Raw genomic sequence first — 1,150,524 nt, forward strand, 5'->3', positions numbered from 1 at the left:
AAATGTGCCTCCCGGAACTGGGAAGGAAACAGAGACTCTTTCCCCATTCTCCATACTGCAAGGGGGAAGTAGGGTGTGATTATTATTTTCAAACCATTAAAAGCAATAAGTCTCTTGTAATATGGAATGAATGTGTCAAAGATTCTGAACTAAAATAATGAGGGAGCTGGTGTAATGGTAAAGCTGGTTCAAAGAGCATTTTGAAGAACAAGGCTTATATGGTCTACCAGAATAAATTTGATGAGTTAGACACAAAGCTAGAATACCCTACAGTCAGAAAATAACCTCTAGGATTATCTTTCTCACCTAAGAGAAATCTTCATGTTACATGTAACTTTTTTGGATCTAATCCCTTAATGAAAGTGAAAGTGTTAGTCACTCAGTCATGTCCAACTCTTCGAGACCCCCATGGACTGCAGCCTGCCAGGCTCCTCTGTCCATGGAATTCTCTAGGCAAGAATATTGGAGTGAGTAACCATGCCCTTCTCCAGGGGATCTTCCCAACCCAGGGATCAAACCCTCATTTCCCAATTTGCAGGCAGATTCTTTACCATTTGAGCTACCAAGGAAGCCCCAAGAATACTGGAGCTGTGTTCAGTTTTTAGTGATCCTATGGACTTCAGCCCACCGGGCTCCTCTGTCTTTCACTATCTCTTGGAGTCTGCTCAGATTCATGTACATTGAATAAGTGATGCTATTTAACCATCTCATCTTCTCCACCCCTTCTCCTTTTGCCTTATGTTTTTCCCAGCATCAGGGTCTTTTCCAATGAGTCAGCTCTTTGCATCAGATGTCCAAAGTATTGGAGCTTTAGCATCAGTCCTTCCAATGAACATTCAGGGTTAATTTCCTTTAGGATTGGCTGGCTTGATCTCCTTGCTGTCCAAGGGACTTTCAAGAGTCTTCTCCAGCACTGTAACTTGAAAGCATCAATTCTTCAGTGATCAGCCTTCTTTATGGTCCACCTCTCACATCTGTGCATGACTGCTGGAAAAACCATAGCTTTGACTAGACAGACCTTTGTCAGCAAAGTGGTATCTCTGCTGTCTAGGTTTGTCATAGCTTTTTTCCAAGGAGCAAGTGTCTTTTAGTTTCATGGCTGCAGTCACCGTGCACAGTGATTTTGGAGCCCAAGAAAAGAAAATCTGTCACTGCTTCTGCTTTTTCCCCTTCTATTTGCCATGAAGTGATGAGACTGGATGCCAAGATCTTAGTTTTTTGAATGTTGAATTTCAAGCCAGCTTTTTCTCTGTCCTCTTTCACCCTCATCAAGAGACTCTTTAGTTCCTCTTCACTTTCTGCCATTAGAGTGGTACCATCTGCACATCTGACATTGTCTATTTCTCCCAGCAATCTTGATTCCAGCTTAGGATTCATCAGCCTGGCATGTTGCATAATGTACTCTGCATATAAGTTAAATAAGCAAGGTGACAATATACAGCCTTGTCGTACTCTTTTCCTAATTTTGAACCAGTCAGTTGCTCCATGCCTGGTTCTAACTGATGCTTCTTGACCTGCATACCAGTTTCCCAAGATACAGGTAAAATGATCTGGTTCTCCCATCTTTTTAAGAATTTTCCATAGTTTGTGTGACCACACAGTCAAAGGCCTTAGTGTAGTTGGTAAAGCAGAAGTAGATGTTTTTCTGAAATTCCCTTGCTTTCTCTATGATCCAACAAATGTTGGCAATTTGATCTCTGGTTCTTCTGCCTTTTCTAAACCCAGATTGTACATCTGGAAGTTCTCAGTTCATATGCTGCTGAAGACTAGCTTGGAGGATTTTGAATGTAATCTGCTTTGTTGTTCAGTTGCTAAGTCATGTCTCCTCTTTTGCAACCCCAAGAAATGTAGCCTGCCAGGCTCCTCTGTCCATGGGATTTCCCAGGCAAGAATAGTGGAGTGAGTTGCTATTTCTTTCTTCAGAGGATCTTCCTGACCATGGGATCAAACCCACATCTCTTGCATTGGCAGGCAGATTCATCACCACGGGGCTACCAGAGAAGCCCTCCTTGAGCATATAGTATTGAGCATATAGCAAATACGAAGGCCAGAGAATTAACTTCTCTCTGGTAATTTCATTAAGAAATCTCCTTAAGGGTGGGCTATTCAAAAGGCTTAATTATTTGACCTTCTGTTTTGACACTAGAAACTAGGCCCAAGAAATCTCACCAGATTTCATATGCCATGTCAATCAATACCGGTGAATTCTTCTCTCTTCTAGATTCTCCAGATTTTATTAAGGTCACTGGCAGGGCAGAAAGTGCCCTTCCACCCCTCCTATGAGTCTGGGACCCTATAAGTCACAAATAACGTCTTGGGACAGGTGTCCCGAGAGGGTATTGGAAACATGGGCACTGCATGTTAAGTGTATCTTTACATTTATTTATTATTTATTTTTGGCTGCAGAGTCTTCATTACTTTGTGAGGGCTTCCTGTAGTTGCAGCTAGTAGTAGCTACTCTTTGTTGCAATGTCTGGGCTTCTCAATGGAGTGGCTTCTCTTGTTGTGGAGCACAGGCTCTAGGCATGTTGGCTCTGGAGTTGCAGCATGTAGTCTCAGTATTTGTGGTGCTTGGGCTGAGTTGTTCCATGGCATGGGGAATCTTTCCTAACCAGGGATCGAACCCATGTCCCATGCATTGGCAGGTGGATACCCATCCACTGGGCTATCAGGGAAGTCCAAGTGTACCTTTTTAAATGTGAGCTCATCACGCTTGTTTAAATGAAATCAATTTTCAATGTGGAACTCCAAATATGACCTTGGTTGCAAAGCTGATTTGTCAAAGTATATCTTGGTAATAAATAAATACATAAATAAGCATAAAAAAAGGATTTCCCTGGTAGCTCAGCTGGTAAAGAACTTGCCTGCAAATGCAGGAAACACAAGAGTCAAGGGCTTTATTCCTGGGTCAGGAAGATCCTTGGAAGAAGAAATGGCAACCCACTCTAGTATTCTTGCCTGGAGAATTCCATGGACAGAAGAGCCTGGTAGACTATAGTCCATGGGGTGGCAAAAAGTTAGACACAACTGAGCGACTAACACACACACATATCTTGTTTTAAAAAAAGGGGGACTAAATTCTCACTGAGCATATGCAAATGATATTGTTGTGCAAAATGAGGGAACTCAATATTAGTTTTTGAGTTCTGAGGTATCAGAATCAGATACCATTAAAAATGTCATATTTCAGTTTGCCAAAGCCTAGTCTACCAAATTAGAAATAGATTAAAAGGAAAGAAAAAATATTTTCTCATATACCTATCAAAAACAGAACACTAGAAAATGATAACAATATTACAAAGTAAATAAGTATAATTATATTTCTCTCATCAGTTGACTCAGTCCTGTGTAACTAAGGTTATTTCACTGGATCTCGATTCAGCAACGGCTTTCCTGAAGTTGTCTGCTTCTGAACAAAAAGAATTCTCGACATTCTGACCAGCCCCCTAATACAGCCTGGCAGTTGTCTAAATAATGGCACGTTTGCATTGTGGAGCTTGTACCCATGAGTCTAGCTCTTGAAACATAAGTAGTTGTTGGAAACATGGTACAGTCCTTTCCTCAAGATTCTGAGTCTCTTCTTCTTTGTTGAAGATATGGGTTCTAGCCTGTGGCCCTTCAGGAAAAATATCAGAGGAAAGTGGAAGCCACCTATAGACCAGACAATATGTCTGTGGTCTCACCTAATATGAAAATAGAGGAGGATTAAATTCTTTGTCAGAATAAATGTATAACTTTTTCCCAAGAAGTCAGTCAATGTTTCCTCTTTAGCAAATCATGTTATAGACAGTGAGACCACTGGAAAATCTCTAGCACCTGCCAATTCTCTCTGTAAAGTATACATTTTCTGGAACATTATTATTAATAACATTTTACCAATACATAAAAAACTATTCTTTGGTTTGACAGATCAGTTTTCATCATTCAGCTCTTAGAACTTTGCTGAATAATTTAAGAAATATGTGAAAAAAAAACCTAATTATTTGAAGCATCCCTATTCTTATAAGACTAAAAAATAAATCTTTTTGAGTTTCCAGGAGAACTTTGGTACATCATGACTATTTTTAGATGTAAAAGAAATGCTATTTTTTTATATTAATAAGTTATAGTTAGATTTGGGGATGGCAAAATCAAGAATCATTAGAGGAAATGTGGGTGCCTGATCAAGAGAGAAATAATAGCTTGGCTACTCGTTAATCAGAGTGGCAATATAATGTTTTAAATAAATAGAAAGGAGGATGACACAGATTCATGGAACATGACTGCCTTGCGAATCAAGGGTATAACAAAATTAGCACAAAGTGCAGAAAATTATTCTGATGAGAACTGGAATCCTTACTATCCAGACAATAATAGAATATAAAGAATAAGGTTTTACTCCCCCTTTAAGGGGGCTTCCCTGATAGCTCAGTTGGTAAAGAATCTGCCTGCAAGGCAGGAGACCCTGGTTCGATTCCTGGGTTGGGAAGATCCATTGGAAAAGGGATAGGCTACCTACTCCAGTATTCTTCGGCTTCCCCTGTGGCTCAGAGGGTAAAGAATCTGACTGCAGTGAGGTAGACCTGGGTTTGATCCCTGGGTTGGGAAGATCTCCTGGAAAAGGGAAAGGCTACCCACTCCAGTATTCTGGCCTGGAGAATTCCACGGACTGTATAGTCCATGGGGTCACAAAGAGTCTTTCACTTACTCCCTCACTCCCCCTTTAAGAGCAGATTAAAAGTTCTGAGGTTAGATTATACTTTTAGCAGTTTACAGCTGTATGTTAATACCAGATTTGATAGTAAGAATTCTCTAGTTCCTCCCACCCCATTTATTAAACTTGTGAATAAGCCCATCAACACTGAACACAGTTTCCCAAAATTTTAGCACTCTTCTTTCATTCTTGCAGAATCATTATTTGCAGGTACTATAAGCCAAGGTAAATAAGATTTCATTTCAGCAAACTGTCTACAACTTCCAGTATCCAAGTTTTGGCTTTCATTATTCTTTTCCATATTCAAAAATAGCCAGATATTACTGTTGTTATTGTTCAGTCACTAAGTTGTGTCCAACTCTTTGCGACCCCATGTACTGCAGCACACCTGGCTGCCTTGTCCCTCATCATCTCCCAGAATTCACCCAAGTTCATGTCCATTGAATCAGTGATGCTATCCAAACTTTTCATCCTCTGCTGCCCTCTACTCCTTTTTCCTTCAATCCTTCCCAGCATCAGAGTCTTTTCCAGTGAGTCAGCTACTCACATCAGGTGGCCAAATTACTAGAGCTTCAGCTTCAGCATCAGTCCTTCCAATGATTATTCAGGGTTAATTTCCCTTAGGAGGTTTGATCTCCTTGTAGTCCAAGTGACTCTCAAGAGTCTTCTCCAGCACCACAATTTGAAAGCATCAATTCTTTGGTGCTTGGCCTTCTTTATGGTCCAACTGTAACTTCAATTTCTGCTTTATTGACAATGCCTAAGCCTTTGATTGTGTGGATCACAATAAACTGTGGAAAATTCTGAAAGAGATGGGAATACTAGACCACCTGACCTGCCTCTCGAGAAACCTATATGCAGGTCAGGAAGAAACAGTTAGAACTGGACATGGAACAACAGATTGGTTCCAAATAGGAAAAGGAGTACATCAAAGCTGTATATTGTCACTCTGCTTATTTAACTTATATGCAGAGTATATCATGAGAAATGCTGGGCTGGAAGAAGCACAAGCTGGAATCAAGATTGCCAGGAGACATATCAATAACCTCAGATAAGCAGATGACACCACCTTATGGCAGAAAGTGAAGAAGGACTAAAGAGCCCCTTGATGAAAGTGAAAGAAGAGAGTAAAAAAGTTGGCTTAAAGCTCAACATACAGAAAACTAAGATCATGGCATCTGGTCCCATCACTTCATGGGAAATAAATGAGGAAACAGTGGAAACAGTGGCTGACTTTATTTTTGGGGAGTCCAAAATCAGTGCAGATGGTGATTGCAGCCATGAAATTAAAAGACAGTTACTCCTTGGAAGGCAAGTTATGACCAACCTAGATAGCATATTCAAAAGCAGAGACATTACTTTGCCAACAAAGGTCTGTCTAGTCAATGCTATGGTTTTTCCTGTGGTCATGTATGGATGTGAGAGCTGGACTGTGAAGAAAGCTGAGTACCGAAGAATTGATGCTTTTGAACTGTGGTGTTGGAGAAGACTCTTGAGAGTTCCTTGGACTGCAAGGAGACCCAACCGGTCCATTTTAAAGGAGATCAATCCTGGGTGTTCATTGGAAGGACTGATGCTAAAGCTGAAACTCCAATACTTTGGCCACCTGATGCAAAGAGCTACCTCATTTGAAAAGACCCTGATGCTGGGAGGGATTGGGGGCAGGAGGAGAAGGGGATGACAGAGGATGAGATGGTTGGATGGCATCATCAACTCGATGGGCATGGGTTTGGGTGGACTCCGGGAGTTGGTGATGGAGAGGGAGGCCTGGTGTGCTGCAATTCATGGGGTCGCAAAGAGTTGGACACGACTGAGCAACTGAGATGAACTGAACTGAACTGAACTGTAACATCAATACATGACTACTGGAAAGACCATAGCTTTGACTATACAGACGTTTGTTGCCAGTGATGTCTCTGCTTTTTAATACACTGTCTAGGTTTGTCAAAGCCTTCCTTCCAAGAAGCAAGTGTCTTTTAATTTCATGGCTGCAGTCATCATCCACAGTGATTTTGGAGCCCAAGATGAGAAAATCTGTCACTGGTACCATTTTTTTCCCTCTGTTCACCATGAAGTGATGGGACCAGATGCCATGATCTTAGCCAGAACTGTACTCTAGTGAAGTGAAGTCGCTCAGTTGTGTCCGACTCTTTGCAACCCCATGGACTGTAGCCTACCAAGCTCCTCTGTCCATGGTATTTTCCAGGCAATAGTACTGGAGTGGATTGCCATTTCCTTCTCCAGGGGATCTTCCTGACCCAGGGATCGAACCCGGGTCTCCCACGTTGTAGACAGACGCTTTACCATCTGAGCCACCAGGGAAGTTGTACTCTAGATAAAATCTAACCTTTTTTTTTTTTTTGGCCCACTTGAGAGACATATCACCTTATCTTGCAAGGAGTTGAATTTTCTTGTCATTATTCCTACTGTAGTTTTAACCATTCATATTGATTAAAACTTTTAACTAAAGAAACCAAATTCTATTTTTCAAGAGAGAACTGCGAGGTAGGTAGATAGTTAGCTGAGAATCGCCTATCATATACAAGGACTTAAGAGACCAAAACCTCACAGAACAGACATTGTGACCCCCAGCAGCTACCCACATGCCTTTTATACCCTCTCCAAGTGTCAGAAAGGAGCACACACATTAATATGACCCCAAAATATAGCCACTCTATGACATGAAAGGGATTGAGGGCAGGAGGAGAAGGGGACAACAGAGGATGAGATGGCTGGATGGCATCACCGACTCAATGCATGTGAGTTTGAGTGAACTCCGGGAGTTGGTAATGGACAAGGAGGCCTGGCATGCTGCGATTCATGGGGTCACAGAGTTGGACACGACTGAGCGACTGAACTGAACTGATGACATGAAAATAAGAAGCAAAAGTACATATATTTATATAATAAGACTATACTCTGTAACCAAGTTTTCTGTATTCTCTTTTACTTAGAAATTATCCAAGTATCTAAAAATTATTTACTAATTAACTCAATTTAATACTAGCCTATGATTTTAAAGTTAACAAAGAGTGTTGGGAATTATGTTCAAACTGACACACTAAAATTATAATTGCTGTTGATACAAAAGGTTTGTCAGAATTATAATTCAAGTTAGTTGTAGTTTTTACATTTCACAATCCTAAACATTATGTAGGAGAAAATTTAGTTTTTCTGATCAGTAAATTAGTCTTAAAAGTTTAGGAAGTTCAGATTAGCTAGTCTCTTCATGAAAAACATGCCAAAACCTTACTTTTTAAAAAATCTTGCATTATTCCTCATACTGATAAAACCAGAGAAAACAAAGTTAACTGTTGTTAAGCAAAAAACTTTTAAATCGATCTCATTTGATCAGGATTCACCTTGATTATTTGATTTTTAATTTTTATTTCATAGTGGAGTATAGTTGATTAACAATGTTGTATTAGCCAAGGGTGGAGATGCCCCAGCTGCTGGTGAAAATGCATGAACAGGTCCCACCAACTGTACATTTTGAAAAATAAAAATAAATAAATAAAAGCAATGTTGTGTTAGTTTCAGGTATACAGCAAAGTGATTCAGTTATACAGTTATGTGTATCTATTCTTTTCCAATTATTTTCCCATTTAGGTTATTACAGAATATTGAGCAGAGTTCCCTGTGCTGTACAGGTGTTGTTTGCTATCTATTTTAAGTATAGTAGTGTGTACCTTTTAATTCCAAATTCCCAGTTTATCTTTCCCCCCTGCATAGACATGTTTCCCCTTTGTTAAGTTTGTTTTTTGGTCAGTAAGTCTGTTTCTGTTTTGTAAATAGCTCATTTGTATAATTTTTTAAAGATTCTTCATATAAACAATATCATATGATATTTGTCTTTGTGTGACTTACTTCACTTAGTATGATATGTTTATTTCATGTCCATCCACATTGCTGAAAATGGCACTATTTCATTCTTTTTAATGGCTAATAATATTTCATTGTGAATATGTGTGTGTGTGTATATGTGTGTGTGTGTGTGTGTGTGTATAAACACATCTTTATCCATTCATCTGGTCTTGGACACTTTGTTGCTTCCATGTCTTGACTATTGTAAGCAGCACTTCAGTGAACGTTGGGGTGCATGTATTCTTTTGAATCATGATTTCCTCTGGATATATGGCCAGAAATAGAATTGCTGTGTCATATGGTAGCTCCATTTTTAGTTTTTGAAAGAACTTCCATACTGTTCTCCATAGTGGCTGTATCAATTTACATTCCCATCAATAGTGTAAGAGGGTTCTTTTTTCTCCACGTTCTCCCCCGTCTTTATTTTTTGTAGGCTTTTTGAAGATGGCTACTCTGACTGCTGTGAAGTAATATCTCATTGTAGTTTTGATTTGCATTTCTCTAATAATTAGCAACCGAGGCCAGGGGTGGCACCCGAGAGGAGCCACCCCGCGTCTGAGGCCACAGGCGGCACCGAGGCCAGGGGTGGTGGCCGGAAGGAACAACCCCATGCCCAAGGAGTGGTGGCTGCCCGGGTGCAGGAGGGCCTAGAGAAGCCATCCCATGTTGAAGGTCAGGAAGGGTGGCGGGAGGACATACCCCTCATCCAAGGTAAGGAGCAGCAGCTGTGCTTTGCTGGAGCAGCTGTGAAGAGATACCCCACACCCAAGGTAAGAGAAACCCAAGTAAGATGGTAGGTGTTGCAAGAGATCATCAGAGGGCAGACACACTGAAACCATACTCACAGAAAACTAGTCAATCTAATCACACTAGGACCACAGACTTGTCTAACTCAATGAAACCAAGCCATGTCCATGGGGCAACCCAAGATTGGTGGGTCATGATGGAGAGGTCTGACAGAATGTGGTCCACTGGAGAAGGGAATGGTAAACCACTTCAGTATTCTTGCCTTGAGAACCCCATGAACAGTATGAAAAGGCAAAATGATAGGATACTGAAAGAGGAACTCCCCAGGTCAGTAGGTGCCCAATATGCTAATGGAGGTCAGTGGAGAAATAACTCCAGAAAGAATGAAGGGATAGAGCCAAAGCAAAAACAATACCTGGCTGTGGATGTGACTGGTAATAGAAGCAAGGTCCAATGCTGTAAAGAGCAATATTGCATAGGAACCTGAAATGTCAGGTCCATGAATTAAGGCAAATTGGAAGTGGTCAAACATGAGATGGCAAGAGTGAACGTTGACATTTTAGGAATCAGCGAATTAAAATGGACTGAAATGGGTGAATTTAACTCAGATGACCATTATTATATCTACGACTGTGGGCAGGAATCCCTTAGAAGAAATGGAGTAGCCATTATGGTCAACAGAAGAGTCCGAAATGCAGTACTTGGATGCAATCTCAAAAATGACAGAATGATCTCTGTTCATTTCCAAGGCAAACCTTTCAATATCACAGTAATCCAAGTCTATGCCCCAACTAGTAACGCTGAAGAAGCTGAAGTTGAACGGTTTTATGAAGACCTACAAGACCTTTTAGAACCAACACCCAATAAAGGATGTCCTTTTCATTATATGGGACTGGAATGCAAAAGTAGGAAGTCAAGAAACACCTGGAGTAACAGGCAAATTTGGCCTTGAAATACGGAATGAAGCAGGGCAAAGACTAATAGAGTTTTGCCAAGATAATGCACTGGTCATAGCAAACACCATCTTCCAACAACACAAGAGAAGACTTTACACATGGACATCACCAGATAGTCACCAAAAACAGGTTGATTATATTCTTTGCAGCCAAAGATGGAGAAGCTCTATACAGTCAACAAAAACAAGACCAGGAGCTGACTGTGGCTCAGACAATGAACTCCTTATTACAAAATTCAGACTTAAATTGAAGAAAGTAGGGAAAACCGCTAGACCATTCAGGTATGACCTAAATCAAATCCCTTATGATTACACAGTGGAAGTGAGAAATAGATTTAAGGGCCTAGATCTGATAGATAGAGTGTCTGATGAACTATGGAATGAGGTTCGTGCCATTGTACAGGAGACAGGGATCAAGACCATCCCCCTGGAAAAGAAATGCAAAAAAGCAATATGGCTGTCTGGGGAGGCCTTACAAATAGCTGTGAAAAGAAGAGAAGCGAAAAGCAAATGAGAAAAGGAAAGATATAAGCATCTGAATGCAGAGTTCCAAAGAATAGCAAGAAGAGATAAGAAAGCCTTCTTCAGTGATCAATGCAAAGAAATAGAGGAAAAGGACAGATTGGGAAAGACTAGAGATCTCTTCAAGAAAATTAGAGATACCAAGGGAACATTTCATGCAAAGATGGGTTCGATAAAGGACAGAAATGGTATGGACCTAACAGAAGCAGAAGATATTAAGAAAAGATGGCAAGAATACACAGAAAAACTGTACAAAAAGGATCTTCACGACCCGGATAATCACGATGGTGTGATCACTGATCTAGAGCCAAACATCTTGGAATGTGAAGTCAAGTGGGCCTTAGAAAGCATCACTATGAACAAAGCTAGTGGAGGTGATGAAATTCCAGTAGAGCTATTTCAAATCCTGAAAGATGATGCTGTGAAAGTGCTGCACTCAATATGCCAGCAAATTTGGAAAACTCAGCAATGGCCACGGAACTGGAAAAGGTCAGTTTTCATTCAAATCCCAAAGAAAGGCCATGCCAAAGAATGCTCAAACTACTGCACAATTGCACTCATGTCACATGCTAGTAGAGTAATGCTCAAAATTCTCCAAGCCAGGCTTCAGCAATACGTGAACTTCCAGATGTGCAAGCTGGTTTTCGAAAAGGCAGAGGAACCAGAGATCAAATTGCCAACATCCGCTGGATCATGGAAAAAGCAAGAGAGTTCCAGAAAAACATCTATTTCTGCTTTATTGATTATGCCAAAGCCTTTGGCTGTGTGGATCACAAGAAACTGTATATTGTCACCCTGCTTATTTAACTTATATGCAGAGTACATCATGAGAAACGCTGAACTGGAAGAAACACAAACTGGAATCAAGATTGCTGGGAGAAATATCAATCACCTCAGATATGCAGATGACACCACCCTTATGGCAGAAAGTGAAGAGGAACTAAAAAGCCTCTTGATGAAAGTGAAAGAGGAGAGTGAAAAAGCTGGCTTAAAGCTCAACATTCAGAAAACTAAGATCATGGCATCTGGTCCCATCACTTCATGGGAAATAGATGGAGAAACATTGGAAACCGTGTCAGACTTTATTTTTGGGGGGCTCCAAAATCAGTGCAGATGGTGATTGCAGCCATGAAATTAAAAGACGCTTACTTCTTGGAAGAAAAGTTATGACCAACCTAGATAGTATATTCAAAAGCAGAGACATTACGTTGCCAACAAAGGTCCGTCTAGTCAAGGCTATGGTTTTTCCAGTAGTCATGTATGGATGTGAGAGTCGGATTGTGAAGAAGACTGAGCACCAAAGAATTGATGCTTTTGAACTGTGGTGTTGGAGAAGACTCTTGAGGGTCCCTTGGACTGCAACAAGATCCAACCAGTTCATTCTGAAGGAGATCAACCCTGGGATTTCTTTGGAAGGAATAATGCTAAAGCTGAAACTCCAGTACTTTGGCCACCTCACGTGAAGAGTTGACTCATTGGAAAAGACTCTGATGCTGGGAGAGATTGGGGGCAGGAGGAGAAGGGGACGACCGAGGATGAGATGGCTGGATGGCATCACTGACTCGATGGACATGAGTCTGAGTTAACTCCGGGAGATGGTCATAGACAGGGAGGCCTGGCGTGCTGTGATTAATGGGGTCGCAGAGTCAGACACGACTGAGTGACTGAACTAACTAATCTTTTATGATCCTTTATATTTCTGTGGTGTCTGTTGTAACTTCTCCTTTTTCATTTCTAAGTTTACTGATTTGAGCACTCACTTTTTTTTTCTGATGAATGTGGGTAAAGGTTTATTAATTTTATTTATCTTTTCAAAGAACCAGCTTTTAGTTTCATTGATCTTTTCTATTGTTTTTAAATCTCTATTTCATTTATTTCTTTTCTAATCTTTACAACCGCTTTCCTTCTACTAGCTTTGGGTTTTGTTTGTTCTTCTTTCTCTAATTTCTTTAGGTATATGGTTAGGTTGCTTATTTCAGATTTTTCTCATTTTTTGAGGTAAGATTGTATTGCAATAAAATTTCCTCTTAGAACTGCTTTTGCTGCATCCCATAGGCATTGGATCATCATGCTTCTATTTTCATTTTTCAGGTATTTTTTATTTCCTTTTTGATTCCTTAAGTAATCCATTGATTATTTCATAGCATATTGTTTAGCTTTGTGTTTTTCATAGTGCTTTTCATATAGTTGGTTTCTATTCTCATAATGTTGTGGCTGGAAAAGATGTTTGATATGGTTTCAATTTTTTTTAATTTACTGAAGCTCTCTTCATGGCCCAGCTTTACAATAAATTCTGGAGACTGATTTTATTGTGATTACATCTCTCCTACGGTCTCACTGTGGCTTCTTTGTCTTTGGATATAGGATATGATTTTTTGGTAGGTTTCCAATATTTATCTATATATTAGAAATAGGTTATATTTTAGAAATATGGTTATTCAGCAGTTAGTTGTGATTTTGATGTCTTTGTAAGAAGAGGCTTGGTCGCATCCTTCTACTCTGCCATCTTCAGATTTTTTATTCTTTATAAAAATGCTTTTTCTGTCACAAAAATGACAGAATAATCTCTGTTCATTTCCGAGGCAAACCATTCAATATCACAGTAATCCAAGTGTTATGCCCCGACCAGTAAAGCTGAAGAAGCTGGAGCTGAACAGTTCTATGAAGACCTACAAGACTTTCTAGAACTAACACCCCAAAAGATGTCCTTTTCATTACAAGGGACTGGAATGCAAGAATAGGAAGTCAAGAAATACCTGGAGTAACAGGCAAATTTGGCCTTGAAGTACAAAATGAAGCCAGGCAAAGGCTAATAGAGCTTTGCCAAGAGAACGCACTGGTCATAGCAAACACCCTCTTCTAACAACACAAGATAAGACTCTACAGATGGACATCACCAGATGGTCAATACTGAAATCAGATGACTATATTCTTTGCAGCCAAAGATGGAGAAGCTCTATACAGTCAGCAAAAACAAGACCAGGAGCTAACTGTGGCTCAGATCATGAACTCCTTATTGGCAAATTCAGACTTAAATTGAAGAAAGTAGGGAAAACCACTAGGCCATTCAGGTACGACCTAAATCAAATCCCTTACAATTACGCAGTGGAAGTGACAAATAGATTTAAGAGATTAGATCTGATAGAGAGAGTACCTGATGAACTATGGATGGACATTCATGACATTGTACAGGAGGCAGGGATCAAGACCATCCCCAAGAAAAAGAAATACAAAAAAATCAAAATGGCTGTTTGAGGAGGCCTTACAAATAGCTGAGAAAAGAAGAGAAGCTAAAGGCAAAGGAGAAAAGGAAAGATATACCCATTTGAATGCAGAGTTCCTAAGACTATCAAGGAGAGATAAGAAAGCCTTCTTCAGTTTTCAGTGCAAAGAAATAGAGGAAAACAACAGAATGGGAAAGACTAGAAATCTCTTCAAGAAAATTAGAGATATTAAAGGAACATTTTATGCAAATATGGGCTGAATAAAGGACAGAAATGGTATGGACCTAGCAGAAGCAGAAGATATTAAGAGGTGGCAAGAATACACAAAAGAACTATACAAAAAGGATCTTCACAACCCAGATAATTACGATGGTATGATCACTCACCTAGGTCTGTGAAGTCAAGTGGGCCTTAGGAAGCATCCCTATGAACAAAGCTAGTGAAGGTGATGGAATCCCAGTTGAGCTATTTCAAATCATAAAAGATGATGCTGCAAAAGTGCTGCACTCAATATGCCAGCAAATTTGGAAAACTCAGCAGTGGCCACAGGACTGGGGTCAGTTTTCATTCCAATCCCAAAGAAAGGCAATACCAAAGAATACTCAAACTACTGCACAATTGCATTCATCTCACACACTAGTAAAGTAATGCTCAAAATTCTCCAAGCGAGGCTTCAGCAATAATGTGAACTGTGAACTTCCAGATGTTCAAGCTGATTTTAGAAAAGGCAGAGGGACCAGAGTCAAATTGCCAACATCCGCTGGATTACCAAAAAAGCAAGAGAGTTCCAGAAAAACAACTATTTCTGCTTTACTGACTATGCCAAGGCCTTTGACTGTGTGGACCACCACAAACTATGGAAAATTCTGAAAGAGATGGGAATACCAGACCACCTGACCTGCCTCTTGAGAAATCTGTATGCAGGTCAGGAAGCAACAGTTAGAATTGGATATGAACAACAGACTGCTTTCAAATAGGGAAAGGAGTATGTCAAGGCTGTTTATCGTCATCCTACTTATTTAACTTATATACAGAGTACATCATGTGAAATGCTGGGCTGGATGAAACACAAGCTGAAATCAAGATTGCTGGGAGAAATATCACTAACCGCAGATATGCAGATGACACCACCCTTATGACAGAAAGGAAGGAATAGCTAAAGAGCTTCTTGATGAAAGTGAAAGAGGAGAATGAAAAAGTTGGCTTCAAACTCAACATTCAGAAAACTAAGATCATGACATCCGGTCCCATCACTTCATGGCAAATAGATGGGGAAACAATGGAAACAGTGACAGACTATTTTAGGGGGCTGCAAAATCACTGCAGGTGGTGACTGCAGCCATGAATTTAAAAGATGCTTGCTCCTTGGAAGAAAAGTTATGACCAACCTAGACAGCATATTAAAAAGCAGGTATGTTACTTTGCTGACAAGGGTTCATCTAGTCAATGCTATAGTTTTTCCAGTAGTCATGTATGGATGTGAGAATTGCACTATAGAGAAAGTTGAGCACTGAAGAATTGATGCTTTTGAACTGTGGTGTTGGAGAAGACTCTTGAGATCCAACCAGTATATTCTAAAGGAAATCAATCCTGAATATTCATTGGAGGGGGCTGATGCTGAAGCTGAAACTCCAATACTTTGGCCACCTGATGAAAGAACTGACTCATTGGAAAAGACCCTGATGCTGGAAAAAATTGAAGGTGGGAGGAGGAGATGACAGAGGATGAGATGGTTAGAGGGCATCACAGACTCAATGGACATGAGTTTGAGTAAACTCCAGGAGTTGGTGATGGACAAGGAGGCCTGGTATGCCACAGTCCATGGGGTAGCAAAGAGTTAGACACGTGAGCAACTGAACTGAACTGAATAATGCCTTTTAGCTAGTATTTTCTATAAGAAAGGATTTTTGTAAGCCAACTCATTTAAAATACTAAAGGTTCAGATTTTTTTGTGTGTGTGGGAACTCTGGCAATATTATTTATATAAGTGTTTAAAGTTTCTGTGATCCAAGTAATTCATTGAATTAAACTAGACATTGTATTCTAATTAATGCCCTTTGGGAGAAGGAGAATGTTTCACTCAAAATAAAGAAGTAAAGGCTTTGCTTAATTTCAGACACACAAACCTACAGTGAATATGCAGCTTCAGTTCTACAAACTCAGTCACAGATCAAGAAAACACATAGAAATACCGAAATTCATTGGTCCAGACCTCAGAGGGCTATTCCCGGAAGCACATTTCTCTTTTTTTTAAAGTTGTTTTTAATTCATAATTAGCCAAACAGTCAAACAGAAAAGACTACAAAGCTGCATTGTCTTTTTCTCACTCAACAGAGAATAGATCCCATCATCCCAGTAGCAAGGATCAGACCATAAAACAGCAGTCCCAGTCACTGGAGTCACCAGTGTTGAATATGAATGGGTGATGCACAAATCAGAATGAGGACTAAAGCTGGTCAAAGACCAGAAATAAAAACACAGTGAGGTTAAAGAGAGAGAGAGTGTGTCAGGGAAGATGACATTTTATTATGCTTTGGGATCCATCCCAGTAGCCAAAATAGCATGCAAGGCTGAACACCCAATGAGGTGGACTTGCTATACCACAGTTAAATTGCCCAGGTGGCAATTTCACTGAAGTCTCCCAAACTGACGATTATAATTTTTACAAATTTCAAAAAGTTAAAAACATGTAACTATAGAAGGAACATGTGTCAAAGATTTACTGTCTCATCAGCAAGAGAAGCAGTAAGATAGTAAAGCTAGTTAAAGTTGCATTTTGAGGAACAGAAGTTACATAATTTACCCCCAAAACATTCTTAAATAATGGTGGTTCTTACCATGTGGTAAGCTGGAAAGTGATTCCTCAGAGATGTAAACGCTCTAATCCCCTGAATCTGTGAATATGTTACCTTAATGGCAAAAAGGATTTTGAAGTTGCTATTTAGGTTAAGAATCTTGAGATGAGGAGATCATCCTCTATTATCTGAATGGGTTCAGTTTAATCATATGAGTCTTTAAAAGTGGAAGAGGAAAACAGAAGGGTGGGTCAAGATGATGCTATGTGAGATGGACCTGCTGCCAGTGGCTTTGAAGGTGGAGGAAGGGGGCCATGAGCCAAAAAATCATGGCAGCCTCTACACATGGGGCATGGCCCTCAACTTCCAGCTGGCAATAACACAGGGACCTCTGTCCTACACCTGAGAGGGACTGAGTTCTTCCAACAACTGCAATGAGCAGGAAAAGAGTTCTCCTCCAGAGCCTCCAGGAAGGAACACAGTCTGCCCACCACTTGATTTAGTCATGCAAGACCTGTGCTGAACTCCTGACCTCCAAATGTGTAAAATAATGTTTGTGTTGTCTTAAGCCACTAAATCTGTAATAATTTGCTATGGCAACAGTATAAAACTAACACAGTAAGAGAGAGATAAAATTTGTTAATATCCTATAGGCCAATGAAACGATAACCTTTGAGGTTGTCTTTCTACCAGATAGATCCCTATATAGCACATTTAACTTTGTAAGAGTCTGAATTCATAACCATAAATACCAGTAAATAGCCAGGTCAGACATAGGTACATTGCTCTAGATAATTAAATAATCTTTGAGTAAATATGTTAAACAATACCCCAATCAACATTTAAAGAAACTGCTGCTGATCTTTTTGCTATATTTCCAAGTTTAATTAATTTTTCCTTAATGGGTAAGACAGGAAATATAATTTCATTTTGCCGACAATAAGTTCCTTGAGGGCATCACCTTATTTATATCAATTAATGTTGTCTTATCTCCATACTTGACACATAGCAGCTACAAGATAAATGCTTATTGAATGGATTTAAAAAAAAAAACAAAACCCTGTAACCTCATCTCTAAATATTTCATCCTATGAAATCTATGATTCAGCCACACAGAATTCCTTCATTTATTTAATATAAACAAGGCATGTTCTGTCTCAACTTGAGACTTGCATTTGCTTTTCCTTCTGTCTGGAACCCGCATCCCCATTCAGCTTGGCTACTGAGGAATCATACATTAGGTCTCAAACACAACCTCCTCTCAGAAGTAGTATCTACCCACCTAGTCTTCTCTGCTCTTATAGCTTCTGAGTTTAATGCCATAGAACTTAATATATTATATTCACCTTATGCTGGAAATTGTGATAATTTAAGCATCAACTTTAGAGTCAGACTAACTAGTCAGCTGGGTCTCCAGCTAACTAGCTCTGTTATTTTAGGTAAGTTAACTGATCTTTTTGTGATTCAGTGTTCTCATCTTTAAAATGGGGATAATAATAATATATCCACTACATACAGCTATGGTAAGAATGAAAAGTTTAGGGTTTAGGAAAGAGGTTGGCATATGGCTATCACATGGGAAGCTATTATTGTTTCGTAGGTTCCTTGAAATCAGAACCACCGTCCTGTTCACCACTGTCCTCAGTTTCTGTTGCAGAATGCTTGACATTGAGGAAGTGCTCAGTATCCTTTGTTGACTTGAGTAGAACTGTGACCCACTGAGAACCATCCCTTTTTTTCAGAGCAAAGCTGGAGATAAAAGAACAATGTCTTGGTAGTGAGATAAGCTATCCAGAGAGACTTAACACTAAAGCCAAGAGAGACCTTCTCTCTGAAATGTCTGAAAGTGAAGTACTGGCCCTGGTGCGCTCTGAAGGAGGCTATTGACTTGAGCCCTCTGAGACAGAGGCCTCATTATATCACAGGCACAGTTAGCCTGGTCCCAAAAGGATCATGGGATCTGAGTAATGGCAGACCCTTCCATTCCGCCCCCCCCCCCCCCCACCGCCCACCGCACACACACACATATTTGATCTTATGGTATGATCATTTTCTCCATCCCATCCTCTCTCTTCCTGGATAAGGAAATTCTTCAGCAGCCTCAAGAATTTTTCCGCTGAGCTCAGGAATCAGCCTTTGAGTTTCCTAACAAGGTGAGTCTCCAAGCTTTTGCTCTGGTCCAGGGTATCCCTTGGAGGAATATAAAAGATCATGCTCTGGCTGAGAGAATGTGATACCCCTCTTTTCTTTGTTTGTTATTGGTGTTGCTAGCTGAGCCATCACACTCTCTTTGATGTACAAACTGAGAACTGTCCTCCTTTAGCCCTTCTTCCCAGTGGGATCTAGAAGCACCAGCCCAGCCAGGAACAGCACAGAGCCTCCCATGCAGTCTACAGCCTGCAATGACTTAATCAAACTCACACTCCTGCAGGCATTGGTGTTCAGCCCCCACGGAGTGAAAAGAGAACATAAATTATGGGAAAGGCACAGTCGCTTTGCAGAAATTACCACGAGCCAGCATGGAATTTGTACATGGACAGAAACTATGAAATTTAGTATGAATTTTTAAAGGCTTGGTCTTATTACACGCTGAAATGGCTATGTGGGCTGCATCTAAATGAGCTATGAAGGCTTACCGATGATTGCCTTCATCTGCCTTGTTTCCATCTGTTATTGAATAAGGTTTTATAATCATTACCTTTGCAATTCTCATTTTAATGCTTTTATTTCCCCTAACACTAAGGAGCTTGAAAACACTACACAAATATAAGCATTATAACAATGATATAAAACTAAATGTCATCTTCCTGAATAATAATAATTACTTTGCATTTGAGAAAAGTGAGTCAGAAGAAGGCTACACAAAATTTGAAAGGTGATATCACATGGTAACTGCAGACATCAGACTCCTGGGTTCCAGATTTCTAGAAACATTACCCCATCTAATTATAATTCTACTAGTGGGGTGCTATTATTCTACCATTTGCAGTGAAGGAAGCAGTCTCTTGAATGAGATGAGGCTGGATTCAGAGAGTAGATATTTAATGAAAAGACATAGTTAGAATTTTGCTTACTTGGGTGACTGAGAAAATTTAAACAGTAAATAAAGGCATTCAGAAAGCTTAGCAGTATCGGCAAGGGGAATTCCAAATGCCATGCCCAGGATGACTTTCTTCCTTTCATCTCTGCAATAATGGTTTGTTGACATTTGAAGGTTTATCTTCCCAGAAGGCAGCTTGCCTGGACCCGTGGCACTGCCAGAACTCATAAGACCACACCGAAAAGACACAAAGAAGTTCCCCCTTTGGCTCTAAGCACCTCCTGGTTTGAGTAAATGTTAGCGTTTCAGCAACACTAGACTACAATTTCAGAGACTAGCTTGGCATCACCCCATTAAAAATACCATCTTGGGTCCATCTTAGGAGAGAATGGGGAATAGAGTTTTTTCAAACCTAATCCCCTTCTAGCACTTCCATCCTCTGCAGCTCTCTCAGAGATGTGGTTTGAAGGGGAGAATGTGATGCTGGAAAAGGGTCAAGGCCATCCCTTGGTCAGCCAGGAGAAGAATTTGGTTTTCCAGAAGGCTCCTCTCCTAAGCTCTAACCTGTAGCTGCACACTGTCCCCTCTTTGCCTCTTGGAGGCACGGCCCTGTCTGCTCCTCCTTTGTCACCTTTGCTCCCTCCCTCCCAACCTTCCCCACTTGGCACTAGTGGTAAAGAGTCCACCTGCCGGTGCAGGAGATGCAGGCTTTGTCTCTGGACGGGGAAGATCCCCTGGAGGAAGGCATGGCTACCCACTCCAGTGTTCTTGCCTGGAGAATCGCATGGACGGAGGAACCTGGAAGGCTACCATCCACGGGGTCGCAAGGGAATTGGACGTGACTGAGCATGCACACACTGACTGTCTAGGCAGGATCTCTCACCTCACCTCTCCTCCCAACCTTCACTCCTGGAAAACACCCACCCCAGCTTCTGTCTCCAGAGACTCTTGGAGCAGCTTCCTGGTGTTTGAGTTACTTTTCCCCCAGCTAGTATTGGTTAATGTGTTCTACCTCCCAGGTGATATATTCCTGTTTTAACAAGGGCTCCTTGAGACAGCTGAGACATGTTTTATTTATTTTTTTTAATTATTTGCCTTTTAAAACTAAGCACATGTCTTACTTTGATTAATAGTGAACTTATGTAAAAGAAGAAAATCATTGCAGTTTCATACATTAGTTTTCCCCTCTGTAAATCAAGTAATTACAGTTCTAACCCAATTTCTTTTGAATAAGTCATTTTCCAATTTTTATTCTTTGATGTGATTGATTCTTCTCTGTGTATTCCTCAAAAAGTCTCAATCTAACCAAAACACTTCCCGAAGGACTCCAAATGCAGTCATCTGATATATACTTTTCTTAATATTTAGCTTTGTCACATTTTCTTGTCATTTATCACTAGTCTCATTTATTTTTAATAATTATAAAATTGCTACTAATGAATTTTAATTTTTTAAAATTATGTAATTGCTACTGTTTGATTCTTTAATTTTTTATTCATTTTTATTGAGGTACAATTAACATACCACATTAGTTTCCATTGTACAGCATTCAATACTTGTATATGTTGTGAAATGATCACCATAGTATAGCTAACATCCATCACCATATATACAGACTTTTTTCTTGTGACGGGAACTTTAAGATTTATTCTCCTAGCAACTTTCAAATAGTATTATAATAGTATTACTATAGTATTACTAACTGAACTTGCCATGACATACCTTACATCCCGATGACTTGTTTACTTTATAACTGTATGTCTGTCCTTCACCCATTTGAGCTGCCTCCAGCCCCCACCTCTGACAGCCTCCAGTCTGTTATCTATATCTATGAAGGTTTTTTTTTTTCTTTTTTAAATTTTTAGGTTCTGCGTATAAGTGAGATATTACAGTATTGTCTTTTTCTCTGACATTTCACTTGGCATAATGCCTTTAAGGTCCATTCTTGTTGTCACAAATGGCAAAATTTCGTTGTTATAATGGCTAAGTAATTTTCCATTGAATGTAAATACAGTCCACCCTCTGTTTCTGCAGGCTTTTCATCTTTGGATTGAGTAAAACACGGATTGACAATATTTGGGGAAAAATTCCAGAGAGTTCCTAACAGCAAAGCTCGAGTTTTCTGCATGCTGGTAAATATTTACATAGCATTTACATTGTGCTATGTATTATAAATAATCTAGAGTTTATTTAAAGTATAAGGAAGATGTGCATAGGTTATATGCAAATACTATTCCATTTATGTGAGGAACTTGAACATCTAAGGATTTTGGTATTGGGCAGGTAGTCCTGGAAACAATCCCTCGTGGATACTGAGAGCTGACTGTTCAGCATTTTCTTTATCCATTCTCCTCTCCACAGACACTTAGGCTGTTTCCTTATCTTGGCTATTGTAGGTAATGCTTCAGTGAACATGGGTGTGCATGCATCTTTTTGAATTAGTGTTTTCATTTTCATCAATAAGTACCAAGAAGTGGAATTACTGGATCACATGGTAGTTCTATTTTTAAATTTTTTGAGGAATCTCTATATTGTTTTTCATAATGGTTGCACTAATTTACATGCCTCCCAGCAGAGCACAAGTGTTCTTTTTACTCCACATCTTCATGTTGCCTTTTGATTACAGCCATCCTTACAGATGTGAGGATGTGAAGTGATATCTCACTGTCAATTAGATATGCATTTTCCTAATCATTAACAATATTGAGCATCTTTTCCTGTTGGCCATCTGTGTCTTCTTTGGAAAAAAGTCTATTCACTTCCTCTGCTCATTTCATAATTGGATTCTTTTTTTTTTTTTTTTGATGCTCAGTTGTATGAGTTCCTTATATAGTTTTGATACTAATGTATTATTGGTGGGAGACATATTATGGCTGTGGGCATTCATTTCTGCAAAAATTTGCAAGGCAATAGTGTGTTAACACCATCAAATATATGATCTGCAAATATATTTTCACATTTGGTGGGCTGTCTTATCATTTTATGGATGGTTTCCTTTTCTTACAGAAGCTTTCTAGTTTGATGTAGTCTCACTGGCTATTTTTGCTTTTGTTGCCTTTGCTTTTGCTGTCCAATTTAAAAAAAATCATCACCAAACCCAATGTCAAGGAATTTACTGACTGTATTTTCTTCTAAGAATTTTATGGTTTCAGATTTTTCATTCAACTTTTTTGTTCATTTTGAGTTAATTTTGTATGTGGTATAATATGGTGGTCCAATATCGTTCTTCTGCATGTGACTGTTCAGTTTTCCCAAAACCATTTCTTGAAGAAACTGTCCTTTTCCAATTGTATTTTCTGGGCTCCTTCACTGTCAATTAATTGACCAGATGTGCATAGGTTTATTTCTAGACTGTCTATTTGGTTTGATAGTATTTTTATTACTACAGATTTGTAATACAGCTTTAAATCAGGGAGCGTGATACTTCAATTTTGTTCTTTTTTCTCAAGATTGCTTTGGCTATTGGAGTCTTTTGTGGTTCCATGGAAAATTTAGAATAACTGTTTCTAGTTCTGTGAAAAAATATCATTGGTATTTTAATACAGATTGCATGGAATATGAAGGTCACTTTAAGTAGTATGGACATTTTAACAAAATCAATACTTCCAATCCATGAGCACAGAATATCTTTACCTTTATTTGTGTCTTCTTAAATTATTCCATCATTGTCTTATAATTTTCAGTGTAAAGGTCTTTCACCTCCTCTATTAAATTTATTCCTAGGTATTTTTTTTGATGCAGTCATAAATGGGATTGTTTTCTTATTTTTTTCTTTCTGATAGTTTGTTATTCAGTTCAGTTCAGTTCAGTTGCTCTGTTGTGTCTGATACTTTGTGACCCCATGGACTGCAGCACACCAGGCTTCCCTGTCCATCACCAACTCCGGGGCTTACTCAGACTCATGTCTATCAAGTCAGTGATGCCATCCAACCACCTCATATTCTGTTGTCTCCTTCTCCTCCCACCTTCAATTTTTCCCAGGTTCAGGGTCTTTTCTAAGGAGTCAGTTCTTTGCATGAGGTGGCCAAAGAATTGGAGTTTCAGCTTCAGCATCAGTCCTTCTAGTGAATATTCAGGACTGATTTCCTTTAAGATTGACTGGTTTATATCTTTGCAGTTCAAGGAACTCTCAAGAGTCTCCTCCAACACCATAGTTCAAAAGCATCAATTCTTTCCAGTCAGCTTTCTGTATAGTCCAGCCTTCACATCTGATATCAAAGGTCCATCTAGTCAAAGCTATGGTTTTTCCAGTAGTTATGTATGGATGTGAAAGTTGGCCTATAAAGAAAGTTGAGCTCCAGAGAATTGATGCTTTTGAACTGTGGTGTGAAGACTCTTGAGAGTCCTTGAATTGCAAGGAGATCCTATCAGTAATTTCTAAAGGAAATCAGTCCTGAATATTTACTAGAAGGACTGATGCTGAAGCTGAAACTCCAGTACTTTGGCCACCTGATGTGAAGAACTGACTCATTTGAAAAGAACCTGATGCTGGGAAAAATTGAAGGCAGGAGGAGAAGGGGTCAAGAGAGGATGAGATGGTGGGATGGCATCACTGACTCAATGGACATGAGTTTGAGCAAGCTCTAGGGGTTGGTAATGGAGACAGGGAGGCCTGGCATGCTGCAGTCCATGGGACAGCAAAGAGTTGGACACAATTGAGCAACAGAACTGAACTGAACTGGAAAAACCATAGCTTTCACTAGATGAACCTTTGTTGGCAAAGTAATGTCTCTGCTTTTGAATATGCTATCTAGGTTGGCCATAACTTTTCTTCCTAGGAGCAAGTGTATTTTAATTTCATGGCTGCAGTCATCATCTGCAGTGATTTTGGAGCCCAACAAAATAAAGTCTGTCACTGTTTCCACTCATTATGCATCTATTTTTCATGAAGTGATGGAACCAGATGCCATGATCTTAGTTTTCTGAATGTTGAGTTTTAAGCCAGCTTTTTCACTCTCCTCTTTCACTTTCATCAAGAGGCTCTTTAGTTCTTCACTTTCTGCCATGAGGGTGGTGTCATCTGCATATCTGAGGTTAGTGATATTTCTCCCGGCAATCTTGATTCCAGCTTGTGCTTCATCCAGCCCAGTGTTTCTCATGGTGTACTCTGCATATAAGTTAAATAAGCAGGGTGACAATATATAGCCTTGACATACTCCTTTCCTGATTTGAAACCAGTCCATTGTTCCATGTCCAGTTGCTTTCTGACCTGCATACAGATTTCTCAAGAGGCAGGTCAGGTGGTCTGGTGTTCCCGTCTCTTTAAGAATTTTCCACAGTTGGTTGTGATCCACACAGTCAAAGGCTTTGGCGTAGTCAATAAAGCAGCAGTGGATGTTTTTCTGGAACTCTCTTGCTTTTTCGATGATCCAATGGATGTTGGCAATTTGATCTCTGGTTCCTCTGCCTTTCCTGAATCCAGCTTGAATATCTGGAAGTTCACAGTTCACATACTATTGAAGCCTGGCTTGGAGAATTTTGAGCATTACTTTGCTAGCATGTGAGATGAGTGCAATTGTGAGGTAGTTTGAACATTCTTTGGCATTGCCTTTCTTTGGGACTGGAATGAAAACTGACCTTTTCCAGTCCTGTGGCCACTGCTGAGTTTTCCAAATTTGCTGGCATATTGAGTGTATCATCTTTGAGGATTTGAAATAGCTCAACTGGAATTCCATCACTTCCATTAGTTTTGTTCATGTGATGCTTTCTTAAGCCCACTTGACTTTGCATTCCAGGATGTCTGGCTCTAGGTGAGTGATCACACCGTTTTGGTTATCTGGGTCATGAAGATCCTTTTTGAACAGTTCTCCTGTGTATTGTTGCCACTTCTTCTTAATATCTTCTGCTTCTGTTAGATCCATACCATTTCTGTCCTTTATTGTGCCCATCTCTGCATGACATGTTTCCTTGGTATCTCTAATTTTCTTGAAGAAATCTCTAGCTTTTCCCATTCTATGGTTTTCCTCTATTTCTTTGCACTGATCACTGAGGAAGGCTTTCTTATCTCTCCTTGCTAGTCTTTGGAACTCTGCATTCAAATGGGTATATCTTTCCTTTATCTCCTTTGCCTTTAACTTCTCTTCTTTTCTCAGCTATTTGTAAGGCCTCCTCAGACAACCATTTTGCCTTTTTCTTGAGGATGGTCTTGATCACTGCCTCTTGTACAATGTCACGAACCTCTGCCCATAGTTCTTCAGGCACTCTATCAGATCTAATCCCTTGAATCTATTTGTCACTTCCACTGTATAATCATAAGGGATTTGATTTAGGTCATAGCCGAATGACCTGGTTGTTTTCCCTACTTTCTTCAATATAAGTCTAAATTTTGCCATGAGGAGTTCATGATCTGAGCCACAGTCAGCTCCCGGTCTTGTTTTTGCTGACTCTATAGAGCTTCTGCATCTTTGGCTGCAAAGAATATAATCAGTCTGATTTTCATATTGACCATCTGGCTATGTCCATGTGTAGAATCTTTTCTTGTGTTGTTGAAAGAAGATGTTTTCTATGACCAGTGCATTCTCTTGGTGCAACTCTGTTAGCCTTTGCCCTGCTTCATTTTGTACAAATTTGCCTGTTACTCCTGACTTCCTTCAAGGTATCTCTTCAAGGTATTTCTTGACTTCCTACTTTTGCATTCCAGTCCCCTATAATGAAAAGGACATCTTTTTGGGTATTAGTTCTAGAAGGTCTTGTAGGTCTTCATAGAACTGTTCAACTTCAGCTTCTCCAGTATTACGTATCAGGGCATAGACTTGGATTACTGTGATATTGAATGGTTTGCCTTGGAAATGAACAAAGACCATTCTGTCATTTTTGAGATTGCATCCAAGTACTACATTTTGGACCCTTTTGTTGACTATGATGGCTACTCCATTTCTTCTAAGGGATTCTTGCCCACTGTAGTAGATATAATGGTCATCTGAATTAAATTCACCCATTCCAGACCATTTTAGTTCACTGATTCCTAAAATGTTGCTCCTGTTAGACCATTTCTTGTTAGAAATTTCTTGCCATCTCCTGTTAGACCATTTCTAATTCACCTTGATTCATGGACCTAACATTCCAGATTCCTGTGCAATATTGCTCTTTATGGCATTGGACTTTACTTCCACCACCGGTCATATCCACACATAACAGATTTCTGTATATTGATTTTATATCCTGAAAACTTACTGAATTCATTTACTAGTTCTAAGTTTTTTTGGTAGACTCTCTTCTATTTATAATATCATGTTATCTGAAATAGTGACAGTTTTACTTCTTATTTTCCATTGTGGATACCTTTCTTTCTTGTCTAATTTCTTTGGGTAAGACTTCCAGTCCTATGTGGAATAAACATGGTGAGAGTGGACATCTTTTTCTTGCTCCTGATTTTGAAAACAAGCTTTCAGCTTTTCACCAATGAGTGTTAGCTGTGGTCTTGTTCTCTATGGCCTTTATTATGTTGAGGTGCATTCCCTCTATACCCACTTTATTGAGCGTTTTTATCATAAATGGACGTTCACTTTTGTCAGATGCTTTTTATGCATCTGTTGAAATGATCATGTGATTTTTGTCCTTCATTTTATTAATATGTTGTATCACATGAATTGTTTTGTGGATGTTGAATGTTTACATCCCTGGAATAAATCCCATTTGATCATGATGTCTGATTCTGTCAGTATATTATTGAATTTGGTTTGTTAATACTTTGTTGAGAAATTTTGCAACTATCTCCATCAGGGATACTGGGCTATAATTTTTCTTTCTTGTGGTATCATGTTCTGGCTTTGCTATCAGTAATGCTGACCTCATAGACTGAGTTTGGAAGTGTTTCTTTCTCATCTCATTTTTAGAAGACCTTGCGAAGCATTGGTATTGATTCTTTTTTGAATATTTGGTAGAATTCACCAGTGAAATTATCTGGTCCTAGACATTTGTTTATTAGGAGGTTTTTGATTACTGATTAACTCTCTCTACTGGTAATTAGGCTGTTTAGATTTTCTACTTCTTTGTAATTCAGTCTTAGAAGATTGTATATTTCTAGGCCTATGTCTGTTTCTTTTAGGTTGTACATTGAGATGATATTTCAGTCTAAAAGTGTCATGGAAACCAGAGGGAAGATTGCCTGGGGATTCTTAAACACTAGCTTCAAATAGGCAAAACAACAACATTCTCTGGCATTATTAGTTTTTTTTTGAAGTATAGTTTATTTACAGTGTTGTGTTAATTACTGCTGTACAGTAAAGTGATAAAGTTATACATATATATACAATCATTTTCATGTTCTTTTCCATTATGTTTTACCAGAGGATATTGAATATAGTTCCCACACTATACAGTAGGACCCTATTGTTTACCCATTTTCTCTATACAAGTTTGCATCTGCTAATCCCAAACTTCCAATCCATCCGTCTGCCACCCCTCCCCCCGGCAACCTCCATTCTATCCTCTATGTCCCTGACTCTGTTTCTGTTTCAGAGATCAGTTCATTTGTTCTCTGGCATTTGTTAACTGTGATGGCTCCCCCCCTTACCCCAGTACCCGACTGGCTCCTCTGAATGGGGCCAGGAGGAGGCAACAGGTCTCAAATGTCCGTGTCTATCAAAACCTGGTTTACTAGCAATGCCTGCTTCTCCCCAGGCATGTGGGAGAGGTTCCCAGGGGCCTCTTAGAAGCTCCAAGTCTCCCAGCTTGTTATCCCAGGTGATGACTGGCAGGTATAGCCAAAGTGCATCCATTCCACACATGAGTCTTGACTGCAGAGGAAGGGGCATGATTAAGAATGTTTATAACTCAGGGAAATGAAGACAAAAAGTCAAACTATGAAGCATGAACTCTCAGGACTTTTATGACACAAAGCAGCAGAAAATGAAGACTTGAAAACACAGTGGCTGTTTATGATGAAAACAATCTGGGAACTTGATGAACAATGAAAAATCTCATGATCAAGTGAGTGTTGTTCTTCAGAGTAGTCTCTTGGCAGACTTGATACTTATTCTAAAAATGCTTCTTTGCTCAAAATGTTTGGCCAACTCCAGTTTCAAAATTACTCTCTAGCTTGTGACACATTCTTTTGATATCTCAAAAAGATGCCAAGTCTCTGTCTTTTGAAGATAAATTGAAATTTTATAAAACAGATGAAGGTCATTAAGAGTCTCATATGTTGGGTAAGTTGAATTATACCATCTCACCATTTCCCCTGATCCTCTGCAAAGTAATTGTGAGGTGACGAAGGTGAATTTCAGTTCTGTCCAACTCTTTGTGACCCACATGGACTGTAGCCCACCAGGCTCCTCTGTCCGTGGAATATTCTAGGTAAGAATACTAGAGCGGGTTGTTATAACCTTCTCCAGCAGATCTTCCTGACCCAGGGATCAAACCCGGGTCTCCCACATTTCTGGCAGATTCTTTACTGTCTGAGTCACCAGGGAAGTCCAAATTTCTTATACAGTTTGTCAAATGACCCTAAGAACTATCTTAAAAGAAGAATAGAAGAATTACTGAAAGGTCTTCTTGGAGCAACCAAAGCATCTTTGGAATAAATGTACAGCCTTTCAGAGTAGTTATGTATACATGGGTAATATTACTAGGGTACATAGGTCTGGGGAAGATTCCTTTAAAAATATACTGTGCTTCTATTAGAGCCACAGTCAAATCTAGACACAATCAGAAACACGTAATATTTTGCCATATTTCCACTTCTGAAAACCTGAATAAGGAAAACAAACTCCTTTAGCTTCTAGAAGCTTCCAGGCTACCCTCCTCTCTTTACCCCGTGCCATATACCAAGGAGACAGCAAGAGACTGAGAGTGAGCGTGAGATCACATCAGCACACAAAACGCAGTGAGTGGTGCCTGCAGCATGCGCCACTTTCCTTTTCCTCCACGTGAAACTGCTTCTTCCCCTGACAATTCACTGTAGAAAGGCTGAGAAGTGTGTCTCTTGTCTCCAAGCTCTTGAGCCCAGACATGCAAATTCTAGCAGTATTCATTTAAACCACAGGTCATTAAAAACACAAAATATAACTTGTATAACACAGACACACACACACACACACACACAGGGAATTGTATTCACTACCTTGTAATAGCCTATAATGGAGAAGAATCTGAAAAAAAGAGACTTGTTTTCTTTGCCTCTAAGTTCAACTCAGCCCAACACTGACACGGGAGGTACTCATCAAATGGTTGTCAGATTCATGGGGAGAATGAATAAAAATCTACACACAAAGTTTATAAAATAGATACTGAATACTTTTTATGTGCCAGGCATTTTGTTAGTGCAAAGAATTCAACAGTCACCAGACAGTCAGGGTTCCTGCCTTTGAGGAGCTTCCAGTTGGGTTTATAAGTTTATGAGCCTTAGCCTCATTCCTTGCCCCTGCCTGGGGAAACCCACCCGAGTCTCTTTCTTGGTGTTTGGGACCTGCAGCCAGCCTTGCACTGTAGAGAGGACACAGCAGGGTCTGGGCCATATTCTCAGCCTTCCCTGGAAAGAGGACTGTGGGAATGTGGGGGTGGGGGGCAGTGGTGGGAGAGAAGCATATGTTTCTGTCTTTTGCTTCAGGATCCAATGGCTCCTACTGCCTGTGACAGATGCTGCAGGGCTGCACTGCAGTTACTCACTCTTCCGGGTGCTTCCTTGGTCTTGATCCAGTGCAGCAGATGCCACACCTTCCAGAACCTTCCACCCTTCCTCACTGAGTGCACATCACACGGCATCATGTAAGGCAGACCCCAGCATGCTCGCCCTTTGTTCCCTCCCCTTGGCGAAGGGAAGTGATAACTGCCTGCTTTTGAGCACATGGTGTGTCTCAAACAGTTACTTCTTTTCTAAACTCTCAACTCACCTGTGAGATAAACATCACAGATAAAGGAACGGAAGCACTCAGAAGTTGCACATACTTGCTCAGGAACACATAGGATTTGAACTCAGGTCTTGCTAGATCTATGTGCCTATCTTCCCTGGTGGCTCAGATGATAAAAGTGTCTGCCTACAATGCAGGAGACCGGGGTTCAATCCCTGGGTCGGGAAGATCACTGGAGAAGGAAATGGCAACCCTCTCCAGTAGTCTTGCCTGGAAAATCCCATGGACAGAGGAGCCTGGTGGGCTACAGTCCATGGGGTTGCAAAGAGTCAGACACGACTGAGCGACTTCACTTCACTTGCTAGATCCGTAGTAGGTTCTTATCCCACTACATCAGATGTTATAGAACAAAATGAAGGGCTCCAGTTGGAAATACTTGGGAGCATTTGCTGAAATGAACAAACATAGGTTCTTTGCAGTTCTGAAGCCTGTGGTGTTGCTCTATGGAATTGCAGTCTTTCCTCTTACAACCTAAAGAAAAAATTAGTATCTGCCCATAGAAGAGAATGTTCAGGAAGGAGCCCAGGAGGGTTTACCAGGGTACTATTAAATCTCCAGTGAGCTATGGCAAATGCTTCACTCATGAACAGCTTTATAATCTAGCTAGGGGCTGCATGCTGTCTGCCAGGCAGATGGGATTCCAGAGATCCGGGTAAATTGGGACTTATTCCCAGAGGACATCATAAGCAGACTGTTGGGGTGCTGTTGAGACCCCACTGTGTGATGGCAAGTTTCCATAATGGCAGCTAATATATGGGGGCGTCAGCTCTGTGCCGCCTGTGGGCTGGGCTAAGTTCTCAGCTACGAAACCAGCCGTGCCCAGGGGTTGATGGAGTGGCGGTCAAGTGAGTAAAGGCTGTGCAGTGTGAGAAGTGCTAAAGCAGGGCTAACTCCTTTTGGCACCTCTGTCCGGTGTAAATAACAGCTCCTCACTGCCCTCCGGAGTTCACGGCTACTGTGACCCACGTGAGACAAGGGCACGGATAGCTGATGGCACATGGTGTTCTTCCACTCACTGAGCACCTGTGGGCCGGTGGAGACAAGGCAAGTTAGACACAGCCCTTGATCGATTGCAAGTTGCCTGTCTTTTCATCATCATTCCACACATTTTACGAAAGAGGGAAAATGCTTCCAGAAGGTTTGTTAATTTGCCTGGGGTCATGGAGCTGGCATGTGACAGGTGAGGGGTTGGAACACTGGACTATTTGACTACAAAGCCTAGATCTATCTTTCTATGACACAAAAGACACAGGAGGATTCTGAAATGGGCCCTCTAAGTGAATTTTGCATTACCTACCTCCATCTGTAAGCATTCTCAGGAGTTTGAAGAGAGGCACTAACAGAAGGCCAGAGGCTTGTTCATGAGCCCAGTCAAATCTGAGTTAGCTTAGAGGCCTGGAGAGAGCCAAGCTGTTGCAGAAACCCTTCCTGGGAGCCAGTTTATATCACAGGGGTGGGGTTGGTGGTGGGATGGGACCACAGAACTCACCCAAGCAGCCCACCATAGTTAGATGCCCGCTGTGGAAGGTATCTCATAGATGCGTGGTCCCATCCCTTCAGGGAAGGACTTGCCATCCAGCTGGCGGAACACAGATAGCCAGCAGGTGCCCTGTGCTGTCAGCCTCTGGGGCAGGGGGCTGTTCACACCCGGGCCATACCCTTCAAGGCAGCCCGTCTTGAGTGGTAGCAGGCCAGGCTATTTCTGCCCAGCATGGAATGAGCCATCCTGGTTCCTAGGCTCTACACCCAGCTGGCCAAAGCTTTGTGGGGCCTCCATCATAATGCAACTTCTCCCTGAGCCCAAGGCTGCTTCCTCCCTCTGCTCTCATGGGTCCATCCCTCACGAGTACCTTGTACGCCACCGTCTGTCTGAGCATCTGCTCAGGGAGGCCCCAGGCTGCATCCGCACTGAAGTCTTTAGGGTTCTGCCTGTGTGAGGGGCGAGTGGGAGACAGTGACGCAGGGACGAACACAGTCTTTGCCTGTAAGATGCTCACCCATCAGGCACAAGGGGAGTATGTGTAGCTCAGCTCAAACCCCATCTGCCGGTGAGATCAGAGCAGAGTCTTCCTGCCTCTGCCTAAGAAGCAGCTCAGCAAGGCCATCCTCAGCACCCAGTCAGCATAGGGCTGGGACCACACAAGGCGTCCTCTGGCCCCAGATACCAGCTTCTTCCTGGCTGGCCCACCTTCTCACAGCCTTCGCTTCACATCCACTGATGGCGGTCTGAGCCAGCATCTTCTCTGGACTAATCTGCCAGCTCTGCCTCTAGCCCCTGCTTCTGGCCATTGTCCAGTGGCTTCTCACTGCTCTTATTTATTTGGCTGTCCTGAGTCTTAGTTGTGGCATGTGGGATCTTTAGCTGCAGTGCGTGAAGTCTTCTCACAGCATTTGGGATCTGGTTCCCTGACCAGGGATTTAGTCTAGGCCCCCTGCACTGGGAGTGTAGAGTCTCAGCCGGGGACCACCAGGGGAGTCCTGGCTTCTTACTGCTTTTAGAATAAGATGTATGCCACTTAGGTGGTCTGTGATAGTCTCTGTGGTTGGGCCCTGCCGCTGTTTCTGGCCTCAACTAATATAGTTTTGAGGGTCAGCCACATGCCAAGCACGGTGCTAGACGCCGAGGATACAGCAGCGAATGGAGCGAAGTTCCATCACTGTGGGGAGAGAGAGGCAACAGCCAAGCAGACCGCGGGTGCGTCGGGCAGTGCCGAGTGTCGTGGAAGATGGAAAGTGTCTAGGGTGAACGAGGGTGGCAGCAGCCTGGGGGAGGAGGCAGAGGGTTCATAAGGTACTGACGTTTTAGTGGATTTGTAATAGATTTCTCAGATGGCTCAGCAGTAAAGAAGCTCCCTGCCAAGGCAGGAGATGCGGGTTCAATCCCTGGGTTAGGACGATCCTCTGGAGGAGGAAATGGCAACCAGCTGCAGTAATCTTGCCTGGAAAATCCAACGGACAGAGGAGCCTGGTGGACTACAGTCCACAGGGTCACAGAGAGACAGACATGACTGAGCCACCCCCCACTCCCAGTACACAAAAGGTTTTAAGAGAGGGAGCCATATGGATATCCAGTGTGTGCAGGGGGTGGGGGGGGGTGTGGTGTGGGGGATGGAGTGGTGAGGCGGGGTGTGTGCCAGCAGAGGAAGGAGCAGGTGCAAAGGCCCTGAGGTGGGCGCCTGCTCGATGTATCTCAGGGAAGCAAGGTTGCTGCTGCAGTGGAGCGAGGAGGCATGGTGGCAGGAGTTCAGGAACATGCAGGGTCTCATGAGTCACCACAAGAGCTTTAAATTAGACTCTGAATGATGTGGGAGCTTTGAGAGGGTTTGAGGGGAGCAGTCCCTTATCTGACTTACACTTCAAAAAGGGGTCTCTGGCTGCTGGAGGGTGGGGAGGGGGAGGGGGAGGCCACATAGACATGCTCTAGGTCGAGGTGAGCAGGAGTAGGAGACGGGCAGGGCCTAAACACACAGTGGAGTTGACGGCACTTGGCAGTAGCTGGCTGTCGGGTGTGCGAGAAAGTCAAGGAAAGCTTGGGACTCGTACAGTGGAAGGATAGCTCTTCTTTTTAATGAGATGGGGAAGACAACGGGAGAGGCAGGTTTTGTATGGAAATCAGGAGTTCCTCTCCGGCATGACAAACTCAGCATTTCATCGCTTACCACTCCCCATGAATTCACTGCACTCTCACACTGGCTAGCTGTCAGTTTCTAGAAAATCAAGCTTGTTTTACCCAAGGCCTTTGCACTTGCCACTTCCTTGTCCAGCTGCTCCCTGACTCTGTGCGGTCTGTGGGGAGCAGCTGTCTGCTAAAAAGGGCTCTGACCTTTAGGCGCCTTCTTTCAGATCTCGACACGGCTGTCATTTCTTGCCTATGTGTTGAAAGTAGCTTCCATCCCCGCCCAATCACATAAGTGGTTTTTTTGAGGGGCAGGGTGGGGAGAAAAGAGTTTCTCTCTGTGTATAACTTTTCTGTTCCTTTATCTGCTGGTCTGTTCATTCCAGGAGGGTCGGAACCATATCTCTCTTGCTCCCTAGCCCTTATCTCAGTGCCTGGCCTCGTGGTTGCTCAATAAATGTGTGTTAAATCAATTGAACAGAGAACAGGAAACACCACCCTGTCTTCCAGGGGCTCACAGCCCAAGAGAGGAGGAGATATCACTGAATATTAGTCCCAGGTAAGAGAGAATCAGTGCCGATGAGGCTAAAGAACAGGAGTGGCAAAGGAGCAGATACGGGGTCTGGCTGGAGTTCCTGGGCAAGGCTGCCTTGAGAAGAGAGCTGGAGCAGGTGGAGAGCTGGGAGGTGCAGGCAGGAAGGGTGGTGTGGATGTTCAGACCCAGGGCAGGTGGGCCAGGCCCAGGGGGAGGGAGGCAGCGGCCGACAGGGTAGGCCAGCAGGCCTTTTCTCCTCTGCAGCCAGCAGGGAGGATGAGCAGTGCTCTGCAAGGGCCAAAGCAGGGAGCACCAAGAACAGATCACCATCACTTGCCACAGAGCTACTCCGAAAGTTCCTTCTCCGGGTGGCAGAGGGACATGCAGGGACCATACATCAGAATTAATTGCAGCTGTCATGCAATCGGTAGTTCCCCAGGACGCCCTGGTAGACACCAGGGGAAAGAAACCCCACTGAATTCAGCCATCAGTTGCCTGCCTGTTGTGTATTCTAGCCCTATGCATGCCTGCTGGAACCCTGCAACTGCAATCAGACTCTGTTGACACATCCTGTCCTCATAAACCCTTGCCTTAACACAGTTGGAGAATAGCCCTGCTGCCAAGGTCGAGGCCTCAAGGAATCAGAGGAGCTAAAAAACACTGAAACACTCTGTGCTTTAATCCCCACCCACTCCTGAGGCCTTCCTGTCCCCTCCTCTCCAGTCCCCAGCCCAGAAGGGAGGCTGTGGGTTGGCTGGGGGGAGCAGCTTTCCCACATCACCAGCAGAGGGAGGCCGGTTGTGTCGGCTCAGAGCAGAGAGCAGGGCCAGTGATGGGACAGGACCGCTGTGCAGTGGACACCAGCAGGGACAGAGCCACGCTGGCAGGTTTCCTGGCAACTGTTGGTGCTGGCTGTGATCAGCAGCAGCGTTCAGAACTAAGCTTGGCTGAGCCCATGGATTCCTCTATTCTGGGGCATTTTTCTTGGCTTCCTGGGGCCTTGGTGGCGTTTCTCCTCCCCATGACTGTCTGGGGTCTGTGCCAGGGTTAAGCTGTCTTCCCTGAAGGACAGGCCCCCACTGCATCAACACTGTCTGGTACAAAGGGAACATGTCAAATGGAAGGAAAAATGCCCCCCTACCATATTTTTGGACATCCCAGTGACCGCCTCAGGCACTTCCAGGGTTATAGGGGGCATGCCTACAAGTGTGAGAAAATTGGAAGGACCCGGCTCTGGGTCATTTCCTTCCCTGGGTTTTTAGCCCTCTGAATGTCACTGGAAAGCTTCTCCCTGGGTCAGCCTGCTGACCGTGCTGGGAGGGAAACCTGAATACTCGTCCAGAGGCCGCAGCACGATCGTCACAGTCTTGTCCTCCACTGCCCCCCTGTGTCCACCTAGGGTCACTGCACCCTGACTGCAGCGCCTTCCGGTAACTCCCTTAAACGTTAGACACTGCCTTCCTGTATGCCTAACCCTTTCCCTAGTGCCACAAGAGAGGCAGTGCTTGCTCTGAAAAGAATAAAATCTCCCCAGGAGGTGAAGGTATACCCACAAAGGGACACTGAAGCCAAATAAGGCAGCATACCCTCAGAAAAGTGTGAAAGGGTTATTTATAGTGAGAGGTACACATTTAGTCTCTGTCCTGTTCCTGGCTCTGAGCTCCTAAAATCCTTGGAATTTCTTAACTGATGAGAGTGGTAACCTTTTGTTAGGTGGATGAGGTTGGGGATGGTTTCCTGAGAACCGATCAGATCCAAGGTTTGAAACTTTTCAGTCTCCTTCCCCCTCCCCGCTCTTCATACCTCTGACTTCCAGGATGAGACGAGGGGCTGGGGGTTGAATTAATCACCAATGGTCAGTGATTTAATCAATCATGGCTAAGTAGTGAAACCTCCTTCCAGGCTGGGGAACATGTGGGGCTTCAGGGAGAGAGGTGCCTCAGAGAGGGCATAGAAGCTCCTCACCCTTGCCCCATACATTCCTCTCCGCATGGCTTCCACGTGGCTATTCCTGAGTGTGTCTTTTTATTAACATAATAAACTGCAGATCTAATAAGTGAAATGTTTCTATGAATTCTATGAACTGCTCTAGCAAATTATTTGAACCCAAGAAGGGGGTCCCTGGGACTTCCCATCTATAGCCTGTCAGTCAGAAGCACAGGTTAAAACATGGGCTCGTGACTGACATCTGAATTTGGAGGGGCAGCAGTCCTATAGGACTGAGCCCTTAATATATGTGATTTGATGCTCTCCATGGACAGTGTCAGAGTTGAGTTGAATTGTGGGACATCCGGTTGGTAGAGGAAAACACTCCTGTCCCCCAACACACATGTTAGAATTGGGTTCCTGAACCCTTTTAGCTGGAACTGGGAGTGGGATTTGTTAGATCATCCTCAGCTCACAGAAACATGTTTTGAGAAGAAAGGATGAGACAAGGGGGAATGAGAAGCCTTTGGTTCCTGGCCACATGGTCGCCTGTGGCATGAACAGCAGCCGTGCTGCAGTCAGTTACGGAAGGGAAAAGTTCCCAATGGAATTCAGAGGTGGATTCAGATCCTGGGGCATGGAATCACTGAATGTATAGGGAAATGCAAAATGATAAGCATGCTAAAGATATAGCCATTTGATTATTATTATTATATAGCTAAAATGAAAGAAGAAGAAAGTGTTGGGTTGGGTCTTGATGGAAAACCAAGCTGAGTCTTGGCCACTAGCTTCTATGCTGCCTAAAGTGAAATGAAGTCGCTCAGTCGTGTCCGACTCTTTGCGACCCCATGCACTGTAGCCCACCAGGCTCCTCTGTCCATGGGATTTCCCAGGCAAGAATACTATAGTGGGTTGCCATTTCCTTCTCCAAGGGATCTTCCCAACCGAGGGATCGAATCCAGGTCTCCTGCATTACAGGCAGATGCTTTACTACCTGAGCCACCAGGGAAGCCCTGTGGTGCCTAGACAGGAAAAAAATTATGCAGGGGCAGCACAAGGTACCTCCAAGGCCTCTGGCTTCCAAGAAAGTAGTCAGTGTAGGGGAGGGCAAAACCAAGGAACTCCTGAAACCAAGGAATGTACTGTGAAGGAACAGTCTCATTTTGTGGATCTATAGCATCTTATTCGCGAGGAACCTTTGCTGAAATAGATTGTGACGGTAGCTGATTTAGGAGCCTTATCTTTGGTTTTGAGTGTTGCAGAGTGAAAGAGCATGTTTGGATTGATATAGAACCCATACACAACAATGATACAGAACTCACTATACAACAATCGCAGGTATCTGTACAGGAGCTGGACTCACAGGAGGCTGCTCCCAAATGGAACTCTGGAAGGTCCATATACCCCGAGAAGGAAGGCTACCCGTGTGCCCCAATGAATGCAAGTGGAAACCCCAGAAGAAGCAGCTGATAAGCTTTGTGCACAAGCCATGTGGGACTGGCCTCAGGATGACTAGGATATTCACCTGCTGACTATGCCTCTTACCCAGGTCATCGTAGGTGTAGTGGTTAAGGGGGCCCCTTTCACATGGGCACTCCCTATAACTGTATTGTTGCAAAACCAAAAGATAGGTTGGAGAGTTTTGTCTGACACTGGAGAGATGAACAGAGACCTGGCTGAGTCTTCCAGTACAGGGAACATTTTGAAGGCTAGAGGAAAGGAATCTTTCCCCTTCTGATTTCAGGAATCTCGAAAGAGAACCAAGGTGAAACTAGCAGCTGTGCAGGGCGCTGGGTAAACTCAACAGGCTTAAGAGTAATAAGCATAAAGAGAGCCCCTCAGGGGTCCAGCCTGGCCCACCCCTGGTTTAGGAGGAGCAGAGGTGTTCACACGCAAGAAGGCCTGACGTGCCTGATCCGTGCGAGGAGTCTCATCAGCGGCTGGTCTAGCCTAGCCCACAGTGGCCTCGTGTGGGAGGCGTGGAAATTGCCCCACTCACAGATGGGCAAACCGAGGCTCAGAGAAGCCAAGTAGAAGGTCACACAGCTGGACTTCAGGCCCCTCTGAGATTCCACAGCTGCCTGCTCTTTGATAACAACCACAACTAACACAGCGTGTGAGTTCACAGTCTGCACAGTGCTCTCATGTATTTGATTTCATTTAATCCTCATGTCTTGGATTACTGTGATATTGAATGGTTTGCCTTGGAGACGAACAGAGATCCTTCTGTCGTTTTTGAGATTGCATCCAAGGACTGCATTTCAGACTCTTTTTTTTTTTTCTATTAGTATTTGTTTATGTTTTTTTCTTTATGAGTATTAACATTTTATTTTATTTATTTTTTTTTTAAATTTTAAAATCTTTAATTCTTACATGCATTCCCAAACATGAACCCCCCTCCCACATCCCTCCCCATAACATCTTTCTGGGTCATCCCCATGCACCAGCCCCAAGCATGCTGCATCCTGCGTCAGACATAGACTGGCGATTCAATTCACATGATAGTATACATGTTAGAATGGCATTCTCCCAAATCATCCCACCCTCTCCCTCTCCCTCTGAGTCCAAAAGTCCGTTATACACATCTGTGTCTCTTTCCCTGTCTTGCATACAGGGTCGTCATTGCCATCTTCCTAAATTCCATATATATGTGTTAGTATACTGTATTGGTCTTTTGTTGACCATGATGGCTACTCCATTTCTTCTGAGGGATTCCTGCCCGCAGTAGTAGATATAATGCTCATCTGAGTTAAATTCACCCATTCCAGTCCATTTTAGTTTGCTGATTCCTAGAATGTCGATGTTCACCCTTGCCATCTCTTGTCTGACCACTTCCAATTTGCCTTGATTCATGGACCTGACATTCCAGGTTCCTATGCAATATTGCTCTTTACAGCATCGGGTCTTGCTTCTATCCACAGTCACATCCACAAGTGGGTATTGTTTTTGCTTTGGCTCCATCCGTTCATTCTTTCTGTAGTTATTTCTCCTCTGATCTCCAGTAGCATACTGGGCACCTAATGACCTGGGGAGTTCCTCTTTTGGTATCCTATCATATTGCCTTTTCATAGTGTTCATGGGGTTCTCAAGGCAAGAATACTGAAGTGGCTTGCCATTCCCTTCTCCAGTGGACCACGTTCTGTCAGACCTCTCCACCATGACCCACCTGTCTTGGGTTGCCCCATAGGCATGGCTTGGTTTCATTGAGTTAGACAAGGCTGTGGTCCTAGTGTGATTAGATTGACTAGTTTTCTGTGAGTATGGTTTCAGTGTGTCTGCCTCCTGATGCCCTCTTGCAACACCTACCATCTTACTTGGGTTTCTCCTACCTTGGACGTGGTATCTCTTCCCAGCTGCACCAGCAAAGCACAGCCGCTGCTCCTTACCTTGGAGGAGAGGTATCTCCTTACCGTCACCTTTCCTGACCTTCAACATGGGATGCTCCTCTAGGCCCTCCTGTGCCTGCACAGCCACCGCTCCTCGGGTTGCTCCTATCCAAGTCTATGCCCCAACCAGTAATGCTGAAGAAACTGAAGTTGAACGGTTTTATGAAGACCTACAAGACCTTTTAGAACTAACACTCAAAACAGATGTCCTTTTCATTATAGGGGACTGGAATGCAAAAGTAGGAAGTCAAGAAACACCTGGAGTAACAGGCAAATTTGGCCTTGGAATGAGGAATGAAGCAGGGCAAAGACTAATAGAGTTTTGCCAAGAAAATGCACTGGTCATAGCAAACACCCTCTTCCAACAACACAAGAGAAGACTCTACACATGGACATCACCAGATGGTCAACACTGAAATCAGACTGATTATATTCTATGCAGCCAAAGATGGAGAAGCTCTATACAGTCAACAAAAACAAGACCAGGAGCTGACTGTGGCTCAGATCATGAACTCCTGATTACCAAATTCAGACTTAAATTGAAGAAAGTAGGGAAAACCGCTAGACCATTCAGGTATGACCTAAATCAAATCGTTATGATTATACAGCGGAAGTGAGAAATAGATTTAAGGGCCTAGATCTGATAGATAGAGTGCCTGATGAACTATGAACAGAGATTCGTGACATTGTGCAGGAGACAGGGATCAAGACCATCCCCATGGAAAAGAAATGCAAAAAAGCAAAATGGCTGTCTGGGGAGGCCTTACAAATAGCTGTGAAGAGAAGAGAGGTGAAAAGCAAGGGAGAAAAGGAAAGATATAGGCATCTAAATGCAGAGTTCCAAAGAATAGCAAGAAGAGATAAGAAAGGCTTCTTCAGTGATCATTGCAAAGAAATAGAGGAAAATAACAGATTGGGAAAGACTAGAGATCTCTTCAAGAAAATTAGAGATACCAAGGGAACATTTCATGCAAAGATGGGCTCGATAAAGGACAGAAATGGTATGGACCTAACAGAAGCAGAAGATATTAAGAAGAGGTGGCAAGAATACACAGAAGAACAGTACAAAAAAGATCTTCACAACCCAGATAGTCATGATGATGTGATCACTAATCTAGAACCAGACATCTTGGAATGTGAAGTCAAGTGGGCCTTAGAAAGCATCACTACGAACAAAGCTAGTGGAGGTGATGAATTCCAATTGAGCTGTTTCAAATCCTGAAAGATGATGCTGTGAAAGTGCTGCACTCAATATGCCAGCAAATATGGAAAACTCAGCAGTGGCCACAGGACTGGAAAAGGTCAGTTTTCATTCCAATTCCAAAGAAAGGCAATGCCAAAGAATGCTCAAACTACCGCACAATTGTACTCATCTCACATGCTAGTAAAGCAATGCTCAAAATTCACCAAGCCAGGCTTCAGCAATACGTGAACCGTGAACTCCCTGACGTTCAGGCTGGTTTTCGAAAAGGCAGAGGAACCAGAGATCAAATTGCCAACATCTGCTGGATCATGGAAAAAGCAAGAGAGTTCCAGAAAAACATCCATTTCTGCTTTATTGATTATGCCAAAGCCTTTGACTGTGTGGATCACAAGAAACTGTGGAAAATTCTGAAAGAGATGGGAATACCAGACCACCTGACTTGCCTCTTGAGAAATCTGTATGCAGGTCAGGAAGCAACAGTTAGAACTGGACATGGGACAACAGACTGGTTTCAAATAGGAAAAGGAGTACGTCAAGGCTATATATTGTCACCCTGCTTATTTAACTGATATGCAGAGTACATCATGAGAAACGCTGGACTGGAAGAAACACAAGCTGGAATCAAGATTGCCGGGAGAAACGTCAATAACCTCAGATATGCATATGACACCACCCTTATGGCAGAAAGTGAAGAGGAGCTAAAAAGCCTCTTGATGAAAGTGAAAGATGAGAGCGAAAAAGTTGGCCTAAAGCTCAACATTCAGAAAATGAAGATCATGGCATCCGGTCCCATCACTCCATGGGAAATAGATGGGGAAACAGTGGAAACGGTGTCAGGCTTTATTTTTGGAGGCTACAGAATCATTGCAGATGGTGACTGCAGCCATGAAATTAAAAGATGCTTACTCCTTGGAAGAAAAGTTATGACCAACCTAGATAGTATATTCAAGAGCAGAGACATTACTTTGCCGACTAAGGTCTGTCTAGTCAAGGCTATGGTTTTTCCTGTGGTCATGTATGGATGTGAGAGCTGGACTGTGAAGAAGGCTGAGCACCAAAGAATTGATGCGTTTGAACTGTGGTGTTGGAGAAGACTCTTGAGAGTCCCTTGGACTGCAAGGAGATCCAATCAGTCCATTCTGAAGGAGATCAGCCCTGGGATTTCTTTGGAAGGAATGATGCTAAAGCTGAAACTCCAGTACTTTGGCCACCTCATGAGAAGAGTTGACTCATTGGAAAAGACTCTGATGCTGGGAGGGATTGGGGGCAGGAGGAGAAGGGGACGACCGAGGATGAGATGGCTGGATGGTATCACGGACTCGATGGATGTGAGTCTGAGTGAACTCCGGGAGATGGTAATGAACAGGGATGCCTGGCGTGCTGCGATTCATGGGGTCGCAAAGAGCCGGACACGACTGAGCGACTGAACTGGACTGAATCCTCATGTCAACCTCATGAAGCTGGAGGTGTGGTTTCCATTTTAGAGGAAAGAAAATAAAATCCAAAGAAATAACATATTCATCACTCATTGTGTAATGGGTGGCTGAACTGTGATGTAAATTTAAGCAGAGGTGTATCTGGTAACCCAGACCCTTCTATGACACCACAAAGTTCTGCTATGTGTCGTTCTTGCCATTAAAGTCTGGGGGCTGAGAGTTTTCCTGGAAAAGCAAAAGCTGGGGTTCACCTAAGCCTTCCCCCATCACTAAACATCTGCCCTGTCACAGGCAATTAAGAGGACACACCCTCCAAGGAGGTCAGGGGCCACATACAGTCTGCATCCCCATCAGCAGGTCTGACTGATACCATTGCCGGTTTCGTTCCTGCTCCCCTGAGCATCTCCAGGTCCTGTGATGGGGCACAGTTAGGAACAAAGTTCTGTGATCACTGTGGGGACCCGCAGTATGTCCTGTTGAACATCACCCCCTTTTCCCCTGCGATTTCTCCCCGGAGCTGAACATTTGTGCGCATTCTCCCCATTCACAGGGCTTGCATGTGGGGAGGAAGGTACTGACAGCAGCAGGTGAGACGCGTGCAGAGGTGAGCTGGCAGCGACCTCCACTCCCTGAGTGTGCTCCCAGGGTGACCGAGCGACAGGGCAAGGCAAAGCCCGTGTTTAAGCAGCTCAGGGTCAAAACAAGGGCTGTTACTTCCAGGGATTCTACATGCTAAGTACTGGTGATGCTCCACTCCATGTAAACATCTTCTCAACCCAGTGAGGGCAGAATTGCCCTCTTCCTGTATAAGCCCATTCCTGTATTACAGATGAGAAAAGGGAGGCTCAGTCAGCTCAAGGCTTCATAAACAGGTTAATTTGATTCTTTCCTCTCTGTTCAAAATCACTTTGCTATAGTACCCAAGGGCTTCCCAGGTGGAGCTAGTGGTAAAAGAACCTGCCTGTCAGTGCATGAGACATAAGAGATGCAGTTCTGATCCCTGGGTTGAGAAGAATCCCTGGAGGAGGGCATGGCAACCCACTCCAGTATTCTTCCCTGGAGAATCCCACAGACAGAAGAGCCTGGTGGGCTACAGTCCATAGGGTCACAGAGAGTCGGGCCTGACTGAAGCAACTTGGCAGGCACACACGCACGCATGCACAGTGCTCAAAACAGTGGCTCTCAAAATCACCCAGAAGGCCCTCTCCATAGAATTTCTTGTTTAATAGGCCTGGGATGAGCTGGAGAGTTTGCGTTTTTAATGAGTTCCCTGTTGACCCGGGAAGTTTAAGAAGCACTGCTCTAGAGGCTGAATGGCTAATGAAGACTCTGCTCAAAACCGACCCAAGTGCATGGGAAAGGAGAGTTGTTTCTTACAATATGTATCATCTGGTGATGCCAGAGGGCTCCTTGAACTGTAGCAGAGGCTGACATTGGACCTGACTCTCACCCTTGAGGCAGCTTTCGTGGAGCAGGCAGGGAGGTGGGCTCTGCACTGTCGAGTCCTAAAGGGGAACCCCTGTGGGCTAACCCATCAGGCATGGTGGGCTTCAGGGCCTCTGTCTGGCCAGTAAGGGCTGAACAGTGGGAGACCCCACCATCTATGAGCGTGACCAGGGAGAGCCAAACTATACTCATTTTGTTCAAACCATAGAAGTCTGAGTCCCTGGGAATTTGGTTTCAGAATCCAGAATCTGAAAATCTAGGGTCACAACTCAGATACTCATATTTCCAAAACATCACAGAATCCAGAAGCAAGCATACTTGCTCTGCCCGCATCTCTGAGAGCATGCAACCTCCTCCCCACCCCTGCTCCACACACAGCCTGCCGGGAGACAACGACAGCTGGCAGGAGGAAGAAGAGGGAGGAGGAAGAGGCAGCTGGGTTGGGAGAGGTGTTGAACATGGGAGCTCGGAAGACTTCACCCCTTTTTATCTTAGGCCCTGTCTGCTGAGGTCTGGCCAAGGTCAAGTGGCAGGTACAGCAAGAGATTTAAATTCTCAGTTAAAAAAAACAGTAACCCTCCTTTCCTGCGTGACTGTGCTCTGCTTCAGGTCGGGCTGACGCTATGCTCTTCAGGTGGACAGACAGTCCAAGTGCAGATCTGCTGCACAGGCAAGGAGCCATCCAGCTAGCAGACATGTTTCTCATGACATCACCCTTTGGCTCTCCCTTAATGGACCCATGCACAACCAAGGAAGCCAGTAGTTTGTATGGACTCTGCCTAAAAGCCTGTGTTGGAAATTCATTGCTCTGCAGCAGCTATATGGTATTCTTCTCAGATGCCTGGTATCGCAGGTCAGCACAGGGATGGGGGATATCAGTGAGGCACATATCCAACAGGAAGTTCAAAACAGTTTTCCAAAACGGTCTTAGTATGTCAGTTGTGACCTTACAGGGAGCCAGTCATTGTAGCTTGGGAAGGAGAAGTCACAGTTCTGTTTGTTTTGTGCCGGTTTGAGATTCGTGAAATTTCAAAATCAAGGTAATTACAAAGCAAAACAAACTAACAAAAAATGAAAAGCAAAATGAAAGAAGAAAACCACCAGCTTCCCAGAACACATGCAGCATGTGATTGCCCAGATGAAGGGAAACACTTGTGAATGAGGATGAAGATACAGTTTTCTATCTTGGAAAAACACAAGAAGGGTCAGGCCCTATGAGAAGAGATGTCACCACCCACACCGAGTTTTCCCTTTCCAGGGGCCCAGGGGGAAAGGGCTGGAGTCTAGATTTCTTAGGTTAACAAGAGATTGTGAAGGAGCAAAAGATACGACTGCCCTGATCGGCCTCTGAGATTAACATAATAGTTTTCAACCTTAACTGAATATCAGAATTATCTGAGAAGCATTTAAAAATCTTAATGTCAGGGCACACCCCAGACCAATTAAGTTAATGTTAAGAACCTCCAAACAAAGGCTTAAAAAAACCCGGAGTGATTCCATGGGCTGCCAAGGCTGACAGTCCCTGACCTTGAATGCTCTTGTTGACTTGAATGTCCTAGGTTATTGGCAGATCTTGATAATCTGCTTAATAGTTGTCATCCTTCCCTGGTTGCTCAGTCAATAAAGAATCTACCTGCAATGCAGGAGACCACTTGCAATGAAGGAGGCCTGGATTTGATCCCTGGGTCAGGAAGATCCCCTGGAAGAGGAACTGGCAGCCCACTCCAGTATTCTTGCTTAGGAAATCCCATGGACAGAGGAGCCTGGGGCCTACAGCCCATGGGGTTGCAAAGAGTCAGACACCACTTAGCAACTAAACCACTAAACCCTTCTCATTTTCTGTCTTTGATACTCTATATCCTTATTTACTTGCAGTGATTTTAAAATAAGCATGAACTGGAGGCAAGTAATTAACTTATACTTAAAAAAAAAAAAAAGAACAAATAAAATTGTGAAAGTATTTCCCAGGCCTCCCACATCCTAACTTAAGTCATAAATGCATTTGCAAAATAAAACTTTAGTCCTGAAAAACCCAGCAAGCCAAATGTTTCTTCTCCTATTCTTCCATTTTCAATCAGTTTCTTGATCTTATCTCTAGCCTTAAAAAAAAAAAAAAAGAAGAAGAAAAACCTTTTTAAAACAGCTGCCATCTCTTAAAAATTTTTTTTGGTACATGTGATAATGTGGTAATTCTGAATTTTTTTTTTTAATTACACCAGACAGGTCTTAGATAATTTTCCCCACTTCATCACCATTCTCTTGTTCTATTTTTTTTAAGTTTTTAAAGAAGTGCCTCTTCCAATCAAAGGAGGGCCATTTATTTCAAGATCTATAAATAGCTGTGAGTCTTTAAGATTCCTCTAGCACACTGTATTCCTCTGCTGTCTGCAGTGTTCATTTTCTTCCAAGTTTTTTATACCTCCACAGCCTGAAAAATATTTTCCTGTGGGCAAAGTTATGACAAATATACGAAAACAAATGCAACCATGTCATGTGCCCAGAGGGTACTTAATAATTAATGCTTGGAAGAATAGCAAGGTGTCTCTCTAGTCCAGGTATGGATTTCAGTACTAGGAACTGCCTCACATTCCTTGGTAAATATATAGGTCACAATTCTGGAGAAATACCTGGAAAAACTGTGCTATTAGACACTTTTCCAGCAGCTACTATGATAAACCAATAGACAGACTGACTATCCAATCTCTGCTTTATGTCTGCTCTGAATTTCTAATGAATCTTGGGGAGAACCTGCTTGGATTCAGAACCAAAGGAAAAGAGCTGAGATTACTTGGTGACGTAGGGACTTTGTTTATTGCCACTTGAGATAATTATTTAAAAATGTTTTATCTCAGTGCATGCATCTTATGTCTACATTCATGGTTTTGTCTTTACTGTCTTTCAACAAAGTCTTTTATCAGAAATTTTTACACAAAAATCATATTTTAGACATTATGTGCTTTTAGACTTTAAATAGCAATTTCTAAAATTATAGCTTTGAATTATTTATTGCTGGCCAATAAAAATATAATTTATTATGTATCTGATATATCTTGCAACTTTTCTAACTCTTCCTATTATTTTAATTTCCTGTAGTAGTTATTTTTACGCATTCAAGACATTCTTAGAAGTTCAATGGCTGTATAAAAGAGTATGCTCTTTTTAAAGTTTAATTTGTATATACAACAGTAATATTTGGGGTCAATTACCTCCGACTCGATGGATTTAAGTTTGAGTGAACTCCAGGAGTTAGTAATAGACAGGGAGGCCTGGCGTGCTGCGATTCATGGGGTCGCAAAGAGTCAGACACGACTGAGTGACTGAACTGAACTGAACTGAACCTAATCTTTAGGAGCAGCTAATGAATGAGCAAAATGTTTTGTTTCAGGATTTAAACTGTGTGTCTAAAAGAAAATAAACTTGCAGGAATCACACTCAAATCTTTAGCTAACCTAGCTTGTCTCTCTTCCCAACACCATGGTTTGATGGTCCATGGAAAAGGCCCTAGATTTTGGAAAGTCTTGTGTTTCAGTGTCTTCTCTGCTTTTTCCAAAGGTGTATTACTTTTTCAAAGAGGAGTGAGAGTGCATTGTTTGGAAATTTAATTCTCGTTTTGGATAACAAGGTGAGGTTGGTTATGTATCTGACTGTATTCATTGTTGACCTGCCCCATGATGAGCATTCTTAAGGACATTAATTAGTTTGGAGAGAACACAGATAAGAACAGATGCAAGATTCATCAGCCGCCTCTCAGCCAGACGGTCCCGATATGCTGCTCTGTCACAAACCCTGTGTTTCCATACCAGAATTCCTTAATGGCATTTCTCCTCGAGTTTTCTGAGTTCCCAGTTCTGAGGAAAATGGATCAAGAAGTCAGGACAAAGGGAAATAAGTATTATAAATCTCCTTTGAGAGCTAAAGCTTAACAAGTGATAGAGACTTGGCTGGTTGGAAGGAATCCACTGACACTGAGTTAGAAGCTAGAGTAGGAGGAGTTGGCACAGGGAGTTAAAAGTTGAGAATGTTTCTGGGAACCTGGTCATTGACAGTCTGCTCTTTCCCCTTGTAGCTCTTGCCATGCTTATAAGTGGGTGACCCTGCACTTGTCTGCTACTAGTGGTGAGTCATTTTTGCAAATAAAATAAATATTAATCAACTTACAGTATGCTTTCTACAAATCCTATGAGTGATGTTCCAAGAAGTAATAAGTTTTGCAAACAAATGAAGTCCTTAAATTGGCAGTTTTGACATGTGATTCTGTGTTGTGTCATTAATCTTGTTGGGAGATCTGAATGCTACACTATTGGAATACTATCTTACAATGTTTGCTGGTGTTTATATGGAATGTGAATATTGTTAGAAGCCACAGTTCTTCAGAATGACTTTAAATTATTCTTATAAATCAAACTTTCAGATTACCATAATAATGATTAAGGAGTATAAAGAGGATTAGAAGTATTATATTTTAAGGAAAACATAATGCAGGAGACCTGGGTTCGATCCCTGGGTTGGGAAGATCCCCTAGAGAAGGAAAAGGCTACCCACTCCAGTATTCTGACCTGAGGAATTCCATGGACTGTATATTCCATGGGGTTGCAAAGAATAGGACATGACTGAGCTACTTTCACTTATGATTTCAGAAATTCCAGAGAATTCCCTGAATTCTAATTTCCTGCTGCCTTCAACTTTATCTTCTAAATTTCTCTGAGATTCTGGTGCCCTACCTATGCCCTGACATCCTCTTTGGATTGGACTGATGTACCAGCCTTGTGATAGCTTCTCTTCAGTTCAGTCTCTATACTGAAGCCAGAGAGACCTCATAGAAACACCACTGTGTTCATTCATCCCCTCACATAGGATGTTATAATGGCTGCCCACATTAAAAAGGTACTTATTAGTGATCTGAGAAATGTAAGTTGAAACTGTAATTAGAGATCAGTACATACCTCTCATCATGGCACAAAATAATAAGTCCTGGCTCCATGAGGCAGGGAGAGTATTTATCTGTGCTCAACATCTTATTTATGAGTCTAGCTCAGTGCCGCTCTATAGATGGATGAATGGGTAGATAGGTGAATGAGAATGAGACATATCAGAGCCTCATGCTGTGTATTACACAGTGTCACCCTGACACTTGGCCAAACAGAAGGTCCTTTGAGTATTGCCCAAAGTGGCTTTTTTCTCCGAGGCTGACAGTCAAGGTCCCTTAATTTATCCACAATGCCTTCTCCTGTCAGAGCAGAGAAATGGATTCTTCTGAGCCCAAGCTTTCCCATCTTGACCACAGGGAGGATATACAATAGGCCTAGTATTTCCTAACTTCTTAAACTTTATCAAACTGTATCACATTATATAAAAATCCATTCAAATATAGCCTAACATTAGCAATGCCCTTGCTCCTGTTTTGCAGAATTACAGTGAGAAACAAATGAGATAGTACACATAAAAGTGCTTCATAAAGCACAAGGCCTTGTGCAGAACTAGTATTCAACATGATTACGTCAATGTGCCTCCACTTTCCAGTCATAGCCATGTCCACCTGTGGAATTTACATACCACAGGGCCTGGGCTCAGCCTTGAGCCAAGTTGGAGAGATCCTCTCTCCATCTAGAAACTCCTTCTTTTCTGATTCTCTCTAACCTGCATTGCATACCTAATAGTCCAGAACCTAACGCCCTTAATCAACATCCTCATTTTCTCTGGACAAAAATGGATTGTAGAATGAAGCTCACCATGTTTTAACTTTTGGCTTTGAGCTTAGAATTTCCTTAACCCTTGATCAGTTTCTTAACATTTCTGAACCTCAGTTTCTGCATCTGTAACACAGGAATAATAATCTTTCCTAACAAGGGTGTTGTTGAGAATTGAATAAAGCTGTGGGCTCAAAATAACATTCTTACTCTTTGGTTCATAATGAGTGTAAGATGTATATTAGTTCCACTCTGTTTCCGACTGATCCCAACTAATTGAAAAGCTTACATTCTCTAATGGGCTTCCCAGGTAGCTCAGGGTAAAGAATCTACCTGTCCTGTAGGAGGCACGGGTTCAATCCCTGGATTAGGAAGATCCCTTGCAGAAGGAAATGGCAACCCACTATAGTACTCTTGCCTGGGAAATCCCGTAGACAGAGGAGCCTGGTGGGCTACAGTCCGTGGGGTCACAAAAGAACTGGAACCAACTTAGAGACTGATTGTTATAACAATCTTCGCTAATAAAAGAGGGCAAAAATGCAGGTTTGGTAAAATGAAAGGTGGAAATATCAGGTTGGGTAAGATAGTTTTCAATCCCTTTATAAAGTAAAGGGTGAGAGATTTGGTCACACAGAAGCCCTCCAGGCTCTCTCAGGGTCACGGAACCTTTTGGTTAGCAGAAAGATTGGAATATACAAGAACTGACCTTCTGAGCAAAGACCTTTGTCTGAAAGTATGTTCTAGAAGCAAGATGGTTTTCTAGATCATGAAATCATGGCCAGCTGAAACTTGCCCATCCTGAGTTTGAGTGGACCACTTTAACACATTCTGGGACCCATGCCAGCAAAAACTGAATTCCAGCTGGCCATGCCCAAAGCCCTTTTTCCCTAACCCTGGTCTTTAAGTCTAAGGAATTATCATTTTGGACCTAGACTTGCAATAAGATGGCCTTATCATTGGCTTGTTGCTGTTATTCTGTCACTCAGTCGTGCTTGACTCTTTGTGACCACATAAACTGCATCCCTGCATTCACTATCTCCCAGAGTTTTCTCAAGCTCATGTCCATTGAGTCAGTGGTGCCATCCAATCATCTCATCCTCTGTTGTTCCCTTGTCCTCCTTCCCTCAATCTTTTCCCAGCATCTCGGTCTTTTCTAGTGAGTCAGCTCTTCACATCAGGTAGCTAAAGTAATGGAGCTTCAGCTTCAGCATCATTTCTTCCAATGAATATTCAGGGTTGATTTCCTTTCAGATTGAATGGTTTGATCTCCTTGCTGTCCAAGGGACTCTCAGAAGTCTTGTCCAGCCCCACAGTTTGAAAGTATAATTTCTTTGCCGCTCAGTTTTCTTTATGGGCCAACTCTCACATCCATAGATGACTACTGGAAAAACCATAGCTTTGACTGTGTGGACCTTTGTGATGAAGTGATGTCTCCAATTCTTAATACGCTGTCTAGGTTTGTCATAGCTTTTCTTCCAAGAAGCAAGTGTCTTTTAATTCCGTGGCTGCAGTCACCATCAAAGTGGTTTTGGAGCCCAAGAAGACAGTCTGTTACTATTTCCATTGTTTCCCCACCTATTTGCCATGAAGTGATGGGATCAGATGCCATGATCTTAATTTTTTGAATGTTAAGTTTTAAGCCAGTTTTTTGCACACAGTCATTGGCATGTAGTGAGCGTTCATTTAAGACCACCCCTTGTTAGACCTCCTCTGTCTACCTACACACTGAGGCACCAAGTAGGTTGGGTCTGCACAGAGGACCCTCTCCAGTCTTTTACTCTGTAGATCAGTAGCGTAAACCATTGCCCCTGGCAACTTATATCTCAGAATCAGGGAATGTTTCCTTTGGTTTTGAATAAAAATAATTCCTGCTGCATTTCAAATATGTTTTCTGAGGTTTTCGTTTGGTTTTTTAAACAGAGAAGGAACAGCTTTTCACTGGTACAGCTCCCAGAATGACCCTTTCTCTGTTTCTGGTTTCTTGCTGCCCACTCACACTGAGGTTCCCGGCCTCAGCTCTGTGACCACCCGAGTGCTGGCTATCAGCCCAATGGATGTCATGTCATCCCTGAAATAATTTTATTCTGTGTTCTTGCTCTGCTACTTTCACACAAACAAAAGTTTGGTGCACAATATATGAATTTGCCTATTTCCACCCTGACTCAATACCTGAGTTGAACCTGAAGGAACTGTAATCAGACACAGAAGGCTCTTAGATAGAACAACCTCATATCAGGGATTCCCTAGCATAGTACCAACTTCAGATATTAAGTTCTACTTCCAAATCAGGAGTTTTAAATTTCTATTGTGAAAACAGTCACTTCAGGAGAGATTAAGAGCAGGAAAATGATTGTGAAATTGACCTGTCAGATATATAAGTGATGAGGAGAGTCCATGTGTTGTAGTCAGGGCAAAATTAATCAACACAGGGAGAAAGCATGCATTTTAGCAAAGTCTCTTTTCACTGTGGGAAGCCACAACAGGATGTGCATTTTAAAATGAGTGTGGCTTTACTGCCCTCCAGTGTCTCAGAGTGTAAAGAACCTACTGAACCTACTGAAAAATGCCTTCTCACCACTGGCGATAGATTTTATAGTCAGAGAAGACAAAAAATATTAGAACTCGGTGGAAAAACCATTAGAGGTAATCCAGTGAACATCAGCAGCCTTTATATAGGTGGAAAACTGGAGGCAGAGAGGAAGGGCAGGCTCAACCTGCTAAAATTAAAGACAGCATATCAAGGATTAATCATTCATTCATTCACTTTCTCATATGATACTGGAAAAAATAAACTACATCTTTGTTCCCTGCATTTTATCATTTTCTCTGAGGTCCATGAGGGCAGAACATTCCTTCTTTCTGACTCCAGAGCCAGAGTACTTAATTCAAACTTTGTCCCTCAACTCCTTTATATCCCTTAGGAGAGAAGAAGGACTGGGTTCATGTCACTCACAATTCTCTTCCAAGAACTTTACAGACTTTGGCGCATGTAAGGTATTAAATCGGTGTTCTATGAAGCAATCAGCCAGTTAGTGAATGGAAAGATAGTTTGTTGCAATATTAATTGTGGTCTTTTTATTGTTGTTCTCATCACTATAGGTATGCAGACATTTTGTTGAAAGAGCAAAATTTAGCAGGGATACGATCACAAAACAATTCTCTCCTAATTACTATTGCCCTTGTATACTTGCTTGGTAGACTATTTTTTTTTTTCCTCATACATTACTTACATCTAGGGTGGGTCTTATAACTTTCGTGGTGAGTTTCAAATATAAAAACAACGTTTGGTGACTTAAATTTGTTTTTATTGTGGTAAAAGTCACATAACATAAAACATACTGTTTTAACCATATTGAACTGTGCAGCTCAGTGGCACCAAGTATATTCACATTGTTGTGCAGTTCTTACCATCATCCATCTTCCTAATCTTTCACTTTCTGAAGCTGAAACTTTGTCCCCAAATCCCCATTCCCTCTCTAGTCCTCCACCCCCAGTCCTTGGCATCTATCAGCGTACTTTCTAACTGTATGAACTGACTATTCTAGCTACCTCATATAAGCGGAATCAAACAGTATCTGTCTGCACCTACTGTGTATTGGAATGCATTTTTATGGTTAACTTAATACATGTCCTACCCCATAGACAGAGGAGCCAGGTGGGCTACAGTCCATGAGGTTGCAAAGAGTCGGACACGACTGAGTGACTAAGCACACACACCCAAAAATAGATTGTACCTTTTCCCCTTTGTGCTATACAGTGTCTCATTAGTTATCTGTTTTATACAGAGTAGCGTATATATGTCGATCCCAGCCTCCCAAATTATCCCTCCCCTTTTTTCTCATTGGTGTCCATACATTTGTTCTCTATATCTGCGTCTGTTTCTGCTTTGCAAATAGGTTCATCTGTACTATTTTTTTTCTAGATTTCACATGGATGTGTTAATATACAGTATTTGTTTTCCTCTTCTGACTTACTTCACTCTGTATGACAGTCTCTAAGTGCATACACATCTCTGCAAAGGGCAATTTCATTCTTTTTTACGACTGAGCAGCGTTCCATTCTATCTGTGTGCCATGTCTTCTTTATCTATTCATCTGCTGATGCACATTTGGGCTGCTTCCATGCCCTGGCTATTGTAAATAGTGTTGGTGAACACTGGAGTGCATGTATCTTTTGGAATTACTGTTTTCTCTGGATATTTGCCCAGCAGTAGGATTGCTGGGTCATATGGTAGTTCTACTCTTAGTGGGTTTTTTTTAGGAACTTTTATACTGTTCTCCATAGTGGCTGTATTAATTTACATTTCTACCAATAATGTTAAAGGGTTCCCTTTTCCCTACAGTCTCTCCAGTGGTTATTGTTTGCAGATTTTTTGATGATGGCCATCCTGACCAGTATGAGGCAGTATCTCATTGTAGTTTTGATATACATTTCTCTAATAATTAGTGATGTTGAGCATCTTTTCATGTGCCTCTTAGCCATCTGTTTGTCTTCTTTGGAGAGATGTTTATTTAGGTCTTTTGCCCATTTTTTGAATCTTTTTTTTTTTTTCCCTTCTGAGTGTTATCTTTTCATTTTGTTCATGGTTTACTTTGCTGTGCAAAAGTTTTAAGTTTATTTAGGTACCATTTGTTTATTTATTTTTTATTCTAAGCAATACCTCAAAACAAAAAAGATCTTGCTTTCATTTTAAAACACAGTGATTTAATTTTCCAATCACTTGAAGGTGGACTTCTGCACTGTTTTAGTCCTCACCTTCGAGAGGTGAGGGGAGAGAATAATGATGAGATGTCACTTACGCTATCCAACTGACAAAGATAAAGCAGATAGTAGTGCATTTCTGTTTCTCAAAATATCAGGCTAACATATTTCAGGCCAAAAAACTCTGGGAGACAGTGAAGGAGAGGGAAGCCTGGCGTGCTGCAGTACATGGGGTCACAAAGAGTCAGACATGACTGAGTGACTGAACAAAAAGTTTTCCCAGATTTAAAAAGTCTAAAAAAATTATTTGAACAAAAATCTGCTATGATATTAGAAGAGAGTTACAAAAACAAGTAAAAACTTGAGAGATTGAAGATTTCTAAGAGATAGGAAGCCGAGAGCAATGAAGGTAACGTTTGCAAAGGCTCCTTCCCTGAAGCAACTAGAAACTGAAAAGCTGTGAAAAGACTGAAAATGCAGCAGTTGAGAGTCTGAGCAGAGACTCTTATCTGTGTCATAGGATTAGGGAAAATTGGAATTCAGGACTTGCAGAAGAGAGTACTATCCCATAATTTCGGTCTTTCCTCCTTCCCCCTAAGGACCTCATAATGGATTAGGTTAACCTCCACAAAGAATAAAGCTCAATCTGTACCTGCATTAAGATGATTTGCCCCCAAGCTAGCTGCATGCCGGAAATAAGGGTAAATCCTCTCTGGAGAAGAGGACATTATCCATAGCCTCAAATGGTCTCTACAGTTGTTTAAACACAAGCCTCATACTCGGTCAGAATTAAACAGACATAACAGAGAATATCACCCCATATAAAATCAGTTAGACAATAGAAATGGACTCATGGGAGATTCAGATATTAGAGTTATCAGAAAGACTTAAATAGTACCATGATTCATGTGTTCAAAGAGTTTAAAAAAAAATGGAGTCTTACAGTAGAAAACTATAAAACAAAAAGATTAAAATAAAAATTCAAGAACTAAAAAATAATAACTGAAATAAAGCTTTGATATAGTTAAGTAGAGTTAATAAACCAGAACATAGATCAGAAGAACATACCAAGACTGAAGCACAGAGAGACAAAATAATACCAAATATAAAAAAGAGCATAGGAAACATACATATACTGCAAGTCCCAGAAATTGGGATGGTAAATAGTGGACCAGAAATAATATTTGAAGAGTTAATGGCTGAGAATTTTTGAAACTGATGAAAGAAATCAAGCCACACATTCCAGAAACTTTACAAACCCAAATCAATATAGATTTATAGTGAATGAAATCAGAACAGAGATTAACTTTGGAGGGATAAGAGTGATTGAAGAATGAGAGGTAAAACGTGCTTAAATATAAACAAAGTTTTCATTAAACAGTCATTGTAATTGTGTCTTCTGAGATTTTAAATATATAAGTATATAGGTGCTTTCCTATATGTATATATATGTATTAAAATATTTTAATATACAAAACATTATATAATTATAATACATGCATATTAAATAAAACACCAACAATATTCAATACACACCCATGCATGCTAAATTTCTCAGTCATGTCTGACTCTCTGATCCCATAGACAGTAGCTCTCCAGGCTCCTCTGTCCATGGAATTCTCTAGGCAAGAATTCTCCAGTGGCCATTTCCTACTCCAGTTCAACAGTCAGGAGAGAGTTAAAGTATTGCAGTTAAACTGGAGGTTAAATATTCTAAGATCTTTATATTGTCAAAGAAGCATAAAAAAACAAGTCTATATAAGAAAATACTAAGCTATGTTTCAATATATAGGATGATATATGAAAGGATAGCAAAAGAATGGCTAACAAGAAAATGTAGGTGAAAAATAAAATGGTAAAAAGAATTATCTAAAAGGGAAACTAAGACAAAAGAGAAAAAAACATTGTGTAATTGATGGAATGAATACAAAACACATAGATAGTAAATTTAAATCCAGATATGTCCGCGATCACATTAAATGTGAATGAAACTAATTACGTCAATTAAGGACAAAGATTGTCAGGCTAGGTAAAATTTTTTTCAGAAACTATTTGTCACTTAAGATGAAAAAAGACTATATAAAGAGTATTGCTATGGTCTTGAGTGTTTAATTGGTAGGTTGAAATCCTAGCTCCCTAAGGTGATGGTAAAAGGCAGAAGGAGCCTTTGGGAGGTGACTAGGTCAGCAGAGTGGAGCCCTCATGAACGAGACTGTTAGTTGCTCAGTTGTTCAATCGTGTCGGACTCTTTGTGACTCCATGGTCTGTCCATGGAATTCTCCAGGTAAGAATACTGGAGTGTATTGCCATTCCCATCTCCAGGGTATCTTCCCAACCCAGGGACTGAACCTGGGTCTCCTGCATTGCAGGTGGATTCTTTACCATCTGAGCCACCAGGGAAGCCCATAGGACAAAAAGCTCTACTAAGGAAAGATTTATCATAGTGGTAAAAGTTTCAGTGATTGAGATTAATGTCCTCATAAATGAGGCTCCAGAGAAATCCCTCACCCCTTCAACCAGGTGAGGACATAGTGAGAAGTCAGTGACCTAGAAGAGGGCTCTTGTTCAATCCTGCTGGCACCCCAATCTCAAACTTCAGCCTCCAGAACTGTTAGCAGTGAATTTCTGCTGCTTTTAAGCCATCCATTCTATGATATTTTGTTATAGCAGCTTGAAGGGACTAAGGCAAATGCACAAAAGAAAGATTTGTATACTAATATCAGACAAATTAGATTTTAGGGCAAAAAGCACTACTAAAAATCAAGAGATTTATCATAGTGGTAAAAGTTTCAATCAACTAGGAAGATTGTGATGGTTAATGTTATGTATCACCTTGACTAGGTACAGTACCCAAATATTCAAACATGATTATAGATGAAGTATTTTTTAGATGAGAGTAACCATTAAATCAGTAGATTCTGAGTGAAGCAGATTACCCTTCATCATATGAGTGGGTGTCTTCCTGTCAATTGAGGACCTTAATAGAAGACTGACTTCAGAAAATCAGAGGATGCCAGCAGATAGCCTTTGATCTCTTCCTAGGTCTCCTGCCAGCCTACCCTGCAAATTTCGGAACTGCCAGCCTCTACAGCCATTATCTATCTGTATCTATAGATAGATGGATATAATAGATGCTGCTGCTGCTGCTAAGTCACTTCAGTCATGTCTGACTCTGTGCAACCCTACAGATGGCAGCCCACTAGGCTTCGCCGTCCCTGGGATTCTCTAGGCAAGAACACTGGAGTGGGTTGCCATTTCCTTCTCCAACGCATGAAAGTGAAAAGTGAAAAGTGAAGTCGCTCAGTCGTGTCCGAATCTTCACGATCCCATGGACTGCAGCCCACCAGGCTCCTCTGTCCATGGGTTTTTCCAGGCAAGAGTACTGGAGGTGAGCAAATATAGATATGCATATAAAACTGCTTATTAAGTTTGTACCTTAATTAAGCCACAAGATATCCCTTTACAACCTTGTAAGACTGGCAGTTAGGATATTCCCATTCATAGGCCCCCAAACAGGACTAAATGGTTGCATAACTTGCTGAAGGACACACATCTACTCATTATTAGGATCAGATCAGAACCCACATCTTTCTGACACCAAGCTCATCTTCTCTTCCCATTGGTTTGTCCCCTCTTTTCGGTAATCTTAGTAATTTAGTCTGGCATGTTCCTTCGTTTTGTAGATGGAGATGATGCATTTAATTTTCCAGCCTGATAGACTCACAGCACAGCATGTGTGGCAGGGCCAGGGCAGGGCTGTCTCTCCACACAGGCTGTCCTGCCGACTCCCTGCCCTTGCTCGCAGATCTCTTTGCCAAGTGCACATCTAATGCTTCAGGGTGCTATTGCTCTTCAAGTGAGAGCTTAATGCTCCTAATCGTCACCCATTATATCATCATTGCTTTTTCTGTGGAATTAAATTCTTTTCATAAAAGGGCAAAAAAGTTCCTCTGCCTTATAGCATACCCCAGATTCCTCTGTTGGGATAGTTGGTTCTTTAAAATTTCCAGCTCTGACTCCAGAGTGACTTTCATTACCTTTCCCTGTGGCAGTTTGTGGGAAGGATGTTACAGTCACACAGTAACCTCTGCTGTCAGTGTCTTCCTTTTAAAATGAAAATTGAGAATTCCCTGGAGATCCATTGGTTGACTCTGTGCTTCCAATGCAGGGGGTGAGGGTTTGATTCCCCAGTCGGGGAACTAAGATTGCACATGCCACTCAGGGAGGTAAAAAAAAAATAAGTACACATTTAAAAATAAAAAATAAAATGAAAACTGCTAAACAGTGAGTCAGGGCAGGGGCAATATCTTATTACCCTCTGTGTGCCTGGTACCCTGCCTGACACATCATAGGTGATCATTACATGTTTATCAAATAAGTTAGTGGGCCTTCGCCATTCCTTTTTTTGAAGCACATTTGAATTCTCTGCCTTCAGATCTATGGGGTGGACATTAAGCTTAAGAAACTTATAGCACAATAGCTTTTAAAAGACATATGTAGGAATTTTATGTCCCGTCTTACAGGTGAAGAAATTGAGGCATGAGGCACTGAGATGCTGAAGCCAAGAGCTACACAGCAGAACCACAACAAAGGCAAAGCCCATTAGTTCAGTTCAGTTCAGTTCAGTCTCTCAGTCATGTCCGACTCTTTGCGACCCCATGAATTGCAGCACGCCAGGCCTCCCTGTCCATCACCAACTCCCAGAGTTCACTCAAACTCATGCCATCGAGTCAGTGATGCCATCCAGCCATCTCATCCTCTGTCGTCCCCTTCTCTTCCTGCCCCCAATCCCTCCCAGCATCAGAGTCTTTTCCTCTTCACATCAGGTGGCCAAATTATTGGAGTTTCAGCTTTAGCATCATTCCTTCCAAAGAACACCCAGGACTGATCTCCTTTAGAATGGACTGGTTGGATCTCCTTGCAGTCCAAGGGACTCTCAAGAGTCTTCTCCAACACCACAGTTCAAAAGCATCAATTCTTCAGCGCTCAGCTTTCTTCACAGTCCAACTCTCACATCCATATGTGACCACAGGAAAAACCATAGCCTTGACCAGATGGACCTTAGTCGGCAAAGTAATGTCTCTGCTTTTGAATATGCTATCTAGGTTGGTCATAACTTGCCTTCCAAAGAGTCTTTTAATTTAATGGCTGCAGTCACCATCTGCAGTGATTTTGGAGCCCCCCAAAATAAAGTCTGACACTGTTTCCACTGTTTCCCCATCTATTTCCCACGAAGTGATGGGACCAGATGCCATGATCTTAGTTTTCTGAATGTTGAGCTTTAAGCCAACTTTTTCACTCTCCTCTTTCACTTTCATCAAGAGGCTTTTTAGCTCCTCTTCACTTTCTGCCATAAGGGTGGTGTCATCTGCATATCTGAGGTTATTGATATTTCTCCAGGCAATCTTGATTCCATCTTGTGCTTCTTCCAGCCCAGTGTTTCTCATGATGTACTCTGCATATAAGTTAAATAAGCAGGGTGACAATATACAGTCTTGACGTATTCCTTTTCCTATTTGGAACCTGTCTGTTGTTCCATGTCCAGTTCTAACTGTTGCTTCCTGACCTGCATATAGGTTTCTCAAGAGGCAGGTCAGGTAGTCTGGTATTCCCATCTCTTTCAGAATTTTCCAGTTTCTTGTGATCCACACAGTCAAAGGCTTTGGCATAGTCAATAAAGCAGAAATAGATGTTTTTCTGGAACTCTCTTGCTTTTTCCATGATCCAGCGGATGTTGGCAAAGCCTATCAGAGGTAATCCCATACCTTTCGTTTCTGTCTCCTTCCTCCTGGACACCTCCCTGGTTCCATTTCTTTTCTTTTTCTCTGATGTTACAATTGCAGAAGTTCCTCCTCTCTTAAACCGGTGTAGAAGTTACTGTCAGCACAGGGTCAGTGAGGTATAAGCCCTTCTTCATCAACATCAGAGCAGAGACCCAAGGCAAGCCCTGTGAAATTCCTTCCTGTCTAAGGTTCCAAGACAGCATCTTTGACCTACGGGCCAAAGAGAAGTGACTTGCGACACATTCTGTGGCTGTTGTATGCTCGCCTGTGAGTTTCTCCGTCAGGTGACCAGAGGCTCCTGGAGAGGCAGTGAGCAGTCCCCAGAGGGACAGTTCAGACTCTGGAGGCACAGCCCAGGGGGCCTTGGCTATGTGCTCACTCCAGTAAGCATAGACTGCCAGGCACCGGGCTGCCACCGGGAGCTGTTACTGTAACAAGACAAGCATGGGCCCTGCTTCATGGAACTTTCAGGGTTACATCTAGAAGAAGACAGGCATTCAATGAATGAATAAAAACCTGGCTAATATTTATGAGTGCTTAGTACATGCCAGACACTGTACAGTTTCACGCATTATTTGATGATGAGTCGGTCGGTGGTAGAACTAAAGACTCAAGCCACACCCATTTCTGTCTGACTCTAAAGCCCAGACTGATGAAGGGAGGGTATATACCAAGTAAAATGTCCAGCACTTAGTCAGCATCGTGGAAGAATGGAAGAAATCTGGACTCGAGTCAGGAGGCTCGAGTCCTGGATCTGACTCCCCTGTGACAATGGGCTGCAAAGGCGAGGCCACAGCAAGGGAGAGGAGGCTCCCAGAGGCGGGGCCAGGCAGGTTCACTACCTTGCCTTTAACATCTGGCACGAAGAAGGTGCTGGAATTCAATTACATTGGCCTGATTGAAAACATCCTGGGATGCTGCCACCTGGCTGACCCTTGAAAACATTCTAGCAACTAAAATAAATCAGACAATAAGGACAGATATCATATGATTCCACTTAGATGAGGTCCTTAGAAGAGTCATATTCATAAAGAAAGTAAGGGGTTCTGTAAGATGTTATGGGACGACCCATAAAGAAAGTAGGGGGTTCTGTAAGATGTTATGGGAAGACTACAACCAACTTTTCAGCCAACCCAATAAAATAGTGATTACTGGAGAGTGGGGAGATGGGAGAATAAGGAGTTATTCTTTAATGGTTGTGCTGTTGAGGTGATTAAAAAATTCTGGACATAGTGGTGATGGTAGCACATTGTGGATGTCCTTAATGCCAGTGAGTTATTCCATTTTAAAATGGTTTAACCTGGTAAGTTTTATGCTCTGTATGTTTGAGCAAGCTCCAGGAGTTGGTGATGGACAGGGAAGCCTGGCATGATGCAGTCCATGGGGTCACAAAGAGTCGGACACGACTGAGAGACTGAAATGACTGAAACTGATATTTACCACAATAAAATGCAATATTTTTTAATTAAAAAAGTAGATAACCTTGGAAACCAAGCACTGTCACAAGACCTGAGAAACTGGGGAGTTCAGACCTGAAGGATATAAATGGAGAAATGGTTTGATCATATGCTTTGGCTGATTACTTATTGATACTGAATATCAGCACTAAAATAATACTTTCCCATGTACTCTGTGTCCTTTACTACCACCAGAATGGAAGCTACTGTTTATCTTTTGCACAGAAGAGGAGAGCTTAAGTGCTGTCCTGTCAGCTCCACATGGGGAGAGTCTGGCCTTGAACTCAGGTCCCATAGGTAAACATCACAGCGGGCTCCTCCTCTCCAGGAAAGCAGCCTCCATCCAAGTAGACTTGATTGGGGTGGACTAATAGCTGTCATTTAAAAGGAACATATATTTATATATTTATTGAAATATAATTGCTTTACCATTTTATGTTAGTTTCTGCTGTACAGTGAAGTAGAGTGAATCAGCTGTGCGTGCTAAGTCACTTCAGTTGTGTCTGACTCAGTGCGACCCTATGGTCTGCAGCCCACCAGGCTCCTCTGTCCATGGGATTCTCCAGGCAAGAATGCTGGAGCAGGTTTCCATGCACTCCTCCAGGGGATCTTCCTGACCCAGGGATCGAATCACCTATGTAAATACATACATATATCCCCTCCCCCTTGAACCTCCCTGCAGCCCCCTCATCCCAGCCATCTAGATACACAGAGCACCGGTTGAGCTGCCTGTCCTTTCAGCAGGTTCCCACGAGCTATCTGTGTCTTACATGGTAGTGTATGTATGTCAATCCCAATCTCCCGTTCGCCCTCCCCTCCCCTTACCACCCTGTATCCACATGCTTGTTCTCTACATCTGCATTTCAGCCCTGGAAATATGTCCATCTGTACCACTTTTCTAGATTCCATATGTACATTAATATGTTAACTTAGGGCATTTTTTTCCTCTTTTTGACTTACTTTGCTCTGTGCGACAGACTCTGAGGCCATCCACATCTCTACAAATGACCCAACTTCCTTCCTTTTAGTGGCTGAGAAATATTCCACTGGATATTTAGGTTCTTTCCCTGTCTTGGCTATTGTAAACAGTATTGCAGTGGACATTGGGGTCCATGTGTCCCTTTGAATTATGGTTTTCTCAGGGTATATGCTTAGTAATGGGATTGCTAGGTCATATGGCAGTTCTATTTTTAGTTTTTCTGGGAACTTCCATACTGTTCTCCACAGTGGCTGTACCAATTTACATTCATTCCCACCAGTGGTGCAAGAGAGTTCCCTTTTCTCCATACCCTCTCCAGTGTTGATTGTTTGTAGATTTTTTGATGATGGTCATTCTGACCAGTTTTGATTTTTATTTCTCTAATAATTAGTGATGTTGAGCATCTTTTCATGTGCCGCTTGGCCATCTGTATGTCTTTTTTGGAGAAATGTCTATTTAGATCTTATGCCCATTTGAAGATGAAGTTTGATGAGATTCTAAGTTCTCCTGGACCCAAAGACTGAAAAGGACAGGAAAGCTCTAACCAAATCCATATGATCTCCAGGCTAATCAGATCTCCTAACAAAAAACTCTATACAAATAGTGGTGCACACAAAATGGGATTTCTTTTGTGCTAAGGAGGAAGACTAGCTTTTCTCTGATGTTCTCCAGTGGCCTAGTCCTAAGCTAGACCAGGAGTGTCCTAAGCTAGACCTACTCTCCATCCCAGGAGGATGGGTGAGTGCGTGAGGCTAGGCCCTGTCTTGGACAGCTGTCATTCCTTATAATGCCCTTGGAGCTCTGACGAGACTGAACAAGATCATCTGTTCATCACCCCAAGATAGCACTTCTCCAGATACTGCCATGTACCCCCATGAGGCAAATTTTCCCCTGGTTGGGAACCACCACCCTAAGGACGGACCTCTATGGGAGAGATTAATTCATGCAGGTGCTTAGCTTTCCTTGCTGTGCTGGTCTTTTCTCCTGCCTCTGCAGGCCAGTGTGCTGCTGATCCTGTAATTCAGGACTGGTTCATGCTGAATTAAAGAAGGGAACAATGCTGATCCCAGACTCGCCCCACCTATCCCTTTACCCTGTGGGATCTGCGAGACTTTTGCAGTGTGTTATTCAGTGATATAAATGAATGAAGAAATTAAATGTTACAAGTGGTTGGTGAGGGCCCTGACCCCAGATCAGCCAATAAAGGGGATCTTGTGGTCCCTGCCCTTAGATAATCTACCAGTGGTGTCCCCCTGAGAAATGTCTCAGGGGAGGGACTTGGCAGGTGTCTCTTGGTGCAGCTGGCCAAACACTGGAATGCCTCGGCTGCTGTAAATGGACTTTGCAAACTCCCACACTGGGGATACTCCAGTCTGTCCTTGGCGGGTAGTGTGTATGAGAGTCACCTTAACTTGTCGAAAAGCCACCCTGCCTCCCTCCTTGAGGCCAAAACAGTGGAACTATTAGCAGGGGGTCACGACAAAGTCACAAGCGGGAACAAGACCATGCACAGCCCATCGCGAGCTTTCAGTAAATGCTGGCTGGGACTTTTCTTCTGCTGTTTCAAAGGAGGTAGCATGTTCTCTACCAGGTAAGAGAGGATTTACTCCATGTTAGTCACAGTCTCATAAAATAAAGGTCAGCAATTTCTGAACAAATTCAATTTTAGAGTAACCTTTCCTCTCTACTAGTTTTGTTCATGTAAGAACATTTAGAGTCTTACTTTTTAAATGAATGATAAATGTAATATTTATTATAGAAAAAGTAACTGCAAAGAAGTGCAATGGCACAGAAAATAATTCACAGTAGTCCTACTGCCAGAGAGAGTGTAGCAAACAATTTTGACATTTTTATCATACGTTCTGTCAAGGTTTTTTTTTCCTTTGCGTGATTTTTATTTTTAGAAGTAACGTGTTGTATTACAGCCCCATCAAAGAATAAGTGATACATTTCCACTGAGAAAATTGAAGACAGAGTTTAGTAAAGTTACTGTTAATAAGAGAGTAGACAGGGTCAAAAAAAAGAAAGGAAGGAACAAGGTAAGGAAACCTCAAGAGACGGTACAGCAACTTCCCTGGGGACTAACAACAGGGAAGCACCATTCCCACCCCCAGCCTTTAAAGGGGAGGAGGAGAATCGGCCATCACTCCAAGACAGAGAATGAGTTGGAAGGTTGCATGGGGGAGAACCCCTTGAGAAGAAGAGAGATGATGAGGCATCAGAGGAAGGGAGTAAATACCTAGTCCTCTAGCCTGAGTCCCTGCCAGTGGCCCCAGACACCAGACAGCATGGCTGCCCACTGGTGCAGTCAGCCTTCCTGAGTACAGGGCAGGGTGGGCAAGGGTACTGGGCAGACAGCTATCCAGGCCAAACAGGAGCATGTTCCTGGGGACTAAGCTTCACTCCACCAAGACATGACCATTGGTTTAAGGGTGGTCAGGATCCTTCAGACACTTTTCTAGGTAGTTACCTATACAACTTGTGTGTTCTCAGTCACTTCAGTCACGTCCGACTCTTTGCAGCCCCCTGGCCTGTAGCCCGCCAGGCTCCTCTGTCCATAGGATTCTTCAGGGAAGAATACTGGGGTGGGTTGCTGTGCCCTCCCAATGTGGTCCATAAGAAGCCTATTTCCTAATATCCAGCTTCTTGTTCTCAACTTCTGGGGCCACGGCAAGACTGTGGGTTCCTTTTCTATTAAACTCAGGTGTGCTAGTGAAGTTTCCTTCAGGTAAAGATATATAAACCAAAATCCCATGTGTTACTTTCAGGGAAAAGCTTTAAAAACCAATTAAAGCTTCCCCATTTCTCTCTTATCTTCTGCCACTAGGACTAGGAATGTTTTAGACGAGGGATGTCCAATTAAAATGTAATACAAGCTGCTCTGAAATTTGTTCTAAAATGTTCTAGAAGCCACATTTTAAAAAATTAATAGATAAAATTAATTTTGATAATATGTTATTTGTCAAATATATTCACACTATTATCCTATGCAGTTGAGATTAAATATTGTTGAGATACTTTACATTTTTTATATGAAACCTTTGAAATCCGGTGTATATTTTACGTTCACAGTGTGTAACAGTGCTGCTCAGGTACATTCCAAAGGCTCAATAGCTGCTCTTAATAGCCTTAATAGATAGCAGCTACCATATGGGAGGGGCTCTCTTGGTGGCTCACCAAGAGATGGGTGGTAGAGAAGCCGCCTGCCAATGCAGGAGATGAGGGTTCCATCCCTGGGTCAGGAAGATCCCCTGGAGAGGGGAATGGCTACCCACTCCAGTATTCTTGCCTGGAGAATCCCCATGGACCGAGGAGCCCGGTGGGCCACAGTCCATGGGCTTGTGAAAGAGCTGGACACGGCTGAGAGACTGAAAGCAATAATCATGTGGGACAGACAGTGCTACCTGAATCTCAGGACGAAACACAGCCGAGTCGGTAGCCACAGTGTGAGAAGCATATATTGTGACTGAGAAGAAGGCATCGATATTCGTATGTTGTTTCCCCATGCAGCACCACCTGGTCCATCCAGACAGACACACACATCCTATCAATAACTCAGGTAATCAGTTTCCTATGGACGGGCATACAGGCGGTTTCCAGTATTTTACTCCCATAAAAATTTGTTGATAAACATCCATACGTGTATTTCTGGTGCTCATATGCAGGTTTTTCTCTGGAGTAATTACCTAAGAATAAAATCATATGTACACTTTTTATTCTAACAAGTATGTCTAAAAAGTTGTCTGGATGGACCACACAAATTTTCACTTCAGTCAGTGGTATCTGAAAGTAATTGCTTTTCTGTGTTCTTACTGGTATTTAATATCATCAAATTTTTCATTTAAAAGGCTTTTTAAATTTACATTTTGATTTTATACTTGACAAAATAGCTAGCCTTTTCTTTTAACATCATAAATAGTTTAATCTAATTAAAGTTTTATTAACCTTTATTTTAAATGACTGCATAAAAACATGATATGGATATGCCAAGTTTATCTAACCATCTCCTGAGTCTTTTTGATATTTGGATTATTTATAACTCAGATTATATATACCATAATGAATATTTTTGCACATCCAACTTTTTCCACAGTTCAGTTATTTTTCCTTAGGATAAATTCTAAAAGTGTAAGTATTGGATCAAAGGCCCATAAGTTTTGTTTTGTTTCTTTCAGGTCCCCTCTTTCCTTTTTAAAATTTTCTTAAAAGAAAAGAAATTATTGGAGTGTGATTACTTTACCATGTTGTGTTAGTTTCCGCTGCACAACACAGCCAATCAGCAATATGTATTCATATATCCCCTCCTTCTCGAATCTCCTTCCGACCCCCACATCCCAGCTCTGCAGAGCGCCTTTCTGAACCTCCGTGCTGCAGCGGCTCCCCACTAGCTGTTTTACCTGCAGCAGTGGATAACTGTCAGTCCTTTCTCCCAGGCCATCTCCCTCTCCCTCTCCCCACCTCATGCTCACATGTCCGTTCCCTATGTCTGCATCTCTGTTCTTGCAAATAGGCTAATCTGTACCATCTTTCTAGATTTCATACATATGTGTTAATATACGATATTTGTTTTTCTCTAATTTCACTTGGTATGACAGACTCTAGGTCCATCCACGTCACTATAAATGACCCAATTTCATTCCTTTTAATTGTTTTAGCAGATTTTTTCCCCCAGAAGAATTGTATCAGTTACACTCCTTTGGGAAATTTCAGATTTTTATAAATGATATACTGGGTATATATTTATGTATGCAGATGACTTCGAGTGCAGTATTGGGCTTGGTGCTCACGAGGGTGAGCAAAGGGGAAATGACTTGTCCCAGATCATGTGGTAGGTCAGGGGCAATGCTGACCCTCGAACCCAGCTTTGGACCACAAGTTTATGCTTTTTTTTTTCTTTTAATATAATTTTGCTCATTTCCTTATTTATTTTGGCTGTGCTGGGTCTTCACTGCTGCACAGGCTTTTCTCTAGGCGCAGTGAGCAGGGGCTACTCTCTACTTGTAGTACAAGGGCTTCTCATTGTGGTGGCTTCCCTTGTTTTGGGCTTCCCTGGTGGCTCAGATGGTAAAGAACCTGCCTGCAAAATCTGCCTGCAATGAGGGAGACCCAGGTTCGAGCCTGGGTTGGGAAGATCCCCTGGAAAAGGGAGTGGAGCCTGATGAGCTACAGTCAGTCCTTGGGATCACAAAGAGTCAGACAAGGCTGAGCAACGTTCACTTTTACTTTCTCTTATTGCAAACCATGGGCTCTAGGGTGCATGAGCTTCAGCAGTTGGGGCACGTGGGCTCGGCGGTTGCGGCTTCCAGGCTCAGTAGTTGTAGAGCATGATCTTAGTTGCTCCACAAGATGTGGGATCTTCCCTGACCAGGGATCAATCCCATGTCTCTTGCATTGGCAGGTGAATTCTTAACCACTGGGTCACCAGGGAAGCCCAAGTTTAGGCTTTTTGTTTGTTTTGTTTAATGCTTCATCTGTCTCCTTTATCCTGGTGTTGTAAAATAGCCTTTTCTTTGATCACTACAGCCACAACTCTTGACCCCAATTAATTAATTAAGATCTTCAAGTAGAGATGTGTAGTGTTAACAATAGCTTCTTTCTGTAGGAAAAAACATTTTCCATGTTTAAAAAAGGGCATGTCAAGCTATAACTTCAAGATGCCAGGAGAGGGCACTGCTGGCCCATAATCTGCTTCAGAAATAAACAGACCAGCTCTCCAGAGGAGACTGTTTTTGAGATGTTTTCCCTAGGAGAGAGAGAGACCTTCTGCTGAAGGAATATTAAGCTGTTGTTTGGCACACAGGGCTGTTTTCCAAGGAGACTCATCAGGGTTCTTTATTCAGGTGGTTTAGCCACACAAACAAACCACCTTGTCTCAAAATGAAAGGGGAGTCATGAAAAGGCATTGAACTCTTTTAAAGTGGAAACCATCACAGATGTTTCTTAGTATAGTTCTCATCACTGAAGACAACAATGAAATGCACACGGGGACATCCTCAGACACTCAGTCATGTCTGACTCTTTGCAGTCCCATGGACTGGAGCCCACCAGGTTCCTCTGTCCATTGGATGATACAGGAATACTGGAACAGGTTGCCGTTTCTTTCTCCAGGGGATCTTCCTGACCCAGGGATTGAACCCTCATCTTGTGTCTCCTACAGTTGGCAGGCAGATTCTTTATCAGCTGAGCCATCCAGGAAGTGCATGCACATGGGGAAATAGAGCCAAATGCAAGTGTGTCAGAAAAGATCAGGAACCATCTCTGGACATTTTTCTATTTTGTTCCTTGGACAACTGTTGATGTTCTGTAAATGTTAGCTGAAAGCAGAAGGTTCGTGCTCTCTGAGAATACAGAGAGATGTCCCTTCCCTGCTATGATCAGAGCTCCTTTCTTGCCTGGGCCTTGGCCATAATATTCTTGATTGGTTTTCTTTCCCCCATTGCCACATCCCCAGTTCCACTATGGCCCCACAGTGCAGCCTGAACAGACTCTGCAACAAAGAGTTGGATACCATTACTCCTCTCTTGAAAACCCCTTTGACATTCCCCACCATCTCTCAAATCAGAGTCTTTGCATATCTTACCCTACTTTCAAAATCAAGCCTCTGCCCACTTTCCCAGCTCCGTTTCATGCCAGTCTTCCTGTTCCTCTCCTACTACTGTGTTCCACACACACAGAATTTCTTGCCTTCTCCCCAACGTGCTTCGCCTTTTAACTCTCCTTTCATTGAAATTACATCTCTGTTGAGAAGTTCATGCTGGTCTTCGTCCAAATTCTAACCTCCATGCTTTGCACCTTCTAGTCCCTCTGACCTGGGAATTCTTCACCATTGTTTTTTCAGCCTATCAAATTCCTGCTCATCCTTCAAAATCCAGGTATCAAATCGCCTCTTCCTGATGTCTTCTGCAAATCTCCCTACACAGTCGCTTTTCTGTTGGTACCCCCCTGGGTCACTGTGGGTCTGCCGTGTGCTGTTGTTTCTCATTTTGTTTGTCTGTTGGCACCTCTGTACAGAGAGCTCTTATAAGAAAGGGACCATATCTCATTCTTCATTTTATCTAAGCTTAGCTAAGCTTATGCCTGGCATGTAATAGACTGTCAATCAACTATTATTATTTTCATTTGCATTTGGATAGATAGGCTTTCCAGAAACTTGGGTAATCTGGCAACATACCACATGTATCATTTTAAAATTTTTTGGAGGTTCTAAGCTCTCATTATTCATAATTTTGCAGTTCACACTTGAGAATATTTGTTTATGCTTACTTTATTTCTTTCTTCTGAATGATTTTATTTGGAAAGAGGATATTTGAGGTGAGAATTTGGACCAAGACCAGCATGAATTTCTCAACAGAGATGTAATTTCAATGAAAGGAGAGTTGCTAGTGGGTAAGAAGGGAAACTTGCTCCAAGTATTTGACAGAAGGAAACAGAAAAATTAAAGTGGAGAGGGAAGCAAGGATCCTTGAGAGCTGGTTTGTCACACTGTAGGGAAGGAGAGACAGGTGATAACAAGAGTGAGTGAGGAAGGAGAGAGAGGGGGTGAGTGTGAGCATTTATTTCTTTTCCTACAAGTTCTATTTCTGCTCCCAATGGCAGGAATTAACATTGGTGAAAGACAATTGCCAAGTTTCTACCAACTCCCCATATTCTTTCAGATGGTAATGAGTACTAAATGATCATTACATCCTGAAATGTATAAAGTCGCTAAAAGGAACATTATTCACTCAGAAATCTACGGAGCTTGTCACTTCACAATGTACAGTATTTTAGTGAGTCTTGAAACTTCACACTGGTCCTGTACGCACACAGTTTTAACAGCCTATATAAGCACATGTCTGCACGCACACGCACACACAGACATGGAGCTTCAAACACCCACTGTCCCATGTGGGGCATGACTCCGTTTTCCTATTGACGGATAGAACTTTAGGTTGAGATGAACCATCTGTCTACCAAATGGCATTTCTAGTGCTTCAATCACATCTCCAATAATCACTTCTCCTAAACACATTAGTGGGAAATGATGTAAAAAATAATTAAGTGTAACTATCCATTCCATTAGAAATTGATGATATCTATGTTTTATAAATTAGAGACATGTAGGAGAAAATGATTATTCTCACAACTCATTGCGACAGGAAGATCTCTTCATTGTTGCATAAAATTTATCCTAGTAGGAGGAATGAATATTTGAATACTTTGTGGTTCAAAGGAGAGAAGACGCTAAATGAAAGAGCTACTTGGAAAAATGGAGTGATAAGGGCAAGTAGGAAAAAAAGGTTTAGGCCAGTAAAACTTGTTTCTCACCTTAGGAAAATTAAATACAGTGTAGAATTGATTAGCATAATTTCTGTGACCCATGAAAATCAGGTAGATTTTTGGTTGTCAAAATGTAGCTTCTGGCTTAGCCAGACACAACATTACTTAAGTTTCCATTAACCCACCTATGAAAAGCCCTTCTCATCCTAAAGTAAGTAGATAGAATCTTTGTTCATCACTGTCCACATGGTTTAAAACACCACAAAGGAAAGGGAGTAATCTCTTTCAGTTGCTTGGATATTTCTTTTTGAGAAGACAAAATATTGCTCCTTCATTTATTTAGTGCACTATTCATACAAACACACAGTTTTCAGCAACTTTGATACTATTCATGGACATAAACTCTGAGAAAACAACTAAAGAAAATGTGTGGGATGAGGGGGAGTATGTATGGTGTGTACATCTTTGTATGTACAAGCATGTTTTCCTCAAGAGGTTTCTTTTTTTGGCTTTTGTTTTTGTTTTCTTGATCATAAGTAAAATAATTCAGATATCCATGAAAGAGATGTTCTCGTAATAAGGCCTATTCAGAGAAGTAGCTTGTCACATTCTCCACTCATTCCGAATGTAAGAATGTGCTGAACTGAGTCAAGCCCAGGACTCGTAGGAAGGCCAGTAGATGCCTTCTTGGGCTAAATAAGGACACTGACTGAGTGCCTCATGGAAACAAGCAACTGGGCTGGTAGCTCTGCTTATCATTTTGCTCTTTGGCTATAACATAAAGAAAAGTTGACTAGTGTTTAAAGGGACCAAAGTTGGATAACATATATAGCAACATTTAGTTCTGGAAGGAAAGTTATGACATACCTAGACAGCATATTAAAATGCAGAGACATCACTTCGCTGACAAAGGTCCATCTAGTCAAAGCTATGGTTTTCCCAGGAGTCATGTACAGATGTGAGAGTTGGATCATAAAGACGGCTGAGCACTGAAGAATTGTGGTGCTGGAGAAAACTCTTGAGAGTCCCTTGGACTGCCAGAAGATCAAGCCAGTCAGTCCCAAAGGAAATCAACCCCAGTTATTCATTGGAAGGACGATGCTGAAGCTCCAATAGTTTGGCCAGCTGATGGGATGAGCTGACTTGCTGGAAAAGACACTGATTCTGGGAAAGATTGAAGGCTAAAGGAGAAGGGGGCAACTGAGGATGAGGTGGTTAGATGGCATCACTGACTCAATGGACATGTGTTCGAGCAAACTCCAGGAGACACTGAAGGACAGGGAAGCCTGACATACTACAGTCCATGGTGTGACAAACAGCTGGACACAACTTAGTGACTGAACATAACAAAAGCTCACTATTCGAGCCTACGAAAGAAAAAAAAAATAGGATTTATGAAATAGTCTCTAGGATTGGTAAGAGGTATATTATTCTGAAGGGCTTCCCTGGTAGCTCAGCTGGTAAACAATCCACCTGTGTGATGCAGGAGACCCCAGTTCAATTCTTAGGTCATGAAGATCCACTGGAGAAGGGATAGACTACCCATTCCAGTATTCTTGGGCTTCCCTGGTGGTTCAGCTGGTAAAGAATCTGCCTGCAATGTGGGAGACCTGGGTTCGATCTCTGGGTTGGATAGATCCCCTGGAGAAGGGAAAGGCTACTCACTCCAGTATTCTGGCCTGGAGAAATCCATAGACTGTATAGTCCATGGGGTTGCAAAGAGTCAGACACAATTGAGTTTTTGGGCTTCCCTGGTGGCTCAGCTGGTAAAGAATCTTCCTGCAATGCAGGAGACAAAGGGTCAATCCCTGGGTCATGAAGATCCTCTGGAGAAGGGAAGGGCTATCCACTCCAGTATTCTGGCCTGGAGAATTCCATGGACTGTATAGTCCAAGGGGTCACAAAGAGTCGAACACGACTGAGCAACTTTCACTAGACATTATTCTGAAGATACAGAAGAACAGCAAATCTTTGAAGGTAAGTTACTACAGGAATCAGAAAAAAATGTTTAGAAAAAACTTATTTGGCTACCTAATAAGATGCCAGGAGATATGGCCTCTGTGAAACAGAAGCAGAAATCCTCAAGGATGGGAGAAGCTAAAATGAAAATATAGCATAAACAAAATAAGACAGAGAAAATAAAATAGGCAAAGATTTCAAGTACACTAAAGATGCAGAATTAAATCTACACTGGAGACAATAATAATCAGAAATTGCAAAAAATTCAGTTCAGTGACGGAGAGAACAAACTTTAAAATGTGTTTGATAATTAGAGGAATGGAAGATGGAAGAGGTAATATACAGAGAAAAAAGAAACTAGATATTCTACTTAACAATTATAAGAATTTCTGAGGAAGAACCCAGAATAATTGGTATTGAATTGATCAAGAACATAACTGAAGAAAATCAAGAATCAAGAAAATTTAAAAAAACAAGAACATAATTGAAGAAAATTCTGCAGAGAATTTTTTAGGGAGGTATTTTTAATAGCAAGATATTGTTGGGGGTCAGGGTCATATCTTACTACATTCCCACATAGAATCAGTGAAAATGACTTATACCTAAACATTATATAAATCTGAAATTAAGCATTCATTGTATTTATAAATAAAATGAAAATAATTCCATAAGCATCCTTTCAGATAACCCACATATGAGCTACAAAGAAATATATATCTGGCTGGCCCGAAACTTTTCTTCTGTTTTTCTGATACTAAAAAAAGGATACGAGAACAAAAAGTTTGAAACGAAAACAGTGAGCTCCAGTAATTAACATGTGAAAGCAACAGGAAAATACTCTCGGATACACCAATGCTAAGTGGCGGCAGTGGATAAAGAATCTGGTTGCTCAGTGGGTAAAGAATCCACCTGTGATTCAGGAGACATAGAACACACGAGTTCAATCCCTGGGTCAGGAAGATCTCCTGGAGAAGGAAATGGCAACCCATTCCAGTATCCTTGCTTGAAAAATCCCATGGATAAAGGAGCCTGGCAGGCTACAGTCCAAAGTGTGAGCTATCCCGTCTTAAAAAAAACCAAACTTGAAGAAAGAGCTTCAGTTGGTGAAAAAGAGTCTCATAAATTAAAAAAAAAAAATACGATATGTATAAAAGTACTGGAATTTCTGTTGCCATCTGAAGTTTCTGTTCTAAGGAAATAATTTTATATATACATGTTATTATCCAAAGATATCAATTGAAGCATTATTTCTTTAAGCAAAAATGGTAAACAAGCTAAATGTTAACATAATTGAAACACCCAAATGATGGTTATTATTCATTCATTAAAAGTGATATTTAGGAAGAATTTTAAGGATGTGAGAAAATATTTATGGTATAAAGTTTAATGAAGAAAATGTGGTAGAAGTTTGTATAGGACAACCTTTACAATCTAAAAAAACACCAAAGAAAATAGATTAGATAAAAATGTAATGAATGGCAGCTGCGGATTCCCCTCAGGAGGGGGATTAGGATTGAACGTTATACTCATGCTGCTGCTGCTACTAAGTCGCTTCAGTTGTGTCTGACTCTGTGCGACCCCATAGACGGAAGCCCACCAGGCTCCCCTGTCCCTGGGATTCTCCAGGCAAGAACACTGGAGTGGGTTGCCATTTCCTTCTCCATTGCATGAAAGTGAAAAGTGAAAGTGAAGTCGCTCAGTCGTGTCCGACTCTTAGCGACCCCATGGACTGCAGCCCACTAGACTCCTCTGTCCATGGGATTTTCCAGGCAAGAGTACTGGAGTGGGGTGCCATTGCCTTCTCCGGTTGTACTCATGAGCGGTCTCTAAATTTTCTCGGAAAACCTCGAAGGTCAGGATGGGGAAGACAGAATGACAAAATTTTAGAACTTGAAATGCCTTTAGTGATTGTCTACTGTTGAAATTCCCAACCATGAAACCAGTTTAGAACTCAAGCAATTTTTAGTGCTTCAAATAATAACAAACTACATTTATTATACATTAGTTGGTTCCAGTCACAATTTCTTTACATAGAATCTCTCCAGGTTTAAAAAGTGTTATATATTTATTTACTCATCAGAAGGTCAAGAAACTTTATCTCAGGTCTTCTAACAGCTGGTCTAATAGCCTTTCTAATTCCCCACACTTTGCATGAACTGGAATGTTCTCATAGGGCTCATAAGTGAGACACCTAGTTTTGCTGGAGTAGATCATAACTGTACCAGGGAGGAGACTATGTGGAATATTTTTGCAGGAGAGTTGTCATGCAAAGCATTTGGAGTCTGACAGCATTGGCTTTTACATATGACTCAACAGCTTAAAAGCTGGGTGGTTTTAGGTAAGTCAATTAACCTTTCTGGATCTCTGTATCCTCATAGACATGTTTTAAGAATTTAATTAGAGGACACATATGGAGCACCAGGCACATTTCCTGGCATATAGACCTCGCTTATATCTATTGATTCTCTCCACCCCTTCACAGAATCTCCTCAACATCCACTCTGATGATCCATTTGACACGCTGACCGCTTCCTCTGAAATGGGAAGCACTCTATGCCCCGTTTTCAAACATAATGGAACCATTTTCTTTTGCCCTGTAACTTGCTCCCAGTGCCCTCTTTTATTCCACTTTCTAATTGAATACTGAGTACTGCAGTTCCTCTCGGCAAGAGCTTTAAGTGCCTTCCTGCCTCCTTGCAAATCTGCCTCTGATTCGACCTGTTTTCTTTGCCTCTCCCAGTGGCAGTGCTAGCCCCCATGGAGACCTCCAGCAAGGCTGGCTAAACCAGGGGGAGCAGGCAGCAGGCAGCTGCCTTAACTGCAGGACCAGCATCTTTATCCAGACCCCAGGGCACTGGCAAAGGAGGATGGTTGAGTTTGAGTCGTACCTGGCCCCAGACTATTCCTTCACCCCGTCCTCCTCTCATCTTCTCTGTGACTGGCATAGACCACCCTGCCCTCCCTTCTGGAACATTCTTACATCCCTTTGTAGCTCTCCAGATGGTAGCCATCCATTAGCCTTCCATTGCAATCCCACTCCCCCAGGAATTGCATGCTCACTAGTCCAGCCTGCTTCATTCCCTACCTCCTGCCAACAGCTGGGGCTCTAGGTTACTCCTCAGTTGTGTTTGAGAATGAAGACTCAAACACAGAATGGATCTGAATCTTGGCTCTTCGTCTTATTAGCTGTGTGATCTTGAGAAAGTGACCAATCTTTTCTAAGGAAGAGTTTCTTCATCTGTAACATGCATTCATGTGCGTTAAGTCACTTCAGTCGTGTCCGACTCTTTGCAACCCTTTGGACAATAGCCTACCGGGCTCCTCTGCCCATGAGATTCTCCAGGCAAGAATACTGGAATGGCTTGTCATGCCCCTCTCCAGGGGATCTTCCTGACTCAGGGATGGAATCTGTGTCTCTCATGTTGAGTCTCTTACCTCCAGTCTCTTACCTCTCCTGCATTAGTAGGCGGGTTCTTTACCACTAGCGCCACCTGGTAAGCCCCATTTGTAACACAGGGATACTAATAATACAAGCCTCATAGAAGTGCTGTGTAGACTGCATTAAAAAACACTTAGAAAAGTGCCTTGCACATAAATAAGGATTTAATACACATTTTTTAAAGTAACATACTTTTTTTAAAGTAAGCTTCTATATGACAAGATTGATCATCTATCCATCCATTCATCCATCTATCCTATACTTGGGACCCAGGGGAAAACCAGGCCCAATCTTTGTCCTCAAGGAGCTGGCAGTCTTACCAGGGAGAAAGAAATTTGAGCACATTTATTACGATAATGACATATCTGAAAGCTTAGGACTTGGCAACTTGCAGCCTGTTGTCTTCCTCGTTGATGTGACAGCTGAGACAGAGCATCCTCATTTGGCTGCAGTGTGCTGTCTGCTCATTGCTACTGGCTGCTCATTGAAGCCTCTTGGTCCCAGAGAAAAAGCTGGAGGGACCTGTGCTCTACTCTGATTTCAGTGCCACAGTAACCTCTTCTTCTGCTGTATGGGAAATGGAGGAACTTTCAAACACAGCCTGCTGGAGCTTCTAGGACCTTGGCCAGGATTTTAATCCTTCCAAACCAATTACTCCAAGCTGAGGGTCAGTGGGCCAACTCTGGATTTGATCCTAGAGTCAGACAGCAAAGGTTGCCAGTCACCTGATACCCTCTCAACTCCTTCCACCCAGTAGATCAGTCAAAACCATCCCCAACAAGGAATAAGTCCTATCTTTAGAAGATTTTCAGGGGAGTCATTTCACAGATGCCCCTGCCAATATGAGATTATTCAGAAAACCTCTGAATCATCATACAAAGATGTGAGAGGACACAAATATAGAAATAGTGCCTAATTAGCTCAGAGGATTACAAGAGCCTGTGATCCGGGCCTTAGTCAGGGCTGTGATTTCCACCTAAGCCAGCTGGCCTTGTGTCTGATGCCTGCAGACCTAACACCGAACGGACAACATGTGGTCTTCAGGGAGCAGAGGAGAGCGTGGGCTGCTCTGCAGAGTCCCCATGACCCAGAATCAAAGGTTATATCCAGAATTACCTCTGTGCCTTTGCCCAGAATGTTCTTTCCAGTTGGCACCCTGCCTGGCAAGATCCCTGCTGTACTGGAAAAACATAGCTTATGCATCCTCTCTTCTGTAAGGTTTTCCCTAATTCACCACCCATCACCTGCTACTTCCAGTTCTTGTTCAACAGACATGCATGACATTCTCTTTTTATTACAATGTTCATGTGTTGCTGCATTTTATGCAAGTTCTGTTAGACCTGAACTTCCCCAAAGCAGTGTCATGTCCTCCCTATCCCAGTGCTCCTCAGGGAGTTGGAATTAGAGGTAAACAGACAGGACCAGATGAGTAGATAAGAGACTCAATTTCCAACCACACTAGCTGGGAAGTCAGAGTTACTATCAGCAAAGAGCTCAGAAGAATGGAGCCTCTGATGGTCTCCAGGTGAAATGGGTGATTTCTGAGCCGAGATGGTAGATATCAATAGAACCCCTTATTGACTGTTTTCCCACAATGCTTAGCAACTTTTTCCTCCTGGCCACCTGGTTTTGCCTTTTTTCCTAATTTTTATACTTCTCTCTACCATTAATCTCTCAAGCTTACATGGATCTACTGGATCTGTGGGTGAAAACACTAGCGGTTCACCATAGAGATCCAATAGATGTAAATGACCCTCCAAGCAAGGGTAACAGTAAAATGTAGCCAACCAACCAGTTTGGAAAATTCCTAAAAATGTAACAATCAGCACCTGCGAGCTGGCCTGGGCCGGCTCCAGCCCCACTGTCAGGACCGATAACCCTGATCCCTGACAGGACCACCCCTCCAGGACTCCGCCCACCGAGGGGAAGGCCTGGCTGGAGAATCCACTTGCCCAGGCCTAGAGACTTGAATCAAAACAGAGAAAAAGCAAAGAAAGCCCGGCCATCTGGAGACCTGCCACCGCCAGCCAAGAGGCTGGAGACCACAGACAGGTCTGTCCTTTTCTTCACTGGCTAGAGGTTGCATTGCTGGGGGTCGGGATGATTTTGAAAAGGGGATTGGTATTTACTGGGGAGCGCCGTGGGGAACAACACCCGGGAGGAAGCCGCAGGACCAGCGAAAAGTTGAACTGTGATCTAGATGCAGTGAGGCTGGGCTGGTTCCCTGGGGAGGCCCCGTCCTGGGAGGGCCCTTCCCGCTGTTTTGCTCAGAGGCGCAGACACAGGCCTTTGTGTGCACACCGCTCTGGTCTCGGGATGCGGGCCGTCTCAGAGCACGAGTGTAGTGCCGGACTGGCAGCTCCCTCCGCCAGGGGCAGTGCCTGCGGAGGGACTAAGCTCTAAGCGGCCAGCGGACAGCACTCATGGCAGCTGGGGTGGGAAGGGAACGCCTTGGTCCCACGGGGGTCTGCTCTGCACCCCGGCCATCCCTTACACCGGAGGGGGCCCCACAGCAGTATCTGCTGGGAACCTGCGCGGGTTTTGAGGTCCCCCCACAGACCTCCTGAGTCAGAAATTCAGGGGATAGGGCCTAGCAGTTTGTTTTAACAAGCTCCCCAGGTGATTCTGATGCAACCTGAAATCTCAGAGTTTACTTCACACCAGCCGTTCTCAAACTCTGGTCTCAGAACCCCCCCCCCCCCCATCCTCTTAAAATTTACCCAGAGAGCTGTTGTTGACATGGGGAATATCACCATACATTTACCACACTAGAAGCTAAAACTGGGAGATATTTTTAAAGTCTTTTGGCTTGTTAAAACAAAAATAAAAGCCTAGGATTTTATGAAAAAAAAAAAAAAACAACAACAAACAAACATAGATATTCAACACTAGAAAAATAATTAGTAAGAAAAGCAGCATTGTTTCATATTTTTGTGAAATTTTTTGATGACCGGCTTAGGTGAAGGCAGCTGGGTTCTCATATCTACTTTTATGTTCAATCTTTCTTAACATCACATGTCATGTAGCTTCTAGAAAATTATACCATACACCTGTACACTAGAAAGAGAATGAGAAGTAAAAAAGGCACATAACTACATATTATAAAAATAGTTTTGACACTGTAGGCCTTAAAAGGGTTCCAGGGACCCACACTTTGAGAACTACTTCCCCTCACCATCTCTCCTGTACCAGGTCAGGCCCCTAGGTCAAATACTGCTAGGTTTTCATGTGTGGAGTAGTTTAGGATTGAGTCTTAGACCTGGTAAATATCACATTGAGGAGACTCTGGGTTACCTTACATCCCAGGAAGAGTGGTCTTTGAATCCACTTGGTCTGCTCTGTCTGGGACAGCAGCATAGTGCATTCCTATAGTCTGTCCTCTGTGTGTGTGTGTGGATCAGGGCTCAACCAGAAAGTTGGACAGCCCTGAAACAGTATTTGAGTCTCTCTCCTTTCTGGGTTCCCCCTCACTTTTCAGCAGCTGTGCTTGTCTTGTGATCAGTTCTCTGCTTTCCACTAAAGTTTTCACCACTGCTGTGCCCCCAACCCCTGACACAGAGTGCAGATTCCTGCTGACCCTCAGGCCAAAAATCCCTTTGAAGGTCTCAGCCTCATGATGCCATTCCTTTATTCTGAGTGTCATCTCTCCTCCAGAATCTGTCTGATGGTGTTCACTCACCAGTGCCTTTGGATCATTGTTGTTTGGTTTTTCGTTAGGACAAGTGTTTCCCTTGTGGCTAAGAATCTGCCTGCAGTGTGGGAGACCTGGGTTCAATCCCTGGGTTGGGAAGATCCCCCGGAGAAGGAAAAGGCTACTCACTCCAGTATTCTGGCCTGGAGAATTCCATGAACTGTATAGTCCATGGGGTCGCAAAAAGTCAGACTCAACTGAGCAACTTTCACTTTCAGTTGTTATTAGCAGGAAGGTGGCGTCTCAGGAGCTGTCCCTGAGGAAAGGGAGGGCCATGGGACAGTGGAGGGGGCATTCTCAAACCTCCTCTTTCCCATGTCTTCATTCCCCTCTGGGGTCCTACCAAGAAGGTAGAAATCTAAATTTAGTTTCCAAGACCTTGTGAGTAGAATTGCTGTAAGTTAACCCTTGGTACTAGGGCATGATTCTCTTTTTAGCTAGTTCCTTCCTGTGGCAGAGGTCCAGGCGGACACAGGTCCACTTCTCCAGCTCAGGCAGTATCTGTTTCTCCCAGGATGCTCTTCTTTCTCCTGCTTGGCAGTGGACCCAGGACATCTGCCTGGCTGAGCACCAAGATAGCTCAGTGCTGAGGACTGGGGTCCTTCCTTCTGCTCCCACTTCTCTCTGGTTGCCTTCTTCTTGTTGATGGGTTTATACTCAATCAACCTCTGGTCTGCAGTTCTTTAGACCTAACTAGTTTAGGGAAAAGTATCTGTAAGATTACTAGAGTTCCTTGTTTGGGGGTTTGAGGCAAAAACTGCAGCTGATAATATATTGTTTTATTTGCTGTATTTTGTCAGGCATTTCCCCATATTCATCTCTCTCTTTCTCTGAAATCTCAAAGGGAGGGAGGTTGATTGGCAGAGCAGGATTAAAGAGTCCCCACGTGCTTAGCAAAAACAGTATCTAACAGTTCCCCAGAGACACCCTTAGTACCACCTGGAGACACTATTGAAACTTGGCAGACATGTGCCTTCTCTCATGTCACACCCCAAAACCATGGATCTGAAGGCAGAGTCCAGAGTCTATAGAAATGGGAGACTTTGATCTGGGACAGAAAGCACCCAGGACTTGAAGCTTACCCAGTCCACACATCTTTCAGGGCGCAGAGCAGGCGGGGGGGCATGGCTGTTACACTGTGGGACATACTGGGCTGTAGGTGTCTCCTTTCACACTTGTCTCCCCTGCTAGACTAGGAGGCTCTTGGCTTCCAGAAGCTCGCCCCTTTTTCCTTTTACCCCTGGCAGCCTTCTGTTACACGTTATTCTATTTCTGTTCCCAGACTCAGCGTGCTTAGAAGATTCATTCAGAAGTCAGATTCATTCTGTTTCAGATTGGAAGCAACATTCAGCATGACCCTTACTCTGGTCCAGGTGACCCCTCCTTAACCCCGGCTCCGCAGCACCTCTTGACACCTTCTCTGCCTGCCACAGATCTCCCTGCTGCCCTCAGCCCCCTTTCTAGGGAATGCCCACAGGCCTCTTCCCTGACAGCCTCTCCTTTCCTATGTCTAAAGCTTGCTGTGTTCTCTGCACCAGTCAACGTCCCAACAAGGAAAAAAAAAGTGGCAAATACAAACTGGATTAGTTAGGAAGAATTTGATAAAAGGATGTTTTACAAAGGTACAGTCAGGATTTAAAGAAAAATCAAGGGATGATTCAGGACGAGGTGAATATTCCTGGTTCCTTGGGAGGAGGTGGGGGGAGATTCTATAGTTGAAGATAGGAATGGGCCTGTGATGAAGGAACAGAGGCAGGGAAAGACACCCCAGCCTCGCTCTGCTGTTGTCTTCCAATCCCCTGCACTTGGCTTCCACTGTGAAAGATCAGTGCGGTGATCTTCCACGCCTGTTGATTTCAGCTGGAGGTCAGCAGGCAATCTGTTGAAGCCATACACAGTGGTCAAACTCCTGGGCGCGGGGCAGAGTGGTGAAGGGGTTTGGGGGATGGGTCTGAAGGAGCAAAGAGAAGATGATCCCACAATAGAGGGACTATTTTATCCCATGGAAGGTAGCACAGTATAATGGATGGGCATTTTTGTTCTAATCTTACCTGCTGTATGATCTTGAGCAAACCCCTTAATCTGTATGTGTTTCAGTTTTCACTTCTGCAAAATGATGATAATACAGGGATTTTATGAGGCTGCTATGGTGGGTATAAAGCCCATAGGCTGAAGCCTACTACATAGGAAACCTCAACAGATGGCAAATATCCTTACTAAGACAACCTTCCTGTGTGCTGTTAATCATACCAGTATTCCCTCTCGCTTTTGCATCTTCATTCTCTCCAAGGAATTCTTCCCCTTTGCCTGCAAATATGTCTATGTAGCTGTTTTCCTCATTCAACTTTAGTCTGGTTTGTGAAGATAAGTGCAGTGATGGGCATTCTCAGAGAACTGGACACTTCTGGAGGACCAGAAAGCTGGTCTGGTGCACAGCCTTGGGTCAGCAGAATGCCCTTCATTTGTGGTCAGCCCACAGGCTGTAGCCAGCAGATTATCTTAACTTTCTGATTGACGCAGATGAAGGGTGATGTTTGTTAGCAAGGGCAGTATCGAGATTGGTCAGCCCATCTGATCAGGAATGGTTGTGTTGAGAGTTCTATCAACATGAAAGACAAATCTGAAAAAGACTGCCTGTTTTGGGGGTGTGATTTGTTATGAAATGTGGCTGTTTATGGTTCATTGGCCTTTTCTAGTTGTGTCCTGAACATAAACAGTCTTCAGATTCTAAAAGCCAGGAGGAGTTCCTTCTTGGTGATATGATAAAGTCACAACTCTTAAGTCTATATCTAATTACCATTGGGGTTAGCAACAAGTAAATGATATAAATTGTCAATACCCAAATGCTGTCTGCATTAGCTTTCTAGGGTTGCCATCATGGAGCACTATAGACGAGGTAGCTTAAACAACAGAAATGTATTGTCTCACAGTTGTTCTTGAGCTCAAGGTCCAAAATCAGTGTGTTGGCAGAGTTAGTTCCTTCTGAGCCCTGTGAGGAAAGGACCTAGTCCAGGCCTCTCCACTTGGCATGTAGACAACCATCTTCTCCCTGTATCTCTTTACATCATCTTCCCTCTGTGTGTCTGTGTCCAAATTTCCCCTTTTTTATGAGGACACTGGTTGTGACTAGAGTTCTCTGTGATGACCTTATGTAACTTGATCACTTCTGTAAAGACCCTTTCTCGAAATAAGGCTGCCTTCTAAGGTCCTAGGGTCTTGGCTTTCAACACAGGAATTTCGGGGGGACACAATTTGTCCCATAACACCCTCTGATTGCTCTTGACTCAATAAAGGCTCATAAAAATATTTAGAAGATTCTCATGTTGGTTACGTCTCCATAGTTAATTTTCTTAACAACTGTTTTCCTGCGAAGGGCAAACTCCTTTCTCATCCTCCTTCGTGATTTTTGGGGGTGTAGTGCCAGTGTATGCCAAATGGATTAAAGAATTCACATACACCTCAGGGATCTGACTACCTTGGCCTCTTCCTTTTGCACAAATCAGGTCAGGTCCCTGGGTATCCTCAGATGAACTGACAGAGAAGTCGGACTTTCAGCCTGAACCTGTCTGTTTACCTGAGTCAGTCTCTGTCGCGTCCTTGGGTTATACTGTCTGAGAGCCGTTATTTGTCTTGTCAACACAGACCAGGAAAAGAACATTAAAACTGAGCTCTGTCAACCTTGTCTTTCCCACATCTTGTTCTCTACATTATGTCTAGAATCCCAGGGTGTGCCTGGCACCTAACCCTCAGGGCAAAATGAAGAAAAGGCTTGCTTTCTTCAGGGCTTTAAGTGTTCAGGCCATCCTTCTGGCTCCAGGCTGCTGCAGAAAGCTAATGTTTGTCCAGGGCTCAGAGTCAGTGGGCTTTTGGTTCCCACAACCAGTGTCTGCAGAGAATTGTGTGCTGGGAGCTGGGCAAAGCACATGGGATAGGGAAGCTCTGCCTTCAGGGGTCTTAGAAAGACTCTGAGAGACTTAAGTGGCAGTGAAGAGATTCAAGCTGAGGGGAGTTGGCTGGAAATGTGCTGACCTGGGTTTAGGGTCCTGCCTGGATTGGACTGTTGGTGCCTCACCTGAGGCTTGCATCTCACAGGTCTGTGTTGAGACTGAATGAACTAAACTCTGGGGTATGTTGACGTTGGTCTCTTGTATGGCTTCCAGCTTAGGTCCTTAGGGTCAGACTGGTGATGGAGCAAATCCCAGAGAGGTGGAAAACATGCACTACTCATCCTCCAGGGTAGCGGGCAACAGGGAAGGCAGGCTGCTGACTGACCGGGGCAGGGCTTTCTCTGCTCCCAGGGTCCATCTGACCCGACTCTGAGGCATAGAGGGTTCCTGATTTAGGGATGGGTCGGACATGACTGAGCATCTTCACTTTCACGCATTGGAGAAGGAAATGGCAACCCACTCCAGGGTTCTTGCCTGGAGAATCCCAGGGATGGGGGAGCCTGATGGGCTGCCGTCTATGGGGTCGCACAGAGTCGGACATGACTGAAGCGACTTAGCAGCAGCAGCAGCAAAAGGGAGATGAACTTAACGTGCCAAAAGGAAGCTGCTCACTTGAGTAAAAGAGGCTACAGGATGAGAAGCCCCAGGGCTGGAGCTTTCTGCCCTGCAGTTGAGTGATCTTCCTCTGTATCAGGGGCTTCCCAGGTGGCCTAGAAAGTAAAGAATCTGCCTGCAGTGCAGGAGTGAAAGTGAGAGTGTTAGTCACTCAGTCCTGTCCAACTCTTTTGCGACCCCATGGACTATAGCCCACCAGGCTCCTCTGACCATGGGATTCTCCAGGCAAGAATCCTGGAGTGGGTTGCCATTTCCTTATCCAGAGGATCTTCCTGACCCAGGGATCAAACCCTTGTCTCCTGCAGGAGATCCTGCATTGGTAGGAAGGTTCTTTACCACTGAACCTCTTGGGAAGCCCTTCAGTGCAGGAGACCTAGGTTCAACCCCTGGTTCCGGAAGAGCCCATGGAGAAGGGAATAGCAACCCACTCCAGTATTCTCGCCTGGAGAATTCTGTGGACAGAGGAACTACAGTCCATGGGGTCCTAAACAATTGGATGCAACTGAGCAACTAACGCTTTCACTTTCTTTCCTCTGTGTTGAGCCTCTCTGTCATCATTCTGGAAGCTTGGGTAAAATTGCAAAGTTCTGCTCGGCCCATGCCCTGTTGTAGGTAGTGAAGTGAAGGGCAGGTCCCCTCTCAGGGTGAAGCAGACAAGACCAGGGCAGAGAGTTCCCTGAGGCGAGGTGGTGACAGAAGCATGGATACGAGGCATAGAAGCTCCATGTGCTCAGAGATGAGCTCCTCTGAGGGGATTCTTGAGGACATCAGCCAGCTGACAGGTGGAAGGGGGCACTTCCTGATAGAAGAGCTGGTGGAATACATGTCCCTGTGATTCAAGTTACACAAGCAATCAATTGAAATTCACCCTGATAAATTCTGGGTGACAGGTCAGCACAGATGTGAGGAGAAACCCAAAGCAGTGTGGACAGTGGCTAAGAGCCTAGGAGTTTGACTGCATAGTTAGAGGGGCTCAGAGAGTGGGTTCTCGAATCAGACATGAATGAGTGAATGAAATCAAGCTCATAGACACAGAACAGATTGGTAGTTGCCAGAGGCAGGACTGGCATAAATGGATGAAGTTTTTAAAGTTTAAATAAATTGAATAATAAGAAAAAATATAAACCAAGACAATAAACTACCAAATAAAATGTCTTTCTACCTTACAAGTATATTTGGGAAGGAAAAAAAGTCAATAAATGTCTGTATACCTTCTATTTAAGTGTTAATCATTCATTCGTGTTCTGACTCTCTTTCTGACCCATGGACTGTAGCCTGTCAGGCTTCCCTGCCCATGGGATTCCCTAGGCAAAATACTGGAGTGAGTTGCCATTTCCTTCTTCCCAACCCAGGGACCAAACCCGGTTCTCCTCCACTGCAGCCAAATTCTTTACCTCTGAGCCACCAGGGAAGGTATAATTTCAGGGAAGGTATTACTACCTTAAGTTAGTAAATAATAACACTGAACTATTGCTATGTTATAATATTAAAAATTCAGTTCAATATTCAGTGATTCTTTTTTAAAAAATTCTTATTCATCAATAAATAATACAAAATGTAAGATGAAAGTAAATTGGAAAATTAGGAAGGAAATCAAGGGGGGGCACTTGTGATTCTGCTTAAATGTTATTGGCTAGTTCATGAATAGATATACAGTGATGAAGTGAAATGGTTATAGTATAAGTTATAGAAAATGGGCGCTTATGTGAAAAATAAAAGCAAAACTCTGTTATCAGGGAAACTAAGTAGCTATGAATAAAATGGTAAAAGAGGAAGAATTTTTACATCTTGGGCAAATAATCAAGATTAAAATCTCCAATTTTTGTAGTCATAGAGAAATAATCCAATTATTCAACAGTCCAAAGGTATCACTTGTGATTAAACTACTAGATAGATAAGTACGATTTCCTCACAGTTTTGAATATGTACCAAGGTAGAAAGACGGGGATACTTTAAGGGGTTTCAATAGTCTCTTCTAGCTGTGAACCATCATTAGACTCTAAAGATGTCAATTAGAATCAACTTTTCAGAAGGTGATTGTGCAGTTAATCTACTTCCATGTCCTTTTTCTCAATATTTGTCTTTTCTTTTTCATTGTTAGCAAAAAGAGACAAATGGCCCTGGAAGCAAAATTAGTTATTTTGTGTAAAATGCTAACCTGAATTTTAGGCATGTTCTATGCTATGCTTAGTCTCTCAGTCAGTGTCAGACTCTTTGTGACCTCATGGACTATAGCCCGCCAGGCTCCTCTGTCCACAGGATTCTGCAGGCAAGAATACTGGAGTAGGTTTCCATGCCCTCTTCCAGGGGATGGTCCCAACCCAGAAATCAAACCAGGGTCTCCCACATCACAGGCAGATTCTTTACCAGCTGGGCTACCAGGGAAGCCCAAATTTTAGGTATAGTTGGGGATTAAGAAAAACTTTTAGTTTAATTTAAGATTGGGTATTCCTTTAAGGTTTTACTTATTCATGTATTTTATTTCTGAACAAAGTACTTTAAATCTGTTTGTGTATTAATATCTTGCAATAAGATGCTGTCAAATAGTACCAGAAATGCACTGAAAAAATGCATTTTCTTTTCAATAAATATGTGAGTATGTAATGATGGAAAAATGTGTTATGACATTCTATACATTAAATTCTTGATTATTTCTACTGTGAATAGTAAAGTCTTTCCAATTCAAAGCAACAAACTGTTACCTAATAATACACTTTGGGTTTGTTTTTTTCTCTCAGAGATATTTATTTTGTATAATCCACACCATAGCCACCTCATTTTCTTGCTCTTATCTGACTATGGATAGGCAACACTATTTGAACAGGGATTAAAATGTTCTCCCTGATTTGCTCCCTAATTTTCCAATTTACAGTGTATGTACAATTTCACTGGGCTTCCCAGGTGGTCTAGTGGTAAAGAGTCCGCCTGCCAATGAAGGAGATACGGGTTCAATCCCTGGGTCAGAAGGATCCCCTAAATTAGGAATGGCAACACACTCCAGTATTCTTGCCTGGAAAATTACATGTACAGAAGACTCTGGTGGGACACAGTCTATGGAGTCACAAAGAATCAGACACAACTGAGTGACTGAGCATGCATCACAAAACTTCATTATATTTTATAGTATTTTTAGGTTGATAAGAGTTTGATAGTATTCCCATCAATAAAAGATACCTTTGAAAATAATGGAAAAATTAAAATAATTATTCCTCAGGTGGCATTTGAGAAAGAAATAAAAGGGTGAGTGATAAAATGGGAAAGCAGAAGGGAAGTAAGGTAAAGTTGCACCATCGGCACAAGCAAACATGGAGATGGCAGAAGGGTCATAGAAATTGGGATTTCAGTGCCCACTGGCCTCTTTACCCCTTTATACTCTTCCCTGTGACCAGCCGTGGCAAGGCAGCCCTCTGAGTTGGAAAGCATTTTACCAACTTTGTAGCTGAGAAACCCATGTTCGAACCCAGGGATTGTTATAACTCACCTGAGAGCACTTTCAAATGGCCCCCACCACACAGCCTGGCTGAACTGAATTCCACAATGTAAGAATTTTGCCTCACTTTTCAAATTCCCTAACACCATGGCAACCTTCCAATTATTTTACAGGGTCGAATGAAAAGAGCAATTAGAGAATGAGAAAATTATATAGGACTTGAGCCTGAGAGAGCTTAGAAATTAGCAATTCATTATTGGAATGGAAAATGTGACAAAGGAATTTTGAGAGTGATGATAACCTAGCTGAATCAGCCAGTCAGTAGAAGATTCTGGGAATGCTGTAATAAACCATCTCCTAGTTCAACTGAACTAAAGGCTCCCACTGCTTAGAAAATTGTACAACATTCTTTCCCTCTCCTCGCAGGCCCCCCTGCCATTCTGAGCAAGCAAGTGTGCATGTGATATGTTTGCAGGGCTCACTCGCAGAGAATCTCCATTTGTTTCTGGTTTAATCAGTTCTCCACGTGCCATAAACCAATTACCACCTGTGATCTGTGTGAGCCCTTCACAGTGTGTGCTATACAGGAACGTTTAACAGGATCCTAACCCTTGTCTGGTTCACAGTGCAGCCTTGACAAAAGAGTGAGGCATAGGATGTGAGCATTGGCATCTTTACGTCCTGGGAGCCCAACCTGAGGCTTGTGACCCGTCCAGAAGTGATAATTATGGAAGAAGAATAGCTGATGTTAGTCATAGAATGATAACCACTAACCTGAGTACTTACTATGAATAAGGTAGTACCATTCTAAGCATTCTACATGTGTTATGTTAATCTTCACAAAATCTCTGTTAGGTATGATTATTTTAAAATTTATTTTTTTGAAGTGTAGTTGATTTACAGTATTGTGATAGTTTTTGGTGCACAGCAAAGTGATTCAATTATACATATATGTAATAGCTTGCATTTGCTAATCTCAAATTCCCAACCCATCCCTCTCTCTGTGCCCCTAACCTTGGCAACCATAAGACTGGTCTCTGTGATTCTGTTTCTCTTTTATACACGAGCTCATTTGTGTCATATCTTAGACTCTATATGATGTGGTACCGTATGGTATTTATTTTTCTCTGACTTCATTTAGTATGATACTCTCTCTCTGTCTATCCACGTTGCTGCAGAGGGTGTTACTTCATTCTTGTGTCTGAGTGATATTCCATTCTGAATGTCTGTGTATGTATGTATATGTGTGCATGTATATATACACACAAACATCACATCTTTCTTATCCATTCCTCTGTTAATGGACATTTAGGCTGTTTCCATGTCTTTGGCTATTGTAAATAGTGCTACAGTGAGCATTGGGTTGCATGTATCTTTTTGAATTATGGTTTTGTCTGGATACATGCCCCAGAAGTGGGATTGCTGGATCATATGGTAGCTCTATTTTTAGCTTTTAAGGAACCTCCATACTGTTTTTCATAGTGGCTGCACTGGTTTATATTTCCACCATCAATGTCAGAAGGTTCTCTTTTCTCATGCACCTTCTCCAGCATTTGTTATCTGTAGACTTTTTAACGACAGCCACTCTGAGCAGCGTGAGGTGGCACTTCACTGGAGTTTTGGATTGCATTTCTCTAATACTTAGCAACACTGAGTATCTTTTGCTCATATGCCTTTTGGCCATCTGTATATCTTCTGCCAATGGGTTTTCTGCTCCCCTCTTTTTTTTTAAGTTATATGAACCATTTGTATATTTTGGAAATTAAGCCCTTGTCAGTTGCATCACTCACAAATACATTCTCCCAGTTCGTAGGTTGTCTTTTTGTTTTGTTTATGGTTTCCTTTGCTATGCAAAAGCTTATGAGTTTGATTAGCGCCCACGGAACTAATAGAAGGACTGATGTTGAAGGGGAAACTCCAATTCTTTGGCCATCTGATGGGAAGAATTGACTCATTGGAAAAGACCCTGATGCTGGGAAAGATTGAGGGCAGGAGGAGAAGGGGATGACAGAGGATGAAATGGTTGGGTGGCATCACCGACTCAATGAACATGAGTTTGAGCAAACTCCAGGAATCGGTGATGGACAGGGAAGCCTAGCGGGCTGCATTCCATGGGGTTGCAATGAGTCGGACATGACTGAGCGACTGAACTGAACTGAGTTCCCATTTGTTTACTTTTGGTTTTATTTCTATTACCTTGGGAGAGTGAAAGATAGGTATAATTATTAACTCCATTTTGCAGATGGGGGAACTGAGACCACAGGAGTTTAATTATTAACAACTTGCCCATAGGCACCCAGCTAGTAAAGGGTAGAGCCAGGTTTTGAACTCAGGCAGTCCAGCTCAGGGTCCTTGTTCCTAACTATAGTGAACATCATCTAGTTTCTCTTGTAGATGACAGGTAATGGTTGACTCGTCTGATTACTTGTCCTAGCTTATGTGATTTTATTACCCACTTCTTGAAATACATTTGGGATGGTATGGAGAGCACTCAAACGTACTGTTCAGCTGTTTAAACTGCATTGACCTTTTATCTGGAATCTTTGCATTGACTCTTACATGAGTCAATCTAATGACCTGGGGAAATCTGAGTGAGAATATTGCTCAACAAATCAGGATCCCTTTCCCTCTGGCTATGCTGATTTTATCTCCTTTATTTTACTTGTAGATGAATTGTTATGCTTTGTGTTGTTGAAGTTCAACTAGGCCACACTGCCTTATTATAGAAAAATTGTAAACCTCTGTTCTTGGTTGTACTATTCTCCATACTCTTCTGAAATTTAGACAGTTAAAAATTATATATGTATAACACACATTTGTTTTGTTGCAGCATTAGGTTGCTGTAGACAGAGTTAGGGTATTTTATATACATATACATATACATATATATATATATATATATATATATATTTATATTGTTGTTGTTGCAGCCTGGAGGAGGACATGGCCCTTCCTGAGGGTCTGCAGGGTTGGCGTGGGGGTCCCACTGCAGGAGAGCCCAGCCTAACACCTCCGCCTGGAGAGCAGCCTCCGGGACCCCTAGGAAGCAAATTAAAGCACATGTAGCCGGAAGCAGTGGCACCCCACTCCAGTACTCTTGCCTGGAAAATCCCACAGACGGAGGAGCCTGGTGGGCTGCAGTCCATGGGGTCGCTAATAGTCGGACACGACTGAGCAACTTCACTTTCACTTTTCACTTTCATGCATTGGAGAAGGAAATGGCAACCCACTCCAGTGTTCTTGCCTGGAAAATCCCAGGAATGGGGGAGCCTGGTGGGCTGCCGCCTATGGGGTCGCATAGAGTCAGACACAACTGAAGCAACTTAGCAGTAGCAGCATTTATATTGTTGTTCAGTGGCTAAGTTGGAAGTGGCAATCCATTCCAGTATTCTTGTCTGGAAAATCCCATGGACAGAGAAGCCTGGCTACAGTCCTTGGGGTCTCAAAGAGTTGGGCACAACTAAGCGATTAAATAGCAACAACAATTATATAGTTGTTGTTATTTAGTCATATACGTGTGTGAAAGTGAAAGTGAAGTTGCTCAGTTATGTCAGACTCTTAGCGACCCCGTGGACTGTAGCCTACCAGGCTTCTCCGTCCATGGGATTCTTCAGGCAAGAATACTGGAGTGGGTTACCATTTCCTTCTCCAGGGGATCTTCCTGACCCAGGGATCAAACCTGGGTGTCCTGCATTGGAGGCAGACACTTTAACCTCTGATCCACATGAAGGATATATAAGACCTGAGAAGAGAATAGGATAATGAAAGAAATTATATGAGCATTTCAGAAAGTACCAGAGAACAGATTATGGGAGAGGGCAAATTCTTATAAATTCCTTCATACGCCTTTCTCATAAACAAACACATAGCAAGGAAACTAGGCCAAGAGCAAGTTGGCAGGTGGGGAGGGAAGTGGCAAGAATTTTCTTACAAATTGAGCTAAGCATCAACATAGTAACATTCTCCCTTGTGAATCTGTGAAGCAGAGGTCACCCTTTCAAGTTATTGGGCATGGAGAGGCCAAAGGGCAGTGTCTCCAGCAGCCCCTGTTGGCTTGGACAAGCTCCAGAGACCTGCACAGGGGTTGTTATGGCATCTTGGCTTCAGTCTAATGGGGTAGTGCTTTCCTGTCTCTTCCCTAGGGGGATGGGATGCTTTCTATCAGATTGGGAGATGTTTCCTTTCCTGTAAGCCAGAGAGCAAAAGGCTGCTGAGCCCCTGGGGACAAGGCAGTCATCCAAAATGAAGACCCAGCATGTTCCCCTTTGAGAACCAGAGCTGCCTCCTTCTCAAGGAGAGAGAGACAAAACTAAGATGCACTGTGTCCCTGGAAACAGAGATCCAGTGTTGTTAGGATGTCAGCACTCCTTAAAAAAATGTCAACACTCCTTGACTTCAGCTAAAAAGCTGGTGAATTCCAAATCAAAATCCCAACAGGATATTTCATAGAAACTGCCAAACTGATTATAAAGTTTGTATGATAGAGAAGCTGTTTTAAAAAAGAACAATTGAAAAAGAATGATGAAGGATGTACTTGTCTTAACATGTATCAAAATATACAAGAAAGAGTAACTAAGACAGGAGAAATGAATGAGTAGATCGTTGCAATCAAACAAAATACAGAAATGGTTCTGTGTATGTACAGGGATTTAGAGTATGAGAAAGACGGAGTTTCACATGGGTAAAAAGAGAACCAAGTATTTCCCCTGAAATTGAGAGCTGGGTATCCCAGTATCATTGCTTCAGTGAAGTTAGACATGCCCCAAATCACCACCCCCAGTGCTGGAATATAGCTGAGGTGGACTAAAGAGATCTTTATTAAAAACAATATTTAGGTGAAAATGAAGACTATTTTGATAACCTTAGAGTAAGTTGGATCTTTTGGTAGGATGCAAGATGCCAGAAGTTAAAAAACAACTGTTAACAGACTATGAAATGAATATAAACTCTGTACACAAAAACTTCGTAAGGGGAGTTTAAAAAAATTCAGCAACATTGTTTCAATTTGCTAAATATTTGAAAATTTTCATAATTTGGGGGAAAATATAAGCAGCAGATGAGAAAATGTTTGTGACACAAATTACAAGCAGGATTAATATTCAGAATATATAAAAGTACCAATAAATACCAAAACTGAAAAACTGATGAGGAATAGAGATGGGCAATTAAGAAATGCCGACAGATTATAAACATAGGAAAAGTAATTCAAATTACTAGTAATCAGGGAAATGAAAATTAAATCAACAGTTAGCTAACATTTCTTACGCAGTAGATTGGAAATAATTAAACGTATTGATCATATCCTGTGTTGTCAAGGAAATAAGACACTCTCATCCTCTATTGTTTGGAGTGTTCATATCAAAGCCTTTGGGAGAGCATCCTGGCAGTATTATTAACAGTTTAATTTTCACAGTCCTTAATCCAGAAATTCTGTATCTCAATTTATGCTAAAGAAAGACATATTTTTTTTTTAAGATTCATGTAAAAACATTGGGAAAAGTGCCCATTATTAGAGGGATAAACTGTTGATACACATAAACTATAGTTATTAGAAAGAATATGGTAAATATATATACTATATATATACAAAATTTTTTCCAATGCATTTTTTTTTGGTCAGTGACAAAGGCCAGTCAGTAAACAATTCATAGAACATGATTTGCATTATATAAAGGGAAAACAGAAAGACTTGTTTTTCACAGAACCATGCCTGGAAGGATGGCCATCACAATGTTCCTTTCTTTCTCTCTCAGTTCAGTTCAGTCGCTCAGTCATGTCTGACTCTTTGTGACCCCACGGAGTGCAGCATGACAGGCCTCCCTGTCTGTTATCAACTCCCGGAGTTTACTCAAACTCATGTTCATTGAGTCAGTGATGCTATCCAACCATCTCATCCTCTGTCATCCCCTTCTCCTCCTGCCTTCAGTCTTTCCCAGCATCAGGGTCTTTTCAGATGAGTCAGTTCTTCGCATCAGGTGGCCAAAGTACTGGAGTTTCAGCTTCAGCATCAGTCCTTCTAGTGAATATTCAGGACTGATCTCCTTTAGGATGGACTGGTTGATTCCTTGCAGTCCACGGAACTCTCAAGAGTCTTCTCCAACACCACAGTTCAAAAGCATCTATTCTTTGGCGCTCAGCTTTCTTTACAGTCCAACTCTCACATCCATACATAACTACTGGAAAAACCATAGCCTTGACTAGGTGGACTTTTGCTGGCTGCCTCAAAGCTGGCAATTCCCTCTTCTCTCCCTAAACTCTTCACACAAATGAAAGCGCACCTGTATCCACACACACACACATATACATGCATGTGCACACGCCACCTACAGCGTTACACCCTAAGTAGGTTCTAAGCTCTTCTCCCTGTTCTGTGTTCTCATAGCACCCTGACCTTCCACTTCTGTCATCTAGATCATAACTGTTGATTCAAACTTTTTTATTCTAACTTCCAGAAGAGAGAGACAGTGTGTCATCTGCTGTTGTATTATATTTGGAACTAATTATATGCTAGCCCCAAGGCCCAGCACTGTGTTTGGCACACGGCAGAAACTCATTTGTTGAGTGATAAATAACTCCTTTGTAATAGTCAGCATTGAAATACATCAGTACATTGCTAGTTAATAAATAAAATGACCTATAAATTTACATCTCCTCTATCAAATGACTGATTTAGAGGAGAATAAGGAATTTGCAAGCGATGGAATGGGGGACTGTTCATAAGCACTTCTTTCTCCAAGGATGCCTGTAGCACCATTTTCTCTAGTTTGCAATGAGAAGAGGTCAGCTGCTTGTCCTCACTTTGTATGGACATAAGCCTAGACTTCACCTGGCATTCTATTCATTCGATATGTAAAATCTCAAAGAAGTGACAGAACAGTGGATAAGGGAAGCTTTTTTTTTTTTTTAACAGTTAATCAAGGGTAATACTGACACTTCCAATTTTTATTAAAGGAAAAAAAAAAGCTAAGATAACATGGAATTTGGGTTCCAGAAGACAGATAAAAGATGGAAGAAATGCAGTTCTCCTGTAAACACAGATAATGTTTTAGGACTAGAGAAACCCCGTATCTCAGGGGTGGAATGGATCTGTGAGGTTATCCAGTCCAGTGAAATTATATTTGTTATAACGTATAAGTCTTCAGTAGATAAGTTATCACTATGGGTAAGTTTTCAGACAAGGATAAAGCTAAACATGGGTGTTGGGAGGAAGTGTGCCATGTGGTAAGAACAGATGGAATTTGTAGAGAAAACTGGGTAAGATAAACCCTCTTGTCTTTGTCTTAATCTTCAAGCTTGCCTCTCGTTTGACTGTATTTCTAGCAGGCAGTGTATCCACGGGTTTTGTGAAAGCCCTGTGAGAGAAATGAGGCAAATGTATAATATCATGATCACTGCTTGTGCTGGAATTCCCTGTGCACCTGTCTGTCTCACCAATCCCTAGGAATCTGTTAATTGTCTAGTTCTGCTGTCCAGGCATTGCCAGGAAGTAGTAGGCAATCAAAAGAAGTTTATTTAATTGATAGTATTCGATGCTTTTTTAATCACATGGAAAGAATGAGGTGGTTCTTTGAAAATGATACATGCCTTTGGAAGATGGGAAAAAAGACAAAATATTTTTTATCTCTGAACTATTCTTTGGGATTTGGTATATGATTTTTGTCCTTACTGATAAGATTGGAGACCTAGAGACTCAGTAGAAAGTAAGTCTTAGGCTCATGACTGGGCTTCCCTGGTGTCTCAGTGGTAAAGGATCTGCCGACCAGTGCAGGAGACGCAAGAGAAGCGAGTTTGATCCCTGGGTCAGAAATATCCCCTGGAGAAGGAAATGGCAACCCACTCCAGGATTCTTGCCTGGGAAATCCCATGGAGAGAGGAGCCTGCTGGGCTGCAGGCCATGGGAGCACAAACAGGCTGACGTGACTGAGTGCGCACAGGCACACACAGGCTCATGATTACGTCGCTCTTAGAGGAGTATTGCCTATCACTAGTTTCTCGTTGACTGAGGATGGGTAGACCAGGAGGCAAGAGAGCAAAAAAGTGATTCCAAGCTTTTCTGTTGCACGCAATGCGTTTTTCTCAATAAACTTTCTTGAATGTTGTGGTTCTACTTGTAGCCCTATTCTCTGGGAAGTCCCTCCATCCATAGATACCCCGTGGAAAGGTCAGGCCTGGACAGGGAGCAGAGGCAGCTAGGTTGGGCAAGAGTCCATGGTGGGTTAGGAAGGAGGGAAAAAAATCTAGATATTCAAACACAGACTCCAAAGCTATGAATAGTGGCCTGCCAGTGGGCAAGTGGAAGATTGCCTCTGAGGATGAGTGTCCTTAAAGGGGTCCTCATTCAGGTGAATGTCTATCCTTACTATCAGTAATCTCTAATAAATTTTTGTTTGATGAAAGTAAGCCACCTTTTGAATAATACTTCCTGGTGTGTGTGGGGTGTGTGTGTGTGTGTGTGTACACGTACGTACGTACACCCTCTTGCCTCTATCTCCTGCCTCTAAGAGTTCTGTCCATAGTCTAACCAGGCTTCTGTGTATTCCCCACCAGAGAAGACACACACCCATTACCAGATGGTAGCAATTTAAAATGAAAGAATTGGTCTCTAGAAACAGCTCCCTAAGTATATTTAATATATCTAATAGTGTTTATTAATATCCAAAGGGCTTCCCAGGTGGTGCTAGTGGTAAAGAACCCACCTGCCAGTGCAAGAGACATAAAGAGACATGGGTTCAATCCCTGGGTTAGAAAGATCCCCTCGAGGAGGGCATGACAACCCACTCCAGTATTCTTGCCTGGAGAATCCCTTGGACAGAGAAGCCTGGAGGGCTATAGTCCATAGGGTCGGAAAGAGTTGGACACGACTGAAGTGACTTAGCACACATGCATTAATACAGAAAACTTTAGGAATGTTCTATCTAAAACAAAGTCATGTTGAGTACAAGTCCAGTTCTCACCTGTCTTTGGCCAACAGGATTGTTGACTGCCATGAAGCATGTTTGTACTGAAAGGGATCTAGGCTGGTATGTACAGCCCTCTCCTTTACAGATGAAGAAACTGAGGCCCGAAGAGATCAAGTGACCTACTTACCCAGGGTCACAAAGTGATGCAGGACAAGCTAGACTGGACCCCAGGTGTTGAGGAATGTCAAGCCCCAGGACACTTTTCTTTGCTCCAGTCATCTCCTTATCTTGCCAGTGGTTACTTCATCCCTGGCTGCAACAGGTCCCTCTTGGCTGGCTGGATCTAAACTTAGGCATTTTTCTTTTCCAGTGAAGTTTTCCCATATGGTTCATTATATAATTGGTCCTCAGCTAGAAAAGAAAATGTATGCTGGTGTCAGGAGGTAAACTCTTTAACTGTTCCACAGTTAGCTTTCTGCCTGCTACACTTTTCAGCTGCAGAGCCAAGTAAATCTAGGACAAATGCTCTCATGAATCACTGATGGGGTCTGTAAAAAAGGATGTTTCCAGGCCCTCAGAGACCCAGCTTAAGAAATGCAAGTAGTTTCAGAAAAAGAGAAAGGCTGCCACTTTTTTGAACCACTACTTTGTCCACCCTCTGAGTCTCTGACCTGCCAGCACAATATTAGCTCAAGCAGACATGATCCCCTCAGCTTCCCTGGGCTTGTCATCTCAAATCCCCAACTGCATTTGAGGAGCAGCACTGTTTGGAGGCAGAATACTGCAAAAGAACCAGAATAATAAGCCCAGGAGAAGCCAGAGAGTCAAGAAGGAGAGATACTTGGCAATGGCCAGAAGTCCTGGAGCTACTGGGCAAAAAGTTCAAGAGCATCAAGAAATCTCATTTCCCTGTCACGTTCCTGCTCAGGGCACAGCATTTGCTGCTGCCAGTGTGTGTAGATGGATCGGGCCAAGGGGAAGGAACTAAACGCACTGCGTGCAGCTTGTAAATCCTTGGGATGAAGGAAGCAAGGCTTCAGGAAGAGAGACTGATCAGCCATGCGGGGAACACAGGACCAGCCTTTAAGCCTGAGCTTTGAGCCTGTGCTGGGCCTTCTAAGGGAAGCAGTTACTTCTAGGGTGATGGGGGAGGGCGTCCAAAACCTTCCTGCTCTGCCACATGCTGCTTGGTACAAATAGTAACAAACACTTGGCATTTCCCCTAGTGCTACCCTGGGCACTCTTTCCAAGTATTAGGCGTTCATTTAACCTTCTCCCAAAGGCTGTTGTTATTCCTATTTTCCAGATGAAAAAGTCAGATTCTGCAAAGTGAAAAACCATCCCCAATTTGCACATTTGTAATGGAGAAAAGCCATGATTGAAACCAAAGTCTCTGTGACCCACAGAATCCACAGTCTAAATCATTAGGCTCATTATCTCTGGCAGTGCAGTTGCTATACAAGAGCTTGCTGACCCTCTTGGTAAGCATGCTGAGATGCTGCCTGGGTCATTTGGAGGGCCCGGGGTTTCTGATCAGCTTCAAAGGTGTTTTTAATGCTCTGGGATGCCCTGCTTCCTCCCTCTTTTTCTCTCTCTCTTCTCATCCTTTTTTCCTTTCCTTCTACATCTGTTGAAGCTCTCCTTGCTTCAAACAGAATAATATTGAAGCCATTATTTGGTTCCATGTATCAAAAGGTTTTTTTATTTGAGGCCAAAGGTGACACCTTTTCTTTTCCTTTTGTAATTTCCAACTCTTTGCTTATCAGAACTTACTTTCAAGGATCTAACATTTACAGTAAAGTATAAGTGATCGATGAGTCTCATAAAGGAGGTGCCAATACCTCCTTATAAAGAAATATCATCCAAAGGCCAAGAACCACAGAAGAAATTATATTAAAATGGAGATTGTCACCAAAGGAAGGAATCAGTCACCTGGAAGAACAGAAGGTGTCATCAAGGCCAGCAGGAGGCTATGGGAAGAAGAGATGGCCAGTAGATTGAGTGTATGAACCTTCTTAGTTGACTTCTGTGCCAACTGCTGGCAATGCTCCCCCTTTTCCCAGGGCTACCTCCCTGCAAGCCCACCCACTCAGGAAGTGGCCAAGTTGTCTTTTTTCCAACCCACTCTTGCCATCCTTCTTTAGCTAACCCAGAATCCTAATGTAAGTCCTGCCCGCGTGCCTTTCAAGGCAGCCCAGTTCTTCCTGTCCTGTAGCATGGCTGATTTATCCAGGTCCTAGATAACAGTTTTCACCTTCCTCCCCCTCAAGAAAGTGCACACACATGGGGATCACACCTAGAAAAGAACATCCCCAGAGATGTATTCTCAGAATTTGCAACTTCTTACTGCTGGGTGAATGGAGAGGCTAAGGGAACTGCTATTCCAAGCTAGGGGATTTACAAAAACAGCCTATATTGCTGAGGACCAGCTCTCCCCATTCCTGTGTTTCATTAGCTCAGCATCAACGGACTTAACTAGAACAGACAAACGCTCATTAAAATATCATGTTGGATGAGATGTAATTCTCAGAATAATGTTAACATCAAACAAGCAATTGGGAGGCAGCATCACTCTGGCCTTGCAAGGGAGGGCGTATTCTGCAAGGTAAGCACTCTTCTTGCCAATGAGTTTGGGATGCTGGGTGGAGGGAAAATGATTATGGATGAAGAGGCTGTTGCTGTGAGGGTAGAAGTTCCACACTGACTAAACCAAGCCCTATTCTCTGAATATTTGGCTTCTCAAAACATAATTCATTGTCAAACCTAAACTCAGTAATTACATCTTCTCCGATCAACTATTCAGCATTTCCTCTTTATAGAGAAACCACCCGTCCGCTTGTAACAGAAGCTGCCAAATTAGCTCTCTAGTTTGCCAGAGTCATCTTCCTCATGGAGAGTATCAGTGAGGTGTGAGGCATTGTGGGAAGTATCTCTAAGACAAACGAATCTTAGCTAGTTTGGTGTAGTATGAAGAACACTGCCTGAAGTTAGGTCTCACTTTAAGTACTAGCTGTCGCTGTAGTGGGTTGAAAGTGTGCCTCTCCCAAATTTATGTCTACCCAGAGCCTCTAAATGTGACCTTACTTGGAACCAGGGTCACACTGGACTAGGGTGGGTCACGGTGATGACTCATACCCTTATAAGAAGAGGAAAGGCACACAGAGGGAAGAAGGCCATGTGAAGACCGGGACAGAAATTGCAGTGGTGAAGCTATTAATACAAACCAGGGAATGCCACGGACTGCCAGAGCCGCCAAAAGGAAGAAACGAGAAGGATTCAGAATGGATGTGGCCCTACTGATGCCTTGTTTTAGGACTTGCAGTGTCCGGAGCTGTGAGAGAATAAGTTTCTGTTGTTTTAAGCCACCCAGTTTGTGGTAATGTGTTGTGGCAGTTTTAGGAAGTGAATACAGACATTGAAAGGCTGAGCAAACTTGACCTAGTCGTTTTCTCTGAGCCTCAGTTTCTTTGTCTAGACCAGAGATCAGATCTATGACTTTGGGTAAGTTTTATAATCAATTTTCTCTTCTTAAAATGGGGCACTATAACATTTTTGATAAAATTACAGTTAACATGTATTGAGCATTTACTACATCATGATCATTAATAGACATCTCACTAAATATTTGTTACTTCTTCCTAAATTCTGCTTTGATCTGAAAAGAAGCTGAGATACTAGCTTAAATTCTTGTCATAAAGCATTAATCACTTCCACAGAATTTAATGTCAAACTTTCCAAAATCCAGTGTAAAAAAAGGAAAAACGGCATTTTAGATAACTCATATAACCACAGAGCAATTATTTTTAAGGGTCTTATTTCTTTTTAATTTGTTAAAATTTATTTTAATTGGAGGCTAATTATTTTACAACATTGTGGTGGTTTTTGCGATACATTCACATGAATCAGCCATGGGTGTACATGTGTTCCCCATCCTGACCCTCCTTCCCACCTCCCTCCCCATCCCATCCCTCAGGGTCATTCCATTGCACCAGCCCTGTCTCATGCATCGAACCTGGACTGGCAATCTATTTCATATATGATAGTATACATGTTTTAATGCTAATCTCTCAAATCTTCCCTCGCCTTCTCCCATAGAGTCCAAAAGTCTGTTCTTTACATCTGTGTCTCTTTTGCTGTCTTGCATATAGGGTCGTCATTACCATCTTTCTAAACTCGATATATATGTGTTAATATACTGTATTGGTGTTTTTCTTTCTGGCTTACTTCACTCTGTACAATAGGCTCCAGTTTCATCCACCTCATTAGAACTGATTCAAATGCATTCTTTTTAATAGCTGAGTAATATCCCATTGTGTGTATGTACCACAGCTTTCTTATCCATTTGTCTGCCAATGGACATCTAGGTTGCTTCCATGTCCTGGCTATTGTAAACAGTGCTACGATGGACGTTGGGGTACACATGTCTCTTTTAATTTTGGTTTCCTCGGTGTGTATGCACAGCAGTGGGATTGCTGGGTCATATGGCAGTTCTATTTCCAGTGTTTTACGGAATCTCCACACTATTCTCTATAGTGGCTGTAGTAGTTTGCATTCCCACCAACAGTGTAAGAGGGTTTCTTTTTCTCCACACCCTCTCCAGCATTTATTGTTTGTAGACTTTTTGATAGGAGCCATTCTGACTGGCATGAGATGGTACCTCATTGTGGTTTTGATTTGCATTTCTCTGATAAAGAATGATGTTGAGCATCTTTTCATGTGTTTGATAGCCATCTATATGTCTTCTTTGGAGCAATGTCTGTTTTTTGATTGGGTCACCTATTTTTCTGGAATTGAGCTGCAGGAGTTGCTTGTATATTTTGAGATTAATTCTTTGTCAGTTGCTTCATTTGTTATTATTTTCTCCCATTCTGAAGGCTGTCTTGTCACCTTGCTTATAGTTTCCTTCATTGTGTAAAAACTTTTAAGTTTAATTAGGTCCCATTTATTTATTTTTATCTTTATTTCCATTACTCTGGGAGGTGGGACATAGAGGATCCTACTATGATTTACATCAGAGAGCGTTTTGCCTATGTTTTCCTCTAGGAGTTTTATAGTTTCTGGTCTTACATTTAGATCTTTAATCCATTTTGAGTTTATTTTTGTGTATGGTGCTAGAAAGTGTTCTAGTTTCATTCTTTTAAAGTGGTTGACCAGTTTTCCCAGCACCACTTGTTAAAGAGATTGTCCTTTCATCATTGTATATTCTTGCCTCCTTTGTCAATGATAAGGTGTCCATAGGTGCATGGATTTATCTCTGGGCTTTCTATTTTGTTCCATTGATCTATATTTATGTCTTTGTGCCAGTACCATACTGTCTTGATGACTGTGGCTTTGTAGTATAGCCTGAAGTCAGGCAGGTTGCTACTCAAGGTTTTTTGTATTTCCACACAAATTGTAAAATTATTTGTTATAGTTCTCTGAAAAATACCATTGGTAGCTTGATAGGGGTTGCATATAATCTATAGATTGCTTTGGGTACTATACTCATTTTCACTGTAGTGATTCTTCTGAACCATGAACATGGTATATTTCTCTATCTGTTAGTGTCCTCTTTGATTTCTTTCACCAGTGTTTTATAGTTTTCTATATATAGGTCTTTTGTTTCTTTAGGTAGACATATTCCTAAGTATTTTATTCTTTTCTTTGCAATAGTGAATGGAATTGTTTCCTTAATTTCTTTTTCTGTTTTCTCATTGTTAGTGTATAGGAGTGCAAGGGATTTCTGTGTGTCAATTTTATATTCTGCAACTTTACTATATTCATTGATTAGCTCTAGTAATTTTCTGGTGGAGTCTTTAGGGTTTCTATGTAGAGGATCATGTCATCTGCAAACAGTGAGAGTTTTACTACTTCTTTTCCAATCTAGATTACTTTTATTTCTTTTTCTTCTCTGACTGCTGAACCATAGGGCAATTTTAAAATTTGCTATTTTTTTAAAAATATTGGGGTACATTTGATTTATAATGTTGTGTTTGTTTCAGGTGTACAGCACAGTGATTCAGTTATCCTTATGCAAATCTCCATTCTTTTTCAGATTCTTTTCCCATGTAGGTTATCAAAGAATATTGAATAGAGTTCCCTGTGCTATTCAGTAGATCCTTGTTGATCATCTAATCTCTATATAGTTGTGTGTATATGTTAATCTGAAACTCATTTATCCTTTCCCAACCTTTACCCTTTGGTAACCATAAATTTGTTTTTGAAGTCTGTGAGTCTTTCTGTTCTGTAAATAAGTTCATTTGTATCATGTTTTTAGATTTTATGTAAAAGTGATAACATATGATATTTCTGAGTCTGACTTAGTATGATAATCTCTAGGTCCATCCATGTTGCTGAAAATAGCATTATTTCATTGTTTTTATGAACGAATAATATTCTATTGTATGTGTGTATATATATATATACACACACCACATCTTCTTTATCCATTCATCTTTCCATAGACACAGGTTGCTTGCATGTCTTGGCTATTGTAAACAGTGTGGCAATGAAAACTGGGGTATATGTATGCTTTTCGGTTGATTTTCTTTGGATATATGCCCAGGAGTGGGATTTCTAGATCATATGGTAGCTCTATTTTTAGTTTTTTAAGGAACTTCTGTGCTGTTTTCCATGGGCTTCCCTGGTGGCTCAGACAGTAAAGAATTCACCTACCATGCAGGAGACATGGCTTTGATGCCTGGGTTGGGAAGATCCCCTGGAGGAAGAAATGGCTAACCCACTCCAGTACTCTTGCTTGGAGAATTCGAGGGACAGGAAAGAGTCCATGGGGTTGCAAAGAGCTGGACACAACTGAGCAACTAACACTTTTACTACTACTTTTCATACTGTTCTCCATAGTGGCTGTGCCAACTTACAGTGTAGGAAGATCCTCTTTTCTCCACACCCTCTCTAGCATTTATTGTTTGTAGACTTTTTAATGATGGCCAGTCCTTGTGTGGAGTGATACCTCATCATAGTTTTGATTTGCATTTGTCTAAAAATTGGTTATGTTGAGCAACTTTCATGTGCTTTTTGGCCATCTGTGTATCAGATGATCACAATTTTATCCTGGCAATGTTAGGGGAGATACCGGTGGGCCAAACTATATATTCCCGTGGACCCAGAGTTTTCCTGTAAGTGTTTCCAGACTTGATTTAGCTTCATGTGTTACTAAATTTCTTCTGTGTGTAGGACTCACAGTAGCAGAAATAAAGACCCAATTTCTGTCCATAAAGAATTTCTAGGCCAGTAGTAGGGTAGTGATTGGAGGGCAGTTAGATAAGCCTACTGGAAACTGATGTGAGGAGCCATAGGATCCTGTCCTTATTCTTTGAGGGTTGAACAGATAGATAAATCAGTAACATTCTGAAACAGCACAGACCATCTTTTAACTTGTGGCCAGGGAACACATTTCTTACTAAGCAGTGGTAATATCATTTTACCTTCTGTTCCCAGCCTAGTGCCCACACAGGGCAGTTTAGAGGATAAAAGACTTCATTTTCCTGAAAAACCTACTCTAAGGATTTCTACTTCCAAGAAAATTAATGTCTAGAAATTGAAGCAAAAATTGTGTGCTGAGTCCTGGGAATATACAAGCGAGAAAACCCAACAGCTCTTTGCTCTAATGGAGGTTTTATTCCAACAAGGGAGACAGATGTCAACTGATAATCACCAAATTGAAGGTGAAAATGTTTTGTGAGAGTAGCTGATAGAATTATTCTCATTAGGGAGGTCAGGGAGGTTGTCCTGAAGTGATGTCTGGGTGGAGATCTGGGTTTATCCGGGTGAGTGGGGAGAAAAGAGCATCCCAGACAGAAGGGGCAGCACGTGCAAAGGCCCTGAGGTGAGCAGGGCTTGACTAGTAGAAAGGATGGAGTAGAGCCTAATGCTGGTGCTCTTGGGAGGGCAAGGCAAGGCATGGTGGCAAGAGGGCACTGCTGAGTGACACACAGAAAGACCATGCAGGGCCTTGTCAGCCATGATAGCTTTCATCCTCATCCTTAGAGGAGTGTGAAGCTATTTGTGAGTTGAGAAGTGTGCAGCAAGCACAGTGTGGTTCATGGATCAGGTGCGTGAATGTCACTGGGGAGCCTATTAGAAACACAGAACTCAGTCCCAATTCACACCTGCTACTGAAACAGAATCTCTTCCCCATGTGGTTGGCATGCATATTAAAGTTTGAGAAACACTGGATTTTCAGGTAGTATAGGAACTGCACAGTATGGACCATCTACTTGAAACATTTGTGTTATTTAGTATGCATGCATGCATGTGTGTGTGAGTGAATTAAAAGAGGGACCATAATAAATCCCATCACAGACACCTGTTGAATGGTAGGACATGTCCTGTTATTCTGTGAGCACTCTGTTTGAGAGCATTTCCTCCTGTGGTAGAGCTCCTCTGTGACTTGGGACAGGGCTGAGTATGTTTACTATGCTCCTCAATCATTGCATGGCCCAAGGAAGCCTCTCTCTGTGGTGGCACGTCACTCAGGTACTTTGGTGGGGCTGGTTCCTGCCCCTGGCAGCCATCTCTAATTGATCAGGCTCCTGAGTTTAGATACAGCCTGAGACTCTCCGCATAGTTTACCAGGGCATACCAATTGATCTGAATCACAAGGTTAGATCAATTTCCCACCCTCCATTTCTTTGGGCAAGGCATGAAAACAAATTTCAGCAACAATCAACATTTCTGAAGCATCATCTGTATCTGCCCAGGATCCTTTAGGCTTGCAAGTCTAATTGCTGAAAGTACATTTCCATGAGGGTAGCAGAATCACAGCCCTTTGGAGCTTAGCCACAAGGGACAGGGAGGGTTACACAGCAGGCCTCCCAGCCAGAAGAGCAGGAATAGACAGTAGCTTAGGGAGCCTGCTTCTAACAAAGGTGCTAACAGTTTGTGAAGGAATGGCACAGACTTCTTCAAGAAAGCATTTGTCTTTTTGAACTATCAGAGCTGCCTCTGGGTCTGCAAAGAAGGATGACTGGAAGTTGTTCAGAAAGACAACTTAGCAGGTAGGCAGCTTCAGCTCCCACAAGCTTAGACAGAGGTGGATAGGCTGTCAAACATCACAAAAATTCATCCTGTGTCTTGGAACCAACTAAGGTTTCCAGCAGCATAAGTATCCAGCTTCATTTTCCCCTCAAATTATTTATAAAAGAAGAAACTAATTTTTCTCTCTCCACAACACATGCTTAGAGGTGAATGATAAAACTGGAAATGCCACCAACTGTCCCAAATCCAATGTTTGGTCAGTTGTTTCAAGACAAGCATTTTTCTGCACACTCAGATACATGGCTGTGATCAAATGAGATTGCTTATGTGTCTTAATGCATCAACTTTATTATTCTGGAGTTTTGTGGACTTGGCCTAGGTCAGCATTTAGTTGGTATCCACTTGGTAGCTTCAGAAAGACTGCTGGACACTCTGAGTCTCCTTTGAGTCCTAGTGGTAAGAGGAACAAGCAAGAGATTCAGGACACAGCCCCAAAGGGCAACAATATTGCTATCTTTAAATGATTTTATTTATCCCTATGACATCGGCAGAGGCAAATATATGGTTGACTAATAAACAGTTAAAACTGCCAGCCAAACAGAAGGATGTGGGTAAGTAAGGAAGAACCAGAGAGACATAGGTATTAACAACAGTGCAGTGGCTCAGATGGTAAAGAATCCGCCTGCAATGCAGGAGACCCAGGTTTGATCCCTGGGTTGGAAAGACCCTCAGAAGAAGGGAATGGCAACCCACTCCAGTATTCTTGCCTGGAGAGCTCTATGGACAGAGGAGCTGGTGGGCCATAGTCCATGGGGTTGCAAAGAGTCAGATACGACTGAGTGACTAACACTTTCTCTTTTCGCATAATACTGCAGTACAGTGGGACATAGAGTAACAATATCATGACATTGTTGACAAAGGCTGCAGACTTAGAGGAAGAGGGGGAGATGTAAGCTGAATGCTAGCAGTTGGAAAGGAAAAAAAGTCGAACCATTGAGCAGGTCATTCAGTGGCTTCCTTGAGCATGTGCAGAGGTTCTGAGTTGACCCTGTACACCATACACCTAGAATAGTCTTCCCAAGAAGACAGTCAAGGATGCTTCAGATTGGCAGATCTTGAAAGAATGATCAAACAGGTAAAGACATCTTTTCAAACACCAGTTATGTCTCTGCAGTGTTTAGAAAGGTTTACTCGGAAACACAAAATGCAAGCAACTAATTTCAGCTTTTGTATCTGAGTACTATAATTTCTATATTCCCCTGGGAGTTATTCCATTATGTTTTATTTTATTACTGTGTTCAGTTCTATGCATGGCGTGAAAAGCTAACTTTGAGCCACCAGATTCCATAATGCTGATTCAATATTATTTTATACTTCAACTAACTCTTCTGGGGAAAGTAATATTGAGATGTATTTCTGTTTGAGAGAGCTGTGATTGTGCTCATGTACGCAAAGCTGAGCCAAAGACATGGGTCCAAGTGTGTTCATGGTGCATCGCTGGCATGAGTGTAAGGCTCTCTATACGATGAGAAAAGTGTCCATTTATTCATTATTTATTAAAATAGCTTCCAGTCTACTCTTTCCAGCTTTATTGATACATAATTGACATATAACATTGTCTACGTTTAAGGTACTCCAAAACTGTGTTGGTTTGCTATACTTATGTTTCAAAATGGTTATTACAGTACGGTTAGTTAAAACCTACATCCCCTCACATAACTGCCACTTCTTTTTTGGATGAAGTAAGAGAGAATTACTGGTATCTTCGGCATGTCCTACATAACTGAGGAGGCTGGGTACTCTCTTGCATTATTTTACTTTGCCTTAAGGAGAAGTCATACTCTGAGAAAATCTTGGCCCTAGGCTGTAATGCCTTTGGGGAGGGATAATGCATAAAAAGTTTCCAATATGTCCAAATTCCTCTTTTTTTCCCCTTTTGTTGCTCTATCGGTGTGTTAGGACTTCTCTGTTGGAACCTTGACTTCCGCAAATGCTTTCTTGTCTGTGGGTGATTGACTAAGCCAGTGTGTTGCAGGGTCTCCTGGACCATACCTGAAAGGGGCTAGGACTGATTCATGAACCACTGTAGGGTCCACTGCTGGGGCCAGAGGTCTTTATGCCTAACACCTAGTGTATGGGTGGGCGAGACTGCTCTCCATTTCTTTAGCGTATGGTGCCAGATCCCCAAATTCTCACAATGACACTTTCATTTGAGGATGGATGACAAATGGTTGGAGATGGGCCTGACAGGGGATGTCTTATTCAGTCGTGTTGCTGATGTAAGCTGTCAGTTCATTTATAAAGTTGACCAAAGCAGTTGTTAATTTCAAACAGGAGAACATCTGGATGAGGTATGTAATTTAAAAGAATTGTTTGAGATTCATCAGTGCAGTGGTATTAATGAGAAGTGGGAGAATGTATAAAGGAGCCTTAATATTATTTAACTCATGTGCTTGAAATGGAGATCTAAAACCAGAGTGACATAGTATATATTTTAAGCAGTAGATAAAAGCAAATACAATCCAAGAAATAATATTCTGCTCAATTCTGAATAGACTACAATAGAAAAAATGCATTTAGATCTGGGCTCCTCTTCCTAACAAACGTAAATGTTCATGGAAAAGTGCCCAGTTCAGTTCAGTCGCTCAGTTGTGTTGGAATCTTTGCAACCCCATGGACTGTGGCACACCAGGCCTCTCTGTCTATCACCAGCTCCCAGAGTTTACTCAAACTCATGTCCATCGAGTCATTGATGCCATCCAATCTTCTCATCCTCTGTCGTCCCCTTTTCCTCCCACCTTCAATCTTTCCCAGCATCAGGGTCTTTTCAGATGAGCCAGCTCTTCGCATCAGGTGGCAAAAGTATTGGAATTTCAGCTTCAACATCAGTCCTTCCAGTGAATATTCATGACTGATTTCCTTTAGGACTGACTGGTTGGATCTTCTTGCAGTCCAAGGGACTCTCAAGAGTCTTCAAAAGCATCAGTTCAAAAAGCACCCATTCTTCAGTGCTCGCCTTCTTTATAGTCCAACTCTCACATCCATACATGACTACTGGAAAAACCATAGCCTTTACTAGACAGACTTTTGTTGGTAAAGTAATGTCTCTGCTTTTTAATATGCTGTTGGTTTAATATGTAAGTTGGTCATAACTTTTCTTCCAAGAAGTAAGCGTCTTTTAATTTCATGGATGCAATGACCATCTGCAGTGATTTTGGAGCCTGAGAAAATAAAGCCTGTCACCATTTCCACTGTTTCCCCATCTGTTCACCAGAAAGTAATGGGACTGGATGCTATGATCTTAGTTTTCTAAAAGTTGAGCTTAAAGCCAACTTTTTTATTCTCCTCTTTTACTTTCATCAAGAGGCTCTTTAGTTCTTATTTGCTTTCTGCCATAAGGGCGGTGTCATTTACATACCTGAGGTTATTGATATTTCTCCTGGCAATCTTGATTCCAGCTTGTGCTTCTTCCAGCCCGGCGTTTCTCATGATGTACTCTGCATAGAAATTAAATAAGCAGAGTGACAATATACAGCCTTGACATACTTCTTTTCCTATTTGGAACCAGTCTGTTGTTCCATGTCCAGTTCTAACTGTTGCTTCCTGACCTGCATACAGATTTCTCAAGAGACAGGTCAAGTGATCTGGGATTCCCATCTCTTTAAGAATTTCCCACAGTTTGTTGTGATCCACACAAAGACTTTGGCATAGTCAGTAAAACAGAAATAGATGTTTTTCTGGAACTCTGTTGCTTTTCTGATGATCCAGTGTGTGTTGTCAAGTTGATCTCTGGTTGCTCTGCCTTTTCTAAAACAAGCTTGAACATCTGGAAGTTCATGGTTCATGTATCGTTGAAGCCTGGCTTGGAGAATTTTGAGCATTACTTTGCTAGCATGTGAGACAAGTGCAATTGTGCAGTAGTTTGAGCATTCTTTGGAATTTCCTTTCTTTGGAATTGGAATGAAAACTGACCTTTTCCAGTGCTGTGGCCACTGCTGAGTTTTCCAAATTTGCTGGCATATTGAGTGCAGCACTTTCACAGCATCATCCTTTAGGATTTGAAATAGCTTAACTGGAATTCCATCACCTCCACTAGCTTTGTTCATAGTGAACAAAGGCCCACTTGACTTCGCTTTCCAGGATGTCTGGCTCTAGGTGAGTGATCACACCATCATGATTATCTGGGTCATGAAGATCTTTTTTGTATAGTTCTTCTGTGTATTGTGGCCACCTCTTCTTAATATCTTCTGCTTCTATTAGGTCCATACCATTACTGTGCTTTATTGAGCTCATCTTTGTATGAAGTTCCCTTTTGTATCTCTAATTTTCTTGACGAGATCTCTAGTCTTTCCCATTCTATTGTCTTCCTCTGTTTCTTTACACTGATCACTGAGGAAGGCTTTCTTTTCTCTCCTTGCTATTTTTTGTAACTCTGCATTCAAATGGGTATATCTTTCCTTTTCTCCTTTGCTTTTCACTTCTCTTCTTTTCTTAGCTATTTGTAAGGCCTCCTCAGACAGCCATTTTGCCCTTTTGCATTTCTTTTTCTTGGGGATGGTCTTGATCCCTGCCTCCTGTACAATGTCATGAACCTCCATCCATAGTTCATCAGGCACTCTATCAGATCTAGTTCCTGGACTCTATTTGTCAGTTCCACTGTATAATCATAAGGGATTTGATTTAGGTCATACCTGAATGGTCTAGTGGCTTTTCCTAGCTTCCTCAATATCAGTCTGAATTTGGCAATAAGGAGTTCATAATCTGAGCTGCAATCACCTCCTGGTCTTGTTTTTGCTGACTGTATAGAGCTTCTGCAACTTAGGTTGAAAGAATATAATCAATCTGCTTTTGGTGTTGACCATCTGATGATGTCCATGTATAGAGTCTTCTCTTGCGTTGCTGGAAGAGGGTGTTTGCTATGACCAGTGAATTCTCTTGGCAAAACTCTATTAGCCTTTGCCCTGCTTCCTTCTGTACTTCAAGGCCAAATTTGCCTGTTACTCCAGGTGTTTCTTGACTTCCTACTTTTGCATTCCAGTCCCCTATAATGAAAAGGACATCTTTTTTGAGTGTTAATTCTAGAAGGTCCTGTAGGTCTTCATAGAATTGTTCAGCTTCAGCTTCTTCAGTGTTACTGGCTGAGGCGTAGACTTGGATTACCATGATATTGAATGATTTGCCTTGGTAATGAACAGAGGTCATTCTGTCTGATCATTTTGACTTGCAAATGAACAGAGATGCTGTAAACAGCAATATTGCATAAGAACCTGGAATGTTAGGTCCATGAATCAAGGCAAAGTGGAAGTGGTCCAACAGGGGATGGCAAGACTGAATGTCGACCTTTTAGGAATTAGCGAACTAAGATGGACTGGAATGGGTGAATTTAACTCAGATGACCATTATATCTACTACTGTGGACAAGAATCCCTTAGAAGAAATGGAGTAGCCATCATAGTAAACAAGAGAGTCCAGAATGCAGTACTTGGATGCAATCTCAAAAACAACAGAATGCTCTCTGTTCCTTTCCAAGGCAAACCATTCAATATCATGGTAATCCAAATCTATGCCCTGACCAGTAAAGTGCCTGGGGTGGTGAAGTATTTAGAATCTGTATCACGTGAGGGATAGCAGAGGCTGTTCAGTCTAATTTTAATTCTGGGAGGCAACCTTCAGAAAAACTGCCTTTGAATGATTGAAAAACTACTTTGGGGAAGCAAATATCTTCTGTGTTGTTCTAGGAAAGCAGAAGCCATAAAGAAGTAAGCACAATGATAGAATTTCCAAGCTATTAGAACTGCCCCGGAGGAGGCGATGGCACCCCACTCCGGTACTCTTGCCTGGAAAATCCCATGGGCGGAGGAGCCTGGTAGGCTGCAGTCCGTGGGGTTGCAAAAACTCGGACACGACTGGAGCGACTTAGCAGCAGCAGCAGCAGAGCTTCCCAGCGATTGAGTCAAGGGTGGCAGCTCAGGACACAGTGTGACAGAGCGGCTGCAGGACCCATTTGGGACAGAAAAGAAAAAGGAGAACTAGTTCAAAGCGTGAGGACTGAGTTCTCTTTCCCAATTCAGAATCTCTTCAAAAAAACAATCAGAACAAGGAAAGGATTTTTTTTTTTTTAAAGAGACTTTATAAACAGTTTTAGAGGTACCAAAGAACTGAGAAGACAATCCGAAGTTTCCATATACCCTCTACCCAACGTCCCCTTTTATTGCTTATGTTACTATGGTACATTTGTACAATTAATGCACTGATACTGACACAATATTCTTAGCTTACTTGAGTCCATACTTTATTTGAATGTCCTCAGTTTTACCAGCTGCCTTTCCAGGATCCCATTCAGGACACCACATTCCACTTAGGGGTCATGGCTCCTTAGGCTCCTCTTGGCTGAAAAAGTTTCTCATGGGTTCCTTGTTTTGAATGAGGTTAACAGTTTTGAGGAGTACTGCTGCTGCTGCTAAGTCACTTCAGTCGTGTCCAACTCTGTGTGACCCCATAGACGGCAGCCCACCAGGCTCCCCCGTCCCTGGGAGGAGTACTAGTCAAATATTTTCTAGAATACACCTCAAAGGGATTCGCCTGATATTTTATGGTAAATTAACTGTAGATTATTTTACTAGTATTACTTTACTCTTAAATGGTTGATAGAATTTACCAAGAAGACCATATGGACCTGGTGCTTAATTTTGTAATATTATTAATTATTGATTGAATTTCTTTGACAGATAATAGACCTTTTCAGATTATCTATTTCTCCATGAGTGGGTCTTAATAGTTGCTGTCTGTCAAAGAATTGGTCCATTTCATCTAGGGTATCATCTTTGTAGGCATTAGAATTGAATTGGTCCATTTCATCTAGGGTATCATATTTGTGGGCATAGAGTTGTACAGAGTATTCTTTTATTATTCTTTTAATGTCCAAGAGATCTATAGGGAAGACCCCTCTTTCATATCTGATACAGTAATTTATATTTCTCTTTTTTTCCTCTTGTTTAGCTAAATCATTCTCTCTCTCATTCTTCTTGTTTTCAACTTGATTTATTATACTTTCTATGCTTTTTAAGTGGAATTTTAAATAGGTTATTGATTTCACATCTTTCATCTTTCATTTATATATGTGCTTATACAGATAGTCATTTTAGTACTATGAATTTCCCTCTAAGTACTACTTTGCTGTATCTCACAAATTTTTATGTAACATTTTCATTTAGTTCAAAATATTTTGAAATTTCTTTGAGATACTTTCTTTGATATGTTTGTTACTTAGAAATCTGTTATTTAGTCTCCAGATATTTTGGGATTATCCAGCTGTCATTTTATTATTGATTTCTGGTTTAATCTCATTGTGGTCTGAAAACATACTTTGTATGGTTTTAGTTCTTTAAAAAATTTTTATACTATATTTTATAACCCAGAATGTGGTATATCTTGGTGAATATTTTACATGAACTTGGTGAGAATATATATTCTGCTGATATTGGATAAAGTATTAAAGCCAGTTAAGTCCAGTCAGTTGATGATACTGTCTAGTTCAACTATAGTCCTACTGACTTTTGCTTGGTAGATCTGTCAACTACTGATAAAAGATTATTGAATTTCAGACTATACTAGTACATTTGCCTTTTTTCCCTTGTAGTTATGTCAGTTTTTGCCTCATGTATTTTGATTCTCTGTTCTCAGATGACTATGCATTAAGGATTATGTCTTTTTGAAGAATTTCTGCTGCTGCTAAGTTCAGTCGTGTCCCACTCTGTGTGACCCCATAGACTCCCCCATAGACGGGGGAGTCCACCAGGCTCCCCCATCCCTGGGATTCTCCAGGCAAGAACACTGGAGTGGGTTGCCATTTCCTTCTCCAATGCATGAAAGGGAAAAGTGAAAATGAAGTCGCTCAGTCGTGTCCAACTCTTTGCGACCCCATGGACTGCAGCCTACCAGGCTCCTCTCTCTGATTTTCCAGTCAAGAGTACTGGAGTGGGGTGCCATTGCCTTCTCCGTTTGAAGAATTGAGCCCTTTATTATTATGTAATGACCCTCTTTAGCCCTGATAATGTTTCTTGCTCTGAAATATGCCTTGTCTTAAATTAGTATAGCTACTACAGATTCTTTTAAAAATTAGTATTAGTATGCTATGTCTTTCTTCAATCCTTTACCTTTAACCTGTCTGTCTTTATGTTTGAAGTGGATTCCTTATAGACTATATATTGTTGGGTGCTGGATTTTTATCTGATATGACAGTTTCTGTCTTTTAATTGATGTATTTAAACCATTTACACTTAAAGTGCCTGTTGATCTTTGGATAATATTTACTGTGGTTGTAACTTTTTATTGTACTTCTTTCTCCCTTTTTCCTGCCTTTTCTGGTTTTGGTTGAATACTTTATATATGCTTCCATTTTTTCTCATCTCTTATATCAATTATATTTCTTTTGAAAAAAATTTAGTAGTTTTCCTATAGTTTGCAGTATGCATTTACAACTAGCCTAAATCTACTTTTAAATAAAACTATACTGCTTCCCAGATGGTGCAGAACTTTATGACAGATTAATCCTAATCCTTCCCTTCCATCCTTGTAAAAATGCTGTTCATTCATATGTATAATCACACAGTGCATAGTTATTAGTATCTTGAACAGTAATCTATGAGATCAATTTAGAATAAGGAAAACAAAAGGTTTTTTAGCATACGTTTACTCCTTTTCTGATGCGTTTCCTTCTTTTGGTAGGTCCTGTTACCTGAGCTATACCATTTTTCTTATCCTTAACTTTTAACATTTCTTACAAGGCTGATTTGCTGGCAGTAAATTAATTCTGTTTTTATTTGTTTGAGAAAGCTTCATTTCCTCACTTTTGAAGGTCTATTTCACTGAATATAGAATTCTCAAGTGGTGAGTTCTTTTCCCCCTCTTTCAACACTTTAAATATTTTACTCCACACTCTTCTTAAATAGTTTTTTTTTATAAGAAGTCTATTATAATTTTTATTTTTTTCCCCTCTAATGAGAAGGTGTTTTCCCTCTGGATTCTTTCAACGTTTTCTTTGTCTTTGTCTTTCTGAAATTTAAGTATGATATGTCTTGGTGTAGAATTTTTATATTTATTTTGCTTGGTGTTCTCTCAGCTTGCTGAATATTTGGTCTGGTGTTATTGAGAGAAGTTCTGAGTCGTTCTTACTTCTGTATTTATTCTACTTCATTTGTTCTTTCTACTTCTAGTATTCCAATTAAACACAGTTTATATACCTTTTTGGATTTTCCTGGTGGCTCAGTGGTAAAGAATCTGCCTGCAATGCAGGAGGGCTGGGTTCGATCCCTGTTTCAGGAAGATCCCCTGGAGAAGGGCATGTCAACCCACTCCAGTACTCTTGCCTGGGGAATCCCATGGACAAAGGAGCCTGGCAGGCTACAGTCCATGCAGTCACACAGACTCAGACACGACTGTTATGACTAAGCAGCAGGAGCATATACCTTTTTAAGTGATCTTGTAGTTCTTGGGTATTGTTTTCTGACTTATTTGGATTCCTTTTTTTCTCTTTGTGTTTGTGGCCCAAAGCTGGGAAGTGCTAACATATTCTTTAGACTTACTGATTTTTATTTTTCTGCTGCTTTGTCTAAAACCATTTACTAAAGGCATTCTATATCTGTTACAGTGCTTTGTTTTGTTTGCCAGCATTTCCTTCTAATTCTTCCCTGAAGTTTCCACCTCTCCACTTACGTTACCCATCATTTCTTGCATGATGTCTACTTTTTCCATTAGAGGATTTAACAGAGCAATCATAAGTGTTTTAAGTTCCCAGTCTAATAATTCCAAAATCTGTTTCATATTTGAGTCTCATTCTGATGCTTGCTTTATCTCTGTAGACTCTTTTTCTTGCCTTTTAGCATAACTTCTAATTTTTGTTGAAAGCTGAACATGGTATACTGGTCAATAAAAGCTGACAGAAATTAATGTTTCGTGTGAGATTTTGTGTTAATCTGGAGGTGTAATGTTTGATGTAGCTGTGGGTGCAGGGCCTTCAAATTCCTCTGTCGTGTCTTGGATCCCCCCTCCCTCACCCTGTTGTCTTTGGGTTTTCCCAAGTACTGTTTCTTGAATAGAGTCTGTGCCTTGCAACTCTTCCGGTTGTACTCCACTATTATTATAGTGGAGCACTGTCAATGGTGGTGGTAAAGAGTAGGGGAGAAAAAATGTTCTATAATGTTACAATCAGGTCTCAATCTTCCAGCAGACCTGTCTCTCTGAGCTAAACCCCTCACAAATGTTTCTTAGTTTTGCCTCCTATTTCTTTAGGTGAGACAGAAAGGCTACAAGGGGCTGAGATTGAGTGACTGCCTTCTTCCTTCTGCCTTGGTGAGATAAGGTACTGATAAATTCTTTTTCATTGGAGACTAGGTCTTTGTTATAGAAAGTGCTCAGAGTGCATTTCAAAGTGTTTACTTTTACCCTTTTCTTGCCTGAACCATGAGGTGATTTTTTTTTTCTTCTTTTTTTGGCCCTCCATCATGTAAATCTGATGGGGACCTGAAGTTAAACCCACAAAAGTTTAACCCACCCAAGAATGCAGCCCCCTGGGGTTTCTCACTCTCAAGTTACCCACATTCCACCTTCAGCAATTCATTCAAAATTGCCATTTAAACATTTCTACCAGTTTATGACCCCTAGGGCTTCCACACTAGGTAAGAAGAATCCCCTGGATTCCTGAAGAATTCTCTGGCCATGATTCTCTGTAGTTTGGGATGGTGACTTGTCCTGCAACCTCAGTTATCAGATACATTGATAAGATCAGAGCTTACCTAATCAGATAAAATTAGATAAGATCAGAACTTATCTGAAAGTTGTTGATTTTCAGTTTGTTCAGCTTTATTTTTTGTCATTGTTATAAGTATTGGAGTGATGATTCCCAAGGTTTTGGCATGATGTAACTGAAACCAAAAAACTTCGGGAGAATGAGGCAAGAAAATGAATTACAAGAGAGATGCAGATTTATGATTTTCATTTTTAGTCTCAAAAAGGATTTTCAGCTGTGTTCTATTTTTCCTTTCATCAAATAAGGAGTCTGTGAACATACAGCATAAGATGTTGATGTTCAGCTATAGAGATGGTGAGACAGGCATTCACCCAATTTGAGGTAACTAAAACTCAGAGAAGGCAGATTTTTCAGGTTTTCCTCTTGTATGGACTGGAAGGAGGGCATGAGTTGATAATGATATCTATGTCTGGATGCTCCAGCAGATGACTGGAAAACATACTGTTCTCATTTGTTAGTGTTTTCATTTTTTTTCTTTTATTAAGACCGAAATTTATTAACTCATTGCTTTATCATCCACTATATACAGGCTGATCCTTTTTTGTCTGAACTGAGAGTTAATTGCAAACTTCTTGAAGCTTCTATATGTGTTGTTGTTCAGTCACTCAGCCATGTCCAACGCTTTGTGACCCCATGGACTGCAGCACGCCAAACTTCCCTGTCCTTCACCATCTCCCCGAGTTTGCTCAAATTCATATATAGAGTCAGTGATGCCATCCAACCATCTCATCCTCTGTCACCCCTTCTCTCCCTGCCTTCTATCTTTCCCAGCATCAGGGTCTTTTCAAATAAGTCAGTTCTTCACATCAGATGGCCAAAGTATTGGAACTTCAGCTTCAGCATCAGTCTTCCAATGAATATTCAGGGTTGATTTCTCTTAGGATTGACTGGGTTTGCTCTCCTTGCTGTCCAGGGACTCTCAAGAGTCTTCTCCAGCACCACAGATCAAAGGTATCAGTTCTTCGGCCCTCAGCCTTTTTATTGTCCAGTTCTCACATCTGTATGTGACTACTAAAAAAACCATAGCTTTGACTATATGGACGTTTGTAGGCAAACTAATGTCTCCTTTTAATATTCCTTTTAGGTTTGTCATTGCTTTTCTTCCAAGGAGCAAGTATCTTAATTTCATGGCTGTAGTCACCCTCCACAGTGATTTTGGACCCCAAGAAAATAAAGTATGTCACTGTTTCCATTGTTTCCCCATCTATTTGCCATGAAGTGATGGGACTGGATGACATGGTCTTTGTTTTCTGAATGTTGAGTTTTAAGCCAGGTTTTTCACACTACTCTTTCACCTTCATCAGGAGGTTCTTTAGTTTCTCTTCTCTTTCTGCCATAAAGGTGTTGTCATCTGCATATCTGAGGTTATTTATATTTCTCCTGGCAGTGCTGATTCCAGCTTGTGATTCATCCAGTCCAGCATTTTGCATGATGTGTTCTGCATATAAGTTAAATAAGCATAGGACAATATACAGATTTGACATACTTTTTCCCAATTTTGAATGAATCAGTTATTGCTTTCCCACCAACAATGCAAGGGTGTTCCCTTTTCTCCATAGCCTCTCCAGCATTTATTGTTCGTAGACTTTTTGATGATGGCCATTCTGACCAGTGTGAGGTGATATCTCATTGTGGTTAGATTTTCATTCTCTAATAATGAGCAATGTTAAGCATCTTTTCATGTGTTTGTTAGCCATCTGTATGTCTTATTTGGAGAAATGTCTGTTTAGGTCTTTTTCCCACTTTCTGATTCGGTTGTTTGTTTTTCTGGCATTGTGTTGTATGAGCTGCTTGTTTATTTTGGAAAATAATCCTTTGTCAGTTGTTTCATTTGCTATTATTTTCTCCCATTCTGAGGGCTGTCTCTTCACCTTGCTTATAGTTTCCTTCTGTGTTCTAGCTATTGTAAACAACGCTGCAATGAGCAATGGGATACACGTGTCTTTTTCAGTTTTTTTTTCCTCAGGATATATGCCTAGAAGTGAGATTGCTGGGTCATATGGTGGTTTTATTTATTACTGGATTTTTAAGGAATCTCCATACTGTCTTCCATAGTGGCTGTATCAATTTACATTCCCACCAATAGTGTAAGAGCATTCCCTTTTCTCCACACCCTCTCCAGCGTTTATTGTTTGTGGACTTTTTGATGATGGCCATTCTGATTGGTGTGAGGTGGTACCTCATTGTGGCTTTGATTTTCATTCTCTAATAACGAGTGATGCTGAGCCTCTCGTCCTGTGTTTGCTGGTCATCTGTATGTCTTCTTTGGCGAAATGTCTGTTTAGGTCTTTTTCCACTTTTTGATTATGTTTGTTTTTCTGGCATTGAGTTGTATGAGCTGCTTATTTCAGAAGTTACTCCTCTATCAGTTGTTTCATTTGCTATTATTTTCTCCCATTCTGAGGGCCGTCTTTTCACCTTGCTTATAGTTTCCTTTGCTGTGCAAAAGCTTCTAAGTTTAATCAGGTCCCACTTGTTTACTTTTGTTTTTATTTCCATTACTCTGGGAGGTGGGTCGTAGAGGATCTTACTTTGATTTATGTCATCAAGTGTCCTGCCTATGCTTTCCTCTAAGAGTTTTATAGCTTCTGGTCTTACATGTGGGCCTTTAATCTATTTTGAGTTTATCTTTGTGTATGGTGTTAGGAAGTGTTCTAATTTCATTCTTTTACATGTAGCAGTCCAGTTTTCCCAGCACCATTTATTGAAGAGGCTGTCTTTGCCCCATGGTATATTCTTGCCTCCTTTGTCAAAAATAAGGTACATAGGTGCATCAGTTTATATCTGGGCTTTCTATCTTGTTCCATTGGTCTATATTTCTGTTTTTGTGCCAGTACCATACTGTCTTGATAACTGTAGCTTTGTAGTATAACCTGAAGTCAGGAAGGTTTATTTCTCCAGCTCCATTCTTCTTTCTCAAAACTGCTTTGGCTATTTGGGGTCTTTTGTGTTTCCATATGAATTGTGAATTTTTTTGTTCTAGTTCTGTGAAAAATGTCATTGGTAATTTGATAGGGATCACACTGAATCTATAGATTGCATTTGGTAGTATAGTCATTTTCACAATATTGATTCTTCCTACCCAGGAACATGGAATATCTCTCCATGTGTTTATGTTGTCTTTGATTTCTTTCATCAGTGTCTTATAATTTTCTGTGTACAGTTCTCTTGTCTCCTTAGGTAAGTTTATTGCCAGATATTTAATTATTTTTGTTGAAATGGTGAATGGATTGATTCCTTAATTTCGCTTTCTGACTTTTCATTGTTAGTATATAGAAATGCAAGTGATTTCTGTGTATTGATTTTGTATCCTACAACTTTGCTAAATCCACTGATTGGCTCTAGTGACTTTCTCATACTATCTTTAGGGTTTTCTGTGTACAGTATGTCATCTGCAAACAGTGAGAGCTTTACTTCTTCTTTTTTGATCTGGAGTCTTTTATTTCTTTTTCTTCTCTGATTGCTGTAGCTAGGACTTCCAGAACTATTTTGAGTAATTTAGGTGAAAGTGGACACCCTTGTCTTATTCCTGATCTTAGGGGGAATGCTTTCAGTTTTTCACCGTTGAGAATAATGTTTGCTGTAGATTTATCATATATGGCCTATAGTATGTTGAGGTAGGTTCCTTCTAGTCCCATTTTTTGAAGAGTTTTAATCATAAATGGGTGCAGAATTTTGTCAAAGGCTTTTTCTGCATCTATTGAGATAATATGGTTGTTATCTTTAAATTTGTTAATATGGTGTATCACATTGATTTGCATATATTGAAGAATCCTTGCATTCCTGGAATCAGTTCAGTTCAGTTCAGTCTCTCAGTCATCTGACTCTGTGTGACCCTATGGACTGCAGCACGCCAGGCCTCCCTGTTTATCACCAACTCCTGGAGTTTTCTTAGACTCATCCATTGAGTCAGTGATGCCATCCAACCATCTCAGCCTCTGTTGTCCCCTTCTCCTCCCACCTTCAATCTTTCCCAGAATCAGGGTCTTTTCAAATGAGTCAGTTCTTTGCATCAGGTGGCCAAAGTATTAAACCCAACTTGATCATGGTGTGTGAGCTTTTTGATGTGTTCCTGAATTCTGTTTGCTAAAATTTTGTTGAGGATTTTTGCATCTATGTTCATCAGTGATATTGGCTTGCAGTTTTCTTTTTGTGTGTTGTCTTTGTCTGGTTTTGGTATCAGGGTGATGGTAGCCTTGTAGAATGATTTTGGAAGTGTTCCTTCCTCTGCAATTTTTTGAAAGAGTTTTAGAAGGATAGGCAGTAGCTCTTCTCTAAATGTTTGATAGAATTCTCATGTGAAGCCATCTGGTTCTGGGCTTTTGTTTTGGGAGATTTTTGATCACAGCTTCAGTTTCAGTGCTTGTAATTGGGTTATTCATAATTTCCATTTCTTCCAGGTTCAGTCTTGGAAGATCTTTTCTAAGAATCTGTCCATTTCTTCCAGGTGATCTTAGCTTTCTTAATGCTGACTTTCAAGCCAGCTTTTTCACTCTCCTCTTTTACCCTCATCAAGAGACTCTTTAATTCCTCTTCACTTCCTGCCTTTAGAGTGGTATCATCTGCATATCTGAGGTTGTTGATATTTCTCCTGGCAATCTTAATTCTGGCTTGTGCCCAGCACAAGCACAAATGATGTATTTACTCATTTGCTCAAATCTACAATACACAAAAATAAATAGTCTCAGAGTTGTTAAATCAATGCCACTACCAACAACAAACCTCCTAAATAAAATCAAGATTTCTTTGCTGTTCTTTTTGTCTTTAGAATAAATCTCAGTGAAGGTATTGGAGTAATGTGTTCAAATTTTACTTGAACAAATCCCATTTATCTTTTGAGTAATTTTGATATTTATTTGATATAGAGAAAGGATAACTTATCTTTTTATATTAAATTTTATCCTTCTTCCCATCCTGGTTAATATATTTTGATTGTTTGAACACGTAAACATAGAATCTAAGAAAAGCTATGTAAAAATATATACTCAAAGATGTCCCAATTCTCTCATTCTGGCACCCTATTCCCACATATTACCTCTAATTAAGGAACTAATTTCATTAGTTTTTGGCTTATTTATCCTCCTAGTATTTCTTTTTGCAAAAATAGCAGACTCACATTTTCTTATTCTAATTTTTTTTTTTTACTAAGGAATAAAATACTATATATATCTTATGTACATAGCTTCTTTCCACTTAAAGATATGTATTCTGAAGATCACTCCATATTAATTCATAAATAGCCTCCTTGTTTATTTTTGCAGATGCATAGTACTTCATTATGTGAGTGTATAATCGTTTATTTAACCAAAAGTCCAAAAATGAGCATTTAATTCATTTCCAAGTATTTTGGTATAATAGATAATGCCTCACTGAATATTCTTGCTCACATGCTGTTTGTTTCTTTTTTATCTTGTTGTTGTTGTTCAGTCACTCAGTCGTGTCTGACTCTTTGCCACCCCATGAACTGTGTAGCATGCCAGGCTTTGCTGTCCTTCACCATTTCCCAGAGCTTGCTCAAACTCATGTCCATTGAGTTGGTGATGCCATCCAACCATCTCATCCTCTGTTGTCCCCTTCTCCTCCTGCCTTCAATATTTCCCAGCATCAGGGTCTTTTCCATTGAGTCAGTCCTTCACATCAGGTGCCTAAAGTATTGGAGATTCAGCTTCATCATCAATCCTTCCAATGAATTATTCAGGGTTGATTTCCTTTGGGATTGATTGGTTTGATCTCCTTGTTGCTCAAGAGACTCTCAAGAGTCTCTTCCAACATCACAGTTTGAAAGCATTGGTTCTTCAGCACTCAGCCTTCTTTATGGTTCAACTCTCACATCCATACATGGCTACTGGAAAAACCATAGCTTTGACTGTACGGACCTTTGTCAGCAAAGTAATGTCTTATATGCCATCTATGTTTGTCATAGCTTTCCTTCCAAGTGTCTTTTAATTTCATGGCTGCAGTCACCATCCACAGTGATTTTGGAGCCCCCCAAAATATATTATTGGGTATAAATATTTTTTAAATTATTGGGGATACATCTTTAAGATAAGTTCCTAGAAGCTGGGTTTTTCAGGTTTTATATTTTTTCATTTGGCATGAACAATTAGACTATATTGAAAGCAGATTTTATTATTTTTTTGTATTGTGGAGGTATGGGGAAGAATATAAGAATATTTTAGTTATGTAAAATTAGCAAAACTGAGGCAATGAGGAGCCAAACTCTTAAGTGTAATAATAAAAGTTTAACTTAGCTATTGCAGATCTCCATCAGGAGGCAGGCCTAAAATTGGAGGTAATGAGGAAACTAGATTTATTCTTACTCTGGACCTCAAAATAAACAAAAAGCTGGGGACCAACATGGCTGCGATACTCTCAACTCTGTGAATGCTATGTTTATGGAATAGAAATTGAATAGTATGCCCCAGGAACTATGGCATGTTACAACCTGGGCACTTGGACTGTCAGTTCAGTTCAGTTCAGTTGAGTTGCTCAGTCGTGTCCAACTCTTGGCGACCTCATGGACTGCTGCATGCCAGGCCTCTGTCCATCACGAATCCCCAGAGTTTACTCAGATTCACGTCCATCGAGTCGGTGATGCCATCCATCACTCTTCTCTTTGACATTTATCATGAGACTCTTTAGTTCTTCTTTGCTTTCTGCCGTAAGGGTGGCGTCATCTGCATATCTGAGGCTATTGATATTTCTCCCCGCAATTGTGATTCCAGCTTATGTGTCATCCAGCCCAGCGTTTCTCATGACATACTCTGCATATAAGTTAAATAAGCAGGGCGACAATATACAGCCTTGACATACTCCTTTCCTTATTTGGAACCAGTCTGTTGTTCCGTGTCTAGTTCTAACTGCTGCTTCGTGACCTGCATAGAGATTTTTCAAGAGGCAGGTCAGGTAGTCCGTATTTCCATCTCTTGAAGAATTTCCAACAGTTTGTTGTGATCTACACAGTCTAAGGCTTTGACATAGTCAATGAAACAGAAGTAGATGTTTTTCTGGAACTCTCTTGCTTTTTTGATGACCCAATGGATGTTAGCAATTTGATCTCTGGTTGCTCTGCCTTTTCTAAAACCACCTTGAACATCTGGAAGTTCATGGTTCACGTACTGTTGGAGCCTGGCTTGGAGAATTTTGAGCATTACTTTATTAGCGTGTGAGATGAGTGCAATTGTGCAATAGTTTGAGCATTCTTTTGCATTGCCTTTCTTTGGGATTGGAATGAAAACTGACCTTTCCCAGTCCTGTGGCCACTTTTGAGCTTCCAAATTTGCTGGCATATTGAGTGTAGCACTTTCACAGCATCATCTTTTAGGATTTGAAATAGCTCAACTGAAATTGTCTTCCCTGGTGGCTCAGAGGTTAAAGCCTGCAATGCGGGAGACTTGGGTTTGATCCCTGGGTTGGGAAGATCCCCTGGAGAAGGAAATGGCAACCCACTCCAGTATTCTTGCCTGGAGAATCCCATGGATGAAGGAGCCTGGTGGGCTACAGTCCGCGGGGTTGCAGAGTCGGACACAACTGAGCGACATCTCTTTCACTTTCAACTGAAATTCCATCACCTCCACTAGCTTTGTTCATATTGATGCTTCTTAGGGCCCACTTGACTTCACTTTCCAGGATGTCTGGCTCTAGGTGAGTGATCATACCATTGTGATTATCTGGGTCATGAAGATCTTTTTTGTATAGTTCTACTGTGTATTGTTGCCACCTCTTCTTAATATCTTCTGCTTCTATTAGGTCCATACCATTTCTGTCCTTTATTGTGCCAGTCTTTGCATGAAATATTCCCTTGGTATCTCTAATTTTCTTGAAAGATCTCCATTCTATTGTTTTCATCTATTTGTTTGCACTGAAAACTGAAGAAGGCTTTCTTATCTCTCCTTGCTATTCTTTGGAGCTCTGCATTCAGATGCTTATATCTTTCGTTTTCTCCTTTGCCTTTCGCTTCTCTTCTTTGTAAGGCCTCCTCAGTCAACAATTTTGCCTTTTGGCATTTCTTCTTCTTGATCCCTGCCTCCTGTACAATGTCAGGAACCTCTGAACATAGTTCTTCAGACATTCTATCTGATCGAATCCCTTGAATCTATTTGTCACTTCCACTGTATAATCATAAGGGATTTGATTTAGGTCATACCTGAATGGCCTAGTGGTTTTCCCTACTTTCTTCAATTTAAGTCTGAATTTGCCAATAAGTTCATGATCTGAGCCACAGTCAGCTCCTGGTCTTGTTTTTGCTGACTGTATAGAGCTTCTCCATCTTTGACTGTATAGAGCTTCTCCATCTTTGGCTGCAAAGAGTATAATCAATCTGATTTCAGTGTTAACCATCTGGTGATGTCCATGTATAGAGTCTTCTCTTGTGTTGTTGGAAGAGGGTGTTTGCTATGACCACTGCGTTCTCTTGGCAAATCTATTAGCCTTTGCTCTGCTTTATTCTATACTCCAAGGCCAAATTTGCCTGTTACTCCAGGTGTTTCTTGACTTCCTACTTTTGCATTCCAGTCCCCTATAATGAAAAGAACATCTTTTTTGGGTGTTAGTTCTAGAATGTCTTATAGGTCTTCATAGAACCTTTCAAGTTCAGCTTCTTCAGCATTACTGGTCGGATAATATACTTGGATTACTGTGATATTGAACTTGAACTGTGGGACAGAGCTGTTCAGATGATTAAAGAGCCTCACTAAGGACTGGAGAAATCGGAGCATCTGGATGGCATCAACAATAGAAATCTATTTTAGAGTGATTGTATGGATTCCACTCTATTCAACCCACATTATTTGGCACACACTGTACATAAGGTTCTGAAGGATTCTTGGAAAGAAAGCTCTCAATGTGTTACCAACTATTTGCCACGGACTGTACTATTCACTGGGCTTCCCTGGTGGCTCAGTGGTAAAGAATTCACCTACAAGGCAGGCATCACAGGAGATGCAGTTTCGATTGCTGGGTTGGGAAGATTCCAGGGAATGGCAACCCACTCTAGTATTCTTGCCTGCAGAATTCCGTGGACAGAGGAGACTGGAGGGCTACAGTCTATAGAGTTGCAAAAGTCAGACTCAACTGAAGTGACTTCACACGCACACACGTAGTATTCATTATTTAAGTTCATGTTAACAGGTTTGTAGCGAGGTTGTATCAGTATCCCCCTTTCATAGATGGGGAATCTGAAATTCTAAGTGGTCCAGGTGTGTCAGATCAATCTATTTCTGATTTCTGTACAGCTTCTTACCAGCTTTGTGATCTTTGGTAAATCAGATAACCTGAGACTCAGTCTTCTCATCTATAAAAAGGGAAGAATAACAGGAAAATTCACAACATAATCTAGAGAAGCCTAGTGCCATCAGTATCTGGATCACCTGGCAACTTTTTGGAAATTCCTGTTCCTGGATTCCATCTCAGATCCAGAATCTCAGAGAGTGGGTTTAGCAGTCTGCCAGAAGAGCTTCAAGAAACTGCAAAGCTCTGTGTTGACCTCCAAGGGAGGAGGACATCAGTATTGGGGAAGTGAAGGGGGGAAGAAGTCGATGACCTGCTGGGTGAGAATTGAAAGGGACACATCACTTCAGCTGGAAACATTCAAAACATCATTATTTCGAAATTGCTGAGCAAATTCAATGACTGGTATTGCTGTGCTAATGTGTTAATAATAATTCTGCAGTTAGAAACAAGACCAGGCTGTTAGCATTCAAGGCCACTTAAATTTTAAAGAGTCATTTTATGGAAAGTTTTAATTAGCTCTGGATTGTAACTAACATTCTCTTTAAAACTGTGGTGGGCATTTGATTAGATCTGCTTTCCAGTGGATGGAAATTGGAGCTGGATTTTACTCATTGCTCTGCCTTTGGGCCAAAGCAGTTTATCTTCTCTGCCTCAGCTTGAGCTCCATGTAGCCAGGCATTGTGCCCATCAGAGGATTCAGACCTGCGTGTCCCCTTGTTCTCTATGCAAAAGGAGAAGGGTACCAAAGCTACTCAAGGGTGGAGTTTGTTCCAACCTTCATCTACAGCCCCTGCCTGTTTCTTCTCTCAGTTTATATTCTTTCTCCTGAAGCCTACTTGCCCTGCCTGATTTTTAGGACAGTCTCCTGGGTACAGATGCGCGTTCCAGCTTCATACTATGCCTTCACCTGCCTTCTAAATCCCTGCTGAGATGTGCGAGCCCAGCTCTGTTCACCCTCTTTTTGCAGCATGGTGAGGTGGGACCAACATGAACAGAGACTGGCTTACGGACCTATGTTTGTAAACTGACTTTGACACATATATACTTGAGGTTTTTTCATCTCTCACACTCAGTTTCCTCATCAGTAAAATAGAGATAAAATATCTTTGCTGTGAGGGTTAGAGATGATCCAGAGGTTGGCATATTGTAAATATTAAAGGAGCGATTGTTACTATCATCATCCCGTCACTGCCAGTCATTCTCCCATTTAGTTGTGTTCTGCCTGTGTCCTTCTCAAATTACTTTTTGGAATCTTCCTTTCAAACCCGGAGGGCAAGGACACAGCTTACTTCTTTGAAGTCCCTTTTACTGCTCCCCTACCCTAAGCTCTCCTATGGTAATCACATGTTTGCATTGATTGGAAGCCTCACAGCAAATGAGGACCCTTGTTACAGGTGGAAATGGGGTTATTGCAAGTAGCTGGGTTCATGATCAAGTGTAAACTGGCTCCTATAGTATAGCACTTAAGCAGAAAAATGATCAAGTTTAAGATCTGGAACTTTAAGAACCTCGCTGACTAGCAGTACAGGAAGCTCAGCTCTGAGCGCAGATTGGTGCAGTTCTGGAATCTGCCTGTCATTTGAGGGTCTGGGAAGCTCACCAGAGATGGCAATGGCACCCCACTCCAGTACTCCTGTCTGGAAAGTCCCATGGACAGAGAGGCCTGGAAGGCTGCAGTCCATGGGGTCGCTGAGGGTCGGACACGACTGAGCGACTTGACTTTCACTTTTCACTTTCACGCATTGGAGAAGGAAATGGCAACCCACTCCAGTGTTCTTGCCTGGAGAATCCCAGGGATGGGGGAGCCTGGTGGGCTGCCGTCTATGGGGTCACACAGAGTCAGACACGACTGAAGTGACTTAGCAGCAGCAGGGAAGCTCGCAGAAAGTCCAGAGATTGAGAGGGGTGGAGTGAATCTCACCCACATCTATGACTGGGCACCAGGGAGCAGAGTCAAGCATCGGGAGTCAGCCAGCAGGAAATGGTGTGTCTGCAGACTGTGGTCCCAAAGGGGGTCTCAGGGCTTTGCCTGGCAGAATAGAAGGGGAAAAACCAGAAGGGAACTGGAGAGTGTACAACGACCATCCTTCAGTTTCTTCCGGGTGGTGAACCACTTCATACCTTACAACTATCTTTCTCTTTCTTTCTGGGCACATGCCTGTTTCAAATGTGGCTATGAGTTCCTTGTGACCCAGAACTCTGATTTCTTATATTCTAAAGTTTGGGTCCCTGTTCTGTGCCTCACCACAGTAGAGAAGCTAAGCCGAAATATGCAGAAAATGTGGTCTTTGGAATTAACCAGACCCAACTTGAACTCAGGCTGTAGCATCTACCAACCTCGTTATGTTGACAAAGTCTCCTTATGCCTTGGCCTCAGTCTCTTATCCAAAAAGCAGACAAAATAAGGCTTATCTTCCAGCTGTGAGGCTTCTTTACTAAGGCACAGTTAGTGTATTGCCTGCTCAGTTAATGGTAGTTATTTGGTTCTCAATCCCACTGGTGGCTCTGATTAAATCTTGGCCTAGAAGATTCAGTGAATTGTGCAGGAGATGACAAACTAACTCCAAGTGTCTAAGGTTCTTCTTTTTTTTTTCAGCTAATTTAGTCCAGCCATCTTCAGGTAATTCAATCATTTCTCACTCACCAGTGGATAAATTGTCCTCATCATAGGCTTAACCATGCAGCTAATATGGTTTGGAGAGAGATTGATTAACAAAGCCATAATTGAAGCTCAATAAGTGAGATAAATCCAAAAGTCTGTAAGATCAACCAGAGTCCAGAGCTGACCATTGGCAATATTCAGTTACCCAATTCATTTAACAGTATTTCACCAAATACTTATTGTGTGTCTATTTCATGCATGTCAAGCTTAGGACTATCTCCTTTGTCAAAGTTGGATATTAAGGGAATGCCAACTCAGCCATGCTGGAAAAGACCTTGATGCTGGGAAAGTCTGAGGGCAGGAGGAAAGGGGACAACAAAGGATGAGTTGGTTGGATGGCATCACCAGCTCAATGGACATGAGTTTGAGCAAACTTTGGGAAATAGTGAAGGAAAGGGAAACCTAGCATGCTAGTTCATTGAGTCACAAAGAGTCAGATGTGACTTAGTAAAAAACAGCTCAGCCATGGTCAGTCTGAGTAGACTATAATTAGGCAAAATAACCACTGTGTAGGTCAGAGGTATAGCAGGAAGTTTAAGCCAAGTCAGAAAATGGAGACCAGCTGAAAAAGGAACCAGAAGGTGGGCTCAAGAGGCCATAAAGAGTCAGCCAAAAGGTCCAGAGGTACTTCTCTTCTACCAGAGGTGAGGAACAGAGCAGAAATTGGAGACACAGGAATCTGAGAGTGATCAGGCTGAGACCAATGTCTCTGCATGTGGTGGGTAGGTGAAGGCTGGGATTAGAAGGTAAAGAGTTGAACACAGAGACTTCTTGTATACTCTGAAGGGGGAAATGTGTATTGGTGCATGCTGGAATAAGTCTATGTGACTTATAGGGACCAAACAAACCATAGATTTGTTAGACTCAATGTAAAATGCTATACTCTCAAGTCAAATATGAGCTGTTGGCTTTATAGTTGTAAGCCTATTTGTCCTTCCCGCTAAGAGTAGGGAACTGAACAGATAAGCAAGTATGTGTCTGTTTTCTTGGACTTTAATTGTGGTCTCGGCACTGAGTCCATGTCATTTAAATTTACCGCACATCATATCTTCCGAGCTGTGCCATCTCACACACTTGCTCAGCTTGCTGAGGTCAGATTCCCAGGCATGGGGAGCATGACTTTTCCAGTAGGCACAAAAGTGCTGTGTAGGCTAGTAGAAGTCTTTAGTCAGTGTCCACTTTATTGTCTGATTCAAATTGGGTTTATCACTCTTTTCTTAATAAAAGTGTTTGCCAGTCTTCATCCTTACCCTGGCACCTCTGTGCCCTCTGGGTGCTATGGCTGAAAACAGAGATGGAGTGAGAGACTCTATATCTTTGCTGGATGCTTTTAGACAGATCATTTATCGCCTCTCTCCACCTCCATGCAAACAGCTCAGGCAAGGACTATTTGAATTTCCATTCATTTTCTTCCCCCTTCTGTAATAGGTTGATGTTTTCATGTTTCAGCCTTTGAGTAAATTTGCTCCAAATGTTAGCTAACAGAGCCTATATCACCCACCTAGGATCTTTATTCTTGGGTTCTTTGTCCTTCCTCAGAAGGATGTGTGTTGTATAAAGAAAATAGTGTATTGTGTGATACCAAATTTCCCTCTATTTGCAGTTCTGGAAACTAAGGTTCCAGAAAACATAACAGTTTAGGGAAGTGTCAACAAATATTCCATGGGCAAATACCCAATTGAATGCAGAATTCCTGAGAAGAGCAAGGAGAGATAAGAAAGTCTTAATTAAGTGAACAATGCAAAGAAATAGAGGAAAACAATAGACTGGGAAAGACTAGAAATCTCTTCAAGAAAATTAGAGATACCAAGGGAATAGTTCATGCAAAGATGGGCAAAATAAAGGACAGAAACAACACAAATCTAACAGGAGCAGAAGAGATTAAGAAGAGGTAAGAAGAGTTGACAAGATACACAGAATAACTATACAAGAAAGGTCTTAATGACCCAGCTAAACATGATGGTGTAGTCAACTCACCTAGAGACATACATCCTAGAGTGTGAAGTCAAGTGGGCCTTTTATTACTACGAACACAGTTAGTGGAGGTAATAGAATTCCAGCTGAGCTATTTCAAATCCTAAAAGATGATGCTGTTGCACTCAGTATGCCAGCAAATTTGGAAAACTGATCAGTGGCCACAGGACTAGAAAGGCCCATTTTCATTCCAATTCCACAGAAGAGCAATGCCAAAGAATGTTCAAACTACTGTACAATTGTTCTCATTTCACATGCTGGCAATGCTGGTAATGCTCAAAATTCTTCAAGCTAGGCTTCAACAGTACAGGAACCAAAAAGTTGCAGATGTTCAAGCTGGATTTAGAAAGGACAGAAGAACTAGAGATCAAATTGCCAACATCCGTTGGATCATAGAAAAGCAATGGCAGTCCAAAAATACATTGATTCATTGATTGTGTTAAAACCTTTGACTGTGTGGATCATAGCAAACTGTGGAAAATTCTTAAAGAGATGAGAATATCATACCAACTTACCTGTTTCCTGAGGAACCTGTATGCAGGTCCAGAAGCAACTGTTAGAACCGACATGGAACAATGGACTCGTTCAAAATCGGGAAAGGTGTAAGTACATCAAGGCTGTATATTGTCACACTGCTTATTTTACTTATGTGTAGAGTACAGCATGCCAAATGCCAGACTGGATGATTCACAAGCTGGAAACAAGATTGCTGGGAGAAATATCAACAACCTCAGCTATGCAGATGATGCCATTCTAATGGCAGAAAGAGGAACTAAAGAGCCTCTTGATGAAAGTCAAAGAGGAGAGTGGTAAAGCTGGCTTACAACTCAAGATTCAAAAAACCAAGATGATGGCACCTGGTCCCATCACTTCTTGGCAAATAGATGGGGGAAAATGTGGAAATAGTGACAGATTTTATTTTCTTGGGCTCCAAAATCACTGTGTATGGTGACTGTAGACATGAAATCTTGCTGTTTGCTCCTTGGAAGAAAAGCTATGACGAATCTAGACAGTGTACTAAAAAGCAGAGATGTCACTTTTTCATCTAGTGTTTTTCCCTAATTTCTTCAATATAAGCCTGAATTTTGCAATAAAGAGCTCATGATCTGAGCCACAGTCAGATTTAGGTCTCATTTTTGCTGACTGTATAGAGCTTCTCTATCATCAGCTGCGAAGAACAAAGTCAGTCTGATTTCTGTGTTGGCCATCTGGTGATGTCCATGTATAGAGTCATCTCTTGTGTTGTTGGAAGAGGGTGTTTACTATGACCAGTGCGTTCTCTTGACAAAACTCTATTAACCTTTGTCCTGCTTTGTTTTGTACTCCAAGGCCAATCTTGCCTATTACACCAAGTATCTCTTGTCTTCCTACTTTTGCATTCCAATCCCCTATGATGAAAAGGACATTTTTTTTTTTTTTTGGTGTTAGTTCTAGCAGGTCTTGCCAGTCTTCATAGAACTGTTCAACTTTATCTCCTTTGGCATTAATAGGTGGGGCATAGACTTGGATTACTGTAGTGTTGAATGGTTTGCCTTGGAAATGAACCGAGATAATTCTGTCATTTTTGAGATTGCCCCCAAGTATTGCATTTTGGACTCTCTTGTTAACTATGAGGGCTACTCCATTTAATCTAAGGGATTCTTGCCTACAGTAGTAAGTATAATGGGCATCTGAATTAAATTCTCCCATTCCCATCCATTTTAGTTCACTAATTCCTAAAATGTTGATATTCACTCTTGCCATCTCCTGCTTCACCATGTCCAATTTACCTTGATTCATGGACCTAGCATTCCAGATTCCTATGCAATATTGTTCTTTACAGCATCGGACTTTATTTGTACCACCAGACACATCCACAGCTGAGCATCATTTCCACTTTGGTCCAGCCTCTTCATTCTTTCTGAAGTTATTTCTCCAGCATATTGGACACCTACCGTCCTGGGGGAAATCACTGTCATCTTTATCTAGCTCTAGCTATGAAGGTTATGCAGCTTAGAAGAAGCTTCTCTACAGAACATTGTGTGCTCCCATCAGATGTGGGATGCCAGCCATGGTACCAGTGTCACCTATCTAATATTTTGAAGTGAGAATGGACTTTCTCTTCCAAGTCATCTGTTGTGGAGAGCTTGAGGAGTAGAAAAACAGCAGAATGCTTTCCTTGTGGTTCTAACCAGTGGATGGGCATATGAACTCCTTTGGTGTGCACCTTAACCCCTTTGCTTTGAGTTGGAGGACATTTCCTTGCACAGAGCACATGTTGACTCTCTTGTTAGTTAATTATTTAAGTTGGCCCCATGACCCTTCCCTCTCACAGTCTGAAAGCCACTCCTATATTCTTGTTTCTCAGCTCATGTACTTCTAAAGTTTTTAGAATGTATTTTTAGAACAAGTATGCTTAGAAGTAGGTTTTTGACATTTTCAAATATTAGAACTGGAGCGTATTTTTTTCTGTATCCAATGCACAATGGCAGAGTGTACCTTAATTTCAAGGAGACTCATTGAAAACTTCCATCTTGATGCATAATTACCACGAGTCAAAGTGGTCATGATTAGTCAGTCAAGCCTCACAATTAAAATCCTCTGTTTGATGAACTTTTGAAATAAAATGCCATTATCATCTAAAACCTCAATAATCTATGATAATGAGGCTCTCAATTAATTCTTTTGTTCTTCACAAAAAGATTAATAATGTTCTTTTTTTTTTTAAGTATCAACATCTGCAAGAGGCAAACCATATAAACCATATGTAACTAATCTCTTCCAAAGGGAGCAAGAAACAGATTTAGGCATATGTTTTATGGACAGCTAGTATTGCCCTACAATAATTGTTCATGCTAATTATCTTTCTTGAATTGATGATGTTTGCAATAAATTATTATCTTTATGATTATTGCTAGTTTCAGGAAAATGTTCAAGAAATAAATGGTGGTTAGTATAAATGACCTTGCACTAAGCTAGTATTTCAGATAAATGCCACATTAAATGGATAATTGCTGTGATCTGATTTTTACCCTTCACAGCTACTTCTGGTCTAGCTGCTGCTTTAGAAATCCTGAGCACCCAGGTGGAATTCTACAAGTATTAAGCATACATTTGAACAGCTTAGATAAGTCATTAAGTTTATGTGGAATATTGTCCTGAACATTATCATGATTTTAACTTAGGGCCACTAGTGACTATAGTGATGACCTTTGTTTCAAGGTAGTGATCCATCATGAAAGCCAAGGACAGATTATATCTTCATTTACCTATAGGGCCCATGGCTAAAAATACAATGTGTGTGTGTGTGCTCAGTCATGTTTTACTCTTTACAACTCCAGGGACTGTAGCCCACCAGGTTCCTCCGTCTTTGGTATTTTCCAGGCAAGAATACTGGAGTGGGTTGCCATGCCCTCCTCCAGGGGATCTTCCTGACCCAGGGTTGAATCCACGTCTGCTGTATTATGGGCAGATTCTTTACCACTGAGCCATGAGGGAAGCCAAACGTGCAGCAGGCTAGGGCTTCCCTGGTGGCTCAGCTGGTAGAGTCCGCCTGCAATGCGGGAGACCTGGGCTTCATCCCTGGGTCGCGAAGATCCCCTGGAGGAGGGCACGGCAACCCACTCCAGTATTCTTGCCTGGAGAATCCCTCATGGACAGAGGAGCCTGGTGGGCTACGGTCCTTGGGATCGCAAAGAGTCGGACAGGACTGAGCAACTAAGCACGCATGGGGCAATGTTTGGTCATCTCCCTATATAAACTCTCCCAGTGTTTGTAGGCTTCATGATCAATAAGCTCTTCTTTTATAGTAATCGAAATGTATTTTTCATCATGTTTCATCCTTGGTTGCAAAAACAGCTAGGAACTAGGTGCTCAAACTCTTATCAATCGGATAGGCCATTGAGAGAGAGTAACTACTTAGAGAGGAACATGAGCCACGTGAGTGCATGGCAGTCACCTCAATCATGTCTGACTCTCTGCAGCCCCATGGACTGTAGCCCACCAGGCTTCTCTGTCAATGGGATTATTGTGGTAAGAAGACTGGAGTTGGTTGCCATTTCCTCCTCCAGAGGATCTTCCCAACCCAGGGATTGAACCCTTGGCTCCTGTGACTTCTGCATTGGCAGGCAAATTCTTTACCATTGAGCCTCCTGGGGAGCCCCATGATCCACATAGCTAACAGCACGTATTGATTCCCTACAGCATGCAGGCCCTTGCATGCTTTTGTTACAGAAACAATTCATGAAGCAATCAAGTACAAATTGGGTATAAGCTAAATATCTGGATTTACTTTCAGCAAAATTAGCCAATGATCCTAATATTTCTTAGTATTACTTGGTATTAATTATATATAGCATAATATATAATATATATATCAGACTTTCCAGGTGGCACTGTTGATAAAGAACCTGCTTGCCAATGCAGGAGAAAGAAGAGACTTGGGTTCGATCCCTGGGTCAGGAAGATCCCCTAGAGATGGGTGTGGCAACGCACTCCAGTGTTCTTTCCTGAAGAATCCAACGGACAGAGTGGAGCCCCATGGGCAAGTTATAGCCCATGGGGTCATAAAGAATTGGACATGGCTTAAGCAACTTAACACACACACACATAATATATGTTACTTGGTAATATCCTCAGTATTATATCCCTAATATACCACTGCTGCTGCTAAGTTGCTTCAGTCGTGTCCAACTCTGTGTGACTCCATAGACGGCAGCCCACCAGGCTCCCCCATCCCTGGGATTCTCCAGGCAAGAACACTGGAGTCGGTTGCCATTTCCTTCTCCAATGAATGAAAGTGAAAAGCGAAAGTGAAGTTGCTCAGTCGTGTCCGGCTCTTAGTGACCCCATGGACTGCATCCTACCGGGCTTCTCCGCCCATGGGATTTTCCAGGCAAGAGTACCAGCACAGCAGTTTCCAGCAAACCAGTCAGCCATTCTTTTGCTGGTTCCTGCAGAGCACGGTTGTGAATAAGACATCCGTTTCACCTGAGCAGTCTTCTGAGGGATATGAAGCAGAAAATAGAAAAAAAAGAAAAGAAAGTCAGTACATGACAGGGTTATTGTGTGTTAGACTATGGGAGGTCCATGGAACTGGAGGATCATAGAGAGATGCACCTAGCCCAGCAGGAGTGACAGAAGATGTGTGGTAGAAATGACATCACAGTCAAGTTCTGAGTGGTGAATAGGATTCAAGAGAACTCAAGGTGAGCTGGGTGAGGACTGGGAAGGCGCATAGAGAGTGGGTTCTGGGTTCTTGACGATGAGAGCATGTATAAAAGTTCTGAAGGCCAGCAAGAGTATGGCATGCTTTGAGTTAGTTCAGTGTGGTTGGACCATCAAGTGCAGATAGTAGCTGAGCCTGCAGAGCTAGAAGTTTGGCTTTTGCCTTGAAGGTAAGGAGAGCCATTACAGTGTTGGGAGGGGAGGGATGTGCTCAGACATGAATGTTAGAAAACGTATTGAGATTACAGCATGAACTGCCATCGAGGGAGTTGCTGGAATATAACCTAGGATGAAGAATGGCCCGCTCCAGACACTCTTGCCTTTCCATGTTCTGTGCAAGTAAAAGCCCATTCGGGAACCAAGCTAACAGTTGAACAGCATTTTCAATTATTCTGGAGCAATGCTATAATCTACTTCCTGTGAGAAGAATGCTGTTTGCCATGGCTGAAAATGCTCAATTGGTAGTTCTCTGGGAGAAACTACTCAATTTGCAAAAATTTAAATACCCACAGAGTAAAAACAAAAGCAGCTAATAAGAAATATGTCACTGAAATTGAACAGAAACTAGAAAAGTCCAATTTCTTGTTTTATTTTATCTTTTCAAAAGCGTGGTTCCACAGCCATTTACCCATGTTATCATTCATCCTTTGTATCATTAGCACTTGGGAAAATGCCCGAAACTGTCACCATGAGACAGGCAACATGTAGAAACTAGAAATGCAGTTTAGGGAAATTAGAACATAAAACTCTTAGGGAGAGAGTTGAACGTTTCATTAAACATAAAGATGATGCTAAAAAAAATCCTTCCTGACTTCAAGACTTGCTGGCTACTGAAATGTCATCGCCAATTAGGTCTCTTTTGCATGCTCTGTGGTGCAAAACCAATTATTCTGACAGTGTCTTCAGAACACAGAGATCACTGATTTGGGCAGGCAAAGCAAGGGCCAGTTTTGAACCAGACATATATTAAAGCAGGTACCCATTTTAAAAAGAAAAGCATTGCTAATCATTCATTCATGCCAGTACAGATCATACACAATGTAGGGGGCCCAATGGAGGCAGGCAGTTCCAGAACTGAATGTGGGCTATGCATGTAGTAAGCTTAGTTTTAGTTGATTAGAAGTGTTATGTCGTGGCCTTAAATGGCAGAAACAAAGTGGAAAGCAGTTAGTGTCAATAGAGAGTGTGCTTTCATTAAAAGTAGGTGAGAAAAATGGCATGGGGCAGGAGTAGTGACTAGAAGGAAGAGGAAAAACATAGTTAATACTTTCCTGAACCAGACACTGTATTTAGTGTGTATATATCTTATCTTGGGGCTTTGCTGGTAGCTCAGATAGTAAAGAATCTGCCTGCAGTGCAGGAGATCTGGGTTTGATTACTGAGTCGGGAAGATCCCCTGGAGAAGGAAATGGCAACCCACTCTAGTATTCTTGCCTGGAAAATCCCATGGACAGAAGAACCTGGTGGGCTACAGTCTATGGGGTCGCAAAGAGTCAGACAGGACTGAAGTGACTAGCACGACAAAACAACAATATCCCACCTTAGAAATGGATATCACATGATAGGGACTGCAATTACTTATCTTTTAACATGAGGGAAGTAAGACTTAGATTCAATGGTTAACTGGCCCTGGGACTTTTGTTTTTGTTAGCACTGGGGATCACCCTGGACTTCGTGGTACATCATTTTATTTCTACTTTACTCTGAAACTAGAGATCGCAGGGTAAAGAGATACAATTTTGGTTTCAGAATTTTGTAAATTTCATTAGGTCAAGGAACCATGAGAATTCCCTGTATATTCTTCAAAGAGTAAGACAGAGGGCAAGAAGCATGGCACTAACTCCAAGAAGTGTGGAGTTATAGGGTCTCTTCTGGTGTCGTACCAGCATGGGCAGTTCAAATAATGAGACTCTCAGTATGCCAAGGAAGGCTTCTTAGAAGAGGTGAAGGCATAGCTGGACTTTTGAAAGTAGGACCTGGACAAAACAGTACAAGGGGATCCTTGGAAAGGAAGAGAGCTGAGGAAATAAAACCAATCCTGGGCCTGCTGGAAGGGCAACATGGATTCCAGTTCAGATAACTGAGAAATGATTTCACTGTACCAGTGTCTGACTTGAGATGAGGAAACCAAGAAATAACACCATGAAGGCTGTACAATAGAAATGATCTGCGCTTTGGGAGTTGGAAAGAGACATGATTTTTGGTTAAGGTTGTTTTTTTTTTTTTTAATGTGGATTACTTTTAAAGTTTTTATTGAATTTGTTACAATATTGTTTCTGTGTCATGTTTTGATTTTGTGGCCATGAAGCATGTGGAATCTTAGCTCCCCAACCAGGGATTGAACCCACATCCCATTCATTGGAAGGCAAAGTCTTAACTATTGGACTGCCATAGGAGCCCCAAGAGACAGGATTTTGAGAAGTGGTCGATGGTAGACAAGGAAGGGCTGAGGTGCTCCCTTGGTCTTCACTTGCCCTTCTCCAGTTTTGGATCTGTACAGCAGACATTTTCCTAATTTTGACAAATGTGGTTTTAAACATTCCTCTTGTCCCACTTGACTTCCAAGTAGACTGTATTTCTGTGCCCCTCTTACAGCCAACACCTGAGAGAAGGATGAGTTAGAAGGCAGAATGTTGGGGATATTAGAGTATACCTCTGATTCTCTGGCTGGCATTGCCTCCTCCTACATTCTAGATTTATTTACCTGGTTTATGGTTTTCCTCCCTCCCTGTTTGAACATACCAATCACTAAATTCAGGTTTGGAGAGTTCCTTTTGTCTGAACGTGGCATGCTCCAGTGAGGGTTTGGGCAGTGGAATAGAGGGCCAGTTGTTGAAGACAGGGCATAGGATTTCGAGACCTTGAATACAGTCTGGACGCTGGACTCAATCATAGCTGAGACAGAGGAACAAGTTTGTTTTCATGAGAACTGGGATATGTCCTGCACAGACCAGAGAAGCATGGGCTAAAAGGCAGAGGGAAGAGTTGGATTTTCTAAATAATCCTCTGCTCCTTCACCTGAAGCTTGGCTCTGTGATACATGACTTGGATGTCATAGGCAGATGACTGAAAACTGTACCGAATCCTGCAGAGCTCAGCTTTGTCTGTGTTGGTGGCAACTCCACTGAGTTACTCTTTGAGTTCACAGGTGGAGTGACCTCTTTGACCACTGACATAATTTAGAGAAATAGAGTAAGTTCAACAGGAGTATATGTATAGCCTCAAGTGTGCTTTTTAAAAGACTTCGGGGCAGCAGGAAGTTTCTTTAGTACTTCAGTTCTGGGATGGTGATGAGACTAATCTGACTTTGGTAGGTTTCTGTTGGGCAGATGGGAATCCATGCTTTTTTCCTCTTACTACCTTTTGATGTCTTAGATGTCTTATTAGTCAATAAAGTTCTTTTTTTTTTTTTTTAGACACTCTTGGTGTTTCTAACAGCTTTCCTCCAGCCTCTCTGTCATTCAGTCAACCATGGCCAGTTTTAGCCTCCCACCCAAGTCATTTGACTCCATTTGTGACAAGAGTAGCTATCATCTGGGCCAATCTTCAAGAATTATCTCAGTTGATTGGTAGCCAACACATAGCAAGCATGCAAAACCTCTAGAATACGCCTTAGCAGGTAGGGCCAAAACAAGAAAATAAAATCTCGTCTTAAACTCTTAGGTGAATTCATTCTTTCCTTATTTAAAAGTTACAAAATATTTACTTACACTGAATACATCGTACAAAATAATTTCAGGGGCACAATTCTGTTCCTAAAGAGCCAGTCATCTTTACAAAGTTGTTGTCTGCGTTGTCTTTGCCGTTGTGTAGTTGCTCAGTTGTGTCCAACTCTGTGACTCCATGAACTGTAACCCACCAGGCTCCTCTGTCCATTGGATTTCCTATGGACAAGAATACTGGAGTGAGTTGCCATTTCCTCCTCCAGGAGATCTTCCCAACCCAGGGATTGAACCCAAGTCTCTTGCGTCTCCTGTATTGGCAGACAGATTCTTTACCACTGTGCCACCTGGGTATATTTAATGTATTAGGAAAAAATCAACACTATTAGCAAGAGTGGCCATGTGAGCATTGCTCTTTTACCTGTTATCCTATTCGTCCAGTCTTATTGAACAAGTCAGTGCGGCTTAGGACAAAGCTGGAGATGTAGAGATGATTAGGGAAAAAGAGAAAAGAATGATGAAATATGTTTAAGGACTTGCTAGAAATTGCCAACTAGGATGTGGGAAAGATTAATTAATATTGTTTTGTCTAATGTAATCACTCCTTCTTACCATTTTGAACTAAGAAAGCAAATATAGTGTAAGTGAATAAAGCATAATCAAATCTATTTCTTTGAAATGTACTTTACACTGGGTTAGTACAGATTCTTGAACCATCTCTTTGTTGAAAAGAACCCACATATTCAGTAATTGCTTTGGTACAATTGGATAGCTATGAAAATGTTTTAAGTTAATTTTCTTCCTCATATTGTACCTTAAAATAATTTCCAGATGAGCTAAAAATACTTCAAATATAACAAATGTATTATAAACTGGGGATAGAGCTGGTCTTTCCAAATGTGGCTCCAAAAAATGGACCTCTAAGAAAAAGGAAGGGCTTCCCTGGTGGCTCACATGGTAAAGAATCTGCCTGCAATGCAGGAGACCCAGGTTCGATCCTGAAGAAGGGAATGGTTACCCACTCTTGTATTTTTGCCTAGGAAATCTCATGGACAGAGGAGCCTGGCAGGCTACAGTCCATGGGGACCCAAACTAATGGAACACAGCGGAGCAACTAATACTTTCACTTTCAAGAGGTAAGGAGGGAGGAGATAGAACTGACTACATTAAGTTATTAGCAACCCACTCCAGTACTCAATAGCACCCCACTCCAGTACTCTTGCCTGGAAAATCCCCTGGACAGAGGAGCCTGGTGGGCTGCAGTCCACGGGGTCACTAGAGTCAGACGCAACTGAGCAACTTCACTCACTCACTTCAAAGCGTCTCCATACAAAAAGCACTATAAATAAAACTGCAAGGGAAATTATAAAACCTTGAAAAATACTTGCAACATATGACAAAGTTTGAGGAAAAAAATTCTTAAAAGAAATTTGAATAGCCAATCAGTGTATACAAAGTGGAGCTTCCAAGGTGGCTCAGCAGTAAAGAATCTGCCTGCCAATACAGGAGAGGGAGGAGATGTGGGTTTGACCCTTTGGTTGGAAAGATCCCCTGGAAGAGGAAATGGTAACCCACTCCAGTATTCTTGCCTGGAGAATCCCATGGACAGAGGAGCCCGGCAGAGTACAGTCACAGGATCACAGAGAGTCAGACGTGACTTAGCAACTGAACATGCAGGCACATATACAAAACAGTCAGCCCTCGTAGTGCTGTGACGGTGTCAAGATACAGCAAGACAGACGAGATTTTTAAAGTAACAATGCTAGGGGAAATGGTCTCTCACAGTCACTAGCGCTAGGAAACAGTCTTCCTAGGTCACAGGTTGGTTAGCACATTTCAAATTTGGGTCTATCTTTTGACCCAGAAATTTTACACTGAAGAATTTATCCTATGTAATAATTTAAAAATTTTATTATTATTATGACTACTGTACATTTGCTATGTTCAAGGCCCCCTGCCAAGCAATTTATCTGCTTTATTCCATTTAATTTTCCCTACCATGTTATGAGAAGGGGCTGTTATGTCCTATTCTATATTTGTTAGAGGTAAGAAAAGGTCACCTGACTAGTAGGTAAGTAGAAATAAAATATTTCTTCCCATTAAGTACTGTTTTAATTATGAAAATGACTAAAACAGCTTAAAATTCTAATACAGGAATTTGTTAAATTATGTCACAGTTATTCAATGAAATTCAGCCACCTCGACTTTGAAAAAAAAATGGAGTAGAATATTTTTTAACTTACACAGATGTCTCTGATGTGTTAAGTGTGAGAAATAGGTTACCAAAGAATGTACACAAAATGATCTCAGGTTTGTTTAAACAATAGTATTGGTATTTTCCTATGTATATACAGACATCTTTACAAGTCTTAAAATGTATATGTTAGTCACTCAGTCGTGTCCAACTCTTTGTGATCTCATGGACTGTAGCCTGCCAGGCTTCTCTGTCCATGGGATTTTCCGGGCAAGAATACTGGAGTGGGTAGTCATTCCCTTCTCCAGGGGATCTTCCTGACCCAGGGATTGAACTGGGGTCTGTTGCATTGCAGGCAGATTCTTGACCATCTGAGCCACGAGGGAAGCCGCCCTATTAAAATGTATATATCAAACTATTAATAGAATTTATGTCTGGAGGATGGTATTGTGCCTGGCATTTACTTTCTTATTTTTCCTGATTGCTTATTTTTTTTCTACACTAAACACATTTTTGCTTGTTTATTTTAAAAGTTTGCTCTCTACCCTGAAGTCTTTAAAAAACAGAGCAAAGTCAGTTAATAGTTGTTCACTTCTCTCTCAAGTGGAAAATAGAAGATCCAATGACAGTGTGCTCAGTGGACAATAAAACAAAGCAGGCTGAAGAGAGATAGGTTTCAGCTGGACTCTAAAGATTTTCTTGACAAGTAGTGAGTAAACATTGAATTACTCAGCAGAAGTAGATGTCGAGCTACATGGCCTTATAAAGAACAAGGAGGAGACTCTCTAAATCTCAACTGCTCAGGCAGTTACCAAAGTCTCCAACCTAAAACAGAGATTCTAGACTTGGGGCTCAACGGGTCCCTGGATAGAATCAGGGATACCTATGAACTCGGATAGAAGGAAACTGAGTCTTTATCTTAAGTGTCCAGCTACACATTAGAATTTCCTTCCATTGAATATACAGGCAACAAACCACTGTTCGTGGCTCCTATGACTTTGTCACCAGTAGAAAGCCCTTGTATTTCCGTGTCATATTACAGATGTTTATATTGTTACATTTATTATTTGAAATTATCATAGATAATGCTTCATAGATCTGCTCCTTAGTCTTATTATTTAATGCAGTTATAAAGAAACATACATACTGCCATTTTTTTTTTTTTTACTAGTGTTTTGCTAACCTTGTTTCAATATCATGGTTTTCTTTTAGAATCCTGTGTATCTTAGTCTTATGTGTTGGAAGACATGATCCTGAACAGGGGTCAGTAGACTTTGCTGGAGTGCCAAGAAAGTCCATGGCACATGATAGGTTAAATGCCTCTGATGCAAAATCTATACATCAGACAGGTCTGGGCATTTGGAAGGTGCCTCTACTCTTCTGTGATCCTCCATGAGGCATCTTGCCTTGAGGTTCAAAGTTGGGTTACAGAGCTTCCAGTTACAGGAGTGTGAGTGCAGTGGCTAATACCCAGTAGGCATTTTAATATAGGTGTGTAATCTCTCTTTCCATTCCTTACCTGCCTCTTTGAGCAGCCAACAGCTATCCCTGTCCACTAGCCAGGTAAAAAATTAAAAGTTGGTATTCACTATTTTTTTAAAATGTTCTTCTGTTTAACTGTATTGAATTGGGCGTTAGCCAGCTAACATCTGTATAACCAGATCATCCATTCAGACATCTGCTGAGCAGACATCTGGTACAAAGGCCTATATGAGTAGTTCTTGGAGACACAAACTGTTGGCCCTTTGGTCTCCAGGAGAGCATCATCTGACAGGGGAGAAATGAGGTACATGCAAACCATTTTCACAGAAGGTATGCAACTGAAGGAGCAGCTGAGATTGATTTTGGAGTGTGGTGCACACCTATTTTCGGAACTCTGTGCTTGCCTACTTTTTTCTTTAAGGAAGTTTGGTTTATTTCTGTTGTTCTTTTGGGAAAGGGACACCAAAAAGAAAAAAAAACATGTACTAACCACCCTTCCTCATCTCCTAGTTGAGTTTATTTTTCTGGCCCTTTCACTGTTACATCCCTACACTTGCCCCTGAGTGGTAGGTATCCAATCGCTGTTTGATGATGGATGAAGGTAGTGTGCCTCCTGATTTATGAAACACCTTCACATCCATTGACTTAAACCAGTTTCTTAAAGTGTGATCTGAGAAACAGAGAAATTGTTAAAAGTAGATTCCTGGGCCTGATTCCAACCTTCTAACTCAGACTCTGTGAGCTTAGGCTATAGAAACCTGAATTGTAAACAGGTTTCCCTTTCTGGTCCTCTTTGGTGATTTTTTTCTGCACACAAAAATTTGAGAACCGCTGTCTTACATGATCATCGAACAAACAAACAAAAAATCCTATAAATTAGGTAGGGCAAGCACCGTCAGCCCATCCAGAAATTAGGAACATGAATGAGGAGAGGAGAGGTTAAGTGGTTTTGTTGAAGTTGACACATTATAACATAGCAGCTGGTTAAGGTATTATTCAGAGAGAAGGAGCTCGGCAGGTAGACAAAAGAGAATTTTATAGCCAGAACCTATAAATCCGGGCCCAGAGAATGGAAAGTGGAAAGTCTGAGGTTCAGGTGGAAAGATTGCCCAGGGGATTTCATCCAGGCGAGGGGTAGTAACAGTTTCAATGAGGACAAAATTGCTGGGTATGAGAAGGAGAAAGTATAGCCAGTTCTCATCATTTGCGCATTCCATATTTGCAGATTCACCTGCTCTCTGAGATGGATCTGGGACCCACAGTCAATACTCAATGTGTCTTCACTGATATTCACAGACTTGCACAGAGTAGTGAAAAGTTCTGGGTGCCCAGGGTTCATGTTCCCAGCTGAGGTGGAGCAAGGCAAGTGCTGTCTCAGCTTTCAGACTGTAAATACGTGTCCTTTTGGTGGCCTACTTAGTAGTGCCATATTTTTTGTGTTTCTGGGCTTTTCATTGGTGGTTTCTATGTTTAAAATAACCCCCAAGTGTAGTAATGAAATGCTGTCTAGGTTCCTAAGCACAAGAAGGCTATAACGTGCTTTAGGGGGTGAATAGGTATCATAGACTTTATTCAGTCAATAGCAACAATGTGGGTGGGCATGAGTTAAATACTAAAGAATCAACAATGTTTATTAAGTAAGGTGGTTTAAGACAGAAACAAGCTTAGAACAAGGTTATGTATGGATTGGTTGATGAGATTGTTGTGATCAGAGTCTGGTAAGAACCTAACCCTAGATTTCTCTAGGGCCCAAGGCTCAGTGTTCACTAATTCAGTGTTCCCTGTGATTTCACAGAACGCATGTATCAAGAAGAAGAGTCCACTGTAATTATTTAGCAGTAATACCTGCAAGTGTCTACCCTGCCCCTGTTCTGTGTTTTAGTGTCAGGACTAGGCAACCTTACAGCAATGCAATTGTTTACCTTGACCTACATGGCAAAGGTGGGGAAACTGAGGCTCAGAATTTTGGAATTAATCTGACATCACTTAGCAAAGAAATGCCAAATGCTAGTTTGCTATAGACATTGCGATCAGAACAAACAGGGCTCTACTTACTGTTGGAAGGGTATGTGGGCAAGAAATAAGGGAGATTGTAAAGGTAATCTCAAGATGTCAAGCCCAGGGGCAGGAAGGTAGTGGAAGGAAGAGGAGCAAGCTAAGATTTTAGTGGCAAAGCAAGACTTGCTGTTAGCTCCATGGGGTCGCAAAGAGTCAGATATGACTGAACGGCTTTCACTTCACTTTACTTCATTAGATCTGAAAGTCACCCACAAGACTCATTTAAGGTCATGGGAGAGAATGAGACACTCTCCCCAGTCCCTAAAAGAAAGAGAATTTAAAAAACAGCATTTATATTTTATGGAGTAGAGGGAGGAAAGGGAAGCCGAAAGAGAACAGAAATCCCATCCAGAAGGAGAGAATAAATACAAGAGTGATGGAAGCAAAAGTGGATTTTCCAGAGAGGTGAAGATGAGATGGCCCACAGTGTGAGACACTCAGAAAGGCTGAGCAGGACAAAGACTGAGAAAGGTCACTGCGCTTGCCGATGGGCTGTCACTGGTGACCTTTAGGAGAGTGGCTTCTGGGGTGGTGGGGATGGAAGACAGAGAAGGGAGTGAGGAGGTCTAGCAGTGGAGGCTGCAGATGTGGATGGCTCGTCTCCAGAGGGCTGAGATGGGCAGCTTTCAGAGGAGACAGGAGCAGCCCTGGAAACAAGGAAATGAGTCCAGGGAAAATGGAAAGGCCAGAGAAAACGTCATTTTGAAAACCCAGAAGGGACTAAGAGGGAAGGAACACACAGACTGGTCTTTGAGAAGAGAAGGAGGCATTTTATGCTCCTTGAGGCAGAGTGTGGCTTGCATCTGCTCAGACCTGGAGAGACAGAGGAATCCAGAGTTTTAAAGCCAAGATCCAAATTCATCCTAAAAGACTGAGATGAATAAACTGGAGGAAGGATAGGGATGCTTACTATGCTCAGATTTTCAGTCTCAGAGAGGGTATGTTGACATTATCAATTTTGATGAAAGAATATCTAGTCATTTGGGGAAATAGCATTGTTGGAGAAATAGACTGTTATTTTAAAGCAGATAGAGTTACTTGGCTACTTCTAAAAGTTATGACCTAGAAATTTGGCTGAATCTGCCTTTGCCATTAATAACAACTATTTCAGTTCAGTTCAGTCACTCAGTCGTGTCCGACTCTTTGCGACCCCATGAATCACAGCACGCCAGGCCTCCCTGTGCATCACCAACTCCCGGAGTTCACTCAGATTCACGTCCATCGAGTCCGTGATGCCATCCAGCCATCTCATCCTCGGTCGTCCCCTTCTCCTCCTGCCCCCAATCCCTCCCAGCATCAGAGTCTTTTCCAATGAGTCAACTCTTCGCATGAGGTGGCCAAAGTACTGGACCTGGCATTTTCAGGCAGGCACCTTGCTTAACTTCTTCACAAACAAAACAAAACAAAATCACTTTAATCTCTCAAGTAGGTTTAACATTTCCCATTCTCACTTGTCTGTTTTCCTTATTCATCAAGAAACCTGGCAAGCCTTTTATCTACAGATGTTGCAGAGGCAAACTTCAGCCAGGGTTATGTGAAATTGTCACAAAACCCCAAATTAATAAGACCTGACTGCCTAACGCCACACGCCGGCTAGACCTGAGTGCCCATAATTGCCCTGCCCATGGGAATAGGAAAGTGAGCTTGGCGGTTTTACTGCGTCTTGGTTAAGCCTCTTCAATGATAAAATGCTTCCAGATATAGAATGTTCCCAACAGCCTGTTCCCTGAGAAATGCTGTGTAAAAGCTGATGGGTAATAGCAGCTCACTGAGCCAAGCCCAGCCATGAGAATTGAGATATTAAAGTTTGATATGCGAAAGAAGCAATTCTAACCCTGAGTCCGGCTCATGGCTGTTACTATCGCTGCCCTGCCGCTGGGCTCAGAAGGAAATTGCACCATCTCACCTGAGACCCTTGTTCTGTAGCCTCCAGCTTGACCTTCCCCAGGGCTTCTGCAATAAACAGACCTGGATTCAAGTCACCTATGTCCCCAATCAGTGGTGTAATTTTAGGAAACTTACTAAGCATTTCTGAATCTGTAAAATAGAAGCATAGGGTTGCTGTAAGATGCAAACAGCTCATAAAACTCAGCATTGGGCAAGGTCTAGAACAGGCTGTCAGACAGTGTTTACTGTTATTATTCAGTACTGTTTGTTATCTTGGATGCTAAGTGACTTAATATTTCTAGCCTTTTTATTAGTCCTTTTAATCTCAGATTTCAATGATGTGTGCTCCTCATGACAAGTCAAGCAGTAAGAAAACCTTATTTTTATTCTCCTTCCCTTCCACCATCTCACACATCCTTCTAGAAGTATCCATGGCTAAGTTTTGTGAGCATCCCTCACACCTTTCTCTACTCACACTAACACATTTATAAACATCAGTGATTTTCCTGCTAAGTGCATATGTGTGTTTGTTTTTTATTTTTATTTTTGGTTTTTATTAGTTTTGCAAAAATGGGATCATACTGTTCTCAAACTTACTCTTTCTGCTGGCACAGATGTCTATGTTAATATTCCAAATAAACATATCCTTGGAAGAGTCACATATTACCCTAGTCTATTAATAATATAATTCATGGATAATATATGCTCCTATGATTGTCTCAACCAGCCTCCTATTGATGGAGAGTCAGGCTATTTATAGTTTTGTTTCTCTAGCATAAATAGTATCATTGTTATTTCATGATGGGCACAAAACTGGACCTCCTGTAATATCATAGTTTAGATTGGAAAGCCAAATCCATAATTAAGCCTCGTGTTCTTCAGTATTCTTTCTCCCATTCTACCCTATCTGCCCTCGATTCTCCTGTCTCTTGCTTTTGCCTTCCATCTATCTCCACCTCTCTCCTCCCTTTCTCAAACCCAGTCATCTTTCTTCTTCACATACAATTGCTTCTCACAGCCCGATAAACTCAGAAGCAAGGGGACATTGAAGGTTTGTTTTATCTCTGCATTTTATTGAATCTAGCCTTAAGGGAGCCTGTAGTCATTTTTTTATGACACAGCATTACTTGTAAAAGGACTTTGCAGTCTCTAAGCAAAGGTCTTATGTAAATTAATTACTAGGCTGTGCCTAGCTGCCCAGTGGGCACCCTGATGGGTTCATTTTTTTCCATTAGTCTCCTCAGGGAAGTCAGAATTATGAGATTCTCTTAAGCAAAGGAGTGCTCTTATTTCAATCTGGAGAAGCCATGTTGGACATTTTGGACTCTTTCTGCTGCGGTTTTAGATCTGTAGGCTTAGATGTACAAACTGCTCCTGAAAGTTTAGTGTGTTCATTTCTCCCCATATGCACAGCCTCTGGCATGTGTACAGACTGAGCTCATCTTGAAGCCGGAGACCCAAAGTCTTGACCCATCTTGAGACAGTGGTGGTACCCACAGGTGCCACTGGACACACGAGGCTATGCCAGTGCTGGCAGAGAGGGATGGAAGGGTTCCTGGTAAGGGACAAATTCTGGCCTCTAGAGCAGAGAAAGACCAGCACAGGCAAGCCCTCATGCCTCTGCCTGGCAAAGAGAAAATTCCATTTAGCCTAATTTGCTATATTCAGTGCAACCTATAGAGTTTTAGTCATTTGCTGTTTAAAAATCTTGACCAGAATTTACATTCTGTCAGAGAGCTCTCCCTTGAGATTTACGCACATGCGCGCGCACACACACACACACGCACGCACACACACACACGCACACACGCGCACACACACGCTTGATTCCAAGCTTCTTGGGGCCTCATGTCATTAGAAAGACCCATAAGGAGGAAGAGGAGAGGTCTACGTCTACCTATGGGTTTCTCTCTGGGGCCTCCTCCCCACCCTCCTGAAACTAGAGGCATGGACATTTCTACCAGTCTTTGTTGTGCTCTCTAGCTTGGTCTTGCCATGCTGAGTGACCTTGTTGCTGCCTACTATGCTGGCCCCTGTCCCTATTATTTTCTTGCCCAATCCAGGCCCACAGGAATATGCTGTGCTAGCTGGGGCTTGCAGGAGGTTGAGGACCAAGCCTAGCCACCTTCTTTCTGCCACCCTGCCATCTCTGCTGCTTTGTTCGTTTCCCCACAGGGCTGGTGCTCAGGAAATATCAAGTGAGAAGCAAGTATCAGACCCTACATTCATAGTCACCCTTGAGATGTCAGGAACATTGTCTTGAGGTCACCCAGAGAGGGGAAACCAGCTGAGAGGTGTGGTTTGTCCTCTTCGTCAATTTTTCCCAAAGCTCCTCTCCTCTCCCCAGTCTTTTGGCACTGTTGGTGGCAGAAAACTGCCACCAAACTGACACTTTCTGTTTTGGTGGCAAAAACCTTCAAACCATTTGTGTTTTCTTTTCTATTTGGTACAGATTGGGAAAATTTGGCCCCAGGAAGTGTATTTCTTTTCATTTATGAGATGAAGGATTTAACCTCTCTGATCATCAGCTATGAGCTTGCTCCTCTATAATTGGATATTGGTTGGACGGAGGGATTAGTGAATGACAAGGCAGAGAAGAGAAGGCATCTTTGGGTGACACTTCATGTCATCTTGTCCCAGAATTGCACAGTCAACTATGTGACCAGTTGCTTTGTGTCAGCTTCCTGTCTGCCAGGGGAGGCAGCATTTCCATGGTGGCAGAAATTGTACTGTTCATTATTACATCCCCTACACTCTCCACAATCTTCCCTGGTGGCTCAGAGGTTAAAGTGTCTTCCTCCAATGCGGGAGACCTGGGTTCGATCCCTGGGTCGGGGAGATCCCCTGGAGAAGGAAATGGTAACCCACTCCAGTATTTGTGCCTGGAGAATCCCATGGACGGAGAAGCCTGGTAGGCTACAGTCCACGGGGTCGCAAAGAGTCAGACACGACTGGGTGAACAGAATTTAGAATTACACTCTCCACAAGACCTGCCAAGTCGCAGGACTCGGCTAACATTTTGCTGAATGAATGAAGGAGGCATCACACCAGCACCCAGGGTCAGAACCTGCTGCTCACAAAAGTGACCTCTGTCAGCCCAGGAGGGCTGTCTGGTGCTCCTTTTAGTCTTCATCGAAGGGCCAGAATTGGTAAAACAAAAAAGAGGTCAGGGAACCCTGGATGAGCAATTGGGAGAAGAGAGCTAAGGATGTGGGGAAGGAGGTATGACCTCTGAGAAGTAGGAGACAGAATACCTACCATCTAGCAGTCTCCTGATCTGAGATGTCAAGGGCTCCTGTCTGAGTGTTAAGGACAAGATGCTTGGTCTGTCACTGCAAGATTCCAGCTGTCATCAATGGCCATTTTCTATGCTTTAACTTGGGTTGAATTCATAAAGAAAAGGGAGAAAGAAATCTAAATCCCATCCACTTTGCTCTTTCATTTGAAAGGGCTTTGTCTGTGTCTGGATGCACGTGACTAAAATCCACAAGTGTGGAGCTCTCTCTTCATTCTTATACCAGAATCTGTGATTCCTGATATATGTGGGAGTCTGTGTAATATAGTGTTTGAAAGGATTTGAAATCGAAATTCTGCTACTTGTTAGCCGTGTGACCTGTTAGTAAACTCTCTAAGCCTCAGTTTCTTTATCAGCAAAACAAGGGGACATGCTCCTAATAAACGTACAATAAATGTTAGCATAGGTAACAGGTAAAGAAAAAAACATCCCTCTCAGACTTAACCTCTGTTGGCCAGTTAGTCTCACAAACATTATGCAAATTTAAATTCATTCATTTGTTTATAAACTCATTCATCTGCCACATCTTTTTCAGCCACTGCAGTGTAGTTGCCGGGACCACAGACTTTGAAGGTCAACTATCTGGGTTCAAATTCTTGCTCAGATATTTGCTGGCCGGGTCACCTTGAGCAAGTTACTTAACCTCTCTACTCCTCAAACTCTCGTCTGAAAAGAGGGTACTCTAATGATATTTATTTCATTGGTAATTGTGAGAATTTAAATTAATGCATTAGGAAGATGGAAAACCTCTCACAAATACTAACCATTGTCCTGATTCTGAGTCAGGTACTGTGCTAGGGGATGGAATATGGTGGTGAATAAAAATACATCCCTGACCTAACAAAGCTTACAACCCATCAGGGAGTATGGTTTACAAATAATGATACAAATATTCTTATATTTATTATTGCAGTAAGTGCTAAGAAGGCAATGTCAAGGGAGCCATAAACCCACAGAGCAGGGGCTTGAATTGGAATGCATAAAGAAAGGCTTGAGGTAAGACCCCCCAGTGCAGTGACCCTCAAACCAGGTTGTGAGGATTAGGGCGATTTGGCCAGAATCTGAGGTGGAGGTTTAAAGGCCCTGGCGTGCACAGGAGCTGAGCAGGTTAGAAAAATGAGATGAGGCTGGTGTTGTGGGAAGGACGGAGGGTAACCAGGCTGGAGATGTGTGCAGACTTCAGAGGCAAGGTCAGGATTTTCAGCTTGATCCAAAGAGCATAGGAAGACACCAAGGGTTTTAAGTCTAGAGGTGGAGGGAGTGGGTGGTGGTATGGCCACTTTCTCACTGCCTTGTTCTATTTGGATTTACAGGGTGTGGTTAGGAAATGGCCCTCTGGCCACTGAGTCATCCTCATGTTTTCCTTCTGCTTATCTTCATTCTATAATCCATCTCAGTTCAGTTGAGTCGCTCAGTCATGTCCAACTCATTGCGACCCCATGAATCGCAGCATGCCAGGCCTCCCTGTCCATCACCAACTCCCGGAGTTCACTCAAACCATGTCCATGAGTTAGTGATGCCATCCAGCCACCTCACCTCTGTCATCTGCTCCTCCTACCCCAAATCCCTCCCAGCATCAAGGTCTTTTTCAATGAGTCAGCTCCTCTCATGAGGTGGCCAAAGTATTGGAGTTTCAGCCCCAGCATCAGTCCTTCCAATGAACACCCAGGACTGGTCTCCTCTAGGATGGACTGGTTGGATCTCCTTGCAGTCCAAGGGACTCTCAAGAGTCTTCTCCAACACCACAGTTCAAAGGCATCAATTCTTTGGTGCTCAGCTTTCTTCACAGACCAACTCTCACATCCATACATGACCACTGGAAAAACCATAGCCATGATAGACGGATATTTGTTGGCAAAATAATATCTCTGCTTTTTAATATGCTATCTGGGTTGGTCATAACTTTCCTTCCAAGGAGTAAGTGTCTTTTAATTTCATGGCTGCAATCATCATCTGCAGTGATTTTGGAGCCCCAAAAAATAAACTCTGACACTGTTTCCACTGTTTCCCCATCTATTTCCCATGAAGTGATGGGACCAGATGCCATGATCTTCATTTTCTGAACGTTGAGCTTTAAGCCAACTTTTTCACTCTCCTCTTTCACTTTCATCAAGAGGCTTTTTAGTTCCTCTTCACTTTCTGCCATAAGGGTGGTGTCATCTGCATAATCTGAGCTTATTGATATTTCTCCCGGCAATCTTGATTCCAACCCGTGCTTCTTCCAGCCCAGCGTTTCTCATGATGTACTCTGCGTGGAAGTTAAATAAGCAGGGTGCAATATACAGACTTGACGTACTCCTTTTCCTCTTTGGAACCAGTCTGTTGTTCCATGTCCAGTTCTAACTATTGCTTCCTGACCTGCATATAGGTTTCTCAAGAGGCAGGTCAGGTGGTCTGGTATTCCCATCTCTTTCAGAATTTTCCACAGTTTATTGTGATCCACACAGTCAAAAGCTTTGGCATAGTCAATAAAGCAGAAATAGATGTTTTTCTGGAACTCTCTTGCTTTTTCCATAATCCAGCAGATGTTGCCAATTTGATCTCTGGTTCCTCTGCCTTTTCTAAAACCAGCTTGAACATCTGGAAGTTCACGGTTCACGTATTGCTGAAGCCTGACTTGGAGAATTTTGAGCATGACTTTACTAGCATGTGAGACGAGTGCAATTGTGTGGTAATTTGAGCATTCTTTGGCATTGCCTTTCTTTGGGATTGAAATGAAAACTGACCTTTTCTGGTCCTGTGGCCACTGGTGAGTTTTCCAAATGTGCTGGCATATTGAGTGAAGCACTTTCACAGCATCATCTTTCAGGATTTGAAATAACTCAACTGGAATTCCATCACCTGCACTAGCTTTGTTCGTAGTGATGCTTTCTAAGGCTCACTTGACTCACATTCCAGGATGTCTGGCTCTAGGTGAGTGATCACACAATTGTAATTATCTGGGTTATGAAGATCTTTTTTGTACTGTTCTTCTGTGTATTCTTGCCACCTCTTCTTAATATCTTCTGCTTCTGTTAGGTCCATACCATTTTTGTCCTTTATCAAGCCCATCTTTGCATGAAATGTTCTCTTGGTATCTCTAATTTTCTTAAAGAGATCTCTAGCCTTTCCCATTCTGTTGTTTTCCTCTATTTCTTTGCATTGATCGCTGATGAAGGCTTTCTTATCTCTCCTTGCTATTCTTTGGAACTCTGCATTCAAATGGGAATATCTTTCCTTTTCTCCTTTGCTTTTTGCTTCTGTTCTTTTCACAGCTATTTGTAAGGCCTCCTCAGACAGCCATTTTGCCTCTTTTCATTTCTTTTCCATGGGGATGGTCTTGATCCCTGTTTCCTGTGCAATGTCACGAACCTCTGTGCATAGTTCATCAGGCACCCTATCTATCAGATCTAGTCCCTTAAATCTGTATCTCCCTTCCACTGTATAATCATAAGGGATCTTAGGATCCATCTCAGCAGTCTCAAAGTCAGGAACAAATGTGGGAAATCTCTAGGGGCAAGACATTCAAAGCCTCAACCATTCTGTCTTGAATTCCCTCATATGAGGACACACTCTGGAGGAAAACACTGACACATCCTTGCCCTGTAATCCCACCCCCAGTCCAGATCACACCATCTAAAGATATGATATGAAGCTGTCCATCTGTAAAGGGTAGATGGGGAACAGTGACCACACTGATGTCTTCGGAAGTTCATCATGCCACACCCAGCTCACCTTTCACTCTGGTCTTTGTGGCTTTTGCAGGTGGGACTGGGCAGAGGGCCTGCCCATTGGGTTTTTGCCCTGAAGCCCTGGCACAATCAGTGAGAATCGCTCAACTACACCCAACTCTTTGCAACCCCAAGGACTATATGCTCCATGGAATTCTCCAGGCCAGAATACTGGAGTGGGTAACCTTTCCCTTCTCCAGGAGATCTTCCCAACCAGGGATCACATCCAGGTCTCCCACACTGCAGGTGGATTCTTTACCAGCTGAGCTACAAGAATATTGGAGTGGGTGGCCTATCCCTTCTCCAGGTGATCTTTCTGACCCAGGAATTGAACTGGGATCTCCTACACTACGGAGGGATTCTTTACCAACTGAGCTATCAGGGAGGCCCTGGCACAGCTTGCATGAAAATTATTTCTGATTTCAGGAAAGTGTATAGTTCACAGGGATGAGATGCTGTGACACAGCTTAGTTTTATTTCTGTATTTTGCTTCTAGCAGCCATTTGTTCCCCCTCTTAGACCTTTTTGCAAAGATTCAGATTCCCTAAGAAGGACTGGAGCCATTTGCATTACAATACATTGTGTTCCTAGCCAAGGTGTCTGTGCTGGAGAAAGCCTCCCTTGATCAAAAGCTACAACTACTGTGGAGCTTTAGAACAGCATGGAGCTTTCTTTACTAGCCTGAGGAGTATTATTTCAAGAAGGAAACATTGCATTCTCAGCGTAACAAATCATAACTGTCAGGTAGGCTGCCCATCTCTGGACGCATTAGGCACAAGACCAAACTCCCTGCTATCTTTCCTGGACCGCAGCTGATTTCTCCAGCACTGATTAAACGGCAAATGCAAAGTCTGTACCGACAAATATAGGTCATCTTCCCCTTTGATGGCTGAATTGCTAGCGTGCGGGCCGGATGTCAGATCTCTGACAAGGTTTTGTTTTACATTCCAAACCAAGCAGGCTAGTAGAGTCTTCTGCCACCCACGTAGACACTGTCTCTTAAGCTCTGGCTGCACAAACTCAGCCCTCCCCTCCTTCTACAATCCGAGGACTAGAACCAAATGAAATACCGGTATAATTCAATTCAGATTTCGTTTAGGGAATATTTTGATTTTCTGGTTGAATAATTCTAGAAAAGATACAGGTTTAGTCCCGAGTCCAACTGGCTTATTGGATTTATATGTTTAAAAACAACTTTGATTTGCTTCATAGCTCACTTTAAAATAACCTGGGCTTCTTCTGATTCTGGAAATGGGTGTGGCCTCTCCTCACTTTCTGCTCAGTCCTCAGTTTGAGACCCTGATGCCTCATGCATGAAGTGACTTGAAGCTCAGTTCTGAAAAATAAATCTTTAGGGTCCTTGTCTGACTGTGTTTGAGATCCAGGGAGAGCTGAAAAGGCCCAAGAAGCCCATTTTAAGCAGAGAGTTGGCCTACAGCCAGGTTTAATAAAAAATAGCTTCACTTTGGGGCAGTGAACTTAAAACCAGCCATGTATAGCGTGAGAGAAGCTTACCAGGTAGCAACCAGACACTTAGAAACTGATCTAAACTCTTGCAGGAAATAGAGAATCGACTGTAGTGGAATTCAAGTCAAGGTTAAAGTTTAGGGCTAAAGGTTAGCCTACAGATTAGAACTTCCCTGGTGGTCCAGTGGTTAAGACTTCACCTTCCAATGCACAGGGTTAGAGTTCAATCCCTAGTTGGGGAGCTGAGATCCCACATTCCTCACGGCGAAAACACCAAAACATAAACCAGAAAGAATATTGCAACAAATTTAACAAAAGTTTAAAAAATGGTACATATCCAAAACACACACACACACACAAAACTTAATAAAAATGGGCTAAAGGCCGCTCTGTGACCTCGTATTTTATGTCTCATCTTTTCTTGATCCTCTATAGTCTATAAGTTCATTATTCTTCTTACTGTCTCCCAAACTGAGCACTGGGCCTAAGGTCTACTAGGTTTTTGCCAGGTGTAAGTTAAATTGAAACCAAGTCTTATTTTGTAGAAACTAGGATTAAGTTCCCTGATAGCTCAGTTGGTAAAGAATCTGCCTGCAATGCAGGAGACCTGGGTAGGGAAGATCCCCTGGAGAAGGGAAAGGCTACCCCCTCAGTATTCTGGCCTGGAGAATTCCATGGACTATACAGTCCATGGGGTCGCAAAGAGTTGGACACGACTGAGCAACTTGCAATTTCACTTTCACTTTCAGGATTAGGTTTGGATGCAAGGAACCGAGATCCCTTAAGTGGTAACTTAAGATTGTGGTTCTTAAGAAAGTAGCTCCGAGGTAAGCAGTCCAGGGCTGACATGGTGTCTCCACAATGACCAGGAGCCCTGTTTTCCTTATGCCATGTGTACAGTTTAGCCCTCCATCTCCATGAAGGAAGGAAGGGAGGGAGGGAGGGAGGGAGGGAGGAGCCTACCTGCTCACTACCTTTTTTTTAAATTTTACTTATTCATTTTGAAATATACCACACATGCAGAAAAATGTAAATAAAATATGTACAATTTGATACATTATTGTAAAGCAGGCAGATATATAATCAATATCTAAGTTAAGAAATAGAACTTTACCAACACCTTCAAAGTTCCCATTTCAGGTTTCTGCCTAATCTCTCTCCTTACCACCACCCCACCCCACCCAAAAAAAAGAAAATAAACTATGATCATGACTTTTATAGCTGTCAGCTCATTACTTCTCTTTATAGTTTTATCAATTTAGTGTATCCCAATTCACTACAGTTTTTTATTGTCTGTTTTAAAGTTTTTTATAAATGAGATCATCTAGCATGTTTTGTTGTACATGTTTGTGAGATTCAGCCATATTGCTGTGTGGAGAATATGTTTGTTTTTATTGTTGTGTAACATTCTGGTAAGTAAACAGTGGTATCTCCTTGAGTTACTAGTTAGCATTTTCTTGATTACTAATGTAGTTAAGTACATTTTTATGTGGATTTTATCTACTGGGATAACTTCTTATATGAATCACCTGCTCAGACTTTTCTTTGTTTAAAAAGATTTGCATTATCTTTTACTTATTTGTAAGAACTCTTTGTGTATTCTGGAGACAGTTTGTTAGTTACTGTGTTACACATATCTTCTCTTACTCCAAAGCTTGCTATTGCAAAGGACAAAGTATTTTGTCTTTCATATTTATATCTACAGTCCTGTATGAGATTGCTTTTTATGTATGAAAATCATTGTATATGGTGACTGCAGCCATGAAATTAAAAGACGCTTACTCCTTGGAAGAAAAGTTATGACCAACCTAGACAGCATATTGAAAAGCAGAGACATTACTTTGCCAACAAAGGTCTGTCTAGTCAAAGCTATGGTTTTTACTGTGGTCATGTATGGATGTGAGAGTTGGACTGTGAAGAAAGCTGAGCGCTGAAGAATTGATGCTTTTGAACTGTGGTGTTGGAGAAGACGCTCGAGAGTCCCTTGGACTGCAAGGAGATCCAACCAGTCCATTCTGAAGGAGATCAGCCCTGGGATTTCTTTGGAAGGAATGATGCTAAAGCTGAAACTCCAGTACTTTGGCCACCTCCTGCGAAGAGTTGACTCATTGGAAAAGACGGATGCTGGGAGGGATTGGGGGCAGGAGGAGAGGGGGGACAACAGAGGATGAGATGGCTCGATGGCATCACTGACTCGATGGATGTGAGTCTGAGTGGACTCCGGTAGCTGGTGATGGGCAGAGAGGCCTGGCGTGCTGCAATTCATGGGGTCGCGAAGAGTCGGACACGACTGAGTGACTGAGCTGAACTGAATGTGAGGTCTAGGGTGCAGCCACTGGTTATCCAGTGGTTCTAGTCACCATATATTAAAAAGTCCAGGCTCACCTCGCAAGGTCTGGGTGAGCAGGTTTCTCCTCACTACCTACAGCACCAGGTTGGCATTTTGGGGGAGCTATGGCTTTGGCACCTGGAACACGAGGCCTCTTGCCACTATGTTGTGTTCTCCACTGCATCGTTTGCCCCTGGGGCAGCAAGCATTCCTGCTGTTGCCATACTTCCAAGGGCAAGTTCCATGGAAGGAAGGCTGCCAGCTTCCTTGCCTTCATGTCCCCTGCCCTGGGGCACCAGAGCCCAGGCCTCCGTGTCCAGCTCGAGCAGAGCACCAGCCACCTCGCCAGGGCCCCAAGGGTGTTTCTTCATCCACCTGGGTCACAGAATGAAGATGATGCAGAGGAGAGCCACAACTGGCTCTGGCAATCATGTTGCAAGAGTGAGAAAACATCCTATTAAGCCCTGAGCCTTTGGAGTGGGTGCACTGACTCCAAGACCCTAGAATACCAGAGAACTAACTCTAGAGAGTATCATATAGTGAGACTCACACAAAGGAAACCTCTTGAATACAAGACTTGGCATCACCCAGCCACCAATAGCACCCTGTGCAGGACCCCTCATCTAAACAACAAACAAAACAGAAATACAAACCCAATCACCAGCAGACAGGATTACCACCTCACTCAACCTTCATCAGAGGAACAAACAAATGAACAAACAAGAACTCAGCACAAATCTCACAAATCTTGCACAAACCACTGGATCAACCTTAGAAGGGAAGAAAGAATTCAACCTTGAAGGCTGGGAAGAGGAACCCTCAAACACAATAAGTTAAAAAAATAATGAAAAGGCAGAGAAATACTACACAAATGAAGGAACAAACTAGAAACACAGAAGTCCAAATAAATGAAAAGGAAATAGGCTGAAAAAGAATTCAGAATAATGATAGTAAAGATGGTCAAAAACCTTGAAAACAAAATGGAGAAAATGCAAGAATCAATTAACAAAGACCTAGAAGAATTAAAGAATAAACATAAAGAGATAAACAACACAATTACTAAAATTAAAAATACTCTAGAAGGAATCAATAGCAGAATATCTGAAGCAGAAGAAGAAATCAGTGAGCTGGAAGATAAAATGGTGGAAATAATGAAAAGAATTGAAGGTAGTCTCAGAGACCTCTGGGACAATATCAAATGCACCAATATTCAAGTTATAGGGGTCCCAGAAGAAGAGAAAAAGAAAGGGTATGAGACCGTTTTTGAAAAGATTATAGTTGAAAATTTCCCCAACATGGAAAAGGAAATAAGTCAATCAAGTCCAAGAGACGCAAAGAGTCACATACAGGATAAACCCAAGGAGAAACATGCCAAGACACATACTAATCAAACTAACAAAGACTAAACACAAAGAAAGACTATTAAAAGCCACAAGGGAGAAGCAACAAGTAACATACAAGGGAAACCCCATGTGCTTAACAGCTGATCTTTTAGCAGAAACTCTGCAGGCTGGAAGGGAATGGCAGGATATATTTCAAGTACTGAAAGGGAAAAATCTATAACCAAGATTATAGATCTAGCAAGGATCTCATTCAAAATTGATGGGGAAATAAAAAGCTTTTCAGACAAGCAAAAGTTTAGAGAATTCAGTACCATCAAATCAGCTTTACAACAAATGTTAAAAGGACTTATATAGTCAAGAAATATAAGAGAAGAAAAGAGGTCTACAAAATCAACCCCAAACAATTAAGAAAATGGCAATAGGAACATATATATCAATAATTACTTTAAGTGTAAATGGATTAAATGCTACAACCAAAAGACACAGACTGGCTGAATGTATAAAAAAACATGACTCATATATATGCTTTATACAAAAAACCCACTTCAGACCTAAAGACACATATAGACTGAAAGTGAGAGGATGGAAAAATATATTCCATGCAAATGAGAAGCAAAAGAAAGCTGGAGTAGCAATCCTCATATCGGACGAAATAGATCTTAAAGAATGTTATAAGAGATAAGGAAGGACACTACATAATGATTAAGGGATTGATCCAAGAGAAAGACATAACAATTATCTATGCACCCAACATAGGAGCACCTCAATGCATAAGAAAAACATTAACAGACATAAAAAAAGAAATTGACGGTAACACAATAATAGTAGGAGACTTTAACTCCCCACTTACATCAATGGACAGATCATCAAAACAGAAAATTTAAAAAGAAACACAAGTCTTAAATGATTCATTAGATGATATGGATATCATTGATAACTTCAGTACATTCCACCCAAATGCAGAAGAATACACCTTCTCAAGTGCACATGGAACATTCTCCAAGACAGACCACATCTTGGGTCACAAATCAAACCTCAGTAAATTTAAGAAAATTGAAGTTGTATCAAGCACCTTCTCTGACCACAATGCTATGAAACTAGATATCAATTACAAGAAAAAAACTGTAAGAAACACAAACACATGGAGATTAAACAACACGTTTCTAAATAACCAACAGGTTACTGAAGAAATCTAAAGGGAAATAAAAAAATTTCTAGAAGCAATGACAATGAAAACATGACAACTCAAAACCTATGGGATGCAGCAAAGGCAGTTCTAAGAGGGAAGTTGATAGCAATTACCGTAAGAACTAGAAAGACATTGAATAAACAACCTAACTTTACCCCTAAAACAACTGGAAAAAGAGCAAAAACAACCCAAAATTAGTAGAAGGAAAGAAATCATAAAGATCTGACCAGAAATAAATGAAAAAGAAGTGAAAGAAGCAATAGTAAAGATTAATAAGACTAAAAGCTGATTCTTTGAGAAGATAAATAAAATTGACAAACCTTTAGCCAGACTCATCAAGAAAAACAGAAGAATCAAATCAACAAAATTAGAAATGAAAAAAAGAGGTTACAACAGACAATGAAGAAATACAAAGGATTATAAGAGAATATTATGAACAACTATATGGCAATAAAATGGATAATCTGGAAGAAATGGACAGATTCTTTAAAAAGTTCAATCTTTCAAGACTGAACCAGGAAGAAATGGCAATTGTGAACAACCCAGTTACATGCACTGAAATTGAAGCTGTGATTTAAAAAATCTCCCAAAAAACAAAAGCCCAGGATCAGATGGCTTCACAGGAAAATTCTTTCAAACATTTAGAGAAGAGTTAATGCCTATCCTTCTAAAACTCTTTCAGAAAGTTGCAGAGGAAGGAACACTTCCAAACAAATTATACCATGATACCAAAACCAGACAAAGACAACACAAATTTAAAAAACCAAAGGCCAATATCACTGGTGAACATAGATGCAAAAATCCTCAACAAAAGTTTAAGCAAACAGAATTCAGCAACACATCAAAAAGCTCACACACCATGATCAAGTTGGATTTATTCCAGAAATGCAAGGATTTTTCAATATACACAAATCAATCAATGTGATGTACTATATTAACAAACTGAAAGATAAAAACCATATGATTATATTAATAGATGCAGAAAAAGCCTTTGACAAAATTCAGCACCCATTTTTGATTAGAACGCTTCAAAAATGGGCATAGAAGGAACCTACCTCAACATAGTAAAGGCCATATGTGATAAGCCTACTGCTAACATTATTCTCAATGGTGAAAACCTGAAAGCATTCCCCCTAAGATCAGGAACAACACAAGGATGTCCACTTTCACCACTATTATTCAACATAGTTCTGAAAGTCCTAGCTACAGCAATCAGAGAAGAAAAAGAAATAAAAGGAATCCAGATCAAAAAAGAAGTAGTAAAGCTCTCACTGTTTGCAGATGCCACGATACTGTATGTAGAAAACCCTAAAGATAGTATTAGAAAATCACTAGAGCTAATCAGTGAATTTAGCAAAGTTGCAGGATACAAAATCAATACACAGAAATCACTTGCATTTCTATATACTAACAATGAAAAATCAGAAAGCGAAATTAAGGAATCAATCCATTCATCACTGCAACGAAAAGAATTAAATATCTAGCAGTAAACTTACCTAGGGAGACAAAAGAACTATACACAGAGAATTATAAGACATTGATGAAATAAATCAAAGACAACATAAACACATGGAGAGAGATTCTATATGCCTGGGTAGGAAGAATCAATATTGTGAAAATGACTATACTACCAAATGCAATCTATAGATTCAGTGTGATCCCTATCAAATTACCAATGACATTTTTCACAGAACTAGAACAAAAAAATTCACAATTCATATGGAAACACAAAAGACCCTGAATAGCCAAAGCAGTCTTGAAGAAGAATGGAGCTGGAGGAATCAACCTTCCTGACTTCAGGTTATACTACAAAGCTACAGTTATCAAGACAGTATGGTACTGGCACAAAAACAGAAATATAGACCAATGGAACAAGATAGAAAGCCCAGAAATAAACCCATGTACCTATGGCTACCTTAATTTTGAGAAAGGAGGCAAGAATATACCATGGGGCAAAGACAGCCTCTTCAATAAATGGTGCTGGGAAAACTGGACTGCTACATGTAAAAGAATGAAATTAGAACACTTTCTAACACCATACACAAAGATAAAATGGATTAAAGACCTACATGTAAGACCAGAAACTATAAAACTCTTAGAGGAAAACATAGGCAGAACACTCAATGGGATAAATCAAAGCAAGATCCTCTATGACCCACCTCCCAGAGTAATGGAAATAAAAACAAAAGTAAGCAAATGGGACCTGATTAAACTTAAAAGCTTTTGCACAGCAAAGAGAACTATAAGCAAGGTGAAAAGACGGGCCTCAGAATGGGAGAAAATAATAGCAAATGAAACAACTGATAGAGGAGTAACTTCCAAAATAAGCAGCTCATACGACTCAATGCCAGAAAAACAAACATAATCAAAAAGTGGAAAAAGACCTAAACAGACATTTCTCCAAAGAAGACATACAGATGACCAGCAAACACATGACGAGAGGCTCAGCATCGCTCATTATTAGAGAATGAAAATCAAAGCCACAGTGAGATGTCACCTCACACTGGTCAGAATGGCCATCATCAAAAAGTCCACAAACAATAAATGCTGGAGAGGGTGTGGAGAAAAGGGAATGCTCTTGCACTATTGGTGGGAATGTAAATTGATACAGCCACTATGGAAGACAGTATGGAGATTCCTTAAAAATCCAGTAATAAATAAAACCACCATATGACCCAGCAATCCCACTCCTAGGCATATACCCTGAGGAAACAAAAATTGAAAAAGACACGTGTATCCCATTGCTCACTGCAGCACTATTTACAATAGCTAGAACATAGAAGCAACCTGGATGTCCAATGACGTATGAGTGGATAGAGACGTTGTGGTATGGAACATTACTCAGCCATAAAAGGGAACACATCTGAGTCAGTTCTGATGAGGTGGATGAACCTAGAACCTATTATACAGAGGGAAGTGAGTCAGAAAGAAAAAGATAAATATTGTATTTATATACAGAATCTAGAAAAATGGTACTGAAGAACTTATTTACAGGGCCACAGGGGCGAAACAGAGATAGAGAATAGACTTATAGACATGGGGAGAGGGGAGTAGAGGGTGAGATGTATGGAAAGAGTAACATGAAGACTTACATTACCATGTGTAAAATAGGTAGCCAACGGGAATTTGCTGTACGGCTCAGGAAACTCAAACAGAGGCTCTGTATCAACCTAGAGGGGTGAGTGGGGAGGGAGTTGGAGGGAGGTTCAAAAGAGAGGGGATATATGTATACCCATGGCTGATTTATGTTGAGGTTTGATAGTAAACAACAAAATTCTGTAAAGCAATTATCCTTCAATAAAAAAATAAATAAATAAATCCATCATCTTCCTTACAGCTCTGTGACGTCCCTGTTTGCCTTAACCAAGTGTCTAAATATGCATGGATCTCTTTTTCAGCTCTCTGTTCTACTGCATTGAGTTATATGCCTCTCCTTGATTCAGTGTTGTTGTTGTTTAGTTGCTAAGTCATGCCTAACTCTTTTGTGACCCCATGGACTGTAGTCCATCAGGTTCTTCTGTCCATGGGATTTCCCACAAAGAATACTGGAATGTGTTGTATTTCCTTCTCCAGGGGATCTCCCTGACACAGGAATGGAACCTGCATCTCCTGCCTTGGCATATACATTGTAAAAATTACTGTAGTAATTTTATTTTATTTTTTTATAGTAGTAACTTTACAGTAGATCTTGATCTCAAGTAGACTCTTTTATTTTTTCCCCTTTGAGAGTCTTAGCTTTTCTTTTTTTTTTAATTTTTATATAAATTTCAGTTTGTCAAGTTATACACACACACACATATACAGCTCATACACTTGTTGGGGTTTTGGTTGGAATTTCATTAAACTTATAGATAAAATTTGGAGAGAAGTGATTTCTGATAAAACTAAGTTTTCAAATCCAAGAATGTGGCACATCTCTTTTTTTAGTTAGGTCTTTAATTTCTCTGAATAATGTTATAGTTTTCTATATGAAGCTCTTACACATAGGTTATTCCTAGATATTTGATAGTTTTAACTGTATTGTATATAAATTCTTTTTAAAATTTCACCTTTTAACTGATATGTAGAAATGCAATTAATATTTATATTCTGATCTTATAATCAACAATTTTTCTAAACTCAATTAGTATTCTAATTATTTCTCTGGATTACTTTGGGTCTTTACATATATAATTATATCTATAAATTATCTTAGGTAGTGTAGGTCTGTTGAAGTTTTCTATTTTTTCTTTGGTCTATTTTATTAACTTCTATTTGAATCTCATTCTTTCTGCTTTCTTTTTGTTTATTTGCTCTTCTTTTTGTGGTTTAAGATAGAAATTGAGATTATCAATTTGAGTCCTTTCTTTACTAATATAGCCTTTTAAATTTATCCTAAATATTGCTTGAGCTGCATCCCAATATTTTTGATGTTTGTAGTCTTATTATTATCTAGTTCAAATATTATCTAATTTCAGATGTGATTTCTTTTTTTAAACCAAAAAAGAACCAATTATTTATAATTATGTTGTTTAGCTTCTAAATACTCCAGGTTTTTGGTTACTTTATCTTTATTATTTACTTCAAATATGTTTTTTGCATCTTGACACCCTCTTCTCCTGTAGGATTTTAAATATATGCATTGGACAGGGAAATGGCAACCCACTCCAGTTTCTTGCCTGGAGAATCCCAGGGATGGCAGAGCCTGGTGGGCTGCCGTCTATGGAGTCGCACAGTCAGACACGACTGAGCAACTTCCCTTTCACTTTTCACTTCCATGCATTGGAGAAGGAAATGGCAACCCACTCCAGTGTTCTTGCCTGGAGAATCCCAGGGATGGGGGAGCCTGGTGGGCTGCCATCCATGGGGTCACACAGAGTCGGACACGACTGAAGCGACTTAGCAGCAGCAGCAGCATGCTTACTCTTTAGCATCATCTGATAGCTTCATAAGATTCTGTTAATTTCTTCTTCAATCTTTTTCATCTTGTATAGTTTCAATTAATCTATCTTAAATTCACTGATTCTTTCCTCTGTTATATCCATTTGGCTATTAAGTCTGTCCCATGATTTTTTTTAATTTCAGAAATTGCATATTTCATTTCTAGAGTTGCATTTCTTTCTTATTATTTCAGTTCTCTACCGTGGTGCTCCTTTATTGAAACCTGCTTTGTTTTGCTTCATTGAGAATAGTTATTATACTGCTTTAAAATTCTTTTTTATTGGTTTCAACATTTAGTTCTTAGATATGAAGTCATTTGACTCTCTTCTCTTAAGAGTATGTTTCATTTTCTTGGTTCTTTGAAAGTTGGATAATTTCCGATTATACTCTGAAAGTTATAAATGTTAAGCTATGAGAATTTTGGAATCTGTTATTTTTACCCCATTTTTGTGGCTTCTTTTGTTTTAGTGAATAATTTTCTTGGATGGGCTTGAATTGCAAATCCTATTTTGAGGGCAGCAGCTTTGGTCTTAATGCAGATTCTTTGCTTTTAGCTTAGCTGCTCTGAATCTGTTCTGTGCCTAGGTCACTCAGAGGTTATACAGAGATAAGGGGAAACAGAGTTTATAGATCCCTGACCTGGCCCTTTCCCTCTGAGGACCCTTCTTCTCTTTAGCACCTGTGAGTGCCCAGGCTCACTTTTCCAACCCCTCAGGGTTTTGTTTGTTTGTTTCCTGTAGCCCCACCTGTCTCTGTGCATGCAGTTCAGCTGCACACTGACAGCCTTAGAGACGGGGATTTGTGTACCTCTCTGGCTCCTCCTCCAAGCTAGCACTCCCTCCTCACCAGTCAGTCTGCTAATGCTCACTTTCTGGCACCTTCAGGCCGTTGGCTTTTCTATTACGTCCAGTATCAGCAGGTTTCTCTCTTCAGGAGAAAGGGGGCTGTCTTACAGTCATATCAGAAGCGGAAGTCTTCTTTCAGAACTCCATCAGGACACTGAGGAGTGGAGGGATCCAGTGTTAGTGAATCAGGCTCCAGACTGGCATATTCTTCTACTTGATAGAAACTCACCAGTAAATTTCCTTGTTTCTAACACTACTAAGGGCAATAGGATCCAATTTACTTCTTTTTCTACAAAATGTCCAGACTCACTGGTCTTCTGAATAAGCAGCCTCAAAGTAACATATCTACACTATGTGGAAAGTTTTTGGCTTTCAGATATGTTTAGAAGGGTATGAGTTAAGTCTGGCAATTAAATTTTCTTGTTCCATGAGTAAGATACTTCCCTGGCTCTTGTCACCAGTATTCTCCAGGAAGGATAATATATATGGTCTTATAGCACTCAAACACAGGAGAATTAATCAAGAAGGAATGGGAGCTGAAGGAAGACAGGAAGGACCCCTTATGAAATTCAAATAGGGAAATAGAAATGTAAAAAAGTACTGGAAGTTGAAAGTGAAAGTTGCTCAGTTGGGTTCTACTCTTTGCGACCCCATAGGCTGTTCATGGACTTCTCCAGGTCAGAATACTGGAGTGGGTAGCCTTTCCCTTCTCCAGGGTATCTTCCCAACTGAGAGATCGAACCCAGGTCTCCTGCATTGCAGGCAGACTCTACCAGCTGAGCCACAAGGGAGTTTTATTAATATTGACTTAGACATTTGGGAAATAAAGTCAGGAGCAAGTTCTGGGCAGATGAATGCTCAGTAGATCCATTTGGCCATGTCTGGGGGAGAGGACAGCTAGGTGTTGAGTGCCCACAATGTTCTTGGCCTACCACAACTGCCTCGTGGCCCCTCTTTGGCAGAATGAAATTGAACCTCAGACAGGTTTTATCACCTGCCCATTGTTTCAGGGTTAGGGAGTGGCAGATTCAGTCTGAATCTTTGTCTGCTTGGCCTCAGAACAGGCAGGGAATCAGGTCAGGGGAGAGAACTTTGACCCATTCTCTGAATCAGAGATTCTCAATCCTAACTATAGTATAAGCAAGACAGATAGTGGATCTTTATCAGCCATTAAAGCAAATTGAAAGGCAAATGAGCAAGACCACCATTGTTAAAAAATTAACCATGAATCTCAATTTATCTAAGAAAAGGAAAATAGTCATTTGCACATTGTACTGTCTTGATCATTATTTATAACAAATTACTAGAGCCACCACTTCATCACATATTCCCATGCATTGCATCAGGGTGAAAGCACTCATGGGCTGGAGAACATTAACCTGGAGAAAGGTAAATAGCCCGTATTTGGATGCAGGGACTCAGCAAGAAAGAAGCTGAATCAGTTTCCTCCAGGCTGTCACAGCAGAGCAGCATGAGGCAACCAACCTGAAGCTCGGTTTCTCCCGTCCACTCCCAGCCTCCGCTCCACCTCCTCAGCTCACTCCAGCCTGCAATCAATCTGGTCTCTTAGAGCTATTGACCGGCTGCCTCAAAGTCATTGCCCAAATTCCATCTCCTCTCAAATCCATTTTCCCCGCCTCAGAGAGAGCCAGTTGGATTTCTCAATTATCAAATTGTACAGTCATGAGCTTATATACTTCTGAGAGGTAATACGGTGTAAGTTTCTTTGCTGTGGAAATGTCATATTGGTTCCTCTGGGGAGTGAATGGAATATTTAAAATACTCTTTCAGTTTCAATAGCCCATTAAGAGGGATGCAAAGGTGAGATGTGACTTTGCTTAGACTGGAATAGAAATGTGTATTCCTTGAGAAACTGTGATAGCTCCACTGCCTAATCTTCTATTATCTGTCTCACTTTCTACTTCTCTACCTGGATTAAAAAAAGTACATAAATGGGCAAATGAAACACATGCCTTTGATAAAAACATAAACTAATTTTTGACAAATATTTATAATATACATTTACAGTTAATTAAATCAGCATTCCTTATTTTTAAAAATAATAAATGCAATTGCCATTTGTGGGTGTATACTTTGTGCCAAGCAGTGCTTGGGCACTGTACAAATACTATATAATTTTATAAACAAATTTTTGGCTACAAATAATATATAATTACATTCTCCTTATAAAAATTCAAATAGTTTACATAACATCGAATTCTAATTTGATTTCAATCCCAAGATTCTGCTGTACTACCGAAAAGTAACAGCTTTTTCAGTTTTTGTGTCCAGAATATTCTGTGCACTGACATACATATGTTCCTGTAAAATAGATGTAGTAATGTGGTTTTGAGTGTATATTTGTTTTGTAAATAGAATCATAATCACTGTGTTTCATGCTGCAGCTTGCTTTTCACACTCAACAGTATGTCTTGGGTATTTCCCTGTGTTACTGAGAGAGTTCTGGCTCCCTTTCTTTTAAACTCCTATTTCATTGTGCATAACAGGGTAGCACCAGATTTTACTTGGTTATTCTCTATTAAAGCAGAATTAGGCTATTTTCTTTTTCTTTTCTTTTTCCTCTTGCTATTACACACAGTGGTATATTTTTATCACTTTGGGGTCTTTGATGTTTATTAGCTTTCTTGTTTGAGATAAGAGGACGCCAGTGCTTAGCCAAGTGTAGTGTGTCGGTCACCCAGATTTCAAAACCTTAGTTCCAGTACTAGAATATAGAGAGGATTATCTACATTTTATTTTGAGCTTGCTAGGGGTTAATGGGACGTCCCAGGTGGTGCAGTGGTAAAGAATGTACCTGCCAATGCAGGAGACATGGGTTCAATCCCTGGGTTGGGAAGATCCCCTGGAATAGGAAATGGTTACCCTCTCCAGTATTCCTGTCTGGAAAATTGCGTGGACAAAGGAGCCTGGCAGGCTACAATTCATGGCATCACAAAGAGTTGGACAGGGTTGAACAACTCAGCACACACACTGGGATGGGAAGGGTAAGAGGAAGGGAGGGGAAAAATGCTAAAAATCCAAATGATCACCATCGAGCTATCATATCTGTGATCAGTTACATATTTTTCAGACAATGAAAAGGATAGCCGAATCATAGGAAACACATAGTTAGTGTTTTCATTTTGGCTTCTTTGTGTTTAAATTGGAAATCAGATCTCCTGGAGAGAAAAGGAAAACAAACTCCTAATTAAGAAGCAAGTACAAGGTTTGTGGAGATCCTATTTCTTTCTTGACACCCCATGTACATGTTACTACCTTTATGCCCCATGAGCTCTTGAAGGGAAGCAGATTATGTCATCCCAAAATATGGCACTTTGTCATGCAGATTGTTTTCATCTGAAGACAATACCCTGAAGACTCAGAAAAAACTTCTACCTCTTACTTAAGTACCTAAAAGAATTGAGACAGGGGGCCTGTACCAGGAAGAGAACTGTTGCCTGGGAGAACTCTAATCTGAAAGAACTCTTTGCAAGGCAGAGCAAACTCCTAATTACCAAGCATCTGCTGTTAACATTCTGTGAGGTTACACTCCTGCCTTGGAAACTCTAGGCCAGTTTCACATTCCTTAGCTCAGGATTGCATAGAAATCTCAATTGCCTGACTTGCTCTTGTGTCTCATATCTTTGGGGAGCCTGTACATAGGAAATTAAATTTGGTTTTCTCCTTTTAATATGTCTTGTATCAATTTAATTATTAAACCAGTGTAAGAACCTGAAAGGGAAGAAGGAAACATTTTTCCAACCCTGCAATCTGATTATGCTACTATTCTCATGGCTCCTGACCTCAAGTAGCTGAACTTCTATCCTGCAGACTTCCAAGGACAAAACACAAACACTTGTGTTTGTTTTTCTTTCCAAAATCAGTAGTATTGTTTAGGATGTTTTATTATAAATCTGACTTATTCTCATATGAGATAGTCAAGCATTATGGAAATGTTTAAAGAAGAAATTTAAAAAAAAAATCTCCTTCAATGTCTTGATCCCGATATTAAGTACCGTTTTGGTAAGCATCTTCCAGACAATGCGTTTTCTCTCTTTTCTGAGAAATCAAATTTTCTTTAAGTATGGTTCTAACACTCATGCATTTTTATAGCTAATTTTTTTTTCCCACTCAACAACATATTCTGTAAATTTTTAACAATGCTAATAGATGTGATGGCTCCTTGACTTAATCATAATCAATCATATGGTGGTGGCACATTTAACCCTTTGTTCATTTCCTTAATTCCTCATCCATTTATCTCCCATCTTTGTTTCCTGGATTGTTATAGGTCCCCCATCATCCTAAGCACTGGGCACACAATGGTGGGCAATATAGGTACAGTATGAGGGCCTTAGGAATTTAGGTCTAGTAGGGAAAACAAACAAGCCATCATTTATCATGTGATAAACGCTATGGGACTTGGTTTAGAAGGTGTGATTCAGCAAGGCTTCTTAGAGGAAGTAATAACCATGCTGCAAAATCACTGAAGAAGAGTAAGAGTTTGCACTACCACAGAGGGGTGGGTGTTTAAGCAGGGGGACAGCGTTTGCAAAGACTTGGAAATGAGAGATATCCTGGCCCCTCTGTAGAAACCAGGATGCTGCTGCTTTATAATGGGTTGCTGACACGGCCTCGCTGAGCTCAGTGACCTCTAGGGCTGGTGGTGGTTGAAAGTGGTGGGGCACCCACCCTGATGTTTTTCATGGCTTTGGTCTTCAGCTACAAAGAAAAGGTGTACGTAGGAAGCCAGAGCCCTCCTCTGCCCGAGGACAGGGCTCATCTCTCATCAAGCTAGTTTCAGTAGGGAGAGGATGAAAAACCACAGGAAAAGTGTTTTCCCCAGGCCCCGAAAGCTCTGCCCAGGCAGATCTCCAATAGGCTCCCAGCAGCCTGGGTCCTTGCAGGGTCAGAGTGAATGTGCTCAGGGAATGAAGGGTCCGATGAACATGGATCAAAGTCAGAATTGCTGGCTTTAGAAGACCAAGGGACAGTCAGCAAGATTCTGACCTCAAAGATGAGGATAAAGGGGCTAATACAGACAGTCTTAAATTCAACAATAAGTCATAATTTTGACATTTGAAGGTAATGTCATTTCCTCAAATGTGGTTTTGAATTGGCATTTTATACCCCTCTACCAAGGGAAATTCTGATAAATGTAAATAGAGCCATGGTTCTCCTTGCTTTCTAAATTCTAAATCTCTGAGCTTTTTGCTTAAAGTACCCATTTTTCCTCTGTGTTGGGTAAGAGTGTTGAATGCCTTACAGGATACTAAGGTAAATTAGGCTCTGCCCAAGTATCAAAGAAAAAAAGTACCTTTGATCACTTGGACCCCGATAGTCCTGTTGGAAGCTCATTGTCCTCAGACAGTGGGAAAGGATTTGCAAATGAATTAAATTCTGATGAGTGATACTGCAGGTAAAGCTGCAAATCCCAGGGAAATGTTTATTGATTACATATTACACTGAGAAATAGGAAAGATAAATATTTGCACTTCCATTGAGACACATTTAAAATTCCCAGACAGCCATTGTATAATCTGCTAAGCAATTTGCCCAGTTGTTTTCCTATTTTTTTCTTTTAGCAAACAGGTGATTATAATGATATTTATTCTAGTTTGTGTAGATTTGTTATTGGTGATTATTTGTAGTTGTTATTTATCTGCTATTGAAGTTTTTTTTTTTTCTTTTTGAGTGGGTGGTAGCATCTTAATGGAAATTACATGTAAGGTATAACCATAAATCTCTTCTCAGTTTTAAAATCAAAATCAATTTGGTGTCTCTGTTGACAAAAATGTACAAATCCACAATCTTGAAATTTGCTTGTGAAGCAAAATTATTAAATAGGTAGCGTAAACTCTGCTTTAAGACTTATAGAACTGGGGTTCCTGATTCATCAAATACACTGGTTAATAATGAGTTACCACACCTACAATCCAATGAGAATACAATAAAATGCCTGTCACTAAATTAGGGGGAAATAGGTATTTTTCTTTGATGTTCTATAGACACCCCAGGATCTTAGAATGCCTTTAGGGTCACCATTCATCATTCTTTACTATATAGAAGGTCTGTGGAAATAAAGTGCAGTAGCGAGCTCTTATTATCCACATCCTGAATAGCAAGGGGTCACCATTCATTTTGGTCATTTCCCGTTTTCATTTTCAAAGATTGATTCTTCAGAAGACTAAATGGGATGAAATATTTTAGGAATACTTGCCTGGCTGGTATATATATGACAGACAGAATGAAGAGGAAATGGGAGTGATAAAGACCAGTAATGAGGTTCCAGGATCAACCCAGGCAAGAGGCAAAGAGGGTTTTGATGAACATGGGGGCGGCGGTAGAAGCAAAAGGAAGGAATAAAAGTTGGCCAGGAAAGAAACGAAAGAGTAGAGTGTAGGAATCAAACGTGATAAAGTTTTAAGGCAGCAGGAATATGTGGGTTTAGCAGGAAGTAGACATTTGCTTTATTACTTACGGAGACTGCCGTCATCTAAGACACTCCATGCTCCTTTGGTTCATATTGGCACTCTGTATTTGTGAGAGCTTCTTGGGTAGCAGTTAGTTGATGGGAGAACTTTCCCTTTGTATTATAATTGCCATTTACCTTTCTCTTTCCACAAACCTTAATCTGTCTAACCTATCTAACCTTGATCCTTGTCTATCCCCGTTGTATTCCTAAAGCACCTAGCATCATACGGGGCACATAATAGGTACTTAGTAAATGTTTGAGAAAGTAAGTATGTGGTGAAGACATCACATTACATTGAGAAAGTAAGTATGTGGTGAGGGATTAAGTGGGAAAAGAACAATGGTCATTTGATATTTGTCTTAAAATTTAATATTCAAAAAGAACAAATTCTAGAGCAACCTCCTTAGTTTACCAAATAGTAAACTGGGGCCAGGCAAAGAAGGCAAGTTGCCCAACCAAGGTCAAGGTCAAGCAGTTAGAGTCAGAGGTAGGGTAAGAAACCAGGTGTGTGTTGCACATTGCTCTGTTCTCACCTAGTGAGTTCTCCTGCTCCTTTCAGACAGAGGGGTGCCTATCTTGTTTTATTTTTTCTTAATTGAAGTATCGTTGCTTTACAATGTTGTGTTAATTTTTCTTGTACAGCACAATGATTCAGTTATACACATAGGTACATTCTTTTTTATATTCTTTTGTATTATTGTTTATCCTAGGAGTTTGGACATAGATCTGTGTGCTATACAGTAGAAATGTGTTGTTTATGCATTCTAAATGTAACAGTGTGCATCTACCTACCCCAAACTCCCAGTCCGTCCATCTCCCACCCCACCTCCCCCTTGGCAAGCACTAGTCTGTTCTCTCTGTCTGTTTAAGTCTGTTTCTGTCTTGTAGATTTATTTGTGCCATTATATTTTAGGTTCCACATGTAAGTGGGCTCCATGGTATTTGCCTTTCACTTTCTGACTGCGTTCACTTAGTATGATTATCTCTAGGTTCATCCATGCTGCTGCAAATGGCATTATTTTGTTCTTTTTGTGGCTGAGTAGTATTCCATTGTATATATACCCCATCTCCTTTATCTGTTTCTCCATCAGTAGACATTTAGATTGTTTCCGGGTCTTGAAAGTGAAGTGAAAGTGTTAGTCACTTCGTCATGTCTGACTCTTCCTGACCCCATGGACTATAGGCTGCCAGACTCTGCAGTTCTCCAGGCAAGAATACTGGAGGAGGTTGCTATGCCTTTTTCCAGGGGATCTTCCCCACCCAGGGATTAAAATCAGGTCTCCTTAGTTGCAGGCGGATTCTTTACTGTCTAAGCCACTAAGGTCTTGGCTGTTGTAAATAGTGCTGCAATAAACAGTGGGGTGCATAGTATCTTTACAATCCAGGAGCAGGATTGCTGGGTCATATGGCAATTCTATTTTTAGTTTTTTGAGGAACCTCTATCCTGTTTTCCATAGTGGCTGTACCAATTTATATTGTAGGAGTGTAGGAGAGTTTTTTTTTTCCTCCGCGTCCTCTCCAGCATTTATTGTTTGTAGACTTTTTGATGATGGTGTGAGGTGATACCTCATTGTGATTTTTCTTTGCATTTTAAAAAAATAATTAGTGGTATTGAGCATCTTTTCATGTGTCTAACTGGCCATCTTTGTGTCTTCTTTGGAGAAATGTCTATTTAGGTCTTCTGCCCATTTTTCGATTTGGCTATTTGCTTTTTTCATTACAGAAGCTATTTGTATATTTTTGAAATTAAACCCTGGTTGTGTTGTTTGCAAACATTTTTCTTTCATTCTGTAGGTTGTCTTTTCAATTCTTGTGTGTGTGTGATTTCCTTTGCTATGCAAATGCTTATAAGTTTGATCAGGTCCTATTTGTTAATTTTTGTTTTTCTTTCTATTGCCTTGGGAGACTGGCGTAAGAAAACATGGGTGCGATTTATGGGTCAGAGAATATTTTGCCTATGTTCTCTTCTAGGAGTTTTATGGTATCATGTGTTACATTTCAGGCTTTAAGAAGTTTTGAGTTTGTTTTTGTGTATGGTGTGAGGGTGCGTTCCAGCTTCACTGATTTTTATGCAGCAGTCCAACTTTCCCAACGCCACTTGCTGAAGAGACCAGCAGTGCCAGTTTTAGCTCTCTCCAGGTGACCAAGGGCTGGGGCACAAAGATGCAACTCCTTGAAAAGATATGTCATTCAATAAACAGAGTTGACCCTGATGACTATGCCAGGGATAGATTCAAGCCCAATAAGACTGACTACAAAATACAGATGTATTTTCCAGAAAAGGGGATTTAAAAAATCATTCAGTTCAGTTCAGTCACTCAGTCATGTCCGACTCTTTGCGACCCCATGAATTGCAGCACACCAGGCCTCCTTGTCCATCACCAACTCCCGGAGTTCACTCAAACTCATGTGCATCGAGTCGGTGATGCCATCCAGCCATCTCATCCTCTGACATTGCCTTCTCCTCCTGCCCCCATTACCTGATTAATTTTTGATGGGTAATGCTATCATGTGATCTGAAATCATCAAATAATAAACAGGTATAAATAGTGAGAAGTCTCTTTCCCTTGCCTGTCCCCCACCAGGCCAGTTACCACTCATTATATAGGTATATATTTTTTAAAGTTTCTTATATATCTTCCAGGGTTTCTGTACAACTATATACACGAAATGTGACTAAATATTCTTAGCTCTTTTTGGTACATACAATGTACAGACACTCCTCTCCACCTTGCTTTTTCTTTAAAATTGAGGTTGGAGAGCTGTCATATCAAAGCAAAAGAACTGCCTTTGCTAAGCTACAAAGTAGTCTATGGACAAGATGTAATGTAATTTAATTAGATGCCCCCTGTTGATGTATGTTTGAGTGAGTGAGTGAAGTCACTGAGTCGTGTCCAACACTTTGTGACCCCATGGACTGTAGCCTACCAGTTTATTTCTAATCTTTTGATGTTAGAAAAATCCTTTAATGGCTAACATTATATATACACCAAGGATTTGTGCATTTGTAATTTTGGAATGTTGAAAGTTACTCTCCTAATGGTAATACCAAGTTACTTTGGAGTTGGCAGTTTGAGATTACCTGATTCTTCACAGTTTCTACATCAGAGTGTGTTATCACACTTTGGAATGGTAGCCAACTTGATGGGTGAAAAATGCCATTTCAGGGTAGTTTAATTTGCATTTCTCTTAGGAGTGAGTTTGCACATCTTTTCAATGCTAGAAAATGGAGACAGAAAAATCAAAGCAGTATTTCTTCCACTTACGAAGATCAATAACCAGCAGGCACTTGGCTCTAGAGAAGAACTTTGCCATCTCTGGGAGGTGTTGGAAGCCAATCACCCTTCCGTGCCAGCACTTTGTTTGGATTTGCGGTTCAGATTCCCAAGCCTTTGAATAGTAGACACTGCATTCCCATTGTACCGAAGGGGAAAGTAGATTAACAGAGGGTAAGCCTCCCAAGATTTGGTAAAGAACAGAGTAGAGGCTTGAGCCCCAGTCTAGAAAAAACGCCAGGACCTTGGACAGCCACTCCCCTGCCCTGTGCAGGATGCTCTTTTTATGGGGAGTTTGAATTAGATCATTTTTATGCAGTTTTACTCCCATTGGATTTATGCTCCTCTCTGTGGCCTAGCCTTCTCCCTTTCCTGTGCCTAGTTTGGAAAAATAGATTTCTTCTCTAAGGTAATGATGGTTCATTTCTTTTCCCTATAGGATTTTGAGATGCAGCAAGTTTTCTCTCAGGCATCTCTCCCTCTCTGCACTTTACCCTTTTCTGCTAGTATCTTTATAGAAGCCACTGTGTTTGTAGCAAATTATAAATATTGATCTGTTTTCTCTCTCACCTTTTATATAAACATGGGAGTTGGGGCATTGAGCTATGTAACAATAGTAAAAAAAAAAAAAGGAAAGAAAATGCAGTTGGGAAAACTTACTATTTTCTTGGTTATATATGAGGGATTGACTCAGCATAATCACGTGAGAGCAAAATAATGGAAGACTAATTGACTTCTAGGCGAACAACAACTGGACTTTTCCACAGTTACCTGAGAAAGGCTAGTTATCCCCAAGTAGAACTATTACTTTGAAAGTGGTGGAGAATTTACAGTGGCACCCAACCTCTGCAGCTGTCCATCTAGGAAGCTGAGAAATAATCAAGGTGTGCTTGCCACTCTTCTCTCTAGATGTTTGCACACCTTTCCAGGTCTGTTTGATCTAATTATTGCCTGTAGGTGTCCACCCCTTGTCTCCGTGTAGTGACATTAAGAATCCCTTCTATAGGTACAATGAGCAGCACTTCTAGAAACCACTTCTGCCTTCTCAGTCTGGCCCTCTCAGTTTCTCCTCCTATCCTGAAGCCTCAGCATGCCTGCTGGAGGAGGTCAACTTTATGGGAGACCAGTGCCATCCCCATGAAACCTGTACCACCACCAACCAAGTATCACAGTCTTGGGTCATAGATGTCCTGGAAACCAAGGACATGATTAAAGTAGTTTCCAATCAAAATCATCTATGCAATTCAAGCCAATTGAAAATGGCTGTGAAAATGCACCTTTCAAGTGCCTGACAGGCACTTCAGTTGAGCAGCAAAGAGGTCTAGAGAAATGCCAGGCCATGCATTGCCAGATCCCTCATTCAGAGCTTTCCTAAGGATGTTGTTTTCTGTTCTGGGGAATCAGGAAGAAGGGCTTGGCAGGAAGAGTGGGAAGAGGAAACAAGACACCAATACTACTGTTTTTCTTCTCTCTGCTTCTGCTGTGAACAACCTCCTTTTACTTTAAATGGTGGTTCTCAACCTTGGATGCACATTGGAATTACCTGGAGGGTTTTTAAAAAGACTGATGTCTGGATTCTATCCCCAGAGGTCCCTAGACTATTTGGTGCAGCCAAATGGTCCCTAGTCTTGGTGCAGCCTAGACACTGGGTTGTTTTAAAACTCTCTGGAAGTTACACCCAGGTTTGTAACAGCACTATTCACAATAGCCCAAAGGTAGAAGTGCCCTCGAGTGTTCATTGGTGAATGAATACATAAACCAAATGTAGTATATCCATGTAATAGAGTATTAGCCAGCCTACATGCTACCACATGGATGAATCTTGAGGTCATTTTGTTAAGTGAAATAAATCAGACACAAAAAGACATAAACTGTAAGATTCCACTTATATGAAGTATTAATATATAGAGCTTTTCTGGTGGCTTAAATGGTAAAGAATCTACTTGCAATGCAAGAGACCCAATTTCGATACCTGGGTCGGGAAGATCCTTTGGAGAAGAGAATGGCAACCCACTCCAGTATTCTTGCCTGGAGTATTCTATGGACAGAGGAGCAAGCATGGATGTTTGTCCCCCATCATGGATATAGGTGGCACTTCCATGACAATATCCAGATTAGCTCTATGAGAACTTCCAAGGGTCTCCAGTTTCCTTCCTAAGATTATAGAGTCAGAAGTTCAACGGTTGGTGCTTGGATATATGCATTTTTATAACCTCCCCAAGTAACTTCTATGTGCTGCAAGGATTGGAAATCACTAGATATCATAAGATTGAAAGTCCTTGATTTCACTTGAAGGTCTTGGGCAGTCTGGCTCTTGCATGCTTTTCCAAACTTACTTCCTATCTTCCCTGTGTCTATTTTATCCTCACCGTAACACCCTGTACTTACCTGATAACCAGGTTTGGGATTTTCTTTCTTCCTGAAGTGATTTCTGCCTCTTCTTTGCCTCTTACAATCCTCCTCAACCTTTGAGATTTTGACCGACTCTTACCCCTTCCATAGAACTTTCCTGGATTCCTTTCCCATCTTCATTTTTTCCTCTTCCCTCTCCCCACACCACTGGTTATCATAGTTTTGAGCTTTAGGGTCCTTTCCATTGTATGTGTGTATTTCACTCTTGGCATTTCAACATATAGTCTTATGCTTGAGTCTGATTTGCTGTATAGACAAAGTCATAGAATGATGCTTGGCTCAGAGTAAATGTTCAGTATTTATCACATGAAATTGAATTTCGCTTTCCAGACTTGACCTACTCCTAAGCTCCAGATAAATATATCCAATGGTGCATGTGGTGTCTCAAGCTTTTCAGCCAACACTGTCAAAATGAGGTTTTCATTTAGCTCTGCACATTTTTCCTACCCATAGTGTCCCCATTTTCAACAGTAGCATCTCCAGCAACCTGATGTGTTGCTCCTCTCAAAATGTGGAACATCACCTTTTATACCTTTCTATTTCTGATCTCCTACATCCAGTCAACCATCAGGATGGGACAGTTCTATCTCCAAGATAAAATGTAACCCTTCCCTTTTCTTTCCTTCTTTACTGTCACCACCAAAAACCAGATCTCTCTCTACAGTGAAAAACTAATTGGTCTCAAACACTACCCATCACTCCCTACCTCTTCCAGGTGGTTCTCCTGGCTACAGTCAGACTGGAGTGAGTAACATTTCTGGCTGTGTCCCTCCATCATTTAAGCCCTTCTATTAGCTGTCCACTGCTCCTGAAGACCACAGTATTTAATAGAATCTAGAAAGCTCTTTTTGTGCCTCCTGCCACTCATCCTGTTCTAACAACATCAGTTCCATATCTGTTCCTTATTTTGATCTTGTGTCTTTCCTTCATCAGAAAATGTTTTCAAATGATTATTTCTGTATCAGATGCTATTACTGTATCCCAGACCCTATGACCATCTACCTACTACCCTTCTTTCAGACTTTACTCTAAATGTGACTGCCCCAGGAGACCTATCCTCAGTCAGAATGCAGTAGCTTCTCAGAATACCCTATTTTTTCATCTTAGTATGTAATACAGTGTGCTTATAAAATTTTTTGGGTGCTCACTCCATTGGATTTTATCCCTGATTGTATGCCTAGATACAAGCCTCTACAAATTGTTCAAAATAAATATTTATTGTATGAATCAACTCCATACAATCTGCCTGCCTATGTAGATTATACTTATTTTCTGCACCCCACTCCCAAAGGAGTGAAAATCATTATTTTTTTTTCTTTTTTACCACAGAATTGCTTCTTTCTTGAGCTGACCAAGGCTAATTGTTGAAATGCAAAATGTTGGGGGTGGGGTAAGGCTGTATCAGAGGGAAAAAATGCATGAGTGGGTCCGTAATCACCATCATGTCCTGTAGTGGGTCCCTATCACAACTCAAGTCCTCCAGCCCATCTCGTCTGAGCTCCTGTCACAGCTGGGAGCACAGTTCTGTAGCCTTGGATCCCCTACCTGCCAGACTCCTTACCTAGAGTTGGGGGGTAGGAGAGAGGAAGGTCCCGCCCCTTTCTCTCTCCCACTCTGGGCACATTATCATGAACAAAGACAAGACGAAAGAGGAAGATTATTTTCTTGTGATGAATGGTGCATTTTAAACAACGTTCCTTAGGCATTTCAACAATCACATTTATTCTACATGCAACAATAGTTTCATTATATATAGTGAAAATCCTTCTAAATGTTAATGTAACATTGGCCCAAGAACCTCACATTTGGAATAAATAAAGCAAGATATGGCCTCATATTAGTGAAAACTTATTGAGCCCAGTTTTCTCTTGGCTACAATGCATTTTAGGGAGAAAACAGTTTCTCATAGTTGTAAAGAATACAGCCTTCGAAGCCACAGCAATGTGGGTTCAAATCCTAGTTTACTAACCAGGTGACTTTAAGAAATTTTTACTGTTACTGAGCCTGTTTTAAAAGGTTTTTCAAAAGATTACATGAGAGAACATGGATCAACTGATGAGTGCATTTAATATGATTTTAGTATGTGATGTATTGTATATAGTTAGAGTCTATAGCATGGATAGTGTATATAGCCAGCATTCAGTAAATGGTAATTAATAGTAGTTACTACTATTACAGATTATCTGTCTTCTAGCTCAGCAGTAAAGCTTACCTTGGGAGTTGAAACTTGCCTAATACCAATAATTTATCCAATAAATATTTCTTAAACCCCTCCTATTCTCAGGCACTGTGCTAGGTACTGAATAATATTTGAATAAAATGGGAATTTTAAAAAATTGAAGTATAGTTGGTTCATAATGTGTTAGTTTCAGGTGTACAGCAAAGTGATAGTTACATATACATACATATCTGATTTTTCAGATTATTTTCCCTTAAAGGTTATTACAAAATACTGAGTGTAGTTCCCTGTGTTACACAATAGGTCCTTGTTATTTGTATGTTTTATATATAGTAGTGTGTATGTGTTAATCTCAAACTCCTAATTTATCCTCTCTCCACCATTTCCCCAGGGTAACCATAAGTTTGTCTTCTATGTCTATGGGTCTATTTATTTCATTTGTTCATTTGTATCTGTTTTTTAGATTCCATATATAAACAATATTGTTTGGTATTTGTCTTGACTTCACTTAGTATGATAACCTCTATGTCCATCTATGTTGCCGCAAATAGCATGGTTTCATTCTTTTTCATGGCCGAGTAATATTCTGTTGTATAAATATATCCCATCTTCAAGATCAGTATGAAGGTTCCTTAAAAAACTAAAAATACAGCTACCATATGCTCCTGCAATCCCATTTCTGGGCATATATCTAAAGAAAACCATAATTCAACAAGATACTTGCACCCCAGTGTTCATTGCAGCACTGTTTAAAATAGCCAAGACATTGAAACAACCTAAATGTCCATCATCAAAAATGGGCATGGTTTTGCCCTCATGGAGCTTAAAGTTCAATGAGAGACAGCAAAACAAGTAAGCAAACCATTTAATGTATAGTTGTAAAATGTGCAGATGACACCACCCTTATGGCAGAAAGTGAAGAGGAACTAAAAAGCCTCTTGATGAAAGTGAAAGTGGAGAGTAAAAAAGTTGGCTTAAAGCTCAACATTCAGAAAACGAAGATCATGGCATCCGGTCCCATCACTTCATGGGAAATAGATGGGGAAACAGTGTCAGACTTTATTTTGGGGGGCTCCAAAATCACTGCAGATGGTGACTCCAGCCATGAAATTAAAAGACGCTTACTCCTTGGAAGAAAAGTTATGACCAACCTAGATAGCATATTCAAAAGCAGAGACATTACTTTGCTGACTAATGTCCGTCTAGTCAAGGCTATGGCTTTTCCAGTAGTCATGTATGGATGTGAGAGTCGGACTGTGAAGAAGGCTGAGCACCGAAGAATTGATGCTTTTGAACTATGGTGTTGAAGAAGACTCTTGAGAGTCCCTTGGACTGCAAGGAGATCCAACCAGTCCATTCTGAAGGAGGTCAGCCCTGGGATTTCTTTGGAAGGAATGATGCTAAAGCTGAAACTCCAGTACTTTGGCCACCTCATGCAGAGAGTTGACTCATTGGAAAAGACCCTGGTGCTGGGAGGGATTGGGGGCAGGAGGAGAAGGGGACGACCGAGGATGAGATGGCTGGATGGCATCACGGACTCGATGGACGTGAGTCTGAGTGAACTCCGGGAGTTGGTGATGGACAGGGAGGCCTGGCGTGCTGCAATTTATGGGGTCGCAAAGAGTCAGACACAACTGAGAGACTGAACTGAACTGTAAAGTGTGCTGAGCTGTACAGAGGGATGAGCTGTATGACCTAAGAGAACATAGAGAGAAGGGCCACATAGATGGAGGAGTGAGAGAAGTGCCAGGGGAGCAGCTACAGCTGACTGGCTAAGTCAATGGGCTCTTTCCTCTCCCCAGCACAACACAGTATCGAAAGAGACTTGGTCAAACACCTTGTTTATCCATTGTGATAAGCAATGGATAAACAATAGATCATATTTCTGATGCCTTGTACAAAACTAGCCTAACTGATGCTCTAATCTGATCAAAAATGATGAATGTGGAACATTTCTGACCTACAGATCAACAGATAAAAAAATAGAATCCTTAAATAAAATGCTAGCCGGTTGAATCTAGCATTAGAAAAGGAACAAACTCCAAAGGCAGACTGACAGAGAGATCTGCTAATATCATGTATCCTGTCAGTTGGTCAGAAGAGAAAGACTGTGTCCTTTTCTCCTATAAGTAGAAAAATCCTTTCATTGTATTCAACATTCAGATTAAGGGTTTCCACATGGCTGTGGTTGATTTGTCTGAAACTATAATGCTAACTAATATGATTAAAATCAGAAAACCTTAAAAGCTAGCAAAAGAAAAAAATAGTGTGTGTGTGTGTGTGTAGAGAGGGTGTGTACTGGCCAACTCTACCAGGTTAATTCAGGATGCATCAATATTTATCAAACCAATGTAAACCCCATTTCTGCCCAATATGAGCAGTCTGTTCAGTCAACAGCTTTGAAGAAGCAACAGAAATAAACCCCCAAAGGCTGTGGTTGCTCACTAGTGGCATGGTTTATGCCAGCGTATAACTGAGTGACAGCCTCCATTTCTGAAATTAATTACTTTTCTTCTGGAGTTAAATTTGCTGATGATGCTGCTCACGAAAATACGAGGTCTTTACATAGCAAATGCTCTAATTAAATAAGAATAAAGGCAGAAAACTTCCAGACCTAAATGAGATACATTTATTCTGTGCGTATGTTTGAATCTTTAATGATTTCAAATGCAACAGTCTCTTCCCTCCTGGGATAGTGATGATATCTTGCTCTTTTCTAAATTTGCATCTATCTCCTTTCTAATGTTTATTTATGACTGTGGCGAAGAGGAGAAGTGCAATTCACTTTATTCTTTCCCTCCCACCCCCTGCCCAGTCTCCCAACCCCCAGTGCTGCAGACTGAATTGTGTCCTGAAAACATTCATGTGTCGAAGCCCTCACCCTCCAGTGTGAATGTATTTGGCAATATGGCTTTTAGGAGATACTTGAGGTGAAATGAGGTCATAAGGGTGGGGTCCTAATCCAATATGATTGGTAGCCTTATAGGAAGAGGAAGAGCTTTCTCTTTCCCTCTCTCTCATATCCCATATCTTCCTTATTCCATCTACACATTCTTTCCTGCTTTCAATATTTGGCCCATTCAGGGAAGAGTGCTTGTTTCTTGTGTCCTTTGAACCGGCTTCTAGGGGCTCAAGGGCTTGTACATGTTTCCCTCTATTAATGGCCACAGACATCATTGTTATCTGAGGATCAGTATCTCCTTTCTGCATTCCCCCTCCTCTCTTTTGCTCTCTCCACATGGTGATGCATGGGATAGACAGTGAGCACACCATGTATCAGTTACTGGGCCAGGCATCGCAGCCCAAGATCAGCCCCTTTAATCCTCATGTCTGCGGCATCAGGAGAAACACAACAATGGGCCCCCTTCCATACCTCCTATAAACAATAGATTATACATGTGTCTGGCCGTGAAGTCATTGCTCTTGTCACCCCTTTTGTGATGCTCTCAAGAGCTAGTGACCAGAGGAGACACTGCTGACTGAGAAGGGGTGGAATGCAGAGAAGAGTTGATTTTCAAATGACCAGGCTACTATCAACATCTGCTTTCCCACCTGTCCCCACACTCCCTCACGTTGGACCTGGCTCTAGGAACTGGACAGAAAGCCCTTCATCTCTTGTTCTCTGCCCTGTGCTGCTTAGCTGCTTTGTCCTCTTCTCTTTCCATATGACCACTGCTTTCTCCAGTCTACAGAGGGGAATATGGGTGCCCCACAGAATCAAGGTTATATATTCTTATTTCAGCTGTCCAGAAACTTCTGGAATTTCTTGTAGTTTCACTTAACCCTAGGAGACAGGGCCTGATTGACCCAGGTTGGGTGAGGGTTCCACCCTTGTTCCATGTTGCTGTGGCCCAGATAGGCAAGCTCACAGGGTGACCAAGGCAATGGGCATAAAGAAGCCTCCCTTCTCCCCTAAGCGTGCTGTGCTGTGCTTAGTCGCTCAGTCATGTTTGACTCTTTGTGACCCCATGGACTGTAGCCCACCAGGCTCACCACAGGAAAAGGAGGACAGATGGGGGTGCCAGCTGGCCAGCTTTGTTGAGTTCCTGCAGGATGTCTTAGTATGTTCTGGATGCCCTGATGAACACAAGTGAAATAAAGCATGATCATCTAAGGGCCTAGATGGGAAGACGAGGGAGACCTAGAAGAGACAATTGCTGAGCAAAATGAAACAGTGTTTACTCAAGAGCTGAGTTATGTGGCCCAGATGCAGTCCTCAGGAATTCAGAAGCTGATTAGGGTCTGTGCTGGTGAGAAGGAAACTCACGTTCACCGTGACAAGTATCTGTTAGATGTGTTTCCATGTTTTGCCTGATGCCAGCCTCTCAACTCTGTAAGTTAAAGGCTATCTAAGAAAATTTCCTGGAGGTTGGAAGGAAAGGGCATTCTACTAGACTTCATGGCATGAGTAAAGTCATGGTAGTAGGAAAGACCGTGGTTTGTGCAGGGAAGATGTAGGTGACCAGTCAAACTGAAGCAGAAAATGGTTTGGAAACAGTGGGATTTGTAGAAAAGAAGCTTAGTAAGGGCACAAATTAAATGACACCACCACCATTCATTTGTTCAGTTTACTCCTTGACCCCTGTGATGGTGTGGCAGGCCTGGGAACTTAGCACTGGGGATAAAGAGATGAATGAGATGTCACTCAAACTGGGAATTCCACAGGCTCGTGGATAGAGGAATGAGTGATGGAAGCAACAGGCACACTCTTCACACATTTCAAAGATGGAAAAAACACCTCGGGATTCTGGTTTCTCAGTATATGAGCCATGTTTTGCCATGGCAAATAGGGAAGGCTGAGGATTCAACCCAGATACTACTATCGCAGGTCCTCTGTGTCTGTCATCTTAAAGGGCACAGAGGAGATTTTATAAAAGGAGCTACTAATCAAACAGCTTAAACTTTGGGGATTTTTAGGGTGAACTGGTATCCAAAACAACAGGCTAAAAACACTAATCTGCAGTACCAACTAGGCATAATTTTCCAAAAAGGCTGATTCTATACCACTGGGCAGCAATTTTGCAGTGCTGTCCAATTCATATAGAATAAATCCCATTTTTAATAAAAATGTATCTTTAAGATATACACAACGATTACCCTAGAAGTAGATTGGACTGTCTATTATATTGATATATATACAATCTCAGAAATTTGTCTCTAGTGCCTGTTTTACTATACACCCACAGAATTTAGAGCTCAATAAAAATACTTTATAGCATTCAGGCAGCAGTGTTCCTATTTCTTATGCGGATACATGGGAAACATGGTCAGAGCTGTCATTCATCCCCGGCACTTAAATGTTTTCCACAAATAGTTGCTGCCTTAAGAAAGCTTCACCAAATAAAATGTTTTTATTTGGTTCTTCGGTGATGTGTCAATAGACATTGAAATAAAAACTTTCTTGTACTGAGGTGCTGTGGCTCCCTTCAGAGTGTTTTCAAGGGGAGCTGAAGGGTCTCTAAGGACACATTAAGGAGATGGGGAGGCAGAGCAGAGAGGTCGTTACCTCTCACAAGGATGGTTCTGCTGTTGCCCACTTCATCTTTATGGGGAAAGAGGGAGCAGGATGGAAGTTTATGAAGCTGTGCCTTCGTCTGTCCAGAAGGGATTGCCATATCACTGTGCCTCTGCGGCGTGGGGGGGTGGGGGGACCTGCAGAGCACGCCTGTCTCTCCTTCCCAGACACCATAGTGTGAAGGTGTCCCTTTCTTCAAGCAAGCTCAGTCTGTGATGGCATCTTTACCCACTGGATGTGGTTGAAAAGGAGGAGGATATGTAACTTTACCAAGTGATTCATTTATAATCTGTTTTGATAAGGAGGTTTGGTAGGACATTGAAAAATAGACTTTCGCATTCAGAAGTTACATTTGCCTGCCCAGTTGTGTTACAACCAGCCCTCTATATCCAAGGATTCCCCTTCTACAGATTCAACCAAATGCAGATCAAAAAATCTTCGGAAAAAAACAGTTCATAAATCTCCAAAAACAAAACTTGAATTTGCTGTATACAGGCAACTAATTAATACCATTTACATTATATTTACAATTATTTACATAGCATTTACATTGTATTAGGTAACTTAAGTAATGTAGAGATGATTTAAAGTATACAAGAGTATATGCATAGGTTAATATGCACATACTATGCCATTTTGTATAAAGAACTTGAGCATCCACAGATTTTGGTATCCAAGGTGGTTCTGAAATCAATCCCCTGAGGATACCACAGGATACTTGGAGTGGGCTAAGTATCTATAATTATAATAATAATAATAATACAAATAACAGCACTCCCATAAAGCCTCCTTCCTTGCCTTAGCTTCATCCATGACACTTATCATATTTATCATTTCTTTTCTATTATTTACTTTTCTTCATTAGAATATATTGAAATATCCTATACAGGCAAGTGATGTGTTTTTCTTTTTATTCCACTACCCCATCTTCAGTGCATGGAACTGGCTTAAAGTATGTTCTCATTAAATATTTTTTGAACAAGTGATCTTTATTAATCTTTAAGGTCTTCATAATGTTTTGATTATATTTTTATCTCATTTAATTAGTATGATATATAAGTGATATAATTTATTATTCTCATATTTTAATTTTAAAGAAATAAATGAATGTATTTTTCATGAAAAGTGTTAAAGTACCACAAGAGCCCAGACGATGGTCTTAAAATACCATTTCCTGGGAAAAATAGCAAGGTTTCCTAGAGAAATGGCTGATTTCAGAACTGGGGAGGGAAGTGCACAGGACGAGGCTGGAACATCTTGCCAAACAGAAGGCAAGGGAGCTGTCAAACACTACTTGAGTCCTGCCCAAAGGCCCAAGAGGGCAACTTGAATGGGCTCACACTGGTCAAAGGTTGGGAAATTTAAGAGTGAAAAGAATAATTGCAATGGCATGAAAACTTGAAAGTAGTAAATAAAATAATCTGTTCTGCCTGAGAGATTTGGAGAGCTGGCAGCAGCACTGTTCCTCACACTTAAGCAGGAAAAACCTGGATAAATGCAAAGGAGCATCTTTCCTTGAGCTTCTGGAGAGCTGAGGCCACAGGGCAGGTAACTAACCCAAAAGTTGGTGTCAGAGACATAAAGCACCAGGCCATTAAGGAGACTGCTGCAACAGGGCTGTACCCAGATTCAGGGATCAGGGCTCTCAGTGGAGGCTTTGCCTTACACCTTTATAGGGAGCAGAAGACAGGTTACAGGTTGAACTGTTTTGCAGTCAGGGACAGTCTCAGCTAAAGTGGAAATGGGTATTTTTGTGTCCAGCTGATTGCAGGGGAACAAACATTTCTAACTTTAGCTATTCAAGCATGAGACAAAGAACAAGAAATTGGCCTTCTTGTGAAAGGGACTGACTGGGGCTGGTTTTTTCAGCGGGTTCAGGCAGAAGGGGAAAAGTCTGAGTTTGGGCCCCTCTCAGGTAAACTTTGAAGTCATCTTGAGTGTTAAGCCAGTCATGAGAAAGAGTAAACAGCCAGTCTTAACCTGAGTCACGGGCTTCCCTGGTGGTTCAGATGGTAAAGAATCTGCCTACAATACAGGAGACTCAGTTTCGATCCCTGGATCAGGAAGATCCCCTGGAGAAGCAAAGGGCTACCTGCTCCAGCATTCTTTCCTGGACAAGCCCATGGACAGAGGAGCCTGGTGGGTTGAGGTCTATGGGGTTGCAAAGAATAGGACATGACTGATCAACTAAGAACTGCAGCTAAGTCATATGGGGAAAGCTGGTTCTTTGTGGTAAGGCATTTTCTGGAACAAAGACTGGTGGGGGACTTCTTACTGTCATTGATGGGAGCACAAGGTGAGGTAAAGTTCTGTTTTGTCACTGGAGAAACAGGTGGCACCAGATGTCTAACTGTCTGCAGTTACTTCCCCAGGGCAGACTACCAGCTACAGAAGTCCACAGGAGAATCAGGCACAACTTTTAAGAAATTCCTAAAGACTATTGGTGGGCTGTGTTGCAGAGTATGAGTCTCAAACATAGAGGAGGTTTGCAGGCTCTTACAGGTATGCTTCTCTCAAGAGCCATGCCAGATGTTCAGCTCAGTCCTGGCTGGGCAAGGCGGATGGCAGCCCCTCTGAACTCTGCTGAGATTTGTCTCCCCTATGAAACAAATGCTTTCATCTTGCTGAGGAAGGAGAGGGTGGAGGCAGTCTTCTGCAGCTGCCAACAAAGGTCCGTCTAGTCAAAGATATGGTTTTTCTAGGAGTCATGTATGGATGTGAGAGTTGGACTACAAAGAAAGCTGAGTGCCAAAGAATTGATGCTTTTGAACTGTGGTGTTGGAGAATACTCTTGAGAGTCCCTTGAACTGCAAGGAGATCCAACTAGTCTCTCCTAAAGGAAATCAGTCCTGAATATTCATTGAAAGGACTGATGCTGAAGCTGAAACTCCAATACTTTGGCCACCGGATGTGAAGAACTGACTTATTGGAAAAGACCCTGATGCTGGGAAAGATTGAAGGCAGGAGGAGAAGGGGACGACAGAGGATGAGATGGTTTTATGGCATCACTGACGTGATGGACATGAGTTTGAGTAGGCTCCCGGAGTTGGTGATGGACAGGGAAGCCTGGTATGCTGCAGTCCATGGGGTCACAAAGAGTTGGACATGACTGAGCAACTGAACTGATCGGGCAAGGAAGAGGAAAAGCTCTAGTCCTAGGAGAAGGGCAGGCAACCTGTAAAGCCCAGCACCAGTTCTGGAAGAGGGGCAAGATCATTCATGAGGCCACGCCCCCAGCCCCAGTTGTACAGTGATTGCCCATGACTGAGCCTCAGTCCAAGGTCGGAGAACATCTCTGTCTCTCCGTCTCTCACCACCACACTAATGAGTATCAAGGAGAAATAGCAGTGGAAGGGCTCAGCAGTAAAGAATCCCCCTGCAATGCAGGAGATACAGGTTCAATCCCCTGGTCAGGAAGATCCCCTGGAGAAAGAAATGGCTACCCACTCTAGTATTCTTGCCAGGACAATCACATGGACAGAGGAGCCTGACGGGTATAGTCTATGGGGTCGCAAAGTCAGACAGGACTGAGCATGTAATGCATACATACATGTAAGCATGTGAGAAGCACAAGGAAGAGATTTTCTCTGGGAAGCAGGGCAAAGGAAAGACCAGATACTAAGCAGGGAGCAGACTCTGAGAAATGCACCCCCACACAAGGTAGGACTGCTTATGACTATAATAGGTTTTTAGTTGGTTTCTCTTTAATTAGTATTAAGTATTTTTATTGCATCACTGTTTTGCCCTCTGTTCTACTTCATCATGTATTAACAACTGACTTTCTTGTTATTAGGTGCATGATTTTTAATACTTCATTTTCAGTCTTCCTATGTCACTTTGTTTCAGATGTTCTCCTTATAAAACCACATCTCTGCTTTTGTTGATCCTCGTTAGTATCTGTTGCCTTGATATTTTAGAGTGGCTTTTTTGATTCCCTCCAGAGATGTATCTTTTGAGGGTTTAGATGGGATCCTAACCTTGGTTAAATAACTTGTTTAGCATGATGATTGTAGAGCATTTGCTTTATCTTTTTTCTCTTTTTACATGGGCTCAGCCTTTATCATAGCCACCTCTCTAGAAAGTAGAAAAGTTTCTACACTTGCTGTTCAGGTTTGATGGGGATTCCAGCAGAGGTGAGAAGCCCCCTTTGTTCCCAAAGCACCCCAAAGCCATGTACTGCTCTGAAGGCATGCCTGCTAGTTGTGCATATATTTATATACAAATATGGACACGACTGAGCGACTTCCACTTTCACTTCACTCTCTGGTCTTTGGCTACTTAACAAGCTCTAGTGAGCACAGTAAGTTCTGTCATCTGGGTTGTTTTTTTACCTCAGATAGAGGTCTGTACAGTATTCTAAGAAAGTTTGAATTAGTGGTAGCATGTCCTGCTTGATATCCTCTGGTTTCACTTTTGAGGTCTGGTCCAGGGTCTTCCCAGGTGATGCTGTGGTAAAGAATCCACCTGCCAATGCTGTAGACATAAGAGATGCAGGTTCAATCCCTGTGTCAGGAAGATTTCCTGGAGAAGGAAATGGCAACCCACTGCAGTATTCTTACCTGGGAAATCCCATGGACAGAGGTGCCTGGTGGGCTACAACCCATGGGATCACAAAGAGTCGGGACATGGCTGAACACACACACACGCACATCACCACCACCATCCCCATCAATGAATAGCATGAGGCTGAGATTCTCAGTAGCAGTTTTTACTAAATATAAGCAAGATGCAGAGAGATTCTTAACTGACGTATGGCAATGAGGAGATAACCCTTCTTGCAAGAGTCAGGGTGTTGCAGTGGCAAATGGTAAAGTGAGAGGGAGAGAGTCATAGAATTTCCTAGAGGTTAATCAGTTAGCTGAAAAAGTATTGTGGGCTCTCAGTCAGTAGTAATGTCTGTATCCTGCGTGTGTACTCATGAGGTCAGGTGGGCAGCCTAGAACTGGTTCAGTAAAAACATCAACAAGTTTTGAAGTGGCAGCTATTGCCCTAGGACAAAGGGTTAACCTTTGCAGCGTGGTCAAGGATAAAGCTATGCTAAGTGATGGGTTTTAGATGGTTCCCATGGAGCTGAGTTAAAACGCCAAGAGCTTGTTCAGCTCTCTCACACACAAATGGATGAAACACCTTTTTGTGGCTAAGGAAACCTGAGGAAAGAGGTTATTGAAGAGTCTCCTCTGGGTTATATATGGCTGGTTCTTGTTTGAGCTCTCAGAGCAAAGAGCCCCTTACTAGGGACTTGGTCAGTTCATAAAGAGGCATCGCAATTTCAGAAAACCTGGCACCCCTTGTCTGCAATATCCGCCAAAACTGTTCAGTTGTTGTTTGTGAGGAGTCCAAGATATACTTGAGCCTTCAGTCCATTAGGAGAGAGTGACTTTCCCTCTTAGATAGGTCATGCCTTAACTGTTGATAATAAACTGGCAAAATTTAAAGTTTTCCTTTGAGACTTTATGGCTCTTTTCTGCTAAAACTGAGAGCATGTGGCTTTCTTTTCACAGGCTTCTTTGTTCTCTGAATAAAGTAGATCATTTACATATTGTATCGGAAGTGAATCGCAAGGGGAATTTAGATCTTTTAAGTCTTGATTAAGGGCCTGGGAAATGTAGCAGCAGGGCTTCAGTGAACCCCTGGGGCATGACTGTTCAGGTGAAGGCAAAGAGAGGAACTGATGGGCCCAGTCTGGAGGCCTCCTGAAAACAGACAAAGCAAAGATCCACTGTGGTGAAGCCAGTGGCCTCAGGAGGAGTTGATGACAGGATTGTGTTGGGGTTAGATATTATAGGGAAGCAAGGAATAATCATTTTGCTGATGGCCTGAGATCTTGAACAAATGATATTGCCATCCACTTGGTGTCTTTGCAGGACAGAAATGTTAAAGGACTAGAGTAAGGATATGAGAAGACCTTTGGATATAAGGCTTCCAAATAGTTTTGAACCTTCTTCTTTGCTTCTGGCTTCAAGGAATGTTGGGGAAGTTTACATAATGGCATGGTTGGATCTCTCTGAACTTGTAGAGATTAGATTCCAATCATTTTGTCTATGTATACGGTTTGTCAACAAAGGTCCATCTAGTGAAGGCTATGGTTTTTCCAGTAGTCATGTATGGATGTGAGAGTCGGACTATAAAGAAAGCTGAGTGCTGAATAATTGATGCTTTTGAACTGTAGTGTTGGAGAAGACTCTTGAGAGTCCCTTGGACTATAAGGAGATCCAACCAGTCCCTCCTAAAGGAGTTCAGTCTTGGGTATTCATTGGAAGGACTTATGCTGAAACTGAAACTCTAATACCTGGCCACCTGATGCGAAGAGCTGACTCATTTGAAAAGGCCCTGATGCTGGGAAAGATTGAGGGCAGGAAGAGAAGGGGATGACAGAGAATGAGATTGTTGGATGGCATCACCAACTCAATGGACATGAGTTTGGGTCAACTCCAGGAGTTGGTGATGGACAGGGAGGTCGGGTGTGCTGCGGTTCATGGGGTCACAAAGAATCAGACACAACTGAGCAACTGAACTGAACTGATGGTATTTTTAGCCCAGATAGTGTCAAATGCAACATCACGATCTTTGTGGTATGCATTAAATATAATGAAGGAAGCAAAGTATGTTCACAGTAGACACAGCTTAATTATGAACAGATAAGTCCTCTAGAACCTAGTGGGCATTTGATTTTACAGCCCCCTTTTTGAAGTAAGTATCTCCTTACTAAATTTGAAGAGCTGATATCATAGAGCAGGAGGTAATTTTTATCAGTTAAGGGCTTGGAGATATGGAAAATCTGTGACTTGCTTGAAATATGCCCCCCCTCGGTGTGACATATTACTCTGAGAAAGAGGTTGAGCAAAAGTGGCAGGCCTTTGTTGACAAACCGTATACATAGGCAAAATGATTGGAATCTAATCTCTACAAGTTCAGATAGATCCAACCATGCCATTATGTAAACTTCCCCAATATTCCTTGAAGCCAGAAGCAAAGAAGAAGGTTCAAAACGATTTGAACATGAGTGGCACCAGGAATTCATGAGGAAGCCTTTGTATTTATAAGCACTTCACCTTGAGCATTTAAGAATATGTGTCCAGTGTACAGCAAATCTAATGCATAATGTTGCCACCTTTACATTCATTTCTGTGGCCAAGTGGCCTGCAGGGGCCTTGAACTGACAGTAGCCCCTCCCTACAGTGCATGCCACCAGTGATAGCCAGAGGGTCACAAGTCAAGATCAGTTCCTAAGATGACTCCTCCACCTCCCACGGCCTTCACCTTATGAACTCCATGATAAGAAGGGATCAAAGGTCACTGAGGGGGTCTCAGTGATCCCAAATGAGGGATTTCCCTTTTTCTTGCTTCTTTCATAAGCCAGGGCCATCTTTCCTCCATGTTCTTCTGTAAACCAGGTCTACAATCATCACTGTCAGTAGGTTGTTGATTGGTTTGTGGGCCACCCCAGTGTTTGATCTTCAGGCTAAGTTTACTTTGAGTCTTGTTTCATTTTTTCTAAAGCCCTATCAAACTATTCTGCTAGGTATTATAGCTTAGCTCAAGTGCCTTTCCCATTCTGATTTCCGTTTTTGAATTAGATATCCAATTTCATGTGTAAGTCCATCATCAAAAATGAGGTGGAAGGGCTGCTGAGTGTTAGCAGCTTCTTTAACCCACAAGTATCGTCAGGAGTTATTTTCTAGTCAGCCCTGAAAATCTCCTACAGTTCAGTCTTGTTTGTTTGCATACTTGAATTACCATTCAATCAACTTTGGAGTGGGGAATGTTTCAGGTAGGGCTTTTATAATATGAATTTCTTTTCCAGCCCCATTTTTTCTTTTTTAACCTCTCAGATTTATTGTGGGGAAAAAAAGGACCTATAAGTCTCTTTCCAGGTCAATCCAATCAACTTTTGCCACCCAGGATTTAGCATCTGAAGTTCCAATCAACATGTGCAGAAGTTGATATAGGTTAGGTAATCCCAGGTCATATGTACCCAAAGAATTTTGAATTCTTTTGTGAATTCTAAACTGGTAAAGAGTCTGCCTGCAATGTAGGAGACAGGTTCAATCCCTGGGTCAGGAAGATCCTCCAAGGTGGAAAATAGCAACCCACTCCAATATTCTTGTCAGGAAAATTCCATGGACAAAGAAGCCCGAGTACATGTTTGGATTTAGGGAAATTTTAATTATAGCTCTTAATTCAGCTCATATCCAAAGCTTAAATTCTATAGTTGCCTATAGAGTTCTATAAGCTAATGGGAGGGATGGAGTCTTACAGGCAGTTGGTATTTCGAGGTTTTAGGTAAGTGGTTGGGAAAAGGTAGGGTGTCTGGACAAGGGGAGGAGGGAGTAAGTGGATGGAGAGAAAGCAGAAGGACGAGGAGGACGAGGGAGGACTAGACAAGGGGAGGAGGCAGAGGACAGAGGGGAGGATTTATTAGGGAGGGATTCTCCTTTGTTCTTGCAAGGTTGTCAAAATTTCCTTAGCTTTGGCCAGAGAATCTTTTAGTGAAGTGATTGGTTATTCAGAATTTCATTTGGAGACCTCTGCATGCCAATCAAAAGTGCTGCTGCTTGGGACTGTGAAATCTTACTCCCTTTCTTTTCTAAGACACCTCTCAAATGAATAATTTTGTTTAAATGTTCCCAAGAGATGCCATTGAAGGTCCAAACCATCCTTTATGAAGTTATGCCAGTTAGAAAGTTAGACGTAAGAATTAGCATATTAATCAGAGCACGTAAAAGAATCAGGACTTTTTGACATAGAGGACCCCAGGAGAGTTGGAGATGGTGGGCAGGAATGTAATGTTTATATTCCTGTGTCTTGGGCACCAACCTGGGAGCTAGCCACCTCCTAATGCAGACCCAATAATCTGTGCTGCTGGCAGATGGAACACCAAAGAGAATACTCTCTTTAGATCAAAGCCAGACTTTTAGGACACAAAATAGAAGGGAAACCTTATCCAGTTCCATTGGTGACCCACAGCAAAGTTTATTCACTGGATGCCAATCTGGTGAGAAATGAAAACTCAAAGGTCTGTGATGCCAGATCAAGTAACGGGCTTATGTAGGCCTTTGCCTGCATTCTGCCCTGTTGTCTCCTTTTTAGGACAAATAACACTTTTAGACACAACAGCACATAAGAGTAACATGAAAGAAAGGAAAAAAGAGATGAAAAGGAATGGTCTGATTCTACCAACAAGGTCAAGAAGTGTAAAGCAATAACAAAGCCTATGTGCCATGCAGAGAATAAATAGCCAAGGAACTCAACACAAGACCAGAGTTTAGACTTGGTGTTGGGTCATAGACTAGACAGGCAGCAAAGCACAAGGGGGCCGGTCCTGTGGGTACCACTTGTGGTTGAAGGTTAGGGTCCATGCCGTTCACAGGGCAGACGGGACTTGTAGGGATGGGGTGGGGGTTGGAGGGTAGGGGGTGGGGGACGGAGTCCACCATAACTATGGAAATACAACCTAATGAAAATATGTAAATGTTATTTATTTAGAGCGTGCTATAGAGGCAGATGGAGGAGTGAGAAAGCTTTTTAGTGGTAAAAAGGGGAGGACTTCTGTGCCCTGATTGGAGGTTGCTGGTGTGAGGAAGTTGTGGACAGGCTAACTGGAAGTGGGACATCCAATGTGGTTGATTAGGGATACATAATGTGCTTTCTCTGGTTGGTTCTAAATTGGAAACAGGGACAAAGTTAGGGACGCTATCATTGTTAATAAAGTCTTGGTCACTTGAGGAGGATTTTGACAAGACTTCCCACAAGTCTAACTTACAGAAGCAGTCTGCCTTCCTGGGGTACATACTGTACATCACGGATTGGCCTCCTGGGCTGGTTGCTGCAAATCATGAGAGTTCTAGTTATGAATAGTCTGTCCATTATTGTCTGCATAATCAGTCTCCCATGTCAAGCTGTTTATTCGTGTATAGGTACTTATGCTCAGTTTCCTAGCAGATATTAGAGTTTTACATGCATCCTTGATACTATCTTGCCCGACACTCAGTGGCTTCTCTCAACCAAAGGATTCATCAGTGTCCACCTTCTGTCTTTGATTTTTCTTCCTTTTCTTACAGCAGTCTCTCCATTATCAGTTCTCATTTTCTCCAGAATTTCCCTTAGAAACTTTGGTTTCTGGATCTTTCACATTTTTTAACTTACCTGTCCTCATTTTCATCTTATCCCTTTGGCTGCATTCTGAGAGAATTCTTTATCTCAGCCTTCCAGCTCACTAATTCTTACCCTGTTTATTTGGCTTTTCAATCCATCTGTTACTAATTATCCCAACTGTATTGATTATATTTGTCACTTGAAAAAGTCAATCAACAGTATGTTTTGTTTTAAAGTTTCTTTCCGAGGATAGTAATTATCTTTTTTTTTTTTTTAGAAAGTCCTCTTCTGAATGCTGAATCAATTATGTGTCCTCTTCAGATATAGATTCTTCCATGGGTCGGACCAAAGAGGTCTTTGTTGTGTCTTTCAATATTGAGTGATTTTCCTGAATTTCCTCCAGTATTGGATAATTTGGGGTTGTGTTTCTCTCAGTGATTTCAATTTCTTGTTTCTCTAAGTTATCTGTTTTCTCTATGCTGTGGGGCCTTACCAAGTGGTACTGTTTAAAATGAACCATGGATGGTGAGAATGGGCAAGTGTGATTGATGGCTGGGTGGGGTATTTGTCATTCTGTGCTTGAGCACTTGGTTTCTCCTGGCTCTAGAAGTTCTTCTAGCCTCTTTGGTCCTGGCTCCCACCTATACACAGATACCCATCCTTGCTACTGCCTCGTCTCCGAGGAAGACAGGAATAATGCACAAGATATTGTCTGCCTGGAGTGACACAACTTAACTAGCACCCAATTAATTGTTTCCAGGTCACCTTCAGGTTTTGACTTAATGCGTGGACTTTTTTAATGCTTGAATGCTCTTTCAATGAACCCCTACCACGTTCCGTCTTTTCTTTTTTAATTTTATTGGGGTATAGTTGATTCACAGCCTTGTTAGTTTCAGCCATACAGCAAAGTGAATCTGTTATACATATGTACAATCCACTCTTTTTCAGATTCTTTTCCCATGTGGGCCATCATAGAGTCTCGATAGAGTTCCCTGTGCCATACAGTAAGTCCTTATGAGTTATCTATTTTATATATAATAGTGTATATATGTCCATCCCAACCTGCCAGTTTATTCCTCCCCTCTCCCCCTGCTCCATTCTGTCATGCACACATACATATGTCTAAGAACAGCCATACAGTTTTATTTAATAAATTTTCTATAATTCAGTTTTGTATAGGAATCAGGTGATTACTACATGTGTTCAATTTGCAGTCTTGAAACTAGAAGCTTTTTAGTCTAGTGCTTGTTAAAGTATGATCCAAAGATACTTGGGTAGTGGTGGGGGGTGGTCCCTGAGACCTTTTGTGGGTTCCATAAAGCCCATCCTTTTTCAACTTTATAGTTGTGTGAAGCTGGATTCCCTTCACATACTTCAACCAAAACAATATATTGCAATAGATTGAATACTGTTGCAGCTGTGAAAATTCAGCTGTAATCAAAGTCAGGCATTAAAGTGATTTGCATAAATGTGGAATAGTGTTCAGTTCAGTTCAGTCACTCAGTCGTGTCTGACTCTGTGACCCCATGAATCGCAGCACGCCAGGCCTCACTGTCCACTACCAACTCCCGGAGTTCACTCAGACTCATGTCCATCGAGTCGGTGATGCCATCCAGCCATCTCATTCTCTATCGTCCCCTTCTCCTCCTGCCCCCAATCCCTCCCAGCATCAGAGTCTTTTCCAATAAGTCAACCCTTCGCATGAGGTGGCCAAAGTACTGGAGTTTCAGCTTCAGCATCATTCCCTCCAAAGAAATCCCAGGGCTGATCTCCTTTAGGATGGACTGGTTGGATCTCCTTGCAGTCCAAGGGACTCTCAAGTGTCTTCTCCAACACCACAGTTCAAAAGCATCAATTCTTCAGCGCTCAGCTTTCTTTACAGTCCAACTCTCACATCCATACATGACTACTGGAAAAACCATAGCCTTGACTAGACGGACCTTTGTTGGCAAAGTAATGTCTCTGCTTTTCAATATGCTATCTAGGTTGGTCATAACTTTCCTTCCAAGGAGTAAGCGTCTTTTAATTTCATGGCTGCAATCACCATCTGCAGTGACACTGTTTCCACTGGAACAGTGTTACTCTTCTCATTAATTATTTTTTGTTTTAGAATAAACATTTTTCATAAAACATATTATTGGTATTAACATGTACTAGATTTCTTATTGTTATTCAATTAAGAAACAAAGTATTGATAGGTATAATGACTGACATGAACATTATATCTTTTTTTTTTTTAGTTTTTTATTTTTTAAATTTTAAAATCTTTAATTCTTACATGCGTTCCCAAACATGAACCCCCCTCCCACCTCCCTCCCCACAACATCTCTCTGGGTTAGGTCCTTAATTATAAAGGGGTCTTGAGACCAAAGCATTTGAGAACTGCTATATTTGTCCCATTTCACATGTGAGACTTCTTGCCCAAGGGTCATACCTAGTGGATTGTGGCAGTAGGAATCACCTGTAGAGTCTAACTGCAGAGCCCATGTACAGAACCACCACAGATCCTGTTTTTCTGTGTTGCAGCCATCTCTCTATTATCTGCAAGCATATATTTTTTATTTACCTGATTGTATTGCAGAGAATTTATAAATGATCTCTTGTGAAATTGGAAGTCACTCAGTAGTGTCCAACTGTTTGCAACCCAATGAGCTATACAGTCCATGGAATGCTCCAGGCCAGAATACTGAAGTGGGTAGCCTTTCCCTTCTCCAAGGGATGTTCCCGACCTAGGGATTGAATCCAGGTCTCTTGCATAGCAGGCGGATTCTTTACCAAAGTAGTTCAAGTATATATGATGTGTATGTTCACAAAGTCTGTCCCCATTGTAAAGCAAATAGAAATTGTTTATTACTCTGTTATTACTTCCTGTAGGGGAATTTGGAGTTGGAACTTAATTGCACTAATATCATATTTTTGTAGATTCCATAGTTTTTCACATGACTTTTCCCCCCAGAAGCTTTCTATCCTAAAAGCTGTTTATTTTGTTTCAATTAGATAGCAAATATATACAAAAGTCTGCATCATAAGCGTAAATGTAAAATAGTTACTCTGGATTTAGGTACACAAACATCAAGGAGTATCAGTTCCCTAAGCCGGAGAAGGCAATGGCACCCCACTCCAGTACTCTTGCCTGGAAAATCCTATGGGTGGAGGAGCCTGGTAGGCTGCAGTCCACGGGGTCACTAAGAGTCGGACACGACTGAGCGACTTCACTTTCACTTTTCACTTTCATGCCTTGGAGAAGGAAATGGCAACCCTCTCCAGTGTTCTTGCCTGGAGAATCCCAGGGACGGAGGAGCCTGGTGGGCTGCAGTGTATGGGGTCGCACAGAGTTGGACGCGACTAAAGTGACTTAGCAGCAGTAACTACCCTGTGGTAATTCCACCACCTTCTACAACCCTGAAGTAACTACTTTCCTGAAAATAGCATCTCATTTTCTTGTTTCTGTCCATAATTTTACCACATGTGGACTTATCCTTAACCAAAATGTTTCATAAAGTTTGACCTACATGAACCATACATAGAATCACAGTATACTAATTTTTCTGCAATTTTTTTTTCCACAATTAGAATATTTTTGGAGGTTGACCCATGTTAAAATAGCCATCTAGTCAAGACTATGGTTTTTCCAGTGGTCATGTATGGATGTGAGAGTTGGACTATATAGAAGGCTGAGCCATGAAGAATGGATGCTTTTGAACTGTGGTGTTGGAGAAGACTCTTGAGAGTCCCTTGGACTGCAAGGAGATCCAACCAGTCCATCCTAAAGGAGATCAGTCCTGGGTGTTCATTGGAAGGACTGATGTTGAAGCTGAAACTCCAATGCTTTGGCCACCTAAGGAGAAGAGCTGACTCATTGGAAAAGACCCTGATGCTGGGAAAGATTGAGGGCAGGAGGAGGCGGGGATGACAGAGGATGAGATGGTTGGATGGCATCACCAACTCTATAGACATGGGTTTGGGTGGATTCCAGGAGTTGGTGATGGACAGGGAGGCCTGGCATGCTGCAGTTCATGGGGTCACAAAGAGTCGGACACCACTGAGCGACTGAACTGAACTGAACTGAATATGTGAAACTGTAAATTTTTCATTTTCCTGCTGTTCAGTTCCCTGGTCCCTAAATATGTCATGGTTTATTAATTTTTTATCCTACGAAAATGACATCTAGATTTTATACAGGATTTTTTTTCACTGTTAAAAATTTTTTTCTAAGACTTCTCTGGTGGTCCAGTGGTTAAGACTCTAAGCTCCCACTGTAAGACATACGGGTTCGATCCCTGGTTAAGGAATTAAGATCCTGCATGCTATGCAGTGTGGCAAAAAAGAAAAAAAAAATTTTTCTGTGAACTGTTCAAAAACTTTCTGAGATTACATTCACATGCAGTTTGTAACAAATCATATGAAGAGATCTCTATGCCCTCCTTCCAGCTTCTACCAATAGGAACATCTTACATAAAGTGAAGTCGCTCAGTTGTGTCCGACTCTTTGCGACCCCGTGGACTGTAACCTTCTAGGCTTCTCCGTCCATGGGATTCTCCAGGCAAGAATACTGGAGTGGATTGCCATTTCCTTCTCCAGGGGATCTTCCCGACCCAGGGATCGAACCCGGGTCTCCCACATTGGAGGCAGACGCTTTAACCTCTGAGCCACCAAGGAAGCTCCTTAACATCTTACATAATGATAGTAAAGTATCATAGCCAGGAAACTGACATTAATGCAGTCCACTTACCTTATTCAGATTTGTCCAGTTCTCAAGAACTCACGTGTGTTTATGTGTGCGTGTGTTTAGTTCTGTGAAATTTCATACATAGTCAGGATACAGAAAAGTTCCATTATAATACTCTTCTATGCTACTCTTTGATGACCACAGCCGCCTCCCTTCCTTTCTCCCTCCCTCACCCCTGGCGACCAATTTCTTCTCCATCCCCATAATTTTGTCATTTCAAACCTGCTAGATAAATGAAACTCACAGTATGCAGCCTTTTGAGATGGCTTTTTCCTTTCAGGCATCATATTTCCTTGAGATCCATCCAAGTTGTTGCGCGCACCAACACTTTGTTCTTTTTTAAGTGAGTAGTGTCCCATGGCATAGGGGTACTACAGTTCAACTATTCACCTGTGAAGGACGCTGGGTTGTTTCTAGGATGAGTCTAGTTCATAAAACTGCTATGGACATTTGTGTGAATGTAGTTTTATTTTTCTGCGATAAATGCCTAAGGGTGTGATTACCTGGGTTATATAGTAAGCACATGCTGTTTTGTAGGAAGCTGCCAAACTGTTTTCCAAGAGTGGCTGTACCATTCTACATTCCTATCTATTAACATTTTTATATGTCCTTTTTGTGACACACAAATACATGCTAGGTATGCACCCAAGGGTTTACTTGGTATCTATGCATCTCTACCTTTTCCCAGGGGCTTCCCTGGTGGCTCAGACAGTAAAGAATCCACCTGCAATGCGGGAGACCTAGGTTTGATCCCTGGGTTGGGAAGATCCTCTGGAGAAGGGAACAGCTACCCACTCCAGTATTGTTGCCTGGAGAATTCCATGGACAGAGGAGCCTCGTGGGCTACAGTCTGCTTGCAAAGAATCGGACACAGCTGGGGCAACTTTCACTTCACTCACCTTTTCCCGACCCACGGATTGAACCCAGGTCCCCCACATTGTAGGCAGATTCTTTGTCATCCGAGCCACCAAGGAAGCCCTACCTTTGCTGCTGCTGCTGCTGCTGCTGCTGCTGAGTCGCTTCAGTCATGTCCGACTCTATGCGACCCCATAGACGGCAGCCCACCAGGCTCCGCTGTCCCTGGGATTCTCCAAGCAAGAACACTGGAGTGGGTTGCCATTTCCTTCTCCAGTGCATAAAAGTGAAAAGGGAAAGTGAAGTTGCTCAGTTGTGTCCGACTCCTAGCGACCCCATGGACTGCGGCCTACCAGGCTCCTCCATCCATGAGATTTTCCAGGCAAGAGTACTGGAGTGGGGTGCCATTGCCACCAAATTGTTTTCAAAAGTGCATTCACTAATGTGTTCTTCAGTATATACAAGTTCTGTTTACTCCTTGTCCTCGATGACACTGGATAATGTCTAACATTTCAATTTCCTCTGTGTGGGGGAAGTATAGAATATCTTGTGGGATTAATTCATAGTTTCCTAAACATTTTTCATGTGTTTATTACCATTTAGTTCTCCTTTTCAATGATATCCTGTCCTACTCCCTTATTCTTGTTTCTCTTGGGTTGCTTGTCCTATGCCTAGTGATTCTTAGAGCCAGGATACTGAAATTTTGTCAGATATAAACATTATAAGCATTTCATGTTTATGCTTTGATTTTTCATGGCCTTTCTGAAACTTTTTCAGGAATGAGATTGTTACTTTTCATACAGTCAAATGTGTCAATATTTTCTTTCATAGCTAATGCTCTCATGCATGTTTTCCTATATTCTGAAAGTTTTACAGGCTTATCTCCTCTATTTAATCTACATGGAATTTAGTTTAAAGCATAGTGTGAAGTGAGAATCCAAATTCAATTTTGTCCAGAAAGATACCCAGCTGTTCCCGTATACTTTCCTGCATTCTGTACTCCACTACCAATCACTTGCGGTGAAGTGTCCGTTTCAGTGTGACTCTGATTTAGGGTTCTCTGTTCTGTTGTCAACCACTGCGCTAATTTACATGGTGACTTTGCACGTGGTATTACTGTAGCTATATTCAAAATGTTGATATCTGGGTGAGTAAGTCTAGCCTTCTGCCCCCAGCCTGCTTCTTGATTTTCAGGAGTGTTTGTTCATTTTTCCCTGCTTCGCTCTTCTGTGTAAACATTTTTAAATACCATGTCAAATTTTATCAAAGTTTGGAATACTCGGAGTTAAATTGAAGCCATAGAACAATCTAAGGAGAAACGCACGTTTATGATTATGATTTTTCAACCTATATGTATATGTGGAATCACTCCATGCATTAGAGTCTCTGTGAATGTCTTTCCACAGAGTCTTCTAATGTACTCCAAACAAGTTTTGCATGTCTTTTATTTACTTCTATATAGGAAGCATATATTTGGTTGCTACTATTAATGATGTATTTCTTTATTGTGTCTTGTAAGAGTTTGCTGGTGCGTAGAAATGCAGCTAAGTTGCTAAATCATTATCATTTCACATTGCCCCCAGGGCTTATCCTTGTGTGGGTTTAATTTTGTGTGTGTGTGTGGAGGCTATTTTCGATTTGGATGCTTGTCTTTCTTCAGTCTGTGCTGGCTGTTACTCCCTTGAAGGGGGCCATAGCCCACACATGCTCCCAGGAAGGTGGGGGCAGCAGTTGGCTCCCGGTTGCCAGACTGTCAGCCACAGTGGTTGGGTTGTGCTCACTCGTGAGGAGGTGGGTGCAGCTGCTTGAAATTTATTGAGCTGTCCTTAATGGCCTGGCATATGTACGTATTTTCTCATGTAGGACTTAGTTCTATACTTGTCCATTAAGCCAGCTGTTAATTATGGCATACACTTCTTTTATAGCCTTACTCTTTTCCCACATGTTTGATTTGTCAGACAGGCATTTTTTTGTTTTTTAAATCTCCTTTTATTATGGTGAATTTGTCAATTTTATCCTCTAGGCATTTATTTATTTTTTGCTTTTTTAGGGTTTGAAGTATGTTATCAGGTATATACAAACCTAGAATTGTAAATCCACTTTTTGTGTGTTCTTTTTGTTTACTACTGTATCCCTAGCGCCTAAAATAGTGGTTAGCACATAGTAGACTCTAAAAAAAATGTTTATTGTGTGGATAATTTATATTTTTATCTGTCTATCTACCTATCTACAATCCTGTGAATCTCAGTGATTTCTTTTTTGTAAAGTGTATTTTGTCTGAAAGTAATGAAGTTATAATAAAATTTTGGTTTATATTTGCTTGATACAGCTATTTCTGTCCTTTTACTTCTAATTTTTCTATATCCTTGTGTTTTATATGTATCTTATAAGCAGCAGGTGCCTGGACCTTAATTTTGTCCATTTGGACAGTCTATAATTTAAATGGAGAGTTAAGTACATACATACTGACTATGATTATTCATATGTTTGCATTTTTTTCTACTAACATTTTCTTTTGTAAATTCCCTTGGATCATATTTTTTTCTTTTTATTTAATTCCATACTTTCTCTCCTACTGATTCTGTTAGTATATGTTCTGTTTCTGTTCTTAAAGTGCATACCCTGGTCATTTTTAATTTGTATTTAACTTTATAAAAATGTAACCTTCAAATAAAATAAGAATATTAGAATGTTTTAAATCTGATCATTCCAGTCTTGCTTTCTTTGCTTTTATGTTCTAGGATACTAATTTTAAATTTTGTAGCCCTACAGATTAGAGAGTAATGTTTTGGTTTGTACAATTAATCTAGGTTTAAATTTACCAACATGTTTACCGTTTTCTATACTTTCACACTTCCATATCAGACCTTCCTTCTGAGATAATTTTTCTTCTAAAAGCACCTAATTTAGAAGTGATTTCAGCCAAAGTCGACTGATAGAAAACTATCAACTTTTGTTCGTCTAATAATGTCTTTATTTTGTACTAGCTCTTGAAAGATAATTTCCCTGGCCATCAATTCTAGATTTTCAGTGATGTTTCTTTGGTGCTTTACAGATACCATTCTGTTTTCTTTTGTCTGACACTTTTGCTCTTTATAATGCAACTATCAGTCTTATCCAGTGGTTTTCAAAAAGTGGCCCGTAGACCAGCAGCATTTGCATCACCCTGGAGCTTATTAGAAATTCATTTAAAAAAATTATTCCAGACCTACTGAATCCACACTTTGTGGCTGAAGTGATGGAGTGTGTGTTTAAAAAAAAGTTCAGTAGGTGATTTTGATGTATACTGATGGTTGAGAGCCATTGATACAATGTTATTTCTTTGAAGGGAGAAGATAATTTTTTATTTCTGCTTGCTTTTAAGATTTTATCTTTTTCTTTCATGTTCTGTAGATTATGATGAGTATTAGAATTTCTAAAAATTTATCTTGCTTAAGATTTCCTGGGCTTCCTGAATCTAAGGATTTGTGACTTCCATTAATCCCAGAAAACTGTAACAAATTACCTTTTTAAGTATTTCTTTTACCCATTTTCCTCTACTGTATTTTTCAGGAACTTCTTTAGACTTACATTGCATTCCCTTACTTTATAGTCCTTATTTTTAACTATTTCCCCATACTTTATATATATTTGTTATCTTTCTTATACCTGAGGTCTTTTCTCCAGTTATCTCCCAAAGGTGATTTGTGTTTGCTTCTGCTTGGGGCACACTAAATTTGATTTACATCTTGGGATATTGCACTGGATAAGAAATATGAATCTCATCCTCAAACCCATGTGAATTCAGATTGTGTTGGATAGTCTCATGGGAATGTTTTCTTTCTTTATCATTCTACTGTAAAAGTGAGCTAAGGTTAAGACTTTCATATATAGCTTCCTTCCCTAATTTCTTATTTTTTTAAACAAACTAATCTACTGAGGTCATGTTATTTCAAAGGTTTTGGCTTCCCTGGTATTTCTGAGCTTAAAACCCTATCCTACTGAGGCTCAGTCTTGGTCTCCTATTTCCTGAATCCATGAAGTATTAAAACACAGCTAGAGACCACCAAAAGATAAGCAAAAGCTAGCTCTACTATTAGCTTAGCCCTGTGGATCTTTGCTTTTTTGTTTTTCCCTTGCCAATTAAAAAGTTAATAATTAATTAATAAATGATCAAGGATGGGTTGATGATGACTATCAGGGCGGTAAATGAATTTTATTCATTATTTTGGGAAATACTGTAATAGGAGTGTTTTCTCTGAGCACCTTGTCAGCCCTATTGCCAAACGCTGAGATCACAAACGTTGAATTATTCATTCTAACCTCTCCTATCGCTATTCATACTCCTCACTGGGCATCCTGGACCTAGTGACCATCCTGGCCCCAGCACTCAGTGGATAGTTTGGAGAATTCACTTGCTCATAGGCTTGCGAGGTGAGAAGGTAGGGGTAGGCAGGTTCACATGCCTTGGGTAGCCTTTAGGGGTTTTGTTCAAAAGAGCCCAAGCCTCACCCTGGCTTCGCCGAAGTGTCATGACCTGAGATAACCTGGAAGCCAACTTGAAGGGAGTGGCCTTTTGAGGTCATACCCCGCCTTGTCCCTCTGATCTTAGCTCAGCAGGGGCGGGCCCAAACGTGTCAGGGAAGCACAAATAAGACTGCAGGCCAGAAGCCCTGATGTGTAGACAACAGTGCATTGTGTCTTAGACCTGGTAACCGCGCTTCCACGGATGTGATGCCAGAGTGTGGACATCCCCTCTGCTCTGGGTGTCACAGGTCCTGGGGTGAAAAAAAGAGCCCGTCACCTAATACAAGATGAAACAGGAGCACAATAAATGTTTGTCAAATGGATGAGTTTGCAGAGATTTCTCTGAGCCTTGGAATCTTACCAGATGTTCTAGCCCATGATGGGCCCTGATTTATTATCATGTCTTTGTTCTCTCAAGATGGGTGTATTGAGCAGCATGTTCTGTGCCTTGTTCTCTGTCAATTACCTAAACATAGACTTGATATTTTCTGTTAGGGGCTTGCAATGCATTCAGTTCAGAAAAGCGTACCTGAATTGCAGCAGCCAAAAGGCTCAGGGTTGTTTTTGTGGAGCAGTAGAGAAGTGGCCCCTTCTGATGGCTAAGGGGAACCATAACAGGTAGATAGACCATCACCTGAGAGGTGTCTTTCAGGATGAAGCACATGCTTCAATCAAGCACAAGATGGGAAGAATTGAGAATATCCCAGAAACAGGGAAAACTACTGTTTTCTGTTGTTCAGTCTGGGTAATTGTGTCTGACCCTTTGCAACCCCGTGAACTGTAGCACTCCAGGCTTCCCTGTCCTTCACCATCTCCTAGAGTTTGCTCAAACTCATGTCCATTAAGACAATGATGCCATCCAACCATCTCATCCTCTGTAGTCCCCTTCTCCTCTTGCACTCAATCTTGCCCAGCATCATAGTCTTTTCCAGTGAGTCAGCTCTTTGCATTAGGTGGCCAGAGTTTTGGAGCTTCAGCTTCAGCATCAGTCTTTCCAATGAATATTCAGGGTTGATTTCCTTTAGGATTGGCTGATTTGTTCTCCTTGCTGCCCAAGGGACTCTCAAGAGCCATCTCCAGCACCACAGTTTGAAAGCATCAATTCCCCAGTGCTCAGCCTTCTTTATGGTCCAACTCTCACATCTGTACTTGACTACTAGAAAAACCATGTATATGCTTAGTCACTCAGTTATGTCCAACTCCTTACAATCTAGTGAACTATAGCCCACCAGGTTCCTCTGTCCATGGGGATTCTCCAGGCAAGAATACTGGCGTGAGTTGCTATGCCCTCCTTCAGGGGATCTTCCCAACCCAAGGATCAAATCCGGGTCTCCCACATTGCAAGCAGATCTTTACTGCTGAGCCACCAGGGAAGCCCAGAAAAACCATAGCTTTGACTATAGGGACCTTTGTCAGCCAAGTGAGGTCTCTGCTTTTTAATACACTGTCTAGGTTTGTCATAGCTTTTCTTTCAAGGAGCAAATGTCATTTAATTTCCTGATTGCAGTCACTGTCCACAGTGATCTTGGAACCCAGGAAAATAAAATATTCCAGAAATAGAGAAGCTGAAGCTGATGCTGAAGCTCCAGTAATTTGGCCACCTGATGCAAAGAGCCAGCTTATTGGAAGAGACCCTGATGCTGGGAAAGATTGAGCAAAGGAGGAGAAATGGGTGACAAAGGATGATATGGTTGGATGGCAGAACCAACTCAATGGACATACGAGTATAGGATATACTTGCATAGGATACAAGTAACACAGGTTGAAGAAAAGGATTAAAATGGAAAAAGAAACCAGGGGCCAAGGTGTTAATATACTTGAAGAGACGTTGTGGGATTTGTATATTATTCAGACAGCAAAAGGGTGACCAAAAATGGTCCAGGATATTTTCATCTTAACAGAGGTATTTGACTGAACCTGTACACAGGCTAGACATTTTACACCGAGATAGGAGGGTTTCCAGATGTCTATATAGAGTTCCCCTCCAAATGACCAGTGCAGTTGGTTTCAGGTGGGAGGGACTGTCTGGTGTTAGCAATGGATGACTAGCTGGCTGTCATATTAAGTAGTATCATTATACTCAGTGTGATTCTGGAATGTGGCTTCATAGCTATCAGTTAATTTTAGGCAGTTCCTAAATCCTGGCTTGGTGCTCATCCAAAGCGCTAAGATCTTTTGTTGGCGAACTATTTGTTAAAGTATAAAAAGACTCAGGAATTATTCTGCACAAAACGTCAAGCTGCAGAATAAATAACCATTCCCCTCATTAATCCCTATGGGCAGCGTCTGTTGGAGAGCCTGGCTTTTCCATAATGAAAATATGTCAGCCCTGAATATATGTTTGCACTGTTGAGACTGAACAGTGAATTGGAATGAATTCTCCACTCAGCCGCGAGTGAAATATGGCCGTTTGTGGTGAACGAGGCACCCAGTGCGGTGAAGTTGAGATCAAATTTGGATTTGGAGAAACCATGGGGAGGCCGAGATCAAGCGAGAGAGGGGAGGGCAATGTGTGATGGAAATGAAAAGCAATACCAAGCAAAATTCATCTTAATCTACACCCATTTTTAAGAGAAAGCTGTGCCACATAATATAGCTGGGTGTTTAAGAAATATGTGAGGCTTTGTTGTCCTGGAAGCTGTGGAAATCAGCAGGAGGTCCACAGTCAGTTTGATGTGCAGAAATGCTGTTAACATAGGAAGCAAAGACCGCAGGCTACAGTGAGTGCAGAATCGTAGGGGCTCAGAGACCAGAGCACCCAGAGCATTCACTCACATGTGAGAAAGCTGATGCCCGAAAGTGAAGGGATTTGCCTAAAGGATCACAGGGAGCCAGTGAAATTCTTGATTCATGATGACCTCTACTCAGCTTAGCCTTTTCAGTCAACACCGAGCCCAGGCTGGGCCTATCTGTCCTCTGCTCTAGCATAGACATCTGGAAGTCTTTGAGGACAAGGTCTGATCGCCTCAGCAGACAGTGCAAGGTACATGGTAGGTGAAAAAATGTTGTAAATTGAAGTATTGCCAGACGTTTGCCCAAGGTCCAGGGTATCATTTTTGTGTGTATATGTGTGTGTGGTTATCTTTTATTTCAATTTTTGTGTTGTTCGGTTGCTAAGTCCTCTCTGACTCCTTGTGATCCCATGGACTGCAACCCACCAGGCTTTCCTGTCCTTCACTATTTCCCGGAGCTTGTGCACATTCATGTCCATCAAGTTGGTGATGCCATCCAACCATCTCATCCTCTGTTGTCCCCTTCTCCTCCTGCCCTCAATCTTTCCCAGCATCAGGGTCTTTTCCAGTGAGTCAGCTTTTTGCATCAGGTGGCCAAAGTATTGGAGCTTCAGCTTCAGCAACAGTCTTTCCAATGAATATTCAGGGTTGATTTCTTTTAGGATTGACTGGTTTGATCTCCTTGCAGTCCAAGGGACTCTCAAGATTCTTCTGCAGCACCACAATTTGAAAGCATCAGTTGTTTGGTGCTTAGCCTTCTTTATGATTTATTATTTCACTTACTTACCTATATTTTATATTTTTTAAGTCAGAGCAGTCAGCCCCACAGTATAATTTAATAGTGAAGAACATGGCCTTTGGAGACATCCCATCCTCAGTTCAAGCCCTCTCTCTGCCATTTACTAGTTGAGTGGCTTCAGACAAGTTGTTTAACCTTTCTGTAAAATAGAAAGAGTAATCATGCCTTCTACAAAACTGTTGTGACACAGGAAACAATATAGGTTAAAGTAAGCAGCTTACAGTCATCCTTGCTATCTACTGATGCTTGTTATATTATTTCTGCCTCATCTTGACTCACCCCTGTACCATTTCTGCCATGACAAGTAAGAGGTGCAGAGGTTGAACTGCATCCATTTGAGACACGACATTCTCTGGCTGCCCGTTACAGCATTGCTGCTCTTCCTAGTTTGCAAAGACAGCTCCAGGCAACGTTCTCCTCAGTGGGGGGATGAGTGGAGCCACTGAGTAGACTCGAAATCTTCATTGGTTTTCAAAGATGAGCACGGATGACCAGGAGATAATAATGCTGCCTGGAGTCCCAGGTCCACAAGACATAAGAACAGCGTCATCTGGTTCCTATTTTAAGAACTGGCCACGATTCCCGTAAGAGCTAAGTCTTCGATTTTAATGAGTTTCATTGTTTCTTTTGCCAGAATGTGATTAGTACTACTGCTTTTAAAAATTAAACTTAGATTTATATGAATAGAGTTAAGATTTGTGAAAAATTAGTGGGAAAAAAATTCTTCTGTATAATCATATAATCTCGAAGTCCTTAGAAAAAGAAAAGGAAAAGCGTTAATAGTAAAATGAGCAACAGTAGGGCAAATAGTAAAAACATCAGGAATGTCAGGAAAAAAGAATGGCAGACTTTGGAGAACATGTGTTACCAGTTTTGTTAACAACATGTATTAACAGACCCCCTGTTAAAAAGACTTGCAAATCATTATTTGACACCAAATTGATCCTCGGAATTTGTAACCTTCCAGTTTGTGAGTGATAGCACTCATTGGCATGGTGCATTTGTCATCAATAGCCCTACACAAAGCTCACATGTTATAGGATTGCCTCTATATGAAAAGTTCAGGAAAGGCAAGTCTGTAGAGGCAGAAAGTAGTTTGGTGATTGCCTAGGGTTCAGCATGGTAAAGAGGTAGAACTCTAGCTGGGCATGAAGTTTCTTTTTAATGTCATAAAATTAGATGTGATGTGTATAGAGTTATACATTTAATAAATGTCACAGTTAAAATGGGTAGATTTTATACTAAGTAAGTTATACCTCAATCAGTTCAGTTCAGTCGCTCAGTCATGTCCAACTCTTTGTGACCCCATGAATTGCAGCACACCAGGCCTCCCTGTCCATCACCAACTCCCGGAGTTCACTCAAACTCATGTCCATTGAGTCAGTGATGCCATCCAGCCATCTCATCCTCTGTTGTCCCCTTCTCCTCCTGCCTTCAGTCTTTTCCAGCATCAGGGTCTTTTCCAATGAGTCAACTCTCTGCATGAGGTGGCCAAAGTACTGGAGTTTCAGCTTTAGCATCATTCCTTCCAAAGAACACCCAGGACTGATCTCCTTTAGCATGGACTTCACACAGGTTGAATTCTTCCATCAATTCATTTAGGTCTCTATACCTCAATAAAGCTGTTTAAAAAAAATCCAACCTAAATGAATTGATGGAAAAACTCAACCTGTGTGAAGATATTGATCAAATGTCATCCTTCCTATGAGGCCTATTTAAAAAAAGCCTTTCCAGGCAGAATGAACTGGTCATTCTCTTTTTCATTCCCATTACTCTTTGTGTGCAATACTCATCCAACAGACAGTAAGTGGTAATGATGTTCTTGTCACCAAGGATTGAGAAAGAGCATAATAGAAGGACATCTCTTGCTTCCCTCCCCTTTTCTTTTTGCTATGGTAAAATATCCATAAGTTATGATTTTAACATGTTAAGGTATGCAGCTCATCGGGACTAAGTACATTCACTTTGTTGTGCAGTTGTTACTGCTGTCTGTCTCAGAACTTTTTCATCATCCCACGCTGAAACTCTGGACCCATTAAACACTAACTTCCCTTTACCCATCCCCAGCCCCTGGTAACCTGTAGTCTCCTTTGTCTCTATGAATTGGACTATTCCAGGTACCTCATATAAATGGAATCACACAATATTTGTCCCTTTGTGTTTGATTTATTTCATTTAGTATAACACTGTTGAGGTCCATCTAAGCCGTAGCATCTTTACCCATTCATTCATGCACTGATGGACATTGAGATTGTTATCTCTCGGCTATTGTGAATAATGCTGCGATGAACGTTGTACAAGTAGCTGTTCAAATTCTTGTTTTCAGTTCCTTGGGGGTATATACCTAGGAGTGAAATAGCTGGATCACATGGTAATTGTGTGTTTAACTTTCTAAGAAGTTGCCATAGTATCTTCCAAAGTGGTTGCAGCATTTTACATTCCCACCAGCAATGAAGGAGACTTTCCATCTCTCTACATCTTTCCCAACACTTATTATTACTTTTTGATAATAGCCATCCTAAACAGTATAAAATGGTATCTCATTGTGGTTTTGAACTGCATTGCCCTAATTATTATCAGTGTTTGAGCCACTTTTCATGAGCTTAATGGTCATGTGTATATATTCTTTGGAAAGTGTCTAATCGATCCTTTTGCTCATTTTTAAACTGGGTTTTTTGTTGTTGACTTGTAAGCATTCTTTATAAATTCTGGGTATTATTCTCTCATCAGGTATATGACTGCATGTGTTTTCTCTGATTCATTATCTTGATAGTGTTCTTTGATGCATAAATCTTTAAGTTTTGATGAAATCCAACTTATCTTTTTCTCTCATGGCCTGTGCTTTTTGGTGTTGTATCTAAGAAATCATTGCCAAATTCAGTGTCATTAAGCTATCTTCCTATGTTCTATTCTAAGAGTTTTATAGTTTTAGCTCTTACATTTAGGCCTTTGATCTACTTTGAGTCAATTTTTGTATATGGTATAAATAAAGGGTTTAGCTTAATTGTTTTGTATGTGGATACCCAGTTTTCCCAGAATCGTTTGTTGAAAATACTGTCCTTTAAGCATTCAGTGATATTGGCACCCTCATTGAAAATCATTTCCCCATATTTGCAAGGGTTTATTTCTGGCTGCTCTACTCCATTTCTATTAGTCTAAATGTCTGTCTTTATGCCATGACCTCATAATTTTGATAACCATAGCTTTGTAATAAGATTTGAAATCAAGAAAATACAAATCTTGCAACTTTGTTCTTTTTAAAGATTATTTTGACTATCTAGGGTCTCTTGAGATTTCATATAAATTTGTGGATCGATTTTTCTGTTCCTTCAATAAACATCATTGGGATACTGATAGGAACTGTGTTGAATCTATAGATAGCTCAATGGCTAGTAGTGATAACAATATTTTGATATATGGACAATATTTATATTTTGTAACAGTAGTTATTATTGCATGCTCTGCTGCTGCTAAGTCATTTCAGTAGTGTCCTACTATTTGTGACCCCATGGACTGCAGCTCACCAGGCTTCTCTGTCCATGGAATTCTACAGGCAAGAGTACTGGAGTGGGTTGCCATTTCCTTCTCCTTTTGTTGCATCAGTTCAGTTCAGTTCAGTCGCTCAATCATGTCCAACTCTTTGCATCCCCATGAATTGCAGCATGCCAGGCCTCCCTGTCCATCACCAACGCCCAGAGTTTACTCAGACTCATGTCCATTGAGTTGGTGATGCCATCCAGCCATCTCATCTTCTGTCGTCCCTTTCTCCTCCTGCCCCCAATCCATCCAAGCATCAGAGTCTTTTCCAATGAGTCAGCTCTTCACATGAGGGGGCCAAAGTATTGGAGTTTCAGCTTTAGCATCAGTCCTTCCAATGAATACCCAGGACTGATCTCCTTTAGAATGGACTGGTTGGATCTCCTTGCAGTCCAAGGGACTCTCAAGAGTCTTCTCCAACACCACAGTTCAAAAGCATCAATTCTTCAGTGCTCAGCTTTCTTCACAGACCAACTCTCACATCCATACATGACTACTGGAAAAGCCATAGCCTTGACTAGACAGACCTTTGTCGGCAAAGTAATGTCTCTGCTTTTGAATATGCTATCTAGGTTGGTCATAACTTTCCTTCCAAGGAGTAAGCGTCTTCTAATTTCATGGCTGCAGTCACCATCTGCAGTGATTTTGGAGCCCCCCAAAATAAAGTCTGACCCTGTTTCCACTGTTTCCCCGTCTATTTCCCATGAAGTGATGGGACCAGATGCCATGATCTTAATTTTCTGAATGTTGAGCTTTAAGCCAACTTTTTCACTCTCCTCTTTCACTTTCATCAAGAGGTTCTTTAGTTCTTCACTTTCTGCCATAAGAGTGGTGGTGTCATCTGCATATCTGAGGTGGTTGATATTTCTCCTGGCAATCTTGATTCCAGCTTGTGCTTCTTCCAGCCCAGCGTTTCTCATGATGTACTCTGCATAGAAGTTAAATAAGCAGGGTGACAATATGCAGCCCTCATGTACTCCTTTTCCTATTTGGAACCAGTCTGTTGTTCCATGTCCAGTTCTAACTGTTGTTTCCTGACCTGCATATAGGTTTCTCAAGAGGCAGGTCAGGTGGTCTGGTATTCCTATCTCTTTCAGAATTTTCCACAGTTTATTGTGATCCACACAGTCAAAGGCTTTGGCATAGTCAATAAAGCAGAAATAGATGTTTTTCTGGAACTCCCTTCCTTTTTCCACGATCCAGTGGATGTTGGCAATTTGATATCTGATTCCTTTGCCTTTTCTAAAACCAGCTTGAACATCTGGAAGTTCACAGTTCACATATTGCTGAAGCCTGACTTGGAGAATTTTGAGCATTACTTTGCTAGCATGAGAGATGAGTGCAATTGTGCAGTAGTTTGAGCATTCTTTGGCATTGCCTTTCTTTGGGATAGGAATGAAAATGGACCTTTTCCAGTCTTGTGGCCACTGCTGAGTTTTCCAAATTTGCTGGCATATTGAGTGCAGCACTTTCACAGCATCATCTTTCAGGATTTGAAATAGCTCTACTGGAATTCCATCACCTCCACTAGCTTTGTTTGTAGTGATGCTTTCTAAGGCCCACTTGACTTCACATTCCAGGATGTCTGGCTCTAGGTGAGTGATCACACCATCGTGATTATCTGGGTCATGAAGATCTTTTTTGCACAGTTCTTCTGTGTATTCTTGCCACCTCTTCTTAATATCTTCTGCTTCTGTTAGGTCCATACCATTTCTGTCCTTTATCGAGCCCATCTTTGCATGAAATGTTCCCTTGGTATCTCTAATTTTGTTGAAGAGATCTCTAGTCTTTCCCATTCTGTTCTTTTCCTCTATTTCTTTGCATTGATTGCTGAGAAAGGCTTTTTTATCTCTCCCTGCTATTCTTTGGAACTCTGCATTCAGATGCTTATATCTTTCCTTTTCTCCTTTGCTGTTTACTTCTCTTCTTTTCACAGGTATTTGTAAGGCCTCTTCAGACAGCCAGTTTGCTTTTTTGCATTTCAAGACCATGGGGGTGGTCTTGATCCCTGTCTCCTGTAAAATGTCATGGACCTCATCCATAGTTCATCAGGCACTCTATCAAATCTAGTCCCTTAAATCTATTTCTAACTTCCACTGTATAATCATAAGGAATTTGATTTAGATCATACCTGAATGGTCTAGTGGTTTTCCCTACTTTCTTCAATTTAAGTCTGAATTTGGCAACAAGGAGTTCATGATCTGGGCCACAGTCAGCTCCTGGTCTTGTTTTTACTGACTGTATAGAACTTCTCCATTTTTGGCTGCAAAGAATATAATCAATCTGATTTCAGTGTTGACCATCTGGTGATGTCCATGTGTAGAGTCTTCTCTTGTGTTGTTGGAAGAGGGTGTTTGCTATGACCAGTGCATTCTCTTGGCAAAACTCTATTAGTCTTTGCCCTGCTTCATTCTACATTCCAAGGCCAAATTTGCCTGTAACTCCAGGTATTTCTTGACTTGCTACTTTTGCATTCCACTCCCCTATAATGAAAAGGACATCTTTTTTGGGTGTTAGTTCTAAAAGGTCTTGTAGGTCTTCATAGAACCGTTCAACTTCAGCTTCTTCAGCGTTACTGGTTGGGGCATAGGCTTGGATTACTGTGATATTGAATGGTTTGCCTTGGAAATGAACAGAGATCATTCTGTCATTTTTGAGATTGCATCCAAGTACTGCATTTTGGACTCTTTTGTTGACTATGATGGCTACTCCATTTCTTCTAAGGGATTCCTGCCCACAGTAGTAGATATAATGGTCATCTGAGTTAAATTCACCCATTCCAGTCCATTTTAGTTTGCTGATTCCTAGAATGTCAACATTCACTCTTGCCATCTCCTGTTTGACCACTTCCAGTTTGCCTTGATTCACGGACCTAACATTCCAGGTTCCCATGCAATTTTGCTCTTTACAGCATCAGACCTTGCCTCTATCACTAGTCACATCCACAACTGGGTATTGTTTTTGCGTTGGCTCCATCTCTTCATTCTTTCTGGAGTTATTTCTCCACTGATCTCCAGTAGCATATTGGACACATACCAACCTGGGGAGTTCTTCTTTCAGTATCCTATCATATTGCCTTTTCATGCTGTTCATGGGGTTCTCAAGGCAAGAATACTGAGGTGGTTTGCCATTCCCTTCTCCAGTGGACCATGTTTTGTCAGACCTCTCCACCATGACCCATCCATCTTGGGTGGCCCCACATGGCATGGCTTAGTTTCATTGAGTTAGATAAAGCTGTGGTCCATGCGATCAGATTGGTTAGTTTTCTGTGATTATGGTTTGTTGCATATGTGTCTTTGTTATATCTTTTTGGTGAATTGACCCTTTTATCATACATAATACTATTCTTTGTCTCTTGTAAGAGTTTTTGACTTAAAGTCAACTTTGTCTGATATTTGTATAGCCATTCTTTGTCTCCTTTAAATACTGCTTTCATGAAATACCATTTCCCATCCTTTCAATTTCAAACTATTTTTGCCCTTTATCTAAAGTGAGTCTTTTAAGACAACATACAGATGGATCGTGTTTTTTCTTTTTTTAAATCCATTCTGCTAGTCTATGCCTTTTGACTGAGGAATTTAATCCATTTACACTTATATTATTGATAGAGAAAGACTTACTTTTGACATTTTGCTGCTTCCTTTCTGCATGTTTTATAGCTTTTTTGTCCCTTATTTCTTCCACTGTTACTTTCTTTGGGTTTAGTTCATTGTTTCGTTATTTCCTTTTTTTGAAATTCTATGAATATTTTATTACTATATGCCTTACATATAACATCCTAAAATTATAGAATTGTTTTAAGTTGATAACAACTGAAGTTCACTTGCATACAAAACTTTACCCTTTTTTAGCTTCTTTCCTCCCCCTTTCCTCATTCATATTGCAAATTTGTTGTTGTGAAGTTTCTCAGTCGTTTCCTACTCTTTGCAACCCCACGGACTATAGCCTGCCAGGCTTCTCCATCCATGGGATTTTCCAGGCAAGAATACTGGAGTGGGTTGCCATTTCCTTCTCCAGAGGATCTTCCCAACCCAGGGATCGAACCTGGGTCTCCCGCTTTGTAGGCAGATGCTTTTACCGTCTGAGCCACCAGAGAAGTATTGCAAATTACATCCTTTTATATTGTGTACCCATTTACATAGATTTATAATGATTTTTATATATTTGCCTTTTAAACTGCTAAAAACCAAAATTACAAGAATACTTTTAAAAACTATTTGACCATGCATTTACCTTTTAATAGAGAGTTTTGGTTTTGAGTTACGATCTAGCTTCCTTTCATTTCAATCTGAAGGACTCCATTTATCTTTTCTTAGAATTGATGCTTTTGAACTGTGGTGTTGGAGAAGACTCTTGAGAGTCCCTTGGACTGCAAGGAGATCCAACCAGTCTATTCTGAAGGAGATTGGTCCTGGGTGTTCTTTGGAAGGACTGATGCTAAAGCTGAAACTCCAGTACTTTGGCCACCTCATGCGAAGAGTTGACTCATTGGTAAAGACCCTGATGCTGGGAGGGGTTGGGGGCAGGAGGAGAAGGTGATGACAGAGGATGAGATGGTTGGATGGCATCACCAACTCGATGGATGTGAGTCTGAGTAAACTCCAGGAGTTGGTGATAGACAGGGAGGCCTGGTGTGTGGCAATTCATGGGGTCGCAAAGAGTTGGACATGACTGGGTGACTGAACTGAACTTATAGGACAGTTTTAGTGGTAATAAGTTCCTTCAGCTTTGGTTTATCTGAGAGCATCTTAATTTCTTGAAAGATATTTTTACTGATTGTAGAGTTCTTTGTTGCTATGTTGTTGTTGTTGTTTTTCTTTCATCAGTTAAAATAATTTCATTCCCCATCTTCTGGCCTCCAAGGTTTCTTGCTGGGAAATTGGATGGTAGTCTTACAGAAGTTAATATGTATATGATGAGTCACTGTTCTCTTATTGTTTTTAAGATTCCCTTTCCGTAGTTTATGATGTGTCTTGGTGTGTCTCTTGGTGTGTGGATTTACCCTACTTCCGGTCCATTGAGCTGCTTGGATGTGTAAATTCATGTCTTTCCTTCAATTTAGGACATTTTCATCTAATATTTTTTCAAATAATCTCTCCAGTACTTTTTCTCTTATCCTTTGGGGATTTATATAATGTATATACTGGTCTGCTGCGGCTTCTGCTGCTAAATTGCTTCAGTCGTGTCTGACTCTATGCGATCCCATAGACGACAGCCCACTAGGCTCCTCTGTCCCTGGGATTTTCCAGGCAAGGGTACTGGAGTGGGTTGCCATTGCCTTCTCCATATACTGTTCTACTTTATGGGATTTCATAAATATCTTAGGCTCTTTTCACTTTGGTTTTGTCCTACTCCTCAGACTTGATGACATCAAATGTCCTGATTTGATATTTTTCATTAATTTTTTTTATGCCTGCTCAAATCTGCTGTCAAACCTTTCCATTGAAATGTTGTATTCAGTGCTATTTTTCAGCACCAGAAATTCTATTTTTTAATACAATTTTTGTCTTTGTTCATATTCTTATTTTGTTCTCTTATCATTTTCCTGGGTTTCATTAGTTTTTTGTTCATGTTTTCTTTTAGTATTTTGAATATGTTTATAACAGTTGCTTTAAAATCCATTACCTGTGCTTCTTCAGGGATGATTTCTGCTACTTTATTTTGTTCCTTTGAATGGGGCATGTTTTCCTGGTAGTTTGTGTACCTTATGTAAAATAGGGCATTTGAAAAAACATCCACCTTTCTCAGACTTTGCATACCAGTCCTGTACCAGAGAAGTCTTTCAGCAATTAGCTGGTCTGATCTGAAGCTTGAGATCAGTCCAGAGTGAAAATGTAAGCTTTCCTCATGTGTCCTGGCTGAGCATACATGTTGCTTGGGCCTGAGGGCAGCCTATTTTGACTCTCCTATGTACACTGTGTGCTAAGCTGCTTCAGTCTTGTCTGACTCTGAGCAACTTCACTTTCCCTTTTCACTTTCATGCACTGGAGAAGGAAATGGCAACCCACTCCAGTGTTCTTGCCTGGAGACTCCCAGGGATGGGGGAGCCTGGTGGGCTGCCGTCTATGGGGTCGCACAGAGTCAGACACGACTGAAGCGACTTAGCAGCAGCAGCCAGCAGTCCGACTCTGTGCAACCCCATGGACTGTAGCCTGCCAGGCTTCTCTGTTGATGGGATTCTCCAGGCAAGAATACTGGAGTTGGTTGGCATGCACTTTTCCAGGGGATCTTCCCCATCCAAGGATCGAACTCACATCTCTCACTCAGTTACCTTAAAAGTCTTAATTTCCCAAAGAGTCTACTTCAGGTTCTCGTCAGAGCCTTAGATGGCCTATTGTACTCCTTTACCCGTGCTGTTCTGCCCCAGGCAGCTGCAGGTCTGTAGTACTCTGCAGCTTTCATGAGCAGTGCTAGCTGTCTCTCCCTACCTTTGAGCTTTGAGTTAGGCATAACAGAGCCCTGTCCTTTAGAAAGCTCCCAGATATTAACTGGTTAGGATATTGCAAAAAAGGTCTTTTTTGTTCCTTCTGGTTCATGGGATAGAACTAGGAACTTTGCTGCCACCTCCTCCAGATTAAGACCATTTGCACTGGGGAAGCAATATGTTCAGGGCAAGTAAAGCACCATGGAATTTACTACCATTTTGAATGTGGGTTTTTATTGATTAGGTGTTCACTTGGTCTTTAATCACTTAATAGAGTTCTCTATAAGGTTATCTTAGCCAGTTTTGGGTTGGTTTTGATGTCTCTGTGGAGGAATGATGGCTTAGAGCTTCTTAGTCCACAATTTTGTTTTATCTCTGGCTTTTGAAGGGAGAATTATACATTACAGTTACCAAGCACTTGTTTGGAGATACACACAAGGTTCTAGAGAAAAGGGGAGGAGTGCTTGGTAATTCTTAGAGTAGTTAGGAAGGGTTGCTAGAGGAGTAATAATTGATCTGAAACTCCTAGGCTGTTCTGGTAAAAAAAAATTATCAGGAACACAAACAGAAGCTTGAGAATAGTGGAGGTGCTTGGGGAAAAAATTAGAATTCAAACAGTGAGGAATGCAAAGAGACCAAGAGGTACAAAGGGATCAGTTACAAACAAGTGTATTTGCCAAGCCAAGTAATTTAGATTTGGTCCTGACAGTGACGAGAAACCTTGAGAATTAAGTAGAGCAGTGACATGATCAGATTTGCCTTTGAGAATAAATTACTCTGGCAGCAGCAGCATATAGAATGTATTGGAGCTGGTAAAGAATAAAGCATGGTCACTGGTTTAAAAATTTCTAAGACAGTTGAGAAAGACAATGGTGGAAAGAACCATGATGGTGGTGAGATAGAGGAAGAGATATTTAGAAAGAAGAATTGACAGAATTCGGTGACTTAGTACAGATTGGGAGCTGGGGAGAGAACTGTAGATGGTGGTGCCATTCTTGAAGTCAAGGAGTATAAGAGGAGAAATCTGAAGAGGAAGAAGCTAGTGAATTATTTAAAAATCATACAAGACATAGTATATTGTTTACATGATAAAAAACAAAAATGAAACATAGATGAGGCTGATCAGACCAAATCCCAGTCTTTTCCTCAGAGGTCACCACTGCTACTAGCTTGGTGTGTGTCCTTTCAGACTCTGTGTATTTTTATATTTACTTGGAAAACGTAGATAGTGTCACCTTATAGATATCTAACTTATGTATTTCATACTCTATTATCACTTGATTTTTTCTTCATACAACAAATGTTTTAGAAGTTCTGCTAAGTCAGTGTGTATGAATTACTTCATTATTTTTGACTGCTGTTATAATATTCCAGAGCATAAAGTTGCCCAATATGTCCACTGATACTTAGTTTTGTGTCAAATTTCCTGTCCTAACAGATGATACAGTAATGGATATACATACATTCTATGTATATCTTTGTAAATTAGTGTGTTTTTTTTCCTCTAGGAGTAATTTCTGAGAAGTGGAATTATTCAGTCTTAGGATATTTACTCTTACTTATATGGCTATTTCCAAACTGCTCTCCAGTGGCTGATCTGACTGTACAGTGTCAGAGAGTGTTCCTTATACTACATTCTCAACAATGTGTGACATGATCATGATTTTTCTCTGAGTGAAACTGAGAGATCATTGCTTTAATTTGTATTTCACTGATCATGAGTGAGGTTAGGCATGGTTTGTTTGCCATCTGTGTGTCTTCTATGGCTCACTTGCTTTTATCTTTCCCCATTAGTCTGTTGAATTATATTTTTCTTATGGATTCGTAGAAGTTAAAACGTTTTATGTCCTAATCCTTCATCTGTTTTATGTCCTCAATATCTTTAGTCTTCTGTTTATCTTTTAAATTTGTTCATGGCATGCTATTAATTTTGATGGAGGAGAATTTATCAATCTATTCCTTAATGGCTCATGTTTGCTAGGAACTGTTCTTTTGTTGTTGTTTTTTTAAAAACCTTGCTGACTCCTATTGTCAATGCATATTCACTCTATATTTCACTCTATCATTTTGATGTTTTAAGGTTTGAAATTGAGGGGTTAATGGGAAATTTGAGTAGAATGATCTAAATTCCAGGTGGTTTTGTTTTTTTCAAAATGGTGCAGAGTCAGAAGCTGCACTTGAAACATAGATTGGGGCTTTTCCAAGTGGAGGAAGTTGGTTGAAAACACTGATGTAGATAAGACTGCCTAGAGAAAGCATGTAGAATTGAAGAGAAATGGGCTGAGAACACAGATGAGAGGAACACCTGTATGAACAGAACTGGCTGAACAAAAGGATATACAGGAGACCTAAGAGGAATAGCCAGAGAGGTAGGATTAAATTTAGAGATTGATGGATATGGGAAACCAAGAAAGGCATGTTTTGACAAGGCTGGAGTAGACCTTGGTGTCAACTGTGATATCTATCAACCCATCCTGTAGCAGTTATTTGTCTTTTACAAGGAGGCAACTGTACGGAGAAGGACCCTCGAGGTCTTATTCAATTCTATATTCCTAGCACTGAATGTGGTGCCTGCTCATAATGGCATTCATCCATCAAACACATATTAATCTATAGATTTATAAATCTCCTAATTAATCCATATACGTCCAGTTGAATGAATTAATTTTGAAATCTTCCCCTTTTCTTAAATCAATTTATCGAAGTAAATCTCACAACCAACCCAGAATTTTGAGAGGTGCTGGGACCTTTTCACTCACACTATATAATTAGTATTCCTTTGGTCCTGGCCTTTTTAACAGACTAAGGTGGATTCCATGAAGGCACAACTTGAGGAGAAATGTGGGGCCTGACTATAAATCTGCTGTTAAGAGGAATTTCAGGAGTGTCCACCAATGCCAGCTACTCTTTAATGTACCCTGTACCTACCCCAGAGGCTTCATATTGGTCATTGTTCTCCTGACATTAGTGATTTTGTGGATTTATGAAGCACCTTTCCGTGAACTGTCAATCTTTAAATTGTCTGTAAAATACGGTCCATTGGGTAAAGGATTAGAATTATTCATAAGATAGTTTCTACCTCAGTTGGTGCTGAAATTACTCACTCAGGGTATAATTAAGTCATAGATACATTGGCCTTCATGTGGATAAGGTGGAAAGGAAATAATTTCTGTTCCGATTGGGTGTTTTCTGATGTTTGACAAGCATATGGTGTGTTAATCCATGAACTGAGGAAAACTCAGAGTCCCTGTGAAGTTTTTTTGGGTTTTGTTTCTTTTCTCCCAAGAGAATTGGAGAACTGACTAGGGAGGGAAGGAATAAGAACTGAAAAAGCTTCAGCTTGTAAACAGGATGATAGCAATGAAATCTGATGGATAAGGATGAAGTAACAAAGTTGCAGCTTGAGAAAGAAGAAAGCAGCAAAAAGGAGGACTGGTGCCAAGATTCTAGGCTGAGCGGGCACAGGGCTTGGTGTGCCAGGGTGTTCTGAGAGGGTCAGGACAGGCTGTACCCCCTCGTGGTTAGCCTCCCCCGCATACAGAAGCCTTAACAGAGAGCCTTGCATTTAGTTACCCCCTTGACTTGCCCAACCCTTCTGCAGAGATGATGTTCAAACATGGCCTGGTGAGTGCATGTGCAATCTAACAAAGTACAAATGCTCAGACATTGCAGACAAATTAAAATTTATTGAGACAAACAAATGCACCTACTCAGGACTACAGTTAAGCATTTACTATTAACCAAAAGAGTCGTGTTCACATTCCAGATAAGTCTACATGGGAAAGCATTCAGAATTTACTAGGTTTTTCTACTTCACTATTTCATCTACAATAGGGACAACAAACTTGACACTCAGGAGTTGGTGGGCTCTCGTTACATAGCTACACATGGAACAGAGACAGATAACAGTGACTTTGAGAAAAAGGTATAAAAAGATCAAAACCACCCACTGTAGAAAGGGCTCTTGGATGTTACTGTACAGTGTGGTCAAGGTTAAAAACAAAACTGTAGATGGCATCCTGGGAGGAGGAGAGGGGCAGACCTGGACAGACACGTTGTCATTCACTGCTGAGTGTGGGAAGATGGGCATCAAGGAGGAAGAACTGGTTCTGTAGGAAGGTGTTCCCTACCTTGCCTACAACATGCCTAGAATGTTGGTGGAAACAAAAAGACACTAATATGGTAGACAACTAACCACTGTGGAATAAAATTCTGGGGCTTAAGTTAAATGCTAAGGAAATGGTATCAAATAAAAGAACCATTTATAGAATAAGAATAAAACCATTCACTAAGGAGGTTCCAAAAATGAGTTATTGAAGTTTCAACTCCATACCTGTCTCCAATAAGGGAATGATTATCACAGTACTATATTTTTCAATCAATATTTTGATGGATACTTTGTCAATATATAAAGGACTCCTACCAAAAAAAAAAGAAAAGAAAAAAATTCTTCTAAGGACTAAGTAACTAAAAAGTCACATCTTTAGTACTTACGCAAAGTATCTTTGAAAAAAACTAATGCTGTCTTACCAAAGTGAGGCATGAAAAGTGGCATTAATGTTGTTCCATTGATTTTGGGTTCCAGTCTTAGGAGGGCTTTTTATTTAATATTTTAATGAATCAAAATATCTTCTTGGACTATCTCTGAAAATGAGCATCTCACTACCTTCCTGGGAATTGACTAGTGAGCACTCTTCTCCATCATTAAGTTAATGCTAAGGATCTTTAAGTGTCATCTTAATTTGACACTTGTCATAAGATAATTAGGCAAATTAAAATCAGTGGTTCACTCTGTTCCTAGAAGTTTCTCTAAGTGAAACCAATTTGTCGATTTTAATTTGTTCTCTTGTGCATTTTTCTAAGCTCAGAGGAGACAATAACAATGGTTTTCTCTGATGGCCTAGACTGAGATTTTTTAATATGTCTCGATTCTTTTATATACGTGATTATAATTTAGCTGCAATTAAGCACCTGTTTTTATAAATTATCATCTCAGAGTTTTGTTCAAGTGAGGAAAAAAACTGAAACCGGAGTGATGGAGCTGAGATCCCAATACAGAGCTTGCCTGTGGTCACCTGACACCTAGGGTCCTGGCTGGTCTCACTTCTTTCAGGCTGAACAAGTTCAGTGTATCAAGTAAGTTCATGTTCCATCTGAGCGAACTCCAGGGATAAGGCAAGTGGGCCTGGCCAACTCAGGGATTTGAAATTACTAGTTTGAGGTGAGCTGGTAAAGTAGAAACAAATGGTCAGTTTGGGATAGGGATTGGTCAGCTGCCACTATAATCCTAGTTTGGCTGAATATATTTTTTGCCTGAGTTTGTGTGGCCTCCTTATGGACTGGCTGGAGTGCAGGAAGGGAAGAAAAACAAATGTGGGCCACAGAGCCTTGCTGGGTGGCTGGTGGGGAAGGTGAAAACCAGGTGGGGCAGGAGCTTAAGGCCCATACTGAACTAAATGGGGCCACTTGGAAGACTACTCTTTGGTACTTATATCGGGAGAAATCCTAAAGATTGTAGAGATGATGGCCCTACCAAATTTGGAGATGGATTCTAATCAGGAGTTGACTAGGGCAAAGAAATGCAACGGTGAAGGGCTTTCTTCATGAGTCCTTTGATACATGTATGGGGGAGGGGATGAGCACAGGATTAGCTCTTTATCCCACCCTGGCTTCCCATGTGCTGTCATAAAGTTCTTTCTGGGCCTCCATCTGAGATTCTTTACAAATGTTAAGTGATCAAAGAAAATCTGTAGAGCTTTTGTAGCCTTATCATGATGTGTGGATAGATAGGGGCAAAACTGAAAGATTGAGTTAAGGATGCAAAATTTTCTTCTGCTAGGGAACAGCAAGGAGACTGTCTTCTTAGAGAGCAGGGGATATGTGTACATGCCTTACAAAAAGCCCTTGAGTAGGTAGGGGAGAGAGGGGCCTGCCACAGACAGGACTGCCACAGCCCGAAGCGGGGTTGGAGCTGAAATGAGAGCAATGGCTTGTGAAGCTGCCCACATGGGAGTCTCATGGCTTCTGTGAGGAAAGCGATTTAGGCAGACAGAGGCTTATCCAAATCAAAGAGGCTTCCAGTAGCTCTGCTGCCGCAGATGGAAGCAGCCTCCTCAGCCTGTAGGCTACAAGTGCCAACTGGTAGTGCAAAAAAAAGGACTTTGATACAGATTTGCTATTCCAGAAATGACGATCCAGGTCTAGACAAGCTGACAAATGTGTAATTGTTTTTCAAAGTTTTTTAATAGATACCCAACTCCCCCCCTTTTTTTTCAGAGTGGTGTGTACAGTGTCTTCTGTATATACTTACCTATTTATGCCCGTACAGACAGAAGTATTCAGATACCTTTTTTAATAAAGAAAATCAATTCCCCAAAGGGACTCTTGACTGAATTAAGGCTGTTATTTGTAGGAAGCCAGATCAAGTGAAGTGAAAAACTGATTTGTAATAATAGACACCAGGGGTGGCGGGGGGTAGGTTGGGCAGGGGGGAAAAGGTACAGTGTGGTGTGTTTTCCACAACATCTACAGGACACAAGAAAAGCACTTAGACACGGTAAGGCCGGGAACCATGCTGTAATAACCACCCATGTGGGTGACTGGAAAGGGTCTTTGACATTTAGAGGGTGGGGCTCCCTGCACTGTCAGAATCCCACATACATCACATGCTTGTTGTAAAAAAAAACTCACAGAAGGGAAGGAGGCTCTCATTCGGCCAGCCATTCCCCTGTCTAAAAAACAAAGCACAGCACCCTTCTTCCCACACGCCGTATGCAAAATCAGCATGATCCGGGAATAAGGAGTTGTCTTCCAAAACCCTAGCTTGGGTGGAGAGGGCGATGAAGAAGAGGCTGTGTGCTGTGGAGTTTTAGAGACAAATGCAGGAACGGGAAGTGACTTGCAATTCTGTGCAGACCTCGTGTCCTCCTCCGTGTGGGAACTACCATATGTACCCGACCTCATCCTCTTTGTCGTCGTCCTCATCCTCGTCATCCTCCGTCACTGCCCGGGCATGCACCCGCGGCTTCCCCAGTCTGTCCTTGGGTCCCAGCTCCTGCTCATCCTCCAGGTCATCCAGCAGAACCACAGAGCCACCGCTGCCAAAATCCCCCGAGGTCTCCTGCTCCTCCTCTGAAAGGAGGAAGAAGAGATGGAAGGTAAGTTTCTGCTATGCCACATGACCTCCTTAGCTGTAGGGCAAAACCATGCAGTTTACCTTCTGATCATGGGAGCATCCCCATCTACCTGGTAGGGACCACAAGCTTCAGTCTGTTAAAAGCTCCAGAATTCTGGGAGGTTTATCTTGAGAGTCACTCTTGGCCTGCAGCCAGTCCCTGACTGTCAAAAACTGCTATCCAGTTCAATAGTCACGGTGAGCTCCTGCCACTCAGAAAACTAGCTATGCATCATCTCATGTGATTCCAGGTTTACTGTATCTCCATTGTCAACTTGCTCACTGTAGACCACAGTGACTTCTTGAGATTCTTCTGCCCAGATCCTCATACAGTGAGTACCTACAAGTCTCTAGAGGTCACTGAGGGGCAGGTAGAGAAGGCCTTACTCACCACAGTTCACAGCACCCTGTTTCCTGGAGCCGGCTAGCTCATTGCCATATTTATCCACACACCAGCACTGCCCCGTGCTGCCATGGCACTGTGTGGCTTTGTAATAGCCCTCCTCATTACACCGAGGGATGAATGCTCCTAGGGGAACAAAAGGTACAGCTTGAATCAGAAAGTCGAAATTGCTCAGTTGCATCTGACTCTTTGTGACGCCATGGACTGTACAGTCCATGGAATTCTCTAGGCCAGAATACTGGAGTGGATAGCCTTTCCCTTCTCCAGGGGATCTTCCCAACCCAGGGATCAAACCCAGGTCTCCCACATTGCAGGCAGATTCTTTACCAGCTGAGCCACAAGGGAAGCCCAAGAATACTGGAGTGGGTAGCCTATCCCTTCTCCAGTGGATCTTCCTGACCCAGGAATCATACCCGGGTCTCCTGCATTACAGGCAGATTCTTTATGAACTGAGCTTGAATCAGAGAAGTGCACAGATAGAGTTAATGCCTTCTAAGACACACAACTTCTGTAGAAAAACATCTACTTCTGCTTTATTGATTATGCCAAACCCTTTAACTGTGTAGATCACATGGAAAATTCAAAAGATGGGAATACCAGACTATCATACCTGGCTCTTGAGAAATCTGTATGCAGGTCAAGAGGCAACAGTTAGAACTGGACATGGAACAGCAGACTGGTTCCAAATCAGGAAAGGAGTATGTCAAGGCTGTATATTGTCACCCTGCTTATTTAACTTATATGCAGAGTACATCATGAGAAATGCCAGGCTGCATGAAGCACAAGTTGGAATCAAGATTGTTGGGAGAAACATCAAGAACCTCAGAAATGCAGATGACACCACCCTTCTGGCAGAAAGAGGAGAGGAACTAAAGAGCCTCTTGATGAAAGTGAAAGAGGACAGTGAAAAAGCTGGCTTAAAACTCAACATTCAAAAAACAAAGATCATGGCATCAGGTCCCATCACTTCATGGCAAAAAGATACGGAAACAATGGAAACAGTGAGAGATTTTATTTTCTTGGGCTCCAAAACCACTGCAGATGGTAACTGCAGCCATGAAATTAAAAGATGCTTGCTCCTTGGAAGAAAAGCTATGACCAACCTAGACAGCATATTAAAAAGCAGAGACATTACTTTGCCGACAAAGGTCCATCTAGTCAAAGCTATGGTTTTTCCAGTAGTCATGTATGGACGTCAGTTGAACTATAAAGAAAGCTGAGCACCAAAGAATTGATGCTTTTGAACTGTGGTGTTGGAGAAGACTCTTGAGAGTCCCTTGGACTGCAAGGAGATCCAACCAGTCGAGCCTAAAGGAAATCAGTCCTGAATATTCACTAGAAGGACTGATGCTGAAGCTGAAACTGCAGTATTTTGGCCACGTGACTCACTGGAAAAGACCCTGATGATGGGAAAGATTGAAGACAGGAAAAGAAGGGGATGACAGAGGATGAGATGGTTGGATGGCATCACCGACTCGATGGACATGAGTTTGAGCAAGCTCCAGGAGTTGGTGATGGACAGGGAAGCCTGGCGTGCTGTAGTCCATGGGGTCTCAAAGAGTTGGACACGACTGAGTGACAACTGAAGACAGACAAGAGGGCTCACACATCAGACAGTATTTGCTATTGAGCCAGCAAGACAGAATGGCATGCTTCATTATAATCTAGTCAAGGTTTCAGGGGCCTAGGACTTACTCAAGGTTAGACAGGATTCCTTCTTTGATCATGAGTTCTACTTTTCCCTGTGGTCCTACTCTTACTTTTATTTCAGAATTTTCCCAAATTTTATTGAAATGTAATCAACATATAATTGGCATGATCTTCCCAGGTGGTGCTAATAGTAAAGAATCCGCCTGCCAATACAGAAGACACAAGAGACATGGGTTTGACCCCTGAATCAGGAAGATCCCCTGGAGGAGGAAATGGCAATCCACTCCAGTATTCTTGCCTGGGAAATTCCATGGACAGAAGAGCCTGGCAGGCTACAGTCCATGGGGCTACATGGATTTGGACACAACTGAGCAACTGAGCACACACACACATAATTGACATATAACACTGTAGAAGATTAAGGTGTACAGCATAATACTTTGACTTATATACTGTGAAATGATAACCATAATAATTTTTGGTTGCATCCAACATCTCATATAGAAAAAAAGTTTTTTTCCTTGTGAGAACTCTCAGGATTTACTCTCTTAACACTTTCATATCTACTATACTACAGTGTTAACTATAGTATAGTATATACTATATTGTGTTGTATATCTTCAATATTTATTTATTTCTGAACTGGAAGTTTGTACCTTTTGACCACCTTCATTCAATTCTCCCACTGTTGATACCCTGCCTGTGTTTACCACGAGTTTCATCTATTAATATTTCTTCATGAGTTTAAGATTAAACATACAAGTGACCATATGCACAGAGTTGGACACGACTGAAGCGACTTAGTAGCAGTGGCAGCAGCAGCAGACCATATGGTATTTTCTTTCTCTGACTTATTTCACTTAGGATAATGCCCTCAGCATCCATCTATGTTGTCGCAATTGGCAAGATTTCCTTTCTTTTTTATGGATGAATGATATACTGTTATACACATATACTCACACACACACACACCCATGCATACACTTCTTTATCCATTCATCCATCAAAGAACGCTTAGGTTGTTTTCATATCTTGGCCAATGTGAACATGAGTATGCAGATTTCTCTTTAGTATATTCATTTCCTTTGGATATATCCCCAGAAGTGAATTTCTGGACCATATGATGCTGCTGCTGCTAAGTCACTTCAGTCGTGTCCGACTCTGTGCGACCCCAGAGATGGCAGCCCACCAGGCTCCCCCATCCCTGGGTTTCTCCAGGCAAGAACACAGGAGTGGGTTGCCATTTCCTTCTCCAATGTATGAAAGTGAAAAGTGAAAGTGAAATCGCTCAGTTGTGTCTGACTCGTAGCGACCCCATGGACTGCAGCCCACCAGGCTCCTCTGTCCATGGGATTTTCCAGGCAAGAGTACTGGAGTGGGGTGCCATTGCCTTCTCTGCTGGATCATATAGTAGTTTTTTTTTTTAATTTGGTGGGGGGGAACCTCCATACTGTTTCATTCCATTGTGGCTGCACCAATTTATAATCCCAGCAACAGTGCACAACAGTACTCCTTTTCCCACATCCTTGCCAGCATTTGTTATTCCTGTTGTTCCTTTTTCAAGATCACCCTTCTCACAGGCAGAATCTGATATCTTACTGTGGTTTTGGTTTGCATTTCTCTGACGATTAGTGATGCTGAGCAACTTTTCCTGTCCCTGTTGACTATTGCAAATTGCATCATCTGCAAACAAAGAAAATTTTACATATCCCTTTCCACCTTGGATGACTTACTTCTTGCCTGATTGCTCTGTCTAGGACTTCCAGTATTACACTGAATAGGAGTGGTGATACCTTTGTCTTTTTTCTTGATCTTAGAGGAAAAGCTTTAAACCTTTCACCATTGAATAGGATGCTAGCTGTGGTTGTCATATGTGGTCTTTATTAAATTGGGGTACATTGCTTTAATACATAATTTATTGAGGTTTTTAATCATGAACAAATGTTCACTTTTGTCAAATGGATTGACTGCATCTATTGAGATGATCATATAATATTTTTCTTTCATTTTATTAATGTGATGCATCACTTGGCTGATTTGTATGTGTAGAACCATCATTACATCCCAGGGACAAATCCTACTTGATCATGGTGAATAATCCTTTTAATGTGATGCTTACTTTGGTTCACTAGTATTTTACTGAGAAATTTGTTTTTGTGCATCTGTATTCATCTGGGATATTGGCCTGTAGTTTCCTTGTAGAGTTTTTTCTGGCTTTAGTAACAAGGTAACTCTGGCTTCATAAAATGAGTTTGGGAGTGTTCCTCCCCTCTGAAATTTTTGGGAGGAGTTTGAGAATGATTGGTATTTTTCTTTAAATATCTGGTAAAATTCACCAGTGAAGCTATCTGCTCTTGGTCCATTCTTTCCTGAGAGACTTCATTACTGATTAAATCTACTCACTAGTCTGTTCAGATTTTCTGTTTCTTCCTGATTAAAGTTTTTTTTTTAATACTTGAGAGAATCATAGGATTTTTTAATCCTTTATATATTTCTAATGAGTGGCACAATAAAAAAAAACCTGTTTTCCTGGAATAAATACTACTTGGTCATGATATATTGGATTTAATTTGCTGATCCTTTTATATCTGTGTTACTTAGTGACAGAGGTATATAATTTTGTTCAATTTCTATATCAAAGCAACTCTTTTGTAAACTGATTCAGGTACTTTTCTTTTTCTATACTCCAGATGTTTTGTATAAAATGAGAATGATCTCCATAAAGTATTCAGCTGTAGAAATATGTTGAGCCTAGTGCCTATTTTAGGAGGTGACAGTAGTATTTTGATTTAAATTAATTTTTTTCTTAGTTTAGTTGAGTCTTTTCTTCATGAGCCAAATATGGTAATTCATAATTGTTATGAGTCAGTTTATAGCAATGGTTTTCAAAGTGTGGGCCCAGAAGCAGCTGCAGCATCAGTGGGAAATAGCTTAGAAAATTTTTGAGCTTACCCCAAACCTACTGAGTTAAGAACTTTGACCGTAGGGCCCAGAAAACTAATAAACTCTCCAAGTGTTTCTGATGCACAGTGAAGTTTCAGAACCACAAACTTATAGTATGCATCTATATCTGTGGTTACAAGGCTTCCCAGGTAGCTCAGTGGTAAAAGAATCTGCCTGCCAATGCAGGAATTGCAAGAGATGCAAGTTCAATCCCAGGGTCAGGAAGATCCCCTGGAAGAGGAAATGGCAACCTACTCCAGTATTCCTGCCTGGAGAATACCATGGACAGAGGAGCCCGGCAGGCTACAATCCATAGGATTGCAAAGAGTTGGACACAATTGAGCATGCATGTGTGCATATCAGAGGTTACATCCCATTTTTAAATTCATGAGAACATTTGAGACTTTCATGTTGTCTATTTGATTTGTTTTTGCTTTAGTCTTAACTGTATTGTGCTTACAGCTTATTTGAAATTTTAGGTTTCTTTTTCTCCAGAAATGCATTTGAAGCCATGACTGTTCCTCTAAGTTTCATTTTAGTTGCTTCTCTCTCTCTCTCTCTTTTTGGCACACAGTGCTTTTATTTTCACCCATGTCTAAATGTTTTGTATTTTTACTTTATTCAGTTTTGACTACTAAAAAAAATCTAGACATGTAAGATTGGATAATCTTTTTTTACTTCCACTTGTAGAGAATGAATATGATCTATGGTACTTTTTTGAGATATTTAGTTTCAGCTTTTTTTTTTTTCTGTGACTCTATTTCTGCTTTTTCTTTTTAATTGGAGGCTAGTTACTTTACAATATTGTGGTGGTTTTTGCCATACATTCACATGAATCAGCCATGGATGTACATGTGTTCTCCATCCTGACCCTCTTTCCCACCTCCCTCCCCATCCCATCCCTCAGGGTCATCCCAGTGCACCAGCCCTGAGCACCCTGTCTCATGTATCAAACCTGGACTGACGATCTATTTCACATATGATAATATACATGTTTCAATGCCATTCTCTCAAATCATCCTACCCTCACCTTCTCCCACAGAGTCCAAAAGTCTGTTCTTTACATCTGTGTCTCTTTGATGTCTCACATATAGGGTCATCGTTAACATCTTCCTAAATCCCATATATATGCATTAATATACTGTATTGGTGTTTTTCTTTCTGACTTACTTCACTCTGTATAATAGGCTCCAGTTTCATCCATCACATTAGAACTGATTCAAATGCATTCTTAACAGCTGAGTAATATTACATTGTGTATATGTACCATAGCTTTCTTATCCATTCATCTGCTGATGGACATCTAGGTTGCTTCCATGTCCTGGAAGACATGTGTAAACAGTGCTGCGATGGACATTGGGGTACACGTGTCTCTTTCAATTCTGGTTTCCTCAGTGTGTTTGCCCAGCAGTGGGATTGCTGGGTCATATGGCAATTCTATTTCTAGTTTTTTAAGGAATCTCCACACTGTTCTCCATAATGGCTGTACTAGTTTGCATTCCCGCCAACAGTGTAAGAGGGTTCCCTTTTCTCCACACCCTCTTCAGCATTTATTGTTCATAGACTTTTTGATAGGAGCCATTCTAACTGTCATGAAATGGTACCTCATTGTGGTTTTGATTTGCCTTTTTCTGATAATGAGTGATGTTGAGCATCTTTTCATGTGTTTGTTAGCCATCTGTATGTCTCCTTTGGAGAAATGTCTGTTTAGTTCTTTGGCCCATTTTTTGGTTGGGTCACTTATTTTTCTGGAATTGAGCTGCAGGAGTTGCTTGTATATTTTTGAGATTAATTCTTTGTCAGTTGCTTCATTTGCTATTATTTTCTCCCATTCTGAATATTATCTTTTCACCTTGCTTATAGTTTCCTTTGTTGTGCAAAAGCTTTTAATTTTAATTGGGTCTCTTTTGTTTATTTTTGCTTTTATTTCCAATATTCTAGGAGGTTGGGGCATAGAGTATCCTGCTGTGATTTATTTCGGAAAGTGGTTTGCCTATGTTCTCCTCTAGGAGTTTTATAGTCTCTGGTCTTCCATTTAGATCTTTAATCCATTTTGAGTTTATTTTTGTGTATGGTGTTAGAAAGTGTTCTAGTTTCATTCTTTTAAAGTGGTTGACCAGTTGTCCCAGCATTACTTGTTAAAGAGATTGTCTTCTCCATTGTATATTCCTGCCTCCTTTGTCAAAGATAAGGTGTCCATAGGTGCATGGATTTATCTCTGGGCTTTCTATTTGGTTCCATTGATCTATGTTTCTGTCTTTGTGCCAGTACCATACTGTCTTGATGACTGTTGCTTTATAGTATAGTCTGAAGTCAGATAGGTTGATTCCTCCAGTTCCATTCTTCTTTCTCAAGATTGCTTTGGCTGTTCGAGGTTTTTGTATTTCCATACAAATTGTGAAATTATTTGTTCTAGTTCTCTGAAAAATACCATTTGTAGCTTGATAAGGATTGCATTGAATCTATAGATTGCTTTGGGTAGTATACTCATTTTCACTATATTGATTCTTCTGAGCCATGAACATGGTACATTTCCCCAACTATTTGTGTCATCTTTGATTTCTTTCATTAGTGTTTTATAGTTTTCTATATATCCATGACAAATGTGTGTTTAAAAAGACTCTCTATTCTGTGCTCATGTACAAGAATACATATATTAAAATGCTAATGAATTATATTTTTTATTTCTTCTTTTGTCTCCTTGAACTATAATTTTTCAAGAAGAGGTATATTCAAGTCTCTAAGTAGGTTAGGTATGACAGTTCCTGCAGTTCTGTTATTTTTGTGTGTTTGTTTCCTTTTAAAAAAATTTTATATTGGACTACAGTGGATTAACAATATTGTGTTAGTTTCAGGTGTATAGTAAGTAAGGTGATTCAGTTATACATATATCTGGATTCCCTGGTGGCTCAGACAATAAAGAGTCTGCCTGCAATGCAGGAGAAATGGGTTCGATCCCCAGGTCAAGAAGATTCCCCCGGAGAAGGAAATGGCAACCCACTCCAGTAGTCTTGCCTGGAAAATCCCATGGATGGGGAGTCTGGCAGGCTACAGTCCAGAGGGTCATGAAGAGTCAGACATAACTTGAGTGACTTCACTTTCACTTATTCTTTTTGAAGTTATTTTCCTATTTATTACAGAATATTGAATAGTGTTCCCTGTGCTAACAAACACTATTTTAAATGTAGTAGTGTGTCTATGTCAACCCTATAATTTTCTTTCTTTGTCTGATCTTGTCTGGTTTTTGTATTAGGGTGATGGTGGCCTCGTGGATAGAGTTTGGGAGTGTTCCTTCCTTTGCATTTTTTTGGAAGAGTTTCAGAAGATAGGTGTCAGCTCTTTTCAAAATATCTGAGAGAATTCGCCTGTGAAGCCATTTGATGCTGGACTTTCGTTTGTCAGGAGTTTTTAAATCACAGTTTCAATTTCAGTGCTTATGATTAGTCTGTTCATATTTTCTATTTCTTCCTGGTTCAGTCTTGGAAGGTTGCATCTTTCTGAGAATTCACCCATTTCTTCTTGATTGTCCATTTTATTGGCACATAGTTGCTTGTAGCTGTCTATTATGATCTTTTGTATTTCTGTGGTGTCCATTGTAACTTCTCCTTTTATATTTCTAAATTCATTGATTTGAGTCCTCTCCCTTTTTTTCATGATGAGGCTGGCTAAAAGTTTATCAATTTTGTTTATCTTTTCAAAGAATCAGCTTTTAGTTTCATTGATCTTTTCTACTGTTTTCTCTATTTGATTTATTTCAGCTCTGATCTTTATGATTTCTTTCTGTCTACTAACTTTTTGAGTTTTGTTTGTACTTCTTTCTCTAGTTGCTTCAGGAATAAGGTTAGATTGTTTATTTGGGGTTTTTCTTGTTTTCTGAGGTAAGATTGAATTGCTATAAACTTTCCTCTTAAAACTTTTTTTTTTTTTTTTGCTGTGTCTCATAGGTTTTGGATGGTGATGTTTTCGTTGTGATTTGTCTCTAGATTTTTTTTTATTTCTTCATAGGTTTTGGATGGTGATGTTTTCATTGTGATTTGTCTCTAGATATTTTTTTATTTCTTCTTTGATTTCTTCAGTTATCCATTGGTTGTTTAGTAGCATATTGTTTAGCTGCCATATATTTGCATTTTTACAGTGTTTTTATTGTAGTTGATTTCTAATCTCACAGCATTGTGGTCAGAAAAGGTGCTTGATATGATTTCAGTTTTCTTAAATTTACCAAGGCTTGCTTTGTGGCCCAACATGTGATTACTCCTGGAGAATGCTCCATGTGCATTTGAAAAGAATGTGTATTCTGCTGCTTTTAGATGGAATGTTCTATAAATAAAGTCCATCTGGTCTAATGTATCATCCAAGGTCTGTGTTTCCTTATTGGTTTTGTGTCTGGATCATCTGTTAAAGTCCCTTACTTTTACTGTGTCACTATCAATTTCTCCTTTTATGGCTATTAATATTTTCCTTATATATTGCAGTGCTCCTATGTTGGTTGCATATATAGTTACAATTGTTATAATGTTACATTTTGTTTTAAAATTATAGATATACCTGTTGAGGTATAGTAATAGTATAGTAAAAGAAACATTTCAGCAAGATAATATTACATAATTCTCTTAAGAACTAAAAACAAAGTAGGCAGCTTTTAATAGTATCTGTCTCACAATAAATGAGTTTGGCCCGTTCACATTTATTGTGATTATAGATATGCTTGTTTTTATATCTACCACTGTACTTTGTATTCCCTATCTTCCCTCTTTGCCTCTTTTTGTAGAAATGATCAAATTTTCTTTTTTCCATGGTTTTCATATATTTAAAAACTATATATTCTTTCCCCAATATTTTTATTGTTACCTTAAAATACACAGAAGTATATTTTACCTAATAAGCTCTAAAGTTAATCTATGTTTTATTTCTGAATAAATAAAAAGCTTAACATATTTTTTCACTGACCCCAACAGTCTGAAATGATGATTCTACCTTGTTATCAAAATATTTTGATTGGTCTTATTTATTTAGATATAGCAGCATGCCTTATGAGATAAAATGTGGAAAAGAAGTAATTCCTTCTGGGATTATTTGTCTTTTGCATATTAAAACCTTTAGTGATATTTTAGTAAGTCTTGGGTTAGTAAGCTTACTGAATCTGTGGTTTGAGAATATCTCTGTCATCACACTTGGATGATCACTGTGATAAATTTAATATTTCCAGTTCAAAGTGATTTTCTCCTCTTAAATCACTGATACCAATCTGATTCTCACTCAATTGTAGGTAATATTTAGTTATGACAGGTTTTTTTTTTTTCATTCTTAGGATGTGTTTGATGATTGTATGCTCATCTACAATCCTCAGTGTTATCTAAGTAGTAACATTATATGTCAGTCATCTGAGGATGGAGGTCTCTGCTTACCACTCTAGATTTCTACTGCCTAATTTTGTGATTTTTTTTTTTTTAGAATGACTGTTTTTAAATTTACCCTTTATTTCTCAGACTAGACCTGGAAAGAAGGGTAGTAAGGCAGGCAGTAACCTCAGATCCAGCTACTACTCAAACAAACTACTCAATTCTAGCAACTACTCAAACAAACATTGATCACTATTCCAAGATGACTAGGCGCCCAAAGATCAAATGATATCACAGAAAGGACATTTCCCCCAGTGAAAAGTAATTCTGCTGGTGCCACAAAGAAGTAGTGCTCATATTCTAACTTAGATGTTCAGTCAGTGCACAGAACTCCTGGTCTGCAGGGAAAAGGAGGAAGGGGAAAAAAGAAGATGCTTTCAATAAACAAAAAGCAGGGAAGATTTTGCCAACAAATAGAAAGCTGAGGAAATGCTGATCCTTATCCTTGAGCTGCAGTTGGAAAACAAGAGCACTTAATAGAGCAAAGAAAAATGCATACCAAGTTGAGACCCCAGGATGGTTAGAAGCAGGTGCTGTTCTATATCTATAATGTAATAAAATTATCATTTTTCCTAAGTAGGCAGTAATTATACCTGATTATAATTTGTTATTGCTTGTTTTTGCTCAGAATGTGAATGCCCCTGAATACACATTTATTATATTAGATTTCCCCATGCAAAAAAATAATTTGTAGGCAGATAAATGGTATTTTTATGAGTCAGCTAGAATAATATCCCTTATGTGGAGAGGTGTGATAAAGTGTGTTTCAAAACTAGGTGGGATTCACAGTAGGAAAGAGGTAAGCCTTTTATTCCTATGAATTGGAGAAAATAATATTATCTCAGACCACATTACTTTACAAATATATCATTATTAATGAAGCAGTAAGAAGATATCCATATATCCAAAATAAATTAATTTTTAAAAACAGCACTATTAGTTCTCTTAAGCACATCACTAAAACCCAAAATAACCTCCCATGTGGAAGCATCAGATTATTAAACACAAGTCCTTGCCCTGGAGGAAAGCCCCAGGGAAGACAGATCCAGAAAGATGTTTTTATGTCTTTCAATATCAGGGAAGAACCAACACTCATGTCCAGATCACAAAACTCGAGTTCTTGGTAGTTGAAAAGGGTGTTATCAGAAATGGAAAGTCTGAGGCAAGCCAGTGAAGTAAGTAATTTTTATAAGTAGAAGGAAGAAATAAGATCCACTTTGAGGTGACCCAAAAATCAGATGAAGAGAAAGGCCCAAGTTCTCAAACCATCTCCATTTGACAATCTGCAACAACCTTGCCCATTTCCTTCAAGAAAATAAAGAGATAACTTCTTGAAATGGCAGGCTGTTTAGGAGATACACCTGCTCCTGAATGCTTAACGAGAATAATCCTGAATTATTGTGTTGTGGCTGTCAGTTCTCTTTTTAAAAAGCAAGGAAAGCAACGCAGGCTCTTTTTGGGCAAACAAATGAGGTGTCTGTGATTATTTCAGCAATACTGGTCTGAGTACCACAACTACACTTGAGTGCTGCAGAAAGGAGGGTATGGGACAAAAGGGAACCTTCAACAGCCAGCCACAGATGTGCATGCCAGGGAAATACACACACACACACATCCCACTAGCTTCCACCTCAATGTTTGGATAAAAGAGGAGAAATGTAGAGACAGGGTCCAGGGATTACGCAGATGAAACAGAAATGTGTCGAAGTGCACTCAAGTCCTCAGACCCTGTCTGGTAAATTTAGAAGGGAATCAGTTCATCTTCCTCCTTGAATGGACAACTTGATCTGGGGAATATAGGAAATTCTATAATTTATAGATTTTATCATTTTAACTTGGAACACTTGAGAGCCACATTTAATGGATATACTTGAAAGAAAAAAAAAATCCAAGATCAGGGAGGAGTTAGCAGTAAAGACAGTGCTCAATTTCAGCTCTGGTGACCTGCCCACTGGTCCTGGGCTTACCTTTGATCTCTCTTTCAACTGATGGAGCATGTAGCATTTCTCAGCCAGCTCTCTGATCCTCAAGAGTATGCCCTGTGGCCTGTGGCATATTACCAGCTTCCTAGAAGAACCTTGTCTTGGGTAAAATGAGGCATTTCTTTCACAAAGCACTGGTCCCTAATTGAATAACCGTTGCTGTGCTAGATATTACATGAGACACGGATGGTTTAATTAGTTGTTTAAATGAGTAGCAAGGAATGGTACTCACCCAACAGGCTTTTCCCCTTGCTCAACTTCTGGATCCTGTTCATTTCATTCTGGCAAGGGAGACCTAAAAAATAATTTATGAAAGTCAGTTTCCAGATGGTAAGGGATATAATGTCTAATGATTGGCTTCACTCTTGACGTGAAATGTAGACAATGACACACCTGGGAGTGGAATTACTCCATCTGCTGTTACTATGCAGCAAAACAAATTCAGGCCATTAGTGTTACTAATTTAAAAAAAAAAAAAACATCGTATACCACTAGGTACTTAAAATAGTATTTGGGGCTATTTGCATGTATATGAATCTTTTTTCTCACCACCAGTTTAAGCAGATATCAACTGTCTAGTAGGGCGGTTTCATTATTTACTTCCTCATATTTACCACCTCAGGTGGTATGGTGGTAAAGAATATGTGTGCCAGTACAGGACACACAAGAGACCACTCAGGTTCATTCCCTGGGTCAAGAAGATCCTCTGGAGTAGGAAATGGCAACCCACTCCAGTATGCTCGCCTAGAATATTCCATGGACAGAGGAGCCTGGCTGGCTATAGTCCATGGGGTTGCAAAGAACTGGACACGACTGAGCGACTGAGCATATAAGAAAAAGTCTCCTGTCAGCCAAGATTATATGAGCTGAGAACCAGGATGAAAGGTTATTAGTGGGTACATGTACTGAATCCACAGACTGGGACAAAAACTTAATCTACCCCATGTCTTGCTGCAGGATAGAAATACGATTACAATGGCTACTTCTGACTTCGTGACTCACTATCCCAGGAAAGTCAAACATAGGTCTCTAAGGACAACTCTGAAGGTACAGAAGAGATGTAGAGAAGCAGTGAGTATAGAAGAATAAGACCTTAACTCTGGATTCTGCCACCTCCTAGCTAAGTATTAATACTTTGGACCAGTCTCTTTATTGTGCTCAGCCTCCAAGTTTCTTCATTTAAAAAACAAATGCCATTACAAACAAACTCAAGTGCAGGGCTGATAGAGTGGGAGCCACATGGCTAAGGAGGGCATATGGAAGTGCGTGGTACCCTTTTGACTTCCACTCCAAGCAAAAAGAAGGGGGATCTCACTAATCTTAAATTTTACCATGACCTGCCATTGCTATGGCCCTGGGAGGCTCTGCTATTTGCTTACAGTCTTCCTACAGACACCACAACATTCTGATTCTCAGGGCACTTACATACCTCTGGTTAGAGCAGTCACCTCATTCTAGCGGCCTGATATTACACCCCCAGGTGATCATTAGACCTGAGACGTTGCTTCTCACTCAGCCCCCACCTGGATTCTGGGGCTAAAACCACATGATTTTCTATGAACTCAAGCCCAAAGCTATCATTACGGTTAATGATGAACCACTACAAGCATTCCTATTGAAGTAAAAATCATGGCTATTATTAACATCGATTTGGAACGACCAGCTGATGTGATTAGAAAAGAGAAATAAATGAGGTATAAAAATTGAAAAGAGAAAAAATTATCACTCTTTCCAGATAATATGACTGCAAGCCTAAAAAATTCAAGGAAGCCAACCAGAATAAGTATCATCAATAAAATGAGAAAAATGGATTTTATTTGCACTGGCAACAATAATAAACACAAGGGAAGTATATCTGTGAGAACAAAACTTAGAGCTCCACTGGTTAACAGACAAACAGTATTCTAGGATAAAAGGAGTCAATATTATATAGCTCTCAACTCTAATTTTGTCTGATTCTAAAGAAATACCAGTAAGATTTTTAACGGAATAAACATTATAAAATTCAAAGAGTTCAAACTTACAGAACATATAACAATAAACATAAAAACAAGAATATTCAGGAAAATTCCGATAAAAAGATTAATGGTAGGAGGCTGTGGTTGTCATCGTTGTTCAGTCACTAAGTCCAACTCTTTGCGATCCCATGGATGGCAATTCACCAGGCTTCCCTGTCCTTCACTATCTCCCTGCGTTTGCACATTCATATCCATTGAGTCATTGATGCTATCTAAGTATGTCATCTGCTGCCCCCTTCTCCTTTTGCCATCAATCTTTCCCAGCATCAGGATCTTTTCTAATGAGTCAGCTCTTTGTACCAGGTGGCCAAAGTATTAGAGCTTTAGCTTCAACATCAGTCCTTCTAATGAATATTCAATGTTGATTTCCTTTAGGATTGACTGGTTTGATCTCCTTGCTTTCCAAGGGACTCTCAAGAGCTTTCTGAAGCACCACAATTTGAAAGCATAAATTCTTCGGCGCTCAGACTTCTTTTCTAATGGCAAAAATCAAAGAGGAACTAAAGCGCTTCTTGATGAGGGTGAAAGAGGAATGTGAAAAAACTGGCTTGAAACTCAACATTCAAAAAACTAAGATCATGGCATCCACTCCCATAACTTCTTGGAAAATAGATGGGGAAAATGTAGAAACAGTGACAAATTTTATTTTCTTGGGCTCCAAAATCCCTGCAGATGGTGACTCCAGGCATGAAATTAAAAGATGTTTGCTCCTAGGGAAAAAAGCTATGACAAACCTAGACAGCATATTAAAAAGCAGAGCTATCACTTTGCTGACCAAGCTGTAAGTCAAAGTTATGTTTTTTTTCAGTAGATATGTATGGATGTGAGAGTTGAACCATAAAGAAGGCCAAAAAATTGATGCTTTAGAATTATGGTACTGGAAAAGACTCTTGAGAGTCCCTTGAACAACAAGGAGGTCAAACTAGTCAATCCCTAAGGAAATCAACCTTGAATATTCAGTAGAAGGACTGATGCTGAAGATGAAGCTGCAATACTTGGGCCACCTGATGTAAAGGACTGACTCACTGGAAAAGGTCCTGAAGCTGGGAAAGATTGAGGGCAGGAGGAGAAGGGGGCAACAGAGGATGAGATGGTTGGATGGCCTCATCAACTCAATGGACATGAGTTTGAGCAAACTCTGGGAGATGGTGAAGGACAAGGAGGCCTAGCATGCTGCAGTTCATGGCGTTGCAAATAGTTGGACATAGTGACTGGAAAACAACAGGCTTCTAAATGGTCCAAATATCACATCTGTATATGACCACTAGAAAAGCTATTATAGCTTGGACTACACGGACCTTGGTTGAAAAAGTGATGTCTTTGCTTTTTAGTATGCTATCTAGGTTTGCCATAGCTTTTCTTCCAAGGAGCAAGCATCTTTTAATTTCATGACCATAGTCATTGTCCACAGTAATTTTGGAGCCCAAGAAAATAAAATCTGTTATTGCTTCTACTTTTCCACTTCTGTTTGCCATGATGTGATGAGAGTGGATGCCATGATCTTAGTTTTTTGAATGTTGAGTTTCAAGCCAACTTTTTCATTGTCTTCTTTCACCCTCACCAATAGTTCCTCTACATTTTCTGCCATTAGAATGGTATCATCTGCATATCTAAGGTGGTTGATGTTTCTCCTGGCAATCTTGATTCCAGCTTGTGATTCATCCACTCTGGCATTTCTCATGATGTATGCTGCATATAAGTTACATAAGCAGAGTGACAATATATAGCCCTGTTGTACTCCTTTCCCAATTTTGAACCAGTCCATTGTTCCATGTCTGGTTCTAACTGTTGCTTCCTGACCAAGATACAGGTTTCTCAGGAAACAGGTAAGGTAGTCTGGTACTCCTATCTCTTGAAGAATTTTCCACAGTTTGTTGTGATCCACACAGTATAAGGCTTTAGCACAGTCAGTGAAGCAGTAAACGTCGCTCAGTCATGCCTGACTCTTTGCAACCCCATGAACTATATAGTCCATGGAATTCTCTAGGCCAGAATAATGGAGTGGGTAGCCTTTCCCTTCTCCAGGGGATCTTCCCAACCCAGGGACTGAACCCATGTCTCCCACATAGCAGGCAGATTCTTTACCAGCTGAGCCACAAGGGAAGCACGAAGTAGTGAAGCAGAAGTAGATGTTTTTCTGGAACTCACTTGCTTTCTCCATGATCCAATGGATGTTGGCAGTTTGATTTCTGGTTCCTCTGCCTTTTCAAAACCCAGCTTGTACATTTGGAAGTTCTCAGTTTACATACTGTTGAAGCCTACCTTAAAGGATTTTGAGCATAACCTTGCTAGCATGTGAAATGAGTGCAATTATATGGTAGATTGATCATTCTTTGGCAATGCCTTTCTTTGGGATTGGAATGCAAACTGACCATTTCTAGTCCTGTGGCCACTGCTGAGTTTTCCAAATTTGCTGACATGCTGTGTGTAGCACTTTAACAGCATCAACTTTTGTATTTTAAATCAGTCAGCTGGAATTCCATCACTGCCACTAGCTTTACTGGCAGCAATGCTTCCTAAGACTGACTTGACTTCACACTCCAGGATATCCAGCATTAGGTGAGTGATCACATGATCATGGTTATCTGGTTCATTAAGACCTTTTTGTCAAGTTCTTCTGTGTATTCTTGTCATTGCTTCTTAATCTCTTCTGCTTCTGTTAGGTCCTTACCATTTCTGTCCTTTTTGATTCCCATCCTTGCATGAAATGTTCCCTTGATATCTCCAATTTTCTTAAAGAGATCTCTAGTCTTTCTGATGATATTGCTTTCCTCTATTTCTTTGCATTGTTCATTTAAGAAAGCCTTCTTCTCTCTCCTTGCTGTTCTTTGGAACTCTACGTGCAGTTGGGTATATCTTTCCCTTTCTCCCATGACTTCTGCTTCTCTTCTTTCCTCAACTGTCTGTAAAGTCTCCTGGACAACCACGTTGACATCTTACATTTCTTTTTCTTGGACATGATTTTGGTCACTGCCTCCTGTACAATGGTACAAACCTGTCCATAGTTCTTCAGGTACTCTGTCTACCAGATAAAATCTGTTGAATCCATTCATCACCTCCATTATATAATCGTAAGGGATTTGATTTAGATCATACCTAAATGGCCTAGTAGTTTTCCCTACCTTCTTCAATTTAAGCCTGAATTTTTCAATAAGAAGCTGATGATCTGAGCCACAGTCAGCTCCAAGTCTTGTTTTTGCTGACTGTATAGAGCTTCTCCATCTTCAGCTGCAAAGAACATAATCAATCTGATTTCACTATTGACCATCTGGTAATATCCATGTGTAAAGTTGTCTCCTATGTTGTTGGGAAAAGGTGTTTTCTATGACCAGTGCATTCTCTTGACAACACTCTGTTAGCCTTTGCCCTGCTTAATTTTGTACTCCAAGATCCAACTTGCCTGTTCTTCTGGGTATCTGCTGACTTCCTGCTTTGGCATTGCAATCCCCAATGATGAAAAGGACATCTTTTGTGTTAGTTGTAGAAGATGTTGTAGATCTTCATAGAACTGGTCAACAACTTCAGCTTCTTAGGTATCAGTGGGTTGGGCATCCAATTCCAGTTCAGTCGCTCAGTCGTGTCCAACTCTTTGTGACCCCATTAACCACAGCACGCCAGGCTACCCTGTCCATCACCAACTCCTGGAGTCCACCCAAACCCATGTCCATTGAGCTGGTGATGCAATCCAACCATCTCATCCTCTGTTGTCCCCTTCTCCCCCTTCCCTCAATCTTTCCCAGCTTCAGGGTCTTTTCCAATGAGTCAGCTCTTCACATTAGGTGGCCAAAGTATTGGAGTTTCAGCTTCCAACATCAATCCTTCCAATGAACACCCAGGACTTATCTCCTCTAGGATGGACTGGTTGGATCTTCTTGCAGTCCAAGGGACTCTCAAGAATCCTCTCCAACACCACAGTTCAAAAGCATCAATTCTTCGTGGCTCAGCTTTCTTTATAGTCCAACTCTCACATCCATACATGACCACTGGAAAAACCATAGCCTTGACTAGATGGACGTTTATTGACAAAGTAATGTCTCTACTTTTTAATATGCTGTCTAGGTTGGTCATAACTTTCCTTCCAAGGAATAAGCGTCTTTTAATTTCATGGCTGCAATCACCATCTGCAGTGATTTTGGAGCCCAGCAAAATAAAGTCAGCCACTGTTTCCCCATCTATTTGCCATGAAGTGACGAGACCAGATGCCATGATCTTAGTTTTCTGTATGTTGAGCTTTAAGCTAAGTTTCTCACTCCCCTTTTTCACTTTCATCAAGAGGCTTTTTAGTTCCTCTTCACTTTCTGCCATAAGGGTGGTGTCGTCTGCATATCTGAGGTTATTGATATTTCTCCCAGCAATCTTGATTCCAGCTTGTGCTTCTTCCAGCCCAGCGTTCCTCATGATGTACTCTGCATATAAGTTAAATAAGCAGGGTGACAATATACAGCCTTGACGTACTCCTTTTCCTATTTGGAACCAGTCTGTTGTTCCAGCTCCAGTTCTATCTGTTGCTTCCTAATCTGCACACAGGTTTCTCAAGAGGCAGATCAGGTGGTCTGGTATTCCCATCTCTTTCAGAATTTTCCACAGTTTATTGTGATCCACACAGTCAAAGGCTTTGGCATAGTCAATAAAGCAGAAATAGATGTTTTTCTGAAACTCTCTTGCTTTTTCAATGATCCAGCAGATGATGGCAATTTGATCTCTGCATATTGCTGAAGCCTGGCCTGGAGAATTTTGAGCATAGTTTTGGGTTTTTGTGATGTTCAATGGTTTGCCTTGGAACAGGATCAAGATCATTGTGTCTTTGAAATTGCATCGAAGTACTGCATTTTGAACTCTTGTGGACTATGAAGACTGCTCCATTTCTTCTAAGGGATTCTTGCCCATAACAGTAGATACAGTGGTCATCTTAATTAAATTTGCCCACTCCTTTCCATTTTAGTTTACTGATTCCTAAAATGTCAATGTTCAGTCTCTCCTGCTTGGCCACCTCCAATTTACCTTGATTCATGGGCCTAACATTCCAGTTTCCTATGAAATATTATTTTTTACAGCATCAGACTTTACTTTTACCACCAGACACACCCACACTCAGCATTTGTTTCTTCTTTGGCCCAGCTGCTTCATTCTTTCTGGAGCTGTTAGTAATTTCCCTCTGGTCTTCTGCAGTAGCATATCAAACACCTTCTGACCTGGGAGGCTCATATCTTTTTGCCTTTTCATACTATCCATGGCATTCCCTAGGCAAGAATACTGGAATGGATTGCCATTTCCTCCTGGAATGGATCGTGTTTTGTCAAAACTCTTCACTATGACCCAGCCATCGTGGGTGGCCCTACATGGCATGGCTCATGGCTTCATTGAGTGATGCAAGTCCCTTTGCCATGATAAGGCATGATCCATGAAGGGGGGCAGAGAACAGACCACTAAATAATAAAACATGTCAATTAATAGGGCAGAGCACCCAGAAATAGACATACATAGAACATACAGGAGTTGTATAAATGATAGAGGAAGCATTTCAAATTAGTATGGGAAAGATGGGCTAGTCAATAAGTGACAAGTGGGCAAGTAGTGAGCTGTCTCCAAGGATAGGGACCCTGCTTGACTATACACACAAAAAACTAAAATGATAAGATATTTCCATTAAAAAAAAAAAACCACAGAAGGACTAAAGAAAACAAAAGGAAATTGTTTTACTATCTCACAGTGCGAAATGCCTATGTAAGCTTAACATAAGCTGCATAGGTTCTAAGAATCCCTAAAATATAGACAGAAAAATTTGACTATCTTAAAACTTAAAATTTCTTCTTGGGAAAAATACACAAAGTCATAATTGGGGGAAAAATAAACTATTTGCAATACATATGACTAGAACAATTCTAATATTTTTGTATAGAGAGAGTCTCTATTAAAAACAAACACACAAGAACCTAATCTGTAAAAAATAAAGATATTAAGAATCTTACACTGACCTTGGAAATTATGTAACAGGTTTCTACACCCACTTTACAGATGGAAAAGCTAAGGCACAAATGGTAAAAGATTTTCCTAAAAGGAGGACTGGAATAACACATTCCTTGATTATGTTCTTGGGTTTTCTCTACCATGCTGAAAGTGGAGATCAATTAAGAGAAATGAGCCTTTTAGCATGCCATCTGATGGAGGAATGTGTTATTCTCCAGCTGTGTTTTTCTGCCTCCTGCTCCTGTCTGTCTCCCCAGTGCATGATAGATGGGCCTTCCCTACCCAGCATGGCGGTCTTGGCCACTGGGCCCCACTTCCCTCCTGCCTTACCTCCAGGCTTCTGGAAGCAGTAGCACCACTCATTGTTAGAGAGCTTGCCATCCTTGAAGGAGTCACAGGAATTGAAGAGAGGCTTGATACAGGGCTCGTACTTATCCAGGTAGATGGCGTTGATCTCTGAGTGGTCAAGCAGGAGGTCATAGTTCATATCCAACTTGTTGAACATCCAGCCCAGGGAGTCCTTGCAGATGGGCAGGATACTGGTGTCAAACCCTGTGATGGAAAGGACATGTCTCAGCCTGCTCTCTCCTGCCCTGCTGGCTTCCAGCTTTCTGTCCCAAAGGGTGCCCCAGGGCCCACCCCCTCCCCAGGTATATTCTCAGCAGCCTTCTACCAGAATATGTGGTGGTGGTTGGTTTTTAAATGAAACAATTTAAAATGCACTAAAATGGAAGTCAGCATTTGAGGAAAATGTGTTCTAACGGGAACAAATCCCCAGTGCTAATTTATCTGTTATATAAATAGGAGTTTTCATGTATATAGAGAGTATAGATTCTATCTATACAAAGATATTAGAAATTCATAAATAGGAATTTATGAGACTTGCTTAAAATAAAGGATACCTGAAAAGAAGAGTAAAACATGGTGAGTAAGAGGACTAATGGATAATATTGCAAACTATGCTTTTATATTGAGGAAAAATTATTTGAAAAACCAAAAGAACCTATTGTAAAAAGGATGGCAGTGAAATGAAACTAGGTGGCACAATCCAGAAGCAGTGATTATATCTCAAAGGACTGTTCAATCCCAAAGTCTGAACATTAATGGGAAAACAAGCCAGATACCTGCCTCTGTTCTCCATTTTTTTTTTCCTGCAATCCCCTCAAGAGATAAATGATATGGAATCCAAATTGACTCAGACAGTCATTTCTTTCTTATTTCCCAGGGATGGGGAGGAGTGGTAGTTTTCTTAAAGAATTGTTTCTACAATGGAAACTATATGTACTCAAATAATGACGCTTGGCTTAACACTGGGGATATTAAGTCTACTGCAGACAAGCCCCAGAAAAGATGTGCCCCACATCTAAAACTCATCTTTCTTTCAGAATCAAAACCACCAGGCCATTTCAAATTATTCCATAATCTGGATTTCTAAGACTGGTTTTATTTTCCTGAGAAAATTATGAAAATAGTTCACTTTTGTGTTACTTAAGGCACTCTTCTAAGCATTTTATAGTTGATTATCTCACTGAATCCTTCTAACAGCTTATGAAATGATGCTTTATCCTCTCTGAAGATTTTTTTTTTAAGCTCAAGGTTTAAGTTACCTATTCAAGGTCATACAGCTGTGGGGCTGAGATTCAAGCCCAGGTGGCCCAACCTTGAGTCTATATTCTTGGTCCCTCCTCTTCTAGGGCTGCCTCTGCCTTGCATGACATGGGATCCTCCTACCCTAAGGACATCCAGTAGGTTTGGGTGCTAAGCTGAGGGATGAGCAATGCAAGGGGTGACAGAGTAACTGTCAGTGAGGCTTCTGATGGCATTGATTGTCCCTCTGGGGTTCTTACCTAGCCTGTCATTGGATTCTATGTGTCTCAGCAGGAACCCCCTGCTTAGCCAGCACGATATAGGACAGAACAAAGCAGGCCCACCCTTTAAAGCAGTGTCTTTACAAAAGAGTCTTCACTGTCCAGAGGTCAGTAAACTGTTACAGCTCCTCCTCTGAGCTCTCATGGAAGCCTATGCTTCCCTCCCATTTTCAGTACCTGTAAATTAGACTCTTAGCTACTTGACAGCAAAGACTATCTTGTTTCCTTCATAGACTCAGCCTGTAGAGGCACACAGGAAGTGCCCAATGGAATTTGTTGAGAGATGTTGTCTAGCTGTTGCAAAGTTTAGCCCCTTCCAATATAAAAATCCTTCCATTTTTAAATTTATTCTTTTTGATATCTTAAAACACATCTTAGAAAAATACCCCTTCTCAAGAAGAGATACTATGGAACATAATCTGGCCTCTTCTTTGACTGAAGGTCATGACTGGACAATCTCTGTTGATGATGTCCTCAGGGGCAACTGAATAAAGGAAGATAATTTACTCTGACACTAAATGGCTACACACTTTTGTATAGAATAATTTATGTGATATTCATCCATGTTAGAAGATATTACCATTTTAATACATAGGAAAGGGAAATTTTATTTTTTAGTGTTCCCAGAACTCTGAGAACTTCTTTACAAATGTTTGTCACCAAATTTTCTTCTTGAAAAACATGAATCATGGTAAAAAAAAAAGTACATCTATGCTAAGTTCAGTTGTGGGGGTTTTGTTTTTTGTTTTTGAGCTATACATTATATAATTTAGAATCACTCACTCTTTGGTTGTAATAAAATGTAAGCAAGTTGATCTTTAAACTTTTTTGGCATCTTGAAATTGAAAACAGACTAATGTTATCTAGACCTCAAGGAACAATCAGAAGAAACTAACTCCTGACATCATTAGACCTGGCCATTTTGCATATATATGTTCAAAGGATGTGTGTCCATGATATATCAAACATCATGCTGGTACTTGTTTAAATTTCTTCACAGTCCAGTGTATAGTAGTGCACAGTCCAGTGTACATCCAATGTATGTCCACTGTACATAATGTACAATCCAGTGTACTGTATACAGTGGTGTACAGTCCAGTGTACAGTAGTGTACATCCAGCACACATCTAGGGCACATCTGGTGCATAGCTGGCACACAGTTGGCCATATCTGGACACAACTGGCATACAGCCCAAATGCACATCTGGCACACAGCTGGATACAGCTGGCACACAGCTGGACATATCTGGAACACATCTGGAACATAGCTGGACACATCTGGCACACAGCTGGAATACAGCTGGAACACATCTGAACACATCTGGAATACAACTGGAACACATCTGGAATACAGCTGGAACATAGCTGGACACATCTAGTACACATCTGGACTACAGCTGGAACACATCTGGACTACAGCTGGAACACATCTGGACTACAGCTGGAACACATCTGGACTACAGCTGGAACACAGCTGGACACATCTAGCACACATCTGGACTACAGCTGGAACACATCTGGACTACAGCTGGAACACATCTGGACTACAGCTGGAACACATCTGGAATACAGCTGGAACACATCTGGACTACAGCTGGACACATCTGGAATACAGCTGGAACACATCTGGACACATCTGGCACACAGCTGGAACACAGCTGGACACATCTGGAATACATCTGGCACACAGCTGGATATAGCTGGAACACAGCGGGACACATCTAGCACACAGCTGGACACAGTTGGCACATAGCCCAAATGCACAGCTGGACACATCTGGTGCACAGTTCAAATGCACGTCTGGTGTACAGTCCAGTGTACACCTGGTGTACAGTCCAAGGGCACATCCTACTGTGCAATGTACAGTCTAGTGTATGTCCAGTGTACACCAGTGTGTGTCTAGTGTATAGTGTACAATTCAATGTACACCCAGTGTACACCTAGTGTACAGTCCAGTGTCTGTCCAGTGTAGTGTATATTAAGTGTATAGTCCAGTGTACATCCACTGTACAATCTATACACTGCAGTGTATGTCCAGTGTCTTTGTGCCTGTCTTCTCCATATTCACAAAATTCTATGATTGGTTCTTATAGTCAATGAAATGGCAATGAACAAGTAGTAAGTTCAAAGAAGGAAGAATAAAAGGAACAAAATTTAAGTGAACTGAAAATTGTATTGCTTGACACTGAATTCAGGTCAGTGATGTGCAAGGGCAAGTTACTGAACTTCTCTGTATGTCAGTTTCTCATTTTCTTCAGCTGTTTTGTAAAAATGTTAGCCGCACCTCTTCAGACTTACAGTTTTTAGTAATACTTTCTTGATCTCTCAAAAATGTGAGTCAAGAAGAGCCAAAGGAAACATGACAGTCCAATATAATGCGGTATCCTTCATTTCTCTGTTGTTGTCTGATTGGTTGGTGAGATCTGAGTTGTTCTTAATTTGCTAAGTCATTTTTTCCACTGTACTAACTAGCTATCATGTCAATCTTTCCATTTCAATTGCTGCTTTAAGGTCTAAAGCTGTGGAAAAGGAAGAACTAGTAAACCCATTTATGAACATGATTCCTGACCGCCTTTGGTCCTTCCTCTTCATGGCTTTTTGGGCCAGAGCCCATTTCCCCATTTTAGGGATAAGTCTGGAACAGCAACTGCTGGCATCCCAGGATCATGTCTCCATCCCAGGATGCTGGGAAATTTTAATATTGCTTACTGAGCACCAAAAAGAAGTGCTAAACTGGTTGGGCAGTAGGCTAAGGTCAAGTCCACCCACACCTATTTGGAAGGCTCTAGAAGAGAGGCGTCTGCATCTGCTATCCAGGGATGCAGGGGGAACAGACCAGCCCTTCTGGTTGGTTGGCCCCAAACTCATGGGACTTCTAGGGTTGCATGGTTTCCCCTTCAGAACTCCTGGGCTGACAATATCTCTCCCTCCTGTGCCTCATGGACGAACCCAGTGTCATTCCTTTATATCCCTGAACTCCAACTGTTTCAGAACATCACACCTAAAAACCTCTACAGGGACTCAATTTGCTTGTGGCCAAGGGCAGGCATTTTGCAGGCTCACTGGATGTCAGCAGAAGGAGTCTCCTGAAACTGGAGGCTATAAGAAGCAGCTCTTTCATATCAATCTGCTCTTCATTGAAAGGTTGTACAGAAAGCCCAGTGGCTCAGCCACTCGAAGATCCCTGGGAAAAGCCTCCCACTGTGCACAACTCCCAAGGAACCTTTGACATGAATGGGAAGAATCTTACATCCCTCTTCACACTCATACAACCACCAGGACCTTCTCTTTGGACATATAGCATATGCTTCCCAGAATCGACCTTTCCCTTAATTGGCAAAAATTACAACCTGGTGAACAAATTGTCCTCTAGATCAACATTCTCTAGGTGGCTGTGAACAGCAAAGAATAACCCTTAAATTATGAAGAATATTCTGATTTGAGTCGGAGACCAGATCCTGGTTAGACTTTGGGTCCCAGCAGTTACCAGTGTTACTTCTTACTCACTTAGCTCAATCCAAGAGATTACATTCAGAAATCCTGTCAACACAAGTGTGACGTCAGGGATGGGGTGAAATACTCTCTGCTTTAAATAATGTGTGTTTTTATATTTATTTTGACAAATCAATAAAAATCACTACATAGAAAAGGCTTGTGGCAAAGCTCCATGTATCTTGACAACTGTGCTATTGAGTCAGCCCTTCTGTACCAACTGGCCAAAGTGTAGAGAAGTGCTCCCCTAGTGGCCTGTGGGTTAGAGGCAGTGAGAGGCTCCACCAAAGTAGAGACACACACAGACCTAACCCCCAGTTTGCTCTCTGGCATATGGAGAGGTTTGAAGTATGGTCTTCAGCCTCTTCAGTGATGGTGGAGGGAATGCTTGTCGGGTAGTCTATCTCTGGAAAACAAAATGTAGTCTCACTAATGCCCCAAAGCCTGAGTTATCAAAGATGTTTGCTATGTTGCTTAAAATAGGTGGGCATTAGGAGCAACTTCAAAGCTCCCAAATAAAAGTCTAATTACATGAATTATGTTATATCAATATATTGAGATTCTATGTCATGTCTACAAAGCAGAATACTACTCCACAGTATAGAAAGATAGTCATAGTGTATTGCTGAATAATAAAAGGAGGCCATAAAACAGTCTATAAAGTGTGCATGTGTATACATACACACAGAAACATATTTTTTTTCTATATGACAAGGAAAAAAAATTGAAGAATATGCCATGCCAGGAGAGCTTAAAGCTATGAAAATGGTGTGGTTCTATATATTTCTTAATTGAAGTATCAGTCAGTTCACTCAGTCGTGTCCAACTCTTTGTGACTCCATGGACTGCAGCACACCAGGCCTCCTTGTCCATCACCAACTCCTGGAGTTTGCTTAAACTCATGTCCATTGTGTCAGTGATGCCATCCACCATTTCATCCTCTGTCATCTCCTTCTCTTCCTGCCTTCAATCTTTCCCAGCATCAGAGTCTTATCCAGAGAGTCAGTTCTCTGCATCAGGCGGCCAAAATATTGGAGTTTCAGCTTCAGCACCAGTCCTTGCAATGAATATTCAGGACTGATTTCCTTTGGGATTGACTGGTTGGACCTCCTTGCAGTCCAAGAGACTCCAAAGAGTCTTCTCCAACACCAAAGTTCAAAAGCATCAGTTCTTCATGGCTCAGCTTTCTTTTTATAGTCCAACTCTCACATCCATATACAACTACTGGAAAAAACATAGCTTTGACTAGATGGACCTTTGTAGGCAATGTAATGTCTCTGCTTTTTAATATGCTGTCTAGGAGAAGGCAATGGCAACCCACTCCAGTACTCTTGCCTGGGAAATCCCATGGACGGAGGAGCCTGGTAGGCTACAGTCCGTGGGGTCGTGAGGAGTTGGACACAACTGAGCGACTTCACTTTCACTTTTCACTTTCATGCACTGGAGAAGAAAATGGCAACCCACTCCAGTATTGTTGCCTGGAGAATCCCAGAGACGGGAGCCTGGTGGGCTGCCGTCTGTGGGCTCGCACAGAGTCAAACACGACTGACGTGACTTAGCAGCAGTAGCAGCAGGTTGGTCATAGCTTTTCTCCCAAGGAGCAAATATCTTTGAATTTCATGGCTGCAGTCACCATCTGCAGTGATTTTGGAGCCCCCCAAAATAAAGTCTCTCACTGTTTCCATTGTTTCCATATCTATTTGCCAAGAAGTGATGGGGCTGGATGCCAGGATGTTAGTTTTCTGAAGGTTGAGTTCTAACCCAACTTTTTCACTCTCCTCTTTCACTTTCATCAAGAGGCTTTTTAGTTCCTCTTCACTTTCTGCCATAAGGGTGGTGTCATCTGCATATCTGAGGTTATTGATATTTTTTCTGGCGGTGTTTATTCCAGCTTGTGTTTCATCCAGCCTGGCATTTTGCATGATATATTCTGCATATAAGTTAAGTAAGCAGGGTGATAATATACAGCCTTGAGATACTCCCCAATTTGGACCAGTCTGTTGTTCCATGTCCAGTTCTAACTGTTGCTTCTTGACCTGCATTCAGATTTCTCAAGAGGCAGGTCAGGTGGTCTGGTATTCCCATCTCTTGAATTTTCCACAGTTTGTTATGATCCACATAGTCAAAGGATTTGGCGTAGTCAATAAAGCAAAAGTAGATATTTTTCTGGAATTCTCTTGCTTTTTTAGTGATCCAACGGATGTTGGCAATTTGATCTCTGGTTCCTCTGCCTTTTCTAAATCCAGCTTGAACATCTGGAAGTTCATGGTTCACATACTTTTGAAGCCTGGCTTGGAGAATTTTGAACATTACTTTGCTAGCGTGTGAGATGAGTACAATTGTGTGGTAGTTTAAGCATTCTTTGGCATTGCCTTTGTTTGGGATTGGAATGAAAACTGACCTTTTCCACTCCTGCAGCCACTGCTGAGTTTTCCAAATTTGCTGGCATATTGAGTGTAGCACTTTCACTGCATCATCTTTCAGGATTTGAAATAGCTCCACTGGAATTCCACCACTTCCACTACCTTTGTTCATAGTGATGCATCCTAAGGCCCACTTAACTTTGCATTCCAGGTTGTCTGGCTCTAGGTAGGTGATCACACCATCGTGGTTATCTGGGTCATAAAGATCTTTTTTGTATAGTTCTTCTATGTATTCTTGCCACCTCTTAATATCTTCTGCTTCTGTTAGGTCCATACTATTTTTGTCCTTTATCAAGCCCATCTTTGCATGAAATGTTCCCTTGATATCTCTAATTTTCTTGAAGAGATCTCTAGTCTTTCTCATTCTATTGTTTTCCTCTATTTCTTTGCACTGGTCACTAGAAAGGCTTTCTTATCTCTCTTTGCTATTCTTTGGAACTCTGCATTCAGATGGGTATCTTTCCTTTACTCCTTTGCTTCTCTTCTTAGCTATTTGTAAGGCCTCCTCAGACAACCATTTTGTCTTTTTGCATTTCTTTTTTTGGGGATGGTCTTTTAATTGAAGAATAGGTGATTTACAATATTGTATTAGTTTCAGGTGTACAGCATAGTGTTTTTGCAAATTATACTCCATTCTAGGTAATTATAAGAAAATGGCTATAAATCCCTGTGTTGTACATTACTGCCTATCTATTTCATACACGATAGTCTGTTTTTTGTATCTTTATATGTACTTAAATGTATTTCCTAAAAATCAGTATTAAATACTAGATAACTTTGCAACCCAATTTAAAAAAATTAAACAAGACCCCTATATATGTTGTCTTAACTTATGTGCAGAGTACATCATGAGAAACACTGGGCTGGAAGAAGCACAAGCTGGAATCAGGATTGCCGGGAGAAATATCAATAACCTCAGATATGCAGATGACACCACCCTTATGGCCGAAAGTGAAGAAGAGCTAAAGAGCCTCTTGATGAAAGTGAAAGAGGAGAGTGAAAAAGCTGGCTTAAAGCTCAATATTGAGAAAACTAAGATCATGGCACCCAGTCCCGTCACTTCATGGCAGACAGATGGGGACACAGTGGAAACAGTGGCTAACTTTATTTTTCTGGGCTCCAAAATACTGCAGTTGGTGACTGCAGCCATGAAATTAAAAGATGCTTACTCCTTGGAAGAAAAGTTATGACCAACATAGATAGTATATTCAAAAGCAGAGACATTACTTTGCCAACAAAGGTCCGTCTAGTCAAAGCTATGGTTTTTCCAGTGGTCATGTATGGATGTGAGATTTGGACTGTGAAGAAAGCTGAGCCCCAAAGAATTGATGCTTTTGAACTGTGGTGCTGGAGAAGACTCTTGAGAGTCCCTTGGACTGCAAGGAGATCCAACCAGTCCATTCTGAAGGAGATCAGCCCTGGGATTTCTTTGGAGAGAATGATGCTAAAGCTGAAACTCCAGTACTTTGGCCACCTCATGCAAAGAGTTGACTCATTGGAAAAGATTCTGATGCTGGGAGGGATTGGGGGCAGGAGGAGAAGGGGACGACAGAGGATGATATGGCTGGATGGCATCACTGACTCGATGGACGTGAGTCTGAGTGAACTCCGGGGGTTGGTGATGGACAGGGAGGCCTGGCGTGCTGCGATTCATGGGGTCGCAAAGAGTCGGACACAACTGAGGGACTGAACTGAACTGAACAAGAGACCCATTTCAAAAGAAGGCACACATGCAGACTGAAAATGAAGGTCTGGAAAAAGATATTCCATGCAAATAGAAACCAAAAGCAGGAGTAGCAATACTTATATCAGATAAAATAGACTTTAAAAGAAAGGCTGTGAAAAGAGACAAAGATGGACACTACATAATGATCAAAGGATCAATCCAAGAAGAAGATATAACAATCATAAGTATATATGCACCCAACATAGAAGCACCACAATATATAAGACAAATGCTAACAAGTATGAAAGGGGAAATTAACAATAACACAATAATAGTGAGAGACTTTAATGCCCCACTCACACCTATGGATAGATCAACTAAACAGAAAATAACAAGGAAACACAAACTTTAAATGATACAATAGACCAGTTAGATCTAATTGATATCTATAGGACATTTCACCCCAAAACAATGAATTCCACCTTTTTCTCAAGCACACATGGAAACTTCTCCAGGATAGATCACATTTGGGGCCATAAATCTAGCCTTGGTAAATTAAAAAAAAAATTGAAATTATTCCAAGCATCTTTTCTGGCCACAATGCAGTAAGATTAGATGTCAATTACAGGAGAAAAACTATTAAAAATCCCAACATATGGAGGCTGAACAACACGCTGCTGAATAACCAACAAATCACAGAAGAAATCAAAAAAGAAATCAATGTATTCATAGAAATGAATGAAAATGAAAACACAACAGCCCAAAACCTATGGGACACTGTAAAAGCAGTACTAAGGGGAAGGTTCATAGCAATACAGGCTTACCTCAAGAAATAAGAAAAAAGTCAAATAAAGAACCTAACTCTACACCTAAAGCAACTTGAAAAGGAAGAAATTATGAGCCCCAGGCTCAGTAGAAGGAAGGAAATCTTAAAAATTAGGGCAGAAATACATGTAAAAGAACCAAAAGAGACCGTAGCAAAAATCAACAAAGCCAAAAGCTGGTTCTTTGAGAGGATAAATAAAGTTGACAAACCATTATTAGCCAGACTCATCAAGAAACAAAGGGAGAAAAATCAAATCAATAAAATTAGAAATGAAAATGGAGAGATTACAAAAGATAACACAGAAATACAAAAGATCATAAGAGACTACTATCAGCAACTATTTGCAAGTAAAATGGACAACTTGGAAGAAATAGACAAATTCTTAGAAAAGTACAACTTTCCAAAACTGAACTGGAAGGAACAGAAAATCTTAACAAACCCATCACAAGCACGGAAATTGAAACATAATCAGAAATCTTCCAACAAACAAAAGCCCAGGACCAGATGGCTTCACAGCTGAATTCTACCAAAAATTTAAGGAAGAATTAACACCTATCCTACTCAAACTCTTCCAGAAAATTGCAGAGGAAAGTAAACGTCCAAACTCGTTCTATGAGGCCACCATCTCACTAATACCAAAACCTGACAAAGATGCCACAAAAAAAGAAAACTACAGGCCAATATCACTGATAAACATAGATGCAAAAATCCTTAACAAAATTCTAGCAAACAGAATCCAACAACATATTAAAAAGATCATACATCATGACCAAGTGGGCTTTATCCCAGGGATGCAAAGATTCTTCAATATCTGGAAATCAATCAATGTAATATACCACATTAACAAATTGAAAAATAAAAAAACATATGATTATCTCAATAGGTGCAGAGAAAGCCTTTGACAAAATTCAACATCCATTTATGATAAAAACCCTCCAGAAAGCAGGAATAGAAGGAACATACCTCAACATAATAAAAGCTATATATGACAAACCCTCAGCAAACATTATCCTCAAAGGTGAAATATTGAAAGCATTTCCCCTAAGTCAGGAACAAGACAAGGGTGCTCATTCTCACCACTACTATCCAACATAGTTTTGGAAGTTTTGGCCACAGCAATCAGAGCAGAAAAAGAAATAAAGGGAATCCAGATTGGAAAAGAAGTAAAACTCTTGCTGTTTGCAGATGACATGATCCTTTACATAGAAAACCCTGAAAACTCCACCAGAAAATTACTAGAGCTAATCAATGATTATAGTAAAGTGGCAGGATATAAAAACAACACAGAGAAATCTCTTGTATTCCTCTACACTAACAATGAGAAAACAGAAAGATAAATTAAGGAAACAATTCCATTCACCATTGCAATGAAAAGAATAAAATACTTAGGAATATATCTACCTAAAGAAACAATAGATCTATATATAGAAAACTATAAAACACTGATGAAAGAAATCAAAGAGGACACAAATACATGGAGAAATTTACCATGTTCATGGATTGGAAGAATCAATATAGTGAAAATGAGTACACTACCCAACGCAATCTACAGATTCAATGCAATTCCTATCAAGCTACCAACAGTATTTTTCAGAGAACTAGAACAAATAATTTCACAATTTGTATGGAAATATAAAAAACCTCGAATAGCCAAAGCAATCCTGAGAAAGAAGAATGGAACTGGAGGAATCAACCTGCCTGACTTCAGTCTCTACTACAAAGCCACAGTCATCAAGACAGTATGGTACTGGCACAAAGACAGAAATATAGATCAATGGAACAAAACAGAAAGCCCAGAGATAAATCCACACACCTATGGACACCTTATCTTTGACAAAGTAGGCACAAATATACAATGGGGAAAAGACAATCTCTCTAACAAGTGGTTCTGGGACAACTGGTCAACTACTTGTAAAAGAATAAAACTAATACTTTCTAACATCATACACAAAAATAAACTCAAAATGGATTAAAGATCTAAACATAAGACCAGAAACTATTAAACTCCTAGAGGAAAACATAGGCAAAACACCAATACAGCATACTAATGCAAATATATGGAATTTAGAAAGATGGTAATGATAACCCTATATGCGAAATAGCAAAAGAGACACAGATGTATACAGCAGTCTTTTGGACTCTGTGGGAGAGGGTGAGGGCGGGATGATATGGGAGAATGGCACTGAAATGTAAAATATCATATGTGACATAAATCACAGCAGGATCCCCTATGACCCATCTCCCAGAATATTGGAAATAAAAGCAAAAATAAACAAATGGGACCTAATTAAAATTAAAAGCTTCTGCACAACAAAAGAAACTATAAGCAAGGTGAAAAGACAGCCTTCAGAATGAGAGAAAATAATAGCAAACAAAGCAATGGACAAAGAATTAATCTCAAAAATATACAAGCAACTCCTGCAGCTGAATTTCAGAAAAATAAAAGACCCAATCAAAAAGTGGGCCAAAGAATTAAACAGACATTTCTCCAAAGAAGACATACAGATGGCTAACAAACACATGAAAAGATGCTCAACATCACTCATTATCAAAGAAATGCAAATCAAAACCACAATGAGGTACCATTTCACACCAGTCAGAATGGCTGCTTCCAAAAGTCTATAAGCAATAAATGCTGGAGAGGGTGTGGAGAAGAGGGAACCCTCTTACACTATTGGTGGGAATGCAAACTAGTACAGCCACTATGGAGAACAGTGTGGAGATTCCTTAAAAAAACTGGAAATAGAATTGCCATACAATCCAGCAATCCCATTGCTGGACATACACACCAAGGAAACCAGAATCAAGAGAGACATGTGTACCCCAATGTTCATCGCAGCACTGTTTATAATAGCCAGGACATGGAAGCAACCTAGATGTCCATTGGCAGATGAATGGATAAGAAAGCTGTGATACATATACACAATGGAATATTACTCAGCCATTAAAAAGAATACATTTGAATAGGTTCTAATGAGGTGGATGAAACTGGAGCCTATTATACAGTGAAGTAAGCCAAAAAGAAAAACACCAATACAGTATACTAATGCGTATATATGGAATTTAGAAAGATGGTAATGATAACCCTATATGTGAAACAGCAAAAGAGACAAAGATGTATACAACAGTCTTTTGGACTCTGTGGGAGAAGGTGAGGGCGGGATGATATGGGAGAATGGCACTGAAACATAAAATATCATATGTGAAATGAATCACCAGTCCAGGTTGGATGCATGATACAGGATGCTCAGGGCTGGTGTACTGGGATGACCCAGAGGGATGGTATGGGGAGGGAGGTAGGAGTTGGGTTCAGGATGGGGAACACATGTACACTCATGGTGGATTCAAGTCAATGTATGACAAAACCAATACAATATTGTGAAGTAAAATAAATAATTTTAAAAATTAAATGGTTGTATTTTCTTGATTCTATGGCATTTCCTTGTCCTCCAATATTTTAATATTTCTGAAATTGCAGTGTGTTTCAAGTCATTGTGTACATTTAACTTAGTGTCTCTTTTAACAGCAGCATCTCAGGGTGGTCAATCAATATCAGTAACTGAGGAAATGTGGTGTTTAAAATGAAATAAACTAGCAAAAGTAAAATGTCTTACTGCCTTGGGCTGTTTCAGAGCTGGTGGGCTTGATGACCCTGTTTGCATCCTCATGAAGGGCTCCAAACCAGTCCTTGAGTCGGGAAGCAAGGTTTCTCAACTCCTTGTCCGTGCAGGCTGGAGAAAAAGCAGATGGAAGAAACATTAAGTCTGTGGGCTCTCTCCCCTCAACAAGCAATGCTCCAAACAGAACTATCTCTCCAACCAGGATGTCACTCCTTACCCCATTGTGAAAATGTCCCAAAGATGTTGCCTTCACAGGTAAAGAGTGTAACAAAGTGAGAGCCGAGACTCCCAGGCAAGCAGCGCTATGCAAACCTGAACGTGGACTGCCTCCGCTCTCTGAAAGCAAGCTAGGGTGATCTTAGCATCATGCACCAGCCTCCAAAAGCTGCTATGGGTCCTTTTGCTAACCTGATCAAACTTGCTATTGCAGTTTACCAGAGAAGATCACATTTTCCACTGAACTCATGCCAAGAGATAAATACTTAGGGATAGCCAATGCTCTTAAGGAAAGGCAGCCTGGGATATAAAAAGACCCCAGTATGAGCAACTTTCAATTTTGCATCAGCTCACATGTGGGTTTCTGAGTATGGCATATTTTGCCGGGCTTTGGACAGACTGATTTGAATTTCCCTTATGGACAGATGGATGCCTCATCCCTGAAAGAGTCCTTTTTTGCAGCCCATCTTTAACTAACCAGCTCATCTTTTAGGGTATGACAGAGAAAATTAAATGAATACTCCTTCTGAGAACAAGAAACTCCAGATGCTGGATGGATAGGTGCAGGCTATCTGACAGTCTCAGTGAGAACTAAGACTGGAGGAGAGGAATCCCCAAAGGAGGGACAGTGGCACAGAGAAGGGAGCTGACTTTCCCTTGCTGCCTGATTTTACCCTAATTCTAGCTCCTGAGAATCCTGACAAAGGGTCCAAGCAGTGGGCCACTAGCAAGAGGCAGAACATCCAGCACTGCATTTAGCAGTTTGCATCAGGAGGGACAGGAATTAGAGACCCAAGGAGATAAAGTCTCAGTGAAGAAAAAGTGAAGCCCACCACTGTCACTTTTCCCAAATTCTAAAAGCCAAGCAAGTCACCATTATGACACAGAGCTGCGTTCTGAATGTCTCACAGTGCTGGCAAGATGCAGATGAAGTCTAGAATTTGTCAATGCAGAGGGACCCCAGCGAACACCAGGCTCTCCACCAGAAGGCACACGGGCAATGATAAATGACCTGTGGGTCTCACTCAGACTCCCATCCAGCCTTCACTCGGCTGAGGCCATCAGCCCCCATCTGCCCTGCCAAGGGGTGAATCCTCTCCAGAAGACAACAATACTAGGCAGAGCCTCTCCTCCTGTTTACCTGACTGAATTTAGGAGAGACTCTCTTTCATGAGCTTGGGATTCAGTACTTGATGGAGAACACAGCCCAACTTCCTAAACCTCAGGCAGGAAAGGACTCTCTTGCTCTCCACTTGAGGTGAGGTGGTAAGCAGACCCAGGCAAAGTCTATGCAACCTGAGTGTGCTCATGTCTAGCTGCTGCCTTCCTTCCAGCCAGGAGCCACAGCTGAACTCTGTAAAGCATGGAATGTGTAACCATTGCTTATACCCAGGTCGCTCAAGACAACACCTGGCTTCCAACAACTAGAACATGATTGTATCTGAAAACACCAGCCAGGAAACAGCACTGAGGACTGTCTGGAGAGGCAGCAGAGTATTTGAGCTCCGGAATATCGCTGCCTGGTGTAAATCCCGGCTCAACCACTGACATGCTAGGTGACTCAAACCAGCCACTTAACCCCTCAGCGCCTCTGTTTCATCATACCTATAAACTCAAGGCATCATTATGTGACTATAAAATAGACAAGGTATGTAGCATGCTGAGGAAAACACCTGGTATATAGTAATTTTACTCAGCATGTGCCAGCTATGATTTTTATTACATCTACTATTATTTTTATTTTAAAATTGATGATATGTAGGTAAGTGTAGAGCAACTGTCACAGCATTCAGAAAACCAGTAAGACAAATATACTAGCTAAGTTGCTTCAGTCATGTTCAACTCTGCAAAACTATGGACTGTAGACAGCCAGGCTCCTATGTCTATGGGATTTCCCAGGCAAGAATACTGGGGTGGGTTGCCATGCCCTTCTCCAGGGGCTCTTCCCAACCCAGGGATTGAACCTGTGTGTTTATGTTTCCTGCACTGGCAGACAGGTTTTTTACCACTAGCACCACCTGGGAAGCCCCAGAGACAAATTTAGCTAAACACAATTGGCTTTGGCCACACAACTGGCTTCGGCACACCTCTGTGCTAAACTGGTTAGATACCTCTGCTACACACACAGATACCTCTGCTATCCAGTAGAGTTGCCGTGAGCCACATGTGACTATTTTCATTTAAATTGATGAAAATGAAATAAAAGTTAAAATTTAGTTCTTCATTTGCACCCATCCCATTCCAAGTTGCTCAGTAGTCATATGTGGCTAGTGAATGACTCCATGTGGAACAACACAGATACACACAGTATTTCCAGTGTGGCAGAACATTGTCTAATGAGCACTGGATGAAGCTAGCCACCTTTGGGATTTCCAGCGTTCGCAGGTCCATTATGATATCCTGACATGTAAGTCTGTGCCTCTAGCCCTTCCCTTCATTCCTCAGCAATGAGCTGAGGAAGGAGATCACATGCTCACTCAAGCTGGGGACCAGCATCCCGTGTTGAGCCATGTGCACAGAAAGGAGGAGGAGCTTGTGCTGACAGTGGTGATGCTCATCTCTGCCAGGTACCAGTACCAATCCTTGGGAGAAGCCTCCACTAACAACAGCCCCAATTCAGAGCCTCTGGAGAATAGAAGGCTCTTTTTTTCCTAACTTTTCGGACTTTGCACAGCTCTAAACAGGAGAGGCTGTGGTCTGTTTTTCCAAGGAGAATGGGATGTAGGCTCTACAGTCAATCTCAAGTTTGAAAATGGAAAATTAATAGCATCTATTTCTTCCTGATTGCCATGTACACTGTCTATTCTAAATGTTCTTTGAGTGAAGAAAATTGCCAAGTCAACTTGCAAAGGAAATGAATCCCCATCTCATGCTGCAGGATGAATTAGTCAGTCATGTATAACTAAACCCTGACAGATGTGCAGGTAACCTATATCTTGAGAAGACTGGATTTCCCACCAGCTTCTCAAAGTATGCAGACTTTGGGTGGCTGATCAAGTCAGGGACTGGAGTCTTAAAGGAACAAACCTGTCGCTCAGGGAGAAGTCCTCAAGCAGGATGGCACTGGCCTGGGTAGAGAGAGATCAGAAGCTGAAGTGGAGACAGAGGCATTCAATTACTGGGCCCTATTCATGCTTAGTGTCCTCAACTGAACAGTCCTTATAAGGAGCAAGTCAGGCACAGTCTGCCTGGGGCCAAATATGTCCCAGAGGAAAAAAATAATCAAAGACGATGGCACACAGAGAGCTATTTGCTCAGATTCGGTATTCTAGCCACATGCACCCTGTCTCCTGTGGGAGAAAAGTGCTTGCCTTTTAAGGTGCCTCTTATAGCCCCTGAAAAAGGCAGGAGAGGATTAATGCTCCAGAAATAGGGGCCCTGACGGGTGCCTCCCACACACTCGGTTCCTTCCTTGGAAAAAGACACTTCTGTGTGGAGAAAACCATAAAACCACATCCATCTCACACTCTCCCCAGAGGTGGGCCATCCCTTATGATTTCTAGAGGGCTGTCTGGTAGTCTCTCCTGGTGAGAGAAGCCACCAGCATCCGATCATCAGAGAGGAAGATGCTGCTGTCTTGGGAGAGGATCTGGCCAAGTCCCCATCCACTGCCATATTTCCTGAATGGTAGGCGCAGCCAGCACTCTGCCCTCCACGCTCCATTCTCTTCCGTTCACCCCTAACCCTGGCTTCAGCTCACTTTTAATTGCTTTCATTCTCCTACTCATCTCTGTCGAACATCCTCTTCTGCAGTCTTTCCATATCTGCCTTCTTATTTCTACAGGTTACTCTCTTTCTTCCATAATCCCAATCTGTCCAGCATGGCTAGTGTTGGCAGCATCTCTGCCTCCTCCTAGAATCAGAGCACAGCTCTGCAGCACTCATATCTGCAGGGCAGACACCCAGGACTGCCTGTCCTGACTCCCACCAAAGTCCCCTGCTTCTTGCTATCTCCACTGCCAGCCCAGCCACCACTGGGACCTCCCACCAAGTCAAGGCTCCCTGTCTTGCTCCCCACTTTTCCTTTGCCATCCAGCAGCCAAAGTGATCTTTCCAAAAGGGAGATTTGATTAAGTCACTTTCCCACTTAGCTACTCCAGAGGCTCTCAATTGCTCTGTACAAGCCTACCCAGACTCCTTAATGTGATCCCGGTGGCCTCTGCCTCCAACTCTTTTTGCTCCTCCTGGGCCTCGAGGCTCTGCGCTATCTTTTGCACACACTCTTCCAATGGAGCATGTTTCTTCTCTTTGTCTTGCTAATGCTTACTGTCTGTCAGATCTCTGCTTTAAAGCACACCTGTAACTTCCAGCTCAGTGTCCATCTCCCCTTCTAAATCATAGCAACATAAAACATGCCCCGAGGCTGGCTTGCCCCAAGGTTCAGCTCTGGGAGCCCAGCACCTAATGCAGTCGGTTCCTGGCATAAAGAATACTCCCAATGCATACTTATTAACTGGGCATAACAGTGCTCTTGCTGCCTTCTGTAAACTTCCATCCATCCATCTGCAAGATGGTCTAATAAAGCTTAGCTCGTAGCATCACCACATGGAGTAAGATGAGACAGTATCAGTAAAACCTAGCTCACAGCTACTGGCTTACAATGGGACTTGATAAATTTATGTTCCCCTTCCCATCTCCCAGTTGTCTGCATATGTTAGAATTTTATTGTTATGCTTTTCATAAAAGCCCAAGGAGATGCCTGGGATATAAAGAATGACATCTCTCCTTCACTTATTTTGTATGTGGGTCAGTACAAGTCCAGGAGATTTGGGTTGTAATAGATGCCTGCTTCTTCCAGGTGGCAAAGCTATTTGAGGGGAGCGGGTGTCTGATTTCTCCTCCCCACCCCCCACCTCCATTCTTGGCACTTACCATAAGGATAGAGACATAATTGTTGTTCAGAATATATGTACTGAAGGAAACCATGGGCACATGGGTTACAAACTCCCCAAATCAAATCGCCATCAGGTGGCAGGGACAGGATTTGGATCTCAGCTGTCTCCTTGCTGGGCTGCCCCTGGGTCCTGGACCAGCTTTCTGGATTGACTAGGCTTGTGGATAGCCAGTAGTAACTGAGGCAATTAATATACCTGGTCCATGCTGTGCATGGGGAAAAAAAAAATCGAAACCTCAGGCCCTCACAGGTAAAGGAAGCTCTGCCAGCGGTACAGGGAGGCAGCTAGCCGAGCAGCAGAGGATGGAGGGAGCACCATCAGGCTTTACTGTGAGCACAGTTGTCTTTTGGAAGGGCTGACTCCAGCCTGCTGCCTTCCTATTATGCTCCCAGGAGCATCTATCATCTGTGCAGCCACTGGGGCTTCATTAGAGAAAAGGAGAGGGCTGCTACATTATTGCAAATGTGCAGGCAGACAGCTCCCTCCCCCAGGAAAGCGCAGCACTTAGGCAGAGAAGGGCCCAGGTAATTTGGTGTTCTCGCAGCAGACCTGCCCTGTCTGTTTGGAAAATACGAACGAAATGCAATAAGCAAATGTAAATAAGGTGCACGCAGCCTCTGTGGATGGTATACAGCCCTGGGAAGAAAATGTGATGGCTTTTTCTACCTGGGCTCTTTCCCCCTCCACAAAGCCTGGAGCTTTTAAGCGAGTGTGAAGCCTGTGGGCTTTGAATGCAGACCGTGTTGAAACAAAGCTGGGAGTAAGTACATCACGATGGCTCAGTGGATGGGAGGGAGAAGGGGCACTGTGGCCAACAGCATCGGCTAGAAAGTGGTGATGAGGTCATATAGCCCTGGTAGGGTCATGAGAGAGGAAAGGGTGCTCTGATCTACAAGTATGTACCTGTGGAGAGGTCAGTCGAGCTGAGCACTGCTTGGGGAGAGAGGATTGCTTCACTGAATGTCAGTAGCCTGGTCCTGCCCACCCCCATCACACATTCATGCCTTCTTCTCTGGCTCCTCTATCTTCCTTTAGTCAGTTCAGTTGCTCAGTCGTGTCCGACTCCTTGAGACCCCATGAATCGCAGCATGCCAGGCCTCCCTTTCCATCACCATCTCCCAGAGTTCACTCAAACTCACGTCCATCGAGTCGGTGATACCATCCAGCCATTTCATCCTCTGTCATCCCCTTCTCCTCCTGCCCCCAATCCCTTCCAGCATCAGAGTCTTTTCCAATGAGTCAAATCTTCGCATGAGGTGGCCAAAGTACTGGAGCTTCAGCTTCAGCATCATTCCTTCCAAATAAATCCCAGGGCTGATCTCCTTTAGAATGGACTGGTTGGATCTCCTTGCAGTTCAAGGGACTCTCAAGAGTCTTCTCCAACACCACAGTTCAAAAGCATCAGTTCTTCAGTGCTCAGCGTTCTTCACAGTCCAACTCTCACATCCATACATGACCACTGGAAAAACCATAGCCTTGACTAGACGGACCTTTGTTAGTCCAAAGTAATGTCTCTGCTTTTCAATATGCTATCTAAGTTGGTCATAACTTTTCTTCCAAGGAGTAAGAGTCTTTTAATTTCATGGCTGCAGTCACCAAGTGCAGTGATTTTGGAGCCCAGAAAAATAAAGTCTGACACTATTTCCCCATCTATTTCCCATGAAGTGATGGGACCAGATGCCATGATCTTCGTTTTCTGAATGTTGAGCTTTAAGCCAACTTTTTCACTCTCCACTTTCACTTTCATCAAGAGGCTTTTTAGTTCCTCTTCAGACAAAGCCAAAAGCTAGTGAGGAAGTTTCAAGATACGTAATGTCCAGGGAAGAAACAGGAGCTGGGAAACTGTGCTCCTTTGAAAAATGCTCCCAAGGTTGAAGACTATTATTCCAAGCTGATCTCAGCTGATTGTTGACTTTGGGGACTGAATGACATGCTACTTATACCAAGCCCTCTTAGAGGATTAGAAAAGAGGAAGGTAAGGAAACAATCTGAGGTATAAACACATATAAGAGATGATGTGAAAAATAAAGGTGGAGACAGATTGTGGACATTCTGTATTTAGAGCTACAGTGTTAATACCTAAAAGATAGAGTAAGTGTCTATGTCTGTGTGTTACAGATCCTAACTGAAGGCCACATTGGAACACCCAATTGGGGATGTTTGAAAATGGCAAATCTGACACACAACAATTTTAGGGTATCTGTGAACCTCTGCTAGGGAACCAATTACTGGTATGCTCTCAAAACTCAGGAAATCTTGCAACTAAAGAACCAAATGAGAAAACCACCACTCCTGCACAAGGACCCTCCCTCTCCTACCCTAGCCTTACCAATGCTTAGTTCAGGACACTGGAAGAAGCTAATATGAAAACAGTCAGAATGTAATTTAAACTTCAGTGCTTTTGAAGGTAATTAAAGAGCTAGGCTGGACAGGAGTTGTCTCTGGAGCAGGCCAGCAGGCCTCTCAGAAATGGAGACCCAGTGCCGGCCCTTTCAAACTAATCTCCTTCAGCCCTCGTAGGTGTTGTTTGTGCATAATTACTTAATCAGAGCAGCAGCGGATCAATGCACTCAGAGTGTTTGCAATTAGCGTCTTCTCTAAAAGGCCTTCTTCAGGGCAGAATTAGATGCTGAGCTGGATCAACACAAGGATGCCTTCCTGAACTGCCTTGCCTAGGGTCCAGCCTCCTCTTTCTACCCTGACATCTTCATGCTGCTGGGAGCCTTCAGTTACACATAGTCTTCTCCCCAATAGGGACTGGGTCCCTCATGCTATTGAATATCCAGCAAGCAGCAAGGGCACAGTGCAGGCAGGGGGAGTGTGCAAGGAGCACTGAAGAGGGGGTGCTGCCCTCCACAGGAGCTTGAAACACAGGAAGGAAGAGCTACAATTACTCCTTGGGCTACAATTTTGGGGCACTGATCAACTGGAACTGAAATAGGTGAGGGTTGATTCTGCTTAGTATGGTTTTAGGAACAATAACCAGTCATTCTGCTTTAAAAGAATCCTGGGCAGGCAGGAAAGAGTAACTCAGCTCTGGAGGATGACAGCACTGGGCTCAGATGCCATCCTAGCTGAGACTGGACAGGGGCTTTCCCAGTGGTCAGTTTCCTCATGTGCAGAATGGAGGTGATGACAGGACAAGTTTGCAGCATTATGGGAGGATTAGGCTAGAACAGACTTAAGTGTTCAGCACTTTGAAACCACTGGCTCTGAGATTATTTGTGTCTGTGGATCTACCAAATGTAAAAGGATGGGACTCCAGAGTATGAGCATGGTATTTTCACATGAAATGATCCCTGAAGCCAGCTAGTAAGATAAGATTCTTCTCTACTGTTTCTCAGAGGTTAGGCAACATCTCCAAGGTCCTACAAACCCAAGTCTCCTGATTTGACATTCACTTGATCTACTCACACACCACCACCCCAGATGCCTGCACCTGGGGGCACTATGGCCCCATATGCAAGAGAGACCCTCTTCCCCAAGTTAAAGACCACACACCTGAAACAAAGGTCAGAACTACACTCCCTACCCTGAATACAAACAGGAGTATAGCACTGCATTGAGAGTCCAAGATTCTAATACAGATGATCAACAGGCACATGAAAAGATGCTCAGCATCACTAATTATTAGAGAAATGCAAATCAAAACTACAGTGTGGAGGTACCAGTCAGAATGGCCACCATTAAAAAGTCAACAAATAACAAATGCTGGAGAGAGTGGGCAGAAAAGGGAACCCTCCTACACTACTGGTGGGAATGTAAATTGGTGCAGCCACCCTGGAGAACAGTATGGAGGCTCTTTGTTGTTGCTGTTGTTGTTGTGTTGCTGTTGTATCTTGACTCTTTCTGTGACCCCATGGACTGTAGCCCACCAGGCTCCTCTATCCATGGGGCTTCCCAGGCAAGAATTCTGGAGTGTGTTGCCATCTCCCTATCCAGAGGATCTTCCCAACCCAGTAATCAAATCTGTGTCTCCTGCATTGGCAGATGGATTTTTTGCCAGTGAGCCACCACATGGAGGTTCCTTAAAAAACTAAAAACAGAACCATCATATGATCTAGCACTCCCAGTTCTGGGCATATATCCAGACAAAACTATAATTTGAAAAGATACATGTATCCCTATGTTCCTAGTAGCATTGTTTACAATAGTCAAGACAAGAAAACAACCTAAATGTCTATCAATAGATGAATGCATAAAGATGTGATATACATAGACACATATATATGTATATCTATATGTGTGTCTGTATACGTATATATATATATATAGAAAGAGAGACAGAGAGAGACATGAATTTGAACAAACTCTGGGAGATAGTGTAGGACAGGGAATCCTGTTGTGCTGTAGTCCATGGGGTTGCAAAGAATCATATACAACTTAGTAGCTGAACAACATATAAATCTATAAAGAATATTATTCAGCCATCAAAAGAATTTAATGCCATTTGCAGCAACATGGATGGACCTAGAGAGTATCATACTAAGTGCAGTAAGTCAGAAAGAGAAAGACAAGGAAATAAGTGGGAAAATATGACACAAATCAACATATCTACAAAACAAAAACAGATGCACAGATATATAGGACAGACTTGCAGTTGCCAAGGAGAGAGAGGGAACAGGTGGGAAGGATTGGGAGTTTAGCAGATGCAAGTAATTATTATATATAGGATGGATAAATAAGGTCCTATTGTATAACACAGAGAACTATATTCAATATATTGTTACAATATGACAATGGAAAAGAATATGAAAAATATATTAATATAATTAATATATTAAGTATAATATATATAAAAGAATATGAATATATATTTATATGACTGAGTTACTCTGCTATACAGGAGAAATTAACACAATCCCTGTAAATCAAATGGACTTCAATGAATTAAAAAAAATTAAAAATTTTAAGTTCAAACTTCTGGATCTATCAGCCCTGAGTTTGAACACCAGCTCTCAGTTTATAAGTGGTTGCTTTTCATGTATCACTGCTGTTCTCCAAGCCTCAGGTTTTTCATCTGTAAAATGGTGATATTAACAGTCTCAACCTCATGGGGTTATGGTAGGGATTTACTGTGAAGATGAAGCTTTCAGAAACCAGCAGGCAACCACAAGTATCCTCTCTTCTGAGGAACATCAGGGGCTGGTTGCACTTACCCTTGAGAGCTAAGAGATATGCTGCCAGCCATAGCAGTTTTAATGACAGAAAATAAAACTGGGTAGATAGCAAAGTGAATCAGTTATACCTCATTGTAAACCAACTATATTCCAATAAAAATTTTTAAAAAGAAAAAACACAATTGGGGCTTCTTGCAGGGATTTTATTTTTTTAAATTAATTTGTTTTAATTGGAGGCTAGTTACTGTTATTGTAGTGGTTTCTGCCATACACTGACATAAATCAGCCATGGATGTACATGTGTTCCCCATCCTAAACTCTCCTCCCACTTCCCTCCCCATCCCATCCCTCAGGGGCATCCCAGTGCACCAGCCCTGTCTCATGCATCAAACTTGGACTGGCAATCTATTTCACATATGGTAATATACATGTTTCAATGCTATTCTCTCAAATCAACCCACCCTCGCCTTCTCCCAGGGTCCAAAAGTCTGTTCTTTACCTCTGTGTCTCTTTTGCTATCTCACATATAAGGCCATCGTTACCATCTTTCTAAATTCCATATATATGCGTTCATATACTGTATTGGTGTTTTTCTTTCTGACTTACTTCACTCTGTATAATAGGCTCCAGTTTCATCCACCTCATTAGAACTAATTCAAATGCATTCTTTTTAATAGCCGAGTAATATTCCTTTGTGTATATGTACCACAGCTTTCTTATCCACTCATCTGCCAATGGACATCTAGGTTGCTTCCATGTCCTGGCTATTATAAACAGCGCTGTGATGAACATTGGGGTACACGTGTCTCTTTCAATTCTGGTTTCCTCGGTGTGTATGCCCAGCAGTGGGATTGCTGGGTCATATGGCAGTTCTATTTCCAGTTTTTTAAGGAATCTCCACACTGTGCTCCATAGTAGCTGTACCAGTTTGCATTCCCACCAACAGTGTAAGAGGGTTCCCTTTTCTCCACACCCTCTCCAGCATTTATTGTTTGTAGACTTTTTGATAGCAGCTATTCTGACTGGCATAAGATGATACCTCATTGTGGTTCTGATTTGCACTTCTCTGATAATGGGTGATGTTGAGCATCTTTTCATGTGCTTGTTAGCCATCTGTATGTCTTCTTTGGAGAAATGTCTGTTTAGTTCTTTGGCCCATTTTTTGGTTGGGTCATTTATTTTTCTGGAATTGAGCTGCAGGAGTTGCTTGTATATTTTTGAGATTAATTCTTTGTCACTTGCTTTGTTTGCTATTATTTTCTCCCATTCTGAGGGGATTTTAAAAGCATACACAAGGTGAATTCCCATTTCTAATTGGAGATCATCTCAAAGAATTGAGCGAAGTTGTGCCTGCTCAAATTAAATTGCATTATTACATGTAATTCCAGTTTTTACTTTTCAATGCCTAAAACATCGATATATATGCATGTTTCTCTTATCCTTAGAGGATGCATCATTTTGTGTAAAAACAAGCATGAGCAAAGGATTTAGGGCTCCATTATTCTGGAGCTTGCTAATAAAGTCCTTCTTAAAAAGCAATCTTTGAAAGAACTTAAAATACATTAAACTGGGAGGAAGATGAGTTAAACCAATTAGTGGTACAACCTACAAGAAAAGACAGATAGATTTCCCTATTAAACCCATTACTGTTCTCAGTAACCAGATTTGAGGAGACTTTAATGTTTCTCTTGATTCTAATGATAATCCTTCATCTGGAAAAAGAAATACATTCGGAACTTGCACACCATTTGTAAATGTGCATTAGTGGAGTAGCACTTATAATAATAATCTGGAGTAGGGAGGTTAGCTTGATGAAATAAGCTTTTTAAACTTCTGATAAAAATCCACAGATTTTCCATACTCCAGGGCAAAACAAAATGTTATATATGCAAAATATTGGTCAAAAATAGCTAACTGTGGCTTTAATTGTGTTTGTCAGGCAGAAGGTAAGCACTTCCCTACATGGGAAACCTAGAATAGATGAGCAGTAGTGCAGAAAATAGCAGTTTTAAGGAAGGATTTCATAGCCAACCACATTTCCCAGGTCCTCAACTAATAAAGACTAAACTGGAAGAAAATCATGTTCTCACCTAAAAGGAGATATGGCAGAGCCCTGGGAACAAGGCGGGGATGCGGAGGTCAGTTCCTGCCTGGCTCATCCCACTGCGGAGATGCAGACTCAGTGCCTGCAAATCAATTCTGTGTTTTATTAATGTCTGAGCTCAAATTGCTGGTGGCAGTCAGGGAAGGCGTCCAGGAAGAGGCAGGACTAGAGCCAAGGCTTGTGTGCAGGGTTGACTTGGAAAAGGAGAAGACATTCCAGGCAAGTCTTAGAAATAATGAGGAAGCCAACTGGAATGAAGTGACTATTTAATTTTTACAGCTGATTTATATTTAAATTAGCTCTACTCAAGCACACCAACTTGAGCATAATTTGCTCTAATTCTAAATCATAAACATACACAAAAATCAAACATATAAATGTGTGTATATATAAAATCTCTTATAGATCTGTGCAGAGACAGTCCATTATTTTACACATTATATAAATGTTTACATGCATTTCAAGGACCCTTTTCTGACCAGGTGAAACACTGACTATTCAAGGACTGATACACAAGCCTATATCTACAAGAGGTTTTAGTAACAGAAAACATATTTTTTAGGGTACATATAAGAAGAATCTCCATTCCTAACTGGAGATTTGTGTCCAGTGTAATCTGTTCAAATTCAAGGTCCAAATTCGGGCATTTTTAAACAATTTAAGGTTCTGTTTTTTAATCCCTAAAGACCAACACATGCATGTATGTTTTTACCTTAAATATGACATAAAGTTTGTTGTTTAACGGGACAGGAAGCAACAGAAGATTGGCAGAAGACCATGACTGCCAAGCCTGGGATGGAGAGGTGATGCTGATGGCCTAGGATGTATATGGAACCTACCACCCTCTTCTCATGACAAAGGTCCAGAAGTACTTCCAGGGGTGCTGGAGTCTAGGGTGAGAGGGTAGAGGTTGGAGCAGGAACTGAGAATTCTCAGTGGTAACTAAGGTCAGGATAGAATGGTCATGGATGTGCCTGGAGCAATGCAGCCTGGCATCTTCACTTTCATGCTTCTGGTGGACAAGCTGATAGAGGATGAGGATAAATAAAGCAAGGTCTGGAGAAGAACTGCCTTCTGGAACCATATAGGGTGTCTTAAGCTATTCCAAGTCCTGCCACATTCAGTGAAAAACTCACTGTTCTCTTCACCCTTGAGGTTATACAGCTCACTCTAAATTTGTCTCCACTGTACCCTGGGAGACTTAGGGCAGAAATGAGTATAGCTACTTAACATGATAAGATGGTATCCAGCCTCAAGGCACTTTCTTTGGACTCACAGAGGGCCTCTGTCTGGCAAAAAGATGAAATAGTAGCTATTATTATTTCTGTTTCTATAAATATTTCTATATTTGGTCACAATAGACTGTTTAGAGATTTGGTACCTAACAACGCATAGCTAGCAACTTCCTATTTCCCCTCCTAAATATCATAATAAACAAAGTAAATAGAAAAAAAGTTATAAATTCCGTTTTCAGTAAAACTGCTACTGCTGCTAAGTCGCTTCAGTCGTGTCTGACTCTGTGCGACCCCATTGATGGCAGCCCACCAGCTCCCCCATCCCTGGGATTCTCCAGGCAAGAATACTGGAGTGGGTTGCCAGTTCCTTCTCCAATTCATGAAAGTGAAGAGTGAAAGTGAAGTCGCTAGCGACCCCATGGACTGCAGCCTACCAAGCTCCTCCATCCATGGGATTTTCCAGGCAAGAGTACTGGAGTGGGGTGCCATATCATCCATAGCTTTAAACAATATAGCAGAAATCACCCAGATGGAAGTAAAATGTCCAGGTAGGCCAGTAAACAATATCAAAAATATGTTTCTGATATGTGAAGGACTCTTCCTCAGGTAGCTCACATTTCCTGCTCAGCAAGAACTAAGGGACCTGAAGAAAGGATGGGGCACAGATCAGACAGATGCTACACAGGCAGAAAAATGAGTAAGAAAGCAGGAAAAGAGTGCAGTGGCCTAGGGGCAGCAGGTCTCAGAAAATGCTCATAGCACTGTTCTTTCCATCGGTAAGAAGCACTCCAAAGTATAACTTTGGTACAGCAAGAACAGTGGAGATAGCTGAGAGAAACCCTCTTAAGGCTTGTCTATTTCAGAGAAACAGAAAAACACAGAGCAGCCATCTTAGCAGGAAGCCATCTATCACTGGTAACACTGAAGTGAGTGCTTTTGTATTGTGGGGGCTATAGAAGAAACAGGTTTCACCCCTCCATCCCTAGGACTCCTTTTTGAACAGGTAAGCCATTAAACACTTAACTTATTGTAATATGTTTTTAAAGATGCTGACATGTAAATATTGTTCTTGTTCAGTTGCTCATTGGCATCTGACTCTTTGCTACCCCATGGACTGTAGCACACCAGGATTCCCTGTCCTCCACCATCTCCTGGAGCTTGCTCAAACTCATGTCCATTGAGTCAATGATGCCATCCAACCATCGCATCTTCTCCTCCTCCTGCCTTCTATCTTTCCAAGCATCAGGGTCTTTCCCAATGAGTCAGCTATTTGCATCATGTGGCTTAAGTATTGGAGTTTCAGCTTCAGCATCAGTCTTTCCAATGAATATTCAGGATTGATTTCCTTTAGGATTGACTGGTTTGATCTCCATGGAATCCACTCCATCTCTTCTCCAACACCATGGTTTGAAAGCATTAAATCTTCAGCCCTCACATTCATATATGAGAACTGGAAAAAAATGTAGCTTTGACTATACTGACCTTTGTTGGCAAAGTAATGTCTCTGCTTTTTAATACACTGTCTAGGTTTGTCACAGCCTTTCTTCCAAGGAGCAAGAGTCTTTTAATTACATGGCTGCACTCACCATCTGCCGTGACGTTAGAGCCCAATAAAATAGTCTTTCACTGTTTCCCCATCTATACGCCATGAAGTGATGGGACTGGATGCCATGATCTTCGTTCTTTGAATGTTGAGTTTTAAACCAGCTTTTTCACTCTCCTCTTTCACCTTCATCAAGAGGTTCTTTCATTCATCTGTGGTTTCTGCCACAAGGGTGGTGTCACCTGCGTATCTGAAGTTATTGATATTTCTCCTGGCATCTTGATTTCAGCTTGTGCTTTTTCCAGACCAACATTTTTCATGATGTACTCTTCATATAAGCTAAATAAGGAGAGTGACAATATACAGTCTTTATGTACTCTTTTCCCAGTTTCAAACCAGTCCATTGTTTTCTGTCTGGTTCTAACTGTTGCTTTTTGACCTGCATACAGGTTTCTCAGGAGGCAGGTAAGGCAGTCTAGTATTCCCATCTCTTGAAAAATTTTCCATAGTTTGTTGTGATTCTCACAGCCGAATGTTCTAGTGTAGTTAATGAAGCAGAAGTAGATGTTTTCTAGAATTCTATTGCTTTTTCTATGATCCAGCAGATGTTGGCAATTTGACCTCTGGTTCCTCTGCATTTTCTAAATCCAGCTTGTATATCTGGAATTTCTAGATTCATGTTCTATTGGAGCCTAGCTTGGAGGATTTTGAGCATGACCTTGCTAACATGTGAATGAGCACAATTGTAAGGAAGTTTGAGCATTCTTTGGCATTCCCCTTCTTTGGGATTGGAATGAAAACTGACCTTTTCCAGTTCTATGGCCAGTGCTGAGTTTCCCAAATTTGTGGGCATATTGAGTGCAGCACTTTCACAGCATCATCTTTTAGGATTTGAAATAGCTCAGCTAGAATTCCATCACCTCCACTAGCTTTGTTTGTAGTAATTTTTCCTAAGGCCCACTTGACTTCACTCTCCAGAATGTCTGGCTCTAGGTGAGTGATCACACCATTATGGTTATCCAGGTCATGAAGATCTTTTTTGTACAGTTCTTCTATGTATTCTTGCCACCTCTTCTTAATATCTTCTGCTTCTGTTAGGTCCATACTATTTCTGTCCTTTATTGTGCCCATCTTTGCATGAAATGTTCCCTTGGTATCTCTACTTTTCTTGAAGAGATCTCCAGTCTTTCCCATTCTATTGTTTTCGTCTATTTCTTTGCATTGTTCACTCAAAAAGGCTTTCTTATCCCTTGTTGGTATTCTTTGGAACTCTGCATTCAGGTGAATATATCTTCCCTTTTCTCCTTTGCCTTTCACTTCTCTTCTTTTCTCTGCTATTTGTAAAGCCTCCTCAGATAACCATTTTGCTCTTTTGCCTTTCTTTTTCTTGGGATGGTTTTGATCACTGCCTCCTGTACAGTGTTAAGAACCTCCATCCATAGTTCTTCAGGCACACTAATAGATTTATTCCCTTGAATCTATTTGTGAACTTCCACTGTATAATTGTAAGGGATTTGATTTAGGTCATAGCTGAATGGCCTAGTGGTTTTCTCTACTTTCTTCAATTTAAGTCTGAATTTTGCAATAAGGAGTTCATTATCTGAGCCAGTCAGCTCCCAGTCTTGTTTTTGCTGACTGTATAGAGCTCCATCTTCAGCGGAAAGGAATATAATCAATCTGATTTTGACATTGACCATCTGCTGATGGTCCATGTGTAGAGTCTTCTCTTGTGTTGTTGAAAGAGGGTATTTGCTATGACCAGTGCATTCTCTTGGCAAAACTGTTAGCCTTTGCCCTGCTTCATTTTGTATTCCAAGGCCAAACTTGCCTGTTACTCCAGGTATCTCTTGACTTCCTACTTTTGCATTCCATTCCCCTATAATGCAAAGGAAAGCTTTGGGGGGTGTTAGTTCTAGAAGAATTTGTAGGTCTTCATAGAACCATTCAACTTCAGCTTCTTCAGCATTAGTGATTAGGGTATTGACTTGCATTACTGTTGTTTATGAGGTTGCCCCAGTACTATATTTTGGACTCTCTTGTTGACTATGAGGGCTATTCTATTTCTTGTAAGGAATTCTTGCCCACAGTAGTAGATATAAAAGTCATCTGAATTAAATTCACCCATTCTGGTGCATTTTAGTTCACGGATTCCTAAAATGTCAATGTTCACTCTTGCCATCTCCTGTTTGACCACTTCCAATTTACCTTGATTTATGGACCTAACATTCCAGGTTCCTATGCAGTACTATTCTATACAGATTTGGACTTTATTTTTACCACCAGACACATCCACAACTAGGCATTATTTCTGCTTCGGCTTAGCCTTTTCATTCCTTCTGGAGCTATTTCTCTACTGTTCTCCAGTAGTATATCAGACACCTCCCGACCTGGAGAGTTCATCTTTCAATGTCATATCTTTTTGCCTTTTTATACTATTCATGGAGTTCTTAAGGCAAGAATGCTGAAGTAGTTTGCCATTTCCTTCTCCAGTGGACCACGTTTTGTCAGAACTCTCCCCATGTCCTGTCCATCTTAGGTGGCTCTACGTGGCATGGCTCATAGTTTCATTGAATTAGACAAGGCTAACTCAGCGATCAGTTAGATAGACTAACCATGTGATCAGTTTGGTTAGTTTTGGTTTGTTTTGATCAGTCTGGTTTAGTTAGACAAGGCTAACCATGTGATCAGTTTGGTTAGTTTTCTGTGATTATGGTTTTCATTCTCCCCTCTGATGGATGAGGATAAGAGGCTTGTGTAAGCTTCCTAATGGGATGGACTGGCTATGAGGAGAACTGGGTCTTGCTCTGGTGGGCAAGGCAATGCTCAGTAAATCTTTAATCCAATATTCTGCTGATGGGTTGGGACTGTGTTCCCTCCCTGTAGTTTAGCATGAGGCCAAACTATGGTAGGGATAATGGCAACTCTTCCAAAAGGACTTATGCCAGCATGTTGATATTATATATATGTATAATATGTGCTTTCCATATATATATATATAATTTCATAAAAATTATGGAAAAGAACAACAAAACAAAGCTTACCACAGAACACTCAGTATAAAAATGGTAACAGTGAAAATATGTATAACACCATGAATTAAGATAAAATAATTACTTTTATGAAGAAAGACAATAAAATGACATTCAAGGACTCAGAGAAGAGATGAAGAGACAACAGATGAGACAGCCTGTGAACATTCAGGTCCCAGGAAAGAAGTAGAAAGAACAACCAGAATCATCATAAAATTGAAGCTGAATTGGAAGAAGCACAAGGGAGGACACTGAGGGAAACTCTGAGAGAGAAGGATGCTAAAATGAAGAGAGTAAACAACATGAAAAGGACATAAGAAATTACAAAGGATTAGAGAGCAAATTACAGCTATAGAAAGGAGGCAAGGGGAACCCTACATGTACCTAATTGGAGACACAAAAGAAAACATTGGAAGAGGATATATGTTTAAAATGTAATTCATTAACCCATTCCTAAAATAAAAGAAGAATTGAATCTACATATTGAAAAGATACAGCATGAGCCAGGGAAAATCAGCCTAGAATAGTCAACTCAGACATTAAAAGCTATCCTAATGAAGTTTGTTGTTTAGTCACTAAGTCATGACTGACTCTTTTGCAACTGCATGGACTAGCCCACCAGGCTCCTCTATCCATGGGATTTTCTGGGCAAGAATACTGGAGTAGGCCATTTCCTTCTCCACTGGGTCTTCCCAACCCAGGGATAGAACCTCTGTCTCCTGCATTGCAAGCAGAATCTTTGCCTCTGAGCCACTGGGGAAGCCCATCCTAATGAAGTTACTAGATTGTGAAAAGCAAATGAAATGGTGACTCATTAACAGAAAAGATGACTAAGAAACTTACGAAAGATAAAAGAAATAAGGCTGCCTGCAGATTTCAGAACAGCAGTATTCAAAGTCAGAATCCAGTGAAGCAATATGTATTAGACAGTCAAGAAAAGAAAATTGGACCAGGCTTTATATCCATCTGAGTTACCATCCAGGAATAAATACTACAGAAAACCAGTTTTGAACCTTTAGTGACTTGGGGCATATGGTTTGCATGAGCCCTTCAGAGGAGCTATGAGAGCATGCACTGTGGCCAACCATAGAGATGACTTGGGAAATCCATTTACTTGCGAAGGAACAAAGATGGAGATGAGTGTGAAAGGTAAGAATGCAGATGCTACATGCCCTGATAATGCAGAAATGATACAACTACATTAAAAAAAAAAAACAACAGACGAGGGAGGGAGGAAGGAAAAAGATACAGGTAGATCAAATTTCCTGATTTCCTCTTTGGGTCATAAAAGCATCAAAAGATGACAAATCAAGTATTAGAAGAGTGAATATTTTTACAGAACAAAGACAAGCTCCAAGAGAATAATTATATTAACAATCACCAAGTAATAGAAGAAGGGGAGGAGATGTGAAAAGAAGGGAAGGAACAAAGAGAAAGAATATTAATTTTCCTAACTTTTAAAGGGATAACATCCCTGAGTATCAGAAGAATTATACATGCACCTGCCCTCCCACAAACAAACAAAAGAGAGCATACAGTGGAGGGGAAACAGCAACAACAAATAACACAGTTGATGGGACCAAACAAGGTTTTATATCAACAAATCTAAATGGGTTAAAATTCATCTCATAAAAGAATAACATTTTAATTCCAAACTAGGTCACAGAGAAAAACCTAACTCCATACGGACTGCAAGAGTTATAAGAACTGCCAAGCAATTCAGAAAGGTTGCTAGATACTTTGACTCCAGAATTCCCCTTTGGGACTAGAATCTCCAATTATGAATATTCCATGCATTTGAAGTAACGTGTATAAGGCTATCTGCTTCAGGATTATTTAAAAATAGCAAAAGGCTGAAAATAATCCAGATGTGCATGGTTAAATCCACTATAGTACATCTGTCTGACGGAACACTATACAGCTATTTGTATGATATGTCAGAATCTCTGACATTAACCTTTTACATTAAGTAAAAAAGCAAAGTACAGAATAGAGTGTATTATGTCTACTACTATGTCTCTGTTAAAGGAGGGGATAAGAGTCTATATTTGTGTTTACTTCCGTATGCATCAAGAACTCCTCAAAGATATGTGGAAAACTAATTATAGTGGCCTCCACTTTGGGGGAAGATGGGAGAATGGGAGGAAGGACTCCTGTCCTCCTTTTCATGCTTTCTGGCTGTGATGTGAATGTACAGCTCTTCAAAAAATGAAGCTCTGTTTTCCCAGTCTGTCTGTTTCCCTGTTCCCCACTCACTCAGTTGGGTCCTCAGTGCTGGGCTCAAGGTGAACACCACACAGTGCTGTTTGATGTTTGCTGAATGAATGAACAAATGCAGTGCAGGACAGCAGCCCCTAGGTGGGATAAAGCTCCAGGGATAGGACCTTGAGAGGCCCATGAGCTATGTAACTCAGGACAGTGTATGCCCCTCCTTCCATTCTAATGCCACCTGCTAATGTTTGTCTTAACCCAAAGGGGAAAAATAATCCCTAAACACATATTTTTTAATCAACTTGATCTGTGTGCTGTTCACCATCCTGCCTTGTGACCTTGAGCAGGTCTAAATTCAATTTCAGCACTCCCTGAGCCAGACACGTGGGGGGATGCGAGACGATTAAGACATGGCCCTTGCCTGGTGTTCAGGCTCCCCTCTCCTTATTTGTAAAAGGACAACGTTTTCCCTTCACTGAGTCAGAGGAATTTTAACGACAAAGACCTTTCTCCCAGAATGTTCTCTGCTAGAGAACCAAGGCTCAGCACAAATGTATTCCTGCGTGGGATCTTCTCTTCCACCCACCCAGGAAGGTGCAACCATCCCTTCATGGGATGTCCCCAGAGCCCTCTACTTAGAATTCTGCTTTTCTGTGCTTTGTCCCAACCTATTGTCCCTTGCGGACTCTGAGCCAACACAGCAAGGATTCTGCAACAGTCACATCTATACTTACTCCCAGTTTCCAGCAGAGTGTCTGGTCAAAGGTGGCCATTTACATATTTGCAGAAGGCACAATGGAAGTAATCTGAATATTCTGAGCTAAGTGAAGGTATTTCCATCACTATAGAAGTATCAAGAATAAACATGGTAAAGAAATCAAATAAAAGAGTGCATTTGAGGATAAGGGGGAGAATTATAACCACCGCCAAGATGAATAACTTCTAGCTAAAAGATGACTAGACTTGGGGGGGTGCGGAAGGGATGGGAGATACGATACCTGGGTGCCTGACTCTATGATGCTGACTAAATATAAAGACAGACTATCTTAGTGATGCCTCAGGAAGCCTGGGAAGGTGATCCTATGCTCGCCTCCCCCGACACTTGGTATTTGAGAATGCCAAGGTCTAGAAGTAGGAAATAGCAACCCACTCCAGTATTCTTGCCTGGAAAATTCCATGGACAGAGTAGCCTGGCAGGCTATAGTCCATGAGGTCACAGAGTTGAACATGACTTAGTGACTGAGCACATAAACACACTAAAGACAGGTTGAGGCCTTGCCCATTCTTGCCTGCTTTCCATGCAACACACATGTCAAGGCCAAAGCTGGCATTTGAACCCAAGACCAAATGATTCTAGTTCCTGCTGTTTACTCCACCCATGCTGATTCACTTACGGGAAGGCTGGGCTGATTCTTCCACTGCAGATATCATTTTGACTTCCCCTGCCCAAGGCAAGAAATTATCAGAAAACCTGGTAACTCCGAGTTCAGGGTTCTATAGGCTGACGTCTGGCTCATGGGCTTACAGATTGGCACTGACCCATTCTGTAAACACCTCAGTCAGCCTGGCAGAAGCTGAGAGTCCCTGGGATCTCACTGTCCTATTTCTTTGCATATTGTGATGGAAAGATGCAGGAAGGACACCACACATCTGGCTTGTTTCAGCACTGGCTTCTCATTTCTGTCTGGATAGTTACCACTAAGTAATTTAGTTTATCTGTGTCTCAATGAGCTTATTTGGAAACCATGGAACACTGCTTACAGAAAATTAAGCTTCGTTTTCTTTAAGCATTCAGCCAATAGTACAGGCAGGAGATGGTGATCTGGAGGTAACTGGCTTATGCATATGTAAACACGATACATTTAGCAAATTATGTAGACTTCACACTTCAGAGCATTGACGAAAACAAAGGTACCTTCCAAGGAAGCTTTAGTGCAACAGAGCCATTCTGAAAGGAATAGAGTTATTGGTTTTTAAGAATAGCTCAACTCAGATACAAATGGAAAATAATGATTTACACTGTGGAGCAGGGGGTGGGCATAAGCAGAATTTGAAAAGGTCTAATTTGAAGTGGTGTTAAGGTGTCTCTAAGGACTTTGAAAGAATTATGGCCCATAACGTGCTTTGAGATGGAATTCATGGTGTGATGAGGTTGTACATTTCAAACTCAATTCCACTGTGACTCCTCACGTTTCACACAATTTCCCAGCATATGTTTTTCTCCTTGAGCCTAGAGAAAGAATTCTAGATGTACCTTTAGCTCAAAAACAATTGCAGTAGTTAAAGCATGCCTTAAATCCATTATCTTTTCTATTCTCCGCTAAGACCTGTTGCCTAAGTCCCTTCTAGTATCTCATCAGTAATTAATTGCACTGAAATTTTAATTGTAAATATCACTCCACAAAGGGCAATCTTACAAGTCAACACTGGATTTCAGAACTCTTGGACAGGGCAGGCCAGTGTGCCTGAACATGAGGGTTTCCAACCTGCAGACCAAAGTGGAGGTGCTGCGTGTGTCCACAGGCACTTCATCCAAGGGACCCACTAACTTGCAGGGCCTGAATGGCCTGTCATTAACTGTAAGAGAGGGGGCATCAGGGCAGCTCAGCTGCATTACTGTCATCAATACTAACCCCACTAGTAATAATATGTTCGAAGAGCTGCCATATATTAAATATCTACTATTGCCAAGAACCAGGCTAGTGCTTTGCCTTCAGTTAATCCTGGTAATAACTCATCAAAATCATTACTGTTACTCCTCTTTTACTGATAGAAATAGGTTAGGGAGGTTAAGTGACTTCTTTTCTGGCTGCCACTGAGTACTTATGATATGACAGGTGCTATACATGCAAATTGTATCTCACTGAATCATCTCCCCAACTCAACAAGGTAGGAAGTTTCATTAATATCCATTTGCAAGGCTGTGAACCAGAAGGAAGTTACATTGCATTGCAGGTCAAGCTAAAAGAGGGCAGAACCAGCAGTCGCATTCAGGTCACAGCCACAGCCATGTGCGTCCCGATGTGTGCTGCATTTGTACCACTTGGAAAGAGGTCACCATTGCTGGAAAAGGAGGAGGAGTGGAGGCAGGAGCACCCTGGGCAAGCAGAAGTCACGGGGGTCTCTGGTGCTCAGTTCTCCTCCTCCCACCCTGCCTTCCACCACAGCATCCTCCCAAACACACACACCCTCCACCCCCATTCCAAATGATAGACTTGTAAATGATCACAACAATTCTTTGAGGAAGTTACTATTATCATTATAATTTTATAGCTGTGGAGACTGAGGCTTGGAGAAGTTACATCAGCCACTTAAATTCAGAGACCTATTAAGCAGCAGGGGCAGGGACTGCATCAAGGCTGTCTGACTCTGGTCCTGTACTCCAAGCCAGGCTGCAAAAGAATTAGTCTAATCATTAGAGACATGGTATTGATGACCCAAGAGTTGGTCCTAATTACAGTTCTGTCTCAGGATAAAAAATGCACACTGAAAATTATGACCCTTTAACAAATTTTATAAGAGACTTAAGTAAAGCAAGCACAGATGGCTACAAAGATTTAGTTTTATTCTTACAAAAAACTATAATGGTCTACACACACACACACACAAAACTTAGAAATAAATGTCCAATAATAAGGATTAAATTATGGTTCACAAATATGCTAGAAAACCTAGAAGCCATTGAAAAGTATGACAAGAAGGATATTATGACATATAAAATATTTATATTAAACAAAAGGATTGATCCCACTTTTGTAACAGAAAATACATAGTGTGGACATGTAGTGAATGAGAGAGACAGATGGAGACACAAGCAGAGTCAGAAATGGGAAAATATAAAATAAAAGGCTACAAATAAGTCTATTATATGGGAGGATTCTCTATTGTGTTTCCATCTTTTGCCTGTTGATGTTGTCTGTTAACAATTAACAAATACCCATTATTCCGTGATGTTTAAAATGTTTTGTAGGCCTAAGATAAAAACAGTCCACTAAGGCTCAGAAAAGATTGCTGGAAATCAGAACGGCATTTACCAGAGTTTGGAGTGCACAGATATTTCAAGAATATTTCAAGAGTTTCATAGATAAATTCATTTGGTAAACATTCTACTTATCTTTTGTGACTTGCAGTGCAGAGTCTCATGTTAAGATGCAGGAAGAATCAGGGTTCCTGACTGCATGCTGCTGCTGCTGCTAAGTCACTTCAGTCATGTCCGACTCTGTGCGACCCCATAGACGGCAGCCCACCAGGCTCCCCCATCCCTGGGATTCTCTAGGCAAGAATATTGGAGTGGGTTGCCATTTCCTTCTCCAATGCATGAAAGTGAAAAGTCAAAGTGAAGTTGCTCAGTCGTGTCCGACTCTTCGCGACCCCATGGACTGCAGCCCACCAGGCTCCTCAGTCCATGGGATTTTCCAGGCAAGAGTACTGGAATGGGGGCCATTGCCTTCTCCATCCTGACTGCATACTATACTACAAAGCTACAGTCATCAAAGCAGTATGATACTGGCACAAAAACAGAACTATAGATCAATGGAACAAGAAAGTCCAGAGATGAGCTCATGCACTTATGGAGAACCAATCTATGACTAAGGCAAGAATATACTATGGAGAAAAGATAGTCTCTTCAATAAGTGGTGCTGGGAAAACTAGACAACTATATGTGAAAGAATGAATAGTATGTAAAAGAATGAAAAGTAGAATACTTCCTAACACCACACATTAAAAAAAAAAAAAAAAAACTTAAGATGGATTAAAGACCTAAATATAAGGCTGGAAACTATAAAAAGAAAAAACATAGGTAGAACACTCCTTGATATAAATCCCAGCAAGATCTTTTATAATCCACCTCCTAAAGTAATGAAAATAAAACCAAAAATAAACAAATGGGACCTAGTTAAACCTAAAAGCTTTTGCACAACAAAGGAAGGGGCTTCCCAGGTGGCGCAGTGATAAAGAATCTTCCTGCCAGCACAGGAGACGAGGAGGTACAGGTTCAATCCCTAGATTGATCCTACTCCAAAATCCCATGGAGAAGGAAATGGTAACCCACTCCGGTATTCTTGCGTGGGAAATCCCAGGGACAGAGGAGTCTGGTGGACTACAGTCCATGAAGTCACAAAGAGTCAGACATGATTGAGCAACTCACACCCAACAAATGAAGCCATAAACAAAATGAAAAGACAACCCGTGGAATGGGAAAAAATATTTCCAAAAGATCAACCAATGAGAGATTAATCTCCAAAATATACAAAGAGCTCATGCAGCTCAATATCCAAAAAACAACCCAATCAAAAAATGGGCAGAATATCTAAATAGACATTTCTCCAAAGAAGAATTAAAGGCTGCTAAAAAGCACATGAAAAGATGTTCAGTGTCACTAATTTTCATTATTGTTGTTGTTGTTCAGTCACAAAATCATGTCTGACTCTTTACAACCCCATGGACTATAGCCCACCAGGCTCCCCTGCCCATGGGATTTCCTAGGTAAGAATACTGGAGTGAGTTGCCATTTCCTTCTCCAGGGGATATACACAACCCAGGGACTGAACCCGTGTCTCGTACATTGGCAGACTTGTACATTGGCAGACATACTCTTTACCATCAAGCCACCAGGAAAGCCTGATTATTAGAGAAATGCAAATCAAAACAACAATGAGGTGTTACCTCACACCTGTCAAAATGGCCATCATCAAAAAATCTACAAACAATAAATGCTGGAGAGGGTGTGGAGAAAAGGAAACTGTTCTATACTGTTAGTGCAACTATAAATTAAAATAGCAACTATGGAGAACAGTCTAGAGATTTCTTAAAAACCTAAAAATAAAGTTACCATATGATTCAGCAATCCCACTCCTGGGCATATATCCTAAGAAAACCATGGTTCAAAGGGATGCACGCACCCCAATGTTCATTGCCGCACTGTTTACAGGATCCAGGACATGGAAGCAAACCTAAATGTCCATTCCAGAGGAATGGATACAGAAGTTGCGGCACATATATACAATGGAATATTACTCACCATTAATAAAACTGAAATAATGCCATTTGTAGCAGCATGGATGGACCTAGAGACTGTCATACTGAGTGAAGTGAGACAGAGAAAGACAAATATCATATGATATTGCTTACATGTGGAATCTAAAAAAAAAAGGGGGGGGTACAAATGAACTCATCTACAAAACAGACAGAGATGAAAAGCAAACTTATGGTTCCCAGGGGGCAGTGGGGGGGTGGATAAATTGGGGGATTGGGATTGATATAAACACTACTACATTTAAAATAGATAACCAACAGGGACCTACTGTATAGCAATGGAGCTCTACTCAGTACTCCTATGGCCTATGTAGGAAAATAATCTAAAACAGATTGTATACATCTATGAAGAAGGGAAGTCGCTCAATCGTGTCCAACTCTTTGCGACCCCATGGACTGTAGCCTGCCAGGCTCCTCCGTCCATGGAATTTTCCAGGCAAGATACTGGAATGGGTTGCCATTTCCTTCTCCAGGGGATCTTCACAACCCAGGGATTGAACCCAGGTCTCACGCATTGTAGGCAGATGCTATTACCGTGTGAGCCACCAGGGAATACATTTATATGCATATGTATTACTGATTCACTTTGCTGTACACTGAAACTAACAGAACATTGTAAATCAACTATACTCCAATAAAACTTTTTAAAAATTAAGAGAGTTTATTTACATTTTGCCTAGAGGTTCTTCAATTTTTATGGCCACAGAACACTTATTTTTTGCATATAGGACATAATTAATATCTATGGGCTCTGAGAAACTCAGTCTGGAAAATGTCTGCCTGCAATTGCAATTTACTCATCTCTATAACCTACTCATAGTTCAAATACAACCTCCCTCTCCCAGGAATTTCCTTTGTCTAATAACTGACACAATGGCAACCCACTCCAGTACTCTTGCCTGGAAAATCCCATGGATGGAGGAGCCTGGTAGGCTGCGGTCCATGGGGTCGCACAGGGTCAGACATGACTGAGCGACTTCACTTTCACTTTTCACTTTCATGCATTGGAGAAGGAAATGGCAATCCACTCCAGTGTTCCTGCCTGAAGAATCCCAGGGACGGCGGAGCCTGGTAGGCTGCCGTCTATAGGGTCACACACAGTCAGACACGACTGAAGCGACTTAGCAGCAGCAGCAGCTGCAGTGAACTTTTTCTTCTATATGTCCCCCATACTTTCAGAATCTAAGTAAAAGAAGATGAATATTCTTATTTCTTTTAGACATGGGACACCTGCACCTGTACACATCATCTCAAGTCAAAATATTTTCTCATGCGAGAAATTTTTTTATTTTTCAGTGTTGCGGCTGTTACCACTAGTGTTATCACCAAATGTATACTTTTTTTTGGAGAATCTGTTTTGAGCTACATCAGCAAGCCTGCTCACCCCTCAGAGATCAGAAGGCTGAGACAATGGTGGCTGGATCTAGGGGCACAGCATGCAGTGGGGCAGGAATGATGGCTCTGATTACATGGTTCCCTTATTGTACCCAGTTCTCCTTGGCCAAATGGCCCCCAATTGTGGTCTGGCCTAAAGACATTCCTTGCAGTCCATGGGTGTGCGTCTCCGGGCATCAGTGTTTGGGGTCTTATTGGAAATGTGGCCTCTGACATAATTTTACCAGCTACAGAAGCCTAGAGTATCCAGATTGTAAGTGCCCAAGCTAGAGAGAGAGGTGAGAGAGACTCTTAGGTCCCTGAGCTCTACTGGAAAGGGGATTTTCTGTGTCAATACGCTTGAGCTTACTGCCCATAATGAAATATGAACATAGCTAAGACTCATTAATCCAATTTTCTGTCTCAAAGGATATAAAAATCCTGACAGGAAGAAATTCCCAAAGGGCTCAGGATACATCATCTTTTATTTAGTTTGTTTTCCTTTTTAAGTCCTGTGTATATGAAAAAAAACCCAAGGACTCTGTCGGAAACTATCCATTTCTCTGACAGGAGTTATTCTAGAAGCAGCAAGGGTCTCCCCAAGATAGCTTGGCAGGGGGAACAGGCAAAGGCCAAATCGTTTGGAGGCGTCTTCCCTAAGATGGATGATTCTGATCCTGGGAAATTAGTCTGGGGCTGATGCAAAAAGTCTTTGGGGGTAAAAGTCAATTCTGAAAGACTCATTGTTCCACTTCCACCAAGAGGTTGCTTAAGCAGCTGTGAAGAAGGGTTTATAATGTGGTTATCACATTCGTCTTGGGAAAGAGACATCACTGTGCTTTATGGAGAGCAGGGCAAGGAATTTGATGCTGGTGTCAGTAATGCTCACATTCACATCAGAGCCCCTCTCCCTCCTGAGAGCCTGCTCTCCTAACAGAAGTCTCAAGGAGCCCAAAGACCTTCAGGAAGGACCAGTCGGAGCCCTAAGAGGTCATTATGCTCTGATATTGTCTCCTCCCTGCCAAGTCTTAATGGGGAAGGCTAATGGGGTCTGCTTAGCTGTGTGCACACATGTGAATGTCACAGACCACAGAGGGACAGGGTCCCATCCCACCTTCCCGCAGTCACATAGTCACGAGTGGCCAGATCAATTCTGGGCCATATACCTCTGGACGCAGGGGGCGGGGAGAAGGAAACATATGGTGGGACTGTTCTTTCATGCCGCCAGATCAGGACAGCATTTCAGAAGGCCCCAGTCACCGGAGGACATGATGCTGAACCTGACAACACAAGCTTTGAAGGGAATCCCACTGGGTCAGGGTGATGTGGACAGAAGGAGTCACAGCATCCACACCCTGGATCCAAGATCTGGAGTCTGAAGGATGCTCTGGGTGAAATGGCTACAGTCCAGGCAGACCTTACTGCTGCTGAAATGGAGGGAAGCTGGGGCACGGGAGGGTGTGGACTCAGGACACAGATGACCCTCTGTCACAAGGCCACTCTTCTTTGCACAAACAGACCACTGACCAACGCCTGTGCATCTGTCCTTGGTCCTCGACAGACATGAGCATCACTGAGGAGCTGTTGTGCTCTTCCATGACCTCTGAGACTGCACCATGTAGACACCAGCAGAACTGGGTTTCCACCTCACAGTCTGCCATGAAGAGTACATGAAGGTCCCACAGGCTTCAAGCAAGAGCGCAGCACATGGTGGGGCTTGGCATCACTAGACGGCTCACTCTTGGGCTTGTTTACTTAGGACTGTTCACAAGCAAGGAGTCAAAGAACTAATAAGCAGTCTTAAGTTCAAATTCAAATGTATGTCCAAAATAACCAGACTTAGTAATCAGTGGAAACAGACTCATATCAAAAGGCAGACCTCTGATTATAAAACCCTGGAAAAATCAGGTAGGTCAAGTCAATACCCACTAGTGTCTACCGACTGTAACAAGAAGGAGGTGCCTAGTTCTCACATTGTTCTGACCAAAGGGGTCTGGTGTGTTTTTCTAGAATTCTGGAAAGAAATTCTAGGTCAAGGAAAGCTTGTTCAAGAACCCAATGAGGCAGCCTGGGACCCAAGCCATTTTAAGTATTTTAAGAGAACAAAAGACTCAGAAGTACCAGCACAACGTGGCCCCATGTGGACAGTACTATGAGGCTGTCTCCCAAGAATAAGGGGGCTCGGTTCTGGGTCCAAGATTTGAACCAATTGTGTGTAGTCAGGCATATCAGGAGTGTAGGACAGCTGGGCCTCCTCTTGCCGACTCAGGGAAGTACATCAGGCCAGAAATCATACTATGGCAGACACAGCGTCCCTCCCCCATCCTCCTAGTCAGCATTACCAACTGGAGTGAGAAAAGACTTTCTTTTTCACAGTGGAACCTTGACAAGGAAAAAAGCTTAATACACAGCTGCTGCTGTGACTCATGGAGGGAGGTTCAGGCTGCCATTCTTATTTCTTTTCTGAGTCAAATTCCAAGGGATTTTAAAAATCACAAGAGAAAACTAGGATCAAATTTTTATATTATGTTATTCCCAACACCTACATGTATTTGTGTATAAACAAATACTGTGTAAGAAGCTTCTTCACTCTAATAACTTTAAAAAAAAATGAGAATCTTTAGACAGAACCAAGAAACAGAATATACAACTTTGTGAAAACAGAATCTATTAACTCCTTCTCTTAAGGAACACCATAATGAAATTGCTCAACCCACGGCATCATCACTTTTGTAGAAAAATAAAGAAAAAAGTTAAAGCCTCACCTCCTGATACACATCAGTATAAGTTTCATGTGGATTAAAAGCTTAAGGTAAAAACAATTAACAGTACCAATTATTCCACAATCAATAAAGAAGGACTGTGCATATATCAAAGCAAAAGAAGAAATTACAAAAGTGTTAATAGTATTGACTACTAAAAAAAGGTTTATGTTCATTAAAAGGCTTGCTGTAGGCAATAGCAAGTACCCTATATGGAGTGGGTAGCCATTCCCTTCTCCAGGGGATCTTCCCGACCCAAGGATCGAACCCATGTCTCCTGTGACTCCTGCATTGGCAGGTGAATTCTTTATCTCTGGACCACCTGGGAAGCCCTAGGGTACCATATAGGGATCATGAATAACCCTTAGAAGGGTATAATGATAGTCTATTAAATACATAGCCATAATGTGTGGATCTGGAGTTGGTGATGGACAGGGAGGCCTGGCGTGCTGCGATCCATGGGGTCACAGAGAGTCGGACACAACTGAGTGACTGAACTGAACTGAACTATACATCCACAGAGAAGCAAATGACGAGACAAATCACCATCATCTTCCTACCAGTTAAAAACTCTAAGAGAATACTTTTCCTTCTCTCCCCACTGGTAGCCACTAGCTTTTTCTCTATACTTGTGAGTCTGCTTCTTTTTAGTTACATTCTGTTGTAGTTTTCAGATTTCGCATGGAAGTGATATCAAATAGCATTGTCTTTGTCTGACTTATTTCACTGAGCAGTGTCCCCAAGACAGTCCATGTTATTGTAGATGGTGAACCCATTCTTTTATGGCTGCATAACATTCCATCACACATCTTTATCCATTCATCCATTGATGGACAACCCTTAGACTGCTTCTGTATCTTGGCAACTGTATTTAAATGATGCTGCTATGATGATTGGGGTGCATATATCTTTTCAAATTTGTGTTTTTGGTTTTTGGGGATTTATACCAAGGAGTGGGATTGCTAGAACATGTGGCAATTCTAGTTTTAGTGTTTGGAGAAATCTCAACAACGTTTTCCACAGTAGCAGCATCAATTTATATTCCGACTATCCATGTATGAGGTTTCCCTATTATTGGAATCTTTTTTGAATGCATATTTCACCTTATTTATAACTATTCCTCTTTTTTCAAAATGTATATCTGAATCATTTTAAAATAAAATATTAAAAACAACCAAGTGATATTTAAAAGACAAGTTGGAAAATACTCTGAATAAAAGGCAGGGTCAATATTCTTAATATATAAAGAGTTCTTTCAAATCAATAAGAAAACTATTAAGAATGTAATTGAAAAATCGACAAAGGGTTATGAACAAATGCTCTAGTGAAAGAAGAAATTGAAGTGGCCAATAAACACACAGGCACAAAAGCATTCTACTTCAATACTAATAAAATAATGTAAATGGAAATAACAATGAAACACTAGAGTATACTTACAAAATTGGCAAACATTAAAAATATAATTGCTACTCATACACTGCTGGGGTGGAATGTGAGTGTAAATGATCCAATCTTCTTGCAAATCATTTTGATTATGGGTAATTTTTAAACTAAATAACTGGTTCCTAATTATAAATGCTATGGAGATGGTCCCCACCTTATAATGGTTTGACTTAATGATTTTCCAACTTTATGACGGTATGAAAGCAGTGCACATTCAGTGGAAACTATACTTGAGCTTTTGAGTTTTGACCTTCTCCAGGGCAAGTGATCTGCAGCATGAGACCTTCTCATGATGCTGGGAGTGGCTGGAAAACTCCCACTCAGTCATGTGGCCACGTGGCAGTGGCTAGAGGGCACAGCTCCCACACAGCCATGTGATCATGGGCGTGAACAACCCACATGCTTACAACCATTCTGCACCCTTACAACCACTGTGTTTTTCACTTTAAGTCAGTATTCAATAAATGACATGAAATGTTCAACACTTTATTATAAAACACGCTTTGTGTTAGATGACTCTGTCCCATTGTAAGCTACTGTAAGTATTCTGAGCATGTTTAGGTAAGCCTGGCTAAGTTGTGATGTTTGATAGGTTAGGTTTATTGAATGCATTTTCAACACCTGATGGGTTTATGAGGACATAACCCCATTGTAAGTCAAGGAAGATCTGTACTTGCTTTTGCAGGAAGTTTATACACTATTGAAAAGTATAGCAATGATGATCAGAGCCACTAGCACGTCAATACCTGAGAAACAAAGAATTTTAACTGTGTGCCATATTTCCTTCGTCTTGTCTGAGGGTATTTATGTGAGCATGTGTACTAATTTAAGTGAGCATTTGGTATGTTGGTGTTTTTTTTTTTCACTTAATATTGTTTGTGTGATCTTATGCCATTGCATTATCTCTAAAAACATGACAATTTATGACTGTATAATTTATCATATGGATGAATTTGTACCATAAACCACTCCCCTTCTGTTGGACCTGTAGGTTTTTCACTATGCGAAAGCATCACTCTGACTCCATGTTTTCTGTATCTTTAATAACTGCTATTTGTCTAGGTTATTCTTATAATAACTGGGAGACAAAGACATTGTGAGACAAACAAAAACTAGATTCTTCACCACCCACAGACCCTCACCACAAGAATTTCCAAAGGATATGCTGTACACAGGAGGACACTGACCCCAGATAGAACTTCTAAAGTTCAGAGTGATAACGGGCAAAGAAAAAGGCAAATATCTGGGTAAAACCAAATAAGTATTAACTGTATACAACAATGATAACATCTTAGAAGCTCAAAGAATATAGAATTCAACCACATACCAACAACAGCATGTAAGTTAGAGCAGAAGTACCTTAAGGTTCTTCCCAGTACCTCCCGGAAGTGAGGAAAAGATACTAATCAACTTAAGACTCTGATAAATAAAGTACAATGTCAAAATTTCTGGATTAATCACTAAAAGAATAGAAATGGCATGACTAGCTTCAAAAATAATGGACCAAATTTAAAAATAGAATTAGAAGAAAAATAATCCAAAAGAAGACAAAGGGGAAAGAAAAAGAATCCTGGAAAAGGCAAAATAAAAAGCATAAAATATTAATGAAATGGAATTATCATAAATACATGTGTGCAGAATGATTTAGTTAAGATAAAGATTGTAACACAACATGAAAAATAAAACCTAGCTATTGGTTGTTAACAGACAACTAAGACTAAAAGACAAACAAAGGATAAAAAAAGGAACCCTGGGCTCATGCTAATTCAGAAAGTTGATGTAGCTATAGCATCAGAATTATTGAAATTTTTGACATCAGAGTCCTTAAATTATCAAAGTTTAAAGCAGAAGCACTGTGGAAAATAAGAATTCAAAATAGAGTGACATAAGCTTCACATCCCCGGGAAAGCTGTCTTCCCAAATATGCATGCACTTAATAATAAAAAGGCAATCCAAGTGTATTGAACATGTACATATCAAAGGAAACAGGATAAAGCATACAGAAGAAACTGTGAAAGAATGTATTTCCAACCTTAAGGTAGGGAAGGATTATTAAGGTTAAGACACAAAAATGCCTATATCAGGAAAAGATTTAAAAATTCTAAGTATTAAATGAACAGTTTCTCTGTATTAAAAGACACCACCAAGAAAGTTGAAAGAAGCAGCCTACGAACTGGAAAGCGAATGTTTATTTGGAGCACAGAGCTGAAAGAAGATTAGTGTCCAGAAGAGAATAAGAATACTCCTCTAAAGAAGAAAAAGACACTTCACAATACAAAAAAACAACAAAAGACTTGAACAGGAACTTAAGGAATAAAAAAACAAGAATGAAAGATAAATATAACAAAAGATATTCATACACACCAAAGAAAACCACAATAAGACAACACTTCATACACATCAGGTTGACAAAGGCTTAAAAAAGACCACAAATAGAACAAGAACTTTCAAATAGTGATGGAACAGATGTAAAGAGAACAATCACTGGGCAATTTGACATTTCTAATAATTTTGAAAGTGAGCATTTGTTCAGTCAGTTCAGTTCAGTCGCTCAGTTGTGTCCAACTCTTTGCAACCCCTTGGACTGCAGCACGCCAGGCTTCCTTGTCCATCACCAACTACCAAAGCTTGCTCAAACTCAGGCCCATTGAATCAGTGATGCCATCCAAATATCTCATCCCCTTCTCCTCCCGCCTTCATCTTTCCCAGCATCAGGGTCTTTTCCAATGAGTCAGTTCTTCTCATCAGGTGGCCAAAGTATTAGAATTTCAGCTTCAGCGTCAGTCTTTCCAATAAATATTCAGAACTTATTTCCTTTAAGATTGACTGGTTGGATCTCCTTGCACTCCAAGGGGCTCTCAAGAGTGTTCTCCAACACCACAGTTCGAAAGCATCAATTCTTCACTGCTCAGCTTTCTTTATAGTCCAGTTCTCAAATCCATACATGACTACTGGAAATACCAGTAGTTTTTTGTCAGTAGTTTTTAGTCAAAGCTTTGATTAGATGGACCTTTGTTGGCAAAGTAATGTCTGCTTTTTAATACACTGTCTAGGTTCAGCGTAGCTTTTCTTCCAAGGAGCAAATATCTTTGAGTTTCATAGCTGCAGTCATCATCTGCAGTGATTTTGGAGCCCCCAAAATAAAGTCTCTCACCTTTTCAATTGTTTCTCCATCTATCTGCCATGAAGTGATGGGACCAGATGCCATGATCTTAGTTTTCTGAAGGCTGAGTTTTAAGCCTACTGTTTAACTCTCCTCTTTCACTTTCATCAAGAGGTTCTTTAGTTCCTCTTTGTTTTCTGCCATAAGGGTGGTGTCATCTGCATATCTGAGATTACTGATATTTCTCCCGGAAATCTTGATTCTGACTTGTGTTTCATCCAGCCTGGCATTTTGCATGATGTACTTTGAATGTAAGTTAAATAAGCAGGGTGACAATATTCAGTCTTGACATACTCCCTTCCCAATTTGGAACCAGTCTGTTGTTCCATGTCCAGTTCTAACTGTTACTTCTTGACCTGTGTACAGATTTCTCAGGAAGCAGGTAAGGTGGTCAGGTATTCCCATCTCTTTAAAAATTTTCCACAGTTTGTTTTGATCCACATAGTCAAAGGATTTGGCATAGTCAAATAGATGTTTTTCTAGAACTCTCTTGCTGTTTTGATGATCCAATGGATGTTGGCAAATTGATCTCTGGTTCCTCTGCCTTTTCTAAATCCAGCTTGAACATCTGAAAGTTCACAGTTCAGGTACTATTGAAGCCTGGCTTGGAGAATTTTGAGCATTATTTTGCTAGTGTGTGAAATGACTGCAATTGTGCAGCAATTTAAATATTCTTTGGCATTGCCCTTCTTTGGGATTGGAATGAAAACAGACCTTTTCCAGTCTTGTGGCCTTTGCTGAGTTTTCCAAATTTGCTGGCATCTTGAGTACAGCACTTTCACAGCATCATCTTTGAGGATTTTAAATAGCTCAATTGGAATGCCATCACCTCCACTAGCTTTGTTCATAGTGATGCTTCCTAAGACCCACTTGACTTTGCTTTCCAGGATATCTGGTTCTAGGTGAGTGATCACACTGTCATGGTTATCTGGGTCATGAAGGTCTTTTTTGTATAGTTTTTCTGTGTATTCTTGCCACCTCTTCTTAATATCTTCTGCTTCTGTTAGGTCCATACCATTTCTGTCCTTTATTGTACCCATCTTTGCATGAAATGTTCCCTTGGTATCTCTAATTTTCTTGAAGAGATCTCTAGTCTTTTCCATTCTATTGTTTTCCTCTATTTCTTTGCACTGATCACTGAGGAGGGCTTTATTATCTCTCCTTGCTATTCTTTGGAACTCTTCATTTAGATGGGTATATCTTTCCTTTTCTCCTTTGCTTTTCTCTTCCCTTCTTTTCTCAGCTATTTGTAAGGCCTCCTCAACAACAACAACAACAATTTTGCCTTTTTGCATTTCTTTTTCTCAGGGATGGTATTGATCACTGCCTCTTGTACAATGTCACAAACCTCCATCCATAGTTCTTCAGGCACTCTGTCTATCAGATCTAATCCCTTGAAGCTATTTGTCACTTCCACTGTATTATCATAAGGGATTTTATTTAGGTCGTACCTGAATGGCTTAGTGGTTTTCCCTACTTTCTTCAGTTTAAGTCTGACTTTTGCAATGAGGAGTTCATGATATGAGCCACAGTCAGCTCCTGGTCTTATTTTTGCTGACTGTATAGAGCTTCTCCATCTTTGGCTGCAAAGAATAGAATCAATCTGATTTCAGTATTGGCCATCTGGTGATGTCCACATGTAGTCTTCTCTTATGTTGTTGGAAGAAGGGGTTTGCTGTGACCAGTGTGTTCTCTTGCAAAACTCTGTTAGCCTTTGCCCTCTTCATTTTGTACTCCAAGGCCAAATTTGCCTGTTACTCCAGGTATCTCTTGACTTCCTACTTTTACATTCCAGTCCCCTATAATGAAAAGGACATCTTTTGGGAGTGTTAGTTCTAGAAGGTCTTATAGGCCTTCATAGAACCATTCAACTTCAGCTTCTTCAGCATTACTTGTTGGGGCATAGACTTGTATTACTGTGATATTGAATGGTTTGCTTTGGAAACAAACAGATCATTCTGTCATTTTTGAGCTTGCATCCAAGTACTGCATTTGAGACTCTTTTGTTGACTATGAGGGCTACCCCATTTCTTCTAAGGGATTGTTGCCCAGAGCAGTAGATTTAAAGGTCATCTGAGCATTTGCTATAGACCAACGATTTCATTCCTAGGTAAATGCCCTGGGAAACATTTGCACATGTATACCTGGAGACGTCTAAGGACGTTAATATTAATATTAGCAGTGTTTGTGATAGAAAAAATGGAAAATGATATGTCCATTAAACATCTAAATTACTGTTTATAACACTGAATACTACATAACAATGAGTGTGATTAAAATCCAGCTACACCAACAGTATAGATAAATCTTGAGAACATAGTATTTTGTGAAGGAATATTTCTAAACTACGAAAATGTTTGGAAGCAAGCAAAACTAAACTAAATATCTTTAAAGGATACAAATATGTGCCAAACTGTAAGGAAAATTGATGTGGCAGTAAGCACAGAAGTCAGGGGTTACTTTGAAGTGGGGAGGGGAAGGGATGATAGGAGGTGACTTCAGAGTAAATGGCAATGATATATTTCTTACTGTTGCTGGTAGATACACTAGTGGTTTCGTATTGTTACTGTTTAATATGTTTCATAGATTAAAAAATAACCTTTTTATAATCAATAAAAATAATTCTAAAAATGAAAAATAGTAAGTATGGTAGTCAAAAATGTTTATTTATTAAGGAAGGTCTGGCCTAACCTTACTCACAACAATATGGTAACCATGAGGGAACATCCCTCTGTGAATTAGAAAATACCAAGATGGAACACAGTTATACCACAAATTCTTTGGTTATATTCACCATTCCTTGAATTAATCTGAATTAGTTATGCTTTGCTTGGGATGAAAATGTTTTCAGTTGGTTCATATTGCTTGAGATGCATACTTGATTTTTTTATTACCCAAAATGTCTCACTGAGGAAACAGCTGATATCAATGATGAGTTTAAGGAGAAATATTGATGCTGATAGAGATGCTTGCTTAGTGTAGAAGTTTCAGCTCTAGAAGGCAATACATATATACCCCAAACAACAAAAACAAACTTAGAAAAAGCTATGTGGCAGATTTTATTTTCCAAACATGGCCAAAATATGTTCTTCCTTATTATATGATCTTGATACAACTCATACAGGGAGGTCCTCTCCTTGCACTTGGAGCTTTGTGTCAACCCATGGGAGGTGTGATGATCTGCAACTTCTAAGTCAGAAAATGTGATAGAGCTTCTCATTTTCTCTTCCTCCCACTCTCCCTCCCATCCCCTTTCCCTTCCTCATTCCCACTCTCTCTCTTCCTCCCTCCTTTTCTCTCTTCCTTCCTCCCTCTCTCTCTCTCTCTCTCTCTGCCTACATGGTCTTGGAATCCAGCTGCCAAGTTCTGAGGGAGCCCAAGAAACGCACAAGAGAAGTTCAAGAAAGCATACATGTGGATATTCTAGCTGAAGCTGACAGCCAGCATCGATGCCAAACACACAAGAATGCTTTCAGTAGGACTCCAGTCTCAGTCACCATCTGATGACAACCACACAAGGGACTCCACACAAACCACCCAGCTGAACCCAGTCAAGCCCTGGAACCTCAGTAGTAAAAACAATAAGAGATTTGTCGTTGTTGTATGCCACCAAAATTGGAGTGGTCTGTTACATAGCAGTAGATAACTGGAACAAACTATATTATTAAGTCCCCTTAAAGCTAGTGAAGGAAAGACAGTATAGAATATTAAGTGGATGTCAGAAACCCAGAACATAAAATGCAGCTTTGCCACTAACTAGATGTATACTTGGTTAACTACTGTGAGTCTCAATTACCCTAAAGTGAAAAATTGGGGATTATTATCAACTTATATCTCTCAAAGTTTTTTAAGGAAGGGGTATGATATCCACTATACTGTACACCATACAGAAGAGACATCAGAGGCTAGTGACACTCATACATCATTAGGCCAGCATTGGCTTCCATGCTCCTCCGGACCTCTTCCATCCCTCTATGAGCCATGGATACAATTTTCCACAGCCAACTGTCTGAGGATGTACCCACTGTGTCTGCAGCTCTCACATGAGGGATCAATGAGTTACAATTTTATCTCCGAATTTTCTTTTTTTTCTCCCATTTTAGAAAATTGATCATGGTTCCAGAACAGCAAAACCTAGCAAGTAAGAAAGGCAGCATAACAGAGTGCTAAGAGCACAGTCTCTGGAGTCCAGCTGTCTGAGTTCGAGTCCTAACTGCCTCTTACTGGTTTTGTGATCTTGGACATTTCATATGCTCTCTCTGTTTCTATTTCTTTATCTAAAGAATGGAATTAATAACATTATCTATTGCATTCTCCAGGCGAGAATACTGGAGTTGGTAGCCATTCCCTTCTCCAGGGGATCTTCTTGACCCAGGGATCAAACCCACGTCTCTCGCATTGCAGGCAAATTCTTTACCAGCTGAGCCACAATGCAGAAGACCTGGGTTTGAGCCCTGGGACAGGAAGATCCCCTGGAGAAGAGAATGGCTACCCACTCCAGTATTCTAGCCTGGAGAATTCTGTGGACAGAGGAGCATGGCAGGCTACAGTCCATGTGGTCGCAAAGAGCTGGACACGACTGAGTGACTAATAGACACACACACACACACACACACACACTGCATAGGTGGATGATGAGGATTAAGTTAAATAAATTAACACATGGAGTGCTTTGAACCTTGCCTGACACACAGCAAGTTCCTCACAAGCATTGAGAGTGCTTGGTCATTGAGCTGGAGGGAGTGACTTATTTTGGTCGTGCCAAGAGAAGAACTCAATAAAAACAGAAGAGCTGGCTTCATTCCCAAACAGCCACCACCAGAGAGCAGGAGGGCTCTGGTTAGGGGATATAGGCCCCTGTAATGCCATCCTAAAGAGAAACCTCAGTAGCCATTGTTCCAAAGGCACTAGGGACAGACCTGTGGGGAGGATGTGATCGGCCAACAGCTGCTGTACTTCTAATGTCTGCAACAGACAACACGTGCCCAGAAATAATCAACACAAAAAAATGTGACTCACATACCAGACAGCGCCTAGAAGAATAGTCTAGAAAATGAGAATCAAAGAGTGCTCCCAGTGGGGAGCAAACACAACGAGAAAGGCATCCTTTCTTCTGCAATACAACGCCCAGACACGTTCAATACCCTAATTATAATAGAGGAGAAAAAAATGCCAATTCTCTGTCATCGTAAGTGATGTTCGTCCCCTGTACCTTGCTCTCTCTGCCCTCACAGAAATGAAGAAGAACACGACTGATTTGGCTCTTTTAAAAGATGGCTCCTCCCCCCCAAGTATACTGAGTATCATTAGCAGGAAATACTTCCAGAGCACAATGCAAATACAGGTAGTAAAATTCACATAACCATAGTAGGCTGCATGGCATTATTGGATCTAATTAGCAAATGTCAATATACTATTCCTTGCTAACTTTAACACTTGCATCCTTGGCTATTTCAGAAAGTCTATGAAGGATTCCATTAGACAAGTGACCTAACAGATTGTATTTCCTATCAAGTCTCTATATTAATACAGTGGGCTGCCCTGGTGTCTCAGTCGTAAAGAATCTGCCTTCCAATGCAGGAGACTTGGGTTCAATGCCTGAGTCAGGAAGATCCCCTGGAGAAGGAAATGGTTACCCACTTCAGTATTCTTGCCTGGGAAATCCCATGGACAAATGAGCCTGGTGTGCTACAGTCCTTGGGGTCACAGAAAGAGTCAGATATAACAGCAACTAAACAACAACAACGAATATTAATAAGGGAGCTTCTCTCTGAAATTCAAGGGTCAGGAAGCTCCCTAAATGAAGGAAAGCTAACTCTGGCTTTTGAGAAGCAAGATCCAGCAGCATAGCTAGCACTACTTTGATAAGACTAGCACAGAATGAAAGAAGGCGGCCGAGGGTGACAAGTGTAATTAAAATTATGTTCAGTTGCTGATCTGCCAGACAGATAAATTCCATAAGCACTAAATTGCATCAGTTTACTGAAAAAAGTTACAATTGACTGCTCATTTTTGTTGAATTCAACATTGATTCAAAGCTGGGATCCTGGAACTCTTCACTGTGATTAATGAAATCTCACCAGGTCTTTGGAATAAAAACAGCACCAACCTTTGACCCAAAGAAATGCTTAAGGTATTAATGCAGATGATGTGAGAAAAATTTCCCAGTTATTGCTATCCACTCCACTCAGTTAGTTAGTTAAGTCACTCAGTCGTGTCCAACTCTACTACCCCGTGGACTGTAGCCCACCAGGCTCCTCCGTCCATGGGATTCTCCAGGCAAGAATACTGGAGTGGGTTGCCATTTCCTTCTCCAGGGGATCTTCCCGACCCAGGGATCAAACCCAGGTCTCCCACATTGCAGGCAGACGCTTTAACCTCTGAGCCACCAGGGAAGTCCACTCTACTATTACTCTGCAATTTGGATAGCTTAGTCATGAAAACTAACTTCTGTTTAGTATAGAACAGTTCCTAGGAAGAGGGCTACCTGCCATGTAAGAAAGGTGGGAGAACCAAAGAGTGAGGAAGGGAAAAGAAAATGACTGATTAGCCAATGATGTCATATGTCAATCATATCTACTGTGCAGGTGATACAAGGCTAGAGGTAGCACAGGTGAGATAGACCTGGGAGCATGACCTAATGACAGTAGTGGGAAAGACACCTGCACATACAGTATTTGCCACACACTAAACCTGGATGCAGGTCAGGAAGCAACAGTTAGAACTAGACAGGGAACAACAGACTGGTTCCAAATAGGAAAAGGAGTACGTCAAGGCTGTATATTGTCACCCTGCTTATTTAACTTATATGCAGAGTCCATCATGAGAAACGCTGGACTGGAACATGCACAAGCTGGAATCAAGATTGCCGGGAGAAATATCAATAACCTCAGATATGCAGATGACACCACCTTTATGGCAGAAAGTGAAGAGCAACTAAAAAGCCTCTTGATGAAAGTGAAAGAGGAGAGTGAAAAAGTTGGCTTAAAGCTCAACATTCAGAAAACGAAGATCATGGCATCCGGTCCCATCACTTCATGGCAAATAGATGGGGAAACAGTGTCAGACTTTATTTTTTTGGGCTCCAAAATCACTGCAGATGGTGACTGCAGCCATGAAATTAAAAGACGCTTACTCCTTGGAAGGAAAGTTATGACCAAACTAGATAGCATATTCAAAAGCAGAGACATTACTTTGCCAACAAAGGCCCATCTAGTCAAGGTTATGGTTTTTCCAGTGGTCATGTATGGATGTGAGAGTTGAACTGTGGAGAAAGCTGAGCACCGAAGAAGAATTGATGCTTTTGAACTGTGGTGTTGGAGAAGACTCTTGAGAGTCCCTTGGACTGCAAGGAGATCCAACCAGTCCATTCTGAAGGAGATCAGTCCCGGGTGTTCATTGGAAGAACTGATGCTAAAGCTGAAATGCCAATACTTTGGCCACCTCATATGAAGAGTTGACTCATTGGAAAAGACCCTGATGCTGGGAGGGATTGGGGACAGGAGGAGAAGGGGATGACAAAGGATGAGATGGCTGGATGGCATCACGGACTCGATGGACATGAGTCTGAGTGAACTCCGGAAGTTGGTGATGGACAGGGAGGCCTGGCATGCTGCGATTCATGGGGTCGCAAGGAGTCGGACACGACTGAGTGACTGAACTGAATAACCCTGCCTACATCACCCCCTTTCAACTCACTCATTCAAAACTTAATCAAAAGATATTTCATGAGCATCTATTATATTCTAATGACTATTTACACAACACATAGTTGTGTTGTACAAATACAACAAGAACAAGCAGACCAAGAGAAAATTCCAAAACTGAATAAAAAGTGCTACAAAGAACACCATGAAACAACTGTTCCCCCATTTTACAGATAAGAAAAGTGAGGTATAGAAGTTAGAACTGGCTAGCAACAGAACCAAGGTTGCAATCCACATGTGTCTGACTCCAAACCTGTGATGGTCCCACTCTGTCATGAGCAAGGGTTCCTTCTAGGTGCAGTGTGGAGAAAACACTACTGAAGGCAGATGGAAAAATGGTACCCATGCTTGGGACTACATGGTCAGTGAAAACGGGGCTTGAGAAACCATCTGTAAAAAACAGGTGAGGAAGTGGCTTAAATGATGAAACAACTGATAAACAGAAGACATGCAGAGACACATCTGCAAGAAGTGTATTTCCATATGTCTGAAGTCTTCTAGACTTCATGCTGGACATCAAAAAGAGTAGGACCGGCCTGAGCACAGAACCACAGAAGAAAGAGCATTCATGTACAGTGTGGTAGGGAGCAGGATAGGACCAGGATAAGAACTGTATCCCAAGTCCACCAAATGGAGAGAAGACAAGACTACTGGAATAGGATGGTCAGTTTTATGTGTCAGCTTGGCTAGCCCATGGCACCCAGATACTTGGCCAAATATTATACTAGATGTTTCTCTAAAAGTATTTTTAAGATGAATTAACATTCAAATCAGTATACTTTGAATAAAACATATTATATTTCATACTGTGGGTGGACCTCATCCAATCAGTTGAAAGCCTGACAAGAACAAAAACAGACTTTCTCCGAAAAAGAAGAGGAATTCTGCCAGCAAAGTGTCTTTGGACTTGAACCACAGTTATCAACTCTTCCTGAGTCTCCAGCCTACCCATCTACCTTGCAGATTTTGTGCTTTCCAGCCTCCACAACTGCATGAGCCAATCCCTTAAAATCTATCCATCCATCATTCTCTCTACATATATGCACATGCATACAGACACATATACACACATACAAATACACACACATACACACACACACATATCCTATTGGTTCTGTTTCTCTGAAGAACCCTGACTAATACAACCAAATTAAAACACAGAACTAGGAAATCAGCTTCAGCTCTGAGAATACCACCTATCTAGAACAGGATGACTCTGTCTCCCAGGTGCTGTTCTGGGTAGTGGGGCCTATTACCCGCACTGTATACCCCAACATATATGGGATGCAGAAAGGAATACCAGACCAAACGGCTCACTGGACATTTTCAGGGTGAACAGTTCATTCATTTGATACATATTTATTGAATGCCTACTATGTGCCATGCCCTGTGTTAGGTGCCAGAGAATCTGGGCTCTTCTTGATACAGAGTAGGCATTCAACAAATATCTACTGAATAAGTAAGATCTTCAACTCTAAAAAGTTAAACTTACTCATTTTTATGATTGTTATATTTTGTAAAGAATTCTGAACCCAGGTGACTAAATCTGGAACTCAGGTCAAGATACCAGGAGGGCAAGGATCTCATACAGGCTAGCGTGACAGTGACAAGAATTCCTAATGAGAGGAGAAGGGTTCTGGGACCTTCATTCACAATCTGGAGATTTTCTCCTCAAACTATTTTTATTTTTTGAACTTAATTCTTACTAGTGGAAACAATGTGTGTCAGAAAGACAAAGCCTTCAGAGACAAATAGGCCCCACTTTACACAAATAATGTAGTCATCAAAAGCTCTAAGGCCAGTTTTATGTAAATCCAATGTTTATAAATGTGTTCTATTACTAAAAGACCTCCAAGATGAATTCTTTTGTATAGCCAATGATCACTCCCTAAAGTGGTGTCAATAGAACTTTCTGAGGCAACAGAAATGTTCATCATGGTATCCAATATGGTACCCAGTAGCCAGATGGTCCATCTCTCACATCCATACATGGCTACTGGAAAAAAAAAACATAGCTTTGACTATACAGACCTTTGTCAGCAAACTGATGTCTCTGCTTTTTAATAGTCTGTCTAGGTTTGTCATAGTTTTCCTCCCAAGGAGCAAGCATCTTTTAATTTCATGGCTGCAGTCATCACCTGCAATGATTTTGAAGCCCAGGAAAATAAAATCTGTTACTGCTTCCACTTTTACCCCATCCATTTGCCAGGAAGTGATGGGACTGGACGTCATGATCTCAGTTTTTCTAATGTTGAGCTTCAAGTTGGAAGATAAAGAAAGCTGAGCACTAAAGAATTGATGTTTTTGACTTGTGGTGCTAGAGAAGACTCTTCAGACTCCCTTGGACAGCATATTAAACCTAGACGACGTTAAGCCTAGACAGCATACTAAAAAGCAGAGACATTGTCTGTCCAACAAATGTCTGTCTAGTCAAAGCTATGGTTTTTCCAGTAGTCATGTACAGATGTGAGAGTTGGACCATAAAGAAGATTGAGTGCTGAAGAACTGACGCTCTCAAACTGTGGTGCTGGAAAAGACTCTTGAGAGTTCCTTGGACAGCAAGGAGATCAAACCAGTTAATTCTAAAGGAAATCAACCCAGAATATTCAGTAGAAGAACTTACTGAAACTGAAGCTCTAATACTTTGGCCACCTGATGTGAAGAGTTGACTCATTGGAAAAGACCCTGATGCTGGGAAAGATTGAAGGCAAAAGAAGGGAGTGGTAGAGGATGAGATAGTAAGAAAGCATCACTAACTCAATAGGCATGAATGTAAGCAAACTCCAGGAGATAATGGAGGCAGAGGATACTGGTGTGCTACAGTCCATGGGGTTGCAAAGAGTTGCATATGACTTAGCGACTGAACCACAGCAAGCCAAGTGGATCACTGGAATGTAGCTAATGTGACTAAGCAATCATACCTCTGGTTTTATTACTTTTTAGTCCATCTTAATAACTATATGGGGTAGAAGCTATCAAATTGGACAGCACAACTCCAGAATGGAGGAAGTTGTTAAAGTATATTTTAACAAAGTAGGGCTGTCCAGGCACGGGGTCACCTCTTCCATCAATTACTGATAGACTGGCTCATCAGCAATCTGACTGTGATCTTCCCTCCTCACTTCCAGCACCCACCACACTTGGTGGCCTTCATTCTCCTTTGTATGACAGTAGGCAGCCTCAAGGAAATCTCGTGCCTGTCCTCCTGAGAAAAGTCTGCTGGGCAAGGAACTACTGAGGGTGACAGAAGGTATGCCAGGATGGGTGATGGAAGAGTAGTGTCTATGATGCTCTACGGTGGCGATACTATTCATACTGTTCAAAATCACCGCAGATGGTGACCACAGCCATGAAATTAATTTTATTGCTCCTCGGAAGAAAAGCTATGACAAACCTAGACAGCATATTAAAAAGCAGAGACATTACTTTGCCAACAAAGGTCCATCTAGTCAAAGCTATGATTTTTCCAGTAGTCATGTACAGATGTGAGAGTTGGACCATAAAGAAGGTTGAGTGCCTAAGAATTGATGCTTTCAAACTGTGGTGCTGGAGAAGACTCTTGAGAGTTCCTTGGACAGCAAGGAGATCAAACCAGTCAATCCTAAACAAAATCAACCCTGAATATTCAGGTTGAAGGTGAAGCTCCAATACTTTGGCCACCTGATCTGAAAAGCTGACTCATTGGAAAAGATGCTGAAGCTAGGAAAGACTGAGCATAGGAGGCTACAGAGTATGAGCTGGTTGGATGGTACCATTGACTCAATGGACAAGAATCTGAGCAAACTCTGGAAAATAGTGAAGGACAGGGAAGCCTGGTGTGCTGTAGTCCATGGAGTCACAAAGAATTGGACACCACTGATGGACTGAACAATAACAATGTGGCGGGGATAAACTTATCATCATAATGCCTGTCTCCTTCAGATTGTAAGAAACCAACTTTCCTGTTTTCTCCACAATGTGATGGCGGGGTTTGGGGGATTTTCTGCCTGGATGCACACACACCTCCTTTGCTTCTCTTTTGAAGTTGGGATGACTCTAACACATCAGATGGGCCAGTTGTCAAAAGAGACTTGTCCCCACATTCTGAGCTGTGAGTCTCCTCTGGGAGAGGCAAGCTGTCTTCCCGGGAACAGAGGTGAAGGGCTGAGTGAGTGGCAATTAGAGGGAGAGGATGCATGCTTTTCGCCCATGGGAAATGGAGTAGAAAAATCATTTCAGCCAGACTCTCTCACTGGGCAAAATGCTATGTCCCAGAGGAAATGTAACTCATACCACTACCACTTGCTGACTCTAAAGGACGAAAAATGGGACCCAGCAGAGAATGTCTGCACAGCCAGTATGGCAGCACAGGGGCTGTGTCTTGTAGTGTGTTCCCAAACATAGTCACCGGCACACTGAGCAGCAGGAGACCACTGAGGTTTCTTCCAGCTTTCTGGGGACAAGAGATAACATATGTGTCGGTGATGATGTCATTCCTGCAGGTGGCTTTTGTATCCCTACCACTGCTTAAGGCAGCAAGTTTGCTGGGAAAGGTCATGGGTTAGGGGGGCTTTCCCAGTGGCTTAGCAGTAAAGAATCTGCCTGAAATGCAGAAGACCCTGGTTTGACCCCTCCAGTGTTTCTTGCCTGGAAAATCCCATGGACAGAGGAGCCTGGTGGGCTACAGCCCACAGGGTCACAAAGACTTGGACATGAATGAAGTGACTGAGCATGCATGGGGTAGGGAGGACAGTAAGGTATGTGCCTCTCACCTACCCACCCACTCAAGGGTTCTCTAGAAATGAAACTGACCTCAGAGAAGTGAATGACAGAATTGATGCTCAAGGGAACACATGCAAAATCCCCTACAGAGATTCAACCCTAGAATGAAAAGTTTATTGGTAACTAACAGCTGGTCTAAAGACAATGTGGAGAAGGTAATGATAACCCACTCCAGTATTCCTGCCTGGAGAATTCCACAAACAGAAGAGCCTGACGGGCTATAGTCCATGGGGTCACACAGAGTCTGACATGACTGAGTGACTAACACTTAAAAACAATGACACAGCCAGACAGGTAATGTGCCAATCAGAAAAATAAAATGGTCAATGGAGAACCAAGAAGAAAATGAGAGTTTGAGAGGCAATTATGGGCAGTGCCCATCAAAACTCTCCCTAGAGGATTCACAGGACATAGATGGTCGGGGAAGACTAATCCTATAAGGAGAACAGATCATCAATGTATCTTAGCTGGAATGTGGGTGGGGAAGTTGGCTTCTTACCATCAACTAAATCTCCTTGCTCGCATTCTCTTCTCACCTAAGGAGCACTAATTGTACTCTGGCTCTCACAGAGTTCTCCTAGAGGGAGAGGAAGGCTGCCCTGTGCTGTGCATAGCCCAGTCCCCTCGTCTGACAATGGGATGGGTTATCTTGTTTGCCATTTAAACAATGGTCTCCTGTTGTTGTTCAGTCCCTCAGTCTTGTCCAGTTGTGACCACATGGACTGCAGCATGCCAGGGTTCCTTGTCCTTCCCATCTCCGGGAGCTTGCTCAAACACTTGTCTATTGAGTCGGTGATGCCATCCAACCATCTCATCCTCTGTGGTTGCCTTCTCCTGACTACAATCTTTCCCAGCATCATGGTCTTTTCCAATGAATCAGCTCTTCACATCAGGTAGCCAAACTCTAATAGGAGGGAAAGAGGCAGGATACAACTTTTGAAAGAATGACATAGCCCAAGGACACAACTATTTCAAATCCTAAAAGATGATGTTGTGAAAGTGCTTCACTCAGTATGCCAGAAAATTTGGAAAACTCAGCAGTGGCCAAAGGACTGGAAAAGGTCTGTTTTCATTCCAATCATAAAGAAAGGCAATGCCAAACAATGCTCAAGCTACCACACAATTGCTCTCATCTCACATGTTAGCAAAGTAATGCTCAAAATTCTCCACACCGGGCTTCAACAGTATGTGAACTGTGAACTTCCAGATGTTCAAGCTGGATTTAGAAAGGAAGAGGAACCAGAGATCAAGTTAACATCCATTGGATCATCGAAAAAGCAAGAGAGTTCCAGAAAAACATCTACTTCTGCTTTATTGACTATGCCAAAGCCTTTGACTGTGTGGATCACAATAAACTGTGGAAAATTCTGAAAGAGATGGGAATACCAGACCACCTGACCTGCCTCCTGAGAAACCTGTATGTGGGTCAAGAAGCAACAAGAAGTTAGAAGTGGACATGAAACAAGAGACTGGTTCCAAATCGAAAAAGGAGTACATCAAGGCTATATATTGTCACCCTGCTTATTTCACTTACATGCAGAGTACATCATGAGAAACGCTGGACTGGATGAAGGACAATCTGGAATCAAGATTGCCAGAAGGCTGTCTTTTCACCTTGCTTATAGTTTCCTTTGTTGTGCAGAAGCTTTTAATTTTAATTACGTCCCATTTGTTTATTTTTGCTTTTATTTCCAATATTCCGAATCAGTTCTAATGAGGCGGATGAAACTGGAACCTGTCATACAGAGTGAAGTAAGCCAGAAAGAAAAACACCAATACAGTATTCAGTTCAGTTTAGTTCAGTCACTCAGTTGTGTCCGACTCTTTGTGACCCCATGAATCACAGCACGCTAGGCCTCCCTGTCCATCACCAACTCCCGGAGTTCACACAGATTCACGTTCATCAAGTCAGTGATGCCCTCCAGCCATCTCATCCTCTGTCATCCCCTTCTCCTCCTGCCCCCAATCCCTCCCAGCATCAAAGTCTTTTCCAATGAGTCAACTCTTCACATGAGGTGGCCAAAGTACTGGAGTTTCAGCTTTAGCATCATTCCTTCCAAAGAAATCCCAGGGCTGATCTCCTTCAGAATAGACTGGTTGGATCTCCTTGCAGTCTAAGGGACTCTCAAGAGTCTTCTCCAACACCACACTTCAAAAGCATCAATTCTTCAGCGCTCAGCCTTCTTCACAGTCCAACTCTCACATCCATACATGACCAGAAGAAAAACCATAGCCTTGACTAGATGGACCTTAGTCGGCAAAGTAATGTCTCTGCTTTTGAATGTACTATCTAGGTTGGTCATAACTTTTCTTCCAAGGAGTAAGTGTCTTTTAATTTCAATGGCTGCAGTCACCATCTGCAGTGATTTTGGAGCCCCCCAAAATAAAGTATGACACTGTTTCCACTGTTTCCCCATCTATTTCCCATGAAGTGATGGGACCGGATGCCATGATCTTCGTTTTCTGAATTTTGAGCTTTAAGCCAACTTTTTCACTCTCCTCTTTCACTTTCATCAAGAGACTTTTTAGTTCCTCTTCACTTTCTGCCACAAGGGTGGTGTCATCTGCATATCTGAGGTTATTGATATTTCTCCCGGCAATCTTGATTCCAGCTTGTCCTTCATCCAGTCCAGCGTTTCTCATGATGTACTCTGCATAGATTTAAATAAGCAGGGTGACAATATACAGCCTTGACGTACTCCTTTTCCTATTTGGAACCAGTCTGTTGTTCCACGTCCAGTTCTAACTGTTGCTTCCTGACCTGCATACAGATTTCTCAAGAAAATTAGAGATACCAAGGGAACATTTCATGCAAAGATGGGCACAATAAAGGACAGAAATGGTATGGACCTAACAGAAGCAGAAGATATTAAGAAGAGGTGGCAAGAATACACAGAAGAACTGTACAAAAAAGATCTTCATGACCCAGATAATCACAATGGTGTGATCACTCATCTAGAGCCAGACATCCTGGAATGTGAAGTCAAGTGGGCCTTAGAAAGCATCACTAGGAACAAAGCTAGTGGAGGTGATAGAATTCCAGCTGAGCTGTTTCAAATCCTGAAAGATGATGCTGTGAAAGTGCTGCACTCAATATGCCAGCACATTTGGAAAACTCAGCAGTGGCCACAAGACTGGAAAAGGTCAGTTTTCATTCCAATCCCAAAGAAAGGCAATGCTAAAGAATGCTCAAACTACCGCACAATTGCACTCATCTCACATGCTAGTAAAGTGATGCTCAAAATTCTCCAAGCCAGGCTTCAGCAATACATGAACCATGAACTTCTTGATGTTCAAGCTGGTTTTAGAAAAGGCAGAGGAACCAGAGATCAAATTGCCAACATCCGCTGGATCATGGAAAAAGCAAAAGAATTCCAGAAATCATCTATTTCTGCTTTATTGACTATGCCAAAGCCTTTGGCTGTGTGGATCACAATAAACTGTGGAAAATTCTGAGAGAGATGGGAATCCCAGACCACCTGACCAATACAGTATACTAACTAACACATATATATGGAATTTAGAAGGATGGTAACGATAACCCTGTATGCGAGACAGCAAAAGAAACACAGATGTATAGAAGACTCTTTTGGACTCTGTGGGGGAGGGAGAGGGTGGAATGATTTGGGAGAATGCCATTGAAACATGTATAATATCATATATGAAATGAATCACCAGTCCAGGTTTGATGCATGATACAGGATGCTTGGGGCTGGTGCACTGGGATGACCCAAAGGGATGGTACGGGGAGGGAGGTGGGAGGGGGGTTCAGGATGGGGAACACGTGTATACCCGTGACAGATTCATGTTGATGTATGGTAAAACCAATACAATACTGTAAAGTAATTAGCCTACAATTAAAATAAATAAATTTATATTAAAAAAAGAAGTGAGACAGGAAGGAATACATACAATGTAATAGGTTGAAAACAGGTAACACAAAACTATATTGTTTAAGGATCCATAAGGTAATAAACGTGTAAATGTAAGAAATTTAATTTGTTGAAATTTTCTCATATATAAATGGAGATACAAATAAGTACAGATTCAAAAGATTTCTGAGATAATTGAAGAAGTTAATCCATGTAACAGACTCACCCCCCACTTAAAAGGAAGTAGAGATCACTTAATAGCACAGTTATTCATAATTTTGGCCTTGCTATTAATGTTCGTGGTGTTAGTATTGCCATTGGTTTTTTATCTTTTGCAATCTCTGAGAACACAAACATTTATCCAAAATAAAGTTTCTCACAACAACAACAAAAAAAGATTGCCGGAAGAAGTATCAATAACCTCAGATATGCAGATGACACCACCCTTATGGCAGAAAGTGAAGAAGAACTAAAGAGCCTCTTGATGAAAGTGAAAGAGAGTGAAAAAGTTGGCTTAAAACTCAACATTCAGAAAACGAAGATCATGGCATCTGGTCCCATCACTATATGGCAAATAGATGAGGAAACAATGGAAACAGTGACAGAATTTTTTTAGGGGGGAGGTTCCAAAATCACTGCAGATGGTGACTGTAGCCATGAAATTAAAAGACACTTACTCCTTCGAAGAAAAGTTATGACCAACCTAGACAGCTTATTAAAAAGCAGAGACATTACTTTGCCAACAAAGGTCCGTCTAGTCAAAGCTATGGTTTTTCCAGTGGTCATGTGTGGATGTGAGAGTTGGACTATAAAGAAATCTGAGCGCCCAAGAATTGATGCTTTTGATCTGTGGTGTTGGAGAAGACTCTTTAGAGTCCCTTGGACAGCAAGGAGATCCAACCAGTAAATCCTAAAGGAAATCAGTCCTGAATATTCATTTGAAGGACTTATGCTGAAGCTGAAACTCCAATACTTTGGCCACCTGATGCAAAGAACTGACTCATTTGAAAAGACCCTGATGCTGGGAAAGATTGAAGGCAGGAGGAAAAGGGGATGACAGAGGATAAGATGGTTGGATGGCATCACCGACTAAATGGACATGAGTCTGAGTAAACTCCAGGAGTTGGTGATGGACAGGGAATCCTGGCGTGCTTCAGTCCTTGGGGTCCCAAAGAGTCAGACATGATTGAGGGACTGAACTGAACTGAACTGAAGGACACAAGAGAAACTGATTAGAATCAAATGGGACCAAGATGGCAGAAAAGACTAGACCTTGATCCTGAATCAGCAAGTGAAATGACACACCCAGAGGTGCCATGACAGTTCCAAGGCCAAGGAGTGGCCCAAAATCCAGGAAGTCTCTGCCCCTTCCCCTAAATAGTTGGAATAGTCCTCCCACTCATTAGCATATGAAATTACCCAGCCTATAAAAACCATGCCACAGTTCATAGCCACATTTGCCCTCTGTGATGGCCCACACTCTCTGTGGAGTGTGCTTCTCTCTATATCTGAATAAATCCACTTCTTACCTATCACTGTCTCTCACTGAATTCTTTCTGTGATGAGACATCAAGAACCTGAGCTTGACTAGGTCCTGAAACCAGGTACTGTGGGTTTTGGCTGGGTTTGAGTCTCAGCCATGTGGGTTCAAGTCCAAAGCAGGGTTTTGACTGGGTTTGAGTCCTAGCCATGTGGGTTTGAGTCCCAATCTGTGGTAAATGGTTTTAAAACTATTGGAGGTTCAACCTCAGCATCAGTTCCTCCAATGAATATTCAGGACTGATTTCCTTTAGGATTGACTGGTTTGATTCCTTGCAGTCCAAGGGACTCTCAAGAGTCTTCTATAACACTACAGTTCAAAAGCATCAATTCTTTGTGGTTCAGCTTTCTTTATGGTCCAATGCTCACATCCATACATGACTACTGGACAAACCATAGCTTTGATTATACGAACCTTTGTCAGTAAAGTATGTCTCTGCTTTTTGGTACACTGTCCAGGTTTGTCATAGTTTTTCTCCCAAGGAGCAAGTGTCTTTTAATTTCATGGCTGCAGTCGCCATTTGCAGTGATTCTGGAACCAAAGAAAACAAAATATGTCACGTTTCCATTGTTTCTCTATCAATTTGCCTTGAAATGGTGGGACTGGATGTCATGATCTTAGTTTTTTAAATGTTGAATTTTAAGACAGATTTTTCACTCTCCTATTTCACTTTAATAAGAGACTCTTTAGTTCATCTTTGATTTCTGCCATAAGGGGGGAGTCATCTGCATATCTGAGGTTACTGATATTTCTCCCAGCAGGCTTGATTCCAGCTTGTGCTTCATCCAGCCTAGCATTTCGCATGATGTAATCTGCATGTAGTTAAATAAGCAGGGTGACAGTATACAGCCTTGACATACTCTTTTCCCAATTTGGAACCAGTCCGTTGTTCCATGTCCGGATCTAACTGTTGCTTCTTGACCTACATACAGGTTTCATAGGAGGCCAGTAAGGTGGTCTGGTATTCCCATCTCTTTAAGGATTTTTCAGTTTGTTGTGATCCACATAGTCAAAGGCTTTAGTGTAGTCAATGAATCAGAGTACATTTTTTTCTGGAATTCTCTTGTTTTTCTATGATCCAACGTATGTCGGCAATTTGATCTTTGGTTCCTCTGCCATTTCTAAATCCAGCTTGTATATCTGAAATTTCTTGGTTCACATAATATTAAGCCTAGCTTGAAGGATTCTGAGCATTTACTTTGCTAGCATGTGAAATGAGTACAATTGTGTGGTAGTTTAAACATTCTTTGGCATTGCCTTTCTTTGGGATTGGAATGAAAACTGACCTTTTCCAATCCTGTGGCCACTGCTGCATTTTCCAAATTAGCTGGCATACTGAGTGCAGCACTTTAACAGCATCATCTTTGAGGATTTGAAATACCTCAACTGGAATTCCATCACCTCCACTAGCTTTGTTTGTAGTGATGTTTCCTAAGGCCCACTTGACTTTACACACAAAGATGTCTGAATCTAGGTGAGTGATCACACCATCATGGTTATCTAGGTCATTAAGATCTTTTCTGCACAGTTCTTCTCTGTATTCTTACCACCTCTTCTTAGTATCTTTTGCTGCTTTGGGGTCCATACTGTTTCTGTCCTTTATTGTGCCCATCTTTGCATGAGATGTTCTCTTGGTATCTCTAATTTTCTTGAAGAGATCTCTAGTCCTTCCCATATCTATTGTTTTCCTCTATTTCTTTGCATTGTTCACTTAGGAAGGCTTTCTTATCTCTCTTTGCTATTCTTTGGAACTCTGCATTCAGATAGGTATATCTTTCCTTTTCTCCTTTGCCTTTTGTTTCTCTACTTTTCTCAGCTATTTGTAAGGCCTCCTCAGACGACCATTTTGCATTTCTTTTTCTTGGGGTTGGTTTTGATCACTGCCTCCTGTACAATGATTTGAAACCTGCACCCATAGTTCTTTAGGCACTCTGTCTGTCAGATCTAATCCCTTGAATCTGTCACTTCCACTGTATAAGCATAAGGGACTGGATTTAGGTCATAGCTGAATGGCCTAGTGGTTTTCTCTACATTGTTCAATTTCAGTCTAAATTTTGCAATGAGGAATTCATCATCTGAGCCACAGTCAACTCACCATCTTAGGGATTATTGCCTACAGTGGTACACATAAGGGTCATCTGAATTAAATTCACCCATTCCAGTTTGTTTTAGTTCACTGATTCCTAAAATGTCAATGTTTACTCTTACCATCTCCTGTTTGACCACTTCCAATTTACCTTGATTCATGGACATAACATTCCAGGTTCCTGTGCCATATTGTTCTCTACAGCATTGGACTTTACTTTCACCACCAGACATACCCACAACTGGGCACTGTTTCTGCTCTGGCTCAGCCTCTTCATTCCTTCTGGAGCTATTTCTTCAATCTTCTCCAGTAGTATATTGCACACCTCCTGACCTGAAGAGTTCATCTTTCAGTGTCATAGCATTTTGCCTTTCATACTGTTCATATTCTCAAGGCAAGAATGCTGAAGTGATTTGCCATTCCCTTCTCCAGGGTATCACAATTTGTCAGAACTCTCCACCATGACCCATCTGTTTTGGGTGGACCTACGCGGCATGGCTCAAAGTTTCATTGAGTTAGATAAAGCTGTGATCCATGTGATCAGTTTGGTTAGTTTTCTTTTATTGTGGTTTTCATTCTATCTTTCTTCAGTGGATGAGGATAAAAGGTCTGTGGACACTCCTGGGACTTTGGTTAATGTGCTCTCATAACTGAGAGACTGAGCCACTCTCAATGAGAAAATAAGATCCAGTTTCAGATCTGTGAAACCAAAGTCCAAACAGAGCCAGAATTTGGCCAGTGAGTTGAAGTAAAAGCCAACTTACAAGATCTTTTTCATAGCCAACCATAGGTTTCCTTAATGGTAAACTTATATGACTTTACCCCTGTAATGATAAGAGCTATTATTTAGTATGTGTTTTGCACCAAACACTTTAAATCATCATCTTGCCTGATCCTTAAAACTGCACCATTGAGATAAGCTTTATTTCCTTGGTTTGCATGCTAGGAAATGGCGACCCAGGAAGATGAATCATGAGCCCAAGAACTAGGATTAGGCTCTGAGTCTACCTGGATCCAAAGCCCTTACACACCTGACTCCAAAGCCCTTACACACCTGACTCCAGCAATGATTTTCAAGCTTAGATTGGCCGAGAGGTCAGAGATCAAACGAATGGGCAAGGTGGAGGCCAAGAAGAAACCACACTTTTTAGCTAGTACAAAAAAGTGCTGGAGGATGTTTGGCTCTGTTTTCTACAAGTTGAATTTGACCTGTTTGATGCTGATTTGCCTCTCAGAGAAAGCACTTAAGAAGAGGAGGGGAACATACCCTCCAAAATAAGGTGAGCTAAGAAGTTTCTGCCTGTTGATGAAACCATGTGCATTTTCTAGGGTCAAATGCATCCTCTTAAGAAGAACTTGTCTTCTGAAGGGTTTCCTTTAGTAAATTAGCACACTGTATTGTAAACACCTCTCCTTTAGACTAAAGTTCTTGAGAGTAGGAACTAAAAACCTAAAACACAGCCTAGCACACTTAAAAATACATAAGGAGCAGAATGATGGGTGAACGAGGAAGAGAGGGAATAATATCCAGCCACTCACTGGGGGAGCAGCCAGGGGCTCTTGGCCCTGTGGCCATCCACCTACCACATTATGATTCCACAAAGAGAGATTGTTGGACAAATGACCGGTTTAAAGATCTGATCCAAGATGTTTCAACACAGCTTAATGGACCATTAGTGACTATGCCTCAGCAATTCAGTGCAAGAACAAAGATGTTTAACACGGCCTCTAAATACAAAGGACACAAACAGCAGTTCACACAAGAAGAGCTATAGATCGCCAAATGAAAAAGGGTGCAACCTCTCTCGTGATCAAAGGAACACAAACTAAACTAAGAATTGATTTTAGGGGATCTAGCAAATAGGCCACATTTAAAAAAATGTTTGTGTCTTTTAAAGGAATACTCAGGATTGAAAAGGATGTCAGCAAATGGCCAGTATGACAGATTGAAAGTTGGGCCAGCATTTTGGGGCAGATAAGTTGGCAGTATGGATCAAAAGACCTAAAAGTATCTGTATCTTTGAATCTGTGTTTTTACTATAACCATTTATCCTATCAAAGATGGGTACAAAAACTTATGTATAAAATGCTTATTTAGAATAACAAAAAAAGAAATTGGAGCCAACAGCTTAAACCAAGGAACTGATTAAATACATCATATAACAGGATGCCATGCAGTCATCAAAAACCAATTTCTCAAAATGTTGATTTGGGAAATGTTTGCAACATCTCAAAGTGAAAAAAGCAGGTTTCAAAGCAATGCCTAGAAAACCATTTGAGTTTTGTTAGCAAAAATCTACATTTTGTATATTTGTCTCTGTATTTTCTCTTCTGTATGCTCAAGTATATATAGACTTTAAAAATAAAATTTATAGTTTTATTTTGAAAATAGTAGGTCTCACAAATTCAATCAACAGTAACCTTTGACACTCAGGAGGGACTTCATCCTATCTCCTCACTCTTTGTTTATTCCCGACAGTAGCCCTGAATGGGAAAGAGATGAAATGACTTGTCCATACTAACTGTTAACTAAACACCAGAGCTGGCTCCAAACTCATCTTACTCACATCAAGAGTATAATTCTTTTCATTACACTAGAGCTAAATTTGCCCTTGTGGGTGCTCAGTTCTGTCCGACTCTTGACAATCAAATGGACTGCAGCCCGCTAGTCTCCTCTGTCCATGGGATTATGCTGGCAAGAACACTGGAGTAGTTTGCCCTTTCCTCCTCCAGGGGACCTTCCTGACCCAAGGGTGGAACCTGCATCTCCTGCACTCCTTCACTGGCAGGCAGATTCTTTACCACTTGAGCCACCTGGGGAGCCCAATAGGTACACATTTCCAAAATTCGTCAGATCTCATGGTGAACTTCTCAGAGTTCACATAACCCAACTGCTTTTGAAAATGGCAAATGTAATTTTGCCATGTGCTGAGATGTAAATATTCCCCAATGGGAGACCCCAGTAGCTAGCATATGTTTTAAATTCAAATTCTTCCAAAAGAAATTTTTTAAGTTATAATATGTACAGTAATGAAGAGTTTTGTTTTGTAAGCGTTTCCCCAGAATCATGAAAGTACATTCTTCTTTATAAATTATACATGGCATAATTACAACAAGACGGGCCATGCTTTGGGTCTCATTTCAAAGTGATTCCATTTTAAAGCATTCCCTTTAATAAATACAAAACACCAGCCTCCAATATGAAACTATTTGGAATTATCGAACTATATTTTTAAAGGGTAGATACTAACTGTAGGATTAATAACCAGTTTTCAAAGCCTTACTTTATTCTATAAAAACTCTTTTTATCATAATCATAAGATCAGGAACTAAGAGAATTGTGAAAAAAGCAGTGGCAAGAACAGTTAACAACTAGAGAGTATGCAGTCCTAGCTTGTGGGTGAACCATCAAAGAGGAGTTTAGAATATATCAATATATACCATCATTTCTCCAGAGAAGAAATGATTTCTCTAGCTTTTTCTACAACTTTCCGTCTCCTCACATACATGAAGCATTTCGGGATGGCCTGATACATAATAAGAGCTCCATAAATGTTTGCTGGCTAGCTGTGAACCAGTGAGAAAGACCCCCTCCCCTCACCCCTACTCTTATCACAGATTAGATATCCCTGTAGGCTAGGGAGGCTTCTTGGATTGAGAAGGGAAGAGTGTATTTCAAGACTTGGGAACAAGATATGCGAGAGTGAAACCAAGTTCAGAGGGAAATGAGTAAATGAGCTTGATTATACCAAAAGGGAGGGACAGATGTTCCTCCAAGCAGTGATTTTAAAAGACTGATCTGGAGGTGTGGTACAGCAGGGTGGAAAGGAAAAGAGAAGATGAAGGACCCCCTGTGAGCAGATGCTGCAGTGCAGGAGTTAGATGAGGACCAAGGTGAGGTCGGTGGGGAAAGGTGCAAGAGATATCAAATAAATAGAAAACGTGAACCAGCCAATGTGAAGATAGTACAGGTGAGAAAACCAAGGAAGCGGAGATGGGCACAATTTGTGGAGAATCCCGGCAATCCACTAAGGAGAAGGAAGGAGAGTTTTCAGAAGGAAGAAGGTGGTCACCATCCCCAGAGGAGCCCTGGAGGGGGAAGACAGGAAGCCAGGATTCAGCATCAGGACTGCTGCTGTGGACCCGAGGACCAAAAGGCATGGTTCGGAAGGGGTGAGTGGTGAGACAAGGGATGCAGTAAGTATACTCTACAGAATGAACTAAGAAACTGGAGAGTTTTCAAGACTGGGGAGACCCTGTTGGGGACATAAGATGGAAGAATAAGCAGAGAGGGAGGGGTATAGGGATGAAGGAAGAATGGATTGGCACCCAAGGGCTGAGAACCAAAGAGCTCAGCTCTCACAACGTCAGGGCAGCAACCTCAGTTCCCTCAGGAGGAGTCTACCTGGTAAAGGGACAGGACGGGCAGAGAGGCAGGCCTGGGCTGGCGGAAAAGGAAAGGAAGTGCCTTTCCCTCACTGCTCCTCCTGCAAATCGAATCTCTTCTTCCTTCATTCTAGGAACTGCAAGAGCCCCTCAGACGCAGGAAGGTGCCTCCCCACTAGCAGCTCAGTTGGCTCTTCTCCCTGGGCCTTGTGGCTGAGTACTAATCCCTCCAGCCTCAGGCCGAATGCCCTTTCCTTCCTGCCTGCCTGCCTCCCTCCCTTCCTTCTTGATGGAAGCCTCCTCCTCTGAGCACACCCAGCAGAGCCGGCTCTGCCCTCCTCTTCAGCAGGCACCAGGCACTTGTCCCTTGGCGCTTCCCTTACAGGCTCACCACCTCCTAACCAGTGATGTGTTCTCCGGTCATATCACAACTGTCTTCCCTTATGGTAGATTGAAACATTAGACTGTAAGCTCCATGAGGGCAGGGACCTGTTCTTTTAATTCACCATTACACCCTAGACCCCAGCACAGTAGCTTGCCCTGAGTGGACACTCCAGAAGCCCCTTCAGGTAAACAAGTGAGTGAGTTAGACTGTGTGCCTCATACTCTTGCACACATGGGGTGGACCATCTCTGGCACCAGTGGTTCCCAGGACCTGGCCCCCAGGAGGTCTCTCCGAAGAGCCTGCCTGCTGATGAGCTGCCTGCCTGGCTGGAGATGGTGGTAACCTGCCCCCTCATACCCCCACAGGGCCTCAGTTCCCTGTTGGGTATCAGGACAGCTGGAGACCCCAAGCTCTCAGACCCTGTGATGATAAGGGACCTGTGAGAACAGTTCTTCTGCAGGCTCAGTACCTTCTCCTAAGGGCCAGGTCCCATCATGGGCGCAGGGAGATGGAGGAGAGTGGGAGAGCTCCTGTCCTCAGGAGCTCCTCCTCCCCTGGGCCTCTTAGGGAGACAGAAACAGGCTGAAGAATAAGGCGAGAGTACGTACGGCACCAACACCAAGGGGGGACCGCTCCCACTTACGGAGAACTTAGCAGGTGCCAACTTCACTGGAAATGCTTCACAGCAATGGCTTCGTGTAAATCCTCACAGTGCCCCTAAGTGAGTCCAGAGGTGGGGGTCTCCAAGTGGGCTGTAACCGCCACCAGCAGCTGTTGTAACGATGGTGATAGCAGATGGCATGATTGAGCATTTACCAGGGTCCAGGCCCATATGAAGCCTTTTATAGGTAGCATCTATGGCTGTGACACTCTCATGAGCTACGTATGAGAGTACATGAGCTCTCATCACATACGTTTTACAGTTGAGACACCTGAAGCTGGCTCAGAGAGGTTATAAGATTTGTCCAGGCTCAAAGCTTGGATGTAACAGAACTGGGATGAAACTAGGTGTGTGGGACTCCAGAGTGAACTATGAGGCTGCAGGTAAGGAAGCATGTAGCCACTGGTAGAATCACGAGGTGATGATGGATCATGGCTAGTTGAGAAAGGGCACTGCAGACCTGGCATACTGGGCAGAGCAAGGCATAGGCGATGGGCATGGGTGATGGGCAGCTTTCTCTTTCAACTTGAGGAAAGTCAGGCAGCACAAAAGGGTAAGTGCAAGTGGCCCAGAGGGGTCCAGGTGCAGGTCCACCCAGCCTCCTCAGTGGGAGGATGCAGCTGCAGTCAGCTGGCCACCACCAGTCCTTCCATACAGGACTTCTTTCCCTATGAGTGAGACCACAGGCAGCTCCGCAGACCCTGGGCCTGGAGTGGAGAGGACTGCACATGTTAGCACCTGAATTTAATCCAAGCCAGATTCACGCTATTCCTGCATGTATCTGTGTCACAGCTCCTTTTTTTTTTTCCTCTCCCTGTGTCCAGGGCCGGAGAGGGAGACGGCGAGGAGACCAACAGCACCCCTGCATCAGGACAGGAGCCGGCCACCTGCCTCCCCCAGACAGGGCGCTGTGAGCTGGAATCAGAGAAGACCCGGGGAAGACATGAGATCTTCACGCCATCCAGAAAGCCACTCTCCAAGGCACAGTGGCAGATACTTCTCTGCAAGATGGTTGCTTTTCCAGAAGAAGTGGGCAGGTGGAGAGATGGACGGCCAAACTGGAACAGGGCAAGTGTAGGTAGGAAGGGATGAATGAATAGCCATGACTGGAGAGAATGCTCTCCTGGGCCTCTGCTCTCCCAAGCCTCTGGCCACAGTCCAACATGGCTGGCCTGGCCTGTTCACCACAGCCTAGGGGTGGGGCATCCAGCACCTATGACTGCTTGGGAGGAAAGCCCAGTCCTCAGGTCACTGTGTACCCTTGCCCTCCCTTGTCCGTGAATGACTCAGCCAAGCCTTGCTGGTGAAAGCCCCTCTTTTGCCATTTCCTGTTTGCCCATTTATTTTTAATCCTCTCTAACACTGAAAGAAGCTATTAATAAATATAGGAATGAGATTACCAGGCAATTTAACCTGACTTCTGACTTATGCTTTCCTGAACGCACATCATGCCTGCCTTGCCTAGCCTGTTGATTCTTTTCCTAGATTAAAAGAAGTAAATATGAAGAATTAAAGAATGACTAGCTCTCTACTCCCATCAGCCCCCTTAGCAATTCTGTGGGCAGATCACGTGGGCAAGACCACACTGAAGAGTCAGCCAGTCTGCACAAGTGGAAGATGAGGCAGAGTCCAATCTCCTGCTTCAGTGAGTCACTGTCATGCTCACTCAGTCATGTCTGACTCTTTGCAACTCCACGGACTGTAGACTGCCAGGCTCCTCTGTCCATGGGATTCTCCAGGCAAGAATACTGGAGTGGGTTGCCATGTCCTCCTCCAGGGGGTCTTCCAGACCCATGGATCAAACCCATGTCTCTTGCATCTCCTGCATTGGCAGGTGAATTCTTTCCTGCTACCACAACCTGGAAGGCCCAATGACTCACTGACTTTCCCTTTTCCCTTTATGAACTATCATGGCTGGGACACGAGTCTATCAGAAGATTTCCAGCTTTTCTGATTAAAGTAACTTTCCATTCTATTAACACTTGCCTTTTGATTATTGACTTTTGAGTGGCAAGCAGCTGAACCTGGGTTTGGTAACACTGAGACCATGCCTAACTCAAGCTGCGACACTAGGGTGGGTCATGGGTCTGAGGCACCTCACCCACAGTGCCTGGTTGACCACCCAATTCACTTTCTCTCTTTGGCTAAGCTCTACAAGGGTAGTAAGGAATGCTTAGAGAGGAAGGACCAACTGCTAGGGTGGGAGCAGGGCTGCATTTTCTCTCTGCTTTGATGCCCTCTGTGTGTCATGAGAAATAGAATATTTCCTGCCATATCTGTAAACAAAGGAGATCACAGTCACTAGCAACTGCAGCCACCACAGTCGGTGAGCTGGGGAGCCCTGAGGGAACTCAAGAAGGAAAGAATACCTGCCATCTAGCAGCCATCAGACTGCAGATACTCCCTATGACGAGCCCTGAAGCAACTCAGCGTGAGAAAATACCAAGCACTGGCCCCAACAGCTGAGTGCACATCAAAGGAATGGTTTTAGTGAGCTCAGACTCTAGCATCTTCCCATACAGAGAAAAGCACTAAATGCCGAAACTTGAGATATCTGGTTTTCTTTAATTAACAATAATCGCTGATGTTCAGACTATCTGCCCTTTGTTGCAAAACTTCTATGTTACCTGGCTTGTCTCCTCGCCTTCTTGGAGCAGTTCTCTCAGAGTCACTTGAGATGCTGTCTCCCGGGCTTGAAGTCCTAAAAATTCCCACCAAATAAAGCAGAACTCTCAACTTTTCTATTCTGAATATTTTTTAAATCCACTGTTAGATGCTGCTCTGTACTGGGAATTAACTAGGGAACAAGACGGATGTGGCGTTTGCTCCATAAAGCCCTCCACTAAGGAACAGAACCCAGAGCCAGGCAAAAAGGAGGGCACCATAATGAACGTGACGGTGGTGAGAGAGAAAGCTGGGCCAACATAAGAAGTCCTGTGCCCTGGCAGCAGCAAAAGGCCGAGCAGTACTCGGGAGCAGAGGCTGAGAAATAGTCTCTCCATTTTTATGAAGGGAAGGGACCTACCTAGACCTGCTGGGCCCTACAGTTTTTGCTGTTGTTGTTCAGTCAATCAGTCGTGTCCAACTCTTTGTGACCCCACAGACTGCAACAGAGCAGCCTTCCCTATTCTTCACTACCTCCCAGAGATTGCTCAAACTCATGACCATTGAGTCAGTGTTGCCATCTAACTGTTAGGTAGTTAGAATAGGAAAAAAGGAGTCCAAAATAGTGATGGCTAAAAGACAAAGAGAAGAAAATGCCCGCAAATATAGAACAAAGGAAGGTCTGAGGACCAGAGTGAGAACCTCAAATAAAAGAAACAGCTCTCCTGGATAGCCCAATTTACATAGGGCAGGCTCAGGGGGAGGAGAAAAAAACATATAAAAAGAGGAGCTAAAATTGAGCTTATCCCTTCTCCTCTCTTCTTTTGGGTCAGCCTGCCCTCATGCCTCGAGGATATACTTTCCTTTGCTTGCCAAATAAAACTGAGCTAAAACCGAGCTGTAACACTAATCCACAGTTTAAACTGAGCTTTAATCGAGCTGTAACAATGATCCATCCATCGCTTCAAATTTTTGCTGCAGCGAGACAGAAACGAGGAAATTACACACTCCCCTGACACAACCATTTCAAATCTGTCACTCCCTTCTCCTCCTGCCCTCAATCTTTCCTACCATCAGGGTCTTTTCCAATGAATCAGCTCTTAACATCATGTGGCCAAAGTATCAGAGCTTCAGCTTCAGCATCAGTCCTTCCAAAGAGTATTCAGGGTTGATTTCCTTTAGGATTGACTGGCTTGATCTTCTTACAGTCCTAGGGACTCTTAAAGAGTCTTCTCTAGCACCACAGTTTCAAAGCATCAATTCTTTGTCTCAGCCTTCTTTATGGTCCAACTCTCATATCTGTACATGACTACCAGAAAAACCATAGCTTTGACTATAAGGACCTTTATTTTCTATCAATTCTTATCTGCCAAGTAGCCTGAGCAGGGGCTGATCACACAATTGCAGGTTTCTGCTTTCCATGTCCTGACCAATGTCTTTTGCCCAACTTAGGAGTTCTGGAGAAATGGAGAGACGAGTAGTCAGCAAAGACTTCCTCCTTTCCCATCCAGGAAGCCCCTTCCGACTCTCCCCTGCCCCTCCTTCCCCCAAGCTCCTTCTCTGTGCTCCCCCAGCCTCTCTTCCACCAGGACGCATATGACACAACTATCATGACTGATCTGTCTGTCTCCAACAGGGAGCTCTCTGAGGGCCAGGGTAGTGTGCCCAGCTACCAGCACAGAGCTCAGAAGAGGTACTGCAGTGAATGAATGAATACCGCCAGTCCTTCTCATCTCCCAAGCAGGTGGATGCGCTTTGCAGCTCAAAGAGCCCAGGCCACTCGGAGCAAGGAAAGAATAGGGTAGGAATGAAGCCCTTCAGCCTCAGCAGCTTTTCCTGCTCCAGGCATTCTGGCTGCCCTGAGCACTGCCCCAGGCTAAGTCTCCAGGGAATCTGCTTCATAAACACTTACTTAGCAAGACATTTAAAACGCTATTGATTTCTCTCCTCCAAAGCAGAGGTGAGACAGTTAGCAACAATGAGCAGTTAGCAACAATGAGTCCCCGCCACCCCCTAAGCAGAAGTTATTTCCCTTTCAGATTACCAGCCTGGCAGCCCTGGGAGAGATGCAACACACTAATGGAAGCAGCCGCTAGAACCAGCAGGTGCTCTGGCTCCGATAGCAGCAATTAGAGGCTTAAGCTCCCTTTTCTATGAGACAATGAAAAATAAAGCTGATTTCAGACAGTATACTTGCTTGCAAGGCATCTTTCTCTCCTATTAAGGAAAAAAGACAGGAGGCCACACCTCTCTGGGATCCAGGATCAATGTCAGGCCACCATGGACAACACTTTCAAACCCATCCTAGGTGTTGGACAGGTAACTCCATGGGACCCAGGAGCAGGGACATGAAGGTGCATAAAAAGAGAGCCCTTGCCCTGCCGTGGCCAACCTACATTGAACAGAACACCTGTACATCATATTGGTCAGACGATGCCACGCTAGAATAACCGCCCCACGGCAGCAAATCTTCCTCCCTATTCCCTAGTGTTGGGGTTTGCTACAGACTGAATGCTTGTGTCCCATCAAATTCATTAAAGCCCTGACCCTAAATACGATGATGACATTAGGAGGTGGGGCTTTCGAGAGGTCATGAAGTTTAGAAAATGTCACAAGTGTCGAGCTTCCCCAATGGAATTAGCTCCCCTATAAGAAGAGGAAAAGGCCAAAACCCAACTCTCTCCACCATGACTTGCATAGACACAGAGAAGGTGGCAGTCTGTAAGCCAGGAAGAAGGCCCTCACCAGTAATAGAATCCACTGTTCCCTGGGTCACAGACTCCCAGCCTCCAGAACTATGAGAAATAAATGCTGTTTAGGCCACCCTGTTGGCTGTACTTTGTCACAGCAGACCGGAACTAAGACAGGGTCCCAGAACTTTGCACAATGCCTGTCTCATAGCAGGTACACCATCAGCATGCTTTGAATTAATTTCTACATGAGTTAGGGTAATGGTAGCTACTGCCACAGATAATCTGCAACATTTAACTGGTTTAATATAAAAAGTATATAACCATTCACTGCCCCCTCCAATGAAGACAAGGGAGTTGCAAGACCATCAGAAATATACTCTCGGCCTCATTCACAGATATCTCTAAGGTGGGCTCTGCCCCGCAAACTCATAGTCTCCTGATATATAAATATGCACTGGCAATAATAAACACAGAATGCAGCTTCAGAAACCCCAGCCAACTTACACCTGGCACTTGAGGGCCAAGGCACAGTGGAGAAGGGAGAGGTAAACCCGAGGTGCCAGCCTCAGCCATGGAGGGAGTACTGCCAGGGGCTGCATTTGCATGTTTTAATGAGCACATGGATGGGGGTTCGTGGAAGAAACAACATCAGATTTGTCACAGAATTGAAAGACGCCGCTGGGAATGAGGCACTAGGGACCAGCTGAGATGTATGCTCTCGCCTGAGGGGGGAGCCATCTCTCTGGTGGGCCTGTCATTTGGGGAACGCTATGCAGAAGCCCTCAGGAGTGGTTTGAAGGGGAAAAAAAGCACTGAGTTAATTCTCTGCTTCTGACGTGGAGAGGGCAAGTCAGTTGAAGCAGCTATTCTAAATCCATGCGTCTGACCAAACTCTGGGACTCGTGAATGATCTCACTGGATCATTGTACCTCCATGTCCCCAGGAACCTCCCAGGATACAGGATGCTAGTATCAGGCAGGGAAGGAGCAGGTGAGTGACAACACCCAGAAGTAGGGCCAGGAAGAGGGAACGATCACAACACACAGGATCTACATCTTTCCTTTTCCTCCCAAGGAAATATTTCCAGGGCCAAGGTTTCATCTGCTTGTGTGGTTTGGAAGTGAAGAAAGAGGGGGTGGAATTGGGATGATTCAGGAGGAAGATAAAGAAGAAAGCAGGAAAGAAGAAAGGGAGTATCTGCTTAGCGCCAAAACAAAAGAATGCTGAGAAGCTTTGCAGTGGCTTTGGTTTGCTTCTCTGTCCTCTCTGTGTCTCCCGAACTTTTCAGGGCAACAGTAATTTTCCAACAAAGATTGACAGTGATATAAACCAAGGTAAGACCTTGTGGGCCAGGGCTGTCTGTAAACAAATGAGCACCATTTCTTTGGTATTCTGAGCAATTAATAACCACACGTGCATGTGTGCTAAGTCGCTTCAGCCATGTCTGACTCTTCGCAACTCTGTGGCCCACCAGGCTCCTCTGTCCATGGAATTCTCCAGGCAGGAATACTGGAGTGGTTTGCCCTGCCCTCCTCCAGGGGATCTTCCTGACCCAGGGATCAAACCCATGTCTCCTACTTCTCCTGCATTGGCAGGCAGGTTCTTTCCCACTAGCACCACCTGGGAAGCCCTAATAAGCACATATAGCAATGCTTATTTTTATACTTGTCATTGAAATGTAATAAATGTATGAACTTTCACCCCTGTAAGGTATAAGTGCTCTGAGAGCAGAAACTGATGCTGTCTACATTTGTCTGTATTCCTGCATACAGCAGGGATCAAGAAGGGCTTTACAATTTTGATTTAACACAATGGCACCCAACTCCAGTACTCTTGCCTGGAAAATCCCATGGACAGAGGAGCCTGGAAGACTGCAGTCCATGGGGTTGCTGAGGGTCGGGCACGACTGAGCAACTTCACTTTCACTTTATACTTTCATGCATTGGAGAAGGAAATGGCAACCCACTCCAGTGTTCTTGCCTGGAGAATCCCAGGGACGGGGAGCCTGTTGGGCTGCCGTCTATGGGGTCGCACAGAGTCGGACATGACTGAAGTGACTTAGCAGCTTAGCAGCAGCTGATGACACAAACTAGAAAGGTTGCTGTTCAATGAACCCTCCTATTAGCAATTGTAATGTAGCTGATGATGGTGATGATAACAGTGATGATAATAATGGTGTTTACCGTGAGGTGATCTTACCAGGCCTCTTTCCAAGCACTTTACATTGATGATTCCATTTACAACTCAAAGCAACTCCACGAAGCCATAGCATTATCCATATCAACATTTTTCCAATGAAGACATGAATTCAAATGGGTCAACGTATTTGCCCAAAAGTCATCCAAAGAGTAGATTTCTAGACTAACACAGATCTGTCTGAATCCAGAAGCAAACTTTCTCCAAACTCTGCTTTTCTGCCTGTCACGCCATGGTTTTTACAACAGGAACATTCCGCTCACATCAGGAGCCCTGGGCATAAAAATGGACACTCAAGGCATGTGCAGACAAAGCAAACTTGAGTTTCAAGATTCAAATGTGAATCTTGATCCTGGGGGACTTCAGTGCCTAGGTCCCTGATGGCCTGATGGATGCTTGAATTTCAGTTAGTACTTTTCTGCAATGTCACCCCAGCCTGCATGCTATCCTGCAGAAGACCTGAGTTGGAAAATGTAGTTCAGATCATAAATTCTCATCCACTGTCCTGATTCCCCCACAAATGCAGAGCATCCTTGCACGAGGGCCCTTCAGCCCATGAGCAGGGCCCATAGATTCAGCAAGCATGTCTTTTTAAACTATGGTCCAGAGGAAGGCACAGCCCAGGCATCAGGGCCCAAGCAGGATTTAGGCCATCCACCCACTGCTGCTAGAACCTACTACTGAGCAATGGCACAGGGTAGGCCCTGCAGGAGAACAGGGCACTCAAAGGGAACTCTGGCTCCTGCACACCGCCCCCCTCCCCACCCCCCCACCAAAAGGGAACCCAGGCACCCAGGACAAGGCTGCACATTCACAGGTGTTCAGGTGACTGGCTGATCACCTGAACAACAGCCTCCTTCCCATGCCAGGCTTCCTCATGTTACGGTTGGACCAAATACCCCCAACAAGGAACCCATTCATTGCAAAAAGGTCTGAAAAGTAATAACCCAAGCTGCTGGCTTGGGTCAGCCAAGGCTGCCTTCTAGGAGAGCTTCTCTAAAAGTTAATGTGGAGCTGTCATGCACAGCTAGACTTCCACTCAAGGCTTCTGTTGTTCCCTGTGCACTTGTCTCCCTGCTGCGGCTCTGTCCGGCAGCTGTCCAGTGCCTGCTGGCCACTGGTACCAGCAGAGACTGGGCTCGGAGCCTGGAGCAATAGGCTGATTGGCTTCCTGCTGAAGTGGGCCCGCCCCACAATCCAAAGAGGCGGGAAGGAGGGTGTTAACAGCAGGCTAGCACTTCATGAAGGCTTGGACAACTGTTATAATGCATCCTGATGAGCTCCATCTGCTGCCAATCTACACTGGGCATATGTCTCCTCGCCCCAGCACTGCATTTTGGCTGGAAAATTCATCACCAAGTATGTATCTGCCTTACAGAGAGGAGACAAGCGCTGGAGACAGTCTTCAAGCATATCTGGGAACAAAGGAAGGCAGGTGGGACAAAACGTTCTGCAAAGATAAATCCATAAAATGCATAAAGGATTCACCTTCCTGAAACATCCACCTACACCCGAGCTTCCAGATAACACCAGAGCAGAAAAGTGACCCACACAAGGCTTTACACTGCCTGCAGCCTTAGCTGAAACTATTTCGTGAACTGCTTTTCTCGTTTCTGTTCGGTATGGTCTCTGCTCTCATTCTCATTCAGTTCTGAATGTTTATCTCAAATCTCTGTTTTCTGGTTAAGAATAATCATTTCACAAACCACTTCATGTTAATGATCTTCACTAGGAATCAGTTTTCTTTGGGGAACTATGAGTGTTTATCACCTCATGAGAGATACTGAGACATAAGAGCCCACTGAGATGGCCATGCTTGACCATCTACCGAACTCATGCCCTGGCCAGTGGAGCTGTCCCACACTGTGCTACCAGGCAATCAGCAACTGGTGAATGAGCGCCTACTATGTGGTTGGCCAGCACTGGATTACCCAAAGTACATGTTTCAGGCAAGAAGGCTGAGAACCAAATATATTTCCTTTTCAAAAAATATTTTGTATTACAAAATATAAAAAGAATTTTGTAATACTGAAGAAGGAAAACAAAGCAAGAGTGCTTATACCACTGGATTTCAAGACTTACTACAAAACTGTAGCCTTATAACTAGAGAGTATGATAATGGTTTAAAAAAAGAAGAAGAAAAATTGATCAATGGTACAGAATAGAGGGCTGAGATGTAGATCCACACAGATAGAGTCAACTGATTTTTGAAAAAGGAGCAAAATCAATGAATTCCATTCAATGGAGAAAGAACAGTCTTTTCAATAAACAGTACTCGAACAATTAGATGTCCAGATGCAAAAGAATGAACCTAGACAGAGACCTTACACTTTACACAAAAATTAACTCAAAATGAATGATAAGCTTAAATGTAAATTGGAAAACTATAAAACTGCTAGAAGAAAACACAGGAGAAAATCTATGTGACCTTGGGTTTGGTGATAGTTTTAGATATGACACCAAAAGCACAATTCGTGAAAAACAGTTTAAGTTGGATTTTTTTAAAACAAAAAACTTCTGCCCTGTGAATGACACTATTAAGAGAAATAATACACATGACAGAGCCCAGGAGCAAAGATTTGTAAATGCATATGTGACAAAGGACTTCATCCAAAATGAAATCCTCTTACAACTGAACAACAGGAAAATAAACAACCCAATTAAAAATATACAAAAGATCAGAATAGACAACTCATCAAATAAGATGGAAAATAACTGTATGAAAAGATTCTCAACATGAGTTGTCATTAGGGAAATGCATATTAAAACAACAATGGCATACCACCATCACACCTATTAGAATGTCGGGGGAAAAAATCATAAATACCAATTGCTGGCAAGGATGTGAATCAATAGAAACTCTCACTATGGCTGTAGGAATAAAATAGTATAGCTGCTCCACTTTGGAAGACAGTTTGGCAATTTTTAAAAAACTAAACATCTTACCACATAATCTAGCATTAGCATTCCTGGGCATTTACCCAACTGATTTGAAAACTTGTGGCAACACACACACACGTCAAAAAAAAAAAAAAAAAAACCAAAAAAAAAAAAACCTGCCGTCAAACATTTTTATCAGCTTCATTCATAACTGCACAAACTGGAAGCAATCAAGATGTCCTTTAATGGGTAAATGTACGAACAAATTATGAAACATCCATACAATGGAATAATATTCAGTGTTAAAAAAGAAGTGAAATATCAAGCTACACCAAAACACGGATGAATCTTAAAAGAATTGCTAAGTGAAAAAAGTACAAAAAGCTATCTACTGTCCAGTTCCACTTATAGGACATTTGAGAAAAGGCAAAACTGTAGAGCTCATAAATGGATCAGTGGTTCCCAGGGATTCTAGGTGGAAGAGGAGCAGTGGTTGAAACAGAGAAGTGAAGCAAGTTTTAAATTATTCTTTATGATACTACAGCAAAAGAGTGGCTATATGACTGTGTGAATTTGTCAAAAGAACATTATAGCACAAAGACTGAACCTTAATGTATGCAAATTAAAATGATCATTTAGGAGGTTAGGAGCTCCCCGGATGAGAAGTAGAATGTGACAAAACAATCTAAGTGTATTACAGAGGTGCTGACCTGAGTAGCTTCGGCAACAAGCAGAGCCTTTAAGACTAAAAGCCAAAGGACTATACATAAACACTGTGCTCTGGCTGATAAAGTCATTATCCAGGAGGTAGGGATCAGTAATTTGATACCATTATCTGTATACACATACCATAATTGCAGAATTAAGTAAATGGATGGTGAATGGTGGGAGTTTCTCACTGCTGGAGTGGGAGATTATAGACAAGCAAGGGAGAAAGCTATAATGATCTGTGTGGTGATGGATTAGAGCTGGAGACATCAGTATGAACTCATATTTAGCTTAATAGAGATGCAGATGGATACATACAGAAGAATTTACAAATGAACACGCATACACAGACTTTCTTATTCTGTTAGCTGAGAGGGCAGAAAAGTGACATTGCAATAGTAATGCTCAGATACCCAGATCTTGGTTTCGTGTGTGTGTGTGTGTGTGTGTGTGTGTGTGTGTGTGTGTGTGTGTGTGTGAGTCGCTCTGTCATGTCTGACTCTTTGCGATCCCACAGATCATAATCGCCAGGAAGGAGGAGGACCACAGAGATAAGTCCATGTTCATCTCATCATACCAAGGCTAAACTCATAAACTCTGTCCATGGAATTCTCCAGGCAAGAACACTGGAGTGGGTAGCCAGCCATTCCCTTCTCCAGGTAATCTGCCTGACCCAGGGATCAAACCCAGGTCTCCTGCACTGTGGGCAGATTCTCTACTGTCTGAGCCACCAGGGAAGCCAGTGCTGTTCTCTGATAAAACTAACCAGGGTTGCCTGGAGAAGCAGTTGATTTTATGGCTGGGATAAGGAATCTACAGGTTGAGTCTAGAGCACTGTGTTGTGCCAGAAAGTAAAGAAGTACTCAAAAGTAAGCAACTAAAGTAAACCACAATGGGAGTGTATCAAAGGGACACAGGAGCCTCCAAAAAGAGCTCCCGGTGTCCAAAGCTGGAACAACATGAACAACAAAACCTTAGCATTGGATTAATCTAATAGTTAGTATGAGATGGTAACCTCAGGTATAAAATGAATGTCTATGAACCCATAAACTCACATTTGATTGATCAAATGAATGACTATATTAAATAAATAATTAAATCAGGAAGAAGAAACAAATCTGTTGGTACAGAATTCTAAATAACTTATGTAGACACTGTCCTCAAGGAAATAAGAGCATTAACTGCCCACTTCTTAAGGGCAGATTGTGCATGGTGAGCTCCACTCACAGAGCACATTATGAAAAGAGGGAAAAAGAGTAACATTACTGTGGAGAAACCTGACGAACACCACCACAGCCAGATCAAGGTTCTCATTCACAGCGATAATTAAGTTGATACTATACTATGTACCTTTGATATGATGAGATGAACATGGACTTATCTCTGTGGTCCTTCTCCTAAAAACCCATCTCCCCAGGCTAGTCATGAGAAAAGCATCTAACAAATCCCAACGGAGGGACATTCTAGAAAATAAGTGACCTGTACATCTCAAAACTGTCAAGGTCATTAAAAACAAGCAGAAAATAAGAAACTGTCACAGCCAAGAGGAGCCTTAGCAGATATAACAACTAAATGCAATACAGTGTCCAGGGTGGATTCCTGGAACAAAAACTGGAAATTAGGTTAAAACTAAGGAAATTTGAATAAAAGGCAGATTTTAATTGAAAATAATATATCAATATTGGTTCACTAATTTTGACAAATCCAATGTAAGATATAAGGGGAAAATGGCTGTGGGGCATCTGGGAACTCTCTGTACAATTTCTGCAATATTTCTGTAAATCTAAAAGTTTCCTAAAATTGAAAGTTTATGTGGGGACTTCCCTGGCAGTCCAGTGGTTAAGACTGCCTTTCAATGCAGGAGGTATGGGTTTGATCCCTGATCAAGGAGCTAAGACCCCACATGCCTTGAGGCCAAAAAGCCAAAACATAAAACAGAAGCATTATTGTAACAAATTCAACAAAAACTTTAAAAAATGGTCCACATCAAAAAAATCTTTAAAAAATTTTAGGTAAAAAACATTAACACTGAACTACTGATTTGCAGAAACAGAATTTTGTTGGATACCAATTGCTGAAAAGAAGTGGTACATGGTGCTATAAACATGAAAAATGACCAAGGATTGATGAAGCCAAGGAAACAGAGAGGGCCGTCTGCCATAGATGCCTGAGGAGACCAGCCACAGAGCCCAGGCCTTCACAAGCCCTGGTTCACACTGGTGCCTCAGCAGAACTTAAAAATGCCATACCATGGACATCTTAGTAAACAAATATCTTATGTACTCCATTCTGGAATGTTTACCCAGGTCATGCTACATGTGTGCTAAGTCACTTCAGTCGTGTCCGACTCTTTGCAACCCTATGGACGGTAGCCCACAAAGCTCTTCTGTCCATGAGATTTCCCAGGCAAGAATACTGGAGTGGGTTGCCATGCCCTTCTCCAGGGGATCTTTCTGACCCTGGGATGAAACCCAGGTCTCTTGCATTTCCTGCAGTGGCAGGCAGGTTCTTTACAACTAGCACCACCTGGGAAGCCCACTGAGTCCCAAAAGAGAAGTGTAACATACATACAGGCAATAGAGTGAAGTACTTAAAAGCTCAGGCCTAGAAGTCAGACTCATCTGGATTCAAATCCTGGCTCTACCATTTGCTAGATGTGTGACGTTGAGCATTTGGAATTAACAAGGTCTATTTTCTCAGGCTTTAAATGGAGATAACAGTACCTCCCATCACTGGGCTTTCGGGATGACTATATGAAAACATACACGTGACACCGTGTTTAGCAATAGTGAGAAATCCCCAAATGGCAGCAAGTTCTTAAAATTTACACTGGAGAGGAAGACAAGATGCCCATTATCTGTAGATGACATAGTCTTCTCTAGAAGATCCAAAATAATGATAAAATAAAAAGCTGTGAGAATCAAGGTTTCCTGTTTGAAAGAAATAATCATTTTAACAGAAATAAAAAACGAATTTCATTCACAAAAAGCAACGACAAACATCAGCTCTCTAGTCATAGGTGTAATGAGGGATGCAGGAGCCCATCTGAAAGGAAACTACAAACACTTCCTGAGAAACTGGGAAGAGCTGTGCCACATTTCCAGATGGAGCAACTTAAGTGTAAAGTTATCACTCGTCTCAAATTACTTTGTAAATCCAATCTAAATCTCATCTTCTGCAAGTTTTCAAAATGATTTTTAATGTCATCTGGGAGAACAGGCAAGAACAACCATGAAAAATGTGAAAAAGAGGATAGGTTCTTGTTAGATGAAAAGATGAATTAAGAGTAAAAATCATTAAGAAAACTGGCTATTTAAAATAGGAAAAAAAAATACCCCTATGGTTCCATTTCTCACAGTATACCTCAGAGTAAGTATTAGATTGATTAAAATAGTATTTTTCCCAACTACTGGTCACAGTGCATGTATGAGCGATGAATATAAATTTCTAAAATATGAAGTATAATGGCAGAGAATAGAAAATGGCACATTTTATACAGAATACAAGTGAATATTGCTTGATGGAAGCTTTAAGCACTGGATTACAATAAAAACTATTTTCCTTGTTTGAATGCCACTGGCCTAATGCATCAAATATGAAAAATTCAACCCATAAAAGAACAAAATGGAAACCCAGGTGAAATTTTTATCTGGCCCGAGTTGGGAGATTTCTAAATGTACATCAAAAGCCAAAACTCCAACAGCAAAAAAGAAAAATGATGGACCTATCTGGATAAAAACATCAAAATCTTAGCCTATGAGAAAACACCATTAAAGGCAAGCAACAATTTTTTAAAAATGTGATTTATACCCTTTATATGTAAAATAACTGCCTTATAATTTATTGGGAAAAGTACTGTGAAAAGGGAAAGAATAGCATATATGAGACAATTCATAAAAAGAATTACAAATATTTTCATATATATATACATATATATATGTATATGAAAAATATATCAGTTCAGTCGCTCAGTCGTGTCTGACTCTTTGCGACCCCCCTGGACTGCAGTACGCCAGGCTTCCCTGTCCATCATCAACTCCCAGAGCTTGCTCAAATTCATGTCCATTGAGTTGGTGATGCCATCCAACCATCTCATCCTCTGTTGTCCCCTTCTCCTCCTGCCTTCTATGCTTCCTGGCATCAGGGTCTTTTCTAATGAGTCAGTACTTTGTGAAGTACACAGAAGCTCTGGTACTCTGCTCATATATATATATATATATATGTATATGAAAAAATGCTAAATGCACTGTAGTCAAAGAAGTAAAAAAAATCAGACTTGGACAGAGCCAGATAATGGTCTCCCAGGATCCATTTTTCTGCTTTTCTTTAGTAATAAGAACTCTGATCTGTAGTTTTCCATCTTAAAACTCCATATTTCCCAGCATCTAGGTAGACCATGACACTTCATTCAGACTAAAGTCAGACCAAGTCAGCCACTGAGATGTAAGGTGAATTATATCCCAATTCACAGGGGTCTGCTTGAAGGAAAGTCCTGTGCCCTCCTTTGCTCCTTCCTTTTTGCTGTTGACTGGACTACATACAGATGGCAATGGCTGGAGCTCTAGCAAGACCAGAGCTGAACCATAAAGAGCTCTAGCTGGACCATGAAGTTGTCCCAAGGTCATCAGAGCAATAAAATGAAAAGGTACTTGATAACTGAGATGTTCCATACCAGCCCTGAACTTCCTACCACTTGACTTACTTTATATGAAAAATAATGCTCTTTTGCTTAAACCACTGTTATTTGACCACTGGAGTGTTGATTATGCACCGCTAAGCCAAGTCCTAACTAATAAAAGTACCTTTTAAAAACTTACAAAATAGGAAAATTCTTTAAAAATTACAGTATCCAAAGTTGATAAGCATCTTCTAGATAGGCATTTTCATATACTGTTTATGGTATACATTTTCTGGAAGAAATTCTGCTGGTATGTGACAAAAGACTTACAGTATGAATATCATTTTACCCAGAAATTCTACTGCTAGAGCAGTATCTTATGAAAATAATTAGGATGTACACAAAATTAATACCTAATTATGTTCATAAAAGCAGTATTTATAATAATGAAAAATCAGAGAAAAGCTAAGTGCTCAATAGAGGATTAGAAATTACAGAGAATTTATAAAATTAGATACCAGGCAGCAACTAAAAATCAAGTTTTAAAAGAATAATTGATGATATGAGAATACTATTAAGTAGCATTAAGCTAATAATAATGATTTAAAAGTAGTATGTGATTATACTCAGACTGGGAGACTACAGGTAATTTTAAACTTTCTACCTGGATTTTTAATAATTTCTTTTAATGTTCTGTAACAAACATGTGAAACTTCTATAGTTCTTTTTAAATGCTTCTTAAAAATGTACGTGCCTACTGCTTTTCCAACATACCTATCTTTTCCAGTTTGACAGGTCCTTCTGCTCACCCTCATGTACGCTGTGTTCTAGACCAATTACTCCTCGCTCGTTGGTATCATGAAATATCCTTTCTGCTCCCTCCTCAGAAATCTATGCAAGAGATTCAGAACACCCATACACCCGTACTCACAGGTCAGATGCTCCCACATCAGACCAATTCAAGCTCCTGTGTCTGGTTCTGGGAACTATATGCTCTCCTGATACACTGAGTGATGCTCCCGAGATCAACTTAGACCTCCTCTTCCCTAGATACCAAGATACCATTGGATCTGACTTCTTGGGAGCGCCTGACTTCATACAGCAGCATGATCCATCTCTAAGCAAATGATCTTTAAAGGGAAGGTACTCTGTGTCGACTAGAAAAATGTGTTTAGCTGCAAATAATAGAAAGCTTGATGAACAGTAATATAAACCCTTTGGGGTTTACCTTGTAACATCAGTTAGGAGAGAAGCCGTCATGATTTTTACTGAGGGGGATGAAGTTTCCTTCAATGCCCCTGTCCAGTCATCCTTAGTGGGAACCCTCATAGTTATAAAATGGTTGCTACAGCTCCACTCCAACCTGTGATTTTCATGAAAGCCATAGCTTTCTCAGAAATCTCCAGAAAGCTTAACTTGCATTTCACTGATCAGGACTGACTCACTGGGGCCACACCCCCAGCTGGAAGAGAAACTGGAAAACTAAAGATGCTGTCATGCACATTCTTCCTCACAGAAAACCAGAACTGAACGGGGATGAGACCAACAACTAACAGTGCCTGCTAGTGTTGTCAAGACTGATTTTAGGATGCAGAGGTCTTTCAGAAGGCAGCGTACTAGCAAACCACATAAAGAGCAGACCAGGTTACTCGTGTGTGTTACCAAAAGAAAGAAGGAAAATATATATTCATCAAGCATCCTTCAGAACCAGCAGCTTTCATAATTATCTGATTAAATTCATTTCATTCTTATAATAATCTTTTGAGACAGATCTATATTCTCTTTTTGCTTTTTTTCAGATGTGGAGCCTGACACTTAGAGAAGCAGCTTGCCCAAAGCCACACAACTAAGGAGTTTGGGGGCTGAATTTCAATCGCACGACTAGTTGACTCCCCAGCCAATGTGTCTGCTAGAATATATTACTGGCCTCTTGGCAAGCCCCATAATATGTATCCGGAGGGTGAATAAGGGGAGTTATAGATGTATTTGCATCAAAACTGGAAGATACACACAGTTAGAGACCCATAGGAGGTAAGATGGAGAGAACTCTTCAATGCGCAATAGGTATGCTAGTGACCTTGACTGTGATCTCTCCTTTAACTGCTGCTCATGGACAAGGAGGCGACAAACCATGGACACAGGACCCTGAAAGAGCCAAGTACTCAGGATAGTTATCAAAGAAAAAGACTGGGTAAAACAATTCAGACATTTTGGACCCAATCAGAAATCTGAGAGTAAATCGAGAAGGAGGTGTGTCTCTACTATGCATAAGAAGAGTAACAATTCATAACAGAAGGAAGGAGGAAGGCACCAAACTGAACCTGGATATTTATGTATTTAAATACTGCTGTAATTATGATAACTATATAAGAGATATGCTACCAATTTATATTTATACTTAGTCATGTCCACTTATGCAATAGACCCTATGCTAGGGATATAAAGACAAGTAAAACAGATAGAACTCTTGCTTTCAAGGTGATGATGATCTAGTGGATAGATGATATTTAAGTTAGGTTAGTTTCCTTGTCTCAACCACATGAGGTAAAGTCTAGCTCTTCTGACCACTAGGACTACAACACAGGTCAAAATTCTAACTAAGCACTCAGGAAAGAATAGAAGAGCCTTTGGAGTCCCAGACACATAAACCCAACCTCATAAAGAGATGGAAAACAGCCCAGCCAGAGACAAACTGGGACAGAAATGAGCCCTCTATATAGACATTCAAATAACAAGTTATTGATATGTTGGGTGTTGATTTCTTATCATCCTGCTTAGGGTAGTTATAGCATAGAACCTGGGGACAAAATAGGCATTTAATTAATGCTGGATGGATGGACAGATGGACAGACTCTGGGTGAATGAAGACATACTGCTCACTACCTACAAACTCAATCACTGCCCTCAATTTTAGAAAAAAAAAAAAAAAGAGCTGTCAGAGTATTGCCTTAAGCTTTAATTTTCATTAGGGCTTAGAATACTTCAGAAGCAAGGTTCATGAAGTCACAGATCAGTGTAATTCTAGTTCACTACATTTTTCCTTATTCTAGTTCACTACATGTTTCCCGAATAGGCCAGTTTCCTATTGGGTGCAGAGATAATCAGTATTTAATCCAGCTATCTCACAATGGAAATACGCACACATTTTGTACCAGAAGCTCTCAACCCAAATGAGAACAAACTCTACTGTCTCCTTTGCCTAGAGGTGTTCTCTATGTTCTCATGAGAGCCCGTTCCTGAACCAAATGGAATGTTCTATTCCAGAGAATACTGTACTTCTGTCACCAGGGCAAAAATCATTCTCTTCCTGAGACAACTTGAGACCTCAGGAAGCTAAGTTGAGGAGGCAGGATATAAGCAGAGACAACTGGATGAACTCAGGCTAGATGATGCCGTCCGAACCAAACCAGAGAAACCAGAAACACACGTGGTGTTACATTCCAGCCTGAGCTCACGCCCCAGAATGACTGATGCAAGGAAGGCCAGAGATGGGTGTCTCAGAATCGCTGCGCCCATATCTCAAACCTAGGGACCTAATTCACCTACAACCCTCAACATCTTCAAGGGCTGCAACAGCCACAAGCTCAAGGATATCACCATACTCTGAAAACCTGAGGAGCCTTATACCTTTCCTCCATGGACTGGTCCTCCAGCGATTGAAGGCAGCCCGATATATGTGCACACTCGCCCACGCATGTGCTAGGCATGGTGCTCACAGCATGGAGCTGCAGGGAAGGCTGGGGCAGAAGATCCAGGTGGCAAGGACAGACTGGCAGGTGCAGAGTCACATGCAGGAGCCTGGCAGCTGACGAGACTCTACAGCAACCATGCTTGTGAGGCATTGGTGGTAGAGCGGCTAGCACAGCTGCCTTCCCCCAGCAGCTACCTCTCAACTCCTGGGGAGGAGAAGTCGGGGAGGGGTTCTGGGAGACGTGCAGGTGCCAGGTCCTGGAGCCTGGGGAGGGCCTGAAGGAACTGAGCCCCAGACCGGGGTCCAAGTGCAGACCAGGCCACAGGAATAAGGGGACATGACCCCTCTCTCCATGCTACTGCGCGAAGCTCTGAACACCCCCTGGGACTGGCCTGGCTTGGGAGAGTCACCTAAGTGCTAAGATTTGGAGGGATGTAGTCAGGGGTCCAGACCTCTTCAGCCTCAGTAACAACCTCTCAGGATAGCAGTTCCACAGAATTAGAAGTCCCCATAAAAGGGGCTTTCTCTTTTTTTAAAATATAAATTTATTCATTTTAATTGGAGGTTAATTACTTTACAATATTGTATTGGTTTTGCCATACATCAACATGAATCTGTCACAGGTATACATGTGTTCCCCATCCCAAATCTCCTGAAAGTCATTCTCTTTGGAATAGTACTTGGCCCTGTGCATTGGTACATGATCACAATTCTAGTAAAACTACCTGTCAGCACTAATCTTTTGGTCTTTGACATTCACCTTCTAAGTGTGGTTACACAGCATGAGTGGCCCTTTGCCTGAGTGATTTTAGAAGCTGGAGCTAAGCTTAGCATCCCTTACTAGGGCAGAACACAGAGGACTCACTGGGGTGTTACCCTCGCCCCACCCCCAACACATGACATGCTAGAAAGAGCCATTCAGGAGATTCAAGCTTGGACAAAGCATAGTCAGGCCAAGGATGCCAAAATAAATGGATACTCCATAGGATGAAGTTGGGGGCTGGGGGAAACAGGCCCATGCAATTGCCTTCTTGAGATTCTCAGGCAGACATGGAAGAGAACAGGTCAGCTGCACTGGTTCCTTACACAGAGATTTCTTCACGGTGAAGTCAAATATCAAGGACTGTACCACATGACCCGCGAGTGCATACATCACTGGGAACTCTGAAAACAGCAACATTTATATCCTACGGAACCATGATCAACCTCATCATCGCCTCGGCCCCAGCGTCCTGGTGCCTCCACCTCCCAGAACTGCCCCCTGAGGCATGCTGAAACTACTTCTTTCATTAGCTCACTCTAGGTCTTCAATGATGAGAAGCACAGACAGAACCTCTACTGTGTAAGGAGAGCTACCATCTCTCACCATTAAGTCGCTTCTTTTCAAGTTAGGGGGAGGGACCCTGGGACGAGGAGAGGAACACAAGGTTTCACCCTCATGACATCACTGTGATTGGAAAAACATCTCACAGATCTCTCATCTCTCCTGGTCTCCACAGACTGAGGAGACCTGGCTTGTTTCTGTTGTGGCTACACTCCTAAGCGATCTGAATATCTATTACCATATATTCAAACAACTGCTTATTCTGAGCTTTATCTGGCATCCTTATATGTTCCTCAAGTTAAATAATCAAAGTGACATCCTGCCTCCTTTATATCTAAGTGCCTTTTGAGTTTTTAAACAGAGAACCAGTATCAAAATGATGATGGTAACAGCTATATTTTAAAATTCTATTTATTTATGCATTTATTTTTGGCTGCATTGGGTCTTCATTGCTGCATGCAAGCTTTCTCTAGTTTCAGTGAGCGGGGGCCATGTTCCAGTTGCAGTGTGCAGGCTTCTCACTGTGGGGGCTTCTCTTGTTGCAGATCACAAGCTCTAGGGTGTACACACGGGCTCAGTTACTCCGTGGAATATGGGATCTTCCCAGACCAGGAATCGAACCTATGTCTGCTGCACTGGCAGTTGGATTCCAAACCACTGGACCACCAGGGAAGTCCAAAGCTACATTTTTTGAATTCCATATCTATAGTTGAAGTTGAGCTCATTGAATTCTCACGATACCTGTTAGGAAGGTACTGCCCTCCGTTTGCTCACTCCTCTCTGCAAGGCCCAGGTGCCCACTACAACCCTTGGCTCTGGAAAAGACAAGGACTACTGAGATTTTATGAAGCAACTGGCTTGGTAGCGGGGCAGCCACTTACTCTCTTTCGATTATAATTTCAATTTACTTTTGTATTGTAATACAGTCTTTTCTTCTCACAGCAATAGATAGCAGGGCAACGGAAGAACAGTCGACTTGAGGACAGATTACAAACGAATTTTTATCTTTAAGAAGCTAGGTCAGAAACTTGTGGCTATCAGAAAGCATAGTGCTGTGGTGAGGAATGAGCCCATGCCAGGGTTTTGATAAACTTCAGAGGGCGAAGTGTGCTTGCAGAAAGAAAGAAGAGAAAATGAGCGAGGACACTGATTCTCTCACCTTGGAGAAATCTCATCAGAGAGGGCCATGGTATCAGTGACGGACTACATTCTCTGAGCACTGAAAGCATGGGGAAATTTAGTTTAAAATGCCTGAATGTACTTTAGTTTTTTTCTTTTTCCATAGGAAGTCTTCCCTTTCAATGGACATTCAATTTAGGTTAAGAACACAGTATAATGTGAGAAGAGTACATGTACTAGAAAAGATTTCAAGTCCCTGTTCTTTCATTTATTCGCTGGGTGGCCCTAGGCAAGGTACCAAAAAGCTCCACATTCCAAACTTTCTCACCAGCAACAGAGAGGGCTTTGTTTGGTTGCTGGAAAAATTAAACATACACACCAAGGGTTTAATATACATATTAAGTACCGTCTACAGATTATTTCTTACCACAGTAAATCTCTCTTTTTTCGCCATTTTATACATTATAATTTATGGTACATCTATATAATAGACAACACTTTCAGAGGAATGGAATGGCAACATACTCCAGTATTCTTGCCTGGAGAATTCCATGGACAGAGGAGCCTGGCAGGCCACAGTCCATGGAACCGCAAAGACTCAGAAATGACTGAGCGACTAATACTTTCACTTTATCAGAAGAATGAGACGAAGTCAACGTTTGACAAATAATTGTTGAGAATCCAGAAAAAAAGCCCTCATGTAAATTCCATTCTAGTTGAGCAAGTCAGACAATCAACAGAATAAACATATTATCTAATATATTGGATGGTGATCATTGTCTTGTAGAAAAATAAAGGAGGGGGGACTTCCCTGGTCATCCAGTGGCGAAGACTCCATGCTCCCAATTCAGGGGGCCCAGGTTCAATCCCTGGTGAGGGAACTAGATCCCTGGCGAGGGAACTAGATCCCACATGCCTCAACTAAGAGTTCGAATGCCGCAACTAAAGATCCTGCATACTGCAGTGAAGACTGAAGATCCTGCAAGCCACGACTAAGACCCCGCACAGCCAAATAATAAATGCACCCATAGGCATAAATATCCAAAAAAGGAGAAGAAAAATAAAGGAGGAAAGAGAGATGGAAGTGCTGAGAAGGCAGTGTTTGTGCAGAGACTGAAGGGTGGCTGGTGAAGGAAGGTGTGTAGATGTCTGGGGAGAATGTCCGGGCTGAGGCAGGAGTGAAACGGCACATCTGAGGGACCCACTGGGACCTGATCAGGGACTCGATCATGCTGGGCCTTGCAGGTCACTGGAAGTATTTTCTCTTTTCCTCTTAACATGATGGGAAGTCAGTGGCATGTCCTGAACAGGAAATTATACAATATGACTTCCATTTTGCAGAATGTTTCACTCCTAGTTCAAAAGGGAGTGTAGGGGCCAGGAAATAAACTCGGAAGCTACTGAAATAAAACATGAGGATGTTTGGGACCACTAGGGCAGTAACCATGGAGGTGGTAAGAGGTACTTATATTCGAAAATCTATTTGAAAGCAGACTCAAATGATGATTATATGTGGCATGTAGGAGAAAGAAGCTTTGGTTTTTGGTTTTACTTCAGCAGATTGAACTACGGAGATGACAGTCATCAAGGTGGCAAGCACAATACAGGAGGAAGGGACAGATACAGGCGAGATCGGGAGTCTCATTTTGGACATGTTAAGTTTGGTATGCTTAGGAGCATCCAAGCAGAAATGCAGAGCAGTCATCACATAGTGAAGTCTGGAGTTCAAGGGAGCAGAGTTGTCAGACTGGCTGGAGAGAGAGGGGTGGTGGAGAGGGCCTTGGGCAGGAGGAGAGAGAGAGATGCGACCTTCCATGAAAACATATCTACGATACACACACACAAAGGCAAGGCACAAAACACTGTGTAGAATATGATCCTGGTTTTTGGATGAGCACTGTTTTAAAGGGGCTTCCTTGGTGGCTCAGTGGTAAAGGACCCGCCTGCCAATGCAGGAGACCTGGGTTCAATCCCTGGGTCCACAAGATCCCCTGTAGAAGGAACTGGCAACCCACTACAGTATCTTGCCCAGGAAATCCCATGGTCAGAGGAGCCTGGTGGGCTACAAGCCAAGGGATTGCAAAAGAGTTGGACATGATGCAGTGACTTAATAACAACAACAAACAGTCTTAAAAGTATATTGCTACTGCTAAGTCACTTCAGTCGTGTCCAACTCTGTGTGACCCCATGGATGGCAGCCCACTAGGCTTCCCCGTCCCTGGGATTCTCCAGGCAAGAACCCTGGAGTGGGTTGCCATTTCCTTCTCCAACGCATGAAAGTGAAAAGTGAAAAGTGAAGTCGCTCAGTCGTATCCGACTCTTAGCGACCCCATGGACTGCAGCCTACCAGGCTCCTCCATCCATGGGATTTTCCAGGCAAGAGTATTGGAGTGGGGTGACATTGTATATTAGATGTTTACAAAACAAACATCTTTATGTTTCCAAAAAAAATAATTCAAAGGCTATGAAGAGAAAGCTAATAGAACTGGGAATACGGGCCACTTTTGCCATAATATTTGGATTTTATATAAGAATGGGTATTGATTTATAAATAAAAAATAATGGCAGGAGAGAGCTGTCTGAGTGAACTTTCAAAGACATTAATTTCTAGCACAAGCCTCTATCTCCTTCGCTGGACTCTGGCTATGACTTTGGCCACCCTGCCCCAGTCTACCCTCTCGTGTCTCTTTGCCTGCAGCCTTCCCCCAGTCAGTTTCGACCAAGAAAGCTTCAGAATAGCCAGGAGAACCTGTGGTATACTTTCCCAGAGCCGAACTCACAGAAGAAGAATCTGAGTTCAAAGCCAAAGTCGGTATTTACCTCCAGAGTCCTGACAAGTGCATTTTTCTTCTTGGATGCAGTTGCCAATTTCATTCTCAAGCTTCTTTTTTCTTTCTTTTTTTTTTTTTAAAAAAAGGTCATGGCATTTATAATAACAAGGCTCTAAAAATTAAATGTACCTTTACATGTTTAATTTGTGGCCATAATATAGTACTGAATAATAAGTGAGCGGACTTGAATGGCTATGGAAAAGGTTAACAGAAACTACTTTTAAACTGCCAGTTTGCAAGCCTGGGGCCTTCACCCTGTTACACAATAGGCATTAAAGAAAAATGTTCTTCCCTGGATGCAAAGATAAATCTTCATTTTGCTGGGAGTCTCAGCAGCAGGATGCTTTTAGGATTTTTCCATTGAGACATCACAGCGAGGAAGAACTCTTCATCCTGTCTCTGGCACCACCTCCTGTTTCCGTTTAAACACATTTCCCCAATTTGACTTGAGATAAGTAATGGAATTAGACAGCCGCCTGTCAACCCAGGACTTTTTTTCCCCCCAGAATCCAGCCCTTGGGTTGAAATCACCATTTGAGAAGAGAAAATCATTGTAGACTATTTTTCTACTGTTTCAAATAGCTCAGCTGGAGGGAAGTTGTTATTTCCTCTTTAGCATGCCATGCGGGAAGGATCTGTGGAACCAAACATGGCCCCACGCTGCCCCCAAACCCCCAGCAAGGTCAGGCCAGGAAACGCTGACAGCCTCACAGCCTTCTCCAGAACCCCTTGAGGCCAACTAGCTGGACCCACATCCTTGTTCCAAAAGCTAACCTAGTTTGGTGACACCGAATTCTCTAAACTTTAGCGTGTCTGTAAAGCTTTCGCAATCTAGAAAAATGGTACTGGTGAACCTATTTGCAGGGCAGGAACAGTGATGCATAAATCGAGAATGGACTTGTGGACACAGATGAGGAAAGAGAGGGTGGGATGAACTGAGAGAGTAACACTAACATAAACACACTCCCATGTGCAAACCAGACAGCTGATGGGAAGCTGCTGTATGGCACAGGGAGCTCAGCTCAGTGCTCCGTGTGACCTAGAGGGGTGAAATGAGTTGGAGTGGGGGTGAAAGGGAGGTTCAAGAGGAAGGGGACATACATATACTTATAGCTGATTCACACTGTTGTATAGCAAAAACTAACACACCATTTTTAAGCAATTATACTCCAATTAGAAAACAACATAGAGAAAAATGAAAAGCAGAAATAGCTAACCTGTGACAACAGACGCAAAGAAGGAGCTGGCTTTAGGGACGGTGCTATTTTCTCAACTTCCTCCTCCAAAGGCTGGGGATGGGGTGGGAGAAAGTCTACAGAATGCCTTCCAAACCTGGCTGCTTGTGGGAACACAGTGACATTCTTTGCCTGATGGTTCACACTTCAAGATTCAGGCAAGTGACATCAGACCCCGGAGAAATAACTAACTCCTGCCAAACACAGCTATAGACCCTGAATCGTCTTCATGCTGAGGACCTGGCTGCCTGTTACTGAAGAGAGTACACATGGTGGGGGGCCAGGGGAGGAAAGAGGCCCAGCCCATGAGGGAAGAGGCCCAGACTGACCCTACCCACACCTACCCACCATCTGAGCTGAGGAGAGATGCTTTCTCTCTGGAGAACCCCAGTTTCCTCACAGAGTGAATGGAAACTGAACGATGGCTTGCCGGTGCCAAAACCCTCTTCCTGCCAATGTGATCTAAGGTGGTAAAGCAGAAAAATTGAGTCATTCTAGGGGAGATCGGAAGTTCCCACCCACTCGGCTTTCCACTGTCCCTGTGTGGAAGCCTGAAGCACCTTCGAGGAACACCAGGGTCCCCTCAACATGGCGTGAAGGAAGTTAGGGGAGATCTTTCCTGACCAGATACCTGCAACTATGAAACGTTCATCTCAGCCAGGAGGGAGCTCAGAGTCCCTCCTCCAGAGAGAACGAGGCTGTTGAGCCCAGGCCGGGAGAAAGGGCTGTCTCCATGTGGAGGGGAGGGATGGAGTCCGGGTGGCGACAGGAGCAGACATGGAAGGGGGCTAGTGAGAGGCAACTTCCCAGCTGGGCCGGCTGTTGGGTGCCAGGAAGTACTGATAGCATGTAGGGCCCTGTGGGGCTCCTGGGCACAGGCCTTTCTGTGTCTCCTATTTCTTTGATTATAGGAAGCAGCTTTCATTCAGCCTCTATAACCTTCCCTGAGGTCCAGTGGGCAGATTCAAGCAGAAAAGTTAATTAGACAGGAGGTGATGCAAGACCAGGGAAAAACAGTCAGGAGCAACCTTGGGGCAAGGTCCTGTTTCCTCATCAATGGATAGACAAAATCTATCAAGCTGTCGTGCAGATACTGAAACCCCCTCCAAGTAGGAGAAGTTGACAATTAACGATGGTATGCTGCCCACAACCACATAGACCCCAGACCAGTTGGACCAAAGGTTGATGATGCTGACTCCTACTTACCCCACCACCAACCCATCAAAGAATATCCATGAGCTGATCATGCCCTTTTTGAACAATTAATATAAAACTTCTCACTATCTTCTTCAAGTTGGGATGCACCGTTTTGAGGGTATTAGCCAGCTGTGACCCCCTTTGCCTGGCAAAGCAATAAAGCTATTATTTTCTACTTCACCCAAAACTCTGTCTCCAAGATTCGATTTGGCACCCATGTACAGAGAAGCTGAGCTTTCGGCATTAGTACCAGAAAAGATAGGGGAAGGATCTTTCCTGAGAAACTCTTAGAGATGGTACAGAAACCCAGGCTTAATGCGTGGATTTCAATCTCATAGCCCTCTTTTTAATGTTTCCCTTCCTATGGACAATCATTACTCCATACTCCTGAGGTTGGTTTGGCATCATAGAGATGAGAGATAAAGCAATTAAGTAACTTGTCCAAGGCTATAACGCAACTGAGAGATGTGAGAGGAAATATTTAGAGGTAGTGAATGATGACTCCACCTTCTATCATCCCCTCAGGGGCCACATCAAAGAAAAGATGCCAGAAAAAACAAAGAGAGAACACAAAGCTCAACAATTTGTCTTTGATTTCCTAAAAATATTCTTGAAACAAAATCTGATCAGACAAGACACTTTTGACTCGCAAGAACTGGGTTTGCTCTAATTCAAACAGCCAAACGCTGGAAGAAGCACAGCAAGATCAGAAAGAGAGTAAGTTAGATCCTGGCCTCGCAAACCTTGGATGTTCACACCCAGTACTGGTCCCAAGTACTGGGGCTGCAAGAGGTCATGTATAGGGAAGGAGAAGCACAGGCAGAGACTGCTGCGTCCTCAGGAAAGTTCTGTCCACCACAGCACTTTCCTGCCTCCAAAGTCACCTCTGGGTCCTAGGCAGGAAGAGGTGATCCTGAAACCCTTGGGAGCTGGAGCTCCACAACAAAGAGCACCCGTGTCTCGCTACTAATGAAGCCCATTCTGAAACCAGTCTTGTAAAGATGTCCTCTGCGTGGAAGAGAAATGGTTGCCAGGCAGATTCAAGGAGAGATGGCTTGAGAGAACGAACCCATCACAGGCTTTCTTGACATCAGAAGGTCATAAAAGGACATCCTCAAGCTTTGCGTGGCCCTGAAAGGGGCCAAGGAGGGGTGGTGAGAGGATGAGTGAACCAAAAAGTGTAGGACTTAGAAGAAAGAGGACTCAGTGCGACCTGAATGAGCATGTATAGCAGAGGTCACAGAGAAGGTCTCAGAACATCTCTCCTTGGCTGCACTGAAGGTGAGCATGGCTGGACAGCTAATTAAAAATAACAAAACCCCAGAGAGGTAGATGCCAAAGAAAGAGACACATCAGGAACCACCTCACACCAATATGGTCACTCATAAGCCCCCATCCCAATCCTACTTTCTAGAGTTTAGATACAATCCCAAATAAATAGACTTTACCTGGAAATGACTACATGAATGTTTATATTACCAGAAGAAACCAGGGTTCAAAACAGAGGGGAGTTTGAATATAAAGTATCATTAACAACAACAATGTCACATTTTTGATATACCTGTATTTGTGAAATGATGAAATGTCATTTCTGTAATAGGCACAGACACAAGAGTGCTCCCAACACCGTTCAGAGCCATAAAGTGTCTCATGAACAGAGAGGCCTGTGAATGCCACTCCTACCACATGCAGCTTCAGAGAGGCGTGGCCACCAGGTTAAGGAAGGCAGATAGATGGGCATGCCCCTCCACCTTGACAGCCAAGTGGCCAAAGGAAAGCTGCCCTTCGTTTCATCTCTGATCCCTCTTGAGCACCCATGCCCTCTTCTTTATTCCAGTTGCCACAACCTCAGTTCAGTGCTCACTGCCTGCCACAAACTATTGTGAGAGCTACGTGGAAAGAATCATCAACTCAAAGGAAAAAGTCAGCCTTCCCTTGGCTGATTCTGCTCCAGGTAGAATATCCTTCATTTAAATGTTTCATTTCACATAATGATCCTGAAGCTCTATCAGTGCCCTCATTGCCCATAATATGCCCTTGTTCCCCAGGGAAACACAGATCAAATCTGTATTAAATAGTTAAGCACCCTATCCTAATAGAGGATTATACTCTTCTTCATTAAAATATTGTTGGATATGTACTAAATTAACTACAGATGTTCTGTCTTATCACCAGTGGGTAGTTCCTACCTTCCTGCATGCTTATATAAAATATTTGCTTTAAGTCACAGCATAAATTGGGTCTCTGACCAAGAAGGGCAATCTCAGAGCCTCGTGGTAAGAACTGTGCCCAGTTAGTACAAGTAACAGATGCCTTTCTTGCTACAGCCTTCAAAGGTGATATTTCTTAGACAATAGCTAGATGATACTAGAGACTGAGAGGGCAGTTCCCAGACTCTGACGACTTCATAAAAGCAAACTGTTGACCCAAGGGTCAGTGGAACAAAAATAATTATACAAGGCTGCAGGAACTAATGAAGGATAGATAATTTTGATCACTGGTTTTAGAATATTGCTGCTATTATTTTTTATGGTTCTCTTTTCTGATAATCATTTAATACAATCCTTATGCTTTCTTCCTGACCTATTCTCACTATTAACCTAATGGTTACTTTTACAAACATTTCAAAATGAAACACTCTCAAGTGGTAATCTTGTTCTCACCAGCTTCTCAGAATTCTACTTTTAATGCCAATGCAGTTACTTGCATAGGTTTGATAAGACTTTGTTCCAGTTTTCACTAGTAAGTGACTGAATAAATAGATGGCACACCCAAGGCCATACCTGGCGAGTCATACTTGAGAACGAATCTCATTTAATCAGATGCGACAAGCCCACCATGAAGTAACAAGGGTTTTACTTTGTTTAAAGAATCACAAAGCCTTCTCACAGAAAACTACAGGCAAATCACAGAAATGACTTCCTTACGTCGGTTTCCTTGTCTCAGAACAGAGGCATAAATAAAAGCAATAAAGAATATATTTGAAAAAAGAGGTTATGGAGACTTCCTAAGAAAGGTCTTAAGACATCTCCAAACAGAAGTTAATTTTGTGGATTTTGCTGCTTACCACACACGGCTTTGGGTTTTCTCACCAAAGTTCAAGGAGGCTTGTATAGATCAGTTAACATTTCTTCCTGGAGTTCTACAAATGATCAGGTCAAAACACAATGAGATCAGCTTTTTGGTAACTAAGAGTAATCTACGGAGATGATTTGTGACCCCCGTGTTTCACGGTTTACAGTGTCCTTCCACATCCTGGGTTAAACTTCCCAAAAAACCTTGTAACACAATATTCCCTTGGTTACCATGAACAAATTTACACTTAACCATCTTCATCTCTGCGCCTTGGAGAAGACAAGACAGCTTAGGAAGAGGCAAGTGGATAAACACTCACATCCTATTCATCTTCCTCCATCACAAATAGCTTCAGGCTTTAGAAGACACGTTTGTGCAGGCATCCACTCACACACAGATGTCCAATACTGTTCATGGTACAGCCAGCTACAGCTGAGAAAGCCCAGCTCCACAGAAGGCAATCTTCTATCTAGGTTTCATTACAGAAGGCTTTTAAGGGACTGAGCCCAGTGGGAAAACATTACTTTCTCCATCAGGAAAACATTCGGATAGGCCCGACCTTTCCAGCCCCTCAGCCGTGGAAAGGAAACCACAGCCCCTGGGAAGTTGTTCTCCTTCCATCCATTCCTTGGCTCTGTGCCACATGCCCAGCAGAATATATTCATAGAGAAATGCTTTTGCCAGTAGTGGGGGGCCTACTGTTCACCGTCATGACATCTCTGCAGTCTATGTTTTGAAATCTGGCTTTCAGAAGTTCAAAGGATTTAGAGATTAGAGTTCAAGAAAGACCAAGGCACACCCAGGGCAGGCCTGGTCTTAACGCTGAAACCCTGCCCTTCCTACACCATAGCCAATTTGACCTCTAGAAAGAACCTAATGCATATCTTGGTCTAACAGAACTATTTTCAAAGACTCCCAGTTCTTTTTCTATCGAATGGAGGTTGAAGGCGGTTCAATTTGGAGTTCCTAAATGAAACCGGAGTACTCTTGCCAAGCACACCCATCTCCCCAGCCCAAACTAGATCGGCTCTGTTAAAGGCCAGGTTCCTGGCGTCTGGGGCAGACCTTGGCCACATCAGGCCACCCAGTGCCTCTTCAGTGCGATGCCCACTCACCATTCTTTTCTGCCTTGTGTTTTGGCGGCTCGGGCTCTGGGAGACATGGACATGGCCCATCACAGAGGGTGGTGAGACTTCTGCCAGTAGAGCAAGCATGAAACTCCAACTTGCACTGCAAAAGACAGACAGAACAAAGCTGTAAGAACACTGCCAAGGAGACCCCTCCCTCCTCAGCCTCCATGGGAAGCAGCCAGTGCCCTTCTAAGCATGATTAGGCTCACAGAAGCAGAGACAAAGCAAAGGGAAGTTCATCTCTGTTAAAGGTCTCAATTACAGAATGTTAATTAAGAAATGGCTTTTTATGTTTTCCCAAATGCATAAAATAAATGTCTAAAAACACTGCATGGGGAGGCTTACTTTTAATAAGTGGTAACTCAACCATAACTGTCTATGTGAGTATCAGTATGAAATTTAACATCTGTGGTCCACAAACACGGAGGGCTGAAGGCTGCTCCACCTTGTCCCCTTACCCCCACTACAGAGGCTCTGCCTGTGTAGCAAGCCTAGACCCACTCAGCTGCTCAGGGAGCAGGGAGGAAGAGTAACAGTCTACTTAGTAAGTCTGGATGCTGTGTGTGAGGCCTAGCCCTTTCCCCTGGGAGCAACTGAGGAGCGATGCTTTTGCTTCAACCATCCAAAACCTACGTTTGACACAGTCTTTCCCCCAGAGGACGCCTGTGGCTGTCTAGCCTAGGAAACATTCACCGTATTCCAGGGTTCAAAATTGGAAGCCCCAAACACACACATTTTCTTGGCAATCCCTTCATCTGTAGCAATGGGAGTATTTTGGCTACTCTCTGCCAGCTGTTTACTCTTAAGTCTCAACTGATTCAGAACAGGAGGCTAGAAGGATATCATTTACAGATGTAGAAGACCACAACGGTTAACAGCATTTTATTATCTCTACCTTATGGTTTAAGAAAAGGAGACTCAGATGCTAAAAAATTTGTGAAAGATCATGACATTCACAACCCAGGATTTCAAACTCTGACTGACTCCAGGGCCAAGCACTTTAACAGTCCTCATCACTGGATCTGTCTCCTGAAGGGCCCGAGAGAACAGACAGTCTGCACTGCACTCCGTGTGTGGTTAATTATGCAACTGCGCTAGGGGCCTGGGTCTCAATTGTCTAAGGGTTTCCTCCCTTTTCACCTGCAAAATTCCCTAGATCAAGGCAGTATATAATCAGTCTTTGCAAAGGCCCACAGGCCCAGAACCATGTTGGTATTTGCTGGCGGTTCAAAGGAAGGGGAGGTAGGCAGAGGGGACGGAGCTCCCACTGTGCGTGTCGCGCTTATCAGGTGCCACGGGGAATCTTTTAAAGGGAAGAAAAGAGCAGATATGGTCCTTGCCCTTGGAAAACACAAATGCATACCTTTGAAAAGGCCACCAGTGTCTGCAAAGCAACGCATGAGTGCAGATGAACCCTGGCTCCTTGTGAGCGGATGGGCTGTTCAGTCCCCACACCGATTACACACCGAGGGAAGGAGAGAGGGTTTCAATCTGCACATACTGGAGTCACTCTCGTGTAACCCCTACTGTCACCCACACAGTCACCTGAGACCCTGCAGGGAAAGCACAATGGACAGCCCAGCAGGGGGCTGGCTTCCTCTCAATGCGAGGCTTCCTTCTGTGCACAGTGCTGGGTGTTTGGTACATGCCCGGTGTGTTGGCAGGCATGTTGGGGGCCATGTGAAAGGAAGCCATGACCCGGGCCACAAATGTCAACTGACAGTGAAGAAGCAAAAAACAAGCACAGAGAAGGAGCAAAAAATGAGCAATCTTATAGAGCCAGGTAGACGTGACTATAACAGGAGGAGATACGTGTGTGTGTGTAGGGATGCAGCACTGAAGAGCCTCCAGGCATGGGATGTGCCTACGGGTGGTCCAAATGGACAGAGGGAGCGCCAGGAGGAACACTGGAAGTTGGCAGGTGGGTACCCAGGGTGAGGGGCTTCTTTGTAACTAGCACAGCCTGTGTGCATATGCCCAGGGCTAGGGGTGAAGACCAGGCGTCCCCGGTGGCTCAGCGATAAAGAATCCACCTGCAATGCAGGAGCCATAGGAGACACAGGTTCCGTCTCTGGGTCGGGAAGATCCCCCAGAGGAAGGCATGGCAACCCACTCCACTATTCTTACTGGGAGAGTCTCACGGATGGAGAAGCCTGGTGGGCTACCATCCATAGGGCTGCAAAGAGTCGGACACGACTGAAGAGACAGCACAGCACGGAGGTGAAGACCACTGTGGCCAGCTCTACTTTCTCCCCCTCCCCTGGGCGAGCTCCCTGTAACAAGCCTCAGGTTCAGGCTAGGGATTCTCATACTATTTCTCAACAGAATCCCTAAAGCTAATTTAGAGGAACAAATACATGTTTTACATGTAAATTTATAAAGTCAGAAGTAGTACAGTGACTCGCTCTAAAGCCTTATCATACTTTGACTGTAATCAAATGGGCCGTTTATGCCTATGATGGGTGGTAATCCTCTTCTAAACATTCTCTGGCATTCCAAAAAGACAAACCTATACTTTGCTCAGTGCCTTGTGACATGAGAGCTGATGGGGATAGCATCAGCTGTCCACAAAAGCGCCACAGTGACAGCAGTCCTAGCCATAGGGCTGTCTTTGGCCAGTGGATTGTGAGTGAGGAATGAGGTTTTCCAGCTGGCACTTGTGGCAAAGAACCCCTGCCAATGTAAGAGACACAAGAGACTCAGGTCCAATCCCTTGGTTGGGAAGATCCCCTGGAGAAGGGCACGGCAACCCATTCCAGTGTTCTTGCCTGGAGAATCCCATGAACAGAGAAACCTGGAGGGTTACAGTCCATAGAGTTGCAAAGAGTTGGACATGACCAAAGCAATTTAGCACACATACACAACCAGGTTTGAGCAACATTCAAAGAACCACTGCTTGGTTTCATCTCCTGCTATTCCCACCTACTATGGAAACTGCATGTGCCCCATAAGGCCTGCACCTTCGTTCTGGGACCCAGACAGCAGAGGACATGGAACAGAGCTGAAGCTAATCCACAGCTCATACACAACACGAACAAGGAACTAATGCTTGCTGTCAGAAGCCACTAGTATTTGGGAATCACTCATATAATTTATCAACAGGTGACTTTCCACTCGACCCTAAAGTATATAACAGGGGAGAGTCTTAGTCACAGTCTTATCCCTGACTTGATATGATGCAACATATATAGCCCTGGCACCTCGTAGGTGTGCAGTGAATAGCTGCTGAATGACAGTTGGGAAGGGGGTCTGGTTCGCCCCGTGGCTCTAAACCTCTGTTGCAGCCGCCAGGAGCCACCAGTCTGCCTGCACGGAGTGCACGTGCCGGAGCTCAGCATCCGAGGCACTTGGCGTGAACCGTCACCGACCCTCCATGCTTCTGGTCCTCTTTCTGAGCTCCACACTTAACACTCTGCCTTTCAGCCTCCCTGCTCATGCCAGTCCATCACTGGAGTCGGAATCCATCTGCTTCCCAGATACCCAGAACAACTGCCCCTGGATATAGCCTCGGCTGGCGTGGGGACTCCAGCGCACTGCGATTCTAGCACTTCGGCTTCCACGGCAGGCCCCAGCGTCCTCGCCTCCACAGCCACTCAGTGTCGCAGCGTGGGCAGGCAGACGGGTCCCTTCCCTGACTCCAGGAAGGGGCCACCAGAGAAAACAATATTTATCTGCAGTGGTGAAAAGGCATGCTTCAAGGACACAGATCTGCCTTTTATCTTCCAGAACAATATGTGGCATTTAAATGAAGCTCAAAAGGCTATAATTTCATTTTTTTTATAAAGCTCGAAATGTGCTATTTAGAGATATGCAATGTATGTGGTAAAAGCTACTTTAAAGAAGCGGGGGTGTTGACAGATACCATCAGGACAGGGGTTCCCTCCAGGGAGGAAGCTGAGAACGGCATCAGACAGGAGCCCACAGCAGCCCTCGTGAACACTGGGAATGGTTTATTTCATAAGCTGGGTGTTGGATTTTAAGGCTTTTTTAGTAGGCATGGCAACATATAAATAATACATACATGTCTATATGTCAAGTACATTATGATAAAATATAAAACACAGTTTACAGACGTCTATCAAGGTAATGACCAACTATAACCATGGCTCTGGAGGAAGCTGGTTAGGAGGAGGAGGTGAGCGCACGTGTGTGGGGATGCCCCCCAGGGATTATCTTTAGGCAGGGACATCCTGTGGCCTGTAACACAGGCACCTCACTCATGCACCCTCCCTGCAGCTCCTTGCCAAGTCACACCCCGGCAGTTACCCACCAGTCACTTACCTTGTCCCCTCTCCCCTGGGTCCTTATTATGGAAGAAAAGATACAGAAGCCCGAAGGTGGTCATTGTGCCAGCTTTACCCAGGAGGGATACAGAACCCTCACAGTACAGGGCTTCCCATTAGACTGCTGTGCACCGTACCTGGGACCTTCACTCCTCCACTCCCTCTCTCAGCCAAGAGACCTAGGAAAGTTCTGGTCCACAAACCACCAATCACAGGCAGAGACAAAATGTAGACGGGGGTGGACCTGGCAGAAGCATCCTGGGTCTGTGCACACAGAGATTCTGGAGACACAAGGCAGGTATATACTACCCCTGAGTATAGACCTGCCAAGAGAATGGGAGTCAGGAGGAACAAAGGCACATTACTTGGCCGATACAGGGATTCTGCTCCTGGCTGTAAAGATGAACCTGACCCAAGAGATGCCAGGCTCCAGCACACCAGGAAGTGTGCAGTATTCCTGGGAAAGAGGCAGTGGGGACAGAAAGCAAAGGAATGGAAGGATCTTCCTCCGGGCATGTGGGGAGGGAGAAATAAATGTCCTCCAACAACACAGGGACATCGCTGGCTCCTGCCCCACCTCAGGACCACACAGCAAGTCTCATCACTCCCACACCCTCCCCCTCAGTGTTCTCCCAAGCAGGAGTTGAAAACTGGCAAAATTATGGATGATGGAAGGTGCTTTCTCAGCAGTATGGACTTGCTCAGGAAGCTTGGGCCCACGTCTTCCATATGTGCCTTGCAGGTCCAGAGGATCCAAGCAGCCAGCCATGCCCAGCACCATCCCACCTCAGATGGGCTGTTGTCCTGCTTCAAAATGGGATCTGCAGAGCTCCTAGGTAAATGGGGTGGGCTGTGAGTCTACTGCTTAGAGTCTGCAGCCTGGAGGTGGCTTCTATTAATAAAAACAAACTGAAAAATGACATTCTTGGGAAGTGACACCCATAATTCCTCATTTTAGGGAAAATAACTTTGGAGTTGGAGGAGAGAAGAGGAACAGACAGGTACAAATAAAGTATATGGAGTGGAGAGCAGCTTAGTCAATCCAAGCTCACAAAGAGCTGAAGACAGAGGGGCTCCCTGGAGCTTGTCCATCACATGAGGAAAGAACACAGCTTAATCAATGTAGAGTGACCACCAGAAGGTCACCAGGGCCCAGCGGGGAGAGCCTTTCCAGTCCTGGCCAATACTGGGAGCTGGTCTGAGCAGAGAGGACTCACGACTCTCCCTCTGGGGGGTAAAGCTTCATACCTAGTACTGTGTGTTGAATTACATCCCTCATGTTGGTCCCTCATGTTGGACTCCTAACCCCCAGTATCTTACAGTGTGGCTTATTTAGAAATATATGACAGAGATAATCATGCTAAAATGCAGTCATTAGAGTGGACGCTAATCCAATATGACTGGCATGCTTAGAAGAAGGGGAAAATGGGACACACACAGAGGAAAGACGATGTGAGGAGTCATGCAGGGGAAGGGGGCTAGCCACAAGAAATGAATGAGGCTGCCAGAAGCTAGAGGAAGCAAGAGACATCTCTCCCTGGCAGCCGCAGAAGGAACCAGCCTTGCTCACACCTTCATTTCAGACCTCCACCTCTGGGACCATGAGATGATAAACTTCTGTTGTGTAAGCCACCTGACTTGTGGCACTTCATTACAGCAGCTCTCACAAACTAACACACCTTCCATCCAGATTTTTAAAAAAGAGTCCCTACAGGATGGATCACCTTGTCTCAAGCTCACAAAGTGCAGAGCTTGTGCCAAGATGGCTCAATTCTCCTAAAAAGAAGGACAGAAAAACATGGACCAGCAGCCTCAGGATATGGGGCAGTTGGACATAAAGAACTTGGCCAATGTATCAGCTGAGACTTGGGCCTAGAAAAGAGGAAATGTGAAAAATTCATGGCTTTATATTGATTTCATGATAAAGCAGCTAAATAAGTAATCAGCCTTAACTATTGAAAAAAGCAGTCAAAGAAGTGGGAAATAAGTTAAGGACTTTAATCAGAGTAGCAGAACCCATCTTTCTACAAACACAAATAAAAAAATAAATACAAACCCCAGAAGCTTCGAGACCCCTTGACTTGGTAAAACACAAATGTCTTTCTCAATCATCACAGTAAGACAGAAGATGGAAGAAGAGGCAGAGATTTTCACAAATGGTCAGAAATATTGACCTACTTAAAAATAAATGTGCTAGCAGATTTCCCAACCAATCTTCCTTTCCATTTTACATAACATGCCAACACGTCGGAATGAGTGAATGTTTTCCCGCAAATGGCCAGTAAATCTCTCTCCTCTGTGATGTGTAAAGCAAAACTAATAACCTCTCTCTGGTTCACTGCTCACGCAGGCCTCCGCTGGGCACATTCTCCACCATACCACACTCTTCCTGTTGCCTCGCCCGCTTTGGGTATTATTTTTAACATTTTATTTAAATTGCTTTCTCCACTGTATTTCATCAACCTCTCGTCTATTTTTAAACCAGACTGTTGACAGTTCACAGTTGACAATTTTGTTCACAGTTGATGAATTCTGATTTGTTTTTATTCCCCCAAAAGCATGTCAAGAAGTGGGGGCGGATAGTCTTCCAGCTCTGCTGGCTTTTGTAACTGGGTGCCAAGAAAGAGGCAGCTGGCGGTGCACGTTATCCCAGGGATGAGAAACAGCCATCCTCTCTGCCCAGGATGGGAATATCTCTGGTCACCTGGGTGGAGCAGCATAAATGAGGGGGAGGGGCTCGATCTCATACGGAACTCGACCAATCAGGCATGCTCGTGTGTGTCCCTTCTTGCATGCCACAAACTCCCTTCCTTGCCTATGGGGAGTCAGGGTCCACTCTAGGCTCTGAACCAATGGGACAAAGGGCCTCATGATGTTTATGGGGCAGGTATGACGAGGGCCCTGCAGGATGCACAACAGAGAGTAAGAGATAGACAGTAATGGGGAGGGGATGGCACATTGTATGGGTGACCGGGAAATCTGGCCAGGGGACAGAATAAAGTGAGCCATGTGGCTACTGGGGAAAGGGGTTCCAGGCAAAGGGACGTGCAAAGTCCTGAGGAGGAAGAGGCTGACAGCTCTCGAGAAACAGCCAGGAAGACAGTGAAACTGGAGAGGAGTGAAGAAGGCCAAAACAGCAGGCACCAGCTCCACTGGGCTGATGGTGGGCCTCCGCGAGAGCGCGTCTGTGGGCAGGGCTCAGCCTTCAGATCTCACTCTCTGTCTCTCTCACATACACACCCACCCGCACACATACACACTCACTGTAACACTCTCTCATGTACACTTTTCTCTTCTGAACTAAGAGTTCCAAAGAAGGCAGACCTGAAACTTTCAAACCGAGTTGCTAAAAATATGAAAGAAAAGCTCTTCTTTACAGAAGAATGCCAGCTAAATAAATTTAGAAGGAATGCTGGAATTAGCAAATTATCAGTTTGCAATCCTCCCCGCACCCCCACCCCCACCCCCGCACCCCCAGCGTAATAATTGAGTCAGGAAGGAATCACTTGGTGTTTGCTAAAAATAGGGTGAAAGTCTCCGGGGACATAACACTCACACAGTCTCCAAGCGTCACCCCACAGAATATCCAATTGCAAGTGTACATTTTTCAATAAACATTTGGCAGCCATCTCCTAGCAAAGGGACCAAGGGGCCAATTTAGTGCCACTAGGAGTGAGACCACTTGGCATACATCTCCCAAAGTGCCTCAAAAGGAAACAATAATAGCGCCTTTGAAGTTCCAGTGCCAACAAATGCTTAACTTGAATCTACTCATTAGAAACCAAGTCTAAAGTTGAGGGCATTTTATAAGACAGCTGCCTAAATGCTCAAAAAAATTAAACAAACAAAACACACGGGAAGTGAGTAGGTCCTTGTTCTAGAAGAAATTAAACAGATGAAACAAAGGCAGTGAGCGAGACTTGATTGGTTCTTGAATAATAATAATTATACAAAGCTATAAAAGGCATCCTGGGAAAATGTTGTGATTGTAATGTGGATTATATGTTAGGTGATGCTGAACTATTGCTCTCGTAGGTGTAGTCATGCCTACCAGCGTGCTCATATAGAAGGATGCCTGTTCATTTTCTTATGGGTGAGATGTCACAGTCTCTACATAGTACTTCTAGACGGTCCAGAGGAAAACTGTGCGTGTGTGAAAAGGAAGAGAGGCAACGGGGCAAAATGTTAATAACGGTCCAACCTTGGCAATGGGTACACGGTATTTACTGCAATATTCTTTAAACTCTTCCATGCATTTCATAACTAGTAAATGAACAGCTAGGGGAAAGTAAATATAACTTGCTTTCCCCAGCAGTGTTTGAATTCTTTGAAGAAACCACTCTTATCTACTCCCCTTAGGGGCTTCCTCAGTACTGCACTTTTTCTCTTCGCCTGCCCACTAGGGGGCGAGCTCTGGCAGCAGAGAGGAATCTGCACTGCCGCCTACAGGACCTGCACGGGATTGCAAAGAGCCGACCTTTAACAAGGCTAGGTGAGACCCCTGACAGATTTTCCTGAAGCACACACTCTCCTCTTCACTGAAGTATGCAGGCACCAGTGCAGTGAGCTGGCTCAACACGGGCACTGTGCGTTGCAGCACTCTAGGTCTTACTCTTTCTTGTTGCATAGAGGGTAACTGAGGCTGGAAGAAGTCATGCATCTCGTGGGAGGTCTTTCTCTTAAATAGTTTCCCTACCTGCTCCTGACCTTGCTGATTTTGTCAACAACTTAGCAAAGCCTTTTGAGCAAATGAGGATTCCAGGTATGCTTTCAGGGTCCAAGCTGAATAAAGGTCCTCGAATTTGCATAACAAAGGCAGTGGAAGGTCCTGGGCAGGAAACCCCAAAGGAAAGGGGCCAAGCTTCCTGTGGGGGCCTGAGAAAAAGACGGCCCTCTCCCCAGTACCTCCTTCAAGCTGGAATCAAACCAGCAATCTAAAGATAAGCTCATGCTTTGGCCACCTGATGCAAAGAGGCGACTCATTGGAAAACTCTTGACACTGGGAAAGATGGAGGGCAGAAGGGGATGACAAAGGATGAGATACTTGGATGCCATCCCTGACTCAATGGACATGAGTTTGAGCAAACTCCAGGAGACAGTGAAGGACACGGGAAGCCTGGTGTGCGCCAGTCCATGCGGTCACAGAGTTGGACACAACTTAGAGGCTGAATGACAACAACCCCAAAGGCAGAAGTTGTGACAAATTACAACTCTGAGCCAACTCCTACAGCCTTTGCTTTGCTTGGGGTATAGGAGGAGGTGGCGGTTTGGCGGGGGGGGGGGGGGGGGGGGGAGGGGGCGGGGGTGGTCTCCAGGGGTTGCATCCCCCCTTCCTGACCCAAACCTGGTGAGGAGAGTCAGGTGTCACCTCACCTCACACGCCCTCAGGCTCTCTCCTCTCCCCCGCACCCCACCCCCCACCCCAGTGGTCCAGCTTTATTCTCGCTGATAATCACAGCCCTGCAGCTTCCTGACCTGTCATCAGCAGCTTCTCACCTCTGGGTCTTTCTCCTGCTGTCTGCCCTGCATGGGATCCTCTTAAGGCTAAAATGTCAGATTTCTGTGGGATGTTTCCTCTTTCTGGGATTTGGAGGAGACAGCGCAGATGAGGAAGGCCTTTCAGAGCCCCCAAGCTCTGCTTCCTGTCAGCCTCATGGGGAGTAGGCAGACCCATGGGAGGAAGGACCAGCAGGTATGCACAGAAGAGGTGGGACCACGAACAGCCTGGCCAATCATAGTCTGGGAGCAGCAGGGACCCCAGACCGACAGGGACCCTGGGCCTCTCCCTGCATCACCTCGTCTTCCCCAGGCCTTTGCTCACATGTCACCCTCTCACTGAAATATCCTCTCAGTACCCTTTTAAAACCAGAACCTGGCATTCTGGTCCCCTTACATTGTTCCACGTGGCCCTTTTAAACTATGAAGTGTGTGTGTGTGTGTGGGTGTGGGTGTGGGTGTGTGTGTGGGTGTGGGTGTGGGTGTGTGGGTGTGTGTGTGTGTGGGTGTGTGTGTGGGTGTGGGTGTGGGTGTGTGTGTGTGTGGGTGTGGGTGTGTGTGGGTGTGTGTGTGTGGGTGTGTGTGTGGGTGTGGGTGTGTGTGGGTGTGGGTGTGGGTGTGGGTGTGTGTGTGTGTGTGGGTGTGTGTGTGTGGGTGTGTGGGTGTGTGTGTGTGTGGGGGTGTGTGGGTGTGGGTGTGTGTGTGTGTGGGTGTGTATGGGTGTGGGTGTGTGTGTGTGTGTGGGTGTGTGTGTGGGTGTGTGTGTGTGGGTGGGTTTGGGTGTGGGTGTGTGTGTGTGGGGGGGGTGTGGGTGTGGGTGTGGGTGTGTGTGTGGGTGTGTGTGTGTGGGTGGGTGTGGGTGTGTGTGTGTGTGTGTGTGTGGGTGTGTGGGTGTGGGTGTGGGTGTGTGTGTGTGTGTGTGTGTGGGTGTGGGTGTGTGTGTGGGTGTGTGTGTGTGGGTGGGTGTGGGTGTGGGTGTGGGTGTGTGTGTGTGTGGGTGGGTGGGTGGGTGTGTGTGTGTGGGTGTGTGTGTGGGTGTGTGGGTGGGTGGGTGTGGGTGTGTGTGTGGGTGTGTGTGTGGGTGTGTGTGTGTGTGGGTTTGGGTTTGGGTTTGGGTGTGTGTGTGTGTGTGTGTGTGTGTGTGGGTGTGGGTGTGGGTGTGTGTGGGTGTGTGTGTGGGTGTGTGTGTGGGTGTGTGGGTGTGTGGGTGTTAGTCTCTCAGTCGTGCCTGACTCTTTGTGACCACATAGACCGTAGACCCCCAGGCTCCTCTGTCCAAGGGATTCTCCAGGCCATCATCTTGTAATATACTGCTCAAATTGCCTTTTTTTTTTTTTTTGCGGCATTCGGTTTTTCTTGCTAGAATGTGGGTTCCGTGAGGACAGGGATCTTTGCTTTATTCACTGTCATATCCAAAGTTCTGAGAACAGTACCTGGCACATAGTAGGTGCTCAATGAAAATAAACTGAGTACAGGGAGATGAGGGAACAAAAGCAAGGGCCCCTGCATGGAGGTGACCGACAGAGCAGCACCTCCTCCCCAGCCCAGGGTCTTGACTCTGAGTAAGAGTTCAGATAGTCGACAGGACCCATGAAGGAGGCAAAACTCATAAAATGACTGAGGTCAGGTTTCCAGCCAGCCCTGTAGGAAATGGGCTCCAAGTAGAAATGAAACCAGTTGGTTTAATAAAAATGAAGAGGCATGCTACTTCCCACACCTAAGCATGAGAAGAGAGACTCAGACCTGCCCTCCTGCTTGCTGGCTTAATGCCCCCTCAGGCAGGCCTCCCTGGGCTCCCGCCTCTGGGCCCTGTGCCCGCCCTGACCACAGGTACCGCAGCTCCCTCCTGAAGGACATGTGCCCCTGTGTCTCAGCCCCAGCACACAGCAAACACTTACTATCTGCCTGTTTATTTATGCCATGCACCTCACATCACACTAGGTGAGAACTGGTATTGGTTTTATGGACAAAAAATCCCGCAAGCTGGAGAAAGCAAATGGTGGCCTCAAGGTCACCAGGCTGTCAATGGCAGCTTCACTCAATCCAGGCCATTCCACCTCCCCCAGTCCCCTGCTGCGTGTGTGCCTCACAGACCCCCACAGCCAGGAGTCTGGCCAAGGCTTCCTAGGCATCCCAGGAGGGCTGGATGTAGAGGGCGAGGACAGCAGGAGGGGGAAGATTCACAGTGGGGAAGACGGAGGAATGGGGCTGCCACGACACTGAGCTCTGTGAATCGCTGGCCACTTCTCCCTAAATTATGCCAAACGAAACCCTAGCTTATCAACCGCACTACTGATAGGGATGTTATTCAAAGTCACTTTAAATTATTGCAACTAGCTAAGGTAACGCACAGAAACAAGCTGGTTAGCCAACAGACCTGGACGAGATGATGTGGGCACCTTTCCTTTCCATTCCAGAAGCTGAAGGCACCCAGGCTTACCTCCCCTGGAGGAATTAGGGCATGAAGCTTTCCAGGTTAACTGAATAACCATCGAGGAACATAAAGGGCCTCTCTCCAGCAAAACACTTTCAGAGGCTGGCAGCCCAGACTGGCCCAGCCGAGGCCTCGAACAGGAGATCAGGCCTCGAACCTGACTCCCGTCTGGCTGAGAAGCTCCTAGACAGCAAGAACTGCATGCTGCTTATATTCACATCCCCTGGGGCCAGACAGAAGCCCCATACCTGGAAAGTAGGGAGAGAGGGGTGCTGAAATAATTAACTAATCCTCCTCCCAGGAACTCTAGGTCAGGATCAACCACTCCCACCTTACAGATGAGGAGAAACACAGGTCAGGAAGGTAAGAACACAGGGAAGAATGAAACGGGAGAGGAAGGAGAGAGCAGTAAAGGAGGCTCGACAGAGGCAGAGGCTGGGAGCAAGCGAGGAGAGACAGGAGGAAGAGCATGGGGCAATGCTGCAGGCCTGGGAAGAAGCAGAACCTTCAGGGAGGAGCACTGGGGTGGGTGGGAGCAGGACCTCCTTCAAGCATCTCTCGTCCAGCCTGGCCGGCCAGGCTCAGACAGCTCCAGGAGCCAGGATGGGAGGGCCAGCAGCTGCTTAAAATAACATGCTCCTACTGCTAGGCATGCTCTCAGTGAGCCCGTCTCCCTAGCTGGCCTGGCTTCCTGGGAAGCTCTGCTTGTGCTAAGCCACCGCTCCCACTCAAGGTCCCCCTACACCTCTGGGGCAGGGTCCCCCACATGTGACTCATGGGAGGGGATGGGCCAGTCACGTCAGGGTGTCATCTGATTTATCTGATGACTCTCACCTCTCCTGCTGTGATGACGGAGCAGCTTCTGCTCCCGGCCCTGCCTCCCTCTCCCAGCGTAAACCTAGAAGAGACTGCCACTCAGAACTCCGGCTGCCTCCTGGAGATGAGAGCTGGAGCAATGAGCATAACCTGTCCAAGCCTCCCCTCCTTATCACTAAACAGAAAGAACCCCCCCCCACACACACACACACACTGCAAGTGTCAGGAGAGGAGAAAGGACCCCTCCAGGATCCCGGGCACTGGCAGCACTCCCGACACCTGGCAGGACAATAAATCTTCTCTCCTGCCTCCAAGAGCTTCTCCATGCCTGAGTGAGTTCTGTCAAATGCAAATATGTTTGTGTTGCTCCACCCAGCTTACACCCCCTTCCTTGTTCCCTGTCATCCTTGGATGAAAATAAAGACTTGAGCACAGCAGAAAAGGCCCCTGGTGATCTACACAGCAACCCCAGACCCCCTGCCCCACCCCACCCTGCTACCTCCCTCTACCCTCAGCCCTTTGCTTCCCTCCCCAGCCTGCCTACTCTGCTCCAGAGTACAGACCCCAGAGTCTACAAACCACATTCCTCCTTCCCCTCCTTCCTGACACTTTGCTCTGTCTGCAGCCCCGCTACAGCCTGTGGCAGTGTCCGCAGAGGCTGCCAACACCTGTGCCGCCCCAGCCGCTCCTGCAAACCAGACAGTCTCTCTCACGAGCTCCGCACACTGGGTGCTTTCATTCACCGGTTTAGCTCGAGTGCCTAGCAGAGCATCTAATAAGCAGTAGGTATTAAATAAACAGTGGATGGATGAATAGATGCTTGGACAGATGACTGGATGGATGGTGGTCCCCCTCCCACTCCCACTGCCTGCTGAGCAGTTCCACAGAGCCCTGGGGTCATCCTGTCTAGTTAAGCTGCCACCTCTCACCACACAGCTCCAGGCCTTGATGCTCCCTGGCCCCATGAACAACATCAGGCTGTCCGGGCCTGCCAGATGCAAAGCTTGGTAGGAAAGGACCAAAACTTGGTCCTTTCTCCTAACCAGTGTACTCTCCCTGCTTACTGGGGAGTCAGACCAAAGAGCCCCAAATGCTCCACATGCTCCCCATTTTCTCCATATGCCCAGATTAAAGTCAAGCCCTTACTTCTGAGGCCCATCACCTCTGGTCCTGCCTTTCTTTTTTGCAGATATGTTTATTTATTTATTTTTAATTGGAGGATAATTACTTTACAATGTTGTGCTGGTTTCTGCCATATATCAACATGAATCAACCATAGGTACATACGTGTTACCTCTCTCTTGAAGTATACTCCCACCTCCCACCTCATTCTATCCCTTTAGGTCAGCAACTTCTCATTAGCTATCTACTTTACACATGTATTCATTTCAATGCTGCTCTGCCAATTCATCTCACCCTCTCCTTCCCCCACTGTGCCCATAAGTCTGTTCTCTATGTCTGCATCTCTATTCCTGCCCTGAAAATAGGTTCATCAGGATCTGGTCCTGATGTTGCTTCTCCAGTGACAATGCCCCCATCCTTCAACCTCCGTTCTCCACCCTGCTCCCCAGGTCTTGCATCACTCGGATGTTCTTCTCATCCGAATGTTCTCCTCTTTTGCTATCCCAACCTCCCTGCTCAGGCCCAAGCTCCTTTAGCATGCCCCAGCCATTCTTGCTCCAACAGAACCCCTGATCCAGGCACATTTCCAGCCTCCACACCTAACCTCCAGGTCCCAGGCCAGCTCCTCTTACTGCTCTGTCCCCCTAATGTGTTCTTCCCACTAATAATTTAGCTGCTGGACTTCAGGGCTCTTGTTTAACATATCTGAGCATCCTTCAGAGAAGAGCTACGAACACTAAGTTCATTTATATCCTCCACAGTGCTGGAGAAATGGATTATAAAGACTTAATCATATATATAAATCATTTATATAATGTTCACTACAGTTAGTCGTGGAACCCCAGGCATTATGCTAAAAGCTTTACCTATACTTCCAGAAAAACATCTATTTCTGCTTTATTGACTACGCCAAAGCCTTTGACTGTGTGGATCACTATAAACTGTGGAAAATTCTGAAAGAAATGGGAATACCAGACCATCTGACCTGTCTCTTGAGAAATCTGTATGCAGGTCAAGAAGCAACAGTTAGAACTGGACACAGAACAACAGACTGGTTCCAAATAGGAAACGGAGTACGTCAAGGCTGTATATTGTCACCATGCTTTTTTAACTTCTACGCAGAGAACATCATGAGAAACACTGGGCTGGAAGAAGCACAAGCTGGAATCAAGATTGCCAGGAGAAATATCAATCACCTCAGATATGCAGATGACACCACCCTTATGGCAGAAAGTGAAGAGGAACTAAAAAGCCTCTTGATGAAACAGAAAATGGAGAGTGAAAAAGTTGGCTTAAAGCTCAACATTCAGAAAACGAAGATCATGGCATCGGGTCCCATCACTTCATGGGAAATAGATGGGGAAACAGTGGAAACAGTGTCAGACTTTATTTTTGGGGGGTCCAAAATCACTGCAGATGGTGATTGCAGCCATGAAATTAACAGACGCTTACTCCTTGGAAGGAAAGCTATGATCAACCTAGATAGCATATTCAAAAGCAGAGACATTACTTTGCCGACTAAGGTCCATCTAGTTAAGACTATGGTTTTTCTTCTGGTCATGTATGGATGTGAGAGTTGGACTGTGAAGAAGGCTGAGCGCCAAAGAATTGATGCTTTTGAACTGTGGTGTTGGAGAAGACTCTTGAGAGTCCCTTGGACTGCAAGGAGATCCAACCAGTCCATTCTGAAGGAGATCAGCCCTGGGTGTTCTTTGGAAGGAGTGATGCTAAAGCTGAAACTCCAGTACTTTGGCCACCTCATGCGAAGAGTTGATTCATTGGAAAAGACTTCGATGCTGGGAGGGATTGGGGGAAGGAGGAGAAGAGGACAACAGAGGATGAGATGGCTGGATGGCATCACTGACTCAATGGACGTGAGTCTGAGTGAATTCCGGGAGTTGGTGATGGACAGGGAGGCCTGGCGTGCTGCGATTCATGGGGTCGCAAAGAGTCAGACATGACTGAGCGACTAAACTGAACTGATACTTCCTTCTTCTTTAATTTTCACCCTGGTGGCTACGAGGTAAAAACTACTGTAACAGCCATCTTACATAGGCTCAGAAATGTTGTTTGCCCTGGGAAAGTCAGCTTTAAGTTGTAGAGCCAGAATTCAAACCCAGGGCTTCTGACGCTAAAGCCTGTGTTCTCAAGAGTTTAATTATATGGTCTCATGTTGAGATGTTTACCAAGAACTGTGCTGATTATGGTCCACCTGATCAGCCCACCATGGTGCCTACAGGAACCACTCTCTTACAAAGACAGCCGAGCCACACATCTGGGAGGCACTGTCTGTGAACTGCACCAAGGCAGCATGCCCTTAGGGTAACAGTGTTCTGCAACTGGAAAGGTGAAGAGGCAGTGTCCCTCCCAAGTATCTCAGTGGGGCTCTAGTCATGATCCCACTAGACCCTGGAGTCCAGGATGGCAGGAATCTTTGACTTTTCCTTCTCTGCTGCTTCTCAGTCACCTAAAGTCATGCCCAATACATACTAGAAACTATTTATTCAACGAAAGAATACAAGAACAACAGAGAAAATAAGCAGCTCCTCTGTCTCCCACAAGCCCTGTCAGATTTATCACCAAAGAAAGAATGAGATTCTTGGGGAAATGAGGGGAGAAAACCACAGACCTTAGAAGTGGCTACAGCAGAGAGAGCAACTTACAGCCACCAAAGGGCTGGGAGGATCCCCAGTGGGAAGGAAGGTCAGAGCAAGAAGTGTGTATCAGACCCACAACCTCTGCAAAGCAGCCCAGTGAAGCCTATTCTGTGTGGCTGCAAACTAATTTTCTCCTGTTCTGCACTCCAGAGAATGCAGGCTTCATAGGGACTTAATCATTTGGGGCTCAGAAAACAGTGAAACCACTGTTTTGTTCTGGTTCCCTCAGCAGGAGGATGTGCCATCTCTTGTCCCTGGGCATCTCTGAGGGGTGGTCCCTGGGCACCTGTCTCGTGTTGACTGCATTTCTTTGTCATCACAAACAGACTGCAAAGACAGGCTCCTGAGGCTTGGTTTCTGAAGGAGTGACCTCTCGTAGAGCCTCTTCATAAAAACCCCTCTCTTCATGTAGATACAGAGAATCCACAGATGAGGGAGAAGAAATACAGACAAAGAGAAGCAGCAGATTTCCAGAGTGATAACATGTCCAGGTCACATCCCCAGCAGTCCCTGACATTCTGAAGAATGAGAAAACAGATGCCAGCTAAGCATATCCACCAACTCCTTTCCCAAAGCTAACACTTGCCAAGGTCAAAAAAAAGCCATTAACATCTCATCATGGCCTCACATAAGATAACCATCACCAGCCATTCAGCCTCACTTTACATCTGCTCTTCAGCCCAATTTCTTCCACCCTCCTCCTTCACTTGCTTTAGAAAATAAGTCCCAAATGCCTTTCTGAATAAAGCCTGCATATGTTCCTAAGAGCCAACAAAATAAAGCTATAGATAACAATGACCAAAAATGTCAAAGTGGACTTTGACCAAGTGCAACAAGATTAAGGTGATATTTTTAAAATGAAACAGTAACTTAAACTTTGAATTACTGCCTGATTTTACTGCTTAGAGATGAAAGATCCTGTAGGGCTGAACGAAAAAGCCATATAACTCAGAGAGGATTTTCTTTGCTTGGCATCGCCTCTGTGAGAAATACATTGAAGTAATAAAATGCCCTCGCAAGAGTTCATTCTCTGAAACTGGTGAGGGCCAGACAAAAGTCTGTCATGTTCCCTTTCTTTTGAGTACACAGGTTTCCCCCAACAAGTCTCATCTCATTTCTTCAAAACTTGAGGATGGGGAACTAGCTAGACCAGGTGCCCCACGAAGCTGACCTTGGCCCCAGTTCAGCCCTGTGACACAAGCATGCTTCCCACTGCTCATCCAATGGCCAGAAATGTCTAAGTCCCATCAGTCACGGGGACCCTCCCATCTTTTGTTTATCATGAGGCTAAAATTATATCCCCAGTGATCCTGAGATGGTCATAAGGACACAGGCAAACTTACAAGGGTAAGTGAGGTGTAGGTATCTGATACTGAAGAGTAAGTACCTGCCTAACTCCTTGGGATGAACAGAGAGAGATGGATCTGAAATTAGAAAGTCAGCCTCAGGGACAAACGGCACCTGCAAAACGCACAGGCTCATGATGAGACATCATGACCCATCCAAGGGGTATGCAACTGACATGGTTCTAGGCAAGTGAAAGTGTCAGTTGCTCATTCGTGTCCAATTCTTTCTGACCCCATGGACTGTAGCCCACTGGGCTCCTCTGTTCATGGAATTCTCCAGGCAAGAATACTGGAGTGGGTAGCCATTCCCTTCTCCAGGGGATCTTCCCGACCCAGGGATCAATATCCAAGTTTCCAGCACTGCAGGTGGAAACTTTACCATCTGAGCCACCAGGGAGGCAGGAGAGGAATAGGGACACAGCTATGAGAAGGCATGCTTAGAGGCAAAAAACCATTGAAAGTCCTAGTGAAGATTGCAGGGGATGATGGGTTTAGATGATGCATGACAATTATCCAGGAGCTGTGGGAATGGGCCACGAGAGAAGCAAGTTGTACCCCTTTCGAAGGTCCTTCAGCCTTAGATCCCCCGCTGGCCATGTGTCCTTGAGAATGGAATGGGGTCAAGAAGGCCCTAGAGTCTGGGGTGCCTTAGTCTACAGAGGTCTGAGCAAAGCAGCACAGCTTCAAAGATCTAGGAGCTCATTACACATCCAGTCCTCAGCTCCAGGCTTCACACAAGCCTTTCCTTCCCCTGATTTCAAAGTTAGAGATTTTAAGTCTCCTCCCACCCCAGCCAAGTTTCTCCTTGCATATTTTGATGTCAATCCAGAACCTGTGTTATTCAGGCCAAAATTCATTAACGAAGGCCAACTGTGATCTCCAGGAAGCTAGCTGCTCTCCATCTAGCATAATTTGTGTTTCATACAGCTAAGCGTTTTTTCCAACACTGTAACACCGAGGGCCGGGGGAGACCTCCACGAACCAAATGGAACAGCTCCCATCTTGTGGCAGCGCATTGCAATGGGCTCCCTCCCATTTCAAGGAATTCTGTGCTGCCTAGTAATAAGAAGCACTCCCATGGTAGTGCCCTCATCATGTCATTGCCACAGATAATTAAGCTCATCAATTATCTCCCTCCCTCTGCTGCCTTAGGATGGTGCCCCTTGTGAGCCTCACAGGAAGCCCATCCATCAGCCACTCAAACCCTTGGGAACCACACCCAGCTGATGCCCCGGGAAGAGCTGAGTGGTTAAAGCAGAAGCACTAGAATGAACCACCCTGGGTACCGTTCTCCCTGGCTCCAGACTTCCGAGCCATGGGGAAACCAATTCTGCCTCCTGTGCCTTACTCTCCTAATATGTAAAATGGGGGCAATAATTCTTAACCGTCTCAGTGGCTGCTGTAATCCATTTGTTCCACTAAAGTTTGTTGAGCACCAACTGTGTGTTTGCGTGTGTGCTAAGTCGCTCAGTCGTGTTCAACTCTTTGCGACCCCATGGACTGTAGCCCACCAGGCTCCTCTGTCCATGGGATTCTCCAGGCAAGAATATTGGAGTGGGTGGCCATTTCCTCCTCCAGGAGATCTTCCTGACCCAGGGATCAAACCTGTGTCTGTTTAGTCTCCTTCATTGGCAGGTGGGTTCTTCACCTCTAGCACCACCTGGGAAGCCCCACTGTGTGCTTAGCAGCGTTCAAGGAGCCACAGATACAGCAGGGAACAAAACAGGCAGAGCTGCTGTCCTCTCAAAGCTTATATTCTAGAGAAGGAAGCCAGGTAAGAGGAAAAAATCTACATGAAATGAAATGATGTATATAAAGTAGAAAGTGCTTAGCATAACACCAAACACAGAGCGTGGGCCCGTGAGTGTCGGGCAACACTGGTTACACTCTGGCACACATCTCCCCCACCCCATGCCTGCCCATGGAAGCTCACCGGGCTTCCACTCCTCTGATGTGACAGGAGTGAACGACGACACCGGAGAATCTTACTGGGGACAGGAATGAGGCAGTACCAGGGAGAGGAAAGGATTCAGAGGCAGACAAACTTGGACTCAAATCCCAGCTCTCATCTGCTCCGTCTCTGACCCTGAGTGTGTCACTTAACCCTCAGTGTCTGCCTCTGGAAAGTGGGGTTGAGAGTGGCATCTGTCTCCTTGTGTTACGAGGATCAGTCAGGGCTATGGTCAGGGCTCAGCCCAGTGCCTGGCACCAGGTCAGAGCTCACCCTCTCTGCCACCCTCCCCCTGCAACTCATGCTGACATGAACAGCTGTGGCTGTCATGCTGCCTCCATTCCACTTCTGAGACTGTGCCCAGAGTGACTGAGTCACTTCACTTGTCATCCTTAAAAAGGCCTAAATTCCATCCCCACCAGATGGCTTTGCCCCCTTGCACTCGTAACAATGGTACTGAGCACACAGGTGTGCGTTGAAGCCACAGAGGGACCCGGGGACCGTAAAGCAGGAGCAGCGCACAGCCTGTAACTCCCTGTTCAACCCAGAATCACAGCAGAGGAGCACCCTCCCCTCCCCGTGAGGCTGTGAGCAGCCTGAGCATCCTTCTGGGTGATCAGATGTTGCAGGGACACAGAAAATACCCGGGGCGGGGCAGGGGCAGTCAAAGCAGGAGCAGTCCACGGGACATTGAGAAGCCACTTCTAGGGAGGGACTTGCTACAGTTGCCTACAGTAAGTCTTCTAAGAAGCATTAGCGCGAACGAGTGTTCTGCTGAAGACACTGTAGGGCCACAGAGGAGAAAGTGGTACCACTGGCCCCCGAACCTAAAGCAAGAGAACATCTCTATTAGGCTCTTCAGTCTCGCCCAGAAGTTCCCCTTCAGCTGCCACGGACCCGATCTCTGCTGCAGCCCTCCACGGCAGCCCCCACTTCACTGACTCCAATGTTTTTCCTCTGAATCCTCATATTCATATCCTACTAAGGAAGCTAAGAACCCTTTTAGAGACCCACCATCTGCAAGACAGGGAATTTAGACAAAACATATCATTATCCACAGCACACAAATATTCTGCATTTATTATAATTATAATCAGAACAAAGCAATAAAGCTAGTATTAAGTAAAGTAAAATTTCCTGATATCTGGAAGACAGAAAAATGTGTGATTCTAACAGGAGGGACCTTTGGCATCCAGAGCAACAAACCATGAGAGGAGGTCACCCATCAGAGGGTTCCCTAAGTAGCACCATTGAGAACTACCCCCACCTAACCTTCACCCCCTCCCCTAAACATATGCAGGGCAGGTGACAGAGGACAGTGCTTGTAAAGTGGACCTAAGTAGCTGTCAGAAAGGACCCATAAGTTACTAAAAAGGAAAAAAAATCAAGATTTAAATTTAGGGCCACAACAATCCACCACTCTCAGGCATTTGGGAGGCAAGAGCAGGAAAGTGACATTTCCCCAAGCAGAAGTTCAGCTCCAGTGAGATGATCCCACTTGCCATCTGCAGCAGGTGTAAGCCACTCCCCTCCTGACTCTCCCACAGCAGGAGGAGGGAGGTGTGATCAGAGAGAGAGAGAGAGAGATCCATGTTCACCAGGACACTGATGAACACTAACAGTTCCTTTGTTGGTGAGCATTAAGAGCACCTTTGCTCTCTACACTGGGGAGGAAGAACCTTGCCTTTCACAAGGGAACAAAGAAGGATAAAGCCAGGTGCACACCTGTACAGAGAACGGCCCCCAGCACTCCCACTCAGCCATTATGGAAGTGGACGCCCAATGATGAGGACAGCAGCAGAGACATGCGGCCAACGCCGGCTGAAAGGGGAGCTTGCACTCATGAGCTCATCTGAACCTCACAGTCAACATCCAAGGTAAGCATGCTGCGTTCTCAGAATACCTGCCAATCTGACGAGCAGAAAATTACATCTGACCATTGTTTCATCAACACAAGCCCGCCCCTTTCTGTCGCTACAAGGCAGGGCCATTCAGGGCTGGGGGTGAGGGCCTCGCAGCCTGGCAGACCTCACCCTACTCCCAGTTCATCTGCCTTCTCTTAGGTATGCTTCTCTCGTCTGCAGACTGGGAGCAACAAGACACCTACATCAAGGGCTGTTCAATTAAAGGCAAATGAAGGACACATGTTCACAGGACGGCGCTCACAGGGACTCCTCGTCTGGGCTTCTTCCCTTTTCCTCACCAAGAAGGCCCCTGCATCTTACCGTCCCACTCCCTAGGTTAACCTGTTTCTGGCCAGCTGATGATACCTGAACCCCATGAAGGACCCAAAGAACTTCTTCTTGAACCCCTTTTCCCTCTGATCCTTTCTGCCATCTCTCCCCACAAGCCATACCCCATCCAACCACAAGATTTCTCGTAAACAACAAAGGAAGCCACCCCAAAGAACCTAACATGTCAAGGGCTCATTGGCCCCCAGTCGGCCCTCATTTAACTGCAGAAACTGAATGAAGATGTTCGCAGCACCCTTGGCATCATTAGCTTTCTTTGACAGGTGAAGAAATCAAGACTCAGAGAAATCACGTGATCTGTCGGAGGGTATCAGAAAAACACAAAGTAAAGCTGAGACTTGACTAATGTTTCCTGAGTCCTAATCAGATACTCCTATTATGTAACAAGCTATCATTTCCCCAGTTGCTGAGGAAATTCTTGAAGATATTTATTGAAATGAATTAAATCAATACAATAAGGATATACCAAGAAAAGCTTCCTAATGAAGAGAGCAGTTCACAGCCTCTTTTTCTTTCCCTTTCAGCTGGTTAACTGCAGCAGGATCCAAGGGCAGTAGGGTCACTGAGTGACCTTCCTTCTTATGGTGACAGCCACATCCTTAGGCTGCATCTTAAAGGGCCTCTACCTCTCAGACTTCTGCTCTGCCCAGGAGGCCCTGAGTAGGTTGGATGTGTCCTGGACACATGAATTCAGACAAGTCACCTCCATTCTTTGAGCTTTCACATCTTACTCCACTAAATAGGGTAAGAACCACTGACCTTTTGGGGGCTATGTACTAAGGAGAGTGAAAAAGCTGGCTTAAAACTCAATATTCAAAAAACTAAGATTATGGCACTTAGTCCCATCACTTCATGGCATATAGATGGGGAAACAATGGAAACAGTGACAGATTTTATTTTCTTGGGCTTCAAAATCACTGAAGATGGTGACTGTAGCTTCAAAATTAAAAGACACTTGCTCCTTGGAAGAAAAACTATGACAAACTTAGATAGCATATTAAAAAGCAGAGACATCACTTTGTCAACAAAGATCCGTATAGTCAAAGCTATGGTTTCTCCAGGAGTCATGTATGGATGTGAGACCTGGACAGTGAAAAAGGCTGAGTGCTCAAGAACTGATGCTTTCTAACCGTGGTGCTGGAGAAGACTCTTGAGAGTCCCTTGGACTGCAAGGAGATCAAACCAGTCAATCGTAAAGAAAATCAACCCTGAATATTCATTAAAAGGACTGATGCTGAAGCTCCAATACTTTGGCCACCTGATGCGAAGAGCTGACTCATTAGAAAAGACCCTGACAATGGGAAAGATTGAGGACAGGAAGAGAAGGGGACGACAGAGGATGAGATGGTTGGATGGCATCACTGACTCAATGGACATGAGTTTGAGCAAACTCTGGGAGATGGTGAAGGACAGGGAGGCCTGGCGTGCTTGTCAGTGGGGTTGCAAATAGTCGGATATGACTTAGTGACTGAGTAACACCACCACTAAGTGAGAAAGTAGAGATAAAGCTCTTGGCCTGGTGCAGCATTCAGTAAACAGCAGCTATTTTACCTCCATCATCATCATCACTACTGATACTGTTATCCATGTCATCAATTTGCTCTGAAAGAGCTATCTCCTCAAGACCATTCACCCTCAAAACCCTGCACCCTCAGGCCCCAGCATGGTGGTGAAGGCTGGATGCTTTGCTTCTCTGTGAAGCAGCCTCTCTCCCACTGAATGTGTCAGGCAGGAACCCCGGGGAGCACTGTGACTGTGGCATGCAGGAGAAGCTGGTAACAGAAGCACAGCATCAGCTGGCCCTGTCAGGGGGCCCACAGAGGGTTCCTCACACCATGCAAGGGGGAGAACACTGAGGAGTCTCCCAGGAAGTCAGGAAACAGAAAAAGAAAAAATATGAACTGGAGGAAATGCATGTGAAGCTCTATTTAACTGGAACCTCCCACCCAGGATTTCTGCTGGGGCTGGTGGCACGACCTGCTTCTCTGAGCCAACTGGCATCTGGAAGCATTTATCACCCTCCCATGAAAAGCTCTTAGGTGGAAGTCAGGCGACTCAGGTTCTAGTCTCTAGTTGGACAATAACTTGACTTTTGGGGTCTCAGCTCCTGTATCTGTAAACATTCTTGGGGGGCAGGAGTAGGGATAAGGAGGGGCTTAACTAGTTGGGTTCTAGGCTTCCATCCAACTCGAGTGCACTGTGCCTTCACGAGCCAACAGAACACCCTACCTCAAGATTGATGTGGATTCCTCTCCAGGGAGGGGCTCCATCTGCTGCTCCTAAAGCCTCCCAAGGGGTGTGACTGGAGTCACTGAGCAGTGTTAGGAATCTGAAATCACATCCCTGCCTCCTGCATGTTCCTTAGGAAAATTTAACTTCCTAAACCCACTGGTTTTATCAGTGTGAGTGGGTTGTGTTTTCCATTTTCTCAGCAATCTCTCCGGGATTCTCAAAGAATATCTCTCTCTCCAATGGGATTGTTCTTACTTGTAGATACAAATCACCTGATCAACTTGCTCCAAAGCATTTACAAATAAAGATTAAAAATAACTGTACCAAAATGAAAACCTATCAGTGTCTTAGAGAAAGTTTAGTAATCCCCCTGCCTCACCTCTTGCCCATCACCCTGACCCTTCTGGATATCCAGAGTGAGGCCAATCACTTGTTTTGGTGGAGGTGACATGTTGAAAGACACACAGAAGTGGCAAGGTCAAAGTCACTGCACTCAGAGTTTCCAAATAGCTTAACAAACACATCTACCAGCATGTCATACCAGACTGGCCACCTATACATGGTAGACCATGGCGAGTAACCTTGAGCACTGTGGAGTTTGACAAATGGAAAACCCCAGTGGGGAGATGTCTTCAGGGTGACTTTGCATTTTGGTACAAAACTCTGTGGATTTGGAAAGAATGAGGCACATGGGAGATCAGGAGAAAAGACAGAGATTAGGAAAGGGAATTCAAATTCAAATTGGAGTTGGAGGAACTGTTGTGAGAAGCAAGAAGCATTTGCCCAAGGTAAGGAGATGCACGGCCCATGTGCCAGAAGAAGAGGCCAGGAGGAGCACTCTGGCTGTGGCAGAGAGGCACTGGAGAACTGGGGAGGGACAGACACAGGGAGGGAGCACAGCCATGCCGGCGCAGGGAGAGGAAGCGAGGGTCTGTTCCCAGCTGAGCCAAGGCACTGCCACCCACCCTGGCTTCCCACTCCTCCCCATCTCATCACAGCTCCTGCCACTCCCTTTGAATCCAACTTGAAGAACACAAAACCAATAACCTCCACAGCCACCCTGCCTCAACAGCATCTTCTAATTCTCTGACTAGCTGGGGAAAGCAAGTAGCAATGCCTTTCAGCTTCCAGACTCAAAACTACAGTGACGGCTCCTATCTCACACTGGGTGCAGGAGCCCTAGAGGCCAACATGTTAATTCCTCAGATGTGGTCACCCTTCTCACTCTCCTGCACCTGCCACAGTGTGACTACTGAGGGCCTCGGTGCCAGTGACCAGAGGGCAGTGGGATGCCAGCAAGGTCTCCTTCACACCCAAAGCATGGAGGGCTGTGCTGTGTCTCTCAGGGTCTCCCCAGGGACCTCGCCAGCCAGACTTCCCTGAGTCACTAGGAAGAGCAGGGGCTGAACTCAGGAAGCCAGGCAAAATGGACAAGGCTTTACTAAAGAATTACTGTCCGCGGAGCCTGGATGTCTGCTTAACCTCAATGCTTCATCAGATGCATCACCTTAGGCAAGATGAAAACAGCCAAATCTACACTAATTTTAATAACAAGATAAGCAAGATAAGATGGAGATCATTTTCTCAATAAGAAATTGAGAGGAAGCTTTGAAAACCTTAAGTTTCTAAACATGCTTTCTGAAGCCCTGGGTTAGAGGGCTTTGTAACTACAAAAGAGAGCTCCACGGTGCGAGTACAAAGGAAGAAAAGGACAAATACACCCTGGAGATGAGCCAGGAATGGGACTGAGGCCACCAGCTGGAGCTTTTCCTCTCCAAATAATCAGCTGGGGTAGAAGCACAGGCTCTAATGGATGGATGCTAGTCATTTTTTGGTTGCTGACTTAGCTGGGAATCCATGGAGAAACTGCATCACAGAATCAGTGTGGAGATGGTCTGTTCTTTAGAAAAACAGAAATGGAAGCAACCCTTTTTCTAACAAAATGTGCGACTCCCATGTAAGACGAGATGCTAGTTTGAAGGTTCTGTTTCAATGAGAAAGGGGTGAGCTTGCCACAAGAACAAAACCACTTTCTGCAAAACAGCAATTTGAAGTTCATCCCTTTGTCAACAAAATTGCTGTGTAATGGCCAAACTTCTCTCAGAGAAGCAATTAGCTGGCAAACACCTCCACAAGTCACGACAGAAAGGAAGAAAGAGAAGAATCCCTATTCTGTTATCCACCCCACGATGCCTCACTCATCCTGGTCTGGAAGAGAGCATTCCATTCCCTAGCTCTGCCTCTGGCCATATTCAGGCTGCCCTGCTCTATGCCTGACATGCATCTGACAGACAGATATAGATAGCTTGGGAACCCTCAAACTTCCACCTCAGTGCTGCTCACAGTACAGATGGCTGAAGTATCAATAAGTGGCAGCTAAAATTGACAGTTCTTCAAAGGCAGGTGCCATGTCCAACCCATCTTCATCGTCCCTACAGCATCCCAGGCTTGGGGACCAGAACTCAGCAAGCTCTTCTGCCAAGTGAAGTTAATGAAAGAGCAGAGTCAGTCCCATTCAGCTGCCATGTGGTTTCATCTTGAAAGCATGAAGCACCTCTCAAATGCTCCACAGTCCTCACGCTGGGAGAGAAGAGGAGTCATAGCATAAACAGAATAGGGAGATTTTGTGAAAGGAAAACCCCTTTGTTCCCCTGGGCTTTTAAGCAAGGAGCCTCGACAAGACGCATGTCTCTCCTGAGACTCAGGCACCTGTCATCATCCTGAAGCACTTTTCTTTCTTCTGGTCCTCGCTAGCTCAGTTTCAGATTCCAGCCACCTTCCATCCCTCCCTCACCTCCCTAAGTGCTTATACAGCCATGGAACTGAGCCAAGATCCAGAGGAAAAAGGGCCATGCAAGAACAATGAAAATCAGGGTGCAAGTTCCCTCTTCACTTCTCTATGTTCAGGGCCTGAGTATGACAGGAGAGCACACAGGGAGGGCGGGGTGAAGAGGGCCAATGGATTCGAAGACTGATCTCACCAATCTGCTTCTTTATGAGCAGGGACTGTGCTTCTAAGTCCGACAGCCTGAGAGTCATCGCCTCCATCTGCCCACGGACTCTCTCTTCTCTACTCCGTCCTTTCTTTCCACCAGCATTTACTGAGCATACTAGCTGCTAGGCACTGCAGGAGATTGCCAGGGATATAAAGTAAGAGCTCTAGCAAAACAGGGCCCAGCCAGGACGAGAAGAGCCTCCCAAGGGTGAAACTAAACTGAGAAGATAAAACCCTCGCCACAGCTGAAGCTAGGAAACAACCCCCTTCATAAAAAAGCATCAATACCAGGCAGCTGAATGCCCTGGGCTGTACTTGGAAAAGGCCTGTGCACATTCCACTGAGAGACGTGCCCATCAGCAGCCTGTGTGTCTGGTATCGGGGTAAAGACAAATAAAAATAACAGTTTTGTGGACAGCCACATTTAATTTAACTGCTGGCTCTTGGGCTCTCTGAGCTTCTCTCCGCCTCAGCAGTCCAAGTTTGCTCATTGCTGGAGGATCAGCAGTCAGCCCTGTTCTCCCAGTGGAGAGGCAGGAGCCTTGAATCGTTCACGTTTGTCATCCCTGGGGCTGGGCACGGGGCTGGGCACAATGGCACATGTACTTGGACGGTGAATTGAAGTTCATTAACTCCTTTCTCTGTAACTGAAAGCTCTTTTCCTAGGGGGAATTTATTTGTCCTTGGTGGTTTAGTCACTAAGTCGTGTCCGACTCTTGCAACCCATGGACTGTAGCCTGTCAGGCTGCTCCATCCATGGGATTTTCCAGGCAAGAATACAGGAGTAGTTCGCCATTTCCCTCTCCAAGGGATGGTCCTTAGATACTCGTTATTCCACTTGCTCACAAAGCTTTTCCTTACAGTGAGACAAAAAAGACTCCCCATACCATGTCAGCCTGTATAGACATGATAAAATCATATCTCCATTATTTTCCTGAAAAGTGCCATGGCAGGCCACACAGAGACCTTGATGGCCTGCCCTAACCGCCTCCCTGGCCTCACCTCTCTCCAACGCCCACCTACCTGCCTTCTGATACTTGGGCGCCTACTGAGTCCTGTGTCTGTACCAGGCATCATGCAAACAGCCAGCCCAAAACAAATATGGTGACTACTCCAAGCTGTTTATGGTTTACTGGGAGAGGGAGACGAATCAAATACTTTTACAAATACAAAATAAGATGATACTTCTGGTAAATGCCAAGGATAAAAGTTATGTGGTGCTTCTGAGACACTTAATGGCCCTGGCCAGCTCCAGGGAGTCAGGGAAGGCATTCCTAAGGAAGTGACCTAGGGACTCTGCCTGTGGGAGGTGTGGAGTTTGCTCCAGGTGTGTGAAGGGTGTTGGCACAACCAGGGCTTGCTCCTGCACCCAGGCTTTTGCCCACATTGCTTTCCACTCCAGGCACCCTTCTTGGATGCAGCTCAGCTGCCACCTCCTCAGGAGGCCCTCTCTGATTGCCCAGGTGAGGTCAGATGACGTCTCGTGTGCCCACATGGTGCTCTGTACATGCCTACCTTTATCAGGCCACTTAATGTGACTGGTCTATCTCCCCTTCAGATTCTAAGAGGGGAGGGAGATCACCTAATGGGTGATCACCTAACTTTTCCTTCTCCAGGACCTAGAAAGGGACAAGCACCAAGTTCATTACTGATGAATGAAGAAGAGACGGATGGATGGACGGATGGAATGTTGGCCACTCCCATCTTCCTCTCCTGACTCTTTCAGGCAGAGTGTTGGCACACACCAGTTTCTTCTGATCAGTGCCAATAGCACCTTTGTATTCAGTATCAAGCTTCTGTTTTCTGCCTGGTCTCCCAGAAGGATAACCGAAATAGGCTACTATCTTCTCTACTAGGCAGAACAGGATTCTTCCTCAGCAACACCCCCCCCCCCAGCCCCCGCTCCAACCTCCAAACTTCTGGACTAAAAGAAGTGCAAAGCTCTAGCCAACAGCTACTCTGGCACATTTTGAGAATTCTTTACTCCATTTGATCATTCACTCTTCAGTTCACAAATATTCAGTGAGCATCCATCACATGTTAGACACTATTTTAGAAACTCAGCAGGAAACATAGCAGATACAATCCCAGCCTTCAGGGAGCATAGAACCTTGAGCAGCAATAAAAATATATTCTTAAATAAATCCAAGTAATCAGTATGAAGAACACAGAGCAATGGGCTAAAAGTAACTGAGGGTAAGGCTGGCTCTGTTGTGTGGTATCAGAGGGAACTTTTCAACTGAGACTGGAAGGATGAAGAACTAGTTATGTGAAGGAGGAAATGGTCATGTGAATTTCTGGGAGAAGAACATTCAGCAGAGGAAAGGACATACACACCAACTCCCTGATGTGGGACCAGCTTGGAATGTTGGAGAGAGAACAGTGCATCGAGGTGTCCAGACAGAACAGTGGAGAGAGACACATAGTAAGATGCGGCCAGATCATAGAGATCCTGGCGGAGATGGGCAAGGATCTCAGACGTCATTCTTCAAGTGATGGGAAGCAAACAGGGTGTTTCAACTGCTCCCTGAGTGACCCTGTGAGCAGTGTGGAGGGAAACAGGGGAAGCAGTGAAGAGGCCAGGACAATGGTGGGCCACACCAGTGTTGGGGGAGGAGCAGCGGTGGTGAGAGGTCATATCAGGAGACAGTTTGGAGGGAAAAAAGACAAGGCTTTCTATTGACTCATCTGCTGATGGGCATTTGGATGGTTTCCATATCTTGGCCATTGTGAACAGTGCTGCCACAAACGTGAGGGTGCATCTCTCCCATCAAATGCCTGTTATCATTTCCTTTGGGTACATTCCCAGAAGTGGCATTGCCAAGTGGTATGAGGCGCCTACGAGGAGGGAGGATATCCTGCTGTGCGTGACAATGTGGATGGACCTTGAGCGCACAATGGTAAGTGACATAAGCCAGACAGAGAAAGGCAAGTGTGATATTATATCAGTTATATGTGGAATCTAAAGAAATCAAATGTGAAAAAAACAGAGTAAAATAGTAGTTACTAGGGCATGGAAGGTAAGGGTAAGACTGATGCCATTTAAGGGGACAAATTATAACGAGTAGTAAAATAGCCAAAGAGATTCAATGTACAGACTACTGGACATTTTTTTTTTTTTTTTGCCTTTTTGTAGTGTTCATGGGGTTTTCGAGGCAAGAATGCTGAAGTGATTTGCCTTTCCCTTCTCCAGTGGACCACATTTTGTCAGAACTCTCCATTATGACCCATCCATCCTGGGAGGCCCTACACGGCACGGCTCAGTTTCATTGAGTTAGACAAGGTTGTGGTCCATGTGATCAGTTTGGTTAGTTTTCTGTGATTGTGGTTTTCATTCTGTCTCCCCTCTGACGGATGATGATAAGAGGTTTGTAGAAGCTTCCTGATGGGGGATGCTGGCTGTAACATAGACAATAATATTGTACTATATGGATATAATGTGATAAATATCATTAAGACAACAACCATATTATAATATATAAATATGCTAAAATAATGCAACATAATGTCACATGTCAAGTTTGTTCAGTTAAAAAAAGAGAGAGACAAGGTTTGCTAATGAACTGGCTGGAGGGGATGATAGAAAATGAGGAGTCACAGATGACGTCACGATTTGGTTTGGGGCAGAGACACCGGGTAGAGGTTAGAGTGATGACCGAAGGGGAAAGCCCTGGAGGATGAGGACAATCAGGAGTTCAACATCCTAGGTCAGTCAAAGAACAGTTCTAGCCAATCACTCAAAGACACCCTACAAATGCACCACATTTCCGCAGTCCACTACTGTCAACCAGGAAGGTTCAGTACTTCAAGCACTGATCAAAGACCAAAACCATGTTCATGAGTGTGTGTGCTCAGTTGCTTCAGTCATGTCCAGCTCTTTGTAACCCCCTGGTAGCCCACCAGGCTCCTCTGTCCATGGGATTTCCCAGGCAAGAATACTGGAGGGAGTTGCCATTTCCTCTTCCAAGAGATCTTTCAGATCCAGAGATCGAACCTATGTCTCCTGCTTTGCAGGTGGACTCCCTACCACTGAGCCACCAGGGAAGCCCCATACTGTGTGGGTTTAGCTAAATCTCCCTTCAGATCCACCTGTCACTTGGGGCTGTGCCATCTTAGGAAGGAGCAATCTTTCTGTGAGCTTCAGTCTTCATCTGTAAAAGTGAGGACAACACCATTTGACCCCAGGGCAGGGAGGGTCGCCTCCACAGTGAGTGGCAAACAGCAGGCAGGGAGTGTGGTCACTGCAGGCAGGCTTATCACCAGGTCCTAAGGGCCAGGCCTGGCCCACTGGGGAGAGGCTGGGTGGAGTCATTTGTGGTTTTCCATCCTTCTCATTATTTATGATTCTTCCTAGGTTGATGGAAACTTTATGAAGGAAAAAAAAAAAACCTGAGCAATTCCAAAGCAATATAGTAATACTGTTTTGAGTGACTGAAAAAGCAGGTCAAGAAAAATGACAGCTACAGGGATAAAAATGTGGATCTACAAAACATGCAATCAAGAAAACCTGTGAGCTGTGAAAACCAAGTAACCTCAAGAACCCTCCCAGGCTCCCCACAGGACCGGCTCCCAACAGTACAGAGAAGCCAGGGTTGGGGGTGGGCACCCGTGATGGGGAGGGAAGTCACCAAGGAGATGAGACTTGGGGAGCTGTCAGTGCCGTCAGCACCAGGGCATGTGACAGAGCACTTTGTGAGACACAATTATGGGGTGGTGCGGACAGGTTCCTCCCAGGAGAGCCCTGGGGCCGCCCCATTCTCAGCCTCCAGCTGTCTGCTATGGCCCTGAAGTGGCCCAGTCACACACCCTGTGGCTCATCCTCCACAAGTGGGCTTGCCATGCTTCCCATGTGGCTGTAATAAAATAATGATGGCTGCCCAAGACAAAAACAAAGAAGAAAGCAGGTTTCCATGACAACCACTTCTGAGTGAGGGACTTGGGATGACACCGCACAGAGGCAGCCAGCACCTGAGGACAGCTTGTGGCCCATGGAGATCCAGCCTCCACCACTCCCAATTAACACCCAGAGCCTGTGCAGGGCTCTGCGAGATGTCATCCTGGGCTGGGCCCAGGATGGGAAAGAAAGGGTACCCTGAAGGGGAGGAATTAATACAGATACAACAACAAAAGGGACATCTCAGCTACTCAGGAAAGAAGGCTGCTCATGATGCTTGAAAACAAACCACCATCAACCGAGGAATGGTTAAGGAAGATGTACTGTGGTACGTATATACAATGGAATATTACTCAGCCAGGAAAGGAACAAAATTGTGTCATTTGCAGAGACATGGATGGACCAAGAGACTGTCACAGAGCGAAGTAAGTCAGAAAGAGAAAACTAAGGATGGTATATTAATGCATAATATATGGAACCTAGAAGAAATGATATGGATGAATCTATTTGCAAAGCAAAAATAGAGACATAGAGAAAAAACATGGACACCAAAGGGGGAAAGTGGGGGTGGGATGAACTGGGAGATTGGGATTGGCATATATACATTACTACGTATAAAATCGATAACTAATGAGAACCCACTGTATATATAGCACAGGGAACTCAGTGCTCTGCGGTGACCTAAATGGGAAGTGTGTTAGTCGGCCAGTCGTATCCTACTCTTTGTGACCCCATAGACTGTAGCCCATGAGGCTTTTCTGTCCATGGAATTCTCCAGACCATTCCCTTCTCCAGGTGATCTTCCTGACCCAGGGATTGATGGGTCTTCTGCACTACAGGCAGATTCTTCACCATCTGAGTCACAGAATCAAAATCAAAAAAGAAGGAATACATGTAAACATATAGCCAATTCATTTTTCTGTAAGAAGAAACTACCACAACATTGTAAAGCAACTATACTCCAATAAAAGTTAATTTTAAAGCAAGCAAGAAAGAAAATAAACCATCAGAACAGCACAGCTGTAGCTAAAACTTGACAAGCCAGCCTAAGCCATTATCTGTGTGTATTTGCCAAGGCAGGATTAATAGCCCTTCAGGCTACAGCCACAGTACTTCTTGAGAGCTAAAGAAAAAAATTCTTTAAAAATATGTATGATTAAAATCCAATATTCTTGCCAGTTCTAAATGAATTCAGTCCCTCTGAGATGAGTCTGAATTGGGCATTTCTGTTGTACTGACTTTGGCAATGTGGGAATAATGTCTGTCTCGACATGGTGATTTGTCAGGGTGATGTTGCAGGGAAGCCTGACTCCTCCTTTAGTTGCCGAAGGATCACAGGAGAATTAATACCTGAGTCCAGTCTATTTTATTATCTCAACAAGAGGTTAAACATTAGGGCCCGTCTCACAGGATGTGTGTGAGAATTCAGTAGGATCCCATCATGTCACAGGGAGTGACATAGGGCAGACACCCAATGTGGTATGGACACCAGCGATCATATGATCAGCAGTGCACATGGGGGGCTGGGGTGTGACATCCAGGCCAGGAGACATGAGCTGATTCCTGGAGGGGGTGCAGGAGCACACCCCGGCCTCTGGCCTTGTGAGTAAACGGACTGTTTTTGCTTAATTCCTAAGAGTAGAGGGCTTTCCAGGCCAGGGCAGGCCTGAGCACATTTATCTACTCTCCTTGCATGGCTGGCAGACTTGGCTAGGGTCACATTTTTGCCCATCCCTTCCAGCACAGAAAGTCAGGCCAGCAACCAAAGCTGCTGGTGACTTAGATTTCCAATAGTGTATCAGAGATACATCAACCCCAACTCAGAAATACCAGCAAATCCCGGCAAAGCTACTCCAGCCCCAGAAAGCACAGCCAGCTCAGTCCACCCACATCAACATTAGGACAAATCTGGACAAAGAATAGGGTCTCAGCAAGCGCTGGACGGTTGGATGGATAAATTAGTGGGGTGAGGACGGGGTAACATCAGGGACAGTCAGGTAGAGGAGTGAGCCTGCAAAAAAGCATTCCCACACTTGTATAGTCAAAGCTATGGTTTTTCCAGTAGTCATGGGATGTGAGAGCTTGACCATGAAGAAAGCTGAGTGCTGAAGAATTGATGCTTTCAAACTATAGTGCTGGAGAAGACTCTTAAGAATCCCTTGGACAGCAAGGAGATCAAACCAGTCGATTCTAAAGGTAGTCAACCCTGAATATTCATTGGAAGGACTGATGCTGAAGCTGAAGCTCCAATACTTTGGCTACCTGATGGGAAAAGCCAACTCAATGGAAAAGACCCTGATGCTGGGAAAGACTGAAGGCAAGAGGAGAAGGGAATGACAGATGGTTCCAACAGTCGGATCTGTTGACAGACCCAACAGATGGTTGGATGGCATCACTGACTCAATGGACCTGAGTTTGAGTACTCTGGGAGACAGTGAAGGACAGGGAAGCCTGGTGTGCTGCAGTTCATGGGGCCGAAAAGAGTGAGACATGACTTAGCAACTGAACAACAACCTCCAGTGTTGTGCAGGCATTCATCCACTTCTACTGTCTCCTCGCCGTCCCTTAAGACCACTCTGAACTCAGGGCCACCCTGATTTCACCAAGACACTCAACCACACCTGAACCTATTCAGCCGCGTGCTACGACAAGTGGCAGAATGAATGGAAACAGACCTTGGCACCATTTCACACCAATGCCTGAAGCATCTGCCATGGTGAATGCTTCCATGGGACCAGTAGTGAGAGCCTCATGCCAGCCAGAGCCTGCTACAGAGCAGGCCTTCAGCAAGCAAGGGGGGCCTTCTACCATCATCCCCATCACCGCCTTCACAGTTCAGAGTATGAAGCAACCGGCCTACCTGGGTGAAAGAGGCAGAAAAGACCTCAGGAAGGACATGCAAAGTATGATATAAAAGCTGGGCCATTGGGTCAACTCTCTGAGAACTGCCAATGCTATCTTCTGATGTTGCTCATCCTGGAAGAGGCTACACAGTGGGATCTTTCTGCACGATGAAGGCTTCCAGTGTCAAAAAAGAGAAACACGAAAACAAATGCGGGTACTTGGGAAAATGTGCTAATCTTGAGACACACTCCACAGGTCTGATCATCTTTTCAAAAACCGTTTAAACAGTTGTACGTAGGTATAATTGGCATACCATAAACTATACATAATTAAATTGCATAACTTGATCAATAAAAATTTATGCACACTCAAGAAACCATGATCAAGGTAATTACCATATCTATTGACATCATTGCCCAGAGTTCCTTCATGCCCCTCCTATTCCCCACCACTGCCACAGGAAACCAGTGATCTGCTCGCTCTCACTATAGATTAGCATGCATTTTCTGAAGTTTTATATCAATGTCATCAAGTAGTATGCACTATTATCTATCTGGCCTTCATGCAGCACAATTGTTTTAATATTCCATCGTGATGTTACACACATTAGCATGTAACATCATTCCTTTTTATTTCTGGGGAGTAGTCAGCTGTATGGATATACCACATTTGTTCATTCATTCACTTGTGAATGGACATGTGAGCTGTCTGCAGTTTTCGGTTATTAAAAATAAAGTCGCTATGAACATTTATGAACAAGTATTCCTGTGAACATATTCTTTCCTTTTTCTTGGGTAAAGATCTGGAGTTAGAATGGCTAGATCATATGACAGTACCTCTTTCTTAAAGAAACTTCCAAACTGCTGTTTCCCAAAGCAGGTGGACCATTTTACATTCCCCAGTAGCATGTGAGAGTTCCAGTTCCTTCACGTGACAGCCATCACTTCACAGACCATTAAAAACAATGACATCTCGTGCAGTGATGTCTCACTGTGGTTGTAATTTGCATTTCTTCAATGATAAATGCTGATCTTTTGTATGTGCTTATTTATCACCCCCATAACCTCTTTGATGGAGTGCCTGCCCAAATATTTTGCCTACTTTTATTGGGTTGTTTCTCCATTATTTAATTTTGCGATATATATATATATATATGTGTGTGTGTGTGTGTGTGTGTGTGTGTGTATGTATTCTGGACACAAGTTCTGTATTGGATACATGATTTTCAGATATGTTGTCCTTAGGCTGTGGCTTCATTTTTCATTCTCTTCACAGTGACCTTCAAAGGCAGAGTTTTTCTAAAAGTATCCATTTTTTATTTTATGCATCATGCTTTTGGTTTTTTATCTAAGAAATATTTGCCTAATCCAAGGTCGCAAAGATGTTTCTATTTATTCCTAGAAGTACACAGCTTTAACTTTTACATTTAAATATATGAGATATGTAAACTTTTACAAGTTTGCCACTTTTGCTTTTCCTAAAACCATCCTGCAAATATAGCTTCCTTTCTTCCGCCCATGTTCATTTTCAGCATTCAACACTGGAGATAATAAGATTAGCAGGAAATATTTTCTCCCCTCAAGGACTGTACTTTTTTTATTTAGGAAAAACTGTGAATATATGCCAAAGTGGAGAAATTAATATAATGAATCTCCACAATGCCAACTAAAATTGTTGCTCCCCATCTGATTCTCCAAGGATGAAGTCACTAGTCACTACAGTCGCTGACCTTCAACACACCCTAAAAGGGGTTCAGGGTGGAGATCAGGAATAATGACCTCTAGACTCTGGGAAAAACTGTCAGAATAAGACTTCAGATAGTTAGTTCAGAAGATTTCATGAGCCCAAACAGCACTAAAATCATTAGCAGAGACATCTACTCCTTGTGACTAGCAGCAACCTTCTTTCAAAATATGTGCTTGAATCTTGAGAAAGAAGAATGGAACTGGAGGAATCAACTTGCCTGACTTCAGGCTCTACTACAAAGCCACAGTCATTAAGACAGTATGGTACTGGCACAAAGACAGAAATATAGATCAATGGAACAAAATAGAAAGCCCAGAGATAAATCCACACACCTATGGACACCTTATCTTTGACAAAGGAGGCAAGAATATACAATGGAGTAAAGACAATCTTTTTAACAAGTGGTGCTGGGAAAACTGGTCAACTACTTGTAAAAGAATGAAACTAGATCACTTTCTAACACCACACACAAAAATAAACTCAAAATGGATTAAAGATCTAAATGTAAGACCAGAAACTATAAAACTCCTAGAGGAGAACATAAGCGAAACACTCTCCGACATACATCACAGCAGGATCCTCTATGATCCACCTCCCAGAAAACTGGAAATAAAAGCAAAAATAAACAAATGGGATCTAATTAAAATTAAAAGCTTTTGCACAACAAAGGAAACTATAAGCAAGGTTAAAAGACAGCCTTCTGAATGGGAGAAAACAATAGCAAATGAAGCAACTGACAAACAACTGATCTCAAAAATATACAAGCAACTTATGCAGCTCAATTCCAGAAAAATAAATGACCCAATCAAAAAAATGGGCCAAAGAACTAAAAAGGCATTTCTCCAAAGAAGACATACGGATGGCTAACAAACACATGAAAACATGCTTAACATCACTCATTATAAGAGAAATGCAAATCAAGACCACAATGAGGTACCATTTCACACCAGTCAGAATGACTGCGATCCAAAAGTCTACAAGCAATAAATGCTGGAAAGGGTGTGGAGAAAAGGGAACCCTCTTACACTGTTGGTGGGAATGCAAACTAGTACCGCCACTATGGAAAACAGTATGGAGATTCCTTAAAAATTTGCAAATAGAGCTGCCTTATGATCCAGCAATCCCACTGCTGGGCATACACACCGAGGAAACCAGAATTGAAAGAGACATGTGTACCCCAATGTTCATCGCAGCACTGTTTATAATAGCCAGGACATGGAAACAACCTAGATGTCCATCAGCAGATGAATGGATAAGAAAGCTGTGGTACATATACACAATGGAGTATTACTCAGCCATTAAAAAGAATACATTTGAATCAGTTCTAATGAGATGGATGAAACTGAAGCCAATTATACAGAGTGAAGTAAGCCAGAAAGAAAAACCCCAATACAGTATACTGACACATATATATGGAATTTAGAAAGATGGTAATGATGACCCTGGATGCGAGACAGCAAAAGAGACACAGATGTATAGAACGGACTTTAGGACTCTGAGGGAGAGGGAGAGGGTGGGATGATTTGGGAGAATGGCATTGAAACATGTATACTATCATGTAAGAAATGAAGTGCCAGTCTATGTTCAATACAGGATATTGCAGCTGGTGCATGGGGATGATGCAGAGAGATGATATGGGGTGGGAGGTGGGAGGGGGATTCAGGATTGGGAGCTTGTATACACCTGTGTGGATTCATGTCAATGTATGGCAAAACCAATACAGTATTGTAAAGTAAAATAAAGTAAAAAAAAAAAATGTGCTTGATCACATGTATCCCCCTTCACCAAACTCACCCATATAATACTGACTTTCACTGCTACCTCTCTGGAGCAACTCCTCAGAACTATCTGAGACACTGTCTCCCAGGCTATAGTCCTCATTTGGCCCAAAAGAAAGCTTAACTCACAACTTTTATATTGTGCCTTTTTTTTTTTTCAGTTGGTTGGCTATAACATCAGTTCAACAATTTCCAAGATTTTGCCACATTTGCTTGATCTTACTTAAATTATCTTAAAAGCAAATCCTCTATGTTCTTTATAATGTATCTCTTTTAAAAAAATGTGTTTTCCTTATTCAACTACAATTCTATCAATACATCTAATTCCCAGTCCATCATCAATTTCCCTCAAAGTTCCCTTGGGCTTATCCTAGTAGGAAGGGCTCAAGGATGCTTCACTGAGGAGATAGTGCTGGGCAGAGCCCTGGAGTTGAAAATCGCAGGAATGTGTTTATGCCACTTTGGGCAGAGGAAGATATGGGTAAGGGAGGCTCAACCCATTCTATCCCATTACATGTGCTAAAATGCACACACACAAAAGGATGAATCCTTTCTACTCCACCTATGTTTTCCTTTGTTTGGTGCCAGGGAATTGGGTCCTGTGGTGGTATGCTACAAATAAATGCTTAATAGAACTGAGGACAGGTGACTGCTCTCGAGTGCTCCCAGCAAGAAAACAGTGGAAGAGATGAGAAATGTAGCAGATCTTGCTCAGGACCACTTTTGGGGAGTCCCACCCCACTTAAGCCTACTATCATCTTTTGGTCTCTCTATACCGAGAGAAAAAAGCAAATAAAACCTTATAAGGAACTTCATCTGGTCAGCCCAATTAGGGTCCCTGGGTTCCCGTGGTACCTAGTCACCACTTCAGAGCCCGCCTTTGGGAAAGTTTGCATTTCAAAGTAATCACTAGTGCCTTTGGATAAGAACTTGGGGAAATTGCTTTTTTGGACACAAGATCTTCCCTGCTGCAGAAAATCTTCCATTCTGGGCACCTTGATGGACAGAATCCAACATCACAGGAAGGTGCCACCCTTGGCCAAAGGATAGAGCACTTCTATCCTATGCATAATATATAAAGATGCAAAAACATTCCACTTGTTTTAGAAAGGGAGAAAACCACCAAAGTACTACAGTAAAAGGGAGAGAATCACTTAAGTCATATCTCTCAATCAGCAGTTACAGCATCAATTCACAGTAAATTTTAACTCAGCTAAAGATCCCCTCTGCAGCCATGAAATTAAAAGATGCTTGCTCCTTGGAAGAAAAGTTATGACTAACCTAGACAGCATATTAGAAACCAGAGACATTACTTTGCCAACAAAGGCCTGTCTAGTCAAAGCTATGGCTTTTCCTGTAGTCATGTATGGATGTGAGAGTTGGACTATAAAGAAAGCTAAGCGCTGAAGAACTGATGCTTTTGAACTGTGGTGTTGGAGAAGACTCTTGAGAGTCCCTTGGACTGCAAGGAGATCCAACCAGTCCATCCTAAAGGAAATCAGTTCTGAAGATTCATTGGAAGGACTGATGCTGAAGCTGAAACTCAATCCTTTGGTCACCTGATGTGAAGAACTGACTCATTTGAAAAGATCCTGATGCTGGGAAAGATTGAAGGCAGGAGAAGGGGACAACAGAGGATGAGATGGTTGGATGGCATCACAACTCAATGGACATGAGTTTGAGTAAACTCCAGGAGTTGGTGATGGATAAGGAGGTGTGGCATGCTGCAGTCCATGGGGTGGCAAAGAGCTGGACACTACTGAATGACTGAACTGAACTGAACTGAAAGATCTCCTCATTCCCTGACATAATATACAGGTCCTAGCCCAAAGCACAGAAAGTGCATCAGGAGCATTACCCATATCTAACACTGAAATATTCTCTTGGAAAATGTCATGAATAAGTATGACTGTACTCATTTGAGCAATAAGCCAACAGGGAATATTTTGTTTGCTTGTTTTTGAAGAAAAACAAAAGCAACATGAACCTGAACTTAATTAAAGTTGTTTGTAATTATTTAATTAGATTTATAACACTGAACATATTCATTCTGGCCAGGGACCCTTCTCTCTTCTAAAGGACTGGTTGGCAGAGATCTCATGTGCTTTGTGATTTTTCCTAATCCTTAATTTCATCTCCTGTTGAGGTGAGGATGCTCATAATCGTGTTCAGGTAATTGCTTTATCAAACGGTTTAATTGTGCATTCAACAGAACTGACAACAAGAAGGTTATTCTTCCTAATGCGTTTTGAACAAAAGCACTAACTAATTACATGGCATTCGATTTAGGGCGTTGGAGAAGAAGAAATGAAAACCTATTCTTCAAATCTTGGTTAAACACATGTTCGCATATACAGCATAGAAATAAGCGGTAAAATAATTAGTTGCATTGCTTCCTGCTGCTAGAACTTCGTAGCTAATCTGCATGTTGAAGCAGACCATGCAAATTCTGAGGATGCATTTTCACCATGAATGGCGTCTGAGCGCCTGTGCTTTCTGAAAACGTCATGATGACCATTTTGCCTGAAAATGTATCCTTAGGAGCCAAAAAGACTTATTTTGGCATGTTCCAAAAAGAACAACTGAGGATAGGCGTACCTCATGATTAGAAGGAAGTATTACAACATTAGGCCAAATGGTTTAAAAGATTTCTGAATCAAAATGGTGCTGAATCTACTTTATTTTAGATGAAATCCCTCTTCAACTAGATAACTAACATGTCTGGTATGGACCTGTATTATATGCTCCTTTTTGCCTACCATTTCTAGAAACACGTGCAGGCCAAGTTGTTTCAGTCGTGTCTGACTCTTTGTGACCCCATGGACTGTAGATCAGCAGGCTTCTCTGTCCATGGTATTCTCCAAGCAAGAATACTAGAGTGGGTTGCCACACCCTCCTCCAGGGGATCTTTCCAACCCAGGGACTGAATTGTGTCTCCAGCGGCTCCTGCGTCGTAGGCAGATTCTTTACCAGTGAGCCACCAGAGAAGCCCCTTCTAGAAACACAGTACACTTTAACACATTCTGATAAGCTCAAGCTAGTGTCATTTAGCTGAGGCCTGTAATGACACAAATATTTAATACTATTCAGTATTTTAAAAGGGGATTATGTGATACACTACTTCAAAAGTTTTATTCAGTCCAGTAAATACGCTTTCCCTCTTTTTTTTCTGGTTAAAACACACACACACACACACACAACAACACACACTACACTTGATCAAAGTGAAGGGTACAGTTAAGAGGGTCATGTGACCATAGTATTTAATTAAAGGATGGACACACAGTTCAAAAACAGCTGATTGGAATCCTTTCCTGGGATTGAAACACAGATATTGGCAAATTTCTTTGCATTTTCTAAGCTAGAAGGAAATAAATCTGGGGCTGTCAAAATCTATATTTCTTGCCAAGGGGAGAAAGCCTCTTGGCAGAATGAAGCCAAGCAGAGACAGACAAAGATGAGAAAGAAGGAAAGGCAGTGTTGTCAACACTGAATTTCCGCTTCCTTCTCTGAGGTCTGCCTACCCGCGTATACTTTCTAGCCTTGAATGCCAGTAAATCTTCATTTTTTGATGAAGCTAAGTTTGAGTTATGTTTCTGTCACTTGAAATCAAAAGCGTCCTGATGATACAGCTGGTATTTTATATTACTTTTCAGATGGTGTTTAACTCGTAGAAGTAAAGACTGTCACTCAAGAATCAGACAGACCATGGTTCAAATAACTACTTCTGCTGCCAAGAGCTGTGCTGACCCTGGCCAAAGTTTTACAAGTTCAGTTTTCTCCTCTTTGAGACTGCTAGTGGTCTCCACCACAAAAGTTTATTGTGAGAATTAGATGGAATAATGGAGAAAATTGAACACTACAGCACTTAGCACAATATCAGAGTATCTAATATATGTTCAATAATTAAGTACTATTGTTTTGCTCTTATTACCACTGTTGTTACTATTTAAAATGTTACTAGGGTAGAGGCTTCAAGATTACTCCAGTATACACTCCATTCTTCATTTTAATAATACCACTCTCAAATTTTAGCTGGGTATAGAGCTGCCCTGGAGAAGGCAATGGCAACCCACTTCAGTACTCTTGCCTGGAAAATCCCATGGATGGAGGAGCCTGGTAGGCTGCAGTCTGTGGGGTCTCAAACAGTCAGACATGACTGAGTGGCTTCACTTTCATTTTCACTTTCATGCATTGGAGAAGGAAATGGCAACCCATTCCAGTGTTCTTGCTTGGAGAATCCCAGGGACGGAGGAGCCTGGTGGGCTGCTGTCTGTGGGGTCGCACAGAGTCGGACACGACTGAAGTGACTTAGCAGTAGCAGCAGCAGCAGCATAGAGCTGCCCAGAAAGAAACCCTCATTTCCCAGCCTCCCCTGCAGCTTGGCACAGTCTTAGGATTAAGTTATGGCCAGCAGGATGTGAGCAGAAGGGACCTTAGCGACTTACAGACCTTGCTTCCTCTCTTCCTCCTCCTACCCGGCTGGGCACAGCGGCCACTTTGAATCCAGAAGCTCAACAGTTCCAACTGCTGAGGAAGACGAGACAATAAAGTAGAGGATGCTGGTCCTCGACAGTCTGGAGGCAGCAAGTTGGCCCCAGGCTGCTTATCTTTAGAATGTTTCCAAGAGAGAAAAGTAAAACTGTATCCCATTTAAGACTCTGTTCCATTTGGACTTTTGCTATAGCACCCAGAACATATACCCTAATATACAATGAATATTTTATATAGTATTTATTCCTGTTCCTTCCCAAAACCTCATGAAAGAGAAGAGGGAATGATAGCTAAACAAGGGCAAGAACTAATAGTTGAGGGTTTTCGTACTACAAACACTAACTTCTCACTATTTAGTGAGGCTCGGCACCCCCAGACTGAAGAAAGGATGATTAAAATCAATAAGACCTCAGGGTGTGGTTGGGATAAAAGCAAAGCTGGGGTGTCTGCCATGGAGGACTTGTCCCCAGACTTCAAGCTGGTTAATGTATACAACAAACTTGCTTAGAGTTGGTTAGATGCCACTAAGTATACCTCCAAAGACATAACACTTCTCATGTCAGCTTTTCTCTAAGCTACATAGAATTAAAATATTATTAGTGAAACCAGACCCAACTCCCTCATCAGACCTTTGATGTCCACGTGGTCTAGAGGCACATGATCCAACCCTCTCCTCCCACGATCACCTGAGAGCAGGTAGGGATGGGGTCGTGTAGTTCTTAGTTCCCCTACAGGGCTGTACACATAATTGCTGCTATACCTCTTGTTCCTGGGACCATGACCACTGCCATGGTGCTCCAGTTTCCTCCTGCACAAAATGTGCAAAGGCAAGCCTTCCACCTCACTGTCCAATCATCTTCTCTTCTGCATAGTCAAAAGTGAAGTCAGAGAAAAATATTGTATGTTAATGTGCATATGTGGAATCTAGAAAAATGGCATAAATGATCTTATTTGCAAAGCAGAAATAGCAGAGATATAGGAAACAAATGTATGGATACCAAGGAGGAGGGAGGTGGGATGAACTCAGAGATTGGGATTGACATATATATACACTATCAACAGTATATATAAAACAGATAACTAATAAGAACCTACTGTATAGTACAAGGAACTTCACTCAATGCTCTGCGGTGACCTAAATGGGAAGGAAATGCTAAAAGAAAAAAAAAGGGGGGGGGATATACGTATATATCTAGCTGATTGGCTTTGCTGTACAGCAGAAACTAGCAAAACATTGTAGAGCAACTATACGCCAATAAAAATTAATTTTAAAAAAAAGTGAGGCCCTCACCAAGGAGCCATTTGCAAGTGAAGACAATTTTCACCCAGCAAGTTCTGTGGAGACAGGGCTATCTAAAAATATCCCTGAGAACACTGACAGCATCGACGCAGCCAAAAAGCAGGGGAACTGCATATAAAAACCACCCATGCCTGCCATGGACGCAGGGCCACAGAAGTCTGCGGGAGACGAAGAAGACACACGAGCTTGATGCTGTCCTGAGAAGGCCCATAGATTCAGGCCTGGATTCATGCTAACCCTCAGAACAGCCTGTTCATGGGAAATCCGGCCAAGAGAGACTCCATTTGCCAAGAACTTCAAACATGACCTTTACTTGGTAGCAATTGTTGGAAACTATTAAGACGACTCTGAAAATAATATAATCCTCAGCGACAATATGTTGAAAGAAATGCCAAGCTTGTAAGGCAAGCTCTCTTTCCCCCTCCTTCATGTGCGCATTCTCAGAACAGAGGAGAACTGTCTTCCTCCACAGCGCTTCCTAACTGGGCATCTCTCTCCTGTATCCAGACAGAAAGGAGCCATTTGCTAATTGTTTCACAGCAGTTAATGAATAAACGTTGTTGGGAGGGGAGGGACAGAGCAGAGGAATGTTTGCCTGCCTGTTTCCCCAATCCCAACAGCCAGGCTGATGCCAGGGAACAAGGTTCCCAGGAACAAGCCGAGAAAGAACCCTCTCCTTCCTCCAGGTGGCTTCTGCCTCAATATGAGCAGGCCCAGCCCTGACAGCTGAGCTCTGGTCACATGGGTATAAAAATAGAGAGACATCAAGGAAATCCTATTAAAAGAGGTCTGACGAGGGAGGGGACTTCCCTAGCAGTTCAATGGTTAAGAATGCACACTTTCATTGTAAGGGGCATGAGTTCGATCCCTGGTCCAGAAACTAAGATCCTGTATCCCACATGATGTGGTTGAAAATAAATCAATTAAAAAAAAAACTATAAAAAAGGCCCAGCCAGGAGAGAGCCAGCAGGGCCAGAACATGGAGCCATGGGGAACTCCACCCCAGCTCCCTTCTGAGTTCCCAGGACCCCAGCATCATTCCACATCTGCTCACACTTTTCCCAAAGACATCTCCCCTCCAGAGGGAGGAAGAATTGAGACTGCCCACCTGAAGCCTGGGCTAACCAGACTTGTTCAGCTGCAGTGACGCTTCCCCTCTTACAGGTAAAATTACAAGTTAGCAGCCAGGACCCCAGGAGTTTTCATCTTTCTGTGCATTTAACAGCAGAGAAAGGCAAGGCACTCACAGATGCCAGGGTCCCTCTGGTTTAGTCCGAGGACACGGAGCCGTTGGTAAGAGCAAGTGCAAGTCCCACCGGGACCCAGATGGTGAAGACGTCCTTCTGTTGAGCTCAAAACTAAAATGACTCTCTATATTTGAAACTGAGACAGTTGCCAAGTCCAGCTATGACTTCTGAATTGCCTCTTCTGACTGCATTCTATCCCGCTCTGCAACCACCATACATACAGCCAGGGTGAGTGGAGGCAAAATATAGATCCTTAGTAAGACCACCAGGGTTCTTAGGGTGAAGTCCCACCCCTCTCACTTGGCCTTCAATGCCCTGGAAAAGTGGTCCCTGATAGTTTTCTAGCCTCATTTCTGTAGGTAGTTAAGCCACTATCCCCAGTACACGTGTGACACCACCACAGCAGTGCTTCAAGGGGGTTCTTGTTGTGTTTCATTTCTTCAACTCCCTCTTTCCTCTGATGAAATGAGCTCTCTATATCTCCCACCACAATCTGTACTCTGGGCGACTTCTTCCAGGTGAAAGATCTCAGTGAAGCATTGCTTCCCTCTAAGAAGACTACTCACACCTCCAAACTGGTTGAGATGGCCCTGTTCCGTGTCCCGCAGCACCCCAAACATCCCTTATCTGAACACCTAATGAAAGGAGACTGCTCTGTAACCTACCTTGCTTGTGAATTCTGTGAAAACAGGGCTTTGTCTTTTGCATCATCCCCAGAGTTTAGCAATATGTGTGACAGTAAGAAAGAATTCACTAAACACGTGCTGAATTTCTGGACTGCTTCGGTTTTCCTCGCCAGGACCTCAGGGCAAGTTAAATGATGAGGGTCATCCTTACTGCCTAGAAGCCACATCGAGGGGCAGGGTCCCCACCGTGCTTTACCATGCCAGGCCTCCACTTGCCTGTTCCCAGTGGTTTCTGTCCCTTATCTGTTGTGGGTTATGCTCTATAGAGTCTGAATACAGAGTCATTTATTGCCACGTAACATCTTATACCCCTTCATCTCCAGACTCTCTGCCTTCTTGTAGATTTTATCTTTGATCCTGGGGGAGTCACAGAGCTCTGATAGCATCCCTGGTGCCAGGTCACTGAAAGAGCCCTGCTACAGACAGAGGTTCTAAACGCATCTCCCTCTGTTCTAGGAGCTCCTGATCATTCAGGGTCCAGAGCAGAAAGAAAGTTTGTTTGATGGAACCTGAAGACACAAACACCAAGAGGACAGAGCTGACACCCTCTGTCCTCCCCCTGCTCCTGGCGGTGCTCCCCAGACTTCTGATCCGTCTGTGAAAGGGTTAGCACTTCCCCTGGAGGACTGTGATGGTTTCTTGCAGATTTCCTTGATGGTGGTGGGACTGGGTTGTGATACATTTTTGCCAAATTTTTCATGAGTTTGATTTGTGACATAAAATCACTTCTAGTTATACATGCACCGTGGTCTCCTCTGTCCTTTGTTTTTGAACCCAATAACCTCAAAAAGGTCATAACTCCAGGGGATGGGATGCCATTTGTTCACTAACAGTCAACTCATTCACTCTACTAACCGCCCATCTATTGGCGGTCCTCTGACAGCTTTGTCTGGGAGACTAAAATGTGCTCTTGAACCTCAGTAGAGAAGTGGTTGTGGACATAGGGGCAATAACTAAAGCACTCCAATAAGTGAACCTGACCAGTCTGAAATATCTCCCCTGAAAGGAAGTTTAATTGCACACCACAAGGGTTTAGAATTGGTCTTGGCTTCAGAGGTCTTGGGCAATCAACGCACACCTTCAGCATTTGATTCATTTCTTTTGGAAAGAGAGAATTTCAACTTTCAAGAAGTTAAGATAGAAAACTAGGAAACTAATGTCAAAAACCAATGTCCACACCATTTTTCTGGGCTTCCCAGGTGGTGCTAGTGGTAAAGAACCTGCCTGCCAATGCAGGAGATGTAACAGACTCGGGTTTGAACCCTGGGTTAGGAAGGTCCCCTGGAGGAGGGCATGGCAACACACTCCAGTATTCTTGCTTGGAGAATCCCATGGACAGAGGAGTCTGGCAGGCTATAGCCCATAGAATCATAGGGAGTCAGACACGACTGAAGCAACTTAGCACACACACACATACCATTTTTTCATTGCAGTGATGGCCCTCCACCAGCCCCTCCCTTCTGTTTAACTTGATTAGAATTGTATGATCACATATAACCAGGCAGGAAGCTTGATAATCAAACTCTGCCACTGCGCTTGACTCTTTGGTCCTCAGTTTACCCTACATGGAGAATGGGGAGAAGGGTACTACAACTTCTGATAAGAAGGCTTTAGATCTCTTCTTTTGCTCCAAGAAAAGATAGCTGACCAGGTCCGAGAAGCAGGACTGAGGTAGGTACAGGAATTCAGGGGCACTAGAGGAAAAACAGGCTGGGGCTGGAGCTGGAGCAGGCTTTGGAGCTCTACCCAGCAGACTCTGGAAGCCATTTCTCTTTTGAGGAATCATTCTTGATTCAAAGGAGCCTTCAAAATTCTGATCCTGCCTCTCAAACAAGCTATTTGTCACTACCTGTAAGCAAGCAACCTTCTCTAACACAAAAAGCCAACTTTCCTGCCCAAACTGCAGGGGGGCCCTGACCAGCAAACATTTGCAGAGACATTCCCTGGGCAACTGACAGCATTTCAAGCCACATCTGACAGGTTACGACTGCTCATTGTAGCTCAAGGGTCACGGGGAGCTAAAAGCACTTGAAGCTCCTCCTGTGAATGAGAGACAGAGGCGAGCAGGCAGGGTGTTGCTGGAGTCTGATGTGCAATGTGCCACTTGCCCAAACAGCCCCTGATCACTCACTGACACTTCATGGCTCGTCTCCAATCACAGACGCCAGGATCAGACAGTTCACTCCAGAGCTGGAGGGAATAACTGAAGAGCACAAACTGGAGCTTCACAAAGACAGACTTGTTGCAAGGAGCCCCTCCCTGCCAGGGCCCCCAGGCAGGGTGTTTAGCTAAGCAGCTTGGCCCAGGGTGGGGATGGCTGGTTTCTCTCAGTCACCAAGCTCTCTGGAACCCAATCACTAAAATTCGGGAAGAGCTGCACAAACTGGAATCTCACCGCTCCTTCTCAGTGGGAATCTGCAAGGGCTCCTCTCTTGTCCACGACACTGAGCACCCACTGTGTGTCCTTTGCCTGGTGAAGGCAGATGGGCATTGTTTCTGCCTCTGGGGCTACACACTCTTAAGACAGACATGGGAAAGAAGGTGCTTACAGTAACAAGTGTCCCACAAGCTTGGCACAGTCCAGCCACCTGCTCACCTTCCTAGCTTTGACTGAAGGTCTCCTCCTGGACCATTTTCACATCCTCTGTTTCCTCCTCCCCTGTGCCTGTCCCTGTATTGTCAGAGCCACCATCAGGGCATGCTCTCAGTTCTCTGAATTCATCATCCTGCCGTAGAGCCTTGGCCCATGCTATCTTTTCTATCTAGAACATTTTTCTGGTTCCTTCAGGATCAGGGAAGCAGGGAACAGGGGGAGGTGGGCATACTTAGCCAGGCTGGGCTAGGCCATCTGGCCAGGATGTTCTGGCTATGATTCTGGGTGGAGAAGCTGTAATTCACACAGCATGTCTCAGGTTGTTGGGGTGGGGGTAAGGATTACAGACAGACTCAGGTCAGGAGGAAGGACCAACATGCTTGTTTCCACTCCATCATACAGTCCCAAGCACCCGGCACAGAGGCTGGCGCGTAGGAAGGGCTCTAGCGAGACCTGCTGAAAGAACAAATGAATGAGTACCAAGCAGCAACGACGGTACTGAGCTCCTGAAGCAGATTACACAAGTCTGGGTCCAAGCGAGACAAACCTTCCGGCTTCTGCTTTGTTACATATATTCCCTTTGGTGAGAAAAACGTGAAAAACAGAGAGGATAAAAGTCTACTTTCAGTGAATAATAAGACATGACTCACATCAAGAAGAGTCAGTAGAAAAGCCTGGCACAGCCTCACTGTAATCCAAATAAGCTTCCAAGGACAGCAGAGGGGACCCCCGGCCTGTGCCATCTCCATGGTGTAAAGATCAGATGATGAGGGGGCCACAAAGAATGGAAGCCATGCACCACGTGGTGGGGAACAGACAGAGGTGGGACCAGCATAACAGCCCAAGCCCAAGGACCACACAGCAACGTGGCCACAAACGCCCAAGGAGTCAGCATCTGCGACTTTTGTCAGCCCCGACTCTATTCTGCAAATGAATCTTACACAGGAAACAAGGAGATGAAAGTGGGACAGCTGTGGCTAGAGGAGATGCGAGGGCCAGAGCCTCACTCCTTGCCCCCCACCCACCTCTCATAGAAAGTTCCTGAGACTCCTACACACAGCTCTTCACATGTAGCATTAAGGACGGTATTGACTTATATTTGTTGAATAAAAGAACAAATAGGTAAACCCTTATCAATTTCATGGTTTCTTTTTTTCTACCATTCATTAACCCAGTGAAATGTCCATTCCTAAACACAGATGGACAACCTTCATCCAAGGAGACAATTTGGAGTTCCAAGAACAAAATCTCCCTCCTTCACCCCAGTGATCCCTGCCCCTCTGCCTCTAATTCCTTTTATTAGAGCCCAGATGAAAAGCTCCTCTTCTTTTCCTCATCACTCCAATAAGAAGAAACAGACCCACTTTATCCCTAGTTCCTTTTCTATGAAACCATTTTTTCTTCATCGGTTTGAGTTAAAATGACCAGGCTCCATACTAGCAAGCCCCCTCCCACTAGACTGCAAGGCCTGAAGTCCCCAGAGAAAGGAACGGCAGACCCTCTAGCCCTGGGTCTGGTGTCACACTGGGTGCATTCTAGATACACAATAAATGCTGCTTAAACATGTGTGACATCACCCACCTTCCTTTCACCTCACCATCCCTAAGACGTGGTGTCCCCCTCATGGGTCCCCCTCATATCCTGGCTACCCATCAGCGAGGCTGAATGACTCACACCTTTGGAACAGTTTGCTCCCTCATCTCCTCCAGGAAGCTGGGCTAGATTCACTTCAGGATCACACACCACTCTTGGAATCACCCTTCTTCCCCTTAGCCCTTGATCACTCCGGTTACATAGATCATAATGATTTTATCTCAGCTCTTCGGTCAAAGGGTCTATTCCTGTGGCAGCTTATCAAAGACAAGACTCCAAGTCCACCGAGATTCACAGGGTCCCGTTTCCGCCCAGAGAGCCTTGTCAGAACAAGCAGACACAGAGTACTTCTTGATGACCAAAAAAAAAAAGGACAATGAAGAAAACTGACCTTGGATGTATAGGTGTGGCCATCGGAGCCACAGACCATGGCTGACTGTGCCGCGGGGCAGGGCTTGCACTTGACCAGATTCGAAGGTCCGACCCAGTGCTTGTGGACCACTGTCCCCTTCTTTTGCCTGAGGATGAGAAAAAGAGGGCATAAGTAACTGTCGCTTCAGTTTCCAGGGTCTTTCTCCTCCAGGTTACCTGGATAAGGGCCAAATCAAAGAAGGCTGGTCAAACAGTCCAGCGCATCCCCAAGTCCCCTGGCTAGCACCAGCACTGAGTCCAGCCCACTGACAGCAGGCAGAAGACAGCTCCAAAACCCTAGGTTTACCCACCAGATGCACAGGAGAAAGCAATGTGGCCACTAAAAATGTTGTAAACACATGACTTATTTTTTTTAATTGGAATATAATTGCTTTACGAGGTTGCGCCAGTTTCTGCTGTATAGTGCAATGAATCAGCTATAGGTCTACATATATCCCCTCCCTCTTGAACCTCCCTCCCACCTTCTCACCCCCCCATCCCACCCATCCAAGCCAGCATGGAGCGCTGAGCTCCCTGTGCTGAAGAGACATTGACAACACACTAGAAAGACGATGAGAAGCCGACTCTGTCAGTTCCTCCAGCCCCCTGCGGAGGGGGGCAGATCGCAGGTGTCCCCACACAGCACCCAGAGCCTCAGATGCCTCCGGGGCTGATGAGCATCCTCCGGGCAGGAGGACGCACAGACGACTCAGAGAGCAGTCTAGATAGAAGCGTGTCTCCAAACACAACCAAACGGCTTTATCACAGCTGTGGGAAAGCATCTCTGGATACGTTTCAAAGCCGTTTCAGTCCAGCTTTCAATTTGCCATGCGACAGCGGCTCTGAGGTGATGTCACTTTCAGCTGCTAAAATCATCAGAATTCTACTCTTTCATTCCAGCTCCGGCATCCCCCTAGCCTAACCTTTGTCATAATGATAAATGGCGCTATTAGGATGGCTTATGTCCACGGAAAGAGCCCTGTCCTCATATCATAAACCACCAAAATCAAGGCCTGCAGTTACAGCCGCCCTTCCTCTCTTAGAGGAGCTGCCTTCCCAGCAAATCACTGGGAGCCACGTCCCCGGCCGAGCGGCCAGGGCTGGGTGGCAGACAGGCAAGGCAGGTGGGTACTGTGCCCTTGACGCACTTTGCTTGGGCCATCCTGCGAGGGGCTTAGTTGGGCTCCAGAGTCAGAAAATACAGGTCCAGACAGCTCTGCCACTTACCGTGCCATCACAGCAGGATATGTCACCCTGTAAGTCTCAGTTTCCTTATCTGTAAAGTGGGGGGTGGGGGGGAGGGCAAGGACTAGCATCTCCTTCAAGCGGATAGTATGAGGATTAAAATGGCTGATGTATGTGAATGACTCAGTACAATGCCTGGAAAAAAGGGAGCAATCCAAATGTCGTTCCCATTATTATTATTGTTTCATGGCTGTGTTGTGTCCTACTCTTTGTGACCCTGTGGGCTGTAGCCTGCCAGGCTCCTCTGTCCACGGGATTTCCCAGGCAAGAATACTGGAGTGGTTCCCATTTCCTTCTCAAGATTGCCTTTTTTTTTTTTTTTTTTACTTTATTTTGCTTTACAATACTGTATTGGTTTTGCCATACATTGACATGAATCAGCCACTGGTGTACATGAGTTCCCAGTCCTGAACCCCCTTCCCACCTCCCACCCCATATCATCAGACCCCGTGCACCAGCCCCAAGCATCCTGTATCCTGTATCGAACATAGACTGGTGATTCGTTTCTTACCTGATAGTATACATGTCTCAACGCCATTCTCCCAAATCATCCCACCCTCTCCCTCTCCCACAGAGTCTGAAAGTCCGTTCTATACATCTGTGTCTCTTTTAATCCAAGGATAGAACCCACATCCCTTGCACTGGCAAAGTGAATTCTTTACCACTGAGTCATCAGGGAAGCCCATTATCAGCATTATTTGCCCCATTAGATGGAGCTGTAAGGAATGACAGCACCATTGCCATAGAAATATGACTTAAGTCTAAGGCCCTAGGTTTGGAGTTGGTGCTGAACTCCCCAGAACTCACGGGCCACAAGGAGTAAATCTTTTCTGCCAAGTGTAGAAGGGATCTTCAGCACCTTGGGAATTCAGGTTTGGCATCTGATGTGACCTACCCTCTTCCAAATGAAGGACAGTGAGACACAAATGGCATCCACCAACTTGGTTCTTATCCTACCTCAATCCTGTCCCAGCAATTTGTGGGAGGCAGTAAGAGGAAGGAGGCCTGCTTGGGGAATTATTGGGTTGGCCCAAAAGTTCACACGCTTATGGGAAACCCGAATGAACTTTCAGGCCAACCCAATACCTTGGCGGTTGACATCAGGAGGGTGGCCACACCACACCCAGTGCACAAAACCTTAGAGAAACTGGGGACCCCAGGCCAGACGGGGCCATAGGCTGAGCCCATCTGAACAACGACCTGGGAAAGGAAGTCCTATGAGGGCACCTGGGGATGCCTGGTCCAGATGACTCATGTTACTCACAGGGACAACTAAAGCCAAGCCGGGGAAGGGTTTGCCCACCGGAAAGGATCGGTGGCTAGGTGATGGTGACAATCACACAGCCACAGAGTGTCGGGGATGGCTTTCCTTCGACCCTCCTCAGACACACCTAGATGACTCACCTGAAAATTCGCTGGGGGCACCTACACGTTCACCACCAGGGCTCCTCTCTCCAACGCCTCCCTGCTTCCTCAGCAGTTACTCACCTTGTCCCTGCCTCTCTGTCTGGAATAAAAACATCTGCTGTTCACATTTCTAAACCACATGGATATGCGTCTCCTATTATCTTTAACCAAACACACTTTCTTCTTTCAAGATGTGTTCTGGACTACGGAAAAAGGGATGGGAGGGGATGGGACTCCACGCAGCAGACAAGCAGGCTGCCGGCACGGGCTTTAATCTCGGAGTGGGTGATTCCTCCAGAAGAACACCACACATTTATCATCATTCTCACAGCAGATTGTCTGAGGCTGATAATGAATCAGCAAATACAGGCAGCAGTTCTGTGTCTGGCAGCCTCTCTCCTGGGTCAGTCCCCAGCGTGTGCCCCCACAGCCAAAGTAATTCTTGTTTTGAGTTCCCAGAAAGTGGTGATAAAGTCTAGAGAGTGGGCAGCTTTGCTGGAGCAGACTACCATGTGCAATGATGCCCCAGAGGAAGGCAGATGGCAGGAGCTTAGTCAAAGGCAGGCCAGGGAGAAGTAAACGCTGAGTCACTGGCATTAAAGAAAAGATAGAACTATCAATTAATCACCAGCCAGTAATGATGGGTCATCCCTGTCTCTGGACCTGGATTTCACCATTAAATACATTAAGTGGAGACAAAGAGATGAGGCTTTCTAGGGCTTCCTAGTGGTCTGGTGCATCAAGGATGCTCAATATAGCCTTGTTGAGTGAGTGGGTGGATTCCTGAGTGCTGACCACTGCAGTGGTTACTAGCAGTTAATCACCAAATCACAGACTATCTGAGCCTGAAAATCCCTTAAAATGAATCTAGTCTAAGGACTGTAGTTTATAAATGAGAAATTGGACACATAAGTGAATAGCTGAAAGGAAGTGCCCAGTGTCACAAAGAGATACAGGTAAGTTACTTCATATACATTTGTCAGGTTGAAGTTCCCCTGAAATTGACTGCATTTCTCTGGGACCATTTTAATTCCCTACTTTGGCATCTATATTTTCACCATCAGGGCTCAGTCTTATCAATAAAGCCCTTCTGAAACACTGTCCCTGACTCTACACCTGTGGAGGAGGAAGCTCTCTCTCATACCCCATGCCAGGTGGTCATGGATCATGCCCAGGAGGAACCACCTCTGACCCTGGGATGCCCTGGGGACTAAGGGTACAAAGGCCAAAGCATGCTGAGTTTTCCCAGTTTTAATGAGACAAGCATACCTGTTACATTCAGACAAACCCAAGTGTTTCTTATTCCACTAGGACTCACGAGAAAATGGCACACAAACCAGTACTCTCTGTCCAGAGGCCAAATTACACAAAGTAATGTACAAGTAGATGTGAGCCCAAGGAAGCATAACTCTCCTGGTTATTGTGTATATATTTCAATCCCCACAATTCAGTGCAAACTGTAAAAAATAACCAACCCAGGTGAGGCAAGGGACTAAGCTTTCAGACTCTCAGATATTTCACTTCTTGAGTCAATGAAGAGTGAAATCCGATGAAGGTGTCTTGATGGCACTGCTATTCCCAATGTCACAGACATTCATCAACTGGGGCAACACAAGCAATTTAGTCTGGGAGGCAGGCTGCCAGCCCTCCCTTTGGCCTCAAAACCCTAACTCCACCCCAGTCTGGCTGGTGCTGGGGGCAGCCACGCCTCCTACCCTATTCAGTGCCCCACACAGAACATCTCAACTGACAAGGGAAGACAATCAGGAGATCACCAGCATCGCTTCCTCTCTTTCGGTCAATTGCTTATCCTTAATCTTTTTTTTTTTTTTTAAGTTTACCAAAATTCCCAGCATGTATGTATGCTTTTGAAGCAGTGTGATAATTCTTAAGGATAAATCTGATGATGCGATTCCCATGCTTAAAGGCTCCATCTTCTCACCTCCTAGGGCCTGTCTGAACTTCTAGTTTTGGCGTTAAACTGACCGAGCCTATCTTCACGGGGCCACTTCCCTCCCCAACCCTCCACCACACACATCCATGCATATGTAAACATACCCCCATACATGCACACACACACACACACACACACACATGCACACACATTCTTGCATGTAGACATGGACACACACACACCCATGTATGCATGCACACGTGTACATACACGCCCGCCAACACCAAAGATTTTTGCTCCAGCCACTCTTTGCTACTTCCCAGAGCCCACCAAAGAACTCTGCACCATCATGCAGACTTTCCCCAGATCTGAAACACGTTCATCCCCACCCACGTTTCTCCCCATCACTCCAGCCTGCCTCATAAGGCTTTCTTCAAGGCCCAGTTCAAAACTCCCCTCCCCCAGGAAGCCACCCAGGGCCCTTCCAACAGGCAGGCAGGCTGCACTTCCAGTCCAGCATGGTCCTGTGATCACTTGCGGTCCCCAACTAGCCTGTAAGCAAGCATCTTTATTAGGCTGGATCAATGTTAAGATGCTACTATGATTCAGACAGGACCTGGGGTACACCCAAGCTAAAAGCCTTGGAGCCCATCCTGGACATTCCCTTCCCTGCCCTCACCACTTCTCCCCATAACTCAAGTCCTACTGATTCTATCCCCAGCCAGCCACATCAGCCCCTTACATATGTCATGCTAACTTGAATCTGTATGACTTGGTAAATAAGTGCTTTCTACCTATACAGCAAATGTCTGCCCCTTGCCCAAGCTTCAGATCTCCTGCTTCCCAGGGAGTTCCTTTTCCCCCTGGGAGCCCTACCCCAAGAAGAATTAACCATGTGTGTGCATCTGACAATGCTCAGTAGTTTCAGTTGTGTCTGACTCTTTGCAACGCTATGGACTGTGGTCCGCCAGGCAACTCTATCCACGAGATTCTCTAAGCAAGAACACCCAAGTGGGGAGCTGTGCCCTTCTCCAGGGGGTCTTCCTGACCCAGGAATCAAACCCATGTCTCCTGCATTGCAGGCAGATTCTTCACCAATGAGCCACCAGGGAAGCCCAGCGTTAATCATGTTCATATCCAAATGTGATGGTCGCCACAGCACAAAGCAGTTCACTGTGTGTCTGTCTTCCACAATGAATTGCACGTTCCTCAAGGAGAGTGACTGGGCCTTAATCATATTTGTGATCCTGGGGCTTGGAAACATGGTTGACCCTTGGGACATGGGTGTGCTCAGTGAAATACATGAATTTATTAATTTGGACCTTCAGAATTTTCTCCTATTTCTGGAAATTATTAGCACTAACTGGAAGACAAAAATAGCATGTGGTTTAAGCAGCAAGAATTCAATAGACTGAGAAATTCTAATTCAGACTTGAAAAACAATTAGCAAAAATGTCTAAAGACAACAGGGAAGCGAGTAGAGGGCTCTCCTGTATAGCTGAGGGCTAAGGGACTCCCCATCTTCTGGAAGTAGGTTGCCTCCAAAGCTAGGAGAGGACCTCCAAAGCACAGCTTCCAAATTCCCAACTGGTAATAATTTTCCAATCTGGGAATGAAAAATGAGAATTCTCAAGAAATCTTCAGTGTTGCTGAAATAATTTTTTCTATATTCTTTTCAATACTATATTTAAGTGGTTTTTTTAAAGCAAATAGGATATAGTAAGTTTAGTAGTATTTATAAAGAAATGTAGCTTAAAGTGAAAATTCAAATACTAGAAATTGCCAGCAAACACTGGTGGGTGGTGTTCAAATACTGTGATACTTGGACCTCCTAGCAAGCTAACAGCATGGCACAGAATCATTTGTTGACATTTGTTCTAAAGCTACTTTTTGGAACACCACTCAGAGGATTTCCATAAGGTATGCTGTGCAAATACATTTATTAATATTCATTTTATTTACAAGAGCAACTCACCACTGGCAGCAGAGTGGATGATGACTGCATTATTATGAGATGAAAATAACTACAAGCAAGACAGACCAGATCATGACAGCTCTTTCCTGTCCTAGTTCCTGGCAACTGGTTGACCAGTTGACCTGGTTGACCTTAACCTTCAAGTCCACTTTTCAGCATTTCCCACTCTTGCCTCCCACTGGACCCTGCCACTCCTCACTCCGAGATCCCAACCCTCACCACCTGAGGCAGGTCCCAAACCCTGCCACTTTCCCACGTGACAAGCAAGGGAATCTTTGATGACATGAGTTGTAACTCAGTATTTCATTTGACCGTGGGCAGAATAGGGTCATAATCAGGGCCCACAGTAAAGCAGTATCAGAACAAAGACTTCCACAGTAATTTTTCCAGCAATAAATATATATGCCAGTATAAACTTCCTGATATCAATCCCAGAGGATGAAATTCAACATTGTATATCAAAAATACTTGCACGATGGAGCAGGGCTGGGGGCCACTAAGACTGTCTATAGAATTGCTGACTTTTTTCAGTTATTGAAGAAGACAAGACCACTTCATTTTATTCAATACACTGTACATTCTAAACATGTTTGCATAACTTTTGATAGAACTGTTTTACTCTGCATATGAACAGCTGGTAAAAGAGGAAAGCAAATTCCAGATCACAAATAGTAGCAGCAACACTGCAGCTGTTTTACATGACTGCTAGACATCCCTCTAAATGCTGAGCACACTTCCCTGACTCCTCACCCACAATGACCCCCTGGCGGTAGATGCTGTCATTAACCCATTTTATAGAAGGAAAAAAAGCAGAGGTCTGCTTAACCAGTCCCAGTCCCTTCTTCTCTGACCTGTTTTTGTTCTCTCATCAAATCTCTACGGCAGACCTTTCAGTTCAGAGGCCTGGAGAACCCACCCAGGAGCCAACTCTTTCCAGTAATCACAGTGTCTGTTTGCTGGCAGCCAGGATCACTGCATCTTATTATCATGTTAATATCAAACTGCCCATTGAAAACCAAGATTGAATTTGTTTGCAAAATCAGAACTAATTGCTTCTGAAACAAGGATGGAAGATACTCAGATAGTTGATATGGTGACTATGTTGAACCAGAGACAAAATAATGAATGCTAATGAAAAGGGAAAATATGTTAACCATTGAAATAATCTGTCCTATAAAATGAAGCTATAATTTGTCCATTGTTAGGGTTATTTGAGTCATTATACTAAGTCATAAAATGACACAGGAGGAGTATAATGGCTTGTGTCATTTCAAAAGCTGCTTTGTGAGACAGACAGACTCCCACATGAGACACGCTGCCTCCTGGTATCTGTGGGCTCAGGAGTCTCTTTCCCAAATGAAGAAGGTCCCAGATATAAGATCCTGTCCAGAAAGAGTTCAGGTTTCCTAATAAACGGATGCCTATTAGAGAACTGTGGGAAAAACGCCCAGTCTCTGTGGAATAAACTGTTGAGCACCTTGGAGTGTTGTAAGCACCATCAGGCACTCACATGGTGCAAACACAAGCTGTTTACAGAAGCTTAAAATTTTAAAGGGCAAATATATAATAATGAGCATAGCAGTTAAACATTTATTGAGGCCTTATTATTCTGCTGGTACTATTATTACTACCAGCAAGAGTAAGTAACATGTTCTGAGCTCTCACAATGTTCCAGGCCCTTTACATGAACTGTCACATTCACAGCTGCCAGCAGCTCCAAGGAGAAGAGTGATGGTGGAAATGGGAAGAAGCGTGAGGAGTGAGCCAGGGAGACTTTTTGAGCAAAGCAGACCTACTGGATGGGAAGGTGGACCCTGGTCATCAGGGGGAAGCACCTACTAATTCACTGATTCAGGCATGCACATCACTCACAGTAAGCCAGCACCCTGTGTGGCTTCATTCCATCTAGCGTGGCCCAAGTAAGGAGGCTGAGCGTGTGGTATCTTCCAGGTCAAGGCTCAAATGCATCAGAAGAGACAAGCAGGTGCCAGAATCAACAGAAAGCCCTCAATGCCCCGGCATACTCCCAAGCCACCACCACATCAGCTTACTAAAGCGCCTTCAAACCCATAGGAAAATATATGTATTTTTAGTGTTTAGAGCAGAATCAGGGCCACCAAAAAGATACGTGGCTGGTATGGATGCAGTTCCAAAACCAGGAACCTCTGTGTGTGTGTGTGTGTGTGTGTGTGTGTGTCTGTGTGTGTGTGTGTGTGTGTGTGTGTGTCTGTGTGTGTGTGTGTGTGTGTGTGTGTGTGTGTGAATGTCAACCTCTGGCCCGCAGTTCATTCCAACTTGAGCCTCTGAGACCTGCTTTCACCTGAGCTGTGTGACGGCCCAGGCAGCTGGGAAAGCATCTAGCCTTCACAGATGACGAGACTCAATAGCCAGAGGACAGTTTCCAAAGCATTGTGTGTGCGTGTAGAAGAGAGCTGGGAATGCGTTAAGAGGGCACGTACCAGGGAGCACACCCTCGGCCAGGTAGAACGGAGGGTGTGAGAAAGGGAATTTCAGCTTTGTTGCTCCATATGTCTAGTATCTGACTCTAGACCAGTTATTGCTGGTTTAATCTGTCCAAAATCTAAACATGGAAGGCATTTTCAGAAATTTAAAAGAAATGCATGTTGTCAAGCCTACCCCTCACTGCCAGCCCTGCATCTCTCCAGTAATGTTTGAAAAAGCCAAGGTGATTGAAACAGAAGAAAGATCTTTCAGGTGCAGGAAGGAGGGCTGAATAAAGGAGGTTCATCTGCATCAAAGCATTGGGGAATACTCAAAGATTCTAGTGAAGACCAACAGGTCAGATCTATTTGAACTAAGTTTCTACATTACTGTATTTTCAGGGCCTATTTAAGCAAAGCTATCAAAGCTGAAGGTATAATTATTCCAAAGGTGGTTAGGATCCTGGAGATAGTCTGTTTACTAAACATTCATAATAAACATACTGTGCTGTGCTGTGCTTAGTCACTCAGTCATGTCCAAATCTCTGTGACCCCATGGACTGTAGCCTGCCAGGCTCCTCTATCCATAGGGATTCTCCAGGCAAGAATACTGGAGTGGGTTGTCATGCCCTCCTCCAGGGGATCTTCCCAACCCAGGGATCAAACCCAGGTCTTCCGCATTGCAGGCGGATTCTTTACCGACCAACCTACCAGGGAAACCCAATATACCTACTCTGTGCCAGTAACTGGGTAAAGAATTCAAAGATAATACTAGCATTGTGTTAAATGTACTTCCTAAAACACATATTACATGTAACAATTCTTTGTAAACATAATGATATTTAATTATTCTGAATGACTGAATTTATTTGGGATAGGTGTTACCTTACCTTAACTGTTTTTACTCTTACTCACATCTTGAGACAGTAAAGAGTCTCTGCCCATGGAATTCTCCAGGAAAGAATACTGGAGTGGGTTGCCATTCCCTTCTCCAGGGACTGAAACCGCATCTTCTGCTTGGCAGGCGAATTCTTTACCACTGAGCCACCAGGGAAGCCCAAAGAGTCTCACAGACTGCTGACTTGCTCAAGAAAATTTCTAATGGCAAGACATTCACTATTCATTTCAGGACCCCCATCACCACCCTCAGGCCATTCTACATTTAAGAGTGCCAGGAGCAGTTTGTGGGCCAATGGCTAAAGGCCAAAAGGAAAGGAAGCTGCCAGATTATAAACCCAGATCTCTGGTGTCCTCCCATTTCTGCACATTACTTGAATCAAGGTTTCCTTATACTTGAAACCAAACAGATAGGTCCAGGGATCCTCATCAAACCTAAACTCACAATGCCCTCAAGTGTCTCCTGACCAGATCAGGAGGATTAGCGGGGGGATGTGATTATGTAAATTCCACTAAGAGCTCAGAGACTCTGTCTGCAGTCACCTTCCATTAAGGCAACGACAAGGCATGGCCAGTGGCACCAGGGACTGGGAGGCAGAAACAGTGGAGTTTTAATTCAGAGTTCAGCTTGCTGAAGAGCTCGGCCGCTGGGGCCTGCATGCAAAACCAATCTGTGTGGGTGGGTGCACAGGCGCGCGCGCGCACACACACACACACACACACAAACACACACACATTTACAGGCCACAAGTAAAATTCTGCCTTGTTAATGAAAAGTGCTAAGCCAGCAGTGTAATAGCAGCTGTTAGGGAAATATAAGTGAACAGTTAAGCTTCCTTTATTTCCTTAGGATAATGGATAGCAGTGTACTGTTTTAAAAATCCATTTCTCCCTAAAAGGGAACAGAAGAGAAACTGCCACTATTACCCACAGAACTTTGGCATCCCCATTTGATTTCTTGTTTGCTGATCATCTTTGTTTGCTGGTCCAAGAAAGCAAGGTCCCTTTCTAGCCCTGAGACCTTAGAGGAAATCATTTAGCAATGGACACACTAATTGGGAAAAAAATAATCAAATGTTAAGCAAGAAGCCTAGGGCTGAGGATTTCCACTGCCTCTCTTCCTGAGCATTCCTGATCCTCCCTCTCTGCAGGAGGGAGCAAAAGTACTGAGGGTTTTGCTACCACAGCTTCCAGCTAAGTGTGTGTGAGCTCAGGTGTGCATACGAGGCTGAGTGCAGGTACCCGCAATTCCATCACTGGCTCTGTGATGTCATCTTCGAAAATACATTCTTACATTCCTGGGAGGTGATTCATTATTATGGGACATGTGCATGAGGAAAGAAATAGCCACATGATTTCTAGTCATCAGCAACAAAGCCCATTCTGGGAGGGCTACATATGACCTACTATAGGAAGAATAAGTCAGCAAAATTAAACAGAGAAGGGTAGGTGGCATTAGGGACACTGCCTCTTTAGGTCAGGCCCAGAGCTAAAGGTGAAGTTCCAATACTTTGGCCACCTGATGTGAAGAGCTGACTCACTGGAAAAGACCCTGATGCTGGGAAAGATTGAGGATAGGAGGAGAAGGGGATGACAGAGGATGAGATGGTTGGATGGTCTCGCTGACTCAGTGGACATGAGTCTGAGCACGCTCCGGGAGACTGAAGGACAGGGAAGCCTATGTGCTACAGTTCCTGGGCTTGCAAAGAGTCAGACACGACTGAGGGACTGAACAAGAGGAGACAGGCTGGAAGCTGATAGAGACACGGATCCAAGGAGATTCAGCTGAACACCAATAGCTGCAAACTATCAACACAACACCACTCACCACCAGTACTGCAGAATGTAAGCACAGTCACAGCTACATCATAACTTTCACTTGATCTGAAAGCTTTCTCCAAGCCAAGGTTGGAGCCCCTGACAAACTCCTCACCTCTGGAACAGCTCTCACTGGTAGGGGATTTTCTGGGTGGGGAGGCCAAGGATGGAGCCTAGTTCTCTTGGTCTTGTGCTTTCTCAACACCTTCTCATTCCAGGTTCCTCTCACGTTTCCCCAAGGACCAGCTCCACTGCCACCCCCTCCTGGAAGATGTCTCAAACAGCTCCTTCCCTTCCCCCAAGCACGTCTGTGCCATGGCCATTGTTCCCAGTCCGTTGTTCATGCCCCATAGCGCTTTAGCACTGGCCACTTTGGACTATGTTTACTGAGGTCCCCACCTCCTCCCACGTACAGAAAAGATGCTCAAGGATGTATCAGCACAGAGAGCAGTAACCCTGTGTCCAGTGCTATTCCAGAGTAGAACCTGGACCAATGTATAGAGGTTACTAACAGAAAACCTCTGACTCAATACAAGGAAGACATCTAACACAGTGAGAACTGTCTGAGGACAGAGGTTCCATCTCAGAAGGTTGGGGATGGAGGCTCCCAGTACCACGAGAGTTCAAGCAGAGGTCATCTGGAGGAAGGGGATTCTACAAAAGGCACACTCTGATTTCTGTAAGCATTCTTACATATGATGGATAATGTGGAGGCTGTTTCTATTTCTTTAATATTGTAGTCAAGTACACTGAACATCCTTGAATATATACATGTATCTGTATTTGCTTACATGAGATAGGGTGTCCAAAATGGAACCAAGGGGTCAATAAGGCCAAAATACCCACCGGAAATGTTGTACCAATTTGCACTCTGCGGGAAGTATTGGTCCATTATCCCAACCCTCTGTTCTGAAGACAGCTACCAAGATTTGCAGAGTAAAGTGCTTAGATTCACCACCAAAGGTCCACAGGTAATCAGCAGAGCCATTAAAAGCAGCAAGCCAATTTCACCCCATAACATGAGGTAAAAAAAAAAAAAGGCACATGGAAAAACTGCTGAAGTTAGAGAGTAAGTAGACGAGCAGGAAATCAAGTGTCACCCCAGTATGTGCCAGTCAGTTTGCAGGCACTCTGTGAGCTCACGCGGGGGGCAGACAGCAGCAGCTGGGGACCAAGCCCCCTCCCTGGCACCAGGTGGACCAAGCCTCCTGGCACCAGGCTTCTCCCCAGGACAGAGGATGGACCCTCAAGACTGCTACCTGCTGTCTTCCCAAGTTTCTGACTGGCTGAGCAGGCACCTTGGGCTGGAGTACTTCTCCCCTCACTTACTCTCAAGGACAGGAAGGGCCAGTCGCAAGGGCCAAGGAGCAGAGGCAGACCTCAGAGAGAGGAGATTCTGGAGCCTGCAAGCATCCTGGATGAAGCAAGACAGTGAATTTAGGCCAGTCACCAAGAACCACAGTGGAGTCACAGAAAGCTATTCAGGCTTGGCCTGTGATGGCTGGCAGAGTGCATCCCCAGTGGTGCCCTTCTCCTTTTTTCTTCCTGAAGGTAGATCCAAAGGCCATTCTGTAGTCCTCAGCAAACACAGACCTCCAGCTCTGAGGGACCTAAGGGGTGGATGAGATGGATGATATCTGACCATCAACAAGGCCAAGTCTGTGGCCCCAGAGGACGGTTGAGCTTCAGATAGATCTAGTCACACAGCACAGAGAGAGGGCGGGCTGTAAGGAGGCTGCCAGCCACAAAGTCAGGGCAAGGAGCAGAGTCAGGGTACGATGCCTCCCCCAAGAATAGGGCCGCTTCCACACCACAGTGACATACAGGTTACCTCCAGGTTCCCCATGGGGTTTCACAGGCACTTCTTAGTATTTTCTGGGTGTCTAGGAATGTGGTAGGTGCTATGCAGAAAATAAACAGAAATACGATACACTCTTGCCCTCATGATATGAAGAGCCCTAGCTCAGTTGGTAAAGAATCTCCCTGCAGGGCAGGAGGCCTGGGTTCAATCCCTGGGTTGGGAAGATCCCCTGGAGAAGGAAATGGCAACCCACTCCAGTATCCTTGCCTAGAAAATCTCACGGAGAGAGGAGCCTGGTGGGCTGTAGTCCATGGGGTCACAAAGAGTCGGGCACGACTGAGCGACTAACACTTACTTACTTACTAACCCTCACCTGCAGCATCACTATGCAAGTTGGCTGACCCATCAGAGCTCCTAAGTCAGTCCATCAGCTTGGCCCTGCACCTCCAGCTCCTTTTGTGACTTAACTGATTCATTCATCCATGAAGTATGTTGTGAATACCTGCAGGGTGTGAAGACCTGGAGTTACACTCCAGAGGGAACTATATATTATGAGTAAGTGGGATGAGCATGATCAGGGTGGAGTGGGGGTAAGGGACATACTCTGCTGGCAGGGTACTCACTCACCATGACAACTGACACAACCCCCACACGACAAACAGAAAGGCCTTGGCAGATGTGAACCACATGAGCCTGGCAAGGATCGTCACCCCACCTGCTGGGTCCTTGAGCATCTGGAGTCTCAGATGAGAAACTAACTCATTGAACACCTACTATGTTCCAGCATCATTTTAAAGTCATCCTCTGATGAGAAAATGCAGATTGCATGTAGGGAAGTGTCTAGAAGTCTAAGAGGCCCTTATACAGAAGATGAGCTTCAAGCAGCCTTGCCCTGGTCGCCCATCTCTGCCACATAAAGGCTGTATAGGATTGAGCAAGTCACAAAGTGTGTGAGTTAGAGTCTCCACTCACTCTTAAACTCCTAGGAAAATGGTAAATACCACTGGTGCGTGCTGCCCCTTCCCTGCCTTCTACCCCTGGCCCAGCTCCAACTGCAGCTGCAAGTGGCTGCTCCCTTCTTGAAATTTTAACTTTAGTTTATAGGATTCTGACCTGCTAGCCTAGACTATATGCATCTGTGTTCCTACTCCCCTAGGCTACAAGCTCCAATGAGGGAAGCAAACACACACACACACTCAAACACACTCACACCTAGAGTCTTTCAGCTCTTCTCATATAGCACACAAACTGGCTTTAAGAATAAGAATTCAAGAAAATTCAGTCCACATTTTCTTGTCAATTATAAAAAAACTCTGCCAGATCTTTAACAATGGTTCTTTTAAATCTTCAATTCATAAACAATTGTTGTTTTATTCTGATGCTTTCTTGAAAACTTTTGCAATAAACTATAATTAAAAAGTAATTTTAAAACTCAGTCCATCCTAAGCTACAACACTATGTCCCTCTCTGGTGTAAAGCCACATAAAAGTTCTTTGCACACCTGGCCTGAAAGCCGACCCTGTCTATGGCCCTCAAAGCTCTGTACGCTCTGGCCCTGCCTCCCTCCCCAGGGGCTCATAGCCAGCCGCGCGCCCCCCCACCCCCCGTCACTGCCTTTCTGCAGCCCAGACCTCTCTCCTCTTACTTCCTCTAGGACACCAAGGCCCTTCCCCTTCTCTGAGCCAAGGCCTTTGCAAAGGCTGTTCCCCTCTCCAAGACCTCTTATTCCTCTACCTTCTCCCCATCTGGCACCTTGCACCTTTCATCCCCTTCAACCAACCTAAAGTGACTCTCTCTTATGGTACCCTGCTGTTATCCTACTTAATACAGAGCACAATTTACATGATACTTCCTTTATACTTGTCTTTTACAGTAGACTTCAATCTCCACAAGGGAGACTGTGTCTATTCATCACAGAATTCCAAACAGAGTCTGGCAAGTGAAAAGCACCATAAATACTTGTTAAAGAAATGATCACAGACTCCAACTTCATGGAATCTGAATTAATGACCTCTAACCCACCATCACCGGGTCTTCACAGGCAGCTCAGTGGTAAAGAAACCGCCTGCCAAGCAGGAGATGTGGGTTCAATCCCTGCGTTGGGAAGACTGCCTGGGGAAGAAAATGGCAACCCACTCCAGTACTCTTGCTTAGGAAATCCCACGGACAGAGGAGCCTGGCGGCCTACCGTCCACAGGGTCGCAAGGAATTGGACACGACTGAGGGCCTGAACAGCAGCAGCAGCACACCGCTGCCAGTGTGCAGAAGCCCCTTTCCGAGAGACAGTCCTGCCAACAGTGGGGACTCAAGCCCAAAAGCCCTTCATCCCCATCACCTTCACAGATACCTCACTGGTACCTGAAAAGAGAAGGACACTAGTTCCAGGCCAGAGGGGAGCCCTGTCACTTGGCCCTCCACTTGGGGATCCTCAGAGCCATGAGGTTTGAGCCAGAGCCTCCTGCCTCGCCCTCCAGTCAGCCAAGCGGGAAGCAGGGCACCCAGCACCCCAGCTGCAGCAAGACCATGGGCAAGACAGGCTGGAAGAGGGGCCTTTCACGTCTCAGTAAGACAGCCACATTCATTTCAATGTGTACCCGTGAAAAACATCACTTCAGTGTGTGCCTTGGAAAGGTACCAAGGTCCCCAAACCAATTAACTTTCATCTCTCCTGTCCTTCTGTGCATGGAAGGCCTTGCCGACCGCCCATCCCCTCTGTGAGGAACATTAAAGACAGGACATTAGCTTGAGAACATTCTATTTAAAACAAGAGTACATCTAAAGATAGCCTCAGACACCCATCTAAATCTCCCCGAGTCCATTTTCTGGCCCCAGAACCCTCACGGTCAGTGCCCCAGATGGGTCCTAGTCTGGTGCCTGATATCCATAAAGAATGTCTTTCATGGTTCATTGGTTGAATTAATCTGATATACAATGTCTAAACTAGAAACCTGTGAGTTGAGATCTTGATGAGTTTCGGCAGAGGAGCAAGCAGGCCACAGTAGATTTATTAATAACAAAGGAAAAGGAAAGAAGTTTAAAAAACTTAAAACAGAAGTAAGTGACAGTGGGCAAACCAACCTGATCAATTCTGTAAAAGAAGATGATGTTGTGTCCTGAGGCCACACTGACCTTGCTCCCCTGGACACAGGGCATCTCTCTCTCCAGACCCTGGAAGGTGGCCAAGAATGGGCAGGCGACACACACATGCCATGAGGCTCAGGTGGCTTAAGCTTGTCTGCTGCCTCTTGTTTAAGGGCTAATATGACAACTCATACCTGTGTGCCACTCAGCACACCCTGAGCCCTGATGGAAATCACGCCTCGCCACGACCTCTCCAAAGTAGGCACACCCACCTCAACCTCCTTTTTCCTAACCCATCTCAATGTGATGCACGAAATGTGTCACTCTATAGGACTTAGTGACTAAACCGCCACCATGCATTCCTTAATATGTAAGAGGAAGCACAGCAACGGCAGCCCAGTGACCTGGGGCAGAGCCACAGAGCAGGGAGGTATGGTTACTGCTTTCTGACAAGGCTATGACAAACCTAGACAGCATATTAGAAAGCAGAGACATTACTTCGCTGAAAAGGTCCGTGTAGTCAAAGCTATGATTTTTCTAGTAGTCATGTATGGATGTGAGAGTTGGATCATAAAGAAGGCTGAGCACCGAACAACTGATGCTTTCGAACTGTGGTGCTGGAGAAGACCCTTGAGAGTCCCCTGGACAGCAAGGAGATCAAACCAGTGAATCCCAAAGGAAATCAACCCTGAATATTCATTGGAAGGACCGATGCTGAAGCTGAGGCTCTAATACTTTAGCCACCTGATGAAAAGAGCCAACTCACTAGAAAAAAACTCTGATGCTGGGAAAGACTGAGGACAAGAGGAGAAGGGAACGACACAGAATGAAATAATTGGATGGCATCACTGACTCAATGGACATGAGTTTGAGCAAACTCCAGGAGATAGTGAAGGACAGGGAAGCCTGGCCTGCCACAGTCCAAGGGGTCATAAAGAGTCGGACGCAACTTATCGATTGCAAAACAACAATAGAGACAGGGAAGGGATGAGAGAGTCATGCTCCATCAGTCCCTGCCGACAGCCACTCCCATCTCCACACAGGCTTGGCTCACTAGCTCTCCAGCAGCCTTGCATCTGGGCACGCATGTCTTCAGAGAATTCCACCATAACACAGTCTCCATCTCCTCCAGATAGAATCAGGCTCAAAAAGAAGGGAGAGCCAGAGAGAAGAGACAAGGCTCCTTTGCTTTGGATCCATTAGAAACTGAACTGCCCTCTCTAGCAGGAGGCCCTTCTCTAGCAATGCAGCCAGGAGGTGGGGATGGCAGGCTGGCAGAGGGAGCTGGGGAGGATTCTCGCACGGCAGAGGATCCAGTCCCTGAGAGCTATACCCAGAAACTGCCCAGTCAGGCAGGAGACCATGAGACTGAGTGAGAGGCCTCACCAAGTAGCCCTGCCCTCATCCACCCTGTCTTCTGACATAATTCTGCCTTGGCACCGGCAGTATGGTTTAAAAAAAAAAAAAAAAGATGAAAGGAAACCAAGGCAACATAGAGGGCAAGATATGGGTCTGGGACATTTTCCTGGCAGATGTGATTTTTCTGTATTTTTAATGTATTTATGAAACTTGCCTAGTGAGTCTGCCTTCCAATGTAAAGGTCTGCCTCTCACTCCTCTCCTGGCTCCAGGAGACTATAGATTCCACACGATGAGTCTTATCTCCATTATGAATTGTTTTTGACTCTCTGCTGCTTTGGTTCTCAAGCTCATCTAATCAATACCCTCTGCTTCAGAGAGGAAAGCAAAGGTGGGGAGAAGCCAACTGGCTTTGCATGAGTTGTTCAGTCTTGCTTAGTGAAGGCCTCAGAAGCAGCTCAGGGGTGGAGGCATATGGTACTTCTTTCCTTTGAAAAAATAGCTTGGGTTTAAAGTAATTACATATCTCTGTTTTTAAGTGACACATAGTTTGAATGATTGTTTTTGGAAAAACCACAGAGAGGAAAAACAAATCCAGAATTACTGCTTTTGGCATAGAAAGAAGGAAATGGGGTTAATAGCCGAGCTCCCCGCCAACCCTTCTATAAGGGGAAAGAGTCAGGAGAGAAGTTCCCAGGCATGTGTGTGGAGGGAATCTAGGGTTAGGAACAGATCAACTCCTGGGCTGCAGCACTGTAGGCAAGAGTGAACTAGCCAGTGAGAGCTCGCACCCGTGGCTCCGCAGCAGAGGGGGCTGTATCCCTCCATCCTGGTTCCAAATCTGTCCCTTACGGCCCTGTGCAACCAAGGGAGTTACTGACGGAAACTCAATAATCCCATCTGTAAAATGGGGATCATAATAGAGACTGACAGACCCCTTTGGGAAATCCGTAAGGGCGCCTCTGCTCAGCGAGCTGAACACAGTAGTGAGAAGGGCTGGGACCGGGACTCTTGCTGCAGTGCTTGCAGCTGGACACATCTCTCCTCCAGCAATGAAACACAAAGAAACTGCAGGGACTAAAAGTAACCCTGGGCATGTGCAGCTGGGGCACATTCTAGACGCAAAAGATACCAAGAGACCAAAACACCCAACTGCCACTTTTGAAGTGCCTGGAGCAAAAACAGGGTGTTGGCAGTGAAAGCAGGGTACTACACATGCGCCCTGCACACAACTACCCAAGGGCGGGGCACACCACCCCAGCCAGCCCTCTACCCAAGGGCGGGGCACACCACCCCAGCCAGCCCTCTACCCAAGGGCGGGGCACACCGCCCCAGCCAGCCCTCTACCCAAGGGCGGGGCACACCACCCCAGCCAGCCCTCTACCCAAGGGCGGGGCACACCACCCCAGCCAGCCCTCTACCCAAGGGCGGGGCACACCGCCCCAGCCAGCCCTCTACCCTGTGCCCTGCACACACCTCCACCCTCATTCCACATAAGGAACAAGCAAGGGAAACTGGCTTTTATTCTCACTCCCTTCTGCTACAGTAGGGGCCCCAGTAAAGCCTTGCCTGAGTTTCTTGTCTGGCCTCTAGCCAATTTCTATTGACTGGGGGAAGGCCAAGAACCCTGGTCGGTTAACAGTAGGTGGCCAGCAAGTGGCAGCTCTGGAACCAACCATTCTCTCTCTGTTTTCTTCAGCACCCTCGGGAAGGTATTTGCAAAACAAAGGACCACAGCAGTGGGGTTTTTGTTTAGAAAGGTGACTGATTCAGAAGTGGGCCCACACTCGAAACTCCATTGCATGTTTCTACAAATAGCCTAGAAACAGCATCAAGCCCTCATTAGCACCCTACCTAGACAACATGGCAAACAAAGATCCCTCGAGGCTAGCATAGACCACAAGGCAATTCCTAGGCCCCTTGGAGAAAGGGTATGAGTGGCATTCATACAAAATTATAGTAAGGAATGTGGGCATTATTCCACTTTGGTTAACTGGAAACAATGCCTGGAATTGTGAAGCACCAGAAAGCCATCCAGGTACCTAGGAATCACCCGCCTTTCCACGTGGCTGTGTGTCTCCCAAACTAAGACAGACACGTGTGTGTATAATCAACCCGTTCAAAGGCCCTGTAGCAAGAGGCAGTGCTTTGCTGTAAAACAAAACTGAGATGAAATAACTGTCATCCTTTCAAATATCCTCTGAGAGCTTGGTATTTGAGGCACATCCTGTGATGTACTTCTCTCTGACCTCAGACACTTTGATTCTGCTTTTCAAGTTCACATAAAAGACAGAGAGCTCTCAGATTGGTCCACTGCACTGCCAGCCTCAACTGGATCTGAATTCTTCACTGATGCCGAGAATTCGTTGTTATTCCAGATAATTAGGAAGTAGAGATAAAGAGCTATTACGTTAGAGGGGCCTGGCCCACTGGGAAGACCAGCTGTTGGCTCCTTACTTAAAAACAGATTAGTTCCCACTGCTCCCAGAAGGCTTCCAAGGGTACACTCAGACATCGAGAGTCCCACCCTGACATCTTTCCCTGTCATTCACGATGCACGTGCAGAATTTGAGAATGCAGCTTGTCTGGAAGACTTAAAACAAATGCTCCAATTTTCCATTCTCCAAATGAAAATCAATGGCAACAGAGAGGCAAAATCAATGTTCAGCGCTCTGTAGGGAGAAGCCCTCCCCATCTCTCGCCCACCCAGAACAATAAATCAGAATGAACCATCCCACTGGCAGTGAATTCCTGAGAGCAGATCCCTCTGCAGGTGGTATGACTTTCTGTCCATTTTTTTCATCAATCACACCCTAAGAGGGTATTCTCTTTAAGAAGAACTGAAGAATATTTTTAAAACTTAAGTTAGAAAGAGTAACACACTGCTGTACTAAAAACTCTTCTTCCTTAAACTGATTTGCCGCTAGGATCTTCAGTACCTAAGACCAGAATTTGACTGAACTGTTTCCCCAAGGTCCATTTTGCAGTATCAAACATTAAAGAATGCTCAGGCACCCCAGTGACCTACTTCCCGAAACAAACCATGACCTGCTGTCACCAATGGTTAGCTTATATCCACCACAATGCCATATAAACATAAATCATACAATTCATATTTTTTGTCATCTGTCACTCAGCAGAATTATTAGGAGAGTCATCTCTGCTGTAGCATGTATCAATAGTTTATTGTTTTTTTCATTGTTGAGTATTACTCCATTGAAATGAATATACCTCAGCTTGTTATCTGTTCACCTGTTGATGAATGTTTGGGCTGTTTCCAGCTTTCAGCTATTACAAGTAAAGCTGCTATGAACACTTGTGAGTCAGTCTTTACATGGACATATGCTTTCATTACATATTCTAGAAACAAATCTTTTGTTGGACATATGTTTTGCAAATATTTTCTCCCAGTGTGGCTTGTCCTTTTATTAGCCTAACAGTGTCTTTTGAAGATCAAAGTTTTTACTTTTGATGAAATCCAATTTGGTGATTTTCTTCTTTTTTTTTCCTGGCATTTATAGTTCATGGTTTCTTTGGGCTCTGTTTAAGAAATCTTTATCAATCCCAAGGTTACTACTCTTGCTTCCTTCTAAAAGCTTTATCATCTCAGCTCTTATACTTAGGTCTATGATCCATTTCAAGTTATTTTTAGTATTGTACATTATATAATCACTAAGATTTATATCGATAAAGTGCTGCGGTATCATAAAATACTTATTTGTAAATATCAATTGAAGAGAACCCAATACAAATTGTTATATACAGGATAAACACCACTCAATAAGCGAGTTTTGACAAAAACAAATCAATGGACAAAAGTAGAGGAAAGAATGGAAGGCGATGTGCTGGAATATTTTAATTACTATTTTTAGATTCTATGACCATGGCTTGTTTCCTGTTTCTTTTTGTCTATACTTTTCAGTGTTTTCCATAATGAGCCTCAATTACTATAGTATAAAAAATAAATTAGAATGTTAAGAAAAAGTCACCTAAGAGAAGCTTTCATGACCGCAGGTTTCCTTCACACTGCTCCTAAGTGCATCGATAGCCCTCTTAGAGCACCTAAAAGATGAACATGCTACCAAGAATTAACCCTCTCCCCACCCTACTCAATACAGCTCAACAGCAGAAAGAGATAAAACACAGAATTTCCAAAGAGAATCTGAGTTTAGCTGAAGTCTCTCAATGAAACCAACCACAAGCCCAATACCATTCTAATACTGGGGGAGGGTCTGCACTGAAATTGCTAGTCTAGCCACCCTGACACCAGGTGGTCACATATGTGTGTGTCAAACCGCTTCTCCACTCACTTGTCTCCAAGCGCAAAGAAAGCTAATGAATTTCTCTTGTGGATATGCTTATAGTCCGCTCATCTCAACTTGCTTGCAAAGACAGCCCAAGTCCGCAGCCTCCCAAGCAGCCCCAGGCCGACCAGCCGCCTCTCCATGTGTGCACGGTCCTGACTGTCTGGCAGGTGGGATTTACCCCTTGAGCTGCTGCAGAGGCCAGACTGCCTCATGGGATTGCCTACAGATGTTTCAGAGAGAAAGATGACTTCCCTGATTGATGAATAAATAAGAGTTGTCAACACGGCCTCCCTGGTCAGAGGGGATCCCTGAAGTATAATGTGGAAGGACAGATGTTTCATCCGGGAAGATGTCCAAGACCCAAGAAGAGGTGTGTACTGAGCTGATAAGGGCTGGGTAATTCAGCCTCCAAAGGGGAGGGGAGGCAGGCACAACCGCAGAGAATACCACCACAGAGCTCCCCCTGGACACAGGCCACCTCTCCACTCCTGAGGAGGACATGGGCATGGCCCTCTGTCAAAGCCTCCTCTCTGGGCTGTTTTTCCAGTCAATGAATGATACCTATCATCAGAAATGCAGTTTTTGTCCAACTCCTCACCTGCCCTGAATCACAAAGCAGGCAGCAGGCTTCCACGGGCAGGAAATCCAAAGGCCAGAACAAGACAGTGGGCAGGGCCCCTGGAGTGAGCTACTTATTCTCAGGAGCATGCAGGTGAGGGGTTTTCTGGCTGGCCTACCAGAATGGATGAGACAATAGTAATATCTAGTACCATAACTGTTGTAGTCGTCGTAAAACTAGTTGTCCTTGTGTGACACTAAACTATGTCCCTCCGTCTTTCTGACCTCTCACCAAAAAATACACACAAAACGTGCTATGCAAGGATTAGTAAACCTTACCACCCAGAAACCCTCTCTGCAAGAATCACTAAAGGACATATCCCAGCAAATGGGAAAGAGGAAGCGGGTAAATACTTTCTTTAAACCCATGTTAGAGTGGAGAGAACCCAGATTCAGAAAGGTCGAGTAACTTGCCAAGGTCACACAGCTAGAAGGTAGCCAACCTGGGAATGGAGCCTAGAATGGTCTCATTCTCAAATCTATGCTCTTAGCCACTGAACTCTGTAGCCACCAGGAGACGCCAGAGATGAGGATAACACTTTCAACACAAGCAAAAAAGTGGTGGTATTTCCAAACAGAAACACGGCATGCCCAGAAAAACATCTGAATATGCCTAGATATGCCTGAACACCAGTGAGGTTGCTGCCTGTGTCTCAAACAGATTTGAGCTTACAACTAAAACTCTCTTGTTTGGGATTTACAGACATGGCAATATTCCAGGAGGAAACAGGAAATGGACTGTCCATATCACACACACACACACACACACACACACACACAAAACTAGATGGTTGATCAACACAACACTATTCCAAGGAGTATTTGGTATTTGCAGCCAAAGAGACCACATTGTCCTTCAGAGAATGAAGAAGTCTTGTGTGGCAGGAGAATCTAGGAGAGCTTTCTCACGGTATATATGCCTTAGAAGGACTTTTGAAGAACAACAATAACAAAAATTCATTGTTTTTCACATCGCACTCTGCATGCAGTGATCTAAATTTTCCTTGAGAGGAGAAGTAGGGTCTGTTGTTTACCTCTGGAGCCTCAAGGCCTAACGCAGGCCTGGCACATAGTAGGTACCTAATACCGTTTTGTTAAATGACAAGGAATGAGTGGATAGACAAAACAGATCAAATGATGTGGCCAGGGCATGGTACTGATGAAAAACATAAGCTTTGGAGCTCGACAGCCCTCGACACAGCTGCCACTTACTAACTATACAAGCAAATGACCAACTCCTCTCTCTACCTCAGTTCTCTCATTTTTAGAATGAAGACAAAAATAAGCACCAACTTGAAAAAAATCACTGGAGGAATTCAAGGCTACAGGTCCTGAGCATAATGCCTGGCATATGCTAGATAGGGTTCAGGAGTGAGATCTGGCTTTAATTCCAGTGAGAACACTGGGGAAGAGCAAAGTACATTATAATACCTTGAATCCCAGTCTTATGGAGACAAAACTTGACTACTGTTAGGTGATCACAGAGGCCAGGTCCGCGGCTGCAGGTGCTGGGTTTGCAGGGCCCTGTGCTATCAGACCACTCCCAAGCGCCGCTTCACTGGACTGCCTGCCAGCACATGGGAGCTCCGCACACATGTTCTTAGGAACTGAGAGAACCGAAAGCATGTCCCCAAAGGAGCAGCCACAGGGGCAAGCATTGCTCAGACTTCAAGAACCAAGAGATGGGATAGCACTCACTCTGCATGGTCCCAGAGTCAAACTGGAACTAACCAAAGGGCAAATGTTACAACAAGGCAGATTTATCGGAAAGGCTACTCTTCTTTGCCTCAGTTTATGGTGCAGTGCAGGTAAGTGGCTGAGAAAGCTGCCAAACTCAAGTGATAATTCCTAAGCGTGTGTAACTCCACTGCCTCTTGCTGCACCTCTCCACTACAGAGTCAATACAGGGACAAGCGTGGGAATGGCACTGAAATCACCTTTCTCCCACCCTCTCCCATCCAACCCCATTCTTGAAGAAAGCCTGTTGGGTGTGTGCGTGCGTGCATGTGTATGCCCTTACTTCAAGTATTTCTGCAGGACTGAAGGCAGAAGTAGCCTGAATTCAAAGGCTCATTTGTAAAAACCTAAGCTCCAGTATTTTGGTCATCTGATGCAAACAGACAATTCACTGGAAAAGTCCCTGATGCTGGGAAAGATTGAGCACAGAAGGAGAAGAGGGCATCAGAGGATGAGATGGCTGGACAGCATCACCGATGCAATGAATATGAACTTGGGTATGCCAAAGCCTTTGACTGTGTGGCTCACAATAAACTGTGGAAAATTCTGAAAGAGATGGGAATACCAGACCACCTAACCTGCCTCTTGAGAAATCTGTATGCAGGCCAGGAAGCAACAGTTAGAACTGGACATGGAACAACAGACTGGTTCCAAATAGGAAAAGGAGTACGTCAAGGCTGTATATTGTCACCCTGCTTATTTAACTTCTATGCAGAGTACATCATGAGAAACGCTGGACTGGAAGAAACACAAGCTGGAATCAAGATTGCTGGGAGAAATATCACTAACCTCAGATATGCAGATGACACCACCTTTATGGCAGAAAGTGAAGAGGAACTAAAAAGCCTCTTGATGAAAGTAAAAGAGAAGAGTGAAAAAGTTGGCTTAAAGCTCAACATTCAGAAAATGAAGATCATGGCATCCGGTCCCATCACTCCAGGGGAAATAGATGGAGAAACAGTGGAAACAGTGTCAGACTTTATTTTTTGGGGCTCCAAAATCACTGCAGATGGTAACTGCAGCCATGAAATTAAAAGACACTTACTCCTTGGAAGAAAAGTTATGACCAACCTAGACAGCATATTCAAAAGCAGAGACATTACTTTGCCGACTATGGTCTGTCTAGTCAAGGCTATGGTTTTTCCAGTGGTCATGTATGGATGTGAGAGTTGGACTGTGAAGAAGGCTGAGTGCCAAAGAATTGATGCTTTTGAACTGTGGTGTTGGAGAAGGCTCTTGGGAGTCCCTTGGACTGCAAGGAGATCCAACCAGTCTATTCTGAAGGAGATCAACCCTGGGATTTCTTTGGAAGGAATGATGCTAAAGCTGAAACTCCAGAACTTTGGCCACCTCATGAGAAGGGTTGACTCATTGGAAAAGACCCTGATGCTGGGAGGGATTGGGGGCAGGAGGAGAAGGGGACAACCGAGGATGAGATGGCTGGATGGCATCACTGACTTGATGGATGCGGGTCTGAGTGAACTCCGGGAGTTGGTGATGGACAGGGAGGCCTGGTGTGCTGCGATTCATGGGGTCGCAGAGTCGGACACGACTGAGTGACTGAACTGAACTGAAGCTCCAGGAGATGGTGAGGGAGAGGGAGGTCTGGTGTGCTGCAATCCAAGGTGTCGCAAAGAGTCAGACACGACTGGGTGACTGAACAACAACAACAAAGCCCAGCAGATGCTCAGAACGTGTGGAAGGTACAGGACAAAGGCTTTAACAACCCTGAAGATGAAGGGAGAGACTTCCCCCAGCGCTGAGGAAGCAGGTATCGGGTGCTTCGCCCTGAGGAAACAGGGAGACACGTTCTCAGAGGGAATTCTGGTGTGGCTGTCTTGAGGAGCAGGACCCCAAATCAGGACTCTCAGTCTGGCAAAGATTCCCACATCCCATGGAGCGCTGAAGCAGATAAACCCCCAACTCTAACTTCAAGGGACCTTCAAGGATTATCATGGGGAGGATGTCTGTGGCAACCAGCAGACTAACGAGAAACTTCCTGGATCCTGAGGTCATCCAAGGAGGAGGAACGGCCCCCAACAATGACCAGGAAGGCATTTTCTGTTCATCTGCTTGGATGAGGGCTCAGAGTCAGATAAAGTTGATTCAGAGGAAATTAAAAGGTTAACTTTCTTTGCAAATGTGTTTGAGAACTGAGATGCATACCACAGCAAACTGCATGTACCATGTACCACATAAGACACAGATCAAACACCTGTCCCCTCCTCCCCCCATCCCCAGCCAGAGGTCAGGTACCCCAGATCTGGTGGCTGGAGAATACCTTGGAGCCCTTGGCTTACCTGGGGAGCAGGTGCTTGCGGCTGACACACAGGGCAGTCTGGTAGTCCTGGGTCACACACACCTTGTGAGGGCTGCATTTCACCTTCAGGCAGGGATCTTTGGATGGGTCCAGGGCTGAGGCAAAAAAAAGCAAGAAAAGGAGAGTTAGGACCTCCAGGTAAATTTAATTTATGCTTATACTCAAATAAACAAGTGGGAAACAAACAGACCACGTGTTTACACTCTGCACTCTGCACTCTTTACTTAGGCTGGAGGGAATTAGAATAAAAACCCAAACCAGGGGGAATTCTGTGTCTATGCCACGTGTGTTTCTTCAGCACCAGGACAGCGATTCTTTTGTGCTTTGGGAGTTTCAGTATCTTCATCTTGGCCAGCAATTACTTTAGAACCCTGTGTGTTCCAAGGACCAAAAGCTACATAGCACTCTTTGGTTCTTTGTCTGTCACTCCTTGATATGACTGCACCCAATTTTACTTATTTCCTATAATATACAATGTCCCAGAGGAGGAGAGTTTTGCCTTCAGTTCCATCAACACACACTGTGAGCATCCATCAGCCTATTTTAAGTTTTGTGAAGAACTTCAGGATGTACAAGATAGTTATGAGCCATACACACTCGTGATGTAATTGGGTGGGGGAAAAAAAGCTGACACATAAATATTTATTGTGCAGGGGAGAATTACACAAGGGCCATGACAGGCATATATAAAATGATAACAGAGCTTGAAAGAATAAGAGAGATCAATTTCTGGGGCAAGGATTAATGAAGCATTAATATGTAAGTTGGATCTTGAGGGATGGGCAGGATGGTAAAAAGCAAAATGAGAAAAGGCAAGCTAGGCAGAGCAGTCAGGCCTACTCCAGGGTGGGGAGGCATGTCTGGGGAACCCTCAGATATTCCATCTGACTAGAAAGTGTGGGCTTTGGGGGTGGGAATAACACGGGTGGTGCTGATTCAGCCGAGTCACTGGAGAAGGATCTTCAGAGCCAGCACATCATATACGGCAGCACTTTCGAGAACAGGCAGAGTAGCCGGGCCCTGGCTAGGCAGCACCCTACAGGCTGAGGTGTGCATGCTCCTCAGAGCAAGGAGGCCACAGGGAGCTCTCTGCAAAACAGAAGCAACAGTGCCATCTCCCAGCTCCTGGGCCAAAAAGCCGATCAGGTGGTCAGGCTGTCACGGCTGCTCTCCACAGCTGGGCAAGGTCACGCTCCCACGTCTTCCCCCAACACACGCTCCGTTAAACAAATCTGCATCCCACGCAGGGAAAGCAAAACGACACTAAGAAATATTAATACCATGCCCCCTCAACCCTGGGGCCCCTCAGCAATCATGAATGCTCTGCCTTCACAGGAAGTAAGGATTCCTGTCAGGCTACCCAGGCCTAGAATCTCAATCGTTTTCTTCCAGTGGCCCCAGGGAACTCCACAAGGGACCTGAACACACGACATCTGAAGTCATTTCTTCCTGGGGCTTGAATTGCTCAGGGAGGCTCCCTCCACTGCAGCAGCTTCAGCTTCTGCAAACAGAAACCAGGTGCATTTGCAGGCCAGTCAGGTGAGCAGCGAGACCCAGGCCTTGGTCCCAGGGGAGTCACCTGGTGGCGCCTACTCCCCAGTGGGTGTGCGCAGCTGCCTGGCGTTTAGCAGCAGAAAATGGACTGCAAGAGAGATACTACAGGGACAGAGTGCTCACTCTGAGCTCTTAAGCTAAGGGCGTCCCCTCTGGGAAGTGAGTAGCAGGGACCTGTGTCTGGCCTCACAGCCTTCCCAGACTCGGCCTTCCAGAAACTTGCAGCAGGAACGTCCTGGCTCCAGGTGGAATTCCCTGGCTTCCTGGGATGTCCTCATGAGGAGCCAGGAGGCCAGTGAATTTCAGGACAGTGGCCTTCTCCCAGTGCACTGCCCTCCAACCCTCACCTAGGGCTCCAGTCTAGCCAGCTGTGACTTGTTCTCCAAGACACACACAGCACAGAGCTAACAGTGCATGGCAACTGGATGACCGCTGAGAATGACCATGCCAATCCTTTACTGCCCTTCTCACGCTCCCGGTCACCACAAGATGAAGATAGACACTTGGGGACCTGAAGATACATGGGGATCAGACCCCTGAAGAAACGTGGGGACCAGGCCCCTGGCAGCCCTGGCCACAGGGACCAAGTGAAGTGTTTCCCTGACCGGTGCCAAGCATCGTAGACCCTTTGGGATTGCCACTGGAGTGGATCTCAGAGATGGAGAACACTAGGCTGGCCGAGGCAATGGATGTCGAAATATGCAGGACTATATGACAAGCCTTATCGCCCAACTTAAGCTTCTTTTAGCTTTTGCAGCCAATTCACAGACATGCACCATCCACACTGGGGTCCAGATGACCCCGGTGAATAGTGAGATTTCAAGGAAGGTGAGTCTGCTGAGCAGAGCAGGAAGGAGCACAGCCTCTAGACACAGTGATCCAAGTGAATGCTGCCTCCACTGCTTCCTAACCTCCTACACCTCAGGTTCCTATCCTCTGAAATGGGATAGCAGCGGTCCCTACCATTGCTTTAGGTTGTCATCAGGATGAAATAAGTCTGTCTTTATAAGTGCTGCCAACAAATCTGGGAACATGTTAAGTGCCTCATAGATGTCTGTTGTTCTGTGTGTCTGGATTGCATTCCCAGAGTGAGTAATAAGCCTTCATAATAACCAGAACGATAGCTCACACGTATCCAGTGCTTTTGACATGCAGGCAGTGAACTAAGCCCTCTAATTGGATTACTGTACCTAATTCTCACACAAACACCCACGGCGGTATCTGCTATTCCTGTGCCCACTGCACAAAGCAGACGAGAGGGACGTTCAGTATATGACACCTGGTCGGCTGACTCCAGAACCCAAACTCCTTAACACAATACGCCAGTGGCAGGAAAAGCACCTGGAGTCTCTTGAAAAGGTTGACGTGGGGCTTCCCTGGTGGCTCAGTGGTAAAGAATCTGCTTGCCAATGCAGGAGACACAGGTTCGATCCCTGATCCAGGAAGATTCCATATCCCAGGGAGCAACTAAGCCTGTGCACCATAGCTACTGAGCCTGCATGCCTACAGCCCCTGCTCTGCAGCAAGAGAAGCCACCGCAATGAGAAGCCCGTACAACAACGGAAGAGGAGCCCCCGCTCTCCGCAACTAGAGAAAAGCCTCACGGCAATGAAGACTCAGCATATGAAGTAATAAATATAAAAATTATATTATAAATAAAGACTGATGTGGGGCCCTATCTCACACCAAGTATTGAGCCCAGATGCACCTGCTCTTGAGAGGCCTCCAGGGCAGACTGAGTCTTCGGGAATAAAAGCAAGGGGTATCCAGGAGGGCTGGTGCTGTCAAGGCTGGGTCGTATGGCCTCGATATCCCCTCAGGAATAGGAGGATGCCCACCATGGGCAATTGTGCCCTCTGCCTACCCCCTCTGAAGGCAGCAACCCCTCAAAGGAGTCACATGGTCAGTGGCGTCAATTTTCTTTCTGCAACCTTGCCATAAATTAAGCTAATACTAAGATTGAGGGCAGGAGGAGAGGGGGATGACAGGATGAGATGGTTGGATGGCATCACCGACTCGATGGACATGGGTTTGGGTGGACTCTGGGAGTTGGTGATGGACAGGGAGGCCTGGCGTGCTGCGGTTCACGGGGTTGCAAAGAGTCGGACACGACTGAGCGACTGAACTGAACTGACAGATCACTCTACTCCAGTTATTTTTGTTTTCTTTTTTGTAATTTTTTTACAATAGCTGTTTACTTCTTTTGGCCACATAGTGCAGCATAGTGCGCACAGTCCCTAGTTCCCAGACCAGGGACGGAAACTGCACCCCTGCTTTGGAAGCATGGAGTCTTAACCTGCGGACTATCGGAAATCCCCGCTCCTCCAATTCTTGAAGCTAACATTTCTCTAAAAAAAAAAAAAAAGAAAGAAAATTAAAAAAAAACTCCAACCAGAAATACTATTAAATAAAAATCATCAGCTATTTAACTCTATACGCATACTTACTTAACAATTTGCATATAGAAATCAAGACTGCTAAAAATTAATTACCAGGTTCTGAATACTTCAAACATGTATGGGAATTATTTAGAGTAAATGAACTTCACAGAACAACAAAACAGTAACAAATCAAGCTGTCGGCATTTATTTAATCACCAGGACGCATCTTGTTTTTGAAAAACAGCAGACTTGGGATTGAAAGGGGATAGAGATGGTGATGGAGCGTGCCACTTCCATGTAAATGCTGCCTCTCCAATATGCTCTTTCCAGCACCCCTGAGGCTGTGGAGACTGACAGGCACCCACACCTGTACGGGGCAGGGCGGTGCAGCTCCACTTTCTAGAGGAAATAATAGGAGACCGGAATAATAAGTGGTATTCGAGAGGCCCTTTAATAAGGTGCAGGGAAGCCCTGCAGGGGAGGAGGCAGTGGCAGAGGCTGAGAGTGAGCAACAACCCTGACGGGGGCAGAAGCCTCCTTGTCAAGGTGATAATGGTTTCTACAGACTGTGCTCCAAGTTTCTCTCTCCCCCAGCGCATGCCTAGTGATAAGACTCAGCAATCCCCACAAGATGCCAAAGCCCTGCCCTCTCCGTTTCTATCAAATACCTGCAGGATTCATGTGGATTCAAGCAAGACAGTACGCCCAACAGGTACCCACGGAAGGTTAATTGCATCTTTCCTGCCCATTCACAAAAACCAATCAAGTGACAACTGGCATAGGATTCGTGTCCAGTTAATTTTCTCAATAATTTTTACAAAACATTTTTCAAAGGAAAAAAAGAATGAATTAATTGAAACAAATTTGTCAAGCTGGAAAACATCAAATTCAAAAGTCAGTTAATTACAGGCTTCATGTAAGGTTGTTTTTTTTAATTAATTTTATTTTTTAACCTCACTGCTTGGTCTCAATTAAGGTAGTGATATTTTAATTATTGTAATTGTTTCAGAACTTATTTTTCAGTATGAGTTAATTTTTAATTAGCTAGGTTAATTTTAAAACTCTAAATCAAGTCTTTTTGCTGTCCTCGGGCACATCCTATAAGCTCACTGGCAAATGGTTATAATACCTGGAAGAGCAGAGCAGGGTACCACCTCAAAGATGCTGGGATGACAGGATGTTCCCTTCTGTGGGCTGAACAATGGGTCCCTGAGAGTTACCTGGGGGTGTGACATATACTAGGGTTTATTTACTCTGTTAACATTTGCAGAGCAAATTTTAGGCTGGCGCTTATAGAGTGAACAGGATGTCATTCCTGCCTTCCAGAAGCTCACAGGTCAACAGAGGAGACAGGTAAAAGTAGAATAAGTTTAGTACACTATGGGAGATAAAGAAGGTGCTTCATCCAGCCTTTCAGTGGGTTAGGTGAGACTGCCCGGACAGACTATTATCTATGGAAAAGTGGGTTTAACCCAGGTAGTAGGATGAGGAAGAACACTCCAGGGAAAAAGAAACTCTCTTTTCAGATGTAAGAGAAATGGCAGCAAGTCTGGGGAATGGCAACATTTCATCAGGCTGGAAGCAGACTAGAGCAGGCATGGGATGAGATGGCAGTGTCATCATGGGGAGCCTTGAAACCACAATGAGGACACTGGGGGGCCATGGCTACCAAGTTCCATAGTGATGACAAACATGCACACCCTCCTGTGCTGAAGCTGGTGGAGAGCGGTTAGGAAGAGAAAACCTTTTATATACATTTTACATGGAAAGTGGTCTTTTGATAAGAACAGACACTGCACACTCTCGTCCTGCAAATGAGAGGCAGTGTCAGACTGGAGGGCCCAGTGGTCAACTCTTAGTGCCCCCTTTCCTCCTGAGGAACCTCCATGACCCCCTTCCCTGGGGCCATGAAGCTGCAGAGGATTCTGGAAGGCAACCAGGCTACCTGGTAAAACCAAGAAGTCAAGATTTCATCTAAAACCACCATGCGAACTCATGGTCCTCTCCGGTGACTTGTGGAAACTTCCTCTGACAAAAGGCCACTCAATTCGCAACGAGTTGACAAATTGATGGCTGTTTGCTGTCTCCCTGTTTCTTTTAAGGTTGCTCTCTGCCCAAATCATGCTCATGTGAGGTTCATTCTGAAGAACAAAGACACTCCCAGTGATTCATTAGGAGTGACTTAATGGATGATTGACAATGAAATTACTCCAAACTGCTAAAACCTTGTCAAGCTAAGGTCCCAAACATTTATTACGGCTTGTCTGTCCCCATGGTAACCCGTGCATGCATCTTGCTTCCCCCACCTCTCCAGAGGGGCTTGTTTACTAGCTGACGACATAGCCTCCCTGAATACAAAACAGAACATTCCACCCATAGGATTTTGCTGTAACCACGGAAGAATGGCATACTGGAAAGACTCTGTCTCTGTTCTCAGCTTTCATATCAAGGGTTTGGCCATGCTCTTTGAGATCGAACAAAGGGGCTATTGGCCATGTGCCTAAACAGGACAGGTGAGTAATACAGAAGGCTGGATGTGTGTGCCTAAAAACTGGAGGATGGAAGTGGGCAGGGACATAGGACAGACAAGGACAAAGAGGAAGAGAATAAAAAAGTGCTTCCAATCAGAAATACTCTCCTGGGAAGAGATTTTTTTCTTTCCCTGTCAAACCAAGGATTTGAAGACATTATAACTAAAAGTATCCTCTCTCTTATAGTAGCCTGTGTATGTTTGCAGGAGATGGTATAAACTAAGAAAAGCCTTTTTAGAGGGCAATTTTTCAACCATGTATTTGCTAACAACCATAAAACACAGGTAAGATAGGTGTTTATCATTCCCTCAACTTTTGATACCTATGAAAATTTTAATAATAAATGGAAAGAAGGGCAAAAAGAAATATCCAATGACCTAGTAGATGAAAGTGTTAGGCAAAAATATATCTTTATGGTCTACAATAAGGGGAAAATGTAAACAACTTGAATGTTCATCTATATCCATCCACTCAGGTTGCTACAAAATACCAGAGATTGGGTGGCCTTGAATAACAGAAGTTTATTTTCTCACAGTTCTGGAGGCTGACAGGCTGAGATAAGAGCCCCAGTCCGGTCAGTTTCTGGTGAGGGCTCTTCCTGGCTTGCAGACAACCACCTTTCCACCGTGTCCTCACGTGGGTTTCTCTAGGTGCACTCACAGAGCAACACGCTCCCTGATGCCTCCTTTGATAATGACCCCTGTCCTACTGTATCAGGGTGCCACCCTTAGGACCTCATTTCCCCTTAATCACTTCCTTAAAGACTCCCTCTCCAAACACAGCCACAACGAGGATCATGGCTTTGACATGAGCATTTAGTCCACAACACCATCTACAGGGAAATGGTTATCTTAATCACAAGACATCCATTTACAAAATACTGTCCAGCTACTATAAAGGAATAAGTAGGTTTATATGTATTAACATAGGTAGATGTTTATGGTATATTAAGTCAAAGAGGAAGGTAAAGATGAGAAAATGGATTTGAAATGGATAAGTAGCTTTCTGACAATACATGGCTAATAAATGGCAAAGCCAGTGCTCAAAATCAGGGCTGTCTACATCCAAAGGAGACGTGCTTTCCATTTCCTATCCTGCTTCCTTTGAAAAGAAGCACCAGCCCCAGCCTCTACCACTCATACACCAGGGCCCTCAGCTTCTCCTGAACGTCCTTTGTCTTCTGGGGCTGTCCCTGAGATAAGCTGTGAATCAATGCAGACTGCCTGTGCCTGCAGGCCGCCACCACTGCAGCCTGTCATTCAGCAGTCTACAAAAGGCACAGTCTCCTGCTTCCTGGAGAATCTCTACATCAGGGAGACAATGAGTCCTGACCATCGCCGGAGGCAAGAGCAAGTTTTCAGCCCTGGAAGATGACAGCACTCTTGCCTCTGAGATGTAAGAGTTAAAGATGTACTGTTCAGGGCTGGAATAGCAGTGGTGGGGAAGAGCTTTAACACCCCCTCCTTCCTGCCCCTCCTCCACCACCGTTCATGTGCAAAATGAGACACTATGAGCAAACCGATAAGTCCAACATGGCTAATTTACACATCCTGATCATTTGACATGAACGCATTAAGATGCGTACACTAGAGCAGCTGTGAAAATAGTCGTCATAAAATCACAGGCCACAAAATGTTATCGGTCAGTGTCACTTTCTTAAAACTTTTATTCAGCGCGAAGGCTGCTCCGGGATGCTGAAGGCAAGGACCCTCACTGTGCATTTTCACCAAGAAATTGATTTCCCTTCAAAAGAGGGATGGAGGAGAGGAAGAAAATGAAGAGGAGAAGAGAAGAGCTGAGGGGGGAAAAGGGAAGAAAAGAGCATTTTATTACATAAAGCATCATCCCATCAGGGGGCTGACAACCGAGACAGTGACATCAACCAGCCTGCAGAATAATGCACTATTATTCTAATTCACCACTGAGGTAACTGATACACAGATCAGTTTAATATGAATTAACTCATGAGGAAACTGACGATGTTGAGTAACCTGTCCGTGCTCACACAGCTGATAAGTCTGGACTTCAATCTAGGTGAGTCTCACAACAAAGGAGATACTTGGAGCCACCACACCACTCATGAGAAGAGCTTATGATGGGGGATGAAAGTAACGATTACAGCGCAAAGCAGCAGCATACAGAACGCCTCTGTCCACCTCCCCTGAGAATCATGTCACCCATAGGATCCCCATGAGGACCGCCTTCTGTGAAGAAAACATGGTACCAACAGAAGTCAAAGCCAAATGCTTGGATATGTGAATAAACTTATATGATTTTTATAATGAGTACAAAAGTGAAAGTTTCTTTCCAAGTCAATGGTGATGTCCAGTGAACTTAACGTTCTCTCTTTCTCTCTCTGACTTAAGAAACAACACGAAACAAGTGAGCCTTGTGGTTCCTTCTGTGAGTGGGTTTTGTGAAGCATGTATACGGTCCATGGCACTGGGCACGTTCAGTATAGCTGGTGGTGGCGTGGGGCAAGGCAAGGCAGCATGATCAACAGACTGAGAACAGTCATAGCTCTCAACAGAGGGGCAAGACCCCATGCACAGAGAAGTCTCAGCCTTCTCATCCATTAAAATGGCCAGAATTTACTAAAACATTGTAATAGTGAAAGCTCTTGGGTTCTATTTCACTGTAATTGACAGAAATTATTCATCAGACATTTATGAGCAAAGAAGACAGAGTCACTTGAGGCCAATTCCATAACCTTGGAAAATAAGAGGATATAAAAAGCACAATAAAAATCAAATATTTCCAGGAAAAAGGTATAGTTAAAAAGAGTTCTAAGAAATCTACAGCTCATAAAGTCAAGCTTTTGTACCTGGGCCTCACTTCAATGCAATTAAAGCTCTCATAAAACACATAGCTTTTCTCACAGAACTAACCCCTTTGGTGCTAATGAGCATGACTCTACATTATTCTGCAGCCATAGTAGCTGACCATAGTAGAATGGGGAAATTTTAAAACTCTACTAATTAAAAAAAGGAAAAAAAATTATTGTACCTAGAATATTCCCCAAGGGTTTGGATCAGAGAGGCATGAGCTTGAGAGGCACAGCTGGCTGCTTCCTACAGATGTGTCTTGACGGGTCACTCACCTCATTAGGATTCAGTTGCAGACAAACAGACCTGCCTCACTGGAGTGTTGTGAAGACCTGATGAGATAATGCATGAAAGGTGCTGAGCACAGGGCTTGGCATATGGTCCATGTTATCATCCTCTTACCAGCTCTTCAGGTAAAGGGAATGTACACCTAGGGCAGGGATCCCGGGCATCTCAGAGGCTCAAGATCCTGGAGCTGCGATGCTGTTTAGCCTTTCCAGTCTCATATGTGAGAGTCATCTCCACAGTAAAAGCATGAAAACTTCTTTTTGAACATCAAGCTCAGGGTCCAATTGACTCAGAACCCCTCTGCTGATTAACCAGATCTGCTGAGGCCAATGTGTAACCACTAAGGCATCCTGTATCTCCAGTGGAGCTGTGCTCTGCTTTGTCTCATTTCAGAGACTATAAGGTCTGGAAATGAAGAATAAAAATATTTCCTTCCCTTGCTTGGGGCTGGTGCACTGGGATGACCCAAAGAGATGACATGGGGAGGGTGGTGGGAGGGGGGTTCAGGGTTGGGAACTCATGTGCACCTGTGGTAGATTCATGTCAATGTATGGCAAAACCAAGACAGTGTTGAAGTAAAAAAATAAAATTTAAATAAAAAAAATTACATTCACTAAGAGCACAACCTTCATGGTCATACTTTTTTTTTTTTCTTTTTTGAGAGAAAGTCTTTGGGCTTTGAACAATTCTACTGGAGAATCAAGGGGTTTGAGTGATAAGGTATCCTAAGAGCCTACATTCAAGCACCACTGGTTAAAAGCTAGGGGGAAAATAAAGAGAATAATGAAGGAGAGAGAATCCGGCAGCGTTGATCCCAGTGGCCAAGGGCTTGGGGATAAACGGACAGCAAGGTTCAGCCCAGCAGGTCTGATGGACAAAGCTGGTGCATTCGGATCATCAGCTAGTGGGCATCCATCAGGTTGCTTTCCACCCTGACCTAGAGAAGCCAGCAGGAGCAGGTGTTAACTGAAACCAGAACAGTAAAGACTGTGGGGAAAACCTACCCCAGATTGGAGACCAAAATGCTCAAATGACCTCTCAGAGCCTGTGCCATGTTGCATTCTCAGGAGCAGAAGCTCTGCGCCAAGCTTGGGTTAAGCAACATGGTGTTCATTCACTGGACACTCCCGACAAGCCTAAAAATCAGTGAAAAATAGGCAGTCCCACACCACATGTATCTATCACAGCCTTGCCTCCTCTTCCTGTTTTTCACAATCTCATCTAGTCCTTGCTTCTCAGACCGTGGTGGCCCAAGGAGGATGAAAATTCATAGTGCCTATCCCTGCAACATCTAGTTTACTAGATGGTGGGTAATTTTAGATAATTTTAAACTTTTTTTTTTAAGACAATCACTGGTCTACCATGGACTAGAATGCAAAATTCACATAAGCTCATATCAAAGAGGCTTCCAAAATGTATGGGCTCACAGTGAATTGTGCCTCCTGAGGCTGAAAGTAGATATTTGCTCTCACTTGCCCTTAGGGGCATTTTGGTAGAAAAGTTTGAGAAGTGTTTAAAGGATTTACTGAGTACTAAAAGGAAGCAGAGAGCTCTCCAGGGTACTCATATGTATGGTGGAAAATCAATAGCAAATTGTTCATTCTTGCAAAGACCAGAAAGCAGCTCCAGTTAAAACTGGTGAATCAGTATCCTGTGCCCCCTTGGAGGAGACCCCCACCCCACGCCATCTGTCCCAGGACTATCATTGTCCCTCTAGTGAAAGATCCCGAGGTTTTCTAGAGAACTGACCTTGCAGAACCCAAAGTGTATGTGTTTTTTGTTGTTGTTGTTGTTTTTTTTTTTTTTTTTTTTGAGTCTTCAGTGTGCCAAGCAGGGGGTGAGGTTTATAAATGAGCTATGAGGCATTTGTGGCTCTCCAGGTACTACTATCAAAATTAAAGCTGTTATCACTTTCATCTCTCCCACTGTTTTCAGAAACTCTTGGCTCTGGATTTCTAAATGGGTAATCGGAGACTATTCATTTCCAAGTCCTTTCTTTCTCCAATTAGGACAGATTCATTTCTGCTTTCTTGGGATGGTTCCCAAGGTTATTAAATTCCACTCCTTAACTGTTAACATTGAGGCAATCATGACAAAGTTAGTGCTGATTGGAGCTGAGGTTTCTTGGGGCATTTTCTAAGCTATTAGAAACCACCTCAAGCTGAGAGAGGAATGCTTGCATCCCCCACTGTAGGTTTTAGTAAGTGCCGGATCATTTAAATCTTGTGTATTCTTGATGTTCCTCTGGTTTTTGTATCCCACACTGTTCAATCATTTCGAAATACAATTTTCCACATGCATCTAAATAAGCTAAGCAATTCACAATTCCAACCTTGCTCACAACCAGCCTTCTTTCCTGCCTGTCTCTTCACCAATGCGCTGCTCAAGGGCCAATTCCCTCCCTTCCATTATTCTAAGCTAAGGCTGATAGTGCTAAAGTAAAATATAAATCAGGTGTAAACTGCACATGGAAGACAGATGCAATGAAAAATTATGGGCAAGTACCTATGAGGTTTCCTAAGACAAATGTGGAATAAACACACGGAGCAAAATCTTTCATTTTCATTCTTTAGCAATAAATACTGGGTACCAAGCAGGTAAGACAGAGTAGGGAGATAATCATCTTTAGATACTATAAGGGCTGCAAAGTTTTTCCCCCCTGCCACTAAAGGAGGAATATTGATGTTCTTATTTTTGTTAAAGTTATGGATTCAAAATTTAAAAAAAAAAATTAAAGAAAGACCTTCATGTACCATCTTCCACAATCTGGCCTCAAACTTCATTTCCAAAATTTAGTTCCTATTCTCTGCCCAATTTCTCCTCTTCCTCTGATATTTACTCTGCTCTCAGTTACAGCGGACAACTCATATCCCTCAAAAACTTGTTATGCTTTCATGCCTCTAGAGTCCAGACTGCAATGTCTGATACAAAGACCCATTCCCTTCTTACAGTTACTTTATGAGGCTAATTTCATCTCCAGTTGATAGATGAAAATAAATACCAGAACTTGCCTAAGGTCAGGCAACTAATCAGTGACAGAACTGGAATATGACTCTAAGTCTGTTGAACCGAGTAGAAACCTCAGGAGACTACAGACAGTATCTTTCTTCCTCATTCCTGCTTGCCCCTCACCTCCACACAGTCTGGAATATCCCGGGGATAATAACAATTGTTGAATCAGTGAATGAATGGCCCCCTAGCCCATGGACTTAATCACTCCTTTGTCTTGCTCTGTGAGGCTAAGGAACAAGTCTGGCTCATTACTTCTGAACCCCAAATCCCCTGATATGTGTCGACTCCAAGGGATACGCTCTGTTAATGCTGAATAAACTGTCTGCACCAGGAGTATCTTTGGAGAAATCTTTCATTTCTAGGTCACAAAGGTTCAGAGCTGGAGGAGTCCCTGGAGCATCTGCCTCTAGACAAGCACGTTTGTATTTAACACAGGAAAGACTTTGGCCCATCAATTCTGCAAACATTTATGAAACTCATTTCACATGCCAAGTACCATTAAAGCACTGGGCATTCAGAGACGGGCAAGACAGAAAAAAGTCCTTGCTCTTAAGGAACTGACATTCTCACAGAAGAATAACAAGAAAGAAAAGGAAGGAAGGAAAGGAGGGAGGGAGGGAAGGCAGGAGGAAAGAAGGAAGGAGACATTAGGAGTAAAAGCTAAGCAGCTCACTTTAAAAGAGTGAGGCAAACGAGAGCTGATAAGTAGTCCCAGTGGACTAGGTAGTCAGGAAAAGCCACCTCTGGCTAGCCTGGTCTTGCTATCTGCAGCAGCCCCCACCAGTAACTGTCTCCCCAGCCCATCTCCCTGATCCCCACTTCACCCTCACCACTTTCCATGTCAGAAACCTGCTCGCTCCACTCAGCATCCATCATCACCCAGGCAGCCAATGCAGGCTGGTGACTGGAAGGTTCTCCCCTTCCACTCAGTGAGTTCAAGCTGAAAATGCATACCTGGCACTCCATAAAGATACCAAACAGAATGAAAAGAGAAGACAAAGGATGAAATGAAAGAGATTCCCTCTGTCCTGAACACTGCCTCCCTATGCAAATGTGTCACAGAGTTTCGTTGGCATCAGATCCCACTGGCTGGGGCTGCATCAGCCATTGGGCCTTTTGTGATCCTGAAAAAGCTAATGAGAAGATGTGTTTTTCTGTAATCCAAACAGTATCCATTTCATGCCCAATCGTTTTTCAAATGGGCAACAAATCTCCCTGGTGTGTTCCTTCCTCTGACAAATAAAAACGTTGACTGCCCTTTCTGTGAGCCCTGTCCAATCAAAGGGCCATGGGCCCCGATGCCAATTCAAAGCCGCTGTCACAAAGGCAGCCCCGCTCGGCCATCTCACTCCCTCCTAACAAGTCACCCTCATTGGAAGCCAAGCCCAAACCCAGGATTTTTAACTCAGGCTGATGAAGCAGCCCAGTGATTTTTAACTCATTTCAAAATTGCAAGCTGACAGTATTTCAGACTGAATTCACCGCTGTGTCAGGCAATGGCATTAATGAGATGGAGTATGACAAAGCTTCATGAGGTATAGAAGAAGCTCCCAGAATCACAGAACCAGGGATCTCGGGGATACCTTCTTCATGGGGACGCAGGAGAAGTGCCTTTGCGCCCTGAGACATGGGAAGGGGCTATGGCAGGACAACCTGCAAATCTTGCTGCAGAAATAAACACGCTGGACATGTTCTGTGTGCCCCACTGGCGTCTGCCTCCGTGCACTTCCTGGGTCAGGAGTACCATCTCAACCCATCCCTTCCCCCACCAAGAGCTTCCATAGTCACTGTTTAGGAGATTACTCCTGATGGGAACACATTCCTTAGCAGTTCCTTCCCTAGGACTTCAATAAAGAAATCAGCAGAACACAGTTTACTTGAAAGGCATAACTCTTCTACTGACTAAGCGCAGAGCTTCATTGAGTCCTACCACGTGCCGGGTGTCTTTCTAGGTGCTGAACTAGAGAGAGCCTCACCCCATGCCTATGGCACTGACAAGCCCCTGAGTGCCACCAGGTACCTGCCATATCTGCTTGCACAGAATCCCCACAGCAACTCCATGATATGGGTGGTACCATCACGCTAGTGTTACAACTGAGATAACAGAGGACCTTGTAAAGAAAGGCCACAGAATACGCTTAAGCATCTAGAGCCACAAGAGACAGGGCAAGCATTCAGGCGGAAGTAGACCCAGAGCCACCCTGTTCCAGAGGCTCCAGAGAGCAGGCAGCGGGGAGTATCCCACAGGTGTACTTTGGCCAGCCCAGACAGCGCTTTTAGAATCTGACTACAATGTTAGCAGCAATGAGTTAGAGGGAAATGTACAGGAATCCAGATGCATTCCTGAGTTATTTTCTGTTGGAAGTGCTGACACTCCTGGGCTTGCATTCCCATGTGGCTGCCTCCTCCCCTGCGTCGATTCCTTCTGTACCCCTCTACACTCATTTCACCTCAGTCCCTTCCTCTCTCCTCTCCTGCAAGAATCACCTGCCTGCTGCCAAAGACACTGCTGTCTACACTACCCATAGCCTCAGAAGAACATGTTATTTCTTTACAAAATAAACAACAGCACCATGCAAATTCCTTCCTTCTCTTAGCAAAGACTCCCAAGATAATTGGGATGAAATGTTCCTGAAGGGTTAGTCTTCTTTAGTCTAAAAGCACTTCAGTATTTAGCAAAACAACATAATTTTTTTTTTTAGCTTTAACAGACTAATTTTTCTTCCTTTGAATTTTTGCATCTGTGTAATTAATTTAGCAATCCTGTGCCCTAGAGACTTCTCCCCTCCTAACAGACTTTACTCTGCCTTTTTTTTTTTTCTTCAAGTCTTGACTTTGCTGAACATCAGTCTTAAGGTGGTCAGACCCCAGAGGTGACTATATGGCAAGGGAGCGACCAAGGAGCCTCATCCCCTATCCCTCAGTATTTTCCTTGAGGCGGGACTTTCACCATCAGTCTATCCCAGAGAGGCAGATAAGGACATCTTCCACGTGGTTTCCCTCTCTGCATAGGTTTCTGCTATTTGCATGGCCTGCAATTAACAACCTCTCCACAACAGAGCCTGCAGAAACCCCATTCCCTGGGCACTCACGTCTGCAATGATATGAATAAACGGACATTTCTTTAGGTGAATGGTTGTTAACCAGGGGTATATGGACAGGCTTCAGGGGGCCTAAAACCTGGCCCCCCCGCAACTTTGTAGACATTTTCATGATGAAAGGGACCCAGAGTGGATGTTCACCTGAGTCTTTCAATCCCCTCTTCCTAGCAGCAGTCTGTTTTTCATACACAGAATCACCTCTCCCCACTGTGCATGGGCTAGGTGGGACAGTGGTTCAAGTTGCCTTCTTATCACTAAAACAGACAGGAGTGACAGGTGACAGCTGATCCTTCCTCCCCACCCTGGTTCATTCAATCCCAGTGACCTTCCTGTAACTCAGCAAGGTGAAGGGAGGCTCCAGGGCAGAAGGGACACTGGGCATCATTAGCCTGTGGTCCCCGCCGCCCAGCCCTCTGGAGCTGCCTTAGTCCTTTCCCGTTTCCAAGTCAGGGTTTTCCACTCCAGCCTCTTGCAGCCTCCATGAGCCCTGAATATCCTTCCTGCAAGTGATCTTTAAGCCAGGCTATGTTGCTACTATCTAAAGAACTCTTAAGTAGTAGAGATTCATGGTCTCTGGAGAATGTCCCAGGGTCGGTAGTTAGAAACCACAGTCTCAGGGTGCTGGATGCTCCTTGTTAGTAGAAATGAACACCTGGTAAGTTAACGCACTGAATCATCCCTGCGCAGAGTGATGGGGTGAGCAGACCCTTCTCAACATCATAGCTCTCAGAAGCTAGTCTTTGGAGATGAAAATCACCGTGCATATCACAGGAATGTGGGCCGTGAGATTTCTGCAGGACACTCCCATAAAGGTCAGCAGGGGAGGAGGCACTAGCCGCGCCTCCAAAGGGCAGGAGTCCTGGGGACACTGTGACAAGGAGGGCCCCTGGGCAGAGGACAGGCTGGGCTGTTGAGAAGACTCCTAGGCAAACCCTGCCCTCCACAGGGTAGCCCTGGGGTGATCTGGTCCTCAGGGTATCTGTGACGGGTACATCCAGGATCTTTTTCAGTTCTCAGTTCAAACCACCAGCTTCTCAGGCATCACAGGGGGAGAGGCTGCAGTCATGCCCAGATTCCCAGGCACAGTTCCAATCCCATGCCTCTCAGTCCTAAGTACAAAATATCAGCCTAGAGTCAGATGGAATCAGGGGCCCACTGTGATCCAGTTGGCTATTGCCTTAGATGGTGAATCGAGTCCCAGAAAACAAGCATGGCTACCAGGAGTCCACCCACACCTCCATGGGACATCTTCCTTTTTGATGGAGATATAATATTCCTAGAGGATGGGTGATTTTCCATTGGGAAGATACCTCAAAGGGTATCAACTTCAAGAAGCATGAGGCAAGAAAAGACATGCCTTTTAAAATGGGATCACCTCTGTTTTAAATACTCTAAGCCAATGGAATATATTAAAGTTGACACGATGTCAAGTGTAGGTTGTCTCACAGGTCTCCAGATAGGAATAATGAGGATCAAAACCAACCCCCCAGTGCTTGAGTCAAAGTCCTTCAGAGTATCCTGTGTTCCTTGGGAATCTCTCAATTCTACCCCCAGGTAAGGCCAACTTCCCTTATCAACTCGAGTCGCACAGGTATCTCTTCAGGCTTCAATGGCAACAATCGCTTATGCTATAAAACCATTACTGCTTTCATCTACACGTTCAGTTATGGTTTCAATTTCCACCAACTTTTGTCTGCATCATCGACAAAACTGGGAGCTCCCACCTTATAGACAGTTTTGACTTCCCTCAGAGCTGCCAGCATCATACTTCCATTGATGAAAGATGACCACTGAGTTTACAATAAACACATACCCATTGTTTATAATATCTGGCACCACTGAAAATGTTTTGTCCAGATTTTTTCGGTATTCAAGAATCTCTAGGATGCTCCTACATCTAAGATATGAGCAAGATGGAATATTTTAAAAACCTATCTTTTTCATCAAGTATTCAGTGCCACCACTATCCAATTTCCATGATGTAAGAATAAGATCCAATAGCTGTCACAGTCTGGGTAACATCTAAGAATTGTCATTCCCTATCCTCATCTCTGGTGATATATTATACACCGAATTATCTCGGCATGAATCCAGGGCCCCAGCACAATATTTGAGCTAGCTTTATACTTCTACTTTTAAGCGGATAAGAAAGTTGTTTTCTTTTTCTTTTCTTTTCTCCTGTCTCTAGGTGGGGGAAGAAGCCTCTGATCAATGCACTCTTCCCATTTGCTCTAGTCTCCTGAGAAAACAGTCTGTCTTCTTAGAATGCCATGTGAAATAAGACTATGAGAGAATTTGTGCCTACATCAGGGATTATTTACAGACCCTCCCACCCCACCACCCAGAGACACTGGGCAAGGTCTGTGTCACAACTGGCGGGGGTGGGGCAGGAGGATGCTACTGGCGTTTAGTGGGCAGAGGTCAGGGATGGTGTTAAACATTCTACAGCCTGCAGGACAGACCCTCACAACAAAGAATTATCCGGCCCTGAATGCCAATAGTTCTGTGACTGAGACAACCTAGCTTAGACATTCAAGGTGTGTTGGCAGGAGCTTTGGGTCTGAATTCATGTCTGTGTGGGGGTTGAGAAGTAATGGAGCCTGGCAGGAAATGGAGGCATGAAAAAGAGGGACCAGCAAAGTGGGGGTTACCCTTAAAGAACCTTCAGAGAACATCTCTGTCCCACGGTCTTTCTGAAATTAATAAATCAATTTCCAGATGACACTACTGAAGAACTGAAGTCCAGAGGGAGGAAGCTAACACGGCCAAGGTTCCTAAGCCAGTTGGCTGAAGAGCTGAAAGGAGAACCTGGTCTCGCACTCCCAGCCCACTCACTGTTCCACCTACTCTGCATGCTGAGCCCCAGAAGAGAGAAAAGGAAACACAGCTCTGAAACTACTGCTGGCCTTTAAATTCATTAAGACAGATGGGAGGTAAGAAGAGACCTTTCTGATACAGGAAGGAACCAGACGAAGATTGAAAGGCAATGGATTTATTCAACATAAAATGTGTATTTAGCACCTACTATATGCCAGGCTTCGGTTTAGGTGCTGGAAACATACCAGTGAATGGAAGAGACAGAGTACCTGCTGTCATGTGACGGACTTTCTGCTGATAGATGCGAGAGTGTCAGGTGTGGTCACCAGGGAAAGGCAAAGCTAAGGCCAAAGATAAAGAAAAGTTTACGGTAAGGCTGATATCCTAGTATCCCCTCCTGGGTTCAAAACCCTGTCAAAAGGCAGACTCCCTAAATACCTTTTAAAAGGATGTTACAGGCTGATGCAACATTTTGTTTCAAGCTCTAAAGCTGTCACAGGTCACTAACTACCCCATTACTTGCTAATGACCTAAGTAACGCACTACTAGGTAATGCAATAGTAGCAGTGGTACTAATGGCCAACATTTCCTGGACATGGACGTATGTTCAGAGGACTGTGCTCTGCATTTTACACACACCATCCATCTCATTAAATCCTCCTAGCAACCCTGAGGAGGAGGTATCGGTACCCCACCTGTTAGGTGCAGAAACGGGGGTCGTTGATGTCAAATAACTAGGCCAAGGTCACACAGCTAGAGGAACTCACATCCTGGTCTGTCTGCCTCCAAGAGTAACGATGAGGCTGGAAGACACAGCCTGTCAGCCTACACTCAACCTGTTGGCCACTCCACACCAGTGTGGGTCTCTCGATTTTCCTGTCCCTGCTACAAACCACACACCTGCAGTTAATCCATAAGGTCTTATACCAAGCAAACAACTATTTTCATTAATATACATTGTATTTCTGTCTATTCAATGTGGTTTCTCAGAAAATGTAAGTTGTCGGCAGACCATCTGTGTCAAAGTCGTGCATTTCACACAGATAATAAAAACACACAGTGGCATGAGGACCACCTTGTTTGAAATGTAAATGTTCGCACACTGTTAAACTCTGAAAAGCAGGGAGGTTAGATGAAGTATTCATTTGCACTTTTGAGCACCATCAGGCAAGACAGATTGCTTGCTGCCCCATAAATTTTCACCACTAGATTAAATTTTGTTAATGGGACTAAGAACATTCAAAATAACCCATTTTTCTATGTGAATATTGGATCTAAATCATTACTCCTCTACCAAATTAAGGTGTTTTTTTTTTCTTTTTTAATCCTTCTCAAGAATCTCATCAAAGGGCTAACTGCCCAGGCTCACCCCTCTGCTATCAGCTCCAGGAATCCCTCATGGATAAGTGTGTGAGAATCTCATTCTATCAACATTTAGACAACACCCACAATGTATCAGAAAACACAGGTGCATTCACACAGGTTGTGTCATTTAAGCCTCCCCAGAATTCTGGGAAATAAGAGTTTTCTCATCTCACTGATCTAGGGGGGAAAAAAGAAAAAAACAAGGCTCAGAGAGGTTCCGCCACTGCCCCCGAGGCACACAGCTAGGACAGGGCCAGGCCAAGGTCAAATCTATTGTTCCAAATCCAAATGCTTAGTCTCTTTTCATAGGTGTTTCCTTTATAGCAATCACTTCAGAGACGTCAGAATTTAGCTGGTTATGGAGGCTCTGTAAAGGCTGGCTGAATGAGGAAAACGCACTCCTGGGCTGTAAGTAACTGAGAGCTATCTATATTCATGGGCTTCCCCGGTGGCCCAAATGGTAAAGAATCCGCCTGCAATATGGGAGACCTGGGTTCGATCCCTGGATTGGGAAGATCCCCTGGAGGAGGGCATGGCAACCCTCTCCAGTATTCTTGCCTGGAGAATCCCCATGGACAGAGGAGCCTGGCAGGCTACGGTCCATGGGGTTGCAAAGAGTTGGGTGTGCCTGAGCGACTAAGCATAGCACAGTACATCTGTATTTACATCAAGACAACTCTCACTTATTCCTGGATCAAAACAACTGTCATAAAACACTACAAATGACCAAAAAAAAGGAGGGGGCAAGAGAAGAAAGCCTACGCTGGCACACAGTGGGCATCCAATAGCATCTCTTGGCCTGCTGAGCTCATCAGCTAATAATCCCTACAAAGAGAAACTCGCACTGGAGTGTGAACTGCCACTCTTGTCTGAGACGGCAACATGACAGGGACTGTACCCTTCTAATAAACTTATGTTACCCACGCTCATCCAATTATAAGGTTGGTGGTGGTTTGGTGGTTTAGTTGCTAAGCCGAGTCCAACTCTTGCGACCCCATGGACTGTAGCCTGCCAGGTTCCTCTGTCCATGGGATTCTCCAGGTAAGAATACTGGAGTGGGTTACCATTTCCTTCTCCAGGAGATCTTCCCAACTCAGGAATCGAACCCAGGTCTCCTGCACTACAGGCAGATTCTTTACCAACTGAGCTGCTGCTGCTGCTGCCAAGTCACTTCAGTCGTGTCCAACTCTGTGCGACCCTGTAGACGGCAGCCCACCAGGCTCCCCCGTCCCTGGGATTCTCCAGGCAAGAACACTGGAGTGGGCTGCCATTTCCTTCTCCAATGCATGAAAGCGAAAAGTGAAAGTGAAGTTGCCCAGTCACATCCGACTGAGCTACCGAGACCTAAAGTTCCAGTCGGATTACCAGAGCAGCTGCTCAGGGGCACCGTGCATGTCTCATATATTACATCACCAGGGACAGCCTGCTTCCCTGGCCGGTGAATGGCCTGAGCATCTGGCCTTTGAACTGTACATTTTCATACTTTACCTCCCTAGAACAGAATTCTGGAGGAGTTCCACGACACCTGCCCAAAACACTCAGCACCACAGAATGCAGCCCTGGCCTGAGCATCACCAACATTTCTCAGTTTTCCAGATGGATTGAAAAATGTAATAATTCTCCACCAATCTGTAAAAAAGGTGGTCAGAATGGGCCCTCAGACCGAACCCACAGGAAGTGGCTGATCCTGCATGCTGATTTCTATGGAAACGTCGGTACTTTGCTGTGACCTTCCATTCATTTTGCTGTCTCGGTTATGCCAGGATAATGAGGATTTGGAGAACAAGACTCACCAAGTCCATTTCTCCATTAATAGATAGGGTTTGATCCATTAAGGGGGATCGTAAGAGTATTTCCAAGCTATCTTAGTTGCCACATAGAAAAACCAATTATCCAGCGGCCCCTCTCCCCTGCAGGAGGATGAGCTCTCCGTGCATCAATATTTCATGCCCTGTCATCTGTGCATTATTTAATAAAGCAATTGAGGGGATGAGTTTATTTTATTTTTCAACCTCCCCACCAGAGAACCAGGCCTACAGTACACGATGCTGGAACGCAGCTGGTAATCATAGAGATGTATCTGTGGGTGTTCTGAAGCCAAGGGGCTGTTTTTAGCCTGAACTGCACACTCCCAGTATCTGATATACACTCCTGACACCAGGGACACCCAGTCACCATCTGTTCTCGCCACCTGAGGTGAACTCACTTCAGAATCTGATCAACAGTGATACAATTGATCACCAAACGACCAGACACTTACTAAGTGCCACATTAAGGGACACAAAGCTCATCACCTGGGGTCCCTGCCCTCCTGGAACCTAGAGGCTCCCTGTGGAGACCGGATGAAAACACACGGGCAGGCAAATGGTGGAGATGGCAAACCAGCTGAGCACATGACTGGCTATCATGTTGGCCTAGCACATGAAGAATGTGTCTGGATACCCGCCTTCTTCTTTCCATCCAATATTTCACTCCTTTTCTTCCAGCACCTTTCCACATAGTGCTCATGGGAATGTGGTCTCCACTGATGTCGGCCTTTCTTCCCATGGTGAAGGGACCAGATCCCTCTTTTCCCTGAGGCCTGGGGTAGCAGATAAGCATGTGGTCTGAGCCCAAGCCCCAGACCTCTTTCAGAATCTCTGGAAAATCCGAGGATCACATTCACCATAGCCAAGCGCTTGGACTTGATGTACGTGTATGTGTGCGCCAGTGTATGACCTCAGCAGGGCCCTCAGTTCTTGTCCAGTGTTCAAGCCCATCCCCGACCCCAGCTGAACCTTGAACTCCTGCCATCCTTCTCTCAAATAACCTGTATCTGAAATTTTCTTAAGCCGAGGGACTTGGCTTCTATTTCTTGCACCCGAGATGCTGCCTGATCAAGAACTGTTTGTTGAGCGAGAGATGGAAGCTGTAATCCAATTGCTTCTCCATCTCATCACCAGCCCGGATTAGTCAGCCAGCAGACAGAGCGTGTGCTTAGTGTACCAAACGTATTTTTATGAGACTGATATTTCAAAGACAACTCAGCACCATCCAGCTGTGGACTAGAGTCAGGGTAAACATCAGAATCGTGCCGGCTTTCCGGCGTCTATTTTGTAGTTCAGCGTGGATTTCATTTTGATTTGCCTATGGGGTCAGAGCTTAAGGATCTGAAAAATCTTAGTCTGGCTCTGCCCACTGAACAACTATCTCTGCATTTATTGCATCGAAAAAATCAGGGTAAAGACTGGCCGTTTCTTGTTGTAAATATTTAGCTCCTGTGCATTTAGAATTCTTACTGTGTGACGCAGTTACTACATTCTTTGTCTACCTGTTACCATTTAATCCTCACAACAGTGCCACAAAGTGTATTATTATTTCCATTTTGTAGTAAAGGGAAGAGATACTCAGAGAAGAGAAGTAACTTGTCCAAATTTACACAGCCAGGAAAAGGCAGAGCTAGGAGCTTTGGGTGTAACCTCACCACCAAATGATGCCACTTGAAGATTAGCCTCAGGCACCTATTACAGTGCCTTTCACAGTCAAACCCAATGACCATGTCCTGGAGGCCAAAAGAAGGTTGGGCTATACCCAAGTCAGTCCCCAGTTTCTGCCTAAGGTTTTCCTTAAGAAAGAGGGATGCCTTCTCCAACTTTGATGTGAGCAGTTTTGCAACAGCTCGCACCAGCAGCAAACAATCCCACATTTAGCGGAAGCCCTTCCTCTTCAAGTTTAAACACACTTCTCTCCTCTCCACGGGGAAGGGGCAGGCTGACCTGACTCAGTGGTATAATTGACTTTTAAATGCTTGAAGACAATTACTAGGTCTCCCCGCAGGCTTCTTTTCCTGAGGCTACAATTCCTAATTATTTTTCATACATGCCCTAATTTCCAACTCCACAATCACATTTGTTGGTCTCCTTTGAACCATGTCCTAGCTGTCCTTTGCAGTTAGCAGTCCTGATATGTGGCATCACCCCTTGGTACCCGGTCTTGTTCATCGTCTTACACCTGACTCACGTATCTGTATTAGATGGGCAGAGGCAAAAAGATTCATTCCCAAGACAAGTGATAGCCTCCACTCTATAAGGGAGTATCTGCCTTGATCAGTGATCCTGTTCCAAAGCAGGTTTATTGGCAGGCCCAAGCATCCAGGAGTTGGTATTAGGGAAGGAACACCATCCAGGCTTAGTATCAAGGAATTCCTCGCCCTCTCACCAGCCCCGGTGTTCTCTGATAAGTAATGGACACAGCCAGCAAGAGGAATCCAGCACATGTCCATGGAAAGGAATAAAAGGAGAAGCGGTACCGTGCACCCCACGCAGAGGGCATCACCCAGGAATGACACCTTGTCGTGGACAGAGCCACCACTGCCTTCTTACACATGCTGTGTCTCAACACACACACAGACACACAGACACACAGACACACAGACACACACACACCTATGCAGATCTAATTCCTACTCATTTTTTAAGTGTCTGTAATTCAGCTGGTCCCTGCCTTTGAGGAGTTTACAAAATTACATAAAGGTGCCAAGCGTCCAAGAGAAAAAAAAAAAAACGACAAACTACCACGGAATGAGAGTCCTGAAGAGAGAGAAATTGTGACCTACACCAGGCATGAAGAAGGCTTATAGAAAGGGGGAAAATGGAGGTAGAGGACTTGGAGGTGAGCTCTGAAAAATGGGTAATCTGAGATGTGAGGAAGTCGTGGGCAGGTAAAACAAGTGATCACAGGTGACGATAAAGCATGGGTAGATTGATTAGGTAGAGGGAAACTGCGGCCTTTGAGCAAAAGCATGATATAACTGTTCGTGATTTACAATTAAATGCAACATCTTTACAAAGTGCAAATGTTGGGTTGCTATAGTTCCCACGTAAGTTGTGTGGGGCAGAGTACAGCTGCACCAGGGACAAAGTACAGTAGGAGATTGATAGCTGTGTTACGGTTTGGTCTCTCCACTATCAGGAATTGCTGAATTGTTCTATTAAGTGTTATTGTCAGTCAATATAACGTAGTGATTTAGAACTTAGGCTCCAGGTTCTAATCCCAGCTTTAGCTTTTCCTTGACCTTGGACAAGTTACTTAACTTTTCTTGACCTCAATTTCTTTATCTTTGAAGTGGAAAAATAATTATAGCTATCTTATAGAGTTGTCAAGTAATAAGTCAGACAATCCGTGTAAGATGCTTCACAGAGTACCAGGCATACAGAAAGCTCCTAAACCAGCCCCTTCAGCCCCACCAACCCCAGTCCACACACCCCCCTCACAGCAACCATCCATCTAGATCAACATGATTTAGCTCTGTATATGCAGATGGACCTCAATACAAACACATATCTGTTTATGACAAGCAATAAGCAGTGACTCCTTTGGAAAAGACACATATTTGTTCAAAACTCACGATAACATTAAAATGTATTTGCAATAGTAGTAGGGGCTTTTCTGGTGGCTCAGATGGTAAAGAATCCACTTGCAATGCAGGGGACACAGGTTCAGTCCCTGCATCAGGAAGATCCTCTAGAGAAGGGAATGGCTACCCATGCCAGTATTCTTGGTGGAAAATTCCATGGACAGAGGAGCCTTGTAGACTACAGTCCATGGAGTTGCAAAGAGTTGGACACAGCTGAGTGACTAACACTTTCACAATAAAATTTAAAATGTATTTGTAATAATAGTGAAGGCAGAAGGCTTGCACATCTATTTTTGACAACACTGATGCTAATTCTAATGCTATTAGAAGAGGTTTCTGGAGCTGGGTCACAACCCCCGGGGACTGCCAACACTGTTAAGTTTTTACCCAGTCTTCCTAATGATTGAATTAATCTAAGGCAACAACCATTACAATTAGGAATCCATCTTGCTTTAGAAGCTCCTACAATGAAAAGCACATAGCAAATCTCACAAGGTGCTTTATTTGTCTTCGAGGGAGAAAGAGCCCGTCCCTTAATCACACAAATGGTCAGCTTGTCCTCGATTCTTTTAGGCATCTGCCATCAAGGTCATCTCAAACAGGCTCAGGCTGAGGGCTCCCTTCAGGCCTCCCAAAACTCTTGGAAGAAGAAGCACTGCTCCATCCTTGGCCATGGATAGAAGAACGAGCAGGTCAATGACACGACTTAGCATACACCCTAGAAGCCAGAAAGATCTGTGCCTGTGTCCAGGGACATTGAGACTTTGGTATAATGAACCTGAAATGTTGTAACTGAAAGGCTCAGAATCTTGACAGGCTTCCCATGGTTACAAAAATCCCCCTTGCCACAATCCATTCTGTGTGTTTCTGTGTGTATATATACACATACAGACACTTTTTTCTATCAATAATTAAAATTGATGACAGGGACTCATCTGTTAAGTCCTTAGAAAGATTTTTTCTTCATCAGAAAAGGCAATAATCCAGAATGATATTCTCATCAATACAGATCAGCCAGAGGTGCAGGACGGGCTGAAGACTGATGTGGATCAAAGAAAAATAGTGCTTAATACAATTGGATGCTCCGTGTGTGTTAGCCACTCAGTCGTGTCTGACTCTTTGCGACCCCATGGACTGAAGCTCACCAGGCTCCTCTGACCATGGAATTGTCTAGGCAAAAATACTGGAGTGGGTTGCAATTCCCTTCTCCAGGGATGGAACCCAGGTCTCCCTCATTGTAGGCAGATTCTTTACCATCTGAGCCACCAGGGAAGCCCCAATAAACTGCATATGGCTAACCAAATGCAACAACAGCTGATGCAATACCAACAAAATCCTAAGGATCCCATGTCCTCTTCTTATGACCTTCTCCTAAAGTGCCTTCTTGGTGGTGGAGGGAGTGGTGGTCGGGGGGTGGGCAGAAAGCTGGTGATCAGGTCTGACAATATAAGAGCATAACCACAAGACCCTCTGATTTCCTTTTTTGCAAGTTCTGATCATGTCCCCTTCTGCAAGAAATTTTTCAGCAGCACCCAATGCCTGGAGCTGCAACCTACAGAAAGGAGTAAATCACCAGAGACTAGAGGAATTCATTCATTAACATAAGGCTGGACATGGTGTGGTCAGGGAACAGAGACCTGTAGAGCCATGTCTACACCCTTGATAATGGCATGTGGGGTGTGCATTTCTCTTAATATCTGCAGCAATTCCTTCCAGAGAGAATCTACCATGTGGACTCAAATACAACATTTTCTTTCTTTGAAATCAGGCACAGCTAGTGAGCAAAGCAGGTGTCCCATGGCACAGGTGTGCCAGGGGCATCCCACATAATCAAAGCCATTTTCAAAGAGATCCAGGGTAGGAGGGAGTCCAGATGCCCCTTCTCTGAGAAAAATAGCCCTTGGCGGCAGCTGGGTGAAGGAGCTTGGGGTGCCTGGCTTGGACAAGACAGAAGATAAGAGAGAACCATGGTGCAATGCGTGAGTGAGGGAGGCTGGAATCAAGAGGGAGTGACAAAGAGGAGAGTAACCGATAAGAAAAGAAGATGCAAAAATACTTCAGGAAAGCAGGTTTAAACAGGCTGGGGAGGGGGAAATGTAGGGGTTTGGGAAGGAGGGGCACAAAATGGAGAGCTTGTAAGATAACAAAGTTTAAAACTCTCTTTCACAGGAATGCACACTAAAAAATTCTTCCACCAAAATGCTGTCAGACTCAAAGATAAGAGGAAGGGGAGCCCCGAGCATTTACTTTGAAGAGTCTTTTAAAGAAATGTCTTTGGCGTCAGCCAGTGAGAGGAAGGAGGAGTTGGAGGGACCAAGATCTCTGATGGAGTGTGGAGGGTGTGGGTGTGGGGGCAGGGAGGGGAGCACCATTCGCCAAGCCTCCCAGAGGGGAGATTAGAGAAAAATCCCATGACCTCTGGTCCTAAGTGGAGCCAGTCCAGTAAAAGGTGTGGCCATCAGGCCTGGGAAACAGAAGGACCTTCAGGGAGGGGAGGGGAACACACCTGCTCTGCGGCCACTTTCCAGACATCACCTCCATGCCTATGGAGGAGAGAAGGGATAACAGCTTTGGAGAGATGAATCTCTGGGGCCATTTCACCCCCTAGCCCTCGGAACAGTCATCCCACCCCACGGCCCAGTTCACAAACACGTCCACCTTCTCTAGAGGCCTCCCAACCATCAAGCAGCTTTGCACCAAACCGCCCAGAAATGGGCTCATCTATCTATTTGCCAACATCCACTGGATCATAGAAAATGCAAGAGAGTTCCAGAAAAAGATCTACTTCTGTTTCACTGACTATACCAAAGCCTTTGACTGTGTGGAAAACAACAAAGTGTGGAAAATTCTTAAAGAGATGGGAATACCAAACCACCTTTCCTGCCTCCTGAGAAATCTGTATGCAGATCAAGAAGCAACAGTTAGAACCAGACATGGAACGATGGACTGGTTCCAAATTTGGAAAGGAGTACATCAAGGCTGTATATTGTCACCCTGCATATTTAACTTATATGCAGAGTACATCATGTGAAATGCCAGGATGGATGAAGCACAAGCTAGAATCAAGACTGCCAGGAGAAATATCAATAACCTCAGATATACAGATACCACCCTTGTGGCAGAAAGTGATGAGGAACAAAAGAGCCTCTTGATGAAGGTGAAAGAGGAGAGTGAAAAATCTGGCTTAAAACTCAACATTCAAAAACTAAGATCATAGCATCCAGTCCCATCACTTCATGGCAAATAGATGGGCAAACAATGAAAACAGTGACAGACTTTATATTTTGGGGCTCCAAAATCATTGCTGGTAACTGCAGCCATGAAATTAAAAGATGCTTGCTCCTTGGAAGAAAAGCTATGACCAACCTAGACAGCATATTAAAAAGCAGAGCCATTACTTTGCTGACAAAGGTCTGTCTAGTCAAAGCTATAGTTTTTCCAGTAGTCATGTATGGATGAGAGAGTGAGACCATAAAGAAAAGCAAGCACTGAGGAATTGATGCTTTTGAACTGTGAAGTTGGAGAAGACTCTCGAGAGTCCCTTGGACTGCAAGGAGATCAAACCAGTCAATCCTAAAGGAAATCAGTGGAAGGAATTCATTGGAAGGACTGAGGCTGACGCTGAAGCTCCAATACTTTAGCCACCTGATGCGAAGAACCGACTCATTAGAAAAGACCCTGTCGCTGGAAAAGACAGAAGGCAGCAGGAGAAGGGGATGACAGAGGATGAGATGGTTGGATGGCATCACTGACTCAATGGACATGAGTTTGAGCAAGCTCTGAGAGTTGGTGAAGGACAGGGAAGCCTGGCATGCTGCAGTCCGTGGGGTCGCAGAGTTTGACATGACTGAGCAACTGAATTGAACTGATCTGTTTGATTATTGACCACTGATTCTCTTGTTAGAACACAAGTTCCACAAGAACAGAAATCTGTCTGTTTAATCTCTCAAACCCCTATGCTTAACACATGGTAAACACACACTTTGTAGAACCAGGAAAAGAAATTTCTCAACAGTCACTCTACACCTTACCAGGGGCTACAGAGGGGACTGTCATGCTGATCCTGTTCTGATGTCGGTTATGCACCAAGCATCCATCTGCAAGCCATCCTGACAATTTGCCAAAGGAAAACATGCTGGGCATACCTCACAATAAAGAGTTTGAAGCTCAGGGAGGCCAAGAAACTTGACCTTGGGAGTAAGTGGATGGCAAAGCAACAATCAAATTCAGAAACCCAAGGTCCTTTTCTACCAAGTTTGGGGGATGACAGAGTCTACGCCAGGCCAGCTGGCTCACTTTGCCCTGCAAGATCACAGCTGGAGCCCCTCATCCCAGTCCTGCACCTCCAGGGTGGGAAGGGGCAGAAATAAACAGTGTAATTTGTTCAGACCCAGCCTACCACGGACCCACCTCTGCACTGGCCCAACACTGATAATATCTCTGCCTCCAGATTCCCGGCCCGCCCTGGATGCAGGGGTCAAATCTGGAATCACAGCAAGTGTCAGAGGAGAAGCTTGCGGGGACTCGAGAAGCGCTTAGTACTTGTTGGCTTGAGAGGGAAAGATGGTGCCCTGGGCTTCTGTGAGGACACTGGGCCCCAGCTCTATGGCTCCAGGCCTGACCTCTCCCGAGGGCCCAACTGCTCTTCCGACACCTACATGGGTCTGAAGAGCTACACTTCATGTCCAAAAACAACATTCTTGATTCTGCAAAACATGCTCACCTGGCCTTCTCCATCTCAGTCAACATGAGCACCACCCACTTGGCCCTGAAGCCAGACACTTAGAACGTCACCTCGATTCCTGCGGCCACACCACCCATCAGTCTCACTGGTCCTCCTCTTAACTGTACCCTGAGTGCGGCCTCTTCTCTCCATCCTCATGGTCTCTCTGGACACCGGCAGCAGGAGTGAGACACCTCTCCTCCCCTCGGGTCCTGTAGTCTCCCTTTCAGGCAGCATCCAGAGTCATCGTCCAGAAATATGAATTCCATTAAAGCTTGAATCCTGTTTGAAATCTGCTCCCACGGCTCAGAAAGCCTCCCCCACAGCCTGTAAGATCCTATATGATGTGGACCCTGCCCATTTCTCTGCCTTCATCCCTGGCCACCTCACCCTCGGGTCCAGCCACAATGGCTCACCTTCCTTCTGACCTTTTGCCAGGAAGTTGGTTCTAGCCTCAGAGTCTTCACTATGCTTGGAATGGTCCTCCCCAGGTCATTGCTTCCTGGATCCTCCTGGTTACGTGTATGCTATGTGTCTCCAAAGAACCCTTCTCGACCTCACTTTGTAAGAAGTCACCTCCATCATATCCACAGTTTTCTTGGCAGCATTTAGCAGTCTTTGCTATTTCCTTGTTTATCTTTCTCAATAAAATGCAGGCCCACAAGAGCAGTGATCTTTCCTGTTGTGTATCCTAGAGCCTAGAAAAGGGCCTAGAACATGGCAGGAGCTTGGCATAACCTTAACAAAGGGCTAAAAGTTCCTCTGCATCCCCAGGGACTGCACAGTGCCTGGCACACCACCAGGCCCAGAAGAAGAGGTACCCAGAAACATGAAGACATGTTTGGTTGAGGATAGTGAGCTTGTTTCCCACAATGATTGATAAATGACTGGTTATGGAGCATTTCTAAAGTCATTCACTTTATTCAAACTCTGGCATTATTTTCCTCCGATATGAAAAATAGATTTTTATTACAAAAATGGGACTGTGTGAGAAAGGCCAACTCCATCCCAAATCTGCTAAGAGCCACACTTGTAATGGGTTACAAAAATTAAAGGGAGCAGTTTTCTATTTATACCTAGTGAAAAAGCAAGATATCTGGCCCCTTTTCCCCATTTGATCTAAAAATAAAGGCCTGGCTCTGAGTCCCTGGGCGAGAGTCTGATCTAAGTTCCGATGGTGTCTGAGAAAATGTTCAGCCATGTGTTCAGCCCTTAGCAGGGCATAATGTCACCAATTAGTTAACTCACACATCTAAGTCCTCACACACGGTGAATTACAGGCTCCCAGTGCTGGGAGAACTGCAGGGGTCCTCCTGTCCCTCCTCCTCTTTGTTGGGGTGTCTTAAAGCCCCAAGAACTATTTCTGTCTTTAAGGGAGGGACACTTTCCCATGACACCTATTTTTCCAACCACTCTCACAGCCTGAAATTCCTCTAAGTCACAGCCTAAGCCCTGCAGAGCACTAATCAATGGTCTGCCCTGCTCTTTGCCCAGCAGAGATGAACTGAAGTTCACGCCCAGGTTGGGCAGCAAGGGAGGGAGGAAGCAGAGCTGCTCCAAGCCCCAGGAGAGCACTTGCTAGCGGTGACCTGTGTGCCAGGGCCCTGACTCCATTGAGAAGGACGGGTTCAGAGCACTGACTGCCTTTCTAATGCTTAGGGCTTTTGTGAGGATTCAGCCTAAGTGAAGTCACCCCCCTTCTTGGACCAGGCACTTGAGGCCATGCCTCGCTCTGTCCAGGACCCTCATTTATGTAGATTCTGCCCTCTCCAGATGCTAGACAACACGGCTTGGCAGGAATCATCTCCTTTCCTCTGTAGAATAAGCCCACAAAGGGACCATCAGCATCACGATTTTACAGTGAAGAAACTGAGACTCCAGAAGGTTACATCACCCACCAAAGGTCACACCATCGCCAAGTGCCTGAGCTGGGGCCACTGGAGTCCTGCAGCGGTGAGAGCCCCGACTTCACTCCGCCCCTCACCCCCACACAGCTGGCCCAGAAAACCAGGCACCCGCGACACTCCAGCACTTATCAAGCTGAGTTTAACATACTTTGCAAAGCAAGCAAGCAAGATGCATGTGTAAGATGATGCCATTCATTTATATCACCTTTTGTAACAATAATGTTTGTAAGTCTCCCCTGACTAACCTAAATATTTGACTCTCTGAAGCACCAGGCTCCTTTCCTGAATTGTCACATCTTATTCCTCAGTGACTCTGGGTTACACGTTGTGATCCTCATTTTGTAGGAGAGAACATCAAACTCAAAGAGATCTCCAGCTCCCTAAGGCCAAAGCCAGTGGGTTTTATTTCCCAAAGACCCTGCTTGTAAGCTTCTTGGGGATTCCAGTCACTGTTCCAGAGGCTGTTGGATTCCCTGGCACTATGCCTTTGGCCACCCCACGACCACCTCTGCTATGACACCAAGACCCCGCCTCCCTCCAGCGCTTGGCTGGAAGAAAACCAGGAGAGCCAGTGGCTCCAGAACATCTGGGTCAGAGCCGAGAGGAAACCTCATTTCCCCTCCTTAGCATCCCTCCTTCCCACACTCTGATGACCACAGTCTCAAAATAGATACCCCAGAGTTCAGGCCACCAGGATGATGGGAAAAACACAAAAAGCCCATGAACGAGCCACGTACTATCCTCATCCTCAAAACAGAGTAATGTGTGATCCAGTAGATGGCTTGCTTAGGTTTGACTTGGAACAGAATGCAACCTTGTCAACATATGAGGTCTTGGCCTGGGCAATGAGGGAGGGCATGGGGGTAAAATTGACCTTAGGCTCATAAGCTCAAGCACCTTCAATCTTAGAGCACCATCCTCACAAACAACCCTGTGTGTGTCATTGGTAGTTTCAGTAGTGTCCAACTCTTTGTGACCCTATCGACTATAGCCCATCATGCTCCTCTGTCCATGGGGATTCTCCAGGCAAGAATACTGGAGTGGGTTTCCATGCCTTCCTCCAGGAGATCATCCTGACCCAGGGATTGGATCCGTGTCTCTCGTTTCTCCTACATTGGCAGGCGAGGTCTTTACCACTAGCAGCACATGGGAACCCCCACAAACAGCCCTAACTTGGTGCAAAAACACACAGGGGAAACACAGGTGTTCCCAGCAGAAAGGGAAAGGCTCAGTAGAGAAATGAGATTTGGCTGGGCACTGAGAAGCAAAGATGTTTTCCAGCAGGACTAAAGCATCCTGGGGAGAAGCAGCAGCATGCCTGACATGGAAAGAGGAAACTGAAGATACAGAGAGGACTGCTCCAGTCTGCATGCATGTGGCGCTGGTCCAGGCCCAAACGACAGGAGAAGAACTGCAAGCCCTGTGCCAGGCAGCTTAGACTTTATTCAATAGTCAGTGTACGCCCCAGTGTCAGTTTCTAGAAGGAGAGTGATACCAAAGGAGGTGCTTTAGGGTCCTTCATGTCATCAGTCATGGGGGATCAGGATAAACCAGAAGAACCCACTGACAGGCGGCTGTGAGGACCATGGTTCTGCTGACAGCATGGGGCTCTCTCAAAAGCCAGCCTTAGAAACGAAACTTCTGAGCTGGATGGAGAGAATGAGAGAAACAGTCACAGGGCAAGATGGAGAGGAGCCCCAAAGCTAGCTTTCCAACTCCCGAAGGTTCTAACTCTCCATCAGCTTTGCATCTCTCTTTTGCTGGATTTGAATAAAGCATTAAACAGAGCTGGAAGTGTGGTCCCCACGGAGGTTAAAAACTTAGGAGCATTAGCTGACAAACAGGCTCGCTGCTGTGTAAACTCCCAGGGCAAATGCAAAGTGTGAGCTAATCTTGCCATCATCACAAGTTCTCTGAGCTGAGGATAATGTATGATAATCTAAATCTGGCCAGGCAGACGCCTGCCTGGGAAATCTGATAAGGATTTGCTTGCTGATTCCCTTCCATCCTCCGGGAGACTGCTGGACATGGCAGATCAGACCTGGTCATGGAGCTGACACGTCCCCAGTGCTCCAGCCCCTCAGGCATTCATCTGCCAGACCTCCGTCACTGGCTAAAAGGGGCCTGAGGACAACAATCTGAAAATAATTCTATAGTGGTGGGTTCACTGGAAGAAACCCACAGCTTGATCAGCACACGGTCGAAGAGTTCAGAGTCTGCCTCTCTACACAGACCATATGTAAAGCTCAACTATGCCCCTTCTTTGCTTAATGTCTTCCAGAAGATTCCATCAAGTCTGAAACAAAATTTAAAGTGCTCAGTCAGGGACCTCCCTGGTGGTCCAGTGGTTAAGGCTCCAAGCTTCCACCACAAGGGGCACAGGTTCAATTCCAAGTCAAGGAACTAAGATTCCACATGGTAGCCCCTCCCCCCAAAAAAGAAAAAATAATATGCTCTGTTGGGCACATCTCTCAGCTCCCCACCCCTTAAAACTCCACACCTCTTGATAAGTAAGCAGCCTACAGCTCCCCTCATGGAACACACACTCCTACACACACCGTGGTTCTGATGTTCCCTCCACTTGCACTGCCCCCCTCCGTTCCTGGCTAGATTTCATTTGTTCTTCAAAACACAATTCAGATGCCTCCTTCTTTGGGAAGTTACCTCAGCAGCTCTTCAGCTCTCAGCTACTCTGCTGATACTCGTCAGCGTTTCCTGCATGCACTGCCGCTGCCGCTGCTGAGTCGCTTCAGTCGTGTCCGACTCTCTGCGACCCCACAGACGGCAGCCCACCAGGCTCCTCTGTCCCTGGGATTCTCCAGGCAAGAACACTGGGGTGGGGTGCCATTTCCTTCTCCAATGCATGTACAGGCAGTGCTATTACAATCCCTGCCTTACAACAGGAAGACCAGAGAGGTTACCTTGCTGGAAGTCATGGAGACAGATCCTGAATTCACCGCACACTCCAGCCTGGATTTTGGAGCCCTCATCTGAATGACCAACCTGTTTACACTTAACGACTGCACCAGCGTTTCTCTGTCTTGGTCTCTTTCCCACCAGATGGCCAAGTCCCTGAGGGCAGAGATGGCCCAATCCGTCCCTCTGGCCAGTGCAGGGATGCTGGCCTGCGGCAGGGCTCAGTCAAGAGTCTCAGAGCCGATGGTCCCACAGGAGCAGCAGGCTAACACCCCCACTCCAGACGCCCTCCTTCCTAGAAACACACTCCCTGGACTCTGGCCAGCCACCTTCTAGGCCTGTGTCATCAGCTTGCAGAGAGACTCGATGAAGAAGCGTGACCAGTTTAGTAGAGAGACACTCCATTTCAGAGCAACTTGTAGTGTATTCGTTAGGGACAAGGTACCAGCACTTGGTACAAAGGACGTAAGAAGGCACCGGACTGACCAGGAAAGAACAGGTAACTCTCTGTGTAAATACATAACATTTCATTACGTGTAAACATACCCACTTTCAGTGGAGAAGGAAATGGCAACCCACTGCAGTGTTCTTGCCTGGGAAGTCTCAGGGACAGAGGAGCCTGGCGGGATAAAGTCCCTGGGGTCCAAGAGCCCACCACTACTGAACACACAGGCTCACATGCCCCTTTCAAACACCCCTTAAACTCACGAGTCTTCACACAGTGCTCACTATGTGGCAGAGACAGTGCACAAAAAGAGGAGTCGGACCCCGCACCTGCCCACAGCATACCTGGCAAGACAGTGACCTACCTGGAGATGAAAATGAAGGACCGGCCAACGCTGGGACTATGCAAGTTGGGTAAAGGTCAGGAAAAGCGACCTGGAAACATCCTGACCTGAAAACCATTATTCATGCTGTTAGTATCTGGGTCCGTGTTCTAAAGCCAACTGGGCAACCAAAATATGGATTCCTCGATCTCACTTCCTGAAATCAGAACCTGAGTGGGAGGGCCCACAATTCCACACTTTCAAGTTCTCTAGGTGACTCCCATGCAGACTGTCTGGCATGGGTCCAATGATGGGGTGCTGGAGCCACTGTTCAGGGATATAGGGGCCCCGAGAACACGGAGGGGGCTGCAGGAAGTCTGGAAAGCCTCGGACTCTAACCTATATGCAAGGCAGAGAGAGAGATGCAGAGGTAGAGACATGTGGATGCAACAGGGGAAGGAGAGGGTGGGATGAACTGAGAGAGCAGCATTGAAATATATACACCGCTGCTGCTGCTGCTAAGTCGCTTCAGTCGTGTCCGACTCCGTGCGACCCCATAGACGGCAGCCCACCGTGTAACACACAGAGCTAACAGGAAGCTGCTGTAGAGCACAGGGAGCTCAGCTCGGTGCTCTGTGCTGACCGGGAGGGCTGGGATGGGAGGGTGAGAAGGAGGACCAAGAAGGAGGGGACGTATGTACACATATAGCTAATTCACTTGTTGTACAGCAGAAATGAACACAACACTGGAAAGCAATTATCCTCCAATTAAAAAAATTAAAAAGACTGGCATTTATACCCAGCCTCCAGTTCTTGCTGGCTGTGTAGACGGGGGTAAACCACTCTGCCTCTCAGAACCCCAGTCCTCCCCGGCAGGCTGGAAGGCACAAAGGTTCAGAGTCAGAAAGCCCAGCTCCGGTATTTCACTGCAGGGTGACTTGGGGCAGGTCACTCATGTCTGCTCTGGGCTGCAGCTTTCCTTACTCATAACAGAGTGATGACTATTATCCCCTCAGAGAAGATGATCCACATAGTGCACTTAGCGCAGCGGCTGACACCTGGCCTTCAGGAACTGCTTCCCTGCCATTATCATCATCATCCTCACCATGGCGTGGCTTTGTGGCCTTAGGATTTAGCCCCGTGATCACCAGCGAAGGAGGCTTCCCAGGGCTCCTGCCCTGGGAACAAGCTTTATCAGAATCTTAAAACAGAGCATTGTCTTTGATTACCATGCAAGGGAGACATTCTCTAGTGAGCATTTGCAGACGAGTTTTCTCCCGAGGGTCCACAGGTGTGCTGAAGAAGCCAGCAGAATCAGCTCCTGAGAGCACGTAACACACACCCAGAGTCAAAGGAGGCTGCTGAAGCGGGCGCCAGCCTGGCATGAGTTTAGACAGTCTCCTCGAGGGACCCCAGCACCCAGCCAGGCACAGCCCTTCTCTTTCCCAGCCACACACGAGTTACTCCTGACTCAGATGTCTGTCCCTTTCCTTGCCTCAGGATGTCCATCATCTCCTGGCATCTGCCACCCACGCTCCTGTCATTTGGAGAGAAGGTAAAGAACTCCCCAGGCTAGAGCTCCAGGAGGTTTCCAATAAAATCAGCACCCATGTGCACATGCACACACCCGTGAAATCAAACGAGAGGTCACTTGCCCTTCACAGTCCAGGGCAGCGAACATTAAGGCAGCCACTCATTGCCCAGCCCGGAACAGGAACAGGGAAGGCCAACAGCACTACGACAGACGCTTCTCCAGGAGAATGGGGAGGCAAGTGGATTGGCGCCAGCCTCTCCCCAAGCTCCTCAGCTGCCCTTCTGGCCTCCCTCCCTGTCTCACCCTCAGCGCTCCTCTCAGAGGATTCTAAGCACTGCCATGCTTGGAGGCCTTGGGCTTGCTGCTTCCTCTCGGAGCCCTGTCAGGAGCATCTCATGCCTGCACCCACCCATCCCCCGAGGCCCCATCTTCTACGGTTCCATCTCAGAGAGGCTACGCCTGACGACACTGTCCCTTTAACTCTCTCTCAGCAGAGCCTGCGAGATCCCTCCAGAGAACTCCTGGCGATTCTGTTGTGTTTATCTTCCCGATCACTGCATCTCTAGCACCCAGCAGAGAGGACAGCACAGAGCGGATGAATGAAAGGACCAACAGGGACTCCCCTGGTGGTCCAGTGGTTAAGACTCTGTGCTTTTCCACCACAGGGGGCACAGGTTCAATCCCTGGCCGGGGAACTAAGATCCTTCATGCCAGGCAATGTGGCCAAAAACGTAATAAAAATATTTTGTTTAAAAAAAGGAAGGATCAGCAAAGGGAGGGGGTGGGGCAACATGAAGGCAGCAGGAGGACACAACGAAGAGGCTCAACTGAGAAAGGGAGGAAGGGAAGAAACAGGATGAGACAGAAGACAGACTGCTTTTCTCAGATCCTGCCTGACCAGAGGCATTCCTATTTCTTGTTCTTTGCCTTGGAAGCACTGCACAGATTTCACTCTATCTACTTCAAATTGACTCGCTCTGGCACTAAGGCCACCTTCTCTGAAGCCCCCTACCACCAGACGCCAATCCTGGCTGTCCCCCGCACCCCTGGCCCAGCTATTTCTTCCATAAGGAAGAAACCTGTGAGTTGTAACTCAGGGCAGGATCCTGAAATTTCCTGAGCAGCTGGTGCCGGCTTCAGCACTGAAGGAGTCCTAGCAATTATTTTAATTTGTTGAGTTTCTCTTTTGAATTCAGGAAACAGAAGCAGACAAATTAGCTACACTTGTATGATTTCAATACCTGACAGTTTTGTAGCAATCGCCTTTTCAACCCAGGGCCCTCTGAGGCTCCTAAGTCTTCATAAAATAAAGGAGTAAGTAAAATCTTCAGAGAGGAAAGAGATGGACACAGTGGGGACTGATGTGTGATTAGGTCATCGCCAAGACCAAGGTGCCAGGATACCCAGAGGAGGCCATCTTACTGCAGAGACAGAAAAGATGTGTGAGCCGGGCTGGCATCTAAGGAGGCCTCTGCAGGACCACAGAGCCATACCGCGGGGGTGGGGGGTGGGGAACTACAAGCAGTGCCTGCGCTAGATAAGGCCTTTCAAGGTACAGCCCGGTAATTGAAAACAAAATGAATGTGGGATTGCTACAAGACAGGCAGTAACAAAATACAGTGCTCCATCCTGATAAGTCATGAGAAATGAAGTCTTCTTCAGGGCCCGAAGTGGGGATGGCAGCGTGCGGAAGCCGATTTCCCTTGAGACCAAATTTATCTGCACTAGAGAACAAAGGTGATTACTGGTCTCCATCAAGTGTCCATCCTCGCAGCCATGATGCCTCCCCAAGTCAGGAGGTGCATGTGCAGCAGCTGAATGGGTGAGTCACCACCCACCCCCCACCCCCGCCACCTTTAACAACACAGCTCTGGCCCCATACCCCCTTCAGCTGCTTTCCTCTCGCTTACCTTTCACAACCAACCTTCTCACAGGAGTCTGTGGAGCAGTAACACTGATGACCATACAGAGACCAGTAAGCCAGGCCAAAGGCTTCCATTCCCCACCTCCCCTGGGCCCCTCCTGGTGGGAACAGCTACATAATAGCTATGGCTCTTGCTCCAATCATCTGCTTGGATTACCTCTGTTGTCACCAACATTTTCTGGAAAGGACTCAATTTCACTCCATGGAAACACCTTCAAAGCCCTGGACCAAGCTGGACAAGCTAGCATCAGTAACTTTTCCCTACCCCGCAAGACAACAGAGAAGGCATGGGCACTGGGAGGGGGTGGCTGCTACTGCAAACTGAACGGAGGCACACTAGCTAGGTCAGCCTCGCGCAACCAAGGACACGAGTAAGATCCCATCTGTGAGCCAAGTGCTCCCCACACTCCTCTCCCTATCTCAGAGTCCTAGGGTGTCCAGCTTGAGGAGGGATGAGGCGGTGAGTGGGGCCCTCGTCTGCATCTGGTCTAGTCCTGCTGTTTCCAGCGCCCTGGACTCCAGCTGGCCTTCCTTCTGTATCATTCCACTCCTGTTAGACACAACCCTGTTCTTCCGCGGGGACTGATGGCCTCTAGGCCCCACACGTATGCGTCCTTACCTGGCTTGGCGCTCAGCTCCCACAGGTCCCCTGACCACGCCTTCTTTCCTGAGTGTGACTCTCCCTGTGGTTTCCACGACGCTCTGGCTCTGTCCATCCCAGTCAGCTTCCCTCCTTTCCGGTACCTCCTCAGTCTCCTGTGAGCACTCCTCCAGCTTTTCATCCCCTCTATGTCGCCGGTCCCTGGGATTCCCTCCTGATTCTCTCTCTCACCAGTCTGCTTTCTGTATAACACGACTCCAGTTCATCCCATCCCACACCTGGCCCCAACTTGTTCCTGGTTCCAGCCATACTTGAACACCCTTTTCCAACCATACTCCACTCCCAAGACTTGAGGACCTTTCTTACATTGTCATCTTCTGCCTGAAATGCTGTTTCCATCCTATCTACCATCCTTCAGGTCAGGGGTGACAGCCCAGAAAAGAATGACCAACTGCCTCCCTCCTCAGGGCCTCTGCGGTCTTCTTCTCCCATCCTCCAGGAGATCCAGGTCACGGCAGGGCAGGGCTGCGGTCTGATCTTACTTCAACCTCTGGCAGGGACTACAGCCCTATATGAGTTTCTGAGCAAACCAAGCAGAACTCCTCGTGGGGTCTACCTGCTGCACAGCCAGGAGAAGCAAGCCTGTCCAGGACAAGAAGGGAGCTTTGAAAGGGCATCCTGTCTGTGTTCCCACTTTGCAACTAAGGATAGGATATTCGAGGATGTTTTTGAAACCTCTTCTCTCTTAGTTCCTGTTTTATCTTCCCACTTAGAAGCTGCAGAGGGCCAGGACCTGGCAGATGCAAAAGAAAGACTCCAATCCTCCCTAGATACGTCACCTTGAGCAAGGTATTTAACCCCTCTGAGCACTTCCACTTCTGTAAATGGGAAACATTCAGCATCCCACAAATGGGTTGGAAAAAGAAGTTACCATGTGACTTATACAGGGCATAGTAAGCCCTCAGTTAACGTGGCATGCCTTTACCTCCATCCCTTTGTTCTGTAATCCTCAATAAGCAAAGCGCAGCACCCCATACCCACCTGTGTCCAGAAAAGGTGTGCTCTGTGATGGAAACTCTGTGACACTGTACTCCATGACACAGCATGTACTTGGGGGCTAGACTGAGAAGTTCAAGGTACTTGGATTTTGGACATACAAGCCTTTGGACATATAAGCTAGGTTTCATCTCATGGTTCAAAACCTTTGCATGAATCATAAATCTCCTTTTCAAGGACTGCCGAACCTGACCTGTAGTATCAGTAGGTCAATCACACCCTTTCAGTCTCCACACAGTATCAATAGCCTCTAAGCTGGAATGGGCTTGGATCTGCTTTTCCATGATGTAAAATTGGCTTGTGATGAGCCACTCACACCACTGACTGTATCTCACTGCTTTCAGACAAGGTCATATAGGCAATGAGGTGTGGAGGAATTTGAGGGCATCAGTCCCTAAAATCCATAAGTCTTAAAGCTCAGACACTTGGCTCCTAAAATTCCTAGTGTCTGTCATGCAATAAACTCATCATCTGTCTTTATGGAAGGCAAAGAAGAAATGAGTGATTAAAAAGAGAGTTATATTAAAAAATGAGCTCCAAGAGACTCCTCCCCAGGGATGCATCCTGAATGGAGGGACTGAGTAGGAAATGATATTGTAGGAGGGCAAGGCATACACGAAAGCTCATAATAGAGTATAAACAGAGCTCCCCAGACCTAAACACCAGGGCAGCAGAGTCCAGTGAGATCTGCTATTCGCCCACCAAGAGCAGCCACTGCCAGCTAAGAATGAAGAGATGCCTAGAGTTAGCCTTTGGCCACCTGATGCAAAGAACTGACCCACTGGAAAAGACCCTGGTGCTGGGAAAGATTGAAGGCAGAAGGAGAAGGGGACAACAGAGGATGAGATGGTTAGATGGCATCACTGAGTCAATGGACATGAGTTTGAACAAGCTCTGGGAGTTTGTGATGGACAGGGAAGCCTGGTGTGCTGCAGTCCATGGGGTCACAAACAGTCGGTCACGAATGAGCAGCTGAACTGAGAGTTAGCCTGAGTTAGAGGATTTCTCCCATTCCCAAGGCTGCCTCCCTTGAGGGTATCTGTCTGTGTTGGGCTATGCAGTCCCTAGCATGGGTACAGCCAAGTAAGTGGCCTGGGATAGCCACCTCTCAGGGCACTGAAGAGTTTAAGCAAAGAAGAAATACAGTCTGATTTATACTTTGAAAATATGCCTCAGTATCCATCAACAGAAGGATGGACAAATAAATTGTGAATATAACGGATTATTGCCCAGAAGCTAAAGTGAATGAGCTAGTACAATATGGATCAACATGGATAAACCTAAAAGAAATTGTTAGATGGGAAAGCACAGTATGATACTGTAACATAAGGTTTAGAACATGCAAAAACAATGGTATGCATGCTTACTTGTGGACACATATGTAGTAAAAACATACACATACAGTGCAAGACATACAATGAGAAATTAAGTTTTGTAGTTACCTCTTGGGAGAAAAAAGGGAAGTAATAGTTGGGAAGGGCATCCTGGAGTCTTTAGTAACAAATCAATGATTTTTTTCTTTAAATAAATGATCTGAAGCTGACACAGCTGTGTTAAAGCTGGTAGGCAGACAGAGACATACATTTTTAAAGTTATAGTTGTATAGGAGAAAGTGTCACTCTGATGGCTATGGGGCAAAGGGAATGGAAGGGGTAAGACAGGAAGCAGACGAACCAACCAGGAGGTAACAGTCATAGTCCAGACGAGAGACGATGGGAGTGAAGGAGGCCAGTGGAGATAAAGTGAACAGTCACAGCATACATCTTAGAGGTGACCGAACAGGCTTTGGGTATTGATGGGATGTTTAGGGTAGGTGGAGGTTGATGGATGGAGAGAAGGCATTTTGATGTATGATTTCTTGGTAAGAGTAAATGGTTGGTGGTAGAAAGCAGTGGAGGAAAAACATCTGGTCAACCCAGGGACAGATTCAGAGCCAAACACCCCCAACAACATTCCCTAGCAAATGAAGTGAGACACAGACATCTCCCCAGACCCATAATGGGTTGTCACCATAGAATATCATGAGAATTCTTTTATAAACCATGCCTCATGCCTGCCTTTGATGAAATAACCCAATTAAGAAAGGGATGGGAAGGACAGAACTGAAGCCCTCAGTGGTAAAGCAGCCGGTACTTAAATCTGCCTTCAAACCTTTGGGTACAGCCAGCAGAGAAAAATGGGAGGTCTGGATGGTGTCCATGAATACTTGATAGCTCAATATAGCTTTGGGGGTACCAAGGACTATGAAATATGGACAGTGCTTGGCTGCCCCTGAGAAGTTACATTAGCGGTAATAACATAGTAGGCTATAGGTAGGGTGCTGATAATTTATTTCCCCTTTAAGGATACATTAGAAAAGGCACATTTAATAGTGTGGAAATGAGAATGGGTGAGAGATGATGTTGTAATCACATAGATAACCCATCAGGCTCCTCCAGCTCTGAGATAGCCCTGGGTTGGCTCTCCTTTCCCATAGACACTTGTGAGGCTCCCTGCCAAGTTTCTTCCCTCCATTGCCCCCTCCAAATGCACACCCCACTCTGTTAGGCCAAGTGGGAAAGGGTTTAATTGCTCATTTCATTCACAAGCTGCCTGAGGTCTTGGTTTGCATGTATCCAGTATACCAACGTGCCTGTTTCAGACTGAATATTCCTAGAAGCAGGGCTAGAGCTGGAACCAGCCACCCTGCACAGTATCACCCACAGATGGAAAAGGAGCTGGCAACTTCTTTTCCCACATGTTTTAGAATCAATAACCCTTCTCTCATCACCAAAGGGAGAGAAGCAGCATGGAAGACTTAGTCATTCACATTCATTAATCAGGCACTAAGTATTTATTATACCGGGCACTGTGCCTTGCTCTCAGGGGGCTCTCAGTGCAGGGGATGGACAGACAAGCGAGGGGGCAACAAAGAACTGTGTGAGAAGGACAAAAGCACAGGGAGACGCAGGGTGTCTAGGGGAGCCCATGTCACCGCTGGAAAGGCTGCCCAAGCAGAGCTGGGCATGCAGGACTAGAGAGCATTACAGACGAAGGGAGTGGGGCAGTCTTTCAGGCAGAGGGGATAGCATGTGCAAGGCGCCAGGAGAAAGAGCACACGTGGCCTGCCGGTAGAACGGCAGCAATTCCGTCTTGTCAGAGCGGACAGTGCTGGGTGGCAGGGGCAGCAATGAGGATGGGGGGTGAGCAAGGGCACTGGCCTTTGCTTTCCCCGCACTCAGCCCCGGCTGCCTCGCCCTGGGCAGAGAGAGACAAGGGGACACCCCACCCTCCAGGATTTCACAGAGCAGAGCCAAGTCCTCCTCCTCAGCCCCTCATGGCTTCAGTCCTTCCTCTCACAGCCTCCCCATCCCCTAGACCCCAGCTCCCTATACCGGCCCCCACATGATTTTCGCCCAGGAAGACAGTTCTCACCACGCTGTCACCGAGTGTCTGCTGACCACTATTCACCCAGACCAGAGGGAAACCAGGCTCAGGAGAAAGCTTCCATCCAACCCCTCCACAAATACCACCTCTTGGGCCAGCAGCTACATTCCCATTCGGGTCAGAGCCTTCTGTAAAGGATGCTGACACTGTATACAGCAGCACAAGGGGCCCCGGTCCTGTCTGGTCAGTGTCGACAGGTTTAACCATAATGAAAACAAAATGCTAAGAGCAGGCTCCCCTTAACACGATCCAGACTCCCTCTACGCCCAACACGTGAATTAGGAAGACAGAAGAGCCTGGGGGCAGTCCGTGATTAAATGCACCATGCAGCAAAGGGGCCATCCATCACTTCTTTTGCTTTCTTCTCACTCTAACAATGTAAAATGACCCTCTTAAAAAACTGAAGTGAGTAAGCTGATCTGGCCTTGCCTTCTAATCCCCCTTCACTGAAAGCACACCCGCTGCCTGTGCACAGATTTCCAATCCCCATCCTCTGAGTTTTGAACATACATCTTTCTGACTATAATAATTGTCTGCCTACTCAATGGTGTGGCTTCTAGGGAAGGTGCTCTCCATAGGTACCACCCTGCCAACCTGCCTTGATGTAGGCAATTAGCAATTCACCTGAATTTCAGATATTTTAAAAGGCAACTGTGCAGAGCTCTGGTTTTGTCTAATATCAATTTTAAAAAAAATAACAAAGCATATGGGTGGCTGTGAAATCAGCTAAGATCCAGCCCCAATATCACTATTACCCCCACAAGGCAGGAGGTGGAGAGGATGTGGGAGCTGGGGCAATGAATGAATGGGGGTCCCAGGCATGGCAGCAGCCCTATTTGGCCACAGGCTACAGCATGTCAGCCTTGAGACTAGACAGCTGCCAGTGGGCATGGCATGACATGGGGGTGGCCCACTTTTCCAGATATGTGAATTTTACCTGGGTCACCACCCAAATTGTCCACTCCAAGGAAGGTAGCTCAGCGCAGCCAGGTTCACCACCCTCTATAGTTGTAAATAAGAAGAGAGTGCCACCTACAAATTGGCTGCTGCTGCTGCTAAGTCACTTCAGTTGCGTCCGACTCTGTGCGATTAGACGGCAGCCCACCAGGCTCCCCCATCCCTGGGATTCTCCAGGCAAGAACACTGGAGTGGGTTGCCATTCCCTTCTCCAATGCATGAAAGCAAAAATCAAAGTGAAGTTGCTCAGTTGTGTCCGACCCTCAGCGACCCCATGGACTGCAGACTTCCAGGCTCCTCCATCTATGGGATTTTCCAGGCAAGAGTACTGAAGTGGGGTGCCATTGCCTTCTCTGCTACAAACTGGCACTTGCTATCTATGTCTACATGAGCTGTTGCAGCTGCTGACCTTCAACACCCCCTGAAAGGAGCTCAGGGTGGAGATTAGAAATAAGGCACTCTGTGTTCTTGAAAAAACTGGCAGAACAGATCTTCAGATAGGTAGATATTTTCAGGAGACGATTTTATGAGCCCAATTCTTGCATCTCCTCATATCTGGGAAAGAACTAAAATCATTCACGGTGATGTCTGTTCCTTATGATTAGCAATAACCTTCACAAGACCAGCAGAAACCTTCTATGAAAAATATGTGCTTGATTGCATGTATGCCCCCTTCCCCAAAATCACATATAGACTGACCTTCCTCTCTGCCTCTTTGGAGCAGTTCCTCAGACCTGAGATGCTGTCTCCTGAGCTATAGTCCTCATTTTGCCTCAAATAAAACTTAGCTCACAGCTCTCACTCTGTGTATTTTTTTTTCAGTTGACAAGAGTTATGAGCATATGCTGGTTGGAAGCAGCAGAAGTAACATCCCTCCAGAGAAGGCTGGTATAGGCTCCTCCAAGCTGGGGGTGCAGATGTCAGCGCTCTGGTTGGCAGTGATATCCATAATCATGTATACCCTCTGTGATATTGTGATTTATAGTAAGAAATGTGGTCTTCAACCCCATTCCTGGCACAGAGCTCCTAAACCCTAGAAATTTCCTAAGGTGTCTGATGTTATACTAATGAGATGACTTTTGGAAAACACCCTAGCCATCCAACCTAGACACATATTATGACCAGCCTAGACAGCATAATCAAAAGCAGAGACATTACTTTGCCAACAAAGGTCCATCTAGTCAAAGCTATGGTTTTTCCAGTGGTCATGTATGGATGTGAGAATTGGACTATAAAGAAAGCTGAGCACCGAAGAATTGATGCTTTTGAATGGTGGTGTTGGAGAAGACTCTTGAAAGTCCCTTGGGCTGCAAGGAGATCCAACCAGTCCATCCTAAAAGAAATCAGTCCTGAATATTCATTGGAAGGACTGATGCTGAAGCTGAAACTCCAATATTTTGGCCACCTGATGTGAAAAACTGACTCATTTGAAAAGACCCTGATGTTGGGAAAGATTGAAGGCTGGAGGAGAAGGGGATGACAGAGGATGAGATGGTTGGATGGCATCGTGGACTCAATGGACATGAGTTTGAGTAAACTCTGGGAGTTGGTGATGGACAGGGAGGCCTGGCGTGCTGCAGTCCATGGGGTCACAAAGAGTTGGACACAACAGAGTAACTGAACTGAACTGGCCATCTAGGGAATTAACTACAAGATTTCAGTCCCTGTCTCCCCTCCCCTCACCCACCTCCCACCTACTGCCCAGGCCTCCCAAGAGGGGAGAGGATGGGGGCTATTGAGTTTAATCACCCACTGTTGACATCAATGATTTAATCTTTCATGCCTAGGTAAGAAGCCCCTATAAAAACCCAAAAGGACAGGGAATTGGAGCATCCTCAGGTTGGTAAGTAGGGCTTCCTAGGTGGCACTATTGGCAAAGAACCTGCCTGCCAATGCAAGAGATGTAAGAGACATGGTTTTGGTCCCTGGGTTGGGAAGATCCCCCAGAGGAGGGCATGGTAACCCACACCCGGCGGGCTGCAGTCCATGGGGTCACAAAGAGTCGGACATGACTGAAGTGACTTAGCACACAAACAGGTTGATGAACACAAGGAGATGTGGAGGGAGTGGGGCTCTTGGAGAAAGCACGGAAGCTCCAGCCCCTCCCCCACACCTTGCCCCATGCATCTGTTCTATCTGGCTATTCCTGAGTTATAGCCTTTTATAATAAACTGGTAATTTAGTAAGCACAATGCTTCTTTGAGTTCTGTGAGTTGCTCTGGCAAAGTAATTGAACCCAAGTTGTGGCCCACTGGAACCTCCAATCTATAGCTGGTTGATTAGAAGCACAGGTGACAACATAGTCCTGAGACAGGCATCTGAAGTGGAGGTTGGAAGTTAAGATGACTAAAGTGCCCCAACCTGGGAAAGTGGGAAAGTTTCCTGAAGGAAGAGAATCACTTTGTCAGGCTATTCAAGCATCCCTGAGTCAACCGAATTAACAAACTTGACTTTACTGTGTGTCTAGCGATATACTAAGTGCTGTGAAGGAGACCAAGAAATAGGAGTCTCAGAAACTCTTTCTTACCCATTATCTCAACAATCACCACCTCAGTCCCTCCCACCCCTTCCCCATACTGAGTCTATCTCCCTGTAGGCATTCCCTCCCAGCCCAACCTAAGGCTGGACCACTGAAACAATCTCCTGACTGCAGACCCCAAACTCCAGCCCTCCCTAACCAAGCCATCCTCCACAGGGCAGCCAGTGGGCATTTTGCAAAATGCAAATCTGTCATCCAACCTCCCACTCTCACCTGGAAACCTTCCAGTGGGCGCCCCCTGCTGCCAGTGTTAATGGCAACACTCAAGGTGCCCCGCATGGCCCCGTGCTGTCCAGCCCCAGTCAGTTCCTCTTCCTTATCTCCTGCCCATCCCCTTGCTCTCTGCATTCTGGCCTTATTTCAAACTCTTTTGAAACAGGAGGGAGAGGGCAGGGCACAACCTTTACAAGAATGACATGGCCATAGGACATGACAAAAACTGGTTACAGTCAACTCAGTCCAAGATCAGTAGTTCCCTGGCAGTCCAGTGGCTAAGACTTCACCTTCCAATGCTGGGGGCACAGGTTTGATCCTTGGTCAGGGAACTAAGATCCCACATGCCTCTTGGCCAAAAAACCAAAACATAAAACAGAGACAATATTGTAACAAATTCAATAAAGATTTTTAAAAATAATAATAACTAGGTTCAAGGTAGCAGAAGATTTGACTTCCAGCAGACTTTGATCCTCATTATATACTCATTGTAATATGCTAGCATATTGATGATACACCCACCAGTGCTGAGACAGTTCTGAGGCTAACCATAAAAGGTCAAAAAGTGGGTGGTGGCCCAATTGTTGGAAATACCCATCCCTTCCCCAAAATCATTGGAATAATTCTCCTACTCATTTGCCTATGAATATCCAGCCCATAAAAACTAACCATGCCTATTTCAAAGCTCTCACTCACCTGAGATGGTCCATACTCTGTCCATGGAGTATGTTTCTCTCAAAATAAATCCACTTCTTACTATCACTTCATCTCTGAATTCTTTATCAACAAAGCAAGAACCTTAAATTCACTGAAAACACTCTTACTTACCCCATTACCGTCATGAGATGACAGTTAAACATTCTGTTCCCTCAGGCTGCAATGTTTTTCCTCTCTGCTTTACTTAATCAGCTCTTTCAAGTCGCAGCTCCAGTGCAACATCCACAGGGAAATCTTCCCAGATTATTTCTAACCACGTCAAATCTTCCTTTCATAATCTCCTGGAGTTCCATGTACCTAACTGGCACTTATCACTGTTTAAAGCATACACTGACTTATGTGATCATCTCATTACTGAACTCTGAGCTCCAGGAGAGCAAGAGCTGTGCTTGATTTTGTCTTCATTGTGTGGCCAATACTCAGTAGGGTATCCCACATACACTATGAGTTTGATGTACATTCAGAGTCAAAGAATCTTGTCTTCCAAGGACCTGCAAAAGCTGTCTAGTTCATAAGATGATCCGTAACTAGCTTCATTTAAACTGACATCCAGCAATGAAAAAAACACAGCCACCAAGAAAAGCTGGAGAGCCTGGGTAATGAGCATGACTCAAGCTGCCCTGAGACCTAAACAGAATGTTTTGGGCAAGATAGCAATGAGAGGACTACCACCCTCATCCTGATGACAGTCAGGATCTTGGGCCCTTTGAACCACTGTAGGAATCTCACTAATTCTGCAAAGCCCCCAGAACCCACTTAGGCATGAATGTCTCCAATCATACAAACAAAACTGACTCTGGCCCCTGTTTATGCTGGAGTTTCAGGATCTATGGGCATCAACAGGAGACACTGTCCTGAGAAAGATGCCGATGGCTGCTTGATGTAGCTCCACTAAAAAAAGTGTCTCAACAAACACTCAGAGAAAGACCACGACACCCTGTAGGATGAGGTATGAGGATTCCTGCTTAGAAATGAAGCAGAATCACCTTGAACCCCAGCTGTGCTAGCACAACAAGCCACAGACAAGTCATGGTGCAACTTCAGGTCAGTTTTCTTGTGCACAGAGTCAGGATAAGAAGCAGACTATCTTATTAAATAATATAGTGTATGTGTGGCACGCCTGGCACAAGGCAGATAGTCAAATTTCAGTTTCCACTATAAGAGAAAAATCCTGATACTACTTCTCAACAAAAATAGACAAGCTTAAAAATAACATTTGGGAACACATTGTATTCCTTAAAAAAAATTTTTTTTTTAAGATTCTTCTTTTCTGATTATCATAGCAATGCATTTTCATTGAGAGAAAATACATAGAAGATAAGGACCCATTAAGTGGATTTCTAGTGGGCATTCATAATTGGCGTGGTGTCCCCAGTCTATCCCTGGGTTGGGAGGATCCCCTGGAGAAGGAAATGGCAACCCACTCCAGTACCCTTGCCTGGAGAATCCCATGGACAGAGCAGGCTGGTAGGCTACAGTCCATGGGGTCGCAAACAGTTGGACACGACTGAGAAACTTCACTTCACTTTCAAGTGGTCAAGTCTAGTACCAGCTCCTAACAGCTGTTTGGCCTTGGGCAAGCTCCTTAACCTCCTGGAATTCAGTCTCCACATCCATAAAAATGGAGACAACAGTATCCCCCAGTTTACAGCCTAGTTGTATATGAGATAATCTATGTGAGGTTCTTGATACGAAGCCTGACACACAGTGAGGACTAAGTAAACATTATCTCCATCATCATCACTATTGAGACTTTTCTTAAGTTAGAAAGATACAAAATATGGGCAAGATTATTTGAAATTTACCATCCATAAATAAATATTTTAACATTTCAGTTGAATTCACATCTAACCTAAGAACCCTAGATCTTAAAGTAAGATCTAATGTGATTTCTAATAATCACATTAGTATTTTAATTTTACAAAATTTGGCTCATGCAATGTAAACTTTGTTGTTACTATATTCTGATGTTTTCACCTTCCTTATGTCCTAATTATTAAAAACATGATGTTAAAGGTTCCATACTATTTCATCATATGGTAGGATCAAAGTTAATCCATCATAACATTCAACCAAAGGACAGTCTTATAAATAATGCTGCAATAAATGTCATTTCTATATATTCTTTTGTCCTCATTTCAAATTATTCCTTTAGGACAGACTGTTAAAGGATGAATCAGTGTTTAACAATTTTTTTATTATTAGTTATGATGAATTGTTTTCCAGAATTTGTATGGTGCCTTAAATAGTATTTAATCCACTTTTGACAAAAAGCTGTCAAAAAGAGAGAAAAGAATAAACATTGTCTTTTTAAAAAAATACAGGCTAACAATAGAAGAAAAATTGTATATTTTCATTTTATATTTCTTTGAATGCCAGTGAGTCAAATATTTTTTCCTTTTATGTGTGCATATATTTCTTCTATTAAATCTTATATTAATGCATTTGTCCATCTTATACAGTTTTAGTATTTTTTAATTAATTTGTAAGTGCTTTTTATATACTAAGGCATGATATCATCTCTTTGACTTACTTGTGATAATATTTTTCTCAATTTGCATTGTGTTTTGTTCTTGACACAGATAATATTTTAATCTTAGGGTGGTCCAAACTGCTGGTTTTACTTTAAGATCTAGGGTTCTTAGGTTAGATGTAAATTCAACCATAGCTTAGTTTTTTATGTGTTCTCATTTTTTATACATAACTCTTTTGAATAAAATTCTTAACCATCTGACTAAATGTGCTTTAGTGATTTATAGGCAAGAATTACCTATCTTAAAGTGTTTTGCAAAACCTCTCAACACCTTCAGTAAAATAATCCTTTTTATGCTACTATTGCAAGTGTAGGCCAAAGACCTTCCAATGACTATGAGAGTTTATTTTTGACTTGTGAATTCTAGTCCACTGTCCTGTCCATTGATTTTTACGTCATTCACACTAAACTCTTAAGGAGGGGGGGAAGGACTCATTTTCCTCAGAGCCGGAGTCGGTGGACCCTATGACACGATGACCTGGAGGACCTGAGCTGCCACTGCCTTCTTTCAGACGGCAACCCCCTGTCACAGAACCAGCCTGGGCACTAGTATGAAGATGTGGGGCTGCAGAAGCATGTCAGTGTGACACACGTCTCTGACACTGTCAACATATCTAGGCCTAGCACCTCACCTCCTGGATTCTCCTCGAAGCCATGGTCTATTTTGTTCTGTGCATATGATCTAGTCCAGACTGGCCACAGAAGAGCCCGCTGGTCTGCCTGAATCAATAGAGGGTGGGTCTGTTGAGAAAAAAGGCGACCATATCAAAGAAGGTTCTCAGCCGGCTGTGGCTGCTACCATCAATCCTAAGTCTTTTGATCACTTGCTTTGCCAGCTATTTTACCCAGTTTCTCTCTCCCTCTCCCTTGAATACTTCTCCATGTGGCTCCTACGACGTCATACTCTCCTGATTTTCCTCCCTCTCTTGAGGAGTTCCCTCCCAGTCTTTTCCGGTGCTTACTCCTCATTTTCCTAACTTTTGACGCTGGGGAACTGAGTCATCAGCCTTAGTCATCAGATCTCTTTTGCTTTTCCACCTACACTCAACTCCCACAGTGATTTCATCCAACAGCATGGTCCTAAACGCCAAATACAGGCTGACAACACCCCAAACCTTTACGAGCCCAACTTAGGTCCCTTCCTGATATTCAGACCAATATATCCATCAATCCACAGCTGGACATCTAACATGTCCCAAAGTGAACTCCTGACCTTTCCAAGGCAAACCACTTCACCCCATTGTCTTCTCCCATCACAGCCAAATCCACCAAAATACGGTCAGAATCCAAGTGCATTTTACTGTCCTTATTAAGACCACCCTGGTCCAAGCCACTATCATGCCAGCCTAAATAAGAACAAGGCTCTTAAGTGACCTCCCCTTTCTGCTCTGTGGCTCTCCTCAGGGTACTCTGAATCTTACAATATTGATATGGTCCCTCACCTCTCCGTTCTCCCTTCCTGCTGTTCTCCCCTCTATCCACCCATCCCTGATGCTCCTGTGACTCCTCAGACCAGGCAGGCTCTCTCTCTCCTTTGGGCCTTTGTGCCTGCTGCTCCCCCTCCCCGGTGCTCCCTTCACCTGACTCTACTACTTCCTTTGGTCTTTGCTCACGGTCACCTGCTCAGTGAGGCTTCTGCAGCCCCATCTAAGATGTTAACCCTCTCAAAAAAAGTATCAGCTCTCCATGTTATATCTCCTTTCCCGGTCTTATTTGTTTTCCTTGGTACTTGTACTAACAGATTCTAGATTTTGCCTATTTAGCTTGACTGTCGACTGTCTCTCTCATCAGAATCTAAGCTTAAGAAAGAAGGCATTTTTGTCTGTTTACGGCCATAGGTGTAGTAGGACAGTATCAGAACAGTGCTTGGCACATAAGAGGTACCTAATTACTCAGTGAGTGAATGGATGCGTAGCTGGATGGATTTATGAATCCCTTTTTCACAAACCAGGAAGCAGAGGCTTCGAGTAGTTAGAAAGCCTTTCCAGGTTGGAACTTGAGCCCAGAACTGATTCCACAAGAAGGCTTCTGCTCATAGCATGGTGAATATGAATTGACGGGTTGAGATGGTGACACTATGAATAGAAATGAGATCTATTTAGCAAGCCTGCTCTGTTTCACAAGGCAGTAGGCAAGTTCTCCACTGACAGCTTAAGAATGTAGTTTTCTTGGGGGAAAAATATTCAAAGAACAATACAGACACAGGGCAACTATCCTCTTGAGTTGGTCCAGGAATTAAAAAAAAAAAGAAAAAGGCAACAATAAGACAGTGCCCCACACTGAGTGAGAGAGCAGAAAAGGATCTGACTGACAGAAAATGAGAGGAATTAATTCATCAGAACAAAAGAAACCAGAAAGCCTGGACCAAAGGAGAAGCACATGTAGGGGCTCCATGAATGGAATGGTGATTACCAAACAAAACAGTCCTAATAAGATTACAGCTGATAATGAATCTGCTACAAAACTCTGGAACGATGTTAGGATTTTAATAAGCATCCCCCAAAGAGCATTCAGTCAATTTCACAAATGCCCATTCTCATCACTTAATTCTAAGGGGGAAGGAAGACCACGCTACCTAGCTGGTTCTAAATTAATAATGTGCCTCATTCTTATTATGCCTCAGAAGTAAGGCCACTGTAACGTTTCAAGCTGTTTGGGGGAGAGTTTTAATATTCTCGCTGCTAATATAAACAGAACTTTATTGAGTTCCAAAGATGCCACATTTGGGATGTAATCCAGGCCACGGTGCCAATTCCAATGTTAACTTTTGAAAATGCCTCATGTACACACTTCATTTGAACAATTAAGGCAATATAAGCTGTCTCCCAGAAAAATGAAAAGAAAAGGTAATTCAGTATACCCCCCATGATAAAGGCTGCTTAATTTCAATTTCGACAAAGACCACAGTGAGTGCTACATTCTGTCTCTTTTTCTGTATCATTTTCATAACATCAGCTGTCCCTCAGCGTAAAGAATCTGTATTACAAATATAGCCAGTTCCATTCCATGGAGGGGAAAATAGAAAGAGGAAACCCATGTGACTTCTATATAGGTTGAAACAGAATCAGAGCAGGCCACACAACTCCCAACCCAAATGTGGTAGCTGCGCCTCAGCCCCCAGCCCAGAAGCTTCCCAGGGGAGTGAAGGTGAGCCTGCTACCATACAGGGGTGCTCAAGGCTTCAGGGCACAGCGTGCTGCCAAGCCTGTCAGCAGAACCCGGCCTTGCATCATCGGATGCGATCATTTCCAAATAATCCTGGTACCAGTCTCACGGCTCGGTCTCCAATGACAGCCCAGCCTCCTGCAAAGCCCCGGGACTTCCAGTACCGACACAGCAAAAGTGACAAGCAATAGGATAGTGAATGGGAGAAAGTGAAATGATAAACAGAAGCAATGGGAGAAAGTACAGTTGTCTGCTTGTTCACGATCTGGACGAAATACCTGTCATGCAAGTATACTGTTGTCCTCCTTATATTGGACATAAAAGGGGAAACCAGAGGCATCATGCAATAGGACAAACCAGAGGAGCCAGACTAAAACCCAGGACAAGGCAGTGTGCAGCTCCCCTTGACACCTGATTTTATGTACCCCGATAGAGACATACACATGAACAGACACATACAACTGCATGAGACATATCAATTTCCTGGTGTTTCCAGCACCTATAAATGCCTCCAGGAGCAGCAATGAGTAAAAATGGTATTGAACAGCACGGAGAGGCTCAGTTTGAGCTACAAAATCATTTCCTCCATTTGTTAATGAGTTAGATGCTCACAGGCCGAGATGGCTCCTTCATTCCGAGGAGCTCGGATTCTGAAAAGAAAAATAACTGCAAAGCATTCTTTTCCTGGAATTAAAAATCAGGTCACAGTAAACTCAAAAATAACTTTGCAAAGGCTAAGGATGGGAATAGAAGAGTTATTCTATAAATAATCACTGACATCCATATTCATTGTGAGCCTTTGAAAGTCGCCGGACAAGTAGTTTCAGAAAAGCAGCGGCTGATCTGAACACGCTACTTGAAGAGCATCATCCATATTCACGTCCTAGAGGTGCTCTAATCAACAAATCAAAGTACTCGACTAATTAAATGCTGATTGCTTGTTGCACAAGGGTGAAAGTCAACCATCTTAGCCAAGGTTGGAGTTATTCTAAGAAATGATGATAGTTGAGTTCTTTCGAGCCATTTTATGCCTAATGAGTACATTACCCCTTAATGAAACTTCATTTAGGCTAATGATTACCTTGGTTTAACAAATAACTAACTGGTGACTTCCTGTCTCTCAATGCCCTGAATTTGGTAACTGGCACCGTGAACATGGCTGATAGACGCTGAACACTTTTCTGGGCTCGGCCATACTGACAGTCGAAGGATGATGGTCCCATCCTCCTGCCCCAGAGTGACTCTGCAGCCTCACACTGGGGGGAAGGTGGTACCTTCGACAATGAGGCTCGTGGGAGCATCAGTATCACTGTCCACTTGGGATGAGGCCATTTCCCAAAAATCAAAGCTAAAGGCATGACATGACTCATGCTGAAGGGCAACACAGGGCTTCTAGCATCTTATTGTTACCTCCCTAGGGAAATCCCAAGAGCTGCTTCTAATTGCTAATGTTCAGTGTATGATTTCCTTATCATTACTGCTATTTACCCTTTTTTCCTTAGGATGGCATTACCATGTTTACCTGAAGGGTAATGTGCACTTTAGCTAAATGAGAAAATCATTCTGTCTCTCTAATCCTTAGGAATTTTACATACGATGCTGCTTAAATCAATTTAAAGTATCTCACCAAGTCATCAACAAAAATTATTTACTCTACCTGGCTTACAACTTTTTGATTTGTGGCTTGCTTTCTAACGGTGCATGTGTAAACAAGAAACTATTTCGATCAGGAGCATTGCCACTCTTACCTAACTGTCTCTCCTTCATAAATTAATCAGGCAGATGAGAGGTACATCAGAGAAAATCCCTCTTAAGTAATGTGGGTTAATGATGTGCTGCCACTTCCAAAAGGAGGGGCAAAGTAGAATTCTTCCCAAAGCTGGGATATTGTCAACATGAGGAACACCTCTGGCTAGTGGGTAAGAGTTTAGGCTCTGGATTCCAACAGATCTCGATTTCAACCATGCTATATATTTGTTTGGGTTGGTTCATTAAATCAACTCAAGCCTTGGTTTGCTCCTCTGTAAAATGGAAATCATTACCCCTAACTCTTGCTCTGTTATAAGGCATTGACTAATATTATACCTACAAAATTTTAAGCACTGGCTTAGTAAACATAGATGCTAATGTCATTTTTAACTTTATTCTTAATATTATTAGTCATATCCTGCCAGCAGCCTAACAGTTTTCAAAAGAGCAGAGGTTTTTGTAAACTTGATCAAACAAAGCCTAGAGAGTTGGTTGCATCCCACCACCCCACCCAACCCCGCCACTGTGTGTTCAGGAGAACACACCACCCTGCCAAGGGTGGCTCAGCTCTGATGCGGAAGCAAGCAGGCAGGCTGAGAAAAGGGAAACATATTGATCGGTTTTTAAGATTCATCAATAAATAGCATTACCCCCACCTCATGATCAAGGTAGAAATCTTTTAAGAGTCAGCCTTCAATTCACCTCCCCTCTCCAATTCCTTTTGTTCAACACATCATGTTATTCCATAGGATCTGCCTTTAAATCTCATGCCCAATTGTCCACTCCTTTCCACTCACTTCCGGCCCTAGACCTCAGGCATCATCTATCTGCTCAACTGAAATACTGCAGCTAACCTTGCTCCTGTCCCCACTTCTCCTCTCACATCAGTGGCAGCCAGACCAAATTCAGTCTCCACCCAGCTGTCAGACTCATCAGCTTAAAGCCCCCTCATGGCTGCCCATCACCTCTGAGATCAAGTCCAACTCTGAAACAGGCCTCCGCTGACCCTGCCATCACACATCCCAGAATAGTCACCTCTCCCTATGCACTCCAGGGGCACTGCACCGCTCCTCAAACCTGTCAGCCTGCCCCCACTCCTAGGCTGTGCACATGTGTCTTCCTCTGCATAACAGGGACTCCCTGGCCCTTAGCTCAGCAGCCTCCCTCCTTGTCATCAGGATGCAACTAAGACATTTTCTCCTAAGAAGTGAGAATCCCAATGACTCCCAAGATGATTTATGACCTGTCATAGTGCCCCATCCATTTCTTTACAATAGTCTTCTCCACCTGAATGCCACTCTGGCTTGTTTACCTGCATCTCTCCATTAGACCGCAGGCTTTTCAAGAGCACCTGGGACCCACCTTTCATTTACTGTCCTGCTGTCTGCACTTCAGCAGAGTATTTGGCAAACAGTAACTTAGCAGGGCTTCCCAGGTGGCACTAGTGGTAAAGAACCCTCTTGCCAATGTGGAGACCCAGGAGATGAGGGTTCGATCCCTGAGTCAAGAAGATCCCCTGGAGGGGGACACGGCAACCTACTCCAATATCTTTGCCTGGAGAACCGCATGGACAGAGGAGCCTGGTGGGCTACAGTCCATCAGGTTGCAAGAGTCAGACATGACTGAAGCAACTTCATGCACACACAGTAACTTAATAAAAAATGAACATGTCTGGTGTTGTCATGGAGTCAAGTAAGACTTAGACTTTATTCCGCATGGTTTCAGGGTAAAGGGAAAACTCATAAGAGCAAAAGTTAAGAGGCAGCGGGCACATCTAAGTGAAAGGAAGGCATCCTTGCCTCAAAAGAGCTGCTCGAACTCTGAGTAGTGAGGTTCGTGTCCCTTTGAGTACTCAAGTAGGGACTAGTCAACATTTCACAGGAAAAGACTGACTGGACCACACAGCCTGGCAGGTGGTTTTCATCTCTAAGACTCTGGAGATGAGAAAGTTCAGGCCTTGGCAGCGCTGGGTCCTCCCAGCAGGGCGGCAGGAAAGGAGATGCCAGGACCATGCATGGAGGCCCAGCATCTGTACCAGCTGCGGCTGTGACTACAAGCATCCCAGTGTCATAGGCAACTAGCTTTGCTCCTGTCCCAACTTCTCATCTCATATCAACTCACATCATCTCACAGCCCCACCAAATCCAGTCTCCATCCAACCATCAGTCTCAGATCCTGAAATATGACTTCCTGGCCTCAGTTTTACAGAACGTGCCCCATCAAGTCCAGCTACTAGTGAAGGCAAAACTACACTTCTCACTGCTCAGGAAACACAGACAGAGGCCCATCTCTGTGCAGGCTGGCCCAGGCTAGTCTCTGCACCAGAGGGACAGTTAAGAGGAAAAACAAACGGCTAATGAAGCTTGTTATAGAATGCTTACACGTGCCTGACAAGGTTCTACGCCTCTGAAAGTTAACTCTCATCCTCAGAGTTAACCAGAGCCCTAGGAGAAAAGCATATCACTGCTACCACTGGATGGAGCAATAAGATGAAGACACCAAGTGAGGTCAACACACAAGGCCTAAGGTCAAATATTCTACAAGTATTAAAGCCGTGATGAGGACCTGGGCAGACAGATCAGAAAACACACGCATAACCTTAACAATATCCTATAGCAAAGAAACTCGAAAGGCAAGATTCACTGTGTAGCATCTTTTTCAACTGCTCTAGTAGAACCGTGAGTGGTGTCCCAAAACCCACTGAACACATTTGTTAACGTTGGCAGACTAGAATGGATTCCAAGAAGCCAGCAAGAACCCCTAAGTCAGTACACACCAAAGGGTGGGTTCAAGGAAGGAGTTCCCAAGAACGTGAACACAAAGCCCTGGAGTAGTTGAGAGCCCAGACAAGGCCCTATAGCTTATGCACCAAGTTGCACCAGCCTCCCAGAAGACCCATGCTGAGGGCCAGACCCCACAAGGGCTGCCGAACTTCAGGGCCCGCCAAACATACATAGAGGTACGTATGAGTCCCTGCCAGCTGGAAAAGCCAGACAAGGGGAAGTGATTTGAGAGGGGCTCACAGAAAAATGAGAGAAGCTTGGGCAGCCACTCGGCTGATTCCTGGCCCTTCTCTTTACCACTTGGACACAGGAGACAAATGAATTGCTCTACTGGGTCTCTGTCCCCTCACCTATGTTACCCAACTGCTTCTTAGGACTATTATGAGACACGATTTAACATGCATTTTTAGGATATGCTAATATAATCCTACAAATTGAAGTTGCTTTTAATCTGCTACAACCAGCACAATTAACATAAGCAGGAAAAATATCACATAAAAATCATCATAGCTGACATTTATTAAGCAGTAACCATGTGCCAGACAACACCTTATGCAATATTGGAAAAGATTGGGTTGTTTTATTTAATTCTCAAATGCACCATAAAGATAGGACAATTAACCCCACTTCACAAGTAAGGAAACAGAGCCAGAAATTAAGGGAGTTGCCAAAGGGTTGCTGTTGTTCGGTCACTAAGTTGTATCTGACTTTGTGATCCCATGGACTGTAGCACACCAGGCTCCTCTGTTCTTCACAATTTCCCAGGGTTTGCTCAAACTCATGTCCATTGAGCCAATGATGCCATCCAACCATCCTCTGTTGTCCCCTTCTCCTCCTGCCTTCAATTTCCCAGCATCAGAGTCTTAACCAATGAGTCAGCTCTTCACATCAGGTGGCCAAAATATTGGAGCTTCAGCATCAGTCCTTCCAATGAATATTCAGGGTTGATTTCATTTAGGATTGACTGGTTTGAGCTCCCTGCTGTCCAAGGGACTCTCAAGTGCCAAAGGGACACTGTACCTCATAAGCCCCAGAGCCCAGAGACGAATGACCAGGTGACAGAAGAAGGTACATGCCAAACCACAACCACACCAGCCTCTGTGGAATAAGAGTGCATGACATACTGTCACCAAACACGTATAGTTTTAACAAGTATAGTCCTTTGTCCTAAGTGACACAGATTTTCTTGGATCCAGCCTCAGGTCACTGGAATCTCCTTTTGTCCAGGTTCTCTGACACCCAGCTTGAGGTCTCTGGCTGGTTGACAAGTCTCGTTCACTTCTGTCAGAGGCCAGCGTGTCCATCCTTCTGCCCAGGTCACTGACCCCGCCTTGAACTCCCGCAAAGGGCACAGGCAAACCCAGAGTAAGCCTCCCAGTAGAGAGGCTTCCCAGTAGGATCTGTTGTAAGTTGGAACCACAACACCAGCACCAGCATTCTTCTGATTTATTACCATGGGTAAGGGATGGTGAATAAATGATTTATAGATGCACATATATTTCCTTCATGATCATCTCAATCAAACTTTTTTTAAACTGTCTGGAAAAAGGCACAGGCTTCAGTTTCAGCACTTCACTGAAGACTGGCCCTGGGTTTGCACTGGCTTTACCTCCAGGTTACAACAGACCACCTGGGTTCCCACCCACCCAGCGTGAAATGCTAAATGAGGTACCACCAGGGTTGAATTAAAGACAGGGGGCAGCAGGTGGAGGGGAAGTGGAGGAGGGGCTACCATGCGTTGTGACTGAGCAACAAAGGAACTTTATCTGAGCACAAGAGATGTGCTGGGCCCTGTGCGGGATGCTTCCTGGGGCTGTTTGAGGATTAAATGAAATGGAGCGTGTGAGGGCTCAGCCCACGCTCCACACACGCCAATGCTGCTTGCCTGTGATTTACTATCACGATGATTCTTTTTAATGATCATCCCCCACGAATCCCAAACCCTACATGGCTTATAATCAGAGCACAGCTTATTCATTTAACTTAAAAAATGAATTCCATCCTTTAATGTCTCTAAGAAGCAGGCGAAAAGGATGGAAATACAGAGTCCCCAGGCACAGTGATTCACATCCCGTCTCACCCACAATAACTCCCCTCCCAACCCCCCAGAAGAGCCGGCCCCACCAAGCACACTCCCCACCACATCCCTCCTCCTCTCCCAATTGAAATGTCCTTCTTCCTTTGGCCCTAATTATTTTGACTGGCTTAGCCTCTCTCCCAACCACAGAGAGAGATATTTTTTTTGCCCTATTTACAAAGAAGGAGGAGAGAGAAAAATGGGGTTGGCAATTCCAGGATTCTCTTCAGTGGCTGGCAAGGCAAGGAGCTCCACGGACATGCCCATGTTAATCGTTACACAGACAACCATGTGCACTTAGGGATACTGTCTCTGTTTTTACAGGTGAGGAGATGGAACCTAAGAGGGGCTAAGAAAATTGCCCAGATGGGAGAGACTGAGCTTTTCACAGCTCCATTCTGCCTCTCTAAAAGAGGCTGTGCCATCCAAACGCCTTTTCTATACCTGAAATAAAGCCACACAGAACTACCCGTGGAGCACAAGGAACATGGATGTGAGAGAGCTGCCCAATTGTGAAGCCCTGTCCCACCCCTTCCTAATGGCGTGACCACCAGTCAGCAAGGTCTCTGACCCCTGCCATGCACTTCCGCATTCACGAGCCTGGGGTGATAACTCTTATGTCATAGCGGTGTGGTGACAGTTCAAAGAGCACTCTCAATAAGTGTCGTTCCCTCTTTTACCTGATAAGCCAGCTTAAAAGAAATTCCATCTGGAGTCTCCTGAATGTGGCAGCATCAGTGTTTTCTCCCTTTCAATATCAAATCCCTCACCATGGTAAGAATTACTTGCAAAGAGTGTTTACTATTTCCTATTTCCACAATGTATTTTCCATTAGGTAATTCAAAGCTATTAACGCTGCCACAGCCATAAAGAAGCAGGCCACGTCTGAGCCAGCACTGCATATGAACCGCATGCTGCCAACGATTGCTTCTGACCCTAAGTAGCTATGGAGGCACATTGATGTTGCTCTGATATGACTCATATAGATAGAGACACTGTAAATATCCTTCCCAAAGTTGAAAGCAGACAGCATTACCACTGGCAGCAAATGTGAAACCATTTTCATAATAACTTGTTGAGGCAAGAGCCACAGGAGTGGCTTGTGTGACAGATGAGAAGGTGTCAGTCTGGATTGAATCAGACCAACCACGTAGTGCTCAACTGTGCTCTGCTTCCCTTCCGGCCCCCTGAGGGTTCAGGCCCCGTGGCAGTCAAACCCGACACAAAGCCAAACCCAACCCTCCAGCCTGGAAACAGGAAATTATGTTATGTCAGAAGGTGGAAAATTGATTCAAACGGTCAATTAGCACATGGTTACTGGGATCAAGTTTAAAAAAAAGTTTCATATAATACACTTCATACACAAATATAAAACCACAAGGAAAGCAGGGAAATAAAACTCTTCCAAAAACTAAATGTAATAAATGCGTAATTTGTGTTCTTGGGCTTTAAGACGGAAGGACTCCATGCTTTGGGTATTCTACTGCAGCCTCCAGCCTGTGTATTTTCCAACACAACTAGATTCGATACTGAACTGAAAGAGCTTGGGACCAAATACATGATCCAGGATGGCTGATTTTCCTCCTTGCATCTCCAATTCTAAGGAATTTTAGGGTGACATTTTCACCCTGATATACACAAGACAATGAGGCAACATGATGGGAGATGTCAGTTGTATAACATCAATTTAGTGACTTTCAGTCTCCTTTCCTTTAGCAGATATATACACATACTCACACATCCTGTAACAGGCAAAACAAACTGGGCCAAGTTTTGTATGAATTCATCTCAAAGAAACACTGAAAATGGAATGATCAAAAGAACAGAGAGCTCCCTTGCTTTCTTATTACTTCTCAGGAGAGGGCTGTGTAAACTATTTAACTTGGTAGGGGACTCTTAAAGCAATATCAACATCTTCATTTTTTGGAGAATTAAGAATGAGCCATGTGCACTTGTGCCTGAAATGCCTGCAAATAATCAGGTTTGTTTGGGTTGTGTCATTTTGTTCCTTATAATCTCTGAGCAATTCTGTTTATTAACCCAGGGTGGTACAGGAGAGAATGCAGAACACAATTCTAATACAGTCTGGGCACCGAGTCTGGGATGAGGGGTCATCTGGAGAGGGAAAGAAAGCCTTTACCCAGTAAGTCATCACTGCGAGTCCCAGAGTTTTCATGTTCTAGATGAGCCATCCACCAGGCAAGGGTGGGCAGGAGCAGCTGGGGTAGGGGGAAGGTTTGCCCAGGGTTCTGTGTTACAGTTTTCATCTTCTCATTGTCTGTGTCCCCTCAGTCCTGTTTTATGCCAGTTAAGGACTGAGATCTGCCAATAGGCCTGGCCTGCACGATATGGCTAGAGTTTGAGAGCTTACTTCATCCCCCTTGTAGTCTGTCTGCAAGCCCATGAGCTGTGATTCCTGCCAGTGAGCCAAAGCATATGGAAACACAGTCCTCCTCACGTCAGTACCAGAACATCATTGCTGGGAGATGAGCTTGGAATAGCACTCAGCCCGATGGACACCTGAAGCCCACAGACAAAGCACACCCAGCATGGCAGCTCTGGAAGGAACCTCCCAAGCCCCACTTCGGTGCTATTTCTTTAAAGACGGGACAGGAAGGCCCAGAGAGGTAGGGGACTACAAGGCTTCGCTTGAGCTCCCATTATCCTGGGTCACATTTTAGCACAACAGTTAAAAGCAAGATCTTCAATGTCAAACACATCTCAGTTTCCACCTCAGTTACCCCTTAACTGTGCAACCTTGAGCAAGTAAGTTGCTAAGCATCTGAGGTCCCATTACCATAACTATAAAATGAGGGGACTAATGACACCTACCTCAATAGGGCTGTTGCTAAGAATCCATGATGGATCACATGAAGCGTTTAGCATGCAGTGTCTGGCATGTAATAAACATGTGATATGTTGTCACTAACCTGATGATGATGGTGTGGTTTCTTAGCTTAGCATTTCTTCAAATTGTGACAGGAATCTCTCATCCACCTTGGCCTGAATCATTTGCATGCTGCCTAGTGAACAATCTCATCTTGCTCAGGTGAGGAGGACCCCATATGGTTACTTTTTTAGTCCATGACTGACCTAGAAGCCCAGGGCTGGGGCAAGGAGTCTTAGCCCTTTCAGGCTGCATTTCCAAACTTCCTTGAATTTGTATTTTGTTCACTGTCAGATTTTCTTCTCCTGCCACTGAGCTTCCTTGTAGCAGACAAGGTCAGAGGTTTAGCATCTTACACACGAAAACAGCTCCAGGCAGTGACTGGACTAAGGACTCTGGGTTTTCTGCAGAAGGAGGCATCCATGGCCCCAGGCTCTGCCCCTGACCGCCCAGACCCCAGCTGCTGCTGTCTGGGAGGCAAGCACTGAGCTGGGTCTGGGAGGCCAAATCAATGGACCCTGGTCTCAGTGCACTGCAGCAGCCTCTTAAGCACACTGAGGACCCTTGCAGGAATGCAGAAGCTAGAGATGATACAAGGGCCAAGTCTGAGGCCCACAGTCATGATCTTTATGCTGGATTAGGAGGGAAGAGTGGAGAGGCAAAGCAAAATCATCAGCATTGTCGCCATCACAGTGGCACTTAACCTCTGCTGCTGCTGCTAAGTCGCTTCAGTCGTGTCCAACTCTGTGCGACCCCATAGACTGCAGCCCACTAGGCTCCCCTGTCCCTGGGATTCTCCAGGCAAGAATACTGGAGTGGGTTGCCATTTCCTTCTCCAATGCATGAAAGCGAAAAGTGAAAGTGAAGTTGCTCAGTAGTGCCGAACTCTAGGCGACCCCCTGGACTGCAGCCTAACAGGCTCCTCCATCCATGGGATTTTCCAGGCAAGAATACTGGAGTGGGATGCCATTGCCTTCTCCAACCTTTGCTGAGTGCTGGCTATTTGGACTGCATGTGTTAATTGTCACTGTTCCCATTTCATTCATGAGAATGCCAAGGCTTAGCAAGGATCAATGAGGAACCCAAAGTCACACAGCAAGGAACTTGTAGAAACAAGCTTCAAACCCAGGGGGTTTCAGAGATTGCCTGCATGGCTCTGCTGACAAGACTGCCCCCAGTGGCTCATACTCACAGACTCAGGAGCCAAGCAAGCTCCATGCAGGGCCACCGGTATGTTCTTTCATGTAATCTCCAGCAAACTTCTAGCTCTGGGTGCCACTTCCCATTATACAGAAGAGGAAACTGAAGCTCAAAGTGGGTGCCAAGGCTGGTGTCTAACTCTAAACTCTGAGTCTCTGAAGCACCAAGAAAGGACTAGTTTGGGAATTGGAAAACCTGGTTCTGGTCCCCCCTTAGCCACTCACTGACTGCACATCCCAGGCTAAGTGAGTAATCTGGATGGGCCCTTGATTCCCTATGTGAAATGGGGTAGCAGTCCCTGCTTCCCGGAGTTCTAGCAAGGCTCCAGAGGAAGAGGGCAACACACGCATTTGGGAGAGCGGATATCACTGTGGCAGCAACGACCTTCCCCCTGGCCACGATTGCTGCCAGATGCAGCAGGGTCCCAGATCAAACCCAAATGCTGTCCTGGTGCTGCCATTTTCATTCATTCTATTCCTAAAGCAAGAAGAAGAGCAACAGAATATGCACCCAAAACACCCACATATTTAATGTGCATCCATTCACATCTGCATTCAACTTATATCAGTACTAGGAAATGCAGAGCAAAGAAAACTGCTACCAAAGTCTTTAAGGATTAGGCGCTTTGTCACTGCATTCACACAGATCCCAATAATCGGCATAGTGTCCAGTCCAGGATCTATCACAGAAGTCCACCAGGCTCCTCTGTCCATGGAATACTTCGGGCAAGAATACTGGAGTGGGTTGCCATTTCCTCCTCCAGAGGAACTTCTAGACCCAGGGATCAAATCTGGGTCTCCCGCACTGCAGGCAGATTCTTTACCATCTGAGCCACCAGGGAAGCCCTCTATCACACAATAGGAGCTCAAATATTTCTAAATAATACTGACTAGTTAACTGATTACTCTTATTTGCTAAGAACCAGGTACCGTCTTATCTCAATATAGTAAGCCCCATACATAGAAACCTTCAAGTTGCAAATTTTCAAAGATGAGAACCTGCATTCCATCAATATCAGGTGAGAGTGAAACTGCAGCTTGCCATCCTGTCTCCTATCGCGGACGATCCTTCAGGTCTGCCATCTCCCACCCTCTTTGCCTCATCCAGTCAGTAACTCTTTTTGCCTGTTTACTCGATGCCAGCCCCTGTGTGCCAGATGCTGTGCTCTGCTACTGTACTTTTCAAGGTACAGTGCTGTAAGATTAAAAATGCTTTAGTTTTTATTTCCCTTTTTGTCTTCTAATTTATTTTTAATGAGACGATAATTGCTTTACAATGTTATATTGGTTTGTGCTGTACAACAATGTGAAGCAGCCAGAAGTATACATATATCCCCTCCCTCTTGAACTGCCCTCCAATCCCCTCCCATCCTGCCCCTTCAGGTTGTCACAGAGCACCGGGTTGAACTGCCTGTGTAATACAGCAGCTTCCCCGTAGCTATCTCTTTTGCATATGGCAATGTATATGTTTCAGTGCTACTCTCTTAATTTGCCCCACCCTCTCCTTTCCCGTTGTGTCTACAAGTCTGTTCTCTATGTCTGCATCTTCCTGTCCTGCAAATAGGTTCATCAGTACTATTCTCCTAGATTCTGTATATATGCGTCAATATGCAATATGTTTTTCTCTTTCTGACTTACTTCACTCTGTATAACAAGCTCTAGGTTCATCCAGCTCAGTTCAACTGACAAGTTCATTCCTCTTTATGACTGAGTAATATTCCACTGTATATATGTACCATAGCTTCTTTATCCATTCGTCTGTCAATGGATGGCTAGGTTGGTTCCACATCCTGGCTATTGTAAGTAGTGCTGCTGTGAACATTAGAGTACATGTGTCTTTTTGAATTATGATTTTCTCAGAGTATATGCCCAGTAGTGGGATTGCTGGGTCATATGCTTGTTTTTTATGTATTCTTTGTGTGAAAAGTATTATAAATCAATCACAGTACAGTACTATATAGCTGACTGTGTTAGTTGGGTACCTAGGCTAACTTCGTTGAACTTATGAACACACTCTGGGAACTGAACTCATTCATATATAAGGGACTTACTGCACTCTTCCCAACCTATGAAATATATGTTATTTTTATTCCTATTTTATCAATGGGAAAACTGAAGTTTAGAGAGGAAAAACAAGTCAGCCAAGGCACAGAGCTGGGAAGTGGTGAAGCCAGAATTCCAGTCCCAGCCCGTCTGAGTCAAGCCCAGAGCCCTTCTACTGTACTGCCACCTAGCTACACCCAGAACCATGCAGACACCAGAAAGGTGTGCCACTTCCTGAGGCCAAGTGGGCCCTCACAGGGCACCAGTTTCACTATTCATTCAGAAAGAAGGGATCAAGTCTATCTAGTTCACCACTATTTCCCTAAAGCACAATTCTAGCACCTTGCGATCACTCAACAAGAACAAAATTTTCAATGACTGAATAAGGGTTTCTTGATAGCTGTGGTCCACACCCTCAAAACAGTTAGGATCAATAATGAGACACAGGCTCAATAAAACAAACAAAACTAGTGCCTCACACACCAAGTGCCAATTTCAGGACATGTATGATTGGAGCTAACCAGGGGGTGGACGGAGAGATTAGTGGAGCTCAAGGAAGCCTCCTGAGAAGGAATCTGCCCTTGAGCTCATTTTGCAGAAAGTTAATATCTAAATAAGAGATAATGGGAGGTGAAATTCACAGCACATTGAATCATAATCATTTTGCTGTAGAAATATTCCATTCCTATGCAAATATATGTTTTAATTAGCAAGTTCTATCCCAATTAAAAAAAAAAGAAAACCTCAATGTTTCCATTCCAAGGGAAAAAATAAATATTTCCTCCTTAATTAGGTACACACCAAATGGATACTGTGAACTAAATATTCACAAGCACTATGACTCAGGCAAATGAAAGATAAACCCTTGCCCAATGATGAATAAATACGAGCTGGGGTTGATGGGTAGCAATGTATGTAATTTCAATGGGAGAAAATGTTTTGAACATTTACTATGTGCTAAGAACCAAACTCTGCATAGGCTTTCTCAACTAGGATCTAAGAGGAAGCTGTTTTTGCTCCTAGAGAAAACAGGCATATTCATTCTAAGAAATGTCAAAACTCTGACTTCCATCTAGGCAAAGAGGTAAACTTTCTTCCAAGCAGCCTCAGCTCCTTGCAGAACTCACCTTCCACCAATGCACAGCCTTTACAGCCCTACAGAGTGTGGTTCTCCAGCAAGAGGAGAACCATGCTCCACAGGGCCTCTGAGATTAGACTCCCCCACCTTTAACTAGAGAAGATGCATCAACTAAGCTCTCAGGACAAGACAGAAAGCTGGAGCGCTACCAAATCTAATGTACAAGGAAAACCAGAGTACCTACAATGAGAGCAACCTTCCTGGAATGTAATGTTAGTGAGTGGCAATTTTACACAATCTCATACCACAATAAACACAGACATGAAGGAATATAATTCAAAATGTGTATGAATTTTTAAATATGAAACCTAGAACTTCAAAGGAATTTAAGGTTTTTGGAAGACTGCTCCAGGCTATACCCAAACTTCTCAGCAATACGGATCATGTTTCTCTACATGGGGCATTTCTTGTAGAAAGTTCTATAAGGCTCTGGGTTAGTTGAATTTTGTGGCTTCCAGATCTGCCTGGAAACCACAAGGTATCTCTGGGATGACTGCTTATTTCTGATCTGATGCACGAGGGCTCATTGTGAAGGGCAATCCCCAGACACTAGGCTAGCTGCAAGCACCTGGGAATATGTAACTCCCTATTCCAGAGGTAAAGTAGCTGAGATATGAAGAGGTCAGAACTGGCCCAAGGTCAAAAAGCGGCCGAGCTGGGGGGTCAATGCAGGCTCAAATTCAAAATATGATCTCTCTGTTATAGGAATATATGACCCAGATGACACACTGAAATGTTCGATGAAAAGATGGCTCCTCACAAAATGCTCCCTATCAGATGAGTGGCACTCACAGAATGATTCAAGGCATGGCAGGGGAATGGGACATCAAAGCGAAGACTAAACGACCGAAAGGAATCAGACAGGTGAGAAAGGGTGATACATTCTGAAATGGTATGGACCTAATAGAAGCAGAATATATTAAGAAGAGGTGGCAAGAATACACAGAAGAATTCTACACAAAAGATTTTCATGACCCAGATAACCATGATGGTGTGATCACTCACCTAGAGCCAGACATCCTGGAATGTGAAGACAAGTGGGCCTTAGGAAGCATCATTACGAACAAAGCTAATGGAGTTGATGGAATTCCAGTTGAGTTATTTCGAATCCTTCCAGTCCAGCATTTCTCATGATGTATTCTGCATATAAGTTAAATAAGCAGGGTGACAATATACAGCCTTGGCACACTCCTTTTCCTATTTGGAACCAGTCTGTTGTTCCATGTCCAGTTCTAACTGTTGCTTCCTGACCTGCATACAGATTTCTTAAGAGGCAGGTCAGGTGGTCTGGTATTCCCATCTCTTTCAGAATTTTCCACAGTGTATTGTGATCCACACAGTCAAAGGCTTTGGCATAGTCAATAAAGCAGAAATAGATGTTTTTCTGGAACTCTCTTGCTTTTTCCATGATCCAGCGGATGTTGGCAATTTGATCTCTGGTTCCTCTGCCTTTTCTAAAACCAGCTTGAACATCAGGAAGTTCACGGTTCATGTATTGCTGAAGCCTGGCTTGGAGAATTTTGAGCATTAGTTTACTAGTGTGTGAGATGAGTGCAATTGTGCGGTAGTTTGAGCATTATTTGGCATTGCCTTTCTTGGGGATTGGAATGAAAACTGACCTTTTCCAGTCCTGTGGCCAATGCTGAGTTTTCCAAATTTGCTGGCATATTGTGTGCAGCACTTTCACAGCATCATCATTCAGGATTTGAAATAGCTCTACTGGAATTCCATCTCCTCCACTAACTTTATTCATAGTGATGCTTTCTAAAGCCCACTTGACTTCACATTCCAGGATGTCTGGCTCTAGATGAGTGATCACACCATCATGGTTATCTGGGTCATGAAGATCTTTTTTGTACAGTTCTTCTGTGTATTGTTGCCACCTCTTCTTAATATCTTCTGCTTTTGTTAGGTCCATTTCTGTCCTTTATCGAGCCCATCTTTGGATGAAATGCTCCCCTGGTATCTCTAATTTTCTTGCAGAGATATCTAGTCTTTCCCATTCTGTTTTTTCCTCTATTTCTTTGCATTGATCGCTGAAGAAGGCTTTCTTATCTCTTCTTGCTATTCTTTGGAACTCTGCAGTCAGATGCTTATATCTTTCCTTTTCTCCTTTATTTTCGCTTCTCTTCTTTTCACAGCCATTTGTAAGGCCTCCCCAGACAGCCATTTTGCTTTTTTGCATTTCTTTCCCATGGGGGTGGTCTTGATCCCTGTCTCCTGTACAATGTCACGAATCTCAGTCCATAGTTCATCAGGCACTCTATCTATCAGATCTCGGCCCTTAAATCTATTTCTCACTTCCACTGTATAATCATAAGGAATTTGATTTAGGTCATACCTGAATGGTCTAGTGGTTTTCCCTACTTTCTTCATGTTAAGTCTGAATTTGGCAATAAGAAGTTCATGATCTGAGCCACAGTCAGCTCCTGGTCTTGTTTTTGTTGACTGCATAGAGCGTCACCATCGTTGGCTGCAAAGAATATAATCAATCTGATCTCGTTGTTGACCATCTGGTGATGTCCATGTGTAGAGTCTTCTCTTGTGTTGTTGGAAGAGGGTGTTTGCTATGATCAGTGTATTTTCTTGGCAAAACTCTATTAGTCTTTGCCCTGCTTCATTCGACATTCCAAGGCCAAATTTGCCTGTTACTCCAGGTGTTTCTTGACTTCCTACTTTTGCATTCCAGCCCCCTATAATGAAAAGGACATCTTTTTTGGATGTTAGTTCTAAAAGGTCTTGTAGGTCTTCATAGAACCGTTCAATTTCAGCTTCTTCAGTGTTACTGGTTGGGGCATAGACTTGGATTACCATGTTATTGAATGGTTTACCTTGGAAACAAACAGAGATCATTCTGTCATTTTTGAGATTGCATCCAAGTACTGCATTTCGGACTCTTTTGTTGACCATGATGGCTTCTCCATTTCATCTGAGGAATTCCTGCCTGCAGTAGTAGATATAATGGTCATCTGAGTTAAATTCACCCATTCCAGTCCATTTTAGTTCGCTGATTCCTAGAATGTTGACATTCACTCTTGCCATCTACTATTTGACCACTTCCAATTTGCCTTGATTCATGGACCTGACATTCCATGTTCCTATGCAATATTGCTCTTTACAGCATCGGACCTTGCTTCTATCACCAGTCACATCCACAGCTGGGTATTGTTTTTGCTTTGGCTCCATCGCTTCATTCTTTCTGGAGTTATTTCTCCACTGATCTCCAGTAGCATATTGGGCACCTATTGACCTGGGAAGTTGGGTCAATAACCTCAGATATGAAGATGACACCACCCTTATGGCAGAAAGTGAAGAGGAACTCAAAAGCCTCTTGATGAAAGTGAAAGTGGAGAGTGAAAAAGTTGGCTTAAAGCTCAACATTCAGAAAACGAAGATCATGGCATCTGGTCCCATCACTTCATGGGAAATAGATGGGGAAACAGTGGAAACAGTGTCAGGCTTTATTTTTGGGGGTTCCAAAATCACTGCAGATGGTGACTGCAGCCATGAAATTAAAAGACGCTTACTCTTTGGGAGAAAGGTTATGACCAACCTAGACAGTGTATTAAAAAGCAGAGACATCACTTTATCAACAAAGGTCCGTCTAGTCAAGGCTATGGTTTTTCCTGTGGTCATGTATAGATGTGAGAGTTGGACTGTGAAGAAGGCTGAGCACCTTGAAGAATTGATGCTTTTGAACTGTGGTGTTGGAGAAGACTCTTGAGAGTCTCATGGACTGCAAGGAGATCCAACCAGTCCATTCTGAAGGAGATCAGTGCTGGTGTTCCCTTGGAAGGAATGATGCTAAAGCTGAAACTCCAGTACTTTGGCCACCTCATGCGAAGAGTTGACTCATTGGAAAAGACTCTGATGCTGGGAGGGATTGGGGGCAGGAGGAGAAGGGGACAACCGAGGATGAGATGGCTGGATGGCATTAATGACTCAATGAACGTGAATCTAAGTGAACTCTGGGAGTTGGTGATGGACAAGGAGGCCTGGCGTGCTGTGATTCATGGGGTCGCAAAGAGTCGGACACGACTGTGTAACTGAACTGAACTGAACTGAACTGGACTATTTCAAATCCTGAAAGATGATGCTGTGAAAGTGCTGAATTCAAGATGCCAGCAAATTTGGAAACTCAGCAGTGGCCACAGGACTGGAAAAGGTCAGTTTTCATTCCAATCCCAAAGAAAGGCAATGCCAAAGAAGGTTCAAACTACTGCACAGTTGTGCTCATTTCACACACTAGCAAAGTAATGCTCAAAATCCTCTAAGCCAGGTTTCAACAGTACGTGAATTGTGAACTTCCTGATGTTCAAGTTGGATTTAGAAAAGACAGAGGAACCAGAGATCAAATTGCCAACATCTGCGGGACCATAAAAAAAGCAAAAGAGTTACAGAAAGACTTCTATGCTTTATTGACTACGCCCAAACCTTTGACTGTGTGGATCACAACAAACTGCGGAAAATTGAGATGGGAATACCAGACCACATTACCTGCTTCCTGCAAAATCTGTATGCAGGTCAAGAAGCAACAGTTAGAACTGTACATGGAACAACAGGCTGATTCCAAATTGAGAAAAGAGCATGTCAAGTTTGTATACTGTCACCCTGCTTATTTAAATTTTATATAGAATACATCATGTAAAATGCTGGGCTGGATGAAGCACAAGCTGGAATCAAGACTGCGGGGAGAAATATCAATAACCTCAGATATGCAGATGACACCACCCTTGTGGCAGAAAGCAAAGAAGAACTAAAGAGCCTCTTGATGAAAGTGAAAGAGGAGAGTGAAAAAGTTGGCTTAAAGCTGAACATTCAGAAAATGAAGATCATGGCATCCAGTCCCATCACTTCATGGGAAATAGATGGGGAAACAGTGGAAACAGTGAGAGATTTTATTCTGGGGGGCTCCAAATTCACTGCAGATGGTGACTGCAGCCATGAAATTAAAAGATGCTTGCTCCTTGGAAGAAAAGTTATGACCAAACTAGACAGCATATTAAAAAGCAGAGACATTACTTTGCCAATAAAGGTCTGCCTAGTCAAAGCAATAGTTTATCCAGTAGTCATATATGGATTGAGAGCTGGACTATAAAGAAAGCTGAGTGCCGAAGAATTGATGCTTTTGATCTGTGGTGTTGGAGAAGACTCTTGAGAGCCCCTTGGACTACAAGAAGATCCAACCAGTAAATTCTAAAGGAAATCAGTCCTGAATATTCACTGGAAGGACTGATGCTGAAGCTGAAACTCCAGTACTTTGGCCACCTGTTGGGAAGAACTGACACACTGGAAAAGACCCTGATGCTGGGAATGATTGAAGGTGGGAGGAGAAGGGGACAATAGAGGACAAGATGGTTGGACAGCATCACCGAATCAATGGACATGAGTCTGAGGAGGCTCTGAGAATTAGTGATGGACAGGGAAGCCTGGCATGCTGCAGTCCATGGGGTCACAAAGGGTTGGACATGACCTGAGGGACTGAACTGAATTGACCATCTTGGCCAAAGACTGATCACCACGTGTGACATTCATTCACTATAATGTAATAAGCAGTAGATTATCCTGCACTCGAATCCTTAACTCCATCACTTACTAGCCTGTGTGTTGCAGACAACTTATTATCCTCTTTGTCCTTTTCTTTCAGTTCTCAGGTAGAGCTCCTAATTGACACAACCACATAAGAACCTCCAGAACATCAGGTGAGATATTTGTACATGGCCGAGCAATAGCTATTATGGTTCATTCAGTCAGACATGCAAATATGGATCAAATATTTGCTCTAGGAAAGCCACTATAATATCAATACTGAATAAAGAATTGCACAATATACCATTATTTCCATTAAGGATCATGCAACATATTAGTAAGAGAAACAAGTATGAATTGAGAGCAGAGAGTAAAGGTAAGTAAGTTCAGTTCAGTTCAGTCGCTCAGTTGTGTCCAACTCTTTGCGACACCATGAATCGCAGCACACCAGGCCTCGCTGTCCATCGCCAACTCCCGGAGTTCACTCAGACTCGCATGCGTCGAGTCAGTGATGCCATCCAGCCATCTCATCCTCGGTCATCCCCTTCCCCTCCTGCCCCCAATCCCTCCCAGCATCAGAGTCTTTTCCGATGAATCAACGTTTTGCATGAGGTGGCCAAAGTACTGGAGTTTCAGCTTTAGCATCATTCCTTCCAGGGAAATCCCAGCGCTGATCTCCTTCAGAATGGACTGGTTGGATCTCCTTGCTGTCCAAAGGACCCTCGAGAGTCTTGTCCAACACCACAGTTCAAAAGCATCAATTCTTCGGTGCTCAGCCTTCTTCACAGTCCAACACTCACATCCATACATGACTACTGGAAAAACCATAGCCTTGACTAGACGGACCTTAGTCGGCAAAGTAATGTCTCTGCTTTTGAATGTGCTATCTAGGTTGATCATAGCTTTCCTTCCAAGGAGTAAGCGTCTTTTAATTTCATGGCTGCAGTTACCATCTGCAGTGATTTTGGAGCCCAAAAATATAAAGTCTGACACTGTTTCCCCATCTATTTCCCATGAAGTGATGGGACCGGATGCCATGATCTTCGTTTTCTGAATGTTGAGCTTTAAGCCAACTTTTTCACTCTCCACTTTCACTTTCATCAAGAGGCTTTTTAGTTCCTCTTCACTTTCTGCCATAAGGGTGGTGGGGAAAGCTTAAAAGAGGTGGCATTTGCCTGTCTTTCAGGTTAAGTAGGAAATCACAAGGAAAGGAGTGGGGAAAAGGCATAAAGGAGAGAGGAAGGCATGGATCCTGGAGGATGCAGCTTGGTGGGGCTGTGCTGGGGACAGGGGTGTCCAAGGCCACAAGGAGCCACGTTTTAAGCAGATGCACAATGTACTCAGATGTGTGTTTTAAAAATAGGCGCCAGGCAGGGGTTTGGGGACTTGATGCCATCGAGAGGGAGTCCATAGGATGGGATATGGATTAAGAGGTGAGATTCTGAAGGTATCTTGCAGAGGGGACAGAAAAGTCAAGACTAGATGCTGTGAACAGAGAAAAGACAGGGGTCCTGCTGAAGCCATGTGAATTCAAGGTAAACCAACAGAGAAAATAAAACTCAGTTGACAGAAGCATCTCTTTCCCATACTGGAGGCCCTTCTCAAATATAATGAATAAATAAACATGCTTCCAATGGCTACAAAGCAGCACTTTGCTTTCCTTTAAATCACTCTCCAGAGCCAGTCATCGTAGGAGCCCTTAGTGACACCCAGGACACTGAGCCGAGGCGCCTCCAATCTCTGTGGGGGACACCCAAACGGGCAGCTCCAAGCAGATGGCAGGGTCAAGGACAGGCCAGAGCTCAGGAGCAAGGTCCACTTTACCTTCCTCCCCTTCCCATCCCAGCCGCAGGTTTAAGGTCCCACCTATAAAACACAGCCTCTGTGATCTCTAGTAACTCACACACTCCCTGATTATAAAGATGGGGATTTCCCTTCCAGGCTTGGTTGCGACTCCTCTGCATGCTCTGAAGTCATCACCCACATTCACGATGTTGGTTTAGAAATGAAGACGGCTTGGCAGTCAGCCACTGTTAGCGGAGGAAATACAGAGCACACTCCTTACATTAGTAACAACAGCTCAATCACATTTGTATTGATCACCTACCATGGAAAGGCCTCAAAAATGCCTGACTCAACCCTTGTGACACTCCCATGAGGTAAGGACTACAGCATTCTCCTTTTGCTCAAGAGGGGACTGCAGTTAAGAGAGAATAAGTAATTCATTCAAGATAGCCTAGCTAGGAAGCGGTGGAGTTGGGACAGAAACCAGGCTGTAGGGCTCCAACCACACTCCCATTCTGTCTGCTGCACCATCTTACCTGCACAAGCCCATGCCTGGTGTGTCTATGCAGGTAGAGAACAGCAGAAGCAAGAGGGGCTTTGGTAGTACCTGTCTGGGCGATGCTCCCCCATTCTCTCCTTACCTGTGGCACACATAGCTAATCAACCACAGAATTTTTCCCAACTGACTTTAATGACCCAAGTCCCTTTCTAACTGATCAGAATTCAAGATGAAACCCAATCCTCTGTCTTCATTTTTGCCCAAGAAAACAGAATCGTGTCAGAGGGATGTGATGCATTTAAGGTAACACAGCTGGTCTGTGAAAGCTGGAACCAGCATCTTCATCTCTCATCTCCTAGTTTGGCAGGCTGAGGAAGAGACCTCCCTATGCAAAAGACAGAGCCTCTCCTAATGTACCAGAGGTAGACAGGAGAAAAGATACACCTACGATGGTCACAACATCAAGGTCTAGAAGAAAAATGTCCCAAGTCTAGCCCCGACATGTGGTTCTCAGACATTGTAAGTCTTCCAACTAATGGTCTGCTACAGAACAGCACTTCTGCTTAATTCCGATGGAAATACACGATTCATACACTTGGGAAGTTAATTTTCTTTTCAAGCTAGCAAATATTTGAACTGGGAAACCCAGAAAACTCATGAATTGAACAAAAGAACACTAAGGCTACATATTTAGTTCTTTCTGGACAGACTAGCTTTTCTTTAAGCTTTTTGGGGAAGTTAGGTGACTCAGCTACATCTAGGGGAGAAGCAGTCTATCCCATCCCCAGGACATAGCAGACTCAAGTTCCCAGAATAAGATCCTCAGGAAGCAGCCAGACCCTTCTCTTCCCCCTGTGGCATCCAGGACAGGTGGTCCCAAACCTGCCAGAAGGAACTCTTCCTCACCAGACACCCCATCAGAAGAGGGGCTGGGGCGCCCAGGCAGAACCGCTGAAGGCCAGGAATAGGTAAGCAGCTGCTGAGTGCCGAGGCAGGCACAGAAAAGGGCAGGAAGATCATTAACAAGGAAGAAAGCAGTACCCGGGAGAAGGAAATGGTAACCCACTCTGGTATTCTTGTCTGGAGAGTCCTGTGGACAGAGGAGCCTGGTGGGCTGCTGTCCATGGGGTCGCACAGAGTCGGACATGACTGAAGCGACTTAGCATGCATGCATGCATTGGAGAAGGAAATGGCAACCCACTCCAGTATTATTGACTGGAGAATCCTGGGGATGGAGGAGGCTGGTGGGCTGCCATCTATGGGGTCGCACAGCATCGGACACGACTGAAGGGACTTAGCAGCAAAGCAGTACCCAGGCTGGCTCCAAAAGGACAATCAGAAATGAGATGATCAGAAAATTCAGGGTTCCCTCCAAGGCACTCCTCTTTGCAATCTCTGGGTAGGTGGAGTCATAAGCAGGCACATCAGAAGAAACCTGTTCAATAGGAAGCTTTCTTCCCAGGAAATTTACCTGGAATCTCTCTAAATAGATGACTGCTGACAAATGTGCCCCCAGGAAATGCTATCTTCACCCGATGAATCCATCCAGTAGCCTGTTTACACAAACATCCTGTGTTCTTTGTGTGAATGGGAATAAGGATGCTAAAATTATAAAAATAACTCATCCAGAATTATTTGCAGAGTGGTAAGCAAGCAGGATTCTGACAGTGAAAGTCTCAATGGTACTTTCATTAAATATTAACTCTCACTCGTGAGAGGGAGAGCTGGCCGGGGGCAGCAGAGATGGCAAAAACGAAAGCTGTCCCCAGACTTGACAGTGGCTGCCCCAGGGACAGGCGTGTGTCTGCAGAGGTGGAATGGGCCTAATGAGCCAGGAATTGGCATTTCTGCAAATAAGTTTCCTTCTAAAAAGGGAACTCATTATTTCCGAATCGCATTTCTGAATTCATGAAGGTAAAATTACAGCAATTAAGAATCATTCCTTTTCTTTGCCAAATGAATAGAAGCTCAAAATACTGCCAAATGAAAATCCCAGGTCAAATTCCACAAGAAAAATCTACCTTCTTACCAGACGCACACGACGATGTAGAGAAACACTAGCTGGGCCAAGCCCTCTACTTAACATCTTATATCTCATCATGATCAAAGGACTCATTCATCCCTCATCCATTCATTCTGTCCACAAAAGCCTGTCAAGGACAGGGCCCTGTGTTAAGTGCTTAGGAAGCTGAGCTCTCAGTCCCAGTCTTGTCTACTGAAGATAACTTTTTCCAGGAGTGAGGTGATGATTTTACAGGGATTTAGTCCTGGTACTTTTTTTTTAAATATTATTGCAAAGATTTTTTTTTTCATGTAGACTATTTTTTTTAAGTCTTTATTCAATGTGTTATAATACTGCTTCTGTTTTAAGGGGTTTTTTTGGTCATGAGGGCTATGGGACCTTAGCCCCCTAAGCAGGGATTGAACCAACACTCTTGCATTGGAAAGAGAGGTCTTAACCACTGGACCACCAGGGAAGTCCTTGCAGTCCTGGCTTCTAGAGTTACTTTGCCTCCAAAAAGTGAGGAGGTCCAGAAAAAGCCACTTTTTAAAAAAGTGAATCTTTACAGAGCCACAGCTTGCAAGATTCTCTTGTTCTAGAGTCTCAGCCTGGGGGTAACAGAAGCAGCTCTGTCTGCCTCAGCAGCAGATCCTGAATGAAGCCCTCCTCTACTGGGGTCACCTGCATCTCTTGACCCTGGAAGCTGAGTCCAGGACAGAGCAGTTGGGGGCAGGGTAGGAGGAATAAGAGGGGTGCAAAGAGAGAACAGTGAAGAACGAGATCAAACAACTTCCAAATCATGTCCTACACATCCCTTGCTGACCATTCCTCATTTCCCCCAAAGCACCATATTGGCAAATGCCTTTCTTTTTTTTTTCCCCTGACTGTGGGCACACAAGTGACTGTCACTTGAGTCACCCTGTCTGGTGGCATGTCCCTGGCTGTGCTTTGAGTCCCTCTGTGCAGCATCTGTCTTCTCCTCTATAGTATGGATCATCTTCTGCGCATCACCAGATGCCAGGCACTATACTTTGCATAGATTTAGATCATTTAGTCCTCAAGGAACCCTGGGGGGTTTGTCCTCTTTTTAACCACTTTAAAGATGAACAGACCAAGCCACAGAGGATACAAGGCATCTGGCCAAGGTCACACGGGGCTGACTCCTAAATCTAGTCTCCTAACCACTGTGAGCCACTCCACGTGCCTCCTACAGTAACCACTGGACTACATGAGAGTCTCTAGTTGGGACACAAAGGACTAGGACTGGGTCAGATTCTTCTCTGCCTCGCCAGCACCTTGCAGAGGGACCAGCACACAGTGGGTACCGAGCAAAGAGTTAGCACGTAGATGTGTGAGTGAATGAGGGAGTGAGCCAACTAGTGAATGTCGCTGGTCTCCATGCTGCATCCTTAGCCGCCAAAGACAGTTCAAGACTAGAAACATACAACATGCGAATGAAATTCAAGTGAAAAAGTCCCCCAGTTTTGTTCAAGATGTTTGAATTAATAGCTAGATTTTCAAAACTTTTTTGTAATAATTCTCCTTTAAAATGATCACTTAAATCAATATTCCCACTATGGCACTGGTGGTAAAGAACCCACCTGCCAATGTAGGTAAGAGACACAAGTTCAGCCCCTGGGTTGGGAAGATCCCCTGGAGGAGGGCATGGCAACCCACTCCAGTATTCTTGCCTGGAGAATCCTATGGACAGAGGAGCCTGGCAGGCTGCAGCCCATAGGGTCACACAGAGTCAGACACAACTGAGAAGCGACTTAGCACACAAGATAAAACAGTAGCCACAGAAACAGGGCCAGTAGGAAAATATCTGCTTAGACAACTATGTCTCATTTTAAGATGAACTGAGATACAAATCCCAAGTATATATGTAGAAATATACCAGCGAAGTCCAAGAATACTACAGTGGATAGCCTATCCCTTTTCCAGCGGATCTTCCCAACCCAGGAACCGAACCAGGATCTCCTGCATTGCAGGAGGATTCTTTACCAGCTGAGCTACCAGGGAACCATACAGAAGGAGAGACATTTAATTATAAAAAGGACTCACTATAAGTTTCCTTAAAATAGCCTATTGCTGTGGATTTTTTTTTTTTTTTTTTTGCCCATAGCTCGTAGGATCTTAGCCCCTGAACTAGGGATTGAACCCGGACACTCAGCAGTGAGGGCACAGTGTCCTAACAACTCGACTTCCAGGGAATTCTCGAAATTCTGTTTTAAATATTTGATTTCAATAAGCACATCTTGTAAACTGCGTCCATCCTAAGGAAAATGCCCACTCTGTTATATGAGTGCATGGCCTCATCTCATAAATGTCTAAGCCAACATCGGGAACTTACAGGGACATCTGGCTATGACAAAGCTCCAGAAGATTTAGCAATATCCCAAACCCTACCAAAATGAGAATTCTTACAAGACAGTATTATATGACACACTTAGATGTTATTGAAAGGAACTGGCCCCAACAAAGCAAATGAAAAATTCAAAGTCTTTTCACTTTCAGTCAATGACTCACTTGACAAGATATTCCAATTTTAGGGATTTAACTTCATTATTACAGCCACGAGGGTCAGACTATCAGAACCATTCATTATGATAATTGCTTAGCCTGTAATTAAATTCATTTTCTTGACATGAATATTCATATTTTCCTATAACTGTTAGTATAAAAGTAAGTGAGAATGCTGGCCTTCTCTTCTAGGAAATTAGCACTTGAAACATTTGTGTGGAGAAAAAAGGCTACCTAAAATGGTGAATGAACACGTCTCTTTCTGGGGAAGCACACCACCAAGGCATCTCAAGGAAAGCAGACTGTAGCTCTGCATTAAGCTTCAGGCACTGAGTCTGTCTGTGTCTGATGGGTGAGCCTTGGTCAGACTGTAGTCTGAGAGGGTCCTCCTGGTCTCTGCCAACTTAAAGGACACATGTCAATTGTTTTATTTCTATTACTATTCCCAACACCAAAAGACAGCATGAAGTCTCAAGTTTTCTTATTTTGTTTAATGCAATAGAAATTACTGGATTTTATCACGCCACATATATATGCCATCAGGAAGGAGGGCAGAGAAGTTTCAGATCATCAAGTGATCTGGAAACATAAAAAGTACCTTGGTAAGTCCACAGCATACTAAGAATTTTGAAGTACCTCTGTTTGGGTCCCACCCCATTCTGGAGAAACCTGTTTCAGTAAGGCCACCATTGTGGGGTGGGGGTGGCTCTGATACCAAACAGGTCATTTTAAGGACCACAGCTTAAGTGGTAACAAAGAGTAATGCCAGTAGTTAGTGAGAGCAATTAGTACATTTGTGAACTGGCTTTTTGTTTATGCATCAATTGTCAAGGATAATTGTGGGTTTAAATAAGACCATTGATCAAAACATTCTGTTCACTGATTGATCACAGACTCACAAGAAGAATGAGGACTTCATACACTGTGCAAAGGATCTCTTCACATAGCTAGCAAGTAGTTAGCCAACATTTTTTGACCTCTACTGAAAAAAACAGATGCAACTTTTTGCAACATGAAAACTACTATAGAGCACCTGCTACATTCCAGGCACCCTCCTTGAGAGCTGGTCTAGAATGTACATTCTCAAAGGGGGGTATCACTGCTCCTCAAGGGGTTTCCAAGGGATGAAAAAATTCTTACTACTTCTATATAGAAAGCACAGATATACATGGGGCTTCCCCAGAGGGTCAGGGTTAAAGAATCCACCTGCAGTGCAGGAGACCTGGGTTCAATCCCGGGGTTGGGAAGATCCCCTGAAGGAGGAAATGGCAACCCACTCCAGTATTCTTGCCTGGAGAATCCCATGGACAGAGGAGCCTGGAAGGCTACAGCCCAAGGGGTGGCAAAAAGTTTGACACACTGATTGGCTGAGTTTGATGACAAGAGATACATCTAGCACATCAACAGATACATGGTACGTGGGTGATAATAAAATTGCATGGCGGCGGGGGGGGGGGGGGCGGCAATTGACAAAGAAACAGTCTGAAAAGTCTCCCTGGGAGAGGGATAATGGGGGGAAAGTTGAAAAACACTCATCTAAAGTAATGAATACACAGAACGTCTTCCCCTCATGGAGCTAATACTCTACTGGTAGCAGGGAGATGATCAACAAGTAAAATGCAGTTTATTAAGGATAACTGCTGAGGAGGAAAATGAAGCAGGGGAAGTTAGCAAAGACTGACCAGGAAGGGACATAAAGGAGGGAAATGGGGGTGAAGCTACCATTTCTATTGATTAATTCCCCAATTTTCTCTCCTAGCTGTGGCTGCTAACATGACTTCCATGTGATAAAAATTAAATTCTGATGAAAAATTTAAAGGGTAGTTCCTATAACTCCAAACGGCTAGAAAAAGAAAATGTGATAGTCAAGCAAAAGGTTTATACCTATCAAAGGGAGTCTCAGTACTAAAAACAGCAAGGAATTCCTAATAACACCATTTTTAACACCATCTTTGATGACATATTTTCATCAGTTCATATGAGTCCTTTAATATTCTCTCTCCTCACAACTGAATACCCAGTGGACTATCTTAATTCCAATGTCTGCCCACTTGAGACTAATATTTTGCTAATTTGGGTCATCTTTAATGATTCCCAATGTTATCTTCCCATTTATGAGACCCAAGCCCTTCAATGCCATTATTCTCATTTTATCATACGTGTTCATAAAATAATGAAGGAAAATGCACTGGAAGTTCACAGAATTGCTGGAACACATAAGGCTGTACAAGCAATGCGATGATCTTGCCAATAGCATGAACTTGTGGCTGTCAGGCCCTGCCAGGGCTCCAAGTGTCTGTCTGCCAGAGCACATTTAAAAAACGCCACAAAACTAGCACACATAAAGAGGTACACGGGCATCAATTCAAAATGCACTGACACAAGGTTTATGCAAAAGTTGAATCTGGAAAAGTTGGGACCACCCTGTTGGACCATAAGAGACGTTTCCAAGAGTCACTTCATGACGTTTACTCCCGAAGTAGCTTTCTCCTAACTAATATGCCACGAAGTTTCCCATTTCCCATAGCACTGGAGCATCTTCACAGATGCTAGGGAAAGTTATTCTCCAAGGGAGCAGCTTATGATTTGAAAGGAAGAACAGCATAGCTCAGCACTGTTTGCAGGCTCAGTTCAGCCTCCCCGTAGCTTTACCACATCTTTTCTATGGGGAAATTAACAAGAAAAGCTCTCGGCTTAATATATCATTGGAACTTGGCTACAAGCTAATTGGGAAAAAGAGATCATGAGGATATGCCGTTACTGCTGGGTGTCTGAAACACAAATCTGGGAAATGGTGAGACACTTAGGGACAGAGGACCGCTTACCATGCAGGCAAGACGTAGGAGTCCAAGTGACTCACTGTGCATTTAGCCAGATTCTTCCTTGGAAAAAAATGACGTGCTTTCAAGGAGCAGATTGTAAAATCATGGTCCATAATCAGGAAAGAGCCAAAGAGAAATCCTTAAAGAATGGAAGCTGGGAAAGGAGGCTGGTATAAATCAAAAGGCCAGTTTATACCCAAGTCCCAAAGCACCCACCTTCTTATAGATTTCAGAGACAGGGAGAAATTTGAAAAAGCATCACAGATCACCCTGGAAGCAGCAAGCTGAGATTCAGAAACTGTCTCTGCAACGCCTAATAAAATAGTAACCTCACACACTCGCCTTCATAATGACTTCTAAATCTCATCCCAGTCATTTTTCCCCCTCCCCACCCCTTAAATATAATAAAAGTGTTACTGTGTGTTTAGTTGCTCAGATGTGTCCAACTCTTTGCAGCCCTTTGAACTATAGTCCACCAGGCTCCTCTATTCATGGGATTTTTCAGGCAAGAATACTAGAGTGGGTTGCTATTTCCTCCTCCAGGGGATCTTCCTGACCCAGGGATCGAACCTGCATCTCCTGTGTCTCCTGCATCGCAAGTGGATACTTTACCCACTGAGCCATCAGGGAAGCCCATAAATTGCTACTGCTGCCTATTTAATAACAAGAGGAAAGTGCATGGAGAGATGTGCAGGCATCTCTCCAAGATAAGGCCTGTGTCCCTCTAGCAGGCCACTCCAACCTCCTGGGAAAACAATTAACCAGCCACCCCCTCAGTTCAGCTCCTTATTTTAAGGGCCTCAATCACGGGCACTGGGAGATTGGGCCCAGCCTGACTTAATAGGCACTCTATCATAAGTGATGGGTTTCAAGTATAAAACAGTTGGCTTAGTTTTCTGGGTTCTTGTTTGTGCTTCTAATGTTATTTGTGGAGAGGAGATTAAGCATAATTCTCCACCCGCAGCATGAAAGTTCTCAATGCCTTCACTCTGGACTGAAACATGTCCACCACACCAGCCCAAGAGACCCACAAGAAACCCAGGCAGTGGTCAGAGTGGCCATGCCCAGAAGGACAAGTGCCTGAGCAGAACCAGAGGAAGGTCAGGCTGCAGTGCCAGGAGTACAGGCTGTGAGACAGTGAACACTTGTGCTGGGGTTCCCTCTCTGCCACTTTCTAGCCAGGCTGTCTTGAGCAAGTTAGTCACCTGTCATAAGCCTTACTCTGACTTAAAACTCAACGTTCAAAAAACTAAGGTCATGGCATCCAGTCCCATCACTTCATGACAAACAACTAGGTAAACAATGGAAACAGTGACAGACTTTATTTTCTTGGGCTCCAAAATTACTGTGGATGGTGACTGCAGCCATGAAGTCAAAAGACACTTGCCATTGGAAGAAAAGCTATGGCAAACCTAGGGAGCATATTAAAAAGGAGAGACATCACTTTGGCGACAAAGGTCCATGTAGTCAAACCTATGGTTTTTCCAGTAGTCATGTGTAGATGTGAGGGTTGGACCATAAAGACGGCTGAGTGCCTAAGAACTGATGCTTTCAAATTGTGGTGCTGGAGAAGACTCTTGAGAATCCCTTGGACAGCAAGGAGATCAAACCAGTCCATCCTAAAGGAAATCAAGCCTGAAGAGTCATTGGAAGGACTGATACTAAAGCTGAACCTCCAATACTTTGGCCACCTGATGCAAAGGACTGACTCATTGGGAAAGCCCCTGATGCTGGGAAAGATTGAGGGCAGAAGGAGAAGGGGGCAATCGAAGATGAGATGGTCAGATGGCATCACTGACTCAATGGACATGAGCTTGAGCAAATTTGGGAAGATAGTGAAGGACAGGGAGGCCTGAGGGCGTGCTGCAGTTCACTGGGTCGCAAGGAGCCAGACACAATTTAGTGACTGAACAACAACAAGCTTCACTCTACCTCATGATAAATTAAAGACAGTAAAAACAACTACCTGATAGAGGGTATTATGGAAATCAAATGAGAGCACATGCATGATGCTTGGCAGAGTGGCTGGCATGCTCCAGGCTCCATCCTCACTGGCCATCATCATCAACATCCCTACTAAGTATCAAGAGGCATGAAGAGCACATGCACTCCAACACTCTTGGGACCTTCTATACCCTTGCGTCCAAAGCATGAAGCAGGACACTTTAGCACACACACTTGTCGAGACAGGGGTTTCCACCTGGAAAGCTTGTTAAAACACAGGTTTCTGGACCACCTCCTCAGAGATGCTGATGCAGTACTAGAACTCAAGACTTGGCATGTCTGATGTGCTGGTCCAAGGACCATGTTTTGAGAACCACGGAGCTAAAGGAAGGAGATGCAGAAAATGAGTTCAAGGACTGAGAAAGGGAAATGTGCAGACAAAAGCCACCTTTGAAAAACTCAGAACCAGCTGGAGCCCAGTCCTTGACAAAACCAGGAGGGAAGCCCCGGGTAAACACCCAGAATGGGGGCAGGCAGGCAGGCTCCCTCTGGAGGTGCCTCAAGGTACCCCTGCAACTTGCAGCGCAGGGCTGACCCAAGGCCACACCCCAACAGGGACATCCAGACCACCGCTGGGCCCTGAAGAAGGGGGGGGGTGGTTCCAGAAGCAAGACCACCAGTGGGCTGTGCCCCATCCTGCTCCGTGATGGTCCCCTCCTTCATGCGCACACAATGCTGAAGCCTCATGTTTCTTCACAGGGAGATTGATGGGCACATTTCATGCTAATTCTTCCTGGAGTTGGGGAGCTTTTATTTTACTCATGTCAAGAAGAAAATGATGGCAGACATTTCCAGGAGAAATGCCACTGCATTCTTTATAATGTCATTCGGCGGCTGCCAGAATTAAACTATTGACCAAATTAATCTATTTACCACATACATTGTGGCTTGATCTTCCTGCCCTGAGGGCTGACGTGTCATCTGCAGAGGCATCTACATTTATTCTCAGTAAGTGATGCTGGGCCATTAAGTGCCACAGACACAGGCGGGGATCTTAATGCTACGAGAGTGACACCGATCCAGGGTCACCCTGTATCCACCATGCTTCACCACCTCCCTCAGTTATGACCAACCTCTAGCATGGTGTGAGTCCAAAAGATCAGACTCTCACAGCGTACATGTCCTCCGTTCCTATTCCCTGGGCTCGCAACACAGTACCCAGAGCCCAGGACTCTCCCATCTCTGGGACTGTGAACAGACTCCCTTTCCTCCCTTCTCAGCGTGTTTAACCCCTATTTATCCTTCTACTATTAGTATAAGGATCATTACTATCTGCCTCAATAGTGCCTACAATGCACTGAATTGTGTTCCTCACCCCCCAAAATAATAATCTCCAATGCAACGGTATTTGGAGATGAGGCCTTCAGGAGATAACTAGGGTTAGATAAGGTCATGAGAGTAGGGTCCCAGAGTGGGATTTGTGCCCTTATAAGAAAAGGAAAAGACACCAGAGCACTGTGTCTGCCATGTAAGAACACGGCAAGAAGCCTGCCACCTGCATACCAGACACCAAAGCTGCTGGCCTCCTGACCTTGGACTTGCAGCCTCTAGAACCATGAGAAATAAATGTCTGTTGTTTAAGCCACCCAGTCAATGTTATTTTGTTAGAGCAGCCCCAACTGACTTATACACCGCTCCCCATAGTATTCCTGTTTCTGATAATTATTTGTATCTCAATTATAAACTGTGTGAATCCAAGGACACTTACTGGCCAGAGCATCTCCAGAGCGCAATAAAGCTGTGTAATAGGTGCTCAGTGAATATTTACCAATGAATGGACAAAGCACCAAAAGAATGAATGAATAGGTAACTCTGAGCACCTCCCCATCCCTTTCAGAGCCTCCTTTTGTCCATCTGAAAAGTGAGCCATTTTGACTGAGGACTTCCAGCAAAATTTGTGACCAGGGGATACAGCAGGGTCTCCAGAGCAGCTGCAGTGCATCAGGTTCAAAGCATGCAGGGAATCGGAAAACACTAGCCCATGCCAACTCTGTGTTATGTGGGCTGCTCAGGCTTCAGCTTTTAAGGGAGTGCAGAAGGACTTGCAGCCCTCAAAGGAAGGACCTGCAAACCCTGGGCAACCAGGAAAGTGCTCAGGATCAGCTCTAGTAGGCTGAAGGCTAGGCTGGCTGTAGAAATTCTGCTTTAGTCAGTAGTATGTACGAGGTCCCAGGTGCAATTTCACTTGACCGAAAAAAATAGATTTTTCTGCTCCATAGAAAAAAATTTAAATTGAAAGTGGTGGTTGTTTTCTAAAGCTTCAATCCCACCAGTTGGCACTGTCTCGTGAAGCACTTTCTAAGGATAGCAAGTTGAATTATTTGCCATATTGCAACCTAAGTCAATCATTTCATAGGATCTTGAAATCCTGATGATACTTCGGCTCTGGAAGATTCAAAATAAAACAAGAATCTTTGAGAGTTTGGCATCTATTGCCTACATCAGTGACAGGTGTTGAGATTTGCAAAGGAGTCTGAGATCCTTCCATTTCGGTTTAAAGAACAAGCCAACCTATGCATCAGTGTCTACAGGGCAAGGGAACAAAGGCAATGACCTTAATTTAGGAACATTCTTGGAAGAAAGGACTTTGGTTTCAGAACAGACCCCTGGGCTTCACCGTTAGGCAAACTATCACAAGGCTTATAGAAGCAAAGCAACAACAGCCAATACTACCATAATTATAGACTATAGAAAACCTAAGCAGATCTGTAACATGCCAGCAAGCCTCTCAGATACTCCCATTTCCTGGATCTTTGCTGTCCTATTTCCTGGGGGCTTCCATGATTAATAGGGGCTGTTGTGAGGCTGATACACCTATGAGCAGGAACCACAAAACTCTGTCACCTGGACATTTTCCTCATCAATGTCCAACACAGACTGAGACCAAAAAGCAATGATGAGCAAACCAAGCCTGTTTCCTTTTCACCCTCCCTTCTCACTTATCAGCAGAAAGGTGCACGCCTTTTGATTCTTGCCAGCTGACCTGAGATGCTCTGAAAGACTCAGACAAGCTTGGGGACTTACAAAGCGCTTATGACTAATACAAGAGGAGGGAGAGCTCTGACAAAGCAGCAGGAGCGAGAAGACTGCAGTGGCCCATCCTCTGTAGAAGTGGCTCCCACGCACCCCATGAAGTAAGACCCCACCCAGCACCACCCAACGGCTAGAAACACTGACCATCTTCAGAATACTGCTTGCACGTTACTCAAGTAGAACTGCAGTACCAAAGTGCAAAGATTTTTAAAAATCACTTTTGTGAATATTTTAAACGTGTTGTGCCGAGGGGCAGAAAGCATATACAAATATAATATTTTCAGTTTACTTACTACAGAGAAGCCCTTGCCCAGATAATGGATTTACCTCCTAGCAATGTCAGAATTTTAGGAACAATCTAAATATACCTCTGCAGCTACTCGTCAGCCTCCATACATGGATTCATTAGGACTGGGTGATGACAGCAGTCTCTTCAGCAATAAGATGAGCTCATACACTGCAGATAAAGGCACAGGGAGCAGCCTGAGCTGCACTGCTCTGGGCCTGTTAACTCCGACTCGGGGGACATTCTTGATGAGGCTGGAGTCACTCTTGTAGAAGCCCCTCACTAGACACACAAAGTAAATCGTCAACTGCTCTTGTCTGGGACATGGCAGGAAACTTAAATAAAATAAAATGACGTACTTATTTTGGCCTCTCCTTTTAAAGCTAAGAACAGGAAGACATAGGAAAGAAAATAATATCAATCTTGGAGAGAGTATTGAGTCAGGACACTTGAACACATGCAAAGAAAACTCAACATGAAGTAGCTAAGCCAAGGAACACACTTCTGTTGTGTAAACAGCCACCTCAAAGGATGGCTACTCTTGGGGGTGACTGGAGCCAGGGGCTGCTTCATCACTAGGTCAGGGAAGCATGGGAGTGCTCAGGCTCCACTGCAATCAGGGGCACAGATTCTAGGGGAAGATGATACTCTTATTTGAATCACAAGGTTACAGAGGAGGAAAGACACATCTCCTAGAAAAGTAAATGAGATGGTTGCTGCTCTGGGCAGCCAAAACCATAGACGTCAGGACAGGGGCTCAGAGAGGAGAGCAACTATCCTGAGAGCAGCTTTGCCGTTGCTGTATTGTGTGCGCGTGTGTGCCGTTGTTTCAGTCGTGTCTGACTCTTTGCAACCCTATGGACTGTAGCCTGCCAGGCTCCTCTGTCCATGGGATTCTCCAGGCAAGAACACTGGAGCAGGTTGCCATGCCCTCCTCCAGGGGATCTCCTGGACCCAGGGATCAAACCTGGATCACCTGCACTGCAGGCAGATTCTTTACCACTGAGCCACCTAGGAAGCCCGCTTGCTGTAGAGTCAGTTCACTTCAGCTCAGTTGTGTCTAATTGTGACCCCATGGACTGCAGCATGCCAGGCTTCCCTGTACATCACCAACTTCCGGAGCTTGCTCAAACTCATGTCCAGTGGTGGGTAACAAAGGCAGACTTTTGCCTCTGAAGGAAAAGCAATCCATGACTCCCCAGCACTCTACTCCAAAGAAGCAGGAGAGAAGCCCTTATAATGAAAAGGGCTCATCACAGACAGGATTGGATACCCTAGACCCTAAGCTCTCCCCATCTCCCTTTATATGCAAAGATCCACTGGCACCCCTTGAGTTACCACCTGCTATTAGCTCAGGCTGCTAAGGGTGTGGAGGAAGTTTATTTCATTTTATCTTGTGAGCAGCTAGCTTCTAAAATGTTATGCAAGAGCCTATCTCAAAAAAAAAAAAAACAGCATCCCTGAAGACACAGTTCAGTGGATAAAGACCTTCACACTCAAGGACTTGGGGACTCTATTTGGAAAGGAAAGGTCACCCTACTCATCCACAACAGAAGGAACCAGTGAGAGCAAAAGATGACAGGACTGCAGCCTGATGGCCATTAGAAACAAACACATATAAGTGATATTTAGTCTGTTCTTTGGGCTTACTTGGAAATTTCAAATGCAATGAATCTTTAGTACTTTGTAAGAATAAAAATAAAAGTTGCTTCATTTAAAAACATATTAAGTCATTGGACCAGAATAAATGGACATATATTAATTTCTGTTAATCTCTCAACTTTGAGAAGGGAATTCTGGATGGGGTACAGCTCATTCCTTTCCTATGTATTTTTCTGAAAAATTCATAGGACTATGGAACATTTTCAAAAGATATTAAATGCTTTTGAAATGCTTTCAAAATGTATTAAATCTGACTCCATCACATATATTTTTTCATCAAAATTTTTACTGAAATCATTGTAGACTCATAAACCACCATAAGCAATAATCCAGAGTGACCCATACACATTTCTCCAGTCTCATCTTATGGTAACTTCTTGCAAGACTATGATACAGAATCACAACTAGGATATTTGCACTGATGCCTTCCATCCATCTTACTTGGCTGTCTCCAATTTTACTTGCACTGTATATGTTGACTTCTATATATTTTCATCACATGTAGATTTGTGTATCCATCATCTCAGTCAAAATGCACAACAGCTCCATCACCACAAGGATCCCTGGCATCACCATGCTATAACCACACCCTTTTCCCTCCGAATCCTCTTAGTCATCCCTAACCACCGGCAATGACTAGTTTTTCTTTGATTTCTAAAATTTTGGCATTTTGAGAATATTATCTCTAAATGGAACCACACAGCATGCTATCAAGATTGGCTTTTTTCACCTGGAGATTCATCCACACCACTGCTTATGTTAACAACCTTCCTACTTCAGTGCTGGGTACTATTCCACGGTGCGGTATTCTGTAGTTTAACAATGACTCACTGAAGGACCCCTGGCCTGATTCCAGTTTTTAGCTGTTACATACAGAGCTGCTATAAACATTCACACACAGACCTTAAACTTGCAAAATGTTACATATCAATTCTATCTTAATAAAAATCAGGGGAGAATAACGGGAAAAGAAAGTGGTAGGACTCATTGGGCCATTTGGAAACTGATTTTTTTTCTATATATGAGTCCTATAATTTCCTTTACTGCATATATATGTGTATATATGATATATATGTATATGTGTATATATATACATATATATTACATGTATTTTTTTACTATGCTTTTAAAGTAAGTGGTTATAAAATTAATTTGACTTAGATTATTTCCTATACATTCAGTCTTGGCCACTTATATAAAACAATCTTCTGTTAAAAACATTTCATACAAGTTTTTATATGAACACAAGATTCCATGTCTCTGGGATAAATGCCCAAGGGTGCAATTGCTTCACTGTAGGCCACTTGCATTTCAGAGCAACTACACCATTTTACTTTCCCACCAGCAATTGCAAGTAATTTTTTTCTCCACACCCTCACCAGAATTTGATCCTGACACCATCTTTTTTCATCTTAGCCATTCTGGGAGGTATGTAGTGGTGTCTCATAGATATTTTAATTTGCGTTTCCCTGATGGCTAACGATACTGAAAACCACTTCATGTGGTCATTTGCCATCTGTGTATCCCCTCGCTTGGTGAAAGGTCTCTTCTTGACTTTTGCCCAGTTTCTAACTGGCTTGCCAGTTTTTGAGAGTTCTTTATACATTCCAGATGCTAGTCTTTTGATGGCTGTGTGAGCTAAGTATTTCCAGTGTATAGCTTATCTTTTCATCTTCCTAACAAGGTCTTTCACAGACTACAGTTGTTGATATTTTGATAAAGTTCAATTTATCAAATTTTCCTTTTATGGATCATGCTTTTGTTCTCAAATCTGAGAATTCTTTCTCTAGTCCTAGATCCTGAAGACTTTCTCCTATATTTTTTCTCAAAGTCTATATGGCTTTACATTTTACATGTTTAAGTTCATGATCAATTTTGAGTGAATTTTTACTAATACATTAGGTTTAGGATTTTTGCTCATGGATAACCATGGTTCTAGCATCATTTGTTGAAAAGGTTTTCTTTCCTCCACTGAAATGCTTCTGCACCTTTTTCAAAAATCAATTGAGCGTATTTGTCTGGCTATATTTCTGGGTTTTCTTTTCTATTCCACAAATCTGTCCCTCTGGCAATACCACACTGCTCAATTACTATAGCTATATAGAGCTATATAGTAAGCTTTGGTGGCTCAGATAGTAAAGAATCCATTTGCAATGCAGGAGACCCAAGTTTGATCCCAGGTTGGGAAGATCCCCTGGAGAAAGGAATACCCACTCCAGTATTCTTGCCTGGAGAATCCCATGGACAGAGGAGCCTGGAGGGCTACAGTCCATGGAGTTACAAAGAGTTGGACATGACTGAGCAACTAACATTTTCACTTTCTTTCAAATTTTAATATAAAGTAGAGGGATCCCTATTTTTCTTTGCCAAGATCATTTTACTTATTTTGGGCCTATGCCTATCCATATAAGTTTTAGAATAAACTTACCTACATCTACAAAAATCCTTTCTGGAATTTTGATAGAAATTTCTTTAAACCTATGTGTCAATTTGGGGAGAATGGACATCTTTATTATGTTGAGGTTCCCAAACAAGATATGTCTATTTGTTCAGATCTTTTTTGATTTCTTTCATTAATATTTTGTAATATTTAGAATACAGATCCTATGCATGATTCAAGTATATGTATAAATATTTCATTTCTTTGGAGTCAACATAAATGGTATTGCTTTAAATTTCAGTTTTTACATATTCATTGTTAGTATGCAAAAACATAACTGATTTTTGTGCACTCATCTTGTATTCTGTGATATTTGTGAGCTTACCTACTGGTTCTAAGAGGCTTTAAAAAGTATTCCTTGGCATTTTCTACATATAACCCCATGTCATCTACAAATACGGAGTTGTTTTTTTTTTTTTTTTTCAAATAGGCAGTTTTATTTCTTCCTTTCCAATGTGTTTTCTTTTCCCCACCTTATTGCAATGGCTAGCACTTCCAGTCCCTGAAGTAGGAAATGGCAACCAACTGCAGTAGTTTTGCCTGGAGAATCCCATGGACAGAGGAACCTGATGGGGTACAGTCCCTGGGGTCACAGGAGTCAGACATGACTTAGAGACTAACCCACCACCAGCACTTCCAGTACTAGGGTAAATAACAGTGGTGAGAGCAGACTTCCTTGCCTCATGCCTCAAAGCAAGGGGGCCCCCAGTCCAAGCCACTGGCCTCTCTTAGTTGAAAAGGACAGTCTTGGGTCATGAGGATGAAGAGGTGTCCACTGAGCCTTTGTTGTGGGAGGCATCCTCCAGCCATCCAGGTGTCTCTAGGTAGGAGTTCAGTTCAGTTCAGTTCAGTGACTTAGTCATGTCCAACTCTTTGCAACCCCATGAATCTCAGCACGCCAGGCCTCCCTGTCCATTACCATCTCCCAGAGTTCACTCAGACTCACGTCCATCGAGTCAGTGATGCCATCCAGCCATCTCATCCTCTGTCGTCCCCTTCTCTTCCTGCCCCAAATCCCTCCTAGCATCAGAGTCTTTTCCAATGAGTCAACACTTCGCATGAGGTGGCCAAATTACTGGAGCTTCAGCTTTAGCATCATTCCTTCCAAAGAAATCCCAGGGTTGATCTCCTTCAGAATGGACTGGTTGGATCTCCTTGCAGTCCAAGGGACTCTCAAGAGTCTTCTCCAACACCACAGTTCAAAAGCATCAATTCTTTGGTGCTCAGCCTTCTTCACAGTCCAACTCTCACATCCATACATGACCAGAGGAGAAACCATAGCCTTGACTAGACGGACCTTAGTCGGCAAAGTAACGTCTCTGCTTTTGAATATGCTATCTAGGTTGGTCATAACCTTTCTTCCAAGGAGTAAGCGTCTTTTAATTTCATGGCTGCAGTCACCATCTGCAGTGATTCTGAAGCCCAAAAAAATAAAGTCTGACACTATTTCCACTGTTTCCCCATCTATTTCCCATGAAGTGATGGGACCAGATGATCTTCGTTTTCTGAATGTTGAGCTTTAAGCCAACTTTTTCGCTCTCCTCTTTCACTTTCATCAAGAGGCTTTTTAGCTCTTCACTTTCTGCCATAAGGGTGGTGTCATCTGCATATCTGAGGTTATTGATATTTGTCCCGGCAACCTTAATTCCAGCTTATGTTTCTTCCAATCCAGCATTTCTCATGATGTACTCTGCATATAAGTTAAATAAGCAGGGTGACAGTATACAGCCTTGACGTACTCCTTTTCCTATTTGGAACCAGTCTGTTGTTCCATGTCCAGTTCTGAGGGGAGAACAAAAAAGCTTCCCAAGTCAGGCCACATGTTGTGAAAGGTCCAGTTTTGCTGGTCTCCCCTCCCCAGTCACTCTTGTCTCCCTTGGTGAGAAACAGGAGTTTCGGGCACCAGCAAGGAAGAACACTTCCCACGGCTATGACTGTTGGTGGATCCAAGGTGCTGGGTTCACCAAATATTGGTGAAGTGAATTTCATTGTGTCAAGGGAGGGCTGTGCCTACCTGGACTAATTTCTGGTGCTAAGCTATAGGTCAGGAAAGGCCATTTGACACTCTGCCACTGAGCTGTTCCTCCAGCCCTGGCTCCCAAACCATCACTTTTCCTCTTACCATCTTTCAGAGTTCCCCTTCCATTGCCTCTTAAGGCTTTTGCCAAGGTTTACTGTCACTTTCAGCAGAGAGAAGCAGGGGTAAACAGGTCTATGCCATTTCATCCAGACTTGAAGCTGCACCAAATATCTTTACATCTTTTTAAGAGAGGGAGGGGACTTCCCTGGTGGTCCAGTGGTTAAGAATCTACCTTCCAATGCAGGGGACATGAATTCAGCCCCTGGTTGAGGAGCTAAGAGCCCACACGCCATGGGCAACTGAGCCCCCACCACAACTAGAGAAACCTGTGCACTGCAATGAAGATCCAGCAAAGAAAAAAATCACCTTAGAAAATAAAAATAAATAATAGTGAGAGACAGTGAAAATTTTCAGCAAAATTCCAAATAAAATAAGTACATACTTCTCCTTCCAGAAGTGGGGCCTAACTCCTGCCCTCCCCACTTGAGGGTAGACTAGAAGTAGTGACTTGCTGCCAAAAAAGAGTGTAAGGAAAGGGGGAAATAGTCTTACCAAGGAGAACACTGGAAAACACTGCTTTTACCAAGTGATGAAAATCTGGAGTTAAGCTAACTGTCATGTATCAATGCCAGTGTCTTAGGTTTGACAAATGTACCATGGTTATATGAGATGCTATCCATGAGTGATGGAGAAGAAAATGGCAACCCACTCCAGTATTCTTGCCTGGAGAATCCCATGGATAAAGGAGCCTGAGGGGCTACAGTCCATGGGGTCACAAAGAGTCCGACACGACTGAGCGACTCAGCAACAACAATCCATGGGTGAAACTGGGTGATGGCAATACACAGACTCCCCGTGTATCTTTGCAGACACACTTCAGATTTCCCTTTCTGTAAATCTAAAAGCATCCCAACATACAAGTTCATTTTCACCAAGTTAAGTCAAATGAAATAGAATCCGACTGCTGAATACCAAACACATTTCCAACAAAATGGCCCATCACACAGTTGGACATCTTTTACTTTAAGGCCGACAAGGCATGACATGAAAGGACTTTGTCTCAACTACTGCTGACCTGAAAGTGCTTCACTAAGTCCATATTGTTCCATCACAGAGATGGTGCTGTCATGGAAGTGACTAGAAAGAGTGAGCTATTTGCATCTGTCTCTGAGGCAGTGACCCAGAGATGAGATTTTCAGAGCAATGTCTTTGGCTAAGCGGGATCTGTGGCCACAGGAAGACCCAAGGTCGCCCAGTCTTCCCTGTACAAGTTCCTCTGTGTCAAGGGAGAAGGATGTGGAGATGCTATAAAAAAAAAATCCTGAAGCCTGCTCTTAAAACATCTAGACAAAGGAACCAGGTCCAAAGGCTCTGCCCTGCTGGATGACATGCGACCACCTTAGAGGGGCTGCACCACCTATAGAGACACAGCAGATGTCTGGGGGTTTGTGTCCAGATTTCCCAACGGTCATCAGTAAATTCATCAGTAATTTCATTGTCTTCTGACAAGTCATAAATAGAATCTCAATAAAATAACCACTCCTACAATCCTGAAGCCTTACTCTAGCTGTGAGTTTCAGCCCGATCCTTGATGACAACTCCTGAGAAGAGAAACATACCAGATGAAGTAATCATTAGATGCAGTCTGTGTACAGGGGCAGGTATGTGCAGGCTTCCCTGAGCTTCCTTGAGCTCCACCAACCCCAGTCTTCAGCCCTCAGACCTCAGATCAGAAGAAATATGGACTGAGGGTGTGGTTGTTTCTGCCAGATTCTGGGGGTGTGGTTCACTTAGAGTCAGCCCACACAGAGACACACAACTTGCAGATCCTGGGAAGTGGTTCATTTAACACATCAATCCTAACCCATCCTACATACATACATAAAAACACACACAGACACAACCCGTACATACACACAAACCCCATACATATACACACACATACCATACACATACCACACATAGGCACACACAGAGATCCCATACATACATAAACACACACACACACCGTATCTATATACACACACCCCATGTATCCACACACACACAGAGACCCCACATATACACAAACATATATCATACACAAACACACAAACACCCTACACATATACATACAAACATGTCATGCATACACACACCCTGTACATTCACATACAAACACACACAGACCCCATACATACACAAACACACACCATACACACACACACATATATCCCAAATATATACATACACATACATACCATACCTACATATACACTCCATACATACACACACAAACACCATACTCATGCATATACTTCCCATACACACACACACGTGCACACACGCACGCACACACACATGCACACATGCACATGCACACACACGCACACACACGCACGTGTACACACACGCACACGCACACACGCATGCACACACACACACACCCGCTGGGAAAACATTTACCAAGCACAGAAACATGTGAGTCTGCAATCTCCTAGAACTGGACAAGATGCCTGAGTATAATCAAAAGCCAGTTTCAGCAAACCTACTGAATCACTGGGAAATCCACAGCACCCTCACAGCCCTAAGCTGATGCCACTCTGATCTAATTACTCTGGGGTGACAAGTAATGCAGGCACAAAAGGCACGTTACCGAAAACCACTTTAGCAGCACTCCAGCTCACAGCCACACTGCCCTCTGTAATGACTTTAACCAATTATCTTGCAAGCAGTCTGCCTTTTGTAAATCAGTGACACTGATGAAATAAATTCTGCACCTGGAAGGGAAGGGCAAGCAACAGGCAATTGCATGGAAATCATTAATTGGCATGAGCCTTTTAGGTTAAATGAATTATCATTATTTCCTCAGTTTGGTGGCACTGTGGAGATGAGGTCAAGTGGGCAGCCTGCCATCATCTCACCTTCTTCCTGGCATTCACTCATTCGGAAAAACTAAGTCTTTGTGAGCCTGCCAGAGGCAGAGCACTGAAGCTGCTGGGATCCTGCCCTCACAGCCCCTTTCCTACACAAACTGTCCCAGCGAAGTACACCCTGCATAAGGACCATATATACAAAACACACCGATCTTCAGACTGCACACACTCCTAAAACGAAATCTAATTAGTTTGCTTAAGATCTCTCCTGGACAGAGGCTGCGACATTTCATGAGAATATTTAATTTTCACAAGTTTCCTAGGGAGCTCAGCTCAGCAAATATTCCCTTTTGTGTGCAAACCACAAGGTGTTAAACAAATGATTAGCCTTTATTTCTAAAGAGTAAATGGAGAAAATAAAGAATATTTGCCCTATTCATAGAGTCAACATGCTAACAACTCCTGAAATTCAGACTGCAGAAAGGAAAAATAGCCTGCAGTTCCCAAGGCAGTGGTTCTCCACCTTCAGCGTATGGAGATGAGCATCACCTCAAGGCCTTATTAGTCACAGATTGTTGGGCCTCATCCCAACTCAAATTTATTTAAAAAACAATTCATCATGGAGGTTAGGCATACATATGCCAGGCCAGATAGTTCTAGGTTTAAAGTGTGGTTCCATCCCTTACTAACTGTGTGATATTGGCCTTAAAGTGTGGTTCCATCCCTTACTAACTGTGTGATATTGGCCAAGTCATGCTCACCTCTTCAAGTCAGTTTTCTCTTCCATAAGTTAAAAGAAATTCCTCTTTTAAGGATTCCAGAAGATTAAAATTAGCTAATACATGTAAAGTGAAGCTACTACATGTTAAGCTAATTAATTTAACTAATTATCAATCATATTTTAGTAATAATAGAAATATTAATATAAATATTAATACTAAAATTGCTAATATATTCTTTGCCATATTTTGCCTCCCCAAAAAGACAAAGCTTACCCTTATTAGTAGCTTAAATTGGCACCCACATACACAAACATATTCATAAGTAGTTTAGGAAACTACTCATTCCCTTAAGTCAAACATGTTTCCTAAAATTTTGTTCACAGTATGAACTTGTTTAGAAAACACCCCTTCACACACAAAGAAAGTTTTTACATAAAGTAAGTACCTCAAAACTATAATGCATCAAAGAAAACTCAAGATCAATCTCATTCATGAATATCAATGCAAAAACATTAGCACATGGTATCAAGAAGCACAATAAAAGAATATTACATCATGACCAAGTGGGATTTATACAAGCAGTGCTTGCTCAATACTAGTCAATCCATCAAACTAGCTCACCATCTTAATAAAGCTCAAGTGTAAAGTCATGTAACCATCGCATAGACAGCAAATAAGTATTAGGCAAAATTCAATAACTATTCTTAACAATGATAATTAATCAATCAATCAGGAATAAAAGTATACTTCTTTGACATAAAATATGTTTATCTCAGCTCCAAAGCTATAATCATATTTAATGAGATGACACTTGAACACAAGCCAATAAGAGTCAGGGCCAAGACAAGGGTGCTCACTATCACCATTAGTTCACGTCATATGAGGGGAAACATAGAAGGCCTTAAGAAGGATAAAAACTGGGGGACAGTAGATAAAACTAGGCCTATTTAAGGACAAGTTGCATATACTCTTGAAAAGTCAAAAGATAAGACCAACTAAAACCTGTCAGACAATTCCAAAAGCTAGCAAGATACCAAAATCAACTTGAAGACACCCATAATATCCTTGCATACAAACTTCCACCAATTAGGACATCTACAAAGGAATGATGCTAAAGCTGAAACTCCAGTACTTTGGCCACCTCATGCAAAGAACTGACTCATTGGAAAAGACTCTGATGCTGGGAGGGATTGGGGGCAGGAAGAAAAGGGGATGACAGAGGATGAGATGGCTGGATGGCATCACCGACTCAATGGACATGAGTTTGTGTGAACTCCGGGAGTTGGTGATGGACAGGGAAGCCTGGCGTGTTGCAATTTATGGGGTTGCAAAGAGTTGGACACGACTGAGAGACTGAACTGACTGAACTGATTCATCTACTCCAAGAAAAAAAATTCCTTTTACTTTTACTATAGCACACATGGAATAAAATATCAAGGAAGTGACTAAATAATAAATGTACAAACCCATAAAACTTTATAGTCCTTCTAAAGGGCACAAAAGAAGACTTGCATGAAGAAGAAGATACTTTTTCTGGACAGAAAGACAAACTCACAGAGATGTTCCTTTTTTCTTAAAGGTAATTTATAAACCTAAAACACTGGTTTCAGTTTGGGAACTACACAAGTTTATCTTTGCTCATGCTCGTGCTTCAGGCATGTCTGACTCTTTGTGATCCCATGGACCATAGTCTGCCAGGCTCCTCTGTCCATGGAATTCTCCAGGCAAGAATACTGGAGAGGGTCGCCATGCCCTCTTCCAGGGGATCTTCCTGATTCAAGGATCGAACCTGTGTCTCTTATATCTCCTGCATTGGCAGGTGGGTTGTTTACCAGTAGTGCCACCTGGGAAGCCCAAGTTTATCTTTAAGCATATTAAAAAAAAAAGTATGAAAGACTATCAAGAAAAGAAAAAATATACAAGACTGAAAAAGAAGAATAATGAAGATGGGCAGCCCTATCAGAGAGTCTAACATATTATAAAGCCATAATGTTAAAGCAGCAAGGTACCAGTCCTGCAATGTGACTATAAAGACAAACAAACGGATCAGAATGCAAAGTCCAAAAGTCAATTCAAATACAGCATTCAGTAAAGGTGGGCATCTCATATCAGTGGGGGAGAATATATATATTGAACTAGTGATGTAAGGACAACTGAATAGCAGCTCGAGGAAAAAAAGTGGTTTCTGTATCTTACAGTATATACTAAAATAAATGCCAAATGTGTAAAAACATGATGGGAGGGAAAAAATGAGAAAATTCCTTATTAACCTGGAAGTTGAAAAGGCCTTTTGAGTCGCACCTAAAAATCCAGACACTTACAAGAGTCAAGGTCAATAAACATGAACACATACAAATGAAGTTTTTACCTTGGCACATAACATAAGCCAAGGCAAAAGGCAAACATCACCAGTGGGAATCTTGTGTTTGCATTCGAACTAGAGGTAAGGAGCTAATCTCTCTGCTATATAAAGAGCTCTCAGAACCTAAGAAGTAGAAAACCAAAGATCTACTAGAAAAATGGGTAAAGGACTCAAAAAGATACACCTATTGTCAAGGCTGTTTGGAAACAGTCTCAAATACTTACCATTATTGGAGGAGAGTAATTTGATAACATTATAAGTCATCAAAATTATAAGTGCATTTATTTTCTGATCCACAAATTTCTCTCCTGAGGATTCAGCATACTGAAGATCTTGCACTCAGTGTGCAAGATGGCAGTGACACAGAGTTACTCATTCCAGCAGTGCTTTTGATAGTAAAACACTAGAAACAACTTGAATGCCCCTCAAAAGGGGACTGATTCAATAACCAGTACATTTGTGCACTGGAATACCACACAGTAGAAGGAAAAGGAAAAGAGATGACAATGGTGTCTATATACATAACTGAAAAGATCTCCAAGATATATTCGTACTTGTGAAAAAGCAGGTAGAGGATACTGCCTATCAGTTCAGTTCAGTCGCTCAGTTATGTCTGACTCTTTGCAACCCCATGAATCTCAGCATGCCAGGCCTCCCTGTCCATCACCATCTCCCGGAGTTCACTCAGACTCACGTCCATCGAGTCCGTGATGCCATCCAGCCATCTCATCCTCTGTCATCCCCTTTTCCTCCTGCCCCCAATCCCTCCCAGCATCAGAGTCTTTTCCAATGAGTCAACTCTTTGCATCCTTTTATTTTTTTTAAAGAATATATGTGCACACACAAACTATTTAATAAATGCTTAAATATATCTCCAGAAGGATACACAATAACCTAATAACAGTAGTTAACAGGTGAGAAAATTAGGCATGGGGAGATTTTTTTTTTTTTTTACTGTATTCCTTCCTACTTATTTTTATTTCTGAACCATCTGAATGCATCCCCTACTTAAAAATTGTATATAAAGAATAAAGAAAATAAAAATGAATGTGATCATCTTTCATAGGGTGACTTTTTAGAAACTGTTATCCAAATATGCCCCAGGAGGTACCTCATCCAAGTTAACATTTGAGCCTCTGAGGTTCGCCTTGGCTCCCTCTCAAGCCCCTGCTCACGTTTTCATCACAGGTAGCATCTTGGAAGAGCACACTGAGACTTAAGTACCATATAATCAGGAGTTATTTTATATCTCTCAAAATTACACTAAAACTCCTCCAAAGATCAAAAGTAGGCTAGGGTTTTGTTAATATATTTTAAATAGAGCACTAGAGCCTTTCTGTTTTCTTGTGCTTACAGTCTCATTTTCCTAGAACCAAAGACATCATCAACAAGGTGGTTTTCTGAAATCAACAGAAAAATGGTTAGTATCTAAATGTGGACTGGCACATCTGTATGTGGGTACCAACCAGAACAAACTGGTATGGAGATTCTGAGATTATGGAGGACTTATTCATGGAGAAAACTTCCTATCTTTCTGTGTTACCAAAAACCTAAACTAACCTGCATAAGAAATGATCCTGTCCAAATCTGCTATTATACATTTATACAGGAATTCTACAGGAAAATGCCATAATTTAATGCACTGATGGCGCTGCTGATTCAATTTTCTGCTCGCATAAATATCTGCTAAATCCCTTACTATGAATGAACACGGCTGGCCTCAGGTACAAGGCCTCCAGTTCTAATCACTGCAGCCACCAGAACTAATGATTCGGTAATGACTTGAAACTGATCAACTAGTGGGCCAGCTTTACCCACCAACCTGTTCCGAGGGCTTGCATTCACAGCACTGGCAAGGAGAGTCAGAATCTATGGGCAATGAACAGGGATTAAAGGATTATCTAACGAGATAAAAGCAATAAGGATGAAACCATTTCTAATAAGGTGTCAACAGCACTCTTTGCAAACAGTGGCAGCAATCTTAGTAAATATTCGAGAGAAGGGTGTTATGGCTTATGTTATTATTGACGAAAGATATAACTCTAATAAAAATTCAGTGCGCATAAAAAATGTCAGAGATGGTTTCATTTCATGTGTAATAAAGTAAGGCACATAAAAATAACGTGTTGGCTATAAAGAAACTACATTGCGTTTGATACAGGTGTGCAAGCACACAGAGTGAGGGACTTGAGAGACTGCTAGTGGCACGAGAATTCACAGAAAAGGAGCCCTCAAAGCTCAGCCTGGACAAAATTCAGATTGAAGCTGCGACTAGGAGACCATGCTGGGAAATGTCCTTCAGGTAACTGAGCCTAGAGCTTCCACAATTGGGTTTACAAAATGAAAGCCATTAGGAGAAAAGACAAAGAACAGAACTGGGGAAAAAAAAAACTTTTAAGGTATTTGTAAGGAATCAGCAAAATTTGGGCTGATTTCTAGGTGTCTTCTCAAGGCCATGTCACTAAAATGGAAAACTTGACTTCTGAGAGAAGAACTAGAAAATAGACTGAGCAGCCTTGAACTTAAAACCAGGAAAGTATCAAGTCTGTGGGTCTCAATATCAGAGTGTGCTGCCAAAAGCTTTACTTCACCCTCAAAGGGAGGTGCCAACACTCAGGGGAAAGGAAGTGAGGCTGCCAGACCTGCGTTTATGACCGCCAGTGACCCCACTGGGCAAGGCTCTACATGACTGCTGGCCCTGGCAGGCTTGTCACCGGATGCTGGCTCTGTGGTGCAAGCACCTGTCACCTTGGCCTAGTGTCCTCCAACCTGGGAACTAAAGGTCAAACCCCCTATACAGTGGGGAAGCCAGATTATCAACAAAGACTTTTGATAAATTACTGCTTAAACGCTAACGTACTAATTTGCCAGTGTCCAGGACAAAGTTAACCTGCATATATCATGAGAAAATAGCTCATAAATTGGGTAAAAATTTTAAAGGTTTAATAGTAAACTCTGTGCAATACAAAATAATCCTGTAAGGATTTAAATTAAAAAGATATTCACTTTCTCCTTCCAACCGCCACAAAGTTGAGGAGAATATTAGTGAACAAGACCACTCGTCCCAGCAGAACTACAAAATCAACATTATTGGTACTATGCTGCCAGGTGAGAGCTAATATAATTAATTGTAAACACATCATGTTTCATTAGGACTCTCCTTGATGCTAGTATTAAAAAAATCAATGATCTTTTCAACTTAACAGCCAATCTGAAAAGCAATTTTAAAACAATAATTGGTTTTACAAATGGAAAAAAACAAATGGTTGTAAGTATCTTTCTGGAGCTTTACAAGGCCATTCCCAGGATTCATATAACATTTATAAGAAATAATTATACTTCAAATGATTATTATACCAATTGTTGGTTCTAATCAATAGTTAAGGACATAAGCAGGAGAGGGAATTAATTACACATTCAATATTGCTCCTTTAAAAGGAAAGCAAAACTGAGGGCAACATAAACATCAAGAACGGGTGGGATGAAAAAAAATATTCTGTTAAAAAAAATAATTGCCCAGGGGCAGAGGAGTCATGCTTTGCAAAGGCACCCAGCTGGTTATAAAATCAGAATCACAATGACATCAGCAATCTCAAAATTATAAGATGCTTGCTCCTTGGAAGGAAAGCTATGACCAACCTAGACAGCATATTAAAAAGCAGAGATATTACTTTGCCAGAAAAGGTCCATCTAGTCGAAGTTACAGTTGTTCCAGAAGTCATGTATAGGTGTGAGAGTTGGACCGTAAAGAAAGCTGATCGCCGAAGAATTGATGCTTTTGAACAGTGGTGTTGGAAAAGACTCTTAAGAGTCTCTTGGACTGCAAGGAGATCCAACCAGTCCATCCTAAAGGAAATCAGTCCCGAATATTCATTGGAAGGACTGATGCCGAAGCTGAAACTCCAATATTTGGCCACCTGATGCGAAGAACTGACTTACTGGAAAAGACCCCAATGCTGGGAAGTATTGAAGGCAGGAGAAAAAGGAGATGACAGAGGATGAGATGGTTGGATAGCATCACCAACTCGATGGAAGTGAGACTGAGCAAGCTCCAGCAGTTGGTGATGGACAGGGAGGCCTGGCATGCTGTAGTCCATGGGGTTGCAAAGAGTTAAGACACGACTGAGCAACTGAACTGACTGAACTGAACTGAATCTCAAAGGATCTGTGGTCAGAGAACCCAATCATGAAATCTCTAAAGTGTAAAACTCTCTAACTTTAGTAAAACAAACAAACAAAAACACCTTCTAAGGAACTCTAACTGCGCTCCATGATCAACTAAGTTTGGGAATCAACTTCTATGACATATGTTTGGAGAATCACAGTGTGCGTAAGTGTATTAAACGGTCTGAGAAGTCTAGTGATAAAGCATCTATTTTGTTTAAATCAGTGTCATCTTAATATACTTACACACATAACTATTAATAATTAATACCTATTAACAGTACAAGGACCTTCTTGAGGTTTCCTGTGGTCTCCTCGTTCTACATCAATAAGTCAGTGATGAGATCTCAGCCACCCACAAACACCCTACATCATTACAGACAACTCTAATTATCAGAGGAAACAGCCCAGTGGACACACTTCAGGTTTTAAAGTGAATCTGATCAATATCTGAATTTTCAGTAACCATTTAATCACTGTATAATTTTGGCAACTTTTAAAATCACTTCTGAGCCCTTGTTCCATTATCTATCTAGTTCAGTTCAGTTCAGTTGCTTAGTCATGTCCAACTCTTTGTGACCCCATGAACTGCACCACGCCGGACCTCCCTTGTCCATCACCAATGCCTGGAGTTTACCCAGACTCATGTCCATTAAGTCGATGATGCCATCCAGCCACCTCATCCTATGTCGTCCCCTTCTCCTCCTGCCCCCAATCCCTCCCAGCATCAGAGTCTTTTCCAATGAGTCAGCTCTTCACATCAGGGAGCCAAAGTATTGGAGTTCAGCTTCAACATCAGTTCTTCCAATGAACACCCAGGACTGATCTCCTTTTGGATGGACTGGTTGGATCTCCTTGCAGTCCAAGGGACTCACAAGAGTCTTCTCCAACACCACAGTTCAAAAGCATCAATTCTTCAGTGCTCAGCTTTCTTTATAGTCCAACTCTCACACCCATACATGACTACTGGAAAAACCATAGCCTTGACTAGACGGACCTTTGTTGATAAAGTAATGTCTCTGCTTTTAAATACACTGTCTAGGTTGGTCATAACTTTCCTCCCAAGGAGTAAGCATCTTTTAATTTCATGGCTGCAATCACCATCTGTAGTGATTTTGGAGAGCAAAAAAATAAAGTCTGACACTGTTTCCACTGTTTCCCCATCTATTTCCCATGAAGTGATGGGACCGGATGCCATGATCTTCGTTTTCTGAATGTTGAGCTTTAAGCCAACTTTTTCACTCTCCTCTTTCACTTTCATCAAGAGGCTCTTTAGTTCTTCTTCACTTTCTGCCATAACGGTGGTGTCATCTGCATATCAGAGGTTATCGATATTTCTCCCGGCAATCTTGATTCCAGCTTGTGCTTTGTCCAGCCCAGCGTTTCTCATGATGTACTCCGCATAGAAGTTAAATAAGCAGGGTGACAATATACAGCCTTTTCCTATTTGGAACCAGTCTGTTGTTCATATCCAGTTCTAACTGTTGCTTCCTGACTTGCATATAGGTTTCTCAAGAGGCAGGTCAGGTGGTCTGGTATTCCCATCTCTCTCAGAATTTTCCACAGTGTATTGTGATCCATACAGTCAAAGGCTTTGGCATAGTCAATAAAGCAGAAATAGATATTTTTATGGAACTCTCTTGCCTTTTTGATGATCCAGCAGATGTTGGCAATTTGATCTCTGGTTCCTCTGCCTTTTCTAAAACCAGCTTGACCATCTGGAAGTTCACGGTTCACATATTGCTGAAGCCTGGCTTGGAGAATTTTGAGCATTAGTTTATTAGTGTGTGAGATGAGTACAATTGTGTGGTAGTTTGAGCATTCTTTGGCATTGCCTTTCTTTGGGGTTGGAATGAAAACTGACCTTTACTAGTCCTGTGGCCACTGCTGAGTTTTCCAAATTTGCTGGCATATTGAGTGCAACACTTTCACAGCATCATCTTTCAGGATTTGAAAGAGCTCAACTGGAATTCTATCACTTCCACTAGTTTTGTTCGTAGTGATGCTTCCTAAGGCCCACTTGACTTCACATTCCAGGATGTCTGGCTCTAGGTGAGTGATCACACCATCATGATTATCTGGGTTATGAAGATCTTTTTTGTACAGTTCTTCTGTGTATTCTTGCCACCTCTTCTCAATATCTTCTGCTTCTGTTAGGTCCATATCATTTCTGTCCTTTATCAAGTCCATCTTTACATGAAATATTCCCTTGGTATCTCTAATTTTCTTGAACAGATCTCTAGTCTTTCCCATTCTGTTCTTTCCCTCTATTTTTTGTACTGAGAAAGGCTTTCTTATCTCTCCTTGCTATTCTTTGAAACTCTGCAATCAGATGGGTATATCTTTCCTTTTCTCATTTGCTTTTCACTTCTCTTCTTTTCATAGCTATTTGTAAGGCCTCCTCAGACAGCCATTTTGCTTTTTTTGCACTTCTTTTCCATGGAGATGGTGTTGATCCCTGTCTCCTGTGCAATGTCACAAACCTCCATCCATAGTTCATCAGGGCTGTCTATCAGATCTAGTCCCTTAAGTCTATTTCCCACTTTCACTGTATAATCATAAGGGATTTGATTTAGGGCATACCTGAATGGTATAGTAGTTTCCCCTACTTTCTTCAAGTTAAGTCTGAATTTGGCAATAAGGAGTTCATTATCTGAGCCACAGGTAGCTCCCGGTCTTAGTTTTGCTGACTGTATAAAGCTTCTCCATCTTTAGCTGCAAAGAATATAGTCAATCTGATTTCAGTGTTGGCCATCTGGCGATGTCCATGTGTAGAGTCTCCTCTTGTCTTGCTGGAAGAGGGTGTTTGCCATGATCAGTGCATTCTCTTGGCAAAACTCTTTTAGCCTTTGCCCTGCTTCATTCTGGAGCAAATTTGCCTTTTACTCCAGGTGTTTCTTGACTTCCTACTTTTGCATTCCTGACAGAATGTGGTCCACTGGAGAAAGGAATGGCAAACCACTTCAGTATTCTTGCCTTGAGAACCCCAAGAACAGTATGAACAGGCAAAAAGATAGGACACTGAAAGGTGAACTCCCCAGGTCAGTAGGCTCCCAATATGCTACTGGAGAAATAACTCCAGAAGGAGTGAAGGGATGGAGCCAAAGAAAACACAACACCCGGTTGTGGATCTGACTGGTGATAGAAGCAAGGTCCAATGCTCTAAAGAGCAATAGTGCATAGGAACCTGGAATGTTAGGTCCATGAATCAAGGCACATTGGAAGTGGTCAAATAGCAGATGGCAAGAGTTAACATCAACATTCTAGGAATCAGCAAACTAAAATAGACTGGAATGGGTGAATTTAACTCAGATGACCATTATATCTACTACTGTGGGCAGGAATCCCTTAGAAGAAATGGAGTAGCCATCATAGTCAACCAAAGAGTCCAAAATGCAGTACTTTGATGCAATCTCAAAACTAACAGAATGATCTCTGTTCGTTTCCAAGGCAAACCATTCAATATCACAGTAATTCAAGTCTATGCCCCAACCAGTAATGCTGAAGAAGTTGAAGTTGAACAATTCTGTCAAAACCTACAAGACCTTTTAGAACTAACACCCCCAAAAGATGTCCTTTTAATTATAGGGGACTGGAATCTACCTAGTAGGGTAGTAGTAACTTTTTTACAGTGATGCTATAAATATTGGCAATATTATGTAGAATAAGACCAGTCAATTTCCTAACTATTTCTATTACTATTGTCATTGTGATACAACATTTCCCTTGCTGTTGTTATTGTTTAGTTGCTAAGTCATATCTGACTCTTTGGAACTCCATGGACTGCAGCCTGCCAGGCTTCTCTACTCATGGGATTTCCCAGGCAAGAATACTGGAGTGGGTTGCCATTTCCTTCTCCGGGGGAAGCTTCCTGACCCAGGGATTTAACCCATGTCTTCTGCTTAGCAGGCAGATCTTTACCACTGAGCCACCTGGGAAGCCCAACATGTCCCTTACATTGAGCTAAAGTTGCTCTTCAAGTTAACTATCTCTACCTCTCAGAAATAGAGAGAACATATCCTCTCCCACTTCCATTTTCATGTTGGCTTTTTCCTAAATTAAACACTCAGTTCTTGCAGCTCTTCTCCATGGCTTCCAGACCCTCACCTGTTACCTCCAAACATTTCACTGCTTCTCTTATCTGCAAGTTAGTTAGCCACTTTTGTTGGACTCTCTAAGTCTGATGGATGGCCCTGGTGTGATAGAGGTGAGGACAGTGTGGCTTGAGGGGATCTTCACACTTGGAATCTGCCATGAATGGCCACACTCACTAACCACTCTGGATCTTATTCTGTCACACACATCCTTCTTGAAATTGCCCAAGAAAGCTTGCCCAACCTTTGGTTGAGGCAGATGGGAAGGAGGAAGCAAGAAATCAGGGAGAAGAAGCTAAAGACCAGAGCGGGTTTCTAAGCAGCTGCATTCGGTCACATGTATGGATCTCCTGCTACATCAGTTCTTAGGTGGGTCCTTGAACCACCTAAATAATACCCTAGATCTACTAACATCTGTAATACGAGTCCAAGATCTGCATTTAACAAGCATGCTAGTGGCTGAAACTGGAGAACCACTATCCTACAGTGCGGCGGACTGAACCTGACTCAAAGAAAAACCTGCAGAACTATTTGAAGGATGAAGAGGTATTAGCCAGGTCAAAGAAGAGACCACTGAGGGAAGGGGGAGCGTGGCAGCAAAGGCGGGCCATGGCCAAAGCACTCATTCACGGCCAGGTGGGAGGAGAAGGACAGGGCTCTGTGAGGTGGAGGCGAGTGCCCACCTAGGACCTGGCATGTAGTGAGCTCAGCTCTCCTACTGAGGCCTGGAGGAGCCGAGCTGCTGGTCTCACAGTTTCTGTGCACACAGGTGGCATCTGGGTTATACCCACCCCTGGTTTACGTGCCACCAGCCACGCAGAAATTTTGTTTCTGCTTTGATTAGGACCCGTTCCACCCCATGGTATGGAATTAATGCCACTGCATGTTTTCTTTGCAATATCCATTCTGCTTATTTCTCCAGAATGATCCAGAGGGCAGAAAGCTCAGCATATACACCTCTTCTGGATCCTAGCTACACAACCAGTCATCACCACAGAAGTTCACAAGACACATACACAGAATGTATCAGTTCTAGAAAAAAAAAATAGTTTTGTATTAACTCATCTATTTTCCTCCATATAACTTGGAGGCTAAAACAGAGCAACGAAGCAAAGTTTCAACATGCTAAAATTAAAATTCACTATTTTTTTTGTTTTATTCATAGGTGAGAAAATATAGAGAAGTAGGAGTTTTACTAGATTTCTTACCTTTAAAAACTTATAACATCTTACTCTCTGTTCCTACCACTCAGCCTTTAATCATACAAAGACCTAAAGTGTTCTCTAATTATATGGATTTGCCTAATTCATCCATTCATTCATCAGTTCACTGAGCACCCTTCTATGCTAGGGTCACAAGTATAAGTCACGTACCATCCTGTCCTTGGAACTCATATTCTAATTAGAAAAGCCTGATCCCACCATGAACTGTAAAGCTGAAGGCAGAAGTACAGAAGCAGCACCTACTTCTATGGGCTCCCCATAATTTCCAGCTGATCAATTTCTATCACGGAGCACAAGATATTTACACAATTTTTAAAGAAGTAATGACAGAAAACAGGGTGCTTGGTGGTCAAGAATGGGAGCTGTAGAGTCATTACTAGGTTCAAAACCTGGCTTTACGACTTACTTGCTATGTGACTCTGGGCCTCTCTGAACTTCAGTTCCTCATTGGAAATGAGAGATGAGAAGAGTTCCAGGCTTCTAGGATCACTGAGCACACTCAAGGAGATAACTCATATAAAGGGATTAGTACAGAGGCTAGCGCGGAGGCAATACTCAAAATTACTAGGGTTAATTGATGTATAAGCTATTAACAATCCTCCCTTAGGTCTGAAGAAAACATAAAGAAAGATTAACTGCAGTTTTCACAGTCCACTGTTGTTTCATCAGAGAATTCTGGCCAGGGTGGCCAGAACACTTTTCTTACATTCTTAAAGAAAAAGTGACTGTTCTTTAAACAAAAGTCAAAGATCATGATGAGATCGAGAGCCCAAAACCTCCATGTCACTATGTACTAATTCTCCACTAATGGTTTTGAAGATGAAACAGGACCTATTTTATCATCAAACAAAAAACAGACATCTGGAAATATTACAGGAGGCAAGAGGGAGTCAATTCCCCACCAGCAACACTGTTCTTTGTAGACATTTTTGACTCTGGCGAATAACGCATTTGAAATTTTATGTAAGAAAAACATTAACTAACATATCAAAAATGCACATCTCCTTTGATGCAGAGACTTCACTTCTAGGAACTTATCCTACAGAAATACTAGCAAAAGCATGATAACTGACTTACAGCAATGTTCAACGAGCCATTTTTAGTAATAACTAAAAACTGGAAATGACTCAAATCCAAATATGGGAACGTGGTTAAATAAATAGCAGTATTTCACAAGTACATCCACACTAGAATATTACGCATCTGCAAAAATTAATGTATTGATGGAGGAGTTGATAAGGGGAGCTCTCCAAGATGTAATCCATGACAAAGAAAGTACGCAGAGAGAAATAATGTGCACATACACACAGTTATAGTCACCTGGCCAATCGCCAGAATGGTGCCCAAGAAGCTATTCACGACAGTTATCTCCAGCAAAAGGAATTACGTAACAAAAGAGAATGAAGGGCTGAAAGATCTTTACTTGGCATTTTACACACTTTGGGCCTGAAGTTTTTACACCACCTGCATGTTTGTTTCACTTTTTCTAACTTTATAATCCTAAGCCATCCGTTCCAAGGTCAAAATGTATCCCCCAATTATAATGAGCACTGAGCTGAGATGACATAAGTTCAAAGGGAATTAAAACCAGACCTCCCTCGAAAACTTGACAAACTCCATAATTCAAGCAAGCAGTACTGTTATCACAGGAATTTTTTTTCTTTGTTTTTTGAAAACAAAACAGTTGACAATTAGCTACCTCTCCTTATTAAATACAGCTGATTGTGGAGACACACCTGGATTTGAACCCAGACTCCAGATGACTCTAGACCAGGGGACAAAACCTATCGCCCAAGGGCGACACTCAGGACTAATCTGGTCTGCCATCAGTTTTTGTATAGCCTGCGAGTTAAGAATAATTTTTACCTATGGAAACAGTTAAACATTAAAACTAATGCTTAATGAACATGAAAATTCTATGAAATACAAATATCAGTGCCCATAAAGTTTTCCTGAGCCGTGCCCACTCATTTGCATGTCATCTGAGACTGCCTTCACACTGTAAGGCAGAATTTTGTTGTGGTGAAAGAAACCACATAGAGCCTAAAATATTTACTACCCAACCCTTTACAGAAAAAGAGCTCCTATTCTACACAACTGACTCAGGTGAGTCTGCTTCTTACCAGTAAAGTAGGTAGAGTAATAGCATTAACGTCACAGGGTAGTTGTGAAGACTGAAAATAACAATGCATGAGTGCTCTCAGTACTTACTGTGTTTTTACATGAAAGTGAAGGTGTTAGTGACTCAGTCGTTCTGCAACTGTTTGCAACCCCATGGTCTGTCCATGGACTTCTCTAAGCAAAAATATTGGAGTGGGTTGCCATTCCCTTCTCCAGGGGATCTTCCTGACCCAGGGAATGAACCAGGGTCTTCTGCACTGCAGGCAGATTTTTTACCATCTGAGCTACCTTTTCATATTTTAACAATGAAATCAGGATTTTTTAAAATAAAAACAATCAATGGCATGCCAGTTTGGTTCACACTGGATAATTTTTTGTTTTATTTCCAGTGGTGTATAAACTAATGTATCTTTCAATCCATGGTGTCTGAGATTAGAGGAAAGCAGGCTGAATCTGTCTCGTGTTGGTTACCTGAAACTTTTGGCTGAAGCTGTGATGACCACTACCGTCACGGAGTCTTCACACTGCCATTGTACACAGGCTGTGGTCACCTGTCTCTTGTTCTGACTGCCCTCTTCTCTCAGAGCCAGTCTCCCCAGGTCATTTGCATGGTCAATACACAGCCCTCCTGGCTGCTTCTCAGCCATACATTTCCCCCTTTTGAGTCTACACAAGTTGTGTGTCCCTGTACAAAGACTTGGGAAGCTCCGTCTCCCAAGAGACCTCAGGGAGACATATGAAGTGTGTCAGGTGTACGCTCTATGAGTCTGCAGGAGCAGAGGGAGACCCAAAACGACTTTAAAGGCACAGAAGAAAGAGTGACGGGATATTTACCAGTCCCTGAAGATAAGAGCAAGGGCATGCCCCATTATTTGGGCATGCATGCTCAGTCACTCAGCCGAGTCCAACTCTGCGTCCCATGGACTGTAGCCCACCAGGCTCCTCTGCTCATGGAATTTTCCAGGCAAGAATACTGGAGTGGGTTGCTATTTCCTGCTCCCAGCGATCTTCCAGGATCTTTGACCCAGGGATCGAACTTGCATCTCCTGCATTGGCAGACGGATTCTTTACCACTGAGCCATCCAGGAAGTCCCATTATTTGGGCACTGCTGAGTAATCATACTCACCTACAGTAGCTGGCTGATCCTTCCACACTGACGTTAAATATCACCATCCATCCCCATTCTACATACAATGAATGAAACTGAGGCCCTGAGAAGTCATGTGACACATTCCAGGTCCCAGCTAATGGAATGGCAACATAAGGAAGCAAAGTCCATTGTCTTTCCCTCTTACCACTGGTTTTCACATGTGACTGTGCATCAGAATCACCCAGGTGACTGTTTCAGGGTGACACAGATTGGTCTCACTCCCAACGTCTCCTATTCAGCAGTTCGGAGATGAGCCTGGAGCTTTTCATTCTACCAAGTTCTCCAGGGAAGGCATGCTGCTGGACTGAGGGCCACACTCAGAGAAGTGCTGAACACTAACTACTGTGTCTGGGAAAAGCAAAGCCCTCACTCCCCCATATTCTGCTCCCTAAACCAGGTCCAATCTCACCCACACAAGGAGAAGATTTTCATGTCTATTTGTCTCTTCATCTTTAAGAAAAGATGATTCTTTTCTTTGCATCATTGTCCTAGGGCTAATGGCAACAACAGATGCCAGAGGCCACCAGTCCAATCCTGACTGGTCAGTAATCAGCTCGGTGGTTTGAAGCTTCATTTCCCATCTGCAGTCTCAGTTTTCCCACTGTGATGTGAGAAGATCAAATGAAATGATGCTCAAGAGCACCCCCCCCCCACCCCCTAGCAGAACAAAAAGGTTGATGCTAGGATTCTGATGGAGCAGCCTCCCTGCCCTCAGTGCTCCCTGTGAACCTGCAGCTCATAGAGGGGTCCTCCCTTAAGGCATGGACTGACTGAGGAGATCTCATGCAAGCATAGCAGAACAGTACTCCAGATTGGCTTATGGATGCCTGCATGATACCTGATTTCAGGTAGCACATCACTTTGTAAATCACTAAAGGAGATGATGAGGACCATCACCCCTCCTAAAAGAATTCTAAGTTTTCCTTCAGGTCATGCTAAGGAACACAGAGGCTCCCACCCGCCCATTGCACTTCCCCAGGACCCCCTCTCTCTCCTAGTGGTCACCTCTCTAAAAGCCCAACCAGCTGTCTATGTCTATCTCTTTTAAAAGCTTTGATTGGGGATAAGGTCAATACGCGGTTTAACTTTTGCTGTTTGCACTGGGCCCTGAATTTACCTTCCATGGGCCGGGGCTCATTAGGCCAGTGCCAGGCATCCCATGGCCACATGGCTGATGCTCCTATGGGGCTGAGCTGGACACCAGAGTCAGTTCAGGACTGCCTGCCATTCTAGAACAAGATGCCCAGCACTGTTGACCTGTTGGGCTAGACAACTGGAAGGGGTGGGGGGGGAATGGGGGGTGTCCTGTACATGTAGGATGTTTGCAGCATCCCTGGCCTCCACCCACTGATGCCAGGATGCCCATAGATCCCATCTCATAGGTCTCTTAGCCCACAGTGTAAAAACAAAAAGTGTTTCTATAGACACAGCCAAATGTCCTCTGGGGGACATTTAAACTACAGCTCTAGACATATCAAAGGTATGGGAAGAGAATCCAGGCTTTAAGGCTTTAAGGCCAGATGCACTGGGGTTCAATTTCTCCCTCAGCCACCACATCACTTACATAAACTTGGGCAAGGCCTCTTCTTTCTCTTATTCTTTATTTAAAAAGTAAGGCTCACAATAAAAATTTTAGATGACAATATATGAAACATTACAAAGTAACGCTGCTTATGCCCCTCCTAGTCCACTCCTCAGAGATAAATGGTTACAAGTTGGTGTTGATCCAGACATTTTGCATGCAAATGGAAGCAAACTGGTCCATCAATTATGTACATACACAAATACTTTTTTGTACTGAGGAGAAGGGGAAGACAGAGGATGAGATGGTTGGGTGGCATCACCGATTTAATGGACACGAGTTTGAGTAAACTCCGGGAGTTGGCGATGGACAGGGAGGCCTGGTGTGCTGCAGTCCATGGCATCACAAAGAGTTGGACATGACTGTGCAACTAAACCAAACTGAACAAATACCTTGTTTCACTTAACTAAAAAGACTATGCCTTTTTAAGGGAAAAAAAGGCAAACATGTTCTCTTTATAGAGTTGTCACTATTAATGACGATTAGATGCCTGGTCACTCACATTGAGCCACACATTCTGGAGTGTGAAGTCAAGTGGGCCTTAGGAAGCATCACTATGAACAAAGCTAGTGGAGGTGATGGAATTCCAGTTGGGCTATTTCAAATCCTAAAAGATGATGCTATGAAGGTGCTACACTCAATATGCTAGCAAATTTGGAAAATCCAGCAGCAGCCACAGGACTGAAAAAAGGCAGTTTTCATTCCAATCCCAAAGAAAGGCAATGCCAAAGCATGCTCAAACTACCATACAATTAAGCTCACTTCACATGCTAGCAAGATAATGCTCAAAATCCTTCAAGCTAGGCTTCAGCAGTATGTGAACTGAGAACTTCCAGATGTATAAGCTGAATTTAGAAAAGGCAGAGGAACCAGAGATCAAATTGCCAACAATCACTAGATCATAGAGAAATCAAGTGAATTCTAGAAAACATCTACTTCTATTTCATTGACTACATTAAAGCCTTTGACTGTGTGGATCACAACCAACTGTGGAAAATTCTTAAAGAGATGGGAATACCAGACCACCTTACCTGCCTGAGAAACCTGTACGCAAGTCAAGAAGCAACAGTTAGAACTTTACATGGAACAATAGTCCGGTTCCAAATTGGGGAAGGAGTACATCAGGGCTGTATATTGTCACCCTGCTTATTTAACTTATATGCAGAGTACATCATGAGAAATGCTGGGCTGGAAGAAGCACAAGATGGAATCAAGATTGCCAGGAGAAATATCAACAACCTCAGATATGTAGACAATACCATTCTACTGGCGGAAAGCAAAGAGGAACCAAAGAGCCTCTTGATGAAAGTTAAAGAGGAGAGTGAAAAAGTTGGTTCAAAACTCAACATTCAAAAAACCATGAAGCATCTGGTCCCATTAAAGTGAAAATGAAGTCGCTCAGTTGTGTCCGACTATTTGTGACCCGTGGACTGTAACCCACCAAGCTCCTCCATCCATGGGATTCTCCAGGCAAGAATACTGGAGTGGGTTGCCATTTCCTTCTCCAGGGGATCTTCCTGACCCAGGATCGAATCCAGGTCTCCCACATTGCAGGCAGACACATGGCAAATAGATGGGGAAAATGTGGAAACTGCCAGATTTTATTTTCTTGGGCTCCAAAATCACTGTGGACAGTGAGTGTAGCCATGAAATTAAAACACACTTGCTCTCTGGAAGAAAAGCTATGACAAACCCAGACAGCATATTAAAAAGCAGAGATATCACTTTTCTGACAAGGAACTGTATAGTCAAAGCTATGGTTTTTCCTGTAGTCATTTACAGATGTGAGAGCTGGACCATAAAGAAGGCTGAGCGCTGAGCAATTCATGCTTTCAAACTGTGGTGCTGGAGAAATCTCTTGAGAGTCCCTTGGACAGCACGAAGATCAAACCAGTCAATCCTAAAGGAAATCAACCCTAAATATTCATTGGAAGGACTGATGCTCAAGCTCCAATAATTTGGCCACCTGATACAAAGAGCTGACTCACTGGAAAAGACCCTGATAATGGGAAAGATTGAGGACAGGAATAGAAGGGGTTGACAGAGGATAAGATGGTTAGATGGCATCACTGACTCAATGGACATGAGTTTGAGCAAATTCTGAGATAGTGAAGGAGGGGGAAGACTGGCGGGCTGCAGTCCACGAGATTACAAAGAGTTGGATAAAACTTAGTAACTCAACAAAAAGATCCTGTGCGCACACATCTTTTAAAGAGGAACAGATAGTACTAGTATACAACAGGTGCTCAATAAATGGTAATTATTACTTTTTTTAACAAGTATCAACTTAGCACTTGCTTTGTGCTCAATCCTATACCAGCTCTAGAGATACAGAAGTACACAACACACATAAGCCTGCTTCTAAGATCACTGTTTATCAGGGACACAAACAGTAAATAATTCTGAAAAATTATTAGACTACAGCCCTCTAACAATGCAAAGCATAAATTATTAAGAAACTGTAAGCTACTATAGTCTAAGGTCAATGAGAGGAGGTTTCCTTGCTGCTGCTGCTGCTGCTGCTAAGTCGTTTCAGTCGTGTCCGACTCTGTGCGACCCCATAGACGGCAGCCCACCAGGCTCCCCTGTCCCTGGGATTCTCCAGGCAAGAACACTGGAGTGGGTTGCCATTTCCTTCTCCAATGCATGAAACTGAAAAGTGAAAGTGAAGTCTCTCAGTCATGTTTTACTCTCAGCGACCCCATGGACTGCAGCCTACCAGGCTCCTCCGTCCATGGGATTTTCCAGGCAAGAGTACTGGAGTGGGGTGCCATTGCCTTCTCCGAGGTTTCCTTGAGTAAGCAACATATACCATGACCTCAGGGATTAGTCAGACAAGGGGCTAGAAATATCCTAAGCAGAGGGCACAGAGAGTGCAAAGGCCTTGGTGCAAACTATTTGGTAGTTATTATAATATTATGGTATTAATATTAATACTTAAAGGAATAGGCAAACAGTCAAGGGATAAAATAACTATCATTTGCTCTTAGTTACAATTCTATCTCCCTTCACACTATAACCACCCGATAACTTTCCATTTTGTTCATTTAAAGAATCAAACTCACATAGGAAAACACAGTTCCAAGAAACAAGAAAAACATACAAAGAAGAAAATATAAACAACAGCTATTAATAAACCAAGAGCTAAGAATATTCTACAAAATGCTCCACAATTAACTAGACAGCTAGCATTATCATTTCTGACTGACACCTGCCACCCTCCCCCTCTTCCAATCTGATGGTTCAGCCTAAGTGGTACTTGGAGGCAGGGATGGTCCCTCCCCTTCTCCTCCAGAGCAGACTAGCTCAGTGTTGACCAGATGCAAACACTAGGCATGTCCTTTCTAAACACATAATAATCCATCTTTATCTGGGAGTTGCAGCATCTCTTCGTTGGTGTCTGAGATAGCATAAGGTTCTAAACATCTCGAGAGTCATTATTTGATATGCTAACAAAACCACATTTCATCCTGAATGCACTTCAGATTTCTCCCACAACACTGCTCAGTCTGATGACAGGATTTGTCAAAGCACCCCTTTGGGGCGGTGGCAGGAGATCCAGGGATGTGGTGCTGGCCTTTGAATCTAGAGGAACACTGCAGGCACTGGGCTATTCTGGATGGCAGAGACCAGCCTCATCTATTCTTCCAGCCCCTCAGTGGCTTCTCTGTGAAGAAGATAGCTCTCCCTGTTCCATTTTATTCCTTACTCGATCATCTGAATGTAAGGCAAAAACATTTTCTCCACAGAGGACACCGATCTCTCGGCAAGCGTCTCACACTGATAAACCACACTGCATTTGGAAATTTATGCCTATATCTGCAGCTCTGGCAAAATAAAACATGGCGCCACGGCCATTTACTCCCTAGCCATTCTTGCTAAAGACATTAGAATCTATTCAAATACATGGAGCTGAAGCCTTAAACTGATTGAATATATTACTTTCCTTACTAGGAAGACCCAGCAATCCAGCCATTTCACTTTCTCAGTCGTTTATATTTGTTATGGATGAGGCTTTAACTGCATCTGATCAACCCCATTTACCAATCAGGAATCCATAAGTAGCTGCACAGACATAACTTGGTAAACTGAATCCACTTCAGATGTACCAACTAGGCGAGTTGTTTGAGGAAATCCTAAAGGGGATAAATTCTATAATAAAATAACTTATCCCTTCTCAAAAGACCTGTCTTACCACAGAACTACATAAATTCAAAGTCAGAAACAATATCATTGGTAAGTACCCCTAGCCCCATCCAAAGACTGGTTCCCTCAACAGGGAACTTAGTCTTAGGTGTGCACACCCCAGCTATGATGACTCGCCCCTGCCCCAGGTGGCCCATCCTGTCCCCACACAGCCTGGGATATAAAAAGGCCAAACCTGAACTCAGGCAAAATTCACCACTCTGCAGCTCCACCCACTGCTTCTAGGGCTGTTCTGCGGAGCCAAACAGACATCTCAGTTCCTTCTCCACCCAGCAAATATCCAAGTCAGAAGGAATTCAACACTCTGTGCACAGTGCTGGCTTACTATAGCGACTGGCCCACATCCCTATGTTCTATCACCCTGCCCTTACTTCCCAAACTATACATAAAGCACTTGAAACCCTTTCTGGATGATGAAGTCTACTCCTTGCTGTGATAAGAGAATGATGAATGCCCACCCTAATCTCACAATGTAATTTTATCATCACAAACTGGGACTTTCTCTGCCAGCCTAATCACTGATACGACTGACCTCACTAAAAGTGAAAATCATCATTATTAGCAGATGCCTGCCAACACTTATATGGCTCATACCCACAAACTGTATTTTTTCCTAAGGGAAAAATAAATGTGTTTATTTTTCAAATATTTTATCTTCGCAGTATTGCTGAGAAGTGACATGGCTGAAAATTAGGCATTCTATGAGTTTTTACTGAGTTCTTAACGAGTGCTTCATAACACTTGCTTGAAAACATTCCAGAATAAAACTCCTATGTCTATGTGCTGTGGCAGTGTGCCCAAACCCTTCTACCATGAGCACCCCTTCTACTGTGAGGACCCTGTCAAAGAACACCTGTAAATGGCACCCCTCTTCATCCTCCACAGGTAGCCATCCTGCTAACAGTCCTGTTGATGGTAGAGAATTTCCTAACAACTAAACCTAATAGGAACTTGGGAATACCTTTAAATAAAACATGAATTTTATTGAGCGCATCAGCATCTGCACACATTTGAGAAACAGGAGTGTAAATGCATGTGTGTGCAAGGGAAGTTTGCCCCATCTGCATGAGGCCCCAAATCACATTATAAAGCTCCCACATGACACCTCTGTGACCCCCTGAGTTTCTAGCAGTATGTGGGGCAGGACGCTGATGTTCATAATCAGCCACTGCCTGTGGGTCTGAACTCACCTACAGGCTTGGCATGCAGGAAGGTGACTATGCATTCAGGCATCATGGTTCTGTGTCAGATTCTGCATGTCTGACTGAGAATGGGCTCTACCCACCACTTGGCTGATGAAGGAGATCCATTTGCTTCTGCCAATCAGCAGCACAGATCTTCTGAACTCCTTGTTTCTGCCAGGAAAAGCCCAGAACTCTCTGTTCCCAATGCTAATCAGTAACGAGAAACAGAACAGTCAGAGTATTCCCTGATGGAGACAGGGATCCTCTCTTCCTGATGTCAATTTTATCCGTGTTATCAAGCCAGACCTTCAGAAGACTGTGTACTCTGTATTAGTCTGGCTTATCATCAAATTACCTTATAGAACTGCATTTTGGCACTAAGCCATTGGCATATACTAAAGACCTTGGATGAAGCAATTGGAAAAACTTATGGTGGTATTTACTGTCAGACATTGTCAAAAAAGTGGTCCAGGCTCACACAACTCCCTTTTTGAGAACTCACTGGAGGAAGGCATCTCCAGTCTCCATACCAGAAACACCTAGTATTACTCATGAAAATCTGCCTTATTTTCATCTCTCCTGCACAGATGGGTGTGTACTCCCTTCATTTGGATGTTAGGAAGCCCCAGGGCCTGCTCTAGAATTGCACGGAAACATACTCGGTGTGTGTTTTGAGTATTAACCTTGCTGCAGCTTTATTAATTCATTTACATTTTTTCCTTCACCCGCACATTGTCATCCATTCATTAACTGGCACTACACATTCCTGAAAGTCACCTTTCCATGAATGAGACAGAAAGAATTATCTTAAAATAAAAAGTCAGGTAATCATCATTTGGTTACAAATCTGAGGACCGATGAGTAACATTCCAAGTACGTTCCTGCAGGGAAACTGAGCATTTACAGACCTTACGGGATTGTAGCAGGAGAAGTCAAGTGCATCTATTGCCACGTTTTGAAGTTAGAGGGAAAAACAGGGGCTGGAGTAGACGGCAGGGCTCATGGGTGGCATAAACCCTAGGCCACTTCAGGGCCATAATGTCACGGCTCAAAACAACCTTCCACCTAACTGGGGTCTTCTCTGGGCATTCAGAGCATCTGACATTTCCCACCGTTCCCTTTCTACCAATATTTTTGAGCCAAAGAAGAGCAGGAGCAGCACAGAGCCAGCGGCCATGCCTAGGACTCATCTCCTGCTGAGAGCTCCTCGGGTCAGGCTTCCACTGCCCAAGGCACCGCCCCAACCCACTCCACAGCAAGGACACACTCACTGCCTAACACCATCAGCCTCAGATCAAAGGGGTTTGGCTCCGGTTCTTTGGGACTCGGTTTATGTTTCTAAATCCCCGTGGCACCATGTTTCATGAGTTGTGCGAGTGCTGGAGTGCATGAGGGAGGGCAGGGGTGTCTTTCCCTCTTCTGGAGATTAAAACAATCCATCTGCAAGTGGTGCAGGAGGCTGCAGAGAAACAGCAGCAATAATCCAGCACCCAGCCAGGGGCTGGGCTCCCCTGCTCATTCTACGTGGCTGCAGGCCTCCTGGTACCCAAGCGTAGCCTGGCAACGAGGACTCCATCCAGGATGCATGTCCCACTCTGCCAGGTGCTGCCTCTACCCTCAGGCCACCCTGCTGCTGCTCCAAGTCAGAGGGACTCCAAGGACTCATCAGTCTCCAGAGCCAACACACCACCGGCAAGAGACAAGGTCTGACAACGAAGCCCTTGGCTCTCCTCTAGGAGAACTTAATGGACAATCCGAGCACACACTTACCCTCTTCTCAGTCTGTTTTTAAATAATAGACTTATTTGCCAATGCCAATGAACTAGGAGTTTTCACCCACAAACAAAGATTTCTTCATTCCAGAAGCCCTGGTGATGCTGGCCCCCAGCTGCTGAGTGACAGCTGGGTCACGGTCCCTCTCTGGAGGTGGAATAGGTGTTGGCTGGTCCTAAACCCCACCCTCCTCCCTATATCTGGCACCAGACCCACCCCACTGTTCGCAGTCCCCACTCTAGGGGTGTTTGAACAACAGAAGGATCTTGACAAATACTTGGGGACAGAGGGAAACAGCCTGCTTACATTCCCTTTCTCTCTCTTAATCAATGTATTTTTTTTAAAGCATCCTATCAAACTTTACTTCTGTAGTAACCAAAATTTCCCTTATCCCTTGTGTCACAGGTGTGAATAGTCACAATTTATTTTATAGATAAGGAAACTGAGGCCCAGAGAGGCGAAATGGATGCCTAGGTATACACAGATACTCGAGGGAAGAGCTGGAGTTGAACTCAGCCTTTGAGACTGCAAAGCCCAGGGTCTTCCCAGTACATCACACTGCTTTTCATCATACATGGTTATTAGGGCAGCATGAACATTTGACAGGCCTCCAGCAACGAACTGCTCCATAATACATAATGTTAAGAAGATCTTAACAAAAGAAAACTCTCCATCTTAGGCAGAAGAACCATGGGGACACAGGTGATTCTGGCGATGCTATCTGCCTGCTGTGAAAATGCGCGAAGCCCCTCTACAGTCTCTGGTGAGGACAATTTCAACAGCATTATGGATCAATTTTGAAATTCAACTGACATTTGTTTCCCCTATTGAGAATTTGCCCAAACTAAGGCTGTTTTATTAAGACTCAACAGATACTATATAATTAATTCAGGGGCTGTTGTTCTAGCAGATGGAATAACAGGAAGGTTTGGGCTTTGGTTTCTTTTTTTTTTTTTAATAAAACTAACACTGTTTCATGAGTTGGGGGAAAAGTAATAAACATGTCTTTTAAATGGATCTGTTCATTCTATAAGAATCTCTTAAATACAGTAATAAAAAGTGACGGTGACCCATAATTGCAAGGGAAATTTTACCAGCCTTCATGATTCCCTATGATTCCATCCAAAGTGTATAACACAACCCAGAATGACTTTGCTCCTTGGTCTGAAAGCACAGGGTGCTGGTGGCTCCTATAGGAGCCAGAGGAAGCCGGACGCTTAAACCCACACTGTGGCCACCTCCCCAGGCAAAGATAGAGCCACTAGAGGTCCCTGGCAGGGCTGAGCTGAGAAGAAACTGAGCTTTCCTGGGCACATGCCACAGGCCAACTCCCTATGCTGTGCTCAGTTGCTTCAGTCATGTCCAACTCTTTGCTACCCTATGGACTGTAGCCCGCCAGGCTCCTCTGTCCATGGGATTCTCCAGGAAAGAATACTGGAGTGGGCTGCCATGCCCTCCTCCAGGGGATCTTCCGGACCCAGGGATCAAATCCACATCTCTCGTGTCTTCTGCGTTGGCACGTGGGTTCTTTACCACTAAGGCCACGGCCAGATCCAACTCCCTGGCTCTCAGCAAACATGAGCTCGCGCAATCGTTTTTTTTGTTTTGTTTTTGTTTTAATGTATTTATTTGGGACTACACTAAGTCTTTGTTGCTGCACACAGGCTTTCTCAAATTGCAGCTAGTGGGGGTTGCTCTCTACTTGCAGTGCCTGGGCTTCTCATGAGGGGGCTTCTCCTGTCGTGGAGCATGGGCTCTAGGGCGCTCGGGCTGCAGTAGCTGTGGCTTGTGGGCTCCGTAGTTGCAACTCCTGGGCTCTAGAGCACAGGCTCAGTAGTTGCAGTACACAGGCTCAGCCGCTCTACGGCATGTGGGATCTTTCTGAATCAGGTATCAAACGTGTGTCTCCTGCAATGGCAGGAGGATTCTTTGCCACTGGATCTCACTCAATCTTCACAAATGCCCACCAGACAGATATCACCAGCCTAGATAAGTCAAATTTTTGCAGTGGATGTCTCAGTTCACAGGGAAGTCGAGATTTGAACTCAAGACCTTTAAACTCTTTTTATTTCCTCCAACCCTTTCAATGCCCACAGGACTCTGTGAGAAGACACAGTACCTTCTACTTTAGCCCTTTTTGCTTTTCATTCTGAGCCTCCCCTCCCCATCCCTGATGGTTAGAAGGCCCATTTAAGTCCATTGGTTTTATTGAAGTGATATTCATACCTCATTGATTAAACTGTAACCACTGGGCTTCAAAGTTTTCATTTTTCCTTCCTTTTGAGGAAAACATAGACAGATTCTATTAACATGCAGCCAGAAATCATGATAGCTTGGCTATCAGAAGGTAAAGACCTCAAGGGCCACCTGGTCTGCCCCTTTTATTTCAGAGGTAGGCAAAGAGAAGTCAAGAAATGCCACGTGATTTGCCTTAAGTTGCACATTTTAAGAGTGGCAGAGTCCTGTCCACCTAGGTCTCCCTCCAGGGAAAACCACCTTTCCAGGCCAAAGGCCTGGATGGATTAACAGGTCAATATGAGTTAGAAATGCTAAGAGAGGGCTTCCCTGGTGGCTCCATGGTAAAGAATCTGTCTGCCAATGCCGGAGACATGGGTTTGATCCCTGGTCTGGGAAGATCCCACATGCCACAGAACAACTAAGCCCGTGCACCACAGCTACTGAGCTTGGGCTCTAGAGCCCAGGAGCCCCAGCTACTGAAGCCCACGTGCCTAGAGCCTGTGCTCTGCAACGAGAGAAGCCCCCACACCACAAGTCGAGAGTAGCCCCTGCTTGCCACAACTAGAGAAAAGTCTGCCCAGCAGTGAAGACCCAACACAGTCAATTGTAAATATTTTTTTAAAGAAATGCTAAGAAAAAGCAGCCACAACAGCAAAACTAATGAGACAACATAGAAGCCCACCAATAGGGGAATAAGTGGATAAGTTAAAGTAAGAGAGTAAAATCAGTTCAGTTTGTTCACTCAGTCATGTTCAACTCTTTGTGACCCCATGGACTGCAGCACACCAGGCTTGCTTGTCCATCACCAACTCCCAGAGCTTGCTCAAACTCATGTCCATCAAGTCGGTAATGCCATCCAACCATCTCATCCTCTGTTGTCCCCTTCTCCTCCTCCCTTCAATCTTTCCCAGCATCAGAGTCTTTTCCAGTGAGTCAGTTCTTTACAACAGGTAGCCAACTTACTAGAGTTTAGGCTTCAGTCCTTCCAATGAATATTCAGGACTGATTTCCTTTAGGATTGACTGCTTTGGTCTCCTTGCCATCCAAGGGACTCTCAAGAGTCTTCTCCAACACCACAGTTCAAAAGCAACAATTCTTTAGAGTCCAACTCTCACATCCATACATGACTACTGGAAAAACCATAGCTTTAACTAGACGGACCTTTGTCATCAAAGTAATATCTGTTTTTTAATATGCTATCTAGGTTGATCATAGCTTTTCTTCCAGGGAGCAAGCATCTTTTAATTCCATGGGTGCAGTCACCATCTGAACTGATTTTGGAGCCCAAGAAAATAAAATCTCTCACTCTTTCCATTGTTTCCCCATTTATTTGCCATGAGGTGATGGGACTGGATGTCATGATCTTAGTTTTCTGAATGTTGAGTTTTAAGCCAACTTTTTCACTCTCCTCTTTCACTTTCATCAAGAGGCTCTTTAGTTCTTTGCTTTCTGCCATAAGGGTGGTATCAACTTTGTATCTGAGGTTAGTGATATTCCTCCCAGCAATCTTGATTTCAGCTTGTGCTTCAGCCAGCACAGAATTTCTCATGAGGAACTCTGCATGTAAATTAAATAAGCAGGGTAACAATATACAGCCTTGCCATACTCCTTTCTAGATTTGGAACCAGTCTGTTGTTCCATGTCCAGTTCTAACTGTTGCTTCTTGACCTGCATACAGACTTCTTCGGAGGCAGGTCAGGTGGTCTGGTATTCCCATCTCTTTCAGAATTTTCCACATTTTGTTGTTTTCCACACAGTCAAAGGCTTTAGTGTAGTCAATAAAGCAGAAGTAGATGTTTTTCTAGAACTCTCTCTCTCTTGCTTTTTCAATGATCCAATGGATGTTGGCAATTTGATCTCTGGTTCCTCTGCCTCTTCTAAATCCAGCTTGAACATCTGAAAGTTCACAGTTCACATACTGTTGCAACCTGGCTTGGAGAATTTTGAGCATTACTTTGGTAGCATGTGAGATGAGTGCAATTGTGCAGTAGTTTGAACATTCTTTGGCACTGCCTTTCCTTGGGATTGCAATGAAAACTGGCCTTTTCCAGTCCTGTGGCCAATGCTGAGTTTTCCAAATTTGCTGGCATATTGAGTGCAGCACTTTCACAGCATCATCTTTCAGGATTTGAAATACCTCAACTGGAATTCCATCACCTCCACTAGCTTTGTTCGTAGTGATGATTCCTAAGGCCCATTTGACTTCGCATTCCAGGAGGTCTAGTTCTAGGTGGGTGATCACACCATGGTGGTTATCTGGGTCATGAAGATCTTTTTTGTAAAGTTCTTCTGTGTATTCTTGCCACCTCTTCTTAATATCTTATGCTTCTGTCAGGTCCATACTGTTTCTGTCCCCTACTGTGCCATCTTTGCATGAAATGTTTCATTGGTATCTTTAATTTTCTTGAAGAGATCTCTAGCCTTTCACCTTCTATTGCTTTTGTCTATTTCTTTGCAACGTTCACTTAAAAAGGCTTTCTTATCTTTCCTTGCTACTCTTTGGAACTCTGCATTCAAGCAGGTATATCTTTCCTTTTCTCCTTTGCCTTTCACTTCTTTTCTTTTCTCAGCTACTTGTAAGGCCTCCTCAGACAACCATTTTGCCTTTTTGCATTTCTTTTTCTTGGGGATGGTCTTGATCACTGCCTCCTATACAATGTCACAAACCTCCATCCATAGTTCTTCAGGCGCTCTATCAGATTTAATCCCCTGAATCTGTCATTTCCACTGTATAATCATAAGGGATTTGATTTAGGTCATACCTGAATGGTCTAGTGGTTTTCCCTACTTTCTTCAAGTTAAGTCTGAATTTGGCAATAAGGAGTTCATGATCTGAGCCACAGTCAGCTCCCAATCTGGTTTTTGCTGACTGTATAGAGCTTCTCCATCTTTGGCTGCAAAGAATATAATCAATCTGATTTCGGTGTTGACCATCTGGTGATGTCTATGTGTAGAGTCTTCTCTTGTGCTGTTGGAAGAGGGTGTTTGCTATGACCAGTGCCTTCTCTTGGCAAAACTGTTAGCCTTTGCCCTTCTTCATTCTGTACTCCAAGGCCAAATTTGCCTGTTACTCCAGGTATCTCTTGACTTCCTACTTTTGTATTCTAGTCCCGTATAATGAAAAGAATGTCTTTTTTGGGTGTTAGCTCTAGAAGGTCTTGTAGGTCTTCATAGAACATTCAACTTCAGCTTCTTCAGCATTACTGGTTGGGGAATAAACTTGGATTACTGTGATACTGAATGGTTTGCCTTGGAAAGGAACAGGGATCATTCTGTCGTTTTTGAGATTGCACCCAAGAACTGCATTTCGGACTCTTTTGTTGACTATGAGGATTACTCCATTTCTTCTAAGGGATTCTTGCCCACAGTAGTAGATATAATGGTCATCTGAGTTAAATTCACCCATTCCAGTCCATTTTAGTTCACTGATTCCTAAAATGTCAATGCTTACTCTTGCCATCTCCTGTTCAACCACTTTCAATTTACTTTGATTCATAGACATAACATTCCAGGTTCCTAGGCAATATTGTTCTTGACAGCATCGGATTTTACTTCTATCACCAGTTACCTCAACAACTGGGCACTGTTTTTGCTGGTACATTGTTAGTACAATGGAGCATCCCACTATAAAGACATTAACTATATCAACAAACAAAAACCCTTAAAAACAATTTTCAGTGAAATAAACACGTTAAAGAAAACATACATCTCTGTTGCACAATAAAGAACAGTGTTTATAGATATGCACATATGACATGAAAGCATAAGAATGTGAAGAGAAATGCATGTAAATGAAATGGTCACCTTCAGAGAAAAGAAAATGGGAAAGAGGGACCAAGAAGGGGCCCCAGGGCGATTTCAGTCTTGCATCTGATGTTTTATTTCCTGAAAATAAGCAAACAGGCAAAGGCAGCCAGAGATGAAAGATAAAACTTTCAACTTGATCTAACTTCAAAGCAGATAGGCTGAGTTACAGCAGGAGTGAACCAATATTTGAATTAACAGGGCTTGGCTTCTTCTCTGGCAGAACTGACTCAGAAAATTTAAAAATCAATACTCTAAATTTTTAAAAATACTAACTATTGTATCGTCGTAATCAAGAAAGTGAAGAAGAGATGGCCAGAGATGAGAGGCTGATGTGGCTGGACTGTAAGGTGAATGTCTAGTGCAGAAAGTGGTTATTTTGAGCAAGAGTATCTATTCCTATAAAGGGGAAATAATGATTCTTAAACTACATGCGAAGGCAAAGGTGAGAGGGAGTAATCAAGCAGACCAAACATGAGGGAACCTGGAAAAAACTATGAGGATGTTTCCCACAAACCAGACCAGCCGCCTCTGAGAATCAAGGGATCAGATAGGATGAAAAGATCCTTAAACCCTGAAAAATTCCCAAGGCCCTGTGAATGCAAGTCAGAAACTCCTTTTGGAGTGAGGTTAAATTCCCCATCAAGAGGAAAGCTATGGAGATTTAAGATTTCTATTGAACCTATCAGGTAAAACTTCAGATTAATCTAGAGGGAAAAAAATTCTCCTAAAGAAAAAGTTTAGAAATAAGCAACCTTGCCTCCCCCAGGCACCCTTTCAAATTCTGACAAAACACGTTGCTGTGATAGTTCATGGGCCTCTGGTTCCAGAAACACAACTGAAACACAGGAAGGCCTCTATCCTTTCGAGTTTTAGAATTTTCACCTGAAAACAGTGCAGGATCCTTTGGCGAGGATTTGAGCTTGTCAGGATCTTGGTATAATAGATTGGAAGTCAAAGGGCAAGGTTTTTCTTCTTTTATTCTATTGAAGTGAACAGCATGAGCGAAAGGGGCCCCTGCCTTTCGAAGCTTTATTTTTATCTGGAGATCAATTTCTACAACTTCATATTCTGCTCTGAAAATCACCAGAATCATCTGAGATTTAGTCATAGCCAGGCTGCTCTGGAGGAACAATGATCAGTATTCACTCCAGAAGGAAAAACATTATCCTTTAAACCAACACCTGCACACTTGACCTAAAACATTTCCCTATTCCACATTAAAAGAACCCACTTGTCTCAAAAACTCTCCCATGATAAATCTCCTTCAGTCGTTTTCCCTAAAATGGTTTGTCTCATCAAGTAGAAATTCCTACCCAAATAAGTCAGTGGGTTCTTTCCTGAGTAGACTATGGTTATAGGATGAAACCTTGATTCATCTGCATTACAACACTTGAGGACATCTTCAGGTAATCAGAATTTTATATTAAAGTGATGTATTGATTGTACACATAAATTACCTTCTCAATCCCCCAGTACCACCACTACAACAACCTTGTTTGGCAAAAGCATTATAAATAAGCTCCAATTTTCTTTTTTAAAAAGGACTGGTCCAGAAGTTCTGCAACCTCTTGTTAGCAATCATTTCTCTTCTTATTCATTTCATCTCCTCCCTCAAAGCAATACCTTTTATTTTTGTACCATAGTATTGCGGTCCAACTTATTATTTCTTTTTTCCCCCTCCAGGCCCTTTGGATAACCTTCCCCATTAGCCACCTGACTCCACAGGAAAAGAGCATCTTTGTGACAGCAACTTCAGCGTCACACTGAAGGGGATGCCAGTCAGCTAAGACTGGGGGTGCCCTGATCCATGGTCCACAGACACTGAATGAGGCCAAGCGGTAGTAAACTGTCACCTCAACTAAAATAGACCTATGTAACTTATGTAAACACTTGAGATTGACATTGTATGGATTTCTCAGTTTTCTAGACCAACTCTTCTCACTTTCACACCCCAACCAGCCCACTTGCTCCTGCTTCCCACCTTGCCCCATCAACCCCAGTACAGACATACTCTGTGCCAGTATAAGAGCTTGGATAGATGACTAATGACTTGTAATTCTGAGTGTCCCAAGAAAGACCTTCCTTAGTGTGGTCCCTAAACATCAGCACTTATAACTGTTGAATGAACATGAAAAGCCTGAACCTTTTCAGCCCTGATAATGAGGATGTGGGGTGTGATGCTACAATTGCCTAGAGTAAGACAGGTTGGCTCTAATCTAGCCCAGGAGCTCCAGTTAGCATTACAATTGTGAAGGCTTCCCAAAAGGAATACAAGATGAAAGAAAGAGAACCTGAGTGGGAAGGGAGAGAAGCAACAGGGAGAGGCAGCCAAACAGGAGGAGGAAGGAATGGAAAAGATCCATTATTGACTGAAAAAACACTCAAGGAACACTCGCTATCTGCCAGACACATTAACTCATTCAGTCCTCTCAGTGCTCTCATTGTTGCCATTTCCAGATGGGAAAGTCTTAGGATCAGAGAGGTTAAGCAACTTGCCTAGAATCACACAGCTAACACCTGGCAGAGTCAAGTTCTGAACTTGGAGGATCTGACTGAAAACCCCAGGACCCCATACTGCACTTACCGAAGAATATGCCACAGAATAGACTAATTTTGCTGGATACATGATAGATGTGGGGTGAAAAAAATAATAGCAAAAACATGTGGTCAAAGGCAAATTTAACAAATGGTAAGATAAATGGGCTTCTTTGCTAAAAGACTTCTCAGAGCTTTTAAATTGCTAACAAGCACTGCAACTCTCCAAGAGACAAACAGAGCATATGTGTGTCCCCAGCGGATTGGTGCAGGGACTGTTTTTGCGGGGAAGCCATCTTGCTGGACCAGATGTCACTTTCAGAAGCATAAACCACACGTCTGCTCCACACCCACTGTGTGTGTGCAGGTTTGCTGGGGGCTGGTGGAGGGAACGTGCCAAAAGGCAACAGCGGCAGAGGCCACCCCGAACTCTGGAATCTCCCCAGAGCCCTCCAGGCTCAGCCTCCTGCAGAGGTCCCCCCAAGGGCCTCTACTCCTCCTGTGCACAGAAGGCAGGAGGCTATTTGCCACTGCCAGCTGCCCCCTCCCACCTCCCAGCAGGGCCTCTATCTTTGCGGACTTCACACGGGAAATTTCTCACCTGAGTGAATAATCATTGCCTTCAATTCTGAATTCCTCTCTGGCCCTTCTGTGAGAAGATTTGGCATTAAGTCATTAATAATCAAAAAAGGATAGACTACTTTACCCAAATCTCAGAAAGAATTCTCAGAAAAGCCTGAAGGTGATGGCTATTATACTCCCCTGACAGAAGCATTACTGATTCTCTTAAAGATAACATGCGGAAGATATATTCAGTCTTGCAGAAGTCCTCCAGGCGAGGCGCTTTTCTTCTAACTACCTTGGAGTTGTATGTAGTAAGTGCCTGCTCTATGAAGCCCTGTTGTTCAAAGTTCAGTAAATATCCATCAGGAGGGAGAGCAATTACAGGGAAGTTAACTGTTTCTTGAGTATTATCTGCGTCCTCACTGTTCACACCAATACTTGAGATGGGAGCTTCAGGGTCTCTCCGAGGTCAACCTACAGAGCTGAATGGTTAAGTCTGACCACCAGTGACCAACGCCTAGGGATCCAAGGCAATGGAGAAGTTACCTAGAGTCCTGTGTGAAGGGCATCATTTAGAGGTGGGTCTTAGGTTCCAAATCACTGCTGTTGAGCCACCCAACTACATACAGTCTCTAAAACAGTGGTCCCCAACCCTTTTGGCACCAAGGACAAGTTTCCTGGAAGACAATTTTTCCACGGACCAGGGAGGGGGATGGTTTGCGGATGATTCAAGCACATCAAGAGCAAACTTAAGGAGATGGTGAAGAACGGGGAGCCCGGCATGCTACAGTTCACGGGGTCACAGAGTCGGACACAACTGAGCAACTGAACAGCAACAACCACAAGCACATTACATTTATTGTGAACTTTATTTCTAATCTACTCTGCCACTTATCTGACAGGAGGTACTGGACCATGGCCCGGAGACTGGGGACCCCTGCTCCAAAGTACAGCGCTCATGCTATTACTCCTCTGCTCCAAAACTTTCTATGGCTCCCCAATGCCAAGAAAACAAAGTCTAAAAGCATCAGGGAGAGCAGGGAGAGCATCAGTATGAAATGTCCTTTACAACCTGCCTTGAGTCCACCGATCTGGCTATACCCTACCAGAATCTCCTATGCACGGCCTTCCTTCCCCTTTTCTCTGCCTGTATTTCAAGCCCAATCCACACCCACCTCCATCGTGAAGCCTCTCTACCTCCGTCCCACAGCATCCTTGTCATCAGGCCCTCTAAAATGCCTTCCAGCAATTCCATTCCCATGAACCAAAAGTCCTCCCAACCACAAAACTGCCTGAACCACGTTGGAGGCTCTTTCAGTGTAGGAGGGAAAAGACTTTTCTCTGCAGCTGATGATCTCCACTGGAGTTCGGCAGGCCTCCTATTTTCCGGAAGATGAAGCGTTCGACCCCTTCCATGCCTATGGTTTATATTTTGCCAGCCCGTGTCAGCACTGCTACAGTAACCTCCCATTTTTATTGAGCGGTGCTCAGTGTAATTGATGACATCTGCTGGGGCTGATACTTTAAGTGAAGGCTTAAAGTCCTTCCTAAAGTCTCAGTCCTGCCACCGCCCACCGCCCACCCCACCCTACTCCACCCCAGCTCAGGATATAAATAGCCAATAGCAGCTACACCTGAGCTACAAAGTGGGGCTTCTCAGCAAAGGTCCTCAGTTATACCCAGAAAGTCATGAGGTTTTCTGTGAGGATTTATCTCAGCAGATCCAGTTCTCAAACCTGCAGAGCTGGAAAAAGAGGGAGCCATGGCAGGAAGACGCTGCACGGAGCAGCCAACTTTCTTTAGAGAGAAAAATCCTTGTCTGGGCTTTTTGGTTAAACAGATTTAAATAGTATGTTCAAAGGAAGCTATCACTTGTGTCATATATGTAGATATATCATTTATATACATCAGGTGACAAATATATGTAAATACGTGTGTAACCTATCCCAATGTGTACTAGTAAAAATTAAAATGCCTTTTCCTTCTTTGGTAAAGTTTTAATATCTGTTGGCAGGCCTTGAGGGAGAGTAAATCTGACATTTATTAACATTTGATCCTTACAGAACTAGAACCTAAGTCTTTTTCTGGGCTGGAAAGAATCAGTTCCCGGTCTCCACCACTTGTGTAGCTCCATAAGCAATATTATGAGCGTTTGCAGAAAGGCTCATTTAGCAGGTCTACACAGGGAACAGGTTGTTCTATATCTGAGTGTTCTTCCAACATGAAGGTGTAGCCTTTTAAGAAATTTTGACCATTTTTGATGGAAAACATCTAAATTACAAATACCTTCTGATGCTTTATTGTGATGATTCAGTCACTATAAAAGTTGTCAATTCTCCAAAGACTTTAAGAAGGCCAAGGGGAATGTACGGGCTACAGTACACAGATTCACAAATGGTTAGACATGACTGAGTGACAAACACATACACAAGAGGAATGTGAAAAGACGCCCATCACTGATGATTATCAGAGAAATGCAAATCAAAAGCACAATGAGGTACCGCCTCACACCAGTCAGAATGGCCATCATCAAAAGTCTATGAACAGCAAATGCTGGAGAGGGTGTGGAGAAAAGGGAACCCTTCTACATCATTGGCAGGAGTGTAAAAATGTAAACTGGTACAGCCACTATGGAGAGCATTATGGAATTCCCTCAAAAAAATAAAAACAAAGTTGTCATATGATTCAGCAATCTCACTTCTGGGCATAAATATGGGAAAAAAATGAAACTTATTTAAAAATAGACAGGCACCCCAATGTTCATAGCAGCACTATTTACAACAGCCAAGACATGGAAGCAACCTAAGTGTCCATAGATAGATGAATGAAGAAGATATGGTATGCACACACAGTGGAATACTACTCAGCCATAAAAAGAAGGACATAACACCATCTGCAGCAACGTGGATGGACCTAGAGATTATCATACTGAAAAGACAAGATTATACGATACCACTTATATTTGGAATCTAAAAAATAATACAAATGAACATAGTTACAAAGCAGAAACAGACTCACAGACATGGAAAACAGACATGATTACCAAAGGGGAAAGGATGGAGGACAGATAAATTAGGAATATGGCATTAACAGATACAAGTCACTATATGTAAAACAAATAAACAAGGATTTACTGTATAGCACAGGAGACTATATTTAAACCTTATAACAGCCTATAACGGAAAAGAACCAGAAAAAAATATTCATATCTAAGTATAATTCAACCACTTGGCTGTATACCTGAAACTAACACAATATTTTAAGTCAAATATACTTCAATTAAAATTTTTGTTTAATTTTTTAAACTGTTGATGTATGAGGCCCTTGAAGTCCACTAAGATGGTGGAGTTCACTGAGATGGTGCAGCCCAGACAGGGCCTCCGAAGAAAGCCTTCGCTGTCACCTGTCCACAGCACACACGTGCATGCCCACTAATCTCCCACCTATAGACTCACCCCACACACCTGCATCACAGCCTTTAACATATCACACTGCCGACTGAGCTATTTCCCCACTCCTCACTGTGAGCTCCTCCTGGAGGAGGAGCCAGAAATAAACAGACCACAGATTTTCCGTTTTATCCCAAGACTCGGCTTTGTGCTTGCACACACAGTGCTCGGTCAGTGAACATTTGAGAATGAATGAATGCATGCATGCATGTATGAAAGAACAAAGCGTGGCACTACTTGAGGGCGTAATGCACTAAATGTCTCTGTGGACATTTTAATGCCAATTTTGCTTACAAGACAACCAGAGTCCAGATGGAGTGACCTATTAAAGTGACAAAGGAGAGGGCAGAAAGGGGCACCTTCTATCATGTCACACATCAATGCCTTCCTTGACGTCTTTGTGTCAAGTTGACCACTGTGCTCACATCAAATACTCAAGCTACAGAAATGAAGCTGATTCTCAGAAGTGTGAATCTTTGAGACCTGGTAGGTAACATGTTCCCTCTGAGTTGCAGCATTTAATTGCATATACGTACTTAACACCATTTCAGCAGCAAGGTCTGTGCTAAGGGCAGCCACAAATGGAACAATAGGAACAGGGATGTGATTCACAGCAGGCCTTCGCTGCATCTTAAATAACTCCCAGGAGGACAGAGGTGGTGATTTACAATGGCCCTCAGAAGCCTGGCTTTGTGCTTGTAGGGTGAGTGGAAAGAGCCCTCTGAGGGCTAAAACCCAAGTGGCCAGTGAACTGCCTGTGAAACAAGCTTCTACTTAGAAACCATGAAGAAGTTATTTAAACAAAGGAAATATCAATGCCCTTGAAAGCCTCCTGAGATTGGCCTATTTCTAGACAAGAAAGTTTCATTTTTGTGGCTCATGTGAATTGGACAACATCTCTAGGCATGGTCAGTTCCATGAATGAAATCACTGGATTCAGCCCAACAATCCACCAGGTTAGTCTGATAAGCATTTGACTATTTTGTTTCTTTGTGTGTTTGTTTTCTAACAAAACCAGCCAATGATTATAGTGGCCAATTCAATAAAAACATTATTTAAATCTTAGACAATCTCAGACAAGTAACCAACTTGATAAAATAATTTCTATTACCCCAGTCTATTTAGTCCCCCAAACCTGGTAAAATAAGACAGCTAGCTGGCCTTTGTGGGAAGAGGAAGTTAGCAGGCCAAGAAGGAAAAACGAGATCGCATTTTTCCACGAAATATACAACAAGAAATAATGCATCCTTTACCTTGGTCAAAAGGCTTGTTGGGATTCCAGTTTCTGAAATAATCATCCTATATAAGGGAAAAAAATAGAAAACAAAAGTCAGACTTCAGGAAGTTTCTCATATAACTGCATAAAAACCTGCCTTTCCCCCCACCACCTCCCAAAACAAAGGAAAATGCTAAGGGTTCAAAAATTTTTCTAAGGCATTCACGTGCAATCAAAAGGAAAAACCAATACAGTATTGTAAAGTAAAATAAAGTAAAATTTAAAAAAAGTATCAATTGACTTTTCAAATTCTTGTCTTTCAAACTGTATGGATTATACACTAGGAAGAGTTAATACATTTCAGCCTAGTATGGAAACAGCACTGCTCTTCCTGGTTTGACAGATAAACCAAGACACCTTCTAAGTGCAAGATGTATTTGCTATCAATTATACCGCAGGTGATGCCTAGCTGTTCTCACTTGGGATTAAGCCTCTGGGTTTGTAACCGCTGATAATTCAACTGTCAACATTTCTCCCACACGGAGACACGTAACTTTGGTGCACAGTTCCAGCTTTCTAGCACTTCTCGAATCTAAAAGCAGAGGGTCATTCAAATGTGAGAATTAACCACTGGCATATATTCACCTTAATACCATTTGTTCTGGTTGTGTAGATAAAAAACAAAGGCTGGCCAATCTGGTTGATTCACAACCATGTCTTTCTTGCATGTAGCTTGCCTCAATTTATGCTCCAAGGCTAGACAGTTGATCACGTTGAAACTATGAGGGTCTAGGTCACTCACGGCTCCATCATCCTGTTAACCTCTTCCTCACTTCTAATAACCCTTCCCCTCCAAACCTTCACTATCCAGTTTCTCTTCTCTGTCAGCCTTCAGCCACTCCACTGCAGGTGAGCACACCCCCTCTGTCTGCTCCACTCAACTGTCTGCAGCATGCAGGGGCCCTGCCCATGGACAACAGCCCCACATCAATTTCAGGGCACGTGCCCCCATTCAGTTAATTTCCTCCTGAGTATACTCAAACGATTTGTGGGACATGTTTTTGGCTGGCACTCTGCATGCTGCAGTTCCAGAAAGCTGTCCAAAATGAGGCCTGGATTTCTCTTCTAGAAAAGCTCATTTACACCAAAGTACACAATTAGTTTCAACTATGGTCCATGCTCTCTCCTGTGACCATTTATCTCCCACACCATCTCTTTGCATTTTATTGGTCTCTGTGTCATTCAATTACCTGGCTTTATTAGATCCTTGTTGAGTTCACCTAAGCCCTTAAATAGATTTTAGGAAACTAGATTTAGAGTAAAGTCAGAACATTGCTTCTTGGGCAGTGATTCCATTTTCCAGGGCGTGAATAAACATGAACAGTTTCCTCTGGATCCTGGGGATTCAGCATTAAATCATGTTTAACTTCAAGGAATTGGTCCAATTTGCTCTGGCTTTAATTTTATGCCATAACTGGCCTTCTCAACCCACCTGGTTAGGAAATCTCTGAGGTTTACACCATGAAATAGCACTGAGAAAGTTTAAAAGAATCCCTCTGTCACATCTCTCTCCATGTATTATTTTAAATACAATCCTCATCTCTTGAATCATGTGGTTTGAACTCAGCAGCCAGTTAATGGTTCTCAGCTAAGGGCTGGATGATCAGTGGGAAATTTACTACCTGATTTCTCAGGTTGGATGGCCAATCTACTCTTAGCAAGTGAACATAAGCAAGTGACTTAGACATTCTGTGGAGAAGGCAATGGCACCCCACTCCAGTACTCTTGCATGGAAAATCCCATGGATGGAGGAGCCTCCTGGGCTGCAGTCCATGGGGTCGCTAAGAGTCAGACATGACTAAGCAACTTCACTTTGACTTTTCACTTGCATGCATTGGAGAAGGAAATGGCAACCCACTCCAGTGTTCTTGCCTGGAGAATCCCAGGGACGGCGAGCCTGGTGGGCTGCCGTCTCTGGGGTCGCACAGAGTCGGACACGACTGAAGCGACTTAGCAGCAGCAGCAGACATTCTGCTGTTGACAAGGGGAAGAAAAGAGACAACATAAGATGAACTCATCCTCACTATTGGAGAAAAAAATAACAAAATCTCCAACCTTCCAGCTGTGGTCCATAAGCGCCCTCTGATAAGGATGGCATCATCTGTTTTCAGTTTGAAGTCATGTGAACTATTTTCTACTTGAACATGCTGCTTTAATACATGGAAATCCTTGGAAGCTTAGGCTGTGAGTCCGACAGGGAAGGACTAAAGCCAAAGACAAGTTCCTCTGCTTTAACTTCACATGTCACATTCTCTTTGATGTCCAAGTAAGGTTTGAGCCAGTCTCAGGAACTGAATATTTCCTAACAATTTCAACATATGTTGTAACTTGGATGGAATGTGAAGTATTCTACTGGACCTTGTCACTTTTCCAAGCTAACTATAATTGCCATTTTTGCATGTTTCTTGGGGAAAGTCAGAGATTTCAAGATGAAACTTCTGCTACTACTAAGTCACTTCAGTCGTGTCCGACTCTGTGCGACCCCATAGACGGCAGCCCACCAGGCTCCGCCATCCCTGGGATTTTCCAGGCGAGAACACCGGAGTGGGTTGCCATCTCCTACAAGTGGCTATCTGCATGAGAATACTTAAAACTCATCACACATGTAATAATACTGCCTAATTGCTGCCCCAAATGTGAAAGTACACCTTGAGTTAAAGCTCATTATGCAGAACGAGTCTCTCTAACAGCCTCTCGCCCAGCAAGGCCAAGTGGGGAAGGAGAATGACTTCCTGCCTCTGATTGCCTTCACCCTGCCTTAGGAAAGCAGATGGCAGACCCCAACGAGCCAGCAGTGCAGACAACCTTGGTTGTGACCCCTTTGGCTCTAGTTGAGAGACAGGCACCAGAGCCCACTTGGGGGTTGGTCGATGAGCACGGGGAGGGGAGTCCCTACTAGGCATGGCCATAGTGAGGTCCAGACATACAAGGCCAGAGCTCATGGATCAGCTTTCCACTCTGTACCAGCCAGGTCTGCAGACATGACCCGTCCAAGCCCCTGGGGCTGTACTGATCAATACACTCTTCTGCTAGGGGAACGTTGGTGAAAGAGCATCTAAATCCACATGAAAAAGTCAAAAAGAATGCCCTTCAAGAGCTTCACCTCATCCTGGAGCCTCACTTAACAGTCTGTATGCCCAAGGGACAAAGGACAGCTGGATGGTCATTTCTCCAGGGCCTGAGACCAGGGGCACCAGCCCAGCTTTTCCTTTATCTTATTTTCTGTCTGAATTTTGTAAATGTAACATATATTTTAGGTTATCCTTAAACAGAGCCAGGACTTGCTGTGTTGTTGACAACACCCAGCGCCTGTTTTCTCGCAGTGACAAATGCCAACATGGGAAGCAGTGTGACAGCCCCAATATCACCCCAGTACTGCCCTGTAACCAAATGTGCTCCTGCCGCGTGGCCCCCAGAATTTGGCCCACAGAGCACAAAAGTCCGGGGCCTCAGGAGCCCTTGCCTCTGACCTTCCTTCTGACCTAATAAAGATGTGGCCTGTTCAAACTCAGACTGTGGTGGAAGGCATGGTGGATGGACTCAATCTCACACACGTGCCAGGAGAGCTGTATCCATCTGAGTTGGCCTCTTAACTGGTAATTTTATCATCTAGTGATAAAGCCTTTAAAAATGACTTAGAAGGACCTCAGCATCAGTTAATTTTTAAAACAGACAATCTAAATAGAAAGATACATCCCTGGATACAGTCATTTATTAAATTCATTAACTCCTGATAGTGCATTCTATAAGCTGAAGAGTGAAGGGTGGCAGTGTTACCATACGTGTGTATTTTATGCACTACCCTGCACAGGATAATTAAGTCAGACCTCTGCTGGACAGGGGAGAGAAAAGCCTCCTTCTAAATTCTCACCATATGAGGAAGACCTGATTCCACTTCATGAAACCACTTCAAAAATGAAAATCACCCAAATCTTTAGGGACTGTTACAATCCAGAAGATCCTGTAAATTTGAAAAGTCTCAAATTTGAGCCTGCTGACTCATGTCCAAAATCATGAAGCATTGCAGGGGAGCATACAGACATAGCAAAAAGAAAAAAAAAAAATCACAAGTTGGCATACAAATCCCAGCAAGAAAGAGACAAATGATAGCATCTAGAAAAATGAAGAAAGGAGGGGTGCTGACTGTGGAGGAAGAGTCATGGAGTGACCATGGCCCCAGTTACTTTTTAAAATCCTCCACAACTGATCAACAGAGATGAAATCATATTCATTTTATTAACATTCGATATCCCACAAACCTAATACTGGATCCTAAGAAATTATTGGCACCCAGTAGCTGGTACAAAGAAATTCAACTCTAGGTTTTCAACTACTTTAGAGATACCCTGTTTCAATAAGCATTCATGGAAAATGAAATCTCTTTAAAATATATATATGTAACATATATTTTATATTATCATATATAATAGATATTAATTCCCAGGTGGCACAAGTAGTAAAGAGCTCTGCCTGCCAATGCAGGAGATGTAAAAGATGTTGGTTCGATCCCTGGATTGAAAAGATCCCCTGGAGGAGGAAATAGCAACCCACTCCAGTATTCCTGCCTGGAGAATCCCATGGACAGAGCAGTCTGGCATGACACGGTCCCTAGAGTGGCAGAGAGTCAGACACAACTGAAGCAACTTAGCACACTCAAGGATATAATACGTATCGGGATATGTTAATAATAATATATATATATATATATATATATATACACCAAAATAACATTCTGCTGTATAATGCATCTTCCAAGAAAACGTTTAAGCCTCCCTACCAGGAAATGATGCAAAAAATATCCTGCCATAATTTTAGTGATTAAGTCTCTTTATCATAGATATCATAACCGATTGGAAAGTCTCTCATTTTAGCCAACTGTGACCGGGAAACTGAATTTTTCTTCCATTGTCCCTCCACCCCCAAATGGCTGATGCAATTTAGTTCAGATATTCCCCAGGGGTTTGCCTTTCCAGAGGTGCTTATGTCAGCTCCAAAGAATGTTAAAGCAACTCTGAGGAAGAGAGTGGCACAATCAAATGGAAACCACTTCTGCAATCCAACTGCTTTACTCCCACTTACGAAGATGATGATGGCATGTATGATATACTTTACAGCTTTAGCTACCACAGATCAAATACACTCAGCTTTCACGGGACAGATCATTTCTCTTTTATACATATTTTAGCTAAGTTGTTTGAACACTGTAGTTTCATCTGAAGATTACCTGAGATAATACAAATTACCAGCCTAGAAAATAAGTGGGTGCCTCATTTGTTTCAGCCAGGAGTGAGCCATGGAGACATGTACACATGTACAGAGGAAAGTAAGGCTAAGCGAGAGCAGGCAGCCTCTTTGAGGTCGTCTGAAGACCCCCTGTAGATAAAAACAAGACAGAAAGCACTTCCCTGCAGGGCAAAGTGGACTATAGTCAGGCTTATAGATCCTAGGAGGAGGTTAATCCCACTTTATTGAACCCCATACTTTTACAAAGATGTCAGTTAAGGGGCTATAGGCAAACTGCTCTCCAAAGGATTCAGTGCAAAAAGGTATTTTTTTATACTACTTGACTGGGGAGAATAAGAAGGAGGGCTGGCTGGCAGGTGGGGAAAGTATCTCTGAAGTGATCATAGAAATCATTGGAAATGTGAGACTTCCAGGTGACATTGTATTGAAAGTGTTAGTCACTCATGCATACCCAGCTCTTTGCGACCCCATGGACTATAGCCCACCAGGCTCCTTTGTCTGTGGAATTCTCCAGGCAAGAATCCTGGAGTGGGTAGCCATTCCCTTCTCCAGGGGATCTTCCTGACCCAGGGATCTAGCCCAGGTCTCCAGCATTACAGGCAGATTCTTTACCATCTGAGCCACCAGGGAAGCCCCAAATGACATTATATAAGTGAAACTTGCCTGTAATTTTAATTTGTGTGCAGTAGAAATCCCTACTCATGATGCTGTTGGGAAATACAAAACATTCCTCCTATTGAGAGAGAAGCTGGCTTCTCGTAAACCCCCTCCCCTCTAGGCTATTCCCAGTAACCTCTCTGGGTAAGCACTGTGCTGTCAAGTCTTCTCCCCATCAGGCCTGTCCTTCCCACCCTGGTGAAGAACCCCAGTAGGAATCCTTCTGCATGAAGCATCCAACCACCCAGCCCAGCTTGGGCGGTGACTCGAGGCCCCCTGCCCCGTCACTCTACAGACCCCACTCATGAGAACCCTGTACACTAGGGACTGGGAGCTGGACCAATAATACATCTTCATGGGCACAAATTACACCCACACACCTGGGCCAGGCTAATTCTGAGCAGGTTTGGATCTTACCTGCACATTCCCCCGGGGCAACACTCAACAGTACATAGTAAGTCCTGGCTCTACTGGAGTCAACCGAAGTAAGCTGATTCAGTTTTAACATCTCCATATTCCTGTGAAATGCGCGTAACTGTTCCTGATGTGCACATAAGGACAGGTGGGTGTCTGTTTATACAGACACTCTAAATCACTTGCTTCCTGAACAGAGTAATTCTTTGATAAATTGGTCTGACATTTGGTATAAAGTCCTGCAGGCCTCAGACAAAGTGATTTAGAAAATAACAATGTCAGTTGCTCTGCTCTTTCAATAAATAACCCACCAGTAAAACACAGATAATAACTGACAATCATACTCGTACTGTAACTAATGAGAAAAGATAAAGCAGCAAATCGACTGTTTATATGCATTTGATAAATTGCGTCCCCTGGATATACCCATGAAAAATAAATGTGTGTGGTGCTGGTTCACTGAACTAAAACAAATATTTACCACCGAGATTTAGGATTCAGAGTGATATTTACATTTTATTTGGCAACTATTTTGATGCTACGTCTAATACACAGTGGAAAAGTCAAAAACCTACCTCAACTTCCTGAGTACGAAAGCATTATGAATGAGAAAAAAAAAAAAAAGAATCACATCAAACAATAGGAAGGAATGTAAACATTTTTGATAATTGCATCAAATTTTCAAATTATAACATTAGAAAGGTCATAGGCAGACATTTTCCTTTAAGTTACTGACCATCACTCCCTTTAAAAGGTCCCCTCCCTCGTTCACTAAGTTCATGAAAAGAACGTTAGGTTCTTGGTGGAGTAAGTGAAGTGTGGGAAAATCTGAGGGCCCTCTGGTGATCTGTGTCATTACTGTAGAACAGCTAGCAGAATCGTGATTAAATCCAAATATACAGGCATAATTATTATCTTTGAGAATTTTAAATGACTAATTTGCTGCGACACTGGTCCAAAGGGTGAAATTCAATGAAAGTCCTGAGATGACATCAGAGAACAAGAATAAAAGACCTTCTACATTTCTGCAAAGAAATTATTTCACCTTGCAGCTCCAAAATATCTTCAAGGGGTCCAAAACCTGAGAAGGGCATGAGTTTATGGTCCTGGGACGTAAAATGAATAGCACTGTCATGGCCCATCCAGGTGATTAAAGGATTATAACCACCACAAAGAAATCCCCCTGTCCTTGTCTGTCCATCCAGGCTGGGTTCTGGAGGAGCAACTGCTCAAAGAGAAAACCTGAGTCTGAGATCTGTTCCAGGAAGGGTGCCCTACACCTGACTTTCTCTCCCGGGAATACGACAGATCTATGATGCTGCATTTGTACTCTGACCAAGACAAGGGGTGTCTTCCCAGACTCAAAGCCACCCATTCCCTTGACCTCAATAGCAAAATGATCAAAACACCTGAGCTAGCCAGGAGTGGGCTTCTGAATGTCCAAACAGGAGAGAAACAGAAGGATTATGGATTCAAAGACAATAGAAACACTATGAACGGGACAGGCTGTGAAGCAGACATACGCTCAGATCCTGCCTCACTCACTCACCCACCAGCTGGGCTGGCACAAGCCCCTCAGCTTCTGAGTTGCAGCCCCCTGATCCACAAAACAAGACCGCTGCACCTACCTTGGAGGATGGGTGACAACAATTTGCAATAATGTGGCAGTGACTGGGATATTATCAGGCACAAAGAATGACTCAATAAATTAAAATGTACACTTTTGTCTCCATCTCCAGAGGTTTATAATATTGAGATGTCTCAAAAACATTGAGAGAAACAGGCTTATAGAAATAATGATATGCTTAAAATTTCAGTTATGTGGCTCTTGTGCATTTGAATCATACCAAGTAGGCCCAAATGAAGGGAGACCAATTGCCCTTGGGAACAATAATTATGAAATATTTTCAATGCATGCAGTTTTATTAGTCGTATGGATGAAGAGTGGCTTAGAAAAAAATTCAATGAAATGTGAAAACATGAGTTGCAGGCACGTCTCTGTTTAAAGGTCAGGCTCCGATTCTCTAAGATTTAGTGACCTTGTCTATTAAAAAAAAAAAAGATAATACTTACACCACAGAGCTGTCTGTGCAACCAGTGAACCAGTGAGAGATGTTTTGAACCACTGTTATCAATTACACATCATCTAATTCTAAGTAAATTTAAGTTTCAATTATGACTCACTATATTCTCTTAAGTGGACTAGGCCTGCTCTGAACAGGTAAAATTTCTTCATAATCATTAATTTACAAGTAGAAAACAGTCAGAGAAACCCAGAGAAGGGTCACTTCATTGAAACACCAAGTAAGGCCCTTGCCATCTTGGAGCATATAAACCTCTCCTTTACAGAAAATACAAATCATACTGGCCCAAGGCCCAGTCCTGTCTGAGCAGCACGAACTCCAAATTAATCAGGTCCCACCATCTTTCTGAGACTGCCACTCCAGCCACCGCCGCCCTCCCCACCCCCCCACCATCAAGGCCGGCAGGCCTCAATCAACATCCAGATGCTGCCTTCCAGAGAATAAAACACTGGGTGTGACCTGTCACCCACACAGCCTCTGCCCCAGCTGGGCCCCAGCTTCTCCTGGGGTCCCCCCCACGTGCCCAGCCAGCCTCCTCTCCCTATACGCTGTTCAGGTTGTCCCCTTTGCTGCTCCTACCAGGATCCTCTGAAGGGACGTCAGCGCTCACAGTGCCCCAGTATCAAATACTCCAGTTGCCCCCACAGTCCCCTGGCCAAGACCAAGCTCACAAGCAGCTCCCAGGACCCTGCGAGGCACAGCCCCTGCTGAGTCCTCCAGTTGCCCTGAGGTCACACCCCTGCCCACATGCTTCACTCCAGCCCTACATGAGCTCCTTCTCAGGGCTGCAGCAGCCAAGCTCCAAAATTCTACACACGCTGCATCCTCTGTCCCTGAAACCCCCTTCCTCTCCCTTCTCTGACTAACATTCACTGCTGTATCAGCGCCCGGTTTAGATTAGACGATGGTCCTCATGGGCCACCTCCCTGTTCCCAGTCCTTCCACGTCAGAGATGCATCTGCTGTGTGGTCTACAGCCCCTGGGCAGCCCCTAGCAGAGCCCTGATGTCACCGGTCTGCAGCAGCTGACCACTCTCCGGCCACTTGACTACACTCCTGCCAGTCCCCGGGGCTGGGGCGGGGTGTCTTCCCCTCCATACCTAGGGCCAGCATGGTGCCCGTTCTGAACCAGGTACTCAGTGAGCACCTCCTATGAAGAAAGAATCACTCAACCTCTGTGGCTTCTTTTATGTCAGCTGCAGATTCCCAGTTAATTCCCCTTTGATTCAGAACACAGGCTCTGCGTCCTGGAAGTTTCAGGGGATGGTGAAATGGGCAACTGCTTTGGTGTGACTTCACCTGGGGCAGTTACAGGAGCATGGCATCAGCAGAGATGATGGCAGAAGACCTTGGAGGGAGCAACCAAGGAGGGCTGGTGGACCTCTGCCTGACAGCCGCGCTCCACGGCTGCTAATGCCCCGAGTCACCCCAGGGAACAAACGAACTTCATGACTTGGCTTGCCACAGCTGGCAGATGTCTGATGCAAGATTCAGAATCTGAGAGAAGTTGAAGTTGAACTCCAATCAAAAAATTAAAGTAACAGTTACATTTTACACTAATCATCTAAGAATAATAGCAGCTACCGGTTTCTGAGTGCTCAACATGGGCCAGGCACTGTGCCAAGCCGACTGCATCTTAGCTCACTGAATTCATCTAGTAGCTGTGTCAGGAAGGCACAATCAGCACCCTGATGACCTACCTGGGAAAACTGGGGCTCAGAGAGGTCACATTACTGTAAGTTTACACAGCTAATAAGAGGCAGGAGGATTTGAGCTCAGTTTTGCCCAGCTCTGGAGATTTCTTTTTCAAACTGGACAAATCAATAATTGTAACAATATTTACATTAGGGGCTTCCCTGATGGCTCATTCAGTAAATAATCTGCCTGCAATGCAGGAGACCCTGTTAGGATCCCTGGTTAGCAAGATCCTCTGGAGAAGGAAATGGCAATCTACTCTGGTAACAATATTTACATTAGTACGTCACATTGGGAGACTCCAGCATGGCTGGGGAACAGAAGAACTAAGAATGTGCTCTAGTCTTGGGGTTTAGACCTGGCTCCCAGTCAAGGGGGGCCACCCCATGAGAGGACAGAGGGATGGGTGAGGTGAGAATGAGCAGAGATAGTTGGTTGGGGTCTCCTCACAGGTCCAGGGAGGTGGAGTGGGCGGGAGATGCTGAGCTGTTCCTAGATTAATGAGGTTCCAAACAGACAGACAGATCCTGGTTCTCTCCACCAAGCACTGTGCAGTGCTCAGGGTCACTGAATGAGTTGCTCCTAGGGATGCTGGGGGCCTTCTCTGACTGGCAGCATGGCAGAGCTCCACACACTGTGTTAAATGCATCGAGTGAACAGAGGACCAGTGAGGTATGTGAGGACTGGAGCATCTGGGAGAAAACACAGGGCTCACTCCCTACTGGAGATGGAACACAATGGCTGCAGGAAATGGCAAGGGATTTGACACACAGCCCAAAGGCCTCCCAAGAGGCTCTCTCTACCACTGCATCGATCCTTCATGCATCTGAGCCTCAGCTTTCCCATCTATGAAAGGGGAAATGTAAACACCTGCCCCACGGGGTCTTTGTGCAATTGGACAGCAAGTCCATTTGTCCTGTGCCTGGCTCTGGGAAAGTAGCCGGGACACCCACCAAACATCCTGACCCCTCCCTACCCCACATGGCGCCCCAGGCTTCAGAACCATGGCCAGCAGCTCTGGTGACAGCAGTCTCAGGAGCAAGCCCCACTGAGGAGCACTTAGTGGGCTCTGGACCAGGCACTGCCATCACACCTGTCTGCCACCACACTCTCTGAGGCTCACTTCAAAGTGGAGCATCCAACACTGACATCAAGGCAATACACAGAAGACCTGGTGGCTTTGGCACCGGCCATCTCTCTGGGAAGCCACGGCCACAGACTTCACATGAAATTTTCATTAGCTGCACAGCACGACCTGCTGCAGTTCCTCCCAGCCCTGCCATTCAGCTTCTTCTCTTGGAAAGAGCATCTTGGAAAGTTAGCAATAAAAGCTCCCTCACTGTGTCCCTGAGAGCATCTTAGCAGTCACCCTGCCTGCCCTCCTCTGCATCCCGAGGCTCTGGCCCTTGGACCACATATATAGCAGATGCTCCCACCAATGCCCCAGAAACAAATCTGGTCAAGGTCTTTAGTCCACTTCAAAGCAATGATGTCACCATCAGAATCTGAGAGAGTTCCTTTGAAATCTGCAACTTCTGAAGTGATGTTCCCCCTATGGTAAAGCACAAACAAACCTGCCAATTAGACCCACACTCCCCAGCCACAATTTCCCTCTGTAATCACTGACAAAGCTTCCACAGAGAATGGGAGCAGTGTTCCCTGTCCCAGGTACAGCCACTGCTATAACTAACTGGGGCTCACCACAAGCGTAGAACAATCTTCCCACACTGACTGATGACCCCCCATGGGACCTATACTCCCAAACGCTGTTGGATCCAATCAATCCTGAACCATGGACTAATAATCCTGGAGATGGGCTGATTTTCCTCTTACCTGACGAACATTTCTACAACTCTGTGATGGATGGAAGCCAGTCTCTCACCCTCAGCACTGCCAAACAGAGGCCCGGTCGACTCAGGTGACTTAGAGAAAGAATCCCAAAGCACCTTAGCCAGGCTCCATGCTTGAGAACTTGCTCATCTGACCACTTGGACAGGTAGATGATGTACTTACGTCATATGAAAAGACAGCATCCAGAGATAAGATAACCATCCTTATACCAAGGTCAATGTGTTTGAGTCTTGTGATAGCTGTTCAGCCCCAACTCTTGGGGATCTGTGTACTCCACAAACATCTAACCATCCTGCTGCCTTCTAGGGGGGCAGTTTCCATAATCTGCCTGGGGCACCCACAGAGACAAAGCAAGGCTGAAGGAAGCTGGGGCCAGAGGCTCAAGGACCTTGGTGTCTGATGAGATGTCCACACCTAATCTCCAGGCACTGAGGAACCACTGAGGGTGAACTTGGAGGTGGCTCCCATCACAGTAGTGCTTTCTGAAGGTGCTGGGCTGACTCAGTGTGGGACAGGTTAGAAAGAGTCAATGAAACCAAGGACACCAATGAAGAACTTCATTTCATGTGTGCACAATTATCACTTATGGAGCATTTGCTGCATGTCTGCCTTTGTGCTAAGAAACAGACATGAGTAATACTCTGCCCTTACTCTCAGAAGCCCATGGTCTGGCCAGTGTAGAGGGAGACAGAAATGTCAGCAGATGGAGCATAACAATACCTGGCAATGTGGTCATTATAAAAAGGAAAATAGCTACAGAACACAGAGGAGGAAGCCACCACTCATTCCGGGGAACTAGGGCTGACTCTACTGAGGCAGAGGGACCTGCGCTGGGTGCAGATGGACAAGGAGTTTTCTAGGCAAGGAACATGCAGTGGGTAGGATGAGGAGCCAACAAGTGCAATGAGCAGGACTCTTTGCTGCAACAGCCCTCAACTCAGGCAACAAGAGAGTGAGCCTGAGCCCAGAGGCAGCCACAGAGAGTGGATAACAGGCTGTCTGCTTTGCTCAGGGTCTCTGAAGCCCCCATGGCCACACCATCTGGTCTGCCACTTGCTCTGGGACCAGAAAGCCGGGAGCCGCCGTGGCTGATTACTGGCATCTCTATGATCAGTCCACTCCAGTTGGAGGGCTGAGCAATGGCATTATGTCTGGAGGGGCCACACTCACCCATGGCATGCCACCCCAGGGATGAGAGCCAGCTCACACCCTGGCCCTTCCAACCAGCAAGTGTTTCCATGCTGCCTGTCAAGAACATATGTAAGTCATATGGGCCATAATTGGAACCAACTAGTCTGTATGCCCGACCCTCTTTCTGTCCTACAGAGACACAGGGCCAGCTTGCTCAACCTTCCTTTATAAAATAAGCATCTCTTTCTTTGGAGGTGAGATCTCTGAGAACAAAGGCTCTGGGAACCAAGACCCTAGAGGTCCCCCCCTCCTACTCCCAGTCAATGATAACAATTAAGCGCCTCATTTAATGGTAACAATTAAGGGCCTCTCACACGCTAGCAAAGTAATGCTTAAAATTCTCCAAGCCAGGCTTCAGCAATACGTGAACTGTGAACTTCCAGATGTTCAAGCTGGATTTAGAAAAGGCAGAGGAACCAGAGATCAAATTGCCAACATCTGCTGGATCATTGAAAAAGCAAGAGAGTTCCAGACAAGCATCTACTTTTGCTTTATCAACTACACCAAAGCCTTAGACTGTGTGGATCACAACAAACTGTGGAAAATTCTTAAAGAAATGGAAAAACCAGACCACCTGACCTGCCTCCTGAGAAATCTGTATGCGGGTCAAGAAGCAACAGTTAGAACTGGACATGGAACAACAGACTGGTTCCAAATCAAGAAAGGAGTACTACGTCAAGGCTGTATATTATCACCCTGGTTATTTAACTTAAATGCAGAGTACATCATGAGAAATGCCTGGCTAGATAAAGCACAAGCTGGAATCAAGACTGCTGGGAGAAATATCACTAACCTCAGATATGCAGATGACACCACCCTTATGGCAGAAAGCAAAGAGGAACTAAAGAGCCTCTTGATGAAAGTGAAAGAGGAGAGTGAAAAAGTTGGCTTAAAACTCAACACTCAGAAAACTAAGATCATAACATTCAGTCCCATCACTTCATGGCAAACAGATGGGGAAACAATGGAAACAGTGAGAAACTTTATTTTGGGGGACTCCAAAATCAGTGCAGATGGTGACTGTAGCCATGAAATTAAAAGACACTTGCTCCTTGGAAGAAAAGTTATGACCAACCTAGACAGCATACTAAATAGCAGAGACATTACTTTGCCAACAAAGGTCCATCTAGTCAAAACTATGGTTTTTCCAGTAGTCATGTATGGATGTGAGAGTTGGACTATAAAGAAAGCTGAGCCCCAAAGAACTGATGCTTTTGAACTGTGGTGTTGGAGAAGATTCTTGAGAGTCCCTTGGACTGAAAGGAGATCAAACCAGTCCATCCTAATCGAAATCAGTCCTGATTCAAACATGAGTTTGAGCAAGCTCTGGGAATTGGTGATGGACAGGGAAGCCTGGCTTGCTACAGCCCATGGGGTCACAGAGTCAGACACAACTGAGCGACTGAACTGAACTGAAGGGCCTCCTGCTCTTCCTGAGGGCTTCCTAGCCAAGGTACCCATCTTTTAAAATCAAAGCCCTCCAGGGCAAAATTACCAGCTAAGACCATTAAGCGTCTGCCTGCAATGCGGGAGACCCGGGTTCGATCCCTGGGTTGGGAAGATCTCCTGGAGAAGGAAACAGCAACCCACTCCAGTACTCTTGCCTGGAGAATCCCACGGACAGAGGAGCCTGGTAGGCTACAGTCCATAGGGTCGCAAAGAGTCAGACACGACTGAGCGACTTCACTTTCACTTTCACTTTAAGACCATTTCTATGGTAACAAAATACCTATCAATAAGGACATATTTATTTCTTGTGGAAGAGTACTCAGCCAGCAGAAGCCAAGTCATATGTTTTTCTTTTCAGGCTTTCTTTTCATGTATTATTTGGAAGATAACAGGAATGTTAATAACAATGCAGCCCCCTTCCAGTCTTAAAATCCAATAATTCCAAATATGTCAGATAATAAATCAAATACACTTGAAAGCTCTATATAAATGAAGTGGGAGCAATTTTCAAACTAGCAAGGACTGCAATGTACTGGAAGAGTACAAGGAAGACTGAAACATTAAGCTGTTTTTGTCTTGGATTTTTATTTTTGCTTCCAATTTTTAAGAACCTAATATGAACACAAACAGTCCTTATATCCTAGATCTTTAAAATTCCTTTCCTATTAAATAACTTTTGAGCATTAAAGAAAGAGTTTAGGGAATTCCCTGGTGGTCCAGTGGTTAGGATTCCACGCCTTCACTGCTGAGGGCATGGGTTCAGGCCCTGTAGATCACACAAGCTACATGGTGTGGTAAAAAAATAAAATAAAAAAGAAAAGAAAGAGTCCAGTTGTTTTTTTGTTTTTTTTTTTCACATGATGCCCAGAACTACCAAGAACATTTTGGAAAAGTTTTCCAAGATCAAATTCTTTAGCCAAATTTATCTTCTTATGAGAGGTGGAGACTCTGAGAAAGTCCCATACAAAACATGGGAAGAAAGAAAGACGCAGTAAAGAGGACCAAAGACGCAATGGTGATAATTTCATCCACTCCATAACTACACCTTCCCCATGCCTGGAGCCCACCTCCTTAGAGGCCTGGGAAGGAAGAAGGGACAGCCGTGGCTACCAACATGCATGAAGCCAGGACAACGTGGCTACACTGGGATAGTGCTGGGTCCCACTCATTGTAAACAATCTTCTCATTTAGCCAGTCACATGCTCACATTTTCTAGATACCTCAGCTATCCTTAAAGAATGCCCACGACCCATTGTAAGAAGACAAAACTACAGAAAAGCAATAGAGAAAAATCAAAATGGTAACAATGGTTATTAATAGATGGAAGAAAACAAGAGTCTTCTTCCTGCTTATACTTTATTATTTTTCAATCAAAAACTAACATGAATTACTTTCTATATTTGCATATTTTCTGTTCATTCATCCATTTACCTATTCATTCATTCAAAGTTCTATAGGATAGGGAAACAAAGAAAGCATTACCCTAAAATTTTGTTAAGGTTTTTTAAAGAGTTTTATAAAGGTTTTTTTTTTTTAATTTTGTTAAATTACCCTAACAATTTGTCCTAACATTACAGTCAGGACAAATCTAGCCAGAGAGGTAAAATCATTTCTACATGAATTCACACAGCACTAAAGTCTGCAGTATATGATCCATCTACACCAACAGTTCGGACTGAGAACTGGAATCACAGCCCATGGGGCATAAGAAGGAAGAATCTCTTGGGCCATGACCTAAAACAATGACTAAGCACCTTTTCAGGCAGCTGAATAGAGTCACAAGCCCTTCTAATTAGCCTGTCTCCAGGCTGGCACATAGGGTAAGCATTCATTTATTCCTTTTGTCCTGGCATCCTATTAAGGAATGCAAGATCTGGAATAAGCAGGCGGTGACCCTCAGCTCACTCAGTACCACACAGCCCAAGGCCCCTGGCAGAAATAGTCAGGAGAAGGACCCAGACCTCACAGTAGAAATCGTACATTTACTCACAAGGTGGTGACAGCTCCTGAAACAAACCCAAATTGTGGCTCGATTTAATAAGGCATCTGAGGCTCAGATACTTCATCTGATTTACTGAGAGGATACACAAATCACAGCTAGAATCAGAGGCACCTTGTCAGGGCTGCCTGCTGGAATTATTTGGGAACAACACAGCATGGGTTATTTTGGTGTTGCCCATCAAAATCTCATATGTCTGTTTCACACACCTCTCTTTTCACAAAACTCAGTTCTTAACCTCACTTGGTGCTGAAATCAATGGTTCTGCTTCTGGATGTGAAACATAAAGAAACAAGCTGTGTATAACGAACTTTTGGACTCAGAGGGAGAGGGAGAGGGTGGGATGATTTGGGAGAATGGCATTCTAACATGTATACTATCATGTAAGAATTGAATCGCCAGTCTATGTCTGACGCAGGATATAGCATGCTTGGGGCTGGTGCATGGGGATGACCCACAGAGATGTTATGGGGAGGGAGGTGGGAGGGGGGTTCATGTTTGGGAACACATGTAAGAATTAAAGATTTTAAAATTAAAAAAATAAAAAACTAAAAAAAAATAAAAAATTACAATATATTTGACAAAAAAAAAAAAAAGAAACATAAAGAAACATAAAAATGCATGGTAGTTTCTTAACTGGTAACTTTTCTTAACTGGTAACTTCTCTTGACATCTCCACTCCCATTGGCCAAATGATTCCAGGTAAACGTTTTGCAACCTTTATGAGCTTCAGTTTCTTCCTCTATAAAATGAGGGCAATGGTGTCCACTTCACTGGGAGGCTTACTTGGAACACATATGTGTTGCACATATGCAAAATGCCCAGCATGTAGCATGCACCAAATATCCAAACATGTCATTGCTTTTTTTTTTTTAATTGACCACAGTATATCCTCTGCTGAAACCTGATAACAAAATTTGAAAAACAGAATGTTAGTTTCCTCTGGATGAGTCCATTTGCGATGCCGCCGTCCTGACAGCAGATATTTTTAAGAAATCAAATATGGGTAATGGCTGCTTTGGAAAAGCAGCAGCCACTGCTTGGTGCAAAAGTGTAAATAAAACGCCACTTAAGTAATCACATTACTCACAGCTTAACGCATGTGATCCAGAGCTGCAAGCAAGCGTGTGTGTGATGGATTTCTCATTATCTGTTAGCTGCCACTGCAGCTCATCCAAGCGTCTGCAGGCATCCGGACTGGGAAAGTCTACATTAGCTCCTGGTGGGACCCACACTCCTGCTATCAGTGGAAACAGACGCAGCAGGAAGGAGGTGATGCCTTCATAAAAAGGTGATAATACAGACAGATGCGTCTGCTTGGGGAAGAGATGCCAGGTTCTAGTCAGCAGTTAAATGTCCCTTCCTTGGCTCTCAGGGACTCCCAAAATAGTCTGGGTGAGAGGAATTCCCTAGCTGAATTCTCTTAGCCCCTGCCAGGTAGAGGTGGAGCCTTCTTGGATGCCCTGATATGACCTGATTTCGACTCGGCGCCAAGACTAAACAGCAAAGGAGACTAAACACCAAAGTCCAATGCTGGACTAAATCCATCATCTTTCTGAGGAGGGGCTCTGAAATCTCAGCAGACCAGGGCTGCCCTCAAGCACGGGCCTCCCAGGTGGTGCTAGTAGTAAAGAACCTGCCTACTAATGCAGGAGACACAAGAGACACAGGTCCAAACCTGGGTTGGGAAGATCCCCTGGAGGAGGGCATGGCAATCCACTCCAGTATCCCCGTCTGGAGAATCCTATGGACAGAAGAGCCTGGCAGGCTATAGTCCATGGGGTCACAAAGAGTCAGACACAACTGAAGTCACTTAGCACACACACATACTCTCACCTGGGGATATGTTGGGTCCTTGGACAATTTACACTCTGGATAAATGCAGAGCTTCTAGAAAAGTCACTTCAGAATCCAACTACAAGCATACTCTAAAGATGTGGGTATCTATGGGGGCACAGGCTGGAATGTCCTCAGGGGAGGATGTGGGAGTCACTTCCTCATATGAAATCCCAGTTCACCAAGGTGCCTGCTGCCTTTCCCCACACAGAATTCCCTACACACAGGCAGCTTTGACTGTGACAAGGCAATCAGAGACTCTGCTGCTCCACCTAGACCTCCCAGCAGGGCATCTGTGCTGTTATGGTCTTCTCCCCTCCCCTTTCTCATCAAAACTTGCTCCTGGACCTTTCTTCAGAGCCGGTAAAGAGGACTGAGGCAGTTCCATTCATATTCAAAAGGGATCCAATCTGAGGTGACAAAATCCTGCCAGAGAAAAACGAGCAATGTTCGGGGAGAAAACCTTGGCTAGCCCTTGAATTTAAAGCATACCTATCAGGTCCAGGCAAAGATGGAAGGTGAGGAGGATTAAAAACCAGTGGAAAGGAGACGTCAGACAATATTACAAAGCTATAGTAATCAAAAGAGCATGATACTGGCACAAAAACAGACACGTGGATTAATGGAATGGAATCGAGAGCCCAGAAACAAACCCACACATCTACCATCAATTCATCTTCAACAAAGGAGGCAAGAATACACAATAGAGAAAAGACAGTCTCCTCAGCAAGTGGTGTTGGCAAAGCTAACACCATGTAAATCAATGAAGTTAGAACACACCCTCATACCATACACAAAGATAAATTCAAAATGGTTTAAACTTGTAAACATAAGGCATTTTTCTACCATAAAATTCCTAGAAGAAAGAGAACATAGGTAAAACCTTCTCTGACATAAATTGTACCAATATTTTCTTAGATCAGTCTCCCAAGGCAATAGAAATAAAAACAAAAAATAAATAGTTTGATCAAACTATTTATTTAAAAATAATCAAACTTATAAGCTTTTGCACAGCAAAGGAAACCATAAACAAAATGCAAAGACAACCTATAGACTGAGAGAAAATATTTGCAAATTATGTGACTGACAAAAGCTTAATTTCCAAAATATACAAACAGTTCACACAACTCAACATCAAAAAAAAAAAAACAACAACAACAAACAATTCAATCAAAAAGTAGGTGGAAGACCTAAATAGACATTTCTCTAAAGAAGACACACAGATGGTTAAAAGGCACATGAGAAGGTGTTCAACATCACTAGTTATGAGAGAAATGCAAATCAAAACTATAGTGAAATACTATCTTACACTAGTCAGAATGGCCATCATTTAAAAGTCTACAAATAACAATTACTAGAGAGGATATGAAAAAAGGGAACCCTCCTACATAGTTGGTGGGAATGGAAGTTGGTGCAGCCACTATAGAAAAAAGTATGGCGTTTCCTTAAAATACTAAAAATAGAGTTGCTATATGGTCCAGCAATTCCACTCCTGGGCACACATCCAGAGAAAACTGTAATTCAAAAAGATACACGGACCCCAATGCTCACAGCTGCACTATTTATAATAGCCATGGCATGTAAGCAACCTAAATATGCAATTACCAGCAGATAAATGGATAAAGATATGGTATGCCCATATATACATACACACACGTATAAATGTACATATATATGTACATGTGTGTATATACACACATACACACACACAATAATGGATCAATACACAGCCATAAAAAAGAAGGAAATAATACATTTGCAGCAACATGGATAGACCAAGAGATTATCACACTAAGTGAAATAAGTCAGAAAGATAAAGACATATGATATCACTTGTATGGGGAATCTTGAACTTATTTACAAAACAGAAACAGACTCATAGATATAGAAAACAAACTTATGGTTACCAAAGGGGAAAGGTGGTGGAGGAGGATAAATTAGGAGTTTGGGATTAGCAAATACAGACTATTATATATAAAACAGATAAACAATAAGGTCCTATTGTATAGCATAGGAGCTATATTCAATATCCTATAATAAATCATAATGGAAAAGAATATTAAATATATACAGACACACATATATATGTACAACATGGCACTTTGCTATATACCAGAAACACAATATTGTAAATCAACTATACTTCAATTAAAGGAAAAAGAATGAGTGGAGAGGGGAAAAGGTAATTAAGCGTCTGCTACTGGTCTTTAAGGGAAAAGATACAGTGACCAGGAAAATGAACACGGCAGTGTAAGAATATTTTCTCTTTTGGTGGGGAGGGTATTTTTGGCTGTGTCACATGGACCACCAGGAAATTTCCCAAGAATATTTTCTACTACAGACCCAAAATGGAGCCTATGGGCAGTAGAGCAAAGACCCAGGTATGAAGGAGGTGTTGGAACTCCACTATTTTCTAAAGCAAGATGAAGAAATAGCAATTCAAGCCTGTGTTCAACCTACAAAGGGAAATAACTTATGTCTACTGAATACCTGCTGCCAGGCCAGCACTGCACTCTGCACTTTGCATTGATTATCCTCTATAATCATCACAATGCCTTTGCAAGAATGGAGATAGCCTCTATGTTGTACAGTACAGAGGAATATGGATCAGAGAGGTTAAGTAACTTGAGCAGCAGGTCAGCTCCAGCTCTGTCAAACCACAGAGTCCTGGGCTCTTTCCACACACCATGGCAGCCCAGTACTCCCAGATGGTAGGGTACCTGCCGAGTTCTAGACCATCAGCTCCCAGAGGATGGACTCTACTGGACCCAACTCAGATGTAATCAACCTACAAAGCCTCAGAACAGCCACTGGTCAAATCAGAGCTGGTAAACGGAGTTTTTATGATTCTCTTGGAAACTTGTAATTTAATTCTTTTGAAGGCAAATCTCACCTTTGACAAAGTAGAGGGAAGCTAAGCCTCTGGGCTAAGATGTGGGTGAAGCCAAAGTATGGAAAGGGTGGGAAGAAAAACTGAAATCCTAGGAGACACCCTGGGGTTGGGAGGACAAACTTATTACACCAGATATCTGGTGGTTTCTGAGCCAGAGTCATGGCTAGAGGACAGAGGATGAAACAGGATCTTTCCCCATTAGACATACAACACTGAGAAGGTTCCAGGAGTGGGCAGTTCACATCATAAGTGAGAGCAGCTTGCTAACTGCACCAGCTGGTAGCCGGATCCATCAATCACTCCAGACTAACGTGCTTCTTCCCTGGCTAACAGCCTTGAGGGCCATGAACAGATCCTATGCCCTCATTTATGGGAAAGCACACACCTTAGCAGGTGGCACAGTGGTAAAGAGACACAAGAGATGCAGGTTCGACCCCTGGGTCAGGAAAATCCCTCAGAGGAAGAAATGGCAACCCCCTCCGGTATTCTTGCCTGGAAAGCTCCATGGATAGAGGAGCCTGGTGGGCTACAGTCCATGGGGTTGCAAAGAGTTCAGCCATGGCTGAACACACAGCACAACAAGACGCCTTAACAAACCTGAGGCCCAACTAAAAGTTAGACCCAATTTTGATTTAGGTCACTGCTTGCCTTCCTGCCGGCCCTTGCATTCTGCTACACGACCAAGGGGCCCAAATGGCAGAACTGGAGAAAATACTGAATAAACTATGAACACACACTCAACCACATTCATGCTTATTAACAATGCCTCTCTACCACATTATTCTTAAATCTTTCACAACTAAACTCTACCTGGGAACGTAAATCCTCCTCACCATTATGTGAACAAGTCTCGTAATAACAGTAGCAGTTCATTACTGAGCCATTTTAGGTTCCATTTCTCCAAGAAAATAAATAACCAGTTTAAAGAGTGTCAGAAAAATGTTCCACTGGCACTCAGCTTAAACATGATTATTTATTAGAAATTATCAAAAGCTACTCACACCTGTGGTAATTCTAAGCACACAAGGGCCTCAGTGAGTTTTAGATTTAAAGGTGGGAAAGAAATGAAAAACACAGAAGTGCTATGGATTTTCACTTTGAATAGATCTTCATTTCTTGGCCTTTGGGGCTGCTCTTGATGATGGGAGCCTCTTGCACCAAATGCTCAGACAAAGAGAACCCTGGGGAAAGATTTATAAGAGGTAGAAGAGAGGAAAATACCACATGGAGAACTGCTAGTCATGCCAGGCAGGGCTCAAACATCCAAATTAGGAAATGACAGGCTTTCTCTATGAAGGGTCAGAGAGCAAACTTTTGGACTTTGTGGGTCACAAACAGACTTTCCCACACATTCCTCTCCCTGTCCCCCTCTAAAAAGGTACCAATCACTCTAAACTGATGACCGCAGGAAGACTTGGCTCTGGGGCTGAGTCTGTCCACCCCTGCTCTAAACAGATTACTTGTCTTAACACTCTTCACCACCCTCTGTAGGAGATGCTGTCTGTGCTTCCATTTTAAAGACAAAGGGAATGAGGTGCTGAAATATTAGGAAAACTGCTTGAGTTCACACATGTGGCTTAAGGGTCAAAGTACAATGCCAGGCAGGATCCAAGCCTAGGCCCACTGGTTCTCAAAAGTCATACTCTTCCCATTACAACACATGGCATCAAAAATACTCTGAATACGGCAATTCTCTTTCTTGCAGAGAGTGCATTCATATCATGAATAAGATGGGATGACAAAGGAAGTGATGTTTATTGAACATCTAAAGTGTACTGGACCCTGGCCATGGACTTTACACACGAGAGTGCACAGGGCCAGCATGGACAGTTGTGCAGGTCACTCACTGTACATGATGCCTGGTCAATACGGTTACTAGTGAGGAGAGGAAAGGGGAAGGGGGCAACCTAGGGGTAGGGAAAAAGTTATTATGGAATTATATGAAATCATGTGTGTGGAACTTTTGAAAATTATAAAGCACTATAGAATTTAAAGAATATTTCATTCAATTTGAAAAAGGCTTCCCTGGTAGTCCAATGGTTAAGACACCACCTGCCAATGCAGGAGACACAGGTTCGATATCTGGTCCAGGAAGACTGTGTATGCCACAGAACAACTGAGCCCTTGCACCACAACTACTGAAGCTCATGCACCTAGAGCCTGGGCTCCCCAACAAGAGAAGCCACTGCAATGAGAAGTCTGTGCATGGCAGATAAGACAGTAGCCCCTGCTCGCTGCAGCTAGAGAAAGCCCTTGCACAGCAACAAAGACCTGGGGCAGCCAAAAATAAAATTAAAAACGAAGGAAGACTGCCAGGTCAGGGAAGGAGTAGGGGCTGAAATGCCATGTGAACCGCATGCACCAGCCACACCCTGGAGCAGGACTGTGCCCACCCAGAGGGGACTCCTCCTTCCATTTTGAAGGCACCATGGTGGCTATAGCAGTCCTGCCAGTGCACCTCCCAGAGGGCAGGATGTGAGAGGAAGAGCCTCACCAAACCCCAGGGGAACCTGCAGCCTGGAACAGCAAAAGGAGACTGAGGAGAGTCCAAGTGCTCAGACTCGCAGACCCCAAGAGGGATGTGGGAAGCCAGTGACAGGAACCCAGGGATCGAGCATCAGTCATGGGGGAAAACCAAACTTACCCCCACCCTTGAGTCTTAGGATGCAGCTGTGCAGTCAGGAGGAAGACAGACCACCGTTTCACATACCATGTGAATTAATGGGCTTTATTACTCCAATAGGTGTTAACGATAGAAAATAGGTATTTTAAAGGAAAATTTACACAAATTCTATTCAGTTCAACAGACACTTATTGACTTGCTTAGGGAACACAACCTGAGAGTTTATTAAAGGAGCCAGGAGCAGCTGCAGAATATCTCTAAGATCATGAAGTTTACATGGTGCAGGTGTCATCCTTAACAAAACCAGAATATTAATCACAAAACAAAATAGGTGAGACCCAGTGTGACTGCTCTTTGGGTGTTCCTGCAGGCTCCTCTGCTGTGGTTCTGATCACTGCCTCCTAGGCCACCATCACCCCTCCCCATCACTCACACGGTAATGGGACCAAGGACCTGGAAGGGCCCCACAGAGCTATCTTGGCATAAATGGTTTGCCCAGAGTTCCCCAGCAGAAGACAGCCCAGGTGCAGCCCTGAGATGGTCCTTATGCACCTGCCTTATTCTCTGCCTCCTGGACTTGGTCATCCTGGTCTTAACTTCCAAGAGACAAGCTGACCTAAAGGTGTCAGAAAGACCCAACACCCAGAGGTCTGCCCCTGCCTCAGCACCTGGGGATACTTCCCAGGAGGGACAGTGCCAGGAAAGGGTCCTCAAGGACCTATGGGATTTCCTTTTTCCCACATCCTACCCAAAGTGGGAGAAAAATACACTCATTATTGTCTTCCCAAGACCTCAGCAGACAAACACCAATTGTTAGGCATTAGTTAACCAGTGAAAGAAACTGCATTTTCTTTCCTTCATCATTTTCAACTACAAGGACAAGATTTTTCTCAAATGCCCCTAAAAGTTCTTGCAATTATCTTCAGACAGACAGTAGTGAAGAGAGACAGCAAATTGCTCTCCACAATTACTCAGCGCCGAACTCCCTAAACAGCCCATCTTTATGCCGCCAGTGTAGCTGTGTCTATGGACGACTGGTTCAGGCGAGGGCAATCGTTCCCTGAGCCCTCCCCTACTGCTCGATGCTCAAAAGGCAATGTGGAAAATTACCCAGAAAACAGCTGTTTATGCTTTAGGCGGTACCTACATAGAGAGAGGTGTGATGGGCAGGTAGAAGTCACAAGCCATAAAATTGAGAAAATACTATTTTCAAGTTAAATGTGAAGGGAAGTCCCTCTGCAAGAGGTAATCAATAGTCAAGCAGAAGCACCACAGGACAAGACCCTCCAGTGAAGGAGAGAAGAAAAGTGGCAAGATCACCTGTGAGTGACAAGTCATGAGCTACAACAGCTGCATATGGTTGAACTTCACCACTGTCCCCATTCCCCAGGCACTGAAGGGGCTTCACCAGCAAATGGGAGCCAGCTCCAGCCCCCAACTTCTGGGTGATTTTCTCCTTTCAAGCTCATGACCCTACAACGTAGAGACAGCATCTACATCAACTGTGGTCAATTCTGCTGCTCCAGGCACAGCCCTGTGACATTTTGAAAGAACTGGAAATGGTAGCCATGACTCCCTCCTGGCCATAACCCAAGAATCTAAGAGATTTGGGAACCCTTGGACATACCCAACCCTGACTTTGCCCTAGTCTTGATAATAAGCTGCCCACAACAGAGAGAGCCCAACACAGCATCCTGAATCCTACTCTAGGCTTCCTCCATGAAGTTCCTATCTCCCCAACCAGGGCCAACTCCTTCGCTCATGGCTGTGAGAATTTGGTCCAGTGGCTGGAAATATGGGTCTGTAACCAACGAATAGACACAGGATCTGGAAGCAGTCAGAGGTTCTCATCACTGGCCTCTCCTAGGTTTCTAAGACCAGGAAGTCATTTGCTGCCAAGCTTGGACAGCAAGTTACTTTTAAAAGGGAAATATGGACTCATAATTATTTTAAACATACACAATTCCAGACCAGGTGATTGCTAAGCACTGAAGTCTACCATATTTTACTCCAAACTTCCCAGTCTTCTGGACTGCAGCTGGAGAACAAGATGCAATGCCTTTGGAACAAGGAAAAATAAAATCACTTCAAAAAGCATTAAGGAGACAGTCAGCTTCACTGATTTATTTCTGAGATGGGAAACTGGGGGAGGAGAAGGTTCCAATTTTCCATCAGTACTGAGCTATTCATAGCAGGAGGCTTGGCTGGCGGTTTGATTGGCTTGATTCAAATTGCAAAGAGCAAGGATGCATCTTCCCCAGGAGGGCAGCACAGCAGAGCACTGAGCTCTGGAACCCAGTAGAGCCCACTCTGAACCTTGGCACCAACACAGTGATTGACTGTGTGACCTTGGAAAGGTACTGACCCTCACTCTTCCAATCAATAAAATGAGGTTATTAAAGGGGCCAACTTCATAGAATTTACAAAGTCCAAATGAGGTAATCCATGTAAAGGACTGAGGAATGCTCATAAAGACTAGACATTAGGAGGGGCGGTCCTAAGATGGTGGAGGAATAGGATGGGGAGACCACTTTCTCCCCCACAAATTCATCAAAAGAACATTTAAACACTGAGTAAATTCCACAAAACAACTTCTGAATGCCGGCAGAGGACATCAGGCACCCAGAAAAGCAGCCCAATGTCTTCCAAAGGAGGTAGGAAAAAATATAAAAGACAAAAAGAGAGACAAAAGAGGTAGGGATGGAGCTCCGTCCCGGGAAGGGAGTCTAAAAAGAGAGGTTTCCAAACACCAGGAAACACTCTCAGTGCCGAGTCTCTGGCGAGCCTTGGAAGCACAGAGGGCAACATAACTGGGAGGAAAAATAAACAAATAATTAAAACCCACAGATTACTTGCCCAACGGTAACTCCCCCAGCAGAGAAGCACCGCAGACGCCTGCACCCGCCACTAGCAAGCAGGGGCTGGGCAGGGAGGCTCAGGCTGCATTGCTTAGAGTAAGAACCAGGCCTGAATGCCCCGAGGGCAATCTGAGGAAACTAATTTGGGCTAGCAAACCAGACTGTGGGATAGCTACCACAGGAAAAGCCCTAACCTAAGACACCATCAGGCCGCTCACAGAACGAAGGACTGAACAGAGCTAGCCCGCTGCAGACCATCCCCCTCCGGTGACAGGCAGCCAGAGCCAGAAGGGTACAATCTCAGTCCCAGAAAGATATTATCTACCAAACTGCAAGCAGGCTTCTTTGCTAACTAAGACTTCTTGGGGTTCTGGATGGTCAACATCCGCCTGAGAAAGTGTGCAGGTTGTACAACCAGAAAACTGAGTGGCAAGGACATGGGAGGTGATAAATCGCAGCGGCTGCGATCACCAAACACCTCATCACCTGAGCTGCTCGGACCTGGGAAGGGCACAAAACTCAGGCCCAACCAAGTCTGCACATCTGAGGACAACCTGAGTGCCTGAACCTGAGCGGCTTAGACCTGGGAGGTGTATGCAGCCCAGGGCCGGCCTTGGATGGTTCCCGGGGAAGCAACCTAGACCCTGAGCAGTGTGGGCAAGGAGAGCACATGCGCCGTGAGTGGGGGCAGGCCCAGTGTGGCTGAGACACTGCGAGCACTCACCAGTGTTGTCTGCAGCGTCCCTCCCTCCCCACAGCGGGACTGAACAAGAGAGCCTTAAAAAGTGTCCACCACCGCCCCCTTGTGTCTGGGTGGAAATCAGACACTGAAGAGACCAGCAAACAGAAGAAGCTAAAACAGAGGGAACCACCTGGGAACATACAGGTGCAATAGATTAAAACCCTGTAGTTAGTACCGACTACATAGGAAGGGGCCTATAGATCTTTAGAAATAGAAGCCGGATCAAGGAACTATCCAAAAATGAACTGACCCCACAATGCCCACAACAACATCAGAGAAAGTCCTAGATATATTTTTACTATTTTTCACTATCATTCTTTTTTTTTGAAATTTTTAAGTCCTCTATTACTCCGTTAATTTTTATTTTTATAATCTATTACTTTGCAAAAAAAGACCCTATTTTTTAAGGCAAACTTCATATGTATACATTTTTTAAATAATTTTTGTGACTTTTTCTTTTCTTTAATATTGTATTTTTAAAAAATGCAACCTCTACTCTAGATTTTTAATCTTTGCTTTTTGGTATTTTTTATCAATTCTGTACCTTTAAGAACCCAATCTTCAGTACCCATTTTTACTTGGGAGCAAGATTACTGGCTTGACTGCCCTCTCCCCCTTTGGACTCTCCTTTTTCTCCACCAGGTCACCTCTATCTCCTCCCTCCCCCTTCTCTTCTCTACCCAACTCTGTGAATCTCTTTGTATGTTCCAGATGGTGGAGAACACTTAGGGAACTGATTACTTGCTGGATCTGTCTCTCTCCTTTTAATTCTCCCCTTTATCCTCCTGGCCACCTCTGTCTCATTCCTCCCTCTTCTCTTCTCTGTATAACTCTGTGAACATCTCTGAGCGGTCCAGACTGTGGAGCGCACATAAGGAAGTGATTACTGGCTAGCTTGCTCTCTCCTCTTTTGATTCCACCTCATCTCATTCAGGTCACCTCTAACTCCCTCCTCCTCCTTCTCTTCTCCATGTAAATCTGTGAACTTCTCTGGGTGTCCCTCACTGTGGAGAAACTTTTCATCTTTAATCTAGATGTTTTATCAACGGTGCTGTATAGATGGAGAAGTCTTGAGGCTACTGTAAAAATAAGATTGAAAACCAGAAGCAGGTGGCTTAAGTCCAAATCCTGAGAACACCAGAGAACTCTTGACTCCAAGGAACATTAATTGACAGGAGCTCATCAAATGCCTCCATACATACACTGAAACCAAGCACCACCCAAGGGCCAACAAGTTCCAGAGCAAGACATACCATGCAAATTCTCCAGCAACACAGGAACACAGCCCTGAGCTTCAATATACAGGCTGCCCAAAGTCACTCCAAACCCACTGGCATCTCATAACTCATTACTGGACACTTCATTGCACTCCAGAGACAGGAAATCCAGCTCCACCCACCAGAACTCCGACACAAGCTTCCTTAACCAGGAAACCTTGACAAGCCACCTGTACAACCCCACCCACAGCAAGGAAACTCCACAATAAAGAGAACTCCACACACTGCCAGAATACAGAAAGGCTACCCCAAACACAGCAATATAAACAGGATGAAGAGACAGGAATACCCAGCAGGTAAAGGAACAGGATAAATGCCCACCAAACCAAACAAAAGAGGAAGAGACAGGGAATCTACCTGTTAAAGAATTCCAAATAATGATAGTGAAAATGATCCAAAATCTTGAAATCAAAATGGAATCACAGATAAATAGCCTGGAGACAAGGATTGAGAAGATGAAAGAAAGATTTAACAAGGACCTAGAAGAAATAAAAAAGAGTCAATATATAATGAATAATGCAATAAATGAGATCAGAAACATTCTAGAAGCAACAAATAGTAGAATAATGGAGGCAGAAGATAGGATTAGTGAAGTAGAAGATAGAATGGTAGAAATAAATGAATCAGAGATGAAAAAAGAAAAATGAATTAAAAGAAATGAGGACAATCTCAGAGACCTCCAAGACAATATTAAAAGCCCCAACATACGAATCATAGGAGTCCCAGAAGAAGACAAAAAGAAAGACCATGAGAAAATACTTGAGGAGATAATAGTTGAAAACTGCCCTAAAATGGGGAAGGAAATAATTACCCAAGTCCAAGAAACCCAGAGAGTCCTGAACAGGATAAACCCAAGATGAAACACATATTAATCAAATTAACAAAGGTCAAACACAAAGAACAAATATTAAAAGCAGCAAGGCAAAAACAACAAATAACATACAAGGGGATTCCCATAAGGATAACAGCTGATCTTTCAATAGAAACTCTTCAGGCCAGGAAGGAATGGCAGGACATACTTAAAGTGATGAAAGAAAATAATCTACAGCCCAGATTACTGTACCCAGCAAGGATCTCATTCAAATATGAAGGAGAAATCAAAAGCTTTACAGACAGGCAAAAGCTGAGAGAATTCAGCACCACCAAACCAGCTCTCCAACAAATGCTATGGATATTCTCTAGACAGGAAACACAAAAAGGGTGTATAAACTCAAACCCAAAACAATAAAGTAAATGGCAATGGGATCATACTTATCAATAATTATCTTAAACGTAAATGAGTTCAATGCCCCAACCAAAAGAAAAAGACTGGCTGAACGGATACAAAAACAAGACCCCTATATATGTTGTCTACAAGAGACCCACCTCAAAACAGGGGACACATACAGACTGAAAGTGAAGGGGTGGAAAAAGATATTCCATGCAAATAGAGACCAAAAGAAAGTGGGAGTAGCAATACTCATATCAGATAAAATAGACTGTAAAACAAATGTTGTGAAAAGAGACAAAGAAGGACATTACATAATGATCAAAGGATCAATCCAAGAAGAAGATATAACAATTATATATGCACCCAACATAGGAACACCACAATATGCAAGACAAATGCTAACAAGTATGAAAGGGGAAATTAACAATAACACAATAATAGTGGGAGACTTTAATACCTCACTCACACCTATGGATAGATCAACTAAACAGAAAATTAACAAGGAGACACAAACTTAAAATGATACAATAGACCAGCTAGACCTAATTGATATCTATAGGACATTTCACCCCAAAACAATGAATTTCACCTTTTTCTCAAGTGCACACGAAACCTTCTCCAGGATAGATCACATCCTGGGCCATAAATCTATCCTTGGTAAATTCAAAAAAATTGAAATCATTCCAAGCAACTTTTCTGACCACAATGCAGTAAGATTAGATCTCAATTACAAGAGAAAAACTATTAAAACTGGCAACATATGGAGACTGAACAACATGCTGCTGAATAACCAACAAATCACAGAAGAAATCAAAATAGAAATCAAAATCTGCATAGAAAAGAATGAAAATGAAAACAACAATCCAAAACCTGTGGGATACTGTAAAAGCAGTGCTAAGGAGAAAGTTCATAGCAATACAGGTGTACCTCAAGAAACAAGAAAAAAGTCAAATAAATAACCTAAATCTATACCTAAAGCAACTAGAAAAAGGAAGAAATGAAGAACTCCAGGGTTAGTAAAGGAAAGAATCTTAAAAATTAGGGCAGAAATAAATGCAAAAGAAAAAAAAGAGACCATAGCAAAAATCAAGAAAGCCAAAAGCTGGTTCTTTGAAACAATAAATAAAATTGACAAACCATAAGCCAGACTCATCAAGAAACAAAGGGAGAAAAGTCAAATCCATAAAATTAGAAATGAAAATGGAAAGATCACAACAGACAACACAGAAATACAAAGGATCATAAGAGACTATTATCAGCAACTATATGCAAATACAATGGACAACTTGGAAGAAATGGACAAATTCTTAGAAAAGTACAACTTTCCCCAGGAAGAAATAGAAAATCTTAACGAACCCATCACAAGCATGGAAATTGAAACTGTCATCAGAAATCTTCCAGCAAACAACAGCCCAGGTCCAGACGGCTTCACAGCTGAATTCTACCAAAAATTTAGAGAAGAGCTAACACCTATCCTACTGAAACTCTTTCAGAAAATGGCAGAGGAAGGTAAACTTCCAAACTCATTCTATGAGGCCACCATCACCCTAATATCAAACCAGACAAAGATGCCACACAAAAAAAGAAAACTACAGGCCAATATCACTGATGAACATAGATGCAAAAATCCTTAACAAAATCCTAGCAAACAGAATCCAACAACACATTAAAAAGATCATACACCATGACCAAGTGGGCTTTATCCCAGGGATGCAAGGATTCCTCAACATCCACAAATCAATCAATGTAATACACCATGTTAACAAATTGAAAAATAAAAGCCATATGATTATCTCAATAGATGCACAGAAAGCCTTTGACAAAATTCAACATCCATCTATGATAAAAACTTCTCCAGAAAGCAGGCATAGAAAGAACATAACTCAACATAATAAAAGCTATATATGACAAACCCACAGCAAACATTATCCTCAATGGAGAAAAATTGAAAGCATTCCCCTAAAGTCAGGAACAAGACAAGGGTGCCCACTTTCACCACTACTATTCAACATAGTTTTAGAAGTTTTGGCCACAGCAATCAGAGCAGAAAAAAAAAAAAAAAAAAAAGGAATCCAAATTGGAAAAGAAGAAGTAAAACTCTCACTGTTTGCAGATGACATGATCCTCTACATAGAAAACCCTAAAGATTCCACCAGAAAATTACTAGAGCTCATCAATGAATATAGTAAAGTTGCAGGATATAAATTCAACCCACAGAAATCCCTTGCATTCCTATATACTAATAATGAGAAAACAGAAAGAGAAATTAAGGGAACAATTCCATTCACCATTGCAAAGAAAAGAATAAAATACTTATGAATATATCTACCTAAAGAAACTAAAGAGCTATATATAGAAAACTATAAAACACTGGTGAAAGAAATCAAAGAGGACACTAATAGATGGAGAAATATATCATGTTCATGGATCCAAAGAATCAATATAGTGAAAATGAGTATACTACCCAAAGCAATTTACAAATTCAATGCAATCCCTATCAAGCTACCAACGGTATTTTTCACAGAGATAGAACAAATAATTTCACAATTTGTATGGAAATACAAAAAACCTCGAATAGTCAAAGCAATCTTGAGAAAGAAGAATGGAACTTGAGGAATCAACCTGCCTGACTTCAGGCTCTACTACAAAGCCACAGTCATCAAGACAGTATGGTACTGGCACAAAGACAGAAATATAGATCAATGGAACAAAACAGAAAGCCCAGAAATAAATCCATACACCTATGGACACCTTATCTTTGACAAAGGAGGCAAGAATATACAATGGAGAAAAGACAATCTCTTTAACAAGTGGTGCTAGGAAAACTGGTCAAACACTTGTAAAAGAATGAAACTAGAACACTTTCTAACACCACACACAAAAATAAACTCAAAATGGATTAAAGATCTAAATGTAAGACCAGAAACTATAAAACTCCTAGAGGAGAACATAGGCAAAACACTCTCCGACATAAATCACAGCAGGATCCTCTATGACCCACCTCCCAGAATATTGGAAATAAAAGCAAAAATAAATAAGTGGGACCTAATTAAACTTAAAATCTTTTGCACAACAAAGGAAACTATAAGCAAGGTGAAAAGACAGTCTTTAGAATGGGAGAAAATAATAGCAAATGAAGCAACTGACAAAGAACTAATCTGAAAAACATACAAGCAACACCTGCAGCTCAATTCCAGAAAAATAAATGACCCAATCAAAAAATGGGCCAAAGAACTAAATAGACATTTCTCCAAAGAAGACATACAGATGGCTAACACATGAAAAGATGCTCAACATCACTCATTATCAGAGAAATGCAATTCAAAACCACAATGAGGTACCATTTCACACCAGTCAGAATGACTGCGATCCAAAAGTCTACAAGCAATAAATGCTGGAGAGGGTGTGGAGAAAAGGAAACCCTCTTACACTCTTGGTGGGAATGCAAACTAGTACAGCTACTATGGAGAACAGTGTGGAGATTCCTTAAAAAACTGGAACTAGAACTGCCTTACGACCCAGCAATCCCACTCCTGGGCATACACACCGAGGAAACCAGAACTGAAAGAGACACGTGGACCCCAATGTTCATCACAGCACTGTTTACAATAGCCAGGACATGGAAGCAACCTAGATGTCTATCAGCAGACGAATGGATAAGAAAGCTGTGGTACATATACACAATGGAGTATTACTCAGCCATTAAAAAGAATACATTTGAATCAGTTCTCATGAGGTGGATGAAACTGGAGCCTATTATACAGGAGTGAAGTAAGCCAGAATAAAAAACAACAATACAGTATACTAACACATATATATGGAATTTAGGAAGATGGTAATGATAACCCTGTATGGAAGACAGCAAAAGAGACACAGATGTATAGAACAGTCTTTCAGACTCTGTGAGAGAGGGAGAGGGTGGGATGACTTGGGGGAATGTCATGGAAACATGTGTAATATCAGATAAGGAATGAATCGCCAGTCCAGGTTCAATATAGGATGCTTGGGGCTAGTGCACTGGGATGACCCAGAGGGAGGGTACAGGGAGGGAGGTGGGAGGGGTGTTCAGGATGGGGAACATGTGTGTGCCCATGGCAGATTCATGTTGATGTGTGGCAGAACCAATACAATATTGTAAAGTAATTAGCCTCCAATTAAAATAAATTTAAATAAATAAATAAAATTACAGACTGAAAAAAAGAATAGACATTAGATGTAGTACTGCTGTCTAATATATGATTCTCATTTAATATACGATTGTTGTTTATGTGTAACTCTCAATTACTCTTCTTTTTCAAAGCTGACCCATTTTATCAGGATTTTAGGAGGAAAAATTTAAAAGGAACACTTGCTTTTTTTTGAAACACAGTATTTTCTGGCTCCACGGTCTGAAAACAGGTCCAAAGAGTCAATGACTTAGTCTTTTAAAAATGAGGGGGAATAAAAACCTAATGTAAACCAGAGGCAAAGGTAAGAGGAAGTGGTTCTGTTTTAAAGCAATTCAGGACGAAAAATTCACATGTCTTTGTTGGTTGAAGCCAGAATAAACCCACAGAAAGCTCTGCATTCTGCTGAAGAAGAGCAAGCAACCACATTTTCCTGGATGCTTCTTTAAAATATGTAAGGGAAATGGGATGCAAAGACAAAAACTCATAAAGCATCTTTCTCATCAAAAAACACCATAAGGAGAGTGAAAAAAAAACAAGCCATAGAAGGAGAGAAGGTATTTGTATCATTTAAAACCAACAAATGGCTTACATCCAGAATATATAAAAAGTTTGTATAAATCAATTTAAAAAAAAGACAGACAATCCAATTAAAAGTAAAAGGCAAGATGTGTGAACAGGCATTTTACAAAATAGGATACCCCAAGGCCAAAATACACCATAAGGGCTAAAATAGTAAACTCTGACCACATCAAGTATAAAAAAAGATACAGAACAACTAGAACTGTCCTGTCCCCCTGGCAGGAGTGGAGCCTTGCAGGGGTACAGCCACTATAGAGAACCACTGGACAGCATGAGCAAAAGAAATTCACATGGACCCTGTGACTCAGCAACCCCACCCCTAGGAATATATCCAATAGAAATGAGTACAGGCATAGGAAAAAGATGGATGCAGAATGTTCATAAGCAGCAACACTCAAAATAACCTTCCCTCAAAACAACTCAAGAATCCATCAATAGCAAAATGGATAGGTTGAGGTCTGTTTACACAATAGAATACTGGACAGCAATGAAAACCAGTGAATTACTATTAAGCAATACAGTTTGGGTGAGATCACATGCCTAAGGCAGACTGAAAAAGAGCCAGATAAGAGTATAAACTATAGGTCATTTACATGAAACTCTTGAAAGGGCAACTGACAAACACTGAAAGTGGCATACGGAAAATCAGACTAATGGTAACCTCTGGGAAGAAGGGAGCAGAAAGAATCCAGGGGGGAAGTACTGAGATTAGGGGAGAATGAGTGAGGCTTCTGGGGTGCTGCTCATCTCCTGTTTCCTAATCTAGGGGTTGGTCACCTGGGGATGTGCACTTGCTAAAAGGTCTATTCTGTTTATGTACCTTATATGCATATTATACTCCAATATAAAAGTTTAAGAAATAAGTGAAACAGATACAGTCTATTCTGTTGTATTTATGTGATCCAGCTGGGTCACTGCTTAGGTGAAAATAAAGAGATGCAGTTGACTCAAACAATACCGGTTTGAGCTCTGCAGGTACATTGATAGGTGGATTTTTTTTTTCCCCAATAAATACGTACACTACAGCACTACACGGAGAAGGCGATGACACCCCACTCCAGTACTCTTGCCTGGAAAATCCCATGGACAGAGGAGCCTAGCAGGCTGCAGCCCATGCGGTTGTGAAGAGTTGGACATGACTGAGTGACTTCAGTTTCACTTTTCACTTTTATGCATTGGAGAAGGAAATGGCAACCCACTCCAGCATTCTTGCCTGGAGAATCCCAGGGATGGGGGAGCCTGGTGGGCTGCCATCTAAGGGGTCGCACAGAGTCAGACACAACTTAGCAGCAGCACAACACTACACTGATCCATGCATAGGGGACTGTGAATACAGAGAAACCACATCTACAGACGATGAGATGTGGACTATTACATGTGGATTTTTAACTGCACAGAGGGTTGGCGCCCAAGGCCCCACACCGTTCAAGGGTCATGTGTGCTCTGAACCAGAAACAGGCAATCCAGGGAAACTTTCACACGGCAGAATATGTTGTCCTAACACAAGGGGGACTGCTGGATGGGGACACCTCACTGTCACTGCGAGGGAGGGGCACCATCCCAGTCTCAACCCTGACAAGTCTGGGAAGCCAGAAAGGCACACAGGAAGCCTAAGATTGGCACAAATAACTAAAAAAAAAGAATTAATCACTTATTAAGTGCTGGTATTGTTTTAAACACTTAACATGCATTAACTCATGTAATCCTCCTAGGTCCCTATTTCACTTTTCAAATGAGCTAACTAAGCAGAGAGAAGTTAAGTGGCCAATCTAAGGTCACACAGCTGGCAAGAGCCAGAGTGTGGATCCAGGCCACAAGTTCTTGCTCTAGAATCCACAGACTTAGCCACATGCTGTGCCACCTCCTTAAACTACCTAACAACTTAAGGAAGAACAGGAGATCCAACCACCTGCCTCAGCAGAGGCATCCATACCACTGATGGGGAGAGGGAAGCTGGAGGCCAGGAGGAGAAGAGCCACCACTCTGAGAGTATCTACTATGTGCCAAGCATTGGGCTAAGTACTCTCTTCATGCCCAATCTGGTTTAATGTTCACAAAAGCCTTAGGAAGTATCTAGTATTATTATCCCTTTGGGGAGATGAAGAAAATGGGCTGGGAAAACTTAACTAACTTCACATAACTAGTGAAGGGCACAAACAGGGTCTGAACTCCCACCTAAAGGTCAGTGGTCTCCCAGATCCTACAGATATCATGGTGTCTCCATGGTAACTCCAGGAGGACACGCCACTGAAGTGAAACATGGAAAGCGAAGCTCATGCCTCTGTGGCTGCTTCATAGACCCAAAATGAAGTGAAAGTGAAAGTCACTCAGTAGTGTCTGTCTCTCTGCGACTCCGTGGACTGTATAGTCCATGGAATTCTCCAGGCCAAAATACTGGAATGGGTAGCTGTTCCATTCTCCAGGGGATCGTCCCAACCCAGGGATCAAACCCAGGTCTCCCGTGTTGCAGGTGGATTCTTTACCAGCTGAGCCACCAGGGAAGCCCAAGAATACAGGAGTGAACAGCCTATCCCTTTTCCAGCATATCTTCCTGACTGAGGAATTGCAGGCAGATTCTTTACCAGCCAAGCCACCAGAGAAGCCCATAGCTCAGAGACCAAGGCCAGAGCCAAATCAGCTAGAAAATATGGAGCTGGGAGATGGGTGGAATGAGGTGCAAGGATCCCTAGACAAACCAAAGCTGGAGGGAGGCCTGAAGATGCCCCACCCAGCATGGTGGAGAAAACATCTTCTGTCTGGCCCACAGGGCCCCCCTCTTCTTCTAAAAGAACCTTTGACTTCTGGTTCAGGCCTAGCTGACCACACTCTCTAGCCACACAGAGAACCACATGACTCAAGCATGGCCAATGTGAGTTCTCTTTCCTTGCCACACCACAGGGATTCACTCAGGAAGGGGTACATGATCCCATAGATTAATAAGAGTCCTCCATGGATATGAATATGGATCCAGGAAAGAGAGGATTCTCCATTAGGAAGGGTTGTCTTGGAACTGCCAGAGAACATCTTCCCAGTCACTGAGAAAAGTGTGTCTGAGAATAAAGCCAACAAACCAAAGCCACTGTAGCACAGAGATGAGGAGAGAGAGACAGCAAGCCCTGGATGCAGCCCTGCCTGAAATCCACAGCTGGATTTTCAAATTATGTGGACCATAACTGGGTCTATACTTAAGCTTGTCTAAATCAGGTTTTATTGGCTTGCAACCCTAAGGGTCCTAACACAGCAGAGGTCTCTGAATAAGGTATGATGTAGAGTATGGACATTTTTCAAAGCAAGAGGTGGCCAAACTGGATGGGGTGAAGCCAAGCCATCTGAAATACCTCCAAGGAGGATTTTAAATGGGAACCAGCCTAGGCTGAACCCCCAAAACCCTTACTTAGCTTCCAAGAAAGGAAGGCAGCATAGCATCATGAGAAAACTAAGCTGTCCCCGTTCACTGGTATAGTTAAAAGAAAAAACAAGTGAATGGAAGCCAGACCAAAATGCTGGGGCAGCTACCCTGGATGCAGATGTGATCTGAGACAGCTGAGCCACTCACCATCTTGCGGCACAAACAGCTATCAGAACTAAGCTCTTCTGCAGCAGAACTGAATGCACAGCCAGGCTTGTCTCTAACAAATGAATCACTATGACATAATGAATTGACCCATCTTTAACAAGATTTTTCTTGAGATTTTAATTCCATACAAGACTCAGCCAGAGAGAACAATCAAAATGGTTTTTTACTACCTGTAGATACACACCTTACCTTTTAAATTTGTATCTTCAGATAGGAAGGAGGTTAGCAATAAGAGGAAATTAAATCCATAAATCCACTGATTTATCACTGCACAAACACACAACAGGCACCATGACAGTAGACTCTTTGCAGGCGGTTATTTCCCCCAGAGTCATCGCTGCACACACAGTGGAAAATCCTGATTTGGAATGAGAAATAATTCCATTTTAATCTTGTTTATCTTCTTGGTCTAGTAATCCCCTGTGGCCACCGCCCATCTGGCACGTTCCTATATGAAAACTGTGGCCACTATTGTGTAATTCAACTTGATGGTTGGTTCGTGGAATTTTTTTCAATGTACACTGTAGGCTGTTGGGTATTGTGGTTTGTTTTTTTTAATAAATCTAATAAACCAACACCAAGTACCATTTATTTCAGGAATATTTTGAAAGTACAAATAAGACGTAGGAAGCTTTTATGAGAATACATGAAATGCTATCTGCAGGGAGCTAACAGAGCCCAACAAATTAGTCTAATCTCAAGTGGACCAGGAGGAAAGGGAACTGATTCACCAAAGCAATTTGCAATTAGTAATAATATTCTGCAGTGCTGTAGCTCGCACCATCAGAGCATCTTAGGATACGTAACATGCCTTAATTAATTCTGACAGTGCCCTTTAGCACCCCAAATTGCATGCTTTACCCTGCACTGGAATCACAGAGGACATGACTATAAGGCAGATCTCTGGGCATTATTCTCAGAAATTCTGATTCAGGAAATCTTCCATGGGGTTTAGAAATTCCACCCCAGTTCCTCACCCAAGTGGCCATGACTGTGGAGGTTCAGGGACAGCGTTCTGAATGCCACCACAAAGAAAGTATTATCTCACCACACACATGCCTCGGAGCTCAGAGTTAGTAAGGGTTTGCCACTTGTTCTTGAGTAGCACTGTCCAGTGAAATTTCCTGTGATGATGGCAATGTTCTATTGTCTTCATGGCCCAGATAGGAGCCATGTGTGGGTAATGAACACGTGAAATATAAGTAGGAGGGTTGGGGGATTGAATGTTTCGTTTCATTTCATTTCATTTCAATCAATTTTGACTTAAATGGTCACATGTGTCTATTGGCTTATTTACTGAACTATGCAACTAAACAGCAACATTCAAGAAAAAAATGGGAAGCTCGCTATGTTAGAACATATTCCTTTCTATCTTCAGCAAATTGCCAGCAAATTCTTTAACACAGACAAAATGGCATGACCTGAGCACCTACTATTCTCAAAAACTCTATCAGGTAAGTTTTATAAAGAAGTTGAATGAAGTCACAGGGCTGGATATAACAGAGAATACAAGATTTGAACCCAATCTGTGCAATTCCAAAACCCTGATGCTTCCATTACAACATGCTGCCTTCTCATATATGAGCTCAACCTAAAACACAGAGGGAAACTAATAGAACTATCACCTCCCTCATCTTAAACTCCTGAAAGTTTTCATTGGTTTTCTGCCTATCAATTGGCATTCCCATGCGGGGGTTCTATGAACAGCATCACACAGAGAAAGGAAAAGATTCCAGGGCCAACCACACAATGCAGGATCTAGCCCTCACTGACCCTCTCCAGCTCTCCTCTCTGCTCCAGCCACACTGTTACGTGAATAGAGCAGGCACTCTCCTGCCTCGGGACCTTTGCACTCACTGTCCACTCACCTGAAATGCTCTGTTTTCAGATATCCACATGGCTTACTTGCTCTTTCCTGAGAACACTGCTCAATTGTCCTTTAAAAGTAAGTCCTTCCTCCACCATTATTATTTTTTTAATTCCTCTTTCCACTCCCACAAGTCACTACTCCTGGCACTGACTCTCTCCCTTAATTTTTCCCTGTAGTATTTATCACTTATCATCTTTCTCTATTTCCATTGGGATAGAAGCTGTGATGGACAGTAAGTCTGTCTTGCTTACTAATGTGTCCCACCACCTAGCCTGCAGGAGGCACTCAGTAAGTACTCTGGAGATATACACACATTTATAACAGGAGTTTTCTTGCATGGTTGCAATATAGGTATTATTTTTTCATTCTTGACACAATTCTATATTTACCCAATATTCCACAATAAACGTCTATGTCCCTAGCAGTCATGTATTGATAAGTAATTCAAAGAATTATCTTCACATAATCCTACTCATTTGTCTTTATGTTGCCCTAATGCCATCACCTGCATGAAGTTTTATACCTGCCCCTACTCTCCACCTTCCTGCTCCAAGCTCCACTAATGATGGCACTGGGGTAGACCCCTCTGAAACAGAGATGGTTTTGTCTATATTTCATCAGAACTGCTGAATCCAAGGAGCCTAACCACACAGGCCAACCAATAAATCATATTAGACATTTTTCACTTAAAAAATATAACTTCATCATTTCTGACAAATTTACAATTGCATTAGAGGCTAAGAATTAGAAAGTTGCATACTTGCTGAAATAGCTACACGCTTTTCCCCCAATAAAGATCAACTATAAACAGTTTATAATGCTAGCATTAGGAAGTTGGGGATGCATTCAACCTCACTAACCACGCATGCTTGGATAATGCCTTATTTACTGGGGGGAAAAAAGCATTGTTGAATGTGGTCTCTGATTAATCTCAATCAGCAGAGCTGCATCATATATAAAACAATAAAGGCAGTGATGTCTCCCTTTATTTTACAAAAAGCTTTTTCCTCATGCATCAGCTTATTGAGTCTGGTCAATAACTCAAAAAGATGGGTTTTATTTGTATTCCTGTTAAGCTGAGAAAACTAAAGCACAGAAACACAATATGACTTCTCTCGTGTCCCAAGTCATGCAGGTAGACACTCACGCAGGTGGAGCTGAGTTAAAGAACATAATCTGTAGCTATGACAGTTATGAGCAGAGCAGCCAGGAAGGGTGTCCAGACAATAGAGATGCTGTATGGGCAGCTACAAAGGGGGAAATGGCTGACTGAATATGAACTAAGGAGCATCCAGGCTGTGAAATTGTGCTCCAGGTTCGGCCTATGGACATTAGTGTTTGACAAGTGCAGTCCGGTGAATCAGTAGATGGAAAGGCTTTCCCACTGGCCTGACACTAATGCGGGCCTCGTAAGTAAATAGCACTCATCTGTGACAAGTACAGATAAATCCCAGTTTAGGGCTTCCTCTGAAAGGGCTGCTGGAGGTGTCCTGACACTCTGCTAGGACAATTCATCATCCTAGGCAGACAGGTTAAAAGGTGCACTCAGCACCATGAAGAATCTCAACACAAGCTCAGATGGCAGGGACTGGGGACCCGGCATCTGATGAAGCGCACAGATGGAAGGGCACAGACCTGCACAGCAGGCCTCCTGGGCCCTCCAGTAAAACGGTGAGTGGCACAGCTACCCCAGTAAACTGTAATACATTTGCTTACAGAATTTTAGTTTGAGTGAACCTCAAGAAAAGACAGAAGAAACTGCACATACACACACATATACATAAGTTGCATGTATTATTTGAATGATATATATTATATATGTATGTATACCAAGCGTTTGGGTGCATATACACTCACACATATACATGTGTGTACCCACCTACATATACATGTCAAAGATTACCTCACCTACATCTAGGGAAGTTAGCAGGTACCTTCAACTGAGGTGCAAAAGGATGACTTCTGTGCACACTTAATTTTAACAAAAACAGAATAATTATATGAAATAGAAAAAGTATGGCGATAAGCGGTAAGGGTAGACAATGGACAAACTTTCATCAGAAAAGACCACAGTTCTAAAAATCTCATCAGGAAAGGAAATGCAAGTATACAAATGTGATTGAGAGATCATACTTTAATGTGGTGCAGGGAAGGGCTTCCAGTCGGACAGACCCAGCCCCATCGTCAGCTGCCCCACCCACTGACAGTCATGTGTGCAGTAACGGAGAAGGCAATGGCACCCCACTCCAGTACTCTTGCCTGGAAAATCCCATGGGCAGAGGAGCCTGGTGGGCTCAGTCCATGGGGTTGCTGAGGGTCGGACACGACTGAGCGACTTCACTTTCACTTTTCACTTTCATGCACTGGAGAAGGAAATGGCAACCCACTCCAGTGTTCTTGCCTGGAGAATCCCAGGGACGGGGGAGCCTGGTGGGCTCCCATCTATGGGGTTGCACAAAGTCGGACACGACTTAAGTGACTTAGCAGTGTGCAGTAAGGACCTGTTGAATGTCACCATCTTCCCCTCTCACTGTGGTGGGCTGGTCATACCCAACCCTAAGAACAGGGGGTCCTGTTGTAGACGCCGAATGGGGGTCTGTGGGGACTGTACACAGCATGATGCAGTTTCCATTCACTTGGGATTTGGTTGATATTTATTTCTAATTCAAGCCCACTGTGGTCAGAGAACTCTAAGATTTCAATTCTTTGAAATCTGAATCTATTTTATGACACAGGATGGTCTTCCTCAGCAAACATTCCACACTCATCTGAAAAGTTTAAGATACCCTTCTGTTGGCTGGAGTATTCTACAAAAATCTATATTAGGTCAAGATGGCTGATAGTGTTTGTCAGATCTGTATTCTGATTTGGTGGCCTGGTTGTTCCACCAATTACTGAGAAAGCAGTGTTACGATTCCTGGTTACAATAAGGAAGCTTTTTTTTTTTTTTTCATGATATGCCTTTCTCCATGCTCTTACTTTCAACCTATCCATCCTTAAAGTGGGCCTCTTGTAAATAGCATTTAGCTGTCTATCCTTTCTATTCAGTCTGGCAACCTCTACCTTTTAAATTAATGTTTATTTACATTTAGTAATAGTGCATATGGTGGGACTCAGGTCTCACAGTTTCCCCCTCCTCCATTCTGTTCCTATGAACTATTGTTGATGTTCATACATTTTATACACATCATCTACATACATTATAAACCAAATATGGTAGTATACTTTGGTTTTAATAGCTATATGTCTTAAATAGGTCGAGATTTTAAATAAAAAAAGAAAAAAAGAAAAATATATACATAGGGACTTCTCTTGTGGTCCATTGGTTAAGAATCCAACGCCAAGGCAGGGGACACACGTTCAATCCCTGGTCCAGGAAGATCCCACATGCTGCAGGGCAACTAAGCCCACTGGCCTAGAGACCCGTGCTCTGAAACAAGAGCAGCCACTGCAATGAGAAGCCTGTGCACCGTTACAAGGAGGAGCCCCCACTTGCAGCAACCAAAGAAAGCCCATGCAGAACAACAAAGACCCAGCACAGTCAAAAAATATACAAATTTACTTTAATAATGAAAAAATTTTAAATTATCTAAAAATTAAAAATTTACTTTAAAAATATACATATATACATAACAGTCCTACATATATAAATAAAATTCATCCCTGTAGATCCATATTGTCATCCAGTGTCACTTTCCTTCAGCTTGAATAACTTCCTTTAGTATACCCTGCAGCGCAGTCATGCTGGTGACAAGTTTTCTGGTTTTACGTCTCTGAAAATATTGCACTTTCATTTTTGATGGATATTTTTGTTAGATACAGAGTCAAGAAGTGATAGATTTTTGTAGTGTTCTTTTACTATTTTAAATGTTATTTCGTTTTCATCTGGTCTCCATTCTTTCTAATAAAGAGCCAGTTTTTTAGTATCATTTTCACTATATATACTGTCTTTTTCCTCACTCTGGCTGCTTTCAAGATTTCTTTTTCTTTGGTTTTTAACACTTTAACTATAATGTGCCTAAAGGCAGCTTTCTTTGTATTTTTCCTGCTTTGGGTTTGCTGAGTTTGCTCTTATCTTTAAGTTGATTTTTTCTCCAATTTTAGGAAACGCTAGGCCCTTATTTCTTCAAATATTTTTTCTGCCTCATTCTCTCTTCCTCTCTCTGAGATTCCAGTTTAAAAAAAAAAAAATATATATATATATATTAGACTTTATATTGTCCCTCTGTCCCTTGATGCTCTGTTCATTTTTTTCCAATCTTTTTTTTTTCCTGTTTTTCAGAGTGGGTAACTTTTTATTGATCTAACTGCAGGTTCAGTGGCTCTTTCTCCTGCCATTTCCAATCTGCTCTTAACCCAATCTAATAAACTTTTTATTTCGGACACTACATTTTCTGACGCTAGAGTTTTTATTTTTAAATAGCTTTCATTTCTCTGCATAGATTCCTCAATCTGTTATTCACTAAGGCTTTTTCCTTTAAGTGAATATATTTACAATGGTTGCTTTAAAGTACTTATCTCCTAATTCTAATATCTGGATCATCTCAGAGTCAGGTTTAATTGCTTTGTCTCTTAGCCATAGCTTATACATTTCTGTTTCCTCTAGTAATTTTTATTGCATAGTGAATACTGTAGGGTTCTCCAGTGGCACTAGTGGTAAAGAACCCGCCTGCCAATGCAGGAGACATAATGAGACGTGAGTTCAATCTCGGAGTTGAGAAGATCCCTGGAGAAGGGCATGGCAACCCTCTCCAGTATTCTCGCCTGGGAAATCCCATGGACAGGGGAGCCTGGAGGGCTCTCTCCCCCACTCACATGGCAGAGAGTCGGACATGACTGAAGCAACGTAACATAGCGCAGCATAGTGGATACTGTGTAGGAGACACTGCAGAGGGAGTAAATTCTTTTATCTTTTTAAAAACATATTTATGTTTTTGTTCTGGGAGGCAGTGAATCTGGCGAGACTCAAACTCCAAATTCAGTTTCCCTGCAGTAGGCAGCAGCTAAACTTCTCAGTTTCCTCAACTTTTAAGCTGCTTCTCTTTGTGGGGAACCTTGGCGTCTCCCCCATTCACATGAGCTCAGGCATCAACGATTTGGGCCAAGTTTACGATGATGTTCATGCTCCTCCTCCTGCAGCTCCCTCCTTTCTGAAATATCTTCCCTCACTTTCCAGCTATTCTGGAAGCCCTGAACTCCATCCTCCAACTGCTCAACTCAGCAGAAACACAGCTTTCTGCTTGATCTCTGACTACCCATGCTGCAGTGACTACCAGGGAACTGCAAGCAAAAAGCCACAGAAAAGTTTTACCAAGTGCAGTTCTTTTCTTTGAAGGGTCAGCCCTCTTCTAGTTACTTCTAGCACACCTACAGCAATGGATTTGCTCCTCAAAAAGAGGAGACTTCTTTAGGAGTCTGGTCTAAGACTACAATGAGGTCTCAGTAAAGGAAAAGGCTCATCCTTGGCCAAACAGGAAAGAAACAGACATCCTTGGGAAACTCCCGGTTTCCCTGGGTCTCTTTATCCTAGCCTCCTCTGAACTCTTATTGCCTTGTAAACCTTACCAGGGGTGTCCAGGGTCTACACCAGAATTCACTTCCTCCCTAGCAAAGGACGATGGTTATATTCTATTCACACTATCAGTATCTGCTGTTGGATGCCTGATCAGAGAGCAGATCCCTAAAGCTGCCCACGGCTATCACTGATCAGTTAGTAATTGCTATTACTCAAAACAATTTGGGCTTCCCTGGTGGCTCAGACTGTAAAGAACCCACCTGCAATGGAGGAGATCTGGTTTGATCCCTGGATTGGGAAGATCCCCTGGAGCAGGGCATGGCAACCCACTCTAGTATTCTTGCCTAGAAAAGAAATTTACCAAAAGCATTCCTGACAATCCTACTATGTGTACCTGGGGCCACCACAAGGGGGCATATTGGGCAGGCTTCCAGGCAGTCACTCTCTGCCAACCCTAGAGCTCCTTGACAGAGGAAGCCCCACATTAACCGCCTCCCTCCTCCACCACCAGTTCCTCTGATCTGTTCTATAACAATAAACACTGAAGCATTATCTCCTCATCTCCTTTTGCTGGGTATAAAATCTGGTTCAGACCATTAGGAGCCCTATCAGCAAATGCACTTATTAAATGTTTCATCACTGTTTTAAGTGTGTTCTCGTTTTAGGCAAGGACTCGAGGCATAGAAGGACAGAGAATCACACGACCTACTAACTTACATTGGCAAGACAACTCTGCGCTTACACAACCTCCTGTATATAAGTAGAGACAATCTAGACAACAAAAGAAATCAGTATGATTTCAAATCTATATTTTGACAGGTCCAGGTCCACAAATTTTCCCTTAAGAGTACTGTTTCAGAGTCACAGGTGAATAATTTAAGTGCTGGGAGGATGGCAAGGCCTGTGAGTACAGTGACTGACATCCATAAGCAACTCCGGGTGACCCGTAAGGCTGAGGGTCGTGACGTTTCTAAAACAATATGCTTCCAACTGTTATAAAATTGAATTGGCTCTTGAACAGGCATCTTATAAATGATCTGAACTTACTATTGAATAATATTTCAGGATCTATAAACAGACTAGCAGAAATTCAGGCTAGCCCTCCTTCACAGACTTTTTAGAATCAGAATGTAAAGGCAAAGACAACAATCAAGTTAGATTTTAAATCGTTTTGAACAAATAAATTGTGGGAAGGCATGCATACTGTAGAAGACTCATTTTTACAAAAGGAGTTAACCTTGTGGTTCCTTTAAATCTGCTTTACATCCCATTGAAAGTCTATTTAAATTCTAAGTTCTCTCTCTAAAAAGCATATATCCACAGACATACATTACAGATAATTTCAGGGGTTTGGAACACACTCGAAAGTGCCCATGAATGTTCACAGCCATTAGACGTTCAAGATTCAGGGTTAAGAAACTCAACAGTACATCTGCTTTCCCACCCTGTCACTCCATCTCGGTAAATAAAAACGGAGGTTGTAAGACTAGGAGAGTTACAGTCACTTTCAGCACCTTATTTTCATCGCTTTGAACAGGCACAGGGCTGGTACAAGGTAGACGCTCACTAAACACATGTGGTTGAAAATACTGAATCAGCAAACAGAAGCCTCAAATAAGGACAACAAAATAAATAAATGGTGAAACATTAAAAAGTCTTTACCAACTGAAAACAGGAAAGACATCATTGCTGACATTAATAATAAAAGGTTATTGAAATATTTTCACCCACAAGAAAATAGATCTTGGTGTTCTATGGCCTGAATGCACACGTACCACCAACAGCAGGACAAGAACAATGCTGTATCCATCTCCGCCCCTCACGCGGCCCTGACACACGGCAGGTTTGCCTGTAAACCCTTGTTAACCGTTGTACACAAGCCCCGTTGCAGCACACTTCCTCCCAGGCTTCCCAACACTCTGGCCTCCACCGCCTTCCAGGGGCTCTCAAAAAGAAGGCACATGATCCGCCAAGTTCTGCAGTTTCAAGTGTGTCCAGTGAGGAGGTATAAGTGAAGCTGTGCAGGGCTGGGGACAGAAACTGCAGAACATACAGAACAGTCAGGAATAGGATTTGTGCAGTGGCAGGAAGTTGAATGCCGCCCCCCCAGAAGAGGCACCGTGGTGGGGTCTGTGCCACTGGGAGCCAGGAGAGCTGACCAGGTAGCAGCTCCCATCCTGATGGCGGAGTGGGCAGCAAGGCCTGGTCTGAAGGTGAAGTCGCTCAGTTGTGTCTGACTCTTTGTGACCCTGTGGACTGTAACCTACTAGGCTTCTCCGTCCATGGGATTCTCCAGGCAAGAATACTGGAGTGGATTGCCATTTCCTTCTCCAGGGGATCTTCCCGAACCAGGGATCGAACCTGGGTCTCCCGCATTGGAGGCAGACGCTTTAAGCTCTGAGCCACTGGGAGCCAGGAGGGCTGACCGGGTAGCAGCTCCCATCCTGATGGTGGAGTGGGCAGCAAGGCCTGGTCTGAAGACAAGCAAAATCCACCCCCTTTTCTGGGTCAGCAACCCACTCACTGCAGAAATACCCACAGGACAGCCTCTCCCAGAGCAGAGGGGAGACAGCTGACCAGATGACACTGTGACCAACTGTGTGCCCCCCGACACTGACTTCACTTTTCTGTGCCTCAGATTCCTCAGCTGCCAGCAGGGGCTATGGTTTTGTTTTCCTCATATAGTCTATGGGGAGTGCATCACTTTACCGGGTTGCTGTAACACAGCATCTCAAAGCAGGGGGTTTAAAAACAAGAGAAATAATAGAAATCCAAAGTCAAGGTGCTGGCAGGGCTGCACTGCCCCTGAAACCTGCGGGGAGGATCCTTCCTTGCTTCTCCTGGTGGCTGCCAACAGTCCCTGGCACTCCTCAGCTCCCAGGTATGGCCCTTCAGCCTCTGCCTCTGTCATCACATAGCTTCTCCCTCAGGTGTGTCTGTCTTCTTATGAGGACACCAGTGGCCTAGAGTCCACTCTAATCGCCTCACCTTAACTTGATTGTGTCTGCAAAGGCCCTTTTCTAAATCAGGGCACTCATAGACGCCAGAGTTTGGAACCTCAGCATAGCTCTCTGGAGGCCGCAATTGGACAGAGGGACTCACTGAGATGGGGCTGAGTGGGCTCCCAGCATAGAACCTGGCCACAGGAAGTACTCAGTGAAGGTCGGCAGCTCCAGAGACTCTGACCAGCATCATGCAGACTTCAGGCTGGCAGTTCCCAACATCTATTTCACTCCGCCTCACTGTCTGCACTCCTTACTGACTCCCTAATTATGACCTTTGCTATAAAACATGGCTCCTCCCCTGAGGCTGCTCCAGTCCCATCACCTAGCTTCATCCTAGCTCATATCACGCTCCTCCACGGAAACCTCTACAGTCAAGGCAACCCCAGGGACCCAGAGCTCCCCCCTGCCTAAAGGCAGGCACGCAGTGAAGATAAGACGACTCGGCCCCCTCCTAGGACAGACTCCTTCCAAGACCTTGAGAAGGGCCTAGCAAATGTGCTCACATGGATCCATATTTTGCACAAAATGTGCCAAAGTACGATGTTTTAACCATCAGTTAAGACCCCCGTCTCCTTCCACATTACTGTCACACCCCACCTGGTTCCAGTTACGACCAGAATCCAGCCAAGAAGAACTGGGTGGAAATACATGCAGGGAAAATTCAGTGGCATGGATTATGTAGTTTGTGGGCACTTCTACGAAAAGGCAAAACTATCACTAGCCATCATGGTTTGGAATCATCATGGGAATGGTTTATAGGAATGACGCCATTCACCCACTGTCACAGTGACACACAAGAACAGGGTCAGAAGTCACACCAATATAGGAATAGGTCTCACCAGAAGTATGTGAGTGGAGAAGAAACAAGGTCTGGAACTTACAGAGACAGAACCCAGGTCGTGGTACAGTCCTCCAGTAAGAAATCAGACGCACACAACAGCGCTTGTTAAGGTCTATTCAAAATGGAAGCTCTCTCCCAACAGAAGGGAGCCTGGATAATACAACACACACGATTATGATGCTTGAGTTTAATTCCTATTTTTCTTGGTGAGAGTCACATGACATCAAATTAATTAGAAGCCCTGTGCTTCAGGGGTACAACATGATGAACAGCAGGCCAAAGAGATCTGCAGGAGAAGTCATGTGCTTGGCACATCCAATCATCAAAAATAAAACACAAATTTCACCAGCCATGCCAGAGGAAAGCCTGAATTATCCTTCTAATCTCTCTGTAGAAAATATTACAAAATTAATGTCATAAAAAGAGACAACCAAAGGGCATGTAGAAAAAAAAAATACATGCAGGGAAAATTTATTGTAGAGGCGTGTCAGGCAGTTAACTTACAATATAAATCTGCTATTTTCTGGGCTAGGTCATCTAGGCTTTCTAGAATTTGTAAATTTGTGATGATTTATTTTCTCAGCCTAAACAACAAATCATTTTACTTTTAAATTTGTACATATATATTATTCTCAGCTATTTTTCCTAAAGAGGACCCCCCCATATAAACTTCAGACCCCACAAAACCTGGATCTGCCCCAGGATGGCACTACTGTGGATCTCTGCATTTTGTTTCTCTTTGGAAAATCGAGTGGTCTCGGAATGCACTGTGCACACACAGATCCTCAGGCAGGACCACTCAGGGGTCAAGACAGACCCCCTGCTTATATCCAACTCTATCACTCAGTGGATGTTTACCCAACTGCTTTGATAAACAAGACTTTTTTTTTTTTTTTTGCTATAAGATGGGGATAGTATATATGGCAGTTCAGACCCACGTGTGTGTGTGTACTTGCTGCTTTTCCAAAGCACTGCACTAGCAATGAGAGATAAAATCACAAGCAAACACAGACACAAAGGTGTGGTCCTTATCATGAGGCACAGAGAAAGGAGGGACGCAGGCGTTTGTTAATGTCCATCTGCTTAAGCCTTGCCCCTGAAATCTTTCCCTAACAACCCCAAACATAAACATACATGCACACCAGACACACTGATACAATTTTAATATGCATCTGGTTTTTTATTTCTCCGAGAGCTTCTCATGCTCCAGGCAGGAGGGAACATGAACAGCTCACTGGACAGCTAAGCCTCTCAGCCAGCACATGCTCCACCAAAGGATCCTGAGTTGATTCTCCTTTGCAGTGTGTTTACTCTGCTGAGGCCTCTTTTTCCACCACCACGGAGTTTGTGTTCAATTTTCATTCCTTGTGGATGACACCCATAATGGCTGGGGAAAGATAAGTAGCAAAGGAAGAGTCTGGCACATGGCGCTAAAACGCAAGGTTGACAGATGAAAGCAACAGGAAACAAGGAGCGAAGAGGGGCAGACCCTTCAGGGCTGGAGACTAAGGGAGGCGTCATAACAGCCACTGCAGCCCGGGCGGACTGGCCCGCAGTTGCCAGGAATGGGGAGCGGAGTGGGAGCAGATGGACGCCTGGCACGACCCTGGGGAGCCTGACCTGAGCGGCGACCGCAGGCGGCTGAAGCCTAGAACACAGTGCCACAGGGCCTTGCCGAGTGCTGACTCCGTGAGCACTTTCTTCTCCAGGAGCACATCCTGCACTAAACAAGGTCTGCATTTATGTAATGACAGAATGAGATCAGTGTTAGGAAGAAATGGAATGCTGTTCTACGAGCCATGAAGATTAAAATGATAATATATGTAAAGTGCGGAGCACAGTGCCTGGTGGTTAGTAAATGCTCAACAAAGCAGCAGCTGTTAGCAATTCTTATTACGCCCCCTGCTCAACTTTGCTACTGAACAGGGTAATGGCCTAGAGTTCTTTTTATTCCCAGCTGGAGTTCTGCCAGCGCAGGGCATACAAAAGTGCTAAAAAGGTAGCACTCGATTAATTCTACCAAGTTTTTTCAGACACATAAAAAAAGCCTTTGGACCAAGTTGCCCACTTCCCATCCATGCCAGTCATTGGCTTGTTTGGGCTCAGAACAATTCCTTGCTCTTCCTCTGCTCTGTATCACGGGAGACATTTCTCCACTCCTCTGACCTCTGTTGCAGCAAGGCTATTTGTCCAACGAGAGGTACAGGTGGGATGCTGGAGGGCAGGGGACGGGAGAAGCCAAGGTGTCTCCCCCCATCTTCCCCTGCTCCCAGTGACATCACAACAGTCACTGAGTCTCTGCCATGACCCAACCTGCTGCAGTCCCAGCTCAGGCAGGGCCACCCTCGCAATGGTCCTGGCTGCTGACCTCTGGTTCCGCCATCTCCTCCCATATGTCTCCTAGCCCAGGAGTGGAACAACTTTCTGCTCTTCTCAACTCTTCCATCTCCCATGTAATCAACATTCTATATTTGGTTTTCTCCACTGAGAATACCATATGCGATTTATTTTTTCCTATCTGGACCCTGACTGATACACCATCTTCAGAAGAATCCATTACACATCCATTCAAGGGAGCACTCAGCAGAAACAATGATACACATACCTGAATGTACAGTCATATAAAGATGACTGAGTGACTCTATGGTTAAGAGAATAAGAAGATTATGAAACAGTATTATACTTTGGAAAAAACAGTGAGAGGCAAGTTCAATTAATCAGTGGAAAAATGCATTTAGAAAACTTAAATACACATGAAATTTTGATTATGTTTATCTCCAGGTGGTGTGATGATGTTGTTTTTTTTTTTAACTTCCTTGTATTTCTCTGATGAGTCTGATTCTTTTGTAATAAGTAGGAATTAGTTTTCTATTGGGATGCCAAAAGGTGGGGGGTGCAATACTATTGTGGGGAAAATATCACCTAAAAGGAGACTGATCTTCAGGGAGAAGTGAAGGATCATCTATCCCACTGCCATCTGTCTGTCTTCTGGGCCTCAGTCAGACTCCTCATGGAGATGGCTTTCCAACCGTGTTCCTGGCAGGAGGAGGGGGAAGCAAGGAACCCGCAGGAAGATGGTGTGAGCCATGAGATAGGGTGGCAGAGAGTTATTAGAATTCCTCCTCAGATAACAGGGACCATGTACCCACTCTGTGGTCTTCTCCTGGTGGCCCCAGACTTGTCTTGAGGACTCTGACCTCACCAGGCACTTCTCCTCCAGCTCCCTCCAACAAAACAAATCAGATAGCTTCTCCTCCAGAAACCTTCCCCACCCTTCTCAGCCAATGCTATTGCTTTTCCCAAGTATACTTGCTCCCTTTATTCTTGGCACAAGCAAAAGACACACCATACGTGTTTGCTAAATACACTGATCTTCTCCTTGTGTTGACCATGTTACGGCATGATTCCCACGAACCGTAATTATCTGTTCATAAGAAGCTCAAGTGTTAGTCGCTCAGTCGCATCCAGCTCTTTGAGACTCCACAGACTGTAGCCTACAGGCTCCTCTGACCATTGGATTCTCCAGGTAAGAATACTGGAGTGGGTTGCCATTCCCTTCTGAGTCCAAATCCTGGTTCTGCCAAATCTGTGTGTCCTCAAGACAGTTACAAAGGATTATCACAGAGATTGAATAAGAAAACTCAGGTAAAGCACATGGTGTTAAAGCTGTCCCACAACAGGGACTCAGACATTGGGCTCCCCTACCATTCACAGGTCCAGCTGTCACTAATGGGGCCAACACATTGCAGGCATTCTGCAAACAGTTGTCATTCAATGTCCTCTGTCCACAGAGAAGTTGTTCATTTTGTCATCAAGGAACCCTCATATGAAGATGCCTGCCTCTTTGCACAATAACCCCAGAGGCACAAAAACCTAACAGGATACAGGGCCCTTGGTTCAAATTCAGGGTGTGAGCCACTTGTAGCCATGTGGCTCAAAGCAAATGACTGACCCTCTCTGTGTCACTTCTCTACAGGGAGACAATAGTAACTTCCTTAGAACAATTCTTATAAGGATTAAAGGAGAAAATGTTTACCAAGCGCTTCATAGCTCCTAGCACAAGAGGGCTCTACAAATACTAGCCTCCATCCCCTTCCATTTAAGTGGGTGACACTAAGTCTTTTTTTGTTTTTTTCAACTCATGAAAAAAGCCAACCTCACTGCAATTATAAACACCACAGCATAATTTTTTAACGGCACCCAGGTGGAATCACGCTAGTGTCATTTTCACTTAAGAATTTTACATTGTCGACTGATTTATTAACCATAAGAAGCAATTCCCCAGGGGAGACTACAGTTGAAATAATTGTTTTGAAGAAAAGTGGGTGGATCAACACACCGGAATCATTAATCATCAGAACAGTAACATACATTTGATGAGGCGGCATCCTCCATGGAGCTTTCTTTCTGTGATAAAAGAAGAATTTGCACAAAATATCTACTGTAAAGCTCTGTCACGCAACAATTCATCAGCATCTCCCCCAGTCCTACTCTGCTGCACTCCATGGCAAGGGAATCCATGCCTGGGAATGACAGAGCCAGCGAAGGAGGAGCCCCCATCATGAATCACTGCAAAGCAGCAAGAGTTTAATGGGTTTATTAACGAATTAATAATTTAACAAACATTACTAGCTATTTTCTACTGAGTAATGTCCATGAAATACTGCAAAAGCAACCCAGGAAATGAGAGGCTATGAGGCTGAAGATGAGAAAGGGCTGCCTCCCCCAGATGCAGGTAAGACATGGTGTTAAAATCAATTTGGCACTTATTAGTACAAGGGACCACAAGGAGATCCAACCAGTCAGTCCTAAAGGAAATCAACTCTGAATATTCATTAAAAGGACTGATGCTGAAGCTCCAATATTTTGGCCACCTGATGTGAAGTGTTGACTCAATGGAAACGACTCTGATGCTGGGAAAGACAGAGGGCAGGAGGAGAAGAGGACGACAGAGGACGAGATGGTTGGGTGGTACCACCAACTCAATGGACATGAGTTTGAGTAAACTCCAGGTTACAGTGAAGGACAGAGGAGCCTGGTTCACTGCCATCCATGGGGTCTCAAAGAATCAGATCAGACTTAGTATCTGAACAACAGAAGATAACAGAAGGATCGCCCTGTTCCCAAACAGAGGCATTCCTTGAGAGAGGACAGACCTCGCGGCAGGCCCTTTGCTCATTCAAGAACAAATCTCCTATAGGCTGGTCTAGAAATTTCTGCTGTTTTCCTTTTAAACAGCACATGTTTCAAAGTGCATACTAATCTCTCAGGCCATAACATAGAGCTTCTGGTGTTGGTTTAACAAACATAACGAATCCAAAGGGACAAATTCAAGGTCATTTCTTTTTCCCACTTGCTGCAGAACATCATGGTTTTACCGTAATCAGAGGTAAAACCCTGATTTCAGAAAATGATGGCTGACTCTTTTCTATGCACTTACTATGTATTAGACCCTGCCTTAGATTATTTGGGCTTCCCTGGAGGCTCTGATGGTAAAGTAAAGAATCTGCCTGCACTGTGAGAGACCCAGGATCAATCCCAGGGTCGGGAAGATCCCCTAGAGAAGGGAATGGCTACCCATCCCAGTATTCCTGCCTGGAGAAGAGGCAAGGACAGAGGGAGCCTGTGGGCTACAGTCCATGGACAGAGGAGCCTGTGGGCTACAGTCCATGGACAGAGGAGCCTGTGGGCTACAGTCCACAGGGTCCAAAAGAGTCAAACACGACTGAGTGACTAACACTTATATTGTTTTGGGGAGGGGGTGGAAAAAGAAGATAGGCCAAATTGATGTCTATTCCTGAGCTCCATGCTAATGACTGGCTTTCGATCCTATCTATTAAAAGCACCTGAAAAATATTAAATAATATTAATGTCTTAGATTCTTCAGAGACATTCTCATTTGATAATTTCAATAAGCCTGTAGAACAGATGAGATTACTCCCACTTTGCTGACACTCAGCTTTTTCATCTGTAAGTATAAGTCACTTCAAACTTTTAAGTTCCAAGTATCAACTCCCTTCTTTTCTCAAGCCTAATCTTTATAGACACTATACTTTTATTGCTTTTTTTCCCTGTTATTTGAGAACTATCACATGTATACTAAAAACAGCCAACATACAGAAATAAAAACAACCATCATCTGCAAAGTGAACTCTGGGAAAAGCCACCATTCACATCTGAGGCCTGACGTGACAGAAACATTAGTTTCTGTCTACACTTTTTTTATATTACAAGAAAATAAGATAATTCTGTACCTACTCTTTTGTAGCCTGTTTTTATACTTAATAAAGCATGAACTTTTCCCCATGTCATTAAATATTATACTGCATCATCTGAGCAGTTACGTAGGATCCCAGGGTATGTGTGCGCCCTCATTTACCTAGCTCATCTGAATTAATTAGGTGTTACTGTCTGACAAAAGTTAGTCTTCCATTTCTACATCCAAGCTGGAAGAAGCAGGTACTCAGGTATTTGGAAGTACGGAAACTGTTTCATCACTTGGCATGTCGCTGCATTAATATGTCATTTCTTTAGGGTACTTCCTTTTCAAAAGGATCAGAGACACATCTCATCGCAAAAACTGCCTGGAAAGCCCCCTCAGATGTGGCTCCATATTCAAACTTGGCTCCCTTAAATCGCCAACAGCAAGACAGCACTGAGAGTGTTCCCACCTCCAGGTTCAGGATAGCCTTCTGTCAGAGTTGAGAGATGACGAGAAAAGGAACACCGCAGATTCCAGACACTGGGTTTGGCCTTGGCTCTGCCCTGACCTGGCTCGTGACCTCAGAGGATCACAGATCCCCGTGGTTTCATCCCAGAAGCACTCAAATGAGAGTAGCATCCTTCAAGCAATGAGTCTCTCCTCCAGGAGGCTTTGAGAATAAAGCAGAAAATTGCTGAATGCCTTGGGAAAACCAAGCCATCAACATTCAGGGCCCTTTGTCACCATACCAGTGAGGAAGATGCAAGGTTTATTGTTGTTATTTTTTTTCCTAATCCAAATTCAGAAACTAAGTTGTAGTGTAGACCATGCCAAGAAGTGCCAGCACAGGAGCCCACAGCCACCGGGAGCCTAGGGTGGTTTGGGTTGGGAAGTTGAACTCATCAAGAAGCAGCGAGTCCCCTAGTCTGGCAGCCAGGAAGCAACACAATGGCCCACTGGGGCTGAAGTCCTGAGGATCTGAGAACAAACACTTTCTTAGCTCCAAACTCCTAGCCCATGCTCTCTTTCACCATCCCCATCTGATAAACATTCCACCAACAGAAGGTCCCTCTGCGGTACGAGAACTTCACTGAGGAGCAAATACTCTGTGAAGGGAAATGCCCACTAATGAGACGATCTGTACCACCGGAGCCACACGTACAACGGTGACTCCTGGGCCGGGCCAGGCCTGTGTTTCCACCTTCAGCTGGCTTAAGTGCCAATCCTGAGGACCCTGTGTGAATGTCCTCCCCTGAAGCATCCTGGATTAACGACAGGCTGGACCAGCAGGGAAACGTGGTCCAGCCTCGTGGGGTCACAGAGGGTGGGGCCTAGGTGTTAGTCGCTCAGTCATGCCGACTCTTTGTGACCCCATGGACTGATGGACTACCCCATCAGGCTCCTCTGTCCATGGGATTCTCCAGGCAAGAATACAGGAGTGGGTAGCCATATCCTTCTCCAGGGAATCTTCCCTACCCAGGGATCGAACCCAGGACTCCTGCACTGCAGGCAGATTCTTTACCATCTGAGCCACTTGGGAAGCGCTAGGGGGCCTGGGAATCCTGAACCAAAATGTGTCCCTTCCATCTGTTCCCCAAAGCACCTAAACTCCCCACCATTAGAGTCTCTGCTAAGAACCCAGTGGGAACGTATGAGTTTTAATAAGTATAAAACATTATGCTTTGTTGAAATTGAAGAGGTAACGCATCAACCAGTCCCTAATAAACAAGTTCACTCAGTGCATTGCAGGACACTCCCTCCTCCAGCTGGAAGCAGGGATGAGGTGTGGCCACACCCAAGGGGCAGGCTTTGCCAGGAGGACGAGGCAGAAGAGAGGAAGGGCAGAGTCCAGCCTGGCATCTCGCTGCAGAAGGTGCTTCACCTGCTATAAGCACTGGTTCCAGAATAATTGGAGTGAAGGCTAGGTGTCTGGGCCACCCAACCAACACGATGGTCACCAATGGCCCCAGCTCCAACCCCTCAAAAGGATCCTGACCCTATTCTTTCCTCTGAACTCCCAGAACAAACCGCCACCCTGCATACATACTAAAGCTCTGGGAAAGAAGGGTTCGAGTCTATCCAAGCTGTAGTCCACTGCTTGGCCAGCAGCCCACTCTGCCCTACTGGCTGCCCCCACAGATGCCTCAGTTTCCTGGACTGAGGAGCTATGTTCAGGCAAGACAGGAAAAAGAACAGTTCTCCTTGCTCTCTTGAGTTGTTTACTTCAGGACTCGGTGGGGGGAAATGGGGGATGGAGGGAGAAAGACACCCACCACCACTTGGAAATGCTTCCCATGGAAGGGAGTGGCAATAGAACTGACAGAAGCTCCTCACCAGAGATGCAGAGCTGGCTGCCTGTCCTTTCAGATGGATCCTGCCCACCCACCCCCCAGCTGCAGACATCCAGCCTCTCTCTCACCGGGGACTCCTGGTCCCCGCACCTTCTCAGTTTGGTCTGGCTTCAGGCTCGGAGCCCTATCCCTCAGGCTTCCCCACCCTGGGGCTTCATTTTTTTGATCCTAAGCCTACCATCAGGAGGCCTGGAAGGGCCTCTCTGCTCCTAACAAGCAGCACCCACCTCATTCCCCTACTGGGCTTACTTCACTTAGCGAGGCACCCACTCCCATCACTGCTCACTGGTAAATAAAGGACAAAGAAACATCGTCCCTCATATAACATTGGGAAATTCCTAACTTCCCCGGTTCAAAGAGCTCCAAAATCTAGCCTCATGAACACTCCCATCTTCACACTAGAGTAACCCCAACCAGCTTCTCTGGGCTTGATTGAAAACTGACATGTGATACACCAGGAAAAAGACAGAACCTTCCATGGGACAAAGCTGTGTTCATATCCCAGCTTGGCCCCTCAGAACCTTTCTGAGCCTTGCTGTCCTCACCTGTACATTGAAGATAATCAAAGCTGCTTTGGGGATTTTAAAAAATTCATTAGGAATACCACACAAAAGGTACAGAGAGCACACCCCATACTCTATGAGAGACAGTTAGCATTCAAAGTTGTCACATGTCCATTGTTTCTCCCCAGGTGGAATCCTTGGCTATTGATTAATATCCTGGCTTTACTTAAAAGCCTTTTATTATTTATTTATTTTTTAGGCTTCTCTTGTAGCTCAGTTGGTAAAGAATCTGCCTGCAATGCAGGAGACCCCCGTTTCAATTCCTGGATCAGGAAGATCCGCTGGAGAATGGATAGGCTACCCACTCCAGTATTCTTGGGCTTCCTTTGTGGCTCAGCTGGATAAGAATCCACCTGCAATGTGGGAGACCTGAGTTCAATCCCTGGACTGGGACGATCCCCTGGAGAAGGGAAAGGCTACCCATTCCAGTGTTCTGGCCTGGAGAATTCCATGGACTGTAGAGTCCCTGGGGGTCACAAAGAGTCAGACACGACTGAGCCACTTTCACTTTATTTAAAAAGACATACAGATCCTGTCACAGTTAATGTTTCCCCTCTTCACTCCCCTAACCCCATCTCCTCCTGAGCACAGCACCAAGCAGGCACTCCACAAACAAGGCTCCCAGGATAACCCCAGCCTGTCTCACACCTTGAAGCGGCCTGAGTGAGGTCAGCAGCTCTGAAAGTCATCTGTCCATCCACATGCACTGGCCTGGTCTCAACACCCAGCAAAGATGAGTTGCCTTCAGGAACACTTGGGAATGTTGCTGTCAGCACCAAGCCCAACCATACAAGAAATTTTGAAGCTTCTCCAAAATCAGATCCCTCCTCTGTCTGCTCACCCCTGGCAACTCCATCAGGCCCAACTCCCCTCTGCAAGAGCTCAGCAATGACCGTCCACAGCTCTGAGAGAAGCAAAGACTCTCAGAAGCTGGAGCTGGAGCTGGAGCTATGCCCGTGAGTAGCTGAATCGTCTCAACTAAAAATCCATCTGTCTCCACTAGGAGGCCTTCCAGGATGCACCCAGACAGAATTCTATGTCAGTCCTCAGGGGCCCTGCCCAATTCAGTTTCCACAGGACAGTAATTCCCTCTTCACCCCCAAGGCCAGCCCCCTGAAGCTGTGAGCTGTGATTTCTCTTCAGGAGAATCCCATGGAGGGAGGAGCCTGGTAGCCTACAGTCCATGGGGTTGTAAACAGTCGGACACAACTGAGCAACTTCACACCACCACCACACTACACCAAGTGAGGTTTCGGTACATTGTAGCTAGTCAACAAACGCTTAGTGAGTGATCTTAGCCTGTGACGCTGACACTGCTTTTCCCCTGCATTTTGTACATAAGAAACCAGAAGTTGGGAGGGGCTTAGCCCTTCCTGGGATCTCTCCGCTCTACACCGGAGGGAAAGAAGTCCTCCACATCAGGACACCTGCTACCAGAGCACACAGGGTGGCCCCCCTTCTGTCGCCTTGAAGGCTTGCAACTCTCAGAACACACTCATGAGATCAGTTTATCTCACTTTGATTATTTGCCACCTCCTTCTAGACAGTAAACTCCTGAAGACCAGGCACCAGTCTGCCTCCTCTCACTGCATCCAGAACTAGCAGCAAGGCGAGGTTGGGTTTCCATAAAAATTTGCTGCCAGAGGGCAATGGCTTGCCCTTCCCTTAGTGCCTGTCAGACTTTACGGGGTCTTTAGACCTCCGGGGGAGCTGCTTAAAATGCAGATTTTGATTCAGTAGGGCTGGAGCCCTAGAGTCAGTCTGTATTTCTAATAAGCCCCCCGGGTGATGTGGAGGTGGCTGGAAAGCAGGGCACGCTCTGAGAGGTGAGACTGGAGTCGCTGGGGGCCCAGCTAGCTTGAGCTAATCCTCTTCTTTTCAAAAATACAATCTCTGTTTTTCATGCCTAAGCACTTGGAGTTGTCCCTTCTCTCAGCTATGTCATGAGAACATCTCCTGATGCTTGGTATTAAGATTCCAAAAAATCAGAGTGAAGCTTCAGCCCTGCAAAGCCGGGAGCCTCCAGGCTTACTCCCCTCTCTGCGGACTCCCAGTCGCAGCCAGGACCCAGGGCTCACATGGCTCACCCCTAACAACCTGGCCACAGTCACAGAGGCACAAATAGCTGCATCTGCTTTTAAATTCCTGGAGTTCAGAACTGTACACGGCGAGCCTCATTCTAAAGACTTTTTTCCCTGCAGCCTTCATCTCTAGCTCCTCTGCCCTCTGCATATTTCATTCATGCTCCGGACGGAGTCTTAAATTGCAGGAAACCAGAACTCCGCAGATCAACTAGCCAAACTCACCACATGTCATTTTTCTCATTTCACAATTAGAATAACAGGGTTTCTGGGCTGAGTGTGGGCCTGCTGTGTCCCACTAGAGAGCAAACCCACCTGCCTTTGCAGAAGATCCAAGAAAGGGCCAGAGCCCCCGCAGTGCCTTGTCACAGAAGACGGGGGACACTGTGCATCCTTCTGAGGATTACGTTTTTTCCCACACTGATAGGGGCTTTGACTGGGCACTGAGTTGGGCAGAACAAGCAACCCACCTGTCTTCTGAGGGCTCTGGGCACAACACACCTGCTCCTCCCTGGGCTGTGTGGCTGAGGCAGAGGGGCAGCTCTGCCAGCAGAGTTGAATACTGAGCTCCTACAGACAGTCCCGCTCACCAACCTATAGCTCTTGTCTCCTCTCCAGCTTCCACGACAGCCAGATAAATTTTAAGGCTTTGTAAAAAAAAAAAAAAAAAAAAGTTAAAATCAAAGCAGAAAGGGTCTCTATTACTGGTCCTACAGTGAAATTGCTAGAATTCAGTACCACCTCCTCCCTCCCATCTCATGGTCACGAAATGAGGGCAGAGAGAACTCATGGTCTCTGACCTTCAGGGACTCCAAGGATCCATCGCTGACTTATAGCACTACTGCTCCTGTGCAGTGCAGGATACTAGGGAGAACATGGCTTTCAGCTCATCAGGAATGAGTGAGTTTCAAAAATGAATGGAGGGTGATTTATGAAAGTCAGGTGGGACTGTTTACAAAATTAAAGCGTTTACTGGTGTGACTGAACCAAAAGCAACCAGTTCAAACTGTCCTTATCCAAAGAGCAACTTTAAAACATCCTGTTTAATTCAGGAAGTGAAGGCAGGTACTGTTCTTTATCCTGTCTAGCAAACCAACCTGATGAGTCAGTGGGCTGGGGAAAAGTGTGACACCCATAAAGAGGAAACATTACTGCAAAGGCCACCTCCTTCCAGCAGTGTGATGCATTTATGACAGAAGAGTTAATTCACCAACCATGATCTGCAAATGAAACCGAGTTACAACAGGCGTATTTTCTCTTTTTTTACTCCATCAAATGAAGCCAGCATCCAAGATCTGTACAGTATAATTTCCTACTCCATCCCACCCAGCAATTTGTATTTTTCTTTCTCTTGGCAAACACTTTATATTTGAGTTGTACCCAGTTCTGTTTTGATAGCTCACCAGAACTGAGGGTAACAAATACTTCTAATTTGATTATTTGAAGAGTCTCATTAATTTTTCAAGCCACACAACACACACAGACACAAACGTATTCGCCAGACATTTGCAACCAGTGAAGGTTAATAGTCACTTAATGTAACTGCCGACGTTACAAGCAATCTTCCTGTCCCACTGCATTTTCAAAGACCACATAAATATGTAATCTATTCCTCTCTTTTTCTATCATAACATTCCACTGGGGCAATCCTGATGAGCTGTCCCCTTGCTGCCTCCACAGTAAAGTGATGCATGGTACCTGATGGATAGATACGGGTTTGAGTAAGGAGGATTTCTGCAGCCATCCATAAAACTAGCTCATTTAAATTGCAAGCTGTCGACTACCTGAGAAGAAAGAAAGAGCTGTCTTTAAATTATATTTTTAAGAAATTTATCACTCTATTGTCTAGAATGCAAGCAGAATTCTTATTTCCAGGCAGCAGGAGCAAAGGACCACCTGATCACCATGAGAGGCTTTGTCTTCTCATTTCTCTCCCCCAGGAACCACTCTCAGTGTCTTGAGAAGAGGTAAGAGGGCTCAAGGTGATTCTCCCTATACCTAGGTTTCTTCTGAGTGATGAACCAGATAATTGTTTAGATGGTCAAGTGGACCTGAAGTGGGAAAAGAAACAGATTCAGGATGTCACTAAGAAAAGCTCCCCCTGACGAAAAGGGAAATTGAAGAGGAAACAAGCACTGCCCATTGGTGAATCTTCCCTCTGTCATAAGTAGGGCTCACAGGGGGAAAGCTAGGATCAAAAAACAAGAGTATTCACGGGGCACAGAGCAGGCTTATTTTGAACATTTCAGCTGATTGATAGAATGCCTTCCTAACCCCAAGGCATGCCACCCAGGGTAGAGACACCAGTGATGTGGATGTGCTGACTGATTCACCTGCTTTTCTGCAGGAAATAAAACTTCATTCACTTACACACTTGCTCAGTCACAAAGGAGGTCTTGTGAACACCATTTTACCTAGGGCATCCAAGTCACATTTCTGCCTCTAAAATTTGCCAACGGACACAGTTATAAGCTAAGAAACATTAAGTCACTTTCTCCACCTCAGCAGTTCAAGTGTGTTGAATATCCGCCTCAGAGAAAAGATGAGGTGCACACAAATTCCAAGGTTGTATATCATGAAGGTTATGGAGCCTGTTTGAGACATCATGAAACTACCCAGCTGAATTTTAAGCTGCCTCTCCCTGGAGAACTGAGAACTCATGATTTCCCAGATAAACTACATTTGGAGGAAAACCTCTGTGAGCAAAAACCCAGAGAGAGTTCAATGATTCAGCTCTCCTTTGGCCTTTAATTGATTTGCAAGCAACACTCCGTGCCTAGTGTTGGATGAAATACCTATTAATTTAAAGCCATTTATTACCACTTTCTTTCATCCAACACATTTTCCGATATGTTTATTGCTCATTATAAGTAATAGATTGACATCCCTTGAAGAAAAAGTCTTTTTAATACTTATAAAATGGTTTCTTGGAAGACATCAATTATAAAACTAGCTATGACACCAGTTGAGTAATGCAGCATTACAATTTCAGCAAATGTCATAAAACAATACTTTGTGTTCAAGTGACATCAGCAAGATGGCAAAACAGAAAGTTCCAGGCTTCGTTCCCCAGCAGAAAATCCAACTTAAGAACAATATATGGTCCACAAAACCTTTATAATAACTCCATGAATCAATCAGAAAGTTGTAGTACCCTTGGCAAGCTCAAAGCCCAAAACAAATGCCTTAAATGAGGTAGTAAAAATAATTTCATTGCAACCATGTCAGTCCCTCCCTCAACTTGGCACTCACCAATGGGAGGAAAATCCCTACTTGCAGCTTTTCCCTTGGAAGGGAGAGAGAACAGTGGAACATCCATCAGTGCTCTGACTTTTCAGGGGGCTGCCCACGGAAGTGGTTTCTGTCTCACCTGATGCAGAGCACTGATGAGGAACAGAATACCCTTGGATGCCTGGGGGCAGCAGAGAACAAAAAAGAGTTCAGCAGCTGTGGCAATGCCAGAGAACCTGTAATACTGCAGAAAGAAACTGACATAGCTCTCTGCATCTAGGAGAAGGTGCCCAGCCTGTGGCTCCTCCCTGCATCAAACATTCTAGCTTTGTGGAGGGCTACTGAGGAACTGGTTTATGTCTCCGGTGACTCAGAGCACTGACAGACATGGGACACTTTGAGTACCTGGGGGCCACAGAGAACAAACCAGAACTCAGTGACTTTCAGCAGTGCCAAAGAGTCTGCAGTGCCTTGGACAGACACCAGGGGGATCAAGAGACAAGAAAGTCCTGAACAAGAAACGGGCAAACCTCTGTCACTGCAAAACCACATGTACAAGCCCAGAGATTACACATTCCATAAAAGTTTTGAGAGGCTCCCCAAATCTCTAGCCTGGCTGACTGATAAAGTTCTGTCCCTGTATGATGCAAATCTGTAAAGGTTGAAAGAAATTACTTTCTTTTCCAAATCCACACATCCCAACACACAGCTACAAGTCAGATGAAGAAACAAGGAAACATGGCCCAATCAAAGGATGAAAATAAATCTCCAGAAACCAAGCCTCAAATAACAGAGATATATGAATTTGAATTACCTAAAAAAGAATTCAATATAACCATCATAAAGAACAATATATGGTCCAAAAAACCTTTATAACTCCATAAATCAATCATAAAGTTGTAATACCCTTGGCAAGCTCAAAGACCAAAACAAATGCATTAAACGAGGTAATAAAATTCATTTCATTGCAACCATGTCAGCCATTTTTAACAAGCTCAGGAAAATGATTCATGAACAAAATGAGAATATCAATAAGAGACAGATAATTGTAAGAAGAGCCAAGTCAAAAAGCTGGAACTGAAGGACCAAATAAATGAACTGAAAAGTTCAACAATAGATTTGATCAACCAAAAGAAAAATTCAGGAACTTAAAGAGATGTCATTTGAAATTACCAAGTTAGAGGAACAAGTTAAAAAAGAAATTAGAAAGAGTAAAGAAAGGCTGAAGGAATGATGGGATACCTGGAAGAAGATTAATAAACACATTGTAGGATTCCCAAAAGAGAAAAAGCAGAAAGCATTATTTGAAGAAATAGCAGCTGCAAACTCCCAATTGGGGAAGATATGGACTTCAGAGCCAGTCCTGGGTGTTCACTGGAAGGACTGATGCTGAGGCTGAAACTCCAATACTTTGGCCACCTCATGCGAAGAGTTGACTCATTGGAAAAGACTCTGATGCTGGGAGGGATTGGGGGCAGGAGGAGAAGGGGATGACAGAGGATGAGATGGCTGGATGGCATCACCGACTCAATGCACATGAGTTTGGGTTAACTCCAGGAGTTGGTGATGGACATGGAGGCCTGGCGTGCTGCGATTCATGGGGTCACAAAAAGTCGGACATGACTGAGCGACTGAACTGATGGACTTCAGATTCAAGAAGTCCAATAGATCCCAGAAAGATGTATTCAAAGGAATCCACAATGAGATATATTATAATAAAATTGTCAAAAAGAAAAAAAAAAAAAGCATGTCAAGAAAAAAGTGACTCAAGAGGTACAAAGGAACTCCTGAGAGACTATCAGTAGATTTATCAACAGAAATCTTACAGGGCAGAAGGAAGTTGGATGACATATTTCATAAGCTGAAAGAATGAAACTGTCAACCAAAAATATCATATCAAGCAAAACTGTCCTTCAAAAAATGAAGGAGAAATACAGACTTTCTGAGACAAAAGCTTAGTAGAGTTTATCACCACTAGACCTGTGCAACAACAAATGCTAAAGGAAGTCCTTTGAGTTGAAATGAAAGGATGCTATATAACAAGAAGAAAGCATATCAAAGTATAAGGCTCATCAGCAAGAGTAAATATATACAGAAATATAGAATATTATAATACTGTAATGGTGGTGCATAAATCATCTTTAATTCTGGTAAAGCAATTAAAAGACAAAAGAACAAAAAGGACTAAAATTAGTGGATACACAAAATAAAAAGATATAATTTGTAATATCAATAATACAAAATGCATGGGGGGAGAGGTAAAAGGGTAGTTTTTATATGTGATTGAAGATATTAGCTCAAAACATATTGTTACAACTATGTTTTATTTAAGTCTCATGATAATCACAAAGAGATTATCTGAGAAGGGAATCAAAGAATATCACTACTAATAAAAAAAAACACACACAAAAAAAAGGGATACAATGAGGGGAAAACAGGGAAATAAGGATGAAGAAGCTACAAGAAAGAAATAAAACAAATTTTTAAGTGACAAGATTAAGCCCAACACTCTGAGTAATTACTCACTGATCAAAAGAGTCTCTAAATGGATTTTTTTTTTAATCCAACTGCATGCTCTCTAAAACAGACTCACTCAAGATTTAAGGACATATATAGACCGAAGGCAAAAGGATAGAAAAATATATTCTACACAAATAGCAACCAAAAGAGAGCAGGAACTATCAATTATATCACACAAAATAGACATTAAGATAAAAATTGTCACAAGAGACAAAGACATTACATGATGATAAAAAGGTCAATTCACCAGGAAGATATAATAATTATAAATGTACAGTTCACTGTTGAAGAACAGGTTTGAACCACATGGGTCCACTTACACGGGGATTTTTTAAGATAAACATATAGTGGGCCCTCCTTGCTTGCATCCATGGATTCAATCAACCCAACCATGGATTGAAATTTCCACCCACAATTGGTTCCATCTGCAGATGTGAAACCTGTGGGTATGAACAGTGGACTGTATTCATTGCGCTGTCATTTTATATAAGGGTCTTGAGCAGCCATCGATTTTGGAATATGCAGGAGTGCATGGATACTGAGGGATGACTGTATATGCATCCAACATCAGAGCAATCAAACATATGAAACATATGAAGCAAACACTGACAGAAGTGAAGGAAAAGGTAACAACGTGGTAATAGGAAGAGATGTCAATACGTCACTTTCAATAATGGGTAAATCATCCAGAATTAAGATCAATGAGGAAATGGAAGAAGAGAGCAACACTAAAGACCAAATTAACATAATAGACACATACAGAACATTCTACCCAACAAGAGCAGAATACACATTCTTCTCAGGGGTACATGAAATATTCTCAAGGATAGATCACATGGTAGGTCATAAAACCAGTCAACAAATGTAAGAAGTTTGAAATCATATCTGGTATCTTTTTTGATCACAATGGAATTAAATTAGAAGTCAAGAGTAGAAAGAAAATGGAGAAATTTTAAAATACATGGAAATTACAGGACACCAACACTGGGTCAAAGAAATCAAAAGGGAAATCAGAAAATACTTTGAGACCCAAAAAGTGCATACAAAAATGTATGGGGTATAACAAAAGTAATACAAAGAGCAACGCTTATAGCAGCAAATGCCGACATTTAAAAAGAATAAAGAGCTCAAATAAACAACTGAACATTGTATTACCAGGAGCTAGGAAAACACTAAGCTCAAAGTTAGTTGAAGGAAGGAAATCAGTATTAGAGCATAAATAGACAAAATAGAGTAGAGGAAAACAATTTTTAAAAAATCAATGAAACTAAGAGCTGGTTTTTTGAAAAGGTAAACAATCTTGATGAGCCTTTAGCTAGAATAACAACAACAACAACAAAAACTCAATCACTAAAACCAGAAATAAAGGTAGGAAACATTAGCACTAATTTTATAGAAATAAAATGGATAGGAAGAGAGTACCGTGAAGTTATAAGCCACTTAGATGAAATAGAAAGATGCTTAGAAACAGACAACCTAGCAAGACTGAATCACATAGAAACAGAAAATCAGAAAGACTTATACTGAATAGGAAGATTGAATCAGTAATTAAAAACCTATCCCAAAAGAAAACCTCAGAACCAGATGGTTTCAAAAGAGAATGCTAAACATTTTAAAAAGACTCAACACCAATCCTTCTCAGTCTCTTCCAAAATATTGAATAGGAACACTTCCAAACTTATTTTATGAGGCCAGCTTTACCCTATACCAATGTCACACAAAGATAATACAAGAAAATAAAACTGTAGGCCAATATTCCTGATGTATATTGATACAAACATCCTAAGCAAAATACTAGAAACCTGAATTTAACAGCACATTAGAAGGATCATACACAGTGAGACTCATCCCTTCGATGCAAGAATGGTTCAAGAAATGGAAACCAATCAATGTGACTGACAGAATGAAGGACAAAAATCACACAACCATCTCTAGTGAGATGAACCTTAATGACATTATGCATAGTGCGATTAGTCAGTTACAGAAGGACAAATACTCCTCTACTCCACTTAGCAGGTATCTAAAACAGTCAAACCTTAGAAGTGTGAATTAGTATAGTTGCCAGGGTTTGGAGGAAGGTATAAACTGGAGTTGCTGTTCAATGTTCATGGAAGATAAAAACATTCTAGAGCTCAGCTGTACAACAACACACATACAGGTAAAACTGGACTGCACACTAAAAAAATTTATCAGGTAGATTTCAAGTTATATACTTTCAGCACAATTAAAAAAAAATGAAAGTAGTAATTCCTGTCAAAGCCTAAAGTCTCACAAGAATCTGAACCCCAAACAATCTCACAAGCAGTTTCCTCCATCCTAAATTTAGCTTCCAAAAGAACAAGAGCAAAGTACCATCATCACTAAGCCATACAGAAAAGTTTGTGGCACAACCCCCAAAGAAGAATGGCTCAATGTCATCCAGAAAGCTAAACGTTTACCAATCCGCTTGCAGACCTTCAGTTTGATATACACATATGTAAACCCACAGAAGTATGCCTAGAAACAGAGATGGCAAGCTAATAATAGCACTGATATTCTAAGAGGAAATGGGGGGGGGCGGGGAGCAACTGAAGATTAGAGATGGTCTAGATAATTTTAGACTTGTAATATTAGAATCTTCTAAAAGAAAAATGGTGATGACTTGTGTAATTTTAAGTAATCAAAATAAATTTTCCTGATTAAAAACACTATCAATCGGTTGTGGCATTCTCTCTCAAGATGTCACTGGCACATAAGAACAGCTAAGCCCTCTCTTGCATGACACACCTTTTCAAGCCAGGGAAACTTCACCTATCAGTGACAATCCACACCCTTTCTGGGCACTGAGTTCACTGCCCTTTGTTCCTTGAGACCAGGACAATGCAGTCCATCCACTTCTTGTCAAGGGAGTTAGACCTCATGTATAGACGCTACTCAGCACCTGTCTTTGTTCAAAGTAAGAGTTCATATGTGGTTCCCAAGGTAACACTCAGCTCTATGGAATGCTTACCCAAACAGAACTTCAAGGCAATGACTTATGGTTATATTATTCAACAATTATTCATCAAGTGCCCACATTGTGCCAGACACATCATTGCTGTTAGTGCTGGATACACAGCATGGAACAAATCAAAGACCCTGCCTTCTTGGGACTCACTTTTGTGAGTTCTTTCGGAGATGGTGTAACAATGTCACAGACAGTTAAGGGCTCTGGAGGAAATCAGAAGGGGACAATAATCTATAGCATGATGAGTGGTACTAGTCTACATGGGACAGTAGGGTACCACCTCTCCAAGAAAGTTATGCCAGAGCCAAGGCCTGAAATAAAGAGTGAGCCAGTCATGCAGGCAATTGTGAGTAAAGCGCCGCAGACAGAGGAAACAGGAAGTGCCAAGGCTCTGAGGCCTTTTATTCTGATAGGTATCAACAAGTGGACCTCTAAAAGGGCTGCACAAACTCACACACACCAGCAGCATCCAGGAGTGCCTCTTTTCCCACATTTTCACAAGCATCTCATTTAACCATATTACTTTTATATTCTATAGAAAACAATGACCACTGGAGCTTTAGCTAGATGGAATCAGAGGAACAGATGATGGGAGGGGAGAATGAGAAAGGAAGGCAGCTTCCATCTGGTACTTTCCGGACCATGCACTTTGCACCTCAATAAACAGGTGTTTTGATTCAGATCAACTATTCAAAAGAAAAGCATAAGGTACCCTCTTTTGCATGCGAAAGAGCTGAGGACTTGAGACTTTGGGAAATCAGGCCAAGGGCACTCAAACCTTAGGACATAACTGGAACTGACTTCTAAAAATCCTGGCTCCAGAGCCTGGACTCTGTGACACTGGGCCTTCCAGCCAAGGGTACAGAAGAGCCCTCTAGGTAGTACCATGGGGCACATACAAAGGTCACGGGAACCTACTCACTCAAAGCTCCCGCCTGACTGGAGCTGATTATCCTGGGTAATTTCTTGCATATGCATTTAATCTTCCTTTCACTAGTTTTTTTTCAACAGTAGAAGCCAGTATTTCCCAATGCACCAGGAATTTATCTACAGCTGAAGTAAGTTACTGTCAGGAAGATGTGGATATGAATAATTAAGTCCCTATTAAACATGCACACATCTTGTAATAAATCTCAAATTAGAATGTGCCAAGATCTTGTTAAACCTGCCAACACATATTCTTAAATAAGGTGGGAATATAATTTGGAGCTTATCAGGAGAGCCAACCTTTTGCAAAAGATGCTCTTTGACTGCTCAGAATTTTAATCTAGACATTACCTGAATCCATGTGGTCTATCATTCCATTGTGTTTATGCCCACTGTAAAAATCAACCAAGTAATTTATCTTGGCGGGGGGGGTGGGGGGCATTTATTTATACTCAAATTGGGAGGGGGACATTTTAACACATATTTCATTAAGCCTCATTGTTTAGGATGAGACATTGTCTCATCTAAATATACTTCACCTAAATTCTGAAAAATAATCATTGTATTCATCACTGACTTAAATAGAAATTTGCTTAGAGCCCAAGCATTTTTCTTTCTGTTGTGGGAGGGATGGATCACAAAATCTTGAGTCAGACTGAGTTCCCAATACAGGGTTCAAGATTCCATGAGCTAATCATCTAATATGCTGCCCGCCCCATAGTAAGTGCTTAGTTAACTGTCAGGTACAATTATTATTATGTGGTGTGCCCCAATAATGCAGACTGATAATAGCCAATACATGTAACTAAGTTTTTGATAACTCAGCTGTATTATTCTGTCATAAAAATAATATCAGTATATTTTTATAATCTTAACCTATAAGAATACATTTTAAAATAGTTATTAAATATAACATAATGAAGTCTTAACTATCCCTATGACACTGGCAAAAGCCAACACAACCACATTCATTTTGCCATCAGGACTTGGTTCTTACCAAAGAAAAGGAAAGGCACACAGACGCCCAGCCTTCCACAGCTGTCTGTACAGGGCCCCGGGGCTTCCTAACCCGATGGGCCAGTACAGTCTTTAAATACAACCCTCAGTTTTACATTCAAGCTGTGGAAGCTTGTGCAAAGCAAATAACCAATCTGTGACTCAGAGTCCTCATGTTTCGGGTGGGGAATAATAAAAATACATAATTGCCAAAGTTGCTGCGAAGAAAATGAACTAGTATATCAATGTACAAGTCCCACCACCCACATGTACTGTTGGCCAGCTTGATGAATTGCTGGAAAGGAATATCCACTTGCTTTTTCCAGAGTGAGTCTTTATAACTTGGGAAATCATCCAGATTCTCAAGTGAAAGAAACAGGAGGAAAATGTTCTAGCAAGAAAGAAGACCATGAATGTATTATTCCTCCAGAGACCCCTCAGAGCCTTAAGATCACCCCTTGGAATGAGCCGTCCACTGTCCATGCCCACGTGTGAGCCCATTTCAAGTGCAAACAGCAGCAGTGCATCATAGCCTTCTGTGCTAACACCCATTTGGCAACTGTACCTCTCCTTCCTGGTTAGTGGGGGACCAACTGTGGAACATGATTGGACTGACCAGAGAAATGAGCCAGGAACCTTCTTGAAGGACAACCTTGAGATTTTACAGAACCTGTGTATCCTGCCCAGCTGGATAGTCAAACATGCTGGGGTCCCTGGGTCAGGGACCTCGATCCCTCGGCCATGCCCCCATCAGGGCCTTGCCTCCAAGCCCTCCCCCACCTTCTCAGCACTCTGGACAGAAGACCACCAACATGAAGATGGGCCTGGCGACAGCGACAGTTGGCCAAGGCCATCCAAAGGATGACTGACCTCACCCCCCAAAAAAATAAACCTTTTGTTTAAATGATAAAAGGAAAATTCCAGGAAAGAACAAAATAACCCATGTGGTCTACAGGGAAGAGATCAGATACTAAGACCCAAACCCAGTTTCCAAGCAGACAGGCCACGGGGGAGTCCTGGCAGAGAGAGCACTGAAAATGGTACCAGGCACACAGCGCTGACTTCATAATACAGACCCCCTTCATCCTCAGCACAGAAGACACTGACAAGGACAGCAGCACGCCACGGGCCACAGTGTGATGCTACGAATTTTCATGCTGTGTTTATTTACTCTTCAGAACAACACTAAAGAGCATGTGCTATTATCATTTACTTTCCAGCTCAGATAAGTGAAGTTTAGAGCAGCTAGGAGACCCACCAGTCACACAGTGGTTCAGAGCTACACAACCAACCAACCCAAGCCTCCTGCATCACTACCTCTAAACTATCTCATCTTCACAGCCCACGTGATGTTTGAACAATAGTTCTGCTAGGTAAAAGTCTTTGGGGACTTAAAAATGATATATCAAGTCATGAATGGCCCTCAACTGGCAGGCTTCACCCTCGCTAGACTCTGGAAGCTGGGATGGTTAATTCTGTGCATCAACTTGACTGGGCCATGGAGTTCGCAGATTTTGACCAAACATCATTCTGAGTGTCTGTGAGGGGTGTTTCTGGGTGAAATGAACATTCCAGTCCGTAGACTGAGTAAAGCGGATTGCCCTCCCTAACTTGAGTGGGTTCACTTAATCAACTGAAGATATGAATAGAATGAAAGGCTGAGTAAGACAAAATTTCTTATGCCTAATTGAGCTGGGCCACTGGGCTTTTCTTGCCCTAGTACCTAAATGGAAAAACTGATTCTCTTCGGAGCTCAGGCCTGCCAGCTTTCGTACTGGAAATTACACCACTGGTTCGCCTGCTTCTCAGGCTCCTCAGACCCAGGTCTGAACCACACCGTCAGCTCTTCTGGGTCCCCAGCTTGTTGACGGCAGGTGATGGGACTTCTCAGCCTTCAAATAAGAGAGCCTCTCAGCTCCCTTATTCTTATATTTATATTTACTCCCCCGACTCTCAAACTAGGCTCGATGGGAATTAATCGGTCATCAGGCTATTCAAATCAGCTGAGTCAGATCAGCTATTTCTGCCTATTGCATGAATTTACCTATCTCCACTCTACTGGTCCTCTTCCCCTAGAGAATCCTGGATAATACAGAAGCCAAGTATCACCTAAATCCAACTAAAGCCTTTGTTAACAGTGGAGCTTTCTTATGGGCTGTTGAGACATTAAGCATCCAATAGCCCAGGTTTTAAAACTAAACCTTAAGTAAACGTCCAACCTGAACAAATGCTGCTTTGAAAATAAAATGGGAAGTGATATGAAGAAAAGGATTTAGGAGGAGAGAGGAGGGATGTAGGAGAGTGGTGCCCCTGTGCTCCTGCTCAGCGTCTCTCCACATTAATGCTGCTCCACTGGCTCCTCTAACACAGTATGTCCCTTTGAGCACACACACTACCCCATACAGCAAGCTCGAGAAGCGCAGCACCCACAGGTCTCCTCAGCTTACTGAGTCTACAGAAGGGTCTTGAAGAGTCTGGACAGGTCATGGCTAAGTCAGAACCTCCTTTGCAGTTCTCTCTCCCATGGACAAGACAGACTGCCCTGGCCCTCCAGCTAGGCTCAGTGGGGATTCATCTTTAATGGAGCTGGAGGCAGATCAGCCATTGTTGCATGTTACATGGAAAACAGATCTGGGATCCCACCTCTGCCCTGCCAGGCCTCCCAACAGGCTTTGCTTCTGAAAATTAGCTCCTTCATCATGACGAGCCATCCAAAAGCACAGAAGTTAAGAGATGACCTGTGGGCCCAATTCACAATATTTATGTCCCTGTCTTCTATCTCTACTCAGTACCTTGGACTGGTTGAATCAGAGGTTCCTAGACATTGTGGCCATGGAAAATGTAACAGCAATTCCCAATCATGGGCAACTTAGAAGATGAGGGCTACATCCCTATAATGCTCCTAACATCTCCCAGCTCCTTCCACCAGCTTCAATCAAAATGCAAACTGACACCACCTCTGCATTTATATTAGGATAAAGCCAGATGAACTCACTTTTTAAATACATCATCACTTATTCTAAAGCCACCTGTCTCTCAGATCTCAAGACATGAATCTGCTCCAAATCTATCATCAGATGCACTGAAAAAAAATCACATGGAAAGCTAGAAGCAGAAATCTAAAAATGAGTGTAAACGCAGGGCTGGTACTTGATTATGTAGCCTGTTGTAGGCTCTTGACAGGAAAATATTCATTCATGCAACACTTCAATGAATACCTGGTGAGGAAGGACTCTATACCAGGCACAGTTCCTGGAGACACAGAGATGCGGGGTGAGGGACTTTAAGAGTCACCATTCACTCATGGATTCTGCCAGACTCCCTCCATTTGCCAAGAAAGGGTTCTGTGAATCTGTGCAGAGACCTGCCCAGCCCAATTCATCCTGATAATTAGAGCTTTCATCTAAGGGAGTCGCATGCCAAACATAACTCAGCCATGTGTAATTGTCATAATTTCATTTATTGAGCACCTGAGTCAGACATGTGACAAGCACTATGCACATTATACCCCTTAATCCACCTGACATCTCTGCAAGGTAGGTATTAGCACTGCTAGCTTATAGCTGAGAGCCAGAGAGGTTAAATGATTTGCCCAAAGCCATGAAACCAGTGAACAGTGGTAGAGATAAGATTCAAATTCCTCATCTGTCTGACAGCAAAGCTCATTTCCTTGTAGGCATGCACTATGACTCTCAAGGGGTTCAAAGGAGGCCTGCTCCTCACTCAACCATACAATCACCGTCACCCTACTTGTCTCTGCGGCTGGGGATTGTTGACTTCTCTGAGAACAGCTATGTGAAGGGTGGGACTGTAGCTGCAGGTCCCAGATGAGTTGCCCCCCCTCAACTCCCTTGAGTCAGTGTTGTCTTCTATCAAATGAGCGAGTGGGATAAGGGGACCCAAAGATGTCTTCCAGCCTCAGGGTCTTTGAATACCCATAACCAGAGGACCTGCCAAGGTGCAGCCAGGGATTCCAGCTCCCTCCCAGGGCACATGGTCCCACCACCAGGCCTTGGCAGGCAGCCACATAGGGATGAGTTGACCCCAGAAAAATTGCCCCAGCCACACCCTCATCAGACACACAGCCCTGGCTGCCCACATGTCCAAGTTCATCTTCCTTGCCTATAGAGTGCACTGTAGTTCATATTAGAGTTTTACAAAATCAGATCACATCACTCCCCTACACTAAAGATCACATCCCCCAACCAAGGCTGATGGAAACCCTGAGCATGGCCTGAAAGCCCTTGGGCTCGCACTGGCCCCTGGTGCCTCCCTGGAACCACAGGCCTGGCTCCTCCTCCCACCTCACCAGGTGCTCTTGCCCTTGCCCATCCATGCATCATTCTCTCCCATTCCCCACATTACAGTTCCCCTGTCCTCTAGGCTTGGGCTGGCAGGTCCCCCTGTGTGAGAGTCCCTCTGGCTGGGTATTCCCTGTCTCAGCAGAGACCACAGTCAGTCCTTTTTCTGCTGAGACTCCCCTGCTGAGGACTCTGCTTCACCTGCCATCTGCACCCCGTAGAATGCCCATCACAAAGCCAGCCTCAATGAAGACTTGCTGAACATCCAAAAGCACGACTCTGCTCATCTTGATCAACCCTATCTGCTGGCTGCCGCAAATGGCCGGCCAGTCTCAAGGGTCTCTCTCAGCTCCTTCAGGCTGCCTGGTGGGAGGGGGCGATGGTGCTGAGACCACTGCAGTGAAGCAAGTTCCCTGCTCTGTAAGAGTGAAGTCACACACACAGTAGTGTTTCCAGACTATAAATTGCCATGCAAATATGAGGCAGCTCTTTTAGATATACATAACTAGTGTGAAACTACATCTCTGACAAATACTTAAAGCTCAGTCCAAGCAGAACATGCTGAGTGCAAACAGTGAGCCTCACAAACAAGGGTGAGAGAATATCAGAGGGACCAGGCAAGGCTTCCCAGGGAAACAGAACCCCCACCCCTACCAGGCCCCAAAAGAGGTAAAGACTCAGAGATATCAATAGCCAGAGCGGCTCAAGTGTGGCCCCACTGTAGGAGTGACCACAGGAGGAGTCAACTGATGCCAGCACACCCAAGCCTTACCTCTGACTCACAAGCTTAAGCTCTGGGCACTGACACACTTCATCACATCCCCAGGTAATTCTGATGCACGTTAAAGAAAAGTAATCACCCAGTCAACATCACTTTCCTGACAAAAATCTGTTTAGCAAACCTATGGTTTTCCCAGTAGTCATGTACGGATGTGAGAGTTGAACCATAAAGAAGGCTTAGCAACAAAGAACTGATGCTTTTGAATTGTGGTGCTGGAAAACACTCTTGAGAGTCCCTTGGACTACAAGGAGATCAAACCAGTCAATTCGAAAGGAAATCAACCCTGAATTGTCATTGGAAGGGCTGGTGCTAAAGCTGAAGCTCTGATACTTTGGCCACCTGATGCAAAAAGCCAACTTACTGGAAAAGATCCTGATGCTCAGAAAGATTAAAGGCAAAAGGAGAAGGGAGTGGCAGAGGATGAGATGGTTAAATAGCATCACAAATCTATGGACATGAATTTGAGAAAATCTGAGTAAATTTCAGGAGATAGTGAAGGACAGGGAAGCCTGGCTTGCTGCAGTCCATGGGTTCACAGAGTCGGACACGACTTAGCAACAGAACAACAATGAATCACCCAGCTAAACAGAAGATTACCAGGCAAAAGGGCCTGGTGGCTCCCAACAGTGTTGGTAGGACAGTAACTTAGAAGAACCTTGAATGAAGGGAATTAAAAGTTGGAAATACATCTTAGGGCTAATAGCAAGGGGCTTTGAAAGTCAGGTTCAAGAACTAGGTCTGGATTCTAGGGGAAAGGACTTGAAAATAAAGGAGTAACATGGAAATATTCCAGAAAGAGAAGGAAACAGCTCAGGAGGATGGGGAAGAGAGCTGGTGAGAACAGAGAGGATGGCCACTGGGTCACAGAAGGCTCCAGCAGACTGTGGGCCAGCACAGGCCTCCCTTGTCCCCAGGACCCCAGGTAGGATTTCACGGGGCAGCTACCACAGGTCCACCATGAAGCACAAACACCAAGTCTCCTTCTGAGGCATCTTCTCTGACCTTCCTGGTAAATCCAGGCTGAGGAAGCTCTAACAAAGGAAACACACAGGATCTCAAGGCACAAGTGAGAAAATCTTATTTGTAGGCCAAGAGAGTAAGGGATCCTTCAGAATTAAGCATCAAGCACTGCTGTTTAGCAGACATGTGTGGTGTGCCAGTACTCTAAGTTCCTGGAAACAAATAAATAGTAACTGTGATCTAGTCAAAGCCTGCTTTTCAGGAGAAAGCTGGCACATGCCTGCTGCATCTATAAATAAGCAAAGATATCTGTGAACACTAAATGTAAGTGCAATATTTTCTAAACACACACATTTGTTGGGAGATGAATCTCAATGGTCTCTACTATTTAATAAAAAAAAAAAAGAGAGAGAGAGAGAAATCAGGAGAGAGGAGCTATATGAACATCACATCCAAAGCATTACTATTAAAGTAAAGCACAGTGGTTAGTCTTTAATTCTGACTTGGGAGTTTAAAAGAGGACCCAGCAGAACCTCATTCTCCATGGGGGTCTCTGCCAAGGGGGCCCTCTTTTCTTGCCTCCTTCCACTGCTCTCACACTGTGAGTTATGAAAATTTGACTATCTTGACAAGAGTACACAGATTCTGTGAGATAGACTTGCCTCAAAACAAAACAGATACATAACTTGGACTCCAAACGAGGAAGTGTGTGAACATCCAAACAACTTCCTTTTATACTAAAACAAATAGGTGATTTTTTAAAAAGCTTCCCTCTTTTGAAGGCATGAACAAGCTTCCAGCCAAACAAAAGGACATCATTTCTACTTGTCTGAAAACAGACTGGCTGTAAACAGTCCAGCAAGATTTGGGGGGAGTCCTTTAACCTAAGAAAGGAAATGGTTTGAGAAAGGTCTCTCCAATTAGCTGAGCACAAAGAGAAAACAAAAATGTTTCAATTCCAGGTGCGTGGAAAGATTTTTGTCTTCAGTCAGGTCCCTGCGCTCCTTGCCCTGTCGCCCACGTTCTCTGCAAAGCAGACAATGCTTTTCTGGCCCTTCTGGTTTCAAAGATAACCTTCATGGTGAAAATCAATAGCTGTAATGCAGTCTTTGGTTCAGAATGAAGCAATAACCCTGGCCCGAAGATGAGGTGCCCTGTCGAGGTCAATGGGATGCTGACACAGACACCTCATTTTTTTTTCCTCACAATCATGTCAACATTTGTAATGGCTGCCCTCTTGGCACTTGGGCAAGAGTCCAACTCGATCCTGAAGAAAGACACCTGTGCTGTCCCGCTTTTCCCTAAAGAGAGAGATGGCCACACCGTTCAGACGCCACTGCTCATTAAACCAAACACTGGTTATACGGGGCTGGCAGGCCAGTGCTGCCTCCGCAGGACTCTCCTCAGTGATGGGGACACCATCATTCTGCTCAAGGAAAGAAGCCACATGTGAAAGACTGCATGTACAGGAGTCCATTCATGCGGTATGTTCCCAAAGGTAAGTTTCTAGAAACAAAGAGACCAGGGGTAAAAGTGGGAACTCACGGGGTTTGGGAGGATGATGGAAATGTTCTCAGACTGGATTGTGGTGATGAGTTGCACAGCACTAAAATTTTACTATAGCTCACTGAACTATTGGAGAAGGCAATGGCACCCCACTCCAGTACTCTCTCTTTTGCCTGCAGAATCCCATGGACAGAGGAGCCTGGTAGGCTGCAGTCCAAGGGGTCACTAAGAGTTGGGCACGACTGAGTGACTTCACTTTCAATTTTCACTTTCCACTTTCATGCATTGGAGAAGGAAATGGCAACCCACTCCAGTATTCTTGCCTGGAGAATCCCAGGGATGGCGGAGCCTGGTGGGCTGCCATCTATGGGGTCGCACAGAGTCGGACACGACTGAAGCGACTTAGCAGCAGCAGCACTGAACAATACACTTAAAACAGGCTAATGTTATATTAATGCCTCTACAAAACCATTAAAAATTGCATTCATTGAGTAAAAATATAGAAATACGATAAGTAAAAAACAACAGAATACTATCAAATAACATGATCATTTACTAAAAACACATATTGGCACACCCGAGGGCATAGTAGAAATAAGAGAAAGAAATATGCTAATTCAGAAAGATACATGCACCCCTACGGTTCACAGCACTATTCACAATAGCCAAGATATGGAAGCAACCCAAGCGTCCATCAACAGCTGAAAGTTTAAAGAAGATATGATGTGTGTGTGTGTGCAATGGAATATTATTAAGCGATAAAAAGAGTGAAATTCTGCCATTTGCAATACTGTGGATGGACCTAGACAGTATTACGCTTAGCGAAATAAGTCAGACAAGTGTATATTACTTTGTCAAACATACGAAATGCATTATCACTTGTATGTAGAATCTAAAAGTATACAACAAAATGAACAGAGTCATAAATATAGATGGTGGATACCAGTGGTGAGAAGGAGGAGAGAGGGGTAAGACAAGGGCATGGAATTAAGAGAGACAAACTACTACATATAAAATAGGTAAGCAACAAAGATGTATTATAAAGCACAGGGAAATATAACCATTATCTTAATAACTTTAAAGAGAGCATAATCTATAAAAATATTGAACCACTATGCTGTATACCTGAAATATTATAACTCAACTATATTTCAATTAAAAACATATACCAAAGCATTTATAGTGATTATTTTCTATGTAATTAGATATTATAGACATATTATTAGACTTCTTCTTTATACTTTCTGTATGTTCCAAATTTTGCCCATGAACATGTACTACTCTCAGAATTCAGACATGAATGTGTTCAACTATGCGGGCACGAAGTCATCAGCCCAGCGTACATAACGGGAAGAGTTCATAGCAATATTGAAGAAGATGGCACTTTGGGCCCCTTCAACTGAGTACACTCTGACTTCCTGGCGGTTGCTGAAACTCAGGGGCTTGAAAGAGTTAAGGCTTGTCACGTCAACACATCCCTCTCTCCTCAGGGGGTCCTCAGTGTGTGTTCCCAGAAGGGGGTCAGCACAGGGAAAGCAAACATTAATTAAGTCACATATTGCACATGCATTCACCAGCTCCCTGTTAATACGCTGGAACAAATTTCAATGTGTTCAATTCAATTAAATGTGGACGAGAGTAGCTGCAATGACATTAGCAAGTAGGAGCCCTGAGGTGCCTGTCCCCAGCCCACAACACAGCCTATTTGTACAAAAGCTTTTTCTTTCCCCATGAGAAGGACTCTTTATTTTCTTGGAACACACAGCCTCAGTGTAACAGAGGATTTACTGGCCCCAGCTAATGATTTCCTATCGTTCAGAATTAATATCACACACTGGATCCTGAGGTACTTTGCTGATACAGAATTTTCTAAAACAATAAACACTTTAGACCATGCTTCTCCATCAGAGGTATTAAGATTGAGGACAAGAGTCAGATGAGGCCATTCCTGCCATTTGCTGGTTTGAAGAAGTGTTCTCAACTGAGGCAAACAGCATGTTTCCTTAACCTGCCCAGCAGGAATCCTCAGCTGGTCAGCATTTCTCCAAGAACGGCCCCCCACATATCACAGGGACGGGCCCTGCAGCCTGGCTTGTACCACAGAGTCCAGCATCCCCTCTCAGACCACAGCTGCTGGGGATATGGGAAAAATTCTGGCCCAAGTGTCCTCTCTCCTGACATTAGAACCAAGATCTGCAATGCTATTCTCTCCACTGGTCCTTTGAAATATGGATCTATAAATTCCAGAGCTCTGGGGCAGCCGTGTCCCAACAACGCACCAGAGGAAGCAGGTAAAGCCAAGTTCAGGAGACAGCAGAGAACACAGCTGTGAGAAGGTGAGTGTGGCTTTCTAAATCTCCAACAGTCAGCTAGGTCCTTGCGACAGTTTCATGAGGTCAGCTCTCAGGTTGTACAAACTACTCCTTTATTCCAGACTTTGGCTTAAACTAGTCTGAGTTTTTGTAACTCATCCAAGGGAGCCTTTGATAAAGAAGGGACAAGATACACTCCACTCTGAAAATAGGAACTACTTCCCTGGGCTCTCTGCCTGGAGTCACTAACAAGGGGAGAGCCAGAAAAGAGAATGCTTTCCTCCCCAGGACTGAAGGCCCAGAGAGCTTTAAATCAAGTTCCTCGGAAAGGGGCTCCCAGATCAGATGTCCAGGCAGGAAACCCACTGGAGCCTCCAGGATGATCAATTCACTCAGTGGATCAGAATAAGACTCCCCAAGGGCAGGAACCAGGGACAGCACCTGCCTCACTCAACACTACATCTCGTGCACCCAGGACAGCATCTGCAGCATTAAAGGGGCTCAACGAGTACCCTCAGGATTCACCAATAGATGCCTAAACACTTGGTGAGCATTTATTTTGTGCAAAAATCCATTCCAGGCACAGGGTCCAGAAGTTCCATATCCCAAGATGGAGTCATTTCAGGGAGCAGGAAACAGCCCCACCTGGAGGAAATGCCAAGCATGTCTGCAGAGGTATAGATTGTGAGAAAGCCTTGAGTATCAAGTTAAATAATCTTCAAGTTGACTCATCTGCAGGTCACATCACACCACAGCTACAATACCTACGGAATGTAAGTCATTTCCACAGTGGTTTCTTAAACCACACTTCCTATTTTGTTTCCTCACCCTAACTCCTAAGTATTCCTACTTCCCCAGAAGATTTTATAGCCTCTTCCCTTTTTGAATCATATGCCATGAAAATCCTGAGTGTACCAAGACATATATGGTCTCAGACTCACCAGTATCCTCCACGTCTGGACTTTCTGACACAGGCACCTAACAGCTAAAGTTACAGGAGAAGAGAGACCAGGTCAGCTTCAGCAGCCATCCGGCTCATGGCAGAGAACAAGTGTAAGTTCACACGAAAACCAGTGGCTCGGCTCGCTCCATTCCACAGCATGCTGACACACACACAGAGAACTCAGTTGATAATGGCATGGAATCCTGAACCTCCTGAGTGAAGGCACCTTCCAGTTTCTTTCTGTCTAGCAAGAAGCATTAATAAATATCCAATTATCTTTCCAATATGAGTTCTACAGGAGGGGTGAGTGATTTGGTAGAAAGAGTACCAGCCACTAGACAAGAATAACTTCTCACTGTGGCCTCTCCACTAATTAATCCAAGTAACTACGTGACTTTCCAAGGCATTTCATTGTCCGGAGTCTTTTTCTCCATCTGTAAAGATGGGCTAATGATACTCCTTTGCAGTGTTATTTTCAAAGATGAAGTCAGAGAATGGATAGCAGAGAGTCTAGCAGTGCCTGTCACGTGGCAGGGACTCAACAAGTGGTAGCTGTGACCCTAAGTAACTGATTTTATTCAGAGTGAGCTGTCACGTCAGTGTGAGCAGGGGCCAGGGTACAACCATGGACCTGCCTTTGGAATATAGTTGCAGGTAAACACAGAGGCCTTCCTCCAGCAGCACATGCAACTACAGGAATGGCCAGTGACTAGGAACCAAAGAGATCTACCAAAACAGCAAGTGCAGTGAATGGTTTTTATATCATGGCCATCAGCATCCACCTCCCCTTCTCTGGGTTCCTTTGGAGAACCAGCTCTCTCCTACATTTAGTTCTTGGCTTTAGGTCACTCCAGTGAAGGACAGAGGATGTGATCCAAAGCTCAGCCCCTCAATGCCCTGAATTTTTCTGGCCACGTGGATGGGTGCATGATACAGTCAGAGTCAATGAAAGGCAAGATGTTTGCCATAACATTTCATATGACATGTTAGTGTGTGAGGTTAGGAGCCTGGAGCCACTGCTGCCAGCTCACTGCCATAAGGACACCAAGTACCTAAGAACAGATGCAACACACAGAACGGAGCTCAGAGATGAAGATGGAAAACCAGACCCTGTGGACATCTGTGGACCTGCACTGAGCTAAATCTCAAGTCACAGTTACTTCCTGAATCCTTGGTTTTGTCTTAATGGGTTCTATTCCCCAATCAATCTGAAGTCAGAATTGTGTCTCCTGATATTGGCAGTGTCCTGACTGATGCACGGAGAGGATGTGGAGCTGGTTAGAGGTGGGGGTGAGCAGAGAGGCCCAGATTCACTGTGGACTGTAGAGAAACCAGCCTCAAGCAGCAGCTGGACCTGACACACACAACCCCAAAGCCCTGGGATGCATGTTCCCACCTGGGTGGGATATGTGCTGTTATTGCACAGAATGGCGCTGGACTTGCTCTCCATCCCACCCTTCAGGTGGGAGGCACTGAGATGTTTATAAGGGCCACACTCTCTTCAGCACAGCATGGAAGCTCCTCATAAATTCTACTTTCCTAATTGCTTCAAAGGAAAAAAAAAAAAAAACTTGGATAAAACATGCAGGAGAAGGTGAACCGTTAAGGGACTTAGAAACTTCAGCGGTCATCCTGGGAAGAGAGCTTGATTCGAGATTGTTACAAGAAAAGGGACCTTTGAACACCTGGGATGAAGCGCCTTCCCCACAACGCAGGTACAGTGTGTTGTCATGGCAACACCAAGGCCATCTGAACTCGACGGCCCTTTTGGCCCTTGCCTCCCACAAGCTGGTCCTTACCGAGAAGCCATGTGGGAGAGTGGTTAGTGCCACACTCTGGAGCTTCAGCATGACCAGCTGTGGATCCCTGACACTGCTACTTCCTGACTGCCTAAGCCACATCACTTACCTCTCTGAGCCCCAGGTTCCACATCTGCAAGGCAAGGCTAGTAATCCTGTCCTCTCACAAGGTGGCTGCGAGCATGACATGAGGAACCACTTACAGGCTGGGGTGGGAGCAGGTCTTAACTTAGAAGACGACAGAGGCCAGAGTGGGTGAGGAGTTGCCCAGGTCCTGGAGGTAAGGATTTCAGGATTTTGGACTTGCATTCAGTCTGACATCAGAGCCCAGACCCTCCACATCCCTCCCCATGACCTCAAGGCTCTTTCTCTGACGCCCCATGACTCTAATAGCACACAAGACAACACATGATGCTCCTCTGCCTGTCTCTACACGTGCACCTGATGCACTTGCTGTGGCATCCAGCTGTGGTTGCTCGAGGGTAGATGACTTCAAACATTACCGTTCTGCACACACTTGGAAGCAACTTTATGCTCTGGGAGGCAGGGTCTCAGAGACGAAAAGCAAGTTCTAACTCCTAATGTTTGTGTTTTCTCAGGGTGCCTTGCAGGCATATTATAAATGTAGCTGTATTTTAAGGTCTGTTTGGAATAAACAAAACCTGTTTCCAGAGCCTTTACTCTTCCTAAGTGTCAAAGATGCCCCAGCAATGGAACAGGTGTATCACCATACAAAGGAAATTAGGATGCTGCCAAGGAAGAGGCCTTAGGCCTAAGGGATGCACTCGTCCTTTCTTAGATTTGAAAAAATTATGGCAAAAAAAAAAAATCAAATGCATCAACTGTCTGAATTTTGAGGCTGCCCCTATGAGCACAGAGGACATTGACATAAGCTGTGAAGTTTCATAGGAATATCAGATTTTTAACACAAACTGTTTTGTGTCAAAGGTTACACAAACCTTTCCTTTCTTCTACGAATTTTCTGTGAGACCTTATATGTCCAGCACTGCAGGAGACCCTCAGATTATAACCCTAAATCTGCCAGGCACAGCCCTTGTCCTCCCCTGGAGAGCGGAGACAACTCCCAGAGCCCTGCACTCCCTGCCAGTGGTACCAACGGGTTTACAAAACCTGTGTTCACAGTGATGTGGGAATAGCTAATCCCAAGAGAAAATCATTTCATGTAGCAACATTTGGAAAAACTTGCTCCTTCTAATGAGATGTCAAGGGAAGAAAACAAAAGGCTTCTGTGGCCAAATGAGTTGAGGACTGGTTTTAAAACTGGTACACCAGTTTCTTCACTGAAGAATGTTTCCCACCCTTAACCTCAGGAATGTGCTTGGTCACTTGCCAATGGGGCACCAGGGCAGTGGGCACACAGGGCCCAGCCAACCCCACAAGGCAAGCACAGGTTTGCAAAAACATACATGATCAGGCAAACTCTTGTCCATAGGACGTTTGGATGAACCAGCATTCCAGGAAAAGCATTTTGTAAAAACAGTGCCATCAAGGATGGTGGCTGAAGCAGACCCACTGTGGCAAGAAAATTGCCCCACCTGATCCCCGCTCACCTGTCTAGGCCATCTCAGTACGCCAGTACTACGCTCCTGTATTTCTCTCAGAATAAGAATTTCTTCCAGTGAAAGAAAATAATTGAATAAAAGAATTGGAATGGCATATTATTCCTCAGGTTACTAAAGAATATCTTATCTTGGGTACTTCTTTCAGCTCATCCCATAAAATTCATCACCATAAACAAGTGACAGTATAAATAAATTCACTCAGTGGCCCAGCCAATCACTACTGCACCCACTGAAGGTGGGAGTAATTGTAATCTCAAGGGGCATTTTTGTGACCTTCTTCCCACTCATTCAGGACCACATAGAGTGGGTTTCCAATGAAGAGTGTCCAACAGAAGTAACGAACAAACATGCGCTAGAGCAACAGAACCTGGAGTCCCTGCAAGGAAATGAGGATCTTCATGGATTATTTAAAATAAAAAAATTCTTGCTAGAGTTTCAAACCTGAAGAGCAGAGCAGGCTGAAATGGAAGATGCTTAGCTATTCACAGTCCACAATTTGTGGCTGAGGAAGGTGTCTGAAACCTTGCCCCCTGACAACAGTGGGAATTTCTTTTATGAGCTCTGGTCTCCAAGTCATGTGCCCTGTTAGTTCCTCCCAGCTTTTCTCTCCCACTCCTTGGGCTGGCCTGTCCCTCTGGGAAGTGAAATATCTATACCCTACTCTCCCAGCACAATCTCATCTCAGGAAATAAGCTCCACTGCATTCGCACCAAAATGTAATGACTCATACCAGATAAATGATTTGTCCTAGATTCAGTATTAAAGCAAAAGAACCACACTCCCAAAGCAGGTTTTTTAGACATCAGAGAGCTGGTAGGTAACTTTCTTTGAGCGGAAGTGCCTCTGCTCCGACCAAGTTCAAGTACATCATGAAGTTTATCCACCCCCACAGGTGTCAGAGGAAGATGATTTAGGAGAACCAGTCATCAGGGGAAAGGGGGCAGGGAACAGAGGCTCGCCATACCTGGTCCAGGTCAAGCCTCTGTGTCCGTGCCCAGCTGTATCTGCAGAGTCTCAGGGGTTGGGGAGGAGGAGTTGAGGGGGTACAGCAGAGAGCAGACAGAGATCAGAAATCACAAAAGATTTCCTTCCCCTCCCTGCTCAGGACCCTGTAGTCCAGGCTCACCCAGAGCAGGAAAAATGCAAAGGTCACAGTCCATCTCTACACAAGAGCCATGCACAGTGGAGTTGCTTAAGTTCAACACTCCAGTCCAACAGGGGAAGAAGCAAGGACTGAAGGGAAGGGGCTTCCCTGGGTGGTCACTCAGAGGACCAACAGAAGAGCTTTACAGAAAGCACTTGGTTGCTTTCTGTAAGGTTGGAAGTGTTGCTTCCAACCACCTCAGCTGCCTCTGCTCAAACCTCCATCATAGCCGCCCAAGAGGCTTTAGGCTCTCAGCCCCACTATGTGAAATCCCATCTCCAACAGGAAGCACACACACACACACACACAGGTCTGCCAACCCTCTTCCTTTAGACAACAAGCCATCAATCCCTTCTGCAATACTAAGGACTCATCCTGTGGTGGGTCCCTGGATACCAGGCTGCCAACAAGACACTCTGTCCCAGTATGAGAAGACCGGAAGGCTCAGCTCTGGCTGCTATGAAGAGTACAGAGGGGCCTGCCCCTGGCTCACTGATTCCCACTAGAGGTGTTCAGTTCAAGTGTTGATCTCTGGATGCAACAGGTATACACTGGAGAATTCAACTCTAGCTCCCAGAACAGGCTTAGCAGGGTTCATTTAACCAGACTGCGGTCCACATGGATGCCCAGTGCATTCTCTGTCTCACAGCAAGTCTCATCCGTAACGCTCTTGGAACTGGTGTTTGCAGTACAGAAGGATATGTCACACGATAAATAGCCCTCTCTCAAAAGCTAGTAGAATTTAACTACTTCAGAAAGAGTCTAAGAGAAATGAAGTTACACGTCCCTCCCTTCCTCCTCCAAGTGTTCCAGGCACCTGCAGCATCGAGCCAACATGTGAACCTGGGAAAGCACATGGGTGGTCTCAGCGGGTGTGATCAGATGTCCCTGCCCAGGTGTACAGCCATTAATGCCAGTCCATCCTTCATGAACGACTCTCCTCTATGACTGTTTCAGAATAAAAACACAGGTCATAAAGCTAGCATGTTTATTCTACTACAAGTCAGAAGTCATCCCACATTTGCATTAATAGCCTCCTGTAAAGACAGTTGACATATCTTAGCTTTTAGTGACCTTGTGACACGTGCTGTCACTGAAATGGGCTGGATGTTCATGGCACACATCAGAGCAGTGGTGCTTAAGAGAGAGTGATTTTGCCCCCAGGGGATGGTGGCCGATGTCTGGACACAATTTGATTGAGACAGATGGGGGAGTGGGGAGGGGCTACTGACATTTAATGGGGAGAGGCCAGGAATGTTGCTAAACATCCTAACTGCACAGGACAGCCTCTCACAGGAATTTTCCAGCCCAAATAGTTCATAGTGTCAAGATTAAGAAACCTAGATGCAGAACAATGGGTCTTCAAACCACTCTGGGCATCAGGTTTACATGAAGGGTTTACTCTACATGCAGGCTTCCAGATCCCTCTCCAAGAGACTTTGTTTCAAGTAGCCTGGGATGGGAATGTGCTTAAAAAAAGAAAACAAACAAAAAGAAAACACAACACAGAAAACACTCCTTTCCTCCAGTGGTTTGTTTTTGCTAATGCCTCAAAAGGATGAGCTTGCAATTCCAGGAGTTGCCACCAGGAAGCAGTCCTTTCAGATTGGGCAAAAACCCACACAAAAGTTCTTAAGAAGAATCTCACAGACACACATACGCTTTGTTTCATAACCACAGTTAAGGAGCACCATGGACTAAATACAGAAACTGAATAAAATCACATAATGTAGTGCAATACTTACAAGGAATGCAAACATCAAACACTGGGGGTACCCTGCCGACAAATATTCTCCTCTGCCTGAGTTACCATAATCTTTCAGTAGAGTCAAGAAACTTAAGAAATGGAGAAACTTAAGACATCCAGTCCTACAGTCTCATTTTAACAGACAAGGACATCCTGGCTTCTAGAGCTTGTGACCTTGCAAGGCTGTGCCCTCCCAGAGTCCCATCTGTCAGCACTTCAGGGAAGACACAGAGCTCCTTCCCTGATGGGCTCTTCCCATTTATGGGCTGGACATGTATGCCTTAAAAACACATGCCCAGTTGCTTGAACATCTTGCACAAAATACTCCCACAGAGGTGGGCCTTACCTGGATCCCTAGCCCAGTGTTGCCAACTTGCTTTATCCTGAGAATCACCTAGACCTGGTAGAAATATAGGACCTCCTCCTGGAGAATCCCTTGCAGCAGGTCCAGAGCAGGGCTGACCACCCCTCTGACCAAGCCCAAGGCTGGAGGACATTCCAGCTCTGTCTCCATTCCCAACTTTCTCACAATGTGGTCCCTCTCAGAATCACCTAGGCGCCATTCCAGACTGATGGGACCCTAGCAGGGCTGGGTCCAGGACTGCCGACTTTAACAAACTCCAGGTTGATCCTTTAAAACATGAAGGTTGAGAACCCTTACATTCTCTATGAAAACCACTTATAGGAAATGATGCCCTCCCTTGTCTGGTAGGAGCATCCTCTAGAGCAAGAGATGGGGAGCTGGGTAGACATAAATGTACAGATTATTGCAGGCACTCCACCCAAACCGGGACACCTTGCTTGTTAGCATTAATCTCAGCCTCATCTCATCCTCGCACATCTGTGTAAAAGAGATTCTCACATGAGGAAACATATCTACTCAGCTGCCCAAGACCATGGGGCTAGTGAGTGGCAGAGTCAGAGTTGAAACTCACGTCTGTTCCACCCAAAGCCCCTTTCTTCATTTGAAATGCGAGAGATAATTTCAGTAAGGCCTCAATTTCCCCTTTCCATGCACTGATTTCCTTTCAGTTTCCTCTCCCAGGGCACAACAGAAGAGACGCTTAAGACTTCGAAGCCCAGGAAGGCTGGGATCTTGCACTGGCTCACAGTCTGCTCTAGTCTTTGGATCTGGTTACCAGTTACATGGGAGCCTGAATCACAGCCTGAGCAGGAACCTGTTCCCCTCCTCACTCTTCTCTGCCCATCCTTCCTCCTGGATGTCTAATTCACATGGAAACAATCTGTCTCAACTCCGCATTGCTTGACCCCAACCTGCTTCCAGCTGCAACTTCCAAGTCTAAAGACAGGAGTCAGAACAGGGAGGAGAGGAGGACCAAGATAACCAGCCCTTGATTAACACTGAGAGGCACCTCCTTCTCCAAAGATGGGGGTGGCGGGGGAGGCGGGGTGGGCAGTGAAGGGAGATGGTGATGGTACAAATGAGACACTGGTGATGAAAATGCTGTCTACACAGGAACGCACCACACAAACAGGAGTTATCATTCACGTTACACAGAAGCAAACAGGGAAACACAGCTTCTTCCAGCCAACCCTTTGAGAACCACTTTCTGCAGCTGAGAAAAGGCAAGGTCTTGGGCAAAGCTCAAGATGAGGACTCCACACAGCACCAGTGCCAGGCTCGGCACTAAGCACCATGAAGAAAACCAAACGGTGTGAGACTGTGGCCTTGACTTCCAGAAGCTGATGATCTGGGGAAAAGGCGAGGAGACTCCCCAAGCCCCCATGACACAGGTCTACAGGAGGTCAGAGGCTGAAGAGGTTGCCCAGACCCTCCGAGTTCTGGCCCCTAGGCATACCTCACAGGCATCCACTCACCTCCCTCTACTGTCTCATCCGGTCCAAGCCCATCGTCTGTTGGCTGGACAGCACTCTACTCTCCCCTACACCAATCCATCCCTCCCCCACACCGCAGAGGAAGTCATCTTTCTATAATCTGCCACGTTTTGAAATCTAACCCCACTTAAACGCCTCAGTGACTCCTTGTGACTTTCCGGGGAAGATTCAGATTGCGGTTTGAAGTGCTCTAGAAAGTTCACCGACCCCCCCCCCCCTCCGCCCACAGCCTCCTGTTGTGCTCCAAGCTCCTCTGGCAGGCTGAACTCCACTACCTCAGAGCTGAAGCCCTAGGGCTGCCCCCTGGACTTGTCGCTCACACTCCCACTCAGTCTCTGCCTGGTTCATGCTCCTGTTGCCGTATTGATTTCAGCTGTAACAGCCTCTGGTCCTTCTGAAGCCTTTTCTGAGCCCCTCCCATTCTAGCACAGGTAGTACTGTTCAACCCTCTCAGACAGCAGAACAGGTGAGCATTTCATACCAGAATGTTTTCATATTATAATTACCCATGGAATATGCATTGCCTCTTCTAAACAGAAAAGAAATCACCCACAGACCATGTTAATGGATTCAGCAGGCCTGGAGTGGGGCCTGAAACCTTGCATGTCTAACCAGCTACGAAGTGATGTTGCTGCTGCTGCTGGGCTGTGGACCATGGATAGTCCATGATGGACCAGGCAGGGCCATGCTCCTCTTGTTTGCCATATATCCCCAGCTCCAGGCCCAAACCTAGCACATGCTGGTACTCAATAAATCGTGACAGAATGAGTAAATATGGAAGATGGAAGGGACGGAGACACACACACACTCAGGAGTCCGGGGTTCAGATAATAGCTTCATTGGAGACACTGAAGACAGTGATGTGGACAATGTCCACAAAATTAATACTGCCCCTTACAAATCAGACCTTCCTGACAGATATATAAGCATCCACTTATAAAGCTGACTTTCCACCCAAATCCAATCCACAGAGCAAGTATAAGACCAAAATAGAACATCTGAACTTAATGATTTTGTGCCCTTTACCAAAGCTAAACAAATTGCTACTTGCTGCAATCTCAGACAGGGGGCCACAGAGCCTGTACTTAACTGTGAATTATTAATGTGAAAGATTTGCATGTGCTTTTTATGATTATGGCCCACTTTGATATCTTTGTGCCCTGCTTAGGGCTTCCACACACAACTATAATTTCTTTGCAAAAAAAAAAAAACACACACACACACAATTTGCATAGAGCTGGTATAAAAAATGTGTTGAAGTCATTTCAATATAAAATGAAATTGCAACAATTATATTGCTCCTCCGTTGCCAAGGGTGATCTGAAAGGATGATGCACTGGGACTTGTATAAATCACCATCAAGAGGAAAGTAGCACAACATCTCTTTGGAAGCCAGACTCTTAATTCTGCAGACCAATGATTTCAATATCACTGAATGGGGAAAATGGAGGTAAGCGTTTGCAACAACTTCAATAACCGGCAGCAGATCAATACAGCTAGAAAGCTGCCCTCCTCGCCCTGAGCCTTCCAAAGAACTCAGTCGAACTTGCACGATTCCTTACAAAGATCACAATGTAGAACTCAACACACCAGTTCAGGTCGTACACAATGAAGAAGTAACTGGTGAAAAGGGAACTTTTAGGTAACTCTTCAAAGTCAAAATCGATATTTCTCTGAAGAATAGAAAGCCAAGCATGCTGCTGAGTCCTTATTTACATACATGTGGCTCTCGATATATGCCTGCCCCATGGCAGAAAGAAGAAATCAATAGTTTCTCACAGGAAGCCTGAAGTACAGAGGGACAGGAAGGATACAAAAGGGGTTTGGGGTTTGTATCTCTTTTTAATTCCAATTCTGCACATCCTCAGGGTAATATCTGTAATTGCCAAAAGACCTGCAATAGTTGAGGGCATCTATTAAAATAGTCGATATTATTGAGTGCCTAATTTCAAGTTGGCCCAGTTCTTAGTGCTGAGAATTCAGGTTTCTGGCTTAATCAAGTGAAGTGATAGAGGAGCCATTTGCTGAGACAAGGACTACAAGAGGAAGAGCAAGCTGACAACACTGTGGTGAAGGGAATATATAAGCTTTCTAGGGCTGCCACAATAAATCCCCATGAACTAGGTTGCTTAAACAATAGAAACACATTGCCTCACAATTCTGGAGGCTGGAGGTCCAAGATCGAGGGGTTGGCAGGGTGAGTGCCTTCCGAGGGTTATGAGGGACAATCTGTTCCAGGTCTCTCCGAGATTCCTATGGTTTGCTGACCATCTTTGGCAATCCTTGACCTGTAGATCCATCACCCCTGACTTTTACCTTCATCTTCGCATGGCATTTTCCCTGTGTCTCTTCCCACAATCTCCCTGCTATGCACATCTATCTTGGTGTCCAAAATTGCTCTTTTTATAAGGGCCTACTCCTATTGGATTAAGAGCTCATTTTACCTTGATTTTAACCTCTTTAAGACCCTGTTTCCACATAAGGTCCCATTCTGAGATCCCAAGGGCAAGAATTTCAATGCATCCTTTTTGAGGGACACAATTCACCATCTACCATGGAAGAAAGGGAAGGTGGTAAGCCCAGGTCTCGGCAGGGTGAGGGTTAGCTTCCTGGGCATGTATGGGTCTTTAGACCAGGAGAAAAATTTGAATGATAGATATAGGTTAAGAGGATATGTTCATGTATCAGTTCAAACAGAAACAGATGTTAGAAGGTCAGGTCAGGTTCTCAGTGGGGGTGGTGTGGCTAAAGCCATGGCATGAATGAGATTGCCCTGAGAGGAGTTATAGTGCTTCAGAGAGTAGGGGCACCAAGCAGGAACCCAGAAGTAGCGCTCTTCGGAGATAGATAAGGGATGAGGTGTTGCCAAGGAGGTGGGAGAAGACCTGAGAGGGCAACATTGCCAAGGTCCAGGGAAAAGAAGGTCTGAAGAAGAGTCACTGCTTCCATTAGGAAACCCCAGTTATCTATGACTACACAACTAACTTCCCCAAACTCGACAGCTTGATGCAACATCACCTGTTATCTCTCAGTTCCATGGGCAGGAGTCTAAGTGGAGCTTGGCTGAGCAACACTCTTGTACCATATGGGACCAATGGGTGTCACTGTGTGGTATTCACCTAGGAGGTGAACTGGTCTGGAGGGTCCACTAATATTGCTCCCTGTCATGTCAGCACCTAGGGGTGGGAGATGGACAGGGGAAATGGCTGGAATCAGTGACATGTGTCCTGCAGAGCACCCACTCACGCATGGCCTCTGCAGTGCATGGTCTCAAGGGCAGGCTCTGTCTGGCTTGTGCCTTTCTCTCCTCCTGGTCCCAGTGGAAGCAGTCTTCAGCTGCAAAATGAAAATGTGGGAATTCTACAAAAAGCAGGAAAAGGTGTCATTAAAAGTAAGAAAAATAATATACACTTAAAAACTTGTTAAGAGGATAGAGCTCATGTGAAAGGGTCTTACCACAATAAAAAGAAAGGATTAAATGAGATAACCAGGTAAAAACTTAGTACTGAGTCTGGCACACATTAATCATCCATTATATGGTCTCTATGACTTAATCAGTTCTACAAGGCTTGTTATGAAAAGCAATATACACATCCATTTCTCTCTCCCCAGAGGCCCTTTGGTAGCTATTTTTATAAACCAGCATTATCTTTCGGAAAGATGGGTTGGGCATAAAGGGAGTTAGGGAATAAGTCTGTTCTAACTCAAAAATAATAAAGCTTTTAAAATGGTTAAGACCACAAAAGGGGGGGAAAAAACTTGAAGAAAATCTGCATATTCCCAGCTAACTAGAGGATAGTAAACGTTTCTTGAAAAGAAACAGCTCTCACAAAATCAAATCAACAAAATTAGAAATGAAAATGGAGAGATCACAATAGACAACACAGAAATACAAAGGATCATAAGAGACTATTATCAGCTGCTGCTGCTAAGTTGCTTCAGTCGTGTCTGACTCTGTGCGACCCCAGAGACGGCAGCTCACCAGGCTCTCCCGTCCCTGGGATTCTCCAGGCAAGAACACTAGAGTGGGTTGCCATTTCCTTCTCCAATGTGCAAATAAAATGGAGAACTTGGAAAAAAATGGACAAATTCTTAGTAAAGTACAACTTTCCAAAACTGAACCAGGAAGAAATAGAAAATCTTAACAGACCCATCACAAGCACGTTAATTGAAACTGTCATCAGAAATCTTTCAACAAGCAAAAGTCCAGGACCAGACGGCTTCACAGCTGAATTCTACCAAAAATTTAGAGAAGAACACATATCCTACTCAAACTCTTCCAGAAAATGGCAGAGGAAGGTAAACTTCCAAACTCATTCTATGAGGCCACCATCACCCTAATATCAAAACCAGACAAAGATGCCACAAAAAAAGAAAACTACAGGCCAATATCACTGATGAACATAGATGCAAAAATCCTTAACAAAATTCTAGCAAACAGAATCCAACAACATATCAAAAAGATCATACATCATGACCAAGTGGGCTTTATCCCAGGGATGCAAGGATTCTTTAATATCCGCAAATCAATCAATGTAATTCACCACATTAACAAATTGAAAAATAAAAACCATATGATTATCTCAATAGATGCAGAGAAAGCCTTTGACAAAATTCAACATCCATTTATGATAAAAACCCTCCAGAAAGCAGGAATAGAAGGAACATACCTCAACATAATAAAAGCTATCTATGACAAACCCACAGCAAACATTATCCTCAATGGTGAAAAATTGAAAGGATTTCCCCTAAAGTCAGGAACAAGACAAAGGTGCCCACTTTTACCACTACTATTCAACGTAGTTTTGGAAGTTTTGGCCACAGCAATCAGGGTAGAAAAAGAAATAAAAGGAATCCAGATTGGAAAAGAAAAAGTAAAACTCTCACTGCTTGCAGATGACATGATCCTCTACATAGAAAACCCTAAAGACTCCACCAGAAAATTACTAGAGCTAATCAATGAATATAGTAAAGTTGCAGGATATAAAATCAACCCACAGAAATCCCTTGCATTCCTATACACTAACAATGAGAAAACAGAAAGAGAAATTAAGGACACAATTCAATTCACCATTGCAACGAAAAGAATAAAATACTTAGGAATATATCTACCTAAAGAAACTAAAGACCTATATATAGAAAACTATAAAACAATGGTGAAAGAAATCAAAGAGGACACAAATAGATGGAGAAATATACCGTGTTCATGGATCAGAAGAATCAATATAGTGAAAATGAGTATACTACCCAAAGCAATCTATAGATTCAATGCAACCCAATGGTATTTTTCAGAGAACTAGAACAAATAATTTCACAATTTGTATGGAAATACAAAAAAAAAAAAAAACTAGAATAGCCAAAGCAATCTTGAGAAAGAAGAATGGAACTGGAGGAATCAACCTGCCTGACTTCAGGCTCTACTGTGAAGCCACCGTCATCAAGACAGTATGGTACTGGCACAAAGACAGAAATATAGATCAATGGAACAAAACAGAAAGCCCAGAGATAAATCCACACACCTATGGACACCTTATCTTTGACAAAGTAGGCACAAATATACAATGGGGAAAAGACAATCTCTTTAACAAGTGGTGCTGGGAAAACTGGTCAAACACTTGTAAAAGAATGAAACTAGATGAAACTAGATAACTTTCTAACATCATACACAAAAATAAACTCAAAATGGATTAAAGATCTAAATGTAAGACCAGAAACTGTAAAACTCCTAGAGGAAAACAGGCAAAACACTCTCCGACATAAACCACAGCAGGATCCTGTATGACCCACCTCCCAGAATATTGGAAATAAAAGCAAAAATAAACAAATGGGAGCTAGTTAAAATTAAAAGCTTCTGCACAACAAAGGAAACTATAAGCAAGGTGAAAAGACAGTCTTTAGAATGGGAGAAAATAATAGCAAATGAAGCAACTGATTAAGAATTAATCTCAAAAATATACAAGCAACTCCTGCAGCTCAATTCCAGAAAAATAAATGACCCAATCAAAAAGTGGGCCAAAGAACTAAACAGACATTTCTCCAAAGAAGGCATACAGATGGCTAACATATGAAATGATGCTCAACATCACACATTATCAGAGAAATGCAAATCAAAACCACAATGAGGTACCATTTCACACCAGTCAGAATGACTGCGATCCAAAAGTCTACAAGCAATAAATGCTGGAGAGGGTGTGGAGAAAACAGAACCCTCTTACACTCTTGGTGGGAATGCAAACTAGAACAGCCACTATGGAGAACAGTGTGGAGATTCCTTAAAAAACTGGAACTAGAACTGCCTTATGACCCAGCAATCCCACTGCTGGGCATACACACTGAGGAAACCAGAATTGGAAGAGACACGTGTACCCCAATGTTCATCCCAGCACTGTTTACAACAGCCAGGACATGGAAGCAACCTAGATGTCCATCAGCAGACAAATGGATAAGAAAGCTGTGGTACATATACACAATGGAATATAGCTCAGCCATTAAAAAGAATACATTTGAATCAGTTCTAATGAGAAGGATGAAACTGGATCCTATTATACAGAGTGAACTAAGCCAGAAAGAAAAACACCAATACAGTATACTAATGCATATATATGGAATTTAGAAAGATGGTAACAATAACCCTGTATGCGAGACAGCAAAAGAGACACAGATGTATAGAACAGTCTTTTGGACTGTGTGGGAGAGGGCGAGGGCAGGGTGATATGGGAGAATGGCATTGAAATATGTAAATTATCACATGTGAAATGAATCGCCAGTCCAGGTTTGATGCATCATACAGGGTGCTCGGGGCTGGTGCACTGGGATGACCCAGAGGGATGGGATGGGGAGGGAGGGCAGAGAGGAGTTTAGGATGGGGAACACATGTACACCTATGGCAGATTCATGTCAATGTATGGCAAAACCAATACAATATTGTAAAGTAAAAAAATAAATTAATTTTTAAAAAAACAGAAAAGAAATAGCTCTCACAATGAGACCATCATTGCTATTGAGTACATTAGAGGTAAGAGTAATTTATTCAGGCATTACTGTTATTCATAGCATCTAAATTAAGAACCTTCCTACTAATGCAAGAGACGTGGGTTCAGTCCCTGAGTTGGGAAGATCCCCTGGTGAAGGAAATGGCAACCTGCTCCAGTATTTTTGCCTGAAAAATTCCATGGACCCAGAGAAGCCTGGCAGTTTCTCTGGGTCTATGAGTTCTCAAAGAGTCAGACATGACCAAGCATGCACACACACATGCATGCAAGTTACATAAATATATTGGTTTAAAAAGCTATTTAGACAATGAAATTACATGTTTAAACACAGTTGAATCATTTTACATAGTCAAACATCAAAATTGTTTTAAAAATCAAAAGTTAAAAAATATAAAAGTTGGTATCAATGTCAGCATGAAAGTACCACTACCCTGACAGCATTAAGTTTGATCAGTCTTCATGCCAATGATGTGAGTTTCTATCTTATCAATAGGCATGCTTCCCATGAGCACTATATGAAGGACACATTTCATTCTAGGTCAAGATGGATGACTCCATCAGGACCCAGCTGAATGCAGATGGTCACAGTTACCAACTAGGGCTGAGCAGCAGGTTCAGTGAGTGACCACATCTGTTCCAGAACACAGGCGCAAAGACATTCCCAACCCAACCAAAGACCACTGCACTTGAGGTGACCTCAGATGGAGAAGAATCTGGATAAAGACCAAAGCACCAAAGAAGCAGGATTCTGGGAGGGAAACAGGATGTCCAGGAAAGGTAGAACAGCAAGGAGGACATCAGCCTGAGCAGCAGGCTGTGGAAAGAGCTCAGCCAGATGGCTGATGCTGTAGCTGCAGCAAAGCACTCAGTTCTCAGCCTCCCCACTGATCACATAGAAACACAATGCAGCTTCTCTCTAGGAGGTCATGATAATAGGCTGGTTGGTAGAGAGCATCCTCTACAAAGATATTCTCATTGTCATGGTCCAGTGGTCCTCCTCAATCCACCTGTCCACCTCCTGTCAACAGGAGAGCGCAAGTTGAGCCAGAATCCAGCTTGGAATTATCCATCTTCCACTTCCTGGGAAGAAGAAGCTCCTGCATCATGCCCTCCAGGTCCTCCCAGTTCTGTGTCACCACCAGTCACCCTCTGTGCAAAAAGGCCTGACATTTAGTATTCTGAGCACAGAGCGATGACAGTTGCATGGGGTGACCACATCACAGGGCAGTAATCTCACACACACTGCTGTAATACACGGAAATAAAACAGTTCCCCAACATGCCAAGTGCCAGCTCCCTTTACAGCAGCACCTTTCAGACACTTAGAGGACACATAATTTTGTCATTTCAATCAGAAAATCTCCAGAACCCTGATATGAGTAGGGCCCGTCCAAATCAACAGTGTTTGATAGCCATAGGGAACCAATTGTCATAACTCAGCCTCTCATCAGGCTTTGCTCTTGAAGGCAGGGCAGAGATGCTGCTGAGAAACTTCCTTAGTTAGGTTCTGGAAGAGCTGAAGGCCAATAACCAGCAAAAGGCCATGGGACTTTTGCAATCACTAGGGACATGAAGGGCTCAGGTTCTGGAATCAGACAGAACAACACTGGAACCCTCTCTGCAATTTATTGGCTGTGTGACCTGAAGTAAGTCTCTCGACTCCTCTGTGCCCTCTCTCTTCCTCATGAGTTGAAACCCAGCCTTGCTGGACTGTTGAGAAGGTTTGATAAAAGGCAAGAGAGATATCTACAATAAGAGCTGATATATTGCAGGCCTCAATGAATGGCAGCTGCTACTATTATTATTGTACCAGTAAATATTTTAACAGATTAGATTTCTTCTGTCAAGGCAGAGAAGTAAATTTCATCTAAAAAGACATCTCTGTTAATCACACATTAAATATATAATGAACCCCTAATATAGTCAAATACTGTAGAGGAGAAAAACAAACTAGATGCAGGATGGTGCCCCACACCTCAAGGGAGATGGAATGTCAAGAGGGCTGAAGATGCTCAGTCTTAGTCACATGACTTGAAAGGAATGCTCTGTATCTTTCATCAAGTTGTGAATCATCCTTTTTATGTACGTGATAGTGGCGTCCACTAAAGGGACACCCTTGGAAGGACCAGACCACATCTGCCACAGAGCTGGGAGGGTGTCAAGCTCAGCACTCATAAGAGGAGCTCAACAAGGAGAGGTGGGAGTGGGGAGACATTCAAGTCAGAAAGTCCCTGGAGAAAAACAGTTGCACCACGTACAGACACTGACAGACTAGCCAAGGAGAACTCGGCATTGCTTGTAAATGTTAGTGACGTAACTTTTCTAGTTCAAAATGAAGACAGAAAAGGTGGAGTGGGTGGTTTTTCGTGTGTAGTTGGAGGGGGTGGGCAAGGCAATGACCTATTTTCACATTCTCTTCTCTCTTCACACATATGCACATTATTATATTTTCTGTATATGCAAAAAAAAAAAGTGCACAAAGTCCTCCTGAAGGCCATTTATAGGGCACACAGCTTTGTAGTTCTGGATTTATCAAGTAGTACCGCGGTTCTAGTCAAGTCAGAGCAGACAGACTGACAGAGGACAAATATGCAGAACTTTAGCCAACAGTCTCCTGAAAGTGATACAGGACAAGAAATAGACCCACTGGCTTCTTCCCAGTAAACCAGAAGGCAGCCCAGTCACAGAGCCCACTGCTGGCCCCACACCTGCCACCGAATGCCCCAGGGGTGGAGTTATCACTACACGTCAGAAACAGATGTCCCTGACCAGATAGCTCCTGATCAGAAGAGGAAGCCCCTGAAACAGACACAGGCTACTCAGTCCACCAGGGCTCTAACGCAGCCAGATCCCACTAGCAGGCAGGACAGCCACCTACGAATGAAAGGTCCCCAGAACACAGCACACTCAGTGAGCACAAGTTCATGACCTAAAACCCATTCCTAGACAACAAGGCCAGCAGAGGCATGCAGGGGCAGCCCTTCCTCAGTTCTCTGCCCCACGACTTTCTCCGCAGTAGTCTGTCTCCTTCCAGGCTTTTATTCCTGCCCACCTCTCCCTCCACAGACACCTGCTGGCCTCTCTAGCACCACAAGGCAAAGCTAAGCACCACCTCTTCCCTCCAAGCCACACTGCCAGCGGGACTTCTCAATGTGTGTTCAAGGTACCCTTGGGGTCCTCTCTGAGTCAACCAGATTCTTTTAAAAATCTCAGGGAGGCTGCCTCCTGAAGCCATTTTCTCTCCACTCCCAGCATCCTCACTCCTGTGTAGATCTTCAGGAGTTCTAAAATCAGACTTCCCTGACTCCAGCCACCTCCCAATGCCAACCCCAAACTCGTGCCTCCAACCCACCAACCACGGGGGGCAGAATCTGAGAGCTGCTCCCTCCCCCTTAGCCATACTGAGCACAAATCTGGACCCTGGCCCCTGCCTGTCCAATCTCCTGCACTCCCCCACACCTTCCCAGAAGGCAGGCCATGCAGCCCTGTCCCCTCGCCCCTGCCCTTCCACACCCACCAAGGGCTGCCTGAAGCAAACCTCCCTCTGGCCCTCACCGTGGGCTCTGATTCTCCTTATCACCCCCAGCTTGGAGATCCTCAGAGGCAGGACTTAGTCCTCATCACCTCTGTATGTGTCTCTCGTGGTGCCCAAGCTTTACACACTACAGGCTCTTGATCAATACTTGCTAAACATACTCTCACATCCATCAATACAGCATAACGTTTAGAACAAGGGCCCTGGCAGCAGCACAGGTATCGGTATTTGCCCGCTGATAGCTTTATTTTCTGTCTCCGCCACTAGAAGGTGTCCTGCCGGAGCAGAGAGCCCTGTCTGCCTGATCCCCACAGCCCCTCAGCATCCAGGGGAGCAGCCAGTCCCCAGGAGACATTAAGCGAATGTTTTACTGTTCTGTGATCTACTCTCAGGCCCCAGCTCTGCCAGGCATCGGCTGTGTCACCGTGGATAAGGGACTCGCTCTACACCTTCGTTCCCACCTAAGTAAACTGGGAGGACCGTGCGCAACACCATCTCCCAGAGTTGCTGTCATGAGGCGCCAGTAAAGTGATGATGCCGGCCCAGGGCTTGGGGTGGGGTTGGACACCGGAAACATCCACAGGGACCTCTTGGGGATGGGCTGCCACTGTCACAGGGTTCCTGCCACTCCTCATTCACTCCCGGTTTGCTTTAAAGACCTGATCTGCTCAATATACCTTGAAGCACTCTGGGCTGTGCTCCCAGCACGCTCCACACTCCTACCCTATCCCCCAGGTGCGGTCCTAGACGCCTCGCTCAGGAAGAGTCTAGAACACGGCAGACCCTGCAGATCCAGGCTGGGCTTTGGAGCTCAACCCATGAAACATGGCCTTGGGGCAGCGAGCTCCCCCGGGAAGGAAGCAGGCTTGTAGAGCAGCTCCACTCTGCCCTCATCCTCCCACGGGAAGAGCTGTGTACTCACACTCAGAGAAGAGGCCCCTCTGAGCCAAAGCAGCCCAAGCCCGAGCCCTCCTCCCTCCTGCTCGACCTCGCTGCTGCCATTGGAGGAGGCCAGATGCCCCGTTTCCATCTCACTCATGGTAACTCAGGCCCAATTTGGCCTTTCAAGCCCCCCACTACCAAGTCCACCTATTAACTAAGGTACACTGCCAAGTGAGGTCAATTCATAATTTAAACCTACCCTGCATAATGCATAAGATATCTTATTATAAATTATTCACTGCAAATTGCCATCTGGATGCTCAGGGAACTTGGGGGACATTTAAAAGGGAAGCGGGCATGTGCCCAGCATCACATCAGTGAGCAGAGTCCTTGCTTCAGTTGTTGCTGCTGCCGTTTTATCTACCAGGAACCTGAGCAGATGGGTCCCACCCTCCTCACCTGAAGCCACCCAAGAACTGCCCATCCTGAGGGTGGCTACTTGCCCGGTCCCTCTTCCTCCCCAAATCCCTGCCATGCTCCTGCTCTGTGACAGTCTCAGGTACCTGCATCACAGGAGCCCATCCTGTCTCCCAAGAACACAAAGGGTAGCATCACCTACTGCTGACCTGGTCATCAGCAGAGACTTCTCTCTTCCCCTTGAGTCGATACAAAGAACCAGTTTTCACTCAACCACTGTTCAATATTCGAAGCTCCCCTAAAAAGGGGATAAGAGCTTACAGTGGGACCCAAAGAGGGGACCATTCATTGAGTGCGCCTTCCTACACCAGTAAGTCCTTCTCTTATACACTGTGATGAATCCATCCATTTGGGTAATCTTAACTGAACGTCTATTACTATGATCCAGGTATTACACTATCTGCTAAGGCACAGGCATGAATAGAATGCATCCCCTGTTGTTAGCACATTCACAGACCAAAAGCAAGATGCTCACACAAATAGAGCACTACGAAACAAATTAGATCTGAGGTCCACTTTGTTCTGGGTGCAGTCTGGGGAGATGAGAACTGTATGCAACAAATTCACACTCAAGGTCAGTGGGGATGCAAAAGATTCTGTGATCACTTCTGCTGTGATCAGTTCTGCTCCCATGGGGAAAGGGTCAAAGATGGCTGCACAGAGAAGGAGATGCCTGAGATGGGTCTTGAGGGATGAATAGGAGTTTGCTAGGCTGACAAGGAGAAAGGGCATTCTGGGAAGAAGGGCTGATGTGTGCAAAGGCTGCAGTCAGGAAGGTGCAGCACACAGAGGGAACTGCAGGTGGGTGAACAACATGAATACTTTAAGGGTGAGACGCAGCCTCAAAATACAGCGGGGGGGGGGGGGGGGCGAGGGCGGGTACGTGTGTTCTTTCTTTAAGAGGTCAATGTGCTTCCACTTCATCTGTGATGAATGATTCTCACAGAATCTTTGTGAAGGTGGAAGTAGATGGAATTTTTCTCGTTCTTTCACAGTAGAATAACTGGTTCCCTTGCAGGCCCCTCTTCTCACCCTCTGTTAATAACCCACCCCTCACCAGAGTAAAATATTAACTCTAAGATACCACTGCATTCGAAACTCACGAATCTTCCTAGCAACCAAGAGATCACTGTCAAACTCACTCCATCCTGAGATACAGATGTGAAAGAAAGAACTCTGCCAACAAGGACTTCTGAAGCCCTATTTCTCCCCTGAAGACTGGGTACTGGTTACTGAAAATCTTGATGGTTTTTCTATGCAGAGAGCAAGTGACCCAATTAGACCTGCTTCGTAGAGAGTTGCAGGTTGGAGGCGCTTTGGGGCTGCATGCTGTGCGTCCATGAGAGACATCACAAGGCAATGACAGACTAAGCCCAGTTATATCCCCAAAGTAAAATATCTTGTTGCCTTCCCTCATGCCTGGCAAGTGTGCTGAGCACAAGGTGCTATGTCCAGGGCAGCTTTGGCCAAGACCACTGTCCCCTCAACAGAAAGGGACATAATGGTGACCCAGAGCATAATGCTTTGGCCCTTCATCTTTATACTGCGTTTGGCTTGTTCACTTTCATGCAACAAATTCAAAAAACAAATGGACAGACAGACAAAGACCTGCTCTCTCCCTCAATAATATCTCTCCAGATAGCCATAACTTTCCACCAACTAGGATAAGAAACTGAATCCATCCAGCAGTTCTTCATCTGTCTCCTCTGAAACTTGAGTGCTCCAGGTGGTTGGGTATTCAAGGGAAAGTCTCTGTTAGTTTTTGATAAACTGTTTATATCATGGTTTGATAGTCTTTGGCTAAACTCTAAGACTGTGTGTTCAAATAGATAAAACACTCAAAACTTTGAAGGGTTTTTCTATGCCTCCTGGATAAAATTTCAAGACTTCCACGATCAAATCAAGAATCTAGAAACCCTGAACTCCAATTTAATAGGCTCTTTCAGATGGCGCTGAAGGTATGAATGCATCACAAAGCCTGCAGTATGGGAGAACAGAGGACAGCTTCTTAAGGTATCATTTCTGGGATGAAGGCTAAAAATTGTCTATCACAGCCAGTTAGCCTCAAAGGAAGCCTAAATAAATCAAGCCCACTGGGGAGCCAGAGGAATGTAAGACCTATATTAGGAGCAGTCTTTTGAGCATAGTGTCCATCTGAGGTAAGCATTCTCCCTCTAACTGGGGCATGGGTCCCTCTTAGGAATGAAACTTTGGCTGATGTTACAGTATGTGTACAGGCAGTAACCTAAGGGCTGAACTGGAAATCTGTATCCAGAAGATACTCTCATTTGATTGAAAGATAGCTTTCTGATTTTTCATCATCAAGACAGGTAAGGCACATTCATGCCATCCTCATGTTCAGCTCCATCTAGGACTCAAAACCAAAATACAGGTGATCCAGAGCATACACTATCAATGACAAGAGTTGGCACACAGAAAGCACTTTGAACCCTGAATGAAATGTAGCTATTATAACAATAGGAATAATAGCTTCCATTTCCTGAGTACCTGCGATACACCAGGACAGGTGCTCTCTAATTTCATCTCAAAGCAAACCCCACAGGGTAGTGATAACTCCCACATTGTACAGATGAAGGTGAGGAAATGCAAATTTTGTTAGTTTCTGTCTTGCTCGCAGGCCTTTGTTAATGAAAAGTCATTTTTATTTTTACTTCTTTAGAAAACACTGCATTCCATACTAAAGAGAAAATGCAGCTGGCATTTTTCTATCATTGTCCAACTTGGATAAAGATAAAAAGCCAAGAAGAAGTACACAGACTGATACACCTCCTGAAGTGGACTTTTTTTCCCTTCTGTGATAGGCTTAACATAGCACTGAACTCGCCTCACATCACTTACACACCAGTGTGGCTGCCCTGTCCACTGCTGGGAGGAGGGTACGACCCACAGATGTACTCATCACTTCAGAGGTCCTTGAGGTGACAAAGGTGTTACTGACTAAGTACCCACCAGCCCCCTCCCCGACCAGTTCCATCCCCTGAATGTCCAAGAAACAAAGAGAGTCAACTTCCATTTCAATCGCCCAGGGAGGATCTAAGAAAAACAGCAACTGGTGCCACTACTCCCTCGGTAAAGGCATGGCTCTACAGCTCAGCTCAGCTGTCAAACACACATGTGCACAATTCAATCTGCAACCAGTCTGTCACAACAGCCATCTCTCACTCTGTTCTTCCTCAGGGGAAATAATGTAAAAACACACAAGCAAGAATCAAGACAAAAGGCAGGAGGCAACGGCAAGTGCGTGCTCAGAACTCTGGAAGAGCACATGGTCTGAGTTTTGACCTTGCAAAAACTGTCGTGTGTCACTTCGTCTTTTACAAGGCACACAGGTTTCTCCACACTTAATGCATGGTCATCAGGACCACAAGGGTCTGGAGCACCTCCGTCGGCACCAGGAAGCAGATGGGAGCCAGATTTCTCTGCATTGCTGGCAAGTCTTCACAACACAAGAGCCTCTCCATATAGTACCCATTCTAGCCCATGCTCCTAAGTCTATGGAGGGGATTCTCTTTGGAACACTGCCTCCTGTCTCAGGAAGAAGCTGAGAATCTACAAATAAGTCTGCCTGCTTTTATTTCTGCAGTTGTTGCTCAGTTGCTCAGTTATGTCTGACTCTTTGCGACCCCATGGACTGCAGCACCAGAGAAGGAAATGGAAACCCACTCCAATATTCTTGCCTAGAGAATCCTGTGGACAGAGGAGCCTGGTGAGCTGCCGTCTATGGGGTCGCACAGAGTTGGACACGACTGAAGCAACTTAGCATCTATGCATGAACTGCAACACACCAGGCTTCCCTGTCCATCACCAACTCCCGGAGCTTGCTCAAACTCATGTCCATCGCATCAGTGATGCCATCCAACCATCTCATCCTCTGTCATCCCCTTCTCCTCCAGCCTTCAATCTTTCCCAGCATCAGGGTCTTTTCCAGTGAGTCAGCTTTTTGCATCAGGTGGCCAAACTATTGGAGCTTCAGGTTCAGCACCAGTCCTTCCAATGAATATTCAGGACTGATTTCCTTTAGGATTGACTTTTTGATCTCCTTGCAGTCCAAGGGACTCTCAAGAGTATTCTTCAGCACCACAGTTCAAAGGCATCAGTTCTTCAGGGCTCAGCCTTCTTTATGGTCCAACTCTCACATCCATACATGACTACTAGAAAAACCATAGCTTTAACTAGATGGACCTTTGTCAGCAGTAGCTCACCTGATTTCTAAAGTTTCCCATGCTGGGAAGACAGTCTTGATAACTCCATAGTACAGATATTTGGGGGGCTTCCACCACCAACAGTAACTACTAATTTCCTTTCCCTCCATCCCATTCAAGTGCACATATCTCAGAAGACTTGCTATCATTCCAAAGAGAGCTTATTTATCAGGATTCCCCAGGTTTCCTTCAAAGAGATAACTGGAATTAACTTCCTGTGAAAAGTCTTTCTGCCCCATCCCAAGTTCAATGATGGGTCTCTTCTATCCATGATCCTGCAGATCCTTTATTTCCCACATTAAAGCACAATTATATGATGCTAGCTATGGACTGAATGTCTGTGATCCCCACAATTCACATGTTGAAGTTTAACTCCCAAGGATGGTGTTAGGAGGTGGGGCTGGTTTAGAGGAAGTTCTAAGGGTGGGGTCACATGATGAGATTAGTGAGGAGGAGGAGACATCAGAGCTTCTTCACTCTTCCAAGTCAGGGGACAGTCAGAAGGCAGCCATATGTAAGCCAGGAAGAGAGTCCTATCAGACGCAACCATTCTGGCACTCTTTTGTCAGACTCCTAGCCTCCAGAAGAATGAGAAATGTCTGTTGTTTAACCTACCCAGTCTATGGTATTTTGTTACAGCAGTCCAAGCTAAGACAATTTATAATGATTAACTCTCTCTCTCTCTGCTCCCTATTAGACTGATCTCTGTAAAGGGAGTGATGAGGTCTATGTGTGCTCATCACTGCATCCCTGGCCCCTAGTACAGGATTTGGGATGTAATGGGCACTGAGGAAATATCTGTTGGATGGATGGATGGGTGCATGCATGGGTCAGTGGGTGGGTGAGTGGATATATGGGTAGGTGCAAAGATAAGAATTAAGGTTTTGAAGAACATTCAATGCTGGAGGAAAAGCTTATGACATACTAAGTGAAAATGCAGGAAATAAAATTATATAAACAATGTGATTTCAATTATGTAAACATTTACACATGATTAGGGATCTGGAAGGAAATATGCTAAAAATGCTAATAGCAGTTATCTCTGGGTGGTAAGATTAGGATTGATTGTTGCCGTTTTCTCCATTTTCCACGTTTCCATAAATTGCATGTATTACATTTACGATCCAAAATAAGATTACATTTGTAAAAAGGAAATCACTAAGAAAAAATTACCAAATGTCTCCACATTTTAGGAGACTTTCTCCTCTAAAACCAGAAAGACTTAGGGTGGGGGAAGCCCAGACTCTGGTAGATATATGTGCCCAGAGCTTGGGGCTCACACCTCTCCAGGTCTCTTAGAAGGAGTCTCACACGCAGCCTTCCTCTTTTCACAGAGGGATTCCCCGTTGTGTTCTTTTGGCTTCAATTATTCAGAAATGAGAGCTATCCAGAGATGGAGATGGAATAAAGGCCCCCCTCTGAAGACAGACCAAAAACTATGAGGAAGCATCAAACCAGGAGAAAAGAATGGAAAAAGAAGCTAACCCAAATCTTGAGAACCATGAAGATCAAGACTAAAGGAATCACAAATTTGTTCACCATGTAATTAAAGAGATCCTCCCAAGCTCTAAGGAATAGAGGAAGGTCAATGCTCTGAAGGTAACTTTTTCATGGAGCAGAAGTAGTTGAACTTACAGGTAATGCTAGTAATTGTTGTAACAACTACAGCTACCATCTGTACAGCGCTTAACACAGAGGTCCACAAACTTCTACCATAAAAAGCTAGGTAGAAAATATATTTGGGGACTTCCCTGGCAGTCCTGTCCTTAGAACTCTACACTTCCACTTCAGGGGGCGTAGGTTTGATTCCTCGTTGGGGAACAAAGATCCCTCATGCCATGTGTTGTAGCCAGGAAAAAAAAAAAAGAAAAAAATATATTTGGTTCTGAGGGTCACAGAGTCTCCGTGACAACTGCTTACCTCTGCTATTGTCATGCAAAGCAGCCACAGATGATAGAGAAAAGGATGTGCATTGTTGTGTTCAAACGAGACTCTATACACAAAAACAAGCAGCAGACCAGATTTGGCCCAGGGCTAGTGTTTGCCAACCTCTGACTTCACATAGCAGGCATTGTTAAACCTCTGATTTCATTCCCACTACCCTAGGATGGGGAAACAGACTCTGAGAAATAGGCCACTTCCCCAAATCATGGCATCAGAGAGCAGTTGTTCTTGACTCAACTCCACATCAGTGTGACTCCTAAAAGCCTGCTCTTTACCGTGAGGCCATGCTGAGCACATCCTTATGCCCACATTATACTCAATGTGGGGACCGAGGGATGAGTGAGAGTCAGACCTTGACTTCCAAAGTTCACAATTTAAGATGAGCACCTGCCCCACAGGTACTGATCTGCACCTGCTTCCCAATACAAGGATGTCCCACCAGAATAAAAGAGGCATCGGGGAACACTAACACCCACAGTGAAGACACACACTGATATACCAATTCCTTTACAAACGGGTTTCATGCTTTCCACAAAGGATATTGCTAGGATGTGAGCTCACTTGGGGCTTTTACATACTGGTTCATACATATGTAAGTCATGAATGTAGAAGCTAAGAGACAAAGAACTTGAGGAATTGCTTGCCAGAAATTCACTGAACCGGGTCACAGTTTTTCTTCATGGTGAAGACCACAGGACTTGAGGTCAGAGAGACCTGGATGGAAATTTCAGGTCTACGTGACCTTGAGCATATGATCTAAGCCTCAGACATCTCCCCTGCAAGCCGAGTTAGGAATTCTGACTGTCTCAGGGATGTTAGGACACCAGATGGGGGACAGGGCCTGTGTTTATCTTGTTCATCATCATATCTACAACATCAGGATCATAGGAAATAGGATCCATAAGGGAAGTAAGAGAAATTAAAATGGAGGCTTTCTGAAATAAACTAAGTCAGCAGGAAAACAGGACTAGCATGAGGAGCACAGCTGTCTTGCAGAGCCAGGGACCAGCCTGGAGATACACAAATGCACCCTCTCTGAGTGAGCCCAGGAGGTGTCTTTCTGCCAGAGGCAGGTGTAGATGGCAGTTAATGTAAGCGGTGAGGGCACAGCAAGGCCTCTGTTTACCCACCTCAAATAGCCTGAGGTTCCAGGAGCCTAGCTCTGCCATCAGCCCCTGTCTCTGGTTTATTTCCCTAAGCCGCCCACCTCCTGCTCCCTGCTCTAGAATAAACTCTGACCTTATTAACCTTCAGCAAGCAGGTGAGTGACAACCCAGCCTGACCCTCCACAAGTCCTCCCAGAAAGCTGCCAAATTGGAAGAACTCAAGGGTTAAACATAAAGATCTGCAAGCATGTTCCCTAATTCTGAACCACCATCTACACATCTATGGCTGCTTCATCAACTTCCCAAAGCCAGAGGCAATGGAATGGGCAAGAAAGGTGACATTTTCTGCATCTGCAGTATGCCAGGGACCAGGGACCAAACACACAAATTCTGTGACTGTTTCTGTATGGCAACCCTGAGTGTGTTTTCATCCACAGTTTTAAGAGCGGGCTGTAGCTCAGAGAGGTTATGTTATCAGCCCAAGGTCACACAGCTTGTAGGGGCAAATCCACATCTATCTGAGCCCAAGGGCTCTCAAATTCACCTTTGCCCAGTGCCACCTTGCCCTACATCCCCCTCGTCCATCGTACGCTAGCCTCTGTGCTCGCCTTTCTAAGAATCTGCTGCTCCTCTTCCCTGGAGTGTTCTTCCCCTTTCTCTTTACCTGGTTAACACCCGTTCATCCTGTAGCACTCAGCTGTCACTCGCTCAGGAAAGTCTTCCTGGCCACCACCCCTGACAGAGGCCCAGATTAACCCTCCACTCTCACCTCTCTCTCCTCTGCTGTGGCTCCGGGTCTTTCCTTCACAGAATATGTCATCTAAAGGCAAATGGTGGATAATTATTTTCTTGTGGTTTGTTTCCCAACCAGGACAGTGGATTCTGGGAAGGGAGTAACTGTGCCTGACTTCTTCGTTACTAAACCCAAGCACTTCCCACAATGCTTAGCATAGAGTAGGTGGTCAATTGAATCTGATGAATGAACAAACAAACTACGATCTACACATACTCCTTGGACAGGAGGCTGAAATATCATTTTCCTTGAGTTTAGCACAAGCATTGCACATATCCATAAAATCTACCACCCATGGTAAGTTCTTGTAAAGGAAGATTACAAATTGCCCACCCTCTTTTCAGATTATAGCACAGCCCTACTCTGCAATTTCCATACTGAAACTTGTACATTTCATTTCTAGGAGCTAGTGCCACTTCAGTTTATCTGCAGTTGCTACTCAAGTGATGTGAATGAAGAATTCACACAATGCCAAAGAAAAGTGGAGTTACTTTTCATAAACCACAGCAGTATCTTTCTGGATCCACCTCCTAGAGTAAAAATGAAAACAAACAAATGGGACCTAATCAAACTAAAAAGCTTTTGCACAACAATGGAAACCACACACAAAACAAAATGACAACCTACAGATTGGGAGAAAATATTTGCAAATGACGTGACTGACAAGAGATTAGTTTCCAAAATATATAAACAATCTATACAGCTCAATGAAAAAAAAAAAAAAAGAACTCCATTTAAAAAATAGGACAAAGACCTAAATAAATATTTCTCCAAAGAAGACAGATAGATGGTCAAAAGGTACATGAAAAGATGCTCAACATTACTAATTATTAGAGAAAGGCAAATCAAAACAGTGAGGTACCATCTCACTCTGGTCAAAATGGCCATTACCAAAAAGCCTACAAACATCAAATGCTGCAGAGGGTGTGGAGAAATTCCCTCCACACTGTTGGTGGGAATGTAAGTTGGTACAACCACTGTGGAGAACAGTATGGAGGTTCCTTATAAAACTAAAAATAGAACTACCATATGATCCTGCAATCCCACTCCTAGGCATATACCCAGAGCAAATCATAATTAAGAAATATATATGCACCCCGGTGTTCACTGCAGCACTATCCACAATAGTCAAGACATGGAATGTGAAAGTGTTAGTTGCTCAGTCGTGTCCAACTCTTTGTGATCCCATGGACTGTAGTCTGCCAGGTTCCTCTGTCTATTGAATTCTCTAGGCAAGAATACTGGAGTTGGTTGCCATTCCCTTCTCCAGGGGATCTTCCCAACCCAGGGATCTAACCCACGTTTCCTGTGTCACAGGCAGATTCTTTACCGTCTAAGCCACCAGGGAAGCCCCAATTAAGACATGGAAACAATCTAAATGTCCAAAGACAAATGCATGGATAAGAAGTCATGGTACATGTATACAATGTGATACTGCTTGACCATAAAAAGAATGAAATATTGCCATTTCACCAACATGGATGGACCCAGAGATTATCACACTAACAGAGAAAGACAAATACACGTTACTGTTTTCATGTGGAATATAAAAGAAAAAAGGACATAAATGAACTTATTTCCAAAACAGAAAGAGACTCAGAGACATAGAAAACAAACATGGTTACCAACAGGGAAAGGGGGGTAGGGGAGGGATAAAATAGGAGTTCGAGATTAACAGGTATATACTACTATATGTAAAATAGATAACAACAGGGACAGCACAGGGAACTGCACTCAATATTTTGTAATAACCTATAAGGGAAAAGAAACTGAAAAAAAATATATATATATATAACTGAATCACCACGTTTATACCTGAAACTTTGATGATATTGTAAATCAACCATACTTCAATAAAAATAAAAATTTGTTAAAGAAAGAAAAGTAGAGCCATTTTTATAAAGCACTTGGGTGAGGAGTGGATGCACAGAAGATGCAGACACAAAGAACTTTTACACCAAGTCCCCACAGCCCTGATGACACCTGGCAAAGAGATAACGGGGCAAATGCACTCACTCACTCAACTAACACCTACAGTGACGAGTATAGAAAGGGCAGGATCTTGACCTTCCCCCCCATCCCCACTCCTGGGGCCTATATTTTTGGGACCATACCCAACACTTTTACACTTAGGACCAGGCTGGATCTGGAGTTGGACAAAGCTGGGTTCAAAGCATGACTCCATCACTTGCCACTGTCTGCATGGCGCTAAGTCTCCTCATCTATAAAATGAGGCTAACGCCAGCACCTTCTTCCAAGAGGCACTGTCAGGGCCAGTGATTTAGATGCATGCAGTCTGCCTGGTAGTGCTCCCTGCATGACAGCTACCATCCCCTCACCTGTGGTTCCTGGTAGTGCTCCCTGCATGACAGCTGCCATCCCCTCACCTGTGGTCCCTGAAGGAATGGAGCTCCTCCCAGGGAGAAATCAAGAGAGGTTCCATTCAGTGTCCAAGTGCTCAGCACAGGTCTTGCTTTTGATGCAGACACTCATGCAAACTTATAGGCTGCCTCTGCAGAAGACCCAACTCTCAGCTGCTGCCCCCTACTCAACCTTCCCCTCTCCCCCTGGCTGCAGTGCTCGCCCGAGGTCTCTGCTAAGAAACCCTCTTGGGGGCAGTGTTGGGCTGGTGAGCAAAAAGCCTCATCCTTTTCCTTCGTTTATGAGGAGTCTCTGGCCAACCTGAATGAATCTTGGGTTCTTCTTAGCCCTCCACACAAGGTCCTGGACTCAAAGGTTCATCCCTCAAGGGGAAGTTCTGACCTCAGCCTTCCTAATTAAGTCATGTTTGGGAGGAATTCTGGAGTCTGTGACATAAGTGGCTGGCCTTCCTCCCCTGCAAACAGGTTTCCCCTCTTTAAATAAAGGACACTGAGATAGCCCCTTAAAAGTAACACCAATATTGGGGCAACCCTCCTTTTTGAGGGTCTTTGACAGTATAGTAAGCTAAAGTCTTCCTTTAAGAAAGCTAATTGTAGAACAATCTGCCTCCTAATGTATTCATAAATCAGACATTCAACTCCTAGAATAAATTCCCCATAATTCATGTTAATCATTCCACTCTCATAACATGAATCATCTGTTTAAAGGGAACTTTTACCAAGATAGGCAAGAGCCACTGGATCTTGCTTTAAAAATCTCTCCAGAGCGCCAAAGGTTTTCTATTATTGACAGAAAAGTTACTGCATTTTTAACAGGCACTTTAAATATTACTCATGCAATCAAAGCTGTTTTCCTAACTCAACTTAGACAGTTTTCAAACATGTATTACGGTTGACCTTATTAAATATTCTGTAGCGCCACTTACACATGACGGCACACAAAAGTACAGTCCCGAAGCTCCTGGCAGCACTGGGAAAAAGAGGATCCTCATATATTGTCCTAGGGGCAGCAGTAAAGGCTCTGAGCATGGCACAGACTCCCAAGGGATGCCACAGGAGGCAGAGACAGGGGACAGGTCCCCAGAAGAGCTCTTTGCACAGAAGTTGAGTGGGAAGGAAAACAAAGATCTGGGTTTTTTTCTACGCTAATCAAGAATTTCACCAAGTTCTCTCCAAGAATACTCTCCAAGTGCTCCAAGGACAAGATAGTATTTTTCAGTCTTATTAAGATCCAGAATGTCATGGGAGTAACCCAACAATGTGATGTTTTTAAAATGGAAAATTTGGAATAACCTCTTATCAAGATCTTTAAACCAGATAATAATTCCATAAGTAGGTGCCATTTACTGAACAGTCACTACCAAGTTGTGCTAAATAGCTTACAGAATGATATCTCCCTTAATCTTCATGACAATCCTATGAGATGGGCAATATCATCTTCATTCTTCAGACAAGTAAAGAAAGACAGAAATGTTAACAACTAGCCCATGGCCACCACACCAGAGAGTGGCACAGCCAGGCTAGAAGCAGAGGTCTGTTCAACCACAACTCCCATGTCCCAACTCCTTACCCAAACCTGGAAAGTCAAAGCTGGAGTTTACCCCACCCCTATCCACACTGTGTGGGACGACAATCAAGTGAAGAGTAACTGCCATTTACCATCAGTCAGCCGTTTATCAAAACAGTTCAGCTCCTTTGGATGGGCACGGCGTTGAGTCAGGCTGAGACCTCCAAAACTGAGCAGAAGTTTATTTAGGGACAGTTAGGACTGGGAACCCATCTCCAACCTCCAGTGAAGTCAGGAGAGATGCAGAGGGGAAAGAGCATGTCTCTAAGAAAAGGTGAGAGGAAGGGAGAGAGATGCTTCAGCTATGTGTGAACCAACCAGCAGCAAAACAAAACAAAGCAATATCAGACCTAGTAAAGGAAAAGGACAGCAGGAGATCTAAGACTGCTTCCACGGCTGAGCCAGTGACTGGGGGTGGGGGGAGGCGCAGAGGACAGAGGGAAGAGAGGACGGGGAAGAAAGAAAAGGAGGGGGCAGAGGAAGAGGGGGAGAAGGGGAGGGAGAGCACAAGCTGTGACAAATGAGTCAAACAGCAGTGATTCTGTGCTTGGAGAGGTAGTGTTTTGTTTGTTCACCTATTCAATATATTTTAAAGTAGATGAAATAAAATGATTTTAATTACTCTGACTTTCTATCAATGTGGATACAAGGGAGGAAGTTTACCTGCCCTTCTTGGTTTGTCTCCCTCTACCAAATCCTGGACCAAGGTGGACCAAGGTTCTTCTTTGTTCCCCAAAGTGAACCACTGACAGTCACTCATCAGCAACAACTGGTGAGAAACCTATGATGCAGAGGAGCAGCCTGGCCTCTCTTGGACCCCACCCTCCCCCCCGCCTCCCCCGCCCCCCCCCCCCCCACCTCACGCCTTAAGCCTCCAACATCTCTGAACCATCACACCCTACACTGTGGTCAACAGTCAGCAGGAAGCAGCACTGGAACACTTTGGGAAAGAAAATAAAGCTGAATTTTAAAGAAATCAACTCTCTGGGCATTTCTAGAGCAGCTCCAAGGGATCATGGCCCCTGACTAAACACACGGAGACACTTTTACATAAGAAGTTTACAGCTTAATGGGAAAAATATAAATAACTCTAACTAGAAATATGCCTACGGAGAAGGCAATGGCACCCCACTCCAGTTCTTGCCTGGAAAATCCCATGGGCAGAGGAGCCTGATAGGCTGCAGTCCATGGGGTCGCTAAGAGTCGGACACAACTGAGCAACTTCACTTTTACTTTTCACTTCCATGCATTGGAGAAGGAAATGGCAACCCACTCCAGTGTTCTTGCCTGGAGAATCCCAGGGACGGGGGAGCCTGGTGGGCTGCCGTCTCTGGGGTCGCACAGAGTCGGACACGACTGAAGTGACTTAGCAGCAGCAGCAGCAGCAGCAGAAATATGCCTAAGAACATTACATTAGATAGGAGGCATAAGGTGAGCAGATGTCAGAACTGCCAACACATGGGACCTATCATTACCATTACTATCCATGTTAAGCTCCTCTTCCTCCCCATTTTTATCTGGCCACAGTCCTTCATGCAATCCTATATAAACCACACACCCAAAGTTTCTCAGCACAAAATGTTTGGCAGTCTCTTTATAGATCTCCTCTCTTTCACACTGTTTGAACAAATACCTATAAAGCACCAACTACCTGTCAGGAACTCTGCTGAGCTCTTGGGATGCTAAGATAAAGCCTATGACAGAGGCTTTAATTTGATAAAATTAAATATACACTTATGATACTCTCACCAAAGTGGGCATAAATGAAACATATTTCAGCATAATAAAAGCCATTTACAACAATTACACAGCCAACATAATACTCAACAGTGAAAACCTGAAAGTCTTCCCACTAAACTCAGGAACAAGACAAGGATGCCCACTCTCATCACTTCTATTCAGTGTAGCATTAGAAGTCCCAGTCACAATAATCAGACAAGGAAAAGAAATAAAAGAAATCCAAAATTGGAAGAGAAGAGGTAAAACTGCCATTATTCACAGATGACTGATACTCTACACAAAGAACCCTAAAGATTCCACACAGACCTATTAGAACTAATAAATGAATTATGAAAATAACAGCATACAAGACGTATACACAGAAATCTGTTGAATTTCTTTATACTAACAAAGAATTTTTTTTTAACTTTACAATATTGTATTGGTTTTGCCATACATCAACATGAATCTGCCATGGGTGTACACGTGTTCCCCATCCTGAACCCCCCTGAGAAACATTTTTTTTTAAAGAAGGTAAAACAAAACAATTTCATTTAAAATTGCATTTAAAAAACCTTAAAAATAAACTTGATCAAGGAGGTGAAAGATCTACACACTGACAACTATAAAACACTGATAAAGGAAACAGAAAATGATTCAAAGAAATGGAAAGATATCCTATGCCCTGAAATTGGAATTAATATTTTTTAGAAGGCCATACTACCCAAGGTAATCTACAAATTTAATATGACCCCTACCAAAATACCTGTGACATTTTTTCACAGAACTGCAACAAGTCAACCTTGAGAAAAAAGCATAAACAAGCTGGAGGGATAACCCTTCCAGACTTCAGATAATACTACAAAGTTCCAGTAATCTAAACAGTGTGGTACTGGCACAAAACCAGACATACAGACCAATGAACCAGAACAGAGAGCTCAGAAACAGACCCACACATTTACAATCAATTGATCTATGACAAAGGAGGCAAGAATTTATAAAGGAGAAAATACAACCTCTCCAACAGCGGAGTTGAGAAAGCTGGACAAAATGGCTTGAGAATACAGGTAAAACATTCTCAGACATAAATTATAGCAACATTTTCTTAGATCGGTCTTCCAAGGAAATAGAAATAAAAGCAAAAGCAAACAAATGGGACCTAACTAAACTGAAAACTTTTGCACGGCAAGGAAAACCGTCAATAAAACAAGAAGACAACTTACAGAATTAGAGAAAACATTTGTAATTGATGCACCCAACAAGGGGTTAATATCCAAAATACATAAACAGCTCATACAACTCGATATACAAAAACAAAATTCAAATCCAAAAATGGGCAGAAGACCTAAATAAACATTTCTCCAAAGAAGACATAGAGATGATCAACAGGCACCTGAAAAGAAGTTCCACATTGCTAATTATTAGAGAAATGCAAATCAAAACTACAATGAGATATCCCCTCACACCAGTCAGAATGGCCATCATCAAAAAGTTTGTAAGTAGTAAACATTGTAGAGGGTGAGAAGAAAAGGGAACCCTCCTACACTGTTGGTGGGAATGTAAATTGGTGAAGTCACTATGGAAAACAGAATAGAGGTTCCTTAAAAAGCTAAAAATGAAGCTACCATATGGTCCAGCAAACCTACTCCTGGGCATACATCTGAAAAAGATGAAAGCTTTAACTCAAAAAGATACATGCACCCCAGTGTTCATAGCAGCACTATTCACCATAGCCAAGACATGGAAAAAACCCATGTCCGTCAAGAGATGACCAAAGAACGTGCTGCGTATGTTTTTGTTGTTTTCACAACTATTTGTAAGGCCTCCACAGTGTGTATGTAAAAGGGAATAATAGTCATATAAAGGAAAGACATTGCCATTTGCAGCAACATGAATGAACCCAGAGAATCTCAGAGTGACAAATATTATATGATATCACTTCCAGGTGGGATCTAAAAAATTAACACAAATGAGCTTATCTACAAAACAGAAGCAGACTACAGACATAGAAAACAAACTTACGGTGACCAAAGGGGAAGCAGGGAGGGAAGGATAGACAGATACAGGATTATCCCATACAGGACAATCTGGATGGGAGTAACAGATACAAATACTACACCTACAAAATAGATAAGCAACACAGCTTTACTGAATAGAACAGAGAACTATATTCAATATCTTGTAATAACCTGGAATGAAAAATAGTCTGAAATATACATAGACATAAAAATAACTGAATCACTTCACTCTACACCAGAAACACAATATTATAAGTCAACTATACTTCCGTAACAACAACATAAAGGAAACAAGAAAACAAAAACCACCACAAAAGATAAAGAGCCTCTCCCTACCTTGAAAGTCTACAGCAGGAGGCAGAGAAGCTATTGCTTTGGAAGTAGGAAAAAGGGCTACAACTGAGTTGCAGACAAAGGGGCAAGGGCCCTCCTCCAGTCAGGAAACTGCAGGGTTATCAGCCCATACGCCTGTCCCCATCTGGTTTACCCTACCCGACTCCCTCTAGGGCTGCTCCCTAGCTCAGGACCCTCTCCTCATAACACTGCTTCAATCGGATGACAGCTGACCCCAGGAGACATGCTCCATAGCTCGAAGCAATCCAACCAATCCGTCCGTCAGAGTGCAGTTAGCTAACGATGGACTTTCGAACCAGAAGATGATGCTGGGCTGGGGGAACTGTTTTTAGACACGAACATACTCATGAGCCAGAAGAGAATCCCAGCTGATTGAGTAAAGTGGGAGAATAAACTGGACAAGCCAAAGAAATGGGGGCAAGGGGGTTACAATCTAAGGCAGAACTGCACCTGTGCAGAGTGCCCCAAAGGAGGGGAGCCTGGGCTCCTGGGAGCGAAGGATGGGCACCTGACACCTAGAGTGGGCATCAGGGAAACTGCCCTGCCAGAAAGGAGTCCCACCTGGGCACGCCACACCTGACCCCAGGGCGTCCACATGCCATGAGACACTCAGGCCAGACCCAGGTTTGGGACCCCTGTCCTGGGCTACCCTTCCTCCCAGCATGTTTCCTGGGCCAGGCTCCGGTGGGGCTGCTGCCCCGGGTGCCCCCTCTACCCACCCCCAGGCCCTGTCTCTGATGCTTCTGCACACAAGAGAGCATGCTCCCTAGGAGCGTGTGCTCTGCTCCCTGATTAATCTTGCTGTATCTTATTAAAACGGACTGGTGCCCGCCTGGTGTTCTTCTGCACAGAGCAGCGGGGTTCATGAGACAAGCGGCAGCTGGGCGAGCTGTATTTCACTTCTTTTGTGTTGGAGGAATGACCTAGATGCTGCTGCTCTGTGCCACAGACTCAGTGACTCACACTTGCAGGCTTTAACCCCTTCCTTCCCACCCAGCCCCGGGCTCGGGTGGAAGCAGAGGTCTGGGCACCCACGGGATGGTGTCAGCCAAGCTGACAAGGAGGCAGAGCTGGGACAGAACAATATAAGACCACTTGGGACTGTTCCAGATGACCACAGCAATGCCCCCCTGCCACCAATGGGTGGGTATCTTGGGGAAACCACATGCAGCAGGGGAGACGCCCCTGGGGACCGTTTTTCATGGAAAGTGGTGCCCACGGCTTGAGTGAAGGGAGATGAGGGCCTCGTGGTTCTGTCCATCTGTCTCTTTTCTCAGCTGGCTTCCAGCCCAGGCTGTCATACTCATTTACTCATTCACTCTTTCACCCCAGTCATTCATTCACTCTGCTGGTTATCTTCTCAGTGGCTGCTCTGCACAGACTCTGCGGTTGGCCCAGAGGTAAACGACAGCACCATAAGAGCCCTCTTGAGGAGAGTGCAAATAGCAAAACTCCCACAGGCACCATCCTCAGCCACATCCCAGAGGGAAAGAGGAGCCAGGGAGACCACACAGCAGGTCACCAGCCAGCCTGACCTGGGGCACTGACGAGGCAGCTCGGGTAAGCACCTCGAAGTCGTAAAAGGAACTAGGACCACTGCCTTAGCAGCTCAGGCTGCTGCAACAGATTACCGCAGACGAGGTGGCGTAAACAACAGAAATTTCCATCTCACAGTCCTGGAGACTAAAGTCCAAGGTCAAGGTACCTGGGTAACTGGCTTCCCCATGAGGACTCCCCTGGGCTTGTAGATGGGTGCATCTCACCATGTCCTCACGTGAGAGAGAGAGAAGCAGCAACCTCTCTGGTGCCTCAGACTCTGTGACAACCTGCAGGGATGGGGTGGGCAGGAGGGTGGGAGGAGTGTTCAGGATAGAGCCGGGGGACACATGTATACCTACAGCTGATTCATGCTGAGGTATGGGAAGAGCCATCACAATATTGTAAAGTAATCGTCCTCCAGTCAAAATAAATAAATAAATAATATAATAATAAATACATCTAAAAATTAAAAAAAAAAAAAGGACAGCCATCCTGTCATGAGGGCCCAACCCGATAGAATTATCATGGGAACTAACTGGGATCTCGTGGGGCCACCACTTAGACCAAGGAACTGCCCTGAGACCTCCTGGTTCTAGCAGTCATTGGCATGGGTCTGTTGCCTCGGGGAACCAGAAGGCAGAATTTTTCTCCCAGGGCCCTCTCCACACACCCAGAACCAACAGATTCTGCCCCCCCTCCCAGCCCCTCCCTCTCCCTGCCAAACCAGAGCATGACTTGGAATTGAACTTTTTCCCTCCAGGGGTATGAAAGGAGATGGAACACACAAGGAGATGTGATTAAATGCTGAGCTGGTCATCATGCCGCAATCCGACAGTCACACGCGGACCCAAGTCCGGCGATTTTCCACCTCTTAATCACGTCCCTGCCGGATTTAAAATGCAATGAACATCAATGAGAACAAATGCTAATAAGGCTCTAACAGGCAATGGATGTCAAGAGGTGAGGAATGAGCCTTGCATATTTTGACTGAGTGAGGGTCAAAGAGGAAATAACCGGGATACTAAATAGAAATCTTTTATTCACGAGGAATGGCTTCCCTGAGAGACAGCTGCTCCAATCAGTGACACTCACTCATTAAAGAATGTGCCGCTCAGTGTCCTGAGGCAACAGAAACACCCAGCTCCCTGACATGGATGTTTCCTGGCATTTACCTAACTGCGGTAAAGTCACCAGTAAATTTGCATCAGGCCTGAACCAAAGATAAGGTCCTTTTCTGATACAACGTGGTCATTAGAGTTCTGGCTGTAGTGAAATTTCTCCCAGAAATACTGTGGCCTTGGGTGGGGCTGAGCTTTCCTCTCCCTCTGTGGGGTCTCAGGAAAGCCTCTCTGGTTGACGGACTTCAGGCCCACGGGAGAATCACAGGACATCTACCTGGCTGGGAGGAAGGGACAGTCCAAGACCAGGGCTGTATTGCTCTGACTGCTGGTCATCGTACCTGGTCACAACCCAACACTGGCCACCCTGCCCTTCACTTTGGTTCCAGAACCCAGCTCAGCCACGGCCTGAGGATGCTCAGCTGTTTTCCGGGCTTCCTTGCCTTCAGGTGTATGTACAGTCTCCCCAGCTTTCCAGACATCCTGCAACACCCAGTCTCGGCCGCTTCGGGTTTCCTGATTAAGAGAGACTTGCTTGGAGTGCTAATGAGGCAGAATAAAGACTGTAGTGACTTTCCAGTCAGGCAGACCTGGATACCAGACCCAGCCACCTCCCTTGCCGGCTATGTAACTTTGAGTGCAGTCTTATCCTCAATCCTGCTTTGCTCCTATGCCCACAGGGAGGTCTAGCCTGTATAGAAAGCACTCAGCACAGGGCTGGGCATGTGGTGAGCACTTCATAAAGGGTAGCTCTTATCATTGGTTTCAGTAAAAATACGTTTGTCACTCCTTACAACAGTCAAAGTAGCTGGGTAAATAAGGAAGCCTTGGTGGGGAGACAGGGGTCGGGGATGGGGCATTCGACAAAGCACTTTGAGTGAGTTGTTGTTCAGTCACTAAGTCATGTCTGACTCTTTGTGACCCCGTGGACTGCAGCACACCAAGCTTCCCTATCTGTCACTGTCTCCCTGAGTTTACTCAAACTCATGGCCATTGAGTCGATGGTGCCATCCAAGCATCTCATCATCTGCCACCCCCTTCTCCTCCTGCCCTCAATCTTTCCCAGTATCAGGGTCTTTTTCAGTGAGTCAAGAGGACATTCCCTTAGGTAACAGGTTCACTATGAATTACACAAACAATCTTCCATTAAAAACACAAATGGAGGGACTTTCCTGGTGGTCCAGTGGTTAAGACTCCAAGTTTCCAATGAAGGTGGTGCAGGTTTGATTCCTTGTCAGGGAACTAAGATCCCACATGTCAAGCCATACAGCCAGAAAAACACATACACACACACACACACAAATGGGAAGCCAAGGGGAGTAGAAATCTCTACATCACTAGAGAAACCCTAAATTATATACAACCTCTTTGGAGGAAGGAGAGTTCACCTAGAACAATACTTCAGACATCTCCAAATTTTAGCTTAGATCCCCACCCTTGATGACAAGATGATGGCCACGGTGACTGTGACAGCCTTGAAGTTTCCCTGAATGCTTGCTACAGGCCACGCACCAAACTAAGCTCTTTCATCTATTTGCCCAGTTAATCTTCACAAGAACTCATGAAGAAGGGCTCTACCAGTCTAGGTCAGCTCTGCAATAGATATATAATGTGAACACACACATACGCCATGGAGTAACACAAATTTTCTAGCAGCCACATTAAAAAGTAAAAAGAAATAGGTGTAATTAAGTTTAGCAAATATTTTATTTAACCTAACATATAGAAAATATTATTTCAACATGTCATCAGTATTTTAAAAAATAAATCATCAGGTTTTGGGGTTTTTTTTTTTTTCATTTCAGACTTTGAAATCTGCTGCATATTCTACACTCACAGTGCATCTCAATTCAATCAGTAGACACACTTGGCTTATGGTCACTCTGGTGGACCACGCAGGTCTAGAGAATGAGGAAACGACATGAAGGAGCTTGGCCCGGGCCCCACCTGGGCTCAAGCAGGGCATCCAGAGCCAAGCTCTTAATTCCGATGCTCTCCTGCCTCCTGCTTGATAAATCCATTAAATTCCACATTCTGCAGCCCACTCCATGTGCCAAGAAATATGGTCTTCATCCTTCATTCCAAGGACTGGATATAAATCCCTTCCTGCGTGCGAAGGGGAAAAACCCACGAAGACACCCACGATTTCATTTTTTCACCTTTTTAAAGAAAAGATTCTGACAAGGCACCATCTTTAAAACCTGCTAAAAATGACCCCAGGGTGAGAAACAGCTAAGAAGGGGAAACACACATTTTTAAGCAGCACCCAACTGACGTCAGTTTCACAACCATCCCAAAAAAAGTCCAAGTCTGTGTCAGGAATTCTCAGAAAGGGAAGAGAGTGTATGTAAGAGACTAGAGTGGGTAAGGATCCCAAAGTAAAATACCAGGAAACGACAATGCTCAGCACAGAAAACTACGGAGTCAGCAGAGTAGTGATACGCACCGAACCACAAATAGGTGAGCACATGTTTCACTGGACACAGAGCAGGAGCAACGAGCAGCCGGTGAAGAGGCCCAAAGGGAAGCAGCCCTTTACCAGCCAGCATCTAGCCTTGAGTCGTCTCCTCACAAACATGGAAATCACTCAGAAACTCCGGGCAGCTGCAATGTGTGGTATGAGGGCATCATGGGCATCACCTGCTGCCAACTGTGCTATGAGTTAAACTGTGTTCAGGAACCAAGATGGGGATGTCCTGAGTGGTCCAAGGGCTCAGACTCTGCACTCTCAATATGCAGGAGGAACTGGTCGGGGAACTAGATCCTGCTTGCACAACTGAAGAACTCAGAGGCAGCAAAGAGGGTCAAGGGCTCCAGGTGCCACAACTAAGGTCCGGCACAGCCAAGTAAATGAATAAATATTAAAAAAAAAAAAAGAAGAAGAAGAACCGAGATGACTTGAAAGGCCTCCCTGAGGTTGGCATGCTCAGCAGAGCTTCCAGTCCAGAGATGGCTACTGGGATACCCAGAGCTTAAAGAGAAAGAGGGTGAAAACTCCCAAGTGTGAACTGCTTTGCTTTGAGCTAAGCACAAAACTGGTCTTCCCAAGTGGCGTTAGTGGTAAAGAACCCACCTGCCAACGCAGGAGACCCGGGTTCGATCCCTGGGTCATGAAAATCCCCTGCAGAAGGAAATGGCAACCCACTCCAGTATTTCTGCCTGAAGAATCCCCAAGGACAGAGGAGCCTGGTGGGTTATAGTCCATAGGGTTGCAAAGAGTCGGGCATGACTGAATCAACTTAGCATGCACACACAAGTACAAAACTGAACTGCTGTCCCTGTCAGACAAGGGTGGGTTTCACTTCCTGCCCTGCCCCCCTAGCCCCCATCAGCCTTCCTCTAGACTGATTCAGGACAGAAATGCCTCCCCAGCATCTGCAGCATGTAAAGGGCCAAGCCTGAGGCCCACCACGGAGCTTCTGCTCTGTCAGGCCACATGGGGGGCCCCAAGACCTCGACCCCTCCACAGGTGAGAGTCCTGAATGACCCCAGCTGGGTAGCAGAGGACACCTCCTCAATGACACACACTGGATTCATTACCAGGGAGATCTTCCAACCCTGAGCTCAGGTCCCCAAACCTGGACCTCTGTCCTCTGAGTGGGGCCGCCACCCCCTGCACAGGCCACAGTCGTCAGCAGAAGCCCAGCATCACCCATACTCGGCTCTCACAGTGTGACCTTGGCTGAGTTACCTAAGTTCTCTGAGCTCCCATGTCTTCTTCTTTAAAAGAGAGAATTATTCATTCATTTAACAAATATTTACTGATTCTTTACTATCTTAGTTTCAGGAGGATATAACGGTGAAGAAAAGGAAAAAAAAAAAATCCCTCCCCCATAGGACTTAATCCTAGTTGGAGAAAGAGGTACCCAGTGGGCAGATCAACATGTATCAACAAATGTAACAGTGGCGCCTACCTCACAGGGCCTTTGTGAAGCACGTCTAATGCAGATAGCACACACTAAATAAATGTAAGATACTGCTATTATGAATAGTAATAACAGTTACATCTAATCCTTTCAGCTACATCTGGGCCTGGCTCCAAAAATCCCATTTGGCTGGAAGCCAAAGTGGGATAAAAGCCTGACAGGCGGGGCTCCATTCTCCCCATCCTAACATCTTTCTGGATTCGGGCCACAAGGACATCCCGCCACAAGGATAGAGACCCAGACAGACAGGCTTCATTCAGCAAACACAACAGTCCCACAAAGCCCAGGTCCACAGCAAAACATGAGCCTGGGTAGGGCTTTGGGGGGTACATTTCCACTGCCTGTTGGAGGGCCAGCTTTCTGCCAGGCTCCACAGGGAGCCACGTGCCTGCCTCACTGGCGCTCACACACCAGCAGGGAGGAGAACCTCAGAGCCACTCCAAGGCACTGTGGTGTATGCGTCTCCATGGGGCTGGAGGGATGAGAAGAGCTGCAATCCTGCCAGTGGCATGAATTCATAGCTTTGTGATGGTGCCCCAGGGAGCACTAGGACCCCGCAAGATGGAAATGCAGGTGCCTGCAAGGATGGCAGCAGCACTTAGCGTGCCACTTGCTAAGCACTGGCTAAATGTCAACGCTGCTTTGCATTTGTTGTCTTAATGTTTTCAATAACTGTATGATGGCACTACTTTCTTCAACCTCCATCTTGTACATAAAGAAACTGAGATTAAGTGATTTGTCCAAGGATGCACAACAAGGGAAACCAGGCAGGTGGTCCAACTCCAGAGGCCAGGTCCTGAAACAACCAGCTAAGCCTCCCCACCCACAGTCACCCCAGGGGACAGAGAAGGCAAAGAGGTGGAGCCAAAGCCACCAACCAGTTGAAGCAGCCACACTCAGTCTAGCTCCTCAGTACAAATTCCATGTGGAATTGCACTTGGGGAAAAGAAAGCTCCACTGCTAATTTTTTTTTAATCATTCGAATAAATGATGACCAGCATCAAAGGATCGCCTATATGCCCAGCTTTTAAAAATGTCACAGGACATTCCCTGGTGGCCCAGTAGTTAAGATTCCATGCTTCCACTGCAGAGAGCATGGGTTTGATCTCTGGTTGGGGAACTAAGATTCCAAATGCTGTGTGGCATGGCCCCCCAAAAAAGAAAAAATAAATAAGGATTTAAAAAATGTGAAGAAGCCAAATGCCCATCAACGGTAGAAATACTAGATTGTGATAATAAAGTCAAGTAATGGAATATTACACAGCAGTGAAAAAGAACTACTTCTGGAGACAAGGTAATCTCCCAGACATGATGAGTAAAAGACAGGTACAGAAGAATGCATACTGGATGAACTCATCCTGTATCAAGTCCAAAATTAACCGATGGCAGTAAAGGTCATTATGATGGTTGCCCTTGGTAAGGGAGCATGGGAAGAGCATGAACCTTTTCAGGTGTTGCAAATGTTCTTATATCTTAATCTAGACAAGACTGTAGAGGAATATTAGAGAGAAACATTTATTTAGCTGTATACTTAAGATGTGTGCACTTTTCTGCCTTATACCTCAATAAAATATAAAATGAAAATCACAGTAAGTTATTTAATCCAGAATCTTGCATTTTGGTAAGAACGAACCCAGACTTCTTTAAGAAAGAAGGCCATTGCCTATCTGGGTCGTTAAGATAAAAATAGATTAAAAAAAAAAAAACCCAAACAAAACATCAGCCACAGCAATCAAACACTCAGCAGCGGAATTAGCCAGGGGGAGCCTCATGCTCCAGGTTTGCACAGGTTATATTTGACCTCCAGCAACCTCCCCGCCCACCCCGCTGGGGAGATCCAGTTTGATTCTGGAAAGACTCGTCTGCAGAGAACAAAGCCCGTGCCCACTACTTCAAAGGGGCTTGGAAGAATATTCCCTTTCGCTGCACCCAAGAGCATCAGGCCCTTTCAGAAGGCACAGCAAGAGACTCAAAAGCAATCTTAAAAGCGCTGACTGCAGTAAAACTGTCGCTGGCCATCTCAGCAGCTGAGTATGTGAGGCGACCTGGGCATCTGTGGCAAAAGGAAGTCAGCAGCCACCAGGCTCTCACACCCAGCAGGCCACTCGGGGCACACTTGCCTCTGACTATTCCCAGAGCTGGGAACAAGCTGGACTTAGCATAAAAGCTGGGGACCCCACCCAGCCATAGCCCCCTGAAAGCAAGCCAGGGTCCTGGGGACTTCTGGTCCCAGGGAGGGCAGCATGGACACAGCTTTGCCCCTCCCCCCAGGCCAGAGCCAGGCAGCCTCCCCTAGCAGAGTCCCTCCCCCTCTTGTTCTTTCCAGCTCCTGCCCCTTATTCAACTCGAAGCAGGCCTGCCAAGAATCACGGGCCAGCGTGCTGGCCTTTGCTACCGTCACTGTGAGCGGTTTTGACGTAAGAGGTTAAGGAGTAATGAGAGTCGCTAGGTTTGATCACAATCGCACTCTGATTTGAACCGTGGTTCAGCAATTACAAGGTCCTCAGTCAGCAGACGCCTGTGGGATTGGGGGAGGAAGGAACTTTTCAAAAGGAAATTTGACCCACCATGCATACAGGTTTCCCTTCCAAACTCTCTGGGGAAAGGGAAGTCTTTTTTTTTCCCCCACATAAAACCCCTTCTGGTGCTGGGGGAAGCAAACAAGCCTCATGGAAAATAAGCCCCAGATTCCTGTTGTTTTCATGCCCTTGTTTTCCTTTCCTATCTGTTATTGTTTTTTTAGAGGCCGCTGTACATTGTATCGCCATCCTCACCCTTTCTGGTGCACCCCTCTGTATGTGCCTTGAAAAAATACTGGGTCCATGACAAAATGTTAACCCCAGGGAACATTGAAATATGAACAAAATGTGAATCCCAGGGAACAGATTCAAGGGCGACTTGAGGCTTCCCCTGTGTGTGTACTTGTTCATAAAAGGGGTGGACTTCCCAGGTGGCGCTAGTGGTAAAGAACCCGCCTGCCAATGCAGGAGACACTTAGAGACACGGGTTTGATTCCTGGGTCAGAAAGATCCCCCGGAATAGGCAATGACAACCCACTCCAGTATTCTTGCCTGGAGAATTCATGGACAGAGGAGCCTGGTGGGCTACCGTCTGCAGGGTGGCACAGAATCTACTTGGCACACACCCATGCTCCCTCCTAAAAGGGCTCATTATCAAGAACTGTATCAGTGTCTTTTTGTCCATGCCTTTGTTTTTGTTGCAATATTCTCACCAATAAGGCGCCTCACTTCCCTAACCCATGAAGAAGAGTCCAGCTTGAACTTCTAAAGACCTGGGTTCTCTGTGCTCCACAGAAGAGTAGATGTGATTATGTGTGGCTTGCAGAATGAGGCGGGGAGGAACTGAAAGCTCTCCTCCAATTTCTGTTTTCAATTTCTTGGCCCAGTGAGGAACATCATCTGTATGAGGATCTCTGGATGGCAAGTGATGCTGGTCTGGGCTCAAGCACTGAGTCAGGGAACAGTCTCATAAAGGGGGCTACATTGGACAGAGATGAGCAAGCAGAGGTCTCCCAGGTTGGGGTGGGGAAGCTTGACTCCCCTGGGTCCCAGGGTCCTAGAGGCACCTGTGTGGACCAGGCCCTCAGTCTCCCAAGCCTCTCTCAAGGGAAGGAGCCTTGAGTAATGCCTAATACTAGGTCTCTCCTCTATCTCAGCAGGTTGTGCTTAAAGTTGATTTAACTTTAGGGAAAATTTTTTAATGTGTGATGTCTTGCTCTCCAAGTATCAAGGAACAATTTGTTCCTGTTACTTTTTTTTTTTTTAATTTTCTACAAGGAACATGTATTACTCGTGGAATAGTAAATTAAGTTTTGGAACAAGGCAAGACATCAGCAATTAACTAAGCTGACAGATCAATCGTGGGGCCGGGGCTACTGCTTGTGCTTCCACATGACCACCAGCTGCAGCAGGATTCAGGATCTTCTTCTAATAGGCCCAGAAGAAACCCCTTGACATTCCCAATGCTGGACAGATTCCAAAGTCCACAAATTAACCAGATCAGTCCTGAAAGGAAGTCCTCGTCCCAAAGAGAAATTAGCGGGAGTCTGGAAGAAATCAGGCAAGATTAAATAAACGAGATTCAGGAGACAGAGCTGGAAGATGTGCACAAGACAATCACCTCCTCCCTTCTGTTTTCTTAGCTTCATTTTGCATGGGAATCACTGCCTGATGGACACGCAGTCTGGGGTAGACCAAGGCAGATGCTTGTGCTGTGGGGCTGGAGGAGGGGAGAGAAAACAGCTAAGGAGGAGGGGAGAACGAAGTGGCATTGGGGATACAGGACAGGCACAGCCACCCTAGCTCCATAAGATGTAGGCTGGCCGGCTGATGATCCAGACCAGTTTTGAAGGATGAGAGGAACAGCAGCAATTTGTCTCGGGCATGGATGGCTTCAGTTTCTGAGCTGGAAACAGGAATGAACCCAAAGGCCTTTCATGCAAATGAGGCCAGACTCCCCAGTGAGCCGGAGAGGAGACTAAGATGCTGCCCATGCAGACAGCCCCCTTCCTGAGTAAAGTGGCCAGACAGGCTCCAGGATCAGGTGCACGGGTCAATGTGTCTGTGACCACGGAGTCCTCCTCCTGGGCCAGATCAGGGTCCATTGCCCAAGGCAAAGCCTCTCCTCCACAGACCAGCCAGCCACCATGTGCTGGAGAAGCAACTCAGTTCTCCTGGGGAGCTGGAGTGCGGGCCCTCTCCAACCGGGTGACTGAAGACAGAAGTGGCTGACAGGCAGAAAGGCGGCCTCGGACACTGATGCTCCCACAGAGGGTGCAGTGCATCCTGAGCCTCGGGGTTGCCTTCACACAACTAAGACTGTTCCCTGAGCCTCTCCCCTCCCCCACGAGCCATGCAGTACACCCCGCTCTCCTGCCCTGAGCAAGCCTCTGCTCCTAGCAGCCTGAAAGAGCCCAGCACCCCTTCTCCGCACAGTCTAATCCTGAAGGCTGGGGGTGCTACTATGCAAGGCAGTGTCTGGTGGTCAGTGAGCAGGAAGCACCTGTCAGCCCTCCCCCACCCCGAGACTTACCATGTCAGGATACTGTTTTGAAGCCACTGGCAGGGAAGATCATTCCGCTTTTTCATCACAACAAAGGCAGGCTAACCATTTAAAAGGAGCTTCATCATAATGAATCTATTTTAATCTCCCTCAAACACAAGAGAGATCAAACATACACAGATTTATCTTTATGCAAAGGGGGAAAAAAATCTTGGGTAATATATGAACCTATTTTTGTGCCATCCTGTGGCTTTAACCAAAAAGGAGGGTTTCATGTTCAGAAAGACATTGCTCAAGTGACAAGGTCCCTTAAGACTTTGGTTGCTTCCCAAGGAAGCTGCCAATGCTACTGAGCAGCACGCCTTGCCCACTGGAGGGTACCAGTGCTACTTAAAAATAACATAAGACAAGCCCACAATTTTAAACTCTTTACTCACTGCTATGGCTTAATAGCTATAAATCATGCATCAAGTCAGCATCTGATTGGAATGTGTAATTTTCTTTCAATAAGCCAAGACACATCTGGTGGTACCATCGCACAAGTCGGCGGCCGGGACCTGACCGTCAAAGGCTGTGGGATGAGTGGGGCTGAAAACTTTCTTCTCTTCCCAGAGTCCAAATAAACTCATCTCTCAGGTAATTCAGACCTTCATGCTGGATCAATTCACGAGCCCCAGTGGTGAGAGCACTAAAACCAATTCCCCAGCACAGACTGCACCATCAGACTAAATACTGCCGGTTGAACACTTAGTGAGTAAGAATTAGAATGTCAAGGAAGAGCGCTCCCAGCATTCATCATTCCCCTCTTTTCCCTCTAAGATATTCATATAACAACTCCCTAAGACCCACACCAAATAAACTCACCAGACGGACAGCTCAGCAGAATCAGCGTCGTGTGCGTGAATCACGCTCCATATGCCACGTAAGAGAGCAACCACCCACCAGCCAGACTCACTAAGAGCAGAGAGGTGAGGACTGAGACAGCAGGGCACTGAGGGCGGGGAAAATGCACAGAGAGGCAGTATGACGCACTAGACCACATCCAAAGTCAGGAATGGACATACTCAACACAAGACCCATTAACGCAATTACCCCACTGGTGAAGCCTTCTGGGTGCGTATGCCTAATTGGGTAATGAAATGGTCTGTGTGTGTATCTAATATGTGGGTGTGAGCTTCTGGAAGAGGCTGAGGCTCAGGGAGACAGATGCCAGCAGGAGGGAGTAGGTAGCATTGGCCAGGGGTAGAAAGCAGCTTATTATATTGGGTGAGCCAAAACGTTCATTCATGGTTTTCAAGACCATCTTACAGGAAAACCCAAAAGGGTTTTTTTGGCCAACCTGATACATCCATGCGTGCCTGTGAAGTCGCTTCTGTTGTGTCTGACTCTGTTACCCCAGGGATGATAGCCCGCCAGGCTCCTCTGTCCACGGGATTCTCCAAGCAAGAGTACTGGAGTACGTTGCCATGCCCTCCTGCAGAGGTTCTTCCCAATCCAGGGATCAAACCCATGTCTCTTACATTTCCTGCATTGGAAGGCAGGTTCTTTACTGCTAGTGCCACCTGGGAAGCCCAATAGAGTCACCTTAAAATGGAAGCATATAACATGACTAGGTCTCAGAAGTTTGATTAACTGCTAGGCCAGGACTGGTTAACATTGTGAAACAAGTAAAGATGGTCCCCTTGTCTTTCTATCCCTACTCCAGTTTCCACACGGACCACCCTGGGCCTACCCCTCCATGACAGCAACTCGCAACATTGGGGAGCATGGCCGTGGAGTCAGAAAGGTGCTGGGCTCAGCCACAGCACTGCCTCTTACTGTGAGTCCCTGAGTCAGCCACTTAAGCTGCAAGCCTCCTTCCCCATCTGTCAAATGGGGATATGAGAGCTTCTCAAGGAGCTGCTATGAAGCTCAAGTTATAGAAACATGCAGACATTTTTAAAACTCTCAGCACACTCCCTGGCCCATGGAGGGCTCCACCAAATGGCAGCCCCAGCTGTCTTTCTCCCACCCTCCCAGCCCTCAGCTTCCACAGCTGACCTGATGAATTGATGAATTCTGTCAACATCAGCAGCTGAGTTTTACCTACTCTTCTTCCCCAAGAGGGGATGGGAGGGGAGCCTGGAGGAGCTTCTGGCATCTCCCTCCCTCTGCTCTTCACACCCAGGGATGCAAGCCACCTTCACAAGGAAGGCTGGCTGGCCAGCCAGTCAGGGCAACTTGACTTCTTCCCTCTGACCAGGGAGAGAACACAGGCCAGGACCCCAGAGGGCGGCCCAAGGGCTTCCCTGGTGGTGCAGTGGTTAGGATTCCACGTTTCTACTGCAGGGGGGAGTAGGTTCAATCCCCGGTCAGGGAACTAAGATCCTATATGCCGTGCAGCCAAAAAAAAAAAAAAAATCTTTTTTTTTTTAAGAAGGCAATGCACAGGCTCAGGGCAGATGGGAGCAGCCTAAAGCCAGGTCACACTGACCATGATGGAAATGACAAGACTGGGTGCACCTGATGCCTCTGAGTCTAGACCTCAGGCATCACTCTGCCCTCTCTCTGCGACAGAAGGTACCTTCGCAGGGCTGGGGACACGATCAGCCACTGGCTCCTTCTCTGGAAATGCCTTCAGTCTTTCAGGCCTTGGGGTCTAGTCTAACTTCCTTCCTCCCAAGGACCACTTGGGAGCAGCAGCAATTTTAAACAAAGTCCCCACTAAAGTTCAGCCACCAGGTCCCTCCTCCTCACCAGAACAAGGTCACTGCTCTTTCAAGGGCCACAGAAGGCATACACTATCCTCCCCACTCCCAGATCAAGCACAGAGGCCTCCTCTCCTGCATCTCTGTGTCCTGCGCCTCAGAGAGCCAATCAGGACGGAGGCCATATTTTCCTAGGCTGCCCTCTGTCCCCAGCTGGCACAAGCCACGTGGGCCCTGTTCCAGCCACGAGGGCCATGGCCGAGGCTATGAGCACAGCAGGAACATATGGCCTGGCGAGCTCCATGGGGACATGGGGGGCAGAGAGGTGCCTTCTCTTCTGGACCGGGAGCATCTCAGAGGTGTCTCAGAAATGACTGGAGATGCTCACTCGGAGAGGATGGCAGAGCTGACCAGTGGGGCTCTGCCTGCAACCGCAGTCTGCTCATCAGGCTGAAGCCCCAGCCAGCAGCTAAAGCAGGCTGACCTGGGTTTGAGTCCCAGCTCCAGCAGCACCAGCTGTGTGCTCTGGGCAGCTACTCAGTGTTTCTCAGCAGGGTGATAACTGGGCCTTAATTTGTTTCTTGGGGCTGCCACCACAGACTATCCTCAGAGTTGGTGGCTTCAATTTCTCTTTTTCACCTTTCTTTTGGAAGCCAGAAATACCAAACTCAAAGTGGTGACAGGGCCATGCTCCCTCCACAAGCCCTGGGGGACAACCCTGCCTTCCCTCCTCCACCTGCTGGTCTGTCTCCACGTGCTCTTCCCTCTGCATCTCTGTGCATCAAATCCCCTCATTCTTTCTTTTCTAAGGACATCAGTCACTGGATTTAGAACCCACACTAAATCCAGGATGATCTGGAGATCCTTAAATTAATGACACCTGAAAAGACCCTATCCCCAAATAAGGTCACGTTCACTGGTACTAGAGGTTAGGACTTAGGTGTATCTTCTGGGGGAGAAATAATTCAACCCTATAGTATGTGCCTATCAATCATACAGGGCTACTCAGATTAAGAGAGAATATCTGTAACATGTGTTGCATGAGAGAGAGCACAAGGTAAAATATAAACATTACAGGTTACTATTGTCACAGTCTTCATCTTTTTTATCTCCTTCTCCAGGAAGCCTTCCCACTTTTTGCTAATGTTCAGTCGCTAAGTCACATGCAACTCTTTGCGACCCCATGGACTGCAGCATGCCCCCAGGCTCTTCTGTCCTTCCCTATCTCCCGGAGTTTGCTCAAATTCATGTCCATTGAGTAGGTGATGCCATCCAACCATCTCATCCTCTGTCTCCTTCTTCTCCTCCTGCCCTCAATCTTTCCCAGCATCAAGGTCTTTTCCAATGAGTCAGCTCTTTGCATCAGGTGGCCAAAGTACTGGAGCTTCAGCATCAGTCCTTCCAACAGCAAACTACTCCATTCTTGCTACGAGAACCCCACAAAGAGTATGAAAAGGCAACAAGTCTTCCTGATACTTCAGACCAAAAAGAACCTGAGACACTTCAGATATCCTGTCTAGATAACAACCTCCTTTAGAGCAGGGACCATGCTTGTTGAAATCTACTTCCCAAGCAGTCTTAAAAGTGTCGGGGAGTGCTCGCTTCGGCAGCACATATACTAAAATTGGAACGATACAGAGAAGATTAGCATGGCCCCTGCGCAAGGATGAGAAGAATCAATATAGTGAAAATGAGTATACTACCCAAAGCAATTTACAAATTCAATGCAATCCCTATCAAGCTACCAGTCATATTTTTCACAGAACTAGAACAAATAATTTCAAGATTTGTATGGAAATACAAAAAACCTCGAATTGCCAAAGCAATCTTGAGAAATAAGAATGGAACTGGAGGAATCAACTTGCCTGACTTCAGGCTCTACTACAAAGCCACAGTCATTAAGACAGTATGGTACTGGCACAAAGACAGACATATAGATCAATGGAACAAAATAGAAAGCCCAGAGATAAATCCACACACATATGGACACCTTATCTTTGACAAAGGAGGCAAGAATATACAATGGAGTAAAGACAATCTCTTTAACAAGTGGTGCTGGGAAAACTGGTCAACCACTTGTAAAAGAATGAAACTAGATCACTTTCTAACACCCCACACAAAAATAAACTCAAAATGGATTAAAGATCTAAATGTAAGACCAGAAACTATAAAACTCCTAGCGGAGAACACAGGCAAAACACTCTCAGACATAAATCACAGCAGGATCCTCTATGATCCACCTCCCAGAATTCTGGAAATGAAAGCAAAAATAAACAAATGGGATCTAATTAAAATTAAAAGCTTCTGCACAACAAAGGAAAATATAAGCAAGGTGAAAAGACAGCCTTCTGAATGGGAGAAAATAATAGCAAATGAAGCAACTGACAAACAACTAATCTCAAAAATATACAAGCAACTTATGCAGCTCAATTCCAGAAAAATAAACGACCCAATCAAAAAATGGGCCAAAGAACTAAATAGACATTTCTCCAAAGAAGACATACGGATGGCTAACAAACACATGAAAAGATGCTCAACATCACTCATTATCAGAGAAATGCAAATCAAAACCACAATGAGGTACCACTTCACACCAGTCAGAATGGCTGCGATCCAAAAATCTGCAAGCAATAAATGCTGGAGAGGGTGTGGAGAAAAGGGAACCCTCCTACACTGTTGGTGGGAATGCAAACTAGTACAGCTACTATGGAGAACAGTGTGGAGATTCCTTTAAAAATTGCAAATAGAACTACCTTATGACCCAGCAATACCACTGCTGGGCATACACACCGAGGAAACCAGAATTGAAAGAGACACATGTACCCCAATGTTCATTGCAGCACTGTTTATAATAGCCAGGACATGGAAACAACCTAGATGTCCATCAGCAGATGAATGGATAAGAAAGCTGTGGTACATATACACAATGGAGTATTACTCAGCCATTAAAAAGAATTCATTTGAATCAGTTCTGATGAGATGGATGAAACTGGAGCCGATTATACAGAGTGAAGTAAGCCAGAAAGAAAAACACCAATACAGTATACTAACACATATATATGAAATTTAGAAAGATGGCAATGACGACCCTGTATGCAAGACAGGAAAAAAGACACAGATGTGTATAATGGACTTTTGGACTCAGAGGGAGAGGGAGAGGGTGGGATGATTTGGGAGAATGGCATTCTAACATGTATACTATCATGTAAGAATTGAATCGCCAGTCTGTCTGACGCAGGATACAGCATGCTTGGGGCTGGTGCATGGGGATGACCCACAGAGATGTTATGGGGAGGGAGGTGGGAGGGGGGTTCATGTTTGGGAACACATGTAAGAATTAAAGATTTTAAAATTAAAAAAATAAAAAACTAAAAAAAAAACTAAAAAAAATTAAAATTAAAAAAAAAAGTGTCGGGGAACATGGTCTCAGTGGGGAGCTTATGGGCTCTCAGGTGAGACAGCACTGTGTTTGAAACTCAGCCCTGCCACCCTCTCATGATAAGTCCTTGGACATGTGTATCCATGTCTGGGATCAACCACTACCATCTCAGGGAAAGGAATATTACAGCTATGCAGGAATGTGATGAGCACTTCAGGTAACACATACGTAACCCAGAGTGACCAGCAAATAGTATGTTCTCTGTAACTAGAGTCACAGTGCACCACTGGTGCTCAGTAACTGTCCAGTTCAATAAACTGCTGCTGCTGTTCAGTCGCTAAGTCATGTCCGACTCTTTGTGACCCTCCCTGGTGGCTCAGAGGTTAAAGCGTCTGCCTGCAATGCAGGAGACCAGGGTTCGATCCCTGGGTCGGGAAGATCCCCTGGAGAAGGAAATGGCAACCCACTCCAGTATTCTTGCCTGGAGAATCCCATGGAGGAAGGAACCTGGTAGGCTACAGTCCATGGGGTCACAAAGAGTCAGACACGACTGAGCTACTTCACTTTCAAACTGCAGCACGCCAGGCTTCCTTGTCCTTTACCATCTTCCAGAGTTTGCTCAAACTCATGTCCATTGACTCAGTGACGCCATCTAACCATCTCATCCTCTCCCATTTCCTCCTGCTCTCAGTCTTCCCCAGTTCAATAAACACTCGATCACAAAATAAATGGATGCCACCAGCCATTCCTCCTCATTGTCCAATCAAGGCAGCAGATCACACTAAGACAATCTACGTTCTTGTGCAGACCTCACAGGCAGGGCCAACGTTGGGCCCACCACCTCCCCTTCTCCACAGCCCTAGGAATGAACACACACCCATCCCCCACAGATGGATAAACCACTCCCTTCATCTGTCCTTCAGGCATTCACTGAACACAGGCTCTGGCAGGTATGTACCTACCATGTGCCAAGCATCTCTTGGATGCTCATGAGTAGCGATCAGCAACCTTTCTGGGAAGGGGCAGACAGTAAAGACGTTAGGCTTTCTGGGCCATATGGATTCTTTCACAACGACTTAACTCTGTCATGGCATGAGAGCTGCCACAGAAAATGCGCACATAAATGAGCAAGGCTGGGTTCCAGATCAATTTTATTTACAAAAACCAGGTGTTGGGCCGTAGGTTGTGACCTTGCTTTTGAGGATATACTAACAAGTAAGACTTAGCATCCACACAGAGAGAAGGAGACAAGTAGAGAACAGAATCTAGGTATCTCATTCCCACATCATGCTATTGAACCATGTCCTACCTGGTCTATCCAGGATCAATTCAAAGTACACTTATAAGCAGACTGACAGGAGCTTCCCTGGTAGTCCAGTGGTTAAGAATCTGCCTTGCAATGCAAGGGACACTGGTTTGATCCCTGATCTGGGAAGATCACACATACCAGGGGGCAACTGAGCCCACATGCCACAGCCTCAGAAGCCCATGCACCTAGAGCCCAGGCTCCACAATAAGAGAAGCCACAGCAGTGAGAAACCATGCCTCACAGCTAGAGAGTAGGCCTCGCCCTCTGCAACGAGAGAAAGCCCACATGCAGCACAGCGAAGACCCAGCACAGTCAAAAAGAAATGAATTAATTGTTTTTTTTTAATAAAGCAGACTCATAGATAGAACAAACAGTGGTTACCAGTGGGGTGGGGCAATATGGGAGTAGGGGAGTAAAATTACAAACTACTGGGTATAAGATAAGCTCAAGAATGTAGTGTACAACACGGGGAATACAACTAATAATTTGCAGTAATGGGTAAATGGAAAGTAACATTTACAAATCGTATGATAATTAAAATTTTTACTTAAATTTTTTTAATTTTAAAAATAACAAAATTTAAGTACACTTAAAACCAAAGGGAGAAAAATAGGAATAGTTAAACTATTTGTCAATGGCACAGAGGAAACATTTGTAATATAAAACCCAACCAACAAGTCAAAAGAGTCTGTCCACACACACATTCTACAGGTATTTAGGTAGTTCCTACTGTGTGCCAGGCCTTAGTTAGACAGTAGAGATGCAACAAAAAGCAAAGCAGACCCAGCCCTCAGGGGGCCCACACCCTAGTGGATGAGAGCCTCATCTCCTGGGTGAAAGCCCTGAGCTATTAATATATGCTAATGGAAAGCACACAAATTCTACAAACCCACAGAATACAAAGAAACCCACTCAACATGGACATCCTTTTCAAGTATCCGGCTAAGTTCTTGGTGTGTTCTCTGATGTGATCTCTGGGGGCCAGGGGCATGGAGAGAGTTGCCATTCAATTCACAAGATACTGCAGAGAAAAACCAAGGTCACAAAATTGTATGTTTCCAAAACTCTTTTTTCCTGATATGCAGCCAAGTGCCCAGAGTTTGCAGGCCGACACTAACCCATGCCATCTCCTGCCCTTGACTTCCACACAGTGTGACAGATTTAAGGCTCCAACCTCAAGATCTGCTCGGAGGCATGAGGGCTTCTCCAACTTTTCAGCTCTACAGTGAAGTGGAGCCAGTTTCCATGCTGGTGGGGGACTCACACACCCACTGAATATGTAGCTTTCAGCTCCTCTGCCAGGGCTGCGGATCCGGCTCTGCAAAGCCCTCTGACTACTCAACAACCTCTTCCAAATGGTCAAAATTAATTTCAGACAAACATTTAAGAGGAAAATAAAATCTATCTGGAGGACTTGCCAATGCTCACAGCTGGGACACTGACAAGGAAAAGGCTGCAGAGCACAGAATTGGCCTCGGATCACTCACTTGCCATCATATAGCATGCTTTGCACAAACTGGCATAATTTAGGGAGGGAAGAAAACAGGCCAATGACAGTGAAGTACCTCAGGGTCATCCCAAATACGAGGATGGAAGAGGTACCGATGAAGCACACTGTCACACACTTCCTGGGAGGTGGTTTTTTATCACAGGTTTACAAATGATAATCCAAATAAAACTTGCAGCCCCAAGTCTATCAGCCCTCTTTAAAAGAGTATAGAAGCACCTCCAATTTCTCACGTGTTTTAGGGTCACACAGGATTACAAGAAAGGCCAAGAGCTTTCTAGACTTCCAAGAACACTTTGCCCAGGTCCAGTCTGCCCTCAGAAGCTCATAGCCCTCTCCTCTGTCACCCACTCATTGCCTGCCTTTGTGGACTCCGAACATTTCCATTCCTGCTTTCTAACACTACTTTGACTTGTTTTAAGTTCTCACTGCACAAGGAATTGCTGGACCACAACTTCATCAGGAGTCAAGGGGTCACTGCCAAGTGAAGGGAAGCAGAAGGGAGCGCTGGTATTGAAGACTTACCATGCATGGTCTCAACACTTGACAAGAAATCCCAAAGTTGGTGTTGGTGGTGAGAGACACCGGTGATGAAGACAGCATCTCCACCTCACAGACTGGGAGCCACAGAGCTGCATGAGGCAAGGCTGGGGCTCAGAGGCAGGTCTCTGAGATGCCAGAACGAAGGCTAAGGAATGCATTTCACTCAAACTCCTCAGGGCTGGAGTGTGGAAGAGAAACTGCATCATCTTGGCTGAGCACAACATTACGGCTTCCACACAGTTAAGCTGGGCTGTCCTAATTGCACATGAGCTCTCATCAGGGTTCAGATAGGGGGTGTAGGTTTCAGGCATGCTTAATGGCTTTTTGTGGGGGAAGCCTTAGGCTATATACATGGTACCAACAAATCCTGAGATGTGAGAATGTCACACGCCCACTCAACAAGCAGGGACACCACAGCCTCTGCCTTACTCCCCCTCCAGTGTCCTGCCCATCTAGACCCATGCATATGAGTCTGGGGCACCCCCTACCTCCTCCTGGCTTCACTCAGGACTTTTGTCTTCTTCCTTGCTCTTGAATAAAACCCCATGTCTTTGTCCCAAATTCCTATTAGTTAGAGGAGACCATTCCTCCTCTTCTCTGTATAAGGGACTCTGCAACATAGGGGTACTTGGGGATTTTCTATTTAATAAAAAGGGCGAAACAGAAGACAAGCTGGCAGACAGAAACTCCCTGTGGACTGAAACAAGGTCACAGGGAAGTCACCGTGAGGAAATGATGCCTGCAGGAAGCTGCATGTATCTATAAGCAGATAAAGGACATTTGTTCCCATGGCTGCTAACGCAATGACCCCTGGGACCCAAACAGCCTCCCAACCTGACTCTTATATATTTTTAATGAAAAATTGCAAATTAGATTAGCTTAATTTGACCACATCTGCCTTTTTAAACAGAGAAAATTACCATTTTAATAGGAATACCAGCTATTTGTCTAAAGGAAAAAAAAAGGTCCTTATGAGGTCTACTCTGCCTGTTCTGTTTCCATTTTTAAAAAGAAAAGAGAAAAAGGGGCTCTCAGGGCAGAGGGCAGTGGGTCAGGCTTGGAAAACTACACAGTAGTTCTCCTTGTGAGCAGCACAAATATCAGACAAACCCCACCCTCCAGAGATGTCTTAGCCACCAGAGGCAGTGAGGGCTTCCTGTCTGGTGTGTTCACATTGTCCATCCCGATTTCCTTCAGCAACACTGTGCTGAGGCCCTCTGTGTGCCAGGCATGATGCTGAGTGCTTGATCAGCAGAGATTAAGGCCCTTTCCAGAGCAGAAATGCAGGAGGGAAGTCGGAGGTCAGCTGTCAGGACAGAAGCCTGGAGTTAGAAGGGAAGGAGCTGGTGCGTGGGGGGTGGTAGGGCCGAGCACCCAAGGCCAAAGGGACAGGAAGGGTAGGGGGTCCTGGGTGAGGGTATGGCTGAATGGGGTTGAGGGGCTGCTGAAGGGCGCCTGACATGCAGGCCACTTCAAGGAGGGAAGGCTTCATTCTGAGGACATGGGTATCATCAGTGGTTTTCTTTTCAAAATAGCCACTGGTTGCACTGAGGGAAGTGGGCAACAACCGCAGGGAAGTTGAAGCAAGGTGAAGATACAGTGATGCTGCTGCTCTGTTTGAATGTGGTGACCTTTCCTCCCAGCCCCTCCTAACATCAAACCCAGGCACAGGCCTCCCAAGTCGCTTCTACCCACCCCTCCCTCCTCTCCATGGCTAATCCCCTCTCCTCTACCTGTCCCTGATCTCCACCTGCCATGTGTCCCTTCTGGGGTTTGCACCCTTGATTAGCTCTCTCTTCTCAGGCATCTTCCCTGGTGGCTCAGATGGTAAAGTGTCTGTCTACAATGCAGGAGACCTGGGTTTGATCCCTGAGTCGGGAAGATTCCCTGGAGAAGGAAATGGCAACCTACTCTAGTACTCTTGCCTAGAAAATCCCATGGACAGAGGAGCCTGGTGCGGGCTACTGTTCATGGGGTCGCAAAGAGTTGGGCACGACTGCACGACTTCACTTTTCACTTTCTCAGGCGTCACCAACTATCTCCTTCTGACACTCCTCCCACCCCACTCTGTGATGTACAGGAGCCCTTGGCACCACCACCCACAGTGGGCCTGCCCAATGCCCTCAGCACAGGCTCTAAAGGGACACGCAAGTCCTGTCTTCAGTCATTCCATCCAGGCAGCCCTCTGCTCAATGCTCGCACTGACCTCTGCATCACCAAACTCTGCCACTCTTTTCTCAGTTTTCTGCCTCCTAATTGCCCTTCCCACTCTAGACCCCAGACCACCCTCCATCTTGAAACTCTCCTCCAAAACTTTGGATGGAATAAGTCGATTCTACCCATGTTCTCCATCTACCTTTCAGATCACTCCTTCACTGGCTCTGTTTCCCCTTCCTACTGCCCATTGCAAACTGGCCTCCAGGCTCCACTGTCCTTCACATTCCCCTGTTCTCAGCCAGATCTCGTAGGACCACCACTTCCCCACTTCTTCCACTCACCATCCACAGACATACAACTTCATCTCAACCTCAGCAACTTCAAAAACCCCAACTCCAACATACAAGATGCCTTTCATCAAGTTTTCCCACTTCTGTCAAGAATACTAGTCCTATGACTAAGGCAGTCAATTATTCCCATAACTTTCCTCCATAAATTGAGTTTTAGAAAATCTCCTTCAGCAGGACCCTCCACTATCAAGGTGACTCCTGGAGTCACAGCAAAGGATGCAGGCTCTGAAGACAGCCTGTACAGGGTCACAGCCTGGCATCACTACTAAGGAGCTGTGGAACCTTAGGTAGACCAGTTGCCTTACTGCTACGCCTGTTTCCCAGACTGTCGAGGAGGATAATATAAGTACTTATTTCATAGGATTGTTCTAAGAATCACAGATGATGACACAAAACGTGTGTCCAGAATGTGGTGGCCCATGGTAAGAATTCAACTAATGAAGGCTGCAATTATTAACTCAGCTGTCCTGGTCCATCCTCCCCTTTCCATTTCCTTCCACCTCCAGGCCCAGACTGATATTATCCCAACACAGGCTGACTCGTCCCTCTTTGTCCAGCCTCTAGTCACCTAAACGCATGTCAAATACCATTTTCAGATTTACCTTCTGACATCCTACTTTTATCACATCATCTCCAGTTACTGACAAGATGAAGTTCAGCCTCCTCCTCCCAGCATGATGTTCTCCACCCTCTGGGCCCAGTAGGTAGGCAGAACCAGCCACACCCCCCAGTGCCGCCTCTGCACCTTTGCTGAAAGCACCCCATGCGTAAAATCCCACCTGTCTGCAACACAGAATCTGGGCAGCAGCTAGGAAGGGTAACGAGGACACAGACTGTAGCACGTCAACTGCATTGAAGACCCCAGTTCTCCTCTCCTCCCTGTCTCCACACCCTTGACCACACCACCTTTCACCGTTTTCCCTCATGCTCTGCCCCTGGGCCCAGCTTGTTAGCAGACATGACACAAGCAGAGGTTTGACACTGTGCTCTAGCATTTCAGTTTCCGCTCCTGTGCCTTGGTCATGACCAAGAGAACGTGCCTGATCCAGCTGCTGGGAGATGAGACATGTGGAGTGGCACCAGCCAAGACCATCTTAGATCAGCTGACAGTTAGTGGACCCACAGCAAGCAAGACTGGCCAAGACCAGCCCGGCCCGGCCAACTCCAGACATCAATGCTCATGGATGCGATGCGGCTCTGTGGTCGTTTGACAGGCACCAGGTAACTGATCCATGTGTTAGCCAGCATGGAGAAAAGATCACAATGCTTTACAGAGGGAAAGTGACCGACAGCAAAGCAGTAACACAGGGCATAGTTCCAGCTGAGAGAGTGAGTGTGTGCCTATGTTCACAGAAAGAGACACAGCTGTAATATTTACTTATTTAACTGTCTCTCAGCCTAGTCAACTATGTCCTGGAGGAACCACATTCACTATGTTTACCATTACAGACTTAAGTGCCTAACTCCAGGCCAGCGAAACTAGTATCCTCTGAATAAATACTATTCAATGAACAAATGAGTGAATTTCTATGTATGTGCATGCATTCAAAGAGGTTTTATACCAAATGATCAAAAGTAGTTACCTCCAACTGTTAACACACCAGGTGGCATGTGCTTCAGCTTTGTTTTTTGGTTTTTAGTAAGCAGCGTTCTCTCTTCTTCCACAATTTACATGATGATTCCTATAATAAAGGACTGTGAGTTCAAATGAAATCCTTCAAGGTGAAGACCCTAGATTCAGGGCAGAGGCCTCCTTGGTCAGCCAAACCCCAGGTTATGCCTTCTCTCTCCCAAGTCTGTGTCTGTTGCCATCCAGTCTTACTTTTTTTTCATTTTGGAAAAATTTTATTGGAGTATAATTTCTTTACAATGTTGTGTTGGTTTCTGCTATACAACCATGTGAATCAGCTATAAGTATGCATTTATCCCTCCCTCTTGGGGCTTCCCCAATGGCTCAGCAAGTAAAGAATCCACTAGCAATGCAGAAGACACATCTTCTTGGGTTGGGAAGATCCCCTGGAGGAGGAAATGGCAACACAGTCCAGTATTCTTGTCTGTGAAATCCCATGGACAGAAGAGCCTGATGGGCTGCAGTCCAAAGGGTCACAAAGAGTCAGACATGACTGAACGACTAAGCACCTTCTCACCCTCCCTCCTGAGCTTCCCTCTAACACCTACTACCCCGCCCCCCCCCCCATCTCACCCATCTAGGTCATCGCAGAGCAACAAGCTGAGTTCCCTGTGTTATGCAGCAGTTTCCCACTAGCTATCTATTGTACACATGGTGGTGTATATACGACAAGGCTATTCTCTCAACTCATCCCACCCTCTCCTTTTCAGTCTTACATTTTTAATTTGCTTTTTTATTGGCAAAAGTCTTTTTCCATGGGTAAATAGCAAGACCTTTAATAACAAAAGCTTTATAATTTAACCAGTTTAAACAGTACAGTCCCAGAACAGTTAACAATTGACTTTATTTAAATTGTTACATGAGCATATTGGAGTCTGATAGTAATGCTAGGATACACAAGGTTCTAGAATTATTGACCTTATTGTACTTAAGAAGAAACCAATGCCCAGTAGATTGTCTACACTCATGAAGGACAGAATTCAAACTCTTCACAAGGCCAGAACTGGAGCTCAAATCCTGACTCCCTCCCCAGAGTCGGTGTGGCACCCTCATGGCCTTCACTCCCCACAAAGTTCGTGACCACAAGAACTACTCCCTCAGGAGACTGGGGATGTATTCCATCCACCCTGGGACTCCCACATCCAGCCCACTGCCTCACATACAAAATGTGCTCAATAAATATTCCCTGCATTGAACCAGAAAGTTGAGCACAGGGGAAGTGAGTCAGCCTGCTCTGAGGGCCAGGCTTCTGTCTCCTCCACTAGAGGAGAGTGTTCCCAAGTCACGTAGGCTTCAAGATGGTCTCAAGAGCAGGGGGAGACTGGAGGGCTTGCTGGGTCTGGGAGTCGTTCACCTGAGGCCCACAATGGGCTTGGAGAGGTCCACCAAGCCCTGGAATTGTGTGAAATCACTTTTTGAATGTGCATCTGTTTCTCAGGGAGAGGGCAGAGTGTTCATCAGATATTCAAGGGGAGTAACTCCCAGCTAAGCTGAGTTCCAGCAGAACACAATGCCTTCTGTCCAGTGGTGAACAGTAGGGAGTGGGCAAAGCTGGGGCCAGAACCCAGGCCTCCTCACTTCCATCACGGGGCCATCTCTCTATTACAAACTGCCCACCATGTGGCATATTTATGCTGATGACACCGTCCCTGAATGCTGCATTTCTACAACTCAGAAGGATGGTCAGACAGCTTTATAGCTTTATCGGATTCTGTTTTCCACAGACCACAATTTTTTGTAATGGTAAAATATTTCTGACGTGATCTGGATCCATTCCTTTAATCCATCAGCCATCCATACAAATGTCAAGCATGCCAAACTAATTTTCTTTGAAATGATTTATCAGCCATATGAACACAAGTCATCCTGTCTGATCTCCAAAATTAAAACCACATTTCTCTTCAGAAAAGAATGAATGTGCAGTCTTGACAAACAGGACGCATTTTCATCAGTCTGGGATGAGCAGCCCTCTGTCAGGAAGCAACATGGTGAACAGGAGGGCACTCCAGCCAGGCCTGCCACCTCCCCGTATCTCACCAACTCCACGTCCGGCACCCAGTGCCTGGGGACTCCTTCCCAGCGCCGACATTTAATAATGGCAATCATCACCCATCTTTGGCCAAACTGCAGGCAGCAGCTACTCAGCAAGTGCGCTGGAGAAGAGAAGGCAGGGTATGGTGAGGTGAGACGGGTGACGCAGCAGAAGCAGCATGCCTGCAATGCAGTTTGACAGAGATACAAGTTCAGCCCCTGCAAAGCCATGGAGCTAAATTCTTGGGAGGTAAGGAAATAAGCCAAGGGGGCCAGGCAAACCGCAGGCTGCTAGCGTGGTAGGATTCTATCCCAGGGAGCACACTTGTACCCTGAGAAAAGTCTGGAGAGGAATGTCAACCAGAGGTCATTCACTTAGCTTCCTTCCAAAAGGATCCCACACCCCTCAACATCATTGGAAGGCTATGATTTCATGTTAGGGGTACCCATTCAGAGCTCTGAAATGTCTCCCCAACACAAGTTACATTTTTTGGCAGCCTATAATATTTCTCAATATTTTACAACTTTGTCAAGGACTACCTCAGATGAGACTTTTGGGTTCTACTATCCAGAAAGAGGCTTCCCTGCTGGCTTAGATGGTAAAGAATCTGCCTGCAATGAGGCAGACCTGGGTTTGATCCTTGGGTTGGGAAGATCCCCTGGAGGAGGTCATAGCAACCCATTCCAGAATTCTTGCCTGGAGAATCCCCATGGACAGAGAAGCCTGGGGGGCTACAGTCCATGGGGGTCACAAAGAGTCAGACACAATTGAGCGACTAAGGACAGCATTGCGCATCCAGAAAGAGATGGAGATGTTAAACTTGAGGATCCAAATACCAAAATGGATTTGGGGTTCCCCACTGCAATCCAGCCAGTTCTATTCCTTAAACTCCCTCAATAAAAGACTTCCCTTACCAATCAACCTCCAACACGACCCCACTATTTATTCATGAGAAGTAACAGAGAGAATACTTTGAATAGGCACAAAGTTACCTTAAATGAATACAATCTGTACCATGGTTTTCCATGTGTGGCACCTACACCACTGAAGATTTTAAGCAATTTGTTATGTATATTAAACCTGTGATTTCACCAACACCAAGGTGGAGGGAAAAAAGAATTGACTTAAAGAAAAAAATATTCTTAAATAAATTCAGGTATTTGGAAATGTGGCAGAAATCAGGACAGTGGTACCCACAGGTCTGGGAGACACAGGACTGGAGGTAAGCTGGGAGATCCACACCCACTGCTCCCATAGCCGTTGACGAGCACACACCACAGCTCAGCTGTGATGGGGAAGGAAACAAACATTCCCTGAGCAGCTACTCTGCAGACTTCAGGCGCCTTTCACGCATCATCTCATTTAATTCTCACAATGATCCTGCAAGGCAGAACTAGTCTCCTCACCTGATACTCAGAAAAGGAGCACACACACCTGGAATCCAAGTCTAGAGACAAAGCAATTCAATTAGAGGCCAGGTGCTTCCCCCCAAGACCGACTCCATCCCCAAAGAACCAGGTGATCACCTTCCCTACCCACCACCAGGCTCCTGTTCCACCCACACCAGAGATGGAGGTTTATTCTCAATGGAAACCAAACATAAAAGGCTCAAAAGTCTGGGAAGCCAAGCGTAGCAAGGAAATAAATGTGGCAAAAAACTAACTAAATAAAATGGCTTAAATAAAAGACTTCAGAGTGAACTCAGCCCCTCTCCTGCACCTTGAATACCAGCAACCAGGTTTACATATCACTATGGATTCAGACAGTGAAAACACTAATTATTCACTTAATCAAAATTATGTCACAGTCATTACTGTTTTAACCAAAAATTATGGAATAACTGTAGGGAAGATTGAGAGACAGAAGGTAGCATGGAGAAAAGAAGAGGGCTGGAGCCTAAACTGCTATCACAGAAATCTAGAAATAATGTGAAATTGATATATTTGAAAATAGTGGTAAAAACTTAATTTTCACCAATTTGCAGGTAAACATCAAAAGAAACCATTAAAGGAGTAGAAAGTAATTGCCTCTTGGATGAGTATAGGAGATAGAGAAGAAAGGGGAAACTGATCTTTTTCTTTATAAGACTTATTGTACTATTTTAAAATTATGCACATGTGTTACTTTGATAAATACTTTTAACTGAAAAAAAAAAAAAGAGGAAAGAAACACAGTGGGTAATCAGATGTCCAAAGTAACAGACTTATAATCCCATGAGTATGAATTGGTTCATCTGACTTGAAAATGTGCATGAACCAATGTATTGCCATACTAGAGGGCATCTCAATGGTGAATTACTCCCTTCCACTCCACAGAATAAGTATTACATTAAAAATGTGCTCTGCAAAGAGCCTTATACTTTTTAACTTTGAGCTTTTCAAACCATGTTCACATCCATCAATATCCACTTAAACTTACAGTATTACTTTCATTTGACAGAAGAAGGAAATAGGCCCAGAGACAGTGAGCAAGTTGCCCAAGGTGACCCAGCAAAGTGAGCAACAGAGGCTTTCTCAGCTCTATCTTTCAAACTAGATCATAAGTTTCCAAGGATGGGGATCAAGCCATCTTTGCCATCTCAAGCTGCCCTCCTCTATGAGAGCCCTGAAGGCTGTGAGGCTTATTCATTGTCCTCTCACTCATCACAAATGTCTCCTTATTTTCTCTGCCAACATGGAGTCAGATGGTGGATCTTGCCTGTCTGTCTATTGTGAAGCTACAATGACTGAGCATGTGGATTCTGAAGTTGTTGCTTAGCGGCTGAGTCATGTCCAACTCTCTGCAATCCCATGGGCTGTAGCCCACCAGGCTCCCCTGTCCACAGGATTTTCCCAGCCAGAATACTAGAGTGGGTTGCCATTTCCTTCTCCAGGGGATCTTCCTGACCCAGGGATTAAACTCATATCTCCTGCATTGCAGGCAGATTCTTTATCACTAAACACCAGGGAAGCCCCTTATCAAAGTCTTACTCATCTTTTAAGACCCATCTCATTTATATTATCTTCTCTGTGAAGCCTTTCTACACTTCCCTATGCTCACTTAAATACTTTCTTTTTGAACACTCTTAAAATGTATTTTCAAGACTCTCTCCCTCCCTCTTCTCTTTTTTTTCGGCTGCACTGCATGGCCTGCAGGGTCCCAGTTCCATGACTTGTCAAACACATGCCTCCTGCAGTGGAACCACAGAGTCTTAACCACTAGACTGCCAGGGAAGTCCCTCATGACTCTTGGTTTCAGAGCTGCCCCTCATCTTTACAGTCCTAATGTCTAGGGTCACATGTCTAGTGCATTATAAAACTTCAGCAAAGCTAAAAAGTGAATCCATGAATGAATGAGTGATTGATTCATTGAGAGAATGAATTAATCTTAGCTCAGAGATGAAAAAGTTATTGAGACAAGTAGAATGTCACATTATATATCTCTCACTAAATTCAGGACAGTGCTTTGTGCCTATTAAGTATTCAATAAATATTTATAGGTTGAACACATTAATTCATCAGAACACAAAATAGTTCTTTAATCCTTTGTTTCTTTTCCTTAGTCATTCTTATTTTTTCCTTAGTCATCCTGGCTAAGTCATCACTACTTCCGGATCCTCTTTTCCTGGCCAGAAGACCAGACCTTTTTTTTTTTTTGCCAGAATCTCAGTTCCACAACCAGGGATCAAACCCATGCCCCTGCAGTGGAACCACTAGACCACCAGGGAAGTCCCATGGACCAGACCCTTTAATGTGCTCCTATCACTGCTATGTAAGACTTAGGTGGTCACGTACAGAAACACAATAGTTTCATCTCTACACACAGATCAAACCACCCATAATTTAGTCCTTCTCAAACTCTTGTCCAAGCCCACATACATATTCTAAACACAGCCTTTTGAAGTCTCATCTCTCCCAGCTTACACAGGACTCTGGAGAGAGACTTCCAAGTTCAGGTACCAATTGTTGACCTCCAGCAAGTCACTCACCCTCTCTGAGAGTCAGGTCCTCCTCCAACTGGAAGTAACATTAGTGCCTTACTGCTCACAACTGTAAGGGGTCCAACTGAGAGAATTAGCATGAATCATTTCACCTGCCTCTTACATATTCTTCAAGACTCAACTCAGGCATCACCTCCTCTAGGAAGCATTTTTTGTTTTTGTTTTTTCAATAACAGAAGACGTTTATCAGTTTTCACAATCAATAGCCAGATGAAAAAATAAAAGATCCTTATAATTGTAAGCCATAATGGAAACATGATTAACCTAACAATATAAAAAAATTACATACAATTTGGGGGTTAAGTAGAGTGCTGTGGTAAATGGAAGTACACACATGCATATGTTTTCATCTGCCCAGCCAGTCTTTATCTTTTGGTTTGTACATTTAATCCACTTACATTTAAGGTAAGGTAATCATTGATATGTTATGCTTCTATCACGATTTTCTTAATTATTTTGGGTTTATTTTGTGTAGGTCTTTTCCTTCTCTCATGTTTCCTGCTTAGAGAAGTGCGTTTGTTGTAAAACTGGTTTGGTGGTGCTGAATTCTCTTAACTTCTACTTATCTGGAAAGCTTTTCATTTCTCCATCAAGTCTGAATGAGAGTCTTGCTGTATAGAGAATTCTTAGTTGTAGGTTCTTCTCTTCTATCACTTTAAATACATCCTGCCATTCCCTTCTGGCTTGTAGAGTTTCAGCTGAGAAACCAGCTGATAACCTTGCTGGAGTTCCCTTGTATATTATTCGCTGTTTTCCTTTGTTGCTTTTAATATTTTATCTTTGTCTGTAAATTTTGTCAGTTTGATTACTATGTGTCTCAGTGTGTTCCTCCTTGGGATTATCCTGCCCGGGACTGAGAAGCATTTTTGGATACATCCACCCTCCAGCCCACAGAAGCCAGTACCACACCTGGCACACAGTAACAGCTCCATAAATATTTAGCCAGTCAATATTTAATGCAAATTTCCAAAAGAAAGGAGAATCCTCAAGGCCTAAAAGAAGAAGGACGAACTACTGAAATGGCAGTGGGAAGGTCAATCTTTGGTAGCCTAGGCAGCCTGCCCAGGACACCCTTTCCCCACCAGCTCACAGGATGTAGGGGGCTGCCTCTTTCACTGACACTGGGACTTGTTCTGCTACCTATGAGGCTTTCAGTGAGACCTGCCTACAGTTTCTGGGTATATGCAAACCTCAGTGAGGCAGCCTCATTAGCTGATGGGTTGCAACAAGGTGGTACCATGACAATAACTCGTGCATTTGAAATAATTGGTGCCTGGAGACCAAGTGTTCAGTTCAAGAGGCACAAGGCAGGTCCCCCTCACCCCAGGAGACAGGCCAGAGAAACCTGAACTACCATCCATCCCCAGCTCCCCCAGGAAAAGCAGAACTCAGCATGATTGTGTCTGGCATAAAGCAATGTCTCTGTCCTTGGATCATTAACTTATATGGCTCATGAAAATACAGTAACAAATCTGAAATATTTGCTTAATTCATTTCTGTGCCCCTATCCCCTCTAGTAGCTTCTCATAGGATATGCAGAACACACCCTTCTCTCAGGAAGACAGAAACAAATCTTTGGGGAAATTGTAAGAGTAAATAAAGCAGGAGTCACCAGGAGGCTGAAGCTAAACAAATACTCCACAAATCTAATTGATTCTCTGGTTTGGAAATTTGGCAGATTAACAGGGTTTCATGGCGATTTTATGGATAATATTTCCATAATTTCTTACTGGTTAAGTGATCAATAAAATCTAATACTACAGCACCTGTTTATTCTTGAAACTGAACAAGCAGCATTAGAAACACATAATGATGGCTTCCAAATGTACCAACCTGTGATAACCTGGAGACTGCAGACAGAACAGAGAGACCAACCTGGTGGGTACACCGTGCACCAAACCACGTGGTTCCCCCAACTACCTGACTCTGCAGACAGCTGGGGAAACCTAAGACGGCCAGAGGTTTCAGCCAAATGAATGGGTGGGGGAGGGCCATCTGTGTACCAGTGAAACCAAAGGGTACACAATGGGAGGTAGGGAGAAGATGCATGTGCTCTGGGAGATGTGCACTTATCATCAATATTTCAGTAAACTGCTTATTTTCCCTAAAAGTTCTATTTTTCTGAGCATAGCAGCCCACGTAGAATGCTGAAAGTGATGCCAGAAAGTGTTCGAAATAAACCAGGGGTGAGGATGTCAAGGAAAGATTGCATAATGTAACCATGATAACTAAGAGTTACTGAGAGTTAGGTATTGTATGTGGAAACCAAGAGCTCTTTTAATTCTAGCAAATCTACCAGCAAGTATCCAGAACCCAGGTTCTTCACTGCTGGGCGATACTGCCTCTTTAAACATTCAAAAAGAAAAAAAAAAAAAAAACAGCAACAACTGTGCCTCTGTTGTCAGCACTGACAAACGATTCTGTGCAGAAGCCCACCGCCAATAGAGAGCTCCCAACCGGCTGCGGTCTGGGGTGAAGACCAGATCATTTGCACTGCAGAGGGAAGATCCCACCAACAACAGAGGAAAGCTTTGTGTAGGGGTTACAAGTCAACTTTTTCAAACTGCATTTTTCAAATCAATATGCTATTATAAAAATATATGAAATGAATCGCCAGTCCAGGTTCGATGCATGATACAGGATGCTTGGGGCTGGTGCACTGGGATGACCCAGAGGGATGGTACAGGGAGGGAGGTTCAGGATGGGGAACACATGTACACCCGTGGCGGATTCATGTTGATGTACGGCAAAACCAATACAATATTGTAAATTAATTAGCCTCTAATTAAAATAAATAAATTTATATTAAATATATTTTTTTTTAAATAAGGAATAAAGAGATTACAATACTTGCTAACTCTGGGAAAGTCCACCTAGTTTTTCTTCTGACCCCACTATCTCTGAGGCCAATTTTCCCTGGAAAGCAACAGAATAACTTTCCAATCTGTCAGAATTGTAGGGCCTGGAGCAAATCTTACCCAGGAAACTACAGATAAGCTGGCTCATCTGCAAAGGTCTGGTTTCCACACATGGACTGTAAGGTGGGCATGGTCTTCTCACCTCTCTGTTGGCAACTGTGTGTCACAAGGCTGTGGCCATGTACCTGGCAGCCTCGAGCCAGCTCAGACTATCTACTGGTCACAGGGTGGAAGAGGACACTATTCGTCACGCAGCCCCAGTGTAGGCCAATCTTCAGTGCCTGTCCCCAGGGGCAGAGACTGTACCCAGGAGCCTACGGTAACCCCAGGCAGCCATCAGGTTCCCACAATACAGGCAAATGACTAAGGGAAAGAGCCTCATTACTACTGGAGCTTCCACTGAGCAAACACTCAAGCCAGCTCTGCATGACAAGATTCTCAAATGGACAAAGGGACCATTGAGGTCTGCAAGGAAGCTACATGGAGGGTTGACCCCCACCTGTGTCCAAGAGATGCTTGGTCCTGCCTTGTCCATCCATCCAGCCCGAACAGCCAATCTGCAAGATGCACTGCATTTCCTAGGAAGGAGGCCTCTGAGCCAGAACCCATTACTCCTACTTGGAGGAGTCAAGAGGAAGAGCTTTCACCATAACTGGGTTTCACAGAGAGAGCAGGGGGTGAGCTCTGCGGTGGCCAGGAACCCTCCGCACAGCACTCACAATTTCGGAGGGCCCTTGGGAAGACTTAGGCTCCACTCCCAGCCAAGGAGCTGGGTGCTATGAGGGCAAACACGCAAGCTCAGATGCTCCCAAGAACAGCTGGCAAAGAGGGAGGAAAGGAGTGGATCAAAGAGAAGGAAGTCCAGCTCCAGATAAATCAGGGGTGTTCCCTCTTCCCAGAGGGAGATCCTTGCACAGCTGCTTACAGACCCAACCGAGGGAGCCCCTGCTGGAGACCCCACCCCACCCATCCCCTAGTGCGCTGCCTTTGCTGGGAAGAGTCAGTGGGTGGGTGTGAGGCAAAGAGAAGAGGGGATCTGTCTCCCACCAAGGCTGCAGAGCACCCTTGCACCAAACCCAACACAGAACCAGGGGCCGGGAACCAGAGGCCATCCCCGGTGGTTCTAAGAAGGCCCAGGCACCAGGGGAGGTGTGTCCCAGTCCCACTGGTGAAATATTACAGCTGGAGAAAAAGCAGCAGTGCTGGAGGAGTTTATATCTTCTCACTGTTCTAACAGATAAGAAACAGGCTAACCCAAGGGGCAGGGGGAAAGGTGGCAAAACAATAGCTAATAAAAGCAACATTCATCCTGAGCTAGCCATGTACTGGCTCCACCTCCATCACCTTATTAAATCACCAGAATGACCCTGCAGCAGGTGCTATTAACATTCTTGTCTGGGAAACGGAGGTTTAGAGGTTATATGACTTGCCCAAGGCCACACAACAATGGCTTCTAACCCTCTGAGATCTTAAGGTTTGAGCTTCAGGTTTGTCTGGGAAGAAAGGGGCACCATGAGGAAGCACATTTTTTAGTGTTATCTCAGAAGCATTTCTATCTCCTACCCCAGGAGCTCTGAGGAGACCCATCTGTTCATGAAGATTTCACCTTGAGGCCAGCACAGAAAAACTCGGGAAGACGGGTTACAAGTGCCATGCTGTTGTGTCTACGAGAAAATAGACCCATTTATCTCAGTTCCCCTGAGTCAGAGGGGGTTTGCATTTATTTCAGGAGAAGCTGTTTGGTTTCTCTTGGAAAAGCTTTTAGGAAAACATATTCTAGTTCTTGTGAGATTAATCTGCTTACAGGCATTATAACAAAACAGACCCAAACATCACCCCCCAAAATGAAATTAAGGAAGAAAGCACTTTGCAGGTTTGAATTTGGTCAGCGTTTTTAAATGCCGCTTTTTATTGACAACCATCTGAAGTGGGGATGAGGTGTTTTATGCCGCTTGGCCGAGGTGATGGTTGGCCCATATTATTTCATATATGACTAATTAATTTTCTATTAGTAAGTAGGGATGGAGGTGCAAAGCCACACAATTCTATTAGACACCACAGTGTGAACGCTAGGTTCCCGAAAGCAGCCCGAGGGGGTAAGAACTCAGCATGTCCCCAGAAGAGATGGCACGAAACCACACTGAGTAAGGCAGAACTTGGGAATCGCATTGTATTTCAGCAAGAAGAAAAAAAGTGTCTGATTCCAAGAGAAACTGCTCATGGAAATATGACAAATGAGAAAAATTGCATTTTAAATAATACAGATCCAGATTCAGGAAACAATTTGGAACAGTACAGTGCAGGTGAGAGGCCCAATGATTTTACTTGGAGATTCTCCTCCAAAGTGGGAAATACATTCAGTGTGGACCAAGATCTTGTCAGAACTATTGATCTACAGCAATAAAGAGCTGAGAAATCCTCAGAGAGGGTCTGAAACCACAGGGTCATTTTATGGCTGCTGATACTGAAGCCCAGAAATGTGTAAACAGTGACAGAGCTGTATAAACTCAGAACTGGAGCCACCTACATGTGTCCCTTCCCCTCTCTTTCCCCACTTCCTCTTTGCTATGTTGAATAAGGATGCTACCACCTTCATCGTCAGATACAGTGGAAGAGAGAAAGTGACAAGACCTAGTGAGAAGACCACGCAGGAAACAAGATCATGGAAAAGTCCTGGAATCCTGGCCCTCCCATCGCAGGCCCCATCGCACCCAGGCTGCCACTTCCTCTGGTGAGCTCCCCTCCGGGTGGCACTCACCAAGATGGGAAAACCACTCCTCATTTCCACCATTCTTAGTTTCAAGCACCTCAGAGCTCAAGGCAAACACACCATGATTTCAGCAACATCCAACAACAGGCACTGGTTACTATTTGCTGTGTGCCAGGCATTGTTCTAAATGCTTGGGATAAAATGGTGAACAAAACAAAGACCCTTGTCATCGCAGAATACACATTTCAGCAGAGAGAGGAGGCAAATAATAAATGTGTTAGAGAAAACATCTATTATGTTTAAACAGGATAAGTACTATAGAAAAATATGGAGCCAGGTAAGTGGTGGGCAAATACAGAAGGTGAGCAAGGGTGAGATGCAATAATAAATAACGTGGTAAACAGAGGTCTTGCTAATAAGGTGAGATCTGAGCCAAGATTTACAGGAAGTGATGGAAGCAGCCAAGAGGTATCTAGGAAGAGTTTCCACGGAGATTGAGCAGAGGCCCTGAGATCTGGCACACTCAGGGGACAAGGAGGTCAGTTCAGCTGGAACAGAATAAATGAGGGAGGAAGGAGGAGACCAGCTCAGAGAGGCCAGGAGGCCAGGTCATGATGGGCCTGTAGGGTGGTAAGCTCCGTGGCTTTTCTTCTGAGACAAATGTGGAGTGATTGCAACACTGTGAGCAAAGGAGTGAAATGGTCTGCTATGTTTTAAAAGGACCAATCTGACTCTGGAGCTGAGCAGTGCTGAGGGAGCAGCAAGGATGCAAAGGAAAAGGAGGCAGGAAGGACTGTGGGAAGGTGTCTGCAGTAGCCCAGAGATAAGACGTCAGCTCAAGCCAGGACAGGAGCAACAAGAGCAGACGGGCAGTCAATCCCTGGGCATAAATACCTCCACTCACTGTGGCTGTAGGGTCACAAACTCAAACGCCAAGTGGGGCCAAACTGATAAATTAAGCAAAGCACATCAGGTGGAAACAGAAGTGAGTGGACAGAGAAGGTGCCCGTGCCCCATTGGAAGGGGCAGCCACTGTCACTCTAGCCAGCTATCTCCTTTAATGGACCACAGGCCCGAGGCCATGTCCAAGGATTTTCCAAGAAAAACAGGAAACCCAGATACATACGGTTTTGGATGGCATCTTCTAATTTTTTAATGTTAATATCTGATTCAAAAACCTTTTTTTTTAATATATGTCCAAAAGAAACACATCTGAGAGGTGGGTGTAACCCATCGGTTTGTCACCTCTGGTGCACCGACAGAAGCAGTTTAAACAGTCATTGAAAAACTGGCCAAATAACAGCTGAAGAGTTACGCCATGTGAGCACTCTCCACACAGTTACACTTCCAGGTGCTCAGGGTTTTTATCTTCAAGAATACCTCCATCACTCACTTTGAACCTGGCTGTAAATACAGCAAGCATTGACAAAAGGAACCAGAAGTCCTTTTGAGGACTAAGTCCTTTGAGGTAATACTCTTAATAAATATTTGATAATTAGGAAAATAAAGACATCACAATCTTACCAAAGATGCAAGGAGCCTCTGTCACGTGCAACGCTAGAACACATCATCAGAAATCTCATCTAAGACAAGTTTCTTACAAAGCGTTGGATGCAGAGCTCAGAAGTTATCCTGAACTGAAAGAAGCTAATGTCTAAATCCATTGCTGTCAGGTCAAGAATGCAAAATCAACCTGCAATGATTCTACAAGCATGCATGGGAAGGAAGAGGGAAATCCCCTCATCAATTCATATAATTACTGACAATGCACATAATGAGCTTATTTTAGTCCCATAAATCAGCTGAACTACAAGTCATCACGTCTCTGAAAGGGGAGAGAAGCCTGAGGTGTGCTTTGTAGAAGGGCCAGGGGAGGGAGGCAGAAGGCAGACAGACAGATGGCAACTGTTTCTCACACGCCCTGCCCTCCAGGCACAAAGGAGGGTCTTTCCAAGGGCCAAGCAGGGACAAGTGCCACCTCCTCCCCACCCCCATCCCATCCTTCTCACCAGGGACAAGTCAAGGAGCTGCCCTGATCCCCAGTGGGACAAAAGGGGCTCTTCCTGTTGCCCCCACCTGGGAGGGGGGCCAGATTTCCCCCCAACAACTCAGGGAAAAGGACCGCGAGGAACAAGCCAGTTGACGAGACCCACATTGCAGAAGCCAAGAAAAGACATGAGTCTGGCTAATTCCTTTCCCAGTTTAGCCGAGCGCAACGAAATTCCTAATTTGAGAGGACACGTCTTTACTCATAGTTAGAAAAGCAAGGAACCCACAGCTGTGCTGTGGATCAACCGTGCAGCCTCACCACGCCTCCAGGAGCGCAGATCAGGTAAACCAAGTCACCCACAGGGTTCCTGCAAGAGCCAGGCCCCAGCTCTGTGTTTCCCAATCTGGCCCCACCGAGAGGAGAGAGAAAACAGATGCTCCTGTGGCCGGGCAGGGTCCTGACCCCATCATCTCTGAAATTCAGTAACCCAGGTAAGCTGTCGCCCTCCAGGCTCCTGCCCCACTCCTGCTGAGAAGACGTCCACAGTCCCAGGAGGCAAAATAAGGAGATGCAGTTTACCCACTGGAAACGCCCAGCAACTCTCCACAGATAGGAACCCGCAGCCCCAGGCCAGGCATCCTCATAAACACAGCCTCTTCCCAGGGCAGTCACTCTTAGAGACACAGAAGTGGCATCGGCCCCGGTGCTCCGTGCCTGCGCCAGCGACCATGGGTGCTAAAGACATCTGCAGGAAGGTATTAAATCTGGGATTGACAAGCATGTCAGATTCCACCAGGAGCAGCCAGGCCAGCGGGAGTGGATGCCTGCCCACCCTCCTGAAGGCAGCTGACATGACTGGAAGCCACGACAGATCACCAGTTTCCAGACCGCTCTACTGTGTCAGTGCCTCCTGGCTGAGCACGCAATCCATCTCGAGCACCAGGTGCCAAGGGACTGTCGCCATCAGCAGAAAGCCCATTTGGATTCCAAGCCTCTGCCCTTCTGCTTAGAAGGCTTCCAAGAGGACAACTCTTCAGAATCAGAGGCAGACTCAGGAAGGGCGTGGAACACTCAGCAGGCACTGTGATTAGGGCAAAGCTCACATTTTCCACTGATGTCTCCAAGGGAGGTTTAGTTAAGTGCTAAGAACACAGGCTCTGGTTTCATATCCCAGATCTTCTACTGATACTGTCTGGCTGAGTGCCTCTGGGCCAGTGATTGAACTGTGCCTTAGTATTCACCTCTGTAAAATGGAAATAATTACAGTACTTGCCATGCTGGGTTGTTATAAGGATTAAATGAATTATTCAAGTAGGTGCTTTGATAGCCTAAGTATGAATGTTAGCTACCATTAGCTTCTGCTGTTATATCAATTTTACATGGAGGAAACAGAAGCTCATGGGGAAAAGTAATTTTCCTGAGGCCAAAAAGCTAGTAAGTGGCAGAGCTGGGTCCTGAACTGAGGTCTCACCCTTAACCACTGTGAAACGTTAACAGCATCTTGAGATGCTGCTGAAATAGGGTTGAAATAAACTCAAGGAGCACTAACAGCTTAATTATTTCAGTGAAATATATACTGGTGTAGAGCATAATTTCATGGTCTGGGAAAAGAGATATAAGATCTGAACTTCAACTCCATGGCTGTCACTTTAAGCCAGCTCTTGTCCAAGGAGAATGGGCCTTTCAGAGCCATTGATCTGTTTTTCTCGAGGGCAAGGTGACAACACTGTGCTTTTGTGCTTTAAGCTACATTTCACAATTGAGGAAAAATTTAGGAAGAGACAGGAGCCAGAGAAAGGGCAGCAGTGACAGGCTTAACCCAGAGGGCAGGATGTTACAGTAAAAATTACACCTGCCTGGGACCCAGACCCTCCAGGACTCTCGCGGGCATATATTAGGTGCTGCAGCTGACAAGGGGAGGTGGTGATCACATTAGGGAATGATGCACTGGTCCCATTAGACAGTGACCCAGGGATACCTAAATCCTGTCCAGGCCCACTGAGGATACGTCAACCATGTCTAAAGTCCACTGATGTCCAAGAAGAGAAACCACGCCCCTTTGCTGGGACCAACATCACCTTATAAGCCCCACCTCTGGAAACCAATAACTCCTAAGTGTTCTTGACCTTGAAATACATCACTCCTTGCCCTCATCCTCAACAATAAAGAATTTATATTTAACTCCAACCTACCTTTGGAAAAAAGAAAGAAAAGGAAGAGGAGGAAGGCTTTGAGCTCCCAGCTATGGCCAACATTTAAGGAAGACACTCTCTGGACCCTATTTACTTTATATTTCAGACTGAGTGACTTCTAAGGTCACCTGCGGCTCATACATTCCCTGATTTAACATCATGGTAAAGGACACCAGGTAAACACACCAAGGACTGATTCCCCTGGAAAACAGAACAAGATGTCAAGGAAAAAAAACGTGAATCCTGGCATGAAACAGATGGGGGGACATTCCATCTCTACTCCACTAGCTGTGTGGCCTTGGCCTGCTTCGTAGACTCTCTGAGCCTCAACGTGCTCAACTGTAAAATGGGAGGATAAATCCACCCTCCTCCCTGGGTGGTGAGTAGATGGATGGGTGGATAGGGCCCACCACTGTGCCTGACACACCGCTTATGTTCGAGCAAGGTCAGTCCCATCTCCTCCTCAAACCCTCCCTCACAGACGTACCTCATAACACAGTCCACTAGACCCCTGAGCAGGAACTTCCAAGTCTGAGGGGACCCACAACACCTTCAGACCCCCAAAGTGTCATGCTAAGTCTCCCCAACCCCATTCAGGAAACACCAGACATGGTCCAACCACCTCTCCTTCTTTCAAGAGGAGTTCCCTTTCTTCACTCAAAAGTCTGGAAGGAGGCAATACTGTTGAAACACCAAGAGGGTGAGGGTGAGTTCAAGTCCTATTTGTCATCCCCTTCATAGGACACCTGAGGAGAAGGGCTGAGCAAAAGCATGAGCTCAGGGAAATCTAGATCCACAAACAGGGTACAGGGCAAGAGGCAGGCTGCACTAAATACACTGGCATGAGGCTCCCAAACCTTCACGGGACTGAACCGAAGGCCAGAGGACATCAGGCAAGGTGGTCTGTCCAAGTGATTCAGAGCACAGCTGGCCTCAGATCCCAAATCTGCCATGTCCTCACTGTGTGAGGCTCTGGTCTCCTTTCCGTAAAATGGCATAATAGCACCCACCACATAGAGTCATTGTGAGGGCTGGGCTGATGCACACGAAACACTCAGCACATGACAAATAACTACATGGATAAGAGGCATAGAGCAGCAGCCCGAGGGAAGACCAGCAGTTGTGTTAGCAGTCACTGGGTTGGTAACATTAGTTTTGCTCTGCTTTTTTATATTCCTCTGTCTCTCTGTCGGCTTAGAAGTTTGTACATGCAAGTACCCCATTCATATCCATGCTGCTGCTGCTGCTAAGTCGCTTCAGTCGTGTCCGACTCTGTGAGACCCTAGAGACGGCAGCCCACCAGGCTTCCCCGTCCCTGGGATTCTCCAGGCAAGAACACTGGAGTGGGTTGCCATTGCCTTCTCCAGTGCATGAAAGTAAAAAGTGAAACTGAAGTCACTCAGTCATGTCTGATTCTTAGTGACCCCACAGACTGCAGCCTACCAGGCTCCTCAGTCCATGGGATTTTCCAGGCAAGAGTACTGGAGTGGGGTGCCATTGCCTTCTCCTGCAAAGAGCTGACTCACTGGAAAAAACCGTGATGCTGGGAAAGATTGAAGGAAGGAGAAAAAGGGGATGACAGAGGATGAGATGGTTGAATGGCATCACTGACTCGATGGACATGAGTTTGAGCAAGCTCCAGGAGTTGGTGATGGACAGGGAAGCCTGGCCTGCTGCAGTCCATGGGGTTGCAAAGAGCTGGACACAACTGAGTGACTGAACTGAACTAAACCCCATTCACTTGGTGGTTCAACATCTGCTAAGTTCTAGACTCACTAAGAGTTGCCTGGCCCTTGAGGAACTAATGGCTGAATGAAAACACAGTTTAGCCCAGTTCAGCATTTCAGGCCAGGGGATTAAGGGAAAAGATGCCAAGCTGAATCAGATCAGGATGGTCTTATAATGGACCCTTGTGAGCTGCTTGCTATCCCCTGGAACCTTCATGGTGCCTCCCTTGGCACCACCACACCTCAAATCATCATATCAGTACATAGCTACCTTTTCAAGTCTTCCCATTTTATACCCTGATTATCATGCCCCTGATAGTCAGTGTTCACAGGCACTTAATCAAGGTGCTGGGCTGCTTTATTACAACATCTTCCAGCTGATATATTTTCTTATCTGGGAACTCCACCATCGTGCCTGTTAGTGTTTAAAAAGATCATTCCGAGGTATCATTTCACTTGTTCCTGATGATAATTAATTTCAAGAACTTATCAAGATGTTAAGGGGTACCAGCCCTTGGGAACTGATGGCCATGAAGGTTTATCATGACAACCAGGCCTTTTTAAGATGTTATAAGCAGGTTGGCTGCAGGAGGCAGGGTGAAGGCTGCTTTTTGATAACCGTCTCAGTGGCTGCATGGATCATCGCCACTGGGCTCTGTTATTAGTTTCATTATTCCAGACAAGTTCTGCTTTGTGCTCATTGGATAACTGCCTACAAAACATCTCTGCTTTTTTTTTTTTTTTAATGGAGCCAACAAGTATTGGCTCCAATACTGAGAGAGACTGAGAGACTGAGCCCCACACAGCCTAGGGCACATTCCAGAGAGCCAGCATGCACAGTGGGCACAGCCTTTGCTGTCCATGGCCCTGAGCATGAGCTCTAGTTAGGAGGGGTGTGTGTGGGCCAGCACTCTGAGGGGTACAATCAGAGACATGCCCAGCACAAAGGAGGGCGCTCTTCTCTCCTCAGAGGCCAGATTGGAGAGGTGCGTGACTAGAGGAGGGAGGGAGAAAGGGTGTACAGGGTGGGAGAGGCAGAAAAGCTGCCTGAGAAGGACACCAGGCCCCCAGATGATCCCACCAAGTTCAGAAGCCACAGAAGGATGCTTCCTAGCATCTTGTTTTGACTAAAATCCACAGTCAAATCACAAATTCCCTTGTTCTTGGTACCGGTGGCAGCACGGATTCCAACAGGAAGGTCCTTACCTGGCCCCTTCTTACAGACCAGGCACAGTGCTGGGGATACTGAGGATTCAGGGGAGAACAGCAAGGTCCCTGCCATCAAGTCCAACTGTGACTGAACACAAGTCCACGTGCCAGATGCACAGTGAGGCCAAGCAAACCAAAACGTCAGAGTTTGGAACAAAGAAAGCTCTATCGCAAGACTGTGCAAGGGGCATGGGTAGCTCATGCCTCAGAAACTAAACTCCCCAAAGGCTATCAGCAAAGCATTTTTTAAGGCCAGGTGAGGGACCAGCATCCAGGGTCTGTGATCAGCTTGTGCACAATTCTCTGATTGATGGTGAGATAACAGGGTGGTTAATTGAACATCATCAATCTTCAGAGGCCAGTAGGCCTGAGGGCTATGTGCTCATGGCCACCAAGTAGTTCATTTCTTCCATTTGGTGGGGGTTTTAGTATCTATAAGACAACTCAGAAAATGTGCATCAGATACTGTTATCTGGGTACTTCAGAGAGGAACTACAGCAGAGAACACGGAGGGGGGTCTATCCCAGGAAGGCCCCACAGGGTCCTGCTCAGTTACACAGCTGGGGACACACAGCAACACACACAACAGGGTGCTGCACAAGCAGCTGAGAGACCCATTTAACCCAGACTGAGATTTAGCCAAGGCTTCAAGTTTAATTTGCTGTTCAAAGGATATGGCAGTTTAGTTAGCATTGGCTATTCACAAAGACACCCAGAAGATGTAACTAACTCATGCTGCCCATCTTGGATGGGTTAGAAAAAGACATCCCATGCCAAAGCACCTCTTTCCTGGGTTTCCCAGGTGTCTGTAGTGGTAAAGAACCTGTCTTCCAATGCAAGAGACATGGGCTTAATCCTTAGGTCGGGAAGATCCCCTGGAGCAGGAAATGGCAACCTACTCAGGTATTCTTGCCTGGGAAATCCCACGGACAGAGGAGACTGGCAGGCTGCAGTCCACAGGGGTGCAAAGAGTTAGACATGATTGAGTGACTGAGCACACACATGGTCCCAGACCAAGAGGACTCTGAGCCAGGGCCTGAAGGATGGGTTAAGAGCATCCACAGAAACGTGGCAGAGCAGAGAGATGAGCATGTTCTCGGGACAGGAGGCAGGACGGAGCTCGTTCATATGGCTGGAGCAAGCCTGTAAGAAGCAGAAAGAGAGGTGGTGCCAAATCACTCAGGGCCTTGCCCAGCTCCTTGAGAGTCTGGACTCTACTCTGAACAACACAGAGTCCTGGAGGATTTCAAGAACAATGAAGACAACTGGTAACTAACATGCAGTTCTGGAACGAACCCTGGACTCAGAGCAAGGAGGCCCGGACTTGCACACCCTCTGCCACTTGCCAGCCGTGTGGTTTCGGATAACTTGCCTCCCCTCTCGAGCCTCACTTCATCATCCATAAAATAGGGTGAACCACATCCAGAGCCTGATGGCCTCACCAGGGCATGTGAAGCTCCAAGCATCAAAGGAAAGCAGTGTGAACTGCAATGGGTCAAACCAACACAATATGATCATGACCATCCCCAGAATACCCAAGTCTCACTTCATCCCATCATTCTAGCCTCTGCAGGGGAAAAAGTCTGTTTAGACACAAAAACAGAAATAAGTGTTGAGTGGGAGCTTCCACTGCTCTCTCCAGTCCTCACATTCATAAGAAAGAGGAGGTTTGCATGACTAATGCAGCCATCAAGGAGAAAGAACAACTGGGGACCAGAGGCACTCAAGGATTCTGTGACACTAAGATCCCCGCCCGGCACAGGAAGAGGGCAGACTCTTCCCCAGTTCCCCACGTCAGAGAAGCCGGGGAACATCCGTGCAGTCTCCACCTTGGCCTGGGGCCCAAGGCAGGAAGTGTGTGCTGCCTTTTCAAAGGCCTCAAGCAAGAGGCTTGTGAGGGAGACAAGTGCAGGAGACCTAAATCTCAAAAGAAACTGGAAATCAAGAGACTCCAAGCACACTTTGATTAGATCTCTGCATTCCAGCAAAGAAAGGTGACCAAAATCTAACATTAAGTGGAAAACATGGTACTTTTGAACACAATGTGTTTAGTCATATCCTATCCTTATAAATTCTTAAGAGTTCACTGTTTGGGGTGCTGTATCAAGACACTTACAGGCATCACCATCTCATTTAAACCTTTATGGGACAGGTATCGACTATGACCTCATATTATAACTGAGACCATGAGTTCAGAATTCTCCCAGTTTGCTGAATACAGAACTGTACTGCTTCCCATGGGTGAGTGCAAGCACTCAGTCTATCCCCAGGTTTTTCTCCCAGAAACACTCTTCATTATAAACATTAAATCTCAAAAAAATTAAAATATACACACAAACACTGATTCTCTTTTGTTTGTAGAAAAATACCCACTCACACCAGCAAGAAAACATACACATATACACCAAAAGCCATGATTTTATTAACTTCCTTTATTTCAAAAGTGACTTTGCTACTACATATTTTTAGTAAGTTGATAATGGGTGAGTGGTTAGACGGTTGGAATTCATATTCACACATCTGGGTAGCTCCAGCTGATCTTGGCCTGCCTCCCTGAAAGTTCTTCTTTGCCACACCTACTCACTCGTAGCTCCTGGACTGAGCTTCATCCAACCCAGGCATAAATCACAGCCCTCCAACCAAGACCTGAGCTATATTCTTGGCATCTCTGAAACCACAACCTTTGCGGGGAGCTGTGCCACACCCAGATTTCACAGTCCTATATGGAAATATGCTGCCTCTAGACAAACTTCAGTCCCAAATACTCGAATACTTCACCCCTCACAGTCCTGAAATAGCAAAAATATCATACAGAACCTCTACCTGTTCCTATAAACAACCAGTTCACCAATCACCTGGGTCCAACAGGTGTATGGATGGCAAGAGGCTGTATTCACACATCTCTGCATCCATTCAGTATTTTATAGAGATCATGCTCTCTCCACCCACTTGTTATCCAAATCCTGCCTCCAATTCTTTTGAAAGCTCAGTGTAAGCACTCTGCAAATCAAAGAGCTTCTTTCCAACAAAAGGTTCAAGAAAAGATCATCTCTAGACAAACTATGAGAAATGATTCCAAATAGAAAGAAAACACAGAAAATGCTTTGTCCAACTCATAACAGTGTGAACAAATTTAATATAGAGAAGTTACTTCTAGAGAGTCAAGCAGACTTGACTTCCTTCCTACCTGTGCTCTGTCCTTCACCACAGTACTTGAAATCTCAGGCCCTTCCCTGCCCAGCAAACCCCCTGCTCAGGTGAGGGGGGCAAGTAGGCCAGTGCTCCTGGATGGTAAAAGACAGTGACCAAACATGCCTGTCCTTTGTCACTAACCACCTTTCTCGTTCCCCCCTCCCTTCTGCTGAGCCATCTGCAGGAAAATGTCAACATGTGCTGCAGGGAGAAAATGCATTTGCTAATTTATGTGCCGGGTAAATTCACTTATTCAGGAGAATAATAAAAATGTGACTGCTCACCACCCTTCCCTTCAAGGGTAAAGACATCTTTATTAATGATTTTAAAACCTGAAGAAATGGGAATGCTTGCTTTGTTTACATTTCCCTATATTAAATGGAAGACATTCTCTTGCTGGTGGCAAAACATCAAAAATACCCTTCTGGTCATGATTTATTGCTAGGGAAATTTTATTAAATTGGGATGTAACTATGTGTCTAGCTATCAATTCCATCACTAGAAAAAGAAAACAACAGAGATTTACATTCTCAGTAACTCCTGCAATATGCACTCTGTGTTCCTGGGAGATGTTAGAAAATATTTTCCAAGATCTCATGTTTTAACCCCTAAGGTTCAGTGCTTCAAATGCTGTATATTCTGGTGCTAAAAGGAGTCACAGATGATCCCCAGGATTCCCCTGTCCCAACCACCTTACTAACTTATTACATCTTGTGCCTCATATGCCACAAGTTTGCTGGTCAGAGTGGTCAATCAAAGACATCCTCAATTCTGAATTTGGTCTAAATCCACAAATGAGCATTCAAATAGGGTCAGAGAAGCATTTAGATTTAGGAGCTAGCATAGTCATAAATAAATCAGAAGAGACAATACAAGCTGATGCTTTTAAGTCTTATTTTGAGGATATGAGGCATTTGGGGAGGCTAAATTCCAATTAGATAAGGGGAAAAATAGTATTTCAGGATAAATACATACATAGGTATTTATGAATAATTCCTGAATTAGGGAAAAAGACAAGACAGATAAACAAGGTCCCAAATGTTTTGATATTCCAATCATAAAAGGAAGTCCTTTACTATTACAAGTTTACAGATACTTTTAAGTTGAATCAATGTTACTGTAACCCCTTGGGCTGACTTTTGAAAGATAATTTGTGAGAGAAAAAGGATAAATCCAACCTGTGTTTTTGTGCAGCTGTTGAAGGCTACTAGCTTAGGGGAAAATTGTGGCCTTTACAGGCCTAGGGTGGAATGACTTACACCACAGGTAGTAGGAAGGGTCTGCAAGGATGCGATCAAGGTGAAAGCTAAGTCTTGCCTTCTCCCTCCACTATAAAGGATAGTCTGAATCACCTGGATTCCCCTCATGGGGTAAATAGTCAATCAGTTCTGAGTCCAGACAAGCCATTCAATACATCCTAGAAGTTCTACCCCAAGAGTTAAGCCACAAAGCCACAAATGGGAAATCTTTAACTAGTCAACTACCCAGATGAATAAAAATTTAAATTTCTTTTAATTTCATTAATTAGGAAAATTCATTCTATTAGCCTAGAGTCTGGCAGCAAGCCCACCTTACTTCTGGTATAGGGGTGGAAACTTACTAAACCATAGCCACTTATTTCCCTGCTAATTCAACTGAATGAAAATTCATTGGCTAGCATACTTGATTGTTACCTTAGCAACCCTGAGATATCACATATTCCTAAATATTCTAAAATCCTAGGTCATCTTGTTAAACTCACAGAAATCTTAGTAGATAAAAACTATAAACCTACAGATCCAAGAACCTCAATGAACCTTAAGCACAAGAAACATGAAGAAGACTATCTGAACTCGCATCTTAATCAGTTGCTCAAAATAAGTGGTAAATAGAAAATCTCTCACATAGCCAGGAGAAAATATATGTCACACACAGAGAAACTAGGGAAAAAGAAAAAAAAAATTTCTTTATTGAAACAATACTAACAGAAGACCAAGAAGCAGAATCTTTAAAGATACTAAAAGAAAAGATTGTCAATTTATAATTCTATACCCAGCAAACATGTCTTTCAAAAAATAAAGTTGAATTAAAGACTTGTTCAGACAAACAAAAGCTGGGAGAATTCCTCATCAGCAGACCTAAACTACAATAAATGCTAAATAAAACACTTTAGGCAGAAGGAAGACTACAGCAGATGTAATATGGATCTACACAAAGATATAAAGGGCTCTGGAAGGAGAAACTACATGGGTTGTCAGAATCAACATTGTCATACCTATTAACTGCTTTCTTTGGAATGATTATCTTGTTGAACATGTGTTTTAATCTTTTAACTCCCACCTATATAGTATGGCTTTCTTTGACATTGCCTTGGGTTAAGTAGAAGAGCCAAAGTAATAACAATATCATCCTGCTCAAAGATAATGATATCAAGACTTAAGAAAATGTATTACTCTCCCTAAAGAGCTATAAAATTGAGGGAAATAAACTAAAACCTATAGTGACTGCTGCTGCTGCTGCTGCTAAGTCGCTTCACTCATGTCCGACTCTGTGTGACCCCATAGACGGCAGCCCAACAGGCTCCCCCATCCCTGGGATTCTCCAGGCAAGAACACTGGAGTGGGTTGCCATTTCCTTCTCCAGTGCATGAAAGTGAAAAGTGGAAGTGAAATCTCTCAGTGTCCGACTCTTAGTGACCCCATGGACTGCAGCCTACTAGGCTCCTCTGTGCATGGGATTTTCCAGAGTACTGGAGTATTGCCTTCTCCATATACAGCGACAGCAGGAACCTATAACACACTGAAAGAATTCAGAAGGCTATCAATAATAACGTGTATGAGAAGCTGCCAAACACTTCTTGAAAGTGACTGTACCATTTCATAGTCTTGTCAGTAATGCATAAGAGTTCCAGGTGTTACACATGCTCACCAACACTAGGTACTATCAGTCTTTTCAATGTTACCAAGTATCATGGATATGAAACAGTATATTATTATGCCTTTAATTTGCATTTCCCTGATGACTACTTGGACTGCAAGGACTACTTGGACCTCAACTCTTCGTATGAGGTGGCCAAAGTACTGGAGTTTCAGCTTTAGCATCATTCCTTCCAAAGAAATCCCAGGACTGATCTCCTTCAGAATGGACTGGTTGGATCTCCTTGCAGTCCAAGGGACTCTCAAGAGTTTTCTCCAACACCACAGTTCAAAAACATCAGTTCTTCAGAGCTCAACATTCTTTACAGTTCAACTCTTGTATCCATACATGACCACTGGAAAAAACACCTTTGTGGGAAAGGATCCTCATGCAAAGAGTTGACTCATTGGAAAAGACTCTGATGCCGGGAGGGATTGGGGGCAGGAGGAGAAGGGGATGACAGAGGATGAGACGGCTGGATGGCATCACCAACTCGATGGACGTGAGTCTGAGTGAACTCCGGGAGTTGGTGATGGATAGGGAGGCCTGGCGTGCTGCGATTCATGGGGTCACAAAGAGTCAGACACGACTGAGTGACTGAACTGAACTGAACTGGTTACATACAGAGGAACAGGAGGAAAGCAAAACAAACAAACAAACTTTCTTAATGGAAACAAAGCAAAGGAGCAGCATCTTTAAAGTACTGAATATCTTTGTCAATGAATACTTTGCATGCACTCATTGGCCATCTGTACGCGTCCTTTTGTGAAGTTTCTATTCAAACCTCTTGCCCATTTCCTAAGTTTTTAATGTTGATAAGATCCCATCCATTTTTTCTTCTATGACAAATGTTTTTTGTATCCTATCTAAAATATCTTTGCCTTCTCAAGATAATGAACACTTTCTCCTATGTTCCTTCTAGAAGCTTTACATTTTGCTTTAGTGTTTAAGTATGTAACCTGTTTAAAGGTTATTTTCATGTGGTATGTGATATGCTCATTTTTTTCATATAGATATCTGGCTATTCTAGCACTGTTTGTTGAAAAGTCTGCCCCCTTCCAGGGAGTTACCTTGGCACTTTTGTTTTTTAAAAAACAACTGACCATACATGTAGAGACCTGTTTCTAGACTTTCCGCTCTGTTCCACTGATCTATGACTCAGCAATTCCACTCCCAAGTAACCATGCGACAAAATTAAGTGATATGTCTACAACAGCTTTGTACATGAATGTTCATGGCAACTTTATTCATAATAGTTCTAAGCTAGAAATAACCGAAATGTCCACCAACAGGTGAATGGATAAACAAATTATGCTATATCCATGCAACGGAATAACAATTAGCAATAAAAAATAATGTATCACTGATAACACACAATAACATAAAGAAATCTTTACAATATTATGCTAAGAGAAAGAAGCCAGACACAAAAGACTAAACATCATATTATTTCATTTATATGGCAAATTTAGCTACAGTGAAAGAACGTAGATCAGGTCTCCTGGGGCTAGAGGACAGATTTCAAAGGGGCTAGATGAAACTTACAGTAATGGAAATGTTTTAAATCTCGATTGTGGTGGTATTTACATGGGTGTGTACATTCGTTAAAACTGAACACTCAAAATGGGTGTATTGTATTGCAGGCAAATTTTTCCTCAATAAAATTGATTTCTGAAAAGCAGCCTTCACTGTTATCAGTATGGGTTTTCTATTCTTCAAGTTTACCCAAGAGTCTGTCTATATTCATAAGCATGAAAGATCACATTTATAGATATAAAGATGCTGGGCTACCCCTCATTTCTATCTACTATTTCTAGAATGCTTTCACAAGGCTAATATTTTAAAGTAACACTCAAAATTGGACTAGCACAATGAATGGCCTTACCTAGTGGAGACACATTTATTACTAATGTACTTATTGATCTGCCATGGTTGTTTACTTTCCAGAGTTCCATAAAGCCATTGGTATGATGCTAGAGACACAGCAGAAATATTCAACACAAATACACTTCACTGCATAACATCTTCTGCTCACATGTGTATCTTCCTGTCTACGCTACCATGCAAACATCCTTCCTAACGTGTCCTGCAAAACAGAATGACTTGGAATTTTGCTACCTAATTCACCTCCAAACAAACAAAAAAAAAAAAAAAAAAGAAGAAGAAGAAATATGTCTGCGTATTCTGAAGCAAACAAAACAGCAACCATAATGATATTGATGAATCACAATACCACTCAGCTCTGCAGAGCACTGTGACTTGCCCAGGCCATCATATTCACACCCTACTTCCTGAAAGCTGATGAGACATCTTCTACCTCTAGTGTAGCCAACGTCTACTGAAGGTACTCAACCTGGGAAGTGGTTACCCCAAGCAGCACCCTGCATTTTACTAGGAAGCACAGCAAACAACAAAATAATATGGTGTATCTTTTCTAACGCATCAATTTTATATAGAAATTTAGAATGGAGAAACTGTTTTTAGGGTAAACGTCATGCCGTATTACTGAATAGGAAGCCATATTCACATAATTGGTTATGATTTTTTAAAAGACACTTTCAAAACATTTCTTACTGGCAATAGCAGTTTCAGATTTAATTCCAAAATCCTCAAATCCTTTTAAGGTATGTGTTCCCTTTTCAATATTGTCCAGAAAAAAAAAAAAGAAAGAAAGAAAGAAAAGGCTGCCAGAGAACCAAACTATGACTAAAGCCATGAAACTGACCCAGCTCTTGGCATGTCCCTGATCCCCCACCAAGTCATTCCACCTCAGTGCCTACATAGTCAGGTGCCAGACCCAGCAGCCAGGACACAAACCCTGGCTTGCCCACAAATCTACATTAGCACCTTGGAAGAGATACCAGGAAAAGAGGTATTTCTTTTCCTACATCCATAAAAGAGAGATGCCGATAGTACCTAGTTTATAAAGTACTATCCAGCTCAATGCCTGACCAATAGTGAGTGATCAATCAATGTTAGCTGCCTTATCATCATTGTTGTCTCATTATGCTTTTTAATTCCTATATACCACAACACAAACTTTTGTGTATCAACTGCAATCCATTCAGTAATAGATTACTGACTGCTGCTGCTAAGTCACTTCAGTCATGTCCGACTCTGCGACCCCACAGACAGCAGCCCACCAGGCTCCTCCATCCATGGGATTTTCCAGGCAAGAGTACCCTTCTCCGGAGATTACTGACTATTCACTCTCAAATGCAGAGGGAATTCTGGACACCCAGTCAGGAAGCACAGTCTTTCAGGAACTCTTACTCAAACACAGTATGCTTCTTGGATAGCAGCTGATGCCTTCAAAAGAAATAAGGACTCTTTCTGGTTGAGCTTCAAAAGGTGACCTGAAGCAAGCTTTGGTGCTCAGCTTTGCAGCGGAGATGAGCTTAAGAATTAACTCACTCCTTCTGAACAAACATAAGTCCAGTTTATAGCTCAGAATGCCCACTTACATATTTATATGCAACAGGAATATCTATGATCAAAAGCCAGCCTTTCACACAAAGAGGCCTCTTCATGCTGAATGGGGCTTCCCAGGACACCACAGCACCCAGCAAAATCTTGCCTTATGAGTAGAGAATGAGAGCCAAGGCAATGACAAGATTTCAAAGGGTATTTCTAACAATGGCAGCCTGATGAGTTATTCTCCTGCATTTCAAGGATATTTCTACTTAAAGAACGTGGAGTGTCCCTGAGCAAAACACTGGAAAATTCTCATTACATGTGATCCAAGTTTCCTCAAACTTTATCAACATATGAGCTTTTCCCCAGTGTCTTCCCCAACAAGACATAAGACTTCCAGCTTCCAGAAGTCCCATCCAGTTATTCCTAGGAATCTCTGGGAATAAAATACACAAGCTTACACACAATTCTTCCCGTCATGGTTCCCCTCTATTGCAATGTTCTACCCCAGCAGCACCTCGAGAATGCTGATATCTCTATGAAGGATACAATCTCCAAGGGCTTCCCAAGGCCACCAACCCAGAGGTGTACTACACTACAGCTGTATGTGGAGGAGAGAGCAAGCTTCTCAGAGGAGCTTTCCCAGCCCACCCACCCCCACTACATCAATTCTCTCATTACATATAGTATACATTACATTGTGCTTTGAATATATATAAATAGACTACATGTATAACATAAAGGAAATAATTACATGTATGAAAAACATATAATTCCATTATTTTTTCCTCTGTAGCATTATTATAATAATTGTTTATTTATAATAATTGTAATTGTTGTTGTTCAGTCACTAAGTGACGTCCGACTCTTTGCAATCCCACAGACTACAACATGCCAGGCTTCCCTGTCATTCAGCATCTCCCGGAGTTTGCTCAAACTCATGTCCATTGAGTCAGTGATGCTATCCAACCATTTCATCCTTTGTTGTCTCCTCCTGTCCTCAATCTTTCTCAGCATCAGGGTCTTTTCCAATGAATTGGTGCTTCACATCACATGGCCAAAGTATTGGAGCTTCAGCTTCAGCATCAGTCCTTCCAGTGAATATTCAGGGTTGATTTCCTTTATGATTGACTGCTTTGCTCTCCTTGCCATCCAAGGGACTCTCTAGAGTCTTCTCCAGCACCACAGTTCGAAAGCATCAATTCTTCAGTGCTCAGCCTTCTTTATGGTCCAATTCGCACATCCGTACAAGACTACTGGAAAAATCATAGCTTTGACTATACAGACCTTTGTCAGCAAAGTGATGTCTCTCCTTTTTAATATGCTATCTAGTTAATATGCTGTCATAACTTTTCTTCCAAGGCGCATGAAGTCTTTTAACTTCATGAACTTATTTGGACAATTCTTTAATAGCTGTCTCCTTTGCCAGAATCTAAGCTCCATGAAAGCAGGAATGTGTTTAAATTGTTTCATGCTATATCCTGGATAGCAGCTGACATCCTCAAAAGAAATAAGGACTCTTTCTGGTTGAGCTTATAAAGGTGACCTGAAGCAAGCTTTGGTGCTCAGCTTTGTAGCGGAGATGAGCTTAAGAACTAATTCATTCCTTCTGAACAAACATGAGACCAGTTTATAACTCAGAATACCCACTTACATATTCATATGCAACAGGAATATCTATGATCAAAAGCCATCCATTCACACAAAGAGGCCTCTTCATACTGTGTCCACTACCCCCGTACATGGTAGACACTCAGTACGTTAATATGGCTTAGTCAATTCAACCCTCCTATATAGTAGGTTTAAAAAAAAGAAGCCAGAGAAGATAAGTCTTTTAACTTGATCAGAGCCGTAGTTCAAACCCTAGACTCTTTAATCCTTAGCCCACACTGACACCTAAGTTGCTCTAACACTTAGAGATCAATCCAGTCATGATCCAAAAGAGAGAATAAAATCTAAACCACAGAGACCAAAGACCTGTATTCAAGTCCTAGATTTGCCACTTAAACCTTACAAGGTTGTGACAGGAATTAAATGAAGTGGTGTATATACAGTGACTGGCATAGGATCAGGCATATATAATCTATCAATCTCAGCTATTTTAGCACAACTTATGAAGTCTGTTCTTCAATTTCCACGTCATCTTGATCAGGCCAGAACAGCCAAATCCTCAGGAAGACAGGAAAGCCCTTCCTAATGAGCAGTCACTGTCCTCTGCCCCCAGTCAGCAAACAGGGATGGAGGAAGATGATAAACACAAGCCCACCAATCGCACCACATAGATATGTGTGTTCAACAGTGGGCACACAGAGCCACGTAGGAAGTGATCTTCTTAAAATGATGGCATTGCCAGCTAACTGATTTCTGCCAGCCATGTGTTTATGAGGAATTTAAATTCTGATTTAAATGTGCTCATAGCATTATTATTGAATATACCAAAGGCTTGATTTCCACATGGACAAACAAGACCATCCATCATTCCAGTTCATACTCAGCCAATGCCCAGACAGCCTCGGCTGTGTGCAAGAAATCAGTGTCCTGGAAGCTTTTACACCACTAGCATATTAAAATGATGTTTCAGTCAATTCTATATATATAATCACTTATTTTTTCCCATGATGTTTCAGAACCTGTGCTAGGGGAGTCAGCAATGATGAGACACAGCCTCTGCTCCAGGAAGCTCATGGTCCTGTGAACTACATTTACTAAGTATTTTCAGTTCAGCTCAGTTCAGTCACTCACTCGTGTCCAACTCTTTGCAACCCCATGAATCGACGCACGCCAGGCCTCCCTGTCCATCAGCAACTCCCGGAGTTCACTAGTAGATAGTATTTTAGTATTTTACTAAGTCTACTAAGTGATTGCACTTAAACCTTTATCTATCTTTCCTGATATTTTTATTATTGTTGTTATGGTTCCTTTGGTCTGAGAACAATTTGATGTCAAATTTATTTTCAGTTAAAATCAGGCAGAGGAGCTTAATTACCCTTGTTTTCAGCTAAAGAATTCTAAGTAGGGAGGAACAAATCGACAAGATTCCTCTAGAAACATACAGTGGGCAGACTGTTGAGTGGCTGTCCAAAAGCCACAGCAATCCCCCTTTTCCTGGGCTTCCTTTCACAACAGAGGCTAAATAGATACTTGCCAGCCTCCTTTTCACTGAGGGATCACCTAGTTCCAGCCATTGCAATATTTGTAGGAATCTGTTCCAGAGCTTCTAGGAACACTTTTGGTCTGATTACAAGAACATAGAGTCCCAGCTAGGTTGGCCCTAATCCTTGTTACTGTCTTCACAACACAGAAATGTGATGCTTTGAGCTGTAACAGACAACTTGCAAACAGGAAGTAATTAGTAAGTCACAAGGGAAAGACTCAGAGAGTCAGAGTCATTCTTGTTGTTACTGTTGAGCTGCTGAGACAATGACAGCAACTCTATGCCTTTACTCTTTGTACGAAGTAAGAAAGACCAAGTCCTGGTTGTTTAAACCACTGCAGCAGAGATTTTCTTTTACCTGCAGCCACACAGTCCTGGAATACATGGTTCAGGGCATGACTGAGCACATGCCTTTAAACTAGACACACTTGGGTTTATATACCCGCTCATTCACTTACAAGCCACATGAGTCTGGACAAGTTATTTAATTCCTCAGAATTCAGTTTCCACCTTCTATAAATGAAAATACTATCACTGCTGGCAAGAATGTAAAAGGGTTCAGTCACTATGGAAAACAGTATGGCGGGTCCTCAAAAAATGAAACATAAAATAACCAGGGGAACCTATAGTTCCACTTCTGGGTAGGTATTTTTTTAAAAATTAAAGCAGGAAATCAAAAAGATATTTGTACACCACGCTCATAGCAGCATTATACACAACAGCCTTATGCAATCCAAGAGTCCATCAACAGTTAAACGAATCAACAAAATGTGGTATACATACAAGGGAGTATTATTCAGCCTTTAACAAGGAAGGAAATTCTGACACATTCTATAGCATAAATGAACCATATAAAGAACATAGATGTTCTTTATGCTGAGTGAATAAGCCAGTCACAAAAAGACAAATATCATATGATTTTATTCACTGAGGAGCTTGGTCAAATTCATTAGACACAAAGTAGAATGGTGGTTATGAGGAGCTACAGAGGTGGGGATTGGTGTCTCCATTTTTGCAAAATGAAAAAAGTTTTGGGGATGAATGTTGAAGACAGGTCCTCTTAATGTGATTATACTCAAGGAGACTAGACTGTACACTTAAAAGGGCTACATATATAATTTTATCTTATATAATTTTATCTTATACTTATTTTACCACATTTTTAAATTAATACATTACAAAAAGTAACTTTATAAAATAAATAAAATGCAAAAAACCATCTTAATGAATTCACAGCTTGTCAAACCACACCACTGGCGGACCACCACCCTGGGTGAAGTCCAGCAGTACTCGTCCCTTGCGGATCTGTCCCAAATCAAAGGCTCTAAAAGGTATTTCACTCCTGCAGCAAGTAAACACAACTCTTTACCTCTCCAGGAAGTCAGATAGGAGTTGTACGGCTTCCTGCCCCAAGAAAGTCAAAAGGGTATCCACAAATAGCCACCCTGCAAGGAAGAATATAACACCTGCCCTGCAGAGAGGCAGAAACAACGCAGGGTCTTCACAGGTCAGAGCCACTGCCCACAGCGTTGGAGTCTGAGAAAAGTTCTGAAGAAAAGGTGGCACGGGAGCTAGACATGAAGATAAAGAACATTTATTGCTGAAACAGAAGTGGTTTTAAAGATGTTTCCAGCTAGCAATAACGGCAACATGAGCAGAGGTGACAGAGCATTTGTCTGGTTAGAGGGAATCGTGCATTTGGATGAAAAGGAAAGATAAGAGCCAGACGAAGCCCTGAGCACCAGGAAGGCAGCCATTATCTTTATTTCAGGAGAGAAGGACTGAGATAAAGAAGTGTTCTTGGATCCACAGCACCTAAGACTATTCTAAGCACAGCGCAACTCCTCAAAAACTGTCAACTCACTGAGTGGATTATAGCCTCTGGAGAGATGCTCCAAATGACTAGAACTGGTCATCAGAGTGGGCAGACTCCACTCAGCTGACAAAATCCCTCCTACAGTGGTTCCCAGGCTACTTCCAAGAAAAGTGAGGAGCCACCACGATCACCTCCAAAGACCTCAGTTACTGCAGGACACCACAGGCCCGTCTGAGCTTCCCAAAGGCCTTTAGTATGCATGCTCCCAGGTGGGGTCAACGCCACCAGACAGAGCAGGGCTTCCCTTCTAAAGGGACGCTGGCCCACTTTCAGCTCAACTCCAAACCTAGGCATCTGGCTCCTGGAGAGCACTGGCCCTTGTTCTTCTCTATTGGAAGGTAAGTAAACTAGCACAAATAATTAAGAGAGAAAAGAAAAAAAAATATGGATAAGGAGAGGCAACGCAAAAAAAATTTCAATTGAGTCCAATTTTAAGAAATTATTTCAAAGTTCTAATCGCTGTAAGTGATGAAACAATTCATGACAGAAATTGCAATTACCAAAGAAATGATCTGTTCTGCAACGGCAATTTTAGTGACATTTATAACACACAGGAAATCATAAGGCTTAATTATTTGAATTTACTGGGGCTACAGACGCTGTGTTGAAATCTAATTAAATAGATCCACCGAAACTGGCCAGCTGAAGAAATGGCTAAGTTGCTGAACCGTGCGCTGGTTTTTAAAAGCAGTTCGTGAACAGCCTCCAAATAGGCAGTGAGTAATGATCTATCTTTCTTCCTCAACTGTCATTTCAAAAAAATTCAAAAAAGAGAGACATTTATCTATTGATCTTCAGTCCTTCACAATAGAATTTACTTCAACTCCTATACCATATCCCCCATTCTAATGATCTTCGATAGATCACCAGAATAAATGGAAACAACTCCACTCCTTACCTTTCAGATCTTACATCCAAACTATCTCAGGCCTCAAGGAAGAAAGTGCAAGTCATTAAGTGGTGGAAAAAGAGATTTCCTTCTTCAATTTCTTAAGAACATTAACATTCAAATATTAATAGCCTCAAAAAGTTCTATAATTCCTGAGGTCTCAATGAAATGCTTGTTTAAATACTAAGTAATCCATGAGGACAAGATTCTGATTTAAAAACTAGTAAACGCTTAGAGGAGAAAACATGCAGAAAACACATAAAGGTACAAAACTGAAAATTAAAATTTGCCAACAATCCCACTAACCACCATACTTAACCACAATTAACATTTTGGCCTCTTTCCTTCCAGTGTATTTTCTAAGCATACACATTTTTATCACAATGTAAACATGCTATATATATAGTCTTATATCCCACTGTATCATCAAACATTATGTCAAGCACATTTAACATAATTTTTAAAACAATCTTCTGTATTTATAGTTTGCTCCCAAGTTTCAAGCCTTCATCAGTAAACTGATTCACATCCACTTCCATAAACTTGTATCAGCAGCTCTGATTCATTCTTTAGGAGAGAGTCTCAGAAACAAACTCTTAGGACAATGTTCATTAACGTTTTAAGACTCCTAATAAGAATAGCCAAATTTCTTTTACTAAAAGTTATACCAATCTACATTTCTACCAGCAGTTTAATGAACACCCAAAATTGAGAACTGTCTTTTTTCCTTTCCAATATTATTAAACTTTCAGTGAATGCCTTGCCAATTCTCTCTGCATGCTCCTCTGTTTTATAAATCTTGATATATTACTTTGTCCTGTTTTCAAATACTACTACAAGTAACATTGGAACCATAAAGGTTCTTTGAAAACATGATTCCCTTAGTGAATACTCTTTGACCATCACATAAAATGTATTTCTATAAGTAAGGGGAGGGGGCTTAAAAGGTTGAATTTTTATTTTTTTCATTTTTATTAGCTATTTGTATGTCCTATTCTGTTAGCCTGGTTTACAGCCTTTGCCAATTTTCCTACTATGGTTTTAGTATCATTCTTGTTGATTTATACATTAACAAAACTAATCATTTGTTGAGTATGTTTTTCCAAAGTTTTTTTTTTTTAACTGGCATTTTGTTTCTTTGGGAAGTTTTGACTTCTAGAAATGTTAATTTTATGTAAAGCAATTATTTTCCTCCTTTGAAATTTTCTTTCCATTGACTCTCCTAATATCAGCATCAAGTACAATTTTTCTTTGTTTCTGTTTGTTGTGGTGGTTAATTGTTTTCCATTTAACTCTTTATTCCAACCAAAATTTATTTTGGTATATTGTGTGAAGAAAGGCTATAATCATATTTTTCCCAGTAATTAATTTAGAATTCATTAAACAATTCCCCTTTCCCCTTAATGCATTACACCCTCTCTCACATTAAGCTGTTTCTAGATTATTCTGTTCCATTCAATAGTATGTCCCTGTGCTAGAAACCACATGGTCTTAATTAGTAAAGTCTGAGTACATTTTATATCTGGAAATGCAAATCTCCTCTAATTATACATCATTTTCAAAATTTTCTTGGCAATTTCAGACAGCTGATTCTTTAAGAGCTTGAGAATAATTTGACACAATCCCCCAAAAAGAAGAAAGAAACTCCCAGCTAAGATGTTGATTGGACTGGGGTGAAATGATTTATTATTTGGGAAGAAGTGACATCTTCATCACACTGGAAGAAACTGGCAGCCCTCATCCCCATCTATTCAAGCCTTCTTTTTTGTCAGTCAACACGTTTTTGTGATTTTCTTCACACGGACTCGCCAACATTTCTTGTTATGCTATTTCTATGAGTCTTATTTATTTTTACTCATAAGTAAACTACACCAAGCAAGGATGGTGTGAAATAATGTGCTTCAATTTCAGCACCACATCGTGAAGGATACGCTTATCTCTCCAAACTCTGACAGAGAGGCTCATCATTTCACAAATTAATGAAAGGATGAATAGCAGATGGATGACAAATGGGTTTAATAGCCCTGATATGGAAGAACTGAGTTGGCTAGACCATACAGCAGGCTCATGATGAGTCTATCATGATCAATACTCACATCAGATCAGATTTTCAAAAAGAAAAAAGAGACAGATCATCTTAAAATATTTATAGAACTATCTCTGGTAGCTCTGTCTATCATGGTACATTCTCCCCAAGACTTCTGATCTTCCACTCTACCCCAAGGGGTGGGCGCAAGCAAGTCAACGTCCTTCTAGGAGACTTTAGTTTTGAACAGAAGGATACTGGAACTGAGTCAGGATGGTATCAGCCCTGATGAATACTTTTTTAAAAAGCGGTTTGAAACAAAAACTGATCATTTTAATGATACCATCCACATGCCATCCAACTCATCCACTTGAAGTGTACGACTTCATGGTTTTAATACACAGAATTGTGCAACCATCACCTCAAAAAGAAGCCCTGTAGCTATTTTTACCTTTTTTAAATTGCAAAATACATATATATTTACCATGTAAACTATTTTTAACTGTCTAGTTCAAAAGTGTTACATACTTTCACAATGTTCTACAACCAATCTCTGGAACCATTTTCTCTTTGCAAAGCTCTCTACCCATTCAACAATGATTCCCTATTTCTCCCTTATTCCCAGCCCCCAGCAACCACCATTCTACCTTCTGTCTCAATGAGTAAGGGAGGGCAAAGCAAGGAGAGATATAGGGGCAAAAGGCAGAGACCAGCAGTCGGAAGGCTCCTGCACTGATCACGATAGGAGATGACAGTGGCCTGCCCTACAGCAGTGATGGGGAGACAGAGAATCCAGATGGAGTCAGGCATATTTTGGGTTAATGAAATATACTTAAGGATAGGATGACAGGACCTGCTGATGGATGTGATATAGGACTAAAAGAGTGGAATACTCCAGGTAATACCTTGAGTACCTGATGGAAATCAGCACGGGACAGATTGAAGAGGGACGGGAAATATGGAGCCAGGCAGCCCCGGTAGCTACACCTAAACAAGCCCAGGAAGAAGGACAAGTGCCTCATCTCAGAGAACTTGAGTCTGCTCTGGCACGGAGTGTCACAGGCAATTTTCCTAAAATGTATTGGCCAGTTTACCACCACTGTTCACTTTATAGGAAGACTTCATTCATCAGGATTTCCTTTAGAGGAACACACTCACATGAACATGCATACAGAGAAGCCACAAAGCTCAACCTGATGATGTATCTGAATTCTCACCAAAAGATTAAAAAGAAAGATGAAGAGTCTTCTCTTAGCTAAGAGGAATTAAAGGGCATGCTACTGCCTTGCAGAGGGGGCAGTAAGGCATAGACCAGATGATCACACTCATTCATAGGGAAGAGTGTGATTCCTATGGCTTCCCAAGTCAAAGTTGGCTATCAAAGCCATCACAAGAGTGAGTAAGGCATACAGATAGTCTGGTATTTCAGTCAATGCCCAACACATGACTTAAGAAGGTTCAATGTAAGAGTTAAGAGTGCACACTTGGGAATCTGATGCTGGCTCTACCATCAAATAGCTCTGTGGTCATGGGCAAATCCAGGCATTTCTCTGAGTTTCAATTTCCTTGTTTATAAAATCAAGATATTCAAGCCTACCTTAAAGGATTGGTGAGTGATGTCATATGAAACAAAGGAGGATGGAAGAGCGTGTGTGCACGTGTGCGTATGTGCATTACCGGAAGCTATGACAAACCCAGACAGTGTATTAAAAAGCAGAGACATCTCTTTGCTAACAAAGGTCCACGTTGTCAAAGCTATGGTTTGTTTTTTTTTTTTTCAGTAGTCATTACAGATATGAGAGTTGGACCATAAAAAAGGCTGAGTGCCAAAGAACTGATGCTTTCAAACTGTGGTGCTGGAGAAGACTCTAGAGAGTCCTTTGAACTGCAAGGAGATCAAACCAGTCAATTCTAAAGGAAATCAACCTTGAATATTCATTGGAAGGGCTGAAGCTGAAGCTGAAGCTCCAATACTTGGGCCACCTGAGACAAAGAGCCGACTCATTGGAAAAGACCCTAATGTTGGGAAAGATTGAGGGCAGGAGGAGAAGGGGGCGACAGAGGATGAGATGGTTAGAAGGCATCATCAACTCCACAGACATGAGTCTGAGCAAACTCTGGGAGATAGTGAAGGACAGGAAAGTCCATGGAGTCACAAAAAGTTGGACACAACTGAGTAACCAACAACAATGAGTACACTGGGTGGTTTCAGGGCTAGACAAGGAGTCAAAAGATCTAGTTTTTCCTCTAGTTTGTACTAAACAGTTAAGTGACAACAGACAAGTTACTCTCCTCTCTTGCCTTGGGCTTCCTCACTCATTAAAGTCTCAGCTGATCTGATAAACAGCCTTAAAAAATTAGCAACAGAGAAAGCTAAAAACCAACCCATAACCATTTCAATACCAAAAGGCTCCTCCTTTTGAGAAAAGGAGAAACTCCTCCTTTTGAGGTTCCTCCTGAGATATTGGTGTCAGGGCCTAAAGAAGAGTTCACTGAAATTCAGATCAAGAAGCAACAGAGTCCCCAGATGCCCTTTGCCACTCTGCAGAGCTGAGCACTGCACTTTCTCTACCAAGGCAAGACACAGGAGGTTATCAAAGGACAGGGGATAGTAGAGGGTCTCTTCATTGAGGGACTCCCACATAGGATGAAGCCTAGGGTTGTTGTTGTTGTTTAGTTGCTAAGTCATGTTCAACTCTTTGTGACCCCATGGACTGTAGCCTGCCAGGCTCTTCTGTTCATGGGATTTCCCAGGCAAGAATACCAGAGTAGGTTGCTGTTTACTTCTCCAGGGGATCATCCTGACCCAGGGATTGAATCCACATCTCTTGTATCTCCTGAACTGGCAGGCAGATTCTTTACCACTGAGTCACCCACCTGGGAAGCCTGAAGGCTAAGGTAAATCACATAAAACAAAGGGTTAAGCAAACAAAGGAGGATGCTGAGATAATCTCACACATATACACACCCCAACCCTCTCCTCTCCACTGGCCATCAGTAATACTGATGGTCTGACCTTCACATTCCAAGAAGATGGTAAGAGTCCTCTCTGGAGAGTCTGAGCAGCCCAAGAGGAAAAAGCAGGAGACAGTAGCACGGATTCTCTGGTTACACTGGTTTATAATATTATGTCCATTTCATGTGTACAACATGACATTTCAACTTCTGGACATGTGTGCTCACATGTCTACGCATCACTACCACCCACTAGGTACTAAGGAAAACAGTATGGGAACTCCTCAAAAGTTAGCAATAGCACTCCATATGACCAAGCTATTCCAATTCTGGGTATTTATCTAAAGAATACAAAGATACTGTTAGTGTCAGTCATTTAGCCATGTTTGACTCTTCGAGACCCTATGGACCATAGCCTGCCAGGCTCCTCTGCCCATGGGATTCTCCAGGCAAGAAAGCTGGAGTGGGTAGCCATTCCCTTCTCCAGGGGATATTCCTGAGCCAGGGATTGAACCTGGGTCTCCTGCATTGCAGGCAGATTCTTTACCATCTAAAATACGTGCATCCCTATGATCATCACAGCATTACTAAGAGTAATCAAGATGCAGACACAACACAAGTGTCCCGGTCTTGAAGAACGTGACACCCACTGATGGAAGAGCGAATAAAGAAGATGCGGTCTATATAGAGACAATGGAATACTACTCGACCAGCACTGATTCTTAATCAGGCATCCCAGCCAGAACACCCTACCAGGAGAGTCAGGTCAACAAGCCCCACCCACACACAAAAGCCTCCAACAGCTTCAAAGTCCTTCATCCAGACAAACCAATAACTAAACATTATCTGACACTGAAATAAAGCTATGATTGTGAGAGAGGTCAAAACAGAGGAGAAATTAAAGCAAGAAACTTAAAAGAAAAAAAACTCTACAGGAAGGGAATAAAGCAAAAATAATTACGATTAACATCCTCAGAGGGATAAAAAAGATTGTAACTATACAATATGAATATCACAGTACAATAAAAGACCATCTGGAAAAAAATTTTTTAAAGGTCTTGGGAAGTTAAATTTATGTATATGTGTATTTTCAAATTAATAAGGACAATAAGCTGGGGAGGCAACAGTAGAAATGGGATGGATGGTGGGTAGGACAGAAATGAAACTCTCCATTTAGACCTTTTTGAACAATGTGAATGTTGCTATCCATTTCTAAATACCGTGTGACACCTCGTAACATGCTATTTAACCACACCATAGCTACACAGATTTTTCAGGGCCACTTGGTAATGTTATTTCCAGGGCAAAATGCATCCACAACTGCCTAATGATTCACTTATAAACAAGTGAAATTTATAGACCTAAGTTGGCACTGCCAGCATGAAATAAGAAGGAAGGAAGGGAGGAGGAGGATGGGGGGATGAATATTGGTCAGTTTGGTTGCCACAACAATAAATAAATACAACAGACTCGGTGGCTTAAAGAACAGAAATTAATTTTCTAACAGCTCTAGAGGCCAAGGATCTGAGATCAGGGTGCCAGCATGGGTGAGCTCGGGTGAGAGTCCCTTTCTTACCTGCAAATGGCTGTCTTCTCCCCATGTACGCATGCGGCAGAGAGAAAGAACTCTCTCTTCCTCTTCTTTTAAGGTCATCAATGCTATCAATGTTAAGACGTACCATCCTTTAACTGTGATTACCTTCTAAAAGCCCTGTCTCCAAATAGAGTCACACTGGGAGTCAGGGTATCAACATCTGAATTTTGGGGAGCCACAATTCAGTCCATGCAGGCAGAAGAGCATTTACAGGAGCCAAAAATGTAACTCTGGGACCGAGTATGTACACCTAGCTTTGGAAGGATGTTCATCGAAGAGCAAAACCAAAATACAACAGAAACAGACTCCCAAATGTTGAAATCAAACTTATAGTTACCAAAGGGGAAATGTGGGGGAAAGTAATAACTTAGGAAGCTGGGATTAACACATACATACCACTATATATAAAACAGATAATTAGTAAGGATCTACTGTATAGCACAGGAAACTCAATTTAATTTTCTGTAATAACCTATATGGGAAAAGAGTGTAAGAAAATATACACAGAACCAATTCACTTTGCTATACACCTGAAACTAACCAAACATTGTAAGTCCACTATTCCCCAATAACATTTTTTTTAAAAAAAGCAAAACCAAGATCAACAGGAATGAACAGGTAAGGGGGACGCTCGTATGTGGAATCTTCTGACTGTGTCAGGGGTTAACCCCTACCTCTTGCTGTTCATTGCTGTCCTTACACGCCCTCTCCAACCCTTCAAGCACCATTACTAGTGGCCCTATCTACATCCTTCCTGATGAGCAGTCATCTTACAGAACTCAGAATTGAATTTTGAATCTAAACCTCATTATGGTGAATGGCTGATAGAAATGGAAATGGTATAGTGCTTTGGTTCCCTGGAAGTCACATTTTATTTCTTATAATACCTAAATTTGATTCAAGCTTTATTCTTATAATCTGCCAGTTTTGTTTTTTCCCAAAAGCCCATTGCCCCTAAAGCAAATTCCAGAAAAAAAATAAGCCTGTCTAATATGAAAAAGAAAGATAAACATCTTATGAAAATGATGTCTATTGATCCAGATCCTGCTGAGTGAGCAAGCGAATCCTTAGGTGCAAACAAGGCACTTATGACTGCTATTTAAGCCTCGGGAGGCTTCATTTATTACATGCCTGTCGGACGGCACTAATAGTTCTTTAATAACCTGAAGAGCAAGGGAATGTTCTAACATGACAACTGATCCTCGTTCACCTGGCAAAGAGTGGCTAAGCATTCACCACCACTATTCCTATGATTGTGGATAGACATAACCAAAACAAAATCAAATGCTCAACATTACAGCATGAAAAAGAAACCATCCAAGTCCACTGGAAGACTGATGAGGTTTCTCCTCCCATTTTGTCAGGCAACAGGATCAGCCTCAGAAGCATTTTCCCTGGGGATATCCAAAAGCAGCAACCCAGAAAAATTGGGGGCACAGGGCAGGGGACTGCCTTAGCTTTCTTCCCTTTCTTCCCTGAGCGCTGACAAAACCAAGCCAAGAAGAGGACCTCCTTTCTGCAGCTTTTGTTTTCTCACTTGCAAGATAAAAGGATTGAAACAAGGTTCCTTTAGTTCCCCAAGTCCGTGATTCAAACATTTATCAAATCACAATACTTACGAAGATAAATGCAATCAGAAGTCTTAGCCACTTGGCAGGCCTAAACCACTGCTCACCAAAGGCTAGCAAGTGAAGGCGTATTGCAGGGCTCCCTGTGCACAGGAAGGAAATGTGAGGCGGCTAATGGCTCAGCTTCGCAATCACCTCAGGGGCTCCGACCGTGGGTCCCAGCTACACAGGGCTGGCAGCTGTGTCTTATGCCTCACGGATGGCAGTGTCCATCCACCATGCCTGGGCCATTGATTCCTGGACAATTCATTAGCAAGAGAGCACAAGGCCCTAGTGACAGAAGGGAAATCCATCAGCAAGAGGTCTCAATTAGAGGAAATCTTTCTAAGTACTAAGACACTGGCTCTCAAGAGGACACTCAGTCTAGGTCTCTGGGGATGAGCAGTTACCTAGTCACAAGCCAGCAGGATGGAGCTGCCAGCAGAACTGGAAAGCATGCTCCTGGCAGGAATGAGGGGCCCCCAGAATTGCTCCTAAAGGCCACAGGGTATTCAATCACATCGTAACTTTCAGAGTCTCACCAACAGCCTTGTTCCACTTCTAAAGAAGCAGAGCAAAGCTTTGTCGGCAATGGGCCTGCAGTGTTCACTAACTGGTAATGGTCCAAAGCCCAGTTCTCCTGGGCTTCCAGCTATTTCCCAGGCATTTGCTACTCCAACCTCCGCACAAATGGCTTTCAGGTCATTCAACCAGTTACCTCTTCAACAACCTTGCTAGCCCTGCAGGGTCTTCCAGGACAATCATATTTGCAGGCAGAAAAAAAAAAAAAAGACTCAGGCCAAGGAGACTGACTGGACAAGATACCCAGCCCACAACAAACAAGAGAATACGCAGACAATAACTGGGGGGCGGTCAGAGAGCTGAATTCAAATCCCTAATTCACCACCATTTGTCATGGGATTTTGAGAAAGCTGCTTAGCTTCCTTCAGGAGAATTTCTCCACCAGAAAAATGATAATTATATCACCTAACTCACAAGATTGCACCAACAGGTAAATAAGACAACACAGGGACAACACTCAAGTATATTCTCTTGCACACAGTAAGTACTCAGTAAATGTCAGACATGGGTGTATACCCATACTCATGAAACCTGAGGACCACCCTACAAACACTTCACTGCCCAGCGAGACAATTCCAACATCGAGACTTTAGATAAAAGCTGATCCATCAGGAGTACTTAAGGAAGAAAAACTAAAGAGGCACTTGCCAACAAGAAGAAAAGAACAGAACTAATTATAGTAGGTCCTCTGTGTCTTGTGCCCAACAGAAAATGAGTTTGTTGCTAGGTTCCTTCTCTGGCCACAATTCATGATGCAATTACATTACTGGCATTGTTTTCTATGTTTCATTTTAAACAGACTCCTTGTCCAGGTGTCCATTATATGACCTACACAATGAGAAAGGAGGTCAGTGGCCCCCATCTCAAACTTGTACGTGCAATGGTGAAGTTCCCTGAACTTGACAGCTGCCCAAATTGTTGGGGTCCCTAAAGGAGAAGGGTTTTCTGGACTCTGGTGCCTCCATCTGTGCTGCCACCACCGTTCGCATGGGGTAGAAAAGAACATGGGTCTTTGAAAATACTTGGGCCTACCAAGTTGGCTGGGCAGCTAACCTCAGGCTCGTTACTTAAACTCTGAGCCTATAAATCATGACGAATGCCCACTTGCAAGGCTGTGGCAGGTTTCAAGAGTGAGGTTCATGAAGTCCCCAGGAGGGTGCCTCAATCATACTAGACCTTCACTTATTAATAATGATTAATGATAACACATTCCCTCCTATATATCCTGCTAGTCCTTCTTGGTGTCCTTTGTAGACTCACCTTTTCTTGCCTTCCCCTTAGACACTGGCATCCCAGCATAGTTTTGACTTCCTCTTCAACACACTCTCTCCCTGGCTGGTCACATACATGGGGATGGCATCAAAGATCACCCTCAGTCTAATGACTCCCAAGCTGCTATCTCCAGGCCAGTCTCCTCTTCTGGTCCCCAGACCCTTGCTTCCAGCTCCCTGCTTCACTTCTTTATCTGGCTGCCCCTGGGCCCCTAAACTACATATCTAAAATACAGCCTCAGTATACCCAGTAAGCCTGTTCTTACTCAGTTACCCTTAGCAACCTCCTCACAGATTCACATGGTCCTACAGTCTGTTCCTTTTGCTGGTTTTGCCATTAATACTCTCTCTTCTAATTCCATTACCATGGCTGGCTGCAGTCCATTATCACTAATCCTGCTTCCAACTGTGTTCCCCACCCCACCATTCTCTCCACTGCCTCTTGAATCATCTCCACAACTTGAAACCTCACCCTGCCATTCTGATGTATTACATCCTGCAGTGGATCCCACAACCTACAAGTAAGATGAAGGTATCATTTATTATCAACCTGGACACTGCTAAGAATGAAAGGGGCAGTTATGTTCCTCCCACTGGCCTCTAGCTGTGGGTAAGAGCTGCATTTAGTACAGTGGAGATACCCAAGGTTCAAATGAATATGTAAGATCCAGCCAATGATCTCCCCTCTCAGTTCTGAGACCAGGTCACACAAGAGTGCCAAGCCATGGCAGAGGTGACACACTATGACCAAGTCACTAAGCCTGGCTGCCAAGGAGATCAAACCCAGACCTCCCCAACAAGCTTGTAAGATGCAACCAGAACTCTAGTTCTTCTCCCTGAGGCTCAAGTAACATCATTATACATCAGAGGTGAACTAAGTAGAAACCACAGGGATACTGAAGCAGGTGGGCAGGCAGGGCTGCAGCCTGGCCCTAGGACAGGGTTGGGTCCCAAAGACTGGAAAACCACCCAATCTCTTCTCAACTCTCTCCTCTTCCTCTGCTAACCATCCTCCTCCCCTTTCACAGCCTCTGAAGCAGGTACCAGATGTCCACCTCCCAGCTCCCAAACTCACATGACACAGACCCAGCAACCCAAGTTCCTCTCCCAGTTCCTAATCCAAATTCCCAGGAAAGAGGCCCTGTTTGAAGCAGCCTGGGTCAAGGGCCCATCCTTGGGTCCATCAGCTACATGTATCAGGTAAGATGCTTTAAGACAGTGGCTGCTGAGGGGCCCACTACTATCTATAAGTGGTGGGAACGAGAGGACTCATGGTGAGTTAGGTCAACTTGCTTTTTTCCCTCTCCTCTCTGTATTCCCTTCTTCCTAAGTAGGCTATTTTTGCTCTGCTAGAGTTGTCTTCATGAATTTTTTGCCCATCCTTCAGAACCAAGACCAAATCTCACCTCACTGGTGAAGCCTTGTAGGACTGATTCTACCCAGTTACCAAACTCTCTTCACATTACTTAATGAAACCGCATTTTATTTTTAACTATACTTATTCCTCGACCCTGTGTAGTGTACTCAAATTCAGTACAACCATGTTTAAAGGGCCCCTTCTGTGCACTGGCCATGAGTGAGAAGCTGCAGGAGGACCTCAGGAAGCTTATACGAGCACAGGAAGGAACTTATGAGGTCTCTAAGGAATCTCATATATGTAAGAGGGCATCAAAAGTGAATGCAAACATTATTTCCCATAAAAGGATAAATAAAGGGTGATTTTTTCCTTGTTGTAGAAGAAGTTTTCCATTTTCAGAATGACTTAATCCAACAATCCTCTAACAGCACCTTGGAATCTTAAATTCAAAAGCTGATTTTTGCACATGGCATCCAGAAGAACTCTTTTGGGTAAGGGAGAACAATCCATGGAGGGTTTCAAACATGGTGGAAAGTCACTTCTCACAGCTTTCAGACCCAGCACACACTTACTTCAAGCTAACAGATGTATTATGCTCAGAAAAGGATGATGTTTGCATATGTGGAACTAAATTCAGTTTTATAAATTCCAAGAGGGTGAACACAAGGAGGCCACAATACAAACCAGAACCTCAGCCTGGTTCTGGCTCCGCCATGACCACTTCCTTAGTCAAAACCCCAAATTCCTCCTCTATGAAACAAGGAGCTTGAAATAAAAACCCTCAGAGATCCCTTCCAACACTAAAATTCTATGTTCTACATTAAATCATGTACATGCAGACTCCACAAAATCCCTTTGGATTTAAATATCACACCAAAAAGCAGTACCAGGCATTTATTAGCAGTAAAAATTCAAATGATGCAAGAAAAAGGCTATGTTTTCTCTTTGGGGAAAGTGAAAGTACCCAAAGACTTTTTTCCTGCTATACCTTGTATAAATTTGTCAACAGTAGAGTAACGGCAATTAAACCAAACCCAGTGATACAACTTTTCCATGCAGCTGCAAAAACAACAACACAGCATTTGCATCTCAAGGGACATCCTGGCTGGGCCAGGAAGAAACAGATCATAGGTGATACCCAGTGATGACAAGCAGAAACCATCATGGGAGGGCCCTGGGGGGGGAAGGCAGTCTTCGCTTTGATCTCTGCAGGAGGCCACAGGTGAGAGATCCCAAAATAAGTCCAACCTGGATTCTGAGGAATTCCCACAGGAGGAAGTTATGTGAGATGCACAGTAAGAGAAAACTAAAAATGTGCCAACACCAGGGAAGAGACTAAAGACAGGCACAGATCAGCATGGCTTAGAGGATGAAAAAAAAAATTATTACTTTTATTTTTCTTTCACTAGGGTGAAAAAAAATGTCACAAAATTTAGCATTTTAGCTATCTTTAAGCCTATAGTACAGTGATGGTATATACATTGACATTTTGGTGCAACAGATCTCCAAAACTTTCTCACCTTGCAAAACTGAAACTCTGTGCCCATTAAACAGCAGCTCCCCATTTCTCCCTCCCCTCTCAGTTCCTGGCAACCACCATTCAGCTTTCTGCCTGTATGAATCTGACTACTCTAGATACCTCATGTAAGTGGAATCATCTATTAAGTTTCTTTTGTGAGTGGATTATTTCACATAGCACCATGTCCTCAAGGCTCACCCATGTCACAGCACATCTCAGTATTTCCATCCTTTTAAGCCTGTATACCATTCCATTGCGTATATATTACATTTTGTTTATCCATTCATCTATCAGTGGACACTTGGGTAGCTCTCACCTCTTAGTCATTATGAATAATCCCTGATTACATCCATAAATGTGGCAATGGTTCTTTTAAGTAGATTTTCATAAATTGAAAATCTTTTTTTTTTTTTAGGAAGGTTTTTTATGGCCACACTGTAGAGCTTGTGGAATCTTAGTCCCTCAATCAGGGACTGAACCCGGGCCCTCAGTGGTGAAAATGCAAGTCCTAACCACTGAACTGCCAGAGAATTCCCTTGAAATGTCTGTTTTGATACAAAAAGTCAGTCAATTTTTTTTTTTTTTTTACTGTTTCCTAACATAAACTCCAGTACTTTGGCCACCTCATGTGAAGAGTTGACTCATTGGAAAAGACTCTGATGCTGGGAGGGATTGGGGGCAGGAGGAGAAGGGGACGACAGAGGATGAGATGGCTGGATGGCATCACGGACTCGATGGACGTGAGTCTGAGTGAACTCTGGGAGATGGTGATGGACAGGGAGGCCTGGCGTGCTGCGATTCATGGGGTCGCAAAGAGTCGGACACGACTGAGCAACTGAACTGAACTGAACTCAACTCAACTTTTAGGCTGTGCACTTTTTCAGTCAACAGAGACTCCTTTAAACAGCAAAAAAGTCTTTAAATAAAGTACACAATGAAAAAAAATCTATTAGTAATTTAGAGTTTAAGATTAATTATTGCATTACATCAATGGTGTCCTCTAATATATGCAAATAATATGAGCAAAGCATGACGGGCATAAGGGGTCACAAGCTTGAAACCACCCACAGATGATACACACCACCATACGACAGCCACCACCCCAGCTGAGGACTTGAGGTCCAGGGGTGGGAAATGCCTCCCCACGCCACCCTTATCCACCCACTCAGGCAGCTGTCACCTATAATTGTAAGAGAAATGACAAGGGTACCACCTAGGCCTGCAAAAAACTCCTAAATAAACAATCCACCTCTGTTAAGCTGGGCAGAAACATGAATAACTCAGGTACACGACACAACCTTTCAAAAGCCAGGAGCCTCCTGTCTGGTTTTTTCCTTATATTCATCTTCAGTCTCTCACATCAAGTAGGATTTGAGCGCTAGTACTGAACAAACAACAGAAGCTCTCTGGCGCTGCAGTCAGAGCCACCCCTGACCTCACGTTCATGCTGTGCAGAGGCACTCACTCTGAGAGCAGGAACCACACAAAACCATTTGATTAGAAACCTGGCAGTTTCTTCAGATCTCCTGGGATGAGAAAAGCTGGGAGGGACAAATTCCACTGTGAAGTGCAGCCTGCAATCCCTAAACACCCCCTCGCGCCGCCCCCCCCCTCCCCCGCAGAGACCACCTGCGGAGCCCTCCAGCAAAAACATGAGCCCCTCCCACAAACCTAGGCCAGTGGAGCCGGGAGTCTGCAGACCAGCTTTCATCAGATACAGCCACCATAAAGAACCCCCAAAATAGCCAAGCTAATGTGCAAGTGAAAAAAAATCGGACATGTTTTTTTAATTCTCCTAGTGAGATATCCTTGAAGTTTTCAAACAGCAGTACAGGGAAGGGCCCATTTTTCCTATCAGTCAATGTGAATCACTAATTTAGAATTAATTCAATGATAGATTTCAGATTCCAAAACAATCGGGTTCTCTGTTGTTCTGACATCCATAGATTTAGCAGACACTTTGTACAAACACATCCGGTATTTGGCAGCTGCTCTGCTTTCTACCCCCTCCCAGTGTCACCCCTTCAGCTCCAGGTAGAGCCTGTCTTCAGGAAGAAGGTCTGATGTGCAGCAGGAATTTGACCTGAGAGTTGCCTTCCCCCAGAGCTGTCAGCTGTGTGCCAAGGGAGGTGAGACTGGCCCTTCTTACCCAGGTGCTGATTTCTTCCCCACAACCTCCCATCCATCTCCCTCCCTCGGGCTCTGCTTCCAGGCATTGGAGCAGCTGAAAAGCCAGGAAGGAGAAGGCTGGTTTGGGCCCCCAAGGCGTCTGGATGACCAGTTGCCCCTATGTTCCCTCCAGCCTGCTGGTAGGTCACAATCTACAAACTGGAAGATGATTTCTCTTCAACAGACCCAAGGGCCAGACACTTCTCAGTGAGACAAAAAGAGAACCATGTCCTCCAACAGACTACAGGCCTCCAGAGGCGATGCCACCTGACCCTGATTTCCACCCCAGAACTGTCTCAGCCTCTCCTCTCTCTAGGGCCCTGAATCCAAAACCCAGTTGATTCCCTCGGAAAATAGTTTTAACATTAGTCCTACCACAACTTTTTAAAAAAATCTTGACCAGCCCGACTATTTGTGTTTTCATAACCAGTAAAGAAAGGTAACATCATGAGAAGAGACAGATTCTGTTGACTGGAGCTGTGGGGTTTTAGAGACTCTTGCCTCTCTAAACGTTAGTTTTATCTGTAAAATACAGCTCCTACTCATACCCATCCAGGCACCAATACTACCCGATTGCAGGAAGGGCTCAAGGAGAAATAATGTCGCAGGAGGACCAGCCCAGTAAACCAGATGATTTAGACACTGACTCCCTACTCTCCATGTTAGGACCATGAAATTGGGTTCCATATCTCAAGTTCATTCATAAGCTAAAATCAGGGCAGTGGGATCATGAAACCTTGGCCATGCCAACTGTGAAAAAAGAAGGTGGTGCATATATATGGAATTAAGAAAGATGGCAATGATGACCCTGTATGCAAGACAGGAAAAAAGACACAGATGTGTATAACGGACTTTTGGACTCAGAGGGAGAGGGAGAAGGTGGGATGATTTGGGAGAATGGCATTCTAACATGTATACTATCATGTAAGAATTGAATTGCCAGTCTATGTCTGACGCAGGATACAGCATGCTTGGGGCTGGTGCATGGGGATGACCCACAAAGATGTTATGGGGAGGGAGGTGGAAGGGGGGTTCATGTTTGGGAACGCATGTAAGAATTAAAGGTTTTAAAATTAAAAAATAAAAAACTAAAAAAAAAGAAAGAGAAAAAAAAATAATGCCCATATCAAAAAATTAATGTAGCATTCATAAACGCTCTCTAGAAATGTGTGTCTGACACAAATATGACAGACATCTGGGAGGGAAAAAAAGGTTACTATCTTTTTTCCCCAACCCAAAAATGCCCAGGGAGTCTGGACAACATCCACAGGAAAGTGAGCTCTCGGTCTGGAGAAAGAGCAAGAAAATGGGGAGCCTTCTAGAAGTTCTTCAGCTTTCATAGTTTTCATTCACATTTCAACTGAGAAAAATGTCAGAGAACTTCTGGGTCCCCACTTGTTCTGAGGAATTAATCATATCTGATAAGAAGGCTTATCACCAATGACTATGTGGAACTGGATAACCATCTTATGCAGAGATGGCTGTGATTCTTGTTCCTCTCAGCTGCAGTTTCAGCCCTGTGATATCCCTGCACCAGTGAGCGCAGTCCTGCTCTGTGCCTCACTGGATATTCCCAGGCACGTGAGCAGGCGCCCAGGAAGAACGTGGGGCGCACCACTGTTCAATCAGGGCTGACTTTACAGGGAGTACCTGTGCATTCACCAGAGCCCATGCTTTGATCCCCATCTCAAGCTCTGTTTTCACAATATTTACCTTTTCTCCTGAACCCACTCTCCTATTCCGAACAACAGCACCACTCTCTTCCCCATTACCTAGGCTGGAATCATAGACCCTTCTCTACCCACAAGCCCCACCACCCCACCAGCACTACACTCCAGCATAGTGAGGGCTGCCAGGCACAGTCAGTTCTGCTCCAGCCTTGTGTCCCCATCTTCCGCCCCATCACCTATGGCTGCTCAACTGCTCTCTCTCACCTGGACTATTAAAATACCCTCCCCACTCCTCTTCCCTCCTCCAAGCTCTTCACTCACTCAACCACCCTGCCCACCCATGCCAGATGAACCTTACCCAGGCAAGAGGAGTCACAGCAGTCTCCTACCCACTGCCCACCCCAGTGCCTCACTCTCTCCCAGTGCAGTAGCTCTGTGGCTGTGTAGCTACTGACCACCCCAGCCCTGGCCCAGACAAGGAATGGACCCACCCTGCCCAGGACTCTACAACATTTTAGGAAGCCACAGGCTAAGGGTAAGGTCCTCTCTCCCTGCTAGATGTTTGTTCTACAAGAGAACAGCACCCTCTTTCTGATTTATGTACCATCCTTACTATACTATATACACCCTGAGGTCAGAATCCATGCTTGAACCACTTCATCTCTGCCTTCTGCAAAGCACTCCAGCACAATGCAGAAATTTTCAGAAGTGACTTCTCATAATACACATTTTCAGTGTTGCCCTAAGCTCATGTTCAGCCTTAGCAGGGGTGAACTCAGTGCTATCACAGTACTTTTTATACCATATTTAATTTTGCAGGACATCGGTCATCTTCTTTTCTCCTTCCTTTTGCTTTTGACAATAAACACAGAGGAATTACATTAAGCATAAACAGACTCTTGAAATGTACCTCAAAGTAATATAAAAGATCTTTACTAATCCAGCTAATGTGCTTTCTCTCCAACACCCACTGAAATCTAGTTCTCATTTGAATATTTAACAAGCATCATCTTGGAAAACCTCTTTCCCTTGATCTATGTAGGAACAAAAATAATGGATTTAGCCCATTCAGGCTGTGTTTGGTCCTGTGCACACACTTTATGCCTCTATTCGAAATCTTAATCCCATTGCAGAACATTAATTCTGGTTTGTATGAAATCCTGCCAGCAGAATCCATTGATTTGCCTCATCCATTTATATGAGTTTTTTTCAGTAAGTCCCATAAATTTTTAGCAAAGTAAATATGCATGCATGTTTTCTAATTCTACAGATTAGGATAATTTCAGACACTATAATGACAGCATAGTTTAGATCACTAGCTAATAGAGAACCTTGCACAAGTGGTTGTAAAATAAACCAAGACCTAGTGATCTATAGTTTCAGTACATAATCTCACCACTATTAGGTGTGTTTTTCACATCACAACAATGGTATTCTGATTAGGCAAGCTAATGCCAAGAAGTTTATTTTTGTATCAGTTCTGCAATTTTATTGTTACACAGAGTAAAAAAAGAAAAAAAGAAAGAATTTTAAATAAAGTGTTTTTCCAAGTTATTACGAAGCTGTCATTTTGAAAGGATAGGGCTTACTGAACCCATGTGATTTAGTTATCCTTTCTTCCATTTGAGCTGGCTACAGCCTACTGCCACGTGAGAACATAATAGAACTGGATCTGAGCCAAAGTTTAAACATAATAGTTTTGGACGAACTCCCCCTTCCTACTTTGGGTGTATCTAGGAGACATCACAATAACTGAGATTGTAATGTACATGGGTAGCATGCTCCATGTGATACTCGTACAATAATTTTCAGGGGAAAAAAATTCCCAGGACATAGTTTTGAAGAATTCTGACAATGCCATGTGTATTGTTATGACTAGCATTTCATATGCAAACATGAAGCTTCACTCTTTGCTTATGTGGCATCCTTAGTACATGGACAATTACTTATCCTATGTCTGTTTTTTCTACTGCACTGTTGCCTGTATGAGGGGCCAGCTACCAAAAATAAACACATAATTGAATATCATTGTTGATCCTGGTGTTGGTACCAAGGCAGCACAGCTATGTAGGTGATACACTTTCTTCTTGAAAGCATTCCCTGTTTCCTGGGAATCTTCTAGGGCATCAGCAGCCTACAAGTCCAGGACACCTTTAAGCCTATGAATCTGACTTTTAGGAAAAGAAAAGCTGGCAGTTATTTAATTTTGTAAATCCCTTTACAGCATACAGTGTTCTTCACCTTCATTCAAACACAGACAAATATTAGACAGCTTGTGTTTTCCTCAAATATTGCCACTAGTTGATTTGTTTAGGATAGGAAGACATGCTCCTGAAATAATACTCAAAACCAGAGCCCATTTTGTCTTGCCAGAAAATGACTATGGAACTCACTGGCAATACAAACAGCACTAGTAGCACATCCCAACCCCCGATTCCACTAAAAAGAAGTGCAGGGAATTCAGAATGAGAAGCCGCTTCACATACACCTCTCATTAAAAATAATTGTCAATTCCCTGTGTTCTCTCTGTGATCCTCTGGGGTAACTTCAAGAAAGGAAAAATGAAAACATGAGCTGTATCTACCAGAAAAAGTCTAGAAGTGAGAAACTCTCCCAATATCTAGGACCAAGAGAACTTAAAACCAAAGGAAAAAAAAAATCAATGTACAAACAGGGGGGGAAAAAAAGCATTTGTTTAGCGCAAACCAATGAAATAATTATCCTCAATTCCCCACTTCTTTCAGTATGGCAAAACCGAGCCACAGGAATCTACAGCTTTAAACCAAAGATTTGATTCCATACAAGGCTATGTTCTTGTTCAAGAATAGTTTTCTTGTAAGCCTTTCAGGACCATGGACAGTTCAGAGGAAAGCTACTGAAGCATAAATATTTCCACACAGATATCTACATCACAACAGTGATGCAATTAGGGAGTGGACTGAAAAGAGATAATATTGTCACTGTGTGCTTTATCTTGCCCTGTTTTGTTGGAAGAGAAAACGGCAGAAGGGAGCAAAAAAATAAATGAAAAATCAAGGTCTTAGAATTCTAACATGACCCCTGCGTTTCACTTCTCTGAGCTAAATTCAGCTGTTTGTACATGGATTAAAACCAACATATACCATGTTCCCTACTGGTAAATAACTACGGTTCATAACTATGTCACAAACAATAGCAAACAGATATATTTGGGGTCAGGGGGAAAAATGTAGGAGAAACAAAATCTCTGGGTCTGCCCACTGTATTCAAGAATAGAGTAGGATAAAATAGGAGCACGTTTGTCCCTTTTAGAGTGGTCCAACAAGAGACAGGAACACCAATACTTGGAGTCACCAGGTGGATTCAACTATAAGGACCCTCCAAAATACCTAGGAGAGTGGAAATACACTCAGAGGATCATTAAGCTGCTTCTTAGTTGTAGCTCAAAAACAATCACATGAAGGAGCATTTAAAATCTCTTTCACATGACCAGTACACTCTGAAGCAAATGTCACATCCCTGTAAATCCACAGAAAAACCTCAAAAGCCTGTGATACAGGAGAAGTATACAGAGAGATTTAACTTGTTGGGATAATGAGGTGAGTCCCCTAGAAAAATTCAAAATGATTTCTCCCAGCAATGTTTGAGAAGGGTTCACAGTGATTAGGACTCTCATTCAAGAGTGGATATTGATTCCTCCACGGAAGAATTAATAAACATGAAAGTTACATAATTTGCATGATGAGAACGTTGTTTCCCCTTAATTTTGTTTTGGCAAAGCACAATGAAGGCCCTTGAACAATTAATCACCATGGCTGAATTACAGCAATAAATGACAGCTTTTCTACAGTCCCAGGCCAAGAATGCTGTCAAGTCATATATATGCAAAGAGTCTGTTTTTTTGCCTTTAGATACCAGCTTTTTGAAACGCTGTCACATATAATTTGGAGCATTTGAAGATAAGGCATAAATCTATTTCTTTTTTTTTTAACCCAGAGAAAATAATATACTAGAAAATAATCTCTTTTTTCCAAATTAAATGTATCACCAAAGCAGACCTCCGTTGTCTTAAAGAGCTTCTCCAGATTCATATTCAGTTCTTAAACCTTTATATGATGAGTTCATTCAGCTAGAAATTGTGGAGAAATGAAACCAAGGTTTGAGGCATTAACAACAGATTTTGTATCTTACACCAGAGAATGCACCCATTTTTCATCATGACAACACTGCTTCCCTATCATCATCCAGAATATATATTTCCTCAAAAGACTTGAATCGATTGACAGATACTACCTTATTACAAGGGCAACACAGAAGTTATTTTCTCTATCTGTAGAGGGATGTGAGATGAGAATAGGTTAAGGGACCTGTCCAGAGTCCATGGGTTTGTTTCCAAGGCAGCCCAATAGACATCAGGCTGCCTGTATCAAACTAAGGTAACTATTCTCAGAATACTGAGCATGTCTCCTAGGAGACAGGGCCACGTTGGCCTACAAGGGTATCTGAGAGAAAGAGCTGCTTTGTGGATCCTAAATGAAGACAATGCTACAGTGGTCAAAGTCACAAGCCTGAGACGGCCTGGGACAGCAGAAACCACTCTCCTTGAGTGTGTGGGCTGACACAGTCCACAGTGACAGGTTGCTCCTTGGCTCTAGCACTTGCAGCCCCAGAAATCAGAGATACTTAGCAGATTCACTCTTAATATGAGATCATTCGTTCCTGGCAGCCACCAACTTTCTCACGGCTTAGAATTCAGAGACTAATTCATTTCCCCAGTTTAATTGAAACATCACAGTGGTCACATGAGGGGCCACAGGATGGGCCTGAGAATGCTGTGGCTGTCCAGAGTCCTTACCTGCACTGCTCCCTGATACTCGGTTAATTCTCCAAATCTTCAGACACTGGTGATTCTGCCCAATCTAGTGTTCATAGTTCTAGCTTTAACTGGAGTGAAAACTATGATTTTATAGTACCTCAAAACTAACATTACCAATATCTCATGCAATTTATGTAGCTGCTTACACAACTTTTAATATTCACTAATATGATTTCTTCTTCCGTTTCCATACATGGAGAGGAACTGTGCCCCTCAGACTTCCCTGTGATTATCCAACCATATGAACTGCTAAAGAATCTCAATAACCCCTCACCCCCAATGGGATCTTCATACCCAACCACTCAAAGGTGTTCTGACCCATAAGCTTAAGACTTTTGATATATTTATTCAATTTATTAACAATTGAATAGAAATGTCCTGGCATAATTATCACCACTGGGAATGCATACAACAAGACACTATTCATGTCATCAAGGAGAAAATAATGAATGATGGGGAAAGAACCCATTGCCAGTAAAATGATGCTTCAAAGGAACTACAACAGGAGTCTGTTATGGATGTGATGGTGGACTCAAACAATAATTGGCCACCTAAAGCCAATGGGAAACCTATAGAAATTTTATGTCATCAATGAGACTATAATAAGTATACCAAACATTCTACTTCCACATAAGATAGCTTGACATCTATAAAAGTAATTCACTGGTGACACACTACCAACTACTTCGCACTGCTAGTGGGTATGTTAACCTTTGTTTCAAGAGACTATGTAACAAATCTGAAATAAGTCTGCAAGCTGTTGAGTTACTAGTGTCTTCTACTACTCATCCACTTAATCGTCTAGGGCTTTTCAGTTTAGCTTGATATCCAAGAAAGAGAAAATTGAAATTTAAGAGCAACTCATCCAATGGGGGAAATCACTAGGTAAGATGAGGCTTCACTGTCAAGGAGGAGTTTCACATATGGCTGGTTCTGAGCAGAAATCCACTCACAAGCAGATACCTGCAGAGGTTCATATGAATTTTTCAGAGGAAGATCAAAGAAAAAATAGACATGAATGGGTTGAAGCAGAATGATATGAAGTGGAAGCAATGCTGGCATGGATTGGAATTTAGATAAAGTCTATCCATTCAGGGTGAACTTGAGCAGAATACAAGGTTCCGAGGCTGAAGGAGGCAACTGGGACATAGTATGAAGTAGGGGAAGAGCATGGGTGACTCCAGATAGGCCAACCCAGTGCCACTCACAGAGATTGTTTTTTAAAAAAAATACTAAGAATCAAGCAGCTAATCAAATCTCATACCCTGGATTGACTATAGCTTGTAGACAAGGCCAACACACTCGGCCACACAAGCAGGACAACCCACGTGAAGGATGCCCCAGGGGTTACACAGCATGACAGCCCTATATCAAGGAAATGAACCAATAAGGGTGTGTGGATGTGTAATTCTGTATTTTAACTGAAATTCCTTTTTGAGTACCTACTATGTGCTAAATAGTCTGAATGGAACAGTACTTGGGGTCCACACTCACAGAATTATCATATCACTGGTCTTTCAACAAAAATAGGCTGGCTTTTCTAATTACCTCAGAGAAACAAAAAAGAGGAATTTGATCACCTTTGGTTCAAAACAAAGTGAGAACGGTGCGTAGGGGAGAAACCAAAAGACACAAAATGAAAAAATCCACAGAAATGACTCACTTCTGTTCAGTGGTTACTGAAAATAAAACAGTGGCGGTCAGTTGATTGCCAGGGAATACGAGCAGGTACTTAAATGTTGGGGTGTCTTCTAAAGAAAGACTTTCTTTGAGGACTAAGCACCATCCTTTCAGTGGCTCCTCATCCTAAATTAGGCTGAATTCCCCTTGGCAGGTCAGAGCAGCGCATTTCAAAGGGAAGACAGCATGAGTAAGCTGAACCTGGCGAAGGATCTACATGAACAGATACACTTTTCTGTAAGATTCAAGACACAGGCACTGAACCAGCAAAATGCTCCTGAAAAAGCTACAAGAAAGTCATCATTTTCGAAAATAGCACCAAGATCAGGTTATCTTGACCACCCTGGGAGAGTCTCAGAAAGAAACCAAGAGTTAACTCTATTTTCTAAATTTCAGACAGCAAATATTTACTACTTCTACAATAAGAAATACTACTTTAAGAAAAAAAAAAAACCAGAAAGGTACTAAATATTGCCTGAAGCAACATCTTTGGGCCCTAGATGGTTTGACTTTGCAAAATAAGCCATTCTTCATGAGAAGTGAGTGAGTCTTGGCCTTCAGTCAAGTTTTTATAGTTAGAACTCCTGTGCTATGAAATTTAGAAAACATTTCTGTTATTCAATTATCTTATTTTCCTCCACCTAAATTTCTCCTGGGGTAAGTTTCATTTCTTGTGTGTGTGTGTTTTTAGCTTTCACCAGTAAGACAGGAAATCTTTTCATTTTCTTGAGTGTATCTTATTGTCCCTTTGAGAAAACATATGTGATCTATGGGTAAAAGAGAAAGGCTTGGCCATCACACAAAAGCATACCTATTAGCCTCCGGGTAATATAAAATATTTGTTTCTAATACTTAGAAACATTTGTGCCAAAAGAATATTAGAGGAAGCTGATTTGGATGGTTTTACTATCTCTCAGCCCATAAGGGTAGACCACCAACGTGGTTGTGCCTATATGAAATGCTGTTTGTGAACAGAGAAGCAGGATGCACGTGAGTGCAGAGTATGTGCTCTGAAACTCTGGCCACACCATGCCACTGTTCACTGAAGCCACTCACACAACTAAGTGTAGGTAAACAGCTCCAAGAACACGCAGCCCGGGTATCAAGTGAGCACACGGGCAGCAGCATGATGGACAGGAAGGGTGAACAAGATGAGCGGGTGTGGAAGTATGTGTCATGTGGACCCCTAGAAACAAGATTCATTACTGAATTCAAGGGCAAGAGAAGCTCCCTGAGGTCTGAGACAAGAGCATTTATCAAATCATGGCCAGAAGCAAGAAGATGGTCCCTGGGACCAGGCTTAACCAACTCTGCAATTGACCTTCCTCCCCAGACGAAAAGGGCACCTTCCACTCCAAGCCGGGAGGGGGTTTTCCCATCGCTGAAGAACTGGTTCCAAGAGCAAGATACCCTTGCCCTCTACATGGGATAAAAGCTAATTCAAGGCTACAGTGAGATAAATCATCTTTCCTCGTGGCCAGAGTTCAGGAGAGAGATTTCAGCAAGGGGCTCCTTTTTGAAAAGCTGACCAGGACTGCCTGGAAACTTAAAACACTGCTGTTCCTTCTTTCTTGATTTGTTCATCTGGATTAGATTCCCAGGCTGAGCTTTAGGAGATGCATGTGGTCTCCAGCTTGTTCACAGATGTTTACCCTCCCTCAAGCTTTTATCATCATCATCAATAAGGCACCTGCTTCCTTCAGGAGCTGATGGAAGGGGGAGACACACACAAAAAAGTAACCACCTTGTGAGGCATGACAACTGAAAATTATAAGCACTTGAGTTGTTCAGAGGTACACAAAAGAACTACATTACCTAAAGCAACAGGGAGAGGCTTCCTGGAGAGGCAAGCTTGAACTAGAAATTCAAGGTGCATCTGGGGTGTTAAGATGATAGAAAGGTGTGTTAGGGGAGAGGCTTGGCCTGCACAAATGCATGAAGCCAGAAAGTACAAGAGGTATCTAGAGACTGCAAGTAACAAACAGGTCTGCCAAGAGGGCAAATCTTTGTAGGAGAAGAGTGAGAAGGACAGGCAGTAAACAGGACAAAACTGTAAAGGCCTTAAAGGCCAGGTTGAGAGGGTGGATTTAATTCATCAACGGCAGGCTGTTTTTGAAAGCACCCAAGCAGGTACATTTAAATGCCATATGGAAGATTATTATGAAGCCCCCCATACTGTGGTCTGGGGTGGGAAAAGCCTGTGTTGGAAAAACAGGAAAGACTCCGGAAGTCCAGGATAGCTGGCTCTTGCATCTGTAGGGCTGAAGAGGTTATGATCATGATTCTTCTGAACCTCCCTGCCCTGAAATGCAGCAGGACCCTTTGGGGCCTTCCCAGGACTGACCCCCCACCAATGCCTGCACCTGCCTTTTGACTGTGGAAAATCTTTATCCACAGAATGAATTTAATCAGGGAAGTAAGAAAATACAGAAGCAAAGGAAAACAGTCAATCAAGACCAAATAATAATAGTTTAGTCATCAAACAAAATCAAGGACCCCTTAGTTCTTCCTCAAGGGTTATAGATAATATTGAAAGTCATAGCCTTTGAGCTGTATTATAAATACTGAAACCCCCACCAGGTGGTAGAAGTTAACTACATGATGACCAGACCGTAGCCAGGGCACAAGCTGCCACAATTTCAAAAACTGGCCTCAAAGAAACAGGAACAAATGAACTCTGGGACCGAAGATTAACTGTACTTAAAATAATCAAGACGTTGCTGATGAGACCACTGCATGATCGATCTCAAGATGATTGTCAGCACCGTCCATGGTATTCTGCATGTAGCCCCCTCCCTCTGCCAATACACCTTGAGATTCCCCCTTTAAAAGCTCTTGTCCACTGATCAGCAGTGGAGAGTTGGCCTTTGGAGTCTGCCCTCCCCTCCTGGTTGCTGGCCTCCAAAATAAAGTGAACTTTCCCTTCTACCAGCACCTGCCTCTTAAATATTGGCTTTGAAGTGGCAAGCAGCCAGACCTAAATTTCATTAACAGTCCCATCTGCTTAACCATCTTCCTGGCAAGGAAGCAAGCCCCTAGGATATGAAGTTCCAGAAAGAATCTTCTAGGTCAAGGAATAAGGCAAAGACCGACAGTGTAAAGCATTCAAAGGACACAGAAGAGCCTAGAACCCTCCCCATGTGCCCCAGCCCCACAGGAGATAAAGCCAGTTTGTCCAGTCAGCCAGTAGACTAAGGCCAGCCTCCAGGCAGATCCTGCGCACACAGGGAAGACCATGGTGACTGTTCCCAGTAGACAAGCAGGTAATACAGGATCACAAAGTCTCTCCAGGCAACTTCACACTGTGGGATTCTGTTACACTTGAAGAGCAGAGAAGGTGGTATCTAATTTCAAGCAAACCCCAAGTTCTTATACTGTCTACAAGGCCCTGCATGATCTATAGAACCCTGCCTGCTTATTCCATCACACTGCTGCTCACTGAACCTACTCCAGACATACCACTTTCTGTTCCTCAAACAGGCCATGTTTATTCTCACCTCTGGGCCTCCACATGGGGGCTTCTCAGGTGGCGCCAGTGGTAAAGAACCTGCCTGCCAATGCAGGAGACTTATGAGATATGGGTTCGATCCCTGGGTCAGGAAGATCCCCTGGAGGAGGAAATGGCAACCCACTCCAGTTTTCTTGCCTGAAGAATCCCATGGATAGAGGAGCCTGGCAAGCTCAGTCCACAGGATATCATAGTCAGACATGACTGAAGCAATTTAGCATATACACACCACCTAGAATACCTTTCCCCAGATTTAACCTGCCTCCACCTGACTTTCATTTCTCAGTAAGACCTTGCCAACCACTCTCATTTAAGTTTTGGGTCCACTGAAGTATTCCACACCAGCACATCTATCTCATCACCCTGTGACGACTTCTGTTCTATCATAGATTCTAATTTATCTAAATGTCTGGGGTGATGTCTGTGTTCCTATTAGAATTTAAAACCTAGACAAGCAGGGACTTTTTCACTCTTGTCCAATTCTGTCTCCCCAGTGTCTATAAGAGTACCTGACACATATTAGTGCTCAATAAATATCTGTCAAGTAAGTGAAGTAATCAATCCATGTCTTGGGAGATCCATGACACTTCCCCCTCTGAGTAGAAAACCTACCTAAGAGACTGTGATGCTCAGGCATATCCTAAACAGACTAGAGCTCTAGAGTTTCCAGTTTCCTTTAAACCATCTGCATCCAGCTGGGTGCAGCTGGGTATTATATGTGTTCACATCAAATGGGGGCAAGCAATGGGCAACATGCTGAACACACAGTCAGCGGAGAAAAAGAAACTTCCAGAAATGTCTTCATTAACAAAGCAGCTTTAGGGGCAGCCCCTTGAAATGCTGTCATTGTCAGTAATAAAACTCCCCTAACTGTGGAGTTAAGGGTGGGGAAAGGGGGTATGAAGGCTGGCATTTCACCACAACTGAAAGGAGAGAATCAGGAAGGCTTAGGCCCTAAGTCCCGGAAGGGTCCCAGGCCCACGCCTTGTTCTGCTCCCATGTCTGGGCTCTAATGAGGCTTTATGAATAGAAGAGCTACCTTTTAAGAAAATTTCATCCTAAGCCACAAATATCAAAATGCAGCCAAGTCTCACTTACTGGGACTAATGATGTGGAGAGGCAACAAATGAAACCTCTGGATAATTCAAAAATACCTTCCAGCAAACCTCTCTATGATCAAATAACAAAAACTGCTGCCATTTCTGTAGCATGGGATGACTAATGAAGCACTCTCACATTTTATCATCTCTTGTGATTTTCACACTCCCCGCAAGGCCATCATCAGCATTCTACAGATGAAGAAACTGAGGCTCAACAAGAGAGGAGGCTTTCCTGAGTCCCAGACAGGAGGGAGAACAGGGGCAGGACCTTGTGCCTACAGAGGGATGAACTCCCGACCCAGCCCACAATTCTCCTTGAAGGCAGGCGTAAGAGCACCTGGGGTCGCCCCACAGGGCCCTGTGCCCGGTCCCCTGGGCCAGCACTGGGAGGCTCACACCCAGGCTGCCCCAAATCGCTCAGTCATGTCCGACTGTTTGTCACCCCATGGACTGCAGCACACAAGGCTTCCCTGTCCATCATCAACCCCCAGAGCTTGCTCAAACTCAAGTCCATTGAGTCAGTGATGCCATCCAACCATCTCATCTTCTGTTGTCCCCTTCTCCTCCCACCCTCAATCTTCCCAGCATCAGGGTGTATTCCAATGAGTCAGCTCTTAGCATTAGGTGGCCAAAGTATTGGAGCTTCAGCATCAGTCCTTCCAATGAATATTCAGCATTGATTTCCTTTAACATTCACTGGATTGATCTCCTTGCTGTCCACGGGACTCTCAAGGGTCTTCTTCAACACCACAGTTTGAAAGTATCAGTGCTTTGGCACTCAGCCTTATTTTCTCCTATTTTCCACTGCTGGAATCTGCTGTTTCATGGCTTCTTCCAACTATTTCTAGCACGTTCATTTCTCCCCAACAACCAGAACCAGGAAAGGCCCAGAGGCATACCCATCACTGCTGTGCCTGCAGCTCCCCCGGCAGCAGCCTGTGATTAGACACAGACAAGGCCTCAGCTCACACCCTCAGGTGACAAGGACCTCCTCAGGTGAGGACGATTCCTGTGAGCCACAGTCCTGGGAAGTGGAGGATGCGCTGGTCAGTGGGCAGCTTTGTGGCCTGATTGGCTTGGAACCCCAGCTGGGTCACCTCCCAGCTACATGACCCAGGGCAAGTGATTTAGCTGGTGCCTCAGTTTCATCTGAAAAATGAGATTTATGACAGTACTGATGTCAGGGGCTTACAGTGAGCATAAAGGGAGAAAACACCTGCAAAGCACTTAGCACAGTGTCTAGCACTGTCAAGCAGGGGCTTAAGAAATGTTAGCTATTGCTATTAATTGCTGTCATTTCAGATACAATGTTCTTGAAAGGTTAAAGGAATCTGCAAAGCATGAGTGCTGGGAAGAGACATGGACTCACGTTACAATGTGGAGTGCTTAGCACCATTGCAGAGAGCCGGACAGAGCAGCTTGGGAGCCAGACACAAAACCAAAAACTCATTGGGAGAGACAGAAAAGGCGTTCCTGAGAACATCAAGCTCACTGCAGTTTCAAGGTCTTTGCATTTGCTTGGCAAGGGCTATGCCCCCCTCGTCTCATGACTGGCTCCATGTCCCCTTCTCAGAGGGGCTTCCCCAACCACCCATCTGAAGGGACCTTCCTCTACCCCCCATCACATCACCTCACTGCCCTGTCTTCAGCGTCTGTCACTCTCTAAAATGATCTCATGTGTCCACTTGCTTAGTGGACAGTTCCTCCACCGGAGTTATTAGCTGTATAAACCCAGGACATGTTTATTCACTACTGCTTTGCTAGGGCCTATAACAGGGCCTAACACAGAGCGGATGCACCAAAAAGTTGGCTGAACCAATAACTGGACACTGAACTGAGCCATGAAGAATGAGTGGGGATTTCCCAGGTTGAGAAAGGATGCTCCAGGCAGGGAACGATGAGAACAAATGTGCATCTGACTTGAAGTGCTACCCATAGCAGAAGTCCCGGAGGACTCCGTAATGTCAAATTAGATCATCTCCTGTGTCATGGGCCACACAGTGCGATAACTCTCTTTAAGCTCTGAACCTCCACTTAGCCTCTCTAGAGCCTAGCACTCATACAGTTCATCCAAGCAACTCAGACCCCCGCTATCCATCACAGCAGGGGGCAGGGGCTCTCCAGCACTCAGGGGATATCTGCCATGTGAGAAGGAAGAACCTGGGTCTTCATCCACCTCCTTGAAGAAAGGAGCATGACCGTGCCTGTGACAACCTCATGTCAGGAGCCTCCTCCAGAAAACCACCAAGCTCTCCAGGGACCCATGGTCCGCTACGAGATTGTGTCCCAAGCCACACAGCCTACATGGGGAAAATTCACTTGTAAAAAAGGGCTGACATCAAAACATTTCAGGTGTTTGAAAATTAAGAATTATATTAGGAGAGAACTATATTTTATCTAATAACACATAACTATAAATTATATTAGGCTTCCCAGGTGGTGCTAGTAGTAAAGAATCCACCTGTCAATGCAGGAGATGCAGGAGACGTGAGTTTGAGCCCTGGGTCAGGAAGCCTGCTCCAGTACTCTTGCCTGAAAAATCCCATGGACATAAGAGCCTGGCAGGCTATAGTCCATGGGGTCACAAAGAGTAAGACGCAATTGAGCAAATGAGTATAGTCCAGCACATAAAATTATATTAATAATTATTAATAGCAATACCTAATATTTATTAAGCTTCTGCATGTTGGAAGAGAATTTTGAATTTACAATATATGAAATTATTAATTCAGTAAACACTTATTAGGTGCCTCATCTATACCAGGCACTGAGATTTAGATGAAGTCACAGATCATCTCCTCATGGTGTGCCCAGTCTATGTGTGACATAAAGAAGGAGCAATCCATTCTGCTTGAGTAGGTAAAAAAAAAAAAAAATTTTAATTAAAGAACAGACCAAATAATAATAATGTTATTAAAAACTAACATTTATTGAGTGATTACTACCTCCCATACACGGTCCTAACATACTCTTTACTCATTTAATCTTCGCAACATACATAAGACATTGAATAATCATTACTTGTATTTTATATATGAGAAAAATCGAGACAGAAGCAAGGTCACTTGCCCAAGGTCACAGAGCTAGTCAAAGTCTGCAGAAGTGACCTGGTCTTGACCTGGCCAAAGCAAAAGAAGTCACCAAGCACTATGGCAGTCTTTCTCAACCTGGCACATGGAAAGAGTTAACTCTGTTTTGTGGCTGTCCTGTGTGTTGCAGGAAATTTAGTAGCAGCCCTGGCCTCCACGTGCCGGTAGCAACTCCTCCCTGCCAAATCCTGTTCCGACAATCAAAAATGCCATCAGACGTTCCCAAATGTCCCCGGAGGAAAAAACCAACTCCAGGGCTTGGTTGGTTTGAAAACCACTGGACTAAAGGAAGAGCATGCCCACAGCACCCTGGCAATGGCATCACAGGTCTGGGGAACTACATATGACTAGCGTGACGTGCCTGGGAGCTGGGACAATTCAAGGAATGGCAAAGAGTGAAGCTAAAGGGGTCAGCAAGAACCAAACCACAGAGAGGCATCATAACCCACAATGAGAATCTGGACTGTACCTGGAGGACAGTACAAAGTCACTGAGGTGTTGTAAGCAGGGATGTGACAAGATTACATGTGGGTTTCAGAAATATGGAACTGGAAACCAGTTGGCTTAAAGATGGTGTAATTAGAAGGACGAATGAGGTGGGGCTGGGGTAGGTGATACTAATTCAAGGGACTCACAGGAAGCTAGGAAAGAAAAATTGATCTGAGAGCATCAGAGGTGTGATGGCCAGGTTTGGGGATGGGTAATTCAGGGGTAACAGCAACACATAGACCAGGGTGACCAGATAGAGGGCAATGCCACTCTCTGTGACAAGCAGCAGGAGGAAGGTGAGCTCAGTTTTGCACATACTGAGTTTGGACTGCCACAGGAGTGAGGCCACACAAGCGGCAACGTCCCTAAACAACTGGACGAGCAGTGTTGTGAACCTCTGACCTGGGCTGGAGATATCTACTTAAAGGGTGGAGCAGTTATGTGTCTGTAAAAACTTCCCTAGTGAATGGAAAGATCCAGGAGAGATTAATAAAGTAAGAAGATGCCTGAGGACAGAACCCTGGGTAATCATTAATGTTTAAAGGTTGACAGGAAGAACTGGACGCAGACAAAAAGAGCCAGAGATATCAGGGAAGCCACGTCAGCACACGAGAGAACAGTGCTGCAGAGCTAAGGGAAAAGATGGCAGGTATCAGGTGATGCTAGGATCCGGGGTCATGGCTGAACGGCAAGAAGCGACTGTTCCGTACCATGGCCATCCATTCTAGTTATAGTTATGACATACATACATAATATATTTATATATATATATATTTCCATTCTAGTTACAGTCATTATATATATTGTTGTTTTGTTGTTGTTAAGTCACTTCAGTCATGTCTGACTCTGTGCGACACCACAGACGGCTGCCCACCAGGCTTCCCTGTCCCTGGGATTCTCCAGGCAAGAATACTGGAGTGGGTTGCCATTTCCTTCTCCAATGTGTGTGTGTATATATATATATATCTCCTTTCATGAGCAAAATATAAGTTACCAGTGTAAAGAACACATTTCTCCAAATGTAGATACTTGAACAGAATACCAAATCAAACATTCATTTCATTCACTTGTGATCTCACTCACATTAGAAAACAATTCCAGTGTCAAAAGGCTGCCAAAATCATGACAGCTGAAAACAAATTCAAATCATGACAGCTGAACACTGGAGGCCAAACAGAGCTGTGAATATAAAATCCAAATTCCATCCAAACTCCCTTGCATAGCACCATTAAGACCAATGTACAAGTATATACTCCTGACAAATTGTAAACTGATCTTTTCATAAGAGCCCAAACTTGATTATTGTTTATCTAGAAAAGTTCTGTTGAACTGTCAGAGGGTTTTACTATCAGACACATGGGTTTGTTTGCAGAATACAAGGTCTTCTCTCAGGCAACATTTCAAATAGTTACACAGTCAACATACTTTTTTTTTTTTTCACCCAACACTTATTTGTAATCTGTACATGCCTGGTTATTTGTCCATCATTCAAAGTGAATCTATTTGAGTGAGCAATTATGATGCAACACCACTGTACTCGAGAAGTGGGCAGAAATCGATTCTGAGGTGGGAGATACACAAGCATACGACAGGACAGAAAAATGGACAATGATGGAGTCACAGTCTTCCAAAATGTTTCTGAAAGAACATCTATTCCAGAACTCCAGGCTCAGAGTCATTGTGCATACAAAAATCATTCCCAGCACAAAGGCTTGGAACTGCGTAACCTCAATTTATAGAGATCTTACAGCATGTTAGCCTCGCCCTCAAAACATCTTCTCTTCTGTTCCACTGCATTTTTAGGTCTATAGATAAATGTGATTAAATGGGACATAAGCTTAAAGGGCTTTATTACCAGTTTAAATATTCACAATGCCACAATCTGCCACAGACAGATCTGAGTCATGTGGTTAAATGTGCAAACAATTACTCAATTTAATTTCATCTTGCAGAAGTTGAAAAACAAGTTGTAATCATGGTGGATGCTGTTCATTTTCTTCCAAAAGCCACCATCTTTTATTTTCCTGATTGGATTTTATTCTTGGACACAGGAGGAGTGGGCTTCCACACTAAGCATGCCAATTCCCAAGGCATTGGGAAGCCAGGCCTATATCAGAGAACAGCTGGATCGCTTCTAAATGGGCTCATTCCTCTCCTTAAAGAGACAAGGTCGAAGCTGAGCCACCACCCAAATCCTCATCCTGAACCGTGACACACCCCACCCCCATTGCACGAAGTCCTGAAAACTCAGAGTTAGGACCTCTGGTCTTCAGGTGAGGAAGGAGCCCCAGAGGGTTTCAGGTTCTAGTCTACCTTTAGCACAGGCTCCAGGATTACACTCCCTGTGCTCTGCCAAGACCCCTGGACAAGCTACTCCACACTTCTTTGCCTCATTTTTCTCATCTGTAAATTGGAGATAATAGTAGAACCTACATCAGACAGCTCATGTGAGGAGCAGATAAGAGTGTGCACATTCAGTGCTGAGCACAAGATCTGGCACAAATATACACTAAATTCCCATTATCATCGTTAATGTCATCTAATAACCTCACAGAGAAAACTCTGGGTATTCATGATCTGACTCTCTAACTGCTGCTGCTGCTAAGTCGCTTCAGTCGTGTCCAACTCTGTGCGATCCCATAGACGGCAGCCCACCCGGCTCTCCTGTCCCTGGGATTCTCCAGGCAAGAATACTGGAGTGGGTTACCATTTCCTTCTCCAATGCATGAAAGTGAAAAGTGAAAGTGAAGTCGTGTCCGACTCCTAGCGATCCCGTGGACTGCAGCCTACCAGGCTCCTCCATCCATGGGACCTTCCTGGCAAGAGTACTGGAGTGGGTTGCCATTGCCTTCTCTGAGTCACTTCACTAAATTACCCCAAAACTTAGTGTCTTAGGTTAAAGCATCTGCCTGCAATGCAGGAGACCTAGGTTCGATCCCTGGGTTGGGAAGTTGCCCTGGAGAAGGAAATGGCAACCCACTCCAGTATTCTTGCCTGGAGAATCCCAAGGACGGAGGAGACTGGTGGGCTACAGTTCACGGGGTCGCAGAGTCAGACACGACTGAGCGACTTCACTCACTCACTAAGACCACAAGCATTTACTATCTCAGTTTCTGTGAGCCAGGAATCTCAGCACCTCTGCCTTAAGCATCCTCATAGGATGCGGTCAACTTAAGGGCCAGGGTCTCATCTGAAGGCTCAACTGACGGATCACCTGCTTTAAAGTTCACACAGGTGGTTGCGGGCAGGATCCCGTTCTTCCCAGGACCCTGGGCCGAGGGCCTCCCTCAGCTCCTGGCCACGCGGTCCGGGCCTCTCACTGTGCAGCTCTCAATACGGCAGGCAGCTTCCATCAGAACAAGCAAACAGCAAAAGAGGGCACACGAGATAGAAGCTTCATTCTCTACATCACCTCACTTCACCAGTGACACCCTATACTCTTGCCATGTTCCATGTGTCAGAAATGAGTCACTACAAGGCTCATTTGAGGGGAAGAGCTCATACAAGGACATGAATACCAGGAGGTGGGGATCACTGAAGGCCATCTTAGAGCTCTGCCAACTACAATGTGAAAAGCCAAATTCTTCACAATAAGCTTCCAACTCTTTCTTTCCATCTTTCAACAAATGTTTGAGCACCTACTTTGTACCAAGCTGTGCACAAAGGCCCTGAGGATACATTAAAGAACAAGATATGCCTTTCCTCTCAGGAAGCTGATAATCTTGCAGGAGACATTAAAGAAATAAGACAGATTACTATTGAATTAAAATCGTGGCAAGCACCATGAAGAGAAAAATACATCATGTAAAACTGCAGGAAGAATGGAATCTACTCCAATTCATGTAAGGCTTCCTAGAGGAACAGAGCCAGGATGAGACCCAAAAGGATGAGGAGTAGTTAACCAGGTAAAGGGCCAGGCCAGGAAAGAGGTCCAGACACAGGCAAGGGAGTAGGAAGGCTGTAGGTGGGTCAGCAGACCCTGCACATGGCAGGCTCACTAAATGGAGGGGTGGAGGCAGGACAGGGGCCAAGCAGCACTCAAGTTTCTAACTCGCCCTATTCTCAACTAAATTAAATTTGCAAAATACAATTCAGAGAGACTGGCCCTCTATGATTAGGGTTATATCCACAAAATACAGCAGAAACAATGAATAAAACCCACTTTGTCCTCAAATTTGCAGACTTTTAAACCTCCAATGTCTTGTTTGGGTTTTTGGGGGGTGGGGGAAAATGGGAGGGGTTTAAGCTGTTCTGCACGGCTGATGGGTTCTTAGTTCTGCCAGCAGGGATTGAACCCAGGCCAAGCAGTGAAAGGACCAAGTACCTAACCACTGGACCACTAGGGAATCCAAACCTCCAATATTTTGAATGCTTAGGGTTATTTTCATAATTCATCCATGAAGACAGGCTTTCATAAAGAACACACTACCCCAACCAAAATCATATCTCATTCTGATGCTAACCTAAAGCACTCACTGAGAACCATGAAGACTCCCTCTCATTCCATTTCATTAAATTCAATCAATTTTTCCATAAATAATGCTGCTAAATGACTCCTGGAGTTAAAGAGAACACGGGAATGCTGATCCATGGCCGAGGTAGACTGCAACACTCAAAATAAAGCTGCTTTTCTGTTGATTCCCAAGGTTAGAGAACAGACCCAGAAACAGATGCAGCCCAGTGGGAGTTTAAATAAAGAACTTTCCTTCAGGCACTCAAATTCTGCTCAGTGCCCTCTCCTGCCCACCAGCAAGCTGCGGGTTCAAGTGTCCAACAGCTACAAAAGGACGTTTCAGTGCACCTGAAATCTGACACATGAGCACAGGTAAAGAAATCCATAGATCCTCATTATATGCACGTTACCCTGGGCTGAGATCCTTATGATAAATGGCCTCCATCGTAATCCTACTTGACAGAGGACCATCTTTTCTATGGCGGCTGTGAAAACTTCTAGCACACTGTCAGTAGTCGATCCACACATAATGACACAATTAAGGTGACACGTTTATTACGCTCAGAAGCAGTGTCCACTGGAAGCTAGCTCTGGGAAGAGCATCCCTCCAGCCCCACTCCCCTCGCACCGAACCCCAGGATGGAGTCTCTAAGGTACGACTCACAGTCGGAACAAAGCAGACCAAATCAAAGTTGTATGCTTTCCTGCAGCAAGAAGGTGTCGTGGGAGAAAACTGAGGAAGGAGGGCTGCCCATAAAAATAAAAAACCTCCCACAGGTGGTCTAGTCACCCACATAATGACAGCTTCAGCCATAATAACATGGAGAAAGAGAGTCAAGGATGACGGACCAGGAGAAAACTACTTAATAAGAGAGTTCAGTAAGCTTTTAAAGCAGCTTTGGGAACCAGCAGGAGGCTAGAGGGCCCTAAATTTAGAGTTTGTTGGCTGCCAAAACAAGCCTCTGGCTAGAAGTTGAAAGAACTGGATTCCAGCCTCAACTAATTAACTTTTTGGCCTTTAGCAAACATCTTCAATCAAGCAATTAGCAAGTAATTATTGAGTAGCAACTATATGGTCAGTGCTGATCAGGCTTAGGGGTTGACACAAAGGGAGTTAAGTCTCCTCCGCTGCCCTCAAGGAACTTCACTTTTTAACTCAAGATGAAAAACAAACAAGCAATAAAACCTCAGCTTTCCAGAACCTGCCCGATTGACTCTTGGTTACTTGGTTTTCCGTGAGTTCAGAGTTAAAGCTTTAAGTATAAGAGCTTTTAACAGTTAAGTGCTTTTAAGATGAAAATCTTTCAGAAACGTATTATCTCAGCATTTCCAAAGTGTTTAAACACACACACACAAACACAGGTTCTGCTGTATATTAATTATTGCCTAAAAAAGTTGTGTGGCCCCATGGTAAGTTTTAGAAACAATGGACTGAAAATTAAATAGGATTCCTTAATACTGGACTTCTCAGAGCCTTTTCTAAATTGATGTGTACTGTGAGCATCTAAAAGACAACATGATATATTTCTCCAGAGAATTATTTTTCTCACGGGATTAAGCTTCTATACAATGAGTTTGGGTAAACTCTGGGAGTTGGTGATGGACAGGGAGGCCTGGCATGCTGCAGTCCAGGGGGTCACAAAGAGTCGGACACGACTGAGCGACTGAACTAAACCATGTACTCTGGAAAGACTGTGCTGTACGCTTCCTTTTCTCCTTAAGTAAATGATGACTCAGAGGTGTCTTATCATAGACCTGAGTCGTTGTAATGAGATGCTGGTGAGGACAAGGTGCTGTGCAGAAAATGCCTTCCCACCACTGGCCACCCTTGGACAACGAGCTGTATCACGATGGCAGCACTGGACCACCCTAATCATGCTGCTTGACTGACTGTGCTGCTGGGGGCGGGGAGGAGGGGCCTTCTGGGTAGCACAACCTTCAGAGTGGAACCCAGAGGCGGACTAGGAAAACCCGTCAGGAGCTAGAATATTCCAACCTCCATACGAAACTCCATCGCAAGGTATCATCTGCCCTCACTGCTTTTAGGAAGATTCCAGACCACATTGCCCTTTTCCTGCTCCACTCAGAGCACAGATGGCCTGCAAGATTTCTTGGCACTCACCCGGGCACTGCCTTATGACACTTCCTGTGTTTCCTTTTATGACTACTATTCTCGTGGACTGTTTCTTTGTGGAAGGATTTGTAGGCACATCCTCAACTAAACAATGCACTCCATGGAGACAGAGACTTTGTATTCCCCTGCAGCACCGAAAACACAGGCTTTCAAATTTTGGGTGACTGACCAAAAAAATTTTAAATTAAAATGCAGGGCGCTGTTATGAAAAGAAGTCAGCCAGTCCAGCACTGGCCCTCCTGAGATGAGAGCTGTGCTGTTTGTCTTATCCTTGAGGACTGTGGGGGAGACGAGCCCTTCTGTTGGGATGGGGGTTATCAGGAAGAAGGCCAAACCGGAACAGAGGTGGAGGAGGTCACAGGCACAACAACAAAAGGCTTCTCAAGTGCTGGCTGCTGAGCATAGTGTTCCCAAGACCCCAGCAGGGCCTGATGGGGTCAGCTGTCTCCAGATCCAGTCTGGGGGCTCGTGCTGCCCCAGAGCCACGCCTTCTGCAGTGCCCAGAGATACCTGGGTACAGGCTCACCACAGGCAGAAAGGAATTCACTAACAATGAACAGCAATAGATCCTGGCCTCCCTCCTTTCTCTATCCACAGGGAGGGTGCCCCTGGTGGCAATGCCCAGAGGTCCAGGGAGACTTGCCGAGCCCCAAGGGGAGGTGATACCTCAGGACAGTTAGGAGCGTGGGTCTCTGGGGACAGGATGCCCAGGTCTGAATCATGGCTGTCTTGTGATTTACCACTGTCTTTAGGGCTTCCCTGGTGGCTTAGTGGTCAAGAATCCGCCTGCAGTGCAAGAGGCCCAGGAGACTCGGGTTCAGTCCCTGGGTGGAGAAGATCCCCTGGAGGAGGGCATGGCAACCCACTCCAGTGTTCTTGCCTGGAGAACCCCATGGACAGAGAAGCCTGGTGGGCTACAGTCCATAGGGTTGCAAAGAGTCAGACACGACTAAGCAATTATTATATATATATATTTTATACTGGACAATTCAGTTAGTGTTTTGAGCTTGTCTCCTCATATGTAAACTGGGGAGAAACAGTTTCTTTTTCATAAAGTTGTGAGAATATATGACAATCTCACAGAGTGCTCAGCCCACATTGAGTGCATAGTAAACATTCATTGAATGCTGGCCGTTCTAACTAACCACCACATCCCCTAACTGTGGTCTTCATGGTGCAAGACCCAGCTCTGCTCAACCTTCCACCCCAAGATGAGGTCCCCACAGCCACAGTGGGTGATGCAGGCCTGATCTAGTTAAAGGACATATCCGCAAGAAGCAAAAATTATTTTTTGCATAATTAGATTGGCAAACTTTACTGCCCTCCCCATCAGATGATAATACTTCCCAGAGTCAAATTACTTGTGTACTTCCTTGCTTTGCCATTTAGTAGCTATGAAGGCTTGGGCAGCTGCCTCATCTTTAAAAGTGTATATATGTATATGTATATATGTATATATGTGTATATATATATATATATATATATATATATGGATGATGATAGCATATACCTTCTTCTGTTGCTGCAAAAGTTGAAAGTGTTGAAGTCTTAGTTGCTCAGTTGTGTATGACTCTGCAATGCTATGGACTGTAGCCTGCCAGGGTCCTCTGTCTATGGGATTCTCCAGGCAAGAATATTGCAGTGGATTGTCATGACCTTCTCCAGGGGATCTTCTCAACCCAGGGATCAAACCCAGGTATCCTGCATTACAGGCAGATTCTTTACTGTTGCTGCAAGGTTAAATGGAAATACGTATCAAATGGTCACCACATAGGAAATATGCAATAAGCAGTAGTTGCTATTACTATTTGTGTGGCTATATTCTCCAGAATCAAGAGAAAGACTCACCACCATGTCTTTTGCTGCCATAGCATGGCTAACCAAATGGTTGGAAACTGCAAGGCCTTGGTGGCTATTCTGAGTTCACATGAAAACTCAGAAGCAGACCCATTACCACCCAGCCTAATGATGGCTCCTGGGACCAGCAGTCAGCAGACCAGACCCAGGGCAAATGCAGCCAGGCAGGAGGACAGAGTCACAGCAGTAGGAAAAGGGGCGCCTCCTTCTCAGAGCAGGAGGGGCCTCAGCCCTGTCTCCACCTCTCAGTGGGGAAATGAGAGGCTGAGAACTAAGTGACCGTGGAGCTCTGCTGCCTGGCAATCAGCACCAGGTAATCATATGTCCGCGGGCCATGAGGGCACAGGAAATAATGGAGCACAGTGATTCAGCCCCAGTAGGTTGAGCAGGAGAGGGGGAGCAGGCAGCTGACAAGGTGAACAGAGAGAGGGTGATGAAACGTCCAAGCTGCAGTCCTGGCAGCAGGCACTTTCTCCACCAAGCAATGCATCTGGAGAGAAGCTGGCCGGGGACTCACTGCTGGGAATGCATGTGAGGGTACGCCATCAAGCAGGGCTGGGCCACCAGCAGAACACGTGCATGCTCACAGGGAAACTGAGGAATGGGGAGACTTCAGGAACGGTTGGGTCTGCGGCTGCAATTCTCCAGGGGAAGACTTCCTGGTCAGACAAGAGATATCCCTGTCACTAGTTCCCTCTAACACCCCCTTCCCCTTGTCCAGGTAGAAGGGTGATCTGCCAGGAAAAAAAGTGAGTAAACCTTGGGACATAGGTGATACAATGAAGAAAAAGTAATACAAGTATCTGAAGTGTATGAAAAATGCCAACACAAATTAACACTTCACTGAGATTTCAAGTTTCACCTATCAAGACCAAAGCACAAAAGCCATAACCCAGTCTGGGAGGAAACAGGCACTCACAGACATTGCTGGTGAGGGTGTTAACTGGGTCAACCCATGGCAGAGGAGGGGTTTCCCGGTGGCTCAGTGGCAAAGAACCCACCTGCAATGCAGAAGCCACAAGAGACAGGTTCAATCCCTTGGTCAGGAAGATCTCTTGAGAAGGGCATAGCAACCCACTCCAGTATTCTTGCCTGGGAAATGCATGGACAGAGGAGCCTGGCGGGCTGCCGTCCACAGGGGTGCAAAGAGTCAGACACGACAGCGATTCAGTACATACACACGCATACACGGGAGAGGAGCATAATCTGGCAAAACCTATTAACATTAATGCATATACCTTTTGACCAAGCAACTCTGCTTCTGAAATTTAACGTACAGATACAGCTGCACATGAGTGAAATGGGGTTTCCATAAATCATTCACTGCAGCATTGTTTTTAACAGCAACATACAGGAATGAATCCAATTTCCACCAACAGGAAACTAAGTAACTAAAGTACATATATCCAGACAATGGAATACTATGCAACTTAAAAAAAAATAATTAAAACTCAAGAGGAAAATGAGCAAAATTTATAAACAGTCTGCCAGACACGTAAAACATATTAAAAGATGCTCTACTTGATTTTGTTATAAAAGGAATGGAAATTAAAACTATTGTTATACATTTCTTGGCTATCATATTTGCAAAAATTTCAAAAGCTTTATCACATATACTGTCTGCAAGGCTGTCGGGAAACCAGCTCTGTCATCTGTCCATGATAGGAATACAAAATGATTCAACCCCATGGAAGGGGAGTTAGCAACACCCAACAAAACTGCATATACTTCTACTCTGAACTAGTAATCCCACTTTCAGGAATTTACTCCAAAATGGAACTCCACAAACACAAAACAACAGATGCACGCAGTTATTCACTTGCCTTCATGAATTTGCCAGAAAACACCAGAACAACCTAAATGTACTTTCACAGAAGACTGGCTGAATACTACTATAAATCCACATAGTGGGAAAAACTCTGAAGCAACATTCAAGAATGAGAAAAATCTTGATGAACTGCTATGAACTCTTTCCAGGGTATGCTGTTAAGTGAAAAGAACAAGCTGCAAAAGTACATATCTGTATACCCACACACACACAAAAAAAAAAAAATAGTAGGAAATAAAAACACACATGTGCACTTACAGAAAGAAACACAGAAATAAAAGCGATAAGCTAATGAAAATGTCTACCTCTAGTAGGTTGATGTAACAGAGAGGAATGTACAGCTGCAAGGAGTAAAATTTCTAAATAATCCTTTTTATACAGTTTTGATTTTGAAATGTAATTAATACAAAATTTTAATGACAAAAAAGCAAACTCCAATGTTGAGTACAAACAATAATAAACCTAAACGGTTATTAAAATGGTATGGCACCCTACTCCAGTACTCTTGCCTGGAAAATCCCATGGATGGAGGAGCCTAGTAGGCTGCAGTCCATGGGGTCGCTAAGAGTCAGACACGACTGAGTGACTTCACTTTCACTTTTCACTTTCATGCATTGGAGAAGGAAATGGCAACCCACTCCAGTGTTCTTGTCTGGAGAATCCCAGGGACGGTGGAGCCGGGTGGGCTGCCATCTACGGGGTCACACAGAGTCGGACACGACTGAAGCGACTTAGCAGTAGCAGCAGCAACAAAATCACTTAGAAATTTTGAACATACTACTTTTACTACAAACCCTTAGCAGGACACGGTTTAAGGACAAAAGAACTGTAAACAAATCTAGAACCTTACTTAGCAGGTTTGTTGTGAGTAGTAGCATTGGTGCTGTAATTCCTAGACTCTTCGTGTACAAAGGAGAATAAAATACATGAGTAACTGTATTATTATTAGGAATCAGGGTTCTCACTTAAGGAAAAAACAGATTAATAGCACGTAGAAATGTAGTGTTCAATTTACACTGAAAGTACTGGTAAGGCAAGTCATCTACCCAATCCCTGCCTACACGCACTTACAGAGGCTAAAGGCAATGCCAAGTTCCAGCATCGATGAGCACCCCCAGCACCTAGATCTTGGTTTCTAAATACCCGTTCTCATTAGAAGGAACCAGGACTCTGAATAAATGTCTGATTCCAGGATTGTGGAGGGAGATACATAAGGTAATCCCAGAATATCTTACTATGCCAGAAAGCAGGAGAGTGCCCAAAAGGACATAAAAGGAAGCTTGAATTGGTTCCCACAGTCAAATCTGGGACAATTTGAGCATCAGGAGGAATAATGATGACAACACACTGAATGGTAACACATTCAGTTTTTTTTTTAATCCATGTGTCCCTTGTGTTACTAAAAAGTAACACTTCTTCGCTAAAAAATACAGAAAGAGTATAATTGGAAAACCATCACTTTGCAATCCCCAATGTAGTCATTGATACAGGCAAGGACCATCAGTGGATGCTAAAACCATTAGGTAAAAGATTTTTAGGAACTTCACAGCATTCACATGGTCTCAAAATTCCACCCCACAGATTGTTTACTAAATACAAAGGATATAAGGTACCTTTACAGTGAGGGAACTGGCAGGTATCATCTAGACCAAATTAAGCATCCCCAACAGTAAGAATAACTGGTATTGGACATTTTACGTGATACAGTGCTAAGTATCAAACATCATCCATATGGTCTTCTAGCCCAAATGTCCAAATGTCTTCTGAATCTAACTGTGAAGACATAATCAGATAAACAGACTGTAAAACGTTCAATAGAATAATGGGTCCTAACTCCCAATATTTCAATGTCTTCAATGACTCCCGAAAAGGTGGAGGCACTCTCCTCTTTCCTAGACAGAATGTGACATGACAACCAAATTCAATATTCAATTCTGACTAGTTCCTGGAATGAGAAAAAGCTGTAACGGTGTCTTTAGAAAGTAGGAGAAGGCTTAATGCGGACCAGGTAACATTATTGTATTAAAGGTAAGGTTTACATTAAACAAGCAAGATATTTAACAGTGTACAAAGAATTCTTCCTTGGCTTAAAAGGTGGAGGAAAGGGGCGGCGGGGGGCGGGGGAATACAGCTTTATTTGCTTGTGAGAGGGTAACAGGCAGGAAGGATAGAGGGTCCCCAAGCGGCCTGAGGAAATAACTTGCAAGTGGCAGAAGTTTTTTTTTCCTTCTCTACACAAAATTTTAAAAGGCTTCTTTCAATTCTGAGTTGACAACACCAGGTTCTGCCTTGAACTAACCAATGCATTTTTCTTATGAAAATGTTTTTAAGCTATGTTAATGAAACTATGTATTTGCCATGGAATTTGTCTTTCTTCAAAATGGTTCCACCTATGACTAACTTTTATTCTTTTCTGAAACCTTGGGCTGAGATAAAGGCTCAACAAACCAGTATTCCTGTCAATTGTTTTATGGCCAGGGTGCCATCCTATCTCTAAAGTGCATATTGTGCGAGAGGGGCCTGGTGAAACTCCCTCAGCCTTGAGGCATCTCTCTTATCTGATTAGCAGCTTGCCGATAGACATAAAACACCCAGCTAAAAGCTAGCAAGGGGGCACTCTTTCTGTCCCCTTCTGATGTCTATGTCAGAAGCGTTCCCTATCTCTATTATACTTTAATAAAACTTTGCTACACAGAAAAATTCCAAGTAGTCAAGCCTCATCTCTGAGCCAGGACTGAAATCCTCTCCTCCAGAGGTCACAAATCCTGATGTAACACATGGCTTACAGCAGCAACCTTCACTTGTATGTGCACATGTAATTTCTAGAAGGATCTACAAGAAACTAAAAACAGTGGTTATCTGTGGCATGTAGCAAAGAGGAGCAAGGAGGAGAACACAAGAGACGACAGATGGAGGTCAAGTATACGCACCACGTATACTTTTTTAAATATTTGGAACCATGAGTAGGTATTATCTACTCCAAAAGAACTGAACATGGTTTTTCAGGAAAAAAAAAAAAAAAAACACGAAAGGACCCACAAAATGGAAGGTCAGTGAGAGAACTTAGGGACCTTTGGCTCCAGGTCTCGATATGTCCTTAGTTTTAGAAAACACGGTCATCTCAGATTGAGTGGGGGTAGAGCAGGTGCGCAGTGCAGCAAAACACAGCCAAAGTGTTAGATGTGGCCTGAAAATTCAGCAATTCTTTCCTGAAAATGTATCCTAAGGGAATAATTATTAAGATGAACAAAGAGTTAATCACCAAAAAATGTTCATCACAACATTGTCATAATAGAGAAAACCAAAAAAAGTCCAAATGGAAAAAAAAAAAAAATTCTACCCACAGAAGTACTAGGAAGATGTGGTCAAAGCATATGCTATGACATAAAAAGACATCCATACAGCATTTTAAAAGTGAAAAGAACACAGCATTTCATCATCTCATTTAAAGTTATATACATGTAGGTATAATAAATGCACAAACCAATATAGCTCTATTAGGGTGATGGGATTATGGGTACTTATTTTTTCTGTTTATTTCCTCAAAAGATGAGATTTTCATAACTCTAATTTTTGAAGAACTGAGTTTATTTTTGTAAGTAGGCCTGGAAAAGTCCTGTGCGGAATGCTTCTGCAGAGGTACAATCCAGTCACCTTCCCCACCAATGTCAAGGATAGGAAGATACATGCAGATTACTGAGAGTTTGGGGACTACCAACTCACATCTCTAGTGCCTGTAACATTTTTCAGTATAACCCGTGGAAGGGGGAAAGGGCGGGGGACCACCTCGCTGGCTAGGATATCAAAGCAAACCTGTCAGCCTGCCGACAAGCCCTCAGAACAGCCCTGCACAAGAGCAGGGCAACGTCCACTGGACCATGGCAGCACTTCCCGCTACCTCCCGGGGGGGATGGCTCACACTTGAGGGACAAACGTAGCCTCCCTTCCACCGCGGCCCCTTGCTAAGCTCCACATGTCAGCTCAAACAGCACCTGAAGCCAAGGACCCCTGTAATAAGCTGACAGGAGCCGCTCCTGCACATCAGCATATCCTTGTGACTGGAAAGATGGATGCTTCGCTTCATGTAATAAAGCTGAAAAAGCCCCAGTTTCTGTCGACTTGCTGGCTGCCGAGCCAGTTAATAGAATGAGGTTTATTTCCACCAGCGGCACAGCATGCTTGAGAATGGAAGTTTGGGGTACAACCTGAATTTGAACTTCCCCCTTCTTTTCTTTAGTTCTACTGCTTGGTGTCTTACTCCTTCTGAGACTCGAGCTCCTCAGGGATCTCTAGAAAGATAGCTATGAAGATGAAACGAGCTGTGCGCAAATTACATGGTAGAGAAGCTTAGTTTATGTGTGAGTATGCATGGGTTTCCCTGGTGGCTCAGATGGTAAAGAACGTGCCTGCCATGCAGGAGACTTGGGTTCAATCCCCGAGTTGGGAAGAGCCCCTGGAGAAGGGAATGGCCACCCTCTCCAAAATTCTTGCCTGGAGAATTCCATGGACACAGGAGTTCATGGGGTCCCAAAGAGCTGGACACGACTGAGCAACTAAGACTTTCATACACATTCACAGAAAGAGAACGGATAAACAGAAAGCAAAATGTTGACCAGGCTAAATTAGAAAAGCACCTGGCAGATTCTTAGTCTCAGTAAATATTAGTTGTTACTATTGCAGGAGCAAAGATTAGTGAGCTAGAGTCATCTCCCAACAGACCAGGAAGCAAACATGAGAGCTTAAGATACAATCACCTGTGGCTGTACTCAGCATCTCTAGGACATAAGACTGGCACCAGAATCTCAAAAAGGGAAGAAGTCACTGGATTAGACAAAAAAATCCACACCCAAGTCCCACATATATCAGGGATGTAAGATCTAAAATAACCACTGGTTTTACTTTAAATGGAACATAAACTAATAATCCAATAAAATGTTTGTTTTAAGAAATTAAACTCTCTCCCATGTCCCTAGTTAATGTGAACAAGGAAAACACAATTGCATTCAGCCAAGCTTCCCATGTTGAACAATACAAGCTAGGCTGAAAGTCTAGAGGGTGTTTAAACACCCTTACTAATTTAAATTAGTAAGTGACTATATTAGTAGGACTTCCTGTTTACCCATGAATTACTGCTTTACCGAGCAGAAGGTTAAGTCCCTTAAATCAGGCCCCTATAGTCAGTTGTTATAGGAGAACAGCTTAAAAACTGGGGGCACCTCCAAGTGGGGAGGATTCATTTTCCCAGTGGGAATTCTTCTCAAGCAATGGGCTTGCTCCTCTGTCCTGTGACTAACTGAACAGGAAAGAGAGAATCCGAGAGGACTAGCCAAACAGAAAACAGAATTGGGGAAGCATGTGCCCCCATTATTACTAGAACAAGCAGATGAGAGCTTAGAGAACAAAAGTACATCAAAGGCAGCTCAGCCAGAGCTCCCATGTGCGCATCCCCGCATGGGGACCACCCACCAGCTGAGACGACCTCATCAGCATGAGGCTGTGGGCTCAACAGCTGGGAGAGGACACTCGGGATGTTATTAATATCACTGGCCAAACAGGTGTCTTCCCCTCCTTCCAAGTACATGGTAGGATTACCCTTAATTTCCTCATTGATGTGGAGTCTGGCCATGTGACTTGCATTATTCAAAAGAATGCCTCATTTGAGAAGCGGCACTGGGCATTTGAGTGAATTCTGGGAGATGGTGGAGGACAGAGGAGCCTGACGTGCTACAGTCCATGGGGTCACAAAGAGTTGGACACGACTTAGCAACTGAACAACAACAACAGCATAACTGAGCTGCTAACACCACGTCCTGCAGCACACACTTCCTCCTGCCATGGTGATGGTGAACCCACGGAGCTGGAGTCTTCATTAGCCTGCCGCCCTATGGACAACACAGATCAGAGAGAGCCCTACCAACCCATGAGAGATGTGTGGCAGGAGGGAGAGATAAATCCTTGTTTTAAGCCATAAATATGACCTTTAGAGTTATCTGTTACCACAGCATAAACTATATTGTGCTGGGTCGTTCAGTCGTGTCTGACTCTGCAACCCCATGAACTGAAACCCGCCAAGCTCCTCTGTCGACGGGACTTCCCAAGCAAGAATACCAGAGTGGGTTGCCATTTCCTTCTCTAACCTAGCCTATCCTGACTGATAAAAAGGCAAAAGGAAGGAAGAGGCTGATCTGCAGTCAAGCCACCCATCACGGAATTAGGTAGTAGGTAGGCCCCTGTCTGCCCCCTGCCAACCCCAGAGAACCTACCTTGATGCCAACCCTGGGATGAAAGAGATGAGACAATTAATTATACATTCACCACCACACCAGCTCCTCAAGCCACAAAGTCTAGACTACACAGGCGAAGCGAGGGAGAAAATTCCAAATCTGTCATGAGATGCAAGTTTTAAACTCAAATGGCCTTAGATTCAAAGCTAAAAATGATGGAGAACCATGGAATGTGCCCAAGATGTTATTAAGGAAAAGAGACGATTGAAAATAAGCAAAATTGTCTCCTGTTTATTTCCCAAACTGAAGCTCCTCAATAAGCTGGTTGCCCATACATGTTTGGTAAACAGGGACATGTGTTTATGACTGGTCTCTGAAAGCTGCAGCTGTTCACATTCCCTTTAAACACACAGTACTGAAATAATCCAAAAAAGACAATCAATATTGCCCCAAGACGATCAGCTCTAATTGGCCCTACCAGCCATGGTGTACTAATCCTATTATGGGGCCTTTCTGCTTCTTTTAGAGTTATTTTTCTCTGCACACACACAAAAAGGTACACCCTACAGGGAGAGAGAAACAATTAGGATATCAGGAAGTAACGTTGTCTGAGAGAAGTGGCTTAGAGCCCAATCATTGCTACTGACAAGGGTGTACACTGAACAGTGGACATGGGGTGTTACAGGGAGGAGACCCATTAATATGTAAAGGTTTTCAGATTCCTCACTCCACCTTTTCAGCCAGGAGAGACAAAAGTCAAACTACATGACAAGCTGTCAGGAGAAGAGGAAAGGTTCGTGGCGCTGTCATATACAAGACTCCTGAGTAACACAGAGAACAAAGCTTTTGAGAATATAGTTGCAGGTTATGAATTGGGTCTTCCCTAACACGCTTGGTGGCACAGTGATAATCTGCCTGCAAAGCAGGAGACACAAGAGATAAAGGTCAGTCCCTGGGTTGGGAAGACATCCTGGAGCAGGAAATGGCAAATGGCTCCAATATTCTTACCTGGAAAATCCCATGGACCGAGGAGTCTGGCTGGCTATACAGTCCATGGGACTGCAGAGTCAGACATAACTGAGCATGCACGCTCCTGCTAACAAACACACTTTGAAAGAAGAAAAACTGAAATTCTTTCTGAAATCCTTTGGCTGCTTGACTATACATCTGAATGGGTTTTGAAACAAAGCCTTGACTGTGTGGAGCCCTGGGACTTATTTGGGTGACAGATAACTGCTGCAGAAATTCTGGACCCACAACATCCTTCCCCTTGACCTCTTTATCTGGTCCTCCCCAAAAGGCATGGCACAATTCAGAACAGGCATCCTTCTCCCCACAAGTCTCTCTGACCTCTCGTGTGGGGTCGGTCGGATGATCCTCACTGGGGTTCCCATAACATCCTGTGCATCCCTGTGTTCACTTATATCGTCTATGTTATGACTATTTTTCTGTTTATCCAAGTGGAGCATTGGCTCCTTAGGGCCAAGATTTAGTACTGAATTTCCACATCCGTGAGCCTGGCACCACGCCTAGCACACAGGTATTCAATAATTAAAATGATCTAGTCTCCCTCGAGCTCAAAAATTTACTTGACCAAAATAATGAGAGGAAAATTGATGCTTACCTGCTCCCCTATCCATATAACACAAGCTGAGATTCTTGCCTGTGTACCAGTATCTCTGGCTTAGCAACTCTGCAGGTCAAGTTCTATGTTCTACAAAAACATCTCCCATAAATATTAACTCTGTGGAGCGGGGAAGAGAGTGAACAGAGTGTAGGATTTTAAAACAATGACCAAAAAAAAAGGATCCCCAAAATTACTGCAGGTTAGTTTATGTGTCAAGGTCCCACATTTTCAACTACTAACAGAGAGGCCTAGTCTGCTACAGGTCTGATCAAAGCCACAATGGAGGGGTGCTCCAGGGCTGTGGAGAGGTGGGCAGAGATGCATGACATGGGTTTTCTTCTCTTTGCTCCATGCCCCCAAAAGTATACCCGAGAACTCAGTAAGCTGAGTTTCTTAAACATTTATTTCTTAATTGAAGGAAAATTGTTTTACAATGCTTCTGCCATACAACAACATGAATAAGTCATAATTATACAGATATCGCCTCCCTCTTGAGTCTCCCTCCCCTCTACCATCCCTCCCCTCCAGGTCATCACAGAGGGTCCGGCTGGGCTCCCTGTGTTAGACAGCAGCTTCCCCCTGGCTATTTACACATGACAGTGTATATATGCCAATGATACTTTCTCAGTGCATCCCACCCTCTCTTTCCCCTGCTGTGTCCACAAGTTCTCTATTTGTGCCTTGATCCCTTCCCTGCAAACAGGTTCAACAGATTTTATATATATGCATTAATATACTTATTTTTCTCTTTCTGACTTACATCACTCTATAACAGGCTCTAGGTTTATCCACCTCACTACAACTGATTCAAATTAGTTCCTCTTTATGGCTGAGTAATATTCTATCATGCATATGTACACATCTTCTTTATCCATTCATCTGTCGATGGACATTTAGGTAAATAAAACTCAAAATGAATTAAAGACTTAAATGTAAGGCCAGAAACTATAAAGCTCTTAAAGGAAAACATAGGCAGTATACTCTGACACAAATTGCAGCAAATCCTCTTTGATCTGCCTCCTAGACTAATGGAAATAAAAACAAAAACAAAAAAACAAATGGGACCTAATTAAACTTAAAAGCTTTTTGCACAGCAAAGGAAACTATACACAAGATGAAATGACAACCTCAGAATGGGAGAAAATAATTGCAAACGAAACAACTGACAAAGGATTCATCTCTAAAATATATAAGCAGCTCATACAGCTTAATATCAGAAACACAAACAACCCGATCAAAAACTAGGTGGTAAACCTAAACAGACATTTCTCCAAAGAAGACATACAGATGGCCAACAAACTCATGCAAGGATGTTCAACCTTGCTCATTTTTCAGTTCAGTTCAGTTGCTCAGTCATGTCCGACCCTTTGTGACCCCATGAACCACAGCACGCCAGGCCTCCCTGTCCATCACCAACCCTCAGAGTTCACCCAAACCCATGTCCATTGAGTCAGTGATGCCATCCAAGTGTCTCATCCTCTGTCATCCCCTTCTCCTCCTGCCCTCAATCTTTCCCAGCATCAGGGTCTTTTCAAATGAGTCAGCTCTTTGCATCAAGTGGCCAAAGTATTGGAGTTTCAGCTTCAACGTCAGTCCTTCCAATGAAGACCCAGGACTGATCACCTTTAGGATGGACTGGTTGGATCTCCTTGCAGTCCAAGGGACTCTCAAGAGTCTTCTCCAACACCACAGTTCAAAAGCATCAATTCTTTGGCGCTCAGCTTTCTTTATAGTCCAACTCTCACATCCATACATGACTACTGGAAAAACCATAGCCTTTTCTAGACGGATCTTTGCTCTCAAAGCAATGTCTTTGCTTAGAGAAATGCAAATCAAAACCACCATGAGGTTTCACCTCATAAAAATCAGAATGGCCATCATCAAAAAATGTACAAACAATAAATGCTGGAGAAGATGTAGAGAAAGGGGACTCCCTCCTGCGCACTTGATGGGAATGTAAATTGATACAGCCACTATGGTGAATAATATGGAAATTCCTTAAAAAAAAAAAAACTAGGAATAAAACTACCACATTACCCAGCATTCCCACTACTGGGCATATAACCTGAGAAAACCACAATTCAAAAAAACAAATGTACTCCAATGTTCACTGCAGCACTATTTACAATAGCTAGGACATCAGTGAGACTTCTGATGTTAACTCAAGGCCAGAAAGGAGAAAAATACATTTTCAGCTTAGCATCACACATGAGTTATGTTGGTGAGAAGTTAATCTTCAAAGTAAGAAAGGGTCTTTGAGACCAGACCAAAGAAAAGATCTTTCTCCACACTCGATGCCTAAGACATCCAACCTTACCCAGGACTGAGACCAGACAGGGCAGAGACAGCAACGCACGGGGGATGCAAAGGCCAGCAACTGATGGGCCTTGAGAAGGGATGCAGAATAAAGGAGAAAAGAAGGGCACTTTTTAATGGGGAAAGGGGACATGGTGGCAAGGTCCAGTGTGACAGGGCACAGGGCACACCGTCCTCCTGACCTGAGGCTCCACCTCCATGAGAAGCAGCCACGGAAACACGCAAACAGTCAAAACGGTACTCAGGCACATTACGCCCCTCTTCCCCACCACCACTGACTCAGAGCAGCCCGGCAGGCTACTCAAAGCAGCAGCAAAGGCTTGATCAGGCAGCCTCTGGGAAGCTGAGTGGGCTTCATCACTTTCTTACGGGCTTTGCCACCTTTTCCATCCTAAAGTGCTGCCGTTACAAGGGAAACAGAAAAGGCCTCTTCATACATCCTCAAACACGTAACGAACATGTGGAAGCCTCAGAGAGACCAGACTTCAAGAGCCAAGGTCCTAGAATACAAAAGCTCACAATCCAGGTGCACCTCCGACAGACAAAACAAGAACCCAGCGTGAGGAATACGCACTCTGGTATGGAGCTGTGCCGTGCGGGCTGTCGTGGCTACAGAACCCAGAGGAGCAGGTCGTTAAAATCTGCTGTGCAGCATTTAGGGAAGAAGTGAGTTGTGAACAAGAATCATCTTGCTGGAAACAACGGCCACTACCTAAGACGTGTGGTGAAACGAGATTCAGGGGAGAGCCACCCGTCCGTCCATCTGGAGCCTGTCAGCTCTTTGGACAAACAGAAATATTTTCATGGTGCATTTTTCTGCTCTTTGGGGAAATGAAATCAAACAGTCTCTCTGATTCACAGTGCAGGCAATTTACTGTGACTCACAGGTAAATACGCAGCATCTCACACAAAAACTCCCTGTGGCCATTTATCTTGACAAAAATAATAATAAAAGTCGTATGATTTTTATTATACCTGATTGGCTGTGATAATGCGTCAGATTTCCTCAACATATAAAATAATAATGCATGTGTCTGATTCCTCATCTCTTCTCTTGGCTCCAGCAAAGTCAAGTGCCTGGAATCTGAGGAGCTCGTGCGCTAGAATGTGCGCTCCACTGGCACAGAGAATGCTGTCTGTGTTCCAGGGTCTGGGACAGTCCCCGTCACACTGATTTCTTAAATGAGTGACAGGAAGAACAACTCCCCATATGCCCTTCACCCTAGACTCTTCCACCTAGACTATGCCTCACATTAAAACTCATCGTCACAGGGCTTCCCTGATGGCTCGGTGGTACAGAGTCTGCCTGCCAATCCAGGAAACGCAAGTTCCATCCCTGGTCTGGGGATCCCTTGTGCTGTGGCGTAGTTGAGCCCATGTGTCGCAGCTTTTAAGCCTGAGCTCTGGCCCCCAGGAGCCATGGCTGCTGAGCCTGGTGCCAAAGAGCCTGCACTCTGCAGCAAGAGAAGCCCCCACAATGAGGGGCCCACACACCACAACTAGAGAGTGGGCCCCTCTCGCTGCAACTGGAGGGGAGCCTGTGATGCAGTGAAGACCCAACACAACCAAAGGTGAACAAATAAATAAAATCCTCATCATGAAAGGGACAGCCGTCTTTCGAAGGCCAGCATTTTTAGCCTTGGCACTGTTGACATTACAGGGGTGGAGATGACATGCAGGGAGACCTGTGCCTGATAGGATGTTTAGTAAGTCTTGGCCTCTACTCACTGATGCCAGCAACACCATCCCCCAACACCCCCCGCCACCCCCGCATTGTGGGAATCAAAAATGTCTCCAGACACTGCCCAACGTCCCCCGGGGGCAAACCCTTCTCAAGTTGGGAATCACCGCTCTATCACTGCTCCAGGCCTGCAGACGGCACCCAGGGAGCAGACAGACGCAGAGAACTCATGTTTCCCACCACCAGCATGATGCTGGGACAGCAGCCAGGGGAACCCTTCTCCCTGCCTCCTCTGAGGCGAGCGCACCAGAAGGCCGGTGGTGGAGGAAATACTAGGTGATGAAAGTCAGGCAGATGTCTTGAACACAAATGCAGCCTGAGACGTGGGCCCCGGCCTTGTCGGTATTCGAAAGGAGAAACCATTTTACCGTCGTGTTGGGGATGGACTCGGTTTTTAATGATCTCCTCTCACCCTCCTCCACCGCAAGGGCATGAAAGCATCTACACTTTCTATCAGGAGCAGGGGATCCGTCAGTAGCAGTTTCACCTGAAATCCGGCTTGCAGCATCTGCTCCTGCTCCCTGTTATGAACGAGGCTGGGATTTGTTCATATCTCCACAACCAGTTCAAAGGGCTCTTCAGAGTGGGCTCTGCCGTGCATTCACAGGGCCATGTACCACAGTGAGAAGGGGCCGCAGCTCCTGTCCCCCCAGCCTGGGTCAGCTGCCGGGTTCCCTGACAAACTCAGGAGGGATCAGAGAAACCCTCCTCCCTCTTGGGACTCTTGCAGGCATCATCTTACCTGTGTTGACTCAGTACTTGCACATATCTTGGCATGCTAAGCTTCTATCATATTCTCTTTCTTTACCAAAAAGTCACTAATAGCCAAAGCTGGCAAGGGTGTAATTAAACACACCTTCCATAATACTGGGGGTCGAGTCACTACAACATGGTAACATACATCAGTGACCTTGAAAATGCATGCCATTACACCATGTATTTCTACTTCTGGGAATACATGATAAGGAAATCTAACTGCTGAAAGGCTCATATACTCAAACATTCATCATATACTTATTTGGATTAAGGAAAACTGGAAACAGCTAAGTGTTTACTGTCAGATATTTTAGCAATGGATTTAGATTTTTATACTGCAGTATAGATAGTCAGTGGACTTATACCATTTAAGTGTCATTTACAAAGAACAGCATCATGGTATACTAAAATGATCATGCTAACAAAATGTTCGTGCTATGTCATTACATAAAAAAAAAGAGAGAGAGAGAGAGAGAAAACCAAGTCATATTCACAGCATGGTATCAACCACGAACACAGAGATTTTGACAGTAAGACTTTGGGAAGTTAACAGCAACTGCATATGGGAAGGACGTAAATTATTTCTCTTCTTCTGTTCAGCTTCAGAAGAGATTCCTCTTCTCTTCAGCTAAGTCCTCTTTCCAAATTAGCTCTCAATGAGGAAAAGAACAACTTAAAGTCAAAAGAACAAAACTCACAACTAGAGCATAAATATATCTCCTTCTTATTCCCTTTAACGGAGTTTCCCCTCAGTGTTACAAGAGAACATTGTGTGAGTCTGAGGTACACGAAGTGATGATCTGATTCAGGCACATATTGTGAAATGATTACCAATGACAACAGACCACCTCACAAAATTCCCGCTTTGATGCTGTTGTTATGGTAAGAACATTTAAGGTCCACTCTCCTAACAACGTTCAAGTTTACAATGTAGTGTTTTTAACTAGTCACCATGCTACACGTGAGATTCCCAGAATGTACTCGCCTTATACCTGGAAATTTGCACTCTTTGACCAACAGCTCCTTATTTCCTCGGCCTCCTGGGAAACATCACTTTCCTCTCTGTTTCTTTGAGTCTGGCTTTTTTAGACTCCACATAAATGATACCATACAGTAATCTTCTTTCTCTTACTTATATCACTTAGCGTAATACCTTAGAGGTTCATCTGTAGTCTCACAAACTGCAGAATTTCCGTCTTATTCGTGGTTGAATAGTATTCCATTGCGCATGTATCGCACAGTTTCTTTATTCATTCCTGTGTCTAGGGCACCGGGGTTGTTCCCATGTCTTGGCTGGTGCAAATAATGCTGCAGTGAACAGAGCAATGCAGACGCCTCTTCAAGACAGCAACTTCATTTTTTTCAGACATATACTCGGAGATGGGGTGGCTAGATCATGTGATAGTTCAACTTTTAATTTTTTGAAGAACCTTCATACTTCATGTTCTTCATAGTGGCTGCACCAATTTTCAGCTCCAACAGCACTAAGCAAGGGCTCCCTTTTCTCCACATCCTCACCAACACTAGTTATCACTCATGGCTGTGTTGGCGGCCATGCTAATGGGTAAGAGCTTCCCCGGTGGCTCAGCAGTGAAGAATCTGCCTGCAGTTCAGGAGATGTGAAACATGCAGGTTGGATCCCTGAGTGGGGAAGATCCCCTGGAGAAAGAAATAGCAATCCATTCCAGTGCTCTTGCCTAGGAAATCCCGTGGACAGAGGAGCCTGGCGGGCTATAGTCCATGGGGTCACAAACAGACATGACTGAGTGCACGCGCGCGCACACACACTCCAACAGGTGTCAGGTGGCGGCACATTGTGGTTTTGATTTACTGGATCAACTCCCAGATAATTAGTGAGACTGAGCGTCTTTTCATGTACCTCTTGGCCATTTGTATATCTTCTTTAGAAAAATGGCTGTTCAGGTCCTATTCTGTTTTTATTTGGATTTGTTTTTTGGCTATTGAGTTGTATGAGTTCCTTATATATTTTGGATATTAATCCCTTATCAGATTGAACGTCTACAAGTATTTTCTCCCATTCTGTAGGTTGCCTTTTCATTTTATTGATTGTTTCTTTTGTTATAGACGCATTTTAGTTTGATATAGTCCCATTTGTTGCTTTTTGCAAGCTTACACTTTTGGTGCCATATCCCAAAATCACTGCCAAGACCTACATTAAGGAGCTTTTCCCCCTATGGTTTCTTTCAGGGGTTTTTACAGTTTCAGACCTTATGTTTAAATCCTCGATCTATTTCTAGTTAATTTTTGTGAGTGGTAGAAGATAGGGATCTTCCTTTTTTTGCATGCGAATACTCAGTTTTCCCAACATCATTAATTGAAGAGACTATTTTTCCAATTGAGTCACCCTAGTTTATTTTATCCTTAGCACTTAAAAACCAACTATTGTACCTCAGTCTGCATACTGTTTTTCTCCCTCAACTAGAACAGAGGCTCCATAAGGGTAGACAAGTACTTGATACATAATTGATGCTTAACACATTTTGGTTGAATTGGATTATGAGTTAGAGACAAAAATGTTGCTCCCCGTTAACTTCTATACACTAATGGAGGCAGAGTAACTGGCAGAACTATTTTGGAAAACTATGTAGCCACATCTCTGCTGAACATTCACCTATCTTACGAGCAACGGATTCCACAACTAGGTATGCGTCTGAAAAAAATGAACACATAGACGCGCCAGAAAACATGTCCAAGAGATTGCTACTCTGTAAGTCAAAACCCAGAAATTATCCAAGTGTTCCTTCACAAAAGAAGAGGTAAGTTGTGGAATGTCCACACAGCAATGAGAATGAACCAACCACAGTCACAATGAACAATGTACCGCAAACTTAACACTGAGTAAAAGAAGCCAGATACACACACACAAATTCCTTCTTATGATGCCATTGATAAAAGTATAAAAGCAGTCAAAACTAACCTTAGAGTTGTAACTCAGCAGAGCTCTTCCCTGGAGCGGGGACAGTGAGTATGGGAGACGTAAGATGGACTTTTCAGAAGCTAGTGACATCCTGTCCCCTGACTAGGCTGCTGGGTGGATGGTGTGTGAAAGTGCAACAGATATGACTGGAACCCTCGCTCTCTCTGCACATCTTCCACTCCAATAAAACACACTCTCCACCCGTGCCAGGCTGTTAAAGATCAGGACTCTTCTGCAGTTATCTCTCCACTTGCTACTGGCCTTGACCTGGAGCCCTGACAATGTTCAACTCTCTGGACTTCAGCCTCCATACACATCCAGTCTGGTATCACCTAAATGCTCCACCTCAACTGTACAGGCCACACCCTTCTGCTGTCCGTGTCTGGGTCCTAAACTCAGGTAAAAGAGCAGGAGCCACCATCTATGTCAGTAACAGTTGAAATAAGTTCAAGGGCTTGACCACCAGACAGATTCAGAGATAGTCTTATGTGACTTTCTCCCAGGTCCCGAGGCCTCTGGACGTCCAGCTTGCTCAGATTTCTCTAGTCCCTTTGTAGACCAGGCCTTTCCCTTTGCAGAGGAATCCTTAACAGGCTTCCCTGGCCACCAAGCTCCTCTGTTCCTTCTCTTGATCTCAGACAAGAAGACTGTGGATGCCGGAGGAGAGAGAGGAATTTTGCTACCTGCTACATCTAATTGCCCAGCATAGTGCTTAGTACACAGAAGCCTGGACAGTGAGTATCTGTGGTGTGAAAACATGAATGAACGAACTACTGAAGCTGTGCACCAGGCTCTGGTTACTAGAAAGGTACGAATCTATCTAGGTTCAGGATGACCATGGGGAAAAAAGAAAAAAAAAAAGATATTTTTTTAAAGCACATGCAAAGATCTGAGGAGGGAGGAATTTTTAAACCAATTTCACCTTATTAAAAAAAAAACTATCTAATACCAGGAAAGACAGCATGATTTTATCTTTACCATGGACAGCATTTTCACTTTCACTCCTTTCACCTCATTCAAGATGGCTGGTCAAAGTTTACAGACCAGGTAGAGTCACAGCAAGGCTAGCAAGCTCAGGTGGGAAGTGATGCTTTTGTGGGATGAAAGTACTGGACACCAACCAACCAAGCCCACCAAAGCCACAGAGGAATTCAACATGTCCAGCGAGTACAGAAATACCTGGAAACTATCCAATTATCCCTTAACAATGGGGTGACTGAAACACTCCAAATAGCCACTCAAGTCTGTTCAATACACTGAACTATTTTCTTCCTCTCGGCAATAGTTTTGTCAATTTTCAGTGCCATTAATTAGAGGAAATTCAGCCAACACAGAGTAAAGCAAAGTTTCAGAGTTTGCTCAGTGGGCCCCAAGGAATTACTGCTATGTCTTGTTGATCCTCATAAATTTTCCAAACTTTGACTAGCCTTTGCTCTTATTGTTCTCTGATCTTTCCAAAATGATCTGATCAATCAAGCATGAAGATTTACTACACCAGGAGAGTTGCAAGTAGTACCACTGTCCAGGCCATAGCCCTCAGACCTCCTCTGTGTTCTCAACTGACAATACCGTCTACCCTCTATAGCCATGGATGCAGAACCCTCGGGTGTGGTGGGGGAGCTTGTACTAGGCCGTGTTACGTAAGGAACTAGAGCATCCTTGGGGTGAGGTATCCACAGGGGTTCTAGAACCAACCCTATGCTGATATCAAAGGACAACAATATCTGCATCTCTGTGCCTAGAGTAAACATTGTTTATTACATCCACCATCTTCAATACCTACTTCTCCATAGACCAATGCCAATGTCAGAAATCAATGGAGTCAATGTCCTCCTGCTTATCTGTGCACAAATCATCATCAGGCCTGCTAGAGAAGATGCAAAGTCAGACCAGAGTTGGCTGTGATTAGGCCCCTTTGGAGAGGAGAAATTTGCTGAGATCATCAGCTCAGACTTTGTCATGGGAAAGGTCCCACATCAGTTCCCCTGAACTCATGTGCATAAGCAGCCCTGATGCCCTAGGAGTGGTGACAAGCCAAATGTCACCCCACTCGAGGAACAGCTCATGACAAGGTTTCTGCTGAGACCCATGTACATACATTCACCAGAAAGCAAGCCCTTTCTTTCTACTGATGTCAACGATAGCATTCTTGGCCTCAAGGGAAAATACAGTACTCATAATAATTTACTCTGCATCTTCAAATGCTCATTTTGTCTAAAATCATATTATTCATTAGTGCTAGTGGTATTGGTTATTGGGGATAAATAATAATTCTCCACAGCTTTCCTGAAAATACAGTCTGAGAACTACCTGCATCAGAATCACCTGGATTGCTTATTTTAAATGCAGGTTCCTGGGTGCCACTCTTGACCTACTCAAGACTGCTCTGGCTGAGATCTGCATTTTAAACAAGCCAATGATTTTTTTTTTCAAGATTATAAAGATGTAAGTAATTCTGAGAACCACTGCTCTAACACCTTTCTCTGGGCATCTTTCTTTTTGCCTTAGCCATGAAGCATCATCAGCAACTTGGCCTGGCCCTTCTTAGAACTCAGAGTGATTCTGCTTACATGGTGGAACAGTCAGGGCAGAGCTACAATAGAAAGTGGAGCCTTTTGCTCTCTGCCTGTTTTCTCCACGCTTTATCTCTGCAAAGATTGCCTGGAACAACGAAGTAAGTTCTGCTTCAATCATAGAAGCCGATGGACTTTGCATAAATTCCTGCTCACCCACCACATAATTATGCTGGGGAATGCTGACGGTGTCTTCTGTAGTGTGACGTGTCACAGATCACACAAGAAGAGTTTGCAAAGTATTACAACAAAATGTATAACATGTCTTTCCTTCCTTCCTTCCCCACTGCACCAAAGAAGACTTGGCCCTAAATGATAAAGGGAGAGGGTTTCCTGAGGGACATATTTGCACAGAATCCTAAGAATAGCAACCCAATCGAGTTAATTTGGACATCAGTGCTATCCTTCTAGGAGCATCCCCAGTAATTTGCATCACTAGTCTGTGAACACACCTTACTTCTGGCCCCAAGATAAATCAACATCCTCACATCTGTCACAAGGACACTGGAAGGACCCAGACCCAGGGGCAATGACGCCTCATACTGTTCAGCACTCCAACTGCAGGTAAGTCTGAACTCTGACACTTGTGGGTGGAAATCTTGGTTTCCATCTTTAGCTTCCAAGCTTGGTGCCCAGTTGGTTCTCAGAAAAGGGAGGGAGGGATGGGCAGGAAGTCAAGGAACAGTCCATGTAATACCAGTCTCATTTTTTAATAGAAAGTTCACAAATCTCTCTACCCAAGAAATTCTATCTCACCCTGATTTCTAAAGAGCAGTGAGAACTGGAGGAGTTCTAAAGCCCAGGACTCTTGACCAGAGAGAGAAGGAGAAACTCATGAGCCCAGACCCCAGAGGAGGAGGAAGGATGTTTTTAAAGGAAGAGGCAGGGCAAGGGCAATTTACACAACAGAGATGGCTATGACAGGACCTACAATCAGAAAAAATTTAACTTTTAAAAAACCATACAGAACTGAAGACAGCCTTCCAGCCAGCAAGGTATGAAGTAAAGACAGGCTCAAGGAAAATGGAACCAATTTCCCCAACATTTCTCTAAGACATGAGACAGAAAGCGACATCTACAGCTGTGTGCCAACAACTCACTTATGCTCCCAGGACCCTCGGAAATTATATCAGAATCACAGGTAATTATATCAGGCACTTAAAGATCACAAGGATCTATCTACTTTGTGCCAGAAGCTCACTCCATGCTCCCAAAACCCCCCAGGAGGTGCGATCACTAGTTTTGCAGATGAGGACAGTGATGCTGCAGCCAAGACCCAAGCTCATCCACAAGACTGGAAGGTGAGCCCAGGCTCAGAGGGGCTTCTTCACCATGAAGAGCTTTCTGCAGGTTCAGGGACTGCACCCAGATTGTGAGGGGGGCATTGAGCTTCTCAGTCAAGCTCCCCTGCCTCTCCACAGCATGCCCATTGGTTTGTATCCATCATCATGGTCAATTACTAACAGAATGAGAGACACAAGTCCAAGGCCAGCATGGCGTCCTGGGGCCACCCCTCTACAATAAACATCTGCTTCCTTGTTGTGGAAGTGTGCAAAATCCTGGTACGGAAGAGTTCACGCCTTCATTCCTTCATTCACTCAAATTCATTCAAACATTCACTAAGCAGATTTCTGCACTGGGCTCAATGGTAAAGGTCTGGGGACAAAGAGCTTGGTACATCAGGATATCCTGCTGCTGCTGCTAAGTCGCTTCAGTCGTGTCCAACTCTATGCGACCCCATAGATGGCAGCCCACCAGGCTCCCCTGTCCCTGGGATTCTCCAGGCAAGAACATTGGAGTGGGTTGCCATTTCCTTCTCCAATGCATGAAAGTGAAAAGTGAAAGGGAAGTCGCTCACTCGTGTCCGACTCTTCGCGACCACATGGACTGCAGCCCACCAGGCTCCTCCGTCCATGGGATTTTCCAGGCAAGACTACTGGAGTGGGTTGCCATTGCCTTCTCCTCAGGATATCCTAAAAGGGGTTAAAAGGTTGTAAGGTCCTACTTAGAGATGGGGGTTAGAATGAAAGAAAAAAAAGATGTTTTTCAATGTGTGTGTAACCTAGAATCTTCACATACCAAAAAATCTGCACCAGTAATTCTACAGGCTTTCCTTTCCCAGAGATTGATCATGAGGTGTGCTTAAGTAATAGTTCAAATCAATAAAATGCTAATAGACCACCTACTGCATGCAAGGCATGATAAAACTCAGGCTCTTATTTCAGGAAGAACAAAACTACAGAAGAAGCTAAAACATAAATACATACAACCATAAATTGAAGAATAATGCATATGTAAGTACAACAGGAGTTGTTAATACTAATAAAATTAATAGCCTCCACTTAGTATTAAGCCAGACACTTTGCTAACAGCTTCACTAGTATTAGCCAATTTATCCTCCCCATGCCAGCTGAGTGGGGCTGATCAACACAGTGGACCCCTGTGATGTTTGCCCAGAAGGCATCCATTTCCCCTTAAGAAACTACCCTTCAATCCTTCTTCAACCATGCAAGTTGATGGAGTCCCCACCACTCAGGTCCCAGGTCCCACCCCAGGGATGGGCATGTACCCAAGACTGGCCAGTTAACACATATGCCACCAACGTGGCCATAGTGATCAACTGGGGTACAACACAGGTAAACCTGACAAGTCTCAATTCTGGGACTTTTGTGGCAATACTGAGACATAAAAGCTACAGTATCTTCAGTTCAGTTCAGTCGCTCAGTCGTGTCCGACTCTTTGCGACCCCATGAATCACAGCACATCAGGCCTCCGTGTCCATCACCAACTCCCAGAGTACACTCAGACTCACGTCCATCAAGTCAGTGATGCCATCCAGCCATCTCATCCTCTGTCATCCCCTTCTCCTCCTGCCCCCAATCCCTCCCAGCATCAGGGTCTTTTCCAATGAGTCAACTCTTCGCATGAGGTGGCCAAAGTACTGGAGTTTCAGCATCATTCCCTCCAAAGAAATCCCAGGGCTGATCTCCTTCAGAATGGACTGGTTGGATCTCCTTGCAGTCCAAGGGACTCTCAAGAGTCTTCTCCAACACCACAGTTCAAAAGCATCCATTCTTCGGCGCTCAGCTTTCTTCACAGCCCAACTCTCATATCCATACATGATCACTGGAAAAACCATAGCCTTGACTAGACGGACCTTTGTTGGCAAAGCAATGTCTCTGCTTTTGAATATGCTATCTACGTTTGTCATAACTTTCCTTCCAAGAAGTAAGCGTCTTTTAATTTCATGGCTGCAACCACCATCTGCAGTGATTTTGGAGCCCAGAAAAATAAAGTCTGACACTGTTTCCACTGTTTCCCCATCTATTTCCCATGAAAGGTTGGGATCAGATGCCATGATCTTAGTTTTCCGAATGTTGAGCTTTATGCCAACTTTTTCACTCTCCTCTTTCGCTTAATAGAAATGTGTAATTGCCATAAGTCACTACATGGAACTAATCAACCTGAGAATACAACCAACACGTGGGAAATAGAGTCCAAAGATGGGTGGGCGGTTGGGGAAGTGGTAAGAAAATGACAAACATACACACCCAAGTCTAGTAGTGCAGCCTGAGCCCATGGATCCAGCCTTATCTAGATCTATAATTTATCAGCAGAATTTTCAGCTACACAAGTAAATTTTCTTTTCCATTTAAGTCAGTGTGGACCAGGTTTCAGTCACTTGCATTGGAGCCCTCACCAATACACTGTGATCATCCCACATTTACCAAATGAGAAGTCAGAGATTCAGAGAGGACAAACAGCCCGAGACTGAATTTACTGTCTAAGGTTGGGGCAGGGAGACCACCACAGTTGTGTGCACTCAGACCAGAAATCGGAAAGAGCCAGCCTGCCAATTGCCCAGATCCTACTTTTCCCCTTCATCCACCAGTGCCAAGGTAGAGACACATGAATCGCTCTGCTATGGTCCCTTTTCTGCATTGTGAGTTTATTTCTCATTTACCTTCACACTGAGGGGATCCTCTGGAGTCCTAGCTTTATCCATGGCTCTATTAAACTCTTCCTTCTCAACACTGCTTTCTTTCTGAGTAGCACAAAAATGGCACATTCTACAATTGACAGCATCTTATAATGGAGAAAATACGAACCAAAAAATACCTGTAATCTTGGGCAAATTATTTAGCCTCTTATAGAAAATTTCTTCCCTTTGTAATTATCTTACCCAGGGAGATGAAACTATCTATGAGCTTGAGTCTGAGGAATTTCCTAAGGAACATAAACAGTCACCTCCCCAGAGGAAAGGTAAAATGAGTCATCTTGAAGGTGTTCAAGTTTAGATATTGAATGTGTTTAATTTGAAACATACTACAGTGAGTAAGAAATGACATTTTAAAATATTTAATTTCTAACATTACTGTGTCTCCCTGAGCACAAATAGTTGAGCTAATGTTTATGTCCCACTCTTCCAGGGGAAAGGTATGGGTCCAATGATCCATTTGAAACCATTCCTTGCTTTTGAAAATAATATCTTCAGCATACAGGAGAGTACTCCTGTGCCTAGCAATCCAGTTCCACTGGAGCACAGTTGGGGCAGGGCTGGGAGGACCAGGAGACATAAGGGAACAGCCTGCGAGGGTCGACTGGGGCACACGCTGTACTATCCTTGCCAGGCAAAAACTAGGTTCTCTCTATAAGAGTAAACTGAAAGGGCAGGAAATACAAGAATGGCCATAGGCTTATCAATTTCTACACTGTCCCTTTATAATGATTCCTGTGAAATAATTATTTCTATCGGTGGTCATCTAGTATAGGGGATTTAAGATAGTGGGTTCATTAAGGAAAGTCAGGATCACAAACTCATTTAATTCTCCTTGAACCTGTTTAATCAAAATGATTTTCTGCTACTCTCTATTACAAGCTGAGTTTCTGTGGTGACAGATTAATGGCTGATCCACTAAGCCACACCACCTCTCTTGTCACTGACCCCACAGACTGAGGCAGCCACTATTCTATCAATAAGCCTCCCTTGCCCTTGAAACTCATTATGGCTGAGACGTTGAGATCAAATGAGCAGATCAGATGCTCCATGACACCCCAGTCCTGCTACAGAGACCACCAAATCCCACAGCGTGTGCACGAGAAGGAAAAAGCACGCAGGCTGGTCCTTGTGGTCTCATTAGAATTACAAACTCAGGTCACTCTGGAGTAAGATAAATGCCAGCCAAGGCAACACTTCTGAGTCTTCAGGCCTGCTAAAGGCAATTATCCCAGAGTTAAATGTCAGGGCTAGTTTCATGAGTGCAAAGGAAAGAAAATGTCATGTTTGGTGTAAGCAACAATATTATTTTAATCAAATCAGAAGCTCATTATTAGCAGAAGAAAAGCCCTGATGTGACCTCTACCATAAGCTGTGTCCACCTGGCTTCCCACTCCACTTGGTCTCAACCTAAGGCTCCTCACTGATTTCCCTTAGGCAGAAAGCAGCAAAGACTTTCAGTGTAATACGAGTGGCGACTCACAGCCCAAATCCACTCCTCTCTCAATGGGCTGCAAGAGTCTAGAGACAGGCCACCTGGGTCCAGTCCAGCTCCTTCACAGTCCAGCTCTGTGGGCAAGAGACTTCACTTCCTAGTAAATAAGAATAATAGTGCTTCTCTCCTAGGATGGTTATGAATATTACATGAGATAATATATGCAAACTACCTTAAACAATGGCTAGCACACTAAGTGCAGGATAAATGTTAGATACCACTGTTTCTACAATGTTCTATTTCACCTGCAATTTGTGTATATTACTTTTATAAGAATACCACTTTTTAAAAAAGAAAACAGGGACTTCCCTGGTGGTCCAGTGGCTAACACTCTAAGCTCCCAATGCAGGGGGCTGGGGTCCGATCCCTGGTCAGGGAACTAGATCCCATATGCCACAGTGAAGATCAAAGATCCTGCATGCCACAACTGATAAGACCTGGTGCAGCCAAATAAATAAATAAATATTTCGTTCAAAGAAAACAGAACAAGGAAGAAATACTGACTGCGGAAGTTAAAGTTCCATCCAGTAGACAAGTGGTTACCTGAGAGAAGAGATCACATGTATATATCTTATTCTTCTAGCCACTGCCTAGCACATGTTAGACAGTCAGATGTTTGTTGGAATGAATGGACAGATTACAAATGAATGTAGGAAATGAACAGAGGAAAATCTCCTTACAGAAACTGTATGGAAAGCCAAATCAGAGTCATAAAAAGAAAAAAAATCAGGAAAATGGCTGCGGCATCCTCACCCCTGAACCTGAAACCACAGAGGAGCAAAAAGCACACCAGTGGGAGCAGCTGGAAGGGAATAACCATACAACTTAACATCAACGTCTGTCTTCATCCTCTCCTTCTTCATACTGTATTTGTGCAGAAGTCCAGGTCTCCATCTGGCCAAAACATCCCAATTGCTAGTATTTATCAAAGAAGAATGACCAAACTAACAGGCTCCCACTACATTCAGGAGCAAACATCTGTATGTTGTTATATTTCTCCTGGCTCCATTGCTCCAGGCAACAAACCATAGAGTAGCTGTGAAAGTTTTACTTCTGGAAAGAAGGAGATAGCATTATTTGTGTATCTAGAGCAACAGGACTACTTCAAAGTATTAGGTAGAGGCTGACCGGTCCTCTCTGGCAACATCACAGCACATTCAACAGGCAAGAGAACACAGAGCACACAGCCCGCCGCCACCTCCACTTCAAATTTAGCCAATAACTTCCACCAAGGAGTATCGTCAACTCTCTAAAAGGGGCTCTTAGTTTTCAATTTCAAAAGTTCAAAAGCCACTTCTTAATATGTCTTCCCTTGAGTGCAAAAAAGAAAACAGACAAAAAAGAAAAAAAGAAAACAAGTCAAGGGAAAGGGCAAAAAGTTTCCTTTCACAAAGTAAAAGGCAAAAAGTTACTTTCTCACAACTGACAAGCATCATAACAATATCATAATAGTTTCAGGGCCTGGTCTTTCAAAGTTATCAGTGGTTTCCACAAAACTGAAACAGCAGGAGAGAAGCTGAGCGTTGTCAATCTCCAGCGAGGCCAGTGAAACAGTGATGGCTCAGTGAAAATCACCAGGCTGGCTGATCCCTGGCACCCTTTGCTGAAGCTCTGTCAACTGTCCACTGAATTGCTTCTACAGGAAGCAACATTTTAGTCCCTGGTCCCAGGGGATGGAGGTTTTGTGGTTATTTCAAGTAAAACAATCAACTAAAGACACTCAGACTCGGCCTTAAAGAGAATCTAGTTTGAGTTTCATAACACTTTAAAGAGGTTAACGGCATTAAATTATATTAATGGAATTAAATTATGTCTGACCCACGGCTAGCATCAGAAGACTCCATGGAGCTTATATTAATGCCACGGTTGATGATTGAAGATATTTGAAATTCTGAAACATTTTGGATGTTTTTAATGGTACGTTGGATTAAATTATCATTTTTAAAGAATATATACTGCTAAAAAATATTAGCTGAACACCTAAATTTGCTCCAGAAACAAAAAAAGCAATGCATTTGAACACAGATTTTCTCTTTTTGTTAAGCTTAGGATATTTTCAACAGGAAGTATTCCTAGTCATCCTAGGAATTACCTAGAATGTTCTTTTAAAATATGGATTTCCAGCACTCATCCCAGGACTATAGAATCAGAATCTCTGAGGAGGAAGGGGTGAGTCTGGGTGCTACAATTTAACAAGCACCCCACTTGAGAGCTTCATGATCAGTTAGGCTTGTAAAAACACTGATCCAAGAATTTAAAATGTCACCATTTGCAAGAAAGATGAGAAATGAAGAAAAGCCCAATCTTTTGAAATTTAAATCTGAATGGGAAACAAGAAGAGTGCCATATGCATGATACACCAAGACTAGAAAACCTTGAAAATACACAAAAGCAGAGTAAACCTGTCCACACCAAAGACCAACAGGCACAGTCGCTTTCCATCCAACCCAGCTACCACATGAACCAGAGGGGGTGTGCAGAAGGGGCTGTGTCCTCCAGCTCTAGCCAAGGGGCAGAGTCAAGCATCTGCCCCTTTCCTCAACTTTATCTAAAATGTAATGAAGAAGGCAAGAAAAAAGCAAGATAATTTCTACCCTGTGTGAGTCTGGGAATGGAAGCTTCCATAGGGCATCTTTCAGGCAGCTTGGCCAACTTTTTCAGCCACAGGCAAAGGTAGTCTGTACAGGGCTCTTTGGGGTGGAACAGAAAAGGGATGGGAGATGGTTAACAGAACAGATCAGGAACAGATCTCATGGTGCTAGGGGGTGGGGGTCGGGGGGTGGCGGGGAGAGGAGCAGTAAGGCCTCATATCGCTTGTTCATCCAAAGTGTTCGAAAGCCTCTTTCAAGGAAAAGACCACCATCAACTAAAGGGAAAGGGAAGAGGAACAGAGAGGAGAGAGATAAGTAAGTCCCCACTCAAGGCCTTAGCGCCTCTGGAATGGGCCCTGGAGAGATGCTCTTTAGAAAGTACTAGAAGACATCTGGATTAACTGGATTTCTCAGGCCCTCCCTTTGCAATGGCTGGGCATGCCGGGCATGGGGTAAGAGGAATCCAGGTCCCACTTCCACATGTCTCCCACTCAAGGAGTCCTGTGCCAAGACCAGGGGCTCCGTGGTATGGGTCCCTCCCCAGGGCAGGAATTCCTAGTGTTAAATATCATTTAAGTTTTCCCTAGTCCCCTAGAAGCACATGGTCCCAGCCACCTGGGGCAGCCTCTGAGAGAGCTGGCAGCACCTCCCACAGCACAGAGGGGATGCCATCTGCTGGAAAGACTGCGTCAGGAGCCTCTGGGCCGGCATCTTCCCGGTCGTACCTGGGGAGCAGCCGCCAGCCTGGGGCAGAAACAGGCAGCAGATTGCCTCTGGGTGCCCAGGAATAACTTTCTCGCCTCCCACGTCTCCCTCAGAGGAGCATCCTCTGCCATTCAGGCTCCCCTTCAGGGTGGTGGACCAACTCACCAGTGCCTGCTCCCTTTCCATTCTAAGGATGCCCAGGGTCCAAACCCCCATGCTCCCTCCCAACAGGAGCATGTATCAAAGCCATGGTTCTCTGAACCTCCTGGACACCTGGCTCCCTACTCAACAAGCTGGGCTCACTCCGAACCTAAACCTCGGCAACAGGCATTCTTCTGGACACCCCCACCCCACCCCGCCCCCTGCCAGAGATGGTCTAAGTCACTGCTACCCAGGGAGGTTCTCCAGGGGGCTTGATAAAGTCAACCAGCAGCATTAGGAGAACTCCTAAGCTGAAGGAGCCTCTGTCTCCGCAGCTGCCCACTGTTAATACCATGTTCAGTGCAATCACTTTCCCCCAGTGGTACCATTACACACACCTGGACCGCAGGTAACAGGGGCGAAGAGCATCAAGCCTTCGAAGTTGTCTTCAAAGTTCCTCTCAGGCAAGATGAAGCCCATGAACCCCGACCCCACAAGCTGCCTGCGAAGTCTGCACCAGCGCTTCTCCCACACTCTAGGAAGGCGCCCCGCCACCCCCCCACCCCCGCCCCGCCCCGCCACCACCACCCACCTCCGGCTCTGAGGCTCTCCCGCCCCCCGCAGGGCCCCGAGTACTCACGTCTCGAAAGCGGTTCCAGTACTTGTCCCGCTCGTACTGAGAGACTGTGCTCAGCCACTGGTCATTGTCCAGGAAATTGCCGTTGTTGGGGCCCGCGCCTCCGGCGAGCGCGTCCAGGTGCCGGCTCTCGACCTGGAGGAAGCACCACGCCGCGGCAGCCGCCGCGAGCACCGCGATCGCTGGCATCTGCGGGGCAGGGGCACGCGGGGGCGGTGAGGGGAGGCCCGGGGCGGCGAGCGGAGGGCTGCGCGCCCCCGCCGTCGGGGCGAGCGGGGACCGCCCCGCGGGGCCAGGGTCAGCCCCGGGCACACCTGCGGCGGATCTACAGACCCAGGGGTCTCTCTCACGAATGGAGGGGGGTTGGGTCGGTTTCAAATGAAGAGGCTGCGTCACAAATTAGGGGCCTCTATCAAACTATAGAGGACCGCTATCGTCCGGGCGCCCTACGCACCGCCGCTCTCGGATAGGGGCTTCAGAACCCCTCCCCGAAAACGGAGAGCCCTGGACCCGCAAGCCTGACTCCCAGACACTGCGCCCAGAGCTCGGGTAGGGAGGGGGTAAACAGGGCTCCGACCAGCAGTCCAGGCTCCCACTGAATGGGGGATAGACCTGCGGACCGGGTCGGGGGGTGTCTTCCCTCGCCCCCCGCCGCCGCCTCGGGGAAAGAGGGGCGCACGGAGACAGCCCCAGGCAGGCCCTGACCCCGCCAGCCCCCACCCCCGGTGGCCGCGGGGAGGTGTCCCAACTACGCCAAGTTGGGGCGCGGGGTTCTGTGGGGAACGTACCTTGGGGCCCGGCCCGGGTCCCCGCGTTCGAGTTGCTCGAGCTCTTGTGGCGCGGTGGCCGAGAAGGCTAATCGGCTGGCTAGCTCCCCAGCGCTCCTGCCACCCGCCGCCGCGCGTCCTGCCGCTTTGTGAGCCCGCAGCGCTCTGGCTCCGCTCGCTCGCTCGCTCGCAGGCTCGCTCGGGCGCGGCGTCCGCGGGCGGAGGAGCCAGAGCGCTCGAGCCGAGGCCTCTGGCGACCCCTGGCGGCCGCGCGCCGCTGTGCGGCCCCCCGCCCGCCCCGCCGCCCCTGGTCAGGCAGCTGGGGATCCTGGTTATTCACATCTCTACGCAAGGCTGAAATAAGCTTTCAGGCCCAGGCTGGCGAGAGACAGCTAGGGAACCGAGAATCAAGGCCAAGAGGAGGGCCAACGTTGAGGCATTCTCAAAAGCAAGGTCGTTGGACCACTTAAGTCAGGATCATCTTAATGGGGGGTAGGGAGGACTTTTTAAAAATCGGGACACCTGGCTCACGCCCCAGACTCGCTGAATCAGCATGCCTTAGGAGAGCGTCCTGAAGTGAGTGAATTTCTGCACTGCCCACCCCAGGTCAAGCACCCACCCGCATCTCTGCACATCCATGCCCTGTACCATGACAACTACCGTCAGTCCCTTAAGACAGTCCTTCTGGCCCCCGTTTCTATCACTTGTCACCTATTTCTGCCTTGTGTCACCACATTGGCCCTGTGGGCATCCCTTGGTGTTCTTACACAGCAAGGTCCACATATGTTTCTGTCCCCACCCTTGGGAACTGGCCCCAGCACCAGCCTCTTGGGTTTTCCCAGAGGGAAGGGAGCAGGAGAGGGAGAATAGGCCAGGCTCAGGGAGGACACTGAGGCAGGAGATGCAGCCCCCATTGGCATTCCAGATCCTCAGGCAAGTCTGATCAAAAGGACAGGGCATACTGACCTGCTGCCTCTCTCTTGTACAACCACAGCCCATTCTGCAGATGGCTGCATGCTTTTAGAACAGGTCTGACATAGTCACCCATCTTCCATCGACACACACTGACATCTCTTCATGTTTGCTTTCCTGATAAAGACTAAACTCACGGCTGAGGCTCCAAACCCTGCACATTTGGCCTCTCTGGCTGCCTCTCACACCACCTCATCTCTTCCCTGACTTCCTAGCTTTGGTATGGGTCTCAGCGGATGTAGGCTCCCTCTAGCACGGGGTGGTGACTTCTACTTGGACTGCTGACCACACCTGCCCCCAACACCAGCCTCGTTGATTTCAGCCCTCAGCTTATTCACCCTGACTGCTTCAGACAGGCTTGCTGAACTGAAGGCCAGGATGCTGCATGAGGCCAGGATGCTGGTGACTTTCCCCTGAGAACACAGTGCTTCTCAGCTGCAAGATCACTTGAAATCACTCACTCCAAGTCTGTGTCTCCGCATGCCTGGAGCAAGCTCCGTGAGGGCAGAGGCCCAGTTTGGCGCTTTCACCAGTGCCCACCGTGCCCAGAGCCAAGCTCTCGACACTGAGCCCCTACATATGTGATGTGGTCAGCTTTGATTGTACTGCAAGTAATTTGGTTGCATTATGAAGTTAGATTATGATTTTTTCCTAAAAAAAGTAGCAGATGCTTATCCCAACATTACTCTGACTGATTTACATTCCTAGAAGTTTTCCTGAAAGGGAGGAAAGGAGTGGAGTCACAACTATTATACCGGGGACTGCAGTTGTCACAGGAATATTTTAGGTATTTTCATTTTATGTCCTGGTGGTATCAGAGCAGGAGAGACATTTACATATGATGGAGAGTACATTTCTTACTTTCTCGTGGAAACCCAAGTAAGTTCAGCTCCAAATCCTTTTACCACCCACTCCAACCTGCCTTTCTTCTTCCCTGACTGACATGACTTGCCACATCAGCAGTCTGCTCCAAGTGGGCAGCCCTGAGTCCTCCCGTACTTGACTGAGCATCCCTTTAGGGGCCTATGGGACTCTTCCTCCTGGCTGTATGTGCCCATGTGTATACACCATCGCTTCCTGGGCCCAGGCCAAAGCTGTCTGCCCTCTCAGGGTGTCCTCATCCTGCCCTGTGCTGAGATGCTCCTGTTGCATTTCCAGCCCAGAACTGTTGATAACTTCCAGCTGTATATCCAGCTTTATAATCGATAGGTCCTCTGGATGCCCCAGGGGTATGTCGAATCAGAAGTCTAGATTTTACTCCACAAACCTGTGCTGAGTCCTCCCCATAATAGTAAATGTCTCCCACCCACATGGCTGCTAAAGCCAGAAACCCACGAGGCACCTTCAATCCCTCCATCTCCCTGGTCCCTCACTGCCCATCTGTCAGCAAGCCGATCCCCTCCACTTTCAGACTCCCGTCCCATTCATCCTTATCCTTCCACCTCCATGGGACCACCAGATCCTCTTGACTGTCACGCCCTCCTGAAAGACTGCAGTGGCATCTTGGCTAGTTTCCTTGATTCTTTCCTTTCCCTTCCAATCCACTATTCACTAAGGGGTCAGTGCCATCTTTTTAAACAGATTATTACTGCTTCTTATAAAACTGCTCAATGGCTCACCATGTGCAATGAAAATCTAAACTCCTTCCCATGACCAATAAAGCCCGGCACCATCTGGCCCCTTCCCCTGTGCTGTGATTCCTGCATTCTAGCCACACTCCTGCTCACGGTTTTGCACGCACATGAAGCGTGTTCTCACCTCTGGCCCTCTGCACTGGCCATACCCTCTGCCCGAACAGTCCTCTCCCTGCTCTTCAAAGGTCAGCTCCTTCTTGGGAGCCTGCTCAGATGCACCACCTCATCGAAGTCTTCCCCAACAACCCATCTAAAATAGGCCCTCCCCATCCAGCCACGTCAATACTCTTCATCCTTGCATTTGGTTGTTCCCTTAAAAGTATTTCATCCCTTGATTCTCTGTCTTGCAATTCAAATAGTAATTCCAGGAAAACAAAAACAATGTCTTTTTCATGCCTGTATCTCCAGGCTTAACTCATAGGCTGATGAGCATTCAATATTTACCCAATAATTGGATGAATGAGTGAAGCAAATTCCATAACCCTTAATTCACCCTAAAGTTTGAAACCTAACTGTCTGGAGACATTTCCTCTGGTCACCCATAAACCTCTTGCTCTGCAGATTCTATCTCTGCTTTTCTGGCAGGCCCTGGTTTAATCAGAGGGCATCTGCTCTTGGCCAGGCTCCAGTTTCACAACTGGAATTGTCCCTGTAACCACCCACCGGGGAGGGAAGGGCACTCAGAGCAGCCGAGGCAGGTATGGGGGTGCTGAAGCTGGCCTGAGATGAGAAAGGACATAACCTTGGAGCCAGGGCAAGGAGCTAGAAGCTGGAGACCTGCCATCAGCCCAGCCGGTTGGCGAGGAGGGATGTCAGATTTATTCGGCCGCGGGAAGCACCCGGGACCAAAATCAATACTGAGCCTTGGGGCTGTATTTCTGCTTGTCATTGGCTTACACACAACTATAATAACTCCTTGTTTTAACATAGTTCTTATTTCCAAAGAGCACCACATGTTTTATTTTCAGTTTAATGGATCCTCAAACATGTACTATTGGTAGTCTGAAGCAGACATAACTATCACCATTTTATGCTGGGAACAGGGGCACACAGAAAGGTTGGATGAATTGCTGAAGGTCACAGAGAGAGAGAAAGATGGATCTAACAGTGGAAAGTTCTAGGTGTAGCATGCCCCCCCCCCCACTTCATGATTACCTCCATCTGAAAAGAGGGACCCACAACATTTACACTGTCATCACCCCAGATTTATTTTTAGCTGCACACTCATATACCCACCTGTTACACAGCATCTCCATTTGGCAACTGTCTCACTGGCCAAATGGACTTACTGTGTCCAAAACTGAATGCTTGAGCTGTATCCCCCAGCAAAACCTCCTCCCCTTCCCACCTCCCCGATGGGAAAGCAACCCCCACTATGCTAGTGGTGGTCACCAAATGCTAGTGTCATCCTGACGTCTGTCACAGCCACCACTTTTAATGAATCAGTCAAAAAATAAAAACGAGGAGAAATGGTTCAGAAAAAAAAAAAAAAAAAAAAGAATCAGTCAACTGTCAGGTCTGCCGTTGCAGGTATTTCCAGTCCCACCCACCCTCCTCCACTGCTACACTTTCCCACCACCTCTCAGCCCCCACTCCACAGGGCCCCTCACAAAGCTCTCGGCCTCTCAGCCAGCCATGTGTAGTTCATTCTCCATATAGATGCCAGAGTGATCCCATCTCAGCATACATGTGGTCCCTTCTCTCTCCTCACTGGCCTTCCTGAGCTCTCAGGGTGATGATCAGGCACCCGACTATGATGACCTGTGCACCCGCTAAGCCTGGGGGCTGCCGCCTTCCTTGGTCCCACAAGTCCCTCCCCCCCTTCTGATCACCTGCATCCTACCCCCTCCACCTCAGGACCTTTCTGTGGGGGGCTCACTACAGCCTGGATGCTCTCCTTCTTCCCTGCCTCCTCCTCACCCTCCCCATGCACCCTTCAGTTCACAGCTTCCCTCCAAGTGCTTGGGAAAGCCGCCCCTGACCCCAGCAATCCCATGGCACTCACCCCAGCTGTGTAATGCCCAGCTCCCACCAGGCACGCAAGGCATAGGGCAGGGTCCAGCTGTGCGTGTCTTGTCTTATTTGCTGATGAACCTGTAGTGCTTAGAAAACCCTCTCGTACATGGTAGGTACACAATAAATATTGAACAAATCAATGGATGCTCACAGCTCAATGCGTTTAGTCGCTTAGAGGCAAAGGAGCTCCCTGGTTTACGTTGACATCTTAACCCTCAACATTCCATGGATGGAAGGTGGTAACAGTGGAGGAAGACTTGACCTCTCCACTCAGAGGTTTGAGGATGAAGCTAGAGCCCATCCTGGCCCCATGAAGAGAACAATGAAATAGATGCGCTTCCTGGCATCCCTGAAAACAGCTCACACAGCAGGGCCTGTAGCTTTCACAAACATGTCGATTTCACCTATTGATTACATGTGTTCAGCAGAACCAGGCTCACTCCATCTCACTACATCCCCCATTGCCATCCTCACCCCTAACATGTACCTTCGTGCTTTCTTCTCCTCCCTGCATGCAGAGCCATGGTGTATGGGCAGCCTAGCTTGGGAAGAATTGATTTTAAGCAAATGAATACCTCACAAATAAATGAAAATAACTGGCAGAAAAGCCTAAAGGCCAAGTAATCACCCAGGGACAGAGCAGAGGGGGTCAAAGAATCACCAGGGCGACAATACCAGTGACATTTGCTGATGAGTACAGGGCACTTATGATGTATCAGATCAGATACCGCAGCCCTGTGTGTCATATGTCATCCTTACTGCAACCGCCTAGGAAGTTGGCACTGAGATAAGCCCCATTTCACAGCTGGAGACACTGAGTCCCAGTGCTGTGCTATCACTCACTCTGGATCCCTCGGTGAGTAAATGGAAGAGCTAGGACTCAAACTGGCCACTCTGTGATGGCAAAGGCCTCCCACAGCCCTCAACCCCATAGCTGACGTCTCCTTCACTGCCCCATTTCCCTCACCTCCCACGATAAATTTCACACTAGTGGAAGGGCACCTTTTGATCCAAATAGGCTGTTATCAATTCATTTATACACAATGTATGTTGTTGTCATGAAGTTTACTGTCTGTTACCATGGAATGTATGGTCTAGTCAGCAAGATTTAAATAGAAAATCATACTAATTAATTACGGTTGTGATCGTATATCCTGCAAAAGGCACTGGCAACTGTGACTCATTGAATATAGTAGCAAAAAATTTAATATGATGCAGGGTCACATTAAGTGTAAAAGAGTATTTGGCTGCCAAGGGCCACATGTGCGGTCCTCCCCCAGGAACACTGGGATGCTCACTACCTCTAATAGTGATGGCTGCTTACAAGACACCTGGTAAATAAGACTTGGTGGTGTCTTGACCCACCTCTGTGGGCCTCTAGGTAGAGTCTAATGAGGTGGTCAGGGATCATGGGAGAGAGACTCCTGGGGACCAGGGTATCTGTGAAAGACACTGGGGAGAGAAGCCACCTGGGTTGCTCTGGGGACGGCAACCTCAGAGTCTTCAGTTACCCATTCAGCAATCAGCCATGGAGCAGGCCCTTTGTGCCAGGCTAGATGATGCTGGGAAGACGACACGGAGGTGGGACTGATAGAGCCCAGCCTGCGTGGAGCTCTCTCTAGCAGAGAGGGCCTCAGGGCTTTTGGGCACCACTGCAGGCAAGCGTGCTTGGCCCGCTGGAAAGCATTGTCTTTGTTTGATTCCTCTGTGTTCCTGCAGGCTCCCCAAAGCTAAGACATCCTTCTGCCTGGAATGCTCTCCCAATTCTTAGTTTGTGAGACTATCAGCTGTCAGCTGCATCCCATTTCAGAGAAGTTAACACAGCACTCATCTCAGACCCAAGAAGACAATGTCATGCTTATCTCATAGGGGTATCAAGAGGATTAAATGCGTTTATATTTGTGATGTGCTTAGAAAGTTCCTTCCACATAATAAATGCCATGTAAGTGCTTGCTTTTTAAAGGTTCCTCACCCCACCCTGTGAACCAAATGCCTCAGTTCTCCCACTTTGTGTTTAAGGACTCTGAGGTCAGGAGAGGTTAAATGACTTGCTCAAGGTGAGGAGGGATCTGAACCCAGGCATTCTGGCTCCCGAGTCCACATCCACACCTCAGTGTGGGGCTGCCTCACTCTTTCCACATACATGATGCTCTGTGATGGAAAGTATGAAGATACCTGCCCTCTGTTGACTGAATAACAAGCCCACAGAGACCTAGAAGATAATTGTCTTCTCCTCTCCCAGAAAAGCCATCCGAGCTCCTTTTCTTTTTCCTGTTCTCATTTTTATGTTCCTTTCAAGAGGAGCATTGCATCCCTGTGTTAGCAGGAGCCTCCACCCTATACTGCAAAGATTCAGAACTGGCTGGCTGGGGCCTCCTTGCTCTCAGGGTCAGCGCCACATCTCTGCCTTTGGAAGGGCTTCCATTTAGGCTGATGTGGGTTCACACGTTTGGGAGGTGGAGGCCAGGGAATGCCTGGTCTACAGAGAGCTTAGCTGTGCCTCCAGAGAGCAAGGTTCCCAAAAGAGGGCCCAACAAGGATCCCAAGACTGGCAGCAAAACAGGGTTCCTGGTGGAGGAAGCTCGCCAACTCAGATGGAAACCAGAGAGCAAAACTGGAGCTGGAGCAGGCACACAGAGCCAGCTGAGGCTTGGAAACACGACAGAGCAAACCTGACTGGTTCGCCCAGTCCCGAGAGAAGCCGGAACATTAACAGTCTTATTGAATGCAGCATGATCTAACACAAAAGGATTTCCAAAACCACCCAGTAAACTAACTTGAACCATAACCAAGTCTCCTGTAAATATTTTCTATCACAACTTCTGAAATGGAATACAGATGGGTCACCAGGTCCTAGACACTAAATTGAACCAGCTTATGCCCCCAAGAATCAACAAATCTAAGAAGGCATCATTTAAAGGCAAGACGTCTCAGAGGCCTGGACAGCTAGATAAGAAGACTCAAATTTTTGCTGTGCTAATGCCAAGAGTACCAAAGTTCTGGGGACCTTGGCTCAAACATCAGCTCAGCCTTTTACCAGCTATAGACTCTCAGACCAGTCAATTAACCCCTCTAGACCCATTTGCTTGCCTGTAAAACGGGGATAATAATGCCGTGCCTTCTTTACAAGGCTGTGGGGAGGATTAAGAGGTATGTAAAACTCGCAGTGCCCAGTGTCTGTTCATGAGAAGCACTATAAATACGGTAGAGCAGAGTCACTGCCATTCCTGTAAGATGTTTTACAGCTCACCCAGCAATGTCTTATTAAAGTTTCATATATGAGGCTCACATAAGCAGGTCAGTCACCCCTTTAAAAACTGAGAAACTTAGAGAAGAAATTTTAATCACTTACACACTTCTCTCCACTAGATATTTGTTAAACTCAAAGTGTTAGCAAGAATTTGCCTGGCTACATACATATTCGTATATAATTCACAGATGCCTACAACTATGAAAGACATCCTGAGGCAATTTGCAAGTTAAATTTGTATCATTTCATTCAAGGCATGAAGTGAAAAGGGAGCTATCAAGTCAGAGAGGATGCAGAGAAGACAGCGGGGGTCCCCAGAAGATCTCCCAAGATCTGCAGTGGGAGAACACTAAATTCAAGAATTTAGCATCTGCCCAACAAAGGAATATTATGCACATCATTAAACTGATGGCTATAAAATCCATGAAGCAATAGGGAGAAACATAGAGTGGAAAAAGTCAAGCTACAGAATTGGAAGTACAGAATGATTTCAGCAGGAAGGAGGGAAGAGGGAAAGAAATACACCGGGGACTGGCAGTGACTGTGTTAGGGGCAACCTGTGAATAATGTTCTTTTTCTTCTTCCAAAGATATCTCATTATGGAAGTATAACAGAAACACTATAACCTTTGTGAAGAACATATACTCTGGAGTGAGAGAGACTGGGATTTGGAGCTCAACTTTAATGCTTGTTCCCATAACTTTTTCACTCTTTCGGAGCTTCAGTTTCCTTATGTGTAGGACGGAGGTAATGATAGCATGCATGCATCATGATTTTGAGAAGATAATACCGCATATATACCATGCTTGCACCACATCCAACATATTCTAAGTTCTCAATTACCATTAAATGAGTAAGCATAAGTTTTTCCAGTGGTCATGTATGGATGTGAATGTTGGACTGTGAAGAAAGCTGAGCGCCAAAGAATTGAAGCTTTTGAACTGTGGTGTTGGAGAAGACTCTTGAGAGTCCCTTGGACTGCAAGGAGATCCAACCAGTCCATTCTAAAGGAGATCAGTCCTGGGTTTTCTTTGGAAGGAATGATGCTAAAGCTGAAACTCCAGTACTTTGGCCACCTGATGCGAAGAGCTGACTCATTGGAAAAGACTCTGATGTTGGAAGGGATTTGAGGGCAGGAGAAGAAGGGGACAACAGAGGATGAGATGACTGGATGGCATCACTGACTTGATGGACGTGAGTTTGAGTGAACTCCAGGAGTTGATGATAGACAGGGAGGCCTGGCGTGCTGCGATTCATGGGGTAGCAAAGAGTCGGACACGACTGAGCGACTGAACTGAACTGAACTGAAGAAGTAGAGACTCTCTTCTCCTTATCAGTGGGGACTGGCCGATAGTGGCTACTGTTCTGTCAATTCTTCTCCATCCTCACTCCTGATGAAGATGGTAGAGGGAATTGGGTTGGAAGCCCAATTCATGTACTATTTTCCTGTCTGTCCCTAGGACTCTGTTTCTCCTCTAAAGTGAGAGGAGGGAACCCAGCACCTCTGCTCCAGCACTCTACTCAGGAGGAGTGAGGTGCCCTTGACATTAACAATTGAAACTTCCATATACTTTGAATCAGTTAAAAGAGTCAAACAGATCAATGAGGGAAAGAATATCCATCAATGGGAAAACAGGCAAAGGCCTTGAGCAGGCAATTCACCAAAATACAAACGTCAAACTATATACCAGTCAACTGCCTCATAACCAAAAAAAGTACATTAGAATAATGTCACCTATCAAATTTGCACACTTTTAAAGTTCATTATTCTCTAGTTGGCAGATATGAGGAAAAATCACCCTCCTACACTGTGAGCTCATTAACTGGCACAGTCCTCCTGGAGGCCAAGTTCATGATGTTTATATTAAGAGCCATAAAATGTTTGTGACCTTTGACTTCACAACTTGACCCATAACAATTTAACCTAATAAGATAGTTAAGGATGTTTACAATGATTTATCAACAATGCTACTCTTCTCAGCATTATTTATAATAGTGAAACTTGGAAACAATCTTAACATCTAGAAATAGGACTAGTTCAGTTCAGTCGCTCAGTCGTGTCTGACTCTCTGCGACCCCATGAATCGCAGCACGCCAGGCCTCCCTGTCCATCATCAACTTCCGGAGTTCACCCAGACTCACGTCCATCAAGTCAGTGATGCCATCCAGTCATCTCATCCTCTGTCGTCCCCTTCTCCTCCTGCCCCCAATCCCTCCCAGCATCAGAGTCTCTTCCAATGAGTCAACTCTTTGCATGAGGTGGCCAAAGGCCTGGAGATTCAGCTTTAGCATAATTCCTTCCAAAGAAATCCCAGGACTGATCTCCTTCAGAATGGACTGGTTGGATCTCCTTGCAGTCCAAGGGACTCTCAAGAGTCTTCTCCAACACCACAGTTCAAAAGCATCAATTCTTCGGCGCTCAGCCTTCTTCACAGTCCAACTCTCACATCCATACATGACTACTGGAAAAACCATAGCCTTGACTAGACAGACCTTAGTCGGCAAAGTAATGTCTCTGCTTTTGAATATGCTATCTAGGACTAGTTAAATAACTACAATAAAGAATCTGCCTGCAATGCAGGAGACATAAGTTAGCATGTTCAGTCCCTGGGTCAGGAAGATCCCCTGGACGAAAAAATGCCAACCCACTCCAGTATTCTTGCCTGGAGAATTCCATGGACAGAGGAACCTGGCAAGCTACAGTCCATGGGGTTGCATAAGAGTTGGACGTGACTAAGTGACTGAGCATGCACGGATGCCCAAACTTGGTAAAGAACATAAGGGCAACAATCCATCCTGTCTCAAATTAATTCAAAATGAAATAGTTAAAAAATAAACATCAAAAAATAAAATATACTTCACATTTTATAAACCAAGAAAAAGGAAAAGAAAGTGTAGGCCCAGGCAATGAAAATTCTTTTTAGTGTTACCTAAGCCCAAGCAAAACAAATAACTCAGGTAGAAAAATTAAAAATTATGTTTGCTCCGTGAACCAAACAGAAACTGTACTTAGAGTCTGTGCATGCTGTGTTCTCCATTAGCATGGATAATTGGAAATTGACTGTCTTTAGAAATGATGCCCAGTTTCTCTCTCTGGGTAGAGCACAAGATAAATTCCCAGGGCAGTGGCCTATGTTATTGAATCCAACAGTAATTAAGTTAATGTATCCTATCTTGTGTGTCGAAGTATAATTCAGATGGTACAAATCCTTTATTGAACTCAGATTCAATAGTCATGTACAGTTCCCCCATTTGTGCTATGTACAAAGGTTGTGGGAAAATTACAAAAGGTGAAACATTATCATTATATTCCTAGGAAGGTTGGGTGCTGGAATTGACACAGGTCATTCATGGGGCACCCTTTCAGTTGCACAGAGGAACATGTTCTGTTGAGCAAACATCAGCACATCATCAATGGAGCAAAGGCCCGCAGCTCTTGCCTGCCCAGTATTTTTTACTCTTCATTCTGCTAAATATACTCTGATTCTACTTTAAGAAACCACCTCCTTCCTTCTCGTAGCCCATATGATTCAGGAGGGCAGGTGTCACACCCTAGTTCCAGACATGGGTATAGGACCCCAGCTGGTCAATGAGGCTCCTTTCTAGGGCTTTGGTTGGGACTATTAGGAAGAATAGGGGCTCCTCCTTAATAGGATGATACTAAGGCGATAGGAGGTAAACCCAGAATCAGGGGTGCCCATCTTACTGGCATCTTGGAAGAGGTACTAAATGAGGTCAATGCAGGGGATGGAGAGCTAAGAGAAATGGTGGCCAACCATTTGTCAACAGGTTTCTTGTCTCTCTTTCTTCCTCTCTTTCTTTAACCCAGTTTTAGTTGGGTTTCTAATACTTGCTAACAGAGTAAATAATTTTTAGAAGGATTTTGGCCAAAAAAAAAAATATATCATTTATTTGAAATTTCAGCACTCAGATCTATCTCTGATAGACCACTCTGTTACACTATTGTAAGTAATTCTATCTTCCTGATTCTTTTAATCATCCTCTCTCACTTATCTGTTCTTCCCTTTCACCTCACACCTCAACAACACTCACGAAACTCACCTTTCCCCAGAGCAATCAAGCGTCCTGCCTGCTCCCTTCCCCAAGTGTCGCACAAGTGAAACCTCTGTAACTCAGGCTCTGAATTTTCTCTAAGCTCTACAAGAAACAGTAAAAATAGAAAAAAAAAAAAAAAAAAAACAGAGGAGGGACAGAAAGAGAGAGATGGCGAAAAGAGTAAGACTGCATAATCATTCTGAGGTTACACGTGGAAGTTTATTCTACCAGAAGCAGCAACCAGAAGTCGCCATCGCCAGTGTTTTCATGGTAACCACTTACCAGCTCAGCAGTCTTGGACAAGACACCTGAAGGCCAAGGCTCCAGACACCTACAGTTTGGGCCATGAAAGGAAGGGTCACATTAGATGGAAAGCCACCAACATGGTTTCCATTGAGTCAGTGCATCCTCCACAAAGAAAAGTGGTGGAGGAAACCAATCCTCAAGTGTACCAAGAAGCTAGACAAACTATCACTTCCTACGGTTCTCATGCAACTTTCACATTCTAGCCACCTCCCCATAATAGCCAAATTCCTACAGAGCAGAGACCGTCTGCCTGCAAGCAAAGAATAGCTACACTGGTAGCAAACACTTTCTGTATACCTACTACATGCCAGGCGCTATACTAGACACCCCTCCAACTATCTCCAACCCTCGCAGCCTCACTTTAAGGTAGATTGCTTTAGTCTCCTTTGTCAAACAAGAAAATTGAAGTTCAAAGAGTTTAAGTAATTTGACCGAGATCTCACAGTGAGGAAAGTTCTGCACTGTCTACCCACTGACCCTTCCTTTTCCTCTGTGTCTTGCTCTATATCCATGTTCCATCTAACATATGAAATGACATGAGCAGGAGCACACGTGTCAAGCTGGTGTCTTTGAAAGGAAACTGGGAGAGCCAGGTCCACCAAACAGAGAAAGAACCAGACAACCACCTCTGCGCTTATCTGTCAGCAGTTAACACTAACAATGATGAGTAAAAAGTACATATTTCCCATGTGTACCAAGGGCAAATCACAACACTGTAATGAAGGAAAAAATATCTGGAACTATCCACCAGAGAAGTGGCTAAGCCAAGTGGCACAGATCACTAGGACAGAGATCCTGTAGCCTTAAAAAATGATGTTACCTGTTGTGTACGTGAAACGAGATCAAGCCAAAGGAAAAAGAAAAACAGGAACCAAAAGAATAACATCAATCACATAAAATAACTTTTTTTGATAATATACTATGTGCAGGCATAGTGACTGGTACATTACTTGGATTATCTCACTGAATCCTCAACTATAATTCTATGAAGTGGGTATTATTCTTTCCCATATTTCAGATGGGGAAACTGAGGCTCATGTTAAGTAAAATACCCAAAATAATTCAACTGGAACTCATTTTAGAAACTAGGGAAGTTTCGCTCCAGAGCGTTCTCTTTTAAATGTTTATCACTACGATATGAAAACACAGAGATGAACATGTATTCAAGAACAATGAACAGGAATGCCCATATATGCTCAGCACTGTTTAGTGTTCTGGAACACAGAATTAACAAAGCAGAGAAGGCTGCATGTTTCATGGAGCTGACATGCTGGGAGAGGTAGGAGACAGACAAATGTGAGAATGGAGACACGGACTGTGGAGAAAGAGCAGAGCAAGGTAGGAGGAGGGGGAGTGGTGCAGAGGGGGCTGGTGTAGACACTCGAATAGGGTGGTCCAGAAAGGCCATTTCGAGAAGGTGACACTGGCCCAGAGAAATGAAAGGAGAGGCCAAGCCATGCAGCTGGAGCTAGGGCAGGTGGGGGAGGAGGGGAGGCCCTCCAAGGAAAAGAAATACTGGCGTGAAGGTGATGAGGAAGGGTTGACCTGTGAGTCCAAAGAACAGCAAGAGTGCCCGTGTGGCTAGAAGAGGAGGAGGATGATAGAAGGTGAGTTCAGAAGGAGGGACAAATTCACAGCAATATGGATGGACCTAGGGATTATCACACTAAGTGAAATCAGACAGAGAAAGACAAATGCCACATGATGCCACATATGGAGAGTCTGAAATATGACACAAATGAACTTTTCTGCAAAACAGACGCAGACTCACAGACACAGAGAGCAGACGTGTAGCTGCCAGAGGGGAGGGGCCGCGGGAGGGTGGCACTGGAAGTTTCAGATTAGCAGATGCAAGCTATTATACGAAAACGGACAAACAACAAGGTCCTAATAGACAGCATTGGGAACTATCTTCAATATTCTGTGATAAACCATAATGGAAAGGAATAGGAAATATAGAATATATATAAATAAATAATAATAAAATATATAATATATATGTGAATAAATAGGACATACAAATAACATATATTGTATATATATATATATATATATACATATTTATACAATCCACTCCAGTATTCTTGCCTGGAGAATCCAATGGACAGAGGAACCTGGTAGGCTACACTCCACAGGGGTGCAAAGAGTTGACACAACTGAAACGACTTGGCATGCACACACACACAATATACATATAGCTGAATCTCTCTACTGTACAGCAGAAATTAACACAACATTGTAAATCAACTGTACTTCAATAAAATAATTTTTTGAAAAAGGAGGAACAAGATTCTGAAGGACTCTGTGGACCACTGTAAGGTCTTTGAATTTTATGAAACCAAATTTAGAGGATTATAAGCAAGGAGTGATGCGATTTGATTAGGTGGGCCTAAAAGAGGGGCTCAGTAGTAAAGAATGCATCTGCAATGCAGGAGTCATAGGAGATACATATCTGATCCCCGGGCCAGGAAGATTCCTTGGAGGAGGGCCTGGTAACCCACTCCAGTATCCTTGCCTGGAGAATCCCATAGAATGAGGATCCTGGCAGGCTACAGTCCATAGGGTCCCAAAGAGTCAGACACTACTGAAGCGACTTAGCACAGCACACAAAAGGGGCACAGTGTAAGACTGAACTTCAAACTCAAAATATCTAAAGTCTGTGAGGTCTCTTAAGGACACCTCGTCCACCTAGAGATGGGCAAACTGGTCCCAAAGGTGCCTGACCTAAGGTCAAGTAGCAACACCTGTGAAAGGGCCGGTTCCTTTAATGATCTGTGCGACTCCGGGCAAAGGAAAGGAATGAGCCGAGGAAAAGGAATCACAATGTTTGAAATCAAAGAATTTAGGAACTTAAGACCCCTCAGGTTCAAGGTCACTGGGGATGCTCGAATCTGTGTTCTTATGTGTAAAATGGGAATAATGGTTACCTCACAGAGTTTCTTTTAGGATGAGACACGTACATTTATCTACATGTGGTAATAGATTACTGACTACCCTGCAATGTGGTAACCCAATTTAGAAAGCTTTGCTGGTTCCCAGCTGTCTATAGGTTAGAAGCTAAATGACAGTCATCCAGGTCTCATCTTAAATATCACCACTTACGTAACCCAACCCTCACTTGCCTATTCCCTCGAAAGCTGTACCAAACCCTAGGCCTCTCTACCACATGTCCCTGCTTCATTTTCTGGATATCACATATCCCTGAGGTTCTTATTGAAAACCTGTGCATCGCTATATCACAAGTACTTGAAACCATAGCTGTTAGACAGTGTTGTCCTCTATAGGAAGACATCATAGTTGATGACTGAATTGGCTTGAAATTAAAGACCTTGGAGGATGAAATGATTGTCAAAGGACATTGTGAAACTCCCTTTTCTACCTGAAATGGCCTAGAGACAGTCTTGCCAGTGGACAGAGAGCTGGAGCAGGACACCTCTTCAGGACGCTCTACTTTTTGGAGTTTTTTTATCTCCCACTGTCTCTTTGCCGCTGAAAAATCTGTCATTTGTAAGAAGAGACAATGAACCAGCAGCATCTTCCACTTCCTTGTGAAGCCTTAAACCCATGCAAAATTGTACAATCTGGTCACGCAGTTGAAACTCAACTCTTGGAAAAGAAGGAGGGAGAGAGCTTTTTATACTCAAGAGCTAAGACTAAAATACGTAAAGAAAAATAACAACGCTGGCAGTGAGTATTGGCAGCTTCCCTGACAGCAAAATTCAATTTTAAAATAAATCAGGCAATTCTTCAAACTAGAGCTAGACTTCAGGAAATTAGGGTTTGTGTTCAAGTGGGCACATTACAATTCCATAAAAATTGTCTTAGCTCTTTCTCTGCTGTGGACTTGGGAAGATAATGATGTACTTAATGTTTCTGATTATGTTGCTGGACGAATTGAGGACCATGGAATAATTGGAGAAGTAGAGACAGAAAGGTTATTCGGAAAGAAATAAATCACGGGCCATCCTCCAAGACTTGTGCCTTCAGCTCACAGACTGGGCCAGACCTTCACATCATGCCCCCACCCCACTCCTACTTCTACTTTGACTCCTTTAAGTCAAATTCAACCAAAAGGGACGGAAGATCCTAAGTCCATTCTTAACAGGGATTGTTCTGTTTTCAAATAGTGTCAAAGGTGGGGGGGGGGGGAGTCCTGCTACTGCTGCTGCTGCTAAAATGATTCAATCGTGTCCGACTCTTAGCAACCCGATGGACTGCAGCCCACTGGGCCCCTACACCCATGGGATGTTCCAGGCAAGAGTACTGGAGTGGGTTGCCATTGCCTTCTCCGGGAAAAAAACACTACTCTGTGACAAACATCCCAATGGTTCAAAGCAGCAGGAAAGCTCTTTCTCTGAGAGCAAAGGGTCACCAAACCAAGATTATTCCAAGTCAAAAAAAGAAAAAGGTATTTAACAAGATAATTTACGATTTATCTCCTAGCAAGGAGAGTCCATTAGTTTAGGTCCAGAAATGACTTGCCTTAAAAATACCCAACATAAAGAAAATCAGATCTGATAGACTGGATATAAGGCCAAAGTCAACCCTCTCTCTTTTCACACTAAAGGAAACAGAGGCTTCAAGACACTGAAAGTCATGCCCAAGGGGACTCTGCAGAGCCACGAAAAGATCTCAGGTCTCCACTCCAGAGTAGGGTGACCAACCACTCTGGTTTGCCCAGAACTGTACCCATTTTAACACTGCATGGCCTTCCTCTGACTTCCAGTTTCCAGTCTGGCATGTAAAGAGTATGGAATCTTCACTCCTGTTCTAACAACTGAAAGGCTGAACAAGCTGAAAAATCAACAACTCTTTTTAGATCCATCAGAGAAGTGAAGTCTAGGTCAAACAACTGCCTCCCAAATTGGGGGAACAAATAGATTCAGAAAATGATAGTTTGCTGGAATAGAAACACACAAGCAAAGAACTCAGCAGGAGCCATACTGGGATAGGATAACCTGAACTATAAGTAATGAATTACTGAAGGTTCATCAGGAACAAGTCTGAGAGTTAAAAACTCTGGCAGGGTCCAGGCAAAGGAAGATCCTCATACTAGTGAGTTTTGCCTCCAGGTAAGCTCACAGTGAGGACAGAAGAGAAATGCCTTCATGCTTCAAGCAGACATAGAGGGAAATAGCCATTTTGAAATACACCAGAGCATTCTGTTCTTTCTCACAAGGCCTACCCATAAGAGAAACTATTTTACCAGAGCCTAACCTACTGGGGTGTATCAGAGCTCAGATAATCTGGGCGAAGGAAACACTCGACTCTACCCTGCTCCAGCCTTCCCCATGGAAGAAGGAGAATACGCAACTGAGCCCCCTCTAACCATCCTGTCCCGCATGAAGGGGAAACAATTCTAAGAAACACTGTGATATTCACAGTTCAAGGACACAGATTCACTGAGATCGGAACCTAATCCTAGAAACGTAGAACACTTCTCTTCCCTACACTTCACCACCATATCACTAAAGGCCTATTTATCACAGTTTCTTTTACCCAATACATCATGTCTGGCTATCAGATACTAAATGCAAATAGCACACAGTTCAAAGAGATTGAACAAGCATTAGAACCAAAGTCAGATATGGCTTTAGAATGTATCAGGCCAAGAATTCTTCTTTCTTTTGGCCCATGCAACATGTGGGATCTTAGTTCCTCAACCAGGGATCAAACCTATGCCCCCTGCAATAGAAGCATGGAGTCTTAACTATTGTACCACCAGGGAAGTTCCAAGGATTTTTTTAGACTATGATGTATATGCTAAGGCCTCTACTGGAAAAAGTAAACAACATGCAGAAACAGACGGATAATATAAAGAGAAAAGTGGAAATTCTAAGATAGAATCAAACAGAAATATTAGAGTTCAAAAACACTGTAACAAAAATAAAGAATTCCTCTCATGGGCTACTAGTAGATAAAGCTTAGGGAAGACTCTGAGTTTGAGAATATGTCAATAGCAATGCCTCAAACTGAAAAAGCCAGAAGAAAGACTGAAAAACATTTTTAAAGGAAGAGACTGTCCAAGAACTATAGAACAACTACAAAATGACCAATGCACGTAATGGGTAATATCAAAAGGAAAAGAAACAGAGAAAGGAACAGAAGCCATATGTAAAGCAATATTGACTGGTCGTTGGTGTTCAGTCACTAAGTCATTTCCAACTCTTTGTGAAGTCATGGACTGTATCATGCCAGGCTCCTCTGTCCTCCACTGTCTCCTGGAGTTTGTTCAAATTCATGCCCATGGAGTCAGTGATGCTATCTAACCATTTCATCCTCTGCTGCCCCTTCCCCTTTCATCTTCAATCTTTCCCAGCATCAGGGTCTTTTCAAATGAGTCAGTTCTTTGCATCAGGTTGCCAAAGTATTGGAGCTTCAGCTTCAGCATCAGTTCTTCCAACAAATGTTCAGGATTGATTTCTTTCAGGATTGACTGGTTTGATATCCTTGCTGTCCACAGGACTCTCAAGACTCTTCAACACCCCAATTGGAAAGCATCAGTTCTTCAACTCTCAGGCTTCTTTATGATCCATCTTTCACATTGCCTCAAATTAATGTCAGATGCCAAACCCCAAATCCAGGAAACTCAGAGACAACCAAGCAAAATAGATGTAAATATATATATATATATATATATATATATATATATATTACACCTAAGTATATCATATTCAAACTAAAAATAAAAGTCAAAGATAAAAGAAAAAATCTTGAAAGAATCCAGAGGAAAAACCATCTTACCTATAATTGGAACAGGGGTTTCCCTTGTAGCTCAGTCGGTAAAGAAACTGCCTGCAGCGCAGGAGACCCGGGTTCAATCCCTGAGTTGAGAAGATCCCCTGGAAAAGGAAATGGCAACCCACTCCAATATCCTTGCCTGGAAAATCTCATGGACAGAGGAACCTGGTGGGCTGCAGTCCATGGGGTTGCAAAGAGTCGGGCTCAACTGAGCAACTAACACTTACTTACTATAGTGGAACAAAGATGAAAATTAAATCTGACTTCTCAAAAACCATTCATACAAGAAGAGAATGGAGTGAAATATTTAACCTTGAGAGTAAAAAAAACCACCAACCTAGAATTCTATATCCTACAAAATTATCATTCAAAAGTAAAGGAAAAAAACTTTCTCAGTAAACAAAAATTAAGAGAATTTATTCTGCTAGATCTGCCTTGCAGAAAATGTTAAAAAGAAATTCTTGAAAGAGAAGAAAAATGGAAGGCCAAAACCTTTTATCTACATAAATCAATGAAGAGTACCAGAGAAATAATAATAAAAATAAAACTTTAATTTTTCTTATTTTTTTATTGATTTACCAAAGAGAAGCTAGGATGAGTTCTGCTTGTGCCTTACTCAGAAACGGAGGCAAAGTGTCTCTGTAATGACTACAAAGGTTAATGGGGAAATACAACTTAATTTATAAAAGTTTTAGTTGAGGAGAAATCTTCTGAAATGGGTCTCCTATATAAACCAAGACATACCTATTAACAATTCCAAAAAATCAAACATTTGAAATTGGATTTCTTAAATCACAGGTTAAAATGAATTACTTTGGTACTTCTGTCCTTAGGCTGTAAGCCAGCCTCTGAGAAGACAGCATCTAAAACGAGTCCTTTCGCCACCAGCACAAGGATTTATGGATTGTTCTGGCACACACTTCTCTGAACTATGAGGGGAAAAGGTAAACTTGCCTTCTAAAATACAAACTTTAACACTTAGAGAAATCACATTTTATCTATTAAGAAACTTACTCCACTCACCTGCGGTGTCTGCAGATCCTTACGAGCTATGAAAATTGTATCAATACTTGTGTAAGAAGGTGGAGAAAGGGGGCTAGAAGAAGGGAAGAACCAGCGCAAGGACTCCTTGCTGTGGAAAGACTGGTACTAAGGACTTAGGGTCACTTCTCCTCTCCCAAGTGTGTTCCACACACTGCTTTCCCTTGAAGCTGATGCACCTTACTGGACCATAGATTCCCCTGGAATCCTAGGGAAATGCACCCTGCCAACACCTTTATTTCTGACCTCTGGCCTGCGGAACTGTGAGAGAATATGCTCCTGTTGTTGTCTGGTACCAAGTGTGTGATAATTTATTGTAGCAGCCACAGGAACCTAATATATCCCCTATAGTCTAATCTCATCCAGCAGACAGAGGATCCATTTAAATCATAAATCAGAGCTGACCACTCTTGGGTTCATGAGGGAAGTTCCTAAGGTACCTCCCCATGTCCTTCATGATCAGCTGGATCCTCGGAGGCTCTGCACCCCACTTCTCGCACCTCATGATTTCTCTGATTTCCTCCCCTCTGCTCTCCCTCCTGCCCCTCCACCCCAGCCACATGGTCCTCCTCAATCTACCTTGAATCCACCAGGGACACTTCCACAACAGGGCCCTCTGCAGAGATCTCCATGGTACTTCCTTCACCTCCTTCCAGATGTTCATTTAATTTCGCTTTCTCACTAAGACCTACTCTGACCATTGTTTTTAAGGTTGCAAGCCCCAGCTCCCAAATACCCTTACCCTGCTCTGCTGTTTCTTTTTCTATAACACTTGTAACCTTATAACATATAATTTCTGTATTTATCATGTTTACTATTTATTATCTGTCTTCTCCAAAAGACTAAAGCTCCTAGGTGGCAGCAATTTTTATGCTTTTGTTCACTGATGTAATTGCCTGAAATAGTGCTTGGGCACAGTAGCTTCTGAAGAAAGGTGAAAAAAGAAAGAAAAGGAAAAAAGAGAGGAAGGAAAGGAGGGAGGAAGGAAGAGAAAAAAAGAAAGGAAAGGAAAAGGAATGAAGAGAAAAAAGGAAAGAAGGCAGGAAGGAAGAAAGAAAAACAATATCATAATACATATTTTGTTTGAATACATAATATTCAAACTCAAGGCTGTCTGGTTCTAAGGTCTTTACTATTTTTAATCCATGCCACCTCCATATTCTTCTTATAATACTCTTGAAATACCTGCCTTTGTATATCCTTGTATGTTAAACTCTCCTACGAGGAATCCCTCTTGCAAGTTCCATTATAAACACACATGGAGTGAGTCTAAGGCAGACTTAGTAGGCCAAGTGAGCTTAGTGAGCTCTAGCAGGAGCTACAGAGCAGAGCGAGATGTGGGCTGTTTGCACAAGGAGAGAGGGGTGTGCAGGGAAGGGCAGAGGTGAGACATATTTGAAATAAGTCAGAAAATAAACCCAGAAGTAATTTAAGAAATGCCACAAGGCAATAAATCAGGTACTTCCAAAATGGAAAAGGGGGTCCCAACACCCACCGTTTCTTAAATCACCTTTATATCAATCATACCAAGAAGGTAACTTGACTCTTGCATTCAATTAATAACTTAAATTTAGCTTTTCTTCCTTTTATTGTATAAAATGGGCCTTCTTACAGTGTTCACAGTCAAATCCTCCACACTAGATCATCTTCCCATACAGTAGACCAGAGGTCAGCACATGTGTTTTGGAAAGGTCCAAATAGTAAATAGGCTTTGCAGGCCATACATTCTCTTTGGTAACAATTCAACTCCGCTATTGGAGTACAAAAGCAGCCATAGACAATGTATAAAGGAATAGGTGTGGCTGTTTCTGATAAAGCTTTATTTACAAAGGCAGCCAGCAGACCTTGGTTTGCCAACCCCTGCATTAGACCACCCAAGATAAGTCACGTCTGTCTTTCACAGGTCAGTCCTGCAGATACTGTAAGATAAATTCAACAACTTCTCTATTCTCTGAATCAAAAAAGTCCAACTTCTTCCTTTCTCACTGGTATGGTCTCCAGTTCCTCTATTGGAATCCTCCTCTAACTCCCCCCATCATCTCTCTGTGAAGTTCTCATCGAGGGTCCCACCCTGAGCAGGATGCCCCAGCACGACCAGGCCACACTAGAGAGGGCTCCTCAGCGCCTTCACTCCAGCCATCACGACTCTAATGACACTGCCCCAGGGCACTTGCTCCCCGCATCCCTCGTCCTACTGTTGACTCAGAAGGCCCTCACCATAAACTAAAACCCCGAATTACATTCACACAGGCCAAGTCCCTGCCCATGTCTTGTTTGTGTCCGTGGTAATTTAGGCCGGATCTTTGCCCCCCTTAGATTTGCCTCATGAGATTTCAGGCTCTGGCTCCATCCAGCCAAGATCTGACTCGTACATCTGTCACTCGGTATTGCAGTCCCCCTCCCATCTCTGCCATCTACAAATTGACGAGTGGACCTTCTCTGTCCTCACCCAAGGCCTTGCTAAGAAGTCTCTGGGAGGATGTGGCCACTCTCCCCCGTAGTCTCCAGCACTTCTATTCCCCCATGAAGCCCCTTCTGTGGTTCAGAAGGACATCCAGAGGCGTGATCCCCCTGGCTGCCTTCTCTCTCCTTCAGATCCTTCGTCACAGGAACTATAAGCCCTAGACAGAAGAGGATAGAACTGGGTGGAACTTGTCCCCGCATCAGTGGCCCTTGGTGGTGAGGAGAGAGGAAAGAGGAGGAAGAGCCCATGCTGGGAGAGAGCAGTCACGCTCCAGCACATTTAAAATCCAAAGATGAGCCTGTGCCTACTTTTTAGGGAAACGACACGACTGCAGTAATCTTACGTGATTATCCCTGATGCGATATTGGATGGAGAAAGTCAGCTATCAGTGTTTTTTCTCTCACTACCATGAAGTGATTGAAAATGGAAACTTTTTACCGGTTTCTTAGGCCGGCTGAGTTTTTGAGAGATGAGGTAAATGAGGTTTTTTTCTTCATTGTGAAGTATTTTTAGATGAAAAGCTAATTGTTTTACATTAGATGCTATTTTTACTCATAGCACTTCTTTTTTTTTTAATTTTAATATCTTTAATTCTTACATGCGTTCCCAAACATGAACCCCCCTCCCACCTCCCTCCCCATAACATCTCTCTGGGTCATCCCCATGCACCAGCCCCAAGCATGCTGCATCCTGCGTCAGACATAGACTGGCGATTCAATTCTTACATACTCATAGCACTTCTGACACCAACTGTGAGGGTTCTTCCTTCACACCCACCAATTCTCCAGACACCAACTGGGTGCCCTCCACTTCACCTCAATCCCAACACTCACCACCTGGAGTTGGCATCATATCCCACAGGCTAACAGGCTTAGTCCCACACTTGAAGTTGCCCCCACTTCAAGTGCCAGGTGCAAGTTCCAGACCATCGTGCTTCTGACCAGAAGCTATAAACTGAGGGTTCCCACGACCCTCTCCTCATGCTCAGTAATTCACCAGAACAACTCATAGAACTCAGGAAAGTGGTTTACTTACTGTTAGTGGATTTATTATACAGGATTCAATCCAGGAACAGCCAAATGGAAGAGGTACATAGGGCAAGGATGGGGCAAGGGGCACAGAGCTTCCATGCCCTCTCCAGGCATACCACCTCCCAGTACCTCAGTGCATTCACCAACCCAGAAGCTCTCTGAACGTCACGTTCAGCAGTTTTTATGAAAGTTTATTAAGGAGGCATGTGTGAGTGCTTTGTCGCTTAGTTGTGACTCTATGGACTACAGCCCACCAGGCTCCTCTGTCCATGGAATTCGCCAGGCAAGAATACTGGAGTAGGTGGCCATTCTCTTCTCCAGGGGGTCTTCCTGACTGAGGGATCAAACCCGCATCTCCTGTTTTTCCTGTATTGGCAGGCAGATCTTTACCGCTGAGCCACCTGGGAAGCCCCTTATTAAGGAGGCAAATTGAGCAAATCATTAGCCATTAGTTATTGAACTCAGCCTCCAGCCGCTCTTCCTGGTCAGGTGGCAACCTGAAAGTTCTAATCCTCTAATGGCTAGTTCCTCTGGCTAACAGGCCCATCCTGAAGCCCATCAACAATCACTTTACTAGCATAAATTCATGTGTGGTTGAAAGGGGCTCACCTCCTATTATTCAGGAAATGCCAAGAGTTTCAAGAGTCCTGTGCTGGAACCAGGCACAAATACGATTTGTTGTTCAGTCACTAAGTCTTGTTCAACTCTATGTGACCCCAAGGACTGCAGCATGCCAAGCTTCCCTACCCTTCCTATCTCCTGAAGCTTGCTCAAACTCATGTCCATTGAGTCGGTGATGCCATCCAACCATCTCATCCTCTGTTGCCTCCTTCTCCTCCTGCCCTCAATCTTTCCCAGCACATGCTCAAAGTTCAGTTATATATTTTATTATGTGACAGGTACAAATCACTGACTTCTATTTTTAAAAGTTTAAACATCGCATCTACTTGGGTCCCAAGAGAAAAGCAACTCAGAAGAAATGTTGGTCTCTCCCTTGTCAGTATCAATCTAGAATCATCTAGGATTTCATGCTGCAACAAGGAATCAAACTTTAAAAACCAGAGAGTAGAAAGAGCCGGAAATACAAAGTTCTTATTGTGGCCCTAAGGAGTAAGGCTGGAAGTTCATCAGACCTGAGTCGAGACTGATGGTGGCTTTTTCTTCCACTTGAATAGACAGTCAGACTTGGAGCATGTGCGTGTGAGTGTGTGTGCTTCCAGCCAGTTACCCAAGTAGAATTTGGTATTCATGAGTTTTATACTCGTCTGTTTAAGGATGCTCAGACATAAATGGATCTTTAATTACGTGGGTCTAAATATAACCCCATCTCCTTGCGCAAGAACCTCACCTTTCACCGCATGCATTCATTCGCTCCTACTAACATTAGATCTTTCGGAGCTTTCAGAGAAAAGCCTAGGGTGAGTTAGGGAAGGAGTTCCTTGTGTGCAAAGGGAAGACCCCTCCCCAACAAGAAAGCACTCCCTCTTTTCTGAGTCTTTCCCTTTCTAGGGAAAGCGGGTGTGAGGATCCTGCAGCTGCGTAATTGCAGCCTGACCTGCCCATCTGTTGTTTATGAACATCAGTGCTTTTCAGGCTGAGCAGCTTTGCCTTAATGGGAGGTTGTTACTAAGTGCCAAAAGGCTCCACTCCACTGCCCTGTACAGAAAGAGTTGAGGCCCAGGCTGGAAGTCAGCGTTTCTGAGCAAAGTAGGACCATCCTGGTCCCTGTCCCCGGGACAATCTCTCAGCCTCTGGCTTCCCAAACCTGCATGGTACGCTGAAGCTGGTTTATTTCCTCCAGCACTGACATCTGGAAGTTACTCTGGTTCCCTGTCCAAAAGTAGAGTTGATTCTGGGCTGGTGAGAAGGAAGTAGAAGCAGAGGAATAGTGGGATGGGAGTTGTGTTTTAGGTAGAAGAACCAGGCTGTGTGGATCCCATTAGACCTGCCTCACTGAGCCTGTTCCTGGAGACACACCACGTTTTCCCTCCTCCCTCTTTCATGCCCGGAGAGCACAGCCACACCCAGCTCCCAACTACACACTTTTACCTGCTCTGAACCCTTACTTGGCAACCCGGGTTCCTTTTCTTCCTTTTCTTCTCCAGATGAGCTCAGATGACCCAAGGGAGTGAGACGAGGCCAGATTCCAATTTATTTCCTTGAGCTCCAAATCTGAGACATGTTCACTCCCTACAACCATGAGCTCTAATAGCTTGCCTGCCATTACAACCACCCCACATTGCAGCTGAGGCAATTTGCTTTTCAAAAGTAATAGAGAGTAAATTGCAGAGGAAATATTTTATGCAAATTAACCAAGCTTAACATTTTGATAAAGGCCTATTTTTTTTTTCAAATGAACCAAGGAATCCAATACTCCATTGCAAGTTTAACATAAAAGATAATTTTAAAAGCCTGAGTTTTTAAAGTAGGTGACAGCGAGAGACATTAACCACCTGTAAGATGGAATGCAGAAGGCGAAGTGCATAAATTATTAGTTCAAAACAATATGTATGTGAGCCTACGGATTAAGGTGTTTCAATAATTTAAACAATTCTCTCCCTTCTTTTGAGTGGACTCACCGCTAAGCCAAAACATATTTGTAGTGGGATCAATGCTACAGTTGCAAATGAGCTTGAAACGTGCTATCAAACAGAGCAAGAAGAGAGCTAAGATTCCTCCAGTGCGAATTGTGGGCCAGGCCCTGTGCTAGTTGCTTGGCGTGTGTTATCGCTTTGCATCAGGAGTGCTCTGAATTCCCCCAGAGAAAATGACAAAGGGACCAGGAAAAACCACAAGCCCATTATCCTCGGTAAAGACACTTTGTTTGGAAAGAAAATGGCTGAGAAGAGTATCATTAACGTCTTTCTCACCTGCTCCCAGGACATCTACATAAGATAGCCCTTCAAAGTTGGAAAAGGTGGGTTGAAAACAAAATGTTTTAGAAGCCTACTAATACTGCCACTCATCCCAAATCCAGGCTTCCCAGGAGCCTCAAGCCCATGTCCTCACAATTGCCAGCTAAAAACAGTTTAGAGGAAGAGGCAGGCTTCAGCATAGGCAAACTGCTTAACAAAATGTGATTCCCCACAGAACTTCCCAAATCTGAGGCCTTAGAATTATTACAGAGGCAGCCAGCATCTACATGCACACCAGACTTTGTCTGTAGCCAGAATACATGCTTCTTGGGTGTGCTGTTTCTTAGATGTGTGTCAGGGCTGGGGTGATTAATACAATGCAGATTCATGTTTAAAAGTAACTGAATAGTGTAGGTTTGGGCCATTCTCCATCCATGGACCTAAAAGTATAATCACTCTCATGTGGGGGTCCACAATGTTTTTACCTTAAAAAGAGTCCATAAACACAATCAACTTGGAAAGCAGTGACCTCAACAGGGCTGGAACAGCTGTCACCAAACTCACATGCATTACTATGTAGGAAAAAAAAATAAAAAATCACAGGCCCACACTATAGCCTCAGTGACTCTTACTTGGTGAGAAATCTCAGGAAGTTTGATTACCCATTTTTTCCCAGAGACAAAAGTTACAAATCAGTAATGTGGAAAAATATAAAGAACATTCATAACACTCAATTGATTCAACTATAGAACTTTTAAAGTCCCTTTGAGTCAAAAATTCTCTATAAAAATTAAAATCATAAACATAAAATAAACATAAGCAAAAGGTTTAATAACCTTAATACATAAAGGCTTGGGTGTGTGTTTACATCACACACACACATAGACATATGTCTTAATGTATAAAACAGCACAGAGCCCCCAGGTTATAAAGGACATGAATAAAATACATAGAAGTACAACTGACCAATAAACACTATAAAATTCAAACTCAGCAGAAGTCAAACATGTACAAAAATTAAACAATTATAGATCATTTCTGACCTATCCAACTGGTCAGAGATGCTTAAAGATTGTAATACCTAATAATGTCAAGAACCTAATGAGAAAGACATTTACATACTTTTAGTTTGAATATAAACTGGTACTATATTCTAGAAAGAAATTTGGCCATATGTAACAAGACCTTCTTTGAAAAATAGCTTCATCAAAGTATAATCAACATACAACAAATGATACATAATTGAACTGTATTATTGATAAAATCTGTCATACCTATGAAATCATATCACAATCAGGATGCATACATAGGCATCATCCACCAGAAAGTTCCTGTGCCCTTTTGTAAACCCTCCTTAGCCGTTCTTCCCACCCCCTCATTCCCAGTCAACCATTAAAACGCTTTCTGTCTGTGCTAGATTAGTTCTTACCTTTTAGAATTTTACGTAAATAGAATCATAGAGAATGTGCTCTTATTTGTCTGGCTTCTTTGACTCAGCATAGTAATTTTAAAAATTCATCCATGAGAAAAGGGAACCCTCCTACACTGTTGCTGAGAAAGTAAACTGGTGCAGCCACTGTGGAGAGTAGCATGGAGGTTCCTTAATAAACTAAAAATAGAGTTATGTCAAGGCTGTATATTGTCACCCTGCTTATTTAAATTATATGCAGAGTCCATCATGAGAAACGCTGGACTGGAAGAAACACAAGCTGGAATCAAGATTGCCGGGAGAAATATCAATCACCTCAGATACGTAGATGACACCACCCTTATGGCAGAAAGTGAAGAGGAACTAAAAAGCCTCTTGATGAAAGTGAACGAGGAGAATGAAAAAGTTGGCCTAAAGCTCAACATTCAGAAAATGAAGATCATGGCATCCGGTCCTATCACTTCATGGGAAATAGATGGGGAAACAGTGGAAATAGTGTCAGACTTTATTTTTCTGGGCTCCAAAATCACTGCAGATGGTGACTGCAGCCATGAAATTAAAAGATGCTTACTCCTTGGAAGAAAGTTATGACCAACCTAGATAGCATATTCAAAAGCAGAGACATTACTTTGCCGACTAAGGTCCGTCTAGTCAAGGCTATGGTTTTTCCTTTGGTCGTGTATGGATCTGAGAGTTGGACTGTGAAGAAGGCTGAGCGCTAAAGAATTGATGCTTTTGAACTGTGGTGTTGGAGAAGACTCTTGAGAGTCCCTCGGACTGCAAGGAGATCCAACCAGTCCATTCTGAAGGAGATCAGCCCTGGGGTTTCTTTGGAAGGAATGATGCTAAAGCTGAAACTCCAATGCTTTGGCCACCTCATGCAAAGAGTTGACTCATTGGAAAAGACTTTGATGCTGGGAGGGATTGGGGGCAGGAGGAGAAGGGGATGACAGGGGATGAGATGGCTGGATGGCATCACTGACTCGATGGATGTGAGTCTGAGTGAACTCCGGGAGCTGGTGATGGACAGGGAGGCCTGGAGTGCTGTGATTCATGGGGTCGCAGAGAGTCGGACACGACTGAGCGACTAAACTGAACTGAACTGAACTGAACTGAACTGAGAGTTACTATACAATCCTGCAATCACATTCTTGGGCACACACATATCCAGAAAAGATGAAAACTCTAATTCAAAAAGATACATGAACCCCAGTGTTCATGGCAGCACTATTTACAATAGCTAAGATGTGGAAGCAATCTAAATGCCCATCGACAGAGGAATAGATAAGGAACATGCGGTATTCGTATACAATGGAATATTACTCAGCCACAGAAAGAATGAAATAATGCCATTTGCAGCAATATGAATGGACCTGCTGCTGCCGCTGCTAAGTCACTTCAGTCATGTCCGACTCTGTGCGACCCCAGAGACAGCAGCCCACCAGGCTCCGCCGTCCCTGGGATTCTCCAGGCAAGAACACTGGAGTGGGTTGCCGTTTCCTCCTCCAATGCATGAAAGTGAAAAGTGAAAGTGAAGTCGCTCAGTCATGTCCGACTCGTAGCGACCCCATGGACTGTAGCCTACCAGACTCCTCCGTCCATGGGATTTTCCAGGCAAGAGTACTGGAGTGTGATCCCATTGCCTTCTCTAATGAATGGACCTAGAGATTATCAAACTAAGTGAAGTAAGTCAGAGAAAGATAAATATCGTATGATATCACTTATATGTAGCATCTTAAAAATATGATATATGTGAAAGAGACTCTTAGACATACAGAATGAACTTATGGTTACCAAAAGGGATAGTAGGAGAGAGATAAATTGGGAATTTCGATTAATGGATACATATTACTATATATAAAATAGATAAACAACAAGGACCTACTGTATAGTATAGGAAACTGTATTCAATATCTCATAATAACCTGTAATGGGAAAGAAGCTGAAAAAAAACACATATATACATATATAAATGTGTATGTATATATATATATACACACACACAGACACACATATATATATAAATAGCTATGAAAAGAAGAGAAGCAAAAAGCAAAGGAGAAAAGGAAAGATATAAGGATCTGAATGCAGAGTTCCAAAGATTAGCAAGGAGAGATAAGAAAGCCTTCCTTAGTGATCAATGCAAAGAAATAGAGGAAAACAACAGAATGGAAAAGATTAGAGATCTCTTCAAGAAAATTAGAGATACCAAGGGAACATTTCATGCCAAGATGGGCACAATAAAGGACAGAAATGGTATGGACCTAACAGAAGCAGAAGATATTAAGAAGAGGTGGCAAGAATACACAGAAGAACTGTACAAAAAAGTCCAGTTTTGATGCAGGATACAGGATGCTTGGGGCTGGTGCACTGGGATGACCCAGAAGGATGGTATGGGGAGGGAGGTGGGAGGGAAGTTCAGGATGGGTAACACATGTACACCTGTGGCAAATTCATGTTGATGTATGGCAAAACCAATACAATATTGTAAAGTAATTAGCCTCCAATTAAAATAAATAAATTTTAAAAAATAAAATAAAAAAATAAGATCTCCACAACGAAGATAATCATGATGGTGTGATCACTCACCTATAGCCAGACATCCTGGAATGTGAAGTCAAGTGGGCCTTGGAAAGCATCACTACGAACAGAGTTAGTGGAGGTGATGGAATTCCAGTTGAGCTATTTCAAATCCTGAAAGATGATGCTGTGAAGATGCTGCACTCAATATGCCAGCAAATTTGGAAAACTCAACAGTGACCACAGGACTGGAAAAGGTCAGTTTTCATTCCCATCCCAAAGAAAGGCAATGCCAAAGAATGCTCAAACTACCACACAATTGCACTCATCTCACACACTAGTAAAGTGATGCTCAAAATTCTGCAAGCCAGACTTCAGCAATACGTGAACCGTGAACTTCCAGATGTTCAAGCTGGTTTTAGAAAAGGCAGAGGAACCAGAGATCAAATTGCCAACATCCGCTGGATCATGGAAAAAGCAAGAGAGTTCCAGAAAAACATCTATTTCTGCTTTATTGACTATGCCAAAGCCTTTGACTGTGTGGATCACAATAAACTGTGGACAATTCTGAAAGAGATGGGAATACCAGAGCACCTGACCTGCCTCTTGAGAAACCTATAGGCAAGTCAGGAAGCAACAGTTAGAACTGGACATGGAACAGCAGACTGGTTCCAAGTAGGAAAAGGAGTACGTCAAGGCTGTATATTGTCACCCTGCTTATTTAACTTGTATGCAGAGTACATCATGAGAAATGCTGGGCTGGAAGAAGCACAAGCTAGAATCAAGATTGCCAGGAGAAATATCAATAACCTCAGATATGCAGATGACACCACCCTTATGGCAGAAAGTGAAGAGGAACTAAAAAGCCTCTTGATGAAAGTGAAAGAGGAGAGTGAAAAAGTTGGCTTAAAGCTCAACATTCAGAAAACAAAGATCATGGCATCTGGTCCCATCACTTCATGGGAAATAGATGGGGAAACAGTGGAAACAGTGGCTGACTTTATTTTGGGGGGCTCCAAAATCACTGCAGATGGTGACTGCAGCCATAAAATTAAAAGACGCTTACTCCTTGGAAGGAAAGTTATGACCAACCTAGACAGCATATTCAAAAGCAGAGACATTCCTTTGCCAACAAATGTCCATCTAGTCAAGGCTATGGTTTTTCCAGTGGTCACGTATGGATGTGAGAGTTGGACTGTGAAGAAAGCTGAGCGCTGAAGAATTGATGCTTTTGAACTGTGGTGTTGGAGAAGACTCTTGAGAGTCCTTTGGACTGCAAGGAGATCCAACCAGTCCATTCTGAAGGAGATCAGTCCTCGGTGTCCTTTGGAAAGAATGATGCTAAAGCTGAAACTCCAATACTTGGCCACCTCATGCGAAGAGTTGACTCGTTGGAAAAGACTCTGATGCTGGGAGGGATTAGGGGCAGGAGGAGAAGGGGACGACAGAGGATGAGATGGCTGGATGGCATCACCAACTTGATGGACATGAGTTTGGGTGAACTTCAGGAGTTGATGATGGACAGGGAGGCCTGGAGTGCTGCAATTCATGGGGTCGCAAAGAGTCAGACACAACTGAGCGACTGAACTGACTGAACTGAATACATACACATATAACTAAGTCACTTTGCTGTACAGCTAAAACTTTGTAAATCAACTATACTTAAATTTTTTAAAAAATAGATTTATCCATGTTGTTTCAGATAGAAATAGTTTATTTCTTTTTATTGCTAAATAGTATTCCATTTGATGGATATTTCACAATTTGTTTATCTATTTTTCAGTTGAAGGGATTGGAGATATTTCCAAATTTGGGCTATTATAAATAAAGCTGCTATTGATGTTCCTGTACAGGTCTTTGTATGCATATATATTTCTTTTTATCTTGAGTAAAAACGTAGGAGTGGAATGATTGAGTCATATGGTGGGTGCCTATATAATTTTCAGGTAACTGACAACCTCTTTTCTGAAGAGGTTGTACAACTTTACATTCTCATAAGCAATGTATGAGAGTTCCCATTCCTCCATCACCAACAATTGGTATTGTTAGTGAAAGCAGGTATCAAGAGCTTTAAAACAGTAACAATTTTACAGTCTAATCTAGTAGCCTCACAAGACCCCCCAGGTGTATGTCCACCCCTGATTTGTTGGGAGTTGCCCACAGTGTAAACAGAATCAGTGGATTTCAGAGCTGACTGGACACCTCTGACAAGTAAGCCTATTGGAGCTCAAATTTCATATGATTGGGAAATGAATGAATCCTTCTCAATAGAGGACTTCCAGACATGCCTATCCATAGGATCACATTCCAGGGGAACATTTACACACGCTTGAGGAAGACTGTGAGGGATGAAGCCATGAGAGATCTATCTGCACTGGCAAGCCGGATAAACTGGGAGGCTCCCTAGCAACTAGTTTTTCCTGCCAGAACACAGCTGTGAAGTGCAGATTCCCACTTATAGAGAAAGCTTTTCCCAAAGGACTCACTGATACTAAGAAAAAGCAAGAAAGTTATCAGTTGAGTCCCCAGACACTTGAATTGAGTTTCCTTGAATTCAACATTCAGAGAGCTACTTTCACTATCCAAAAATCCCCTAGCCTCTACAGCCCGTGGATAGAGTTGAAGGCACATTGATCTTAAAAACTCACCCTACTCTTACCCCACCAACTTACAAAAGTCCTCGGTCCTTGGAGATCCTCCACCTCTAACAAGTCCCTGAGGAGTGTCCCTTACAGGCTCTTGGTGATAGGCCCACCTATCACCTAGCAGCCACTGTGCAGGACCTCCACAGCCCCCCTCTGCCTTATCAATGTCCTCACCATGAGCTACAACAGAAGAGAGCCTCAGCCCTCTTGCTTCTGACAGCACCCATCAGAACGCACTGATTCGTGACAATATTCATGTCATAAGTGCTCTCCCCAGACACCCCCCAGCGCCTACAGAGCCACCTGCTTTCCACAGCCACAAGGGAGAACATCCCCTCCCTGCGTTACTCTTTCCTGTGGGCACCAGATCATCCTCCAGCACTGTCATGACTCATGGGGTCCTTTGTGTAAACAGTAACTTCCGCTTCCATCCCTAAGCCCGCAAACCAGGCTGCAGAGCATCCTTTCCACCTCTCCTTACCCTGCTCCAGGTGCTCTGGCCACCAGAAGTCAGCTCCTTCCTTTTAGGCAAAATCCAAAAAGTCACATAAAGTGTAACTCCTGCAAATAAGTAACTAAGCAGACCTGTGTTTCCTGCTAGATAATTGCCACTCATATGGCCCAGCTCTCCTCAGGTTCAATATGGGTGAACTGAACCCTTCCTGAAAACATAGCCTCCTCCCTACCACTATCCCCTGTCTGTGTCTGTTAGCAAAATTCTCATTCTCCCCAGAGGTAACCAGACCCTCAGAGATCTCTTGCCTCCCTTCTCTCAACTCCATTCCTGGTCACCAAGTCCTAACCAGTCTTTCCTGCTTGCTGCTCTCTTCCTCCAGGCCTAGTTCTACAAACCTGTACCTGGACAATGAGACAGCCCCTCACTGGCTTCCAGCCTTCCTCTCTCTCTGTCTCTCTCCTTCTGGTCCATAGCTGGCCCAGAGCTCAGTGAGAGCAAGGCCGCCAAATCACCTCTCTGATCACAGCCCATTCCACATGCCCACTGTGATGCTGGGGTAGACAGTCACCCATAAGCAAAGTCATGTCCTATTACCCCATGAGCATCAGTAACAGTGGCCATCTGCTATGCACCTGAGCCAGACCCTTTGAATACTTTATTTTACCAATCTTCACACAACTCTGTGAGGTAGAAGCTATTGCTCCACCTTACAGACAGGAAAAATGAGATCATATATTTAAATTATTTTTCCTCCAAACCTATTATTTTTCCTTAAATTATTTTTCCTCTAAACTTATTTGAGGTCTCAAAATTCTGTGAGAATCTACCAAAAGCTACAGACCTCTCATCCAGAAAAATATATGTGCTTAAAAATTATAATATAATATATGTGTATTATATGTAATATATTTATTATGGTGCATATTATGCTTGCAATGCCAAGTCCTGCATCCTATTTCATGGGATGAGCAAATAGAGTGAAGTAACCCATATGCCTCCTTTTGGTGTACTGCCAGGTGAAGAATCCCAGCTTAACAATGTCTTTCACTCTCCCTAGAAGCAGGCATCCAGAATTTTAAGTTAATGGTCTTGAATGGTTGGGGTTATTTTTATTTTTCATCTTTATCTTTTAGCACATTCGATCCCCTTAGAATGGGACTAAGGTATCCAGCTCATGACTCTAAAGAAAGACAAGAAGGTGGGTAAGTGGTTACTCCCCAATTCCCCTAGAAAAGCATATTTCCATTTCCCTAAATGTGTGTGAGGCATTTCCCCTGGGCAGCCAGTGTGGCTTTGGAAGAGATGAACAGAGCAGAGGCTGTCACTGCAGAGAAAGTAACCTGCAAGGTTAAGAAACCAACCACTTTCCTTCAAGATCAGAATTTAATCTGACTGGTGTCAGAAATACTTCCTGGTGGCACCAAGATTTAAACTCATGACACCAAAAGAACAGTGAATGTCCAGCTTTATAATCGCTAAAATGCCCTCGCCAGCCCCGGGTTAATAGGCTGCCATTCAGAACACAGGTTTAGCCGGAAACAAACCACAGCCACGACAAAACAAAACCTCTTCCTCTCCATCTCACTCTCTCCTCCATCCATTCAAAATTTATTAGACATCTACTGGATGCTTGTGGATTCAGAAATGTCCCTGCTTTCAATGAGCTCACCGCCTCCAGGGAGAGACAGATGATTAAATGGATAATTATAGTGTTGGCCGAGTGTGGATAAATGGACGTTATAAGGGACAGGTTAAATTAATCAGGAAACGACCATACAATAGAGTCCTATATACCCATTAAAAAGAATGACGCAGCCCCATATTTATTGACAGGCCAAAATCTCTTCAGTGTGTTAAATGGAGGGGGGAAAGCAGACTGCAAAACTGTAGTTACGGTAGTTTGCTCTCTGTAAAATTATATTTTATATACACACCAATGTTGAAAGGATGTTCACCAAATTATCTACCAGTTAGCTCTGAGTGGTATGTTTTCAGGTGATTTTTACTTTATCCTTCATGCTTTTCCATTTTGTTTATACAACTTAATCTTTTGAAAAGAAAACCTCTTTCTATAATAAAAATGAGAGGCACTCACAGCAGAAAATTCAATGTGCTAAGTCCAGTAACAGAGATACTCACACATAGACACACATGCAGCGAACATACCCCACTCACTTGGAGTGAGAGGATATGTGAAAGGTCAATGACTGTGTCTGGAGTTTTCTTCCATTTGGGGGTTAGCTAGCTATATGGACCAGAATTCTCAAAGCTCATGCTTGGGGCTGGTGCATGGGGATGACCCGCAGAGATGTTATGGGGAGGGAGGTGGGAGGGGGGTTCAGGTTTGGGAACGCTTGCAAGAATTAAAGATTTTAAAATTAAAAAAATTAAAAACTAAAAAATAAATAAATAAAAAATAAAGATCTTGGAAAATAAGAAAGGATACCAAATGGCCTGTAGTGTTCACTACCAACAATGATAACAACTTCCCCATTCTGCAAAAGTGAGCTTCCCTTGACTAACCGAAGAAGCAGTTTGCTCTTGATTCTGCCAGAATACCAACCCCCACCCCAACCACTCTGGCCAGCCCCTATGTACTCCAGCCCTCTGGACCAGTAAACCCACTGAGCCCTAATGCTCTCCCTCACACCTGCCTCCCCCACTCTCACACCCAAACAAGGCTGAGGGGGCGCAGTTAGGATTATTGATTCACATAACAAATACTTACTGAGCCTCCCCTGTGTGCTCGGCTTCCATTGGGAACTAAGGTGTAGAGATGAACAAAACAGGTACTGTCCCCATCTTCATGGACCTGGTCGGGGAGGGGACTGAAACAAAAGTCCTCTGGAGTTAAACTCCCTGCATTTATGTCCTGGCATCCCGCTGGCCAACTGGATTACGTGGGGATATGGCTTAACCTTCCGGCCTTCAGTTCCCTTTCCTTTCCTTTCCTTTCCTTTCCTTTCCTTTCCTTTCCTTTCCTTGCATGAGTGCTCAGGCATGTCTTATTCTTTGTGACCCCCATGGACTGCAGCCTGCCAGGTTCCTCTGTCCATTGGATTTTCTGGGCCAGAATGCTGGACTGGATTGCCATTTCCTTCCTGGGGGGATCTTCCCAACCCAGAGTTCGAACCTGCATCTTCTGCATTGGCAGGCAGATTCTTTACCACTGGCCTCACCTGGGAAGCCCCACTGTTAAAGGAGCTGTTAACGGGGCATAACAACAACCCTCATTGAGTCGCTCTGGGGATTAAATGAGATGATGCATGTGACATGCTTGGCACAGAGCCTGACACGGAGCAGCCCCAGATGAAGGCTAATTACTATTGTCACAAGCACGCACATGTGTAGCGAGTGGCGAAAATGAAGAGTGCTTAGAGAGCAGAGCCCGGGAGCTCCCAGCAGGGTCATTGCCTACCTTTCCAGTAACAGTGGCCCAACAGGATGAAGGAAAAATGTCACCAGACTTGCCACCATCACTCTCTTTCATTAAAATTGTGGTCATCAAGGATCCACAGCGTTGCTGCAATCTCCTGACCACATGGGCAATACTGAAAAGAAGGACAAGGCAGAACATTAATATCTCTCCTAGAAAAATATATGGTAGGAGCCCCACCATGTTGACCTTTTCCACACGGAATATTTTGATTAACTGGTCATCCTATTCCTCCCCTGCAGGTCTAGAAGGCTATAAACAGAGAGGGGGTGACTGGTCAGCCAGTCACATTTTTACTTCACTGAAAAGGTTAAGAGACTGCACAGTAAAGCACGGTGTCTGGAAGAGGAGAGAACCACAGCGGCAGTCCGGAGGAGGAGAGGGGAATGGGAGACAGCAGAGCTGCCCCACCTTGAACCCCTGGTCCTGAGCCAGGCTTGGCCCTTCTGCTGGCCTGTTCATTCCAAGCACTAACATCTGCCCTGATTTCTTCAAGGTAATTAGCACCACATGTTATCCACAGGAAGCTGGTACCCACGGGCACTTGAGATCATTGTTTCGGCACCAGCACATCTCTGCCTACCGTGAAAGGTCACTGCAGCCGATATATTCCAACCACCCCTATCCCTCTCGTCAAATGAAAAAAGCTGTCCCTGTGACTGCAGTTCTATCAGTTCTTTGGTGCCAGGCTCAGGGCATCCATACAAAGGCTTCTCAGAGGGACATGTGCTCCAGGAGTTTGTAGTGATTACTTCCTGTGACATCCCCTCATACAGGCAGTAGTTGAGGAACACAGCCAGATTTGGTGTGTCTGGGACCCTGATGTGCTCAGAAGAAGAAAATACAATTGCATTAGATGACTGTGACCAAAACTGCTCAGGACCCCTGCCAAAGTCCAAGGAAGCATCTTCCAGAGAGCCAGTAGAAGTGGAAATCTCAGTGTCCTGGCCAGTCCTGCTCCGGGAAGGTGACTAAGCCATAGTCTCCTTCCTCTGGATCTGTGTCCCCTCTCCTGTTCTCTTTTCCCTGACCTCACCCTCTTAACACATCCTCCTCTGGGTCTCACCTTAGCTAGCGCTGACCCCCGACCCCCTCATACCCCTCAGTCTCTCTAGCCTTGTCTGTCCCACCCCAATCCCTCCTCTCTCCCACCAAAGGAGAACCGAGAAGGAGCAGGGGTCCCAGCTGTCTTGCTCACCCCCTCTACCTCCAGTGTCCCAAACATCACTCAGTAAATATTTACTGAGTACATTATGATCACACAGAGGGCATTGCTATTTGCTAACTGATGCTGTCCTGCTTTCCACTCCGTGTAACATGAAATTCAGGAGACCATTAGTCCCCAGGGAGACATAATCAACAAATTCTTTATTCCAGAGCAAACAGGAGCAAGAAGAATCTTAATTGTGAAGCGAGTCAGCAGCTGGAGGCCCCAGCACGAGTTTCTCAGCAGGCAGCCGTGTCCTTCTGTCTGCATGGAGAGCTGAAGGCCCCCACAGGTCAAGGCTTCAGACATGGCAGCAGGAAATGCAGGACTGCCCCCAGGCAGCCAGCATGTGCTTGTTACTCTGTGTGCCCAGTCCACGGAGACCTCCAGCACCCGGGCCAGGAATGGGAGCTCGCCTTCTGCAGACACTGCCCTCCCACTTGGCACCCCCCAGTCCCACCCAGGTGATAGCTGCACCAAGTCACAGGGAAGGGAAGTTTCAGTGGCTCCCCTGTCTTCTCCATCAGACCCCTACAAGTCCTGCCCCGCAGAGCGCTGGCTGCGTTGGTTTCTCCCCACTTCTAGGAAGTGCCACCCCCTGGCTCAGGGCCTCTGGCTTGGTTAATGCCCCTGCAGCCTTCATTTCTCCCTCAGTCACACAGAGGGGCAAATCCCCGGGTGGCGCCACACTCCTCTCCTGCACGCACTTTCTCCTGTTGTCATCTTACACCCAGCATGTGCTTCCTTGGTTAATGCTGGTTTCCCCCACTAGACCGTCAACGTCATGAGCACAGGGTCGAGCCTAGGTCTAACTTTACTAACCGCTTTGTCCCCTGTACCTGGCACTCGGGTGGCCGACTTAGGTGTGCAGTACCCAAACCGAGTCTTAAGAAGATCCCGTTTGCTCAGTTAACAATCAGCGTGCTCAGAGCACACTGATGCTCAAACAGATGCCCAGTGTGGGCATTGGTGTGCTCTCATCTCATGACGTCTAATAACAATCTCTTATAACAACATCAGCATGTAATACTGCCACATGTAAAACAGTTAGCTAGCAGGAAGCTGCTGTACAGCACAGGGGCTCAGCTCCGTGCTCTGTGATGACCTGGATGGGCTGGATGGGGCTGTGGGTGGGAAGGAGGCTCAGGAAGGAGGGGCTGTACGTATACATATAGCTGATTCATGTTGCTGTACAGCAGAAACTAACACAACATTGTAAAGGAATTATATTCCAATTTAAAAAAATAAAAAAACTCCAAGCAGTGTTGTAAGAAAGAAGAGTATTCATTCAACTTTAATGCAGTGTTCCAATTTACCTGCATATGGAATCCTTTTCTCATTCCTTTCAATATCCTAGGAAGAATAGTGTACCTTAGAACACTAGTTTGGGAAACATTATTCTGGGTAAGGTATCTGTTTTTAAATATCCTATTTAAACAGATTAGTGAACCCACAATTTTTCAAGAATGCTCTGAACCAAAACAATGGGGTGAGAAGGATCTGCTGTTTCCAGGCTCTGACTCCTGTCCACCCCACCCCGCCCTTCCTTCCCATGGTCCAGGCCATGCCACCTTCGTGCCAAGACCACGCTGATAGATATGGACAGAAAGTTCCAGGGTTTAAGTCAGGATGAAGAACAGGCTGGAACCTGCACAGGCCTGAAAAGGACTATCCTTTTCACATTCACAATCCCTTCATATCACAGGTTGTCCACACAAAGTAAGAACAGCAACTGGCCATTTATACTCTTCAGATCGAGTTACTGATGTTTTCCTTTTTGTCTCACAAAAAAAACCTCAGTAGCCAGTAGGTAATTCTGATGTAATTTTTCTTATTTGAAAGAACAGAGGCATGGAGGCCAGTGGGGTGTGACTAGCTCAAGGTCACTCAGCCCCAGAAGTGGCAGAGCGTGAACAGAAGGACAGCTCCTGTGCCTCTCTTCCCTCTATATGATGAGGTCACTGCTTCTAACTAAAACTCTTCCCAGAACACACAGTTTCTGGCCCAACAAGTCTGAGAGCAGAGAGAACACAGGCAGGCAACACCAGTTCATCATGATGAATGGCAGAGGCTGCAAACAAATAGCCTCTGAGCTGAATCTAGTGGTTTTTATTCAGTTTAAAGAGTGGTATTACTTCTTAGCTGCCTGCATTCTAAAACCCGCTGGAGACCTGGCCACCTGGGGGCTACATTCCTGTGGCCACCATCAGTGGCACAGGGGTCTCTGTCCTTCCGGACACGCACGACCCCTCCAGCTTACTCCAGGCCCCCCAGCCTATGTCACTCATTTATTTACCTGCTGGGCCCTATGGGCACTGGAGTTTGACCCCTTGCTTTGTATGTGATGGTCTTGTTCACAAGACCACCAAACTCAGAGGTGGGGGCAGAATGGAGGGGCACAGGGATAGCTAAAGAAAGAGGCGGAAAGCGCCAAGAAGGACATTTTCTGAAGCCTGGAAGAACTAAAAAGCAAGTTTCTGCAACAAAGAGAAAATACAGACCTAAATTCCCTTTAACCAGCAGTCAAACATTTTAATATTTATGCCTAGACTTTCCCAGGCAATTTTAATTCACATGTGCGCTTTTCCTATAGAAAATAAAAAGGAAGACAGAGGGTGCAGAATGTGAAAAATACTCAAAATGCCATCATTTAAATGTAATTGAATCCTTTTCAAAACACGGTGTCCAGTGAAGCCGTTGCCTTGAGAGGTGTTTTGTCAGCTCCCTGAACCACTCAAAACCCAATGAAAGCTATAAAAAGCACCGGCCACCTCAGTGAACTCCAGATTCATTCTCTCTGGGCTTGGATTCTAACGTGGCCCCTTTGCAGCAGGAGCAGAGCTGGGAGCGACAGCTGAGGAACTTCTCAGGCCTGTGACAGGCGACCTTGTCACGCTACATTTCAAAGCCACACACTCTGTGAAAAAGAGGCAATCCCTTCCAGGGTGGCCACATCCCATCCCCAGCTCTATCAGGCCGGGCTGGCCCTGGGAGGAGAATACTGATGCAGAAATTGCCAACCACACTTTTTCCAAGGCCTTCAGAGTTCAGTAGTTCAAGTTGGCTCTTTCTTTGAGTAAATTCACCTTGTGTTGGCTATGGAATTGGCTGACTGGGCATTGCACGTGTACAGAAATTAATTTCTCCTCAAAGTGAACTCTCGAGTCAGCCCACCTTCCAGGTTCAGGTTCACCACTGTCTCCACCAGGGAGCCCTCCACCAAGTCTCCAACCTTTCCCATTCTCACTTTCCTCCCAACTGCTGGGGTCCTTGGTCTTTTTAATACTTGGTCCGCTTCCTTGAATTATTACTTACCTTTTCTACATGGAGATCTTTGTGAGCAGCTGGTCCTTCAGGACAGAACAGGGCCTCCTACTACTCTTTATCAAAACCTATGGTAGGTGCAGGAATGGCCACCTCATGCAGAAGACACCCTGGACGTGAGACTCTGGGGCTCCAAGGGTGGCAAAGAAAGAGCAGAAGTGCAGGCCTGGAGGACTATGTGGCTGGGAGGATAGGCATCTCAGTGGCCAGTGGCTGAGGATTTCCCAAACCCTTGGCACTGCCTAAAACCTGGCACCCTGGCACTTCCCAGGGGAGAGACAGGACCCAGGAATGACCAAGGCTGAGCCTCAACCAGCCTGGTAGAATGGGAACTCAGATTGACAGAAACATGTCACACATCTGAGCCTGTGAACTGGGATTCCCCACGGCCTCAAATCCAACTGAACGCACGACAGAGAAATAAAGTGTAGATTGCCATCCTCAGTGCGGTAGAGGGAGGGATTGAGAACATGTGGGAGGAAGCTGCAGCGTAGGCTCTAGGAGCAGAGAATAAGGTGTGAGTGTGTCTCAAGCCTGGGACCCGTGGACTAGGTTTGCTTACAAAACCACAGTGCCCATTTGGATATAATTTCTCTACTGGTCTCAAGAGGCGCCCAGAACCTATTGTCAGTCCCCAGAACAAACCACGAGGCCACTTAAAGTCCCCAAAGAAGCAAGGCACCTTCTGAGCAGAGAGTTCTGGTCCCAGGGAAGACACCAGTGTGCAAAACCATGGCGTGTCATGCTGCAAGTGGCTGTAGCCCACAAAACGTGCAGGATAGGAACCAAGGTCCCCCTTTACCAGCAAGAAGCATGCTGAGCACATGGATGAGTCAAGAATGAATTAATATCCACAGATAATAAATGCTGGAGAGGGTGTAGCAGGTGTATACTTTTGGTAGGATTGTAAACTAATACAACCACTCTGCAAAACCATATGGAGGTTTCTTTAAAAAGCAAAAATAGATCTACCATATGATCCAGCAATTTCACTCCTGAGAATATATACAGAAAACGAAAAATACTAGTTGGAAAATGTGCATGTACCCCAATGTTCACAACAGCACTATTTACAGTTGCCAAGATATGAAAGCAACCTGTGTCCATCAACAGATGAATGTGTCCATCGACAGATGAAGAAGACATGGTCTATACACACAATGGAATACTACTCAGCCATAAAAAGAGATAAATTTTGCCATTTGCAGCACGTCCACTTCACTTATGCTAAGTGAAATAAGTCAGAGAATGACAAATACTGTACAATATCCCTTCTCTGTGAAATCTAAAAATAAAGCAAACAAATAAATATAATAAAACAGAAATAGACTCACAGATATAAAGAACAAAGTAGTGGTTACCAGTGGGGAGAGGGAAGGGGGGAGGGGCGGGGGGAGTAGAGGATTAGGAAGTACAAACTACTGTGTATAAAATAAACTACAAGTATATATTGTAAAGCACAGAGGTTTCCCTGGTGGCTCAGACGGTAAAGTGTATATTGCATAACACAGGAATATAGCCAATATTTTGTAATAACTATAAATGGACTATAACCTTTAAAAATTATGAACCATTCTATTGTATATATGAAACGTATAATATTGTAAATGAACTGCTGTTGCTGCTGCTAAGTTGCTTCAGGTGTGTCCGACTCTGTGCGACCCCAGAGATGGCAGTCCAGCAGGCTCCCCCGTCCCTGGGATTCTCCAGGCAAGAACACTGGAGTGGGTTGCCATTTCCTTCTCCAATGCATGAAAGTGAAAAGTGAAAGTGAAGTCGTTCAGTCGTGTCCAACTCCTAGCGACCCCATGGACTGCAGCCTACCAGGCTTCTCCATCCATGGGATTTTCCACGCAAGAGTACTGGAGTGGGTTGCCATTGCTTTCTCCGTGTAAATGAACTATACCTCAATAAATATACATAATTTCCCCATAACATGTAAATAAATAGGAAAATTCACAAAGGAAGAACAACTTTTAAAAATGAATAAATGAGTCAATCCACCAGTGAGGCCCCGCCTGAACCTTTCATCCACTCAACAAGTATTCATTCTGCACCGTTGTCACATGCCACACACCCTGCAGATGCTACAGCAGGAGCCAGGTGGATGTGGACAGGCACAGTCCCTGTCTTCATGAGGCCTGCCCTCTCAACTGGGGAGAGCACCCAAAACTGACAAATAAACTGTTTCAGCTAGGGATCAATACAGATAAAGAGAAGTAAAGCAAGAGAAAATGTTTAAATGTTGGAAGAGAAAATATCTAGACAATCACCTGCAGGACGGGTAACATTTGGGCAGATCTGAGATGAGCGTTCCAAGATCTGAGATGAGCGTTCCAAGCAGGGGAAGAGCAGGCACAAAAGGCCTAAGGCAGGAGGGAGTCTGCCAGAGAGCGGGAAGCCCAGTGCAGCTGAAGTGGAGGGAGGGCCACGGGAGGAGGGCCACGGGAGGAGGGCCCGCACCATGCCACCACTTGTCATCCACTAGTGCTCAGGGAGCACAGCCACCTGTGCCCGTGCCAGCCCCAGAGGGCAATATGAGTGGCAGGCCCATTGAGGCTGCTCCTACCCTAGACCTTAGCCTCCAGCACAAACCCTGCTCAGAGAGAAGACCCATGGAATGGTGAAACTACAACAAGATAAAATGGGTACTTTCCAACCCAGAACTTTCTGAACATCACCTTTGGGTCCAACATTTATGTTTGACACTAGCACAAAGGAAATTTTGTCTCAAAGGGTGAGTTACCTCTATTCTATTCCTGCATCTGGGGAAGTAGGAAGTCCAAACTGTGCCTCATTTTGAAGAAGTTTCCAGAGCTCCTCTCTTCCCAGTTTGAATTACTGAAAGGATGCTGAGTCTCTAGCTGTAAACATCAAGGGTGGACAAGTGGTCCTTAGTTAGCCGTTGTGACTGGGCCTGCAGGGACAGTCTGCACCTATGCTAGAGACCAGAGACCTGCCCTAGAAGGAGCAAGTCAGAGGGAAGTCCAGGGCTGAGGCCAAGGCTCATCAGTGCACCCCTGGGGTTCTCCTCCATCTCCCAGGCTCTCCGCTCCTTCCGCAGGCTGCTGACCACCCATCACATGGAGCATTACTGCAGCCTCACCTCCCACTTCACACTGCCCACGCTGCAGGCCCAGTTGTGACCTCGCTGCTCTCTGTGTACAACCTTAAAAGGTTCCCACCACTCTAGGGACAGAGCCCAAGTCCCTCTCACAGTCCCATCCCTTCCACCATCCACTCCAACACTCAGTCCAGCTGCACCAGAGTTTCTCACAAACCTGGGACTGTGCTCACAGCAAGAGACAGGTTTTTCAGGAGACCCAGTGTACACATCCACACAGGCTTGTGAGACACAGGTTTCAAGAAATGCTGATCCTTACCATATATAACCCTCAATGTTTTTGACTCCAGATTATTCTATTTGCTTTTAAAGCTGGTCATGACATACTAAATGGATTTCATGACCCACTAAAAAGTCATGAACCACAGTTTGTAAAACAACATACAAGAGGGATCCTGAAGTCTATCTGAGTCATCTTTCCCTCTTGTCCTTCTGATATTTTAATACAAGCAGTTCTTTCTGCTGGAATTTCCTTTCTCTTCCCCTTTCCCCCTTCTTGCTAATGCTGTTCTTTTCAGTCTTGGCTGCACATTAAAGTCACATGCCTTAAAAATGCCTAGCCCCCAGTGCCCCTGATCTTATGTAATTGGTCACTATGGGGTCCTGACTTCCCTGTGATTCTCAGGCACAGCCAGAGGTTAAAAAGTCCTGGACTCACTCCTAGGTCAGTCTTCAAGTTCATCTGAAACATCCCCTCTAGGAATCAGGAAACAGCCTCTCTCTCCCCACTCCCACTCTTTCTCCTTCTCAGTAAACACACACACACACACACACACACACACACTCTCTCTCTCTCTCTCTCTCTCTCTCTCTCTCTCTCCGTGGCCCAGTCTCTGTAGCACCCACCACATGTTACTGTGCTTGGGGTCCTGTCTGTCTCCCTTTATGTGAGTGGCTTGAGGGCACAGACTGTGTCACGTCTCATCCCTGTAAACCCATGGTGCTCAGCACACAAAAGCTGGTCAGGAAATATCTGTTACCTGAACCTGTGAGGAAGGCCCAATCATGATCTCAGTTTACAGATAAGGAAACTCATCCAGAAGCTTACATAAATGAGCCAGGGTTGTACAGCTAGAAGTGGTAGAGATGGGATGAGAACTCGGATTACCCAGTTCCAAGGTCAGAGCCTGCTGACCAGCACAGTAGCTTCCCATCATAGCCTGAGAGACAAGAGTTACAGTAAGCCCACAGACCCAACTCACACAGTTACTGCCAGTCCATATGGATGAAGGTCCAAAGAAAGCCATTAGGTCACAGAGTAGGGCTATTCCCTCCCCCACCTCACCCCCCAAGTCTTTTCTGGCCCTGGGTTCACACAGCATCCTCCAGGGACTTGGCCTCCAGTCCTCTTATATTTCTACCCTGCCCTCTCACCAAGGATGCCCCAACCCAGACCCCATACTGGTAATGCTAGCTGAACACTTGCAAATGGACATTCTCAGATCACGACTCATCCCAAACTCATGTTCTCCCTGCTATCACCCAGTCTCACCTCCTCCTCTCTCTCTTAATGTTTCCAATTAACTAAGTTCAAGATATCCCAGCCCCAACATGGCTGACTGCTTGCCTCCTCCCAGGCCCCCACACCATATCATCCTCATAGTCACCTGGTCTCTCTTATCACTTCCCACACCCTACTTCTCAGCCTCACCATTCTATTGGCCCACAGCCAGCCTGCCCCCAGTTCACTCCCACTTTCCCCTGGACTGCAGGAGTGGTCTCCATACATCTTTCTGTTTCCAGGTTCTCCCCACCTATCGACCCCTCACAAATAGGATGCCTGACAAATCTTCCCGAGCCCAATTCTGGCCAGATCTCTTCCCTATTCAAAATCCCCAGTGAGCCCACAAGGGCCTACACTGGTAGATAAAACTCCAGGGGCGAATCCGCTGCTGTGACCTGATAGAACGGGGCCTTTCCAGCCACATCTCAGCACGGCTCTGCCACGGGTGCCTGTGCTGCGACTAACAGGGTCTGCCAGGTATGTCACTTCTCAGATATGCCTCCTACTCATACCCATCCAGGCACCAATACTACCCGATTGCAGGAAGGGCTCAAGGAGAAATCATGCCGCAGGAGGACCAGCCCAGTAAACCAGATGATTTAGACACTGACTCCCTACTCTCCATGTTAGGACCATGAAATTGGGTTCCATATCTCAAGTTCATTCATAAGCTAAAATCAGGGCCATGGGATCATGAAACCTTGGCCATGTCAACTGTGAAAAAAGAAGGTGGTGATATTAATAGTAACGGTTTCTAGCAGAGCCATGAGAAGGCGACTATGGATAGGGTAGCTCGAAATTACGAGAGTAGGAGGGCAGAAGCATGGAGATCCACCAGGTCATGGGGCCTCTGAGGGCAACAGGGGAAGGGAATATTGATCCCTGGTATGCCCTCAAGTCAGTTACACTTTCATTATGGGAGGAGGTTCTGCCAGGATGTCTGTCTGTTCTCAGCTATGTAAGACTCAGAGGTCTTGAGGGAAACATTGTTCAGAAACATCCTTCACTCAGCAGAGCTTTCTTTCCTCCCAGAGCTTGGGGAGGTTGGGACCATGCCTCCTCCAACCCACAGCAGGGAATCAATCCCTAGGGTCCCATCCCAGGGGGCCCCCTAGTCAACCCCTTTCTCTCCCACGCCCTGTCCCTGACTCAGGCTTGATGCTACCTTGCCTGGGTTCAACTGATTGGGGTCCCTACTTTAGCATTCCAAATGCCTAATTGGGAATAATTATAACTCTTAATTATACTTCAATCATTACATACCAACACTGCAGCTGCTTTTAGGTTTTATTTTTCATTAAAGCAATGTTTTCAAGAGCCTGTTTAAAACGAAGGAAAAAAAACTACGGAATAATCATTTATAATTTAAAAGTAAATAAGAACAAATTATGTTCATGTTTGTGAAACAAAATGCCCTATCTAATCCAGTTAGTTATTAACCTAAAAGTCTCCTTGAGTCACCTGGAGCTTCAGACTCAGGCACAAGGCTCAGCCTCTGAATTCAATTCCAGCATTAATTTCCAGTAACCATAGACCCAAAGATAGCTTGCATCCATAGATCCAAAAGCTATGGGTTTTCCAAGAAAGAATGGCAAAGAAAAGGACGGTCAGCTCAGAAGGATGACACTGACAGACAAAAAGGCAGGGGGCACAAACATAATGCCATGCACTGATGGAGCGCTTCCCGTCTTGAAGCACATACTCAGATGTGTGGGTGCAGAACTCCAAGCCTCATTTTCTCAGTGGTTCTTAACCTTTTAAAGATAAAGCTGTGAAAACTTGTCTCTAGAAAAAGGCACTGTAAAGAAAGCTGAGCACCAAAGAATTGATGCTTTTGAATTGTGGTGTTGGAGAAGACTCTTGAGAGTCCCTTGGACTACAAGGAGATCCAACCAGTTCATCCTAAAAGAAATCAGTCCTGAATGTTCATTGGAAATACTGATGCTGAAGCTGAAATTCCAATACTTTGGCCACTTGATGCAGACAACTGACTCATTTGAAAAGACCTTGATGCTGGGAAAAAGTGAAAGCAGGAGGAGAAGAGAACGACAGAGGATGAGATGGTTGGATGGCATCATTGACTCTATGGACATGAGTTTGAGTAAGCTCCAGGAGCTGGTGATGGACAGGGAAACCTGGCGTGCTGCAGTCCACGGGGTCACAAAGAGTCAGACACAACTGAGCTGAACTGAACTGAACCAAAAATACACAAGATTTTGCATATAATCTTAGGAGAATGACATTCTAACATGTATACTATCATGTGAATTGAATCGCCAGTCTATGTCTGACGCAGGATGCAGCATGCTTGGGGCTGGTGCATGGGGATGACCCAGAAAGTTGTTATGGGGAGGGAGGTGGGAGGGGGGTTCATGTTTGGGAATGCATGTAAGAATTAAAGATTTTAAAATTTAAAAAATAAAAAAAAGAGGCTCACAAAATTAATAAGGCTATCTGTAAATTCCTTAAGATTTACGATTTGCAACCTTGCCAATGTTCACTTGTTTGTTTCTATAATTTGCATGTTCTACCATGGAGGCCCTTGCAAATTATATGCACTACAAAAGTTTTAGGCAAAATTATTTACAAGTCATTCCATAAACATTGACTAAGTGCCTACTATGTTTCAGGCACTGGGCTCCTTGTCAGTGAGGTTGTGATGATAAATCAAACAGGGTCCCTTAAGGAACTCACATTTCAGTGGGTGAGGCAAGGGGAAGATATTTGCTATAGTCAGAAGGAAGTGGGAGAAAGCTCTGGAAGAATGCTGGTCCAAGCTTGGCCATGCTCCATAGGAAAACATGGTGTGATGGGAGGGCAGGGAAGTGCCTCAACACAGACGTGCCATGACGACATTAATGCCAAGACCTGAGTCCCATGCTAGGAATGCTGACCCCCTTCAGATAAGCCCTTGCGCCTGACCCAGTGGCCAGAGAGTATGACCAGCTCTTCCATGTACTGAGTATTTTCTAAGGACCCAGAAGTCCAGAAGAGACCCTACGGGTCACAGAAGAGCCCCATGGGCCACAGAAGAGCATTTGGAAACCACCACAAGAGGGTTTGGGGGAAAAAAGAGAAAACATGGTCAAAATATACTGCTGACCCTTGAACAATGTGGCATTAGAAGTTCAAACCCTCCACACAATGCAAAACGAAGTAAAATTTTTAGTCCACCCTCTGTATTCACAGTGCCCCTGTATATGGGGGATTTCTGCATCTGAGGTTCTGCATCTGCAGACTCAATTGGCCATGGATTCCATAGTACCTTAGTATTTACTATCAAAAAAATCTGCATGGTAAGAGGACCTGTGCAGTTCAGACTCATTATTCAAGGGCCAATCCTGTGAGAAGAAGTTAGCCCTGACCAGGACAGAAGAAGGACTTCCAGGTTGCTCAAGTGGTAAAGAATCCACCTGCCAATGCACAGGCCACAGGAGATGTGGGTTTGATCCCTGGGTTGGGAAGGTCCCCTGGAGGAATAAATGGCAACCCATTTCAGTACTCTTGCCTGCGAAATCCCATGCACAGAGAAGCCTGGTGGGCTCCATGGGGTCGCAAAGAATCAGATATGACTGAGCATGCACACACACACAGAGGACAGAAGAAGGAAGGTTTCCCAGTGGAGGAGTTATCTAGACTGGGTGCCGAAGGATGTACAGAGCCCCCTTCAGTGTGGTTGCTAGAACCCTGCAGACACACTGGAAGGGAAGGAAGCTGAAGAGAAGCACAGTGCCAACCTCATTTTTTTAACCCCTTCTACCTGTTAATACCGACGGGCGGTTTCCCAGGTGGCTCAGTGCTAAAGAATCCACCTGCCAGGCAGGAGACATAGGGTCAATCCCTTGGGTCAGGAAGATCCCCTGGAGAAGGAAATGGCAACCCACTCCAGTATTCTTGTCTAGGAATTCCCATGGACAGAGGAGCCTGGTGGGCTACAGTCCATGGGTCACGAAGAGTCAGACGTGACTTAGCAACTAAACGCCAACAACGTATCTACCAAGAGCCCTTTTTGTCCATGTCTGTGTCTTTGCATGTTATACCCTGTTATCTCTAGACTGCCCTCACACCCCAAAGCTGGACTTTCCTAACTGGTGGACAAATACTTCAATCTCTTGCTGGCTGACCTTGCTCCCTAAACAATAAAGCAGCTTTACAAGGTTTACTTCATTTGTCTGTAGTTCCTTATTTTTACAAATACTTCAATATTAGATTATGAAAGAAAAAAACCAAAAGCCTATAACAAGAGGGGGAAAAAATCATATAAACTGTGTACAGTTTAGAAAAAGAGGAGAACTATTTTGTGAGCCCAAAGCAGTACATCTTTAGTCTCCACAGTACTCTCTGGACTTAAGCCAGTCAACTACATATTCAATTTGGAAAAGAACAAAACCATAAACATAAAACTTCCAGTTAAATACAACCCACTGACCACAGGCATTTATCTCTTCTTCCTCTGAAAACCCCACTAAAATAATAGCAAAGTAAATTTTAAGTATAACTGCCAAGGGAAAAGAGAACGAGAAAGGAGGTACCAGAGAAAAAACATCAGATTTGGGGAAGACAGCAAGTAGATGCAGGGTTGGTAATCTACATAGCTAGGCAAAAAAAGCAACCACCAATGCACCCACAAAATAGAGACACCCATGATATACAAACTAATCCTTTCTTCCCTCACCCCAACACAGACCTTGGAAAGGCTCAGAATTTAAGGTTCTAGGTGCCATCAAAGGCAGTAGGTGGGTAGCGTGAGACACAAAGTTGAAAATAAGAGGACTCATGAAAAGTCAGAATACAGAATTATTGTGCCTTCATAACCCCAAAGAGCCAGGTGACTAAGTCCACCCACCCAGTTGCCAAAGATTTACTCTCTGGAGAAATCCATCCAGACAGGCTTTGGACTCAAGAACAGCTGGCATATTAGAGATAAACGTAGCTCAAGTCTGCAGTTCCCATTCCTCCACTCTGTTCTCAGAAGGCTGAAAACAATGCATTCCACTCACAGGCTGGAGACTAGAGGATTCATTTCCAGAGAAAACATGTCCAGATTTCTACATTTGCCTGGTATCACTTGAGTGAAGTGTGCTAACAGACAGGTATCACATGCACATGTGCACACACACACACACACACACACACAGACACACACACAGAGTAACCAGGTTTTCCAGGACCCTATTGTGCAATAATACCCAACCAAAGGTCATTTAACATTTGAGGAGTTTTTCTGATATGAAAAGTAGATCAAAACAAACAGAGAAAAGTAAAGAACAGGTAAACTAAGCTAATCAGGAGAAACAAATGTCAAAATTTTAATAAAAAATAGATACTACATCCAAGAAAAAAAAAAAAAGATTCTTTCTGTTAAGAGAACAGAGTTGAAAAAAAGAAATCTAAAAGTAAAAATAAGATAGCTCAAATAAAAATCAATAAAAACCTTGGGAAACAAAGGATTTACCCCAAAACTAGAGTTTTCACCTAACTTCCTCCCTGAAAGAAAGAAAGACCAAAGAAAGGGAGAGAATTGAACATGGGATGCAAAAGATAATGGATTAATGATTTCAAATAAGTTTTTAACCTGAGATTTCTTAACCAGCTAAGCTATCATTCATGTGAGAATAAATAAGTTCATTTTCAGAGTTGAAAGAGCTCAAAACTTAAACAAGGATCTGAAGCAGGAAAGCTGTTACTATTTCTGGGTGACACTGTGCCACAGGCCTAGAGAATAATCAGTTTAGAAGAAGCAAGATAATCGAAGCTTCTGGAAAGGAGGACTCCAGAAGAAAACCAACATCACAGAATTGATAGGCTATCTATGTGTATACTTAGAAAAAAACTGGGATAGAAGTGTAGAGGTTGCTAATGAAGAAGAAATGAAGGTTATGTAAAAAGAAAATTCTGCAACTAAAAAGTAGGAGAGGGGAGACATTAACTCTAGGAAAACAAAACAAAATAAAAACTCCAAAAAGAAAACCACTGTAGTACTGTACTTAGCTTGTCCATAAACTAATCATAGTCATGTAACCATTGATTTCAAATTCAAATAAAATGTATTACATAATCATACTGGAAGGATGGGGAGGTAGCAGTGTGGTAAGAAGTGGACGGTAGGTAGAGGACTGTGTGTGAGCATTTTAAACCCACCCAGACTCTAAAGAGAATGCAATAATGTCTAAAGTGGGTAAATTAAGAAATGGTAAAATATATAAGCTACAAGGACATATTGTACAACACAGGGAATATAGTCAATATTTTATAATAACCATAAATGGAGTACAACCTTTAAAAATTGTGAATCACTGTGTTGTACACCTGTAACATAATATTGTACCTTAACTCTATCTCAATAAATAAATAAACAGAAAGAAATGGCAGTATTAGCATATTATCTATAAACACAGAGTTAAGTTCCCCCAAAATATTAAACATATGGAAAGCAGCTGACTCTGGGGGACATAACTAGAAAGGGATGAGGGAGGGACATTTGACTACTATTTTTCATTTAAGTATTTAATGACTGTGCAACCCACTCCAGTATTTTTCCCTGCAAAATCCCATGGACAGAGCAGCCTGTTGGGCTACAGTCCATGGGGTTAGAGAGCCATACATGAATGAAGTGACTGAGCATGGCATAGTACATATTATCTTGATAAAAGTAAATTTTATTTTTTTTTAAATAACATAGGAAACATGACCGTGTCGTTTAATAATATGTTTAAACGGTAAGAAGCTTCAAGGACTTTGTTACAGTTTCAGTTCTCTGAGAACAAGCACACTCTTATAACACATGTCTATTGTTTAATGGCCACCTAGTCACTTTTGACTTTAGTTCAGACACATGTTACATACATGTGTATGTGTTCAGACACATGTTACATGCATACATGTTACGCACATGTTACATACAGGGGTATGACTGCTAACATTTTCCTGCTATTCAGTAGTTAATGGTTCCCCAGGCCGCTGCAGTCCAGGCTTGGACTAATAGTTTCATGATTGGCCCAACCTGTCTGGCCCACACGCTAATGACCTCATTCATTGTTCTGTATGATAACAACGGTTGAGCCATAATTTTCAACAGCTGGAGCCCTGAGCAGCCTGCCAGGACCAGCCAACACTCCTGCTGTTAAGGAAACCACCTGCCCCTCAGCAGAAGCCAGGAAGCTGCTCAGGCCAACTTGCTACCCTGGCTCAACGCTGAGTACCATGTCTTCTCCCAATACATCCTCAGTAGGAACACGATAAAAATGTCTTTTTGCAAGGTAATAATCTCATAATTGTGACAATTAATAATCTCCCTGTTGTGAATGTCGCATCTTCCCAAGAAGTGAGCAGCGGTTAGGTTCCTACAACCCATGATGCCTCCTGGGGCTGGGGTCCTGAACAGTCACTGCACCTGGACCCTCCTTCCCAGAGATGCCAGGGGCTCTCCTTCTGCCCTAATGTGGAAGCCAGCCTGTGTGATATAAGCCTGCCAATGAGTAGACTATCAAATAGGCCAGGCTTGACTTGGACAGCCTCAGTTCAAATCCAATCACATCCTAATCAGGCTTAATTGAGATTAATAACCTCTCACAACTGGCTCTTAGCTAGTTCATCAACAGATATCCTGCTAAGGAAACAGCTCCACCAGCTTCTAGTCTGGCCACAAACAATTTCTACCCTTCTCCTTCCACACCCTGGCTCCCAGCCCATGAGACCACCCAACCCTGCAGGAACGGAAGAAAACACCAAGGGCACTGTCAGGACTTAGAGAAGATGGGAGACACCAAAGCAGAGACATCGCAGCCCTTGCTTGAACCTCTTTGCCCCACTCTGATGGCCCTTATAGGGTAGACGCAGTGAAGTTCTAGAAGAAGTGTGTCCATCATTGTTTCTAGATGGACCAGACCTAGACCTTCTGCACTGTGGCTTATGCTTTCCAGCTCTGTCCACCTTGGCTGCCACACTGGACTAACAGTTTACATCCGACATTCATTTCCTAAAAAGATGTTTGTTAAGTACCTATTATGTTCCAGGCACTGCATTATAAACTATAATTTACTGGAGAATAAGACCGACAAGATACTTGCCCTTGGGAGTTTAGAGTCTAGGCAGACAAAGTCAGTAATTTCAACATGCAGACATGGCCCAACAAATTTTAATAAGGGCTGTGAATTGGGAGTGATGGATGGATAGTAGAGTGAAGCGAGGGTACCTGATTTAGATTAAGGGTCAGACAAGACCTCCGTAGGGCCGACTGAAGGATGAGCAAGAATTACCTGGATGTGGAGAAAAAGAGCATCCCCATCAGAGGCACAGTCTGTGCCGTGTCCCTAAGGTGGGACCAAGACAAGTGATTAGTACAGCTGACACAGAGACAACAAAGCAAATGAGGCCACAGCAGTCCAGAGAGGCTGAATTATGGCCAATCGGGTAGGCCCAATAGGAAGTTACTTAGGCAGGACAGCCCTCTCTGTGATTTACGGTCAAGAATCTGCCTGCCATGTGGGAGACCTGGGTTCAGTCCCTGGGTCAGGAACATGCCCTGGAGAAGGGAATGGAAACCCACTCCAATATTCTTGCCTGGGGGATTTCATGGACAGAGGAGCCTGGTGGGCTATAGTCCATGGGGTTGCAAAGAGTTGGACACAACAAAGCTACTAACATTTTCACTTTCATTCTTCACTAGGCGTAAACTTTATAGCAGTTTCCCATTCAGAAAACACTTTCCCAGAATAAGTAAGTATATACTAAGATGATAAGACTGACTCTCGCACAGCTTGGGTGAAATCAGTGTCACAAGGTCAGTGGAAGAGACTGCCCTAAAGAAATTCTAGGTGCTTCACTGCCTGGGCACATGGAGGCCACAGGGGAGGAACACAGGCTCCCGACCTCAAGAGGCTGGAAAGAAAAGCCAGGTCAGCCTATGGTTCCCCAAACAAGAAAAGCCCCTTCAGACCCCTGCTCTAATGGGGTTCTTTTAACTTAGGACTTCAGAAAGAAAGAAAACAAGCTGAAAGGAACTGAATTTCACTTAGGAATGAGAATTCTGAAAAGGTACCAAGTAATATTTTTTACATGGACACATACCTTCCAAGCTCAGTCTAAGGCATTCTCTGCAAAGGGGCGGTCCTGAGAATCAGTATTGTAACAATTAGGAGGGGAGGGATGGGTCTCTGTTTCTTCAGATGGAAAAGCAAAGAAATCCCCTGCTAGCTTACCTCAGCCCCATTAACTCATACTCTGCACATGGGCTATTCAAAGAAGCACTTCATAGAGAATCATAATTGAACACTTCAAAAAACTTCAACACTGAAGATATTTTCTGATGGAGCCTAGAAGGTAACAGCTTTCGTCCCAGGAGTTGCACTGGCACCAACAGCCTGTACCAAGACTTTAAGCTGGCCCAACCCTTGGGAATAGCTCTTTTTAAAAATTGGAAATGAGCCCCTACCTCATCCATTGTGGCATGAATACCGTGTCTATTACCCAAACTGCCGGCTGCAAAAGGAGAGAACATGAGATGACGGTCACAGTGAAAACTGCTTTTACCCATGGCTCCAGCTCACCTTTGTGCTTCCCCATCTCCGCAGCTTTTCAATCAAGTGTTTTTTCCAAAACCACTGAGACTTGAGCACTGGGCTGCGTTCCTGTGTATTGTTGTAAGAGTTCTCTTTCCTAAGCACCCTAGGAAAGCCAGAGCCTCAAATTCTTGTCCTGTCTCACTCCTCTTGTCTGCAGACATTGAGTAGGGTATCCCAAGCCTTGCCAAAGTCTCCTTTGGAAAATCGAGTCTTGGGAAGCTCTCTGCAGAGCAAAGGGTTAGAGCAGGTAAAGAAGTACAAACAAGGCGCCTTTGGCTGAAAGGGAAGCAAGTGCTTGATTACAGAGTTCCCCAAAACCTAAAACTACAAATAGCAGCATACAAAGCAATCCATGATACAAACTCAAACTGTTCCCTCCTCTCACTTCCCACTGGCTTTGCCTGAACTTAGGGACTCGCCACTCCTCTTCCAGACTGTTGTAGCAGCTTCCCTGCCTCCAGCCTGGCCTCTCTAATCTAGCTCCCCCATTAGGACCACACTTCTATCAGACTGACTTTTCCCAAATTCAATCGTGACTGTCACTCCCACACTGAACACTCTTCAACAACCTTCCATTTCCTATTAGAAAAAGTACAACCAAGCTCCTTGGAGTAATGTGATGGCCTTCATGATCCATGATCTCCTGTGACCTGCACTGTCTCATACAGTAAGACCCTATATACAAACCTTTAAGTTGCAGACTCTCAAAGATGCGAACACATGTTCCATCAACAACAGGCATGAGTGAAATTGCAGCTTGCCCTCCGTCTCTCATTGCCGATGGTCCTTCCATTCCACCATCCTCCACCTCCGCTCCCTCCTCCAGTCAGTAACTCTTCTTATCTGTTCTCTGGACGCCAGCCACTGTATGCCAGCTGTTATACTACTGTACTTTTCAAGGCACAGCACTGTAAATTTTTTAATGTTTTATTTATGTGTTTGTCTCCTTTTTATGTACTATTTGTATGAATAGTATTATAAACCTATCACAGTACAGTACTATATAGCTTATTGTGGTAGCCAATTGGGTACCTAGGCCAACTCTAATGGACTTATGAACATTCTCTTGGAACAGAGCTCCCTTGTATGTAGGGGACTTGCCATATTCCCCTCACTCTTTCTTTCCCCAAGATGCACATCCTTCCACTCAGCAGAAATGCATCACCAGTGACTACTCCTGGGTTGTGCCTGCATGAGGTCTGCATGCCCGGGCCCTTACATATGCCCTTCTCCCTGCCTGGGATGCTTTCTCCCTCTGCCTTATCTGTTCATAAACACTCACCGAAATGTTCCCTCCCTCTAAAGCTGTCTCTGTTCTTCTCTGATAACGGGTCTGCTCCTCCATTGTCTAGTAGGACCTGTAACACCACATGGCAAGTGTTGATTTACAGGTTTGTCTACCCCATCCGAGTAAGTTCCTCAGAACATAGATTTAAAAAGCTTATCCTTCTCCAGTCCCTTACCCAGCACCTAGAGTGACAGGATCTTTACATTGTCCTTATCCATAACTAGAATCATTTTCATTTTACGGTTGAAAAAACTGAGGCCCAAAAAGGTGAGTCACAATGCTCATGGGCAGTAGACTTGGATCTAAAAATCAGTTTATCCAAATCTTAATCCAGAGGATTTTCCACCAGGGCTGCCCTCCCACATGGGGCTGGGCCTGCCCATCTCTGCAGAAGGTGACATCTTCAATCTTAAGTCCCATTCATCAGAGTCACTTGATACAGAGGCCTCTGGGATCTGATGTCAAGTGCTGCCATGATACTGTGTTGCCTTTTTCTCCCATTTCCAGGGAGCTCACTAGACTCCCCAGCAGCAGGTTAGCATCAGATACCATAGTTCACTCAAGCACCTGAAAGTCCATAGAAGGCCTCATGCAAAGCATTTTTGTCAAGGAGTAGAAAAGTGGCCTGGTTGAAAGGCCTTGGACAGAGGGTCAAGGCCAAGACATAGCAGAGGGGCTGAGGGCACCTATATCCTCCACACTGTCTAACCTCCCAGAGTCGTAAGTACAGAGAAGGCCATCGGGAGGGAGCCTTTAATTACCTGCAGGTGTCCCAATTAAGCAGTATTGCCTCCCCAATTAGCAGTCCCTTCCATTGGAAATCATTAGGCTTAATTCCATTTCCCAGGAAACATCTTAATCAAGAAAGCTCTGTCCCCAGCTCCTGAGGCAGCCAGACTCCTGCTGACGTCAGCCTGGCCCTGTCTGGCCTAGATGATGATGCTAAATTGGGTTCTGGGTCAATTTCCCAATTAAATACATTCCCTGGGATTACACTGTTTTCTAACGTTTAGCCAGACCAAGAGACTATGTTTCTTGAATTACTTATTAAAGGTAAGAGCATGTTCAAAGAAGGCCCTTCCCTAAAGAAGGTGATAAACTTGTAAACATACTCCCCAAAAGCATCCATTAGAAAAAATAAATCCTGGTCAAGCCCAAGATGGCAAAGGAGTAGGAAGTAGAGTTTACCTCCCTCCATAGACACACTGAAACTGTATCTACAGGTGAGACGATTCACAGAGAACAGCTACTGAATGTAGACAGAAGACCTCAGAGGACCGAAAAGACAAGAAAACCTCCACATAACTGGGTAGGGGAAAAAAGACAAAGGAAAAAGAAGGAATCAGACCGAGGCCTGCACCCCAGGAAGGGGGCTGTGAAGGAGGAAAGGTTCCCAAACCTTGGGAAGGCTCCTCACCAGCAGAGAGATTAGACTAGATGGAGGGAGAATTTTGGAAACTTCCAAGGGGAGAGCAGCCACCACTCTGTGGAGGGCAAATGGAGAGGAACCTGTACAGAGGGTTGGCACCACCACCAGGTGCCCACAACCTGAGATACTCCTGTCGGTGAGGGTGGGGGTAGGCGGCTGAAGTTCAGACTCTGAAGTTCAGTCCCAGGGACAGAACCAAGGTTAGGTGTGGAAACAGCCTGTAGAGGTCAGGCCATCGCAACTCAGGATGGACTAGGAAGAAGCCTTGGCCCACCAGAAAGACAAGGCACTGTTGTTGGGAGGTGCATAAGGAGAGGGGCAGGACCACCATAGGAATTTCTTTCCCTGTGAGTGCTCCCAGGCTATAAGACTCTCCCCACAGAAGCTCCAGCTGCAGTGTGTGTCACGGCTGCCACCTTGGGCTCCAGAGGCCAGCACTGGCCACCTCTTCCAGACTCACGGGCAGATGCCAGGCCCCACCACTGTTGATCTAAAAGGGCACAGGTGGCTCCAGCCACTAGCCATTCCGCCAGTGCGCCCTGGGGCCCACCCTCACTGACTTGGAAGGGTCCAGACAGCTCCCTGCACTAGCAACTCCACCAGCAGTTCCCAGGACCTGCCTACACTGTCCAAGGAGGGTGTGGATACTGCTGATAGGTGCCAGGACCCACCTAGCTATCCTAGGAGGGCATGGATCACTTCCCAACTAGGCATTCCATCGGCAGATACCAGGACCTGCACCACTGTCCTGGGAGTTTTCTGTAGAAAACTCTGCTACTAGGAAATCCTCCAGTGGGTGCCAGGACCCACCGCAGTAATCCAGGATGATGCAGACAGATCCTACACTAGGAAATCACCCAGAGGAGGAGCTGAAGCTGTTAGGGGAAGCACACTGACTGAAACCGCTCACCCTGGCCAGGCACCATAGTTACCATTTTCATGAGGTGTTTTACAACAGGAGGTTCTCGTAAGGAACATGGAACTATTAAGCCACCACCACCCAGGAGAGTTCGGGAAAGGTCAAAAGGAGACACCACGTCTCTGACCACCTTCCAGAATCCCTCTTGCTGACATTCATCTTGGCTGAGCAACGCATGCACCACCAGGAAGGACTCTGAGTCAGAATGACTGGCCAAAGACAACCCAGAGACTAATCCCATCACCATAAAACCTGAGACTGGCAGCTACATGGCAGAGCAATTCTCCTGGGTCCCCTTACCCTACTGCTCTCCACCCAGGCGCCTCTTCCCAATAAAACCTCTTGGTTTCTCAGCAGATGTGTCTCCTAATCTATGACAAAGGAGGCAAGAATACACAATGGAGAAAAAAAGTCTTGTCAATAGGTGGTGCTGAAAAAAACTGGACAGCTACATGTTAAAAAAAGAAAAAGAAAAAGAAATTAGAACACTCCTCAACACCATGTACAAAAATAAACTCAAAATGGATTAAAGACCATTTAAGGTCGGACACTATAAAACTCTTCGAGGAAAACATAGGCAGAACACTTTCTGACATAAATCACAGCAAGATCTATTTAATCCACCTCCTAGAATAAAGAAAATAAAAACAAAAATAAATAAATGGTATCTAATTAACCTCAAAAGCTTTTGCACAACAGAGAAAACCATAAACAAAACAAAAAGACAACTTTCAGAATGGGAGAAAATATTTGCAATCAAACCAACCAACAAAAGATTAATCTCCTAAATATACAAATAGCACATGCAGCTCAATATCATAAAAAATGAATAAACCAAAAAAAAATGGGCAGAATATCTCAATAGACATTTCTCCAAAGAAAACACACAACGGCCAAAAAGTACATGAAAAGATGCTCAACATCACTAATTATTAGAGAAATGTAAATCAAAACCACAATAAGGTTCTCACACGAATCAGAATGGCCATCATCAAAAAAATCTATAAACAATGAATGCTGGAGAGGGTATGGAGAAAAGGGAACCCTCCTACACTATTGATGAGAATGTAAATCGTACAGCCACTATCGGAGAACAGTATAGAGGTTCCTTAAAAAATTAAAAATACAGCTATGATGTGGTCCAGCAGTCCCGCTTCTGGGCACACACCCAGAGAAAATCATAATTTGCAAAGATATATGCACCCCAGTGTTCACTGTAACACTGTTTACAAATCCAAGGACATGGAAGCAACCTAAATGTCCATCAACAGAGGAATGGATAAAGAAGACGTGGTACCTCTATACAATGGAATTCTACTCAGCCACAAAATAATGAGCAAAATAATGCCATTTGCAGCAACATAGATGGACCTAGACATTGTCACACTGAGTGAACTCAGACACAGAAAGACAAATATCATATGACATCACTTATATGTGTAAAAATCTAAAATTTAAAAGGTACAAGTGAACTTATTTACAAAATAAATTTATTTACAAAATGAACTTATTTACAAAAAGTAGAGTCACAGATAAGGCAATGGCAACCCGCTCCAGTACTCTTGCCTGGAAAATCCTGTGGGTGGAGGAGCCTGGTGGACTGCAGTCCATGGGGTCGCAAAAAGTTGGACACGACTGAGCGACCTCACTTTCACTTTTCACTTTCATGCATTGGAGAAGGAAACGGCAACCCACTCCAGTGTTCTTGCCTGGAGAATCCCAGGGATGGGGGAGCCTGGTGGGCTGCCATCTATGGGGTCGCACAGAGTCAGACACGACTGAAGCAACTTAGCAGCAGCAGCAGCAGTGTCACAGATGGAGAAAACAAACTCATGGGTTCCAGGGGATAAGGGGTGGAGAAGATAAATTGGCAAATTGCAATTGACATATACACATACCATATATTAAATAGATAACTATTAATAATTTGCTGTATAGTACAGGGAACTCTATTCAATACTCTTTAACAGCCTATATAGGAAAAGAATCTTTAAAAAAAAAAGTGGATGCATGTATGTGTATAACTGATTCACTTACCTGTATAACTGAAACACAACTTTGTAAATCAACTATAGTCCAATTTTTTAAAAAATTTAAATAAAAAATAAATAAATCTCAAACACCATAGGTTCAGAGCTACAAAGCACAGCATGTGTACATGATTTAAGACAGGAAAATTAAAGCTTCCTTCATTATCAAAGCCAGAGGAGCCCCATTTCTCTCCCCTTTCTTTTCCTTCACTATTCCCCCAAATTATTAAATTCAGGGAGATCTTTCCAGGTGCAGATGCCTTAAAAAACTACAAATAGAACTGCCTTATGAACCAGCAATCCCACTGCTGGGCATCCACAACGAGAAAACCAGAATTGAAAGAGACACGTGGACCCCAATGTTCATCGCAGCACTGTTTATAATAGCCAGGACATGGAAGCAACCTAGATGTCCATCAGCAGACACATGGATAAGAAAGCTGTAGTACATATACACTATGGAGTATTACTCAGCCATTAAAAAGAATACATTTGAATCAGTTCTAATGAGGTGGATGAAACTGGAGCCGATTATACAGAGTGAAGTAAGCCAGAAAGAAAAATACCAATACAGTATACTAACACATATATATGGAATTTAGAAAGATGGCAATGATGACCCTGTATGTGAGACAGCAAAAGAGACACAGATGTAAAGAACAGACTTTTGGACTCTGTGGGAGAGTGAGAGGGTGGGATGATTTGGGAGAATGGCATTGAAACATGTATACTATCAAGTAAGAAATGAATCACCAGTCTAGGTTCGATACAGGATACAGGATGCTTGGGGCTGGTGCACTGGGATGACCCAGAGGGATGATATGGGGAGGGAAGTGGGAGGGGGGTTCAGGGTTGGGAACTCATGTACACCTGCGGTGGATTCATGTCAATGTATGGCAAAACCTACAGTATTATAAAGTAAAATAATAAAATTTAAATAAAATAAAATGAAGTTCTCAGTGTCTAAATCCAAAACATTTTAGTCAAAAGGTGAGGGAGAGGGACTAAAGAAAGAAGAGAATTTGGAGTTGTCCCCTTCTTGGATGACTGTCAACAGAATTGCAGCCTAATCCATGTCAGCACTGAACACAACCACCAACCACCAGATTTACAATTTACAGAGGCTCCTTCTTGGTTGGGAGAAGCAAGGCTCCAACTTGCTTCTTTCAAATTCAGAGAGCCCCACTCTCATGTTGACAAAGGGTTCATCACCAGCCAACGGTTGGTTCCCCTGGCTACCCCAGCGTGAAATCCTTTAGACTGCAGTGGTGCTAAAGTACCTCTCCTCCCTACGCCCAGCATGGCACCCTTCTGCTTTCTTTCTTCCTTCCTCTTGCTTCATTCCAAGCAGACTTAAACCTCATGGAAAGAAGAAAGGGAGGGAGAAAAAGTACAAGATGAACTTGGTTCAATCACAGTTTAGAGTCCCTGGAAACTTATCCACGAAAACTTTGCAAATGCATCTTAATTTTCACTTTGAAATAGACTATAAGTTCAAATCAAATTCTGTTTCCTTTAACTTTTTTTATATCCATGTTAATCACATTCCTATGAAATTGAAGAGAGAGAAGTGCACCTCTCCTTGATGCTAAATTTAATATGGAGATGATTAGAAGTGCATTTGCCATTGTTGCCTGGAGAGCTCCACGCATTAGCCCTTCAAAAATTAGATCAACACCTAACCATTCCTGCCTCTCCCCAGGTCCTCACCACAGCGCCAGCCTCTCTCTAAACGTGTGTGTGTAAAATTTGTCTGAAGTCAATTGTTTTCTATTGACTTTTACAATTTATCCCCTCTCTTCCCCAAAGACAACACTGTTTAGCTCTGATAAAGCATCTGGCCTGTTAGATGAGCCAGTCTTTCTCCCTTGCAGAAATACTGATTGAAAATGTCTCTGCTGTGATAGTGAGACAGTTCCCAGGTGTGAGCCACAACCTGTCACTGGGTTCAGTTGTAAAGCCTTCTGGTTGGAGAAAATGGGACTCTTCAAATTATCCTTAACAAGTCTCAAGTCAGCCCTGTGAATTCAGGTAACATGTGCCCTGTGCCTTGTGACCCAGTCTGTCCAGCCTTTGTGCCTACTCAAGGGAGTAAGCCAGGTTAAAGCCTTGTGATGATAGTACCAGTGGTCATGATATTAGTAATAGATTGTTACTAATAATAGATAATTGTTGAGTACTAACTATGTTCTAGAAACAATTAAAAAGGGCTCTCCCTATAATATCTCACTTATGTGGCAGGTATTACTATTACCTACAATACAAAAGAGAAACCTTAAGTTTAAAAAGGTCAAGTAATGTTTCCAAGAACAGGCAGCTATGAAATGACTGTGCTCAAAAATCAAACCTGGCTTGTTCTACTGGCAAATTGTTTGAAATCCCAGAATGAACAAGAGAGGAAATTAACACTGAGCTGGGGTTAACAGCCACTATCTTAGACACTAAACCTCGATTCCTGCACAGTTTATGTGACTGCAAATTAGCTCAATATATTAGACCTCACCCTGGAATCAGGTTCTGACTTCAGGTGAATCACTTTCTCTCTGAGTCTTAGTTTTCTCACGTATACATCGAGAATACTAGACTGAGTGATCTCATGGGAAACTTCCAGCTCTTAGTCTGGGATTCTAGGTAGATGTAATATAGATAGTGCTATTGGCAGACATTTAAAGCTGGAAGCAATCTAATCTAGGCATGCCAAATGCACAGCATACAAGCTACCTCTTCCCAAGCTGTGCCCATGGCAGACATCACTAATGGATCACAATCCTCCATCTTGCTAAGCCCACATGTAGTTTCAGGATCCTTTTCAATTCTATGCTGATGAAGCAACTGATCAAGACAATAACATATTGGATAAATCTATTTGGTTTCCAAATTTACAAATGAGGAAACTGAGACCCAGAGAAAGTATGAGGTTCAATAAACATTTTGGCCAATTAGTACATGCCAGGTCTTGTGTTAGATGTCTTCAGTTCAGTGAGAGATGTAGGCTGTTAAATAAACAATTATGAAAAAAAAACCAATTATGATACTTTGTAATGAGTCTTATTTGGCCTTATGGGAAGCCACCTAACCTAGATTAAAAGATTCATGGAAGGCTTCCTATAAGAAGTAGAACTTAAGCTAAGACTTGAAGGGAAATAGGAATCTGTCAGATGAAGGTATAAGAAGGCCACTCTAAAAAGAGGTAGGAACCCAACAGTGCAAAAGAGTTCAGATTACTCAAGTTATGAATTGCTAAGGATGGCTGAAACTTTGGGGCATAAAATCCAATGAGGTTAGACAATGGTAAGCAGAGAGGAGGCCTGCAAGAGCCAGCCCATGAAGGGCCACACAAACCATGGTACTAAGGCCATCCTCTGAAGACACAACTGTGCTCCTCACACTGAGAGGTAGGGTCTTCATCCATTCTCCTTGAAACCTGGCGGGCTTGTAACTGCTTCAGCCAGTATAGCGCTATGGAAAATTATGCCATAGGATTTGTGAGGCTAAGCCATGAAACACCATACAGCTTCTACCATTTTCACTGGAACCCTGATTCTTGGAGCCGTGAATCACCATGTAAGACCAACTACCCTAAGCCCACCACACTGGAGGGGCCACACATGGGTGCTCCAGCTGGCAGTCCCAGCTTAGCCCAGCTTTCGGTCTTTTCCACCAAAGTGCCATATGTGTGGAGCCATATAAGCGGGCTTTAGGCTAGCCGGTTACCAGCTGGATATGACCAAATGACCTCTGTTGATGCCCCATGGAACAGAATTGCCCAGCTGAGCCCTGTCTGAATTCCTGACTCAAAGTTTATGAAATATAAATAATGGCTGTTTTCTTTAGCTACTAAGATTTGGAGTAATGTTTTTATGCAGCAATAAGTATCCAGAACGGCAGAGGAGCACTGATGGTTTTAGGAAGGAGAGTGACATGATTTACTGTGTTATGGAGGGGGCCATGTTGGGGGGGGGCGGGGAGTGGGGAGAAAGGAAAACAGTTCTCTGGGCTACTGCTGTTGTGTAGGCAAGTGATGACCAAGAGAGGGGCAATGAGGTGAAGAGAAATGCTGAGCTAATTTGAGCTACGTGTAGAAGGTAAAGTTAACAGAAAGCAGTGACTGATGGGAAAGAGGAGAATCAAGAAAGATTCCTAGTGTTCTCACTCTGGGGGACGGTGGCACCACTGCTGTGATGAAGTTTGGAGGAGAAGCAGGCATGGGCATCATGGGGAGAGGAATGAGTCCATTGTCATCGTGTGAGGTGAGACAACGCAGGATGGGGTGGGTAGCAGCTGGAGAACTCAGGAGATCCACCTGGACTGGAAACCCAGGTTTGAGAGTAATGCAGTAAGGGATGCCGACGAAAGCCCTAAGATGGATGGAAGGACCAGGAATCTCACTGCAAGGAATGAGAAGAGAAAAACCAGTCACAGAATCACGGAGAGTAGGAGAGCTGATACTGAGTAGAAACAGAACGGTCTAGCCAGCTAAACCTCCCCCTCCTGGCTGAGCCCCAAAGTTACTTACCACTTCCCTTCTCCCATTTCCTGTCCCCTAGGAACTCTGTGGCTTTGAACATGACAAACACTGAGGCAGAGAAAATGTGGGACTAGGCTCTCTTCCCCTGGTGCTCATCAGAAATGCATATGCCACCCCACACCAACTTCTTTAATTTTTTAAATGCTCTGCTGTATCCTCCTCTCTTCATTCCCTCCAGCCTGATTGTTTTCTTTTAAATGCTCCTCATCTCTTTCCCATTTCATTTTCTTTCATCTGCAACCTGCTATTAAGGTTGCTTTCCCCACAGCTATTTTGACACCAAAGCAGCTTAATCTATTCTCCTAATTAGCCTGTGATACATACACAGAGCCCAACATCCCCTGCACAGCAGCATCTCCCACACAGTGGGGCTTTCCTCCTGCCTGCTCCATGGTTCCTCTGGCCAGATCTTCCTCTCCATGGTCAGGGGATCAGGAGCCTGGACCACTGGTCTGCCCCATGACTACTGCAGCAGTCATCTTTAGAGTTCGTCCATGGAGTGAGGCATTGTCTCCAAAAAGCCCATTAGAATGTACCGTGAAAATTAAGGAGTACTAGTAAAGTAATGCTCAAAATTCTCCAAGCCTGTCTTCAGCAATACGTGAACTATGAACTTCCTGGTGTTCAAGCTGGTTTTAGAAAAGGCAGAGGAACCAGAGATCAAATTGCCAACATCCGCTGGAGCATGGAAAAAGCAAAAGAGTTCCAGAAAAACATCTACTTCTGCTTTATTGACTATGCCAAGGCCTTTGACTGTGTGGATCATGAGAAACTGTGGAAAATTCTGAAAGAAATGGGAATACCAGACCATCTGACCTGCCTCTTGAGAAATCTGTATGCAGGTCAGGAAGCAACAGTGAGAACTGGACATGGAACAACAGACTGGTTCCAAATAGGAAAAGGAGTGCATCAAGGCTGTATATTGTCACCCTGCTTATTTAACTTCTATGCAGAGTACATCAAGAGAAACGCTGGGCTGGAAGAAACACAAGCTGGAATCAAGATTGCCAGGAGAAATATCAATAACCTCAGATATGCAGATGACACCACCCTTATGGCAGAAAGTGAAAAGGAACTAAAAAGCCTCTTGAGGAAAGTGAAAGAGGAGAGTGAAAAAGTTGGCTTAAAGCTCAACATTCAGAAAACGAAGATCATGGCATCCGGTCCCATCATTTCATGGGAAATAGATGGGGAAACAGTGGAAACAGTGACAGACTTTATTTTGGGGGGCTCCAAAATCACTGCAGATGGTTACTGCAGCCATGAAATTAAAAGATGCTTACGCCTTGGAAGAAAAGTTATGACCAACCTAGATGGCATATTCAAAAGCAGAGACATTACCTTGTTGCTAAGGTCCATCTAGTCAAGGCTATGGTTTTTCCAGTGGTCATGTATGGATGTGAGAGATGGACTGTGAAGAAGGCTGAGCACCGAAGAATTGATGCTTTTTAACTATGGTGTTGGAGACTATTGAGAGTCCCTTGGACTGCAAGGAGATCCAACCAGTCCATTCTAAAGGAGATCAGCCCTGGGTGTTCTTTGGAAGGATTGATGCTAAAGCTGAAACTCCAGTACTTTGGCCACCTCATGCGAAGAGTTGACTCATTGGAAAAGACTTTGATGCTGGGAGAGATTGGGAGCAGGAGGAGAAGGGGACGACCGAGGATGAGATGGCTGGATGGCATCACTGACTCGATGGGTGTGAGTCTGAGTGAACTCCAGGATTTGGTGATGGACAGGGAGTCTTGGCGTGCTGCAATTCATGGGGTCGCAAAGAGTCAGACATGACTGAGCGACTGAACTGAACTGAACTGAACTGAATGGTATGTCAGATAGCTTTCTTTGAAAGTTAATTTCTGATGGAATAAGGGAACTCAATCAAAGGGGAACTCAATTAAGACACTGGATAGAAGAACTCAACTCAAGTCCAGATATAGGAAAATGTAAAAATGAGCCTGGAGAGTGGACAGCTGGTTCTGGGGTGAATGATGGAGGGGGAATGTTAAGGTGAGCAGCTCAGAAGAAAGACATAGCGAGCCCTGAAGTGTGGTGCCAACGCCATGCGGAGGCAATGCAACAGCCTCACAGAGTCTCATGTGCTTTGACTCCTCCCAGCTGCTCTGGTGGTGCTTCACGGTGTGCTGAAAACCAAGGGGTCTTGCAGCACTGCCCATCACATAATGCAGAGGTGTCAAAACGTTGCCCATGATATAACCAGAAACCTCTAAACACACACACACAGTATGTTTCCCCCACAAAACAGGCTGCTGATGAAGCTAATGAGCCTAAGCTGGCCAGACTCACCTTGGAATTTGCATGACTGGCTGCGTACAGCCCCAGCACAAGTGAAAAGAGGAAGAATCTGAAACGGGAACTGAAATAGCGTGCCTTTCTTCACAATTCCCCACTCTGTTGAACTTATTGGCAATTGACTTAACAGCCTACAAAAACTCATTTTTAGCCTCATGACAATCCTGAGAATTTTCCCCATCTTAAAAAGGCTTAGAGGCAACTCCCTGAAAGCCGGACAAAGTCATAGCTTTCTCAATAATTCCAGGGTTCCCCCTCCAGCCTCAGCGAAGACTCTAAGGATCACCCCACAACTAGAAGTTATCATAAGATAATATACATAGAGAGACTTGCACTGGGTCTCAGATTTGTTAGGTCCCCCATGTAGGGTTCTCTAACTCCAAATGCCACAGCTCTTTCCACAGTGCTTCACGGTGTGCTGAAAACCAAGGGGTCTTGCAGCACTGCCCATCACATAGTGAAGAGGTGTCACAGCATTGCCCATGGTACAACTAGAAACTTCTGAAAACCCAGTTCCTTAATTCCGAGAACAGTCTCTGTGGTCTGAGCCCCCTCCCTAACTGCCCATAAAAAGAACCACAAGCCCTCAAAAGGAAGAATCATGCTATTATCTGAGCTGCAAACAGTGTTTATAAACCCTCCAAAAAACCCACAGTCCCTTGAGGTTTGCATTTCTTTTTCTGAGGCTCACACCCTCCCCTCTGGCCCCCTAATTCTCTGCAGGAGAATTACAGAATTCACCATCACACTTCAGTACACATCTCCTGCCCTTTCCCTAAGGGGACTTGGGCTATTCCAAACTCTCTATCCAGTATATATCAGGCTATTTCCAATAAGGCTTATGGAGCCTGGACTCCCAAAATAATTACAGAAAACACATTTCCTAGACAAGAATATATTTATTCTAAGAAGCATTACCTTCTTAATCTGCCTTGCCCTTTGCACTCCTGAAGACTTCCCTAATTGAGTTTTGACAGTATTATATATTAAATCATAACTGATACAGTTAGAGCAGCGTCTGGGCCTACACTGTCCTTCTGCCCGCATCCTATCAAAGCTCCTGGGTAAATACACACCTGCAGCTTCTGGAACATCCCAAACCTCATTTCGAAAAGCAGAAAAGTACAGAAACTGGAGAGATGTGTTCTTGCCCTCAAAGGTAACATATTTGTTGCAGGTGGCTGATCTGGAGAATACACAATGTGACCGAGAACATAGGTTTTAGACTCCATCAGACTGGAGTTAAAATTTACTAGCTTAGCCACTTACCAGCCCCATGGCCCTAGGCAAGTTATGAATTTTTTCAGCACCTGTTATTTAACTCTGTAAAATGGAGATGACAATAGTACCTGTCTCAGAGGGTTATGAGAGAGAACATTATAAAGCTCCCAGCACTGAGCAAGGCACCGGGGAAGCACTCGATAAATGACATTTATTAATTATACATTATGCTAGGGATGCCTTTTATAAACTTTGAGCTTTGTAGTTTGGTGCAAGGGCTATCTTGGGATGAGAGAACCAGGTGTCTTCCTTAACAGCACTGGGTAGCATCTATAATTTAGCTGTGATCTCAGGGGCCATCTTCACTGCCTGGTAATAGGTTTTGGTGTTACCAACATTTAGGCACCCTTACATCTTCAGATTTAGTGGTAAAGAACCCACCTGCCAATGCAGGAGACATAAGAGACACAGGTTCAATCCTGGGTCAGGAAGTTCCCCTGGAGGAAGGCATGGCAACCCACACCAGTATTCTTGCTTGGAGGATCCCATGGACAGAGGAGCCTGGGGGGCTACAGTCCAGGGGGTTACAAAGACTTAGACGTGACTGAAGCAACTTAGCATAGCACACACCTTCAGATTGCCTAAAGCTATCAGTGGTCTTCATACAGACTCTTGGTCCACTCTGGGCTGCAAAACTGCTATTTTGTTGTGTTATTTCAGAGATGATTGGATGAAAACGAGCATCAGCAACCATCTAGCTCAAAATCCAAACCCCACACAAAAAAGAAAGTGAAAGGAAAGGAAAGTGAAGTCGCCTAGTCGTGTCCGACTCTTTGCGACACCATGGACTGTAGCCTGCCATGCTCCTCTGTCCACAGGATTTTCCAGGCAATAGTACTGGAGTGGATTGCCATTTCCTTCTCCAGCGGATCTTCCTGACCCAGGGATGGAACCCAGGTCTCCCGCATTGTATACAGATGCTTTACAGTCTGAGCCACCAGGGAAGTCCATAAACCCCGCACATGGAGATATTAAATCACTGAATTCAATAAACACCCTTCCTACCTCCCAGTCCAGCTCATTTCTTCTTTCTAATTCACTCCCACTCAACCTTTGGAATGGCAGTATATTCGCTGGGTCAGCAAATATTTAATGAGTACCTACTGCATTCTAGGAAGCATGCTAAGCAATGGGAGTAAAAACAAAATGGGCAAAAATATCCCTGACATCATGGAACTTATATTCTAGTTGGATAACACAGACAATAAACATAAATGAGTGAGTGGTACAGAGAAAAATAGGCATGTTCACGTGGAAAGGGAGCAGGGAGAGAGTCTGCTGGTTTCTGCAGAATATTTGGATTGTTTTCTCCCCAGGGCTTTTCTCCCAAGGCCTCCCAGAGGCAGGCAGAAAGCAAGGGAATTCTATCTGCAAAGAGCATTCGAGAAGCAGCACTCACAAATACAAAGGCCACAAGTGGGAGGAGAATGAGTCTAAGATGTTGGAAGACCAGCAGGAGATCAGAGTTTGTGCAGTGGAGTTATCAAGAGTAAAAGTAGAAGAAGAGATTAGAGAAATAGTGGAGGGTCAGATCAGGTAGAACTTGTAAACCAAGGCAGCAACTTGGTTTTTAACTCTGTAAAGATAGAGCTGCAAGTAAAAGAGAGACAGAAGCACTCTGAGTGGTGTACTGAGAACGGACTGCATGGTTAGCAAGGTACGAGCAGAGACGTCATTTAGGAGGTTCCTACATCATCAAAGGAGAGAGCTGATGGTGACTTGGGCCAGAAGATGCCGGTGAATGTGGTGAGAGGAAAGCTCAGACCCCACTTGCTACAGGAAGCCTCATTCTCTCTTCTTTTGCGGTACTAGCACCATCATACAATTTTCATCGTATTTTAGTTGTCTCTTTCCCCCAACTGACTCTAAGGTCCTTGAGTTAAGAACTCTATTTTATGCATTTCTATAATCTCAGCAACTCACCGAGTGCCTAGCACAGATCCACAGTCCTAATAAAATGAACAAACTCTTTTTGTCCTCCCACTACACGCCAGACTCAATAGGGATGTACATCAGTGGTCTAAGGAGCATTGCAACGAATGTGTATGCTGTCAAGACTGATTCTGAAGGCTCCTGGTTTGTTGTTTTGCTGAAGCACAAATTCAGATTACTTGCCTGAAGATTGGCATGCAAGAAAAAGACATTTCTCTAGTGATTGGGTCCCATAAGTAACCAGAATACAAGCTCTACCAAATTTGTTTTTCTCTCCTTTTTCTCAGTGGCATTTTGCAGAGGGATTCAGATATTTCAGGACCCACAAAGATCTCTCTCCTGAAAGTCAAGAATCTATTGTAGATGCAGTATCTCCCTTCATCAGGCTCATGTTCTACTGGGGAGGCATAGACTATAATAAAATATAAGTGCCCTAATAAGATGGAGATATGGAACAGAAATAAGAAGGATATTTAACATCTGAAAATTGATTAATGTAACATACCATATCAATTGGGCTTTCCAGGTGGCGCTAGTGGTAAAGAACCTGCCTACCAATGAAGGAGACACGAGACACGGGTTTGATCCCTCAGTTAGGAAGATCCCCTGGAGGAGTGCATGGCAACTCACTCCAGCATTCTTGCCCAGAGAATCCCATGGCCCGAGGAGCCTGCCAGTTTACGGTCCATAGAGTTGCAAGGAGTCAGACAGGACTGAAGCGACTTAGCGTGCACACAGACCATATCAATAGAACTCTTTAAAATTTACTATCTCAGTGGACAAAGAAAAAGTATTTAGCAAAATCCAACATGCTTTCATGATAAAAATCTCAACAGACTAGGAACAGAAGGGCATTTCTTTAGCATGATAAAGCATATCTACAAAAAACCCTACAGTTAACATATTAATGATACCAAAACCGAATGCTTTCCCCCTAAGATAAGGAACAACAGAAGTATGTATACTCTGCTACTTTTATTTATCGTTTTACCAAATGTCTGGCCAGGGCAGTTAGACAAGAAAACGAAATAAATAAAAGTCGTACATATTGGAAAGGAAGAAGTAAAACGATCTCTGTTCACAGATGATACCATCTTTTATGTAAAATCCTAAGAAGCCCACTAAAAATTATTGGAACTAACAAATGAGTGAAGCAAGTTTTCAGAATGTAAGACTAAAAATGTGTTGTATTTCTATAGACTGGGGCTTCCTAGGTAGCTCAGCTGGTAAAGAATCCACCTGCAATGCAGGAGACCCTGGTTCAATTCTTGGGTCAAGAAGATCTCCTGGAGAAGGGATAGACTACCCACTCCAGTATTCTTGGGCTTCCCTGGTGGCTCAGATGCTAAAGAATCAGCCTGCAACGCAAGAGACCTAGGTTCAATTCCTGGGTTGGGAAGATCCCCTGGAGGAGGGCATGGCAACCTACTCCAGTATTCTTGCCTGGTGAATCCCTATGGACAGAGGAGCATGGTGGGCTACAGTCCATGGAGTTGCAAAGAGTCAGACATGACTGAGCAACTAAGCACAGCACAGCACAGCAATAAACCAACTGAAAATGAAATTAAGAACACAACTCAATTTACAACAGCATCATAAAGAATAAAACAGTAAAATAAGTTTAACAAAACACTACATAGCTACAGTAATCAAGACCCTATAGTACTGGCATAAAGATAGACATAGGCACCAATGGACTAGAACTGAGAGTTTAAAAATAAATCCACACTTCATGGTCAATTGATTTTTAGCAAGGGTCTAAGATCATTTGAAAAGGCAAGAGAATTCCAGAAAAACATCTATTTCTGCTTTATTGACTATGTCAAAGCCTTTGACTGTGTGGATCACAATAAACTGTGGACAATTCTGAAAGAGATGTGAATACAAGACCACCTGACCTGCCTCTTGAGAAACCTATATGCAGGTCAGGAAGCAACAGTTAGAACTGGACATGGAACAACAGACTGGTTCCAAATAGGAAAAGGAGTGCGTCAAGGCTGTATATCGTCACCCTGCTTATTTAACTTCTATGCAAAGCACATCATGAGAAACACTGGGCTGGAGGAAGCACAAGCTGGAATCAAGATTTCTGGGAAAAATATCAATAACCTCAGATATGCAGATGACACCACCCTTATGGCAGAAAGTGAAGAGGAACTAAAAAGCCTCTTGATGAAAGGGAAAGAGGGAGTGAAAAAGTTGGCTTAAAGCTCAACATTCAGAAAACAAAGATCATGGCATACGGTCCCATCACTCCATGGGAAATAGATGGAGAAACAGTGGAAACAGTGACAGACTTTATTTTGGGGGGCTCCAAAATCACTGCAGATGGTGATTGCAGCCATGAAATTAAAAGACGCTTACTCCTTGGAAGAAAGTTATGACCAACCTAGATAGCATATTCAAAAGCAGAGACATTACTTTGCCAACTAAGGTCCGTCTAGTCAAGGCTATGGTTTTTCCAGTAGTCATGTATGGATGTGAGAGTTGGACTGTGAAGAAGGCTGAGCACCGAAGAATTGATGCTTTTTAACTATGGTGTTGGAGAAGACTATTGAGAGTCCCTTGGACTGCAAGGAGATCCAACCAGTCCATTCTGAAGGAGATCAGCCCTGGGTGTTCTTTGGAGGGAATGATGCTAAAGCTGAAACTCCAGTACTTTGGCCACCTCATGCGAAGAGTTGACTCATTGGAGAAGACTCTAATGCTGGGAGGGATTGGGGGCAGGAGGAGAAGGGGACGACAGAGGATGAGATGGCTGGATGGCATCACTGACTCAATGGACGCGAGTCTGAGTGAACTCTGGGAGTTGGTGATAGACAGGGAGGCCTGGCGTGCTGTAATTCATGGGGTCGCAAAGAGTCAGACACGACTGAGCAACTGAACTGAACTGAACTGAACTGAATCCTAGGTATACACCAAAGAGAGATGAAAATGTATGTCCATACAAAAACTTGTACATGAATGTTTATAGCAGCATTATTTATACTAGTCAAAAGGTGGAAACAACTCAAAATGCCATTCATTGGTAAAGAGATAAGCAAAATGTGGTGTATCTATACAACAGAATGTTATTCAACCATAAGAGAGAATGAAATGTGGATACAAGCTATAACATGGATTAGCTTATAAGATATTATGCTAAGTGAAAGAAGTTACAAAAGACCGTGTATTGTATTGTTTTATATGAAATGTCAGAAGAGGCAAATATAGAGAGATAGAAAGTAGATAAGTGGGTGCTTGATGTTAGACAGTTTCTTAGTTGAGGCAGCTATAACAAAGTACCATAGACTAGGTGGCTTACAGACAAACATTTATTTCTCACAGTTCTAGAGGATGGAAGTCTGAGATCAGAGTGACAGCGCTGTTGAGGCCTAAAGACCCAGTGTTGTTGACGTCTAAAGGTTACAGATTACTAATTTCTTATTTTCTCCTCATATGGCTAAAAAAGAGTGAGTTAGCGCTCAGTCTCTTACCAAAATGGCACTAACCTTATTCATGAGGCTCTCCATCCTCATGACCTACTCACCTCCCAAAGACCCCACCCCTAAATATCATCACACTGGGAATTAGATTTCAATATAGGAGTTTTAGGGAAAACAAACTTTCAGACTATAACTGTTAGGATGATAGGTTAAGAGATGACAGCTAAAGGACATGGACTTTCCTTCTGAGATGATTAAAAGACCTAAAATTGATTCAGTGATGGCTTCACAATTTTGCGGATATACTAATAAATCATTGAATTCTATACTTTAGTGATTTAAATGGTATGTGAACTATATCTCAATAAAGATGTTAAAAAACAAAGATACACAGTGGGTAGAATAAAAATATATAACATGTGTAATCAGAATTCCAAAAGTAGGAGAGAAGAATAAATGGGTCAGATGCAGAATTTAGAGAGGATTCTCCAGAATCTATAGGAAATACCAATCCACAGATTCAAGAGGTCAAACAAACCCTAAGAAGGATAATTTTTTTCTAATCATCTGATGTGGTACAGTGAAACCACAGAAGACCACAAACGAAGGCGAGGAAAAATAAAAACAACAAAAAGTACTCAGAGGAAAATGATAAAGAGAAATGAGTTATCTCAACAGCTGACTTATCAACAGCAGCAATGAAAGCCTAAAGACAGAGAAATTGCATGTACAATGTACTGAAAGAAAATTACTACCAATCTAGATAAAGACAAATGATCACTGAGAGATTTCAACTTTAATAGAATAAGGTGACATGGAGGTTTCTTGGTAATATCTGGTATAATTTTTGTGTGTGATAGAAAAAGAGCTTTAGCACTGAGCCACAAGACCTGAATTTAAATGCTAGCCCTGTTACTATTAGGGAAAATAAAAATTGGACAGTTTGCAGAGCCTCTAGGCAAGTCAGTTTCCTCATCTGTATCACAGGAATGTCTGCTTACCTCACAGAGCTGATACAAAGCTTAAATAGAATAGAATAGCTTGAATAGAATCACATATCCAAAAAATCGTTGAAATCTTTAAAGAATGAAGCAACATGATGTATACTGATATGAAACTACCTCCAAGACATTTTGTTAACTGAAAAGAAGTAAGACATTTTATAGTGTGTATAGCAGGCTATTACTGGTGTGTGAAGAAGGAGAGACTACTGTAGGTATACGCATTTATATGCATAGACTATTTCTAGACAGAAACACAAAGAACTGATAACAATACTTGCCTCTGGATAGGAAAAGTACATATCTGAGAGACAGAAAGAGGAGACCTACCTGATAATTTTTATGACACCTTTAAAAATAGAACCATAAAAATAACTGATAAAATATACTGTAATACATATTTGCATACTTTTTGTTGTATAATTTATGTAATTTTAAAGTCAAAGTTTTTAAAAACATGGCACAAAACCCAGATATAATAAAACAATAGACTGAGAAATTCAAATATCCAAAAGTTAAAGGATCCTGCACGGTGATAATAAAAATATCACGTATTTTGTGAGTCTTACCTATTCAAAAATTAATAGTAAAATAATTAATATTTAAATGTACTTGAATCTCTCATGTTACATGGTTCCCATAACATCCCTGTCCCTCTCTGTACTTTACCATTCATCCTAGGAGCCCTTTCTCTGGGTAGCAAAGCATTCCAGCCTTTGCACCCCAACAGAGGGCCTCCCCAACTCTGCATCCTGTCAGATTCTCCTTTACTCCTGGGTGATGTTATTGATGTTTAGATTTTTACACTCCTAGCTCTGTGACATTCTACAAACTACATGGGCTAATGGAAGCAAAATAGTGGCAGCCAATTTGCATGTCATTTGATGCTCTATTCCTCTAAGAACAAAACATGTACCAGCTTCCCACCCATGACTCCTATAAATAAATGCCCACATCTCTTCTTCTCAGGCAGGCTAACAAAACCCCCTAGCCTACCACTCACTACCCTCCTATAGGGAATTTTGCTGTGCTGTGCTAAGTCACTTCAGTCGTGTCAGACTCTTTGAGACCCATGGACTGTAGCCCTCTAGGCTCCTCTGTCTATGGAATTTTCCAGACAAGAATACTGGAGTGGATTACCATGCCCTCCGCCAGGGGATCTTCCCGACCAGAGATCGAACCCACATCTCTTGCATCTCCTGCATTGGCAGGTGGGTTCTTTACCACTAGCGCCACCTGGGAAGCCCTATAGAGAATGCACATCCCAAATTCCAGCCCCACAACCTCTGATCAAAATCATCTCTGAATTTTTTTTCCATTTGCAATCTCATCTCCCTCCCTGCTCAAAGCTAGAAACAATCTTCTGCCACAAATTTTGGTTGTCAGGCTCCTAGGCATAAAATATTCTCTTTCCTAAAACGAGAAGACATAGTAGTCCTTTTTGAACCATGTAGCTTCTGTTGTTGTTCAGTCACTAAGTCGTGTCCAATTCTATGCAACCCCATGGACTGTAGCATGTCAGGCTTCCTTGTCTCCCAGAGTTTGCTCAAACTCACATCCATTGAGTCGATCATACCATCCAACCGTCTCATCCGCTGTTTCCCCCTTCTCCTGCTGCCCTCAATCTTTCCCAGCATCAGAGTCTTTTCCAATAAGTCAGGTCTTTGTATCAGGTGACCAAAATATTGGAGCTTCAGCTTCAGTGTCAATACTTCCAAAGAATATTCAGGGTTGATTTCCTTTAGGACTGACTTGATCTCCTTGCTGTCCAAGGGACTCTCAAGAGTCTTCTCCAACACTACAATCTGAAAGCTTCAATTCTTCAGCACTCAGCCTTCTTCATGGGCCAATTCTCACATCCATACATGAGTACTGGAAAAACCATAGCTTTAACTACATGGATATCTGTTGGCAAAATGATGGCTCTGCTTTTAATACCCTGGCTAGGTTTGTCATCACTTTTCTTCCAAGGAGCAAGTGTCTTTTAATTTCATGGCTGCAGTCACCATCCACAGTGATTTTGAAGCCCAAGAAAATAAACTTTGCCATTGTTTCTACTATTTCCCCGTCTATTTGCCATGAAGTGATGGGACTGAATGCCATAATCTTAGGTTTTTTTTGAATGCTGAGTTTTAAGCCAGCTTTTTCACTCTCCTCTTTCAGCTTCATCAAGAGGATCTTTAGTTCCCCTTTGCTTTCTGCCATTAAAGCCATATTATCTGTATATCTGAGGTTATTGATATTTCTTCCAGCAGTCTTGATTCCAGCTTGAGCTTCATCCAGCCTGTCATTTTAAATGATGTATTCTGCATATAAGTTAAATAAGCAGGGTGACAATATACCGCCTTAATGTACTCCTTTCCCAATTTTGAACTAGTCCACTGTTCCAGGTCTGGTTCTAACTGTTGCTTCTTGACCCACATACAGGTTTCACAGGAGGCAGCTAAGGTGGTCTGGTATTCTCATCACTTTAAGAATTTTCCACAGTTTGTTGTGATTCACACAGTCGAAGGCTTTAGCATAATCAGTGAAGCAGAGGTAGGTGTTTTTTCAGAATTCTCTTTTTCTATGATCCAGTGCATGTTGGCAATTTGATCTCTGCCTCTTCTAAATCCAGCTTGTACATCTGAAAGTTCTCAGTTTGAAGCCTAGCTTGAAGAATTTTGAGCATTACTTTGCTAGCATGCGAAATGAGCAGAATTGTGCCACAGTTTAACATTCTTTGGCATTGCCCTTCTTTGGTATTGGAATGAAAACTGACCTTTTCCAGTCCTGTGGCCACTACTGAGTTTTCCAAATTTACTGGCATATTGAGTGGGGCACTTTTACAGTATCATCTTTTAGGATTTGAAATAGCTCAGCTGGAATTTCATCACCTCCACTAGCTTTGTTCCTAGTAATGCTTCCTAAGGCCCACTTGAGCTTCTAAATGAATATATAAACTTTTTCTATAAGTTCAATCATGGCCTAAAATGATACTATTAAATGAATTCTAAGCATCATATTGTATTAACATTTTCAAATTTTAGATATAGTTGATTTATAATATGTTGTTAGTTTGGGAATTATAGTAAAGATTCATTATATATATATATAAATACATGTATATACATTTATACGTACATTTCAGATTCTTTTCCATTATAGGTTATTACAAGATATTAAATATATTAGTAATTCCCCATGCATACAGAGGGTGCTTGCTTTTTAATCTATTAATATTTTATATATAGTAGTGTGAATCCATTCATTCCAAACTCCTAATTTATCCCTCCCCAAAAGGCATTTTGATTAAAAAGAATGACGAATCTTTTACATTGCACATGTAAGTGATATCATATAATGTTTGTCTTTGTCTGACTTACTAGGCATAATATTCTCTAGGTTCATCTACATTATTGAAAATGGAAAAATTTCAACATTTGCTATTTGTAGGAATCTAAAAAATAAAACCAATATATATAGCAAAAAAGATGCCTGACTTAAAACTATATTATAAAACAAAGTAATCTAAACAGCATGGTACAGGCAGTAAAACACACACAGGGATCAATGAAACAGGTTAGGAAGCCCATAAATAAACTCAAGCATTTACAATCAATCAACCTATAACAAAAGAGGCAAAAATATACAATAAAGAAGAGGCAGTATCTTCAATAAGTGGGGCTGGGAAAATTGGAGAGCTACATGTAAAAAAATGAAATTAGAACATTCCGTAACACCATATACAGAAGTAAACTGAAAATGAATTAAAGTCCTAAATGTAAGAGTGGAATTCTAAAACTCTTCGAGGAAAACATAAACAGAACACCCTTTGACATAAATCGCAGCAGTAGTTTTTTTGGATTTGTCTCCTAGGGTAATGGAAACAAAAAGCAAAAAGAAACAAATGGGACCTAATTAAACTTAAAAGCTTTTGCACAGAAAGGGAAACTATAAACAAAACAAAAAGGCAACCTACAGAATGAGAGAAAATATTTGCAAACAATGCAGCCAACAAGGGATTCATTTCCAAAATATAGAAACAGCTCATACAGCTCAATATCAAAGAAAAAAACCTAATCAAAAATTGGACAGAAGATCTAAATCGCCATTTCTCCAAAGAAGGCATACAGATGGCAAACAGCCACATGGAAAATGCTCAGTATCGCTAATAATTATAGAAATACAAATCAAAACCACAGTAAGGCACCATCTCACATTGGCCAGAATGGTCATCACGAAAAGGTCTACAAATAATAAATATTGGAGAGGGTGTGGAGAAAAGGGAACCCCTTCCACAGGGTTGGTGGAAATGCCAATCGACATGGCCACTATGGAGAACAGTACGGACGATCCTTAAGCAACTAAAAATAGAGTTACTATATGATCCAGCAATCCCACTCCTGGGAATATACCCGTAAAAGACAAAAGCTGTAATGTGAAAAGATACATGTACCCCAGTGTTCATAGCAGCATGATTTACAATAGCCAAGACATGGAAGCAGCCTTGGTGTCCATTAATGAATGGCTAGAGAAGATGTGATCCATATGTACAAGGGACCATTACTTAGTTTCAGGTATTTTTACAGCTTATACTTCATTAAAAGTTATTACAAGATAATGGCTGTAATTTCCTCTGCTGTACCACATATCCTTGCTGCTTACATATTTTACACATGGTAGTTTGCACCTCTTAATCCCACGTCTTGCCTCTTTCCTACTTGCCTCTCCTCACTGGTAACTACTAGGTTGTTTTCTATATATTTGAATCTATTTCTTTTTTTTTTTTTTGAAATATAGTTGATATACAGTGTTTTAAATGTATAGCAAAGTGATTCAGTTATATACATATACACACTCATGTATATATATATTCTTTTTCAGAAAAATTTCCATCATAGGTTATTACAAAATATAGTTCCCTGTGCTATATAGTAGGTCTTCATTGTTTATTATATATATATATAATTGTGCATCCACAAATCCCAGATTACCATTTTATCTCTCCCCCACCTTTCCTTTTATAATCATGTTTGTTTTCTATGCCTGTGAGTCTACTTCTGTTCTATAAATAAATTAATTAGTATCTTTTAAAAATATTCCATATCTATGTAATACCCTGTGGTATTTGTCTTTCCTTGTCTGACTTTTTGCACTTAGTATGATAATTTCTAGGTTCATCCATGTTATTGCAAATGGCTTTATTTCATTCTCTTTTCAGTTAGTCAGTTCAGTTGCTCAGTTGTGTCCAACTCTTTGAGACCCCATGAACCGCAGCATGCCAGGCCTCCCTGTTTATCACCAACTCCCGGAGTCCACACAAACCCATGTCCATTGAGTCGGTAATGCCATCCAACCATCTCATCCTCTGTCGTCCCCTTCTCCTCCTGCCCTCAATCTTTCCCAGCATCAGGGTCTTTTCAAATGAGTCAGCTCTTCGCATCAGGTGGCCAAAGTATTGGAGTTTCAGCTTCAACATCAGTCCCTCCAGTGAACACCCAGGATTGATCTCCTTTAGGATGGACTGGTTGGATCTCCTTGCAGTCCAAGGGACTCCCAAGAGTCTACTCTTTTGAACCACAGTTCAAAAGCATCAATTCTTCTGCGCTCAGCTTTCTTTATAGTCCAACTCTCACATCTATACATGATCACTGGAAAAACCATAGCCTTGACTAGATGGACCTTTGTTGACAAAGGAATGTCTCTGCTTTTTAATATGCTGTCTAGGTTGATCATAACTTTCCTTCCAAGGAGTAACCTTCTTTAAATTTCATGGCTGCAATCACCATCTGCAGTGATTTTGGAGCCCAGAAGAACCCCTTTGAGAGATTAAGGGGCAGTCCCCTCCTTGTCCCCCTCCTCCCATACCCACACCTCTCTGAGACTAGCACTGAGAGCATACAGCACAAAGAACACACTCAGCCACTGGAAGGTGATAAACAGCCAGTTCTTTCAGCAGATAACAACACTTCATAGCCTGTTTTCAAAACATTTGAATTCTATAATGCATGCTCACTCTGCTACAAGGAATTACTGAAAATTGATCCTCTCCTCAATACCGAGAAGCAGTATTATTGTTCTTTGTCTGGTTGTGTACATGTCGTCTGGGCTTCAGGGCACATGAGGAGAGATTGCACAATTGAGGGCAGTATTAAGAGACCTGGAAAGTGAGATGGCTGAGAACTGCTCAGAGCCTGGCAAGGACTTCTCTGCAGAGTAATCACAGACACCCACACCGAGGAGTCACAGCTAGAAATCAAGGTCAGCTGGAGTGTTCCAAGTTGGGGATCATTTAATGCAGCCCACTCCAGTGGCTCTTTTTATTCTCAGTATAATTTCTCAGTATTCCAGAGTGCCAAAGATAGAAAGGGCTTAAATATACCCCATGTTTTTCAGTGTTCTCATTTACAAGCAAACAACAATAAAACCCTGAAACCCTGAGAGGGTGAGTAACTTCTAAGGTCACAGAATTAGTGAGATAATCAAGGCTGGAATCCAAAGCTCTGACCCCAATCCAGGGCCTACTCTTACAGTTACATTATGGTCACTTGGCCTCCACCGCTCACTGTCTATGTGTCCATTAGGAAGTAAGCTACCTTCTCTGGGTCCCAGTTTTCTCATCTGTTGAATGGAGACATAATTAGCCCTTCTCTCTTTGAATTCATGTGAGAATAAAATGAGATCATTCATGTGAAATGCATAGTATAATAAATGTTTGAGGGTCATAGTAAATACTCAACAAGTGAGAATTCTCATGATCACTAATATTATTAGCAATATTGCCACCCTACCTATGAAGAAACTAAGTACTGGAGCTTCAAGAAGACTTGACAAAAGGAAAAGATTTTAAAATAATTGGTTTTGAACTCTAAAACCCAACTTGTTATGGACCCTTGAGATGATTACTCTCAGGAACATGTTTCTTGAGACAAACATGCTGTGAAGCCAGCAAGATTGTACCTCTCATTCCCCCATGGCCCCAAGGGCTGAGCTGAGAACTCCAACACCCAGGAAGAGCACTAAACTCAAATTGCCCTTCACTTTCAATTTCCTCATCCTCAACACCCAGGTTGGCAATGAAGCCATCAGCAGACTGAAATTCTGTATTTGACCTGCCTCTGCCTATAACTTTCATTGCTCAAAATTCCAATTTTTGTTAATCCTCTAATCTGCTTAATGAAGCACAATAAATGTTTGAGGATTAATGAACATGTTAACAAGAAAAAAAGAGATGAATTTACCAAGGATGCCTGGAAGATAAAAGAATGAAAGCCAATAGAGAAAAATATTAAAGGGTGTGATTAACTGTACATGAGAAAGATACAATTACCATGGCTGTTTTCCCAAAAAAAAAAAAAAAAAACTCATCACATGCATCAGATTAAATCGCTCCTTTTTCCTGAAAATAAACTAGAGACTTGACTCCTCTGTAATGGAATTCAACCCTTGGTTCTTATGAATCAGGACCAGATTGTACCGTTCTTGCCCCAAAAGTAGTGGAATTATTTCCAGCCAATTCAGAAGCTGTTCACTTTTGGTTATTTGGATTACTAACAGAATTAAAATACAGAGAAGAGCCAGCTTTCATACAAATCAAGGGAGAGTGAAAAGAAAAGAGGGGGAGAAAACCTGCAGGCAGGAATCAGCTAGACCAGCTCACAGCCTTTGCAGACTCTAAGACTCACTCCAAGAACCAGACCCAACTCCAGCTCATACTGCACCTGTCACTCATTCCCTAAGACCTCATATTCCTCCCTCAGAAAAAGTCATTTTAAGACAAGCAAGAGACAACAGAGACTAAGAGAGAAGAATGGTGCCTGTCCCTTGCCAGGGATTTTGTACATGATTAGTGAACACTATTCTACTCAAGCTTTGTACCAGCCCTGTGCAGTAAGTGAGCAGACATCCCTGGAGTACAGATGAGGAAGATAAATCGCCAAGGAGTTCTGTGACTTGCCTAAGTTTGGGGTTTGTTTCCCCAGTAGGGTGATGATTCAAATTCAAGTTCGTAGTTCTGTACTAAAGCTCTTCACACTCATATACAGAAATTATATTGGAAATCCCTTCCCCCCAGAAAATTCCCTGTCACCTGAATTCAGGAAGAGAAATCTAGCAGAACAAGGGAATGGCAGGCACAGACAAAGGAAACTAACTTTTGTGAGCACTAACTACAAGCCAAGCCCTCTGCTAGGCCTGCTCCAAACATCACACCCTCAAAACAGAGGCTCTGCAAGGAAGATGCTATTGTATGCAGAGATGGTCCCATTTTACAGATGAGGACACTGGGTCAAGGCAAAGCAAAATGACTGGCGTGGGCTTCAGTTTCCTCATCTATGAAACTGTAGGATTGAACTTGACAGTCTCTGAGGTCTTTTCCATTTCTAAGGTCTGTGATTCTGGGACAATAAAGAGGCCACTTTCCCCACATAGTGGAAGGAACACCTAGATCTCTTCTTCGATGATCACTGGCTCCCTCCTTGGGGTGCAGGAGCCAGCTCCCATCATCAGAAGCCCTCTTAGGCTGGAGGGCATGGTGGGGGTTCCTCTGAGAAATGGAAGCCCCCATGGAAGTTTCTTTTGTTGCTTTCCAGGTGAAAGATTCCCATGATTCTCAGCATGCAGCCCAGACCCACTAGCCCACAGATTCCCATGGAAATGAGGCTTCCAGCCAGGCAGACCCATATGCTGAGTGGGAGGCCCACAGACACACAACCAGAACAAACTTCCTGAGATCCCCACAGAGAAGCCCACTTTCTGCAAGCCTCCCCACCACCCACCCGCCTTAGCTCTCCACTCCTCACAGCAAGAGCCACAGCCCCAGAGACCAAGCCAACACATGGAGGGCATTTATGGATGCGTCTGGCTCAACCAAGGCTAACTTCCATTTCCTGATGCTGATAAGAGCAGCAGCCACCAAACATCCGTAATCCTATATCTCATGCCACCCATGGCCCCCAGCACTCTGCACAGCCCACCCCAGTCGGTTCTTTCCATGACTTTGTGTTGTGGGCACTGCTCTTTCACAGGTGAGAAAACCAAGGATCAGAGGTTAACTGGCTAAAGTCACACCACTAGGAAGTAAGGGACTTGGGAGTACACTCTAGGTCTTTCTGACCTGACAGCCTGCTCTCAGCAGACTCTCTCAGCAGCTTCCCCCAGGGCTGGCACCAGACCCTGGGCTCACCAAGCACCTGTTGGAAAGCAGGCGTGTCCATATGACAGGACAGGAGACCTGCAAGGAAGAGTTCCTTGCTCTGGGAAGAAACACAGGCCTGTGAACAGGCTGCAGGCAAAGCAGTGCTCAAAACACAAGGGAGACCCTGCACATAACCCTGGGGAAACGAGCTAAAGGCTGGAGGTGAACAGGGACAGAGAGTGGGGAGGACCTGGTGTTTAGGCTTCGGGGAGTTTCCTTTTTCATTCACTGTACAGTCAAAATTCACATGTTTCAAAAAAATACAAGAGAATCATCTCTGGAGAAGGTATTTAGAGAGAAAAGGGATGGGATAAACCCGACGTAAAGAAAGGGGAAAAATCATCCCTCATTCACTCAACAATTTTGAGTACCTACAATGTATGCCCCAGTCTCAATGCAAGACTCTCCTCGCAGAGTGCAAGGGGAGAAACCCTGAACAGGGTAACTTCAAAAGATATGGAATTAACAATTGTGGTGGACGCCAAGCAGGTAAAGTGAATTATGTGAGTATTTAACAGAGCAATCTGATTTAGTTTGACGTTGTGGTGGGCGTAACTGAAGACATTTAAGTAGAAGCATGAAAGATGAATAGGAGTCCATTAAACCAAGGGAGGGTGGAGGTGGGACAAGCATTACAGGAAAAGGGAATAGCACGCACAAAGCCCTGAAGTCTGGGACACTGAAGGAAGGCCAGTGTTGAAGACTGTGATGAGGTGAGTCAGCAGGGATGGGCCTGGAGAGTCCCACAGGGCTTGGTCACACTGAGTTCTGAAGGCTGCGCTCAGAGTGTTTCATCACTTTGCAAGCACCAATGGGAAGTTACTAAGCTGACAAGAGATGAGTGGAGTTTCTTATGTTGGAAAAGCTATGCTGGCTATTGTACAATGGATGGATGTGAGTTTGGGGGAGCTAGAAGCAGGGAAATCAGTTATAAGGTTAATGCTTCCACCTAGGTGACAATGAAAGGGCAGCAGATTGCAGTGATGACACCTTCAGTGAGTCACGTGACATTTTTGGCAGGGACTGGGATGGGGCAACAAATAAGACTGGAAAGAGCTGGAGCCCCATACCCTCCCACCTGGACCAACAGAAGCTCCAGGCACAGAAATGGGGGTCTCAGCCTCTCCAACACCACTCCCTCTCATTTGCGGAAAGCCAAGCATATTTTCGGAGAAGGCAATGGCAACCCACTCTAGTACTCTTGCCTGGAAAATCCCATGGATAGAGGAGGCTGGTAGGCTGCAGTCCATGGGGTCGCTAAGAGTCGGACACGACTGAGCGACTTCACTTTCACTTTTCACTTTCATGCATTGGAGAAGGAAATGGCAACCAACTCCAGTGTTCTTGCCTGGAGAATCCCAGGGATGGGGGAGCCTGGTGGGTTGCCATCTCTGAGGTCGCACAGAGTTGGACACGACTGAAGCAACTTAGCAGCAAGCATATTTTGGGAACCAGCTTCCCCAGCTTTTGCTCTCATGTCAACCCTCCCCATTGACAGCTAACTGGAAGTCCCCAACCAGGGGTCCCTGAGGCAGGAGGAGGACTGGCACTCCTGAGAGGAAAATAGATTAAAAAACAGACAAGGTGATGAGAAGTCACCAATGTACCTCACAAAAGAGAGAAACTTCAGCTCTCAAGAAGCAGGGAAACCCAGTACAACTCCTAATAAGTACTTTCCAACTGAAGAAAAATCCTAGTATTATTACAAAAGTATATCCAATCATTTCTAAATGTCATCCTTTATCTCATCTCAGATTTCCTAAGGATGATCAATAGACTTGTTTGCTTCTCCAGAAAGAGAAGCAGAGATAATGATGTCATCCGGGGAGGCACCAAGCCAGCAGAGCCAACAGCAAGAGGCCAGAGCTCCCCACTTTCAGACCAGCTAGAGCCCTACACAAGCCGTTCCCCACCAGCAGTTCACAGGGCAGCTCCCTTGTCAATCTCCCCCCCACACCTACCCCAGGGCTGGTGGTTCTATCATCCCCCTACTAATGAGAATAATAATTACAATCTATGGCACATCATGATGCTTTTGAACTGTGGTGTTGGAGAAGACTCTTGAGAGTCCCTTGGACTGCAAGGAGATCCAACCAGTCCATTCTGAAGGAGATCAGCCCTGGGATTTCTTTGGAAGGAATGATGCTAAAGCTGAAACTCCAGTACTTTGGCCACCTCATGCGAAGAGTTGACTCATTGGAAAAGACTCTGATGCTGGGAGGGATTGGGGGCAGGAGGAAAAGGGGACAACAGAGGATGAGATGGCTGGATGGCATCACTGACTTGATGGACGCGAGTCTGAGTGAACTCCGGGAGATGGTGATGGACAGGGAGGCCTGGTGTGCTGCGATTCATGGGGTCGCAAAGAGTCGGACACGACTGAGCGACTGAATTGAACTGAACTGAACTGATGGCGCATCTGCTGAGAGCCAGACCCACATTTCAGGCTGTGTCATCACGATTATACAGACGATGGATCTGAGAGTCAAGAAGGTTCGGCGACTTGTAATTGACTTAACTAGTACTCAAACCCCAGGGCTGAGTTCTGAGTTGCCTTCAGCTGCTTTGCTAAACCTCCCACTGGGCTCTCCTTGGACCACCAATTAAGATACTTTGGGCCAGTCACTTGGGGCCAGGGCAATGGAGGAAGAACTAACAGGGTCCTTTTCTGTAATGAGGATGAGAGTAATGGCCTCACTCTGTCCTCTGACAGACAGCATATCCCCTGTTGCCTGCTGGGCTGAAACAAGGAGAGACAACCTCAGAGCTGAAAGCCAAGGGCCTGGGCGCCAGGTAGTCAGAGGTCATTGGACTCCAGCTCCCAGAAAGGACAGCCCTGGAACCCCAAATCCAGGGCTGAGGCTGATGGCTCTCCCTGTCCCCTCTCCACTTGTTCTAAGACAGACAGTATTATCCCTGGGGCTTTAGGTTGGGAGGTCTAACCTGACAGAGAGGCAGCAGAGTGCAGGGCCCTGGAGTCAGTCCAGTGGGATTCTAATCTTGGGAACCTTGAGAAAATCACTTCTCCTGTCTGTGGTCATAGTTTCCCCACCTGCAAAATGGGAATGACAGTAACAGTCCTCCCTGGGTGGGGGTTATTACAAGTGCTGGATGGGACAATGCAGACTGTTAGCTGTCATCCCACCTTCTAAGTCCAGAAAGTTCTCATCCATCCCGTGAGAATGGCCCATCAGGTTAGTGCTGCCAAGAAGCTTTTCTGAGCTTTTCTGCACATTCACTCCCAGTGTAGGAGAGCAGGGCGGAGCACCAGCCCTCCACCTAACCAGCATTGGAGCCTCTCTGGAGCCCTCTGCAATCACCCTATGCAACTGATGTGGAAATGGAGACACAGAAAAGCAGAGTGATTTATCCAAAGCAGTAATCATGTATGGATGTGAGAGCTGGACCATAAAGAAGGCTGAGCGCTGAAGAATTGATGCTTTTGAACTGTGGTGTTGGAGAAGACTCTTCAGAGTCCCTTGGGCTGCAAGGAGATCAAACCAGTCAATCCTAAACGAAATCAACCCTGAATATTCATTGGAAGGACTGATGCCAAAGCTGAAACTCCAATACTTTGACCACCTGATGTGAACAGCCGACCCATTAGAAAAGCTCCTGATGCTATGAAAGATTGAAGGCAAAAGGAGAAGGGGATGACAGAAAAGGAGATGGTTGGATGGCATCACCGACTCGATAGGCATGAAGTTGAGCAAACTCCAGGAGAAGGTGAAGGACAGGGAAACCTGGCGTGCTGCACTCCATGGGGTTGCAAAGGGTTGGACGCAACTGAGCGACTGAACAGCAACAAGAGCACAGCCAGGAATCAGTGCCCCAGGAAGAAGTGAACCCTGATCCAGTGCATGCTCCATCATTTCACACCCTCCTTTGTTCTTCCTGTGTAAAGCATGCCAATGAGTATCTTGCCATTCATTTATGGAGACCACAGTTTCATCCAGACACTGTGCTGTGCTCCACCGTCAGAGATGAACATGCTGATACGAAGAGATGATTGCAATTTCCGGCACTGGTGTCTGTAACAAGGTCCTTTAGAGACACATAGGAGGTACCAATCAACCCTGCTGGGGAGACGAAGATAGAAAGCAAAAGCTGCTGTGAGGAGGGACACCACAGCCAGGAAGACAAGCAAGGCCAGGGAGGACGATCCAGATCCAGGCTTAGAGGGCTGCTGGGAGGGCCTGAGCCCAGAGCAGACCCCTGTGTTCCTGTTTCCCTGTGTCTGTGTGCTGCCCTGGCCCACTCTCCTGGAATTTCCCCTGGTTAATCCCCAGCAGCTGTTCCTGACATCACCTAACACTCTCCTAACCAATAGGTGCAATATCCCACAGAGTAACCTCCTGGAGGCACTCTCACTGTGTTCCAGCCATGCTCAGCTCCTGACACCTGCCAAAGAAAGCCAACAACATTCAGGCAGCCTCAGTCTCAGGTTTTCTCGAAACCCTCACCCTGCACCTTCCTCTAGGGCTGCTTCTGGGCCAGGAGCTGGGGACCACGGTGCGGCATGTGCTGACGTGACCAGGCTGTCACCACGCTCACCCCTGAGGGGCCTTCTTGAGCTCCCAGCTCCAGGGCCTTCCCCAGGCCTCACTGAGCCAGCTCATCCAGCTGCTTTATTATTAGCAACAGCAACTACTACTCGTTTTTAATGCTTACTACATTCCAGGCCAAGAAAAAAATTTTTTTAATTAAAATGAATATTCTGCACAGGATCTGCAATTCATGGTAACACATGCTACCCAAGAAAGACAGCTGAGTCTGTCTCCTTCAGAACCTTCCTTGACAGCAAACTTCAACTCCTTATATACTGATCATACTTTCCTCTGGAGTGATAAGAGAACCTGAACGGTTCTACTCCAGAAAGCATAGATATTTCAGGATTATTTCAGGGACCAAATGTCTCTGTGATAACAAGATCCATTCTCCCCCTCCAAATGCGGGCCTGTGAGAATGATTAAAATGATAGACAGGCCTGCTATTTTCCAGAAATCTATAAAGACTGCAGCAATATACCCCAAAGTCTCCCCAGAGATAAAAGAGTAAGATTAAATAATTTGAAGATAATTTCTTCCATGAAAAGAATAATGTTGCCATCAAAATGAAAACCCTTGTAATAAAACCAAATTATGCTGAGACCTCGGGAGTACTCTGCCGCTCTCCTGCCATTTCCAGACAGCACTTCTGCAAATGCGGTGCTGGAACTGTCAGCATGGCTTACAGGGGAGGAGGAAGCTGGAGGATTGCAGGTGCCCACACGGCCAGGTCCTGCGGGATAACACGGGGACCCGGTCGTATATTAAGTGCCCAAGCAACTGAGCATACAACAGAAGAGAGAAGGCTGTCCAACACCAAGGAGTCAGAACCAAGCTGGATCGGGCCTCAAGGAAATCAGAGCAACCAGCCACTGCTTTGTCCAGTTGGGTCGAGTTCAGCAGGTTCAAGTTTCACACTTGGTTGGGGGCCTGGGCATCGAGTGGGCCCAGGGGCAAATCTGTGTTTGATTGGAACCCTGCGGGCTGACAGCAGAGAAAGGCAGCAGATGGGACTTGTAAGGGTGCCTGTAGAATCAAATTCTGCTGGAGCCAGGGATCTGAGCAAACCATGTGCAAGGCTCCTCCGAAGGCTAGAGTGGGAGAAACTGGGCAGAGAATGTCTTTAAGCATGCACATAAGGATTCCGTTTCTGTCTCAGCACAGCACACCAAAAAGGCTGAAGATATCTTTCCTTCTAATTAAGGGTGTGTGCGAGACAGTCTGAATTAAAGCACAGAGACACATACTAGTCACTTTAAATGCAATGAGAGGGGACTCCTCCTCCTCCAAAGAATCTATTGACAGCCACAGTCCTGGCCTTCAGGGAAATTTTTACATGCATATTAAGGCAATGCAGGCAGAGAAAACAACAAGCATGTTCAGCGTGGGTCTTCAACTGAAAGTCTCAAATACAGTCTGCCTGGCCCCCAGGATTTGGTTTGTGATGGGGCGCTTCCTTACAGGGCAGTGAGTAGCACCAGGGATTTACTTATTTCATGGTGTTTAATGATTCACTGGAGCCTCAAAGGGGAGGCCAGTTGGTCTTCACAACTAGCCAAACAGGGAGCAGAGAGGAAAGATGAAGAGCATAGCCTGGAGCTTCAGTAAGGCCAGGTGTCAACAGGAGCCAGCCCCCAGGAAAGGCTATCTCCTCCTGGGCCCCCCATCTACTCCTCCTTTACTAAATGCACCTCTCTAGGGTGGCAGGAGTCCACAAGAACCTGTCCTTCTCCCTCTTCTCAACGTGACTGCTGAATCACCCTGGTGTGCCCAGAGACCCGAGCGGGCCTAGCATACAGTGGGTTCTTGGGACTGGATAAACAGTGGTGAAGTCTCCAGGTCTAAGGCCTGAAGTCTGTGCAGTTAACTCAAAGAGGCATTTCTACCTTCTCAGTTTTCAGTCCTTCCTGTCCCATAGTGTTTCCTCCTGCCTCTCTCAAATTCTGCTCCCCCAGGAGGACCTGATGCCATCATATACTTAGCTCTTGGGCCATTTTCTCTGCCCTGGGACTCCCATTTCAAGCTGTTCCCTTGGGATGAAAGATGTTGTCCCTATCTGAAGAACATCAAGCTTAACAGAGAAGGGAAGGAGGGAGGCTGGAGGCAGAGAAAGAGGAAGGAAGAGAGGCGGAGAGAAAGAGACCGAAAAGTATTTGACCTCGTTCAAGCAAAAGAGACTGAAAAGAAAGGGGAAAGGCAGAGGCATCTGTAAGCCCTGAAACCCAGAGGCCCACGCCCCCCAAAAGAGTCCAGGGAAAGTGCTAGTTAAGGCCTTGACGCCAGACACACCTGGATTCAAATCCTAACTCTGCCATTTCCTAGCTGTGCAGTTTGGGACAAATTACTTGACAATCCCAAGTCATTTCATCATCAGTAGAAGGGGGATGCTAACACCAGGTTCTCAGGCCTGTTGTGAGGAATAAATGAGCTGATGTAGATTAACCATTCAGGGGAGTGCCTGGCATGCAAAAGAAATCCAAGAGCCAGTAGCTGTTAAACTGTATTTGTATTTCTAAACCAAACAGGGGCCTCTGCTGTGCAAGGAAGGTACTTCCTTAAGTTATAGGATGGAACTGGCTTTTAAAATCTTTGAGATTCTCTTTATATACAAATGGGGAAGCTTCCAGAATCTCTCAAAGATAAGAGAATAAGGCTGGAAAACAGTTTTTAGAGGGGAAAAAAATACTTTGGGGATGACACAGACAACTCAAAATTAAGTCTCCATGTAACAATGTTTATCGTAGCTTTCAATAATTCTCCCACTGTGAGAAATATTTTAAATTTCACACTATTCAGAGGGAAAGAGTCATGTCTTGTTTCACTTTTTTATACAGCCAATTTCATGCACTTTTGACAACTGTAGCATATCGCTAAGACATGATTCTCTGCCCCTGCCCCCATACATGGAATATCAAAACAACATATTAGGGTTGCCCCAGGCGAAAGAAGAAAAGGACAAGTGCGCAAGACTGGGATGACAAACCTGGTTCATCTCTGGTGCCACTCTCACTGATGAGCAAGAGGCTGCCTGGTGCCTTGGCTTGCAGGAGTCAGTAAGATAGTGTCATAATTGATTAGTGACGTGTGCCCTGGACCCTAAATAGGGTACGTAGGACTCTAGTGATGTGTTTTTCACATCACAAATTCTGTGATAATTCTCCAGCTACTTAGAAGCTGAATTATGACCACATTCTGCTCAATAGTTGCTAAAGCAAGGAGGGGTCCCCCAAGAAGAGGCCGCCAGGAAGAGGATGGTCCAATGCTTAGTGCTTAGTGAAAACGCACCATCTTCCAGGACAAAGTGGAAGAACCAAACATAGACAGTTGGGACGTGATGAGAGACATCTGTGAGGGTTAATTTTATGTTGCCTTGCCCAAACTAAGGGATGCCCAGATGGCTGGTAAAACATTATTTCTGCATGACATTGTGAGTGTATCTCTGGAAGAGAATAGCATTTGAATTAGCAGACATGGTAAAGATCAACCTCACCAAAGTTGTAGGGTGTCACCTGAACCTGGGTGTCACTGAGGGCCTGGATAGAACAAAAAGATCAGGGAAGGGGGAACTGACTGTCTTCTTGAGCTGAGACATCCACCTTCTCTTGCCCTTGGACTTTGGTGCTCCTGGTTCCTGGACTTGGTACTAAAATTGGGACCTACACCACTCCCCACTGAGTTCTCATGCCTGCAGACTGGGGCTGGATTATACCAGCAGCTTTTCCTCTTCTCCAGCTTGTGGACGGCAAATTGTGGGACTTCTCAGCCTCCATATCAGCAGGAGCCAATTTCTATGATTAATTTCTATATGTGTTTGTGTGTGTGTGCATGTGGTTCAGTCAGTTCAGTCACTCAGTTGTGTCTGACTCTATGCAAACCCATAAACCACAGAACGCCAGGTTTCCCTGTCCATCGGCAACTCTTGGAGCTTGCTCAAACTCATGTCCATCAAGTCGGTGATGCCCTCCAACCATCTCATCCTCTGTTGTCCCCTTCTCCTCCTGCCTTCAATCTTTCCCAGCATTGGGGTCTTTTCCAATGAGTCAGCTCTTTGCATCAGTATGAAGTACAGGAGCTTTAACTTCAGCATAAGTTATTTCAATGAATATTCAGGACTGATTTTTCTTTAGGACTGACTGGTTTGATCTCCTTGCAATCTAAGGGACTCTAAAAGAGTCTTCTCCAGCACCACAATTCAAAAACATCAATTCTTCAGCGCTCAGCTTTCTTTATGGTCTAACTCTCATCCATACATGACTACTGGAAAAACCATAGCTTTGACTAGATGGACCTTTTGTTGGCAAAGTAATGTCTCTCCTTTTTAATATGCTGTCTATGTTTGTCATAGCTTTTCTTCCAAGGAGCAAGCGTCTTTTAATTTGTGTCTTTTATTTAATATATATATTAAATAAATTAAATGTCTTTCAATTTAATATATATATGGTGGTGCTAGTGGTAAAGAACCCATCTGCCAACACAGGAAACACGAGATGTGATTCCAATCCCTGGGTGGAGAAGATTCCCTGGAGGAGGACATGGCAACCCACTCCAGGGTTCTTGCCTGGAGAACCCATGGACAGAGGAGCCTGGCAGGGTACAGTCCATGGGGTCACAAAGAGTTGGACATGACTGAAGTGACTTAGCATGCATGCATGCATATAGGTTTTATTTGGATATGTTTCTCTAGAGAATGCTGACTAATAGAACATTTTAACAAATAGCCGTTTGATCATATTCGTCCACAGAAAGTTTGGGGAGGAAAAAAGAGCAAGTGTAGCAATGGGTTGTGCCCAAGAGCATGAAGAACTGTTAGCTGATGAATTTGCCAAATCTTTGCCAGACTTGTAGAAAGATTTAAACCAAATGGGACTAAGAAAAACGAAGATAGACTCCTGTCAGCCTCCTCCAAAACTGATGAGAACTTTAGTCTAGTTTCCACATATTTGGGTCTTTTCCTTAGATATCCTATTGTTATTAATTTCCAACTTAATTCCATGGGGGTCAGAGAATGTACTCTGTATCACTTCACTACTTATAAATTAACTGAGAGTTGTTTTATGGCCTGGATGTGGCTGGCTTTGGTGTACAGATCTTCTGTGGTAAATGGCAAAAATGGTTCAGCAAAAGGTGGAGTCTAGTTTTCCATTTTCTGAGTCAGAATTGGCCATGGGACATTAGCAAATGTGAGAGAAGGCTTTGCGACTTGGGGCCTGACCTCTTGCTGTGCCTGAACCTCTAAGACTACCATGCGAACAAGCCTGAGGTAGCCCGACCCCAGTGACCTGCCAACCACCAGATATCTGAGTTCAGCCACCATAGATCCTCAAGCTACTAGCTGACCTGCAGCTGACCACTGGCAATGAGAATTCCCAGCCAAGACCAGTCAGACTACATCAGACCAAAACTGCCCGACCAATCTACAGAATAGTGAGAAATTGTACACAGCCATTATTCTAAGCCACTTAGTTTTGAAGTGTCTGTTATGCAGCAGAAACTAGCATGTATGTGTATATATTCATATTATATAATATACACTACATACATACATATATATGTATACATATGTACAAGCACACATGCCCCAATTATCCTTTCACTCTACTTTATAAAGGCTCTGGTATAGATTGTGGCTGTTAGATGTGTGTTTAGGCTTCAGGTCGTGTGCTATCAATGCAGAACTGTCACTGAACTAGAAGAGGAATTATATCACCTAGGGATGCAGTGACTGATGAAACTTTTGCAGAGGGTAGTTGCATTGGGTTAGAAAGGAGCAAGTTACTTCTGCTCTGGTAATTTAGATAGGTGGGAAGAAGGGTATGTACCAATACTGAGTAGCAGATAGAATAAATGTGGCAGATTGTGAGGCCCGAGAGCTCACTAAGCTTTCCCGTCCCCTCCTACAGGGCAGGGGCTGGAAAGCAAAAAATACTACATCTCCCACGCAGGAAACTACATTCACTATTCTGCAAATAGTGATAAACCATAATGGGAAAAGAAGATAAAAAAGAATGTCTATATGGGTATAACTGAATCACTTTGCTGCATAGCAGAAATTAACACAACATAGTAAATCAACTATACTTCAGTTAACAATTTCAAAAAATATACTGTTTTCCAGACTCATTTTATACCTAGGGTTTCTAGATGTGATTTAGGTTCTGCTGATAAGATGCTCTGAAGCCAAATGGAGATTGGGATCTTAGGGTATGAGGAAAGAGGTGGGCGCCCACACTCATGGTGTGGATGTGGCTAAGGTGGTGGGCAGGGGGGCAGGACCTGTGACATCCATCTCTGATTCTTCAGGGCCCCACCTGTGATGGAGACAGCCCTGCTCTGGCAGTCAAGCTGTGCGGCACAGCTTTGAGAGCCAAGCAGCCTCCAGTCTGTTTCCTTAACTCTCCCAACAATTTCACAAGCCATTAAACATCCCACTGCATGTCCCTTCTCTCCAACTGAACACTGGTCAGAGAAGGACCGATTCTCCACTGCCATGAGAATCCAGCGCACACTCTTAGATACCATTCTGGGGAAGGAAAAAGGGGACTAGGCAAATGTGAGAGGCTGAGAACTACCTAAAGATGTTGTTAAAGTTTTTTGAGTAAGACTAAATTTACCAGAATGGACTGAAAATTGAAGTTTGGGGGGTTTTTTGTTCATTTTTGTTTTCCCTAGCAGTAGCCAGCAAGCGGGCGACTTGTAAGGAAAGTCAGAACACTATTAGAGAAACCGGGACTGCATGTTCTCTTTTCATATGACTGTCTTTCCATTTATACTCATCGTATATGTATTATCTCATTTAGTCCTTCCAATAACCCTCAAGCTGAAGACTACTACTACTCCCAGCTCAAAGATGAAGTAACAGACTCAGAGACAGTGCCCAAGGTCACACAGCCTGTAAGCAGCAGGGCCAGAAATGTACCCTAGACAATGTGCCCCTGGAGCCTCGCTCTTCACGTCTCTGCTGTTCTGGCCCCAGTTTCCCCTCCCTGCCGGTTTGGCATCCTCTCAGGCTCCCAGTCCCCTTTGCTTCCCTCCCCTTTCAAAATGTGCTTAGACATTCAGGCTTAGACAGGAACAACTGTTGAGCTGCTAACTTTGACAGGCAGAGGCGTTATCACTTTAACAGCATCGAGATCCTCTGAGTTTGAAGGATAAAACTTCAGAGTAAAGCAAGCAGAGTGACATGCTTGGGACCTTCCTGGGTTCTGGAAAACCACCCCACAGTCACCCAGTCTCTCTCCAGGTTCTTATGCTGTCTCTCAGTTAACCTCCCCCCATTCCTCCGTGCTCCAGGTACCTTCTCCCAATCTCCTCCATAGGGAGAAAAAATCTACCAAAGGCAGCCCTGCTGCACCTGTTGACACACACCCACCCCCAGCCAGGGTGGATCCGAGAGTCAGCAACTTGGGGCCTCAGCAGCGGGCCTGAGAGCCAGCATGGGTGGCGCACATGTCAAGGATAATGTCCCCGATCCTCCATCAGCCTCCAGGAAGCAGCTTCACGGGGAAGCCTAGGGGAAACAGCAGTCAAACTGCATCTCCATCATCCCTGACTTCAATTTGTTGAAATCCGTAACTCTCCACGCATTTTCAAGGGAATGTGTTTAGGTGTGGGAGCATCCGACAGGAAACTAAAATATTGATGAAGATGAGTCTATAATTTTTTGATAAATAACATGCTTTCTAATACTAGATTTTAATACAATACAAACAAGTTGTCAATGTGTGAGCAAAAATTTGCATCCAAGAGAAAGAAAATCCTGTTCATGCCGTTCATTTTTTCCTGTAACCTGAAGAAAACTGCCTTCCCTGAAAAGTAGCGTGGTCTGGCATTTTTAAGTCGTTGGGAAGGGAACGCCTTCCTTCAGTTTAACAAACATTTCTGAGCCCCTTCTCGATGCCTTGTACTGGCTGCTGCAGACACATACAGATCTGGTCCCTGCTTTCAAACCAATTAATTTTTCAGGAGAAACAAATCTGTGAATAAGTGAGCACGAAATAGCAGAAAATCATAGCAAAGATCATGGTCTTCAGCTTCAGATAGATGTGAAGTCACAATCCTGTGCAGATTTTCATTAGTTATGTAGACCCTGTGCCAGTGGTTTAACCTCTTTCACCTTAAGCTGAAAAGGGTGGATAACGATGCCTGTCTCTCGGGGTTGCCCTGAAGGTCACATGAGAAAAAAAGCTCTGTGCCACTTCCACTCCTGTGTTCCACTTGGACACACTGGGGCATAACCCCACTCCATAGAGGCACGCATACCCCCAGCCTCCTAGAGTGTCCTGTGCTAATGGCTCACAGCCAAACTCCTCCCCAGAAATTGCTGTCTGCCCAGGGGACCTGCCAAGGTTATACCACCTGCAGGGGTAGGAGGTGAGAGTATGCATATAAAATGACCTTTTTCAATGTGTTATAATTCACATTCCATAAAAACTTGCCCTTTTAAAGTACAACTCAGTGGGGTTTCATATATTCACAAAATTGTATAGCCATCATCACTAATTCCAGAACTTTCCATTTCCTCAAAAATACCCCAGATATCTCATGCCCATTAGCAGCCATTCCCTTTCTCCTATCCCCCAACTCTCACAACCATTGATCTAATTTGTGTCAGTATAGAATTGCCTATCCTGAACATTTCATATAAATGAAACTATATAACATATGGCCTTTTATGTCTGACTTCTTTCACTTAGCAAATGTTTTCAGGGTTCACGCATGTCATAACGTGTCTCAGCACTTCATTCCTTTTGATGTTGATCCATTCATCAGCTAATGGAGATTTAGGTTTCCACTTTTTGGCTATTAGGAGTAAAGCTGCTATCAACATTCTTGTACAAGTTTTTGTGTAGACATATGTTTTCAATTCTCTATATACCAGGGAGTAGAATTGCTAGGTCATGTGGTAACTTGATATTTAACATTTTGAGGAACTACCAGACTATTTTGCAATGAGACTACACCATTTTACATTCCCACCAGCAATGTATGAGGATTCCAATTTCTCTGCTAGTGAGTGTGGTGTCTCACTGTTTTTTTATCTGCATTTCCCTGATGGCTAATGATGCCGAGCATCCTTTCATACACTTATTGGTCATTAGCTTATGTTTTTAAGAACTGTCTTTTCAAATCTTTTGCTCATCTTTAAATTTGGTTCTTTTTCTTTTCATTGTTTAGTTGTTCAGTCAATCAGTCATGTCCAACTCTTTGTGACTCCATGGACTGTAGAATGCCAGGCTTCCCTGTGCATCACCAACTCCCAGAGCTTGCTCAAAATCATGTCCATTGAATTAGTGATGTCATCCAACTATCTCGTTTTCTGTCAGCCCCTTCTCTTTTTGCCTTCAATCTTTCACCTTCAATCTTTCCCAGCATTGGGGTCTTTTCCAATGAGTCAGTTCTTCACATCAGGTGGCCAAAGTATTGGAGCTTCAACTTCAGCATCAGTCATTCCACTGAATATTCAAGATTGGTTTCCTTTAGGTTTGACTAGTTTGATCTCCTTACTGTCCACGGGACTCTCAAGAGTCTTCTCCAACACCACAGTTCAAAAGCATCAGTTCTTTGGCACTCAGCTTTCTTTATGGTTTAACTCTCATTCATACATGACTACTGGAAAAACCATACCTTTGACTATACAGTCCTTTGTTGGCAAAGTAATGTCTCTGCTTTAATATGTTGTCTAGGTTGGTCATAACTTTTCTTCCAAGGAGCAAGTGTCTTTTAATTTCATGGCTGCAGTCACCATCTGCTGTTATTTTGGGGCCCAAGAAAATAAAGTCTGTAACTGTTTCCATTGTTTCCCCATCTATTTGCCATAAAGTGATGGGACCAGATGCCATGATCTTCGTTTTCTGAATGTCGAGTTTTAAGCCAACTTTTTCACTCTCCTCTTTAACTTTCATCAAGAGGCTCTTTAGTTCCTCTTTGCTTTCTGCCATAAGGGTGGTGTTATCTGCATATCTGAGGTTATTGATATTTCTCCCAGCAATCTTGATTCCAACTTGTGCGTCATCCAGCCCAACATTTTGCATGATGTACTCTGCATAAAAATTAAAGAAGCCAGTGACAATATATAGCTTTGATGTACTCCTTTCCCAATTTGGAACCAGTCTACTGTTCCATGTCCAGTTCTAACTGTTGCTTCTTGACCCGCATACAGATTTCTCAGGAGGCAGGTCAGATGGTCTGGTATTCCCATCTCCTGAAGAATTTTCCAGTCTGTGTGTTGTGATCCATACAAAGGCTTTAGTGTAGTCAATGAAGTAAATGTTTTTCAGGAATTCTCTTGCTTTTCCTATGATCCAACAGATGATGACAATTTGACCTCTGATTCCTCTGCCTTTTCTAAATCTAGCTTGAACATCTGGAAGTTCTCAGTTCACATACTGTTGAAGCCTAGCTTGAAGAATTTTGAGCATTACTCTGCTATATGAGATGAGTGCAATTTTGTGGTAGTTTGAACATTCCTTGGTATTGCCTTTCTTTGGGATTGGAATGAAAATTGACACTTTCCAGTGCTGTGGCCACTGCTGAGTTTTCCAAATTTACTGGCATATTGAGTGCACCACTTTCACAGCATCATCTTTTAGGATTTGAAATAGCTCAACTGGAATTCCATCACCTCCACTAGCTTTGTTCATAGTGATGCTTCCTAAGGCCCACTTGACTTTGCATTCCAGGATGCCTGGCTCTAGGTGAGTGATCACACCATCACAGTTATCTGGGTCATGAAGATCTTTTTTGTATAGTTCTTCTGTGTATTGTCGGAGGAGCCTGGTGGGCTACAGTCCACGGGGTCGCAAAGAGTCGGACACGACTGAGTGACTTCACTTTCACTTTCACTTTTCTGTGTATTGTGACCACCTCTTCTTAATATCTTCTGCTTCTGTTAGGTCCATACCATTTCTGTCCTTTATTGAGCCCATCTTTGCATGAAATGTTCCCTTGGTATCTCTAATTTTCTTGAAGCGATCTCTAGTCTTTCTCATTCTATTGTTTTCCTCTATTTCTTTGCACTCATCACTGAGGAAGGCTTTCTTATCTCTCCTTGCTATTCTTTGTAACTCTGCATTCAGATGGATATATCTTTCCTTTTCTCCTTTCCCTTTTGCTTCTCTTCTTTCTCAGCTACTTGTAAGGCCTCCTCAGACAACCATTTTGCCTTTTTGCATTTCTTTTTCTTGGGGATGGTCTTGATCACCACCTCCTGTACAATGTTATAAACCTCTGTCAATACTTCTTCAGGCACTCTGTCTATCAGATCAAATCCCTTGAATCTATTTCTCACTTCCACTGTATAATTGTAAGTAAGTATTAGTCATTCAGTCATGTCTGACTCTCTGTGATCCCATGGGCTGTAGCAAACCAGGCTTCTCTGTCCATGGAATTCTCCAGGCAAGAATACTGGAGTGGGTTGCCATTCCCTTCTCCAGGGGATCTTCCCAACCCAGGTATTGAACCCAGGTCTCCCAGATTGCAGGCAGATTCTTTACTGTCTGAGCTACAGCGGGGAACTGTATAATGTAATGGATTTGATTTAGGTCATACCTGAATGCTCTAGTGGTTTTTCCCTACTTTCTTCAATTTCAATCTGAATTTTTTCGTAATGAAGAGTTCATGATCTGAGCCACGGTAAGCTCCTGATCTTGTTTTTGCTGACTGTATAGAGCTTCTCCATCTTTGGCTGCAAAGAATATAATCCATCTGATTCTGGTATTGATCATCTGGTGATATCCATGTGTAGACTCATCTCTTGCGTTGTTGGAAAAGGGTATTTGCTATGACCACTGAGTTCTCTTGGCAAAACTCTGTTAGCCTTTTCCCTGCTTCATTCTGTACTCCAAGGCCAAACTTGCCTATTACTCCAGGTATCTCTTGACTTCCTACTATTGCAATCCAGTCCCCTATAATGAAAAGGACATCCTTTTTTGGTGTTAGTTCTAGAAGGTCTTGTAGGTAATCATAGAACCATTTAACTTCAACTTCTTCAGCATTAGCAGTTAGGGCATAGACTTGGATTACTGTGGTATTGAATGGTTTACCTTGGAAACAAACAGAGATCATTCTGTCATTTTTGAGATTTCACCCAAGTACTGCATTTCAGACTCTTGTTTTGAGTTGTAAGGATTCTTTTGTTGAGTTGTAAGAATTCTTTATATATTCTGGATGTTAGATCCTTAGCAGATATTTGATTTGCAAATATTTTCTTCCATCCTTTGGGTTCTCTTCCTTTTCTTGATAGTATCATTTGAAGGACAAAAGTTTTAAATTTTGATGGAACCAAGTTGGCCCTTTTCTTTTTGATCAATGACTGACTTTTGCAAAGATTCAAAAAGTAGTCCCCTTGTGTCAACACCAGGCAGTACTGAAAGATCCTCCCAGCTCCAGAAATCCCCAGCTGAATGGCTGAGGCCTCTGTTGCAATCACATTATGGTTCAACTTCTCCCTCTCCTCCTCCTGCTTCCCTCTCTCCTTCAAGGGGGTTTCAGCTAACAGGACTAGTGACACTCTGAATGAATATCTCTGCACACAGGAGTATATTTGGGGGAGAACCCAAGTTTAGGCACTTCCAGTGTTTTCCCACTGACCTCAAGAGAGAATTAGCTCCTCTCCATGGTTTCAAGTCCTCCTGTGACTCGGCTCCTACCCACCTCTCCAGACTCATCCTTCCCATACATTCTCCTCACACGCTATGATCCAGCCATGTTGAACTACTTGTGTTGAAGCTGTGAAATATTGAAACACATATTGAAAACTTACGTTTTCTCAAAAAGGCCACCTCTGTAGCCTCTGGGACCTTATATTTGCTATAACTTCTTCCTCTCTCCCCCACACTAACCTTGCTATCATCTATCATCCATTCAACGTAGAACCTTAGCTGACCACCACTTCCTCCAGGACACTGCCCCGACCCTTCTGTGTGCATCCATAGGCCCATGTATTCACCCCATCCTTATGTGCACCACACAGAATCTAATCCCTTCTTTATTGCTTTGTCTGCATGACCAGACACGAACCCCCCTTGGGCAGAGACCCTCTCATTTACCCCCATGTCTGTAGAGCTGGTGTAAATCCTGACATCCAAGAAGAGCTTGACTAATGTGCACTGAATGAATAAACACATACTGAATACATACAAAGTGCAAAAGCAGCCCAGAAGACGCAGCGACTAACTAGGGACAGTCTCAGGAAGGGAAGCTCCTGTACAGGGTACAGGGTGCACAGGAGTCCCATGCCCCTCCACACAGGCCAGCAGGGGGAGGGCTCCACTGAAGCCCCTCCAGAGCCAGGAGTACCCCTGGGCATCCCTGTACTACATACTCAGACCACAGCAGAGCCCAGTTCCCTTGCTCACCCCACTGTCTCTACCTGGGCCTCCTGAATCCCCCCAGTGTCCCCTCCAGTCCCCGCCCAGTCTGCATTCACAGGATCCTGGTGCCTAACATTTTCCCAGGTCCATGCAAAAAAAAATTCTGCTAGAAGCTGCTAGAAATCAAACCACTCTGAGACATGCATAAAACCTCCTCTAGCTGCCTAGAGAGGGTTTTATGGGTTGCCTTATCAGGGCACTGCAGAAGTCATAGGCACTAGGACAGACTATTCCTTAGTTAATCATTCAAATACAAGGCTGGGGTACATTAAAATGATGGATCTGTGCCTGAAAAATAATTTGGCATGCCCTCTGTAGCCTCAGCCATTCCCCCCCACCCAGATACCATCCTCCCAGACCCAGGGTGCAGCTTGAAAGAGAAGATGAGGCCCAGGCCCTCAAGGGGACTATTAGCTCCCAAGAGTATAGGCTCCCTCAGGACTGGGGTGCAATGTCTGTGCCAACCTGTCTGTCCATGTCCTCATCCTCAGAGGGACTGGGCTTGGGCCTGGTTTTATTACCAGGGTCCCCCCGCTAGTGTTTGGTGGGCATGGGTTTAAACCCACACTCTGACTTAGAGCCTTAGCTCTCACACACTGTACCACCCTGTCAAGCTCTACTTTGCAACTAGATCACCCAGTTTTTCTATGGCCCTCTCCAAGCTGCCATACAACTGCCTCACTAGGTTCAGGGAGAGGCCAAGCCCCTCTGAAGCTCAGAGAGAACCCCCTCCCATGCCACTGCCAGGGTGGAGCACGAGCCTCACTTGGTGAGTACAGACGTAGGACAGCCCCTTGGCACATCATTTCCTTGACCTCCTTCAGTTTGGCACAGCTCAGACGCCACTCGCTGGGCTATGATCAAATGTGAAGATAGCTTGCAGTGGGTGGGGGTGTGGGCAGGATGACAAGGGAGTTGTGGAAGTGCCTCCAAAAAGCCAACACCAAATCCCACCCATCTCCACCTCCCAGTCTGTGGCCCAGCAAGATTTATGGCACTGCACACAGGGATCATTCTTGAGATAAAGGTCGTAGATCTTGCAGCTGACAGGCCTCCTCAATCAGAGCTTCAGGAAAGCATCCTTGACTGACAAATGAGCTGTCCCTAAAGCCTCGGTGACAGGCTCTTAAAGGTCTCCATTGTTCAGAATGTCTCCTTCATCCTGCAAGAGGCATATTCACCCTCAATGCCAACACAGCAAGGCAGACAGCTGAGTGAGGCAGGAGAGGGAGCCTTCCCCACCCAGCCCTGCCCCTGAACAAACAGGCAGCATCACTGCACTTCACTGACAAGGGTCCTGCACATGCTGAGTGTCCAGCCAAGATAACTGCAGGACAATGGACCAAAAGGACATAGGCTTTGAATCCAAGGAGACTGACCATTGGAGCAGGAGCCATATGGCACTTGGTTAATAGGAGCTCTGACTGTGGCCGACACTGCCAATTATCTACCCAATGTCCATTCTACCCTTCTTTCTCCCAGGCAGAACTCTGAGATTGATGGGAACAGCAATGTGCCCAGTTAAAAGCATTCACCTCCCCTGACTCTCCTGCAGCTGCGGGGGCTGTGAAGAACACTATCAGGAGTTTCTGGAAAGACTTTCCTTTCCTTTTTCGAGTACTGTACCTTCTACCTCCCCTTCTCTTTTTTTCATGCCTTTTGCAGATATGAAAAGAGCTCTGGAGCCCCTATCTTACAACACGCTAAGGATGGGAGAGCAGAAGGACCTGGATCCCAATGACACCGTGGAACTGCTTATGCCAGCCCTGGAACTCCTATCCCTGGACTTGTGGTTATCGGGGTGGGGGGGGGACCCACTCTTTGGTTAAAGCCACTATTGTAATTTTGTTGTTACACTGAGCCAAACACAGTCTTGGGTGATAAAGTCCAAGCTTTAACTGATTGGGAATTTGAAAGAGTTGCTTCACCTGTTTCTAGCCTCATTTCCCCTATCTGTATAAAGAGAACAATGAGAGTAATAATTGCTACCACTAATAAATCACCCACTATGTGTAGGCACCAAGCAGTGTTTCAAATTCCCCACCCACTGCACTGAGAAAGTGACCATTGTATATAATGGGCAGAGACACGTCCAAAATAAAACCTGCTGTGGCCACTTTATTGGGCCTTTTTTGAGAATCAAGTGAGACCACATTTGAAATTCCTTAGGAATAAAGGGTTACACAGGTGCCTACTAAATCCCATGTTCTGTGCAGTCAGTGGGATCAAATCCAGGGAGATGCTCTGCTCCTGGAGCAGGAAGTAAACTCATGAGACAAGCCCCCATCACCACCCAGAGGAAAGGAGGAAACAAAAGGAGTTGAAACAACAGTTGTGCCAAACAGAAGCCACGAGACTGCCAGGGGAAAGCAGGCCCCCGTCTGCATTGTCTCCCTTGGGGACCTTCAGAAGCTGAGCCCTGGGTGCATCCCCAGCCCAGACAAGACTCAGGATGGAGAGCTTCATCCTCTCTTGCATCTATCTCCGCTCCATCACACCTGGTGCGGTGACCACAGGCAGTCAGGATGCTGTCTGTGCTGTCACTGCAGAAACTGGGTTTCTCATTCCAGAGGCTGCTCTCCCAGGCCCAGTCTCCCCAGAACCTTGAGTGACTGCCTTCTGTTGCAGGGTCTTTTCATGTAACCTTCTGCAAAAGCTCACGAAACTGGTACTACCATCTGTATCTTACAGTTGAGGGCACTGCTGCTAAGAGGCAAAGAGACTGGCTCTAAGCCATAAGACCACCTGACCAAGGTCACATTTGAACTCATGTCTCCAGACTCAGAAGCTTCTGATATGAAGCTCTAGACTGACGTGTCTCCTGTCACTTTAAGAAATGATGCTGGCTCTGTCTGGCTTGCCTGTGTATTCCTATACAAATGGCATCTCCTCTGGCAGTGTGCATGCCTCTCACTCACTGTGTTTCTGTCTCCCTCTGTTTCTATCTCAGTGTGTCTCAGTCTCTCTCTTGGTCTCTATCTCTCTTCCCTTGTGTGACTCTTACACCCTTTCCCTAGGTCTCTATGAGCTTGTCTCTCTCTGGGTGAGCATGTTTCTCTGCCCGCCCCCTGACTAGCACACTATACTGTACCTGCTGTTTACCAACTGTGTCCCTTACACAACTCCAACCTCCAGTCCTCAGGGACCTCCTGCTTTGTTGGCAGTTGTATCTCAAGTAGCCAACACAATGTGCTGAATGTATTTCTGTTGAACGAATAATGTTTGTAGAACATATTGTGAAAGGAGAATGAAAGATCCACCACACTGGGAAAGACGGGGTGGGGGTGTTCTCTCTCAGAGGCAGCGGGGAACCGGGAATGGGAGGAGAAGGAAAGAGGTCTAAAGCCAACTTTTCCAGTCCTTATAAAACTCACAGTTAGAAGATTCACCAGTCTTGATCATGCATGTGTTTGGCAGGGTCCAGTGGCCTAAGAGCTTAAATACACACACAGCAGGGTCATCCAAAACTACTTCCATGGAAGATACCGGTTAAGATCCTAGCTCCCCACTGTAGCTTGGCCTTTCTGAGCTTCATCTCCTCCCCAATCAGGTGGAAGCAAGAACAAGACCCTGCAAGTAGAGTAAATGCTCCTAAGGACACAAGAGCCCTCTGTTTACAGATAAGGAACTGAGTCCCAGAGAGGGGGAAGGGGTTCCCTGCAGGCCACACAGCCACCTGCAGAGACCCGCCCCTTGCAGGGGTTCCTCCCATCTGCAGCTAGTGAAGGACACAGACAGCTGAGGGAGCATCTGGAACAAGCCTTGGAGCTGGAGTGACCAAAGGGCAGGAATCTCAGAAAGCCCAGGCCTGCCATGACAGGACCACCTACATCTCCTCTCTGCTAACCCAGAGAGGGTGGTGGCCCTCAAGCCTGCACTCACTGCCTTTTCTTAGCCCCAGAGCCTCCCCAGGTACAGGTGGGCAGGCACGGCCCTGTAGCCTTTCTGGACCCCTGGGGTACCTGGCTCTGCCACAGGAGCTCAGGCCAGTCTATAGCTCCAAGCCCCAGGCTTCTCTTCTGCAAAGACAGGGGCTGGACTGGATGATGTCCAGAGTCCCAGACAGGTGCCCCCCACCTCCATAGGCCTTGATATAGAACTTTATAGGGAAAGTTGCCTGGGCAGAAAGGAGTGGTCAGTAGGAGACACAGGCCACTCAGTGAAAATCTCAGGAGGCAGACAGAAACAACAGATTTTGTATTAAAATAAACTAGCTAGGTAGGGTCAAAAGACCCTATTTGTAAATTATAGAAGAATAAATTGGTAGAAAAGCTACCAAATATGATTTCACTCTGGAACTTCTGGGTAAGAAGAAGACAGGTCAAAGGGTCAATGGGAGGGAAAGGTGTGTATGCTCCAACTAGCACTCATTTGCTCATCTGTCCCTCCCCAGGATCCTCTCAGCAGGGGTGACAAGGCCGAGGAGTGATTCCACAGCAGGCTGGCACAGGGCTCTGCCTCCCTGATGGCCCTGGAGGACCGGATGTTGGCAACTTCCTCACTCTAGGAGGCTCACATAAGGTACAGCCCACTGGGGTCAAGGGTGCCACAGCTCCGCAAGCAGCCTAGCAGGAGGACAGGGTCTGCATCACTTCTCAAGGTTCTGTCTGACTGCAGGCCACTTAACTAGCCCCTGCGATCCTGTGACCTGAGCATCACTCCTGTCTATGAGGTGCTGTGGCATTAAAGCCCAGGACCTGCTGCTAAGCAAATGTACAATAAATGCTCGCCACTATGATGATGGAAACAAGCACATCCTAAGCCCTCTTCTCAGCCTGGTTCTCAAACTCAGTTGTGGACCAAAACAGCTTCCATCTGGGTCTGTGCCCCTGCTCACTTATAACACAACCTCAGACCACGAGATTCACCTCTCTAGGCTTCTGTCCAAGGATGGATACAGTCAATAGTGGTCAGTGCCATTGTCACTACGGTAACAAATGTGATTATTCACCATTAATGTAACACTGGGGCACTGTTGGTCCAAAAGACTGGAAACTCAGGCTGCAGTATTTTTCTTGAGCCAGGTTTGTACTTCCCCAGGGACCCCTGGGGCCTCCCTCTCCTTGGTGCTTCTCAGCACACCCTCCTCTCCTCCTCATAGCTGGAGCGAGAAGACTAAGGACACAGGCTCAGGAGAGTGACCAATATTCTGCAGCACTGCTACCTCAGACAGTTGTCTAGCCCCTCTGCATCTCACATCTTTATCTGTAAAACGAAGATAATAATAGTAACTCAGAAGACCATGATAAGGATTAAATGTATGGATAAAAGCAAAGTACTTAGAAAAGTGCTGGCACATAGCAAATACTCAGTAAACGTTAGCTATGACTATTATTTCATGTGTTTTGATATTTTATAAGTCAACATATTTATTAAATAGCTGTGCATATTTGATAAAATATTTTTGCATTTTTAATGATTCAAACATAACAAAATATCTATACAATCTCTAGTTCTTGTTACAAACTTTAAAAAAAAAATCAATGTTTATTTATAGCCAAATCTCTGCTTCCTCCTCGGGTGCCTGACACCATTTCACTCGCCTCACAGTGATCACTGGGCAGTTGTCCACATGACCGTGAATACCCACTGAAGGGACTGGCCTCTCTGGGCCTCACTGAAGAGCTTCATGGATCTGGCACTATGCCAGACAATAAACACCAAAGGAACCCAGACTCTGTCCAGTACATCTTGAAGAAAAAACATTTTTTAACTGCAAGCATGCAGGAGTGGGTCTGTCCTTTTCATGTCTGAGACAGGGTTGAGAGGCTGGGTGACAGAAATGAAATACCGAGAAAGGTTCTCACAGTTTAGCTTTTATTAAAATTAAAGGAACATAAATTATAGGAAACTAGAACACGAGTCCTATTAAAAGAGTACATGTGAGGAACTGTTTTCCTCAGCTAGTGCGGTAACCGGTGGAGCAGGTGACAAGTGTTCTTTCACAAGCTCTGTGGTTCCTACCATCCAAGCAGAGAACACCCAATCAAGGGCCTGACTCATGCAGTATGGTGTACAGGGCATCAGGGATCAAGTCTGCCTGCCAGTGGACAGCCACACGGACACAGCACCCACACAGACATACAGATTCAGTGCCTTGAATTTGCTTTCAAAGAAAGTATTTTACACATTATGTACGGATTAAACAAGAAGTCCAACAAAGGTTCTTATTGCCACTGAAAAGGGGGTAAAATAATCTGAAATCTCATAACCAAAGGTGAGAAGGTAGCACTGGGGCACTTTGTTGCTTCAAATGCTCCAGTCCCATTCATCACTGCCTTGGCCAATGCTGAATCTGTAAGTCACGAGCCCCATGACAAGGGCTGCACAGGGGCTCTGAGGTTGTGATTATCCACTACGGAAGAGGCCTCTGACACTCCCAAATGTCGGAGGTGCTGCAAGCTCTCCTGCTCGGTCACTAGATACACAGCATGGCTAAACAAGAGGGGCTTAGGACTCTAAATAGTGCAAAAACTTAAAAAAAAATACATTCTAACCTCCTCGCCTCTCTAGACAAACAGAAAAACTCCAGCTAATTGGATTATGAGTTTGCTCAGCTTCCCAACTTGATCCACCAAGGTACGAATGGGGAGCACAGAGGCAAGTCAAATGGCACCTGTCCCCAAAATAATAAAGATTCTTTAAATGAGATTAATTGGCAGACAAATACACAAAATAGAGCCTGGAGTGTAGACACAGCTTCAAGAGACAAGTAAGTTGTAAGTATAGTATGAACATCTGCAAAGCACACGCTGATCACATTCTTAGCAGGGTCCATGACCACTCTTTTCAAGCTCCTAGACAAGATGCTTTCTCAAGAGACATACATCATCCAGCAGCAAAGGGCTTAAGCCTGAAGCTCTGAAGAACAAGGAGATAGGAAAGAATGAAGACTAGTCAGCTGGACCTAGAACCTCCTTGGAGTATATGCTGAAGGGCGGGCCTTTCCCTGGGCTTCTCCATGCCAGACTCCAGGCCAGACTGTGAGAGATGCGAGGAGATGGGCCAACCAGACTCACCCTGCCTCACTCCTGCCGAAAGCCTGTCTCCAGAAAAAGCAGACAGGCATCATAGATGGGTAAGTGCTGTGTTAGGCTTAATGTTAAGCCCTAAACAACTAAAGAAACACCAGTGATTTGTGTGTGTTTTTAGCAATCTCCCTTGCATCTGTTGTAAGAAAGAAGCCTCCAAGTCAGCCAGGAGCTACTGAAAAATCAGTTTGGGTAAGGTGCGAAACAAAGGGAAAATACCTACAGGCATGAATGATGCTTGAGTGAATGACACAATAGAACATAACATTTCATTATCATGGATAATAAAAAGCAATTCAAATATCATGAAAAATTATTTTATAAAAATATCTACATTAAAATTTTAGCCTGAAAGCTATAGCTTCAGTTTTATAAAAAGGCAATCTTTGAAAGCATCTGGCTCAGGAAGATACAAACATTACACAACAGATATCAAAGTAAGACAGCTCAGAAAGCATCTTAGGGGATATTGCAACTGGTTTGTCACAAAAAGAATTAAGTATTCTTATTGCATAGCAGAAAATGAGGTCACTTTCATTTGCATAATACTGCAACTTTTTAGATGGAGAGATGCCATTGGGTACTTAAGAGAAATAACTTTGGAATTCAGAGTCTGACTTCTCTGTTGTCCAAATCAGTATCCAAGCAGAGTCTAAGCTGCTTCTAACCTTGGGCTGCAATTCCATTTCATCACTGTGATCAGACTTCAGATACACCACTGGCAAAGCTGCATTCACAAGCAGTTGCGGCCGTCAGAATAGGGGTCTGGGGGTCTCACCTACCACATGACCAGCACAGACCTGAAAATAAGTCTGTTGTGCCCGCTGTAGGGAGAAAATCATATGGCGGTAAAGGGAGGGCTAGTGTTGGATGGCATCTGTGGGCAGATACAGCACATTGGCTTTTTGGTGATGACGTACCAGTGTTCTAGTCCCCATGAGAAAGGACGCATGGAGGTGAGATGAACACAGCCTCAGAACACTGCCAACAGGGGCAGTACTTCCTGGGCAGGGAGACGTAAGAAGGGGCCAACAGCGAAAATCCAAAAGCAGAAAACACGCTGGCTAGCTCTCATGGAGGGGACCCTCTCTGGGAAGATGACCATGAACAGTAGCCTCCCCTACACAAGCAAGATAAGCATGAAAGTTCAGCTTCTAAGTGTTGGGGGGTACTTCATGTTCCATCTGAAATCAGGAGCTGTGTGATGGCACGCATCAGACCCCAACCCCCAACCTTATCACCAACGCACATGCACGCACACACGCATACACACACACACACACACACACAGCCTGAAACAAAGTCCCAAACCTTCCTCAGAGAGGGAGGAGAACAACATTTGGAACAGAAAGCACATTCCTTCAGCTTCCGATCCAGAGGCAGGCAGAGCTCTGAAACCACAGCCACCTCCGTGCCAGGTAAGGGCGGAACGCCCAGCTAACAACATGTCTTGATCTCTTTGGATCTTTGGAACTGTTCTTCCAGGTCCATCAAAGCTGGATATTTCAGCCTCTTCCCAAGGCTGCTAAAGACCCTGGGTGCCTTGGTGTTCTCCAAACATCTCACTGATATAATATCTGCTCAACATCGGAAGGAGATGTTTCCCCCTCAAGAGAGTTGAGTGGTTCGTGCACAATAAATATACAGTAAATACACAGGGTGACCAACTCGGTGGGGAGAGTCCTGGGTTTCTAACTTGGGGTGAAGTGGGAAGAATGTCAGTCTCCTGCAAAATCTGCTTGGAAGGGGCCCAGTTGTATCAGAAGTCCAACATCAGGGTTCATAAAGTTCCTTGGCTCCCTAAGGGTGGACCCTGACAACAGGGAGGGTAAATCCCAGTCCCCAAGTTGTGAGGCTGCTCCAGACATAAGATCTCCCCTCCTTATGCTGGAAATTCCAATATAAGCAACTTGCTAGTTCAGGAACAGTACAGCTTTAAGGTTCTTTTTTTTTTTAATGCAAGTGAGTCTATGCGCCCTCAAATACCCCTCTCCAGATGCCTGGAGTTCTGTCATTAATCATTTTTACCTGTGAATTAGCAAAGCTTTCATCAAGCTCCTCTCTCAAAATGCAAGTATTCCTGAGACACATCACACATCCAGGGCCTAGCACCATGTCCCGCCTCACGGAAGCAAGGAGTGGGATTTCCAGGGGCTGGAGAGATGGTATAGGCCTGGAATGGGGGAGAGGACAAGGGTGTCAGACAGACTAGGACCTTCATCACAGACTGCTGAGGGCCAGGGCCAGCCGGTACACCCCTTTAAAGTCATCCGTGTCCATGTGAATCACACATGACTCCATCCAGTGCAAGGAAAAACCTATCTTTGGGTTTGGAGGTAGGGTGACCTTTTACTTCACCACCAAACCAGAACACTTATGAGAGTAAAATGGGATGCTCTGAATAATTAAACCCAGATAATAAGTATAAACAGAGGCTGTCCTATCCCGGGAAAACCCAGAAGTAGGGTCTTCTCTGAGACCACTATGGGCAAGGACCAAAGCCCTAGCACTTGGTTTTGTTCCTTTTGTTTCCCATGTCTTTTTTCTCCAGTGTGTTTTTCAGTGCTTCACTGAATAGCGAGTTTTCTCAGCTGAAGAGACAAAATCTCCCAGGGGCCCGGAGACCAGGCAGTTCTGACGAGAACTTCTGGGAGAAGCGAAGGAAGAGCTCCCAGCCGAGGGGCTGGAGAACCCATGGTCCTAGCTCTAGCGCACAGAGGACACGGGGCAGCTTCAAAAGAGCCCCACTCTTCTGCAGACAGTGCCAGCGGTCTAGGCCAGTACACGGGCCTGGTCATTTCTGGACATTCCTGGTGTGTCCAACTGCACTTCCAGTACACAGCAGCTTTAGTAGTCCCCAGGACCCCAGGGGCCAATCCAGAAGAGGCTTCTGTGACTTGTTTTTCAGCATAGCAGAAGGATCAGTAGTACAGAAATGGAGTAGACCGTCATCATCCCCCAACTTAGTGAAGCAAAACATTCTGCACACGCACGTACACACACACCCCTACACACACACACACACACACACACACAAGTTCCAGCTTCTCTAATACCCCTATAGAAACAGACACACACACACACAATGCTCAAAGGTGCAGCCAGAACTATAAGGAACCCACTGCTCAGGGCAGGGGACAAACACCTCATGGGAGCCAGGGGTCAACCACTGTCTTCCCACCCAGACGATACTGCCAAGTTGGAGGAGGGCAGTCCCTGCCCCACTGCAGACTCTGGCAGCGAGTGGCATCCAACCAGCGTGGTCCTGCTGTGCTGAGTCACAGGCAGCACCCCTCCCTTCCTCCACCTCCTGGCAGTGGGAGTTGGGGTCACAAGGGCTTGTGAATCACAGCAACACCTAAGATGAAAAGGGGAGAAAGTTACCATATTATTAATAGTTTCTGCAAACTTATTCAGAGTCTCAAGGAGTTCATGAACAGCATTCCAAGCCACAGTCAAGGGAAATGGGCATGACTTATACCCAAACACTGAAGGGCCTGTGGACTCAGGAAGCAGCCGGCTACTTCCTGCTGTAACAGCTAAGTCCCTACAAGATGCTTAAACATAAAGCACATAAAGCACAGTCCCTCAACGCCACAGATGAGAGGTCTCACCTTGCCTCATCACACCAACTCATCTCATACTGTAATGACTCCTCTTTCCAGCACTCAGCACCCTCACTGGAAACCTCACAGCTCTAAGTTTGTATCTTTAAGAGAAGTGATGAGTGATTCATGTCCCCTTTTAGCAGACATGGAAATGAACTGGAAAGAACAATGGACTGACTTCATGGCAGCAAGAACAAGTAAATTCCCATCCTAGCTCTGCCACCACTCAAGCTGCATTGTGGCTTCAGATAAGTCCATGTACCTCTTTAGGCTTTGTTCCCACGTATTTAAGGTCATCTAACTGAATGTGAAAGTGAAAGTCGCTCAGTTGTGTCTGACTCTTTGCAACCCCATGGAATTCTCCAAGCCAAAATACTGGAGTGGGTAGCCTTTCCCTTCTCCAGGGGATTTTCCCAAGCCAGGGGTCGAACCCAGGTCTCCCACATTGCAGATGGATTCTTTACCAGCTGAGCCACAAGGGAAGCCCAAGAATACTGGAGTGGGTAGCCTAATCCTTCTCCAGTGGATCTTCCCAACCCAGGAATTAAACTGGGGTCTCCTGCATTGCAGGCAGATTCTTTACCAACTGAGCTATCAAGGGAAGCCCATCTAACTGAAAGATCCCTCCAATGCTCAATTCTACGCATGGATAAACATTCCAAACATGTCTGTATGTGTTACTGTTTTAGCCAAGTTGAACCACACTCAACAGCTAACTTATGAGCCTAAAATCTTACATGTAATGGGCTGCAGCTGTGCAGCAGACATTTGCAGGCTGACTCACCCAACACCCCTTCTACTTGCTGTCCTCTGCTACTGAGAGTAGCAAGTTTCGAGCTCAGGTTCCCAGACTTCCTTGCAGCTGGAGGTGCTGCAATCCTGGCCCATACAATTGTAAATACAAGTCTGCCAGTGCTGCAGCTTTGGCTTTCTCCCTTGACCTTCCCGGAAAAAGCTCACGTAAGGTGCAAGGGGCAGCAGGAGCTATTCATAAAGCTGGCAGAACAGAAAAGACAGGAGGAACCTGATTCAATAGCAGTCTGAACCTCCAGGCTAGCCAGGGACTCCTTTCTGCCTGGGACAAATACATACATACAAATAAGATACTTCATTATTTAAGCAAGTATCTGAGGTTTTCTGGTACCTGCAGCTGAACCAAATTCTAACTTACAGGTAAGGTGTAACTAGAAGCCTTACTTTAACATATTCCCATGACTAGACTATCAAATCTGGTTGAAAATGAGATTGAGAGAACATTGCTAAAAGAAAGCCCAGGACACCCAAATGGTGAGATTCTGTTGAGGCACGCATTTCATGTCGATATCTGGATAAAGGTTCAGAGAGAAAAGATCAGAGGTGGCAGAATCCAAGTCCTCAGACCCAGACGTGCTATCTGCCTTTCAGAACATCCTGCCTGCACCTGAGGCTCCTCCTTCTCAAGGTAGCATTTCTTTACAAAGCAGGCTCCTGTATTGCTTTTTATATAAGCTTTCTGATTATAAAATAAAATATTCCCATTATGGAAATTTTAGATAACACAGAAGAACACCAAGAAAACAAAATTAATCCCTACATACAAAGAGAATCACCATTCTCTTTTTTGGAATATATCCTGACTTCTAATGATAGTCATAATCAGCCACTGAGTGGTTTCTACCTGCCAGACAGGCATTGTGCTAGGCGCTGTCCACATATTCTCACATTTCATTCTCACAACAGCCCCAAGAGGCTTGTACGGTTTTATTTTCATTTCACAAATGAGAAAACAGGGGTTCAATCAGACTGACTGGCTTGCCCAGAGGCCCAGGGCTAGTGGCAAAGCCGGGACTTGAATTCAGATGTGACTCCAATATCCATTTCTGTAAGCAGGAGCTACTCCAACCCCCGTGACCCAGGACTGCTCGACCGAGCTCACAGGGTACATACATTCTGCATCATCCTTTTTTTAACCTAACAGCCTGTCACAAACATATTCTTATATTAAAAACACGTCTTCTGTATAAATATTCCACAGCTTATTTAGCTATGTTCCTCACATCCGACAATAAGTAGTTTTCAGTTTTTTGCTATGATAAATAATGCTCCAATAAATAACTTTGTCCATAAATCTTATGGCATGTCAGGCCATTTCCTTAGATTCTAAGACAACAGATTCACTCAGTCAATGGGTTTTAAAATAAACTACACATCTGCTCATCTCCCTCCCACCTATTTCTGAAGTAAGCAAACAGTAAAGAAATGGACATGAAATACTCAGCACATACCCAAAACTCTAACCACTCACACCTGCACTTTCCCCTCTCATTAAAACTCACATGGAGCCAAGGGGGTATGGTTCACTGGCCTCCCTGCCTCATATAGGAAAATGCCCTGCACTTTTCACTTCAGCTTCGGAGAGAAAATGATAGTGCTGGTTTTAATAAGTAACAATGAGAACAGAATCACTCTAGGACCAAAATGCCCTGAAATCTTTTCTATTTAGTTGATAAAAATCCTCAATGAGGAAAAAAAAAAAAGTAAAATAAGTTCATTAATTGAAGCCTTGGGCAGACGGAACGCAATACAAAGCCCTTTGAGCCTGCACGGCATAGTCTTTCTTTGCACTAAAATCCAAACAAAATGAAATAGTGACCTTTCTAATGAAACACAGAATAAGAATACCACTGGAGTCATAGTGAGTGATAATGGTCATAAAATACTTAGGAGAATGACTGGCATATTGTATGTGCTCAATAAATAAATGTTAGCTCTAACTCTTCCAGCTCCTGGAGAACCAGATACAAGAAGCTGGGCTACATAGATATATTTGCTTGTCTCCCTAGAGACCCTTGACCTCAGCCCCACCAACTCTGATCCTGTGCCCTACACCTCACCAAAACTGTCACACACACACACCCCACCAGGAATAAGCCTCCACAGGCACTTTTCTGGCAATCCAGTGGTTAAGACTCTGTGCTTCCTGTGCAGGGGACATGGGTTCAATCCTTGGTCAGGGAACTGATTTCACACACCAAAAAAAAAAAAAAAAAGCTTCTACAGCAGCTTCTTTCCTCCCTCCTCCCTCTCTTGCTTCACCCACCCGCCCCCCCCCACCAACCCTGAGTTACAGCAGCACAAAAGGCATGGGCTTAGGACTGGGTTTGAATTCTGACTCTGACACTTTTTTTAGTCACATGATCCTGGAAAGATTATTTAAACATTCCAAACCTCAGTTTCATCATCTATAAAATGGAAGGATACAGTCTCATTCAACCAGAGGATTGTTGAATATCTTGTACGTAAAGATTTATAAACAAAGTTATTTATTGGAGCATTATTTATTATAGCAAAAGAAGATTCTGAGAACTACTTAATGTCTGACATGAGGGGAAATAGCTAAGCTGTGAAAGAGTTACCATATCTAACACACTGCTTTGTGGTGCAGGGAGTGGGTATCTGGTAAAAAACAGCTATCTGTGTGGCTGTGACCCAGCCTTTAAGTTTAAGCAGGCTTTGTCTCCTCCAGGAAGTATTCCCTAACTCTGGCATTTCTCACATGTCATGTCCTAGAGCCTGTGTAGCACATTCCTTTTATCACTTACATGTACATTATCTTGTACTTCCTGGTTTTGGAGGCTGGTCAGGAAGGGCAATGAAATTCTAAAACCTCTTATGACAACTGAGATCAGTTGGAAGGGATTCCCTGGAACGCTGTTAAGAAGAGTTTGGAGGCTACCTTTAACTTCACTGGGGAAATGAGTGTTAATTTCAGGTATCTGTTGTGGGCACAGCATGAAGGAGTGGTGACATGTGACGATCCTCTGCCATCCCTGGTCCCAAGTTAAGCAAACTGACCTGGGCCCCACCTGCCCCACCCCATCCCGGGCCCTAGTGTTGGGGTATGGGTGGGGTGGAGCACACTGACCTGCATAGCTCCGCCCTGTGCTCATGTTGGTTGGCAGCAGCGTCCACTTGTCAGTGACAGGATTGTAGTACTCCACCGAAGCCAAGTTACAGGATCCATCATCCCCACCAACCACATACAGGAGCCCGTTCACTGCACAGACCCCTGGGAATCAAATAGAGGCCAGAGGAGGCATGAGAGCAGGAGCACAGGAGTGGGCGAGAGACAAGTCTAGATTGCCCTGGGGGCACTCTTCCCTTTGTGGTAGCACAATAGATATTTGGCTCCTCAGGTTTAAGTCTGCTCAGCGAATGAATACCCAGCAGTCACTGGGCTCTGAGGATCCCCCTTCCTATCAAGGTCATGTCTCTGACCAGGCAGCTTTCACAACAATACAGGCCCACAGATCTTCCCTGCTCTGGCACAGAGCACCATAGGTACAGGCCCTGTTCTACTGCACAGGCACACAGGCCTCCCACGCTCAATCTGAGCTAAGAAAGAAGACAGCCCAGGGATCTCACCCACACTACTTCCACTCTGCTTGGTTCCCTGATAAGCCCTGTTTCATCAACACTGTGAGGCACTAATGGTTGTGCTTGTGATCCCTTCATACAACTGGTGTCTAAATCTACATACAGTTTTCAGGGCAAAGGCTTTCCACCCACCCTGATCTCAGAGGCAGCTGGTTTTGGGGCAAGGTCTCATGTAACAGGGACTCAAGAGTAGGAAAATGTAAGTACTACTAATTAAGACTTTAAAAGGCCACAGTCCAATATTCTGTGTTTTTTTTTTTTCAAAATAAGATTCAGGGATTATGTGCTCAGATGCTCAGTCGGGTCCAACTCTTTGACCCCATGGGCTTTAGCCCAGCAGGCTCCTCTGTCCTTGGAGATTCTCCAGGCAAGAATCCTGGAGTGGGTTGCCATGACCTCCTTCAGGGAATCTTCCCAACCCAGGGACTGAACCCAGGTTCCCTGCATTGCAGGTGGATTCTTTACCATCTGAGCCACCAGGAAAGCTCAAGAATACTGGGGTGGGTAGCCTATCCCTTCTACAGGGGATCTTCCAGATCCAGGAATCGAACTGGGGTCTCCTGAATTGTAGGTGGATTCTTTACCACCTGATCTACCAGGGAAGCCCAATACAGGGGTGGGTGATGCTGAGAAAGTAGTAATTACCAGTGTTGGTGAACATACTCTCAAATACTGGTAAGCATAAAAGGCACCACTTTCCTGGGCGATGTCAAAAACATATATACTCCCTCTGAATCCAAGATTTCACTTCTGACCTTTTATTCTAAGAAATAATTTTAAATCTGTGTATTAATTAGCTATAAAGGCTATTTATAATAACCAAAGCATTACGTACAGAAAAGATGGAAATGACCTAAATGTCCAACAGCAGCCTGGCTCTTTAAATTATGTTACGGCCATTTAAAATAATATTATGTAAATAGGCTTAGTGTTATAATCAGATATTCATAAAAGATTGTAAAGTGGATCTAAAAAGGCAGGTTTTAATAAAGCGGTATTACAGCAAGATTCCATTCTTGTTATAAAAAATAGAAATATCTATATGCAAACGTGTGCATACCCATGCATTTACATCTAAACCTAATTCTTGCATTAGCTGCCTTGAAGGTTTTGTAATTCCTTATTCATGTGGCTCAAGGCCAAATGCCAAGTTATATCACAGCAGGCTTAGACAATGAGCAAATTAATAAACTCCCCTCTATTTACACTTTCAACAAGTCAGCTGCAAATGGGTTTAGCGAGCAAGTAATTTGAGTATAAAGGAAATAAGTATGCCTGAAAGGCACCTGCTTGTATTTCCAGCCAGGGAAGTTGGGCTAAGGCAACACTTGGATAGAGTGAGAGGGCATAAAGCAAGATATACCAACATAAGACATGACCCATAGGGCAAAGGTCTGAAAGGAAATGGTTTAATAGAGGTATCAGTCTCCAAGAACAAAACTCTAAACACTCTAAGGAAAATCATTCCTACTGGAAGGAAAAGGGGAGGGGAAGGGAAGGGAAGGAGAGACAGGAAATACAAACAAGAGAATAAGGAAAGTGGTCCTTTTGGAGAATGGATCACAAATCCTTTCATGGATACCACTGAAAGGAAGGAAATCTGTTTCTGGGGGGAAGTGAGAGGTTCTCAGACATTGGCACAGAAAAGATAGAACCAAGTGTTATTGTGTGGCCCTGTCCACAGAGCTCTAGGCTTAGCTACCCAACAAAGCCATTGGGCCTGGGCACACTGCTCCTCTGGGTCTGAGTCCATCCATGTGCAGTGAAAGTCATCATGCTTCACTGGGAAGGAAGGAACCTTCTGCCTCTAAGAGGAGGCCCTCTGGCTAGCTTTGGGGGTTCCATGCTCTCCCTGCCCAGCAAATAGACACTCCCTGCTCAGGATACAAGCTCGGCCCCAGGCTACGGGAGCTCTCCGTTCTGCCTCTTTTAGGGCCAGTGTTTGCAAGGAGAAAACGCCCACAACATCCCCACAAGGAAACAGGAAGGAGCCATCACATTACCTGCATTGCGTCGGCACATGTTCATGTCTGCCACCTGCTTCCAGGTGTTTGTTCCAGGATCGTAAACCTCGACACTCTTCCTCACCAAGGGCCCGTCATGCCCACCTGTGGCATACAGCTGCCCACTGAGGACCCCAACCCCTGAAAGGCAGAGCACAGAGTCCCAGCCTCAGGTTGGCTGCCGTGACCAGAAACCAGGAGGCCTGGCACCTGTCCTGGACAGCCGTCACCGGCAGGGTGACACGGGGAGTGCAATTTTGTCTCTCTAGAACTCAGGGTCCACATCTGTAAAACACATATTATGACACCCTGCCTGCCTCATAAAATCACCAACCAGAAAACCTCCAAATAGAAGGCAAATATGACCTCATTTCTATTTAAAGACACATAAAAATATACATAATGTGTGTGTGTGTGTGTGTAGTAAAGAGACTTCAAATGGAAACGACACAGCAGGTGTGCTGAGATCATGACTGCTGAGACCTCCCTGCTTATCTGGAATCAGAAGCCATCCTTTCTGCCCCTGGGCTCTCCTCCTAAGTGGCAGAGGGGCCCTGAACCACTCTCGGTGCTGATAAGCCTCAGCTGAGGGCCAGGACTGCATCGTTCATAGGTTTCGGCATAACCTTTTGACATTCTCTAATACAAGTCAAGGGGATGTCATCCTTTAATACAAGAGGATGAGATGGGTGGATGGCATCACCAATGCAATGGACATGAACGTGGGCAAACTCCAGGAGAGGATGAGGAACGGAGAGGCCTGGCGTGCTGCAGTCATAGGGTCACAAAGAGTCGGACAAGACTGAACAACAACAATACAAATCAAGGAAATAAAATCCAGAAAGCAGGTGGGTGGCAGAGCAGCTGACGTGGTGGCCAGGATACCTGGGTTCTGGACCTGTGTCTCTAACCTGCCCACCAGGTGGTACTGCCCTTTCAAGGCCTTGGTTCTCACTTGTGTACAGTGAGGGAGCCGGACTAGATGGGTAGTTTCAGTGGACCACAGACTACTCCACTCCATGGACAGGCTGCAGCTCAATTAGCTGGGGAATTTTTGAAAACATAGACTTCCACAGCCTCACTCCCAGAGACATCGGCCAGGAATCAGAAAAAGTACCTCAGGTGATTGTGACGTGCAGCCAGGTTTCAGACCCAAGGTCTCAATTTCCAGAATATAAACTTCATGTGGACGAGAACCACGCTTGCCTTATTAATGGAGGTTGCCCTGTGCCTGACAGCATATAGTAGGTTCTTAACAAATACTGCTTGAATGACAAGATGCATAAAATCCCACCAGTAATTATGCGGGTGTACAAATGGTTCCTCGCAGTTGCCCTAAACTAACAGCAGATGGTGGTGTTGCATCAATAGCGGCTATCCGATGGACTGATTTTTAAAAACTACAATTCAGTGTGTTCCCAAGCTGCCTCACCTTCCCCTTCTCCATGTGCAGAGGAACGAGCACCCGCTGGAACCTAGAGATGGCCTCTTTTCCGCACAGCCATCTGCGGGCACTGCCCACCCCTGCTGAGGAGGCACTCAGGGACACCGCGCCCTTCTGCAGCCTCCTCCGCTAAAGTTCACACAGAGGTGAACAGTGTGAGCCACCGGGGCCCCCATGCCAAAGTCTCCGGGCTTTAGCCAGCAACGAACACCTACTAGGACAAGTACATGGGAGCCCAACTCCAGAGGGGAGGCTTCCCTGAATCTTAGGGAGGTGAAGCTCTAAAGCAATGCTGCCCTAGGAGCCTGAGGCCAGGGCACCGAGGAAAGAATCCACCTCGGGGAAAGAGACGCCGCCTGAACTGAGGTCCCTGTGCCTTCCTCGTCACCATCCAGGGCCTCTGGCCCAGGTGAGAGGCACGAGCAGCCCGAGGGCATCCACTCAGCAGTGACCCCTGGGCAGCCCGACACAGAGCAGTAAGGCCTCCAAAGGCAGCTTATCCACAGGAGGAGGCTGAACTTTCTGAGGCGGCTCTGTGCTCGGCTTTGCTCAGGGCCGCCTCTCCACACCTTCAGCTCCAGGTGCTCCCAGGAACAGCCACACGCCTCAGTGTGCTGCTCTGCTCCTGAGGAGCTGCCCCTGCTCCCTGGGCTGTGACCACTAGCTCTCACACCTCAGCCACACATAGGCTTTCCAGTAAGTACAAAGAAGACTCTAGCAACACTATCAACTGAAATTGCTAAAAGAGTCCTGTGAAGGAAGGAGAACCAGGAGACACGAACTGAACTGGACCATCGGGAATGCCTACTGCAACCCACTCATTTCACATCTGAAGAAGCAGAGGCCAAGACCACACAGCACGCTCGAGTGGACCCAGAACCAAGGTCCAGGCCTCCTACCCTCCACGCATGTGCTGTGTGTTCAGGGCCAACCTGTCAGGGTCGGCAGAGATGAGCTCCCTAAAAATAGCCTTCCAAACACAAATGCTTCTTAAATGGAGTCATACAGCTTTTTTTTTTTTTTCTAACTAGTAAGTGAGTATACAGTGATTTTTGAAAAATATTAAAACAGCCTAAAAAAAAAATAAAATAAAACAGCCTAATTTTCAAGGAATGCTGAGGAAGTGGTCATGTGTTTGGTGGTATAAAATGAGATCACAACTCAATCTTCAAAAATACAAAGATAATAAAGTAATAACATTGTGGGGGAAAGCTCTCAGTTGTGGCTTCCCTTCCCAGAAGTCACATGGCCTACCCGGCAGCCAGGGTGGTCATCAGTCACCACTGCCACAGGAACCGGGGACAGAGAGCAGGTGCCCAGCCCCCACCACCTCCGTCTGCCCTCCCAGACCCTCTCCCCGGGGCCCCCACGTGATGGGGCAGACAAAGCAGGGAAGAAGGGGCTGCTGCTCCACTTCCTGGAAAATCCCAAAGCTCCTGCCCTTCCCCCAGGAGGGGGCTGACGTGAAGAAAAGTTGGGGAAGAGACACCAGTTTATCTCCAAATACAAACCTGACTTTTGACCCCCTAAGACAAAGACAGGCAAGCTTTAGCTTTTCCAGGGAAGACTGGGACTTCATAAGAACGAGATTCAGATCATCTGAGGTCAGAAAAAGCTAACTTTGAAGGGAGACAGACCTGAGTAGGAATCCTGATTCTGCCAGTGACTAATGAAAATGATGAATGACAGGACCTTGGGCTAATTAACCCCTGGATGGCTCACTTTCTAAACCTGCTAAGTGGAGTTACATGGTGTGAGCTATATGGTGAACCCCTGCAGGGCTGTGATGAGGATTAAACATAAATGAGACATAGAAAGTGCTTATTAGGACAGCACCCGGCACACAGCAAGTTTCACTTTCAAGAGATGTGGACACCTCCAAACAAATGGAAGAGATGACAATGAAGGGAATATGATCCCACTGGTTCTCTACAGAGGGATCCCCCTGAGAAAGGTTAACTCGTTGCAAAGGTGCGAGTGGGATTACATACACTGAAAGCAGACAAGAGGGAGGGAAAATAAGGTAGAACGTTAAGCTTTTGGCCTCCAGACCCACCGGTGAGAACAAACACGGCCTGCCCCCTGAACCCCAACTCCCTACCCCACCCCATACCTGCGCCGCTGCGGCGAGTGCTCATGTCCGCCACATATGTCCACTCATTGGTCGCTGGGTTGTACTGCTCCACGGTGCTCAGGCACTGGCGAGAGGCCCCATCATAGCCCCCGACAGCATACAGCTTCCCTGGAACAGACAAAGTGGCCAGGGGTGGGAGGGTGTTTTGGACCCTGGCATGAAACTGGAGCGTAGCTGAAATTCCGCCTGTAACCCACCAGCACACCCTCACCTCCATCAGGGTTCAGGGCTCCTTCCCCAGGAAGACCAAACAGAGCAAGCATCCTTCATGATTCTGCCTCCTACTTCCTCTGAAGTCCTGGGCTCCTCCTCAAAGCAGTACAGAAGCTTTATCTCAAAAAGCACCCCAAACACCCAGTGCAAAGCTATGGCCTGGCGTCACCAGGGCTCAACATATTCTCACTGGTGAACTATATTAGATCTTCTCTGGAACAAGGCACCAGGGAGATGGAAAATTTAAGGGCCCCTGCTGCAGCCAGGCTGGCAGACTGTCTGGCTAAAGGCTCACAACAGCAAACAGAACAAATATAGAAAGATATTCTCCAACAGGAACCCAAACATTGTCTTCAACATGTTTTGTACTCTATCCACCACCCAGGCAGGCAAAGTGTGTGAATGGAGTGCTCTGTGTGCACTCTGGGCTAGAGTGGCTGGAATTGATCTGCTGTAAGATCCCCTTACAATTTCTGAGCCATGCACAAGAACCTCGGAGTACCATCATCTATTTTTTTTCTTTATCTTGGAATAGGCAAAGATTTACTTAACCAAAAACAAAAAGTGCAATCCTAAAGAAAAATATTGATCTATTGGATTACATTCAAGTTAAACTTTAAAAAAAAAAATTGAAGGATAATTGCTTTACAATGTTGTATTACTTTCTGCTGACCATCACCTATTTTTATAATAAAGTACTGTAAGCTATTATCGAAGAGCATCATTTTGGCCTAAGGATGGTGGTGAGGTTGGGCAAGGGGCAGGAAACTGGTATTTGAGCTCTCCCAGAGAGATTTGAACATTTGGGTTTAACATGTAGCCTTAGAATGCAGTGGGATTCTGTGTGTGTGTGTGCTGGGTGTGGGGGTCCTACTTCATCCGAGGTCTCAGTTCTATGGGGGACCCTGGAGTTATAATAAGGATCTACACTGTAATAAGTGTATAATAAGGATGTATACTAGCTGCAGGCTAAATAAATACCACCAGATGCAAATCTACTTAAAAGGTTACCTAATCAAAAGATTTCTTTTTGGTCAATATGTACTTTCTTAATGGAGACACACCAAGAATGCAACCAATATGTGAAAAATCTGCAGTTATTTTAAGTCAGAAAGAGATTCTCAGGCTAAGAACAATGTTTTACCATCAAGACTTTACTGCATCAAATGTAAAATTATTTCTTCTATCACTGAGCCTGGTTTTGTTTTCTGCCTCAAGAGCCCTCTCAACCGGCCCTTTGGCTCTTGAGACAGAAAGCAAAACCCTGATTCAGACAGGCTCCCCCAGGACCCAAGCTACTCTTGGAGTGTGTGCTGGCTCAGAGGTAACCACCTGCCTGGCCAGTTATCCATCACAAGGGAGGAGACAGGCCAGCGGTGTGGAGGAGACAAGACGCTCCTGAGGGCAATCCCAGTCTCTAAAATACACCATCTCTGCTCTGTTGGGAGCTTCTGCCTCATCTCTCAGCCTCACTGTCCCTTTTTCTACGTAGAGATTCTTCAGGACAGCTGGTAGCTAAAGATCCTGGTTTTCCTGTTTTTGTCCCCAGTTGTCAGTCAGGCTGTGATGTCGTGGTAAGGAGATGAGGAGAGGGAGGCGGCAGCCGAAATAGCTTCAGATTCAGGATGGAGAAGATAAATAAACCCCCAGTCTGTCCTCCGTGTTGACAGGGTGTGCTACCGCACAGCACTTCTGCCATGCAGAACATGCTTACAGAAGCCTCTGTCAAGGGGGTCAGGGGGAATATTTCTGATGAGCGCCATGAAGGCATCTCCTCTAACTCCCATCAACCATCTCAACCCTATGTCAGCTGAAAAAATACCCATTCAAGGTTTCTCCTTTCAGGGATACGCTATTTTTAACCCCTACACTATTGTTTGATATTCCTGACTAAGGAGCAAGGGGGGGAATGGGAAGGTGGCTAGACAAAGCACTTATGCTTGGCAGACAAATCAATTTCTGTTTCACCAGGAGGATGAGATTGCAAGAAGCAATTTATCTTGGTAGGAGGACAAAATCCTTGCACTCACTAAGGTGACTTGTTCTGTGTGTTAGAACAATATACTTTTAAATTAAAATTTAAACTATGTAATACTGGTACAGACCAAGAGATGCAGCACGAGAAAATTACATTCCTATTAATGTCTAACTCCCTGCCCAACACTCTCCCCGAAGCACTCGTGTGAGCTGTGTGTACACGTGAGAAAGAGAAAATGCCTGTGTACCTGTGTGAATGCACAGATTCTCCACTAAATTCCCACTTCAGGACAGGCTAATAAGTCAGTGTTGTCCTGTGAAGTATAGCAGTTGAGTACAAATAATACTCTATGGTTTAATATGTTGAAGTCATATATATTTCTAAAACTCCTCTCAGTTACTAATAACATTTGCCAATGGTCTGAGTTAGAACCTGGAGACCTGGGTTCAAGGAGTGACTGTGCTCTTTTCCAGTGTGGGACAGGCACACTGATTACTCCTTTGGGACTCAGCTTCCCCTTCTGAAGAGTAGAGGAAATCCAAGTCCTGCCCTTCTCCTTCGAGAGAGTTTTAGGAACAAAACGAGAAACTGGATATGAAGGCGCTTGGCGCTCCAGTGCGCTGTCCAGCCAGGCCCCAGACCACACCCCTCTTCCTACCTCACCACACGCATCATTCCTGACTGAGCAGGACCCAGCACCAACCTTCCCTTCAGACTAATCACAACTGGGGAAAGTCACCCACCTCACTCAGGGCTCTGCTGACAATCCTCGACATAAAATATGAGGACAAAACTGATTAAACAACTGACTCTCACCCTCCCAAACACACTGTATTCCTGGGTTATATCTTGACTCTGGACTTCCCATCTTGTGATATAGATAAATAGCCAAAACGAGAGCCCAGCATTTTCCCTCTAGGCTCCTCCTGGTACCCACAGTCCAGCTCACCTAATTTCTAGCCTTGGGCCAGTAGCTACACCTCTCTGAGTCTCAACCTCTCTCATCTGCTAATCAGGAAACTAGTATCCAACTCGGCAGTAAGGAGAGGAACAGAGCCAGGACACTGGAAGAAGGCCCGGGGGCCAGGGCAGGAAAAGAAGCCATCCGTTGTCGCTCCTTACCTTCTACAACACCCACGCCTACACTGCTACGGCGCGTATTCATCGGGGCCACGAAGAACCACTCGTTGGTCTTGTAGCTGTAGGCTTCTACCGACGCCAGCCCTGGGAGACAAGCAACTCGTGAGGTTTCTATGGTGCCAGGCCTCACCCTGCTGGGCTGAGAGTGAGGATGGGGCAAGAGTGCAGACCTGGGGGCCGAAAACCTGGGGGAGTATGACTCAGCAATACCTCTGCCTCACCATGCATCCCATGGCACCTCCATAAACACATCTGCAGTGTCTGTCTGAGGGGACCACTAAGACCTGACCTAGAGAGTGGGCTGTGAGAAGAATGAGGGTCTAAAGTAAATCATAAAACCACAGAATGGACTAAATACCTGAGATTGCCTCACTGAACACCTATTTCAACCTTCTTTCCCCTTGTCTTCCTCAATTTTAGAGGCTAGAAAGATGAAAACTTGTCTTCCCAGACTTCCTTAGAGCTGGGGGTGACCAAGTCAATGCAATCTAAGCAGGATTTCTGAAATAGCCTTTGATTTTCTGATAAGAGCCCCCCTTCTCAGCCCTGACCCCTTCCCCCCACCCCACTACTTCTTGCTACCTGGAATACAAACGTTTTGGCAAGAGCTGTAACAGCCACCCTGTGACCATGAGGACAAGTCTAAGAGACTCTGCAAGATCTTGGCCCAAGATCCTTGAACAACTAAACCAAGTCAGCAACTGCCAACCTCTGACTTTGGTTCACAAGTAAAACAAAAGCTCTCATTTGTTTAAGCTATGGTGTAGTCAGGTTTTCTACTAGCAGTCAAAAGCAATGCCTAAAAGAAACAATGCCCCACTATCCTTTGTTCTCTTTATTCCCAGTCCCCCCTCATTAGAAGCAGCCTCCGGAGGTGCTATATAACTTGGAATGACATGAAAGAGGCAAAGAGAAGGTTGCAAACGTTTACCAACTAGTGAAGACAGAAATGAAATTTCAGAGGGATAAAGCATATTGTTTTTCATGTCACTGGGGACCAAAAGAGTCAAGTGTTTACAGAGACCTCCACCTGGAGATAGAAGAGGCAAGATAATTTCTCCAAGTCCATGTCCACTAGTATCAATAGTTTCCGATTCTGACTTTGGAGCGAGATGAACACCAGGAGCAAGGAGACGCTTCTGCAGTGTCACAGCCTTGCACAGTTTTGGTGGGGCAGCAGGGAGGGCAATGGAGAAAGGCGTGTGACTCAAGCCAAGTCTCTTCCCACAACTGAACCTCAGCTCTCCCGTCTGTTCAGCAGAGGGTTCAGATCACAGTCCCGAGACACCCTCCAGTTGAGCTTGCTCTATGATTTGTCTGTGGAGTAAAAGAGTTCCCAGACACTAGAAAGGATAAAAGGGACTCTTCTGAGGGTAGGGTACTTCCTGGAACCTAGAAATGAGAGCACATGGATGGTATTGTGTGTGTAGGAAGGTGTGACTCTGACACACAAGCTGGGAGGGGAGGAAGGATGGGTATGTTCTTGGGACAGTAGCTACAGAGAGACCAAAGGTTGGCCCAAGAGCTGGCTGAGCAAACCAGGCTTGTGGGTTGTTATTCAGTTGTGTCTGACTCTTTGTGACCCCTTGGACTGTAGCCTGCCAGGCTTCTCTGTCCATGGAATCCTGCAGGCAAGAATACTGGAGTAGGTTGCCATTTCCTACACCAGGGGATTTTTCCCAACTCAGGGACCGAACCTGCATCTCTTATGTCTCCTGCATTGGCAGGAGGATTCTTTACTGCTGTGCCACCTGGGAAGCTTCAAACCAGAGTAACATGGAGTGCATGTCTCAGGCTGGATGGTGACTGAGTCCAGGACCTACCAGTACTGCCATCAAAGCCCCCCACGGCATAGAGCAGGTCATTGAGCACAGCTGCACCCAGCGTGCTCCGGCGCTCCTGCATGCTGGCGATGGACGTCCACTGGTCCTTCACCCCATCATACACGTCCACTGTCCGCACACGCAGTGAGCCATTGAACCCGCCCACTGCATACACATGGCCAGCCATGAACACCACACCTGAGGCACAGGAAACCAAGGCATCAGGGTCATCTCAAACAGCTGACGACTCACATTTCGATAAGTGACAATGTGGGAATGAGGCAGGCATATAAATACTGATAGTTTAACAAAGAAGGTGATCTCCAACTTGTGATATTTGGAAATCACTATGGGACTCATTGGATTTCTTCTCAGATTTGCATTGCTAATTTTGTTTGTGTCAAGCAAATATTTGCATTAGCCTAAAGTCCCTAAGCACATAAGAACCGATCCCAGAAGGTACAGCTAGAAAGTGCGCAGGTGGGGAAGGGAAAGGAAGGGAGTGTGGAATGCACAATGTTTTCAGAACCAGGGAGCAGAATTTCAGCACCCTGCCGAGACCCGCAGGGTGGGAGGGGGAGCTAGGGACAGCCGGCACACTGGGAGACCGCGCAGCTCACCGGGAGACCGCGCAGCTCACCGGGAGACCGCGCGGCTCACCGGGAGACCGCGCGGCTCACCTGCTCTGCATCTCCTGGAGGGAAGCTCAGCGATCTGGTCCCAGCGATCCTCTTCAAAGTCATAGCACTCCACGCTGCGGATGGCCTTGGGTGCCTGGCCACCAACCACGATCATGACCTCCAGAGAGACAAGCGGACATTAGCTGGCTGCCCCAACATCCAGACCTATGGGTCACCAACCCCTGCTACATACATGCTCACTGCTCAGGGTCCATGGATGACCTGAAGTGCCAGTTTACAGAGCTACATACATGAAGATGCTGCCCCTGATCACCAACAAGTATGAATATTCAAGAAAAGTCTAGTGAACATCTTCCCACAGAAACACAAGCATTAAGTCTATGCTTCCCAAGTGCCCCTACTCACAGTTGTATTAGGGCCATGTGAGGCCACTTGGGGCATCTTCTACCATCTGCGTGTCCTTAAGGACCGGGGGCAAGGAGACTAAATTTTATATTGAAACAAAATATTCATATATATATATATATCTCAACATATGAATGTATTTTAGAATAGAGTATAGAAGTTGGATGCATTTTTAAGATAAAATTAATTCAAAAATATTTTTGAATGAATAGACTGTAGGGGGTACTTATTCACTGGAGTATGGGAAAAAAATTGTAAAACACTGTTTTGTGGTGGTTACCACAAAGATGTATGTAACTGATGATGTCCTGAAAAATGTTACTAGTACTATTTCTACAAGTAGGGTAGCAGCTACCACTGCCAGTCATCATGTGAAGTATGTTGTCATCGCAACTTAGTGAGGCAGATATTGCCATCCACACTGATAGGTCAGGAAAGTAAAGCTCAGAGAATATAGGGAAACTGCCCAGGGCCACACAGCTAAGAGCAGCAGAAGAGAGACTGAAAGCCAAGCGCATCTGACACAGAGGTGAAGGCAGGCCCTCTCCGCTACTCACTACCCCACTCTAAAGACAGGGTCTGTGCCAGGACAGCTCACTATACAATGGTTTTCAAACTGCAGGTCACATTTCTTTGGTGGGTCATGAAATCAATTTTTTTTTTATGAAATCAATTTTAAAAAGTTTCAATCAGCACACTTTTAATAGAACAGCACAGAAAATACCACAAGGATGTTATCTCATGAAATACTTGTTCTGGTTATACATACACATATGTGTCTCCTGTAAAGCAATTTAAGCATATTTCTTAGTGTAGGATGTAGTATTTAAAAACAAACAAAATAATGAAAGTCACTGTTTTGGCTGTAGCAACAGAACGTCATCACTCTATTGTGGTATCCCCATTGCTATGACAATTGTCATGAGCTATTAATAAATAAAAATTAAAGCACCAGAGTTAACAAAATTTTACATATTTCAACAAGCTTACACAAAATTCATGGGTGTCCCACAACGACATTACTCTCACTCACTCATTCCAATATGCTTTCTTAAGTGGAGAGAAAGAGATGAAGTCACAGGCAAACAATCAATATAAGTCACAGGATCTTCTCATTACCTGAGGCTTGTCTTATTTACCCCAGTGGATCTCAAACTTCAGTGTGCATCAGAATCCCCTTGAGGGCTTGTTAAGACACAAACTGCTGGGCCTCACCCGCAGAGTTTCTGGTTTAGTAGGTCTGAAGTGGGCCTGAGAATACATATTTCTAACAAGTTGATGTTGATGCTGCAATTCGAAGAGTCACACTTTGATAACCACTGTTTTCCTCCTACAAATATAGGGATTTCCTGATGATGTGCCATTAACCATTTTTGCCATTATACTTATCATAGTGTTCTTTACTCCTCCTCAAAGTGATTTTGGGGAGAAGAGTGATCATCGAAATCTGTGTCAGCACACAGGAGCACACCCCTCAGCTGAACATTATCCACCATAGAGGGAGACAGATATAGGGCTGACCACCATTGCTCAAAATCAATTATTTATGCCCCAGGATTCTAGAATCAGGCTCACCCACTGCCCATGTGGGTGGTCAATGGTCATCAGAGTTAGTCTGCAGCTCCTTTGTGACCAAATGTGAGTGACCAGTGTTCAAAAACTCAGAATTCAGTTCTGACTTCTGGACTATCCCAAAGGAACCCAGGACACATAGTCCAGGCTCAGGGATGCTGTTGCCTCCAGAAATAAATGTTCTGCATTTGACTTTCCTCTGCTCAGGAGGTCTGCTGCTCTCTGTCAGGAGCAGTCCTTTTCAGAGAGATGCAGAATTCTCCATTATTTCCTATCAGTAATTCTTGTCTGAGATCCACGAACAGTTCAAGAGGGGACGTTAATGAACACAGCCTCCTGGCAAACTTCAGACAATGCCCAACTTCTTCCTCCAGGGCTGAATGACCTGAGTTCATAAACATACCTAGAATTTGTACTGCCTTTCTGGTTTTGAGTTGGTCAAGTTAAAATGAAGTCAAACCATTTAAAGGATTTTCTTTGACATCTGATTTTGGGGCTAAGTAGGAATAAAACTAGTTTTTAGCTTTCTTTCTGCAATGACCTCAAGTATCCAAAATCCTCACACAAGTTGTTTCCTCTCCTTAAAATACTCTTCCCCAATCTGATTCCCCTCCTCTAACACCTGCTTATCTTTCAGGTCTCAATTTACACATCACTTCCTCCAAGAGAACCTCTTGACCTCGAAAGCTGAATCACAGGTCCTTCCCCAAGATTACATACGCCCAGGGTTCTCCCACTAAAAGTGCCCAATTTTATGCTCTGTCTGGTAACTTTGTCTCCCCTCTAGACAGTTAGCCCTGCCAGCACAACAAAAAAAATCTGCCTCAATTACTAAGATAATCCTTGGGCCTTAGGCTACCAGGTAAAAGTAATGACTCAGATATTTATTTAGAATAAATGAATAGTAAAGACCACATACAAAGAGTTAAATTAAAAAACACAGTTTAAAAAAAAAATAGCCAGAATATCTCTTTCTTGGATTAAGACATGTTGGACACCAGATTACAATTCTAGGGACAGAATTTGAGGAAAAAAGCAAAAAGTGAAAGAGGGAGCTTTTCCCATCTTTTGATTCAACCTCCAGAAGACAGAAGCTATCAATTCTTTGCAGCAACTATCAAAGCTTCTGCCATAAACAAAAAAAAAGGCAAAGCTTCGGGTGACTTAACCATGTCCCAGAAACTATCTTCCACCAAAGTAGGGAGATATCAGTACATTCGTATTGGAGAAAATCCAGCACTTGTCTCTGAGAATTTCCACAGTAACACAGAAACAATATTAAAGAAATGCAAAAATTGGATGTACACAGACAAAAATGATACAGAAGAAGGTTTTCAAAATAAATTTACCTTTGAGCTCATAAAACCACTGGTGAGAGGCTGTACAATGATCTGGGAAGAGCAATTATGAGGTTTTGCAAATCATTGCTTTCTGAAAATGTGGAGGCAGCTCAAGGCAGAGGGAGGAATAGGTGTGCTTTCTGCTTCTCTCGTAAGCATAAGAAACCCAATTTCTATGGCAGGTCTTGCAAAAAAACATCATACATGGAGCACTATGCTCATTGCCGTGTAATTGCGCAGTGTAAAAAAGAACAAATTTCCTATCTTGACTACTAATGGATAGTTGTTTCCATAGATACCTGAACTTAGCAACCAATTAGATAAAAATGAGTATTCCCCAGAGTCTATGTGTATTACATCTCTGAAACTGTAAACTTCCAGCTACTTAAAGAAACCACAGTTTGTCAGGGCAAGAAGAGACTTGATCCATTCTTTCTTGTAAGCCCACATTTGACATTTCCAGAAAAACTCAGGCCCAAAGAGTTCAATAGGCCTATTTCTTTCTTTCCCCAACATCCTAAGTCTTACTTTACTAAAGATGTGTAATGTCTTTAATACAAATTAGTAAATCAAATCAGCTTGTTTAATGACCACTATTTTTAACATTTATCCTTCAAGGTAACTAACTCTGAGTTAAGAACTATCAGTGGTCATATGGGAATCACAAAATAAAGAACTGGTTCCAGGCTAACAATCATGCTAGACCAAACTTAATCACATTCAAGGTCAGCAGCGTGCTTGGGAGTCCGACAGGGCACCCAGGGCCCTGACTCCAAGTCTCAGTCATCACTGTGTAGAAGGCTGCAGATCCCCTGGGGAGGAGGGAGTTCTGGGTGACACAACATTGGTGAGCCAGACTTGACAGGGCACAGCTACTGGATAGACTCCCAAGGAAAACACCCTCATTTTAGAAAGCCAAGTGGTCGTTTGCTTCAGGGATGTTTGAGAGACCATGGAAAAACTATCTGATTTCTTAGGAAGGAAACTGCACTCCCAGCATAACAAGATGGCTTTTAAAAACAAAAACACATCATACTATCTCTTTCACTTGGATGAGTCTGACTCTACCAGTGTGACCTGGGAGCCAAGGCTGTTGCCCCTCCTTACAATCTAACGACTGCTCTATACAAAGAGCCATTAGCGAGCAGAGACTGGCCAGAAAAAGGGCAGTGAGTGAACAGCGCAGAACTTCCCAGCCAGACCCAGACCCTAACTCGTAGACTCTGCGCTCAGGTGAGTGGAATGAACTAGGCTCTGCACAGTGTTCACAGGCAAAGGTAGAGTGTGTGTCCAAACTCTCTTCCACGACCGGTGAGCTGGGCAGAAGGCAGGCCCAGCCAGTCGGTCCCTCGGGCCAGGGCAGGAAGCGAGTCTCTCTTACCCTGGTGCGTGGGGCCGCAGGGCTAACACCAAAAATTCATCCGAAGGAGCATGTCGAGGTTGAGGCAGAAGACTTGTCCCAAGCAGGTTCCTGAGCAACAGGTGCTCCAGGCAAGGACTGACAGCCAGGATGCAGAAATGAGGGGTGGAGAAGCAGCAACGCAAGAGCAATATCCGGGGGAGGAGAGCACAAGTGGGAAATGGACTCTGGGGCCAGACACACCTGTGCTCAAACACCAGCCCCGTCACTAACTCACTGTGTGAACATGGGCAGCCACTCACCCTTGCCAAGCTCACTTCCACTACCTAAAACACCAGGATGACAGGATACTTCCCCCATGGGTGTCAGGAGGCTTAAATGATATAAGTCATTTAGTGCAGCACTTGGTAAAGAGCACACACTAAATGTTAGCTTCTATTATTAGCTCAATGCCAGAATCATTACTACCATTTAAAACAGTTGCTAAAAAACAGATTCTCAACAAATGGTAGAAAAGGATACTTATGATCTGTGAATGGGATGGTGAGCACCAGTAACTCCAGGGATAATGATGGGGCTTTTTCAGGACCCCAAAGTGTTTTCCAAGGTACAGCCTGCATCTATTGGAAGGATCAAGATGAGGGAAGAGCAGTGTCCACTCACCAGCCTGGCCCAGGAGAGAAGTCATCCGACCCACCCTGCCAACAAGCCTTGGCAACACTATCTTCCGAAAGCAGGACAGCCCAACGTAGGAGGAAGCCACCCACTATCAGCCGAAATGAGCTTTTGGTGTCATCTAAAAGTTTAATAGAGATGTCAGCTGAACTGAGATGACAGTGAAAAGGGCCACATTCAGTACATCTCTAAAGGGTTTATTTCCATCTTCCTGAAATCTCATTTCTCTGCTACCATCTGCAGCACATGGTAATGTAGGAGTGTTGTGAGTGTCTGGGAGACAGCCCCTAGTTGTCCATGGCAACCCAGCCATGGGGAAAGTGCTGGGCAGTGAATGTGTGGGAGCTCAGATGAGGCTATTAGCTGTTCTGGCTTGAATGTGTCAGTATGATCAGTGTGTATGAGGCACAAGAAAAAAATCCCTTATTAGCCTCTGCAGCTATCTCAAGGCAGAGTCTTGCTTCTTCCAGGGAGGGGATTTGGCTGGCAAACAGTTCACTGCTGAGAACTGCTGAAAACAATACAAATCTCTCTCCACCACTTAGTTTCTCAAAGTCAGCTTTGTCAGAAAGCCAACTTGGACTGGACTCATGAAAGCCCAAACCTGCTGGCCGCTGGAATTCCTGTGGCCACTCTTTCAGGGAGCCCCATTGTCTCCTAACTTCTCTTCTTCCTCATTTGGCCACTTCTATATTTCTACCTCACCTTCTCAAAAGGACTTCTTAAAAGTCCTCCAAGGGTAAGAATTGGGTTTCTTTCTACCCAGTATTCAGCTAAAAAGCTTTTGTAAAGTGTGGAGGCACGGTCTGGAATCCCTCTGTTAAACCTCAGCTCAGCTATTTACTAGCTATGCTTATAGACACATCACAAATTCTTTGGTACTCCTCCACTCAAGACATGGAACCTAATCACCACCCTTGCCGTGAGTGTGGGCTAGACTTGCTGACTTGCTCCCACCAAATAAAATATAGCAGAGGTGATGGAATATCACTTTGAGAGAGGGTTATTAAAAGACTACAGCTCCCGTTATGGGCGAGCTTTCCCATTCTTCTACTGTAGAAATTACTCACTCTGAGGGAAGCCAGCTGCCATGTGTTGAGGACACCCAAGTAGCTTATGGGGAAGGCCATGGGGTGGGGAACTGTTGCCTACTAGCAACCACGAGAGTGAGCTTAGAATCAGATCCTCCCTAAACGAGCCTGGAGGGGACTGCGGTGCGAACCAGCAGCTTGACCACAGCCTAACAAGAGGTCCTGCACCAGGACAATACAGCTAAGCCCCTCCAGGATCCCTGCCCGCAGAAACTGTGAGATAACAAACGCTTGCTGTGTTAAGCCACCAAATTATGGTAATCTATAATGCAGAAAGTGATAATAATACATAGCAAGAAGGTGACATAACCCAAGATTCAGTTTCCTCATGCATAAAAGGAGGATGATGACAGGCTTCACAATCCAATGAGGTAACAGATGTAAATCACTCAGCCCAGTGCCTGGCACATGCTCGGCAATTAGACCTGCTACCAACATCCGTGTGGGGTTAGTACCATGTCATGGTCAAAAGCAAAGACTTTGAGTTGACCAGACCCATAAAGAACTCTTAGAAGTCAATAATTAGAAAATAATTTTTTAAATGTGAAAAGATTTGAACACAGATTTCACCAAAGAAGACATACAAATGACAAATAAGCACATGAAAAGATGTTTGACATCAAGAACCAGAGAAATTTACATTAAAGTCACAGTGAGATGTGACCACATACCTATTAGAATAGCCAATTTTTATTTTTAAAAAATAGATAATACAAGTATGGTGAGACAATGGAGTAACAAAGACTCACATACATTGCTGCTGGGAAAGCAGAATGGCACCGTCATCTAAACAAATAGTTTAACAATTTCTTAAAAAGTTAAACATATAGTTGCCACTCAGCCCAACAATCCTACTCCCAAAAGAATGTATTTACCCAAGAGAAATTAAAATATATGTCCACACAAAGATCTATAAGTGACTGTTCAAAGCAGCTTTATCTGTAAAAGCCAAAAGACTGGACACCAAACGTCCATCAACTGAAAAATGGATAAACAAAGTATAATACATTCATAAAATGGACTATTCCTTAGAAATAAAAAGAAATGAACTCCTGATGCATGAAACAACATGGATGAATCCCAAAAGCATTATCCCATAATGCTAAGAGATATAAGGCAAGATCAAAAAGCTGCATATGGCATAAAGACATTTATAGGACATTCTAGAAAAGAGAAGACAGTAAGGACAGAAATCAGATCAGTAGCTATCAGGAGGTGGGGGTGGGAGAAGGGGCTTGACTACAAAGCAACACAAGAGAATTTTTTAGAGTATTTAAAATATTCCATATTTTGATGAAGATGATGGTTATATGACTGTGTATAGTTGTCAAAATTCATCAAACTGCATCCCTAAAATAAAAGCAAATTTTACTGTGAATAAATTATTATGCCTCAATAAACCTAAAAGAAAATAATCTGGGATGTTGATAATGAGGGAAGCTACACACTGTAGAGGCAGAAGGTATACGGGGAATCTCTACCTTCCCCTCAATTTGGCTATGAATCTAAAAGTGCACTAAAAATATAAAGTCTTGACTTAAAGAAATAAATGTATTAGAAATGCATCTTTTAATAAGATGAATGAGATATTATAGTGCTGTAATGAAAGAATATTTTGCTGAAAAAGAAAAAGAAAAAAAGAAAGGAAAAATGAAGGGAAGGCGAGAAGAAAGGGTAAACGGAAGAGGGGAAAGAAGGAAAAAGAAAAAAATAAAAGAAGGAGAAAGAAAAGAATCTTTTTTCATCTGCCACCAAAACCTGAAAACCTGTTCCTGGAGGCAGGTTGGCACAAGAATTTGTAATGGAACACCTTGTTAAAACCCCAGCTCTATACTCTCTAGCTGTGTAACTTGGCAAGTCACTTAACCTCTCTGAGTGAACTCTGTAGAGCAGAGATATGACCACACTGACCTATTTCTGTCACAGTTTAATGAGCTCAGTCTATAATCTTCACAGTGACAGCTCCCCTCAGCACACCCCATTCCTCAACCCTGCAGTAGGGATCTTGTTAATTCAAGTGCCCACACAGTGGTGACAGGAGTAAGAGTTTGAGAAGCAGGGTGGACAATACAATCTTACATCATTCAAAGATTAAAGCTGGGGGAACAACGAGGCAAAGAGTAGCCATGCCTTTTTTTTAAGTCCCTACAACAGATTCAAAGGAAATCATGGTTCCAGTCGCCTGTAGAAGGCTATGTGCCCAGAAATCTAAACATTTCATTGGAAAATAAATGGTTCTCAAGGAGTAGAGGCAACATGGGGACATCTTTGGCTTCCTGAAACAAGGGGTGGACTCTGCTCAACTACAGACAAAGTATCTGGGAAGGGGCACAAGGTATGTTGCTGAGGTTGGAGGTCGGGCTATTTAGTTCAGGCCCAGACACACACTTGGCTTTGATTTTCAAAACTGTTTTTTTTTGTGTGTGTGGGGGTGTATGTGGTAACACCCAGATGGGGAACCTATAAAAAGGAGAGGTCACTGGCTATGGTTACCACACAAAGAAAATGGGCCAGTGATGCACCACTTCCTTAGCTCCAGAATACACTCACCGGGGAAACACATCATTACCCTGGTATCAGAAAGGATGAGAAACTCAGCTTCCAAAGAGAAAAGTCACAGACAAGCAACAAGGCCAGCTGAAAACCCAGGGTGTAAGAAACGGCCTGCACACAAAACAATGCAACGGTGTACCTTAGAATCAGTATTCTTCAGAAACAAAGCTGGTGGAAATTCAGACCATAATTGAAGGTGACATTCAAGTCCATGGGAAAGAGGAAGACTATTGAATAAAATAACTTTGAGGCAACTGGCTCATGACTTACCATACAAACAAAGCTGAATTCCTACTCTCACTCCTTGCACAAAAACCAATTCTAAGTGCATCAAGCAGAAGACAGATCAATTTTTTCAGGATTTCAAAATGTTATATACAAATTTAGAGACAAACTGAAAACTAAGAAAAAAAATTAAAATACATACAAAGACCTAAACTCTTTTAATAGCACATCTAAAAACCATTAATAAAAAAAAATACAGTCCAACAAAAAAAAATGGGAAAAGGACATGAACAGAAAAGTTCCATGCCCCACCCAAAACAAATGTCAAAAATCCCATGAAACTAAGATTAACCTTACTCACAGCTAAAGAAAAGCAAACCAAAACAAGATGCCCTCTTTAAAAGGATATCTGACATATAAATGTTTAGATATCTAAAAATGGAAATTATTGAAAGGCCCATCAATATAGTTACATAAATAACAGCACATAAATAACCGTACATAAATACAATTAAATGCTGTACCCCATTACAATTTAAATGCTGGTTTTACCCATACTGATAACACTGAAGTAGTCTGTGACACTTGGTTGAGTAGACTAAAAAAGATTTCAATCTGTGTAGCAAGAGTCCATTTATCTAAAAGTGTGTGTTTTGATTTATTTGTGAATAAGTGTGCAGAGATATGTCCAGAAGAAATTCACCAAAGTGATTGTCCCTGGGTGGAGGGGTTTCAGGTGGTTTTTACTTTATTTCCAAACTGCAGCATCCTTTTAATAACCTACAATGAGCACATATTTCTATAATAAAGTTATTTTCACTTTGAAAAACATGAAGACATTTCAATGCAATATTCCAACAAAACAAAACACATCAACATGCAGTAAGGCAAATGGTCTATCAGACAGCAGTCCATGCCCTGTAGTTCCCCTTCTAGCCAGCACTGGCAACAGGCGTCAAACAGGTAGGTAAAACTCTCAGGTTTACAAAGGTGGAGCAGGTGCAAGATGGTATGGGTTCAAGAATAGATTTGGAGGGGGGAGAAAAACTCAATTCAAAATCGGGTTCTACCACATTAGCTATGTTGACTTTAGGCAAGTTCCTTAACATCTCTGGCCTTCAGCTTCCTCCTTGCTGAACTAGGATAATTACTTCTACCTTCTGTGGGATACCTTCAGTTCACTGCCTGGTGCACAGTAAGTACTCAATAATGTCACCTGCTTCTATTATTATCTGGGACATTCACATTGCAGCCACTATGTTCTCCATGATCCGGTGTCACACAACAGAATGGAGAGAACATTGAGTCTTGGACAACATGCTTCTTGAGCCCCGTGAAACCCTTCCTGGAAGCAGCAGGTGAGGAGTAAGGCAAACCACAAAGGGGAAGAAGAGGGCAAGGTGAGGGTCGACATAACCCCGGAGTTCACCTGCTTGTAATGGATGAGCCAACATGACTCACCCCTCTCCTCCACCCTTCCTCCTGGGTTGGCTGGGACCTCCCCCATAGACTTCGTATGTTAGGATCCTGGAAAGATGATGCAAATGCCAAGCCAGAAAGAACTTTACAGACTATATATTGCAGCATTCTTTTCATTCTGGAGGTGAGGGACCTGAGGACTGGGGAGAGAAGGGGACTCACAGGGAACCAGAGCAGCCAGCACCCAGCATAGACTCTCCATCATGGTCCCCTGCTATGCTCACCCTTCCCTCCCCCTGGCTCCCTCACATGCTTTCATTTCCCCCATTCCTTTCCCCTGCCTTATTACCTGTCGGGCTCCTCAAGGGCCCTTCTCTCCTCTGGCAGCCCTAATTGTCTTTATTGGCTCTGTGGTGAGGGGAGAAACTAGACTAGGGCTATTCTGACTCAAAGGATGGCCTAGAGAGAGGATTGCTGTGGCCACCACTAAGTCAAAACTTGCACAGCCATTCCTCTGCTTCCAAATGAAATAGAGCCCAAACCCTGGTGTGAAACAAGAAAGAGAGAAGAAGACAAGAGCTTGAGTTCTTCTCAAAACTCCCTGGTGACACTGAAAGTTACCTTGACACTCTTAGGAAAGGAAGACCCTGGAAGAGAGAGGTACCAGCAGACTCGAGAAGAACCAGCAGACTCCATCTCCTAGGTGCTAAATACAACTGAGATGCGGGGCAGCCATGGGTGAGGAGAGAGTTGGAGGCAGGTGTGCAAGGCCATTTTCCCAGGTCACAATCTCAACTCTTGGTAGTGGGCTAGGACTTACCTTGGGCAGGCTGACTGGAGTCCGGGGCTTGGTCCTTGGGTTTTTAATCAAGAGCCTCTGATCCAGAGGGAGCAGATGGTATTTCATGGCCTCGATGAGGAAGTCCTTACAGGTGTTGTTATTCTTTATCAAAGCTTCTTCTTCAACTGTCTAAAGGTAATAACCCACAGGTGATCCCATTTCCTAAGCCATCTCCCTGGGCTGAGTCATTCCTGTGCTCCCACACTCATCCATTCCCACATCGCATTGTCTCAAACCCCAAGACCAAGGTCCAGAGTTATAGCCTGGTGCCCACCTCCTGCATCTCAAGAGTGCAATGGAGTAAGTGATGAAGCTCTGGCATCAAATCCCAGCTCTACCACTTACCTCCTCTGATCCTCAGTTTCCTCATCTGTAAGATGCAAGGCAGGCATATTAAAGTATCCCACAACCTCACATGTTGTATTTTCTTGTAAATGTAAATAATATAAAGACAATTTATTGTCCCTAAGGCTTCTTTCTACATGCCCCCTGACTGGAATGTATTAGGTTGGTGCAAAAGTAATTTCAGTTTTGCATTGCTGAACTTTGCTGTTTGAATTGAAATACATTCTTGGATAAATGTGGTTATGTTATGTATCATTTTAATGTGCATTTCTCGCTTTATATTTTCTTTGCTAATGACTAATTACTTGCTATTTATATTTATTTTAGACTATAGAAATGATGTTAGACAAAAACCAAATTTGAGTGATCTGAGATCAAAATGGGTTGTAAAGCAGTGGAGACAACTTACAACATCAACAATGCATTTGGCCTAGGAACTGCTAATGAACGTACAGTGCAGTGACGGTTCAAGAAGTTTTATAAAGGAGACAAGGGTCTTGAAGATGAGGAGCGCAATGGCCAGCCATCGGAAGTTGACAACGACCAACTGGGAACCATCATCGAAGCTGATCCTCTTACATCTACATGAGAAGTTACTGAAGATCTCAATGCCAACCACTCTATGGTTGTTCAGCAAATTGGAAAGGTGATAAAGCTCGATAAGTGGGGGCCTCATGAGCCGACCAAAAATATTTTTTAAAAAATCATTGCTTTGAAGTGTTGTCTTCTCTTATTCTATACAATAACAATGAACTTCCAATAAATTTCTCAATTGGATTGTGATGTGTGATGAAAAGTGGCTTTTATATAACAACTGGCAACAATAAGCTCAGTGGTTAGACCACAAAGAAACTCCAAAGCCCTTCCCAAAGTCAAACTTGCACCAAAAACAGGTCATGGTCACTGTTTGGTAGTCTGCTGCCAGTCTGATCCACTACAGCTTTCTGAATCCTGGTGAAACCAATACATCTGAGAAGTATGCTCAGCAAATCAATGAGATGCACCCAAAAATGCAATGTCTGCAGCCAGCATTGGTCAACAGAAAGGGCCCAGTTCTTCTCCATGACAATACTCAGTCACGACCACACACCACACTACCAACACTTTCAAAGATGAACAAATTGGGCTATGAAGTTTTGCCTCATCCTCCATATTCACCAACTGACTACCACTTCTTCAAGCATCTCGACAACTTTTTGCAGGGAAAACACTGCCACCACCAGCAGGAGGCAGAAAACGCTTTCCAAGAGTTCTTTGAATCCTGAAGCATGGATTTTTACGCTACAGGAATAAACAAACTTATTTCTCACTAGCAAAAATGTGTTGATGGTAATGGTTTCTATTTTGATTAATAAAGATGTTTTGTCCAGTCACAAGACTTTTTGCCCTCTGCTCCCAGGAACCTCAGACAGCCACCCCTATGGGCACATGCCTAGGTGCTGTTCCTACTCTGCGCTCCCTCCCTCTGCCTTTTATTTCCTAGCTGCCAAGATCTTGGAAGGCTGAATATTTCCCAGCTACTTCAGTCGTTCCGGTTACCATTCTGTAGGTACTTTCTGATTTGGTCAGTCTTCCCTTTCATATGACTTCTAGACTGAACTCTTGGTAAGATATCTGAGTGATGATCCAGTACAATTTTTGTAAGAATGAATCAGGATTTTCATGACCAAGTATTAGAGAAGACAGCCTTTTTCTTCTCAGTTTCTACCTGTTGTGGCCTGAAGTTGGCTTCTGCTTTTTCAAGAATATCACTAGGCATTAACAAACACAAAACTACTTCTCAGAGCAGCTTCATAGACATTGATTTTTCAAAATTAAATAAGTATCTGGTGGACTGAAAATGTTTTATACCTGGTATTTTAAAGATATTTTGACTACAGCCAAAAGAAATCAATTCCTTCATGCTGTCTCCTTGTGGATGTCGTCATATGCCACTGGGTCGTGTAGAGCACAGGCTCTGGGGGGAGGCAGACTTGTATTCGCACCTCGCCTTTTCCACTTACTGCTTGTGACCTTGGGCTTTGCCTATTAGGAAAACAAGCTTTGAAGCTCAGCAAAGAAGGGAAATCCATTGAGAACAGTCTGTAAAGAGATCAAGCCCTGAGCCTTTGGAGTGGGAGCACTGACTCCAAGATCCTAGACTACCAGAGAACTAACCCTAGGGAGTATCAAATAGTGAGAACTCATACAAAGGAAACTAATTGAACACAAGCCCCAGCATCACCCAACCACCAGTAGCACCCTGTGCAGGATGCCTCATCTAAACAACAAACAAAACAAAAATACAAGCCCAATCATCAGCAGACAGGATTACCACCTCACTCAGCCTTGCCCATCAGAGGAAAAATAAACAAACAAAAACTCAGGACAAATCTCACCCTATATGAAGCTTACACAAACTACTGGACCAACCTTAGGAGGACAAAAACCAAAAGGAACAAAGAATTGAACCTTGAAGCCTGGGAAAAGGAGACCTCAAACACAATAAGTTAAAAAAAAAAATGAAAAGGCAGAGAAATACTACACAAAAGAAGGAACAAACTAGAAACACAGAAGTCCAAATAAATGAAGAGGAAATACACAAACTACCTGAAAAAGAATTCAGAATAATAATAGTAAAGATGATCAAAAACCTTGAAAACAAAATAGAAAAAAATGCAAGAATCAATTAACAAAGACCTAGAAGAATTAAAGAATAAACATACTGAGACAGACAACACAATTACTAAAAATAAAAATACTCTAGAAGGAATCAATAGCAGAATATCTGAAGCAGAAGAACGAGTCAGTGAGCTGAAAATGAAAATGGTGGAAATAACTTCTGAAGAGCAGAATAAAGTAAAAAGAATGAAAAGAACTGGGAATAGCCTCAGAGACCTCTGGGACAATATCAAACACACCAATATTCAAATTACAGGGGTCCCAGAAGAAAAGGAAAAGAAAAGGTATGAGAAAATTTTTGAAGAGATTATAGTTGAAAATTTCCCCAACATGGAAAAGGAAATAGTCAATCAAGTCCAAGAGGCACAAAGAGTCTCATACAGGATAAACCCAAGGAGAAACACACCAAGACACATACTAATCAAACTAACAAAGACTAAACACAAAGAAAGAATATTAAAAGCAGCAAGGGAAAAGCAACAAGTAACATACAAGGGAAACCCCATATGCTTAAGAGAAACCCTATACACTTTCAGCAGAAACTCTGCAGGCCTGAAGGGAATGGTAGGATATATTTCAAGTACTGAAAGGGAAAAATCTACAACCAAGATGTACCTGGCAAGGATCTCATTCAAAATTGATGGAGAAATAAAAAAGCTTTTCAGACAAGCAAACATTAAGAGAATTCAGTACCACCAAACCAGCTTTACAACAAGTGTTAAAGGAACTTATATACTCAAGAAATACAAGAGAAGAAAAAAGATCTACAAACTCACTCCCAAACAATTAAGAAAATGGCAATAGGAACATATATATCAATAATTACTTTAAATGTAAATGGATTAAATGTTCCAACCAAAGGACACAGACTGGCTGAATGGATACAAAAACAAGACCCATATATATGCTGTCTACAAGAAACCCACTTCAGACCTAAAGACACATATAGACTAAAAGTGAGAGGATGGAAAAATACAGTCTATGCAAATGGGAAACAAGAGAAAGCTGGAGTCATAATCCTCATATCAGACAAAATAGACCTTAAAATAAAGAAGATTATAAGAGACAAGGAAGGACACTACATAATGATCAAGGGATCATTCCAAGAGGAAGACATAAGAACTGTAAATATCTATGCACCCAAGGTAGGAGCACCTCAATACATAAGACAATCACTAACAAAATAAAAGGAGAAACTGGAAGTAACACAATAATAGTAGGAGACTTTGAACACCCCACTCACACCAATGGACAGATCATCAAAACAGAAAACTCATAAGGAAACACAAGTCTTAAATGGAACATTAGAGAAGATGGATCTCATTGATATCTTCAGGACATTCCATCCAAATGCAGAAGAATACACCCTCTTTTCAACTGCACACGGAACATTCTCCAGGACAGACCACATCTTGGGTCACAAATCAAACCTCAGTAGATTAAAGAAAACTGAAATTGTATCAGGCATCTTCTCTGACCACAATGCTATGAGACTAGAAATCAATTACCTGAAGAAAAAAAAAACTGTAAGAAACACAAACACACGGAGATTAAACAACACATTTCTAAATAACCGACAGGTCACTGAAGAAATAAAAAGGGAAATCAAAAACTTTTTGAAAAAAATGACAATGAAAACACGACAACTCAAAACCTAGGGGATGCACCAAAAGCAGTTCTAAGAGGGAAGTTTATAGCAATACAATCCTACCTCAAGAAATAAGAAAAACATCGAATAGACAACCTAACTTTACACCTAAAACAACTGGAAAAACAGGAACAAAAAAATACCCAAAATCAGTAGAAGGAAAGAAATCATAAACATCTGAGCAAAAAGAAATATAAAAGAAATAAAAGATACAATAGTAAAGATTAATAAAACTAAAAGCTGGTTCTTTGAGAAGATAAACAAAATTGACAAACCTTTAGCCAGACTCATCAAGAACAAAAGAGAGAAGAATCAAATCAACAAAATTAGAAATGAAAAAGGAGAGGTTATAACAGACAATGCAGAAATATAAAGGATTATCAGAGATTACTATGAACAACTATATGGCAATAAAATGGGCAATCTGGAAGAAATCAACAGATTCGTAGAAAAAGTTCAATCTTCCAAGACTGAACCAGGAAGAAATAGATATTATGAACAACCCAATTACAAGCACCAAAACTGAATCTGTGATCAAAAATCGCCCAAAAAACAAAACCCCAAGACCAAACGGCTTCACAGGAGAAGTCTATCGAACATTTAGAGAAGAGCTAATGCCTATCCTTCTAAAACTCTTTCAAAAAATTCCAGAGGAAGGAACACTTCCAAACTCATTCTATGAGGCCACCATCACCTTGATACTAAAACCAGACAAAGACAACACACAAAAAAGAAAACTACAGGCCAATATCACTGATGAACATAGATGCAAAAATCCTCAACAAAATTTAAGCAAACAGAATTCAGCAACACATCAAAAAGCTCATACACCATGATCAAGTTGGGTTTATTCCAGGAATGCAAGGATTCTTCAATATATGCAAATCAATCAATGTGATACACCATATTAACAAATTGAAAGATAAAAACCATATGATAATCTCAATAGATGCAGAAAAAGCCTTTGACAAAATTCAGCACCCATTTATGATTAAAACTCTTCAAAAGATGGGCATAGAAGGAACCTACCTCAACACAGTAAAGGTCATATATGATAAGCCTATAGCAAACATTATTTTCAATGGTGAAAACCTGAAAGCATTCACCCTAAGATCAGGAACAACACAAGCAAGGGTGTCCACTTTCACCACTATTATTCAACATAATTCTGGAAGTCCTAGCTACAGCAATCAGAGAAGAAAAAGAAATAAAAGGAATCCAAATTGGAAAAAAAGAAGTAAAACTCTCACTGTTTGCAGATGACATGATATTGTACACAGAAAACCCTAAAGATACTATCAGAAAATTACTAGAGCTAATCAGTGAATTTAGCAAAGTTGTGGGATACAAAATCAATACACAGAAATCACTTGCATTTCTATATGCTAACAATGAAAAATCAGAAAGAGAAATTAAGGAATCAATCCATCCACTATTGCAACAAAAAGAATTAAATATCTGGGAATAAACTTACTTAAGGAGACAAAAGAACTTTACTTAGAAAATTATGACACTAATGAAAGAAATCAAAGATGACATAAACAGATGGAGAGATAGTCCATGTTCTTAGGTAGGAAGAATCAATATTGTGAAAATGACTATACTACCAAATGCAATCTACAGATTCAATGCGATCCCTGTCAAATTATCAATGGCATTTTTCACAGAACTAGAAGGAAAAAATTTCACAATTCATATGGAAACACAAAAGACCCCAAATAGCCAAAGGAGTCTTGGAAACGAATGGAGCTGGAGGAATCAATCTTCCTGACTTCAGATTATACTACAAAGCTACAGTCATCAAGACAGTATGGTACTGGCACAAAAATAGAAATATAGACCAATGGAACAAGATAGAAAGCCCAGAAATAAACCCATGCACCTATGAGTACCTTATTTTTGACAAAGGAGGCAAGAATGTACAATGGGGCAAAGACAGCCTCTTCAATAAATGGTGTTAGGAAAACTGGACAGCTACATGTAAAAGAATGAAATTAGAACACTTCCTAACACCACACACAAAGATAAACTCAAAATGGATTAAGACCAAAATGTAAGACTAGAAACTCTTAGAGGAAAACATAGGCAGAACACTTGATGTCATAAATCAAAGCAAGATCCCCTATGACCCACCTCCTAGAGTAATGGAAATAAAAACAAAAGTAAACAAGTAGGACCTGACTAAGCTTAAAAGCTTTTGCACAGCAAAGGAAACTAAGCAAGCTGAAAAGACAACCTTCAGAATGGGAGAAAATAATAGCAAATGAAACAACTGACAAAGGATTAATTTCCAAAATACACAAGCAATTCATACAGCTCAATGCCAGAAAAACAACCAACCCAATCAAAAAGTGGGGAAAAGATGTAAATAGATATTTCTCCAAAGAAGACATACAGATGGCTAACAAACACATGAAAAGAGGCTCAACATTGCTCGTTATTAGAGAAATGCAAATCAAAACTACAATGAGATATCACCTCACACTGGTCAGAATGGCCATCATCAAAAAGTCTACAAACAATAAATGCTGGAGAGTGTGTGGAGAAAAGGGACCATTCTTGCACTGTTAGTGGGAATGTAAATTGATGAAGCCACTACGGAAAACGGTATGGAGATTCCTTTAAAAACTAGGAATAAAACCGCCATACGACCCAGCAATCCTACTCCTAGGCATATACACTGAGGAAACCAAAATTGAAAATTGTATCCCATAGTTCACTGCAGCACTATTTACAATAGCTAGAACATGGAAGCAACCTAGATGTCCACTGACAGATGAATGGATAAAGAAGCTGTGGTACATATACACAATGGAATATTACTCAGCCATAAAAAGAAACACATTTGAGTCAGTTCTGATGAGGTGGATGAACCTAGAACCTATTATACAGAGTGAATGAGTCAGAAAGAGAAAGATAAATATCATATTCTAATGTATATATACAGAATCTAGAAAAATGGTACTGAAGAATTTATTTACAGGGCAGCAGTGGAGAAACAGACATAGAAAATAGACCTATGGACATGAGGAGAGGGGAGGAGAGGGTGAGATATATGGAAAGAGTAACATGGAAACTTACATTGCTATATGTAAAATAGAGAGCAAATGGGAATTTGCTGTATGGCTCAGGAAAGTCAAACAAGGACTCTGCATCAATCTAAAGGGGTGGGAATGGGCAGGAGATGGGAGGGAGGTTCAAAAGGGAGGGGATATATGTATACCTATGGCTGATTCATGTTGAGGTTTGACAGAAAACAACAAAATTCTGTAAAGCAATTATCCTTTAGTAAAACAATAAATTAAAAAGAAAAAAAAAAAAAGATGTGTTTAAGCCTAGTTACAGTGATTTAAAATTCATAGTCCTAAACTAAAATTACATTTGTATCAACCTAAACTTTATAGTGTTTAAGGCAAACGGTCAGACATTTGCGAGAAGGAAAGGGAGGGAGACAGGAAGACAGTGGGACCCAACAGCCAGCTCTTGTAGGCACGGGGTGTAATAAGGTGATGTTCATGAAGAATTCATATCCCTTTTCCTACTGTACCAGCCTCAGGGAGAAGCAGCCAGTGAGGCACTCTATAACATATCAGAGCAGAAAGAATGTCTTACACTAAAGTCCCACCAACTGACCTCCACTTGGACCCCATCTAAGCTGGGATTGTGACTTCTTCATGCCTTTTTCTACAGCCAAGGACTTAAGCCTAAATATTTTATGTGCAAAGCTACGCATGAACCATGTTGGTACCCCAGCTCTCAAATCTCTGCCCTTGGGTGCAGGTCAGATTGCTACATGACATGTTTGTAAGGGGTAGTGTGATCCTCGAAGGCTACTTCATGTTTTCTTTGCTGGAGTGTTTGGGAGTTATCGGTAAAGGTCACTTCCATTCAGCAGCTAACAGTGATTGAATGTCTCCTGGTTAAGCAGCTCAGTGCTGAACCTCAGGGGAGAAAATGATGAACAAAACAAGGGTTCTGACCATGAGCCCTCAGGTCTAGTCAGAGAATGAGAAGGGCCTTTCCATCTCAACTCTCTCAGCCCTGGAGTGGTCATGCACAGGCCTGGCTGAGCCTCTCCTGGGTCCTTACCTGTAACTAGGAATGGGAATGTGGCCAGGGCCATCATCTGCAGAGCAGTGTCAGAAATGCCAGGAAAAGGAGGGTCAGTGAGAACACCTCTGTTTCCTCTGGATGCCTCCTTCCCCACAGACGATCCCCAGGAACACTCCCTTTTCTGGGAAGGTTTTTTCTGTCCCACTGAGGGGCTAAGGCAAATTGGGACAAATCATAAACATTTAGGGTCAGTTAAAAAAAATTTCAAGGGTGGGAGAGGATCTCTTTAAAAGCTTGGGAAGAAGGAAAAGTGCATGAGTAGCGACTTCTCCCAATGCACTCATTCAGAGAGTACTCATGTGTGCAGAGTTTCAATCTGGGATGATGAGAAAGTTTTAGAAATGGGTATGGTGATGGCTGCAGAGCACAATGAGTGCAATTAATGCCACTATACTGTATACTTCAAATGGTTAAAAGGATGAAGTTTCTATTACGCATATTTTATGACAAGAACAAATTTTTAAATAAGATATACTATGTTATACACTTGGCACAATATTTTTAAATATTTAATGAAAACTTAATAAATGTTAGCTATTTTTTAAAAAACCAACCAACAACAACAAAAAAAACACCTCCCCTAGGAATCAATATTGGTACAGGTCTGCCCAGAGCTTTCCTTTCTCTCCTCCTCCAATAGTCATCCTCAGTGGTTAGAACTGTTTGAAGTTTCAAGGTCAAATGAGTGTTAATGAAATATCTCCTTCTGAAGCTGTTTTGGAAAAAAAAAAAAAAAACTTAAAAAAAAGTCCCACATCACAGATCTCACGCCCATTGTCTCTGTCTTCCTTCTTCTCCAGACCTAAACCTGACCTTGCCCTAATAACCCAGGAACTATTTCCTAAAGTCTTCATTAAATTTCCCTTGCAGGCACCCAGTGGAGGTGGTGAGTACGGGTTCTCTAAGGCCCTTTAGCTTTCTCTAGAACCCAAGTCCACGGGCTGCCCTTGGTCCCTATGCAGGTGAGACGGTGCTGGAGGCCAAGCATCCACCTCTACAGGTGGCTGGGCCCACTCCGTGGGAGGCTTGATTCCGACACTGGGATTTGGGGTGGGTTTGATTCCTCTGCTGAGGGGGCCTTCCCTACAGGAAGAATGTGTGGCCACCAGGTGGCAGTGGTACCATCCACGGTGTAAAACGCAGGGCACGTCTGAAGGTTATTGAGTATACACTCTGGCCCCTGGGCTTCCCTGGTGGCCAAGAAGGTAAAGAATCTGCCTGCAATACAAGAGACCCGGGTTCAATCCCTGTGTTGGGAAGACCCCTGGAGAAGGAAGTGCCAACCCATTCTAGTATTTGTGCCTAGAGTATTTCACAGACAGAGGAACCTGGCAGGCTACAGTCCACGGGATTGCAAAGAGTCGGACATGACTGAGCGATCAGCTCAACACCCTGAGAAGAGGGCTGAGGTTCAGACTCACAGAAAACATTCCACTGACCTCTGAGGACTGTGGTCAACACTGTCACAAACTAGGACTTTACAAGGGCTGGTAAGGATACTGTCTCCCACTAGTGCCGATAACAGCAGTGGTGTGACGAGAGTAGTAGTATCACTGAACACTGGGTTGTAGGCTTTACATGATGTATCTCATTTGATCCTCAAATGATCCTAGAAGGGCAGGGGCTCTTTTCACCAGATGAGAAGGCAGAGGCTTAAAAAGGTTGAGGATTTACCCAGCATCTTATGGTCAAGAAGTGACAGAGCTCTGCTGCTGGATACTGAACCTCCTCTTATCCTTGCTTTATGCCTGCCATTCCTCCCAGAGGCTTCCTGAGAATGGCTGAGCTGGCCTTCTGCCTTGGCACTTGTCGTTTATCTAGTAAGTTTTATCTTCTGCCTGCTTGGAAAACATCTAATGCCATTTATGCTACAAAGTCAGTTGTGTAATGCACAAACAGAACAGAGAGTATTAAAGATGGTGTCTGCTTAGGGAAGGTGGGGTGCTCTGGAGCCAGACAGACATGGATTTGAATCCTGACCCTGCCACCTACCTATTAGCTGGAGACCCCGCATAAATCCCAACCTCCATAAGCCTCAAAGCCCACATTTGTAAAAAGAGGGTTATAACCTCTGCTCACAGGGTTGTTATAGGATTAAATGAAAAAACGTGGTGCCATGTTTTAGAGGAAGCAGTGTGTGCTCACTCAGGCATGTCCGACTCTGCGACCCCACGGAATGGGCCCACCAGGCTCCTCTGTCAATGGGGATTCTCCAGGCAGGAATACTGGAGTGGATAGCCATGCCCTCCCACAGCGATCGAACCCACATCTACCTGACCCAGGGACCGAACCCACATCTCCTGCGTCTCCTACATTGGCAGGCGAATTCGTTACCAATGAGCCACCTGGCAAGCCCATATATGCAGTATGTATTCCAGGCAGCTATGAAGAGCTGGTTTTTACATCCTGAATTAGGCCCCAAGTTGCCTAACATGAAGCAAAAAGGGAACATAGAAACATGAACATAGAAATGACCCTCCTAGCTGAAATCCTATACAACAAAAGCAGCTAACTTCTATTGAACATGTGTTGTCCCTGGGCTCCATGCTAAACACCTGAACTACATACTTACAACTCCTTTGGTCCTCATAACAACCCTACCTGGCTGTAGTACAATTTCCCTGCTAGAGAAAAAGAAACTGAGACTCAAAGCTAAGAAGTGGGAGAGGAGGAACTAAACCTAAGTGTCTCATTCTCAAACCTATGCTCTTAAACCTTACACTAACACATCCTCACACTGAGGATCAGTGGGTCAGTGCCCTCACTCCACACCAAAGACCCATGGAACTCCTCACCAATCCATACAACCAGTGTTGCCCACTGCTACTCCTAGAGGCCGGGGTGACCAGGGAAGCACTTGATTCTTCACGCAGCACTCACCTGGACGAGGTAATCCCTCGGCAAGAGAGGGAGACGGACATGTTCCATCAGTTTTGCCATGTGCTCTAAACGGGTCTCCTTCTCATAATTGATCCATGAAATCACAGCTTCAAATACCTGTAAGGAAAACCGAAATAGGAAACTTTAGCAAAGGATAATAACTTTAAAATAGCTTTCAAACAATCTCTTCAACCTTAAAAAGGAAAGAAAAGTTACAAGTCATCCACAAAGGCATTTAACCTAAGGTCTAATATTGAAAATATTAATAAAAACAGAGTATATTTACTACCTGATGTCATGTCAGAGAGTACTCTCTCTGCCTCCCTCATACACACACACACACACACACACACACACACACAAACCTGCTGCCCCAAACATAGAATCATCCAGGTTCATTGCAAAATAAAAATCAATTCCAACAGTTACCCCAGGGTGGAAATGCAGAGAAATAACTTTGAATCAAATTTTACAAAGTCTTCGCAAGAGGACCAGAAGCCCTGGGGGCAATGTCTTCATCACACAAACCCTTCTCTTCATCTATTTCCCATGTTCATTTAACGCAGAACAAAAACTATAAAGATGTCCCCCACAAAAGTTGGTAATAATTTTGAACTGATGACCAACCTAGATAGTATATTCAAAAGCAGAGACATTACTTTGCCAACTAAGGTCCATCTAGTCAAGGCTATGGCTTTTCCAGTGGTCATGTATGGATGTGAGAGTTGGACTGTGAAGAAAGCTGAGCACCGAAGAATTGATGCTTTTGAACTGTGGTGTTGGAGAAGACTCTTGAGAGTCCCTTGGACTGCAAGGAGATCCAACCAGTCCATTCTGAAGGAGATCAACCCTGGGATTTCTTTGGAAGGAATGATGCTAAAGCTGAATCTCCAGTACTTTGGCCACCTCATGTGAAGAGTGGACTCATTGGAAAAGACTCTGATGCTGGGAGGGATTGGGGGCAGCAGGAGAAGGGGACGACAGAGGATGAGATGGCTGGATGGCATCACGGACTCGATGAACGTGAGTCTGAGTGAACTCCGGGAGATGGTGATGGACAGGGAGGCCTGGCGTGCTGCGATTCATGGGGTCGCAAAGAGTCAGACATGACTGAGCGACTGAACTGAACTGAACTACTCCTTGGAAGCAAAGTTATGACCAACCTAGACAGCATATTCAAAAGCAGAGATGCTACTTTGCCGACTAAGGTCCGTCTAGTCAAGGCTATGGTTTTTCCAGTGGTCATGTATGGATGTGAGAGTTGGACTGTGAAGAAGGCTGAGCGCCGAAGAATTGATGCTTTTGAACTGTGGTGTTGGAGAAGACTCTTGAGAGTCCCTTGGACTGCAAGGAGATCCAACCAGTCCATTCTGAAGGAGATCAACCCTGGGATTTCTTTGGAAGGAATGATGCTAAAGCTGAATCTCCAGTACTTTGGCCACCTCATGTGAAGAGTGGACTCATTGAAAAAGACTCTGATGCTGGGAGGGATTGAGGGCAGGAGGAGAAGGGGATGACAGAGGATGAGATGGCTGGATGGCATCACTGACTCCATGGACGCGAGTCTGAGTGAACTCCGGGAGTTGGTGATGGACAGGGAGGCCTGGCGTGCTGCGATTCATGGGGTCGCAAAAAGCTGGACAGGACTGAGCAACTGAACTGAACTGAACTGATGACAGAGAATGGCAAAAATTTCTCCTTGGGTTGAACCTTTCCTTCAAGGAGAGATTTCATTTCTATACAAATCAAAACAGGTCTTGGAACCAAAAAGGGGAATCTATGGTTTGACTGTTTGCCTTACTCAAGGTTAAGTTCAGATTCAAACCCTGCACCACCATACACACAGACACGCATAAACGTCAGCATTGGTAAGACAGCAGGGAAACCACCACTGTTTGTGGAAGCTTAATTAACATGGCTTTTTAAGAGGGGAAGGAAGAATTTGGCAATAGCAATCAAAAATTCAAATGTGCGTATCTTTGACCTAGAAATATAACTTCCAGAGCTCTAGTCAACAAAAATATTTACACAAGTGGTGCAAGAATATGTGTTCCAAGATGTTTGCTGCAGGATTTTTGTAAGAGGATAAAGAAACTATCTGAAGTCCACCAGTGGAGAAATTATTAAACCAGTTTTGACATGGGATATTTTCAGCTGTTAAAAACAATAATAACAACAACTAATAATAAGACCAAACACTTTCTTGTGCCAGAAAGCAAGAAAGTACTCAAAGATCAAGGTGACACAACAGACAGACCAGAGCGAGCTGGACAGGGCTTTCTCATTGCCAACATTTGGGACAATTTAAACATCTAACAGGATAATGAATAAGTAATTCAGCACTGACTGGGAAGGGGCCAAAGAAAACTTTTGGTGATAATGGATAGTTTCTATATCTGGATAGAGAGGGAGCTATATAGGCAAGTGCATTTGTCAAAACTAATCAAATCTTACACTTAATATCTATACATTTCACTGTCTGTAAATCATACCTCATTTAAAATATATTTAGTTAAAAGAAAAAGATAGCAATGAACCAAAACCCCCAAAATAAAAAGACTCTATACTTAAAAAAGTATGGGAAGGCTGCTCTTCACAGAAAAGTGCCAGCTAATAAGGTAAAAGCACAGAATTGAAAAAACATCACTTTGCAACCACAGATATAATAACTGATTCAGCCAGTGTCGCCCACAGATGCTGAGACCATTGGGTGAAAAGTTGTTGGGAACAAGGTATCCCCAGTTCCCAAGCGTCATCTGACAGAATGCTTATCAATCACACAGGGAGCGTGGGGGAAGATTCAGACTGGCTGATCTGACAGATGCCACCTTTACCAAGTGGTCAAAGTTAACACCACTAGTAAACAGCCCAAATTTATACTACACTCCTGAACGTGACTTAATGAGAGGGAATCAGCATTCTCTATGCAGTATTCTTTCTAAAACGTTAAACCTGAACCTTATAGCAAAGAAATAGACAACTACATGTGTGGCACACTCTTCAACATAAGTGTCCTGGATTCCTCAAAACTGTTAGCATTGGGGACTTCCCTGGCCATCCAGGGGGGACACAGGCTCAAACCCTCGTGTGGGAAGACTTCACATGCTGAGGGGCAACTAAGCCTGTGCTCTGTAGCACAACTACAGAGCCCATGTGCCCAGAGCCTGGGGTCCACAAGAGAAGCCACCACAATGAGTAGCCCATGAACCACAACTAGAGAGCAGCCCCCACTTGCCACAACTAGAGAAAGCCCAAGTGCAGCAACAAAGACCTAGTATAGTCAAAAATAAATAAACAAAAAATTTTAATTGCCATTTTAAAAAGCTGTTAGCATTATGAAAGACACTAAAAAAGGCATGGAAACAGAAGATCCCCTGGAGAAGGAAATGGCAACCCACTCCAGTATTCTTGCCGGGGAAATCCCAAGGAGCCTGACAGACTACAGTCCATGGGGCCTCAAAGAGCTGGTCATGACAGCATGCACGCTTAATCTTCTTCTTCAGAGACACAGAACTAAATGCAAGGCATGATCCTTATTCGGTCATGGATTAAAAAGAAACAACCATGAAAGACTTTTTTTGAGACTGTTAGGAAATTTGAATGCCAACTGCATATTAGAAAATATTATTGTGTCAGTGTTACATTTGTTTGGTCTGATTATGGTTTTATGGCTCAGAAGGAGAATTTCCTTGTTCTTAGGAAGGGCAAGCTAAAATACTTAAGGGTAAAGTGTCATAATGTCTACAATTTATTGTCAAAAATAAAAATTAAATATTTAACAAAATAAAAGATTATAGAGAGAAAGAGAGAAAGCAAATGAAGCACAATGTTAACAAATGGTGAATCTAAGTAAAGAATATATGAATGTTCATTCTTTTCCAACTTTACCATAGATTTGAAATTTTTCAAAATAAAAAGTGGGAGAAGAAAAAAAATCCTAAGAGAAAAGGTAAATACTACAGAAAAATTTACAGTTTCAAAATTCACAATTTGAAATGAAGGCTGTATCTCCCAGTGTGGGCTAAAAACCTCCAATTTTTCTTATTCTAACTGTGTATTTGTGTGTATTGGTATGTTAATAATGCTTTGGCCCTATTTCCTAAACATGTACTTAAGTCAGGCTGAGAATACTCGGATTGGATGAGATATCACAAAGGAATCCATCAGAAAGAAGAGAAGGAAGAAAGATGAGTGGAATGGAACAGAAGGGAAGGCGCAGTATACATGTGTAGTTTGCTCTCATTTCTATATAAAATAACCTACATGTGTACAAACAGACATACACGTCAAGGAAATCCTCCTCGTCTAGTTCATTTCTAAAAATTATTAACTCTCACATAGCTATGTGTCTCAACCTTATTGCATTATTCTGTAAATAATTGCGTGTTTCTTCAATTAACCCTTAAGATTCATGAGAACAGGGACCTTGTCTTACTTGTTGGCACATAATACACATTCAAATGTATTTAAAGAATGAATGGACAAAAGAGTTCAGAATGAGCTTGTAAGCAGGCTGGAGCAGGCAGCAGGATTAGGGAAGCAGAGCCAGGCCCTAGAACCAAAGGATGCCAGAGACGCCTGGCTTTGCTGGGTTAGGTGATGGACAGCTACACCTGCTCTGTTGTGTACACTGCCTTCCTCTTCCCTTTACTGGACTGTGATTTCTACAGGGTGAGAAGGGTATCAGCTCTGTCTCTGCACTTCCTGCCACCAAGCACAGTGCCAGGCACAGAGCGCATGGCCGGATGAGAACGCTTTCCTAAAGAATGAACAGCAGGGCCTTGAGTAGGTAGGATTTGCTGATCACACCGTCTGTCAGTCAGCATAGTTTTTGTTATAGAAGCTGCAATGCAGGCTGAGTCTAATGTAGTCGATATTTAACCTTATCTTTATTTTTGGCTTGACTTGTCTAACTGGTTCCGCTCAGTTGCACTGTTTACCTACTCAGCTGTGAAAGCCACAGCACCTGGCAGCAACGGTGACCTTCTCCACAGCTAGAGGAGGTCGCATACTTTTTTCATCTAGATGCCATGTTTGGAAAATAAGCAAATGAACTTCAACTAGCCTATGGGCCTACAATCGTTCCCAACAGCCCCTGCTGTCAAAGGAGTGGCCAGGGCAAAGGGGCAACAAGTAGAAGCAGCAGCAGCTCATGTCTAGCAGCAGCTCGTGCCCAGCACCACACTCTTCAGAAATACCATAACCCCGGACTCTCCTGACGGCCAGTGAGTATACACTCCGGCCCCGTACTGAGTCACTCACTCAAGTCCAGAGCCAGAAAGCAGCAGAGCTGGGTCCACATACTCCCATCTCTAATGCTCAGACTCTTTCCCGTTATTCTCAGTAGCTACCCAGTTGGCAAATCTCAGCCCACAGGCCACATGCACCTGTTTTTGTAACTAAAATTTTCTTGGAACACAGCCATGCTCACTCATTACAAATCATCTACGGCTGCTTTCACACTTTAATAGCAGAGCTGAATTGAGAGGCTGCGGCCCACAAAGCCTAAAATATTTACTCTCTGGCCCTTTAAAGGAAAACTGCATAAAGCCCTGGTCTGTTAGATCTAAGCAGCAACCCTGTGGCTTCAATCATGGGACAAGGTAACGTCTACTCAGATGAAAACTTTTTTGTGTATGTGGGCCCCATGATGAAATAACCAGTTGCCCCCAAGGCACACTTAGTGTTTCACTTTTAGACAAAGAAAGTGAAAGTCACTCAGTCGTGTCTGACTCTTTGCAACCCCAAGAACTATACGGTCCATGCAACCCCAAGAACTATACGGTCCATGGAATTCTCCAGGCCAGAATACTGAAGTGGGTAGCCTTTCCCTTTTCTAGGGGATCTTCCCTATCCAGGGATCGAACCCAGGTCTCCCGCATTGCAGGCGGATTCTTTACCAGCTGAACCACAAGGGAAGTCCATAGCATCATTTCCTCACTGCTTCATGTTTCAGAACCAATTTTTTGAGTGCTACAAGGTTGCTACATGGAAAGAAGATGGAGAAAATCGGATTTCATAGTCCTCAGTTCATACCTCTGATGGAAGCACAAGCCTTGGTCAGAAAACACTAGATGAACCTGATCCTTCCACTCTACCCTCTAAGTTATAGAGGGAGCCAAGCCAGACATACCTGCATACTGAGCAAAGAGGGTAGCCCTGGGGCACTCTGCCCTGCTTGATTCACGCTGACGTACGGCAGAAACCCAACACAATGTTGTAAAGCAATTATCCTCCAATTAAAAATAAAAAAATTAAAAGAAAAATAATGTGTTCTGAGAATGAAGAGGGGGACTCAGATTAAAATAGGGCAGGGCAGTGACTTGGCAAGGGGAAAGGTCCAGTTAAGGGTGATTCTCACCCAAACACGGGATGGGGAAATAAGCTAGCTTTGAGAACATCAGGGGAAAATCTATATTCCTACATGGACCAGATTTGCTACTCAAGATTGAGAAGGACTAACTTCAGCAATAACAGCAGGCACAGTCCTGAGCATTTTACATGTATGACCTCATTTAGTCCACCCTAGACTCTGTGAAGGAGGTACCACTGCTCACATTTTATAGATGAGAAAACAGCCTTAGAGAGGCTGGCAACCTGTGCATGACCCTTCTGCCAGGAAGCAGTGGATCTGAGACATGGACTCACCTCTAATGCCAAAAATTCAGGTTTAACATTATGCAACATAGCATCTCAGAGGCACAATTATTTGAAAAACCTGGGCATACTGTGGAGCTGGGAAACTATGTTTCTAAATCCAAATTCCTAACTGCACCCTCCCTGTCATCCTAGAACATCCCCTGGTACATTTTTCTTTCCTAGGGACTGAGCCAGTAGCATTTGCCAAATGCACTGCCATGATTTTAAATCAAGAAGACAGCACTTCCAATGTGATACACACACACACACACACACACACACACACACACACACACACACACAGAATATGAATCAGCCATAAAAAAGTGAAATTTGCAACAACATGGATGGCTCTAGAGGATATTATGCTTGGTGAAATGTCAGAGAATGACAAATCCCGTATCATCTCACTTATATATGGAATCTAAAAGACAAAAAAAAAAAAAAAAACAAATGAACAAACAAGACAAAATGAAAACAGACTCGCAGACAGAGAATAAGCATATGGTTGCCAGACAGAAGGAGGGTGGAGGGATGGGTAAAACAGGTGAAGGGTACTAAGAGGTATAAACTTCCAGCTATAAAATAAGTCATGGGGATGCAATATACAGCATAAACAATACAGTCAATAATATTGTAATAAGTGTGTGGGGACAGACAGGTACTAGACTTAACGTGATCATTTCATAATGCATTTCAGTGTCAAATCGCTATGATGTACACCTAAAACTAACAAAATATTGTATGTCAACTATATTTTAATAAAAACCTTTTAAACTTCAATAAGATTACTTAAAAAAAAAAAAAAGACAAGACAGCATATCCAGACACAAGAGTGATTCTGTCATACTTCTGTGCTCTTTCTCAAATCAAAACTTAACAAGAGGTGTGTTAACTATATTCCCACTCCTTGCCACACACAGCATGGGACACAGCTGGGAGTAGTGATGGATTGGAGCTGGTCACAATTCAGTGTCTAGTGACACTACCTTGGTGGAAATATTTACACCATGGAAATTAGCAAAGGGATCAGCAAACAAACCAAAGCTCTTGGAATTTTTTATTGGAGAGCCAACTGCTAAACATTTACCAGCATATCACTGGTCTGAAGGCTCCCCAGACTCTAGGAAAACCTCATCTAGTTGCCCTCATCTCTCAGATAGTATCATCATCTTAAGGTTTGACACTGAAAAAGCTCTTTCTTGTAGTTGTTTCATTTCAGACCCACAAGAGTTCTGTGAAACAGCTAGGGACACTCACAAAAAGGGAACTTGAGGTAAGACAGTGAGAAAGTGGTCTACCCAGTCATGATGTCAGGGCAGCAATCACAACTACTGCTTTCAGTCTGCACTTTCACAGCACCCTGTGCTCACGAGCCGCATATTTATTTGCATGTGTGTTTGACAATATCTGTCTCCCTCCATGTAATTGTAAGTTCCATGAGGACAAGAATCTTGTTGTTTATCTGTTCATCAATGTCTCTCCTGTGGCTAACATAGTATCTGTCACACAGAAAGCACTCAAGAAATATTTCTTGAGAGAATGGATAGACTAATCAAAGCAGGAATGACTAGGCACATGGTTCTTTCTCTTCCTCCAACAGCACACTGCCAGAAATCTGACTTCATATAAACAAAAACAATGACGAAACGATAACAATAACAGCACCTTGCCTGGAAATTGTTCTCCAGGTTTACACTACTGACTACAGCCAGCAAAAGACTTCCACTATGATTCACTAGACAAAGGATACGGGAAAGGACTGAAGCACAATGGTTGGACACAAAGGCCTCCAAGCTGACAGACTACTTCAGCTGTACTGATCCTACACATGACGGGAACATGACCCAAGAGGGACAACAACGTCTAGCCAACACGGCATACTGAGCTAACTTAGAAGGAATCTTCCCCTAGAGCTCTAAACACATGAAAAAATGGTATAAAACCAAAAAATAGATTTGAGCCATACTCAGAAGCAAGAGGTAAAGGCTGAGTGCTTTAGATAACAAAGGATTTAAGTCTGGGAGCTGAATGAAAGCTGAGACCAAAATGACTCATGGGCTTGTAGAATTCCGATATGGGCTTTAATGGTTCAGGACAGGTATCCCATCAGGTTGAATGTGTAGGCCACAGGCTCCTTGAGGACAGTGTAGCCTCAGCTGTAAAACTGGCAATAGATGAACTCCAACCATCTGCTATGGGAAAGTGGAAGCAAGTTCACCATCTCCTATGGCCTGGGGAGTGAAAACTTCATCTTCAAGAAACCAGAACCCAAGGCTCATGTCACATACAGATGTGGGGGTTGAATTACTACTATCCAGGTGGTACAAGAGGTACTCAAGACAAAAATATAAAAACTATTTCCAAACCAGTAAATTTGTTCTAGAAGGGGCACCTTCACAGCCCAGGATAACCCAGACTCCCATGGATATAACACTCTCTGAAGATGGTCTCACCATCAAAACATACAGATCACTAATGAAATGAAAATTGACAGACGCAATAATTAAAAATTATTTGGGGCAACCAAAGAAAGGCGGCTTCCTTAATGTGTTCCTCAAAATACTAGAAGCCAGAGACATTCTATAGTAAAGAGGTTCTAGGACCCAAAAGAGTATGGGGAGCACATCATATACAACTACAAATCCCTTTTAGAGATTCACGATCCTCGTCAATATACAAACGCTCAGACAAGTCCCACAGTTTCTCAACCTGGTTCCTTTGTTTTAGCCACTGTCTCCCAAATGCATCTCACTTGAACACTTTTTTTTTTTACCTAAAACTATCTCATACCATTAGGTTTTATAGCATGCAGTTGGGTAAACACTGGCCTAAAGAAGAAAGCCCTCACTTCCTAACCTTCTCCACAACCCCTACTCCCTTCCCAGCCTTATCTTCCAGTTCCCTCATCAAAAATCCTTGATTTGCATTACACAAATTATTTTCCCCTCAGTAAGTTATTTCAAACTTTCATGCCTATATTCCTATAATTTCTTCAACCTGAATAGATTTCCAAAAACCCAACTTTTCATTCTCCAAGTTTTAGTTCAGATATTCCCTATCCTATGAGGCCTTTCCTATCCCCCAAATTCGGAATAAAACACTTTAGGGTGCTTTCCTTGAACTTTGATTACAGCCAGCTACTTTTCTCAGCCACATTATCAGTCTGTCTGCCCACCAGACTGCAAGCTCTTTCCTCTTTTTTTGGCCATGCCTCACAGCTTACAGGAACCCATCAGGGACTGAACCTGGACCACAACAGTGAAAGCCCAGAATGCTAACCACTAGGCAACCAGGGAACTCCTCCAAAGTTCTTGAATGGTAATAACTAAGGGTCTCCCCATCAGGGTGGAGGTTCCTTAATAAAAAGCAGGGCAGCAGACACAGTCAGCTTCAAATCATAGAACCATCTACTGTAAATAAGCCTCAGTTTCCTCCTCTGCAAAATGGCCTTGCAAGTTGTTTTAAGAATCAGAATGATGTGCAAAACAGTACTCTGGGCAAAAGAAGTCAGGCACAAAAGCATGCAAGATTCCATTTATACAAAGCTTAAAAGCTGATAAAACTGATCTGTAAGAAGTCAAATAGTAGTTTGGCTTCTTGAAGTGGGAGGTAGTGACTGGAAGGAAGACCCTGGAGTTCTGTTTCTTGATCCAGATGCTGGCTTTGTAAAAGTTGAGCCGTGCACTTTGCATTTGCTCATGTCTCTGAGCTTACTGCAACATAAACACCTTTTTTTAACAGTGTGTGAAATAATCACAGTGAGCAGTCAAGATAAGTTTTTGGTCGTAGTGTGGCAGTATTCCAGTCACAGGTGCTTAGTGAACTGTGCTCTCAGAGAACAGTAAAAAGAGTATCACTGACTCAGGCCAGATCATTGTTTGCAGGCTGAGAATTTGGCAGGTCTAATGCTGACCTCAGAGTGTGGTAGGGCTGCCAAGAGGCCAGCCTAAGCATAGGATATACTTGCTTGGTCCCTGGATGGTGCCTTGCCAATAAGCACTCAAGCCCAGCCTACTGGCCAGGGAGCTCCTGCCTGTACCCCAGACCCATCCCTGGAGAGGCCAGGAATTCAGACATGAGGGCTGCTGCTGCTGCTAAGTCACTTCAGTCGTGTCCGACTCCATTCGACCCCAGAGACAGCAGCCCACCAGGCTCCCCCATCCCTGGGATTCTCCAGGCAAGAACACTGGAGTGGGTTGCCATTTCCTTCTCCAATGCATGAAAGTGAAAAGTGAAAGTGAAGTCGCTCAGTCGTATCCGACTCTTAGCGACCCCGTGGACTGCAGCCTACCAGGCTCCTCCATCCATGGGATTTTCCAGGCAAGAGTACTGGAGTGGGGTGCTATTGCCTTCTCCAAGACAGGAGGGCACACAACACTAAAGACCCCAGGAGACAAGGTCCAATTCTTTCCAGGAAATACAGTATCAGAATTTGACCCCTGATGATAGTTTTAGGAGATAATAGTACATAAAATGTGATCATGCAGAAAGAAACAAATCTGTACTTCTCTTTCTAACACATACTTGACACTAATCTAATTTTTTGAAGAGATCCAACCAATTTCTTGCTGACCTATACCTGAAATGTGGGTCTCTGTTAGTTCACACTCTGAAAAGCCTCAACAGAGTTTCATAAGGAGTGGAAATCTTGAGAAGTAGAAACATATTTACCAGCTGAAAAAGCAAAGATTCAGAAAAGTCTAGTACACAGAAATTCAGTGGTCAAACTGCAGTAGAACTTGGTCATATCCCTTCTCCTCACAGTCTGTGCGTCCCAGAAGCTTGCTTACCCTGCCCCTGGGTCAAGAAGGCTGCATGTGGTGAGAGTTGAACTTTGTGTCTCCAAGGGGATGCAAGAAACAGGCTATCTGCTCACAGGATTAGCTCTCCCCACTGAGACACCTCCCATCAGAAAGACTCAGGTGACTAGGAGGGGCTTGTTCTCTGCGTCATTCCTCTACCTGAGCAAGGATGGGGGGCGGGGGCATGATCACAAAGAACTAGTGATTCTGTGATCCCTACCACATCCATTTGTCCTCTCTCAAATAACAGGAATTTTAAAAACAAAAACTACAAGGAGGAAAAACAGGAGAGAAAATGGCAAAGATCCATGCCCCTGTCTGACCTCTAGTTCCTACATTTGTCCTTATTCTCTAGAAAAATATTAAAATTGTCCCCATAATCTCAGCTGGCCCAGGGCAGAGTCCAACCGCAGTCTGCCTTGTCACTTGTTCAGGAAATGTCTGCTGAGCGCTTCCTAGCGCCTCCCAGGGCTCTGCGTCAGGACTGTGTGTGACACACAGATGGCTAAGGCACCCTCATAGCCCTCAAGGAGCTTGAGCATAGTAGAAGAGATGAGGCTTGGGCAAAAGCAAGTGCTCATGAGGAAAAACAGCATCTGAGTTCTGGCAGAGGCCCAGACGGTGCTGGGGAAGATGGACCAAAAGACAGCTACCAGCCTAGCTCCTACCAGGCACAGGTCATGCCAACCACCCAGACCACCACAGGGCCTGGGAACAGCTTCCCCTTGAGAAAGGCCCCAATCAATGGGTACATGTATCATCTCATTTCATCCCTAGAACACCACCATAAGATAGATACTATACTATCATCAACCCCCCTTTCACAGATGAGAAAACTGAGATTTAGAAGGGCTCTTTTATTCATTCATTCAACAAACATTTATTATATCTACCAAGGACCTGATGGGCTTCTCTGGTGGCTCAGATAGTAAAGAATCTACCAGCAATGTGGGAGACCTGGGTTCAGTCCCTGGGTTGGGAAGATCCCCTGGAGAAGGGCATGGCAACCCACTCCAGTATTCTTGCTGGGAGAATCCCCATGGACAGAGGAGCCTGGCGGGCTACAGTTTGTGGGGTTGGAAAGAGTCAGACACGAATGAGCGACTAAGCATGCAGCACACAAGGACCTGATGCCACTCTAGCAGTAACCATACGACAGACAAAATTCCTGATTATTATGGTATATGTGTTCTGATAGGAGATAACTTGTTCAAGGTCGCTCAGCTTGTTAAAGTAGTGGAGCCAGGATCAAATTCAGTTATTCTGGCTGAAGAACCTATACTTTCAAACTTCCAGCAAACAAGCTCTCTGGGCCCAGCCACAGACACTGAAAATCATCATTAATAGTAAAATACCACATTTCCTCTATTTCAAGATGCATAGTTGTAAGACACATCTGAAACCTGGCTGTATTTTATAATATATGTTGAAAGAAACTTGCAGGCTGCAAGCAGAGAAGTAAACTAAAAAACTGGTATAACTGATACTGCTGTTTAAGTGTGAATTTTGCTGAATACAGGTTATTTGATTGTCAATGCAACTGAATTTTCTGCAGATGCTAACATTACATAAAGCTGGATTTTAACTTAACTGACGATCCCTGATACTGCTTTGAATACACTCAAAAAATTTTGCTATAACACAATATTGCAAGAAAAAGCCATTGTGCATGTAAGAAATTATGCCTATCACACAATGTGATTAAAAGGGGTAGAAATCACCAAATCTCCTGGAACAGATTACAGAATCTTCAAAGCTTAAAGGGCTAGCATTCAAATGACAAGCACCTAATTGTCAAAGCTTTTCCAGCTATTAAATTTCCAGAAATAAGCAATCAATTAAGGGGGGAAAATTATGGGTTTTGCGAAAGAGAAAATATAGGCAAAACCCACTATTCATTAATAAGCCTCAAAATTACATGGCCAACCTTAAACATACCATGAGTAATATATTTTCTGAAAAGCATAACTCTGAAGTTACACATAATTTCTGAGACCCAAATATGATACACAACATCATTAATGTGAAAAATACATACACTCCAAACTGATTCTACAGAAACAGCAACTCATATGTAAGCATATGAATAAATGAAAGCCACCACAGGCAAGTTTTAAGTGTATATATCTATTGCCATGTTTCTGTTTCTGAAAAGATGCAGTTAACACCATGGTTTATTTTACCATTCAGTTCAGTACAGTTCAGTTGCTCAGTCATGTCCAACTCTGCAATCACATGAATTACAGCACACCAGGCCTCCCTGTCCATCCCCAACTCCCAGAGTTCACTCAGATTCACGTCCATTGAGTTGGTGATGCCATCCAGCCATCGCATCCTCTGTCGTCCCCTTCTCCTCCTGTCCCCAATCCCTCCCAGCATCAGAGTCTTTTCCAATGAGTCAGGTCTTCGCATGAGGTGGCCAAAGTACTGGAGTTTCAGCTTTAGCATCAGTCCTTCCAAAGAACACCCAGGGCTGATCTCCTTCAGAATGGACTGGTTGGATCTCCTTGCAGTCCAAGGGACTCTCAAGAGTCTTCTCCAACACCACAGTTCAAAAGCATCAATTCTTCAGCGCTCAGCTTTCTTCACAGTCCAGCTCTCACATCCATACATTACCACTGGTAAAACCATACCCTTGACTAGACGGAAGTTTGTTGACAAAGTAATGTCTCTGCTTTTCAATATGCTATCTAGGTTAGTCATAACTTTCCTTCCAAGGAGTAAGCATCTTTTAATTTCATGGCTGCAATCACCATCTGCAGTGATTTGGGAGCCCAAAAAAATAAAGTCTGACACTGTTTCCCCATCTATTTGCCATAAAGTGATGGGACCGGATAACATGATCTTAGTTTTCTGAATGTTGAGCTTTAAGCCAACTTTTTCACTCTCCTCTTTCACTTTCATTGAGAGGCTTTTTAGTTCCTCTTCACTTTCTGCCATAAGGGTGGTGTCATCTGCATATCTGAGGTGATTGATATTTCTCCCGGCAATCTTGATTCCAGCTTGTGCTTCTTCCAGCCCAGCTTTTCTCATGATGTACTCTGCATATAAGTTAAATAAGCAGGGTGACAATATACAGCCTTGATGTACTCCTTTTCCTATTTGGAATCAGTCTGTTGTTCCATGTCCAGTTCTAACGATTGCTTCCTGACCTGCATATAGGTTTCTCAAGAGGCAGGTCAGGTGGTCTGGTATTCCCATCTCTTTCAGAACTTTCCACAGTTTATTGTCAAAGGCTTTGGCATAGTCAGTAAACCAGTTAACTGTGATTTCCAGCAGTTCCTAACCCCTCTGTGGGGCTCAGTTTCCTTAGCAAAAATTCCAGTTCCCTATTGGAATTAGATGTTCCCCAAAGGTTGGTTGTGGCTTGAATACTGGATATTCACAAGAGGCCATGTGGGACAGTGGTTAAGATTAAGTGACATGCAGACCAACCGAGTGACATTGAACAAGATAGTTAATGCCTCTGAGTCTGCTTCCTTATCTGTAATGTGAGGACAATAGTGATGCCCGCCTCACAGGGCTGAGGTGAAGGCTGAACGAGCTGAAGAACATCAAGCACTTAGTATTGGGCTTGGCAAACTGTGAAGGTTTAAGAATTGGAAGCAGCTTTGAAGCCATCATCATCATCACCATTATGCCTTCTTTAAAGTGTCCATAAAACATATATAGTGATCATGGGCCAGAAAGTCTTTTCTAAGGGACAAAAGATATATAAACCTTTTTTTTTTAATTTGGAAAAGAGATCTCACTGAATCACAAGTCCTTCCCACAACCACCTCATGAGAGAGGCTTCTGTTTCAAAGAGTGCCATGCCATACCTTCTCTTCTGAAGAAACGGTCAGCTTGTCACTGGATATCAAGCTGCACACCTGGTCCAGACTTAGGCTAAGAAATTCTTCCCCCAGCATCACCTCTGGAAAGTGCTGCTCTGTTCCAAAAAGAAAAAAAGCATAAGTTCAGAAAACAAATTTATAACACACTCCTGCCCATCCATGAACCAAGGCCATGATAATCTGTGGGATTCAGAGCAGAGTCCAGGGAGCTCTGGGGGAGGCAGGAGGGAGACAGAAAGGTAGACATCCTGGCTGGAGGGAAACCAGCCTTTTAATTCAGCAGCAAAGGCATCCCCCTGTGTAACCCTCTCTCCAGAACATCATCACAGAGGAAAATTGGGCAGAGTTATGAGGTTATATTTTTCCCATGCTCCATGAGATTAATAATGGCGCTGCAGAGAAACTTCGCAGGGGCCTGCCTATTTAACTGGGCTCATTTCCCCTCAAGGCACAGGCTGGCAGAGCTGCAGACGGTGCCCCCTGCCACGCAGGCAAACAAAAGTGGGTCAGAACTGCTGCATGGCCAAAGTCTCTGGGGGTTCTGGTAGGAAGTCAGCATTAGAAGCTTGGCAGAAGGGTTCATCCCTTCCTGCCCAAGTCAAGCCTGTTATCTCTGGTTCACAAGAAGGCTCATCTAAGCTTCTGTCCGGGTGTGGCGGCAACATGGCTGCCAAGACCACTGCTGGGAATGGTCCACAGCAGCCAGGCCTTCCAAGGCTGTAATATAGAGGGGAGTTGGGGACAATGAGAACGAGATAAATCTCAAAGCCCCAAGGGCCACATGAGGGAAATGCCAAGGACAATTCTGACCCTGACATTCTCACAGGCCACCATCCTGCTAATACAGAGGCAGTGAGATGCCAGGGAAGGAGCAGGCACTTCCGAAAGAAGGAATCTAGATTCAAGTCCCGGCTATGTCATTTACGAGCTGTGTCCTGTGGCACCATTCTCCTCACGCGTACAATGGAGATAAAAACCACGTCTCTTTCCCTCCCATGCTCTGATGAGAAAGGAATTGAGAACATGTTTTGCAAGCTGCTTCAAGGTGAACCTGCCCAAGGGCTGACAACTCCAGGTGCAAGAGTCCCTGGAGGTCACAGGGTCCTTTGTCATTTGCCCCAGACTTTGCTCCTTCCTCAGTTCTCACAACCCTGCACCATCACCCCAGGAGCACCTGTGCTCTTTGCCCTCCAGACCTTTCCCCTTCTTCTGTGGTAGTCCTGCTCTAGCCTGAGAGCTTCTTGGATAATTCCAGAAGCCCCACCCACACCCCCACCAACTTGGTCTGGCTGGTCCCTGGAATGAGATTCCGAGTGCCACCATGTCTGGGAGGCCATGCTGAAACATCAACTCTGCCACAGCTGCACAAGGAAAATAAAATCGGAGCATGCTAATCACACTCATCAACTTCTTAAAAATCAAACAAAGAACTTAAGATTTAAGCCATTTCTTGTAAAAAATCATTTTGAGCTTTATATGTTGAAAGAATTTCAGATCCAAACAATTCCCATATACCCTCCATCCAGAGTTCCTAAATGTCAATATTTTACTCTCAAAGTCTGAGTTATAAATAATCTTTTCCATCTCTCACTGGCCAAAAAAGGCTCCCCACTTGCTCTCCACTAGCTTAATAATATAACTGAAACCACAGTTAAAGCTTGCCCATCCTGAGGCTCAGGGATGTTTATACATAACAACACAAAGTTAAAAGTCAGATCCGTTACAGATAAAAGCAACTGTCACAACATAAGAAGTTGGTCTTGCCCCTCTACACATTAATAGAAAAAAAATCTTTTGTTAAAGCATAGATTTTAAGTATGAGATTCAACTATCTAATTTTCAGAATATTAAGACTATAGTTATCTTTTTAAGTATCCATTCTTAAAGATTTTTAAATAAAAGTGAACATCCCATTTCTTTGGATGATGGGAATTCATTCTTGGCCTGGAGGCTTGGAAAGTAACAGGATTCTCCTTATACACTCTTCTGGCCCAAGAAGTCTTTGGACCAGTCACCAGATGCATTGACAACATACAAGAAACAGCAGATAGGAAAACTGACCAAGTGTAGGGCAGAGAGTTCCTGGGGACCAGCATGGCTGAGCTCAGCAGGGGAGGCAGGCCAGCCAACGCCAACATCTCTGTGTCCCAGAGCCATACCTGGTCTTCCCACCTTTATCTTTGGTTGATAGAAAAAAAAAAAAAAACTAACATTCAGAAGAGGGAAAAGAATAAGAGGAGGTATAAGAGGAAGTGAGGAAGTACAATTCTGAGCTTTAAGAAATTCTTCCTCAGAGCTCAGAAAGCCAAGAGACAAACTTGGGTTTTGAAAAGGAAGAAAACGGAAGTGCAATGATGCATATCCTAGATGACTTGGTGGACAAACAAGAAGTACTCAAAGATAAAGCAAAGCAGAAGGTAGTCAGCCCTCTGCACTTCCCCATCTCCCACACCCTGGAGCATCGCAGCATGAGTCTGGGTCCCAACTTCAGTTGGCTGCTTCTTTGCCCATCTGGAACCTCCCACTGCAATCCCTTCAGAAATCCTCCCAGGAAGCAGTGTCTGGTGGGGAGGAGACAACAAGGGAGGTGTTGGACAGGAACTTCTCTCACTCAGGGCTGGCACACCCAGAGACCAAGGAGATTTGCAAGGCATGAGCAGGACACAAAGAAGGGCCCAGAAAGAAACTCCTTCCCTTCTCCTTTCAGCCTGGAACACAGGGCTGAGCCCTAGAGGAGACCCCTTTCTGTTAGCAACACTCAAGACACAACAGGGTAGAAAAAAATAGGAACAGGCTCCTCTGGCTAACTCAGTTTCCTGGGAAACAGGAGTTGCCCAGAAGACTCTGGACTCAGATCAGCTCTCTTCTCAGGCACTTCCTGGAAAGAACCCACTCTGCTCCCACAAGATACACTTTGAGAATCAGCTTCTGCTTTTAACACTTGTTTGGGAATTTTTTTTAAGTTTCTTTTGCTTTGCTGTTAATGTATTAAGGGAGAACGTAGTGACTAATTGTGGCTAACAGTCAGAAGACCTGGGTTTACCTAGCTCCACCTCTTATAGTCCCTTCTTTTCAGGCTCTGACTTCATTAATCATAAAATGGGACCATAAAGCCTGACCTCGATCTCCAGGTTGTTCTGAAGTTCAAAAATGCTAACATGTATTAGCCTACCTTGAGATCTATAAGAAACTCTTTAAAAATGAAGGAGAAATACCACGTGCACGTGTACCTGCATTACGAATCCCAGTTCTGCGGGCAGCACTGCTCGCCAACGGAGAAGCCATTTCCACAGCATCAGTCATCCTTTGAGACTGCAGGACCTGCCAGTGAGGCTGTGGACTCAAAGGTCTCAGAATCCCACTTTAATTCCATTGAGTTCCACAAACTTTCTAGTGATATAAGTATTGAATTTCCTAAGGCTGGAGTTTTCTCATCCACTAAATGGAGCTAATAATAGCACATAACTCATAAAGGTGAGATGGGCATTAGATAAATATATGTACAATAATTCCCATTTCCTGAGACCACTGCAAGTGCTCAATAACTGTTCATACGTTATGGGCCAAAAGCAGTGTTTCTTCAAAAAGGAAGAAGGTAGAGCTGGCGTCTAGAAGGAGACAACTGGCTTACAAAAGGGTAACACAAGACACCAGTGACTTCAACCCAAAGTCCACAGGGCCATGCCAGGAAATGCACTCCACATTCAATAAAAGAAGGCCAATTCAGAGCATATCTAGAAAACAGCAACAGCCCAGTCTAGCTAGAGCCTAGGCTGTATTTTCATTCATCTAACAAATACATACAGAGCCTCCACCAAGTATGGAGAACTGTGCCAGGCTCCCTGGGAGGTAGAAGAGGCAGACAAGGCTCAATCTTGGGGGACGGGTAGAATATGCAAGGGCATAGGATCTTTGAACCACAGGCAAGCCCCCATGAAAGGGGATTCTCCAAAATAAACTTTCATCTTATCTAAACTTATCTAAACATTTCTTATCCTCTTGCTTTTTTCCCCTTTAGGGAGGAGTGCAAACAAACCACCCCCCTAAAATAGTTAATTAGTATCTGGTTAGTTCAGTTCAGTCGCTCAGTCGTGTCCGACTCTTTGTGACCCCATAAATCGCAGCACGCCAGGCCTCCCTGTCCATCACCAACTCCCGGAGTTCACTCAGACTCACATCCATCCAGTCAGTGATGCCATCCAGCCATCTCATCCTCGGTAGTCCCCTTCTCCTCCTGCCCCCAATCCCTCCCAGCATCAGAGTCTTTTCCAATGAGTCAACTCTTCACATGAGGTGGCCAAAGTACTGGAGATTCAGCTTTAGCATCATTCCTTCCAAAGAAATCCCAGGGTTGATCTCCTTCAGAATGGACTGGTTGGATCTCCTTCCAGTTCAAGGGACTCTCAAGAGTCTTCTCCAACACCACAGTTCAAAACATCAATTCTTTGGTGCTCAGCCTTCTTCACAGTCCAACTCTCACATCCATAGATGACTACTGGAAAAACCATAGCCTTGACTAGACAGACCTTAGTCAGCAAAGTAATGTCTCTGCTTTTGAATATGCTATCTAGGTTGGCAGTAACTTTTCTTCCAAGGAGTAAGCGTCTTTTAATTTCATGGCTGCAGTCACCATCTGCAGTGATTTTGGAGCCCCAAAAAATAAAGTCTGACACTGTTTCCACTGTTTCCCCATCTATTTCCCATGAAGTGATGGGACCGGATGCCATGATCTTCATTTTTTGAATGGTTAGGAGTTCCAATTAACCAGGCTTTACTACAAGTAGCAAACACTGTCTAAGATGTAAGTTTTGGAGACACTGCATTGGGAAAGATCCTCAGTGTTCTCCCTACTTGCTGCAAGTAATAATTTTTTTCTCCAGCAAAAAAAAAAAATAAATAAAAGTCCAAGTTTTGATTAATGAAACATAACGGAACTGTTCCTGCCTATTTGGATGAGAAATTATGGAGAAGACAAGGGGCACCAGACAATTATAAATCCTTTCCCCACCAAACAACACAAATATATCTTCCCAGTGTGGAAAGGATAAGGAAACTGGGTGGCACATTCCCAGGAAAGGGACACTAGCTGGGTCTTTTCAAAGAAGCAGACCTGGACAACATTAAGGGCTTTTCCTAAAATGGCTAACATTCTAGGTATTCTATGTATATTATGTCACTTACATCTTCCAAAAGCCCAGCTGAAGCGAATATCAATATCTCCACTTTACAGATGAAGAAATGGAGGCCCAGAAAGCCTAAGTCATGATCTTAGTATCACATGGCGGTAAGTGGTAGAGACTGGTTTTGAAACTAATGCTATCTATATAGCTCTCCAGCTTTCTTTTGATTACTGTTGGCATGATGTTTTCTCCATCTTTACTTTTCACTGACTATGAATCTTCATAATTAAAGTGGGTTTCTTGTACACATACACACAAAAAAAGAAACTAATGCTCTCTATAAATAATAACAAATATTCTGATTTAAGAATCTTAGTTTCCAAAATAATAAAAGCCTGTCCTGAGCAGGCCATTTTGGTAAAATTGATATAGACATCAGAACATTCTAAGAATACTGCAGATAGATACTGCAGAGAGAGAAAGAAAATATGAATCTAACTATATTTTCTTTTTGGCATCAGACCTGGGTTCAAATTTCAGACCCTTGGATAGAAATCTTTCCCTAACCCACCTATCGGGCTAGAGGACATGATATTCTTCTGTGTTCCCAAGGTCAGCAAAATAGGAAATTAAAATCACAGTGCTCATCAACCCATCTTATCACCTGAGGTCTTTCTCTCATACTGGGACTATGATCCCCATGAGGGGAGGCTCTGTCTTATTTGAGTCTGTCTTGCTTGAATGTGAATCCTTACTGTCTGCAGATATCGAGCTCTGAAAATACCATGCTTCCATTCCCATGCTTCTTCAAGACTTCCTAAGCCTCAGGCAACCTCTCAAGCAAGTCCCAAGTCCATTCCTCCCTCTTGATGGGGTGAAATAAGCTGAAAGCTTTGATCAGCTTTTATCTAAACTACAAGCCCAGAACAAATGGAAGTGATAACTCATCTATGACTTCTTTGACCTGCAGAGATGAAATGAACCCAGTTATTCCCGGACCAGTGGCCCAGCAAACAGGTATGAGTGAGTGCCTCTGAATGGAACTACTTATTAGGTCCCAGGACTTGCTAACGAAAGGTAGACACACAAACAGAATCAAAACATTTTAGTAGGGTTTTTAAAAAACAGAGCTACTCTAAATCTCTCTCTCCTTCCCTCTATTACTCTATTTTTGGAGAGCAGAGGTAAGCTTTCTTGATCAGTACTTGGCTTTCAGGGCCTATAGTTTCTTTGCTCCAGGGAGAAAGCTCAGCTGCCACAGAGAATAACACAGATCTACCTGACTACTTCCCACAAGGGTCACGACCACCAGCCCTCAGACTCTAAATTTCACTGCCTACATTCTCCCTGGGATAGTGGGATAAGAGCTCTTGCCCTGCTGACTTAATTCCAAAAGTGTATGTACTGTACCTCCCCCTTGCTATCATACACACAGAGCAAAGGGCTGTATCAAAACTGGCCAGTTAGCAGTGTTGTTGATTCAACAACAGAGTTCCCTGTTCTCCAGAGAATGGAAGGAACAGGGACATCTCCTAAAATTCCCAGAAGGAGAACAATTAACGATAAAAACTACCTGCATCCACACGAATGCTTCATTTGCCACCTTCACGGTAGAAGCAGAAAATCAAGGGGAGGCAGAAGTGAGGCAGCGGCCACAGCAGAGAGGCTGAACTGGCCTGGGGAGTTGTGAAAATAAACAGTGGGCTCAGAGCACAGGCCCCAGAGTCAGGCAGCTTCTTCGTGAATCCTGGCATTGCCACTCACAAACTATGTGATCTGGAGCAAGTTACTGAACTGCTCCAAGGTTTCTGTTTCTTCATCTCTAAGTTAAGAAAGTAATAACTACCTCTTACAGTTTTGAAGTGTGTAGCACCTTACCTGGTACCTTGCAAGTATTCAGAAATGGCAGAAACTTCCACCGTGACCATCACCATCATTATTATCTTATGATGCCAAGCTGGAGGCAGCAATTTCACCAGATAACCCTCACTAAGTCAGAGGGTTGTGTTTTTTCAAGTGCTTTGTCAAAGTTTTTTGCTGTCCTTAGTTTAATTACTTCATTCCATGGTCTTAAATGACTCAATCAATCGAAAAAAGGCCATTTCTCTCCACAAACATGTGAAATTCAATGGTTTTTCCATCCCATGGCTGGGTGGTTTCAGCTCAGCTTTGGCAGGCTGATGTAAACACATTGTTCAAAGAATTTTAATTGCCATTTCATTAATAGGGTCCCATTAATACCCCTCCCAACTAGCTCTGCTGATGGCCCAGGCATGGTCATCCAATTACCAAACAACAAAATCCCCATAAACCTTGGCGCATGCCTCTGAAGTTAAAGATTAACCAGTCCCTGGAAACAATAACAGTGAGATATAAGAAAAAGGCTATGAAAATATGAGGGTCCTTTTCTCAGTTATCTGGTACTCAGCAGAACTATGGCATCAGCAGCTAGGGGTAAGGGTCTTTCCCAGCCCAGTCAGCTTTTAACTATGGGACTCACCCTTCCCCAGCCCAGCATAACTTATATCACAGCAAAAATATGGGGGCATAACCCTAAGGGGGAAACTGGACCCAGAGGAAGCAGAAGGGACTGCCACAGGAAGAAGAGATAGGCCCATTGCAAACAGGAAATCAACCAGGCAGTTAGGTGGAAAGAGCTGGTGCTCCAGCCCCGAGTCACGCTGTGTCCTCCTTCTCCAGGGGGCTGAAGACTAATCAGAAGGCAGTTGTCAACCTTAAAAATAGTTACTCTTTTTAGACAGAATTTGGCAGTATCTTTTAATGCATACTCTCTACGAGCTGCTTTGTGCTATATGCTAAGATGGCACCCTACAAGCACAATTTCACGGTTACTTACATACCAGTGAGTATACTCCAAAACATTATGTAAAAGAATTCCTGTTAAAGCATTTGATGTAAAAGAAAAAAAAAACTGGTAACATTAATGTTCATTAAGAAAGGACTGGTTACCTAAATTATAGTTCATTATAGTTCGTCCCTGTGATGCAACAGACAGAAAGAGTCAGACTAGCCACCCGCAGGAGTCTGGAAAGAGCTTCAAGACACTGCACTAAGGTAAAAAAAAAAGTATAATGAGCACAAAAGTCTTCTATTTGTGTAAGTTAAAAAGCGTAATATATACGTATCTTGTAGGGATATCCAAGAGAGTCCCTGGCTCCCTTAAGAGGACCTGAGAGATCAACGTGTATTTCATACCTTTGGTCTTGTTTGAAAGTTTTATCATGGATACAAGTTGCTTTTATTGAATACATTCTCTAAAGTTTTAAAAATAGTGGTATAGAAATATGCCTGCTAACATGGAAAGATGTTCAGAATATACTAAGATTTTTTTGGCTGGAAAATATACATGTGGGATGAGAGATGGGGGAAGCTGTACACTAGGGTGCTGCCCATGACCCCCTCTGAGGAGGACTATGGGGCCTTTCCTGAAATAATCACAGGTGGTTGTGCATTAAGATAGCAACAATAATAAGAACAGAAAGTTCATCTTAGAGAAGGAGCATGAACAGAATTCAGAGGCAGTTTGGGGTTGTGGACAGGCGAAGGCAGAGGCCAGCTGGCCAGAGATAGGGAAGGAGTGCAAGGCAGACATACCCAGCTGTGCGTATGTATACAGAGGAGCCACCATCAGAAGCTCCAGGAAGGGTCCTTCTCCCGCAAAGTGCATGCTGTGTTCAGCAGGGGTCATGGTGTTGACCCAAAGAGTCCCGTCTCTCCACCAGGTCCCGTGGGGCTCTGAGGCTCTCTTGCCACAGATGGCATGAACGGCAGGGAGGATCCAGGGCATGGCCCTATGGTGGCACCTACTTCTGCAGGAGGCACTCCTACCTGTCCCTCCCACACTGACTCCAGTCCTCTAAACCATGCTGAAAACAAAGCAGGAGGAGCAACCTCCCATCTGAGAGAAAAGAAAACAGGCCTCGGGTCACTCAGCTCCAAAGTGTTGGCTTGTGTGTGTGATCCCTGGTTCTGACCTGGAGGGTCTCCTTGTAGTCTGTGGGCTCAGCTACCTCCTAACTCGAGGCATGGAGCCACGGAAGCCTGAAACCACACGGGGCCAACACTGCCCCTTGTGAGTGTGATTCTGGTCAGTACCCACACGCCCACACTTAAATGGGCAAGACAGCAGCTCTGTCTCAGGAGGCAGCAATGGCAGAGCTGCCAGGCTCCATCTAAGTTCAGGGGTTGCAAAACCAAAGACACAAAGCAGGCCCACAGCAGTGGCTGAGTGTGATGGAGTAAGCACAGATTAACCATAACTTCACACTGCTTCTTCTAATGTCTCTTCATCATAGTCTTATGACCTCTGTATTACCACGCCACCTTAAAAATGTGATTTTTATCTTCCCAGTTGCACACAGCTGAGGGCTACAAAGAAAGCTATCCCAGAGCTGGTCCCAGGTTCCCCAGAAGGCCTGCACAACAGGGAGGAGACTCTCAGCCAGCAGTCACACTGACCGAGCCAGAGAAGGAGGAGGGCTCACACGTGCCGTGAGGGGCAGCCTCCCAACAGGGAAGAGAAGACATCCACACCTCACTTCCCCACCCCAAGATGACTAAACACCCCGCATCCAGCAGAGACAGCTGGCCATCTGTCTACACCGTCTGGTTGTTGGAATCTGGTAACTGCATGGCACAGACTTTGAGGTTCACACTTCCGATGGAAAATGCCAGCTCTAGCCACCGACACTCCACAGTTTCTGATTCACAGGGCCACCCTGTGTCCAAGCTGGGCCTGGAAGCCACAGAACAGAGTAGTTATAAACATAGCTCTGGAGTAAACACTGTCTGGGTTTGAATCCTGTCTCTGTCTCTTCTAACTAACCCCAACAAATGACTTCACCCCTCTGCGCTTTACTTTCCTCAGCTACTGTATGCTTTAAATGAACATAAAATGCTTAGTCTGGGATGTGACCCAAAGTGAAAGTTCAGTAAGCACTAGCTGAGAGTCATCCACCATGACCCTGCACACACATGGAGAGCACACACCCATGATGCTGCGGACCACATCACCGTGCCCTCAGGATCAGGGAGAACCAAAACCACACGGTGCTCCAAACCGCATCCTCCCTACTCTCCCACAGGTGAGCCTCACCATCAGACAGGGAGAAGGGCAAGAGAGAAAACAGGGATTCTGAAAGTAGAGGAAAGCCAGGCCACAAGACCTAGGAGCCTCTGTTAAACATGGGGAGTTCAATACACAGCCCAAACCTCTGATGACCTCATGAGCCAACTACAAAAGGGTGTGAGACGTGCTGTGTTTGGATGCAAGCATGCACACTCTATAGAGAGGCCTGGGGAGAGGAGACAGAGACCACCTGGCATCTAAGCATTCTCCCTTCTCCTCTGCACCAGGAAATGTCCACACGCTGACCTGGGCCTCAGTTAAGCCTTCAACTTTTGCTGAAGCAAAGTCTGTGCACATCCCTCAAGAAAGCAGCTAGACTAGAGAAGGCTGGACTAGTGACCACTCCCTGAGAACAGAAAGGAGGTAGGGTATCACGCCAGGTAATACAGGCACAGGAGGGACAGCAGAGAAACAGGAGAGTCAAGGATTAGGGTCAGAAAGAGTCAGAGGAATTCAGAATTAGGCAGACTGGGGAATGCCCTTCACAAAAATCATCATCATTGACATCCTAACGTCTGGTCCCATTTGTGTCCTCAGAAACAGACTTCAAGAAGGGAGAGTCTGTATAGGCTCCTGGGGTCTTGATCAGAGCAAAAAGAGGATGTTGAAAAACAGAAGAAATGCTTGTTGACTTGTGGATCAAGGGGCTAACACAGTGCAGAGACCTGGCATGTGAGCAGCTAGCAGGCCCCCAGTTAACTCCCAGACATTGGTTCCCTGGACAGGAGACAGAACAGACAGCAGCCATGCCAGCATTTGGGCAGGGGAAGAATGAGAGGTTTTACTGCAAGGGAAGGAGGTAGCCATGACCAGCTCTATCAATTCATATGACCAGACCTGTTTCCTAGGTCACTCATGACCTTCATCCTTAAATCACTACTCCCTATAAAAATCACAGGATTACAAGCTCTAGTGAGGAGAATGTCTCCAAGAAAAATAAAATGGGCTCAACAGATTATCTGATGTACTGAGAAGACTGTTCAGCATACCTGTCTTGTAAGAGTTAGTGATCATAATACTGTGTAAAAGAAAAAGCATCTAGTCACTGCCTTACTGATTAAAACAAAAGTTTTCTGATAAAAAAACAATTATAACTTAGCCCAGCTGTAGAAATATTAGAAGAATAAAGAGAGGGGAACAGTGAATGTCTATGAGGGGACATCTGTGAAAGCGCAGTTATTCTTCTGTGAGAAGTCAACAGACAACATCTAAAACTAATAAACCCCAAACCAGTCGTATAACCTTTTATTTACAGAAACAGAGGTAAATGTCAGATGAAGCAACCTTTGGCTGAATCAGCACCTGTATTTTAATTCTTTCAGAAAGGCAAGTGAGTGGCTCTAGAGAGCAAGACTTGGTATGGAAAAACAGCAGGAGACTCTTATCATTATGAGACTTGCAACAGTATTTGACTTTTCAAATGGTATTCACAGAACACTTTGATCAAAATAGAAATTTTCCTAAACAAAGATAATCTCAAGACCTAGTTCAAATTATTCTTCCCCCACAAACTCTTCTCAGATCTCCTTCCTCTTCTCTAGTGAAAATTACTGTCTGAACTTTTCATCTGGCAATTAGTCATATTCCACTTGGCACTGAGCTGAACTCCTCTATCGTTAATTATCTTTCCACCTGTGTCTTATCTCCTTGACTAAATCCTAACTGCTTCTCAGTAGAACACACTAGCCTCATAATCTTTGAGGAGTCCACCACAGACCAGGTTATTAAATTCACAGCTTGGAAAGGTGCAGCTACACTGTTCCCCATTACCTGCGTAAGCATTGGCCTGCTGCAGCAGGTCGGTGCAGGTATGCACGTCTGCAAAGGCACGGATGCCCAGGCAATTGGTGGGATGCAACTGAGACTGCAGGAAGTCACAGCAGTTCTGACGAACATCCATGAGCTGTAGCAAGCTGGCGGCTGGGAGCAGCACCTGGAAGAGAAGGTGACATTCTGAGTCACAGGATCCCACCACCAAGGTCTCATCTCCCCAAAGCGGTGCTTTAATCAGACCACGGCCAGGCTCAAGCCTTTGCATGGCTCTCCACTGCCTGCCAAAGTAAGTCCAAACTTCCCAGCCTGGCCTTTGAGGGAACCCCAGCCTTAGTTTCTGCTACTCTCCACTTCATGGACCCTTTGTTGTTGTTCGGTTGCCAAGTTGTATCCAACTCTTCATGAGCCCATGGACTTCAGCACACCAGGCTTCCCTGTTTCTCACCATCTCCCGGAGTTTGCCCAAGCACATATCCATTGAACTGGTGATGCTATCCAACCATCTCATCCTTTGTCGCTCCCTTCTCCTCCTGCCTTCAATCTTTCCCAGCATCAGGGTCTTTTTCAATGAGTCAATTCTTCACATCAGATGGCCAAAGTATTGGAGTTTCAGCACCAGCATCAGTCCTTCCAATGAATATTCAGGACTGATTTCCTTTAGGATGGACTGGTTGGATCTCCTTGCAGTCCAAGGGACTCTCAAGAGTCTTCTCCAACACCACAGTCCAAAGGCATCAATTCTTGGATACCTGGCTTTCTTTATAGTCCAACTCTCACATCCATACGTGACTACTGGAAAAACCACAGCCTTGACTAGATGGACCTTTGTTGGCAAAGTAATATCTCTGCTTTTTAATATGCCGTCTAGGTTGGTTGTAACTTTTCTTCCAAGGAGTAAGCATCTTTTAATATCATGGCTGCAGTCACCATCTGCAGTGATTTTGCAGCCCCCCAAAATAAAGTTTCTCACTGTTTCCCCATCTATTTGCCATGCAGTGATGGGACCAGATGCCATGATTTTAGTTTTCTGAATGTTGAGTGTTGAGCCAACTTTTTCACTCTCCTCTTTCACTTTCATCAAGAGGCTCTTTAGTTCTTCTTCACTTTCTGCCACAAGGGTGGTGTCATCTGCATATCTGAGGTTATTGATATTTCTCCTGGCAATCTTGATTCTAGCTTGTGCTTCATCCAGCCCAGCATTTCTCATGATGTACTCTTCATATAAGTTAAACAAGCAGGGTGACAGTATACAGCCTTGATGTACTTCTTTCCAAGTTTGGAAACACTCTGCTGTTCCATGTCCAGTTCTAACTATTGCTTCCTGGCCTGCATACAGATTTCTCAACAGGCATGTCAGGTGGTCTGGTATTCCCATCTCTTGAAGAATTTTCTACAGTTTGTTGTGATCCACACAGTCAAAGGCTTTGGCATAGTCACTAAAGCAGACATAGATGTTTTTCTGGAACTCTCTTGCTTTTTCGATGATTCAATGGATGTTGGCAATTTGATATCTGGTTCTTCTGCCTTTTTCTAAAACCAGCTTGAACATCTGGAAGTTCACAGTTAGGCTGAGGCCCTTATAAGAAGAAAAATAAATAGCAGAGTTCTCTTTCTCTACCATGCAAGGACACAAGAAGGTGGCCTTCTGCAAACTGGTAAGCTAGCCCTCACAAGAAACTCAAATCAGCTGGAACCCAGATCTAGCACTTACAACATTGTGAGAAAATTAGTTTCTGTTGTGTAAGCCACCCACTCTGTGGTATTTTGTTATGACAGCCCAAGCGAAGATAGACATTTCCTACATGGCTATAGATTAGAATCCCCCGGAGAATTTTTAAAATACTGATGCCTGGGTCTCATCCCCAAAGATCCAACTCAATAGGAATGGGGTGAAGCCTGGACAGTGAGATATTGCTAAAGTTCCCTAGGTGCTTGTAATGTACAGTCAAGTTGAGAACACTGCCCTATAGCCCTTAGTTAATATATTTACTCAGAAAGATATTTACTGAATAGCTAACACACTCACTCAGCCTATAAGATTGAGCAGAAGTCAGACCCCTGATCTTGTTCTAGCATCTACTGGAATGAGGGCATCATCCCCAAATCCATCAAGACTCAAACAAACACACTCTACTCTCCCATCCAACAGATAAATAGTAAAGAACATCTTGGGGTAGGTTCTCAGCAAAAGGAGAGCTAAGGTTCCTTTTAAAAGGTCATGAAACACATGAGTATTTATACTGTACCCTGGGAGATAGAAACAAGTTCCTGCTCAAGTGTGTGTTCATGTGTTTTTCCTAAAAGCCAGGGAAGACTAACTTGAACAGGCCACATGGGTGCTCAGACCGTCAACCCTAGTCGAGTTCCTCTGGACTTTGCCACAGCTCCCGAAGCCTGCCCTCAGATCAAAAAACCAGGGTAGTCAGCAAAGTCCTCCTCAACCCAGCTTTGCTACCCATTCTCTCCCCTACCCTGTGGGAGACACAGACAGCCTGAGAGTGACTTTAAAAAAAAAAAAAAATCAGATAGCTGTGAATAGTTTGGCTTCAGACTGCATTACTTGGGGCCCCCAACATCCATTTCACCCCAAAACAACCCCCATGTTCTGAGTCCTTGCTTTCAGCTGCTCCCCTGGCTCTCAGGGAGAGTGTCTGGGCCAGCCAGACCCCAGCTGTTCGCATCCACCAAGGATTGCCCAGGAAGACATACACGGGCTGCAGATGCATTTGATTTCTTGACTCAGTTCAGCTCAGTTCAGTTCAGTCACTCAGTCGTGTCCAACTCTTTGCGACCCCATGAATCACAGCACGCCAGGCCTCCCTGTCCATCACCATCGCCCAGAGTTCACTCAAACTCGCATCCATCGAGTCAGTGATGCCATCCAGCCATCTCATCCTCTGTTGTCCCCTTTTCCTCCTGCCCCCAATCCCTCCCAGCATCAGAGTTTTTTCCAATGAGTCAACTCTTTGCATGAGGAGGCCAAAGTACTGGAGTTTCAGCTTTAGCATCAGTCCATCCAAAGAACACCCAGGGCTGATCTCCTTCAGAATGGACTGGTTGGATCTCCTTGCAGTCCAAGGGACTCTCAAGAGTCTTCTCCAACACCACAGTTCAAAAGCATCAATTCTTTGGCGCTTAGCTTTCTTCACAGTCCAACTCTCGCATCCATACATGACCACTGGAAAAACCATAGCCTTGACTAACAGAGCACTATAAAAGTCTTTTTCTTTTATTTTCTTTTTTGAGTGATTTAAATTTTACAGACTGATTGTCCCCCAAAACAGCTCTGAACCTCATGTCTAGTTCTCTTCACCTCCATGGGCTAAGGCTAAAAATTCTGCCCCACTGCCCCATTCTTGGGCCTTGTCTCATCACTAGAGTAACCAGCCATCCAGGTTTGCCCAGGACTGAAAGACTTCCCAGGACACAGGACTTTCAGTGCAAAAGTTGGGGTGGTTGGCCCCCTTCCTCATTCCTGCCCACACAGAGATGCCACCAAGAACCTCTACTATCAGTGGTCCTGCTCCAGAGCTAAGTGCCTGCTCTCAAAGGGAAGTTCATCCTGCCTGCAAGATGAGACCTCTCCTTCATGACAGCTGAGTTCTAGAAAACATCTCTCTCCTTCCTCTCCCCTCTCTCCTTCCTCTCCCCTCTCTCTCCTTCCTCTCCCCTCTCTCTTCTACCCAGCAAGACAACTGTATATTACCATCACGTTCTTGGTATTTTCTGAACCACTGATTCATTCCAGAGAAGGAAAAAGATAAGATCACCCTCTGGAGAGTTTGAGACGGTAAATGAACACAGTCAGGCTCCAAATCTGACCACCTAAGCTCCATTCCCACAAAGCAGCTATAAACTGGGGAACTCAATTAACCTGTGAGCTTGCTCAGCCTAGCCAAACAGATTCCAGGACCAGATTAGTCTCGGCCTGCTAGTAAAGTGGAGAACCATTAACCATTCTTGCTGAATACATACCAGGAAAGGAAAGCGGTGTTCCAAACTCCCCAAATGACCTCCATAACACGTGCCCTAAACCAGCACCAGCTACAGACCCTAAAGCCAGGCCATGAGTTGACCGACCATCCCAGTTTGCTGAGACCTTGCCAGTTCTAGCACTCAAGTCCTGTGTCCCAGGAGAGCCCTCAATTCTGGACACACTGGGACAGTTGTTCACCCCAGGAACAAGGAACTTGTATTCAGTTACACTGAGAAGGCCTGGTGGGGAGGAGTAATCCAATGCTGTCCAGCATATACTCAGGTGTAGGAGCCCCCAAGGGTCAGATGTGATCAGAGGATGCAATGGACAGCAGCCCTTTAGTGCCGCAGAGAAGGAATTTTTGAGAGTCCAATCCCCACCCCCGAGATTGCATCCCAGCCAAGCTAAAATGCTGTCGTGCCAGAGACACACACCCCCTCTCCCTTGCCCTCTTCTTTACCACAAAGTCAGTTGCACAGTTTGGTGCTAAAATTTTCAACCTCATGACAACTACCCAAAGAAATGAAATAATAAATACTTCCTGAACACACTCCCTAGATTATACTTTCAGTTTTTAAAACCTCCCTGGATACAGCTACCCACACAGCTTTCAACTTCCTCACTTTTCACAAAACCCACGTGGCAGACAGAAACTCTCAGAGCTTCCCCCATCCTGCTTGGGTCCACCCCTGCCCTAAAGTGTTCCCAAGCTGACATCCCAAAATGAGCAGGCTGGTGGCTTCTCTAATTGCCCCTTCCCTCTCTTCGATCTTATGCCGTGGTCTTCCCACTGCTGCTTCACACAGGAAGGCGCGAAGAAGAGGCAAGGGAGTCAGAGTGCTGTATCCCTGCTCAATTGCTGAGTCTCAGGGATAAATAGGGGCCTGGCCCAGTGGAGCTCTGGGGGCTGCACCCAAGGAGAAGCAACACAGATCCTCAGAGGCTACAAAAGAGCGAAAAACATCCAGGAGGTGGTCTTCACTTCCCTCTCCTACAGCCAAGGCTGGAAAATGATTTACTCTTCTCTTCTCTTGCCTGCAGCTCGACTCCCTCAAGCGGTAGCAGTAACAAGATTAGGAACAAGAGGCCAAGCCCAGGTCCTCAGCTTGGAAGCAAGACTGTCCTGGTGGAACTGCTAGGGCTGTGTGGCTTGGCCCTTGGAAGGAGGCCGAGACCTGAAAAGGAGCAGTTGGCTGGAACCACTGCAGGAAGGGAAGATGACCCTGGGTTAAAAACTTTCAGCTTGCCTCTCGCTGTCTCAGCATTTTGGTTCTGGGAAAACAGGCCCTGGAATGACCCTCAGCAAACAGTTTACAGGTTCCCCTCCAGCTTGCAAATGGCTTCCCCTCCATTTTTCATGCGCAGGCCCTGTTGTTTTTTTTCTCTCCCTCGGATAACATGAAAACCCAGCAAAGGATATCCCGTCACAGAGTTTGTTTCCTTTAACAAAAACAAAAGGAAATGCCCTGCCTCAGAAAGCACCTACTCCTGGAATTTCAGAGAAGTAGGGCCATGCACAAAGGGAGGGTACCAGTCAGAGGACCAGGTGACAAGGCTGTCCAGGGCCTCTGCCCCCTGCCCACCCCCCCTCCACCACACACAGCAAGTTCTGCCTCTGCCAGCACCAGGCATGAGTCCTGCCACAGAAACAAAAAGTTACTGAGAGATAGAAGAAGGGGGTGGGGGTAGGGGTGTACAGGAGAGTTAGCAGAACTACACTGTGATTAAATATGTCACTTAGAACACTTAGAAAAAAAATTTTATGGAAGTATAGTGTCACTTAGAATTTTGACTTCTCCACTTACCAGCCATGTGACTAAAGGCAAATTACTTAACCTCTCTCTGCCTCTGACTCCTCAACAGTAAAATGAAGATAGTAATCAGTTCACTTCAGTTCAGTTGCTCAGTCATGTCCAACTCTTTGCGACCCCATGAATTGCAAGCACGCCAGGCCTCCCTGTCCATCACCATCTCCCGGAGTTCACTCAAACTCACGTCCATCGAGTCGGTGATACCATCCAGCCATCTCATGCTATCATCCCCTTCTCCTCCTGCCCTCAATCCCTCCCAGAATCACAGTCTTTTCCAATGAGTTAACTCCTCACATGAGGTGGCCAAAGTACTGGAGCTTCAGCTTTAGCATCATTCCCTCTAAAGAAATTCCAGGGCTGATCTCCTTTAGAATGGACTGGTTGGATCTCCTTGCAGTCCAAGGGACTCTCAAGAGTCTTCTCCAACACCACAGTTCAAAAGCATCAATTCTTCAGCACTCAGCTTTCTTCACAGTCCAACTCTCACATCCAAACATGACCACAGGAAAAACCATAGCCTTGACTAGACAGACTTTTGTTGGCAAAGTAATGTCTCTGCTTTTCAATATGCTGTCTAGGTTGGTCATAACTTCGCTTCCAAGGAGTAAACGTCTTTTAAGTTCATGGCTGCAGTCACCATCTGCAGTGATTTGGGAGCCCAAAAAAATAAAGTCTGACACTGTTTCCACTGTTTCACCATCTATTTCCCGTGAAACGATGGGACCAAATGCCATGATCTTAGTTTTCTGAATGCTGAGCTTTAAGCCAACTGTTTCACTCTCATCTTTCACTTTCATCAAGAAGCTTTTTAGTTCCTCTTCACTTTCTGCCATAAAGGTGTAGTAATAGTACCACCTTAAAGGCTTGTCATTGGACTCAAATGAAATAATACATTTAAAGCAAGTAACACAGTGTTTGGTACATAGGGAGTCCTTAGTTACACTGGTTTTTATTATTCATTAATACAAGCTGAAGTCAAGATTCTGATCATGCACTTCCTAAGAAATTCGAGTTGACCACATCAACAGGGTACAGCAAATTAGAGAGAGCTGGATTCAAACCCCAACTCCACCACTAGCTACCTGTGTGACCGTGGGTAATGTCCATTTCACCCCTCACAACATCAGTTCCTTCAACCGTAAGAGAAGAATCATAGTAGAACCTTTCAGTATTGGTTACAATAATTAAACAAAATAATGCATGTGAAACAAAATAATGCATGATCAACACGTGCTTTGCTTACAGTGAGTATCGATAAGAATCAGTTACAAATTGTTGCCTCCACTGTAGAAGGGCAGTTCAGTCTCTCCAAGGTATGTGTGGCTGGAAAGAGAAGCAGGGCATAATCTCCCAGCCATTTAACCAATGCCCAAGTCTCTAACCCTTGTTTTCCCAGGAACCTCTGCGTACACGCCCTCAGTGCAATGAATCCTCACACATACTGTCTTCATAGACAGCTTGTGAGCAACTCTCAACAAAGATACATCACAGCAGGAGGAAGCAGCCACATTTTGATCTAAAACTTTCTCTTAACCAGTTTTGTTTTCCCCTAAGGTCATCCCTGACCAAACCATAAAGTTACGGAAAAAAAGGAAACTAGTTCACATATACGATTGATTCCAAACTGCAGAGTTTTATTCCACATTGTGCTTCCCAGGGGAGTCCCTGCACATGCAGCCTCTCCTCACTCCCAGATAATACTGAACGCAGCAGGTCCCTCCAGGGTCTCACGGGCCAGCGGGGTCGCAGACAGGCAGAAGAGGAGGCAGGCCTGCACACACCATGCATCCTCAGTGAGGTCTGCCCTTAACCACCCTCATCAAGGTGGTAATGAACACTCTCTGCTTCTTGGGTACCTCCACTCTGGCCCCTACTACAATGGAGGGCACCCATTTGCCTGGCCACCTCTCTCCCCCTTCAGACATGTGCTCCTTGGTGAAAATGCTTCTGTGTTCACACTGCTCTCTGTGCCTACCCTGTCTGCTGGCACACTCTCCTAAGTGCTTTACCTGTAGTAATTCATTTAATGCTCACGCCAACCCTAAGAGGTTAAGCGCTATTATTATGCCCATGAGACAGACAAGAACACTGAGGCACAGAGAGGTTAAGTACCTTGCTTGGGATCACACAGCTAGAAAATGGTGGAGCCGAGATTTAAAGGCAGACAGTCTAACTCATGACCACCCAACAGAATGGGCACTATTATGATTCCTGTTTTACAAATGAGAAAACTGATCCTTGAGGCAGAATGTTAGTGGGGGTGTCAGAGAAGCTCTAGTGTTCCTCACTATGAGTACAGCTAAGATTTATTACCTTGAAAGGATACAAAGCAAAATCAGCAAAGGGAAAAGGTACATGGGGCAAATTTTGGAGAACAATAGCCACAAGCTTCCAGGAGTCCTCTACGAAGGAGTCACAGAAAACTCACTTAATCCCACCAGCAATGAACCGTGACAACACGTGCAAAACATTGCCAACCAGGAAAGCTAGCCTGACTCTGAGAGGCCAAGACGCGCGTCAGGTGTCAGTCACACAGGCACCTTCTGCCAGGCACGGACTAAAACTCCCGAGTCTCAGAAGGAGAGCAGGTGATCGGCATAAACCACATTGCTTGCACAAACAGTTTCAGCAGTGCAAGCTACTACCATTATCACTAGAGGAGTGGGAACTCTCTCAAAATCCAAGTTGCCAGACTCCGGATGAAGACTGACCTTGTAAGCGAGCCTTTCTGAAGATAGCAAGCAGGCTTGCCATGTTAACTCTTTTCTGCACATTCCTCTATCACTTTCATGTTCATAGTATCTCTAATAAAGGATTTAAAAAAATATTTACCCCCTACACATTTTTTAGGTTGACATCTAGCATTTTTCATTAAAGTTGCAACGGATATAATTTCCTGCATTTTGTAAATCTCAACATTTATATCAGTCTCAAAAGCACCTAAATGAATTTTAAAAACATGGTGATTTCATATAACTATCACCCATTTAAAAAAATGTTTTTCCACACGTGCCCTAGACATGCTTTATACTAAATTACTTTGCACTTACTGTTACTGTCCAAAAGTTATTCAGCTGCTTAAATCTTGCTGCGTGACCTAGTATGTACCCACGGCATTGCCCACTCCACTCTGGATGGGAAAGACCAGAAATAATGGAAGGGCTATGCATTTTACTGTGCATAAAAGATATTTCAGTTTTAAAAGGGCGAGGAAGGATTAGATTAGATCACTGTAGAAACTATACCACCCAAAAGTCTGTCTAGGGGCCAGAGACAAAAACAGGCTATACCCTGGGCAGGCTCTACAGGTCCAAATGCAGGGTGCCTCAGACCCTCGGTTTGCCTGTGGAGCCTGGTAGGCTACAGCCCGTGGGGTCGCAAAGAGTTGGACACGACTGAGCGACTTCACTTCACTTCACTTCACACCCCTACCAGAGTACCATTTACCACACAAAACTAACTTCTACCCATCCTTCAGTCCTCAGCTCAAATCTTATCTTCTGAAAGAGCTCTTCCTAGATTCCCCACTTCATTCAAATTGTTCCTCTCCGTCAAAGGACTTACCACAATTTATATATAAACATTACTTGTGTGCCTATTAGACACACAAGACAGATGAGTGTCTGTCTTCACCCTAGAACACAAATTCCATGAAAGGAGACAATGGAATCACCTCTGCTCACTGGTACAAACACAGTGCCCAACAAAGTGTCTGGCATATGAGAGGCCCTCAAACATTCTGGCTGGATGGAATGAATACACAGTTACCAATGTGGCCTCCCAAACACCTCAGCCCTAAAAAGGGCATGGTGTTCTGAATAAGAGAAATACGTCATGGTAGTTTGCATATCTATCATCATCTCATATATTTTAATTTATCTCTCTCACAATATAAGGTAGAATTTTGCTTTAAAATAAAAAAGGGAAGAAAAACCTTTCATATCCCATATAATTTCCATTACTTTAATAGCAAGATCCTTAATGATAAGAAATAGCACATCTTGTGTCTGCATTTGGCCTGGTGGTTCATAGGCTTCCAGAGTGGGTGACACCCTCCACCATCCCACCTTCGGAGCCAGGACACTGATGTCTCACACCCCACAGTAAGGACACACACCTTTGGGTGAAGCAGTGTCTTTGCTGATTCCTCTTTTCTAGGCTCCAGATGGCTGAGAAAGAGACCAGGGCGGCAAAAGGAGGCAGAGGCACAGACAATCCACCTCCATGGGCTCAGGGCATTTCACTGACTAACACTAACACGAGAAAAACTGTAAACAGCCTCACAAGCCAATACTCAAAATCCGAGATGAGATGATGACTGGGGAGAAGAGGGGTCACCCAGGCTGAAAGAGTTTGAACCAGCATGAGTTAAAGACTTTCTGCTCATTCTGAGGGATTATGGCCTAATGGTTGAAAACATGGGTCCCATGGTCAGGCAGGCAGGATACGAGGGTCGTTTGCCCTGGCCACGTATGTCAGGACAAGTCACCCACTCTCTTTGAAGCTTCAGTTTCCTCTACAGTTACCAACTGAATTGTTGTGAGGGTTAAACGAAATGATGATGTAAATGGGGCGTGGTGGGGAGGGGCTGAGTATATGATACACTGAGCTATTAGCTGGAGCTGAGTTTTACCTGGACGTTCTCTTCAGTCACCTCAATCTCAGCCGTATAGATATAGTCAATCAGCTTACTCAGGGTCTGCCCATCCACATCCTTGATTTCTATCTTCTTGGCTTTACTCTCAGACATGTCACCTACAGTTCAAAACAAAAACAAAATGGACATGAACTTGGTGCCTAGGATGTGCTTAACTTTCCCATGGTCTCCTACCCTGTCTTGGCAAAATAAAAGCACTATCTTTGCTCCTGGAGCCAGCAAAAGGAACACTCAGCCACAGAGTAGGACACACTAGTGGACATCAAGGTCACATCAACTTCGGGTCTGTGATCATCCACAAGCCCAATCTCAAGCATTCCCTAACTCTATCCATTGCCCCTTTTCATTTTGAAGGCAAATCTATACACAAGAAAGCATTCAACCAAGTTCCTGCAAACTTGTACACAGGGGGCCAGAGAAAGTGAACAAGATATGAACCTGTCCTCAAGGAGCACTTGGTCTAGTAGGGCAGAAATATTAAACTATATGAGATGATGAGAGATATGCAAAGTACCAGTAGAACAACTCTTTTTTTTAAACCAATTATTGAGTGCTAACTATGGCCAAGCACTGGGCTTAGCGCTTTAAACCATTGCCTCTTTTAATCAATGACTTAAGAGCATTATTCTTAACATCCCCATATTACAGATAAAGGAACTGAGGCACAGGAGCAAAGGTAATTCACTTTGCCTACAGTCACACATGTGGGAAGGGGCCAGGCGAGACTTGAAAGCCAGCAGTCTGACTCTAGAGTCCACACTAGTAGTCACTGTGGTATGCTAAATCCAAAGAATGCAGAAGATGGAGCAACACACCCTATTTGTGGAATCCTGGAAGGCCTCCTAAGAGGAAGTCATATTTGAGTTAGCTATTCCACATGCAGCAAGGTGAGGAAAGATGAGCTGGATGCAGGAACCATCAGTGCAGCGACAGAAAGGTACCAAAAGGATAAATGTGGGAAACAGTGAGAGGGTAGCATGGCTGATATGTGAGTGACAGTGAGAGAAGGAGGCTGGAGAGACAGCTAGGAGAGGACTCGCAGAGCCCAGTTAACCATGCAAATGAGTTGGGACTTTATCCTAAGAGTAGCACCACTGAACGGTTTTAAATGAGGGAATGACATCAACAGATGGGTGTCTTTGAATGAAATTTTGGACACATTGGTGGAGGCTGGACCAGTGGCAGGGAGAACAGATGGGAGGCCCTGATAACCATCCAAGAAAGAGAGAACACAGGCCTGTGAACTAGGGCAGCAGAGGCACCATGAGTGTGCAGTCCTGAGGCCCCTGACCGCAGCCTGCTCTCTCTGTACAGCGCACACAGCTCTGTCTAGAGCCAGGCTCATTCAACCAAGGTTGCTGGTTTCAGGAGGAAAAGACAGGCAAGATGTGTCCTTGTAGACTGAAATGCAGGGCAATGTGACTGCAAGAAATGGGGCTTCAGAAGTCCTTACATGAGTGTGAAAACAGAGCCTGGGCGGTTGTTTTCTGTCTGTGGAATCTGTGCACTGGAGCCAAGCAAACACAGGACAGTACAGCCCGTGGGCTGCAGACGCCCACCTCCAGGCTGCATGGACTATGCATGATTCCTCCACCAACCCACAGTTCCCAGCCTGACACACTCTAGATACAAGTGACGCCAGAGAGGGAGGAAAGATGGGGGTGCAGAGACCTATTTCAAACCCTGCGGGCTCCCACTGATCAGGCAGCGCAGTGATCCCCAGTCTATTCTCTTCTCTCTGACTGCCGGTAGAAGCCAGCAAAATGGCCTCAGCACAAAGAGCCCTGAGACAGGACAAAGAGGCAAAGAGGAAACAGGAAAAGATGGTGAGTTTCTCCTCTACCCATAAAACAAGCTTTCGCAGTCTCTCTCTTGAATATACTCCATGACAAACAAGAACACACACATAAGGAAATCAAAAGTTAAATTCCTCTCTCTAAACAGCTATGAAGATGTTCACTAGCAAAGATCCAGTTGGTAATGATACTGCAAAAGATCATCAAAGATAGCCAATTCTCAGTTTAAGAACTTGGACCTTAGAAAAAAGGCTGGGGGGAAAAAAAAAAAAAGCAACCTGACTACAAGAATCAAGAGACTCGGAAGTCTTCAGTGAGTGTGAAATCAGAGAGAGCCTGGTCTGATTGCTTGCTCTCTATGGAAGTAGAGTTTGGGAGTCAGGTTACGGTTTTATACCTTGGCGGTAAACAAGTGGAATCTCCTGAAATTGTATGAAAATATTTGTACATATGGGCAAAGTTTGATTTTCTGATGAGATGAACAATCATTTTTCATCAATCTTGAATACCCAGAAAATGTTAAGATACAGTTTTCTAGACAATGGGATTTTTTTTTCCTTGCTTCTTTATATGAATCAAAAATTTCTGCACTAAGTACTTAAAATTCCAACAGCAAGGAAAAACTGGAGAAAAATCTAGGGCCTCAAAGACCATATCTTTTCTGATGAATTTCCATTATAGGAAATGGGAGACTTATATTAATATAAATCATAAGGACTTGTAAAATCCAATTTAATATCTCTGTGAACCAGTAGAAATTACTGCATCAAACAAAGACGTCAGCTTAAACAAACCCTGAACATGTTAGTAATAATAGTTGCTACTACATGCCAGGCCCTCAGGGTTTACACACATTATTTCATTTAGTCCTTGTAACAACCCCAGGAGGTATGAGATATTGCTTCCAATTTATAAATTATAGAATTGGCATATCAAGAGGCATTTGCACACAGCTAGTTAGAGGGCAAGGCTGGGATTTCAACCTTTGGCTTAACTTTAGACCTCATGTCATTTTTAATAAATCCCTCTATAATTTAAACCTGACCCTAACTAATGACCTTGACAAAAGTAATCCTAAAGTGAAGAGTGAAAGTGTTAGTAGCTCAGTCCTGTCCAAATCTTTGTGACCCCATGGACTGCAGACTGCCAGGCTCCTCTGTCCATGGGATTCTCCAGGCAAGAATACTTGAGTGGGTAGCTATTCTCTTCTCCAGGGGATCTTCCTAACCCAGTGATCAAACCAAGGTCTCCTGAATTGCAGGCAGATTCTTCACTGTCTGAGCCACGAGGGAAGCTCATTTGACATATAACAAGCACTTAAATACTTGTTGGAGCAGAGAAAGAAAGAAAAGAGAGAGGCTTTCTCTTGACATCTCATCAGTCCACAGACTACAGTTAATTCTGAAGAAGGAGAAATCATCAAAGGCTTCTTCATTTTGCTTTTTCACTCACCTCTGCTACTTTGACAAAATATTTCTAGAGGACAGAACATAAGCCCTGTAAGTCCCTCTATCTTCAAGGTTAACCCAAGAGCCCTCTTCTGCTGATTTTTCCCAAGAGGCCCAGCCCAGCCACCTCAGACTCTGAACTTTCAGAAAAGAAGAAATGCAGATGGCCAACAAGGACATGAAAAGATGTTCAACATGACTAATCACCTGTGACAGGCACATCAAAACCACAATGAGATATTACCTCACACTGGTCAGAACAGTTATCATCAAAAAGAACACAAATAACATAAGCTGGTGAGGATGTGGAGAAAAGGGAACCCTCCCACCGTTTGTGGGAATGTAAATTGGTATAGCCACTGTGGAAAACAGTATGGAAGTTTCTCAAAAGACTAAAAATAGAAATACCATATGACCTAAGAATTCCATTCCTGGCTGTATATCCTATCCCCCCCAGAAAAAACAAACACAATAATTCAAAAAGATACATGCATACCAATGTTCACAGAAACATTATTTATAATTGCCGAGATATGGAAGCAACCAAAGCATCAATCAACAGATAAGTAGATAAAGAAAATGTGGTCTGTATATATGATGGAATACTACTTAGCCATCAAAAGAATGAAAGTTTGCTATTTGCAGCAACATGGATGGACTTGGAGAGTATTATGCTAAAGTGAAAAATGTCAGACAGAGAAAGATAAATTCTGTATCATATCATATATGCGAAATCTAAAAAATACAACAAATTAGTGATATAACAAAAAAGAATCAGACTCACAGAAATAAAGAACAAATCAGTGGTTACTAGCAGAGAAGGAAGAGGGGAGGGGATGGAGACGTACAAACTATTAGGTATCAAATAAGCTACCGGGCTTCCCTGGTAGTCCAGTTGTTGAGAGTCTGCCTTGCAGTGCAGGTAACACCAGTTCAATTCCTGGTCCAGGAGAATCCCAGTTCTGCAGAGCAAAACTACTGTGTGCCGCAGCTACTGAGCCTGTGCACTAGAGCCCACGAGCCACAACTACTGAGCCCACGGGCCACAGATACTGAAGCCTATGCGCCTAGAGTCTGTGCTCTGCAATGAGAGAACCACACAATGAGAAGCCAACATATAGCTAGAGAGCAGGCCCTGCTCTCTGCAGCTAGAGCAAGCCCCCATGCAGCAGTGAAGACCCAGCATAGCCAAAAATAATATATAAATATTTTTTAAATAAATTAAGAAAATAAGCTATGAGGATATATTGTACAACACAGGGAATATAGTCAGTATTGTATAATAACCATAAATGGAGTATAAGCTTTAAAAATTGCGAATTTTATTGTACACCTGTAACTTATGTTGTAACAGCAACTGTACTTGAATTTAAAAAAGAAAAAGAAAATGAAAGTTGTACATTTTTCATCCTCTGTTAACATCATATCCTGTTCTTTCAGAAACCAGCAATTTCAAAGTGCGTTAAATGCTAGAAAAGGAGACTTAATTTAATTTAAAAGGCTCTTAAGCAGGAATTCCTCTACCCTGAACTGTATGCAAAATAATGAGCATACAGGAGCACATATTTACTTTTTTGTGGAAAGAATCCATTGTTCTCATCAGACTGATGAACCTGACCTATTCTGGGGCCACAAAAATTTGAGTCTGGCAGAAGCACAGCATATAAAAGGAGGAAGGGGGAGAGATGGCTGAAGATACAAGCAGGCTCTGGACAACTTGAGGGCCTTGTACACCATGCAGAGAAGTTTAGACTTCATTCTAAGGGCAATGGGGAGCCCTTGACAGACTTTAAGCAAGTAAGGAATACATTAGATTTTTATTTAGTAAATATGACTATAGCTACAGTGTAGAAAACGGGTTGGGATTGACGGAACAAAATGGGGGCAGGTTGACAAATTAGAAGGCTGCTGCAGTAAACTGGGTGAAAGACGATGGCAGCTGGACTAAGGGACTACATCTTAAACTTCTTTAAATCTTCAGACTCTACCTTCAGACCAGCACCTAGAAGTCTCCAAGAAGCATAGAGAGCCCAGGAGAGCAAGGCATAGTCTCAACCTAGCAAGCACATCACATGCACCAAAGTGTGAAAGTGTTAGTTGTTCTGACTCTTTGTGACCCCCGGGACTGCAGCCACCAAGCTCCTCTGTCCATGGGATTTTCCAGGCAAGAATACTGGAGTGGGTGGCCATTTCCTTCTCCAGGGGATCTTTCCAAACCAGGAATCAAACCTGAGTCTCCTGCACTGCAGGCAGATTCTTTACTGTCAAAGCCACCAGAGAAGCTCACGTGCACAACAGAGCTCTTTTTAGGTGTAGGACTGCCCAAAGGGGGTAAAGGTGCATCTTGAGGAGCCATGGAGGAAAATCTTTCACCACCACATAAGACAGGAGGGCTAGAAATCACTGGCTCATATCCTAGACTGCTGATAGAAACCCAACCCCATTATTCAGCCAAGGAGCCTCAAGAGTGAGAAAGGAATGGTAGAATGGCTATGAGGTCTTTCCAAAGAGCCAGACACAGAACACCAGCCACCCCTCAAAGCTGTACAGCAAAGGGAAGAAAAAGTGCATTCAGGAGTCCTTGTGTTACAGAACTCTTCTTCACTCCTCAGTTGAATCCTTACTGTTGAAATTAAGTTTCATGATCTGGGTAAAAAGAAAACAGAAGATCCTTACCCTCTGCACAATGATCCTGCCTGGGTGTTAGGATGGTTATTATACTCTCTCACCCCTAACCTTCATCTGTCTAAGTCCTAAATGCCAACTCATTTGGCTAGAGTTGAGACCTGTGCCACATGTTAGCATCACATGAGGAAAAGAAATAACCTGCCACCTTGCTGAATCCCAGCCAAGCCTCCTGCAGGTAAGGTTTGCAGGTGAGCCATCTATGCCAGATAACTGCAAAAGGTTGACCTCTGTCTCCTGTGAAATAAGGACATTCCTGGCCCTGCCTTTATGCCAAAGCTGTGTGACATTCAAAGGAGATAATGAGAGTGTGAGAAGTGCAGCAGCAGGATTCAGTAGAGCTGCAGTGCTGGAGATCACCCCAGCACCCAGCCTCCCTGGACTCTCAGCCTTCCTCCACCTGGAGAGGTCTTTCTCCTCAGGTGGAGTATCAACTCAGGAAGGAAATGCCTATGTAGCCAGAGATGTTTCATGTCAACCCTCACCACCACCAGGGCAGCAGGTATCAGAGACTCCCCACGCATCCACATGAGCTGTATAAATTAAGACGGGCCCTACACATAATAAGAGTTAGCTTTACTAAGTACCTATTCTGTGTTGGGTGCTCTTCCCTGGTGGCTCAGATAGCAAAGAGTCTGCTTGCAAGGTGGGAAACCTGGGTTCAATCCCTGGGTCGGGAAGATCTGGAGAAGGCAATGGCAACCCACTCCAGTATTATTGCCTGGAGAATCCCATGGATGGAGGAACCTGGCGGGCTACAGTCCATGGGGTCACAAAGAGTCAGACATGACTGAGCAACTAACACTTTCACACTTTCATTCTGCACTGGGTGTCTTATTTCCCTTACCTGTATCTGTTCCCTGCTTATTGTTATTATTGTTTTATTGTTATTATTCCAGTCTCACAAACAAGAAAACAGGATCACAGAGGTTAAGTAACTGCTTACAAACCTATCAGTTGCTGGAATCAGGTCATGATGGCTCCAAAGCCCTTTCTAAGATACCACACCATCCCCTAGTTAAGGTGTCATTACCAAAGAGGCCTTTGCATCAACAACTCCAAACCTCCTCTATGAACACTCATAAAAAATTTCCATCCAGTGGTTCTCTGCAGTGGAGATCTGAAATTTCAAGACTGAGCTACGTCAAGTGCAGACAAGTCTACCCCAGACCATCTTGGTCAAATCAGTTGCACCTTAATGGATGCTGGTAGGTGTCTGAACAATAGTCTCTTTTCCAGGGTGCTACACAAGCCTGTGTTGAACTACATCAACCCAGGCTTGAATGACATCCAAATCAATTCTTGAAAAAAAGTCACCATTTCTATATCAACAGCAACATATTTTTAGACATGACTACCGCACCCATCACCCTCAAATCTAGGACACTTAAGCCACAAAAGGACATCTGACTTTGATGTGGTGTGTTAAGGACAGGAAGAAGAAATCCCATGACACTGTAAGCTTCTGCCCTGAGATAACCAACTCTAAAACACACATGGAAGACCAGGCTGTTTCTCCTCAATCCCATACAGGCTCTGATCTTCCTTTTTTCCTACCCCCCTGAACTATTCTACCCAACTTCTAACTCCTTAGGGGCAAAATCCTCAGAGGCCAGACCCTACCTATTCTGACTACTCCCTCAAGGCCCTCTTAATACAAAGAAAAGATTCTACTCCCTAGTGTTCCCTCCCTCCCTGCTCCATTGCTTTGGATTAAGTCATGCTAAACTGCACGATATGCAAAGATCTTCAAAGACATCAATACATCATTCAGACACTCAGAACACAAACATAGTCCAAGGCCTGGTGGAGTCAGGCATGAAGAAAGCCCGAAACAGTGGGTCTACGTGATGAGTGCATGCCTAGAGGTGAGTAAGAGAGCCTGGCCCTGACTGTTCGGCTGGTTGGTGTCCACTCCTTCCAAGTCCCTTGCCTCTTACCTCCAGCACGTTCCTGACTCTCCTCATTTCTAGTCACCATATAGTCAAAGACACCAGTTGAATATCAACCTGCATCTAAAAGCAACTTTTCTTTAAAAAAAAAAAAAAAAAAAAGCCAATCTAATCAGCCTCAGTGTGTAATATCAATACATTAGAACCAGAAGAATGGGACAGCTCACTCCCAGGGCTTCTTGTGGGATGGAGCTCAAATGTCTCTTCCTGAGCCCACATATTCTTTAGAACTCAGTTCTTTTAATACCATAAAATGGGACTGCTTTTAAAATTCTGGATGATATGTAGGGATCTGTATGGAGTACCAATACTATAGGTACACAGAACCCATAGTAAAGAGCATGCTAAAAACAGGGGGAAAAAAGTGACTAGGCTCTTTTGGGGAAATTATCTTCCCCTGGAATGGAGGTGCTAGATGGGGAGAAAGGGGTTGAGGGGAATCTTAAGTATTCCATACTCACAGGGAAAAGGACAGGGTCAGCCCTGCTGGCCTCTCCAATCACACTATTCTAAAGGAGTAGACTGCAATTCAGGTGACTGCCCATCCCAGATCCTCTCACAGGCTGGTTGCCTTTGGACACTCTCCTGTGGATGCTCAGACCTCAGTTTCATATTTATTCCAAGTTATGGGAAGGACACTATCAAGAAGTGGGGCTGATATTTGGGACCATCGACAGACATTTGGGCAATATGAACTCAGAAGACAAACAAATAAAAACACATTAAGCCTGAGTAAAAGATCTTAATCACACCACTAAAGTCAAAAGAAAGCCACATATATTTTCTCTTCTTTGGGGCCTTAAACATGCCAATAGAAACAGACTTAAAAAGAGTCAGCTGGACCTTTTCATTAACCTAATAATGAGAACAAAATTTTGCAGTTACTTTTTTCTTGTACCTGTTTACCAATATTTAAGCAAAATCAAAGGGCCTCAAAAAATATACAAATCTGATACAATGCTGATGGAAGCATATGCTGGTACAACCGTTCCAAGTGTTGTGGAGTTGAGACACATGTCTTACAAGGATTCAAAACGTGCACACACTTTAATCAAGTATTACTTATTCTATTTTTTTTCTGTAATGAACATATATGCATAGTCTTTGGATGAACATATGGATAGGTGGATGGGTGGGTGGATGGATGGACAGACGGTCAATGGATGGAAGGAAAGAAGGGTGGAAGGATGGATATTAACTAGATTCAATGGAAGCCATGGGCTGGGCCACACATTAGACTGCTTTATTCTCTTGATTCTCTTCTCCTTAAAATTACTAGAATCCAAGATCTGATCCAGAAGCATATTTTCTCTCCCTTTTTAAAAACACTTTGTTTCTGCTTAGGCACTTCCAGGAACCCAGAGGCAAGTTCATTAGCAAAAAAAAAAAAAAAAAAAAAATGGAGCCCAAAGTATAATTCACTGTAATTGCAAGTGGACTCCTCTTTTAATACTAGACTTTTAAAGTCACATACATGGAGAAAAATGACTGGCAGAGCTATTTACTGAAGTTGCAACTAAATTTGTAGAGAAGTGGCTCAAAATTTCCAGGTAATGAAAGTAGCTGGTTTTCCAGGCTGCATTATGGAATTCCTAGTACAAGGCTCAAAGTGAGGGAAGCATGGCTTGGTGCACTTAGCAAAAACAATGCTCCAGGTTGAGATCAGCCAAGAGAGGACACATATGGGGAACTCTCAAATAACAAGCTCTAAGTTCCCACCACCACCCCCCATCAAGAACCACTCCTGCCTTAGGAAAAGGACAAGAGCCTATTCAGGAAAAATGTGCCTGTACTCACCCATCCTTAGCAATCCCACATTCATTTGTTTAACCTTCAGTTGTTCACTGTCTCCTAAACACCAGGCCCTGGAGTGGGCACTAAGGATTCGACAGTGACAAGACATGGTCCCTGAGTGCCCAAGAACTCACAATCAAGGGTGGGAGACATTTTGTTCATTTAAAAATATTTTAGTGCTAGTGTGTACCAGGTACTCAGGATATGGAAACAAACAAAACTAACAAGATCCCAATCTTTATGGAACTGATATTCCAATAAGGAGACACAGGTAAAAAAAAATACTTAAACAACTAATCAATATGATTTTCAGATAGTGATGAGTTATGAAAAAAAACCAGAGATGAGTTATGGAGTATAAGGAGACCTAGTATGGAACTGTGGCTCAGGTGGTCAGAGAGGAGGTGGCACCTGAAGTATAAACTGCAGGGTGATAAGCAGTGAGTACGTGAGACTCCAGAGCATGGGCACCACAGACACCAGGAAACAGACAGGAGTGCAGAATGATAGTGACCACACTCAGAGGAAGCACAGGGTACAAGTGAACATGTGGAAGGGACAGCAGACCTCATCCAGGGCCATACTCGGGCCAGCTGGCCTTCAGTCAGCCATGATAGATACAGCACTGCCTGCGCCTGGCTCAGGGGAGGGGCTGCGAGGTACTGCAGACAGGAAGCTCAGCCCATGGGTTTAAGGGAATTCGGGCTCAGAAGTAACGCACATGCAACAGATGGACAAGGCTGTTTGGCATGTCCAGGAAACAGGGATTCCCGGCAAAGGTGCTGAGACAGAATGCAGATGGTGAATATACTTCTGTCTTACTCTTTCCACCCCAAGCCCACCATCACATCTCCCAACTCTCTCCCAGGTTTAGTCGCTAAGTCATGTCTGACTCTTGTGACCCCATGGACTGTAGCAGGCCAGACTCCTCTGTCCGTGGAATTTCCCACACAAGAATATTGGAGTGGGTTGCCATTTCCTTCTCCAGGGGATATTCCCAACGCAGGGACTGAACCCAGGTCTTCCACACTGCAGCAGCTTCTTTACTATCCGAGCCACACTCTCTCCCAACACTCCTGTAAAAAGGCAAAAGGAGGCTCAGGGCCCCTGCCTGGAAGAAATGGCAAGGACTGACAAGATGTGAAACAGCTAGGCCAGCCAGCCCTGGGCCAGGAGTCCAGAAGCCAAGTTCCACTCATTCACCATGTGACCTCAGGCAAGTCCCTTCCTTGCTCTCAGTCTCAGTGTCCCCAGACTGCAAAATGGAGGGAAGAAGCCTGAGGGTGAGCCCAAGAGTCTACATTTCTAACAAGCTCCCTGACATGATTACGATACACAACAAAGTCTGAGAATTCACGGACTGTGATTCTACCTTTGTTCCTCAGAGTGAACTGCAATAGGGGCTGCAAGCTTGACCTGGCTGAGGCTATGAGTCCATCACAATTCTTTGTACCTCCATAGTTCAGAGCAAAGAATCTGGCACATAAAAGCTCCTCAGGGTGGAGCCTTCTCTTTCCTCCCCCACTCACACCACCACCCTCAACATTCTCCCAGTTGGGACTGCAGTCCCACAGGTGTGCGTTTATCGTCTGCGCCTCATACCTGTGAACATCGCACAGAAGTAGGGGCTGCAGGCTGCCAGGACCACACGGTGGGCTTCTATCTCGACATCTTCTGCCACAATCATCACGTCACACAATAGCTGTTTGCTGTAAGACACCAGTGAGGGGAAAGGATGGGTCACAGCACAAACACCACCCCCAGCCATACAAGGGTATTTTTTTCTCCCACCCACATTCCATACTATCACTGTCCAATGGCTGTCAAATGTCTCTGCCATATCTTGAGTCAGGCAGCAGAATGGACTCATCACCTTTTCCAAGTCCCTGATAAGCCTGACATTCATGCTTTCCTGAGGCACTCAACTCTGTAGAGATCCAACTACAATGTAGCTGCAAATTCAGGGCTCCTCCATCTGTCTTCATATTTCTGCTCCCCAACACTACCAGCTCCGACTGAGACAGGGGGGCAGCTCAATGAGCAGTGGGAACAGTTTCAGGCTGCTAGTTGAGTGACTGAATGAACACCAAGGAGCATGAGCACGCCCCTGAGGTGCGCCACCAGTGAGAACACGTATTAACTATTCCCCAAGTGATCCACTCACTGCCTATGAAACACTGGTAAGAGGCCAGCCATGTCCGGAGGACTTAAGTATATTTCTCTTCCCACCCAGGTTTAACACTATCATCAAAGAAACTCCATGTATATACACAGTGCTCCCTAAAGACCCTGTGCAAACTCCAATCATTGCAACTATTAAGAAAATTGTAACCATATTTTTACTTGTTTTTCACCCCAAACAAGGTGACAAACTTTTGAAAAGGACATATTTGTTGTTATATCCTAGACACTTGGCTGAATGCATAGCACACAGTAGGCTCAAATTTTTACTAATAAATGAAGGAAGGAAGGAATGATATTTTAAACAGGATCAGTCTACACTCAGAGAGGGAACGAATATTTGACTACTTTGAAGACTGCAAGGATACTACAAGACCTACCAATTCAAGAATTTTTCCTCTACCAGCCTTTCAAATTCTTATCATGGCTATTATTATTACAATAGCTAACATTTTTTTAATTACATGTGCCAGGCATTGTTCCAAGCACTTTTTAAAATATATATTATTTCATCTAATCCTCTCTACAACCCTAAGATGTTTAGCTATTATTATGTCCCATGTTTCAAAAGAAGGAAACTGAGACCCAGAGACATTAAGTAACTTTCCAAAGGTTACACAGAAAGGGAGCAATAGAGACAGGATTTGAATATAAGGAGCTGAACCCAAGAACCCACGTTCTTAACTTCTGTAATATCCTAGTCACCGCTAGTCCCTCCCTCAGCTTGAAGCACTAGAAGTGGGAGGGAAGACAGGGAGATTAAAAACAATGTATGGCAAAACCAATACAGTATCGTAAAGTAAAATAAAGTAAAAATAAAAATTAAATTAATTAATTAATTAATTTTTTTAAAAAAACCACAGTTCAACTGTGATCCACTGGCAGTAGTTACTTGCACACTATACGGAATTGTGGATCACAAAAAACTTAAATTCTTAAAGAGATGGGAATACCAGACCACCTGACCTGCCTCATGCCTCATGAGAAATCTGTATGCAGGTCAGGAAGCAACAGTTAGAAGTGGACATGGAATAACAGACTGGTTCCAACTAGGGAAAGGAATACATCAAGGCTGTATATTGTCACCCTGCTTATTTAACTTATATGCAGAGTACATCATGGGAAACGCTGGGCTGAATGAAGCACAAGCTGGAATCAAGACTGCCAGGAGAAACATCAATAACCTCAGATAAGCAGATGACACCACCCTTGTGGCAGAAAGAGAAGAACTAAAGTGCCTCTTGATGAAAGTGAAAGAGAGTGAAAAAAGCTCAACACTCAAAAACTAACATCATGGCATCTGGTCCCATCACTTCATGGCAAATACATGGGGAAACAGTGGAAACAGTGAGAGACTTTGTTTGGGCTCCAAAATCACTGCAGATGGTGACTGCAGCCATGAAATTAAAAGATGCTTGCTCCTTGGAAGAAAAGTTATGACCAACCTAGACAGCATATTAAAAAGCAGAGACATTACTTTGCCACAAAGGTCTGTCTAGTCAAAGCTATGGTTTTTCCAGTAATCATGTATGCATGTGAGAGTTGGACCATAAAGCAAGCTGAGCGCCAAAGAATTGATGCTTTTGAACTGTGGTATTGGAGAAGACTCTTGAGAGTCCCTTAGACTGCAAGGAGACCCAACCAGTCCATCCTAAAGAAAATCAGCCCGGAATATTCATTGGAAGGACTGATGCTGAAGCTGAAACTCCAGTACTCTGGCCATCTGATATGAAGAATTGACTGATTTGAAAAGACCCTGATGCTGGGAAAGATTGAAGGTGTGAGAAGGGGACAACAGAGGACGAGATGGTTGGATGGCATTACCGACTCAATGGACATGAGTTTGAGTAAACTCTGGGAGTTGTTAATGGACAGGGAGGCCTGGGGTGCTGCAGTCCATGGGGTCACAAAGAGTCGGACACAACTGAGTGACTCAACTGAACTGAACTGATCTGATACTGAATTGAGAAGTCTGAGGTCATGACTGGGTTCCACATGAGAGTGATGAGATAATATAATGAATCTTCCACGGTAAGCAGATGGAACAGAAGCTACATATTTGCCCTCCCTAGTAGAGCATATTAAGCCAACTACTCAGATATTAGTCCAGGTTCACTTTTCAGAGAAATCGAGTCATAAAGCCTGAGAAGCCTAGAACTGCAAATGTCTTTAGAGATCACCCTATGATGCTCAGAGAGGTGACCCCAAACCACAAAAGCCTTAGTCTTCGATCCAGTTCTGACTCCAGGTACAGTACCATTCCTCCCTCATGACTGGTTGATACTTAGAATGGAAAAAGACAGAAACTAGGTTAGCTCCAAAAGGGAAAGGAGATCAGGAAAGATTCAGCACATGGAATAAGGAACCAGTAAGGGGACTTCTGGGAAAGGTCAGACCTCTGGGCACCAAGAAGCAAAACCTGGGAGTGGGACCTCATCCTGCAGTGAACAGCACACCCTAAACACAAATCTTATCGGAAGAAACCAGCTCAACTGGGAACAGAACTGGCTCTGACTCAACAGGCTATAAGAACATGAACAAATTGATCCCACCGATTTTCTCATCTTTCTTAGCTGCCTTGGGACATATACCATGGGGGCCAAATGAGATTGTAAGTACTACTTGAGAATAGTCTTGTTTAAATTTGGATAAAATATATTTTAAAAATGTATTCCCAACATGAATAGATTCATCTTGGACATTTTCACTTCTGTTAAAGATTTGGGAGAGAAAATAGAGTTATCAGGGCTATTTAAAAAGGCAAGTAATTTTTTTTGGTAACTAGTATTAATATTTTAATAAGGAAAGTATTGACATAGATGAGTCACAGATGCTGAACAAATTTTCAATGTCAGGTACTGGGAAAGCAAATAAAGTGGGATATCTTACATAAACCCAGAAAGGCTGATAATTCTTAAACAAATGAAAAAGAGACAAGAAGGAAAAAGGAATAAAGATGGAGAATCCAGTCAGCAAATAAATGAGAGCAGTTCTGGGAAGCAGGAAGTACATCTCAAGGCCAGAGAAACTCTAACCTGGGAAAGTAACCAATAAAAACTTGCCAAACACTCAAAGTAGACTTTCCCACCACTTGTCTTCATACTGGAGACATCTTTGTCTCCACTACACAGAGAAAAGGGAAGGTGCAGCTCCAGAGGCACTGCGTGGCTCATCAGCACTTCTGAGGCCAGTCACCAGAGATCCCGTGAGACTCTTTTTTCTGAGCGATCACATACTACCCCAAAGGACAATCTGGAGGAAAGTTGAGTTATACACAATGTGTCTAAAAGAAATACAGTAGAGATGTTAGGAAGGAACTCAGACCCTGGAATCAAACTGACCAGGATTCATGACCCCTGAGAATCATAGAACTGACATGTGCTGTAAATAAGATAATGAATAGTGTTAATAAAAAACATTCAGTAAATATTGATTTCTTGTCTCCCTTTTTTCCACAAAATACTTCATTTATGATTAGAGTAAGTTTTGGACATGGTAAATTTGAGCTGCCTTTTGGATATCTAAGTGAGGTTGTCAAGTAGGCAAGTGGATACTAGGGTCTGGAATTTAAAGGCAAGAAATGGTTAAGAAGTTGGGAGAAGAAGAAGAACCAACAAAAGAGATGAGAAAACAGCCAGTGAGACAGGAGAAAAACCAAAAGGGTGTGGTGCCCAAAAAGCCCAGTGAAAAGATGGTTGCCAAAAAGAAGGAATGATCAATTGTATCAAATACCGCTAATAAGTAAGATAATATTAATGTGGCAAGCCAGGGCAATTAGGCAAGGAAATGAAATGAAAGGCATCCAAGTTGGAAAGAAAGAAATAAAACTATCTCTATTCACAAATGATATGATCTTGTACATACAAAATCCCAAGGAATCCACTAAAAAATTAGAAGAATAAATAAAGGAGTATAAGAAGGTTGCAGAATATAAGGTCAGTATACAAAAGCAATTGTATTTCTGTACACTTGCAATGAACAATCAAAAAAAGATATTTTAAAAATTCCATTTACAATAGCATCAAAAAGAATTAAATATTTTAGGAATAAATTTAACAAAAAGAGTGCAAAGCCTATACCCTAAAACTATAAAACACAATTGAAGGAAATTAAAGAAGACCTATATAAATGGAAAGACCTCCAGTGTTCATGAATTAGAAGATTAATACTGTTGAGGTGACAATTCTCCTCCAAAATGTTCTACAGATTCAACACAATTTCTATCAAACTCTCAACTGCTTCTTTGCAGAAAGGGACAAGCTGAACCTATAATTCATAAGTGCAAGGGACCTAGAATGGCCAAAACAATACTGAAAAAGAAAGGAGTTGAAAAACTCAGGTATTCCAGTTTCAAAACTTAAGCGTGTACGTGCTCAGTCAACTCAGTTGTATCCGACTCTTTGCAACCCCCTGGACTGTCAGCCTGCCAGGTTCTTCTGTCCATGAGATTATCCTGGCAATAATCCTGGAGTGGGTTGCCATTTCCTCCTCCAGTGGATCTTCCCAATCCAAGGATCAAACCTGCATCTCCTGTGGTTCCTGCATTAGCAGGTGGATTCTTTTACCACTGAACCACTTGGGACACTTACTACAAAGCTAGAAACAGCATAGTAATAGCACAAAGATAGACATACAGATCAACACAATAGAACTGAGAGTCTAAAAGTAAACACTCATATTCATAGTCAGCTAATTTCTGAAAGGATGCTAAGACCATTCAACTGGGAAAGAATAGTCTTTTCAACAAATGGTGCTAGGATTAAATGGATATGCTTTGTTTGCTAAGTCGCTTCAGTTGTGTCTGACTCTTGGCGACCCTATGGACTGAGCCCACCAGGCTCCTCTGTCCATGGGATTCTCCAGGCAAGAATACTGGAATGGGCTGTCATTTCCTTTTCTAGATCTTCCTGACCCAGGGACCAAACCTACATCTCCTGTATTGGCAGGTGAGTTCTTTACCACTAAATCAACTTGGGAAACCCAATTAGCTGGATATCCACATGCAAAAGAAAGAAGTTGGATCTCTACCTCACATCATACACAAAAATCAACTCACAATGGATCAAAGACCTAAATGTAAGAGCTGGATCTAGAAAACTCTTAGAAGAAACATTAGGATAAATCTTAATGACTTTGGATTAGGCAATGATTTGTTAGATAGGACACCAAAAGCACAAACAAACAAAAAATACATTAGACATCAAAGTTCACAACTTTTGTGCTTCAGGACATCAGGAAAGTGAAAAGAAAACATACAAAATGAAAGAAAAACTTTGTAAATCATATGTCTGATAAAAGTCTTGTATCTAGAATATATGAAACCTTACAACTCAATAATAAGTAGACATATAACCCAAAATAAAATAGGCAAAATATCTTAATAGAACTCTCCAAATAAGATACAGAAATGGCCAATGATGACATAAAAAGATGCTGAACATCATTAGTTATCAGAGAAATGCAAATCAAAACCACAATGAGATAACTCCTTACACACACTAGGATGGTAATAATCAAAACACAGGATATAATAAGTGTTGAGGAGGATATGGAGAAATTGGAACCTTCATACACTGCTGATAGAAATGTAAAGTGCTGCAGAAAACAGTCTGATAGTTCCTCAGAAGGTTAAACATAGGTTTTATTTGACCCAGGAATCCCACCCCCAAGAGAAATAAAAACACATTGACACAAAAACTTGTTTCTGAATGTTCCCAGCAGCAATATTCATAATAGCCAAATGGTCTCAAATTTGTACATCCATACAATGAACTATTATTCAGCAATACAAATGAATGAAATACTGAGACATGCCATAGCATGAATGAACCTTGAAATGAACATTATGCCAAGTGAAAAAAGTTGGTCACTAAAGGTACATTATATGATTCCAAAACAGGCAAATCTATAAAGACAGAAAGTAGATTAGTAGATTAGTGATTGTCTAGTACTGGCAAGGCAGGGTGAGTGGATAGGAATAATAGGGGAATTACTGCTAAAGTATACGGGATTTGGGAGAAGTGATAGAAATATTCAAAAACTGACTGTTGGTTGCCCAATTCTGCTAATATAATAAATACCATTAAAGTATATACTTTAAATGGGTGAACTGTATGTTATATGAATTATATCTTGATGAAGCTGTTATCAAAATTTAAAAAACAGCATATATATCTGCAAAAAATGAAAAGTCTAAATCAATAAGATATATGTACTCCAATGTTCACAACAGCACTATTTGTAATAGCCAAGACATGGAAGCAACCCAAATGCCCAGATGACTGACTTAAGAAGATCACACACACACACACACACACACACACACACACACACACACTCTGGAATATTACCCAGTGATAAAAAAGAATCAAAAATCGCCATCTGCAGCAACATGTGTGGACCTAGAAAATACTATGCTTAGTGAAATAAGTCAGAAAGAGAGAGACAAGTACTATACGATATTACATGTGAAATGTAAAAAATAATACAAATGAATGTATGTACAAAACAGAAACAGACCCACAGACACAGAAAACAAATTTATGGTTACCAAAGACGAGGGGAAAGGGGCAAACTAGGAATACAGGATTAAAATGTATAAATTACTATACATAAAAGAGATAAGCAACAAAGATTTACTGTACAGCACAGGAAATTATACTCAATATCCTGTAACCTATAAATGAAATATAATCTGCAAAAAAATCAGTATACTATATATTGAAACTATTAATAATACAATATTATAAATCAAGCAAACTTTGATTTTAAAAAGTTATACTAAAAGCAAGAAGTAAAAAATAATGTAAAGGCTAAAAACAAAGATACACGTCAAAAGAAAAACAGAAAGCAGTATACTAAGGTATCTCATTACTGCCTTTATTTTATTACTATAGTAAAAAAGAAAACCATATTGGACAATAATCTAAAAAGAAAAAAAGGCGAAGCAGAGAATTGTTTGCAGTGGCCAGACAAGAAATTAAAACTGTAAAGATGAGATAGAAGATTGTCTCTCATTTTCAGGCCTGATCAGGAGGTGCTTTTCCAACAAGGACCACGTCCCCACTTGCTGGCTGGCCAATGAGTCAGAAGACAAACAGCCATCAGGGTTCTGCTGCCCAGAAGCAACTGTTGGTTTGACCAGAGCAGAGTGATGAAGTACAAAAAGAGGAGCAAGTTTGCTTGGTTACCATGCCAGCAGCTCATTTTCTACCATGGAAGTATAAAGAACAGGAAACAGGTAAATTGTGTGATTCATAAATTGCAAAGAACGTGTGTGCCTGAACAAAAAAAGCTTAAAACTGGAGGAGGGGAATGTGAAAATAATGCAGGAAATAATCCCAGGTCCCTGGAATATCAGGTACCATTTCATTAGCCTGACCCCTGGATGTCCAGGTGCTTCACCCTGGCCTTCCTCCAAACAAAGTATGCCTCTCCCCAGTTCTGACTGAAATCGCCCAAATCAATCAAGTGTCTATTCAGGCCCTCTTTCTCTCCCTGCATCACCCATTCCACTCTAGTTTTTTCAGGCAGTCACCTAAACACCTTAAAACTTGATATAATCTTTGAACACCACCAGAATGCAAGTGAGATTGAGGGCAAGGCTTGGATTGTCCCACCTACTGCCATACTCCTAAAGCACATCATCATCATAAGCTAACACAGAATGTTCAGTTTGTTGCAGGAACTCATAAAATATCTAAGGAATACCTATTATTATCATTATGTTACTTTCTGTTTCAGTTAGCAATTCTACTTCTAGGAATTAATTCTATAGAAATAATTGTAAATGTGCACAAGTACTTAACAACAGTGACAGCACTAATGTGCTGTCACTGTTCTAAGCACTTAACTTATTCTATTAACAAGCCAGCAAGACTGGAACTATTATTAGCCTCATTATATGGCTGACAAAAGTGAGGTTGGGGATATTAATTAACTTGTTCAGGGTCACGCAGCTAATCAGCACTGGAGCCGAAGTTTAAAACCAGGCTGTCTGGCTCCAGAGTCTATGCTTGTGACCAGTGCATGATCCTGCCCTACACAAAACCACTGTGAGTATCATACAAAACTACTGTGAGTATCATTTATGCAAGGAATTGGAAAACCTAGACATTCAACAACAGGGAACTGCTTTTTAAAAAATAAAAATAGAGTATCATTCAACCACTTTAAATGAAGTTGTAGAACGGTTAGTAACATTTAAAAAATTGTTCAACAAAATGTTAAGAATAAAAATCTGGTTGAACACACACACTACATAACAGATAATCAACAAGGACCTACTGTATAGCACAGGGACTTCTACCCAATATTCTGTGATAACCTATAAGAGAAAAAAATCCTAAAAAGAATGAATATATGTATAACTAAATAACTTTGCTGTACATCTGAAACTAACACAATTGTAAATCAACTATACCCCCAATAAAATTAAAATATTTTTAAAATTAAAAATCACCCATAGGAAAAAAAAATCCAGTTGAGTCATACTTTTTAAAGAAAAAAAGATCTTCTCCTAAATGTTAATAATGGTTTCCACTGTGACTTTTCCCTCACCTGTATTTTCTAAATATTCTACAATATATTCTTTTTACCAAAAAAAAAAAATTGAAAGAAAAATTTTAAATTTAAAGAAAAACTAAAGGGAAATCCATGCCCAAACCTGAACTAAAATTTCCCAAGAAAAACATAAACAGATTGTGGTCCATTTGAAAAAAAAACAAAATGAGGAAGAACAAGATTGTGATGGCTAATGTTTTGTGCCAAGTCAACCAGGATAAGGGATGCCCAGATAGTTGATGAAATATTATTGGTGGGTGTGTCTGCAAAGGTCTTTCCAGAAGAGATTAGCCTTTGAACTGGTAGACTGAGAAAAGAAGATCTCTTTCACCAATGTAGGTGGGCAACATCCAATTTACGGAGGGCTTGCATAGAACAAACAGGTGGAGGAAGGATGAAGTCCTTCTCTCCTTAAGATGGACTATACATTATCTTCTGCCCTCAGACATCAGAGGTCTTGGTTCTTAGGGCTTTGGACCACAAGACATACTCCATTGGCTCTTGTTTCTCAGGATTTCAGATTTGGACTGAATTATACCACTAGCTTTCCTGGTTCTCCAACATGGAGACAGCAGACTGTGGGATTTCTCAGCCTCCATAATCAAGTGAGCCAATTTCAATAATAAATCTCCTCTTATATATATATCTTGTTTTTTCAGAGAAGCAGAATCAATAGCATATATATAAATAAATAATAAAAATAGATGTTATTGGTTTTGTTTCTCTGAAAAACTCTGACTAATACAAAGATTATTCACTTAAGTTTCAGCAAATGACCAGTGTTTTCCAAAATAAGTTTCACAAAACACTCGGTCTGTACATAACAACCAAAGAGGGTTCAAAACCATGAGGGAAACCCTCAGTTAGACAAGTTTATTGTATGACTTCTCAGAGGTTTTAATCTACCTATATATATCATGAATCTTGGAGGGGAGTATAACAGTTTTATATAGCATTTTTAAAACTCATTTTGGCTCAGATCTATTTTCCCACAGAGCATCTTGAGAAAATGTTTCTCAGAAGAGACTGGCAAATGGTAACTTACACAAAAGAGAAGCACCAGGACTGTTGGAAGAGGTTAAATCCAAGTCGAGGCTCTTAAGGAAAAATGCAAAAGTGTGGTAACTTGCAACAACAAAAAAAAGGGAGGACATAGCAGGATTTTCAGTTATTTAAGCAAAAGGAAAAAATATTAATAATATAAAGTGAGAGTTGGGGGGAATTCTGTGGGCAAAGCTATTTCCTAAGCTCTGCCTTTAAGTAGTTACTGGAGTGGGCTAAACCAGGCAAAATAAGGTATGGTGAGAGACCAAAAGTCTTCTTTCCCCAAGTCTATTGACATATAACACTGTGTAAGTTCCAAGTGTATAATGTGATGATTTGATATATACTGTGAAATAATTACCACAATAAGGTAATACATCCATCACCACACATAGTTACAACTTTTATTCTTCTGGCGAGAACTTTTAAGATCTACTCTTCTAGAAACTTTCAAGTATACAATACAGTATTGATAACTATAGTTACCACATTACACATAAGATCCCCAGAACTTACTCTTCTTATAATTGGAAGTTTGTACCCTTTGGCCAACACCTCATTTCCCACAACCTCCACTCCCTGACAACCACTAATGTACTCTCTGAGAGTTCAGGTTTTTTAGACTTCATATATAAATGAAATCATGCAGTCTTTGGTTTTCTCTGACTTACTTCACTAAATACAATGCCCTCAACGTTTATCCACGTTGATGCAAATGACAAAACTTCTTTCTTTTTTACAGTTGAATAATATTCCATTGTGTTAATATACCATATCTTATTTATCCATTCATTCTCTGACCAAAACTTAATGTAGTGTTCATGTCTTTGCTACTGTGAATACCGCTGCAATGAACCTGGAGGTACAGATATCTCTTCGAGAAAGTGATTTCATTTTCTTCAGATACATGCCCAGAGTGTGATTGCTAGATTGTATAGCAGATCAATTTTTAATTTTTTGAGGAACTTCCATGTTGTTTTCAATAGCGGCTGTACTAATTTGCATTCCTACCAATAGCACACAAAGGTTCCCTTTTCTCCACAGCCTCAGCAGCACTTGTTATCTCTTAGAGTTTTTTGTTTGTTTGTTTGATAATAGCCACTCTAACAGGTGTGAGGTGATACCTCATTGTGGTTCTGATTTGAGTCTCCCTCATGATGAGTAATGTTAAGCCCCTTCCCATGTACCTGTTGGCCATTTGGGTATCTTTTTTGGAAAAAATGTTTATTCAGGTCCTTTGCCCATTTTTAACCATTTCTTTTGAGTTCAATGTTTTATGTATTTTAGATATTAACCCTTCCTCAAATTTATGGTGTGCCAGTATTTTCTCCCTTTCATAGGTTGCCTTTTCATTTTGTTGATCATTTCCTTTGCTGTGCAGAAGCTTTTAGTTTAATGAAGTCCTATTTGTTTATTTTTCCCCCTGTTTTCTTCCAGGAGTTTTATGGTTTCGGGTCTTAACATTTAAGTTTTAAATCCATTTTGAGTTAATTTTTGTGAGTGGTATAAGATAAGCATCCAATTTCATTCTTTTGCAGGTGAACATCTAGTTATCCTAATACCATCTGATGAAAGACTATCCATCCGTTCCCCATTAAATACTCTTGGCTCCCCTGCCAAATATGAGTTGACCATATCCATGTGGGTTTATTTCTGGGCTCTCAATTCTGTTCCACTGGTCTATATGTCTATACCATACTGTTCTGATTACCACAGCTTTGTCACATATACTTGACCCTTGAACAATTTGGGGATTAGGAGTGCAACTCCCCCCTACATGCAGTGGAAAACCTACATCTAACTTTATATCAGCTCTCCATATCCACAATTTCATATCAGAGATATGGAATCACAAATAGTGCAGTACTACAGCAGTTAGTGAAAAAAAAATTTTTCAGATAAGTGGACCCTCACAGTTCAAACCCATGTTGTTCAAGGGCCAACTGTAGTTTGAAATCAGAGAGTGCGATATTTCCAACTATGTTCTCCTTTTACAAGATTGCTTTGGCTATTCATGGTCTTTTGTGATTCCATTCAAATTTTAAGAATGTTTTCTCTATTTTTGTGAAAAAATGCCATGGAAACTTTGATAGGGATTGCAGTGAATCTACAGATAGCTTTGGGGAGTATGAACATTTTAACACTACTCTTTTGATGCAAGAACACAGGATATCTTTCATTTGTGTCTTCTTCAATCTCTCTCATCAAGTTTTCAGTGTACAGATCTTTCACCTTCTTGGTTAAATTTATTATTAAATGTTTTATTGTTGTGACACTATTTAAAATGAGATTGTTATCTTTATTTCTTTTTCAGATAACTATCAGTGTATAGAAATGCAACTGATTTTTGTATGTTGATTTTGTATCCTGTAAATTTACCAAATTTATTTTTAAGTTCTAACAGGTTTTTTGGTGGAGTCTTGTGGGGTTTTTTATATACAGAACCATGTTATCTGCAAAACAGACAATTTTATTTCTTCCTTTCTAATTTGGATGCCTTTTATTTCTTTCTGTTGCCTAATTACTCTGGCTAGAACTTCCAGTACTGTGATCAAAAAAAGTAGTAAAAGTGGGCACCCTTGTCTTGTTCCTGACCTCAAAGGAAAAGCTTTCAAATTTTCACCATTCAGTATGATGTTAGCTATGGGTTTGTCACATAGGGCTTTTAACATGTTATGGTATAATCCTTCTAAACCCAATTTGCTGGGATGTTGAATTTTGTTAAACACTTTCCCTGCTCTATTAAAAAGATGTTATGGCTTTTATCCTTCATTCTATGAACATGGTGTATCATCTTTATTGATTTACCTTGAATCACCCTTGCATCCCAGGGATAAATCTCAGTTGATCATAGTATTTGATCCTTTCATCAGATCATATTTTACCAGATCATACATATACTGTTTGCTAGTATTTTGTCTCAGAGAAGGCAAAGGCAACCCATTCCAGTACTCTTGCCTGAAAAATCCCATGGGTGGAGGACCCTGGTAGGCTGCAGTCCATGGGGTCGTGAAGAGTCGGACACGACTGAGCAACTTCACTTTCCCTTTTCACTTTCATGCTTTGAAGAAGGAAATGGCAACCCACTCCAGTGTTCTTGCCTGGAGAATCCCAGGGACGGGGAGCCTGGTGGGCTGCCATCTATGGGGTCGCACAGAGTCGGACACGACTGAAGCAACTTAGCAGCAGCAGTAGTATTTTGTTTAAAAGTTTTACGTTAATACTTGTCAGGGATATTGGTCTATAGTTTTCTTTTCTTGTAGTGTCCTTATCTCGCTTTCATATCAGGGTAATGCTGGCCTCGTTAAAATGAGTTTGGGAGTGTTTCATCCTCCTCAAGTTTTGGGAAGAGTTTGAGAAGGATTGGTGTTAATTCTTCTCTGAAATTTGGTAGAATTCACCAGTGAAATGATCCAGTCACGGGCTTTTCTTTGTTGAGAGATTTTTGCTCACTGATTCAATCTCCTTAATTATTATTGGTTTGTTCAGGTTCTCTACTTCTTGATTCAGTCTTGGTAGTTCATATATTTCAAGGAGTTTATCCATTTGCTCTAGGTTATCCAATTTGTTGGCATATAATTGTTTATAGTGGCCTCTTACAATCATTTGTATTTCTGTGATAACAGTTATAATGTCTCCTTTTTCATTTATAATTTTGGGTTCTCTCTCTTTTGTCTTCGTTAGTTTAGCTAAAGATTTGTCAATTTTGTTTATTCTTTCAAAAAAACTCTTAGCTTCATTTTTTTCCTATTGTCGTTCTAATCTGTATTTCATTTGATCTCTGCTCTTTTTTTTTAAGTCACTTCAGTCATGTCTGACTCTGTGGTGACCCCACAGACGGCAGCCGACCAGGCTCCCCCATACCTGGGATTCTCCAGGCAAGAACACTGGAGTGGGTTGCCATTTCTGATCTCTGCTCTAATCTTTATTAATTCTTTCCTTCTGCTAATTTTGAGTTTTGATTAAACTTCTTTTCTAATTCCTCCATGTGTAAAGTTAGGTTGTTTATTTGGAGACCTGAAGCCTTAAATCAGACAAAGGACACAAGCCATACTCAAGGGAACAAAATGAGGAACTTCAATAGTGTCTAGGGAACACAATACAAATTCTTTAGTAACAAAGAAACATTAGGGATGAATGTTAGCACTATCCACTACCTAAAACAACTATGGATGGAGCTTCTAGAAAATCTGGCAGGAAGCCTAATATTAATAAAAATTGAGCAATAGAGCGTAAGACAAATCTAATTTAACTTGGTTTTTAATGCCAAAGCCTAGACCCTGCAGAAAAGAAACTCAAGTAAATGAATATAGAATTTTTTTTTACAAGTAGTTCAAACCCCTACACAACAATCACATCTTCAGCTATACATGCTTTGCTCATGCCATTTTCTCTGCCTGGAAGACATCTCCCTAACCTTACCACTTTTCGTTTCTCTAACTCTTACTTGTCCTTTAGAATTTAGCTCAAGCATCTTTCCCCTTAGGATGTGTTCTCCAAAGTTGCAGATTTACATGCTTTCTTTCATGACACCCTCTAAGAAACTAATAATTACTGCACAACTACCACCTGGCAGGCACCTGATACATTTTTCCTTCATAACACTTATTTGCACTGTAGGAAGACCATTTTCATTGACCTATTATCATTTTTTACCTTGCACCCTCTCCCACACATCTCAGAGCCAGCCAGTGTGTCTGGGGATCTTTAGTGAATAACTCAAAGCTCCTATGAAGTACTAGGTACTAGAGACTAAAATGATTCAGAAATTGTTCCTGGCCTTAGGAAGCTCATGAACTACAGAGAAAAGAGGAGATAAACAGTTATAACATACAATAGGATGAAATCTGTGATAAATAATGGCATTGGTACAACAAACACATCAAAAGATCAACATCACTAATTATTAGAGAAACGCAAATCAAAACTACAATGAGGCATCACCTCACCCTGATCAGAATGGCCATCATTAAAAAATCTACAAATAATAAATACTGAAGAGGGTGTAGAGAAAAGGGAATCCTCCTACACTGTCAGTAGGAATGTAAATTGGTACAGCCACTATGGAGAACAGCATAAAAATTCCTTAAAAAAGAAAATAGACTTACCATATGATCCAGCAATCCCATTCCTGGGCATATATCCAGGAAAGACAAAAACTCTAATTCAAAAAGAGACATGTACTCCATATCTTGGCTATTTACAATAGCCAAGATATAAAAGTAACCTAAATGTCTACTGATAGATGAATGGATAAAGAAGATATGGTATATACATTTTTTTCATCCTGTCAATATATTTATTCATTAATATGTACAGAAATTTGTTAATTTTCCTTTTCCTTCCCTTTTTAACTATATTATGTTTCTTCATATGTTAACATCCATAAAATGTACATATGTACATTTTTGCAGAGTTAACATCATAGAAAACTAGATGGCATCTAGCAGCTAATGGCAAATTATGGCTTAATGACAGTGTTTCTCTTTTTCTTTTAAGTGGAAAAGCACTGATAATGATGCATTTTACAAATGATAAATGTCTTTAAGACTTTTTCAAGGTAATAAATAGGTGCTGGTGGTAGTAAAAACAAAAAGAGAAGAAGAAGATACGGTGTGTGTGTGGGGGGGTGTATGTGGGGGTGTATGTGTATACATACATACATACATATATAAGCTTCCCTGGTGGCTCAGCTGGTAAAGAATCTGCCTGCAATGCAGGAGACCTGGGTTCGATCCCTGGGTTGGGAAGATCCTCTGGAGAAGGGAACAGTTACCCACTCCAGTATTCTGGCCTGGAGAATTCCACAGACTGTAGAGTCTGTGAGATCGCAAAGAGTCGAACACAACCGAGCAACTTTCACTTTCATGTAGATCACCATTATATGTGTGTGTGTGTGTGTGTGTGTGTGTAAAACATTATATATATAACAGAATACTACTCAGCCATTTAAAAAAATGCCATTTGCAGCAACATAGATGGACCTAGAGATTGTCATACTAAAAGTGAAGAAAGTCAGAGAGAGCAAGATAAATATCACATGATATCACTTAGATGTGGAATCTAACATTACAATTCAAATGAACTTACTTACAAAAGAGACATAGACACTCAGACACAGAAAATAGACTTATGGTCACCAAAGGTGAAAGGGTAGGAGAGAGACAAATTAGGAGTTTGGAATTAACAGATATACACTACTATATCTAAAACAGATAAGCAACAAGGATTTACTTTATAGCACAGGGAACCATGGGGCTTCCCTTGTGGCTCAGCTGGTAAAGAATCCGCCTGCAATGTGGGAGACTTGGGTTCGATCCCTGGGCTGGAAAGATCCCCTGGAGAAGGGAAAGGCTACCCACTCCAGTATTCTGGCCTGCAGAATTCCGATAGTTCAGTTGGTAAAAAATCCACCTGCAATACAGGAGACCCCGGTTCGATTCCTGGGTCAGGAAGATCCGCTGGAGAAGGAATAGGCTATACACCCCAGTATTCTTGGGCTTCCCTTGTGGATAAGCTGGTAAAGAAACTGCCTGCAATGAGGGAGACCTGGGTTTGATCCCCAGGTTAGGAAGATCCCCTGGAGAAGGGAAAGGCTGCCCACTCCAGTATTCTGTCCTGGAGAATTCCATGGACTGAACAGTCCCTGGGGTCCCAAAGAATCGGACACAACTGAGTGACTTTCACTTTCACAGGGAACTCTATATTCAATATCTTATAATAACCTATAATGGATAAGAACCTGAAAAGTATATATAACTGAATCACTTTGCTATACATCTGAAAATATCACAACATTGTAAATCAACTGTATTTCAATACAAAAGAAAAATAATTGCATGGGCAAAGGAAGCTCTGATAAAGAAGAGGTTGTATGCACAGCCTTCATACAAAAAAACTCATTCAATGTCCTGAACCTGTCTTGCAACAAAGCTCAGCAAACATGCACCTTGGCCTTACAAATAGTCTGCATACCCCTCACTGTTTAGCTCAGTGAGAATGAGTGCTTTTGCACTTCATTTCTTTCTTTATAGAGTTAAATTGTATTTTAGAAGCTAGGTGTTCTCCCTGTCGTGTGGTTGCCTTGACAAAGACAAAGTTGAGACCAAAGAAAGAGAGAGAGTCCAAAAGAAAATGCATGGCATCTGCAATCTTTAATCTGCAAGTGTGTGTAGGTGTTGCAATCACTCTATTATTGGCCTTCAAGCAGCTGGTTCAGTTGGAAATCAAGTTTATGAACAGAACTGCTGCGACCATAAGGGATTTTTCCCCAGTGATTAAGCACTAAAATGATAGGTGTTAAATAAATACAAAGAAAAGAGAGAGCTTTGGGGGAGTCATTCTGTCTCTATCAGAATTCGAAAGGGAAAGCCAACTGACTGAGAGTGGGTGGGGAAGAGTCAGACTTCACTAGATGGTGGTGTTCTGACTTCTGTTCTCAAACCCTGATGATGCTCACCCAGTAAGTTCCTTCCAAAAGGGCATGGGCAAAATAGGAAAAGTACCTCCGCAGTTCATTCATAACCTTGAACGCCTTCCCCATGTGGGCAGGATTGACAGTGACGGTCCTCTGGTTCTTTTCATCATCCCCAGTTTGTATCAGGGGCTGGGAGCTCAGTTTGATGCTGTGAACAGGAAGGGAGAGGGAGAGGAGAGAGAGGATCACATGTTGGCAAACTCATTGATCCAACTGTCACAAACCCATCCATTTACCCACCCACCAGGGGCATCTCTGTCAGTCTGTTCTCTTCACCACAGGCCCAGAAGGGAAGGAAATCACTGGGTCAGGAATTTCTTCAGGATCTTCCAGTGCAAAATGTACCCCTCAGACCCTAGTTAGCTTCTTCCATCCAGCACTGGTGTGACTTTGTGGGAGGTCCTTATTCTCCATCTCTCCATCCCTAAAAGGGTATGGGGTGAGGGGCAACTAAGCATTGTACCACTCACTTCACAGGGGTGTAGGTTCATTCAACAAACATTTAGTGGAGCTTACTAAATGGTTTAAATTCAAGAGAAACACAATAGCTAAGTCACAGATCGTGCTTTCACAAAGCGTAGAATTCAGTGATGGAGAAAGCCAAGTCAGCATTTAAACATATCAGAGTATTATGATCTGATTGGAATTACAGAAGCACAAAGGGATTCCCCGGTGGTGCCAGTGGTAAAGAACCTGCCTGCCAATGCAGGAGACATAAGAGATGCAGGTTCGATTTCTGGGTAGGAAGACCCCCTGGAGGAGGAAATGGCAACCCACTCCAGTATTCCTGTCTGCAGAATCCCATGGACAGAGGAGCCTGGTAGGCTATGGTCCATAGGGTCACAAAGAGTCAGACACAACTGAGGCAACTTAGCGTGCACGCCCACACAGAAGCACAAAGGACAGGCAACTATCTTAGTGATGGCAGGTTGAGGAAAAACTTACTGGAAGCTGAGGAAGAATAGAAATCTTAAGGAATAGCAGAAATTAACCAGGTAAGAAGTAAGATGGGGACACAGAGGAAACAATATGAACAAAGACCTAGAGAAAAGGAGTCCAGTGGAATCAGAGCACTAGAAGTTCAGTAAAACTAAAAGTAATCTTATAAGTGCCACATAAAAACAAAACTAAGGAGTTTGGGTTTCATTCTAAAACAATGAGAAGCCCTCAGTTTTAAGCAAAGAAGCAGAGCAGGAAGCAAGTGAATACATGTGTGCTTTAGGAAGATCACATTGGCCACAGCGTGGAGAATAGTGGCATAACAGTGAAAGCTTTGGAGAAACCATAATCCCATAGAAAAACAAGGGATTGTAACTGTTATAAAATGACTATATGTGGGTTAGGTGAGCAAGTGGTGACTAGCAAGAGGCACCTATAATCTCAAAGCCTTCTACACCAAAGACAAAACACTCAAATTCCTGTGGGATGCCAGCGAGATGCTCAATCACTTCCAAGCAACATGTCTCAACTTGATGGTGAGGTGGGAAAGAAGAATCAAAAAATAAGCAAGAAAAGGACTTTCTCCCCAAACTGATAAAACTATTCAGCTCCAAGCCAAGTCTGGGACCTTGGAGTTACGTCTGTTTGGACCAGGCTAAGCTTTGCCTTCTCACAGAAAACCAGAACCTTCTCCACTGGTGTAGATTTGGGGACCCACAGTTCAAACCAACTCTAAGACACTGCCAGTAACTTCCTTTGCCTTTCTCTAGTGAGCCTCTGTTGATGTTACCACCTAGCCTTGCAAACTGGCTCAAGAAAGGGGTTGCCATGGTTAAGATAAAGTTTCGGAGACCTGAGAGTCTCTCTAGATCTCACACTGGGAATGGTAACATTGGAACATTCCAATATAAACAGCATGCCAGACCCACAGCTTGTCTAACCAGGACACTCGCCTCTACTGGCTTCCTTCCCACTTTTAGTTCAGCAGGAAAATGTAAGCCACAGACATCTGAACTGTGGGACTGTCTGCATTCTAGGTACAAAGAAGTTAGCTAAGCATAGGATGATAAATATCAAGGCAGAATCATGTGTTTAAAAACATGAAGAAAATCTCAAAACAGAGAAAGTTATCAAGGAGAGGGAGGACCTAGTAAAAATTTAAAACTTCCTATTAAAAATCCCACAAGTACAATTTCTTTTATAACTTAAGTGTCCTTCCCTACTCCAGGCCAGATAGATGTAAATTTCTATTCTATACTAAAAGCTTAATGATTTTGCTTTTGATATTTAAGCCCTTCTTTTATCTAATGTTGATTTTTATGTCACCATGAAATATGGATCTAATTTTTCCTGTAAGTTCCACTTATTGAATACCTTTTCTTTTTCCCCACTCACCTTGTTATGCCACCTTTAGACATATATCACAGAATGATAAACATAAAATGTCCTAATGAATATTCTTGTCATCTTCCTCATTTTAAATTTTAAAAAGATGTTTGTGATGTTTCCTCATTGTATACTAATTTTAGGATTTTTATAGATGGCCTTTATCAAATTAAGAAACTCACATTTTAATTTTAATCATAAATTATATTAATTTTATCAAACCTTTTTGTGAATCTAATGAGATGATCATATGGATGTTTCCCTTTAATCTGTTAATGTGGTATATGACATATTTTCTAATACTAAACTATATTTGCATTTCTGGAACAAATTTAGAAACTGTAAAACATTGCACAAATATTCATTATAAATACTGTCTTCAAATTGCAGAGACTTAAAAGCCAGGAAGAGAAAATATCTGGTATTGATCAGAGAACAACTAAAGGTTTCTGACAGAAACTTTATGAGATTAGAGTTCACAAAGGCCCAGTGGACAGACATTATTAGTTCTATTTTACATATATGGGATGGATGTAGATCAAAGAGAGACATTCTGGAAGTGCTGACAACAATCCCCTGTGACTAGTAACTGGGGAGCTTGCTCTTCCTTGTTGTGTTTGTCTTTGAATTTTCCAGTCTTCCAGGATGGCCCAGTAGGTTAAGTTTTGCCTTCTCTATGAAGTCCTTTGACTACTTCATTCCTAAGTGATCTCTGCCTCCCCTAAACTGTTGTAGAATTTCTGGCCTGTAACTCAGCTGCACATAGGATACAAACCCATGTTTGATGACCTTTTCATAGCACATATTTGAACACCCAGCCCCCCATGCTAGACTCCTTATTCCTGGTAAGCAAGGACGATGTGTCCAAGGACTCTCAACAGTTCAGCCTGCCCAGCAGAAGGCCATGCCCACAGCATGTCTTCATGACATATTTACCATCAGTGAAATCTGATCTGAAAACCCTCCACTTTGTCCCTATGGGTGGTAGACAGTAGAGCAGAGTGGGGATGGTCTACCCAAACACTGCCCCTTTCCCTAACAATCTTAAAAATGAAAGGTGGTCTTCAAAATTAAACTGTAAATTAATACACATAAAATCTTATAATAGTTATGAGTTATAAACAAAAATACATAAACTGTAAACATTAGGCCCTCTTTCATGGCATGCCACCTCCCACAGCCTTTTCTCCCACCCTCCCCTCTCCTCTAAAGTCCAGATCCATATATCCAGTATCTGAACTGACTCCCCAACTTAGATTTTTCATAGTAACTTATACTCAACTGATGGCTCCCTGCCCTCTCTGAAGCCTACTCATCTTTCTGTACTCTCGGTCTCAGAGTCAAACCCAACTACCCAATCACCTATGCAAGGCAGAAACTAGGATATCATCTTTGATGTCTTCTTCACTCCATCTCTCACCTCACATACTACCACAAGTCCCATCAGTCCTAGGTCCTTTAATCTCTCTCTACCCCATTCCCTTCTCACAGTCACTGCTACTACAACTTCAGTCCAGGTCATCATGATCTCTTACCTGGGTTACTACAGTAACGTCCTCCTCAAAGACTTCAGAATGATCTTTACAGAATGTCACTGTGCACATGGCATGTCCTATGTGAAACCTCTCACTGGTTCCTCACTGCATACAGAAGAAATCTCAGAGACCCAGCCTGATGCTTCCTCATCTCATTGCTGTCCTGAAGACTCTGTTACTCAAGTACTAAAATATTCACAATTGCCTAAATATATCAAGCTCTTTTGCCCTATCCCCACCCGTTGTCCCCTATGTCTAGCTCATTTTCATCAACCCTCAGACCTCTTGCTGACGGTCTCCCACTTTGCAGGCAGATTCTTTACTGTCTGAGCCACCAAGGAAGCCCATTAGTAAAATAATTAGGAAGAGATGAATCTTTACTATGTCAATATAATTTATTAGTAAATCACATAATTTTTAAAATAAGGGCTGTATTTAAATGACTGACTCACAAAATTCTTAAAAATTTAGCAAGCAGCTCTAGCAAGTGGGTGAGTGCTGGTTCTTGCATACCACTGCCCACCCTAGATTTTGAGCTCCAAGAGAATCAGGATGGTGTCTTATTTCCCTCTATATTATTAGCCTATGGCACATGGCAGGTACTCAATAAATTATTGAGTAACTGAATGGATGGATTAGCAAATGAGGTATAACTATCAACTATCCCATTTTTCTCACATCCTCTAAAATAATTATAGCTTTATCCCTCTCAACTCCCCCCCTCCCAACCCCGTCCTTCCCCAAAGGAGGTGGTAGGGGGAGGGGAGGAGCTTTCTTAGCCAACCTAGCTTCCTGCATTGGTGATACAGAATCAGGAAGCTCTTGACAGGAAGCGGGGCAGGCAGGGGTAGAAGAGAAAGTCACACTCCTCTAGAGAAGAAGGAAGAAAGCAAGAAGAGTTACTGCCTCTTGCGTTAGTTCTTAGGCTCTTTTCATCACTAAGAAAAATCCAGGCAATGAATAGAAAGGACAATAGCATGCATGTCAGCAAAGCAGGAGACATAGAAACCTCGGAGCATCTAATTGTCCAGATTGGGGGAATCTGCCAAGAGGAACTCTGGAGCATCCAGGGTGTGAGAGAATGGAGAGGAGAGGAAAGGGGAGTCTAAGAAACACTGCTGAGAGTTAAGAACTGCATCCCTACTGAAAATCTTCAAGAGATGCAAATAAAGTTCAGGCAGCATGGGCCGCACAGATAGAGCCCAAGCACATGATGGTCAAGCTATAAATGAGACAGAATAAAGAGAGGCAAAGTCACCTACGGGGGTCAGCACAACTCTGTGAGTCCAAGGAAGGCTATGCCGAATGTATCAAAATCCCTCAATAAAGAAAATGCCCTTTAAAAAAAAAAAGGTAAGAAAATTTCCTTTAGAAAGGGAAATCCAAAAACAAGAATCAGGCTGAGAAAGCTCTTGGTCCAGCTCACCCCACACTATGGAAGAAATGATTTAATCATCAGACAGTCATTAGGTTCCGCCTCATGTCAGATCCCTGCTGTGGAACTTGAAGCCTATAAACGCTCAAATGACCTTACTCAGTCCCCAGCTCGCAAATGCGGCCTCTTGATCAAGTTGGCTTCCCCTGTGGCTTTCCTTTAGGAAGCAAGAAAGTATGGTAGCAGGCCCTCAGGAACATTGTGCCAGTAATACTTTTCATCACAAATTAATAAAATGACACTCTGACTGCTGTACCTCAGTTTCTCATGAAGAGTTCATCAGCATGACTCCACTTCTTCAGGTCTGGGCAGCAAAGGACAAGAGAAGATTTTGGAACCTACCGGGCTCTGGGTAAACTAGCTCTGGGAGAACTAGCATATTTCTCAATCCTAAAGTTCAAGGCCAAAATGAACCAACTGAGATTTCTGCATCTGGATGAATGAATGACCTGGCTCTTGAAGATAACCAAGTAACGGGATTCAGGGCATGATAGTGCCGCCCTGTCCTCAAGGAACACCCCCACACACAGACTGCTATAGAGCTCCATATTCTCCTACTTTTTCACTTGGGCCACCTCAGTTCAAGCATCAGTTGATTCCCTGCAACAGGCCACACGGACCCAGGGAAAATAACGCATCAGTAAGCTATGGTTCCTGGGTAGTAACAGTTAACGTTTACTGAAAGCTTACTTTACCTCTACTATCTCATTTTATCTTCAGAACAACCCTATAAAGGATAACCTCCTCAGGCACTGAGATAAAACTTGGCCAGAAATCCCACATAACTACTACGTGGAGAACTGCCACTCAGACCCATGTCTAATCCACTCCAGGGCCTACGCTCTTCATAGCAATGTCCACTGTCTTGGGACAATGTCCACAGCCAACAGGTCAAGGGAGACTCCATCCTTATGATCCACTCTCTGAGGTTCTTTATGGTGTGGCCAAACCAAGCCAATGAGAAAGACTGAATCCCCCAGGACCTGTGCCATGGCACTATTTCACTTCACTGATTGTGGGGAACTACAGTATGTACTGGAGTTAATATTATTAATTGGACAGAACTCAGAATTTTCATACAAGCCTGTCATGACGCATCAAAGCTGGTCAGCAGCTGCTGCCATTCTTGTAATGTGCTCTTTCATAAACCAGTTCAAGAACAGGTATGTTACTAATCACATTCCTAACAGTCCAATTCACAAATAGCTTCCTTCCAAACCAAGAAGGCAATCACTTCAGCAGGCTGCGTAAAAATGCAAAATATAAGAAAAACATGAGTTCAGACAGACAGAATGAGACAAGGGGAGAGAAAGACTGAAAGAAAACACAGCCCTCATTATGTGGCCTTTCGGAAGCCAAACTTCTATTAGGTTTGAATAGGAGAGCTGAACTCTTCCATGTGTGTGGTTTTGATAGAGGTTACAATAGACTTTCACAAGTTAAAAAGAAAAGTCCATGAAAGCAGGGCTGAAAGTCTGAAAACCCTTTTAAATTATAAAAAAGTTACAGATTTGTAACTTGACCACCATTGAACTTGATAGAGAAAAAAAATTTAAGAACAAAACATGTTCAAGTTATTTTTTACACAGTGCATCAATGCTCTTTTCAGTCTAACCTAGTTTCAAGGTTTATCCAGAAATTGAAAAAAAAAAAAAATTAGGTCAATTCTATGTTGGCAAATTTCATCAAATAAAACACTTGCTTTAGAAAACTTACCCCAAAATGTTCTTGTATAGATGTGCCTCAACAATATAAAACCTAGCAAGCAGCAAAAACCTAAATGCTCAAATCTGGGTATGGGGAAATCAAGAGGTTTCTTCCAACTAACTTTGTTTTCTTGCAGTTGAAAACCTTGCTTCACCAAAAATTATTTCCAAAATGGAAAGTTTGGTTTCAATTATCATGGTTGAAATGCACATATGCTTCAGGCAGCAGTGATGCCCAAAAATTTCTACAGAAGTTTCCACTCATGCCTTCTATGGGTGGGAGAGGGCTGAGAGGAAGAGAAAGCCTGCGGCGCTGAACACTTGCTCTTCCCTGGGTCTTGCCAGTGATACACCGGGCGTTGTAAAACTCAGCGTTTGGAGAGACTTAGCTGCCTAAATCATGTTTTTGTTTTTGTTTTAATAAGATCTGTTCCTGATCAAGGATGGAAAAATAAGCTCTCAGGGTTCTAGGAGCAGGCTGTCCTCCATAAGGATGAGCCATTCTCTCTCTTAGGACTGCTCTCATAAATTCAAGGCACATTGTTGGGCACACAATGCCCCTTGCAATAAGAGGCATCCTGATGCTTCTGATAAAGAAAACCACAACAATTTTAAGAAAAATGGACAGCCAACATCCCCCTTTTGTGATGCTTCTTCTAAAAGTTGTGGTTCTCTGCAATTCTTGTGAATATCCCAGAGACTATGCCTGGAAATTTTTTTAACTGTGGTAAAATACATGTAACTTGAAATTTACCCTTTTAAGAATATAGTTCAGAGGCTTTAAGTATGTATATATTCTTGCGCAACCATCTATTTCCAGAACTTTTTCATTTCCCTAAATTAAAACTCCATGCCCTTCAGGATTGGGAACACGTGTACACCCGTGGCAGATTCATGTTGATATATGGCAAAACCAATACAGTATTGTAAAGTAAAATGAAGTAAAATTTAAAAAAAAAAAAAGAAAACCCAAAGAAAAGCAAAAAAAAAAAAAAACCACCAACAACAAAACTCCATGCCCATTAAGCATTTCTCCCTCTCCCCAGACCCTGGCAACCACCAATCTACTTTTTGTCTCTATGAATTTGACCATTCTAGATACCTCGTATAAGTTGGGAATTTACTATAATCCATCCACAAGGCTAATTTCTAGTACTTAAATGAAATCCCAGTAGCCAAGCTACTGTCATTTTCAATGTGCTACACACACACACACACACACACACACACACACAATTTGTCACTGTAGTGATGTCATGGCCCCAAATCACTAATGCATCTGAAGCCTCGGGGTATCTATAAAAAGGAGGACTAAGGCAAGGCTTCCTAGGTGACACAGTGGTAATGAACCTGCCTGCCAATGCAGGAGATGCAAGAGACTCGAGTTCAATTCCTGGGTCAGGAAGATGCCCTGGAATAGGAAATGGCAATCCATTGCAGTAGTTTTGCTTGGAAAATTCCAGGTGTCTTGCAGGTTACAAATCCATAGGAATCACAGAGTCTGACTGGACCAAGCACACATGTGTGCACACACACACACAGACACACACACACACACAAGTGTTGATGAACCCTACAAAAGGAAGTGCCAAGCCCTGTGTGGTATCTCACTGTGAGGAGACAGTTTAGGTGCATGCAAGATGATGATCTGATAGCCTCTTAATTTTCTCATGGGAATGGTCCCACAAAATCTGCTTTGGATTATAAATATACAAAGCCCTTAAAATAAGCCTTGGTTAGTATCCAAGAACAAATCATGGAGTACAGCAGGGCAATAGATGAACACTAACAATAATAGCAACTACCATTTACTGAGAACTTACTCTGTGCCAGAAAAACTTGCTAGGTGCTTTATCTATATTGCCTCCTTTGATCTTCACAACAACTCTGTGAGATATGGATACTGTCTCTCTACATCAAAAAGGAAAATTAATTCTGAAAAAACGTGCCATACTCAAGGTCATACAGTTTATGAAATAGATTCACCACAAGCTCTATGTTACCCCAAAGCCCATGTTTTAATTAATAGCCTTTTAAGGTAGAAGTTATTTTCAAACTCTCATGGCAAAGAAAGAAAATTGTTCATTAGAAATCTCTTGGCTGAAAATTCTTAATGCTTAAAAGCAGCCCCAATTAAGCTTTAGCAGGTTAAATGTAGAAGAACAAGACTTAGGATCCCTCCAGTCTCTAGAGGTCTGACATGTGATCCTAGGCCAGTCACCCAGTTTCTCCGGGAACTTGTGAAAGAAGCCTACTTCCCCCTTTTCTCCCCTACCTCAGAGCATTCCATGGGGTCAATTACCCATGCTGAGATAATAAGGCTGATGGCCAAGGATGAACCTATTGGCCAGAGGTTTCAATCACCTCTTGGAGAGGCAATTTTTAGTTACTGGAGCTTCTCACAAAAGTCATCAGCTAATCAGCAAATAATTATCTACTACCTACTATGTGTCCAGCCACACAGTAGATAATGTGGAGTATTCAGAGGTACAGGCAACATTCTTGTCCTTGAGAACCTATCCCCCACTGTGGGAACTTACAAGATATATGAAACAACAGCACAAAAACATCTTGTAGGTGGGCCTGTTATTCAGTACCCAACTATGAGATTCAAACTAGAAGTAATGAAATTAGAAAGAACATCTGCCAGAACCAGAAGAGCTTAAGTTTCCAAGACAAAGCGGAATTTTAAAACAGCCTTGATAGATGAATAACTTTTGGAAAAGTGAAAGCAAAAGGCATTCCAGGCGAAAGAAACTCTGGAAGCTAAGGCTCTGAGACTGGATGTAGTAGTGCACAGGATGAGTGATCACAAGAGAGACCCACTGATCTCTCGGTAGGGGTATATGAGTGAGCAGTAGGAATGGAGACTGGAGCCAGATTTCAGAAGACTTGAATGCCTGGCAGGGTAAGCTGGTCTTAGAGTGGGAACAAAAGGTAGTGAGCTCGGTGACCTGGTGAACACTGGAAGCTGCAAGGTTTGGATTTCTCTGCTTTTAATAGAAGGAAAGCGAAAGAACACATGTAAAAACTAGGGGTTGCAATGCCAAAGACCTCAGCCATCCCAGTTGAAAGGCACCAGAGTGCTGAAGAACAAGAGAGCTCCTAGGAGGCCAGGGCTCATTACATTTTGGAACACTAAACTGAGAACATAGTAAGTACCCCAAAATGCTTGGGAAGCAGTGCTTTGATCTACTGTTGCTAGTCTCAAATGGACCTTTCAGTCCTAATATATATAAGCAAACAGGCTTGATCTAGAATCTCCAAACCTCCATTCATATCACCTCTGCCCTCTGTTAGCTACTAGACCAATAAGAGAAAGTAAGGACACTGCACACTTCTGCCCTAAGGAAGCAGGCTTTCAAATGCTCTGTCACCCAGGGGGCCACACAGAATCCAACACTAAGCTCCTATTGCAAAGGACACTCAAGGAGAGACACTCAACCAGCACATTCAGTCTAAAAAGTCCCAGTTCTCTTCCTAGGAGTTACATCAAGAAAGACAGCCCCTGGGGGCCTCTTCAGACAAGAGGACACTATACAATCCTGCCAGTCCTAATGGGGTTTAGAGAGGTTTAATGACATCATTGTGCCCCCATGAGATGTAAGACTGGGGACAATCCATGCAAAAGAAATTGTTTATTGAGGTACACTCCAGGCATTGTTGACTTAGTTGAACCTGTTACCCTTTAACCAGCTAGTTACCATCTGAATCAAACTGGCGACTTAGAGCAGTAGCCCTCCTCCCTCAAGGGTCCATTGGCTCTCAGTCTTCTCACCTCAAGGAAAAGGCAAGCCTCGTTCTCTACCAGCCGCAGACTCACAGAATGGAGAGGAGATGTTTTGGCACACAGAGAAGTGACCTGCCCTGCACCACACTCAGCACCTTCATAATTAAAGAATCAGAGCCTCAGATAACAGCTCTAAAATGTATTAAAATGCATGGGACTGCCAGGAAAAAAAATCTCTCGCTAGTTAGATCCAGCTCAACAGAAGTACTGAAATTTCCTTCTGGTAATTTCTATTTCATAAAGAAACCCCTGATGAAAGGAGCAAGAGTTTCTCTAAAGAATATAACTTCCAGTATCATTAGGAAACTTTTCAATGCAAATGGAAAGTTCCGAGAAAGTGTCACCTGAATGGATTTCTCTCCTTCTTACTTGAACTTGTGTATGCATACAGGTACACACACACACACACACTTTTAGGAAAGACATCAGCTTGGCATGCTTGTTGACAACTTGAGCAAGTACTCTATGCCAGGCCAGCCCTGCTATGACATCAAAAAACACCCACCAAAGAAAAAACACCCCGAGGAAAGTAGCCAGGAAAGGGAAACGCCTCCTTGAAACAGCCTGATACAGCCCATGCTGAAACTCTTCCCAAACACCAGTCAGGAAGTCACTTCCTTCAGGGTGCTCCGCTGCCCTGCAAACCCAGACCTGTCTCTGTGGAAGCCAGATCTCTGGGGAAAGGGGTCTCCCTGGTCTGGCTCTGCCGCCGGCTGGGATCCATCAGTGACCAGGTCTTCCAACCCTGTCTAACCAACGCCAATACAAAAGCTGGTGGCTGCAGTGTGAGTGCGTATACACGTACACAAACACACACACACACACACACACTTATACACACGTACCTACCTTTCCCCGTCCATTGTGTGAGGCCCAGCTGGGGTGGCAGCTGCTGAGCTGTGTCTGTACCGGAGGATCCTAGCTCTGTTCTGCTCGGTTCTCCCAGCCAACCAGCGGGAGATCTGATCAACAGCAGTGATTCAGCATGGCTGCAAATGAAGCCACCTCCCTCTCGATCCTCCTTGCTCTGACTTACTCTCGGCAGCTTCTACCGCAGAATCAGCAGCAGCAGAAAACGTCTTACCCAGAGCTCCCTGCAGCCCTTTCAGCTGCTAAAAGCAGCAACCCACTTGCTCCCCCTCCCCCGCAGGCTTGCTGCTCCTCCGTCTCCTAGGAACAGCGCAGCAACAGCAACCCAAGTGCAAGGCCACCTTTCCAGCCGCTTCCACATCTGCCCAGGCATCCCCAGGCGACCAGCCGACCCCAGTACCTCCTGCCTCCTCTGCCTAGACTGAAAAGACTTGGGCAGTTCCTCACTAGCCCGAGAAATACTGGTCCCCTCCTCCTCCCCTGCCCCCATAGGCTGTGAGTCTGTCAGCCTGGCCAGATTGCTGGAATGAGGAGGCCCCTCTGTGGCTTCCAGTGGACTTTATCCACCTGGGGAAATTGACTTGTAGGTCACAGCTCATTTTCCAGTTCCTCCTCCCAAAATCTACAGCAGCTCTGAGAGTCTGATAGAGGAAGAGAAGTTAGGGTAAAAGAGCCTGATGGAACCGAGAAGAATGCAGAAAGAAGAAAAAGGGAACTGAAACAAACACTATTTGACTGCAAGAGGCTAAACTGCAGTAAAGCCATCACAATGGGACCACATACATTTATTTCCCTAGGCCGTAACAAAAGACCACAAGTTCCATAGCACAACCCTAAAACACCTTCCTAAAGTCTCTCATGTTAAAATCTGACATAAGCTGTAGCTCCAAGCAATCAGTCTCCAACTAAACCCCCCATCTCCAGTCAAAGACCTCTCGCACCCTGCAATCTCCAATTGCCTTTCAAGCCTCAATTCTGACCCACCTATGCGAAAACATAATGTAGGGGGCATGCTGGAGGCTGGTCTGTACCTCAGCCACAGTCAAGGCGCATAACTGGGGCAATCAGCCACTGGTGTTTGCGTGGTCAGTTCCTTTCAGTTGCATCTGAATCTACAACTCTATGGGCTGTAGCCCAGCAGGCTCCTCTGTCCATGCAATTATCCAAGCAAGAATACTGGAGTGGGTTCCCATTTCCTCCTCCAGGGGATCTTCCCAACTTAGGGATCAAACCCGCATCTCCTGCAGCTCCCACACTGGCAGGAGGATTCTTTACCACTGAGCCAACTTGGGAAGCTTAGCCACAAAAATGGGTTAAGAAACCTCCTTGATGCCTCAGAAAGACCACACATGAACATCTCTATTCTTGGAATCCTCTGTGTCCTGTCTCTGCTTTTCAGGACCCATATTACCACCATCTGGTTGAGTGACTTTCAGTAAGTCTTTTCCCTACTCTCGACTTCAGCCCCTCACGCATAACGTAGGGTCAAACTCTAGAGTCCCTTTCAACTCTAAAATCACATAACTCTAAAAATGTCTTAAATTATGTTCCATTTTTCTTCTCATTAGCCTGTAAGATTGTTTAAGAAGAAATTTTTACTGGACTCTCAAGTTTTGAGGGGGATTTAAGGAAGATGATATGAAGTATGTGAAAGTATGAGGGATGCTTAGTAAACTTATTATAGTTGTAATTTTGACCTGTTAAATTTCTTCACTGCCAGAAAGCCTTGAGACCATAATGAGGGAAGCCGGACACTGAGGTAGCAGAAACTAGGAATAACTTAAACTTTGCACAGCCTCCTGAACTCAAACTGGCTAGCACGTTACTCTCAAAGATTACTCCCCACCACTGACATCACAAAGTCCTCTCAAATAAGGCCATTAGGCCACTACCCAACTCATTCTTTCTCAAGTGAGAAGGGGCTCAGGAGATTTTATTTACACCCTACAGCCCTGTATCACTACTTCTTCCTTTCACAACAATACCCCTCCTATCTTTCTCCCTCTGCCCCTTCCTCTTCTAATCAGCCTTGTGGCTCTGCTCCAGGTATTTCCTCTTGAGGTGAATCACAGGGACCAGAAGTTGAACATCACAAATAAGGAAACTAAATCCCAGAATCCATGCCAGAGTGCAGACATCCACCAGGAAGATGGGTGGATGATTCATAAAGGGGATACGAGACTAAGATGAGTCTCTCACAACTTCATACCCCTAGTTCCCACCTCACCATACAGAAAAGGGGGGCGGGGGAAGTGTCACATGAAACAAACCAGAGAGAAACTTTTTGAAGATCAGAAAAGTAAATACTAAAGGACCAAGCATATTTCAGGTTTCAATATATTACAACTCTGGAGAGCCAGTATAAAATGTTTACACACTTTCTTTGGCAACCTACTTCTGCAGTGCTAACCAATGTCACCACAATGCATGTGTTGAAGCCATACTGCTCTCACCTGCACTTTATCCTCCACTCTATCCACGAGAGATAAGCTGAACAGAGACTTCTTGGAGAAGGGCATCAAGAAAAGGAAAGCAAAACCAGGGTCGGAGCTGAACCAAGAATCAAAGTCTCCAGACTCCTGGCACAAAGTTGCCATCAGAAGCTCCTCTGCTATCAGTGCTATACTTTACACTTTCTACTTTATTATCCAAGCCTTCTCTGGGCCACAGGCTGAAACTGCTTGCTCAAGGCTAACTGTCCTAACTGGATTTCAGATTAAGGAGAGTCACTATTGGATTCTTGCAATAGAGGAAAGCCAAAGGAACCAAAGTAGTGCCTTCCTGTAGGAAGAGGTCCCATGTTTGGAATTTCCAGCAGTAGGGTCTCACCTCCTTACTGGGCCTCCTCCCCATACCCAAAGCTTCTCCCATAGCTTACCAAGAGTCCCCACCTCTCCATTCCAGAACCATTAACCCAACCATGTACATCAACTTTGTTCAGAATCTTCCAGCTCTGTGTGGCTGAGGAAAAAAATCATGTGAGAATTTTTTAAGTAGGTTTGGTCTAGAGAGTTCTCTTCTCCACACTCCATCTGTCCACTGGGAGCCTGCATAGCACAGCTTACCTGGAGACAGTAAGCACAGCCCATCAGTCTTCCTTCTAAGTGTCTTTTTCTTTTCTTGCCTTTTTCCTCCTTCTTCAGAGCCTCACTCTTGCCTGGAAAATCCCATGGACACAGGAGCCTGGCAGGCTACAGTCCATGGAGCGGGCAAGGACTCAGGCATGACTGAGTGACTTCACTTTCACTTTTAAAGCCTCAGTTCCTCACAACTGCAGGCACCAGAATACATACAGTGGTCCCACACCCAGCTGTGCATCAAAGCCATCTGGTTGAAAGTATAGGCATCAGGGGATCAAAAGACATAAAGAAATTTTTTAGGCTTATGGTAGTGCTCCGTATCTTGACTGTGACGATACTACACAATTGCATACAACTACTACACTTTATCAAACTAGAAGTGTCTAGTTCGAAAAAACTATAGTGTTTTATCAGTGTCTAGAAGTGTCTAGAAGGAAGTGAATTTTGTCAATTATACCTCAATAAACCTGGGAAAAAGGAAAATACCACAGTACCAGGCTCCACCACACACCTATAGAACTGGGACCGAAAGAACGGGAATTTCAGCCAACTTTATCAGCTCAGCTCAGTCACTCAGTCATGTCCGACGCTTTGCGACCCCATGAGTCGCAGCACGCCAGGCCTCCCTGTCCATCAACAGCTCCCGGAGTTCACTCAGACTCATGTCCGTCGAGACAGTGATGCCATCCAGCCATCTCATCCTCTGTCGTCCCCTTCTCCTCCTGCCCACAATCCCTCCCAGCATCAGGGTCTTTTCCAATGAGTCAACTCTTCGCATGAGGTGGCCAGCGAACTTCATAGGTGACACTAATGCACAGCTAAATGTAAAGCCCACAAAGAAAAGAACTCAGGCCATTAGAATCAGTCAGACCAGGATCTGAATATACTTACCAGAAATATAACCCTTAGCAAGGTACAAGTCTTAATTTCCTCATCTGCAAAAAGAAGATATTAATGGATAATAATAGTACCTACCCCCCAGGGTTGTTAGGTTTCAAGACTATCAAGCTCTTAGCAGAGAGCCTGCCCTGTAATAAACACTGAGTAACCATTAGCAGCTATGGCAATTTGCATTGCCCATGCCAATGCTACCAGACTACAGCTCTGTGAGTCCTTAGTTTTGAGGTCAAGAAGTCAGACAGGGTACCTTGTGCCAGGAAACATAGCCCTGGGCCTCTCCTGGAGTCATTCAGTGGTCCCTATTACCAACAGGTCAGCAAGGACTAGGCAAAGTTAAATTAAGGCCCACCCACACCTGTATCACCAAAACTTCCCCTCAGATTCCTGACTACTTTGAGTAGACTCTTCCTGTAGCTGCTTAGCATGCCCCCAGCACAGCAAGCCAGGCAGAAAATGAAAAGGAATTCAAGGTCCGAAAAAGTCAAAAGGTAAAGAGAACAGCATATTATCCAGAGATGCCTGGCTTCCCTCAGGACACCTCCTGTGAGAGAGAACCCATGCCCTGAACATATTCAAGAGAGTAATCACCTGTGGCATTTATGTTACACTTTAAAGCTTACAGAGTTCTTCATGTCCCTCATTTCCTTGGACTTAAGATAAAACATCCACTGAACAGTAATAACAGCTCCCATCCCTTGACCTTTTACTCTGGGCCAGACTCTGTATTCTTGCCTGGAGAATCCCAGGGACAGAGGAGCCTGGTGAGCTGCTGCCTACGGGGTCGCCCAGGGTCGGATATGACTGAAGTGACTTAGCAGCAGCAGCAGACTCTGTACTCAAGACTTTACATGTAGCCCTCTCATTTAATCCTCCCAATAACCCTGTGTAAAGCAACTATTATCCCTGTTTTAAATTTGAGGTACACAGAAATGCAACAGATTTTTGTATGTTGACTTTGTATCCTGCCAACTTTATTGTTAGCTCTGATAGTTTTTTGATTGAACCCTTAAAGTCTTCCATTAATATATATAATATCACCTGCAAATAATGGTAGTTTTACTTCTTCCTTTCTAATTTGGATGCTTTTTACTTCTTTTTCTTGCCTAACTGCTTTGGCTAGGACTTCCAATACTATGTCAAATAAAAGTTGCGAGAGTGGGCATCTTTGTCTCGTCCATGATCTCACTTTTGAGCATGTTAGCTGTGGACTTGGCACATATGGCTTTTATTGTGCTGAGTTACAATCTCTCTACACTCACTCTATTCAGAGTTATTAACATAAACGGATGATGAATTTTGTCAAATGCTTTTCTCACTTCTATTGAGATGATCATATGATTTTTACCCTTCATTTTGTTGATTTGCTCCTCCACAATGATTGATTTGCAGATATTGAAACCTGGAATAAATCCCACTTGATTATGTCAATGATCCTTTAAATGTATTGCCGCATTCACCAATAATACTGTTGTTAATATTTTGTTGAGAACTTTTGCATCTATGTTCATTGGGGATGCTGGTCTATAATTTTTTTTCTGGTGGCATCCTTGTCTTATTTTGGTAACAGGTTAATGCTGGCTCCATAAAATGAGTTTAGTAGTGTTCTCTCCTGTTAAAACTAATAAATTCAGTGAAGTTAGAGGATATAAAAATCAACACACCAAAAAAGTCTACTGTGTTTCTATATGCTAAAAATGAAGTATCAGAAAGAGAAATAAAGAAAAATACCACATTTATAACTGCATCCAAAAAAAAAAAAAATCCCCATTACATACCTAGGAATAAATATAATCAAGGAGATGAAAGACCTATATATTGAAAACTACATTAATGAAAGAAACTGGAGAAGATACAAATGAATGGAAACATATTCCATCCTCATGGACCGGAAGAACCAATATTGTTAAAATGTTCATACCACCCAAAACAATCCATAGATTTTATAAACTCTATCAAAATTTCAATGGCATTTTTCACAGAAATAGAATAATCCTAAAATGTGTATGGAACTAAAAAAAAAATATTCAAAACCATCTTGAGAAATAAGAACAAGGCTACATCATCATTCACCTTGATTTCAAACTTTATTACAAAGCTATATCAATTAAAACAGTATGATTAGCTACCCCTGAGGGCTCAGAGGGTAAGAAATCCACCTGCAACACAGGAGGCCTGGGTTCAGTCCCTGGGTCGGGAAGACCCCCTGGAGGAGGGTGTGGCAGCCCACTCCAGTGTTCCTGCCTGGAGAATCCCATGGGCAGAGGAGCCTGGTGGGCTACAGTCCATGGGGTCGCAGAGAGTGGGACACAACTGAAGCAACTAAGCACAGCACAGCACGTGATCAGATACATCAACTGAAACAGTATGATTCTGGCGAAAAAAGACACATAAATTAATGGAACACAGAGCCCAGAAATAAACTCACACATAAATGGTCAATTAATTTACAGCAAAGGAACCAAAAACACATGCTGGGGAAAACGCAAAGGTAACAAGAGCAAAAAAAAACAAGTGAGATGCCATCAAACTAAAAAGCTTCTGCAAAGCAAAGGAAACAACCCAAAATGAAATGGCAACTTATGAAATGGGAGAAAAGATTCAAAATCATGTATCTGATACGACGTTAATATGAAAAATACATAAAGAATTCATCTAACTCAATAGCAAAAAAATCTGATTTTAAAAATGGGCAGTACATATGAATAGACATTTTTCCAAATAAAAATATACAGGCACCAACAGGCACATGAAAAGACGTTCAACATCATGGAAACGCAAATCAAAACCACAGCAAGATACCACCTCACACCTGTCGGAAAGGCTATATCAAAAAGACAAGAAACAACACGTGTTGGCAAGAAGGTGGAAAAAGGGGACTTTTTCCCTTGTACACTGCTGGTGGGAATTTAAACTGGTGTAGCCACTATGGAAAACAGTACTGAGGTTTCTCAAAAACTTGAAAATTCAACTACCATATGATACAGTAATTCCACTTCTGGGCATATATCTGAGGAAAATGAAAACACTAACTCAAAAAGATGTATGTACCCCATTGTTCACTGCAGCATTATTTACAACAGCCAAGGTATGGAAACAACTTGTATCCCTTGATGGATGAATGGATAAAGAAGATACACAGAGAGAGAGAGAGAACAGTATTATATAACCATGAAGAACATTAAAATGCTTCCATTTGCAACAACAGGGATGGACAGCATGGGCATTATGCTAAGTGTTATAAGTTAGAGAAAAACAAATACTGTACAATCTGTCTTACACCTGGACTCTTTAAAAAATTATTTTAAAAAAATCTCATACAGAAAACATATTAGTGGTTGCCAGAGGCAGACAGTCAGGGGAAGGGGAAATGGGTTAAAGGGGACAAACAGTAAAAAGAAAACACTATTTCTCTTCAGAAGTAGTGCAGCAGGACTTGCCTGGTGGCACAGTGGTTAAGAATCCGCCTGCCAATGCAGGGGACACGGGTTCAATTCTGGGTGCAGGAAGAGTTCCACATGCTGGGGGCAACTAAGCCCATGTGCCATTAACTGCTGAGCCTGAGCGCCATAAGTACTGAAGCCCACACACTACAGAGCCCGTGCTCTGCCACAAGAGAAGCCACTGCAAGGAGAGATCTGTGCACCACACCTAGAGAGTAGCCCTTCTAACCACAACTAGAGAAAGCCTGCATGCAGCAGTGAAGACCCAGCACAGCCAAAAATAAATTTTAAAAAAAGTAATGCAGTAAACACAAGCTTGACTGAAACATGGAACATCAATAAACAAATAAATATGAGGAAACTGAGGTTCTGAGACTTAAATGACTTGATCACAACCCCAGAGATCTGAGACCCAATCTGCCTGACTTCAGAGACCACTATTAACTACTGTGCTTGGGGACACGATCCCTATCTTACTACCTCCATTTTAGAGATAAGCCAGCTGAGACTGACAGATAGCAACTGGCTCAAGATCACTCAGTGAGCTGGTGGCCAAGCAAGGTATGGATCCTCAGATGCCTGGCCTCATGCTCTCTCCACTTCACCTGAAGAAATGGAGCAACAGCATCTGAACCCCAAAAGATAACATAAGCTGACATCCAAGGCTCCCAATACCTACCCTTATTAAGTCCTTACCCATTCCTCTGGTCCCTTAGCTTACCAAGCCAAGCCAAAGAATGCTCTTGGGGAAAGCTGGGAACACACCACTGGACCCCAGTGAGTCAAAGAAAAGCCAGACCAACTACAGCAGCAAGCAGAGTGTTTCACACAGGCTCGCACATTGCAAACATTTGTCTTTCCGGGTTCCCCCTAAGAATCCCATCCTCTAAGCATCAACCTGCAACTTATGCCCTCTGCTGGTAAATCTGCGCATCTCTCCATAAGAAAAGTGAAATCTAATGACTATACCAACGGTTTAGTAAAGGGCCAAAAATCTGCTTCCTTCACAGAACATTCTACACAAGAAAGAGGATTAATTCCTACTGACTATTTTTTCATAGATTCCACATGATGCTGGGCAACTAAACCCGTGTACCACAACTACTGAGACAGCACCCTCGAGCCTTCAAGCCACAACTAATGAAGCCCGGGCAAAAAGAGCACACGTGCGCTCCACAAGAGAAGCCACCACAATGAGAAGCCCTCGCACCACAACTAGAGAATAGTTCCTGCTTGTCACAACTAGAGAAAGCCAACAAGCAGCAATCAAGACCTGGCCAAAAACAAATTAAATTTTTTTAATTTGTATTTTAAAAGACTATTTATAATTGTAAATAGTTGCACCTAGATTGGCCACAGGACTGTAAAAAGGTCAGTTTTCATTCCAATCCCAAAGAAAGGCAATGCCAAAGAATGCTCAAACTACCGCACAATTGCACTCATCTCATACACTAGTAAAGTAATGCTCAAAATTCTCCAAGCCAGCCAGGCTTCAGCAGTATGTGAACCATAAACTTCCAGATGTTCAAGCTGGTTTTAGAGATCAAATTGCCAACATCCGCTGGATCATCGAAAAAGCAAGAGAGTTCCAGAAAAACATCTATTTCTGCTTTATTGACTATGTCAAAGCCTTTGACTGTGTGGATCACAATAAACTGTGGAAAATTCTGAAAGAGATGGGAATACCAGACCACCTGACCTGCCTCTTGAGAAACCTGTATGCAGGTCAGGAAGCAACAGTTAGAACTGGACATGGAACAAGACTGGTTCCAAATAGGAAAAGGAGTATGTCAAGGCCGTATATTGTCACCCTGCTTATTTAACTTATATGCAGAGTACATCATGAGAAACACCGGGCTGGAAGAAGCACAAGCTGGAATCAAGATTGCGGGGAGAAATATCAATAACCTCAGATATGCAGATGACACCACCCTTATGGCAGAAAGTGAAGAGCACCTAAAAAGCTTCTTGATGAAAGTGAATATGGAGAGTGAAAAAGTTGGCTTAAAGCTCAACATTCAGAAAATGAAGATCATGGCATCTGGTCCCACCACTTCATGGCAAATAGATGGGGAAACAGTGCAAAGTGTCAGATTTTATTTTGGGGGGCTCCAAAATCACTGCAGATGGTGACTGCAGCCATGAAATTAAAAGACACTTACTCCTTGGAAGGAAAATTATGACCAACCTAGATAGGATATTAAAAAGCAGAGACATTACTTTGCCAACAAAGGTCCATCTAGTCAAGGGTATGGTTTTCCAAGTGGTCATGTATGGATGTGAGAGTTGGACTGTCAAGAAAGCTGAGCCCCAAAGAATTGATGCTTTTGAACTGTGGTGTTGGAGAAGACTCTTGAGAGTCCCTTGGACTGCAAGGAGATCCAAACATCAGCTCTGGGTGTTCTTTGGAAGGAATGGTGCTAAAGCTGAAACTCCACTACTTTCGCCACCTCATGCAAAGAGTTGATTCATTGAAAAAGACTCTGATGCTAGGAGGGATTGGGGGCAGGAGGAGAAGGGGACGACAGAGGATGAGGTGGCTGGATGGCATCACCGACTCGATGGATGTGAGTTTAAGTGAACTGTGGGAGTTGGTGATGGACAGGGAGGCCTGGCGTGCTGCGATTCATGGGGTCACGAGGTGTCGGACACGACTGAGCGACTGAACTGAATTTCAATTTCTGATGATTTCACTTAAAATTTTTTAAAATTTAAAAGGTTCAATTGTTTAATCTCAACTACTTTAATATATTTACATACTCATATTACACTAAATACATATCATTATTGCATATTCAATTATAACCTTTATTGTGACTATACATAAAATGTACCACATCAACCACTTTTAAGGGCACAATTCAGTGGCATTAACTATATTCACAGTGTTATGCGAGTCACTACTATCCATCTGCAGAGCTTCATTATCTCCAGAGAAACTCTGTACCCAGCAAATAGTATTTTCCATTCCCTCCTTCCTCAAGCCCCAGGTAATCTCCATCTTACATTCTGCCTCTATGAATTTGCCTATTTTAGATCCCTCATATACATGCAAACAAATTATACATACCCTTCTGTGCCTGGCTTATTTCACTGAGCATAATGTTTGTGAGGTCGATCCATGTGTTAGCGTGGATCAGAATTTCATTCATTTTTATGACTGAATAAATATTTCATTGTGTGTATATACCACATTACATTTATCCATTCACTTGTTGATGGATGATGTATTTTTAATATTTCACATTTTCATAGAGCACAATTTAGTAAACATTTCCCTAACATTTCACATTTATAGCTTCCAGTCTCTTGCTATAAATGTTCTCATCACCATCTCTGTGCAATAACGTGTTTCATTGAATTGTTCTGTTAAATTCATAGTATTGTAGTTCTAGAGCCAAGGGATGGATACATTAATGGTTCCTACTAAATAAATCCATATTTATCCTCCTCGCTCATCATTTTTTCCAACCTAACGGGGAAGTTACAGTCTGCAATTTCAGTTATAAAAGTACAAAACTGTGATTAAACTCAACTGGAGGGAAGCAAATAGTTCCACCAAATGAAAATAAAAGCTTTCAAGATCATGGATACATGAATTCAGAGACTCAAAGGAACTGGTTTTGATTCTGAAGTCAGCAACAGATACTCAGAAGAGGTATGTCAAATGAGTAATTTTGCCACAATCTGCCTTCTGTGACTGAAGTTTCATATCCTGTGAACCAAAGTCGTCTTATACGATCAGAACAGAACTCCCTTCCAAGGGGAGTAATACAGAGTAGTTAAATCAGACCAGCCTGCTACACATCTCAGTGCAGTGCATACAAGCAAAGCATGATCCTTCTAACATACTGACGTATCTACACCTGTTGTCAAATGCGGTTGCTTCTAGTAGCTGTACTTCCTATCTCCCTAAGGTATTATTCATGGCATCTATGCCAACAGGCACCTATGCCAACAACTGCCTTTACTCAGATTATTTTAAACATCTTTATGAGGCTGTCCTTTTTCTAAACTTGCTTACAATAGATTTACATGATGGCAGTGAGTCTCCACATGTTCAAAATTGCTGTGCTGTGCTTAGTCACTCAGTTGTGTCTAACTCTCTGTGACCCTATGGACTGTAGCCTGCCAGGCTCCTCTGTCCATAGGGATTCTCCAGGCAAGAATACTGAAGTGGGTTGCCATGCCCTCCTCCAGGGGACCTTCCCAACCCAGGGATTGAACCCAGGTCTCCTGCACTGCAGGCAGATTCTTTACCATCTGAGTCACCAGAGGAGCCCAAGAATATTGCTGGAGTGACTAGCCTAACCCTTCTCCAAGGAATAGATCTTCCCAACCCAGGAATCGAATCAGGGTCTCCTGCATCACAGGTGGATTCTTTAACAGCTGAACTACTAGAAGCTGCAATAATGAAAAGACCTAGAGCTTTTGGAAAAAGTGAAATTCACAAAGCAGAAACTGCTCAGAAGAGTTCTTCACTAGACACAGAGCTGACTGACCTATGTGACAGGTTTTCCAAAACTGCACCTTCTATCCACAATGTGATGTTTTCCACTTAGTTATACTAAAAATACCTATATTAAGAAAAAAAAATTTTAATGTTAGCTGTTTCCAGTGGTTCCCAAGCCCAATGCCAGGTTCAGAGATGAGCTAAAAGAACTCACAAAACTCAGCACTGCTAGGTCTTGTACTCACAAATAAAATTTACTACAGACACATAGTGCAGATACACAGTGGAATCATTTGGAGAAAAGAAAGAGCCTGGAGGAGCCCAAGTACAGGACTCTTTACACTCTCTCCCTACCATGAAGGGTCACAAAGACTACACTTGTGAGTAATGTTTCTGCCCAAGGACTAAGTACTCCAGGTTTTATAGGTACCCACTGCTTGCTAAGTCGCTTCAGTCGTGTCCGACTCTGTGCAACCCCACTGCTTAGCACATATCAAAATTCCAGAGTCCCAGAAGAAAGGAGGTATTTAGCCTAAATCCTACTGCTTGCACAGTCTAGACCACCTTTATCAGTTAGGGAATGGTAAAAACACTACCTAAATCCAAGTGCCCAGACAAGGGCCAACCTTGCAAGCAGTCCTTTCTAAAGACAGCACATCATAATCAAAGATTCATTTCGGCCAGAGAATAATCTCTCCCTCAAAAATGCAGGTGCCTGTAATAGAATTAAGAGACTCTAGGTCTTTTTATAGCTTAATCCAAGTTGTTCTGATTGCTTTTCTCATAAAGCCTCATCAAAACCAACCACATCAACTAGAAGAATTATGTCCTGAGAAAATCAGAGAATCTTTTTTAAAAATTCAAGTAGAGCATATTCCTCTGCTCAAAACCCTGAAACAGTTGACCAATCATGCTGCAAAAGCCAAAATCCTTACTTTACAAAAGCCCTACTATGAGCTAGTCCCTTTCTGACATCATCAGCTACTCTTGTTCTTTACTCAACTTCAGCCACTTTGACCAATTTGCTCTTCCTCAAAGTCCAGGTACAATCTTGCCTCAGGAATTTTGCTCTTCCTCAAAGTCCAGGTACAATCCTGCCTCAAGACTTTTGCTCTTCCTAAATCACTGCAGATGGTGACTGCAGCCACGAAATTAAAAGACACTTACTCCTTGGAAGAAAAGTTATGACTAACCTAGATAGCATATTGGAAAGCAGAGACATTACTTTGCCAACAAAGGTCCGTCTAGTCAAGGCTATGGTTTTTCCAGTGGTCATGTATGGATGTGAGAGTTGGACTGTGAAGAAGGCTGAGCGCCAAAGAATTGATGCTTTTGAACTGTGGTGCTGGAGAAGACTCTTGAGAGTCCCTTGGACTGCAAGACCCAACCAGATCACTCTGAAGGAGATCAGCCCTGGGATTTCTTTGGAAGGAATGATGCTGAAGCTGAAACTCCAGTACTTTGGCCACCTCATGCAAAGACCTGACTCATTGGAAAAGACTCTTGATGCTGGGAGGGACTGGGGGCAGGAGGGGTAGGGGACGAGAGAGGATGAGATGGCTGGATGGCATCACTGACTCGATGGACGCGAGTCTGAGTGAACTCCAAGAGTTGGTGATGGACAGGGAGGCCTCGCGTGCTGCGCGATCCATGGGGTCACAAAGTCGGACACGACTGAGCGACTGAACTGAACTGAAGCCTCTACCTGGAATGCTTTTCCCCTAAATATCTACACTGCTAAGCCTCTCATTTTCTTCACCTTTGTGCTTAAGCATGACCTTCTCAGAGACCTGCCCACACTACCCCCTTCACCACATTTTATCTATGGCTGTGCTGGGTCTTTGCTGCTGCATGGGCTTTGCATTCCAATGGCTTCTCTTGTTACAGAGCACAGGCTCTAGGGCGTGGGGGCTTCAGCAGCTGTGGCTCCCCGCCTCTGAAGCACAGAGTGATTGTGACACACGGGTTTAGTTGCTCCGTGGCATCTAGGATCTTCCTAGATCAGGGATGGAACCCGTGTCTCCTGCATTGGCAGGTGGATTCTCTAACACTGAGACACTAGGGAAGGCCATCACCCCATTTTAAATTGCACAATCCTCACAAATATCCTGCCCTGCAGCACTGCTGGCTCCTTACCCTTTTCTATCCACACATTTTCTAAATACCATACAACTTATTATGCTTCATTATCTGTCTCCCCCTACTAAAACATAAGCTCTACTGAGGACAAGAATTTTTGTTTCTTGTTCCTTGCTGCATTTCCAGATGAATCACGAAATAGAAGAGAGTCAAACATTTAACCTGACACAGTAGGAAACAGGGAGATACTGACTATCAATGTGGAAAAACTCATTAACAGGTGGGGAGGGTAAACAGCTAGATCTTCTCCAAGTTTGGTGGTTTCTGGGAGACCAAGTCATTAGAAAATGTGGGATTTTTTTTTTTTTTTCACTGAAGAGATGACAACAGATGGCACATTCAAATAGGGTTACTGGAGTTTTAATAAAAGGAACCATCTACGAGGATGTGGGCACAGTTAAGAGAAAACCAACGAGGTCTGGTAAACCATCTCGGGGCTAGAAAAAGGGAAGCTGAAGTAGTAGCAGGAGGGAGTGTTTCCCAGTGAAGGCCTATAGCTGGCCACTGGAGGAGAGCTCGCTAAGAGGCCCTGACAGACTATGTGCTCAATACATATGCTTTGGGGGGAGGGGACAGATATCTCAGCCTCACCTTTCTCTCTCTTCTAGACTTCTGCTGGTTTCTCCCACTGTCAAACCCAACATGAAGCCATAGAAGAGAGTGCAGTTGTTTAACAATCAAATTTCTGAGAACACAGAGCAAGGAACAGAAAGGTATAGAATGGATCAAGAAGGGGAAAAAGAGAATATCCTGTAACCATTTTGTAAAGCTATCTACAGAAGACAGAACGCTTCAATGCACTTTACAGCATCTTCAATTCACTATGTTCAAACCTTCCTTCTAAATCTCATTCCATTTCTGGTGACATCACCACCGTTCTACTTACCCCAGTAATTCTGAATGAACTACTCACTTTTATCTCTCCCCACCATATCCAATCATTTGCTAATTAAACTTTTACAACTTCCCTTACATTCCATTTCCATCTATTGCCAGTGCTCCTTCTTTGTTCATGCTCTCATGGTTAACATAAGCTGTCATAGCAGCCTTACCACCTGAAAACATCACTCAAATGCCAGCTATTTCACTTAGTGCTACTAATCAGTCTTTCTAAATTAGTCTCACTACCACTATTCTCAAAAACTTTTAGTAATTTCCACTGGCTGCCAGATAAGCACTAATATGCTCCCAACTTCTCCCAATTTCCCACAACTCTCCTTTACCCTTAATATAAATTATCCACTTGTATCTGCAAGTTTCATGCAGAGTATGGCCATTGAAATCAGTAAGGCTTGGATTCAACTCCCAGTTCAATCATTTCACCAGCTGGGTGGCCTTGGGAAAGTTTAACCTTGAGATGAGCTTCAGCTACCTTACTGTGAAGCAGAGGGTTACTGAAATGGATCCAGTGAGAACACTTGCAAATGTACTTTGTACAACATTTAGCACACAGTAGGCATACTTCTCTGTATGTGCCCCATGTTTCTATTTGTCCCTCTACTGAAATTAACTTTTTCCCCTCACTTTCTCTATACAGCTAACTTTTGAAGTCAAATACATCTTTCATAATGCCTTTCTTAATCCTTCTTCCTACCTGGAAGGCACTCTCAACACATTACTTGTAACTTTCTTATAATACTTAGACACAGACAGCTAACATAGTTCATACCTCTCCTACTAGAGCTGAAGCAGCAGAGGAATAGAGGGCTCCCATATCCAAGCTCACCCAGCAAATCAAGAGCAAAGCCTAGGTTAAACACCGAATCTCAGTAACTAAGAGTGCTCTATGGTCTACATACTTACATCAGTACTTTTTTAAAGATGGCTATTCATTCACCTCATTGTGCAAATACCTTGTGGTTGAGGGGGGGATGAAATAAAAGTACACTCATATCTCCTAACCAAAGTCGTAATATTAACTTCACAATGTACCAACAATGATAGTATACGCTTTACATGTGTACTTTCACTGAATTTGTTCAAAGTATAATTTGTTCACAATCCTGTGAGACAGATATTAACAGCAGTCTCTCCTTTTTAAGGACTTCCCTGGTGGCTCAGATGGTAAAGCATCTGTCTACAATGCGGGAGACCTGGATTCAATCCCTGGGTCGGGGAGATTCCCTGGAGAAGGAAATGGCAACCTACTCCAGTACTCTTGCCTAGAAAATCTCATGGACAGAGGAGCCTGGTGCAGGATGCTGTCCACGGGGTCGCAAAGAGCCAGACACAACTGTAAAGGCAAGGAAACAAGTTCAGGACCATGTGTTCAAGGTCATGGAACAACAAAGTGACTGGATCAAAAAAAGAACCTGGTCTATTTGATACCAAAACTTATGTCATTAAGAACTGCTATTTTGCTGTTGCTGCTAAGTCGCATCAGTTGTGTCCGACTGTGCAACCCCATAGATGGCAGCCCACCAGGCTCCCCTGTCCCTGGGATTCTCCACCCAAGAATACTAGAGTGGGTTGCCATTTCCTTCCTCAATGCATGAAAGTGAAAAGTTGAAAGTGAAGTTGCTCAGTCGTGTCCAACTCTTCACAATCCCATGGACTGTAGACTACCGGCCCCCTTCACCCATGGGATTTTCCAGGCAAGAGTACTGGAGTGGATTGCCATTGCCTTCTCCACCATTAAGGACTATGAAATACTAAGTCAGATGCCTACTGAGGCTAATTACAGTAGCAACAAAAGCATCAAAGAAAAATGTACCTTTCATATGGCATGAGTAAACCAGTAAGATTAAAGCTTTCATTTTATCAGAGAATATATATTAAATGATGATGGGACTAACTCCAACTTGCCTGTACAGTGTGAACAATCTGAGACAATTCCACAACGCTGAAAAGGATGCATAATTTCAAAAGAAACACAATCTCCAACAGAATGCAAGTTACTTGAAGACAGGAACCGTGTTTGTCCCACTGCAGTTATCTCCAGATCCTAGATGTTTTGCACAAAGAGGTAATCAATCCCTGAAGAAACTGACAGAAAATGCTGGGAAATAAGCATACTGTCAAAACAGTACAAGTTCACATCAGATAATTTTAGAACAAAACCCATTTCAGATATGTTTTTTGGTGTTTTAAACAAACCATACACAGTGAAAAAAGAATTAAAGGAGCCAAAGAAAATCTGCCTGAGAAGGGAGCACACAGCTAAAATATCTTTTTCCTCTCTGAAGATGCAAATCATTCAGCTCCAACTGCAAGTTTATTATTAATAAACTATCAATAAATGATAAGTTTATCAATAAATAGGTGGGATAGCTCAGAACAAAAGTGATTCAACCGCCCTTTTAGCCTCCCTAATATACTTTTTTAAACAGCAGCTTTCTAGTATCTCCTTTTTTGTTTTATCTGATGGCATTTCTCATTTAAGAATATGAAGTTCACCCACAAGCAGGTTCCAATGTCAAAGACCAATTTCCCAAACCAGCTGCCTGTCTTAAAAATGAGCAATAAATCCTATTTCCCAACAATATACTTCCACACACTACACTTAGTAAGCAAATAAATTTAAGCATCAAGAACATTCACGATGTGCTAAACTCAAATTTAATTTGAAGCTAGTAATTCATGCCCACTTATTCTTCAAACTAACCCTGTCTCCCCCTGCCAAATTATACAACTGTTAGCTTTATTTTTAAAACAAAATTTACAGAACATATTAAGTTTCTAATAACTTACTGCAAACATTTTCTCACAAAATTGTATTTTAAAACCAGCTAGTAAGTGAAAATATAGGGAAGATATATTAAAGGAAAAAAATAAAAGAGTGAGAATATTGCTAACTATGGCTTAATAAAGGGGGTCTCCAAACTATGAATTATACTTTTCACAGAAACTTTTTAACATCCATTCAAGATCTCAACTGACTTGTACTTCTATCGTTGAATGTGTCCCATAACCCTTAAGCTGATTTTGCTATTAAAACCTAGCAAAAACCGTTAAGCCATAAAATAATGCAAAGCAATAAAAATAGATGATGTACTTCTGAAGTCTCTGTGGCCTAGCAACGTAAGAAAAAACACAAGGAGCCCATTACATCATGCTCTGTGTATTGGCATGTTAGTAGCATGCCCTCTGCCAACTCATCTACGTAGCCTAAATGTCAAGACCAGCCCAAATGTTTTCTTGACCCACCAAGTCGACACGATTGCTTATACCCATCTCTAACTAAAATGCCCACAATCTATTACAATTATTGAAATTCCCACTACTCAAACAAAAATTGCGAGTACCTTGTGAGCAGGGGTGGATCCTTTCTGGTATGTTGCAAATGGCAACACAAAGCCTGCGAAAGTAGTTTGGAAACATACTAAACAATAAATTACGATGCATCTATACTATAGTATACCAGTGTTATGATACAGAATGATTATGTACACATATGGGTGTCTTTGAAGTTAAAACACTTACATATGTATGTATGTATATATAAAACAACCCAATATTTGTTTCTAAAATAAAGATAAATATATCTCCCTGGAAATAGAAAGACCTAGAAATAGGCAAACTGTTAACATACGTCATCTCCAAGTGCTGGAAGAAAACAGGGAAGGAGCAACGTAAGGGTCTTTATAGGCCATTAACTGTTTTATCACGCATTATCTAGCTTTGAAATTTTTCAGCAAAATGTTTCAGTTGAATATAACCTAAGGCTTTAACAAGGCTGCCAATGAGCATGTACCTTTCCCTGAATATATACTAAGAACAAAAAAATACTCATGATACCAAAGAACTGCTGTGTTCTAGTTACCCAGCACATTTAATTTGAGTGAGCCATCTCATCAACTAAGTGTGTATGTGGTAAGCAAGAACATGACCTGCAATTCCAACAATCACTGCATTACTCTTAATAGCAAGAAATGTCCATCAACCATTATGGTATGGCCATGCTATGGAACATTATACAGGCATTAAAGAGGATGAGGAATGTCTATTTGTTCTGATATGAGAATGCCAATCATATAAACTACTGAACTATTTCATCCTTTTAAAATGTAGGTACATAAAAGAGTTTACTGAACATACACCTATTAACAAGGATTGTCCTTGAGAAGAGGATTTCCTCATATTAGTAGTTTTTACCATTCTTCGTTTAGTTTTTAAGCATTTATTTAAACGTTTAATTCTCATTTTAAAAAATACACCAGTCTCAACATTCAGTACAATTTCTCTTTTCTATTTCCCAGTAACATTGCCCAGAGAAAGCGATGGCACCCCACTCCGGTACTCTTGCCTGGAAAATCCCACAGATGGAGGAGCCTGGTAGTCTGCAGTCCATGGGGTCGCAAAGAGTCGGACGCGACTGAGCGACTTCCCTTTCACTTTTCACTTTCATGCATTGGAGAAAATGGCAACCCACTCCAGTGTTCTTGCCTGGAGAATCCCAGGGACGGGGGAGCCTGGTGGGCTGCCATCTATGGGGTCACACAGAGTTGGACACGACTTAAGTGACTTAGCAGCAGTAGCAGCAGCAGTAACATTGCCAAATGTTACTTGGCAACATTTGACCAAACATGCAATATTATAATTTTTTAAATAACATGGTAGAAAGGGAACTTTTATTGGAAAGAAGTTTTTACAACATTCACTTTTAATAGAAAACATTAGACAAAGGTGCAGCAAAGCAACCCGCAATAAGACACTAAGGAAAAGGCATTCATTGTCTTACCCTGGTTTAGAGGTAATCTTTGTTGCTCCACTTAATAAAAAAAAAGAGCCTTCTAAAACAGGGAAGAGAAATTATATTCCCAGTGGCCAAAATCTTAACACTGATGCAGTAAGTTGGTTAAAACGGAAGAAACAAACTCACCCTCTTCTAAGTGCAAATACTGTCTTTTGGGGAATAATCCTTACATTACCTAGATGCAGTTTTGCTTAAATTGACTCAACATCCAAATGCCCACTTTTAATCAGCAAAAACATAGGTAATTTAGTTTAAAATGCAAATTCTCAAATTTGAGTATTAAGCACACTTAAAGATAAACAAAGCTACAAATCAAATAACTGACACTACCATTTCTGTTCTTGAGGTAATCAGAAATAGCAAATTCTTAAGTATCCTCAATGCTTTAACCTCACTTGAAAACAAAAATTCATTATGAAGATTTAAATATTAAATCTGTTCTAAATCATTAAGCTACACAACGAAGCAATCAGTATATCATTCTGATTTGTTACCACTATGAATGTCAACTGTTTGCAAGCTTTTTAAGACTTGAAATTACTATCAATCTTTCAAACCTCTTCCAACTAATGATTACCACTGAATTTTACTAAACACTGTAAATGCAGAAGTTCTTCACAACAGAAAGACAAAAAATTTTTTTTTATTTTGCTAATCTTTCAAAATCAGATTCAAGCACTGCACAAAAATTATATTCAATGCTGATCAGGTTCTGTACTACTTCCTCCCATGAAGTCTTGATTATATTTGAAGTAGTAATGTTCAGGTAAATCTTACAGGTGAAAAAAGTGAAACCATAACAAACAAGTCCTACATGCCAAATCTGGAAAGACTAAAGACCTCTATTTCTGCCTTCACTGAATACCAATCCAGGTAAGATATTTGTAAAGGCAGATACATGACAACAAAGCGATGATATACTATGAATACTAAGCCATTTTTCTAATTAGGAAATCCTTTTACGTAACTTTTCACACATCACTATGTGGGAAATACAAAATGACAATAACCTTATTAAATTCTGAAAACCCTCCAGAAGGTGGACTATTCCAGTTGAACCAGAAGAAACAGATCTTCCTCCTAAAACTGAGTAAAACACAAATACAATAATTACAATAAAAAACTTGAGAACATATCATTTTCTGTATCTTAGAGCCCCACTCCCTGCAAAAGCTAGACCAAATTACCACAAGAAACGCAGTATGATGCATTTCAGTAAGAATGAAAACAGAAATTTAAGCAAATAGTAAAACCATTTGTAATGCAAAACTTAGACTATCTTGTTAATTTCTTCACTATGCAAACACATCTATCCCATTTGTTGTAGAGGTACTACAAGTACCCATACCAAGTATCAGCTACCCTTTGTCAAAGTGACTAAGCAGCCTTAAGCAAAATTCCAGCCAAAAATTATACCATATCATTAAATCAAATGTAGGTACTAGATTAAAAGGTATTCTGAACCCACCCACCAGGTTATACATACTCTCACTCAATCATGTAAAGAATTGAATTCTTTATTTGTGATATCCATAAACGGTGCTATTCTATATGTCTATCCAGGAAGGCAATTTTCTCCTATACCATTTTGTTTTGCTTTTTATAAACAACTTGAATTCTACTGCATGAAAGGGCTACAAATATACATTTGTTAACCAAGCAGAATACAGATATTTTGCTTTACAACTTGCACCTAAGATACCAGTACATGGTACACCTAAGAACCAGTAATGAAGCTGGTTCATTAGTTAATCATAGCAATTTGGGGCCACTGCCCAAGCTATGCAGAGCAGTTTTACATTTTCAAACCTCAAGTAGAAAGGGCAGTAGTGATATGGACCATTAACTACATTCCTGTAAAGCCCATCTTAGTTACAAGTGAATGTATAACCAAAGTCTACACAGATTTTTGATGGCAAAACTTCTAAAATCTGATGCAACTGTCCTGAACAAGTTTTTAAACCAACTGTTTTGCAGATATACTGACATTCTGCCGGTAGATGGTGCCACAAAAGTTAAGGGAAGGATTTCCAGGAGGACAACAGTTCAGCTATAGGGGAAAAAAAAACAAAACATTTAAACCTGCTCTGAAAATACAAAAATGCACTTAAAAGTTTGAGGGTAAAATATAACCCTTATTTGTAACCATTCATTACAGACAAACCAGTAAGAGGGATGAAATTAGGCCATCTGAATTTTTTAAAACAGTTTATATGAATGAAAACACATGCTTAACACAAACTATTTCTTTAGAACTACACAGTACATATTTTGAAGCAAATTCTCATAGAAGTGACCACCCATGTCAAGATGATAAGCAAATCACTTAGTACAAGAGATGGATGTAGGAAAAACTTTAAAGATTTTAAAAAGCCACATCCACCACTTCAAATGTTTTACCTGTAAGGGATAAATTCAACACATCACTACCTGCGTACAGCAATAAGAAAAAAAAAAAAAAGCCTCACAGGACCTTTTAAAAGTTTCTCTAAGTACACATTAAGAATTAACACGAAAAATTACCCTTAAAACGGTACGGAATAGATCCTACAAAAAAAATGTTAGACATGTACGGTCAAACACAATGATTTATTAAAAATAAAACGTAAAAATGATTTTTGTACATATGCTTCCAAATTTCGGGCATGGGATCCAAGGAGATTTTATAGAAAACGCTGTAGCCAGATACCAAGTCCTTACAACAAAGTAAACTAAACCCCCCAACCCCCGCCCAGGTTTTGCTACAGAATCAGCAAGTTCACTCCCTCCCCCCCCCAAAAAAAAAACACAAATTAAAACAAGACATTTTGCTAGTATAAAAACGACCAAAGTCCAAGTAATAATAAAAAAATAGAGTCCATCAATGACTGTAACACAAAAATGTGTATGTGGAGGCAAGTCCATCTTCAGAGGGAGAGACGAGAGAGGTGGCAGGCATATAGGGCAACACCCCCAAGGGTAAGCAGCCTTAGAAGTGGCTCCCCCAAGGGCAGAATGGGGAAAGCGGTGGGAGTGAAAAGGACTTAGGAGTTGACCCTAGTTGGGTGGTTGAAAAGAGCTACCCCTATAGCCACTCCCAAGCATTAAAAAAACATTTTTAGAAGGAGCTGCCTCCATAGCCACCCCCACCGCCATAGCCACCTCTGTAAGGTCCACTGTTGCTGCGACCTCCCCAGCTGCTGCCTCCGCCGCCGCCGCCGCCGCCGCTCTTCATGGGCCCATAGGACGACTGGTGCTGGCTGTAGCTGCCGAAACCGCCGAAGCCGTTACCGTAGTCGCTTCCACCGTAGGACGAACCGCCGCCGCCGCCTCCGTAGGCGTTGTAGCCGCCGCCGCCGCCGTAACCACCGTAGCTGTTATAACCGCCGCCGCCGCCCTTAGACAGGCCGTTCTGGTCACGACCACCGCCCCGACCCCGGCCGCCGCGGCCGCCACGGGAGGACCGGGAGCCGCCTCCGCCCCCACCGGAGTGGATATCCTCCTTGGGGACAGCCTTCTTCACCTCCACGCGATGGCCCTGGATCGGATGGAACTTGACCACCGCGGCCTTGTCTGCCGCGTCGTGATTCTGAAAATACACGAAGCCGAAGCCACGCTTCTTGCCGGACTGCTTGTCGGCAATAATCTCGGCCTTTTCCACGGTGCCAAACTGCGAGAAGTGCTCGATCAGGTCGCCCTCGGCCACGTCTCCCTTAAGGCCCCCGACAAAGAGCTTCTTCACCTTGGCGTGAGCACCGGGCCGCGCCGAATCCTCCCGGGACACCGCCCGCTTCAGCTCCACCGTGTTGCCGTCCACCGCATGAGGCGAGGCGGCCATGGCGGCATCGGCCTCCTCCACATTGGAGTAGGTCACGAAGCCAAAGCAACGGGAGCGCTTGGTCTGGGGGTTCACCACCACTACGCAGTCTGTCAGGGTCCCAAAGGCCTCAAAGTGGCCGCGCAGGCCGGACTCACTCGTCTGCACGTTGAGGCCGCCGATGAACAGCTTACACAGTTGGGAGTTCTCCATCTCCACCGCCCGGGCCTTGCCCCCGCCCTGGGAGCTCCGAGGTTTCGCCGTCGCCGTGATGGTTGGCTAAGGTTTCTTCACAACTTGGGCCCAGCCGTCGCTGGAGCCGCCCCCGCCGGTCAGCGACGGAAAAGGGAAGAAGGGAAGGGAAGGGAAAAAGGAAGAGAGGAAGGGGGAGGGAAGGGGAGAGGTGCCGGCTAGAGGACAAGCCGAGGAAACTGGAAGGCAACCAAAGCCGCCGCTACCGCCACCTCCGCTCCCGTATCTGTGCACCACACAAAGAGGCCGCTGAACGCGCGCGCACCCTCCCCGAGGCGTGCGTCACCGCCGACGTACGGCAGCGCAGGACAGTCCACCAATCCTCGCCTCGACCTCATTAGTCCCGCCTACCGCGCTGCAGCGCGGCTCTCGGTCACGGACTCCCCGCCCTCCGCGGTCTATTCAAGCCTTCGGCCTGCGCTGCTCCGGCTGCCGCCTTTACCGCTCAGCTTTCACTTCCAGGATCTCCAGTGCGCCCTCACTAGGGACTCTCTCTGCCCTTCGTGAACCTCTGCGATTCATTTGCCCCCAGCCCCCGCGGCTGTTCCCAGTGATTTTTCCCCCTCCCCTAGCCGTATCCCCTCGCCCAGCTCCGCAGTGGCGTTCGCGCCAGCCCCTTGAGAGACATGTCAGTTCAGCCAATCACAGCCATCCGCTTGCATCCACTTCCGTTTTCGGCAGCTACTGGACGGGCGCGCTCCCCAGTGCGCGCTGGCCGCGGCTCCCGCTGTGTGCAGTTTTCTTGCCGTCCCTAAGCCTCCTCCCGCCCTGGGCTTGTCGCGGGGGTGGGGCGGGGCGCCGGGGGTGGTAGTGAGCGGGGACGCGCTGGGGGCCGTTCCCAACGGATGCGGCCTGGGGCGTCACGCGCGGGTTTTTTGAAAACTTGACTGTTGGGGTTAGGGTCTTGGATTTACCCGCCGCGTTTCGGCTGGGCCACTACACCTGGAGTCCTCGCCCCTCCCGTCCGCACAAAGATGGAGGGTAGGGGCCTGGTCGGGGAAGACGGTTATTAACCGTTTATAGTAGGCCAGAGGCGCGATTAGACAAACATTGGCACGTGGCCCTGCGCAAAAGCGAGCCCGAGGCCATGTGAAAGGACTGCAGCGCGCCGAAAGCGCTTCATACTTTGCGACCGAGGCTTGGCGCGAGACCCCCGCTACCCCAATGCTGTCAGTGGAACCCTCTTGCGAGGCCTCTCTCAGCGGACATTTTCATACTCCCCCGGTGTACACATCCTTTCATAGGTCCTGTTATCTGTACGAGCTTCCTTCCCAACTAAAATGTTAGGTTTTTTAAGGCGTTTTCAATCGGACTGGGAGCCAAGTTAAACACATGAACACTACTGTATATGAGTATTGCACACCCTTGATAACTGCCATATCGACCCAGGTGGGAATGCAAGAAAGTTATAATGGCTTCCGTCTACTGAAACTTTTGTGTTCCAAGCAAGATACAAGGAGTGCCACACGGTGTATGCCATGTGATGGAGAGCCCCAAAACCATGTAGCAAATTAGAAGATAAATTCCTCACTGTATCCTGGAATGAAATGTATTCAGAAATGATTAAAGAGATAGAACTTGCACTGAATCAGAGTCAAAGGCTAGATAAGATTTCTATAGGGAGTTTACCTGAACAAAATCTGGAGAAAATTTATAAGCTCCCAGGAACAAAGTGGACCAGTTTGATTGTATCAGGAGGTTTTTGATAGAAAAAAACTAAGGTTGACGGTCTTGGTATTATGTAATGTCTTGAAATTTAGATTCAGTTCAGTTCAGTCGCTCAGTCGTGTTCGACTCTTTGGGACCCCATGAATCGCAGCACGCCAGGCCTCCCTGTCCATCACCAACTCCTGGAGTTCACTCAGATTCACGTCCATCAAGTCAGTGATGCAATCCAGCCATCTCATTCTCGGCTGTCCCCTTCTCCTCCTGCCCCCAATCCCTCCCAGCTTCAGAGTATTTTCCAATGAGTCAACTCCTCGCATGAGGTGGCCAAAGTACTGGAGTTTCAGCTTCAGCATCATTCCTTCCAAAGAAATCCCAGGGTTGATCTCCTTCAGAATGGACTGGTTGGATCTCCTTGCAGTCCAAGGGACTCTCAAGAGTCTTCTCCAACACCACAGTTCTAAAGCATCAATTCTTAAAGCTCAGCCTTCTTCACAGTCCAACTCTCACATCCATACATGACTACTGGAAAAATCATAGCCTTGACTAGATGGACCTTAGTCGGCAAAGTAATGTCTCTGCTTTTGAATATGCTATCTAGGTTGATCATAGCTTCCCTTCCAAGGAGTAAGTGTCTTTTAATTTCATGGCTGCAATCACCATCTGCAGTGATTTTGGAGCCCCCAAAAATAAAGTCTGACATTGTTTCCACTGTTTCCCCATCTATTTCCCATGAAGTGATGGGACCAGATGCCATGATCTTCGTTTTCTGAATGTTGAGCTTTAAGCCAACTTTTTCATTCTCCTCTTTCATCAAGAGGCTTTTTAGTTCCTCTTCACTTTCTGCCATAAGGGTGGTGTCATCTGCATATCTGAGGTTATTGATATTTCTCCCGGCAATCTTGATTCCAGCTTGTGCTTCTTCCAGTCCATAATGATGTACTCTGCATATAAGTTAAATAAGCAAGGTGACAATATACAGCCTTGACATACTCCTTTTCCTACATTTAGATTAAGGAGTATAAATACTAATTCAAAGGCATATAGATAGGCTTCAAAGTTTGGGGAGAAACTATGTCTCTATTACCTACAAACCATGTGAGCATCGAGTTGTGTGACTTTGGACAGGTCACCTAACCTTTTTTAAATTATCAGTTTTATTATTAAAATCAGAACATAAAACACCTACCCAATGTGGCAAAAATTAAATGAGATTCTGCATGTAAATGCAGAGCACAGTGCCTGGCACATAGTAAGTGCTCAATTTCTCAATTTATCCAATAACTACTATACCAAGTGTTGGGAACAGGGCAGTAAGCAACAGACAAAAATGTCTGCCCTCATGGAACATACATTCTTGTGGGGAGAAGCAAACAATAAGAATGGTATATAGCATGTTAGATAGCAATAAATACCATTGAAAAAATTAAAAGAGAAGGATAATAGGAAAGTATTACCTTATTACAAAACACAATTCAGATATGTCAGGATTTGCTAACCGACTGATGATAAATAATGAGGAAAATAAAAGCATTCCAGTGTTTGATATCTGGAAGCCTAAAACTGCCACATGATAGAACTACAAAAATGTAGGAAAAGAAACTATTTTAGAGGAAGTATGGGTGATGGTGAACATAGCTGTTAATGTTTAAGGTGAAACTGCGATATTCATGGGGCACTATGTTCTGAGATGCCCAAGGTTATAGCTCTGATGAAAGATCAGACCTGAAGAAGTTTTAGAGTCACTCAAATAAATGTTAAACAGTAAAAGATGAATTTCTGAAACAGAATAAGACCGTAACTTGTTTTCTCATCTAAACTGTAAATTCTAAAGTAACATTTTTTTCCTGTATTGTTTTAAAATAATCATCCACACAGTCTTATTGAGGATCTGTTACTGATTTAATTACTATTGACTAGAAAAGCTTCATAAAAGCATATGTCTAGTATAAGCCTTACCTATAGAAGGAGGGCAGACTTCCCTGTTGGCTGAGTAGTAAAGAATCCACCTGCCAATGCAGGAGGTGCAGGTTCAATCCCTGGGTCGGGAAGATACCCTGGAGAAGGAAATGGCAACCTATTCCAATATTCTTACCTGGGAACTCCCACGATCAGAGGAGCCTGGCAGGCTACAGTCCATGGGGTCACAAAGAGTGGGACACAACTTAGCGACTAAACAACAGAAAGAGGGTAGGGATGATAGGAATCAACACAAGCATGTTTGAGAGACATTTAGAAATTCAGGATAAGTACAAGATAACTGGGATAGAAGACTCTTTTCAGAGATTAGATTGGTAAAAGTAGGGACAGTGAATAAAGAGTGTTAGATGCTGTCATTTTCCTACCTCTGAGATCATTCAGGTGGAAAAACAATTTTTTTTCTACTTTACCTTTTAGATCATCGCCTGCGTATGTTTCTTGGCTTTTTCTTGCTTACAAGTATCTCAGCCTTCCAAAACAAATATTTAAAAATGTAACTGAAATTTAGACAACCTTTGCTTTCCATCCCTCCTGCAAGTGTGATAACAAGATCTAATTGAATGTGATGTTTAAACAAATCAAAAGAACTGCACAGTAAAAAGGGTATATTTTACTGCACCTAATTATGGCAGAAAGTGAAGAGGAACTAAAGAGCCTCTCGATGAAAGAGGAGAGTGAAAAAGTTGGCTTAAAGCTCAACATTCAGAAAACGAAGATCATGGCATCTGGTCCCATCACTTCATGGGAAATAGATGGGGAAACAGTGGAAACAATGTCAGACTTTATTTTTGGGGGCTCCAAAATCACTGCAGATGGTGATTGCAGCCATGAAATTAAAAGACGCTTACTCCTTGGAAGGAAAGTTATGTCCAATCTAGACAGCATATTAAAAAAGCAGAGACATTACTTTGCCAACAAAGGTCCATCTAGTCAAGGCTATGGTTTTTCCAGTGGTCATGTATGAATGTGAGAGTTGGACTGTGAAGAAAGCTGAGTGCCAAAGAATTGATGCTTTAGAACTGTGGTGTTGGAGAAGACTCTTGAGAGTCCCTTGGACTGCAAGGAGATCCAACCAGTCCCTTCTAAAGGAGATCAGTCCTGGGTGTTCACTGGAAGGACTGATGCTGAAGCTGAAACTCCAGTACTTTGGCCATCTCATGCAAAGAGTTGACTCGTTGGAAAAGACCCTGATGCTGGGAGGGATTGTGGGCAAGAGGAAAAGGGGACAACAGAGGATGAGATGGCTGGATGGCATCACCAACTCCATGGACATGAGTTTGGGTAAACTCTGGGAGTTGATGATGGACAGGGAGGCCTGGCGTGCTGCGATTCATGGGGTCTCAAAGAGTTGGACACAACTGAGCAATTGAACTGAACTAAATGGAAAAAGAGAACTAGAGAAAACGAAAAAGAATGAGCTAAGAAAGAGAGGGGAAACTATGAACAGCTATATTTTCAGAAAGCAGCAACTCTACTTTTTTAAGTCAACTTTTTATTATTTGTTGTTGTTCAGTTGCTCAGTCATGTTCGACTCTTTGCAACCCCATGGACTACAGCATGCCATTATATCTCGGAGTTAATTTTTGCAGTTGAGTTCTGTCATGGCCTGAACTGTGTCCCCACCCTCTCTTACCTCTAAATTCATAATGTGAAGCACTAGCCTCCAGTACTTCTGAATGTAACTATAATCAAAGATAAAGTATTTAAAGAGGTGATTATCTTAAAATAGGCCCTTAGGATAGAGCCCTAATCCAGTATGGTTAGTGTCCCTATAAGAGGAAGAGACACCAGGGGTATATGTGCACAGAAGAATGACCGTGTGAAGAGGCAATGAGAGGATGGCCACCTGCAAGCCAAGAATAAAGATCTCAGAAGAATTTAACCCTACTAGCACCTTGATCTTGGACCTCCAGCCTCCAAAAATGGGAGAAAAATTAATTTCTGTTGTTCAAACCACTTATTCTTTGGTATTTTGTTATGGAAAATCTAGCAAACCAATACATGCTCCATTTTTATTTACCCAAGGTACTTTCCAAAATGGCACTTTGCTGTTTGTGATGAGTAGTGGGCTCAACAGCCTTAAAATTTGACCATTCTTTTGTACCATTAATGATGCTTCTGGAAATTTATCCTAAGGAAATAACTGAGAATCTGTGTAAGTTGGAAACTTCTAATTGCCCTCAAATAGCAATCTGATTGGGATTCCCTGGTAGCTCAGCTGGTAAAGAATCTGCCTGCAATGCAGGAGACCCCGGTTTGATTCCTGGGTTGGGAAGATCTGCTGGAGAAGGGAAAGGCTACCCACTCCAGTGTTTTTGGGCTTCCTTGGTGGCTCAGTTGATAAGGAATCTGCCCGCGATGTAAGAGACCTGGGTTTGATCCCTGGATTGGGAAGATCCCCTGGAGGAGGGCATGACAACCCACTCCAATATTTTCAGTGAAGCAGAAGTAAATAGTCACTGTGCTGTGCATGATATCCCCAGGACTTAGTTTGTACCTTTTGTCTGGTCACTTCTCTTAGACTTGGGAAGCTATCTCTTTCCAACCCCTCCACCTTTGAAATCCCCTTCCATATAGAGGAAACAAATATAAATCCCTTCTAAAAGCCTAGACTTTATACTGGAGGAAAATACAAAGGTATAAACCAGATAGTTAATATCTTTACAGATTGAATATATCTGTGTATTCTTTTGCCTTAGGAGAGTATCTTTTAAGGTCAGTCCTCATTGTTTGTTTGTTTTTCACAAAAAGCATTTTATCAAAGTATTGCTCTTATGTTGCCCAAGAAGGAAAGGGGAAGAGAGGCAAGTGCCTTTGAGTGGAAAACAATGAGAGGAGACCCAATAATGACATGTTGACATTACTGCCATTCTGCTGAGTGTGTAAAGTCAAATTTAATTTGATTTGGTAAAATAAGTAAAGTGACTTTTTCCGCATCATCATAATTGTATAAGATTCATACCCAAGTATCAGTCATTATTTTTCCTATACAATATCAATTTAACTGCTTTATAATATTCTTTCCTGAACTATTTATTATTTCCTTATTTGTTTAGAAAGAATATTCCACAGTTTGTGTGGAATACTAGACCATCTTACCTGCCTCCTGAGAAATGTGTATGCAGGACAAGAAGCAACAGTTAGAACTGGACATGGAACAATGGACTGGTTCAAAATTGGGAAAGGAGTACATCAAGGTTGTATATTATCACCTTGCTTATTTAACTTATATGCAGAGTACATCATACGAAATGCTGGGCTGGATGACTCACAAGCTGGAATCAAGATTTCTGGGAGAAATATCAACAACCTCAGCTATACAGATGATACCACTTTAATGGCAGAAAATGAGGAAGAACTAAAGAGCCTCTTGATGAAAGTGAAAGAGGAGAGTGAAAAAGCTGGCTTAAAACTCAACATTCAAAAAATGAAGATCATGGCATCCAGTCCTATCACTTCATGGCAAATAGATGGGGGAAAAGTGGAAACAGTGTCAGATTTCATTTTCTTGGGCTCCAACATCAATGTGGACAGTGATGGCAGCCACAAAATTAAAAGACACTTGCTCCTTGGCAGAAAAGCTATGAAAAACCTAGATAGTGATAAAAAGCAGAGACATCACTTTGCCGACAAAGATCCATATAGTTAAAGCTATGGTTTTTTCAGCAGTCATTTATGGGTGTGATAGTTGGACCATGAAGAAAGCTGAGCACTGAAGAACTGATGCTTTTGAACTTTGATGCTGGAGAAGACTCTTGAGAGTCCCTTAGACAGTAAGGAGATCAAACCAGTCAATCCTAAAGGAAATCAACTCTGAATATGCAGTGGAAGGACTGGTGCTAAAGCTGAAGTTCCAATACTTTGGCTACCTGATACAAAGAGCTGACTTATTTCCTAACATCTTTCCTGATGCTGGCAAAGATTAAGGGCAAGACAAGAAGGGGCAACAGAGGTTGGATGGCATCACTGACTCAATGGACATGAGTTTGAGCAAACTTAGGGAGATAGTGAAGGACAGGGAAGCCTGGTGTGCTGCAGTTTAAGGGGTTGCAAAGAGTCGGACACAACTCAGCAACTGAACAACAACAACGGTGACTATAGTTAACAATACTATACAGTATATTTGAAAGTTGCTAAAAGAGTAGATCTGAAAAGTTCTTATCACAAGAAAAAAATTGGAACTGTGATGATGGATGTTAACTAAAATTATTGTGGTAATCATTTTGCAATATATATATAGCAAATATTATGTTGTACAGCTAAAATTAATAAAATGTTATGTGTCTAAATTATATCTCAATTAATTTTTAAAATAAAATACACAACCAAAAGCTTCTGTGTTTTTATCCATTGGAGAAAAGAGTGACCCAGCCAGTGTAAGCCCTATGAGTCTACTTTACCCTCCCTCTGTACACTCATACACACATGGATAATCATACAGGCTGAACAATATCTTGAAAAAAGATATATCACCTTTGTCTTGGGACCAGATCCACATCAGCAACCCCAAATAAACTTGGAATCCTTACCTGTGAAACTAAACTCTAGTAATAACATATTTAATTGCCAGCCATCTGGGTGGGAAGTTGGGAAAAGATTACCAGAATTAAAAGATGTTATGGACTGAATGTGTCCCCCAAAATTCATATGTTGAGGCCTAATCCCCAGTGTGCTGGTATGTGGAGGCAGGGACTTTGGAAAGTAAGCCATGAGAGTGGAGCCCTCATGAATGGGATTGGTGCCCTTATAAAAAGACCCCAAAGAGCTTTCTAGCTCTCCTTCCATCATGTGAGGACACAGCAAGAAGACAGCCATTTATGAACTGGGAAGTGAGCCCTCACCAGATACTGAATCTGCCAGCACCTTGGTCTTAGACTTCCCAGCCTCGACAAATCTGAGAAATTTTGGTTGTCCATAAGTCACCAAGTCTATGGTATTTTCATTATATTGGCCCAAATAGACTAAAACGGAGGACTTAACAAACTGATGTTTCTCAGACTCCCTCTTTGTAAAGAACACACACCCAAGTAGAAACATACCCACAGACTCACGCACAGAATATGAGCCTTCTAACTTAAAAATATTTAGAACATTCTATTTTCATTTATTCATCATTCCAATTATATCATTCATGGGCTAGATACTGTAAATAACGTCTCAAGCCTCTCAAGAGGTCAACAGTCTTGGAAAAGAGGGGAAATCAATGACAGTAATAACAATAACAGAGAAGTATGACAGATGTTGCACACATCATGTGTTGAGATAGAAATGGACAGAAACCCTAAGTTCAGCAAATTCTCCTAATAGAAGGTAACTTCAGAAGTAGGGTTAAGAGTTAGCTAGACATACAAGAAGGTAATAGCATTTCAAGTACATGAAACAATGTGCGTACATGCTATGTTTGGAGTTACACAAGTAAATGATCAAGGGTCTGACAGCGTGGGCTTCCCTGGTAGCTCAGCTGGTAAAGAATCCGCCTGCAATGCAGGAGACCCCAGTTTGATCCCTGGGTTGGGAAGATCCCCTGGAGGAGGCCATAACAACCCACTCCAGTGTTCTTGCCTGGAGAATCCCTATGGACAGAGGAGCCTGGTGGACTACAGTCCATGGAGTTGCAAAGAGTCGGGCACAACTGAGTGACTAAGCAGAGCACAGCATAGCACATGACAGTGTACGGTAGGTTGGCTTGTTGCTGCTGTAACAAATTACCACAAACGTATTGCCTTAAAAAACACAAATTTAGCATCTTACAGTAAGGAAATCAGACAGATGTCTCACTGTGCTAAAATCAATGTGCTGGCAGGGCTGTGTTCCATTTCAACTTCTAGTTTTAGCTTATAGTATAGTTTGAAATGTGTATAACAGTTTAATAAAGCTTTTCTTCCTTACTAGGAGCAAAGAAGGCAGCAGTCTGTCAGCCAGAAAGAGAGGTTTCACCAAAAACTAATTCTGACAGCACCTTGATCTTGGACTTCTAGCCTCCAGAATTGTGAGAAAATAAAAGTGTTGTTGAAGCCACCCAGTGTGTGGTACTTTGTGATGGTAGTCCTAGCAAACTGCAATACCCTCCTAGAAATGAAGTGCTCTCAGCATCCATTATTCAGGGAGTCAGACCTAACTCAGCTGTTCCTGCAAAGCTTCCTATCACATCTTGCCTAGATAAGATTACACCAGATTTAGTGTTTAACCTACGAATTTCATAACAAGGTCACATAATTGCATTCCTTTAAAATTACATAAATTATTCATCTTTTGGTTTTGAATTTTATGACTTTTATTTCTATTACTCTTAAAGTTGCAATAAGAACTTCAATTTTTAAATATTCATTTTCTTCAGCAAAATTTATACTGGATATTTTTCTCTCCATGAGACTTGTAAAAATGAAGTTTTTTAATCTTACCTGTTAAGTCCATTTCAACTTCTAGTTTTAGCCTACAGTGTGGTTCAAAATGTGTGTAACTGCTTAATAAAGCTTCTCTTCCTCATTATACAAAAAGTAAAATGTGTTCATTGAGATCAAACTTCCCTTAACCTAAAGAGTGGCAACTCAGAGTAAGATTCAATTTGTGCAATGTTCAATACTCAAGACCTGTACTTAAGTAACATTCACACCACCATATATATTTTGAGTCCTTAGGAATCTGATCCTATCTAATTTCTAATTATACACTAAAGAGAATAAAGAACAGCTTAGTCTACTCAGTAAGCTGTAAGAGTGGTATTCAGTTGTAGTTGGTCAGTGAGTTCAGACTATGTGTAAAGCCTTTCTGGATCATTCAGGATCTAAACATTTTTAGTTAAATGGTACTTGCTATCATAATTTCAATACTTTAATATTAGAGAAAGGAAATTACACACATTCTTTTTTTTTTCAAATAAAACTAGAAAAGCAGTGAAAAAAATAAAATAATTAGCCAAGAGTTATACAAGCAACATTATATAAATGATTAGCATCTATGAAATCAAGACTCAAATGCTTCCTGAGGAACCTATTCCATATGATAATCACTGAAAGAGATCTCTCAGTAAATTTAGCAGTGATTTATTTTCTTGGGATAGACTATTTGTACAGCATAATTTACCTGAAATCTGTTTTACTTTGCTGCCCAGGAGTCTAAATATGGTCAGTTTTCCAGCCTCTGAAATAACATAGAAAGCACTTTTCATTCACAGGAATCAAATAAAGGAATTTCTTTCAAGGATTAAAATTACATATAATTCAGTTCAAATTCTAATAATTTTCTAATTCCCATCATTGGTTCTGGGAGGATTTATTTTTCACCAAGATCTGATATGATTACCCGCTGCATACAGCCAAAATATATACTAATACAATTTCTAAGTTTCATCACAAGGTTTTGATAATGGTTTTGTAAAAACACTGAACTGATTTCACAGGTACATTTAAAGTCCTACAAAAAATAAGTCCCATTATATCTAAGTATTTAATGTCAATCAGTTCAGTTCAGTCGCTCAGTCATGTCTGACTCTTTGCGACCCCATGAATCGCAGCACGCCAGGCCTCCCTGTCCATCACCAACTTCTGGAGTTCACTCAGATTCATGTCCATCAAGTCAGTGATGCCATCCAGCCATCTCATCCTCTGTCGTCCCCTTCTCCTCCTGCCCCCAATCCCTCCCAGCTTCAGAGTCTTTTCCAATGAGTCAACTCTTCGCATGAGGTAGCCAAAGTATTGGAGTTTCAGCTTCAGCATCAGTCCTTCCAAAGAAACCCCAGGGCTGATCTCCTTCAGAATGGACTGGTTGGATCTCCTTACAGTCCAAGGGACTCTCAAGAGTCTTCTCCAACACCACAGTTCAAAAGCATCAATTCTTTGGCACTCAGCCTTCTTCACAGTCCAACTCTCACATCCATACATGACCACGGGAAAAACTATAGTGTCGATAAAGCTCCTTTATTACCCTATATCTCTACTTTAAAATAATCTTATTATACATTCTAGAATCACAAGAAGTGTAGAGCATGAAGAGGTTTATTTTAGGTCATCCATTTCAAAACTTCCATGTGCTGATGTAGTCCAGAGACTTAAAATGACATGCCCAGGGCCACACAGACAGGTGGCAAAGTTAAAAAGTCTAGTCTGCAGTCAACTGACTTCTTCATACATGGCTAAGCCTGTAACACTTTGCCTTGTATGGTTTCTGGATAGGCTTCCTTCTTTGGGAAAAAAAAAAAACATCATTAATGAAGGAATTGGATTGTCATTCTATCCTTTTAGTCATCATTTATCCAAAGTCTAATGAAGTAGGCTCAATTCAGAGCTCAATTTCACCTGGCTCAAATTAAAAGAAATATGAAGTTTAGGTATTTAAATGACAGTTTGCACCTGAAAAATAAAGCTATAATAAAACTGGAACTAAACCAGTCTTCACCCCATTCCTGCTGCTCTCTGCCCCAAGTCAGTTGCAGGAGTACTGGGAAAATGTAGAGAACAGAAAGGGACCTGCATCTATCAAATGTGGGGCTAGCTGTTTCCCTCCTTCCTACCACTTCAGCTTTTGGGGCAGAAAAAAATAATAGAAAGCTAAGCTTGTTGAAGCATCCTGAGTCCATCGAGCATTAATTTCTAGAGGCACATATCAAACTGAAATAGCTGTTTTGCAAAAAATGTACAGTGAAAGACTTAAGCAGAATATTTCTGGGGGGAAGAAGTCTTTTCATGTGTAAGTAATCTCCCCTAGATCTTGCAAGCTATAAATGTTACAGTGAGTATTAAAGTTACTTTACAGTCTAGGAGATAGAAGTATCATAGTCCTTTTCTTTTATCAAATCTCATTTTAAGCCACCACTCCTCAAGTTGATAGAAATTTAACCTCAGTCAATACTAAGGTCAAGTGCTATTCCTAGGACAAAGACTTCAGGTTATACACAGTACACTACTTAGGGACAGTCCTCTGATCTTTGGTCCAGATTGGTCCTTGCTGACAGGCTCTTTATCCAGGACTACAGGGTCCCTTGCAGGAAGGTGACTCTGCTGTTTCCTGAAACTTCCCTCTCAGCTTGAGCCGAGACTCTTTTTTACCAAAACTAGCAATCCCAATACCAAAGGTTCAGCTTCCCACTGTATCACAAAGCCACTCCATGCTGCGAATAGGTCACATCCCCAGGGGGTTACAAAAGAGCAGCACAGAGGGACTGGATGCTGGACCCTGCCACTCCATGGAGCCCTCCTTCCCCAAATAAATCTATCTTTGGGGTCTCCATAATAGACTCTCACTCTGAGGCTCTTGCCTCTCCTCTCCTATGGGAATACCTAGCATAAGCCCTTTAATAAGTTTAGGCTTTCTTTTTTTCTTCTTTTTTTAAAAATTTGCTATCTTTTTTCCAACAAATAAACAATAAAAAATGCATGAATCATAGTATTACTAAGTCTGAGACTAAACATCAAAACTTGACTGTCTTCTATCTTTTAAGGCAGAACTAAAGGATGAGATTTTTATTTAAATTTAACTTTTTATCTTATTTTGGAGTATGGTTGATTAACAATACTGTGCTAGCCTCAGGTATACAACAAAGTGATTCAGCCACATACATACATGTATCCATTCTTTCTCAAATTCCCCTCCCATCTAGGCTGCAGAGTTCCCTGTGCTACACAGTAGGTCCCTATAGGCTTTAAAAAACAAAAGGCGTTTTGACTTCTTCATTGGTCCTGCTGAACAAAAGCTCGAAAAAGAAAGCAGAAAAATATTTTTGGAATAGGGCAGGAAAACAGAATAAAAAGCAAACTGATATTTCAATGAATTATCCTATAACATGTGTCTATTGTAAGGTATCCTTTTTCCTATTAACACAGTATTTGAAAGCAGATTTGACATGACAGAGGCTACATTTTCCACCCCTCTTCATGTTTCTGAGAAGGGCCTCCTGCAGGTACAAGTCTAGGGCAATTTGTGACTGAATTCTGAGCTTAAGAAGCATCCTTGTGCAGTTTTTAGACAAATGGTTATCTGTACCAGTTGGGGAGCATCCCCCTTGACACTTCTCTCTTGGTTGTCAGTTTTACGGTCATAGAAGTGAATACATCTCCTATGTCAGTGAATGTTACCATCATTCATCTGAGGGTGTTAGATGTCTTCTCTTTTGACAGCTGCCCCATCATCAATTTTATACTTTACAGATGTGCTGAACTGCTTGCAGTTCTCATAAGTCATGTCCTCTGAGCTCCAGGCCTTTACATATGTGACTCCTTCTGCCTAAAATAACGTTCCACAGCCTTTTTTCATGTTGCAGACAAAAAAAAAAAAAGATAATGTTTATATAACAGGGACAAATTGGAAGGAATTTGGAGTTACCTATATGGGCCTTGTTAGAAGAAAATTCAACGAGAAGATATTTAATAAGATATGAAGGACTTCCCTGGTAGTCCCTTCCCTTAACCTATCTGCAATCCAGGAGACCCGGGTTCAATCCCTGGGGCAGGAAGATCACCTGGAGAAGAGAATGGCAAGCCACTCCAGTATTCTTGCCTGGAAAATCCCATGGACAGAGGAGCCTGGGGTGGTGGGGGGGGGAGGGGGGCTATAGTCCATGGGGTCACAAAGAGTTGGACATGACTGAGCAACTAACACTTTCACTTTTCACCTTCCCTGGTGATACAGTGGATAAGAATCCATCTGCCAGTGCAGGGGACATGGGTTTGATCCCTGGTCCAGGGAAGATGCCACTAAGCCCTTACACCACAACTACTTAGCCTGCCCTCTAGAGCCCGCAAGCTGCATTTACAGAAGCTCATGGGCCTAGAACCTGTGCTCTGTAATGAGAAGCCCCCAATGAGAAGACCATGCATTGCAACAAAGAGTAGCACCCACCACTGCAACTAGAGAAAGTCCACGTGCAGCAACAGATACCCAGCACAACCAAAAACAAATAAATAAATTATAAAAATAAAAATAAGATACCAAAACATTTTAATGAGAAACTTTAGCTTCCTCATTTAAACATAACTTTATTCTTTTCATGTTAAAATAATCCCAAATTTACAAAAGAATTTCAATGATAATACTATATATTACTTCCTCCTTGAGAGTAAATTACCAGCATAGTACTCCAGTGGCCATGATACCCAGATGCTCCCTGCACTTCACTCAATCTCCAGCATCTTGGGCCAGGCTGTTGCTGTTACCACCATCCTGTGTGGACAACCTCCTCACCTCTCTCAAGCGCCCAACACTCAAAGGCTGCTACCATCCTCCCCCTCACTTCACTTGGACTCTGATATACCATGCCAGGCAGCCAACAGTCCTCCACACTCCAATGCAGATGCCTACACTGCAAACCCTACTGAATGATTTTTCAATTGGATTATTTAGGAAGAATGAAAAGAAGGTAGGAAGATTGTAAGGTAGAAAAACAGGGAGGAAGAGAAGAAGGGAAGGATATAGGGAAGATCAGAGTGAGGAAGGGAAGTGGGGAAGAGGAAAGGGGGAAGGAAGAAAAGTGGTTTTGCAACTGAAATGGCCAGGTAGTTCTCTTCAGTTTTTGACAATGACCATCCACAGGAAACTTTATTCATGGGTAGGCAGATGAAAATAGAAAACAGCTTTTATAACCCTTCTAAAATGAACCACAATTGAAATCACACTTTAGAAAATCTAGTACTTCTGCATTTTCTTTTACTGGCAAATGAAAACATTCCAGACAGAGGGAACAACTAGTGTAAAGATCCCAAGGGAGAAAGTAGTATTCCAGTGAGCTAGAGATTACTGACAGAGCAAGAGAGTAACAGGGGAGATTTCTTCTGCAAAAGCACTTCCAGTTCAATCAAACTTTTCATTATTAAGACTTTTAAAGTAGTGAAGAAGCTCCATTTGACATCTATACTATAGACTATAGTTACACTGTAGTTACCCTTAGATCCTGCTGAAAGTATGTATCCCAAATGTAGAGACAAAAGTATCTGATTTATATATGAAGATAATAATTCAGGGATACCATCCCAAGCTGTGTCCACCAGGATCCTCTGCTTCATATTCCAGACTCCTACGCACTATACTCACTGGACTCTTGGATCACTATGGGTTCCATTGACTCCATTGTCTCTTGTCCCTAACAGGCAGCAGCTGACTTCTGAACATCCTTGGGCCCCACTCAGCATCTAGTATAACAACAGTAAATGCCAGGTATCCTTAAAAATACTTCCTATTTGTGAGGATAAAGAATCTTGTGGTCAAACACTGATCCATCAAAAATACCCTCAAAGGAGTTCAGCATAGGAATGCTCTTGTCACTTTGCCAGCTTGTACCTGAGTACATCAAGGACTGAAGGGATTAACATCTACTGCATGCCTATAATCCATGTGAAACAAACTAACTGGATATTTTTGGCTTCTTTTTCTTCCCTTTTGTGCCTAGACAACTCTTATTCTTATTCCGAACTCAGTTTAGAAGTTCAAAGTCATTCATTCATTCATGCATTCATTTAATTAACAAATATTTTAAAAGACAAATTAGAAAATAATCCAATTTTCAATTGCATCAGAAAGAATAAAATACCTAGGAATAAATTTAACCAAGGAGGTAGAAGACCTGTACACTGAAAATTATAAGCCACTGATGAAAGAAACTTAAGACCCAAATAAATGGAAATATATTCTGTGGTCATGGATTGGAAGAATTGATATTGTTAAAATGTCTACACTCCCCAAAGCAGCCTATAGATTCAATGCAACCCCTATCAAAATTCCAATGACATTTTTAACAGGAATAGATCAAACAATCCTAATATTTCTATAAAACTACAAAAGATCCTAAATAACCAAAGCAATTTTGAGAAGGAAGAACAAAGCTAGAGGCATCATAATTTGTGGTTTCAAACTATATTAAAATCCAAAAAATAGGGTGTTGGCATAAAAACAAACACACTGATCAATGAAACGGAATAGAGTTCAGAAATAAACCCATGCATATATGGTTAATTAATTTACAATAAAGAAGCCAATAATAAAGTACAGTCTCTTCAATAAACAGTACTGGGAAAACTGGATAGTCATATGCAAAAGAATGAACCTGGACCACTGTCTAACATTCACAAAGGTCAACTCAAAATGGATTAAAGACTTGAATATAAGACCTGATAATAAAAAGAAAGCATATGGAGTAAGCTCCCTGACATCAGTCTTCGTAATGATTTTTTGGATTTGACACCAAAAGCAAAAGTAAGTGGAACTACATCAAACTAAAAAGCTTTTGCACAGCAAAGAAAGCCATCAACAAAATGAAGAGGAAACCTACAAAATGGAAGAAAATATTTGCAAAATTGTTTATTACATAAGGGGTTAAGACCTGAAATATATAAAGAACTTATACAGCTCAATAGAAATAAACAAAACAATTTGATTTTTAAAAGGGCAGAGGATCTGAATAGACATTTTTCCATTAAAGACATACAAATAGCTAACAAATACATTAAAAGATGCTCAGCATCACTAATCATCAGGGAAACGCAAATCAAAGCCACAATGAACTATCACCTCACACCTGTTAGAATAGCTGTCATCACAAAGAAAAGAAATAAGTTTTGACAAATACGTACAGAAAAAGGAACTCTTGTGTACTGTTGGTAGGAATTTAAATTGATGTAACCAATTCAGAAAACAGTATGGTGGTTCCTTGTAAAATGAAAAATAGAACTACCATATCATCTAGCAATTTTGCTTATGAGAGTAATCAAAATCACTATCTCAGAAAGATATGTGTACTCCCATATTCACTGTAGCATTATTTACAATAGCCAAGATGAGGAAACAACTAAATGTCAACTGATAGATGAATGGATAAAGAAAATGTGGTGTGTATATACATACATAGTGGAACATTTTCTAGCCATAAAAAAGAATTACATTGTGTCCACAGATGGACCTTGAGGGAATTATGCTAAGTGAAATAAGTCAGAGAAAAACAAATACTGTATGATCTCATCTATATATGAAGTTTAAGAAAAATAAAACAAACATAGATACAGAGAACATATTAGTGGTTGCCAGAAGTAGGGGGTCGGAGAAGGCAATGGCAACACACTCCAGTACTCTTGCCTGGAAAATCCCATGGACAGAGGAGCCCGGTGGGCTGCAGTCCACGGGGTCGCTAAGAGTCGGACATGACTGAGCAACTTCACTTTCACTTTTCACTTTCATGCATTGGAGAAGGAAATGGCAACCCACTCCAGTGTTCTTGCCTGGGGAATCCTAGGGACAGGGGAGCCTGGTGGGCTGCTATCTATGGGGTCACACAGAGTTGGACATGACTGAAGCGACTTAGCAGCAGAAGTAGGGGGTATGGAGAGAGCGCAATAAGTAAAAGTGGTCAAAAGGTGCTGGGGATGTAGCATGGTGACCATAGCTAACAACTGTTGTTTCACTAAGTTGTGTCCGGCTCTTGTGACCCTAACCCACCAGGCTCTTCTGTCCGTGGGATTTCCTAGGCAAGAATACTGGAGTGGGTTGCCATTTCCTTCTCCAGGGGATCTCCCCAACCCAGGGATCAAACCCACATTTCCTGCTTGGCAGGCGGATACTTTACCGCTGAGACACCTAAGAAAACTGAAACTGAAGTCACTCAGTGTGTCTGACTCTTTCTGACCCCATGAACTGTAGCCTACAAGGCTCCTCCATCCATGGAATTTTCCAGGCAAGAGTACTGGAGGGGGTTGCCATTTCCTTCTTCAGGGGATCTTCCCAACCCAGGGATCAAACCCAGGTCTCCCGCATTGCAAGCAGACGCTTTTACCATCTGAGGCACCAGGGAAGCTCACTGTATGTTTGAAAGTTACCAATAGGGTAGATCTTAAAAGTCCTCATGAGAAGAAAAAAAAAAAAAAGATATATCTATGTGTGGTGATGGATATTAACTAAACTTATTTTGGTGATAATATATACATACAGATTGTACACCTAAAACTAATACAATGTTTCATGTCAATTACATCTCAATAACATTTTTTTAAAAAACAAATATTTTTAAAGTGTCTGTTAAATTCTGAGAATGCAGCCCTGAACGAGATATAATTGCAAGGATTTTACAGCTGGTAAAGCAGGTACTGGCAGAGCACACAGACAACAGATAAACACACCAAAAAAATTAGAAATGATAGGTACAGAAACACTAATGACAGGAAGCCAGTCATGTCAAGAACCAGGGAAGAACATTCCAGACAGAAAGAAGAGCTAGTGTAAAGGTCCCAAGGAAGAAAGAAGACCAGTGGGCTGCATCCTGCTGACAAAAGAGTGGCAGGAAATGAGGACAGAGATCTAGCAAGGGCTAGATCATGCAGGGCCATAATCAGGCACACAAGGTTAGATTTTAAGAGCAATAGAAACCACTCACAGGTTTTAAACAAGGAAGTTCCATGATGTGACGCCTTAAAATTTAAAAGATGACTGGTGGCTACATGAATTATGAACTGTAGGATAGAAGCAGAGAAACCAGTAGAGGTCCTCCACAGTAATCCAGGGAAGAGACAAGGATATCTGAGACTAGGCCAGTAGTAGTAGAAGCAGACATGAAAACAAAGAGTTGAATCCATATACACTATGGTAGCAGAGTCAAAAGAGACTTGCTGATGGACATGATATAGGGTATAAGAGAGTAAGAGTCATCAAGAACGGTGCACAGCCCTCTGGCTTGAGCAAGCATGTAGACAGAATCCCACTTACTGATATTTGGAAGACTGGGAGAAGATGTAGGTCTGTGGGTGAAATCACAGGTTCTTTCGGACATGCTATCTGAAATTCCTATTAGAAATCTAGGAAGAGTTGTTAAGTAAACAAATGGATATAGGGGTGTGGAGACACGGGAAGGGTCAGGGCTAAAGATATAAATTTGGAAGCAATTTGTACATAGTATTTAATGACATGAGACAAGCAAGAATATGGAGACAGAGAAGATACCTCAGGACAGAGACCTAGGGTGCTTCAACATTTAGAAGTTTACTGGAAGAAAAGGAGAATAAAGAGGAAGAATATGAGGTAAACACACAAATGAGTATGAGAAAGAGCAAGTGAGACAGGAGAAAACCCCAGGCCATGTGATGTCCTGGAAGCCAAAATAAGGAAATGTTTGAAGAATGAAGTCTGCTGTAACAGAACACCACAGACTGGGTGGCTTAAACAACAGAAATTTATCTCTCACAGTTCTGGAGGCTGGAAGTCCAAGCTCAGAGGGCCAGCAGGTTGACTTCTGGTGAGAGGACTCTGGCACAAGTCTTTCCTGTTTCTTCACGTGGCTGGATGAGAAAGCAGAAGAGGGGAGGAGAGAGAGACAGACAGACACAGAGATACAGACAGTGTGTACTTCGATCTCTTCATCCCATTACAAGAATACCAATCATATCATGGGGTTTCCACCCTCATGATCCATGTAAACATAATTATCGCCCAAAGGCCCTACCTCCAAATACCATCACATTGGAAATCAGGGTTTCCACAAATGAATTTGGGGAAGAACAAATGTTGAGGACAAAACATTCAGTATATGCCAGATTGCTCTAAGTATTGGTGAAGATATGGAAAAACTGGAATCTTCATACGTGGCTGATAAAAATGTAAAATGGTCCAGCCACTGTGGAAAGGTCTGGGGTTCTTTAAAAGGTTAAACATACAGTTACCATATGACCCAGAAACCCCACTCCTCGGTATAAATCCAAGAAAAATGAAAACATATGTCCACATGAAAGTTTGAATACAAATGTTTACAGCTGTGTTATTCTTAATAATCCCAAAATGAAAGCAATCTAAATATCTCAAATAGATCATCTGATGAACAGATCATCTAATGGTGACATATTTTTATAACTGAATGTTATTTTACAATAAAAATGAATGAAGCAGTACTAATGCATGGGACAACATGGACGAACCTTGAAAACATTTTGCTAAGTGAAAGAAGTCACATACAAAAGGTCACATATTATATGACTCTATTTATATGACATGTTCAGAATAAGCAAATCTACAGAAACAGTAGATTAATGGCTCTCTAAGGCTGGCACAGGAAATGAGAGGGAAATAAAGAGTGAATGCTAATGAGTGCCAGGTTTCTTTTAGAGGAGACAAAAATGTTCTAACATTAGAGTGGGTGATGGCTGCACAATCCTGTGAATATATTAAAAGCATTGAATTGTACAGTTTAAACAGGTAAGTAGCGTGGTATATAAATTAGGGAGAGGTTACCTAAAGCAAATACTGCTGACAAAGCAGCCAAGGTTAGAATGAAGTAGAGACCACTCTATCAGCATCAAAGTCATGTGTAACCTTCACAAACAAATCTTTAGTGGTGTGTTTGAGACAGAAGGCAAACCGGGTGGACTGAGAGGAAATAAGAAGTGAGGAAGAAGAGTCAAGTAAGTTTTGTTGTTAAGGATTGCAGAGAAACAGGTTAATGCCACAGAGGGATACGAAGTAAAGGGAGGGTTTGTTTTCATAAGATGGGAGATAATGCAGCATGTTTGTTGATGAGAATGAATCAATGTGGAAGGAGAAATTGACAGTGAAAGAGAGAAAATGTACTGTTGAATCAAAGTCCATGAGACAGGGATGACTAAAAAGCACAAATGAAAAGGCTGGCATGCCTTCAGACTTCAACAGGGAGAAGGCAGACAGCCGAGGCATGCATGTCAGTAGACTGTGGATACTGTTAGGAAGACGAGAGGTGTGCTGCTATTTTCTACATGAGGCCTGAAGCAAGGTGACCAACTTAGGGTAAGGATGTGAAAGTATATTACTTATATTGCTGTATAACAAAACTACTCCCCCAAACTTAGCAGCTCATGAGATCATGTTTTTCTTCCCCCAGTTTCCTAGATTTGATCTTTACCTAGAAGCCAGTTCTTAAACTTAGAATCATTTGCTTTTTAGAGATGCTAGAAATATTTTTAAGACCAGTAAGTCCTGGATTCCTTCTGTTTAACCAGCTTTCCTTTAGCCTCTCTCTCTCAACATTTTACTGTATGCAGCAAGAAGAAACCAGGAAACACCTTCAACAGTCTGCCTGGAAATTTTCCTTAGCTAAATTAACAAGTTCTTTATGTAATTTGCTACCTTCCACATTAACACAGCTGACAGTGTTGCTAAACTCTCTGCTTACATATATATGACCCTCTTTCCTTCATTTTCCACTGATATGTTCCTTACTTTTTAAGACTTCACCCACAGTCTTCAGAAAGGCCATAATGCTTTTTCTAACAAACTAGTCAAGACACTTCAACTATTCTCCAACATTCTCCTCAAAGTCTGTCCAGCTTCTGCCTACTGCTTCCTAAACTACTTCCACATTTTTAGGCAGAGAAATGGTACTTCCAGGTGCCAAGATTTGTATCAGTTCCCTATGACAAATCACCTAAACTCTGCAGCTTAAAATGACAAAATTTACTATCTCATAGTTTCTGTGAGTCAGGAATTTGTGAGGCACTGAGCTGGGTGATCTGGGCTCAGGGTCTCACAAGAGGTTGTCAGCAAGATGTCAGCCAGGGCTGGAGGACTTGCTTCCAGGGGAGCTCACTCACATCTATCGTTGCCATAACACATTATCTCAAACCAAGTAGTTTAAAATAGCACAACTTATTATCTTACTGTCCTGTAAGTCAAAACTAGACTAAAATTAAAGTGTTAGCTGGGCTGCATTCCCTTCTGAAGGCTCTAGAGGAGAAATTGTTTCCTTCTAGAAGCCCTTTACATTTCTTGGCTCATGCTCCTCTCTTCCATCTTTCAAGGCCAGCATTGTTGAGTCTGTTTCCTTTCACACTTCCATTTTTCCTTACTGCTTCTTTCACTGTCCTATCTGTCTATCTATCTGTATCTTTCTCTCTCTCCCTTTGGCTTCTGACTGCAACCAGCAAAGGAGCTCATATGATTAGACTGTTCCCACCCAGACAATTCAAAATAGTCTCCCTATCTCAAGGTCCTTAACCTTATCATATCTATAAAGTACTTCTTGCCATGTCAGGTAACACATTCACAGATCTAGGGATTAGGATGTGGATACCTTTGGAGGGTCCTTATTCTTCCTACCACAGGGCTACAGGCACAGAAGAGGAGAACAAGCACAGGGAGGAGTAAAGGAGGCCACACATTTGTACAGGTCACAAAGCCAACACTGATTTAATTAAGAGAGGCACTGAAGGAAAAATTTAACTTTGATTACTCAGTTTACTTAGCACTACATATGAGGTTGAAAATGCTAGATACTAAAGCAGAGCAAGGTAAAATAAAGTAGGTAGAGAAGCCAAAAAATTCCACACACAGACAAATTTCTATGCCCTCAAACTACCGTTGTGATTTGGTGGTTTCAACAATTTACTGCTTCTCTTCAGTATATAACATGTTTTAAGTATGATAACTATTATGTTACATATTTTTCAGTATCATATGACATATATTCAATATAATATTATTTCAAAATAGCTGAAATTCCTTATTTTCTCTCCAAATGCAAGGTTCCATTCATATACCACCAGATGGCAGAGAAGAGCAAAGAATATATTCCTACATAACAAGGAAAAAAAACTTTTTTCATATACTTGAAGAAGACCAGCCCTTAGCTAAAGGTGGCAAACTCTTAGCATCTTAGACTAGAAAAGCATCTTATTTAACTTTTTCATTATGGAAAATTTCAAACATACACAAAACAAGAAGCAGTGTAATAAATCTCCATGAATCATCAATTAGCTTCAAGAATTATCAACACATGGCCAATCTCATCTCATCTGTATCTTTTCCTTGTCCCCTTCTACTTTTTGTATACAGCATGTCCTTGTTGGTTATTTATTTTAAATATAGCACTGTATACATGTCAATCCCAAGCTCCCTAATTATCCCTCCCTACCACGTAACCATGAGTTCATTCTCTAAGTCTGTGAGTCTGTTTCTGTTTTACAAATAAGTTCCTTATATCTTTTTAGATATTTGTATCTTTTTTTTTAGATTCCACATATAACCAATATCATAAAATATTTCTCTTTGTGATTTAACTTCACTGAAGTTATGACTATCTCCAGGTCCATCTGTGGTGCTACAAATTGCATTATTTCATTATTTTTAGTGATTGAGTAACATTCATTTATATATGTACCACAACTTCGTCACATATTCCTCTGTCAATGGACATTTAGGTTGCTTCCAAATCCTGACCATTGTAAACAGTGCTGCAATGAACACTGGTGTACATATATCCTTTCAGATCATGTTTTTCTCCAGATATATGCCCAGGAGTGGGTTTGCAGGCTCATAAGGTAGCTCTACATTTAGTTTTTTAAGTAACCTCCGTACTGTTCTCCACAGTGGCTATACCAATCTACATTCGTACCAACAGGGTAGGAGGGATCCCTTCTCTCCACACCCTCTCTAGTATTTCTTGTTTGTGGATTTTTTTTGATGACAGCCATTCCAACTAGTGTGAGGTGATATCTCATTGTAATTTTGACTTGCATTTCTCTAATAATTAGTGACATTGAACATCTTTTCATGTATCTCTTGGCCATCTGTATGTCTTCTTTGGAGAAATGTCTATTAAGGATTTTTGCCTATTTTTTGATTGGGTTGTTTCTTTGGATGATATTAAGTCTTATGAGCTGCCCATAAATTTTTGCAGACCAAATCCCTTGCCAATCACATCATTTGCAAATATCTTCTCCTGTTCTGTGGGTTGTCTTTTGGTTTTGTTTATGAAACTCTAATGTTTCCTTTGCTGGAAAAGCACCTTATTTTTAAAGGCTTGTAGAGACATGAGAATTTCACAATTTTTCTCTAATTGATATTTGGACAACCTGCTAAAAATGTGTATTAAGACAATATAACCAGGATGACCTCAGAATAGTTACCCAAGATCATAAGCTCAGAGAAAACTAAGAATCACAGTAGTTTAAAAAGAAGCTACTGAAAACAAAAATTAAAAGATCAAAAACCAAAACCCCACTGCTTTGGCCCTGACCTCTTTGAGAAAACCCAGTGGTTGCCTCCAGATCAATCCAACTTGACTGGCTCTCAAATTCAACTTGTCCCACACTCAACTCACCCTCTTCCTTTCACAGTCTCTCTTCCTCCTACCTCCTATTTCAGTTAAGAATGCAGTCATCTACCTGGTTCCCAAAGTCAGAAATCCTCAGGTTATTACTTCTATAACCCTCACACTGTAAAGAATGACTATTTTATTATCCCTTTTTCTCCATCTACTGGTTTGGAATTAATATACTGTTTTTATTTTTTTAGCAGGTGTTCCAGAAATTACTGAATGCATATTTAACTTACCAGAAACAAAATTAATGCATATCTTTATCCTATCCTTAGGTGACATGAGGATCATTTAAAATGCATTATCACGTTCCTGGATGATATTATTGTTGTTACGGTTGTATATTTAAATTTTTTAACTTTACTGGGACTTTACTCTTACTGTTTTGTATAATCAGTGCTCATTTGATTTACTTCTATGTTTGCCACCTTCTTTGTTCTTCTTCCCTTCTTAATCTCAGATCTTCCCTCAGCATCACTTTCCTTCTCTCTGAAGGACACCTTTTAGAATTTCCTAGAGTAAGCATACACTGTAGATGAATTCTCTTACCTTTAGTTTGTCTGGAAAAATGTCTTTCTTTTGCCTTCATTCCTGAAAGACAATTCTGTTTAGTATAAGTTCTAGACTGGCAGATATTTTATGTCAGTCCTTTAAAGATAACCATTTCATGGATGAAGAAGATGGGATACATGCAGACAGACACAGACATATACATGCAGATACACACACAAAACAGAATACTACTCAGTCATAAGAAAAGGAAATTTTAACACGTGCAACAACATGGAGGGGCCTCAAGGGTATTATGTTAATTGAAAGCCAGATGAAGAAAGACAAATACTGTATGATTTTACTCACATGCAGAATATAGAAAAACATACACACAAAATAAACAAACAAACCAAACAAAAATAAACAAGTAGATATATAGAGAACAGGGCATCTGGTCCCATCACTTCATGGAAAACAGCTGGGGAAATAATGGAAACAGTGACAGACTTTATCTTCTTGGGCTCCAAAATCACTGCAGATGGTGACTGCAGCCATGAAATTAAAAGACACTTGCTTCTTGGAAGAAAAGCTATGACCAACCTAGACAGCATATTAAAAAACAGAGACAATACTTTGCCTACAAAGGTCCATCTAGTCAAAGCTATGATTTTTCCAGTAGTCATGTATGGATGTGAGAGTTGGACTATAAAGAAAGCTGACCACCGAAGAATTGATGCTTTTGAACTATGGTGTTGGAGAAAACTCTTGAGAGTCCCTTGAGACTGCGAGGAGATCCACCCAGTCCATCCTAAAGGAAATCAACCTTGAATATTCATTGAAAGGACTGATGCTGAAGCTGAAACTCCAATTCTTTGGCCACCTGATGCAAAGAACTGACTCATTGGAAAAAACCCTAATACTGGGAAAGATTGAAGGTGGGAGGAAATGGGGACGACAGAGGATGAGATGATTGGATGGCATCACCGACTCAATGGACGTGAGATTGAGCAAACTCCAGGAGATAGTGAAGGACAGGGAAGCCTGACATGGTGCAATCCATGGGGTCGCAGAGTCAGACATGACTGAGTGACTAAACTGAACTGACATGAGGTATAGATGAGGCTCATTTGAATTAATAATATATATTATCTGTTCCACCCTACCCCAATATATATACAACAGTGGAGCAGGGTCAGGGTAATTGCAATGAATACTTCCACTTGGAAAGAAGAAAGATGGAAAAAACAATTCTAAAATCCCCCTGGGCAGATGATTACAAGGGGTTCCTACTCTGGGGGAGGGTGGATGTTTTCTGAATAGGTCCTGATTTCCATTATCGATTGTTCCACTCCCTAATCCATTGTTCACACGGCCCTTGGTTCTGTCCTTTGACAGAACATGCTTTTCAGTTATTCTTGATCACTGTAAAAACGGCATTGGAATATATGCCCTCCTGTTCGAGAAGATTCTTGAGAGTCCCTTGGGCTACAAGGAGATCCAACCAGTCCATCCTAAAGGAGATCAGTCCTGGGTGTTGACTGATGCTGAAGCTGAAACTCCAATACTTTGGCCACCTGATGTGAAGAGCTGACTCATTGGTAAAGACCCTGATGCTGGGAAAGATTGAGGGCAGGAGGAGAAGGGGATGACAGAGCATAAGATGGCTGGATGGCATCACCAACACAGTGGACATGAGTTGAGTGGACTCCGGGAGTTGGTGATGGACAGGGAGGCCTGGCATGCTGTGATTCATGGGGTGCAAAGAATCAGACACGACTGAGAGACTGGACTGAACTGAGGACTTAGCAGCTTTCTTTGCATGTTTCCTTCCCATAGAATGTTGCGGCCAACAGGAGGAGACTCTTTTAATCCAGGCTGGTGGCACTTTGAATGTACAGTTCTCTCACAAATGAGCTTGATTTTTTAATTTACTTTAATCAGCTCCATATACTAATAGCCACATTCACAGCTGTTGTTTTTTTTAGACAACCCCTCTCTCATTGTAATCCATTCAGATACCTGAGCCCATCAAGCTTCTATTGGGATAGACACACCTCCAATCTCTTTTTTTAAATTATTATTTTGTCCAACAATTAATAAAAAGGACTTAATAAACCTCACTTTAATCCATTCATAGGCTTTTAACAATGAGTATATGTTCACATCCTTGATATGATCCTTGCTTTAAAGGCTAAGCATTTTTAATCGAACTTTATCATTCAAAGGTCTTAAATCTTATCTTTTACCAGACAGAAACAAGAAGCACTTATATCTTTCAAACCTGAAAGTTCTGAACTTCTTTTCCCTCTTAATACCCTCTCAAATTAAGAAATTAAATTCTTTTTGACTTGCAAATCAACCAATTCTTTTTCAAGCCTCTCTTTCTTGTCATATCTTATCAAATGCAAACAAGAGTAACTAACTCACACTATAAACACTCTGTTTTTACCAAAAATCTTCCCACAAAGAAAACTATAGGCCCAGATGACTTTACCATCAGTGTCTACAAATATTCAAGTGAGAAATAAACCTAATAACATCCAAATTCTTTTAGAGACAAAAAAATATTTTTTCAATTTATCTTATGAGACTAACATAACTCTGATACCAAAATCCACTAAGAACAGTAAGAAAAAGAGTTTATAGGTAAGCTCACTGAAGAACATTTCTACCTAAACAAAGTATCACACAGAAAACTGCAATATATAAACAAGATATTGTATCACAATTAATTTGTGTTTATAGGAATTATACAGAATCAATCTGGCGACAGAATATCAATCTTATTACCCAAACAGAAGAGAAAAATATGATTATCTTAAAAATTATGAAAAATGTATTTGATTAAAGTTAATACCTATTCAAGATTTTTTACAAATAAATCTTAGTGAACTAATAAAAGAATTTTCTTATTCTGAAAGAAGCATTTCAGTTCAGTTCAGTTGCTCAGTCAGGTCCGACTCTTTGCAACCCCATGGACTGTAGCACACCAGGCCTCCCTGTCCATCAACAACTCCCGGAGTCCACCCAAACTCATTTCTATTGAGTCAGTGATGCCATCTAACCATCTCATCCTCTGTCATCCCCTTCTGTTCCCACCTTCAATCTTTCCCAGCATCAGGGTCTTTTCAAATGAGTCAGTTCTTTGCATCAGGTGGCAAAAGTATTGGAGTTTCAGCACCAGCATCAGTCCTTCCAATGAATATTCAGGACTGATTTTCTTTAGGATGGACTGGTTGGATCTCCTTGCAGTCCAAGGGACTCTCAAGAGTCTTCTCCAATATCATATTTCAAAAGCATCAATGCTTCAGCACTCAGCTTTCTTTATGGTCTAACTCTCACATCCATACATGACTACTAGAAAAACCATAGCTTTGACAAGATGGATCTTTGTTGGCAAGGTAATGTCTCTGCTTTTTAATACGCTGTCTAGGTTGGTCATAGCTTTTCTTCCCAGGAGCAAGCGTCTTTTAAATTCACGGCTGCAGTCACCGTCTACAGTGATTTTGGAGCCCAAGAAAATAAAGTCTGTCACTGTTTCTGTTGTTTCCCCATTTATTTGCCATGAAGTGTTGGGACCAAATGCCATGATCTTAGTTTTCTGAATGTTGAGCTTTAAGCCAGCTTTTTCACTCTCCTCTTTCATCAAGAGGCTCTTTAGTTCTTCTTTGCTTTCTGCCATGAGGGTGGTGTCAGCTGCATATCTGAGGTTATTGATATATCTCCCAGCAATCTTGATTCCAGCTTGTGCTTCCTCCAGCCCAGCGTTTTTCATACAATATACAGCCTTGATATACTTCTTTCCCAATTTGGAACCACTCTATTGTTCCATGTCCAGTTCTACCTGTTGCAGGTAGGTGGTCTGGTATTCCCATCACTTGAAGAATTTTCCACAGTTTGTTGTGATCCACACAAAGGTGTTTACAAAAGACTTAAGTTAACAATACATTTAACAGTAAAATTTTTATAGGTTTGCCTTTAAAGGATGCCTGTTGAAACCACTTTTTATTTAACACTACACTGTGTAGCCAGTCCAGTGAAGCAAGTATATAAAGTTTTAAAATTGGGTTTGGAAAGAAAGAAACAAAACTATTATTATTTGCAAATGATAAGATCATAAATGTGGAAATTTTAAGATTATCTAAGGATAAAGTATTAAATTATTAAGACTTTTTAGTAAGATGGCTGTACACAAATTGAATTTTCAAAATCAATAGTATTCCTATACATAGGCAATGATTTTTTAAAAATGAAAAAAATTTAAAATACCAACTATGCTAGCATAACATCTATGAAGTATCTATAAATAAATCTTTAAAGATATGCTAACCTCTATATGGAAATTATAAACTTTATTGACAGAATTTACAGACCTGAACACACAGAAAGATATACCACATTTATGGAATTGGGAAGACAACATTGGAAACGTTTTAACTCTTCCAAATGAAGTATAGAGTCAATACAATCCCAATCAAAGTCACTAGCAGTTTATTCATAGGATTTAGAAGCTGGTGCTAAAATTTATAAGGAAATACAGAGAATAAAAAATAGCCATGATAATTTTGAAAAGCAAAACAAGCTGGGAGGACTTTTTCTTTGATATCAGTTCAGTTCATTTCAGTCACTCAGTCGTCCAACTCTTTGTGACCCCATGAACCACAGCACACCAGGCCTCCCTGTCCATCACCAACTCCCGTAGTCCACCCAAACCCATGTCCATTGTGTTGGTGATGCCATCCAACCATCTCATCCACTGTCGTCCCCTTCTCCTCCTGCCCTCAATCTTTCCCAGCATCAGGGTCTTTTCAAATGAGTCAGTTCTTCACATCAGGTGGGCAAAGCATTGGAGTTTCAGCTTCAACATCAGTCCTTCCAATGAACACCCAGGACTGATCTCCTTTAGGATGGACTGGTTGGATCTCCTTGCAGTCCCAGGGACTCTCAAAAGTCTTCTCCAACACCACAGTTCTAAGCATCAATTCTTCAGTGCTCAGCTTTCTTTATTATCCAACTCTAATATCCATACATGACCACTAGAAAAACCATAGCTTTGACTCGACAGACCTTTGTTGGCAAAGTAATGTCTCTGCTTTTTAATATGCTGTCTAGGTTGGTCATAACTTTCCTTCCAAGGAGTAAGCATCTTTTAATTTCATGGCTGCAATCACCATCTGCAGTGATTTTGGAGCCCCCAAAGATAAAGTCAGCCACTATTTCTACTGTTTCCCCCTCTCTTTGCCATGAAGTGATGGGACCAGATGCCATGATCTTAGTTTTCTCAGTGTTGTGCTTTAAGCCAACTTTTTCACTCTCCTCTTTCATTAAGAGGCTCTTTAGTTCTTTGCTTTCTGCCATAAGGGTGGTGTCAGCTGCATATCTGAGGTTATTGATATTTCTCCTGGCAATCTTGATTCCAGCTTCTGCTTCCTCCAGCCCAGCGTTTCTCATGATGTACTCTGCATATAAGTTAAATAAGCAGGGTGACAATATACAGCCTTGACGTACTCTTTTTCCTATTTGGAACCAGTCTGTTGTTCCATGTCCAGTTCTAACTGTTCCTTCCTGACCTGCATATAGGTTTCTCAAGAGGCAGGTCAGGTGGTCTGGTATTCCAATCTCTTTCAGAATTTTCTACAGTTTATTGTGATCCACATAGTCAAAGGTTTTGGCATAGTCAATAAAGCAGAAATAGATGTTTTTCTGGAACTCTCTTGCTTTTTCGATGATCCAGCAGATGTTGGCAATTTGATCTCTTGTTCCTCTGCTTTTTCTAAAACCAGCTTGAACATCTGGAAGTTCATGGTTCACATATTGCTGATATCAAGACTAACAAAATATAGTAATTAAAATAGTGTGATACCAACATGAGTGGTCAAGAAAGAGAAACAGAACAAAATAGTTAAGATATAGACCTAAACCTATTTAGACCCTTAATAAATGACAGGAATGGCACTGTAATGAACTAGGAGAAAGACCACCTTTTTAGTAAATGGTTTTAGAACAATCAAGTATCTGTAAGAACAAAATTAAGTTTTACTTCTACTTTATACCATCAAATATCAGTTCCAAGAAGATTATAAAGTCAAACTGAAAAGCTTTTGAAGGATTATATAGGAAAATATCTTCATGACCTCCAGATAGGAAAGAATTTCTTAAATAAGATACAAAAATGCTGCGAATTTATAAATTCAACTCCATTAATCGCTGAACTATGGAGGTAAGAGAGAAGATAATAACCTGGGTCAGAAAATGACAACAAAGTTAAAAGTTAAAGGGAAACACTCAGATGGACTGAAATACCACAAAGTAGGAAAATAAGTGGTCTAAACTGACAATGGAGAGCTAGAAATAGATATATTAATAAAGATGATTCTTAATATATGTGGTAATTATGGTCTACAAAGTTGCCATGAACATTAAATTAGGGGGATACTAAACACTCCTCCTAGGGGAAATACAGGGGTAGTTCCTGTGAGCCTCTAGTCACGTTTTCATCAACTCATCAGCACATAACCTTGCTTTTGTTTTTTTGTTTATACATACTTTATTTAAAATACTCATGGCAACAGCAGTATAACTCATGTTTAAATGAAGCTCATCTAACACATACATTTTCTCTGTAAGGCGCATCACAGCCTTCTTGCACTTAATGACACTAGAGAGCACTTCAGTACTACACTTGGGGGATCATTTTAAACAGTGAAATTACTACCAAAAAGCACAAAAATGTGAAAAAATGACACTAAATAAACTTAAAAAAAAAACATCTGTTTACAGTATAAGAACTAAAACAAGAAGGGAGAATAGCTGCCTTATTCAAACTCAACGTGTTCCTTGTGGGATCCAAACTTCTCACCACCCTGCACATGTCTACAAAAGACCTCAAAAGCACTGTGAGTATTGATTTGGGGGTTATCAATAAATTTCAGTGAGTAGGTGAATTGTAAATACATAATCATTGGCTGAGGATCCATTGAATATATATATGTTCTCTGAAAAGAACAATATGAAGCTCTAAGTGTGTGCAGGAGGGGCACGCTGCCTGGAGGGGCTTATATTTTGAGAATAACTAAGGATGAAAGGTCTGTCTAGTCAAGGCTATGGTTTTTCCAGTGGTCATGTATGGATGTGAGAGTTGGACTGTGAAGAAAGCTGAGCACCAAAGAATTGATGCTTTTGAACTGTGGTGCTGGAGAAGATTCTTGCGAGTCCTTTGGACTGTAAGGAGATCCAACCAGTCCATCCTAAAGGAGACAAGTCTTGGGTGTTCATTCGAAGGACTGGTGCTGAAGCTGAAATTCCAATACTTTGGCCACCTCATGCGAAGAGTTGACTCATTGGAAAATAGCCTGATGCTGGGAGGGATTGGAGGCAGGAGGAGAAGGGGATGATGGAGGATGAGATGGCTGGATGGCATCACTGACTCAATGGACATGAGTTTGGGTAAACTCCGGGAGTTGGTGATGGACAGGGAATGCTGTGATTCATGAGGTCCCAAAGAGTCAGACATGACTGAGCAACTGAACTGAACTGAACTGAAGGATGATATAGATGAAAAAAATAGTTGCAATTAACAGACCCCCAAAATCCCAAATAAAGCTCTAATATAAAGTTATTTTGGAGGCTTTTATGCTTTGACATATTTGTCTGCCACAGAATCATAAGATACTGATTCCTAGGTGGCTCAGTGGTAAAGAATCCACCTGCCAATGCAGGAGATATGGATTCAATCCCTGGGTCAGGAAGATCCCCTGGAGGAGGGAATGGCAACCCACTCCAGTATTCTTGTCTGGAAAATTCCATGTTCAGAGGAACCACAGAGGACTACAGTCTATGGGGTCATGAAGAGTCAGACAAAAGTGAGCATGCATGCTTTGACATATTTGTCTGCCACAGCATCAGAGGACACTGATTAGGCTTGGATATGTGGATATATTCAACATGTTCGGTTATCACTATAAATGAATGTGGACTAATATTTAGCCACAAATAAAATTGTGGAAGGACTGATGTTGAAGCTGAAACTCCAATACTTTGGCCACCTGATGTGACGAGCTGACTCATTTGAAACACCAATACAATATACTAACGCATATATATGGAATTTAGAAAGATGGTAACGATGACTCTATATGCGAGACAGCAAAAGAGACACAGATGTATACAACAGTCTCTTGGACTCTGTGGGAGAAGGCAAAGGTAGGATGATTTGAGAAAATAGCATTGAAACATGTATATTATCATATGTGAAATAGATAGCCAGTCCAGGTTCTATGCATGAGACAAGGTGCTCAGGGCTGGTGCACTGGGATGACCCTGAGGGATGGGATGGGAAGGGAGGTGGGAGGGGGGTTCAGGATGGGAAACACATGTACACCCATGGCTGATTCATGTCAATGTATGGCAAAACCCACTACAGTACTGTAAAGTAATTAGCCTCCAATTAAATAATTTAAAAAAAAAAAAGACCCTGATGCTGGGTAAGATTGAGGGCAGGAGGAGAATGGGACAACAGAGAATGAGATGGTTGGATGGCATCACCGACTCAATGGACATGAGTTTGGGTAAACTCCAGGAGTTGTAATGGACAGGGAGGCCTGGTGTGCATGGTGTCACAAAGAGTCGGACACAACTGAGCAACTGAACTGAACTGAAAATTGTTGTTTATAATTTGGTTTATAATTGTTGCTTATAATTTGGTGTTGTTTATAATTTGGTTTATAATTGTTGTTTATAATTTAGTGTTGTTTGTAATGGAGGGGGGGACCATCAATAGGAAACTTGCTAAAGTATGGTCTGTCCATAAAATGAATTATTATTGTTAAAGAAGAATTATCAGGTGTATGTCCTGTTTGTATTACCAATTTCCACCCCTACCAATACTCTTCCCCTCCAAGTCTGATTAACCATCACCAAAGAGAGGTAGGAGAAGGTGGGATCCTGTAATAAGATAGGTATGAAAGTAGGCATTGTACAAAAAAAAATTCATTTTAGCTGTCATTCAGCAATAAAGCTCACATATCAGCTCACAGAGTTCTTCCTATAGTGAAGAAGATACCCATCCCCATTAAAACTGCTCCCTAAAACTGGCACTGGGAAGGACGTACTGAACTGTGGGGAAGGAGAGAGCTATTAGATGAAGTTGAAGAGGCAGACAAGAACAACTTCATAAAAGACTTTGTAAGCAGTTTGGATTGTCTTACAATAGCAATAAGACACTTATGGAAGGCTTTAGGGAAAGAAGCGATGACCTAAATTATATTTTTTTTCAAAATTCACTAAGATAAAGAGTGGAGAAGTAATTGGAATAAAGCAAAAGAAAATGTAGAATAACAGTTACTACACTATTGCTTTAGTCTTGGTGAAAAATGGTGATGGCCTGGGCTAGGATGAGCGCAACAGTAATGGAGAGAAGAGGACAGATTTAAGACACATTTTGGAGAAAATAATCCTCTAAAATGCTAAAATTTACTGCACTACCATGGTGACATTAAGATTATTTTCCTCCTCATGTTACTTACCAAGCTTTTTTTTTTTTTTTCATTTTTTTCCCCTCCAGGATTAAAGGGTGGCTTAGTTGGTCTGCCTAACCCCTTGGTGGTGCTGTGTGCCAGGTGTATGCACAGTTCCCTGCTTTTGTTCCAGACTCTTTTTTGTTTTTTTTTTACTTTATTTTGCTTTACAATACTGTATTGGTTTTGCCATACATTGACATGAATCAGCCACGGGTGTACATGAGTTCCCAATCCTGAACCCCTCCTCCCACCTCCCACCCCATATCATCTCTCTGGATCATCCCCGTGCACCAGCCCCAAGCATCCTGTATCCTGTATCAAACATAGACTGGCGATTCGTTTCTTACATGATATTATACATGTTTCAATGCCATTCTCCCAAATCATCCCACCCTCTCCCTCCCCCACAGAGTCCAAAAGTCCGTCTAAATATCTGTGTTTCTTTTGCTGTCTTGCATACAGGGTTATCATTACCATCTTTCTAAATTCCATATATATGTGTTAGTATACTATATTGGTGTTTTTCTTTCTGGTTTACTTCATTCTGTATAATAGGCTCCAGTTTCATCCACCTCATTAGAATTGATTCAAATGTATTCTTTTTAATGGCTGAGTAATACTCCATTGTGTATGTGAACCACAGCTTTCTTATCCATTCATCTGCTGATGGACATCTAGGTTGTTTCCATGCCCTGGCTATTATAAACAGTGCTGCAATGAACATTGGGGTACACGTGTCTCTTTCAGTTCTGGTTTCCTCCGTGTGTATGCCCAGCAGTGGGATTGCTGGGTCATATGGCAGTTCTATTTGCAGTTTTTTAAGGAATCTCCACACTGTTCTCCATAGTGGCGGTACTAGTTTGCATTCCCACCAACAGTGTAAGAGGGTTCCCTTTTCTCCACACCCTCTCCAGCATTTATTGCTAGTAGACTTTTGGATTGCTGCCATTCTGACTGGCGTGAAATGGTACCTCATTGTGGTTTAGATTTCCATTTCTCTGATAATGAGTGATGATAAGCATCTTTTCATGTGTTTCTTAGCCATCTGTATGTCTTCTTTGGAGAACTGTCTGTTTAGTTCTTTGGCCCATTTTTTGATTGGGTCGTTTATTTTTCTGGAATTGAGCTGCAGGAGTTGCTTGAATATTTTTGAGATTAATTCTTTGTCAGTTGCTTCATTTGCTATTATTTTCTCCCATTCAGAAGGCTGTCTTTTCACCTTGCTTATAGTTTCCTTTGTTGTGCAGAAGCTTTTAATTTTAATTAGGTCCCATTTGTTTATTTTTGCTTTTATTTCCAGTATTCTCGGAGGTGGATCATAGAGGATCTTGCTGTGATGTATGTCGGAGGGTGTTTTGCCTATCTTCTCCTCTAGGAGTTTTATAGTTTCTGGTCTTATGTTTAGATCTTTAATCCATTTTGAGTTTATTTTTGTGTATGGTGTTAGAAAGTGATCTAGTTTCATCTTTTACAAGTGGTTGACCAGTTTTCCCAGCACCAGTTGTTAAAGAGATTGTCTTTAATGCATTGTATATTCTTGCCTCCTTTGTCAAAGATAAGGTGTCCGTAGGTGCGTGGATTTATCTCTGGGCTTTCTATTTTGTTCCATTGATCTATATTTCTGTCTTTGTGCTAGTACCATACTGTCTTGACTGTGGCTTTGTAGTAGAGCCTGAAGTCAGGCAGGTTGATTCCTCCAGTTCCATTCTTCTTTCTCAAGATTGCTTTGGCTATTCGAGGTTTTATGTATTTCCATACAAATTGTGAAATTATTTGTTCTAGCTCTGTGAAAAATACCGTTGGTAGCTTGACAGGGATTGCATTGAATCTATAAATTGCTTTGGGTAATATACTCATTTTTACTATATTGATTCTTGTGATCCATGAACATGGTATATTTCTCCATCTATTAGTGTCCTCTTTGATTTCTTTCATCAGTGTTTTATAATTTTATATATATAGGTCTTTAGTTTCTGTAGGTAGATATATTCCTAAGTATTTTATTCACTTTGTTGCAATGGTGAATGGAATTGTTTCCTTGATTTCTCTTTCTATTTTCTCATTATTAGTGTATAGGAATGCAAGGAATTTCTGTGTGTTGATTTTATATCCTGCAACTTTACTATATTCATTGATTAGCTCTAGTAATTTTCTGGTGGAATCTTTAGGGTCTTCTATGTAGAGGATCATGTCATCTGAAAACAGTGACAGTTTTACTTCTTTTCCAATTTGGATTCCTTTTATTTCTTTTTCTGCTCTGATTGTTGTGGCCAAAACTTCCAGAACTATGTTGAATAGTAGTGGTGAAAGTGGGCACCCTTGTCTTGTTCCTGACTTTAGGGGAAATGCTTTCAATTTTTCACCATTGAGGATAATGTTTGCTGTGTGTTTGTCATAGATAGCTTTTATTATGTTGAGGTATGTTCCTTCTATGCCTGCTTTCTGGAGAGTTTTAATCATAAATGGATGTTGAATTTTGTCAAAGGCTTTCTCTGCATCTATTGAGATAATCATATGGCTTTTATTTTTCAGTTTGTTAATGTGGTGTATTACATTAATTGATTTGCGGATATTGAAGAATCCTTGCATCCCTGGGATAAAGCCCACTTGGTCATGGTGTATGATCTTTTTAATGTGTTGCTGGATTCTGATTGCTATGAGTTTGGAAGTTTACCTTCCTCTGCCATTTTCTGGAAGAGTTTGAGTAGGATAGGTGTTAGCTCTTCTCTAAATTTTTGGTAGAATTCAGCTGTGAAGCCATTTGGACCTGGGCTTTTGTTTGCTGGAAGATTTCTGATTACAGTTTCAATTTCTTTGCTTGTGATGGGTCTGTTAAGATTTTCTGTTTCTTCTGATTCAGTTTTGGAAAGTTGTACTTTTCTAACAATTTGTCCATTTCTTCCACTTTGTCCATTTTATTGGCATATAATTGCTGATAGTAGTCTCTTATGATCCTTTATATTTCTGTGTTGTCTGTTGTGATCTCTCCATTTTCATTTCTAATTTTATTTATTTGATTTTTCTCCCTTTGTTTCTTGATGAGTCTGTTCCAGAATCTTTAGAAGTCCAAGTTTTTTAAAATAATGTTCTTATGTTTAAAAAAAAAAATTTACTCTGAAATAATTAAACCTTAAAATAAATAAATAAAATAAAGATACATCTAAACAGACTCATGTGTAACACCTGCCAGGGTTCAGGGAAAAAGTTAAAAATGAAAGTTCATACCATAGCTCTAAAAATTTGAAAGTTATAAAACAATCTGTTATATAAAATGTTTAACCTACTTAACTTGATAAGATTAAAAATGTGTAAATCTATAATTTTTTATAACTAAAAGTTGACAAAATATCAAAAACAATTGAATTTAAGTATTATTGCACATGTCTGGATATAATCTCAATGAGCTGACAATGTATGAATGAATAATAAAGATATACTTAATTAATAAATTATATTTCATTAAATTTATTTTTCTTACTTTTATATCACCAAAATCGCTAGTTGTATTGTTATAAACAAGCTTCTCTCATAGTTTGTGTCATACTGCCAGTAAGGATATATAAGATTAAAAATAAAGTGCAGTTTATTAAAAAAGTATAAAATTTGAAGATACTATCAAAAATATATATATACTAAATGTAAAAAATAAAAATTAAATTATTTTCACATTTGTTTTCAAATATATTTTTCCAAACTGCTCAAAATTATCTATAAAATTAAAAACCAATATACAAAAACTATAATTAACAAGTACCAAATTTTCAATTTTATGAGTAAAATTGAAACATAATTTTTTTAAGTAATTGAATCCTATTATATATTTTCAAAAAAATAGAACTATTCACAATTCTCAGATTCAAGGCTCATCTATTGTCACTGTCAACAACTGGCATAACATATATTATGCCTGGATTTTCACATACAAAATTTAAGAATAATATGAATCACTTAACATTGTAAAATATTCCTCAGCTGCCATGGACCACTGTTGCAAAAATCACCCTCACCTGTGAGTAGAACCACAAACTGGAATAGAATGACATACAAGAAAATGGATAGTTAGTAGTACTGAAGAACACTTCACTATGCAAGAATCTACTGCATTTATGCTAAATTGATTAATTTGTCTTCTCTCTAATCTAAGAACTTCTGTCACTCAAATCATCCCCATACTACAAAGCAGTATCCATAGCCTGTAACCTTCATGACATTCAGACATGATCACTTTCTTTTCCAAAGACACAGAGTAAGTGGCAGAGAGAAGTGAACCTGGGGCCTGAATGGTCTTAGTCTTTCTTTTTTAAATATAAATTTATTTATTTTAATTGGAGGCTAATTACTTTACAATATTATATTCATTTTGCCATACATTGACATGAATCTGCCACGGGTGTACTCGTGTTGCCCATACTGAACCCCCCTCCCACCTCCCTCCCCATACCATCCCTCTGGGTCATCCCAGTGCACTTGCCCCCAGAATCCTGTATCATGCATTGAACCTGGACTGGTGATCCATTTCACATATGATAATATACATATTTCAATGCCATTCTCCCAAACCATCCCACCCTCGCCATCTCCCACAGAGTCCAAAAGACTGTTCTATACATCTCTGTCTCTTTCGCTGTCTCACATTCAGGGTTACATTACCATCTTTCTAAATTCTATATATATGTGTTAGTATACCATATTGGTGGTTCTTTCTGGCTTACTTCACTCTGTATAATAGGCTCCAGTTTCATCCACCTCTTAGAATTGATTCAAATGTGTTATTTTTAATGGCTGAGTTATACTCCATTATGTATATGTACCACAGCTTTGGCCACCTCATGTGAAGAGTTGACTCATTGGAGAAGACTTTGAAGCTGGGAGGGATTGGGAGCAGGAGGAGAAGGGGACGACAGAGGATGAGATGGCTGGATGGCATCACTGACTCGACGGATGTGAGTCTGAGTGAACTCCGGGAGTTGGTGATGGACAGGGAAGCCTGGCGTGCCTCAATTCATGGGGTCGCAAAGAGTTGGACACGACAGAGCGACTGAACTGAACTGAACCACAGCTTTCTTATCCATTCGTCTGCTGATGGACATCTAGGTTGCTTCCATGTCCTGGCTATTGTAAACAGTGCTGCAATGAACACTGGGGTACATGTGTCTCTTTCAATTCTGGTTTCCTCAGTGTGTATGCCCAGCAGTGGGATTGCTGAGTCATAAGACAGTTCTATTTCCAGTTTCTTAAGGAATCTCCATGCTGTTCTCCATAGTGGCTGTACTAGTTTGCATTCCCACCAACAGTGTAAATGGAGAAGGCAATGGCACCCCCATTCCAGTACTCTTGCCTGGAAAATCCCATGGATGGAGGAGCCTGGTAGGCTGCAGTCCATGGGGTCACTAAGAGTCAGACACGACTGAGCGACTTCTCTTTCACTTTTCACTTTCATGCATTGGAGAAGGAAATGGCAACCCACTCCAGTGTTATTGCCTGGAGAATCCCAGGGACGGGGGAGCCTGGTGGGCTGCCGTCTATGGGGTCGCACAGAGTCGGACACGACTGAAGTGACTTAGCAGCAGCACCAGCAAAAGTGTAAGAGGGTTCCCTTATCTCCACACCCTCTCCAGCGTTTATTGCTTGTAGACTTTTGGATCGCAGCCATTCTGACTGGCGTGAAATGGTACCTCATTGTGGCTTTGATTTCCATTTCTCTGGTAATGAGTGATAATGAGCATCTTTCATGTGTTTGTTAGCCATCTGTAAGTCTTCTTTGGAGAAATCTCTGTTTAGTTCTTTGGCCCATTTTTTGATTGGGTCGTTTATTTTTCTGGAATTGAGCTGCAGGAGTTGCTTGAATATTTTTGAGATTAATTCTTTGTCAGTTGCTTCATTTGCTATTATTTTCTCCCATTCAGAAGGCTGTGTTTTACCTTGCTTATAGTTTCCTTTGTTGTGCAGAAGCTTTTAATTTTAATTAGGTTCCATTTATTTATTTTTGCTTTTATTTCCAATATTCTGGGAGGTGGGTCATAGAGGATCTGGCTGTGATGTATGTCGGAGGGTGTTTTGCCTATCTTCTCCTCTAGGAGTTTTATAGTTTCTGGTCTTATGTTTAGATCTTTAATCCATTTTGAGTTTATCATTGTGTATGGTGTTAGAAAGTGTTCTAGTTTCATTCTTTTACAAGTGGTTGACCAGTTTTCCCAGCACCAGTTGTTAAAGAGATTGTCTTTAATGCATTGTATATTCTTGTCTCCTTTGTCAAAGATAAGGTGTCCGTAGGTGCGTGGATTTGTCTCTGGGCTTTCTATTTTGTTCCATTGATCTATATTTCTGTCTTTGTGCCAGTACCATACTGTCTTGATGACTGTGGCTTTGTAGTAGAGCCTGAAGTCAGGCAGGTTGATTCCTCCAGTTCCATTCTTCTTTCTCAAGATTGCTTTGGCTATTCGAGGTTTTATGTATTTCCATACAAATTGTGAAATTATTTGTTCTAGCTCTGTGAAAAATACCGTTGGTAGCTTGACAGGGATTGCATTGAATCTATAAATTGCTTTGGGTAGTATACTCATTTCACTATATTGATTCTTGTGATCCATGAACATGGTATATTTCTCCATCTATTACTGTCCTCTTAGATTTCTTCCACCAGTGTTTTATAGTTTTGTATGTGTAGGTCTTTAGTTTCTGTAGGTAGATATATTCCTAAGTATTTTATTCTTTTCGTTGCAATGGTGAATGGAATTGTTTCCTTAATTTTTCTTTCTGTTTTCTCATTGTTAGTGTATAGGAATGCAAGAGATTTCTGTGTGTTGATTTTATATCCTGCAACTTTACTATATTCATTGATTAGCTCTAGTAATTTTCTGGTGGAATCTTTAGGGTTTTCTATGTAGAGGATCATGTCATTTGAAAACAGTGAGAGTTTTACTTCTTCTTTTCCAATTTGGATTCCTTTTTTTTTTTTTTCTGCTCTGATTGCTGTGGCCAAAACTTCCAGAACTATGTTGAATAGTAGTGGTGAAAGTGGGCACCCTTGTCTTGTTCCTCACTTTAGGGGAAATGCTTTCAATTTTTTACCATTGAGGATAATGTTTGCTGTGGGTTTGTCATAGATAGCTTTTATTATGTTGAGGTATGTTCCTTCTATGCCTGCTTTCTGGAGAGTTTTATCATAAATGGATGTTGAATTTTGTCAAAGGCTTTCTCTGCATCTATTGAGATAATCATATGGCTTTTATTTTTCAGTTTGTTAATGTGGTGAATTACACTGATTGATTTGCAGATATGGAAGAATCCCTGCATCCCTGGGATAAAGCCCACTTGGTCATTGTGTATGATCTTTTTAATGTGTTGTTGGATTCTGATTGCTAGGATTTTGTTAAGGATTTTTGCATCTATGTTCATCAGTGATATTGGCCTGTAGTTTTCTTTTTTTGTGGCATCTTTGTCAGGTTTTGGTATTAGGCTGGTGGTGGCCTCATAGAAAGAGTTTGGAAGTTTACCTTCCTCTGCCATTTTCTGGAAGAGTTTGAGTAGGATATGTGTTCTTCTCTAAATTTTTGGTAGAATTCAGCTGTGAAGCCGTCTGGTCCTGGACTTTTGCTTGTTGAAAGATTTCTGATGACAGTTTCAATTAACGTGCTTGTGATGGGTCTGTTAAGATTTTCTATTTCTTCCTGGTTCAGTATCTGAGGTTATTGCTATTTCTCCTGGCAATCTTGATTCCAGCTTGTGTTTCTATCAGTCCAGTGTTTCTCATGATGTATTCTGCATATAAGTTAAGTAAGCAGAGTGACAATATACACGTTTGACGCACTCCTTTTCCTATTTGGAACCAGTCTGTTGTTCCATGTCCAGTTCTAACTGTTGCTTCCTGATCTGCATACAGATTTCTCAAGAGGAAGGTCAGGTGGTCTGGTATTCCCATTTCTTGAAGAATTTCCACAGTTTGTTGTGATCCACACAGTCAAAGGCTTTAATGTAATCAATAAAGCAGAACTAGATGTTTTTCTGGAATTCTCTTGCTTTTTCAATGATTCAACGGATGTTGGCAGTTTGATCTCTGGTTCCTCTGCCTTTTCTAAATCCAGCTTGAACATCTGTAAGTTCCTAGTTCACAAACTGTTGAAGCCTGGCTTGGAGGATTTTGTGCATTACTTTGCTAGCGTGTGAGATGAGTGCAATTGTATGGCAGTTTGAACATTTTCGGCAAAACCTTTCTTTGGGATTGGAATGAAAACTGACCTTTTCCAGTCCTGTGGCCACTGCTGACTTTTCCAAATTTGCTGGCATATTGAGTGCAGCACTTTCACAATGTCATCTTTCAGGATTTGAAATTGCTCAACTGGAATTCCATCACTTCCACTAGCTTTGTTCGTAATGATGCTTCCTAAGGCCCACTTGACTTCGCATTCCAGGATGTCTGGCTCTAGGTGAATGATCAAACCACCATGGTTATCTGGGTCATGAAAATCTTTTTTATATAGTTATTCTGTGTATTCTTGCCACCTCTTCTTAATATCTTCTGCTTCTGTTAGGTCTCCTTATTGAAGAAAGTAGGGAAAACCACTAGACCATTCAGTTCAGTTCAGTTGCTCAGTCGTGTCTAACTCTTTGCAACCCCATGAATCGCAGCATGCCAGGCCTCCCTGTCCATCACCAACTCCCGGAGTTCACTCAAACTCACATCCATCGAGTCAGTAATGCCATCCAGCCATCTCATTCTCTGTTGTCCCCTTCTTCTCCTGCCCCAAACCCCTCTCAGCATCAGAGTCTTTCCCAATGAGTCAACTCTTTGCATGAGGTGGCCAAGGTATTGGAGTTTCAGCTTCAGCATCAGTCCTTCCATGAACACCCAGGACTGATCTCCTTTAGGACGGACTGGTTGGATCTCCTTGCAGTCCAAGGGACTCTCAAGAGTCTTCTCCAACACCACAGTTCAAAAGCATAAATTCTTCGGTGCTCAGCTTTCTTCACAGTCCTACTCTCACATCATGTATGGATGTGAAAAACCATACCTGAAAAAACCATAGCCTTGACTAGACGGACCTTTGTTGGCAAAGTAATGTCTCTGCTTTTGAATATGCTATCTAGGTTGGTCATAGCTTTCCTTCCAAGGAGTAAGCATCTTTTAGTTTCATGGCTGCAATCACCATTTGCAGTGATTTTGGAGCCCCCCAAAAAACAAAGTCTGACACTGTTTCCACTGTTTCCCCATCTATTTCCCATGAAGTGATGGGACCAGATGCCACAATTTTAGTTTCCTGAATGTTGAGCTTTAAGCCAACTTTTTCACTCTCCTCTTTCACTTTCATCAAGAGGCTTTTTAGTTCCTCTTCACTTTCTGCCATAAGGGTGGTGTCATCTGCATATGTGAAGGTATTGATATTTCTCCTGGCAATCTTGATTCCAGCTTTTGCTTCTTCCAGCCCAGCATTTCTCATGATGTTCTCTGCATATAGGTCAAATAAGCAGGGTGACAATATACAGCCTTGACGTACTCCTTTTCCTATTTGGAACCAGTCTGTTGTTCCTTGTGCAGTTCTAACTGTTGCTTCCTGACCTGCATATAGGTTTCTCAAGAGGCAGGTCAGGTGGTCTGGTATGCCCATCTCTTTCAGAATTTTCCACAGTTTACTGTATCCACACAGTCAGAAGGGATTTGATTTAGGTCAGACCATTCAAGTATGACCTAAATCAAATCCTTTAAGATTATACAGTGGAAGTGAGAATTAGATTCAAAGGATTACATCTGATAGACAGAGTGCCTGAAGAACCATGGACAAAGGTTAGTGACATTGCACAGGAGGCAATGATCAAGACCATCCCCAAGAAAAAGAAATGCAAAGAGGCAAAATGGTTGTCTGAGGAGGCCTTACAAGTAGCTGTGAAAAGAAGAGAAGCTAAAGGCAAGGGAGAAAAGGAAAGATAGACTCATTTGAATGCAGAGTTCCAAAGAATAGTAAGGAGAGATAAGAAAGCCTTCCTCAGTGATTAATGCAAAGAAATAGAGGAAAACAGTAGAATGGGAAAGACTAGAGATCTCTTCAAGAAAATTAGAGATACCAAGGGAACATTTCATGCAAAGATGGGTACAACTAAGGACAGAAATGGTATGGACCTAACAATACAGAATAACTAAGCCAATTATACTTTTATAAGGCTGTGAAAAGGTAAACTTTTGTTTCTTAGGCTTCTTATGGTTACTTAATACTGTACTTTGTTCTTATGGAAAGCTCCAAGATGTATCTTTATGAAGATTCTAGTTCTACTTATTTTCATGAAACACAAATAATCAATTTGATTGATTTTTAAGAAATGAACAAAATAAACTAGAAATATTACTTTGTGTATGGTTTAGAAAGCAGAAGTCTCATTCCTGGCCTTGACATTAACTATGTAACCATAAGCAAGTCACTGGGTCTTGGTTGCCATGTTTGTAAAATCAGAACTAGAGTACAAGATTGCTGCTGAGATCAAAACAGCCCACCTTATTGGCCATTAAATTCTTTTTTTAAATTGTAGTTTAAGTATAGTTTATTTACAATATTGTGTTAGTTTCAGGTATACATCAAAGGGATTCAGTCATATAAACATTTTTTCAGATTCTTTTCCGTTATAGGTTATAAGATATTGACTACCATTCCCTGTACTATACAGTAAATCCAGTAACCATAAGATTGTTTCCTACATCTGTGAGTCTGTTTCTGTTTTGTATATAGATTCATTTGCATTATTTTTAGATTCCACATGTACATATTTATCTTTCTCTGCCTGACTTACTGCACTGAGTATGATATTCTCTAGGTTCATCCACATTGTTGCAAATGGCACTGCTTCATTTTTTTCTTATGGCTAAGTAATATTCCATTGTATATATGTACCACATCTTCTTAAACCAATCTTTGATGGGCACTTGGGTTGTTCCCACTTGCAGGCTGCCATATGTTGTGCTGCTATGAACACTGGAGTGAATGTATGTTTTCAAATTAAGAGTTTTTTTTTTTCTTTTCTGGATATGCCTAAGAATAGGATTGCTGGATAACATGCTAGCTCTATTGTTAGTTTAAGAAATTTCCATACTGTTTTCCATAGTGGCTGTGCCAATTAACATTTCCACCAACAGTGTAGCAGGGTTCCACTTTCTCCACACCCTCTCCAGCATTTATTATTTGTAGACTTTTTGATGATGGGGGTTCCAGAGTATCTCAACTGATAAAGAGTCTGCCTGCAATGTGGGAGACCTGGCTTTAATCCCTGAGTTGGGAAGATTCCCTGGAGGAGGGCATGGCAACCCACTCTAGTATTCTTGCCTGGAGAATCTCCATGAACAGAGGAGCCTGGTGGGCTATGGTCCATAGCATCACAAAGAGTCAGACATAACTGAAGCAACTTAGGATGCATGCATGCAGTACTTTAAAATAATTAAGCCCTAAGCAAAATGTGAGATATTATTTGCATCAACACAGCCATAGAATCTATATTCCTAGAGGCTTAAGGAAAAGGAGAAAGAATTCCTGTAGGATGATCCTGCCTTATTTTAGGACCCTCATATACATACTTAGAGGGTGAAGGAGTGTAAAGTTTCACTTTGGCCAGGGACACAGACTCTTTGGAGTTACATAAGGAAATTTTTTAATATAAAAGAAGTAGAAAATGTTCTACTCACCTGCTTTTAAAATTAAGAGCAGCAGATACAGAAATTTCTTCAAGAAGTATAAAATAGGAGGTGGCAGAAAATAGTAGAAAGAACATGAAACCCTCCAAGAAGCAGGGGACTAAGACTGTGGTTCCTGATCTGCCAGTAATTAACCACAAAGTCACAACATCTGTCAAATTGGAAGTGTGTATTAAAATACCTATAGAGTTTCTTCTAGGTCAAAGCACAATAGCACCAAACGAAATATAAGAGATAATCTAAAATATGCTTTAGTTTTTCTCTGTTAAGGATAATTAAGGGAAAGGAGGAAACAGAGAACACAATGAGGCAGATAGGCAGAAAGAAAGGAAGACAATTAGAGATAAGGAGAAAACACACAGAGACCAAGGGGCAGACACACATAAACTACCCCTAACAAATCTCCTCAGCCAAAAATAAGAGTTGTACCAATAGAGATAAAGACATAAACTAACAAAAAGACAACTGGATATAGAAATAAATAAGCATATAGAGATTTTGGCAGAGTAACACTCTTATTTTGTTCACCTTGAAACTTTTAAACACAAAACTACCCAAAAATGTGTAATGTAATGCTGTAATTTTGCATTTAAAGCATAAATAGAGCCAGTTCAAGGCATGTGCCTCATGAGCATATCTAAATACAACCAAGCCGAAAGATTGAAGACTACCTATCTCTACCATATGTTACTCATATTGCGGGGGGGGGGGGGGGGGCAAAATATCACTTGGTAATTTGAGATCTCACATCTTTGGGTCATTTCCAACCAAACAGGCCAAAGATGACCTTTCCAAAAACAGAAACGTATTCCAAGAATTTTTTCATGAATCAAGGCCCAGTATTACACTGTTTCCAGATAGTCAAGATTTTAATGTTTTAACTTAGCAGTTACCAGTAACATAAAGTGTAAATCCCACATTGCCATTCAAAGTCCACAGTGGGGATTTACTTGTTAATCTTCTCTAAATTGTGCAGAAGGCACTGGATAATACAACTCCAGCACTTCCCTTAGATTCCCTCCCAGATGAGGATCATTTGACCTTCTTCTGGCTTTTCTGAGCTTCCAGCCTCCATAGGAATTTGTAAACTGGAGAACTAATTTATACTTTGCAACTAATCATTATAGAAGAGAGTAGAGGAAGCTCTACTAAGTTTTAAACCTTCTGTTGCAGGGTGGTGAGTGATACTAATTCACTCAGCCCAGACAACCCAGATCAATAAGAATGGGCAACACAAAGGTTTCCGATGTTTATTCCCATCTCTACTACCAATGTGTTAGAAAATCTGCAAACTGTATGAATTTCCACATCTGTTGAGAGAAAACTATTACTCAGACCTAACTTTGGACAGCAGCACTAGTGGTAAAGAAACTGCCTGCCAATGCTGGAGACACAAGAGACACATTCAACTCCTAAGTTGGGAAGATCCCCTGGAGGCGGAAATGGCAACCCACTCCAGTACTGTTGCCTGGAGAATCCCACCAACAAAAAGCCTGGCAGGCTACATGTAGTCCATAGGGTTGTATAGAGTTGGACATGACTAAATCAACTTAGCATGCACACAACTTTGCAAGAGTCATAGAAAGCTTTATTATAGACAGTAACAGCTAGGAAGCACAAAACTTTGTGAAATAAGCCATTTTAAAAAATCTGATTTGATACAAGCAACTCCTGAAGTTCAATTCCAGAAAAATAAATGACCCAATCAAAAAATGGACCAAAGAACTAAACAGACAGTTCTCCAAAGAAGACATACAGATGGCTAAGAAACACATGAAAAGATGCTCAACATCACTCATTATCAGAGAAATGCAAATCTAAACCACAATGAGGTACCATCTCACAGCGGTCAGAATGGCTGCTATCCAAAAATCTACAAACAATAAATGCTGAAGAAGGTGTGGAAAAAAGGGAACCCTCTTACACTGTTGGTGGGAATGCAAACTAGTACAGCCACTATGGAGAATAGTGTGGAGATTCCTTAAAAAACTGCAAATAGAACTGCCATATGACCCAGCAATCCCACTGCTGGGCATACACATCAAGGAAACCAGAATTGAAAGAGACACGTGTACCCCAACGTTCATTGCAGCGCTGTTTATAATAGCCAGGACATGGAAGCAACCTAGATGTCCATCAGCAGACACATGGATAAGAAAGCTGTGGTACATATACACAATGGAATATTACTCAGCCATTAAAAAGAATGCATTTGAATCAGTTCTAATGAGGTAGATGAAACTGGAGCCTATTATACAGAGTGAAGTAAGCCAGAAAGAAAAACACCAGTACAGTATACTAACACATATATATGGAATTTAGAAAGATGGTAACTATAACCCTATATGTGAGACAGCAAAAGAGGCACAGATATAGAACAGCCTTTTGGACTCTGTGGGAGAAGGCAAGGGTGGGATGATCTGAGAGACCAGCATCGAAACATGTATATTATCATATATGAAACAGATTGCCAGTCCAGGTTCGATGCATGAGACAGGGTGCTCAGGGCTGGTGCACTGGGATGATCCAGAGGGATGGGATAGGGAGGGTGGTGGGAGGGGGGGGTTCAGGATGGGGAACACATGTACACCCATGGCTGATTCATATCAATGTATGGCAAAAACCACTACAATATTGTAAAGTAATTAGCCTCCAACTAAAATAAATAAATTAAAATTAAATTAAATTAAAATAAAATCTCATTTGACAGATGAAGAAATTGAGGCTCAGAGATGGGGGTTGACTTGCCCAATATCAAAAAAAGCTAGTTAGCAGCAGGACAAGTCTCCTGACAGAACAGTGCTCATTCTAGCATACCCATACATATCTGAACATTGCCTATTTCTTTTTCATTCCTTTCCTCCTCCAAGCAAAGCTTGTTTGGTGGCAAGTAAACAATCAAAGTACTCTATTTCTCATTTATAGTTCTAGTCCACTGACTGTCATAAAGGGCTTAAATCTTGACATTTCCCTTCAGCCAATATCTGTGAACTCTAATTCTATTGAACCCCTGAATCATCCAAGTCCTGAACTGCATTTCAAATACATCCATTTACAAATTTTGCTATTTCCACTTATCACCATAGCACATCTGAGCTACAGATCAGCTCCTTGGGCCCTTCTATATCAAATATACTGTCTCTGTCAACACTTTTTATTCATCTGTAGTTTCTCATTGTGGGTATCTATTGTTGAAACCACAACAGACACAAGTATTCTTGTAGTGATTTCTTTCCTTATAAGAATCTTCTAAGCCTTTGAACTCAGAAAGAATGTGAGAGCAGGCCAGGGTTATTTCAAACAGTAAACAAAAGTTTGTTCTCTTTCACTACTATTGCTCAGCTTTTTATCAATACCATTTATGCTGTTTTCTTCAAATGTCTAAATAATAAACCAAGATAAGGGGTATTTTTTCATTTGCTCTCTTTCAACATGTTCTCTTTGGGCTGGAAGTATCACCACTTGGAATGGCAGGGCATTCACCACGCCTATTGTGTATCTTGGGATGAATAATTCACTGAATATGATCACCCTAAGCTATGCTGAGCCATAGCTTTAGGATTAGGATTAGCCATAGGCATAAGATTAGGCCCCTTTCCTCTAGAAGTCAGAAAAAGAAGAGACCCAAAGGAAAAGAAACTAAAGGAATGCTTTCTAAATAAAGTTAATTCTGAGTAATAGCTCACTAGGCACCTACCCTGCTTGATCTCTAGAATCTGAGTAATGTACCCAGGAACTTCTCATGCCAAGTCTGGCTTCAGCCCCAGAAAATGAAAGAAAGAAAAAGAAGGGAAGGCATATGCTATTTCATAAGCAGGCATGGTCTCAGAGTCTAGCCCCCAGACTTAGGGATATAGATTAGCTCTAGGGAATGGAACTGACAAATTTTATTCTGCACACATATACTAAACACATACTACATGCTCTATGATGGCCGTGAGCAACAAATTCAGTTGCATTATCTCATTTAAACCTCACAACGACTCAGAAAGACATTGTTTATCCTCATTTTACAGAGTTTAAAAATGGAGCCAGAAGGGTAGTTAACTTATCTCAAAGTCATACAGACCACAAACAGTGATGCTCCAAGTAGAAATCAATTCCAAACATAGTACTCTGGCCTCCACAGCACACATATACCAAAAAAAAAAAAAAAAAAAAAAGACAGAAGATGATACAGATGGAAAGTTAACCTTTGAGCTACCTTATATGATAAAAGAATGCTGTCACATCCCCTTCCTCATTATCTCTAAAGGTTATACTGTTGGGACAAATAAAACACCCTGAGATGAAAGAAAGGCAAGGATATCTATCTATTCTATTTCCTCTCAGGACACTCTTCCACCTACAGAACTGTCCAGGTTATTAAGTACTTGGATTAATTTTCTGGGTTCTGTTTAATTTTCTAAGATTCAAGAGCTTACTCAAGTCATTCATGCATTTCCATCAAGCAGACACAGAGGAAGACTAAATCCTAATAACTATTCATTGGAAGAGTCAGAGCAAAGTTCTTTCCAAGGACTGATGGTCAAAATATCCAACCATAATACAAGTAAGCTTAGAAAAGCTTTTCTTACAACCCTGGCATGATGAAACTTTTCCTAAACTATCTATCCAATCTAATAAAACCAATATAAAGAACAACTACTCTGCATTTTTCTACTTTGAATCCTCCTGTAGGCTCCCTTTCCTAGCCTTGCTCCTATTACTCATAGTCTCTACAGTAGTCTTAATTGTGGGCTTTTTGGGAAACCTCTCTCTCTCATTACTATCATCTTTAAGAAGCAGAGAGAAGTTCAGAATGTCATCAACATAATGATCGCCAATCTCTCCCTCTCTGACATCATAGTGTGTGTCATGCGTATCTCTTTTACTATCATCTACACTCTGATGGATCACTGGATACTTAGGGACTTCACATGCAAAGTCACCTCCTATGTGCAGAGTGTCTCCATCTGTGTGTCCATATTCTCACTTGTGTTAATTGTTATTGAAAGATATCAGCTGACTATGAACCCCAGTTCGAGAAAACATCTATTTCTGCTTTATTGACTATGCCAAAGCCTTTGACTATGTGGATCACAATAAACTGTGGAAAATTCTGAAAGAGATGGGAATACCAGACCACCTGACCTGCCTCTTGAGAAACCTATATGCAGGTCAGGAAACAACAGTTAGAACTGGACATGGAACCACAGACTGGTTCCAAATAGGAAAAGGAGTACATCAAGGCTGTATATTGTCACCCTGCTTATTTAACTTCTATGCAGAGTACATCATGAGAAACACTAGGCTGGAGGAAGCACAAGCTGGAATCAAGATTGCTGGGAAAAACATCAATAACCTCAGATATGCAGATGACACCACCCTTATGGCAGAAAGTGAAGAGGAACTAAAAAGCTTGTTGATGAAAGTGAAAGAGAAAAATGAAAAAGTTGGCTTAAAGCTCAACATTCAGAAAACTAAGATCATGGCATCCGGTCCCATCACTTCATGGCAAAGAGAACGGGGAACAGTGGAAACAGCAGCTGACTTTATTTTGGGGGGCTCCAAAATCACTGCAGATGGTGACTGAAGCCATGAAATTAAAAGGCGCTTACTCCTTGGAAGGAAAGTTATAAGCAACCTAGACAGCATATTAAAAAGCAGAGACATTACTTTGTCAACAAAGGTCTGTCCAGTCAAGGCTATGGTTTTTCCAGTAGTCATGTATGGATGTGAGAGTTGGACTATAAAGAAAGCTGAGCATCGAAGAATTGATGCTTTTGAACTGTGGTGTTGGAGAAGACTCTTGAGAGTCCCTGGGACTGCAAGGAGATACAACCAGTCCATCCTAAAGGAAATGAGTCCTGAATGTTCACTGGAAGGACTGATGTTGAAGCTGAAACTCCAATACTTTGGCCACCTGATGCGAAGAGATGACTCATTGGAAAAGACCTTGATGCTGGGAAAGATCAGGGCAGGAGGAGAAGGGGACGACAGTGGATGAGATGGTTGGACGGCATCACCAACTCAACGAACATGAGTTTGGGTAATCTCCGGGAATTGGTAATGGACAGGGAGGCCTGGCATGCTGCAGTTCGTGGGGTCGCAAAGAGTCAGACACGACTGAGTGACTGAACTGAACTGAACTGATGAACCCCAGGGGCTGGAAAATCAGGGTATCTCACACTTACTGGGCTATCATGTTGATCTGGCTATTTTCCCTTCTATTATCTATTCCCTTTCTCCTATTCTTCTTCCTCATCAATGAGCCTTTCCAAAACTTCTGTCTTCCCACTGACCTCTATCCACACTGGGTTGCCTGTGTAGAGAACTAGCCCTCCAAAATGAACCAGCTCCTCTTTACCACCTCCCTGTTTATGCTGCAATATTGTGTCCCTTGAGATTCATCCTTGTCTGCTACCTGAAGATTGTTACCTGTCTCCACAGGAGAAATGGGAAAATAGACAAGAAGAGAGAAAGTGAGAGCTGGCTCAGGGAAAACAAGAGGATCAACATGATGTTGATTTCTATTGTGGTATTCTTTGAGGTCTGCTGGCTTCTCTTGAACATTTTCAATGTCATCTTTGGCTGGTATCATGAGATCCAATGAGCTGCCTCTATGACCTGGATTTGTAGTATGCCATTTGATTGCTATGGCTTCTACATGTATAAATCCTCTTTTCTATGGCTTTCTCAACAAAAATTTCCAGAAGGACTTGATGTTGCTAATTCACCACTGCTGGTGCTTTGCACGTAAGATATCAAAATATTGCCATCTCCAGTGTGCACCTAGATGAATACAAGGGATCATTAAGATTAGCTCATACATCAACAAGTATATAAGAACTGGTAACACTTAATGCCATAGGCCTTCTTATACGGGAGATGGAGAGGTAATGACTGGAGCTGGGTAAGATGCCAAGGAAGCCAGAACTAAAAAACAGAAAAGAAAAGAGTAACTTTATGCTAACCAGTTTTGCTTTAGGCCAGATCTATATGTCTCATATATCCACCCAATGCAAACATACACACACACACATACACACACTCTCTCTCTCTCCACCCTATTCTCTTAGAATAATAACTCACACACCCAGCTGTCATCATTTGTGGCAAAAAAAAATGACAGTAAGAAAGCAAGAGAGACAAGGAACACTGATGGCTGGGGAACAAAATTCCCAGATATTATTATTCAATAGAGTATCCACAAAAGTTATTACTAATGATATGTCCACTAAAAACAATGCTATATCACCTTAGTCTTAAAGCAATTCCACTTTCAGAAATAGAAATTGTAACTTATAACCATGTTCAGTCCAGTTCAGTCGCTCAGTCGTGTTCAACTCTTTGAGACCCCATAAATCGCAGCACACCAGGCCTCCCTGTCCATCACCAATTCCCGGAGTTCACTCAGACTCAAATCCATCGAGTCAGTCATGCCATCCAGCCATCTCATCCTCTGTCGTCCCCTTCTCCTCCTGCCCTCAATCCCTCCCAGCATCAGAGTCTATTCCAATGAGTCAGCTCTTCGCATGAGGGGGCCAAAGTACTGGAGTTTCAGCTTCAGCATCATTACCTCCAAAGAAATCCCAGGGCTGATCTCCTTCAGAATGGACTAGATGGATCTCCTTGCAGTCCAAGGGACTCTCAGGAGTCTTCTCCAACACCACAGTTCAAAAGCATCAATTGCCAACATACGCTGGATCATGGGAAAAGCAAGAGAGTTCCAGAAAAACATCTATTTCTACTTTATTGACTATGCCAAAGCCTTTGACTGTGTGGACCACAATAAACTGTGGAAAATTCTGAAAGAGATGGGAATATCAGACCACCTGACCTGCCTCTTGAGAAACCTATATGCAGGTCAGGAAGCAACAGTTAGAACTGGACATGGAACAACAGACTGGTTCCAAATAGGAAAAGGAGTACGTCAAGGCTGTATATTGTCACCCTGCTTATTTAACTTCTATGCAGAGTACATCATGAGAAACACTAGGCTGGAGGAAGCACAAGCTGGAATCAAGATTGCCGGGAGAAATATCAATACCCTCAGAAATGCAGATGACACCACCCCTATGGCAGAAAGTGAAGAGGAACTAAAAAGCCTCTTGATGAAAGTCAAAGTGGAGAGTGAAAAAGTTGGCTTAAAGCTCAACATTCAGAAAACTAAGATCATGGCATCCGGTCCCATCACTTCGCGGGAAATAGATGGGGAAACAATGGAAACAGTGTCAGACTTTATTTTGGGGGGCTCCAAAATCACTGCAGATGGTAACTGCAGCCATGAAATTAAAAGACGCTTACTCCTTAGAAGAAAAGTTATGACCAACCTAGATGGCATATTGAAAAGCAGAGACATTACTTTGCCAACAAAGGTCCATCTAGTCAAGGCTATGGTTTTTCCAGTGGTCATGTATGGATGTGAGAGTTGAACTGTAAAGAAAGCTGAGCGCTGAAGAATTGATAACCATGTAACTATTTAATTAATTAGCAATGACAGAAAGACTCATTATAATTTACTAATTAGTTAAATAACTGAGTTTGGATTGGAAGTTGAAGGAATGGTTGATTTCACTTAATATTTAAACTAAGCATTTTAAATACAATTAATTCACATGCCCAAGTCAGATTCTCTAGTTTATGGCAATAGTACATTTTCTTCACTAACAATGCTATTAGTGCCACTCGAATTGGTCACAAACTCTTTAGCACTCCAATTGTTTTAAACTAACTTATTAATGGCCAATGTAGATAGATCTTTCATTACAAAATGACTTTTTATCTCTAACTCTTTATATATATTAAGTAGGGGTTATTACAACTCTATCATTGAGTCTGATGAACTTCATCAGTTAGCTCCAGATTTTTTAAAACTTCTTGCATAGCTTATGATTTAAACATTTAAAAAATATCTCTCATCCTACAGAGTCATTTATATTGGAGAATCGCTAGACTGTCTTCAGAAAGGATACTAAGCTACTGGTCAAATTAGCTCAGTGACTTTTACAAATGATGACCAGTTTTATCTCTTCCTTGGATACATATTCCTTATACTTCTTTATACTATTAAACTTGGGGCTGCACCTTATTTGTATGTTAAAAATATAACACAGTATATTGTCTTCTTTCTTTTGAATAACAGGTCATGTTTCTCTGAATAACTGTGATTTTTCTACTGTGTGTATAGTTTTCATTTCCACATGCATGTTTGCTAAATTGCTACTCATGTCCAACTCTTTGCAACCCCATGGACTGTAGCCCACCAGGCTCCTCTATCCATGGGATTCTCCACACAAGCATACTGGAGTGGGTTGCCATTTCCTCCTCCAGGGTATCTTCCTGACCCAGTTATGTCTCCTACACTGGCAGGTGGGTGCTTTTCCACCTGGGAAGCCCTTTTGTTTCCATATTAGCCTCCATATTTTCCCTCCTGAAAAAAAAATTTTTTTCTCTCTCTCTCCTCTTTCCCTCTGTCTCTGATTCTTCCCCCCATCTAGCTTTCCCTTGTCTTCAGAATTTCTGGTCTCTCTGTTACATCATTTTGGGGGAAATGAACAAGAAAGCACAGTAGGAAAACCAGAAGAAATAAAATGTGACAGTTTCACAGAATTGGGCTTTCAAGGTAACTCAGTGGTAAAGAATCCTCCTGCTAATGCAGAAGACGCAGGTTCAACCTCTGGGTCAGGAAGATTCCCTAGAGAAGGAAATGGCAATCTTCTCCAGTATTCTTGCCTGGAGAAGAGGAGCCTGGTGGGTTACAGTCCATGTGGTTGCAAAGAGTTAGACACAACTGAGCACGCTAGCATGCATGCATCACAGTATTAGCTACAAATAAAAGCTCTTATCTAAAAACCAACTTCAAATGCTGTCAGTTTAGAATCCTAAAAGTACAGATGCAGCTCCTTAACCCAGAAAGCATCTCTCCCTAGATATCATTTCTATCTCTTCTGACAAACAATGGTTAAGACTATAATTAAGATCCAATGTGATATTTTACTTATAAAGATATGTTGAAACTAGTTTCCATTACTAAAAAGATTTAGACCAAGCCACTGAAAGTAGGAAAGGGCTTTCATCAAACTCTGATATCACCCTCTCCCTTCATCCAAACACAAACACCCCAGCTTCTCTAACCCTAGCACCCCAAACCAAGCACTCAAAAGAGATCTCCAGTCTGTTACTAAATATTATAGTGTCCATTTTGGCCCCATGATAAGAACAATTTCCTTCTCCTAAAAAGCCCATTCTGTCTTTACTTTGGATATTTTCTTGAGCTTTAATGAAACAAAAGTCACTAATGAATAGTAGTCTTTGTTTTTAACGCCATTTGCAGCGACATGGATGGACCTGGAGACTATCATACTAAGTGAAGTAAGCCAGACAGAGAAAGATAAATATTACACGATATCGTGTATACAAATGAATTTATGTACAAAACAGAAACATAGACTTAGGGAATGAATTTATGGTTACCAGGGGGAAAGGGGGGAGACAGATTAGGAGTTTGGGATTGACATGTACACATTACTATATTTAAAATGATAACCAACAAGGACCTATTATATACCACAGGGAACTCGGCTCAATATTCTGTAATAACCTAAATGGGAAAACAATTTGAAAAAGAATGAATCAGTATGGGTATAACTGAATCACTTTGCTGTACACCTGTAACTAACACATCATTGTTAATCAATTATACTCCAAAATAAAATAAATTTTAATTAAAAATAACAATAGTCTTTCTTTGGTTTATTTTTATCTCATAAAGTATTGAACTAACTAGTTTTAAGGCATGTCTTTACTTGTAAGGGACTTACACGTCTGACAAGTGGGAAAGCACAGATTCATAAGTAGCTACTTAGGAAGATATAATGAGAGTAAAACCAAGTGTCGTGGGGCCACAGTGGAGACAAAACATATTTTTGAGAGTAAGCAAAGATTTCAGGGAAGTCCACCATACTGTTTCTGCAGTATTTGTGGATGGTACATACCAATTGGTTTTTGGTTGAACTACTTGGTGAATGAAGTAAGACCTCATTTTCTCATTTGCCTCTCCCCCGTTGCCAGATGTGCCTGTATTCTCCTTGCCATCAATCTATCTGAGACTGACACTTGATGGTGTTTGCATGATAGCCGTGCAAAAACAGTTCCCTCTAGCCAGTGTTCCAAGTATCTGTTCCTGTCTCCCGATCTCAAATCATTTTGGACAGTAATTTATCTTTTCTTTAAAAGTTTCCAGAAAACATGACTATTAGTGGGATGTACATATCGGTCTACTGAACTGAATGACAAAACGCTAATACATCCTGCCAGAGTCCCGTAGGTTTTCTGTCTGATTGCTTCTAAAGATCTCCCAGACAATTTCTAACAGAGAATCAACAACACAAATGATTCAACACAAAGAACACCCAAATGTGGGTTTTTATACCCAACTGTGGATATAAAATATGGTGTATATTTTTCCACAATGGAAATGTAATATTCTGAAAAAGGTATAAATAACTTGACAAAGCAACAAGCATGAGGCTTCATTTTTGTGTATGTATGAATATTTTCTCCCATTCTATAGGCTGCCTTTCCATTTTGTTGCTTTTAGTATTTCCTTTTTTATAGTCATTACTTTTTATTTAATTTTTATTTTATACTGGAGTATAGTTGACTACAGAGGCTTCAATTTAAAGAAGCTGCTCCTCACTTGGAACTCATGAGGAACAGTATATAATACATCAGCCCAGTAAAAAGTCAACCTCTCTTCCTATAAGCTTTGTTTTTATAGAATAATAAATCAAAAAAATAAGTCCTCACTATGTCTTTAGCAGTGTGTTAGGTACAGAATAAGTGTAAGACACAGCTTTAAGAGTTGAGGCTCAACAATCTAGTTGAGGCTTTAAAGAGTTTACAATATACCAGAGGAGTAATTTCACGTCTTGGTTTTGAAGGCTTTCCTTATGGCCAAGTAGAAAACTGGCAAAACAAAAGTTAAGAGTAAATGAAGGCAGAGATGATACCAAGAAATACTCATTTTATCTTTATAAGTGAGAGTATGTGTGTGCATATGCTAAGTTGCTTCAGTTGTGTCAGACTCTTTGCAACTGCATGGACTGTAGCCTGCCAGGCTCTTCTGTCCATAGGATTCTCCAGGCAAGAATACTGGAGTGGATTGCCATGCCCTTCGCCAGGGGATCTTCCCTACCCAGGGAAGATCTTGCATCTCTTATGTCTTCTGCATTGGCAGGTGGGTTCTTTATCACTAGCACCATCTGGGAAGCCCTAAGTAAGAATATACTGGGGAAAAAAAAGAGGAAGTATTCTAGAAGAGAGGTCAAGGAGTATTCAAGACTAATAAGCCCAGGAATTCCTAAAATCCTCCCTGAAGTCACCTATGCAATAAATGTGCTCACGGAATAAACCAGAGAAATAAGAAGATGAGAATTTCCAGTGGGTTAAGGAAGGCACTTCCCCCTGTTTCTGTGCCCAAATCAAACTCCTTGTTGATACTGGGATGGTATATGCCCTGTGGGAGAAGTAAAAGGATGTGTGGTGCTGGTGACAGGAATGCATCCATCTTCCATCTGGTCACTGATTGTTTTCTGTGATCCTCTGTTTTTAGGTAGAGAAATCTGTCCTTCTAAACTAGACTGTGAACTTTCAGAGACTTTGATCTACATTTTTTATCCCTTTTATACCGGCCCCACACTCAAGAGTATTTAAGACAGGACTAGGCAAAAAAAAGACCCTGATGTTGGGAAAAACTGAAGGCAAAAGGAGAAGTAGGTGGCAGAGGATGAGATGGTTAGATAGCACCACCAACTCAATGGACATGAATTTGAGCAAACTCTGGGAGATAGTGGAGGACAGAGGAACCTGGCATGCTATAGTCCATGGGGTCCCAAAGAGTCATACGTGACTTAACAAACAACAACAGGCAAGGAAAAGCATTTAATATAGATTTTTTAAAGTATTTCTTAAAATACAAGGTAGGCAGTCATTACTCACAAATTGTTGAATGCCTGAATGTTCTCAAACCTATATGTTATAAATTATCCAATGAGAGTGTAAAGACATAAGCCTCATTACACAGACTATTGTAATATCAACAAACTGCAAAATCCCCAGTGCTTTGGGTCTCAACTTAAACGTTTTTCAAGAATCTTCTCTAGCCACCCAGGCCTGTGACAATCCTCTAGTCACTGCTCTCGCAGTACTCTATGTATAGAGAGCTTCTATGCAGAATGATGAAGGCCTGTTTACATCTGCAAGACATGAGCTTGCAAAAGGAGGAGACTGGGTCTTATTCACAGTAGGGGCTCTAGTACCAAGCATAGACTCTGGCACAAAGGAGGCATTCAATCAGTATTTGCAAACTGCAGATGTATTGACAGAATAAATCAGCGTGTAACAAACCTTTACTTGGAAGTGGTGTGTGGGCCTGAATACTAAGTGGAGCCTGTATTCCTGGAACTCAGTACTTAAAGAAACAGAATGTCAAACTTCTATCTGAAATACAAGAGCCAGTGCTCAGAAAATCTGCACGAACAGGAGAATAAATGTAAACATCATGGTTCCAGGGAAACCTCAAGGGCAAGGTGGGTTTTTATGGCCCACGTGTTAGTTGTCTATCCAAGTTGTACCAAAGAGAATCAGCTAACTGAGAAGGTCCTAAAGGTGGAAGAAAATGCCCTATTAACTTCCAATTAACTAAGCTGGCAAAGTTCTTTGAGCAAACAGCTCTTAGAAATGAAAGGCAAGTCTTCCAGGGCAACCAGCCTGTAGGAGAGTGGGCCTCTTTATGACTCTACTAGAAGAAAAACCATACTCTATAAAAGGCCAAAGGAGGGCAGAACTTTGTCTTTTTCAATGAGCCACATTGTTCTTCTTCTCTGCTGCTGCTGCTGCTGCTACTAAGTCACTTCAGTTGTGTCCGATTCTGTGCAACCCCACAGATGGCAGCCCACCAGGCTCCTCTGTTCATGGAATTCTCCAGGCAAGAATACTGCATTGGGTTACCATTTCCTTCTCCAGTGCATGCATGCATGCTAAGTCACTTCAGTCGTGCCCAACTCTGCGACCCCATGGACAGCAGCCCACCAGGCTCCTCTGTTCATGGGATTCTCCAGGCAAGAATACTGGAGTGGGTTGCCATGTCCTTCTCCATCTTCTTCTCTAAGGGAACATAAAACCCAAAGCAAAAGTTATTGAGTTATTGATTTGGAGGCAGTCTTCATCATCCAGGGATCCCAGGATATGCTCTGTTTTTTTAAGAGCAGCAGGAGTCCCTGACTTCTAGACAGTCATCAGTTAGTCATCTCCTGAAGATTCAAGTTTACACCTTTCTATTCCCTTCAAAGTTTCTCAATTTAATAACAAATACAGGGACTTCCCTGGTGGTCCAGTGGCTAAGAATCTGCCTTCCAAAGCAGGGAATGCAGGTTCAATCCCTGTTCAGGGAACTAAGATCCCACATGCTATGGGCCAACTAAGCCCACATGCCACAGCTAAAACCAGGTGCAGTCAAAAATGAATAGATAAATGAATATTTTAAAAAAAAACAAATATTTTAATACGTGCATGTGTGTATACACACATTTGTGAACAGCACTTAGAAAAATGTCTGAAAGGGAATACTCCAAAATGTTAACAGTGTTTATCTCCATGTGATAAGACTTTTGGGTGATCTATCTTCTTTGTTCCATCTTGCCTTCTAACCTCCCTTCCCCTCTCTTTCTTTTGGCCAATTTGCTTATCTATAATTTGTAATAGTCTACTATGAACATGCATTATTTGTATAAATTTTTTTCAAATGGGTAAGAAAAGGTAAAAACCTTAAAAAAAAAAAAAACAACTAAGAATCCAAAGTAACTGTCCATGAGGCAGATGTGGTACAAGAAGTTAAGAGACATGGGCCTAAGTTGAAGTTTGGGCAAATTGCTTATCCTTTCTAAGTTTCAAGTTTCCTTATCTGTCAAATGCATCACTCATTGAACAAACATTTAAGAAGCATCTACTAACTGATTAAATACAATAATGAGCAGGACTGACTTCGTTCTCTACAATCTTGGAATTTAAAATCAAAGACAAGTCTTTTTTAAAAAGGTAAATTGTGACAAGTGATATAACAGAAAAAATGTAACATTAAGAGGGCACTTAGCAGAAGGAACTAACTTCATCAGGGGCACAATGGGAACAGGAAGTAGATAAGGGAATCTTCCTTGAAGAAATGTTAAAACTAAGATCCAAAGGGTGATTAGGATTTAGCCAGGCAGGGATGAGGCTGGTTATGCTCTTAGCTGCTTTGTAATTCTGTGATTCTGTATTCTAAGCTGTCCAGAGGGCCATTCTGTCTCTCCACTCATTAACTCACTTAACCTCCCCACAAAAAACACATTCTTGAAGGTAAATGTTACTCCAGTTTACAAATCAGGAAAGTGTTAAACAGTTGCCTAAAGTCACACAGTAGTAAATCCTAACCTATCCAGCTTAAAATTTGATCATCTTTCATTCATCATTCAACTAGCATTTAATGAGTACCTGCCCAGTTCTCTGCCAGACATTGGTCATAAGGAAATGACTAAGATTGGGTCGCTACTCTTGAGGAATGCACTGTAAGCCAATTACAACACGGTAAGAGTTTAGAAAGAGACAGAGTGGGACTGTGTCTTTTTAGGTAATTCTCTAGCTCCCCAAGGACACTGAGAGGATACATGATCACTGACAAAGACTATACAGATTGGAAAATTTGCAAAGCTGTAGCTGAAGCCTGGTATCCCTGACTGACACTGACCAGCAGCTCAGACTTCTATACCATTAGGCCTGGCCAGTCTGTTCAGATGAAAATTTTCCAGGGGAATGGGTGTCCGAATGGTACTCATGCACCTTACTACATAGAACAAGCATGGTCTCAGCATCTCAAACTGATGAGAAACTTCAGCAGTAGCATTAGGGGCTCCTAGAGAGAGACAAGTAGAAGCTAAATCATGTCTGCTGTAATCACAGAAAACTTCATCAAATTTTTCAGGCAAATCCCCTGCTTCTTCATATGTCTTCTTAAAAAAAAATACCCTCACTCTCTGATTCCAGGGAGTTGAGAAAGAAATTACAAAACAGGATTTCAGAGCTGTTTCTAAAAGAGCTTCCACCAGGAGCTCTTAGAAACAGAAGTTAAATCTAACTTTGGAGCCTAATAAAATGCTGGGCATCTATCAATAATCTGTTAGAATGAGTCTGGGATATAGCTCATGAGTCAGTGATTCAGTGGAACCTAAACCTACAGTATTGTGTGGAGGGACTTCAATTCTTCCTCAGAGCAGCTAGTGGGAAACAGGTCACAGAGCTCAGATGTTTACTCATCCTCCTGAGAGGCCACAAGAAGCGGCTACTTGCTCATACATTCAGACTTAACAATAAAATTGTCTCTGATGTTGGTGGGACATGGACTGTCAAACAATGCCCCTGGAAGCCAGGATTTCTGAGACTCCCACCTCAACACTTCCAAGGACTTATCTGTAGCCCTAAGCATGTCACTAACCCGTGTGCCACCTCAGTTCTGCCATCTATGAACAAAGACTCCTGCTGCCTTCTTTTCCACAAGAGATGTAGAGATGGCACTGGAATATTCACCTCCATGCTTCAGTCGTTACTTGATGATACTGCTCCCAGGTGGAAAGGGATGGACAGGAAAGGGGAAATACATTATCAAGGCATAGTATAAAAAGTTTTGAGCCATCCAGGCCTGGGTTTGAATTCTGATCCTACCACTTATCAGCTGTGTGAAATGAGACAAGCTTTAACATCTCTGACCCTGGAGTTAAATATGTAAGATAGAGAATAATTCCTGCCTTATAGGACTGTTGTGAAGATTCAAGATAATACATGCATGGTTCCAGGCACAAATAGGGACTGAATAGCTGAAACATTAAAATTTCTGACACCTACTTAAACCTAGAGGAGGGCACTCTTCTACAAATTCACCAGTCAGAGTCAGCCCACAAATCAGAGAGTTGGGCTAAAAAATCTATGGAGGAACCTAACATCCTAAAGATGATGGGAGAAAAAGAGCAGACCGTTCCACACTGCTTTCAGTATCTTTCCTCAACCCTGGGCACATAGAAAGAAACGTTCCACCTTCACTCAGCCATGGCCTTGATACCACTCTGACAAGCAAACTCTTGTCACTCCATGAGACCTGGCTTCATATCCTGACAACAGAGTACTGCAGGGAAAGGGCATGTAGGTTGTTGGAAGAAGGGGTTGCAGAATTTTAAATATGTGGTTTGGGAAGGTTTCACTGAGATGACGTTTGAAAAAGACTTGAAAGAAGTGACGAAGTAAGACATGCAGATAGGTGAGTGAAGAGAGTCTAAGGAGAGAGCAGAATAAGTTGTAAGGGCCCTAAAGCAGGAGTACACCTGGTGGATTCAAGGATCAGCAAGAAGACTGAAGTAGAGTGAGTGAGGGGAGAATAATAAGAGTATGAGGTCTAGGAAGAGAGGACCTTCACATGTGATCTTTAAGTGATAGTCCTCTCTTAAGCCTCAGTTCTCCTAAAAAATTGCACAATGGTAATACTCAAGAACAGCATCCTTAGAAGGGTAAAGTAAAAAGACAGTAATAGTAAATAAACTAATGGACTGGGAATCAGAAGACTCAGGTTCTGGGTCTACATCTACTCTAACTGACAATGTGGCCTTGGGCAAGTCACTTCTCTAAGTCTGTTTTCTTATCTGTGAAATGGAATGATCTGGATTCACAGATATTTTTTGTAATCTGAAAAAATTATACATAAAGTTGCTGCTACTGCTAAGTCACTTCAGTCGTGTCCAACTCTGTGCGACCCCATAGACAGCAGCCCACCAGGCTCCCCCGTCCCTGGGATTCTCCAGGCAAGAACACTGGAGTGGGTTTTCATTTCCTTCTCTAATGCATGAAAGTGAAAAGTAACAGCAGAGTCGCTCAGTCGTGTCTGACTCTTAGCGACCCCATGGACTGCAGCCTACCAAGGTCCTCCATCCATGGGATTTTCCAGGCAAGAGTACTGGAGTGGGGTGCCATTGCCTTCAACAAATGGCTGGGGCAACTGGATGTTTATATGCAAAAAAGAACAGTGATTCAATACCTTATTGCATATAAAAAGTCAAATTGATTGTAGACCTAAATGTAAAACGAAGTTCTAAAACTTACAGAAGAAAACAAGGGAAAAAAATAAGAACCTAGGTTAGACAAAGATTTCTTAGACAACAACACTAAAAACATGCTCCTTTAAAGAACAAACTGATAAACTAGCCTGCATCAAAATTTAAAAACGTCTGCTCTTGAAACGCACTGATGAGAGAATGGAAAGGCAAGCCAAACTGGGAGAAAATATTTGCAAAGCACATATCTGACATAAGACTTTCTGCTGAAAATATACAAAGAACTCTCAAAATTCAATAACAGGAAAGCAACCCCGTTTTTCAAATGGGCAGAAAAACTGAAGAGACATTTCACCAAAGAGGATATATAGATGACAAATAAACACATGAAAAGATGCCCATGCTCATTAGTCATTAGGAAAATTTAAATGAAAGCCACATGATACTAACACTCCACATCTGTTAGAAGGGCTAAAATTAAAAAGAGAGACACACAGAAAGAGCAGCAAGGATGTAGAGGAATTGCACCCTTATAAACTGTTGGTGGGATCTAAAATGTTAAACAGACAACTACCATTTAAAAGTTAAACAGACAACTACCATTTGATGCAGCCATTCCACTCCTAGATGTTTACCTAATAGAAATAAAAGCATTCGTCCATACAAAGATTTATATATGAATGAATGTTCACAGCAGCTTTACATTAAATAGCCAAAAATCAGAAACAATCCAAAGTCCGACAGATGAATAAACAAACAAATGCAGTATATTTATACAACAGATACTACTTGGCAATAAAGAAGAATGAACAATTAATATAGGCTACAATATGGATGGATCTTAAAATAATTACAGTGAGTGAAAAAAGATACATCCTCCCCCCAAACAAAGAGTACATGCTGCATGCCATTTATATAAAACTCTAGAGAATGCAAACTAAACTACACTGACAGCCAATCAGTGGTCGTTTGAAGATACAGGATAAAAGCGAGGTTTTACACATGGAGACAGGAGAAAACTTTGGGGGGTGATGAATATGTTAATTGTCTTGACTGCACTAATGGTTTCACAGACACACTGTGTGTCAAAACTTATCAAACTGCCCACTTTAAATGTATGTATTGTATGTTAATATACCTCAGAAAAATTTTTAAGGACACAAAGTATTCACTCCATTTCAAGTCAGCAAACATTTATTAAGCATCTACTTTGTGGCAAGAACCATACCAGGCACAGGACAGGGCAGAGACAAATGAAACCAGGTCCTCAAAGCACTTACAGCCTCCAGAGAGGAAGCTTGAAAGCAGTTTCATGAACATACTGCACTGTCACCACCCTCAGCAGGAGGGTAGGGAGCAAGGGCAGCCTCTGAGAGTGCAAAGAAACAAAAGGTGAAGCACGGATCAGAGTTAACTCTCTTCATTCTCTCTCTCCAGGATTCTCAGCTCCCAAATTGGGAACATTCTTCTACACTCCTTCATCTCAGAACTTTGGAACATTAGGCCTGAAACAATCTACTGGGAGGAATGAAGCTCAAGGAGGGAAGTGACTTGTTGTCTACCACAAAGCTTATCAGTGGCAGAACTTAATTGAGCACGCTGGCCCCTGACTTCTGTTGAGAAATATTTTTGGAGTAAACTGTATTATAACAATATTTATCCCCTACCTAAGCTGACTTTAGTGATTAATGGTTGAGGATTCTTACATTCACACAGAAACTTCACATGAAACAGAGCTGGATGAGCTGGTTTATTCCTCCATAGTGAGCCTTCAAAGCAATTCTGTGAATACCTGGGTCAGAGCCACTGGAAATTCTGCTGACCATAAATTTAAGTGTCAAAGCTCCCAGATTAGCTTTCTCCTGCTCAGTCACCACTCACAGCCTTCTCAGGAGAAGGTCTCCGTAGCTAGGCTAAGAGGTGTAGGTGGGGAAACCGGTGCAGATAGCGTAACGCCCATGAAGATGATGCACAGATTATACAGATCTCTTAGTTTATCCCTTCTTCCTTCTCCTTCACCTCTCCATCTGAAACGTAGTTCTACAACTCTTTCACCCTACACCCTAGGGGTGAATCCAAGCTTCTGCTAAAGCCAAAGAAAGAAGAGAAGAATAAGGAGAAAAATGTACGGGAAGAATACATTTGTCAAGACAGGCTTGCATATGGTGCATGTGCAAGCTCAGTTGCTCAGTCACGTCCAGCTTTTTGCGACCCCATGGACTGTAGCCCACCAGGTTCCTCTGTCCATGGGATTCTCCAGGCAAGAATACTAGGTGGGTTGCCATTTCTTTCTCCAGAGGATCTTTCACGTATAAATAAAAATAAATACCATCTTATTGAGCGCCTATTCTCTTGTTAGAAAACCTTTACATACACTACTTTAATCACTACAACAACCCTGCATGGTGGTAGCATTAATAAAAAGAACAGTGATAACTAATACCTCCCAAATTGTTGATTATGTGCCATGCATGGTTGTAGATAATAATTTATTAGTCATTAATCATTATAAAACCTATGAAGTAGGGCTGTTCGTTTTACTATTATCCTCATTTTAAGAGATGATATAATGGAGGTGAGTGCACACTCAGTTTCTCAGTTGCTCAGTCATGTCCAACTTATTGCAACCCCATGGACTGTAGCTTACCAGGCTTCTCTGTCCATGGAATCATCCTGGCAAGAATACTGGAGTGGGTAAACAGAGATTAAAGAACTTTTCCAAGGTTACATAGCTAATAAGGTAGATATTATTGTATCTATTGTATAGATAAGAAAATTGTGACTTAATGAAAATTGCCTATGAAGGTAACTAACTGGGGCAGGCTTTGAATCAATATCTGTTAGACTCTTAATCCACATTATTTTATTCTACCTCTCTGCCAGCTTTATGTGGATTTTCTGTGTACAGAGAATGCCCTTTATAGGTAGCAAATGGTTAAGGCTGGCTTCCCTCATTCTTGCCTTTTTCCGTAACTCAGGGGATACTGAGAACTGTCTTTTAACATATGGCTCTGAGAAGAATATAACTGGGAAGGCAAGCCTAACATGAAAGCCCACAGACTGAAATGTATCCTTTAAAATGATTTTCTTTCTTTCTCCAGAGGCGTTATGTGTCGTAGTCCTTCAAGCGTGTGTACCTGAGAGTTTCTAAGGCCTACCTTTCAGATTGCTGGGGATTCCTAAAACAGGTGCTTATGGCAACTCCTCTTCCAAAGATTTTTTCAAATGTTTGCTACCGAAAGATTTCCTATTTCCCTTTACCTCAGAAAGTGCTCAAAATTCTCACCATTTGGAGAAACAAAAGCTGCTTTGAGTCTCTCAAAATACCTGGGAAATATTCACATTTATAAAGAAACTGAACCCACAAGAAGAAATTAGGATTGAAGTTTTCACTCTCCAATAAACTGATCATTTATTTCATCTTGGACAAATTATTTCCCTCTCTGTGCCTCAGTTTCCTGTTCTGCAAAATGAGCAGCTGGATTAGATGGTTTTCCAGGTCCACTAGAGCTGACTCTAGGATGAAAATTAAAGGGCGTTTGGAATCTACAGCACTGCCATCCCTAGCAGGCGTGGGAGTGGGGAGATAGTTGTATGAAAGCCCAAAGCCCAGAACAGATTTGCAACCATCAACTGAAACCTATTAGGGCTGGTTTAACTTCAACAAGGAAGAAGGACAGTGCCCTGGGATTTCACTTTAAGAATGCAAGTCAGGGATCTCCCTGGTGGTCCAGTGGTTAGTATGCTGTGCTTCCACTGCAGGAAGGCATGGGTTTCATCCCTGGTCACACACATGGTGTGGCCAAGAACCAAAAAAAAAAAAAAAAAAAAAAAGGGATACAAGCCCTCTGAGAAATTATTTAATATGGGCTTGAAGGATTTAGTGGAGTTAGGAATTTAGGCAGTGATAAAGGAATAAATCCTCTTCTTCCACTTTGCAGAAAAGGGCAAAGCAGCATCCAAATCTTTCCTTTTTCCCCCTTTGCTAAGGATAGGTGCTAAGACAGGCTCCTGCTGCCACCTTGTGGCACACTGGACAGCTCAGAAAAATTTACTCAATCTGGATTCCTTAGTTTAAAATGCCTTCAAGAAACCACGTCTTCTTTCTCCTTTACAATTACACAAAGCTTGATAACCTACAAAATACTTTCAACCCTATGATTCATTTTATTCTCCCAGTAACTATGTGGAGTGACAGGAAGGAAGTATAACACCACTTTACCAGACAGTGTGATTTACCTGGGGTCACAGAAATTGGCAGTCAAGACTTGAACACACATCTCCTGACTCTAAATGAGGCAATTCATTCACTACTGTGTAGGGGCAGGGATGAAACAGGTTTAGGTATGTTCTGTGCTAAGTCACGTCAGTTGTGTCCAACTCTTTGCATCTCTGTGGACTATAACCTGCCAGGCTCTTTTGTCCATGGGATTCTCCAGGCAAGAACACTGGAGTGGGCTGTCATCCTTCTCCAGAGGGGATCTTCCCAACCCAGGGATTGAACTCTTATGTCTCCTGCATTGGCAGGCAGGTTTTTTTTAACCACTAGCACCATCCAGGGAGTGGCAAAGAAACAGGTTTAGGCTTTGAGAGAGAGAGGCTTGGGAAAAGGAAAGCTCAATTCCTTCTGCAGACACAACTGGCCAAAGGCTACAATCAGGCTGCATGTCTACAGAAAAAAAGCAAGCAAATAAGGCTGGATTCCTGTCTTCCTTTTCGGTTTTCATATTCTTGTTAATATCTCTAGCCTCTCCAGCTGGCCTCCCTCCTTCTGCTCCCCAACCCCAGGCTAGACATTGGGGCTCAAGACTTATTTATAGCTAAATGCTGAGCACCAAATAGATCCCAGGCAAGGGAGCCAGAACATCCAGAAATCACAAAGAACTACTGGGAGCACCACTCTGTCCCTGGGTTAGACTAATAAAATTTATGGCTCAAAAATCTTCTTGTAAATTTTCATGGGAAGCCCAATTAGCTTGTCTCATAATGATGTCATGCTCACTGAAAGCTGAGGAGCAGTGCTCAGGTTATATGATTTACCAATTGGCATATAGGAATAGCCTAAAATTAATCTGAGTTTCCAGTTACTTCAAGGCAACCATAACTTCTTTGATATGGAATTACAAAGCCCAGTGCCTAAACCTTACCCTATCATAGGCATTCTTTTAGGTTCATTCATTCATTCACTCTCAAAGTGAGTAGAACACATTCACCAAATGAGTAGGGCACTGTGATAATCCTTTGATTAAGACTTTGTTGCCTAGTGATGAACAGAGGAAAATAAGGGAAAAACATAATTATAAATGCATGTGAGATATAAATATTAAGTACACAGGGGTTAAGAGGGAAAAATAAAGTTCCTTTGGCTTGGTTGTTAGGGGCTTGGGGGAAATAAAAAGTGGATAAAGAATAATTTCACAGATACAGAACACAAAAACCTTTGTGGCCTGGCCTTTACAAACCTTCCCTGCCCTCTCTCCAGCTATGAAATTGTTCTTACCCTATCATATTCTGAACGTAAATTATCTTCAGTAATTTAAGGACTAAGGGTTTAGCCTTTGGAATCAGATAGATCTGGGTTCTAATCCCATCTCTGGCACATTAGACAATCTCGGGCAAGGCTGAAACTTTCCCAACCTCAGTTTCCTTATTTGCAAAATGGATATTATACTATTGGGCTGGCCAAAAACTTTGTTTGGGTTTTTCCAAGTATCATATTGGACAAGGAAATGGCAACCCACTCCAGCATTCTTGCCTGGATAATTCCATGAACAGCGAGCCTGGCAGGCTGCAGTGCATGGGGTCAAAAAGAGTCAAACATGACTGAGTGATTTTCACAAGCATCTTAACCTGAACGAACTTTTTCACCAAACCAATAATCCTCATTTTAAACAGTTTTTGTAAGAGTCAACTGATAAAATGCATGCAAAGCACCTAGCTTTGTGCCTGACAAACAGTAAAAACATAGCAAACAGCAATCAATATTGTTAGTTATTTCTGTGCCTTTGGTCTTGTTTTCTTTGTCCAAGATTCTCATCTTCTCAACTGTTTTACCCCTATATCTCCTTTAGATCCATCACAAAAGTCTATTTTCTTGAGTGCCCCAGATCCTGCTAGCTACACCTCACCAAGATGAACCTTCATTCATACCTACCTGACTATTTCTGTGAAGTCAACCTGTTGTTCAGTGGCTCAGTCGTGTCCGATCTTTGCAACCCCATGAATTACAGCACACCAGGCTTTCCTGTCCTTCACTATCTTCCGGAGTTTGCTCAAACACATGCCCATTGAGTCAGTGATGCCATCTAACCATCTCATCCTCTGTTGCCCCCTTCTCTTCCTGCCCTCAATCTTTCCCAGCATCAGGGTTTTTTTCCAATGAGTCAGCTCTTTGTGTCAGGTGGCCAAAGTATTGGAGCTTCAGCTTCAGCATCAGTCCTTCCAATGAATATTCAGGACTGATTTCCTTAGGCTTGACTCATTTGATCTCCTGGCTGTCCAAGGGACTCTCAAGAGTCTTCTCCAGCACCACAGTTCTCAAGCATCAGTTCTTCAGTGCTTAGCCTTCTTTATAGTCCAACTTTCACATTGGTACATGACTACTGGAAAAACCACAGCTTTGACTATATGATGTCAACCTGTATTTGTTTATAAGCCTGTCTTTCACATATATGAGGCTCCAGATGGCAGAAGCTAGGTCTTATTCATTATACCCTAGCACCTAGCATAATACATGACTCACGGTTCCACTAGAGAAATTATTGTTAAATAAATAAGATTATATTTGAACTGGACCTTAAACAAATAAGTAAGAATTAAAGCATATTTCTGAATGGACTTTTAAACGTGAATATTAACCTACTAATATTGTACACTAAACCACTGGAACCAACTAGAACTGAGCATCAAGCATTATCCTTAAGATAGGCTGACAGGACCAAAGTGGGTCAAAATTTCATTAGTTAAGGCTGAGGTGGCTGCACAGATGAATAGAAGAAGCCTGGAGCCCAGGTAGATGCTCAAGAAACAGGTGCGGGACTTCCCCAGGTAGCCAAGGGCAGTTTGGGGGTCTTTAGTGGAAGATACCAATAAGAGGGGCCAAAATACACAGAACTGTACAAAAAAAGGTCTTAACGACTCAGTTAACCACAATGGTGTGATCACTCACCCAGAGCCAGATATCCTGCAGTGTGAAGTCAAGTGGACCTTAGGAGGCATTACTATGAACAAAGATAACAGAGGTAATGGAACTCCAGCTGAGTTATTTCAAATCCTAAAAGATGATGCTCTTAAAGTGCTGCACTCAATGTGCCAGCAAATTTAGAAAACTCAGCAGTGCCCACAGGACTAGAAAAGGTCAGTTTTCATTTCAATCCCAAAGAAGGGCAATGCCAAAGAATGTTCAAACTACTGCACAATTGTGCTCATTTCACATGCTAGCAAGGTCACACTCAAAACCCATCAAGCTAGGCTTCAGCAGTATGTAAACTGAGAAATTCAGTTCAAGCTGGATTTATAAAAGGCAGAGGAACCAGAGATCAAATTGCCATCATCCACTGGATCATATAAAAAGCAAGGGAATTCCAGAAAACATCTATTTTTGCTTTATTAACTACGCTAAAGCTTTTGACCATGTGGATCACAATAAACTGTGGAAAATTCTTCAAGAGATCAATTAAATATTGCTGGTTTAGTTGGGACTGGTTAAACATTGGGAAAGAAGTACATCAAGGCTGTATATTGCCACCCTACTAATTTAACTTATATGCAGAGTACATCATGTGAAATGCCAGGCTGGATGAAGCTCAAGCTAGAATCAAGATTGCTAGGAGAAATAGCAATAACCTCAGATACACAGAAGACACCACCCTAATGAAGAAAGTGAAGATGAACTAAAGAGCCTCTTGATGAAGGTGAAAGAGGAGAGTGAAAAGATGACTTAAAACTCAACATTTAGGGAAGCGGTCCTAAGATGGCAGAGGAATAGGACGGGGAGACCACTTTCTCCCCCACAAATTCATCAAAAGAACATTTGAACGCTGAGTAAATTCCACAGAACAACTTCTGAATGCCGGCAGAGGACATCAGGCACCCAGAAAAGCAGCCCATTGTCTTTGAAAGGAGGTAGGAAAAAATATAAAAGACAAAAAGAAAGACAAAAGAGATAGGGACGGAGCTCCATTCCAGGAAGGGAGTCTTAAAAAGAAAGTTCCAAACACCAGGAAACACTCTCACTGCTGAGTCTGTGGTGAGCCTTGGAACCACAGAAGGCAACATAGCTGGGAGGAAAAATAAATAAATAATTAAAACCCACAGATTACGTGCCCAACGGTAACTCTCCCAGTGGAGAAGCAGCGCAGACGCCTGCACCCACCACTAGCAAGTGGGAGCTGGGCAGGGAGGCGCGGGCTGCATTGCTTAGAGTAAGGACTGGGCCTGAATGCCCCGAGGGCAATCTGAGGGAACTAACTTGGGCTAGCAAACCAGACTGTGGGATAGCTACCACGAGAAAAGCCCTAGCCTAAGAACCTAGATAGCATATTCAAAAGTAGAGACATTACTTTGCCGACTAAAGTCCATCTAGTCAAAGCTATGGTTTTTCCTGTGGTCATGGATGGATGTGAGAGTTGGACTGTGAAGAAGGCTGAGCACCGAAAAGTTGATGCTTTTGAACTGTGGTGTTGGAGAAGACTCTTGAGAGCCCCTTGGACTGCAAGGACATCCAACCAGTCCATTCTGAAGGAGATCAACCCTGGGATTTCTTTGGAAGGAATGATGCTAAAGCTGAAGCTCCAGTACTTTGGCTACCTCATGTAAAGAGTTGACTCATTGGAAAAGACTCTGATGCTGGGAGGGATTGGGGGCAGGAGAAGAAGGGGATGACAGAGGATGAGATGGCTGGATGGCATCACTGACTCGATGGACATGAGTCTGGGTGAACTCCAGGAGTTGGTGATGGACAGGGAGGCCTGGCATGCTGTGATTCATGGGGTCGCAAAGAGTCGGACATGACTGAGCGACTGAACTGAACTGAACTGAAGACACCATCAGGCCCGCTCACAGAACAAAGGACTGAACAGAGCTGGCCGGCTGCAGACCATCCCCCTCCGGTGACAGGCATCCAGAGCCGGAAGGGGGCAATCGCAGCCCCAGAGAGGCATTATCTACCAAATTGCAAGCAGGCTTCTTTGCTAACTAAGACTTCTTGGGGTTCTGGATGGTCAACATTTGCCTGAGAAGGTGCACCGGTTGTACACCCAGAAAACCGAGCATCAGGGATGGGGCAGGCGATAAGTCGCAGCAACTGCGCTCACCAAACACCTCATCACCTGAGCTGCTCGGATCTGGGAAGGGCACAAAATGCAGGCCCAACCGAGTCTGAGCCTCTGAGGACTACCCGAGTGCCGGAACCAGAGCAGCTTAGACCTGGGAGATGCATGCAGCTCAGGGCTGGCCTTGGACAGTTCCCAGCGGAACAACCTAGAGCCTGAGCAGTGTGGGCAGGGAGGGTACATGCGCCTTGAGCAGGGGCAGGCCCAGTGTGGCTGAGACACTGTGCGCACACACCAGTGTTATTTGTTTGCAGCATCCCTCCCTCCCCACAGCGCAAAAGTGTCCACCACCGCCCACATCATTTCTTGTGTCAGAGAAGAAATCAGACACTTAAGAGACCAGCAAACAGAAGAAGCTAAAACAGAGGGAACCACCTTGAAAGTGACAGGTGCAATAAATTAAAACCCTGTAGTTAGCACTGACTACATAGGAAGGGGCCTATAGATCTTGAGAAATATAAGCCGGACCAAGGAACTATCCAAAAATGAACTGACCCCACAATGCCCACAACAACACCAGAGAAAGTCCTAGATATATTTTTACTATGATTTTTTCTAAATTTTTCAATCCTCTATTACTCCTTTAATTTTCATTTTTATAACCTACTATTACTTTACAAAAAAAAAGAGACCCTATTTTTCAAAGCAAACTTCACATATATATCAGTTCAGTTCAGTTCAGTTCAGTCGCTCAGTCGTGTCCGACTCTTTGCGACCCCATGAATCACAGCATGCCAGGCCTCCCTGTCCATCACCATCTCCCGGAGTTCACTCAGACTCGCGTCCATTGAGTCAGTGATGCAATCCAGCCATCTCATTCTCGGCTGTCCCCTTCTCCTCCTGCCCCCAATCCCTCCCAGCATCAGAGTCTTTTCCAATGAGTCAACTCTTCGCACGAGGTGGCCGAAGTACTGGAGCTTCAGCTTTAGCATCATTCCTTCCAAAGAAATCCCAGGGTTGATCTTCAGAATGGACTGGTTGGATCTCCTTGCAGTCCAAGGGACTCTCAAGAGTCTTCTCCAACACCACAGTTCAAAAGCATCAATTCTTCGGCGCTCAGCCTTCTTTATAACTTTTGTGACTTTTTTTTTCTTTTCTTTTCTTTAATGCTGTATTTTTGAAAATCCAACCTCTACTCTAGATTTTTAATCTTTGCTTTTTGGCATTTGTTATCAATTTTGTACCTTTAAGAACCCAATCTTCAGTAGCTATTTTTACTTGGGAGCGAGATTACTGACTTGACTGCTCTCTCCCACTTTGGACTCTTCTTTTTCTCCACCAGGTTGCCTCTATCTCCTCCCTCCCCCTTCTCTTCTCTACCCAACTCTGTGAATCTCTGTGTGTTCCAGACTGTGGAGAACATGTAGGGAACTGATTACTGGCTGGATCTGTCTCTCTCCTTTTGATTCCCCCTTTTATCCTCCTGGCCACTTCTGTCTTCTTTCTCCCTCTTCTCTTCTCTGTATAACTCCGTGAATATCTCTGAGCGGTCCAGACTGTGGAGCACACATAAGGAAGTAGTTACTGGCTAGCTTGTTCTCTCCTCTTTTGATTCCACCTCATCTCATTCGGGTCATTTCTAACTCCCTCCTCCCTCTTCTCTTCTCTATGTAACTCTGTGAACCTCTCTGGGTGTCCCCTAACTGTGGAGAAACTTTTCATGTTTAACCTAGATGTTTTAACAATGGTGCTGTATAGATGGAGAAGTCTTGAGGCTACTGTAAAAATAAGATTGAAAACCAGAAGCAGGAGGCTTAAGTCCAAATCCTGATAACACCAGAGAACTCCCAATTCCAGGGAACATTAATCAACAGGAGCTAATCAAACACCTCAATACCTACACTGAAACCAAGCACCACCCAAGGGCCAACAAGTTCGAGAGCAAGACATACCATGCAAATTCTCCAGCAACACAGGAACACAGCCCTGAGCTTCAATATGCAGGCTGCCCAAAGTCACTCCAAACCCACTGACATCTCATAACTCATTACTGGACACTTCATTGCACTCAGAGAGAGGAAATCCAGCTCCACCCACCAGAACACCGACATAAGCTTCCCTAACCAGGAAACCTTGACAAGCCACCTGTACAACCCCACCCACAGTGAGGAAACTTCACAATAAGGAGAACTCCACAAACTGCCAGAATACAGAAAGGCCACCCCAAACACAGCAATATAAACAGGATGAAGAGACAGAGGAATACCCAGCAGGTAAAGGAACAGGATAAATGCCCACCAAACCAAACAAAAGAGGAAGAGATAGGGAATCTACCTGAAAGAATTCCAAATAATGATAGTGAAAATGATCCAACATCTTGAAATCAAAATGGAATCACAGATAAACAGCCTGGAGACAAGGATTGAGAAGATGCAAGAAAGGTTTAACAAGGACCTAGAAGAAATAAAGAAGAGTCAATATATAATGAATAATGAAATAAATGAGATCAAAAACACTCTGGAGGGAACAAATAGTAGAATAATGGAGGTAGAAGATAGGATTAGTGAAGTAGAAGATAGAATGGTAAAAATAAATGAATCAGAGAGGAAAAAAGAAAAATGAATTAAAAGAAATTAGGACAATCTCAGAGACCTCCAGGACAATGTTAAATGCCCCAACATTCTAATCATAGGAGTCCCAGAAGAAGAAGAAGACAAAAAGAAATACCATGAGAAAATACTTGAGGAGATAATAGTTGAAAACTTCCCTAAAATAGGGAAGGAAATAATCACCCAAGAAACCCAGAGAGTCCCAAACAGGATAAACCCAAGGCAAAACACCCCAAGACACATATTAATCAAATTAACAAAGAACAAATATTAAAAGCAGCAATGGAAAAACAACAAATAACATACAAGGGGATTTCCATAAGGATAACAGCTGATCTTTCAATAGAAACTCTTCAGGCCAGGAGGGAATGGCAGGACATACTTAAAGTGATGAAAGAAAATAACCTACAGCCCAGATTACTATACCCAGCAAAGACCTCATTCAAATATGAAGGAGAAATCAAAAGCTTTACAGACAAGCAAAAGCTGAGAGAATTCAGCACCACCAAACCAGCTCTCCAACAAATGCTAAAGGATCTTCTCTAGACAGGAAACACAAGAAGGGTGTATAAACTCGAACCCAAAACAATAAAGTAAATGGCAATGGGATCATACTTATCAATAATTACCTTAAATGTAAATGGGTTGAATGCGCCAACCAAGACACAAAGATTGGCTGAATGGATACAAAAACAAGACCCCTATATATGTTGTCTACAAGAGACCCACCTCAAAACAGGGGACACATACAGACTGAAAGTGAAGGGGTGGAAAAAGATATTCCATGCAAATAGAAACCAAAAGAAAGCAGGAGTAGCAATACTCATATCAGATAAAATAGACTGTAAAACAAAGGCTGTGAAAAGAGACAAAGAAGGACACTACATAATGATCAAAGGATTAATCCAAGAAGAAGATATAACAATTATAAATATATATGCACCCAACATAGGACCACCACAATATGTATGACAAATGCTAAGAAGTATGAGAGGGGAAAATAACAATAACACAATAATAGTGGGAGACTGTCATACCCCATTCACACCTATGGATAGATCAACTAAATAGAAAATTAACACGGAAACACAAACTTTAAATGATACAATAGATTGGTTAGACCTAATTGATATCTGTAGGACATTTCACCCCAATACAATGAATTTCACCTTTTTCTCAAGCGCACATGGAACCTTCTCCAGGATAGATCACATCCTGGGCCATAAATCTAGCCTTGATAAATTCAAAAAAACTGAAATCATTCCAAGCGTCTTTTCTGACCACAATGCAGTAAGATCAGATCTCAATCACAGCAGAAAAACTATTAAAATTTCCAACATATGGAGGCTGAACAACACGCTGGTGAATAACCAACAAATCACAGAAAAAATAAAAAAAGAAATCAAAATATGCATAGAAATGAATGAAACTGAAAACACAACAACCCAAAACCTATGGAACACTGTAAAAGCAGTGCTAACGGGAAGGTTCATAGCAATACAGGCATACCATAAGAAACAAGAAAAAAGTGAAATAAATAACCTAACTCTACACCTAAAGCAACTAGAAAAGGAAGAAATGAAGAACCCCAGGGTTAGTAGAAGGAAAGAAATCTTAAAAATTAGGGCAGAAATAAATGCAAAAGAAACAAAAGAGACCATAGCAAAAATCAACAAAGCCAAAAGCTGGTTCTTTGAGAGGATAAATAAAATTGACAAACCATTAGCCAGACTCATCAAGAAACAAAGGGAGAAAAATCAAATCAATAAAATTAGACATGAAAATGGAGAGATCACAACAGACAACACAGAAATACAAAGGATCATAAGAGACTACTATCAGCAATTATATGCCAAAAAAATGGACAACTTGGAAGAAATGGACAAATTTTTAGAAAAGTACAACTTTCCAAAACTGAATCAGGAAGAAATAGAAAATCTTAACAGACCCATCACAAGCACAGAAATTGAAACTGTCATCAGAAATCTTCCAGCAAACAACAGCCCAGGTCCAGACACCTTCACAGCTGAATTCTACCAAAAATTTAGAGAACTAACACCTATCCTACTCAAACTCTTCCAGAAAATGGCAGAGGAAGGTAAACTTCCAAACTCTTTCTATGAGGCCACCATCAGCCTAATACCAAAACCTGACAAAGATGCCACAAAAAAAGAAAACTACAGGCCAATATCACTGATGAACATAGATGCAAAAAATCCTTAACAAAATCCTAGCAATCAGAATCCAACAACACATTAAAAAGATCATACACCATGCCCAAGTGGGCTTTATCCCAGGGATGAAAAGATTCTTCAATATCCGCAAATCAATCAATGTAATACACCACATTAACAAACTGAAAAATAAAAGCCATATGATTATCTCAATAGATGCAGAGAAAGCCTTTGACAAAATTCAACATCCATTTATGATTAAAACCCTCCAGAAAGCAGGCATAGAAGGAACATACCTCAACATAATAAAAGCTATCTATGACAAACCCACAGCAAACATTATCCTCAATGGTGAAAAATTGAAAGCATTTCCCCTAAAGTGAGGAACAAGACAAGGGTGCCCACTTTCACCACTACTATTCAACATAGTTCTGGAAGTTTTGGCCACAGCAATCAGAACAGAAGAAGAAATAAAAGGAATCCAAATTGGAAAAGAAGAAGTAAAACTCTCATTGTTTGCAGATGACATGATCCTCTACATAGAAAACCCTAAAGATTCCACCAGAAAATTACTAGAGCTAATCAATGAATATAGTAAAGTTGCAGGATATAAAATCAACACACAGAAATCCCTTGCATTCCTATACATTAATAATGAGAAAATAGAAAGAGAAATTAAGGGAACAATTCCATTCACCATTGCAACGAAAAGAATAAAATACTTAGGAATATATCTACCTACAGAAACTAAAGAGCTATATATAGAAAACTATAAAACACTGGTGAAAGAAATCAAAGAGGACACTAGTGATGGAGAAATATACCATGTTCATGGATCGGAAGAACCAATATAGTGAAAATGAGTATACTACCCAAAGCAATCTATAGATTCAATGCAATCCCTGTCAAGCTACCAACGGTATTTTTCACAGAGCTAGAACAAATAATTTCACAATTTGTATGGAAATACAAAAAACCTTGAATAGCCAAAGCAATCTTGAGGAAGAAGAATGGAAATGGAGGAATCAACCTGCCTGACTGCAGGCTCTACTACAAAGCCACAGTCATCAAGACAGTATGGTACTAGCACAAAGACAGAAATATAGATCAATGGAACAAAATAGAAAGCCCAGAGATAAATCCACGCACCTATGGACACCTTATCTTTGACAAAGGAAGCAAGAATATACAATGGATTAAAGACGATCTGTTTAACAAGTGGTGCTGGGAAAACTGGTCAACCACTTGTAAAAGAATGAAACTACAACACTTTCTAACATCATACACAAAAATAAACTCAAAACGGATTAAAGATCTAAATGTAAGAACAGAAACTATAAAACTCCTAGGGGAGAACATAGGCAAAACACTCTCCGACGTAAGTCACAGCAGGATCCTCTATGACCCATCTCCCAGAATATTGGAAATAAAAGCAAAAATAAACAAATGGGATCTAATTAAAATTAAAAGCTTCTGCACAACAAAAGGAAACTATAAGCAAGGTGAAAAGACAGCCTTCTGAATGGGAGAAAATAATAGCAAATGAAGGAACTGACAAACAACTAATCTCAAAAATATACAAGCAACTCCTGCAGCTCAATTCCAGAAAAATAAAAGACCCAATCAAAACATGGGCCAAAGAACTAAACAGACAGTTCTCCAAAGAAGACATACAGATGGCTAACAAACACATGAAAAGGTACTCAACATCACTCATTATCAGAGAAATGCAAATCAAAACCACGAGGTACCATTTCACGCCAATCAGAATGGCTGTGATCCAAAAGTCTACAGCAATAAATGTTGGAGAGGGTGTGCAGAAAAGGGAACCCTCTTACACTGTTGGTGGGAATGCAAACTAGTACCGCCACTATGGAGAACAGGGTGGAGATCCCTTAAAAAACTGCAAACAGAACTGTCTTATGACCCAGCAATCCCAGTACTGGGCATACACACTGAGGAAACCAGAATTGAAAGAGACATGTACCCCAATGTTTATAATAGGCAGGACATGGAAGCAACCTAGATGTCCATCAGCAGATGAATGGATAAGAAAGCTGTGGTACATATATACAATGGAGTATTACTCAGCCGTTAAAAAGAATACATTTGAATCAGTTCTGATGAGATGGATGAAACTAGAGCCGATTATACAGAGTAAAGTAAGCCAGAGAGAAAATCACCAATATAGTATATTAATGCATATATATGGAATTTAGAAAGATGGTAACGATAACCCTATATGCGAGACAGCAAAAGAGACACAGATGTATAGGAT

At 43.2% G+C, this 1,150,524-nt stretch overlaps 3 protein-coding genes and 1 non-coding gene across 8 annotated transcripts; 1 reads left to right on the top strand and 3 right to left on the bottom strand.

The window, feature by feature from the left end:
* Positions 1-223,521: 223,521 nt before the first annotated feature.
* On the bottom strand, positions 223,522-815,453 carry SPOCK1 (SPARC (osteonectin), cwcv and kazal like domains proteoglycan 1). Its single transcript, XM_069592146.1, has 11 exons — positions 815,253-815,453; positions 814,468-814,653; positions 567,256-567,301; positions 431,165-431,279; positions 404,266-404,392; positions 353,101-353,215; positions 261,281-261,397; positions 247,722-247,943; positions 239,639-239,701; positions 227,421-227,558; positions 223,522-226,986 (listed from the first exon to the last, which is right to left on the bottom strand). Exons 2-11 carry the CDS (start codon positions 814,651-814,653, stop codon positions 226,796-226,798), a joined length of 1,320 nt encoding a protein of 439 aa, XP_069448247.1. The 5' UTR covers positions 815,253-815,453; the 3' UTR covers positions 223,522-226,795.
* LOC138441964 (U6 spliceosomal RNA) lies at positions 701,523-701,630 on the top strand. Its single transcript, XR_011257522.1, has one exon. It is a non-coding gene; the product is annotated as a U6 spliceosomal RNA (small nuclear RNA).
* Positions 815,454-923,844: 108,391 nt separating the features above from the next.
* KLHL3 (kelch like family member 3) lies at positions 923,845-1,054,146 on the bottom strand. Of its 3 annotated transcripts, none has more exons than XM_069592145.1 (15): positions 1,054,086-1,054,146; positions 1,034,337-1,034,456; positions 1,016,647-1,016,753; positions 1,005,346-1,005,467; positions 994,923-995,085; positions 982,869-982,978; positions 967,604-967,720; positions 955,936-956,085; positions 944,515-944,632; positions 943,835-944,032; positions 941,994-942,095; positions 938,660-938,788; positions 935,103-935,243; positions 932,588-932,731; positions 923,845-928,433 (listed from the first exon to the last, which is right to left on the bottom strand). In XM_069592145.1, the coding sequence occupies exons 2-15, from the start codon at positions 1,034,372-1,034,374 to the stop codon at positions 928,405-928,407; spliced, it is 1,668 nt and encodes a 555-aa protein (XP_069448246.1). In that variant the 5' UTR covers positions 1,034,375-1,034,456; positions 1,054,086-1,054,146; the 3' UTR covers positions 923,845-928,404. The 3 variants fall into 3 exon arrangements, with proteins under 3 accessions (XP_069448246.1, XP_069448244.1, XP_069448245.1); XM_069592143.1 differs by lacking the exon at positions 1,054,086-1,054,146 and adding an exon at positions 1,045,949-1,046,663; XM_069592144.1 differs by lacking the exon at positions 1,054,086-1,054,146 and adding an exon at positions 1,045,945-1,046,398.
* Positions 1,054,147-1,064,726: 10,580 nt separating this feature from the next.
* HNRNPA0 (heterogeneous nuclear ribonucleoprotein A0) lies at positions 1,064,727-1,070,364 on the bottom strand. Of its 3 annotated transcripts, XR_011257317.1 has the most exons (4): positions 1,068,818-1,069,963; positions 1,067,664-1,067,726; positions 1,066,687-1,066,762; positions 1,064,727-1,065,407 (listed from the first exon to the last, which is right to left on the bottom strand). XR_011257317.1 is itself a non-coding variant. In XM_069592148.1 (3 exons), the coding sequence occupies exons 1-2, from the start codon at positions 1,069,683-1,069,685 to the stop codon at positions 1,067,692-1,067,694; spliced, it is 903 nt and encodes a 300-aa protein (XP_069448249.1). In that variant the 5' UTR covers positions 1,069,686-1,070,001; the 3' UTR covers positions 1,065,535-1,066,762; positions 1,067,664-1,067,691. The 3 variants fall into 3 exon arrangements, 2 of the variants coding, with proteins under 2 accessions (XP_069448249.1, XP_070148523.1); XM_069592148.1 differs by lacking the exon at positions 1,064,727-1,065,407 and having other exon boundaries at positions 1,065,535-1,066,762; positions 1,068,818-1,070,001; XM_070292422.1 differs by lacking the exons at positions 1,064,727-1,065,407; positions 1,066,687-1,066,762; positions 1,067,664-1,067,726 and having other exon boundaries at positions 1,068,247-1,070,364.
* Between the last annotated feature and the right edge of the window lie 80,160 nt (positions 1,070,365-1,150,524).

The sequence above is a fragment of the Ovis canadensis genome, chromosome 5, assembly GCF_042477335.2.
Source record: "Ovis canadensis isolate MfBH-ARS-UI-01 breed Bighorn chromosome 5, ARS-UI_OviCan_v2, whole genome shotgun sequence".
Classification (NCBI taxonomy): domain Eukaryota; kingdom Metazoa; phylum Chordata; class Mammalia; order Artiodactyla; family Bovidae; genus Ovis; species Ovis canadensis.

Bases quoted from the DNA above. Each gene is read 5' to 3' on its own strand.
- SPOCK1 (XM_069592146.1), bottom strand. From the start codon at position 814,653: ATGCCAGCGATCGCGGTGCTCGCGGCGGCTGCCGCGGCGTGGTGCTTC. The intron at 261,398-353,100 runs GTGAGTGGGCAT...CTTTTTCTCCAG, and splicing joins ACACAAGGCAGAAAAGAATG to CCTGCACGGACAAGGAGTTG. The intron at 226,987-227,420 runs GTGAGTAAGGCC...TCCTCCTTTCAG, and splicing joins ACAGGGTGCTGTGAACTGTG to AGGAGGAGCAGGAGACCTCG.
- KLHL3 (XM_069592143.1), bottom strand. The intron at 982,979-994,922 runs GTAATGGGGAAC...TTTTTGGAACAG, and splicing joins GCAGGCCAATGCTTACGCAG to AGCAGCACTTTCCAGAGGTG. The intron at 932,732-935,102 runs GTAATGTGATGG...TTTGATTCCCAG, and splicing joins CATGTGCCGACGCAATGCAG to GGGTCTGTGCAGTGAACGGG.
- HNRNPA0 (XM_070292422.1), bottom strand. From the start codon at position 1,069,685: ATGGAGAACTCCCAACTGTGTAAGCTGTTCATCGGCGGCCTCAACGTG.